General features: G+C 42.8%; 4 protein-coding genes and 1 non-coding gene across 14 annotated transcripts in view; 2 read left to right on the top strand and 3 right to left on the bottom strand.

The window, feature by feature from the left end:
• Nucleotides 1–106,968, bottom strand: part of DROSHA (drosha ribonuclease III) — a 138,067-nt gene extending 31,099 nt beyond the window's left edge. For both annotated transcript variants that reach the window (XM_060191190.1, XM_060191191.1), the window contains exons 1-27: nucleotides 106,837–106,968; nucleotides 105,677–105,802; nucleotides 103,211–103,276; nucleotides 100,296–101,135; nucleotides 98,586–98,678; nucleotides 96,325–96,423; nucleotides 94,862–95,093; nucleotides 92,013–92,154; nucleotides 90,876–91,030; nucleotides 82,214–82,294; nucleotides 74,308–74,394; nucleotides 71,797–71,883; nucleotides 63,391–63,462; nucleotides 61,753–61,834; nucleotides 59,608–59,682; nucleotides 48,264–48,433; nucleotides 40,238–40,362; nucleotides 38,559–38,658; nucleotides 36,626–36,733; nucleotides 29,932–30,039; nucleotides 29,303–29,441; nucleotides 28,904–28,964; nucleotides 17,194–17,253; nucleotides 14,608–14,707; nucleotides 10,659–10,761; nucleotides 6,554–6,624; nucleotides 29–73 (exon numbers count right to left, since the gene is read on the bottom strand). In XM_060191190.1, the coding sequence (XP_060047173.1) occupies nucleotides 29–73; nucleotides 6,554–6,624; nucleotides 10,659–10,761; nucleotides 14,608–14,707; nucleotides 17,194–17,253; nucleotides 28,904–28,964; nucleotides 29,303–29,441; nucleotides 29,932–30,039; nucleotides 36,626–36,733; nucleotides 38,559–38,658; nucleotides 40,238–40,362; nucleotides 48,264–48,433; nucleotides 59,608–59,682; nucleotides 61,753–61,834; nucleotides 63,391–63,462; nucleotides 71,797–71,883; nucleotides 74,308–74,394; nucleotides 82,214–82,294; nucleotides 90,876–91,030; nucleotides 92,013–92,154; nucleotides 94,862–95,093; nucleotides 96,325–96,423; nucleotides 98,586–98,678; nucleotides 100,296–101,135; nucleotides 103,211–103,227 (3,252 nt within the window). In that variant the 5' untranslated portion in view covers nucleotides 103,228–103,276; nucleotides 105,677–105,802; nucleotides 106,837–106,968. The remainder of the gene's footprint in view (nucleotides 1–28; nucleotides 74–6,553; nucleotides 6,625–10,658; nucleotides 10,762–14,607; nucleotides 14,708–17,193; nucleotides 17,254–28,903; nucleotides 28,965–29,302; nucleotides 29,442–29,931; nucleotides 30,040–36,625; nucleotides 36,734–38,558; nucleotides 38,659–40,237; nucleotides 40,363–48,263; nucleotides 48,434–59,607; nucleotides 59,683–61,752; nucleotides 61,835–63,390; nucleotides 63,463–71,796; nucleotides 71,884–74,307; nucleotides 74,395–82,213; nucleotides 82,295–90,875; nucleotides 91,031–92,012; nucleotides 92,155–94,861; nucleotides 95,094–96,324; nucleotides 96,424–98,585; nucleotides 98,679–100,295; nucleotides 101,136–103,210; nucleotides 103,277–105,676; nucleotides 105,803–106,836) is intronic.
• A 165-nt stretch (nucleotides 106,969–107,133) lies between these two features.
• On the top strand, nucleotides 107,134–129,954 carry C5H5orf22 (chromosome 5 C5orf22 homolog). 2 transcript variants are annotated; one of them, XM_007530512.3, is made up of 9 exons: nucleotides 107,137–107,314; nucleotides 109,580–109,725; nucleotides 113,416–113,565; nucleotides 117,299–117,725; nucleotides 119,594–119,656; nucleotides 121,291–121,412; nucleotides 123,198–123,264; nucleotides 126,303–126,442; nucleotides 127,996–129,954. In XM_007530512.3, exons 1-9 carry the CDS (start codon nucleotides 107,234–107,236, stop codon nucleotides 128,123–128,125), a joined length of 1,326 nt encoding a protein of 441 aa, XP_007530574.2. In that variant the 5' UTR covers nucleotides 107,137–107,233; the 3' UTR covers nucleotides 128,126–129,954. The 2 variants fall into 2 exon arrangements, with proteins under 2 accessions (XP_060047175.1, XP_007530574.2); XM_060191192.1 differs by lacking the exon at nucleotides 113,416–113,565 and having other exon boundaries at nucleotides 107,134–107,314.
• Nucleotides 129,955–225,895: 95,941 nt separating this feature from the next.
• PDZD2 (PDZ domain containing 2) lies at nucleotides 225,896–752,907 on the top strand. 7 transcript variants are annotated; one of them, XM_016191465.2, is made up of 26 exons: nucleotides 225,896–226,163; nucleotides 417,011–417,843; nucleotides 620,853–621,354; nucleotides 638,733–638,875; nucleotides 643,202–643,334; nucleotides 648,367–648,519; nucleotides 680,146–680,257; nucleotides 693,595–693,737; nucleotides 699,372–699,491; nucleotides 700,792–700,906; nucleotides 704,613–704,686; nucleotides 705,010–705,235; nucleotides 706,545–706,662; nucleotides 709,470–709,602; nucleotides 714,022–714,103; nucleotides 715,490–715,524; nucleotides 716,323–716,479; nucleotides 720,050–720,846; nucleotides 726,675–726,819; nucleotides 730,272–734,058; nucleotides 736,800–736,917; nucleotides 740,990–741,091; nucleotides 741,799–742,057; nucleotides 745,632–745,766; nucleotides 750,018–750,244; nucleotides 750,285–752,907. In XM_016191465.2, exons 2-25 carry the CDS (start codon nucleotides 417,368–417,370, stop codon nucleotides 750,182–750,184), a joined length of 8,232 nt encoding a protein of 2,743 aa, XP_016046951.2. In that variant the 5' UTR covers nucleotides 225,896–226,163; nucleotides 417,011–417,367; the 3' UTR covers nucleotides 750,185–750,244; nucleotides 750,285–752,907. The 7 variants fall into 7 exon arrangements, with proteins under 7 accessions (XP_016046951.2, XP_060047179.1, XP_060047182.1 ...); XM_060191196.1 differs by lacking the exon at nucleotides 740,990–741,091; XM_060191200.1 differs by lacking the exons at nucleotides 225,896–226,163; nucleotides 417,011–417,843 and adding an exon at nucleotides 475,518–476,198.
• LOC132538844 (small nucleolar RNA SNORA70) lies at nucleotides 498,130–498,263 on the bottom strand. Its single transcript, XR_009550156.1, has one exon. It is a non-coding gene; the product is annotated as a small nucleolar RNA SNORA70 (small nucleolar RNA).
• A 12,281-nt stretch (nucleotides 752,908–765,188) lies between the features above and the next one.
• GOLPH3 (golgi phosphoprotein 3) lies at nucleotides 765,189–817,756 on the bottom strand. Of its 2 annotated transcripts, none has more exons than XM_007530506.3 (4): nucleotides 817,523–817,756; nucleotides 782,261–782,392; nucleotides 775,123–775,237; nucleotides 765,189–767,893 (listed from the first exon to the last, which is right to left on the bottom strand). In XM_007530506.3, exons 1-4 carry the CDS (start codon nucleotides 817,745–817,747, stop codon nucleotides 767,469–767,471), a joined length of 897 nt encoding a protein of 298 aa, XP_007530568.1. In that variant the 5' UTR covers nucleotides 817,748–817,756; the 3' UTR covers nucleotides 765,189–767,468. The 2 variants fall into 2 exon arrangements, with proteins under 2 accessions (XP_007530568.1, XP_060047176.1); XM_060191193.1 differs by lacking the exon at nucleotides 817,523–817,756 and adding an exon at nucleotides 817,135–817,284.
• Nucleotides 817,757–868,081: the final 50,325 nt, after the last annotated feature.

Consider the following 868,081-nt stretch of genomic DNA (forward strand, 5'->3'; position numbering starts at 1 on the left):
TCACTACAGACAGGAAGGTCACACTTACTTGGAGTGGGTGGAGAGGATAATTGAGCCAGACTTCGCGCAGGTCCTGGAAAATGGAGTGATGCCTTTAATGCTCGAGGGAACCATTTAACACACTCCAGAGTACTAAATAAAATGCCATTATTTGAAATACTGAACTATTTCAGATGCTGACTCCACTTACTGCAAATCCAATAGTGCTGGCAAACTAATTTTTTTAAGTGTATTCACCACTCACACTGCCTGTAGTGGCTCTAATTAGCCTATTAAGCTGGAGGAGGGAGAGTGCCACCTCCACCCCCACAAGTCAAAGACACCTTGTAAAACGAAGTTACACATTTGCTTAACCTAATACACTACATCTAGCTGGCACTGTAATCATATTTTTTAGTTTACCATTCCCCGGAAATGTGCATCAGCTGTGCCTTTTGTAATTAAAACTCATCTCAAATGGCCTTTATCCCAGGCACTAAATCATTAGCATCTAAGCTATTTTAAGCGCGGAAACATTCTCTAGTTCCTAAACTTTTAGTTCTGTAAAGCCACCACTTTACTGTGGCCCATTATAAAATGTTTACTTGGGATCCAGGTGGTGGTACACCTGGTTGAACGCACGTTATGTCTAAGGATATGGGATATGCCCCAGACCCCACCTGCAGGGGGAAAGCTTTGTGAATGGTGAAGCAGTGTTGAAGGTTTCTGTCTCTCTTCCTACTCCCCCCACTTCCCTCTCAATTTCTGGCTGTCTCTATCCAATAAATAAATAAAGATAATAAAAAATTAAAAATAAAATAAAATGCTTACTTGAAATAAGGGGATGAAAAGATTTTTTTCTGAAAATGTTCCAATACATTATTTTTCCCACCAAGTTAAGTATACAAGCTGTTACAATCAGAACACAGGATGAAAGTGCTTTTCCTTCAGCTTTAAACTCTTGGGAGCCCCTCATTAAATCTATCTCCTAACCTTGAAGCTAAGAAATCTATTACAAAAGAACTTTAAAAAAATTTTTTTATGTGCTTCTTTTAATGAGATAGAAATCTAAATAGATAAGAACACTGCTCAGCACTCGTTTATGGTGGTGCTAGGGTTTGAACCTCAGAGCCTCAGGCATGGAAGTCCTTTGCATAACCAATATGCTTTCTCCCCAGTCCCCAAAGAACTTTTAAAAGAGGAAAAAAATTTACATAAATGGGGGAAAAGTATAGGAAAATGTAGTATTATTTGTGACATACATGATGATAAAGTGAAATAATACACTTGGTAATTTTATAAAACTTACATCTTAATAAAATACACTCAGTGCTGAGGTTGTTTTTTTTTTTTTTGGGGGGGGGTGTCAATAGTTTTTTAATGCTTAAATATTATCTGCTCTTTTAAGGCATTTTGAAGAGCTCCTCTCCGCCAATTCAGTAACCTTCCTCCTAAATTCTCTGCAGCAGGGTGACACTCAGCATATGCTTTCGTCTTGAAATTTGTTCATGTTCTTTCAGTGTTACTTTTCCATTTGTTTCTACACCGGAAATGGACATTTAGCACATTTCAAGCCCTCCCTGACCCATTCATTACCAGCTCCTCTGGAAAAATCCCATCACTGGAATTGCTTTAACTCAGTGTCAAAGTTATAAGTGATTTACTAGCTCTCCTCTGCTATAACTTTGCTCTCTCATTCACTCTAAGTGCCTTAGTGGGCATCTTCTACCTCACACCAAAATGACCACATAATATCATCCTATCTTTCATCTTACTTTTTTTATTTTTAGGAGAGAGATCAGAGCACTGCTAGGCTCTGGTATATACGATGCTTCAGATCAAACTTGAGACTTCATGCAAGCAAATCCCATGCTCTATCCACTGAACTATATCCCTTACCTCACTTTTCATCTTAAACTGGGGTGGGTGGGGGTGGGGAGGGGAAGAGTTGTAGGAGAGTACAGGCTCAGCAGTCAGGCTACCTGAATTTAATTCTGATCCCATGATGGTGAGCTAGCTTCTCAAGAGCCTTTCTCCATGTAATTTCCTCACGTATAAGACAAAGATAAGGCCAATACCTACACAAAAGCCTTCTCTGATGTCTCAGTGAAGAATGCATTCAAAGCAGTAAACCAGAAGTGGTACATAACACACTAGGATTAATAGAGATGAAACCAACAGTGACCATAAACAGCTTTCTTCCCTAATCTGCAGATCTGGAAATTTTTCTTTTCTTTTTTTTTTTTGCCTCCAGGGCGCTGGGACATGGTGCCTGCACTATGAACCCACTGTTCCTGGAGGCTATTTTTTCCCTTTTGTTGCCCTTGTTGTTTATCGTTGTTGTTATTGCTGGATAGGACAGAGAGAAATCGAAAGAGGAGGGGAAGACAGAGGGGGAGAGAAAGATAGACACCTGCAGACCTTCTTTACTGCTGTGAAGTGACCCCGCTGCAGGTGGGGAGCCGGGGGCTCGAACAGGAATCCTCACACTGTGCGAATCCTTGCAATATTCGTGCCATGTGTGCTTAACCCGCTGCACCACTGCCCAGCCCTCCAGAGCTGAAAATTTTCATGGAGTTCTTAATTTATCTTTCTCCAGTGTTTTTCACTCAAAACAAAAGCAAACAAACAAAAACACAGTGATTTCTCCTTTGATGTCTACTACAACCCATCTTGGTAAGTGAGCTTAATGCCTTACAACTAGACTTTTTCACCTGTGTCTATGTCCTTTAACCTTACAAACTGAGAGAAGTCTGCTGCATCCTGCTGCATATCCTAGAAGAGAACTAGCCTGGAATCCCAGTTCTACCACTTACTAGCTCAAGGACTTCTTTGGCATAGTTTTTACTTTCAGTTTGCTCTTCTGGAGAATATTCATTGATTGCTGGGACAACTGTTCATGTCTATTACATATAAGCTTCCTATTCTTGTTCATACTATTCTTCTTCATACAGATGTTGACTGAGGGAGAATAAAGATAAGTTTAATGTGATAAATAAGTTATATATATGAAAAAAGACTCAAAGTCACTGGCTATCAGAGAAATGCATATAAAGACTACAATGAGGTACCACTTCACCTCTGTGAAAATGTCATACAACAGAAAGGAGAGGCTGTGGGGGCAAAGGAACCCTCTTATACTGCTAGTGGGAATGTTAACTGGTCCAGCTTCTGTGGAGAGCAGTCTGGAAAAATCTTAGAAGACTAGAAGTGGGCCTATCCTATGACCCAACAATTCTTCTCCTGGGGATATAGCTTAAGAAATCAAACACACCCATCCAAAAAGATCTGTGTATACCTAAGTTCATAGCAGCACAGTTTGTTATAGCCCAAACCTGGAAGCACCTAGGTTGTTCAACAATAGATGAGTGGCTAAGAAAATTATTATGTAATATACACAATGGAATACTACTGAGATGTTAAGAATGATGCCACCTTATTCACCTCATGTTGGATGGAAGTTGAAGGAACAATATAAAGTGAGACAAGCCAAAAGGAAAAGAATGAATACCAGATGATCTCACTCACAAAAGGAACTAAAGCAAGAATAAGGGGAAACACAAAGTAAAACTTGGACTGAGCTTGGTGTGTTTCTTTGAAGTCCTGCTGCATGATGGTGGAGAAGGTCCTAAATTTGGAGTGAGAGTGTTTTGTAGACACCTATCATGGTGAGAAGAGAAGTTTTACCCATGTGTCAACAGCTGTACTATAAACCATTAACCTCCCCCCAATAAAATGAAATAACTAAGTCCTATAATGGCAATATATACCAAATACTAGAACTTAGTGTGAGATTAAACAGTATCAGATCAGGCTTCTAAGAAGAGATCCTGAAGAAGAATGAGAAATTCAATAAGTCAGCAGAAGGAGGTGAAACAAGGGCATCATAAATGCACAAATAGTGTCTCAAAATACACAGGTGCAATAAAGATGGGTTCCTACCTGGCAGAGGACACAGGATTTTAGGGCAATGACAACACTGTGTATGATAGTATCATGACACTTACACATCATCATGCACCTTCCAAAGTCACAGAAAGCACGACAATAAGAGGGGAACACTAAGAGAAATGGTGAAGTAAGGCTTTTATGATTTGTCAACGTAGCGTCATCAATTTGTAAGAGTGTACCATTTATCTGGTGAGGGGCGCTGACAAAATGGGGGTAGTTATCCAAGTGTGGGGGTAGAGAATGAATGGGAAATTTTAGTCCCTCTTCTCAATTTTGCTGTAAGCCCAAAACACTGCTTTAAAATTTTTTAACTTTAAGTACAGTAATTTCTAAAATGGCACCAAAAAGGGACAAAAAAGAAAGAAGACTTAAAACATAGGTGGAAGACAGATTATGAAGACTACTAAATGTTAGGTTGTGTGGTACAAACTTTGACAGGCAGGAAAGAAATTAAAGATTTTTTAAAAAATATTTATTCCCTTTTGTTGCCATTGTTGCTTTTTTATTCTTGTAGTTATTGCTGTTGTTGTTACTGCTGTCACTGTTGTTGGATAGGACAGAGAGAAATGGAGAGAGAAGGGGAAGATGGGGGGGGGTGAGAAAGACTGGCACCTACAGACCTGCTTCACCACCTGTGAAGTGACGCCCCTGCAGGTGGGGAGCCGGGGGCTCAAACCAGGATCCTTACTCTGGTCCTTATGTTTGGGCCACCTGCACTTAACCTGCTACACTACCGGCCAACTCCCGAAATTAAAGATTTTAAGTCAGAATGACCACAGTTAAGTCTGTGCATTAAAAAAAAGAAACACAGAGGCCAGGTAGTGGCACATCAAGCTGAGTGCACATGATAGTATGTGCAAGGAACTGGGTTCAAGGCTCGAAAAATCAGATTTACTGATATATAGTCCCTGACTACTGGGCTGGTTAGACTGTCACAATACTATTTCTCAAAAAAAGGTCCGTGGTTCACCAATGTCTCTCACACTCCACAACACAACTAGTAGGTGCAAACCAAAATGGAGACATCATAAGAGTGAGAGTGTGCCCCAGTGTGTGCACTTGGAAGTGTTGAAGTAGAAAGACCACATATAACTAAGTCTTCTTTGGTGTCTGGAAAGACACACTAAAAGGAATTTCGGATCTCAGCTGTGCCATTTATAAGATAATGTTCAGACTCTGCTTTTTCTGCTTTAGTAATTTACCTGCTTCATCCTTTTAGCAAACATTTATTAAGTCCTAGCACGTGCCCGCTCTGCACTCAGTACTGAGAACGTAAGATAAGCTTGCCAAACAGACAAGAAGGAGAGAAGCAGTTTAAAAGAAAGCAAGAATCTAAACAAAACCAGATGCAATTAAGAGCACAAGGTGTGATCCTATGTATCACTGAGGAAAATCAAAACTTGGAGTGGGTGAGAGACATGGGTAAGAGAGAGGGACTGAAGGGACAGGAGGAGAAAGGAGATGAGATTTGGGGGAATGGGAGAGGGAAAGGGGAAGAAGCAGAGAGGTCAGAGCAGGAGGAGGAAACAAAGAGGCTGCTGAACCTGCAGATGAAAACTAAAAGCTGGAAAAAAGACATTTTTAGATTTGAGAAAAAGTCTTAAAGTGCATGCCAACTGCTGATGATATAAATCAAGATCTACGCCTGTTTATCCATGTAGGACAAAACAGGGGACGTGAAACATCTGCAGGTAATTTTTCCAGCAGAACAAAATTCAAACAAATCAAATCATCATTTATCTCTATGAAGACAGACAAAAGCAATCAAAGCTTCAGATATGAACAGTATACACCTCATATTTTTTCAAAACCATTAATTCCTTCTTTTCTCTTTCTCTCTCAACTATCCTAAGTAATACAGTAATAACATCTGACAACCACTTAAGCTGAAGGTTTCGCAAAGGCTTAAAACAGTAGCTTCCTATGTTCTTGATTGCTCCATGAGGGCTATTTCATTCAGTTATAATGACATTTCAATTTGGAATACAGAGCTGCCTCTCCCTTTAAATGTTAAATTGACTTGTTTTGGTACAAAAAGCATCCAGTATGCTCTATTACACGCAGGATTAAAAAGGTAGCTCTAGCAGTATTAATAGCCTAATACTTCAGTAACAACAGAAGCTATTTTAGATTCTATCATTTTTTCTTTAACTATAATTTGCTTTTAAAAAAGAGGACTTCCATACTCTTTATTCATAGCCTTATCAGAAACACCCTATGAATTGACATTGTAAAATAAATATACATTTATCTAGCCTACATAATTTACTTAAAGACAAATTATAAAGGAAAAAGCCAGAACGCTATAGCTTCAAGTAAGCCTGCATGGGGTAGGTATTCAGTAATTATAAAACAGAAAATCATAATTAACTTCAAAATAAAGCAAAGCCCTCTACTATATTTGTGTTCCTATTTAATTTTAAAATGACCACAAGGAAACACAGGAGTTTAGCAAAGAGAAACTTCTTGTGTAGCTGTCCACAGAACTACCAATCTAACAGAGCTAAGTAAGTTATTTTTGGTGTAACATTAAATCTCCCATAACATACAATGACTAATTGATACACAATCTGCTTTAATGATACGTAATGTGAAAAAAAATCAAATGATTCAAGATAAATACCGGATCATTAAAGAGTAAACGTCCAAACAACTGTTTGGCTTCCTCCAGGCTTCCCTCCAAGTAAACAGCTCCTAGATAAAGAGAGTGGAATGACAAAAGAAAGGGTGCGTTAATATTCAGAGAAAATTACATATTTCTATAAAAAGCAAAAAGGCATGCCAAAACCCACTCACAGGGAAAAAATTGACAAGACCAGAAGCAATTGTTTTAAAGGTAGCATTTTCCCTCTTTTAACTATGTTTTTTGTGTTACAAATGAGACTGAAATATAAAACCCAATTCCCTCAAATCTAAATCCAATATATTATAAGTGAAAGAGGCCAAATATGAACTATCATGAAGGAAACATACATAAACCTTACCAAGGCAAGTGTACACAAATACTTAACTTTACATGTTCCTAAAGACTTGAAAATATATGCTGTGGGCCAGATGGTGGCTCACCTGATTAAGTGCACACGTTACTATATGCCAGGACTTGGGTTCAAGCCCCCACACCCTACCTATGGGGGAAAGCTTCATGAATGATAAAGCAAATACTACAGCTCTCTCCCTCTCTCCCTTCCTATTTCTCCTTCCCCTCTCAATTTCTCTCTCTAAACTGTCAAATAAAGAAAAAAAAAAAAAAAAGGAAAAAATGGCCACCAGGAATGGTAGTTTCATCCCTGCAGAGATTGAACTCCAGCAATAACCTCATGGCTAAACAGGGAGAAAGAAATGTATTATTTTTTTTCTACATGTAGCTTATCCATCATGTCCCACACATATAAAATCTGATAATAAAATCTGAGCTTAAAAATGATGAAAATAGAGGTAATTATGTTAAGTGAAATGAGAAATGAAAGACAACTAACAGATAGTTTCACTCATAAGTGGAATAAAGAAAACAAAAGCAACTGAACTTACAAAAAATAAATAACAACCAAACTCACTGTTAGACTCTGAAAGCCAGGATGGGTAGGTGGGTGGGTTGTACCATATTCTATTTGGTGTGATAACTCAGGAATTTTGGTGGTGGGTATGGTTAAATCTTACACACACACACACACACACACACACACACACACACACACACACACACACGAATTTTGGTGGTGGGTATGGTTAAATCTTACACACACACACGAAAATCTACTTTTAAAACACATAATATTGTAAGCCTATCTTAAATCAATTACAATTTTTTTTTTAAAAAATCTGAGTCTAGATCAAAGCTTGTACAAATGAAAAACTAGACAATTTTTACCATTAACTTCAAATAGCTGTTTTAAAACATCTGAAATAATTAAACATTGCATAACCTTAACTGGGTATCAAATAACTATGGAGCAGGGCAGTCTTATGTTCTTGAAGCCATATTTTTACCTCTATCTTCAGAAAGGCCATTCTCTGAGAAAAATACTTATTCATTGTTACGATACTTATTCATCAGAAGTTTTGCTGCATAAATATATTTATTATATGTCAAAAACTGTAATGATGTTGATGACAAAATACTGGTAGCAAAAGCAGTAGTGGTTTGGGGATCATTATGTATAAAGCAATGAACCTTCTTAGGTTCACCTTCCTGGCTGACTCAGTTAACAATGTCTTAAAAAGGATTCACAGAAGAGGATGGAGATATAGCATAACGGTTACACAAAACACTTTCATGCCTGAGGAACCAAACATCCCAGGTTCAATCCCCAGGAAACCAGAGCTCAGCAATGCTCTAGTATGTATGTATATATGCATGCATGTATCTACCTACCTACCTACCTCTCTAGATCGCTCATTGAAATAAACAAAATATTTTTTAAAAAGATTTATAGGAAAAAGATGTGTACACATATGTTCTTGGCAGCACAATTTGTAATAGCCAAAGCCTGGAAGCAACCCAGGTGTCCAACAACAGATGAGTGGCTGAGGAAGTTGTGGTATACATATATACAATGGAATATTACTCAGCTATAAGAAATGGTGACTTTACCGTTTTTAGCCGATCTTGGATGGACCTTGAAAAATTCATGTTAAGTGGAATAAGTCAGAAACAGAAGAAGGATGAATATGGGATGATCTCACTCTCAGGCAGAAGTTGAAAAACAAGATCAGAAAAGAAAACACAAGTAGAACCTGAACTGGAATTGGCATATTGCACCAAAGTAAAAGACTCTGGGTTAGGTGGGTGGGGAGAATACAGATCCAGGATGGATGACAGAGGACCTAGTAGGGGTTGTATTGTTATATGGAAAACTGGGAAATGTTATGCATGTACAAACTATTATATTTACTGTCAAATGTAAAATACTAATTCCCCAATAAGGAAATTAAAAAAAAGATTTATAGGACTTAGGTTAACTTTAGTAAGTGATTTAAAAGATAGTTTAAGAAAGGCATCATCACTCTGGATCACATATTACATAGACAGGGAAACTGAGAGTCAATGAGATTCAATAACCTGGCAAGAACACAGAGCTGATAAAATGATTGGAGTGAATTCTATCACATCTACCTGGCTCTGGAGCTAACTGCAATGCTGTCAAAAGTATTATGTGAATGGAGCACAATAATTCCATGTGACAAATCCTCTGAAAATAGACATATTTGTGCAAGACAGACATAGCTGTGAAAAGACTGTGGTTAACTATTAAACATTCCCATGCTACCATCATCAGCATAAAGCTATAATGGGAAACTTTTATATTTGTTTTCAAAGGAAGGGGGCAAAAATGATAAAGTACAAAGGCCTTTGAAAGATAAAATGTACTCAATCATTCATCTAAAAAAATCAAGGAACTGTCAATCTCTGTAACATTTCATTGTAAAGGATCCTTGCAAGCGGCTAATTAACTCCTCATAACTTTCTGCACCTATAGCTAACTGTATTCTGGTTTCAGTCGAAAAGAATCAAGGAAGTGAAGTGTTAGCGTCAGTCTTGCCTCAAGTGAATAAATAATAGTGATACAATCTTCTATTAAAAATATTTGCAGCTCTCTCTCTCTCTCTCTCCCTAGTTCCCCTTTCCCTCTCAATTTCTGTCTAAACTGTCAAAAGAAAAAAAAAAAAAACAGGAAAAATGGCCACCAAGAATAGTGGATTCATCCCTGTAGGGACTGAACTCCAGCAATAACCTGCTGGCAAGAGAGGGAGAAAAAAAATGTCATCGTTTCTGTTATCAAGATGTTTAAATCAGAAAGTCTTAGCAACAAGCCCTTTGGAATGTAACTAAAATATGCCTACTAGCTATCTACAGAACGGAGGAACCCCCACCAACTCCTCATCTGCACTACTCCAGCCTTTAGGTTCATGATTAGTCAACAACTTGTTTGGCTTTATATGTTAACTCTCTTTTCAGCCACCAGGTCCCAGATGCTAGCATGATACCAACCAGACTTCCCTGGACAGACAACCCCACCAATGTGTCCTGGAGCTCCGATTCCCCAGAACCCTTCCCCACTAGCGAAAGAGAGAGGCAGGCAGGGAGTATGGATCAACCTGTTAACGGCCATGTTCAGCAGGGAAGCAATTACAGAAGCCAGACCTTCCACCTTCTGCATCCCACAGTGACCTAGGGTTCATACTCCCAGAGGGATAAAGAATAGGAAAGCTATCAAGGGAGGGGGTGGGATACGGAGTTCTGGTGGTAGGAATTGTGTGGAGTTGTACCCCTTATCCTATGGTTTTGTGTTTCCTTTTTATAGATAAATAAATAAAAATAATAAAAATACTTAGAAAATTAAAAAAAAAGAAATAAAGAAAGTCTGTGAAGAGTTTGAAATGTGATCCAAAAGTATCCTTTATACTTAAAGGAACATCCCCCCCCTCCACCCACAACCTAGCATCAGACCCCAGATCAAATCTGAAAAGTAATCCACCTCTGCATTGATTCACTTCAGTATATAATAAGCATGCGCATGACATCAGACACCAAGAATTCAAGAAAAGAAAGCACTGCAGCAGCTCCGGAAAAATAAGAAGAATTGCTACTAAGGAGATGGGTATGACACCAGAGACATCACATGCTTTGGGAACAAGTAATTCTGTCCCACGTCTACTGTCATTTTTAAATGTTCTCCAGAAATTTTAGACACTGAAAAAAAAAAATAGAGAGAAAGAAGAGAAATTACCTATTAATGCTTCAAAACAATTAGCCATTGCATGCCTCAGGTCTGATTCCCTACAAAGGTCAGGTCCGTGAGCATAAAGCATGAATCGATCCAGTTCCAGTTTCTACAAAATCCAAAATGACAAAGAGAAAGTGTTTGGCAAAATGGCAACTATAATAATACAACATCTCCTAGGGGAAAGGGATTACAGTCATGAATTAACTGGTCTTATGGCAGTATATTAAGAATGTTTAGTCTACCATTCATGATGAACCTTTCCATATGATTCAGCTGACATTTTTTAACCTGGCCTTTTCCTCAAGCAGACTTTGTGAAACTCTTAAGATTCAAGCTGGTTCAGACCTGACCAGATCTGAGGTGCCCAGTTCCCAAGTTCAGACTAACCACTGCCCCAAGCAAGAATAACGATTCTGTTGCATGAATTCTAGAGTTCCCCACAAATGTTTAGGGAAATACAAATCCAACCTCCTTGATTCCAGAGTTACATGGAACTACTAACATCTGTACCATACAGGTTTTTTAATGTCGTAGAACAAATGTGGACCTGCAGAAGACATCAGTGTGCCTTATGTCTCTAAATCTTTTAATTTGGAAAGGATCTGGGGAGGGGGGTTTGTATCTCTGCCCTTATGTCCCCCTTTATTACTCTCACTCATCTTTCCCATGTCACAGTGAAGTCTTCTGAGCAATAAAGTTTGGATTTAGCTTAAGGGTTCTGGGAATATTGTTTGTAATGAATTGCTTCCTCTATTTGGCCTCAAGAAAAGCTTAGAGTCACACTTAAGCTCAGTTCTACAAATTACGTAGGACATGTGACTATAACTGTGTACTAAATTTAGCTATGGCTTCCTTTTGTTCTTACCGATTATTTTCCTTTTGCTTTGAGCTCAGTACCTACTTATTCCTTCTCCTATTGTGCCAAAATCTACAAATCAATTCAAGTCATTTCAGAACTAGACACATTATGAATTTTCTTATAAAGTGCCTGAAACTGAATAAATGAAAATCATAACTCTCTCCTAAAGGGAGAAAGATACAAACACTGTGTAAACATGAAACAAATCTGTTTTCATTACCATGTAATTTAATTCAATAAATACTCAGTACAATAACATGCTGTGCAATATGGAACAAGTCATAAGTCAGTGAACAGCCTTGGACAATGTGAGTCACATCAGTCCTCTGATAAAAGATACTCAGAGTATGTGTGTCTCAGCATCTATATGAAAAATACCCATATTCAATTATACCAGGAAAAGACAGATACCGAGAACAGAACAACATATATACCATCAGCAATTTGTACTGCTAAGAATTCTGGAGTATAAAAAATACATTCAAATGAGTCTTGCCGATCACAGATACAACAGCAGGAAAAATCACTTTTTAAAAAAACTGATCCCACATGCAAGAGTTTATGGTAAAATATGCAAATTTCATCTGTTTCAAAACTTCACTGGGAGCCTCATGGTGAGACTAGACTACAAAGTCAAGTTTTATACTGTAAACAATTACTCTGGAATACTATAAAATTTCCAGTTTCTCATAGTACCTGCCCTACAGCCTTAGTTATTCCTATGACCAGGACATTTCAAAAGGAGAATGGTATCTGCTGTGTAAGTACTAAAATGCTTTGTGTCTACAGAAGTGACCTAGAACCATCACTAGACTTTCAAAGCTATCTTCCATCAGGTCACCTCTCCCAAATGACTAAGCACCACTGGGTGAGACAGAAGCAGGCCAACACCATCAATGTCTCTTGCTAGAATAGATATGTGTTGTGTGCTGTGGGAAAGTGGAGGCCATGAACAGAAGATCACCCAAAAATCCCTCAAAATGGCTACCCTTGTGCTACCTCATAGCTTTGCTATAGAACCCAGTGTGTCAGATAATAGCTTCTGCTTTTCTGCTATGGCAAATTCCAACAACTTATAAATATCCTTCCTACCACTATTTCACTATATCTGAAACTGAAAAGAAAAAAATGGGGAGTGGGCCAATTATTTAAGAACATGTATTTTGTGGACATCTAGGTGAATAAGCAGGAAACACTTCGACAATTCAATCAAAGCTAAAGCAATATTATACCAAGTTGCAACTTCATTCTCTGTGAAGCTGCAAAAATTAAGTTAACATACTTTCGCCTGTAGTTTTTCACTAAGTGGATTAAGTCTTTACACTCCCAAATGCCACAAAGGATAGTTAAAAGTCTCTGTAGCTAAGAAGATGATGACATTACATGAAATAAAGCATGCACATTTAAAAAAATATTTATTTATTCATTCATTCCCTTTTGTTGCCCTTGTTTTCTTGTTTAGTTATTATTGTTGTTATTGGTGTCGTTGTTGGATAGGACAAAGAGAAATGGAGAGAGGAGGGGAAGACAGAGATGAGGAGAGAATGACAGACACCTGCAGACCTACTTCACTGCCTGTGAAGCGACTCCACTGCAGGTGGTGAGCCGGGGCCTTGAACCTGGATCCTTACGACGGTCCTTGCGCTTCACGCCCTGGCTCCCTACCTGCAGGGGAGTTGCTTCACAAATGGTGAAGCAGGTCTACAGGTGTCTATCTTTCTCTCCCCCTCTCTGTCTTCCCCTCCTCTCTGTCCAAAACGACAATATCAATAACAACAACAATAAAACAACAAGGGCAACAAGAGGGAATATTTTTTAAAAATCATGCTTCTTCCTACTTGCTGAATAAAACTACAGGTCCGAGGCCCAGAAATAGTTTACCTAGCAGAGCACACACTTTTACCATGTGTGGGGTCCTAAGTTCAAGGCTCAACACCACATGGGAGCACCTTGCCACGATGGGAAGCTTCACAGATGATGGAACTATCCTCTCCCTCTCCCTCTCTTTCTCTCTCCTCTCGGTATAAAAGGAAAAAAAAAAAAAAAAGGAAAATCAGTCCTCAAGTAGTATACCAGACCCAGGTGCTACAAAAACAAAACAAAATAAACCCATAAACTTATAAAGTAGAATGATTTCTAAGGAGAACAATGACAGCAGTAATAAATTCAATTCTTACAAATCTGGTCACATATTTTATGATGACTAAGAACCAGCACTATGTCAAGCACTGTGTAAACTGAATCATTAAAACTCAAATGATAATCTCTTTAATTTTCACAAACACCCTTTCAGTGTGCTAATACCATCTCCACTTCACAGATGAGAAAGCAGAGGCTTGAAGAGAACAACAATGTGTCCACGGCCCTTGATTTGTAAGGGGCGGGGGGAGGTCAATGCTGATGGTGAATCCATGTATCATGCTCTCTACCTGCTAGGATTTACTATAATAAGGCAAGGCACAGAGAGATAGGGACATCGAATGAATTAATGTAAGTAAATTGCCTGCCATGAATCTAAATAGGGAAGCATTTCTGTCGGTCAATCAGCTAAGTCAATGTAGCAAGGCAGCCGGCCTAAACCCTAAATCATAATTGCTGGATTTGTGATTTGGGAGGAATCTCAAAGTTCTGTAAGATACCCCCATGGACAGATATGGCCAAGAGTATTCTACTCAAAGCTATAATTCTGCTTGTTAAAATAAATTAAAGACAAATGTACTACAGAAATATGACACAAAGGGAAAATACAAAATATTTCAATTCTTTTGCACTGTTCTCATCTTCCTTTTCCCTGAATGTTTAACTCGGTTCATGTACATCTGTCAAATTCTTCCTCTTCTGTTACCAAGTTACCTCACCATGGAGTTCATTAGCTGCTGGTGAAACTCACAAAGGTAACAGAAGTAATAAGGTTGAATACTTAAAACCCAAACACATACACACACACACTCACAAAAACATTCTTGGTCTCACAAAAACATTAAACCTTCAATACACCCTAAAGAGCTACTTATTCAAGTGAAAAATTATGCATAGACCAAAGATGATAATGTCAGTTGCTGACAAAAAAAATGCTTCAGACATCTGATGTACCTTTGCTAGCATGGCAAGATGCTGGTTCTGAACAATGGCAGTCCGATAGGTTGCTAATCCCCCTTCTTCCAGACTAGGAAACAAATAGTACAAGTGGACACTGCAAGAAGACAAAGAAAATCACAGAAGTAAATAAGCATCACAACATTCTGTCTCTCACTCTGGCACAAAAATATGCCTGGCACAAATATCTACACAGTAGATTTCAGCTAAATTGAAGGGAGTTGATGAAAAGACTTTGAAAGATAAACAGTAAAAATAGCATATGGAGAGGTGCTATAACCCAAAGGACACTATTGACTCAAATTTTCTTCTTTTTTTTCTCTTTCTTTCTTTCTTTCTTTCTTTCTTTCTTTCTTTCTTTCTTTCTTTCTTTCTTTCTTTTTCTTCCCTAAGTTTAATAGTATAGAAACTGAGATGGGGAAGGACAAAGAGAGAGAGACAGACTTCAGCCATCACTGCTTCACCACTCATAAAGCTTCTCCACTGCAGGTGGGTACCAGGAGTTTGAGCCTAGGTCATTGAACATGATATCACATGCACTCAATTGGCTGCACTCTTATCAAGAATAACACAACAGACCCTTTTGTGGGCCCCCATAGGACCCTGCCCTCAACATGGATCAACAACAGTAGAGACTATTCCATTCTGCAAAGGGAGGCTGTACACATACTCTATGTTCCACCTGAGGAAGATGGGTCCTGAAATTGGAGCAGCTTGGGACATTCCTACTCATGACCACAGAATGTGAACTCAGACCTACAGGGATGCAGAGGTCACATAGGTTTCTAAGCTAATTATGGGCCCTAGATCACATCAAATCGATGGGGTTTACAGTCAACAATATTTATATGCCTTTCCATATTTGGGAGCTACTCTCTTCCCAGATCCAGCTTTCTGGTCCTTTTTCCAGCCATGACATCATCTCCCCAGACAATAACTAAGATCCATATCTGCATATCAGGCTCAGAAAAAAAATAAATAAATAAAAACTAGTATAGTCATGGGCCCTTTGGAATATTAACTAAAATAGGCCTACTAACTATCTACAAAACAGAGACCCCCAAATCTTCATCTGCAATATTCCAGCTTTTAAGTTCATGATTAGTCAACAATTTTTTTGGCTTTATATGTTAACTCTTCTTTCAGCCACCAGGTTCCAGATGCTAACATGATGCCAACCAGCCTTCCCTGGACAGATGACCCCACCAATGTGTCCTGGAGCCCTGCTTCCCCAGAGCTCTGCCTCACTAGGGAAAGAGAGAGATAGGCTGGGAGTATGAATGGACCAATCAACATCCATGTTCAGCAGGGAAGCAATTACAGAAGCCAGACCTTCCACCTTCTGCATCCCACAATGACCATGGGTCCATACTCCCAGAGGGTTAAAGAATAGGAAAGCTATAAAGGGGGGGGGAGGGGAGGGGATACAAAGTTCTGGTGGTGGGAACTATGTGGAATTGTACCCCTCTTATCCTACAGTTTTTGTCAGTGTTTCCTTTTTATAAATAAAAATAATAATAAAAGAAAAGTCCTTTTATTACTATAAAAGGCAGACAGCATCAGAGACCTAAATAATCAGCCATACTGCTTCAGACATGAACAGAAATAGACCTAACTTAGACTCAAAAACTGAGCTTAGAAACAAGTATGTTGGCTTGGACTGGGTTATGAGTGACCCCTGGAGAGAAGCCCATGAAACCCTGAGCAGGGCAATTGTGGAGACATGTTCTTTATAAGCACAGAAACAGAGCAGAGTGGCACATGTGACTGGTTGTGCCAACAGCCTAATGGGCTGATCAGCAAAGTGTGGGAATCTGGAAGGAGGCCAGCATGAGAAACCAGTTTAGACAACAGCAACTGCACTGTCCTAAATCTCACACTAGTTTTTAAGATCCACCAAGCTTGTTTAGTCCTATTGTACTCAATCAGAACAGGCATACATAGAGAACCCTTTGCCTTATTGAGTCCTTCTTGGGAAAAACAATGACCCAGAAAGAATAAACATAGCTTAAGAGAGTCTCAAGTAACATGTGTATTGTCTCCCTTAAAAAAGAAATTCTGAGTGTAGAAAACAAAACGCACTTTCCTATGCCTGTCTTCCAATAAAGGACTCTAAGAATACTGCTGCAGAGAAAACATATATACACATCCCCAACATCTAGTCATTAAAATTACTTGTAAGCTTTACTTCCCTTGAGATCAGAAAAAATGAGGAAAGGATCAGAGACAAATCCTAGAAAATGAAATGACATTTTAAAATATCATCCCCTTCTTTACAAATTGAATGTAAGCTCTGAAGTATCTAGACCAAGACAAGCTGATGTCTTGCGGTTGTAGCAACTTGAACATAAACTTGACAGGAGGGAGACATGAGCCTTTCATCTTGTAATCTTGCTCATTAGGGCATCAGTGAGTGCAAGTTATCAGGGCAAGAGCCATGGACTTGCAGCTTTTAAGCTCTATAGAAGAGACCACATACCAGGCATAGCAGTGCCTTATTCAGCTAATTACTGGGGAGGTAATGTGTTAAGTGCGTTACCTGTAAAATGTACAGATTGGGAAACATTAGAAAAGCCAACTTACCTGGTCAGAAATTCAACAACAGCATCGCCCAGGAACTCCAACCGTTCATTGTGATTAATCCTATGGGAGAATTAAAAAGATGGTTTAAAATAGAGAACCTTTATATTCCTTCCATTTCCTTTCACAGAAAAGAGAGCTATCTAGCCCCTTTAGAGATCAAAACACCCTGCCTTATTCCTCACAGTCAAGAGTTCTAAACACCGCCTCGGTGAGGGGTACTGGGCTGCTTAATAGGGGCATTTCATAGTACCGGATTCAGGCCTCCTGGGGGTGGAGGCTTCCTCTAAGGATCTGAAGCAGAAGAGATCACCTTAACAATTGAGTTTTTTCCACACTGCTTAAAGGTAGATAGGAGAAAGAAGAAAGCATTTTATAGAGACACACAAAGAGAGAGAACTGAACACTGAAAAATCAGTTTGGGTACAATGAAAAAAAGTTCAGCTTGCCACTACTCAAATGGCAAAGTTAAGCCAGCATCTAAAGTGATTCAGAACTGTTCTCACCTTTTCTGGCTCATTACTCAGGGCTGCCCTCTCTCATCTATGTGCTAGGTTCCTGATTCCAAACTGCCTGGGCCTCTCAGAAAAGACAGGGCCCTAAAGCCGTTGTTGCCTCTTCATTCAAATCAAGTCTTCCGCCACCCTGGAGTTTTCCATTCTCCCCCAGGATTGAGTCACACAGAAAACCTAATCATCCATCAAAATTCAATGAAATGTTAACTTCTTTTTGAATCCCTGCCTGATCCCCACCTCAGTGCACAAATGACACTGGATTTCTTTTATCTCTATTATATTTGGTGAAGGCACGCCTCACAGAGTCTACTTCTTATGTCAAGCATAGACTGAAATGACCAGCAGGCGACCCAATGAAAACCTCCTTCTACCCCTCAGAAAGCCCAATGTGGCCACCTGTTCTCAGAACTCAAGTATATCACGGTCTCTTTGGCTGAGCAGAGATGTGTCATAGCTTGATTTACAGTTTTAAAGGGCTGTCCAGGCTGTTGTACAAAGTATGTATAGCACAGAGTAGCTCTGCAGAGGTGACTACAGTGGGATTCCCAAAGAGGCAGGATAATGATCTGGGCTGCAGAGGTGATGGCTCAGGAGGGGAGAGGCAGTTAGCCTTGAGATACATTTTGGTGTTATAGCAGAAAAGACTAGTAAAGTCATGGGCCCCTTGGAATATACCTAAAATAGACTAAGAAGCTTTTCTAAAAATGAGACCACAAATCTTCATCTGCAATATTCCAGCCTTTAGGTTCATGATTAGTCAACAACATGTTCTGCTTTATATCTTAACTCTTTTTCAGCCACCAGGTTCCAGATGCTAGCATGATACCAATGGCCTTCCCTGGGCAGACGACCCTACCATGTGTCCTGGAGTCCCGCCTCCCCAGAGCTCTGCCCCACTAGAGAAAAAGAGAGATAGGCTAGGAGTATGGATGGACCTGCCAACACCACATTCAGTGGGGAAGCAATAACAGAAGCCAGACCTTCCACCTTCTGCACCCCATAATGACCTTGGGTCCATACTCCCAGAGGGATAAAGAATGGGAAAGCTATCAAAGGAAGGGATTGGATACAGAGTTCTGGTGGTGAGAACTGTACCCCTCTTATCCTATGGTCTTGTCAGTGTTTTCATTTTATAAATAAAAGTTAAAAAAAAAAAAAAAAAGACCTGTTGACAGCTGGAACCTGGAAGCTCAGTCAAAGAGAAGAACTAAGATTAATATCTAGATTTTGGCTGGGTGAAAATTTGGTGAAGGAAGAGTAGCATTTTAAACATGTTAACTTGAAATGTTTATGAAACAGCCAAAAACAGAGATCTACCCATGTGTTGGCTATATTAACCTGCAAGTTCTAGGCAAAGACAAAGCTAGTAATAAATCACTTTAGGAGTGGTTAGTATAAGGAGTGCTTTCAGGTGATGGAACTGGATGCCTCTACTCACTGAAGAGAATGCAGGTAGAGAATAAGGGTCTCTTGGGCTGGGAAAATAGCATAATGGTTATGCAAGAAGACGTTCATGCCTGAGGCTTATATGCCCAAGGTTCAATCCCCAGTACCACCACAAAGAGCTAAGCAGTACTTTGGTCAAAAACAAAACAAACAAAAAACACATGTTACAGGACCCAGGTTCAAGTCCCCAGTCCCCACCTGTAAGAGGGAAGCATCACAAGCAGTGAAGCAGTGTCTCTCTCCCTCTCTATCTCATACTCTCCTCTTGACTTCTCTCTCTACCCAGTAAATAAATAAATTAAAAAATATTTTTTTAAAAGCAAACAAAAATAAAGAGATTAAGCATCTCAGGACAGTGTCCAGGGGGCAGACATGGTTAAGGGTAAGCAGAAAGGCCAACAGCAAAAGAGAAAGGTGAACCAGAAAGATGGGAAGATAGGAGAGAGAGTCAGAGAGAGAGAAAGTGGTGGGGGTGGGGGGAGGCAATGTTTTCCTCCAGTCAAAGAGAAGAATGCATTTCAAGAAAGAAAGAAATTCAACTCAGGAAAGGGCACTGATCAGCCCTGAGGAAATGGATGGGCCCACTGAGGGGCAAGCTCCTTTGAAGTGGTGGAGACAAAGCTGATACTAACTAGAGCAAAAGGGAAGCAGAGTTTGTCTGAAGCTCTGAGAACCAGTGGGTTTGCCTCCGAGAGATCAGTTAAAGGGGAATGTACTATAGGCGAGAAGGCGGCAGCATCACAGAAGCCAGCCAGAAAGAGTGGCTGGCAAACGTGACAAGGAAAGAAGGGTGTACTGAACCTCAAAGACCTGAGCAGAGAAGGTACTGGACAGGCCTAGGTCGAGCAGAAGCTTACCTCTCTCTCCCTCGCCGGGCCTTCCTGGAATATCTCAGATGTCCACAAAACATCCACTCACACACTATCAAGTCTGAAGGTGTCTGGTTTTTCTAGGCCAGTCTCTATCTGCTGCCATCATTTTCACTAGTCTCCCAATTTATTCACTTTCAACAGCAATTTAGACCTCAGAGTTGACCACCCTCTGGATTGTAGCAGGCATACATCTCCTCACGTTTCCACACTATCATTCTCCCAAATCCTGCTTTATTTATTTATTTAGTTTATTGCCACCAGGGTTGTCGTTGGGGCTTAGTGTTTTCATGACAAATCCACAACTCAAATCCACAACTCCCAGGGATCTTTTTCTTTCTTCCTTTTTTTCTTTCATTTCATAGGACATAGAGAAATTGAGAAGGATGGGGTAGGAGGGGAGAAAGAGAAGAGAGAAAGACACCTGAAGCACTTACTTTATTGCTCCTAAGTCCTCATCCTCCCCATCTTCTAGCAGGTGGGGAATGGAGGTTGAACTAGGGTCCTTTAGCATGTGTGAGCTCAACTAGGAAGGAGCACCACTGCCTGGTCCCAATCCTGCTCATTCTTAAGGGAAACTGGAAAGTCTGTCCTAACTACCTGAACTTTCAGGGCTGTGGTCACCTCCAATGATTTACACATTGGCCACTCAGTTTATGCCAACACTGAATAGTCCTTTCATTGGCCTATGTTCCATGCATGCCAAGGTAGACTCCAGATTTAAAGTCTCCCTGTAGTTTCACAGACCGTAGAATATAAAAAGTATTTGTCAACTGAACAACCCTTTGCTACTAATCATTTACTTGATAATTTGAGATCAACTTTACATTACTTCACATATCTACTAAGTTTATTCTCCTACCCTTCCATTCCTGCACATTTGAAAAATTCTAAAAGAAAATTTAATAGGAGAAAATCAGAAAGATTTGCACAATAAGGTAGAAACTCTGAAACTGAAATTGAAGCCCTTGCTTCGATTTATGATTTTTTTATGTGAAAAAAGGCATTCTGGCAAGCAATTAATAACCAGTAATAGGAAATGAAAAATAAAGAGAAAACAATTAATAGTTAGGCTCAAGAATTCATAACCTACTATTTTACTTTAAAAAAACAAACATTAGGCTCTATAACATAATTTTTTAGAATCTAGACTAGATTTAAAAAGACATTTATTTTTTTCTGTTACTACTCCACTAGCCATAATTAACTAAAAAGTTCCACTGCAGAATACATGATATATATATATATATACATACACACACACACACACACACACACACACACACACACACACACACACATATATATAGTTATTTAGTACTGTGCTTTGCTTCCTGTCAGATATCACCAGAGTTCCAAAGGTGTCATTAGTCTTAATGAAAATGTTGAGAAACAGAGGTGTATTCATGGTAAGGTGACATTAACTCCTAAATCCCCTTGTTGCTTTAATTAATAAAAACTAATGTCCGAGGGTGGGTGTATGGAATGACCTGTCAATGCCCAAATTCAGCGGGGAAGCAATTACAGAAGCCAGACCTTCTACCTTCTGCATCCCACAATGACCTTGGGTCCATACTCCCAGAGGGCTAAAGAATAGGAAAGCTATCAGGGGAGGGGATGGGATACAGAGTTCTGGTAGTGGGAATTATGTAAAATTGTACCCCTCTCACCCTATGGTTTAGTCAGTGTTTCCTTTTTATACATAAAAAATTAAAACCAAAAAACAAACCATCATCCAACTGTCCTGAGATGACAAGAACTAAGAAATGGCAGGAAAAAAAATATTATCACCCTATTTTTTTTTTCACAAACAAGTACAATAAAAAATGCAGCTCTGTGGCAAAGATCATTTTCTTCCCTCCAGTCCAAAGTACTGCAGGAAAATTGACTTCACATTTGCAGTAAGAAGCCCTGATGAGAGCTGGATCGGAAAAGTCATATTTGGATTATCTTATGTTTTATTAAAGAATAATGAGACATCTAGTCAAATAATAGCTGCTTTGAGTCATACACTATTTGAATGAAGTCATACTGGCATAATTTTTACTTTGACTTCTTTTGTAAACTTTCAGGGGAACAGAAACTATGCCTAGGATTTTAACAACCACAGCATTAGACTATTTTTCAGTGTGTTAAAAATACAAGGTCAGTGTTCCAAAGTGTTTGCAATCCATTAAATAAACTTGGTCATATCCAGGATATGCTTTTCTACATGGACACTATGTCTAAACACTGGCAAGAAAGGGTACAAGTAAAAATGAAGATTAAGTATCACTTTAGTTTAATAATATACTGGACAATTCTTAAGCCAATGGTGTATCTGCAAGCTGTTATCCTTAAGGACTGCAGTAGCAAATCTTTTGTTGCAGTCTTTAATTGTTTGTATTTGTTCTAATCAGCCCCTTTATAAATACTAGCAAGCTTGAAGATGAGATGTTTACTGAGCAGTAAACACTCCATTTGCTTTTGAGAACTGAATCAACAGAAGCATTATGAAATCTAGATTAACTGTAACATTTATATAGCACATTTGGTTCTGAGGAATTCGAAATGCTTTATAGAAAAAAAAAACACAATGGTTTGGACCTCCAAGAGTTATTGAGTCCACAGTGTCATTCACCCTATGGAAACTATCTTGGAGGATCCAAGTCTAAGGTAAATCTGATGGATGGAGTGAGAGTTCAAACTGTATTTTCTTTTGAGTCTCAAGCAGTTATTAAGAGTTAGGTCAGCTGAGCCTTCAGGAATTCCTTCAGTTCATTACATCTACCAGGACACTTGGGCTGAGGAATGGTCACAGAGTTATACCCAATGACCCATGGATCCCAGATTGAGATTTTAATTGAAAAAATCTACTCGGTAGAATCAATACACACACACACACACACACACACACACACACACACACACACACACACACTCAATGCACTTCATTACTCTATTTCTTCAGTACAAAATACATGTAACTAACTGAAAACATATGTGCAACTACTATGTCCTTAAACGCAGTCTTTAATGAACACTCCATATGCATCTCCACTAATCAATGGATTCTTACACATTGTGTCTAGTGATGACTCTCCCAATCAAAATGCAAAGCAAAACAAAATAAGACTACTTGATTCCCTTATTCCATTACCAGTCTGCTGCTGCTTCCTTTCTCCCACAGGTCTTATCATTAATACATGGATTACTTGAATGCCACCAAATGCCTAATCCTTCAGAGACACTTTCTGTGGTAACATTTTACCTCCAATTTGCATAAGTTAAATACAACTATCCCATTGAGATTCACATGGCTAGACAGTGACACTTCTCAAAATGGTGGCATCACCGCTTGAGACAATGCCACCATGAAAGTTAATTATTTTTGTAGCTTTTTGCAAGATAGAGAAGTTCTTATTTATTAATTTTAAGTCTCTGTGCCTTCCTGTAAATCCTACCTGCTCCCAAGTCAGATTAAGTAAAACACTAACCAGTCATTTAAGCCTCTGATGGCTCTGACCACAGCCTCCTTAATGCCTGTTTCCCTTTTTCTAGTCAACAAGTAAATAAGATGGGATAAAACCTGGCACTCATCACTTTAATACCTTTTCTACTGAGCCTCCATTCTATGAAAGGCACTTGTTGCAAAAGGAAATTAAATAAAAAAGGAAAGAGCAGGTCCACAAACTTTCAAAAATGCTTACAGCACAGGAAAGAAAACAGCCCAAAACACGAATCACAACACACAGGAGAACCTGAACTGTACCATAACACAGATGTCAGCAGGACTGTGGCAGTATGTCACAGGGCTACAAGTGCCCTCTCCAGTCCACCTTCAGTGCCAGGAACAGATTCCCCAAACAGCATGCTTTAGCATACTTACTCGCTTTATCTTTTTGCACATCTACGATTCTGAGTAAGTTTGCTTTGAGAGGAGAACTATCCACTGGCATTGCAGTCTGATAGTGTTTGCTTTCAAAACAAAGATTCACAAGGAGCAGGCTGCTGCACCCCATTTAATGACAGCACATGAAGAAACAAACAGGGGAGAAGGTGAACTGTTTCCAGTGACCTCATTTATTCAAGCATTCAGCTTAAAGCTGGGCTATATAATCCCTAAACAATCACAGGCCTAGCCTTAGCCCCAACACCGTTTAGTGTGAATGTTCTCATTTTGACCCTCACTGAAGCACTTAAGAGTCTTTACAGCACTCACAGCCTACTCCAGGGGTAAAGGCCAGCCCTCCTGGTGAGTGGGGACTGTCTGACTCGCCTTGGCATCACCTAAAAAGCACATAGTCATCTTAAAATCCAAAGCACTGGATGAAAGTCTGCTGAATTCAATGGTATGGAGCCCCTTCAGCATGGCTCCCAGGGCTGTGCACAGGTGGGAACTGCCAGAGCCACAGTCAAGCTGCAGCAGCAGGCTTGGTGGCCAAGGTTAGCAGCTTCTTTCTCAGCAGCAACTAGGGGTCAACTCTGCATCAGCAGAAAAGGAGCAGATGCAAGGAAAAAGCCTCTGAGAGCAGACGGTGCAGGCCAGGTCAAAGGATAAGAGAGAGTAGTACTTGTTGTACTCTATCCATGGTATTGTTTTCTTCAAAATGGTCAATTCAGAAAGAACAGTTCCTCAGATTTCATTTCTTCTGCCACAGGAGGAAAGCCACCTCTTTGTAATACACTAAAAGAAGACAGATTGGGAGGCCTGAACAAAGTTCTCAAAAGGCGTAACTTATGTGCAACCATTGCAACTGGGGTGGATGAGGCAAAAATAATGTAAGTGTGTGCTTTCTTCAATGACAAGTACATGTCTGTGGGCTATACTGCCTTGTTAATGGGACTGCAAGGGACTCAGAGCTGCTCTTATTAAAATACAGAAAGGGTCCTCCGGCAAGTCTATAATATGGCAGAGTGAAATGAAACCATGGCCACACTATCCCGGAGGGTGTGATTAAGAGCTCTTTTAATTAGACAGTTCTTTTCTGATCTTAGACTCTCACAGAACTCCACGGCGAGGCCTAAGATCATCTTCATAGTGGGAGTTTAAAGTTTCATCCTGCCTTTCCTTTCAGTTCTTGACTGAAGAGGAATGAGACTTTTGGTGTGTGATAACCTCTAAAGAGAGCAACTGCAGGTAAGCCAATTTTGAAGGAAATTCCTGCATAAGGAAAAGGAAGCTGTGCCTGCCACGGCTGGGCATTCTCTAGGCCATGGAGGGCACTTATATCTAAATCTGCTCAGCCTACATTCAGCCCCTCTAATTCTGGATCCCAGGAGTGACAAGTCTGGTTATTTGGATTTTTCAGCTTCCTACTTTAAAAGGCAAGCCCCCCCTCCCCCAGCAATCACTTGTACAGCCGTTCAAAGCACACACAGATGATCTTCCTGAAGCAACACCACAGCCTCATCAGCCAAGAGACGTTTGCTTCCACCCTGTTCTCCAGGGTGTTAATGGGTTTATAAGGGCCAAGTCTTCTTCCCTCTCATATTCTTCAGAGACCCAAGACCACATGAAAGAATATTACTATATGAAGGTATCAAGGTATCTCTTAAAATCAAGGAATAGAATAAAGGAAGTTGGCATATGACACTTTCTAAATCATTATATCAGCTCAACATTATCCAAATGAAAGGAAGAAATACAACAGGAGAGGAAAAGTACAGACCAGTTATCTTATAAGAGGAGACATACAAATTTTCAATAGCACAACATGGTTATGCAAAAGCCTTTCATGCTTGAGGCTCTAAAGTCCCAGGTACAATCTCCCCTACCACCATAAACCAGTGCTGATTAAAGCTCTGTCCTCTCTCTATGTTACTCTGTATCTCTCTCATTAAAATAAAAGATAAAACATATTTTTAAAAATTGGGGGGGGTAGGGGAGATTCACCTGGCTGAGCATACACATTACAGTACTCAAGAACCAGGTTCAAGCTGTGAGTTCCCACCTGCAGAGAAGAAGCTTCGTAAGTAGTAAAGAACTGTTGCAGGGCCCTCTCTCTCTCTTTCCCTCCCTCTCTCTCTCCCTTCCCTCTCAACTTTGCTACCTCTATTCAAATTAATAAAACTAAATGTAATAAAAATGTTTCAAGAAAACACTGAATGTGTATCATATATAATTATAAACCAAGATCAAATTGGACATATTTCAAGGAAGCAAGGCTGATTTAATGACTGAAAATTACTATGTGATTGATATATAACACTGTTTAAGAGTAGAAAAAAAAATTTTAATCTCAATAAAGGAAAAACATTAGACAATATTCACTACACTTTTATGATAAAAAAAAAATTCAGCCACCTAGCAAAAGAAAGGAACTTCCTTAATCTAATAAAAGTTATCTAACTCTGGACTGGGAAGAAAGCATAGCATGTTATGCAAATGATTTGAAGTCTGAGGCTCTGAGATACTAACCAGGATCATTCCTCAGTACCAACATAAGCCAAAGCTGAGTAGTGCTCTATCTCTCACTCCTCCCCCCGCAGTAAAAAAGAATAATAATAATAAATATATATATTTAAGTTATTTAACTCCACACCTATAATCATACTCAGTAATGAAAATATGTTTTCCCCTTCAGATTAGGAAGAGTCCAGTCTCTCTACTTCCATTCACTACTGTTCTGGAAGCACTAGCCAGAAGAAATAAATAAAGAAAATGAAGTAGGGAGTTGGGAAGCCATTAAGAAACCATTAGAAATATGGATGGAACTGGAATGGGCTATGTTAAATGAAATAAGTTGGAAGGGAAAAGTCAGCCCCCAGTGTCCACCTGCAAGGGGAAAGCTTCACAAGTGGTGACTCAGGGCTACAGGTGTCTCTCTCCCACTCTACCACTCCCTTCCCTCTCTATTTCTGGCTGTGTCTATCCAATAAATGAATAAAGATAATTAAAAAAATTTAAAAAGGAGAAAGTCAGATAACACATCATTTCTCTCATCTGTAATTAATTTTTTACTTATTAAGCAAAGGAACAGACAAATGGTATACCAATCTTGAATTCTGACCAAGAATTGAGGTTACCAGAGGGGGATGAAAGGATGAAAGAATCCCAATGGGCTGTGACAACAGGGTATTGGTACTTTGGTGGTGGGGATGATAAAGTAACTTAGGTTTAAAAAGGCAAGAAAATATACTCCTAGCAGTCTGCAAGGTGGTCCCATGGATAACCCAAGTTCAATTCTTGGCATCACATGTGCCAGAGTGATATTCTTGTTCTCTCTAATTGTAAAGATAATGTTTTAAATAATTAAAAAATAAAATGTGCACTTGTTTGTTTGTTTTTTAAAAATTTTTTAAAAACTGTATTTTTTCCCTTTTGTTGAGCTTAAACCGCTGTGCTACCACCCAACTCCGCTAAAATGTGCACTTGAAGCATGTATGTTATAAACCATCAATATCTCAATAAAAAATTAAATTAAATAAGATAAAGTTAGGGGCCAGGCAATGGCACACATGGTAGAACATACCTGTTACAATGCACAAGGGTCTAGGTTCAAGCCCCAGTCCCCCCTATGCAAAGGGAAAGTTGAGCCAGCAAAGAAGCCATGTTGCTGGCATTTCTCATTTTCTCTGTTCCCCCTCATCTCTCTCTTCATCTCAGTGTCTATCTGTAGCCAGTAAATAAATAACTAAAATGTAAAAAAGAAAAAAAATAGCTTTTCTTAAAAAATTAAACCCTGGGCGGGGAACCGATATAGCATAATGGTTATGCAAAGAGACTTTCATGCCCTGTTATATCTAACAAGTGAGTAAGGCATTGAAGTTCATCAATACAAGAACAATATACAAAAAAAGAAAATTCTCTGTACAGTTACAAGTGCTGGACTAGTGCTAAAGGTGTCTCTCCTCTGTTTCTCTCTTCTCTCTCCCTCTCTCTTATCCTTGATAAAAATAAGTAACCCAATTGAAAGTGGGGAAAAAGTTCTAAACAGATTTCTCCAGAGACAAATTATATAAGGTCCATAAACATGTGAAGATGTGGTGTATGGCACCAAAGTAAAGGACTCTGGTATAGGGGGAAGTGTTCAGGTCCTGGAACATGATGGTGGAGGAGGACCTAGGTGGGGGTGGAGGTGGGGGGGGGGTTAGAATGTTATGTGGAAAACTGAAAAACGTTACATATGTACCAACTACTGTATTTTACTGTAAAATATAAACCATTAATCCCCCCAATAAAGAAAAAAAGAATGTGAAGAGGTTTGACATCATTCATTAGCCATCGGAATAACACAAACAAAACTACAATGTGTACTCAGTGGAATATCTAGATTTAAGATTGACATCAACAAAGATTAGGGAAGAAGCAAAGAAATCATCACACTTGCATATTATCACAGGGAATGGAAAATGGTACAACCACTTGGAAATAGTCTACAATAGTCTACAAATTAAATGCGAAATAAAGTTATCAGATGACGCAATAATTTCACTTATATGCCTCCCCCCAAAAAAAGGTAGAAAAAAAAATCCACAAAAAGTTACAACAAAAATATTCAAAGCAATGTTAGTAGTAGTATCCAAAAAAAAAAAGAAAAAAAGAAAAACACCACATGCTCATCAACTGACAAGAAGATATCCATACTATGAAATATCAGTTGGCAACAAAGAGAAAAGAAATACTAATACACATTCCAACACGGATAAATTATGAAAACACTACCCTAAATAAGAGAGGAATATCCTGTGAATATAGAATGTCCATAATGGGCAGAAATGGGAAAGTATAAGGTCTTATGCTGAGGTGATAAAAATGCTCTAATTTTCAACAGTGATAATGGTTACAGTACTTTGTATACAATATCAAAACCACTTGCTGAACACTTGGAAAGGTTTAATTGTATAGCATATGAATTATATGTTGATAAAGTTGCTACGATTTTTTTTTTTTTACATTACCTAGAAGGAGTTGGGTCATCTTGGCCAAGACGTGACATAATATTTATTAAGGTATTAATTCCTATTAAAAAATAAACAAGTAATTACTATTAAAAGCATTCTAGCACTATCATAATATTAAAATTTATCTCATTCCAATTTGAATTCAAAACAAACCACTTGACTTAATATCTGCATATCTACAACTTACAGTTTTTTAAAAACACTTGATAAGAGTGAGAAATGATTTTAAAATTCATCCACTCTTAATACAATGCTCTCAATTGAATGTTATTATTACATGTGGATTAGGAAGCCCTAAAGAATAAGAGGATGAAACAGTCACCTAGGAAACCATTCTCACTGGGGATTTAATTTTCAACAAGGGACACTGGCCAAAAGAGAAGATTCCAAATATACCTTTCTTCCGCATGTGCATGTGATGAACTTTTCTGTCTCCATATTTGGGCTGCCGTATCCCACAGTTCGACAATGAATTCCTGGCATGATCAGGATTCATTCCAAAATTCAAGTGATGACTTGGGTGAGTCATGGCCAGCTAAAATGTCAATGAAACAACTTTAGTTTAAAATTAAGTGCAGGAGTCTTTCTATTATCTTAAATGAAATGGGACAGAGATCTATTCAATCAAATTTTAAGCCCAGTCTTTTCATCTTAATTTTATACAGTGTCAATTTTCTAGAACTTTAGTGCAAGGCCTTATCTGAAAAAGAGCCTAAAAATCCACAAATTCCAATAATCAGTACCTGTGAAAAAAGATCCAAATGAAAGAGGGGGATCAGGTTTTGACAGGCAAATTTTGGCTTTCGGTTCTCTCATTGCAGACAGCTTCAAAAAATGTGAGAAAAAGGATCTAAAAGTGGAGGCAGCAACCAGAGTAGAGTAATGGAGAGAGCCACTTGCAAACATTCTCATCATTTCCCAGAACAGAGAATTCACTGCCCCATCTGTAACTTGCAAGATGAATCATTCCTCTCTTGCTATTATGTGAGTTTTATTACGTGAGTTTACAGGAGAGTAATTCTTACCTGTAACAGACAACGATCTTGGAAAGTATATCCTATCAACTTGTCGAGATGCATCAGGCATTGGTGGTAGCGGATATGATGGGTCAAAACAGGCAGCATCATTGCGTGCTAGGGGGGAAAGAAAAATACAGTATGTTCACAGAAGCTCATTTAAAAAGCTTCATTTAGTTTTCAACAAACAAGAACCATTTTTACATCCCAAATTCCATCTCATAAAGTCTTGACCCTGTTTACTGTCCTCACAGTGCCGCCATGAATCTTCTAGGAGGGGTGGTGGGTGTTTAACATACAGTCTGGAATCGGAATGCCTACTCTGTGGTTCACTCATGATGGGATCTAGGGTGAGCCATGTAACTTGATGTCTCACTTTCTTTAATTATGTGATGGGAACAGACAATGTAGCACTTACAAGGATAATGGAAAGATTAAATAAACAAATCCAAAATAAAAAAAAAAAGTGCTCAGAGCAAGGCATGTTGGGCCTTGTTCAAGTGGGAAAAGTCCTGTTTTGTCAAAACTCAGCAGAGTCAACTCAAGGAATTCACAAGAATGCCAGTAAGTACTTACTTGTCTATCTTTAATAATAAAGGAATGAATTAAGGCTCATCAATTCTGAAACTTTGTTAGGGTCATGATACTACTGAAAAGCTGGGAAAAATGATTCTTAGAATCTTTAAACCAGGTGATATCCAAAGGTCATTCGAGGTAAAATACATAATGGCCTGACAATTTGAGGACAACTTTTATACAACTACCAATATAGTGAGGTAGTTGAGAACATGAAGCTTATTTTTGTTTTAAATATTTTTCATTTGGTTACAGATTCCTTATATGGAGATAATTTCATGAAAAGCATCTTTTTTTTAAAATCATGCTTCCTTAGAACTTAAAGAGAATGAAGAAGTCATTCTTATTCATCAGAACATGGAGGATGGGTACAGCTCACAAAAATGACTGACATGTGCTTTCTATCACTTTAGTCTGTAAAGTATTTTAAGCTGCCATTGTTTAAAAGTAAATGGGAATGGAATTGCTTGAAAAGAGAGAAATCAGTTTCCTATATTATTAACCCGTAAAGATTACTTCTCTCAAGCAGGATCTTTAATCAATAAAAAATCTTTCTTTCCAGTTCAATTCATTCATACATACTAAGCGCCTTCACACGCTCATGTGTGGAAGAGAAAAAGATGAAAACTATTATTATTTTGTCCTTAAGGGTTTGCAAAAGCAATGCCATCATGATTTGTATTGGTATTTTTTTCACTTACTGTGAATGGGTTACAGTATGCTATTTTGCTAAAGTATTAACTCAAACTGGTAAGTTGATTATTTGTTATACCTCCAGTGAGAGACAAATTACCTTTAAAGAAAATCAGTCCTTGCTCAGCCCCTACTGTAGTGGAAAAAGCTTCAGTGCTGTGGTGTCTTTCTCTCTCTCTTTCTCTCTCTTTCTCTCTAAAGAAGCTAGCCTTAGAAATGACACCTTAGAAATGATAAAATAACCACAATATGCTTTTTCAAGTACTCTTGTGATTAGATAAGTTATTATCCACAGTAAGCTCTGATCTGTCTCATAAGAGGCTTACTCCCTTTGCACTAACAAGCAAAACACAATAAAAGGCACAGTCCTCATATTGTCTCTCAAATACCCTAAGTCTTATTTCTTTAACCTCTCTTTATATGAAACAGCTATGCAAACCTTCACCACTTCTAAGCTTGCTCTAAAGAAAGTCATTCTCCCTACCCAAATAGGTCTGTTGACCAGGAAGGTGTAACATATGACTATCTAAACCATGTAGCCCAGACAGCCAAGTCAAATGGAAATAAAATTAAGCCATTTTTAAAAGATAGTTACTTAGGGACTGAGTGGTGATGTACTTGGTTGAGTGCAAGGAACCAAGTTCAGCCCGCCCCTCCCCCTCCCCACCTGCAGGAGGGAAGCTTCATAAGCGGTGAAGTAGTGTTGCAGGTATCTCTCTCTCTCCCCTTCTTTTTTAACATTTATTTATATTTATTTATTACTGAATAGAGACAGGAAGAAATTGAGAGGGGAGGGAAACATAAAGAAGGAAAGAGAAGAGAGACACCTAAAGTTCTGCTTCACTACTTGTGAAGCTATCCTCCTGCAGGTGGGGACCAGGGGCTTGAACCTGGAACGTTGCTCACTGTAATGTGAGCACTTAACCAAGGAAACCACCACTTGGCCCTTCTCTCTTGTTTTCTATCTCCCTCTTTTCCCTCAACTTCTCTCTGGCTCTATCCAAAAGAAAAAATAGATATTACTTTTAGAGTAGAGTGAAGGGCAAAAGTAGGATGGAAGAATAAACACACTAGCCTTTGTAAATCTGACTATGGAATCACAAAGATATTTTACATAATTAGAAAACAATGTTTAATCTTAAATATAGTAGTCTAAGTGCCCATACCCAGCAAGATATATACCTATAAAAAAATCACACACACACAAAGAATACTTCTAAGTAACTAAGTACTTCCTTCAATAAAAGGTTTTTTAAAGGTGTGTTAATAGAAAGGAGACCTTTGTGAACTTTCATATGCAGTAAGACAGCCTAGGATGGGGTTGGGAGGTAGCACAGGTGGCTGGCAGCACATGACTGTATAAGGACGAGGTGCAAGCCTCCATTCTCAGAAGCTTCATAAGCAATAAAACAGTGCTACAGATGTCTTTCTCTCTCTCTCTCCTCTTTCCCTCTTGATTTCTCTGTCTCTACCCAAATTATGAAATAACTATAAATAAAATCTAAAAGTAAAAAACACAGCTCATGTGTTGAAGTAGCTGGCACTGACAGGAGTGATGGACTTCACCTATACTTTGAAGTCTAGTGCTTCCATAGTTGGGGTTAATTCACTCTTATCAAAAGATATGTCACCTTACTACTGTTCTCAAATAAGGAAGAGTATAAGAAACAGCATAATATTCAATGCAAAAATACTCACTGGGAGTCAAAAGTAAGTTAGTTTACTCTTGTGACTCTCCCTTAAGTCATTTTCACATACATTAAGCTTCTGCACTCACAATTTGAGCCAAGGTGTTCTTATGTAATGAATGAGTCGAGGAGTAACACCTCCAAATTTTCTCAAGGTGGCATTTTTATATGTTGATGTATTAAGCTCAGTGAAGCGCTGAAATCACAACTCCAAGAATACTCATGTTGGTGAAGTAATAATGAAAATGCCAAGACAGAGAAGCAGATACTTCACCTGTTCATTTAATAGTGAGAGCTACAGAATGCCTTTAGGATGATAGGATTGCAGTGTATAAGGAATGGTTCTCACTAACACAAATGGGCTTCGTGATTTTGTCACTGTTTTTAATAGTCCCTCACCCACTACCCACATGTTGCCACGATCAGAATTCTTTCTCTTCCTTTTCTATCAACTCTTCAGGCTGCCTCATTCATTTCTATGTCAGACATTAAAAAAAAAAAAAAAAAAAACACACACACAAAATAATTCCTGCATTTATTATATGAAACCCAAGGCAGTAATTTACATTCTATATCAAGTCACTTAGATCTGAGGAAAATTTCACTGCAATCTTTAAAAGACTTCCATTAGGAGGACAAGAGAATGAAAGTGTAGCTTCTAAACAGATGGCAGTTTTCTTTGGAAGAGTAGGAGTCTTACAGTGGAAGGAACTATTATTAGATGAAGTATTCACCCATTTTAGCAGTTTTAATCAAGATGCATTTTCTTCAACCTGAAAACTTTTGCCAACCAACCTCAAAACAGACTTGTTATTTTAAGTGTGTGTGTGTGTGTGTGTGTGTGTGTGTGTGTGTGTGTGTGTGTCTATCCTTGAGCTATTACTAACTTAGATGCAGAACTAGTATAAGACAACTATGGCACAGCTGAAGAACACAAAATGATAGTGGACAGACCATTCACCAAGTAAACCCCATTTGTTCTACCAAAAAAAGGGAAAAGAGAGTGGGGGATATTATAGCTCAGTGCTTTACATATATGAGATGCTAAGGTTCATTCTCAACACCCAAAAAGGAGGGGGAGAAAGGGACAGTGCTTTAAAAAAAAATATATATATATATACATATATATATTCAGTGGAACAAAAGTGCCTTAGGGGCATTTAAGAGAAAGAAGAACAAGAAATCAAATCGAATGGGATACCTTCTTTACAACATCAATCAATCAGTTATTTTTAAATCTGTAAAAAATTAGGGCTCTATAGGATTCTATTTTAAAGTTAACCAACAACAGAAGCTTTTTTTTTTTTTTTCTTTTTTTTTTTTGCTCCAGGGTTATTGCGGGAGCTTGGTACTGGTACTACAAACCCATGGCTCATGGTGGCCATTTTCCCATTTTATTGGACAGGACAGAGAAAATTGAGAGGAGTTGGAGAGATAGAGAGGGAGAGAGACAGACAACTGCAGACCTGCTTCACTTCTTGTTGAGTGTCCCCTCTTGCAGGTGGGGAACGGGAGCTTGAAACTGGATCCTTGCACTTTGGACTATGAGTGCTTAACTGGGTGCACCACTGTCAGGCCTCCAACAACAGAAACTTAAAAGTCACTGAATTTGAAGAACTATAAGGTCCCTTCTATTTCTTAATGCTCAGTTTTATGATTTTTTTTTTTTAAACAACCAGCCTAGACTTGTTATTGAAACCACCAGACTTTGAGCAGGTAGTTGAGCACTCTGCTCACTACCCTTATGCTGTCTGCTTTAGGATGACCCTATGCTGCTTTTGCATAGGGTGATCCAGCTTCAAGTGGTGCTAAGAATCAATGATAGCAAGTATGTAAGATAGAAAAGAAAACAAAAATGGCCACTGGCATAACAGCTAAGGTGGGTGCAGTTGGTTAACTCTGCACATGATTTTTCTTAAGCTACTTGCCAATGCCACAGCAACAGTAGTTCAGCTTAATACAAAAATAAATCCTTCTTAGCTTTGGGGGCTGGACAGTGGTGTAGCCGGTAGAATGCGCACATTACCGTAAGTGAAGACCTAGGTTTAAACCTCCAGTCCCCACCTCCAGGTAGGGAAGCTTCACAAGTGGAGGAGTATTACGGGTGTCTGTCTCTCTACCTCACTCCCTCTATCTTACACTTTCTCCCCCTTTATATTGTCCTGTTCTATTATAACAGAAAGAAGAAAAACAAAAACAAAAACAGGACACTGGGAATGGCAAGTCCAGGCACTAAGTCCCAGCAATAACCCTGACAGAAAATAAATAAATAAACTTAATTTTGGCTATATCATAGCAAATGGAATACATAGTAATAATTTTAATTATTGGACTAAATCCCACTGTTCAATATAATAATGAAATACCAATATTGATTTTAAACAAAACTCTTATTGTGATTAGCTAAACACACCTAAGAGTGTCTGAAGTTATTACAATATATGCTTCCAGCAAGGAAAATAAGTGAAAGTCTGACACAATTCTTCCAAAAGACTGCAATCCAGCGAATTCCACTACCTGACCTCAGTATGTGTCCTCATTTCCATTACTGTAATTCCCACGTGGCATGAACAATGCTAATCATAACAAAAGAGTCAAGAGTCAAAGAATTTGCTGGGGTTTGTAATCTTGACCCACAAGGAAACAAAGATATTTATTAGTTCCTTGAAAAGTTCTTTGATTGAGTTCTCCCAAAGAAAAATAAGCTAACATTTGGCTCAAATATCAAATTCATACTGATTCAGTTCATCATGGACAACTTTAGTTCTTTGTGCATTAGCTTCCAGGACTCTGCTTGTACTGTGACTAAAGTATGCCTTTTTATTTATCTTGTCTTATCTTACATTATCTTATGACTGAGAGAAAACCAGAGCACCATTCTGGTGCATGCAGTGTTGGGGATTGAACTTGGAGAACCTCACACATGCAAGTCCTGCATCTTTCCACTGAGCCATCTCCTTAGTCACTGGAGAACACGTGTAACATAATTAGATAGGTACAGGGGGCTGGGCAGTGGTGTACTGGGTCAAGCACACATAGGACAAAGAGTTAAGGACTCACGAAAGAATCCAGGTTTGAGCCCCTGGCTCCTCCTATGCTGGAAGGGGGAGTGAAACAAGTAGTGAAACAGGTCTGCAGGTGTCTTTCTCTCTCCCACTCTATCTTCTCCCATCTCAATTTCTCTTTCCCATAAAAAAAAAAAAGAAAAGAAAAAGTGGAAAAAATGTCCACCAGGGGGCAATAACCCTGGAGGTAAAAAAAAAAAAAAGTGCACTTGGAGAATAGGTTCACCTTCATTCAAAGTGCAGAAACACAACTCAGCATTTCATGGCCAGGTGGTGGTATACTCACATTACAGTGTACAAGGACCTAGGTTCAAGACCCTAGTTCCCACCTGCAAGGGGATCACTTCACAAGTGGTGAAGCAGGGCTGCAGGTGTCTCTGTCTCTCTCCCTCTCCTCTCTCAATCTTTCTCTGTCTCTATCCAAACATAAACAAACAAAAATAGAACTCAGTATTGCTAAGTATATGCCCCCCTCAAACCTGTGTACGTACATGAACAGGTAAATAAGATAGCACCAAAACTGTCAACTAAAACAAGACCCTACAGTTGAAAAACAATTTGTGGCTGATGTTCTATTTAGCTACAAGGTAATATGTTTTGTGATTCTTCTCAGAATTAGGAAAAGTTTAGTGCCAGCTGCTTTTCAAAGATAGAACTTTATGTTCTCCAAAGCACCAGTACCTGACAGACATCAGACCGGATGCCAGTTTTCCAGAATCCTTGGCTACTTAGCTCCACTGTTACTTCTCGCCTCATGGTATTCTTCTGACGAATTTTTTGGAGTGCTTCCTAGAAAAATAATTCATTATGATGAGCCTGACAGGTGTAGCCTGACAGGGGTAAAGCAATATTAAGTCAAACACCAAGTATTAGAAAATAAACTGAATTCACTTAATATGTTCCTTACATTTAGGTACTCAAACTTCTTCATACAAAATTACAGTATTTTATTTGCAAATGATGGTCATAATGTTTGAAGAACTGGGTACAGGCCAGTCTCTCTCCTAATAAGTACTTAAGCAAGCATCAAAGCCAAATATAATTCTGGCAAGTTCAAACAATCAAGCAAATAAAATGTTTTTTCATAGATAAAATAAACAAAGTATGGCATTTAGAATGTGAAAACAGAATATATAATTATACTTCTATCAAGTCGTAGGCTAGCCATATACACCCAAGAAAGATAATTAGTAAATTATGCTAGAATCCACATAATTCTAAAAATGTTATTTGTAACTCCCTTATAAAAATTGTTGCAACAAAGGTACATTTTATTTAAAAAAAACAATGATGCCAAATTCTTACAAGACATAAGAACAGACTTAGAGTTGGGAATATAGAATAAAAATTATGCAAAAAAATTTTCATGCCGGAGGCTTTGAGGTCCTAGATTTAATTCCCAGTACCACCATAAACCAGAGCTGAGCAGTGCTCTGGTCTCTCTCTCTTTCTGCATCTCTCTCATTAAAACAAAGTAAATAAATCAACTACTGCCCCTCAACTAATTAGCTATAAATTTTTTTTTATACTTTTAGCCCACACAGTCTCAATACAAATCTCACAAGAATTCAGAATGGCAAGAGCAATCACCATCACCACTTCCAATACCACTGATTACGCTCCTGCTATGCTGGCTAAGTGCCAGGGGAGGAAGGTTAAATAGAGTAGATCAGAAGTCTACACAGTTGCCTTTTGTCCTGGCTAAACCAACCAAGGGACATTTCAGTCAGTCTCTCTGGGCTTTGTTTCCTCCTTTAGAAAGAAACTGACCAGTCTGAGTCAAAGTAAGTGGACAAAGTTAAAAGTCAAATACTTTTCCCAACTTCAAAGTCTTGCTCCAACTTCAAAGGCCAGAATGAAAGCCCACTGAGACAAAAATCGATATTGCTACTGAATTCAGTTCTTCTTAAAATAAGGATTGAAGTGATTCTAGAATACACAGGATTAATAGTATACATTAGAAAAAAAAAAAAAAAAGAATTTGGGATGTATGACCTTAAAAAATAAGCTGATTCACCAGACCAACAGACACGTGGCAGATAACCTTAAGAACTTAAGGGTACAGGCAGTGGCGTATCCATTTGAGTACACATGTCACCATGTGCAAGGACCCAGGTTCAAGTACCAGGTCTCTACCTGCAGGGAGGAAGTTTCCTAAGTGGTGAGGCAGTGCTGCAGGTGCCTCTCCTGTCTCTTCCTCTCTTTCACCCTCTAACAAAAAAGAAAAAAGCTACCAGGAACAATGGAATCATGCAAACACCAAGTTAAAGCAATAATCGCAGTATAAAATAATAAATAAATACGTACACTTCTTACCTGAATAAAATCAAGTCATACTATGTGCAATATAATTAATGAGAAAAGGCTGATTTAGCAAGCTTTAACATTTAATTTATATATATATATATGACATCTCAGTGATAGAAATTTCTTGAATGCTCTTTAGTGAAAAAATACTTCCTTAAGATGCTAAAAAAAAAAAAAATCAATTATCGGCATATACTTTGAGCAAAGAAAAGTAGCATTTGCTAAAGGTATTTTTCTATCTTAATATAAAGTATACTGTTATACACTATAATCATGAAATGAATCTAAACTGCATCATAATACCAACCTCTCTCTGTGCCAACTTCTGCTTGTCTGTTTGTTTGACTTTGGGACTATTTGCTAGCAGGTGCCGAAGTTTCACATAACTCTTCCACAATTTCTGGTACCTTAGGGAAAGCACAATCCCACATCTTAGACAAAGAGAAGATAAATGGGAAATGCAACAAAGCCAGCTATCTTAACAGGCCTATACAATCATGATTTGTATTCTTCTGAATATTCTTAATAGCAGCAAACCTTCATTCTAAGGAAGGATATCATTTTGGGGTTCTGAGGCAAGATAACCAAGAGTTATCCAGAACCTAATAGTTAAGTTCATCTTTGCTTACTTGGGTTGAAAATTAGGTGTTCTTTGACAGATAAATCTCTTTGGAAAGAATCCCAAAGTTGACACATTATAGCCAGTAAGATATATGGCTTCTCAATGTTGCCTTTTTGAAAGTGACACATTTTTTAAAATACATACTTCCTGGTGTTTGTTGGGAGAGGGGGAATCTTTACTTAATAAGGATACAGTCAGTCTCTGGATATCCTGTATGGAAATTAATAGTTGGAGAGTACTAGGAAAGAGGACACCATTTCTGCCAATATTCAAGCTATATAGTTGTATCCTTTTTCCACCAGAGAGGGAAAAAGGCAAATGGTATGTATCAGTGTGAATATTCTAAGAATAAGCATATTTGCAATCAAATATATGACAATCTGGGTCATCTACAAAACACTGTTAAACTTCTTGGAGCATACACAGAGAATACACAGTCCTTTAGCAACAAACATTCTTGCCATCTGAGAGTCCACGAGAGTCTAATCACATACTGGCATATTTCTGCCAAGAAGGGACTTTTTAAAGTATATAGTGCAACTGTTTCTTTCTTGCTTTTAGCTGGGTCTCTCCTTTTTTTACTAACAGTTGCTTAGAGAATGGAGGCAAGAAAGAAGTACTTATACAGTGCCTTGTTCACTGCCTCATACTTCTCTCCAAAGATGGAAAAAAAGAACAAAGCCCTTTAGCCTCTTCTAATATATCAGTCAGAACTGTATTTATGAATTGAAACTCTCACATGCCCTTTTTTCCCACTATGAATCTTTTTTTTTTTTAAAGAAAAAAAATTAAACCAAGAGATGTTTTGTTTTACAACGTAGGGGATCCAAACACTTCTGGAGAATAAGTGGTACTATTTCCAATCCCATACATCCTCCTCTCCTAAAAAAAAAAAAAAAAAAAGTGAAAAGTAATGCTAATCCCAAGAGTGAGAAGTCACTGGCTTCTGCTTCCATGGACTCTTCAGCTATGATTAAGATATCCCCCAAACAGAATTCCATATGAATTCATCAGTGCAAGGAACCAATTTGACGCTACTTTCCATTAGAGAGCACTGAAAAAAAAAAAAAAAAAGTATCATCATGAATGTATAGGAAAAGTTCCTTAAGAATTAAAAGCATGTCAACTAACTTCATCCAAGAAATGTATTGAGTAATGATTTCCTCTAGTGAGATATGCAGAGAAAATAATTCTTCAGGAGCTACCAAAAAAATCTTTTCATTTGGTAAACAGAACTCAGAAACATGGCTCATTTTGGGTCTTAATTTTTTATAAGGGAAACATCCACTAAAGGGTATTCCTCTGCTAATTCAGTTGTTAGTAGAAGGTGAAATTGGCTAAGACAACATTGAGAAATATCTTACTGTGGATCTCCTGCATAACTCAACTGTGCAGGGCGTATCCCAAAGTGGACAATAATTGGAAAAGTAATCACATCAGGGTTGAACTGCTCACGATCCAGTTGATCAATGCGGACAGAGCTTGGTTTCTAGTGAGAAAAAAACAAATCAAAGCCATTTATTCCCATAAGGAGTCTTTAAGTATTGACTTAAACCTAAGTAGGGAAGAAATTAATAGGATTTTTTTTCTAGGAAAGCCTTAGCCCCAAAGGGAAAATGTCAGTTAAAAACCTTTCATCATAGCAACTATACTATATAAAAACTATAATGTCATCCCTGTAAATGAGCCCATGCCATTTGGCATAATGAACAATGATTTTGTCCTTTTTTGCAGTCCACAGAGAAACCTTTAAAAATTAAACTTTTAAAAGGACACCTAGTCAGATATAACTTTTCCTTAACCTCTCCAAAGACACAAGGGAAATATTCTACATCACAGGGAAGTGATGTGCTGCCTTTTTCTGCTTTAATTTCTTATTTCCAATGAATAGCTACCTTCTTCTCAAAATGGACAAGACACCTCTCTCTGTGCTTTCCTCGCTAGTTTTTAATAGACCCTGTGTATTTCATTAATTCCACCCCTTTTAAATTAGAAGGTTTGGTGGTACAGAGGCCAAATAACGCATGTTATTTCCACGCACACCATCTAACAGTTTGTTGTACTAACTATTAATCTTATTAATATTTAAAATATATAAAGTTCATATGTAGTTAAATAAAGCACTTGTAAAATTCACCGTATTATAAGCATATTATAAGTTTTTATACGCTGATATAAGCGTATAAAAACTATACTTGGGCTGGGAGATGGCGTACCCAGTAAAGCACAAGGACCCAGGATCAAGTCCCCAGTGCCCATCTGCAGAGGGAAATTTCATAGTGGCAAAGCAATGCAACAGATATCAATCTTTGTTTCTCCCTCTCTAGTCCCCTTTCCCTCTCAATTTCTATAAAAGGGGGCGGGGGGAGCTTCCAGAAGTGGACTGATAATGCCCTTGTGGTGAAATAAATAAATATAAAGCATACTTACTCTGACATCATATATGGCAGTTATGCTTTCTATAATTTCCAACTTTGTAACTATTTAAAAATGAACATATAATAACTTCACACTTATTAGAAAATCATTAGCTATCGTTATTCTAATTTATGACTTAATTTTTTAATTTTTATTTATAAAATGGAAACACCAAGACAACAGGATAAGAAGGGTACAGTTCCACATAATTTCTACCACCAGAACTCCATATCCCATCCCCTCCCTTGATAGCTTTCCTATTCTTTATCCCTGTGGGAGTATGGACCCAGGGTCATTATGGGGTGCAGAAGGTGGAAGGCCTGGCTTATGCAACTGCTTCCCCACTGAACATGGGCGTTGGCAGGTCGACCCATACTCTCAGCTTGTTGCTCTTTCCCTAGTGGGATGGGGCTCTGGGGAGGTGGAGCTCCAGGACACACACTGGTGGTGTCGTCTGCCCAGGGAAGTCCAGCTGGCATCAGAAAGACAAAGACAAGTATGGGATGATCACACTCATAAACAGAAGCTGAGAAAGAAGAACAGAAAGGGAAACTCAAAGCAGAATCTGACTGAGTTTGGAGTATGACTTTTAATTTTTTAACTGAATTAACATCAGGTACCATTATTTAAGTTTCAGTCATGCATCACTACATTACCACTAAAAGTACAATTCTACCCTTCGTAAAGTTTACTTGAGTATTTCTATGTCCTTTTATCCCTCATCATTACCAGAGCTTCACTGCTGTATCTTCATTGGCTTTTCAAGAGAGAAGGGGAGAAAGAGAGAGAGAGGGAGAGAGAGAGACAGAGAGAGATCACAACAACAGCATTTCCCTGGAGCTGGCCCTCGAGTCACCCAGGTTGCCACCTCCCAAGTGAGCCATCAGCCCCTCTCCACCTCTTGCTACTGCTCCTATGATAAAGCAGTACATTGATGGAGTACAAGGTTTCTTTCCTTAAAAATCATCTGTCAAAAAAAATTAATTAAGAAAATTGAGAACTATCCCATCTTACTGAATTGAGAATGAAACCCTGAATACCTACATCACAGTGACTAATATCAACATTGTCTTGCTTAAAATGGCTAAACTACCTGGGTTCAACCTTGGTGGAAATGAATGAATGAATGAATAAATAAGTAAATAAATGACTAAAATATAGAAGCAACCAAAATGTCCATTAATAGATGGCCAAGTAGAGTAGATGTAACCACAGGCTCCTTATGGCAGAGGTAAGGGGCCTGAAGAAGATGATCTCTTTTAAGTTCCACTTCAATCACGTACTTAGTTTGACAAGAATGGCTTGAAACATTTAATAAATCCCCTGACATTCTTACAACTGGGCCATCTTTCAAAGAAAGCAGTGTGCTGAGAAAGAAATCTCATGTCATATCCATTCTGCCCTTCTCTCAAAAGGACACATGAAAGGATGGTTTCCTCCTTCAAGTGTATTTTTAGATAAATATGAACATAGAATGAACTTCAATGTATCCTTAAGTCTGATGCCCTTTTTTTATTTCTGACTATGTCCTAATAGAAATATTTCACCCTGACTAACCTGGCTTGTTCATTATCTTCATAAATGGCCACATGGGCTGACAGATCACTTGGACAGTGAGCTGCTTTGACATGCATGCAACCCAGGTTCAAGGCCAGTCTCCATTGCAGTGAAGGAAGCTTCAGTACTATAGTCTCGGTCTCTCTCTCAAATTCAGCCCATAGTAGGAAAAAAAGAAAGACAGTGAGAGAGGAAGGGAGGGAAGGAGAAAGGGAGGGAAGGAGGAAGGGAGGGAAAGAAAGAGGGGAGATGGCCATGTATTATCCTAAATATGTGCAGCATAATCGTGTATGCAATTTCTTGATTTCCTGGGAATTTCATTGTATAGGGTTTGGAGCATTAACCCAGTAATGCTACCTAAAACTACTTACTGGCTTTCCTGACCAGCTCAATGATTCTACAATTGAACACACTCTTTGCATACAGAGTTTGCACCTGGACAAGCATCATAGACTTCAGAAGCACCTGGCTCAGAAACTAGTCCTTCAACATATGAGCTGGAAGATGATCAAGGTACTGGAGTAAATGCTATTGTTTCAGAAATAAACAATGGTGAGTCAAGAGCATTTGGCCCCATTTCCTGGAGTATAGAGGGTAGAGTGGATCAGGGCATTCTTATATCTTTCAAAGGCCTCCAACTGATTGCAGAGTTGTAGGAAAATATAACTATGCCATGAAAGGAAGCCTCTTCCATGTGAATGTGCCCATAATAAGCCCTTCAAGATGACAAAGTTTATCTCCCACCACCTTAATCCTACCCATCCTCTGACTCAGCTATCATAAACGAACAGAAGACATGCGTTTCACACAGCTGTTTAAACAAGAAATATTAAGTTCACAGTCATACTCTCACAGTGCTGACTTTTACATTTCTTTTAAAGTCACTTTAACAATTATTGGTGTAGCTTAACAACATCACAGTAAAAAATAAGAGGTTTTTTTTGTTTTAAATAAGCTTTATGTTTAAACACATTTTATTAAATGCTGCCACTTTCTAGATTTGTTCAAAATAATCAGTATCAGTTGGAATGTCTTATTTGCAAATAGCAACATTCTGTTTGTGCAGATGTTACTATCATGCTATACAAAGCTGGTCCAGAGATTTTATTTTTATGAATCAAGGCTATTAAACAAGTTGGCAGTCTTTTAAAAACAACAGCTTTGTGTAAATAGATTTGTTTCCTTACATGAAAATATTTTAGTTATCCATTTCTGGAAAACTTTTTCCTGACAAGAGCCAATATAAAAGAACTTTATGAAACAATAACATATTTTACAGGAAAAAAATGGATCATCTAATATTGCATATTAAACAGCATTTAAGAGAAAACTAGTTATCTTTTAATTCTTGTATTGCCGCTCCAAAAAGAAGCAAAAAAAAAAAAAAAAAAAAAAACACCACAAAATAAAACTAGATAAAGAATATTAATGGGCATTATAAGGTGAACCTACTAGAAACCAAAATAAATATCAGCAGTACTAAGTAATTATGCATTTTCCTTATAATTTTAAGAAGGCTTTTTTTTGGGTTAAATTAGCATAACCAATATGTTATTTACTCCTAGTCAGAGTACAAATTTTAAAGTCTTTCTAGAAGGCGATTTGTAGCCTGTATCAAAAGTCTTTCAAATGCAAATTCCAGCAGCTGAGAGCCACTCACCAGCTAGGGCTTGCATGCTGCCATGTGTACAGTTCAAATTCTAACTAGCACCACATGGGAGATGCTATAGAACTAGGAGAGGCTCTGGTACTATCTTTTCTCTCCCCTCTGCCTCTTTCTCTACATGAAGAAAACAAAAAACAAAAACAAAAACAGCCAAGGAGTAATTTTACTTACAGGATGTCTTCCTATAGAATTAAATCCATATATAAATACATCCAAATATATGTATCCATATGTATTTCTTTACACATGTACAAATTTAACACAATTTTATTACAGCAAAAATCTAGAAGCAACCTAGAAATCCAATAATAGGGAATGAATTAAAACCCAGGGGTCTTATCTTTTATACTTATACTCCTGAAGAAATTTAAAAACCAGGAAAAATAATTTTATTGTGGTTTTCATTTCTGAAGAAAAATAAGAAGGAAAAAGTCTGAATATCAATATTTAATGATATGGTATCAATTTTGTTTCAGATCAGTATGAAGTATGTAATCTAAAAGGACTACAGACAAAGGAGATCATCTGGGACCCCAACAAGGCAGGGTTAGAATGACTTCAGGAACCCACCAAATCACTAGTGAGCACAAATACATGTGGCTTCTGGATAGAGAGGAGCCATGGGACAGATTAAGTGGCTAGTAACAGTCCAGCAGTTTACCACTTGAGCTGCTACCTCCAGTCTGTTTTACCAACAAAAAGACAGCTGAAGGGAAGATCGGACTCACTTAATAAAAATCACCAAATGCAACTGTGAGTTTCCACAACTAATGCCCTCAGAGGCTGGGGGGCAGCAAGAGGGAGGCCCTGTGCTAACCTCTAGGAACAGAGAACTGACCAGGAAACTCAGAAGAACTACACCTCAGTGGCCTAGCAGTGGGGCTGTATAGTGGGAGCCTTTCCACATTTTTCTCCTGATGAGGACATGGTGAATAATTGCCTCAGAACCTACAGACTATAAGCGGTACTTGTTTAGAAACTCACAGGGCCCAGCAGTGTTGCCAGGCTTGGCAGAGAAGCTGAATTGAGCCTGAAGCTTTGGATCCTTGAGTGTGAGAGTCTCTTAGCATAACCACTATTCTATGATGTCTCCCCCATCCTGCTTTATCTCTTGGTCAGGAGTAAGTGGTTAAGCTAAGAAGACTACTTATAGTTTAAAAGCCCTCAGGCTCCCATACCCTACAGGGAAGGGAAAAAAAAGTCTTTTAGAGCCTCTGTGCTCCAACTCAGGGATTGAAATAATATTGAAACAATTGTTAATTTCCAAAAATGTGAACCCTTTAGTTACCTTACTTACAAGTCAATTCAGGCAAGAGTGATCAGTAATTTGAAAAGTACTGAGAGAGGGACCTCATAACATACTATATAGAATGGTTAAACCAACAAGAAGAAATAATGAAGAAATGAACAGGGCTAGGTTCCAGCAAAAAGTTCCCCAAAGGATGAAGCACAAAATAATGAGGTCAACATCCAAACACTAGTTAAGGAAATGATCAAAGGAGTGAGTAAAGAGTTTGAAAAAAATGTCATCAGAAATGCAGAAACAACAAATCAGACTCTGGAAGAAAACACTAATTATCTCAAGGTTATTAGAGAGCTGAAAGCTGAAATAGCTGACCTAAGAACAACTAGCTGAACAAGCTAAAACAGTATCAGAACAGAGTAACAAAATAACTGAGCTACAGAAAACAGTAGAGGGGAGACAGAATAGAATAAATGAGGCTGAAGACAGAATTAGCAAGATCAACAATGAATTAGAGACAACTAAAAAAGAAGTAAGAGATCTCAAAAAGAGATTAAGAGATACTGAAAACAACAACAGAGACCTATGGGATGACTTCAAAAGAAACAATATACACATTATTGGCTTACCAGAGGAAGAAAGAGAGGGAGGGGAAGAAAGCATTCTTCAGGACATAATAGCTGAGAAGTTCTCTAGTCTAGACAATATCAAAGACATAAAGGTTCAAGAAGCCCAGAGGGTCCCAAACAGAATTAACCCAGACTTAAAGACACCAAGACACATCACATTTAGAATGGAAAGGTATAAGGATAAAGAAAGGATCCTGAAGGCTGCAAGACAAAAAATAAGAGTTGCCTACAGAGGAAAACCCATAAGATTAGCAGCAGACTTCTCCACACAAACACTACAGGCAAGAAGAAAATGGCAAGATATCAGTGCTCAGTGAGAAGGGCTTTTAACCAAGACTACTGTATCCTGATAGACTGTCATTCAGACTAGATGGAAGCATAAAAACCTTCTCAGACAAGCAACAGTTGAATCAACCAAGCCTGGCCTGAAAGAAGTTCTCAAAGGTCTCCTATAAACAGTCAGACCACCATAAATAGGCCATGCATCAGAAGACTCTAAAAATCTACAAGAATGGCATTAAATTATCTCCAATCTTGGATATCAATAAATGTTAATGGCTTGAATTCACGTATTAAAAAGCAGAGTAGGAAGATGGGTCAGAAAACACAATAAGCTGTCTACAGGAAACCCACCTAACTCAACAAGACACAGACTCAATGTGAAAGGATGGAAAACTATCATACAGGCCAATGGGTCACAAAAAAGGGCAGGAACAGCTATTCTCATATCTGACAAGATAGACTTTAAAATAAATAAAATTAAAAAAAGATAGGGATGGACATTACTTAATGTGCAGAGGATCAATCCAGAGGACTTAACAATTATTAACATCTATGTACCCAATGAGAAGCCACCTAAATACATCAAACATCTACTGAAAGAGCTGCAGCAATATATTAACAGTAACACAGTCATAGTAGGGGACTTCAACACCCCACTCTCTCAACTTGACACACCATCCAGGCAGAAAATCAATAAAGACATGAGGGAGCTAAATGACGAGATTGATAAACTAGAACTATTAGACATTTTCAGAGTCATTCATCCCAAGAAACTGGAATACACATTTTACTCAAATCCACATGGGTCATTCTCAAGGATAGACCATATGTTAGGCCACAAAGACAGCATCAGCCAATTCAGGAGCATTGAAATCACCCCAAGCATCTTCTCAGACCACAGTGGAATTAAACTAACACTGAACAATCAACAGAAGATTAGTAAGTGCACACAGTACTATGTGCAAGGATATGTGCAAAGACCTGGGTTTGAGGGCCTGCTCCCCACCTGCAGTGGAGGACACATCACGAGCAGAGAAGCAGGTCTGCAGGTGTCTTTCTCCCTCCCTCTCTATTTCCCCTCCTCTCTCAATTTCTCTCTGTCCTATGGAATGAAAAGAAAAAGAGGGGAAAAAAATGGCCACCAGAAAATGGATTTGTAGTGGTGACACCAAGCCCCAAGCAATAACACTGGAGGAAAGTAATAATAATGTAAAAATAATGATACTTAGTAAATAGTGTTTTCTCTGGAATTTGAAATTATGGATAATCTGTATTGTCTTCTTTGGGCTACTCTCCTAGCTTCCTAATTGTCTGTCATGGAAATGTAATCCTTTCTTAGAAGAAAATCGTATTTGAATGTATCTAAGAACCTTAAACTCCTCCACAGTGGGTAAAATAAATTTACTGCCCAGGTACATTCACTACATTTTAACACTCTTCTTATCTACTCAATAGTTAGATGGAAAAACATTCTCACAACACTAGAAGCAATGAATATGTAAAAACTCTTAAAATGGTCTGCTATAGTTTCTGTGAAACACTCTAACTTGGTAAAGCAGAAGATTCAGTCTCTGAACGCCAGTGTCAGAACATACCGTTCCAGGGTTGGTGACGATCATGCCTTTGCATTCTTCTGCATATTTCTGCCATTCAAGTTCCTCCCACTGCAGCATATTGGCAATCTCCTCCTCAGGAACCAAGGCTTTGCTGCACCGCAACAAGTACAGGAGAATCTGGTGCATGGACAAAACTTCCTTTCCTCCATCTTGGGTGAGAACAAAGGGGGCGGGGGAATAAATAAGGCAACTCAGCTAACAGCTAACTATCAGGCAAACAGGGGGAAAACAAAGTCATGGAAGGGAAAGCATTAATAAAAAGGTAATTCAGTTATACTGTTTCACCAGGTGCCAAATAATCTGAAAGCCATTCTTTTCACTGATGAACAGTGCTCATAAACCATCTCATTTGCTAAAATGGCAACAACAACATTAGAATTGATTAAAAGGCTCCATTTGTGAGGTGTGTGTATAAAAGAGTGCCTAGTGCAATAAATTTAAAGCCACCTGAAATAAAGAACCCCAGTTTATAATATATAGAACCATGCCATGTCTTCAATTTTTTATTATTCGTTCAAGGGTGACAGATGAAAGCTCTTTACAAGTGATGTAGCTGTCTTAAGGAAATTCTAAGCTTTTATGAGATATTTATGGGTGTTTTTAATAAGGTATTGTTGTGTTATGGTCTAATTCTTTGGTGCTAATGTGCTGCACCTGCCGTGATGAAGCGAGTTTAGGAGTCTGAAGTAATATCATGAAGATCATTATGCAGTTAGTACATGGACAAAATACCGAGTATTTGGAGGCACAGAGAAGCATACTTCACCAAGTATACAGGGTGAAAACAAGAAACACGTAATTAACGTACTTGGAAAAAGCCAATTAATCTGGGGCTTGCTGCAGTAGAGCCATTCATTTAATACAGGCATTCATTTAGGCTTGATAAGCCTCTGCCTTCAATTTGGACTTACTGTGCTGATCAACACATTCAGGAACCTTGCACTCCATTTCTTTGTCTAGTCTCATCTAATGGAAGAACAAGTGCCCTCAAGGTAAAGCGGACAATGACTCCTCTCTCCAGGTCAGGAGATTTACTAGGACCAAGGTATAAGGTCAAATGTGTCATGGATAAATAAGGGGACCAAACCTTGCCTTCAACTTGGATCAACAATGATAGAGAATGTTCCATCCTCTGAAGGGAGGATGGACAACATACTCTATGCTACACCTGAGGAAGATGGGCTGATATTGGAGTAGCTTGGGATGTTCCTACTCATGACCACAGAATGCAGAGGTCACACAGGCTCCTATGCTAATTATGGGCCCCAGATCACATCAAATCGATGGGGTTTACAGTCAACAATATTTATACCCCTTTCCCATATTGGGGAGCTACTCTCTTTCCTGATCCAGATTTCTGCCCCTTTCACAGCCATGACATCATCACCCCAGACAATAACTTGGATCCACCTGCATATCAGATTTCAGGCTCAGGGGGAAAAAAAGAACTAGTATAGCCACAGGTCCTTTGGAATTGAACTAAAATATGCCTACTAGCTATCTACAAAATGGAGGACCCCTCAACACTTCATCTGCACTATTCCAGCCTTTAGGTCCATGATTGGTCAACAATTTGTTTGGCTTTGTATGTTGACCCTCTTTTCAGCCACCAGGTTCCAGATGCTAGCAGGATGAGACCAGACTTCCCTGGACGAACTGCCTTACCAATGTGCCTTGGAGCTCTGCTTCCCCAGAGCCCTTCCTCACTAGGGAGGGAGACAGGCTGAGATTATGGATCGACCTGTCAACGGCCATGTTCAGCGGGGAAGCAATTACAGAAGCCAGACCTTCAACCTTCTGCATCCCACAATGATCTTGGGTCCATACTCCCAGAGGGTTAGGGAATGGGAAGGCTATCAGGGGAGGGGATGGGATGTGGAGGTCTGGTGGTGGGAATTGTGTGGAGTTGTACCCCTCTTATCCTGTAGTTTTGCCAATGTTTCCTTTTTATAAATAAAAAATTTTAAAAAATAAATAAGGGGACCAAGATGATGGGAGAGGGGGAGCAGGGATGAGTTCCTATTTATAGTGGAGGATATAAGGGCAGCCAAGAAGTGAGAGTTATTAGAAAACAGGAGAGGACACAAGATTTCCATGACTTGCTCTGGGATAAGAAGTTGGTGAAAATTTCTTTTTAATATGTGTTTTTAATCTCAACTGCTACTTTAGAATTAGACACCATTACTGTACAGAGCTACTATGTATGTTGGTAACATTCATTACTCTAAATACTTCCCCATTCATTTAACAAGTACTACCGAGTATCTAGGTACCAGGAACTGTTCCAGGGCTTGGAACAGAGCTGCAGTATAAACAGTTGAAGCCCCTGATATTCCAGAAGAGGAAGACAGACAGTAAAAACAAAGCAACAAGAAAACTATAAAAAGATAAGATGAAGATGAGTGCTATGTAGAAGAATCGAGTTAGGCAAGAGGCTGCAGCTATGTTTTAACTGGCTCTTGACTGAAGGTCTCACTGATAAAAGAAGTACAAGAGGCCACCATGCTCCTCTGGAAGGAAAGTGTCCCAGGGAGAAGAAACAGCAGAACATGTCCTCAGCGTAACACAGTGATGTGTTCCAGAAACTACAGAGGCCAGTGTGGTGGAGCAAAATAAGCAGAGGGTGGAAGAGGCAGCAGGAAAATCTGAGTTTACAAAGGTTCACAGAGCACCAGAGTTCTGGCTTTTGTTCTCAGACGGGAGCATGATTTTGATTGGGAGCATGATTTTTATTATGTGTCAGTCACTTGTGATAGGAAAAAAAAAAAAAAAAACCTTGTGAGCACAAGCTCAGGACTCTCAATAATAATGTAGGATAATTAAGCAGCAGTGTCTGGTGGAATCAGCGGACAAGTCTGAACCCACATTTCTCTTAATCGAAGACACTAAGCCTCTAAAAAACAAAAATAAAAAGCAAAACAAGGGCTGGGGAAACAGCATTATGGTTATGCAAAGGGACTTTCATGCCTGAGGCTCCAAGACCCCAAGTTCAATCCCCAGCACCACCATAAGCCAGAGCTGAGTAGTGCTCTGGTCTAAAAAAAATAAAAACAAACAAACAAACAAACCCTAAAGTCCAAGTAACCAAAATACAGCCTACATGTTCTAGCTCCTGACTCAGATTCTTTTTGGTCATGACAGTGAAATTTTTTTACTCCTCATTAAAAACATCTGCTGTAAACCCAAGTGTCACCTTTTGTTTAACAATCTTCCATGATCAGGTGATTATTTCTCAAAGTCTATCTCAAGAGATACTTGTAGTACACCTGCATGAGGCATATGTCTCCAACCATGCCATTCTCTTTTGCTTAGGAGCCCATTGTGCCCATGTGACAGTCTAACCTCATGGTAATCTCTGATTCGAGGGAGTCTGAGGCAAGCAGGTAGACATAGCAACTCTTAAGGCAGAAAGTGCTCACTTCCACAAGTGCAAGCATACAGAAGAGCAGGACTCAAGGCCACCCAGAGAGCCTTGAGAAGCCCTGGCTTAAAGGTTGGGCTTTCTAGGAAAGGAAGAAGTAATTATATTTGCATTATATTTGACAAGTAATCTCTATATTCAGCAGGAATACTCAAGCAGGCAGTGGGTCCAAAAGAATACAATAGGAATCATGTTTATCACAGAAATATTTATAAAAGCCAAGACTTGGAAGCGATCCAAGTTCCCCACATTGATAAGTGAATAAAGAAAATGGGCTGTGAGAGGCAGTCTTGCCACTGATGACACCATGAATGGAGTAAGATATCTAAAATGCCAAACCTGCCACACAAAATGTCTCAAGAGCAAAGATGTTTTCCTATAAGGACTAGAGTCTATTTGAATCAGACATTGGTCGGGGAGGGGGAAGAAACACATCATGGAAAGGGGAAAAAATGCAGATGTAGGTAATATAAAAGAGCATCAGAATCTCCCCATATGCATTACTGCTGGCTGATCTAAAGGCATTTCAGATGAGGTGGTAAATTAATTAATTAATTTATTTATTTATTTATTTCTACCAGGGCTATTGCTGTGTTGAATGTCTGCATGAAGACTCCACTGTTGCAAATGACCGTTACCTTCCCTGTTTCTCTCCCCATCATCCCTTTTCTTTCTGATAGACAGAAATAGAGGAGAAAGAGACACAGACACCTGTAGCACTGCTCCACTGTTTATGAAGTTTCTCCCTGCAGGTGGGGACAGAGGCTTGATCCTATGTCCTCTTCCATGGTAATATGTGAGCTCTACCAGATGAGCCACCACCCAGGCCCAAGTCAGTAAAATTTAAAGTGAATAACCAAAAGATCTACAGAGGAAGTAAAGAATTAAGCCTTCAAATGGGATGACCTCACTCTCAGGCAGAAGTTGAAAAACAAGATCAGATGAGAAAACACAAGTAGAACCTGAGCTGGAGTTGGTGTATTGCACCAAAGTAAGACTCTGGGGTGGGTCGGGGGGAGAGTACAGGTCCAAAAAGGGATGACAGAGGACCTAGTGGGGGTTGTATTGTTATGTGGAAAACTGAGAAATGTTATGCATGTACAAACTATTGTATTTACTGTCAAATATAAAACATTAATCCCCCAATAGAGATATTATTAAAAAAAAAAAAAAAAGAATTAAGCCTTCAAGCCTAAGGTCTCTTATAGACTTCAATTCAGTTGTAAATGAACGGTTAAAACAATGTCCAGTTTAGGAAAGGAATATCAGCAAAATAAAAAAGGGAGGCAGTCACAGGCTTAAAAATCTGTCAACTAGGAGGTTGTTCACCTAGAAAGCAGTGTGCCTGACTTGAGCAAAGCCCCAGGTTTGAGCCCCTACACCACATGGAACATCATGGCACCCAAGGAAAATACCACAGATGGTGGAACAGTGGAACAGTGCCACAGTGTCTCTCCCTCTGACACTCTCCCTTTATGTCTAGAATTCTAAGAAAGGAAAAAGGATAAGTTGTCCTGGAGGCAGTGAAATTATGCATGAATAGATGCCTCACATTGAAAGAAAAAGAAAAAAAGTCAACTAGCACCAAGTTTGGGTGCAAAGTTGCTGATGAGGAAGGGTTGTACTTTATAACAGCACAGAAAATAGATTTTATTTTTTATTTTTTAACATACAGACATCAAGTGCAAGGTTGGGAGCAGTGAGGGAGAAATTACACATTCACCTTGAAATCTGCTAAATATTTTAAATGGCAACAAAGAGTGAAAAAGACAGATAGTTAGCACTGAGAAAAAGTTGAAATCTGGGACAGATAACCTAAGGTGAGAAGACTATCAGGAAGGGAAATGCAGGCACTGCCCAGGTTTAGTACCTAGATTTCAGCCTCATAGAAACAGATAGACAGCCCAGTGTACCCCACCAGAGTTCATGGTGGCTACTTCCCTCTCACCCAACTAAAAAAGACACTCCACAAATATTTGTTGGGAGACTTTCTGAACCAGATAAATAACATGGCCACTCGCTTGCTTGCAGACTGCTGTGAATTTACTAATGTTAATGAATTGGCTTTTTTGGTGTCTATTCTGCTACATGTTTATTGGAGATTTATGGGACTATGTCACCGAAGGCTGGGAAGTAATTTTTATCTCGTTGGCGGAGATAAATAAGACATGATATAAATGAGAAATTAGAGCGGGTGAGCTAAGGTTAGCAGGAACGCTGCCAGCACAGGGACTGGAACTGTGACAACGGCTCATTATTCGGGAAGAACTGGAGTTTGTGTTTCAGGGAATGAATCTGGACAGTCATTAATGAACTGACAGACTTTATAAACTGTTTCTTAGAGACCCAATTCTCTCAGTTTATATTGCCTGATTATTTATATAGATATGGGGGGGGCAACTCATTAGGGAATTTGTGTTAAGTATATGACTGGTTAAATGAATATCTCTCAGCAGTATAATACTTAGTTTCAAGAAAAATAAAAATAACATTCTCTTTCTCCACACTGAGAATAAATGTGTAATTGCAGTAGTATTTCTCCTATGTGTAGTCTGATTTTTCTGATTTCTGCTAACAGTCATTTCATCAGCTTTCCAAATTGAAAGCTATATATTATATGAGATGTAACTTATACCATATGCTTATTTTTTTCAATCTAAATAGCCTCCCTGGGAATGTTGGAATATTTTCCCTGTCAGTCATATCTGAGGACAACTGTTCTAGAAATGGGGTAACCGAGGGGCCAAACAATGAGTGGTGCACCAGTTGAGAACATATATTACCAGAATGTGAGGCCCCAGGTTCAAGCACCTGGTCCCCACATGCAGGGAGGAAGATTCACAAGAGGTGAGACTGTGCTGTAAGTATCTCTCTCTCTATATATATATATCTATCTCCCCCTCCTTGTCAACTTCTATCTTTATTGACAAAAGAGAAAAAGAAAAAGAAAAAAGAAAAAAGGGGGGGGAGAAGAAGACGAAGAGGAGGATGAGAGGAAGAAGAAATGAAGAAATTTCAAAAATTCAATATACTGGGTAATCAATATACAATTTGCATAAACAATTCAGTTTTCTAAGCTTTTTCTAAGTGATGATAGGGGCCCGGTGGTGGCACACTCGGTTGTGCACACATGTCACCATGCACCAGGATCTAGGTTCAAGCCCCTGGTACGCTCCTGCAGAGGGAAGCTTCTTAAGAAGTAAAGTTGTGCTCCAGGTGTCTTTCCCTCTCTAGCTCTCCCTTCTCTCTCAATTTTTCTTAGTCTCTATACAGTAAGTGAATAAATAAATGATGTACACCTTTGAACAGATTTACCTATAAGTATAGGCCTCCATTCTTGAATTTGCCCTCTCCCAGCCCCAATTGCAGCTTCAGTTAGACGATCACTTAAACTGACTCTAGGAGAATTCACATTGATTGTTTGGCTACCAAAAGTGGAGACAGAGATAGAAAAGAACATTCTTAAAAAAGTGGCTGTTCTCCAAGCTGCTCTCTGCCCAACCAAGCTGAGAGAATAACCATTGCTTTAGCTGAGTTTCTATAAAGCAAATGAGACAGCTGTCTTGATTATAGGTAATCTAGGGAATTTAAGAAAAACAAGAACAGATAAACTCTTTACTAGGCATTATAATAAACTGACATAAAGGAAAGATAAATGAGAATTAGAGGACCATGAAATGTAGAAAAACTTACTTACTCTCAGGGGCTGGGTGGTGGCACACCTGGCTAAGTGCACACACTACAGTGCAAAAGGACCCCAGTTCAAGCCCTCTGTCTCTACCTGTAGGACAATCTCATACAAATTGTGTTGGTAGGTACATTAGAAAAAGGGTATTTGGGGGAAGGGTGGTTGTGGTGGGGTGCAGAGCTGGTTTACTTAACCCACACGTGACCAAGCACTAGACACCAGGTTTAAGTCCCTGCCCGCCACACGGAAGCACTATGCAAAAGAGGAAGCTTTGCAAGAGCAGAATAGTGTCATGGATTCTCCTCTCTCTCCTTCTCTGTCTCACCCTCTATCTAAAAAACAAGTAAAAAAAAATAAAAAAGAGAGAGTCTACCAGGAGTAGAATCATACAGGCAAAAAGCCCCACCAAAACAATGGGGAGGAGAAACAAAAAAAAACTAAAGAAAAAGAAAAGGTGTGTGCAGATGTTTAGTGGAACCATGTACGCTACTTCACAGAATCCAAAACTGAAAGTATCCAAATGACCATAGACCACAGACTAGTTAAGTACATCTTTTTTTTTAAGCTTTTTTAATTAATTTATTTATTTTCCCTTTTGTCGCCCTTGTTTAACATTGTTGTGGTTATTGATGTCATCGTTGTTGGACAGGACAGAGAGAAATGGAGAGAGGAGGGGAAGACAGAGAAAGGGAGAGAAAGACAGACACCTGCAGGCCTGCTTCACCACTTGTGAATTGACTCTCCTGCAGGGGATCGAACCGAGATCCTTACACCAGTCCTTCCACTTTGCACCACGGGCGCTTAACCAGCTGTGCCACCGCCGGACTCCCAGTTAAGTACATCTTAATTCAGTCAAACTGTACAACACTATCCAGCAATGAGGATGAGTCAGCATAGTATGTAGACATCTGTGTTTTGTGAAGTCATTGATCAGGACATGGTATCTTAGCTTTTCAGAGGTTGTGTTTCACTTCAATCAACGGGTGATTTTTGAAAATGAGAAATAATACTCAAGAATGCTTGAAAAGCAAATTTACTCTTGTTGGTAACAGAATCCATATTTAAGATACTAGTATGACATCAAATAAAGGCAGCACGAATATTTTGATTCCCTACTATGAGTTAAGGAAAATGTTAGCACTGAAACAACAAAACATACGCTGCATACAACTTAGACTCATAAATCACAGCTGAAATTTTTAAATGGAAGGCCAGGTGGTGGTGGTCCTGGTTAATCACACACTACAGTGCACAAGGACCCAAGTTCAAGCCGCTGGTCCTCACCTGCAGGGGGAAAGCTTCACAAGTGGTAAAGTAGAGATGGAGGTGTTTCTCTCCCTCTTCCCCCCCCCCCCTCAAATTTTCTGTCTCTATCCAAGAAAAATAAGGAAGATTTAAAAAAAAAAAAAAGTTTCAAAATGGAAAATTTTAAATGGGAGAAAGAGGAAAAGAGGGAGGTACGGTGGGAGGAAAGAAAGGATAAAAAAAAGAAGAGAGAAGAGATGGAAGGAAGTTTCATGAAAGAAGTGCAAGAAGAAAAGAAAGAGTGAAAGTAGGGAGAACTGAAATATGAAAAAGTTAGTCAACTGAAAGAAAGCATAATCTGACACAATCCCCTGACAAGAAATGTACTACATATATCATGTCTTCAAAAATAGCCATCTGCTCAATGACTTATCAAACAATACAACACCAGTATGGTAGGCAAGTGAAGGCTAAACCAAAAAGAAAAAAAAAAATTAGGAAAAGAGTACAAATCATATATTAACATACCATGTAAAAAGTTATGCGTACACACATACAAACAGATCGTTATTTTTAACCTACCATTTGCTAGATCTTGTGAAAAATGAATCTATTATAATTTGCCAGCTAACTACAAAATGCATGCTATACATTAAGCATATTTCAGTGCTGTTAAGAGTTTTATATATATATATATGTATGCATGTATATTTTTAAAGGAAAGTCTAAAGAGTAAGTAAATCAGTTTAAAATATCAGCAGGCCTTTTTCTCCCCTTTGACAACTTAAATGTGATCCTTATATACTTATGAGAAACATTTTGTGAAAGTTGAAATCCCACAAAGTAAATATCTGACATAAAAATCTTTCTTTAAGGTGATTTTAAAACTGCCCACTTTCTCTCAGAGATTTGTTTGGTCATAAAATGCCTAGAGGCAGAGAGAAAAAAAGAAAGACCTTTTAAAAAATTCACTCAACACCATTTTCTATATATTTACTGCTAACGCTCTATTATAAAACCAAAGAAGCATTCACTTGAAAAGGAAAAGGGACTTTTCAATAAAATGAAACCAGATGTACAATGGAGAAAAGCTTTTAAATGTGCTTTCCAAACAAAACAAATGTTAACAATGATAATAAAAATATAAGTAACGTTATCCTAAAACAGAAAAAAGAAAAAAGCCGTGGTAACTTAGTGTCTAGACTAAGAAAAGAGGAAAGAAGAGGTATCAAAGGCAAAGTCTTGAGGATAATCTAAACTATAGAGTAGACAAGAAGAAAAACTTACAAAGGATCAGGGTGCTAGGTGGAAAGTAAAGTGAATGCAGCAAAAAGACAAGGGGAAGAGCCAAGGTACAGGGAGGAGACAATATCTCAAGAGTGGTTAGCGCACGTGGCGCAAAGCGCAGGGACCGGCGTAAGGATCCCGGTTCGAGCCCCCGGCTCCCCACCTGCAGGGGAGTCGCTTCACAGGCGGTGAAGCAGGTCTGCAGGTGTCTATCTTTCTCTCCCCTCTCTCTCTGTCTTCCCCTCCTCTCTCCATTTCTCTCTGTCCTATCCAACAACAAAGCAACGTCAACAATTGCAATAATAACCGCAACGAGGCTGCAACAACTAGGGCAACAAAAAGGGGGAAAAATGGCCTCCAGGAGCAGTGGATTCATGGTGCAGGCACCGAGCCCAGCAATAACCCTGGAGGAAAAAAAAAAAAAAAAAAGAGTGGTTAATCAGATTTGGTCTGTAGAAGGCTGGTTTGGGTATCAGCCACCACACTGGGACAGAGGACAAGGCGAGGGGAATAGGCCAGAATCTCAAAGACTCAAAGAAGGGTCCTGACAAGTGGGGGTAAGGAGAGGGAGAGAGGGCAAAGCCACTGGATCCCAAAATAGAAACATTGACTTCTCACACTGATTATGACAACTTGGGCAAAAGCTTACAAACCAGGGGCCTGGGGTCACAGCTCAGTGGGAGAGCACATCCTTTGCAGATATAAGGCCCTGGGTTTGGTTTCCAGTACCAAAAATAAACACACACACACACACATACAGACACACACACACACACACACACACACACACACAGTCAAAATTGCCAACCACAAATTTACCACTGCCATCAAATCATATTCTCCGGTCTCACTGTTGGAGCCAACACAGAGAAGGAAAGGTTATAGCTGAAATTATATTTTTCATGGAAGGCAGTAGAAGCACTTGGGACTGAAGAAGAAATAAGTCACAGCTGGAACTTATGACAGAAATCAAAGAAAAGGGCTATACACAAGGAAAAAAGGCAAGAGTGGAGTAGAACCAAAGTGAATGAAGGGGATGAGAGACTGGAAGTATAGACTGATCGCTCCAGAAAGTGAGCTACTAAAGCAAAATCTAGTGAGTGATATTAGGTTAATGAGAACTACAAAAAAGGGGGGAAAGGCATATAAAGATTTTATTAAAAACTCAAGCACTTAGAAGAAGTTTTATGTGTAACATCATTATCTCACGGCTGGACACTTGAAAAAATTAAAACATTGCTAAAGGCCTTAAAACTCACGGATTTATGTATGTCTTAATTTTGTGAGACTAAACTATTAATGTTTTTGTACTCTAACATGACCAAATCTATCAAAAAAAAAAAATAGGCAACTGTCTATAATACTACTATCTTTATAAGACTAATTATAGTACAATCATATCCATATAAAATTGTAACTATTTCCCAACTATGTACATTTTAAGTTGCATGCATGTTTCTTTATTACTTTTAGTGCTTCTGTGATACTTCATCAGATAGACTTTCCAAATTCATAAATCAAGTCTTCTATTATTCTTCTAGTTTAAGGTCACTATAAGTTATGTAGAGACACAACCCAGTGGCTGTGATTTTATATTTTCTGTGCCTGAGAAGTAGAGAATGAACAATGTCTGGGGTGGAAAGCTCCCCCTACAGGATGACAGGCTTGCCATCAAGCTTTACCTGGAAGAAATCTTACAAAACGTGGCATGAAATGAAATCTTGGGCAGCAGGGAGGACTGTCTTCAAACAAAGGACCTAAAATAAATAAGAGAAGAGGAAAGAAAAATAAATAAAACAGTCCCAGAAAAGACACTGTAACTTAACCCCTAACATTGATAACTTCCCAAAGAACCAGCACCAGGAACACGATAAAAAAAAAAGGCACCCCTCCCTTTATCTCAACAGATAACTCAAACCCATTGCGACTGCTACAGATACCCCATGAAGCCAGCAGGAGTCACAAGGGGATGGGAGGCACCATACAGCAAATCCAGAAGCTAATCTAATTTTAGGGTCAGGGAGGTGACTCAGCAGTAGAGTGCTGGCCTCACAGCAGGAGGGCCTGGGTTCAATCCTAGACAACACAAGTACCTACTGGAACTATATAAAAACTGGGCCCTATCCTAAGACATTTGGCCACTGTCTTGTAATAATAGCTCACTGACTTGGGAAAAAGTGATGCTAAGTAACAGTGTCATCAGAATTCCTAAAAAATGTCTACTTAGTCCTTTCCACTGTGGTAAATAAAATCACATGAAATTTAAAAACTAATGACTCAGGGGGCAGGTGGTAGTGCACCTGCTTGAGCACACATGTTACAGTGTGCAAGGACCTGGGTTCAAGTCCCTGGTCTCTACCTGCAGGGAGAAAACTTTAAAAGTAGTGAAGCAGGGCTGCAGGTGTCTCTCTATTTCTCTCCTTCTGTATCTCTCCATCCCTCTTGGACTCTGGCTGTCTCTATCCAATAAATAAATAATGATAATTTTAAAATTTTTATGAAAGTAAAAAAAATTTTTTTTTAATTAATGGTCTTCTCTATGTTGTAGTTTCCTAACCCAATTACAATAAGTATCAGAATCTCCTAGGCACTGAAATTACACATCTATGCTGGCAATATGAAAGCAATAAAGACAAAAGGACTGAACATCCTTATGGACGGTGGAACAGTATTTAGCTCTGTCTCTCTCATAAAGCAATAGAAATAACATTTTTAAATAAAATAATTTTTTCTTTATTTCAAAAGATAGAAAGGTATTTGTTGTAATATTAAACTACTGCACGGTATGATATGCTTGCATTTCCATTCCTTTCCATTTAGGGAAGGGAAAAGGGACCAGAGAAATTACCATTAAAGGCTTGATTTGAAAAATACCCACAATACTGCTTCTAAGTTCTTGAATATGTAGTGAAATAGACTCTCCCAAAAGAGTGAACTGTTATCTAATAACCAAGTGTCAAGTTTTAAATACACAGTTCACAGTGTCTGAATGTGTTTTCAGTGCTGAAAAGAGTTCAATAAACTGTCATCTTGATGAAGTTTACTGTAGTAAAGTTCAAAAGATTTGGAATATTAACTAATGAGGTTTTTCCTAATGTACACAAATCAAGATAGCCATTCATGATAACTGAAAGCATCTTCTTTACTATCAGTTAGAAATGAGTACTGATGGGGGGGACCAGGTGGTGGTGAAGCTGGTTAAGCACACACATTACAGTGCACAAGGACCCAGGATCAAGCCCCTGGCTCCCCCCTGCAGGCGGAAAGCTTCACGGGTGGTGAAGCAGGGCTGCAGGTGTCTCTGTCTCTCTCCCTCTCTATCCAATAATAATATATATATATAAAGAAAAGAAATGAGTACTGATCACCTTAGGTAATGGAGCTATGAAAACAAGATCCACAGTGCAGGTAAACTAGCTCACTTGGATAGTGAGCTGCTTTGCCATATGCAACTCAGCTCCAAGCCTGGCTCTCACTGCAATGGAAGAAGTACTGATAGTATGGTCTCTTTCACTCTCTCTTTCTTGGTCTCTTTTCTCTGACTTCCTTTCTTTCTTTCCATCTTTCTTTCTTTCTCTCTTTCTCCCTTTCTTTTGTTTTTTATCTGTCTGTATTTCTCTATCAAAGCAATGAAACCCAGGTGATGGGGAAGAAAAATGATCCATACAGATTTACATAAAACAACAGCAAGCAATCCTATGAATCACATACCTATCTCTGGGATTTCAAAACTTAAGAGAAGCTACAGCTCCTACTTTTTAAAGAGTTTCACATATGCCATAATGTTCTTCCACAACCACAGCCTTCTTGTCAGCCTTGTTATTTACCTTTAAGATTCCAGTCATATAATTCCAAAATATCTCTGAATAAGAATAATGAAAAGAGTTCAAGTCCTTTCACACAAAAATTCTGAAAAATAAACCAAAATCAGGTTACTGGAGTTTCACAAATGCATAGTAACTGAGGTTCAAATTTTCCACATGAAATGTCTTTCAAACTACCTACTGGAACTATATGAAAACTGAACAATTTCCTCAGACATTTGGCCACTGTCCTATAATAATAGCTCACTGACTTGAGAAAAACTGATGCTAAGTAGTAGTGTCATCAGAATTCCTAAGAAAATGTCCTTTCCACTGTGGTAAATAAAATCACATGAAATTTAAAAATTAATGGTCTCATTTATGTCATAGTTTTCTAGCCCAATTATAAAAAGCAAAAGAATCTCCTAGGGACTTTTTGTTCACTGAAATTACACATCTATGCTGGCAGACTAAGATATGCACCCTTTTGTCTCTATTAATGCAAGACACACCAAATACACTACTATAGAAATTTTGCAAAAACAGGTCTTTGTATTAAAAAAAAAAATCTCATACTTAATGAAGGTTATGGAAACCCACAAAAGGCTAAGGAAAACCACAAAACTTTGGAGCAAAATGTCTCCTGTAAACAAGCAAGAGAGATGATATATCTGCAAGTGAGACTTGGCTCATAATTCTTCCTCCTACTTGCTTTGGTTTGGGATTCATAAATCACCCTGCGTGTGATCACGCCAGAAGTCATAAACTTTTACAAAAGCAAATGAAGTCTCATGACCTGAAAAATCAAATGGAAGCAAAAAAGCCCTTCTAAGCCAGAGAATGAAGGGGCGGCCCTTTCTTTTGTCATTCTTGAGAGTCAGGAGGAATTAGCGGGCCTTGCTGGGAATGAAATAGGGCCAGGCATGCGTGTCCTGTTCATCAATTCCCCCTCAGTGTCCTGCTGCCCATGACAAGATTTTCGAGAAGAGCTGGGGGGGGCGGGGGGGGGGGTGCGGGAAATTGACCCTAACTCCAACACAATCTTAAGTGCACAAGCTTGTTGGCTGTCTAGTTGTTGTTGCGCTGTGTGATTTGTTGACACCACTAAATTCGAGATCGGGCTATGAATCATTCTGAGATTCCCATTAATCTTGCTTTGGAATTTTAAACCTCTTGCATATATTTAGATAAATCTGTTGCTGAGCATCCGCAATGAAAAATAATTAGGAAAAAATATGTAAATACATGGGAAGAAAAATGAACCAAGCATTGATCTTGTCAGGGGAGATAATGAATAAGATTATTCCAGCCACTATCAGATTCAGTTTCACTATTCTAATTTCCTCTCTGATAATGACCAGTAACCAAAATCTGTCCTCAATCCAAAACAAACTAGAAACAGATGTAAAGTTGCTATCAGGAGATGCAAAACAAGGTAAATGGGTTCAAAACTCAGTCAGCAAGGTGAAAAACGACCCAGATTTTACTCTTGTTAGTGGAGACACACCTCACTGCCCTTTGAAGGTAAACACAACACCTCTGAGACAGAGGTATTCCCAGGGCAAAGAGCCAGAGCCCACCAAGTTCAAGGTCTTCAGGACAAAGTGTGGAATCCGCAATAAAGCAAAACTGCATCAAGTGGTTAAATAATCTTTCCCTTACCTCAGGCATCATCTCTTCAATGAAATGAATCGTGTAGTCTATGTTGAATCTAATGACTTTACACAGTGGAATCTGCAATGGTAAAAAGTGAGAGAACTTCAGTATCCTGATCCTTTTGAAGGCTCACTGCACAGGTCTTGCTAAAGGACACAAAAGGCTATTACCAAACAAGAAAGCTTCACCTTAATAAAATTTGACCACACTGCTGGGTTTCAATGGCAAGAACCCAGAAGGTCAGACTTTCTATAGGAAACCTGCCTAAGGTTGGTGCTTGCTTGCTTGCTTGCTTTATTTATCTATTTATTTACTGGAGCACTGATCAGCTCTGATTTACAGTATGTGTGTGTGTGGGGGGGGGGTGTTGAACCTGATACTTTGGAACCTCAGGCATATAAGGGCCTTTGCACAAGCATTCTGCTATCTACCAATAATAATAGCGACAGCAACAACAAAGGACAAGAACACTAAAACCAAACCTATCAACTCTAAAGAAATACTAAAACCATAATTAAACACTCAAAATATATGCATTTGTGGGGTAGAGACAGAGAGAAACTAAAAGGAAAGGGGAGACAGGAAGAGAGAGAGAGGGAGAGGAACCTGTAGCACTGCTTCACAGCTCAATGAGCTTCCCCCCTGCAGGTGGGGTCTAGGGGCTTGGACCAAGAACTTGAACCTGGATCCTTACACATAGTAACATGTGCATTTTGTCAGGTATGCCACCATATAAACCTACTTCTCAGATTTTTTAAATCTTTCAGAATCTTTAAGAAGGGCAGGCTGGTGACTTATTAATTCAGTTACTGAAAAACACACAACTCACACTGCCTGCTTGGCTCTGGACCAAAAGAAACTGTGGCAATACTGCATCAGCTGGGGCCCTATTCAGGGAGTCCTGAGATTCACAAACAGACATGATAGGCCTAAACCTCAAACAAATCCCTCTCTCCATTATTACCAGTCATCTATATCAGGAACAACACAAGAGACCGTTTTGTGGGCCCCCCATAGGACCTTGCTCTCAACTTGGATCAACAATGCTAGAGAATGTTCTATCCCCTGAAGGGAGGATGGACAACATACTCTGTGCTACACCTGAGGAAGATGGGTTGATACTGGGGCAGCTTGGAAGGTTCCTACTCATGACCACAGAATGTGAGCTCAGATTTACAGGGATGCAGAGGTCACATAGGCTCCTAAGCTAATTATGGGCCCCAGATCACATCAAATCAATGGGGTTTATAGTCAACAATATTTATACTCCTTTCCCATATTAGGGAGCTACTCTCTTCCCTGATCCAGCTTTCTGGTCCTTTTTCCAGCCATGACATCATCTCCCAGACAATAACTAAGATCCACCTGCATATCAGGTTTCAGGCTCAGAGGCAAAAAGAAAAAGGGAAAAAAAAAACTAGTATAGCCACAGGTCATTTGGACTATAACTAAAATATGCCTACTAGCTAGCTACAAAATGGGGTAATGCCCAACTCTTCATCTACACTATTCCAGCCTTTAGGTTCATGATTGGTCAACAATTCGTTTGGCTTTGTATGTTAAGTCTTTTTTCAGCCACCAGGTTCCAGATGCCGATGCTGACCAGACTTCCCTGGAAAGACAACCCCACCGATGTGTCCTGAAGCTCCGCTTCCCCAGAACCCCGCCCCACTAGGTAAAGAGAGAGGCAGGCTGGGAGTATGGATCGACCTGTCAGTGCCCATGTTCAGCAGGGAAGCAATTACTGAAGCCAGACCTCTGCATCTCACAATGACCTTAGGTCCATACTCCCAGAGGGTATAGAATAGGAAAGTAGGGGGCTGGGTGGTAGTGCACCTGGTTGAGCACATGTACTACAATGCGCAAGAACCCGGGTTCGAGCCCCGAGTCCCCACCTGCAGGGGGAAAGCTTTACAAGTGGTGAAGCATGGCTGAAGGTGTCTCTCTATCTCTCTCCCTATCACCCTCTACCCTCTTGATTTCTGGCTATCTCTAACCAATAAATAAAGATAATAATAAATTTAAAAAAAATTTTAAATAATAGGAAAGCTATCAGGGGAGAGGATGGGATATGGAGTTCTGTTGGTGGGAACTGTGTGGAGTTGTACCCCTCTTATCCTATGGTTTTGTCAATGTTTCCTTTTTATTAAAAAAATTATAAAATAAGAAAGAAAGAATGAAAGAAAGAAACTGTGGCAATAAACACAACAACAAAAACTAAATACAATAAAAATGAGAATACCTGACATTTATTGAGTAGGCACTATTAGAAGTGTGAAGTGTTATGACTCATGTTATGACTGCTAAAACCAAGACAGAGTATCTGAGAGTACCTTTGAACAGGTAACAGGCAGGTGGTAAATTAGCAAAGCTTGTTCTAGGAGCCGAGTGGTGGCACACCTGGTCGAGCATCCACTTTACACCATGCACCGACCTAGGTCCAAGCTTTCAGTAAGCGACAGCAATCAGAAAGAGACAAATTTTAATTCTACCAATAATAAGTTTCGTGAAAAAACACAAAACATAGTTGTACAATGCCATCTACTGGAAATCTTGAGTCTTAGAAATAGAATTTAGTTCTTAGACACTTTCTTTTCTTTCCACATTTTTAAAGGATAGTGGCTACTTTGAAGTTCATAATTAACTTAAGTAAGAGATCCATTTTCATCCTTCTCTGAATCCATTATCATTTTTGACATCTGCTTCCTTCCTACTCAATTTAAAGTATCTGAGTTATAAATGTGAGAATTCATCTACTACTATCATTATTACTATTAATATTTTGGTCATCCTGGGCAGACGACCTCACCAGTGTGTATTGGAACCCCAACTCCCCAGAGCCCTACTCCACTAGGGAAAGACAGAAACAAGCTGGGGGTATGGATCGACCTGTCGATGCCCATGTCCAGTGGTGAAGCAGTTACAGAAGCCAGACTTCCCACCCTCTGCACCCCATAAAGATCTTTGGTCCATACTCCCAGAGTGACAAATAGGGAATCTGCTAATGGAGGGGAGGGGATAAGGAATTCTGGTGGTGGGAATTATATGGAATTGTACCCTTCTTATCCTACAAATTTGTCAATCATTATTAAATCACTAATAAAAAAAATATTTTGGTCATCACTGAGGCTTCACCTCTTTGGCATGAATTTTTCCGTTAGAGAGAAACACAAAGAGGTAGACAGAGTGAAAGAATCCACAGCACTGAAGCTTCCTGCAATGTAGTGGGGGCTGGGTTCCAGTCTATGTTGTGTACATGGCAAAGCAGTGTGCTACACAAATGAACTACTTTACTGGTCCTCACATATCTTTACTATCTGTTCATGGCGACACTCATAGGTAACTCTAAAATAAGCTGTAGTGCCCACCACTTTATCTAGAAGAGGAAATGAGGCAGGTCAGAAACTATAAATACTTAGAATATGTTACAGTGTGAATTTTAAGTGCAATTTAAAAAGTAGAGAAAACAAAACAAAACAAAACAAAGATGAAGTGTAAATGAGGAAGTAACATTTGAGCTGTTGTTTCCATTTTTCAAGGTCATCCAAAAAAATAAGATAAAGTTGGCAAAGAGGTGTTTTGGTTATAGCAGAACAGAGAAAAGGAAGCTGAGTAAAGAACAGATTAGTTGTTCAGGAGTAAAGTGCATGGAGTAGGAGAAGCATGGTGATTCTACAAAAATTATGAACTCGATCATAATTTATAGAATTATAAATTCATTATAGAATTGGGACTTACTTCTTTTGATAACATGAAGTCATCCAAGTACTTTAAGTGACAGATAAGCTCCTATTTTGGATGGGCTGCTACACAAAAGGTATAAAGATAATGTAGCAAGACAGGAGACTAGAAGACTAGACTAGACTAGGTTGTAATGAAATAATCAAGGAATCAACAGGAAGGAGAGGTAAGTGAGAGGTTACAGTAGGAGATGTTACTGAAATACCCAGTGATTACTCTGATAGGAAAGTATGAAAGAAGAATCTTGGTATCTGGCACAAGTGACCCCATAGATCACAATGAGATTAATACAAAAGAAATCCACTAGGGGTGTCCTTTGAGACCCTCAAACTCAAAATACAAAGACAATGACAAATTCAGTTTCTTCACAAGACAGGTTTGACTACCTAAGGTATTGTATCAAAGTGGGTTGTCCATGAAGCCATCTGGAATAGGAGCTTAGAGCTTGTGGTCATAGAGATAAATATCAATTGGACAAAGATCAGAATATGCATGGGAGAAATATTCACAAGTGAGAAGGTGTCATCCAGGGAGAGGGTATCCAAGAGAAAAGGACAGACAAGTCAGCAGGCCAGCAAAGAAAGAACAAACATGCAAGTGTCATTCCTTCTACCACATATGAAAGCACACTGGCGGATGACTTATGCAAGTAAAGTCCGTCTTCATTTTATTTCAACTAAAACCACTTTTTAGATTTCTTTCTCTAATCCCCTTTTCATTCATATATATGGCTCTCAACCCTGAGGCAATCCAAAATCACAAATTTGGAAAGGCAGAAGCCCTTTTTCTATTCATGTTTTGGCTTCTCTCTAGACTCAGAAAAACGTGTCTTTTTCTACATCTGGGGAACCCAACTGGACAACCAGATAATAAGCCCACCTACTATCATTATTGACAACAATAATAACTACAACAACAATTTAAAAAAGGGAAACAAAAGGGGAGGGGAAAAGCAAATTTAAAAAAAAGAGGAAGAGAACTTGTAGGGAGCAGATTTGGTTGTGATTATAACACCACCATCATCTGCATGCCATTCCAGCTGATGTGCTCTCCAGCATGAAAACAAATCAGATCAGTAAAGCAGTTTAATAATTCTTTTTCTTGGGAGGCTATTTCAAATTCAAGAGGCCTTTGATGGATCTAATTCCTATGAACTGTACAATACAGCTTAAAACTCGATTTATTTTATCAACATCTCTAACAGAAATGATGGGGCTTATCTTCTCACTACAGAGTTAATTTCTCAAGTTTGAGAACTTGAATATTTATATAAAATGTATGCTAAATTTAGCCAGGAATTTTTCCGCCTTATCTTCTACTATAAAGCAACTATAACAACTGCAATTAAGTTGGTGTTAGCAGCCATTCATTGCTGAATCTTATGCTAAAAGACTTTAATAAAGCTCTAAGGCCTACTTGTCCAAGGTCACATAAATATGGAGACTTAGCTTCTGAAAAGCAAATTAGAATAAAGACTCAAACCCAGGATCCTCTGACATCTCTTCCAAGACAAGATGTGCCAAATTTACTGCATGCCAAGCACCATGAGAAACACTTTTCATGTGTCATCTCATTTATTTTTTACAGAGGCTGCTAAGACTACACCAGCTAATTTTCCACCTAACAAACAAGAAAATCAAGGTTTAAAAAGACTGAAATGTCAAATCCTACATCTGGTAAACAGAGTACACTAATATTTAAAGCTCTGTCTCTCTGAAGTCACACTGCTTTCCCTCATTGTTTCAGGTTATCCTGAAGAGTTCAAATGAGATTAAGATTACTTCTAGGGAATTAACAGATTAAGATAAACTTTAAATATTTTTAATTTTTTTTTACATTTATCTATTTATTTATTCTCTTTTGTTGTCCTTGTTTTATTGCTGTAGTTAGTATTGTTGACGTCGTTGTTGGATAGGACAGAGAGAAATAGAGAGAAGAGGTGAAGACAGAGAGAGGGAGAGAAAGACACCTGCAGATCTGCTTCACCACTTGTGAAGCAACTCTCCTGCAGGTGGGGAGCCAGAGGCTCAAACTAGGATCTTTGCACTTTGTGCCACCTGCACTTAACCCGCTGTGCTACCGCCCGACTCCCAACCTTTAAATATTTTAACAATAACCACAATAATTGTATTTGCAAGCCTTCTGAAGAAAGAAAGAAAAAAAGGATGCATAATGGATAAGGAAGTTAAACTAGATGACTTCTAGAGGCCTTTAAAACTCTTAAGACTTGGATCAGAGAAACAGCTCACTTTTTAGTGTGCTGCTTTGACATATGTGAGTGATCCAGGTTCAAGTCTAGGTCCCACTACAATAAAGGAAGCTTTGGTAATATGGTCTCTTTCACTCTCGTACTCTACCTCTCTATCTCAATTTTTAAAAATTAATTAATTAATTAATTAAATAAAAAGAAACAGGTGTAGGGGTAGTGGCAGGGAAGAAAACTCTGGCTCCAAAATCTGATATAACAAAGGATTTATGTGTTTGGTTGAGATACTGCAAGGAAAGGAACTGAAGAAACAGGATAAAGGTTATACAAACAACCTTTAAGCCTTGGACTCTAAGATCCCAGTTTTAATGCCTGGTACCACCATAAGCCAGAGAGGAGCAGTGCCCTGGTAAAACAAAAAACAAAAAGCATCAATATTTTATAATCTGTTGGCAACTTTTCATAAAGATTATTTAAAAATGGTCCAGTATCCCTAGGCAGACAGCCCCATCAAATATATACTGGAGCCCCATTGTCCCAGAGTCCTGCCCCACTAGGGAAAGAGAGAGACAGGCTGGGAGTATGGATCGACCTGCCAACACCCATACACAGCAGGGCAGCAATTACAGAAGCCTTCCACCTTCTGCATCCCATAATGGCCCTGGGTCCATACTCCCAGAGGGTTAAAGAATAGGAAAGCTATCAAGGTAAGAGACGGGATACGGAGTTCTGATGGTGGGAACTGTATGGAGTTATACCCCTCTTATCCTAGGGTTTTGTCAGTGTTTCCTTTTTATGAATAAAAATTGAAAAAAAAAGGAAGAAAGAAAACTCAGAGGTAACACAAAAGATTCTCTCTTCCTTAGTCTTATATTTTTAAACTTCTTTTTTTTCTCAATTACAATCTCTAAAAGGAAAAATTAAAGTGAACACTATAATTTGTCACATTCTTTCTTGGAACTCCGGTCATCTAAACTTTTTAATGTAACTGATTCTCTTTCTTTTAACTTGATTTATTGAAAATAAATGAATGCTATGTATATATTTCTCCCTCAATATAGTCAAGAGACAATAAAAGTTTCAACTGTAAAAAAAAAATCGTTCAAGGTTCAATAACACACATACACTTTTATATACAGCCACCCAGGAGGTCAATATATTGACATATATTATCAAGTGACTTAATTTTTACAATGTCATTATCCACTCCAAAGAAAATTCTCTAGGATAAGTATACTGTGTAATAAAGCCTCATTAAAAAAAAAAAAAAAAGGAGTTGGGCAGTAGTGCAAAGGATTCCGGTTCGAGCCCTTGGCTCCCCACCTGCAGGGGAGTCGCTTCACAAGTGGTGAAGCAGGTCTGCAGGCGTCTATCTTTCTCTCCCCCCTCTGTCTTCCCCTCCTCTCTCCATCTCTCTGTCCTATCCAACAATGACATCAATAACAACAACAATAATAACTACAACAATAAAAAAAAGGACAACAAAAGGGAATAAATATTCTTTAAAAACTGTCTACTTAGAAAAGAAAATAATGATGATGACAAAAAGGAACAAAATTAGGCAAAGATTAGATTGTTACTTCATTCCCCAAGGAAACAGAAGTTCAAGTTTTAAGTAGCAGTACTAAGATGACTTTTCAAACTGTATATGTAATTTCATATAACCAAGTCAAGAAGAATTAAAAGCTGAAAGAATTAAAGACTATTCTATTTCAATGCAGATATACAACAACTATAATTTACTAACATCTGCAATGGCATCCAAACTGGGTAAACTATACTATACTTCATTCCATTCCTGAGCTAAAAGATAGTTTACTCTATGTCCAACTATCTCAATAGAACATGGAATAAATAAGACAAGTCCTGAGACAGCCAGTGTTAAGACAAAGATTCTGATTGAGATACAGAACTTTCATTTGAACTGATCACTGACAAGACAGTATTCAGGCCTGTATCAAACACCATCGCTGTGCAGGTCAGTGTCTCACACAGAATACATATTCCTGGGATTCCAAATGGAAAATTCTCTGAGATTAATACAGATGCCTAGGATTCTGTGTAAGCTCTACTTCTTTCCTATTGCTCAGAACTAAATAACAGCTTCTCCTTAAAACTTTCCAACTTTCTTTTGAAGGACACCCAACCTGAAATAGCTTTGACACTTTACGCCACAGTTTATCCTTCTTTTTCAATCTTTCACACTCTCAAAATGTTATTCTGACACATGTTTACTGACACCATTTAATGTGAACCAAACCTGTGACTCATTAGCACAGATGTCACACTCCCACCTGACACATACTGCCAGCTTCCTGAGGCTTAGGAGAAGGGCGCAAAGTAAACATTGCTTAAAAGTCAGATGGAAGGAAATCTATTTTGAATTTTGAGAAAGAGAACAAAAGGAAAGCAGAGAAGGTAGAGGGGTCAGGGAAAGATAAGCCAGACACTTAGCACATACTTACATTGGTCAGGGGGGCATGTGCAAACATAGAAAAGCCTTCAAAGATATATTCATGATCATCATATTCAATAACAGTTGGTCTGTCAGTCTAAAGGCAAACAGAAGCACAAACATGAATTAAATAGATGGCATGATTTGCATATGCAGAAACCCACCAGGACACAAAGCAACCACATGGAAAAAATCTAGGGAGCCCTTGCATTCCATTAACATCTTGCCAAACTTCACAGAAAACTTTATATAAAAGTTTTTCAGTGGAATTCTCCAGCTTCAGTAAAATTTATTTTTAGAGACAAACAAGAATAGTTATTAGAGATTACATAAAGGAAAAAGAAGCTCAACGTCTTCATTTTCTAGGATTTGATTTATTTAGTCCTATGGTATGACAAGTAATTCTTACTGAGTGGTACTTCTAAATCAGTAGGAGTCCTAATAGGTACAAGATAATAATGCATCCAACTCAAAGTGGTAAAAAAAAAAAAAAGTATCATTCTGGTTAAATGACTAACAACAACCCAAAACATTCTCAAAGGCCTCAGGTGCTAGAAGCTCATCCCAGTTCTATTCTCAGATCCTTCAGAAGACAATCAAATGCTGTAACCAACTTCTTCACAATGTCAAAGACCTTAATTACTTATAAAATAAATCAATAATTAAAACACGTGTCAATATAAGAAAGAGTCTATGGGGGAAGGGCAGTAGTGCAGAGAGTTAAGCTTGCTTGGAGCAAAGCACCATGGCCAGCATAAGGATCCTGCTGCTTCACAAGGTGTCTATCTTTCTCTCTTGTCTTCCCCTCCTCTCTCAATTTCTCTCTGTCCTACCCAACAACAATAACAACAACAAGGGCAACAACAAGATAACAACAAGGGCAACAAAAAAAATGTGGAAAATCATCTCCAGGAGCAGGAACCGAGCCCCAGAGAAAACCCTAGAAACAAATAAATAAGTAAATAAGATCTTTAAAAAAGAGAGAAAGAGAATATCTCCCTTGAGCCTTTTTTTTTTTTTAACATATGACAAAGAATTCACTGCTGTAAGTTGACTTTTTCAAATAGGAAGAAAAAAAAAAAAAAGGGCAGGGGAGATAGTATTAACAGTTAAGCAAAAAGACGTTCATGCTCAAGGCTCCAAAGTCCAGGTTTAATCCCCTGAGCACTGCTCTTCTCTGACTTACTCTTTCTTTGAATCTTTCTCTTACTAAAAAAGGACCGGCATAAAAATCTCAGTTCGAGCCCTTGGTTTCCCAGCTGCAGGGGTGTCACCTCACAGTGAAGCAGGTCTGCAGGTATCTATCCTTCTCTCCCCCTCTCTGTCTTCCCCTCCTCTCTCGATTTCTGTCTTATCCAGCAACAACAGTAGCAATAACAACAACAGTAACAATAAAATAGAAAAAAATGGCTTCCAGGAGCAGTGGATTTGTAGTTCAGGCACCAAGCCCCAGCAATAACCCTGGAGTCAAAAAAAAAAGGAGAAAGAATTAAAACAAAAAAGAGAACTAACAGATTTTGTAGATTGTAAAAGGCAAGATAGCAAAATGGAATGTACAGTATCTACTTCACCAGTTTACTGTAAATCAGTACAAATCAAACACTTAGAATAATGCCTAGTAATACAGCACCAGGAACAGAGAACATGCTCAGTCAACATAACATATTACTACTATTCCTGCTGCAAATACAAGCTTTCTTCTTTAGGTCATAGCAATACATAAGCTATCTGCTGATCTTTATTTATTCATTTATTGGATAGATACAGAGAGAAATTGAGAGGAAGGGGGAGATAGGGAGAGAGAAAGAGAGACACCTACAGTACTGCTTCACCACTTGATAAGCTTATCTACTGCAGGGGGAGACTAGGCTTGGGAACCTGGGTCCCTGAGCATGGTAACCTGTGCTCAGTCAAGTGCACCACCCAGCCCCTTGCTGATCTTTTAAAAGCTGTGAAAGAGTTCTACAAGAGGGACAGGTGGTAGCACACCTGGCTGAGTACACGCATTGCCATGCTTAAGGTTCTGGGTTCCCGCCCCTGGGTCCCCCACCTGCAGCGGGGAAGCTGAGTGGTAAAACAATGATTTAGGTGTTTTTCTCCCTCTCTGTCTCATCCTCTCCGCTAAATTTCTCTATCCTGTCAAACAAACAAACAAAAAAAAAAAAGAGAGAGAGAGAGAGAGACAGAGACAGAGAAAGAAAGGAAGAAAGAAAGAAAAGGTTCCACAAATTCTCCCAACTACAAAGAATCACAATTCACTAGCTACTATGAATTTGGTCATTATACGGCACCAAGAACAAAAATAGAAAAAAGGTACAAAATGTAATTAGTGAGAGAATGCCAAAATTAAAGTCATTAAAATGAAGGCTGATTTTACCAGTGAAAGAAAACAATACTTCAAAAAGAAGGAACAGTTAAGTATTGAATCAGGACTTAGTCCCATTTATCTGTTTACATACCCCTCTGGTGTGTTTATATTTTTAAATTAAAAAAAAAAAATCTAAGTTTATCAGACACTTACTAAAAAGTTTGTAGGAGGAGAGACTGTGATTCGATAGTGGAAAAGCCGGCCAGCGTTGTTGGTCATGGGACGACAGGGCTTGATTGCCTGTGGAAAAAAGAAGTAAAGTAGTGAGTCTTATTTCAAAAGACTGCATTTTCTAGATTCAGATCTGACAAGACATATTTTACATCTCTCACTTCACAGACTGATGAGGAAGAACAACATCTTCCTTTTTCTTTTAAAAGTTTTATTAGCAATTTAATATTGATTAACAAATTCTTAAAATAACAGGGGTATAAACCCACACCTTTGCCACCACCAGAGTTCTGTTTCCCCATTCCCTCCATTGGAAACTACAATCATTACCCCAACATCAAAGATATGGGTTGACTATTACTATATATATTATATGTGTTTGCCCATTTTTTCTATAGTCCTGCCTTCTTTTATATTTTAAGTCACACCTACACCTATTACTATTTCCAAATGTCCTTTCTTTTTCCCTCTTCTCTCTCAGGGTCCTGATGGAACTGAATTTCAGAGTCCTCTGGCCTTATTCCCCTAAAATTTCTTTCCCCCTGGGAGTATGGAACAAAATTCTTTTTGGGGTGCAGAAGCTGGGAGTTCTGACTTCTGTAATTGTTTCTCCACTGGACATGGAAAAAGAACAGCAACTCTACCATTAATGAGTTGAATGAAAAAGAGTTAGCTGGTCACAAGTAGTTTACTCATTTCCTCATGTGTAAGCAAACTAATCTGAGGATTCTTTTTTTGTTTGTTTATTTGTTTGTTTTCAAGGTTATTGCTGGGACTCGATGCCAGCACTATAAATCCACTGCTCCTGGAAGCTTAGTTTTTCTTTCTTTTTTTTTTTTAATTTCTTTATTGGAGAATTAATGTTTTACATTCGACAGTAAATACAATAGTTTGCACTTGCATAACATTTCCCAGTTTTCCATGTAACAATACAATCCCCACTAGATCCTCTGTCATCCTTTTTAAACCAGTATTCTCCCCACCCACCCACCCCAGAGTCTTTTACTTTGGTGCAACATGCCAATTCCAGTTCATGTTCTACTTGTGATTTCTCTTCTGACCCTGTTTCTCAACTTCTGCCTAACAGTGAGATCATACTATATTCATCTTTCTGTTTCTGACTTACTTCACTTAACATGAAGTTTTCAAGGTCCATCCACAATCAGCTGAAAACGGTGAAGTCACCATCTTTTATAGTTGAGTAGTATTCCATTGTGTATATATATCACAACTTGCTCAGTCACTCATCTATTGTTGGACACCTGGGTTGCTTCCAGGTTTTTGGCTATTACAAATTGTGCTAAGAACATATGTGCACACATATTTTTTTGGATGGGTGTGTTGGATTCCTTAGGATATATCCCCAGGAGAGGAATTGTAGGATCATAGGGTAGGTCCATTTCTTGCCTTCTGAGAGTTCTCTAGATTGTTCCCCACAGAGGTTGGACCAATTAGACATTGCCACCAGCAGTGAAGGAGGGTTCCTTTGACCCCACACTCTCTCCAGCATTTGGTGCTGTAACCTTTTCTGATGTATGCCATTCTCACACGAGTGAAGTGGTATCTCATTGTTGTCTTTATTTGCATTTCTCTGACAATAAAAGACTTGTGAGCATTTTTTCATGTGTTTCTCAACCTTTTGGATCTCTTCTGCCATGAATATTCTGTCCATGTCCTCCCCCCATTTTTGGATGGGGTTATTTGTTGTCTTGTTGTTGAGTTTGGCAAGCTCTTTATATATTTTGGTTATTAGCCTCTAGTCTGATGTATGGCATGTGAAGAGTTTCTCCCATTCTGTGAGGGGTCTCTTGGTTTGGGTAGTGGTTTCTTTTTCTGTGCAGAAGCTTTTTAATTTGATGTAGTCCCATAGATTTATGCTTGTCTTGGTCTTCTTTGTAAGACTATGCTTGTCTAAGTCTTCTTTTGAGATTTGGGAGTGTGATGCCTCCAGTTCTGTTCTTTATTCTCAAGATTGTTTTCGCAATTCTAGGTCTTTTCTGATTCCAGATAAACATTTGTAGCATTTGTTCTGTTCTCCTAAAAAATGTGGTTGGGATCTTGATGGGGATAGCATTAAATTTGTAGATGGCTCTGGATAGTATATTTATTTTGATGATGTTAATTCTTCCAATCCATGAACATGGAATACCTTTTCCACTTCTTTGTGTCTTTTTCAATTTCCTTGAGTAGTGACTCATAGTTTTCAATATACAAGTCTTTTACTTCTCTGGTTAGGTTTATTCCTAGCTCTTTTATTATTTTTGTTGCTATAGTACAAGGAATTGGTTTCTGAATTTCTTCTTCTAACTTAATGTTTGCATAGAGGAATGCCATTAACTTTTGAATGTTAATTTTGTAGCCTGACACCTTACTGTATTGCCTGATTTCCGGAGGCTTCTTGCTGGATTCCTTAGGTTTTTCTATGTATATTATCATGTCATCTGCAAATAGGGAGAGATTGACTTATTCTCTTCCAATTTGTATCCCTTTAATTCCTTGCTCCCGCCTGATATTGCTATGGCAAGAACTTCCAACACTATGTTGGATAGTAATAATGGTGATAGTGGGCAGCCCTATCTAGTACCTGATCTGGGAGGAAATGTTCCCAGTTTTTCACCATTGAGTATGATGTTGGCTGTAGGTTTGCTATATACAGACTCCTTCAGGAATTTTCCATCTATCCCAGTTTTTGTAGTGTTTTGATCATAAAGGGATGTTGTATTTTGTCAAAGGCTTTCTCTGCGTCTATTGATATGACCATGTGGTTTTTGGTTTTGCTTTTGTTGATGTGGTGGGTCACACTGACTGATTTACATATATTAAACCAACCTTGCATGCCTGGGATAAACCCCACTTGGTCACGATGAACAATCTTTTTAACATACTGCTGTATCCAGTTGGCTACAATTTTGTTCAATATTTTAGCATCTATGTTCATCAGAGATATTGGTCTGTAGTTTTCTTTTTTGGTTGTGTCCCTGTCTGCTTTTGGTATCAAAGTGATGTTGGCTTCATAGAAGCTGAAAGGGAGTAGTCCAGTGTCTTCAGTCTTCTGGAAGACTTTTAAAAGTAGAGGTATTAGTTCTTCTTTGAAGGTTTTGTAGAATTCATTTGTAAAACCATCTGGTCCAGGACTTTTCCTCTTGGGAAGGTTTGTGATAACTGTTTCAATTTCACGAGCTGTGATGGGCCTGTTCATGTTATCTAGTTCCGCTTTACTTAAGGTGGGGATCTGGGGGCTTGAACCCAGATCCTTGAGCTTAATACTATGTGTGCTTAACTGGGTGTGCCACTGCTTAGCCCCTAAAGATCTTTCTAGACCTAAGTTTCTATAGCTATTTTTCTTGAGCTTGTAAAGTAACATAATAATTCACCACTGATTAAATTCCCAAACAAAAAGATAAGTTCTAGAAAAAATATACCTCAGAGTAACAGTAGGGGTTTTTATCAAGGGGTAGGGGAAACAGTGAAAGAATTAAGTATGCTGAGTAAAAATGTAAGGAGTCTGAAATGAAAGAAACACAAGAGGTGGAGGTCCAGAATATGTCTAGAGTTTAAGAGGGGAAGAGAAAAACAGAATATGAGGAAAACAGTATATGAGGAAACAAAGCATTTGTTGAATCACTGGGAACATAGTGAAAGACACAAGCCACACCACTAGGCCATCTCTTCAACAAATGACTTGTTGCCCACTGTGCAGTGTGAAAATGAGAGGTCCCTGGCTCCTTGCACAGCCCCCTCATTCAGCATGAGGTGTGGCCCATACCAGGCATAAAGAGAGACAAAGTTTGTCTAGCCACCATCACCCTACTCAAACTGGCAACACTATTCCCCTCTGTCCATTTTTTATTACACTGTCTTCCTTTCACAGATAAAGATGCCTCCTCAAGTTCTATTTTGGCATCTGTTTTTGAGAAGCTGACACACAACAGCTAGCACCAAGAGCAATCCCCAAAGGCAGGAAACAAGATGGGTTTCAGAAGCTGAATCACTAGCAGCCCACCGGCAATGAGGTGTTCACTGTGATGGCAGAGGGAACAGACAGGCCCTCACCCTAAAGTGTGTGTCAGCTCAAACTTTCAAAGATGAGAGTCAGAGGAAGCAGATGCAATGTACCAAGTGTTAAAGACAAGGGCAATACGGTTAACTTCAAAAAACATGGGGTAGATGGCTTTTGCTCAGCACTACTAGAGCTCTATCATTTTCTTCAGACTGTAGTGTGCCTTGAAATCAGCTGGTGGGCTAGCTAAATCTCATACTGCTTGTTTATCTACTCTCACACCAACTTCTAGCTAGGAAGCTGTGGAGAGCTAAGGTTTTGAATTTCTCACAAATTCCTAGACCCAGATACAAATTTAGAAGACCTTTCTTAGAGAACCAGTGTTCTACAGAACAATAACCCAGGGCTTCCCAATATCAATGGTTCAACTTCAAAATTAACAGGCAGCCAGGGTGGGTCTGTTGTGAAGTCAGGATGTCATCAACCTGGGTGAGGACACAGAGACCTGGACTCCCCAGACTCTATAGGTCTGATCCCTTCCTACCTATTAAGGATAAACACTAAAAATGATGAAGTCATTTTCTTCACGTCATCTTGGATGGAGCTTGAAGGAATCATGTCAAGTGAAATAAGCCAGAAAGAGAAGGATGCATATGGGATGATCCCACTCATAGACAGAACAGAGAGGGAAACACAGCCCAGAACTTAGACTGGGTTTGGTGTATTGCATGAAGGAAAGGACTCTGGGGGGGAGAGGGGGGCCTGGCGGGGAACAGCAGGGGTTGCAGCTGGGGGTAGTGGTTCAGGTCCTGGTACAAGATAGCGGAGGAGGACCTAGGCTAGGGGTGCTAGGGGTGAGTGTTTTTTGCAGAAAACAGAAGTTGTACACATGTACCAACAACTGTATTTACTGTAAATCATTAATCCCAATAAAGAATAATAAAATAAAAATAAAAATAAAGAGAAAGAGAAAGTATATCCCCAAGGAGCCACGAGCCAGCAGAGAGAACTAGAGCAGAGTGACCAGAACAAAATCAGTAGAGAAGCCTTACTGATTTGGGAGTATATAAGAGTCAGTGACGCCAAGAGATGCTAACAGTACTCACCACAGATGTCTCCTAAAGTCACTAGGAAGTGATGGCCCCCTCCTTGAGGAAAGTTAAAATAGCAAAATTGCCAGGGCTAGTTGGTAGTTCATTCAGTAGCATCTACCCATGACCATGTGTGAGGACCGAGATTCAAGCCTCCAGTTTCCACTAGCAAGGGACAAGGCAAGTAACATGTGTGCTCTACCAGGTGACCCACCAGTCAGCTGCCATGTATTCTTTCCCAGTACTCACAGAATAAGGGAAATGGTTCACATTCCTGCTCATGGAACAGACAGTGTCTAGGCTTTAGGGGGTGTGTTAAGCTTTCCCACTCACTGCCAGGCTGCAGTTCCAGGAGCCTTAGGCCTCCTGCATATACTACAGAGCACCACGCTACTCCACTGCAACTCTGAATTGCACATGCTCCAGAAGATGACAGAAGCACTCTACAGAGAACCAGGGTTCTACCACAGTCACACAATACTTAGGCCATAGGTCTGGGTAACAACAAGACATGTGACCAAAATCAAAGGCAAGTTACTGGACCTCCCACCTCCTACAGCAAAGGAGAAAGCATAGGACCAGGTGAGCTTCTTGGGGTGCAGGAGGCAGCAGCATCCCCACCTATGAGCTCTGTTCTAATTCATCTGCAAAGAAGCACAGAAGGCTGCCAACTGCAAGGGTGGTTTAAGATGAGAAAGGGCTGAGCAGCTCCAGGCCATGTGTGTGTGCCCTGCTGCTGGGGCCACACAATTCAATTAAGTCCTCCACTGTCAGCGGGGGGAAAGCTGAGGAAAGTGTGGGAGGCCACAGTGAGAGAATCACAATGTCCCCTTCAGTTCTGGAGCAAGGACATCTACAGTGAAGAGTACATCCCAGCTTCCTTCCACCTTAAAGTCCCTACTTTCATCTGCTCTATTCCTACTTTATGGTTCCTATGGTTCCTGTTCATTAAACATTTTGAACTGCTTTCTTTCCCCCCCCCCCCCCCCAGGGTTATGGCTAGGGCTCAGTGCCTATACCACAAATCCACTACTGCTGGAAGTTTTTTTTTTTTTCTTCCCTTTTTGCCCTTGTTGTGGGTATTATTATTGTTGTTACTATTGTTGGCTAGGACAGAGATAATCGAGAGAGGAGGGGAAGACAAAGGGGGTAGAGACCTGTTTCACCGCTTGTGAAGTGACCTCCCTGAAGGTGGGGAGCTGGGGGCTCGAACCAGGATCCTTACAAAGGTCTTTGAGCTTAGCGTCATGTATGTTTAACCCACTGCGCTACCACCCGACCCCCTTTGTCCTGCTTTCTATCTTGCTGCAATTGCATCCTGCTCACCAATGTGCCCCAGAACCTCACCTCTCCAGACCCTCACTCCACAATGGGAAAGATAGAAACAGGCTGGGGGTATAGAACAACCTGACAACACCCATGTTCAGCGGAGAAACAATTACAGAGACGAGAACCCCCACCTTCTGCACCCCAAAAAGAATTTTGGTCCATACTCCTAGAAGGGTAAAGGATAGAGGAAGTAAATCAGAGGGCTCTGTATCCCCATTCTATCAGAAATGATTTTATATCATCAATGAGAAAGTAGCACATCTGGAAAAAAACAAAGGAAATCAGGCATGATACCTCTTATCTGAGAGAAAAGAGGAAAAAATGAAAGACACTTGGAAGTAGTAATAGGCATAGGAGTAAACTAGAAAGGAAGTAAAGACAGGACCGTTGAATAAATGGGGGGGAATACACGTGCATGCGTGCACACACATACACAGATAGATACAAAATAAGTCCATATTGGTGACCCCAAGAGAACTACTGTAGTTTCCAATGCAGGGGATGGAACACAGAATTATGGTGATAGATACTATATGGAATTATACGCCTATTATTTTACAATTGTATAAATCAGTATTAAATCACTTTAAAAAAAAAAGTGGGGTCAAGTGGTGGTGCACCTGGTTAAGCACATACATTACAGTGCACAAGGACCCAGGTTCTAGGCCCTGGTCCCCACCTACAGGCAGAAAGCTTCACAAGTGGTGAAGCAGTGCCGCAGGTGTCTCTCTATCTCTCTCCCTCTCAAGTTTCTCTCTGTCTCTATCCAATAGTAAATAAATTTTTAAAAAATGTTTTAAAAAGACTTGAAAAAATCTTAGGAAAAAAGTTCAAGGTTTTAGAAAACAACCACTGATGCATGACTAGGCCTTGGTGGGTATGGGAGGTATGGCTAACGGGCAGCAAATGGGCATGGCTGGAACCATCTGTCTTAGTCTAGGTTCTGTCAGTCCCACCAAGTCCTGCATTTATGTGAACCCACTAACAATCCATTAGAAGGTGGAAGTGAAACCTCTGGAACTGAGCTAACACAGGAGGAGAGGACACCAATGAACAGGTAACCCACCACTGCTTCACAACACCCTTCCTGAGCTGATGCATGAGGACGGGACCCCGAGGGAAATGTCCATGTTTGTGCCTTAAAGCACCTTAGTGAGGACATTTCTCAAGGGCAGCTATAATCATTTATGATGAAATACATGACAAAAAAAATTATAACATAATAAACCATAACTCAAATATACTTAAGCTGATTTTAAATAAGGAAAATTACCAACTCTTCCACTAAAGTTCTCTTGATAAGTGTGCCCTACTCCAGGGCCCTGAAACAGAGACCATTAGGACATATGAACAGATAATTTCCGTGGTCTTATTTTATTTATGGGGAAAAGAACATTAACAGCACCTGTCTACCTCTGGCTTCCCAGTGATTGCAGTGACAGCAAATATAATAACCCAGACCAGTCACCTCTTCTCCAGGATAAATGCTGTGTCTAATTCCTGTGCGTCTGGCCTTCGCGCTGCATTTGCAGAGTGGTCCATCATTCATCTGTCAGAAACAGAATGTAATTTGTTTTCATTCAGGAGGGGAACAATCCACACCAAGCCCAACAACGCCTCAGTAACTGTGTGGTTTTAATGTCAGGAGTGCGACAGCTCTGAAGACGCTGTCATGGTTAGAAGATTAAATGATGTTCCCAAACCAATAAAGCTGCAAACTGTCTATACTGTCTGATAAAGGGAAACTGGATGACACCACTGCATTCCTGCGCTACTGGTGCAACCGAGCAGAAAATATCAATGTCAGCACACCATGTGCCTTCATCTTCTCTCACCATGCTACCCCACATCCCCCCTATGTTTTGTTTCAGAAAAATGACTCTTTTTCACAAAAGAAAAGCAGATTGTTACATCTTGAAGGTGCACACAGGATGCTGGGAGGTGACTTGCACATTAAGTGCTCTCAAAAGAGAAACTTAAAGGTATCGCCAAAGCAGAGAAAAGGAAATGCCTAGTGGAGCCAGAAAAACTGACCAGCACAGATCAGATTAGGCTGTATCTGCTCTTGCACCTGAATTCAGTTTACTGTCAGGAACTGAACTCAACCACAGGGTTTACCAAGTGAAAAGCTGTCAAATGCACTCTGTATAGAATGGTGACTGTTAAGTTCAAGGTGCTACGAAAGGGATAAATAACTCAGGCTCCCTCTACCTGTGAAACACTCATTCTAGATAACAGAACTAGCACAGATAGGATACACTTGGCAATTTTGAAGAAAAAGAAACGTGAATCCAGATGGCACTACCCTGGGGCTTTACTGGTCAGAAAAAGTTTCCCAGAAATGAAACCTGAAGGACTGAATAGGACAGGAAAAAAAGAAGACTATTATTCTTTTTTTTTTTTTAAAGATTTTATTTATTTATTAATGAGAAAGATAGGAGGAGAGAGAAAGAACCAGACATCACTCTGGCACACGTGCTGCTGGGGATCAAACTCAGGACCTCATGCTTGAGAGTCCAAAGCTTTATCACTGAGCCACCTCCCGGACCACATCAGAAGACTATTCTATATGAAACACAGTATGAGAAGGAGAGGAAAAAAATCAATGTTATGCTCCAGGAATATAAGACCCATCAAAGTAGAATTGGCTCATTTATGTCATGGAAAAAAATCAAAACAAAACTGAGATCAAATCATACAGGAACTTCAAAAGTCAGTTTCCTAAGTTGATCCAATATAAATGGTAATGGTGGATCAAAAAGAGAATAGGACAACAATTTTGAGAACAGAGAAGTCAATTTTAATTTCTTCCTTTGTATCAATTTAAAAATGGCAGCGGGAAGGTGATCCAGTGGGCAGAGTACAGGACTTGAATGTGTTAGGCTCCAGATTATATCCCTGGCACTGCATATGCCAGAGCTGAGCAGTGAGTGCTCTGGCCTCCAACTCTATCACAAAAACAAAATAAATCTTAAATATATGGAAACATACCATATATATACACACATGTATACGCATACACACAATACATGTGCTTGTAATAAACACACATACATTTTTTAAATTTATTTATTCCCTTCTGCTGTCCTTGTTGCTTTATTGTTGTAATTATTATTGTCTATCTTCGTTGTTGGATAGGACAGAGAGAAATGGAGAGAGAAGAAGACAGAGAGGAGGAGAGAAAGATAGACACCTGCAGACCTACTTCACCCCTTGTCAAGCGACTCCCCTGCAGGTGGGGAGCCGGGGCTCAAACCAGGATCCTTCCGCCGGTCCTTTCGCTTTGTGCCACGTGCGCTTAAGCCACTGCACTACCACCTGACTCCCCACACATACATTTTTTTAAAATTCTAGAAACTTGCAATTCATTTTATCCAATGAAAACAGCTCAATAAAACAGTGGAAAAAAAATATTAAAATGGGGACTGGGTGGTGGCGCACCTAGTCGAGCACACATGTTACAGTGCACAAGGACCTGGGTTCGAGCCCCCGACCCCCACCTGCAAGGGGAAAGTTTGACAAGTGGTGAAGCAGGGCTGCAGATGTCTCTCTCTCTTCACTCTCTATTTCTGGCTGTCTCTAGATAATTTTTAATTTAAAAAATATATTAAAATGTTAGTATATTGTACCAAAGTAAATGACTCTGGGGTGGGGGTTGGGTTCAGGTCCTGGAACATGACAGCAGAGGAGGACCTAGTGTGGACTAAACTGTTATTCAGAAAACTGAGAAATGTTACACATGTACCAACTACTGTATTTTACTGTCACCTGTAAGCCATTATTGCATGAATTTAAAAAAAAAAGAAAAAATATATTAAAATAAAAAAAAAAAACAGCATCTTCCTTTATTATTTGGGGAATTCTGAGCTCCATATGGTACAGCAAAGAAACATTATATTACCAAAAACAATATTTTTAAAAGTATATATTTGTTGCCCTTGTTGTTTTATTGTTGTAGTTACTATTATTGTTGTCATCGTCATTGTTGGATAGGACAGAGAGAAATGGAGAAAGGAAGGGAAGACAGAGAGGGGGAGAGAAAGATAGACACCTGCAGACCTGCTTCACTGCTTGTGAAGCGACTCCCCTGCAGGTGGGGAGCCGGGGCTCGACCCGGTATCCTTATGCCGGCCCTCGTGCTTTGCGCCACCTGCGCTTAACCCGCTGCACTACAGCCTGACTCCCTTAACAAAAACACTATTATGTTATTAGCCAAAGTTAACAGCTGGCAGGAAAAAAAAAAACTGTAATAGGATTTCCTCAAAAGTCATAATGCACTCTTCATCCTGGTCACAATATGTGATTAAAAAAAGGCAGAATATCATTTAGTGCTCACTGGTTTCCAAAAGAGCAAGGAGGCATCCTATATGCCTCCCTTTTACCAACATCTGGATCTCTATGCAGGATCAGCCCTTTTCAAGGCTTATCTGTACAAAGGTCACAAAGCCAAATAGAGCTAACAGGATAGAGAGTTACATAGGAAGCCCTGACAACTTCCAAAGCAATAAAGAATCCTACAGGTATATTAAGAAGCCAAGGTATAGGTCTCTTAGGAGGAGGATTAATAGTCCACTGACAAGACCAGATTCCAGGAGGGTGAGAAGCTTTTAATGAATTAAGAATTTATTTGAGGGGAAACATAAACCTGATATTTAATCAAAGGATATGACAACACTCAAAAAGGCATCTGTACCCCTATGTTCATTGCTGCATGGTTCACAGTAGCCAAACAACAGAACCAACCTAAATATCTAATGTACTGATTAACTGGAAAAAGAAATGGGATATTCATTCAATGAAACACTACTCTAAAATTTTAAAGGAGGAGGTCCTCATTTGGGAGAAATGGATGGAACTGGAGGTAATAAAGCTCAGTGAAATAAGAAGTGAATGGCAACTACTGGATAGCATCATTCATATGCTGACTACAAATAACAAAAGAGGAAGGAAGGGGAGGGGAGAAGGTAGGCAGAAGGGGTAAGTGAACTAAACAGGACTGAAAAGTTATGCAGAAGACTCTCATGTCTGAGGATCTGAGGTCCATGTTCAATCCCCATATAACAGAGCTGAGCAGTACTCTGGTCTCCCCTACCCCTTTTTTTTCTGTACCTTTCTCTATCTCTTTCTTCCATTAAAATAAATAAAATAAAAAAGATAAGCAAACGGTCTTTTAGACTATGTGAGAACTATGGGGGGGAGGCAAAGAACTTTAGTGAAGGGGGCAGTGATTGACACCCACCCTTGTATGGGTGTGATATTCCTATAAAATCTTTTAAATTTTGTAAATCACAGTAGAATCACTAACAATAACAATTATTTAAAAAAAAAAAAAAAAAACGCACACACACACACATTAGGGTCAACAATATAGCACCCTTAAGAGGGTGCCTGTTTTATCATGCACACATGAACCCAGGTTAGAAGTTGGTCTCACTCCTTTCCTTTCTCATAGGACTCCTTCATTCCATTTCAGGTGATCCACTTCCTAACAAAGCCCCACAACCTAGATATAGACCAGGTCCCATGAGATAGGGCAGATGTACACATGTACCCATAAATTAGAGCAAAATATATACCTTAAAGCAAGAGTGCACAATAGTCTGCAGTGAATCAATAAATGAAGCAAGCAAGTAGAAGGACCTAAAAGGACACCTGAAAGTACCTAGTGAAATAGTTTCTACTTAGACCTAGATACCCTCCTCACCTACTTCCTATTACACTTCCCTCAGTCATTCCAAAGCTAACTTTGGAAGTAAGGACTACAAAAGCTGAATAAGGGTAAGAAACTGGCATACTTTAATGATGACTCTTTAGTCACTATCAGGCCACCCCATTAGCTGGGCCCTAGTCAGGGAGTCCTGGGATTCCCACATAGACACAATGAGACTAGACCTCAAATAGATCCCCCTCTCCATTATCACTGGTCAGGAACAACATAATGGGCCCTTTGGGGGGCCCCCATAGGACCTTGCCCTCAATGTAGATCAACAATGGTAGAGAATGTTCCATCCTCCGAAGGGAGGTTAGATAATATACTCTATCTACCACCTGAAGAAGATGGGTCCTGAAATTGGTGCAACTCAGAATATTCCTACTGATGATCACAGAATGTTCCTACTGATGATCACAGACTACAAGTTCGGAGGTACAGGGATGCAGAGGTCACATAGGCTTCTATGCTGAGTATGAGCCCCAGATCAAATTGATGGGGTTTACAGTCAACAATATTGATATACTTTTCCCATATTTTGGAGCTATTCTCTTCCCTGATCCAACTTTCTACCTTTTTTCCAGCTATAACATCATCTCCCCAGACAATAACCTGGGTCCACCTGCATATTAGATGCCAGACTCAGGCAAAAACTAGTAAAGTCATGGGCCCTTTGAAATATACCTAAAATAGACCTACTAGCTATTTCCAAAACGGAGACCCTAAGTCTTCATCTGCAATATTCCAGCATTTAGATTCATGATTAGTCAACAATTTGTATGGCTTTATATGTTAACTCTTTTTCAACTACCAGGTTCCAGATGCTACCATGATATCAACTGGACATTCCCTGACAGATAACCCCACCAATGTGTCCTAGAGCTCCGCTTCTTCAGAGCCCTGCCCCAGGGAAAAAGAGAGACAGGCCAGGAGTATGGCTTGACCTGTCAACACCCATGTTCAGTGGGAAGCAATTACAGAAGCCAAACCTCCCATCTTCTGCACCCCATAATGACCCTGGGTCCATACTCCCATAGGGTTAAAGAATAGGAAAGCTATCAGGGGAGGGTATGGGATATGGAATTCTGCTGGTGGGAACTGTACCCCTCTTATCCTATGGTCTTGTCAGTGTTTCCATTTTATAAATAAATACATTAAAATAAAAAAATAGTTGAATAATCATGAACCTGAAGGCTAGAAAAGTTCGTATGGAGAGTTGGGGGGGTCTCCATTTCATAGATAATTAGCAGTCTTATTTTAATTATATTCCAAAGAGCCCATGACTATATTAGTTTTTTTTTTTGTTTGTTTTGTTTTGTTTTTTTCTTGAGCCTGACCTCTGATATGCAGGTGGATCTTAGCTATTGTCTGGGGAGATGATGTCATGGCTGAAGAAAGGGCCAGAAAGCTGAATCAGAGAAGAGTAGCTCCCAAATATGGGAAAGGTGTATAAATGTTGTTGACTGTAAAACCTATTGATTTGATCTGATCTGGAGCCCATATTTAGCTTAGGAGGCTATGTGACCTCTGCATCCCTGTAGATCTGAGCTCATATTCTGTGGTCATGAGTAGGAATGTTCCAAGCTGCCCCAATTTCAGGACCTATCTTCCTCAGGTGGAGCATAGAGTATGTTGTCCAGCCTCCCTTCTAAGGATGTACCTTTCTCTACCATTGTTGATCCACGTTGAGGGCAAGGTCCTATGGGGGGCCCCAAACGGGTCTATTGTGTTGTTCCTGATAGAGATGAACAGTTAACAATGGAGAGAGGGATATATTTGAGATCTAGACCCATCACGTCTGTTTGGGAATCTCAGGACTCCTCAACTAGGGCCCCAGCTGATGGGATAGCCTGGTAATGACTAAAGAGTCATCATTAAAGTATGGCAGTCTCTTGCCCTTATTCAGCTTTTGTAGTCCTTACTCTGATAAGGTTAGCTTTGAAGTGAATAATAGGAAGTAGGTGAGGAGGGTATCTAAGTCTAAGTAGACACTATTTCTTTTTTTTTTTTTTTAATATTTATTTACTCCCTTTTTGTTGCCCTTGTTTTACTGTTGTAGTTATTACTATTGTTATTATTGATGTCATCGTCGTTGGATAGGACAGAGAGAAATGGAGAGAGGAGGGGAAGACAGAGAGGGGGAGAGAAAGACAGACACCTGCAGACCTGATTCACCACTTGTGAAGTGATTCCCTTACAGGAGGGGAGCTGGGGTCTCAAACCAGGATCCTTATGCTGGTCCTTGTGCTTGGTGCCACTTGCACTTAACCCACTGTGATACCACCCAACTCCCAAGTAGACACTATTTCATTACAAACTTTATGGTGTATTTTTAGGTCTTTCTACTTGCTTGCTGCTTATACTGACTCACTGCAGATTATTGTGCACTTTTACTTTCAGGTATATATTTTGCCGTAATTTATGGATATATGTGTACATCTGTCCTATCTCATGGAACCTGGTCTATATCTAGGTTTTGAGGCTTTGTTAAGAAGTGGACCACCAGGAGTCGGGCGGTAGTGCAGCAGGTTAAGCGCATGTGGCGCAAAGCACAAGGACCAGCTAGGAATCCCGGTTCGAGCTCCTGGCTCCCCACCTGCAGGGGAGTCACTTCACAGGCGGTGAAGCAGGTCTGCTGGTGTCTGTCTTTCTTTCCCCCTCTGTCTTCCCCTCCTCTCTCCATTTCTCTCTGTCATATCCAACAACGACAACAATAGTAACTACAACAATAAAAACAAGGGCAACAAAAGGGAATAAATAAATAAATATTAAAAAAAAAAAAAAAAAGAGGTGGACCACATGAAATGGAATTAGAGAATCTTATGAAAGGAAAGGTCTCACCCAAGTAATGAGGCTGAAGAGCTGACATTCCATGCCTGACATCTCTGGACACAGTCTGAAGTGAAGCATGTCGAGGTGGTACTCATTTCGTTGATTAGGTTGGGATCAGCAGATAAAATATCATTTGGTATGAATTGAGAGTCATGCAGGAATTGTGTGCAGTTGTACCCCTCTACCCTATGGTTTTTGTCAGTGTTTCCTTTTTAAAAATAAAAAATTAAAAATAAAGTAAATAAAAAGAAGTTGATCCAACTACATTAGAGAAAGCTTCATACTATGGTATTGTTCCCTCTGTCTCTCACTCTCTCTCTCTCTCTCTGCCTCCCTGTCTCTCTTTCTATCTGAGAGGGAAAACAATGTCAGCCCAAAGCACTGAAGTCTAGACAATGACAATAGAAAGGAGAAAAAAAAAAACAAGGGACCTAAAAGGTGATAGTTAAATGCATGCCTCCCATAAATGATGCCCTGAGGTCCACCATGGACAGCACCAACGGAATTCTATAAAAGGTGGAATGGAACTTCGATGTCTCTGCCTTTCTCCTTTTCTGGCTCTAAACTATAGAATAAAATTTGGACCGCAAATGGTTTAGCATGTACAAAAAGCACCAGATTCATTTCTTGGCACAAAAAAAAAAAAACACCTAAAATTAGATATGGTGAATGTTGTTCAATTTTATGAATACACTAAAATTTAGATGTGAATTGTATGGTATGTAATTTACAACTCACTAAAGTTACTACAAATGACTGTATGTATGGTGAATACATAGGTAAAAAGTCTTAAAATTCACTGACAATTTGCAAGCATTTTTGTCTCCATTCAAAGGAAACCACAGGGACAATGTGCACTGCTTTCAAGCATTCGATCATGAAAAAAAAATTTTTTTGACTGAACCTAACAAGCAGCAGAAAAAATTTCAAATTAATAGAAAAGAAGTTGAGCTTAACTAGAAAATATAAATCTTTTTATAGATCTTTTACTAAGCTTAATAATTTCATATGCCTTCAAAATACTATTTACAAAGCACAAACCTTGCATAAAAACAAAGTTTTGTATTCTGAGTCACCACACAGTAAAAGTAGTAACTAAAGATAAAAATGATTACATCTAGCTATGTCACCATAAGCTCAAACATGCTTAGCAAGGAGAATGGAAAAGGAACTATTACCATCTAAGAAATAGGAAGTCTTACAGGACCTAAGACACTGTTTACTACCCCACTGCAAGGTACCTTCCAGGTGCATTGTGTTTCAAAAGACCTTCAGGCTCTCTCTCCCTCATTTTCCCATTTGTCTGCCTCCATTTACTGCAAGTTTAATGAGGTAGCTCCATTATCCTGCTACCTAGCAAGGAATTTACAAACAGCGTCAAAAATGATTCAAGCAACGACTGCTTTGGTGCTTGTGCTTTGGAGCTGAGCACTGAAGCAGAAAAATATTAAGCTCTGGAGAAGGACACGTAACCCTGAGAGGAAGATTTAGTTTTGATACCAGCCAGTATGCACTCTGGGAGCCTGGCGTCGGCAATGTGAGGTGTGAGTCTGCAGAATTCAGAGCAAGAGCAAATGAGCGCACGTACCTGGCCTGGGTCATTGTACCAGAGTTCGTCATGAAGCCGGTCAGGATGGGCCTTCTTGCGTTTGATTTCTGCGATGACGTCAAAAACCTCGGAGTCTGAGCTACTGGAACAAGTGCTATCCTCTTCCGACTCACATTCAGATTCACTGGAACTCTCTAACAGAGATCACAAGAAAAACATGGGAGAAGTTGAAGAAGGTCACAAGATGGATATGTGGAAACTCCCATGTGACCCAAAGTTCTAGATGGAGGGATTACTAGTAGTTTGCTCTTCCAGTAGATCTCTGAGTGCAGACTGTACCAGGCACTCTTCTGGGCACTACTAAGAAAAGTAATCGGGGGTAGGGTGATGGTGCAGTGAGTTAAGCTCACGTGGCACAAAGCACAAGGACCGGCTAAGGATCCTGGTTCAATCCCCTAGGTCCCCACCAGCAAGGGAATCGCTTCACAGGTGGTGAAGCAGGTCTGCAGGTGTCTATCTTTCTCTCCCCCTCTGTCTTCCCCTCCTCTCTCCATTTCTCTCTGTCCTATCCAACAACGAACAACATCAACAATCGTAATAATAACCACAACGAGGCTACAACAAGGACAACAAAAGGGGTAAAAATGGCCTCCAGGAGCGGTGGATTCATGGTGCAGGCACCGAGCCCAGCAATAACCCTGGAGGAAAAAAAAAAGTAATCAAGGAGCTAGGTGGTGCTGTACATGGTAGAGAGCACACATTACAGTGCACAAGGACCCAGGTTCAAACCCTCGGTCCCCACCTGCAGGGGGCCACTTCACCAGCAATGAAGCAAATCTGCAAGTGTTTATCTTTATTTCTCCTTCTTTATCTCCCCTTCTCTGCTCCATTTCTCTCTGTCCTAGTAGCTAAAATAAAAATAAAAAAAGAAAGGAAAGAAGGCAGGCAGGCAGGCCTCCAGGAGTGGTAGATTTGTAGTGCTGATTCCGAGCCCTAATAACAACCCGGCTGGCAATAAAAATAATAATAATAATTGTAAAAAGCTCCACTGCTGTGTATTGTGCTGACTGTAACCAAGACAAAGAACATTTCAGTTTGTGACTCTCAGTGATACTTCCCCAAAGTCCAGGATTAAGCAGTAGTGAAAGAGCTGGTTTTATCTGAAGTTCTACTCACCTAAATCTTCATCGAGCTTCGTCTTGGGAGGTTCCCACGGAGGTCTAGCTGCTTTTGCCTTTTCTTGCCTGTTCCCCAGTTCTTCCTCAAATTTGTCATATAAATCACGGAGCCTACTTGTTCCAACAACAGTAGAATCTCCCTTTGAAAAACAAACAATCTATATCATGAACTATATTAGCAAGAGACATAACTATATTAGAGACATACAACCTCGAAATCAAATAGTTTCTTTTTTTTTTTTTAACTTTGGGTAGAGACAGAAAGAAACTGACAGAGGGGGGAGTCGGGTGGTAGTGCAGCATGGTGCAAAGTGCAAGGACCACATAAAGATCCCGGTTCGAGCCCCCCGCTCCCCACCTGTAGGGGGGTCGCTTCACAAGCAATGAAGCTGGTCTACAGGTGTCTATCATTCTCTCCCTGTCTTCCCCTCCTCCCTCCATTTCTCTCTCTGTCCTATCTAACAACAACGACATCAATAACAACAATAACTACAACAACAATAAAAAAACAAGGGCAACAAAAGGGAAAATAAATAAGTGTTTTTAAAATATATTTTTTAAAGATTTTATTTATTAATGAGAAAGATAGGAGAGAGCAAGAACCAGACATCACTCTGGTACATGTGATGCCAGGGATTGAACTCAGGAGCTCATGCTTGAGAGTCTACTGCCTTAGCCACTGTGCCACCTCCTGGACCACATAAATAAATATTTTTTAAAAAAGAAAGACTAACAGGGAAGGATAGAGGGAGTGAGATCAACACCTGCAGCACTGCTTCACCACTTATGAATCTTCCTTCCTACAGGTGGGGACTGAGGTCCCAGGTTCATTCACCTACATTGCACTAAACAAAAAAATAATTTGAGAACCTTTCCTACTTGGAGCCAGAGGGGTAGGAAATATCAAAACAGAGAAAGCACTCGGTTGCAGTGTAGGCTTTAAAGATAAAGGAAGGATGTATATTATCTCAAGTGGGGGTAGGAAGCACAATGATTATGAAAAGAGACTCTCATGACTGAGGCTCCAATGTCACAGATTCAATCACCCGCACCACCATACACTGGAGCTGAGCAGTGCAGTGCTCTAGTTAAAAAAAAAAAAAAAAAAAAAAAAAAGTACATTGTCTCTAACACTAGAGATAGCCTAAGATAGCCTAAGTCTGTAGCTATTCATTCCTGTACTGATTTAATCAATGAATAATCAGTGAATATTATTATGGGTCTACCCTGTGGTAAATATGATGAAATCAATAAGACAGAGGCATAATACCTATTGGAAGTGAGGAGAGAAAACAGAGAGAGAAAACAGAATGAAGATCAAAGACAGAGGGAAAAAGAAAAGTGAGTTTCAGGAGGAGGTGGTAGGGCCTCCATGGGCAGGAAAGTGTCAGTTGCCTCACTTCGAACCCCAGAAACCCCCACCTATAGCAGCATGCTAATCAAGTACTCAAAGTAGCTTGACAATACTTCCCCTTCTGCAAAAGCAGCCAGTGTATATGGGGTGCATCTTATCGTTAAGGTCAGACTTAGAAGAGACAAACTCATATTCATTCTTATTTCTTTAGCCAGAGACAGATGCAGAGAGAGAGACCACAGCATTGAGGCTTCCTTCAGTATAGTAGGGCCAGGCTCAAACCTGGATTGCACAAATGGCAAAGCAGCACACTATCCAAGGAAGTTGTTTCCGTGGCCCTCAAATTCATTCTTATTTTCCATTTTGGAAAAAGAAAAACACAAACATACACGCCATGAATTGCATAAAGGACTTAAAGATGAGAGTTTTGAAAACCACCAACCTAGCAGTGTCAAGCTCTATGGGCACATACCTTCCCATGAAGTGAGGTCCTGGGTTCGACCCCTAGCACCATCTGACAGTGCTAAAACTAAAGAGGAACTTCAGATGGTGAAATGACTCTTTAATATCTCTCTCTCTCCTCTGTCTCTCCCTCTGTCTAGAAATATGGAATAAAAAAAAAGGCTGGTAAAAAAAAGGGGGGGCAGAGGAGACAACATAACAGTTATGCAAGGACAGTCTCATTCATGAGACTCCAAGGTCCCAAGTTTAATCTCCCACACTACTATGAGCCAAAACTAAGCAGTAAAAAGAAAGCTCTGGTAAAAAGAAAGAAAGTATAAAATAAAATTGAGGCAGAGACACTGCTCAGCACTATCTTGAGGTCTACAGTAAATTCCAAGGTACTTCCTTAAAATAAAACAAAAATAATAAGACTAGCATTGCCATAAATAAAACAGAATAGGAGGAATTGCTTTAATTAACCCATTATTCTTTGGCTTAGTACAGCTTTTTTTTTTCTTTTTATTTATTTATTTTCCCTTTTGTTGCCTTTTTTTTTTTTTATTGTTGTTGTAGTTACTGATGTTGTCGTTAGATAGGACCGAAATGGAGAGAGGAGGGAAAGACAGAAAGGGGGAGAGCAAGATAGACACCTGCAGACCTGCTTCACTGCCTGTGAAGCGACAACCCTGCTGGTGGGGAGCCGGGGGGTAGAACCGGGATCATTAGGTCAGTCCTTGCACTTTGCGCCACATGTGCTTAACCCGCTGCACTACCACCCAACTCTCTTAGTACAGCTTTATCTATAGTAATGCATCTCAAAGGTGGACACTTTTTCTTTCCAGAAGATATTTAGCAATATTAAATGTTTAGGTTTTTGCAAATGAGTAGGGCTGCCACTGGCATCCAGTGCAAAGAGCCCACAAATGCTGCTTAGCATCTTACAATACACAGGGAAGGCCCCACCACAAAAAGATTCTCCAGCCCCCAATGCCCAAAGCATGGAGGTTGTGAAACCTAGGTCCACAGAGTCTCTCCTACTTCTGACCTACCACCTGATCCATGGGGTCACTGGAGTAGTAGTTCTCTGAGTGGGTACATCGAATCCACACAGGCTTAAGAAGTTCTTCCTCTTCCTCCTCATTTTTCTCCAGCACTGTCTCCTCCAGCTCCTTCTCCTTAGTTGAGGTAAAATTCTTCTCCTTGCAGGAGCTCTGGCCATCAGTCCATCGATCTTTCTCTTCTTCCCAGCGAGTTCTCTTCTTCTCTCGACTTGGCGAACGGCTTTGAAAGAAAACGAAAAGCATCTAATGATGAAAAATGTTCTTCCAGGATCAGAGAGATAGCTCAGAGATTGGCATGTCAGAAGTTCCAGAGGTCCCAGGTTCAATTCCCAGCAATGCTTTATATCACAACTAAGTAGTGCTCTGGTTTTTCTTCCCCTTCCCACCCCCCCACCCCACCCCCCATGTCACACACACACACACAAAGCCATTTAATAAATTTCTTCCACTATAAAGCTATTGAAACTGCTTAGTTTATTAGGTAGAGAAATTGAGAGGGAAAGGAGGAAAAAAGAGGAGGAGGAAGAAGAGGCAGAGGAAGAAAAAGAGGCACTTGGAAGACCTAGTGGGGGGGGCTGAATTATTATGTGGAAAACTGAGAAATGTTACGCATGTACAAACTATTGTATTTTACTGCTGACTGTAAACCATTAATTAATCCCCCAATAAAGAAAGTAAGAAAAACAATTTAAAAAAGAAAAAGTAAAAAATAAACAGTGCACTTCATTTTTCTGCTATATTTAATTGTTTTTTTTTTTTTAAAGAATTGTGCTCATCTCATTTTTTTTATTAGACAGACTCCAGGATCTACAAAGATAGAGTTAAAAAATAAAAAAAAAATAAAAAAAAGAAAGAAGAAGGAAGGAAGAAAGGAAGAAAAAGAGACACTTGCAGCACTACTCCACTACTGGTGATGCTTCCTCCCTGCAGGTGGGGAGTAGAGGCTTGAACCTCCTGTGCACTCTACCAGGTACACCACAGCCTAACTCATATTTATGTTATTTATTTATTTTTACCTGAAATTAAAATACTATGTCAAAACTTTATATCTACTTTTATTAAAGCGGTTGGCTTCCAATTCTGGGATTCATAGCCTGTCTAAAAATACGAATTCCCAGGCCAGGAGGTAACACATCTGGTAGAGTGTACACACGGCCATGTGCCAGCACCAGATTCAAGCCCCCAGTATCCACCTGCAGAGGGAAGCTTTCATGAGCACTAAAGCAGTACTGAAGGTGTCTCATGATCTCTCTGTCTCTCTTTCTCCCCCTTCTCTATCCATCTTGGTCTCTATCCAAAAGAGAAAGAAAAGAAAAAAGAAAAAGAAAATGCTCCCTGGGATCAGTGGATTCACTGTGTAGGCACCAAGCCCCAGTGATAACCCTAATGGTTAATTAAAAAATAAATAAATATGCAAATTGTCAGGCAGGCACTGACCCAGATCTACTTACTGGTTCATAGACTCTGTGGGTGGAGGCCAGTTATCTGTATTTTTAACAATATCCCCAGGTAACTCTGGTGTACACCCAGCAGGTTCCGGACCATAACTCCTAAAAGACAAAGGTAGTTGAGAGGTAAGTGGGAATCTCTCTTCAGAGTTAGCTTTAGCAATAGGAATATGATTTTCAATTCTCTACATCTTGCTCTGTAAATAAATATAAAAACAAAGTGACTTCCTAAAACATGGTGTCAATGTGGCTATCAATGAGCCTAAATTTAGATAAAAAAAAAAATCTAAGACTGAACCAAATACATCATCCCTATCTTTGAAAGCCCAGACTTGGGTATTATAAGCACTTTGCCCAATTCTGATGCCCACAAATACTCAAGGATTAAAAAAAAAAAATCTTCTTATAGTTCTGAGCTTGAAATCTGTAAAGAACCATGCTAATGGGCTGTACTTGGAAGGAGAAGCCTACAATCATTTAGATTGCCACCATTTTATTTTACATCGTAAGCAATGCTACCGAAAATACAGTTTCCATTATGTACCTGTCGGATTAGTTCACACAGGGACTGTGTGCCTGTATCTAATGATTCTCTCCAGACAGTAGCTCCAGTTCAAACTCTCATAAGAACCACACTGGAGTCATTTCCACATATCATGTCAATATGCTGGCTTTAATCTTTGCCATTTAAATGTTGTTGTCCAACAACAGGTGAGTGGCTGAGCATGCTGTGGTATATATACACAATGGAATACTACTAAGTGCTATTTTATATGTGTCATCTCAATAAATCCTCAGCTCTCAAGAAAATTAAACTGGTTTTAGTTTAGACAAATACATTAAAGCTTACTAAGGTTAAATAACTGGGCTGGAGAGGTCATGTAATAGTTATGCAAAAGACTTCTAAGGCCCCAGATTCAATCCCCAGCACCACCATAATCCAGAGCTAAGCAGTGTTCTGGTTCTCTCTCTCATTCAACTAAGTAAAATATGATTTTTTTAAGATAATAGCTTATTTTTATTTATTGGACAGAGACAATCAGAAATTGGAGGGAGGGGGTAGGGGACAGAGAAGGACAGAGACACCTACAGCACTGCTTCACCACTTGTGTAGCTTTCCTACTGCAGGTGGGGACTGGGGGCTTGAACCTGGATCCTTGAGCATCATATATATGTGCTCAACCAGGTGTATCACCACCCAGTCTCAAAATATTATTTTTAAAAAAAGATTAGAAAACTGTGCCTAGGAGATACAGGTCTGGGAGAATACATAATTCTTATACTCCAGAGAGCTGTTCTTAATTACCATTACAAGATGATAAGCTTTGTGCTACATAAACTGGTTACATACTGCAATTTTTACTATATTGCATTTCAAGGTCATTTTTCTTTTTTGTAATTTTTTTTGTATTATCTTTATTTATTTATTTATTGGATAGAGACAGCCAGAAGTCAAGAGGGAAGAGAGAGACAGAGAGGGAGAGAGACAGAGAGATACCTGCAACAGTGCTTTACTACTCTCAAAGCTTTCCCTGTAGGTAAGGACTGGGAGCTCGAAGCTGGGTCCTTGCACACTATAACATGTGCGTTCAGCCAAGTACACCACCACCTGGCCCTCATTTTTCTGAAGTGTAACTACAGTTTTGCTCTCCCCCACCCCCGACAAATAAAGTTCAGAACACAATTATGAGTATCCAAGGCATTTTTAAAAAGAAACTATTGAATGAACAATTTTACAGCAACTGCAGTCAGAAAAGTGGCTGACATAAATTCTAATCTGGGAGAACTTAATCAAGATTTTCTTTGGGCACAATCAATAATTGTTCAGAGTAAAGGTTTTTAAGTTACTGGCTTCTATCAATTTCCTTTTCCTTTTTTTTTTTAAATTGCACCAGGGTTATCACTGGAGCTCAGTATCTGCACTGCAAATCCACTATTACTGTAGGCTATTCCTCCATCCCTTCTTTTCTTTTTTCTTTTATAGGACAGAGAGAAATTGAGAAGGAAGGAGGAGATAGAAAGAGACCTGAAGCATTGCTTCGCCCCTGCAGGTGGGGGCCAGGGGCTTGAAGCCAGGTCCTTGCGCACTGTAATGTATGCACTCAACCAGCTGTGCTACCACCTGGCCCTTGCTTTCGTTCTTCAAAGCTCATTTCAGACTCCTGGGCTATTTTGAACAACTGGCTGCTAACTTTGCACAAGCACATAATATAAATTCAAGGAGAAAGTTCTCTGACTTCTTTCAGTATCAACTCCTTGCTTACCTTCTGGATCTCTTAAATTCTGTCTTGTAGGATCTTTCCAGAGATGGTGATCTTCGGCTGTCCCGGTGCCTCTGTCTCTCCCGGTCCCGCTCTCTTAAAGGAATTAATACACAGCTGTTTTCAGCAGAAAGACTCAAACCACCATCTCTTTCTTTTTATGGAATGCCAACATCTACACGCACAAAGCTCGCCTCTAGGGAATATTTTTATTTACCCTTCGTTCTTTAAATGATAAAGGAACATTTCACTGTACAAAAGTGAATTAACATGGACTTAGTTTTTGTTTGTTTGTTTTCTGGAAACTTGCTTGCTGGTAAGCACCAAAGGTAACTTTATCATAATCTTCTCAAGATTTTTCCAGTCAATCCTTGGTTACTTAGCCTTCAGTGTAAATTTTAAAAGGTTCAACTACCTATTGATTTCTAGAAAATTATCAGCTTCATTCATGAAATTTATACAAATTAAAGTTTATATTAAGATAAGCATCTAAAACTTTATGGTATAAATATACAATCCCTAAAAAAAATCTCCCAGAGGGATAAAGTATAGAAAATCTGTCAAGGGAGGGGGTGGGAATTGTGTGGAGTTAAACCCCTCTTATCCTATGGTATTGCCGATGTTCCCATTTTGTTAATAAAAAAAATTTTTAAATGTAATTTAGAATGGAACTTTTTTTAAAATAGACTTTTAAAAACACTATCTTCTTTGACATGAATATGTTTCAATGGAATAAAATCAGGTTAAAAACCATTTTTGAAAGCTATAACTTTGTTTTATAACTAAAAATAAATGACTAATATTGTTTCACTTTACAAGGAAATAAAACAAAAAGGGCAACAATGCACAATAAACTCCCACAACACACCTGGTAGGGTTCACATTACAATGTGCAAGGACCCAGGTTCAAGAGTTCCCACATGCAAGGAAGAAACTTCACCAGTGGTGAAGCAGTGCTACAGGTGTTTTTCCTTCTCCCTCCCTACCTCCCCCATCCCTTTCGGTTTCTCTCTCTCTCTCTCTCTCTTCTATAAATGAATTTTTTTTTTAATTAGCATCAGAAAACCAGGTTCTGATTGTCAATTAGTTCAATTCCTACTTGACAATCATATGTATATCAATTCCAAAAGCATTCAAATGCTATACCTTATACAATGATCATCACTAATTCTGATATGGGAAAAGAGCTTTCACCTTACAGGAACCAGTGGTGGTGCACATGGTTGAGCACACACAGTACAGTGTTCAAGGACCCATACTCAAGCCCTTGGCCCCCATCTGCAGGGGGAAAGCTTCATAAATAGTAAAGCAGTGCTAGAGATCTCTCTCTCTCCCCTCTCAATTTCTGTTTACATCCAAAATAAATATTTAATTTAATTTAAATACACAGAGTAATTATGGACATGAATGTATACTGAGGGCCAGACAGTGGTGAACCAGGTTCAAGCCATCGTCCACACCTACGGGGGGGGGGGGGGGGGGGGGGGGGGGGGCTCTCACCAGTGATGAAGCAGTGTCTTTTCTCTCCCTTTCCCTGTCCCTCTCAATTTCCCTATTTTCAAAAAAAAGATTTTGAAATGCTTTGCAAATGCAGCGTGATCTGTTAACAGGGTCAGCTGTCTCTTCCTCTTTGAAACAGCCTCAGACTTTTTTCTTTCCTTTTATAGACAAATGCACTGGGCTCACCAGGAAAGGTCTGGGTGTCCACCTTACCTGCTGCGCTCATAGCTGCGGTGGCGGGAGGGCGTTCTGCCCCGCTCATACTCGGATCGGTAGCGGCTGTCCGGTCTTCCACGGTCCGGACTGCGGCCTCGCTCCCTCCGATCCAGGGACCGATGCCTCTCGCCTCGCCCGTGGCTGTGGTCCCGGTGCCTGTGATCGTCGTAGTGCTTCAGCCTCTCGGGGGACCTGCGTTCACTGGGCGCCTTGGGGAGCGGGTACGGAGGGAGATGCCTGTAATGCGGGCTGCTGCCATTGTTGGCGCTGGGCTGGAAGGAACTGGGGCTGTTCTGGAAGTTGTTGAAATTCGGAGGCGGGAAGTTGTGGTGCGAGTATCCGGGAGGGTACTGGTAATTCACCTGCTGGGGCATGACGGGGGGCGGCGGGGGGTGTGGCACAGACGGAGGCGGCATCATATAGGGGAAAGTGCCTTGCCCGCCTCCCGGCGGTGCCCCAGGAGCTGGGGGGTTGTTGGGACAGGGCATCGGGGGCGGCATGGGAGGAAAGCAGGGCGGCACTGGGAAGGGGGGCCTCATCTGGTGGTTGGGAAAAGGGGGCCGGGCGGGGGAGGGGGGGGCAGGGCCTTGTGCTGAAGGTGGCATGGGTGGAGGGAAGGGGACATAGTCAGGCCTTGGCGGCATAAAACTGGGGGCTGGAGAGTTCGAGAAGGTGGTGGAGGGGGTGCTTGGGGGCTCGTATTGATATTGGGCAGGAGGCTGCTGAGGGTGGAGCAGTCTCAGATTCTGGGGCCTGAAGGCTGGTGCTGAGGGTCTGGTTCCGTGTCCTCCTCGCCCTCGGGGACAGCCCCGTCCTGGGTGGAACGACATTCTGTGACTTTGTTGGAAGAAAGAGAAAAGGGGGGGGGGGGACGTAAAGAATACTATGTCAACACGGCTTTCCAAATGCCTGATCATCTTCAGCAGCTGGCAAAGCCCTTAGGTTGCTAGAATATGCCACCTACCTAATACTCTACAGTATCTGAAATGACTCATGGCCAATAACCCTCTGCCCTGTGTCTTGGTCATCCAACCCACTGCCACCGTCAGTCCCTGGACACTAAGAGATTCCCTAAGTTACTCCACTCCGAAGAGATAAAGTCAACACCTCACATTTCAAGTTCTTGTTTCAGATCCTTGCTCAAGTCTATTTCTGATCGTGACCTCACTGTCATGATCCCAAAGTCCCAGGTTCAATCCCCAGCACCACCATAAACCAGAGCTAAGTAGTGCTCTGGTCTCACTCTCTCTGTATCTATCTATGATAAAAGTAAACACACTAAAAAGTAACTATTAAAACAAAAGAAAAGGGGTTGTGGGAAGACCAATGAATGGTGTCATCTATTGCTATAGGATTTTAAAAAGGAATAAGTGTCATTGTCTTGGACAAGTGTCTGAGCTGCTCCTAGGACATGTCATGTTTAGTTTGCCAAGTCTATGCAGGGACATGGAGAACCATGATGCTACCTCCCTGAGCCCTGTAATCCTTTTTCCTCCTGCAATCCCTTGAGATAAAGGCTTATTTTAAAATTCCTACTAGGGTGGTCCAGGAGGTGGTACAGTGATAAAGCTTTGGACTCTCAAGCATGAGGTCCTGAGTTCAATCTTTCTCTCTCCTCCTATCTTTCTCATAAATAAATAAAATCTTAAAATAAATAAATAAACAAATGGATTTGTTTGTTAAGAAAAAAATTCCTACTAGAGGGTGGGGGTAGATAGCATAATGGTTATGCAAAGAGACTCTCATACCTGAGGTGCCAAAGCTCCAGGTTCAATCCCACATACCACCATAAGACAGAGCTAAGCAGTGCTCTGGTCAAATAAATAAATAGATAAATATAAATAAATCCTTTGGGGGGGGGGCAGGTGGTGGCATACCTGGTTAAGTGGACACATTATAGCACACAAGGTCCTGAGTTCAAGCCCTTGGTCCCCACCTGCAGGGGGGAAGCTTCATGAGGGTGAAGCAGGGCTGCAGGGGTCTTTCCATTTCTCTCTCTATCTCCCCCTCCCCTCTCAATTTCTCTGTCCCTATCTAGTAAATAAATAAATACAATATTTCTAAAAAGATTTAAGTTAAAATTCCTACTGGGGTGGAGAGATAGCATAGTGGTGATGCAAAAAAGACTTCCATGCCTGAGGATCCCAGGTCCCAAACTCAGTCCCCAGCACCAGCATAAGCCAGAGTTGAGCAGTGCTCTGGTAAGAAAAAAAAAAAGTAAAATGCCTATCATCTTCCAGAGCTCATCCATTTCATTATGCCATCCCTTGCCTGGCTGCCACCCTAACACCTTCATCTACCATTCTACAACCATCCTACCAGCCTCTGTTACTGTTCTTCCTCCTCACAGTTCTGTGCCTCTTCTGGGCAGGACCTACAATAACTATAATCTGCTGACTGTTGATTTCCCATCTTTTTTTCCTTGTGATTTGTGAGACTATCAGTTAATAGGAGTGTATATTAACACCATTCCCGCTACCAAAGGTCTGAGTCCCTCCCCCACAGTGGAGCTGAACATCTATTCTTCCCCTCCACCCAGAGATTTTTACTTTGATGCAATACACCCAACTCAGTCGGTTTCTGCTTTGAGTTTCCTTTCCTGATTTCCCATCTTTAATGTCTAGCTGCATCTCTGAACTGTAAGCTCCAACAGGGCAGGGTTTCAGGACACCTCAGTGACGACTGTAGACTGAGTTCCAAGTAATGAATGTGGACTATCACGTATCTAAATCATCCCCACCCTTGGGGGTTAGGGACTTAGCTTAGAGGTACAGTGCATGCTTCCTCTGAACCCCTGGGTTCCATCTCAGCATGTACAAATCAATCAACCCTTCCCACCCTCTGTGGCCCAGCACCAGAGTCTGTTACTCTCTGCTCTCCCAATCTACTGCCCTTCCTTTCACACCACTCACCCTGGGTTGCCTTGCATCGTGCCAGACCATCTGGATAGGTCACATCTTCCACAAAGAATATAAGCTCTGAAGGATAGAATGAAATAGGTTTAAATATGTTTCCCAGGCTCCCAATGCCAGAAAATTCTTCCGCAATTATCTTAACACAGATCTTGCATTTTCCAGTGTACTCAGTATATAGTAAAATGAAGAGCAATTAGACCAGGGTGGGCTAAGCAGTGATGCACCCAGATGACCGCACACATTACACTGCACTAGGGTCCTGGTTTGCATCGTCGCTCCCAGTGAAGCAGGGCTGCAGGTGTCTTTCTGTCTCTCTTGCTATTAACTATTTTAAGTTTTTGCCTCTGGGATTATGACTGGAGCTCCAGGCTGGCACTACGAATCCAGAGCTCCCAGCAGGCATTTTTTTCTTTCTTTTTTTTTTATTCTATTTTATTCAGTAGAAGAGAGAGAAATTGAGAAGGGAGGGGGAGATAGATAGAGAGAAGTGATAGATACTTGCAGACCTGCTTCACCATTAGTGAAGCCTCCATGCTGCAGTGGGGAGCGAGGGCTCAAACCTGAATCCTTGCACATAGCACTATGTTCGCTTAACTAGGTATGCCACCCCAAGCCCCCACAACTAAATTTTAAGATGTCCTTAACATTTGTCTTGCCAACCCAAAATAATCAGTAGTTACAAAAGACAGAAAACTTAGGAACAGTCTGTCTCAAATTTGATAAAAAAAGATTACAGGAGGGGGTCAGGCAGTAGCACAGCGGGTTAAGCTCACGTAGCACAAAGCACAAGGACTGGCGTAAGGACCCCGGTTCGAACCCCCGGCTCCTCACTTGCTGGGGAGTTGCTTCACAGGTGGTGAAGCAAGTCTGCAGGTGTCTATCTTTCTTTCCCCCTCTCTGTCTTACCCTCCTTTCTCCATTTCTCTCTGTCCTATCCAACAACAAATGACATCAACAATAACAATAATAACCACAATGAGGCTACAACAACAAGGGCAACAAAAGGGGGGGGGGGAATGGCCTCCAGGAGCAGTGGATTCATGGTGCAGGCACCGAACCCCAGCAATAAAATAACCCTGGAGGCAAAAAAAAAAAAAAAATTACAGGAAAAGTCACCTCTCCTCCATACACTGCTTTCCTTCACAATCAGGAGCAGCATCCAACTTTAAACATAACCAACAATCTCGAAAACACGAAAAGTATTATTTGATTTCCATGCACTGTTTTTCAGGTAGAAAGATGTTGTGAGTGATCCGGGAGGTGGCACAGTGGATAAAGCATCGGACTCTCAAGCATGAGGTCCTGAGTTCAATCCCCGGCAGCACATGTACCAGAGTGATGCCTGGCTCTTTCTCTCTCCGCCTATGTTTCTCATTAATAAATACATGAAATATTTAAAAAAAAAAAAAAAAGAAAAGAAAAGAAAAGAAAGAAAGAGAGATGTTGTGAACATGAGTTCCTTTCAAATTCTGGAACATTAACAAAATATTTTTAGAAAATTAAAATAAACCCAAAACATTTCAATATACAAGCCCCATTCATGAGCATCATGGTAAGTCTAATGAAAAACTTACTGGCTAAAGGTAGATTTTCAAATGACTAATAAAAAGAATTTCTGATTATTTAGCTGTATCTATCACTGTTCTTAATAAACCATAAGCACTACGTAGTATCTCATCAGTGTTTATTATCCAGCTCAACACCCTCATGGTGAACTAAGGCCCCAGCATCTGATTAACCACCATGGACCACTCATACCCAACAGAGTTGAAGTTAAACTCCATCCTTGGCAGTTAAAGTCTAGTACAATCAGCACCCAAAAATTTATTTATTTATTCACAAGAAAGATAGGAGAGTGCAACAGAAAGAATAAGACATCACTCTGGTACATGTGCTGGCGGGGACTGAACTTGGGACCTCATTGGTTGAGAATCCAATGCTTTATCCACTGCACCAACTCCCAGACCACTGCACCCAACTTCTTCAAGTCTTCCTCCATTACCTGCCCCAGGAAGCACCAGTTAGCGCAGATTTTCCAAGTTGTATACTATTCCAAGTTCTATCATTTGGCCTGTGTTTTGTTCCCAGTCACCTAGAATCCCTGCCCCATGAATTTGCTCACTACACTTCTAATCACCTACCTGGCCAACAGCCACCTCCTCTCTCAAGTTTCCCCTGGTTCCCTATAGGAAGTAACTCATCAGCTCCAGATTCCCACTGCTCTTAGTCATACTTACTTCTTCTTTAATATTTATTACTTATTGGACTGGCCAGAGAGAAACTGAGAAGGGAAAAAGAGAGAGAGGGAAGAGAAACACCTGCAGCACTACTTCACAATCAAGAAGCTTCCCCCCTGCAAGTGGGGATGGGGGGCTTGAACCCTGAACCTTGAACATAACTTACACTCAACCCTGTGCATCACCACCCAGCCGCTTAATAAAATACTTCCTTCACAGCACTTACCTGAAACTGCCTCATGATACAGTCTCATGTGCACATGTTGACCTGCTCCTCTTGATGATTGGCTCCTTGACGCCCAAGGTTCATTCACTGTTGCTTTGCATCTTTCACAGCCCCTAGCAGTGCACCCTGCACACAACAGGTGACCCATAAGTGTTCACATTCTCACCTATGGCACTACTGTACCTTTCTCTTGCCCAGAGAGCCAGGGCACAGCTGTGTTATCACAGGCAGTCAAAAAGTCAGGCCTTTCCATTCATTAATGCAGCATTTAATAAGCATATCCAAGTGAGGCACTGACACTAGTCCTGTGGACTGCAATGAGACACAAGCTAACGGACTCGAGAAGCTCAGGAGCTGCATACAAAAACACCCAACCCACCCAAAAAGAGTATGATAATGTGGTAAACACTAGCAGAGTTCTGCACAAAGAGTGTTCTGAATCTACAGGCGTTCACTAGCCATATGCAGGGTGTAACAGCTGAGCCTTCACTAGCGGGTCCTCATGGATGTTTCTATAGATAGCACATCCTGAAAACACAAGACCGATCTAATAAAGGCAGACTTGGGCTGTGTGGTGGATGCAAACTTTTTTCAAAAAGTCAAGTATTCCAGTTCCCATGACAAAAATAGAAATAAATAACTGTCTGCTCCTAGATTGCGATTTGAAAGGAGGGCAAGGCGGGGAGGGCAAGCTGACTTGAATACCTAACATGTCCGAGAAGAGCAGCCTATGTAGAAAGAGTTGCAAAATGTGGCTACATTTTTAGGAAGGGCACCCTGGTGTCCCCAGCTGAACTCGCAGGCGGGTCCCCTGGGTCGGCTGATCGAATTGCACGTCCCCGGTTTGCATCTCCCGCCAGATCCCCTTAGGAGATCCCCCCCCCCCGCCCCGCCCCGCTCCGGCCCCCGGGCGCTCCAGGCCTGGACACAGCAGGTGCCCCACCCAGCGAGTGAAAGGTCTCATCTTTCACCCCAATTCCCAACAAGATCCAGGCCCAGGGTCGATTCTTTTTTTTCCGCTTACATCTCAAAAGCAGCGGCTCCCCCACCCTCATTCTCAGGAGCCGCAGTCACAGCCCGGGAAGCCAATCCCTGTTTAAATCCCCACACTCAGAAACACCGGCTCTTCCGACCTCCGCAACGCGCCCTATTTTACTTACAAAAGGCTCTCGGGCCGTGAGACCGCGTCCAAGCCAAGACCAGTCTCAGACTGCAGCCGCCAAGACACAAGCACCACCCTCGACTCCGGAACAGGAAACCCGCGGAATTAAAAAAAAAAAAAAAATGCAAAGCCCAGAATGCTGGACCCAAGGAGCGAAAGTGCTCGGGCAGGCCACGGCGCCTCCCGCTCAGTGATTGGCGAATCAGTAAGAGCGATGGAAGTTTCAGCCAATAGAATTCTGCAGGTTCTTTGGCTCCGCCCACTCCCTCTACTATGCTCCTCAATCCGGAACCATAGCCCAGACAGCTCGGGTTTCCACCCGGAGCTGTAACTGTGGTTTCCAGAACCCCAGCTCCGAGCTTCTGCAGTTGCCGGCAGCTACCGGGGGAGAAAACATGAGTGACGCGGTGGAAGAGCGCGCTCGCCTGCGCCGCTACCCCGAGCTCCCGGTGTGGGTGGTGGAGGATCATCAGGAGGTGAACTGGAGCGCGAGGGCGCGGGGACTCGGGAGGTGGCGGGGCAGCGGCTTCGGGGAGGCTGAGAGAACCAGCATTTATTTGGGGACCAGGGTGGGTTACTACGAAGACTGACTGGCAGCAGTAGATGTGGCGGAGCGCAGGACACTCGAGGGTCACAACTCTGGGCTTCTCCCAGCGCTCTGCACACAGAAGCGAGCGCTGCCGGCCTCGGGATTCGAGTCCGGACACTCGTCATCGTCGTTGTTAATTTTATAGTGATTAAGTATTGATTTGCAAAATCATGAGATAGCAGGGATACACCGTTCCCATCACCAAAGTTCTGCCTCTTTCCCTCCATTGGAAACTGCAGTAGTTCTCCCAAGGCCACAGATAGGGGTTGACTATTATTTCTATGACTATCTATCCTTGTGTACTCGCCCGGTTTTTTTCTATGGCTCTGCCTTTCTAAGACACTACTTCCAATGTCCTTCCTTTTTCCTCTTCTCTCTCGGGGTCCTGATGGAATTGGAGGTCAGTGCCCTCTGGTCATCTTGCCCTAACATTTCTCCCCCTCTAGGAGTATGAACCAAATTCTTTTGGGGGGTGGAGAAAGTGGGAGTTCCGGTTTCTGTAATCGCTTCTCCGCTGGACATGGGCATTGACAGCTTGATCCACACCCCCCAGCCTGGTTCTATCTTTCCATAGTGGGGTAGAGCTCTGGAGAGGTGAGGTTCACATTGGTGAGGCCTTCTCCCCAGACCCAGAGAAGTTAGGATGGAGTCATAGTAGTAGAGTCTGAAACGCCATGGCTGAAAGGCAGTGAGATATAAAGCAGGAAAAAATATTTAATAAACAAGAACTAAAAAAGTAGAATTTGAATCCAAACTCCCACCTGGCTCCCAGCAAATCCATGACAGCCCCATAGAATGTGGGGTGTGAAGGGAAAAGAACGGGAGCTGTCACCTGAGAAATGGGGACATTTCTCCCATGGGTGGGACAGTGTGCACAAGGCATAGAGTTTATAAACAGTGCAGGTAGTTTCTGTTTGAATGGCTGTACTATTTTAGAGCAGCTGATGTGCCTGTATGGACATTTCTGAAAGCCCAGTAAGAAGGTACATGGATCTAGGCGTTTTTCTAAGCAACATTAAGTCTTGAGAGTTCCCTAGATATTCAGAATAAAAGGGTGTTTCCAGCTTTATGAATGGAGAAAGTTCAGAGAAGTTGGGTTTCTCAAGATCTCGATGTAGTGTTAGAGGCTTCAGAAAAAACAAGCGTGCAAGGTGATACTTTCAAATTAAATCTTAGACCTTGGTCTCTGTAATAGAGACTGTGGTGATGAAGAACCACCAAGCTGAAGGTATGGAAAAGCACCTGGGGAGGTTGAATACTTAATGCATGCCATAATGTGCATTAAGTGGTGATTTTTTTTAACTGAATCCCAGTCTTTGTCTGTTTCCTCACATTAATTGTAGAATGAGAAAAGAGCAGGTGGGTAACCTGGATGGCCTTTAAAGCCTTTGGAGAGGATCAGGAAGTAGTAAACTGTTTATGCAAAAGATGTTCATGCCTGAAGCTCCAGGACCCCAGGCTCAAGACCTGGCATCGCCACAATAAGCCAGAGTTGAGTAGTACTGTAGTATTTTATGAAAATAAAAAGCTAGGAGTCCGGCTGTAGCGCAGCGGGTTAAGCGCAGGTGGCGCAAAGCACAAGGACCGGCATAAGGATCCCGGTTCGAACCCTGGCTCCCCACCTGCAGGGGAGTCGCTTCACAAGCGGTGAAGCAGGTCTGCAGGTGTCTATCTTTCTCTCCTCCTTTCTGTCTTCCCCTCCTCTCTATTTCTCTGTCCTATCCAGCAACAACAACAATAATAACTACAACAATAAAACAACAAGGGCAACAAAAGGGAATAAATAAATAAATAATAAATATAAAAAAAAGAAAAGAAAAAGCTTTGAGATGCAGGTTGGGAGTTCTGGGGATGGGGGGTAGGTAAAGCTGAAATCATTAGCTAAAACATAAATAAATAGAATAGACATTTTTTAAAAAGATTTATTAGTTGGGAAGAAAGAACCAGAGCCTCACTCTGGCATCTTGTGATGACAGGGATCAAACTCAGGACCTCATGCTGGGGAGGCCAACTCTTAACTGTGACAACCACCCGACAATTGATTTCCTGTTTTTTAACAATTTGGCGTTACTTGCAGTTACATTGAGTGTAATTTTTGAATGTATGCTCATGGTTCCACTGCCAATTCTGAATATGCATGTGTCTTTCACAGGTTCTTCCTTTTATATATCGGGCCATTGGCTCGAAGCATCTGCCTGCCAATAATATAAGTTTTGTGCATCTTGATTCACACCCAGACCTCCTCATTCCTGTGAACATGCCAGCTGACACTGTGTTTAACAAGGAAACTCTTTTCAGGTAAAACACAGTTTGCTTAATAGTCTTGTGTGTTTGAAATGACATTTGGGTGGTAAGCAGTTAAGGAATAGACTTTTCTAATAAACTCATGAGTTGTCTTTGCTTAGCTTTTTTATGTTACTTAGAGCAAATATTGACAAGCATTTTCTTTTTTTAAATCATTTTTTTAATATTTATTTATTTATTCCCTTTTGTTGCCCTTGTTGTTTTATTGTTGTTGTTATTGATGTCATTGTTGTTGGATAGGATGGAGAGAAGAGGGGAAGACAGAGAGGGGGAGAGAAATTCACCTGCATACCTGCTTCACCACTTGTGAAGGACTCCCCTGCAGGTGGGGAGCCAGAGACTCAAACCAGGATCCTTGCACTTTGTGCCACCTGCACTTAACCCGTTACGCTACCACCTGATTCCCAGACAAGCATCTTCTTAAGGAGGCACAAAGTAAATAGTTTAGGTTCGATGATCATATTCTGCCTGTGGCATGAAAGCAGCCATAAATAGTGTGTAAACAAATATCTGGGCTGTGTTCCAGTAAAACATTATTTATAAAAAAACAAGTATACCAGTCAGTCAAAGATACCTAAGTCTATTCTCCTTTCCCCTTAAAAGTCTTGTTACCGTGTTGGCAGTAGGGTCTGCAGTAGTGCAGTGGGTTAAGTGCACATGGCACGAAGCACAAGGACCCGTGCAAGGATCCCAGTTTGAGCCCCTGGCTCCCCACCTGCAAGGGGGCTCGCTTCACAAGCTGTGAAACAGGTCTGCATTATTTTTCTTTCTCCCTCTCTGTCTTCCTCTCCTCTCTCGATTTCTCTCTGTCCTATCCAACAATGACGACAGCAGTAACAACAGCAATAATAATAACAACGATAAACAACAAGGGAAACAGTGGTCCAGGAGGTGGCACAGTGGATAAAGCACTGACTCTCAAGCATGAAGTCCTGAGTTCGATCCCTGGCAGCACATGTATCAGAGTGATGTCTGGTTCTTGCTCCCTTCTTTCTCATGAATAAATAAAATACTTAAAAAAAAGATTTTTTTAAAAAGTGCAACAAAAGGGAAAAAATAGCCTGCAGGAGGCTATTTGTAGTGCAGGATCTGAGCCCCAGCAATAACCCTGGAGGCAAAAAAAAAAGTCTTGTTACCTTAAAAGGGACTATAAAATGTGTCTTATCTAAACACATAGTTCAATAATTGTATAGACAACAGAACATTGATTTGCATACCCTTCCAGTATTGAGTCTTCCAACCTCCTAGTTTATTTACATCCAAGTCATAAATTCTGTCCAGTTACAAAATCATAGAAATTCCTTATAGGGAATCAGGCGGTAGCACAGCAGGTTAAGCACACTTGGTGCAAAGCACAAGGACCAGGCGTAAGGATCCCTGTTTGAGGCCCTTGCTCCCCACCTTCAGGGGAGTCACTTCACAAGTGGTAAAGCAGGTCTGCAGATGTCTGTCTTTCTCTCTTCCTCTCTGTCTCCCACTCCCCATTTCTCTCTGTCCTATCCAACAATGACGACATAATAACTACATATTGACATCAATAACAACAATAATAACCACAACAATGATAAAACAATAAGGGCAACTAAACAGAGAAAAATAGCCTCCAGGAGCAGTGGATTCATCCGGTCCCCAGGAATAACCCTGGAGGCAAAAAAAAAAAAAAAAGTTACATCAATAATTTTCTTGTAATATAAAATAACAAAAGTAGATACTTTTGTAAATCAATTTAACCTACTACTACTACTGTCTTCCACTGATTTTTTTCCCCAAAAAAAATACCTACTCAAAGCATTAATATAAAAAACAATCTAGGGGGGGTCAGGCGGTGGCGCAGTGGGTTAAGCGCACGTGGCACAAAGCACAGGGACCGGCGTAAGGATCCTGGTTCGAGCCCTGGCTCCCCACCTGCAGTGGAGTCGCTTCACGGGTGGTGAAGCAGGTATGCAGGTGTCTATCTTTCTCTCCCCCTCTCTCTGTCTTCCCCTCCTCTCTCCATTTCTCTCTGTCCTATCCAATAACAAAGCAACGTCAACAATGGCAATAATAACCGCAACGAGGCTGCAACAACTAGGGCAACAAAAAGGGGGAAAAATGGCCTCCAGGAGCGGTGGATTCATGGTGCAGGCACCGAGCCCAGCAATAACCCTGGAGAGAAGAAAAAAAAAAAAAACAATCTAGGGACACATCTGGTTGAGCACACATGCACAAAGACCCAGGTGCAAGTCCCTGATCCCCACCTGCGGGGGAAAGCTTCACAAGTGGTAAAGTAGGGCTACAGCTATATCTCTGTTTCTCTCCCTCTTTATCACCCCCTTCCCTTTCAATTTCTGGCTATCTCTATCTAATAAATAAAGATAATGAAAAAAATTAAATTAACAAAAAAGAGTGGCAGTTTAAAAAATAATAATAATAATCTGTGACTGTATCATTGCCGTGATCAAACTTGGGACCTCATACCCAAGAGTCCAAAGCTTCACCCATAAGCCATGTCCCAAGCAAGTAGAAATAATTATTTTTTTCCTGACCTTTTTATTATTTGCCTGTATAAAAGACAGCTAGATTGTCATGTCTGTTTCTGCAGTTACTAATGCCCTTTGTTGTTTTGGTGAGCATACATGAAAAAATTCAGGAGCATTTTCACTGTCTTCTCAGATAAATTTGAATTTTCTATACTATAATAACAAAAACTGGCAAGTGTTACTTTCTTAAGGTTGATTTGGAATGTACAATCCAGTTCAGACTCACCTGAATAACTGTAAGCTTGCAGTCCAATCAGTAGTGCTTTCTTCCCCCTTGAGACAACCATTATGCAACAGAAATGCTATCTGTGCACTTTTTTTTAATTTTTTTTTAATCTTTATTTATTGGATAGAGATAGTCAGAAATTGAGAGGGCAGGGGGTGATAGTGAGGGAGAAAGACAGAGAGACACCTGCAGCACTGCTTCACCACTTGTGAAGCTTTCCCCCTGCAGGTGGGTAGCAGGGGCTCGAACCTGGGTCCTTGCACACTGTAACCTATGCACTCAACCAGGTGCATCACCACCTGGCTGTGCACTTCTTATTTTGCCATATACAGTCTTGTAAAATACCTATTATAGGAGCGACTAATTAATTTAGTCATTAGGAAATCCTTAATGTGAAGTTGACTTTTTTTTAGGTAGTAATCCAGCAATTACCAGTTGGTTTTGGTGCCAGTGCCTTGGTTAGTCTGAGCATATCAGCTCACCATTGCTTTGCCCTTTGGTGCAAATGTCAGTACAATAAGAAAGGAATATAATGTCATCGTGCTATTGAGAAAATGGGTGTTTTTATTTTTTAATATATTTTATTTATTTTGGATAGAGATAAATATTGAGAGGGAAGGGAGAGAGAGAGGAGAGAGAGACAGAGACACCTGCATCACTGTAACTGCTGATGAAGTCCCTCCACACACAGGTGGGAACCAAGGGCTTTAACCCAGGTCCTTTGCACATGAATGTGTGCACTCAACCAGGTGTACTATACCACCTGACTTGAAAAATAGTTTTGACATACTGGTCACCCTGAAAACATCTCATTAGCCCTCCCCCACCCCAACCAAGGGGTCCTTAAAACCTGCCATCTTAAAATAAATCTGCATGAGTTGCATTTGGAGAAAACACTCACGATAGATTTTTCATGCTGCCTCTCTCTTTCTTTTCCAGAGAATTAAGTATTGAGAATTGGATTATGCCGGCAGTTTATGCAGGCCATTTTTCTCATGTCATATGGCTTCATCCTCCTTGGGCTCAGCAGATCAAAGAGGGCAAACATCACTTTTTTGTAGGCAAAGATACTTCTACCACAACAGTCAGGTAATTCCAGCCTATTTATGAGTACAAAAGGCATTGACTGCTTCTTTTATCTTATACTTGGATCCCTGTAGTAACTAAAAGTATCTGTACATAAGTGGGACCAGACTCAGGTTACATAGTGCATACCCAAAATTCCGAGAACAGGTTTTCAAGTCTTTTGACCGTCACACACTTTAGTTTGCTACTGGTCAAATTGACTAACATGATGTCTGTCCTCTGAAATTCTGGTTCCACTGGTGACTAATTCCATTAAGCCAACTGATAAAATATGCTATGGATTGATAGACTGAATGATACATTTTACTCTTGTCTGCTCAATTTGAAAACTAGCAAATTTTAATACTTTTATTAATCTTTATATAAATTCAGTGACTGAATACATAGATTTTGGGTTTTAATTTTACTAGTCATATTATCTCTAGATAATTATTTCATCTTAATAAACTTATTCTAAATTATTTTATGCTCTGATTTCAGTGACAGGCCCAGTAATTTTTGTTAGATGCATTATTTACCCAGTGTTTTGTGTGTCTTGTCATAATATTTGTAGGAATGTCAGCATGCTCTTGACTTACTAAATTCTCTTGTGATAAGACGGATATTTTAAGCAGATGAACTGTAACTTTTTAGAACCTGAAGGATAGATTGTGTGATGAGATGGAAATACATTTTCAATGGAATAATATGCTTGTTGTTGAGGGGGCCGGACAATAGCATACCCAGTTGAGTGCATATCTTACCATGCACAAGAAACCGAGTTTGAGCACTTACTCCCCGCTTACAGGGGCCACACTTCACTAGTGCTGAAGCAGGTCTGCAGGGCGTCTCCTTTTCTCTCTCCCTTTTTTTTTTTTTTTTTTTTTGTACCAGAGTACTGTTCAGCTCTGGCTTACATGGGTACCAGGGATTAAATATGGGACTTTGGAACCTCAGGCATGAGAGTCATCTTCTATAACCATTGTTATCTCCTGTGCCCTCTCTTTCCCTATCTGCCCCATTGCTCTCAATTTCTCTCCATCTTATCAAATAAAATGGGGGTGGGGGAGGGAATGGCCACCAAGAGTGATAAATTCATAGTGATAACCCTGGTGGGGAAGAAAAAAAAAAAACTGAGGAGGAACTAGACAAAAAACTAAGAAATTTTACACTTGTATCAACAACTGTATTTACTCTTTACTGACAACCATTTATCCCCCAATTAATAAAATAAAACTGAATGTAAGAAGTTATGTTTAGGGACCGGGTGGTGGTACACCTGGTTGAGCACACACGTTAACAATGCGCAAGGACCCGGGTTCAAGTCCCCAGTGGAGCAGGGCTGCAGGTGTCTCTCTATCTCTCACCCTCTCTATCTCCCCATTCCTTCTTGATTTCTGCCTATCTCTATCCAATAAATAAATAAAGGTAATAATAAAAAAATTTTAAAAAGAAATAGGGACTAGAAATAAGAAAAAAATGGTGGTCCGGGAGGTGGCGCAGTGGATAAAGCATTGGACTCTCAAGCATGAGGTCCTGAGTTCAATCCCCAGCCGCACATGTACCCGAGAAATGTCTGGTTCTTTCTCTCTCTCCTCCTATCTTTCTCATTAATAAATAAATAAAATCTTTTTTAAAAAATGAAGTTATGTTTAAAGATGTTCATAAAAAATACTGTTATTGAATATGGTACTTGATGCATTGAATTTACTGTAATAATATAATTAGCTTTTTTTTTTTAACTGCTATTAAGCTGCTCAGGGATTTTCTGGGGCTTCATACCAGCAAATGTGAAGACTTTTTTTCTTTTTTTCTCTTAGGTAGAGGATAAGAAAGAGGGGTGGTGGGGAGAGAGACACCACAGTACTGCTCTTGTCACTCACGAGCTTCCCTTTGGCATGGTACTACCTTTCCATGTGGTAATTAGGACCCTGGTACATGGCATAGTGTGCACTGAACCAGGGGAACTAATTCCTGGCTCCCGGTATAATTAGTTTTTGTTTATTTTTATCAGTAAGACACATCGTTTTATTGTGTATACATGAACTTTTACTCAGCATACGATAATAAATAAGGCCCCATATATATATAGTAAATATTATGTGTGTAACATTGGTATGTGAAAGGGTGTGATAGAGTGTTCAATAAGAACTTCAGTGAATAGGCCAAATTTTACCTGCCACAAGTTCCTGCAAAATCAAATAATGTTAATCAAGCTGAAACAGACCTGTGAAACTCAATGTGTGTTGACACTATTAGGAAGATTTTATTTATTTCATGATTGTAGTTAGTGCTGTAAGCAAAAGTTGAGGGAAATATACAAATATGTACAGTGTGATGTATGTGCAAGTTGAGATAGCTAGAACAAAGTAAATCCACTATTAAGGAACGAAAAAGAGAATAAAAATTGAATAAGAGGGTTAGGGAGACAAAAAGACTCTCATGCCTGAGAGTCTCATGGTTATGCAAAAAGACTCTCATGCCTGAGGTTCTGAGGTCCAAGGTTCAGTTCCCCACTCTACCATAATCCAGAGCTAAACAGTGCTCTGATAAAATAAAATAACTGAATAAGGAAGAGGCTGAGCAGTGACACACGCAGCTGAGTGAACATGTAACAACGCACAGGACTCTGGCTAAGTCCTGGTCGCCATCTACTGAAGGAAAGCTTCCCAAGTGGTAAAGCAGTGCTGTGGGTATCTCTCTGTCTCTCTCTCTCTCTCTCTGTCTCGCCCTTTCCTCTTGATTTCTCTGTCTCTAGCCAATAAATAAATATAATTGAATAAGGGAAAAATAACTGGAGGCTGGGCAATGGCACACCTGATAGAGTACTCATGCGACCATGCCCAAGGACCTGGGTTCAAGCCCTGATTCTCACCTGCAGAGAGAAGCTTCACACACAGTAAAACAGTGCTTCAGATATCTTTTTCCCTTCCTGTCTAAATTCCCCCTTCCGTCTCAGTTTCTGTATCCAAAAAAGAAAGAAAGAAATGGTCACCAGAAGTGGTGGATTCATTGTGCAAGCGCTTATCCCAGTGATAAACCCAGTGATTATATATAAATTTATATATAAAATTTTAACCAGAGAGTTGCTCAGCTCTAGCTTTAAAAAAAATTTTTTTAATAATATTTTAAAAAATGGGCAGGGGTAAATAGCATAAAAGAGTATTTCTAGATTTAAAAAAAAAGTTCTATTTAAGTGATCAGATGTTGGTGGGTAGGGCATAAATTCAAAGTTTCTGCATAAAGATCATTTATTTCCCTCCTACACTCCAGGGCCTATGCCTCAGCTTTGTAGTTTGGGAAAAAAAAAAAACAATTCATTCTGTGTTTTTGATCCACCCTTTCTAGAGTATTGCCTTTGTCCTCTTGGTCCAAGCTGGGCTTACCACTTCCATGTTTACATGCCAACAGGGAGTGGAAAGCAAGGTTATTATATTGTATTATATTATATTATATTATACTGTACTATATTATATTATATTATACCCTTTTCTTATATTCACAACCTTTTACCAGATCCTAGTCAAATAGCCACACCTAACTGTAAGATAGACCCAAGTGTCCTTGTATGCTCAACTGAATGTAAGGGGGGGATAAAAATGTTGAAGGCAGTTCTTTGTTTTGTTTGTTTTGCAGCTTTTAGTTTTTATCAAATAAAGCCTTTCCTTATTTTTCTATAGTGTTTTGGAAATGTTATATGAAATGTCAGCTAATTTGTCCTATTATGCTTTAAAATAGTTTTTTTCCTCTAATTCAGGGTTACAAGTACTGATCACTACTTCTTAAGTGATGGTCTTTATGTAACTGAAGACCAGCTAGAAAACCAAAAACCTTTACAATTGGATGTAATTATGGTAAAACCCTATAAACTCTGTAGCAGTCAAGAAGAAAATGATGCAGTGTCTTCTAAGAAGCCAAAGCTAGCAGTGGAAGAGGCAGAAAACACAGCCTCTACTAACTGTGACTCTTATTCAGAAGGACTGGAAAATGACTCCATGACACACAGAAGGGACCAGACTTGCCTAGAACCATCATCTTCATGTTCTTCTGAAATCCAGGAATGCCAAACAACTGCAAACACTGAGAAAATTCTGGAAATTTTGAAGAAAGGGGATGCATTTGTTTTAGATATTGACTTGGATTTTTTTTCAGTCAAAAATCCTTTCAAAGAAATGTTTACTCAGGTAAGTGTGCTGTTTCGTTTATTGTTTTTACACCTAAAGTTGTATTGCTTAAGGCCTGAGTGTGAACCTTGCCATATGGGAAGTCCACAGTTGAAGCCCAGCATCGCATGGGATCACCATGAACAGCACCAAACGGAGCTCTGTGGATGGTGGAAGCAGACCTGCTTCACCACATATGAAGCATTCCCCCTGCAGTTGGGGAGTCAGGGGCTCGAACCCAGACCTTGTGTGTGGGTCCTTGCTCTTTTTTTTTTTTTTTTTTTTTTGCTTTTTTTTTTTAATTTTTTATTTAAGAAAGGGTTAATGAACAAAACCATAAGGTAGGAGGGGTACAACTCCACACAATTCCCACCACCCAATCTCCATAACCCACCCCCTCCCATGATAGCTTTCCCATTCTCTAGCCCTCTGGAAGCATGGACCCAGGGTCATTGTGGGTTGCAGAAGGTAGAAGGTCTGGCTTCTGTAATTGCTTCCCTGCTGAACATGGGTGTTGACTGGTCGGTCCATACTCCCAGTCTGCCTCTCTCTTTCCCTAGTAGGGTGTGTCTTTGGGGAAGCTGAGCTCCAGGACACATTGGTGGGGTCTTCAATCCAGGGAAGCCTGGCCAGCATCCTGGTGGCATCTGGAACCTGGTGATTGAAAAGAGAGTTAACATACGAAGCCAAACAATTTATTGAGCAGTCATAGATCCCAAGCTTGGAATAGTGGAGAGGAAGTGTTAGGGAGGTACTCACTGCAAACTCTAGTGTACTTCTGCTTTCAGGTATATATTTTGCAGTAGTTTATGGATACGTGTGAACATAAGCTCTCTCTCACAGAAACTGGTGTATATCTAGGTTATGGGACTTTGTTAGAAAGTGAACCACCTGAGATGAAATTAGAGTGTACTATAAAAGGAAAGGTCTCACCCAAGTAATGAAGCTGAAGGGTTGTCATTCCACACGTGAAGTCTCTGGACACAGTCTGAGGTGAAGCATGTTGAGGTGGCAATCGTTGGCGTTGGTTAGGTTGTGATCGGCGGATGCAATATTATTTAGTATGGATTGGGAGATGCATACGGGAAAGTGGGCCCTATCCAAGGGTTCCAGGACTGGGGGAAGTAGGGGCTCTATAGTGGAGATGTGAGGTTCCTGCTGTCTTAGGGTTCAAAAAGACAATCGATAGTTAATGTTATCATCACAATATTTTGTTGTTGTCTATTTTGTTGTTGTTGTTCTTCTTTTTTTTTTTTTTTTTTTTTTTTACCAGAGCACTGCTCAGCTCTTGCTTATGGTGGTGCGGGGGATTGAACCTGAGACTTTAGAGCCTCAGGTATTAAGGGGTCTTTGCATTACCATTATGCTATCTGCCCCCACCTGCACCAAGTTTTCTTCTGTGGCTAAATTTTCTAAGGTTTATTTCATGAGAAGTGGTGAAAGAAGAACTAAAAGGAGAAGCAAGTCAGAGAACCCACTTCCACATATGCCACACCCCAGGCCCATACGAACACATACAAACCCAGCATGTTTAATACTGAACCATCACCCCACCCGCTTTGTAGCTAGCTTTTACACATTCTTGTTAGTCCCAAATGGACAGAGTTTCCCTGAAGAAATAGCATTTATTGTGAAATATAAATTGTACAGCTTGCCTGATTTTTTTTTTCCTATTATTAAGCAAAGTTTTCAGGGTTGTGATCTCAGCCTACCCACAGCCAAAAGTCCTGTGTCCCTTTTCCTCAGATAATCAGTGTAGTGTTCATAGTCTAAGAGATTAATATCTATGTAACTGTCAATAATGTTTTCCTCGTACAGTAATTTTTTTCATGTAAGGTGACAATTGAAAAACAAAATTTTAATATATGGATTCTTTGTTTTGCTTTCAGGAGGAGTACAAAATTTTACAAGAGCTTTACCAATTTAAAAAACCTGCTACCAGCCTGACACAGGTATATTTGTTTCTGTTTTATCTGTTTATTGCAAATGTAATAATAATTGGGTTGAAAAAGTCTTGACACTTTTTTTTCCATTGTTGTTTATTGTTGCTGCTCCTGTTATTGTTGGATAGGACAGAGAGAAATCAAGAAAGGAGGGGAAGAGAAAGATAGACACCTGCAGACGTGCTTCACCACTTGCAAAGTGACCCCCATGCAGGTGGGGAGCTGGGGGCTCAAACCGGGATCTTTACCTGGTCCTTGTGTTTCACACTATGTGCACTTAACCTGGTGCACTACCACCTGACCCCCGTCTTGACACGTTTTTATATATAGAAAAATACATCTTGACTTTTCTGGCAACCCAATATATTGTAGGGTTATTTTTTTCCTTTTTTTGTTGGTGATTTAATATTGATTTACAAAATTATAACATAAAAGGGATATAATTCCATACCTTTCTCACCACCAGAATTCTGTGTCCTCATTCCCTCCATTGGAAATTGCAGTGGCTCTCCCAAGATCAGAGATGTGGGTTGACTATTATTTCTATATTTATATCTATTTGCCACTATTTTTTCCCTATGATCCTGCCTTCTGTTCCTTTCTAAGTTATACCTACTACTTCTAAATGCACTCCCCCGCCCCCCGCCCCCCTCTCTTCGGGTCCTGATGGAATTGGAGTTCAGAGTCTTCTGGTCATTTTACCCCTCTGGAAGTATGAACCAAAATTCTTTATGGGTTGCAGAAGGTAGAATGTCTGACTTATTTAATTGCCTTTCTGATGAACATGGGCATCAACAGGTCCATCCATCCCACCCAGCCTGTTTCTATCTTTCCCTAATAGTATTGTAGCTTATTAGAATGCTCAGATGACTATCCCCTTTTTGGCATCCATGGCTCAGTACTGGCACTGTGAATCCAGTACTCCTGGCAGCCATTGTTTTTTTCATTTTTTAAAAAATATTTATTTTCCCTTTTGTTGCCCGTTTTTATTGTTGTTATTGTTATTGATATCGTTGTTTTTGCATAGGACAGAGAGAAATGGAGAGAGGAGGGGAAGAGAAAGATAGACACCTGCAGATCTGCTTCACCACCTATAAAGCTACTCCCCTGCAGGTGAGGAGCTGGGAGCTCGAGCCGGGATCCTTATGACAGTCCTTGCGTTTTGCGCCATGGGGCTTAACCCACTGCACTACCTACCACCTGACCCCCAGCTTTTTTCATTTTTATTTGCTAGGACAGAGATAAATTGAGAGGAGCAGGAGATAGAGAAGGACAAGGAAAGATACACACCTACAGACCTGCACATAGTAGTATGTGCAACACCCTTTAGATACTATCTAAACTTTGTGTTTATATTTATTGGGGAAGTACATGACCAGATCTTTAAAATTTTCAGCTGTAAAAGTTTTAACTACCCTATCCAACAACGACAACAACAATAATAGCTACAACAATAAAAAACAACAAGGGCAACAAAAGGGAATAAATAAAATAAATAAAATTTAAAAAAATAATAAAATAAAAAAAAAGATAATTAAAAGTTTTAACTACACAAACTGAGATTTTTATTGTAATGAGATTTCACTTGTTTTGCTTTATTGAAAGAATAACTGTGTAACCTGAGCTCTTCCATGTGTTCAAAGGAAGAGTTGGTAGACTGTGTTGATGCTCGAACTCATCAGTTAGAAGACTTAGAAGCAACTTTTGCTGATTTGTGTGATGGTGATGATCAAGAAACTGTACAGAAATGGGCTTCAAACCCTGGGTAAGACTAAATGTTATTCCCCACTCTATTACATCTCAGACCTGTATATCACTACATTTATTAGACAGTTGCTTTTTAAAAATTGACTAAGTTTCAACACAAATATACCAGCAATAGTAAACATTTATTGAGGCTTTTCCATGGACACAAAGTACAATTTTACCTTATTACATTATCTCACTTGTTCCTTATGACCATCATATGGCTTCATTATTATATGTCCATTTCATAGATAAGGAAGCTAGGACACAGAGATTAACTTCCTCAAGTTATATAGTAAGCAGGTATGCTTACAGTCATTGCTACCTCCTTTCTACTATATGGAAAGTTTTCAAATAATGTTGTTTGTCCAACCTTGTTTTATTGTATCACCAATGAAAGGAAAAATAATCCCAGTGGGGCCAGGTGGTAGCACACTGACTATGCCTGCATAGTACCATGCACAGGGATCCAGATTTGAGCCCAGGCTCCCCATCTGCAGCAGGGACACTTCACAAGTGGTGAAGCAGATCTATAGGTATCTGTCTAGGAAAAAATGGCCACCAGGAGCAGCAGATTGATAATAGTGCCTGCACCAAGCCCCAGCAACTGGAGGCGAGAAAGAGAAAAGAAAAGAAAAACAATCCTAGCCTAAACTGAAGGAAAATGCATTATTTGATAGCTTCCTTTCTTAGTAGGTTGTTTCTCTTAAAGATGCAGTTCCAGGGAGTCGGGCAGTAGCGCAGTGGGTTAAGCGCACATGGTGCAAAGCGCAAGGACTGGCGGAAGGATCCCGGTTCGAGCCCCCAGCTCCCAACCTGCAGGGGAGTCGCTTCACAGGTGGTGAAGCAGGTCTACAGGTGTCTATCTTTCTCTCCCCCTCTCTGTCTTCCACTCCTATCTCCATTTCTCTCTGTCCTAACAAGGACAACATCAATAACAACAATAATAATAACTACAACAAGGGCAACAAAAAGGAAAATAAATATAAAAAAATTTTTAAAAGATGCAGTTCCAAGAACCCCTGGGCAATATTAAGTCAGGGCTTACTGTGTAAGTTGTCATGCTTTTGCTCTCACCTTATCTACTGGGTAAACTGGATAAACTTTTATTTTTACTTCTGGGGAAAAAATATGATGGAAGAGGAAGATGTAGAAATCAGACATGTAAGTCTTTATAAAGACCTTTTGGTGGTCCGGGAGGTGGCACAATAAATAAAACATTGGACTCTCAAGTATAAGGTCCAAAGTTTGATTCTCGCAGCAGCAGGTGTACCAGAGTGATGTCTGCTTCTTTCTCTCTCTTCTCCTTCGTCATTAATAATAAATAGATAAAATATTTTAAATAAATTAATTAATTAATAAAGACCTTTTACAGCCAGGGAGATGGCTCAGAAGTCTTGTGAAAGAGCATGCAGTAAGGGGCCAGACAGTGGCACACCTGGTTAAGTATACACATTACAGTGCATAACGTCCCATATTCAAGCCCCTGGTCCCCACTTGCAGGTGGGAAGCTTCACAAGTGGTGATGTGGGACTGCAAGTGTCTCGATTTCTGGCTGTCTGTATCCGAGAGATAAATAAATATATATATATAATTTTTAAAAACTGCAGTAAGACACTCAGGCATGTGCTCACTGGGTGAGCTCTCTCCTGGCCGCCTGGATATTTAAAGGTTATATTTATGCAACTTTATCCCAAGAGTTACAGGTAACACAGCATACTATATCATTTTCATCAGCAATTTTAACTGAAGTGAATTTTAGTTGAAGTCCATTGTTTAATGGAGCGGTGACTTTTTTCCTCAGAATGGAGTCACTAGTCCCACTTATACAGAGCTTGAAAAAACGGATGGAAGTTCCAGACTATGAAATGGTAAATATTTTATATAGATGTGTAAATTTGACCCTTTTGGAAGGTGTATGGGGTGGGGGGGGGGGTAGAAAAATGGTCATTTTACTAAAGTATTCACTTCCATTTGTATTCCAGGGAAATCTAAATAGAGAAGAAAAAGTTTAGTGAACAAATAGATACCTCTTTAGAAGCCAGAATATCAGAAAAAATTTCCCAGGCACAATTTTGTAAATGTTTGTGCAAAACTGCTGTGTGTTGTTTTTTTACTTTATCTGTAGTCAGACCTTCACTTCTTACCAAAAACAAAAAATGAAAAGAAAAATAGTTTCCTTTTTGTTTGTTTGTTTATCTTTTTTATCTTTATTTATTTATTAGATAGAGACTTCCAGGAATTGAGAGGAGGGGAGAGAAGAAATGAAGACTGAAAGAGTCAGAGAGATACCTGCAGCCCTGCTTCACCACCTGTGAGGCTTTACCCCTGCAGATGGGAACCGGGGCTCGAACCTGGGTCCTTGTGCACTTTAATGTGTACACTCAACCAGGTGCGCCACCACCCGGCCCCAGAAAGTATAATTTCTTTTTTTCTAATTTTTTTTGTTAATTATCTTTATTTATTGGATAGAGACCGCCAAAAAATTGAGAGGGAAGGGGGAAATAGAGAGTGAGGGAGACAGAGAGACACCTGTAGCCCTGCTTCACCGCTTGTGAAGCTTTCCCCCTGCAGGTGGGAAAAAGTATAGTCTCTAAAGCAGCCCATTATTTATTTGATTCATATTTATACTCATTCTCATCCTGAAAACTTTTGACTATAAAAATCAGACCATCTCATATGAACTGAAGTTTATTAACTTTCTAAGGATAAAATGTGCCATTAAGAATATTTTGGTTAAGTTGGAGCTAATCTAAGACCCACGCTATTTTTTTTTTTTTAATTTAATTTTTATTATTATTATTTATTTGTATTTATTTTCCCTTTTGTTGCCCTTATTGTTTTATTGTTGTTGTAGTTATTATTGTTGTTACTTCTGTTGTTGTTGGATAGGACAGAGAGAAATGGAGAGAGGAGGGGAAGACAGGGGGGAGAGAAAGATAGGCACCTGCAGACCTGCTTCACTGCCTATGAAGCAACTACCCTACAGGTGGGGAGCCAGGGCTCAAACCGGGATCCTTAGCTGGTCGTTGCACTTTGTGCCACGAGCGCTTAACGCTCTGCGCTACCACCTGACCCCCCCCATTTTGTTTTTTAAGATTGATTTATTTCATGAGAGAGACACCAGCGCACCTCTCCAATCTAGAATATATGACGTGTGGTATTCCTGAGGTTGAACCCAGGCCCCACACATACAAGTCCTGCACTCAACTTGCTGAGCTATTTCCCTGGCCATACTTTTTAAAAAGGGTAGTTAAACTGGAGGAGTAAGAAACCGTTAGAGTTCAAAAATGTTTTGAAATCTCATGATATTATTGAAAGTGTTTGTGGTATTATTGAAAGTGTTTATAGGTTTGCTTTAAATTTTACATTGAATCTGGACTGTTATTTTGGTTAGGATTCTAGAAATACCACAGTTATTGGGAGAAAAAATGGTATGGGCTCAGTGGCAAGTTACGTAATCAGATATTACAGCTACATAGGGTCTGTGTGTTAAATCAGAAACTTGTCTTTGATTGTTCCTGTAGAAAAAAACATACAGAATCAGGCATTTTACTACTTTGATCACTGTTACTTAACTCTTCGATTTATATTCAGTCTCCAATAAAATAGATTGATGAGGGGTTTTTTTTGTTTGTTTGTTTTTTGCTTTGTTTTGTTTTTTGCTTCCAAGGTTATCGCTGGAGCTTAGTGCCTGCATTATGAATCCACTGCTTCTGGAGGCCATTTTTTCCATTTTTATTGGATAGGACAGAGAGAAATTAAGAGAGATTGGGGAGATAGAGAGGGAGACAAAGATAGACACCTACATACCTGCTTCACCACTTGTGAAGCAACCCCCGGCCCCACTGACAGGTGGGGAGCCAGGGCATCAAACCAGTATCCTTGCATGGGTCCTTGAGCTTCGTGCTAAGTGCACTTAACCCAGAATGCCCAGCCCAATTGATGAGTTTTTGTCCCCTTTCAAAATCTGAAAACAGAGCTTACAAAATGTCATTCTGTGAGCCATTCTAGCTTCCTGGAATATTTAATGCAAAGACTGGAACACGAGTCATTTAACATTTAGAATATGTACAACATGTATACATGTATATGCAGTTGTAGCAGTACATGAGGGATACATAAGAAATAATAGATTAAAGAAAATGGAAAGAAAATTTCCACCTTCCGTTTTCTCAGATTTGGGGTTTTGTTTGTTTGTTTGTCTAATTTTTTTTAATTATTTATTTGTTGGAGACACATTATCTGTATTTATTTGTAGAGACAGTCAGAAATCAAGAGGGGAGAGGGAGATAGAGACAGAGAGACACCTGCAGCACTGCTTCATCACACTTGCAAAGCTTTCCCCCTGCAGCTGGGGACCCGGGGCTCGAGCCTGGATCCTTGCACATTGTAACACGTGCTCAACCAGGTGTGCCACCACCTAGCCCCCCCCCATTTTCTCAGATTTGTATATATTTTTAGGCGCATGTAGCTTAAAAGTAAATAATGTACTGACAGAAAATATCATGTACAGTTTTAATTCAGCTTTAGAGTCTAGATGAAATGGATGATTTGTTAGAAATTTTGAATTATCAGAATTGACTTAGTTGAGGCAACTCAGTGGGTAAAGAACCAACTTGCATAGGTGAGGCCTTGGGTTTGATTCCTCAGGCTACATGTGATAGAGCAATGTTCTGGTGTCTCTCCCTGTCTCCATCTATCTCTTTCTCTCTCATAATTTTGTTTTCCAGATTGACTCAAGAACAGAAAAAACTTCTACCAAAACCTCAGGGAATAATTTCTGTGGTCCAGAAATTGTTCATGGGAAATGAATTTTAAAAAATTAATTAATTAAAAGAATAGTTAGCAAGATCATTAATGTCTAAAGAATCAACAAATGTGTAAATTCTTACTGTCTTATTTTCAGGTTCACCAGGCTGGTCTAACTTGTGATTATTCTGAACTTCCTCACCATGTCAGCACAGAACAAGAAATTGACTGCCTTGTTCAGTCAGTCTACTACTTACTGAAAAATTTACCAAAACCTATTCTTGTGACAATTGCAAGGTAAGTGTGATAGCCTGAATAATGACCCAGCAAAGTTGTCCAAGTTCTAAACTCCAAAATCTGTGAGTGTTCTACATTACACAGCAGAAGAGACTTGGGGGACCAAGTGGTGTTACACCTGGTAGAACACACATGCGCACAGGCCCAGGTTCAAGCCTCCAGTCCTCACCCACAGGAGTGAGACTTCATTAATGATAGAGCAGTGCTGCAGGTATTTCTTCTTCTCGCTATCTGTTTCTCTCCATCCCTCTCAACTTCGAAAAAATGGCTGACAGGGACAGTGGAGCCATGCAGGCAGTGAGTCCCAATGATAATCCTGATGACAAAATAAAATAAAAAAATGAGGGGGAGGCAATTTGGGTGATAATGATTAACTCAAGGATCTTGAGTGTTTATATCAAACCTCAAAATAAGCTTGTCACTAGAGAACAGAATGAGTTTAGCAAAATTCACATCTCTAGATCTAAAATACTTATGATAGGAGTAGGCTGGATAACTAACACCAGTTCCACTGGGGAGGGGGAAATTTAGGGACACTCTTTTTAAAAGGTTTGTTTTATTTTTATGTGAGAGAAGAGAGAACAGGGGGCTGGGTGGTGGCACACCTGGTTGAAAACACATGTTCAAGCCCCCAGTCCCCACCTGCAGGAAGAAAGCTTCACAAATAGTGAAGCAGTGCTGCAGGTTATCTCTCTCCCTCTCTGTATCCCCCTTCCTCTCTATTTCTGACTGTCTCTACCAAATAAATAAAGATAATAAAAAAATTAAATTTAAAAAAAATGTTTAACTCTGGCATATTGTGTTGCCTACCTGGAGCCTCAGATGTGCAAGTCCAATGTTGTTAACATCGGGCTATCTCTCTGACCCTGTGCCACTCTTCCTAATCCACCCTCAACATGACTTTCCTGACCCAGACCAGGTAATACTAGACAAATCATTCCAGATCTTAATCCAGCCATAATCATAAATAACTGTCTGGTGCAATTCAAGTTATAGTTGGTAATTTCTAGAAGAAATCTCAAAATGCAGGTTTCTCCCCCATCCCATTTTGCTTTTTTCTCTGTAATACAATTTAGGAAATTAATCCCAACTCCAGCAATACACTTGTATTGTCAACAAATAGTTTTTAAAAGCAAAATTCAGTGGAGAAACCTCTACTCATGAAATTTCAACCTCTGATGCACACTGAACAAGAAAGTTGTCCAGTGACTAGGTAGTAAGCCCCTTTCAAGGAATAGTGGTACATCAATCAAAAGACATGCCCTGTGGTTTCAAGTCCTGTCACCAGCACTTGCATAGTAGCTCTGTGACCCTATCCAGGTTCATCTTTCTGTTTCAAGCTTCCGCTGAAGAGTCAAGTTCCTACAAAGCATAAAGAATGTAGTTCATTTAATGGGTCTGACATAGAGTAACTATGTAATAACTTTCAACTGTTTCCAAAATTCGGCATACCTTCATTATACTTAGATAAATGCAGTCAGGGCTGTTTGTCACGCTATAGTATAATACCTATTTGTGTGTATTTTTCTTTCCATTTTCTTTCTTGGATTTAGGTCAAGTCTGGATGATTATTGTCCTTGTGAGCAAGTTGACATCATTCAAGAAAAAGTCATCAATGTGTTGCGCTCCCTCTATGGGACACTAGACATTCACCTGGCATACTCAGCAGATGCTTCATCGTGAAACAAGGAAACAAGGCTCTTGCTCCACCTTGATATCCTAACTATGCTTTCATCAACTTATTCATAAAAGAGTCTTCCAGAGAATACTTGGTTATAATACTAACTTTCCAGTGTTTTGAATCTTCAAAGAAATAGCATGTTTTGAATGGCAATTTGGGGTCATCAGTTCTACCCCCATTCATGGAACTGTAGCTTATCTTTCTATCATTATCTTCTTTACTTTTGTGACAGTATTTGGATTGTTTGTTTTCTTTCCCCCCCCATTTTATTTTCATTTTTTCCCCTTTCCCTTGAGTTGATTGGACTATATGAAATTAATTTATTCACTCAGCCCTTTGACATTTATTGAGCACTTACATAATTAAGTGCTGGGTATTTAGTGACAAATAGAATACACAAGGGCTCTCTCTGCCACTTCAGGAATAGCTAAGAGGCAGTGCACAGATTATGAGATTATTACGTGTTAGGAAGAAAGGTGAACCACAGACATATCTTAGGCAGCCTCCCAGTCCTCAGGGCACCCGGGCCTTATAAGAAAATAGTATTCTCAAAAGCTGCTACCAAATATGAACTTGCCCAGCCATTAAATTGTTACAGGAATTATACCTTTTCAAGACCATTGGAGTGGCCCCAGTTTCTCCCAAGTGTTTTCTGGCATTGTTGGTATTAAGGAGCTCGGTTTGAGCAAACTCAACGGAAACAAAAACTAAGCTTTTAAGACTCAGAAAATTGCTTTAGGATATATTCTGTCACTGGGTAGTCAGTGTGGGTAGCCATCATCATTCTAGGCCCGTAAGTGCCGCTTCACCAACAGTCCCAAGTGGTGATTTTTACTTCTGGGTTGTTTGTTTGTTTTGTTTTTCTTACAGAAAACCAACTTGTTAGATTAATAGGGGGAAAGAGCCCTGTCTCTCATTTCAATTTGCCGTAAATACCTAAGGACACACCTACCTTCCACCAGCCACCAATGAACCAGAGGCTTTGCCTTAAGCATGGAACTGTTCATCTACTTAATTTGCCAAAGTCTTCCACTCTTCAGTATGTCTTAGGTTTAGTAATTAAACCTAATTAATTTTAATTTAGTAATTAAAAAGTAGACTCACATTTGAAAGGGGGGAAAAGCAAAAGCATCACTCTTCAGTTCCAACACAGCAGCCATTTTCCTTTTTGCATGTAACTTTCAGGCCTTGGCCAGTTGTGTTCCTGTAGAGTTGCATGTAACTAATTGTTTTCTGGCATTATATAAGTTTGAGATGTGCATCACTGTAAATGTGTTACCTTGCCAGAGAGCTAGCTCACCAAATAATGCACATGTGTTGCCAGGCTCAGACCCCAGGTTCAACCCCTAGCACCACATGATGGTGCAAAGGCAAAGGAAGAATCTCTGGAGCTTTGATGTCTCTCCTCTGTCTAGAGGTACAGGGGGAGGGGAGAGGGAAGGTGGAGAAGAGTTGACTCAGTAGTGGTGAAATTGTGCATTTACAAGGACAAAAGCACTTTACCACTGCCATTCAGTAGGTGGCCCCAGATCATATTTTTCCAGCAAGATTTTCTTGTCACCAAGTTGATTTCCCAAGGCTTCTGGTGTGAGAAAGCAAAGCAAACTGATCTAGCTCTCCATTCATGCAACCAAAAAGCTTTATTTCATGGTAAAATCAGAATTGCAAAACAGTACTGTTATTTTTAAATTTGGAAAATTACAAAGCTCTGTAAAATAGATGTTACTTTCATGAGTGAATTATTTTTGTGTACTGAAGGAAAAGAGTGTGTTGAGGTTTTAAAAATGTAAAACCAGCTAATATAGCACTAATAAAGTGTGTATGGCCTCTGTGTTTGGGATCTTGCTTTTATGCGTCTGGTTTAGTAATCACTGATTATGATTTTCTTGAACACTGGTGTGACTCATCACGTTAATTCAGGCAGAATAAAAGGCCTTGAGTTTACCCTTTTTTGAAGGTATACTTACTTAACAAGAGGAAGGTCAGAGAACCAATCCACTCCGGCCTTTGCAGAGTCGGGCACTGAACCTAACCTCATGCATGCAAGTCCTGTGCTTTTCATCTCTGAGGTATCTCCTGGCCCTCGGCTCCCTTTTTTTGAAAAACTTATTCTTAGTTCTAATACTCTGAAGTTGTCTAAAATCTAATCCATATTGTCTTAGTACCAACTAAGCAAGTTACATCTGTGTGTATCTCCAATGGGAAGCTAATTCCTTTATCAAAGACATTATTCATTTGTGTTCTGTGAGCCAAGTGAGGAATCTAATGGCGCATTCCTGTGTGATATTTACAGATGTTACTGAAGTATGGATTTTGGGGAAGTCTTTTGAGAAATGTAATTCAAATGTAAACATAGGTTTAGATTTTTGGTGATTACTATTAGACATTTCCTGGTACCTGGGACAATATCGACTCTCTTTAGAACTAGTTTCTGAAGGCATCTCTTTAATTGTTTCGGGTTCTCCACAAAGTCTGTGTTAATGTCCTGCATGCAACATAGCATATTCTCTCCAAAACTTCACTGTGTTTCAGCAGTCATGGATGGCCCTGGGTTGCTGGCAGTATAGTCACCACATAGCTAGTCGTCTATAGTGAATGCTATCTTTCTAGATACAAGCTGATCTCCTGCACCATACTTCTTGAAAGAATCCACTTTTCGCAAACCTTGAGGAGTTTTTACAGGGTGATCATCTCAGGAATACTCATTGTACTGGCTACTACCTGGCCACCCAATACTTGTTGGGGCTTGTTTCTGAACTGGCCCTGAACTTCCTCTAAAGTATTGTAGTTGTAGCTGCAGTGTGGAGATTCTGCCACCCTCTTCTGTCATTCTTGTTTGAATGCAGCAAACGTTATGACTGAGTAAGTTTCTATGAACCTCGATTGTTCAGAGTTTTCTAGCCACTCACTAGAAAGCTGTGTGTGTGCGCTCCAGAGCTGTGCGCTTCTGTAAGAACCTTGATTTGTACATGCAGTAAGGCTTAAAGCTATATGCTAGTCACCAATAATATGAGCAATTATCACCTCTGTTGAGAAGTGCTTTCCCTGCTCTTCTGCACCTGTTGAAGATATCTCTAACAAAAGCTGGACCATCGGGGCTGGGTAGTGGCGCACCTGGTTGAGCACATGTTACAGTTTGCTAGGACCTGGGTTTGAGCTCTTGGTCCCCACTTCCAGGAAGAAAGCTTCACAAGTGGTGAAGCAGTGTTACAGGTGTCTCTCTCACTTTTCCCTGTCTATCACCCTCTTCTTGATTTCTGGCTGTCTCTATCCAATAAATTAATAAAAATAATTTAAAAAATTAAAGCCAGACCATCACCAGAGAGTAGCATTGTGGTTTGAATTCCCATAGTTGCATGAGTTTAAAAAATTTTTGAGTGCTTATAGGATGAAATTTTACTTTTAAAAAGCTGAAGAGGTACACATATTACAAATAATTCCTAGTGGATGACTTCTTATGAGATATAAACAAGCCATTTGGAAAGGAATATAATGGTTATGTTTTGTAAATAAGCAGTGTGTGGTTACTTAGCTCAGAATAAAATTTTCAGTAACAGCAGGACAAAATAAAAAGTGCTCTTGAGGGAGGCAGGCAGTGGCACACCTGGTTAAGTGTAGATATTATCATGTGTAAGGACACAAGTTCAAGTCTCCAATTCCCACCTGCAGCAGGGGATGCTTCACAAGTGGTGAAGCAGGTCTGCATGTATCTATCTTTCTCTCTACCCCCCCCCCCAATTTCTCTGTCCTATCAAGTGTAATAGAAAGGAAGGAAGGGTAAAAATGACTGTCAGGAGCAGTGGATTTGTAGTGTTGGTACTAAGCTCCACCCAGTAATAACCCTACTGGCAGTAAAAAAATAAGGAAGGGAGATCAAATCAAAGTTGACGTTCTATTGAAATGCATTCTGAAGACTCAAAAAGATGTGATGAAGCTTTGGTACTGGTGTTTCTGCTAATCAATAGAGCTTTATTTTATGCAACTGCATACATTGAAAATAAAGTTTATCGGAGGAGAGTGTTGTGCTCAAACCTATACAGGGGCTGGCTAGGTGGGGTGTGGCACAGCCTGTTCAGCACACACATTACTTTGCTCAAGAAGCCAGGTGTAAACCCAGGTCAGCTTATAGAAACCATCTGGTCCAGGACTTTTATTCTTGGGAAGGTTTTTGATAACTGTCTCAATTTCATTAGATGTGATGGGCCTGTTCTTATTATCTAGTTCCTCTTTATTTAATTTTGGAAGTTTGTAGGTATCTAGGAAATTGTCCATTTCTTCCAGGTTCTCTAGTTATAGTTGTTCATAGAAGCCTCGCAAGATATGTTGAATTTCTGCGGTGTCTATCGTGATATCTCCTCTTTCATTTACAATCCAATTTACGTGGATCTTCTCCCTTTTTTGTTTTGTAAGTCTGGCTAAAGGTTTGTTGATTTTGTTCACTCTTTCGAAGAACCAACATTTACTTCCGTTGATCTTTTGTATGGTTTTCTTATTTTCAGTGTTATTTATTTCTGCCCTAACTTTAGTGATTTCTGTCCTTCTGGTTGCTTAAGGGTTCCTTTGTTCTTCTTCTAGGTCTTTAAGGTGTACAATCTGGCTGTTGATTTGTGCTTTTTCTTGTTTCCTAATGTGTGCTTTTATGGCTATGAACTTCCCTCTCAGTACTGCCTTAGCTCTGTCCCAAATATTTTGATAGCTTGTGTCTCCATTTTCATTGAACTCTCAAAACATTTTGATTTCTTCCTTTATTTCCTGTTTGACCCAGTAGTTGTTAAGTAGTATACTATTGAGCTTCGACATTTTGAGACTTACTAATCTTTTGTTGATTGTTAAGTATTAAATTCTACTGTGGTTTGAGAAGATGCTTGGGATGATTTCAATGCTCTTGAATTTGCTGATGCTGTCTTTGTGGCCTAACATATGGTCTATCCTTGAGAATGACCCATGTGGACTTGAGTAGAATGTGTATTCCAGTTTCTTAGGATGAATCACTCTGAAAATGTTCAATAGTTCTAGTTTATCTATCTCCTCATTTAGCTCCCTCATGTCTTTATTGATTTTTTGCCTGGATGATGTGTCAAGTTGAGAGAATGGGGTGTTGAAGTCCCCCACTGTGACTGTCTGTATTGCTGTTAATATATTGCTGCAGCTCTTTCAGTAGATGTCTGATTTATTTAGATGGCTTCTCATTGGGTGCATAGATGTTAATAATTGTTAAGTCCTGTTGATTGACTGATCCTCTGAGCATTAAGTAGTATCCATTCCTGTCTTTTTTAATTTTATTTATTTTAAAGTCTGTCAAGTCAGATATGAGAATAGCTGTTCCTGTCCTTTTTTGTGGGTCATTGGCCTGTATGATAGTTTTCCATCCTTTCACTTTAAGTCTGTGTTTGTCTTGTTAAGTTAGATGGGTTTCCTATAGACAGCATATTGTTGGGTTGTGTTTTCTGATCCATATTCCTACTCTGTGACTTTTAATAGATAAATTTAGGCCATTGACATTTATTGATATCCAAGATTGAAGATACTTTAATACCATTCTTGTAGATTTTTAGAGTATTCTGATACATGACGTATTTATGGTAGTCTGACTGTTTATGGGAGACCTTTCAGAACTTCTTTCAGGGCAGGCTTGGTGACAGTTGGTTCTTTCAACTGTTGCTTGTCTGAGAAGGTTTTTATGCCTCCATCTAGTCTGAATGACAGTCTAGCAGGATATAGTAGTTTTGGTTAAAAGCCTTTCTCATTGAGGACTGGATAGATATCTTGCCATTCACTTCTGGCCTGTAATGTTTGTGTGGAGAAGTCTTCTGCTTCTTATGGGTTTTCCTCTGTAGGTGACTCTTTGTTTTTGTCTTGCAGCCTTCAGGATCCTTTCTTTATCCTTATTCCTTTCCATTCTAAATATGATGTGTCTTGGTATCTTTAATTCTGGGTTAATTCTGTTTGGGACCCTCTGGGCTTCTTGAACCTTTATGTCTTTGATGTTGTCTAGACTAGAGAAGGTTTCAGCTATTATGGCCTGAAGAATGCTTTCTTCCCCTTCTCTTTCTTCTTTTGGTAAGCCAATAATGCATATATTGTTTCCTTTGAAGTCATCCCATAGGTCTCTGTTGTTCTTTTCAGTTTATCTTAATCTATTTTTGAGATCTCTTACTTCTTTTTAGTTGTCCCTAATTCATCCTCGATCTTGCTAATTCTGTCTTCAGTCTCATTTATTCTTTTTTTTTAGCTTTGTCATTTTTTTGTTTTCTTTTTTCTTTTTTTAATTAATTAATTTATTTATTTTTGCAACTCAGCTGAGAACCTTTTTTATTTAACTTTTTTCTTCCCCCGATAGCAGCCTCATTTATTCTATTCTGTCTCCCCTCTACTGTTTTTGGAGTTCATCTATTTTGTTACCCTGTTCTGATACTGTTTTAGCTTGTTCAACCAGTTGTGTTCTTAGGTCAGCTATTTCAGCTTTCAGCTCTCTAATAACCTTGAGATAATTAGTGTTTTCTTCCTGAGTGTCATTTGTTGTTTCTGCATTTCTGATGACAATTCTTTCAAACTCTTTACTCACTCCTGTGATGATTTCCTTTAACAAAAATTTGAATGTTGACCTCATTATTTTGTGCTTCAACCTTTGGGGGGCTTTTAGTTGAACTCTTCTCCTGGTTCATTTCTCCAATATTTCTTCTTGTTGGTTTATCCATTCTATATATTATGTTATGAGGTTCCTCACTCAGTACTATTCAAATTACTGGTCACTCTTGCCTGAATTGACTTGTACCTGTAAGGTACTTAAGGGTTCACAGTTGTGGAAATTAACAGTTGTTTCAATATTATTTTAATCCCTGAGTTGGAGTACAGTGTCTTTTAAAGCCTCTTCTGTTCTTTTTCTTCCCTGTAGGCTATGGGAGCCTGAGGGCTTTTAAAGTATATGTAGGCATCTTAGCTTAATCCCTCACTGCTGGGCAAGAGATAAAGCAGGATGGGGGAGAGATAATACAATAGTTAAGCAAAGAGACTCTCACACTCCAAGGATCCAAAGTGTCAGGCTCATTTTAGCTTCTCTGCCAAGCCAGACAGCACTGCTGAGCCCTGTGAGTTTCTAAACAAGTCCCATGTATAGTCTGTAGGTCTGAGGCAACTATTCACTATGTTCTCATCAGGAGAACAACATGGAAAGGCTCCCACCACCCAGCCCCACCACTAGGCCACTGATATGTAGATCTTCTTTTTAGTTTCCTGGTCAGTTTTCTGTCCCCCAATGTCAGCACAGGGCCTCCCCCCTGCTGCTCCAGCCTCTGAGGGCAGTAGCAATGGAGACTCACAGTGCATTTGGTGAGTCTTATGGGAGTCCTCTCCTCCTTTCAGCACATAGCACGAAGCTCAAGGACCATGCAAGGATCCTGGTTTGAGTACCCAGCTCTCCATCTGTAGGGGTGTCTATCTTTCTCTTCCTCTCTATCTCCCCCCCTCTTAATTTCTCTTTGTTCTATCTAATAAAAATGGAAAAGTGACCTCCAGAAGTTATGCATTCATAGTGCAGGCACTGAGCCCCAGTGATAACCTGGAGGCAAAAGGAAAAAAGAAAGAAAGAAGAAAAGACAATATTGAAATTGCATATGAAATATTTGATAAGAATTAAATTATGATATATTAAGAGAGGAAAATGAGCATTTAAAATTTAGTTTCTGAGCTCAACCAAATCATTGTACCAGTACCACCTGGACACGTTTCACTTTGGATTGTATCCAGAGATGCCAGGCATGGAATGTCAACCCTTCAGCTCCAGTACACTGGTGAGACTGTTCCTAGCTCATAGGACTACAAAATTCCATACATGGCAGTGCACTTCCTGACAAAGTCACAGAACCTAGATATAGACAGATCACATTAAAGTGCACAATTCTAGTGTTTGCCCTTCTTCCGTAGCCAGTCAATAGCGTCAGGTTGAGCCTGATGTAAAGTTTCGAGACCTCCTTTGAATCTGGAGAGGTGGCAGTCGTTGACTATGTGGGTCATAGTCCGTCTGTAGCCGCAGGGGCAGTTCAGGTCGTCTCTGGCTCCCCAGCCATGGAACATAGCAGTGCACCAGCCATGGCCTGTTCGATAGCGATTGAGGAGGGCCCAATCATAACGTGCTAGGTCAAAGCCGGGTTGACGCTTGTAGGGGTCTGTGATGAGGTGTTAGTTCTTTACCTCAGCTGACTGCCAACTCTGTTTCCAAGAGTCTGGAACAGAGAAGTTCAGTGAAGGCGTAGGAGACCAGATTGGATGACGAGACGTCAAGTGTTGGACAGGGTGGGCGAAGATATCCGCGTATATTGGCAGGTCCGGTCAAGCGTAGACGTGGGAAATGAACTTAGATGATGCCACATCCTGACGAATATCTGGTGGGGCGATGTTGCTAAGAACTGGCTGAGACAGGGAATAACCTAAAAAAACCAGAAAGATCATTATAAATGATCCTGAGAAGACAGGACAGCCCATTGCTGGCTTTCAAGATGGTTCAAGGTCACGCCTAAGGAATCCAGGCAGCCTCTAGAAAGTGAGCAGGGGAAGGAAATAGTCTTCTCAGGGGCTTTGAGGGAACTCAACCCTGTTGACACATTGATTTTTCTAGCCCAGTAGATTTATTTAAGAGCTTATGACCTTCAGGATTATAAAATGACATTTGTGCTACTTTGAGGCTACAGAGTTTGTGGGAATTTGTTGTAGCTGCAATAGGAAACTTTCTAGTTAAATCATATAATGGTGTAGTTTGGACACAAGATGGCACTAGACTTCTAGATTTATATATATTTTTAAAAAGTACCGTTATTGTGTGATAAATTTCTTCTTCCTTTAAACAATTTTTTATTGTTGTTTTTAAATTTTAATAAGAATATTGCTCAGCTTTGACTTATGGTACTATACTGGTGTTCGAACCTGGGACCTTTGAATCACAGCATGAAAGTTTTTTTGTATGCTATTATGTTGTCTCCCTGTTCACTCCTTTTTTTTTCTTAAAAATAATTTATTTTATGAGAGAGAGAATCCAGAGCACCACTTTGGCATATTAACCCTGGCATATTAGCCTCACACATGTAAGTCCTGTGCTCTATCTATTGCACTACTTCCCCGGCCATCATTTTTCTACTGATTAAAAAAATAGAGTTTTAATGTTTTAATTATTACTTTTGAATTAAATATTTTTTAACATATTGTTGGGTATCCACTTAAATTAACTTCTTTGGTGTGATTTATTATTATTATTATTATTATCATCACCTTTTATTTTTAATTGCCATGAGGGTTATCGCTGGTATCGTGGTCATTTACCCTTATTTTTTCTTTTTCTTTTTTATTTTCTCTCTATTTTATTTGATGGGACAGAAAGAAATTGAGAGGGGGGAGGAGGAGATAGGTAAGGAGAAAGAGAAAGATAGACACCTACAGGCCTGCTTCACTGCTTGTGAAGCGTCTCCCCACCCCCCACAAGTGGGCAATAGGGTTTCGAACCCAGGTCTTGGTGCATGGTACTATGTGCGCTCAACTGAGTGCACTGCTGCCTAGCCTACTTGGATATGATTTTAGCTGAAAGTTGACAGTGATTTTTCTAAATCCAGAAAGGTGAACTGTAAGTGAATACAACTCTAAGAATTTTTTTATACCCAGTTTGCTCACAACAACCTGTAGCAGGCCTCCAACAGGTAAGTTTTAAATGAGTGATGATCTTGTGTCCAATTTGCATATGGCAGTCACTGAGTGTTTTCTCATATTAATCTTTAGGAAAGTGAGGAAAGCCCTTTGTCCAGAACCTTAACTTGAGCACTGTTCACAGAGCACACATTTATTCAAATGCACTCACATTGCACTGTTCTTTGTACTGAAGATAACAAAGTCAGCCCTTGTTCCAGAGAGCCCAGCCTGACCTCCCTCTCCTCAGGTAATGCCTGGGCCTCCTCTTCTGCTGTGGGTTAGTGACTTTGGGGCAGTGTGATCAGGGCAACACGAGACTGGAAGCCCATCAGGAGGCAGGTTCCCAGGTCTTTTGTGCATCTTACTGCTGCTGCCTGTGCACTTAGATGCTTTGTGTCCTCTGTTCCCTCTGCCAAAGACACCGAGGCCTTCCCCTGCTTTTCTAATTCTTCAAATCAAAGCACCCTCTTTGCAGAAATCTTCTGCCCCCAGACACCCTCCAAATTCTGTTTCTGTCAGACTTCATTCTCTTCTCCTTCGCAATTTGTTTATAATTGACTATCTAAAATGGTATCCAATTGTAATCTCCCAGTAGAAAAGATTATATTCTCAACACCCAGCCATTACTGAAAGCAAGATAAATGTTTCTGGAAGGAAAGAAGAAAGGGTAGGAGTGAGGAGAAGTGAGAGAGAAGGAGGGGTGTGGGAGATGCTCACTGGGGAGAGTGCATGCTTTGTCAAGCTCAAGACCCCAAGTCTGCAAACTCTGGCACTACATGGGAGTAACAGTAACACCAAGGGAAACTCTACAGGTGGTAGAGCAATGCTGTTGTGTCTCTGCCTCTCTGGTTCTGTCCTCCTCTACCTAAAAAAAAAAGAATGAAAAAGTGAACCCAGCAGAGGTGGAGTCAAGTATATCGAAGGTATTGAAGCAACAGATAAAGAGAAGACAGAGGTTGTCTTTCTATCACTGAGCTCAGACTGCAGTGACTAAATAACTGTTTCTGATTTCTTAGCATTTAAGAAATATGCATGTGTGCATGTACTTTTAACTTGGAAGAAAGAAGTAATCAGGATCACATTTATCACTGGGCTTAATTTCCATTTGCAAACTTCTGGGATAGTAAAGATAAAGAGACCTAAATCAGGGCTGCCTTTGCTCTTTTAAAAAGATAAGGAAGGAATTTGGATGTAAATTGTAAAGTTTTTCTTCAAAAGGGAATGATTTGCCACTCTTTAATTTGATAAAGTTCTCTCTGCTTCAAATACTGACTCGTGTTTTAAATATTAATCAACCTCAGAAAGCTGGAATCAAATCCTCAACCCGTTATGAATTAATTATAACAATTTTCAAACTCCAATTTTACAAAGTAAATCATAAAGTTGAAAATGGCTTTTTCAAATCCTGTCATCTTTTTTGGACATTAATCAGAAGATTAAATAAAATTTTATGTCTATTAAAATGAGTGTTGTTAATATAATTTAAATTTTCCTCTTTCTCAGCATTTTTTTCATTCAATAAAATGACTAATTATTATGTTACTTTGTTTTTATTGAATTGCTGTTTGAATAGAATAAAAATCAAATATTACAAAAATAATTTTTACAAAACAGTGCTCCTTTTTCTTTAATATTTTACTCCATCATCCCCCAAATAATCAATTTTAATTTTTAGCTATTTTCTCTCATTTTAACTTATTTTAAAATTATATGGAATATTTGTATTTTTCCCTGGACTCACTGAAATAGATTTAGCTGCTGATTCCCAGTTACAAATAATAAGGAATTAATATCATTTATATAACCTCTTCCTCATCTACCATACATCCTCTCAGAAAAATTACATATTAGCTATCTGTTAAATATATACTCAGGGCCTAGGGTGATAGGATAATGTTTATGCAAAGGACTTCCTTGTCTGAGACACTGAGATTCAGGTTCAGTCCACAGAACCACCATAAGCCAGAGCTAAGCATTTCTTTGGTCTCTGTATCCTGTATTTTTCTCTCTGATATATATTCAGTAGTTTACTTTGTTTTGTTTTGTTTTGTTTCTGATGTTGGGGATCAAACCCAGGACCTCATACACGTTATATGTAACTCTACTACTGAACTACACCCCTAGTGCCTATATTAAGTATTTTCAAATTTTGACTGTATGAAGAATTTAGTATAATCTTAAGCTAAGTAGCATGAGTATACGTCACCCCTTCTTATATAACTTGGTTACATTTTTGTTTTTTCCTGGAGTTTGTAATTGCCTTATTATAAAACATTTCCTTTGAAGATTTGACTGACACTTTCTATAGTTTCAAAGGTGCTCTAAGATGCCTCTCAACTCAGTTTTATACAAATTATGTCAGATAATAGAAGAATCCCATTCCTCTCCCCAATTGGTCCATGATAGTTCTACTTTCTCCATCTTCCTACTGCAGTCTGGATGGTTCCATCGAGGACTGACTGCTGTTATGTTGCATTGGGACAACATCATATATCTACAGGGCCTTGCCCTCAATGTGGAACAACAATGGAAGGGACTTCCCCACTCTCCAGAGGCTGGCTAGTTCAACCTACTATGCCATTAAAGGAAGACTGGTCCTAAAATGAGTGCAGCCTAGAATGTTCCTAGCTATGACCATGGAATCTGAGTTCAAACTGGTGGGGGTAGAGATGCTGCACAGGCTTCTGTGCTAATATGAATAGACATGAGCTCTAGGTCAGATCTATGGGGTTTACAGTTAATGTTATTTATATACTTTTCCCATATTTGGGAGCTACTCTCTACCCTGATCAGGCTTTCTAGTCCTATTACCAACTCTGACACCATCTTCCCAGACAGTATGTTTAGCCCACCTGCATGTTAGCTGTTGGGCTCGGCAAAATTAGTAAAATCATGGGCCCCATGGATTATATATAAAATAGACTTCTTAGCTTCTTCCACCATGAAAGCCCCAAGTTTCATCTACTGTATTCTTACCTTTAGGTCCCTGATTATTCAACAATTTGTTCTGCTTTATATCCTGATGCTTTTCAGCCACCAAGTTGTAGATACTACCATGACACCAATCTGACTTCCCGGGGCAGATGACCTCACCAATGTATCCTAGAACCCCACCCCCCACATGGCCCTACCCTGCTGAGGAAAGATAAGGTATAGGCTGGGGGTATGGATCGAACTGTCAATGCCCATGTCCTGTGGAAAAGCAATTATAGAAGCCAAACATCCCACCTTCTGCACCTCATAATGATGCTGGGTCCATACTCCCAGAGATATAAAGAATAGGAAGCTTCCAATGGAGGGGATGGGATATGAAACTCTGGTGGTGGAAATTGTATGGATTTGTACCCCTCTTATTCCATAATCTTGTCAACCATTATTAAATCATACAGTGATATATAAATAGCATAAAAGGACATAAGTAATGGTTAAGTTATGATACAGCAAATCCCAACAATGGGGTGTTCAAAGTCAACCCAGGAGCCAAGTAATAAATAACTATCTATTGCCTTCTTAAGCCCTGAGACAACAGGAACCTTCCCCATTCTTTATATAACCCATATTTCTTCCACTCCTGGAACCTCTGGGTGGGGATTGTTTTCCTGCATACTTCATTCATACCAATTTATACCAATTGATACTGCATCTGCTGATCTCAACCTAATCAATGAAACCAGTACCACCTCAGCATGTTTCACTTCAGATTGTGTTGAGACGTCAAGCATGGAATGTCAACCCTCCAGCTTCATTACTCTGGTGAGACCTTTCCTAGCTCATAGGACTCCCTAATTCCATTTCGGATGATGCACTTCCTAACAAAACCTCAAGACCTAGATATAGACCAGGACCCATGAGATAGGGCATATGTACACATGTATCCATAAGTTAGGGGAAAACATATACCTTAAAGGAAAAGTGAACAATAGTTTGCAGTGAGTCAATAAATGAAGCAACAAGTAGAAAGACCTAAAAAAAACAACATTGTTCAAACAACAACAGAGACATATGGGATGATCTCAAAAAAAGTAACATTCACATAATTGGCCTGCCAGAGGAAGAAAGAGAGGAAGGGGAAGCAAACATTCTAGAGGAAATAATAGAAGAAAATTTCCCAGACCTGAATAACAGAAAGGACATCAAGATTCAAGAGGCCCAGAGAGTACCAAACAGAGTCGACCCAGACCTGAAGACACCAAGACACATCATAGTCACAATGAGAAGAAGTAAGGATAAAGAAAGGATCCTAAAGGCTGCAAGAGAGAAACAAAAAGTCACATACAAGGGAAAACCCATAAGATTATCTGCAGACTTCTCCACTCAAACTCTAAAAGCCAGAAGAGAATGGCAAGATATCCATCAAGCCCTGAATGAAAAAGGGTTTCAATCAAGGATAATATATCCTGCTAGACTTTCATTCAAACTAGATGGAGGGATCAAAACCTTCTTAGACAAACAACAGTTAAAGGAGGCAACCATCACCAAACTGGCCCTGAAAGAGGTTCTAAAAGACCTCTTATAAACAAGAACATCACTACAATACTGGCAATATATCAGACCAAACAAAAAAAAATTTTTTTTTAACAATGGCACTACAATACATTAAATCCATAATATTAATAAATGTAAATGGCTTAAACTCACCCATCAAAAGGCACAGAGTTGGGGGATGGATCAGAAAACATAATCAAAACCATATGCTGCTTACAAGAATCCCATCTGTCACAAGATAAACACAGACTTAAAGTGAAAGGATGGAAAACTATCATACAGGCTAACAGACCACAAAATAGAGCAGGAACAGCCATTCTCATCTCAGACACGATAGACTTTAAATTAAATAAAGTAATAAAAGATAGGCAAGGACATTACATAATGATTAGAGGATCAATCAGCCAAGAAGACTTAACAATCATTAATATCTATGCACCCAATGAGGGACCATCTAAATAAGTCAAGCACTTACTGAAAGAATTTCAAAAATACATCAGTAGTAATACAATAATAGTGGGAGACTTCAATACCCCACTCTCACACTTAGACAGATCAACAGAGCAGAGAACCAATAAAGATACAAGAGAATTGAATGAAGAGATTGACAGACTAGACCTCTTGGACATTTTCAGAGTCTTTCACCCCAAAAAACTGGAATACACCTTCTTTTCAAATCCACATAACACATACTCAAGGATACACCACATGTTAGGCCACAAAGACAGCATCAATAAATTCAAGAACATTAAAATCACCCCTAGTATCTTCTCAGACCACAGTGGAGTAAAACTAACTTTTAACAACAAACAGACAATTATTAAAAGTTACAGAATTTGGAAACTAAACAACATACTCCTTAAGAACCACTGGGTCAGAGATTCACTCAAGCAGGAAATTCAAATGTTCCTGGAAACAAATGAAAATGAAGACACAACCTATCAAAATATTTGGGACACAGCTAAAGCAGTAATGAGAGGGAAATTTACAGCCATACAATCTCATATTAAACACCAAGAAGAAGCTCAAATGAACGACCTTATTGCACACCTCAAGGACTTAGAGGAAGAGGAACAAAGGAACCCTAAAGCATCCAGAAGGACAGAAATCACTAAAGTCAGAGCAGAAATAAACAACATCGAAAATAAAAGAACCATACAAAAGATCAATGAAGCCAAATGTTGGTTCTTTGAAAGATTAAACAAAATTGACAAACCCTAGCAAGACTCACCAAACAAAAAAGAGAGAAGACTCAAATTAATAGAATTGTAAACTATGCAGGAGATATCACAACTGACACCACAGAAATCCAGAGAATCCTGCGAAACTTCTATAAAGAACTATACGCCACCAAGCTAGAGAATCTGGAAGAAATGGAACAATTCCTATAAGCATATGCCCTTCCAAAACTGAACCAAGAAGAACTACAAAATCTAAATGCACCAATCACAGACAAAGAAATTGAAACCCTTATTAAGAACCTCCCAACAACAAAAGTCCTGGACCAGATGGCTTCACAAACGAATTCTACAAAACTTTCAGGAAACAGTTAGTACCCATACTTCTTAAGCTTTTCCATAAGATTGAAGAAACAGGAATACTCCCTTCCACCTTCTATGAAGCCAACATCACCCTGATACCAAAAGCTGATAGGGACAGAACAAAAAAGGAAAACTACAGACCAATATCTCTGATGAACATAGATGCCAAAATATTAAACAAGATCTTGGCCAACCGGATACAGCAACATACCAAAAACATTGTTCATCACGACCAAGTGGGATTCATCCCAGGAATGCAAGGCTGGTTCAACATCCATAAATCAATCAATGTCATTCACCACATCAATAAAAGCAAAGCCAAAAACCACATGATTATTTCAATAGATGCAGAGAAAGCTTTTGACAAAATCCAACACCCATTCATGCTCAAAACTATAAAAAAATGGGAATAGATGGGAAATTCCTCAAGATAGTGGAGTCTATATATAGCAAACATACAGCCAGCATCATACTCAATGGACAGAAGCTGAAAGCATTCCCCCTAGATCGGGGACTAGACAGGGCTGTCCACTGTCACCATTACTCTTCAACATAATATTGGAAGTTCTTGCCATAGCAATCAGGCAAGAGAAAGAAATCAAAGGAATAAATATCGGAAGGGATGAAGTTAAGCTCTCACTATGTGCAGATGATATGATAGTATACATAGAAAAACCTAAAGAATCCAGCAGAAAACTACTGGAAGTTATTAGGCAATATAGCAAGGTATCAGTCTACAAAATCAATGTACAAAAATCAGTGGCATTTCTTTATGTAAACACTAAATCTGAAGAAGAAGACGTCCAGAAATCACTCCCATTTACTGTTTCAGCAAAATCAATCAAATACCTAGGAATAAAGTTGACCAAAGAAGTGAAAGACTTATATACTGAAAACTATGAGTCGCTACTCAAGGAAATAGAAACTGATACCAAGAAATGGAAAGATATCCCATGCTCATGGATTGGAAGAATATCATCAAAATGATTATTCTCCCCATAGCCATATACAAATTTAATGCAATACCCATCATAGTTCCACCAAGCTTCTTTAAGAGAAAAGAACAAACACTACAATCATTTATCTGGAACATGAAAACACCTAGAATTTCCAAAACCATCTTAAGGAAAAGAAACAGAAATGGAGGCATCACACTCCCAGACCTTAAACTGTATTATAAAGCCATCATCATCAAAACAGCATGGTACTGGAACAAAAAATAGGCACACAGACCAGTGGAACAGAATTGAAAGCCCAGAAATAAATCCCCACACCTACGGACATCTAATCTTTGATAAGGGGGCCCAAAGAATTAAATGGCTCTCTTCAATAAATGGTGCTGGAAAAACTGGGTTGTAACATGCAGAAGAATGAAACTGAACCACTTTATCTCACCGGAAACAAAAATCAACTCCAAATGGATCAAAGACCTAGATGTCAGACCAGAAACTATCAAATACTTAGAGGAAAACATTGGTAAAACACTTTCCCACCTACACCTCAAGGACATCTTTGATGAATCAAACCCAATTGCAAGGAAGACTAAAGCAGAAACAAACCAATGGGACTACATCAAATTGAAAAGCTTCTGCACATCCAAATAAACTATTAAACAAACAAAGAGACCCCTCACAGAATGGGAGAAGATCTTCACATGTCATACATCAGACAAGAAACTAATCACCAAAATATATAAAGAGCTCAGCAAACTTAGCACCAAAAAAGCAAATGACCCCATCCAAAAATGGTCAGAGTATATGAACAAAACACTCACTACAGAGGAGATCCAAAAGGCTAACAAACATATGAAAAACTGCTCTAGGTCACTGATTGTCAGAGAAATGCAAATTAAGACAACACTAAGATACCACCTCACTCCTGTAAGAATGGCATACATCAAAAAGGACAGCAGCAACAAATGCTGGAGAGGTTGTGGGGACAGAGGAACCCTTTTACATTGCTGGTGGGAATATAAATTGGTACAGCCTCTGTGGAGAGCAGTCTGGAAAACTCTCAGAAGGCTAGACATGGACCTTCCATATGATCCAGTAATTCCTCTCCTGGGGTTATACCCCAAGGACTCCATAACACCCAACCAAAAAGAGGTGTGTACTCCTATGTTCATAGCAGCACAATTCATAATAGCTAAAACCTGGAAGCAACCCAGGTGCCCAACAACAGATGAGTGGATGAGAAAGCTGTGGTAAATATACACAATGGAATACTATGCAGCTATCAAGAACAATGAACCCACCTTCTCTGACCCATCTTGGACAGAGCTAGAAGGTATTATGTTAAGTGAGCTAAGTCAGAAATATAAAGATGAGTATGGGATGATCCCACTCATCAACAGAAGTTGAGTAAGAAGATCTGAAAGGGAAACTAAAAGCAGGACCTGACCAAATTGTAAGTAGGGCACCAAAGTAAAAACCCTGTGGTGAGGGGTGGACATGCAGCTTCCTGGGAAAGTGGGGGGTGGGAGTGGGTGGGAGGGATGGGTCACAGTCTTTTGGTGGTGGGAATGGTGTTTATGTACACTCCTAGTAAAATGTAGTCATATAAATCACTAGTTAATTAATACGAGAGGAGGAAAATTGATTGTATGTCTCGAAGTTTTTCAAAACACAAACTGAATCTTTTCAATATATAGGCTGTGTAATTGATATGCAGACTCTCTCAAAAGCCTAGACCAAGTAGATCAGAAGCAACCAATAGCACAGATGTATACAAGATACTGGGTACTGTACAGCAAACCCTAACAAAGGGACTTTTCAAAGTTAACCCAATTACCAAATAATGTGATGATAACATTAACTATCGATTGTCTTTTTGAACCCTAAGACAGCAGGAACCTCACATCTCCACTATAGGGCCTCTACTTCCCCCAGTCCTGGAACCCTTGGATAGGGCCCAGTTTCCCGTATGCCTCTCCCAATCCATATCAAATAGCATTGCATCTGCCGATCACAACCTAACCAACACAACGATTGCCACCTCAACATGTTTCACTTCAGACTGTGTCCAGAGACTACACGTGTGGAATGACAACCCTTCAGCTTCATTACTCGGGTGAGACCTTTCCTTTCATAGTATACTCTAATTCCATCTCAGGTGGTTCACTTTCTAACAAAGTCCCAAAACCTAGATATACACCAGTTTCTGTGAGAGAGAGCATATGTTCACACGTATCCGTAAACTACTGCAAAATATATACCTGAAAGCAAAAGTACACTAGAGTTTGCAGTGAGTATCCTCCTAACACTTTCTCTCCACTGTTCCAAGCTTTGGGTCCATGATTGCTCAACAATTTGTTTGGCTTCTTATGTTAACTCTCTTTTCAGTCACCAGGTTCCAGATGTCATCAGGATGCCGGCCAGGCTTCCCTAGACTGAAGACCCCACCAATGTGTCCTGGAGCTCCACTTCCCCAGAGACCCACCCTACTAGGTAAAGAGAGAGGCAGACTGGGAGTATGGACCGACCAGTCAATGCCCATGTTCAGCGGGGAAGCAATTACAGAAGCCAGACCTTCTACCTTCTGCAACCCACAATGACTCTGGGTCCATGCTCCCAGAGGGATAGAGAATGGGAAAGCTATCAGGGGAAGGGGTGGGATATGGAGAATGGGTGGTGGGAATTGTGTGAAATTGTACCCCTCCTACCCTATGGTTTTGTTAATTAATCCTTTCTTAAATAAAAAAACAACAACAAACAAACCATGAAGTACCAAATCAAATAGTTTCTACGTTGTATGTTTCACATTGGTTTGGTCTCGCTCTTCCCCCACCAGGAGAATTGGTTTGGCCCTTGCTAGTTTTGCGGGTACCCTTCTCCCTGCCCCCAGAACCGCTACAGAGTTCCAGAGTTCTTGGCGTGGCTGTGTGAGGGGATGCAGGACAGATCTGTGTGGTGATTAGTTTAAGGGTCCCTCTCTGCCGCCAGAGCAGAAAGACAGGAGAGCACATGTTTGACCGCTCCTGAATAAAGCCTCTCTGCCCAGCCGTGTGTCTCTGGTTGTCTCTGTCTACTGCCATGAAGCTAGCCCTGCCTGCTGGAACCCCGAACATTAACGACATACTTAGACCTAGATACCCTCCTCACCTACTTCCTATTTCACTTCCCTCAATCACTCTAAGGTTAACCTTGTCAGACAAACTAAGGACTACAAAAGCTGAATAAGGGCAAGAGACTGGCATACTTTAGTGATGGCTCTTTGGTCACTACTAGGCCACCCCATCACCAGGGGCCCTAGTCAGGAACTCCACAGATTCCTACACAGACATGATGGGCCTAGACCTCTAACAGATCCCTCTCTCCACTGCCGCTGGTCATCTTCATCAGGAACAACATAATGGATGCATATGCAGGCCTCTGCAGGACCTTGCCCTCAATGTGGAACAAAAATGGTAGGAACTGCCTCATTCTCCAAAGAAGAATTGGACCAACATACTCTGCCACTCGAGGAAAATGTGTACTAAAATTAGTGCAAACTAGATGTTCCTAGCCATGACCACAGAATGCGAGCTCAGACCTACAGGGATACAGAGCTTACACAGGCTCTGTATAGAATATAGGCCCCAGATCAAATTGATGGGGTTTATAGTTAATTATATTTACATACTTTCCCCATATCTGGGATCTACTCTCTTCTCTCATCTAGCTTTCTAGTACTATTCCCAACTCTGACACCATCTCCCCAAACAATAACTTTAGTCCACCTGCATATTAGCTGTCAGGCTCTGGCAAAAATTAGTAAAGTCGTGGGCCTCTTGGAATATAACTAAAACAGACCTACTAACCTTTTCCAAAATGGAGACCCCAAATCTCATGTGCTATATTCTTGCCTTTAGGTTCCTGATTATTAAACAATTTGTTCTGCTTTGTATCTTGATGCTTTTTCAGCCAGCAAGTTCCAGATTCTACCATGATGCCAACCTGACTTCCCAGGGCAGATGACCTCACCAATGTGTCCTGGAACTCAGCCTCCCCAGATCCCTGCCCCACTAAGGAAAGAGAGAGACAGGCTGAGAGTATGGATCAACCTGCCAATGTCTATGTCTGGGAGTATGGCTCGACCTGCCAATGTCCATATCTGGGAGAATAGCTCGACCTGCCAATGCCCATGTAATTGCTTCTCCAAGACCTTCCACCTTCTGCACCCCATGGTGGGTCTATGTTTCTAGAGGGATAAAGAATAGGAAAGTTTCAAGGGAGAGGATGGGATATGGAGTTGTGGTTGTGGGGATTGTGTGGAATATGTGGCTTTAATATCTTCTCCCTCGAGTTTGGGAACTTTGATGCCCCTCTTGTTTAGGGTCTTCTGTATATTTCCATTCTCCCACTTCTCCTCCACCCCCACCAGAAGCTTTTATAGTTTTCTGTTTAGCCCCAGTGTTTGAAATTTCCTTATAAAGAGCCTTTTGTTGTTGCTTCTCATTGTTTGTTGGGATTTTGTTTGTTTTCTATATTTTGTCTTTTATTCATTGGGCTAATACCCAAAAGGCCTTTTAGAGAAGTTTGTGTTCTTCAGCTCTGAAAAATCGTCTTATATTTCTAATACATTTCTTCACAATTATCTTCCATTCTCTTTTTTTAGAGTTTTTACAATTTAGCAGTTAGAATGCTTTCTGGATTGCTCATCTATTAACACTTTTTTCTGTTTCTTCTTTTATTGTCTAATTATTTGCCAGTTTGCTCTATTATGGTTTTTAGATTACCTAATTATATCTTCCACTTACCTACTGAGTTTTTCATTTCAACCATCCAATTTTCATTTTCCTAGTATTTCTGTTGTTCTATGGATAGTCTCCTTTTTAACACTATCATCATAAGGGTGGAGGAGATACTGTAATGATTATACAAAGAGACATTTAAACATTTTTATTGGTGATTTAATAATGATTGTAGTATAAGGGCAGTAAAGTTACCACCAGCAGAACTGCATATCTTTTTCCATCCATTGGAAGTTTCCCTATTATTCTCTTTGTCCCTCTGGACAAAGAGACTCTGATGCCTGAAGCTCTCAAGTTCCAGGTTCAATACTCCATACCACCATAAGCCAGAGTTGGACACTGCTTTGGTGACCCCCCCACTCCCACCATCTCTCCTCCCTATATCTCTCCTTCTTTCTCATTTTCTCTCTCACACACTAAAACAAATGAAATATATATTTACAAATATATATGTGCATGTGTATATATTTGTTTCATGGACATAATGTCCTCACTTATTTTCTTTCTTTTAAGAAATATTTTATTTATTTATTCATGGAAAAGATAGGAAGATATAAAGAAAGAACCAGACATTACTCTCGTACATGTGCTGCCAGGGATTGAATTTGGGACCTCATGCTTGACAGTCTAAAGCTTTATCCACTGCACCACCTCCCTGACCACAATCCTCTCTTATTTTCTCTGAGAATGACTTTTTTTTTCTTTTTTTTTTTCTCCCCACAGTTTCTGCTTTTCTGAGTTCCTTTTTCTTTTACTTTTTTGGGAAAACAGGTTTATCAAGGAATAATCCAATTGTAAAAATTTCAACCACTTTTGTATTTCATGTACTAAGTCATTTGTTCATCATTATAATAACCCAGCAGATCTCTGGATGCCATTTGCAGTTCAGTCTCCTTTTCCAGTAATCTGCTTTCCATCTACACGTTGCCCTTTCTTCAGCAATCCATATTAATGGAATCATACCATTTGTGCTCTTCCGTCTGGGTTTTCTCTGCATGCTGTTGCTGCAGGTCATCCTGGTTGCAGTCTGAATCAGTAGTTCATTTTGTTTAGCTGTTCATTAGCTGACTAGACATTGGGTTCATCTCTCTTTGGGAGCAATTATGAACATCCTTTTGCTATTTTAATATCTTACTTTGAATAATATATTTTGCACTACATGATTCCTCCCCACCAATATATATAACACTCTCTGGAAGTCTGTACTATTTTAAAAAGGAGGAAAAAAATCATTTGGGGGAGGTTGGGGATAGATAGCATAATAGTTATGCAAAGAGACAATTATGCCTGAGGCTTCAAAGTCCCAAGTTCAGTCCCTCTCACCGCCACAAGTCAGAGCTGAGCAGTGCTCTGGTTAAAGAATTATATATATATATTTCATATATATATATATGAAAGCCAGCATATGGCTCAGGAGAAGGGGGTCAGTCTCACTTACGTGTCTCTGAGTTGAACACCCAGAACTACAAAGGAGCAACAAGGAGAAATCCATGAGTGATGAATGGTGAAATGATGCTGTATTTTCTCTCTCTCTCTCTCCCTTTCCCTTCCCCTTTCTCTCTCTCTCTCTCTCTCTCTCTCTCATATCTCTCTCATTCTGAGAACAGAAAAAGTTGGACCAGGGTGAACATAGTACGGATGAAAATGTACCATTTTTATTCACTTCTGTGGCCCAGCTTTCACTTCCTTTCTTTTTTATTTATTTATTTATTATTTTTTAATAAAAAGGAAACACTGACAAAACCATAGATTAAGAGGTTTACAACTCCACACAATTCCCACCACCAGAACTCCATATCCCATCCCCTCCCTTGATAGCTTTCTTATTCTTTATCCCTCTGGGAGTGGGACCCAGGGTCATTATGGGGTGCAGAGGATGGAAAGTGTCTTCTGTAATTGCTTAGGCATTGGCAGATCAATCCATACTCCCAGCCTGTCTCTCTCTTTCCCTAGTGGAGCGGGGCTCTGGGGAGGCAGGACTCCAGGACACAATGGTAGGGTCATCTGTCCAGGGAAGTCTGATTGGCATCATGCTATCATCTGGAACCTGCTGGTTGAAAAGAGAGTTAACATATATAGCCAAACAAGTTGTTGACTAATCATGAATCTAAAGGCTGGAATAGTGCAGATGAAGAGGGGGGGGGCTCCATTCTGTAGATAGATAATAAGCCTATTTTAGTTATATTCCAAAGGGCCTGTGACTATACTTTTTTTTTTCCCCCTGAGCCTGAAATCTGATATGCAGGTGCATCCAAGTTATTGTCTGGGGAGATGATGTCATGGCTGGAAAAAGGACCAGAAAGCTAGATCAGGGAAGAGAGTAGCTTCCAAATATGCCAAAGGGGTATAAATATTGTTGACTGTAAGCCCTATCCATTTGATATTCAGCTTAGGAGCCATATTCAGTTTAGGAGCCTATGTGACCTCTGCATCCCTGTAGATCTGAGCTCACATTCTGTAGTCATGATTAGGAACCTTCCAAGCTGCCCCAATTTCAGGATCCATCTTCCTCAGGTGTAGCATAGAGTATGTTGTCCAGCCTCCCTTTAAAGACAGAGAGACACCTTCAACCCTGCTTCACCACTCGCAAAGCTTTCCTCATGCAGGTGAGGGCTGGAGGCTTGAATCCGGATCCTTGTGCATTGCAACATGTGTGCTCAACCAGGTGCACCACCGCCCAGTCCTGGAAGATATAATATTGAATTGTAGTATTCCTGGAATTGAGAAGAAGGAGAAAGCTGAGATGTCACAGGTTTGGGGGTGTATATTTTTCTTTGCTCCCTTTTTCAGTGGGAAATCCCTTTGTCCTTCAAGTGTGCCTGGTGTTCTTGAGTCCAGAGACTGTCTGTGTCATTCTCTTCTACTAGACGGGCTGCACAGAACAGAGGAAGTAATCTGGAGATGGTTTTTAAATACTTTCAAAGAGTCTGTTTTAGCTGTACCATTATTTGTTCTTCCTACCTATTTTCAGACATGTCAAATTCGGAGACCTTGAGGTCCTGAAGGATAAGGTAGCTTACCTCTCTTCTTTCTACTAATCCACCAATCACCTTCCCATCTACACTGTACTGCCCAGAATGTTGTAATTGATTATTTCCTTTCCTGTTCTCATTATGATTTTGTGCTTTTACTCTCAAGTTATTGAGACTATTTATTCAGTCAGAGAACTTTAATGAGCATCTTGGCTTAATTCTTTAATGAAAAAAAATAAAGCTTTTAGGTTCAAATAACTGCCTCACTCTCAAGGGAGTATAACACAACTTACTTCTTAGTTGTGCACTACACAAAGTGCTTTCCAGGACCACAGAATGAAAAGAGTCAGGGAAGGAAGCTGCTCAAGATAAATACTGCCTGGAGAGGGTGTGGGGTCAAAGGAACCCTCCTACACTGCTGGTGGGAATGTCAATTGGTCCAGCCTCTATGGAGAACAGTCTGGAGAACTCTCAGAAGGCTAGAAATGGACCTACCCTATGACCCTGCAATTCCTCTCCTGGGGATATATCCCAAGAAACCCAACACATCCATCCAAAAAGATCTGTGTACACATATGTTCTTGGCAGCACAATTTGTAATAGCCAAAACCTGGAAGCAACCCAGGTATCCAACAACAGATGAGTGGCTGAGCAAGTTGTGGTATATATACACAATGGAATACTACTCAGCTGTAAAAAATGGTGACTTCACCGTTTTCAGCTGATCTTGGATGGACCTTGAAAAATTAATGTTAAGTGAAACAGAAGGATGAATATGGGATGATCTCACTCTCAGGCAGAAGTTGAAAAACAAGATCAGATCTTAAATAAAAAATAAAAAATAAAAAAAAAAGTAAAAAAAAAAAAAAAAAAAAAAAAAAGAAAAACAAGATCAGAAAAGAAAACAGAAGTAGAACCTAAACTGGAGTTGGCGTATTGCACTAAAGTAAAAGACTCTGGGGTGGGTGGGTAGGGAGAATACAGGTCCATGAAGGATGATAGAGGACCTAGTGGGGGTTGTATTGTTATATGGGAAACTGGGGAATGTCATGCATGTACAAGCTATTGTATTTACTGTTGAATGTAAAACATTAATCCCCCAATAAAGAAATAAAAAAAAAGATAAATACTGCCTTCACCCAGGTGAACAGTCAAAGCCATGGAACAAGACATGTTGGCTTCTGCACCTTTATATGTCTAAGATGAGCACTTTTGCCTTATGGTCTTCCTCCCACCCCAAAACTCATAACATTAGGAAAATCTCCCTTTAAGTATATCCAGAAAAAACTCAAGGTCACCAAACAAGGAAAGTCAATAATTGTCACAGCCAAGAGAAGCTGTGACACTTGGAACAGGATTCTGAACTGGAAAAAAAAAAAAAAGCATTATTCTAAAGCTAAGGAAATATCTAATAATAATGTATGAATAATATTATTGTAACAAATGTACCATGGGAAATAATACAACAACACCTTCTTTATAACTCTAAAATTACTCCATAAGTCTATAATCTAGAATTAAAAAATTAAGAGTTTATTAGAAAGTAAAAATAAATAAACTTTCAATTATCAGGTGGTGGCTACTCATTGATAACTTACTATAATAGTGGCATGCCTGAAATCTTACAATTTGTCTTATCTCTGGCTCTTATTAAATAGCCAGCAATCTGTATTATATTTTATCTCCTTTACCTATAGTTACTGAGCAAGTACTACATTCCAGGAAGCATACCTAGAGCTAGGACTACAGTGATTATCAAACATGATTTCTCCACTAGGGAAAGATATATACAGGCTGGGAGTATGGATCAACCTGTCAATGCCCAGCAGATAAACAATTACAGTAGTCAGATCTCCTACCTTCTGCACCCCAAAAAGAATTTTGGTTCATATTCCCAGAGAGGGAGAAATAGGGGAAGATGACTAGAGCCTCAGAAACCCAATTCCATCAGGACCCAGAGAGAAAAGAGGAAAAAAGGAAAGACAGTCAGAAGTAGTAATAGGTGTAGGTGTGACTTATAAAGGATAGAAGTAATTGGCATATTACACCCAAGTAAAAGACTCTGGGGTGGGTGGGTGGGTGGGGAGAATACAGGTCCATGAAGGATGATAAATAACATAGTGAGGGTTGTATTGTTAAATGGGAAACTGGGGAATGTTATGCATGTACAAACTATTGTATTTACTGTTGAATGTAAAACATTAATTCCCCAATAAAGAAATAAATTTTGAAAAAAAGAAAGGATAGAAGTCAGGACCATAGAAAAAAACCAGGAAAAATAGATAAACGGATGATAAATAAACAGATAGTTATAGAAATAATAGTCAACTAGTATTTGTGACTTTGGGAGAATCACTGCAATTTCTAATGGAGGGAATGGGGACACAGAACTCTAATGGTGAGAATGGTGTAGAATTGTACCCGTTATTTTGTAATTTTGTAAATCACTAATAATATATACATATGTATGTATATATATGATTTCTGTCCCATAAGAAGTTCACATCCAGGGATTATAGACTGATATTATATTCCACTTGTCTAGAAAGACAAGCACATAGTGAACACATTCTGCTACTCATGTCAAGTGTACAAAGAAAATGATAGCTAAAATCCTTATCTAATTAAAAAAAATTTTTTGTTAAAGCAAGGTTTAGACTATCAGCTAATATGTAACAAGAAATAATTTTAAAACTTGGCGGGAAAGGAGAATAGAGAAACAGAATTCCCTACTTTTTGACATGATGATGCATCCCTTCACTACCAACAACATTAAGAGCCATGGAGACAACATAATGGTTATGCAAAAGATTCTCATACCTGAGGCTCAGACACCCCAGGTTCAATTCTCTGCACTATCATAAGGCAGAGCTGAACAGTGCTCTGACCTTTCTCTTTCTCTCTGTATCTCTCTCACCTTAAAATAAAATATTAAACAACAACAACAATATTAAGCAGCGCCTCATTAAGAAGGTGCAGGAGGCTGTTCTTGACAAATGGGTGAAGGACCCTCACCGCATGGACAAGCGCTTGCTGGCCCTCATTTACCTAGCCCACGCCTCAGATGTTCTGGAGAATGCTTTTGCTCCTCTTCTGGACGAGCAGTATGATCTAGCCACCAAGAGAGTTCGGCAGCTTCTTGACTTAGATCCTGAGGTGGAATGTCTGAAGGCCAACACCAGTGATGGCTGTTTCTTTAAATAGCTTTGTTACAAAGGAAGCCATCTGTGCTCTCTCAGGTATGCCAGTTGTTTCTCTCTTACTGACCCCTAGCATTCTGTACTTTGTGCTTTCCCATATATAAAAATCCATATAAAATATAAAGCTTCCCAATATTGTGGGGAACTGTGATTTATAATGCCTGATAACATATTGGAGTCAAACATTCTTTGTTATCTCTGTAGTTCTGTCTCCAGCATTCAGGGGGCATTTTGGCAGTATCAGGGTAAACATAGATAAATGGGTCAAAAAGACCTTCAGGCTAACAGAGGCTTTATTTGATACCCCTGAATTATGCCTGCATCTTTAAAGTAAGGTGAGGAGTTATAAATTAAACAAAATCTGATGTAATTACTGGAATCATAGATAACAAATGCATATATAGTGGAGAGAGAATACATAGAGGATACATAGATACATAGAGAGAGATGATCCAAATATACATATCTTTAAGTTATTTATATATACCTTTAAGATGTTTGTAATTGACATAGCTCTATCCAATAAATAGAGGAACAGACTGATTTGCACAGGACATTCGGCAGAGCCTCATTGTGAGATGTACACTGTGTGTCAGCCACTTCATGCATGTCCTCTCTTTTCCCTCACTACTAATGGTATAGTGAAGTTTATTTCTCAACCATGAGATGCTAACAAAACTCTGTTCCTCTTCATCCAGAGAAGCCCACATGGTTTTTCTATACCATCCAAAGTAATAGTTGTATAAAATAATAATGGCTTTTCCTTTTGTGTCTGTGCAGAAATCTGCTAGTATAGGAGGAATTTCCCATTTAAATGTAAGCGAAAAAGTCATCCATGTCTATGGACAATTTCATTCTTCTTGGGCTCAAGACAGACACCACTCTCATTGTAAATAGGTTTTGGATTTCTGTTATGTTTTCTTTCAAACTACCTCTGCTGTCACGTGTAACTCATTAATGTTTCCTCAGTTCAAGAATTTCCACAGGTACAAATTCTTCTATGGTCTTCAAAAATTGAGAGAGAAGTTGAACACATGGCATCTTTCACTCCTCAAAAGTAAAATCTGTATTTTTAAAAGTATTTTGTAGTAAGGTTCAGTTGAGATGCATATCTTAAAAATATGTTGCTGGCATTTTCTAGAGTAAGATAAACCAGACAAAAGAAGAACAAAACTGTATGATATCACTTACATGTGGAGTCATTAAAAAAATTCAATTTATATTAAGAGACCACAATGACTATTGCCAGTGGTAGGGTTGGGGTGGGGCAGGAAGAAGATAATGGTCAAAGAAGTCAAACTCCCAGTTATAAGATGAGCTAATGTATGCATAGTGATTATATTTAATAACACTCAATTACATACTTGAAAATGGCTAGAAGAGTAGATACTAAAGGATTGCACTGCAAAAAAAGAAAGAAAGGAAAAGAAGAGAAAGAAGGGAAGAAAAGAAAAATGGTGATTATGTGATATGATGGAAGCTGTAGCTAGTGCTCTGGTGGTTATCACTTTGCAATACATAAGTGCATCAAATCAGCCCTTTTTTATTTCAGTTTTATATTTTATTCCAGGCAAGTGCTTATTACATGGATAGTATTCATGTCTCAATACCTAAAGTCTTGGAGCATGGACAGCCACTAGAGTACAGTTCAATAGTAAAAATACAATATGTAAAAAATTAGGGTTTTTGAATTTTTTTTTTCCCCACACAGCAGATGTATCCAAACACATAAAAATCTCTACAGTCTGGGGTTGCTACAGTTTATATTTCAGGAAACAGAGACACAGTGACCGAGTCCTCACTGTAAACAAGGGCCACCTCTTTGGGGGATAGGGGTGGGACCCTGGGATGGGGAGAGAAGCTGTTCCTAGAGAGATCAGGGGTTATGGTGATCCCCCAGTTCCCCTCCAGGCAATCCCTGCCTTTCTTCGGCCTCCCAAGGAACCAACCTCCCCCATACCCCAAGGCAAAGAGTCCCAGCTAGTGAGCTACTCTGAACATCAAAAAGTAAAACACACATGAAAGGTAAGATGTGTGTGTGTGTCCCCCAGACTGGAAGGGCTAGGGACGGGAGGGGCAGGTGGTCCCATAGGGCGAGGACAAATGTGGTCCTGACAGCTCTCAGAGGGGAGATGCCCAAGGAAGGGCCTGCCAAGGCTGCCATCTTGGGCATACAGTGTCACAGCATTCACAAACAACAAAACAATAGCAACAACACCCATCTTCACCAATCTGGACATAGTCATTTGACACTAGATTCAGAGGCCCCCACTGCTGGGGGTCGGGGAGGAGGCAGTGGGCGGATGAGGTATCTGTGCAGGCCCCACGGGCAACTGGCTGACACTCTGGAATGGCTTTAGGATGCATGGAGAACAGAAGGTGAGCTTGCCAGTGCTTCTGACTGCTCCCTGGGCACCAGACCAGGCCTGCCTGTCTGTCCCTCTGTTCTTTCCATCATAATCACACTGGAAAAAGCAAAACTAGCTCCCCCCAAGAGCCAGGGCCACAGGTACAGGAAGGCAGCAAGCTTGTAAGGTAGAAGTGCTACACTGGGATAGGCACAGGGCTCCCTCCTAAGAGATCTACCTCTAAGGCATCAAAAGGCCTTCTCCTTCATGCCCAGACACACACAAGAAAATAGTCCCCTGGGAGGTCTCCAGCACTAGGAAGGGACTGAAAGGGAGTCAGTGGGTGTCTTAAGTCCATTCCACACCTTTGCTGGCCTCCTGGGTCCTGCTGGACATGCCAGAGATCCTGCACTGTCCACCCAACCTGTCAATGCAGACTTCACAGCTAGGGACACAAGTTTTCTCTCCCATGCTGAAAGGCCATTGGTGAGCGTGTATCCAGGTGGGGAGCTGAGTGTGCACACATGTGTAACACTGTGTTTGACACAGGCCATTTGATAAATACTCATAGAGAGAAGCTGTTACTGTCTGCCATGACAGAGGCAGGGATGTAGCATCCCTTACAGACAAGTGCTCCCTGTCCCCCACTCTTCCCACCACAAGCTCAACCCTGCTTTTGGCCCTAAGAGAGGAGTGGTGGTGAAATCAGCCCTTTTTATGCTTTAAATTTACCTATTACGTCTTGGTAAGCCCAGGAGAAAGTTTTACTTTCTACAAACTTACATCTGTATAATTTCACTATTCCTGAAATACAACTAATGTATGACTTAAGTTAGTTTCAGGTGTACAGTGGGTTGACTAATCCCTAGCACTGCAAAAACGGTATCATCTGTTTTCCATCTACACCATGCCTCGGCCTCGAGTGAGCTTAATGTGCAGCTTGGCGATACGAGAATCCGGCATGAAGCCCAGCCAGTCTATCTTGGCATTACTCTCGATCGCACTCTTGTCATTTCACGAACATCTCACAAAAACTGCAGCAAAGGTGGGTGTGAGGAATAACATCATTGCAAGACTGGCCAGCTCCTCATGGGGCGCGAGCGCTTCCACACTGCGATCATCATCTCTGGCATTATGCTATTCCACTGCAGAATACTGTGCCCCAGTATGATTCCGTAGCCCCCATGTCCACTTGGTTGATTCCAAATTATATTCCTCCATGAGGATAATTTCTGGAACCATCCATTCCACCCCGGTTCCATGGCTGCCAGTTCTTAGCAACATCGCCCCGCCAGATATTCGTCAGGATGCGGCATCATCTAAGTTCATTTCCCACGTCTACGCTCGACCGGACCTGCCAATATACGCGGATATCTTCGCCCACCCTGTCCAACGCTTGACGTCTCGTCATCCAATCTGGTCCCCTATGCCTACATTGAACTTCTCTGTTCCAGTCTCTTGGAAACAGAGTTGGCAGTCAGCTGAGGTAAAGAACAAACACCTCATCACAGACCCCTGCAAGCGTCAACCCGGCTTTGACCTGGCACGTTATGATTGGGCCCTCCTCAATCGCTATCGAATAGGCCAGGCCATGGCCGGTGCGCCGCTATGTTCCATCGCTGGGGAGCCAGAGACGACCCGAACTGCCCCTGCGGCTACAGACAGACTATGACCCACATAGTCAACGACTGCCACCTCTCCAGATTCAAAGGAGGTCTCGAAACTTTACATCAGGCTCAACCTGACGCTGTTGACTGGCTACGGAAGAAGGGCAAACGCTAGAAGAAGAAGTGGGTTGATATTGCCAAATGACTGCTACAGTAAGCCTAGTTAACGCCTATCACATATGATGGTTAGTAAGTTGCTCTGGGAAATCACTTGGGGTGTCATACTTCCCAGTTATCCGCAGAGAATGTGGGTTTCATGAGATTCACTCTTTGTCTTGCCCACTCTTCAGGAAGCTGATAGGCTAAGTTTCAATGAACAACTAGCTTAGAGACAACAAAAATCTCCTAGATCTTTCCACTTTTCCTCTCCGTAGTTTTCAGGGTATTGTCTTTCACAGTCATGCTCTGTCATGGAAAAAAAAATGGTATCTCTAAGGATCCAAATCTTTCACAAAATTCTCCAAAAATTAGAAGATGTAAAGAGACCAGGTCATTTCCATGTACCTTTTGAAGAGTCAAACTACCTTTTTAGAAACCATGGCAGACATAGTCTTCTTCTTTGTTTTTTAATTGATTTAATAATGATCAACAAGTACGTTAGATAAGAGGGATACAATTCCACACAATTCCCACCACAAGAGTTCCAGGACACACAGGTGATGTCTTCCCAGAAAATTCAGGTTGGCGTCATGGAAGCATCTGCAGCTTGGTGGCTGAAATGCATTAAGATATAAAGCAGAATCAACTGTTAAGTAATTAGGAACATAAAGGCAAGAATATATCAGATGAAATTTTGGGTCTCCATTTTGGAAAAAGCTAGGAAGTCTATTTTAGATATATTCCAAGGGGCCCATGACTGTACTAATTTTTGCCTGAACCTGACAGCTAACATGCAGGTGAACTAAAGGTATTGTTTGGGGAGATGGTAGCAGAGTTGGACACAGGATTAGAAAGCTGAATCAGGGAAGAAAGTAGCTCCCAAATATGGGGAAAGTACATAAATACAACCAACTATAAATCCCATTGATTTGAGCTGGGGCCCATATTCAGCACAAGAGTCTGTATAGTGTCTTTATCCCTGTAGGTCTGAACTCAGATTCCATGGTCATAACAAGGAACATTCTAGGCTGCACTAATTTCCGGACACATCTTCCTTGAGTAGCAGAGTGTTTTGACCCAGCCTCTCTTCAGAGAGTGGGGCAATCCCTACCGATGTTGACCCACATTGAGAACAAGGTTCTATAGAAGCCTACAAGAGGGCTTATCTTGTTGTTCCTGATGGAGATGACCATTGATTATGGAGAGAGGGATTTGTTAGAGGTCTAGGCCCATCATATCTTTGTGGGAACCCAAGGATTCCCTGACTAGGGCCCCAGATAGTGAGGTGGTCTGGTAGCGACCAAGAGAGCCATTATTAAAGTGTGCTGGTCTCTTGCCCTTATCCAGTTTTTGTAGTGGTGAGAATGGTGTTAATATACCCTTCTATTATCTTATAGTCTTATAAATCACTATTTACTCAATATAAGAGGGGGAAAATAGATTGAATGTTTCAAACTTTTTGATGCATAGACCCCAGTTCTGAGTACTCCTTCAATCTAAACATTTAAGGTTCAAATTGGTAATTTTAACACTGGGCTTAAATTACTAATACATTTCTAACAATGACCTCTTCTTGAAATATTAAATCACTTATAATCTTAGACCGGGGAGACCAGAAGCAAACCGGCCTTGTCAATATATAAGATACAGTTATTTGTAAGTAGCATTAAATGACATAAATCATGGTAAGGTCTTATATGGTACACTAATTCCTAACCATGGGATTTTTAAAGTAAAGCAAGTGCCCAAATAACTTGACTATAACAATAACTATCTATTGCCTTCTTAAACTCTAAGACAGCAGGAACCTTCCCCATTCTCCATATAACTCATATTTCTCCCAGTCCTGGAACCTCTGGGTGGGGCTCACTTTCCAGCATGCTTCTTTCATACCAATTGATACTGCATCTGCTGATCTCAACCTAATCAATGAAACCAGTACCAATTTGGACTATGTCTAGAGACATCAGGCAAGATGTTAACCCTGCATCTCCATTACTCTAGTGAGACCTTTCCTAGCTCATAGGACTTCACAATTCCATTTCTGGTGATGCATTTCCTAACAAAGCCACAGAACCTAGATATAGACCAGGGCCCATGAGACAGAGCACATGTGCACATGTATCCATAAGTTAGGGGAAAATATATACCTTAATGTAAAAGTGCACAATAGTTTGCAGTGATTCAATAAGTGCAGCAAGCAAGCATAAAGACCTAAAAAGACACCATAAAGTACTTAATCGAACAGTTTCTAGATAGACCTAGATACCCTCCTCATCTACTTCCTCTTTCACTTCTCTCAATCACTCTAAGGTTAACCTTGTCAGATGAAGGCAGACAAATGCATATATATATATATATATATATAATTTTAAAGAAGGAAACATTGACAAAAACCATAGGATAAGAGGGGTACAACTCCACACAATTCCCACCACCTTTTCTTTCCTACTTGCTAACATAAGCGCCCCTCCTTCCTTCCACCTGGGAACTCTGTCTCCCATCCCCTCCCCTGGTAGCTTTCCTACTCTTTAGCCCTCTGGGAGTATGGACCAATGGACATTATGGGGTGCAGAAGGTGGAAGGTCTGGCTTCTGTAATTTCTTCCCTGCTGAACATGGGCATTGACAGGTCGATCCATACTCCCAGTCTGTCTCTCTCTTTCCCTGGTGGAGCAGGCTCTGGGGAAGCAGGGCTCCAGGATGCATTGATGGGGTCATCTGCCCAGGGAAGTCCAGTTGGCATCACGGTAGCATCTGGAAACTGGTGGCTGAAAGAAGAGTTAAATATAAAGCCAAACAAATTGTTGACTAATAATGAACCTAAAGGCTGGAATAGTGCAGAAAGCAGACATATTCTTATGTCTCATTGGTTTTGTATCACACACCCATTTCTAAAGGACTCACTAACCGATCAAGATGTGCATACCTTAGATAATTCAGTGGTGGTGCCCTGCCTCCCCAATCACTGGAAGCAGGTTATTGGAAGCAGGTGGAAGGAAGGAGAGGGCTTATGTTAGCAAGCAGGGAAGAAAACTTCATGAGCAAGCAACCAACAATGTCTTTCTTTCATAAATATTGACAATGAGTATCTTTGCACATGGCTATTAACCATTTCTACTAGTCATTTTTCTTATTACTGTATCAGATGTACTGTTGTAATCATAACTTTATAATAAATTTGCAGCTTTTGAAAATCAGCCCTTTCCCAAAATTGTGTTGTTAGTTCTGAGTCCTTTGCTCTGCCACATGAATTTTAGAAAAACATTATCAAGTTTCCTGAAATATCCTGCAGGGAGTTTTGATTGGTATGACATTGCCTGTGCAGATTTATTTGAAGTCACTGACATCCTTATAACATTGAGTCTTGCCATCTCAGAACATGCCATAACTTTCCATAGTAAATTAAATATAGCCATAGCTCCCCCACCCTAGCTCTAGCTATCAAAAGATAGAGCCTATTTTCTACTTGCTGAAGCTGAGTAGGCTTGGCTCTTAACTTTATCAAGTAAAATGTAGCAGAAGCAACATTTGCATGTCCCAGAGCTTGGGACTCAAACAGGGTAGGGTTTCTGTCTCCATCCTCTAGGAATGCTACCTTGAGACCACCGTACCATTAAGAATTCCAGAATGTACTATGAAAGGAAAGGTCTCACCCGAATAATGAAGCTGAAGGACACAGTCTGAAGTGAAGCATGTTGAGGTGGCAATCGTTGTGTTGGTTAGGTTGTGATCGGCAGATGCAATATTATTTGATATGGATTGGGAGAGGCATACGGGAAAGTGGGCCCTATCCAATGGTTCCAGGACTGGGGGAAGTAGGGGCTCTATAGTGGAGATGTGAGGTTCCTGCTGTCTTAGGGTTCAAAAAGACACTCGATAGTTAATGTTATCATCACATTGTTTGGTAATTGGGTTAACTTTGAAAAGTCCTTTTGTTAGGGTTGCTGTAAAGTACCCAGTATCTTGTATATAGCTGTGCTATTGGTTGCTTCTGATCTACTTGGTCTAGGCTTTTGAGAGAGTCTGCATATCAATTACACAGCCTATATATTAAAAAGATTCAGATTGTGTTTTGAAAAACTTTGAGACATACAATTAATTTTCCCCCTCTCGTATTAATTAACTAGTGGTTTATATGACTACATTTTACTAGAAGTGTACATAAACACCATTCCCACCACCAAAAGACTGCAAAATATATACCTGAAAGCAGAAGTACACTAGAGTTTGTAGTGAGTATCCCCCTAACACTTCCTCTCCACTATTCCAAGCTTTGGGTCCATGATTGCTCAACAATTTGTTTGGCTTCGTATGTTAACTCTCTTTTCAGTCACCAGGTTCCAGATGTCATCAGGATGCTGGTCAGGCTTCCCTGGACTGAAGACTCCAGGACACACCAATGTGTCCTGGAGCTCTGCTTCCCCAGAGACCCATCCTACTAGGGAAAGAGAGAGGCAGACTGGGAGTATGGACCGACCAGTCAATGCTCATGTTCAGTGGGGAAGCAATTACAGAAGCCAGACCTTCTACCTTCTGCAACCCACAATGACCCTGGGTCCTTGCTCCCAGAGGGATAGAGAATGGGAAAGCTATCAGGGGAGGGAGTGGGATATGGAGATTGGGTGGTGGGAATTGTGTGGAATTGTACCCCTCCTACCCTATGGTTTTGTTAATTAATCCTTTCTTAAATAAAAAAGAAAAAAATGGAGAAAACAAGTTAAACTAAACAAATAGGACACCATTTCAATAAACTTCAGTCATGCAGCCACAAAAAAAAAAAAAAAAAAAGAATTCCAGAATGAAAGAGCAACCCAGTTGTCTCAGCTAAATTCAGCACACAGCTAGCTGGCCTGCCAGTTGAATGTAGAGAATCAATCAACCAAACTCCAGAGCTACATGGAGTGATGAACAGGAAGTTTGGGATGTTTTATTCCTCAACAAAGACTAGAGGAAAGAGAAATCAGAAACTAAATGTATGGTACTTCTGTAATAACAATGTAACATGGCAGTGGGACTGGGCAGTGGATAGAGGCTGGAAGAGGAGCAAGAGGACAATTACTATAAACTAGGAAGTAGTGAGGATACTGCTATTGAAATCTGGGAAATCTTTCTTTGTGCTGCTGAAAAAACTGGCAAACAGTTAACAAGAATCAGAACTATTTGACTAACCCCTAGAAGTTTGACATTCACAGTCACCTAAAGGAAATATGTTCACGTGTAACCTTTCCCTTGAACTAGCAATATGTGGCTTCATAAAAAATTAACATGTTTCAAAGGATGATAGAGGACCCAGTGGGAGTTGTATTGTTATATGGAAAACTGGCAAATGTTATACATGTAGAAACTATTGTATTTACTGTCAAATGTGAAACATTAATTTCCCAATAAAGAAATTTTAAAAAAGAATTAACATGTTGTCAGCCACCAAGTTGAAGGTGCTATCGTGATTCCATCCTGACTTTCCTGGGAAGATGACCCCACCATTGTCTCCCTGAACCTCATCTCTCCAGAGCCTCATCCCACTAGGGAAATATAGAAATGGGCTGAGGCTAGGGATCAACCTGCCAATGCCCATGTTCAGCAGAGAAGCAATTATAGAAGCCAGACCTTCCACCTTCTGTGCCCCCACCACCACCAAAAAAAAAAGAATTTTGGTTCATTCTCCCAGAGGGAAAAAATAATAAAGGAATATGGCAGAGGGTTCTGAACTCCAATTCTATCAGGACCCAGAGAGAAAAGAGGGAAAAAGAAAGAACTTCGGAAGTAGAACTTTGGTGTAGGTGTGAAATAGAAAAGAAGAGAAGGTGCGCTGGGAGTTAGCAAAGCAGGTTAAGTGCACATGACATTAAACGCAAGGACCAAGGTAAGGATCTGGGTTTGAGCCCCTGGCTCCCCACCTTCAGGAGATTCACTTCAGAAGTGGTGAAGCAGGTCTGCAGGTGTCTATCTTTCTCTCCCCTTTTCTGTCTTCCCCTTTTCTCTTGATTTCTCTCTGTCCTATCCAACGACAACAATAATTACAAAAACAATAAACAACAAAGGCAACAAAAGGGAAAAAATAGCCTCCAGGAGCAGTGGATTCATAGTGCAGGCACTGAGCCCCAGCAATAACCCTGGAGGCAGAGAGCTAGTGCGAGAGCGAGAGAGCGAGAGAGCGTGCGCAAGAGAGAGAGAGAGAGAGAGAGAGAGAGAGAGAGTAGGACCATAGGCAAAGAAAAGGGCAAATATATAAAAATGTAGATAGATAGTTACAGAAATAATAGTCAACCCATATCTACTACTGTAGCTTCTAGTGGAGGGAATGGGTACACAAAACTCATGGTGGGAATGGTACACAATAATACTCCCTGTTATGTTATAATTTTTAAATCAATATGAAGTCACTAATGAAATTTCTTTAAAGGAAAGAAAAAATGAATACACATGTTTTTAAATAAAACCTCCTGATAAACACTCTTCAGAGGTTTAAAAGTCCTGAAAAATGTTAGCAGAACCTGTCTGCCACGTTACTGTTTTCTATGTTTGGCATTTGTCTTCACAAAATCCAGATAAGAGGTCTTTTATCTAAACAATGAAAATATGAGTCTCTTTATATTGTCAAATATATAAAGGCTTTATATACCTGTTTGTCTGCTTTATTTTATTTTAGACAGCAAAAGAGAGACAGAGACAATGAAAGATAAAACAGCATCAGAATTTCCTTCAATGCAGTGGGGGTCTGTCTTGAACCTGGGTTGCACACATGGCAAAGCAACGCACGATCCAAGTGAACTGCTTCACTGTCCCTCCCCCCTTGATTTCCCTCGGAGAGCCTAATTGAAGAACCCACTCACCTTGTGTACTTGAAGTCTATGCTCCTACCCTCCTTCCTTTGCACGGCAGCGGCTCTCTTTAGTTACTGAATATCTCCTTCGATCCTGTGTTTTAATTTATAAATTTCTCAAAGACTTCTTGAATGTAGATGGGTAACAAATCTTAAATAAAAATAATTTAGGGGACCAGGCGGTGGCACACTTGGTTAGGTGCTCACATTAAGGATGCAGTTTCAAGCCCCTGATCCCCACCTAAAGGAGGGAAGCTTTGAGAGTGGTGAAGCAGGGCTGCAGGTATCTCTCTGTCTCTTTCCCTCTCTCTACCTTCCCTCCTCTCTCAGTTTCTCTCTCTCTCTATCCAATAATATAAATAAATAAATAAAAATAATTTAGAACAAGAAATGTTGAGTTATTGTCACATATGACAATATGTTTTAGAATGATTTTTTGTAATAGATAATCAAAACAGGAATGCATTTTTCAACTTCAATGTTATGGGACAAACTGTGATGGCTCAAAATGCCTATGTTGATATTTATACCCCTTCCCCATATTAGAGAGCTACTCTTTTCCTTGATCCAGCTTTCTGTACCTTTTCCAGCTATGATATCATCTCCCTAGACAATAACTTGGATCCACCTGCATATCAGATTTCAGGCTCAGAGAAAAAAAAAAACCAGTATAGCTACAGGCCCTTTGAAATATAACTAAAATATGCCTACTTGCTATCTACAAAATGGAGGACCCCCCCCCCCAACACTTCATCTGCTCTATTCCAGCCTTTAGGTTCATGATTAGTCAACAACTTGTTTGGCTTTATATGTTAACTCTCTTTTCAGCCACCAGGTTCCAGATGTAGCATGAAGCTACATGACCAGACCTCCCTGGACAGACGACCCCACCAATGTGTCCTGGAGCTCCATTTCCACAGAACCCCACCCTACTAGGGAAAGAAAGGCAGGCTGGGAGTATAGATCAACCAGTCAACACCCATGTACAGCGGGGAAGCAATCACAGAAGCCAGACCTTCAACCTTCTGCATCCCACAATGACCTTGGGTCCATACTCCCAGAGGGATAAAAAATAGGAAAGCTATCAGGGGAGGGGATGGGATACAGAGATCTGGTGGTGGGAATTGTGTGGAGTTGTACCCCTTTTATCCTATGGTTTTGTTAATGTCTCCTTTTTTAAATAAATAAAAAAAATTAATTGCCTATGTTGAAGCCCTAGCTCCTAGTAGTACTGTAGTCAGAGACTGAGTTGTAAGTTGATTACAGTTGGATGAGGTCATGGGTAGGGACTTAATCTGACAGAACTGATGTGTTTTAAAGGGCAAGAAACAACAGAGTTCTAATAACCTGCCTGGAAACATATTTTTTTTATAAAGAAAATATTATCAGAAAGGGTGATGTGTATTTCCTTTTTATTTTATTTTATTTTACTTTACTTTATTTTTAGATACAGAGAGGAAGGAAGAGATAGGAAGAGAGACAGAAAGACACCTGTAGCACAGCGTCATTACTTGTAAAGCTTCTCCCCTGCAAATGGGGACCCAGGACTTGAACCCAAGTCCTCAGGTCCTCAGGACCTTATGCTTGAGAGTCTAATGCTTTATCCACTGCACCACCTCCTGGACTAGAGCAAATTTTTAATTTTACATTGGATTAAGCATGCATGCTTTTGTGGACACCTGTTTTTATCTCATCCCTTTGCTTTTCAGCTTTTATAGCCAAAGTGTAATTCTTACAGATGGTATGATATATAGTCAGATCTCAGTTTTTAATCTATATTTAATCTATATTTTAATATATTTTTCTTTAAAGTGGAAGGCTTTTTAAAATATTTATTTACTTATTATTGGATAGAGACAAAGAGATGAGGAGAGAGACACACACCTGCAGTCCTGCTTCACAACTCATGAAACTTTCCCTCTGTAGACAGGGGCCAGGGGCTTGAACCTGGGTCCTCACAGACTGTAAAATGCACTCTTAACTAGGTATGCCACTACCTGGCCCCACATTCTCTTCCTTTTCACTGACCAACCTTGTGCATTTACATTTACCATAATTAATATGACTCACTTTCATATTATCTTTGTATTTATTCCCTTTTCTCCACATATCTATGTTGTTTTCTCCTCTTTCTTGCTTCTTTTGGATCAGTTGATTTTCTTTTCTTTTTTTTATTTAAGAAAGGAGACATTAACAAAACCATAGAATAAGAGGGGTACAATTTCACACAATTCCCATAACCCGATCTCCATATCCCATCACCTCCCCTGATAGCCTTCCCATTCTCTATCTCTCTGGGAGTATGGATCCGGGGTCATTGTGGGTTGCAGAAGGTGGAAGGTCTGGCTTCTGTAATTGCTTCCCCACTGAACATGAGCGTTGACTGGTCGATCCATACTCCCAGTCTGCCTCTCTCTTTCCCTAGTAGGGTGGTACTCTGAGGAAGTGGAGCTCCAGTACACATTGATGGGGTTGTCTGTCCAGGGAAGTCTGGTCAGCATCTTGCTTGTTGGGAACATGTGTAAGCCTGATAGAGCTTAGGGAGAACCACCCCTATCTTTGGATGGAGGTCTGAGAAGATAACCTCTTGGTAAGTCTCTCTCAACCGAGGTGAGCATAAGGGGGGAAACTCAGACTTGGTTCTTTCCTTCTTGACTCTCAGGCCCACAGACACCCCAGTACGTCCCTCCATTAACCACAGGCCTCAAGGCCGCAGATTCACTTATTCAAAGTCACCTTCTGATCACAGAAGAACACACCTTATCACACCTTATCACCTTATCACACACTTCATCACACACCTCAGACCCCAGACAAGAGAAATTCCAAACTATATGGCCTTTTGATATCCATCTTCTCTCTGTCTCACCCTACTGGTTTAACCCCTATGCTTCTCTCAAATACCTTTGGATAATTAAGTTGCTTGTGTTATGGAGAATAACTGTCTTGTATCTCATCAATTCCTGTCATACCAGCCCCCTACCTTAGGGGCATGCTGACTGTTAAGAAACCTGTAATTTCTGTCATATTTCAACAATAATTACCTCCATTGCTTTTCTATTTAACTCATATCAATTTTGCTAATAAACGGACTCTAGGATTCTGGGACTCTAGGACTCAGATTCTAGATTCACACTAAGAGTCCCCTGGTGTCTTTTACTTCGTGTCACCCCTGTCGTGAGCAAGAAAGAACCAGCCCGTTACCTTTCCCCTTGAGGCCACCCTGCCGGAGAAGGAGAGAGACACCCCGAAACTTGCTGGCACCCGGAACCTGGTGGCTGAAAAGAGAGTTAACATACAAAACCAAACAAACTGTTGAACAATCATGGACCTAAAGACTGGAATAGTGCAGATGAAGTGTTGGGGGTATTCCCTGCATGCTCTTGTGTACTTCTGCTTTCAGGTATATATTTTTCCCCTAGTTTATGGGCATGGGTAAACCTATGCTCTATCTCAGGGGACCTGGACTATAACTAGGTTTGGGGACTTTATTGGGGAGTGGAACACCTGGAATTGAATTAGAGAATACTATGAAAGGAAAGATTTCACCCGAGTGATGAAGCTGAAGAGTTGTCATTCCACACCTGAAGTCTCTGATCACAGTCTGAAGTGAAGCATGCTAGGGTGGCACTCATTGTGTTGATTAGGTTGCGATCTGCGGATGCAATATTATTTTATTTGAATTGAGAGCAGCATGCAGAAAAGTGGGCCCCACCCTAAGGTTCCAGGACTGGGGGAAATATAGGCTCTATAGTGGAAATGTGAGGTTCCTGTTGTCTTAGGGTTCAAGAAAACAGTGGATAGTTATTGTTATCGTCACATTATTTGGTGATAGGGTTAACTTTGGAAAGTCCCTTTGATAGGGTTTGGGTTATAATACCCAGCATCTTGTATATAGCTGTGCTACCGGTTGCTTCTGTTCTCCCAGGTCTAGAATTCCTCTCCTGGGGATATACCCAAGGATTCCACAATGCCCAACCAAAAAGATGTGTGTACATCTATGTTCATAGCAGCACAATTCATAATAGCTAAAACCTGGAATGAACCCAAGTGCCCAACAACAGATGAGTGGCTGAGAAAGCTGTGGTACATATACACAATGGAATACTATGTAGTTATTAAGAACAATGAGCCCACCTTATCTGACCCATCTTGGACAGAGCTAGAAGGAATTATGTTAAGTCAGCTAAGTCAGAAAGATAAAGATGAGTATGGGATGTCCCCACTCATCAACAGAAGTGAGAAAGAAGAACATAAAGGGAAACTAAAAGCAGGATCTGATTAAATTGAGAGCAGGGCACCAATGTAAAAACCCTGTGGTGAAGGGGAGGGTGACCATTGGGCTTCCTGGCATGGTGGGGGTTGGGGGGTGGGGGGCGGGGATGGGACACAGTCTTTTGGTGGTGGGAGTGGTGTTTATGTACAATCCTATTAAAGTGTAAACATATAAACCACTATTTAATTAATATGAGAGGCAAATAACTGATGCTACGTCTAGAACTTCTTAAAACACAGACTGAGTCTTTTTAATACATAGGCTGTCTTTGATCAGTTGATTATTTTTTAAAATTCATTCTGCTTTATTTTAGTGAGAGGGTGTTATAAAGATAAAGATACAGAGAGACCAGAGCAATGCTCAGGTCTGGCTTATAGTAGTATGGATTTTGGAGCCTCAGGCATGGAAATCCTTTTGCATGATTATTACACTATTTCCCCGGCCATAATTAATACTTCAGGCAGTTTTCTTTTTCTATGTTGTTAATTAGCTATGCCTTTTGATTTTATTGTTTTCAGTGGCTGCTCAAGGGTTTCTCGAACTACTTTCTACCCTCAAATAGCATTGTATTACCCCATAAAAAATGAAATTACACTTTAATTCCTCTTTTGTTCTTTATGCTATTGTCATAATTTTGCTCCTAATACTTGAAACAAAGACAAAGGTGATTTATATTTACTCATGAACTTTTGTTTGTAACTTCATTGTCAGTTTCTTAAAAAAATTATTAGTGAGAGGGAGGGAGGAAGGGAGGGAGAGAGAGAGAAGTGGGGAGAGAGAGAGAGACACAGAGAAAGAGACAGAGAGAGAGAGAGAGAGAGAGAGAGAGAGAGAGAGAGAGAACAAACCAGAGCATCACTCTGGCATATGTGAAGCCAGAAATCCAACTTAGGATCTTGTGCCTGCAAGCCTAGACCTCTAGCCACTGCACAATATGAGTGTGTGTGTGTGTGTGTGTGTGTGTATGTTGGGGGGGTTGTAGATGTGTGTTTCTGTTGGCTTGAATAACACATTCCTCAACCTGTCTCACTCTTTGAATCCACTGATGACAGATTCTCTGTTTTTGTTGAACAAAATAAAATTTTTGCATTCATTAGGATGTGTTTTAGGATGTGTTTTTTTCTAAATAAAGGATTCTAAGATGACAGGATTTTCTTCTTTTAGCACTTTAATAATGTTGCTTTCTGTCTTATAGCTTTCATAATTTCTGACTGAGCTGCCAGTGTTATATTATCTCTGTGCCCTACATGTAGTATGCCTTCCTTCTCTGGCTATTTTTGAGGCTTTCTTTTTATCTTTGTTTTTTTTTTAAATAATTGAATATTTTTAATATTTATTTATTCCCTTTAGTCGCCCTTGGTGTTTTATTGTTGTAGTTATTATTATTGTTGTTATTGTTTTCGTCGTTGTTGGATAAGACAGAGAGAAACAGACAGAGGAGTGGAAGACAGAGAGGGGGAGAGAAAGACAGACACCTGCAGACCTGCTTCACCGCCTGTGAAGCGACTCCCCTGCAGGTGGGGAGCCGGGGGCTCGAACCGGGATTCTTAAGCTGGCCCTTGCGCTTTGCACCACCTGCGCTTAACCCGCTGCGCTACCGCCTGACTCTCTATCTTTGGTTTTTAATCATTTGACAATGATACACCTATTATGAGTCTCATTGTGTTCATCCTCCTTGGGGTTCACTGAAATCCTTGGATTTGTGGTAGTTGACATTTTTCAACAAATATGTCTTTCTACACCATTTTATCTTTTCTTGGTGGTCAGTTGTTACAAGCTCTCAGACCATGTACTTTTTGTATTTCCTTTTCTCTATTTTTTTTAATAAAAAAAGCATGAATGGTTTCTATTTCCTTGTGTTTAAATTGATTCATCTCTTCTATAGAATGGTAATATTGCTAATCTCACTCAGTGACAGTTTCAAAAGTTGTTTCGTGGGCTGAAGAAATAGCTCACCTGGATAGTATTCGGCTTTGTATTGTGCTTGACCTAGGTTCTAGCCCACAGTTATTTTCCTCTCTCCCTCAGCCTCTACATCTCTCTCTCTCTCTTTCTATAAAAAAATCATCTAGAATGCTAAGGCCCCAGAGACAATAACAGTGACCAAACAAGGAGGAAGATGAGAAGGAATAAAGGGAGGAGAATAAAGGTAAGGAGGAGGAGATGAATGAAAAGGAAAAAGGAAGAAGGAGAGGGGGAGGAGAAGGAAGGAGGAAGAGGAGGGGAAGAAGGAAGATAGAGGAGTTGGGTTAGAGATTGGAGTAATCATGGCTATTTTCCTTCTGGATTACCATACACAATAAAGATGAAATGACAAGCCCTAACATCCTAATCACCTGTTTAGTGTCTCATTTAAAAAATATGAACAGTGACTTAGGAATTACTCAACTGATATGGTGAAGGATTTGCATACCTGAGGCTCTTGGTTTGATCTTTAGTACTGTATGTATTAGAGCAGTGCTCTGGCTTCTCTCTGGTGAAATTCTCTATATTATGTGAAATAAAATAAATATTAAAATTATGAGCACAATCAAGAACCATCAGTACTGCCTTGAATCCTATTAATCTTTTCCCATCAACGTATGTCTGATCTATGATCCCATTGTTCTCTAAGGTTTGAGCAGACAAATAATCTTCACTTTTGCCTCAATTTTCATCTGAGAGTCCTTTAAATTACATATACCTCTCCCTTCTAAATCAACTCATTCCCATATTTTCTACTTTTTCACCATTTGGGCTTAATCATTTTATTTTTATAATTTTTTAACTGTAAGTATAGAAAGCTTCAAGAGGAAAAATTATACAGCTGTTATCTCACTTTGCAAGATCAAAGAGACTAAAATCCCTGTGAAATAATGTGTAGTAAGTTATTAATTTTGGTTTTACCACCTGTTAGGCATATGATTGAGAGAAAGTTATTTGGCCTCTCAAAATGTCATGCTCCTCTTCTCCACAATGGATTAATAAAGAATATATTAAATATTATTAGGAGCTGTACATACCTATCATGTGCTTAGCAATTTAAGTTACATTTTTGCTTTGAAATGAACAGACTTTCAGCCCCACTCCTGACTGCACTTCCTAAATACGTTCTTTCACCTCCACCTTCCTTCCTTCTCTCCTGTCCTCCACCATTGTGCAGGTAGACTGACCAACTTTCAGAATCCAGAGCTTCCTGGCTAAGAAGCAAAAGCAGAAACATCCCATCTCCCAGTGGATTCGGATGAAAACTGGTAATAAAATCAGGCACAACTCCAAGAAGAGACACTGGAGAAAACAAAGCTACATCTATAAGGATTCCTCTAAGATGCACACATGTTTATGGTGGAATAAACCGCTAGTCTCTTAAGCTGTTGTCTTGCATGCTTTATTAAGAACCCACTCTGCCTTGTATCTCTTCCTGTTTCTAGACTCAGTAATAAATATGTGAGCTATTTGGAGGGGTATGGAGTAAAATGAATTAACAAAAGATGGAAATTGACATAACTTGTCAAGATTGATCTTTGTTGCAAGGAAAGTTGAAGAGTACGCTGATGACCATTTCACTTAGTGACATTTACTTGCTAGTGAATCTATTGCAAAGAAAAGAGCATTTTGTTCTTGGGGAGTTATAATCCAATAAAATGTCTTTTAAAATCATACATGTGAGGTGCAGTAGGGAGATATAATGGTTATACAAAAAGATTTTGATTCCTGAGACTCCAAAGCCCCAGGTTCAATCCCCCTCTCCCTGAACACCCTAAGCTAGAGTTGAGCAGTGTTCTGGTAAAATTCTCTCTCTCTCTCTCTCTCTACACACACACACACACACACACACACACACACACACACACACACACACTCACACTATATATATAGTTGTGGCTAGAGAGATAGGTCGTTGCCTTGCCATGGGAGAGACCAAAGTACAAGCCCTGGTACCACGTAGGAAGTTCTGGGGCACTAGAGGAGGTTTGAGTGTTGTGGTGTTTATCCTCTCTGTTTTTCTATCTGAATGAAAAAGTACCTCAGAGCAGTGAAACTTCTCATGTGTAAGGCTCCAGTACTGCTAAATAAACAAATAATTTAAAAGGGGGTTGTTGATAAAGGAACTTCTTCAGTAGTAGAGTGGAGGGAATAAGCAAAGGACATGGGAGCATCTAGAAACTCAGAAGAGCATGAAAACATTGCCACATCAGAGGCCAGAGGTGTGGGGCAAGTGGGGAAGAATTCCTTGAACCTGGTATGAGCTAGAGACTGAAATGTCCATTTCCAGTAGAAAAGCAATTACAGAAGTCAGAACTTCTTCATATTGCACCCCCCAAAATTTTTGTTCCATAATATTTCCAGAGGGAGAACTGTTAGGGGGATGTGGTCAGAGGGCTCTGAACCACAGTCCCTTAGGGACCTGGACATTTTGTGATCAGGAACCTTTCTTGTTGCATCATTACTGAGAAGAGAATCTGGGGAACACCCGAGGAAATAAGGAGGTGTTTCCCTTATCTGAGAAGGAATAGAGGAAAAGCAAGGTATCAGAAGCTGTAAAAGGTATAGGTGTAGCTTAGAAAGTGAAGGTAGGGCCATAGAGGTGAGTACAAATGGGCTTCCACATAAGGTCGACCATCTTTGGCCAAATGGCCCACATACTTCTCCACTGTGTGCCTGAATAAAAGTTTAAAGTGTATGTGTGGGGAGTTCTGAGAGGGGAATCTTTAACAGTGGAATAGAAATCACTAAGGGGTGGGTGGGTGGGGAGAATACAGGTCCATGAAGGATGATAAATGACATAGTGGGGGTTGTATTGTTAAATGGGAAACTGGGGAATGTTATGCATGTACAAACTATTGTATTTACCATTGAATGTAAAACATTAATTCCCCAATAAAGAAATAAAATTTTTAAAAAAGAAATCACTAATACGAGTCTGATAAATAAAAAAATCAAGGGATATATATTCAATGGAGTACTATTCATCCTTTAAAAAAGACTATACTATATCCTTTGGGACTAAATGGTTGGAACTGGCAGTGATTATGATTAGTAAAGTAAGGAAATGAAGGACAAGTACAGGGTTATTTCACTCATAAGCAGAATATGAAGAACTGAAACACATAAACTTGGAAAAAAAGAACCTATCTATCTATATATGTATGTATATCTTGGGAGAACCATGGTGGTTACCATTAGAGAGTGGTAGGGGTTCAGAACTTTGGTGATGGGAGTGGTGTGGAATTATATACCTATTATCTTATAATCTTGTAAATCACTAATAAAAATATATATATTTAAAAAAAGAACTGAATGCAGAGGAGTCATATAGGCTGAAATAGAATCATTGAGAATGTTTAGACTTTTGGCTCTTAAGCCTTATTATTGCTGAATCCCTCCACAACAAAACAAAAAGGAAGAAAGGAAGAAACCACTCAAAGTCCTTTTGCCCTCCCACCTGCCATCATCTTGGCCACTAGAAAGTCAGTTGTCAAGAGAGCCTGGGAGATGAAATCTAGGATGGGACCCACCTCTGCCCCCAGGGCCCAGAGCAGGGCAGCCAGTACTGGTGCAGGGAACCAAAGGAAAATGACCAGCATAGAAACTCAATAGAGAAAATATGTTGCCTTACTTGGGGTAGGGTGGGGTGGGATTAAAATGTGTAGATATTGCAATTCATCCCAAGGGAATTTAAAAATAAGGAAGAGGAGGAGAAGGAGAAGGAGGAGGAGGAGGAGGAGGAGGAGGAGGAAGAGGAGGAGGAGGAGGAGGAGGTGGAGGAGAAGGAAGGAGGAGAAGGAGAAGGAGAAGGAGAAGGAGAAGGAGAAGAAGAAGAAGAAGAAGAAGAAGAAGAAGAAGAAGAAGAAGAAGAAGAAGAAGAAGAAGAAGACAAAGAATAAGAAGGAGAAGGAGAAGGAGAAGGAGAAGGAGAAGAAGAAGAACTCTTAATTCTGTGTGTGATGCCTGTCAGCCTGCCAGCTGGAGAAATAGATGAGACTGAAATACAGGCATTTCCAATTAGGAAATAGGATGGTGTCATAGTGCATGTTTCACACATTAAGGTGACTCATCATTTATTGCCTCTATGATGGAACTAACTGTGACTCTGAAAGGGAAATTAAGAAAACTAAACTAAATTAAACTAAACTAAACTAAACTAAACTAAACTAAACTAAACTAAATAGTCAGCTCTGAATCAGTGGAACTGACCAAACTACTGTAGGAAATGTCTCACCTTGTCATGGATGCCACCAAGGATCAGTTTAAAAATTCAAATGCTACAGATTTATTTGCAGCATGCTAAGTAATCCATTGTGCCTTCAGTGAGGAAGGGTCTAGATGATGCTTCATTTAATAAGGTCCAGGCAGTAGAACTATTTATTGCTTTCATTTTCCTTAAAGTTGAATAGCCTGTGAGCCTGCTTTTCCCCTTTATGGAAGATAAAACTGAATCAGAGTATTTGGCCCAAGAGGTAAGGCCCACTTGGCAAACAGGTTGCTGACAATATCAGATGCTTTGTATCAAGGGTATCTATTGAATTGTTGGATTTACTTCCCTTTGAAGGCTTCCTTTACTAGAAAATGGGAGGTGGGATTTAGGGGCCTCTGAAATCCCCCTAATCTTGATTGTAAAACATTTGGCTTGAATACTTTAAGAATATTTATGTATCTTTTTTATTTAATAGAACAGAGAGAAATTAAGAAGGGAGGTGGAGTTCTAGAGGGAGAGTGAAAGAGACACCTGCAGACCTGCTTCAACCCTCATGAAGCCTCTCCCCTGCAAGCAGGGACTGGGAGTTTGAACCCAGGTCACTGCACATTATAATGTGTTCTTCAACCTAGTGCACCACCACACAGCCCCTCAGACTTTATTATTATTTTTTTTAGGAAGTATATCTGTTGTTTCTGAAAATACTCCAAAGCTATACCTCTCTCAACATTTTTTAAAAGATTTTGTTTATTAATGAGAAAGATAGGAGGACAAAGAAAGAACCAGATATCAAATATAATTCCAGTACATGTGCTACCAGGGATTGTACTTGCTCAAACTTGTGTGTGTGTGTGTGTGTGTGTTATTGGCTTCCATTTGCCAAGATTTTATTATTATTATTATTTATTTATAAAAAGGAAACATTGGCAAAACCATAGGATAAGAGGGGTACAACTCCACACAATTCCCACTACCAGAACTCCATATCCCATCACCTCCCTTGATAGCTTTCCTATTCTTTATCCCTCTGGGAGTATGGACCCAAGGTTACTGTGGGATGCAGAAGGTGGAAGGTCTGGCTTCTATAATTGCTTCCCCGTTGAACATGGGCATTGACAGGTCAATCCATACTCCCAGCCTGTCTCTCTCTTTCCCCACTGGGGAAGGGCTTTGGGGAAGTGGACCTCCAGGATACACTGGTGGGGTCATCTGTCCAGGGAAGTCTGGTCGGCATAATGCTGGCATCTGGAACCTGGTGGCTGAAAAGAGAGTTAACATATAAAGCCAAATAAGTTGTTGACTAATCATGAATATAAAGGCTGGAGTAGTGCAGATGAAGAGCTGGGGGTAAGTCTCCATTCTGTAGATAGCTAGTAGGATTATTTTAGTTATATTCCAAAGGGTCTGTGACTATACTAGTTTTTGTTTGTTTGTTTGTTTGTTTTCCCTGAGCTTGAAATCTGATATGCAGGTATCCAAGTTATTGTGTGGGAGGACGATGTCATGGCTGGGAAAAGGACCAGAAAGCTGGATCAGGAAAAAGAGTAGCTCCCAAATATAGGAAAGGTGTATAAATATTGTTGACTATAAACTCCATCAATCTGATGTGGTCTGGGGTCCATATTCATTTTAGGGGCCTATATGACCTCTGTATCCCTGTATATCCAACCTCACATTCTGTGGTTTTCAGTAGGGACGTTTCAAGCTGCCCCAATATCAGAACCCATCTTCCTCAGGTATAGCATAGAGTATGTTGTCCATCCTCCCTTCAGAGAATGGAACATTCTCTACCATTGTTGATCCAATTTGAAGGCAAGGTCCTATGGGGGGTCCACAAAGGGGTCTGTTTTGTTGTTCCTGATATAGATGATCATTAACAATGGAGAGAGGGATTTATTTGAGGTCTAGGCCCATCATGTCTGTTTGGGAATCTCAGGACTCCCCAACTAGGGCCCCAGTTGATGGGGTGGACTGATAGTGACTAAAGAGTCATCGTCAAAGTATGCCAGTCTCTTGCCCTTACTCAGCTTTTGCAGTCCTTGCTTTGATAAGGGTAGCTTGGGAGTGAGTGAGGGAAGTATAATAGGAAATAGGTGAGGAGGGTAGCTAAGTCTAAGTAGACACTATTTATTATGAACTTTATACTGACTCACTGTAGACTACTGTGTAATTTTGCTTTCAGGTATATATTTCACCCTAATTTATGGATACATGTGAACATATGCTTTATCTCATGTGACCTTGTCTATATCTAGGTTTTGAGACTTTGTTGGGAAGTGAACCACCTGGAATGGTATTAGAGAATCTTATGAAAGGAAAGGTCTCACCTGAGTAATGAGGGTAAAGGGTTGACATTCCATGCCTGACGTCTCTGGACACAGTCTGAAGTGAAGCATACCGAGGTGGTACTCATTACGTTGACTAGGTTGGGATCAGCAGATGCAATATCATTTGGTACAAATTGAGAGAAGCATGCAGGAATGTGAGCCCCACTCTAGAGATTCCAGGACTGGGGAAATAAAGGCTCAATAGAGGAAGTGGGAGTTTCCTGCTATCTTAGGGTTTAAGAAGGCAACAGATAGTTATTGCTGTAATCATATTGTTTGGCAATTGGGTTAACTTTGAAAAATCCCTTTGTTATGATTTTCTGTATCATATACAACATCACCATAATTTATGTCCTTTGTATATACCTGTGCCACCAGTTGCTTCTGTTCTCCCTGGTCTAAGCTTTTAAGAGTCAACATATTAAAAGACTCAGCCTATGGTCTGCATTAAAAAGTCTTAGACATTCAATCAATTTTCCCCTTTCATATTAATTAAATAGTGATTTATATGACTACAAATTAATAGGAGTGTACATAAACACCATTCCCACAACCAAAAGACTGTGTCACACACACACCTACCTGCCCCATGAAGCCGAACATACACCCTCACCCTTAACCCAGGATTTTTACTTTGGTGCCCTACTCCAAATTCAGTGAAATTCTGCTTTGAGTTTCCCTCTCTGTTCTTCTTTCTCAACTTCTATTTGTGAGTGGGATCATCCAATACTTGTCTTTCACTCAATCTTTTAAATTCAACTGGCATTCCTGTAGTTTTCAGCAACAGATGCACCCCCTCCTTTCATTTTATCACATGGATTACATATTTTTTTCTCATTAGCTGTCATCATAGAGGATTCTCAGGAGAGAGAAAAGAAATCAAAGGTGATCAACCATGTTTAATGTTCAGAGGCATGGCAGAATACACAAATAACTGAAAAAGAAAACATGAGTGAAGGCTGTGTGAGCTCTAAGAAATTTGTTTCAAAGTTAAGACAGGAATTACTAACAAGGATGCCCTCATGGATATTCTCATTGTCTGATTCTGTGGTGTTAAGAGTATTAAAAAAAAAAAAGTAAGAGTGTTTGTTCTCTGAATTTAGTGATTTGGCCATGAATAAGATTGGTCTTATGGTTCTGAGGGAACACCCAGTCTCTTACTGGGACTTTCATTGCTTTTATTTAGGGATGTGGTGGGGTTACATGATGCTAAGATACTCCTCGGTCTGCCAAGTAGGCAGTAGTGATCCCATGACAAAACAGTTACTACTGCACCCTAGACATAGTGCATTGGTGAGGACTGAGTGGTGGTACACCAGGTTAAGCCATATAGTACAAAGCGCAAGGACCAGCACAAGTATCCAGGTTCGAGCCCTGGCTCCCCACCTAAAAGGGGAAAGCTTCACAAGTGGTGAAATAGGTCTGCAGGTGTCTTTCTCTCCCTCTTTCTATCTGCCCTTCCACTCCCAATTTCTCTCTGTCCTATCCAATAAAATGGAAAAGCAATGTCCCCCGGAAGCAGTAGATTCATAGTGCTGGCACCAAGCCCCAGTGATAATCCTGGAGGCAAAAAAAAAAAAAAAGTACATTGGTATGAAAAAATCGTTAGGGGGCCAGGCAGTGGAGTACCCTATTGGGCTTATATATTACTATGTGCAATGACCCAGATTCAAGTTCCTAGTCTCTATCTATGGGGGGTGGGGGGGAGGTGCTGCAGGTGTCTCTCTGCCTATCTCTCTCTCCCTATACATCTCCCTCTCCCTTCTAAATTTCTCTGTGTCTTATGAAAGAGAGAAAGAAAGAAGGGACCAGGTGGTGGTGCACCTGGTTGAGCACACATGTAAATGTGTAAAGACTGGGGTTCATGTCCCTGGTCCCCACCTATAGGGGTAAAGCTTTTTGAGTAGTAAGCAGTGTGTCAGGTCTCTCTCTCTCTTTATCTCTCTCTCCCCCTTCCCTCTCGATTTCTGGCTGTGTCTATTCAATAAGTAAACAAAGATAATAAATCTTAAAAAATTTTAAAAAAAGAGAGAGAAAGAAAGAATAACAAGGAGTTGTTGACTGTTAGAATAAGTGTTATATTAATCAGGTTTTAAAGAGGGGCCTCTGCCTATTGTGGGTGTCTGGGCCAGAGTGAAGGGACAAACAGTATTGAAGCCTGGAGTTATGTTCTTTGCCCTTTCTTTGGATTAAAAAAATATTGCAATTTGTAGAAGTTGGCAACAAATTCAAAACATTTTAAAACACTGCGTGGGATGAACATATGTTTTGAGGGTGTATTTGGCCCAAGGGCCGCTGGTTTGGGATCTCTGTTGTAAAGTCGTCCTTCCCAAACCTGGCTACATATCAGAATCATCTGTGGAGTTTGAAAAACACACTCCCTCTCCACCCATCGCAGAATGGAATCTCTGGGGACAAGCTGAGCACAGCCAAGTATAAAAGCCATGAGAGTAGACTGGTTGGCACAATATCCTTCAGCATCCTTGAAGACTACAAGATGCGAAAGCAATCCCGATGAAGGGAGTTGAAAGACTAAAGAACAGAATGTCATACATCAGAAAAGGTAACAGCAGCAAATGCTGGAGAGGGTGTGGGGTCAAAGGAACCCTCCTGCACTGCTGGTGGGAATGTAAATTGGTCCAACCTCTGTGGAGAACAGTCTGGAGAACTCTCAGAAGGCTAGAAATGGACCTACCCTATGACCCTGCAATTCCTCTCCTGGAGATATATCCCAAGAAACCCAACACATCCATCCAAAAAGATCTGTGTACACATATGTTCTTGGCAGCACAATTTGCAATAGCCAAAACCTGGAAGCAACCCAGGTGTCCAACAACAGATGAGTGGCTGAGCAAGTTGTGGTCTATATACACAATGGAATACTACTCAGCTGTAAAAAATGGTGACTTCACCGTTTTCAGCCGATCTTGAATGGACCTTGAAAAACTCATGTTAAGTGAAATAAGTCAGAAACAGAAGGATGAATATGGGATGATATCACCCTCAGGCAGAAGTTGAAAAACAAGATCAGAAAAGAAAACAGAAGTAGAACCTGAAATGGAATTGGCATATTGCACTAAAGTAAAAGACTCTGGGGTGGGTGGGTGGGGAGAATACAGGTCCATGAAGGATGATAGAGGACCTAGTGGGGGTTGTATTGTTATATGGGAAACTGGGGAATGTTATGCATGTACAAACTATTGTATTTACTGTTGAATGTAAAACATTAATTCCCCAATAAAGAAATAAAAAATAATAAAATTTAAAAAAGACTAAAGAACAGACTGTCTCCATAGATGAACAGCAACCTTGAAGACTTATAGTAATGCCTTCAAGCATGTTTTCCATGTTTAAAATGTTTGTTTTTCTGATCTTGGCACAGAGCTATGTTGTCTAATAGAGTAGCCCCTAGCCACTTGTGCTGACTTAAATTTAAATGACTTATTTATTTATCTATGAAAGAAGAAATGGGAAAGAGAGAACCAGAGCATCTCTGGCATATATGGCACTGAGGACTGAACTCAGGACCTCATGGTTGAGATTTTTTTTTTTTTTTTTTTTTTTTTTGTATTCTAACTAGAGCACTGCTTTATTCTGAAGTCAAATGCTCTGCCACTGAGCTATACTCCCAGGACTGCTTTATTTTGGATTTTATCATGTGGGGGATTGAACCTGGGACCTTAGAACTTCAGGTGTGAAAGTCTTTGACATAACCACTATGCAATTTTCCCAGCCACTCAATTCAAATGAAAGGTAAGTAAATGCAATTTATAATTAGGTTCCTTAGCTTCATTAGTCATGTGATCAAACATATCTTGTGGTTCCAGTGTTGGAAAGTACCAATTAAAAATACTACCAAGCTCTGAACCTCAATTCTGCTGGGATCTGGAACCCAGAACATTTGTCACCAGGAATCTTTATTTTTATACCACCACTGAAAGGAAAGAGAATCTAAGAAACACCAGAGCAAGTCAGACACTTTCTCTTAACTGAGAGGGAAGAAGAAAATTGAAGGACACTCAGAGATAATAGGTGTAAGTGTGACTTAGAAAAGAAGTTAATAAAAACGGAGAGAAAATGTATATACAAATATAGATAACCCATATCTATGACTTTGGGAGAATAATGACAGTTTCTGCTGGCGGGGGTATGGCACAGAACTCTGGTGGTGGGAATGGTGTGGAATTATGCTCCTATTATCTTATAATTTTGCAAATCACTAAGAAAAAAGTAAATAAAAAATGCAATTAGTAAAAAAAAATTCTCCCAACATTTCAGGAGATTCCACTGGACAGATAGATATTACACATTTAAAAAAATTATAGAAATTTTAAGTGATTCTTATGGGATTCTGATATTTCAGGAGAACAATAATTACTAATGCAGAATAAAACATTTCTAGACTGGGCACATAAATTCTATGCCCTTAAAAAGGATAAGGGTAGGGGGGTCAGGCAGTAGCACAGTGGGTTAAGTGCACATACCACAAAGAGCAAGGACTGGTATAAGGATCCCGGTTTGACCCCCCAGCTCCCCACCTGTAGAGGGTTGCATCACAAGCAGTGAAACAGGTCTGCAGATATATATCGTTCTCTCCCCCTCTCTGTTTTCTTGTCCTCTATTTCTCTATGTCTTATCCAACAACAACAACAGCAATAACAACAAGGGCAACAAAATGGGGGTGGGGGAATTGCTTCCAGGAGCAGTGGATTTATAGTGCAGGCACAGAGCCCAGCGATAACCCTGCAAGCAGAGAAGGCAGACCTTCAACCTTCTGCATCCCACAATGACCTTGGGTCCATACTTCCAGAGGGTTAAAGGATAGAAAAGATATCAGAGGAGGGGATGGGATACAGAGTTCTGGTGGGAATTGTGTCAAGTTGTACCCCTCTTATCCTATGGTTTAGTCAATGTTACCTTTTATAAATAAAAAATTAAAAATAAATTAAAAAGTATAAGACGTGCCCTAGTGCAGTTTAATTAATAGATATGGACATTTTTAAGTGTGAAAGTATTACTGCAATCATTGGCAAATATTTATCTAGTACTTTCAATATGCCAAGCACTCTGCTTTGTATTGTTAAATTATTCATGGGATTGAGTAAGGTTAAAAAAGTTTGAGCTGGGCAGTTTCCAAGAGTTATACTCCCAGGTATAACATATATTACCTTTAGTTTCCAGTCTACTTTTCTCTCTTAATTATATAGAATTCTGTTTAATGCATTAGCTATCATTAGGTGGAAAGATGTTGCTTGGTTTATGTGATACATTTCAGTGGTTAAAAGGTGGAAGAGAGAGATAGCAGTGGTTAACAACAGAGCAACTTTCTGTCTGCTGAAAAGCCCAGATGCCTGGTGATGAATCAGAAGCATATAAGTACAGATATAATCCTCTAACCAGCCACAGAGCTAGCAACCCAGAGCAGTACTCTCGAGAGTCATTTAAATCTAGTCATTGCTTTCAGTCAAACTACCTTTGATGCAAGAATTCCACAGAAACAAACAAGATTAAAAAAAAAAAAATTTTTTTTAAAGCCTTAACCTCAAACTTGTTAGGATTTGGAGTAAGGTGCAAATGGGATTAATTGGAACACCCTGTATTTTTAAAAACCACTTTTATTTCTTAAAAGATTTACTTACATATTTTTATGAGATAGAGGGAGAGAAACCAGAGCACCACTCAGTTCTGGCATTTATTAAACCCAGAAATTCAATGCCTTTGGCATACACACCTTGTGTTCTAGTGTTAAGTATCACCCTGGCCCAAAACATCAGACATTTAGATTAAAAAATATATATATATATATTATATATATATATATATATACATATGTATTAGGATAAGAATATATATATCTTAGGAGAATGTCTTGCTAGATACATTTAAAGACTAAATGTTATAATCCAGCTTTATGGAGAGCTTGGTAGATAACAAAGACCAAACTGAGAGATGAGCAGTTGGTGGACTTGAATGAAAGGATAGATGACTCTGAAGAAAGAATGACTTAGTTCCCAGATCACCTCTGCTCTCATGGAAGGTTAGTGGATCCCTCAGTGGCATGTGGATTAGACTGTAAAATGGTCTGAGAAGTTGATTTGCTTTTGTTTGTGATACAATTCCAACTGAGTATTTCATAGTCTCCAAAGACTAGGGCTGCTTCTGGAGTGCAGTAAACACTTGTGTCCTTATCTCAGTGGTTACATGTCTCTGATAGTGCTAAAGAGTCACTACTAAGAGATTTAATTGGGGGAATTTTACCAGGTAGTCTCCCCTTGGGATTAGAAACTCTGCTGATTTAATCTTATAGCTCACTGGGAACCACCCTTTATAAAAATATCAACCAGGTCTACCTGTTGGCTCAGTGTGAATAAATGACTTACACAGAGTAAATAGTACAGTGACTTGAGTCTCTTGTACACACACACACATACTCCTACATTTATAATTCATAAAACATGCAAGACCTATTGGAAGATGAGTAAAATACCAATAAAACACAAATGATGTTCTTGATAAATTCATATTCTTTTTTAAATATTCAGATCATGGGGGGGAGTTCATGATTTATAGAACAGTTGTGATAGTGTCTGTGCATCACTTCCACCAGAGCTGAAGTCCTCCTCCACCAGCATGCACTGGGTCTCAAGTACCCTCCCAGCCAGTTCCTCCTTATCCCCATTAGAGTATGGAGCTCTGCTGCAATAGACCACAGCTTTCTCTTTTTTTCTTTTTTTTTTTTTATTTAAGAAAGGATTAATTAACAAAACCATAGGGTAGGAGGGGTACAATTCCATACAATTCCCACCCAATCTCCATTTCCAACCCCCTCCCCGATAGCTTTCCCATTCTCTATCCCTCTGGGAGCATGGACCCAGGGTCATTGTGGGTTGCAGAAGGTGGAAGGTCTGGCTTCTGTAATTGCTTCCCCGCTGAACATGGGCGTTGACTGGTCTGTCCATACTCCCAGTCTGCCTCTCTCTTTCCCTAGTAGGGTGGGTCTCTGGGGAAGTGGAGCTCCAGGACACATTGGTGGGGTCTTCAGTCTAGGGAAGCCTGGCCGGCATCCTGATGACATCTGGAACCTGGTGACTGAAAAGAAAGTTAACATACGAAGCCAAACAAATTGTTGAGCAATCATGGACCCAAAGCTTGGAATAGTGGAGAGGAAATGTTAGGGGGGTACTCACTGCAAACTCTAGTGCACTTCTGCTTTCAGGTATATATTTTGCAGTAGTTTACGGATACGTGTGAAGATACGCTCTCTCTCACAGAAACTGGTGTATATCTAGGTTTGGGGACTTTGTTAGAAAGTAAACCACCTGAGATGAAATTAGAGTATACTATGAAAGAAAAGGTCTCACCCGAGTAATGAAGTTGAAGGGTTGTCATTCCACACGTGTAGTCTCTGGACACAGTCTGAAGTGAAGCATGTTGAGGTGGCAATCGTGTTGGTTAGGTTGTGATCGCCAGATGCAATATTATTTGATATGGATTGGGAGAGGCATACGGGAAAGTGGGCCCTATCCAATGGTTCCAGGACTGGGGGAAGTAGAGGCTCTATAGTGGAGATGTGAGGTTCCTGCTGTCTTAGGGTTCAAAAAGACAATCGAAAGTTAATGTTATAATCACATTGTTTGGTAATTGGGTTAACTTTGAAAAGTCCTTTTGTTAGGGTTGCTGTAAAGTACCCAGTATCTTGTATATAGCTGTGCTATTGGTTGCTTCTGATCTACTTGGTCTAGGCTTTTGAGAGAGTCTGCATATCAATTACACAGCCTGTATATTGAAAAGATTCAGTTTGTGTTTTGAAAAACTTCGAGACATACAATTAATTTTCCCCCTCTCGTATTAATTAACTAGTGATTTATATGACTACATTTTACTAGGAGTGTACATAAACACCATTCCCACCACCAAAAGACTGTGACCCATCCCTCCCACCCACTCCCACCCCCCACTGTCCCAGGAAGCTGCATGTCTACTCCTCACCACAGGGTTTTTACTTTGATGCCCTACTTACAATTTGGTCAGGTCCTGCTTTTAGTTTCCCTTTCAGATCTTCTTACTCAACTTCTGTTGATGAGTGGGATCATCCCATACTCATCTTTATCTTTCTGACTTAGCTCACTTAACATAATTCCTTCTAGTTCTGTCCAAGATGGGTCAGAGAAGGTGGGTTCATTGTTCTTGATAGCTGCATAGTATTCCATTCTGTATATATACCACAGCTTTCTCAGCCACTCATCTGTTATTGGGCACCTGGGTTGCTTCCAGGTTTTAGCTATTATGAATTGTGCTGCTATGAACATAGGAGTACACACCTCTTTTTGGTTGGGTGTTATGGAGTCCTTGGGGTATAACCCCAGGAGAGGAATTACTGGATCATATGGAAGGTCCATGTCTAGCCTTCTGAGAGTTTTCCAGACTGCTCTCCACAGAGGCTGGACCAATTTACATTCCCACCAGCAGTGTAAAAGGGTTCTTCTGTCCCCACAACCTCTCCAGCATTTGTTGCTGCTGTCCTTTTTGATGTATGCCATTCTTACAGGAGTGAGGTGGTATCTTAGTGTTGTCTTAATTTGCATTTCTCTGACAATCAGTGACCTAGAGCAGTTTTTCATATGTTTGTTAGCCTTTTGGATCTCCTCTGTAGTGAATGTTTTGTTCATATCCTCTGCCCATTTTTGGATGGGGTCATTTGCTTTTTTGGTGCTAGCTTTCTCTTTCTTTGACTCTGAAGTTCCACCTAGGAGTGAGATCATTCAGTATTACCCTTCTCCTTCTGGCTTATCTCACTTCATGTAAATGAGCCAATGAGAACATTTCATCATTTCTTACATCTGAGTAGTAGAAGAATTCGTATTCTAGAATGAGAATGAATAATTACAATACAATGAGATAAAACGTAATCCCAGACCTTGACATAAATACAAGTAAAAGGAGACTGTTTAGGTGCTGTGGATAAGCCCTTTTTTATTGGATGCTGACTTTACAAGGAAGGTAAAGGATAGTAAGTATGGAGCAGTTGAAGGCATTGCTTGAGCTAAGGATGTGATGACATAGATTTTAGTCTTAGTCATCACCCTCTGAGTTGAGGTAGCCCCTAAACTTCCTACTTCCAGACTGAAACCAGCTGAGGAAGAGCTGGAAATGAAGCCAAGGAAGAAATAGTGGGTGAAAATTTTTCCTAAAACCCATCAGTGCCTGGGATACGAAACACAGAGTATGTGAGTCCATTGCTGGGACAGGCAGAAGAGGGTAATGCCAGACAATGGAAAGTTGCTCCAAGGCAAAGGGGAGCCTGGAATCATTAGACAGACTCATCTATGAAAATAGCAGGTGTCTGAAGGTGATTATGCGTAGTGAAGGACAACTACCAGATGATGTCACTCATATGTGGAATATAGAGAATTGAAACATGTGAAGTTGAAAAAGAAATTAGTCAACCCATATCTAAGACCTTGGATAAACTATGATGACTATTATTTGGGGGGGGGGTGTTGGAAGCACAGAATTTTAGTGGTGGGAGGGGTGCAGAACTAGATCCTTACTATCTTATGGTCTTGTAACTCACTATTAAAATACTCAACAACAACAGCAAAAAAAAAAGTAGGGACCAGGCAGTGGCACACATGGTTGAGCACACAGATTACAGTGTACAAATACCTATATTCAAGCCCCACATACAGGGAGGAAGCTTCACAAGTGGTGAAACAGTGCAGCAGGTCTGTTCTCTCTCTCTCTTTATATATGATAAACAGAAATAAATTGAGAGGGGAAGGGGAGATAGAGAGGGAGAGAGACACCAGCATACCTGCTTCACTGCTGTGAAGCTCTCCTCCTACAGGTGGGTACGGGTGCTTGAACCTGGGTCCTTGTACATGGTAACACGTGCACTCAACCAGTTATGGCACTACTCAGCCCCCTTCTCCCCTTCCCTTTCTATATACCCCTTGATTTCTTTCTGTGTCTATCCTAAATAAATAACTAAATACTAATAAAATAAAATAAAATAACTAGCAGATGTGGAGCTGACTGGTTGTGAAGGGTGGAGATCTGGGTCAGTACAAATAGCAGCTGGAGTTGTTTGATGACATTTACATAAATGTACTAAACCTTGAGTTTAGACCCAATAACTTAGTGACTTGACTGATACTAATAAGTTAGCCTGGCTTTAAGTACACAGTCTTCTTTGTACTAACATTAGGAAAAGTTGGGCCATCAGCTGTGATTGCAAAGTATTACTATGGATGGGGCAAATAATGATCAACAAACCATAGCATAAAAGGGGTACAATTCCACACAGTTCCCACCATCAGAGTTCCATATCCTATCCCCTTCATTGGAAACTTTCTTATTCTTTATCCTTCTAGGAGCATAGACCCAGGATCATTATGAGGTGCAGAAGGTGGAAGGTCTGGCTTCTGTAATTACTTCTCCACTGGACATGGGCATTGGCAGGAAGATCTATACTCCTAGCTTATCTCTATCTTTCCCTAGTGGGATAGGGCTCTGGAGAGATGGAGTTCCAGGACACATTGGTGAGGTCATCTGCCCAGGGAAGTCAGGTTAGTGTAATGGTAGTATCTGGAACTTGGTAGCTGAAAATACATTAAGATATAAAGCAGAACAAATTGTTTATTAATCAGGAACCTAAAAGTAAGAATAGAGCAGATGAGATTTTGGGTCTCTGTTTGGGAAAAAGTTAGTAGGTCTTTTAAAGGTATTTTCCAAGAGGCCCATGACTTTATTAATTTTTGCTTGAGCCCGACAGCTAACATGAAGGTGGGCCAAAGGTATTATCTGGGAAGATAGTGTCAGAGATGGAAATAGGACTAGAGAGCTGGATCAGGGCAGAGAGTAGCTCATGTCCTTATTTTTCATCTTCTGTCTATGAATGGGATCACCCCATATTCAACCTTCTCTTTCTGGTTTATCTCACTTAACATGATCCCTTCAAGTTCCATCAAATATGAGATGAAGAAGGTAAATTTACTGTTTTTAATAGCTGAGTAGTATTTCATTGTGTATATATACCACAACTTACTTACTCAGGAAGGTAGGAATTCTTCATGGGAGCCATTTGTTCCCCCAAGTGAGCTTATTCTTGTCCTCCCCATTCCTCTGATTTTACAGTGTCATCTAAGATCAATAATGCAGGAGGCTAAAATGTGTCCTCTATCTGGAATAGAGTCTGGGCTATATTTGTTTTTGCCACCAAGGTTATCACTGAAGCTCTGTGCCTGCACAATCCTGCTGCTCCTGGAAAACTTTTTTTGTTTAGCTGGAGGGTGAGAGACAGAAGGAGGGAGAGACAGTGAGAGGAGGAGAGGCAGTACTGCTCCACCATTTATGAAGCCCCTCTGATGCAGGTACTCCCATGCGGTAGCAGGGGTTCAAACCCCCATCCTCACAGAGAACTAACCAAGATATCTGCTGCCCCTCTGGAGTGTAAAGTCTATATTTTATTTAGTTTTATTTTTTCTTATATTTGATAAGACAGAGAGAAATTGAGAGGGGAGGTAGAATAGAGAGGTATATAGAAAGAGAGACACCTACGGTACTGCTTCACCACTCATAAAACTTCCTTCCTACAGGTGGGGGCCAGGGGGCTTGAACCTGGATCCTAGTACATGGTAACATGTGTACTCAACCAAGTGTGCCACCACTTAGTCCCTTGTGGAGTACAGAGTTTTAATATCCTCAACTGCAAAGTATATGAATTCTTTCACTTTCTTTCCTGAATGATAGGCAGCTAGCATTTGCTGGGTCCACACTCAGGTTGGCAGGGTGGGTCTGCTCTGAGTGTTGAATGCACAGATGGTACCCACTGTTGAATAGTTTAACTACTATCCCCATTGCATCAACAAATACATAACTGGGGCCAGGAGTAGCACACCTGGTTGAGTGCACACTTTACAATGTGCAACGACCAAGGTTCAAGACCCTGGTCCTCACCTGCATGGGGGAACCTTCACAGGCGGTGAAGCAGTGCTGCAGGTGTCTCTCTATCTTCCTCCCTAACCCCCCCACCTCGATTCCTTTCTGTCTCTATCCAATGAATGAATGAATAAAACACTTTTTAAAAACTACAGAACTGTACATGCTAAGAAAAAATTAAAACAGGCAACTGATTTAATAGACACATTTGTGCTTTCAAACTAGCACACTTAAAAATAGTCTCCTTAAATAAGTCCTCTTCAGAATATTTTAAAGACATTAAAATTTTTCCCTGTAGATATTTCTGGAAGGCAAACATTCATTTGGGTGTATGAAATACTGCCTGATTACAAAGAAATCATCCATGGCATTTCAAGTTGTGTGTCAACTCACCTATTTGACTAGGGTCAGATATTGTTCTACAACAAGGCAAGTCACCTTTCTTTTGAGCTACACCCCCAAAACCATAGAGATGGAAAATAGACCACACAATGTGACTATGTTAGGTTGTACACCCGATATAAACAGCAGAACAAAAACAAAGGAAACCATCAGACTATGCTGAGAGGATGTAATTTTATATTTTGATGCCAGGGGCAGCAGACATATCTGTGGTCAATGAAGAAAAAAAAAAAGCCAGAAGCTGCACTAATTCACTCCATAAGGTCAGAACTCTGCTCAGGAGGGAATGAGCCATAAGTAGACTCTTCTTACTATCTGGAGATATAAGAGGAACAAGAAGAGGGAGATTAAGAACTCATGTGAGGTGGCTCCCCAAGCTGAATGCCCTTGGTATTTATCTTTATCTTTGTGGAAAGTTGTTATGAGAAAGGTTTGGCCAGAGAGCAGACAAGTGTCAAATGACAGGGTCTATTTAAGTGATGTATTCAGCTCTATGGGAAATGGTATGAGTATAAAGTTCTTACAGTTTAAAAAATATTTATGTATTTCTTTTTTCTTTTTTTTTATTGGAGGTTAATTGTTTACAATACAATTGTTGGCACCTGTGTACAATTTCTCAACTAAACAAAATAGGTGTCTACAAAACACTCACTCCAAAATTAGGTCCATCATTGTGTGCTAGGAACTGAAAGCCCCCCCTTCCCCAACCTCCTTTCTGCTCTCCTTCCCCAGAGTATTTTGCTTTAGTGCAATACACCACCAGTCCAACTTTACTTTGTATTTTGGGTTATCACTGGGGGTCTGTGCCTGTACCACTCACATCTGCCATTTTTTCTTTCTTTTATGGACAAAGACATTGAGAAAGGAGAGGATGTAGAGAGGGAGAGAAAAAGAGATGCACCTGCAGACCTGCTTCACCACTTGTGAAGCTCTACCCCCCTCCCCCCACTGCAGGCGAGAACTGGGGGTTTGAACCTGGGTGCTGGCACATGGTAATGTGTGCCTTCTACTGGGCGCACCACCACCCAGCTCCTTAAAATCACTTTTTACATGTTATTTCAGAATAGGATAGAGGAGGTTCTTCATCCTGTTTGTAGCTGAAGATACAATGACTGGGGGAGGTTAAAGATTTTGTTCATCTACTCAGCTATTAAGAATGATGACCAGATCAAATCGATGGGGTCTACAGTCAACAATATTTATATACCTTTCCTATATCTGAGAGCTACTCTCTTCCCTGATCCAGCTTTCTAGCCCTTTTTCCAGCCATGACATCATCTCCCCAGAAAATAACTTGGGTTCACCTGCATATCATAGGTCAGGCTCAGAAAAAAACTAGTATAGTCATGGGCCCTTTGGAATATAATTGAAATAGGCCTACTAGCTATCTTCAAAACAGAGACTTCAAAATCTTCATCTGTAATATTCTAGCCTTTAGGTTCATGATTAGTCAACAATTTGTTTGTCTTTATATGTTAACTCTTTTTTCAGCCACCAGGTTCCAGATGTTAACATGATGCCAACCAGACTTCCCTGGGCAGATGACCCCAACAATGTGTCCTGGAGCCCCACTTCCCCAGAGCCCTGCCCCACTAGGGAAAAAGAGAGACAGGCTGGGAGTATGGATCAACCTGCCAATATCCACGTTCAGCGGGGAAGCAATTACAGAAGCCAGACCTTCCATTTTTTGTACCCCATAATGACCCTGGGTATATACTCCCATAGGGTTAAAGAATAGGAAAGCTATCAGGGGAGGGGATGAGATATGGAGTCCTGGTGGTGGGAACTGTGTGGAGTTATAACCCTCTTATCTTATGGTTTTGTCAGTGTTTCCTTTTTATAATAAAAGTAAAAAAGAATGATGAATCCACCTTCTTCACCTCATCTTGGATGGAGCTTGAAGGAACCACATTAAGTGAGATAATTTAGAAGAAGAAGGATGAATTTGGGAAGATCTCACTAAGATATCAGATGAGAAATAAGAACAGAAAGGGGAAACACAAAGCAGAACTTGGACTGGGTTTGTCATATTGCATCAAAGTAAATGAGTCTGGAGGAGGTGGGGACAGCGGGTTTCAGGTCCAGGAGGGAAGAAAAGGAGTGGGAAGGGGATGCTTTTAGGTCCTGGTGCATGATGGTGGAAAAAGGACGTAAGTTGGAGGAAAGAGTATATTGCAGATGCCTATCATGTGGAGCTGAGAATTGTACCCATGTATCAACAACTGCACTATAAATCATTAACCCCAACCTAACAAAATAAAAAATACTGTAAAACATTACTATGTGCAAGGACCCATATTCAAGCCTCCAGCACCCACCTACAGGAGACAAGCTTCACAAGCAGGTGTCTCTCCTCCTCTCCTTTTCTCTTTCTCTTTTTCTCCCTTACTCTCTCTCTGTCTCTCATTCTCCATAAAAAATATGGACACTGGGGGCAGTGAAATTGTGCAGGCACCAAGCCCCAGCAATAAGCCTGGTGGCAAAAAATAAAATAAAATAATATGTAAGGAGAGCCAGGCAGTAGTGTAGTAGGTTAAGCACACATGGTGCAAAGTACACGGACTGGCGTAGGGCTCCCAGTTCGAGTCCCCCCAGCCCCCATCCACAGGGGGAGTCGCTTTACAAGCGGTAAAGCAGGTCTGCAGGTGTCTATCTTTCTCTCCCTCTCATTGTCTTCTCCTTCTCAATTTCTCCCTGTTTTATCCTACAACAACAGCAATAACAGTAATAACAACAAGGACAACAAAAATGGGGGAAATATGGCCTCCAGGAGCAGTGGATTTGTAGTGCAGGCACCAAGCCCCAGCGATAACCCTGGAGGCAAAAAATAATAATAAGTAATAATAATAATAAGTAAGGTCTTGGGGGCTGGAAGATAGCACACCCCATAGAGCACACACTTTGCTATGTGTGAGGACTCAGGTTCAAACTCCCAGCCACCACATGGAAACATCTGCACAAGGGAAGCTTCACAATCATAGAGTGGTACTCTCACTTCCATCTTTTCTTTTCTCTTTTTTTTTGCTTCCAGGGTTATTACTGAGACTTGGTACCAGCACTACAAATCCATAGATCCTGGCAACTGTATTTTATGTTTTTTATTGGCTAGGACAGAGAGGAATTAAGAGGAGAGGGGGAGATAGGGAGAGAGAGATACCTGCAGACTTGCTTTACCACCTGTGAAGTGACCCCCTGCAGGTGGGGAGCCAGAGGCTTGAACTGGGATCCTAGCATGGGTCCTTGTGCTTCATACTATGTGTGCTTAATCCCATGAACCAACACTTTGTCCCATTTCTCTTCTCCATCTAAAAAGAAAAGAAAAAGAAAGTCCACTGGGAAGTGGTGGAATTGCATAGCTTTGGAGCCCCAGCAACAACCTTGGTGGCAAAACAAAACATTTGCTTTCTATTTACAAAAGAAGGAGAGAAGGAAGAAAAATAGGGAGAGGAAGAAAGAAAGAAAAGTACCTACAGACCATAAAAAACAAAATTGATTTTACGCATCAGAACATAGATTATAATTGCAACCGTGTATTCATTCTTTTATTTTTATTTTTTTAAATTTTTTTAACCAGAGCACTGTTCAGCTCTGGCTTATAGTGGTGCACTGGGACATAAGAGTCTGTTTGCATAACCATTATTGCTATCTACCCTCTGCCCCCATGTATTCATTCTTAAAAGGACACAAATAAATCTCCTGTGGATACTTTGACATTATTTTTCTCTGAAATGATATGTCACATGATACAGCAGCCTGCATTTAATATATGATGATAGCAGATTTCTTTTCTGGCAAACAGAGAACCCTATTTGTTTTCCCATAATTCTTCAACATTCTTCGTAATTCTTTAACATTCAGACAGTTGTGTTTTGACCCATATCCAGTTACTATGTTTGTTGGATTTCTTCTTCAAAGAGTAACTGTTTTTACCTAGATTGTCAGTGGTTTCTAATGCATCCTCAGTGATACTTTGACATCTTCATCAACTTTATAGATTCCTGTGCTTTTTGAGTAATTGCAAAAGTATTCTGTAATCAATTTGTATTACATTATGTTCTTGCATTTTTCAACAGCTTTGGGGTTACAAAAAAAATTGCAAAACCAGTGTAGGATTGGTTCATGTATCCTAATGTGTGCTTGTATAGCTATGAACTTCCCTCTCAGTACTGCTGTAGCTGTGTCCCAAATATTTTGATAGCTTGTGTCTTCATTTTCATTGAACTCTCAAAACATTTTGAGTTCTTCCTTTATTTCCTCTTTGACCCAGAGGTTGTTAAGAAGTGTACTGTTGAGCTTCCACATTTTGGGACTGTTACTAATCTTTTGTTGATTGTTAAGTGTTAGTTTAATTCCACTGTGGCCTGAGAAGATGCTTGGGATGATTTCAATGCTCTTGAACTTGCTGATGTTGTCTTTGTGGCCTAACATATGGTCTATACTTGAGAATGACCCATGTGGATTTGAGTAAAATGTGTATTCCAGTTTCTTGGGATGAGTGACTCTGAAAATGCCCAATAGTTCTAGTTTATCTATGTCTTCATTTAGCTCCGTTATGTCTTTATTGATTTTCTGACTGGATGATCTGTCAAGTTGAGAGAGTGGAGTGTTGAAGTCTCCTACTATGACTATGTTGCTGTTAATATATTGCTGTAGCTCTTTCAGTAGACGTTTGATGTATTTAGATGGCTTCTCATTAGGTGTATAGATGTTAATAATTTTAAGTCCTCTTGATAGACTGATCCTCTGAGCATTAAGTAGTGTCAATTCCTATCTTTTTTAATCTTATCTATTTTAAATTCTGTCGTGTCAGATATGAGAATAGCTGTTCCTGCCGTTTTTTGTGGACCACTGGCTTGTATGATAGTTTTCCATCCTTTCACTTTAAGTCTGTGTCTTGTTGAGTTAGGTGGGTTTCCTGTAGACAGCATATTGTTGGGTTGTATTTTCTGATCCATCTTCCTACTCTGTGTCTTTTAATAGGTGAATTCAGGCCATTGACATTTATTGATATCAAAGATTAAAGATATTTTAATGCCATTCTTGTAGAGTTTTAGAGTGTTCTGATATATGACCTATTTGTGGTGGTCTGACTGTTTATAGAAAACCTTTCAGAACTTCTTTCAGGGCAGGCTTGGTGATAGTTGATTCCTTCAACTGTTGCTTGTCTGAGAAGGTTTTGTTGCCTCCATCTAGTCTGAATGACAGTCTAGCAGGTATAGTATTCTTGATTGAAAGCCTTTCTCATTGAGCACTTGATAGATATCTTGCCATTCTCTTCTGGCCTACAGTGTTTGTGTGGAGAAGTCTGCTGCTAATCTTATGGGTTTTCCTCTGTAGGTGACTCTTTGTTTTTCTCTTACAGCCTTCAGGATCCTTTCTTTATCCTTATTCCTTTCCATTCTAAATATGATGTGTCTTGGTGTCTTTAAGTCTGGGTTAATTCTGTTTGGGACCCTCTGGGCTTCTTGAACGTTTATATCTTTTATGTTGTCTAGATTAGAGAAGTTCTCAGCTTTTATGTCCTGAAGAATGCTTTCTTTCCCTTCTCTTTCTTCTTCTGGTAAGCTAATAATGCATATATTATTTCTTTTGAAGTCATCCCAAATGTCTCTATTGTTTTCAGTTTCTCTTAATCTCTTTTTGAGATCTCTTACTTCTTACTTCTTTCTTAGTTTTCTCTAATTCATCCTCAATCTTGCTAGTTCTGTTTTCTGCCTCATTTATTCTATTCTCTCTCCCCTCTGTTATTTTCTGTAGCTCAGTTATTTTGTTACTCTGTTCTGATACTGTATTAGCTTGTTCAGCTAGTTATGCTCTTAGCTCAGCTATTTCAGCTTTCAGCTCTCTAATTACCTCTGTTTTAAATTTAACTTAAAAAGGGTTTTGGTGGTTTGGGGCTGTTGCTGTGGAGGCACATAAAAGGATTCACAGTGGGAGCTAGGAACTGGTTTAATCAATACATGGTTTATTAGGGTGAAACAGGTAAAAGGCAAAATAAGCAATTATCATCAAGGGTTAAGCGTACTTTATAGGTTTATAAAGTCTGAATATAGTTATAAAAGTTTAGTCCCATAAGATAAACAATTATAAGCTCTGGTAAAGGTTGCTCATGGCTGTAGAGGGGTCTAAAAGTTTACCGGCTAGCAGAGTCACATGTGTTCAGTTCCCAGGAGAAGCAGCCATGGCGCATCTGACCAGAAGAAGCTTCTGACCAGGAGAAGCAGCAGCAGCCAGCCAAAGAGGCTCATGTGCTCAAAGTCCCTTGCTTTTATACATTCCCTTCTCTGAAGCACCTCCTCAGAATGACATCATTTGTATGCTAATAGTCCCAAACTCCTGCTGGGGTCACCACAACCTCGAGATAGCTAGTGCTTTCTTTCAGAGACTCATTTGTTGTTTCTATATTTCTGATGACAAGTCTTTCAAACTTATTCCTCACTCCTGTGACTAACTCCTTAGCTAGTGCTTGGATGTTGAAATCATTCTTCTGTGTTTCTACCTTTGGGGGTACCTTTTAGCTAGACTTCTACCTTTTAGCTAGACTTTTCTTTTGGTTCATTTCTCCAGTGTTTCTCCTTGGTTTAACCATTATTATAGTGTATTATGAGGTTCTTCTCTCAGTACTTTTCAGTCCACTGATCACTCTTGCCTGGATTGACTTGTGTTTAAGTAAAGTACTTAAAGAGTTCACAGTTGTGGAAATTAACAGTTGTTTTAATGTTATCTCAATCCCTGAGTTAAAGAACAGTGGTTGTTAAAGCCTATTTTGTTCTTTTTCTTCCCTCTAGGCTATGGTAGCCTGAAGGCTTTTTACCTCTAAGTAGCTTCTTTAGCTAAATCACTCACTCCTGAACAAGAGATAAAGCAGGGTGGGGGAGAGATAGCACAGTGGTTATTCAGAGAGATTCCCACACCCCAAGGATCCAAAGCTCTGGGCTTAATCCAGCTTCTCTGCCAAGCCGGGCAGCACTGCTTGGCCCTGTGAGTTTCTAAACAAGTCATGTTTATAATGTCTAGGTTCTGAAGCAATTATTCACTGTGTTCTCATCAGGAGAACAATGTGCAGAGGCTCTCACTACACAGGCCCACCATTAGACCACTGGGGTGTAGATATTCTCCTGAGTTTTCTAATCAGTTCTCTGCCTCCCACTGTCCACACAGGGCTTCCCTCTGTTGCTCAAGCCTCTGAAAGCAGCAGTTGCAAGTGGAGACTCATAGGTGCATTTAGTGAATCTTAGGGGAGTCCTCTCCTCCTTTCAACAGTCTTGTTTTTTTTCTTAGTTTAAAAAAATTTTTTTTGCATTATCTTTACTTATATACTGGATAGAGACAGTCAGAAATAGAGAGGGAAGGGGGTGACAGAGAGGAAGAGAGACAGAGAGACACCTGCAGCACTTCTTCACCACTTGCAAAGCTTTCTGAATGCAGGTGGGGACCAGGGTCTCAAACCTGGGTCCTTGACCACTATAACTTGTATGCTCAACCAGGTGCGCCACCACTCAGCCCCTTTCAGCAGTCTTTTTATTGGTAAAACAGACTGGAGGTGGCTCCTCAAATGACAAACTGCCATACTGTTACCAGCCACTCGGAAGTAGATATGGGCTTTAGCCCCAGAAGTCTCTACCTAGGCTCCTCTTTGTCCACGAGCCACATGTATTTCCACTCATCGGTGACTTGGTGGGTTCCCAAAGCAATCCCAGTCTCATCTTGTTGCAGTCTCAGGTGATCTTTGATATTCTTTGTTCTTTAGAGAAGTTTCTCAACTGGGTAGAGCTGGAGGTCTGAGCAGAGCTGTGGTCTCTGGATGCTCTGGTGATTTGGTGGGTTCCCAAAATATTTCTAGTCCTGTCTCATTGTTGTTGTTATAGGACAGAGAGAAATCAAGAGAGGAGCAGAAGACAGAGAGGAGGAGAGAAAGACAGACACCTACAGACCTGCTTCATTGCTTGAAGTGACCCCCTCCCCCCACACACACACAGGCGGGGAGTCAGGGGTTCTAACCAGTATCCTTATGCTGGTTCTTGCACTTCTCACCATGTACGCTTAACCCACTGTGCTATCACCCTGCCCTCTAACTAGTTTTTTTGTGCATTGTCTCTCATTTGAAGGTGTTTCTGATGTATTTTTTTCAAGCCTTTATTTATTTATTGGATAAAGACAGCCAGAAATTAAGAGGTGAGGAAGAAATGGAAAGGGGGAGAGACAGAGAGACATGTGCAGCCCTGCCTCACCACTTGTGAAGCTTTCCCCTCATGTGGGGACCAGGGGTTTGAACCTGGGTCCTTGTGCACTGTGATGTGTGCACTCAACCAGATGTGCCACCACCTGGCTCCTCTAGTGCATTCTCATGATTAGATTGAGAACATAAATTTCAGGTAAGATCTAAGAAGCAATATGTTCTGTGTATTATCCTACCCAGGAATACATGATATTGACATGTCCTGTTGCTAAGGATATTAACTCTAGACACTCTATTAAGATTTTATCTGTTGGGTTTCTCCACTATAAAGTTTCCCCCTTGAAATTATAGCTATCCTGAGAGAGGTTCACCACCAGAAGCCAGAGAAGAGATAAATAAATAAATAATCTATGTAATGGAGCACACCACAGAGCATATGTGTTCCAATGCACAACAAATACCCAGGTTCAAGCCCCCAGTCCCTATCTACAGGGGGGAAATTTTACAAGTGGTAAAGCAATACTGTTGGTGTGTCTCTTTCTCTTTCTCCCTTACTTCTCAATTTCTCCTAGTTCTATCAAATCAATAAATAAATTGCTTAAAGAGAGAGAGATACCTGCAACACTGCTTCACCACTCCTGAAGCTTTCCCCATGCATGGGAGCCAGGAGCTTGAACAGAGGTCCTTGCACATGATAATGTATGCACTTTACCAGGGTGCCACTGCTTGTTCTCTTGCTAGTGACAGTCAATTTGTGAGTCAAACCTGGCCTGAAAGAAGTTCTCAAAGGTCTCCTATAAACAGTCAGACCACCATAAATAGGCCATGCATCAGAAGACTCTAAAAATCTACAAGAATGGCATTAAAATATCTCCAATCTTGGATATCAATAAATGTTAATGGCTTGAATTCACGTATTAAAAAGCAGAGTAGGAAGATGGGTCAGAAAACACAATAAGCTGTCTACAGGAAACCCACCTAACTCAACAAGACACAGACTTAAAGTGAAAGGATGGAAAACTATCATACAAGCCAGTGGTCCACAAAAAAGGGCAGGAACAGCTATTCTCATATCTGACACAGAATTAACCCAGACTTAAAGACACCAAGACACATCATATTTAGAATGGAAAGGAATAAGGATAAAGAAAGGATCCTGAAGGCTGCAAGAGAAAAACAAAGAGTCACCTAGAATTTAAAATAGATAAGATTAAAAAAAGATAGGAATGGACACTACTTAATGCTCAGAGGATCAGTCTATCAAGAGGACTTAAAATTATTAACATCTATACACCTAATGAGAAGCCATCTAAATACATCAAACGTCTACTGAAAGAGCTACAGCAATATATTAACAGCAACATAGTCATAGTAGGAGACTTCAACACTCCACTCTCTCAACTTGACAGATCATCCAGTCAGAAAATCAATAAAGACATAACGGAGCTAAATGAAGACATAGATAAACTAGAACTATTGGGCATTTTCAGAGTCACTCATCCCAAGAAACTGGAATACACATTTTACTCAAATCCACATGGGTCATTCTCAAGTATAGACCATATGTTAGGCCACAAAGACAACATCAGCAAGTTCAAGAGCATTGAAATCATCCCAAGCATCTTCTCAGGCCACAGTGGAATTAAACTAACACTTAACAATCAACAAAAGATTAGTAACAGTCCCAAAATGTGGAAGCTCAACAGTACACTTCTTAACAACCTCTGGGTCAAAGAGGAAATAAAGGAAGAACTCAAAATGTTTTGAGAGTTCAATGAAAATGAAGACACAAGCTATCAAAATATTTGGGACACAGCTACAGCAGTACTGAGAGGGAAGTTCATAGCTATACAAGCACACATTAGGAAACAAGAAAAAGCACAAATAAACAGCCTGATTGCACATCTTAAAGACCTAGAAGAAGAACAAAGGATCCCTAAAGCAACCAGAAGGACAGAAATCATTAAAATTAGGGCAGAAATAAATAACATTGAGAATAAGAAAACCATACAAAAGATCAATGAAAGTAAATTTTGGTTCTTTGAAAGAGTGAACAAAATCGACAAACCTTTAGCCAGACTCACAAAACAAAAAAGGGAGAAGAACCAAATAAATCAGTTAGTAAATGAAAGAGGAGATATTACAATAGACACCGCAGAAATTCGACATATCATGTGAGCTTCTATGAACAACTATATGCCACCAAGCTAGAGAACCTGGAAGAAATGGACGATATCCTAGATACCTACCAACTTCCAAAACTAAGTAAAGAGGAAGTGGATAACATGAACAGGCCCATCACAGCTAATGAAATTGAAACAGTTATCAATAATCTCCCCAAAAATAAAAGTCCTGGACCAGATGGTTTTACAAATGAATTCTACAAAACCTTCAAAGATGAACCTAGGTGCTAAAATACTGAACAAAATTCTAGCCAACCGGATACAGCAGTATATTAAAAAGATTCTTCATCATGACCAAGTGGGGTTTATCCCAGGAATGCAAGGTTGGTTTAATATACATAAATCAATCAATGTGATCCACCACATCAACAAAAGCAAGACCAAAAACCACATGGTCCTATCAATAGATGCAGAGAAAGCCTTTAACAAAATACAACATTCCTTTATGATCAAAACACTACAAAAAATGGGAATAGATGGAAAATTCCTCAAGATAGTGGAGTCTATATATAGCAAACCTACAGCCAACATCATACTCAATGGTGAAAAACTGGAAGCATTTCCCCTCATATCAGGTACTAGACAGGGATGCCCACTATCACCATTACTATTCAACATAGTGTTGGAAGTTCTTGCCATAGCAATCAGGCAGGAGCAAGGAATGAAAGGGATACAGATTGGAAGAGAAGAAGTTAAACTCTCCCTATTTGCAGATGACATGATAGTATACACAGAAAAACCTAAGGAATCCAGCAAGAAGCTTTTGGAAATCATCAGGAAATACAATAAGGTGTCAGGCTACAAAATTAACATTCAAAAGTCAGAGGCATTCCTCTATGCAAACACTAAGCTAGAAGAAATTGAAATCCAGAAATCAATTCCTTTTACTATAGCAACAAAAACAATAAAATATCTAGGAGTAAACCTAACCAAAGAAGTGAAAGACTTGTATACTGAAAATTATGAGTCACTACTCAAGGAAATTGAAAAAGACACAAAGAAGTGGAAAGATATTCCATGTTCATGGGTTGGTAGAATTAACATCAAAATGAATATACTACCCAGAGCCATCTACAAATTTAATGCTATCCCCATCAAGATCACAAGCAAATTTTTTAGGAATGTTTCTCTGGAACCAGAAAAGACCTAGAATTGCCAAAACAATCTCGAGAAAAAAGAACAGAACTGGAGGCATCACACTCCCAGATCTCAAATTGTATTATAGGGCCATTGTCATCAAAACTGCTTGGTACTGGAACACGAATAGACACACTGACCAGTTGAATAGAATTGAGAGACCAGAAGTGAGCCTCCACACCTATGGACAACTAATTTTGACAAAGGGGCTCAGACTATTAAATGGGGAAGCAGAGTCTCTTCAGCAAATGGTGTTGGAAACAGTGGGTTGAAACATGCAGAAGAATGAAACAGAACCACTGTATTTCACCAAATACAAAAGTAAATTCCAAGTGGACTAACGTCAAGGACTTGGATATTAGACCACAAACTTTCAGATACTTAGAGGAAAATATTGGCAGAACTCTTTTCCGCATAAATTTTAAAGACATCTTCAATGAAACGAATCCAATTACAAAGAAGGCTAAGGTAAGTATAAACCTATGGGACTACATCAAATTAAAAAGCTTCTTCACAGCAAAAGAAACCACTACCAAAACCAAGAGACCCCTCACAGATTGGGAGAAGATCTTTACATGCCAGACATCAGACAAGAGTTTAATAACCAATATATATAAAGAGCTTGCCAAACCCAACGACAAGACAACAAATAACCCCATCCAAAAATGGGGAGAGGACATGGACAGAATATTCACCACAGAAGAGATCCAAAAGGCTGAGAAACACATGATGAAATGCTCCAAGTCTCTGATTGTCAGAGAAATGCAAATAAAGACAACAATGAGATATCACTTCACTCCTGTGAGAATGTCATACATCAGAAATGGTAACAGCAGCAAATGCTGGACAGGGTGTGGGGTCAAAGGAACCCTCCTGCACTGCTGGTGGGAATGTAAATTGGTCCAACCTCTGTGGAGAACAGTCTGAAGAACTCTCAGAAGGCTAGAAATGGACCTACCCTATGATCCTGCAATTCCTCTCTTGGGGATATATCCCAAGGAACCCAACATATCCATCCAAAAAGATCTGTGCGTATACATATGTTCTTGGCAGCACAATTTTCAATAGCCAAAACCTGGATGCAACCCAGGTGTCCAACAACAGATGAGTGGCTGAGCAAGTTGTGGTATATATACACAATGGAATGGTGACTTCACCGTTTTCAGCCGATCTTGGATGGACCTTGAAAAAATCATGTTGAGTGAAATAAGTCAGAAACAGAAGGATGAATATGGGACGATCTCACTCTCAGGCAGAAGTTGAAAAACAAGATCATAAAAGAAAACAGAAGTAGAACCTGAAATGGAATTAGCATATCGCACCAAAGTAAAAGACTCTGGGGTGCGTGGGTGGGGAGAATACAGGTCCAAGAAGGATTCAAAGGACCTAGTGGGGGTTGTATTGTTATATGGGAATCTGGGGAATGTTCTACATATATAAACTATTGTACCTAACTCTTGAATGTAAAACATTAATTCCCCAATAAAAAAAATAGTAAAAAAAAAAAAAAGCTCAAAGTGCTTAACTTATAATAATTCACATGACCTTCATGTCAACCCTCTAAACTAGTTATTGTCACAATTTCTATTTTACAGAGAGGGGGAATAGAGGCACAGAGAGGCTGCCATAGCCCCAAGATCACATAGCTGGTGGGATTTGAAGCCAGGTAGTCTGAACATTAGATGGAAATACAGCCTGACTTCTGAGTCTATGCTTTTAATTCTTGTTTTGTACCACTTCATTACCAGAGCTACCTGCTGGTCCCAAAAGGAAGGAAAGAAAGCAATATCTGCGTTTGAGGTTTTCAAGCTGAAGCTGAAAAGTGTACACATTACCATGTGTGAGGGCCTGAGTTCAAGTTCCCAGCCTTTACCTGCAGGGAGGAAGGTTCATGAGTGGTGAAGCAGGTCTGTTGGTATCTCTCTCTCTCTCCTCATCTCCCCCTTTCCTCTCAATTTCTCTCTGTCTCTAATATATATATATATGATGAGGGGAGGGTAATGGCCACAAGGATAGTGGATTCTTTGTGTAGGTACCCATCTCCATCATTAACCCTGATGGCACTAAACATACATTAATAAATAGAGCCTATGAAGATTTTTGCTTACGTGAATGTGTGACTGCATCCCTTTTACCAATGGGCAGAACTCCATTTTCCAGAGCAAAAATCAGAGAGAGAATGAAACACTGTCTCCCTGTGACTTAAAGTCTTGGGCTAGTGGGATGTTTGTTTGCTTTGTTTATCACTGGGGCTTAATCACTCCAGGCTGATTTTTTCAGGTACAGAGACACAGAAACAAAGAGGGAGAGAGGGAAAGAGGGAGGGGGGAAGGGAGGGAGAGAGAGGCAAGAACACTGAAGTTTCCTCCAATGGAGTGTAGGCTAGGCTTAAACCTCGGTAGCACATGTGGCAAAGCAGTGTACTAACAATGTAAGCTATTTCACCAGCCCTGTATTGGTGTTTATTTTATTTTATTTTTATATAATAGGACAGAGAGAAATTGAGAGGGGACAGGGGGGATAGAATGGGAGCGAGAAAGAGGCACACTTGTAACGTTGCTTCACCACTCATGACTCTTCTCCCCTGCAGATGGGGGGGGTAACTTGAACTAGGGTCCTTGCACATGGTAATATGTGCCTGGCCTCTAGACTGGTGTTTTGAAGAAGGATAATTGACTCATAAAGCAGAGAGAGGGCCTGCAACATGGCTGCCCTGGGCTCTGAAGAGTGAATTTGCTCAGCTGGGTGGGTATGTATTCCTCTAATACTCTGGCATTCTGCATTGTGTGTGTCATCATTTGCTAAAGATACCACAGTGTGCTCTTGGTTTTGCAGTCAGGAGACTTCTGTGCATCTCTCCACTTCCCCCAGGAATGCAGCCAAGAGCCATGGCCTCCATGAGGCACCTGGGAATGTTTCCCAGTCCAACTCCAAATGGAGATCCAGAGCCAGCTGCTGAGTTCACCTGGATGCCACTTGCTGCAGAGCTCTGACAACAGAATTGATTTCTCTGGATTCCTCCAGGTTGAGATACTGGTCTGTAGGCCTCCGAGGAAGTGAGCTGAGGTGCTGAGCTAGTAGGTGAGTGAGGTGCGGTTATAACCCTGATACCAGCCAACGTGTGAACACAGACTCATTTCCGCCTCTGTTTGCTTCCAGCCTTCTTGTCTACCTGCGCTGAGGGGGTCGCACACTGAGCTCCTGTGCTGGCCTATTGAATTTGCTCAGAGGTAGCTGAGGAGTCTGGAGAAGCAAGTGGGAACCTCTTAATGTGCTTCCATTGCATCTGTTTAGGCAACAGGCTTGTGTAAGTGGGGGTTCCTCCCCCAGAAAAAAAGGTAGTATTCTCCAGTAGAAATAATGGAGGGGATTTTTTTTCCCCAATTTCATTATAATTTTATTAAGGAAATGGTAATCAATGAGATTTTTGTTGTCGTAAGGATACATATCCATATTTCCCCAAGGTAGGTGCCAATGCATTTCATTTGCCACCAAACCATCATTTTCCAGCACAGGGACTTAGGTCCCTAAATGCTCCTTAGTATTTCTCCATCATCCCTTTTCAGCCCCTTGAATCTGCTATGGTAGATTATAGTCCATTGAGAATTCACCTTATGTTGTCTTCTGCTTTGTTTCTTAGAGCCCATCTGTGAGTGAGATCAGCCAGTATTCTTGTCCTTCTCCTTCTGGCTCATTTCACTCAAGATGATTCCCAATGAAGAATATTTTAATGACAAAGGGCTGACCAAGTTAAGGGAACCCAGACGATGGAAGGAGCAAACTTAGACTCACAGCAGCAGGGAGCTCTCCTCTATAGGAAAAGAAGCAAGAGGAAAGGGCACCTACAGAGAGGACACAGAGTAGAAAAGTCTCAAGCAGCAGGCTGGAGAAATAGCTCCCATAGAGCTGTTGTGCCATTTTCTCTCTTGTCAAATAAACAGCTGTGAAAATAAATCTCCCTTCATATATATGTGTGTGTGTGTGTGTGTGTATACACATATCCATCTGTATCTCTAATTAAAATAAAACAAACAGTGGGTAGAGTGGTAGCACAGTGGGTTAAGCACACATGGCATGAAGTGCAAGGACTGGTGTAAAGATCCCGGTTAGAGCCCTTGGCTCTCCATCTGCAGATGGGTCGTTTCACAAGTAGTGAAGCATGTCTGCAGGTGTCTATCTTTCTCTCTCCATTTCTCTCTGTCCTAGCCAACAAAAATGACATCAATAACAAGAATAATAATAACCACAACAACGATTAAAAAAAAAAGGGCAACAAAAGGGAAAAACAATAGCCTCTAGGAGCAGTGGATTTGTGGTGCAGACACCAAACCCCAGCAATAACCCTGGAGTCAAATAAATTAATTAATTAAATAAAGCAAATAAAATATATATTTAAATATTTTTATTTATAGAGAGAAATTGAGAGGAGTGGGGGAGATAGAGAAGAAGAGGAAGACAGAGAGACACCTGCAGCCCTACTTCACCATTTGTGAAGCTTTCCCCCTACAGGCGGGGACCAGGAGCTTGAACCTGGGACCTTGTGCATTGTAATGTGTGTGTTTAACCAGGTGCGCCACTGCCTGGCCCCTAAAATATATTTTAAGTAATAATAACAAAGTGACTGTGGAGATAGCAAAGTGGTTATGCAAGATGTCTATCATGCCTGAGGCTCTGAGATGCCAGGTTTAGTCCCTAGCACCACCATATGTCACAGCTGAGCAATGCTCTGGGGAGGACAATTCAATTAAATAAGAAAAAGAAATAAAGTTTTCTTTCAAGAGGAAAAAAAAATTGAACCAGCATGATAGTGCTAGCAGTGCTGCGTTAGAATTACAGGCCTGGGATCCAGAGGTCCTAAATTCAATCTCTGGCACTGCCACATGCCAGAGGTGAGCAGTGACCTGGGTTCTTTCTACCTCCCAAGAAAATAAGTAAGTAAGTAAATAAATAAATAAACCAGGAATAGCTCACCTGGAACAGTACAGACTTTACTGTGTGTGAGGACCAGGTTTGAGTGCCCAGACACCGCACCAGAGTACCTGCGGGGGGGGGGGGGGGGGGTGCTTCTTGAGTGATGGAACAGTGCTGTGGAGTCTCTTCTTCTTTCTCAGCCTCTCTGTCCTTCTAAATCTCTCTCTCTCTCTCTCTCTCTCTCTCTCTCTTTCCTTCACTGTCACCCTCTAGAAAAGAAAAAAAAGTCAAGAGCAGTGGAATCATACAGGTGCAGAGACCCAGTGATAACCCTGCATAACTAATAATAATAAGAACTATTATTATTATACTTTAGAAGAAATAAACACTAGATTTAGAGCCAGCTGAGATGGGTGGCCAGAAATTTGTCCTCTTCTCAGATGTGTTTTTATCTACCAGCAGTACTTCGCTTTCCATCAGGCTCATGGAAGGGTTGTTTACATCCTGAAACGGAGTCTCAAAGGTACATGAAACCAAGGCACAAGATATTGTGCTAAGTAAGTGACAGGGGATAGTCCAGGAGGTGGCACAGTGGATAAAGGGTTGGACTTTCAAGCATGAGGTTTTGAGTTTAATCCCCAGCAGCATATATGCCAGAGTGATGTCTGAGTCTCTCCCTCTCCTTCCCTGTCTCCCTCTCCCTCTCCCTCTTCCTCTCTCCTTCTCTCCTCCTATCCCCTTCATTAGTTAAAAAAAAAAAAAAATGTTACAGGGCCAGGTTGTGGCTCAGACAGTTGAGCACACACATTGTGTTGCAGAAAGACCCAAGTTCAAGCCCCGGGTCCCCACCTTCAGGGGCGTACCTTCATAAAGTGCTGCAGGTGTCTGTCCTTCCCTCTGTCTCTAACCCCATCAGAAAGAAAAAAGAAAAGAGGGGGAGTCTGGTGGTAGCACAGCGGGTTAAGAACACGTGGCACAAAGCGCAAGGACCAACATAAGGATCTGGTTCGAACCTCCAGCTCCCCACCTGCAGAGGAGTCACTTCACAAGCGGTCAAGCAGGTCTTCAAGTGTCTGTCTTTCTCTCCCCCTCTCTGTCTTCCCCTCCTCTCTCCATTTCTCTCTGTCCTATCCAACAACAACAACATCAATAATAACTACAACAATAAAACAAGGGCAACAAAAGGGAATAAATAAGTAAATAAATACAAAAAAAAATTTTTTAAATAAAAAAGAAAAGAGGGAGAGAAATGGTTGTGGTGAAGGGTGAGGTCAGGCACTAAGCCCCAGTGAATGCTCTGGTGGCAAAAACAAAATAAAACCAGAAAGTGACAGCTAGGACAGGCCATATGATAAAGGCCCTCATGCCATTCACTGGCCTTGATTTACAGGGTACTGGACATGTGCTATGACTGAGTAAACAGATTCCAAGCTGCAGTGGAAGTTGTATTTTAAGTGAAGGATGGAAGTCTAGAGATGAGCTGGGAAATTTCAAGAAGAGGCTGAGGAAGTAAGGGTTCAAGTTGGAGATGAAGTGTGAGCTGGGGTGGGGGGCAATGTGTGTAGGTATGCTTTTAAAAACCCCTTCTGTTTCATTTGGTTTAAATCCCCCCTGCTTAACACTGTATTCTATTTACATAACCACTGCCATCTATTTACATAAATCACTTTTACATTTACGTAAAGCACCACCTTCCCTCCAGGGCATTGGTGGTTTAGTGGTAGAATTCTCACCTGCTCCACCCCCTCTCCTTGTCACACCCTGATCCTCTCCTTGTCACACCCTGATCTTCTACCAGTCACTTTTCACTCCACCCTCTCTGCGTCACATCCTGTTCACACCCTACTTGGGAAGTATATATAAAGACAACATTGTTTGTTTTAGTTAGTTGTTAGTTTAGTCTAGCTTGGTATAGATTGCGCTGCGTCCTGCATGAATAAAGAGATACTGCGTACAGCTCAACCATGAGTCCCTGGTCGTCTGTCTCCCGTCAGTGAAGCTCAGCCCGACAAATGTGGAGGTCTGTGGAAAGTGTGGTGAGACTGAGGTGGGGCAGGGGAGGGAGTGAGGGGGATAGATGTGAGGGGTAGACCCATGAAAAAGTGCAGGGAATGCTATTCTTTCTATCTTCTTTCTCTCTGTCTCTGCCAAGCATGCAAAACCACCAGAATGCAGATGAGGTATCAAAAACAAAATGTGGACCAGTGGGACAGCTCACTTGGACCCACTCAGGATCAAGTCTGGACCCCATCACACTGAAGGAAGTTTGAGTGTTGTGGTTTATTTTACTGTCTCTGCTTCTCTCTACTTCTCTGCTTCTATCTGGGGGGAGGAGAAGAAGAAGAGGAGGAGGAAGAAAGAAAGAAAGGAAAAAAGAAGGAAAGAGAAGGAGAGAGGGAAAGGAAAGAAGAGGAAGAAAGAGAGAAAAGAAAGAAAGAAAGAAAGAAAGAAAGAAAGAAAGAAAGAAAGAAAGAAAGATGAAGGGGGGAGGGAGGGAAAGAAAGGAAGAAGAGAGAAAGAAGAAGCAGAAACAGAAACAGCAGACATTCGTCTGCTGAGAGAGAAAGTAAAACAAAATAAGTGAGCATGGTGATGCCAGGCCCCCTCTGCTAATGCTCAGGGAAGTGTTGATAGCTGTGCTAGGCAGCCTATGTGTGGCATTCACAAGCAGGGGCGTGGGCCAGGAGCACAACACTGAATCATGGGAAGTGGCCTCTGGGCCCAGCCTGCCCAAGGTCACCCCTCTAGTCATTGTCAAAACCTCCCTGGTCTTCAACTTTATTTATTTACTTATTTATTTATTTGCCTCCAGGGCTAATCCTGGGACTCAGTACCTGCACTGCAAATCCACTACTCTTGGAGGCTATTTTTTCCCTTTTGTTGCCTTTGTTGTTTATTGTTGTTGTTATCATTATTGTTGTTGTTGTTACTTCTGTCATTGTTGTTGGATAGAACAGAGAGAAATGGAGAGAGGAGGAGAAGACAGAGAGTAGGAGAGACCTGCTTCACTGCTCATGAAGTGACCCCCTACACACACAGGTGAGGGACCCAGGGGCTCAAACCAGGATCCTTACGCAGGTCCTTGCACTTTGCGCCATGTGTGCTTAACCCGCTGAACTACAGCCCCCGTCTTCAACTTTAACTTGTGCTGTTCATCACTTGAGTCCCTTGCTTTGATCTGAGAGACAGCCTTGGAATGAACAATTCCAGAAAAAAGTACAATAAATAATAAAACTGAGAAAGGATTTAGGCTTCAAATTGAGTGGGGGCTTCTATCTACCTTTCTTTCTCCCTTCCTTTTCCTTATTTTTTAAAGTTTTTATTAGTGATTTAATATTGATCTACAAAATTCACTGTTCTACCACCAGAGTTCTGTGTCCCCATCCCCTTCTAGAAGAAACTACAACAATTCTTCCCAGGTCACAGGTATGGTTCAACTATATATCTTTTTATCTATCACACACACACACACACACACACACACACACACACACACACACACACACACACACATTCATTTTTATCCGTTTTCTTTCTAAGTCACTTCTTTCTTTCTTTATTTCAACAAAACAGAAAGAAATTGAGAGGGGAGAGGGAAGTAGGGAGAGAGAAAAAGAGATATCTGCAATACTGCTTCACTACTTGTGAAGCTTCCCCTCTGCAGGTAGGGACCAGGGACTTGAGCCCAGGTCCTAGTGCATGTGTACTCAACCAGATGCACCAATGCCTGGCCCCCAGAATGGGAATCTGTATCAGAATTAGACAGGAATAGTGAAGCCAAAACCACTTGGAGAGAGTTGCAGGTGAGGCTCTGCATCACTGAATTTTCTGTGTCCCTTTTGATCTCTAAAAGCACTTTCCTGTAGCCTCACACTGAGATACAATATTGATAAGCCCATGGTCTGTGGACGGATGGTGCATGCCTTGAAAGACTTTTATAAGAAAAAAAGACATCGTTCTTTTAGGAGCCTTTGGGATTTATCAGAAGGAATTAATTCATAAGTCCAATGCTTTTCCTTTACTTTGGCAGGAGGCAAAACTTCAGCCTTTGATGACAAGAGGACACGGGTATCCTCAGACTTGAAGCCAGTCTTTTTTTTTTTTTAGTGACAGAGCCCAATGTCCCATGAAAAGTAGATGTGAAATATTATAGAATTAAGAACAATTTGCATTGATAAAATTATGGGCATAAAGAAGGACTTTTGACCCTCCAAAGTGTTTCTCTACTTAGTTTTCTACAGTACATTCTACCTTCCCTCTTGAAGCATGGCTAGTAGGTCAGAGAAACTTGCTAGGAAACTTGAATTTTTTATTAAATAGATGCATTGAAATAAATATACAGGGAGGTCCCACATACTTTCTATTCAGTCTGAACCCTTAATACATGTTTATTTATTAATTAGAGGGAGAGAGAGAGAGAGACCCAGAGCATCACAATAGCACATGTGATGCAGGGAATCTAACTCAGGACCTCACGCTCTTAAGTCCAATGCTATAGCCACAGCATCACCTCCTGGGCTGATCTTTATTGATGAGGGAGGGAAGTCTCAAATATGTGGGACTTCAGCAATCCTGGGTTGGCTTTTATATTTAGATATAGGCATAAAGGGGATGGAAGAAGAAAGAAAGAGAACAAAATATAGAGCTTCCTCCAGTGCAATGACATACTCATATGGTGGGCTCAGATAGACCAGGGCTGTGTGCATGGCAACACATGCACCCTACCCAGTGAGCTATTTTTCTGACCCATGTCATTAATTCATTAATTAATTGATTAATTAATTAGTTAGTTAATTAAATGAGAGAGAGAACCATGGCATCACTCCAGTACATGCAGCATCAGTGATGGAGATCAAATTTATAATCTCGTCGTTTCACAGGCGGTAAAGTAGGTCTGCAGGTGTCTATCTTTCTCTCCCTGTCTCTGTCTTCCCCTTCTCTCTCTGTTTCTCTCTGTCCTATCCAACAGCGATGACATCAATAACTACAACAATAAAACAACACGGGCAACAAAAGGAAATAAATAAATATAATAAAAAAAATTTTTTTTAATTTACAGTCTCACACATGCAAGTCCTGTTGTCATGAGGTAGAGGCAAGGAAGACAACTTGAGACCAAGGTCTAATTATGAGAGTCTTTATTTCCCTGCCAGGGCCTGTCTCCCAGACAAAGGGTTAGTATAGAGAGAACAGCCCTGGTCCTTGTTACATAGCTGGTTATATAGGCAAAAATCACAATTTTTGCAAGCAAATCAGGATACAGAAGCTAATATAGGCAGTTAATTTTAGAACTCCCCATGTTGATCCTCCACACCTTCTTTTTAGAGTAATCTGCACCCACTACTCCTTCTTAAGTTTATTTCATAAGTGGGCTGGTACTCTAGTGGGGCAAGAATTTTCCTGGAACTGACTGATACTGGCAGGGTCACTGGAGGGCCAAGATGGCACCCCTCAGGCCAAGCCCTTACACTGTGCTCAGCCCGCTGAGCCCCCTCCATCCATAGGAATCCCACAAACAGACTTCTAAAGAGACTTCTTTGGGTCTTAGAATTCTGAGATCTCTTCATCACATACTTGGTTTTCCATTGGGGGGTCCTTCCCTCTGTACAACCTGGTGGTCTGATTGTCTAAATCCCCAAAGCAGATTCATTATTTGAAAGCAGTTTATTTGCCTTGCTGATAAGCACACAGTAAATTGGAAAAAGATGATTCATGAACACACACAAATGGAGAAAATGAGCATTTGAACACTTTTTAATGTTGTTCTGTCAATTAGAAATAAGAAGATATTGTGACTTAAATAAAGGTCAAACACTGCATTCAGGATTTATTTATTTAATTTTTTATAGTTAAATATTATTCATTTCTTTATTTCCTTCTCCCTCTTTCTCTTTTCCCTCCTTCCTTCTTTCCTTTTTTTTTTGCCATCAGGGTTATCATTGGAGCTCAGCTCCTGTACAGCTCCACTGTTCACTATAGTCACTTCTTCCTCTTCTTTCCTTCTTTCCTTACTTCCCCCCTCCCTTTCTCCCCTGCCCCGCCCCTCTCTTTCTCAATAGAGGTGAGAGACAGAATGATAGGGAGAGGTAGAGGAGAGAAGGAGAGATACCTGGAGCCCATGGAGCCTGTAAGCTTGAACCCGGGTTCTCATACATGGTAACATGAGCCCTCTTCCAGGTGAGTCTCATTCATTTCTTTAATGAGAGAGTAAGAGAGACTGGAACTTTCCTCTGCACTAATATAGGGAGCAGGGGAACCTGAACCCGGGCCTTAACACACACACACACACACAAGGCCTGTGCTCTACTCACTGAGCAGACTGATGACAGGGCTCTTTTTATAAAATAGCCTCATGAATAACAGAGATGGGCAGTTAGACAGAAGGAGGTCACTATCATCCCTTGCTAACACTAAAATAATAATAAATGAAAAATAAGATGTTTTTAACAATAGACAGTGGGTTTTCACCAAATTAGACTTTTCTTAAGTCTACCTTCTCATTCCTTCAAAGGCTCTATTTTGTTGAGGGGCATGGGGAGGAGAGAGGAGTTGGGACTTCTTACATGTATGATGTTACCACTCACTGACCAACCTTTTCAAAATTTTTAGATACAGAGACAGAGAGACAAGAGACACCACACACCACCCCCTGGGGTTTCTCCTGATGCCATGGTGCTCTCACATAGTGCCAGGGTTAAAACCCAGGACCATAAATAATGGTAAGATATATACTCTGCCATGTATGAACTATCTCCTGGCCCCCAAATCTCTATTCTCTGTGGAGTTTGTTTGGCTGGTTCATTGAAGCAGATATGTCAAGGGCATTTCTCCACTTGGTCCCCTAACTTACACACCATGTAAACCAGTTGATGCTAATTTATCACTTGCTTTATCAGCTGCGCTTGGTGATTCATATTGAACAAGTATATAAAATGTAAATTACTGTAGAGAATGTTCCATCTTCTGAAGGGAGGCTGGACAACATACTCTATGCTACACCTGAGGAAGATGGTCCTGATATTGTGGCAGCTTAGAATGTTCCTACTCATGACCACAGAATGTGAGCTCAGATCTACAGGGATGCACAAGTCACATAGGCTCCTAAGCTGAATATGGGCCCCAGATCAGATCAAATCTATGGGGTTTACAGTCAACAATATTTATAGACCTTTCCCAAAATTGGGAGCTACTCTCTTCCAAGATCCAGCTTTCTGGTCCTTTTTCCAGCCATGACATCATCTCCCCAAACAATAACTTGGATCCACCTGCATATCAGATTTCAGGCTCAGGGGGAAAAAAAAGTATAGCCACAGGCCCTTTGGAATATAACTAAAGTATGCCTACTAGCTATCTACAGAATGGAGAACCCCCAACTCTTCATCTGCACTACTCCAGCCTTTAGGTTCATGATTAGTCAACAACTTATTTGGTTTTATATGTTAACTCTCTTTTCAGCCAACAGGTTCCAGATGCTAGCATGATGCCAACTCGACTTCCCTGGACAGACAATCCCACCAATGTGTCCTGGTTCTGATTCTCCACTAGAGAAAGAGAGAGGCAGGCTGGGAGCATGGATCAAACTGTCAGTGTCCATGTTCAATGGGGAAGCAATTACAGAAGCCAGACCTTCCACCTTCTGCATCCCACAATGACCTTGGGTCCATATTCCCAGAGGGTTAAAGAATAGGAAAGCAATCAAGTGATGGGATGGGATATGGAGTTCTGGTGGTGGGAATTGTGTGGAGTTGTATCCCTCTTATCCTATGGTTTTGTCAGTGTTTCCTTTTTATAAATAAATAATAAAAACGTAAATCACATTCATCAGATACATTTGGTAGCCAACTGACTTCACCGTTTAAAACGCATATGTACCTATGACTTCCCCCAGGTATCCCAGATTCCAATGAGTCTGTTAGAGGCCGGTGTTATTATTCTCATTTTAAAGAAGCATGGTTGAGGTCACCCCACACTTCATGGCGTCACAACAATTGGCCACAGAGCACAGCTCTGGCATCCCGCTGCTTTTTTAGGCTGCGTATCAGTACCTGACTTTTATTCTTACATCCATCCCAGCTTTCCCAGCAAAGACAGATGCCGAAGCTGGCCAAAGAGACAACACACAGAAGAGGCAAAATTAGTCTAATAAAGAATACAAGAGGAGATAGACTAGCTATGTGTTTATTTTTATAATTGCTTTTTGGAGACTATTAAATGAAGAGATTTGGGAGTGGAAGTCTCTGACGAAGGCGTAAAAATAGCATGTGATTGAATTCAAAGGAGGTCTTTTCCTAAGGAAGTAGAGCAGAACAGAGCAAAGAGACTAATCAGCAGGGGAGCGAGGAGTTGGGAATGAGAATCCATTGGGCACAAGATGCGGAATTGGGCAATAGCTTACCTCAAGAGCCTTCAAATTTAGACACATGGTGATCTGACTAAATTGCAACAAGATGGAAATAGAGAGGACACAAGTTGCTCAATTTTGGGGGAGAATTTCTTTAGCTTCTGTGTCCTCAAACCCCCACCCCAATTCTGCCTCTTGTATAAATTCAAAATAAAGACAGCAAAACCTATGTGAATGTGGAACATAAATAGCTTCTCTTTTGATATGCTGATTGCATAGTAGTGGTTATGTTAATCAAAGCTGAATCTCTCTCCTTCTCCTGCTTCTGCTCCTGCTCCTCCTCCTCTTCCTCCTCCTCCTCCTCCTCCATCTTCTTCTTCTGTATTTATTTTATGAGCTTTATTTTGCTAGCACTCCAAGAATGTGAGGAAATTTTAGCACTGGAAAGAATTATTGAATCCTCCATATGCATTGTGAAATGATAATATCTAGCCTTTATTTGCTAATAAATTCACTTTTTTTTCCTGGTTCACAGGGTAGAAATGGAAGGCTGAGTCAAGGACATAAAATAATGGATGGTTTAGCTGCACAAATAAATAGAGAGCTAGAATATTCTGTATGTGGGGGACAGGAGATAATCACCAATGTTACATATTCTGTACTACTATACAACACTGAAAAAGACAAAAAGAAAAAGACAAAACACATTTAGATAAATTCTAGTGTTATTCTTGTGGACATAATTATACTTATCAATGTTAATATATATAAGGTGAGATGTTCTTAATCCTTTCCCTTAAACAACTATTCAAAAACGGGACACAAACATAGTTCCATGGTGTGCATTTGAACCCTACAAAATAACTCACTTGGATAGTGTGCTACTTTGCCATGTGTGCAGCCTAGGTTCAAGCCTGGCTCCCAACACACTGGAGTAGATTTTGGTGCTCTGTGGTGTTTTCTCTTGGTCTCTCTCTTCCTATCTGAAATAATAATAATTTTAAAAAATCAATGTGGTAAAGCCCCAGTGATCACCAAAAGAAAAAAAAAGATTTGACATCAGGATGCCGGCCAGGCTTCCCTGGACTGAAGACCCTACCAATGTGTCCTGGAGCTCAGCTTCCCCAGAGACCCACCCTACTAGGGAAAGAGAGAGGCAGACTGGGAGTATGGACTGACCAGTCAATGCCCATGTTCAGCGGGGAAGCAATTACAGAAGCCAGACCTTCCACCTTCTACAACCCACAATGACCCTGGGTCCATGCTCCCAGGGGATAGAGAGTGGGGAAGCTATCAGGGGAGGGGATGGGATATGGAGATTGGGTGGTGGGAATTGTGTGGAGTTGTACCCCTCTTACCTTATGGTTTTGTTAATTTATTCTTTCTTAAATAAAAAAAAAAGATTTGATCTGAATAGAATAAATACATATGATATCTAGGTACTAGGATGTGAGCTAACTTGGACCCCTCCATTTTGTTTGTTTATTTGTTTTGTTTTTAGATAGAAGCTAAGAGAGTGAAAGAGACCAGAGCATGGTTCTAGACAGGGAATCCAAGCCCCCCATAGAAAATATGGGCTTAGACCTCTGGTAGATCCCTCTCTCTACCATCATTGGTCACACCCATTGGAAATGTTATTATAAGCCCCTCTGCAGGCTTCTTCAGGACCATCCCCTAACTATGAAATAGCAATGGTAGGGGCTGCCCCACTCTGAAGGGAGGCTGGGTCATCCTACTCTGCCACTTGAGGAAGACTGGTCCTGAAATAAGCACAGCCTAGAACATTTCTAGCTGTAACTATGGATTATGAGCTGACTGACAGGGACTCAGAAGTTGTACAAGCTCCTGTGATAAATATGAAATAGATATGGACCCCAGGCTAGATCATGGTGGTAAACAGTTCATTGTATTTATATATCTTCTTCAACTTGGCAAGCCATCTCTCTGCCCTAATCTTGCTTCCTAGTTCTACTCTCAACTCTGACACCATCTTCCCAGACAGTATTTCTGGTCCACCCCTATTTTAGCTATCAATCTCAAGCAAATAATATTAAGACATAGGCTTCTAGGAACATTCCTAAAATACACTTTTTAGCTTCCTTCCACCCTAAAGTCCCTACTTTCATTTGGTCTATTCCTAGTTTATGGTTCCTGTTTAATAAATATTTTGTCCTGTTTTCCATCTTACTATATTTTAGCAGCCAAGTTGTAGATGCTACTATGATTCCATCCTGACTTTCCTTGGCAGAAAACCTCACCAGTACTTACTGGAACCTTACTTCCCTGTCCCACTAGGGAAAGATAGAGACAGGCTGGGTGGGTATATGGATCAACTTGCCAAAGCCCTTGTCCAGCAGAGAAGCAATTACAGAAGTCAGAATTCCCGCTTTCTGTACCTCAAAAAGAATTTTTGTCCATACTTTATCTCAGAGGGATAAAGAATAGGGTGGTGGGAACTGTATGTAATTGCACCCCTACTACAATTACACCCTTACAATCTTGTAAATCAATATTAAATCACTAATAAAAAAATCAAACATTAAAAAACAGAGGAAGTGAGAGAGACCACAGCACCAAAGCTTTCTTTAATGTGGTGGAGGCTGTGCTCAAACCTGGGTCACACACATGGCAAAGTAGCACACTATCGATGTGAGCTATTTCGTTGGCTTCTTTCCCTTTATTAAAACCACTAAATTTTTTCCTTTCCACAAGCAGGATCTGTGGGCCACCCAAGTCACTTCACTGGTCAGAGCCCCCAATAGATTCTCAGTGAAGAGGCCAGGGCATCTGAATTTCCTCATTTTCTGAGGAGCCTTAAACATATTCATTTACAGATTTGCCCCCTAGGAATTAATATTTTACAGCCATTGTTTCAGGCCCCCCCCACACACACACCCCAAGTTTATTGCTGCAGCTCAGTGCCATAAGTCAGTCCATCATTCCCAGTGGCTGTTTTTGTTTGTTTTGTGACTGAGACAGAGAGAAATAGAGGGGGAAAGAAAGAAAGACACCTGCAATCTGCTTCACAGCTCATGAAGCTTCCTCCCTACAGGTGGGGTCTGGGGGCTTGAACCTTGGTCCTTGCATGTTGATAATATACACACATTATCACAAAGCTCTACCTGGCTCTGATGTTTTAAATTTAATCTTGTTTTATCTTTCTTACTAGAAAACTGTCCAACTCCGGCTTAAGGTGTGGCAAGGGACTGAACCTGGGATTTTGCAGCTTCGAATATGAAAGTGTTTCCCCAAACTTGGTCTTTCAAAGCCTTTCCCTGGCCAGGGGATGGATCCCTCCTATGTGAATTCATGAATGGAAGATGGAGCAGCCAGGAATTTGCAGAAGGGAGAAAGGAGGGTAATTAGCTGGGTAAACAGGAAGCTGGATCCCTTGTTTTGGAGAAAAAAAATGAACCCACAGAGGCTGGGAGGGGAGAGGGAATTGTGCCAGTTTTTGACTAAGGCTCCTTCTCCTCCTCCCTAGAAACCAACTGGGAAGAACTGCTGCAGTGGAATGATGAGAAGTAGCCCCTTTCCAAGACTCCATGGGAGCTGGTGGTGAAACTTCTAGTTTAGTTCCAGCCTCATGGTGGGGGCACAGCCTTTACAGAAGAGAGGACACTCAGAGGGAAACAGATGTCACTTAGGTTCCCTGAGCATGGACCTGGGCACGCCTAATACGTACTACATTCTTTTGCTCTTCAAAGATACAGTTTTGTTCACTGTTCTTTTATAATTTTGAAGGGGGAAAAAATACATTTCTGGCTTGGATCACTGTCTGGGCAAGGTTTGTATATTCTCCCTGCTGCTTGGATTTCTCTGCTTTTCTTTGTTGACTCTACATAACCCTGGTCTAAGGGAGTGTGGATGCATGGGATGCACCCCCAGATGAAAAATCCTGTCCAGGACTGGATCCTGCCTGCACCCTAAGCTACTGAGAGGGGTCCTAGTCACCAGAGACTCTGATCCAGAACAGGCAGTTTGGGAATGAATGGCCACACACCACAGTTTAACACGAAAAGGCTTGGGGGATTTTATGTAAAAGTGTGGTGTTGTTTTCAAATACACCCTGGGAAATTACTTCTGGTTCATATCGACTCACTTGTGGAAAAAATTTGTTTTCCATTTTATTGGAGGAGGGGCATGGTTTTATAGTTGCTGACTCAGTGGCACAACATCTCATCTCTCCATGATAGCTGTCTGCAAGACACACTCCCCCAACTTAGGTCCTTTTCCACCACTGCGCACAAAGTCCCCAGAGTCCCTCTATCCCACCCCTACTCCTTCTTCTCCAGTGTTCTCTGCACCACACACAGTCCAAGTTTCACCTTATGTCCTCCCTTATTTCTGTCCTTGCTTCTTAAGCACCTATGAATGAGATCATCTGGTATTTGTCCTTCTCTTTCTGGTTTATGTCACTTAGTGTAATTCCTTCAAGCTCCATCCAAGATGAAACAAAGGAGGTATCTATCATTTTAAATAGGTGAGTAATTTCCCATCATGTATATATACCACAGCTTTCTTTGTCACTCACTTGTTGGGCATCTGAGTTGCTTCCAAGTTTGGGCTATTACAAATGGTGATATTATGAGTATAGGTGTGCAGAAATCTCTTTGGGTGGGTGTGCTTGTTTCCTTTGGATATATCCCCAGGAAAGGAATTGCTGAGTCACAGTGTAGGTTCATTTCTAACATTCTGATGAGTTTCTCCAAACTGCTTTCCACAGTGGTTGGACCAATTTACTTCCCCACCAGCAATGTGGGAGAGTTTTTTTTTTTTTTCTCCAGAGCCTCTCCAACATTTGGTGTTTCTGTCTTTTCTAGTGAATGACATTCTCAGAGGTATAAAGTGTTGTCTTTATTTGCATTTCCTTATTCATCAGTGACTTTGAACATTTTTTAATATGCTATTTTCCCTTTGGATCTCTTCTTTGGAGAAGACAGTTTCTATACATTCTTTTGCCTGAAATTGCAGTTTTCAAGAAGCTATACATGGTGCTAAGTGGATGGTTACTGTCTACTGTAACCCAGATTAATGGGTTCATTATTTTTTCTTTCCTTGCCCCTGAATAAGCCTTATGCTTTATATCTCCAACCTCCTCTGCCCTAACATATGTATATGCGTGTGTGTGTGTGTGTATATATATATATATATATATATATATATATATTATGAGCAACAAATTAAAATGACACCTTGAGTAGGAGCACTAATCTGACTAAATGTTTAACAAGGGAGCAGAAAGTATTTAAATTTTGATTTGGATAGTTGTGAACTATCCAAATTGGCAAGATTATGAGGATGAGACAGACTTCCCTTGCATTTGACTGACCCCTTGAGAGGTGAACTGCTATTACCAGGAAAGAGTTTGCCAACATCTGTCTGGAAAATGCTGAATGAACAGTGATTAAAACCTAGCTTATTTTTAAATTGTCAACAAAGACATGTCTAAAGGAGGCATATGACAAAATATTATGTATGTATTTAATAGCCACACATATATAACAAAGACAAAATCATGTTTGTGTGTTATTTTGTTTTTACTATACCATTGCTCTACTCTGGCTTATGGTACTGTGGGGGATTGAACCTGGGACTTTGGTGCCTTAGGTATAAAAGCCCTTTTATTTATTTATTTATTTTTATTTTTATTTTTTATTTAAGAAAGGAATAATTAACAAAACAATAGGGTAGGAGGGGTACAATTCCACACAATTCCCACCACCCAATCTCCTTTTCCCACCCCCTCCCCTGATAGCTTTCCCATTCTCTATCCCTCTGGGAGCATGGACCCAGGGTCATTGTGGGTTGCAGAAGGTGGAAGGTCTGGCTTCTGTAATTGCTTCCCCGCTGAACATGGGCGTTGACTGGTGGGTCCATACTCCCAGTCTGCCTCTCTCTTTCCCTAGTAGGGTGGGTCTCTGGGGAAGCGGAGCTCCAGGACACATTGGTGGGGTCTTCAGTCTAGGGAAGCCTGGCCGGCATCCTGATGATATCTGGAACCTGGTGACTGAAAAGAAAGGTAACATATGAAGCCAAACAAATTGTTGAGCAATCATGAACCCAAAGCTTGGAATAGTGGAGAGGAAGTGTTAGGGGGGTACTCACTGCAAACTCTAGTGTACTTCTGCTTTCAGGTATATATTTTGCAGTAGTTTACGGATACGTGTGAACATATGCTCTCTCTCACAGAAACTGGTGTATATCTAGGTTTTGGGACTTTGTTAGAAAGTAAACCACCTGAGATGAAATTAGAGTATACTATGAAAGGAAAGGTCTCACCCGAGTAATGAAGCTGAAGGGTTGTCATTCCACACGTGTAGTCTCTGGACACAGTCTGAAGTGAAGCATGTTGAGGTGGCAATCGTTGTGTTGGTTAGGTTGTGATCGGCAGATGCAATGCTATTTGATATGGATTGGGAGAGGCATACGGGAAAGTGGGCCCTATCCAAGGGTTCCAGGACTGGGGGAAGTAGAGGCTCTATAGTGGAGATGTGAGGTTCCTGCTGTCTTAGGGTTCAAAAAGACAATGGATAGTTACTGTTATCATCACATTATTTGGTAATTGGGTTAACTTTGAAAAGTCCTTTTGTTAGGGTTTGCTGTACAGTACCCAGTATCTTGTATATAGCTGTGCTATTGGTTGCTTCTGATCTACTTGGTCTAGGCTTTTGAGAGAGTCTGCATATCAATTACACAGCCTATATATTGAAAAAATTCAGTTTGTGTTTTGAAAAACTTCAAGACATACAATTAATTTCCCCCTCTTGTATTAATTAACTAGTGATTTATATGACTACATTTTACTAGGAGTGTACATAAACACCATTCCCACCACCAAAAGACTGTGACCCATCCCTCCCACCGACTCCCACCCCCCACTGTCCCAGGAAGCTGCATGTCTACCCCTCACCACAGGGTTTTTACTTTGGTGCCCTAATAAAAGCCCTTTTGGCAGAACCATTACGCTATCTCACCCACCCCTCCCTTTTTTTTTTTTTAATTCCCGTAGGTAATTCCCGTAGGTAATTTTTTTAAATTCCCACCTTTTAAAAAATATATTTTAATGTATTTTATTTTAATGAGGAGTACAGAGAGAAAGATACATAGAGAAAGAAACCTGAGCACTGCTAAGCACTGGCATATGGTGGTACAGGGGATTGAACCGGGACTTTGCAGTTCAGGCATGAAAGTCTTTTTGCACAGCCATTGTGTTATTTCTCCCACCACCTCTATGTATTTAGCAAATCACGTTAATTTAGCAAATATCTGTTGAGTGGCTCTTGGGTTGGATACTAGATTCTGCTGGGTATATGGAACACCAGAGATATAATCTGGGTTCTCTGACCTCTAAGAATTCAGGTGGAAATGCACAAGAGAGAAAACAATGGTTCTTACAACTTAAAACAATCTGGCAAAAGTCATATCAGCAAGTTGCAAATAAAGCTCTTGCTTCATTGACTTAGGGCTGGAAGGAGGGAGCCCAAGGTTGGTGCTGGCAATCAGAGAAGCCTTCTTGGAAAAGATGACATTAACTCTTTTGGCATTTTGGTACATGAAAAAGGGTGAGACTGCCCTTATGGCACAGGAAACAGCATCTCCAGGTGGGAGTGTAGCTGCAGTGAAGGGGCTGGAGTAGGGTTGGATAAAGTAGGACATTGCTTATGGGCTAACTGATAGATTTAGTCACACATTCATGCATTCAGTGGGTGCTGAAATGAGGCAGGCCCAATTAGATGGTGGGTATGTACAGTGGCTTGAAGAAAAGTGTGGAGCCTCTTTTTGCCTCAGTTGATGGGAGACAGAATGCTGGAAAATGAAACTGAGAAACCAAAACCAACGCAAAAACAACAGTCCTATTTGATTCTAGAAGGATTTTGTGCTACTCCAAGTGATACCTTTTCTAGGTACTAGCTGTAATTGCACTGAGCACCTCTGAGCGCTCTGTGGAGTGGCTGTGTTAGAGCCAAACCTTAACACTCTCCTGTGAGGTAGGTATTTTCTCTGTTTAGAGGCAGGGAGAGAGGCCCTGGGTGTGTGAGATTGCAGGGCTTGTAATACACGAAGCCTGGCTTTGTGCAAACATTGATTGCAGTGGCCTGGTAATTATAAGAGCTTGAGAACAGCTGAATTCAAGTACTTCCTCGCTCCAAGCCCTGCTAAAAATACCATCTCCAAAATGCCTGGGACCACCCTGGTCTCCGAAGTTGCTGGGGACAGTTCATCAGAGTCCATGAAGGTGATTTATGTCTGTCTGCTCTCCCATGAGCCAAAAGCTTCTTGCTTTAACTGGGCAAGGCTGCACCAGTTCACAGGCCCCACCCCAGCCCAGTCCCCCACCAAAAAGGCAAAGATTACCAATTACTGCTCTGCAGAAAATGTCAAAAGCATTATTCAACTCTTCCTTCTCCCAGGTTTTGTAATTTTTCATATATATATATATATATATATATATTTTTTTTTTTTTTTACTCTTATCTGCTAGCATTTGAAAAAGGCCAGCTCCTTCCTGTTAAGGGAGCTTAATTTGCAGAGCTGTGCAGTCTCCCTATTATGTTCTTATCAGCTTCTCTCTGCGTAGGCAGAATCACAAGGATGACAAGAAGAAAAAAAAAAGTCCCCAAATATTGGAATTGCCTTGCTTAAAATCCTTGGGTATGAAGGATCCATAAAGCCATAGGCTTCCAGTCCTCAATGACCTGAAACTATGCCAATGGCTGGCTTTCGAGCTCACAGCCTCAGCAAAGTTCTCCCAAAGACCCAGATAACCATAAGGGCCTTGAGGTTTTTACACCTGACGGGGGTTCCTAGATTTGGGGATACTAAGCAGCTCTAGAGGTTCCCCCCTGAAATTCTGCAAAGGACATTAAATTCATGTTCGTATCCCGGTGGCTTCTGGATGAGTGGTTCGCCCTTTCCCCATCTCCTTTGCCTCTTGGCGCCACCCCCTAGACCTCCCCTCATCACATTTTATAAAGTATTTGACATTGCCGAAAATACTGCGGGAAGTGTTCTCAAAGGCAACTTCAAGTTCCCCCAGCTAGCTCTCTCCCACCTAGATGGCGCCCCAAGCACCACCATCTGCAGCTTCCGATGGAGCTGCCACCTCCTCTCCCAGAACCCTTTTCTCCCAGGATCCCCGGGTTTCTGGAGTCAGCACGCCAGGGCTCGGGGTTCTCCCCAGGGACGCCCCGCAGGAGGTTCGCCTGGCTCGGGAGATCTCCGCCCACCCAGTCATCCCTGGAGGGGAATCCCCGCCCCCAGAGCCTGTCAGTCCTGGCCGCTGGTGCCCGCCCCTCCCCGCCCCGGGAGGGAGGGGATCACCGCCCATCCTGGAGGCTCCGCGGAGCGCGGCGCGGCGGGCGGAGCGAGCTGGACTGACTCCTCGCGCCTCGGGTGCGGGCTGGCAGCGGGCCCCCAGAAGCGGGGCGGCGGCGGCTGCGGCAGCGGCTGCAGGGACCCGCCACGCCGGGGGTCGAGCCTCGGGCTCCGGGGGCTGAGGGCGGGCGGCGGCGCAGCTCTGGGCAGGCGCGGCGGCAGCTCCGCGGTGGTGGCGGCTACGGAGCGGAGACCAGGCGGGCGGCGCGGGGACCCGAGCGCCAGGAACCTTCGCCCGGCTACGCGCAGGTGAGGCCGCCGGGACTTGGGGTTCTGGGGTAAGCTGGAAGCGGCGGGCAGGGAAGGGTGGCGACCCCGAGACCGCGTGCGCCCAGGAAAGTTTAGTGACAATTCCGGCTGTGGGTATCCCAGCCCGGGAGAGGGGGCGCGCGGAACGCGGCTTCCAGATTGGGAGATGTGGGGGTACGCAAAGTCGCCTCGCTTCAGACCAGGGGGCCAGGAGATCGCGGGACACCCTGAGACACCCCGAGATGTATCTCTGGGTGCCCTCAGGACAGGCCTTGGATACCCCTGCCCGGCGCCTCTCGGGGTCCCCCATCTTTGCACCATCGCCAGTCCCCTCCTCCCTGGAGGAGGTGCTCAGGTGCTCTGGCCTCAGGCGCTGTCTGGGGATCCTCTCCCAGCGCTTCTCCAAACTCACCCGCTCCTTGACCCGGGGGGACTCGCACTGGGCCAGTGGGTCGAGGTATGCGGAGAGCCGGGGCATCTTTTGGGTCACGGGGGGCGGCACCGGGGAGGTTGGGGACACCGCGATAGAGAAATCCCACTGACTCTCTGAAGTGGAGTTTGCCAGAGGCCTGTCCTCTGCAGCCCCCTTGATAAGGGACTGACTCTAGAGTGTGAAAAGATCAGGTCTGGCTGGTCGCAGTGGCTGGAATGGCAGGCATGAGGGCATTCCAGAGCTCCCGCGGGGCGCTCGGGGAAGATTTAGGGGCTGCGATGGGGTGGTAAGAGCTGCCCGTGATACCCGCACTGCCTGGGCCTCAGCCAGTATAGTGTCTTGGGCAGGTTAGCATTTGGGAAAGCGACCGTCTGAATCTGTTTTCATATAAGCACCCTTGGGTCTTCAGTGCTGGGTCTCCTATTCTCATCCTGCTCTGAACTTGGGGCTCTTGGAACCTCGTGATTCCGCCAGGCCAGCTGTTCTTGGTGGGTGGGGGTTAAGTGGGTACAGCTTGGCAGGTGGTGTGTGTGTGTGTGTGTGTGTGTGTGTGTGTGTAGCAGAATAGAATGTCTTGGAACACACCTCTGTCTGTAGGTGGTTCTTCTAGCTCCTTTGACTTCCTTTTCCATTAGGACAGGCTAAGAGCTGCTGCTCTGCTCATTGCCACTGAGTGGTGTGTGTTTGTGTGTGTGTGTGTGTTGGTGGAGGGGCAGGCAGGTGTTGAGAGAGGAAGGATCAGAACCTTGCAACGTCTAGAAATGCACTTCCTTTGGTATTTCCCATGTTAAAGGAATGTGAGGTAGTAGTAGTTAATCAACACAGTTTGATTAAAAATTTAATAAATGCACGTCCCTGAACATAATGAATGTGTTTCTGGATGAAAAAAAATTGAATTAACTTTTAATCTGTCGCTGGAATTGACTTTGCTTGCACTTAAGGCCGTTTGCTATTTAAGGAAGCTTGAGATCCTTTCTCTAGTAATTTCAACCCATTTTTTCCTTTTTTCTTTATTTTTATTTGGTGATTAATGTTTTATAGTCGACAGTAAATACAATAGTTTGTACATGTGTAACATTTCCCAGTTTTCCACATAACAGTACAACCCTCACTAGGTCCTCTGTCATCATGTTCCAGGACCTGAACCCTCCCACCTAACCACCCCAAGAGTCTTTTACTTTAGTGCAGTACGCTCAACCCATTTGTTTTTGGAACACCTGTGTTTTGCTGTGCACCAGGGTTGAGGGGGTTCAGGGACATCAAGAGAGAGAGAGGGGTCCCCTTTTGCGCTGTGGGCTATGATCTCTCAGGAGAAATAAGATTTGTAGTTTTGAGAGTTCTGATGCCAGCCAGTACCTGTGTGACATGCAAGAACACTCTACCTGGGTCTGTGAAATAGCTCACTTGGATTGAACGTTGCTTTGCCATGTGTGTGACCCAGCTTCCAGCCCAGTTCCCACTGCATTGAAGGAAGCTTGGGTGCTGTAGTCACTTTCATTCTCTTTCTCTCTCTGATATTTGTCTCTTTAAAACTAACAAACAACAAAAACACTCTAGTGGGTGAGGAAATGAGGGGATGAAAAAATGAATAGGGTGGTCCAAATAGTCATTTTGAGATTACAAAGGAGAAATAACTCACTTTGTGACCATATGCAGTGCTGGGGGTCAAACCTGGGGACCCCAGGTTTGTAGAAAGCATGCACTCTGACAAATGGGCCTGCTCCCCAGGTGCGAAAACTTACTTTTGACTGATCAAACCTGATGGTTCCATGGAGGAGAACTTGTGCAGAGAAGGGGTGTGTGGGAATATGGACCTGAGTTAGGATGAGACTAGGGATTCAATGGAAGAAGAGGCTGAGCTGAGTAGGGACTTAGTTCTGAAGGAGTGTGTGTGTGTGTGTGTGTGTGTGTCGATGCCTGTGTATTCTGAGTGAGGGTATGCCTTGCTTAACTATATGCTAGAGAGTGACTGATCTGACCTCTTAAAGAGAGAACCGTGGTTTGGGGAGAAGTGACGGGGAGGGACCTAGTGTGTTTACTGTAACAAGATGGGGGTTTGGGAGGTTGGAGCTGGGGTGTCAGAAGGTTTGGGAGAGTCATCAGACATAAACTTGAAGTACTGACACCTGTTGGATTTAGGCTGAAGCATTAACTAAGATCACCTGCCAGTTAGCAGCACGAAAGTGTGGTTGACTGTAGTAGTGTGCTTGTAGGTGTTTGTTTCTGTCACCAGAAATATTGCTGGGGGTCTGTGCCTGCATGACTAATCCACTGCTCCCAGCAACACCCCCCCACCTCTCTCTCTCTCTCATTCTCTTTCTCTCCCTTCTTTCTGATGGGATAGAAAGAAATTGAGAGGTGAGGAGGAGAGGGAGAGAGAATGGGAGACACCTGCAGCACTGATTTTACTCATGAAGCTTCCTCCCCTGCAGGTGGGGACTGGGGGTTTGAACCTAGGTCCTTGCACATCATAATGTGTAACCTCTACTGGGTATGCCAATGCCTGGCTCCAGGTGTTTGTAGTTTTAACATTCAACAAGCCAGGAACCCCGAGAAATCAGGTGTCTTTTCACTCCTCCCACTGCTTATCAGTCACAGGATCTATTGATTACTTCAAAACATATCAGTGGCTCCTGGGACTTGTTTATCCTGGGTGATAAATACCAAATCCTCTGGACTTACTCAAAGCTCTTTTCTGCTGTCTTCCCACCACCATCTTACACCCTCCCCCTACCTACATAGTCTCTCTCTCTATTACACACACACACACCACTTTGTAGGCCTCTACAGTGCTGTTTCTCTGGGGAAGTCATGGGAGGGTTGAGGTTCTGGAATGTTCTTTCTTATCTGGTTCTCTCAGTAAACTGCTTCTTACTTTATTTAAAGATCTGCTGTCATGGATCCTTCCTGCCTCTCCCCACAGAGATGCTGAACATCCTCTCTGCAGAGTCCATTGGCCTGTCAACCACAGTGCACCAGGCATGTTTCTTTCAGACCTTACCTCATTCATGCCCAGATAAGGCCTAGACCTTCTTCCTTAGGTTACACATGGGAAGAGACTGAGGGACCATTTTAGACCACCCCCACTCCTCCTGCCCCCCCAAATTGTACTGCTGGGTGAGACGAGAACACAGAATGACAGGACACTCCCCCCCCTCCAATGGACCTAAGTCTTGTGGGTCTGGGTGATTCACATAGTAGGGGAGAGGGATGTCTCTGCTGGTTCCTCTGACAGCTTCAGCCATTAGGAAAAACACCCAAAATGGATGAACCCATAGAATGTTGGGATGGCCTTGGTAATTCACGGCAAGAAGGATGAGGGAGAGAGAGATTACCAAGATAGTGGGTGTGAGGAATTTAGACCAAGGATCTGGAGTGTGCCAGATAAAAGTAGCCAGGGGGCTGGGGGAAGTAACAGAGCAATTATGCAAAAGACTTTCTTGTCTAAGTTGCCAAGGTCCCAGGTTCAATACTTGGTATTAACATAAAAGCCAGAGCTGAGTAGTGCTCTGACTAAAACAACAAACAAAAATCCAGGAACTTGGTAGGGAGTGAAGCGGCTAAAGCAGTGGACTCCTGGGCATAAGGTTCCGAGTTCAGCCTCTGGAAGTAAATAAGTAGACTAAAAAGCTTCCAAAGGAGGGGATGAAACACGTAACTCTGGTGGTGGGAAATGTGTGGATTTTCACCTCTCTTATTCTATGGTTTTGTTGATGTTTTCTATTTTTTATTTTATAAGTAAATAAAATAAAAAACAAATCAGAGACTGGCAAAGAAAAAAAGTTTATTTGCCTAGAGTGTTTGTTTGCCACACATGTGGCCTAGATCTGAGGCTGGCCTCCACTACATTGGAGGAAGTGTCACTGTCGTGCTCTCTTTCCCTCTATCTCTGTCTCTATCTTAAAAAGTTGGCCAGAGTTGCAATACCCCAGCGATGACAAACAAGAGCAATAGAGTCAGAAATATCTATCAGTAGCTGAGTGGCATTTTTATATACATTTTTGGAATCCTTGGCACCAAAAAGTAAAACATATAAATAAGTAAATAAATAGTTATGGGGAAAACTGAGAACTGTTACACATGTACAAACTACTGTACTTTACTGTTGACTATAAACCATTAATCTACCCAATAAAGAAAATAACATATAAATAAATAAAATAGTAATGGGCGAGCACTTTGAAATGGTGGGAAGGTTTGCTTAGGGGAGGCTCCTAGTTCCTCCTTCCAGGTATGTTTGGTAAACAGAAGAGGACTGTCAGAGAATGGAGACAAGATCAGGAGCCTTTGAGAAGGAGAGAGGCTGGAGCTGAGCAAAAGCAGGTGCAGGGAAAGAAACACACTGATACCTTCCCTGGAAAGTGGGAGGGAAGCAGAGGACAGAGGAGGCTGGAGAGAGAGCCTATAGGGATGCTGGAGGAGTGCACTGACAGCTGAGAGAGCACTGTCCAAGGCTGGGGGTTTGGAAGGACAGGGAGAGGTGCCTCCACCAAGGTCCGGGGGCGGGAGCTCACTCCTGGCACCAGCTGGGGCAGCCCAAAGGATAAGAAGGTTTCCTGTACGGGAGTGGTTGGAGTGCTGGCAGTTTTGAAAACTTCTCACTGGCTGGATCCACGGGCATTTTACAGTCTCAGTCTAATTGTGGGCACAGCTGGCACAGTTACCACTTCATAGGGTCATCCTTAGGAGGAATGAAAAGAAACACTGACCTATGTCTGCAGAGCCCCCGATGACTGCATCTGGTATGTAGTGGGTCCTTCTGGTAAGTGTGTTGAGAGCAGAATGAGCCACCCACCCAAGGGCATCAAATGTGCAAGGCAGGACTCTAGTGGACCCACCTTGCCCAGCTTTGGATGAAAAGCTTTAGATAGGTTGGAACACCCCTACCTGCTGCTCCACTTTATGGAATCTTTCAGGAATTGTGCCTCTTGCTTGTTTGTTAGTATTGGTGGGGCCTTACTGCTTAGGGCTGACTTCTTCAGAAAAACAGAAAGAGACAGAGAGGGAGAGACATCACAGTACTGTAGCCCCCCCCCCCCCCCAGTGCCATAATACTCCTGTATGGCATATCCAGTATACCAGGGACTTGAACCTGCACAACAAAAGAGTCACCCTCCCAGGTGAGCTATCACCAACCAGGGTATCTGCATCTTCTCTGTTGGCACATATGTATTTCATGTCTCTCTTTTAGACAGAAGGCAGACAGTGGACGGTTTCCCTCTCCTCTGTGGTTGGGAGACGGTGTGGTGTATGATACACTTAGACTTGCGAATTCCTGCATTTAAGGGAGCTGAGGCTCAGAAGAGCAGAGGACTTGTCTCTTTACAGTATAACTGGAACTAGAATCACAGTCTGTAGTTGCCTGAGCTGAAGAACTAAGGTCTGTGCTCCCCACTGAAACCTTTAATGACTGGCTCTGTGACTGTACTTAGAATGACTATGTAAATGCCATCATTTCACAGCAAAGGGGAAGAAGAGGAGTATTTAAGTTGTTACCAAACACTCATAGATATGTGCCACTTTAAATGTTATTTAAGTCAAATGTGCAAGTGTTTTTGTTCACAGTACTGCTCAGCTCTGGTTTATAGTGATTCAGGGGATTAAGAGCCTCAGGCATAAAAATCTCTTATACTATCATTATGCTATCTCCCCAATCCCAAAATTTTCTTTTTAAGTAACTTGTATATTTTTTTCTCCAGTTATTATTATTTTTTAACCATAACTCTATTCTGCTCTGGCTTATGGTGGTATGGGGAATTGAACCTGGGGCTTTGAAGCCTCAGGCATGAGAGAGACGTCTCTTTGCATAACCATTATGCTATTTCCCTTACCTTCTCTAGTTATTCTTGATCACTTTTTTCTTTTTTTTTAACCTGGATGCTCTATGGCTAGAATTCTTTAGCCTTTGGATTTAGAGATGAAGTTGCATATAAAATGACAGGTGCTGAAGTCTTTTTTTCCCCTTCCTTTTTTCTATCAGAGTCTTGCTCAATTCTGGTTTATGGGAGTGTGGGGGGATTAAACCTGGGCTTTTGGAGCCTCAGGCATGAGAGTCTCTTTGCACATGCTTGAGTAATTTAAGTATTTTGTAATAATTTGTAAATTCTTGATTTCCTAGTATCCATATGTTAGGAATGGGAAACGATGGGATTGGGAGAGTTCCTTTCTTCAGGGCTCTGCAGTGCAGGGCTGAGGCGGGATTTGAAGCCAGGTGAGCCGACCAATTCAGATAGGAATTGCCTGTGATCTAAAAGAGCTCTGCATTCTATTTACAAATGTGTTTGAGAAAACACTGGGCACATTTATGGTTTGAGAACTCAATAGTTGAAGAGGTCCTTTGTGGTCTGATAAGGCTGCCTGCCTGAGAGCTGCTTTGTTAAGGCACTAAGTATGAGGAGAAGACACATTAGTCTTTGAAGGCTCTCCAGCTCCAGGAAGAGCTGGCTCTGACTGGGGCTTCTCCCTTGTGCCAATAGCATCTTATGCCTCCCTACACCACCACCCCTGGCCTCATTCTTGGTGGGGCTTCTTGGGCTCAGTCCCTGTGTGTACCTACTGGAGTACATTTGAGTGAAGAGCGAGTACGTTAACTGGTGGAAAATCAGAAACTTAAGAATTAACTCTCTCTGCAACAATCTAATGAACCCAGCTTGAATTTCACATCTGGCTGAGGAAGTTATTCTTAGGTTATTTCTTGTTAGGTTTCAAAGTGTTTCGAGGGCTCATCAAGCATCAAAGCACATAATGAGGAGGTTTGGGAGAAAACAGGATTTGGGGAACCCACTTTCCTGCAGAGAGGATTCATTTTGCACACTCAGTGGTTGCAAGCTTAGATGAAATAAAAACAGGGAGAGTTGGCTGTGTGTGTGTGTGTATGTGGAGGTGGGGGGAGGGGAATTTTTGTTGTCTGTGGCAACCCAAAATGCCTAGCAATGGCATGAAGGTAAAAAAAAGTGACAAACGCAAAGATTTGCTAGTCCTTAGAAGACCATGGTCCAGGAGTCTAAGTGCAAATGGTAGAGTGCCCATATGATTGTGTACAAGGACCCAGGTTCAAGGCTCTAGTCCCTACCTTCAGGAGGAAAGCTTCATGAGTGGTGATGCACAGTTACAGGTGTCTCTCTTTCTCCCCCCTATTTTTCTCTATCTCTATCACAAAGAAATAGTTGGGGCCAGATGGTGGTACATCCAGTAGAGCACACATGCTACTATGTGCAAAGACCCAGGTTAAAACTCCTGATCCCCACCTCCAGGGGGGAAGCTTCACAAGCAGTGAAGAGGTGCTAAAGATGTCTTATCTCCTTCTTACCTCTCAAATTTTCTCTGTCCTTTCAAAACAAAAAGAAAATGAGAGAGAGAGTAAGAAAGAGAGAGTAAGAGAGAGAGAAAGAGATCACCATGGTAGATTTATTGTACAGACACTGAGCCCCAACAATAACCCTGGTGGCGAATTAATAAAATAAAAATAGAAGGGGCTGGGTGGTGGTGCACCTGGTTAAGTGCAAGCATTACAGTGTGCAAGGACCCAGGTTTGAGCACCTGGTCCCCACCTGCAGGGGGAAAGCTTTGTGAGTGGTAAAGCAGGACTGCAGGTGTCTCTCTGTTTCTGTCTCCTCTCTATCTCCCCCTCCCATCTCAATTTCTGACTGTCTCTATACAGTAAATAAAGATTTTTAGAAAAGGAAAGGAAGGAAGAAAAAAAAAATAAAGGATCACAGTCCAAATCCTTGCCTTCAAGTCAAAGTAAATGTGACTCTTTCCAGAAGCCATCGATAGTGCTTTTGCAGCCTCCAAAGAGGGGCTGTGGTGGTTATTGGGTCCTTAACAGAATGAGGTCACAGACCAGGTCCTCTGAGGCTTTGTTGAGGGAGTAGAAAGGGATTGGAACAGAGCCACCGGCAGCCTGGGCACACTTCTCACCTCTAGTACTTGGCTTTGTGCACACTAGACTTGAACTCTGCCACCTCAACTGAATCGTCCCAGTTACAACACAGGTGCTCTGTTGTCCTGGCCTCCAAAGAGCAATCATGCTGCTCTGCTAAAAATAAAGACTCGCTGATACAATGCAGAAAAGATCCTACCACGAGCAGGGCTGTGCTCAGAGCTGCGGAAAGCCCGAGTCAGCTCCCAGGCTGAACCCTGCCCGCTGTGGGAAGACAAGCTGTGCAGGGGGCAGTGGGGAGGAGAGGCGTATTTTGAAATCGTGCTGTGTTCAGCAGTGGCGTGGAGGTGGCTGGGCGGCCCCTCAGGAGGCCTCTGGGCAGCCAGAGGAAGGTGGTATAAGGAGAGAGGGTGTCTGGGAGAAGTGATAGCCTGGGTACAGTCACTCCTAAAGAGATCTTGGGCTCATGGCCAGATGGTGATGCACTGGGTAGAGCATGCATGTTACCATGCACAAGGACCCAGGTTCAAGCCTCTGGCTCCCAGCTGTAGAGTGAAGGAAAGCTTTATGAGTGGTGAAGTAGTGCTGCAGGTGTCTATCTTCCCCTTTCCACTTGATTTCTCTGTCTCTCACAAATAAATTAATAAAATATTAGAGAGAGAGAGAGAGGGAGAGAGAGAGAGAGAGAGAATGAGAATGGACCCACTAGGGGGTGGATAGAATGAACACTAACCGGCGTGGGCGGTAATGCAGAGGGTTAAGCCCACAAAGGTTTGGCGCAAAGCTCAAGGACTAGCCCCAGGATCCCGGTTCGAGTCTCTGGCTCCCCACCTTTAGGGGAGTCACTTCACAAGCAGTGAAGCAGATCTGCAGGTGTCTGTCTTTCTCTCCCCCTTTCTGTCTTCCCCTACTCTCTCCATTTCTCTCTGTCCTATCCAATAACAATGACAGCAATAACAACATTAACAACAACAACGATAGACAAAGGCGGGGAGAGATAGCCTTCAGGAGCAGTGGATTCATAGTGCCAGCACTGAATCCCAGCAATTATCCTGGAGGCAAATTAAAAAAAAAAAAAAAAAGAACACTAACTTTTGGACCCCTTCTCCTAAAAGCCAGTACTTTGAGGATGACTGTCTAATATTAGCCTACATGTCTTGAGGTGCTACAGTAACCCCAAATATTCCTAGAGACTGGGTGATGGCGCACCCAGTAGAGCACACACATTACCATGTGCAGAGACCTGGTCCCTGCCTTTGGGAGGGAAGCTTCAAGAGCTGTGAAACAGCACTGCAAGAGTCTCTTTTCCTCCTCTGTTTCCCCCTCACCTCTCAATTTCTCTCTGTCTCTATCAAAAAAGAAAGGGGGGGATGGAAAAAATTGCCACTGGGGAGAAGTGTGTAGGTATTGAGCCCTGCAAGGTGTTAACCTGGTGGCAAGAAAAATCTCCTAAACAGAGCCCAAAGGCTTTTTCTGGAAAGCAGAAAGGCCATCACGTATCAGGGAAGCCAGAATATCTTAGCTTGTTGCATATATGTTTAAACATCCAGGAAAGTCCTTGAACACTTAAAGAATATAATTTGAACACAACTCAGTGGCACTGCTTATGTTTACACATGGGTAAGTAAATTTAACTGTGAAGTCTTTTCATGTGCTGGAAGCTTTATTTTTTCATCTCTGGGGCTCCACTATTCTTAGTTGACTTTGTTCAGAGAGAGAAAGAAGGAGAGACACACACACACACAAACACAGACAGACTGACACACCATGGCATTGAGGCTTTCTTCAATGTGGTGGTGGTTGGGCCTGAACCTGGCTCACACATATGGCAAAGCAAAACATTATCCAAGTGAGCTGTTTTGCCAGTCTTTTTTCCATGTTGCTCAAATGTCCTTTGCTGTCGCTCAAGAGATGAGAATGCAGTCAAGTTTAAGAAAGCAAGAGTTCAGAAGACTCTGTACATTTGTTTGTCTTGGCCACTGGAAACAGATTTCAGTGATGGTTTAGCTGGGTCCCTCCCCCTCACTCTTTCTCTTTTGGCACAATGTATTTTATAAGGATTTGGGTAAATCTGGAGCATGCAGTATTGGCCTCTTGGTGAAGAAAATGAATTTGCAAGGCTGAGGTAGCCATGCAAATATTATTACAGAACCACTCAGCAGAGAAAGTTGGCATCGAGTTCCCTCCACCACTTCCCACTGTCCACTTTCTACCCTTGCCCCGCCCTGGTCACTGGTATTCCCAGTATCATTAAGCAGAAAGAAGAGACAGCTGTCCCCAGAAAATGTGTTCAGAGTAGCCTCATCAGCAGGGATACTCAGGAGACTGTCAGCGTGATGTAAGGAAGGTGCCAGAGAGAATTCATTGCATTAACTCCTCTCTGGATTCCCTACTCATCTTCCAAAACCTGAGCAGATGTAAGGTTCATTGATCTCATTATTGGCAATTACTGCAGAGCTGCATTCAGCAGTGTGGGGACACCTAGTAGAAGCACGGGACACGTGTGCCTCCTCCCCACCTTCTCCTTCCTCACCTGCTCAGCTTCTGGGCACTATCTTTATCTTGAGGACGCTGAGTCTGCTTTTCCTCATGCTCTTCAGGACCCAGTACTTAGGGGCAAAATGAGCCCAGTTTCACTGTTCCCTACTTGGGAGGCACTCTTCTAGATATTTGACACATATCAGCTCTTGCAGTCCTTCTAACCAGCCAGTGACAAAACTGTTTTCTAGGCTTGCTGTACAATTGGCCACACACTTCATGGCTTAGTCAGGAAATGTATTCTCTCATAGTTCTTAGAGACCAAAAGTCTGAAGTCAAGGTATTGGCAGGACAGCACTACCTCCAGAAACCTGGAGAGAAACCGTCTTTGTCTTGTCTATGTCCTGGTAGCTGTTGGCGTTCCTGGGGCTATTTCTTTTGCAGCTCTGCCTTGTAGTCACAGCTCCTTCTCATCAGTGTGCTTCTGCCTTTATTATGTCTGTATGTCTCCCATTTGGTGTGTCACTTACAAGGGCACTTGTCATGGGATTTAGAGCCATTTTAACCCAACTTGACCCGATCTCCAGACCCTTCATTTAATGACATCTACAAAGACCATTTTTTGCCAAGTGAAGTCCTATTCACAGTCACTAAGACATAAACACATCTTTTGGGGGCTCTATCATTCAACTCAATGCAGGTGGAGAAATGGTGGCACAGTGTGCTAGCAAATTCTCCAAGACTGCAGCAATCGGTGGGGCTAGTGTTTTAATACAACACCCTGGCTCTAAAGCTTATGTTCTCAACTACTGTCTACTGCTTCTCAATATATGTCATGATTGCTTTCAGCATTCTTGGATGGCATGTTGGTGGGTACCTAGATGGATAAAAAGATGAACATTCTTCATCCTTCTGTTTTCTTCACTCCCATTGTAATTGTGTCATGATGTTGTCCCAGGAAACACCTTAAGTTCTCTCTTGGAGCTTTTGTCTCTTCCAGAGAGCTCTCATCAGCATCAAAGCATTGCTGTCATCAACTTGCTATTGCTTCTGAGATTTAATTCTCTAACCATGACCTCTTCATTGAGTTCCATACCCGAGCCCCATGACCAAATTGATACATTCTTGTCAGTGTGTAATAGACATCTCAGAGCTAATCTGATCAACATGGAACTCTTGATATTTTTCCTTCAGACTAGTTCTTTTCCTTCCCCTCCTTTCTCAGTGAATGACACCACCTTCCACATAAAGGCAGAGAGAGAGAGAGAGAGAGAGAGAGGCAGGAAAACAGGGAGGGAGGGGGAAAGAGAGACACCACAGCACCAAAGCTTCCTTCAATGCAGCAGGGACCAGACTCAAACCTGGGTTGTGTACATGACAAAGTGATACACTATCCTACTGAGCAGTTTTGCTGGGTCCACAACCTGTATTTATTTTTTCACTCTTTCTCTCTTCCTTTCTTTTCAATCTGTAATCTATCTATTTTGCCTCCAGGTTCAGGGTTATCGCTGGGGCTTGGTGCCCTCACTATGAGTCCACTGCTCCTGGAGGCCATTTTTCCATTTTATTGGCTAAGACAGAGGGATTTGAGAGACTAGAGGAGACAGAGAGGGAGGGAGACAGCCCTACTTCCCCATCTGTGAAGCTACCCTCCTGCAGATGGGGAGCCGGAGCTTGAACCAGGATCCTTGCATGGGTCCTTGTGCTTTATACTATGTGTGATTAACCGGATGTGCCACCACCCAGCCCCCTCAACCTGTATTCGTAACCAGTATTCCATCCAGAGTGTCTGACAAGCAGAAACTTCTCCCTAAAGTCTCCCCTAGGCTCTGAATGTTCGAATTTATTTTCCTGCGCATAAACCTAGGACACAGATTATTAAAACAAAGGAAAGAAACCCCAAATGTACTATTTCTTTGAAAAGTTGGTCCAGGAGTTTAAGCTTGAGAAGATAAGTTCATTTCTACTTCTCCTTCTACTGCTGCTGCTATTGCTTCTCTCTCTTTGTTTTCTTCTTTTTCTCTTCACTTGGGGGTTTAGACTCAAGATTCCTCCCCCCCCCCCACTTCTTTATTTTTTGTATGGCACCAAATCCTTGGCCCATTTTTTCATTCTTTATTCCTTTGAAAGAGAAAAGGGGTGGAGGAAGAGCATGTGTGGGGAAGAAGAGACAGAGAAAGGGGAGACTACCATCACACCGCTCCTCCATTCTTGGAGTTCCATCTGGTTCCATCCATGGTGCCCCCATGTGGTGTCTGGACTCAAGCCCAGGGCATCACATACAGCAAGGTATGAGTTCTACCAGGTGAGCTGTCACCCGGGCATAAGGGTCATCTGGCTGCGACATCTGTCACCCCATTGATCGCCAGCATTGATTTGGCTGATCTGGCTGGCTAGGTGAGTGTTACCCTCTTCCCTCAATGCTCCATGCGTGTCCCTCTGAAAGCTGTGCACTGGGTCAAAGAGGACGTTCTACCTGGTCCAGGGTATAAGAGTAGCTGCACTCCCCTGCTAGAACCTCCAAACAAGCTCTCAAGGTAAGCTATCACCTGACCCCTCTAGATTCCTTCTGATTCATCTGAAGGCATGTTAATTTAAAATCTTTTTCTTGAATTTGTAAAGAAAGACAAATGTCCAGGTTATGTAATCTTATGCAAAGCTGGGTCTTTTCTGCCTCCTCAGTTGATAGAACCTCAAGGTCAGAGTATGGATCCCTGGGGCCAGGCAGTGGTTCATCTGGTAGAGCACACATGTTACCAGGCACAAAGACCCTGGTTCAAATCCCTGATCTCCACCTGCATGGAAGAAACTCTACAAGTGGTGAAGCAGTGCTGCAGGTGTCTCTCCCTCTCATCTCCCCCTTCCCTCTCCATTTCTTTCTCATCTAAAATAAATGAAACATTTTTTAAAGAGTTAAAGAATATAGATCTCATTTTTATATGTGGACATTTTTTATATGTGGATTTTTTATATGGACCCCCTCCACTGGGTCTTGCTAGTCAAAAGCACACCATGTCTCTTGTCACTACTTTTGGACCAAATGACAGGTTCTTGGCAGATGTGGAGTTCAAAGGAACATCTTGCTGACTGGGGAGAGTGAGTAAGCAGCTATTTGTTTCTTTCCGTGTTGTTGGGCCTTCCTTTAAAAATGAATTTATTGAGAATTCCTTCAGCTTCCCAATATGTAGTCATCAGACCAAAGCTACTGTCTCAGGCAATAGTAATTGTAAGATGGCCAACAAATGTGGGTTGGACTTTTACTTCTAGAAAGGACTTTCATGATTGATGGGGAGAGCATGTGGCAAATGGAGCACACCTCTGGCCACAGACTTTGCCATGTGCTTTGCCTCAGCTGCCATGAGTGGAGTTTGCTATGGTAACCAGAACTTTGCCCCGAGGGTTGTACATGTAAAGTGTCACTCATTTGTAGGCTCCTCTATTTTTAGCATAAGCCACAGCAACACTGCACATTGTTCCTTCTCACAGTAGAGCCCAGGCTGAATTGCATGTGCTGTTCAGATGAGGGCTGCCATCCCCCACAAGAGTTCTCCTTTGCTGAACCCAGAAGGACTTCTGAATTTCCACTGGTCAAAATCCATGATGGGAGATGGTTGGGCTTCTCCTTCCTTTCCTTTCTTTCTTCCTTCCTTTCTCCCTTTCTTTCTTCCTTTCTTTCTCCCTTCCTTCATTCCTTCCTTCCTTCCTTCCTTTCTCTCTCTTTTTATTGAGAGATTAATGGTTTACAGTACAGTTGTTAGTACTTGGGTACAACTTCTCATCTCACATAAGATAGGTGTCTGCAAGACATTCTCACTTCCAAATTAGGTCCATCATCATTGTACCAGGACCTGAAAGCCACCCCCATCCCCTTTCCTACCCTCCTTCTGCAGACTTTTTTGCTTCAGTGCAATACACTAACCAGTCCAAGTTCTACTTTGTGTTTCCCCTTTCTGTTCTTGTTTCTTAAGTTCTACCCAGTGAATGAAATCATCCCATATTCCTCCTCCTCTTTCTGGCTTATCTCACTTAACATGATTCCCTCAAGCTTCCTCCAAGATCAGCCAGAAATAGAGAGGGAGAGAGACAGAGAGACACCTGCAGCCCTGCTTCACCACTCGTGAAGATTTTCCCCTGCAGGTGGGGACTGGGGGCTCGAACCTGGGTCCTTGTGTACTGTAACATGTGCGCTCAACCAGGTGCACCATCACCCAGCCCTGAATTCATCATTCTTAATATCACAACTTTCTAAGCCACTCATCGATTGTTAGATACTTAGGTTGTTTCCAAGTTTTGGCTATTAGAAATTGTGCTGCTATGATCATAGGTCCACAGAACTCTTTTGGATGGGTGTATTTGTTTCCTTAGGATATATTCCCAAGAGAGGAATTGTTGGGTCATAGGGTAGGTCCATTTCTAGCCTTCTGAGAGTTCTCCAGACTGCTCTCCAAAGGGGTTGGACTAATTTACTCCTTTTTAAGCTTTACTCAACCATTAGAAAGATTTCTGGAAAAAAATGAAGGGACTCACTCATCTGGTATTCATATTTCTTAATTTATCTCTGTCTCTATAAAAAAGAAATTAGAAAGGGCCACTAGGAGCAGTGGATTCATACTTTAGGCACTGAACCTAATAAAATCCCTAGTGGCAGGGAAAAAAAAAGAATATGATCTCCATGGCTTAGGAGATAGTATTAGGAAGTAGTATGATTATACAAAAGACTTTAGGTGTATTGCACCAAAGTAAAAGACTCTGGGGTGAGTGTGTGTGGAAGGAGAGTACAGTTCCAAAAAGGATGGCAGAGGACCTAGTGGGGGTTGTATTGTTATGTGGAAAACTGAGAAATGCACAAACTGTTGTATTTATTGTCAAATGTAAAACAATCCCCCAATAAAGAAATTTTTTTAATTTTTATTTATTTATTTATTTTTTATTTAAGAAAGTATTAATTAACAAAACCATAGGGTAGGAGGGGTACAATTTCACACAGTTCCCACCACCCATTCTCCATATCCCAGCCCCTCCCCTGATAGCTTTCCCATTCTCTATCCCTCTGGGAGCATGGACCCAGGGTCCTTGTGGGTTGCAGAAGGTAGAAGGTCTGGCTTCTGTAATTGCTTCCCCGCTGAACATGGGCGTTGACTTGTCAGTCCATACTCCCAGTCTGCCTCTCTCTTTCCCTAGTAGGGTGGGTCTCTGGGGAAGCGGAGCTCCAGGACATATTGGTGGGGTCTTCAGTCTAGGGAAGCCTGGCCGGCATCCTGATGACATCTGGAACCTGGTGACTGAAAAGAGAGTTAACATATGAAGCCAAACAAGTTGTTGAGCAATCATGGACCCAAAGCTTGGAATAGTGGAGAGGAAGTGTTAGGGGGATACTCACTGCAAACTCTAGTGTACTTCTGCTTTCATGTATATATTTTGCAGTAGTTTACGGATACGTGTGAACATATGCTCTCTCTCACAGAAACTGGTGTATATCTAGGTTTTGGGACTTTGTTAGAAAGTGAACCACCTGAGATGGAATTAGAGTATGCTATGAAAGGAAAGGTCTCACCCGAGTAATGAAGCTGAAGGGTTGTCATTCCACACGTGTAGTCTCTGGACACAGTCTGAAGTGAAGCATGTTGAGGTGGCAATCTTTGTGTTAGTTAGGTTGTGATCGGCAGATGCAATGCTATTTGATATGGATTGGGAGAGGCATACGGGAAAGTGGGCCCTATCCAATGGTTCTAGGACTGGGGGAAGTAGAGGCTCTATAGTGGAGATGTGAGGTTCCTGCTGTCTTAGGGTTCCAAAAGACAATCGATAGTTAATGTTGTCATCACATTATTTGGTAATTGGGTTAACTTTGAAAAGTCCTTTTGTTAGGGTTTGCTGTATAGTACCCAGTATCTTGTATATAGCTGTGCTATTGGTTGCTTCTGATCTACTTGGTCTAGGCTTTTGAGAGAGTCTGTATATCAATTACACTGCATATATTGAGAAAAGATTCAGTTTGTGTTTTGAAAAATTTCGAGACATACAATTAATTTTCCCCCTCTCGTATTAATTAACTAGTGATGTATATGACTACATTTTACTAGGAGTGTACATAAACACCATTCCCACCACCAAAAGACTGTGACCCATCCCTCCCACCCACTCCCACCCCCCACTGTCCCATGAAGCTGCATGTCTACCCCTCACCTCAGGGTTATTACTTTGGTGCTCTACTTACAATTTGGTCAGGTCCTGCTTTTAGTTTCCCTTTCAGATATTCTTACTCAACTTCTGTTGATGAGTGGGATCATCCCATACTCATCTTTATCTTTCTGACTTAGCTCACTTAACATAATACCTTCTAGCTCTGTCCAAGATGGGTCAGAGAAGGTGGGTTCATTGTTCTTGATAGCTGCATAGTATTCCATTGTGTATATATACCACAGGTTTCTCAGCCACTCATCTATTTTTGGACACCTGGGTTGCTTCCAGGTTTTAGCTATTATGAATTGTGCTGCTATGAACATAGGAGTACACACCTCTTTTTGGTTGGGTGTTATGGAGTCCTTGGGGTATAACCCTAGGAGAGGAATTACTGGATCATATGGAAGGTCCATGTCTAGCCTTCTGAGAGTTTTCCAGACTGCTCTCCGCAGAGGCTGTATCAATTTACATTCCCACCAACAATGTAAAAGGGTTCCTCTGTCCCCACAACCTCTCCAGCATTTGTTACTGCTGTCCTTTTTGATGTATGCCATTCTTACAGGAGTGAGGTGGTATCTTAGTGTTGTCTTAATTTGCATTTCTCTGACAATCAGTGACCTAGAGCAGTTTTTCATATGTTTGTTAGCCTTTTGGATCTCCTCTGTGGTGAATGTTTTGTTCATATCCTCTGTCCATTTTTGGATGGGGTCATTTGCTTTTTTGTTGCTAAGTTTGCTGAGCTCTTAATATATTTTGGTGATTAGTTTCTTGTCTGATGTATGGCATGTGAAGATCTTCTCCCATTCTGTGAGGGGTCTCTTTGTTTGTTTAATAGTTTCTTTGGATGAGCAGAAGCTTTTCAATTTGATGTAGTCCCATTGGTTTGTTTCTGCTTTAGTCTTCCTTGCAATTGGGTTTGATTCATCAAAGATGTCCTTGAGGTGTAGGTGGGAAAGTGTTTTACCATTGTTTTCCTCTAAGTATTTGATAGTTTCTGGTCTGACATCTAGGTCTTTGATCCATTTGGAGTTGATTTTTGTTTCTGGTGAGATAAAGTGGTTCAATTTCATTCTTCTGCATGTTACAACCCAGTTTTTCCAGCACCATTCATTGAAGAGAGCCTCCTTCTTCCATTTAATTCTTTGGGCCCCCTTATCAAAGATTAGATGTCCGTAGGTGTGGGGATTTATTTCTGGGCTTTCAATTCTGTTCCACTGATCTGTGTGCCTATTTTTGTTCCAGTACCATGCTGTTTTGATGATGATGGCTTTATAATACAGTTTAAGGTCTGGGAGTGTGATGCCTCCATTTCTGTTTCTTTTCCTTAAGATGGTTTTGGCAATTCTAGGTGTTTTCAGGTTCCAGATAAATGATTGTAGTGTTTGTTCTATTCTCTTAAAGAAGCTTGGTGGAACTTTGATGGGTATTGCATTAAATTTGTATATGGCTCTGGGGAGAATATTCATTTTGATGATATTTATTCTTCCATTCCATGAGCATGGGATATCTTTCCATTTCTTGGTATCAGTTTCTGTTTCCTTGAGTAGCGACTCATAGTTTTCAGTATATATGACTTTCACTTCTTTGGTCAACTTTATTCCTAGGTATTTGATTGATTTTGCTGAAACAGTAAATGGGAGTGATTTCTGGACGTCTTCTTCAGATTTAGTGTTTGCATAAAGAAATGCCACTGATTTTTGTACATTGATTTTGTAGCCTGATACCTTGCTATATTGCCTAATAACTTCCAGTAGTTTTCTGCTGGATTCTTTAGGTTTTTCTATGTATACTATCATATCATCTGCAAATAGTGAAAGCTTGATTTCTTCCCTCCCAATCTGTATTGCTTTGATTTCTTTCTCTTGCCTGATTGCTATGGCAAGAACTTCCAATATTATGTTGAAGAGTAACGGTGACAGTGGACAGCCCTGTCTAGTCCCTCATCTGAGGGGGAATGCTTTCAGCTTCTGTCCATTGCGTATGATGTTGGCTGTAGGTTTGCTATATATAGACTCCACTATCTTGAGGAATTTCCCATCTATTCCCATTTTTTGTAGAGTTTTGAGCATGAATGGGTGTTGGATTTTGTCAAAGGCTTTCTCTGCATCTATTGAAATAATCATGTGCTTTTTGGCTTTGCTTTTATTGATGTGGTGAATGACATTGATTGACTTACGTATGTAGAACCAGCCTTGCATTCCTGGGATGAATCCCACTTGGTCGTGATGAACAATGTTTTTGGTATGTTGCTGTATCCGGTTGGCCAAGATCTTGTTTAATATTTTGGCATCTATGTTCATCAGAGATATTGGTCTGTAGTTTTCCTTTTTTGTTCTGTCCCTATCAGCTTTTGGTATCAGGGTGATGTTGGCTTCATAGAAGGTGGAAGGGAGTATTCCTGTTTCTTCAATCTTATGGAAAAGCTTAAGAAGTATGGGTACTAACTGTTTCCTGAAAGTTTTGTAGAATTCGTTTGTGAAGCCATCTGGTCCAGGACTTTTGTTGTTGGGGAGGTTCTTAATAAGGGTTTCAATTTCTTTGTCTGTGATTGGTGCATTTAGATTTTGTAGTTCTTCTTGGTTCAGTTTTGGAAGGGCATATGCTTATAGGAATTGTTCCATTTCTTCCAGATTCTCTAGCTTGGTGGCGTATAGTTCTTTATAGAAGTTTCGCAGGATTCTCTGGATTTCTGTGGTGTCAGTCGTGATATCTCCTGCATCGTTTACAATTAATTTCTATTAATTTGAGTCTTCTCTCTTTTTTGTTTGGTGAGTCTGGCTAGGGGTTTATCAATTTTGTTTAATCTTTCAAAGAACCAACATTTGGCTTCATTGATCTTTTGTATGGTTCTTTTATTTTCGATGTTGTTTATTTCTGCTCGAACTTTAGTGATTTCTGTCCTTCTGGTTGCTTTAGGGTTCCTTTGTTCCTCTTCCTCTAAGTCCTTGAGGTGTGCAGTAAGGTCGTTCATTTGAGCTTCTTCTTGGTGTTTAATATGTGATTGTATGGCTATAAGTTTCCCTCTCAGTACTGCTTTAGCTGTGTCCCAAATATTTTGATAGGTTGTGTCTTCATTTTCATTAGTTTCCAGGAACATTTGAATTTCCTGTTTGAGTGAGTCTCTGACCCAGTGGTTCTTAAGGAGCATGTTGTTTAGTTTCCAAATTCTGTGTCTTTTAATAATTTTCCGTTTGTTGTTAAATGTTAGTTTTTTACTCCACTGTGGTCTGAGAAGATACTTGGGATTATTTCATTGCTCTTGAATTTATTGATGCTGTCTTTGTGGCCAAACATGTGGTCTATCCTTGAGTATGTGTTATGTGGAATTGAAAAGAAGGTGTATTCCAGTTTTTTGGGATGGAGTAGTCTGAAAATGTCCATGAGGTCTAATCTGTGGATCTCTTCATTCAATTCTCTTGTATCTTTATTGGTTCTCTGCTTTGTTGATCTGTCTGAGAATGGGGTATTGAAGTCTCCCACTATTATTGTATTACTATTGATGTATTTTTGAAATTCTTTCAGTAGATGTTTAATGCATTTAGATGGTCCCTTGTTGGGTGCATAGATGTTAATAATTGTTAAGTCTTCTTGGCTGATTGATCCTCTAATCATTATGTAATGTCCTTGCCTATCTTTTATTACCTTATTTAATTTAAAATCTATCGTGTCTGAGATGAGAATGGCTGTTACTGCCCTTTTTTGTGGTCCGTTAGCCTGTGTGATAGTTTTCCATCCTTTCACTTTAAGTCTGTGTTTATCTTGTTGTGACAGATGGGATTCTTGCAAGCAGCATATGGTTGGGTTATGTTTTCTGATCCATCCCCCCACCCTGTGCCTTTTGATGGGTGAGTTTAAGCCATTGACATTTATTGATACTATGGATTTAATGTATTGTAGTGCCATTGTTCTAAAAAAAAATTTGTTTGCTCTGATATATTGCAAGTATTATAGTGATGTTCTTGTTTATAAGAGGTCTTTTAGTACCTCTTTCAGGACCGGCTTGGTGATGGTTGCCTCCTTTAACTGTTGTTTATCTAAGAAGGTTTTGATCCCTCCATCTAGTTTGAATGAAAGTCTAGCAGGATATATTATCCTTGGTTGAAACCCTTTTTCATTCAGGGCTCGATAGATATCTTGCCACTCCCTTCTGGCTTTTAGAGTTTGAGTGGAGAAGTCTGCAGATAATCTTATGGGTTTTCCCTTGTATGTGACTTTTTGTTTCTCTCTTGCAGCCTTTAGGATCTTTTCTTTATCCTTACTTCTTCTCATTGTGACTATGATGTGTCTTGGTGTCTTCAGGTCTGTGTTGATTCTGTTTGGTACTCTCTGGGCCTCTTGAACCTTGATATCCTTTCTGTTATTCAGGTCTGGGAAGTTTTCTTGTATTATTTCCTCTAGAATGTTTGCTTCCCCTTCCTCTCTTTCTTCCTCTGTCAGGCCAATTATATGAATGTTATTTCTTTTGAGATCATCCCATATGTCTCTGTTGTTGTTTTCTGTGTCTCTCAACCTCTTTTTAAGCTCTTTCACCTCTTTCTTTGTTTTCCCTAACTCATCCTCTGTCTGACTAATTCTGTTTTCTGCTTCTCTTAGTCTGCTTTCCCTTGCCTCAGCTTCTTTCTTCATTACAGCTATTTCAGCTTTCAGTTCTCTAATTGCCTCAAGATAATCAGTATTTTCCTTGGGGGTCTCAACTGTTGTTTCCCTAATACTGCCATTCCTTTCCTCCAATGTTGTTTTCATTTGTATGATTAATAAGTTTATTATTGCTTGCATACTTTTCTTATCTATGGTTATTTCTGGCTGATTTTAGTTTCTTCTGGGCTCTTGTCTTCATTCATTGGAGTAGCAGTTTTATTTGTTTTTTGATCTACCCATTTTTTTGATTTATGTGTTTCTTTTTTTTTATGCTCTGTTGTTCCTCAGTTGTTGTGTCTTGAGTACAAGCAACACTGTACTAAATACCTTTATGACAATTACACTCACCAACCTCAGGAATTACAGTAGCAACTGAAGCAAGTATTGAAGCAGTTTAATCACTACTAATTAGCCAAACAATTTCTCCAGTCCATGAAAGAATAGTAACCAAATCCCAGTGAAGAAGAAAGAGAAAAAAAAAAAAAAGAAAGGATAGCAAGAATAGACAGTTATGCAAGTCTACTATCCACTGTATATTCTAGGGGTAACAAGAGGGGAAAGGGAACTAGAGCAGAGATACACACATAGAGAGTCCACTCTGAGTCAGAATTCTTCCCCAAAATAATTCCCAAATGTGTATTAGTGAATTCAAAAAAGCACACTGTTTGGTGGTGTGGGGGCTGGGCCCTGTGGCTTTGGGAGCTGTAGGATTAAGGAAGAAAGGATGACAAGAATGAGAAAAAGAATAAAAAAAGAAAGAGAAAAAAAAGAAAAAGATAAGACAAAGAACAGTCATAAAAGAGCGGTGAAAGGAAAGAGTTTTTATTTATTTATGTATTTTTAATTATTTAATTAGCTATGCAGGGTGAGGTGGGGAGGTTGGCTACTTTGAAAGAAAAAAGGCCAGAGGTTTTAGAAGGGCATAGACTTAGAGAATGAATGATACTCCCTGGTGGGATAGGAATTTGGTAAAGACAGAAGCTCAGCAGGGGATTCTCCTAGGAGCTGGTCCCCAGGGACTGGTTCATGGCGAGGGAGGCAGTGTGCTTAATAATTAAAAGGAAAACAATTTTTTGTTCCGTTTTTTTCTACTCTAATTCTTAACCCTAATTAAGTTATAGTCACCTCCTTGGTGTCACTGCTAGGACCCCTTATTGACTGGCATACTAAAGGCAGAAAATCCTACCGTTTCCAGAAGATGTGATCAGAGCTCAAGCCACTAGCAGCTTCTCAGTCTGCCATCTTCCGGGAACCCCCCCCCCCATAAAGAAATTTTAAAAAAAGACTTTGATGCCCAAGGCTCTGAGCTCCCAGTTCAGTCTCAAGCACCACCATAAATAAGCCAGAGCTGAGCACACACATATATATTTTAAAAAAGAATAGGGACTTTGGGGTGAATGCTTTTTTTTTAAAAAAAGATTATTTATTAGAAAGATAGGAGGAGAGAGAGAAATAATCAAATGTCACTTGGTACATGTGCTGCCAGGTATCGAACTCAGGACCTCATGCTTAAGAGTCTAATGCTTTATCCACTGCACCACCTCCGGACCATGAATGATTCTCTTCCCTACTGTTCATCAACAAAGTCTCTAATGATGACAGTTCAAAAACCAATTCTGAGCTTTTTTCTAGCCTCCTACAAGGTACTTAATGCCTTCCATATCCTAAAAATACCTACTTGCCTGACTCTCTGAACACCACCAACCTCAGGCACCCCTCTGGCCTCACCAGCCAACATTCCTCCTCACTTCCCTTAGCCGTCCTTTCTCTCTGACCTCTCAGTGCTGGAAGGCACAGCACTAATGAACTTGTGCTTTCTGTCTTTTCTTCTTGCAATTATTCTTTACCATGCCCATCATCCTGTGGCTTTAAATGGCCCCTGGAGGCCAAGCATCTGTACCAGTGTGACTCCATCTTGTATCACTTGTTCCACAGTCACCTGCCTGGCATCTCTGCTGGGTGTCTGATGGCCTCCTGACATTGGGCAGCCCACTGTCAGCTCCTGTTCCCCACCCTGCCCTGCCCAGGTGCTTTGCCTGTAGTTACTTCTTCAAAATATATCAGATTCCAACCCTCTCCCCATACCAAGTTTTTGGATTGTCAGAAAGGTCATGATGTATTTTTGCATCAAAAAACAGAAAAAAATATGTCCTGATGTCTTCAACAGCCATAATATTTATTTTTATTGTCAGCAGGGTTATCCTAGGGCTCTGTGACTGCATGACTCCGCTGTTCCTGGTGGTCCTTTTTTTCTTTGCTTTGCTTCTCTCTCTCTTTTTAAGTAATTGTAACTTTTTGTTGTTTATTACTGGATAGAGACAGAGAGAAATTGAGAGGGAAGGGGGAGGTAGGAAGGGAGACAAAGAGACACCTGCATCACTGCTTCACCACTTGTGAAGCTTTGCTCCTGCAGATGGGGACCAGGGGCTTGAACCTGGGTACTTGTGCATTGCTATGTGAGTGCTTAACCAGATGTGCCACCACCTGGTCCCCCATCCCCTCTCCCTTCCTTGCTTATCTCTGTTGTTCAGTGCCTGCACCATGATGACTCCATCACTCCTGATAGCCATCCCCATGTTTTATTTTTCCTCCCTCCTGGCTTAATTTAACTTACATATTATAATTAGTGATTTACAAAATTGTAAGATACTAGGAGTATAATTCCACACTGTTCTCACCACTGGAGTTCTGTGTCCCTATCCTCTTCCAGTGGAAACTGTAATAGTACTCCCAAGGTCACAGATATGGGTTGAATATAATACTATATCAATCTATCCATCCATCATCATCTATCTATCTATCTATCTATCTATCTATCTATCTATCTATCTATCTATCTATGCATATATATGAATATATGTATATTTGGTTTTTGCCCATTTTTATTCATTTCTATGGTCCAGCCTTCTCTTCCTTTCTAAGTCACACCTACACCTATTACTACTTCTGCGTGTCCTTCCTTTTCTTTTCTTTTTTTTAATTTATTAATTCATGAGAGAGGAGGAAAGAAAGAACCAGACATCACTCTGGTACATGTGCTGCCGGGGATCGAACTCCGGACCTCATGCTTGAGAATCCAGTGCTTTATCCACTGCGCCATCTACCGGGCCACCCTTGTCCTTCCTTTTCTTTCTTCCCTCTCAGATAAGCAAAACAGTGCCTGACTTCCTCTGGTGTTTTCCAGATTCTTTTCCCTTTCAGTGATAGTATAAAAACAAATTGCTGGCTCAATTTGCTTTTCTTCCCACTCTTTCCTATTATTATAAGGTAAAATCTCTTTAAAAGAAGATTGATTTATTTTTTAAAAGAGAGAGAAACTGAGGCATCACTCTGGCATATGCAGCACCAGGGATACAAATCCAGCGCTCTATCCACTGAGCTACCTCCCCTGTAGCTATAATGTCAAATATTTGCTGGTAACTTTTTTTTGTGGGGGTGGGGTAGGGTGCAGACAGGGTTTCCTTTTGTATCTTCAACACTTGCACCTATGCTTGGCATACAGGAAACATTCAGAAAACGTGCTGATAACCCTGGTGGCAATTTAAAAAATAAAGAAAAATAAAAGAAAATATGTGTTGACAGCATGAAGTCACTGAATATGTTTCCTGTTGCCCTGGGGGTTATGATGTGATTTGTAGGTGGTGTAGCTCAAGCTTTGGGATTCTTTGAAATCTCTGCCAAGGAGCCACATGCACCATCACATTGCAAACCACCCCTTTGTTTTTCCTCCTAGTTGGGATTTTGCCTCCTCTGCGGCGTGGTGTTCTTCGAAAATCCATTAGTCTCCAAACTCCAGTTGCAGCTGATGATTTTAATGAAGTGTGTGCTGTGTCTAATAGCATATGATGAGATTTGTCAGCATGTGAAGCCGAAGCAAGTGCAGCAGAGTCCTATTCCTACGTGACCTTGGCTGAACTTGGATGGGCAGGCACAGAATTGAGGGTTGCCTTGGCTAGCTTCCCACCTTGGGCACCAGACTTGTCTTTTCATTGGCAAAGTGAGAGGGGGCTTGGGTACATCTTCACTTCCCTCATCTGCACAGGATGGCACTGATGGACTGCAGTCCCTGTCCTTGCAAAGAATGATACTCCCTTCTCCCCACCCTGCCTAGCACCACCACACACCCCCTCTGGGAGTGCACATTGCTTGGCATTTCCATGCCATCCTGTACAGGCTGCTCTGTTGAGTGAACCTTTGATGATGGTGTCTTTTATCTTTATTTCCTCTCAGGCTATTTCCTCTATTTCTCTCAAGGCTGTACACTTGGCCAAAGCTTTCTCCTCTGCAGCCTGTAACCACTTACTTTTTGCATGGATTGCTGATTCTGATTGAATGGGTTGACAGCTGCCAAGAAGCCTCACCTCTGGGGTGTCAGGTCACCCTTGGTGTAATGAGGGTATCAGAACTTCATAAACATTCTAGCATTTTTCACTTTGGTTTGTTGCTGCTCTGTACCTTTCTCCTGGTGTGTGTATGTGTGTGTCCCCACCAGGGTCATTGCTAGAGATTGGTGCCCGCATGATGGCATGATGAATCCACCATTCCCAGAGATCATCCCCCACACACTTTTTTCCTTTCTTTTTATTTGCTAGGACAAATAAAGTTGATAAGAGAGAGAGGGAGATGAGAGAGAGAGACAAAGAGAGAGAGACAGACAGACAGACAGACAGACACCTGAAGCACTACCTCCTGCTCATGAAGCTTCTCTGCAGGTGGGGACTGGGGCTTGAATCCAAGTCCTTGCATAAGGTAACATGTGCATTCAACAAGATGTGCCACTGCCTGGTCCGAGTGTGTGTGTGTGTGTGTGTGTGTGTGTGTGTGTTAAGCTGCTGAATAGATAGCTTGTACAGTTGGCGAAAGTGCAGACGCAATCATGCTGGGCTTCATTTTTCAAAAGTAGCTGCAAGGAGATGCCACTGAACCCATTTGTAAGGGCAGCTGAAAGGAAGCTCTGACTGGGCAAAGAAGGGCTCATTCCTTGATTACCACCACCACCCCCCTTTGAAATAGTTTTCTTTGTGCTTATCGTCCCATTGTTTTTATTTCAGCAGCCTGGGAGATCCTGGGAACTTGATCCATGGGAGTAGAGGGGAACTTCAGAAAGTCAACTTCTTAGCACCTTTCTGGCCTTTTGAAACCCTTGAACTTAGGGAAGTGTGATGTCATGGTAAGATGGGAAGTGTGAAAGGCTATAAAATGCCAGAAACTGATTTCCATCTGGTCCTCAGGAGGGCATGTAGGACACCTCAATAAAAGCTCATTGTGTTTACATCCAATGGAGATGAGGTCTCAGGTGGGCACAACTGTTGACAGTTATCTGGACTTTGCAGCAGAGAGTTCAGAGGGCTTCTCCCTGGGGTGCTGTTGTGGACTAGGTGACTGGTAGGTAGCAGGGTCACTAAAAAGGGAGGGCATTGAGCTGGCTGATTCTAGCTCTTAGATTTACCCAGTTCCCTATCAATGCTTTTAGGAAGCCTTAAAGACACATGTGCTTGGAGGGCTTATCCTTTCTGCTTCTTACCCAGATCCAGGAAGCACAGTGACCTCACTTCAGAATTGTACTTGAAATACACTTCTAGGAGAAGCCAAGTCTTATAAGAGTCAGCCCAGGGTACTTAGGCCTGAAACAGTGAAAAAAAATTTAGCTGCATTTTACTACAGGGCAGGCAGGAACCTGCTGTGACAGTGACGACAACCTTTGTAGAAAAGAGTTGGACCTAGTAGAGCACACAGAACCATATGCAAGGACCTGGGTTCAAGGCCCCAGGCCCCATCTGTAGTGGGGAAGCTTCATAAGCTATGAAGTAGGGCTGTAGGTCTCTCTCTCTTCCCCTCCCTCTCTCCTCACCCCCGCCTTCTCGATTTTTGTCTATTCTATTCAATGAAAGAGAAAAGAAGAAAAAAAAAAAAAAGAAGGATGACATGGCCACTGGGAACAGTGGGTTTGTCATGCAGGCACTGAGCTCTAGTGATTACACCGGTGGCAAGAGGAAAAAAAAAGCCAGACAGTTCACCTGAGTGAATAGTGTGCATTGATGCTGTGCTGTGACTCACAAATAAAGATAAATTGCAGGCATGAAGCACTCCCCCCTCCCCCAGAGTGCTAACCTTCTAAACTGACAGAAATTTCTAGACCGTTGAGTATTGCTGGTGGCTTAGCTAGAGGCCAGGTTTGAGACTGGGACAGTTAGAGGGAGAGTTTGTTTCAATGTTTATTTTTCACAATTTTACTACTCCCTGTGGCCTCTCTTTTATTTTAGTTTTTAGATAGAGGGCGACTGACGGAGAGAGGAGAGGCACCGCAGCACTGCTCCAGCACTCTTGAAGCTTCCTCTGTGCAGGTGCTCTCATGAGGTGGCTGGTGACTCCAACCCAGGTCCTTGCTCATGGTAAATCGTGTGTTCTACCAGGTGAGCTATTTCCTGGCTCCTAGAGGGAGAGCTTTGTAGGAAAGGATCATAGTTGCCTTTCATGCGTCTCTCTTCCAACTATCTCCCTATGATTATTGATTCATTCATTTATTTTCTCACTCATTCATTTTATGAGAGTGAGCAGAGCACAAGCCCCTTAATAGGCAGTGTTGGGAATCAAAACTGAGGCCACCTCTCTGGTCCTCACCTCCCTGTGGACTACCACTTCATCTGTTTCTTTGCCAATTCTCTAACCTCCTTTTGCTCTTTTCTTTTTGCTATTTCCACTCCCTATACCAGATCAATTCCCCCACCTGCACATTCAGCCCCATTGTTCTGACTATTCAGCATCTTTGTGGAAGAAAAAAGAAAAATCCACCCATCTATTTGGAGGGGTTCATTGCAGAATATTAGCTTTAAACTCACCCCTGCCCCCGCCCTAAGTAGGACATTCTCTTCCCAGGATTCCAGTTACCTTCCTGTCACCCACACCCTTTACTGTTTATCCTAATACTTTCCTTTCCCCTCTAGTTCTTACCTTTGGGCCTTTTCCCTCCCTTCCAGCTGGGGAGCTAGGTGCTTTCTAAATTCTCAAGACCTGCTCCTCCTGCCCCCCAACCCCAGTCTTCACTTTCCTCTCTGCCTCTGAGAGCTCGTCCCTCCTTCCCTTGGCCCAAAAGACCTTTTCTTCTGACTGTTGTAACGATCCATCTTGATCAATACATTGTCCCCCATCTTGAAAGTCTCCCTGTCATTTCTGCTCCACGGTGTGCAAAGCTCACCTTTCTTCCATTAGGACCCACTTATGCCTTTATGTCCCTCAAAGTGAAATTAATGGAAAACGTGGTCTGTATCGGCTGTTTTTCTTTCTTTGAGCTTTCATTGACTTCTCAGTGGACTGTGCAATCTGCCTTCCATTCCCAGCCCTGCATTGAAATTCCCTTGCCGGGAATTTGGATGGCCTCTGAGACTCCAGCCAGTGGAAAGTTTTTAATGTCTCCTTTGGTGGATGCTGTCAAGCAGTTCTTTCTTTACAAAACTGTTCTGGCTTCTTTGGAACTTCTCTCCTATTTTTTTTTTCCCTGTCTCTTTAAGTAGCACTAGGTCTTTATTTTTTCCTTTGTTGTCATCAAAACTTCATGGCTGAGAGAGAGAGGGAGAGAGACAGAGACAGAGAGACAGAGACAGAAGGAGAGGGAAAGAAACCACAGCACTGAAGCTTCTTCTGGTACTGTGGAAGCCAGGCTGAGACTAGGGTCTTGGGCCAGGAGGTGGTGCACCTGGTTAAGTGTGCACATTACAGTGCACGTGGGCCTGGGTTCAAGCCCCCTGCTCCCTACCTTCATGAGGGAATATATATATATTTTTTAATGTTTACTTATTGAATAGAGACAGCCAGAAATAGAGAGGGGTGGGGGAGAGGGAGAGGGAAAAGGAGAAGGAGAGAGAGATACAGCTCTGCTTCACCATTTGTGAAGCTTTCTCCCTGAAGGTGGGGACTGAGGGCTTGAACCTGGGTCCTTCTGCACTGTAACATGCTCTCAACCTGGTATATCACCACCTGGCCCCCCTGTATGGAGAAATCTTCATGAGCCATGAATCTAAGTCTTAATCTTCTCTCTGAACTCACTTCTGCAGAGCCATTTAATTAATTTGTTAGTTAATTAATTACTGTTTTGTCATTGCCTAGATTTCACTGCTCCAGCTGGACTTTTTCAGATCGAGAGAAACAGTTGAAGACAGGGAGAGAACCAGAGCATTGAAGCTTCCCCCGGCTTGGTAGGGGCTAAGCTTGAACCTGGGCTGTGCGTGTGACAAAGCCGGTACCCCATCTAGCAGAGCTAACCTGCAGATCCTAATTTGGTTTTTGTAACACCAACCCTTCTTCCCCCTTACTTGCTTTCATAGATTGGTTTTGATACCTTGTTTCTTAAACACTGATGTTTTCATTCTTTTTTTTTTTTTTAAATTTTTTAAAAATATTTATTTTATTTATTTATTCCCTTTTGTTGCCCTTGTTGTTTTATTGTTGTAGTTATTATTGTTGTTGTCGTTGTTGGATAGGACAGAGAGAAATGGAGAGAGGAGGGGAAGACAGAGAGGAGGAGAGAAAGATAGACAACTGCAGACCTGCTTCACCGCCTGTGAAGTGACTCCCCTGCAGGTGGGGAGCCGGGGTTCGAACCGGGATCCTTATGCCGGTCCTTGTGCTTTGTGCCACCTGCACTTAACCCGCTGCGCTACAGCCCGACTCCCGATGTTTTCATTCTTTCCCTCACACCTCCAACCCCAACAGTTTCTGTCACATGTCATCGTCAGCCAGCACTAAGTGCTGATTACTCAACATGCAGGCTGGCCAGCCCCTGCATTCCTCCTGAGCTCCGAGTGTGCATGTCTGCATCCCCATCTCTGTCTGTGTTGCTCTAAAGCAGTGCATCTCTGCCTGACTTCATCACCAGCCCTGCAGGAACTTGATTCCCCCCTCAGATCCTAGTTTGGGGCAACTGCATCCCTTCTTCAGCAGCTGCCCCCCCTCCCCCCCAAACAAGAGTTTTGAACTTATCCTTTCCCAAGTAAGTCATGGTTCTGTTCACCTGCATATAGGAGGCTGCAGGTGGATAAAGTATATGACATAGGACTTTCTTGTGCTGTGCTGTGCTGCTGAGAATACATGTTTCTGGGCCAGAAAAATAGTTCATTTGGATAGTGCACTGCTTTGCTCTGTGTGTGACCCAGGTTGCACTGATAGAAGCTTTGGTGCTGTGTTTTCTCTCCCCTCTGTCTATTTATTTAACAAATACAAATATATTTCTATAGTATACTATTCTGTAGTGTCTTAGCAGAATACAGAAACCAACAAGAACCAAGTCATTGAAATAAAAAGAGGGGAGTCGGGTGGTAGTGTAGCGGGTTAAGCGCACGTGGCGCAAAGCGCAAAGACCGGCCTAAGGATCCTGGTTCAAGCCCCCGGCTCCCCACCTGCAGGGGAGTCGCTTCACAGGCAGTGAAGCAGGTCTGCAGGTGCTTATCTTTCTCTCCCCCTCTCTGTCTTGCCTATCTCTCTCCATTTCTCTCTGTCCCATCCAACAGCAATGATGACATCAATAACAACAACAATAATAAAAAACAACAAGGACAATAAAAGGGAATAAAATAAAGTAAGTAAATATAAAAAGAAAAAAAACAACAAGATCAACAAAAGGGAAAATAAATAAATAAATTTTAAAAAGCAACAAAGAACTTTAAAAAAAGAAAGAAAAAGAGATACAACTCATGCTAGGTGATTTTATTTTATTAATTTATTTTATTTAAAGAGAGAAAGAAAGATAGATTGACAGAATAGGCATGCACACAACACATAGGAAGGGGCTAAGCGCTTCAATTTTTTTTTTTTTTTAAGTGCCTGATAATTAAATACAGGCCCTGGCTCCAGAGGTTCTGGGTAGCTGCTAAAATACTAGCCTGCTTTGGACAGAGTTGCTGGAAAGGGGCAGTTCTGTGTTTTTGACAGTTTTGAAAGCAAGAGAGGTAGCACCTATTGGTAGAATCTTGGGGTCCTAGCTTGAGGTCTCAAAACTGTACACAAATGACTCTGCTTCATTTTCATCTTTGTCCTGGAAGATACTGGGTCTTATGTGGAAAGAACCAGAGGTCTGCTAAAAGTAACAGTTGTGATATATATACACACATTGGAATACTATGCAGCTGTTAAGAATGATGAATCCATCTCCTCTGCCTCATCTTGAAAGGATCTTGAAGATATGTTGAGTGAGATAAGCCTAAAGGAGAAGGACAAGGACCAGACAGGTGAGCTCTGGTAGATGGATCTTAAGAAGCAATGATAGAAAGGAAAAAAAATAATAAAGTGAAACTTGGGCTGGGTGTGGTATATTGCATCAAAGCAAAGGACTCTGGGGAAGGAGGGGAAGGGATAGAATGAAGGGACTCTGGGGTTTTGGTTTTGGTGCATGATGATAGAAAAGGACCTAGGTCCGAGGAGTGACTTTTTTTCAGACAGCTACCAAGGGAAGATAAGAGGTTGTACCTGTGTATCATTAACTGTGTTGTAAACCATTACCCACCTCAAACCGCCCCCAATAAAATGGGAAAAAAATAGCAGAGAAGCATCCAAAAGAGAGATAGTCAATGTGGGTTGGGATGGTCCCCGGGTCAGCAACTGGGGTCTCGGGGTAGGTGAATTGCGGAGCTGAGGTTCAACTTGCAGTTAACCTGTGAGTAGTTAGTTCTATAAGCTTCCTTAGCTGCCACTCCTAGAACTCTAAGAAATATTTACCTTCTATATACTTGTAGAAATAATAGTTAATCCTTATCTGCAACCTTAGGAAACTGTAGCTTCCAATGGAGGAAATGGAGACATAGAACTCTGGTGGTGGGAACAGTGTGGAGTTGTATACTTGTTATTTTGTAATTTTGTAAATTAATATTAAATCAATAATATAATAATAGAAAGAAATACTCTCTTACACATTCTTGGGTTTATGCTGACTTCTTCCTTTTTCACCTGATCTAACCCTGTTTGAATATTTTGAGAAAGTTCTGAGCCTCTGGAGTTTAGGGGAAGGCAGAGATTAAGGGATGGAAATCCAGCAGTCGTTTCCAAGCCTGAGGCTCATGGAATAGTCAGTTCTTCTATCAGCCTCTTATTTTCAGAGCAGCAGAAAAACGTAAATGTTGTCATTTCAAAGGGCCCAGAGCAGGCTTGTGAAGGGCTGTGGTGAAGGCGAGAGGAGAGGTGAGTAGAATGGTAGCCAGCACCTGGTTCCAGTCCAAATACTGCCATTGTCTAGCATTGGTCACTGGTGTCTTCTTCACAGTGAAGCATTTTTTAATGATTCCTAAAGTCTCTGTTATTGCCAAGGGGTGAGAATGTTCCGACACAGTCATAAGAGTTCAGTAATACATCATTTACTTGGGAATTGGCAGTGGATGGACCCTTTCTTGCCTTTTGCTACCAGAGATGGACTCACATCTCAGGTGCCTCGGGGCCTGACAAGGTAGCTCACCTGGATACAGTGCCTGTACTGTCATGTGTGTGACCCAGGTTCGAGCCCAGCTCCCAGCACACTGAAGGAAGCTTTCTGCCTCTTTCTTTCCCTTCCTTTCTCCCCTCCCTCCCTCCCTTCCTTCCTTCCTTCCTTTTTCTTTCTCCTGCCACCGGAGTTATCACTGTGACTTGGTGCCTGCACCATTGTTTTTCCTTTCTCTACATACATAGAGGTGAGAACAGAGGAGATACACAATGATTATACAAGGAGGCTTTCATGCTTTAGACTCTGAAGTCCCAGGCTCAATCCCCTTTGTCATCAAAAACCAGAGCTAAGCAGTGCTCTAGTAAAATAATAAAAATAAAAAGGAGGTGAGAGACAGAGAGGGAGAGACAGGCACCTGTAGCACTGCTCCACTCTTCATTTTTTAAATTATTACTATTTAAAAAATATATTTATTTATTTTTTTCCTTTTGTTGCCCTAGTTATTTTATTGTTGTCATCGTTGTTGGATAGGACAGAGAGAAATGGGGAGAGGAGGGGAAAACGGGGAGAGAAAGATAGATACCTACAGACCTGCTTCACCGCCTGTGAAGCAATGCCCCTGTAGGTGGGGAGCCGGGGGCTCGAACCGGGATCTTTAGCCAGTCCTTGCGCTTTGCGCCACGTGCACTTAACCCGCTGCGCTACCACCCGACTCCCCACTCTTCACTTCTGTACGTGGGGACCTGGGTCCTGAAACAGGGTCTTTGCATGTGGTAACGTGTACTTGATTAAGCAAGTCACTGCCCAGCCTTCTTTTTCTTAATTTCTTTTCCTTGCCACCAGTGGTTCACTGAGAATGAATGCCAACATGATTCCACCACTCCCAAAGGACTATTTTATTTTATTTTATTTTTCTTTATTTGTCCAGATAGAAGGTGAAAGGCAGAGAAGAAAAGGATTGAGAGGAAAGACACCACTGCTTCACCACTTATAAAACTTCCATTTGCATGGCACTCCCATTTGGTGGTCAGGGGCTTGAATCTGAGTTCTTGTGCTCGGTAAAATGTGTGTTCTACATGGTCTCTATTTCTCTCTTTCTATCTGAGTCTCCATTTCCCAGACATCATCTCTCTCTTTCTATCTGAAAAAGCCAGCGATCAAATAATAATAATAATAATGACAATCATAATAATTCCTCTACACTAAGCTACTCATAACAGAAGCCCCATTTCTGCAGAGTTATTTCTTTTTAAAAAAATATTATTTGATTTATTTTAGAGAGATAAAAAGAAAGACACACACATACCAGAGTACTGCTCAGCTCTGATTTATGGTAGTACTGGGGATTGAAGAGTAATTTTCATTAATATAAAAGACTGACAAAGTATAAACAGTGCATTTTTTTTTAATTTTTAAATAATCTTTATTTTATAGAAACAGCCAGAAATTTAGAGGAGGGGGGAGATAGAGAGACACCTGCAGCACTGCTTCATTACTTGTGAAGCTTTCCCCTGCAGGTGGGGACTAGGGGCTTGAACCCAGGTCCTTGTGTATTATAATGTGTGCTTACCACCTGGCCCCTAAACAGTACATTTTCCCATTCACATCCATCTACTACACCTTGTATTTTTTTTCCAAAGAATTTATTTGCTTTATTTGATAGGAAGAGAGAAATTGAGAGAGAGAGAGAGAGACCTGCAGCACTGCTTCACCAGTTGTGAAGCTTTCCCTCTGCAGGTGGAGACCAGGGACTTGAACCTGGATCCTTGTGCATAGTAACACATGCACTTAACCAAGTACATCAACACCTTGTAGTCTCTAAGTGGACATATCCTGGCCTAGAGAGATGAGGCCACCGGCTAAGCATCACACTAAGTAGACTCTTCTGTAGAATTTTCCCCCAGTTGGTCAGAAACAGGTACTTGGCAATCAGTGTTTAAAAAGAAAATTGTAGTTCAATTTCCAAGAGAGTTATTTTTAAGCAAGAGGCTACTTCACCTTGGAATTTTTTTCAAGGATGAAAACATAATAAACAAGTGCCCTCAATGTGTCCTTTTAAGCCCATTTCAGAAGTGTGCCTCCCCTGCACTGTTGAAATTGGCAAGCCAACATCTTGCAGACAGACTGTTCTGGTCTCTTCAGCTGCTTGTTCTCCCAAACACGAATCTGACTCATTGGTGAGATCATGAGAAATCTGGACTCTTTCTTGATGACTTTTTCTTTCCTAGTCCAATTTTCTCTTGCGGTCTTTGGTTCTGTCTGGTGCCTGTGCTGGGGAATAGGATCTTGAGAGGACTGTTGTAGTGTGGTCTCTGCTGTCATGTGAATCATTAGACAGCTAGGGCAGTCTTGGCCTTGAACTGTGTGAGGTTTAGGTGGGAAAAGTTAGGGCTCTGTGTGCAGGTGTCAGAGAGAGGGGTAGGGAGCAAAGATATAAGTTGCTCAATGGCAGCATCAGAAGATTCTGGAAGGGTCCTTCTGAACAAAGGAAATCACATTCTTTTTTGTTAATATTTGTTGATGCATTCTAATTTGTAAAAATTTGGTTTTCAAATTAGATGGGACAAAGAGAAATGTAGAGGGAAGGGAGAGATAGAGACGGAGAGGTAACTGCAGCACTGCTTCATTACTCATGAAGCTTCCAGCCTGCAGGTGGGGTCTGGGGGCTTGAACCCAGATCCTTGTGCATGGTAATATGTGTGCTCAACCAGATATGCTACCACCCATCCCCCCACATTTTAATTTTTCTGAGGGGAGAGACCAGAGCAGTGTTCACACCTGGTATATGGAGTGCTAGAGAGTGAATCAGGCCTTCATGCATGTAGGAGCTGTCAGGTAGGGAGGACACTCAGGATAATGATACAGGCCCAGATGAGCAGCATCCACCCAGGATTGAGTCAGGAATTGATCACACACACACACACACACACACACACACACACACACACACACACACACACACCCGCCTCCAGGTAACCCTGGCCTTTTTTTTTTTTTTTTTGATAAGATAGAGAAATTGAGAGGTGAGGGGGAGATAGAGAGGGAGAGAGACAGAGAGACACCTGCAGTCCTGCTTCATCACCAGTGAAGCTATTCCCCTGCAGGTGGAGAGCCAGGGGTTCAAACCAGGATCCTTGCTCAGATCTCTATGTTTTATACTATGTGTGCTTAACCCACTGCGCCACTCACTGCCCAGCCCCCAGGAGTTGATATTTCTTTTCCTCTCTGCCACTTTCTTTCTCCTACACTTGGTTTCAGTTCTTCAACATGCACCTCTCTCTGTGGCTCTCACACGACTGCACCTGCTTTTTCCTCTCGCTGGAACTTTCCTTCCACCTCACTTTCCCCTGCCCTTGGCTACTTAGTACTTCAGCAGGTACAAACTTGCAAAGTGATTTTCCCCAAGAAACCGCCCTTGAACCCACAAATCCAGTTTGCATGTACAGGTCTGCCTTATGTGACTACAAACCAAGGAGGCTCTCATTATTGGTATTTTTCCATCCAGAATTTACACCTGCATAATTCTACTGCTTCTGTAAGTCTCTCTCTCTCTCTCTCCCTCTCTCCCGTTTTATCTCCAGATGGAAGGAAAGACAGAGAAGGAGAGATGGAGCCTGGCAGGTGGCTCACCAGTAGAGCACATGTTACCATGTACAAAGACCCAGATTTGAACCCCTAACTACTTATTTTTTTTTATTTTTATGTATTAAAAGGAAACACTGACAAAAAACATAGGATAATAGTGGTACAACTCCACACAATTCCCCCCAACAGAACTCCATATCCCATCCCATCCCATCCCCTGATAACTTTCCTATTCTTTAACCCTCTGGGAGTAAGGACCCAAGGTCATTGTGGGATACAGAAGGTGGAAGGTCTGGCTTCTGTAATTACTTCCCCGCTGAACATGGGTGTTGGCAGGTTGATCCATACTCCCAGCCTGTCTCTTTCTTTCCCTGCCCCTAACTACTTATGTGGGAGAACATGCAAAGGAAAAGTTTCACAAGTTGTGGAGTGGTGATGTAGTATCTCTCCTTTCTTTGCCCCCCCCCCCTTTCTTTTTATCTCTCACCCTCAATTTAGAGGAGAGGAAAAAATGGTCATCAGAACTGGTGGAGTTGTACAGATACTGAGTTCCAGTGATAAGTCTGGTGTCAAAAAACTAAAAATAAAAGAAGAGAGATGTCAGCAAAGTAACTCACTTGGATAGAACACTGCTTTGCCATATGCATAGTCCTGGTTTGAGCCTGGCCCTCACTGCATTGGTGTAAGTTTTGGAAGTATGGCTTCTCCCTCCAACCACCTCTCTGTCTCTTTTGGAAATGGACAGTCCGATGGGACCGGTGCTGGTGCACATGATTGAGCACACACGTTACAATGCATGAGGACCCAGGTTTGAGCCCCTGGTCCCTACCTGCAGGAAGAAAGCTTTGTGAGTGGTGAAGCAGTGTTGTAGGTGTCTCTCTGTTTCTCTCCTTCTGTCTCCCCCTTCCTGCTCTGTTTCTGTCTTTTATTATCAATAAAGATAATAAAAAAATTTAAAAAAAGGTCAGCCCAAAGTAATAAAACCCCAGTGATGAAGGGTTGGGGGATGGAGAAGGAGAAACACTGATCCTATTTAGTATGGTACTCCCCATGGGATGGCTAGGGGCTTGAAGCTGGATTCTTCCACATGAGAAAGATAACTCTACCCAGTGAGCTCTTCTTTCAGCACTGCAAGGACATTGTTCTTACTTGAAATGTGAACATCCACAGGAAAATTGTCTTGCTAATCAAAGGAGAGATGGAGGTGATATACAGGCAAGGGGATCAAGGAGAAAAGGGATCAGGGAGAAGAGTGAAGTAAAGAAGGCATGATGTCATGTGGTGGAGGGAGAGGCATTTGAGACCTTCTAGTAATTGTGTGTGTGTGTTGTGTGTGTGTGTGTGTGTGTGTGGTGCATGCATGTGTGTGAAAATTCTAGCCCACTGGGAATAGAGAGGCTTTTGGGGCTTCCAGGCCACTTTATTAGAGGCCAGACAGTAGTGCACCTGGTTGAGCACATGTTTTCATATGCAAGGACCCAGGTCAAGTCCCCAGTTCCCACCTGTAGGGGGGAAGCTTCATGAGCAGTGAAGCAGTGCTACAGGTATTTCTTTTTCTTTCTCTCTCCCCTTCTCCTCTCAATTTATTTTTGTCTTATCAAATAAAAGAAGAAGGGGAGGAAAAGGCCAATAGGATCAGAGGATTCATTGTACAGTCATCAAACCCCAGAGATATAGCTTGCTGGCACTCCAAGTAATCTGAGGGCCTTCCTTGAGGAAAACATCATCTCTAACCGAGAATAGAAGGAGGTGGTGGTCCAACCAACTTCCTCCTCCAGGCTGAGGTGGCTTGGGTAAGTTGGTGTGTGTGTGTGTGTGTGTGTGTGTGTGTGTGTGTGTCCAGGCTCAAGCAATCAAGGAATGCCTCTTCCTGTTCCAACAGGCCCTGGATCTTAGACAGGAACATGGGGTTTTAATTTGAGGCTCTAAGAAACAAGTGTGTTTCTCCTGCTGCCTAACTTATCTCCTAATTCAAGAAATATTTTCTTACTAATTATTTTTAATGGTCTCAAGGAAAAGTGCCTCTTGCGATTACCTTGACAAGTTCATACATGTAGGGGGTTTGCTGATCCTGCATTTATAAGGTGACTGGCTGCTTTTACTGTGGAGGTTACCGGTTGAGTGACCTAAAAATAGACCAGTGGGCTGGGCGATCAGAAAAAAAAAATCCTTGGCAAAGGATGGTTAAGGAAGGAGTCCTCTCAGGGTGCTGCTAACTGGAACTCCGTTCTCTGCTGTGAGTTTTTTTGAAGGCTGGCTTCCCCAGAGCCTGGGGCTGGGAGAGGAGTACTCTCTTATGAGCTTTCTTTCTTTCTTTTTTTTTTTTTTTAATATTTTTTATTTTATTTATTTAATCCCTTTTCTTGCCCTTGTTGTTTTTTATTATTGTAGTTATTATTGTTGTTGTCATCGTTGTTGGATAGGACAGAGAGAAATGGAGAGAGGAGGGGAAGACAGAGGGGGAGAGAAAGATAGACACCTGCAGACCTGCTTCACCACCTGTGAAGCGACTCCGCTGCAGGTGGGGAGCCGGGGTTCGAACCGGGATCCTTATGCCGGTCCTTGTGCTTCGCGCCACCTGCGCTGCACTGCTCTTTCTTTCTTTTTAATATTTATTTATTCTCTCTTGTTGCCCTTGTTTTTTTTAGATATTTATTTATTCATTCCTTTTTGTTGCCCTTGTTGTTTTATTACTGTAGTTATTGATATCATCATTGTTAGATAAGACAGAGAGAAATGGAGAGAGAAGGGGAAGACAGAGAGAGGGAGAGAAAGACAGACACCTGCAGACCTGCTTCACTGCTTGTGAAGCAACTCCCCTGCAGGTGGGGAGCTGGGGGCTCAAACCGGGATCCTTACTCCGGTCCTTACGCATGAGGGAGCTTTCATAGGTACAGAGGTTGGGCTGGGCACATAGCTCAGTGGTAGTGTCCATGCTTAGAGATGAGGCACTGGGTTTGATTGCCAACACCAGGAAAGAAAAACAACCGCAAAGGGCCAGTAGGAATATGGTTAGTGCACCTGTCCTGCCCTGTGCATGACTCAGGTTTGAACCCTGCCCCCATTGTACTGGAGAAAACTTTGGTGCTGTGGTGTCTTTCCCTCCCTGTCTCCCTGTCTCTCTGTATTTCAAAAAGTCAACTATGAATGGTGAAGCCTCAGTGACGACAAAAAGGAAAAAACTCAAGTCACAATAAACAAAAAAAGATAAGAGATTGAAGGCAAAGGACTGGAAGTCTATGATCTATCTGTGCACAGGTAGGATGGGGCAGTAGTACTTGACCAGAAAAGCCACTCAGATTCTCCTCTCCCAGGCCAGCTCTTGTGTGTGCATTTTTTTTTTTTAACTTGTCACTAGCCCATGTGCAAACAGTGATTTGTTCACTAGTTATTCATAGTGCACTCCACTGTGTGCTTTTCTCCCTCTTGGTACAGGGGGAGCAAGAGCAAGTGAGCCCAGAAATGGGCATGGAGACAGCAACATTTTCATGCAAAAGACTTTCATGTCTGAGGCTCTGAGTTCCCAGGTTTATCCCTGCACCACTAGAAACAACAGTTGAGCAGTACTCTGGTTGATGATAATGTTGACAATGATAGCAATAACAAAAGCACAGCACCTCAGAGGACAAGGGGATGGTGAGTGAATATGCAATATAACTTCAAGGGACAATCATTTCTCTCTTTCTCTATCACTTTCTCTCCCTCCCCCTTTTTCTTTCTTTCCCACCAAAGCTATTGCTGGCGTTTGATGCCCACATAACAAATCCACTGCTCCTGAAAGCCATTTCCCCCTATTTATTTATTTATTTATTTATTTATGTATTTGTTTCTATTAGGACAGAGAGAAATTGAGAGAGGGATGGTAGAGAGGGAGAGGGAGAGGGGAGGGGGAGGGAGAGGGAGAGGGGAGGGGGAGGGAGAGGGAGAGAGAGACATGCAGTCCTTACTTCACTGCTTGTGAAGCTTCATCTCTCCAGCTGGGGAGTGGGGGCTCAAACCCAGGTCCTTGTGCGTGGAAACATTTTCACTTATTCAGGTGCTCCAGCACCCAACCATCCATCTTGTTTTCCTCTCTTTTTTCCCCCTCCCCCTTTTTTAGATTTACTTGTTTATTTATGAGAGAGTACAAGATACCTGTTATAACAGTAGGGCTGGATGTGCCCTCTGCCCAATGAGTCAATTCTCCAGCCACACTTGTTCCATCTTGAAGAGAAATTTGTTCTGAGAGCTGGGTCATGAGGTGAGATCTGTGTTGTGCTTAGTGTCATTACACACACCCAGATGGGACTCCTGCTACACTTCTAGGCTGTAAGCTGTATGTAGCCTTTTGGGATGACCATGGTGTGTGCACTCCATCCTCAACCCCAGTATCAGTAAGTAATGATGACAAGGGAGGCGACTCAGCAAGTAGAACATAGGGTTTTTGTGCACGAGGTCCCAGGCTGAGTGACCTGCTCGTACATTCTCTCCCCCCTTTCTCCTCCCCCCTCTGGAAAGTAAATGAATGGATAAGTGGTACAGAAGGTTGAAGGGCTACAGAATGATGAATGGGTCTTACCTCAGAGGACTTGAACAGGGAAGGCTTCTCTGAGAAAGTCACATTTGAGCAGTAGCCTGGGAAACCAAGAGTCAGCCAGGTGCCAATATGATGGTGGAGGAGTCACAGGAAGAGTGGCATGTGCTGGCAGCAGGGGGTAGGGGGCTACCCCAAGGGAGGTAGTATGGAGTGGAGCCGGTGGGTAGCTCACCCTGGGCAGAGCCCCCGCAGATCATCAGAAGACAGACTGCAGAGGGTGGGATCCTACTTCAGAAAAGTTCCGCTGTCTAGGTGGTGACTTGGGTTCGACCTCATGGTTCTCACCTGCAGGGGAAAACTCCATGAGCAGTGGAGCAGTGCTGTAGGTGCCAATCCATCTTTCTGTCTCTTTCTGCTTCTCACTCTTAAAAAAAAGTAGAAAAAAAAAGATTGCTGAGAATGGTGGAAACATGCAGGCACCAAGCCCCAGTGACAACCCTTAGCCCTGCTCAGGAGGTAAAGGAGGTGTGTGGAGACTGTGTTTTTGCTTTAATTATTTTTTTTTCTCTTTTGTTGCTCTTGTTGTTTTTCATTGTTGTTGTAGTTATTATTGTTGTCGCCGTTGTTAGATAGGACAGAGAGAAATGGAGAGAGGAGGTGAAGACAGAGAGCGGGAGAGAAAGACAGACACCTGCAGACCTGCTTTACCACTTGTGAAGAGACCCCACTGCAGGTGGGGAGCCAGGGGCTCGAACCGGGATCCTTACGCTTTGCTCGCTTTAGTTGTTTTTATAGGCTAATTTAATTATTATTTTTTATTGCTACTAGGATTATTGCTGGGGCTTGGAGCGTAAACAATGAGTCTACCACCCCTGGTGGCCATCCTTCACACCTCGATTTTTTTTTTATTTCTTCGAAAGGACAGAGAAATTTAGAGGGGAAGGGAAGATATAGAGGGAGAGAAAAAGAGATACCTTTAGTACTTGCTTTACCACTCATGAAGCTTCTCTTCTGTAGTTGAAGAGCCTGGGTTTGAACCTGGGTCCTTTTACAAGGTAATGTGTGTGCTTAACCAGGTGCACCACCACCACCTACCCCCCTATAGGTTTGTTTTAATTTTTCTTTTTTATATTGATGGAACAGAGATAAATTGAGAGGGGAAGGAGAGAGAGATAGAGAGGGAGAGAGAGAGACCTGCTTAACCATTCACGAAGCTTTCTCTCTGTAGGTGGGAGCCTGGAGCTTGAACCTGGATCCTTGCACATTATATCGTATGCACTCAATTGACCAAGTGTGCCACCGCCAAGCCTTGAAAATGGGGCTTTCTAGCAAACTGATTTTTTTTTTGGTAATTTTATTTAAAAAATGGAGATATTGACAAAACTATAGGATTAAGAGGAGTACAATTCCATACAATTCCCACCCTTAGAACTCTGTATCCAATCCCCCCTCCTTGATAGCTTCCCTATTCTTTATCCCTCTGGGAGTATGGACTCAGAATCATTGTGGAGTGCAGAAAGTGGAAGGTCTGGCTTTTGTAATTGCTTTCCCACTGAACATGGGCATTAGTAGGATGATCCGTACTCCCAGCCTGTCTCTCTCTTTCCTTCGTGGGGCAGGAATCTGGGGAGGTGGGGCTCCAGGACACATGGTGGGGTCGTCTACCCAGGGACAGCAGGTTGGCATCATGGTATCATCTGGAACCTGGTGGATGAAAGAGTTAAGATATAAAGCAGAACAAATTGTTGACTAATCAGGAACCTAATCATGAATATTGCAGATGAAGATTTGGGTCTCTGTTTTGGAAAAAGCTAGTAGGTCTATTTTAGGTATATTCCAAGGGGCCCATGACTTTTCTAGATTTTGCCTTCACCTGGCATCTAATATGCAGGTGGACCCAGGTTATTGTCTGGGGAGATGGTGTCATAGTTGGAAAAAGGACCAGAAAGATGGATCAGGGAAGAGAGTAGATCCCAAATATGGGGAAAGTGTATAAATATTGTTAATTGTAAACCCCACCGGTTTGATATGGGGCCCATATTCACCATATATAGGAGCCTATGTAACCTCTGCATCCCTGTAGGTCTGAGCTCGCATTCTGTGGTCACAGCTAGGAACATTCCAGGCTGCACTAATTTCAGGACCCATCTTCCTTAGGTAGTACGTAGAGTATGTTGTCCAACCTCCCTACCATTGTTGATCCACAATGAGGGCAAGGTCCTATAGGGGCCCACAGAGGAGTCCATTATGTTGTTTCTGATGGAGATGATCAGTGACAGTGGAAAGAGGGATCTGTTAGAGGTCTAGACCCATCATCTGTGTGGGAGTCCCAGGACTCCCTGGCTAGGGCCTCAGGTGATGGGTTGGTCTGGTAGTGACTAAAGAGTCATCATTAAAGTATGCCAGTCTCTTGCCCTTATTCAGCTTTTGTAGTCTTACTTTGTCTTGACAAGGTTAGCTTTGGAGTGATTGAGGGACCTGTAATGGGAGGTGAGTGGGGAGGATATTTAGGTCTAAGTAGAAACTGTTTCATTAGGTACTTTAAGGTATTTTTTTAGGTCTTTCTATTTGCTTGCTTCATTTATTGACTCGCTGAAAACTATTGTGCACTTTTGCTTTAAGGTATATATTTTCCCCTAACTTAATGATACATTTACATATGCCGTATCTCATGAGCGCTGGTCTGTATCTACGTTTTGAGGTTTTGTTAAGAAATGCATCACCCAGGGAGTTGGACGGTAGCGCAGTGAGTTAAGCACAGGTGGTGGAAAGTGCAAGGACCATCATAAGGATTCTGGCTCGAGCCCCCAGCTTCCCAACTGTAAGGGAGTCGCTTCACAATCAGTGAAGTAGGTCTGCAGGTGTCTATCTTTCTCTCCCCCTCTCTGTCTTCCCCTCTTCTCTCCATTTCTCTCTGTCCTATCCAACAACAACAACATCAGTAACAACAACAACAATAACTACAACAATAAAACAACAAAGGGCATCAAAAGGGAATAAATATATATATATAAAAAGAAAGAAATGCATCACCTGAAATGGAATTAAGGAGTCTTATGAGCTGTGAAAGGTCTCACCAGAGTATTGAAGCTGAAGGGTTGACATTCCACGCCTGATGTTTCTGGACACAACTGATTTTTGTCACTGTTGTAGTCTAATATGGGCAGCAGCAGTGTGGGTCTGATACCAAATCTTTACAGGAATTTGCTTTTTTGTGGAAGAAGGAAGGAGTTGATGAATGCAGAGACTCCTTTTTCTTTGCAGAAAGCAATGCAGGAGCTGGCAGAATCTAACAGGACTCCTTATCAGAAGGCTCTGACTCTAAATGGAGAACTTGGGGTCTGTGGTACTTTTGGCCATGACTTACAAGAGTTCTCTGATCTATCTCATTTGCAGCAGAGCTGGGGGTGGTGGTGGTAATGTCTCATATGTGTGTCCAGATCATTAGGGTTTAGAGTGTGAGTCTCCTGCTGCTCCTCGTGTCATAAGCCCATAGTAATAACCCAGGAAGGGATTTCCTTTCTTTTTTTACTTTAATTTTTTATTTATAAAAAGGAAAAGTTGACAAAACCAGAGGATAAGAGGGGTACAACTTCGCACAATTCCCACCACCAGATCTCCGTATACCATCCCCTCCACTGATAGCTTTCCTATTCTTTAACCCTCTGGGAGTATGGACCCAAGATCATTGTGGGATGCAGAGGTTGAAGGTCTGGCTTCTGTAATTGCTTCCCTGATGAACATGAGCATTGTCAGGTCGATCCATACTCCCAGCCTGTATCTCTCTTTCTCTAGTGGGGAAGGGTTCTGGGGAAGTGGAGCTCCAAGGCACATTGGTGGGATTGTCTGTCCAGGGAAGTCTGGTCACATCCTGCTAGCATCTGGAACCTGGTGGTTGAAAAGAGAGTTAATATACAAAGCCAAACAAATTGTTGAACAATCATGGACCTAAGGGCTGAAATAGTGCAGATGAAGTGTTGGGGGGGGGGGTGTCCTTCATTTTGTAGATAGCTAGTAGGCATATTTTAGTTATATTTCAAAGGGCCTGTAGTTGTATTAGTGGTTTGTTTTGTTTTTTTGTTTTTTGTTTTTTTTTTTGCCTGAGCCTGAAATCTGATATGCAGGTGGATCCTAATTATTGTCTGGGGAGATGATGTCATGGCTGGGAAAAGGAACAGAAAGCTGCATCAGGGAAGAGAGTAGCTCCCTAATATGGGAAAGGGATATAAATATTACTGTAAACCCCATCGATTTGATGTGATATTGGGGCCCCTAATTAGCTTAGGAGCCTGTATGAACTCTACATCCCTCTAGATCTGAGCTCACATTCTGTGGTCATAAGTAGGAACAAGGAAGGGATTTTCTGGGCTTGCAAAGAAAGGAGGTCGAGAAGCATCCATCTTAACTTGGAGGCAAGCACAGCTAATGATCGAGCTGGGAAAAGCAAATGCTTCCTGATAGGCAGTGGTGGCTCCGTTATTTCCAGAGGGCCTGCTTTTTAATGAGGCACGGTAGAGATTGAAGACTTAAGAGGGGGAATAAGGTAGAAACAGCATCCCTGGTGGGGGGGAGAGAGGGTCTTCTTAATATTGTTTTTTAAATAAAAATAGAAGCATTGTAGGATTCCCTGGCTAGGGCCCTGGATGATGAAATGGCCTGGTAATGATCAAAAAAGCCATCATTAAAGTATGCTGGTCTCTTGCCCTTATATCCAGCTTTTGTACCCCTCTTATTCTACAGTCTTGTCAATCATTATTAAATCAATAAAAAAAAAAATAGAAGCATTCTGGTAAGGGAAAAAAAACTTTCAAGCCAGAGGCTCAGATGTCCCAGGTTCAATTCCTTGCACCACCAAAAGCCAGAGTTGAGCAGTGCTCTGGTGGTAATAATAATAATAATAATAATAATAATAATAATAATAAAAGCAACACCAACAACAAAATAATAATAGAAGTAGGTGGTCAGAGAGACAGGTAGGACATATGCCTTGTGCTTGGCCCAACTTCGAATGGATGCCATATGGGAGTGCCCTGGTACCAGAGGAAGCGCTAGTGCAGTGCTTTCTCTTCTCTCTGCCCCCTCTCTGTCTGAATGGAAATGTTGACTCTGGAGGAATGAACTTGCACATATGTGAGGCCCTGGCTTTGAAAAATCAGTCAGTCAAACAAACAGGTAAACTGAGGTAGAAGTGCAGTATTGGAAAAATCACTCTCTTCTCAGGACTGGGGCCTGGACCCCAGGGTCTATGTAGGACCGTGGGTCATTTATACATCTGGTTGAGTGTCATGTATACATCTTCTTTTTAAAAAAAATATTTTATTTAGTCCCTTTTGTTGCCCTTGTTTTTTTATTGTTGTTATTATTGTTGTTGTTATTGATGTCGTCATTGTTGGATACGACAGAGAGAAATGGAGAGAGGAGGGGAAGACAGGGGGGAGAGAAAGATAGACACCTGCACACCTATTTCACCACCTGTAAAGCGACTCCCCTGCAGGTGGGGAGATGGGGGCTGGAACCGGGATCCTTACACTGGTCCTTACGCTTCATGCTACGTGCACTTAACTGCTGCGCTACTGCCCTAATCCCATACATCTTCTTATTAGTGTCTCCATGGTGTGATTTTGTTCCAGCACCTTCATGGCAATGTCTGGAGTGATTTGGTGGTGGTGTTGGAAGAGCCAGGGGATTTCCAGTGGGTAGTATCCAGGGAAGCTACTGAATGGCTAGCAATGCCTAGAACAGTCCCCACAGCAAAGGTTGGTCTAGCCCTGAATAGCAGCCAGGTGTGCCCTGCCTGAGTGTGTGTGCCACCTCAGCTTCTCCATTCCATCTTAGCTTCTGTTAGAACCCACGTCAGCCAACCTTCCTGGGTTCCTTGGTCTCCAGGGACCTTCGAAGTGATTTAACCCAAACTCAGGTGTCACAGGAAGGGCCTATGGCCTTCACACAGGCAGAGGCACTGAGCTGAGATCAGTTAGGAGCCTTTGCAAAATGACTTTTGCAAACTTTTTTCCTCCTACTCTGGGATTGTCCTTTCATTCACTCATTGCTTTCTGAGTATCTGCTGGGTACCTGGCATTTTGCTACCATCTGTCACCTGAGTGAGCCTGAAGTCTGCCTAACGGGGATGATATGATGACGATGATGTTGATGTTGACATTGAGAATATCTCAGTGGTTAGAGCACATTTAGTCCCAACCACAACCCCTCGGGTTTCATTCAGTCCACTCTATTGCTGATGCTGCTGGGCCCCATCTAAGATCTCCCACCCATTTCTAGATGTCTCCCTGTAGATTAGCTTGGTATTCTTGACATTGGTGAGTGGATGATTCTTTGTCTTAGGGTCTGTCTTTTTGTATTGTAGGGTGTTTAGCAGCATCTTTGAGCTCTGCCCACAAAATTCATGTAATGCCTCCCCCAGTGACAGTAAAAAATGTCTTCAGGGCTGGGGAAATAGCATAAAAGACTCTCATACCTGAGTCTCTGAGGTTCCAGGTTCAACCCTCAGCACCACCACCATAAGCCAAAGCTGAGCAGTGGTCTGGTCTCAGTGCCCCCGTCTCTCTCTCTCTTATTAAAATTTAAACGAAAATATCTTCAAACATTGCCAAGTGACCCCACAGAATCGACCTACTTTGGAAATCACCCAGCTAGATGTTCTAGAACTCTGCTGTACTTAGGATTCACCTGAGGTTCCCTTTATAAGGTTAGCTTCTGGTTCAGGCAACCCAGGGCAGGGTCTGAGGGTCTCTGTTTCCATTAAGCTTCTGGGTAATGCTGATCCTGCCAGTTGGGGCAGTCCACTTTGAGCAGCAGCAGCCCAAGGGCTCAAAGATGTTTCTGCATTTGCTGGAAGCTTTGACAGTTCCCTGGAACTTCTTTTTTTTTGTTTTTCATTTTTAAAGCTTAATTCATTAACTAATTATTTTTTTTATTTATAAAATGGAAACACTGACAAAAGCCATAGGATAAGAGGGGTATAATTCCACATAATTTCTGCTACCAGAACTCCGTATCCCATCCCCTTCCCTGATAGCTTTCCTATTGTTTAATCCTGTGGGAGTATGGTCCCAGGGTCATTATGGGGTACAGAAGGTGGAAGATCTGGCTTCTGTCACTGCTTCCCTGCCAAATATGGATGTTGACAGGTTGATCCATACTCCCAGCCTGTCTTTCCCTAGTGGGGCAGAGCTCTGGGGAAGCAGGGCTCCAGGACACATGGATGGAGTCATCTGCCCCAGGGACTTCTTTATGTTGGTCAAAGTGGTGCATGCTACCTTCCTCTCTCCCACTAAGCCTCCCCTAACCCAGGAGCCTCCATTCTTCTTTGTCCTGGGAGGAGTGAGCCTCCCTCATGAGTAACAGTGAATCCTTTGATGTTTCTCTAGAGCCCTCTTACTCTCCAAAGGACCCACTTTGCACTGTTGAGTCTTGCATTTTTTCCCCAATATGAATGTGTTTGTTTCTACATATGTAAAAACCTTTACTTATTTATTAGAGACATTCTGAGAGGGGGAGATAGGAAGAAAGAGAGATACCTGCAGCATTGCTTCACCCACTTGTGAAGCTTCCCTTCAGCAGATAAAGACTGGGGGCTTGAACCCAGGTCCTTGCACATGGTAACACATTCACTCAAATGGGTGCACTCTCCCCCCTCAAAACATATGTCTGACTACTCTGATGCAGCTAGGTGAAATGAACAGTTCAAACACAGTCAGGATTTTGTATAAAAAAGACTATTTAAGGTTACATTGTTTATAATTATTTTTCTCATTCATAAGAACATTAAGAACTAAGTAGAAGATACAAGGAATTCACTTTTAAAAAAAGTATATACTGATATTATCACTTAGATTCATTGATACTAGATATTTTTGTCACTTATAATAGCAGGTAAATTCACCTGGACATTTAGAGAATTTAGGTAATGTAAGTGCTGCTTTGTTGTAATCACAAATACACCTAACCCAGTATTTTTCAATATGGCTTCTCATGTGTCAATAAAGCCCAAAGAGGATGTACAAAGAGGGGGCCCGGTGGTAGTGCAGGAGGTTAAGCGAACATGGCGCAAAGTGCAAGGACAGACATGAGAATCCCGGTTTGAGCCTCCAGCTCCCCACCTGCAGAGGGTTTGGCTCACAAGTAGTGAGCAGGTCTGCAGGTGTCTATCTCTTCCCCTCTCTGTCTTCCCCTCCTCTCTTGATTTCTCTCTGTCCTATCCAACAACAACAACAGCAGTGGTAACAATAACAATACCAACAAGGGCAACAAAATGGGGGAAATGGTCTCCAGGGGCAGTGAATTTGTTGTACAGGCACTGAGCCCCAGCAATAACCCTGGAGACAAAATAAATAATAAATAAATAAATAAATAAGTAAGTAAGTAAATAAATAAAAAGAGTTCCTAGAAGGGGGGCTGGGTGTTGTACCTGGTTAAACATGCATAATACTAAGTGCAAGGACATACCAAAGGATCCAGGTTCAAGCCCCTGGGGAAGGGTGGGTTCACACCAGGGGAAGGGTGGGTACACCTCATAAGCGATGAAGCAGGTCTGCAGGTGTCTGTCTTTCTCTCTCCCATCTCCCCCTCCTCTCTCTATTTTTCTCTATCCTATCCAATATAAACTGAAAAAAAAAAAAAGGTCACCAGGAGCAGTGGATTCATAGTGAATCCTGAGCCCCAGCAATAACCATGGAAGCAAAAAAAAAAAAAAAATTCCCAGAAGGAATTTATCATCATTATTATTACATTTATTTATTTATTAGATAGGGACAGGGAAGCAGAGAGGTAGAGAAAGTGAAATAGACAACAGCACTGAAGTTTCCTCCAATGCATTAGGTACCAAGCTCAAACTTGGGTCGTGCACATGACGAAACAGAGTACTGTCCGAGTGAGCTATTTTATTGGCCTCCTAGAAGAAAGTTTAGTATACTGTGATAAAGATTAATGAGTGGCATGATCAGTCAGAGCAGTCTGGAACCAGTATGAGTAATACACAATTATATTCTGTTTTGTAACATTTTAAGTACCTGTTAGGTGGAAGAATTGTATATACACAGTGTAATGACACATTTAGTTTTATGAATTGGATGGAGGTTCTGGAATGTATAGTGTGTCTTTAGTTCAATAATATTAATGCTTTGAATTCCAGTTCTCTCAAATGAAGCATCATAAAATTGAATATGTCAGTACAAAGTCTTTTTTTTTTTCTTTCTTTCCCTTGCTTGTTTGAGTTTTAAAGGAATGAAGAAGAGGGAACTTTCCTTCTGGAAGGTCAGATGTACACACCTGTCAATGTGAAATCCTAGGAGGTTTAGACAAGATAGTCTGTGGGGGCTTGGTTTCCGAGATGGTTCTTAGATCCCAAAAAAGCAACTGCCACTATGAACAGTGCAGGCTCACAGCAAATGGAACTCTCCCCCTTGACATACCCCTAAGCTCAGGAGCTATTTTGGTAATGAACTCTTTCTAGACTTCTAGAAATGCTGTCACCTTGCCCATTGTTATTCTTAGCTATTGTCTGCTTCCTATTGTTGGCAACAGTAGGAATCCTACAGAGACCTTTTCCTCCATGCTTTAATGAGAAGGTCTGAGATGGTGCATGGACAGAAAAAATCACCACTTCTTGGGAGAAAGTCACCCAGAGAAACAAAGGGCAGCAGAGCCTGTTTTGCCATATGTGTGACACAGGTTCAAGCCCCCACTGCACTGGAGAAAGTGTTGGTGCTATGGTGTCTTCTCCCTCTCTCCCTCTGTGTCTCTGTCTATCTGAAAAAGTCAGTCTGGAGCAGTGAAGTCTCAGCAATGACAACAAAGAAAGAGGAAGAGAAGAGGGCACAGGGTAAAATTGCACCCAATTGGGTGCACATGAACAAGGAACTGGGTTTAAGCCTCCACTCCCCAACTGCAAGGGGAAAGCTTCATATGTGGTGAAGCTAGTCTGTAGGTATTCCTTTTTTGTTCTCCATATCTCCCCTATCCCTCTCAATTTCTCTTTGTACTATCTAATGAGAGAGAGACAGACAGAGAGAGAGAGAGAGAGAGAGGAGGGTACTGCCACTCTGATCTGTAAACTGGGGATCCAGGGATCCTCCTTGGGATGTCTCAAATGAGAACACCAAATCATTGCTATAGCAGCCCTCTTCCCTGTGGCTCTGTAGGGCTGTGAGGACAAGGGTAGGCTCCATACGGTGTGGCAGTGTCCTCTGAGGCCAGAAATGAGAATTGCTATATGGGTGTGTGTGTGTGTGTGTGTGTGTGTGTGTGTGTGTCTGAACTTGGAACATTATGGTAGAAGAGCCCAGATAAGCCCAGCCCAGAACGAGAGACTATGACCTTGGGTCCCCAGTGGGAAAATTGTGTGCACAAGATGAGCTGTTGGAAGACTTTTCTGGGGTAGAGAGTAAGACAGTTAGGGGTCAGAGATAGTTCACATACTAAATTACATGCTTTGCTTTATATGAGGCCATGGGTTCGAGCTCCAGTACCACACAGGAGCACCATGAACAGTATCATGGAGCTGCAATGGATGGCTTCTTTTTGTCTGTCTCTTCCTTTCTCCCCTCTCCCAAAAAGGAAGAAAGGAAGCCTATGAGCGAACACCAGTGCTGGTGGAACAGGCTAAAACACTGAAACCAAGGTTCAGTCCCTGACACGACCATAAGCCAGAGCTAAGCAGTGCTCTGGTTAAAAAAAGAAAAAAGAATAACAAGGAATTAAAGAATTAAACATTGGGCTAGGGAGGCTACTTCATGGTATCATGCATATGTAAGGCCTAGATTTTATTCCTGGTGGTTCATTTAATAAAAGGAATGAGAAAAGGAAAGCAAAGTGGGGGTCAGAGAGAGAGCTTACTAGTTAGGGTGTGTACCTTGTTACGCATGTGGACCACATTGAAGCCCTGGCACCATGTGGGAGCCTTCCCCCCCACAATTCCAAGACAAGCTCCACTACTAGAGTGTCTCTCCCTCTCTGCCTTTTCTCAGAATGCAGAAAAGTCTGCCTGGAAGCAGTGAAATTGCACATGTGTGTGGCCCTGGCTCTGCGAAAAAGAAAAAGAAGTTGGGGGTGGGGTGTTATCATTGCTGGGGACTGAAGGTGGCCTTGCACCCTCAACTTCATTTGTGAAAACCCTCTTGCCTAGTGTAATGGTGTTTAGAGGTGGAGCCTTTGGGGGGAAATTAGGTCACGAGGGTGGAACCCTTACAGAAGAGGTGTTGTGATGCACCTGCACAGACACTGCCTCTCTCTCATGAGATACAGAGACAGAAAGGCCAGAGCACTGCTCAGGCTTATATTGTTGCTGGGAAGTGAACGTAGGATCTTAGAGCTGCAGGCATGAAAGTCTTTTTTGCATAGCCATTAGAAAGAGAATTTTCATCAGGAAATTCTCAACTCAAGACCTCAGGCCTTTTAAAAATATTTTTATTTATTTATTATTGGATATATATAGAGAGAAATTGAGAGGGGTGGGGGAGGTACAGAGAGACACCTGCAGCCCTGCTTCACCACTTATAACACTTTCCTCCTGCAGGTGGGGACCAGGGGCTTGAACCTAAGTATACACTATAATATGCACACTCAACCAGATACGCCACCGCCTGGCCCCAGATTTCATGCTTTTTTTGTTTGTTTGTTTTTATTATTTACAAAATAACAGGGATACAGTTCCACATCATTCCTACCTCCAGAGTTCTATGTCTCCATTCCCTTCATTGGAAACAACAGTGATTCTCCCAAGGTTACAGATAGGAGTTGACTATTATTTCTATCATTATCTGTCTTTCTATTTTCTCCATTGTTTCTATGGTCCCACCCTCTCTTCCATTTTAAGTCATAGCTACATCTATTACTACTTCCAAATGTCTTTCTTTTTGCCTCCTCTCCTCTCTCTGGGTCCTGATGGAATTGGGTTCCAGAGCCCTCTAGTCATCTTCTAACATTTCTCCCCCTCTAGGAGTATGGACCATAATTCTTTTTGGGGTGCAGAAGGTAGGAAGGACCTCATGGTTTTAAGTGCTCTAGCCATTGTACCATCTCCCAGGCTACAGGAGTCTCTCTTATGTCAGGTGAAAAATGAAGAAAATAAATTAAATATGGAGAGTTTTTCTTAAGACTATATTTATTTTTTTAAAAAGCAAAACTCTGCTACAAATGTGACCTTTCTACTTTGGAAGAGGTTAAACTGTATTGCAATTAATTAAATTATGCTAGCTCCCAATGACATTTATTTACTTAGTGGCTTTATTGGCAAAAAAAGTATTAGAAATACTGGAGTTCCAAAAATAATTTGTAAAAATTTTTTTTAGCCTATGGAGTCCAGATGTTTACGAAGCCACTGACTTGAGCAGTTACAACAAAGAGGGTGGTGGGAGTTGTCTGGCCTAGTCTAGGGAATTGGCTAGGGATGGAGAAGAAGGCAAGAAAGAAAATGAAGTAGAAGTTTGTGGCTGACCTGCTGCCTCTGAGCCAGGTGTCTCAGAGCTCTTCTGACAAACACAGAAGTTAGGGAAAGAAGGAGTCTGCGGACAAACAGAACATTTGGGAGTCATCATCATAAAACATTAATGGTTGCAGTGTGTTGAAGACACGGCACTGTGCACTTCATTTCTGTGATCTCATTTAATCAAGGCAATAGCCCATCAAGGTTGGTGCTGTTGTTGCCCTCAGTAAATAAATGAGGGCAGAGAGAGGATAAATAATTGCCTGCTGGCAGAGCTGAGAGGTGTGGATGATTCAGACATGGAACTTGATGAACTTAGAGCCTAAGAAGTTACCAAATCATGGTTCTCTGTTGTGCCACCATCTGTTTGAGGCCACCTTCCGTGTGAGACCGGCACTTCTATGTGAGATCCGCCATCCATTTGAGACGATTCTCTGTGTGACAGCTGCCTTCTTCTATAAGACGACCATTTTTTTTTCCATCAGGATTATCGCTGGGGCTCAGTTCTGGCACTACAAATCTACCACTTCAGGGAGTCGGGTGGTAGCACAGAGGGTTAAGCGCACATGACGCAAAACGCAAGGACCAGCATAAGGATCCCTGTTTGAGCCCCCAGCTCCCCACCTGCAGGGGAATTGCTTCACAAGCGGTCAAGCAGGTCTGCAGGTGTCTACCTTTCTCTCCCCGTCTCTGTCTTCCCTTCCTCTCCATTTCTCTCTGTCCTATCTAACAACATCAACATTAATAATAACAACAACAATAATAACTACAACAACAGTAAAAAACAAGGACAACAAAAAAGGGGAAAATAAATAAAAAATATATATAAAAAAAATCTACCACTTCAGGTGGTGGGTTCCCCTACCCTCTTTTTTTTTCTTTCTATTTTATTGAATAATACAGAGAAATTTAGAAGGGAGGATGAGATAGAGAAGGAGAGAGAAAGATACCTGCAACACTGCTTCATCACTCATGAAGACCCTGCAGATGAGAGAGGCAGGGGCTTGGACCTTAGGTCCTTGTGCTTGGTGATGTGTGTACTCAACCAAGTGTGCTACCTACGATAACCACCTTCTATGTAGACTTGCCCTTTATTTAAATATTAATTAATTTCAATGAGGGAGATACAGAGAGAAAGATATACAGAAAGAAAACTAGAGAGACCAGAGTACTGTTCATCTCTGGCCTATGGTGATGCTAGAGATTGAAGCTGGGACCCTAGAGCCTCATGTATGAAAGTCCTTTGCATAACCATCATGCTGTCTAGTCAGCCTAAATTTTTTCCTTTTCATTTATCTTGCTTTTTCTCAGCTGATCCTGGAAATTTTTTTCTATAAATCTCACAATACTAATGTGATTGCATTGCATTTCTAAAATATGTAGTTATTTTCAAAATTTTTTTCCTCAAAAAATTCTTTCAATTCAGCAGAACAAATCATTTTATAGATATCAAATCTCTCTATATGCCACACAAGTGTAGAGGGATAGTAATTAAAAGGTGCCGAGGTTAGGGTATGAAAAATAGTGACAGAAAATACACAGTGGTTGTGGGAATCACAGAGGAAGAACAATAATTTCCAAGTCCTATTTAGGCCATTTCTGTGAATCTCTTTTCTGCCTGCCTGCCTGCCTGCCTGCCTGCCTGCCTGCCTGCCTGCCTGCCTGCCTTCCTGCCTTCCTGCCTTCCTGCCTGCCTTCCTGCCTTCCTTCCTTCCTTCCTGCCTTCCTTCCTTCCTGGGGATTAATGGTTTACGGTCAATAGTAAAATACATGTACAGGTACATGTGTAACATTTCTCAGTTTTCCACATAGCATTCTTTTTTTTTTTAAAGATATTTTTTATTTATAAAAAGGAAACATTGACAAAACCATAGGATAAGAGGGGTACAACTCCACACAATTCCCACCACTAGAATTGCATATCCCATCCCCTCCCTTGATAGCTTTCCTATTCTTTATCCCTCTAGGAGTATGGACCCAAGGTCATTGTGGGATGCAGAAGGTTGAAGGTCTGGCTTCTGTAATTGCTTCACCGCTGAACATGGGCATTGACAAATCGATCCATACTTCCAGCCTGTCTCTCTTTTTCCCTAGTGGGGAAGTTCTCTGGGGAAGCGGAACTCCAGGACACACTGGTGGGGTTGTCTGTCCAGGGAAGTCTGGTTGGCATCATGCTAGCATATGCTACACCTAAGGAAGATGGGTCGATATTGGGGCAGCTTGGAATGTTCCTACTTATGACCACAGAATGTGAGCTCAGATCTACAGGGATGCAGAGGTCACATAGGCTTCTTAGCTGAATATGGGCCCCAGATCACATCAAATCTATGGGGTTTACAGTCAGTAATATTTATATACCTTTCCCATATTTGGGAGCTACTCTCTTCCCTGATCCATCTTTCTGGTCCTTCTGCCAGTCATGACATCATCTCCCCAGACAATAATTAGGATCCTCCTGCATATCAGATTTCAGGCTCAGGTAAAAAAACAAACAAACAAACAAAAAACCACTAGTATAGCCACAGGCCCTTTGGAATATAACTAAAATGTGCCTACTAGCTAGCTATCTACAGAATGGAGAACCCTCAACTCTTCATCTGCACTACTCTAGTCTTTAGGTCCATGATTGGTCAACAATTTGTTTGGCTTTGTATGTTAACTCTCTTTTCAACCTCCAGGTTCCAAAGATTTTTAAAAATATTTGTTTCTTTCTGTTGCCCCCCTTTTTATTGTTGTAGTTATTATTGTTGTTGTTATTGATGTTGTCATTGTTGGATAGGACAGAGAGAAATGGAGAGAGGAGGGGAAGACAGAGGGGGGAGAGAAAGATAGACACCTGCAGACCTGCTTTACCACTTGTGAAGCGACTCCCCTGCAAGTGGGGAGCTGGGAGCTTGAACCGGGATCTTTATGCGGGTCCTTGTGCTTTGCACCACCTGCGCTTAACCCACTGCGCTACCACCCGACTCCACATAACATTCTAACACCCAGCTAGAGCCTCTTCTGCCATCATGTTCTGGACCTGAAAACTCCCCCCCACGTGCCCCTGCTTCAGCTCTAGAGTCCTTTACTTTGGTGCAGAACACCAAATCTAGTCCTAGATTTGCTTTGTGTTTTCCCTTCTGTTCAACTTCTTATTTTCCAACTTCTTTCTATGAGTAGGGTCATCCCATATTCATCCTATTCTTATGAGACATGCCTTTTAAGTCAGGCTGTAATGTATGCCCTCAACTAGATGTACCACCATCTAACCCCGCTTCCCCCTTCCCTTCCTTTCTCTTTCTTTTTCTTTCTATTCAGTGGCAGGAAATGAACTGAGAGCATGTGTGGGATACTACCTCTGAATGACCTCCCCAGCCCAATTTTTTTCCCTTTCTTTAGTGTTTATTTTTTAAAGATTTTAAATTTATTTATTAATTAAAGAGATGGGAGTAGAGAGAGAAAGAGAACCAGACCCAAGTGGACCTCATGCTTGAGATTTCAACACTTTATCCTCTGTGCCACCTCCCAGACCTCTCTTTGTTGTTTTTGAGAGAGAGAGAGAGAGAGAGAGAGAGAGATTGATTGATTGATTGACAGACAGAGAGGAGAAACACCACAATACAACTTCACAATCCATGCAGGGCCAACTCGAGGCCTCAGTTGTGGCCAGGTGTGTGCTCCACCTGGTGCACTAACTCCTGCCCCTGAGTTATGCTTCTAATTTGTACTTTTAAATTAACTAAAAGGGAGAATGTTCTAGGGTGCTGCCTTATTAACTGTATCTCCTTTTCTGGAAAGTATACATCATTTTTTGAAAAGCTTATTTATTTTATAGGGGAGGAGAGAGCAGAGAACTACTCTGACATATGGCAGTGCTGGGACTTGAACTGGAGCCTTTAACCATATAAAGCCTGTGCTCTAATGCTCTGAGCTGTACCCTCAGGAGAGGCAGAGAGAAATTGAAAGAGACCATAGCAGCAAAGCTTCATTCAGTGAAGTAGGGGCTGGGCTTGAACCTGGATCGTATACATAACAGAGCATTATTTTCTGACCAAAGTGACTTCATAAGTGACTCTTCCTCACACTTGACTGTAAGATCCACATAAGACTGGCACAGATTCCGTTTTCCACATGGGAAACAAAATATCCCCCCTCCCTTTGGCAGAGCAGCTTATGCTAAAAAAACCTTCCCAGTACTTTGTGCTGTTTCAAAAGTCTCCTTCTTAAAGACAGAGGATTGTGGAAAGCAAGTTGAGGCAGCTGCTCTTTCATCTTGAGAGACTCTGTTTCTGAGAAAGCCCAGTTCTGTTGTGGGTGCTGTGATCTGCTGGGGTGCTTGGTATGGTGCTGAATGTGGAACAGCCCTGAAGCCTGTTTTTTGTCGAAGCACTGAGGCATTGCTTAACTGTGTCTCAGGACTGCGCCTGTGCTTTCTAAGTACTTGCTCACTTAATGAATCTGCACTATTTTCCATGAAACCATCTTTACACAAATGAGGAAACATTATTCTTTTTTCATTATTTGCCACGAGGATTACCTCTGGGGTTTTATGCCTGCATAATTCCACTGCTCTTAGAGGATTCTTTGCTTTTCTAGATCAGAGTCACAGAAAGAGACAGAGACAGAAAAAGAGAGAGAAAGGCACCACAGCATTGCTTTCCTTTGTAGAACTCCCTAGTGGTATCTGGAGACTCAAACTCTGGTCCTTACACCTGATACAATGTACTTTACTGGGTGAACTGTTTCTGTCTCCTGTATTCACTCTCCCCGCCAAAGTATTTCTCACCTCCAGCATTTGGGCTGAGTTTGGAGTACTTTCTGCAGATTTAATATCATATTTTTAAAGGCTCTTCTTTTTTAAAAAGTATCTTAATTATTTCATGAGATAAAGGGAAATATTGAGAGAGAGAGAGAGAAAGAGAGAGAGAGAGAGAGACTGAGAAAGACACACACAAAGAGAGCTAACCAGCCTCAAACAGAAAATGTGATACCCAGGATCAAACTTGGGACCTTCTGCTTGCAAGTTCAGTGGTCAGCCACAGCACCACTTCCTGGGTTGCTAATGTCTCCTCTTTATTTAGTCTCATATCCTGTAGTACTGAGAGTTTGTCAACCAAGCATTGTTAAATTCACCTTCAAGAGTCCTGTGGAATGCCTAGACCTTATAAAAGCACAAGACCAGTAGAATTTTATCAAATCTTCAAATACTGTCTTCTAGATGTTTAGCTTTCTTTGATGGTTTCAGATGGTTTTTTCATGGGACCTTGCTTAGAATCAGACATGGAATTATTTTTTGCTTTTTCTTATTCTTTTCATTTTATGAGAGAGATTCAGAAAGAAAGACACAGTCATCAGCATGAGTCTCTCTGCATAACCATTCTGCTGTCTCCCCAGCCCTATTTTATATTTACAGTGTCTTTTCCATTCATTAAAGGATGATGGATTGTCAAGAGCGCATTCATTCTTTTTGAAATCCTTCCACTGAAGGATGTGAATAGTTTGAAGTACAGATGTTGGCACATGGGTACAGATTCTCCTCTTCCTATGTAGGTGTTTGTAGAACTGTCACCCCCAAATTGGGTCCTTTTCCACCATTATGCACCAGGCCCCCAGTGCCTACTCTACCCTCTCCTTTCCCATCCTTCCTCAGAGTCCTTTGCTTCGGGGCAGTCCACCTCATTTATTCATTCTTTCCTTCCTTTGTGGCTGGAGTAGATATTGTGAAAAAGCCAAATAGAGGGTGGACTTGGAGAGGAAAAGACTCTGAGCACCACCTGTCACCAGATTTTGCCTGGGTCCTGGGGGACAAGTTCCAGTGGGAATTTCAGCCTCCCGTCACAGTCCAGGATCTTGTCCAATTGTAGCAGCCGAGCAAATCATGAAAATCAGCAAACCTCTACTTTGCAGATAATACAGCAGGAAAGGCTTCCACCTACCCTTCTAATCAGGCCAGAAATCAGAACAGCGCTGGGTGCAAATCTCTGGGGCTAACTGCCAATAGGAGGTAGAATGGTCAGGCTGTGGATTCTGACTCCTGAGATTTGCAACACAGTTTTCATGCTGAACATCTCTTTAAAAAAGAAAAATCTCTCTCATGTATGCCAGCCACAGACAGCAAAGTCTCTTCAGGCTGCTGTGAAGGCAGAAAGTGACCTGCCCATGACTCCAGTCTTCGTGGCCAGACCCCTGGTGGAGACCACAGCAGGCATCCAGGGGTGAGCGAGAGACTGAGGCTCAGACCTGTCAGCCTGCCCGTCTGGGCATGCGATCTTAATTACCCCGCCACTCTCTGCATAGGACTTGTCCTTGAGATCCCTGACCAGGTTCCAGGCACTGCTGGCTTTGTAAATACTGCCTGTCATGGGTACCCAGATCCTGTGCCCAGCCTTGCAGCTTGTGCCCTGTAGTTCAGAGAGAGGCACCATAGCAACTGGTCTGGCTTGTGTCTTTCTCCTGCCCTGCCTTCTCAGACCATGGTTGGCTCTTGATGTGCATTTGTGGAGTGGCCAGCTGTGAGCTCCTTTCCAGAACCTACATCTTACCTCACCCAGTATTGTCCTCAAGTTCAGTATCTGCAGAAGAATCCTCACCATCAGTGCCAGTGTATTTTTTATATTATTATTATTAGTTTTTCCACAGATGGAGACCATTGCCAAATTGTCTATCTTTAGAGGTATTTGAATATTGGCCACCATTTGGGGAGAAAGCGCTTTCCTTCCTTGCCGGTGTGATAAACTTGAAAGCTTCAAGAACTTGCTGTTTATTGATACTTAAAAACTTCTGTTTTTGATGATCTGGGGTCTTTCACTGCTCCCACACTATTTGATTTTTCAGTTAAAAAGGCTCATGTGCACTCACACATACACACACACAGAGAAGCTCACTTTCCTCATAGAATGGGCTTGTGCTTTCATCTAAAAATAAAATATTATATTAATTTTAATATATTATAAATATGTATTACAGATTATACATTATAATAATATGTTATATACTTACAGGCCATTGTTATATAGCATATATACATCATATATATGAATCTATTTGCTTATCAGCACTGGTCTTTCTTACCTTATTGGGTAGCAGAGCACTATGTGAGAAGTTTGTAAGACTGGAAAACTCTTTTTCCAAAGTTCATCCTTATTGTAACAAATTTACCTTGCTGTGTCTGATTTGACATTGCTCTGAGATACTGACATGCTGATAGCAGCAACTGTTGGGATCAAGACATGTATCTCTTCTTCACTTCTTTCCTGATCATTCTGACTTGGTTATCCCTTGAATCCATGCTTGCTGGCCATAAGACAAAAGTGGCTGAATCTCAGTGATTCTATCTTTAGACAACCCTTTCTTCCTGTACACCTCTCCCCTCCTTCACTTGACCTTCTCTATTACTTTTAGGGCATGTCATGCTTCTGAGTGATATAAAAACTCCATTAAATGAGACCAGGAAACCCGTTCACCTGGATAGTGTGTCTGCTTTGTCATATGTGTGACGCAGGTTCAAGCCTGGCCCCCACTGTACGGGAAGAAGCTTACATGTTGTGTTACCTTTCTCTCTCCTCTCTTTCCTTTGTCTCTCTCCTTCTATCTGAAAAAGTTGTCCTGGAGCATTGGGTGATAACAACAGAACTCCCTCTAGGACTGCAGAGACAGCATAATGCTTATGCAAAAGACTTTCACACCTGAGGCTCTGAAGTCAATCCCTGGCACCACTGTACACCAAAGCTGAACAGTGCTTAGGTTAAAAATAAGTAAATAAGGGGGCCAGGCATTAGGTACCACACTAGGTTAAGCTCACATTGTGTGAAGCACTAGGACCAGTGTAAGAATTCCGGTTCCAGGGGGTTGGGAGGTAGCACAGTGGGTTAAGTGCACATGGTGCAAAGTGCAAGGATTGGAGTAAGAATCCCAGTTCCAGCCCCTGGCTTCTCACCTACAGGAGGGTTGCTTCACAAGTGGTGAAGCAGGTCTTCAGGTGTCTATCTGTCTCTCCCCTTCCCTGTCTCCCCTCCTCTCTGTCCTATCAAACAACAACAACAACAATAACAATAACGACAACAACAAGGGCAACAAAATGGGAAAAAATGGCCTCCAGGAGCAGTGGATTCATAGTGCAGGCATCAAGCCCCAGCAGTAACCCTGGAGGGGGAAAAAAAAAAAAAAGGATTCCTGTTCTAACCCCTGGCTTCCCACCTGTAGGGAGGTCACTTCATAGACGGTGAAGCAGGTCTGCAGGTGTCAGTCTTTCTCTCCTCCCCTCTTTGTCTTCCCCTCCCCTCTCAATTTCTGTTTTACCCAACAGCAACAACAGCAATATTGACAACAGTAATACTAACAACAACAAGATAATGGCATCCAGGAGCAGTGGATTCATAGTATAGGCATTGAGCCCCAGAAATAACCCTGGAGGCAAACAAACAAAAAAGTTAATAAATAAAAAAATAAAATAAAAATCAACTGAACAAATCTCCATTAGAACAACCCATGTAGGGCCAGTAAGATAGCTCACTGGAAAGGATTCCTGCTTTGCCATGCATACCACCCAGTTTCTAAGCCCAGGTAGAACACACAGCAGTACTGTGACACTAGGGGAATCTTTGGCGCTATAGCGTGCCTCTCTCCCCACCCCCCTCTCATTTTCAGCCTGAAACCGACTGGGTTTCTCCTAAGAGGATAGTAGCCAGTTTAGAAGAGAGGATGGCAGAGTTGGTGGTGGTGCACCTGGTTGAGTGAACATATTACAATACACACAGATCTGGGTTCAAGGCCTTAGTTTCTACCTACAGGGGAGAGAGCTATACAGGCAGTGAAGCAGTGCTTCAGGTCTCTCTCTCTCTCTCCATATATATCCTTTCTCAAGTGCTCTGTCTTATCAAATAAAAAATAATAAATAAGGAAGGGAGGATGCTGGTTCAGTGCTTGCTCCAGCTCAGCAGAATGTAGTGGTGTAGTTCTGGTTCTCGCTTCAAGGCTTGAATGCAGAGTGCAAGGGACCAAAATAAAAGCTTCATTTCTTTGAGAAAAGCAGAGTCTTTCTCCTCTTCTAAGACCCTGTTCCCTGAGGTAGTCATATGATTGGAAAATGAGACCCAGGACAACTGATTTAAGCAGAGGAGGTAAGAACCAGAAATTAATAGGTTGGACTGAAGCTGCTGTTCTGCATATCTTGTAGGACCACAATAGACCCAGTTAGACCCAGGTTCCTTTTAAGTTTGGGTATCAGAGCCAGTGTTTCTAAGTTAATTTCTTTGGAAGGCAATCTCCACCCACCCCCACCTCAGTGCTTCTAGTGATCTTTCTGGGTTTCTTATAGACCAGCTTCCCATAAAGGTGCTTAATTGGCAGAGGTGAGCACTACACTCATTTCCTATTAAAAGTAAGACTTTATTGCAATAAATAAGCCTCCAGAACTGATGTTATTCACTCTGTGTTTAAGTAAGGTGCATAATTTTGAAGGTTATAGGAATGTAGCCAGAAAGGTTAATTGGGTCCCTTCCACTACCATTGAAAAATTCAGATCTGTTTAATTGAGTTTTGTGTTGATTTTTTTTCCTTCTCCACAGTTACTAGAATCCTAGTGCATTCTTAACTCTGCAGTGTGTGTGTGTGTGTGTGTGTGTGTGTGTGTGTGTGTGTGAGAGAGAGAGAGAGAGAGAGAGAGAGAGAGAGAGAGAGGGAGAGAGAGAACTTAAATTTTAGAATTTCAGAGCAGGTAAGCCTCAGAGATGCCGCAAGTGAATTTCACACAAGCTAAGACATTCTCAGCTCCCACTTCCCCCTGCCCTTACTTTCCTTGGAGAACCGAAGCAGAAAGTCCCCTTCTCTCACTCTCACATACATGTGTACATCAGTTTCAGGAATCCTGAGGTGTCCTCAGCCCTCCAGGTCCAACATTTTTTGGGGACTTAAGGCTGCTCTGACTTCACCTCTTGGAAGTGAGACCCCACTCCCACCCCACTGACCCCTGCCATCTGGTGTTTGCAGGCAATTTGCATGGCCCCTTGGCGCTCTGCTCATTAAACACCCTCATTGGCAGCCAGGTCGCTCCCCTGCAACTTTTACAGCTTGGTTTTCAGAACGGGCTGCTTCCAACAAAGCTGGAAGGTACAAAATCTCAGTTAGATCAGAATTTAAAAAAAAAAAAAAGGAAGAAAGAAAAAGAAAAATGTAGGAACAGAAAAGGAGGTCATAAGATTTTCATGCCAGTTTAAGATTATTTTCCTATGGTCTTAGAGGGTGGGATTCTTTAAAGTGGATTTTTTTTCCCCCTAAAAATCATTTGTGAAGTTGCTTTTAAATTATGTAGACAGGATAAAGACAACAATGAGATACCACTTCACTCCTGTGAGAATGTCATACATCAGAAAAGATAACAGCAGCAAATGCTGGAGAGGTTGTGGGGTCAAAGGAACCCTCTTACACTGCTGGTGGGAATGTAAATTGGTCCAACCTCTGTGGAGAACAGTCTGGAGAACTCTCAGAAGGCTAGAAATGGACATACCCTATGATCCTGCAATTCCTCTCCTGGGGATATAGCCTAAGGAACCCAACACATCCATCCAAAAAGATCTGTGTACACATATGTTCTTGGCAGCACAGTTTGTAATAGCCAAAACCTGGAAGCAACCCAGGTGTCCAGCAACAGATGAGTGGCTGAGTAAGTTGTGGTATATATACACAATGGAATACTACTCAGCTGTAAAAACGGGTGACTTCACCGTTTTCAGCCGATCTTGGATGGACCTTGAAAAATTCATGTTAAGTGACATAAGTCAGAAACAGAAGGATGAATATGGGATGATCTCACTCTCAGGCAGAAGTTGAAAAACAAGATCAGAAAAAAAAAAAAAAAACACAAGTAGAACCTGAAATGGAATTGGCGTATCGCACCAAAGTAAAAGACTCTGGGTTGGGGGTGGGTGGTGGGGAGAATACAGGTCCATGAAGGATGACAGAGGACCTAGTGGGGGTTGTATTGTTATATGGGAAACTGGGGAATGTTATGCATGTATAAACTATTGTATTTACTGTTGAATGTAAAACATTAATTCCCTAAAAAAGAAATAAAAAAAAGTTATATAGGCAGGGTGAAGGAGATAGCATAATGGTTATACCACTAGCCCCCCACCTGCAGGGGCATTGCTTCACAAGTGATGAAGCAGGTCTGCAGGTGTCTATCTTTCTCGCCCCCTCTCTGTCTTCCCATCCTCTCTCTATTTCTTTCTGTCCTGTCCAACAACAATGACAGCAATAACAACAATAACAACAATAAACAAGGGCAACAAAAGGGGGAAAAATGGCTTCCAGGAGCAGTGAATTTGTACTGCAGGCACTGAGCCCCAGCAATAACCCTGGAGGCAAAAATAAATAAATAGATAATACAGAGAGGGAGAGATACTACAGCACTGAAACTTCCTTGGGTGTTAGCAAAACTGGAATTGTATTTCCATTCTAGTCTTTATAGTTTCCTCTCTCAACAGGGTAGCCAGAGTATGTTCTTTAAATGCCAATTAGATCTTAAGATCTTATCTGCAGACTAGAACCCTTAAGTGGTTTTCTTTATCTTTTTATTTTAAGCTTTATTTATTTGCTAGGACAGAGAAAAATTGAGAGAGGAGAGACAGAGAGACACCTGCAACCATGCTTTACAATTTATGAAGCTTCCCTTCCGCTGGTGGGGTCTGCCCAGCCTCACATAGTAATGGTTTTCTGTCCCAATTAGAGTGACATCCTGACTCCTTACCAGCTCCTACAAGATTGATATAATCCAGCCCTTACTTACCTTCTAACTTTTTCCCCACGATTCCCTTTCTCTTCAATATACACCAGACTTTTTCAACCTGAGGGTTTTTGCTTTTCTCTGCTTGAAATGGGCTTCTCTAGCTCACTTGTCATGGCTAATTCCTTAGGTTTCAACTCAAATGTCACCGTCATTGCTCTTTATCTCCTTGCTTTGCTTTGTTTTCTCAAACACACTTAGCACTGTATGGATTTTCTTTTGGGTTGACTTATTTAAAGGCTAGAATGTTGGATTCTGCTTGATGCAGATTGTTCAGCATTTGTAAAAGAGGCCTGTTTTTTGTTTTTTTGTATTTTGCACCATTGTTTTATTTGTTCTCGGTTGCTAAATTGCTCTAATTATTGGAGCTTCATAAGTTTCAGTACTTGTAAGGTCAGGTTTTCTCTGTTCCAACTCTCCTCACTCCCTCTTTGTTCATAATTGTCTTAGCTATGAATGTGTTTATTTTTCCAGAGGCACTTTTTAAAAGCACTTGTTGGTGTTTTAATTGGGTTTCCATTGCATTCATATTTTAATTTGGAGGGCAAAAATAATTAGGACCTTTAAATCTAAGGTAAGCTAGGACTTTCCTCTTTAAAAGTTATTCCAGGAGGGCTGAATGGTGGTTCATCCTAGAGAGAGCACACATTACCATGTGTAAAAACCTGTATTCAAGCCCCTGGTCCCCACCTGTAGGCAGAGAAGCTTCATGAGCAGTGCTGCAGGTGACTCTGCCTCTCTCTCCCTCATTCTCTCTCTGTCTCTTAACTTCAATAAATAAATAAATTAGAAAGAAAGAAAAAAAAAGATTATCAGGCCTGATGGAGACCAGTAGAGCACTGAACCGAAGTGATAATTCTGGGGGCAAAAATGAAAAAAATAAAACCAAGTTTCATATGTTAATCCCATCATTTTAATAAGGTTCTGCCATTTTTAATTTTCTTGCTATGCATAAACTTAAAGTCTTCTCATCTAGAACTTTTGCATAGCTTTCATTTTTCATTTTGTGTGGAGTTAGCACATTGAGACAGAGGGGCATTCAAAACAAGCTCTTGAACCCCACTATTTATTTGGGAAATCATGATAGACATATAAACAGACAAAAATCATGCACATATATGCACAAATCATTTATTAGCAAGTCCTAACTAAGATACCATTTCAAGGCTTTTAAACACAGAAGTCATAGCAAGCCTGAGCTGATCTGTAACTGGTCAACCTTGCAGCCTGCCCAGAGAACCCCCAGGAGCACATTTCACCTTGAACTTCACCTCCATCTTCCTTAGTGACCTCAAGGCCAGAAGTGTTGCATCAGTCAGCGTTTTTTTGGATTCTTCAGATGGTGGCATGATGCATGCATTGTATTATATGCAACTGTCAGTGAGGTCTGTCATAGCAACCCGTAACCAAATGCATTGATATTTCAGCTGCAAAATAATAGTTGTGTTCTCAGATAATAGGTATATTTCAAAACATGGAGACTCGAAGTGGTCTCAAGACAGTTCAGATTAGGCAGAGTTTTTTATGCCAAATGTTTTACAAAACAAACTCTGTTGTCTAAGTTATTTGGATGGGGGAGTTGTAAAGAGTAACTGAACCAAGTCAACAAAGGCCCTGGTGAGACTAAACAAGTCACCTTGGGAAGCAAGGAAGAGATAGACAGGGTTGGGTCGTTATCATGGGCCTTTAAATTATCTGGCTGCCAAGGACCCCTGTTTTAAGATTTTCAGTGACACACAGAACATGCTAGAATATTACTGCCATACATCCATCCCTTCCCTTTCCTAGGGCTACTTCCCACTTTCCTTTATCAGGGGATCCAGTGGAGGCTGGGAATGTTGGGGGGCAAGGATGCTGGGGGTTGGCCAGCAGTTTGTCTTCTTTTCCGGAAGCTGACAAGGTTGTTGGTGGTCGTCCCTTCTTTTTTTCTACTCAGTGAAGATTGAGTGGGTGTTCCAAGAGTGGAAACTGCCTCTGCTTGAGGGAAGAGGTTTCCTCTGAGCAAAGCAAGGTTAGCCAGGTCAGAGTGAGGCAAAGGTGTGCTCTCAGCAGTTTCCCTTGAGTTTATGGGCCTCTCTAGGCTCATTAGTGTTTCCGGCTACCCAAAAAGCAGCACAGTAATAGGACTGTTGCTTTGTATAAAAGGACCGACCAGGCCTGGACCCTGAATGGCCCAGCATCTGTGGTATTTGTCATGAGCTTATATAGACACTTTTTCCAGACGGAGCCACATCCAACCAGAAGGTATATTGCTATACACACAGAACTGTGGGTCAAGCCAGCCAGCCCTTCCACACGTGTTTGAGTATGACAAGTTAAAGGTAGTGGTGTGAAACTGAGACCGAGAAGCCAGAGAGATATCTCACCTGGTAGAGTACATCTTTTGCCATATAAGTAGACTATGTTTGAGTCCCATGGGAGGTGTTACGGTGTCAGAGGATACTCTGGTATCTCTCCTTTCAGTATCACTGTTTCTCTCACCCTGTTGGTATTTTTAGTTTGTTTTTTAATTCTCATCAGAATGCTTGCTGGCTAGTTGTATATACAGTGAATTTATTGATCCTAGTGGCCATTTTTTTTTTTTTTTGCTAGAGACAGAAATTGAGAGGAAAAGGAGAAAGAAAGAGCAGGAGAGAGAGAGGAAGGGAGGACACACAGTATCTAGAGAGAGAGAGAGAGAGAGAGGGTGTGCAGTACCTGTGGTAGTGCTTTGTTGCTTATGAAGTCCACTCTCTCTACCTCCCTCCAGGGGACTAAGGACTTGAACTTGGATCGCTGCACATAGTAACATGTGTACTCAACCAAATATACCACTGCCCAGCCCCTCACTCTTTTTTTTTTAATCTCAATGAAAAAAGCTGTCTGAAAATGATAAAATTGAGTCATGTATAAGATCTTGGCTCTACAAACAAAAACAATAATGCTAAAAATAAAAATGAGAGAGAGAGAGAAGAAATTAAACCCTATAGCCCCCACCCACCCTGGATTCTGACTGGATTCTGCTAAGCTCAGTCATGATTGATAGTATCTTCATATTCCTGAGTGGAACTCACTCTGACTGCCAAGATTCTCCACTGTTTCTAGAGAAGCTTCAAGAATTTTCTCTGGTGCCCTGCTCCCTGGGACAAGGTAGAGGTCTGGAATATTCTAGTGTTCATTTTGTGTATCCAATTGACTTGAATCTCTGTTCCCAAGGAGGGTTAAAGGACCTAGCTGTTTTTCTGCTCAGATGAGTCACTGCAGTGTCGACTTCTGGTAGGGTCTTGGCTTCCAGGGCCTTCCTTCAGAAGGAGCAGGGAAGTTCCCACAGGGCAGTCTGAGCTAGTGATGTACTGGCAAACTCATCAGTTCCCTGTTTGGGTCATTTGAAACATTGTCTCCCAGCCCCACAGTTTGTCATCCCCTGACTTTTAGAGTGAGCCAAATCTCAGAGACAACACTTGGTAAAAATATCACTGGGTAGTGGGGGTCGAAAGTGAGTTTGACTCCTATGTACAAATTCCTGAGCTGATCATGAAGAGGTAAGACACTGTCAAAGCATTTAAGGTTTTTGATTCAGAAAAAAAAACATTGCAGAAGGGGCTGTTTCCTCTGGATCCAGAGAACCCTCACAAGTTCCATGACTTTATAAGACTTTGTTTTGCTCATCTCTTCTGTTGGTGGTGGTATTGGGGCTCCACTGCTCCAGGTTGACTTTTTTTCAGAGGGAAAGGGAGAGAGAGAGAAAGAAACAGGAAGAGAGGGAAAAACATTATAGTGCAAAAACTTCCCTCTTGAACCTAGGACATAGGCATATAAAGTAGGTTCACTGCCCAGATAAGCCATCTTGCCAGCTTCTGTTTGCACCTCTCCCCTCTCCTCTCGCCTCGCCTCCCCTCCCCTAGCCTCCCCTCCCCTCCCTTCCCCTCCCTTTCCCTCCCCTCCCCTCCCTTTCCCTCCCCTCCCCTCCCTTTCCCTCCCCTCCCTTTCCCTCCCCTCCATTTCCCTCCCCTCCCCTCCCTTTCCCTCCCCTCCCCTCTCCTCCCTTTCCCTCCCCTCCCTTTCCCTCCCCTCCCTTTCCCTCCCCTCCCCTCCCCTCCCCTCCCCTCCCCTCCCCTCCTCTCCTCTCCCATTCTCTTCTCTTCTCTTCTCTTCTCTTCTCTTCTCTTCTCTTCTCTTCTCTTCTCTTCTCTTCTCTTCTCTTCTCTTCTCATCTTCTCTTCCTTCCCCCCTCTTCCTGCCACCAGAGTTATCACTTGGCTTCAGTGCTTATATGATGAATCCACCACTCCCAGTAGCCATATATATCTTTTGAATAGGGCAGAGAGAAAGAGAGTGACACCTGCAGATCTTCCTCACATCTTCTGAAGCTTCACCCCTCCCCCCCCAAGGTTCTTGTGCATGGTGGCGGATGTGCTCAGCTGGGTGCATCGCCACCCTGGCACGTGCTGTCCTCTTAAATGAAAATAGCTCATGAAGTTGGTGCCAGTCTTGCGCACCACCCAGCACACTTCTCAGTTACTGGTCTCCCCTATTAAGTGCTTGGTACATGCTGCCTCATGGTGATGGCCCACTATCTGGGACCATAGTTCAAATTACCATAAACTGGGTGTCAGATAACAGACATTCATTTCCTCCCAGCTCTGGAAGCCAGATGTCCAAAATCAAAGTGTTGGCCCGGCCACAGGCTTGGAAGGCTTGGGGGAACCATCTCCTCGGCCTCGTGCGGCGCTGGCTGCTGTCTGAGTTCTTACCTGTGGCTGCATCACTCCAGTCTCTCTGCCTAGTGGTCACACTGCCTCCTTCTCTGTGTCTCTGTCCTTTGGTTTCATCATCTTCAATCTCTTGATTGGAAAGGGTGGGTGTGAGTGCATTGAAAGCCCACCCGGAGAACTCACACAGGTACTTCCTTAACTAAGATCCTTAACTAGCTCATAATCACAGACATCCTTCCTCCCCTTCTACTCCCCCCACCCCCATCTTTCTCTCTCTCCCCCCTCCCTCCCTCCCTCTTTACCCGCCCCCCCTTTATTGCCACTAGGATTATCACTGAGACTTGGTGCCTGCACAAGGAGTTCACAGCTTCGAGGGACTTTTTAAGAGACAGAGAGGAATTGAGAGGGAAGTGGCAGGGGTAGAGAGAGGGAGAGGGGGAGGGAGAGGGAGAGAGAAACACCTACAGCCCTACTACAATACTCATAAAGTGTCCTCCCCACCTAGGTGTTGAAGGTGATGTGGAGGCTTGAAACTGGGTCCTTGTTCATGTTAATGTATGTACTTTGCCAAGTATACCACTCGCTGCCCAGCCCCAAGATTCATTTTCCATGTAAGGTAATGATCCTAGTTGCAGGGGGCAAGACTGTGGAGATATTGTGTTGTGTTGTATTGCATTGCATTGTATTATATCGTATCCTATTGTATTTATTTTGCTGGCAGCATTAACACTGGGCCTCCATGCCTACACAGTTTTACCACTCCTGGCTGGCTTTTTTGTTGTTGTTACAGAGAGAGGATGGAGGATGATAGCCAGAGAGAGAGAGAGAGAGAAGGAGAGACACCACAGCACTACTGTATTACTTGTAAAGCTTTCACAGGATGCTTGGAGGCTCAGACCCAGGACCCTGTACCTGGTGATGTGTGTGCACTTTACTCAGTGATCTTTTGGGTTGTCAGAAAAGTCATGACTCATTTTTTGCTTAGACAAATACATCATGACATTTCTGACAACCCAGTATTTCCCCGAATTCACAGTTACCCTTTTAGGGGCTACTGTCCAGCCTAGCACTCTCAGAAAATACTACCTATGCTACTGGCTGTAATGATGATGATGGTGGTGGTGGTAACACAAAGCAGCCAGACTAGGGCCCTCGGGGGTGTGGCCTGGGCTGGCACCATAGAAGGCACTGGGCTCCAGCCTTGAGACTTCCTCCTCTTCACCTCATCTGAGCAGCTGAGAGGAGTGCTTTGGGAATCCCAGGAGCTGCTGATCTAGACCCTCAGACAGGCCTCCTACATCCAGGCCTGTGCAGGCCACTTCTCCAGCGGGCCTCACTCTGGACTGTTCCACCCGGCCCAGAATGCAGGTGCCCTCGGTGTTCTACTGGGCTGAAGACTGGTGGCCCTTGTGGTTTATTTGATGACAGATTGAGAAGAAAGAGGGAGCAGTGTGCAGAGTGTGATCCAAGCTGAGAGAATGAGTGTGATGAAGGCCTGCTGTGCAGTTAATGAAGAGACCTTCCCTGTCTCTGCCCCTACCCTCTTCAGAGAAAGCAGAGTCTGCCTTTCTGGCCTCAAGGGACCCATGCATGGCAGCAGTGGTTTTTTGTTTTGTTTTGTTTTTTTAGTAGAATGTATGCCAAGCTGAAGGGTACTTGCTCTCTGGTCTGCTTGCTCACTCCACTTACATGAATCAGTTTTTTAGGGTTTTATTTGGTGCAGTGCCAGGGAATGAACTTAGGGTCTCACACACATGCCAATTTTTGGAAGGCAAAAGGGGTAGGAGAAAGGGAGAGACATGGAGAGGAGACACAGTACAGCACCATTCTAGCACTCATGGAGCTCCCTGGCCCTGTGTATGTGGTGTGGACTTGAACCCAGGACCTCAGGAGTGGTAAGGCATGTATTCTGCTAGCTGAGCTATCTCTTGGCCTCTGCAAGTAGATAGATACTGTTCTAGACTACTTTGAAGGGACATATGCACCCCTGTATTCAAAGCTATATTATTCACAATAGCCAAAGAGTGGAAGCAGCCTAAATACAACATCAACAGATGGCTGACTAAAGAAGTTATGGGATGTATACTTAAAGAAGTTATGGGGGCGGTCAGGTGGTAGCCAGCAGGGTAAGTGCACATGGTGCAAAGCACAGGGACCAGCGTGGGGATCCCGGTTCGAGCCTCTGGCTCCCCACCTGCCGGGGAGTTGCTTCACAGGCGGTGAAGCAGGTCTGCAGATGTCTGTCTTTCTCTCCCCCTCTGTCTTCCCCTCCTCTCTCGATTTCTTTCTGTTCTATCCAACAACGAATTACATAGGCAGCAACAATAACCACAAGGCTACAACAACAAGGGCAACAAAGGGGGGAAAAGAAATGGCCTCCAGGAGCAATGGATTCATGGTGCAGGCACTGATCCCCAGCAGTAAACCTGGAGGCAAAAAAGAAAAAAGAAGTTATGGGATGTATACTTCATGACATACTACTCTGTAAAATGGCTAGAACTGGAGAAAATTATGTTTAGCAAAATCAGTAAAGAGAAGAAAGACAATTTACTGGATGGCTACACTCATACATATGTGGACTCTAGAGAATTGATACATATGAGGTTGCAAAGAAACAAACAATAGCAGCAAAATCAGAAGCCCTTGAGGAAACAGGCCATCACTTCATTTTACATTGGGCCAAGTGTTTTTTTTTTTTTTGGACCGAGAAGGGTATCGTGTGGGCAATTTCTTCAGTCACGATTTTGTCAAGATGGTGGCATTGAAAATGCTGAAGCAGTGCTTGTAAAATATTTAGAGCCTGGGATGACTGTAGGTCTGGTCCTCTTGGTTTAACACAAACTTTTAGGGGCAGGGGTCATGTTGTTTGTGTTTTCTTGAATGTTCAGATCTAAGCTCCTTGGCACATAGGAATTGCCTGTGGTTTTCTCTTGGGAAAGGAGGCCTTGGAGAAGGGAACTTGATGTACCAGGCAGCTGGGGCCCTTTCCTCAAATACTTCTTGTTCTTCATCTACTCCCATGCCTAAGCTGTGCCCTCCAGGGAGATTACCTTGTGTTCTCCCACACACTTAGTTCCATTTATTTGTTGAAACCCACCTTGAGCCCTTGATCCACAGAGAAGCATTTCCTGACATCTGAGGCAGAGTTGGGTCCTCCTTCCTGGGTGCTGGGGGATGTGTAGGGGTTAGGTTGATGGTGAGACACCTCAGGCACAAAAAGGGTGAGGGAAATGCAGTCAGCAAGATGAATGGTATTTTTATGTTTTACAAAATTAAGCTTCATGCAGGGTTGGGGAAATAGCTCAGCTCAGTACATTAGAGCATAGGATTTGCATGTCTGAGGATCCAGGTTCAATCCCTGGCAGTGCCCTATGTCGAGCTGAGCAGCTAAGCGTTTGTCATGTCTTATATGTCTGTTGTTCTCTCTCTCATAATACCCAATAAATCCTTTTTAAAAGATTAAACTTGCAGTGAGGGAAAGTCATTCAGCTGGTGACATATGGGACTTGAGTGCTTGAAACTCCTGGTTAGAAACCTGGAGCCACGTGTCAGAGTGGTGCTTTGAGTTTCTCTCACCTACTGCCCCCCAATTGAAACTCTCTTCCTCCCTCATATGAATTAAATAAATCTTTTAAAATATAAAATAAACCACCACTACCACTCATGGTCTCCACCTGCAAGAGGAAAGCTTCACAAGTGGTGGAATAGTGCTAATAGGTATCTCTCAGCTCTCCATCTCTCTTCCCTTCTCTTTATTCTTCTCTAACTTACTCTGTCTCTCACCCTCTATTGAAGGAAGGAAAGGAGGGAGGAAGAAAGAGAGAGGATGAAAATGGCCACTGGGAATGGTAGAGTTATGTGCCGAGTCCCAGTGATAACCCTGGTAGCAAATAAACGAACAACCACAATAAAATTAAAAAAAGCTTTTTCAATAAATATAGTAAATACATAAAGCTATATACCTGAAATGAAACTCTCTGCTTTTGGAGTAAAGACATAGCTAACCACCCCCCTTCACACACACACACACACACACACACACACACACACACACACACACACACACACACACACACACACCTCTCTCTCTCGGCCTCATCTCCCACCCCTTAGTCTCAGCCGTGCCCACAAATCCTGTGTCACAGTGGATAAGGAGCTGGAATTAAAAAAACACCATATCCCGAGTTCAGTACTACAGTTTATCTGTCCTTGTTCTCATTTCCACATTCTTAAGCAAAACAAATGACCGGTTGCCATTATTCCTTCCCCCACCTCCCTTTTTGTTATTTTAGATATAGGGAGGGAGGGAGGGAGAGAGGGAGAGGAGGGAGGGGGGCTGACTGAGAGAGACCACAGACCCAGAGCTTCCTCCAGTGCTATGGAGGACAATCTTGAACCTGATTGACTCACATAGCAAAGCAGCACACTATCCAAGTGAGTTATTTCCTTGGCCCAATTATTCCTTTCCTTTAAAAAGAAGATGTATAGGGTCAGGTGGTGATACACCTGGTTGATATGCAGGCTACCATTCAGAAGGACCTGGATTCAAGCTGCTGGTCTCCACTTCATAGATGGTGAAGCAATCTTGCCAGTGTCTCTCTTTCTCTCTCCTCTATCTCCCCCACTTCTCAATTTCTCCTTCTGTTCTAGCAAATAAAAACAATTAAATGTACTTTTTCAATTGCTAATGAGTGGAGGGGAGGAAGCATTACTCTGGCATATGTGATGTTAGGATTGACGTCATGGATCTCATGCTTGCAAATCAGGCACTTGACCCTCTGTGCCACACCCTGGTCCCCTACTCTTTTCCTTTTATCAGTTTCCTTTTCAGTGATGGTACTGATAAGAAAAATGGGGAGCGATCATTAACTTTGGGGGGGCATATTGTCCCAAAGATGCAATGTCTGGCACCTAGATGGGTTTGGGGGGGCACTCAGTGAGTGACTGATGAATGAATGAGCAAAACCTGTGTGCAGAAAGGTGGCTGATTATGTTTTAAAATATGGTATCGTGGTCCAGGAGGTGGTGCAGTAGATAAAGCAATGGATTCTCAACCAGGAGGTCCTGAGTTTTATCCCCAGCAGCACATGTACCAGAGTGATATCTGGTTCTTTTTCTCCTATCTTTCTCATGAATAATTAAATAAATTCTTTAAAAAAAGTATGGTACCAAGGAATGAACCCAGGCATTGAAACACACAGGAGAGGGGCATGTTGGGTAGAGAAGTTCCTGGATTCCAAGTCAGGGAGACTAAAGACATGAGCGAGTTGGGGGCGCTGTGACTGTGCTAAGCAGCAAACCTTTGCTGCCTTCTCTGTTTCTTGAGTCCCACCAGCAGGAGCTGCCTGTGTGTTGGACACTCATCTCATGAGGTTCTGGTTCTGTGTTGGTGACACTAAACGGTCTAAGGGACAGTGGGCTTCTTAAGTGTCCTCACAATGACTGGGATGTGGGTTATTGTCATCCCCATTTGACACATGAGTGACCCAAGGCTCAGTAGGGAAACCAGATGGCCAGGGACCAGATGGCAGGCTTGGGTCACCTATCTCCAAAGCCTGCACTAGGGGCTACCCATGTGCCTTCTCACTGTGCCCTGTGGTAGGAGGAGGCATTAACTTTGCGCAGAGCACTCTGTGTTCTCACAGTGGGGAAAGATCTGGATCCTGAACTTGAAACTGGGTTGGACCTTGGTATTTGTTGGAGCAAGAGAAAGAAAAAAATTCTCTTGGAACCCTCTACGGCCTTCAGAATCAGGACAAGTACTAAGACAGACATGAGGCAGATTGATTGCATAGTTGTTTTTTTCCCCCCCTTCAGGATTATTGCTGGGGCTTGGTGCCTGCACTGTGAATCCATTGCTCCTGGAGGCCATTTTTTCCCATTTTTGTTGCCCTTGTTGTTGTTATTGTTGTTGTTTGATAGGACATAGAGAAATCAAGAGAGGAGGGGTAGACAGAAAAGGGGAGAGAAAGACACCTGCAGACCTGCTTCACCACTTGTGAAGTGACTCCCCCCCATAGATGGGGAGCCGGGGCCTCAAACCAGGATCCTTATGCTGGTCCTTGAGCTTTGTGCCATGTGCACTTAACCTCCTGTGCTACCGCCTGCCCTAGATAGTTTTTTTAAAAGATTCATTTACTGGGGCTGGGTGGAAGTGCACCTGGTAGAGTGCACATGGCATTACTATGTGCAAGGACATGGATTGAAGTCCTCAGTCCCCATCTGCCAGGGGGAAGCTTCATGAGCTGATGAGGTAGTGCTGCAAGTTTTTCTACTATTCCCTCCCTTTCTTTTTTTTTATTTTAAATATTTATTTATTTATTCACTTTTGTTGCCCTTGTTGTTTTGTTGTAGTTATTATTGTTGTTATTCATATCGTCATTGTTGGATAGGACAGAGAGAAATGGAGAGAGGAGGGGAAAGCAGAGAGGGGGAGAGAAAGATAGACACCTGCAGACCTGCTTCATTGCTTGTGAAGTGACTCCCCTGTAGGTGGGGAGCCGGGGGCTCAAACCAGGATCCTTATGCCAGTCCTTGTGCTTTGCGCCACCTGCGCTTAACCCACTATGCTACTGCCCGACTCCCCTATTCTCTCCTTTTCTATCCCCTCCTTCCTCTCAATCTCTCTCTGCCACTATCAAATATAAAAAACAAAACAAAAAATAAAAGGAAAAGAAATAACTGCCAGGAGCTATGGGTTCATAGTGCAGGCACTGAGCTTGAACTATAAGCCTTCTTCTTCTAGCGTTTGCCAACTATAAGCCTGATGGCAATAAAAAAGAAATTACTTATTAATATGGGAATCAAACCTGAGACATTTTATTGTCTAACTGAACCTAGACATTGCCAGTCTAACACTCAAGTCACCACGTGACCCAACATGCCCTGTTGGAACAGTTAACTTGACACAGAGGACCGGGGGAAGAAGAAAGGGAGGACTGGCTAGGAAAGTCATGTACACAGACACTCCTCACCCCCCTCTCCTTGCTTTCCAAAGCTTCAGAGGTGAAAGCCTTATTCTGGCTTGATTTAGGAAAAACCACTACCTAAGCTCCCCCAAACCCTACTCTGCAAGGCCCATCAGTGCCTGGGCCAGCTGTGACGTCATACCTGCACATCTGGGGAGGCAGCTCTTGTTGCTCGCATACTGGGAAGCCAGGCGCAGAGCGAGCAGATGTTTTTCTAATCACCAGAAGATGTGCGGGCGCTGACATACGAGAATCATTTCCAGCCCATCCCTTAATTAGCAAGCTGGGGAGCCCAGATAAATAAAGCTCTCCATTTCCTTTCCTGGAGTAAGCCTTCTGATCTGGAAGATCCCTCCACTCCCTCCACCAGCAGTCTCAGGATTTGCAGGGAAGTGTTTAAATACCTGATGATTTGTGTGCAGGGAATGGCTGCTAGGCAGCCATATGGCCCAACTCTTCCAGAAAACTCCAGCTCATAGGTCTTTGTTATTTGAGGGCTGATTACCTGTCACCTCAACCTTGGATGTTCTGATGAGTATAAGGCAGAGGGCCAGAGGAAGTTTACAGAAGGCACTTTACACACCTTATGACAGTGGCTTTTCTGATCTAATAATGCTAGTTTTAAGTAATTCTGTGAGAAAGGCAATCTTGTTATTCCTACTGCACAGATGGAAAAACTAAGGCTGAGCCAAGTTGAGCTACATAGTTGATAAGTAGTGAAGTGAATTTCTTATTTGTGTGTTTGTTGTTATTTTGGCTCCCAGGCATTGAAACCAGACTTCATACATGAGTGGCACTGAGCTACATTGCCAGCCTCTGGAAACGAATTTATTCATTTACTTTTAAAGATCAATGGATTGATTTTTCGAGAGAGAGAGGGAGACACAGTTAGGCTCCAGCTAGTGCTGGTGCAGGGCCTCAAACCCAGGACCGCTAGCATGAAAGTCCTGTGCTGTACCACAGCACTATCTCTCCAGCTCCCCAGCAAACAAAAATTTAAGGCCAGATTTATCTAATGGCAGAGTTTAAGTTCATCAAAGACTGGCCCTAAGAGTTCAGCAAGTTCAAAGCTTCCCATAATGGATTAAATAATTTATTTACTCGTTACCACCAGGGTATTATTGTTGTTATTTATTTATTTATTTTTAGATAGATGCACAGAGCGAGAGAAAGAGAGACAGTTTAAGGGATCACAGCACCAAAGCTTCCTTCAGTGCAGTGGGGGCCAGGCTTGAACCTAAGTCGTGCACATAGCAAATCAGTGCACTAATCAAGTGAGCTATTTGCTGGTCAACTGCCAGGGTTTGTGCTGGGGCTTCTGACCCACTGTTCCCAGTAGGATTTTTTTTTTTGATAGGAAAGAGAGAGTAGGGCAGCCAACACAGTTTTGCTCTCCCGCTTGCAAAGCTCCCTCATATCATGGTGCTGTAGTGGTAACTGAGGGCTCAAACCCAGATCCTTGGGTCCTTGGACATGGGAAAGTATGCTCTACCAGGTGAGCTGTCTCCTAACTCCCTTAATCATTAATTTTTTAAAAAGATTATTTAATTATTGTGAGAGGAGAGGGAGGGGGAGAGAGAGAATAAAAATCTGACCCCAGAATTTCTAATTGTGTAAAATACTTAGATCACTAATTAAAATTAGGAGGCCAGGTGATGGCACAACCAGTTGAGTGCACGTGTTACTGTGCGCAAGGACCTGTGTTCACATCCCTGGTCCCCGCCTGCAGGCGGAAGCTTCAGAAGCAGTGAAGCAGTGCTGCAGGTATCTCTCTGTCTCTGTCTTCCCCCTTCCCTCTCATTTTCCCTCTGTCTATATAAAAAATTTTTAAAAAGTAGAGTAGTTCATCAGGTGGAACTGACTTCTCAAGAAGTTCAGAGAAAAGACCCAAGAGACCATCTCACACTGTTTCCCAGCCAGAGACCCTGTGCTTCTTTGTAAAAATCTGATACTCAGAAACTGGGAGTGGAATGAGAGTATTCCCCTGGTTGGTATTGTGTTTTTGGATCACCCATGGATGTTGCTGACCATGCTCTGAGACAAGAGACATGTGTTTTTAATAGTATTGCAAGTTTCATGCCTTGTTAAAATATATATATTGCCAGCTTGAGTACCAGCTAGAGGAGTGTGAGTGGGGTGTCACAAAATAGCTGAGACTTCTCTGCCTGTGGGGGCACAGAGAGGGTGGCCTGGCTCCTCACCTTTGCTCAATTTTAACAGTGGTCCTCCCAGATTGAGCTTGGTCCCCATTGAGAAATGACCCCAGGGGGTGCCCCATGTTAAGCATTCATAGTACTAAGAACAAGGACCCAAGAAAGGATCCTGGTTCAAGCCCCTAGTTGCCTACCTGCAGGGGGATCGCTTCACAAGCGGTGATTCAAGTCTGCAGGTGTCTATTTTCCTCTACTTCTCTGTCTTCCCCTCTTATCTCAGTTTCTCTCTGTCCTATCCAATGGAAAAATGAGCCTCCAGGAGCAGTGGATTTGTAGTGCTGGCACCAAGCCCCAGCAATAACCCTGGAGGCCAGAGAGGGAGAGGGGGGGGGGGGAAGAAATGACCCCTGTCCACCAGCTGGTCTTCTCAATGGCTTCTCAGACCCTACCCTTGCCCAGCTTCCTCTGATCTGAATGGGGAAGACAAAGGACTTGTGCCCACTGCCAGATGGAAGCTGTCTCTCACTCATGAGGAACATCCATTGGGTTTGGGGGAGGCCTAAATTACAGGGTGTCAGCGAAGCAGTACAGCCTGCATTACTTAAAGAAAGGCTCTCTGAGTGTTGGGGACAGGGACAGTTGTCTGGCATCAGCTCTTCAGAGTAATGTGGACTCATTGACGTATGTTCTCAGCCCACATAATCCAGCCTAGCTTTGTGTAAGAGATGGGATGTGTGAGTATTGTCTGTTCTTTTCTCGTGTCCTGTGCTATTCGTTAAGTTGAACCATCTTTCCTAAACAAGGTATGATTCCTTAACTGGGGTGAGAAGGGTTCTTGCATTTAGAAGTTAGTTTTCCTTTTCTTTATTTTTTTCTTCCTTTCTTCCCTTCATTTATTACATTAGACAGAAGGAGAAAGAGAAAGAAACCAGAGCATACTCCAGTACCTGTGTCAGGGATTCAACTGGGAACCTCAGTTCTGTATGCCCCATGCTCTTCCAGGCGAGCCATTTCCTCAGACACCAGAAGATTGTTTCTTTCCTTTTCTTTTTTTTCCCACTTCACCATCTGTGAAGCGACCCCCCTGCAGGTGGGAGCCAGGGGCTCAAACCGGGATCCTTAAGCTGGTCCTTGTGCTTCATGCCACGTGCGCTTACCCATTGTGTCACCACCCGGCACCCTCTTTCCTTTTTTCTTATTTCATTCCTTTATTTTTTTTTCTGTTTTATTATTATTATTATTTGATAGGACATAGAATTTGAAAGGGAAGGGGGAGAAAGGTGGTGCTGCTCTGCTTTACCACTCATGGAGCTTCCCCTCCCAGCTACTAAAGGTGGGGACCAGGGGCTTGAACCAGGTCTTTGTGCTAATGTATTTGCTCTACTTGTATGCTACCACCTGGCCCCTTGCTTCTGAACTGCACGGGATAATTGACTGTGCTCCTGTTCCTCAATACAGAACCTTCCTAAAAGTCTGCCCTTAAGTCAACCCTTCACTTTCATTTTCAAGACTTTTTTTTTTGCTGTCAAGGAAATAACTGTATACAAATGAAGCATGGACCAGATGTGGGCATACCAGAAAGAGTGTACATATTACCATATACCAGGACCCAGGTTCAAGTCCCTGGTTCCCACCTGTGAGGGGAAGGCTTCATGAGCAGTGGAGCAATGCTGTATGTGTCTTTTTTTTTTTTAACCTGAAGTTTCTTTATCTACTAGATAGAGACACAGAGGAATTGAAAGGAGAGGGGGAAGTAGGAAGGGAAAGAGACAGAGTGGCATCTGCAGTCCTACTTCACCACTTGTGAAACTTTCCCCCTGCAGGTGGGGACCAGGATCTTGAAGCCACTGTAATGTATGAGCTTAACCAGGTGAGCCACTGTCTGCCCCCCCTGCCCCCAGGTCTTTCTCTCACCCTTTCTACCTCTGTCTCCTACCCTCTATCAAAAAATGTCTGTTGGGAATGATGAAAATAGTCTAGTTGGTGTATGTGTGTGTGGGGGAGCCAACTTGCATTAATAATTTCACCACCTAGAGATACTGACAGTCTCCAACGCATTTTTTATACATCTTCTGAATCTCTTAAGTGCTTGAAGCTATGAAAAGAATACTTAGAGAATTGGGCTTGTGCTCTTCAGTTGTGGACACTACTCCCACCCACCCCAACAATAGCCCTTTGTGTGCTTCTTCCCATTTCACTGAAGAGCCCCTAGATGTGTGTATGTGTTTGAATGAACGCATCCTATCTCATGTAGCATATGTGCCATGACTGATGTCACTGCTGCTTTCTTGCTGAAATATTTTGACTGCGGATTTTTCCTAGTACATGAAACACTGTAATATCCTTGTCCTTTCCTCATAATTACTTGAAACATTTCTTTTTGGTTTGAGCTATCAGTGATGAATGGGCCCGTGTAATGGAAATCAAATTACTTTCTAAAAGCAGATACAGTTCCTTCACCCCAATTAAGGAGCCACTCATTCTGTAAAGAAGACTACCTTTTTATTTCTATTTATTTATTTTATTGAGCTAGGCCCTGACACATGCATGATTTCAACACTCCTCAGATCCTCAGCTGATTCCCCCCATTCAGATAAAGAGGAGGTAGGGAGAGGGGGAGGAGACCTCCAGAGTATCAGAGCTTCCTCTGTGCCGTGGATCTCCTGTGTGGTTCCAGGGCTCAACCTGGACTGTGTGGTCATACCCTACCAGGTGAAATAGCTGTGAGGCCCTATATTTTAAATGTAAAATGGTGATAATGGGAGAGAGAATGTTTTTTTATGTTCTCTCTCTTATATGAACTCAGATTGCCTTGTGTGCATTTAGAATACATCAAAGGGGCTGGTGAAATAGCTCACTTGGATAGTGTGCTGCTTTGCCATGTGTGTGACTCAGGTTCGATTCTGGCCCCCACTGCATTGAAGGTTGCTTCAGTGCTGTGGAGTCTCTCTCTCTTTCTCTGTCTCTCTGTCTTTCTGTATCTAATAAAAGAAAAGGCTGGGATGTAGCATAATCATTATGCCAAAAGACTCTTCATGCCTCATACTCTGAGACCCCAGGTTCAATTTCCAGCACCAGCATAAGCCAGAACTGAGTAGCACTCTTAGTATAAATAAATAAATAAATAAATAAATAAATCAGTGAGTTTGTGATCTACTTCCATGGAAGTCTAATTTACACACCTAAAAGAGTTAGTAATAAAGGAAAGAATGTAATAGATGCCAAACTCTACAGTGGATGAATATGTACTGAGGGAAGAGAGTAAAAGGAGAGCAAATCCTTGTGCTTTTCTGGAACCATTATAGACTCTGGAGAGAGAAGGAATTTGTGGTTAATCTTAAAAGAATACCAGAGCTTTCTAGAGAACTAAATCTGCCCTATGTTGAGCCCTCACAATGCACTGGGTATTTATTTTTTTAATTATTGCCAACAGGATTATTATGGAAGCTCAGTGCAGCAACTATAAATCTACCACTCCCCATAGTTATTTTTTTCTTTCTATTTTATATGATAGGGCAGAGAGAAATTGAGAGGGGAAGGGGAGACAGAGAAAGAGAGAGACAGATAAGACACCTGCAGACTTGTTTTGCTGCTCGTGAAGTGCCCCCGCCCCGCAAGTAGGAGTGAGGGCTTGAATCTGAATCCTTGCACATGGTAACCTGTGCAAGGATTCACCCAGGTGCCCCACCTGCAGATGCCCCGCACACTTCTCTCCTTATTATTTATTTGTTAGAGGGAAGGGCAGAAATTCACTCTGACATGTGTTGGTATGCTTCTAAATTCTGCTTCTAAGACCCCTTCTGTTTCATTGGTTTAATCCCCCCTGCTTAACACTGTATTCTGTTTACATAACCACTGTTAACTATGCACCGCCCTGCCTCAAGGGCATTGATTTAATCCTCACTGTTTTGCATGCTTTTTCCTTCTCCCCACCCCCTATCCTACGTACATCCTCTTTGGACCTGACTCTTCCGCTTCAGGATATATAAGGACAAGATTGTGATTAGAGATAGTTTAGATTGTGCTGCGTTCCACATGAATAAAGATTGAACTGCGTACCACTCAGCCAAGAGTCCCTGGTCGTCTCTCCTGCCCGCGAAGCTAGTGGTGCTGGTGATCAAACTTGGGACCTCATGCTTGAGAGTTCAACATTTAGTCCACAAAACCACTTCTAGAGTTTCAGGTTATACCTATTAATTATTAAAAGCAACTGGACTTTTAATATATATAGTACAATGAGATTTTTTTCTTCCAGGTCATTTTACTGGGGTGGAAGGGAGGGGGATAATCATGTACAGTGCACTACTTCTAACGTTTCTTTTTGGTTTGAGCTATCATTGCCTTTTCCCCACATCAGATGATGAATGGGCCCTAGTATTGGAAATCATTGTTGACACGTGGGTACAGTTTCTCGCCTCTCTGTAACAGATGTCTGCATACCACTCTCACCCCCAGCTTAAGTCCTTCTTTTCCATTGTGCACCGGGTCTCCAAAGACTTCTTCACCCTGTCTTCTCCTTTCCCAGAGTCCTTTGCTTTGGTGCAACATAGTACAATTAGTACAGTAGCATTGGCAATACACCAATTCATTAACATAGGCCAGATTTAGTAGGCAGTGGGATCACATTGGCCTGGTTATGTCTGGGGAAGCTGGGGGGTTAGTCCAAGGAACAGGATCTAGTCCATGAACAGTGGTTTGCAGGGATGGTTGGTGGGTGAGAAGCATGTCTGACAGGTGAGAGTGGGCTGAGAGGAGGGAAGCCCCCTGGCTTGGCAGAGGGAACAGTAGGAAGTTGAAAGAGTTTTGGTGGAAGGTAGACTTATTAAAAAGAAAAGGAGTTCCTGCTGGGAAATTGTGCAGATGCAGTCACGTCTGCCATGTTGTCCCCTCAGGCTACTGCTAGTTCCCGCGAGAGTTGGGACGTTCTCGGAGTGCCTGTTCAGCCATGTTGTGCCCTCAGGGTATTGTCTATATCCCCGCGATATCCGGAGTGCTTTGGTTACTCCTCCCCCCTTCCATTCTCACGAGAGTTATCATCCTATCCTGGAGTGCTATGGTTACTCCTCCCCCTTCCCATTCTCGTGAAAGTTACTCCTATAAAAACCCTTCGTTTTCCGCACCTCGCTCTCTTGCCAGCGCTTCACTCCGGTGTTCAGATGCAGGAAAGGTTACTGCGTGAGGCAGCCATTTTCCATTTTCGCTACCTCCACATGGCCCAACCTGCTTCTCTAGCACCCAACTCTGAGGTGCCAGCGCAAATAAAGATTTGTGTTTCCTCTTCGCTCTGGACCCCCTCTCTCTTCTCCGTGCCTGCGCACAACAACATCTGGCTCAACAACAAGTTCCATCATTGCTTTCCCAGGCTTGTACCATCTTTTGTGGCTGAATTCTTATCTTCACTCCCCATCCCTGTTTCCCACCAATTCCAGAAGTTGAAATTGAAGAATATGATTTGTTTAGAGATGGAGTCTGTAAGGAGGCCACTGAGAAATAAGTGTGGGAACCTAATCTGATAGGATAGGTGTCTTTGGAGAAAAGGAAGAAGCACTAGAGTATACACAGAGAAAACGAGGGAAAAAATAATAAAAGGTCAATTATGACATAGTGAGAAAGCATAGATCTTCAGTGCCAGGGGTCTTCCTTGACCATGATTAGCAGAACTGTGGTTATGTGAGCCATCAGTCTGGTATTTTGTTATGGCAGCCAGAGAAGGATAGTAGACTCTAAATGGAGTAATAGACTCACACCTACCTAGGAAAGATAACTTCTTTTTTTGAACAGGAGGTAGTGCAGTAGATAAAGAAAGCACTGAACCTAGGAGCATAAGGTCACAAGTTGTTTTTGTATTTATTTATTTATTTATTTATTTATTCACTTTTGTTGCCCTTGTTTTATTGTTGTAGTTCTTATTGTTGTTGTTACTAATGCCGTTGTTGTTGGATAGAACAGAGAGAAATGGAGAGAGGAGGGGAAGACAGGGGAAGAAAAAGACACCTGCAGACCTGCTTCACCGCTTGTGAAGCGACTCCCCTGCAGGTGGGGAGCCGGGGGCTCGAACCAGGATCCTTTCGCCAGTCCTTGTGCTTTGTGCCACCTGCGTTTAACCTGCTGTGCTACTGTCCGACTCCCGAGGTCACAAGTTTTATTCCTGCAATCACATGTGCCAGAGTCTTGCTGATTTATTCTCCCTCTCCCTCTGTCTCCCCCCTTTTTGTTTTGCTCTAATAAATTGTTTTAAATTTTATTTATTTATTTACTTATTTATTTCTCAGAGAGATGGGAGAGAACACCAGAGCAGCAAGCACTCAGGTACGTGTGCTACCAGGGATCAAGCTTGGGACCTCATGCTTGAAACTCCAATGCTTTACCCACTGTGCTACTTCTCCGACCACTTTTTTTTTAAAGATGAATTCTGCCACAGTGAACACGAGTTGCCAAAGTCATTCACAGACTCTTGCTTTCACAACAGAATGGGGACATCATGAATCCGTCCCCAGACCTTCAAGCACTGTCCCCCTCCCACCCAAGTGGTCACAGAGGCCCTCATTTCAGAGGGGTGTGTCAGCACTTGTCTAGGGTGGCAGGGAAGGGCTGGCTTAGATTGTGACTCAGCCAAGTGTGATCTCTTCAATTTTGGTCTGGCATTTTTCACTCTATCTTTTGCAACCTATTTATCAACATCCTTGGTGTCTGCCCCACCCCCATTCCAACTATGACCCCTCCTGGCCCCACACTGTGCCCAGATATAATTGACCCACAATTATAAATTAAAATCGCTTATTATGGGAGTGGGAGGGAGGGGACAGCAGTAGTTCCAACACACCCCACATTTAGAGCATGTGGTCTCAACCCTAAGCCATAGGAAGCTGGTGTCCTGGGGTTGGGGACCACATGGCAGGAGACAAGGCATGTTGTTTTTCTGGAAGACTCCTGGCTTTGGATTACACTTCTGTTTGCTTCTGTAGCCCCCGAGGCTACTTCTTTTTTTTTTAATATTTATTTTATTTATTCCCTTTTGTTGCCCTTGTTGTTTTATTGTTGTAGTTATTATTGTTGTCATAGTTGTTGGATAGGACAGAGAGAAATGGAGAGAGGTGGGGAAGACGGGGAGAGAAAGATAGACACCTGCAGACCTGCTTCACCGCCTGTGAAGCGACTCCCCTGCAAGTGGGGAGTCAGGGCTCGAACCGGGATCCTCATGCCGGTCCTTGTGCTTTGCACCACCTGCGCTTAACCTGCTGCGCTACAGCCCGACTCCCCCAAGGCTACTTCTAAAGCAAAGTGGATGCCTCTGTTTTGTCTGAAGAGGACATGCTGTCTCAGGACTCATGCTTTCTTTGTAACATTAAGTTGTTATGTACATTGCTCAGCTCAGGGGACCAAGAGACACTCCCCAGGAAATAACTGTGCTACCTTCTTTTTAAAAAGAGGTACTTCAGAGAGTGTGCAGAAGAAACAGCTGCTGTGCTTGAGTTCTGGTTCTCTCTGGGGGAGGAAATTGGAGAGTAAAGTGCAGGAACAAAGTGCTTCAGAGGAGACTTGAGAGATAGCACAGTAATCCTGCAAAAAGACTTATGTCTGAGACTCCGAGATCCTAGCAGCACCATAAGTCAGAACTGAGTAGCACTTTTTAAAAAATTTTATTTATAAAAAGGAAACATTGACAAAACCATAGGATAAGAGGGGTACAACTCCACACAATCCCCACCATCAGAACTCTGTATCCCATCCCCTCCCCTGATAGCTTCCCTATTCTTTAACCCCCTGGGAGTATGGACCCAAGATCATTGTGGGATACAGAAGTTGGAAGGTCTGGCTTCTGTAATTGCTTCCCTGCTGAACGTGGGCATTGACAGGTTGATCCATATTCCCAGTCTGCCTCTCTCTTTCCCTAGTGGGGAAGGGCTCTGGGAAAGCAGAGCTCCAGGACATATTGGTGGGGTCGTCTGTCCAGGGAAGTCTGGTCGGCATCCTGCTAGCATCTGGAACCTGGTGGTTGACAAGAGAGTTAACATACAAAGCCAAACAAATTGCTGACCAATCATGGACCTAAGGGCTGGAATAGTGCAGATGAAGAGTTGGGGGGGGGGGGTCCTCCATTTTGTAGATAGTTAGTAGGCATATTTTAGTTAAATTCCAAAGGGCCTGTGGCTATAACTGGTTCCCCCCCCCCTTTTTTTCTTTTTGCCCCTGAGCCTGAAATCTGATATGCCAGTGGATCCAGGTTACTGTCTGGGGGAGATGATGTCATGGCTTGAAAAAGGACCAGAAAGTTGGATCAGGGAAGAGAGTAGCTCCATAATATAGGAAAGGGGTATAAATATTGTTGACTATAAACCCCATCAATGTGATGTGATCTGGGGCCCATATTCAGCTTAAGAGCCTATAGACCTCTGCATCCCTGTAGATCTGAGCTCACATTCTATGGTCATGAGTAGGAACATTCCATGCTGCCCCAGTATTGATCCATCTTCCTCAGGTGTAGCAGAGGATGGAACATTCTCTACCATTGTTGATCCGAGTTGAGGGCAAGGTCATATAGGGACTCACAAAGGGGTCTATTGTATTGTTCCTAATAAAAATGACCAGTAACAATGGAGAGAGGGACTTATTTGAGGTCTAGGCCCATCAAGTCTGTTTGGGAATCTCAGGATTCCCCGATTAGGGGCCCAGCTTATGGGGTGGCCTGATAGTGACTAAAGAGTCATCGTTAAAGTACGCTAGTCTCTTGCCCTTGTTCAGCTTTTGCAGTCCTTGCTTTGATGAGGTCAGCTTTGGAGTGAGTGAGAGAACTGTAATAGTAGGTGAGGAGGGCATCTAAGTCTAAGTAGACACTCTTTCATTATGAACTTGATACTAACTCACTACAGACTATTGTGTATTTTTGCTTTCAGGTATATATTTTGCCCTAATTTATGGATGCATGTGAACATATTCTGTATCTTACTGGATCTGATCTATAGCAAGGTTTTGGGATTTTGTTAGGAAGTGAGCCTCCTGGAATAGAACTGGAGTGGAATTAGAGAATAACATGAAAGGAAAGGTCTCACCCTAGTAATGAGGGTGAAGGGTTGGCATTCCATGCCTGACATCTCTAAACACAGTCTGATATGAAGCATACTGGGTTGGTACTCGTTGCATTGATTAAGTTGGGATCGGAAGATGCAGTATCATTTGGTATGACTTGAGGGAAGCATGCAGGAAAATGAGTCCCACTCCAGAGGTTCCAGGACTGGGGGAAATATAGGGTCTGTAGTGGAAATGGGAGGTTTTGCTGTCTTAGGGTTTAAGAAGACAATAGCTAGTTATTGCCATAATAATATTGTTTGGCAATTGGTTTAACTTTGAAAAATACACCATCACCATATTTTATGTCCTTTGACATTATTTGTATATAGCTATACCATCAGTTGCTTCTGTTCTCCCTGGACTAAGCTTTTAAGAGAGTCAATGTATTAAAGACTCAGCCTATGTATTAAAAAGACTCAGTCTGTGCTTTAAAAAGTTTGAGACATTCAATCAGTTTTTCCCTCTCATATGACTTAGTCATTTATATGACTACAAATTAATAGGAGTGTACATAAACACCATTCCCACCACCAAAAGACTGTGTTCCATCCCACCCCAACCCCTACCCCTGCCCCATGAAGCTGAAAATCCACCCCCACCCTCAACCCAGGGATTTCACTTTGGTGCCCTACTCCAGATTTAGTCAGATCCTGCTTTAAGTTTCCCTTTCTGTTCTTCTTTCTCCCCCTTATGTTTATGCGTGGGATTATCCCATACTCATCTTTATCTTTCTGACTTAGCTGACTTAACATAATTCCTTCTAGCTCCATCCAAGATGGGTCAGAGAAGGTGCATTCATTGTTCTTAATAGCTGCGTATTATTCCATTGTGTATATATACCACAGCTTTCTTAGCCACTCATCTGTGTTTGGGCACCTGGGTAGTTTCCAGGTTTTAGCTATTACAAATTGTGCTGCAATGAACATAGGTTTACACATATCTTTTTGGTTGGGTGTTATGGAGTCCTTGGGGTATATCCCCAAGAGAGGAATTACTGGGTCTTATGGAAGGTCCATGTCTAGCCTTGTGAGAGTTCTCCAGACTGCTCTCCACAGAGGTTGGACCACTCTGCATTCCCCCCAGCAGTGCAGAAGGGTTCCTCTTTCCCTGCAGCCTCTCCAGTATTTGTTGCTGCTGTCCTTTTTGATGTATGTCATTCTCACAGGAGTGAGGTGGTATCTCAATGTTGTCTTTATTTGAATTTCTCTGACAATCAGCAACCTGGAGCAATTTTTCATATGTTTTGGATTTCTTTTGTAGTGAATGTTCTGTTCATATCCTCAGCCCATTTTTGGATGGGGTCATTTGCTTTTTTTGTTGCTAAGTTTGCTGAGCTCTTTGTATATTTTGGTGATTAGTCTCTTGTCTGATGTATGGCATGTGAAGATCTTCTCCCTTTCTGTGAGGGGTCTTTTTGTTTGTGTGATAGTTTCTTTGGCTGTGCAATAGATTTTCAATTTGATGTAGTCCCATTGGTTTGTTTCTACTTTAGTCTTCCTTGCAGTTTCATCAAAGACATCTTGAGGTTTAGGTGGGAAAGTGTTCCACCAATGTTTTCCTCTAAGTATTTGATAGTTTCTGGTCTAACATCCATGTCCTTGATCCATTTGGAGTTGATATTTTTTTTCTGGTGAGATAAGGTGGTTCAGTTTCATTCTTCTGCATGTTTCAACCCAGTTTTCCCAGCACCATTTATTGAAGAGAGCCTTCTTCCTCCATTTAATACTTTGGGCCCCCTCATCAAAGACTAGATGTCCATAGGTGTGGGGGTTTAGTTCTGGGCTTTCAATTCTGTTTCACTGGTCTGTGTGCCTATTTTTGTTCCAGTACCAGGCTGTTTTGATGATGATGGCCTTATAATATAGTTTGAGATCTGGGAGTGTGATGCCTCCCTTTCTGTTTCTTTTCCTTAAGATTGTTTTGTAATTCTAGGTGTTTTCATATTCCAGATAAATGATTGTAGTTTTTGTTTTATGATGGCTCTGGGGAGAATATTCAGTTTGATCATATTAATTCTTCCAGTCCATGAGCATGAGATGTCTTTCCATTTCTTGGTATCATTTTCTATTTCCTTGAAATAGTGACTCATAGTTTTCAGTATACAAATCTTTCACTTCTTTGATCAGCTTTATTCCTAGGTATTTTATTGATTTTTCTCTAATAGTGAATGGGAGTGATTTCTGGATGTCTTCTTCTTCAGATTTGGTGTTTGCATAATGAAATGCCACTGATTTTTGTACATTGATTTGTAGCCTGATACCTTGCTATATTGTCTAATAACTTCCAGTAGTTTTCTGCTGGATTCTTTAGGTTTTTCTATGTATACTATCATATCATTTGCAAATAGTGAGAACTTGACTTCTTCCCTTCCAATCTGTATTCTTTTGATTTCTTTCTCTTGCCTGATTGCTATGCCAAGAACTTCCAATACTATGTTGAAGAGTTATAGTATTAGCTTGTTCTGCTAATTGACCGTTAAGTTCAGCTATTTCAGCTTTCAGTTCTCTGATTACCTAGAGATAGCTAGTATTTTCCTTGAGAGTCTCATCTGTTGTTTCCCTAATTCTGATAGCCCTTCCTCCATAGTTGTCTTCATTTCTGTGATTATTAGGTTTACTACTGATTGTATACTTTTCTTATCTATGGTTATTTCTGACTCATTTGGAGTTTCTTCTGGGCTTCTGTCTTGATTCATTGTGGTAGCAGTTTTATTTGCTCTTGATTTAACCTTTTTTTTTAATTGATGTTTTTTTTTTTTCTGTTCTTCAGTTGTTGTGTTTTTTTTTCCTGATTTTTTTAATTGGGGAATTAATGTTTTACATTCAACAGTAAGTACAATAGTTTGTACATGTATAACATTCCGCAGTTTCCCATATAACAATACAACCCCCACTAGGTCCTCTGAATCCTTCTTGGACCTGTATTCTCCCCACCCACCCACTCCAGAGTCTTTTACTTTAGTGCGATACGCTAATTCCATTTAAGGTTCTACTTATGTTTTCTTTCTGATCTTGTTTTTCAACTTCTGCCTGAGAGTGAGAGAATCCCATATTCATCCTTCTGTTTCTGACTTATTTCACTCAACATGATTTTTTCAAGGTCCATCCAAGATCGGCTGAAAACGGTGAAGTCACCATTTTTTACAGCTGAGTAGTATTCCACTGTGTATATATACCACAACTTGCTCAGCCACTCATCTGTTGTTGGACACCTGGGTTGCTTCCAGGTTTTGGCTATTACAAATTGTGCTGCCAAGAACATATGTGTACACAGATCTTTTTGGATGGGTGTGTTGGGTTCTTTAGGCTATATCCCCAGGAGAGGAATTGCAGGATCATAGGGTAGGTCCATTTCTAGCCTTCTGAGAGTTCTCCAGACTGTTCTCCACAGAGGTTGGACCAATTGACATTCCCACCAGCAGTGCAGGAGGGTTCCATTGACCCCACACCCTCTCCAGCATTTGCTGCTGTTCCCTTTTCTGATGTATTACATTCTCACAGAAGTGAAGTGGTATCTCGTTGTTGTCTTTATTTGCATTTCTCTGACAATCAGAGACTTGGAGCATTTTTTCATGTGTTTCTCGGCCTTTTGGATCTCTTCTGTGGTGAATATTCTGTCCATGTCCTCCCCCCATTTTTGGATGGGGTTATTTGTTGTCTTGTTGTTGAGTTTGGCAAGTTCTTTATATATGTTGGTTATTAAACTCTTGTCTGATGTATGGCATGTAATATCTTCTCCCATTCTGTAAGGGGTCTCTTGGTTTGGGTAGTGGTTTCTTTTGCTGTGAAGAAACTTTTTAATTTGATGTAGTCCCATAGGTTTATACTTGTTTTAGTCTTCTTTGTAATTGGATTCGTTTCATTGAAGATGTCTTTAAAATTTATGCGGAAAAGAGTTCTGCCAATATTTTCCTCTAAGTATCTGATAGTTTGTGGTCTAACATCCAAGTCCTTGATCCACTTGGAATTTACTTTTGTATTTGGTGAAATACAGTGGTTCAGTTTTATTCTTCTGCATGTTTCAACCCATTGTTTTCAACACCATTTGTTGAAGAGACTCTGCTTTCCCCATTTAATAGTCTGAGCCCCTTTGTCAAAGATTAGATGTCCATAGGTGTGGGGGCTCACTTCTGGGCTCCCAATTCTATTCCACTGGTCAGTGTGTCTATTCATGTTCAGTACCAAGCAGTTTTGATGACAACGGCTCTATAATACAATTTGAGATCTGGCAGTGTGATGCCTCCGGTTCTGTTCTTTTTTCTCAAGATTGTTTTGGCAATTCTAGGTCTTTTCTGGTTCCAGATAAACATTTGTAGCATTTGTTCTCTTCTCCTAAAAAATGTGCTTGGGATCTTGATGGGGATAGCATTAAATTTGTAGATGGCTCTGGGTAGTATATTCATTTTGATGATGTTAATTCTTCCTACCCATGAACATGGAATATCTTTCCACTTCGTTGTGTCTTTTTCAATTTCCTTGAGTAGTGACTAATAATTTTCAGTATACAAGTCTTTCACTTCTTTGGTTAGGTTTACTCCTAGATATTTTATTGTTTTTGTTGCTATAGTAAAAGGAATTGATTTCTGGATTTCAATTTCTTCTAGCTTAGTGTTTGCATAGAGGAATGCCTCTGACTTTTGAATGTTAATTTTGTAGCTTGACACCTTATTGTATTTCCTGATGATTTCCAAAAGCTTCTTGCTGGATTCCTTAGGTTTTTCTGTGTATACTATCATGTCATCTGCAAATAGGGAGAGTTTAACTTCTTCTCTTCCAATCTGTATCCCTTTCATTCCTTGCTCCTGCCTGATTGCTATGGCAAGAACTTCCAACACTATGTTGAATAGTAATGGTGATAGTGGGCATCCCTGTCTAGTACCTGATATGAGGGGAAATGCTTCCAGTTTTTCACCATTGAGTATGATGTTGGCTGTAGGTTTGCTATATATAGACTCCACTATCTTTAGGAATTTTCCATCTATTCCCATTTTTTGTAGTGTTTTGATCATAAAGGTATGTTGTATTTTGTCAAAGGCTTTCTCTGCATCTATTGATATGACCATGTGGTTTTTGGTCTTGCTTTTGTTGATGTGGTGGATCACATTGATTGATTTACGTATATTAAACCAACCTTGCATGCTTGGGATAAACTCCACTTGGTCATGATGAAGAATCTTTTTAATATACTTCTGTATCCGGTTGGCTAGAATTTTGTTCAGTATTTTAGCATCTATGTTCATCAGAGATATTGGTCTGTAGTTTTCTTTTTTGGTTGTGTCCCTGTCTGCTTTTGGTATCAGAGTGATGTTAGCTTCATAGAAGCTGGCAGGGAGTATTCCAGTTGTTGTGTTTTAAGTACAAGCCACACTATACTAAATACCTTTATGACAAATGCATTCACCAAGCTCAGAAATTATAATAGTAACTGAAGCAAGGATTGATGCAGTTTACCCAATACCAGTTAGCCAAACAGCACCTCCAGTCCAAGAAAAAATAGCAACCAAAACCAAAAAAAAAGAAAGGGAAAAATGGAAAGCAAGAATAGACAATTATGCTAGTCTACTGTCCACTGTAAATTCTAGGGATAGAAAGGGAAGTAGAGAAGAAAGCCACACAGAGAGAACCCACTCTGAGTCAGATTTCTTTCCCAAAACAAACAAACAAACAAACAAAAAAGAGCAGTTAAAGGAAAGAGGTTTTTTTTTTTTTTTGTATTAGCTAGGAGGAGGGAAAAAGGGGAGTGGAGGGAAGAGGTAGAATGGAACAAGTTCCTCTCACAATGGATAGGACACCCAGTCACCTAGCAATGGAAAAAAACAATAACAGTTAATTTTGGTCAACCTGAAGAAGAGGGGGAAGAGACACGTGTATATATAATAGTAATAATAAAGTAGAATAGACTGAAAAACCCTAACAGTCAGTGTGCAGCTTGGACATCTCTGGATTGGCTCAGGCAGCCTAAGCAAAGACAGCCAGTTGTAAGAAGTATCCAAAGAAAAAAAGAAAAACCTCCCGGTAGTCTTTCCCAGGTAGGGGTGAGGCTCTGATTGGTTAGATATTTTTTCCACTCAAATAGAGCTCCAGCCACTTAGAAAAAAAAAAAGAGAAAGAGAGAGAGAAGGAAATCAAAAAGTAAAAGGGTTGGAATGACATCCCTGTTGAGCCAGGAATCTTGGAAAAGAAAATAGCTCAGCAGAAAGCCTGGTAGGAGCAGCTGTTCAGCCCCTGGGGGCTGATCTGGGATGGTGGGGGAGGGGTGAGCTTCAGAAATAATCAAAAGATTTCCTTTCCTTTTCCTCCTGGCCTCGGTTTTCTAATCCAAGAGTGAACTACAAGGACCCCTCCTTGTTGTCACATTGAGGACCCCTTATTCACCCTCCTGCTGATGGCCCAGTATCCTACCCTATCCAGAGAATCCTAGGTCACAAGCTGCTGCTTGTTGGAGCTCACATCAGCAGCTGCCTCCAAGTTACTATCTTAGCTCTGCCCCGCTGTTCCTTCACTTTATTACTTTTTTTTTAAGGAAATGGTTTAGAGGTGAAGGGAGGAAGATTTTAAGAAATGTAAACAACATATTTTGAAAATGGTCCACAGGCAACTCTGGGGACTTCCCTCATGATTACTGTAGTATATTTTTGTGACACTCTTGAAATGGTCTTATAGTGATGAAGTTTTTGTTCAATGTAAATTACCCTAGTGAAGTATGTAAATGAGTTCACATGACAATGCATTTATTTGTTTTTATTTTATTTATTTATTTATATTTTAATTTCTTTATTGGGGAATTAATGTTTCACATTAATAATAGTAAATACAATAGTTTGTACCTGCATAACATTCCCCAGTTTCCCATATAACAATACAACCCCCACTAGGTCCTCTGTCATCCTTCTTGGACCTGTATTCTCCCACCCACCCCCACCCCAGTGTCTTTTACTTTGGTGCAATACGCCAATTCCATTTCAGGTTCTACTTGGTTTTTTTTTTTCTTCTGATTTTTTTCAACTTCTGCCTGAGAGTGAGAGAATCCCATATTCATCCTTCTGTTTCTGACTTATTTCACTTAACATGAATTTTTCAAGGTCTATCCAAGATCAGCTGAAAACGGTGAAGTCACCATTTTTTACAGCTGAGTAGTATTCCACTGTGTATATATACCACAACTTGCTCAGCCACTCATCTGTTGTTGGACACCTGGGTTGCTTCAGGTTTTGGCTATTACAAATTGTGCTGCCAAGAACATATGTGTACACAGGTCTTATTGGATGGATATGTTGGATTCCTTAGGCTATATCCCCAGGAGAGGAATTGTAGGGTCATAGGGTAGGTCCATTTCTAGCCTGTTCTTTTTTCTCAAGATTGTTTTGGCAATATTTATTTGTTTTTATTTATAAAAAGGAAACACTGACAAAAACCATAGGATAAGAGGGGTACAACTCCACACAGTTCCCACCACCAGAAAATCCATATCCCATCCCCTCCCCTGATAGCTTTCCTGTTCTCTAATCTTGTGGGAGTATGGACCCAGGGTCATAGTGGTATGCAGAAGGTGGAAGGTCTGGCTCCTGTAATTGCTTCCCCGCTGAACATGGGCATTGACAGGTCGATCCATACTCCCAACCATGACAGTGCATTTAGACAAATCAGGGGAGTGGTGGTTCAGAGCAAAGATTTGAAGTATAGGGAATGGCTCAGCCAGTGGAGTACACACCTTGTCATATGTGAGGCCTGGGACTGTATGGGTGCACTATGGGAGCTTTATAGATGGTAGAGCAGTACTATGGTGTCTCTGCTTTGCCTTTCCCTCCTTTCTCTAGAAGAAAAAAAGAGTGTGGATTCTGTAGTGGATTGTACTACTTTCTAAATTCCAGGTCTACAATTTACTTGCTGGCTACCTTGAGCTTCTTTCTTTATTTACCTCTTTCTTTCTTTCTTTCTTTCTTTCTTTCTTTCTTTCTTTCTTTCTTTCTTTCTTAATGTTAACTTTTATTTATCAATAAGAGAAAAGGTGAGAGAAAAGGGGGAAGAAATAACCAGAGCATACCATAGCACTTGCAATACTGGGGATTGAATTTGGGAGATCATGCCTGCATGCCCAATGCTTTACCTACTGTGTCACCTTCCAGGCCATACCTTGGGCTTATTTCTCAACCTCTTTAGGTCCCAGAGTCTTCCTCTGTGAAGAACAGAGATATGTGAGCTTGTCTCCTCAGATTGTCATGGAGATTCAAGGAGAGAACCCACTTGCAAAGCACCGAGGGGAGCATCTGTCATGTAGAATGTCATCCTTGGAAGCTAAAAGGACATGTTGCAGCAGTTTCCAGTGATGTCTTGTGTAAACAGCCATTGTCTGAGCAGCCCTTCTGATCTGCAGAGGTGCTCTGGGCTGTCGCCAGACCTCAGGATTCAGCCTGGGGTTAGAGCAGTGGGAGGCAAGATCCCACTGTGGGGCGGGGAGAGGGAGAGAGATAAAGAGATGGAGAGAAAGAGAGTAGTATAGAGGGAGAGGGTGAATGCAAAGGAGAGTCAAAAATAGAAGAAAAAATTCCAGGCTAGTGTCACCAGAGAGAGAGAGAGAGAGAGAGAGAGAGAGATGATCCAGGAACTAAGCTTGTGGCAGTAGCAATACAAAATCTTTATTCATACGGGCACCCCAGAGTCGGGCGTGAGTGCAGCAGGTTAAACTATGTGGAGCCAGCCACAGTGGCCGGTGTCCACCTCCCAGTCTGCACGCCTAACCTCCTCTAAGTCAGGACGTGGAAGAGAAACCAGAAACGGAAGTGGCTTTTATAATACCATAAGTGGGAGGGGCTGGAAATGGTAGGGGCTTCCCTAGCAACTGTTGCCAGGGATTCAGTTGATGGGAATTAGCAATATTCTGCAGGTACTTTAGGAACTAGACCTTTAGTCATATGTAAGACAAAGCAGAAGACTGGTATGTAGATAAAGGGGTGGGCCATACTAGCATGGAAATAGGGTGGTTTGTGGGCCCTGCCAAGCTCGATCACATCTGCACAATTTCCCAACCTCTCCCCCTTTTATCTAATGGCCATAGTCTCAGGAATGCGGGGTGCTTTGAGAGGCAGGGAGTCTGACAGGACAAGGCACACTGCTGGGGCTCACATGGGGTGGCTCCAGCCAGGAGGATAGTCACTGATTCTCCCTTACTAGCTCAAGGGCTCAGCAATTCAGAAAGGAGACATCGGGGAGTATTCTGGTACAAACACTCATTTTATTTGGGGGTGGGCTTGGGTTTATATAGAGATTTAAACAAACATTTTTCATATACGTCAGAAATTACAGGTTTCTTAAAGGTCAGCTTGCCCCTATGATAGGGGACTGGTATGACAAGAATTGATGTGATACATAATGTCTCCATGATGCAGGCAAGTGAATTATCCAAAGGCATTTGATAAAGGCAAAGGGATTAAACCAGTAAGGTGAGGTAGAGAAAAGAGAAACAAAGCTTGATGTGAATCATAGATATCAAGGGACACAAGGAAATAAGATTTTGAGGCTTTCTCTGTCTGGTGTTAAGGGTGTATGATAGAGTGTGTTCTCCTTTGTGATCAAAAGGTGAAGTGGATGTATGAACTTTGAGTGACTATCATGAACTTTGAGTGAACCTTAAAGCAGGCAACTAATTTGGCCTGCCAGCAGGGAGAACTAAGTGTAAGAGGCCTGTAGGATTTCAGTGAGCTTGAGAGACTGACAAGGAGAAACTGAGTCTGGGAGACTTTTCCCTCTTGGCTCATCTCTATGGAGAGAGGCTAACAAGTGGGGAGTCTTTCCAGACTCCGTCCGAGGATGGGAGAGCTTCCCTAAGCTCTACCAAGCTTTCACATAGTCCTACAGCACACGTTTGGGGTTACTACTGTCCCTCCTTGCTCAACCTCTCGGTAGAGAGAGAGACTAACAGGATAGACGCACCCCTCAGGTTCAAACCCTGCCAAGCTCAACCACATCCTCACAATTTCCTGACATCTCGCTCTTTCTTAAAGGCCATATATAAATGGGTCAGTGTCTGTAAAGGACTCTATTTCTCTCAGGGAAATAGCAGTGTAGGGGTGAACAGAAACCTTTTGGGCAGAAACCTGAATGATATCATGCAGGCAGGCATTTTTAAAAGAACTGGAATAAGACAGGGAGTGATAACTAAGAGTAGCAAGGCCCAGTGTGAGACTGAAGAGAGGCCTGGTAGGTGGAGAGGGGTTGCCTGATGGGTGGAAGGGGCTGCTGCCTCATAGGCAGAGGAGTGGGGGCCTGATAGGCCAAGGGGTGAGAGGGGTGATCTGGCGTTGCAGAGTCCCAAGACAGCTGGCTGCAAAGTCCATGGACTGCTACAGTGTCAGTCCTCGAGAAGTCCAGCAGTGTAAAGGGAATGTCCAAGAGCTCCACCTGCAAGTCCTATAGAAGTGTCAGTCCAATGCCAACAAACAGGAGAAGAAACACCATACATCTTATCTTGATGGGGAAGACAGCCACTGGAATTTTGCTTTTCTGTAGAGAGTGAGCGGAAACCGCCAAAAGGTGACATGTGAAGCAGAAGCAGGAAGGGCAGACAGTGATGGGCGAGAGAAGGGCAGTAGGAAAGTTCTGTCCAGTAGGAAAGAGTCTGTGAATCAGGTTCTTCAGATCGTGCCAGGTCACATCATTGGTTTCGGGGGGGGGGGGTTTGCTGTAGTCATGCCATCTTGTGGGCGATGTCAGAGGATGGGTCCAAATGGATTTCCGGGGATTCACATGAAAGAAACACATACAAATCTGCTTCCCATGGTTAACAGGGTGTCTGGTTTGAATTTTTATGGTATTAAAATAGGTTTAATGTAGTTAGTGCCTTAGCCAACTGAATACTGGGGGGGGGATATATTCCCCCCTTTTTTCTTTACTTAATTGGGCCTAGGTATTTGGTGGACTTTCTGAACAATAGTTTGTCTTTGGGCATTGTAAGGAATGTCTGTAGTATGGGTGATGTTATAAAGGAAAAAAGTTTTTAAATTGTTGGCTGATAAAGGAAGGCCTATAGTGGCAAAATGAGCTATACCAGTTAAGTGTAGAAAAATATGTGAATGTAGTTGTTAATTTACATAAGTTGTATATGGAGGGACTTCTTATATAGTTTAAGCCTGAAGCCGGGGAGGGGGTAGGCCCCATGTTGGGCGCCAGATACCGAGCTAGCGTAGGGGTGCCTCTCCCCCAGATGCATGCTCTCTGGGTTGGAGAGGACTCGACTGGACTCAGCCTGGGCTGCTACTCACTCAGCGATGCGGGAGATGGATGACTCAGGAACTTGTGGCAGTGTGGTAATGAAAAAAAGGATCCATTGATCAGAGAGCCAATGCTTTTATAGGATAAAACCTTAAGTGGCAAGTAGGAAACGGAAAATGGATAGGAAAGGGGGTGGAGAAAGGCAAAAGCATGCTGGGAAGGTGTAAGCTTCCTTAGCAGCTGCTTTGAGGGTTTTAGCAGGTGGGATTAATGTTACCCTGCAGGCATGGCGGGTCTCGAGGTAGAAAGAAGATCAGGCAAAACAATGATTATGTAAATAGGCCATACTATCAACAATGCAGGATGGGGGGGGGGCTGGCTTAATGCCCGACAAAAAAATGGGGCTATATAGTGGTGCACCCAGTTGAGCATGCACATTACCATATATAGGGACACAGGTGCAAGATTCTTGTCCCCACCTGCAGGAGTGAAGCTTTATGAATAGTGGAGCAATGATGCAGGTGTCTCTCTCCTTTACTCCACCTTCTATCTTAATTTCTCTATGAAAAATGGAGCAAGAGGGAGAAAGAGGAAGGATAGAAGAAGGAATCTTTCTGCTTACTTAGACACCAACATATAGCTCTGTCATTCTTGGTGTTCACTGGTGGTGTGCATGGTGCCACTGTGTGGGACCTAGGGTTGAACCTATGGCCTCACACCTAGGCAGATAATCTGCAGAGACAGCTCCTGGCCCCTTATTCTTGCCTGTGCTGCTATTTTGCTTGGGCTTTTAGAAAAAGACCCTAAATTGGAAGCCTGTCCATGTATGACTATGCGTTTGTGCCTTTAATCAAGGCTGATTTCTGAAGCAATGCTAGGTTAACACATAGACATAGGACATGCCAATGAAGCACACTCTTCCATGATGCTGTGAGTATGGGGAGAGAGGTGAAGGGAAGGGAAAAGGTCACTTCTCCATGGAGACTCAGGAGCCAGATGTCCTGATACCTACTGTCAGGTTCTGACTTCCTCCATCCTGAACAAGCCATGTGTCATCTGTGAGCCTCTGTGACCCCATCTGACAAATAGGCTTTTAAAAAATCTGGTGAGCTCTAGGTTCTTTCTCATTAAGCTGGGCACAGCTCCTGTCCGTGTCTGCCTCTTAGTGGGGCAGGTGAGGGTTATGTAGAGCTGGTTCGCAGATTGTTCTCAGAGGGTCTGATCCAATATGCTTTAGTCCACAGCCCACACATTAGCTGCAGCTCTCCCTGGCACCAGCCTCAGCAGGAGGAGAGATTATCCCTTTGCATCCCTTTCAGAAAGATTCACCAGTGGACAGCTCTTGGAACCTTTGAGTCTCGAGGTCCGTGGTTGGACTCTGGTGTGTTTTAACAGTGGTGCATATTGACTTAACAGAGGGATGTGGCAATTAGCTGAGGTAGGTTCTGTGGGGAATTGGAAATGTGGTGTCTCACTCTAGAATGCAGGATTCTGACTTGGACTGGACTGGTAAGGCCCAGAGGACCTGCAAAGACAAAACTCTGGAGCTCTGAGAAACATTTATAGTTGCTGATGGAATGGATCCCGTGCACAGAAAATTCGCTGTTGCTACAGCACTATCAATCCACTGCAGATGTAGAGGCTTAGCAGAATAATCTTTTTTTTTTTTTCCCCAACAAGGCTATCACAAGGGCTTGGCACCATCATGACTACATCCTCCCTGACAGCCATATTTTTTAACTGGCTGCTTTTTGTTTGTTTGTTTGTTTGTTTGTTTTATTTTACTAGAACACTGTTCATCTCCGACTTACAGTAGTGCCAATAATTGAACATGGGACTTCAGAACCTTAGCATAAAAACTTTTTTCTATAACCATTATGCTACCTCCCTAGCCACTTCTTTCTTCCTTTCTTTCTTTCTTTCTTTCTTTCTTCCTTCCTTCCTTCCTTCCTTCCTTCCTTCCTTCCTTCCTTCCTTCCTTCCTTTCTTTCTTTCTTTCTTTCTTTCTTTCTTGTAGAAGATGAAAATGGGAGACAGAAGTAGAAAAGGACAGAGAGATGGAAAGACAGAGAAGAGAGACACCTACAGTACTGTTCTACTGTTTGCAAAGCTTCCCACATTGCAGATGGGGGGCTGGGGGCTTGAGTCCAGGTCCTCGTGCATGTCAGTGTGTACACTCCACAGGGTTAGTCACTACCTGGCCCCAAGAGAATAATCTTAAAACACTTATCTGCACCAAGAATTTGAGTGGAATTTGGTTGTGCAGTTTTTTTACTTTACATGGAATCCCTCAGCTTGTGACTGGTTTGGTGCAGAGGGCCCAGAAATGCTTCACTCTCTTGTCGGAGCCCTTAGCAGTCAAGATATCTGAGGCTGGAACCAGCTGGGACACTGAGATAGTAGCTCTCTCACTATTTTTCCACATAATCCTGGAACTTGTCCCTCTCCATCTGTTCTCTTCATGTGAGCTCTTTAGATGAGTTCTGTGGTGTCCTAGGACTTTACAGAGACCAGAAGCAGAAATTACTAATCCTCTTAAATGTTAGGACCAGAACTGGCACCATTCACATCTGCCCTGTTCCAGTGATTGGGCAGTCACAGAGCAGCTTCAAATCAAAAGAATGGAAAAATAGACTTTCCTTCTCAGTAGGAAAGTGGCATTGGAGCTGCCATCTTAGGATAAGCTGCTAGAAGACACCTTTGGCAGAAGCTAGAAAGATTTTGGGTCTGGGGTCACATGCAGGGTAGTGATGCCCAGAGGGCCTTTGTGGTTACTAGAAAGTCAGCTTCGGGGCCAGGTGGAAGCACACCTGGTTAAGGGCTCACTTTACAGTGCGCAAGGGCCCAAGTTCAAGCCCCTGGAACCCATCTGGGGAGGTGGGGTGGGAGCTTCATCAGTGGTGAAACAGGTCTGCAGTTGTCTCTCTATCTCCCCCTCTCAATTTCTCTCTGTCTCTATCCAGTTATAAATAAAATTTAAATATTAAAAGGAGGAGGAGGAGGAGGAAGTCATCCTCACTGCCCTTCAAAGTCAGATCTCTTTGTGGGTCTGGGAGAGAGATGGAGTCAACATGAACCCTCTTCTGTTCCTTACATCCAAGAAGTCATTCGGGTTCAGTGATATAGACACTTTCTACCCTACCCGATTTTTTTTATTTTGCCATGTCAAGTCAAACCACGTGCTCTCTCCCTCCCCCCTTTTAAATTTTCATTCTTTTAAAATTAATTTTATTTATTTATTGTTGGTGAAAGAGAAATTATGAAGGACGGGGAGAGACAGAGAGACACCTGCAGCCCTACTTCATCACTTGTGAAGCTTCCTCCTACAGGTGGGGACCAGGGCCTTGAATCTGGGTCCTTGTACACTGTAATATGTATGCTTAACCAGGTATGCCGCTATCTGACCCCCGCCCCTGACCACATTCTTTTTCAGGGAGATCAATATGATCTTCATCACAAATGTTAACTCCAACTGACTTTTTGTTTGTTTCTGTTTGCCATCCTGGTTATCACTGGAGCCCAGTGCCTGCATGATGACTCTACCATACGTGGCAATCATTTTTTTTTTAATTTAAATTTTATTTTACTTTACCAGAGCACTGCAGAGGATTGAACCTAGGACTTTGGAGCCTCAGCCATGAAAGTCTTTTGGCATAACCATTATCCTGTTCCCCTACTTTTTTCTTTTCTTTTCTAGTAGAAACAGAAATTTAGAGGGGGACCGGATGGTAGTGCACCTGGTTGAGTGCATGTATTACAATGCGCAAGGACCCGGGTTCGAGCCCCCAGTCCCCACCTGCAGAGGGAAAGCTTCATGAGGGGTGAAGCAGGGCTGCAGGTGTCTCTCTGTCTCTCTCCCTCTCTATCAACCCCTTTCCTCTTGATTTCTGGCTGTGTCTATCCAATAAATAAAGATAATAAAAAAAATTTAAAAAAGAGAAATTTAGAGGGAAAGAAAGAGAAACTTGTAGCACTGCTTCACCACTTGACTGGTCACTTGAACTTGGTAACATGGTGTTCTCTATCATGTGTACCACCACCACCCAGCCCCTGATTGATTTTTTAATTTTATTTTATTAGTGATTTAATGTTGACTTACAAACAGGGATATAACTGCACCATTCCCACCTGCAGAGTGCTATATCCCTAATCCCTCCATTGGAAGCTACAGCAGTTCTCCTGAGGTTGCAGATATGGGTTAACTATTATGTCTACAACTATTTGTCTGTATTTATATATATTTTGCCCATTTTTTTTTCTATGGTCCCATCTTCTCTTCCTTTCCAAGTCACACATACACCTATTACTACATCCAAATGTCCCTCCCTTTTTCCTTTTCTTTCTTTGGGTCTTGATGGAGTTGGACTGCAGGGCCTTCTGGTCATCTTCCCTCTAGAAGAATGGATCTAAGTTCTTTATGAGGTGCAGAAGGTGGGAGTTCTGGCTTCTGTAGTTGCTTCTCTGCTGGACATGGACATTGACAGGTTGATACATACCTCCAGCCTGCGTCTATCTTTTCTTAGTGGGTAGGGTTCTAGAGTGGTGAGGTTCCAGGACACATTGGTGAGGTCTGGTTGGCTTTTTATTTATTTCCTAACTCAAAAGATAGAATTATCTATCCTAGCATCCAGATTATCATCCTAGCACATAAAATGCTAGGGATTAAACTTAAAAATCTCATGTTTCAAGCCTGTCCTAGCATCCAGATTATCATCCTAGCACATAGAATGCTAGGGATTAAACTTAAAATATCTCATGTTTCAAGCCCAGTGCTATAGTCACTGTACCACCTCCCTGGCTACCTGATTATCAGTGGCTTCCTAGAACACAGAGATGAGGTTTCTGAGACCATTTCAGGGGCATCTCTGTCTTGTGTCTGGAATGGAGGCGTGGCACCACTTGGACCATTTAGATTTCTTCTGTTCCTGGTTCTGTCCCTGCTATGTTCTGTCCTGAAGGGCTATGGATATGATTGACCTCTAAACTCATGGTGTGTGCTATTACACACACCCCCTCTGCAGGGACCATTTTCTTCTCAGTAACTGCCTGTAACTTTTCTGACCTTCAAGGCCTGCCTCCTTCAAGCTTAGTTGAAGCGTCCTAGTTTCTAGGTTTCTATAAACTTAGGCTGAGTGAGTTTCAATCATTAGAGACTGCCATGTGTTGTTAATTGTCTTTTTATCTATATATTAATTCTTCCTAATTATGTGACTGGATCATTGAAGTCAAGGTCTGGTTCTTACACTCCTCTGTGTTCTTCCTTCTGGCTCCCACTAAGTGGGTGTTTCTCTTGATGTTTGTTGCTTAAGATGAGCATCAGAAGAGGATTTGAATCAATTTAATAGAAGCTTTCCAGAGATCAGACATTGGTGGTGGAAACTGGGTCAGTACCCATAGGCTCAGCTCAGCGGATTTGCTAGAAGAGATTGCGTGGATCAGGAACAAAGGTGAACAGCCAAGACCAAGCAGAGCTTGGGCAAGTGGCCAGCTTCTGCCTCTGACCTGTGTCATGGTGTGAGTCCTACCTGATGATATGACCGTACAACCACAAGTGTCCAGGCTTCATAGTCCTTCTTGCTGCCTGTCCTGTGAATTACCTATCTGAAAGATGCACACCTCATGGCACCCCCCCCGGTGGCAGGAAGGAGCGGGATGTTAAAGAATTGAAAAGTGGGGCTGGGGTATAGCTCACCCCAGAGAGCACACACTTTGCCATGCATGAGGACATGGGCTCAGGCCCCCAATTCCATATGAGACCACTATGGAGGGCGCCATTGGAAACACCAGGAATAATGGTTCTGTGCCAGAATGGGAGAAGATCTTTACATGCCATACATAAGACAAGAGGCTAATAACCAAAATATATAAAGAGCTTGCCAAACTCAACAAGAAAACAAATAACCCCATCCAACATTGAGGAGAGGACATGGTCAGAATATTCACCACAGAAGAGATCCAAAAGACCGAGAAACACATGAAAAATGCTCCAAGTCTTTGATTGTCAGATAAATGCAAATCAAGACAACAGTGAGATACCACTTCACTCTTGTGAGAATGTCATACATCAGAAAAGGTAACAGCAGCAAATGCTGGAGAGGGTGTGGGGTCAATGGAACCCTCCTGCACTGCTGGTGGGAACGTAAATTGGTCCAACCTCTGTGGAGAACAGTCTGGAGAACTCTCAGAAGACTAGAAATGGACCTACCCTATGATCCTGCAATTCCTCTCCTGGGGATAGATCCTAAGGAACCCAACACACCCATCTAAAAAGATCTGTGTACACATATGTTCTTAGCAGCACAATTTGTAATACCAAAACCTGGAAGCAACCCCGGTGTCCAACAACAGATGAGTGGCTGGCTGAGCAAGTTGTGGTATATATACACAATGGAATACTACTCAGCTATAAAAAATGGTGACTTCACCATTTTCAGCTGATCTTGGATGGACCTTGAAAAATTCATGTTAAGTGACATAAGTCAGAAACAGAAGGATGAATATGGATGCTCTCACTCTCAGGCAGAAGTTGAAAAACAAGATCAGAAGAGAAAACACAAGTAGACAAGTAGAACCTGAACTGGAATTGGCATGTTGCACCAAAGTAAAAGACTCTGGGGTGGGTGTGGGAGAGAATATAGGTCCAAGAAGGATGACAGAGGACCTAGTGGGGGTTGTATTGTTATATAGAAAACTGGGAAATGTTATGCATGTACAAACTATTGCATTTACTGTTGAATGTAAAACATTAATTCCCTAATAAAAAATTTTAAAAAAATGGTTCTGTGCCATGGTCTGTCTCTCCCTCTCCCTCTCCTTCTCCCTCTTTCTCTCTTTTTCTCACTCTCTCTCCCCATTACTGTCTCTATCTTAAAAGAAAATAGAAGACTGGAAGAGGAAACAGTCTGATCAAAGAGAGAAGATGTTTTATGGGACTGGGCAGTAGAGCACCCCAGAGAATGCACACATTACTATGCATATAGACCTGGCTTCAAGCCCTTGGTCCCCACCTGCAGAAGAAGCTTCATGAACAGTGAAGGAGTGCTGCAAGTGTGTCTCTTTTTCTCTCCCTCTCTGTCTCCATCAAAATTGTGTGTGTGTGTGTGTGTGTGTGTGTGTGTGTGTGTGTGTGTGGTTGCCAGGAGTGGTGGTGGATTTGTCTTGTAGGCCCTGAGCCCCAGCAATAACCCTGGTTGCAATTTCAAAAAGAAGAGATGTATTTGGAGATCTTGTGGGGATTGGAGCAGGTGTTTAAGTCTCCTGTGTTTGAAGAAGACAGTGTAGTCTCTCTTGCACCTGGAAACTTAGTGTTTACGAGCACTCAAACTGTCATATCTGGAGCTCAAAACCAAGAGAGAAATTTATCAGAATTCCTTTGCAGAACTGTGTGGTTGCATATGAATTCAGCTCTTTGGACCCATGGAATCCCTAGACAAAAATGTAAATAAACAGACATATAATTTATGTTCCTCTCTTTGCAATAAAGAAGAAAGTATTGAATTCTGTGCAACCTGGGTTGATCCATGGGTAAGGAGGGAAAAGTCAATATCCAATTTGGGGCAGATTCTTAGAAACCTGTTTTCTGTCAGTGTTTTTTAGATCACAAGTGGCAAAGACTTGATAGCTTTCCTTCAAGATTAGATTTGTTCTTCCCTGGAGACAGGCACACACACAGCTGGAAACAGCCAATCCTCCAGATGCCCAATGGACAAGTCACACTTTTGCCTGGGTAGCTGACTCTGTGCCCCCCCCACAACCCTCACTGAGTCACCATATGTCCATCTGGGAACAAAATATAATCAGGAGATAGTTGATGGTTATTAAGGATTCCATAGACAGTTGTTACCATAATATACAGGAAGCTGAGTAAGACCTTAAAGTATATCCAGAATCATCAAGGGCCTGAAAAGATGAAATTAAGTGCATCTTCACTATCATGTTGAATGGCTTTCATTGTATTGACTTTTTGTAAAAAATTATTTATTTATTTACTTACTTACTCATTTATTTATTTATTTATAAAATGGCAACACTAACAAGACCATAGGATAAGAGGGGTACAATTCTCACCTCCAGAACTCCGTATCCCACCCCATCCCCTGATAGCTTTCCTATTCTTTAACCCTCTGAGAGTATGGACCCAGCGTCATTATGGGATGCAGAAGGTAGAAGGTCTGGCTTCTGTAATTGCTTCTCTGCTGAACATGGGCATTGGCAGGTCAATCAATACTACTGTCTCTGTCTTTTCCTAGTGGGGCAGGGCTCTGGGGAAGTAGGGCTCCAGGACATATTAGTGGGGTCGTGTGCCCAAGGAAGTCCAGTTAGCATCATGGTAGCATCTGGAACCTGGTGGCTGAAAAAGAGTTAACATATAAAGCCATATAAATTGTTGAATAATAATGAACCTAAAGGCTGGAATAGTGCAGATGAAGATTTGGGGTCTCCATTTTGGAGATAGCCAGTAGGTCTATCTTAGGTATATTCCTATATTTATTAGTTTTTGCCTGAGCCTGACATCTGATATGCAGGTAGACCCAAGTTATTGTCTGGGGAGATGATGTCATGGCTGGAAAAAGGGCTAGAAAGCTGGATCAGGGAAGAGAGTAGCTCCCAAATATGGGAAAAGTGAATAAATATTGACTTTTTAAAGGTAATTGTTTTAATGAAAAGAGATGTACACACAGAGAGAGAGACAGAGAGAGAGAGAGAGAGGCTGCTCAGCACTGGTTTATGGTCATGCTGGAGACTGAACCAGGGACCTAGGAGCCTTAGGCATGAGTCTTTTATGTAACCATTATGCTATCCCCTCAACCTTTGTATAAGCTTTTTGATGGTTAGTCATCTGTGTCTTGTTAACTAGAAAAACCACTTAGAGAATAGCCATTCCAGGTGTTATGCTATGTGCTTTTATCCTCATAATCTCACTTCATCTTTCTGGATTAATGAATTTCTTTTGCCACCATTAAGAATTAATTCATGGGGCCAGCAAAATCACTTACTTGGATAGTGTGTTGCTTTACCATGTGTGTAACCCAGGTTGAGCCCAATCTCCACTGCACTGAAGGAAGCTTTCGTGTTGTGGTTTCTTTCACTTTCTCTTTCTGCCTCACTGGCCCCCATTCTCTATCTAAAAAACAAATAAAACAAAAACCGACAACAAAAAAGAACTTGTAAAATCATTAAACCCTCCTTCACCTCCAAGGCTTTAATAGAATCATTCCTGAAAAGGAATATTCTTCAAGTGCCAATTGGAATCTGCTGTGTTCTCTCACCTTTGCAAAGGTCTGATGGTGAAGGCCATTCTTGAGTATTTATTCTCGCCCCCACTCCTGTCTCTTACTTACATTGGTCTGAGGGCTGTATGGATAAGGCCTGTCTTCTCCCCAGATTAGCTTCCTGTCTCGCATTCATTCAGCTTTCACATAATGACGATCTGAGCTGACAATTCTCCCCCCACCCCTTGAGGAAAATGGACTTTGCAACACTTGACATGAATCAGTGGTTACTTTACAGCATCTCAGTACTTCTTTACATTTCACTATCTGTGCTAATGTATCTGCAATGTGTTTTAGTCCTGGATGGTGAGATCCAGGTGGGAGTGTCTATGCACTGATCTTTGAAAACAGGAGGCCTAAGAAACAGCACTGTAGAGGTCAACAGTTCGTGTGTGTGTGTGTGTGTGTGTGTGTGTGTGCTCACGCACACGCATGTGCACACTGGGGGAGTAGGAAATACAGTAGAAAATAGGGAAGTCCAGTGGATTTGGTATTTTGACCGAGGTTCCAGGAATCACTGACAAGTTTTAAAGGAGGGGTAATCAATAGATCTTGTGATTGATTAGCAGTGGGAGGAATAAGAAGACATCTGAAAGTCTGATTTCTCCAGGTCTCTGGCTTGTTGAATGTCAAAACTACAAACACCCAGAGCCAAACATTGATGTACCTGCTTAAGCACACATATTACCACGTGCAAGGACCGAGGCTCAAGGCTCTAGCCCCCACCTGCAGAGGTGGGGGAGCTTCGTGGGCAGTGAAACAGTGCTGCAGGTATAGCTCTTTGTCTCTCCCCCTCTATCTCCTCCTCCCCTCTCAAATTATCTCTGTCCTATCACATAATAACGATGATGATGATGATGATGATGATGATGCCTGGGCAGTAGCACAGCAGGTTAAGAACACAAGGCACAAAGCTCAAGGACCAGCATAAGGATCCCGGATTGAGACCCCAGCTCCCCACCTATGGGGGGGAGTCTCACAAGCCGTGAAGCAGGTCTGCAGGTATCTGTCTTCCTCTCCCCCTCTCTGTCTTCCCTTCCTCTCTGGATTTCTCTCTGTCTTATCCAACAACAACAACAACAGCAAGAACAATAACAACAAGGGCAACGGAATGGAAAAAATGACCTCCAGGAGCAGTGGATTCGTAGCTTAGGCACTGAGCCCCAACGATAACCCTGGAGGCAGAAAAAAAAATAATAAAAGAAAAAATAGCCACTTGGAGCATGGATTCATCATGCAGACACTGAGCCTCAGCAATACCCTGCTGGCAATAAAAAAATAAATTAAGTTTTAAAGATCTTTATTGTTGTGGGAGGGAAGGATTCAAAGCGGTGAGCAGGCTTAGACTATTTGGGAGAATTTCAGCAGACTTCATACTTGGTACAGTATCGAGACTGTACCAAGTTGGATGATACCATTGGAGTGATTAGGCCCTGAGTGATGAAGATAGGAAGTCAGTGTAAGGGCAAATAGGGTAGGCTTTGGAGGGTGGGACTCAGGAAGGATCAATTGACTTGCCTGTGAAAGGTGTGCTTGCAGACAAATTGACGAATGCTTCACAATTTCTAGGGCATACTACAAGGGGCAGAGTATCTCTACTTAGCAACACCCCCAGATGACACTGCATCAAGAATCCAGAAGACAAGAAAATGTAATTAATATACCTGAGACAATAAAATGTATCCAGGGACTGGGTAAAGTGCATTTTTACTGTGTACATCTTTACTGAGTACAAAGCTTCAATCCCCAGTATCACATGAAAACACCATGGCCAACACTTCTTCTTCTAGCGTTTGCCCTTCTTCCGTAGCCAGTCAACAGCGTCAGGTAGAAAGCTGTCAGGAGCTGCTTGTTGCTGGCTTTGAAAGTGACTGGGATCCATGTGGATTCAATCGGCTAGGAAGGATCGTCAGTTTCCCCTTCTTTTTCTAGCGTTTGCCCTTCTTCCATAGCCAGTCAACAGGTCAGGCTGAAAGCTGTCAGGAGCTGCTTGTTGCTGGCTTTGAAAGTGACTGGGATCCATGTGGATTCAGTTGGCTAGGAAGGATCGTCAGTTTCCCCAATGAATGGGTACTCACGGGATGCACCACGAGAAGGTCGATCCAATAAGAGAACTCCATGAATGGTGGAACAGTGCTTTGGTATCTTTCCTTCTTCTCTTTCTGTCTCCCTCCCCTCCCCCCACTCCTCCTCCTCCCCCTTCTCCTCCTTTCCCCTCCAGTTCTCCTCTTCCTTCCTCCTCTCCTCTCCTCTCCTCTCCTCTTCCCCCCCCCCCCAATAAACATTGGGCCGGGAGTCAGTTCAGTAGTATCATACGTGTGCAAAGCTTTGGGTTATTCCATGAGACCACATTTGAAATACAAACCAAAAGTGTATGCTGTGTGTGCTACACATCTGGTCTTTGCAGTTCTAGAGCTAGTACGGGGCTTGAGTCAATCCTGCACACCTGGAGCCCTAACAACATTACCTGTTACAGTCGTATAGAATGGACATTTCACACTCATGCCTCAGGTCTGTAGCAGTGCCCTAAATACTGTCTCTACCCTTGAGGAGTGCACTGTCTGCCTGGAGAAAGATAAATATGCAGTTACACATCATTTAAGGACAGAGGTCCATTTCAGAAAGGCGACATTAGGGATGTTGTTATTGCATGAACAACAGACTGTTCCAGAGTTTCCAAACAGTCTTTCTCTGGCATAGCAATTCAGGAGGACTTCTTGCAAGAGTCCTGTGACTTATTTTTTAAAAATACCAAATGATATTGCATCTGCTGATCCCAACTTAATCAATGCAATGAGTACCACTTCAGCATGATTCACTTCAGACTGTGTCCAGAGATGTCAGGCGTGGAATGTCAAGCCTTCAGCCTCATTACTCAGTTGAGACCTTTCCTTTCATAGGATTCTCTAATTCCATTTCAGGTAGTCCATTTCCTAATGAAGTCCCAAAACCTAGATATAGATATGTAGGTCCCATGAGATAGAACATATGTCCACATGTATCCATAAATTAGGGCAAAATATATACTTGAAAGCAAAAATACACAATAGTCTGTACTGAATCAGTATCAAGTTCATAATGAAATAGTGTCTACTTAGACTTAGATGCCCTCCTCACCTATTTCCTATTACAGTTCTCTCACTCACTCCAAAGCTAACCTTATCAAAGCAAGGACTGCAAAAGCTGAATAAGGGCAAGATACTAGCATACTTTAATGATGACTCTTTAGTCACTATCAGGCCACCCCATAAGCTGGGTCCCTAATTGGGGAATCCTGAGATTCCCAAACAGACATGATGGGCCTAGACCTCAAATAAATCCCTCTCTTTATTGTTATTGGTCATTTCTATCAGGAACAACACAATAGACCCCTTTGTGGGCCCCCAAAGGACCTTGCCCTCGACTTGGATCAATAATGGTAGAGAATGTTCCATCCTCTGAAGGGAGGATGGACAACATAATCTATGCTTCACCTGAGGAAGATGGGTCAATATTGGGGCAGCATAGAATGTTCCTACTCATGACCACAGAATCTGAGCTCAGATCTAGAGGGATGCAGAGGTCACACAGGCTCCTAAGCTGAATATGGGCCCCAGATCACATCACATTGATGGAGTTTACAGTCAACAATATTTATACCCCTTTCCCTTATTAATAAGGAAGCTACTCTCTTCCCTGATCCAGCTTTCTGGTCCTTTTTCAAGCCATGACATCATCTCCCCAGACAATAACTTGGATCCATCTGCATATCAGATTTCAGGCTCAGAGGCTAAAAGAAAAAGGGGAGGGGGAAACCTAGTATAGCCACAGGCCCTTTGGAATTTAACTAAAATATGCCTACTAGCTATCTACAAAATGGAGGACCCCCCCCCAACTCTTCATCTGCACTACTCCAGCCCTTAGGTCCATAATTGGTCAGCCATTTGTTTGGCTTTATGTATTAACTCTCTTGTCAACCACCAGGTTCCAGATGCTAGCAGGATGCCGACCAGATTTCCCTGGACAGACCACCCCACCAATGTGTCCTGGAGCTCTGTTTCCCCAGAGCCCTTCCCCACTAGGGAAAGAGAGAGGCAGGCTGGGAGTATGGATCAACCTGTCAACGCCCATGTTCAGCGGGGAAGCAGTTACAGAAGCCAGACTTTCCACCTTCTGCATCCTACAGTGACCTTGGGTTCATACTCCCAGAGGGTTAAAGAATAGGAAAACTATTGGGAGGGGCTGGGATACAGAGTTCTGGTGGTGGGAATTGTGTGAAGTTGTACCCCTTTTTTCCTATGGTTTTGTCAATGTTTCCTTTTAAAAATAAAAGTAAAATAAAAAAATAAAAAGAAATGTTTATCGAATAGAGAAAGAAATTGAGAAGTAAGTGGGAGATAGAGAAGTAGAGAAAAAGAGAGATACCTGCAGCACTGCTCCGCCACTCCTGAAGCTTACCCTGCCTGAAGTGGAGACCAGGGGCTTGAACCCAGGTCCTTGTGCATTGTAACATGGATACTCTATTAGATGCATCACTACCCAGCTCCTGCCTGTGACTTGTTGTTCCTGTAGGACATCAGCTTTGTGTGTTAAAAATGTTACCAGGTGATAGGAATGTAGGGACCTCTGTCATATATATATATATAAATCACTGACCAAAATATTATTATATAGTGTGTGACTGTATTTAATACTGATGGTTACCATAATGCAAGCAACAGAGATCTCCAAGCCTACTCCAACTAGAATTTTCGAGAATGAGCATGGGGCCAGCCTATTCACTTCAGCCAGAGTTAGAGTCCAGCTTCCCTGTCCCTATCACATAATCTTTGTTAAAATTTTATTTATAGAAAAGAGAATCAAGAGGGAAGAGGGATGTAGAGAGGGAGAAAGAAGGGGCTGAGTGCTGGTGCACCTGGTTGAGTGCACATGTTATAATGCTTAAGGACCTAGGTTCAAGCCCCACATCCCCACCTGCAGGGAAAAAGCTTTTCTAGTGGTGAAGCAGTACTGCAGGTGTCTCTCTGTCTCTCCATCTCTATCTCTCCCTTAACTCTTGATTTCTGGCTGTCTCTGTCCAATAAATAAAAGATAATTTAAAGAGCGAGAGAGAAGGAGAGAGACACCTGCAGCCCTGCTTCACTGGTTACAAAGCCTTTCCCCTATAAGTAGGGACCAGGGGCTGTAACCTAGGCCCTTGTGCATTGTATCAAGTGCATTCAACTGGGTGCACCTCTGTCCGACCCCCCCATGGCATACCCTTAGCCCCCCATCTTCATGGTCTACTGGTATGCTTATCCTGTCTTCAATCACCAGGTCTGTCCCTCCTTTCCCATCTCCTTGACAGCAAAGATGGCTGCCACGTGGCTGTGCTGACTGAAAAGCACTGCTTCCCTGTTTTCCCCACGACCCTCCCAGAGGCCAGGTTGAGAGTGGGAGCTGAGGGAACACCCCTGTTGCCATCTGTTCTTTCTGCCAAAGTGAAGCCTGAGCGTTAATTCAGAGCAGCTGAGTCCCAGCCACTGCTGGGCACCCGGAGTGTGGCCCAGGGTCTTCACGACCCTGAAAGGCCCATTGAAAATGGCTTCTTATCCCCAGAAACCACCATCACTGGCAGAGACCCTAAGCCAAGCCAGGCCAGAGATCATTTGGAGGTAGACAGTTTGTCTTAGGTGCCTTTGTGTGTGTCTTTTCCTCCTGGTTCCCTTCAGACCCCAAAGGCACCTGGCCATGCTGTCATCTCCTCTGTATGACTCAGTCACATGAATGGAATTCATTTATCTGTTTTTTTTTAATTGCTAAGTATTTTTAATATGTTATTTAATAGAGACAGAAATCAAAAGGGAAGAAGAGACATACACTGCTTCACAGCTCATGAAGCTTCCTCCCTGCAGGTAGGGACTAGGGGGCTTGAACCTGGGTCTTTGCACATAATTACATGTATATTCAATTAGATGCACTGCCATTTAGTTCCCTGTTTCTTTCTCTCCCCTTCCTTCCTTCTTTTTTTTTTTTTTTTTTGGTTTTTGTTTTTAGGGATCTGCTCATTTATTTTCATGAGAGATATATGGGGGAGAAAGACCAGAGTACTGCTTACAACGGGTATATGGTGATGTTAGGGATTGAATGGGGAACTCTGGGGCCACTGGCAGGCAAATCTTGTGCTCTAACACACTGAGATATCTCCCTAGCCCTGTTTCTTTAGTTTTGTGTGTGTGAGAGAGAGAGCAGAACAGTTTTTAGCTCTAGCATATGAAATGCTGGGAATAGAACATGGGACCTTATGAATACAAGTCCTGTGTTCTACCCTTGAGCTCTCTCCAGCCATGAAAGGGATTTAAAGGTATTTCTTAGAATCGGGAAGGTGACTCAGTGGCGGAGCACAGGCCTTGTGTGCATAAGGTCCCAAGTTTTATCCCCAGCACTGCATGTGCTAAGTGATGCTCTGGTTCTTTTTTTTTATCATAAATAAAATAATAGTAAGTAAAACAATTTTTAGAATGTCATCATTATTATTAGCAGTTCAAGATCAGGTCTGGCTTCTCCTGAGACCTCTCTCCGTGACTTAAAGATGGTTGTCTGTCTGCACATTGTCGTTTTCTGTGTGCTTATATCCTTAACTGACTTTCTGTATACAAGTTCTCCCTTCTATTTTTATTGAAAGAGAGAAAGCAGAGCACCACTCTGCCATTGTATGTGGTTCCAGGGATCAGACACAAGGCCTCATACAAGGTATGTGATTATTCCCCAATCGCCCAATTTTTTTTTGTATTTATTTATGTGTTTTCATTGCCACCAGAGTTATTGCTGGGGCCTGGGGGCTGCACAAGGACTCCACCACTTCTGGTGACCATTTTTTCCCCTCTAAGTTTTTGTTTCAGGTTTTTTGTTTGCTTGCTTTATTTTGTTTTTTAGTTTATTCCTTTCCTTTTTGATACAGAGAAATTGGGCAGGGGAGAAAGACAGCATAATGGTTATACAAGAAGACTTTCATGCCTGAGGCTCCAGAGTCCTGGGTTCAATCACTGATACCATCAAAAGCTAGAGCTGAGCACTGCTCTGGTAAAAACAAATAATGAAATGAAATGAAAAGTAAAAATAGATTTCTTTCAGAGAAACTAAGAGGAAGATAAAAAGGGGAAAAAAATAAAATAAAAAATAAAAAAAGGGGGAAAAATACAGACAGTTGCAGTGTTCCACCACTACTGAAGTTTCCCCCCCACAGGTGAGGACCAGGGGGTAGAACTGAGGTCCTGTGCATGGTAATTGTGTGCTCTACTGGGTGCGCTCCCCAAACGCCGCCTTCTCCTCCTCCCCCTCCTCCCCTCCCTTCCCCCTCCTCCCCCTCCCCTCCCCCTCCTCCTCCTCCTCCCAGGTATATTTGATCAAAGCTTACTTTAATGGCTTCATTTTAAGTAAGTCACTTCTTTAAAGATTGTATGTCCAAATATAGTCCCATTCTATGGTACTAGGATGGGGCTAGAGAGATAGCATAGTAGTTATGCAAAAAACTTTCATGTCTGAGGCTCTGAGGTCCCTGGTTCAATCCCAAGTACCATCATAAACCAGAGTTGAGCAGTGCTCTGGTTGGAAATAAGGAAGAAAGGAGGGAGGAAGAAAGAGAGGGAGGGAAGGAAAAAGGGGATGGATGGAGGGAGGGAAGAATCTTCCAAGGTACTAAGGCATAGAGCTTTGACATCTGGACTTTGGAAAGTCACAATAACAGAAGTTCAGATCAGAAGGGTAGAGCTTGATGGTAGGAACTTAATACTGCATGTCTCAAAAATATTCAGGTGAGCAGGAACTTAATGTCAGTGGTCAGTGCAAGAATGCTGAATCAGTAGATAGATTCCATTATATGAAACGAGCAACTTCACTTGCAGAAATAGGATATGGTTTTCGGTGCATAACCAAAAATCCCAGTAAGGAAAATGGTCTGGGGGCACGCAGTGGGGGGCAGGGGTGAGGGGGTGAGGGATGTTGCAGAAGGAAGCAGACCAGAAGTTTTGAGTTTTTGCTATAATACTTGCTTACTTGATCAATTGTTTTCCATGCGCTGTATTGCTGACAAAACAGCAGCAGGTGCCAGAGTTTTTAAAAAAACATGAGTGAAAACTTGAAACTGATTAAATTTCGTGCACTGAATAGATGTTCTTTGTGTATTTGGAAAGGCTCACTGTTACTGAGTTTTAGTCTTAGAAATATCACACCGTTTCAAAACAACACCGCTTGAGAACTTGTAGTGGAAATATTTCTACTATTTTCATGGGAAAACAGCATTCTTGTTTGTCTTCCACAATTAATCAGAAGACGTGGGGAAAAATAACGATTTTTTTTTGCCACCATTGTTATTAGTGGGGATCATACCTGCACAATTCTACCATTCCAGATAAATTCTGCTTTTTCTTCTTTTAAATAGAGGGCAAGAGAGACGGAAAGAGACACAGAGAGAGGAGGAGATAACACAGCTCCACTCCACTACTTGTGAATCTTCCCTGAAGCAGGTTCTCCCATATGGTGGCCATAGACTTGAACCCAGTTCCTCACACATGGTACAGTGTGTGCTCTACCCAATAAACCACTTCCTATCTCCTGCCAAATAATACTTTAAAAGTTTTCCAATTTTAATATTACTTTATTGAGGGAATATTGATTTATAGGATTTTTGTTGTCATGGGGTACACTTCCCCAAGATGGGTATCGATACTCTTCAGCCCCCACCACCATCTTACTCCATGACAGGGACTCGGATCACCAGCTCCCCTTTAGTACTCCTTGGTCTTCCTTCTGAGTCCCTGAATCTGCTATGATAGACTGTAGTCCATTGAAGATTCACCTTGTAGTGCTCTTTGCTGTGTTTCTTAGAGCCTGCCTGAGATTGAGATCATCTGGCATTCATCCTTCTACTGACTTATCTCACTCAACAGGCAGATAACACTTTTTTAAATGACTACTGAAAGAAAGGGCATTTTGCGGGGCTAATCATTTACAGTCTGACTTCACCATCCACTTTTTCTTTTTCTGCAACATCTGATTGTCTTCACCAGTGCTTAGATCTATATTCTGGAAGGTGGGGGCTCTTGATCTCAATGGTAGCAACAGAGTAAGAAATGAGATTCCATTCTTGCCTTGACACCCTCAGTTACTAGTAAAGAATTTGGATTGCAAGCAGCAGATTCCACACTAGTTAAAGTAGAGAAGTACTGAAGAATTCCCAGCAAAGGCAGAACTGGTATATGAGCGAAGCAGCCAATTCAGGTAACAGGCTTTTCCAGTAAAGTCCCTTCTGCCCTAGGCATCAGTGCTTCACAAGGAGCACAGAACAGCTAGCTCCCTTTACTAAAATGGCAACCACTCCTTCATGCCTCCTAGTTCTGACTGCTAGCGCCCAAGTCATGTGACAGGACCCTAGCTGCCAAGGGAAGCTGGGAAAGCAAGATTCAGCCGTATGGCATGAAGATTTATGAGGCCATGTGATGGAAAATGCTTCAGACACAGAATAGGCGTCAACAGATTTTGAGTAGATTAAAAATAAAAAAACATGGTGGGTATCTGGTCTATATCCCCAGTCTAAAGCAGGGAATGGAGGCATATTAATAAGTGAGTGGGACAAGTGTTGCAGTCAAGACATGCATATACTGCAGTTGGAGAGGTAGCTCAGCAAGTAGAGTGCAGGACTTGTTCAGTTCTCATCAGTGTATATGCCAGAACCTTGCTCTGGTTGCTCCAATAAAGACATGCTTATAACATTTATTTATTTAATAAATTTATTATTCAGTTCCAGGGAACGAACTCAGGACCTTGTACATGTGTAATACTAGGGAGTGGCTTCTATAAGTGCAAGTCCTATTCTATATATTTTGAGGGGTAGAGAGAGAGGAATAGAGAGAGACCCTGAGACATCACCACACCACCCTTAGTGCTGTCCATGGTGCTCCTGTGTTAGGATCAAACCTAGGGTCTCCTTCCTATATGGTGAGGCCTACAATCTACCCGCTGAGCCACTTCTCAGTCACTAAAGCCACTGTCAAACTGAAAAATACACTGGTTATCGTATGCAAAGGGGGAATGGACGAGGAGAACATGCAAAGGCTATCGTTTTGATAGTGTGAAGGTGCTGACATTTGATAATGGGTGAAGTGAGTCTTACACACAGAGAGCTATGAAATAGTACTCATGAATGTTTATAGTATTGTAAACCAATACAATTATTAAATGATAAATCAGCAATAAAAACAAACATGACTATGGCATGTTGGAAACTAGCAACAGAGTTAACAACCTGAGGAGATCAGGGAAGACTTCCTAGATGAGGTGACTGGAGATAGAGGTTATCTAGATGGATAGAACAAAAAGAGCACAGCTGGGAATGAATTAAAAGCATGGGTTCCCACTCTGTGACATGAAGCATGCCTTTATGGTGAGTGTCCTTTTTTCCTCGACTTTGCTCCCTTCACATGCCCTGGTAAGTTGTAGGGTCCATATTTCTTTCAGAAGTGCTTTTTGGAAAATAGTAAAACCTAATTCCAAAGCAGTAACTCCCCCTCCTTAAAAAATTGAAAGAACTAAGAAAAGCATAAAGTAGAAAGTATAGGGGGGATTGGGTGGTAGCACAGTGGGTTAAGATGGAAACAACACCTGGTGTGAACTCTACAAGGAAGCTGCTTTCAACCTGGGAATCTCAGGTGAGGGTAGGATTTTGAGGCCAGTAGTAGAGGAGGAGAGCAGGGGTGGTCATGGTGGCACCAAAGAAAGGAAAGAATGAGAGAGAGGCAAAGAGAAGAGACACCTGTTGCACTGCTCTAGCACTTGTGAAGTTCCCCTCCTTTGGTGGGGGCCATGGACCTGATAACATATCTACCAGCTGAGTCATAAGCTAGTCCATAAGTATTTAAAATTTTTTTTTTTAGTATTTATTTTCCCTTTTGTTTCCCCGTTGTTTTATTGTTGTAGTTATTATTGTTGTTGTTCTTGATGTCATCATCGTTGGATAGGACAGAGAGAAATGGAGAGGGAAGGGGAAGAAATGGGGGGATAGAAAGATAGACACCTGCAGACCTGTTTCACCGCCTGTGAAGCGACTACTCTGCAGGTGGGGAGCCGGGGGCTCAAACCAGGATTCTTACACCGGTTTTTGTGCTTTGCACCACCTGCACTTAACCTGCTGCACTACCGCCCGACTCCCCATATCTATTTTTTTTAATTCCCAAATACTATTGATTACACCTGCTTTGTAGTAAACTCCCCCCCCCCAAGCATGCATGTATGTACACACACGCATGGACACATATACCTTTCCTGTCTTAGATTCTGTAGTAGCAGCACCTTGCTCTTGTATGTGGTCAATGCAAATTAATGAGAAGGCTATGACTTTTTAGACTATATTTTAAAGACTGAGGTTGATTTAGGGAGTTGGAATAGAGAGCCCTGCTTCTCATTAAGTCAGCTTTTTTTCCACATTTCCCCCACAGAGGGCACTGCTCAGCTCTGGCATATGTCAGTGCTGGGATTGAACCTGTGACTTCTGGGTCCTCAGGCATGCAAATCCCTGTGCTCTAACATTGAGCTAACACACTACAGCCTGCCCCATCCAATTCTATCTTGAATGTGTGTGGCTTCTTTATCCAAAGTGATTATACCTTGTTGAGCAGACAAAGAGTCTATCTTGTTGCTCTCTGCCTTAAGGGTCATGCAAAGAGCTAGTGCTTCATACATGTTTGCTCTTTGATCCTCCCCCCCTTCTTTTTAGATTTCTAGAAAGACCAAGCTGAGGTAGAGTGCAAACTCTCCATACTTTTATTTATTTATTTATTTTCCCTTTTGTTGCCCTTGTTTTTTTTTATTGTTGTAGTTACTGTTGTTGTTGCTGTCGTTGTTGGATAGGACAGAGAGAAATGGAGAGAGGAGGGGAAGACAGAGAGGGGAAGAGAAAGATAGACAACTGTAAACCTGCTTCACTGCCTGTGAAGCGACTCCCTTGCAGGTGGGGAGCCAGGGGCTCGAACCCAGATCCTTACGCTGGTCCTTGTGCTTCGCGCCATGTGCGCTTAACCCACTGCACCACCACCCGGCTCCCCTCTCCATGCCTCTTAAGGGATGGGAATTCTGCCTCACAAGTTGGCTTTGGGGTTGACTTATTTGTTTCTTGTCACCTTCTCGCTCTGAACACCCTGCTACACAAGCAGGAGTCCTTGAGTAGAATTGTCACTTTGTATGTCCGGGATGCCTCATTTAGCAGGATCAGTTGTATTACCTGTCGTAGTGGATGCACAGAGCCCAAGGTCAAGTATCTCTCTGTTCAGCAGGACCACAGGGGCCTAAGGAAGATGATTTAGCCAAGGAAGAAGTAACTGCAACAGGGAGACAAGCCGTCCATCAGTAGCCATAGATGAGAGAGAGAGAGAGAGAGTAAATGTGTAGGAAAAAGTGAGTTAGGCTGGAGAAGGAACTTTTCCTGCTTTGTAGCAAGAGATCCTCCTCAACACTAGACCTTGGGTATCAGTCTTCTCAGGGATCTCCTGGAATGAGACTGAAGATGACAAAGCTACCACTTTGTCTTGGGGTAGACATTTTCTTCATTCTATGTCATTTTACTTTATGTATATATGTATTTATTTTTGCCACCAGGGTTGTTTTTTTTACTTATTTTATTTTTAATTTCTTTAAGGAAACACATTTGTTAATCTTTATGTATTGGATAGACACTGTCAGCAATTGAGAAGGAAGGGGGTGATAGAGAGGAAGAGATACAGAGAGACATCTGCAGTACTGCTTCTCTCTGTAGATGGGGATCCGGGGCTCAAACTTGGGTCCTTGCACATTGTGGTGTATGCACTTAACTAGGTGCACCACTGCCTGGCCTTTACAGGGTTGTTTTTTAGATCAAGCTCGAGAGACAGAAAGTAAGAGAAAGAGAGATGGAGAGAGGAGAAACACCTCAGTACTGCTACCTTGTTCATGAAGCTTCCCCTGGGAAGGTTACCCCATGTGGTGGCCCAGGGCTCAAACCTGGGTCCTCAGGCTTTGTACGGAGTGCATTCTATCAGGCAAGCTATTGTCCAGCCCACTCTGTATCACTTAAAACCTGAGAATGGTATTGTTATCTGGGTTATGTTCATGCCTTCTTGCTCTTCAAAGAAAAAGAACCTTTGATTAAAGAGACATTAGGGTGAACCAGCACAATAGTTCACTTGGATAATGTGTTGCTCTGCCACGTCTGTGCCCCAGGTTCGAGTCCAGCCCCTACCACATTGAAGGAAGCTTTGGTGTTCTGGTCTCTTTCTCTCTCTGCCTCTCTGTGTTTTCCTAGAAATAAATAGGTGGTGGCGGTGCTATAGAAATGTACCCCTATTATCTTATAATCTTGCAAATCCTATTCATTCATGAATAGAACACAAATGATAAATCAATGTAAAGGGACAGTGGGGGAGGATGTTAGAGTGATGACTGCTGGATCTCCCCAGAGGACAGTTGATTCTGAGACTTTCATTTCCTCTCGTCTTTTCAAGGTTGTAGGGATCATCACAGGTTCAGATGATGCTCTTTTGTTGTACTTTGACTTGAGGGGAAACTGCTACTCCAACTTACTTGTGTCCCTGAGGTATGTCTCCCCTTAATTCAGCTGCTCATGTTTCCAGCTTTGAGGTCCAGTGATAGAAACCAGTGAGCTTTTCTAAGTGGCCAGTGCTTTTTGTTGGTGCCACTTTTGTTTTTCATATTCCATATCCAAAAAGTGACTGTGGGTTGAGAATGCCCAGGGAAAAGGCTTAGAGTGCTAGGAGCCCCCACATATGCTGTATACTCTGGGTGTCCAGGATAGTCAAGAACTAGCTTGCTCAGCACTGGTTCTGTGTTGGTTTTATTTTTTTGTTGTCACCAGGGTTATTGTTGGGGCTCTGTTCTGGCACGGTGAATCCAAAACTGCCAATAACCATTTTTTTCTTTTTCTTTTCTATTTTTATTTGATGGGATAGGTAGAAATTGAGAGGGGAGGGAGAGATAGGGAGAGAGAAAGACACCTGCAGATATACTTCACCACTGATGAAGGACCCCCCTGAAGGTGGGGAGTAGGGACTCAAACCTGGGTCCTTGCACTCTCCTGGGTGCGCCACAGCCTACCCCACTCCTGTGCTGGTTTTATCAAGGGCAAGTCACCTAACAAAAGGACAGTCCACTGGTCTCATGTTCATAATAGTGTGCAACCATCTATGTCTACCTAGTTCCAAAGCATTTTCCTCACCCTCTGCAGGGGCCCAGTGCCCATGAAGCAGTCACCCCAGTCAGTCCTCCTTCTAGTCCATAACAGCCACTAATATGCTCTCTGGGTAGTCAACTATTACAGCTAGTTCATATGAAAATAGAATGTGTCGGATCATCCCATACTCATCTTTATCTTTCTGACTTAGCTCACTTAACATAATTCCTTCTAGCTCCATCCAAGATGCAGGTGTCTTTCTCTCTCCCATCTTCCCCTCTCAATTTTTGTCTGTCCTACTAAAGAAAGAAGAAAAAAACAATAATAAATAATAATAAAATCAAAATAAATGGTTCATGTGGTTGTATTTGGAGAGGAGGCAGAAGAATGTTCTAGATCACTAAAGATAGAGCTGATCCTAGACACAATCTTGCGTTTGGTTACATAGATTTCCAGCCATTCATTGGCTAGAAATGTTTTTCAGTTAGTAAATCAATATAAATTATTATCATGCAGATATCTCCTCTTACTGTTCCTGTTCTTCCTGGAAGCCCAACTGAGGTTAATGGACACCTCAGTATCGTGAGAGTCTGCTATCAGTGTGTGGCCACGATCAGCTGTTCGGTAAACATCTGTTGACTTGACCTCCTTTGATGCACTTTTTCATTTTTTGTGCTGAATCCACAGGTCTACCAGCAGCTATCCAACTTTATTTCAACTTGACCTACTGCCCTCTTTGACTCACCATCACTCACCCTACTGTGAATACAAAAGAAAAAAGCTTTAACAAGATCCATAGGAAAGAAAAAAAAAAGAGTTCACATCTTAGCACTGCTTGTAAGGTGGAATCACAGACACACCTTTGAGACAATCTCTGGAGTCACTGCCTTGTTTTATCAGAGAGGGGACTCCGCTTATTTAGTCAGTGGCAGAATAATGCAAGACCCCAAATTTCCAGCAAATATGTGCACTTGGGGAGGGACAGTCCATTTCATGGAACTCTGGGGCAGCCAACTTATTGTTGGGAGAGGGGAGATAGGATCAGAGGGAGGCCTAAGGCTGTCAGAATTCACACAAATGCACATCCTCTGTGTCTTCTCTGATAGATGCTAAACGGGCAGGAGTCACCAGAGGTCACTTAGTGATCACACATTCAGCAGTTGAGGACCAACACTTTCTCCTGTGATATAGCCTCCAGGAGTGGCTGAAATAATGCAAATACATTTAAATTAAATCTTTAAATTGCATTTCTCTTCTCCCCTTTCTCTGGTGGTGGTGGTGGTTCTGGGGCGTGTGTGTGTGTGTGTGTGTGTGTGTGTGTTGTTCAGAAATAAAACATGCCAGTAATGTATAGCTAATTTTGAGCTATCACATGGCCTCTAGTATTAAAATTAGTACTTCATGGCACCCAACTTGCAAGCGAGAGGCCCTAGGTTCAATTCCTGGGGTAGCAAAGAAAAAAAAAAAATAGCAGATGATGGAGTGGTGCTTTGACCTCTCCCATTCTCACTCTCTGTCTCCCTCATACACAAAATAAGTAAATGAGCTGGGAAGATGACTTCGTGGTGGGGTGCATGCATATAGAGACACCAAGTTCAGTCTCGCTAGTGTATGAAAAAATTAACACTTTATGAGAGAGTTTTATGGGTCAGGTATCCTGCTTAATGCCTTATGTGGATGATCGTGTTTAATTCTTTTGTCATCAACATCATTATTATTACTAGTAGTAATTGTGCTATCACCAGGGTTATTGCTGGGGCATGGTGCCTGCACTACCACTCCACAGCTTTTGGCAACCGTTTTTTTTTTTGGTTTTGTTTTTGTTTTACAAAGATTGAGAGACAGCTAAAGATAGGCAGAGAGAGAGAAAGAGAGAGAAGGAGAGCTACCTGCAGCACAGCTTAATTACTCACAAAGTTGCCCTCCCCCCTCACAGGTGGGACCCTTTGACTCTAACCCAGGTCCTCAAGTATGCTAATGTGTGCACTCTATTGGGTGAACTACACCAATTATGACACTTAATTCTTAGAAGACTCCTATGAGGCAGTTATAACTTTTGGTCCTGTTTTTCTGATGAGGAAACGGGTTCAGAGAAGCTAAGAAGCTCCCTGGGTTTACCTAGCACTACCTGGCTTCACACACAAAGTCATTGTCTGTGGAAGATCTAAGACCTGAGGACCAGCAATGAAAAGACTTTTCTAAAAAACTGAGAGTTCGAGATGTGTGACACTTCTGGTCTGTGTAGATCCTGGGAGATTTTCCCAGAATCATGGCATTTTGGAGTATTGGGAGAGAAGAGATTATCTCCTTACCGCAGGTAACCACCTTGCCACATTAACCACCAGCTTCCTCACACCTGCATGGTCTGGTAATTGTGAGATGAGAAATTTTACCCATGTGTCAACAACTGTACTACAAAGTCCCAATAAAATAAAATAAAAAGAATATATTCTATTATTCACTTTCCATGTTTGTTAAACATACTTATAATCAGAAATTCTTGTCAATTTGTGAGCCATGATGGTTTTAAAGATGTTCCTTTATTTCCGACTTTTGAGATTGTTATTTACTGCCCAAGCTGGAAATGAGTTACCTAAATTCCTATCAGTTACCATGCTATTGTCCATTAGGACTGCAAGTTGCTTTGATATGTAAGGTTCAGATTTTTACTTCATAGTAAAATTGAATTCTATATTCTGACATCCTGATCTTTCCATACTCTTGTTTATAATGTTTATCATGAAAAAGTTGGAAAAATCAAGTTGTTCAACAGACTGGAAGAATGATAATCTATTTTACAACTGAAAGAAAGGAACTGGAAAAAAAAAAAAGAGCATTCTATATCTACAACAGGTGAAAAGCCTGACTATTTGGGTAGGACTCTAGGACAGACATGGCCCTGCTCACTGTTCTGTTTGTTTTTGGGTTTTTTTTTTTTTTGCCACCACGGTTATCACTGGGGCTCAGTGCCAACACTGCAAACCTACTGCTTCTGGTGGCCATTTTTTCCTTTCTTTTTTATTTCTATTTTACTTGATAAAACAGAAATTGCAGTTGCGAGAAGGGGAGATAAGAGAGGGAGAAAGGTAGACACCTGCCGACCTGCTTCACAAACCCTGAAGCATCCCCCTGCAGGTAGAGGCTGGGGCCTTGAACCCAGTCCTTGTGCATGGTAATGTGTGTGCTCAACAAGGTGCGCCACCATCTGGCCCCTCACTGCTGCTTCTCATGCTGCATGCATGAAGGAGAGGTAACTGGCTTGGCAGCTCTGGGAAGCCCAGCTGACTCCAGCCGCCTTCTGAAGGCCAAGGCAGACTCCTGACGACAGGGTGACCCTGTAGCTCTGGTTCTCCTTACAGTCTGCTCCTGCACTTTCTAAAAATACTCCTGCCAAACAGCTAATGGGCATTTTGGCCACACAGTGCTAAACTATGGCTGCCATTTCCAATGGACTGTGTCTCCTTCAGATCTGTTCACCTAGATTTATGTGACTGAGCTTACTCAGCAGCTTTACAAACCTGTCCCCCAGGCTGCTCATGGGAGGCCTTTTGAAAATAAGAATGTGCTGCTTGGCCCTTGGCTAGGCCCAAATGAAATGAAATACTATGAGAGTTCCACAGGGAAGGACATGGAAACAGTTATTGCCAAGTGTTCTTAAGTGATGCGGGGGGTGGGGGGTGGGGGGGCGCCATACCTCCCTGAAGAGCTATGTCCTTTTTCAGGGGCAGGGCCAGCAAAATAGATCATTGGATAGTTCTCTGCTTTGCCATGTCTGTGACCTAGGTTTGAACCCAGCTTCCACCATATTGGAGGAAGCTTCGGGGCTGTGGTCTTCTTCACTTTCTCTGCTTCTTTGCCTCTGTCTCTATCTGGAAAAGTCATCTTAGAGTGGGGAAGCCCTGGTGATGACCACACACACTATCAAGGGATGACATTTTTTCAGTTATACAATTCTCTTTTGTTCGCACTGGGGTTTCATTGCTCTAGGCCCACTTTTTTTTTTTCCACTCGACAGGAATGTAATTGTGATCACAATGCATGGGATTTTATTTCCTGCCCTTTAAGCTTATAATATAGTGATTTCCTTTTCTTTAAACAGGTTTCTGTAAACCAGCCCCCCCCCATAATATGTTGTGCTAGGGAATTGATTCAACCTCACATGTAGTTGGCTCTAACGAGTGACCTCCTGGGCCAGTTTTCCTTTCTTTTTATGTAGAAAGAGCACAGAGGAGAAGAAAGACACTAAGGCACTGCTTAACCATGCATAGAGCTTCCCAGAGTGGATGCTGTCCTTGGTACTCGTGTGTAGTAGTGCTGGGGCCCCAGACCAAGGCAGAGTTTGTACTACAACGTGACCTAACCTCCATCCCTAAAATACAGTCTTAAATGACCATATATATTCCATTTATGATTGTATCATAATGAATTCTGTCATTCACCTATTTTTTAAAATTTTTATTTATAAAATGGAAACATTGACAAAAGCCATAGGATATTACGGGTACAACACCATACAGTTCCCACCACCAGAACTCTGTATCCCATCCCCTCCCTTGATAGCTTTCCTATTCTTTAATCCTGTGGGAGTATGGACCCAGGGTCATTATGGGGTGCATAAGGTGGAAGATTTGGCTTGTGTAATTGATTCCCCACTGAACATGGGCATTGGCAGGTCAATCCATACTCCCAGCCTGTCTCTCTCGTTTCCTAGTGGGGCGGGGTTCTGGGGAAGTGGGGCTCCAAGACACATTGATGGGGTCGTCTGCCCAGGGAATTCTGGTGGGTATCATGTTAGCATCTGGAACCTGGTGGCTGAAAAAAGAGTTAACATATAATGCCAAACAAATTGTTGACTAACCATGAACCTAAAGACTGGAAAAGTTTATATGAAGAGTTGGAAGGGTGTCTCCGTTTTGTAGGTAGTTAGTAGTCCTGTTTTAGTTGTATTCCAAAGAGCCCATGACTATACTAGTTTTTGAAATTGGGGCAGCTTGCAGTGTTCCTACTCAGAACCACAGAATGTGAGGTCAGATCTATAGGGATGCAGAGGTCACATAGGCTCCTAAGCTGAATATGGGTCCCGGATCAGATCAAATTGATGGGGTTTACAGTCAACAATATTTATACACCTTTCCCATATTTGGGAACTACTCTCTTCTCTGATACAACTTTCTGGTCCTTTTTCCAGCCATGACATCATCTCCCCAGACAATAACTTGGATCCACCTGCATATCAGATTTCAGGCTCAGGAAAAATAAACTAGTATAGTCATTCACCTATTTTTTATGTAAAATCTCAACCATATAATACTGTAGTGACCATCAGTCTGTGTGCTTACGTTCTTGCTCTCATCTGTTGTTTCCTTAGACTAAATGCTAAGAGCAGAATCAATAGGGTAAGAGGTCTACACTTTAAAAATACTTATTTGCTACAGCTTGGCAAATTGTTTTGCAAAAAGAATATTGAAGATTTAAAGTCAGCCTGCAGTGACTTTAGTACATGAGTTTAATATGCTGAGTTATAGTTTTGAACAGAGTATAGAGAAACCGCGAACAAAGCATAGAGACATTTAGACTTTAAAAATAATTCTGAGGGTCTGGGAGAGCAGCTCACTCAGGAGAGTGCCTGGTCCCATGTTTTCAAGATAGAAAGACAGAAACAGAGAAAGAGAGAGAGGAAAGATGTTGCAACACTGCAGCTTCCTCCAGTACAGTGGGAGCCAGGCTCAAACTTGGGTTGTGCACATGGCAAAGCAGCACACTAAGTGGGCCACATTAGCAACTCTAATTGTGTGTGTGTGTGTGTGTGTGTGTGTGTGTGTGTGTGTTTTAATTTTCCTTCTACCAGGGTTATCGCTGAGGCTCTGTGCCTATAAGACTCCACCATTCCAAGAATGGTGGTGCACCTGCTTAAATGCACATAGTACTTTGCACAAGGACCCAAGTTCAAGCTTCTGCTCATCACCTGCAGTGGGGACACTTCACAAATGGTGAAATAAATCTACAGGTGTCTTTCTCTTTTGTTGTTTTCGACGGGCTGGCTTCACGGGCGGGTAACAGACGACCCAGGACTCATGGCTGGGTTGTACGCAGTATCTCTTTATTCGTGCAGGACGCAGCGCAATCTATACCAAGCTAAGCTAAACTAAACTCTACAAACAATCTTGTCCTTATAAATATACTAGACCAGTAGGGTGGGAACAGGATGCAATGCAGAGAGGATGGAGAGAAAAGTGACTGGTGAAAATCAGGGTATGACAAGGAGAGGGGGCGGAGCAGGCAAGAATTCTATCACTGAACCACCAATGCCCTGGAGGGAGGGTGGTGCTTGTTAACAGCGGTTATGTAAATAGAATGAAGTGGTTATGTAAATAGAATAGTGTTAAACAGGGGGGATTAAACCAAATGAAACAGAAGAGGTTTTTAGAAGTAGAATTAGAAGCATACCAACACTCTTTCCCTCTCTCTTCCTCCCCTATCAATTTCTCTCTGCCTTATTGGAAAAAAGAAAAAAATGGCCACCAGGAGAGGTGGATTAGTAGTGCCTTCCCTAAGCCCCAGTGATAACCATGGAAGAAAAAAGTTATTGTGAATAGTGCTAGCAGAAACAGAGTGAGAAACAAAATATGTAGTATTTTTCCTTATTCTTCTTTTTGATAAAGTATAAGAGACAGAGAGAGAGAGAGAGAAAGAGAGAGATGGCTGTTCTATCATTCATGAAGCTTCACTTCTACAGATGAGGACTGAAGATTTGAAACCGGGTCCTCTTGGATGGTAATGTGTGCTCTACCAGGTGGGTCACCACCCACAGCCCCAATTATATGATTAAAAAATTTCTTTGTTGGGGAATCAATGTTTTATATTCAACAATAAATACAATAGTTTATATATGCATAATATTTCCCAGTTTTCCATGTAACAGTAAAACCCCCACTAGGTCCTCCGTCATTCTTCTTGGATCTATATTATCCCCCCCACCCACCCCAGAATCTTTTACTTTGGTGCAACATGCCAATTCCAGTTCAGGTTCTACTTGTGTTTTCTTTTCTGATCTTGTTTTTAAACTTCTGCCTGAGAGTGAAATCATCCCATATTCACCCTTCTCTTGCTGATTTATTTCACTTAACATGTATTTTTCAAGGTCCATCCAAGATCAGCTGAAAACGGTGAAGTCACCATTTTTTATAGCTGAGTAATATTCCATTGTGTATATATACCACAACTTGCTCAGCCACTCATCTGTTGTTGGACACCTGGGTTGCTTCCAGGTTTGGGTATTACAAATTGTGCTGCCAATTATAAATTGTGCTGTACACAGATCTTTTTGGATGGGTGTGTTGGGTTCCTTAGGATATATCCCTAGGAGAGGAATTGCAGGATCATAGGGTAGGTCCATTTCTAGGCTTACTTCTGGGCTCTCAATTCTATTCCACTGGTCAGTATGTCTATTCATGTTCCAGTACCAAACAGTTTTGATGACAATGGCCCTATAATACAATTTGAGATCTGGGAATGTGATGCCTCTAGTTCTGTTCTTTCTTCTCAAGGTTGTTTTGGCAATTTTAGGTCTTTTCTGGTTCCAGATAAACATTTATAGCATTTGTTCTGTTCTCCTAAAAAATGTGCTTGGGATCTTGATGGGGATAGCATTAAATTTGTAGATGGCTCTGGGTAGTATATTCATTTTGATGATGTTAATTCTTCCTACCCATGAACATGGAATATCTTTCCACTTCTTTGTGTCTTTTTCAATTTCTTTGAGTAGTGACTCATAATTTTCAGTATACAAGTCTTTCACTTCTTTGGTTAGGTTTACTCCTAGATATTTTATTGTTTTTGTTGCTATAGTAAAAGGATTGATTTCTGGATTTCAATTTCTTCTAGCTTAGTGTTTGCATAGAGGAATGCCTCTGACTTTTGAATGTTAATTTTGTAGCCTGACACCTTATTGTATTTCCTGATGATTTCCAAAAGCTTCTTGCTGGATTCCTTAGGTTTTTCTGTGTATACTATCATGTCATCTGCAAATAGGGAGAGTTTAACTTCTTCTCTTCCAATCTGTATCCCTTTCATTCCTTGCTCCTGCCTGATTGCTATGGCAAGAACTTCCAACACTATGTTGAATAGTAATGGTGATAGTGGGCAGCCCTGTCTAGTACCTGATCTGAGGGGAAATGCTTCCAGTTTTTCACCATTGAGTATGATGTTGGCTGTAAGCTTGCTATATATAGACTCCACTATCTTCAGGAATTTTCCTTCTATTACCATTTTTTGTAGTGTTTTGATCCTAATGGGATGTTGTATTTTGTCAAAGGCTTTCTCTGCATCTATTGATATGACCATGTGGCTTTTGATCTTGCTTTTTTTTAAAAAAAAATTTATTTATTCCCTTTTGTTGCCCTTGTTTTTTTATTGTTGCAGTTATTATTGATGTTGCTATTGTTGGATAGGATAGAGAGAAATGGAGAGAGGAGGGGAAGGCAGGGGTAGAGAAAGATAGACACCTGCAGACCTGCTTCACCGCCTGTGAAGCGACTCCCCTGCAGGTGGGGGGAGCTGGGGCTCAAACCGGGATTCTTCCCCTGTCCTTGTGTTTTGTGCCATGTGTGCTTAACCTGCTGCTCTACCGCCCAACTCCCAAGTCTTGCTTTTGTTGATGTGGTGGATCACATTGATTGATTTATGTATATTAAACCAACCTTGCATGCCTGGGATAAACCCCACTTGGTCATGATGAATAATTTTTTTAATACACTGCTGTATCTGGTTGGCTAGAATTTTGTTCAATATTTTAGCATCTATGCTCATCAGAGATATTGCTCTGTAGTTTTCTTTTTTGGTTGTGTCCCTGTCTGCTTTAGGTATCAAAGTGATGTTGGTTTCATAGAAGCTGGAAGGGAGTATTCCAGTGTCTTCAGTCTTCTGGAAGACTTTTAAAAGTAGATGTATTAGTTCTTCTTTGAAGGTTTCGTAGAATTCACTTGTAAAACCATCTGGTCCAGGATCTTTATTTTTGGGAAGATTTTGATAACTGTTTCAATTTCATTAGCTGTGATAGCCCCAATTATATGATTTTAATGTGAATCACTACAACCTTTCTGGAAAGCACTTTGGCAGTCCAATAGAAGAGCCTCACAGTGCACATTCTGTCACACTGTAATTCCTTTTCTATAAATACATTTAAAGGAAGTAATTTGTGATAGAGACAATTTTCTGCTCCTTAGAGCACCATTTTAATAATAGAAAAATTGGGCCACAACCTACATTCCTGACAATGGTATTTGTAAAATAAATTATGTCAATATATTTGTTGTATCCTCTTATTAAATGTCAGTCTTGGAAGAATTATAAAGTTGCAGCAAAATGTTTATGGGACAACAAGCAAAAATATGAGCTTAGTGGCCCTGCATATGAAGTGTGTCCTCAATTACGTCCCAGATATTATACATGCAAGCATGTGCTCACACAGTCACTTTAGAAGAAGGTTGGAGAAGCCCACATTGTGGTTGTATATAGCCACCCTTAGCTCCACAGTGAGGGGGAGCCAAGGCCTCGAGTTCTGATGTTCAGTCTGTTGTGATGAACAGGGGCCAGGTGATAGAGCATGAAGCAGGGGAAAGCTTCACAAATGGTGAAATGGGTCTTTGTTTCTCCCTCTCTGTTTTTCTGTCTCAATTTCTATCCTATCTAATTCAAAAAAAAGAAAGAAAGAAAGGATAAAAAAGGGGTAGGGATGTAGGGATGGCCACCGGGAGCGATGGATAAGAGCCATAGAGATGGGGTGGGGGTGGGAATATCCCAAAGGAGACAAAGGAGAAAGCTGAGCTTGCTGTCCAAACTTTTTCTCCTCGTAGCTGAAGTCCTGGGGGAAGCCATTGGGTATTGCAAGTTTCGTTCCTTTTGTCATTATCTCTCCAGAGTGGACTAGAGTCATTGTCGCCATTTCTAGACTGAGTTATAGAGCAAATTGATGCTCATGCCTTTGCTTCTGCACATTGGTTCTTCCTTGTAGCACCTGCATCAGTGCCCAGTCTCATGCCATCTACAATGCTCTCCTCAGCAAAACTGCTGTTTGGGAAGAGCTGCTTCTTCAAAAACATATTTATTAAAATGCAAGGTGTGATCTAATTACAAGACAAATAAAGACGCAGTCTCCGTGCCCATTGATAGAAGTCTAGAGGAAGAAACTGGGGAATAGATAGAACCTTGAGGGGCTACTACTCTGCCCCTAGCAAAGGTGACAGCCCGTCTTTTAGGGGACAGGAAAGATTCAGTGTTCAGCGGTTATGATAAACAAAGTAAGAAGTGAAAGACAAGTATCAGGGAGCTGGGTGGCAGAGCACCCAGAGAAGCACACATAGTACAAACTTCAAGTACCTATGCAAAGATCCCGGTTTAAGTCCTGGGCTCCCCACCTGCAAGAGGGTCTCTGCACAAGTGGTGAAGCAGGTCTGCAGCTGTCTGTCTTTCCCTCTCTGTCTCCCCCCTCCCCTCTCAGTTTCTCTCTGTCCTCTCCAGAAAAATTTAAAAAATGGCCATAGGAGCAGAAGATTCATACTGAAGGCACCAAGCCCCAGTGGTAACCCTGGAGGAAAAAAAGAAAAAAGAAAAAAAGACAAGTACCACATGGGTTTTTTCATATGTGTAATATAAATAACTAACCAAATGCAAACCCTTCTCAATATTCTTTTGCATTAGGTAGTCCACGCTTGCTTTTGGAAGATGCACTAGGAATAATATTAGTCACCTTATCCCCTTGCTGAGTTTTGCTTTACCATCTCCTGACCTTCACATCCTGTGAAATCCTTTACAGAAAGATTTTTGTTTTAATGTAGAGACCAAAAAACAGAAATTAGGCCCTGGGAAGCGGTGCATCACATGTTACAATGCAGTAAGACCCAGGTTCAAGCCCTTGTGGGGTGTGGGGGGTCGTTTCATGAGTGGTGAAACAGGGCTGCAGGAGTCATTTCATCCCTCTCTGTCTACTTCCCTATCAATTCCTCTGGCTCTATCCAAAATATCAATAGATTTAAAAAAAAAAAAACAGAGAAATTAGAGCACAGCTCAGCTCTGGCATATTATGGTAGTGCCAGGTATTAAACTTGGGATCTCTAAGACCTCAGGCATGTAAGTCCTGTGTTCTAACACTGAGCTATCTCCCTGGCCTTATTGTACATTGAGTTAGTATAACATACTTTCATATTTGATCATACTCTACCACTAGTTGTTGCCTGTCTTCTTAGTGTAGTGTAAGCTGTGTCATCCTTTTCTGTCCCTGTATCCTAGCTTACTGCAGATAATAAATTGTGCTTGGAATGAATTGATGAAGTTATTGCTAGGAAAAGGGAAGAGGCTTGCTTGAAGATGGGCCAAATAGCCTCCAACTTCCTAGAGGACAAATCTTTCATAATAATGGCATTTCATGCCTCTTCGTACATTTCTCTGGCCATTTAATCATTTATTCACCCATCCCCAGTAACCACTCACAGAATGATAACTCTCTGTCAGATTCTCAGCTAGCAGATCAGTGCCTTAAATGCTGAAGAGGGCTGGAGATATAAGCGGGTAAAGTCTCACCCAGTAGAGCATATAAGTTATTATGCTCAAGGACCCAGGTTCAAGCCCCTTGCCCCCCACCTGCAGTGGGCAAGCTTCATGAGCACTGGAGCAGTGCTGCAAGTGTATTTATTTCTTCTGTTCTTTTCCTCTGTCTCTCAACCTTTGTTTTTTTTTTTTTTTTTTTTTTTAAAAAGTCTACCAGAAATGGCAGTCATGCAGGCACTGAGACCTAGCAACAACCTGTTCATCCAAATAATAATAATAATAATAATAATAATAATAATAATAATAATAATAATATGAAGGGGCAGAGAAAACACCTCATAGAAGAAAATGTAAAAGAAAAACGGACAATCACCACCCCCCCCCCCAGGCATCCAGGATATGTACAGTTTGTTGGTCCAACAGTGCCTGCATTCTAACAGGCCGGCAGTTTTCCAGTGTTTCTAAGGGAGGCAGTTGGCTCAATGTGACACTCACTGTGTAATTTTTCTGTCCCAGTATTCTCATTTTTACCCATTAATTATACCTATTTTGTGACCTTAAGCGCAAGTGCGTTTACTAATGGAATTACAGTGTTAATGCAGGGCTGGCCTCCCAACTGCAAGGACCTTAGTTTATCTGGAACTTTCTGAGGCTGTTATCTTCTGAAGTGTAAAGGTGGCCTTTCTACTTTTTTTTTTTTTCCATTTCTGCCTACTTGAACCAAAAGGAAGCTTTTGAAGGCTGAGGCTCATCCCTCTGTTGTATCTATTCTAAATCACAGTGGCACACTGAAATTCTATCAGTTCCTTGATATTTGGGCAGGGTTGCTGGTTTGGCTTCCTCCCAAAGCAAACAGTTTACTGGTCAGCAGTAGAGGAGACCCAGGAGAGGATTGTCCACACCCTCATTAGGAAAAAAGGAAAAAAAAAAAAAAAAAAAGAGTCCTTTCTGTCCTAGCTGGCATCCAAGAGAGGGTCTTCATTCACTTTAGAAATAAAAAAAGAAAATGCCTCACTTTTAAGAGTGCCTTTTGATACTGATATCATTGGAATGAGTCATATGATCTTTTTCTCTTTTGACATGTCTTCTCTCCTCTGCTATTATCTGGATGCTAATTCCGAAAAAAAAAAAAATTCCCTTTTGTCATTTGAATGAGAAAGAATCTGAGTGTAAAAATATTGCATCATCTTTTTTTTTTCCTTGTAGAATTATTAAGGCAAAAGCTATCTTCAAATGATTTCAGAAGATTTTGGCAAACTTATTGAAAAGTTTCACTGTGCTAAAAAAAAAAAGTAATAATTCTCTTGGTGGCACTGATGCTGAGAGTGGCTGTATAATCTTTCTGCTCCTCCCTCCTCCCTAGTCCTCCTCCTCCTCTTCTTCAGGGGTATTGCTGTCTGTCTGGCAAAGGCCTCAAGGAGGACCAGAGGAGGGTGCATGCCAGCTAAGTCTCCGCCTTGTCCCCTCCTTGTCATTCAAATGAATGGTCAAATCCTGAGTGCCCTGATGACACCCACAGCCTTGGTTTGTCTTGGCACTAGTATTCTGGATCTTTTGGGTATTTGATACTTAAATGATAGTTTTTGAGTTAACAAAGAAATTCATGCTTCATGTAGAAAAGCCTGGAAACATAGGTGGACCAAAAGTGGAATTAAGACCAATAACCCCATCATCCAGATAAAAGCACTATTTAGTACTGCTGGTGTGTGTGTGTGTGTGTGTGTGTGTGTGTGTGTGTGTGTGTGTGTGTGTGTGTGTGTGTGTAGAGAAAGAGATGTGAGAAGTAAAAGAGAGACTTTTGGAAGTGGCCCAGTGGATAAAGCTTTGGACTCTCAAACATGAGATCCCAGATTTAATCCCTGGCATGCTATGTGCCAGAGTGATGCTCTGGTTCTCCCTTGTCCTCTCATTAAATAAATGTTTAGAGAGAAAGAGCCTTATCTCTCCCTTTTTAGATACTTTTTAATTTAGTGTTTATTTCACAGCAGGGTATGTATGTAAGTCGCCACACCTACCACTCAAGTTCCTGCACCTCCACTCTCTGATACCCACTATAGTTTTCACAGAGTCCAAACAGAGACTGTTTGGTTAGCATTTACTTTTCAGCATTTACTTTTTAGTGTCTTGAATGATGCCTGGTAGACTCACTAAATAAGTGCTCAGTAAATATTTACTACATAGATAGATAGACAGATAGATAGATAGATAGATAGATAGATAGATAGATAGATCCAACGTAGTCCTAGCAGTCATCCTCCTCCAGGAAGACCTCCCACAGTACCTGGAGAGACAGCCCTTTTCAGGTCTGAGTGTATGACCCAAACAAGTGCCACTTACCCCTGACCCCTCTCGCTGTTCCTTGTCATTCCCAAATGATCTGGAGAATGATGCCTCTGGCCTTCTAGCTTTCCCCTTTCAGCAGCTTAGCCTCTCTGGAGGAAAGCACTTCTCCCCAAAGTCAGCTTCCTCTACTTTCAAATCATACATGTGCACCCACGTCCCACCCCATCTGCATACAGATGTTAAGTGTTCATCAGATATGTTTATATTTGTATTGTTTATATTTGCAGAGTCTTCCCAGCCCAGAGAAATGACTTTTCTTCTCTAGCACACAGACCGAAGGCTCTGTTTCTAGGAAGCCTGCATGCTAAGTTTCAGCAGGATTTGGCTGGCTTATGACTTCTGCTCCAAGCAAAGCCTGAAAGGAAAAGCACAAAACAGTGAAACTTGAGCCTTCACTCCAGTGGAGCTCCTGGCATTATAGCAAGCCACTGTATAGATTGTTCCCTGGAGCCAGAGAAGCCACCAAGTGCAGGGCTGGAAATAGAAACCATGGGGTCCTTGGCTGGCTGGGTCTGCTTGGAAGAAAAGGACTGCTGGTTGGGTTCTGGGCATTGTAGGCAGGAAACGCTGCCAGTGCCCTAAAAGAACTTGGCATTAGCCTTGGTGTATCCAGGGCCTGGCATCCCTGCTCTGGTTTTCTCTTTTCTTTGTGGCTACCAACATTGAAACCTGTTTAAGTGGCCTTCTGAACAGATGAGCTACAAATACTCTCAGATCATGGGGCAACTCAATTCTTTGACTTTCTAGAGGAACAGCCATTAGAAGATTCTGTGGCTTTGTTAGACACAGCGGGAAGGGGAACTGGGATCTACCAGTAATGTCTGTCCTGGGTATGGGAGTGGGAAGAGAACCTGAGTATCAGGTGTTGTGACATCCTTATCCGAGATGAGACATTGTGCTACAATGGGCTGGAGAAATAGCATAAAAGTTATGCAGAAGACTTTTATACCTAAGGCTTGGAAGTGCCAGATTCAATCCCCAGCACTACCATAAATCAGAGCTGAACAGTGCTCTGATTTCTCTCTGTGTATTTCTCTCCATAGGTCAGGGGAGATAGCATAATGGTTATGCAAAAGACTTATGCCCAGGGCTCCGAAGTCCTGGGTTCAAACCCCACCTCACCCCCCCAGCATCATAAGCCAAAGCTGAGCAGTGCTCTAGTTTTTTTTTTTTTAAGTATTCAAAAATGATATTGGAAGCTGTCCATCTTTGGAAAATTATGTCATGAAGGGTCCTGTCTCTCTGATGACTAGATAATGTTTCATCAAACTAAGTGACTTTCTTTTCTCTCTTCCTCTCCTTCTCCTTCTTCTTCTTCCCCTTCCCCTTCTTATTCTTCCCCTTCCCCTCCTTCTCCTTCTCCTCCTCCTCCTCCTCCTCCTCCTCCTCCTCCTTCTCCTTCTTCTTCTTTTTGCCAGATAGGATCTTGTACATGTCTGATTCCACTGCTTCTGGTGGACTTTTTTTTTTCTTTCTTTCAGAGAGAAAGAGAGAGAGAGAGAGAAGGGGAAAGAGGAACAGGGGGAGGAGGAGGAAAGGAACAGAAGACACCATGGCACTGCTCCACCATTCAGTGGGGTATGAACCTAGGTCATTGTACATGGTAAAGTGTGTGCCCTGCAGGTGAATGGTGGCTGTGAGGGCATGACCAACACTGCTTTCGGATGCCCCTGACGGCATCAAGCTCGTCTCTTCTGTGTTTACAGATGCCAGGGCTGCCTTTCCACTGCCCACACTGTGTGTGGCTAGGCAGCCTGGACTTAGAGTACTAGCTTTCTCCAAACTCAGCCCCATGAGCCCTACTGGTGTCCATTCTCCTCCTCAGGACTTAGAACACAGCCTGCATCTCAGGGCTGAGTTACTATAGAAATCTGGGGACTGAGCATGAGACTATGGGGACTCTGGGCCAGGTTCCCTCCCCCCTTTGTTAAAATTCTGGATCTACATTTTTTCCTTTTTCTGTCAGGCTTATCACTGAAGCTATGTACCTACATAATTCCTTCACTCCTGACAGACTCATTTTTTCTTTCTCCTCCCCCCCCAGATGAGGGACTAGAGAGATAGAGAAGAGACACTGCAGCACTGCACCACCACACGTGAAGCTTCCCCACATAGGTACTCCCATTTGGTGGTGCCAGTGGCTCGAACCTGGATCTGTGTGGATAGTAAAGTGTGCAGTCCCTAGGCCTCTAAATCTACTTTTACTCTAAAAAAATCCCCCCCACACCCATTCCTGAGATCATCCAAATAGTGGTGGTCTAAAATCACAGACTAAATCTGAGGTAATGGTGTCTGGCTGGTGCTGTAGAAGGACTGTAGAGAGTCCTTCTAGAAAGGTCTGACTGGCCTGGGCATGTTCAGACTACATTTCCCAGACCAAGTGTCTGGATATTTGATCACACACAGTATCTTGACCTGTCACAGTGTGTTTGCCTTTCTGTCTTCTTGTCACCAGTGAGTTTATTCCCTAAGATGAGTGTTCTTTTTAATAGAACAGAGAAAAAAATGAGACCGGAGAAAAAGTGAGAAAGAGACATGTGTAGCACTGCTCCTGAAGTTTCCCTCCTGCAGGCAGGAAGAAGAGGTTTGAATTCTAGTCCTTGCACGTGGTAACCTTTTGCTCAAGCAGGTCACTATCTGGCCCCTGTCATTTTCTTTTAAAAAAATGTTCTTCTTATCCAGTTTCTTCACATTGTGTAGCTGAGGAGTTTGGCGCCTGAGGATAGAGACTTAAATGTGGAGAATGAGCCAAAGGATGGGGTGAAGGTTAAAACGGTATGAATCTCAGGACTTTTGACTTCCACAGCTGGGCAAAGAGACAAGGCTGTGCTCACTCATTTCCTGCCTGTCCATTTCCTTCTCCGGGGAGCAGAGACCTAGCCTGGGAACACACCTCAGCCAGGTCAGGGTTCCCATTGCTGCTGCACTGAGGCATCACCCCATTCCATGCACAGCCCCTGGGGAGGCAGCTTGAGTGTTCTCCCCCCAAGGAGATTCCTGTGATGGTGGCCCTGCTGTGTCATGACTCAGTTGTCAGCCAGTAGTTAAGGTGCCGCCTCTGCCTTTGCAGGCTGGGGCTGGGGGAGGAGGTGGCAACAGAAACCAGCAGTTCACCAGCCTAGCCCTCACTTGTCTAAGTTTAGGCAGCTTTGCAGGAAGCTCCCTTCCCTCCTTGTTCCCCACATACTCCAGTGCTTCTCTGACTCTGCAAAGGTTTGCTTTGTTCTCTCTTGAATAAATCACATTCTCTCTCTCTCTCTCTCTCTCTCTCTCTCTCTCTCTCCTGCTTTCCTTTTTGATTTGTCAAAATACTACCTTTCTTCTGAAGCCTGTTCTTAATGCTTTGGCTTTTTCCTGGTGTCCCAGCCAGATGTGGGTTCTGTGGCCTCTGAAGCCCCTGGTGGTTGATGCCTTTCTTATGACGTCATTTGTCATTTCCCCCAGCGTTTAGCTCAATCTGAAGTTTCCCCTGGCAGAACTGATGGGCCTGGATTATCTGAGAAGTCTCTTCCCCACTCCCCCTACCAGTAAAGCCTCCTGAATCCAGTAGGCACTCCATAAATATTATTCAAATTAAAATAGTCTCCATTATGACTGGAGCTGTCAACAACTGCAGGACATTTATCTCCCAAAGGGGATTTACTAGCGTGAAGAATCAAATAATCAGAGGCTTAAAACTTTTCTGATGAAGAAATGAGGCAGGAAATGGCTAGGTGGTAGCTCACCTGGTCGAGTGCACATGTTACTATGCTCAAAGCCCCCAGTCCCTGTTGTTTCCCTTCAGGGGAAAATCTTTGCAAGTGGTGAAGCAGGGCTGCAAGTGTCTCTCTGTCTCCTTATCTCCCCCTACCCTCTCAATTCTGACTGCCTCTGTTCAATAAATAAAGGTAATTTAAAAAAAAATTAATCTTAAAAAAAAAAAAGAATGAGGCAGGACATGTGTGAGAAAGCTTTTAATGGAGATGCCATCTAAGGAAGGATTTTACTTCCTCCTCCCCCTCTTCCTCTTTCTGTATTAGATTGAGACAAAGAGGCAGAAAGCCAGAGAGAGAGAGAGAGAGAAAGAGAGAGAGACCACAGCACTGAAGCTCCCTCCAGTACAGTGAGGACCAGGGCTGAACCTGGGTGGCACACATGGCAAAGCAGCACACTATCCAGTTGAGCTATTTCACTGCCCCTTCACTTTCTTTTCTTGTAACCCTACATAAGATGACAAGAGGCTGTGGATCCAGTTTCTTGGGTGGTAGGCAATAGGGAGTGGTGGGGACTGGGGCAGATGGGTGTGGGTCCTAGATAGACACTGCAAGTGTCCCTAGATTACTTTACTTTCTTTTTTATTATTGCCATCAGGGTTGTCATTGGGACTCAGTTCCAGCACTACAAATCCACCATTTCCAGCAGCCATTTTTTCCTTTCTTTTTTTTTTTAACTGGATAAGACAGAGAGACATTGACAATGGAGGGGAGATAGAAAGAGGAAAAGAAAGACAGATACCTGCAGATTGCTTCACTACTTCTGAAGTTTCCCCCTGCAGGTGGGGAGCGGAGGCAAGAACCTGGGTCCTTGAGCTTGGTATTATGTGCACTTAACCAGGTGCACCATTGCCTGGCCCCCTATGTTTCTTTCTGTTCTTCCTTCCACCAGGGTTATCACTGGAGTTCACCTGCACAATTCACCACACCTGATGGCTATTTTTTTCCCTGAACTTAATTTGTTTAATTTTATTTATAAAAAGGAAATACTGACCAAATCATAGGATAAGAGGGGTACAACTCCACACAGTTCCCACCACCAGAACTCTGTATCCCATCCCCTCCCTTGATAGCTTTCTTATTCTTTAACCCTTTGGGAGTATGGACCCAAGGTTATTGTGGGATGCAGAAGGTGAAAGGTCTGGCTTCTATAATTGCTTTCCTGCTGAACATGGGTATTGGCAGGTCGATCCATACTCCCAGCCTGTCTCTCTCTTTCCCTAGTGGGACAGGCTTCTGTGGAATCAGAGCTCCAGGACAGATTGGTGGGTTTGTCTGTCCAGGGAAGTCTGGTAGGCATCATGCTAGCATCTGGAACCTGGTGTCTGAAAAGAGAGTTAACATATAAAGTCAAACAAATTGTTGACTAATCATGAACCTAAAGGTTGGAATAGTGCAGATGAAGAGTGGGGGAGGGGGGCGGTCCTCCATTTTGTAGATAGCTAGTAGGCGCATTTGGTTATATTCCAAAGGGCCTGTGGATATACTATTTTTTTTTTCCTGAGCCTGAAATCTGATATGCAGGTAGATCCAAGTTATTGTCTGGGGAGATGATGTCATGGCTGGAAAAAGGACCAGAAATCTGGATCTGGGAAGAGAGTAGTTCCTTAATATGGGAAAGGTGTATAGACATTGTTGACTGTAAACCCCATCAATTTGGTGACCTTATTTTTTTTTCAGTCCACTAGATCAGAAAGAAAGAGAAAAAGAAATGAAAAGAGAGAAAACTGAAAGAGAAGCACTGCAGCATAGCTCCACCACTTGTGAAGCTTCCCCCGCAGGCACTCCCATATGGTGATGCAGGGCTCAAACCTGGGTCCTCGCACATATCATGTGCACTCCACTGAGTGAGCCACCTGCCAGGTTCTCTGTCTTTTTTTTTTATTATTACTGCTTCTTGATGTGGCACCAAGGAATGAATCCAGGCCCGCATACATATGCAGTACCACCACTGATCTCCCTCCCCAAGCCAATTTCCTTTTCTTTTGAGAAATAAAAGAAATGGAGTCGGGTGTAAGTGCACATGGTGTGAAGCACAAGGACTGGCATAAGTATCTTGGTTAAAGCCCCCAGTTCCCCACCTGCAGGGGAGTCGCTTCACAGGCAGGTCTGCAGGTGTCTATCTTTCTCTCCCCGTTTCTATCTTCTCCTCCTCTCTCCATTTCTCTCTGTCCTGTCTAACAACAATGACATCAATAACAATAACTACAACAACAATAAAAAAACAACAAGGGCAACAAAAGGGATAATAAATAAATAAATATAAAAAATTTTTTAAAAAAAGAAACATAGAAAGAGAAGAGACACCGAGTCATTCATGCACCCCACCCCACCATCTGTGGTGCTAGGTCTTGAACCCAGGACCTCACACATGGTAAGATGTGCACGCTGTCCAGTGAGCCCTCGCTTTAACCTTTAGGTCTTCTTTCTTAACCTTAAGGTCACTTTATGGCTTCTGAGCAGAGAAATTTAAATTTACAATTTGTGTTCTCTGTAGACAGTCTAATAGAGAGGCTGCATTGACTTAGTAGGCTATCATCAAGCTTCTGGCTTCTATCTGTACTTGAAGCAAATTTGTCTCATTTTATCTTACATGGCCAATAGAGCATACTTTCTAATTTTATTTTATTTATAAAAAGGAAACACTGACAAAACCATAGAATAAAAGGGGTATAACTTCACACAGTTCCCACCACCAGAACTCCATATCCCAGCCCCTCCCCTGATAGCTTTCCTATTCTTTAACCCTCTGAGAGTATGGACCCAAGGTCATTGTGGGATGTAGAAGGTGGAAGGTCTGGCTTCTGTAATTGTTTCCCCACTGAACATGGGTGTTGACAGATCGATTCATACTCCCAGCCTGTCTCTCTCTTTCCCTAGTGGGATGGAACTCTGAGTAGAGCATACTTTTAAAAAGATTATATTTTGTACTTTTGTTTCTCCAAGTAGAAAGAACCCTGGTTCCAGAGTTCAGAGAAATTGGCTTCTAATGACAACTCTTTAGGATCTGTACAAATTAAAACAGGGCCCCCAGCTCCCCTTGCCTCACCCCCAAATGGGATAGTTGAGTAAGTTAGGCACACACATTACCATTTGTGAGCAGCTGGGTTCAAGTCCCCAGTCCCGCCTGCAGAAGGGGAAGCTTCATGAGCAATGGAGCAGTGCTGCAGATGTCTCTCCTTGTGCCTGTTACCCTCGATCAAACAACAGCGGAGTCAGGCAGATGTCAAGCCTTGAAACAACCCTTGTGGCCACAAAAAAAATAGACAAGGAAAATTCCATGAGCACAGGAAGTCCCTCTCCAGTGCTGACAACAGATGATTAGGTTTTCTTGTAAATGCCACCCAATCCTTCCTTGGACAACATTGGCCATTTCTCAGACGTCACTAGAAATGCCAAGTGGCACATGTTGTTCAGCAGACTCACTGAGACTTGGACATGTGAGGGCTTGTTCAGCAAAACTGCAGCGTTCATGTTATAAAAAGCAAAGTGGTAGATGTTGGGGTTGTGTGATGTGGGGCATCCTGCTGGAAGATTACAGGCAGGCAGTCAATGACAGGGGAGCAGAGCCCACAGCTGTCTGGCAGCTGTCCCTAGTACTCCCTAGAGTCCCTCCCCCTGGACAGACCACAGACACTCAGACCATGGTCGCCTGCCCCACCGACGGCAGGCAGCTTCTCTTCTGTGTTGGGTTGGGATCAGCCACCACCACTTTCTGGCTGGGTTTTTGTTTGTGTTGTAGCTGGAGAAGATGAGAATGTGAGACGAAGGGGTGGAGGGCAGACCGGAAACATTGAGCCTGCACATGATTTCTGGGCTCAGGAGTCGACCATGACTATTGATTCTGCAGAGTCTGAAGGCAGCTCACCTGCTTTGTACAGATGTCACCTGCAATGGAGCTCATCAGATGGTGTTATCCGATTCTCAGGCAGAGAGACGGGCCACGCTGAGGCTTTATCGTAGTGTCTAGTAAGCCAGCAGACCCAACAGGATTCATGTCCATAAAAGATGGCCCTGACCACAGAGACACTCGCCCTTTATACAGTTATCAACTTTCCCATAGTAACTCACAGCAACAAGCTTAACAGGTTGCTTTTCCTTTTGTGTATACAGAGAGTAGAACTTGTTTGAGTTATCAGCAGACTCTTGGGCAGAAGGAGCAGATTCTAAGGCCACTAACCAAGGCCACTTTGATTACAGTGGTACAAAGTCCTGTTTATTCTGGGAAGAGGGGGAAGATTGCCACCAACTGTGTTTTTCTTTAACAAAGAAGTTAACCCAGCTCTTCTCTTTAAAAGCGAACCTTTGAAGGGGCCAGGTGGTGGCACACCCAGTTAAGCTCACATAGTACTAAGTGCAAGGACCTGTGCAATAATCGGGGTTCGAGCCCCGGCTCTCCCCCCGCGGTGGTGGGGGGGAGTGCTTCACAAGTGGCGAAGAAGATCTGCAGATTTCTTTCTCTCTCCCTCTTCAACTTCTCTCTCCCCCCTCCTAATAAAATGGAAAAGGTGGCTGCCAGGAGTAGTGGATTTATAGTGCCAGCACCAAGCCCCAGTGATAACCCTGGAGGCAAAAAAAAAAAAAAAAACAAACAATAAAAATTAAAAGTTAGCCATTGCTTGCTTGTAGGCTGGCTTTACTTTTATTCATTTTATTTTTTATATTTATTTTTTGCTGCCCAATTTTATGGCTCGGGTTCACTGCCTGCACAATTCCTCTGTTCCCAGTGGCACTGCTCAGCTCTGGTTGATGGTAGTACAGGAGATTGAACCTGGGGTTTTGGAGCCTCAGGCATGAGAGTCTCTTTGCATAACCATTATGCTATCTACCCCTGCCCAGCCATTTGTTTTAACAGAAGGTGAGAGGCAGAGAGAGACAGAGATTGAGAGGGAGGAGAGAGACAAAGATAAGGAGAAATACCTACAGCACTACTTCACCACTTGTGAAGCTTCCCCCCTGCAGATGGAGACTGGGGACCTGAACCTGAATCTTCCTGCATGATATCTTGTGTGCTTTACTGGGTGGGCCATTGCCCAGCCCTGATTTTTTCTCTTTTAAAATGCTTAATTTTTATTGACAAAGAAAAAACCAGAGTACTGCTCCAGCATTTTTTTTACCCTCAGGGGAAAATGGACCCTAGGAGGTAACAGGTTTTGTGCCCCCAAAGTAAACATTCTTTCAAAGGAGTGGGGCTAATAGGGTGTAGGAGGTTCATTGGGACAGGAAACTGTTCCCATTTCTCCTGAAGTGATTTACTGATCTCTGTGAAATAGGGTAAGTGCTTCTAAACTGCTGTGGAGAGCTGGGTGGGCTCTCTGCATCTGGAGGGACTGAGGGGCAGGGCAGCGCAACTGGACTGCATGCTGGCATTTACTAGACCCAGCTCTGAACAGCAGCCCACTGTAACGCTAGGCCTGGGAATCAGAGCCAAAATTTGGAGGCGTCAGAGTATTAGCTACGGAAAGCTATGTCATAGTTTTTTTTTAAAGGTTTGAATATTACAGCTCAGCAGGTGGCACAGTGGATGACATGTAGAACTTACAAGCATGAGGTCCCAAGTTCAATCCCCAATATCTCATGTGCCAGAGTCATGTGCTCTCGCTCTCTCTCTCTCTCTCTCTCTCCCTCCTCTCCTCTTCTTTTTTAAGAGGTTGAGAAAACAAATTAACTAAGTAATAAAGCCAAAATAAGTTTTCAAAAAGATGGACTGGACAGATAGCATAGTGGCTATGCAGAAGATTTTCATGCCTAAGGCTCAGATATCCTAGGTTTAGTTTCCAGCACCACCACAAGCCAGACTTGAGCAGGACTATGGTGAAAAAAGAAAAAAGAAAAGACTGGAATATTAAATGACTTGCCACTAATGTGCTAATGACTGTAATTTAGACCTTCCAGACAGTTCCAGCTCTGCAGGAATGGGACACAGAAAAGGTCAGTGTGACAGGAAAAGCAGTTAAAGCAGGTTTGGGTTGATCATAGCCTAGGGGGGTGGCTGGGTGTGTCTGGATCTGTCCTGGCAGAGGTCAAGGTCATGTGCTAACTACTGATAAGAGGGTCTATTGAGAATGAGGCCTGGAATAAAGAGCAAGTGAGAAAACTACAGCTTTTTTTCTAAAGAGCTCTTACACACTCGAAGGAAGCCCTGTAAAAATAGGGCTGATTCTCATCTCATTCACCACTACTTCCCCAGCTAATCATCCTTATTTATGGGATGACATGAACCCCACTTTATTTATTACATTTTGTGTGAATTATACTTTAACTGAACTATCATAGCCCTGTCACAGGTCTGTTAGCTGGTCTTAGAGACCAGAAGTTTATTACCATTTTCTCTGGTGCAGTTGTTCATCTTCCCTATATGCCATATAAAAGTGAGATCATATGGTGTCTGTCATTCTCCATCCAGCTTCTCTCATTCAGCTGAGTATCCTATATCTTCACCCAGGTTGTTGTAAATGACAGGGTTGTTTTTTTGTTTGTTTGTTTTTGTTTTTTAGCAGAGCGGTAATCTGTTTTTGTCAGAAACACTCTCCCATGCATGATTTCAGCTCTTCCAAGCTCCCACATCATTCTGATAGACACACAGAGAGGGACAGACACCACTGCACCAGAGCTGCTCTGGGCTCCATAGCAGCTGTGGAGCTGGAATTCAAACCTGAACTGCATGGATGATAAGGTATACACCCTACCCTGTAGGCTATATCTCCAGTCCTTGAGTCTCCCATGGTGGATCTATACCACATCTTTTTTTTAAATTAAATTTTATAGACACTTAGCCAACTAGTCCTATTATTTATTACTGTGTGATAGGTAACTCTATAGAAGAAAGGAAAAGAGGAGTTGGGAGGATCTCACACCACGGCTGACCAGCCATTTCCTTGGGTCTACATGGAGTTTTTTGGCCTCTGTGGGCTTGTGCCCAGGTCAGCTATGGGGACACTCTGAGGCTTGGTAGGTAACAGACCTCTGAAAGTTTGAAGCAGAAATGACCTTGTTGGAAGGAGAGTTGTGGGACACCCCATGGAGGCACTAAGGGACTGAAGATGAGAAGGGAGGGAGGCAAGGTGATAATGAGAGTCACTGTCACTTTAAGGGCTAACTCAGCTTTGGTGGGCTCATGCAAGCTCCTCCCTTCAGACCCAAAGTCAAGTTGAGGCTTGGGTCCTAGTCACAACAAGGCTGCTTTACATATGGGGAGGATGGCCATGATAGGTGGCCAAACGAGGCAGGATTTGGAGATTGGATTTGGAAGAACCCTCAAGTCTATGAGTGAGCCAACTAATAAAGTAAATATGAATAAAATAAGACACTGCAGTACATGCTTTAAAATTTTATATTTTGACAAATCAGAGATGACCAGGGCCAAAAGGGTAAAGAGAATTAAGAACATGTTAAAGCTAGTTCTCAAGGATGAAACCAGCTTAAGGATTGGTGAACCACTATAAGAATTTGTTACAATGGTCAATTCTTCATATGGAATTTAATTTTTTAAAAAAGGTCAAAATTATGAACATGGGAATGTTGAGTAACAGGAAGTGACATTAGCAAGATAGGCTCCTTCACCTCACAGAGAAATTCTTAAAAGGAAAAGTCCAACATAGAAGGAAACCGTCAGGTGATTTTGTCATTCCTTTAACTCAGTCACAGAGACTGTCCGTGTCCAGGCTGGGATTGACCACCTGTGAGGGCAACTCTGACTCTGTCCTTTATTCCTTCTCAGAGAACCACCATCTGTGCCAGGCTGTGGTTCCTGATATCCCAGTCTAGGCAGAGGGGTCTGCTGGGGTCATCCACACAGCCTGGCTCCCTCAAAAGGGCTCCAACTGCAGGTGAATTTATTCTTGCTTTCATTCTGCTGTTAATTCCAGCTCCTGTCTGCCTCCCTAATTCCTTCCACATGTCTGGTCCTTTTTTTCAGAGTGTCTGCCCCCACCAGGGACTCATCTATTTTCATCCTTCAGTCTGTTGGCAGCTTTGTCCTCCTGCTATTTATTTATATTTATTTGTTTACTTATACCTTTTTTTTTTTAATGAGCTGGAGACCAGAGCACCACTCAACTCTGACAAGCTCAGTACCAGGGATTGAACCTGGGACCTCAGAGGTGTAGGTCTGCTGCTCTACCTACAGAGATATCACTCTGTCCTTCTTCCTGCTCTTCACCACACTGGCTTCTAAATGTGGACCCCAGCCATGTCTGCCTGATAACAACAGTTATGCTGTCTCAAGTAACAAGGGACCTTAGAAATCCTTGGATTTGGAGGATTCCTTAGAAGAGGTCCTCTCTTTTTTTTTCGTCCTCTGCCAATTTAGAACTTTACTTACTTGTTTTTGAGAGAGAAAAAGAAAAAGCATAGAGAGCATCACTCTGGCACATGTGCTGCTGAGGAATAAACTTAAGACCTCATGCATGAGAGTCCAATGCTTTATCCACTCCTGGTCCACTGCCTCCTTCTTTCTCTCCCTTGTGGCTTCCCTCCCTTCTCTCCTTCCTTCTTCTACTCTCTCTTTTTCCTTACATCTTTTTTTCTTCCTTTCTTCTTTCCCTCTTTCCTTTCCTTCCTTCTTTTTCTTCTTTTCCTTCCTTCCTTCTCACCTTTCTTGCCTTCTATTCTTTCTCTTCCTCCTACTCTCTCTATCCAGCCCCCTCCACCTCCTTTCACCAGAGGCAGAAAAACAAAGATGCCAGCTGAGTACATGTGTCCATTACAGAATCTACCCATTTCCTGCTGAACCACAGAGTTTACACAGTCTCAGCTGTCCCAGCAAAATGACAGTAAAAAAAGTGTCAGAAAAAGAACTTTGCTTTTCCAGAACCTCCACCCCAGTGCCTTCTTCTCTTCTGCCCACTTCCTCAGCACAGTACCTTCCTGGTCCTGCCTGACTTTGGGCCCTTCCTACCCCCGCTTCTGCCTCCCCCACCTCAGTTTCCAACTCTCACCCATCTGAACCATTTGCTTTGCCCCAGTTTTAACCTCATGAGCAAGACTCCTCCCACCCCCAGATGGGTGAGTCCCCACCCCAGCGCTTCTCACCAGCAGCCCCCACCTTGCTTGCTTTGTCCCTGCCCACCCACTTCCCCACCTCCTTACTCAGTCACTTCTATTGTTATTTCTGGGTGCTGGGAGGTAACCGCTTGAGCTGCTGCAGAGTCAGCCTGCATTGCGACCACCCTGCTCCTAAACATAGAGCCTTTGAAAAGGGTGTGTTCCAACAGCTGCTAGTGTGCACACACCAGTCTCTTGGCGGAAACTTAGGGATGTGGGGGGAAACTGAAAGATCACATCTTCATTCCTTTTCCCCAGACTTGGGGCTAACCTGATTGGCTGCCCCTCTGAAGCCCATTGTACAGCCCATGTTGGCTTCTAAGGAGAGTGGGGAGTGAGTGTGGCTAGGAAAAACATAGTTAAGCACCCACTTCTCAGAAATGTTAAGAGGTGACAACACACACTGTCTTAAATGTGTGTGTTGATGCCTCAAAAAGATAACTGAAAATGACTAAGTCCACCATGACTTTTTTGGAGAAGAGATGGTTTCAACTATCTTCCAAACAGGATACTGGGAACTGACAAAGTCCCTCACAGGAGAATGGGCTCATAGACACAGAGAAAGGGAGAGACACCACTGCACCAGTAGGGGAAGGATATAGAAGACTCTTAGTGTGGCCTGAAGAAGCAGAGCAGGAGTGGAAAGGGGCTGCCTGCCATGGATAAGGCAACCATTGGGCAGATGGCTCTTCCATGGAAACTTAGGCACAGCTGAATGTGTTTATTGAGCACCAAGAGCGGATGCACCATGACCCCTAGGAACTGTGCAAGCAGCTGGCTTGCTTTCATGATGAGGCATCTATGCCGTGCTTCCTCTCTCTCTTTCTCCCTCCCTGCCTCTAATTTTAATTTTTTTTATTGGGGGGTTAAGGGTTTACAGTCAACAGTAAATAGTTGTTGGTACATGTGTAAAACTTCTCAGTTTTCTACAATATATTTTAATCCCCCCTGCCTAGGTCTTCCTCTACCATCATGCAGGACCTGAAAGCACCCCCCCCACACACACACACCCCACACTTTAATTTGGTGCAATACACCAGACTCAGTCCAAGTTCTACTTTGTGTTTCCCCTTCCCTTCTTATTTCTCAACTTCTGTCAGTGAGTAAGATCATCCCATATTCATCCTTCTCTTTCTGACTTAAGTCACATAACATGATTCCTTCTTAGGGTTGACTATCCCTACTGTGTGGGTAGCCCATATATCTGCATCTTTATGTCTGAGCTGTGAGCAGTGCTGCTCTGGAAATCTACATACAAGCTTTGTTGACACACTTTATATTCAGTTCTTTGGGGTATGTAGCTAGGAATTCCTTTGCTGGCTTGTGTGGTGATTCTGTTACTATTATTGCTGTTCTCTGAAACTAGGGCACTGCTCAACTCTGGCTTATGGTGGTGCTAGGGATTGAACCTTTGACCTTCACTGCTTCAGGCCTGGAAGTCTTCTTGCTTAGTCATTATGCTATCTTCCAACCCTCCTTCTTGGAAAAAAAAAAAAAAACCCTCTACACTTCTTGAAAAATTACCAGACTTTTCCACAGCAGCTGCACTGTGTTATATGACATCCGCCACTTCCACTCTGCCAAGTGTTAGGGTTCCCTTTTCTCCATGCTCTCAACAGCATTTGTTTGACTATGACTAAGACTAACTCTTGTAAAATATTCAGCAAAAAAGGGCTGATCCCAACAGGGCTACCTCCAACAGCTCCCCAGAAACAGTTTTCTGGGACATGGGTCTAATAGCAGTCAGCATGGTTGGTGACCCACAGAGAGGACAAATCTAGCAAATGTCTCGAGCTCAGTTTCCTGAGCTTGAGCCAGCACTTTGGCATATCATGGTCAGTGCCACTTCCTCTGATGCCTGGATGACCTAAGATTAAGGAAGATACATGGGCCCTTCTTCTACAGACAAGGCCTTTTGTTCTCATTTGTATGACTTCTAGGCACTCAGGCCAGTTTATAGAGTTGTGCACAAGCATCCATGGATGCTGTGTGTGTGTCATGGCAGCTATTGAGTCCAGCTGGCTGGAAGCAATCATTGTCCATAAGTGAAAGCTCATTAGAGGAGACTGGGGAGATAGTATAGTAGTGATTCAGAAAGACTTTAATACCTGAGGCACCAAAGTTTCCAGGTTCACTCCCCAGCACAACCAGAAGTTGGAGTTTAGTACTGCTCTGGACACACACACACACACACACACACACACACTCACACACACACACTTCATTAGAGGGAATCCTAGGGGAAGTACTATCCAGATTAGGATGGAAAGAGATTTACAATGGCTTGCTGAGGTTGAGAGTTAGCTCTGTCTGCTGTCTCGTGTATGAAGAACACATGGAGTGTTCTTCAGTTTGAACATGGTCTCGTGTTTGGGCGCATTTGCTGACCCCCATCCCTCCACCATTCATTTCCTCTCAAAAGTGAGCAAACTGGGAATCATTTGACTGGAAATCAAGGTGGAGCTCAGTAGAGCGGATAATTAAGAATGGGATTTTTTTAAGCATGTAGGGAATTATGAGAAATCAGATATGTATTTCTCTTTTGAATATGAGTGGCTGGGTTGCCAGGGCAGTGATTGATGCATAATTATCTGGCTTCCAGTAAGCTGAAATGTTCAGAGGTGGCCCTCAGTAACTGTTGGCATCAGAGTGAACCTTGTCAGTCAGTGCCCTCAGAGTGCCTGTTTGCCAGGTGCCACTACTAACAGCCTGGCAGGTCCCCTTCTTCCTGGTCTGAGTCCCCAACATGCTGTAGTCCATCCAGTTCAGTCACACAGTAGCATCATTAAGAGCTATGTGATTTCTTGTTGAATAAAGTAAGGACCACCACCAACCACTACCACTTAAACAGAAGGACTGGTGTTTATGAACTACACTATAGGGAAAAGACCACTGTGGCAGACTTTTGCTCTGCACTTTAATGGCATATGTGTGTTTGTAAATAGAATTGGAAACTAGGAACATGGTGAGGCCAGACAGTGGCACACTTGGTAAAGCTTACACATTTTAATGAGCAAGGACCTAGGTTTAAGTCCCAGGGTACCTGAATGTGGGGGGGAGGGGTGGGGGAGTGCAGTGCTGCAGCTGTTTCTTTTTCTCCATTTCTTTTTTTTTTTTATATTTATTTTATTTATTCCCTTTTGTTGCCCTTGTTGTTTTATTGTTGTAGTTATTATTGTTGTTGTTGTTGGATAGGACAGAGAGAAATGGAGAGAGGGAGGGGAAGACAGAGAGGAGGAGAGAAAGATAGACACCTGCAGACCTGCTTCACCGCCTGTGAAGCGACTCCCCTGCAGGTGGGGAGCCTGGGTTCGAACCGGGATCCTTACGCCGGTCCTTGTGCTTTGCGCCACCTGCGCTTAGCCCGCTGCACTACAGCCCGACTCCCCTTTTTCTCCATTTCTATCTCCCCCTTGCTTCTCAGTTTATTTCTGTCTCTATCAAAAGAAGAAGAAGAAGAAGAAGGAGAAGAAGAAGAAGGAGAAGGAGAAGAAGGAGAAGGAGAAGGAGAAGGAGAAGGAGAAGGAGAAGGAGAAGGAGAAGAAAGAAAATAAAGAAAAAAAGAGAGAAGAGAGAGAAAAAGGGAAAAAAGGAGACCAGGGACATGGACTTTGAAGAGTCAAGAAAACAGGAAGTGACATCATCAAGATGGCAGAATAGGAGATCCTGACTCTCCCACAGAGGCATTGAGTCAACATCTGTGCACAGATCAATTTCCATTGTGAGAAACCAACTAAGAATCTCCTGTGACACAGGTGAACACAAAACCAGCTTCATTGAAGGCAGTCACCTAACCCCAAGTGCAAGATCCATGTGACCTCACATGAAAGCTGCTGGTGGGGCCATGGAGGACTAACAAGAGTGATATTAGAAGCAGGAGCTACAGACAGCCACCACAGGGCACCTCCTACACATCCCAAGTGCCAGTCCACTCCTGCCTAGGATGGAGACATGGACTCTTGGAGCCTGATGTTTGACACACTATACCTACAGCTTACTCCCTTCTCTTCGCCAGTCAGCAAGCATGTATTTCTCAAGATGAAGTCAGAAATCATGAGTTCAGCCTCTCCCAAAATGGCAGGAGAAGAGGCCAGGGATTTCTTACTTTGCCTTTCCTTAAGATTTAAAGATAATTGGAAGTCGGGCAGTAGTGCAGTGGGTTAAGTGCATGTGGCACCAAGCGCAAGGACCTGTGTAAGGATCCCAGTTTGAGCCCCTGGCTCCCCACCTGCACGGGAGTCGCTTCACAGGCGGTGAAGCAGGTCTGCAGGTGTCTATCTTTCTCTCCCCCTCTCTGTCTTTTCTTTCTCTCTCCATTTCTCTCTGTCCTGTCCCAACAACAATGATATCAATAACAACAACAATAATAACTACAACAATAAAACAGGCAACAAAAGGGAGTAAATAGCTAAATATTTTTTAAAAAAGATTTAAAGATAATTTGAGAACTTCACAGGATGGTTTTACACTAAGTGCTCAGAGTGCCAAGTTCTGGTTTTCCTTTTCCTGCCCCGGTTTTAATTATTCTCTCTTAAATACTCAGGTCTCAGAGGTTGGAAATAAGCCTTGAAGACTGAAGTCTTGTCTTTTGCCTTCACTCCCCCCATTTTTTAATTAATGATTAACAGTGAGTTATAAGATTGTAGAACGTGGGGGTCGGGCGGTGGCGCAGTGGGTTAAGCGCATGTGGCCCAGTGGGTTAAGCGCATGTGGCGCAAAGCGCAGGGACCGGCGTAAGGATCCCGGTTTGAGCCCCCGGCTCCCCACCTGCAGGGGAGTCGCTTCACAGGTGGTGAAGCAGGTCTGCAGGTGTCTATCTTTCTCTCCCCTTCTCTGTCTTCCCCTCCTCTCTCCATTTCTCTCTGTCCTATCCAACAACGAATTGCGTCAACAAGGGCAATAATAATAACCACAACGAAGCTACAACAAGGGCAACAAAAGGGGGGAAAAAATGGCCTCCAGGAGCGGTGGATTCATGGTGCAGGCACCGAGCCCAGCAATAACCCTGGAGGAGGAAAAAGAAAAAAGAAAAAAAAAAAAGATTGTAGAATGTGTAGTTCCACATGCCCACCACCACCAAAGGTCTGTGTACTCACACTCCCAACTTCCAAAGATAAGCATCATAGTTCTCACAGTCTCAGAAATGGTTTATTTGCTTCTGTTTTTGTTGTTGTTTTGCAAGTTCACATGTACCAATATCCTCTCTCTCTCTCTGCTTCCAGGGTTACCACTGGGGCTTAGTGCCGACACTACAAATCCACCACTCCTAGGGGCCATTTTTTCCATTTTATTGGACATGACAGAAATTCAGAGGGGTAAGGAGATAGAGATGGAGAGAGTAAGACAGACACACCTGCAGACCTGCTTCACTGCTTCTGAAGCGACCCCCTTGCAAGTAGGAAGCCAGGGCCTTGAACCAGGATCCTTCGCCTTTGTACTATGTGTGCTTAATCCAGTGCACCCCCACCCAGCTTCCTGCATCAGTTCTCTAGATTCCACATAAGAGTGAAACCATCGGGCAGATGTCTTTCATCTCTTTACTTATTTTGCTAAGCATTATTACCTCCAGTTCTATCCATTATGTCCCTAAGAGTACAATGTCATCCTTTTTCATAACAGAGTAGTATTCCATGGAATATATATCATAACTTTTTTAGCCAGTCATCTGTTGGTGGACATTTATTGCCTTTATATATAAATTATATACCAATTTTAATTGGTATATAATAATGGAAAATTTTAGGAGTATATTTACACACACATATATATACATTTATTCATAATTCATCATACCCACGACTAAAGTTCCAGTGCATGCATGCCTCCCCATGTCTTTTGCCTTTCAATTGAATGTCCAAAAACTCTTGGAAATTTCTGAGAGCATTTTCCCAGAGCCTCTCCTGCAGACTTGAAAGATTCAAACAGCAAACAAAGCCTTTCATGTTCACTAGGGGAGCTCAGGGGCTCTGATGGCAGAAGGAACTCTTATTTCCACCTCTAACCCCTTTTCTTCCTTGAAAAGGGGTTAGACATGCCTGCTCATATGCTACCCAGACTTAGGTTCTGGAATTTTTCACCATTCTGTGAATGCTTTTTCTGGATTTTTGTCAGATCATTGTCATTACTTCAGAACTGCCCCAGGTTAGAGAGTAAAGGGATAGAGGTTGGACTGATTTGCCCTGGCCCTTCACTAGTGAATTTGCTGCCTTGCCCTCCTCAAGGTCACCACCAGTACTCCTCCACGCTGTCACAGCTGAGGACTGTTGGTTTTTCTTCCATACTTCTGCTAGTAGTTATCAGTCTCAGAGTCTTGGAAAAGCTACTCTTCCTCAATATCAGTTATTTCCTTTCTTCCTGAACATCAGTGGCTATACCTTCTCTGGTTAGGTACTTTAACATTCAGCTTTCTGGCCCAAAGCTCAACTTGGGAAAAGACTTTTTTTTAATTGCATCAAGTGAAGGATGTCCAATTTGGCCATTTAAGTTCTAATGAAGATAGAAAGCAATTTCCTGCCCTCCATGGCTGTGTCTCATTTCCCTTTTCTTCCTGCCCTAGTCACTAAAAATGGCAACTCAAAAAAACATGACCCTGGGGAATCTTGGATGTGAGAAAGCTGCAGCCTGAGCAGGAAAGCAATTATCTGCCCCTGAAAAGTCTTGGAGCGCCTAGAGATGCATCCCCGAGGCAGGAAGACTTCACTGTGATTCAGTGTTGTGTTGGTTGGGCTGTTGACAGCTCCAAAGAAATGACTGGTGAACACTGAGGTCACAACTCACCCAGCTGCACCATGTCTGTGCAATGACCCAAGGACCAGGGAGTAAGAAAAAGGCAGTCTGGGTGGGCTAGAACTTGGGGTCTATGTGCAGCCATGCTCTATTGCTTCAGTTTTATAATGGTCCCAATAAGACTGTGCCTGCTGGATTTTGTCTGGGCACTTAACATTTGAGAAAGCAAATGACCTTTGTAAAACAAACAAACAAAAAAACTGTCTCCCACAATGTGGGACTTAGATGTCCACATCTGAAAAATGTTCATCATAAAGAGCTTCATGTTCAGATACATTGTACAAGCTCTGATTTAAGGGTGAATTGAGTTACAGTGGCATGAAAATTATCAAAGGTCTCACACACACACACACACACACACATGCTTTTAATAAGAACATGTAGGAGTTGAGCTCACCAAATAGTATACAGTTTTGCCATGTGCATGGTCTACATTTGAGAAGGAAGCTCTGGTTCTGTGGTGTTTCTCTTTCTCTTGCTGTTGAATATTAGAAAAATGGAAAAGTCAGCCCAAAAGCAGTGAAATTACACATGGTGAAGTCCCAACACTGGGAAAAAAACATGTGATGGGCACTAATTCTTAATTGTTTCTAATAATGGAGTCCCTTCTCAGTAGGATGATCCATGTTGCTGGGTAGAGTGTGTTTGGGTGTTCAAAGAACTTAATAATCTTGCCTGATCTTTCAGTTGAGATGACTCAATAGATGCAGAGAAAGCCTTTGACAAAATACAACATCCCTTTATGATCAAAACACTTCCAAAAAATTGAGATGGCTCAGTATCTTACTTCATTTTTCTTCTATATGATAGTTTTTAAAAGAAATAGATCATTTGGGGCTATGTTTCAGAAAAGCTTTATCCACCATCTTGAAAAGACTTTTTAAAGATTTCAGATGGTCTTACCATCTACAGCATCAGTGATGAGGAAATTGAGGCCCAGAGCAATGAAGCAGTAGTCCATGGTCACTCTGTTGATGGGCAGTGTAACTGTGTGTGGGGCCTGCCTGCCAGCTCAGCTCCTTCAGGCCCTCATTTTCCTCTTCATAAACTCCTATGAGCCTGAGGACATGGCTCCTGGGATTTTTTTAAGAGGATTTTTCTCTGGTCCTTTATGCCAAGTGTTGGTTGTTCAGCCATTTTCACTGTGTCCAGTTTTGACTAGAGGCATCCCTTGCCAAGTGTGGTTGGGTAACACTTTTGAAGACAGAAAGAATGCTCTACTTGACTACTTTTCCTTTTTTAAAATTTTTAAATTATCTTTATTTTTTTATTTATTGGATAGAGACAGCCAGAAATAGGGAAGTGGGTGATAGAGAGGGAGAGGCAGAGAGACACCTGCAACACAGCTTCACCACTTGCAAAGCTTCCCCCTGCAGGTGGGGACTGGGGACTCAAACCCAGGTCCTTATGCATTGTAACATGTGCGCTCAACCAGGTGCACCACCACCTGGCCCCTGACTACTTTTTCTTCTAGAGAGTCTAGCATTTCCTTCCGAAGTTGTCACCATGCATGTAACCCATCAATTGTAGGAGGTAAGGTAATGCCAACCAAGACTTGGACTTAGGTGTCTCCATCTAGTCAGGGTTTCATATCAAAGGGGCCCTGCGACAGTTTAAGTGTCAGTGTTGATCCTTCAAAGCCTGATGGAAATCATTGAAAAGGCAGGCCAGCAAGCAGTTTGCGGGAGTCTTTCCAGCTGTGCTTGAGACAGTATGCTGTCCAGATGCTATCATGGAAACTAGCAAGAGAGAGGAGGCTTTGATGCTTAGAAGCAGGAGTGTGCTCAGGATGTAAGCACCGAGAAGGAAAAATTGATGCCAAGCCTAAGGGTATGTGACTAAACAACTCTTTAGTCTTACCTGCCAGATATTACACTTGCACTAAAATTACTGAGCAGGGGTAAAGTGAAAGACTAGATGAGTCACAAGGACTTGTATATAGGAAAGGAGAAGAGATAGAAGGTAAGAATTAACAGTACTCTTTGCTTTCCTTGTTTAACACAAACTTTGTCCTGATCTTCATTCTCAGCTCCCTAAATGTGGGAAGAATGCCCTTTTTGCTCACTTTTGTATTGTCTGAGCACATGACCTGAAAGGGACTTGGTAAATATTTTCAGGGTGATGTCTGTAATCTTGGGAGAACTCTGCAGTTTCCAATGGAGGTAATGGAAACACATAACTCTAGTCGTAGGAAAGGTGTGGAATTATACCCCTATTATCTTTTAAGTTTGTAAATCTATGTTAAATCACTAATAAAATTTAAAATATTTTCTGGATGTGCAGTAGGGTGATTGGATGAATGAATGTGTGGATAGATGGATGGATGGATGGATGGATGGTAGATGGAAGAGTGACTGGGTGAATGGGTGGGTGGTGGATGGAAGGGTTATTGACTGCGTGGATGGATGATGAATGGAAGGGTGAGTGAATGGATGGGAGATGGGAGGGTGAGTGGTTGGATGGATGGGATGGCCAGTGGGTGGAAGAGTGAGTGAGTTGATGGTTGAATGGTGGGTAGAAGGTGCATGGGTAAATACATGAGTGGATAGATGGATTGAAGAGTGGGTGGATGGATGGATGGATGGATGGATGGATGGATGATGGGTAGGAGGTTACTAGGTTGGTAGGTGGGTGAATGACTTGGAGCACTTCACAGCAGTGGGCTTAGATGGCAATGCTCAGCTCAGGGAGCTGGAAAAGTGTGTCCTTATTCTCATGTGGGTAAATACAACTGATGACACCCATCCAAACAGTGCTTTTCCAGACCCTCACCTCAGGCTAATGCAGCTGGGGTTTCAGTCACTGCTGACCAGCTAGCCTGGATGTGGCCTGAAGCTGAACTAAATTAGCAAGTGGCACACATCATTGGCTCCCTGGGCTGCATGTCTGTTTCTGTTTTTAACAGTCTATCCAGTAAACAGTTAGCAGGTTCTTTTTCACCTCTCAGAGGACGAGGGAAGCTTGGGCTCAGAATCCTGGTGCTAGAGTGCAGGCTAGCAGTAACATCTCAAGAGCCACCAAGCCAATCTTTTCCAAGCACCAGTCAGGACTTGGCATTCTGGTGTTAGCACAAGACAGTGGTTCAGACACTGAAAGGTGCTTGGCCTCCAAGGTGAAAAATAGAAGGAATCAATATCAATAGAAGGAATCAATCAATAGAAGGAATCAATCAATGCTTAATTTTGACAACTAGGGTCAGGTTTCCACCATGCTGGATGCATGATTTCTATTTTTAAATAATTTCTCCTGATGCTTTAAAACCCTTATTGGGTTCTAATTCACTGAAGGGTTGAAAGAATTGGATTAATTTTTAATGCAAAATGCAGACTTTGAATGTGGCAAGCGGGGTTGGGAGGGCAGCTGGGTTCCAGGCCCAGATCAGAAGCCACGGTGAGAGTTCTGCTGTGTCACTTCATTCATCGATAACGACTTTCCACTGGTTGATAATAATTTTCAAGCTAAATGCCAATGGCTTCCTGGGGGTCTGGATTGTGTGGATTTATTTTAACTTCTGCTCAGAGTCTCGTCTGAGCCCCCAGTGAAGCCACTGTACCTCCTCTGTCCTCTCCAGTCACCCCCCCTCCCCAAGACTGAAGTGTTTGACTGGCTGATGGGGACCCTGCTCTTCTGAATGATGAAACACGTGTCACTGGAAATATTAGTCAGGCTTAAGGCAAGGCTTTGTGAGTTCTGCATAATCACAAAGAGAGCAAAAGTAGGTCATTTTGGCAGCGTGGCGAGAAAAGGAAAAGAGGGTGAAGAAGAAAGTAACAGTGAAAAAGGTTTTTTTTTTTTTTTAATCACAGCTTCTTAAGCCAAACCAAATGTGGGAAAGGCTCAGGACCTGACACCCCTCCCCTGAGAACTGGGGGCTCCCCGGAGCTAGAAGAGTATATCCACCAAGTAGGACTGAAGAGATGCCAGAGGGGCCAGTGGAGAAGTGACGGAGCTGACTGATGGCTCCACTGGGTGGGATTTGGGGTTCCACTTGCGGGGGAAGGATGGACATTTGGATGGGAAAATCATAATTTCAGGTCATTTCTCTGGAACTGGGAGCTTGTCTTCAGCAGCTGCAGTCCTAGGTCACCCTTGATCCCTCTGTTTTCCAATTCACTGTTGACCATTCACTGGGGGGGTTTCGGGAAACTAATTAGATAGATTCTACTCAGAAGGCCCAGAGAAGGTACTGACACCCTCATCTGCTGGTAGGGTGGGGTAGGGAGAGGGGATTCCCTTAGGACAGGCCAGATTTCTTAAAAAGATTTCTTAAAAATCTGGGGTTGTGCAGTGATACACTAGTCAAACACACACATTATCATCATCGAGAACCTGGGTTCAAGTCTCCAGCCCTTACCTGCAGAGCAGTGAAGGAGGGCTTCAGATGTCTCTCTTTAGCTCCCCCCTCTCTACTCCCCCCTCCATCAATTTTTTTCTGTCCCATAAAATTAAATAAAAAATTGAAAGAAAGGGTGAGGGTGGCCAGGAGTAAGTGGAGTCATCATGCAGGTACCAAACCCCAGGGATAACCCTGGTGGCAATATACTTTTTTAATTTTCAAAAAATTAAAAAGAAAAAAGAGAGGCTTAAAGTAGTGGTCACCCCCAGACAACATGATATGAAGTAAACCCAGTGACTTGGAGGGCTCTATACAATTGCTTCCAGAGCAGTTAACATGCCAAGGAATGGCCCCAGGACAGTCCCTCTGCCTGTTATGGCTCCAGCTTTCCTAGATCAGAAACTTCAGAGAAATAGCCAAATTGACCATTAGTGGCCTTGATTCTGAGTTTTTATCTTCTGTCTTTTTATTTTCATCTACCTATAGTTTTTACTTCATTTCTTTGCTGCCAGGGCTTCACTAGGTCTTGGTGACTACATGGTTCCATCTCTCCTGGTAGACTGCTTTTTTTTTTTTTTTTTTTCCCCCTCAGAGAATGAAAGGCAGAGAAGAAGAGACTTCACAGCACTGCTTCACCATTTGTGAAGCTTCCCCTTTGTCTGGTGCTCCCATATAGTGGCCAGGGGCTCCAGCCTGGGCCCTCTGGAGTGGTGAACTTCCTGTGAGAGAGGGGAAATTAGAAACAGCAGGTATTGAGGGTATTGAAGTTCATTTCTGTGAGTTTAAGAAAGGAAAGTGGTTGAGAAGCACCCCTAGCAATAATGCTGTACCTGGCAAGCCATCTCTCTCTCCCCCTAGTTTTTACATAAGTGTGTCTCATTCTTTGCAGGAGCCATAGTTTTGAAATTTTGTGCACATGTGCATGTGTGTGTGTAAAGAAGAAGGAGGTGCTTCCCCAGAGACCCACCCTACTAGGGAAAGAGAGAGGCAGACTGGGAGTATGGATCGACCAGTCAACGGCCATGTTCAGCGGGGAAGCAATTACAGAAGCCAGACCTTCTACCTTCTGCAACCCACAATGACCCTGGGTCCATGCTCCCAGAGGGATAGAGAATGGGAAAGCTATTGGGGAGGGGATGGGCTATGGAGATTGGGAGGTGGGAATTGTGTGAAGTTGTACCCCCCACCCCCATCCTATGATTTTGTTAATGTCTCCTTTCTTTAATAAATAAAAAAAAAAAGAAATACACAGACACACACACACACTCACACATATCCCTGCTCATTTTCAATAAATTATTATCCTATTAAAAACAAAAAAAAAAGGAGGAGGTGGTAGTTGGAGCACTCGAGGAACTTGCTATTAAAGGAAATGCTGCAGTGAGGCAGTTTGTAAAGGGGAGCATGTGTGTATACAGTTTAATGAAACTGCTTGGAGAGAGAGCTTTGTGTCAAGTGGTTTTGCTTTTCTTCCACTGGAAACCTCTGTAACAGTAGGTGAAGCTCTGCTATTCTGTATTTGACAAAAGAGAAAATGCACAAAGAAATAAGGATTGACTGTGAATGTGCTGATACTCACATAACTCCTCAGAACTCATGGGAGGGTATATCTTGGTCTTCGTGTGCATGTTGCAATATACTTTGCTGTTTATCTTGTGCCTAGTTCCTTCATCATCCTAACTTTGTCATCAGCATCTCTATGAACGTTGAGTCAGGGCATGCTGTGTGTGGGCACTTGAGTTTATTCCAGCCTATTATATCCGGGGCTGAAGGGGGTGTTGACGCAGTTCCTGGGACCTCCAAAGTCGATGTCGATTTTTCAGTGTGGAGAGGCAGAAAGTGTGGAGGCAAGACAAAGTCTGGACGTCTGCTGTTGGGTTGGCCAAGGTCCATGGACAGGAAACCTAAGTCAACAAAGAGGCGGGTACAGGTAGTGGAGCCAGGTCCCAAATTGAACATGATTAGATCATTTCCTCACTGGCAAGAGCAAGGACTGTGATAGACCAAAAAGATAAGACCATTTCATGAGATCAAGGAAGGCTGAGGAAAGAATGGAAGTGAGCATAGTGGAAAGACTTGGCTCACCACACACTGCTGTCCAAACTTTGCCTCTCTGGGTCTCGTTTCTTCAGCATCTTAGACAATGCACTGAGATGAGACCCAAACATGATAATTTTTAGACACTGAAACCTTTTCATAAAATAGGATGTGCCCAATGTACAAATCCAATAAAGATGGGTGTGCTATATTTGGCACTGGAAGAAGAGCCTGACTGGGTACTTGAGCCCAACTGCTTGGCCCCATTTTACGTATCAAAGTGGTTCCCTGACCTCCTATGAATGACATTCAAAATTACTGGATTGGTTAAAACTTCAGAATCCCTTCCAACTCAGAAGGTGTTAAATGAGATTTTGGAATTAGTGCTGTTCTCCCCTACCCCCCGAAATTGGCTCATGATTTCCTAGACACTTTTGTCTAGAGGGCTGTCCCTCCTATTTATAAAAGGGTCCCATCTATAGAAGGTCAGGGCTCTTTGTCAATCACAGGCCAACCAGAAGTTTCTCTAGGCCAGCTAAGTAACCTGAGCCAGGAGGTCATTGACTCTAGTTTGGTCTTCACTGTGGACACATATGTTCACTGCTAACTTGAAGAGATCCGAACACCAGTTATCACTGGGTCTTGATACCTGCATAACTCTATGTTGCTGGAAGGTTTTTTTTTTTGTTTTTTTTTGTAGAGAGCAGAGAGACCTGCAGCACTACTCCACTGTGCAGACAGCCCCCCCCACACACACACACACAGCCCTCACACATAGCAATGTGTGTGCTCACCTCAGTGTATCCTTAACAAATCCAGGTGCCTTCCCAGTTTAACCCATAAATCTTGGCACAAAAAGACCAGGTGATGCCCCAAACATGGCATAATATTAATTTTCCTGCAGAAACCATATACTAGTTTCCAAACCAAGCCAACTTGGGGTTAGTAGCCCATTGCTCTTTCTTCAGAAAGATTGCCTTAGGCTTCTTCAACCTTGAGACAATGTCAACTCGAGTGCCACTCAAACTGCACAGATGGAAATCCAGTGTGAGTACCACTCAGCCTATCCAGAATGAGCAGCACAGGTGAACTGACTTCTGCCCCTCTGCCCTGAAATTTAAGCCTGTTGTTAGTAATTTTAAAAAAAAGGGCTAGGGGGCGGAGAGTAGATAGCATAATGGTTATGCAAACAGACTCTCATGCCTGAGGCACCAAAGTCCCAGGTTCAATCTCCCGCACCACCATAAGCCAGAGCTGAACAGTGCTCTGGTTAAAAAAGAAAAAGAAAAAGAAAAAAATTAAAAAAAAAATATATATATATATAAATAAAAAGGAGAAGTTGTTTTAAAAAAAAAAAAAAAAAAGGGCTAGGGTCCAGGTGGTAGCACTGTGGGTTAAGCACACATGGCATGAAGTGCAAGGACTGGTGCAAGGATCCCAGTTAGAGCCCCTGGCTCCCCACTTGCAGGGAATTTGCTTCATGGGCGGTGAAGCAGGTCTGCAAGTGTCTATCTTTCTATCCCCCTCTCTGTCTTCTCCTCCTCTCTCTCGATTTCTCTCTGTTCTATCCAGCAATAACAACAGCAATGGCAATAATAACAACAACAACAAGGGCAATAAAATGCCCTCAGGAGCAGTGGATTCATAGTGCAGGCACTGAGCCCCAGAAATAACCCTGGCAGCAAAAAAAAAAAAAAAAAAAAAAAAAGCTGATGAGTAGCTGGGGACAAATAGCTACTTAACTGTAAAACAGCTCTCTTAACTTCATGTGAATCAGGGGAGTTTCCAGGCAACACCTATTGCCTTGAGATTCATTGTCTGTGAGCTTAAGAAGGGATAGTGGTTGAGAAGTTCCATCAGCAATTATGCCAGCACCCACACCATGCTCAAGTCTTGTACAGAAAATGAGTCATAGGAAAAAACAAAACAAAGCAAACAAACACCATAGCAGAATATTAGCCTTCCTGCAGAAAGCATATACTAGTTTCCAAACCAAGCCAACTTGGAGGTAGTAGCCCATTGCTCTTTCTTGAGAAAGGTTGCCTTAGATTTCTTCAACCCTGAGACAATGGCAACTCGAGTGTCACTCAAACTGCATAGATGGAAATCCAGTATTTCCTGAAACATTTGCAAGAGTGGAAGGGGAGAAACAAGCTCAATAATAATACTTGTGTTGTTGTGCCAACTCTGCCCCTGACTGTGTGATTTGGGGCATCGCTTGATCTTTCTGTGCCTGGATTTATGAGTTAAACTGGGAAGGCACCTGACTCTGGCAAGGCTAATATGACACATTAGCTATGAAAGTGCTGAGGGTGGCCTCCCTGCTGAAAATACAGTAGGAATGTCCAGTGTGCCACTGGTGAAAGTTGATATCAGTATCTGGAGGAATGGAGTAGCAGCCGTTCACAGAGCCTGAGGTCACCTGGGCTGAGAATCCTGTCTGTCCCCAGCTACTCAGCAGCCTTTTGTTAAATTACCAAACAACAGGCCTAAACCCCAATGCAGAGGGGCGGAAGCCAGCTCACCTGTGCTGCTCATTCTGGAGTGGGCTGAGCTGGGCTCTGTCCTCCTGGAGCCTATAGTCTGCTCACCTGCTCCCTGAAGTCTGGGCAAGGTGAGTTCTTGGGATCTCAGGACCACCCTACAGCAGAGGATTTAAACCTGGGAAGCCAAGGTAGTCCGAGATGAAAGAGGAAGGAGGGAAAATGTGTAGATCAGAGGACTCAGAAGAGAAAGGAATTGCTACCTTCCAAGTCTTTTGCCGGGAGGTTGGTTATTATAGAAATAATTTGTGTTGGCTATAAAAAGAAATCATACTGAAGTCAAAGAAGATAGAAACTGGGGGCAGGGTATTTTGGGCCACTTGGTTGACATAGATATTACCATGGGCAAGGACCTGGGTCCGAGTCCTCACTCCTCACAAGCATGAAGCTAGTCTGTCTCTCTCTTTCCCTCTCCCTCTCCCTGTCCTCCCCTCTCTATCTCCCTCTCTCTGTCCTCCCCTCTCCTTCTCTGTCTCCCTTTTACTTCTCAGTTTCTCTCTCTTATCAAATAGAAATAAAAACAAAAAAATAAAAGGAAAAAATGGCAGCCAGGAGTGATGTTCATAGTGCCTACACCGAGCTCCAATGATAACTCTGGTGGAACTAAAGAAATAAATAAAAGGAAATAAACTTTTAGGCTCACCAACCAGAATGAAAACAGTATAGCAGCCTGATTTTCTGACTACACACACACACACACACACACACACACACACACACTGACAGCAACTTGTGTATAAATAGATCTTTAAATCAAAAGAGGATCAGTTCCAGTGCTTGTGTTGGTAAATATTTAGCCAGTGACTAAGGGCCTCCCAGTTGGACTCGGAGCCTCCTGGCCTGCAGCATCTGCCAATTTCCATGGTGTAAATGCTCTCGCCATGGCTGATTTCAGTCTACCAGCTGTAATGTCAGTCAGCTTGCAGAGTTCCTGAAAACTTAAGTGTTTGCTTTTGGGAACCACTACAGGCTAGTTCGGCACATATCATGTTCTCTCTCTCTCTCTCTTTTTTTTTAACATTTGTTTATTTATTTATAACTTCCCTTTTGTTGCCCTTGTTTTTTATTGTTGTAGTTATTGTTATCGTCATTGTTGGATAGGACAGAGAGAAATGGAGAGAGGAGGGGAAGACAGAGAGGGAGAAAGATAGACACCTGCAGACCTGCTTTACCGCTTGTGAAGTGACTCCCCTGAAGGTGGGGAGCCTGGGGCTTGAACTGGGATCCTTAGACCAGTCCTTGCACTTTGCGCCATGTGCACTTAACCCGCTGTGCTACTGCCTGACTCCCCATCATGTTTTCTGGTGAGCCTGCCTTCTTCACAACATTGCAGAAATCTGTATGCTTAAACTTTTGAGACTTGTCATTGTCAGAGGGCTTTTTTTTTTTAAATGGAAACAGTTTTCCTTTCAGAATATGAAGCTGGCTGCCAGCCTCTCCTGCTGGCTGTAAATACTACCTTTCGTTAGAATGTTCCATGGGGCCTGGTGTTCATAGGGACCCCCACTCTTTTATTGGCTGGCAGAACTAGAAATACAGTTGATATGGGGTGAGGGGGGTAGGGGGAGAATGACACATGAATGTTATCCAGCCAGTGTGGTGGCCTGGAACATATTCTCTAGTCTAGTATGCAAAGGTAGATTTGACTTAATGGAGGCAATTTTCTCCTCTGCAGCCCATCCTCTGTGGCCCAAGCAGGCACACTCTCTAATTGTCACTCATTCCACCTGGCTCCTGGGATGGAAACTGCCGTCCCTTGCTCCACCAACCCCCCCCACCACCACACCCCCCAACGACTGTCTGATGAGAGCAGGGCTGCAACTCTTTGGCCCAAGTGAAACCTGTTAATCAGATCCATGTTTCCCTGGTGGAATGGGAGTGCCAGGGAACTTGCTAGAAGAGAGGCTGGAGAATGCACTCACAAAGGAGCAGTGTGTGTGTGTGTGGGGGGGGGGAGCTATCTCCCTCTTGACTCCTGGGTGGGAAGCATTGCCTCCCTGGGCTGGTGGGCTGTTCCATCCATAGTAAAAGTCGGCTAGGTGGAAAAAGCAGTTGGTACCAGAGGCCTCCCACACTGATATTTTAATTGCTTCAATAGAGGCTGAGCCCATCTGGGAGCTTCTGATAGCCATGCTGGATCATCCATGCTCTGTAAGTTTGAGCAGGGAGTTTCCAGTGAAGACTGTAGATGTGAGGAACAGGGGGCTCAGGGTGGGCAGGAGGTCGGAAGTCACTGGCAAGGTAAGGGGGAACTTGGCCTTTGCCTCTGCTCCTGTGGCCAGTAGAGAAAGTCTTAGAATCCTAACAAAGGGACCAAATCCAGACTTCTGAGTTAAAGGGATTTGGACAGAGCTAGCATACAGAACAGGGCCCTGGCTTGCTCAGATCCCCTGGGTCATCTCTGAGTCCTTCTCTCATCTTTCAGCTCCCCATCAACCTGCTTCCAAGAGATCTCCCAGATTCATCAACTTTGCTTCTGAATAACTCCCTCCCCCCAAACTAATAGCTTGCCCCCCCCCCCCACTGCCTGGGTCTGAGCAGTCATTATATCACCAGCAGGTCTCCAAAATGCCTTGACTCACTCAGTCTAAAGTCACCCCACCCATACCCACACCACACAACACCACACACACACACACACACACACACACACACACACACACACACACACACACACACACCACTTTGTTTTAAATTTGCTTAACTAAGTGTACTTTCACTTCTGTACCTATGCACCTCTCCACAACACACATAAAAATTCTTGTGCCATCACACCATTTGGAACTCCCCATCTGTCTCTTCCTACCCCCTTTTTTCCTGATAACTAACTACCCTGATAACTAGTTTTCAGGGTCAAAGAGTTAGACTGGTGTGTGTGTGTGTGTGTGTGTGTGTGTGTGTGTGTGTGTGTGTGTGTATGTGTGTGTGTGTGTGTGTGTTTATATGTGTATGTTTGCAGGTTCATTTGTTTTAACTACCTGTATTCCACAAATGAGTGAGACCATCTGGCAGTTGCTTTCTCTTCCTTCATTTACCATACTCATCTCCCAGTGAGTGCCATATTTAGTGACTAAATGATATTCTGTTGACACACACTGTTCTTTGTTTGTTTGCTTGTTTTTGTTTTGTCTTCAAATCAGCAGAGGACTCTATGTTCCTAAGCATTTTGAAAATTCAGACAGTTAAAGAGGAAACAGATCTACCTCTCTGAGGTGATAACAGGTATTTTTTTTAGTGAACTTCCCTCAACTAGTGAGAGCAGCCAAAGCACCATTCCACCATTTTCCTGATATTCTATTGGTTTGTGTCTCTCTTGGCTTCATGGGATTTCATGCTGGAACCCAGAGCCTCACACATGCAAAATGTATTACGCCCTTGAACCTTCACATCAGACGCTGTCTTCATTCTTGTACATAAATACCGTGCAGTCAAAACAACTTTGAAATCTACTTTCTCATGTATTGTGGGCATTTTCCCAGACTTATGCTTTTCTTTTTGACTGGGTTTTCAGTCATTCAATTATTTAAGTATTTAGTTATTTAATCAGATCTGTGGTGTTTTAGAAAAGCGTTAAGTCTGGGAGTCAGGCGGTAGCGCAGGTTAAGCACACATGGCACAAAGCGCAAAGACCAGCATAAGGATCCCATTTTCAGCCCTTGGCTCCCCACCTGCAGAGGAGTCACTTCACAGGCAGTGAAGCAGGTCTGCAGGTGTCTATCTTTCTCTCCCCCCTGTCTTCCCCTCCTCTCTCTATTTCTCTCCATCCTATCCAACAACAATGACATCAATAACAACAACAATAATAACTACAACAATTTTAAAAAACAAGGGAAAATAAATAAATATAAAAAAACAAAAAAAGAAAAGCATAAGTTCTTTAGTGTCAACAGCCCAGCATCAGGTTTCCAGCCCTTTTCTCCCAGAGTTGGTGTATAACTTTCTGGAAATGTTTGATGTGGTAGTGGACAGCAGGGGTAGAAAGTCTGGGGTTGGGGGAGTTGTGATTGGCCCAGGGCCCAGGGATTCTGCATTTTCAGGATGCACGAAAGGTTCTGCCTCTTTTACTACCCTCACCTAAAGGAGGGGGGAAGTGCATAAGCCAGTTCAAACACCTTGAGCTTCTGAGGATGCTTAAATGTGGATGTTTTTTTGTCAGAGTGAGGAGTAAGTTTATTTTTGACACTTCCATCAACAAACATTAAAGGAGAGCTATTTTTATTCACACTTACAGAATAGAGAAGCTAGTCTTCTCTGCTCCTGCTTTGGTTAATGCCCGTGAAGAAATCAGGGTGAGCAAATTTCCACCCCTTGGAAGTAAAAGAAAGGCAAGTAACACTACCTCTATTACTGTGAATCACAGGCATTTCAGTTTCCATTCTCTTTTAAGAGTAACTTACTGTGAAACACAAAGCCACACCTATTACAGCTAATTCCAAATCCAACCCAAACCAGCTTCAACCGAAAGGATATTTGGTGGTGGTGGTCCCACCATAATACTGGCAAGGTATTATGAACCAGCTTCATTTTCTTTCTTACTCTGCCATCCTCAGCCATAGGCTTCACTCTGTCTGATATCAACATGGCAGCAGCTGGGCTGGGAAATGGGTCATTTAGTAAAACATACACTCTGCTGTACATAAGGCCTTGGGTTCAAGTCCTAGCACCACAGTAGAGTACCTTGGAGTAGTACAGGGGCTATTGCATAGATGGTGGAATGACAGTTTCTCTTCTCTCCTGTACCCATCTTTTCCCATCTTTTCCATCTTTTCCCTCTTCCTCTCTAAAAACTGAAGAATGGAAAAAGTATCAAAATTCCCTCTTCTCCCTCTAGGTGTCATTTGCCCTGGCACCATACAAGAAGAAAGAAAGAAAGAAAGAAAGAAAGAAAGAAAGAAAGAAAGAAAGAAAGAAAGAAAGAAAGAAAGAAGAAAGAGGGAAAGAGATAAAGGGGAGAAAGAAAGAAAAGAAGGAAGGGAGGGAGGGAGGAAGAAAGAAAGGAGGAAGGGACAAAGGAAGGAGGAAGAAGAGAGAGAAAGAAGAAATAGAAGTCTCAATTCTAGACATTGGACTCAAATGACACCTAGAGGGAGAAGAGGGGATTTTGATACTTTTTCTTCAGAGGGAGGCAAGATTTTCAGAAGACTGCTAGAAGACTTTCAGTTCATGACTCATTAGCCAGTGTTGGGTCCCCTGCCCACTCTTGAAACTCCTGCTGGTGAGGAGAGGATGGGTCTTTGATCAGTAGCCTGTCTTTAGAGCCAAGGAAGCATTGACTATGCCAAGGAGGATGGGTGAATTCCCAAACAAAAATTAGAGTTCTGTTAGAAGTTCAAAATGAAGGAGTGTATGCTGGGTTAGATAGTCAACAACATTCTCTACAACTCAGAATAGACATTTCATAGACTGGGTTGCCAAATGTAAACTTCATTTATTTTCATGGCTTGTTTTTATTGGCAGAGGCAGGGGTGATGATTTATAAGCTTGTTTTTGTCACAGGTGTTTCTGCCTCACACCTCCCCCATTTTAGGTATCAGCACACCACACTTTCCCCCAACATGGCATCTTCCTCCATCATAGGATGCTGTGTCCTCCATCCCACTCTTCCTCCTCCCAGCTACACCCTGTAGAGTCCTTAATTCTTCTACAATAGGCCATAGCCAGTCTGAGCTCCACCCTGAGTTTTTCCTTTCTTTGCTTCCTAAAGCCCAACCAGTGAGTGAGATGACCTGGTACTCTTCATCCTCCTCCTCCTCCTCCTGGGTTATTGCACTAAGCATAATTCCTTCAGGCCCTATCTAAGATGTGACAAAAGAGATTTCATCATTTTTCACAGCTGAGTAGTATTCCTTTGAGTGCATATATATACCACAACATCTTTCCCCCAACACAAATTTTTCATACATATATTCACTCATTTAGTGAAATGTACACATTTCCCAATGACAAAGCTCAAGTAATCAGTGCACTTTCTAGCATGTTTTATGTTTTCCTTGCGAGGAATCTAAAACTGAAGGCAACAGAAAGACCTTATACAATTTTGTATATACAATATACAATCATGATATTTAAGGCACTAAGATCATTACCATCTAAATGTGGAACTTGCCAGAAGCTAAATATGCAGTAAGTTAGAGAAACACTTCATACCTCTAGGCTTGTCTTAAGTTTCCTGTTCCTGCCTGATTTATCTTTGTATGGGGCTCATAAAAGCTGTTGAGGACATTTCCCATTTCCTTCATTGACTATGAAGCATTCATTGTGTCTCCTGTGTATTACAACTTTCTTAGCCACACTCATCTGTTACTGTATATTTGGATTATTCCCAAAGTTTGGCTATTTCAAATACCAGTGCAGTGAACCTGGGCATGCACAGAAATTTCATAGGTTTTAGCCACTTTATCTCATTCAAATAAACCTTATTCCCAGAAGAAAAGCTGGTGAAACCAGAGCAACAATGGTTATAAACCTGTAGATGGTTGAATTGCTAGGGTCATGGTTTGAAAAACAATGGGAAGGGGGCAAGCAGTGTTGCTCCTGGTTAAGAACACACATTACCATGAGCAAGGACTAGTGTTTGATGTTTGAGCCGCCACTCCCCACCTGCAGGGGAGACGCTTCACATGCAGTGAAGCAAGTATTGCAGATCTCTCTCTCTTTTTCTCTTTCTCTCTCTCTCTCTCTCTCTCTCTCTTTCTCTTTCTCTCTCTCCTCTCTCTCTTCCTTATCTCCCACACCACTCTCAATGTCTCTCTGTTCCATCAAATAAAACCGAAAGGAAAAAAAAATTCCCAGCAATAACCCTGGTGGCAATTAAAAGAAAAAAAAATGTTATGAAAAGGAGTAGGGGGGGCCGGGTGGTGATGCACCTGGTTACGTGCACATGTTACAGTGCACAAGGACTAAGGTTCGAGTCCCCAGTCCCCACCTGCAGGGGGGAAGCTTTGCAAGTGGTGAAGCAGGGCTGTATGTGTCTCTCTGTCTCTCTCCCTATCTCCCCCTCCCCTCTCAATTTCTGGCTGTCTCTATCCAATAAATAAATAAAGGTAATAAAAAAGTTTTAAAAAGAAAAGGAGTAGGGGTAGAATACACCTATTGCTTGTGCCAAACACTGTTTTAGTCCTTATGACACATTGTATTGTGAAGGGCCAGAGGCCAGTTGACCAGGGAAGTCCCATACTTCAAGAGTCAAGACAAACCAAGATATTTGGAAAAAGGCACCTAGACTGACAACAGTGGATGTGGGCATATGAGATCTGAAGCCAAGCTGCCAGGGAGCCAGGAAGAAAGGTTCTTCTCTGTGGGCTGCTGAGCTGGGCTCCAGGGCTGACTCACTTGCTCTCTGCCTTCCTGGTGTGGGTGGCCTGACTTGTGGGTGGTGTTTGTATCTAGAAGGAAGCAGAGGGCCTGTTGAGACAGGAACAGAGATGCTGGGGAGGATTATTTCACAAAGGGCAGGCAATGCATGTAGGCCAAAGGCTCAAAGAGTTTCATTTGGGGAGGAGGTGGACGCTGAGTTGCCACATTAAGTACAGGACACCCCAAAAAACTTGAATGCCAGATAAACAACAAATCATGTTCTAGTCTGTGTGCCCCCAATATTGCTTGAGAGATACTTACACTAAAACATTACTCTTTGTTGCTCTGAAATTCACATTGAACTGGGCACTATATCATTTTAATTTATTTTGCTTTTATTTTTTTTAATATGCCATCTGGCTTATCACTGGGGATTGGTCCCTACATCTATAATTCCCAGTAGCCATTTTTTTAATTCTTCTCCCCTCCCTCCCTCCCTTCCTCCCTTCCTTTCTTTCTCCCCCTTTCCCTTCCTCCTTTTATTAAATAGAGACAGAGAAATAGAGGGGGAGGGAGTGGAGAAAGAGAAACAGAGGCATCTAACCTAGCACTCTGCCCCACCACTTATGGAGTCCGTCCCCTTCCCCCCACAGGTGGGGACAGGGGTTTGAACATGGTACTATGGACAATCCACCAGGTGCACTACTATCTGTATTTTAATGCTATCTTTTCCAAAAGGGTTTATTTATTTATTTGAGAGTGAGAGAGAGAACACAACACTGTATCACTCTGGCATATAAAATGCTGAGGCTCAAACTCAGGACCCCATGCTTGAGAGTCCAAATACTTTATCCACTGTACCACCTCCTGGGCCACTGGAACTATATATTTTTATTTGATAAGTCTAATAACCCTACATGGGTGGGAAGTGAGAGACCTGAAAAATCAAAGTGTTAGAGACTTGCCTTTCTTCCCATGTCTTCAATCTGAATTATAGGTGAATTGGCCCGTACATTTTATCCAGCCAACAATCTCCAGGGCCTTGTTACATCAGAGCTACCTGAAACACCTATTTAAGATGGAGATATTTTCATACCTTGGCCCTGAGTTCTTGTGAATCTGAGTCTTTTGTTTAATATTGAATTTGTTAATGAGAGAGATGAAAAGAAGGGAAGAAAGAAAGAAAGAAAGAAAGACCAGAGCACTGTTCAGCTCTGGTTTTTGGTGGTGCTAGGGATTGAACCTAGGGCCTCAGAGCCTCAGGCATGAAAGTCTTTTGCAAAGCCATTATTCTGTTTCTCCAACTCTGCAGATTAGAATCTCTTAAGAACTATATCTGACTTGATTATAAGCCAGGGGATTCGTAGGTTCAGCCCAGCTTGGGGAGACCGCTTTAGGTTTTAAGTTCTGAGGCTGAGCAAGTTGTGTGTTTAGTACAATCAGTAAATATTTGCTGAGTTAATGCATGGATGAATGAATGATTCCTCCCTGAGGACTCTTCCCTGGCTTAACTAGTATTTATCTTGTGGAACTTGGGAGCCCTTGAAACACAAGCATCTTTCTTTCCATGTCTTTTCTGGTCCTGAGCCTCATGAGAACTGACTTGAATGGAAGTCATGAAAAAGAGGCTGAGGGAGTCAGGCTGTAGCACAGCAGGTTAAGCGCAGGTGGCGCAAAGCACAAGGACCGGCATAAGGATCCCGGTTCGAACCCCGGCTCCCCACCTGCAGGGGAGTCGCTTCACAGGTAGTGAAGCAGGTCTGCAGGTGTCTATCTTTCTCTCCTCCTCTCTGTCTTCCCCTCCTCTCTCCATTTCTCTCTGTCCTATCCAACAACGACAACAACAATAATAACTACAACAATAAAACAACAAGGGCAACAAAAGGAAATAAATAAATAAAATAAATATTAAAAATAAATAAATTTAAAAAAAAAGAAAAAGAGGCTGAGAAAAATGGCAGGGAACAGAGCTGGAGGGATCCAGGGAAGGGCTGGAAGGCAGGGGTCTCATGAGGGACCTCAACCAATGGTCTTATCACCTCCTCAGGTGGAAAGACTTGCCACTTCTTGCTGAGAACAGGTCTTTCTCTCATTTCACAGGCTCCCTCTTGAGGCTGACTTGGCATTGCAGTGGGGGATATGCCCCAACCTGGAGTCATTTGACCAGGGTGCTTCCAGCGAATTGCAAAAAAAACTGAGGTAGCTATTTAGGGCAAGTTTGCTAACCTGGGTAATTCCCTCAGATCATGGAGGCCTGGATGCATCCAATTCCCAGGGTACCTACCTGGGGAGGTTGAGCCTTTTGAAGATGAGATGCCTGTCCTTATACATTAAACTCGGGGCCAGGTGGAGACACACCCAGTTTAAGTGTACACGTCACCGTGTTCAAGGACCTGGGTTCAAGTTCTTGGTCCCCATCTGCAGGCAGAAGCTTCATGAGCAGCGAAGCCGAGGTGTTGAAGGTGTCTCTGTCTCTCCCCCTGTCTGTCTCCCTCTCAGTTTCTTTATGGCTTTATAAAAAAGATTAATTTTTTAGGAAAAAAAAAAAATGGCTGTCAGGAGTGGTGGATTCATACTGCAAGCATGGAGCCCCTGCAATAACCCTGATGGAAAAAACAGCAACAAAAACTGTAAACCCTGTCTTCATTGCCAGTGCCCCCAGTCACACATGGCTACATTTTCTCCAACACTGAGAACTATATAGATGCTGTTGGCTTTGCCTGCCTGCCTGCCTGCCTTTCTTCCTCTCCTTCCTTCCTCCCTCCCTCCCTCCCTCCCTCCCTTCCTACCCACCTACCCACCTGCCTTCCTTCTTTCTATTGCCATCAGGGTTTTTGCTGGGGGCTTGGTGCTTGCACAACTCCACCACCATTTCCCAGTAACCATTATTTTTTTCCCTCCCCCCCCCCTTAATTGAGAGTGAAAGACAGACAGGGAAAAAGAGAAGAGGAGGGAGGGATAGAGATCTGCAGCACTGCTCCACCATTCATGAAGCTCCCCCTTCCTGAAGGTGGGGAACAGTGGCTTGAACCCAGATCTTTACATATGGTAACATGTGAGTTCTACCAACTATGCTACCACCCATCCCTGGGATTTGCTTTTTCTTCCTCTTTCCTGTTTTCATGGCAAGAGACTTTTGTGGCTATAAGCCTGCTTCCAGTCTGCAGGGAGGTTTTGCTGAGTGATATCACAGCTGTCTAGCATTCTGAATGCAGACTGAGAAGCAGGTCCTCTCTCAATCTGTTCCCCCATCTGTGCCAGGAGGATGGTGCCATGGGGCCTAGGGCTCTAGGAAGAGCTCAAGCTGTCTGGAGTCGATGGCATAAGGCCCTTAGCAGGGTTCCCAGGCCAACACAGTGAAGGGAACTTAAGTTCCACCAGAGGCATCTCTGTGACTTGATTTCTGTCCCTCCTGCCCTCCTTGCTCTCACAGGGACCTTTCTGGCAGGCCAGAGCTGTCCTGCAGGGCCTACTTTGTGATCCTGTGTGATCACACTTAATTTAGAAGGTGTCCTTGGTACTTGGGGACATGGTGAGAACCATAACTCTACATACAGAACTAAAGATCCATTATATATATATGTTTATCTATATATATGTTTAATCAGAGCACTGCTCAGCTCTAGTTTGTGTAGACACAGGGGATTGAACCTAGGACTTTGAAACCTCAGACATGAAAGTCTTTCTTCATAACTATTATGCTATTCCCTCCCACTTTTATTTATTTTACTTTTTAAAAAATAATTTCTTTATTGGGGGATTAATGTTTTATAGTCAACAGTAAATACAACAGTTTGTACATGCATAACATTTCTCAGTTTTCCACATAACAATGCAACTCCCACTAGGTCCTCTGTCATCCTCTTCCAGGACCTGTACTCTCCCCACCCCCTATTTATTTTACTTTAATAAGAGAAAGAGAGAGAGGCTTACAAAAAGAGAAAGAGACCAGAGCACTACTCAGCTCTGAATTATGGTGGTGTTGGGGACTGAACCTGGGACCTAGAAGCCTCAGGCATGAAGGTCTTTTGTAGAACCATCATGCTGTCTCCCAAGTGCAAGGTCCATATGTTGAGAATTAAGTTAGTAAATATAGTACAGTGGTTAGTGATGAAGTTAGATGCTATAGTTTCTGTTTATGGACAGAATTAACTGATGTTTCAGAGCCTGGAAGCCTAGAGACATAGTTGGTGGGAAGCTGACCAAGTGAGGGTGTCAGGGTTGGCTGGTGGAGTCTCCCCATCTGTGACCTGGGCAGATGTCCCCTCACTGTAGCATGGACACAGCTGGGTCCAGCCTCTCTCTTTCCCTCAACTCCTCTCCAAGGTCATCATGGCAGCACCCAAAGTAGACCCTTCACTTGATGAGTTACAGTCTTGTGATCTTCCATTTCCATTAGTTCTTGTTTCCTTATGTTCTCACATCATTTCTCTTTCACCCCATTTGGAGAACAAGATGGTGAGTGAATAACAGCCATGGGGGCCAATGAAGGTGTGGTCTTGTGCATCATGCTCCTTCTCCATCTTTCCTTCTCTTTAATTCTGATTTCCTGCCTGAAAGAGGGCAGATGACGATTCTTTATTTTTTCCCATCTCTCTCAGGGACTTTGACTGCCCTTCTCATGACCATTGCCTGAGGCCTTTCCCACAGGGAGGCCTGGGAAAAGGGATGCTTCTCAGAGAGGCTAGCAGGCTGAACATCGTGCTCCGTGATCTTTCTGTGTCCTCTGAGGATACTCTCTTCACACCAGGCGCCCCAACCCTGCCTCCTACAGGCACACTGGGCAGGGAGCGAGCAGAGAGGCCTTGTCTTTGACACCATGAAAGCTTTAACCATATTGAAGAGGCTGTGGGGCCTCAGTTGAAGCTCTGGATCTCCTCTTAGACCCCACACCCCAAAGGCAAGTTCCTCCCCATCATCTTGAAAGCCTGGCTCTTTCTGCTGCTCCAAAGAGCTTTTATCCAGTTGAATGTGTTTCATCTTGCCTTTGGTTAGAGCATGTGAAAGTAAAGCCACCCCAGTAGTTCCCCCCACCCTACTTTGTCTTGGAAGATAGTCAAGATCTGATAAAGCAATTTGGCCCCATCTCTACAGTTTAAAACTGCCGTGTGTGTGTGTGTGTGTGTGTGTGTGTGTGTGTGTGTGTGTGTGTGTGTGAATTTAGCGACTCTAGCCCAGATCTGCTAACTCAGCTCCAAAGAGCAAGAGAGGATTAGAGCTGGCAGGAAACTCAGCAGAACCACCTCATTTGGCAGATAAGGAAACTGAGGCCCAGGATGCTAAACTATTTGCCTGGGGACCTTGAGCTTGCTTTATGGCAGCCAGCTAGTACTACTGGCTGTTATAAATATTTGAGTTGTTGCTAATTGATGATGAGGTCAGATCCCGTGCAATTACATGCTCAGAACTTAAAATACAGTCAGTGGATTATTTATCTCAGTGTAAATACTGGAATCACCCAAACTGCACAACAGGATTTACAAAATAGGTTTCCATTAAAGAAAAAAAATTCAGGAAGCTAAGAATTAGCTCAGTAAGCAGAAGAGATTAGGATGTGACGTCCTGGGTTTAAGTCCCAGTACTGCATTTACTGAGGTGGAACACTGGAGTCCATATCATAAAAATAATAAGGGGCCTGCTATTATACACGTGGTTGAGCATGTTACCATGCACAAGGACCTGAGTTCAAGCCTAGTCCCCACCTGTTAGGGGGAAACATCACAATCAGTGAAACAGTGCTACAGGTGTCTCTCTCACTTCCTTTTAAATATATATTTATTTATTTATTTTCCCTTTTGTTGTCCTTATTTTTTATTGTTGTTGTAGTTATTGTTGTTGTTATTAATGTCATCGTTGTTAGATAGGACAGAGAGAAATGGAGAGAGGAGGGGAAGGCAGAGGGGAAGAGAAATATAGACAGACCTGCTTTACCACCTGGGAAGCAACTCCCCTGCAGGTGAAGAGCCCGGAGCTCGAACTGGGATCCTTATGCCAGTCCTTGCGCTTTGCGCCACCTATGCTTAACCTGCTGGGCTTCCTCCCAACTCCTGTCTCTCTCACTTTCTTACCTCCTTTTCCTTCTCAACTTCTCTCTCTGTCCTGTCAAATTAAAAATAATAATAAGGGAGTCGGGCGGTAGCGCATCGGGTTAAGCGCACGTGGCACAAAGCGCAAGGACTGACATAAGGATCCCGGTTCAAGCCCCCAGCTCCCCACCTGCAGGGGAGTCGCTTCACAAGCAGTCAAGCAGGTCTGCAGGTGTCTTTCTCTCCCCCTCTCTGTCTTCCCCTCCTGTCTCCATTTCTCTCTGTCCTATCCAACAACGACATCAATAACAACAATAATAACTGCAACAATAAAACAAGGGCAACAAAAGGGAATAAATAAAAAACATTTAATAATAATAATAATAAATATTAAAAATCAAAATTAACCATCTGCTGAGGGAAAGTTTTGCAAGTGGTGAAGCAGAGCTGCAGGTGTCTCTCTGTCTCTCACCCTCTCTACCACCCCTTTCCCTCAATTTCTGGCTTTCTTTATCCAATAAATAAAGATAATAAAAAGTATCATAAATAAAAAAATTAGAAATGCTTAGATAAGTATATTTTTAAGAGACTGATAAAAAATGTTAAGAGAGAGAGGGAGAAATGAGCTGCTATTGAAGAACTTACTATAACAGATCTTCTGCACTGGTGCCATGATGTATGGGATTGTGGGTAACAGGTCGGTGGAGTCGTGGTCACTCAGTCCATACCAGGGATGGGAGAGAGGAAAGACTGCTCACATGGAAGCTGAGATTATCTCAGTCAATTAGCCGTTTGGTAGGTGGCAGTGGTTTCTGTGTTGTCTGCCCTTCTTTCTTTCCTTCGTTCCTTTTTGGCTATAATCTGAAAGCCATTCACCATTCCAGACTTTTTCTGATACAGAGAGACAAAGAGGCATAGGGAGTGAAAGGGATCCCAGCACCAAAGCTTCTGCCAACACAGTGGGGGCCAGGCTCAAACCCGGGTCACACGCATGGCAAAGCAGTGCAGTATCCATGTGAGCTACTCCACCAGCCCTTCTGTACATTGTACTTCCATTCCATCAGCTCATCAGTGTCCCTCTTCTCCTAGTCCTTAAGCTTTCTTTGGTTCCTGGTTCCCAACTGTGTTTCTATATTCATCTTGAGGGAGGGTGTCTGATAAGTGTTTAGAACTTCTCCTCACTGCCAGTTTGTTATCTGAACAAGTAGTCCATATTTTTAGGCCATGTGATGGTTTCAAATATCAGAGTCTGAAAGTAATGGCAATATCATTTTATTTATTTTTTTATTTATTGGTGCTACTGGGCCTCACACATGTGTGAACTCACTGCTCCTGGGCCAGTTATTACTATTATTATTTTCATCCAAATATTTAGAGACTGACAGAGAGAGAGAGCTCTCTGGGTGTCATGCACCTCCTAGGTGGTATCGGGGTTCAACTCTGGACCACACACATGCCAAGGCACATGCCCATGCTATGAGTTGTCTCCCAGCCTCATAACTTCTTTATTGTGCCTACTCTTCAAGGCTCACCAGACCCAGGAACTGAAGGGTCTTGGTTTGTTTTGATGTATATTTCTCTCTGCTATAAAGCTGAAGACTGAATGAGAAGTCCCTTCTAGATACTTACTCTCTCTAGTCCCCACTTTCCAGAACCCATCAGGTACCTCTCACTCTACATGTATTCTTGATATTTTGTATACAAAATTCCTATTATTTATTTCACCATCTCTCTCTCTCAGGCACAACAGTGCCTGCAAGACTAGTCCCTGTATCTTCCTGAGCCTAGCCAGCATGGTGCCTCCCACAGTCAAGCATGGGTGCATGGAATAAAGACTGGATCCTGATTCTTCTTCTTCTTCTTTTTTTTTTGTTTAAGTTTTTATTTATAAAATGGAAACATTGGCAAGACCATAGGATAAGAGGGGTACAATTCCACACAATTCCTGCCACTGGAACTCCATATCCCATTCCCTCCCCTGATAGCTTTCCTATTCTTTAGCCTTCTGGGAGCATGGACCCAGGGTCATTATGGGGTGCAGAAAGTGGAAGCTCTGGCTTCTGTAATTGCTTCCCCACTGAACACGGGCATTGGCAGGTCAATCCATACTCTCTGCCTGCCTCTCTTTTTTTCTAGTGGGGAAGGGGTGTGGGGAGGTGGGGATCCAGGACACATGGTGGGGTTGTCTGTCCAGAGAAGTCTGGTTGGCATCATGGTAGCATCTGGAACCTGGTGGCTGAAAAAGAGTTAAGTTAGAAAGCAGAGCAAATTGTTGACTAGTTATGAACCTAAAGACAAGAATATTGCAGATGGAGATCTGCGATCTCCATTTTAGAAAAAGCTAGCAGGTCTATTTTAGGTATATTGTAAGGGGTCCGTGACCCAACTCAACTAGTATTTGCCTGTGCCTGACATCTAATATGCAGGTAACCTAAGCTATTGTGGATCCTGATTCTTATGCACAATCTTTGTTCTAGCCTAGTGTCAGCCATGTAGCTAGAGAAAACATAGCCAATGCCTACCTCTTCTAGTGGAAAAGTCAGTCTCAGTGAGCCACAAGAGGATTTGCAATATTTTTCCCTCAGCTGAGGGTTTCTTTAACATCTGGACTACAGAATGGTACCAAACAATGATGAATTCATATATGCTTTTGAGCTCTCTGAGAATCAGACTTGCCCTGTTTCATTGTTGTTGGTGGTATTGATCATGATGGTGGTAGTACCTCAAATCACAATAGGAACTGAGCAAGAGCTGCTAATAGAACAGGCAGCAGAGATGAGACTGAAATGTTCAGGATTTCATTCTGAACCTTCTTAAAGCAATGTGTGCATTAGGGATTTTACTCAGTTATAGTCAAGTGTCTGATTCACAGGGCTTAATCAAAGAAGAAGCTTATTTTATTTTATTTTATTTTATTTTATTTTATTTTTACCAGAGCACTGCTCAGCTCTGGTTTATGATAGGGTGTGGGATTAAACCTGGGACTTTGGAGCCTCAGACATGAGAGTCTCTTTGTATAATCATTATGCAATCTACCATCCCACCTACCCACCCAAGAAGCCTATTTTTTAAACTCTCAGGAAGCTAGAAATCTGGCAGCTGATCACATAGCTGGGACTGATACAGCTGCTCAAAGATGTTAGGTTTATTTGCCATAAAGTGAAGTGACTCCTCTGCAGGTGGGGAACCAGGGACTCGAACTGGGATGCTTATGCTGGTCCTTGCGCTTTGCGCCACCTGCACTTAACCTGCTGCGTTATCCTGTCTCTCTCACTTTCTTACCTCCCTTTCCTTCTCAACTTCTCTGTCTGTCCTATCAAATTAAAAATAGTAATAAATATTAAAAAGCAAAAATAACCATCTGCTAAGGGAAAGTTTTGCAAGTGGTGAAGCACGTGGTAAAACTCAAGATGACCATAAAAGCTCCAGCCAGAACCAGGCAGTGGCACACTTGATTAAGTGCATATATTATAGTGTACAAGGACCCAAGTTCAAGCCCCTGGTCCCTATCTGCAGGGGGAAAGCTTCACAAGTGGTGAAGCAGGGCTGTACATGTCTCTCTGTCTCTTTCTCTCTCTAGCTCCTCCTCTCTCAATTTCTGTCTCTATCCATTAATAAATAAAAATATTTAAGTAAATAAATAAAATAAACAAAGAAGTAAAAACTCCAGCCATCATTTGATATGTTAAAGAGTAATGGAGTCCCCATTTTAAAAAAGGAGTCTTTCTGATCATTCTACTCAGCAAGGTCATATACCTAGACTATATGTTAGAGGCACATGATATATAGGGTTTGGGCTGTGCATTTGCACCTCAAACACCCTGTATTCAAGAGTAGTGGAAGAGAGGTTTCTGTTCATAAGCAAGAGAAGGATATTACAGAGATGACTTATCATACACTTTAGTCCTTTCTCTGGTTTCTCAGGCATACCTTTCTTTCTGTACTGGGACAGACTCCCCTTTCTTAAGCAAGAAGGTACCTCAAATTCATGCAAAACCAGAAGACTGGATCCCTGATGTGTGTGTTGAGAGAGGTATGTGATGCTCTCCACCAGCTCCAGAAATGACTCCTTGTGACTTAGCCTTAACACATCAAACACACAGTGGCAGGAAAGTTCTAGAATAACTACGGTTAAAACGCCTAATTATAAAGGAGGTGGGAAACACGGTCTATATCGATGATTGAATCCTGGACAAGAGCAGCAGTGGAATCATGCTGGTGGGGAGCCCCAGCAACAACAATAACAACAAGAGAAGTGTTCATTTAGAGTAGTAACTGACACCAGGAAACATTAACCATTCGCCAGTGCTGGCATAATGAATTCATTTGCATTTATCCTTTCTTCCCCCCCCCACCATAGTTATTACTAAGTCTTGATACCTGCAAAGTTCCACTGCTTCTAGCCATTTTTTTTTTAAGAGAAGATGAAAGAGAGGAAGAAAGGTTTAAATTTGCATTTCTCTGACTTTAAGTGAAGTGGAGCATTGATTTTTTTTTCCCCCTGGAATGTCTGTGTGCCATATGCACAAGGTGGTTGTGAGGATGGGGGAAAGGGGGGGAGAAAGAGGCAAAGAGGAAGCACCTGATACAGTGAGGGCATTTCCTTTCACTCTCCCTTTTGTAGCCACACCTCTCAGTCCCCCACAGCCTAGCTGGCTCTCTGCTCAGGGACTTTATACTTCCTGTCTTCTCAGCATGAAGTTGCCTCCCCACAAGTATTCTCATATCCTCCAGCTCTCACTCTCTCCAGGCCTCTTCTAGAGGGGCCTTTCCTAATCCTCTTGTGCCACCATCACTCACTGTCCACTGACAGGACCATAATTCCCTTCACCGTATGGTCCGCCATCCAACCACTGTGCAGTGTTTCATGTTCACTCACTCACATCATCAGGACATGAAGAAATCTTATGGGAAGAATGTCTGTTTTTTTCAGGGCCCTGTATACAATAGGCATTCATGGGACTTCTTTTGATTGAATGAATGAATATAGATATCTAGCCCACACTGGCTATTTTTAAAAACATATGTATATTTTTGAAAAGTCAAAATAGACATCTGGTCTGGAAGGAAAAATCAGTGAAGGTTAAGGAACTTAGAACTTGACATAGGTCAAAATGGGGTGGGGAGTGGGGGCTTCCTAGAACCCAGAAGGGTAGAAAGAGAAACAAGAATTATACAAGATAACTGGGCATGAAATCTGACTGAGGCAACATCTACAGTAACCTGAGGACCTTCTTGTGTCTTCTGCCAACTTCAAAGTGTAGCCTCTGCATTTCCTGTTACTCTGAGCCTATGACTTTGGGCTGATGGTTGGTATCACTTATTCAATTTTATTTTATTTTATTTTATTTTAGTGTTTGTGTGTGTTGTTGTTTGTTTTTACCATCAGAATTATCACTGGTGCCCAATGTCTGCTCAATTCAACTGTTCACAGAAACCTTTTTTTTTCCCTGTTTCTTTTTGATAGAGGGTAAGAGACAGAAATTGAGAGGGGTGGTCTGGGAAGTGGTATAGTGGATGGGGCATTGGACTTTCAAGCATGAGGTCCTGATTTTGATCCCCAGCAGCACATACCAGAGTGATGTCTGGTTCTTTCTCTGTCTCCACCTATCTTTTTCATGAACAAAAAATAATTTTAAAAAAGAAAGAAAGAGAGAGAGAAAGAAAGAAAGAAAGAAAAAGAAAAGACATTGAAAGAGGAAGGGGAGACACCTGCAGCACTGCATTGCTTATGCAAGTGGGCACTGGGGATTTGAACCTGGGACCTTGTGAATGTGATAACCTGTGCACTCTACTGAGTGTGTCACCATCTAGCTCCTAGTTTCCTTTTTTTTTTTTTTGGAAATTAATTTATCATGATTGTCCTTCTATCCTCATCCTGGGAGATAATTTCATTTAAATTCTTACAGAAGAAATTAAGTGGGCAGGGAAATGCCTGGTAGAGCACACATTTATTTTACCATGCATGAGGATCTGGGTTCAAACCTTTGGCCACCATATGGGAGTGCCATGCAAAGAGGAAGCTTCACAAATTGTGAAGCAATTTTCTGGTGACTTTCCTCTTCTCTCTCTCTCTCCCCCTTCATCCTTTATCTGAAAAATAAACAGAAAAGTTAAATACTAAGGAAGAAATGGGTTTTTTGGTTTGGTTTGGTTTGGTTTAGTTTTGTCTTGATAAATAGAATCAAGCTTTTCAAGGGAGCTTGAACATTATATCTGATATTTTTGTCCCTCCCTCATCCAATTTTCACCACCTTGCTGAGAATGCATGACCCAGTGGAAGGGAATCCAAGAAAGTTGGTAGATTTTTAACACCATAACTAGAAATTAACTCGGGAACAGAAGCATTGATTTTGAATGCTAAGGCTGTCAGCTTCTAGCTACTCAGAATTAATTTAAATTACCACGGCTGTTAGCTTGAGATAGGAAGCTAATTGGAAAATGATATGTGATGAACAGAAGCAAATGAACTGTTGTGGTGATCCTCCCTGTCTGTGGATGGTGCTCACTGTTGAGCAAGAGATTAGAGATCAGTCATGGGTGTTGTATGTGGCTCTACTTGCAGACTTCTGTTCTTCTGTATCTTCCATGGATCAATGTTTCACTGGACTCCTTCATTGGATGTAGCAGAAGAACCACACTTTGCATCATTTTAAAAAATGGTGTATTTGTTTTTATTCCCTGAGGTATCTCCAATCATTGCAGTGAATGGGGATGTTTCCTTTGTTTGTAGAAACACTCAGGAAAAATGAGTTGATAGAATAAGGTGCTAGGGAAGAATACTAGAAAACGTCCCAGTTATAGGCATGGGATTAAAAATTAACACTGCCCATAAACTGCTATGTGATACCAGTTACCTTTGCTCCAGATACTTAAATTGTCTTTTTTTTTTTTTTTTTAAGAAAATGCATTTCAGAGATTGAGTGATGTTGCACCCAGTTAGGCAGTTAAGCACACATGCTACCATGCACAAGGTCCTGAGCTTAAACCCCTGTTCCCTACCTGAAGGAGGAAAACTTGAGTTGTAAAAAAAGCAGGTGCAGGTGTCTCCCTCCTTATATCCCCCTTCCCTCTCAATTTTTCTCTGTCCTATCAAATAAAAAAAATAACAAAAGGAAAAAATGGCCATTGGTAGCAGTAGATTCACCGTGTAGAAACTGAGTCCCAGCTATACCCTGGTGGCTAATGAAATGAAACAAAATGAAATGATGCTTTACTTGCCCTCCGCACATTCAGAGTCAAAGGGTAGGCTCCTTGTGGACATGTTGACATCTCATGATCCTACTGTCTGATTAGATGACAGATGGAAAACTGATCTAAAAGCTGAGCCAATCAGCCTCATTTATCTTCAGTACATTAATGGACAACTTTTGGGATCAGAGAAATTACTTACTGGACCACTTCCTTGAATACTTTGTCATATCCTTCCTTGAGTACTGTGTCCAGGTTCAAACCCTAGCACTATATTGGAGGGCCACAGCACTGCGGGGAAACAGAAGTGCTATAGTATCTCTTCCTCTATCTGTATCTGTATCTATATTTTATTTTATATTTTTTTTACCAGAGCACTTCTCAGCTCTGGCTTATGGTGGTGAGGGGGATTGAACCTGAGACTTTGGGGCCTCAGGCATGAGAGTCTTTTTGCATAACCATTATGCTACCTACCCTCCCTCATTTAACTGTATCTGTATTTGTATCTGTATGAAAAAAGTTGACCTGGGAGTTGTGAGGTTATATATGAGTGAGGTTACAGCTAGGTAAGTTATGATAAGATAAGATATGAATGATATGATGGGGCTGGGAGGTGGCACACCCAGTTAAGCGCACATAGTATGAAGCTCAGGGACCAGTATGAGTATCCTGGCTCAAGTCCCTGGCTCCCCACCTGTAAGGCAGTCACTTCACAAGCAGTGGAGCATGTCTTCAGGTGTCTGTCTTTCTCTCCCCCTCTCTGTCTTCCCCTCCTCTCTCCATTTCTCTCTGTCCTACCCAACAACAACAGTAGCAGCAACAACAATAACAATAGAAAAAATGGCCACTGGGAGCAGTGGATTCATAGTGCAGGCACTGAGCCCCAGAGATAATTCTGGAGGCAAAATAAAACAAATATAAGAGGTCAGGCGGTAGTGCAGTGGCTTAAAGCGCACGTGGCGCAAAGCACAAGGACTGGCCCAAGGATCCCAGTTTGAGCCTCCGGCTCCTCACCTTCAGGAGAGTCGCTTCACAGGTAGTGAAGCAGGTCTGCAGGTGTCTGTCTTTCTCTCCCCCTCTCTGTCTTCCCCTCCTCTCTCCACTTCTCTCTGTCCTATCCAACAACAAACAACATCAACAACAATAATAACCACAACAAGGCTACAGCAACAAGGGCAACAAAAGGGGGAAAAATAGCCTCCAGGAGCAGTGGATTCATGGTGCAGGTACCGAGCCCCAGCAATAACCCTGGAGGCAAAAACAAACAAACAAATAAATAAATAAATAATAAATAATAAAACAAATATAGAATAAAATAGAACAGAACAGAACAGAACAGAATAAACTTGAGAGGCTGGGTGACAGTGTACTCAATAGAACACGTTACTTTGCTCCGGGGACGCAGGGTCCTTAGCCATCAGTCTACATGTTCATGCATGATGGAGCTTTGTTACAGGTGCCCCTCTCTCTCTCTCTCTGTGTGTGTGTGTGTGTGTGTCTCACACTTTACTAGAAATAAAGGAAATAATGGCTACTAAAGAATGAAAACAAACAACTCAAGGTAAAGTTTTCATTTTGTCAGAAGTTTTTGTTTTATTGATTTGCGTTCAATTTTCTTATGTAGTTGCAGTTTTAAACTTTTAATTAATTAATTTATTTTGGGCTCAAAACAGAAATTGAGTGGAAAGGGAGAGAGGGAAAGAGAAAGAGGCACCTGCAGTACTGTTTCACTGCTTGTGAAGCTTCCCCCATAGGTGAGGACTGGGAGCTTGAACCCAGATCCTGACATATGATGCCATATGTTCTCTACTTGGTCCGCCACTGCCCAGTCCCCAAAGGTTTTTTTTTTTTTTTAATGTTTACTTGGTTTCATATAAGATAGAGAGATTCACAAGAAAGAGACAGACAGAGCACCACTCATATATATGTGTTACTAAAGATCAAACTGGGAGCCTGAGGTTTGAAAGTCCTGCACTCTACTGAACTATTTCCCTAGTTTAAATCACCCAGGCTTTGAAACGTAATTTCTTATGGGGATTTACTGAGTATTTAGGGACTTTTCTTTTTGCTTCTTTTCTTTTGAGTCTTTTAAATATTAGTTTATATTAGACAGATAGTGTCACATTGAGAGAGACGGAGAAGTGTATGTCCAATGCCATGTCTCAAACTTGAGTCCTCGTGGTTGTTGAGAATCCTGTGCTATAACAGCTGAGAGGGAAAGGACTGCAATGCCATCTTGCCAGGAATAACTGAGGGAGGCTAAGATCAGGGAGACTATGAGGAAGTCAGGGCAGGTAGAATACCGCCACTGGACAGAGCTCCTTGTTCGAAAGTTAGAGTTCCTGACACCCACTGGAGACTAGAACCCTTCTTCTCTAGGTCCTGGTACTTAGTTCCCAGGGAAGAACTCTGTCTTTGTTTGGGTGAAGTTCTGGATCCTCCCAGAGACAAGCAGGCTTATATTACATGACTATGGCTGCCAGCAACATGCCTCTGTCACTTCTGCAAGACCATGTCATGGATATATTAGTCTGTAAGACACTAGTTTCCATTTATGTATACATCTCCCTACTAGTTTATGAATTCCTGCAGGGTCTGGAATTTACCTTGTTGACTGTGTTTTCTCAGTGCCAAGTTCAACTCCTGATTCCTCATAGATGTTCATAGGTGACCCTATGTTGAATGAACATGTTCGGTTTTCTTCAATTTTGAAAGAGCGTCTTGTCCAAAGTGTTTGCTCTCTACACATAAATGTAGAACCATCTGAAGTGTTGCTTAAAACCTGGAATTTAAAATCATTAAAATTTTAATTTCAAGGTTCCTTACATTGTTTTAGGTTAGGGAGAAATCTCTATGCTGGGGTAGGAATTAGGTTAATGAATGAGACATTGTCATTGTGTTGAGGACTCTTTTGAGTACGAGAGAGCTTTAGGATTATCTAGCTTAACTTCCTTCTTTTACTGATGAAGAAATGGAGACTAATAAAAGTTTCTGAGCTTAATAGAAAATGTTTTTACTTTTTCATAAGACTTCAATACATCAATGTAGTTACTTTACAGTGAGAGGTGCTATTTATTTTGGTCAAAAAAAGATGCTCAGTTCTCATGCAGAAATGGACTATCTCTTCTTTGATTTTTGTATTTCTCCTTAATAGGCTTGTGATCTTAGGTGATCACTGCTAAACTTGATTTATTTGGAACCAGTTAATAGTTGGCATTCACATTCTTGGCAAATCAGAGTTCATCATATTGGAAATGTCTTTACAGTTTCTGAGTAATAAGGTCATTTATTATTGACAAGGCTCCTCACACCTCTTCCATTTATTATTGTTACTTGTTAAATCACTTTCTCCAAGGTCCTGGAGAATGTTTTCCATCTTAGATGGCAAGGTTTATATTGACTTTCTCCAGGGGAAAGTGAAGTTTCAGAGAACTGTGTGAAAGGGGTCATTTTTCTGTGTTTTCAGAAGTTGGAGGTGAAATTTTTCTTTGGTAAAAAAGAATTAGTGATGGAACCCAAGTAGCCTTTCATTGGAGGATTTGTTGTGGGCTGAATTCAGTTGAGGCCAGACTGGCACCCCTCTTTCAGGGTTAATATACCTCTCCCTGAATACACTATTGCTGCCCAGTGGCCAGGGAGTGGCCTGACTTCTGTAGCAGTACATTAAAGCAAATAGAACCAAGTCTCCTTCAGAAAGAAATGTGTCTCTGGAGGAAGAGAAGGCCTTGGGGTGTCTGTGATCTAAATATATCCTTTAGAGAGATTAAAGTACTTCTCCACCACTTATTATGCTTCACTTTTGTGTTTCTTTTTTATTTTAATTTCTAGTATCATTAGATAGGATAAATAGAAATTGAGAGGAGAAGGGAAAATAGAAAGGGAGAAAGAAAGAAAGAAAGATACCTGTAGATCTGCTTCACCACTCATGAAGTGTCCCCCTTGTAGGTGGGGAACTGGGGTCTGAACGCTGGTCCTTCTACAGAGGCTAATGTGTACATTTAACCAGGTACTTCACCACCCTGTTTCCAAGTGTTTGTGTTTCTTTCCTATAGTGCTGGAGATTGAACCCAAGGTCTCATACCTGCATGACATGTTTTTTTTTGTTTTTTTCAGTGAGCTACTTTTCTGGGAGCAGTGTTTTCCTTTTGATAGCTTATAAGAAGTAGAGAAATAAGGTTGGGAGGGGGGAAGAAGAGAGGAAGAGAGAGAGAGAGAGAGACTGAAAGCAGTAGGCTGCAAAGAAACATAAGAAACACAACTCCCTCTGGGTCTGTATGACAAAGATGGACAACTGGATTTGTCCTAGGGCAGAACTGAACTCTTTCAGGGTCATTAAATGACCCTTTTTTTGGTGGCATTGCCAGAACATAATTCTGGAATGGTGAGCCCCTTCCTGCCTAAGCAGTTGGGCTGATCAAGACAAAGCGGTCTTAATAGTGACTTTCTAGGACTTCAGGCTCCAAATGCATCCCCCAAACCTTCCACTCTCTTCAAATTGGTCTGCTGGATAGGAGTGACTTTGATGGATTATTGATGAAGTTGTCCTGGAAAGTCATCTCATTTGCTTACTAATCAGGGAAACTTCCCTGGCTTTTATTCTTTATTTTTTTCCCAGGATTTTATTTTAACATTCTAGAGGTTTCTGTCTGAGGGAAGGGCGTGTGTGTGTGTATGTCCATCTATAAGCCATGTCTGTCCATATGTCAGTGTCTGTGTGTCTGTGTGTATCTTTGTTTATATCTGTGAGTACAGGGAGATATACAAGGGAATAGGAAATAGCATTAGGTTCCTAGCTCAAACAAAGCAAACTGGGTCCATCTGTAATATAAGAGGCCATGTGTCCTCTCAACAGGCTTTCTGCAGTGACTGGATTTTTCTTCTTCTTTTTTCTTTTAATATTTTATTTATTAATTAGTGATAAAGATAGGAGGAGAGAGAGAAAGAACCAGACATCACTTTGGTACATGTGCTGCTGCTGATTGAACTCTGGAACTTGTGCTTGAGAGTCCAGTGCTTTATCTACTGTGCCATCTCCCATACCACTCTGTAGTGACTGGAATTGTTTGTTTTTCTTCCATCTCTCCCAGGTGTGAATGAATCTGGAGGCAGTTACACCTTCACTGCTGGAGGAATATACCATTTCTGTGTCATTTGCACAGAACTCTTCTCTGAACTGAACCAAGTGAAGACCTGTGGGGTGCTTCGTTCCTTCAGAGTCCAAACAAATTAACTGTTCCAAATTGTCCTGATCGTGCCCTGTGCGCCTCCTGCCAAAGCCAACATCCCCAACTCCAGTAGATGCCCCAGAGGCTCCAACTGCTGACCTGAACATGAACCTAGGTCATGTTGATGACAGTCAGGGCCCTCAGGGGATGTGGGGCCTGGTGGGGCCCAGCCCCCCAAAGCAGGCTCTCTCATGACGCTAGCCCCCGGGAGTAAGCGCCATGCCCATCACCCAGGACAACGCGGGGCTGCACCTGCCCCTCCTCTGCCAGTGGCTGCAAAACAGCCTTCGAGAGGGTGTGGCAGGGCCGGAGCAGCGGCTGTGCCAGGCAGCCATCCAGAAGCTGCAGGAATACATCCGGCTCAACTTCTCTGTGGATGAGAGCATGCCAGGCCCCGAGCACAGGCCCCCAGAGATGGAGATCTGCACTGTGTACCTCGCCAAGGAGCTGGGGGATGCAGAGACTGTGGGCCTGAGCTTTGGGAACATCCCTGTGTTTGGGGACTATGGGGAAAAGCGCAGGGGTGGCAAGAAGAGGAAGACCCACCAGGGCCCCGTGCTGGATGTGGGTTGCATCTGGGTGACGGAGCTGAGGAAGAACAGCCCAGCTGGGAAGAGCGGCAAAGTCCGGCTTCGGGATGAAGTCCTCTCCCTCAATGGGCAGCTGATGGTCGGGGTGGACGTCACAGGAGCCAGGTGAGTGGGCAGCACTGCTGGCTTTGGGAGGAAGGACTAGATAAGGGGTCTCTATAGTTCCCTACTCCCTGCTTCCCAGGGAGGAATGGGGTTGGCTTGGTTTGTGAGTTTGACAGAGGAGCTTGTTGAAGTGTTGTAGCTGCGGATTGGCCTGTTTGTTCTTGGAGCATTCTCTGAGGTGTCATCTGCTATCTTGAAGAATCAGTTACCCCTGGGAGGGACAGTCCCTATAGAATCAAGACTCCTTATGCCTGAGCACCAAGTAGACAGGAAAGAAAAAGAAACCAGCTTGTAAACCAGACTTCTAACATTTTTTCACCAAGGAAGGGAATCTTTCACATGTTACATTTTTACTACAGAATAGTCATGACTGGGAGTCCGGCGGTAGTGGGTTAAGTGCACGTGGAGCGAAGCCCAAGGACTGGCATAAGGATTCTGGTTTGAGCCCCTGAATCCCCACCTGCAGGGGAGTTGATTCACAGGTAGTGAAGCAGGTCTGCAGGTGTCTTTCTCTCTTCCTGTCTTCCCCATCTCTCTCCATTTCTCTCTGTCCTAAGAACAACAACATCAATAACAACAATAATAACTACAACAACAATTAAAAACAACAAGGGAAACAAAAGGGAAAATAAATAAATATTTAAAAAATTTAAAAAAAAGAATAGTCATGACTGAAATTCCCATCTCTCATGGTGTAGTCATGAGTGTGTCCTGGTGATAAGGGGACCTAGTGACAGAAGATTCACCTGGAAGTTACTGAGATATGGGAATGGGAAGAGGAAGAGCCAAGACCCTCTGCTTGGTTTTTAAGAGAAAATGAGAGCCCCAGAAGGCAGTGCAGTAGATTAGTCATGGGAACCTCAAGTGTAAGATCCTGAGTTTGGTCCCTGGCACTGAATGTGCCAGAGTGATGCTCTGGTTCTCTCTATTAAATCAGAGAGGTGGGGGAGGTGAGTGAATATCCAGTACTCAGACCAGAAATCCTGGCACAGTGCCCTCCCCTTAGTGATAATAATCAAGACATTAACAGGAGAGAAGGAGAAACGTTCAGTTTTTCAAGTTTGACTCCTTGGTTTTCTGGGGGGAAAATGCTAAGAATGGCCATTTTCTGAGAAGTTGCTACCATAATGGATTTCTTCCCTTCTACTGATTCACTTAATGCCTGCCATTTTTCCATAAAGCCCAGCTTTAGATGAGTCCTTTAGCCAGACCAAGGTAAGGTGTCTTGCCTAAGGTCAAGCCAAGCAAGAAACATAAAAACATTTGAACTTGGGTCTGTCTGCTGCTGTTCTCTGCTCCTGTCACCTGAGTGTTACCAGCCTCAGAGCTATGCTTCAGCCCTTGTCACATCATCCAGCACTTAATTTCATGGATGGTTTATAGCTTCACAAAGTAGCTCCTCAGTGTCATTACAAACATCAAGGGAGGTGCTGACTAGAACAAACTCATTAAGGAAAGCCAAATTCCTCCTCCCTCACCTTCTCTTATAAAAGGCAATTCAATTTTCACATGGGCTATCTTTGGCAAACTTTATCTAGTGAGAGCTATAAGACTAGAGGCATTTGAGATTAGTTACCAGGGAGTTTAAAGAATTTTGAAGTTTCTCAAGAAGCTATGTTTCACTCTTTGTAACTAACGTGGACTTCCTTTCAATACTGAGTTTTTTCTGTGTAGGTTTGTTCTAGAAAAGTTTGTGAGTGGGAGTTGGGGTTCTGCAGAGATCTCTGTGTACCTCTCAGCCCCCAGCAGACAGCCCCCTCGATGATGGTATAGCGCCCTCCCTCATAAATGACAGATCTGAGGTCAGCACATCGACTTTCCACCCACCCTACCACCATACTAAGTCATCCACCTGTCACTTGCAGGAATAATGTGAATCATTCCTTAGGGGGCATCCCATTCTGTTCCTGCATTTGAGTTTCATTCTGAAAACAAAACTGCCTGAGCTGATGTGATGTTCTGGCTTGAATCATGTCCCTAGAATTCATGTATCCCTTCTCATCCTCAGAAGATAGCTTTATTTGGAAATAGGACCATTATAGATGTAACTAGGCAAGTTGAAAATGAAGTTGTGTGAGAGTAGGGTGGACCTTCTTCCATTATTGTTGGTGCCCTTATTTAAAAATATACAGGATGGGCCAGGGGTGACACATTTGGAAAAGCATACAGGTTATCATGTGCAAGGACCTGGGTTCAAGTTCTTAGGCCCTGCCTTCAGGGGTGTAAAGCTTCATGAGACATGGGGCAGTGATCAATGATGCAGGCCTGCTTCTCTCTTTCTCTCTGTCATCAGAAAAGAAAAGGAGGGAGTCAGGCGGTAGCACAGCAGGTTAAGCACATGTGGCTCAAAGTACAAGGACTGGTGTAAGGATCCTAGTTCGAGCCATTGGCTCCCCACCTGCAGGGGATTCACTTCACAGGCGGTGTAGCAGGTCTCTCTTTCTCTCCTCCTCTCTGTCTTTCCCTGCTCTTTCCATTTCTCTCTGTCCTATCCAACAATGATGACAACATCAATAACAACAACAGTAATAACTACAACAACAATTTAAAAAAAAGGGGCAACCAAAGGGAAAATAAATAAATAAATAAATATTTTTAAAAGAAAAGGAGGGGAAAATAGACACCAGTAACAGTGGAGTTGTTCAGGCACTGAGCCCCAACAATGGCCCTAGTAGCACAAATAAATTGGTAAATAAAACTAAAGGCACAAGGCATGTGGGTGAGATGATGGCACAGTGGATAAAGCACAAGATCCTAAGTTATATCCTGTCATCACATGTGTCAGAATGAAACTGTGGTTTTCTCTCATCTCATGCTCTATTGCTTTCATTAAGAAAGACATACTTGGGTGTCGTTTTTGACGGGTTAGGTTGTTTTCGACAGGTTATGTTGTTTTCGCCAGGCTGGCTTCACGGGCAGGTAACAGACGACCGGGGACTCATAGTTGAGCTGTACGCAGTATCTCTTTATTCATGCAGGATGCAGCACAATCTAAGACGAGCTAAGCTAAACTCAAGGTACAGTACTCTAAAACTCACAATGCTGTCTTTATATATACTTGCCAAGTAGGGTGGAAACAGGGTGTGACATAGAGAGGGTGGAGAGAAAAGTGACTGGTGACAATCAGAGTGTGACAAGGAGAGGATCAGGGTGTGACAAGGAGGGGGGGTGGAGCAAAAACATATCATGAAACAGTGGGGATTGAACCAATGCCCTGGAGGGAGGTACTTGTTAACAGCGGTTATATAAATAGAATGAAGTGGTTATGTAAATAGAATAGTGTTAAGTAGGGGGGATTTAAACCAAATGAAACAGAAGGGGTCTCATGCATACCAACACTTGGGGGCTGGGGGTGCTACAGCAGGTTAAGTGCACACGGCGTGAAGCACAAGGAACTGCATAAAGATCCTGGTTCGAGCCCCTAGCTCCCCACCTGCAGGAGGTTGCTTCACAAGCAGTGATGCAGGTCTGCAGGTGTCTATCTTTCTCTTCCCCTCTGTCTTCCCCTTCTCTCTCCATTTCTCTCTATCCTATCCAATAATGACAATAATGATAAACAACAAGGGCAACAGAAAGAAAAAAAAATAGCAGGCACCAAGTCCCAGCAATAACCCTGGAGGCAAGAAAAAGAAAAACAGAAGGAAAAAGGAAGAAAGGAAGAAAGAAATACTTTAGGGTGAGGGAAATAGCATAATGGTTATGCAAAGAGATGTTCATGCCTGAGGCTCCAAAGTCCTAGGTTCAATCCCCCATACCACCATAAACCAGAGCTGAGCAGGTCTCTGGTAAAACAAACAAAAACCTTTACTATTTTTATTTTTTTTAATATTTTATTATTTTTAATGAGAGAGAAATACCAGAATACTGGTCAGTTCTGGCTTATGGTGATACTGAGGATTAAAGCTGGGACTTCAGAGCCTCAGACATGAAAATCCTTTTGCATAACCACTATGCTATCTCCCCAGCCCATGAATAAATGCATACTTTAAAAAATATACAAATTCCCGTGTTAGAGTCCTACTACCACATGAATGGCACAAGGATAGCTCCATGGATGGTGGAACAGTACTGTGGTGTCTCTCCTCTCTCTGTGCTTCTCTTTTACTTTCTCTCTCCAACCCTCCATTAAAGAAAGAAAAGCAGGGAGTCGGGCTGTAGTGCAGCGGGTTAAGCGCAGGTGGCACAAAGTGCAAAGACCAGCATAAGGATCCCGGTTTGAGCCCCCGGCTCCCTACCTGCAGGGGGTTCGCTTCACAGCCAGTGAAGCAGGTCAGCAGGTGTCTATCTTTCTCTCCCCCTCTCTGTCTAAGCCCTCCTCTTTCCATTTCTCTCTGTCCTATCCAACAACAACGACATCAATAATAACTGCAACAATAAAACAAGGGCAACAAAAGGGAATAAATAAATAAATATTAAAAATATATTAAATTTTTTTAAAAAAAAGAAAGAAAAGCAAATGGGACTGAGGAAGCTAGTCAGCAGTATTGTGTATATGCAAGGTCCTGAGTTCATTCCCCAGTGCCACATTAAAGATACTGGGGTGATTTATGTTACCACTAGCCAGCCAAGTAACTCCAAGTAACTTCAAGGTCAAGGTCTGAGTATAACTGTCCAGATCAGAGGGAGCATGGCCCTGCCAACACCTGATTAAGGGCTTTCAGCCTTTGGAACTATGAAACAATATATTTCTATGAAACAATATATGTCACTGAAGCCATAGGGTTCATGATACTTGATTATGACAGCCCAGGGGAGCTGAGTCATATCTGATATTTTGACCCCTCACCTACAGTTAGTTCATTTATTAGATTGTGTTCTCTCTGCTGGAGATACTTTCAAAACTTTAAAGGGCTCAGGGTGTTTTTGGAAGAGGATTCACTGAAATACTCCTCTGTGTTAAGTGTGGGAGGGACAGGTGCAAATGTGGGGAGATGAGGTCATGGTTTGCTGATTTGAGAAATTAGGTTAGGGTCGCTTTCAGAAGCTTATCCCTGGGGAAAAAGCAAAGCATCCACAGCCACAGTTCTGGACACTTTGTACATTCCAGAACCCTTCTGAAGCTAGACCTATGTGTGTATCCCAATTATAAACTCCATGTTTGCCTTCTCACTGGGTCTGCAGTCTGCTTCTAGCTTCCCCATAGTTGCTGTAGGAGCCCCACTTTCTTTTGATCAACAGCATCATCATGGAGTGAACTTGCATAGAACTTCCTAGAATGGAGACACACTTGATGTCACATGCCCCACCATGCAGGCATACCTGGTAGCACACAGAAGAAAGCTTTTGTTCACCAGTTTTGTGAACTTTGGGGAAGAAGGGATTTCCCTCCCCACCCCCCCAGAAAGCCCCATTTACTTCCTACTGATAGAGACCTGGGAAGATATTTTAGGTGGGTCCCTACAAGGAGTACTTTGTAATCTCAGCCCTCCCTCCCTCCCTTTGCTAGCTTTCTATAAGTAAACTAGGTCTATTCCCTGAAGACAGATTGTTCCAGATTGATTAACAAAATGTGGAATTAATTAAAACACAACCACACCCCAAAACAGCAAGTAGCCTTTTCTGGAAAAAGTGAAAGGGCCCATGCTTTACTTGAAATGAATTTTTCAGGATACAGATCTTGAGTGGGATTTTTTGGGTATTAATGAAAAGTGAGCAGAGAGCAGTGCAAAACAACAGAGATTCTGGGAGGAGCAGAAGGAAGGAAGCGGTAGGCTGGCTTGTGGGCTGAGCCAAGATGAGCGGGGCATGTCCAGCCACAGGCAGTTGGAGGACACTTCCCCCAGTAGGAGCACTTCAGGGATGAGATGGTTGGTTTCATGTACCAAACAGACATCTAGCATATGGTAGACAGAGGGAGCTTTTAACACCCCACCCTGTCTACATCCTGGATCTGAACCCAGGATACAACATGCCACTCAGAACAGGTCTTGAAGGACAGAGTTTGAAGGACAGAGGAAAACCTTAAACTTTGACAATAAGGAGATTAACCCTGGGGTAAGGGGGGAGGGTGGCACTGGGGCCTGGAGCATGAGTGAATTCACCACTCTGGGTCACTTTCTTATGCATATAGAGAGGCAGAGAAATAGTCAACACAGCACTGGATCTTCCTCCATTGCCACAGCACCTCCTAGGCCACACACATGGTGGTGCAGGTGCCCTACCTGTTGAGCTGTCTCTGCTCAGGAGAATCCAAACTTCAACTCAGAAATTGGGGTGAGCGGCTAGGGAAATGGATCAGCAGCTAAAATGCACAACTTACATGCCTGGGTCCACACATTCAAACCCTGGCAACACATGATGGAGTGACTCTCTGCTTGGGCTTTCTCATAACAGTAAATATGTATTCAAGCCCCTGGTCCCCACCTGTATAAGGGGAGTTCCAGTGCTACAGGTGTCTCTCCTCTCTCTCTTTCTCTCTTTCATTCTTTTTCACCCTCAATTAAAGGGAAGGAGGGAAGAATGGAGGGCGGGAGAGAGGAAGGAAGAAAGGAGGGAGGGAGGGAGGGAGGGAAGGAAGGAAGGAAGGAAGGAAGGAAGGAAGGAAGGAAGGAAGGAAGGAAGGAAGGAGAAAAGGGAATGGTGGAGTCATCATGCAGGCACCAAGCCCCAGTGACAACCCTGATGGGAAAAATAATTCAAAGTTTTATTTGTTTATATGAGAGAGAGAAAACTAAAGCATTACTCTGCCTTATACAATGCCAGCGATCACACTCCAGCCCCATCCTTTGATCCACTGCACCACATCCAGGGTTACACTAATTTTTTATATTTATTTGTTTTTGCCTCCAGGGTTATCACTGGAGCTCAATGCCATCACTATGAATGCATTTTTTTCCCATTTTATTGGATAAGACAGAGAGAAATTGAGAGCAGAGGGAAAGACAGGAGAGAAAGATAGACACCCATAGACCTGCTTCACCACTTGTGAAGCAACCTTCCTGCAGGAGGGGGGCCAGAGGCTCAAACTGGGATCCTTGCATGGATCCTTGTCCTTTGTACTATGTGTGCTGAAGCAGGTGTGCCACCGTCCCAAGCCCATGCTTATGTTTTTAAAGAAAAGAAATTAGAGTAATTGGGCAGTGATGCATCCTGTGGAGCACACATGTTACAAAGTACAGGGACCCCAGTTCAAGCCCCTGGTCCTACCTGTGGAAGGGGTAACCTTATGAGTAGTGAAGCAGAACTGCAGGTGTCTCTCTCACTCTCTATTTTCTCCTTCCTTCTCAATATCTCTCTGTCTCTACCCAAACTAAATAAGAAAAGTAAAATATTCTTAAATAATGAAATTAAGGGAGCTGGGTGGTAGCACAGCAGGTTAAGTGCACATGGTGCGAAGCACAAGGACCAGCTTGAGGATCCCAGTTCGATCCCCTGCCTCCCTTCCTACAGGATGATGAAGCAGATCTGCAGGTGTCTGTCTTTCTCTCCCTCTCTCTGTCTTCTCCTCCTCTCTTGATTTCACTCTGTCCTATCCAACAACAATAGCAATGGCAACAGTAAAAATAACAACAATAAGGGCAACAAAAATGGGGAAAATGGCCTCCAGTAGCAGTGGATTCGTAGTACAGGCACCGAGTCCCAGTGATAACCCTGGAGGCAAAAAAAAAAAAAAAAAAAAAAAAAACAGAAGAAGAAAAGAAAAAGAAATTAGGGAGTGGCCCAGGAGGTGGCACAGTGAGTAAAGCTTTGGACCTTCAAGCATGAGGTCCTGAGTTTGATCTCTGGCATCTCATGTGCCAGAGTGAGGCTCTGATTCTCTCTCTCTCTTCTTCTTTACCATTTATTAATAAATTAAAAAATAAGGCAAAGAAATTAAGGAGATATTCTAGTTTCTTCCAATGGGGATGATGTAGGTACTAGCCTTCTGGAAACTATAAGCACATGTGCGAACAGAGTCTTGGTACCCATGGCCAGATTATACCTTTAAGTTACTAGAGCGGGCTCTCTGTGGTTCTAGAACAGGGACCAGACTTTTAGGGATGTTGGGGTGAGGGGCTCAAAGTTACTGGATAATCACTATGGAAGATTCATTCACTGGATGAGCCAACTGAACATCAGCTCTGGCCAGAGGGAGAACCTTGAGCACAGGTTCCCGCCGCCTCTCGCTTGCGTGTGAAATGAAATTTTGGGTTGTCACAAGTTCCAGCCCTGGTTGCCCATGGCAACCTGCAGCTCTCTAAACTCCAGCGGGTTTGAAATGGTGTCAAGAGACTACTAGAAGGTGTTGCTTGGAGAAGTGACTGCAGGTAGTGATGGAAGACATGGGAGAAAGGAAGAACTGCCAATTAAAAGTTTATAATGTGGTCTCTGGGGGTACTGAGTTATGAGGATGCTGGCTTCTTACAGGTACCTCAAGGCAGCCAGGCATGTCTGTTGTAAGAGTTGGTCACCACAATGACCTCAAGACATTAAGGAAAGGTTAAATTGACTCTGCTCACCATTTAAGGCACCAGAGAAGCATGTAATATTCTTGAGGAAGATCCTCATTACAGGAAGTTAAGAGGAAAACAAGTGGCAGCATTTAAAATTCAATTATCTGGAAAACTCATGATGTAGAACAGCCCCGTTCCCCTAGGGAAATGGTGGAAATGAAGCATTACAGGGGCTGCATCCCTACCCACTCCCTCATTCCCCTCAGTCTGCTCTCCACCTAAGCTGGTTCATGTCCAGCCTGGGCTTCTGAGAGGGGTTCTGGTGCCCATTCAAGTCTTGCTCTCTCATCCTACCACTGAGGAAACTGAGGCATTCTCCAGGACCAAAAACTTTATTGACTTATTCATTTTTTAAGATTTATTTATATGAGACAGAAAGAGAAGAGAATTTGAGAAAGAAAGAGACAGACCAGAGCACTGCTAAGCTCTGGCATATGAGGTACTGGGAATTGAACTGGGGCTTCAGGCATACAAGTGCTGTACCCTGTTGAGCTATCTCCCTATCTCCCGAGCTAGTATCTCTCTCTGCCCCCCTTTGCCATCCTGGGCTTACTTTTCCATGTAGAAAGAGAGTGATTAAGGGAAAGATTCCACAATATTGAAAATTCCTCAAGTGCAGTGGGGGTTGGGTTTGAACCTGGGTCTCATGCATGGTTCTTCTTCTTCTTCTAGCGTTTGCCCTTCTTCCGTAGCCAGTCAACAGCGTCAGGTTGAGCCTGATGTAAAGTTTCGAGCCCTCCTTTGAATCTGGAGAGGTGGCAGTCGTTGACTATGTGGGTCATAGTCTGTCTGTAGCCGCAGGGGCAGTTCGGGTCGTCTCTGGCTCCCCAGTGATGGAACATAGCGGCGCACCGGCCATGGCCTGTTCGATAGCGATTGAGGAGGGCCCAATCATAACGTGCTAGGTCTAAGCTGGGTTGACACTTGCAGGGGTCTGTGATGAGGTGTTTGTTCTTTACCTCAGCTGACTGCCAGCTCTGTTTCCAAGAGTCTGGAACAGAAAAGTTCAGTGTAGGCGTAGGGGACCAGATTGGGTGACGAGACGTCAAGCGTTGGACAGGGTGGGCGAAGATATCCGTGTATATTGGCAGGTCCGGTCGAGCGTAGACGTGGGAAATGAACTTAGATGATGCCGCATCCCGACGAATATCTGGCGGGGCGATGTTGCTAAGAGCTGGCAGCCATGGAACTGGGGTGGAACGGATGGTTCCAGAGATTATCCTCATGGAGGAATATAATTTGGAATCGACCAGGTGGACATGGGGGCTACGGAACCATACTGGGGCACAGTATTCTGCAGTGGAATAGCATAATGCCAGAGATGATGATCGCAGTGTGGAAGCGCTCGCGCCCCATGAGGAGCTGGCCAGTCTTGCAATGATGTTATTCCTTGCGCCCACCTTTGCTGCAGTTTTTATGAGATGTTTGTGAAATGACAGAGTGCGATCGAGAGTAACACCAAGATAGACTGGCTGGGCTTCATGCCGGATTCTCGTATCGCCAAGCTGCACATTAAGCTCACGTGAGGCCGAGGCATGGTGTAGATGGAAAACAGATGATACCGTTTTTGCAGTGCTAGGGATTAGTCACCATTTTTTACAGTCATCAGATATCAGAGACATGTCTTTCGTGAGTGTTTCCTCGAGGATGTCGAACTTCGATGCCTGAGTTGCACAGCAGATGTCATCAGCGTAGATGAACTTCCTTGAAGAAGTTTCTGGGAGGTCATTGATATAAATATTGAATAGCGTAGGTCTCATGCATGGTAAAGCAGTTACACTATCGAGGTGAACTATCTTGCCATCCTGCTCATATCTTCTTAAGAGAAAAATGAAGACTAGAATTTCGGAGCTTTGAGTCAAATTCTTGAACGTTTTTCTTCAGCTCTACAGAAAGTAACCAATAAAATTAGCATTCCTGGGGGCCAGGCAGTGGCACACCTGGTTAAGTGCACACACTACAGTGTACAAGGACCTGTATTCAGGCCCCTGGTCCCCACCTGCAGGGGGAAAGTTTCACAAGTGGTAGGCAGGGTTGCAGGTGTCTCTCTATCTCTCTCCATTCTCTATCTCCCCTCCCCCTCAATTTCTCTCTGTCTCTATCCAATAATAAATACATAACATTTAGAAAAAAGATTTAAAAAAAAAAGAATTTAAAAAAATTAGCATTCCTTTTTAACAATGTACTCTTGACAGTAAAAGAAAATAGGAGATGTTTCCTACATGTTCTCTTAATGTTTTTCCTACATATTTATATATCCACTCTCTAAATGGATGGTAATCAAAGGTAGAACTGGCCTCCTCAAGAAGTTTTTCCCTCACAGGCTCTCCCATCCAAGTACTAACCAGGCCCGACCCTGCTTAGCTTCCAAGATTAGACGAGATTGGCCGTGTTCAGGGTGGTATGGCCGTAGACCCTCATAGGCACTCTTGAATGATTAAGAAACTTGCTTTCCCTCAGCAGCTAGAGCACTTTCTGGACCAGGCTGAGGAGAATCTCCCACTGTCTCCTGCCATCTTGTGGTAGAGTTGGGCACAATGCTGAGAGTTGAAGTCCAGCTTGCTATTCACTCTGATGCATTTTTGTTGTTATTGTTGTTGTTGTTGTTTTTGTTTTCGTGTGTGTGTGTGTGTGTGTGTGTGTGTGTGTGTGTGTGTGTGTGTGTGTTGCTTGTGGCCTTCTGAAATCTCTGGAAAATAGTGACACCAAAGCCATCCCTGAGCAAAAGTGACTCAGGTGCTGTTCCCCCTCTTCACCATCCTTGTTATCCTTCCTCATCCTGCCCTTGGGAAGTGTGCCATCTTGTCTCCACCCTTGGCCCTCAGGTACCCTTCTTATAGTTGACTAACCAACCTGATAATTCTTCCTTAGAGATGATGGAGGAAAGTTGTCTTCCCAGTCTAACTAGCCCTAATATGCTGGCATCAAGATGCCTCAGAAAAGGTGAGGGGTAATGTCACAACAAATGGCATTCTTGTTTTTTTTTTTTTTTGCCTCCAGGGTTGTTGCTGGGGCTCAGTGCCTGCACCACAAATCCACTGCTCTTGGAGGCTATTTTTCACCCTTTTGTTGTCCTTGTTGTTTATCGTTGTTGTGGTTATTATTGTTGTTATTGATGTCATTGTTGTTAGACAGGAGAGAGGAGGGGAAGACAGAGAGAGGAAGAGAAAGACACCTGCAGACCTGCTTCACTGTCTGTGAAGCGACCCCCCCCCCCGCAGGTGGAGAGATGGGGATTCGAACCAGGATCCTTACACCGGTCCTTGCACTTCACACCATGTGCGCTTAACCCACTACGCTACCACCCAACCCCCAGATGGCATTCTTTGAGAAAATGGCAACTATGTACATTCTCAGTCATAGTCCGATCCAGACAGAGCATAGATTAGCTTGCTTTTTTTTTTTTTTTTTTTTTAATTTTTTTTTTATTTTATTTATTTTATTTATTCCCTTTTGTTGCCCTTGTCGTTTTTTATTGTTGTAGCTATTATTGTTGTTGTTGTTGTTGGATAGGACAGAGAGAAATGGAGAGAGGAGGGGAGGACAGAGAGGGGGAGAGAAAGACAGACACCTGCAGACCTGCTTCACCGCCTGTGAAGCGACTCCCCTGCAGGTGGGGAGCCGGGGCTCGAACCGGGATCCTTCTACCGGTCCTTGTGCTTTGCGCCACCTGCGCTTAACCCGCTGCGCTACAGCCCGACTCCCGATTAGCTTGCTTTTATGGGAGAAATCATTGCAAGAAGTAACTTGCCGTGTGTCCAGGCTATCAAGGGAAGGCTGGAAGCCCATATATTCCCACTTAAAACATTTAATGTACCATCATTAGCATGACTTTTGGGAATTGTCATTGTTATGGTAAATCATAAAGAGAAAAGTCTATAAAAGCCTCTCAGTTATGATGACAGTGTTACTGCTTGACTTTTTTTTGAACATATTGCGGTGAAATAACAATTTGCAAAACAGTTATCACATAAGTAGAGTTCTTCTTTAATCTCCCTGTGATAATGTCCTGACACCTTATTCTTTCCTCAGTGGGTACACCCAGTCCTTTCTCAGGAATCTAGATTTCTGTTTCTGTTTTGTGTCCAGGCATTAACTAAACAGTAAGCATTTTGATTCTCAGATGACTCTAGAGCTTTTCCTTTCTAAAATGGTCACTGAAGGGAGTCGGGGGGTTAAGCGCTCATGGTGCAAAGCACAAGGACCGGAGTAAGGATCCCAGTTTGAGCCCCCAGCTCCGCACGTGCAGGGGAGTCACTTCACAGGCAATGAAGCAGGTCTGCAGGTGTCTATCTTTCTCTCCCCCCCCTCTGTCTTCCCCTCCTCTCTCCATTTCTCTCTGTCCTATCCAACAACAATGACATTAATAACAACAAGAATAACTACAACAATAAAAACGACAAGGGCAACAAAAAGGAAATAAATAAATATTTTTTTAAAAAGGTCACTGCAAAAAAAAATGGCTGCCAGGAGTGGTGAATTCATCATGCAGGCATCAAACCCCAGCGATAACCCTGGTGGCAATTAAAAAATAAAGTGCCACTGAATGCCAAGCTTTGGCACCTGTTTGGCCCTTCTCCTCATCTCAGTATTTCTGAATCAGATGAGCATAAGGCCTGGTTCAACTGTTGCTAACAAACAGCTTTTTGGGGCCAGGTGGTGGCACACCTGATTAAGCATACACACTATAGTGCCCAAGGACCCAGGTTCAAGCCCCTAGTCCCCACCTGAAAGGGGAAAGCTTCATGAGTGATGAAGCACGACTACAGGTGTGTCTCTGTCTCTACCTGCCTACCTCACCCTCCCTCTCAATTTCTCTCAGTATCTACCCAATAATAAATAAAAAAGAGTAAAAAAAATAGTTTGTTAAGCCCAGAGACTAAAGGACTTTGAATCCTGTCTTTTGGTTTTAGTTCCTGCTATCGAGTGCTGCCATGTTTCCTAGGGAAGTAAAAGTTGTTATTTTTCAGGATCCAGATTTATATCTTTTTATAATTACACATGGATTTTGAACAACTGTGTGGGGATTCTTTGAAACATGATCTCTCTTTAAAGACGTTGAGAATGTTAGTTTAAGTTATATTAAATTTTAAACGTCTAGAGGAGCCAGCAAAATAGCTCATCTGGCTAGTGCACCTGCTTTGTCATGTGTGAGACCCAGGTCTGAGCCCAGCCTCCATAGCACTGCAGGGAGTTTCAGTGTGGTCTCTCTCTCTCTCTCTCTCTCTCTCTCTCTCTCTCTTTCTCTCTCTCTCTCACTAAAAAAGTCAACCCAGAGTGGTAAAGCCCTGGTAACAAGAATAACAAATGTTCATAGGGATGTTCATAAGGGTTTTGATATTGTTGACTGTTTTATACAGTGCCAAGGAATTAACCGAGGGCTTTCTGCCTGTATAATTCCTCTGACTGGTCCTTCTGGAATAAGTTTTTAATTCTATCAGAGCAGGAGAGGTAATATATAGAGGCAGAGAGAAGAGAAAGGGGTAGAGATACGACAGCCCCACTCCACCATCCACTGAGTTCCACTAGTACTATCCATGGTGCTCTCATGTGATGCCTGAAATTGGAAAAGAAACTGGACCCTGGAGGCCACTGAATGGCATTGCACACGTGTAGAACTCTGAGTTCACCCACATCACATTGAAAACTTATAATATAGTCAATGCAGGTCTATGAGAATCATAAGAAAATGACTCGGTCTGTCCTTCTAGTCTTGCCAAGTTGTTACCATGGCTGGTAGGTGCTTAGTTATATTATGGTGCAAAATGGTGACAGTATATTCAGACTGACAAGAAACCAGACCAAGAAAAAAAATTCAGGAGCTGGGGAGGTAGCTGGCAGTCAGACAGGTATCTGGCATAGGCCCTCAATTCAGTCCCTAGCACCACATAAAATGAGAATGGTGGTCTGATAGGTCTCTTCCTCACTTAAAAAAAAAAAAAATCAAAGCTATCAAGAGACAATGTGGAATATCAATTTCTAGCCCACTATCATTAAAAGAAAAAACCTAACCATAAGCATAGATTATGCCTGGAGAGGATCGTTACTGATGATGTGGGTTTGTTATAATTAGGAAGATCTAAATAGCCATGATACGAATGCAAATAGTTTAAAAGGCTTTAGCAAGTTTAAGATTATGCAATCTCTAGTTTAAAATTTTACTGAACAGAATAGTTCACCCTACTTTGAACACCCTACTGAACAGAATAGAACACCCTACTTTGAGCCCCCGGCCCCCACCCCCAGCACCACTTAGCTGCTTAAGGCAAAAAGCTACATGCCATTAGGAAAACATGCATTCTTCCTGATGTAGTTAAAAAAAAAAAAAAGCTCAAATAGTATGTGCACAGTGATATAGCTGCAGGCATGAAATGCATAATCTTGTCAGCAAGTTCTGTTGGAGATGCACAGGATTTAGCTGCAGTTTTGAAGACACAGTGTGAGGTGTGAGTTGTGGGAGGTTGGCTGGGTTTTGGGGGGAAAGTACTGCTGTTTCTCGCACCTTCCAAGTAAGGGCATCTGCTTGAATCTCTTGCAGTAGTGAAACAGAACACCTACCGGACTGTGAGTCACCACAGTAAAAGAGGTACCAGAAAAGATGTCTTTTCAAAAGTCAGTGACTTCATTAGTTAAAATAATGCTAGGGGGTGGGATTATGTAAGCTAACAGCTGCTTTGACTAGAATAAAGCAGAATTCAGCGTAAAGTTACAAAAATAAGCCAGAACATGAAATTGATTCAGCCCACTGGTCCTGGGAAAGCTACTGCTGCAAAAAAGCTAATGACAGCAGTGTCCAAAGTGCTGAAGAAAGTCATTAGTGGTTAGTTTATAAAACAAGACCTTTAGTGCTCAGGCCATGACTCAGTGGCAGAGAACGTGCTTTGTATATCCCTGGCCCCTCAAAGAAAAAAAAAAAGTCTTGAAAATTATTAGGAAAATCAGGTGTTGGCACACTTGGATGAGCACACATGGTACAGTGCACAAGGGCCAAGGTTCAAACACCCAGTCCCCACCTGCAGGCAGGGGAAAAGCTTAACAAATGGTGAAGCAGTACTGCAGGTCTTTCTCCTTCGCCCTCTCCCTCACCATCTCCCTCTCCCCCCTCCCTCCCTCCTTCCCCCTCTCCTTCTACCCTCCCTATCTTCTCAATTTCTTTTTGTCCTATCAAATAAAAAAGGGAAAAAGGCTATCCAGAACAGTAGAGAAAAGAGCCCCAGAGAAAACCCTGAAAAATTACTAGAATTTGGGGAGATAGCAGTGGTTTAAGCAACAGACACTCATGTCTGAAGCTTGGAGATGCCAGGTTCTGATCCTTGCACCACCATAAGCAAGATCTGTAGTTAAAGTGTGTGTGTGTGTGTGTGTGTGTGTGTGTGTGTGTGTGTGTGTGTGTGTGTGTGTATGCATGCATGTGTTGAGGACTGTATCATACATACGTGATGAGCAATGACTTTAAAATGTCTCACTATATATAGGTCTAATGAGTAACTTGAAGCATAGCACTTAACAGTAATCAAATAAAAAGAAGGAAAATGAATGATTCTCGTTGGTGTGCTCCTTGGAAGCTGTTTTTACAGACATAAGCAATGCTACCTGTCCCTCCCAGGTAACAATAGTGCTGTAATGAAGAATAAGAATGTAAAGCTGATGTTTAAGTATCAAGCTGATTTCATTGGTACATGTGAAAAAAGGGTGTACGATCTACCAGGAATCAGATTCCCTTGTGAAACAGTTTAAAAATGACGTTCAATATTAAGTGCTCAGGTACATAGTAAGTACTGTAGTCCTATGGGGGCAGATGTATACATAGAGATTTTAAAACATTTTGCTGTAATTGTACAATTTTTTTGCATTTTTACCTGATGACACTGTTTATTATAATAAACCTTTTTCTGATTGGAAATGTCAAAAAAAAAAAAGGAAAGAAAGAAAAGAAAAGAAAAAAAAAAAAGAAAAGAAAGTAACTAGTCAGTGCAAGCACAACTCACACCATCACCATAAAGGGAGTAGAAAGGAAGTCCCTTGAAGTTTTGGGTTCCCTAGTGAATGTACAAGTCATGTTGACATTTCACTGTAGTCTGTTAAGCGTGCAGTAGCATTATGTCTAAAATGCAGAGAATATTCCTTAATTCAATGTGACATGGTAAGCAAAATGTATACAAACTATTGGAGAAATTGCTTTTCTCAGCCATTTCCACAAGCCTATAATTTGTTTTAAAGATATATATATTCCAGTAAAGCAATATGCAATACCATGACATGTGCCAGTATTGAAAGAAGCCCCAGTTTTAGAAAAAGCATTTTCAAAATGGATTTTTGGAAACTGTTCAATATTTACATGATTTTTTTTTTATTTATAAAAAGGAAACACTGACAAAACCATAGAATAAGAGGGTGGTACAACTCCACACAGTTCTTACCACCAGAACTCCATATCCCATCCCATCCCTTGATCGTTTTCCTATTCTTTAACCCTCTGGGAGTATGGACCCAAAGTCATTGTGGGATGTAGAAGGTGGAAGGTCTGGCTTCTGAAATTGCTTCCCCACTGAACATGGTCATTGACAGGGCGATCCATACTCCTAGCCTGTTTCTATCTTTTCCTAGTGGAGCAGGGTTCTGGGGAATCAGAACTCCAGGACACATTGGTGGGGTTGTCTGTCCAGAGAAGTCTGGTTGGCATCATGGTAGCATCTGGAACCTGGTGGCTGAAAAGAAGGTTAACATATAAAGCCAAACAAGTTGTTCACCAATCATGAACCTAAAAGCTGGAGTAGTGCAGATGAAGAGTTGGGGAGGGGGTCTCCATTCTGTAGATAGCTACTAGGCATATTTTAGTTATATTCCAAAGGGCCTGTGGCTATACTAGTTGTTTTTCTTTTCCCTGAGCCTGAAATCTGATATGCAGATGGATCATAGTTGTTGTTTGGGGAGAGGATGTCATGGCTGGAAAAGGAACAGAAAGCTGGATCTGGGAAGAGAGTAGCTCTCAAATATGGGAAAGGTGTCTAAATTTTGTTGACTGTAAACCCCATTGATTTGATGTGGTCTGGGGCCCATATTCAGCTTAGGAGCCTATGTGACCTCTGCATCCCTGTAGATCCGAGACCACATTTTGTGGTCATGAGTAGGATCATTCCAAACTGCCCCAATTTTAGGACCCATCTTCCTCAGGTGTAACATAGAGTATGTTGTCCATCCTCCCTTCGGAGGATGAAACATTCTTTACCGTTGTTAGTCCAAGTTGAGGGCAAGGTACTATGGGGGCCCACAAAGGGGTCTCTTTTGTTGTTCCTGATATAGATGACCAGTAACAAAGGAGAGAGGGTTTATTTGAGGTCTAGGCCCATCATATCTGTTTGGGAATCTTATGACTCCCTGAATAGGGCCCCAGCTTATGGGGTGGCCTGATAGTGACTAAAGAGTTATCGTTTAAGTATGTCAGTCTCTTGCCCTTATTCAGCTTTTGCAGTCCTTGCTTTGATAAGGGTAGCTTGGGAGTGAGTGAGGGAAGTATAATAGGAAATAGGTGAGGAGGGTAGCTAAGTCTAAGTAGACACTATTTCATTATGAACTTCATACTGACTCACTGTAGACTATTGTGAACTTTTGCTTTCAGGCATATATTTTGCCCTAATTTATGGATACATGTGAACATATGCCCTATCTCATGGGACCTGGTCTATATCTAGGTTTTGAGACTTTGTTGGGAAGTGAACCACCTGGAATGGAATTAGAGAATCCTATGAAAGGAAAGGTCTCACCCAAGTAATGAGGCTGAAGGGTTGACATTCCACACCTTACATCTCTGGACACAGTCTGAAGTGAGGCATACCAAGGTTTAATCAACTCTTTGCATTGATTAAGTTTGGATCAGCAGGTGTGATATCATTTGGCATGAATTGAGAGAAGCATGCAGGAAAGAGAGCCCCACTCTAGAGGTTCCAGGACTGGGGAAATATAGGCTCTGTAGAGAAAGTAGAAAGTTCCTGCTGTCTTAGGGTTTTAAAGCATAATGCTATTTGTAAACAAGTTTCATATGCATTCTCCTAGGATGTCTACTGTTCTGCCTCACTTTCACACCATGGTACCATCATTAAATCAAACCATAATAAATCTAGGACTGTCAGTAGATGCTTTTTTTTTTTTTTTTTTTTTTTGCCTCCAGGGTTATCACTGGGGTTTGGTGCCTGCACCACAAATCCCCTGCTACGGGAGCCTATTTTTTCCATGTTGTTGTTCTTATTGCTGTTGTTAGATAGGACAAAGAGAAATTGATAGAGGAGGGGAAGACAGATAGATACCTGCAAACCAGCTTCACCGCTTATGGAGCGACCCCCATGCTTGAACCAGGATCTTTACGCTGCCATTGTGCTTCATGCCATGTGCCCTTAACCCACTGCACTACCGCCCAGTCCCCTGTCAACTGATGCTTTTTATCAACCCTTGAGCTGCTCAGTTGGCTCTCCAGAGGGCTGCAGACTGGACCTTCCTTCTATACTCTTCTGATGCCCACTCATGATTTTCTGACCTCTGAGTGTCACCATGGTGCCCTGGCCATCCACCCACCCACCTACCACAGAAACACAGTGGCTCCTCTCTGCTTAACTTCCTGTGTTGGCCACTTGGTCCCGGAGCCATTTTGTAGGCTCTTCCACTTGTCATTGTTCTGTGTAGTTTCACAGCAGCATATCTGCAAAGCTATAAGTTGATTCCTCAGGCACCCAGCCCCCCCCCACCCCAGCTCTAATCCTCATTTATTTCAGCAACAATATTAAGATAGCATTCTGAAAGAAAGAATGGCTTGTAATTACTCTACACTATAATGTTCAATTAATTTAATTTTTCTACCTCAAGATCTAATCTGTGACTGTCCAAGTAGAACTCTACCTAGTCGCTCAACAGACTTGTCTGTTGTTAACCCACATATCCTTATGTGAAATGCTTATTCTTCAGATTCCTTCTTAACAATGATTTCTCTTGCAAAATGTTGCATGCATTTGTTGATGTAGTCACAAAGGGAAGAGTCCTCAAATCAGCTCTCATTCTCTGGTCAATGCCACCAGCTGCAGTCCAAGAACCTGCTCTGTGACCAAGTCTTTCTGAGAAATCTCTGAGCATATTCAAGTTCTTTCTGTTATTTCTCTCTTATACAGTGGAAGCACACTGTTCTTCTATTTAACATTTTTTAGCATAATAACTTAGCAGGCTGGGGAGATGGCATAATGGTTATGAATAATCTGGGCCCTTGCTCTTGATAACATGTAAGCCACCACCCGACCCCATACATACATTTCTAAGTGTTCTATTGTGGGTCTTCTGACTTATATGTCTATTTTTATGCTCATCACATACCGTAGTGTTTTGATGACTTTGTAGCATCTAGTAATGCTAGCTCCCTCCTCCAGTTCTACTGAACTTTTTTCCTAATAATATTTGACATTCTTACCCATTAATTTTCCCAATTCATCTAAAGTCATGGCAGTGACTCTCTAAGGGAAGTACCCAGGGAAGTACTGTCTTTTTCTGCTTAGTCAATCCTTTCAAGGCCCAGCTCTACTCCTTCTGCATGAAATCATTAATTCTTTGCCTCCTCTGACTGACTGACAGATACACACACACACACACACACACACTCACACTCAGTTTTTTGTAGGTTTTTAATTTAGGCTTATGATGCTGATGGGTAGAACCTGGAACCTCAGAGCCTCAGCCAGGAAAGTCGTGTGTGTGTGTGTGTGTGTGTGTGTGTGTGTATTCTTTTTCTAGGAAAGTCTTTTTGCATAGCCATTATGCTATCTCCTTAGCCCAATGAATAGACAGGAATCTAAGAGGGCACAGGATTTCATACACTGCCACCATGATCACGCCTCATACAACCCCCAGCGCTGTGAATTTGATGGGTTTTACTCCTAGAATCAAGTCATATCATAAGACAGTTATGATAAAGCTAGACAACCAGACAAAATCAGGGTATGTAGGGAGAGAGCTCACCTGATAGAACTTATACTTTACCATATTTGAGGACCCTGGCTTGAACCTCTGGGAACTGCATGAGAACACCTACCTTTTATGAGCAGTGGAGCAGTGCTGTGGTATTGCTCTTTATCTCTTTGCCTGTCTCTGTCTGTCAGCTTCTATCAAGAAAAATAAAGGTCTGCTAGGAGCAGATGACTCATCCCTGTGAAGCCTTGGAGGCTAATGAGAATATTGATAATAGTAATAATAATTCAAAGTCAGCCTTCAGAAAGGAGGTTTATCTGGTTGGGCCTGATCTAATTATTCAAGCCCTCTTTCTGTGGAGGGGTGGTGGTCTCTGGCTGGTGGTAGAAAGGTAGTCTGGGAGACAGGCTCCAGTTGACCTGGAGGAAAATGAACATCCATCCCTTGAACCAGTGGTGAAAATCTACAACCTCTAGACGCTGAGAGCTTGTGTGTCCTTGGCATCAAGCAGGAAAGTGGGAGCCCAGCCCTAACTTGGCAAGAGCTTGACCTCTGCTAGTAACCAGTGAGCTTGGAGGAGGCCTCAGAGCCCTTGATGGCATTGCTGGCACTGTTGGCCAGGCCTTGATGTCAGGCTCTGAGCACAGAGGCCTGACTTCTTGCCATGCATGCACCCACCTGCAGAGCTGCCAACCAGTGAATGAATGGACAGTGTTATGCCTCATGGGTTCCTCATGGGTTCCACAGCAACAGAAAAGCCAACACCATAGCAGCACTCAGCTCAGCAATTAGCCACTCGCCTGTCATTTGCTAATCACTTCACATGTACAAATTGAGGATCCTTGCTCCCCCAGAGCAAGGATAAACTTCTGAGACCAAGATCACATCTGCTGTCTCTTCTCCATCGGCTGCATTTGTTTGTTTGTTCATCATGCCACCAGGGTTATTGCTGGGTCTCAGATGACTCCACTGCTCAATGCAACCATTTTTTCCTTTGTTTTTAGATAGAGGGTGAGAGACAGAGAGAAAGAGAGACACCTCTTGCAGGATTCCCCAGCTCATGGAGCTTTCCCCCTGCAGGCACTCCCATGTGGTGGCTGGGGACTAGAACCCAGGTCTTCATGCTTAATGAAATGCACCCTCTAATGGGTGAGGACAGCTCCTCTCCATCAGGAGAGAGATGGAGGAGCACATTGTGTGGTGTTTAGGTATTGGACTGTTTGCCCGCTCGTGAATAAAGATTAAACTGCATTCTCAGCTCAGCCGTGTGTTTCTGGTCGTCTGTTACCGCCTGTGAAGCCAGCCCGGCAAAAACAACAGGGGAGAGAAAGACAGACACCTGTAGACCTGCTTCACCGCCTGTGAAGCGACTCCCCTGCAGGTGGGGAGCCCGGGGCTGGAACAGGATTCCTTCCGGGAGATCCTTGCACTTTGCGGATCCTTGCACTTTGCGCCACAAGCGCTTAACCTTCTGCGCTACCGCCCAACCTCCCACCTGACTTTTTTTTTGCCATCAAGGTTATCACAGTGGTTCAATGCCTACACAACAAATCCAGTGCTCCTGGCAGCCATATTTTCTTTAAAAAAAAAAAATATATATATATATATATAATTATATTATTTTACTAGCTAAAATGGAGAGAAATAGAGAGGGGCTGGGGAGCTAGAGAGGAAGAGAAAGAGAGACACCTGTGGGCCTGCTTCACTGCATATGAAACTTACCTCCTGCAGGTGGGGAACAAGGGCTCAAACCCCTCACGACCACTTTTTTTTTTTTTTTAAAAGACTTCTACTTCCTCATAAAGTTTTGCAAAAAAAAGGCTGCTGGCAGGAAGCAAATCAGGCAGCTTCTAATTAGTCCTGGGCTACTAGGCTTGGAGTGCTGACTCTACATAAACAGAAAGGAAAATTAAATCGTGTTTTTTGCTCTGGCCTTTTACCAGCCTTTCCACTGTCAGCACAGCTGAATCCCTAGTGGCCTCTGGAGGGCACTGTTTAATTAAGTTTATTTCCTACTCGGACACCCTACGCCAAGAGTGGTTAAGCAAAGAGTTTGAAGTCAGTCAGGATCTACTGACTTTGTTGTTTCTCAGAAGTGGTCTCCTCCCAGCAGCTGCAGATCCCTCTCCAGCAGGGCAACTCCATTCTTTAGGTCTGTTACTAATAGATGCCAAGCAGAATGAAAGCTTTTTTTTTTTTTTTTTCACCAGAGCACTGCTCCACTCTGTCTTATGGTGGTACAGGGAATTGAACCTGGAATTATGGAGCCTCAGGCATGAGAGTCTGCATAACTATTATGCTATTTGCCTTCACCCTGAAAGCATTTTATTTTCTTCTTTTAAAGAGGTGGCAGCTTCTGATGAGAACCAGTTCAATTTCCTCTACATTTTGTTCTGAGGCAGAATTTGCATTCTTAGGAGGATGCACTCCTTTTAAATTAGAAAAAAGAAGGGTTATTTCCTGCACCACTATAAGACCTGAAGTGTGGGGTAGGTTGAGGGGGTGGGGGCTTGTGCAGTTTGAGTATTTGGTTGGCATAAACTATACATGTGCTTCTTTTCAAGAAGTTACCCCAAGGGTGCATTCTTTCTTCATTTCTCCTCCTTCCTTCCTTCCTCCCTTTCTTTCTTTTTCCTTATTGCTACCAGTGTTATCTGTGGGATTCTGCACCTGCATGATACTTCTACTCCCAGCAGCAAATTATTTTATATTTTTTTCTTAAAATGGAGGGTGAGAGTGGGGAAAGAGAGACAGTGTGTGTGTGTGTGTGTGTGTGTGTGTGTGTGTGTGTGTGTGTGTGTGTGTGTGTGTGTGTGTGTTCATGAAGTTTTCCTATGTAGGTGCTTCCATGTGGTGACCTTGAACATGGTATACTGTGTGAATCATCTCCTGGTCTCCCAGGGTGAATTTTTTTTCCTCTGGGGTCATTGCTGGGGGTCTCAGTGCTGGCATTACAAACGGTTGGTCCTGGCAGCCATTTTTTTCCATTTTTATTGGGTAGCACAGAAAGACATTGAAACAAGAGGGGGGATAGGGAGGGAGAAAGAAAGACACCTGCAGACCTGCTTTGCCACTTGTGAAGTGACCCCTCTGCAGGTGGGGAGCTGGGGGCTTGAACCTGAATCCTTACACGGCGGGTCCTTGCGCTTAGTACTAAGTGTGCTTAACCTGGTGCATCCCCACTCCCTCACCCCTGTTTTTAAATCAGGGTACAACTCAGTTTATGGTGGTGTGGAGGACTGAACCTGGGACCTCGAAGTGTCAGACATGAATCTGTTTGCATAACCATCATGTTATCTCCCCTGTCTTGGGTGAATTATTTCTTAAATCATACTTTTACCTCTACTTGTGTTGGTTTCAAGTCAGTCTGAAGGCAGCCAGGAATGGGACACTCTACCTTGCTCAATGCCACCATGTTGGGAAGGGAAAAATGAGTATTCATGCCTTTCCAGTAATTTCTAAGAGGTCTAGAGACAACTACTGGATTCATCTTTAATTCTGATGCTGTTTCACAAGATAGTTGAGGCCCCTGTCCATTCACTGGGTGTTATGAATGCTTATAAAGTCACATCGGGACCAGGTGGTGGTGCACCTGGTTGAGTGCACATGTTACAGTGCATAAGGAACTAGGTTTGAGGCCATGGTCCTCCACCGTTGGGGGAAAGCTTTGCAAGTGGTGAAACAGTGCTTCAGGTGTCTCTCTGTCTCACTTCCTCTCTGTCTTCCTCTTTCATTTAAAAGTTAAAATATCACATGTAGGCCAGGCAATAGTGCACCTAGTTGAGCACAGAAGTTGCAGTACTCAAGGATCCATGTTCAAGCCCCCAAACCCCACCTGCAGTTGTAAAGCTTCTGCAGGTCTGTCTGTCTGTCTATCTATCTATCATCCCCTTTCCTCTCAATTTCTCTGTCTCTGTGCTAAATAAATATAATATATAATACAATAACATAATGTTATTTGAGTCATGTACATTACATATAATCTACTCATTTAAGTTTTATAACAGCTCTATGAGGTAATAGCTAAGTATTTGTATCTCTTTATAATTAAGAAACATAGGCTGAGAAAAATTAGATAACCAGACCTGCTAAGGGACAGAGCTTGGAATCTAGCTCAGCTTATTTGGAGAAGACCTGAGTTCTTTTTGTTACAATACTCTGTTAATCACTATCCAGCCCCAAATGGCATGTCTATCCCAATAGATCAGCTCTACACATCCAATAGACAGAGTACCCACCCCTTAGTAAGGAATATTTTATATTCTTAGCTGTATCCTGTTCAGGTAAACCAAAAGGCTTCATCCATGACACTAACTCCCACATTCTAAGGGAGTAATTAGAAAACACAAAATCCAATTCTAGGCAGTTTTGTAATCTCTTTTTTAAAATGTTTTATTAATTTTATTTTAATGAGAGAGATAGAGAGAGAGACCAGAGCACTGCTCAGCTCAGTTTATGGTGAGGCTGGGGATTAAACCTGGGACCTCAGAGCCTTAGGCATGAGAGTCTTTTTGCATAACCATTATGCTGTGTCCTCAGCCTAATTTTGTAATCTCTCTACCTTTTGATTCTCGTAGTAAACTAGCTATGGAAAACCACTGTGTTTTAGTCCTCATTCCACAAATTAGAGAAATACTAGTGTAAAAGACACATCATTTCATGAAGTATGGAGCCATGCCTTGGAGATCTGTCTTTCCATTGATTGGCATGAAGTTAAACATCAAGATAAAAGCGTTTTTTTTGAAGTAAACTAGGCTTTACAATGCACATGCTATCAAATTTTACCCATTTAGAGCTGGGAATTAGTTCAGTTGGTAGAGCCATGTGCCTTGTCATGTTTTGGGCCTTAGGTTCAATTCCTGGCATCATATGATTTACATGGTTACATGGTGGACATGGTTAAGAGAGCTCCATGGTTGGTAGAGTGGTGCTTTGGTGTCTATCCCTCTCTCTTTTCTTACTTTCTGTTTGTCTCTGTCTTTCTAGGGCTATAGAACTAAAATACTGTGCTGAGGAGGTTACTTAACAGTGTGGAACATGTGTGGGACCATTGGGTCACTCCCTGACACCATATTGTAAAAAGTTCACCAGTGCACCCCAGGAAGTTGCACAGAGGGTAGATAGTTTGACTCTCATTCTTAAGGTCCCAGATTTGATCCCCAGCATCACACATGCTAGAATGATACTCTGATTCCCTCTCTGCTTAATAAATAATAAATATTTAAAACCACTCTCTTGAGACCTATATTACTGGGCCAACAAGATAGCTCTCTTGGATGGTGTGCTGGCTTTGCCCTGGGCACAACCCTAGTTCCAGCCTGGTCCCACGACACTGAAAGAAACTTTAGTTCTGTGGTGTCTTTGTCTCTTCCTATGTGAAAAAGTTGACCTATAACAGTCCCAGTGATATAAAACAATAAAATAAAATAACTCTTAGCAGCCCGGAGGTGGTATAGTGGATAATGCATTGGACTCTCAGGCATGAGGTCTCATATGCTGGATGGATATTCTGGTTTCCTCCTCCTCATTTTCCTCATTATAAATAAATAAATAAATAAATAAATAAATAAATAAATAAATCTTTAGAGACATATATATTTTATTACTCAAGTCATATGAGAGAGTGCTTCATAGTAGAGAGGGAGAGAAAAGCTAAAGCACCACCTTAGCACACGCAGTGCTAGAAATCGAGCCAAAACCCTCAGGTGTGCACGTCCTGCACTCTTACCAGCTGAGCTAGTTCCCTGGCCACAACTTTTAAAACTTTTTTGACTTTATATTTTAAAAAAAAGCCATACCCACTAATTCTCCATTGTTTCCCTTCTCCTAGGCCCTAGCAGTCACAAGCCTACTTTTCCATCCCTATACTGGATGGAAAAGTATATGCCTATTCTGGACATTTCAGGAGGTAGTCTTTTGTAACTGGCTTCTTTCACTTAGCATAATGCTTTTGGCATTCAGCTGTGTTGTAATGTGCTCCAGAATTTTTCTCAGTTATGCTGCCAAAAGATATTCTAGAGTAGAGAGGTGTCACAATGGTTTAACCGTCCCTCTGTTGGTAGACTTTTGGCTCATTTCCATTTTTCAACTGTTACAAATAATGCTGCTGTGATGGTGTACAAGTTTTTATGTTGACATGTGTTTTCAGTTCTCTTGGGTGTATGCCCAAGAAGGAATTGATAGTCATATGGTAATTGTTTGTCTGACTTTTTGAGAAACTGCCAAATTATGTTCCAAAATGACTGCACCCTTTTAGTTTCTTGACAAGAACATGTGACGGTTCTCCTTTCTCTGTATACTCACCAACACTTGCTATTTGTCACCCTAATGGGCATGCAGTGGTATTGTGGTCTTTGATTTGCACTGAGTACTGTTTCCTGTGCTTGTGGCCATTAGTATGTCTTTGGGGGAAATGTCTAGTTAAATCATTTGTCCATTTTTAATTGGACTAGGAGCTTATATTTGTTGTCACTGAGTCATAAGACTTCTTTAAATATTTTAGATACAAATCCCTCATCAAATATATGACTTCCAGATATTTTTTCAGACAGCTGCAGTTGCTAAACAGTTGTCACTGATTGTTTTTGACGAATGACCTGAGGATAGATCTGTTCTTACAGAATCAAACCCAAATCAAGTTGAATCAAGATTAAATCCTAAAAGTGGAGCTTTACAGTGAACTGCCTGATTGGTCAAATACGGAAGGCAAGTTTTCTGGGAATGAGACTTTTGAAGATCTCTGAACTTATTTTGACTTTCTCGCTATTGCATTGCTTGTTCCTATAACCATGATATTTGGAGCCGCCAGGTGACTTTCCAGGCATTGGGGACCTGGGAGAAGGGGGTGATAGCAGTATAAAGACAAATGTTGTAAAGATCACTGTGTTGAAGAGCTGGGTGGTGGTGCAGCAGGTTAAGCACACATGGTGCGAAGAGCAAGGGCAAGGATCCCAGTTCGAGCCCCCGGCTCCCCACCTACAGGAAAGTCGCTTCACAGGTGGTGAAGCAGGTCTGCAGGTGTCTATCTTTCCCCCCTCTGTCTTCCCCTCTTCTCTCCATTTCTCTCTGTCCTATCCAACAACAATGACAGCAACAACAACAACAATAATAACTACGACGATAAACAATGGCAACAAAAAAGGGAAAAAATAAAAATAAATTTTAAAAAAGATCACTGTGTTGAGACTTAGAATGTTTTCTTGAACAAGTACTTTTAAAAAATGTACTCATTGGGGGGGGGGTGTACATGCAGGGTGGTGGTGCACCCAGTTAAGCACACATATATCCAGGCATAAGACCCCAGAGTCAAGCTCCCGCACCCCATCTGCAGGGGGGAAGCTTCACAAGTGGTGAAGCAAGTCTGTAGGTCTCTCTCTCTCTCTCTCTCTTTCTCCTTCCTCTCTCAATTCTTCTCTTTCCTATCCAATAAAATAGAATAACAAAAGAAAAACAGCCACCAGGAACAGTGAATTTGTCATGCAGCTACTGAGCCCCTGCAATAACCCTTATGGCAATAATAATAATAATAATTTTAAAACTCACAAAAAATAAAACAAGATATAGTTATTTTTATTAGTAAGAGTCAGAGACAGGGGTTGGAGAAGTACTTTGACAGCACAAGGGCTCTTACCAGAGCCTCACATATGAAAGGAATGGACTCTACTTTTTAAACCAAGAACATATACTTCTTGGACTGCTGAATTTTGATTAATTCCCAGATTGTGAAAGGTTGATTTTTATAATTTTTTCAATATTCTCATTACTTTTATGAAAGAGTAGAATCTTTCTTCTACTATTCTAATGGTACTTCCCCCAAATCCTTTTAAAGAAAAAAAGTATAAGATACATAAATGAAAAAGGAACAGGGCAGGGGAGATGGCATAGTGGCTATACAAAGAGACTCTCATGCCTGATGCTTTAAAGTCCCAAGTTCAATCCTCCATATCACCATAAGTCAGAACTGAGCAGTGCTCTGTTAAAAACTAATTAATTAGTTAACTAGAGAGGGAGAAAGAAAGGATGAAAGAAGAGAGAATGTCCTACATGTTTAGCTTATTTACTTACTATGTTAAATGTCACCAAAATCAAGCAAGAGAACCATTACAGTGCCATCCTTCCTATCTGTCACCAATGATTAACCTCTGCCCCCTTAGTCATTCTAAGAGACATTTCTTATTTAGGACCATCATAGGTTTTTCTCAGTTCTCTGGCTCTCACTGTTCAAATCTGTCCCCATATCACTCCTTTAATACACGAATCCGATGACAAATATATATTCATTATTCAATGTTTCAACTATTTTTAAAATTATTTTATAGAGACAGAAAATGAGAGGTGAGTGAGGAGATAGGGAGAAAGAAACAGAGACACCTGCAACACTGCTTCACCATTCTTGAAGTTTCCCCCTTACAGATAAGAACCAGGGGCTTGAGCCCAACTCCTTGAGCATGGTAACATGTATGCTGTCCTGGGTGCACCATTGCCCAGCCCCTTGATGTTTCAACAGTTTTCAAATTCATTATCCTACTTCAGGGCACTCCTTGTCTCTGTCTAGCTCCTCCTGCCTGTTGGGGAACCCCTGATTTCTTGGTAGACCTCTGAGTTATAATGCCTGTTATTTCTCTGCTGAACTATTTTCTTAATTACTAATTGCTATGTATTATACTAGACTTGTCAGAAATTCTTTGTTATCTCTCTGGTTCTGTCCCCATCCCCCAAGAGTGTTTTGGCTACATCAGGGTAAACACAGATAGATGGTGGTCAACAAGCCCTTCAGGTTTACATGACAACTGTCTGATCTGATATCCCTGAATTATGCCTACATCCTTTGGGTAAGATCAGGATTTGCAGAGTAAACATAGAATCTAATATCATCATTAGAATTGGAGATATCAGGTCTGATACAGAGTAGTCTACATACGATGAAAGAAAGATCATTCAGTTATGATGCCCTCAAGATGTTTATATATACCCTTACGATGCTTATATTTGACACAGCTATATGCACACATACCCAGTAAATAGTGGGACAGTGAGCATGTGTGAGAGATTAAGCAGAGAGATCCTGCAGAGACATTTAGCAAGAGCCCCTGGTTACTGGAGCCTCTGAAAAAAAGGAGGGGTTCTCTTCAAAGATGTCTTCAGACATGGACACACACACACCCCAACCTACAAACAAATCTGACCAATTCAGTGACACCAAGTCCTTACTGACACTTAAGTCTATAATCACTGTCTAGACCTGGATGGTTAGCACAAAATTACTTAGCTTCCATCCAAAACTCACTAAAGGGTAGATACTAGTTGACAATATCTTGGTCACTAAATACAAAGGATTGAAGAACAGTGTGGATTTATCCCTAGTCTTCAGGTCTTCTAGCATCTTCTATGAAGACATTCTTTCTGCTCCTGAAGGGTGTAGTAGCAAGTGAACTTAGTCACTTGACACAATCTTGTAATATCATCACCTTGGACCTTGAAGGCAGCACTGACCTAGACTTGTTGCTTCCTCTCCAGCATCACTGGGACTCTTTTAAAAAAAAATTTTATTAGTGATTTAATAATGATTAACAAGGTTGTAGGATAAGAGCAGTACAATTCCACGCAATTCCCACCACCAGAGTTCCATGTCCCATTCCCTCCATTGGAAGCTTCCCAATTCTTTACCCCTAGGAGTAAAGACTAAATTCTTTATGGGGTGCAGAAGGTGGAAGGTCTAGCTTGCCCTCTGAATAATTGGTGGCCAAGAAGAACTGATGTGGAGCTGGTATGTAAGCCACAAGGCTAGATGTCAGATGAAGACTCAGACTCAGACTGTAACCTTGGCTGTGATATCATGAGCCCTCCTCTGGGCCTACCACCATGTGCCCAATTCCAGATGGGCAATATGAGGTGGGGGAGGCCAAGTCAGTGGGCTTGGACACAGCCTTACCCAGAAATAAGCAGTGCCTCCAGGAGAAGTATTCTATGACTGTCCACTGCTTGGGCTCTGATACAGAAATGGATGTCAAGGCTGAAATATATATATATATAATTTATTTATTGGAGAGAGAGAGAGAAACTGAGATGGAAGGGGAGGATAGAGATAGAAAAAGAGAGACACCTGAAGCACTACTTTACCACTCATGAAGCTCCATCACCCTCACACAGGTGGGGTGAGGGCCAGGGGTTAAACACAAGTCCATGTGCATGGTAACCTGTGCACTAACCAAGTGTGCCATCATCCAGCCCCAAGGGACATTTTCTGGACTTTGGCAGGTGTATACAAACACATTCTAGGCATGAGACTAGACTCCTGAAATCTTATAATTTTGTAAATCAGTGTTAAATCACAAATAATAATTAGAAAAATTTTAAGAAGTTGGCGCAATGGATTAAGTGCACATGGCGCAAAGCGTAAAGATCCCAGTTCAAGCCCCCAGCTCCCCACCTGCAGGGGAGTCACTTCACAAGCACTGAAGCAGGTCTGCAGGTGTCTATCTTTCTCTCCCCTTCTCTGTCTTCCCCTCCTCTCTCCATTTATCTCTGTCCTATCCAACAATGATGACATCAATAATAACTACAACAATAAAACAACAAGTGCAACAAAAGGAAATAAATTAATTAATTAAAAGAAAAAAATTAAAGAATTTTAATAAAAAGTAAAGAAAACATTTTCCTGGTTGATGAATCCCACTTAATAGTGAACTAATTTCCAGAACAAGAAGCCAGAAACTAAGCCAAGTTTGTAGCCAAGACGAGGAGAGACCCTAAGAAAGGTTCCTAGCTGTAGCCCTGGACTTGGGGTGTCCAGGCCTGCATGCAGAAAAGCACGCCCCATTGGAACACCAACCCCTCTGTTGCTAGGGAACCTCAGATGGCCAGGTTTGAAAACAGAATAGGACATGCTGATACTTGTCATTTCTAACTAATAAGCCTCCTTAATCAAATAACAAAGAGCTTTGGCTTAAACGGGCTTCCTGGAGTTTTAACTTGGCTAATTTCATGACAGTATATCAGCTTAAAGGTGAAGCAGCAGAAGGTGCCTTGAGTTTATAGACATCCTCTAGAAATATTTTAGATCATGCAACAGAAATAGAAGGTAGAGGAAAGACTCTCATGTGACTTAATGGCAGCATCTCTCTGCTCCTCAGAATATATTGTGGCTCTTGTTGATGGTTTCATTTTTTTTTTCACTTTGGAATTGCAAAGTTGGTAGGTGGTCTTACCTTGTAAAAGAAAATATATATTATATGTCATTATCCAGAAAATAGGTTCTGATGTGATTTGTTTCCTTTTGTTACTGGTTGTCCTTTGTGAGGAGTTATCGAAAGGAAAGATACCCAGCCCCTTCATGTATGTTTGTATTTCAGAAATACCTACGGCTAACTTTGATAGCCCTGCTAAGGGAACTTGACTCAGTCCATTTTGAGACAAAGGAAGAACACCCTGTGTATTCCTGTTTAGAGTAAGACAGTTCAAATTACTTCTATGTTTGACTTCTTCTGGTGTACTCAGTCCAAGGACAGTTCAACAAAATGGCAGTCAGTAATGTGTGGGCATCTTCAATGAGACCCTGTGGGCTGACAAAATATCTCACTTGGATAGTGCACTGCTTTGCAATATTTGCAGCCTTGGCTCAAGTTGGCTTCCACCACACTGGAGGAAGTTTCAATGCTATTGTCTCTTTCACCGTCTCCTTCTGCCTCTCTGCCTTTTCCGTATCTATCTGTCTGTCTATCTATCTATCTATCTAGAGTGAGAGAAAGACTGTCTTCTACACATCTTTTCTCTGTGCTGTGAATAGTTTTTAAAAATTTTTGGTTTAGCCTCGTGGGCCCTGCCTTACTGAGCAAGCAGGTAAGAACTCATCAAGAACAATTACAAGAACTCACTCATCTCATTCAGTGATGCTCTAAAGCAGTGTTTAATGTCTCATCAATTGTACTGGGAAACCAGAACTTCCTGGGCCAGATCTTCCATCACTCACTAGCAGAGGATTCAGCACATAGTTAAAGCTCTAGAAATGCTTAATAAAATAAAGGTCATTTTAAAAAGATATTATTTATCAACACAGGAATGGAGTAGAGAGAAAGAAGTAAAGCATCACTCTAGCATATGAAGCCCAGGGAGTTGAGCTCACTCAGGCTCAGAACTCTTAACCATTATGCAGCCCCTGGGCCACAAATATCCCTTCTTTGAATGAAAAGATGGCATTTGTGTACCTTCTACTTCTGATCTTGAATCAGTCCCATTATTTTTAACAGAAGCATCAGTCTTGGAGAATGTAGTCCTAGACCCCAGTGGATCTAGATTTAGAATTCCCATAGTTATCCGCCTAAAAATAGGAGCATTATGTGTAATGTCCTTTTTAATTGGCTGTGTTTGCAAAAAGGCATTCTGTTGGTGTTTGCAGTCTGCCAGTCTGATTTCTGTGTTTTTAAATAGAATGAAATATTTACACACTTACAAAAAAAAGAAGAAAAAGAAACTGCATTTCAGAGATGATTTTTGTATACTCATATCAGTTTTTTTTATACATAAGCAATAAAAAATTATATTTTTGTAAAAACAAACAAACATGATTTTTGCAACTGACCACAACTCAACTAAGTTATATATTTTAGTGTTTGGGCGAAGTGGCTCAGTGGTAAAGCATAGAGTTTGCATGCCTGAAACCCCAGGTTCAATCCCCAGCACCACATATGTCATCAGAGAGGAGTACTATGAGTTATTTCTCTTTTCATTTCTTTCTCTAGATAAATAAGTGGTTATTCAGGTGCTTGAGGACACTTGTGGCCTGGAAAGTGGCGCAATGAGCCCCAGAAAGAGGATAGAATGCTAAGAGGGGCTGTGGCGAATTCATTTGGGGGTGATATAACTGACTTAAGGCTGGTCCCCAAAAGCCTTCCTGGGAGAAATCTGGGCTAGTAGGGGCCATGGGACACCCAGTGTGCAATGTTTTAGAATGTTCATGTGAGTGCCGGGTGCTGGCACACCTAGTTAACCACACATGATACCATGCACAAAGACCGGGGTTCAAGCACCTGCAGGAAAAGCTTCACAAGTACTGAAGTAAGTACAGCAGATGTCTTCCTTCCCACCTCGCCTCTTAATTTCTCTCTGTCCTATCAAAGAAGAAAAAAACAAAAGGGAAAAGTAGCCTCTGGGAGCAGTGGATTTGTGCAGGCACTGAGCCCCAGCGATAACCCTGATGTCAATTAAAAAAAAAAAGAAGAAGAATGGATGTGAAGCAGTACTGCATTTGTATGTATAGGGGGTGGGGTACATGGTTAGAAAGTTGGAGGAGGTGCTAGGTAGTGGTGTACCCAGTTGAGCGAATGCACATGTTACCATGTGCAAGGATGAAAGGTCAAGCCCCTGACCCTGGTGTCCCCACTTATGGAGGAGGGGGCTTCACAAGTAGTGAAGCAAGTGTGCAGGTGTCTCTCTCCCTCACTATCTTCCCTTCCCCTTTCAGTGATATTTGTCCTATCAAATAAATAAATATTTTTTTGAAGATTTAAGGGCCAAGGAAACAGCATAATGGTTATGCAAAGAGATATTTATACCTGAGGTTTGAAAGTCCCAGGTTCAGTTACCCATACCTCCATAAGCCAGAGCTAAGCAGTGCTCTTGTAAAAAGAGAGAGATGGAAGGAAGGAAGGAAGGAAGGAGTGAAGGAAGGAAAAAGGAAGGAAGGAAGTTGGAGTGGGGGCCAGGCGGTAGTGTAACAGGTTAAGGACATATGGCTCAAAGGGCAAGGACCAGCTCAAGGATCCCAGTTCAAGCCCCTGGCTCTCTACCTGCAGAGGGGTTGCTTCACAAGTGATGAAGCAGGTCTGCAGGTGTCTATCTTTCTCTCCCCTTATCTTCCCATCTTCTCTCGATTTCTCTCTGTTCTATTCAACAACAACATCAACGACAAAAATGATAAATAAGGGCGACAAAAGGGGGAAAAGTAGCCTCCAGGAGCAGTGCATTTTTAGTACAGGCACCTAGTCTCATTGATAAGCCTGGAGGCCAAAAAAAAAAAAAAAAAAGTTGGAGGAAGCCACTAGTCATTCTCTTAAGTGTCCTAGTAGCTGGTACTGCATGTCCCAGTTCGTCCTGGGTCTTCTCCCTTAACTTCCTGGCCCATCCTTCTACATTACTGTGGGTCCCTGCCCTCCTCTCAGTATTTCCTTCTGGATGCACCAGGCTGACTTCAGGGCCCCACTCCAAACAGAGGAGGGGCAGCCACATGAAGACTGTGAAGACTATGTAGCTCCCATAGGCATGTGAGGTCACACCCCTATCACAGACTCAGGATTACATGCCCGTCCTAGAGTTTCTCCTTCTCAACCTTGACCAAGACAGAGGCTCAAAATAAACTATGAGGACCAAGCAGTGGCACACCAGGTAGAGCACACACAATACCCTGTGTAAGGACCCAAGTTCAAGCCCCTTGTCCCCACCTGCAAGGGAGAAGCTTTATGCACAGTGAAGCAGTGTTTCAGGTGTCTGTCTCCCTCTCTTCTATCTCCCCCTTTCCTCTCAATTTCTCTCTATAAATAAATATATAAATAAACAAGAAATAGGTTTTTTTTTAAGTGAATGGGCCAAGAATAGCCGCCCAGATAGAGCATTCACTTTGCCATGTTTGCAACCCAGGTTTAAGTTCCAGTACCACATGGGGGTGTCATGCACCAGGAGAAGCTCTGGTGCTGTGGTGTCTCTCTGTCTGTCTGTCTGTCTGTCTGTCTCTATCTCTATCTGAATGCAAAAGCAGCCCAAGAGAAGTGAGATTACAAGTGTGAGGCTTCAGCTCCACACACCTAAGACATGAAAGAAAGTACATGCTATCTCATTTTTATAAATATATACATTATATATTACATACATGCATGTACATTGTATTAGTTATATTCTATCTAATCTGTATGTGGTAATAACATATATACATATGATTTATATATAATTAGATACAATATAACTGATATAATGTGCATGTTGTAGAAATTGTATATTATGTTATGTAAGTCATATATTGGCATAATATATCTATTTGTCAAATACACAAAATTCTATCTAGAACATCTTTAAAAAATAATACTGAAGATATTATTGTATATTTTAGACTATGAACCTGGGAATATTTTAAACTCTGAAACTTGTGGGACTAGAAATTTTGCCCAGAGAGTTTTTGTTTGTTTGTTTGTTTTTTACCAGAGGACTGGTAAGGTGTGGCTTATGATGGTGCAGGAGATTGAACATGGGACTTTGGAGCCTCAGGCATGAGAGTCTGTTTGTATAACCTTTATGCTATCTACCTTGCCCAGAGATTTCTATGTTTTAACTAGAGCACTGGTCAGCTCTGTCTTATTGTGGTGCCAAGGACTGAATCTGGGACCTCTGGTGCCTCAGGTATGAAAGTCTGCTGCATAAATTACTAAGCTATCTCCCCCAGGACACCGAGAGACTTATCAAAGCACCTGTCTCCAATGGCAGAGTCTCACAGGATTGGAGAATAGAAGGCTTTAATCAGAGATCCCACTTTTCTCCTTTAAAAGGAAATGACAGGGCCTGGGGGTGGTGCATCCAGTTGAGTTCACATACTACCAAGAGCAAGGATCCAAGTTCAAGCCTCTGGGGGTGGGGGGACTTTACCAACAGTGAAGCAGTGCTGTGGATATCTCTCTTTTTATCTTTCTTCCCCTCCCCTCTCAACCTCTCTCCCATCAAAAAGAGGAAAGAAAGAAGGAAGAATGGAAGGAAGGAAGGAAGGATGGAAAGAAGGAAGAGAGAGAGGGAGGGAGGGAGGAAAAATGGTCCTGAAATTAAATAGGTGGATAGTCTTGCACATGTGCAGATGAGTTTCCTAAAAACCCTGCCTGGGGAAATGAAATAGAAACTTCTCTTCAAAATGAAGTCATCCAGGACCACGGCTGGTCAAACAAGAGGTTGGAATTTCCTCACAGCTCCATGTTATCAGTGTTGGGTTTCTATTGATTGAGAAGTTCGATACCAGTGGAAATTCAGCCATGACACCTACCTTCCTCCCCACCATTTCCACTCTATAGTCAAGACATCATCCCAGGTTTCTAAGCACATCCCGGATGTCTTGGAACCCCAAGTCATTCACTTCCCTGAGAGCTTCTAACCCCCACCTTCCAAAATAATCTCTAATGGGATGGAAAGGAGGGTGTGACGTCAGCCTCCCCCAGTCTCTCCCTCCTGACCTCTCAGCAACCCTCCCTCCTGCCATCCCCTGTATCCCACCCCCAACTATCATGAGCTGGGGACCCCTCAGTGAACTCTCCTGGAAGAGAAGGGTCCAGCTCTGGAGGACAAGAAGCTGCCTCCCTGAAGGCCATCCTGTGTGGTTGGCAACAACCCAGGAACAGGAAAAGGCCGCCCTTTTCCATCAGCATTAGATTCCTCTCCTGTCCTACTAAAGTTATCTTTGAAGACCAGCTCTATATATGGGGCACAGAATCTCAGTTTATCATCACAGTTCTCTTTGAAGAAGACTTAATAATCAGAGCAGTGAGAAAAACGTTTGCTGTGGTCATCGAGAAAAACGTTTGCTGTGGTCATCTTTTATCACTGGATCCTTAGTAATAGCCAGAGGAGAGGAAGGGAGTTTGCTCATGAGTCCTGAGCAGCCATGCTGAAGGATAATGCCATGTAATAAATCACATTTTAAGAAAACCTTGGAGAGGCTGGGCAGTCGTGTATCAGGTGGAGTGCACATGTTATTATGCTTAAAGGCCCAGGTTCAAGCCCCTGGTCCCCACCTGCAGAGGGGAGCTTCATGAGTGGTGGAGCAATGCTATAAGTGTGTGTCTCCTCTCTTTCTCTGTCTCTCTTTCCCCTCTCAGTTTCTCTCTGTCTTGCCAAATAAAACATTAAAAAAAAAGAAAAATGGCTACTTGGCAACAGTGGATTTGTCATTTAGGTACTGAGCCCCAGTAATAAACTTGATGGCAATAAAAAAGAAAAAAAAGAAGAAGAAAAAGAGGAAGGAAGGAGAAATGGAAGGGAGGAAAGGGGAGGAGAGGGAGGAGAGAGAAGAAGGAAAAGAAACGTGATGTTCTAGAGTGAATACTTAAAAGCAAAAACAAGGGAGTCGGGCTGTAGCGCAGCAGGTTAAGCGCAGGTGGCGCAAAGCACAAGGACCGGCATAAGGATCCCAGTTCGAACCCCAGCTCCCCACCTGCAGGGGAGTCGCTTCACAGGCGGTGAAGCAGGTCTGCAGGTGTCTATCTTTCTCTCCTCCTCTCTGTCTTCCCCTCCTCTCTCCATTTCTCTCTGTCCTATCCAACAATGACAACAACAATAATAACTACAACAATAAAACAACAAGGGCAACAAAAGGGAATAAATAAATAAAATAAATATAAAAAAATTTAAAACAAAAACCTGGAGTTGTACCCTTCTTATCCTATAGCTTTGTCTGTTTTCTTTTGATAAATAAAAATTTTAAAAAGGAATAAATAAATAAAAATTTTAAAAAAAACCTTGGATTACTGTAAATACTCAAATCATGAGCATACTTAACACGTAGCACTCAGCACTGTTGCCCAAAAGGCAGCTGGACCCAGGGCTTTTAAGTGACAAGGAGAAGATGTGGCTTTTATATCCAGGAACCTCCTTCTATTCTGTGGTCTTCTGTGATTGAAAGAAAAACTCAAAAATACCAGTACAGTTGATCTGGGAAAGGCCATGGCAATTAATCACATACCACTCCTCCAAGCAGGCAAGAGGACTAATTTTCTTTATCTTTGGTGGAAGCAGACTTTGGTTTCTTTTTCAGCTTGTCTTTGTTATCACAGTGAAACATATTTTAAATGATATTGGTCAGCTCACACATAGTCCAGTAAGGCATTCAAGAAAGTAGACAGTACTTGTGACGCTCAGAGATAACCACTGCTAAGATTTGGTGTATTTTCCTTTGAAAGCATGCCTGCACACACACACACACACACACACACACACACACACACACATCAAGACAGATTAGGATGGGCTGCACATCTCTTTAAAAGCATGAACTGACTACTACTCAGCTATGAAGAATGATGAAGTCACCTTCTTCACCTCATCTTGGATGGAGCTTGAAGAAATCATGTTAAGTGAGATAAAACAGAAAGAGAAAGATGAACATGTGATGATCTCACTGATGGGTAGAATTTTAGAAATAAGAACAGAAAGAGGAAACACAAAGTAGAATTTGGACTGGGTGTGGTGTATTGCACAAAACAAAGGGCTCTGGAGAGGATGGGGGGGGCTTTCAGGTCCTGGTGCATGATGGTGACAGGGGACCTAGGCTAGAGCTGAGAGTGTTTTGCGGAGACCTATCATGGTGAGATGAGAAATTTTACCCCGTGTCAGCAGTTGTGCTTACTGTAAACCATTAAACCCCTTAGTAAAAAATTTATAGATTTTAGTTAAATGGCAAACGCTAGAAGAAGTTAAATGAAAGGATACAAGGACCTGGGTTCAGACCTCCAGCCATGACATGGGAGCACCTTCATAAGGAAAGGAGCTATGCTCTGGTGTCTCTCCTTCTCTTTCTGACTCTCCTTCTCTGTCACCTTCTGTCTAAAAATCAAAGAAGAGTCTACCAGGAGCACTAGAATCATGCTGATGTGAAGCTCCAGTGAAAAACCCTAGCAAGGAGGCTGAGTGGTGGTGCATCTGGTTGAGCACACATGGTACAATGTGCAAGTACCCCGGTTCAAGCCCCTGGTCCCCACCTGCAGGGGCAAAGCTTCACAAAGGTGAAGCAGTGCTGCAGATCTCCATCTCCATCTCCATCTCCGTCTCCATCTCTGTTTCCTTCTCCCTCTCCCTCTCTATCTCCCCCTTCCTTTCAATTTCTGGCTGTCTCTATCCAATAACTAAATCATTAAAAAAACAACAAGAAAAAAAAACAACAAGAAAAAAAAAAGAATAGGAACTATGATTGGAAGCTAGCTCATCAGAGAGAGCACACACACTGCTGTGCTCAGAGCCCTGGGTTCAAGTCCTGGCATCACATTGGAGCACCTTCGATAACAGCTTCGAGGGATCCTAGTACTGGCTCACCAGTAGAATGCATACATTACCTTGCACAAGGATCTGGGTTTGAGCTCCCTGCAACCACATGGAAACACCTACAGTGGAGAAACTTCACAACCAGTGGCATGGTGCTGTGATGTCTTCTCCTCTACCTCTCTTGCTCAGTACCTTTAAAAAAAGGGGTGGGGAGTAGGGGTAGGTAGTATAATGGTTATGCAAAGAGCTTTCATGCCTGAGGCTCCAGAAGTCCCAGGTTCAATCCCCTGCACTACCAAAACCAGAGCTGAGCTGTGCTCTGATTAAAAAAAAAAAAAAAAAAAGTCACTGGAAACAGTGGATTTGTGTTGGCACTAAACCCTAATATAACATCATTCATATCAGTCTTCAGCCATTTCATGAAAGTTTTCCAAAAGAGTATTCTATGCCTTTCTGCCACCATGGCTGATATGAGCACGTGTTTGTGTGTGTATGTGTGTGTGGCGGGGGTGTATGAGAGAGATTTCTCTGGTTACTGGATAGAGACAAAAATTGAGAGAAATGGGGTGATAGAAAAGGAGAGAAAGGGAATGGGGCAGTAGCACAGTGGGTTAAGCACACATAGCGTGAAGCACAAGGACCAGTTCAAAGTTCCCAGTTTAAGCACCTCCTCCCCCGCTCCCCACCTGCGGGGGGGGGGGGGTTGCCTCACAAGCGGTGAAGTAGGTTTACAGGTGTCTATCTTTCTCTTCCCGTCCTCTCTCAATTTCTTTCTGTCCTATCCAACAACAACAGCAATAACAATAATAATAACAAGGGCAACAAATATGGGGGATGAAATGGCCTCCAGGAGCAGTGAATTCATAGTGCAGGCACCAAGCCCCAGTGATAACCCTGGAGGCAAAAAAAAAAAGGTGGGGGAGAAGAGAGACACCTGCAGCACTGCTTCACAACACTTGAAACTTCCCCTTGCAGGTGGGGACTAGGAGCTTGAACCTGGGACTTTGCACATTGTAACATGTGCACTCTGTCTTCTAGGTGTGCCTCCACCTGGCCCAATCATAGCTATTTTTAATAATGTTCTTCAGGACTCTGGTCATTCAAAATGGTTTTTCTTCCCTGACACATAAGCAAGTCTTCCTGGCCTCACTGAAATGCATCCATCCATCCATCCTTCCTCCCTCCCTCCCTCTCTTCCTTCCTCCCTTCATCTTTAATTTCCTTTCTCCTTTCCTCCATTATCCTTCCTTCCTTCCTTCCTTCCTTCCTGCCTGCCTGCCTGCCTGCCTGCCTGCCTGCCTGCCTGCCTAGCCAACCCACCCTGGGAGCATCCAGGTCTTCATCTTGCTGACTACCCTGGTCCTCTCTCAGTTTTACCCACCGTTAGATACTTGCCATCCCAGTTACTCTCTGTGCAAACCTGAAAGTAATTGCAGGGTCAATTCCCCCTCCAGATGTGCATCCACAAAGGCTTTCCACTCTGCTTTTCTTGAGGTGCCCTTTGGTATCTTTGTATGTAAACTGCATGACTTTTGTAAACAATATGAAACTCAGTGAAGAAACAAACCACTTTTTACCTTGTAAGAAAATTTCCAACTCACACCTTTCTCAGCTGCTTGAGGGGAATGGCTGACCAGGTTAGAACTAGGATTGGTTTTGGGTTTTCTTTTCTCTTCTTTCCTCTCCCCTTCCCCTTCCCTCCCCCTCCCCTCCCCCTCTTCTCCTCTCCTCTCCTCTTCCTATCCAGGGTTATCACTGAGGCTCTGTGCCAGCACTATAAATCTACCACATCCCCCTCAGTTTTATTTGACAGAACAGAGAGAAATTGAAAGAGGAGGAAGAGAAGTTAGAGAAGGAGACAAAGATAGACACCTGCAGACCTGCTTTACTCCTTGTGATGCATGCCTCCTGCAGGTGGGGAGCCAGGGCTTGAACCCGATTCCTTCCACATGGTAATATGTACACCACTGCCTGGCCCACCCTAGGCTTGCTTTTCTGGAAGGATTTGTCAGAGATGCAGAGCATGGGGCAATGGGATGGGGAGAGGAGCCTGATCCTTGGGATGGTTTGGAAGCTGTGGGGCATAATTTGCCTGCTGGCCAGTGTGTTTCTTTACTTCAGTCACTGAGTAGTGACGAGGAAAGATCTTGATACATCATCATAAGGTAGAGCAAATCAAGGAGAAGCTCAATGTTGGGTAGTAATTGCTTGGGGAGGAAAGAAGGTCAAAGTGGTTGAACTTAATGATGCGAAGAGTGATTATGGGCAGAGAATTCTACTCTGAGTGAGAAAGGTTGGACAGAGGTGAGGGATGTCAAGTAAGCTATAAAGGAGGTGATTAAAAACATGGAAGGAGACATCCATCATAAGGGAAAACAGCCTGTAGAGTGTCTAGAGGGTTAACACTGCATATGTTTTATATATTTTGCTTTCTGCATAGTTTTTTTTTCTTATATTAATGAGTATAGATGTGACTTTTAGGATTTTTTTGTTATTTTACCACCAGGGTTATTGCTGGAGCTCACTGCCTGTACAACCCCACCATCTCTAGTGGCCTTTTTTTTTTCTCTCCCCTCTCTTTTTCTGCCTGTTTTTGATAGAGGCTGAGAAGGAGAAAAAAGATATTTGTAGCACGGCTCCACCACTTGTGAAGCTTTCCCCCTCCAGGTGGGCACCAGGGGCTGAAAAAGTATTCACTTCTTCATCTAGAAATTAAATCGTGTGGCATTACTGTTGTATCTGGCAGTGTTAGTGCCCACCTGTGGAAGGAAGGGCACCAGCTCCTTGTGGCTGAAGATCTCTGGGAAGAATAGTTTCCTCTGGGCTTCCCTTCTAGCTATAACTGTGCTTTTATAACTGTCTGTGAATACTCTTCTGGGCTATTATATTATAAAGCCAGCTGGCAGGACCGAAGAATGAGCCAGACATAGAGGTGGGCCTTGGCTGCCTTTAGAGAAATCACTCACAGGGTAGAGTGCACGCCTTACCATGAGCAAACGACCCAGACTTGAGCCCCAGCCTTACATAGATGGCATTAGGGTACACTATACAAAATGATAGAGCAATGTTTTTGTATCTCTCTGTCTCTGCCTCTCTCTGTATGATTTTTAAAGGTATATTTCTTTTTTATTTTTTAATTTTTTTATTTAAGAAAGAATAAATTAACAAAACCATAGGGTAGAAGGGGTACAACTCCACACAATTCCCACCACCCAATCTCCGTATCCCATCCCCTCCCCTGATAGCTTTCCCATTCTCTATCCCTCTGGGAGCATGGACCCAGGGTCATTGTGGGTTGCAGAAGGTGGAAGATCTGGCTTCTGTAATTGCTTCCCCGCTGAACATGGACGTTGACTGGTCAGTCCATACTCCCAGTCTGCCTCTCTCTTTCCCTAGTAGGGTGGGTCTCTGGGGAAGCGGAGCTCTAGGACACATTGGTGGGGTCTTCAGTCCAGGGAAGCCTGGTCGGCATCCTGATGACTTCTGGAAACTGGTGGCTGACAAGAGAGTTAACATACAAAGCCAAACAAATTGTTGAGCAATCATGGACCCAAAAGTTGGAATAGTGGAGAGGAAGTGTGTGTGGAGGGGATGAATTTTTAAAAAGAAACAAGTTAGCCAAGCGTAGCAGGATTCTGTGTATATGATGACCTAGGAACACACACACACATACAATTTCATGAGTGTTCAAGCAGTGTTACACAGGCCTCCCCTTTTCTTTTTCTGTCTCTCTGTCTCTCACCCTCTATCAGAAAGAAAAGGGTGGGAAAAAAAAAAAAAAAAAAAAAAGAAAAGGGTGGGAAATGGTCACCAGGAGTGATGGAATCATGCAGGCACTTGGTCCCAACAATAATCCTATTGACAAAAAAAAAAAAATAGGAAAACAATGACAAGCAAGACTTCTAAATTCATTTAGACTTGCCTAAATGAATTTAGAAGATTTGTTTGTTGGTTCTCAGTGCTAGAGCCAAATAGAAGACACCTGTAGACTGAGACAAATTTCTTTGATCCAGGGAAAAGGAAAAAGGGAATATAATGAAGCAGGAATCTGAGTGCTTGGTTTAGGCAAGAACATAAATCTGGAAAATTCTGGTGTTTTGTCCTTGAAGAAAAAATATGGAGGAAACATCAAATCATCTGCAGCTGACAAGAATGCATATTAATGGGATTAAGGGTGGGGAAGATTCTGTACCAGGTTAGTTGGAGTTCAGGAATGCTTCCTGCAGATGGTGGGACTATTTTGTTTTTCTACTTAAATAGTGAGATGGATTAAAACTCTCAGATGGGAGGGAGTAGCTGTTCCACAGAAGAGAAGTCTGCCCCGGGAATTTTTCAAGATGGCCGGGGAAGGGACGCTTCATGTCAGAGTTGTGTGGCATCCTGACTGGATGGAATGATGAGATGAGCAGGGTTGTGGTGAGTAAAAAAGCCTATGTGTTAGGTTCAGGGGAGCCATGAAAACTAGAATAAAAGTCCACATACTTTATGAAGAGAAGTAGGTATCATGTTATACTATGAAGTGGCCATATTGAAGGAGGTACAGTTATTGCTGAAGAGATTTTATGGCAAAGGCACAGAAGGGCTGGGCGTGGGAGTGAAGACCCCAGCGTAAGAAAATCATTTTTGTTCATAAGGAATTCTGCAGGTTGACAGGTACCAACTAAGCCTGGTCTTAGGGTTTTGTCACCTAGAATCACTGAAGCTCCAGAGAAAAGTAAATTCCAATTTCTCCCTTCAGAGAATTCCGCTTAGGGGAGAGCAAGCTTGAAACAGAACATTACTAGAGTTTTAGCCCAAATACACAGAAGCTTTGGCCCGTAGAGACTTCCCTGGATCAGGCGCCATCTTATCTTCCCTGGATTCATCAGCTTCCTCACCAGTCCTGCTACCTCTGCTTCGTTGGTCTTCTGATATATTCTCTCTCACTTTTTTAAAAATAAATTTTATTTGTATTTAATGAGTGTGATACAGAGAGACCAGAGCACTGCTCAATTCTGCCTGATGGTAGTGTGGGGGATAGAATCTGGGACTTGGAAGCTTCAGGCATAGAAGTCTTTTTGCATAACCATTATGCTATTTCCCCTGCCCCTGGTTACTCTGTCCCTCAGCACTTAGGGTGGTGCCTATCTTCATAATTCATATCTAGAAATAAACTTGTTTGCTAAGTCATGCCTTTTTAATGTGTATGAGAAAACATGCCCTGGCTATCTTGAGCAATTGTGGTTTATCAGAAGAATCTTAGCCACGTGCAGGCAGCCATTTCAGCATCTAGATGATTCCTCAGAACTCCTGAGGGATATAATTCATCACAGAGGCTTCAAAAGGAGAGGGGATTTTTGAGCTTTGCATTGAAATATGAATGGGTGTATGCCAAGAGACTAAGATAGAGAACTGGGTTTTGTAACCTTACCTGAGTTCACCAACTGGCTACACACAGTTGTTGAGCTCTTTTGATAAGTATCAGTGGTCTGATTATCTGGAGAGGTTGAGAACTCTAGTCTCCCTTTGATCAACTTCATTGCCAGAAGGCTTACCAAGGACCAAGTCCCTGCCTTCCACTATTCAGAGAGTAGGCACTAGCTAATATACATCAAAATAGTCCTGCCATCTCCTTTTATAAATTTGGTGGTAGCTCCACTACTAGTTCCTGTGGAAGATCCAGCTCTTACCAGTGGACCCTGAGTCTTTCCTAGCCCTCAGGACCATGAAGAACAGGCAGGAAAGTAAGTGAAGCATGAAACATTCATTGAAGTGAAAGGATGAGAGAGAGAGAGAGAGAGAGAGCAGAGAGAGATGGGGACAGGCAATCTCCAAGAGAGGAATATATCAAATGTCAAATATGTCTCAGGTCTAATACTTCTGTTGAGCGGGATACTGGCCAGGGTTTGAGAGGAGCTCTGGGACTATCAGTTTATTCCCAGGGGGTCCAGCCATAGTTCTGCTTTGAAAAGAATTACAAGAGACTCCATGATCAGATATATAAAGTTTATTTTTTTTATATTTTATTTACTTACTTATGAGAAAAATAGGAGGAGAGAGAAAGAACCAGACATTACTCTGGCACATGTGCTGCTGGGGATCAAACTTGGGACCTCATGCTTGAGAATCCGAAATTTTATCACTGTGCCACTATAAAGTGTAAACTTTATTACAAATATGTGAGATAGAATTCATGCAAAATAATATTAGGGTGCAAAGAAGGCTCATGGGGACAGACTCATGAGGGCCATGGAAGAGAAAATGGTAAGGCCCACCCAGGTGTCATTCCTTCTGTCTCTCTTTTTTTTTCTTTTTTTTACTGTTGTTATTGATGTCATCATTGTTGGGTAAGACAGAGAGAAATGGAGAGAGGAGGGGAAGACAGAGAAGGGGAGAGAAAGATAGACACCTGCAGACCTGCCTCACCACTTGTGAAGCGACTCCCCTGCAGGTGGGGAGCTGAGGGCTTGAACTAGGATCCTTACACCGGTCTTCATGCTTTGTGCCACCTGTGCTTAACCTGCTTCGCTACCGCCCGACTCCCATGCCTTCTCTTAAATCCCCATGTTCATCATACCTGGAGCTAGGTTCACATTGGTTTACTGAAATCACCTGTCTTACTGAGTTACAGCTTCCCAAGTGTGGTTACCTTCCTAAAACTCCTCTGCAAGTGTGTAAGGTGCTTCCTTTTTGTGCTTTTCAAAAACTGCCCTACCATTTCTTGGTGCTACCTTAAGTTCTTCCTCATTGGAATGGGAAAACGTGATAAAACAAAGTGACCATGTCCCAGCTATTTGAGGTTGCAGGCTCTTGTTCCTATACTGTCTCTAACACTTCCAACAAACTGTAAAGTAGGCAGGGCAAACATTCATGATTCTTCCTCACCTCCTCATCACCTGTTCCCCAAACACTCAAAAGGAATGAAGAAAGAAATTACAAAAATGGGTGATAATGTAACCCTCCTAAGGAGTGGGGACAGTGTCTCTGAAAAGAAACAGCAAGAAAATTATATCCAGTTATAGACCTCTGAAATTGTTAGTTGTGGCTTAACATCTCTCCTCATCTGTACAATAGGAGTAATGATAGTGTCTGCCATTTGGATTTACTTGAAAGGGTGATTTGAAAAGAGCATTACTCAAGGCCAACTACACAGCAAATGTCCAATAAACATTATATATGATTACTTTAATTTTCTACTATTATTATTAACCAAAGCACTGCTCAATTCAGACTTCAAAGCCTCAGGCATTTAAGCTATTTGCATAACTATTATCCTCTCTCAAGTTGTCTATGACTTTTTACTGCTATTGCTATTGTGAATAATCTTAAAGTGACAAGAATTGTTTCCTCAGTGCTTAAACCAGTATCTAGTTCCTAATAGGCACTCAGTAAAGAGATGATTGTGTTTGGAAGTCTTCTGATTTAGACTCATCCATTCAGCAAACATACATTGGACCTCTGGGTGTAAAGTGTTGGTGGAAAAGCACAGTAAACAGGACTCTATGACTTTACAGTCTAGTAGGGTAAAGAAGTAAACAGGAGTCGGGCGGTAGTGCAGCAGCTTAAACGCAAGTGGAGCAAAGTGCAAGGACCAGAGTAAAGATCTCAGCTTGAGGCCCCGGCTCCCCACCTGCAGGGGAGTCACTTCACAGGCGGTGAAGCAGGTCTGCAGGTGTCTATCTTTCTCTCCCCCTCGCTGTCTTCCCCTCTTCTCTCCATTTCTCGCTGTCCTAACAATGGCATAAATAACAACAATAATAACTACAACAACAATAAAAAACAAGAGCAACAAAAGGGAAAATAAATAAATAAATATTAAAAAAGAGATAAGTAAACAAAGATATATATATACACAGAGAGAGAGAGAGAAGTAGACAGACAGTGGGGATGTGGGGATGTGACTGAAACTCAAATAAGAGCTCCAGATACAATCCAGGGAAGGATTCCCAGGAGGGGGATTCCTGGGAAAGGTGGTGTCTAAACAGAATACAGAGAGGGGAAGCAGGGATTAACCTGATAAAGGTGACTAGAGTGAGGGACATAGTCCCATTCACATGTGTCCAAGAGCCCAAGGCAAGAAAGAACTGATGTCCTTACAATTCTGGGTAGGTAGTTTAGTTTAAGATATCTCCCAGAGATGCTTCAAGATGGCTGAAGATAGTATATACACACACACACACACACATTGGAGGAAAAATAAAAAGATGGTTCATGTATTCCCAATGTAAAATGTTGGAAATGGAAGCAGATGCCACCATCAAGTCTGGAGAATGAGAGATGGAAGGAATTGTCTCTCTCAATCTTGGTTTTCTGGTTTGTGTTAATGTGATTTATTTTCTATCCAGGAATGCAGGTTTTTTATTCTTGGGTTTCCAGTTCTTGCAACCAATCTTACTAAACCTGTTGAAAGCTTCAAGTAATGACTGCCTGTTCTTTTTGTTTCCACCATGTTATTTAACCCACGGTCTTGATGAAAATTCATTTGATCAGCCTCCAGGTTGTGTGTGGTTACTGCTAGAAGGGGTGGAGGCCAAGGGATGAGAGTTTGGACTAACTCTTGCATGCTTTTTCTGGTTTTTTAACCATACAGGTTTCCCTCACTACCTGAAAGCAGAATGTTCCCATGTGGTATGCATTGGTAGATTATTTAGGAGGCCTGGGAATGCTTAAATCTTCTTCCATATAATTTAATGGTAATAGCATTCCCAACCCCAAAAAATAACCTACTAAATCAAACCAAATGGGAAAGTTCCACTTGCATATAGCAGAGGAAACCTGTATTATTCTTAGCAGTGGGGGATTTGAAGCAGATGAAGGAGTATTTGCTGAGTAATTTCAAGTCCCTTGGGAAGCCACCAATGAGGAGTAGCTGACCTTTACTCAACTAAGTCCTTCAGCTCTCCTCAGTCCAATTTTGACATCGCTTTTGCTGGGCTCAGGCCAATCAAGTTGGGTTGCAGAATTCCTTTTGCTAAGCTTGGGTATTTGAAGGTTCTGCCTCTAGGTCAACTAACTCCTATCCAAACTCTAGTTGTGACTAGACCATAGCCTCAAGTAAGGGCTTATCAGTGAAATATTAATAGCTTAGGATTCCTCCCACTCACTCCACCTAGGTATGCATAGGTTTACTCAATAAGAATTTGTCCAGTATTTACTAACAGTACCTAAGAGTGGGGGTGGGGTAGGGAATAGCTCACTTGGATAGTGTGATAGTGTGCTACTTTGCTATGTGCTCTACCCAGGTTCAAGCCCAGGCCCCACAGCATTGAAGAAAACTTTGGTGCTGTGGTTTCTCTCTCTCCCCACCACCATTTTGTCTCTATGAAACAAAGAAAGAAAAGAAGGAAGAGAACAAAAGAACTGGGGCTATATTTTTATAGCTTATAGTAAGTTTTCACAGCCTGAACACTATTGCTACTGACAGTCTACCCTGGGTAACCTTTGCTGTGGGGTTCTGCCCTGTGTTTTATTGACACTTTAGCAGCACTTCTGACCAATAGCTTCCCTTGCCAGACTTGTGACAAATGTCCATCGATGTCAGAAATAGCTAGTGGTCTTAAAATCAATCACTTCCAATATCAGGCATCATCCTAGACAGCTTGTTTCCATTTTCTCATTTGATCGCCTCTTCCTAAGACCTTCAGGAATATGATTTGGAATATGAGTAGAAAATGTTAAATATCTGTCCAGACTCCAATGATAATGAATTGTTGGGGGGATTTGGACTTTAAATCCAAGGTTTTGTTACTCTACTGGATCCCAAGGCTGTCATCAAAAATACAGTCCTAAATCTATAGATTTAAGACCTAATGGGAAGATGTGGTCCAAATCACTTATGGTTTATTGACTGAAGAGTGAATGATGAGAGCCCCTGAAGGAGAGAGGTGGTGGCGGGTTGCAGAGGTGAGGGGACATATCTTGCAGGGGTTAGAATGATCTTTGGATATTTCTAGGTAAGTGCTTTGATTGGGATGATGGTTTTGTGTTGAGAAATGACAGGAGATAGGATTTGGACAGGTTTCAATGGGTATCAGTTAAGAGTTAGTGTTGGTCCCAGATAAAATCTACTTGAGTTCCAAAATCTGAATTAATTTTTTTTTCCTCCAGGGTTATTTCTGGGGCTCTGTGCCTGCACTACAAATCCACTGTTCCTAGAGGCCATTTTTCCCATTTTGTTGCCCTTGTTGTCGTTATTATTATTGTTGTCATTGCTGTTGTTGTTGTTGGATAGGACAGAGAGAAGTTGAAAGAGGAGGGGAGACAAAGAGAGGAAGAGAAAGATAGACACCTGCAGACCTGCTTCATTGCCTGTGAAGTGACTCTCCTGCAAGTGGGGAGCTAGAGCCTCGAACCGGGATCCTTACACTGGTCCTTGCGCTTTGCGCCATGTGCACTTAACCAGCTGCACTACCACAGGACTCCCACACCATGTGCTCTTATCCCACTGCATTATTGACCAACGCCCTCAAAACCTGAATATTAATGAGAGGAAGATAGAACCAGGGCATCACTCTGGTACATGTGGTGCTGGGGATCAAACTTAAGAGTTCATGATTGATCCAATGTTGTATCTACTGTACCATTCCCAGGGCCACAGATTTTTTTTCTTTTCTTTTTAAGATACAGATTGGAGAGGCAGAAGAGAAAGAGTGAAAGAGTGTCACCGTGAGGTGACACTTATTTCATTGTAGTAGGAACCACTCTCAAGCCTGGGTTGCTCACAATAACACATTATGCAAGCAAGTTATTTCACCAGCTCCACAGAATCTATTTATGGGGGGAAAGGTGAAACCTGAGACTTCAGAGGCTCAGAATTTATTTTTTGATTTTGTTTTATGACCAGAGCACTGTACAGCTCTGGTTTATGGTAATGCTGGAGAGTGACCTGGGACTTCAGAGCCTCAGTCATGTAAAACCATTGTATTGTCTACTCAGTCTTTGAATCTATTTTTAATATTGTAAAAAAAAATGGGGGGTAATAATATGTAGAGGCTATAGAGTAAGACCCTGTACCCAGTAAGAGTTCAACAGCTGCCAGTTACTTTGCTTAATTCTTTTGGACTTTAGGTAGAATTTAGAATCTGGGGACTCTGTGGTGGCGCCTCAAGTTGAGCACATAGGTTTTAATGTGCAAGAAGTGGGGTTCAAGTCCCCAGTCTCCAACTGCAGGGGGAAAGCTTTGCAATCAGTGAAGCAGTGTTGCAGGTATCTCTCTCTCTCTCTCCCCCTTTTCTATATTCTCCCTTCCCTCTTGATTTCTTTCTGCATCTGTCAAATAAATAAAATATTTAGAACCTGTGCTGTAAATAGTGGTAACTTTTGGAATAAGAATAACAAAAATTGCAGTAGTACTACAATTCCCCTTCCTGTGTTCCTGGTAAAATCATAGATCAGTTTGTTTGGCTCATAAATTGGTCTCTGGCTGCGTAGATTATTCCAAAGTACCATTGTCCAGTAGCATAGGTCCTCTGTAAGGACCTTCAATTTAGCCTCTTTGAGATTGAAGCACTAAAGGCCTCTTTCCAAAATGATCAGTCCAAAGGATGAGAGAGGCAATCTAAACCACTATTCAGACATTCATTCATTCATTAACTCATCCATCCACTCAATCAGCATTAACTGAATACCATTCTTTATTCTAGACATCATGATTCCATTAGTTACATCTGGAACACTCTGCCCACAAGTTGGCTGCAAGATGATTGGGTGGGACTGTCATTGTTTAGCATAAGACAATTCAAAGATATTTCTGTGGTTTGTGTTAAAATTCTGAGGTTTCTCCTCAAGCTTCTCTTGGTGCCACTGCTGGGCTTTATATTTATGGAGATCTGGTGTTCCTGGATGTGGTTGGAGATCTTCTCCTGGGAATTTCCTCTTTCTTCCTCTTGCCAACTTTTTTTTATAGCTACATACGGTTTAGATCTGTTAGCAAACACTTAGATAATTATGCCACTCTGTGTTTATAGACTAAGGATGAATTGTTCTAATGGGAAAATATCTGTTTAATAAAAAAGAAAGAAAGAAAGAAATTGGATCAAGGCTTTGAATTTTTTTTTGGTTGTTTGTGTGTGGTTCATTTGCCTTTCAAAAAATCATTTTGATGTCTGTTTCACTCATGAATCATTTATGGTCGAAATACAACAGCACTCAGTGGACACCATAAAAAAAATCTTTTCTTGATCTAGAAGTAGTTGACATTGAGAAAAATATGTGACCCATCCCCATACGTTCTCATGCATGATGAATTAAAGGGAACTGTCGGAATTTAAAACTCTTGGGGGACATCTGACAAGAGGGCTTTATAGAAATGACCCATAATGAATTTGACCATCAGCATGTTAAAAACAGTCAACTCAGCTCAATCTGATTTAATGCATCACCATCATAATGCTTTTGTTCATTCTCCCAACAGTCATGAAAACTTACTATCATGCAAGGCTAGATAACATGAATAACTAAGTGTTTCTGATTGATAAAATAGAGACAAATCTTTTAAAAAATATTTATGTATTCTCTTTTGTTGCCCTTGTTGTTTTATTGTTGTAGTTATTATTGTTGTTGTTATTGATATCATCATTGTTGGATAGGACAGACAGAAATGGAGAGAGGAGGGGAAGACAGAGAGGGAGGGAGAAAGACAGACGCCTGCAGACCTGCTTCACTGCCTGTGAAGTGACTCCCCTACAGGTGGGGAGCCGGGGGCTGGAACCAGGATCCTTACGCTAGTCCTTGCACTTTGTGCCACCTGCGCTTAACCGACTGCGCTACCGCCCAACTCCCAGAGACAAATATTTTTTAATTTAATTTATTTATAAAATATCGACAAAACCATAGGATAAGAAGGGTAAAACTCCACACATTTCCCACCACCAGAGTTCCATATACCATTCCCTCCACTGGAAGCTTTACTATTCTTTATATCTTTGGGAGTATGGACCCAGGATCATTATGGGGTGCAGAAGGTGGAAGGTCTGGCTTCTGTAATTGCTTCTCCACTGAACATGGGCCTTGGCAGGTTGATCCATAGTCCCAGCCTGTCCCTGTCTTTCCCTAGTGGAGCAGGGCTCTCATCTTCGGAGAGAGGGGGCTCCAGGGTATATTGGGGAGGTTGTTTGCCTGGGGAAGTCAGGTTGGCATCATGGTAGCATCTGCAACTTGGTGTCTGAAAAAGCATTAAGATATAAAGAAGAACAAATTGCTTAATAATCTGGAACTTAAAGGCAAGAATATAGCAGATGAGATTTGGGGTCTCCATTTTGGAAGTGGTTAGTAGGTCTATTTTAGGTATATTCCAAGGGGTCTGTGACTTTACTAATTTTTGCCTGAGCCTGACAGCTAACATGCAGGTGGGTCAAAAACATTATCTGGGGAGATGGTATCAGCATTGGAAATATGACTAGAAAGCTGGATCAGGAAAAAGAGTAGCTCCCAAATCTGGGAAAAGTATATAAATACCATTAATTTTAAACCCCATTGATTTGATCTGGGGCCTATATTCAATGCAGGAGTCTGTGTAATCTTTGCATACCTGTAGGTAGGACAAATCTTTTTAAAAATATTTTTATTTGCTTATTATTGTATAGAGACAGAGAGAAATTGAGAGGATAAGGAGAGATGGAGAGAGGGAGAGAGGCAGAGAAACACCTGCAGCCCTGCTTCACCACTCACAAAGCTTCTCCCCTTCAAGTAGGGACCAGGGGCTTGAACCTGGGTCCTTGTGCAATGTGTACGCTTAACCAGGTGCTCCACCACCTGGCCCTGAGACAAGAATTATATTCTTCAGTTTTGTGGGAGATTAGAATGCACCCTTCAATCAGAAGGCAAAAGGCCTGTCCTTTTCTCTACTATATTTCAGGAAACATGGTGTGTTCTCCAGGTAATGTAAACCTGTGGAGTGCTAGGTTGCTTGTTAGTTTTAACCAGAGCACTACTCATCTCTGGTTTGGGGCTGGGGGGGGTTGTCTTCAGAGCCTCAGGCATTAAAGTCTTTTACATAGCCACTCTGCTATCTCCCCACCATAGATTTTTTTTTTTAATCAGTTTGGGTCAATAAACTCATATATTCCTTTTTGTGATATCCCTACCTCCCAAGAGCTAAAATGCCAAAAAAAAAAAAAATGAAATAAGATGGATAAGCTATGTAAAATAATTCACACCATTCTCAACATACCTATAGTAAGACCTTGTAAATTTGTAGCTATTATCATCAACAACTAGTATTTGCAAACTAATAGTTAATACCTCTATATGTAGAGAAAAATAATCTACAAGAGTGAATCCATCACATATTCTTTTGGTGCAGTGGTCTGAAGTTGAGCATGCTCCTATCCCAATAAAGAAAATAAAGGCTCAGTGAAAAGTGAGGCATATTGTTATGGGGAGCATTGCATGTGGAAAGTTACATTCTCAAGGCATATTATTTGTATAGACAGGGAAGTGGACACCCAGGATCTTGGTTCCCACATTCAATGATGGTGAGGAAGACTGTAGCTCCAGAAGTTCTCTCACTTGGCTTTAGCCTAACTTTACAGGATTTACAGGGTTTTTCACTCAGGATGGGGTCTGATGAACAAAGATCACAGTGGTGTCAATGTCAAGTGGGCTACCATTAGGAGTAAGCAGTCTCCTTTCTGTCCAACCCAAATAGTAACATTGCCTTTGAGTCTCTTTTACCTGCTCAGCCTTTTTTTCTTTCTTTCTTCCTTTATTTTCTTTTTTCTTTCTTTCTTTTTTTTCTTTTTTTCTTTTTTTTTTTTGAGATGTAGACCAGCTGGCCAGTATCCTCTTTATAATAACCCTTCAAGAAGGAGAGGACTGTTCAGTTTGTCTTCAGGCACTTTCTCGCTCTAGACTAAACAACTCCGAATCCTTTAACCTTCCTTCGTAGGTCTCTTTTCTCTCTTTAATCATCCTGCTTCTCCTTTGGAGCCTCTCCAGGGTTTTTTCAACTCCCTTTAACTAAGGGACCTCCAACTGGACACAACAGCCTAAGAAGAGTGTGTTAGCTGCCAAGTTCATTCTTAGAGGGAGAGGGAAACAGAGACACTTCCCTTTATTGTCAAACTCCTACCTCCTCATATGAATCCACCTCTTATTATCTCTGCCTATTTCTTATCAGCCCAACAGGCAGATTCCTATGAAACACGTATTCTGCTATGATCCTGAGTCTTTGTCCATTTTTCTCAAATCTATATATTCAGCAAATGGCATTTGTGGCCATTTTGGTCAACCTCCTTCCAGATGGGACTTTGGTCACCAGCCCTTATGCTGAACTCTCAGCTATGTCTAATGAGCCATTTCCTTGGTGTATGAAAGCTACTTTGAGATTTTCTTAACATTATCAGCAGTTCTCACTCAAACCCATGTTATTTGTAGGTGCCTAGTGTGGCAAGCACTACCTGAAGTGTTATTTAAACCAGACCCACTTCAAAATCCCACTGTTTACCTAGTCATTGATTTCTTTTCCAGTCCACAGTGAAACCCAGGACCAACCAGGTCATACCTTCCTGGCTGGCTAATGAGAATGTCATATGCATTCTAAAGGCTTCCTGAAACTAAGATACTTTTCAGATGTGGTGGCATGTTAATTCCTAGCTCATACACAACTCAGCTGAGTTTAGGCAACAAAGTTAATGGAGGGAGGGGGAATAGATAAATATTCCCCTTCAGAGACAGAGGAAGAAAGAGAAAAAGACCACAGCATTGAAGCTTCCCAGTGTAGTGGGAACTGGGCTTGAATCTGAGTTGTACCCATAAAAAAGCAGGCACACTATCCAGATGAGCTGTGTTGCTGGTTTTGTTTCTTTCTCTCTATCTCTTCTTCGAGAGGGAGAGACCCAAGACTGCTCTCTCATTGTTTGCTCCTATGTAGTGCCAAGGCTCAAACCCAGGACCTCAGGCATAACAGGGAGAAAGCTTGTCAGCCTGAAACTGCTTCTCCCTACCCTTAAGATATCTATAAGCAAAAAAAAAAAAAAAAAAAAAAAAAATCTATAGGCTCAAGATTTATTTACTTTCTTTTTAAACATTATTACATTTTTAAATAGAAAATTATTTGTTAGGACAAAGAGAAGTTGAGAAGGAAAGGGAGAGAAGGAGAGATGATGATGAAGCTTCCCCTCTGCAGGTGCAGAGCAGGGGCTTGAACCAGTGTCCTTGCACATGGTAACATGCAGGCTCAACCAGGTGCACCACTGCCCGGCCCCCAGCTCTAAGACTTACTTTCTTTTTATTTATTATGTATTTATTACCAGAGTTCTGCTTAGCTTGGTTTATGATGGTGCTGCAGAGGATTGAACCTGGGACTTTGAAGCCTCAGGAATGAGTGTCTCTGCATAACTATTATGCTATCTACACCACCCAAGATTCCTATTAGAGGGTTCTGAAACAATTGGCTTTTTGGGAATCATCATCGTGACTTGCTTTGACCCAGGAACTGCAGGCAGCATTTTGCAGACTGGTTTGCAGAACTAGTTCTCACCCGCAGACACATTGTGCTAAGCGCCAGGTGCCACTGACTGCAATACCCACACCTTTCTCAGATAGCTTTATTCCTGGGGTTTTGTTTCCGTCCTGTTCATGCAAAGGAGGAATGTCCCTGCCTGTCACTCCTACCTGCCTGTGGGTTTGCTGTTGTGCCAACCTGCATGAAGTACCAGGGTGCAATCCCAGGACTATTGATGATGACTGCTTACCAAGTGCTGCTTTGCTACTTCAGACTGGGCAAATACCCACCCTGACCTTGATTTGGGCCACCCCACCTTACCTCACTCCACCCCACTTATGCACCCCCCCAACTACCCATTCCATATGCTACCAAGAACTGAAGCCTTCTTTTGCCCTGTCCTATATGATTGATTGTTTTGGCTTTGAATTCTACAACATCCTTCTGCTACAAAGCTAATTATTTGTTAGGGCTATGGAAACCCCTGGAAGAGAAGCACAGCTTAGAAAATAGGGCTAGGGGGAGTCGGGCTGTAGTGCAGCAGGTTAAGCGCAGGTGGCGCAAAGCACGAGGACTGGCATAAGGATCCCGGTTCGAACCCCGGCTCCCCACCTGCAGGGGAGTAGCTTCACAGGCGATGAAGCAGGTCTGCAGGTGTCTATCTTTCTCTCCTCCTCTCTGTCTTCCCCTCCTCTCTCCATTTCTCTCTGTCCTATCCAACAACGACAACAACAATAATAACTACAACAATAAAACAACAAGGGCAACAAAAGGGAATAAATAAATAAATAAAAGAAAAAAATAGGGCTAGGAGCTCATGAAGGGGCACAGTGGATAACACTTTGGACTCTCAAACATGAGGTCCTGAGTTTGATTCCTGGCATGGCACATGGCAGAGTAATGCTCTAGTTCTCTCCTTAATAAAAAGGAAACCTTCACAATGAGTCTTTTGGGCTGGTGAAATAGCTCACTTAGATAGTGCACTGCTTGGCCATGTGTGCAAGCCAGATTCGGGCCCCACCGCACTGGAGGAAGCTTTGGTGTCTTTGCTGCCTTCTCTGTCTCTATCTTAAAAAGGGTAGGAAGAAAATGGGAATGGGGCAGAATTCTGATATGAACCTGAAGGAGTGTGTTGAGTATGCGAGGATGTTTTCCCTGCCTAATCAACCCCCAGAGGTGCTGAGCTTCTGTTTGTGCTAAAAAGTTTGCCAAACATTCAACCCCGGGGGTCTTTGTACCATGCTAACTCCCTGCCCCAAGCCTCCCCATCCCCAAACCATATGAAAATGTGTTTTGAGCTTGTCCTTAAGGGTTTGAGGTTTGGCACAGCAAGGCTTTCACTCTTCAACTGGTGTGAACAGTGTGGTAGAGGTGGAAATGGAATAAGATACAACTGAAGTTTTGGAGAAAAAAAAAAAAAAAGCAAAGTCAGTGAGATGGGGTTCTCTCCATCTATGTCAGCCCCCACCCCACTTTCCCGCCCGCTTTAGAGAAAAGCAAACACTCTTTTCCTGTCTTATTTCCACCCCCATTAATTGAGGACAGGAAAGCCAAAGCCTGGGTGGGTGTGATATAAACAATTCAGCCTCATGGGTCGGGCTTCCTTATCAATTTGCAGCTGGAAAAATGGTGGGGGCGACCCCGCCCGTTCATGCCTCTGTGTCGGTGTGGGGTGGAGGGGTGGGAGTGACTGGCAGAGCGAACCCCACAGAGAGCCTGAGGGGCATAGTGAGCGGGGAGAAGGTATAAAGGAAATACTTGAGCAGTGCAGTCACCGGAGATTGTAATTCTGCAGGGTCCATTGGGTTCCTCCAGCAGCAGCAGCAAGAATCAGGGAATTTCTGGAAAGTTTCCTGACATCCTGTTGGGTGTGATGATTCGTGATTTTAGTTTGGGGCTCCCCTTCCACCACCCCCACCCTGCAGCGTCCACCCCCAGGAAGAACCTGAGCCGCTACTTGATTATGAAACGGAGCGGTTATGAAATGAATTGATGCTGGGGAGGTGGAGCTTTTTTTTTTTTTTTTTTTTTTTTTTTTGCAGCGGCTCCAGGGAGAACTTTCCACCCGGCTCGGAGCTTAGGGGTGGGGCGTCTCCTCTTTTCCAACCTGCCTCTGGCTTACAGCTGCAAGCTCCTAAGGTGTCAGCCTCGCTCACCCCAAAGTCCCCGCCTCCCCAGGAGCGGGTGCCCGGGAAGGGGTTCTGGAATGCTGCGGAGTTTTGACAAGTGAGCCGGGGAGTGACGAGCCGAGCTAAGAGTCCATTAGTCTTTTTAGAACCTCCCGCCCTCCCTCTTCCACGGGCCGGGGCTGGAAGAGGAAGGAGGGGGTCCTCCTCGAGACATGTAACCGACCCCAGAGCAGCGATCGAGGGGGGTTCTCCTGCAGGAACCACCTTCCAGAAAGCCGATCTGGGCCGCCCCGCCCGCGCCCAGCCCCAGGGCAGCAGGTGATTAGAGGCGGATCGCACCCGGGGGTGCTGAGCCCGCCCCAGGATTACCCCAGGCCAGCCGGTCCCAGAGGAGATACACTCCCCGCGAAGGTGACTTCAGGATTGGAGGTAGGAATCTGCCGCACAAATGCAAAGCTCAGTGCTCCAGCTCTTCCCCCCTTCCCCCCTTGTCCGATCCGCTTCGGGGTACAGATTGAGACTGCATCTTCAGCCATAGTCTTGGGGGTGGGGATAGGGTAGGCATAGGGTGGTCGTGCAGAGGCACCTAATGGGGCTGCGGTCACAGTTAACTTGGGTGTCCTGTTTTTTTGGCTGCTGTGAGCTGTGTGTTTGGAGCTGTTTTGTGTGCTTGGGAGGAGCCCTGTACTTGAAACTGGTTTGTTAATTATTGGGCCGGAAGGAGGCGCTATGTGCGTGTGTCCATGGTTTTTTTTTTTTTTTCCTTTTTCTTTTTCTTTTTTTTTTTTTTTTTTTTTTGAGGGGGGACTACTAGGAGCAATCGGGGATTCAGAGCCATAATTAGAGACACCTCTGTTAAGAGCTCTTGAAGTCCTGAAAGTGGGGGCTTATGCAGTGCTTCGCAAATTGATTGACAGGGAAACGCACAGGTTAGATCGAAGCTGCCCCAACCAGTGGGGCTGTTTCTGATCCCCCGTCATATGGTGATCTTTTTTAGGGACAGATAGAACTTGACCCCCAAACTCTTCACCGTCCTCTGCCCTCTGAGATTATCCTTCCCCATCTTCATTAACAAAAGGTTTTCATTGTGCTAGCCACAAATCAAAGACTTGTACAGGGGAAGCTTGATCTGAACGAGAGTGACCTTTTTTTCTAGCATGGCTCTACTGTCTAGTAAGCAGTTTATAAACCCTAGGAGTGCGATAAAGTCATTTTGTCTCCGGAGATGGGGGGTGGGGTGGGGAAGAAGCTACAGCTGTCATCCTGGGAACCATCTGGGGGGGAGGAAATGTTTTCTGTGAATATAAACAGTAAATAAACACTTGTGATAAAAAAAAATAGGTCAGGCTGAGTTTGCTATCTTAATGAGAGTAGCATAAACTGGTAAGAAAAAGAAAAGCCATAGATGTCAGTACCTTTAAATAGACATGAAAGATATTCAGCTCAGACTTGGCACTTCACTTCTGATACAGTTTTTGCAACTCTGCCTGTATCTTGGGGATGTGGATCATTCATACAACCTCTCATCCCTCAACATTAATCTGACCCAGGTGAACTGGCTAACTTGTGGATGCCTTGTGGCTTTCTCATTTTTCTGAGATATTACCGAAGTTGAGAACAGGGGACCCACCCACTCTCCTTTTGTCCTCAGGGTCCCTAGGGGAAAGCTAGAAGAGATTGCCCCTAATCATTCTAATATCTGATGCTTTGAAAGGGATTGTTTCCCCATCTCTGAAAGCTATTGGGATTTTCTCCTTGCTCCTAGTACTGTCCTTTCTGAAATGAAAATACATTATAATAGATATGAGTATCTCTCTCATAGAGAGAGAGATAGAGAGACAGAGAGAGAGTGTGTGTGTATTGAGTGTAGGTGAGGTGAGGATGGAGGGGCTGGGGTAGAATACACAATCACTATTATTATAATGTATTTGTTTTTAATGAGAGATAAAGAGAGAAACATTTGCAGAGAGAGATACGGGAACACTGCTCAGATGTGGTTTCTGGTGGTGCTGGGGATTGAACCTGGGAATTTGGAGCCTAAGGCAGAGAAGTCTTTTGCATATCCATTATGCTATCTCCCCAACCAGAGATAGTGGGTTTTTGTTTGTTTGGGTTTTGACTTTCAGGCTGGGAATGGAGGTTTAGCTTAGGTTCTGAAGGAAACAGGGTTCTCAGAGTGAGCCATCTGCAGGAGAAAGGGAAACAGCCACTAGGATGTGCCAGGGAAAGTGACTAGGAAATCCCAAGGGCTCAGGATTGACTGTGGCCATGCCCTCTGCAAATCTTGACCTCTTCCTGCTCCAGAGTGTAAGGTAGACAGCACTACCAGCAGCAAAGCTGCTGCCTGAGAGGCCCTGGGTTCGATCCCCTGCACCAGTGCCAAAATGGTTCTCACACCTCTCAATCTTCCTCTGAAATAAATCTTTTAAATAAACAAAAAGGGGGGCCAGGCAGTGGTGCACTTGATTGAGCACACACACATTACCATGTGCAAGGACCCTGGTTCAGGCCCACACCTGCACCCACCTGCAAGGGTGAAGCTTCTTGAAGTGAAGTTTCACACACTGCCTTTCTCTTTGACCTCTCATTCTCAAAAGCTGCCCAGTATCCCACCCAACACATAAGAACCTCCTTAATCTTGCTATTTTCTATTTGAAATAGAAAGTACATGTTGCTTTACTTGGTGAGGCTCCTGTGGCAAGTCCTCAGGCCTCCTGACTTGCTCAGAATGTGCCACCTTTGCACAGCCGCTGTCCTGGAACCTCCTTCTAGCTTCATGCATGGCTTCTCTTTGTATCTTTCTTTTTTCTAATTTATTAGATAGAGATAGCCAGAAATTGATCAGAAGGGGGAGACAGAGTGGGAGAGAGACAGAGAGACACCTATAGCACTGCTTCACCATTCATGAAGCTTTCCCACTGTATCTGGGGAACAGGGCCTAAACCCCCCGCTTCTTGTGCATTGTAACATGTGCACTCAGCCAGGTGCGCCTACCCAGCCCCTTCTTTCTCTTTCTAATGCATCATTCTATTGTCTCCATTGTGTGTGTGTGTGTGTGTGTGTGTGTGTGTGTGTGTGTGTATGTATGTCCTGCAGCCCAGCTTCACCACTTGCAAAGCTTTCCCCTTGTAAAGCTTTCCCCTTGCAAAGCTTTCCCCTTGCAGGTGGGGACCAGGGGCTCAAGCCCAGGTCTTTGGACACTGTAATGTGTGTGCTCAACACACACACACACACACACACACACACACACACACACACACACACACACACCCAGAGCACTGCTCAACTCTGGTTTATGGTGGTATAGGGGATTGAATTTGGGATCTTTGGTGACTCAGGCATGAAAGTCATTTTACATAGCCAATATGCAAACTCCCCAGCCCTCTCTCACCTTTATTTCTGATGAAATATACTAGAAGGTTCTGGAAAAAAGTGCAGGAGAAGTAAGTTTTCTAAGGTCCTCTAAGTGCAACTGACTGTTTGACAGGCTATGAACCCTAGGTTGAAAAACCTTTGTCCTGCAGTATTTGGAAAGCATTGTTCTTCTGGGTCCAATATTGTTGCTGTTGAAATATCTGCTGTCGTTCTTACTCATGATGCTTTGAATGGAATTGTCCCTCCCCCTTATGAAAGTTGTTAGAATTTTCTCTTTGACCCTTGGAGTGTCTTTCTGTCTGTAATGAAATTGCACTGTGATAGACCTGAGTCTTTTTTTTAATGCATTTTACTTAATTTTCAGTGAAACATCACATTTGGGAAACTCATATTCACATGCTATCCTTCATATCTGAACAGCTTCCTGAGACTTCGAAATAATTTTTTCCCTTCTTCTCCAGGAACACTCGTGAAATTAAACTGGAAGGAGGTACTCATGGATTGATTTTTTTTTTAACCTTTTCTCTTTTGTTTTCCAAGTCTACTTCCTGGAAAGTTTCCTCCTTTTCTCTTCTAGCCTATATATTGCCATCAACTGTCTTAATTTTAATTTTTTAATTATCTTTATTTGATTTGATAAAGACAGCCAGAAATCAAGAGGGAAGAGGATGATAGAGAGGGGGAGAGAGAAACACCTGCAGCCCTGCTTGACCACTCACAAAACTTTCCCCTTGCAGGTGGGGACCAGTGGCTCAAGCCCAGGTCCTTGGGCACTGTAATGTATGTGCTCAACCAGGGGCACCACCATCCAGACACAACTGTCTTAATTTCTAGAACTCTTATAAAACTCTCTGGAAGCTTTCTTTCCTTCTTTCTTTCTTCCTTCCTTTCTTTCTTTTTTCTTTCTTTCTTTTTTTTTTTTTTTTATAACTTCCTTTTGTCCTTTCACAGAAGACAATCTCTTCACTCACTGCAGTGACAGATTCTTTGAAGCATTCCTTCTCCTACCTGCATTGTTTCTTAGTTTTGTTTTGTGCCCCAGTGCCTTGCTAGGGTGTGAGCCCCAGGGCCTTCATATGTACGATACTTCTGAGCAGCCTCCTTGGCTCAGTTTTTATTCTCTTGTTTTTGAGAGATGTGACAAAGGAGAGGGAGACAGAGGCCAAAGTACTGCCACTTGCTGTCAATCCTTGGTGCTTCCATGTGGTGCAGGGGATCAAACCTCAAGCATACTCTGCCCTCTGAGTCACCTCTCAACCTCTGTTTTTTTTTTTTTTAAATGTATTATATCTTCAAGGATTCCCTCCAGTTCTGATAACCCTAGACAAATCCCTGAAAAGTTGTGGAAGGTCTGTATGTGTGGGTAGGGTTTATTCACAGGACAGCTCCTTCCTCCCAAGAAGGAGACTTCTGGGAGGACTCAAATTGGAATCTAGAGCAATGCCTGGCATGCAGGAACTTTCCCACAGACATGCTGAGTGGCTGAACAGCGATGCTCGGGCATAGGAGGGCCAGGTGGCCATGATCAGTGTAAGCTCTCCAGGTGATTTGAATGTGCAGCTGTTCTCAAGGACCTGAGCTTTTTAGTTTGCTGGACTCTAGTCTTGCCCACTTGTAACCAGAAGAGAAAGGAGTTGGTTGTCTGCGGCATTCTTCCAGCCAGATACACAAAGGAGCCTCTGAGTCTGTTGATTTGGTATGAAGACTTTCTCTTAGTCTCTTGGCTTTGAAAGTGATGCCCCTTCCCTTGGTGTACACGTTGTCACTGAATGAGTCCAGAATGGCTCTGACTCAGCAGGGCAAATGCAGCCAGTCACTGGGGAGCTGGTTTCTAGAAGTGCTATATATAGTCTCCTTGTTACATCTAGAGACCTCAGCCAGCCCTCCTGCTTTCAGGGATCCCCTATCTTCCTCAATGCCCACAACTCCAGAGCTCTTGCCTCCATCTCAGTCTACTACCAGGCTTCCTGCTGCGCTAGAGTCCTGGCTTTCTCTCATCTGGTAAGTCAGTTACCTCTGGTTTAACCACTTTGCTTCCACACCTTTGCTGCACTTGATCTTCTGTTCTCTTTATTGCTGAGTGTTGTTTTTAACTTTAGTGAAGCTCTTACCCTATCATTTTCTTTATTATCGATTTAATTTGGGAGTGGGCCAATGGATGGTTACACATCCCATTGTCTTTGTTTTTATTTGTCTCTATGACTGGACCATGGCTGTTAGGGCAGGTGTGCCATACTGTAGTAGCTCTGTGATTTATTGAGCATTTATTACTTGCCAGGAAATGTCATAAGTGTGGCATATGAGAGTTTACTCTTCCTCATATTCATCTGATGAAGAAAGTGCTTTTTCTTGAGGGAACCACCATTTTGGAAAATAGTGTAAGGTCATCTGGCTATTTAGTGGTGGAAGAAAGATTCAAGTGTTGGCAGTCTGGCTCTTGGGATCTTTTGGCAGTGAAAACCATGGAGGCTTTATGTCGTATGATTCATCACTGGGACTTGTACTTCCTCCCACACACACCATCTGGAATACACAGGAGAGTCAGCCATCATTGTGAATGAATAAGCACAAGGCTTTTACATGTCATTACAGACTCATTAATTTTTTTAAATATTTATCAGTGAGAGAGCCAGAGCATTACTCTGGCACATGCCATGCCAGGGATCAAACTCAGGACCTCATGCTTGAGAGACCACCGCTTTATCCACTGTACCATCTCCTGAAGCACTTGACTTATTCCATTCTTTTTTGTCTCTTTCTTTCTTCCTTCCTTCCTTCGTTTGTTTGTTTGTTTTTACCAGAGCACTGCTCAGCTCTGACTTATGGTAGTGGTGTGGGGGGTTGAACCTGGGGAACTTTGGAACCTCAGACATAAAAGGCTTTTACATAACCATTATGCTGCTTTCCTACCCCGCCCCCCCTTCATTTTATCATCAGCATTATTTCTCCCACAAAGTTCAAAAACCATCCTCTGGTGAGCCATTTCTCCCAGTTTAGATGTTGCAGTAGTTGAATCTCTGAGGTTGGAACAGTGTGGAGAACTTTGGAACATGTGGTCACTACCTAGGAGTTGACCACCGGATAATTAGCAGCTCCCTTCCTTCCCTCATATAGAACTCTCCTGCCACCCCCATCCTCATTTTTCCAATTCTAGATTCCCATCACCTGTAGAAGTCTGCACAGGCCGCTGATAGTGTTACAGAGGCTGTGATGATGGGACTTTCCCCACAGGCCCCAGCTGGAGTGAAGTTGACAGGTTGACAGGGCTTTGATTGGCTGTTTGAAATGCACATCCCTGACAGGTACCTGCCAAGTGCCCCATTCCTGGTGGTTTCTCAGAGGATGCCATTTTGCACTTTCAAATCCTGAGCTAATAGACCTGACTCTTTGTTATCAGAGAATCTTGGTTGACCTCTGGGGCTCGCTCTTTCTTTCTTTCTTTTTTGCCTCCAGGGTTATCGCTGGGACTCAGTGCCTGCACTTAGAATCCACTGCTCCTGGAGGCCATTTTTTCCCCTTTTGTTGCCCTTGTTGTTATTATTGCTGTCATTGTTGCTAGATAGGACAGAGAGAAATCAAGAGAGGAGGGGAGGACAGAGAGGGAGAGAGAAAGAGAGACACCTGAGAACTGCTTCACCACTTATAAGGTGACCACCCCACCACCCCCTTGCAGGTGAGGAGCCAGGGGTTAGAACCAGAATCCTCACCCGGGTCCTTGCCATGTATGCTTAACCCGCTGTGCAACCTCCCGACCCCGCCTGGGGTTCTTGTTTCAATTGCCAGTGGATGGAAAATATAGATGGAACAGATGTGTTTGGGTGTACCCTTAAGGTTTTATCTCTGGAAATCAGGGTGGGGAAAGAGCTTGTGGGGATCTAAGGATGGATTAGTGGATTGAGCATCACCCCGGTACCTGTGCATAGTTGCAGAGTGTTGGTGGTACGTAGATGGTGTGGAAGGTACTAGGACTTGCTGCTCTGACTCTCTGCCTTGGTTCTTTCCCTGTGTCTCTCCTGTCACATGGCCTGGCCATCTCCTAGGTGCTTTCTGTTGCCACTAGCTTCCCAAAGGTATACTTTAGCAAGCCTCCCTGGGGCCCTTACTGCTTCCCTCTGCATTGCAAATGTAAACCAGATAGTAACACTCTGAGCTCATAAAAGGGCTTAATAGGAAGCAGACAGAAGATTTTAACCCTGGCTCAATCAGCCCCCTTGTGTAGACAGCTGGAGGATTCTCTGGACCCGCCCACAGCCTCTCTTGGACAAGTTCCTTTACTAACTTATAAAGCCTAATGGCCACATTTTATGTGGATGTGTGAGGTGTTAGGCAAGTTAGTACTGCAGTTGTTGGAGCCATTGTTGCAGGCCCTGTCTCCAGAAAGTGTAGTCTCCAACTCAGTCTGGGAGGTTTGCTGGTAGGGCCTTTTCCCTGGGGCTGCTGGTTGTTTCATGGGGATACCCCTTCCCAGCTCCTATTAGCTCAAGGACCAGGGTATAAAGCTTAACAGCAGTTTAAGAAGGAGAAAAGAAAATGTGGAAAGGACTGATTCGGTAGCATACCTGGTAGGGCACCTACCTTGATACGACTATGACCCAGGTTCAAGTCCCTTGTATACTGTATGGAAGCACCAGAGCACAGGAGCTTGTAGTGCTGTGGTTGGTCTCTCCCTCCCTAAAGCATATACATACCTACACACACATACATATACAAAAGTTGGCCTGGAGTGGTGAGACTGTGCATCTGGCAACAATGACAATAAAAGGGAGAAAAAGGCCTTAACGAATAAACCAACCACACCTGGATCTGCCTTTGATGAAATGAGTATCACGGATTCCTGTCTCTTCTCTTGGTGACATTCCATCACCTGCTCAAGCCATCCAGGGGCTGGGCCACTGGTACCCCCTCACCTGTGAGCCTGAGGTTCAGGAAGTTCAGGAGGAGGGAAGAGAAGGAAGGGATAGCACTTTCTTTTACTTATTTATTATCTTTTTTTTTTCTTCTTCTTCTTCTTTCTTAACAGAGCACTGTTTAGCTCTGGTTTATGGTGGTGTAAGGGATTGAACCTGGGACCTCAGAGCCTCAGGCATGAGAGTCTGATTGCATAACCATTATGCCACACCCCCCTTTTAAAAAGTTTATTATTTATTTTACCAGAGCACTGCTTATATGGTGGTGCTGGGGATTAAACCTGGGACCTTTGGTGACTCAGGCATGAAAGTCTTGTGGTGGTGCCACTATGTTACCTTCCCAGACTGGGATAGCACTTTATTTATTTTTTTATTTATAAAAAGGAAACACCAACAAAATCAGAGGACAAGAGGGGTACAACTCCACACAGTTCCCACCATCAGAACTCTGTATCCCATCTCCTCCCCTGATAGTCTCCCTATTCTTTATCCCTCTGGGAGTATGGACCCAAGGTCATTATGGGGTACAGAAGGTGAAAGTTCTGGCTTCTGTAATTGCTTCCCCACTGAACATGGGCCTTGGTAGGTCAATACATACTCCCAGCCTGTCTCTCTCTTTTCCTAGTGGGGTGGGTCTCTGGAGAATTGGGGCTCCAGGACATATTGATGGGGTTGTCTGTCTAGGGAAGTCTGGTTGGCATCATGCTAGCATCTGGAACCTGGTGGCTGAAAAAAGAGTTAACGTATAAAGCCAAACAAATTGTTGACTGATCATGAGCCTAAAGGCTGGAGTCATGCAGATGAAGAGTTGGGGATCTCCGTTTTGTAGATAGTTAGTAGGCCTATTTTAGTTATATTCTAAAGGGCTCATGACTATACTAGTTTTTTTGTTTGTTTGTTTTTTGAGCCTGAAACCTGATATGCAGGTGGATCCAAGTTATTGTCTGGGAAGATGATGTCATGGCTGTAAAAAAGGACCATAAAGCTGGACCAGGGAAGAGAGTGGCTCCCAAATATGGGAAGGATATATAAATGCAGTTCACTGTAAACCCCATCGATTTGATGTGGTCTGGGGCCCATATTCAGCTTAGGAGCCTATGTGACCTCTGCATCCCTGTAGATCTGAGACCACATTCTATGGTCATGAGTAGGATCATTCCAAACTGCCCCAATTTTAGGACCCATCTTCCTCAAGTGGAGCATAGAGTATGTTGTCCATCCTCCATTCGGAAGATGGAATATTCTCTACCATTGTTGATCCAAGTTGAGGGCAAGGTACTACTGGGGGCCCACAAAGGGGTCTATTGTATTGTTCCTGATGGAGATGACCAGTAACAATGGAGAGAGGGATTTATTCGAGGTCTATACCTGTAATGTCTGTTTGGCAATCTCAGGACTCCCCAACTAGGGCCCTAGCTTATGGGTGGCCTGATAGTGACTAAAAGAGTCATCATTGAAGTATGACAGTCTCTTTCCCTTATCCATCTTTTGCAGTCCTTACTTTGATAAGGATAGCTTGGGAGTGAGTGAGGGAAGTATAATAGGAAATAGGAGAGGAGGGTATCTAAGTCTAGGTAGACACTATTCATTATGAACTTGATACTGACTCACTGCAGACTATTGTGAACTTTTGCTTTCAGGTATACATTTTGCCCTAATTGATGGATACATGTGAACATATGCCCTATCTCATGGGACCTGGTCTAAATCTAGGTTTTGGGACTTTGTTAGGAAGTGAACCACCTGAAATGGAATTAGAGAATCCTATGAAAGGAAAGGTCTCACCCAAGTAATGAGGCTGAAGGGTTGACATTCCACACATGACATCTCTGGACACAGTCTGAAGTGAATCATGCTGAAGTGGTACTTTCTGTGTTTATTAGAGTGGGATTAGAAGATGCAATATCATTTGGTATGAATTGAAAGACGTATGCAGGAAAGTGAGCTCCACCCTAGAGGTTCCAGGACTGGGGGAAATAAAGGTTGTATAGAGGAAGTGGGAGGTTCCTCCTGTTTTAGGGTTTAAGAAGGCAACAGATAGTTATTGCTGTGATCAAATTATTTGGAAATTGGGTTAACTTTGAAAAATTCCTTTGTTAGGATTTGCTGTATCATCACCACATCACCATAATTTATGTCCTTTGACATTATTTGTATATAGCTGTGTCACCAGTTGCTTCTGTTCTCCCTGGTCTAAGTTTTTTTTTTTTTTCTTTTTTTAATATTTATTCCTTTTTGTTGCCCTTGTTGTTTTCTTGTTGTTGTAGTAGTTGTTGTTTGTTGGTATGCTTCTAGTTCTGCTTCTGGGATCTAGTTCTGCTTCTGTTACATTGCTTGACATTGTGGTGTATTTACATGGTCTTTTCTGTTACATTGGTTTGGTCTCACTCTCCCTCACCGGGAGATTTGGTTTAGCCCTTGCTAGTTTTCGCGCTTCTCCCTTCTCCCCGCCTGTACCCTACATATTTCCTGAGTTTCTGAGTCCTGCCGCTGTCGCAGGGGGAGAAAAATGCAGGAGAGATCTGTGAGGTGATTAGTTTAGGTTAGTTTTTTGAATTGTTGCTTGTGAATAAAGAAATACAGCTTCTCTGCCCAGCCGTGTGTCTTTGAGTCTCTGTCTACCACCGCGAAGCTAGCCCAGCCTACTAGAGCCCCGAACTTTAACAACAGTTGTTACTGATGTCGTCATTGTTGGATAGGACAGAGAAATGGAGAAAGGAGGGAAAGGCAAGGGGAAAGATAAGACACCTGCAGACCTGCTTCATCGCCTGTTTAGCGACTCCCCTGGGGAGCCGGGGGCTCGAACCTGGATCTTTACGCTGGTCCTTGAGCTATGTGCTATGTGCACTTAACCTGCTGTCCGACTCCCCTGGTCTAAACTTTTAAGAGAGTCAACATATCAAAGACTCAGCCTATGGTCTGTGCATTAAAAAGTTTGAGACATTCAATCAATTTTTCCCCTCTCATATTAGTTAAATAGCGCTTTATATGACTACAAAGTAATAGGAGTTTACATAATAAACACCATTCCCACCACCAAAAGACTGTTCCATGCCATCCTCCCCCCCGCCCCAAGTGAAGCCGAACATCCACCTTCACCCTCCACCCAGAGATTTTTCCTTTGGTGCTGTACTCCAAATTTAGTCAGATCCTGCTTTGAGTTTCCCTTTCTATTCTTCTTTCTCAGCTTCTGTTTATGAGTGGGATCATCCCATACTTGTCTTTGTCTTTCTGACTTACTCATTTAACATAATTCCTTCTAGTTCCATCCAAGATGGGTCAGAGAAAGTGGATTCATTGTTCTTTATAGCTGCGTAGCATTCCATTGTATATATATACTATAGCTTTCTCAGTCATTTATCTGTTGTTGGGCACCTGGGTTGCTTCCAGGTTTTAGCTATTATGAATTGTGCTGCTATGAACATAGGTGTACACATATCTTTTTGGTTTGGTGTTATGGAGTCTTTGGGGTATATCCCCAGGAGAGGAATTACTGGGGCATATGGAAGGTCTATGTCTAGCCTTGTGAGAGTTCTCTAGACTGCTCTCCACAGAGGCTTGACCAATTTACATTCCCACCAGCAGTGCAGAAGTGTTCTTTCATCCCCACAACCTCTCCAGCATTTGTTGCTGCTGTCCTTTTTGATGTATGCCATTCTCACAGGAGTGAGGTGGTTTCTCAATGTTGTCTTTATTTGCATTTCTCTGACAGTGACCTGGAGCAATTTTTCATGTATTTGTTAGCCTTTTGGATCTCTTCTGTAGTGAATGTTCTGTTCATATCCTCTGCCCATTTTTGGATGGGGTCATTTGCTTTTTTGTTGCTAAGTTTGCTGAGTTCTTTTTTATATTTTGGTGATTAGTCTCTTGTCTGATGTGTGGCATGTGAAGATCTTCTCCTATTCTGTGAGGGGTCTCTTTGTTTGAGTGATGGTTTCTTTGGCTGTGCAGAAGCTTTTCAATTTGATGTAGTCCCATTGATTTGTTTCTGTTTTATTCCTTGCAATTGGGTTTGTTTCATCAAAGATGTCCTTGAGGTTTAGGTGGGAAAGTATCCCACCAATGTTTTCCTCTAAGTATTCGATAGTTTCTGGTCTAACATCATGGTCTTTGCAGTGGTGTTAGAACTCAGCTCAGTCTTGCTGGGGCATCTGAGAAAGAGAAAGGAAGGGGCCTCATTCAGGAGGTGGTAGTGAGATATGCAGGGATTCATACTGCTGCTCTGGAGTCTCTCCACAGTTAGTCTCCTGTCATCCTTAAAGACATCACACCAGGACTGCACAGATTACTAAACACCTGAAGAAGGAAATAGAAAGTAACCCAGAAAAACTGGAGGTCCTCACTGCCTAGCCTTTGTGGTACCAGCCATCTACCCTGGAGACCCATTATTGAGATCTCCAGATTCAACATTTTTTTCAATTTTTTTCTAATATTTATTTATTTTTATTGAGTAGAGCCAGAAATAGACAGGGAATGAGAAGATGGAGAGAGAGAGAGACACCTATAGCACTACTTCACCACTTGCAAAGCTTTGCCCCTACAGGTGGGGACTGGAGGCTTGAACCTAAGTCCTTGTGCACTGTAACATGTGTGTTCAACCAGGTGCACCACCACCCGGCCCCAAGAATCAAGATTTTAGATTTTCCCCAGTAGGCCTCCACCTCTCCCCTGGGAAGGCCTGCTTAGGAATCATTAATTCCTCACCATGCTGCTCGCTGAGGAATAAGACAATGGGAAAATATTCAGGAGTGAAGCTATGTGGTTTACCTCATTATGTGCTTTATTTAAAAATACATACACACTCACAAACACACACACTCACAAACACACACACAAACACACACACACACACATTTGCTAGGACAGAGAGAAATTGAGAGGGTTAGTAGAGGTAGACACTTGCAGCAATGCTTCACTGCTCATGAAGTTTTCCTCCTGTGGGTGGGGACTACAGGCTTAAGCCCAGGCCTTTGTGCATGGTAATGTGTGAACTACCACCCAGCCCTCATTTACATGCTTTAATACAAAGCAGGGTTCCTCCCTCCTCACCTCCCCCCTAAAGAAAAAACTATCATCAAAATAAGGGACTTGCCTGACACTTAATCTTTTGAAAATTCTCCCATGCTGTGGGAGGATGTCACAACTACTTTATTTGGGACATCAGAGTGTTATTTAGGGAACACAGATTAGCCTGATGTCACCTTTGCCAGTGCTGCTCTGGGAAGCCTTTAGAAGTCAACTGAGGGAATCACATTAAAAAGAAAACTTCGTAATATTCCTGGGCATCTGACCTCACAGCAGCAAGTGTTGAATGTCTTTGTAAACAAGACTATTAAAAGCATTTTCTAATGGCTTGACTTAAGAAACTTACCCAAATCACTCCAGTGGAATTGAAGAGGCTGCTATATTCTGGAAATCAAAATGTTGCCACAACCCGAGGAATGATCAGTGTCACTGAAGACTGACTAAATGATTTGCTAAATTTGGGAAATTGGGGCCTTGTAGATAGCATAATGGTTATATAAAAAAGACTTTTGGAAACCAAAGGTCCCAGGTTCAGTCCCCTGTTCCACCATAAGCCAGAACAGTGCTCAACAACAAAACAAAGCACAGCAGAATAGTTCAGTTTGATAGAGCACAGTTTTGCCATGGGGATGACCCAGGGTCAAGCCCAACTCCCACGCCATTGTATGATACTTCAATGTTGCTGTGCTCTCTTTCACTCACTTTCTCTATCTTAAAAAAGGGGGGGAGGGGATAGTTTGGGTAGGGAAGGGGAGACCAGATGTGTTTCTGCATTAGCACTGACTTACATCATATTAATTTGTTGGAAAATTCATGATACTTTTTTGCATAGAAAAAATGCATCTTTTCCAACAGCCCAATAATTTGTGAGTAAGACTATGTTCAGTCAGGAAGGCATATTGTGGGCTAGAGAAATAGTTCAGTGTGTTAGAGTGTGCTGAAAGCTCTTAAGATCCCAGAGCTCAATTCCTGGTACTACCAAAACTCAGAGATGTGCAGTGCTCTATCTCCCTCCCCCATATATATATATATATATATATATATATATATATATATATATATATATATATATATATTTTTTTTTTTTTTTTTTGCCTCCAGGGTTATTGCTGGGACTTGGTGCCTGCACTACTCCTGGAGGCTATTTTCTGCATATTGTTGCCCTTGTAGTTGCTCTTGTTGTTGTTGTTTCCATTGCTGTTGTTGTTGGACAGGACAGAGAGAAATTGAAAAGAAGGGAAGACAGGGGGAGAGAAAGATGGACACCTGCAGACCAGTTTTACTGCCTGTGAAGTGACCCCCCCCCTGCAGGTGGGAAGCCAGGGACTAGAACCAGGATCTTTGTGCAGTTCCTTGTGCTTCATGCCAAGTGCACTTAACCTGCTTCTCTGACCACCCAGTCCCCAATAAATCTTTTTTTTTTCACAAGAAGGCATATTGATATGCTAAAATATCTGAAATATTTGTATCTAATGATACAGATTATTTCTTTTAGATTTATGCAGTTGACATCTCCGCACACACCCCCACCACCTTCTTTTTAGTTCTTTTTTTCTCACCCATCAGGGTTATTGCTGGGGCTCAGTTCCTGCAACTCTACCAATTCTGGTAGTTTTTTCCCCCTTCAGATGGCGAGAGACAAGAGAGAGTAGAAGCGACACTTGAGCACTGCCCCCACTGTTCATGAAGCTTTCTCCATCCAGGGGCTCCCATGTGGTGGCCAGGGGCTCGAACCTGGGTTCTCACACATTACTGGCAGCATGTGCTATAGTGGGTGAGCCATTTCCCAGCCCCCTCCCCCAGCTATCATTTTATCAGGACAACAGAAGATCACTTATATTTGGAGTCAACTGAAATGTCCTTAGTTCTCTCACAGCATAGAAAAGCACAGGTTAGTGTCAAGAAGTAATTTTCCTATTAAATATTGTAGTCACTTTGAATCTTCATAGTGTTTGTTATTTCTTATTTCAATGTCCTTGGCTTGCAGAAATACGAGAGAATGAACAGAGATGACAGGAAAGTAGCTCATACATTTTATGTAATCAGTAAGGAGTCTATACAGGGAAGAGACTATCAGCTGACATTTGGAGACCCTCCTTCCATCCAGGCATGGGTGTTTGGATGTGAGAAGCAAGTGGTCATAGCTGGAGCCTTTTGAGCCCATGTTACCCTTGGCAGCAGCATTCACAGAGCAATGGCTTCTCTTGGGAACAGTGGACTGCAGAGTGAATCCATCTCAGACAGCCTGTCAACTTAGGGCTTGGAGGAAGCAAACAAGGAGAATTCCCCTCAGGAAAAAATCACAGGCATGGGAAGGACAGGAAGTCCAGACCTTATTCCTCTGGCTCTTTGTTTTGTGTTTTTGACTTGAAATATCAAAAAAAAAATTTTTTTCTCTTTCTGTATTGAGAGGACAGAGAGAAATGGAGAGGAGAAAGGCAGAAAGACACTTGTGGTACTTACTTCACTGCTTTTGATGCTTCCCCCTGTAGGTGGGGAAAGAGGACTCAAACCTGGGTCCTTGTGCATAGTAATATGTTTACTTAACCAGGTGTGCCATTGCCTGGCCCCAAAACATTATTTTGATGAGAGAGCTAAAGTGAAAGAGAGAGGTGCAGTGGGGAGAAAGATACCAGAGAACTTCTTAGCTCTGGCTTATTGTTTGTTCCAGGCTTAAGATGGTTTCAAGAACCCACAAGGACCCTGGGTCCATGCTCCCAGAGGGATAGAGAATGTGAAAGCTATCAGGGGAGGGGATGGGATATGGAGATTGGGTGGTGGGAATTGTGTGGAACTGTACCCCCCCATCTATGATTTTGTTAATGTCTCCTTTCTTTAATAAAAAAATAATAATAAAAAAAAAAGATGGTTCCAAGAATTGAACCTGGGACCTTGGAGTCTCAGACATGGACATCTTTTTGCATAACCATTGTGCTGTCTCCCCAGCACTAGCCCTTCTTCATCCTGCACCAGGGAGTGTGGATGTGTGGTCTCTCCACAGGGATCTTGACCAGCAAGTAACCACAGGCCAACAGGGAAATTTCCATGTGGAGAAACACTTCTCTACCTAGAAGCCTCCTTATCCAAGACCTTTGCTTCTCACAAGATATGTTTCCTCCAGTGAGGCACTGCTAGTTGACCTGTCACTGTCCTCTTACTCCTCCAAAGCAAGTTTTCCTACCTTTTGATTTATTAAATATTTACTTATTTATTTGGAGAAGAGAGAGAGAACCAAAGCATCACTCTGGCACCTGGGATGTTGGGAACTAAACTCATGCTTGAGAGTCTAGTGCTTTTTCCACTTTATCACTTCATGGGTCAAAATTATCTACCTTTTTTAGTGTTTCAAAATTCTAGGCCATTTACTCACTTATATGCATTGTCAGGGATTGAACTCAGGGCCTCATGTGTGCACAGTACTTGGCCTGTAGTCCAATTATCTGTTTGTTTATTATTGTCACCAGGGTTATCATTGGCACTCAGTGCCTGCACAGTGACTCCACTGTTCTTGGTAGCCGTCTTTTCTCTTTGTTTCTTCTTTTATTTGACAGGACATAGAGAGATAATGGAGCAGCAACAGAGGTGGGGGGGTAGAGACCTGCAAAACTGCTCCAACTCTTGTTAAACGTCCACATCTACTCTGCAGTTGGGGTCCAGGAGCTTGAACCTAGGTCCTTGCAAATGGTAACATGCTCACTTTATCCAGTGCACCATTGCTTGGCCCCAGCCTTCTTTCCAGTTCAATTTTCTTTCTTAGTGAGGAAGGGAGAGGAAGAGGGAGAGAAAGAGAAGCCATAGCATAGTACTGCTTCGTCATCCCTGCACCATCCTCCTGGTGCTGTCCATGCATTGCAAGAAGTTTTAAAACTGTGGTCTTTGCTTTGCTGTCTCTATCTAAATGAGACAGAGAGGTGTGTGTGGTGGTGGTGGGGACTTAAAAAAGTGAAAGAATCTAGCAAACATTGAAGTTCTTAGATTTCAGATTTAATAGCAATTAGTTGCCGGGCTAGCTTCGCCGGAGAGAAGAGGAACTTGTGGTGGCGTGGTAATACAATTCTTTATTGATGCAGATGTCCCAGAGTTTGGTGTGAGCACAGCGGGTTTAGGCCATATGGAGCTAGCAAAATGGCCACCTCCCACTATGCGTGCCAGCCCTTCTCCAGGTCTTCTCCAGGTCAGACACGTGAAACTGGAACAGCAGCAGGCTTTATAGGGTAAAAACCGGAAGTGGCAAGTCAGAAATGGAAATGGCTAGGAAAGGGGGTAGAGAGAGGCAAAAGGCATGCTGGAAAGGTGGAAGCTCCTTAGCAACTGTTGCAATGGTTTTAACTGAATTAGCCATACCCTGAGGGGATAACATGGTGGGGATCTCTCAGGCAAAACAATGATTATGTAAATGGACCATAGTGTCAGCAATGGAGCTTTGGGGGGGGGGCTGCTTTAAGGCCCAACAATTAGTATTTTGCCTTTTTTTTTTTTTCCTCCAAGGTTATCACTGGGGGCTTGGTGCCAGCACTACAAATCCACTGTTCCTGGTGGCCATTTTTTTCCATTTTATTGAACAGGACAGAGAGAAATTGAGAGGGGAAGGGAGATAGAAAGGAAGAGAGTAAGACACACCTGCAGATCTGCTTCACCACTTGACCACTTGTGAAGCAACAAGCAGGGGGCTTGAAATAGGATCCTTGCACGCGTCCTTGTGCTTCATACTATGTGTGCTTAACCCAGTGCAGGGCCTCCTGCTATATTTGTTTATAAGGCTTTTTGAAACAAAAGCACAATTGTAATTCTGAGTTCTTTTAACACCTCCCTCCTCCCTCATCTTACACTAGTTTAATGCATTCCTTCCAGTCTACCTTTAGTTGTGTAAATACTATAAATTATTTATAGATGAACATAACACTTCATGTGTGCTTTAATTGACATAAATGGGGTAGTACTGGTTGCTTTTATATTATGCATTTTTTTTTCTTTGTGAAACCTGACCCTGTTAATGGAAAAGCCATTATTTTCTTTGCCTTTTCTGTTAAAAGAATTCTCTACCTCTCCTCTGTTTCTCATCTAATGATTTTTCATATTTCATTTTTTGGTTTTGCGTCCATGTGAAAGCATATTATTGGTTCTTATTTATTTATTTATTTATTTATTTTACAGAGACAGAAAGACTGAGAGGGGTGGGGGAGATAAAGAGGAATAGAGACAGAGAGTCACCTGCAGCCCTATTTCACCACTTGTGAAGCATTCCTCTTGCAGGTGGGGACCAAGGTCTTAAACCCAGGTTCTTGCACACTGTAATGTGAGTGCTTAACCAGGTGTACCGCTGCCTGGCTCCATATTTCTCTAAAGAGAAACATACTTAAGATGAGTTCGAAAGCAAGTTTGAGTGTATTCCAAATTCCAAAAGCCTAACCTTTTCCTACATCTGTAGTCCCTGAAAACAGACCATTTATTGATCTGCTAACTGCATTTGATCATTTGTCTCTATATCAATATCACATTACCATAATTACTTATTTTCTAATGTTTTAATATCTAATGAGGTGATTCTATAATCTGTTCTTTAAGATACAGGAGGGAGTGGGGAGGGAGGGAGAGAGGGAGGGAGAGAGAGAGAGAGAGAGAGGACTATAATAGCAAAGACTATTTTAGTGCAGTGGGAACCAGGCTCAAACCTAGGTTATGCACATGATAAAACAGCTTATTACTAAAATAAGCTATTTTGCAAACCTGTCTGTACTTCTTTTTTTTTTTAATGTCTTCATATTCTTCACCCTGTACTCTCTAATGCAATTATTCAAAGATTTTTCAAGTTTCCATGATAAAAATTTTTTAAAAACTTTTTGGAGGCCTTTTTGGAATTTCATTGACTAATTGGGAAACACAGGCATCTTTAGAATGTCATCTTTCCTTGCTATAAGGAAGGTTTTCAAAGCTCTTTACAAAGTTTTGTAAGTTCTTATTGTGGTTGCTTTGAGTCTTCTGCCTGCCTATAGTGGGGAGGCATTTTTTGTTTGTTTGTTTCATTTTTTTTCTTAGACAAGAGAGAGAATGTAGAAGAGACTACAGCACTGAATCTTCCTTCACTGCAGTGGAGGCCCAGCTCGAACCCAGGTCATGTACAGGGCAAAGCAGCACACTATCCAAGTGAGCTATTTTGTGGCCTTCTCCTACCTATTTAAAGATTTACTTATTTTAGAAAGAGAAGACACCAGAGCATCACTCTGGTACACGCAGTGTGGGGACTGAACTCGAGACTATAGCTCACCTCCCTGGCCACACTGCTTTTATATATTTTTCCTTATTCTTCTTCTTACTGTTAAATTTCCCATTTGGTTACTGCTGGTGTAAGGTATGTTTTGTGTCTGGATTTTTTTTTTCCACCTCCAGCAACCTGCAGCATCCTCCTACTCATTCTAAGTATTTGGCAGTTGGCCTTGATCACTATATGTAAACAAACAGCTGCAGGTCTTCACTGCCAGTTCTCAGGCCTGTCTGGGCTTCAGGATTACATCGCTGTCTACCCAGACAGTTCCTGAAGTGAGGCATGGTGTACAGGAAACTGCCTCTGCTGTGGGGCTGTGAGCCAGCGGACAGAAAGAGGGGACACTGTTCCTGGGTAGGACCAGGGACGGATTCAGAGTCACTGTTCACAAAACTTTAAAGTATCTGGAGCTTTCTAGTCATTGGCTTCTGAGGTAAAGATCTCATCTTTAAAAAAATTTTTTTTAATAATCTTTTATTTATTGACTGAATAGAGACAGCCAGAAATTAAGGGGGAAGGGGAGATAGAGAAGGACAGAGACAGCTGCAGCCCTGCTTCACCACTCACAAAGCTTTCTCCCTGCAGGTGGGGACCGGGGGCTCAAACCCGGGTCCTTGCGCATGGTAATTTGTGCACTCAACCAGGTGCACCACCACCTGGCCCCCCAGAACCCCATCTGATCACACCTGCATGCCTTTGAGTGCTATTTGAACCTCAGCTGTCTTTAAATGAAGGCTGTCTATGCCCTGGAGGTTGTGTGACTTCAATGAGTTGCTGCAGCATAAACCTAGCCCAGCTTTAGTTTGTAAGAAAAGCTAACTATTATTACAAGATTTCTTTACTGTGTTTATTTGTTTATTTATTTATGGGAGGGAGACCCAGAGTATCACTCAGGCACATGCAGTGGCAGAAATCAAACTGGACACCTTTTGATTGAGAATCTAGCGCTCTATCCATTCCCCAGGCTATCCTTGAAGTATTCTTAGGGCATTTTGAAATCTTGATTTCAAATTTGATGTATAGCTAAGCTAAGGATCATTTTTATAATTTTTTATTTATTTACTTTCCCTTTTGTTGCCCTTGTTGTCTTTTTATTGTTGTTGTACTTATTGTTGTTGATATTGATGTCATCATTGTTAGTCAGGACAGAGAGAAATGGAGAGAGGAGGGGAAGACAGAGAAGGGGAGAGAAAGACACTTGCAGACCTGCTTCACTGCCTATGAAGGGATTCCCCTGCAGGTAGGGAACCAGGATCCTTCACCAGTCTTTGTACTTTGTGCCACGAAGGATCTTTTTTTTCAAAAAGGGGGAAAGCACCTGCTTTTATTTTGCTTTTGGATAGAGACAGAAATTAAGAGGGGAGGGGGAAGGAGAGAGAAAGAGAGGGGGGGAGAAAGGGAGGAGGGAGGAGAGAGGGAGGGGGAGGGAGAGAGCTAAAGAGTAAGAGCTGTTGTACCACTGCTCACTACTTGTGAAGCTTTTCCCCTAGCAAAGGATTGTTGATTTGGACATACTGCTGCTTTAGCAGAAAGTTAACCCTTTTTCTTTCATAGTTTCTTCTAAAATGCTGTGCTTTGTTCAGTGGTATCATATCACTTCCAGTAAGCTTAATATCATTGTGGAGGTCAAAAGAAAAAGTCTATAAAGGCCAGGCTTGAACCTGGGTTACACAGATGGCAAAGCACTGTGCAGGTGAGCTATTTCACTGGCCCTTGGGTAAGTGAGAAGAATTGAAATTTCAGGACCATCCAATAGAATAGATGTCTTAGGCACAAGGGCACAGGTTCAATTCCCCACCCACCACATGGGAGCACAGTTTCATGAACACTGCTGGGTATCTCCTATAATTCTTCTCTCTGTCCCATTCTCTCTCTGTCACTCTATCAAAAAGGGGGGGGGGGGAGTCATTGAGAGCAGTAGAGTTTTGCTGTCCCAGAACTCCCAGGGACACTTCTGATGGCAAAAGAAAATAAAACAAACAGGAATGAAATCTCTCCTCACATACGACCCAGAAAATTGTCACATACTGTATTAAAGAGGAAAGGCGGAGATGGAGAGCAATGTTTGTTCTTTAAAAGCTTTCTTCTGTGTCTCTTCTCAGCAGGAGGTGAAGAGCAATCAGTGTTCTGAAGAATGGTTCAGTCAGGGGTCAGGAGGCAGCTCAACTAGTAGAACACACAGTTATCATGTGCCAGGCCCTGGATTCAAAGCCTGGTGCCACATGGGGGTACCACAGCACCAAGGGAAGCTTTACAGATGGTGGTAATAGACGGTGGTATCTCTTTTCCCCAACCCTATCTGAAATAAAAATAATGAAAAAGTCAACCCTAGAGTGGTGAGGCTGGCATACTTGAGGGCCCTAGTGCTGGAATAGAAAAGTCCGTTGTTTTTTTTTTAAGCAGGATCTTGATTTATTGTAATTGATTAAGGGACACCTCTGAGGCTCTCAGGAGTTCAGGGCCCGCCACTTTTCCAGGGGACCGTGGTTGGGGATGTATTTGACTCCACAGCCATCTGGGATGAGGCGCTTTTCAGCCACCATGTCTTCAACTTCATCTGCGTTAAACTTGGTGAAGCCCCACTTTTTGGAGATGTGGAACTTCTGGTGTCCAGGGAATTTGAATTTGGCCCTGCACAGGGCCTCAATCACATGTTCTTTGTTCTGAACTTGATGGACATGACTCTGGCCACGGCGTCCTGGGGCTTCCCAAAAGTACCTCGAATCCCTGTCTGGAGCCTAAGGTTAGGGACAGCAGGAGATCAGGCATAAAATGAACACAGAGCAGGAAGGGCTGTCTCTAGGGTCCCTTAGGGCAGCCTATACAAGCAACAGGCTGCATACACTACCCAGGAGGCTACTATTTGCAGCCACTACACACCGGGCGCCATGGGGAGGGCAGCACGGTCGGCTTAATTGGCTGCAGAAGAAAAGTCCAATTTTAGGGAGTGGGGCAGTTAAGCCATGTGCAAAAAGCAAGGACCAGTGTAAGGATCCCTGTTCGAGTCCCTGGCTCCCCACCTGCAGGGGAATCAGTCACCTCACAAGTGGTGAAGCAGCTCTGCAAGTGTCTATCTTTCTCTACCCCTCTGTCTTCCCATCCTCTCTTGATTTCTCTTTGCCCTATCCAACAACGATGACAGCAATAACAACAATAATAAGAATAACAACAACAATGATAAACAAAAAGAGCAACAAAAGGGAAAAAATAGCCTCCAGAAAAAGTGGATTTGTAGTGTAGGCACTGAGCCCCAGCAATAACCCTAGAGGCAAAAAAAAAGTCCAATTTTAGCAAGAGGCAAACATTGTTTCAAAAAACTGAAACTTCAGCTGTTTCAGTCCTCCATTTTATTTACTTATTTTTTAGTTTTTATTTATAAAATGGAAACACTGACAAGACCATAGGACAAGAGGGCTACAATTCCAAGCAGTTCCCACTACCAGAACTTTGTATCCCATCCTCTACCCTGAGAGCTTGTCTATTCTTTAACCCTATAGGAGCATGGACCTAGGGTCATTATGGGGTGCAGAAGGTGGAAGGTCTGGCTTCTGTAATTGCTTCCCTGCTGAACATGGACATTGGCAAGTAGATCCATAATCCCAGCCTGTCTCTCTCTCTCTCTCTCTCTCTCTCTCTTTCTGTAGTGGGGCAGGAATATGGGGAGGCGGGATATGGTGGGGTCATCTGCCCAGAGAAGTCTGGTTGGCATCATGTTAGTATCTGGAACCTGGTGGCTGAAGAAGAGTTAAAATAGAAAGCCAAACAAATTGTTGACTAATCATGAACCTAAAGGCTGGAATACTGAGTTTGGAGTAGGGCATCAATCCTCCATTTTAAATATTGTCTCTGTCCTTGTTCTGCCCACTGACGCACATTCAGAACTCTGTAGACTAGGTTTTCTTTTCAAAGATTTTTAAATGATATTCTGTTTGGACCTTTATCCTTATCGGAGGCATCTTAATACAGTTTCTAAAATAATGAAAGTTATTGAATTTCTTTTCCCAAGATGAAAAGAAGGGTGCCTACAGGAACCAGAGTGATCTCTGTGTGACTCAAGCCTTTGTCTGATTTCTTATTTCTATTTTAATTTTAATTGTTACCAGGGTTATAACTGGTGCCTACATGATGAATCCATCACTTCAGCCTTTTTTTTTCTTCTTCTTTCATTCTCTTGTTGATAGAGAATGGAGAGAAATTGAGAGGGGAGGGGAAGAAAAAAGGAAGTGAAAAACTGATGCACCAGGGTTTGCGGGGTAGCACACCTGGTTGAGCACACATACTACAATGTACAAGGACCTGTGTTCAAGCCCCCAGTCCCCACCTGCTGGGGGGGGGGGCTTCACGAGTGGTAAAGCAGGGCTACAGGTGTCTCTCTGTCTCTCTTCCTCTCTGCCCCCACCCCGATTTCTGGCTGCCTTTATTCAATAAATAAAAATAATGAAATTTAATAATAATGTAAAAAAAAGAAACAGAGACACCTGTATTTCCACTTATGAAGCTTTCACCACTTATGTTTCACCACTTATGAAACTTTCCTCCTATAGGTGGAGACTGTGGACTTGAACCTGGGTCCTTGCACATGTCAACATGTGCACTTAACTGTGTGTGTGCCACTACCTGGCCTCTGAATCCAATTTATTTTTTAAATATTTTTTTCTTTATATTTATTTATTTTCCCTTTTGTTGCCCTTGTTTTTTATTGTTGTTGTAGTTATTATTGTTATTGATGTCATTGTTGTTAGATAGGACAGAGAGAAATGGAGAAAGGAGGAGAAGATGGGGGGAGAGAAAGATAGACACCTTTAGACCTGCTTCACCGCCTGTGAAGTGACTCCCCTGCAGATGGGGAGTCGGGGACTTGAACCAGAATCCTTACACCAGTCCTTGTGCTTCACGCTACATACGCTTAACCCACTGCACTACTGCCCAACTCCCTTTTTAAAAATAAAATTTTTTTTTTACTTATTTATTGTTGTATAGAGACAGAGAGAGATTGAGGGGAGGAGGATATAGAGGAGAGAGACAGAGACACCTGCAGCACTGATTCACTGGTGAAGTTTTTCCCTGTGCAGATGAGGTCCAGGGACTTGAACCTGCATCCTTATGCACTTAACCAGGTGCGCCACCACCTGGACCCACCTGATTTATTTATTTAAGCAGAATACTGCTCAGTTCTGGCCTGTGATGATGCAAGGATTGAACCTGGGACTTCAGAGCCTCAGACATGAAAGTCTTTTGCAGAACCATTGTGCTGTCTCTGCTGCCTGGGTGGGCTTTTGAGGCTGCTCAGTTTCTTCAGACAGGTCTACCTGTCAGAGCCCAGTGTGGTGATGGAGTTTTTTTTGTTTGTTTGTTTGTTTGTTTTTCTCTGCTTTATACTCAAACTGTTGCTGCTCTGGCCAATTTGAAGACACCCAGTTTGCAGGCTGCATCAGAATCCCAAGGTGCCTGCATCGCCAGCATGTGGACAATCAACTCACCAAGACCTTTCAACATGCCTAAGGACCTCTGTGAAACAAACGGCTGGTGAGCACACATGTTCAGAACTCTGCCAGCAGACTGTGTGCTGTCACTTTTTCCCAGTGCCTGTCTCCAGTACCCTCATTTGCAAGGTCCCAAATCTGGTCTGCAGGCCCCCTCTTTCAGCTTGGCTTTAAGTCTTTCCTAGCCCTGCAGCTAAATGCCAATGTATGAAGTGGGTATTGTTCCCTGTGGGCCAGACTATGGCCAGAGCACATTCTTTGTGATTGCCCTAGGGAACAAATAGAAGCTGCCAGTGTCCCCAAAGCCCAGGCCAGCAGACTGCTCCTCCTATCCAGATGCAGAGCAAAGGAGTAACCTTCCTGCTGGTTTGGAGCTGAGATCTCAGAATTTAATTGAAGGCTCTTTATCAGTGCTTCCCCCTAGAGTTCTAACACTCAAGAATCTAATTATTAACCATTATTACTGGATTTGACTTGCTCTGTCAGTTAGGGTGATATTCTCTCAGGAATGTCTTTTTAATAATGCTGCCTCATCGCATCCCCTTTCCTCATAGCTAATAGGGTTGAGTCTGACTCTCACCCCTCATTCTTTGAATGCAAAAACCCATCCTAAAAGTTAATGACCCCTTCCTCCCCACCCCACCCCCCAAAAAAGCTGCTGGGGAGTTGGCATAGTGGTGGAGTAAGGGACTTGCAAACATAATGTCCCAAGTTCAGTCTCTGAGCACATGTGTCAGGGTGATGTTCTGGTTCTTCTTCCCCTTCTTGTTCTCATAAATTGTATTGCGTTTTTTTTTTCTTTTTAAGATTTGTGTATTTATAACTAACAAAAAGAGAACCTGAGCATCTCTCTGGCATATATCGTTCCAGGAACTGAACTCTGGAACTCCTGCTTGCAAGTCTAAGGTTTGATCTACTGTGCTTCCTCTTGGCCACCTCATAATAAATCTTTAAAAAAAAAAAAAAAAAAGACTCTCCTGCCTACCCTCTTTTCATTTTTTTTTTGTTAACAATGTTTGTTACAGAATACAAATTGATAAAATATTTTACTTATCTTAATGTGAAAGATACAGAGAGAACAGAGGACTGCATAGCTCTGGCTTATGGTGGTTCTGGGGATTGAATCTGGGACTTCAGAGCCTAAGCCATGAAAGCTTTTTGCATAACCATTATGCTCTCTCCCCTGTCCCCCTCAATATTTTAGTGCTTGTTTCTTTTCTATAAATACAGAGGGGGGAGGGGTGGGCTCAAACCTGAGTTAAGCACTTGACATAGCAGCGACTGCTCTACCCAAGTGAGCTATTTCACTGGCCCTCTGGCCCACCCTCTGACAGAACAGTCAACGCCTGATCCCACGGGTGTGATGTTATGATAAGCATCTTGCACACACCAACACTGGCCTGAAACATCCAACCTACGGAGCCTGTTACCACTTTGACGTAGACTGGGGGGCCCTGCTATTGGCGATCCTCCTTGACTTCCCTTGGTCAGTACTGCAGCAGGTGAAACCAGCTCACTGCAGCTGCCACCATCTTTGGTGAAGCTTTTGCAAAGAGACCTTCAAGTGCCAGCTGTTGCTCAAAAATACTGACAGGACACGAGGAGCCCAAAGCATTCCCTAGAGAAGAAAGAGGAGAGTGGTGGTACTGGCCTTGGGTTCTGTGTGGCTTATGCAGAATCTGATGGTCTTTCTCGCCTGCCCCATGAATAGTTACACTCGTTAAGCTTGCATTAGTAGAGATGCTATTAAGATTTTGTTTTTTCAAAACAAATAGGATTTTTTTTTTTTTGGCCTGTTTTCAGCTGTAGTGAGTGGCTTTGGCAATATCTCTAACTGGATAGAACCAGGTATCCACCGTTCTTTGAGATGCAAGACAGGAGGATGGATAATTCTGCCTTGATGTCTTTTCTCCAGTGGGGGAGAGCCAGGAAGTTACTTCAGTAATAACCAGAAGGTGCTGATTAATGTGTTCTTATGAGTGTGCCAGTGAAATCATCTCGATTTGATTAACGTGTCACTTTCTATCTCATGGGAGGGGAGAACTGGAGTCAGATGCTCCAGTGTGTTGTCAGATCACATTGGAATGAACCTAGTCTCTATAACTTAAAGATTATTTTAGTTTTGGCCTTGTTTCCTTTCAACATGCTTGTTTATTTTTTATTTTACTTTATTTTGGATACAGACAGAGAAATGGAGATGGAAAGGATAGGGAGAAGAAAAAGACATGTGCAGCACTGCTTCACTGCTTGTGAAACTTCTCCCCTGCAGGTGGGGGGCTGGGGGCTCAACCAGTTGTGCAAATGCCTGGTTGCCAAAGTGTTTTATTTATTTATGAAAGAGAGAGAGAGAGAGAGAAATAATGCACCAGAGAGAGCAGCACTCTGGCATCTTTGGTGCTAGGAATCAAACACAGGACATCCTGCTTGCAAGTCAGACACTCTGCCTGCCGCAAGAAAACATTGATTTGAACCTTCTGAGTTCATATTCTGCTTTTGGGAACCCTGAGGCATAACCCTCAGAATCACTGTCAGGAGGTGGTGGGACAGTTGGAAGCTGATTGAGCCTCAGTTCTCAAAGGTGTGCTATTGCCCACCTGCCTTTATGAGTAGGAGTTCCCCTGGAGAAAGGGTTCTGTTGCTGACAAAAATGATTTAGAAACCACAGCTTTTTTTCTTGGGGGAACACCTTAGGCCAAGGAAAATTCTAATTGCAAAGTTTTAAATAAACTGAGAGAAATGCATTCAATGAATAGAATAGACTAGACAGTGGACTGATAATGTGCACATTAAGGAAGAAAAAAGTTAATGACCCAAAAGAAAAAGGGCCAAAGTGTATGAAAATGGCAGCTCGCAAAAGAGAAAACACAAATGCCTTGTAACCATAAGACTTAAATTTCAGGGTTATCAGGAAAATACAAAGTAAAGCAGTAAAATTTATTATTATTATTATTTTATTTATTTCCTTTTGTTGCCCTTGTTGTTTTATTGTTGTAGTTATTATTGTTGTTGTTGGATAGGACAAAGAGAAATGGAGAGAGGAGGGGAAGACAAAAAGGGTGAAAGAAAGATTGACACCTACAGACCTGCTTCACCACCTGTGAAGTGACTCCCCTGCAGGTGGGGATCTGGGTGCTCGAACTGGGATCCTTATGCCAGTCCTTGCGCTTCGCACCACGTCTTAACCTGCTGCGCTACTGCCCGACTTCCTATTTATTTATTATTTTATTTTATTGCCACCAGGGTTATCTTTGGGGTTGGGAGCTGGCACTATGAATCCACTGCTCCTGGCAGCCATTTTTTTCAATTTTTTTCTTTCTATTTTATTTTTATTTGACAGGACAGAGTTGAGACGGAAGGGGAGATAGAGAGGGAAAGAGAAAGACACCTGCAGACCTGCTTCACCACTCATGAAGCATCCCCTCTACAGGTGGGGAGTAGGGACTCAAACCTGGATCCTTGTACATGATGATATTGAGTGCGCCACTGCCCAGTCACCCCCCCCCCCATTTTTTCCCTATAATACAGTCCACTATCCAGTTTGGACAATGGCAGGATTTAGATTGGAATAAGGCAAAAATTAAAAGAATGATAAAATTGGGGAGGGGGTTAAGGAGATAACTTTAGTTGTATTGTACTAGACTTACACGACTGAGGTACCAGAAGTCCCAGGTTCAATCCCTGGCACCACCATAAGCCAGAGCTGAGCAGTGCTATGGTTCATACTCTCTCTTTCTCCCACACAGAAATAAATACATCTTTACAAAGAATCATGTATAGGTGCAAAGCTATACCTAGGAAGTCTTACACTTTTGCAAGCCACTATTAAATCACTAATAATAAAATTATTTTGTAAAAAATTTAGTTGTCCATCAAGTTAGGAAAAGGAGTATTTATATACAATACTGCCAGTAGGACTAAAACTCGTCATAGACATTTTGTCAGTCTTTATTAGAATTGCATATATTCTCTGATTCAGTACTTTCACTTCTAGAATTACTGTCTCGGGAATACTTGCGCCTGAACCCGTGATCACTGCAGAACTGTTTTAAATGGGAAGAAATGTAAAGACTTCAGAGGGTGAATAAAATGTGCTCAGTCCATGTTGTAGACTACTGCTCAACTCTGAGAGAAGTGATCACTGTGAGATCAAAATGATATATAAACTGTACTTTTAAATAGATTTAAAATATGAGTGAGAGAGAGATAGGGAGAGAGAGAGAGAGAGATTGTTCAGCTCTGGCATATGGCAGAGGCATAGATTGAATTTGTGACCTCTGGAACCCAGGCATGCAAGTCGGTGCTTTAACAGACTGAGCTATCAGGAGTGTTTTTTTTTTTTCTTTGTCTTTACCAGGACTTCATCTCTCCAGGTTGACTTTTTGTCAAATAGAACAAAAGAGAGAAAGAAGGAAATGCACTGAGGCTTCCTCCAAGGCAGACTGAACCTGAGTCACACAAATGACAGAGTAGGCACACTATCTACCTCGGCTGTTTTGTGAACCCTAAAATATATGTATTTTTATTTTTTTGTATCATTTTATTGGGAGGAGTTAATGGTTTACAGTATAGTTGTTGACACATCAGAACAAGTGCTTTTCTCCTCACGACAGATGTCTGCAAAACACTCTCACCCTCATTCAGGTTCTATTCCACCATCATGAACCAGGACTCCAATGCCCGATCCTTCCCCAGAGTTCTTTGCTTTGGTGCAGTGCACCCCACCAGCCCAAGATTTACTTTGCATTCTCCATTTCTGCCTTTTTTCTTTCTTTTTAATATTTTATTATATTTATTCATGAGAAATGATAGAGAAAGAACCAGATATCACTCTGGTAAATGTGCTGCTGGGGATTGAACTCCAGACCACATGCTTGAGAGCCCAATGCCTTATCTCCTACGCCACCTTCTGGACCACTCTGCCTTTGTTTCTTAAGTTCAGCTGATGAGTGAGGTGATCTGGTTTTAATCCTTCTCTTTTTTGGCTTACTCCACTCAACATTCCTGAAATGCATTTTTCAGAGTAAAGCATGGTGTAAGATGCTAAGTATACATACAGTGTGGCCACTAAAAATGATCACATTTCCCAATATATAAATGTAGCAGTGTATAAGTATATAAACCAGAAGGTTTAGATGAAAAATTTTAAAAAGTGGTGGCAGGTGGGGGCGGAAATAGCAGGGCATGGGATTTGCATGTCTGAGTTTGTTCCCTAATGTGCTAGGTACCAGAGTGGTGTTCTGCTTTCTCTCTTCTTTTTCTCCTATAAAACAGTCCCTCTACCTTATATTAAATAAAGTAAATCTTAAAAAAAAAACAAAAACAGGAAAATAGTGGCTATTTGGGAAGAGAGAGTGGACTCAAGAATTGGATGTTTATCTGTATAGTTAGAAGAGCATTTTAGAAAGACTGTTGGGGGCTGGGGTAGATAGCATAATGGTTATGCAAAGAGACTCTCATGCCTGAGGCTCTGAAGTCCCAAGTTCAGTCCCCTGCACCATGTAAACCAGAGTTGTTCAGTGCTCTGGGAAAATAAAAAGAGGAAGAAGAGGGAGGGAGGGAGTGAGGGAAGGAAGGAAGGAAGAAAGGAAAGAAGGGAGGGAGGGAGGAGGATTGCATGTCACTTGATTCTTTCTACTTGGCTTCAATTGTATCACTAGACTAGGAAAACCCTAACCCTGGTAGTGACTTAGAGGTCTGGTTTGGGTGGGTCTGCTTTTGCCAAGTTGTCCCTGTGCCTATTCCTTCCTTGCCACTCCTTCTTCCTCCTAGCTTGTGAGTTCCTTGCTCTCCTCCCTTCCTTTCTCCTCCCCCTTGAAGATCTGCCAGCTAGAGGAATTCCTCCCCTTGCCCTCCCACCCTGCTAGAACTTGGCAGGGGGCCAACAAGCTCCCTGCAGGAAACAGCTTTGTGAAGGATGCTGTGCAGAGTGGACCCTCTGTCACCTCCTGGGACCTTTGCCACATCTCTGGCTCTCATGCCCTGGGTGGAATTCAATTCTTGAGAGCTAAATGACTCCCACACTCAATTGTGTAGAAATCTCTTGAATTCCTACAGAGAGCTAGGCCAGGTTGGAGTCCTGGGAGTACTTGGACTGCAGTACCTCTTGTGCCCAAGTCCTTAAAGTTAAATATAAGCAGCAGAGGAGATGGCTCAGAGTGGAATGCAGGACTTCCATGGCTGAAGTCCCAGGTTCTGTTCCTGATACCACCTAGGCTAGAGGTGTTCTCTCTCTCTCTCTCGTAAAAATAAACTTTTGGTGGCTGGGAGATAGCTTATTAAAACACAAACTTGAATGTCTGAAGCCCCCAGGATCACAGGTTCACCCTACAACCAGCTTATACAGAGCTGAGCAGTACTCTGGTCACCTCTCTCTCTCTCTCTCCTTCTCTCTCTTTATGTGTGTCTCCATCTCCATGTCTCCCCCTCCTCTCTCATTCTCTATCAGTACAACAAATCTTTTTGAAAAAGATTTACAGAAGTTTTAAGAGGCAGAGTCAATGGAATAGCTCCCTTGGATGTGTGCTTGCTTTGCCATGTATGCCACCTAGGTTTGAGTACAGACTCCATTGCACTGAAGGAAACTTTAGTCTCTGTCTCTCTTTCTCTCTCTCTACACACACACACACACACACACACACACCTGTCTCTGCCTCTAACTTAGAAAAAAGTTTTGAGGGGCTTGGAGATAAATCATCTGGTAGAGCACACATCTTCTATAAGGTGTGTGCAAAAAAACCTGGGTTTGGTCCCTAGCAATAAATATGATCTTGGACAAGACAGGAGTTGGGGTGTGGGAGAAGCTCTATGGAAGCTGGAGCAGTGCTGTGTTATCTTGCCCTCGCACAGTCTGTTTCTCTCCCTTTTCCTCCTCTTTGAAATCAATATGTAAAATCATGAGAAACTGGGTCAGGGAGGTTATTCTATACCATATGATCATTCAGGTATAAGACCTTAATTTCATTTCCCAGAGCTACATGGGGAAAGACTGTGAACGGGGAAGAGAGAGAGAGGGAGAAAGATTGTGTTTGGGCCTGGATATATAGCTCCCCAGGTAGGACACATGCTGTGCCATGCTCCTGGCCCAGGTTCATGTCTTGGCACCACACAGGAGGGCCACAGTACTGGGGAAAAGGTCTAATACTATGATATACCCCCCCTTCTGTTTATCTGAGTGGAAAAAAGAAACCATTATCTTGAGAGTGGTAAAACTGTGCATGTGTGAGGTCCTGCTTCATAAAATTATATATAACATTTTTAAACTTATTTAAGGACTGGGTCAGAACTCAACCTGTTAGAACCCCAGAACCTCCAGGTTCAATTCCTGGCAACACCATAAGCTAGAAGGTCTCTATCTTGATGAGCCATACTCACTCAGACTTAGAATTTCTGCATGCTGACCACTCTGACACACTCTAGAAACTGTATGAGTTTGTTGAAGGCTGATTTGGGTATAGATTTGGTAGATTCTAAGTAGTCTTGAGACACCTACTCATAAAAACACAGTTGAAGGCCAGGTAGAATACACACATTACCATGTCTGATGACCTAGCTTCAAGCCCTCAGTCTCCACCTACAGGTGGGGAAACATCACAAATGGAGCAGTGCTGCAGGTGTCTCTCCTTTCTTTCTGTCTCACTCTCTACCTCTCTGTCCCTCTCTCTTTCATGCTCTATTAAAACACAGGGGCCGGGAGCCAGGTGGTAGTGCAGTGGGCACATGGCGGAAAGCGCAAGGACTGGCATCAGGATCCAGGTTCTAGCTCTCAGTTTCCCACCTGAAGGGGGTTCGCTTCACAGATGGTGAAGTGTCTGTCTTTCTCTCCCCCTCTGTCTTCCCCTCCTCTCTTGCTTTCTCTCTGTCTAATCCAACAACAATGACAGCAGTAGCAACAACAGTAAACAAGGACAACAAAAGGGAAAATTTTTTCAAAAAAAAATAATAATAAAACACAGGGGCCAGGCAGTGGTGCACCTGGTTAATCACACACATTATAGTGTGCAAGGACGCAGGTTCAAGTCCCTCATCCCCACCTGCAGGGGGAAAAGCATCCTAAGTGATGAAGCAGGGCTGCAGATGTCTCTCTGTCTCTTTCCCTCTCTACCTACTCCTCTCAGTTTCTCTGTCTCTATCGAATAGTAAATAAGCAAACACATTTTTTTTGCCAGCAAGTTAATGCATTGCTTTGCCATGCACATGACCTAGATTTGAGCCTGGTCACTACCGTTTTGAACACTTCTCGGGGTGCCTATTCTCTGTATCTCATTTTCTTGGGGAGAAAAAAAACCAAAATGGTGAAGCCCCAGTAACAGGTAAAAATTAAAATAAACATATACACAATCCTAAACTCTTATAATTTCCTATGCCACTGTTACATCAGTAATACTAAAAGTCACCTCACCAAATGGAAAATACACACACTTTCTAGTATATGAGGTGGTGGTGGAAGCAGTGACAGAGTGGGAATTGTATTAAGCTCTTGCCTAAGATGTGCTCAGAGCAGATTTAATGCCCAGCGTACCCTCTGGGAAACAGGAAGCAAAAGTGGCATATGGGGCCCTAGAGGAGTTTATAGGACTTTGCCTTGAGCCCAACATTGTTCTGTTCTTCTGTTGTTCTGTCTCATGTTGCCTTTGCTTCTTGGAGAAGCTCTAGCGGGGTGGCTGGGAAAGCAGCTCAGCCAAAGGGGTTCACCCCGCCCCCAAACACACACATACACCCCAGCACAGAAGTACCTTCCTGAGCTTTGCAGGCTACCTCCCCATCTCTTTCTTTGGGACAACAGAGCTGATTTTTTTCCTTAAGGATCTAACGAAGTTGAGTTTAGCTACACAGGAGGACCACACCATGGGCGCTTGTACAGAGGGTTTGTGTCCTGATGCTCTGTTTCAGAACTTGCTCTTCTTTTTGGCTTCAGCCATCAGTGTTTTGCTTCGGTTTGTTTTGAGACAGATTGACATAGACACAGAGACAAAGAGAAATAAAGGAAAGAAACCACAGCACTGAAGTTTCCTCCAATACACTGGTGGCTGGGCTTCGAGCTAGGCCCATTCACTTGACAAAGCAGTGCACTATTCAAGTGAGATAATTAGCTGGCCTCAGTCATGAATCTTATGTGTTGTCGTATGCTTTACATTGGTTTGTTCTAGCCCTCCCCCCGCCAAGAGAATTGGATCAGTCCTATTAATTTCGCGGGCCTGCTTGGCCCCGCCCCAAGGAACCCCGGGAGAGGGTTCCTGAGTTCGAGAGTGACTGAGTTCCTGAGTTCGAGAGTTTCAGGGTTACAGAGTAAGAGAGAGTTCCAGTGTGCCAGAGTTTCAGAGGGCTCTCAAGTACGAGAGTTCCAGAGTGCCAGAGTTGGAGAGTTCCTGAGTTCCAGAGTAAGAGAGAGAGTGCTTGCGCCGCCGCAAAGAAACAGCAGAGTTCTGTTTGGTGATGAGTTTGTCTTAGTTTATGAATTGTTGTTCCTGAATAAAGAAATACAGCTTCCCTGCCCAGCTGTTGTCTCCGCGTGACTGTTACCCGCCCATGAAGCAAGCCAGCCCGGCAAGAGCCTTCTGGAATTTTAACAACAATGTGTATTGTGTTGTATGGTATTTTTACCCCAGAACAGTGCTCGGCTCTGGCTTATGGCAGTACCAGAGATCGATCCTGGGTCTTTGGAGCCTCAGACATTGAAGTCCTTTGCATACCCCTTATGTTATCTCCCCTAACCCTTTCATATGTGGTTTTAAAGCTTTTTATTATGTTGGATAGAGAAAAATTGAACGGGAAGGAGGAAAAAGAGAGATACATATGTGCAAACCTGCTTCCCCACTTGTAAAGCGTCCCTCCTAAAAGCGGGGACCAATGCAGGACTTGAAGCAGAGTCCTTGTGCATAAAGCTGTTTTTTCTAAAATAAGATGTGTTGGTCGGCTGAGGCCACACCAAACTTTGGATGATGAAGGGAAGAGGGAGTGGGATTAAGCTGGAGCATGTGTTTGGTCACAGCTCAGGCTTCTTTCCCACACTTGGTTGCCAGGGCTGCAGCTTGTTTTGGTCCATTTACAGCCTATGATGTTTGAACAGGGTGGCTGGTACTCCTGGGGTTCACTAAACAAAACAGTGTCAGGATGCGGGAGCTGACTCACTAGAGCACACACTGCCATGCACAATGACCCAGGTTGAAATCCCTTCACCTCACACCCCTCCAAACACATGGGAATGCCTGCACTGGATGGCAGCTTCACAAGCAGTGGAAAAAAGCGCTGTGGTGTCTCTCCTTTCCTATAAAAAAATGTAGGCATCAATTTGAATGTATACATTGCAATGCTTGAGGAATTGGGGTTTGAGCCCTTGCTCCCCACCTTCAGGGGGACACTTCATGGGCGGTGAAGCAGGTCTGTAGCTGTCTATCCTTCTCTCCCTCTTCTATGTCCCTCTCTCCTCTCAGTTTCTCTCTGTCTATCTAATAAAGAAGAAAGGAAAAAAAAAAGACAAATGGCCACCAGGAGCAGTAGATTCATAGTGCTAGAGCTAAGTCCCAGTGATAACCCTGATGGCAGTAAATATTAATTCTTTATTTTTCACCACATTTCTCCTGGGGTTTAGTGCCTACTACTGTTCCTGGTGACCACTTTACCCCCTTTTTGGGAGGAGGGGGGGAGGAGAGGAGAAAGACCTACAGCAAGGCTCAACTACTCATGAAGCTTCATCACCACAGGTGAGGACTGAGAGCTTGAATGCATGTCATCGAGCTTGATAAGGTGTGTACTCTACTGGGTGTGCCACCACCGACCTCTCCTTTTCTTTCTCTCTCAGTCTGCCCCCCCTTCCTTTCCCCCATATCTCACTGTATATCTTAAAAGTCCAACCAGGAGCAGTGGAATCACAGAAGTGTATAGCCCTGGTGATGAACCTGGAGGAAAAAAAAAAAATAGGGTTGCATAGTCAAAGCCTAAAAATAGGATTTGTAGGTTTCTGCTTTATAAAGTAGATTTAATTATTGGGGAGGGGGGTCCCCTTTGCATTACTATAATGGCTTTCATACTGAGGTAACCACCTGTGGATAGAGCGTTGCTTTACACTAATAAACCACTAAGTCTGGTGCTTGCTAATTGCCTGCTGTGTGGTCACTTTCACTATAAAAGGTGGACAAGACACTGTCAGTGTGGGGACACACATACTCACACATTCACACACTGCACCATTTAGGAAAGCTCTTCCATTTAATAATGGATGAACAGCCGAAGTGGGGGAGACTGGAAACATCAAGTTCCCCTAATGAACCAAGCCAGGGAGGTCTCCAGCCCAGCCCCTCTCTCTGTCTGTCTATTTCTCCTTCCTGAGTTGGCTGCCCCCGCCTCATATCCCCCAGTCATACATGTGGGGGTGAATTTTTCTCTTGTTATTCTTGGAGAAGATTGATTTATATTCTTGTGCAGAAAATCCCAGAGCCTTTTTCCTGTCCATGTTCTAAAGTGGCCATTTAATGAGGTATTTAGAAGGCCACCCAGCCACTTGAAATCTGAAGTGTCACACTGATGCATTGTTACCAACAAGTATTTACATTGGAGCCAAGGCTTTTTAACGTTCTCTTGGCAATTGATTAATTGACTGCAGGAGCCAATAAATCCTTGACCAAGGAGAACCAGATCTGAGGGGGAAGAACTTCTGTTTTCTTCGGGAATGCTTTTAACACTTGGCCCTCTGAGAGGATCATGTCCTTTTGTTTTATTAAATAGTTCAAGTGGACCATTTCTGAGGTGCTCCCATAGGAAATGACCCTTTGGGATAGTGACTGGGGCTCTCTGGTCCCTGTGTTTGCTGGGCACTCCATCACTCCTATTGAAAGAGTGTTTGGAAAATACATTTTCTCGAAAGCAGGACAGTGTAAATAATAGATTAGGTCTGACTGAGGGAGCTGAATGTGACAGTCCTGGGAGCTGCGGGGAATATGTCCCTCATTTGCCAGCTCGTACCTTCAGAAAAAAAACTCAGAAATTGGCAGAAAGCCTGGCTACAGTGGCCCTACAGTGTCAGAAGAAAGGATTTCTTTCTTGGTAGGCATGAACAGACACATGGGTCATTGGCTTCCTGAGCATTTGAAAGGGCTGTGGTGCATGTTTATATGTGTGTGTTAAGAAGTCCAATAGAGAAGCCAGGTGGTGGCACACATGGCTGGGTGCACATATTACCATGCACAAGGATCCAAGTTCAAGTTCCTGTTCCCCATCTGCAAGGGGCAAGCTTCATGAGTATTGAAACAATGCTGCAGATGTCTCTCTCTTACCTTCTTTATCTTCTCTTCCCTTCTCAGTTTCTCTTTGTCCTATCAAATATAAAAAAATAAAGTAAAAAAAAAAAAAACAGTGTAAAAGAAAGGAAGGAAGGAAGAAAAGAAAAAGTCCAAGAGAGAGACCATAGTGCATTACTGTTCATTAGAACTTTCTAGGTGATTCCAGTGTTCTCTATTTGAGATGGTTGTTGAATCTTTAGAATTTGGCAAAGGTAATCAAAAGACTGGATTTTTCACTGCAGTCAGCTGAAGTTTGAATACCTGTGCATGCTGATTGGTGCTGCATTGGGCAATGTGCTTGTGCCTGCCTTTGATGCTTTCTCTTGAGTTGGCTGAGTTAGTAATCCCTTGTGAAGGGTGAGGGGATGGTTGGTAGCTAGCCTTCTTCCCAGGAAGGAAAAAAAACTCAAGAAGCCAAGTCCCAGAGAAGCCTAATAAGGGGTTCAAATCTCAGACTAATGAAAACAGCAAAGCTGGGACCCCAGCCAGGGCCCCTTCTGCCTTGATTCCCACCTCTGAAAGCTCCCACAGAGCCCAGCTTTAGATGTTAATTAGAAGCCCTCCTTAGCAGGGGACCCCAGACCACAAAGGGAAAGAGTTTGCTTAACATCTGGAATCTTGGCCTTAGGCTGTGGATTTAATCTCCTCCTTTAAAAATCAAGCAGGCATAATGAGCATTGAGAATTGGGAAATCCCTCTGCACCCTTAAAATCCAAGAAGGAGTTTCTCTGGAACCAGAGGAAGTATGCCAGACAGGTGAAGCACTGCTCCCCCCCCCCACCCCCAGCATCCCCCTCACTGCCTCTGGCCTCCTTTCCCTGGCCTCCTTCTATGGCAGTTACAAGGGAAGGACCAAAGGACCTGTGGAGACTTGTGGTTCTAGTTTCCTTATCCTTATTATGTTGGGGGTGGGGGCAGAACGCCAGACCCCAGGACAAATGGCATTCACGTGGATAATTGTGGTTTTATCAGTGCTTCTTGCTGCTGTGTAAACCCAGCTGCCTGCTGAGTCTGCTAATTGCCTCTCTCTCCCTCTCCCCATCTCTGGTCTTGCTTCTCCTGCTCATCCTGGGAATGAGCTGACAGAAAATCTGAGGGATTTATTCCACTTTTGGGGATACCCATGGAAGGAACAGGTTTGTGTGCTGGCCACAGCACAGAGACTCTTGGGCTGAAATGGTGAACATATACCCACACCATCACCACCACCTTTGGACCAGTTGTCAGTAGTCCTAGTGTGGATTCAGTGCCTGTGTGACGCACCTTGCCACCAGCACACTCAACCGTGCTAGCCTCACCCAGTACCCACTCTGTGCCACAGTGCTGACAGGAAGCAGAGTCACTTAGGTATTATCAAGGGATTGCTCAGATACTTGGAAGGGAAGCTATATGCCAAATCAGAGCTGCGCATCATTCTTTCCCATTCCTTTTTTTTTTTTTTAATCGGGTTACGGAGGGGTTAAGGGTTTACAGTACAGTTGTTAACACATGGGTATAATTTTTCATCTCCCCATGATAGGTGTCTGCAGAACACTCTCCCCTGTGGAAAACAGACTAGCGAATACTCAGAACACTAAAAATGGACCTTCCCTGTGACCCAGCAATTCCTCTCTTGAGGACATTTCCAAAGGAAACAAACACACCCACCTAAAGAGATCTGTGTAGACTGATGTTCATTTCATAATAGCACAATTTTAATAGCTTTCCTATTCTTTTAAAATTTTTTACTAGTTATTTAATATTACAAAATTAGAAGATAACAGGGGTATAATCCCACCCCTTTCCCACCAACAGAGTTCTGTGTACCCATCTCCTCCATTGGAAACTGAAATAATTCTCCCAAGATCGCAGATATAAGTTGACTGTTATTTCTCTGTCTCTATATATATTTGCCCATTTTATCTATGGTCCAGCCTAAGTCACACCTACTACTTTTGAGTGTCCTTTTTATTCTATCCTATTTTATTTTATTTATAAAAAGGAAACACTGACAAAACCATAGAATAAGAGGGATACAACTCCACACAAATCCCACCACCAGAACTCCATATCCCATCCTGTTGCCTGATAGCTTTCCTATTCTTTAACCCTCTGGGAGTTGGAACCAAGATCATTGTGGGATGCAGAAGGAGGAAGGTCTGGCTTCTGTAATTGCTTCCCCAATGAACATGGGCGTTGAAAGTTCGATCCATACTCCCAGCCTGCCTCTCTCTTTCCCTAGTGGGGCAGGGTTCTGGGGAATCAGAGCTCCACATTTGTGGGGTTGTCTGTCCAAGGAAGTCTGGTCTGTATCATGCTAGCATCTGGAACCTGGTGGCTGAAAAGAGAGTTAACATATAAAGCCAAACAAGTTGTTGACTAATCATGAACCTAAAGGGTAGAGTCGTGCAGATGAAGAGTTGGCGGGGGGGGGGGTAGATCTCCATTTTGTAGATAGCTAGTAGGCATATTTTAGTTATATTCTAAAGGGCCTGTGGCTATACTACTTTCTTTCTTTCTTTTTTTTTTTCCCTGAGCCTGAAATCTGATATGCAGGTGGATCCAGGTTATTGTCTGGGGAGATGATGTCATGGCTGGAAAAAGGACCAGAAATCTGGATCTGGGAAGAGAGTAGCTCCCAAATATGGGAAAGGTGTATAAATATTGTTTACTGTAAACCCCATGGATTTGATATGATCTGGGGGCCCATATTCAGCTTAGGAGCCTATGTGACCTCTGCATCCCTGTAGATCCGAGACCACTTTCTGTGGTCATGAGTAGGATCATTCTAAGCTGCCCCAATATTAGGACCCATCTTCCTCAGGTGTAGCATAGAGTATGTTGTCCATCCTCTGAACCATTGTTGATCCAAGTTGAGGGCAAGGTACTATGGGGGCCCACAAAGGGGTCTATTGTATTGTTCCTGATGGAGATGACCAGTAACAGTGGAGAGAGGGATTTATTTGAGGTCTAGGCGCATCATGTCTGTTGGGGAATCTTATGACTCCCCGACTAGAGCCCCAGCTTATGGGGTGGCCTGATAGTGACTAAAGAGTTATTGTTAAAGTATGTCAGTCTCTTGCCCTTATTCAGCTTTTGCTGTCCTTACTTTGATAAAGATAGCTTGGGAGTGAGTGAGGGAAGTATAATAGGAAATAGGTGAGGAGGGTAGCTAAGTCTAAGTAGACACTATTTCATTATGAACTTCATACTGACTCACTGTAGACTATTGTGAACTTTTGCTTTCAGGCATATATTTTGCCCTAATTTATGGATACATGTGAACATATGCCCTATCTCATGGGACCTAGTCTATATCTAGGTTTTGAGACTTTGTTGGGAAGTGGACAACCTGAAATGGAATTAGAGAATCCTATGAAAGGAAAGGTCTCACCCAAGTAATGAGGCTGAAGGGTTGACATTCCACACACGACATCTCTGGACACAGTCTGTAGTGAATCATACTGAAGTGGTACTTGTTATGTTAAGTTGGGATCAGCAGATGTGATATCCTTTGGTATGAATTGAGAGAAGCATGCAGGAAAGTGAGCCCCACTCTAGAGGTTCCAGGATACAGAAAAAACTCCCACCTGCAGGGGAGTCACTTTGCAAGCGGTGAAGCAGGTCTGCAGGTGCCTATCTTTCTCACCTCCTCTCTGTCTTCCCTTCCTCTCTCCATTTCTCTGTCCTATCCAACAACAACAACAGGTATGACAAAAATAACAACTACAAAAGGGGCAACAAAATGGGAAAAAAAATAGCCTCCAGGAGCAGTGGATTCATAGTGCAGGCACTGAGCCCCAGCAATAACCCTGAAGGCAAAAAAAAAAAAATTGTTAAAACACCTTTGCAAAAAGAAATCCTGCAAAGGTCAAGTCACTCCCCCATGTTCTCTCTATCTCCCAAACTCCTGGCCAACTATTTCCTATCCCTACGAATTTCTTCTGGACATTTTGCATATGGAATCCTAATAACCATGTGACTGACTGACTTCACTTAGCATAATGCTTTCAAGATTCATTCACTTTGTAGCATAATATCAGCACTTGATTACTTTTTAATACTGAATGATAGCATCATATCCTAGCTGGTTGTTGATCAGTTGATGGGTTCTAGGGTTGTTTCCACATTTGAGACTGTTATGAATAATGTCACTGGGGGACTGGGTAGTGGCACATCCAATTAAGCACACATAGTACTATGTGCAAGAATCTGCTCAAGGAACCAGGTTCGAGCCCCCACTGTTCACCTGCACTAGGGATGCTTCACAAGTGATCTTTCTCCCTCTCTCCCCTCTCCTCTCAATTTCTCTGTCCTACCCAATAAAATGTGGAGGAGGGGGAATGGCTGCCAGAAGCAATGGATTTATAGTGCTGGCACCGAGCCCCAGTGATAACCCTGGAGACAAATAAAATGACGTCACTGTAAATATTCTTATGCAAGGTTTTGTGTGTGGACATAGGCTTACATTTCTTGTGGGTGGATATAATATACTTTGGAATGGAACTGGTGGATTCACAGGATCCATGGTGAAATTTGAAGAATTGCTAGACTGTTTCCAAAGTGGCTGCACTGTGAAACATTCCCACCGGCAGTGCGGGAGAGTTCCCATGTCTTCCTATCCTCGTCAACACTTATTATCTGCCTTTTTTTATTACAGTCCTGGGAGTGGGTGTGAACCAGTGCCTCCTTGTGGTTTGGATTCTCATTTCCCTGATGATTAATGGTGCTGAGCAGTTTTTTAATGTGTTTTCTGTCCTTGAACACATCTTCTTTGGAGAACCATCTGTTCAGATCCTTAGACTATTTTTCATTGGAATTATCTGCTTATCATCAAGCTACAGTCTTTTTCAGAAAAATAAATCTTTATTGGTGAGAGAGAACCAGAGCATTACTCTGGTACATCTGATGCCAGGGGTTGAACCCAGGACCTCATGTTTGAGACTCTCTATTTTAGCCAATATATCAACCTCACAGGCCTCTAAAATCTATTTTTCTTTTATTTTTTATTTTCTTCCCTTCGGGGTTACTGCTGGGGCTCGGTGCCTGTACTACGAATCCACTGCTCCTGGAGACTATTTTCCCTTTTTGTTGCCCTTGTTGTTTTATCATTGTTGTGGTTATTATTATTGTTGTTATTGATATCATTGTTGTTGGATAGGACAGAGAGAAATGGAGAGAGGAGGGGAAAACAGAGAGGGGAGAGAAAGATAGATACCTGCAGACCTCCTTCACTGCTTGTGAAGCAAAACCCATGTAGGTGGGGAGCTGGGGGCCTCGAACCAGGATCCTTGTGCCAGTCCTTGCACTTCACGCCATGTGCGCTTAACCTGCTGCGCTACCGCCTGACCCCCTCTATTTTTCTTTTAAATAGAGCTGTGTATTTTATAATGTACAAAGAGGGTCTAGATTTACTCTTTTGCATGTGAATTCCCAGTTGTCATGGCCATTTGTTGCACAAGCTAGGAGAAAACAACTGCAAATGTTTTGCAACTACTTAAACATTTAAACAGTATTACTGTGAGGGGCCGGGTGGTGATGCGCCTGATTGAGCACACATGTTAAAATGTGTAAGGACTCAGGTTCAAGTCCCCGTCCTCATCTGCAGGGGGGAAAGCTTTGCAAGTGGTGAAGCAGTGTTGCAGGTGCATCTCTCTCTCTCTCTCTCTCTCTCTTTCTCCTTCTCCCCCCCTTTCACTCCCTTCCCCCTTGATTTCTGACCATCTCTATCCAATAAATAAAGATAATAAATTTTAAGGAGAGTAGTGGTGTGTACTATTAGGATGAAAATGGAATAACTGGGAGCACAAAAATCATCCCAAATTAGTGAAAATAAGCATTGTTTTATATTGGAAAAAGAGTGCCAGGGAGATAGTACATTCCCTCAATAAAAATGATACTGAAATGAGAAAAAATACTATGCCCTGTCTCATCAGCTTATTAATAACTTTCTATATCCTAGCTTTAAAATTTTTCCCCTTTTGTCACCCTTGTTTTATTGTTGTTGTTACTATTGTTGTTCTTGATGTTGTTGTTGGATAGGACAGAGAGAAATCATGAGAGGAGAGGAAGACAGGGGGAGAGAAAGACAGACACCTGCAGACCTGTTTCACCACCTGTGAAGTGACTCCCCTGCAGGTAGGGAGCAGGGGGCTCAAACCAGGATCATTACGCTGGTCTGTCCTTGCGCTTGACGCCTTGTGTGCTTAACCCACTGCACTACCGCCTGACCCCCATCCCAGCTTTTTACAGATTATAAATTGGTGAGAATGAATGGATTCAGTCACAGATAGTGAAAACCAAGGAAAAGTAGGGCCAGGGAGATAGCAACAGACTTTTCTGCCTGAGATCCCAAACACCCCAGATTCCATCCCTGACACCATCATAAGCCAGAGCTGAGCAGCACCCAGCTATAAATAAATAAATAAATAAATAAATAAATAACTGATTAATTTTTTAAAGAATGGAGGGGCCAGTTGATAGCACACCTGGTAGAGCGCCTATGTTGCCAAGCACAAATACCTGCAGTGGGGAAGCTTCACAGTTTCTTTCTCCCTTTCTCTCTCTCCATTCTGTCTCAGTTTCTCTTTCTCTCTATCAAAAATAAGTAAATAAAGGAAATTTTATTTAGTGGTCATTCCATTAACAAGCATTTCTGAGTTCTTATTATGGACAAGAATGACTGTGGAAATGTAATAGGTATCTGTTTTTATAGGACCTTTTTTTAAACTTTGAAAGTATTTTCAAATTTGCCATTTTTGTTGCCTGTGCTATTAACAGGCAATCATTCAGTAACCTACTCTTACTACACAGAGTGCGACATTTTCATTGTTCATAGTTGCACAAAATTAATGCTGTTACCTGAGTTAAGGGATAAACAGCATGCCCTACTTCTAATGGCCCAAGGGGTTAGCATCAGCAAACCCTATAAAATAAGCATGCTGGCCATTATCTTTTTTTGAGTTGTGAGTTCATTTAGCATAGCAAAGGTCATTTTTCTCACTCCTGACATACCATGTGACGGCTTGGAAAAAAATATATATGTGTGTATATGTCACTTCACTCCTTCCTTCCTTCCTTCCTTCCTTCCTCTCTTTTTTTTTTTTTGGAATAGAGTGTGAAAGCATAGCACCATGGCTTCCTTCAGTGTAGTGGGGTCCGGGCTCAAACCAGTATCACATATGCAGCAAAGCACTGTACTATACAAATGAGCTGTTTTACTGCCCCTATTTGTAGAGATTTATTTATTACATATAAGAAAGTTTCATATAAAGCAGAGAAAGGAGTTAGAGCACTACTCCAGTGGTGCTGGAGATTGAACCAGGAACCTCAGGGACAAAGGTTTGAGGCCTCACCAGCTGGGCTCTTTGCCCAGCCACCTAACACTTCTTTTACTGCATGGAGGAAAGATTTCATTGTATATTTACCAAGCAGCAGTCTCAGTGAAATGTCTCTGGTACACACCACTTGTTTTCTGTATGAATTCAGAACTTTTGAGCATGAAATGTGCACAGTGTAAGTTGACAGTAAGTTGACTTGAAAACATCAAGTCATTGCTGTGATTCTGAAATATTATGGACATAATTTCTGACTGCAGGTGGAAGTATCTCAGAAGACAACATAATGGCTAAGTAAAAACACTTCCATACTTGAGGCACCAAAGGTCCCAGGTTCAATCCCTAGCATACCATAAACTGAAGTGTTTAGTAGTGGTCTTGTTAAAAGAGTGTGTGTGTGTGTGTGTGTGTGTGTGTGTGTGTGTGTGTGTGTGACTGAAAAACAGAGCATAATGATTATGCAAAAAGTCTCATGCCTGTGGCTCCCAGGCCCCAGGTTCAATCCCTTATAACCCCATAAGCCAGAACTGAGCAGTGGCTGTTCTGGAGTCTTTCTCTCTTTCATAAAATAACAGAATATTAAAAACAAAAGAATTTCCAAGGGCCTCTAAACAAACCATTGTTAGTAAATATGCCAAAATAATATCCAGTGAAAATGTTCCTTTTATCCTCACCTAGTAGCTGAGATGTAGGGCTTGAGCCTACAGGGTTTTTATTTTTTCTTTCTGTGTGTGTGTGTGTGTGTGTGTCTGTGTGTGTGTGTGTGAATGTGTGTGTGTGTGTGTGTGAGAGAGAGAGAGAGAGAGAGAGAGAGAGGGGAACCAGTCAGTTATTTAAGCCTGCAGAGTTTAACCCAAGGTAGTAGACAATAAATGCCATTAAGAAGATTCAGATGGGGGCCAAGATATAGCTGATTCAGTAGAACATATACTTTGTTGTGTGTGTGGTTTGGGGTTTGAATCCTGGCACTACATGAGAATGCCATGGATGACACAGGGGAGGCTCTATGGATTCTGGTGCTTCAGTGTCCATTTGTCTCCCTGCCTCACCCTGCTTTTAAATAAGCAAGAATGAAAAAAATTGGACCAAGGAAGCCACCTGGTTATTTATGGAGATATGCTTGTGCCAGGTCCTGGGTTCATGTTTCCAGACTGCACAAAAGGAAAGTGTAGGGGGTGAGAGGAGAGGGGGAAAAAGAAGGAAGGAGGGAGGGAGGGAAGGAAAATGATAGATAAAGCATTCTGAGCACTGGCTAAAGCTGAGGTTTGAAGCAAGCATCAGCAGAGAAGCGAAGAGGCACACACTAAACTTCGATGTTTGTCTTGTAAATTAACCTGTAAAACCATACAAGTGAGCCTGCATTTGCCTAGGGGAGCAAGTTTGATCAGAGCCCTTTTATCCTCTCTTGGGAGGGCGAAGGAATGCAGAGCAAACCTTGCCACTATGTGGCAGCTGTTGTAGCTTAAGTTTAAGTGGGCTGATAATCTCTACCCCTCTCTGCTTAAGTCCTGAGGACGCTGGGGCTGTGTTTCCTTCTCCTCTAGAGTCCATGCTTGGACTCTGTCTGTGTGCTCTGGCCTGAATTTCCATCCTCCGGGCCTGACTTCAGCCTCTCCCTGAAAGCTGCTTCCATTTTCCAAGCCACCAGAGCCCTAGACAGACACCATTAGGTATTATTCCATGCTGGCTGTGTGTGTGTGTGTGTGTGTGTGTGTGTGTGTGTGTGTGTGTGTGTGTGTGTGTGTGTGTGTGTGTGTGTGTGTGTGTGTGTGTGTTACATATTTATATTTGCACTGAAGTCTCCATCTTGTTTGTTTGTTTGTTTTGTTGTTGCTGCTGGGGCTTCACCACTCCAGGCTGACTTTTTCAGATAGAGACAGTGAGGGAGGTAAAGACATTACAGCACCAAAATTTCCTTCACTGCAGTGGGGGCTAGGCTTGAACCTGGGCTGGACACAGGGCAAAGCAGATGCACTATCCATGCAAGCTATTGTACCAGTCCAGAAAGTGTTGTTGTTATCATCATTGTCCTCCTCCACTTCCTCCTCCTCTAATCCACCTGTCTGAGTCACTATTTCTTTTTCTTCTTACTTTCTTCCCCTTTCCTTTCTTGTTAGATAGGAGAGAAGTTGGTAGAGATACACACGACCATGTGGCAAGCTTTCAGCAGGTAAATAGAACTCTTCTTTAGAAGGCAATTTTCTAGGTCGGGGAGAGTTGTGCTTACCTGATGAAAGCTTGTCACATTTCCAGTGTTGAGGTGCCACATTACCAGAGGAAACTCCAGGGATGGTGGAGCCACATACATGGTAGTAGGTATCTCTCCCAATCCTCCCTCTCTATCTGAAATAAAAAGAATGAAAAAGTTATCCCAGAAGTGGTGATATTATGCATGTGTGAGGCCACAGAGCCACAAAAAAATAAAAACCAAACTCAGGGTGCCTTCTAATGGTGCTGTTTGGAGTGGCACTGACTCCCAGTAGCTCAGATAGTAAAGGGAATGTCTGTCACTTGTCATCTGCCCTTAGTGTCTTTCCTCAGAGATTAATTATTGTTCTGCTCTCTTTGCTTTCTCCTATTATCAACTATCTAGTTCTCAGACTGAATGCAGAGGCCCTTGGTTTTCAAGAGTGTGTCTGAGCATCACTGCTAAGTGAAATCTAGGGCTTGTCAACTGAAATGTCACACCAGGGAAGATAGTATACCTGTGTTCCTCATGTCAGTTTGTTTGACTTTGTCAGTGATTTGCAAAGTCTGTTATGAGGATGCCTACAATAGTTTCAGTAGAATATTTGGAATCACTTTTCTACATTTCCTTATTCTGGTATCTAATAAGAATTTTATCTTGAGGCCTGAGAAGTTGTTTAATGGGTGGAGTCCATGCCTTTTATGCATGAGGCTTTGGGATTGGTCTTGAGAACCAAGGACAGACACACTGGAACTTGGTGGATGGATGGTGGGGTGGTGCTTTGGTGTCTCCTACCCCCAAGCTTTTAACAACCCTTGTTACTTTGCTACAAAAAAATCCACTACTTGATTATTATAGCGCATATTTCCTCTTGATTGAGTCACCATTAAACTACCTTATTTTATTTTTACTCTTTTTTTTTCTTTCTTTAACCAGGACACTGCTCAGCCCTAGCTTATGTTGGTGCCACATGTTGAGCCTCAGACATGAGAGTCTATTGTGTAAACTCCTGTGCTATCTCCCCAGCTCCTTTCCTCATTTTATTTTATTTTATTTTTCTTTATTTGGGGGATTAATAGTTTACAATCAATAGTCAAATACAGTAGTTTGTACATGGGTAGTATTTCTGTTTCCACATAACAATTCAATCCCCTCTAGATCCTCCTCTGCCATCATGTTCCAGGTCCTGAGCCCTCCCACCCCCCCCCCCACCCCACTTTTTTTTACTTTGGTGCAACACACCAAACCCAGTCCAAGTTCTACCTTGTGTTTTCTTACATTCGAACTTCTATTATTATTATTGATTTAATAATGATCAACAAGATTGTGGGATAAAAGGGGTACAATTCTTATAATCCCTACCACCAGAGTGCCATATCCCATCCCCTCCACTGGAAGCTTCCCTATTTTTTATCCCTCTTGGACTATGGACCAAAGAGCTCCTTAGTTAAACCAGCTTGGAGCTCTGTAAATATCTACAGTTGGTGCCAATTGAACTGGAGATAGCTGTCTTTACTGTCACCCAAATGACAATGATTGAAAGAGATGTTCTTTATATAATTGCATTGGCTCAAATTTGTAGACAACTACTTCTTTCATGAGCATTTTTTTGTTTTGTTTTTGTTTTTTATTGCCACCAGGCTTATCACTGGGACTCATTACCTGTACAGCAAATCGACTGCTTTTGGTGGCCATTTGTTTTTCTTTCTTTCTTTCTTTTTTTAAATTTATTTCTTTATTGGGGAATTAATGTTTTACATTCAACAGTAAATACAATAGTTTGTACATGCATAACATTCCCCAGTTTCCCATTTAACAATACAACCCCCACTATGTCATTTATCATCCTTCATGGACCTGTATTCTCCACACCCACGCACCCCAGAGTCTTTTACTTTGGTGCGATATGCCAATTCCACTTCAGGTTCTACTTGTGTTTTCGTTTCTGATCTTGTTTTTCAACTTAAGCCTGAGAGTGAGATCATCCCATATTCATCCTTCTGTTTCTGACTTATTTCACTCAACATGATTTTTTCAAGGTCCATCCAAGATCAGCTGAAAACAGTGAAGTCACCGTTTTTATAGCTGGTAGTATTCCATTGTGTTTATAGACCACAACTTGCTCAGCCACTCATCTGTTGTTGGACACCTGGGTTGCTTCCAGGTTTTGGCTATTACAAATTGTGCTGCCAAGAACATATGTGTACACAGATCTTTTTGGATGGATGTGTTGGGTTCCTTAGGATATATCCCCAGGAGAGGAATTGCAGGATCATAGGGTAGGTCCATTTCTAGCCTTCGGAGAGTTCTCCAGACTGTTCTCCACAGAGGTTGGACCAAATGACATTCCCACCAGCAGTGTAGGAGGGTTCCTTTGACCCCACACCCTCTCCAGCATTTGTTGCTGTTGCCATTTCTGATGTGTGACATTCTCACAAGAGTGAAGTGATATCTCATTGTTGTCTTTATTTGATTTGCATTTCTCTGACAATCAGAGACTTGGAGCATTTTTTCATGTGTTTCTCGGCCTTTTGGATCTCTTTTGTTTTTTTTGTTTGTTTTTAAATTTATTTCTTTATTGGGGAATTAATGTTTTACATTCAACAGTAAATACAATAGTTTGTACATGCATAACATTCCCCAGTTTCCCATTTAACAGTACAACCCCCACTGTGTCATTTATCATCCTTCATGGACCTGTACCAGAGTCTTTTACTTTGGTGCAATACACCAGTTCCATTTCAGGTTTTACTTGTGTTTTATTTTCTGATCTTGTTTTTCAACTTCTGCCTGAGAGTGAGATCATTCCATATTCATCCTTCAGTTTCTGACTTATTTCATTCAACATGATTTTTTCAAGGTCCATCCAAGATCGGCTGAAAAATGGTGAAGTCACCATTTTTTACAGCTGAGTAGTATTCCATTGTGTATATATACCACAACTTGCTCAGCCACTCATCTGTTGTTGGACACCTGGGTTGCTTCCAGGTTTTGGCTATTACAAATTGTGCTGCCAAGAACATATGTGTACACAGATCTTTTTGGATGGATGTGTTGAGTTCCTTAGGATATATCCCCAGGAGAGGAATTGCAGGGTCATAGTGTAGGTCCATTTCTAGCCTTCTGAGAGTTCTCCAGACTGTTCTCCACAGAGGTTGGACCAATTTACATTCCCACCAGCAGTGCAGGAGGGTTTGGATCTCTTTTGTGGTGAATATTCTGTCCAATTCCTCCCCCCATTTTTGGATGGGGTTATTTGTTGTCTTGTTGTTGAGTCTGGCAAGCTCTTTATATATGTCGGTTATTAAACTTTTATCTGATGTATGGCATGTAAAGATCTTTTCCCATTCTGTGAGGGGTCTCTTGGTTTGGGTAGTGGTTTCTTTTGCTGTGAGGAAGCTTTTTAATTTGATGTAGTACCATGGGTTCATACTTGCCTTAGTCTTCTTTGTAATTGGATTCATTTCATTGAAAATGTCTTTAAAATTTATGCAGAAAAGAGTTCTGCCAATATTTTCCTCTAAGTATCTGATAGTTTCTGGTCTAACATCCAAGTACTTGATCCACTTGGAATTTACTTTTGTATTTGGTGAAATACAGTGATTCAGTTTCATTCTTCTGCATGTTTCAACCCATTGTTTCCAACACCATTTGTTGAAGAGACTCTGCTTTCCCCATTTAGTAGTCTGGGCACCTTTGTCAAAGATTAGATGCCCATAGGTGTGGGGCCTCATTTCTGGGCTCTCAATTCTATTCCACTGGTCAATGTATCTATTCATGTTCCAGTACCAAGCAGTTTTGATGACAATGGCCCTATAATACAGTTTGAAATCTGAGAGTGTGATGCCTCCGGCTCTGTTCTTTTTCCTCAAGATTGTTTTGGCAATTCTAGGTCTTTTCTGGTTCCAGATAAACATTTGTAGCATTTTTTCTATTCTCCTAAAAAATGTGCTTGGGATCTTGATGGGGATAGCATTAAATTTGTAGATGGCTCTGGGTAGTATATTCATTTTGATGATGTTAATTCTACCAACCCATGAACATGGAATATCTTTCCACTTCTTTGTGTCTTTTTCAATTTCTTTGAGTAGTGACTTATAATTTTCAGTATACAAGTCTTTCACTTCTTTGGTTAGGTTTACTCCTAGATATTTTATTGTTTTTGTTGCTATAGTAAAAGGAATTGATTTCTGGATTTCAATTTCTTCTAACTTAGTGTTTGCATAGAGGAATGCCACTGACTTTTGAATGTTAATTTTATAGCCTGACACCTTACTGTATTGCCTGATGATTTCCAAAAGCTTCTTGCTGGATTCCTTAGGTTTTTCCATGTATACTATCATGTCATCTGCAAATAAGGAGCGTTTGACTTCTTCTCTTCCAATCTGTATGCCTTTAGTTCCTTGCTCCTGTCTGATTGCTATGGGAAGAACTTCAACACTATGTTGAATAGTAATGGTGATAGTGGGCAGCCGTGTCTAGTACCTGATCTGAGTGGAAATGCTTCCAGTTTTTCACCACTGAGTATGATGTTGGCTATAGGTTTGCTATATATAGACTCCACTATCTTCAGGAATTTTCCATCTATTCCCATTTTTTATAGTGTTTTGATCATAAAGGGATGTTGTATTTTGTCAAAGGCTTTCTCTGCATCTATTGATATGACCATGTGGTTTTTGGACTTGCTTTTGTTGATGTGGTGGATCACATTGATGGATTTATGTATATTAAACCAACCTTGCATTCCTGGGATAAACCCCACTTGGTCATGATGAACAATCTTTTTGATATACTGCTGTATCCGGTTGGCTAGAATTTTGTTCAATATTTTCGCATCTATGTTCATCAGAGATATTGGTCTGTAGTTTTCTTTTTTGGTTGTGTCCCTGTCTGCTTTTGGTATCAGGGTGATGTTGGCTTCATAGAAGCTGGCAGGGAGTATTCCAGTGTCTTCAATCTTCTGGAAGACTTTTAAAAGTAGAGGTATTAGTTCTTCTTTGAAGGTTTTGTAGAATTCATTTGTAAAACCATCTGGTCCAGGACTTTTATTTTTGGGAAGATTTTTGATAACTGTTTCAGTTTCATTAGCTGTGATGGGCCTGTTCATGTTATCCACTTCCTCTTTACTTAGTTTTGGAAGTTGATAGGTATCTAGGAAATCATCCATTTCTTCCAGGTTCTCTGGCTCGGTGGCATATAGCTGTTCATAGAAGCCTCGCATGATATGTTGAATTTCTGCGCTGTCTATCGTGATATCTCCTCTTTCATTTACAATCCAATTTACTTGGGTCTTCTCCCTTTTTTGTTTTGTAAGTCTGGCTAAAGGTTTGTTGATTTTGTTCACTCTTTCGAAGAACCAACATTTACTTTCGTTGATCTTTTGTATGGTTTTCTTATTCTCAATGTTATTTATTTCTGCCCTAACTTTAGTGATTTCTGTCCTTCTGGTTGCTTTAGGATTCCTTTGTTGTTCTTCTTCTAGGTCTTTAAGATGTGCAATCAGGCTGTTTATTTGTGCTTTTTCTTGTTTCCTAATGTGTGCTTGTATAGCTATGAAATTCCCTCTTAGGACTGCTTTAGCTGTGTCCCAAGTATTTTGATAGCTTGTGTCTTCATTTTCATTGAACTCTCAAAACATTTTGATTTCTTCCTTGATTTCCTCTTTGACCCAGAAGTTGTTATGAAGCGTACTGTTGAGCTTCCACATTTTGGGACTGTTACTAATCTTTTGTTGATTGTTAAGTGTTAGTTTAATTCCACTGTGGTCTGAGAAGATGCTTGGGATGATTTCACTGCTCTTGAATTTGCTGATGCTCTCTTTGTGGCCTAACATGTGGTCTATCCTTGAGAATGACCCATGTGGATTTGAGTAAAATGTGTTTCTTGGGATGAATCACTCTGAAAATGTCCAATAGTTACAGTTTATCTATCTCTTTATTTAGCTCCCTTATGTCTTTATTGATTTTCTGCCTGGATGATCTGTCAAGTTAAGAGAGTGAGGTGTTGAAGTCCCCTACTATGACTGTGTTGCTGTTAATATATTGCTGTAGCTCTTTCAGTAGAAGTTTGATGTATTTAGATGGCTTCTCATTGGGTGCACAGATGTTAATAATTCTTAAGTCCTCTTGACTGACTGATCCTCTGAGCATTAAGTAGTGTCCATTCCTACCTTTTTTAATCTTATGTATTTTGAAGTCTATCGTGTCAGATATGAGAATAGCTGTTCCTGCCCTTTTTTGTGGGCCATTGGCTTGTATGATAGTTTTCCATCCCTTCACTTTAAGTCTGTGTTTGTCTTGTTGAGTTAGGTGGGTTTCCTGTAGACAGCATATTGTTGGGTTGTGTTTTCTGATCCATCTTCCTACTCTGTGTCTTTTAATAGGTGAATTCAGGCCATTCACATTTATTGATATCAAAGATTGAAGATATTTTAACGCCATTCTTGTAGAGTTTTAGAGTGTTTTGATATATGTCCTATTTGTGGTGGTCTGGTTGTTTATAGGAGACCTTTCAGAACTTCTTTCAGGGCAGGCTTGGTGATGGTTGATTCCTTCAACTGTTGCTTGTCTGAGAAGGTTTTGATGCCTCCATCTAGTCTGAATGACAGTCTAGCAGGATATAGTATTCTTGGTTGAAAGCCTTTCTCATTGAGCACTTGATAGATATCTTGCCATTCTCTTCTGGCCTGTAGTGTTTGTATGGAGAAGTCTGCTGCTAATCTTATGGGTTTTCCTTTGTAGGTGACTCTTTGTTTTTCTTTTGCAGCCTTGAGGATCCTTTCTTTATCCTTATTCCTTTCCATTCTAAGTATGATATGTCTTGGTGTCTTTAGGTCTGGGTTAATTCTGTTTGGGACCCTCTTGGCTTCTTGAATCTTTATGTCTTTGATGTTGTCTAGACTAGGGAAGTTTTCAGCTATTATGGCTTGGAAAATGCTTTCTTCCTCTCCTTCTCTTTCTTCCTCTGGTATGCCAATAATGTGTACATTGTTTCTTTTGAAGTCATCCCATAGGACTCTGTTGTTGTTTTCAGCATCTATTAATCTCTTTTTGAGATCTCTTACTTCTTTTTTAGTTGTCTCTAAGTCGTCCTCAATCTTGCTAATTCTGTCTTCAGCCTCATTGATTCTATTCTCTCTGCCCTCCACTGTTTTCTGGAGTTCATCTATTTTGTTTCCCTGTTCTGATACTGTTTTAGCTTATTCAGCTAGTTGCATTCTTAGCTCAGCGATTTCAGCTTTCAGCTCTCTAATAACCATGAGATCATTAGTATTTTCTTCCATAGTCTCATTTGTTGTTCCTGTATTTCTGATTACAATTTTTTCAAATTCTTTACTCACTCCTGTTATTATTTCCTTAGCTAATGTTTGGATGTTGAACTCGTTATTTTGTGCTTCACCCTCTGGAGGACTTTTAGCTGGACTCTTGTACTGGTTCGATTCTCCAATATTTCTTCTTGTTGTTTTAACCATTTTACATATTATGTTATGAGTTCCCTTTATCAGTACTTTTCAAATTATTTTTCACTGTTGCCTGGATTGACTTGTGTCTAAGTAAGTTAATTAAAGGGTTCACAGTGGTGGAAGTTAACAGTTGTTTCAGTAGTATTTTAATCCCTGAGTTGGAGCTCAGTGGTTTAAAAGCCTCTTTTTTTTTTTCCTTCTCTGTAGGCTATGGGAGCCTGAGGGCTTTTAAACTATCAATAGGCTTCTTAGCTTAATCACTGACTCCTGACCAAGAGATAAAACAGGGTGTGGCAGAGATAATCCAGTGGTTCTGCAAAGAGACTTTCACAGCCCCTCTGCTATGCCACCGAGGTATAGGTCTTCTCCTGAGTTTCCTGGTTAGATCTCTGTCCCCTGGTGTCCTTCCCTGTTGCTGCTCCAGATTCTGAGGATAGTAGCAATGGAGACTCAGAGTTGCACTTGGTGAGACTCTGGGGCATCCTCTCCTCCCTTCAGCTGTCCCCTTGTTGGTGGAGCAGACTGGAGGTGGTGTCTCAACTGATAAACTGCTGGACTGTTAGCAGTCACTTAATCTCTCCTTATGCTCCTCTCTCCTCTCTGTCACCAGCCACACGTGTTTGTACTCACCGGTGATTTGGTGGGTTCCTGTGGTCATTCTAGTCCTGTCTTGTTTCAGTCTCAGATGGTCTCCTTTGGTATTCCTAGTTGATCAGGGAGCGGAGAGGAGAGAAAGCAATCTGCTGCTGCTCGTAGCTCTGCCTCCAGAAGTCCTCTTTCTTTTTTTTTTTTAAAGATTTTATTTATTTATTTATTAATGAGAAAGATAGGAGGAGAGAGAAAGATTCAGATATCACATTTTTCTAGAGACAAGGAGAAACTGAGAAGAAAGGGGAAGACAGAGTAGGAGAGGGACACCTGCAGCACTGTTCCGCTGTTCATGAAGCTTGCCCCCAGAAGCTGGGGACCAGGGACTTGAACCCAGATGCTTGAGCATGATGATGTGTACCACTGCCTGGCCCCTGTGAGGATGATTTTTTTTATTTTTACCTCCATGGTTATTGCTGGGGCTCAGTGCCTACACCATGAATCCACTGATCCTGGAGGCTATTTTTTTTCCCTTTTGTTGCCCTTGTTTTATCGTTGTTGTGGTTATTATTACTATTGTAGTTATTGATGTCATTGTTGTTGGATAGGACAGAGATAAATGGAGAGAGAGGAAGACAGGGGGAGACAAAGACACCTGAAGACCTGCTTCACTGCTTGTAGGTGAAGCATGTGGGGAGATGGGAGCTTGAACCGGGATCTTTACACAGTCCTTCACTTTGTGCCATATGTATTTAACCCACTGTGCTACCCCCTTGAGGATGATTTTTAAGGTAAAACTGGCATCTTTTATTTTGACATAATGGTATGCTTCAGTATCTAAACTAAATCAGCTGATGAGGATGTGCATTATTTCTGCAACAATTACTGACCCCCTAGGCATACTAGGCTCTGTGTATGTAGTCTCTAGATTTATTCTCTCCACAGCCCTGTAGAGTTAATATAGCACTGACTCCACCTGGTAGATGAGTAAGTCCCGGCTCCCAGAGTATGAGAAGCTTGTCTAGCAGACAGAGACTGAGCAGTGAGGTTGAGATTTCCACCCTTGTCAAACCCAGTGGGAAGCTGGCCACTCTGGACATAACCCGTGTGGCCTGACTGGGCAGGGGCAGCCCTTGGGCACTGCACTGCCTGTGCCAGCTGGCATGCATTCTCTGTTTTTTCTGCCTTCGGCCTTAAAAGGCTTTTGGCTACAAACAGCAGACGTTCTTGGAGCTGGTAGAAGCAGAAAGGGAATCTGGGGAAGTTAGGTGTTTCACAGACTTTTCTGGGAGGAACCACGCATCTGTAAAACTCGGAAAAGAGTCAAAATTAATGGTGGGAGAAGTTCATAGGGAAACCATGCAGCCTCAGGCCCTGGGCTAAAGGGAGATAGTAGCAGAAATGACCCCTCCTATATATACACAGTGAAATACTATACAGCTGTTAAAAACAATAAAATCACCTCTCTTTCCATATCTTGGACAGAACTTGAAGGTTTCATGTTGAGTGAGATAAGACAGAAAAGGACCAATATTGAAGTATCTCACTCATAAGTGGAACTTAAACAAGGACAATGAAGGAAAATATAAGGTGAAACTTGGGACCAGGCAGGGGTGCATCTGGCTAAGCACACACATTATGGAGCACAAAGACCTAGGTTCAAGCCCCCTGGCCCCCACATGCAGGGGGAAAGCTTCACAAGTGGTGAAGTAGGGCTGCAGGTGTCTCTCTCTATACCTTTCAGCCTCTCCCCTCTCAATTTCTCTCTGTCTCTATCCAATAATAAATAAGGTGAAACTTTGACTGGGTGTGGAATTTTGCACCTAAGCCACAGGACTCTGGGGAAGGAGGCAAAGGAATGGGAGGGAGAGGCACTTGGGCCCTGGTGTGGATGAGGGGACCTAGGCTGGGTGATTGAGTGTCTTCCAGATGTGTCAACAATTTTACTGTAAACCATTAACCCCCTCCCCATATAGTATATTGAATGAAGGGAGGAGAGGGGAGAAGAGGAGAGGACCCCACCTTCATAGAGCTCAGGACAAGTCTGGTCTTCAGTGGGTGACCCCTGTCCACTTCTTCACCTGCGTCTGCTGGGTGGAGATAAGCTCCACTGCCTGCATTTCTGCAGGAAAATCTCTCTCCCTTCCCCCACCCCCGCCACCAGGGTTACCACTGGGGCTTGGTGCCACCACTATGAAACTACTGCTCCCAGAGGCCATACCCCTTCTTTTATCTATCTCTCTCTCTCTCTCTCTCTCTCTCTCTCTCTCTCACTCTTTTGTTCGGGTTTGTTTTGATCACAGAGGCATTGAGAGGGGAGAGGGAGAGAGAAAGACACCTACAGACCTGCTTCACTGCTCATGAAACCAGTTGCAGATGGGGATTGGGGACTTGAACTGAGGTCCTTGCATGGTTTCTCTGTCTAAAATTAAAAGAACTAAATGAATAAGCTTATCCACTGTGTGCAGCCATTTTCCCCTAGCTCTTGCCACCCAGGCAGGCCTTTATCTTTCTTAGTTTGGTAGCTACAAGCACAGCCAGGCAGTGAAGCAGATCCAGATCCAGTCTTACAGGCTCAGTGATTCTGACACACACAGCCAGGGGAAACAGGGAGTGACATGAAATATTTACAGGAGCCTGGCGGGCATGAGCATATGCAGAGGTCTAACTCAGTCTCTTGGAATCACCCTGTGTCTCTAATCCTTCATGAGCACCAAGCAACCTAGTCACCAGGGGCTTCTGTGAACTTCCCATGGCCCCAGGATACACCAGCATTGAACAGCCAGGGTGGTAACTCAGCAGTAGAGAACCTGCTTTATATGTGTGAGTGTGTTGTGGGGGTGGGGGGGATAGGTAGATGTAATCCCCAGCACTGCACAAAATGGCAGAGCAGTTTCTGGTCTGTATCTCTCTGAGGCCTGGGAAGTGGTAAAGTGCAGGACTTGCATGTATGGGGCTTTCACACTCAGTCCCTGTCACCAGACATGCCCAAGTGGTGTTCTGGTACTTTCTCTCTAGTACAGAAAATAAACCTTGAAAGAGGAGTTATGGGTGTCCTCAGTTCAAGTGTATGTGTCCATGTAACTCTTCAACTTAAAAGCATATCAGACCTTCCACCTTCTGCACCCCATAATGACCCTGAGTCCATACGCCCAGAGGGATAAAGAATAGGAAAGCTATCAGGGGAGGGGATGGGATACAGAGTTCTGGTGGTGGGAATTATGTGGAGTTGTACCTCTCTTATCCTATGTTTTTTGTCAGTGTTTCCTTTTTATAAATAAAAATTTATAAAAATTTAAAAAGCATATTAGAGTAGGTGGGGGAAATAGCATAACTTTTATACAAAGAGGCTCTCATACCTGAAGCTCCAAAGTCCCAGGTTCAATCCCCAGCACCACCACAAGCCAGAGTTGAGCAGAGCTCTGGTAAACACCAAAAACAAAATTTGTAAAAGGTTTTATATTTGTATATATGTTTTTGTTCTAATATTCTTTTAAAATATTTTTTACAATTATATGTATTTTAGATAAAGATAGAAATTGAGAGAGAAAAAGGAATATGAGGCAAGAGGCACCTACAGCACTACTTCACCCCTCATGAAGTATCCTTCTTGCACTGGGGACCAAGGACTTGAACCCAGACCCTTGAGCATGGTGATGCCTATGTTCTACCAGCTACAACTAGCCCATAATTTTACTTTTTGTCTTGGTGCTGGGGTTGAACCTAAGGCCTCATACATGCAAACCACACACTCTACCACTGCTACACTTCTTGTCAAACATTTAGGACATTAAGATTTTTTTGCCAGCAGGGTTTTTTAGCTGGGACAAAACCATCACTCCTGGCAGACTATTTATTTGTTGTTTTTAAGGTAAAGAGTGAGAAGTTGAGAGAGAAAGGGAAGACGCCACAACACGTCCACCACTTGTGAAGCTTCCCTTTGCATATAACTCACTTTTGGTGGCCAGGGTCTCACACCCACATCCTTATAAATAGCAAAGCCTGCACTCTACCTGACAAGCTAACCTTTAAAGTTTAGGAGTGTTTTGCTTGTTCACTTTGCTGCCAGGGTTAATCACTGAAACTTGGTGTTTGCATGAGTACACTGTTCCCAAAGGCTATTTTTCTGATAAAGTGTTAGAGACAAAGAAGAGAGAGAATGAGAAAGAGAAAGACACCATACAACACTGTTCCATTGCTTGTGAAGTGTCCCCTGCTGCAGGTGGGGACCAGGGGCTTGAACATGGGTCCCCCTCCATGATAACGTGTGCCGCTGCCCGGCCTCCAAACCTAGGAGTTTTTAAAAATGAAAATAACCCAAAGCAGACATTGACTGTCCCAACTCCCACCCTCTGAGGCTCCTGTAGACATCTTTGCTCTTCACAAAAGAACCTCACTTCTTAGTGAGTGGTACTAGTCCCCTGGAGAGAAGTTGACAGCCAGCTGTGAATGAGAAAGGAGCTCAGGCAAGTCTGGTGCCCTTGTTCATGCCCTTGACTAAGATGAAGATAAACTCAAGAGCAAGAATGGCTGTGGCTGCATCTGGATACCCAGGGCAATTGCAGGTGGGGTTCTGATCCATTCCGCCACACACACACACACACACACACACACACGCGCGCGCACACACGCACACACATTCAGAACACTGGTGAAGCAGACACCAATTCAGTCTTGCTGCCTCAGTGATTCTGACATACACTTCCAGGGGAAGCAGGGGAAAGGCATGAAATATTTACTGAAACCTGGTAGGGATTAGCATATGCAGAGGTCAAATTCACCAAAATGTAGGCCACAGAGACAGCCTTAAGTGGGGAAACGTGCAAAGTTTTGGAGATGAATGCTGACTGCTTTTGAAAGTGCTCAGGGCAGAGAGGTGGGAGCTCACTTTTGCTCAAAAGTATGTTGGAAGGCTGGGAGACAGTTCATCTGCAGAGCTCAGGCCTAACTATGCTCAGAGCTCTGGGTTCAAGTCCTGGCAACACATGGGAGCACCATGACAGCACTGGGGGAGCTTAGTGGATGGTAGATTGGTGCTGGGGTACCTCCTTTTTCCATCTCTGTCTTCCACTCTTTTCTCTTTAAAAAATAGTGGATAAAAAGGGCTGGCAGAATAGCTTACCTGGCTAGTGCGCTGCTTTGCCATGTGTATAATCTAGGTTCAAGCCCAGCATTCAGAATATTTAAGGAAGCTTCAGTGCTGTGATTTCTCTCTCAGAAAATGTCAGCTGTATCCCCCAGCTCTCCCTGCAAACAGGGCTTCCTCATTTGGACCAAACACACACCCTTTGGTCTGTGCTAGGGACCCAGCTTCACACACCAGTGGGAGTTCTGAGTTGCTGTGTACCCTCGCCTGTGTGAACTGATTTTAGGCCGGTGGGTGGGAGGGTGGTTCCAACACAAATCCTGCATAGAAACAAACATTCTTTCTCTCATGCACATTTTTGAAGGCCAGATAAAAGCAGCCAGAAGAGCACAGACAGGTTAATGAGTCCTTGGCCTCTCTGTCTGAGTGGCCAGGCACTTACAGGGCACCTCCATCTCCCTGATGGGGTACCTCCACACTCAGCCTTTGTTCCAAAGCCACTATCCAGGGCCTCCTATTGGAAAACAGAGTGGATTGGTGGACTGGCAGGGGCTGCCAGTATGTGTGTGTGTGTGTGTGTGGGGGGTACCTTTGGGGAGAGAAAGACTGGGGCTCCCGCTGCAAAGTGTTCCTACTGGTAGAAAATGCTCAGAAAGTCTAACCCCACTACATTGTATAAAGTCACATAGCTGTTGAGAGTCTTTCCTTTTTCCTCCCTTCCTTCCTCCCTTCTTTCCTTCCACTAGACATTTTCTTCCCCCAGGAGTTTTTTTCCATATTTTTTTCCTCGAGAATTTTCTTGTAGCTTAGTGTCTGTGTGACTCTACTGCTTCCAGCAGGTTTTTTTTTTCCTTGTTTTTTTTTTTTTTTCCTTTCCACGTAGAGGATGAGTGGCAGAGAGGAAGTGACAGAGTAGGAGAGACACCACAGTACGGCTCCATGCTTATACAGGTGCCTGTGTGGTGGCTGGGGCCCTGAACCCAGGTCCTTATGCATAGTAAAGTATGCATTCTGCCCATCTCCCCATTACCCAGGTGGACTTTTTTTTTCCCTCCCCAATAGAAAGAGAGGGAAGGCTGGTGAAATAGCTCACTCAGGTAGTATGCTGCCATGGCCCAGGTTCAAGCCTGACCTCAACTGCACTGGAGGAAGCTTCAGTGCTATGGTCTCATTTCACTCTCTCTGTCTCTGTCTCTGTCTCAAAAAGAGGAGAAGGGAGAGAATACACAGCACTGAATGCTTCCATGTGGTGTGGTGGGGACTTAGACCTGGGTGGCCACTGGTGAGGGAGGGTGGGAGCTTGAACCTGAGTGGGGCAAATGACAAAGCAGAGCAGCCGCCCTCCCAGGTGACCTTCTCTCTGGTCCCCTGGATGTTTTCTAGATACTGACAACGTCAAAGGCTTTCATCATGAGTCCATTCTAGAATGATTGGTTGGTCTGTTGACTGATATCTGTCTGCATTGGCAACTATGATGGCCCTGCCCAGAGCAAGGGCATATCCCAGTTGTTGTTTGGCCCTTGGGAACAACACCTTGGGAATCGAGCAAGCGTGCCTGCCTGCTCCAAGCTTGTGTTGCCTCAGACCCTGTGCTGCTGCTGTCTGAGCCCAGCAGGCAGATGGTGAGCCAGGCAGGGCCTCTCCTGCCTTCTGATGGAGATCCTGAACACAGTCAGTTTTTAGCCCAGGCTGGCCCTAGTTTGAGTGGCACTTCATAAAACTGCAGCCAGTTGGGTGATCAGGTGTTCCTCGCATGCACCCAGCGTGTCAGCCAGTTGCAATTCTTTGGGAGCCTGGAAATCTGCATAGTACTAGCCAGAACCATGCCACAGATGGCAGAGCACACATGTTACCATGTGTAGTGATACAGGTTCAAGCCTAGGTCTCCACATGCAGGAGGGAAGCTGCACCAGTGATAGAACAAAGCTGCAGGTGTTTCTCCTCCTCTTTCTCTCACTCTATCATCCTATCACTCTCGGGGGGGGGGCAGGGATGGGCAGTGTTGGGTATGTCACTGCCCATCCCTGACCCCCAATAGAGTACATTCATTACCATGTGCAAGAACCCAAGTTCAAGCCCTCTATCTCTGCCTTGGGGGTGGGAAGCTTCAAGAGTAGTGAAACAGTGCTGCAGGTGTCTCTCTTTCCCTCTCTGGCTTCTCCCCTTAATTTATCTTTGCCTCTGTGCAAAAAAGAAAAGAAGGAATAAAATAAATTACTCCCCCCCCCAAAAAAAAAACAAAACAGTGGAACTGAGCCCCAGTGATAACCCTGGTGGCAACAAAACAAACAGTCAAACAAAAAAACTGCAAAGCACTATAAGAACAAACACCCCTTGTTGGACTAAGCACCTGAGTGAGAGCTGTTCCTTCATCGAGAATTCAGACTCCTTGTGTCCAGATGCCTGCAGATGAGAGGGAACCTCGGGGTTGCTGGGACCCTTTGCTTGATGGTGAACTTGGGCAGAGATGTGTCACCATCTGGCTCTGAAATGGCTCACTTGGATGGTGTGCTCCTTTGCCATGTGTGTGACCCAGATTTGAGTCTAGCCCCCACCACACTGAAGGATGTTTAAGTGCTGCCACCCCCTTAAAGGAACAGGGGCTGGGCAGTGGCACAACTTATTGAGTGTTACCCATTGTCATGCACAAGGACCTGGGTTCAAGCCCTTCATCCCCTCCCTCAGGAAAGAAACTTTATGTGACTAAGCAATACTACAGGTGTTTCTCTTTTTCTCTCCCTATCTCCTCCTCCCCTTTGTATTTCTCTGTCCTATCAAATTCAATAAGAAAGAAAGAGAGAGAGAGAGAGAGAGAGAGAGAGAGAGAGAAAAAGGGGCTGAATGGTGGCACACCCGGATGAATGCACATAGTAGTAAGTGCAAGGACCCAGATTTGAGCTCTGACTCCCCACCTGCAGCAGGGATGCCCCATGAGTTATGAAGCAGGTCAGCAGGTGTCTGTCTTTCTCTCTGCCTCTCTATCTCCCACTCCTCTCTCAATTTCTCTCTGTCCTATCAAATAAAATAGGAGAAAGAAAAAAGGAAAAAATGGCCACCAGTAGCTGTTGTTTGTAGTGCCAGCACCAAGCCCCATCAATAACCATGGAGAAAGAAGAAGGAAAAAAAAAAAAGGAAAAGAAAAAGAGGGTAGTTCCTTTCCACTAGAGGATGAATAAAGAAAACGAATTTCTTCAGAGTGAAGGGGCCCACAAGGCTTCAGGAAGGGGCTAAGAAGTCACTGACATAATTGCAAAGTAAACCACCTACCCTTAAGGAGCATCCTGCAACTAGCCTAGGCAGGAGAGACAGCATAAAGGTTCTGCAAGCCTGAGGCTCTGGGGTCCCAGGTTTTATCCCCTGTGCCACCATCAGCCTGAACTCAGAAGTTTTCTGGTCTCTCTCACCATGGATCTTTCTGTCTCTCTTTCTCTCATTAAAATAAATAAATACATTTAGAGGAAAGAAAAATAGAAGGAAAACCCTGGGTCAGCCTTAACCCAAGAATCCCCTGTAAAATGAGCTGGGTGACAGTGTTGGTGTTTATACAGGCAGCTAGGCTCCTTTGCTGCTGAGTGGAGGCCTTTTATCTTGTGGACACAGGCATTTCTTCTATTTTCTTTTCTTTGCTTCCTTCTCTCACTTCCTTTTTTCTTTTTTTCTAGTAGAGCACAGCTCAACTCTGGGCATTGGTGATGGCAGGATTCAAACCTGTGAATTCTCAGGTATAGGTCTTGGGTACTATCCTCATGTTCCCTGCCTGACCCACGTGACAACTCTGTGATATATATGGCAGAGAAGTTGAGAGTGAAGGGGAGATAAAGAGGGAAAGAGACACCTGCAGTGCTGCTTCATCACTCATGAACCTCCCCCACACACACACACACATAGGTGGGGACTTGAGCCTTGATCCTTGCACAGTGTAATGTGTGCATTCAACTAGATGTGCCACCGTCCAACCCTTGTTTTTGCTTTTATTGCCACCAGGATTATTGCTAGGGCGCAGGGAGCAAAGCTACCACTTTCAATGATTCCCCCCCCCTTTCCTTCCTACTTCCTTTTTCTTCCTTTCCTCCCCCTACCCCTTCCCTCCCCTCCCTTCCAATTCCCTTTCCTTTGCTGTTTGCCAGAGACAGAGAAACTTAGAGGGAAGTGGGGAATAGGAGGGAGAAAGATCTGCAGTAGCACTTGTAAAGATTCTCCACTGCAGGTAGGGACCAGGGTCTTGAACCCAGGTCCTTCTGCATGGCGATGTGTTTAATCTCCCAGGTATGCCACTGTCCAGCCCCCTCCACATGGGTGTTCCATAAGACCTTCCCGGAAACAATCTCCAGTGGCCTGGGGGTCGATCTGCTCCTCTTTGTCAGTGACGGCTTGTCCGATCGGAGCTGGCAGCCCCTTTGAGCCACACAGAGCTGCTTTCTGGGGCTTTTGACACTGCCCCTTGTGAGCACTCTGCTTTCTGTCCCTGCTTGCCTCTGTCACTTTCAGTTAAGCCAGGGACTTCTGGAAGCAGGATCAGCCATGTGTAATTTGGTTAGTGATCTAAGCGTGTCCAGAGAGCAGAGGGATGGAAAGGTGAAGAATGAAGAGTGGCGTGCAGTGGGCTGCACACAAGAGCCGCTAGGACTGTGCTGTGTTGCCTGCCGTTCTGAATTTTGTATACTCTGTTTTGGCAAAGGCACTATAGATCCACTCTGCTTTTTTTTCTCCCCCATGAGGAAGCGGAGGTTCAGAGATGTTTGCTTTCCATTCACACAGCTGATAAGCAGGGAATGCTGAGGTTTATTTATTTTTTTTGCCACCAAAGTTATTACTGAGGCTCAGGGCCTGCATGACTCCACTGGTCCTAGCCGCTTTTTTTTTTCTTCTTCTTCTTTTCTTTTTTTAAAGAAGAACTTCTCTCTCTCTTCTATCTTTATTTCTTTGTTGAATAGAATCAGCCAGAAATCAAGAGGGGAGGGATGATAAAGAGGAAGAGAGGCAGAGAGACACCTGTAGCCCTGCTTCACTGCTTGTGAAGCTTTCCCCCTGCAGGTGGGAACTGGGGGCTTGAACCCGGGTCCTATCGCATTGTAACATGTGTGTTCAACCAGGTGTGTCACCACCCCACCCTCGCAACTTTTTTTTTTTTTTTTGCCTCCGTGATTATTGCTGGGGCTCTGTGCCTCCACTTGAGTCCACTGCTCCTGGAAGCTATTTTTCCCTTTTGTTGCCCTTGTTTATCATTGTTGTTATTATTATTGTTGTTGTCATTGCTGTTGTTGTTGGATAGGACAGAGAGAAGTCGAGAGAGGAGGGGAGACAGAGAGTGGGATAGAAAGCTGGATACCTGCAGACCTACTTCACCACTTGTGAAGTGACCCCCCTACAGGTGTGGAGCCAGGGGCTCAAACCGGGATCCTTGGGAGGGTCCTTGTGCTTTGCACCATGTGTGCTTAACCCACTACCCACTATACTACTGCCGACCCCAGCAACTTTTTTTTTTTTTAAGAGAGAGTGGAAAAACAGAAAAGGAGAGATACCTGTAGCAGTGCTCCATCAATTGTGAAACTTCTCTTGCAGGTGGGGACCAGGGGATTGAGACTGCCTGGGTCCTCAGGCAGGGTAAATGTGGAACATTCCACCCAGCCCAGAGAATGCTTTAAGCCATACTAATCTGACTGAAATTTTTTCTCTTTTATTTTTTTCCCCCCAGAGTTATCGCTGGGGCTCAGTGCCTGCATGATGAATCCACTGCTCCCGTCCATTTATTTATTTATTTATTTATTTTTTTGATAGGACAGAGAGAAATTGAGAGGGGAGGGGAAGATGGAGAGGGAGCAAGAGAGACACCTGCAGACCTGCTTCACCACTTGTGAAGTGTCCTTACGCCAGGATCCTTGTGCGGGTTCTTGCACTTTGTACTATGTGCGCTTAACCTGGTGTGCCACTGCCCGACCCCTCTGAATCTTACTTCTGTACCCCAAACCTACTGTCCCCAGTGAACATTGCATAAAGGACTGACTTAGACTCCTTGTGGCAAATGGGACACCTTTGGAGTCTAATGCTCGAGTGGGAAGAACATATTATCTGGGAGCAGATGGACCTGATTTGAAGGGGAATTTGAATCCCAATTCTGCCCCACTTGACTTTCGGGAAGTTATTTAATCTCTTCAGACTCTACTTTGTCCTTCTCCTTTCATGTTCTCTGGAATGTGTACATTGATTCTGCACCAGTGGCTGTTGCTAAAAGAATTTTGGAGACTCTTAAACCTAGTTTATTTTCTTTCTTGTTACTTTTGTGTGTGTGGGGGGAGGGGAGTCCAAGTTCCACACATACATGATTTCACTAATGGGGGTGGGGTGGGGGTGCTTTTTCATTCAAGGAGAGACAGAGCGAGTGAGACCCCACAGCACCAGAGTTCCCCTCAGTGTCATACGACTTTTGTGCAGGATGAGTCGGGCTCAAGCCTGGGTTTTATACACATGGGTGGACAGGCACCCTACCCAGTGAGCTACCTACCACTCCAGCCCTCTTGTTGCTTTTCTTAAAAACATATACCTGAGGGGCAGGGAGTAATAGGACAGAGCTCACCAGGTAGAGCACACACATTACAGTACAGGTTCAAGCCCCAGCCACCACATGGAAGGACCTGCAGAGGGGAAGCTTTGAGTGATGTGACTGTGTTGTGATGTTTCTCCTTAAGTCTCTGTTTCTCTCTCCCTATCTATCACTCCTGTTCATCACTCTCTGTCTAAAAAATAAAAGTAGCATCTGCCAGGGAGTGGTAGAATCAAGTAAGCATGGAGCCCCAGTGATAATTCTGGCTGGAAAAATTTTTTTTTACTTTTTTTTCATGTTTTATTTCTTTCTTTCTTGTATAAAGACAGAAAAATTTAAATTGAGAAGTGGGAGAGAGAGAAAGAGAGAGAGACCTGAAACACTGCTTCACTCCTAATGAAGCTTCTCCCTGCAGGTAGGGAGTGGGGTCTTGAATCTGGGTCTTTATGCATGGTAATGAGCACTTAACTGGGTGTACCACATCACCCAGCCCCTATTTATTTTATGAGAGAGAACCAGAGTACTTTTTAAAATATTTTTTTTTGCTTTTTAAAGAAATATTTATCTATTCCCTATTGTTGCCCTTGTTTTATTGTTGTAGTTATTATTGTTGTTATTGATGTCGTCTTTGTTAGATAGGACAGAGAAATGGAGAGAGGAGGGGAAGACAGGGGGAGAGAAAGGTAGACACCTGCAGACCTGCTTCACTGCCTGTGAAGCAACTCCCCTGCAGGTGGGGAGCTGGGGGCTCGAACTGGGCTCCTTACGCCGGTCCTTGAGCTTTGCGCCACGTGCGTTTAACCCACTGTGCTATTGCCCAACTACCCTAGAGTACTTTTTTGTTAGAGATTCAGTATTTATTTACAAAATTATAAGATAATAGGAATACTATTCCACACTGATCCTACCACCAGAGTTCTCTGTCCCCATCCTCTCCATTGGAAATTGCAATATTTCTCCAAGGTCACAGATGTGAAGTGACTTTGATCACTGTCATTATCTGTATATCTTTATCACCTACAGCCCTGCCTTCATTTATTCCTACATGTATATATTCCTACAGCCCTGCCTTCATTTCCTTTCTAAGTCACACCTACACCTGTTACCACTTCTGAGCATCTTTCCTTTTTTCTTTTTCTCTCTCAGCTAAGAGAAACTGTGCTTGTCTTCCTCTGGTGTTTTCCAGCTTTGCTTCCCTTTCAGTGATAGTATTGAAACAAGATTCCTGGTGGCAGGAGCTTCAGGTCCTGGTGAAATTTGGACTTAGAGCCCTCTAGTTATCTTCCCCTATCTTTACCCCTCTGGGAGTACAGACTAAAGTTCCTTTGGTGGGGCCAAAGGTAGGAGTTCTGGCTTCTGTAATTGCATCTGTGCTGGACATGGTCCATACTCCCAGAGTCCTACCCCACTAGGGAAAGATAGAAACAGTCTGGGGGCGTGGATTGACCTGCCAACAATCAAGTACGATAGGGATACATTCTTTATCCCTCTGGGATTATGGACCAAATTTTTTATGGAGTGCAGAAGGAGTTCTGGCTTCTGTAATTGCTTGCTGGTGACATGGATGTTGGCAGGTGAATCCATACCCCCTGCCTGTTTCTGTCTTTCCCTAGTGGGGTAGGGCTCTGGACAGGTGAAGTTCTGGGACATATTGGTGAGGTTGTCTGTCCAGGAAGGTCAGGATGGTATCATGGGAGCATCTGCAACTTGGTGGCTGAGAATATAATGCTTCTGCAGGTGTCTCAGCTATAGTTGGTGAGGTTTGGTAAGGTTGATAGTTGTAGATATTTGTTACTTGGGGGGGGGGGCGTCTCTGCTGTCCACTATTACTCCATAGCCACACCTCCCAGTAGTCCAGAGTACTTTTCTAGCCAGGAATTGAACCAGGGCCCTACACAAACAAGTTCTGTGCTCTTAAACTGAACCACCACCAGGGCCATTGTTTTTTTTTTATTTTTTTAATTATTTATTTTATATCAGATAGCGAGATCAGAAAGCAAAACACCACCACACCACTAATTTATTTCACTGGCCTGAGTCTGATATTATTCTCACCACTCAGATTAGGAAGACTTTTTACAAGTTCTCTCCCATCTACTCCAGGTCTTAAAAATTAAGCTTGATCCAGATGTCAGGCCAGGCTTCCCTGGACTGAAGACCCCACCAATGCATCCTGGAGCTCCACTTCCCCAGAGACTCACCCTACTACGGAAAGAGAGAGGCAGACTGGGAGTATGGATTGACCAGTCAACGCTCATGTTTAGCGGGAAAGGAATTACAGAAGCCAGACCTCCCGCCTTCTGCAACCCACAACGACCCTGGGTCCATGCTCCCAGAGGGATAGAGAATGGGAAAGCTATTGGGGAGGGGATGGGATATGGAGATTAGGTGGCGGGAATTGTGTGGAGTTGTACCCCCCATCCTATGGTTTTGTTAATGTCTCCTTTCTTAAATAAATAAATAAATAAATAAATAAATAAATAAATAAAAATTAAGCTTGCGTTGATCAGTGCTAAGAGAACCACCCATTTTTAAGTGGCTGAGTACAAATCAAGGGGACTTGACCCCAGCCAACATCTACCCTTTTTTAAAAAAAATTTATTTATAAAAAGGAAACACTGACAAAAACCATAGGATAAGAGAGGTACAACTCCTTACAATTCCTACCCCCAGAACTCCATATCCCATCCCCTCCTCTGATAGCTTTCCTATTCTTTATTCCTCTGGGAATATGAACTCAGGGTCATTATGGGGTGCAGAAGGTGGAAGGTCTGGCTTCTGTAATTGCTTCCCTGCTCAGATACTAGAGGTTTCTAGCTTAAGCCACTGTTCTTACTAGCGGAATTTGCATTGTTCTAGAGTAGCCAGGCACATTCTTGAGCCTTTTGTTTTAAAAAACTGTTGAGACCTGGAAGTCACCATTGCCTGATTCCCATGGGAAACCTCCTCCAATTATTTAGAGAAATTCTTCTTGTGGGAAAAAGAAAAGGGGAGTTGGGGGTACAAATAACTGATTGTTTGGAGGCTCATAAAAAGAACCTTCTCTGCAGGCCCCAGCTTCCTCACTGGTGCTGCTGAGAGCTGTGGTTTTGTAAGTCAAGTTCCTACCTCCTCAGAGCCATCCCAGGTCCCCAGAGGAGACTTCCTAGTAAATACCTTGAAATCTCGGCTGAGCCCAGACATGTTTCTGAGCTTCATGTGGTTTTCAAGACTCTTCTTTCTTCTAGGACTTTACTCCACCCTTTCCCACTGGGGCAAGAGAAGCTGATCATTTTAATCCTGATGTAGATTTGGTAAGCTTAGGGGATGGCTTGGTTTTTTTGTTTTGTTTTGTTTTGTTTTGTTTTGTTTTGTTTTGTTTTTTAAAGAATGGCTTTGAGATCTGGAAATGATAGACTAGGTGTACTAACCCTTCTGATCTCCTGTTGGAGTGTAGCCTGCAGTGTAGGTGTACTTTCTTTAATTTACTTTGCCAGAGCACTGCCCAGCTCTAGCTTGTGGTGGTGCTGGGTATTGAACCTGAGACCTTAGAGCTTCAGGCATGAAAGTCATCTTGCATAACCATTATAATGTCTCCCCAGGGCTCTCTCTTTACTTTTTGGCTGCTCGTTGCTCAGTGAATCATCCTGTGTCATTAATTGTCCCCGTCCCCTCTCCTTTCTGAAAGCCAAGTGAATGACCATATAGCACTGCTTGACAATTTCATGTTCAAAAGGGAACTTACTTATATATTCATGAGAGAGAGCACCAGAACATCACACTGACACATGCGATGCCAGGGTTCAAACTCGGTCTTATAGTTTAGAGCCCAGCACTTCATTCACTGCTCCTCCTTCCAAGGCACTGGAAGAAGAAATCTGAAGGGCTGGAGATTCTGAATCCAGGCCACCATGTTGGTTTCCTTGGGTGGCATCTTGTGGAATTGTGGCTGTAGTTGCCCAGTTCATAGGCTTCAAGTAGTTGTAGCTGTTGATCCCTAAACCTGACTGGTAGGTGGTTCTTTCCAAAATACTCAGTCAAGCTTACCATTGGGCATGTTCTTGTTCCACTGGTACCAAGCCAGGTGGGTCTCAGGTGGGTGGGCAAGCACATAGCTGTTGGCAGGTGTAGCTGATTAAGGAGGAGCTTGCTCATCTGTTGTCTATGCGGGAACACATGGACTTGTGGGAGATGCCAGAACCAAGAACCAGCTGCAAATGCTTTACTTAGACTTTTCCTCTTTGGGAGTCAGTCCTGGTCACCTCACCAATGGGAACACCTCCTATGGGAGTCAGCTAACCCTTACTCCTTTCTTCCATCAATTCCCATTAATACCAGGTCTCTCTGCAGTGAGGGACTCCATTCTCATGGGCAGGGCCCCATTGGCCTGCTGGGTATCCACAATGTTGGGGGATGTCTGCAAGGAAGTTTACAAGTGAGCCCAGGGCATTGAGAAATAACTGAGAAATGATAAACAGAAGGTGGCTAGGGACATTGGCTAAGGTTATAAGCACTTGGTGCCCCCAAGAAGACACACAGATAGATGACAAGCAGGCTCATGGAGAGATGCTTAGCATCAAGAATCATCAGGAGAGGGTAGATCAAAATGGTGGTCGTAGCATCCTATATCTAGCTGAGGACAAAATGCCACCAACCCATTGGACCTGATTGCTCCATTCTGTGGAGTTTATGCAAGTAAGTTCAAGCCATAATGGGGCTTCATGTAGTTTCCCAAACCCAATATGTCACTGTCCCAATTCAGAATGGACTAGCCAGTCTGGACAGCAAGGCTTGGGTGCTTATCTCCTGACTAAGGCCCTCTGAGTGGCTGGCTAAGTAGTTGGTTTGTGGTGAGGGTCAAGGACACTCAAATGCTTTGAAGGAAGAGAGTAGGATGGTCCAGTTCTCTCTCTCCCTCTCCCTCCCTCTCTCTCTTTCTCTCTCTCTCTCCTGATTGTTCATGTGCATTTGATAGTATATGTCATAATGATTTCCTGCTCCTCTGTTATGATATTTCCCTTATCCAAAAGTGACTGGCATTTTTCTCCATCCATGTGCAGAAGAAATATGATCATCTTTAAAAAATATATATTATTCTTTATTATTGGATAGAGACAGCCAGAAATTGAGAGGGAAGAGGGAGAGAGACAGAGAGACACCTGCAGCCCTACTTCACCACTCATGAAGCTATCCCCCTGCAGGTGGAGACCAGGGGGCCTAAAACCTCGGTCCTTATACATGCCATTACCTGCAACCCCTTTCTTTAAGGGGCTGGCTGATCAAGACATGACTGATAGACATCAATTCTAGAAAACTGGCCTTAAGAGACATTGTAACCTCAGCCAGTTCCCAGGTGCTGAGAGCACAATTGTTTGGTGTACTTCCTGTCCAGTTACACACTGTGACCTTTGCATGATCCTTACTGCTTTCTTCCAGTTTTACACAAGATGGAATGTTCCTGCAGAAAACTGGATTATTTCAACATGCCCAGGTCTGCTAGATATGGAGATAAGATAGAGGAAGAGGACCAGATGGTAGCTCAGCAACTAAATGCATATCTTGCAGACATGTGGTCTTGGGTTCTGTTCCAGCCCTGCATATTGCTCTCTCTCTCTTTCTCCCTCTCTCTCTTTTATATGAGGCTGAGCATAATGAGAAAAAGAGAGTGGTCCCAAATTGAGAGATGGAGACTGACTTAGGGAGAGTGGTCAATTATCAGCATACAAATGAAGTATAAATTAAAAGAATGTCCTGTGCCAAAGGAAGGACAGATCATTTTGACAGTTGACAGGGAGAGCTAAAAAACAAACAAACAAACACACACACACACACAAAAAAAAACAACTGTGGGCAGGCAAGATAGCTTGGCTAGATAGTGCACCCAGCTTTGGTTTGTACTTAACCCAGATTTAAGCTCAGCCACCACCACAGTGGAGGAAGCTTCAGTGTGGTCCCTCTCCCTCTCTGTGTATCTTTGTCTGTCTCTCTCTCTATATATGAAAAAGTGTTTCCAGAGCTGTGAAACCCTGACCTCAAAGCATTTGTTTCTTACTAATAAGCTCCATTGTAAAAAGGCAGGAGTGGACTTTTTGCCAGAGAAATTGTGCAGGTGGCCAACAGGTACATGAAGAGATGCTCAGGATCATGAATCATCAAGAAAATGCAAATCAAAGCACATTTAGATACCATCTCACCTCTCAGAATGACTGTTATCAAAAAACAAGAACCAACAAGCATTGGCAAAGATAAAGAGCAAAGAGAACCCTTTGGCTCTGTTGGTTGGAATGTCAATTGGTGTAACCAAACTGTGGAAAACAGTATGATGGTTCACATATAGAGATGGTTTGGTCCTACTTTCTCGTTTATCTAAGAAAGTTTCTAAATGAAAGTGGAAGGAGAAAGTTTCAAAAACTGTTGACCCAGTACTTACAATAGGCTAGTTTCAGAGGTGCCCAGTCCTGTTCAGGAGCCTCACAGATGCTTCAGGTCTTGGTTTTGCTGCAAGCTGTAGCTCTTGAGTTTGGAATTCTGAACCTGAGTGCTTTAAAAACAACTAACTTTTCATCTGACAATATCTAGGCCACTGAGGTTTATCAGAGGCCTGATTCTTAGGTCAGTGAAAAAAAAAATGAAAAGGTCATGCCTGCTTCAGTTCTCAACACCCCACTTGATTCTTGTTGTGGTTGTTCTCTGTTCTGTATTGTTTTTGCCTGAGCTGCTGCTGTTTTCATTTTATTGTCTGTGACCTGGTAACATTAATGCTCAAAGCTCCTCTAGTGGTTCATGGTGGCATGAATACGCAGAATTTATTGCTACTTAGAGTGTTCATCCTAAGAGTCCATATTGCTTGTTCCACATTGCAGGTGTCTGTTTTGTTTACTGTTGGATGTTTAACAACCTCTCTGATCTCTCCCCACCAGAGGCTAGTAGCCACCCCCTCCTCCTCCCGCAGGATTAATGTTCTCCCCAATCAGGACCCACTGGAATGTAAGGAAGCTTAAGTCTCTGAATCAGAGTAGCAGCCATTGTGTTTCAGGCATCAGAGTTAGATCAAGAATGGTGTTAGGGGCTAGTGGCGGTGCACCTGATAAAATGCACATGCTGTTACCATGTGGGAGGGCCCAGATTTAAGCCCCCCATCTCCACCTGCAGGGAAAGAAGCTTTACAGGTGGTGGAAATGTATTGTAGGTATCTCTTCTTCTCTCTGCAGCCCCTCAACCCCAGTCTCTCACCCTGTTTCAAAAGGAAAAAAAGAAAGAGAACAGCTACTGGAATAGTGGTGGAGCCATGCAGGTGCTGAGCCCAGGCACTAACCCTGTCAGCAAAAAAGAAGGGTCTTAGATACTATACAAAGATGGTCAGACTTTGCCCTGTGGGCTGTGAGAAGCTGTCAGTCTATCAGATATGATGCATCTGCCATCAGAGATCTCCATGTACAGGATAGAGTGAAGTGCTTGGCCACTAAGAAAGAGATCAGTTTGGAGTCAAGGTCCCATCCCACACATGACATAATATGCTGGAGGCAGGTGAAATATTCAACTTAGGTGAAGCTAAGTTGACAGGCCTTAGGCACCAAGTGTGAAAGGAAGGGAGTCATTGAGGAGTCATTGATTTAATTTTGCTTGAGTATCTAAAGATGGCTATCACAAAAGGAAGTAAAAAGGAGAGACAGATTTGAGAGGGCAAACAGTGGGTTTTATTTTGAGGTATGCTGAGTTTGAGATGCCTACAAGGAAGTCCACTTGGAGCTGAACAGAGGTCTGGCTCTGAAGCACCAAAGAGAGATGAAGGAGTTGGGGCTTTTTACTTGGTTCTTGCCTCTGTGGAAGTCCAGGGGAGAGCCAAAGAGAAAGGAGAGTTGATGGTGCCCTGCCAGGAGGGAGGTGGGAAGTCTAAGATAGATACAGAGCAGGTCAAGGAGCAAGAGGTAGCTCCATCTACCAGAGGTATATGTTTGAATCAGAGTGATTCAACAGCTAACACAGATCTGTACACAGTTACGGATTTAAAAAAAAAAAAAAAGACAATATGGCATCCATCTGTGCTGCCGGTGTTAGGTGAGGCAGATTCTGAGGGAATCTGGTGGAGTAAATGAATAAACTGCAGCTTCTGAAACTTTCTTAGAGCCTCTGCACTGGTGGCAGAGGTTGAGAGGGAACCACTTCTCTGAATTTCCAGCCCCAAACACTCCCTGCTTACAAGAGGTGTGGGGTATTCCTGTACATTTAATCTTCCACTCTGACTATGAAAACAAACCAAGCTCCTTGCTTGCTTGCTTAACCTTCAATGGCTTGTCTTTGATTGGGGAACTCTGCAAAGGAAGGAAACATTAATGCTTCCTGTTGTTTTCAAGTTTTTTATGAATTTTAATAGCAAGTGGTAACTCCTTTGCTCCTTGTCCGTTGAATAATATGAAGTGATAGTCTGAAACCAGGCCATTGGGAAGCTGAATAGAAAATAAAGGTTCTGTGGCTTTATAAGCATATAAAATAACAGATTTTCTTTTTTTTTCTCTCTCTCTCTCTGTCCCCAGGACATCAGTGTCTGAGTTGACTTTTTTTTCCCCTTGATAAGAGACAGAGTGGGGGTGGGGAAGATACCATAGCACTGAAGCTAGGTGGGGCCTAGCTTGAACCTGGGCTGTGTGCATAATAGAGCAGGTGCACTATTCAGGTGAGCTATGTTGTTGGCCCTAGAATGAACCATCTTTAGGTGTCCATCTCTGTGACATTAGTGCATTCACACTGTTGTGGTGTCATCACCAGTGTTAATCTCCAGAGCACTTTCCAACTTGCAGAACTGTGAAACCCTGTACCTGTGAAACAAGTGAATCTGGATACTCGCACTACCATTGATGTGAGGGGATTCATACAGTATTTGTCTTTCTGTGACTGACTGATTCCACTTTGTCCTGATGTCCTGTTGTAGCATGTGTCAGAATTTCTTTTTTTTTTCCAGACTGAATAATATTCTGTTACAGAGAGATGCAACATTTTGTTTATGCACTTAGGAGATGCTGGAATCTTGAGCTTCTGTTCATGCCCCTGCTTTCAATTATTTGGGTATATACCCAGAAGTGTCTCTGGGCTTTTGGGTTATTGTTGAGCTCTTTTCTGTGGAGGTTGCTGGAACCTCTTCCTCATACCCTATCCTTCTAATGCTTGATCTGCTTTTGCTCATGAGCAAGCCCAGTTGTGTCCTTGGGGTGGGCTTGATGACCATCTGGAGAGCCAGGACTGAGCTTCAGCTTGTAGTTTTCAGATACAAAGTGCTCCATCTGGTCTATCTAACGCTGTTCAAGAATTTAAATCCAGACCTCCATGTTCAAATCTCAGTATCTTTACTAACGTACCCTGACTTTGACAAGTCTCTCTGGGCTTCTGTTTCCATGTCCCCATAATGGGAAGGCAGAGGACTAAGCAACTATCTGGGTCCCTCCCCAATCACAGATTGAGGTGTATGTAGGGCAGCTGGGGGGAGTGAAGCCCATCTCCCCCAAACCTTGGATGGTTAGTTGCTTCCAATGGTTGTGAACTTGGTGCATTCTGGCATGTATGTTCTAACCACACAAATGCTTTTGTGAGTAAATGTAGCAGCAGTTGTCTTCAGTAAAATTGCCATATATATTACCCACCCTTTGTTGCGAGAATGGGACTGACAGAGGCAGAATAACTGGTTTGACTTTAACATTTTTTGGCAGATGTCACAAATGAGTACTGGAGAGAATATTCTGTTGGCAAATTTTAGCTGATTAAGACTGCAATTTGGTCCAGGGCCAAGAAAAGCTTAACCCCTTGATTCCATACTTATAAAGAGAAAGGAAGGAAGGAAGGAAGGAAGGAAGGAAGGAAGGAAGGAAGGAAGGAAGGAAGGAAGGAAGGAAGGGAGAGAGAGGGAGGGAGATGGCAGAAAGAAGGCAGACAGGCAGGCAGGCAGGCATTTCCTTGTTGTTAGCTTGAACTCTGAATAAGTTCCCCCTCCTGTAAACTCTCAGATCACTCACATAGGCAGCTTCCAGGCAGGATCCTGGATGGCACATGGACATTTGGGCTGGTCTTGGGTTCCCTACCTGGGTTCAGAGACATACCCACTTATTCTCCTATGAATTCTCTTTCTGTTTTGCTAGCAGCACATGCTGAGATACCAGTAATTTTGTGTCTTACTTTTCTGTCTGATCTGAAAATGACATAATGCCTCCCCCACCCCTGCCCCCAAAGATGCAGTGGCATTATTTTGGGATATTTATAGCATGTGCTAAAAGGTATATAGCCTTTTCTTTATAGGAGACATTCTAATAATCAAATTATTTTTTCAAATTATTATTATTATTCTACCAGAGCACTGCTCAGCTCTGGCTTATGGTGGTGCAAGAGATTGAACCTGGGATCTTGGAGCCTAAGGCATGAGAGTCTCTTTGCATAACCATCATGCTATCTGTCCCCAAATTAATTTTTTTATTGTACACTTTATTAGAGACAGAGAAATTGAGAGGAGAGAGTAAGAGAAAGACACCTGCAACACTGCTTCACCATTTATGAAGCTTCCCCCCTGGAGGTGGGGACTGGGGCCTTGAACCCTGGTTCTTGCGCATTATAATGTACACTCAGCTGGATGCATCACTGCTCAGCCCCAGTCATCAAATTTTAATAAGTAATCAGAGACCACCACTGGGGAGATGGCTCCTCCATTCATGAAGCTGCTGATTCAAGCCTCAACACGCCAGAGTAGTTCTCTGTTTCTCTCTCATAGAACTTGAAGGAATCATGTTAAGTGAGATAAGACAGGAAGAGAAGGAGAAAAAATAGGAGAAGGAGATGAAGAAAAAATAGAAGTAGTAGAAGAAGACAAAGCAGTAGAAGAAGGAGGAGGAGAAATACTAGATGTTCTCACTCACAGGTAGAACTTAAGAAACAAGGGCAGAAAGGGAAAATGCTAAGTAAAATTCAGACTGGTTCTGGTGTATTGAACCAAAGCAAAGAACTCTTAGAAGGGTGAGAGAGAGGGAGCAGGGTAAAGGGAGTTGGGGGGGAAGCTGGGGTCCTGGAACATGATGGTGGAAAAGGACCCAAGTGGTGGGGTGGGAAAGTTTTGTAGACATCTATCATGGTGAGGTGAGGGGTTGTACCCATGAAACAGTACTATAAACCATTAAGCCCCAATTAAATGATAAAATAATTAAAATAAGAACCAGACTTTAGGTCTGGGTAATAAGTCTTGAGTTTTTTTAATATAGATAATTTTTAAATTTTTTAATATATTTTTTAAATTATTTATTTATTCCCTTTTGTTGCCCTTGTTGTTTTATTGTTGTAGTTATTATTGATGTTGTTGTTGTTGGATAGGACAGAGAGAAATCGAGAGGAGGGGAAGACAGAGAGGGGGAGAGAAAGACAGACACCTGCAGACCAGCTTCACTGCCTGTGAAGGGACTCCCCTACAGGTGGGGAGCCGGGGGCTTGAACCGGGATCCTTACGCCAGTCCTTACGCTTTGCACCACGTGCGCTTAACCCGCTGCGCTACCGCCCGACTCCCTAATATAGAGAATTTTTAAAGCAGTTTTGAAGACTGGAGAACATTCCATGTTGGTTGAGACTAGCCTATCACAATATGAGGGAAATGATGAGGAAAATCTATATTGGGTAAAACTCTAAAATATGGCCAGGGAGACAGTTATGTGAAAAACTTTGACACCTGAGTTTATGAGGTCCCAGGTTCAATCCCTGGAACCACCACCATAAGCCAGAGCTGAGCAGTCCTCTAGATGGTTTCTCCCTCTCTCTATTCTCCCTCTCTTCCCCTCTCTCTTTCTCTCCATCTCTCTGTTACACTCATTTAAAAAAGAGAGAATAGAGTGCTATTAAAAACTAAATGAAGAGGCCGGGTGGTGGCACACCTGGTTGAGCGTACACAAGGATCCGGGGTTTGAGCCCCTGATCCCCACTTACAGGGGGAAAGCTTTGCAAGTGGTGAAGTAGAGTTGTAGGTATCTCTCTGTCTCATTCCCTCTTTATCTCCCTTTCTCTCTTAATTTCTGGCTGTCTCTATCCAATAAATAAATATAATAAAAAATTTTTAAAAAATAAATGAATAATTTTAAATGTCTAAAATAAAGGATTAAATTTAAAAAAATTAAAACAACCTAACATCTTGAGCTGCAAGAATTAAGATGAATTCAACACAAAAAAATGAAAGTCGGGAGTCAGGCGGTAGTGCAGCGGGTTAAGTGCATGTGGTGCAAAGTGCAAGGACCTGTGTAAGGATTCTGGTTCGAGCCCCCACTCCCCACCTGCAGGGGAGTCGCTTCACAAGCGGTGAAGCAGATCTGCAGGTATCTATCTTTCTCTCCCCCTCTCTGTCTTCCCCTCCTCTGTCCATTTCTCTCTGTACTATCCAACAATGACATCAATAACAACAACAATAATAACTACAACGATAAAACAACAAGGGCAACATAAGGGAATAAATAAATATTTAAAAAATGAAAGTCATGATATATGTATGTTTTTGTTATGGGGGAAGTTTTTTTTTTTCATTTCCTGCTAAAATTCTAGAGAGTAAAATTGAGCCAAGGCCAGGAGAGAGCTCCCTCCCTCAGTAGAGTACACACTTTGCCAAGGACAAGGACCCAGATTCAAGCCCCTGGCATCATATGGGAATTTAATGAATGGTGGAACTGTGCTATGATATCTTTTTTTTTCTCTGTGTGCCTCTCTCCTTGTCTCTAACTGAATTTAAAGGGGGCTGAGGAAGGGAAGCTTTTGGGAATGATAGAATCAGGCAGACAGAAAAACAAACATAAGGTGTCAAATTAAGTCATCTTTGTAGCTGCTTAGGCCAGCAAACTAAGAGTTCCCAGGGACTGGTTGATAATCTCTGCTTTTGTTTGTCAAGATGTAGAGTAAAAGATTAGAGTGTCACTGGATTATAGAAGTTGGAGATTACATGACAGGTTCTTTGTAATTACCAGTGGATTTCCTTGACAGTTTGCTTAGGGAATGATGGAATGTACTAATTTGTGCTCCTGTACGAATGCAAGAAACCTGACTCTTTCATTAGTACACAAGGAGATATTTAGTACTTCGTGAGGTGTTAGTTCATGAGGTATAGAGATTGTGGAGCAGTTACCCTGATATCACAGCCTTGGTAGGAAAGAAATACACATGGGGGTTGGGGGTGAAGAAATACACATTCTCCATATTCTAGTGCATTCTTGGTTGTCTTGTGTCTGCACCCTTCCACCCACTTTAGTAGCCGTCTGTTTAATGAAGTTATACCCCCTAGGACCATGGAAGAGTGTGTCTGCAGACACCTGCAGGAGAAAGCCAGGGATGAGGTTGCCCAGGTCTGATCCCATCCTTCCCATCCTTCCAGAAAACCTAAATCCATTTTTGCAGTGTGCTTCCCACAGGCTGGCAGGGCCAGAGCTGGCTCGTTCTCTGAGCTCCATGTCCTCATACATGAAAAATGATCTCAGTGCTGTGGGTGGGTGGGGCCCTGGAGCTCAGGAGGTGTAGGAGGAGGAGGAAGAGGAGGAGGAGGAGGAGGAAAAAAGAGTATTTGCTCCTCCACTCGGGCAGAGCATGGGGAGCTGGCAGGAAGTGGGAGTTCGCCTGGCAGGGCTGGCGTTTTTGTAGGCAATTAACAACCCCTTGGAGGAGGAGGGGAATGAAGCATAATGAACTTGGGAGCCAGCGCTGTGCGGGACTCACCTGGTCCTCTCGTGAAGCAGGTAGGATGGGAAACCTGAGTGGCTAGAAGAGCCCTATTTTCTCCTAGGATATAACTCTGCTACTTGCCCAAAGCTGGTTTACTTGGCAAAGCATATGAAAAACAGGGCAGTAACACTGACACAAGGGAGAAACTCAGCCTAGCCAGTGCTGCTTTTAGCCGAGCAAGGGTTTTGCTCACTTACTTGTTTGATAACCAAATGACAGTTATTTTCTGGGAGGTGGCTTGAATAAAACAATCCTGCAGAATCACACAGCTTTTCTGATCAAATGGTTTTAAAATGGGCAGATGATTCTTAAGCTGCAGACATTGCTTGAGAACAAATGCTTTGGAGAAGAGTCTCCCAGAAACTAGTATTCCAACTTAACTCAGGCTGACTTTTTTGTATTTTCGAGGCAGCAAGATGCTTTGCTGAGTCCTGCCAGCTTTGGTGCAAAAATCAGCGAATGTCTAACAGCTGTGAAATAGCCAGGAGTTAAGCGGAATCTGGAGTGGAGCTTGAAGGCACTTAATGTTTTCTCCACGATGGCAGACTGTCACTGCTCGGTGTCTCAGGCAGGTAATTGGAGAGGATTGAATGTAACATGTGGATCCTGAATGTATTGGGGGCTGGGAGTTGTAGGGAGAATGATTCAGACATGATCACAGGTGAGGGTTTCTTGCTAAGGAGGGACGAGTACTTGCCACCTGCGAGAAACTTTTACAGGTTGACCAGTGATCCCTGAATTTGGTGCCGCTGCATCTCAGACCGTCCTTCTATTTTTGGGGCTCATGATAAGAACATAAAGAGAATAGAGAAAGGGTCAAGCCTGGGTTTGGGGACCTCTTTATGCTGGGTGCTTGGGTGGTTTGATGTGGATTTCTGTTCTGCTGAAGTGAATAGAGGGTTGTGGGATGGGGCCAAGGTGGGGTGGGCTGGAAACCGTGTGTGTGGAGTGACAGAAGGCAGGGGAGAATTGGATTCCAGCCCACCAGCCTGGCCTGACTAGGGGAGCTGTTTGGCTTGAGTTCTGCGGAAGGTTCTATTTGCCACAGGGGCGAGTGCTGAGGCAGAGGTGGCACTGCTGCCTATCCTCAGGCTGCCGTGGCCAAGCCTTGTGGCTTTGCAGTTGAAGCCTGGAGGCCTGGGAGTTGGCTCCGCGTAGCCTAGGCAAGCGATTTTATCGCCTGTCTCTCTGACTCCTCACTCAGGCTTCTGCAGCTAGACCCTCTGTGTATGTTGGAGGGACTGGTGTGGGAGATACCTCATGTATTTTGCCCCGAGAGTTCTGTTTCAGCAGACATGTGTTCAGTTTCTCCAGCAGCCGCTTCTCCAGTGGCTTCCACTTCCGTGACTCCTTCCCCTGCTGATACCTCATCATCAAACCAAGTCCACACCTTCCCAGTAAATGTGGCCCCCAGTAAACAAAACTCTCAGGTGTGGCATCCATACTCCTCCAAAGAACTCAGAGGACTCAGGCAGGCAGTGAAGGAGGACAGGGTTCATGCTCCATGGACCAAGTCCATTTTACGAAGCTTTTTCCAGCACCTTAATACCCCCCAAGATTGGAGGGACTTAGCTCTTGCTGCACTCCCAGACCCCCTCTACTTGCAATGGGAGGCATGTTTTCGTGATGAATGCTCAAAACAACCCCAGAAAAATAGCCAGAAACAGCTACAATGGAATTTTGATGCACTGTTTGGAGCAGGAGAGTTTGAAACTGGAATTCAGCAGGCAGAAGCCAAGTTTCCAGTCGGTTATTTTGAACAGGTACGCATCTGTGCAACACAAGCATGGGAGAGGTTAATCCCATCCACAGGAGAGGCCTCAGTCCCCATTAACTCCCTTTGCCAAGAAACCAATGAATCCTTAGCTAATTTCATTGCCAGGGTGCGGGCAACCTCAGAGAGAAAGATTTATAATCCTGAAGTCTGCTCTCTCCTCCTGTGTTCTATTGTCTGGGATGGCATGATTCTGCAATTCCATCAGGCATGCCTCAGTCTTAAACACCAACACCCAGATAATTGGATTTTAGCGACACAGGAACTTAGACCAGGCTCTTATGGGGCACCCATTATGACACAAGCTTATGCAGTTACCCCACATAATCAAAACAAGGCCTGCTTTCATTGTGGTCTCAAAGGGCATTGGCGTAACCAATGTCCAGATAAGCTGCGACCGTGCCTCCAGTCAGGGCAACCATGCCTCCAGTCAGGGCAACCCCGCCTCCAGTTAGGGCAACCACGCCTCCAGTCAGGGCAACCCCGCCTTCAGTCAGGGATCCAGAGGCCACAAACACCTTGTCCTAGATGTCAGAAAGGTTTTCATTGGAAGAGAGATTGTTGGTCCAAGTTTCATAAAGATGGCACGCCCCTTAATGGTACAAATTCAGGGCATGAGATTTTGTGGACCACTCCTGTCTTAGAACGAGGTCACCCTACTATGACAGTAAGGATTGGCAATATTCCTTTAAATGTTTGATTGAGACAGGGGCAGAAAAGACAATTTTAAGGCAAGCAGAGGTTCCCCAGAATTGGGAACTCCTCCCAGGACCGCATTTACATGGAGTTGGAGAGTTGACCCAAGCCTTTCTCACGAGATTCACTCATTTGGGAAGACCCTGAAGGGACTGCCGAACACTTCCCTTTGGTAGCTGATATTAGCACCAACCTACTGGGCAGGGATCTTCTGGAATGTCTTGATGTTAGGATATCCACAGATGCCTCTGCAGAGCGTAACACCCGCTCCTGTGAGATTAGATCTAATCGGCACTCCCAATACTTACTGCCACTGTTCGTAACCAAACTCCCTGCTTAGACTGGCTTTCTAATGAGCCTGTCTGGGTGGAACAGTGGCCTTTGCCTAGGGAGAAGCTAGAAATTTTAAAAGGGCTCGTCGGTGAGCAGCTGTCCTTGGGACACATTCATCATTCCAGAAGCCCATGGAATACTCCTGTCTTTGTGATTAAAAAGTGCTCAGGAAAATGGCGCCTCCTCCAAGATCTCCGTATGGTTAATAAAACCATGCAGGTCTGGGGCTCCCCCCAAAGGGGTTTGCCTCTTGCTTCTGCAATTCCCATGGGAATTCCAATCATAGCTATTGATATACAAGATTTATTTCTCTATTCCCTTGCATCCACAAGATTGTAAACATTTTGCCTTCTCTGTTTCCTTCTATTAATAATGCCAGCCCTGATGATAGATTTGAATGGGTGGTGCTGCCCCAGGGCATGGCCAGTAGTCCTACAATTTGTCAAGAGGCTGTTAAATCTGCCCCTTTTCCATATATTCATAAGGGCCTTAATGTTTTTCACTACATGGATGACATCTTAATATGGGGAGAATTAGATACAGATCTCTGTGCCCTACGTGATTTTCTCATTCCTGCCTTAAAGAAAAGTGGCCTTAATGTAGCTCCTGAGAAGATACAGCTAATTCCTCCAATATCTTTCTTAGGTTCAGAGATTTCTCTAATGCAAATTCATCCCTTAAAACCTAGTGTTACTTTTCCTTCTGACCTTACTCTTGCTTCTTTACAAAGTTTTCTTGGAAATTTAAATTGGCTTAGGCAGTATCTTTATCTGCCTACTAGCTGCCTCCAACCACTGTTTGACCTGTTAAAAGGAAACAAACAGCCCTCCTCAAAACGTATGTTAACTCCCGAGGCCTCCTCGGCACTGGAAAGGGTTAACCAGGCCCTCCAGGACATGCCCCTTGTTCGATTCTCCCCCTCCTCTCCAGTAAACCTTCTAATCTTCAACTCCACCCCTGCAGTAATGGGGGCACTGTGGCAGAACCATGGGGTTCTTGAGTGGCTTCACACACCAGTAGGCGGAGCTCCAAGACTCCTCACTGAGATAGACACGTTAGCATTCATGGTTCACCAAGGAAGAAACAGGTCTGTGCAGGTCTTAGGGAAAGAACCAGATTTAATTATTCTTCCTTTTTTCTCTCACAGATACAGAGTGGCTCATACGCCATCATTCCTATTTTGCCATAAGCTTCGTGGGGTTTCCAGGACAAATAGATAACCATTTTCCTTCTAATAAATTGATAGCTTCTTTGCCTCTTTTGCCTCTACTAGTACCTAAACTTTTCTCTGGAGATCCCATCCCCTCTGCTCCTACAGTCTTCACTGATGGTGGAATAAAGGGAGCTGCTGCCCTTATATATTACCCAGACAAGCAATCCCCTAAACCTCTCTTTACTGAGATTCCTGATAATTCCCCTCAGTACAAAGAACTTTATGCTGTTTTCTTTGCATTAAAAGCTGTACCAGAAGCCTTCAACCTTTTTTCTGACAGTGTGTATATTGTTAACCTACTTCCATGGCTTGCTCATTCTTATGTGAAAATTGATGACAACCCACTTCCCCCTCTCTTGATTCAAATTGCCTCCATGCTCTGCTCTCTCACCCAACTCTGAGGTGCCAGCGCGAATAAAGGATTGTGTTGCTTTTCTGCTCCAAACCTCCTTTTTTCTGCGTCCCACAGCCGCCACAAGCAACACTTGGTGCCCAACGTGTCCCACACTCATGCCCCGCAGGGCGGCCCGGCCTGAGGTCCAGAAAAGCCACCCAGACACAGGTTAAGTGGCAGTTGCCTGACTCTGTGGCCCCACGTTTCCCCCCAGGATGGGATTTTTCCCGCTTTAGGAGGAGGCGTCCCAGACATTCTATTCTTTTCTCATGGGACAGGCTCTCTATCTCAGAGACGCTTTACTGGGGGCTGTAAAGGGGGCTGTACCATGGGTTATCTTGGCTATGTTGCAGCTTTCAGGATATATATAAGGTGCCCTGCCAAAAGGTTAAGAGACCTTGAGGCTGAGATATAAGAGTTAAGGTGTTCTCAGCGCTTAGCCACCCTAAGCCTTATGCACTTTGCCCCACATTGGGCACCAAATGTTGCTTGCGGCGGCGGCGGGACACAGAAAAAGGAGGTTTGGAGCAGAAAGGGAGAACAATCCTTTATTCACTCTGGCACCTCAGAGTTGGGTGAGAGAGCAGCAGTTTTGGCCACGTGGAGGTAGCAAAAATGGCCGCCTCGCACAGCAACCTTCCCTGCATCTAATCACCAAAGTGAAAGGTGGGCAAGAGAAAGAGGGACAGAAGAAGGAAGGCTTTTATGGGAATAACTCTCGTGAGAATGGGAAGGGGGAGGAGTAACCATAGCACTCCAGGGTAGGATAATAACTCTCGTGAGAATGGGAAGCGGGAGGAGTAACCAAAGCACTCCAACTATCGCAGGGAATTGACAGTGCCCTGAGGGCACAACAAGGCAGATGTGACTGCATCTGCACAATTTCCCAGCAGCCGTCTGCTACCATTCTCAATGCTTTGTTTTATTTTATTTTTTCGATAGAGACAGAGAAATTAAGAAGGAAGTAGGAGGTAGAGGAAGGGAGAAAGACACACCTGCAGTACTGCTTCATCACTTATGAAGCTTCCCCCCACTGCAGGTGGGGACCGGGGACTTGAACCTGGGTCCTTACACACTGTAATATGTGTGCTCAACCAGTTGCACCACCACCTGGCTCCTTTTTGGTGTTTTTTTTTTGTTTTTGTTTTTGTTTGCCACAAGGGATTAACTGAGTCTCAGTGCTTCCATGACTCTACCACTTCTGGCATCTTTTTTTTTTTTTTTTTAAGCTGGTGAAGGAGAGAAAGAAGGAGAAACACTTGCAGCACTGGTCCACTATACTGGAAGCTTCCTTCCTGTAGGTGAGGTCCAGGAGCTTGAACCTGGGTCCTCATGTGCTAATGTGTGTACACTACAAGTTGAGTCACCACCCAGCCCATAACCCCAATGCTTAAAAAAAAATACATATTTATAGTTTAATGAGAGAAAGAATGAGAACCAGAGCATCACTCCTGTGCATGCAGTCTCAGAAACCAAGCTGGGATCCTCATGCATGCAAGTCCTGTGCTTCACCACTGAACCAGCTCCCCCACTGCCCACCCAGCTCTTGTTCTTCCTCACCTGCTGTCCTGCTTAGTGGGTGAGTTCCTCTTTACAATAACATCCTTCACACTGGCCTGTCCCAGGTGCTACATGCAGAAAATAAAACCAAAGTGATGATATTGGGAATGGAGACCACCAGTGGATAGGATTTGTATGAGGGAGGCTCCAGGTTCAATCCCCAGCACATCCAGTAGCCAGAGCTGGGCAGCATTCTGTTAAAAAACAAAACAAAACAAAACAAAACCTAGAACAGTGGTTTACACAACAGAATTTCAAGACTGAGGCTCAGAAGTCCCAGATTCAACCCGAGTACCACCATAGCCAGAGTTGAACAGTACTCTGGTCCAAAAAATAGAGAAAAAATAATAATAAAGCTGAGCCTGGGGGATACGTGATAGACTTCTTTCCAGAGAACATTCTAGAAGCAGTCAGACCAAAAGGTCTGTGTATGCCTATGTTCATAGCAGCAAAGACTGTAATAACCAAAACCTGGAAGCAACCCAGATGTCTAACAGCAGATGAGTGGTTGAGTAAGTTGTGGTATATATATATATATATATATATATATATATATATATATATATATATATATATATATATACACAATGGAATACTACTCAGCTATTAAAAATAGTGAATTCACATTCTTCACCTCATCTTGGATGGAGCTTAAATGAATCATATTGAGATCAGCCAGAAGGAGAAAGATAAATATTGGATGACCTCACTCAGAGACAGAAGTTGAAAATTAAGAACAGAAGGGAAAACACAAAGCAGAACTTGAACTGGAGTTGGTGTACTGCACCAAAGTAAAAGCCATTGGGGTGGAGGGGGATGGGCTTCAGGTCCTGGAACATGATGGTAAAGGAGAACCTAGTGGGTGTTAAATTGTTATGGAAAACTGAGAAATGTTACACATGTACAAACTACTATATTTTACTGTTGACTAAAAACCATTAATCCCTCAGTAAAGAAATTTTTAAAAAAGAAGATAAAAAAGTAAGTGAATGTTGGATTCATTATTGCTTTCTCAGAAAACTTGTTCTAGACCTGCCAACCTTCTTCTGAGCACATTGCTCTCCTGCCCAGCATAGTATTTTGCTATTGATATCATTTCTGTGAAGGAAAGAGGAAAATCTGGTGACCTTGTTCATGTTTGACTGTGTCAACTCCAGTGGCATGAAGATGGAGTTGACTTCTGTCATTCATTTCTTATCCATTGCAGAATCACAGGGCAGTTGCTCACAAGATGTCCTAAGAAGAAAAATTAGATGACATGTATAATGGATTTTCCTCCAAGGCATTTTCTGCCATCTCTCCTCCTATGTTTGGAGGTGGGACACTGTCAGTAGAGAGGAATGGGGGTGGCACCTAGTGGGACCCATGTAAACAAGTGAAGGAGGATGTAAATATGTATATTATGGTGCCCTATGGGGGTTCAAGATGACAGCAATACACTTGACAAGTCAAGTTGTCAGAACTGGCAAGGGTGTATCCTTTAATCTACCATGTGAGCTGGGCAGCACCTTTGTCTGTATTTAGAAAAGGGGTTGGCTCTGAATTTGGAGATTAAGCAACCTGCTATTCCTGTATGCACTGGAATTTCAAACACAGTCAGAAACCTGATTTGTGTAAGTGCTGAAACTCAATTGGGAGCCACCTAGGCTGAGGCTTAGACTATCCAAGTGAGGGACAGCTAGGAATACAGCACATGAGGGGATTCATCAAGCTTGCCCAAGAGGGTGTGGTGCTGTGTAGCCATACTCACTAGGGCATGCTGTGGTAGGCCGGGGGGAAGGATTAGCATTGGGTTCCCAGAAAAGTATAGTAGAATGTTGAATAATCTCTTCCTTGGTGTGAGTCAGTAATGTGGATCTCAAGACTCTACATCTACTTAATGTCTCCAGGGAGTGAGAGAGCCTTCTTCAGTTCTCAGCCAGGTAACTGAGTGGGCTTATAGAGACAGGAGCAGCCAGACAGTGTAATCCTCAGGTATGATGGAGGATAAGCTGTGAGCAACCCTTACTTAGCCGACTTAAATATGGACTATCAGGTGGGATAAAGATTCAGCTCCAAGCTGGAGTACCTGCCTCCTCCATTTGGGTATCTCAACAGGACTAGAGTTAAGGCCTGTAAGACTATGCTGCTTTCAGAAGGCAACTCTTCATCAGCACTTTCTAATAGTGAATGGGAAACAAAAACTGAGCCACATGTGTGCATGTATGTGTGAAAGTATGTGTACCTAGAGGAAAGGAACAGTGAAGAAATCAATATTAAGATTCTGAGTTAGGGGAGTTAGGCAATAGCGCTGCGGGTTAAGTGCACGTGGTGCAAAGCACAAAGACCGGCATGAGGATCCTGGTTTGAGCCCCAGGTTCCCCACCTGCAAGTTAGTCCCTTCACAGGCAGTGAAGCAGGTCTGCAGGTGTCTATCTTTCTCTACCCCCTCTATCTTCCCTTCCTCTCTCCATTTCTCTGTCCTATCCAACAACAACGTCATCAATAACTACAATAATAAAACAAGTGCAACAAAAGGGAATAAATAAATATTTTTTTAAAAAGATTCTAAGTTAGAAAGAGAAAACTCAAAAAAGAAAGAGAAAACTCATGACCTTGTCCATAAAGAAAATCAGGTCATTTTGCATCTCATTGTATTACAGGAGAAAAGGGCTCCCAGTTCCAATAAAGTGTTACAGCTCTCTTATGGCAGCCCCTGGTGGAACTCCCAGTGCTACATAGTCACTACAAAGAATGAGAGGGACCTCATAAATCAGACAAGACAAACCTTATTTAGAGGGAGCAAGCAAGATGCATAAACTTGAGCAGGACACCACAGACAGTGATCCCAGGTTCCCAGGACAAGCTTTTTTATAGGTGGTTGGTGAACCTAAGTGGAAGCAGGTCAACCCCTTATGCTATCAGTTGGAATAAACTCCTCTGCTATTGGTTGTTCTGGCCCCTCTACTGTTGGTCATTCCAGAATTAAGCTGGAAGCTCTTCCTCCGGGTTCGTCACCTCCTGACTCTGACAGTTGGCTGCAGGATGACTCTCTGTGACTCTTTTCATTTAATAGTTGTGGTCTTCTAGGCCTCTCATTTTTTAAGGCAGGCAAGGATTTTATTTAAGTTCTTTTATTGAAAGACTTCTATTCCCAGTTGAAATCAATATTCTTGGGGAAACAAAGCAACAAGATAATGATTGGTCTATAAGGACCCTCTCATTTCTGCAGCTTTTTTTTAACCACAGTACTACTCAACTGTGGTTGATGGTGGTGCAGGGGATTAGAACCTGGGACTTAGGGATGAGAGTCTCTTTGCATAACCATTATGCTATCTACTCACTGCCAGGACACTCTTGTTTCTAAACATTATTTCCTGCAGTGGGGCTGAGGGGGATGGGTATAGCAAAATGTCCATCTTACCTTGCAGGTGCCCACTGGGATTCTGCCTTGTCCTCTGTGACTGGGAAGCAAGATGGTGGCTTTCCTCTCCCATTGACACCTGTGTCTCTTAGCAAAAAAGGAGCTGCCTGTGTCTCACTTAGAGACCTTCCAGTGGCTTGGTTTATTGAGTCCATGGGTATACAGTCATTCTCACTCTACATGGCATGAGGGCAAGGTCTTGGCTTAGATATGCAGTAAATCGGGCATGATGGCAATTGGCCTGGGTTTCCCAATTGTCTCCCTTTTCTTTGCTTTGTTCTTGGAGAAGTCATCCAGCCATGTCTTCCATGCACCAGGGGACCTCAGCACTTGGAGGGACCAAAAGTCCTGGTAAAAGGAACAAGTCATCCTAGAGTTTGTGGTGTTGGTAAATTGTAAAGCCTGGAGACTATTAGGTAGGATTATTATAGCAAGACACACTTGGATCATCTTTTCTAATTCCCACACTGTTTTTCTCTGTCAATTAGAAGATGTAAACCAAGTTGGAAGTCAAGGAAGAGTTGGGCTCATCTGAAGAAAGGTTGAGGTGGCCCATGAAAATAAGTTGGGTGGGGAAAAAAAATGCCCAGATTTCAGTAAAACTGATCATGCTCTGGTACAAACCAGCAAAAATTTAAGGCAGTTATAGATCATTCATTACCTTCAAAGGCAGAGAAATGGTTTTCTTTCTGTGTGTTGTGTTTTCCTGAAAATTATATTCTAACAAAAAATATAAACATTCTTACAAAGTCTCCCTTCTCCCCACCACGCCCAAAAGGGTGATTTAAAATCCCCACACTGTACCAAGCCAACCACTTGTGAAAAGCAGAGTACTATGGTAATACAGTGCAGGTAAAAGGAGAAGAGTAAAGTTTTTAATGTCAGTATATGTACATAGATTTAAAAAAATAAATTATGAAAGGGAGAGAGAGGGAGGACCAAAGCACTGCTCTGCTCTGGCTTACAATAATGATAGAGATTGAAGCTGGGACCTCTATGGCTTCAGACATACAAGTTTGTGCTCCAACAGGCTATTTCCCTGGCTCTGTACATAGATTTTTTTTTTGTAGCTCTATATCACAGATATGGAAATATATTTATGGCACATTTAACCTCAATAAAAGTCTATTAGAACAGCATCTGTGTCATGGTTCTATTTGTCCATGCACATTGAAAAAGGCGAGAAGAGAGAGCATAATGTCAATGGTGGATTTATTTCCCTGGATCATAGGATTACACATGCTTTTGTATCTGTACATAGATTTTTAAAATTTAGTTACTGGTTCTCTCTCTCCTTTAGCATTAACTGTGGGTTTTTATTTTCAGATATACTTGAGAAATGATAGAGGAAAACAGCACGTTTTCTGTACATTTCCGTGAGAATAGGACATGGAGAACAGAAATAAACTTGTCTCTAAAACTTTGTGAGAATATGGTTATCAAAAGACAGACAGGCTGGGAGTATGGATCAACCTGTCAATGTCTATCTTCAGCAGGGAAGCAATTACAGAAGACATACCTTCCACCTTCTGCACCCCATAATGATCCTGAGTCCATACTTTTAGAGGGATAAAGAATAGGAAAGCTATCGAGGGGGGGATTGGATACACAGTTCTGGTGTTGTAAATTATGTGGCATTGTACCCCTCTTATCCTATGGTCTTGTCAGTACTTTAATTTTATAAATTAAAAAAATAGTTATGATTGAGAGGGCGGGGGGCACAGAATTTTGGTGGTGAGTGTGGTGTGGTATGGTGTGTAATATTATAATCTTGTAAACCACTGTTAAATCACTAATAAAACATAAAAAAAAATAGAGAGAAAAACGTTCCCACCAGAATCAGTACAACAGAAGTACCCTTTGGCCTTTGTGTGAAAGACATGTCTCATGTCTCTTCCTAGTGAGAGAACCCTTTTCTCTCTGCGTTTTGCTGTTGTTTCTGCCCCTTTAGTAAAGCTTTGTTCTTCTCCTACCCCTTGCTGCATGGATCACTCAGCAATGGAGCCTACCTTTTAAAATTATTATTTATTTTATTGCCACCAGAGTTATCACTGGGTCTTGATGCCAGCACTACAAATCCACTGCTCCCACTGGCATTCCCCCCCCCCCATTTTATTTGATACAACAGAGAGAAATTGAGAGAGGAGATAGAAAGGAAGATAGAGACCTGCAAAGTTGCAAAGTACTCTTTAAGCATTCCCCCCTGTAGGTAGGGAGCTGGGGCTCAAACCTAGGTCCTTACATGGTCCTTACATTGTAATGTGTGCGCTCAATGTAGTGTACCCAGCTCCCTGAGAGTCTACCTTCTAAACAGCCTTTGACTTGCCAAATTCCCCCATTGGCCTTCAGCTTGCAACATTCTGACTAAAGTTCCCAGACGCTGCCTGTGGGGTAGAGGAATTGACTGTTGGCAGTAAGCTGCTGACTTTGGAAAACATCACAGGTATTTTATTGGAGCAGATGCAAGTGAGTTTTGGCAGGGGAGCCATAAAGAGCTGGAGTGGGGTGAAAATTACCTCTAAGCATGGCAGGGAAGAAGGTGGTAGGAGAGAAGGATACAGTTTGAATTTGTAAAGTGAAGTCCTTTGCATAATCCCTTTTACAGGCTAGCACTTGCCCAACTTTCAGTTTCTTGCTCCAGTGAGTCAAAGAATGCTCACAGAAAAAGGAATGCAAAAGTGGAGGAATGTTCTTGGGCATATCTGGATGTGTGAGCATTTGACTGGGGTCCCAGTCGCCTGGCACACTTGGTATAGTGAAAATGGGGCACTAGACATGCCTGTACCTCTAAGCAGACATTCTCAAGGAGTTTCTGACAGCAACAAACATTAAGCTCTTCTTCTGAAAGTGTGTGGAATCAGTTCTTAGCCTCTCCCTCGGCGAAACACTAAGCTGTTTTTTTAGATCTCTGTTGGCCTCATATTTGTGACCACTGGGACTTCAGTGTGGAGAGCAGCTCTGCTCTTGCTTTGGGTCTTTTCACTATGAGTTCTCCCTGTACTTGAGCAGGTGTCTCTATGTTCCCCAAGACCTCAGCCCTCTCAAAGCTCAGAATCTGAACTTTACAGATGACCTTTCTGGCCAGGTGGCCACGGTTAACACCATGATGACATTTTAAAATTTTTTAAAAATTGTATTCATTTATTATTGGATAGAGACAGAGAAATTGAGAGGGGAGGGGAGATAAAGAGGGGGAGAGACAGAGAGATACCTGCAGCCCTCTTCACCACTTGTGAAGCTTTCCCCCTGCAGATGAGGACAAGGAGCTTGAACCAGGGTCCTTGTGCAATGTAATATATATGCACTTAACCAGGTGTGCCACCACCTGGCCTTCTGATTTTTCCCTTTTTTAAAGACTTTTTTATGTATATTTATTTTTATTTATTTATTCCCTTTTGTTGCCCTGTTGTGTTGTTTTATTATTGTAGCTATTATTCTTGTTGCTATTGATGTCATCATTATTGGATTAGGACAGAGAGAAATGAAGAGGGGGGAGAGAAAGAGAGACACCTGCAGACCTGCTTCACCGCTTATAAAGTGACCCCCTGCAGGTGGGGAGCTAGAGGCTCAAACCAGGCCCAACTGAACATGGTTTTCTTTTGTAAGAACATGATTCGCCTTGTGTTGTAGATTTTTTTTCTTTTTTTTTCTTTCTTTGTTTTTTTTTTTTTCTTTTCTTTTTCTAGGAGTTCAAAGCAGTTGTCAGGTGACCTCCTCAAGGCTAGTGCGTGTGGTTCCCTTTACCTTTTTCCAGGCACTTTAGTGAGTGTGTGTGTGTGTGTGTGTGTGTGTGTGTGTGTGTGTGTGTGTGTGTGTGTGTAGGGGAATAACAACTTACAAAGTGCTATAGGTGACTTGGATGTATACACTTTTGAAATTTAGAGACAAATCAATTTGGGCTTGTTCTGAAAAGGAATCTTATTTTGAGAACCAGAGCCGGCTGTGGGAAGTGTTACTTATTCTTGGCAGGAAAAGAGCCCCCAAAAGGTGCCAGGGAACCCAGAGACAGGGAGCCTGATCCATGCTTTTGGCAGGGCTGGGGGGGGTGAGGTGTTTGGTAAGGCAGCATTAGTAACTGCCATGAAATCCACATTTGGATGCAAGTACCTATGCAGATGAGGCAGGTTACTTAATAAGTAATAGGATTGTTTTAGTTTACTCTGTAATGGTGCTTGAAATGTCAGCTGGTCCGTTGGTTGGATGATCCAGATTCAGATTTAAAGGATTTGATTAGAAGACTCACCAGACATCTCAGACATCTCAGACATCACTGTGATAGGAGATTATGTGTTCACCAGCTACCAGAAGCCCAAAAGGCTAGTGGAGAAACTATCAGAGGGGAAGGTGACTGGACCAGTTTGTGCTCTCACAAAGATCAGATGGACACACTGAGATAATAGGACACAGTGTTCTAACCTTCTTGTGCTTGAGTACCCATGGGCATCTGTTTCCTAACTCAGATTCTATTAATATATAGGGGAGGGGAAGGATGGGGAGAGATGTCTCAAGAGACAGAACGTAGGAGAATCTCACCTGTGCACTTTTTAAAAAAAATCTCTATTTATTTATTGGATATGGATAGCCAGAAAGCAAAAGGGAGGGAGGAAATAGAGAGGAAGAGAGACAGAGAGACACCTGCAGTACTGCTTCACCACTCACAAAGCTTTCCCCCTGCAGGTGGGGACCGGGGGTCTCGAACGTGGGTCCTTGTGCATTGTCACAAGTGCACTTAACCAGGTTCACTACCCAACAGTAGCAGTAGGAGAATCATTACTCTGTGTAAAGCCCTGATTTTGAGCCCTAGCACCACATGGGAGTAATGTGGATGCACCAAGGGGGCTCCAGAATGGTGGGATGGTGGTGGAGTATCTCTCCTCCTGCTCTCTGGTGTCATCTTCCTGTCTCCTCTCAAAGAACTAAATAGTGGAAAAACTAACCCAGAAAGGCCTCTCAGTGGAAAAATTGCATTTGCATGAGGACCTGCATTTCTTCTCCAATGCCACATTAACATATGGAAGAAGAGAAAGAAAAAGGTGAGATGGTAGCTTATCAGATTAAGTTCATAGATTATCATGTGCAAGGACCCAGGTTCAGGTCCTTGCTTCCCACCTGAGGGAAGCTTCATGAACTGCAAAACAGTGCTGCAAGTGTCTGTCTCTCCCTCTCTACCCCTGCCCACCCACCTCCAATTTCAGTTTCTATCAAAAATAAAATAAAATGGAAAGAAATGACTGCCAGGAATGGTGGGTTCATTATCACCAAGCTCCAGTGATAAGCAATGCAAGATATAAAAATAAATTTAAGAAATTAAAACAAACTTCAAAGTGTTGCAGAGCTTCATCTCTTGCATCTCAAAGTCTCTGCCCACCTCAAAAGTGGTGGAAGCTCAGGCCTAGGAGAGAGAGCCAAGGTAAAGCTTGTGGTGGCAGTGTGTCTGGTGAGGCAAGGCCTTGCTTGGAAAGTTGCTATAGCAGTGACCCCCCTGGGAAGGAAGGGTGCCCAGCTCTTGGGCCAAGTGTACCCCAAGTTGAGTGGAGAGCCACACCCCACAGAGCCAGCCTACAGGTGAGGACAACAAGACCACATGGACACGTGTGTGTGTGTGTGTGTGTGTGTGTGTGTGTGTGTGTGTGTGTGTGTGTGTGTGTGTGTGTGTGTACGTGCGCATGTGGTGAGGGGGGAACCTGTGCACAAAGAAGCTTTGTGTGTGGCTGTCTTTCTCAAAGGTGACTGATTAAGTGTGCAGCCAAGTGATGTGAAGTGTGTATCATCCTAAGATGTGCAGATCAGAGGAAGGTCTCTTGCTTGGTGCAGAGTATGAGACAGGAGGCACTGTAGCTCCCTGTCCCCAGCAACTTCCTTCAGCAAACTCAGCACCTCTGTCTTGATCTGCCATCTTCTGGAAGTATGCTGCTGACTTTGGCCAAGCTATTTATCTCACTTAGCCTGTGGGGGCCTTTGCAGTGTTTCCATGGAAGTCCAATTTAGTCCATACATCAGACAGATTCATGCCAGCTTCCAGCATCCAGAACCAGAGAGTTTTAGTTCTCGAGAGGAAGAGGCATCCTTCCAGTGAGTGGGTAGGAATCACATCTTTGATTGCCCTCAAGAAGCATCTTTATTGATCAGCAATGTCTTTGGGCCCCAAAAAAGTAGTCTTTGACTCTGGGGCATCACAAGAAGCTGTGTATAAACACAGTTTGCAGAGCATGCTTACTAGGTCTGGGAGAGGGTCTGGAATTGCCCTAGTGATGCATCCACAGGTGTGAGGACTCTCTCAGATGGTGGCTGCCTGTCTCAGAATGTGCCCAAGTCACTGGTGTCCTGTATCCAATGAGTGATGGACAGTCAGTGATCTTTTTGCTTATTTATCCTTTTCTTTTTTCTCAAATCTCTTACATAATGAACATCTATAATCTTACAAGCCAGCCTGTTTTTTACACTTCCTTCATATCAAAGGCTCCCAGATTTCACTTACATCAGCCAAGTTTACAAAACTTGGGTCAGGTTTACAAAACTTGAGTCTTTGACCCAGTAGCCAAAGGCTAACAGATTTCACTTACAATCTACATGGTAGTTTAGAAACTTCCATGAGAGTTTTTGATCCAGTACCTTTGTGATGTGGGTTAAGAAATGGAGGCTTCTCATGAGCTTCTGACTGGAAAGGGCAGAGGGTGCCATTTGGGTTAAAGTATGAGCACACATCTGATTGTGAGAATATAGAATATATATTGAATAAAGACTCCTTGTGCCTGAACTAAACCCTCTTTTTTAAACTTCAAGAGCCCTATTTTGGGGTGTCACCTCAGGGCAATGATAAATATTCATAGATGCAGGACTCTGGTTCATATGTCACCCAAATATCACGCTCCCAATTCCAGCACTAAATGTGAATGATGGCTCTGAGAGATAGCTCATCTGGGAAGATACCAGCTTTGCTCATGACCCAGGTGCAATCCCATCTCCCCACTGCACTGGGGGAAGGTTCAGTGCTATGATGTCTCCCTTTATCAGAAAGAGCCAGCCTAGGGCAAAGTGAAGCCCCAGCAACAAAATAAAAGAGAACAGACTAGGATAGGATTGGATCGGATCTGATCAGATTGAATCAAATCGGATCAGATAGAATGTGAGTAATACCAGATCTACCCTCTGATTTCATAGCCTACAGAGACCCCCTAAAATGCCCAGGCCCCCCACCTCTTCATCAGATTCCTTCATCCTTTGAGATCTCAACTTTTCCCCATCTATAAAGAGAGGATAATCATGTCTGTACTACCTTTTTTGCAAAGTTACGTATGTGAAGGGCTTTGGGAGAACAATATGCAGATCAACACATAATCTTTAAGTGGTCTGATTATCACCAGTATTATTGTATCAGCCCCAAAGACTACACATTTCTGCTGAGTTGCTTCACCCACAGTCACGATAGATTGAAGAAATACTTTATTCTGTCAACCCAGTGAAAGACTTGATTTGTGAGGAGCAAGGGGAGACAATCAGGATTTCCACTGTAATCTATCTCCTCCTCTTTCTCCTCTTCCTCCTCTTCTTACTTTCCAGACATTTATTGAAATATAGTTGACAATAAGACTTTGTTTTGCCTTCAAATATATATTGATAGAGAGAAATTGAGATGAGGGAGTAGAGAGGGAGAAAGAAAGACACCTGCAACACTGCTTCACTACTCTTGAAGCTTCTCCCCTGCAGGTGAGGACCGGGGGCTTGAACCTGGGTCTTTGTGTATGGTGATGTGTGTGCTCTACCAGTTCTGCCACTGTCAAGCCTTGCTATCATGTCTGAATTTCCTGGCTCAGATCACTCTGATGGCCCATGAGTGAATCGTTTCACACCCTCTGCCCTTTTGTGGCACCTTTCCAGCTCTTCTCAGAGCCAGGCAGTGTTGGGACATGTCACCGGTGTTTTCCTGCCTCTCAGAGGCCAGGGCTGCCTTCTCTGACACTCCTGCTAATGTGGGGGATGAACTTGCTTGTGGAGAGTTGTTACTTTAAGCATTCCACCCAGGTGTTCCAGACTAGATTAAGAATCAGCGGCCAGTGAAATAGCTCTCTTGGCTAGAGTGTTGCTTAGCCATGTATATGACCCAGGTTCAAGCTCAGCCCTCATCACATTGAAGGACACTTCAGTGCTCTGATCTCTTTCACTCTCCCTTCTCTATCTAATAGAAGGAAAGAAGGAAGGAAGGAGACAGATTTTAATATTTGAGGAGTTTCTACAACTATTCCAAGTTAACTAGCCCTAGAATAAATTTTTAAAAACTTTATTTTGAGGGTTGGGCGGTAGCGCAGCAGGTTAAGCGTACATGGCGCAAAGCACAAGGATGGTATAAGGATCCCGGTTCAAGCCCCCGGCTCCCCACCTGCAGGGGAGGTGCTTCACAGGCAGTGAAGCAGGTCTGCAGGTGTCTATCTTTCTCTCCCCCTCTCTGTCTTCCCCTCCTCTCTCCATTTCTCTCTGTCCTATCCAACAATGAATGATATCAACAACAATAATAATAACCACAACAATGCTACAACAACAAGGGCAACAAAAGGGGGAAAATATGGCCTCTAGGAGTAATGGATTCATGATGTAGTCACCGAGCCCCAAATAACCCCGGAGGCAAAAACAAACAAACAAAAAAAAACCCTTTATTTTTCTTCTTACAAAATATTTATTTGCTACAGAGAAAAATTGAGAGAGGAGGGGGAGAGACACCAGAAGCACTGCTTCACCACTTGTGAAGCTTCCCCCCTGCAGATGGAAACCAGAGGCTTGAACTCAGGTCCTTCTTTCTGGTAATGTATGCTGTACTGGATGCAGCATGACCAGTCCCAAAAGGTTTCTTTTTCTATTCAAGAATTAACCACACTGTAGAATGAGTGAATCCAGTCCATGATAACTGACCTTGAACATACTAAGCATCAACTGTATTTCTTTGGACTAGCATAAAGCAAATGTAAAGGCTTACAGAAACAAAGTATAAGCACTGCAAACATTGGAATAAGATATAAGAAATTCTTTTTTTATTTTATATCAACTTGTTTATTTTTTACTAGTGATTTGATAATTATTGACAAGATTGTGGAATGAGAGAAGTAAAATTCCATACAATTCCCACTACCAGAGTTCTGTATTCCATCCCCTTTATTGGAAATTTCCCTGTCCTTTATCCCTCTGGGAGTATGGACCAAAGATCTTCATGGGGTTCAGAAAGTGGGAGGTCTGGCCTTTGTATTGCTTCTCCATTGGATATAGGTGTTGGATGGTGGATCCGTACTGCCAGCCTGTTTCTGTCTTTCTCTAGTTGGGTAGGGCTCTGGTGAGGTTCCAGGACACATTGATGAGGTCATCTGCCCAGAGAAGTCAAGTTGGCTTCATGGTAGCACTTGCAGCTTGGTGACTGAAAAGTATTAAGATATAAAGCAGAACAATTGTTTAATAGTCAGGAAACTAAAGGTAAGAATAAAGCAGATGAGATTTGGGGTCTTCATGTTGGAAGAACCTAGGAAGTCTATTTTAGGTTTATTCCAAGGAGCACATGACTTCACTAATTTTTGCCTGAGCCCAACAGCTAACGTGCAGTGGGTTAAAGGTATTGTCTGGGAAGATGGTTTAAGAGTTGGGAATAGGGAAGTGGGGCAGTAGCACAGTGGGTTAAGCACACTTGGTGCAAAGCGCAAGGACCAGCATAAGGATCCCAGTTCGAGCCCCTGGCTCCCCACCTGTAGGGGAGTTGCTTTACAAGCAGTGAAGCAGGTCTGCAGGTGTCTGTCTTTCTCTCCCCCTCGCTGTCTTCCCCTCTTCTCTCCATTTCTCTCTGTCCTATCCAACAACAATGACATCAATAACAACAACAATAACTACAATGATAAAAAACAGCAAAGGCAACAAAAGGAAATAAATAAAAGAAAAAATGTTAAATATATGTGTGTGTGTATATATATATATGAGTGTTGTTTTCGGTAGGCTGGCTTCACGGGTGGGTAACAGGCGACCAGGGACACATGGCTGAGATGAGAATGCAGTTTTATCTTTATTCATGAGCAGGCAAGCAGTCCAACAAAATAATCACCACAAAATGTGCTCCTCCATCTCTCTCCTCCTGCCACTACGCCTAGAACCCAGGAAGTATGTAGGATAGGAGGCAGGGAGAAGCAAGAAGCGTGAAAAGGCAAAGACTAAACCAAAATCTCCCAGAGGCAGGGGGAGTGAGACCAAACCAATGTAACAGAATGACCATGTAAATAGACCACAACGCCAAGCAATGTAACAGAAGGGATCCCAGAAGCAGAACTAGAAGCATACCAACAATTCCCCCTTTTCTTTTTTAACTAATTGACCATAGTATCAGGAGTGTGGGGTGAACAGAAACCTATATCATACAGGCATTTAAAAAAAAATCTGGCACAAACATGGAGGAACAAGTAAGTGAGCAACAAGAACCAGTGTGATGCCAAGGGAAGGTCTGAAGGGGCCGTTTCTTGCCTCTGTGGGCTTCTCTTATCAAGCTAAAGGACATGTCTTGCCTCTATGGGCTTCTCTTGCCTCAGTGGGCATTTCCTGCCTCTGTGGGCATTACCTAGCATGGAGGGGAGGTTATTGCCTATAGAGTCCCAAGGCAGCTGGCTGCAGTCAGTCTTTGAGAAACCCAGCATACAGGGAAGCTACTGTAGTGTTGTGTACCAGTAAGTCCGATAGAAGTGCCAGTTCAAAGCAGATGTCCACTGAAGAATGCCAGGGGGTGGAATGTTGCATGAGGAAGGTCAGCCGCTGGAATTCCACTTTTCTGTAGAGAACTTGACAGCTGCAATTTACTTAGTTGTGAAAAAAAAAAAACTTGTAACAAGTTAGAAGTCTACTATAATTGATAACTCGATGGTTATGATTGGTTTAGTATGTTTATAAATTTGGAAGGTCTTTCTCGTTTCACTTTAAGGCTGCTTAACCAACTTAAGCACAATAAAATGTGGTAAGGCAAAGAACCACTGCTAGAGCCTCAGGCATGAGAATCATTAGCATAACCATTGTGCAATCCACCGTTGCTAAAGGTATTTGAGAGCTTCACATATCAACAATGTCTTTTTTTTTTTTTACCCTTTGTTACACCCATACAAGATGGAGACACACCCTAGGTGTGCGCAGGTTTTTTAGACTAACTTAGTTAAAATATATTGATTTTTAACTAATTTTTACCTCAGACTTTAAATGTAAGTTAATTTTACCTTTATGAGAATTATGTTGAAAACCTTTTTCATTTAACTTTGCCTGGTAAGAATGTAGCCTTCAATTTATATTTGTAACCTTAAAGTTAATGTTTACCAAACTTCAAACACATACATAAACATGGTCTTCAATACACAAGGAGAAAAACTTTTGTTACGAAGACATGTCATTTTAAACACGAATTTAGATCTGTACTGTCTTAGTTGTTCAGGAGGTGCGTTGTCCGGCGGCTGCGTATTCTAGCTCCTCTGCCTTCAGAGCCGAGCTGGGGATCTTGGCCAGGGGGCCCAGTCCCAGCAGGGAGCCCACGGTCTCCAGATCATCCAGGATCTGCCCAGACTTCATAGCAGGAGGGCAGACGGGCCGGCCGTGCAGAAGGTGCGGGCCGAGGTGCCCCAGGGTGGGATCAGGATGGGCTGCAGCTCTGCCCACCATGCTAGCCGCCCTGCTCCTGGCAGCTGAGCAGTGTGGAGGGAGCCCATGCCCAACGCCCCGCTCCACGCAGTGGTGAGCCGGCTCCTGCGGGTAGGTGGCAGGCAGAAACCAGAGTGTGGCCTAGAACGAAATGTCCCAGAAACAGAGAAACAGTCTCATGAAGAAAGGGCAGAGGCCTTTGGAAACCTCTTCACAAGTAGAAAAGCAGCCCATAGTGGATAAGTAGCCAAACATCTTCACTTATCTGGGGGATGTGCAGGTTAGGTCCCATGTTGTGGCTAGTTGCCTACTTTGGACTGACACTTCTATTGGACTTGCTGATTTACCCTTTGGACACTTTACACAATTTTTACAGCAACTTCCTTTCCTTCATGCTGCCCACTTTTCAAAGACTGACCCTGAGTAGTTCATGGACTTTACAGACTGTCGCCTTGAGGACTATACAATGTCAAATAGCCCCTCTGCTTAGTGGGCCATGCCCTCCCTCCTACAGGTCCTGCCCTTTGAGGTAGGAAACACCCCCTCATTATGAACCCTTGCCCCCCCCCCGAGACAGGGAACGTTCCTTTGCGTACCAAGCCTTCCCTTTACATCACACTGGTTCTTACTGTTCCCCTACTTATCCCTTCCTGTTTTGTTATATCATTCAGGTTTATGCCCAAAAGGTTTCTGCTCACCCCTACACTACTATTCCTCTGTCACAGATAGAGTCTTTTACAGACATTTAACCATCTTAATGTGATTACTAGGTAGAAAGATAGAGTAAGATGTAGAAATATTGTGAGGAGATGGTTGAGCCTGGCAGAGCTTAACCTATCAGATGAGTCCCTCCAGGTAAGTCTCTCTCTCTAAAGAGGGGTTGAGCACAGGGGGGACACATGAATCTCACAAGGTTGGTGGCCATTTAAGCCTTCCATCCCCCACAAAAACGTTCTACATCTTCCCATCTGAGCACGGCATTCCTTAAAAACATTTAAGCCTGCTCCACTCTATACATTTCCTTACTGTGTCCATTAGATATAAAAGAAAAGGGGTAGATGCTGTGCAGATGTCTCCCCAAGGCCCTGCCACCCTACACAGAGCATTATGGTACTTTCAGGGCTTTCCGCCGACCAGTCCTGTCCCGACATGTCACTCCAGGGTGTTGACCTTAAAAATCTGCCTACTCCTCCTCCCCTTGCTCACTCTCTCTTGCCTGGTGGTGAGGTAGCAGGACACAGCCATTTTTCTGGCTGGCTTCACATGGCCTAAACCACCTGTCTGACCCAACATAAAGATTTGTGTTCCCTCTGCACTTGGATTCTCTCTCCTTCACATCCCACCGCCACATCAAGCAACAAAAGATATATATGAGTTGGGAATAGGAACTAGAAAGCTGGATTAGGGTAGAGAATAGCTCCCAAAATGTGGGATAAGTTTATAAATACCATAAACTGTAAACCCCATCAATCTGATCTGGGGCCCACATCTATATTCATATTTAACAAGGAGCTTGTGTAACTTCTGTATCCCTGTAGGTCTGAGCTCACATTTCATGGTCATAGCTAGGAACATTCTAGGCTACACTTATTTCAGAACCAGTTTTCCTTGAGTGGCAGAGTAGGTTGATCCAGCCTCCCCTCAGAGAGTGGGTAGTCTCTACCATTGTTGTTCTACATTAAGGGCAAGGTCCTGTAGAGTACCACAAGAGAGTTTATGATGTTGTTCCTGATGGAGATGACCAGTGATGGAAGGGAGAGCTATCTGTTAGAGTTGAGCAGAAAGTAAGCAGTTTTCTCTGGCAAAAACACACGTGTGGTTTCCCCCTCTCCCTCTCCCTCCGCCTCCCCCAGCTCAATGGAAGGGACTTGCCCAAGACAGAGACTGTTCTTAAACTGGACTTTGATCCAGAAGTAGGGCCTTTGTGTGCAGAGAAAACAGGAAGTACATTCCTGGAGGGCCAAAATACACTGTGGATTCGGGGTCGAATATGGCTGTGGGAGTTTGGAGCAAGGAGCTGTGTGCTAACCACTAGAATGGGAGGGAGGTAAGCTTCCTCCAGCAGGCTCTTGAAGGTTGGTCAGACATGGTTTGAAATAAAGGATGGAAAATATTGTACTCATTTTTTGTTTTGTTTTGTTTTTAAGATAGAAACAGAGAGATACCTCAATACCAAAGCTTCCTTTAATAAAATAGGGGCTGGGCTGGAAACTGGGTCACACACATGACAAAGCAGCTGACTGTCCAACCTCCTCCTTCTCTTTCTCCCCCTCCCCCTCTTCTTCCTCTTTCTTGACTTATTTTAATTTTATTTTACTTCCATAGTTATTTTTGGAGCTCCATGGCTGCACTATAGAGTCACTGCTCCTGGTGACCATTTTTCCCCCCGAATTTTTTGGCTAGGAGAGAAATTGAGAGAGGAGGGGAGGTAGGGAGAAAGACACTTACAGACCTGCATTGCTTGTGAAGTGACCCCCTGCAGGTTAGGAGCCAGGGGCTCAAACCAGGATCCTTGTGTGGGTCCTTGTACTTCATACTATGTGTGCTTAAGCCGGTGCACCACTGCCTGGGGTTTGAACCTGAAGCTCTGCTGCCTTAGGCAAGTAGGCCTTTGTGCAGAGCCACCACAATAGGTAAAGCAGCCTTGACTTGTTTATGAGAGAGATGGAGAAGGAGAGAATCAACATCACTGGGGCATATGTAATGGCAGAGCTCAAACTCGGGACCTCATCCCAACAAGTCTGGTGCTCTAGCCTCTGTGAAACTTTCCAGGTCACAGCGTTTACTGTTTAATAAAGACGTGTTTATCGAGGGGAAAGGGGGGGTGGGGAGAAGCCCTGGGCACTGCTCTGGCCTATGTGGTCCTGGATATCTGACTCAGGCCATGATGTGTGTGAGTGCTGAGCGATCCACTCTGAACTGACTCCCCGCTGCTAAGAAATTGTGTTAAATGGTTCATGTCATTTTCATTTGCTCAGAAACTCAGATACCACCAAAGTAAAAACCCTGTGGTGAGGGGTAGACATGCAGCTTCCTGGGCCGGTGGGGGTTGGGGGTGGGTGGATGGGATAGGACACAGTCTTTTGGTAGTGGGAATGGTGTTTATGTGCACTCCTAGTAAAGTGTAGTCTTATAAATCACTAGTTAATTAATATGAGAGGGGGGAAATTAATTGTATGTCTCAAAGTTTTTAAAACACAGACTGAGTCTTTTTAATATATAGGCTGTGTATTTGATATGTGGACTCTCTCAAAAGCCTAGACCAAGTAGATCAGAAGCAACCAATAGCACAGCTATTATACAAGATACTGGGTACTATACAGCAAACCCTAACAAAAGGACTTTTCAAAGTTAACCCAATTACCAAATGATGTGATGATAACACTAACTATCCATTGTCTTATTGGACCCTAAGACAGCAGGAACCTCACATCTCCACTATAGAGCCTATATTTCCCCCAGTCCTGGAACCTTAGGATAGGGCCCACTTTCCCGCATGCCTCTCCCAATCCATATCAAAGAATATTGCATCTGCCGATCGCAACCTAATCAACACAACGATTGCCACCTCAGCATGCTTCAGCTCAGACTGTGTCCAGAGACTTCAGGTGTGGAATGACAAACCTTTAGCTTCATTACTCAGGTGAGACCTTTCCTTTCATAGTATTCTCTAATTCCATCCCAGGTGGTTCACTTTCTAACAAAGTCCCAAAACCTAGATATAGACCAGGTTCTGTGAGAGAGAGCATATGTTCACACATATCCATAAACTACTGTAAAAGCAGAAAGTACACTAGAGAAAAGCAGTGTACACTGAAAGCAGAAGTACACTAGAGTTTGCAGTGAGTACCCCCCTAACACTTCCTCTCCACTATTCCAAGCTTTGGGTCCATGATTGCTCAACAATTTGTTTGGCTTTGTATGTTAACTCTCTTTTCAGCCACCAGGTGCCAGATGCCATCAGGATGCCGGCCAAGCTTCCCTGGACTGAAGACCCCACCAATGTGTCCTGGAGCTCTGCTTCCCCAGAGACCCACCCTACTAGGGAAAGAGAGAGGCAGACTGGGAGTATGGACCAACCAGTCAACGTCCATGTTCAGCGGGGAAGCAATTACAGAAGCCAGACCTTCTACCTTCTGCAACCCACAATGACCCTGGATCCATGCTCCCAGAGGGATAGAGAATGGGAAAGCTATCAGGGGAGGGGATGGGATATGGAGATTGGGTGGTGGGAATTGTGTGGAGTTGTACCCCCCACACACACCCTATGGTTTTGTTAATTTATCCTTTCTTAAATAAAAAAGAAATTAAAAAAAAGAAATATAACTAAAAGAAGGAGAAGGAGAAGGAGAAGGAGAAGGAGAAGGAGAAGGAGAAGGAGAAGGAGAAGGAGAAGGAGAAGGAGAAGGAGAAGGAGAAGGAGAAGAAGAAGAAGAAGAAGAAGAAGAAGAAGAAGAAGAAGAAGAAGAAGAAGAAGAAGAAGAAGAAAGGAAGAAACTCAGATACCAAACTACTGAGGGCCTGCATTGGAGTTACCTCTCAGGAAAACCTTAGAGGAGAAACCAGCTACCTGATGGCTGGAAAGTTGGTTCACCTGGGAGGCTGTTTGCTTTGCCATGGAGATGGCCCAGGTGTGAGCTTGGCCTCCACTGCACTGGGAGAAGTTTCTGTGCTATGGAATCTCTCCCTCTGCTTCTTTATTTATCTCTGTCTGGAAACGGTTGCCCCAAGGTAGTGAAACACTGGTGATAACAAAAAATGGAATGCCACCATTAGGACTACCCCACTGTGATTTCTTATTTCAGAGTCCTGAAGCAGTTAGGAGTAGGGTAAAAGGTAGTTTGGGTAAAAGGTAGTTTGTTCATGGGGGTGGGGGTTGAGAGAAAGGAACTGGAACATTACTCTGGTACATGTGATGCTGGGGATTGAGCTCTAGACCTCATACTTGAGAGTCCAAAGATTTATCCTCCTCCAGGCTCATGTCTTATTTTACTTTACTTTTATTTATTTTTTCAATTTATTCATAAAAAGGAAACATTGACAAAACCATAGGATAAGAAGGGTACAACTCCACACAATTCCCACCATCAGAGCTCTGTATCCCATCCCCTCCCCTGATAGCTTTCCTATTCTTTAACCCTCTGTGAGTATGGACTCAAGGTCATTGTGGAATGCAGAAGGTGGAAGGTCTGGCTTCTGTAATTGCTTCTCCAATGAACATGGGCGTTGACAGCCTACCTCTCTCTTTCCCTAGTGGGGCAGGGTTCTGGGGAATCAGAGCTCCAGGACACATTGGTGAGGTTGCCTGTCCAGGGAAGTCTGGTTGACATCTGCTAGCATTGGATCAACAACAGTAGAGAATGTTCCATCCTCCGAAGGGAGGCTGGACAATATACTCTTATGCTAAACCTGAGGAAGATGGGTCCTAATATTTGGGCAGCTTGGAACATTCCTACTTTACTTTTTTTTTTTTTTTTAGATATTTTCTCATTGGGGTTCATGGTAAATACATTTGTGAACACATGGGTAAAATTTATTTCATGATAGTTGTCTGCCAGACATTCTCAACTCCAGCCTAGGGTCCTTTTCCACCATCATACACCAAGACCTGAAAACTTCTCTTTACCTAAATCCTCCCCCAGAGCCTTTGCTTTGATGCAATACGTCAAACCCAGTCCAAGTTCTACTTGGGGTTTCTACTTTCTGTTATTTCATAAGTTCTGCCCATTGCAGTGGCTTATGGTGATGCTAGAGACTGAACCTGGGACTACGAGTCAACTCAGGCTTTTACATAGCAGTTATGCTACCTCCCTTGCACTCTTGGGTATTTGTCTGTTTGTTTATTATTGGATAGAGACAATGAGAAATTAAGAAGGAAAGGGGAGACACAGAGGGAGAGAGGCAGAGAGACACTTGAAGCACTGCTTCATCACTCATGAAGCTTTCCCCCTGAAGATGAGTACCAGGGGCTTGAACCTGGATACTTGCACATTGTAGTGTATGCATTTAATTAGGTACGCCACTCCCTGGCCCCTGTTTTTATTTTAAGTTCCCCATATACAAATAATATTAGTAACCATGTAATTTAGTAAGAGTTTAATCCTGGGTAGTGGTACAACCAGGAGAGTGTACACATTACCATGTGCAAGGATCCAGGTTCAAAACCCTTGTCCCCATCTGCACAAGTGGTGGAGCAATGCTGCAGGTATCTGTATCTGTCCTTCTCTCTTTCCTTCTGTCTCTCACAAAGAAGAGAGAAGGAAAAAGCAGAAAGAAAAATAAACAAACAAAAAAAAGATGGCTACAAGAAGCAATGGGGTTATCCAAGCACTGAATCCTAGCTATAACCCTGGTGAAAGAAAAAATTAAATGATTTTCCCCTTTTTTGTTTTGTTTTTAAAATATTTTATTAGTGACAGGGAGAGTTGAGATTGAAGGGGAGATAGAGAGGGGAAGAGACAGAGAGACACCTGCATTTCTCTCTGTCCTATCAAACGACAACAATAACAACTACAACAAGTACAACAACAAGGGCAACAAAATGGGAAAAATGGCTTCCAGGAGCAGTGGATTCGTAGTGCAGTCACTGAGCCCCAGCGATAACACTGGAGGCAAAAATATTAATTAAATAAAAAATAAAAATAAAAAAGTGTGTGCTTAACCGGATGCGCCACTGCCTGGCCCCATTTCCCCCATTATTTGTTTGTGATTAATAATGGGCTGCAAGATTGTAAGATTACAGGGTATATAGTTCCATACCACACGCACCACCAAAGTTGCATGTCACCACCACACCTACCTCCTAAAGATAACCACCATAGTTCTCATAAAGTCTTAGAGGTTTTTTGTTTGTTTGTTGCTTTCCTCTCTCTCTTTCTTTGTAAGTTCTTGTATTTCAGTTCTCTAGATGCCACATATGAGCAAAGCCACCCAGTAGTTGTCTTTCATGTATTTATTTCACTCAGCATCATCACTTCCAGTTCTATCCATTTTATCCCAAAGGATAAAATATCTTTTTTTTTTGAAATCAAATAATTTAATCCTCTTATCTAGCATAAGACTATTTAAATCATCCTTAACCCACCCTGTTTCTTAATCTGTGTATTCAAGACAGTAAGGATTTTGAGGGTACAAGCAACAAATTCTAACTCATTTAACAAAAAGGAAACTTAGTGACAAAATATCATGTCACTCACTGGAACCAGTAGATGATTACAGCCCAGGCTCAAATGAATGGTCAAAAACTATGTGATTAAGAATACATCCAGGAACATCATAAGGAAAAATCAGCTTAAGTCACTACCAGTGGTCTGGGAGGTGGAGCAGTGATGAAGCTTTGGACTCTCAAGCATGAGTTCCTGAGTTCGATCCCCGGCAGCACATGTGCCAGAGTGACGTCTGGTTCTTTCTCTCACCTCCTGTCTTCCTCATTAATAAATAATACCTTAAAAAAAAAAGTCACTACCTAGGGGCTATGTGGTGGCACACCTGGTTGAGTGCACAAGGACCCGGGTTCAAGCCCTGAGTCCCCACCTGCAGGGGGGAAATCTTTGTGAGTGGTGAAGCAGAGTTGCTGGTATCTCTGTCTCTCTCCATCTCTGTCTATCTCCCTCTTCCCTCTTGATTTCTGACTGCCTCTATCCAATAAATAAAGACCAAAAAAAAAAAAAGTTACCACCATTACTAGACTCCTGTAGCTGGTCTTTATCAGTCTCTGTGCCATTCCTTTGCTTCTGCATGATCTAGAATGTCAGTCTCCAGTGGCTCCATCTTAAGTCTTGTGGATGGTGCCTGGGAAAGGGGAGAAGGAAGGAGTACCCCTTCTATACCTTTCCCATGTAATAGGAACATCTCTAAATCCAAAGAAAGATCAGTGCAGCAGAACTGTGCATGTGTCCATTTCCCCATGACACAGCAAAGTAAGTTAGAGGTATTGGTCTCTTCTTTTTCTATGTCCACTGTGTCCAGTTCTTTCTCATACTCTGCCTTTCCTCTCATCCTTGAATGCCCTTTCCCAGGTTCCCCATCCTGTTCTGGCCTTGCCACAACTCACAAACCATCAAGCTCTGCATGATTGGCTAACTATTGTCTGTTAATGGTCTTGTGGATCCTCTCTTGAAGCCACCACTCCCCCTTGTCACCTCCCTTCTTCAGTGGGCAACCATTTAGTCCTGGATGATAGGATTAGTCAAGAAGCTTTTATCTTGTAAAGCCAGCTGTCCCACTTTCTCTTTTTCTCATTGAAAGTAAAATTCTGGTCCACCCTGTGGTAGTCTATCTTGTTTATAAAACCATTCTAGCCCTCTTGACCACCACATGCTCCTTAACCTTGTCTCCTCCATGCTAAGCACCCTGTCTCTCAAACTGCTCATTACAAGACAGAATTGCCATTTGATCATTATCATGCCTGAACTAAATTAAATTGTCTACCTGCAGTCTTATCTAGAGTAGCGTCACCTGCTTTGAGGTGGATGGTATTCTTCTCTTAATGCTCGCAAGTGTTACAGTGGCTTACGATGGTTCTGTCATGTGATTAAGTTGACAGTTGATGAAAACTTACAGGTCTGGACAGAAGCTATGTGGACCTTGCTTAAAATACCCCCATGGGGTCATATTATGATCTAGGACTCAAAGACAAACATCCTGGCACCAGCATTTTGTATGATTATCTTGATTTATGTGAGGGAACAGCCACACATGCATTCGAAGAGGCTGGAAAGATGAGGAACACAAGCAGGCAAAGAACACACAGTTTCATACGCTTTCCTTGCACTACAGGAGAACCTTTCCTATAAAGGCAAATTACTACCACATATACTGTTGACAGATGGAAGATGGTACATGGGAAGATAGGGTTTCATTTGCAAGGATATCCTCTACTACCATTTTGATTCTTATTAAGTCAAATTTATTGAGGTATGATTTGCTTACACTCCTACTTAGCATACTGAATTTTTCTCAAATATAGAAGTATCAAGTGGAATACAAAATCAAGACATTGTCCTAACATAAGAAGCTAAAGTAAAAACTGCTCTAGTTGTTACCAATAAATTCTGACAGACACAATCTATGTGAATTTCCAGCACATTCAAGATGAAGAAACATCCCATCACCTTGAAAAGTGCCCCCTTGTAGTCAGACTGTCTCCTGGCCCCAACATGTAACAGGCTTTCTGCCCCTAATGTTTTGGCTTTTCCAGAAAGTCTTGTTAAGTGGAACCATACAGCATGTAGACATGTAAGTCTAACTTCTTTAATGTGGTATAGAACATTTGAGATTCACGCATGTTGCATATGTCAGTAGGCCATTGTTTTCCATTGCCAAGGAGTGTGCCACTGTTTGACTGTAGTATTTACTTGTACGGATGTACCACCATTGCTGTATCCATTTGCTCCATGAATGTGCTGTTACATCTCACTGAAGGGGGGTTTGTGTTGCTTCTCTCATCTCTGCCAAACGTGGTCTGCTGGACAGAGAAATTGTTGCTGTCTCATGTAAACTCTATACTTCAGTCCTTCTTGATTGTTATCTTTATAATAACTGCTGAAACATAGGGAAAAAAATCTGAAGGGAAGAGTATTGTGACAGAGTATGTACGCTTTCTTTTCCTTTGCCCACAGGCTTCAGAACTAGATTTTTGTCTATTTTGAATGCAGATCTTGTTTCTGGCTCTTATTACACTTTGAAACAAGTCTGAGTCCTTCTTGGGCTTTTGTGTTTGTTGGTTTTATCTTTCTAAGGAAAAAGCTAGCCAAGCATCTCCTGAGGAAATCTGTCACTGTTTTAATATTATGACTTTTTAATTGAATTGTAATTATTACATAAACAGAGATGCCAGACATTCGGAAAAAAAAAAAAACTCTTTTAAAGCACTGTTTTCAGTTTAAAATTGGATGTGTTCCACTGCATGTCTGTGGTAATAATTTTCAGATCTCTGTGCCAAGAGATACAGTTAGATCATAAACACTGCACTCTGAAATTCAGGTTAGAGTGGGGAAGGGAAGGGAGATTTGAAATAATTATGTGATAGGAATGTCTGAATTTGTAACCTCTGTGTACCTTTGATTTATGATTTGGTAAAAATAACTTTTAAAGAAAACGTTCTTGGATTTCATAACCTCAATTGCAAACTTTTGGGATGCTGGTTACAGTGTGGAGATTTGCTCTGATGACTCAGGGCTGGCCATGAGAGCTGACTAGGTAAACTGGCTGTTTGCTTTTTAATGGAGTGATTTGAACTCAGTGGCATCCCATACAAAACAACAGTTCTTCAGTTTCTGTATCTCCAACCGTAGATCTTATGTCTAGTCAGTGGGCTTTGCAGACAGCACTCTGAAAATATGAGATTCCAGGGGCTCAGCTGGTAGAGTGCAGTCCTTGCATGAGTGAGGCCCCAGATTCAGTTCCCAGCACTACTTATCCAAGCAATCTCTGGTCTTATAAAATAAGTAAATCTTTTTTTTTAATTTTTTAATATTTATTTTCCCTGTTGTTGCCCTTTTCTTATTATTATTGCTGTTGTTATTGATGTTATTCATGGAGAGTTGCTGTGGTGTTTCTTCTCTTTTTCTCCTATACCCACATCCTCTCTGCCTAAGAAATAATGAATGAAAAAAGTGAGTGGGACTGGGGTTGGGGTGCTCAGTGGTAGTAACGTTGGGTCCTTGATTCATTACTTAGCACAGCACATACAAAAATAGATGGATAAAAAAATTGTCATATCTGTAACCTTGGGAGAACTAGTGCAGTTTCCAATGAAGGAATGGGGACACAGAACTCTCAAGGTGTGAAAGTATATCATTATCTTATAATTTCATAAATCAATATTAAATCACTAATTATAAAAGGAAAAGAGGGAAAGGATGACAGAGGACCTAGTGGGGGTTGTATTGTTATGTGGAAACCTGAAAATTGTTATACATGTGCAAACTATTGTATTTACTGTCAAATGTAAAACATTAATCCCCCAATAAAGGGAAAAAAGGGAAAAGAAATGAAGGGATAACATGGGGTGAAAGTTAGTAAACCAGTGGTGGTTTACTGCAGCAAAATCAAGGACTCTAGAGGGGGGTCAGAGAGCATTGGGTGTTGTAGAGCCAGATGTTGTAGTGCGCGGGCCGCAGAGAAGAGAGAGGGTCCGGAGCGAAGAGGAAACACAAATCTTTATTTGCGCTGGCACCTCAGAGTTGGGTGTTAGAGAAGCAGGTTGGGCCACGTGGAGGTAGAGAAAATGGCTGCCTCACGCAGTAACCTTTCCTGCATCTGAACACCAGAGTGGAGCGCCGGCAAGAGAACGAGGTGTGGAAAATGAAGGGTTTTTATAGGAGTAGCTTTCGCGAGAATGGGAAGGGGGAGGAGTAACCATAGCACTCCAGGATAGGATGATAACTCTCGTGAGAATGGGAGGGGGGAGGAGTAACCAGAGCACTCCAGATATCGCAGGGATATAGACAATGTCCTGAGGGCACAACATGGCTGAACAGGCACTCCGAGAATGTCCCAACTCTCCAGGGAACTAGCAGTAGCCTGAGGGGACAACATGGCAGATGTGACTGCATTGGCACAATTTCCCAGCAATTGGGAACCCAGTGGATGATGGTGAAGAAAAACTTAAGTTGGTGGAAGTGGTATGAAGACAACTATCATGAAGAGACAAGAAATTGCACTCAAGTTACTACTGTCTTGTAAGGCATTATTTTCTCCAATAAAGTGATTTGGAAAAGGGGGAGAGAAAAAAAAAAAAACCCTTGCAGTTGAGAAGTGTTGCAGCCAGAAAAGTTTACAAATTACCAAGCACAAGAACCCTGTTTCAAGTCCCCAACCCCCACCTGCAGGGGGAAGCTTTAGTGACTGGGGTGGTGGTGAAGCAGTGTTGCACTTCTCACTCTCTCCCTCTCACCTTTTCCTTTTCTCACCTCATTTCTGTCTCTGTCCTAATAAATATTAAACATATGTAAATAAATGTTAATTAAAAACTCACTCTATCTTCCTATCTGTATATTAATGTAATTTTCAACAAGCAATGAACTATAATTTAATTGGATGGGGGTTTGGGAGTGGGGATCCAATTTTGGAGAGAGGATACCAATAAAAAGCTAAGTCATTCTAGGAAAATAGGAACAATGAGCCATGGGTGTGTCTCTTCCCACTAGGTTGAAACTATACTTCAGCGCTATAGTAAAGTGTGGCAGGAGGAATGACAGACAGGCCCAGTAGAACATAGTAGCAAATTCCAGATAGTCTCTACCTAGTAGCTTCATGAGCAGTGAATCAGTGCTGCAAGTGTCTCTTTTTCTCTGTTTTCTCTTTTCCTCTCAATATCTCTCTGTCCTATCAAAATAAATTAAATAAGTATTTAAAAGAAAGGAAAAATAAATTCTATTCTTATTTTATTTTTTTTACTTATCTATTTGATAGAGACAGAGAAATTGAGAAGGGAAGGGGAAATAGAGGGGAAAAGAGACAGAAAGACACTTGCAGCTCTACTTCATGAAGTTTCCTCCCAGCAGATGGGGACCAGGGGTTTGAACCCTGGTCCTTGCACATTATAAGTATGCACTTAACCAGGTGCACTATTGCCTGGCCCCAAGAAAGAAATTCTACGTGTGAGAGAGAGCTAACCATCACAGTGAGATATGTAAAAGTGTCAGAAGAAAATAGAAGGAAATTATCTTCTGGAGCAGAGAAACCCCTTTAAGGAAGGCAGTGAATGCCTGAAGTCATAAAGATGAAGATAGATATGCACTCTGGGTGAGAATAGAAAACAAAATAAAAGTTGACAATTAGGTTATTTGGGGAGTGGTAAGAAAGTGTTTTTCATGTTTTACTCAACATGCTTTCCACAGTGTGTGGCTACAGCAAACGTGCATATAAATTAGGGCACATAAATTGAACCTCCTCCTTCACAGTGATTCTCAACATATAAAGCCAAACAAGTCACGAACCTAAAGGCTAGAATATTGCAGATGAAGATTTGGGGTCTCCGTTTTGAAGATAGCTAGTGGGCCTATATCAGTTATATTCCAAAGGGCCAATGATTTCTAATGTATGACATTCACACAGGTGTAAAGTGGCATCTCATTGTTGTCTTTATTTGTATTTCTCAGATTGTTAGTGACTTTGAGCATTTTCTCATGTCTGTTAATTTTTTTGTATCTCTTCTTTGGTAAAGATTCTGTCAATGTCCTTTCCCTATTTTTGATGGGGTTTTTTGGCTTCTGTTGTTTTTATTGTTGCTGAGTTTGGTGAGTTCTTACAAATTTTGGTTACCAGCCCTTTGTTTAATGTGTGGCATGTAAAGATCTTTCCCATTCTGCATTGAGTTTTGGCCATGATTCTCTTTGCTGTGCAGAAGTCTTTCAGTTTAATGTAGTCCCATTGGTTTATTTTTGCTTTTGTTTTCTATGCAGTTGGACTTGAGTCATTGAAGATGTTTTGAAAACATGTGAAAAGAGTTCTGCCAATGTGTTTATGGTTTCTGGTCTAACATCCAAATCTTTGATCCACGTGGAGTTTACTTTCATATGTGGTGAAATCTGGTGGTCCAGCTTCATTCTTTTGCACATATCAGCTCAATTTGCTCAACACCATTTATTGACAAGAGTCACCTTTTTCCATTTAATGTTTGGGCCTTGAATTTTTTTTTCTTTTCTTGTTCTGTATAACTAGTTGTCTTCTTTCCATTTGCACTCAACAGGGTTTGGATGTAGATCATTGTGAACATTTTTCAGATTTGCAATTGTATATCTCACACTTTACATCTAAGTGTATTGTTATCTGGATAATCCATTCCAGATGAGGAAAGTGAAGCAAGGAAAGAGAGAGAGAGAGAGAGAGAGAGAGAAGAGAGAAGAAGAGAGAAGGAGGGAGGGAGGAAGGGAGGGAGGGAGGGAGGAAGGAAGGAAGGAAGGAAGGAAGGAAGGAAGGAAGGAAGGGAAGAAAGAAAACAATTCCCTTTCAGGTCCCACACAACCAGCAAGTGACATGACCTAGATTCAAACAGAAGTCTGCCAAGCTCAGACACCTGCATTTTGTCCCCTAGGCTTCTGGGTCTAACTCAGCCTGTGCCTGGATGACTGTTACAGCCTTCCTGTCATGCAAAATATTCTGGAAGTTGTTCCTGGCTGGAGTCCAGCAGCTTTAGCATCTCTACTCCCTCAATCCAGGGGAAGGCTGGCTCTCTGAACCAGAAGTCCTGTAGAAGTTATATTAAGCTCCTTCATCACTATTCCTAAATTCTGTCATTTGCAGACTAGTGACAGCCTTGTCTGTCTTACCTCCTTCACTACTTCATAGTGATCAGATTGTGATCAGGATGCTACCACTTTTGTCAGGCATAAAGACCAATACCAAGGTACTGCCTTATCAGCATTAATAATGTAGATACTACATTTCCTTGTCTAATATTTAATTCAACAGTTAATTGAGGCTTTACCCCTCCAATGATATACTCTGCCTCACACTGTTCTCTTAACACACACACACACACACACACACACACACACACACACACCTATCTCTGTGTGTTAGGCTACAAATGGCAAATTCAAGCCTGACTGTATAACATGTGGAAGAGAAATAAGCCCAGTTAGATGAAGCACCCATGAGAAATGTGGGCATGTCTTAAAGAAGATATAAATAGGGCCTCCTCCCTTCCCAAGAACTTTGAGGTGAGGCTGAAGTAATGTACCTGGTGTCTTTAATTCTGTTATGTAACATGATTGTTTTTGTTTGGCTGACAAAATGGCTGCCCATTTTTGGTGCTCCAGGAAAAGGAGCAGCCATCAAGTTGAAAACCAAATTCTGGTAACCTTTCAGGTACCATGGAAGAAAGGACAGAGGAAAATGAGTCTGTCTCAGGTTAATCGTTTAGAAACCTATGTGCCGCATGGACAATAATTACTGGTAACTTCATTGCATTTGTTTGCTTTTAGAATGGCCTGAAGTATTTCTAGTGAGAGGAGAGACTAGAACAACAGCACAGTTCATACCAGTTGACTCTGACCTGAAGGCTGGGGTGGGGATGTCACTTTGAAGTTTACTCTACAAGATGCCAACCTCAGGAAGCTACCAGGAATTGGCAGATTTGTTTGTGAGGTTCATGCTGTTTGAAGATAGAGTTGACTTTCCATGTGCCACTCGAAACCAAAGCATGAAATACTTACCCAGTTTGCCTCTAAAATGGTTCGAAATCTCTTGAAGTGTGGACTGAACTAGATAACAACTGGCATTCTTATGACTCTAGTTCATCTTGGGAGGGGATTGGCTCTAGCTTCCATGATGATTTTGCCAATTGTTTGCTCTTAAATCATTTCCCTTGCTTGGTAAACTCTTTGCTGTGTGTCTGATTGGTCATTATTGATTTTTTTCATTTGTATAATATTGAAAATGAATTTAAAAATTTAAAAAATTATAATATTATTGTATTTCAAGTGTATGGCTTCACACCTTCTTCTTCTAGCGTTTGCCCTTCTTCCGTAGCCAGTCAACAGCATCAGGTTGAGCCTGATGTAAAGTTTCGAGACCTCCTTTGAATCTGGAGAGGTGGCAGTCTTTGACTATGTGGGTCATAGTCTGTCTGTAGCCGCAGGGGCAATTCGGGTCATCTCTGGCTCCCCAGCGATGGAACATAGCGACGCACCGGCCATGGCATCTCTTCCTATCCTTCATTTCTCTCCCCAGAGAGGGAGGAGGGCTTGGGACATGTAAACTTTAAAACCCAAATATCTTCTTTTGACAAGGTCCCTGGATTGTTTGATCTGGAACATAAAACATCCTTTAAACTTTTTAACATTTTTTTTAAGACAAATCGAATGCGACTGATCTTAAAAACTTTGTGTTCAATGATTTTTTTTCCCCAGAGACAGAGTCTCACACATGTGATTTCACCACTTCCGGGAAGTTTTTAGTTTTTTTTTTGTTTGTTTGTTTGTCTTGATGCCAGCGTTATTGCTGGAGCTCAGTGCCTGCACAGTGCCACTATTCCTGTTGCCCTTTCTTTCTTTCTTTCTTTCTTTCTTCCTTCCTTCCTTTCTTTCTTTCTATGTGTCTCTTTTTTTTATTAGAGAGAGAGAGAGACAACACCAGTACACATGAAACTTCCTCTACTGCAAGTGAGCACCAGGGAATTGAACCAGTATCATTGGACTGGTAACATGTGCACTCAACCCAGCCTTACGGGATTCTTTCTATTCAAATAGAGAGAAAAAAAAGAGAAGGAACAATACCACAGATTTCCTGGCATTGTCATGTGGAGCTGGAGCCTAGATTTGGGCCATACACATGGCAAGGCCTGTGCTCTACCAGGTGATCTATCCCTCTAACCCCTGTGCCTCATAATATAAAGAATTCACCTTTTCTGTTCTTTAAGAAAACTGTAGTGGGCTGGGGAGACAGAATAATGGTGATGCAAAAAGACTTCTGTGCCTGAGGTTTTGTTGTCCCAGGTCCAGTCCCTAGCATCACTATATGCCAGTACTAAACAAATTCTCTGGTTAAAAATAAAATATATGGAGACTGGGCAGTGATGCAATTAACTAAGTGACATACTATCATGCACAAAACCCAGGTTTGAGGCCCCCCCCACCTGCAGGAGGAAAGCTTCATGAGCAGTGAAGTACAGATCTACAGGTATATCTTTCTCCCTATCTCCCCCCTCCCCTCTCAATTCCTCTCTGTCCTGTAAAAGTGTGTGTGTGTGTGTGTGTGTGTGTGTGTGTGTGTGTGTGTGTGTGTGTGTGTGTAAAAGAGAAGTGATGTCGAACATTTGGATAGATCTGCTTTGTCCTACTTTTTTTTAAAGATTTTATTTATTAATTAATGAAAAAGATAGGAGAGAGATAAAGAACCAGACATCACTCTGGTACATGTGCTGCTGGTGATCAAACCCAGAACCTCATGCTTGAGAGTCCAGTGCCTTATCCACTGCACCACCTCCCAGACCACCCTTTTGTCCTACTTTCTGTCACAACTGGGATGGGTCTTCTTTTGCTCAAAGGCAAAAACATAAGAGAGATGACTCCTGTAAGGACAGGTGATGCCAACATGCAGATCTTTGAAGAAGATCTTTGAAGAAGCTGCTTCTGGCAGGGTATATAAATAAATCTCCTCTTAATGCTCTCAGTTTAGCCTTAGGAGATCATTTGAAGGCTTGGGACGTAGTTCAGCAGGTAGAACACAGGACTTTCATGACTGAGGCTCCTGGTTCACTACCTACCCCCCCATGCTTGTAACAGAGTAGAGCTCCCTCCCCCTCTTTATCTCTCATGTGAAACTCTTACCCTATGAAATAAAATAAATCATTTTAAAAGGCTGCAATGAGTTCCATTAGGAGGAAAATGCTAAAGCGAACTCAGGATACAGAGTGTTAATGGGAGCAAAACATCGCCCTAGTTACTGAGTGTTGCTCTGTGATTAACAGCAGTGTCTGCATCTTCTTTAGACCTCCACGTCCCACCCTTTAGACATCTGGTGAGTCGGAGCTGAGTCCTAAACACCTGACCTAGAATTGCTACCATTCTCCTAATGCACCTGTCTGTGAAAATTCAGTGTCTTTCACTCCCCAGCATGGAGAGATTGAACAAGTTGAGCTGCCTCCTTATCTGTAAGAAATCCTAGTGAGTCTCGATAAAATAGTACCTCAGTGGAAGGCTCTCCTGTGTCATCTCCCCTCCTCTAGAGATTCTAGAAGGTCCTCTGATCAGTGCCTCCATTTTTCCTCCTTTCCAAATTCTTCCAGATCATACACTTCCTGGTGTGAGGATCAAGAAATAACTTTTGGAAGTGGGGTGGGGGTGGAGAGGTATTTGTTCTTCCAGGAAGCCTGTGGCTCTGATTTTGTTTTTGAGCATTTTCTCTTTGCTGTAAGTGGGAATGTTCCAAGTAGAGTGTCTGATGTCTGCCAGCTACTTCCTATTGAGAACACTTGGGAGGGAAGTGAGTTCCTAATACTCTACAGCATGCTTATGAGGCAGATACCCACATCTGCTCACACCCCAAACACAAGCAAAGGCACAGCCTGTCCATGCTGATGGTGTTCTCTCTCAAAAATAGAAATGTTTCTTTGGGAAATATGTCAACAGAAAAATCATATTTTATTGTTTCATTTTGCTACTAGTGTTATTTCTAGGGCTCACTTTCTGCCTGGCTCCACTTTACCCAGCACCCATCTTAGCCTCCTTTTTTATTAGGTAGAGGGTGAGAAACAGAATGATAAAGAGGGAGTGAGAGACAGAGAAAAGGAGAGATACCTGCAGCATTGCTCCACTGCTCCTAGAACTTCCCACCAACAGATAGGGACTAAGGGATTGAACCCAGGTCTTTGCACATGTGTGTTTGATCAGATATGCAACTATCAGGTCCCAAAGCATCACCATGTTGACTAGCTCAGGAACTGTCATATATTGAAACATGGACTATGCAAATGACTGGACATACAAAACTCCTTTTTACTTGAAAAGCCAAAGAGGCCCTCCTTTCAGGGAAGTATCGTTCAATATCATACTTGTTATCAAGGGAGGAAAGGTATGTCAGAGAGGGAGTGGAGCTGGGAGACAAGTGTCACTCCTAAAACATTCATGCATCTGATCCATTTGGGGCAATTGCTTGGATCCATGTGAGCCATCCACACATTTGATAAAGTATTCAGGGGTCAAGTGATCTCACATCTTGGTATGGATGACAGCCTCCTGGGCTCTGCCCTGCATCCCAGAGTGGTTCCAGAGCCTCTGGGATCCACCCTCAGAGGTCAGGTCAGGCCAGAAAGCTTGTAATTTCTCTGGGAGCTGGGAGCCCAACTCTTAGCCAGATGACTTTGGAAAGGAAACAAGAGGTCACTGTAGGTCTGTGTTTTGAAAGGCAGCTGCCCTGTCTCTGTCTGATAGTGAATATGACCATATTCAGTGCTGATGGTCTACTCTGGTCTCACTTTCTGCTGTGTGTGTGCCTCTGTTTGTGCACAGACACGTGGTTGGACATATGCACACACATCCTTTTCAGCGGGATGGCTCAGATCTAGGAGACCCTCAATACACCTCTGCCTCGACCAGCCAGTGAAAGACCAGTCTTTCACTTTGGAGCCCACTTCTGATTCACCGCCCCCCACCACCAGCTTGCTTCTGCTAGCAGCTCCTGCCCCAACTTGATGATGGTTGTTTGTCCCCATCCCAAACACAGAATGAACTCGGACAGCTTCTGTGGTGAGTGAGTCTGCCCACTGGGAATCTCACCCAGGGCTACAGGCACAGACAGGTATAACTGGCCAGCCTATGATGACTTGGCACATTTCTGAGAAGAAAAGGAACTAACATTTATTGGTATTTGCTCTGTTCTGGGAGGGAAACCAGCTGGCTTAGTCTGTCATCCCACTTAATCCTCACAACAGCTCTGGAGGTAGCTGCTACTGAGGGATTAGTCTCCGGGGTTTTGTCCTTGCAAGGACCCTAGTGACAGGGTAGACACCTGAACCAAGTAGACTCTTGCTCCAAATAGTGGTATTTGGGTGGATGCTGGTGATGCTCTGTAGGTATTAAGTCAAGAACAGCTCAATCTGAAGGAACCTTTGCCTGTTGGTTTCTCCTGCTACCAGCCAATAATTAGAAGGAATTATTTTGGATTACCTGTCTAACATATATCTGTCCTCTGCTGGTTTCTTCTATCCAGTTCTACCCATTGTTCATAGGTCTTTGGGGAGTCTTGACTAGTGTTTCCTTTTGTCTTCTTTGCAGGAATCTTTTGTGGTCCTTCTCCTTCCGTGAAACTCAGCAAATGTCAATAGAACTGAGGATACAGATGTCTGTGAGGCAAGGAGCAAGGGATCAGGAAGGGAACCCATACTTGTGTTGGGTGTTGCCAACCCAATAAAGCCTAGTGGGGAGCCTTGTGGAGCACTCCAGAATGAAGCTGGTCTATAGTAGGAGACTCACCCTGGGTGGAAATGGCCACACAGTGCTCCTTGTCTTGCTCTCCATTGGCCAGAACTTGCCTCAGATGGTCATGACCTTGACCTGAAAGCTAAGGGAGAGCCTGTGGAAACTCATAGCTAGAGGTCATAAGCTATCACACGTCTCACCAGCTGGACAGCAAGTCCTTACTTGACTAGGTACCTGAGTGACACTTCTTGGTCCACAGCCCTGGGGGCTCCCTGCTCCATTCTGAGGTCTGCAAGCCCTTCACTGTTAGGCTGTATATTGTCTTCCAGAAGAATCCACTGGAATGATGAGCTTGTGTTAAGATGTCTCTAGTTTGCATGGAGCCCACCTGCAGTCAGGAGAAGATTCAGGAAGAGAAAGCGCAGTACTGCTAGGGTAGTGCTAGGCTGGAATTGGGAAAAAGGGGTGGGGGGTGGAGCTCTTAGGGGAGTTCAGAAAACAGAGGTGAGATGACTGAGCTCCAGAGTGCACCTGCAGGGAGAGACCCGCATAGGAGGCGCTTGCACTTGACTTGTTTGGCCTAGGCTGTATTGGATACCAGACTGGTTCCTCAGTCCTTTGTAGTTACTCTGAGCAGCCATTGGCTCTGCTTGCCCAGAATTCTTGGGGCTTATCTCACACTCTTTCCTGAGAGATAGAATGGGGTAGTTGACCACTCCCACCCACGTCCCAAGACTGCCTCTCCCCAGCCAAAAGCTCTCCTGCCTTATGGGCCTGCCCAGAAAATACCTTGTTTTCCCTCAGGCCCTTTACTTATGGGTGTGGGAGGTTTGAGGCGTAAACCTACTATTCCGGTGGAGTCCCTCCTCTGTGATGGGGGTTGGGGGAGGCCTCTTTGAGTTGTTAGGAGTTGTGACCTTGTCACAGAGAAGTGAAGCATTGGGATGGAGCTGTGCAGTGAATTCTGGAGTCATTTATTGTTTAGGTTGGTTTGTTAGCAGGAAGATATTGGAATCCTAGCTCCACTATACTGCCTCTGTAACCTTGGGCACATTACTGTCCCTAGTCCTCAGCCTTCTCATCTCTTAAACAAGGGTCCTGGTGTCTACCTTAACAGAATTGCTGTAGACTGAAACAAGCTGGTAGGATGGTGTGTGTGCAGTTAACATAGCATGTCCTCCTTGTTTTTTCCTCATGTTATATATCTATTTAATTAACTCTTAACTCATAGTAGTTTGTGGTATCCTAATATCAGTGTCCCATTAAAAGCAAGATTTGCATTTTCATTTTGACATTCATGTTTGTGCACTTACAATCTTATTAGTGCTCCAGCTACTGTTATATTTTCTTAATCTCAGTAGATAAACACACATGCCCATGCATTTTCTTTGTCTGCATATAACTGAGAACCAGTAGTCACAGTCATACTCCATGATGTCGCACTTACACTGGTCAACAGCTACACGAAGAGTGTACTGGGGACCGAGTGGTGGCACACCCAGTTAGCGCATGTAGTGCTAAGCTCAGGGACCTGCACAAGAATCCCTATTCGAACCCCTGGCTCCCCACTTGTGGGGGGGGAGCGGGGGGGACTGATGGATGCTACATAAGTGGTGAAGCAGGTCTTCGGGTCTTTCTCTTCTTCATCTCCCCCCCCCCCAATTGTTCTCTATCCTATGCAAAAAAAAAAAAAATGGAGGGAATGGCCACAAGGAGTGGTGGATTCAAGGTGCTGGCACCAAGCCCCAGCAATAACCCTGGAGGGAAAAAAAAACAGTGCACTTACTAGAAGCCAAGATTTTCACATTATTTTACTCAAATCTTCATGAATAGATGGGCTGGACTTATCTGTTTCTAGACCAAGCTTCTGCTGATTTGGTTTTCTTAATCACTAAAGTGCTCCAAACCAAGAAAAATCCTAGAGAATCATGCAGATCATGACCAATAGGGAAAAGTCCAACAAGTCTAGCTTCTAAGCACCCTCTTCTTTGGAGAGGAAGGTTGCAAAACTTAGTCTGTCTGTATGAACCTGGAAAGATTCTAAGACTTGTCCAGCTCAATTATGTCAGCTGCAGCAGAAACTTTGAGAAGAAAAAGAAAATCAGATTTAGAAAAGAAAAAAAAATCCCAAGTACACTACACTGAAGAGATTTGGGAGATGGACAGTGCGTGACATTAGCCAGAACATATTGACATAGGGAGTCATTTTGCAATTTCTTAAGTATCTCTGCTCTGCTGACTTCAAAACAGTGAGAGATGCAGAAAAGGGGCTCCACTATTTTGATGGAAGCTGTTTTGACATAAGTGAAACCAGGCTTGGCGCGGCGAGGTGGGGGCAGGCTGTGGCCCAGCCAGTGGAACGGACCCTGGAAGATTGAGGCAAGCTGGGGAAATTGCTTCAAGATGGAACTGGATCCACTTAAAAGGGGAGGGTACTGTGGGGTCCAGACATCTCCTCAGTGTCTGACTGGATGTGTGAGCAGCAGCGTGAAGTTCTGAGATAACTAGTGGACCCACAAGAGACTCCCTTCTTAAGCATTTAAGGAAAGGGTGACTACCTTTTGAATGAATAGTGCACTGTGAGGATTGCTAACCAACTGTGAACTCTTAGATTTGGCTGGTTGGGGGAAAAGGGAAAAGAAAGGAAGAAGTACTGTGAAATCTCATCACTTCTGGTTAATTTAGAAGTCAGCTGGAAGTTAACTTTTTTATTCATTTTGTCACCAGGGTGTCACCGAGGCTCTGTGCCTGTACAATTCCATTGTTCCCAGTGGGCTGTTTTGTTTTCTTCAGATAGAGGGTGAAAGGCAGAGAGGGAGGCACAGAGAGAAGAAGTTGGAGAGAGGCCACAGCATGACTTAGTCACTTTCAAGCTTCCCCCTTACTCCTATGTGGTAGCTGGAGCTCAAACCTAGGTTTCATGCATAGTCAGTGTGTGCTCTACTGGGTGAGCCATCTCCCAGCTCTGAAGTCAACCTTTTTCAAGTGTTTTTGTTGTAGGGAAAGCTCATGTCCCCCCAAACTAATACAGGGTTCTTGCCTTCATTATTATAGAAATCACCATTTCAAGCCTATGACCTCCTAGAGGCTACCATAAAACCAATATACTAATTGAATGAAAATGGAGTCTTACTGCCTTAAATTAGGGACAATAAAAAACACTCCAAAATGTCTATAATGACTGGCCCCCCCACCCCTCTGTAATTGTTTCTCCCCTTGTTGAGTCAGCTCTCACATAGCCTCTGCTCAGCTCAGTTCTACTCAAGCTTCATGTTCTTGCTTCTAACTGCTACTTCCTCTCTTGCTCCTGGCATTTAAGTCCCAGAGTCAAAAGTCCTTTCCTGTCCATTCACTTGCCTTGCATTCTTCCTTTGGGGTACTTTTTTTCTTTTCTTTGTTTCTGGTACCAGGAATTCTGGGAAATGTGGTTTTCCTATCTCTAGTTATACATCATGAAGCAAAGGTGACCTGTAACATTTTCACTAGGTGGGAACCTGGGAGATGGAAGGGATAGTACAGAACTCAGTACCTGGGTCACCTTTGGCACTTTCTTTTTCAGGGCATGGTGGCACTGAGGTTAGAAGATACACTGAATATCTCTTGGACACAGCCTGGCTTCAGTGAACCTTGAGGGATGATAGCAACCTCTTCCAAGGTCAAGGGCAGTGCCGTACGAATTGCCATAGAACATGCACCTGCTAGGACTGACTGTCAAGCAAGAGTCAAGTCCCAGAGAGTGGGATTTCTGTTTCTCAGACCTGACCTGTCTTTAGCTCACAGCCATTATACAGAGCCTTTGTCTGGCTAGTGTTGACTAGTGAGATGAGATCTCCCTTTGGAGCTGAGTCAGTTTGTGACATTGCTACAGTGGGAAGAATGCAGGGGACCAAGCGGAAGCTGTTACTGCTTCACTCAAACATGGTCATGGGAAGGACTGTGGATACAGGCTGTGAGATCAGAGGAGTCCACGGCCTAAGCTGGAAGGAGGGGTGGTCTCACTAGCCTAGGAGGCCCTGCACAGACCAGCCCGTCACCCTCCTGCCTTCTGTCCTCCTCACTCACTTCACAGGCATGAAAACCTCCTTATTCTCCTCCAAACGCCCTGGGCAGCCTTCCAATGGATCACTTTGGTGCTGGCCGGTCCCTTGGTCTGGAACACTCTGCTCCCAGGCAGCAGCCTCAGAGCCAACTCTTTCATCTTCAAGTCTTCTGCTCAACACTTTTCTACCCAGTGGGGCTACCTATGCCACAGTGTTTAAAATTTCAACCTGAGCCTTCCAACTGCTGGCACTTTGCATCCTGTTTGACATGTTCTGTTTTTCAGACCTTGTCTGGAGCACGCTATATTGTTGGGTGCCAGTTCTAATGTGTCTCATATTTACTGCCTGGCTACCCTTGCTACAGTGTGAGCTCCAGTGAAGGCAAGAACCTCTGTTTTGTTCACTGCTGAATGCCCTCCCCACCCCCCCAAAGTTAGAGCAGTGCCTGGCATTGAGTAGGTATTCAGTAACGGATGGATGGATGGATGGTGAAGTAGATAAACAGATGAATGACTTTTTAAATGTTTATTTACTTATTTATTTATTCCCTTTTGTTGCCCCTGTTTTTGTTTGTTTGTTTGTTTGTCTGTCTGTCTCCAGGGTTATCACTGGGACCCGGTGCCTGCACTACAAATCCATTGCTCCTAGAGGCTATTTTTCCCCTTTTGTTGCCCTTGTTGTTTATCATTGTTATTATTGTTGCTGTTGCTGGATAGGACAGAGAGAAATTGAGAGAAGATGGTTAGACAGAGGGAGAGAGGAAGATAGACACCTGCAGACCTGCTTCACCGCCTGTGAAGTTGACTCCCCTGCAGGTGGGAAGTCAGGGCCTCAAACCAGGATCCTTATGCCAGTGCTTGCGCTTCGAGCCACCTGCACTTAACCTGCTGCACTACCGCCTGACTCCCAGATGAATGAATTGTAATGAGCATGTAGTGACTTTATTTTATTTACTTACTGATTTTTTAAAATTGCTACTAGGGTTATTTCTGAGACTTGATGCCACCACTACAAATTCACTCTTCCTGGAGGTCATTTTTTCCCCTTTTTTTTTGTTTTTGTTTTTCCCTAATTAGAACAGAAATTGAAAGGGGAAGGGGGAGGTAGAGAGGGAGAAAGACTCCTGTAAACCTGCTTCATTGCTTGTGAAGCATCCCCCTCCCCACAGGTGAGGAAGAGGGCTCAAACCTGGATTCTTACACATGGCAGTGTGTACACTCAACTAGGTGCACCACCACCTGGCCCCCTACAGTGATTTTATATACAGGCAAAGGATTGCATTATGTCATGAGAAAAGCAGATGGAAATGAGTCTTCATGTTCATTCATGGTCTGAAGGCCCCTGGTTCTTGATGAGCAGAGATTGACTCTTTGGTGGAAGCCTAACTTGAGCACACTTCCTCTGGTCTCCACCCCCAAGAAGTGAGGTTGAGTGAGCAAGTCCACCTGTAATTTAATTCTGTATAGACTGCAGGTTGATGTCATGCAGCTATAAGAAACCCAAATTCACTGTCAATGATTTAATAGAGAAATGCAGTCATTATGCCAGTAGAAGCCTAGGGGTTCTCTTTGAGTTCCAGTACCTTTGCAGCATGCTTTATAAGGTCGGTTCTCATCCCCCAACTAAGACGTTTTATACTGAATTCAGCTTCTAATTTTCTATTTCCAGGAAACCCATAGAAAAATGGGTCTTATTGATTCCTGCAGGAATGCAGTACGTGAAAACCTTTGAGGAATACTGAAATGTTGTGTAAACTTTTTGCTGTAGGCTAGAAAAGACCACACTTGTGTTTCCTTCCTGTTACACTGTGTTGGGATTAAGGGGGGTAGAAGTGGTTCACTGTGAGCATTGTGAATGTAAATCAGCCTTGTGAGTTAGAGCCATGAAATTTTATTTTATTTTTATTTATAAAAAGGAAACACTGACAAAACCATAGGCTAAGAGGGGTACAACTCCACACAATTTCCACCACCAGAACTCCATATCCCATCCCCTCCCCTGATAGCTTTCCTATTCTTTAACCCTCTGGGAGTTGGAACCAAGGTCACTGTGGGGTGCAGAAGGTGGAAGATCTGGCTTCTGTAATTGCTTCCCCAATAAACATGGGCGTTAACAGGTCAATCCATACTCCCAGCCTGCTTCTCTCTTTCCCTAGTGGGGCAGGGTTCTGGGGAATCGGAGCTCCAGGACACATTGGTGAGGTTGCCTGTCCAGGGAAGTCTGGTCTGCATCATGCTAGCATCTGGAACCTGATGGTTGAAAAGAGAGTTAACATATAAAGCCAAACAAATTGCTGAATAATCATGAACCTAAAGGCTGGAGTAGTGCAAATGAAGAGTTGGGGGGAGGGGTTCCTCCGTTTTGTAGATAGCTAGTAGGTGTATTTTAGTTAAATTCCAAAGGGCCTGTGGCCATACTAGTTTTTTTTTCTCCCCTGAGCTTGAAATCTGATATGCAGGTGGATCCAAGATATTGTCTGGGGAGATGATGTTATGGCTGGAAAATGAACCAGAAAGCTGGATCAGGGAAGAGAGTAGCTCGCAAATATGGGAAATGTGTATAAATATTGTTGACTGTAAACCCCATAGATTTGATGTGATCTGGGGGCCCATATTCAGCTTCGGAGCCTATGTGACCTCTTCATCCCTGTAGATCTGAGCTCAAATTCTGTGGTCATGAGTAGGAATGTTCCAAGCTGCCCCAATATCAGGACCCATCTTCCTCCGGTGTAGCATAGAGTATGTTGTCCATCCTCCCTTCAGAGGATGGAACATTCTCTTCTGTTGTTGATCCAAGTTGAGGGCAAGGTCCCATGGGGGACCACAAAGGGGTCTGTTTTGTTGCTCCTGATGGAGATGACCAGTAACAATGGAGAGAGGGATTTATTTGAGGTCTATGCCCATAAGAGACATGAACTATTAAGGTAAATAATGAAAACTGGGGGATCTTTACTGCATGGAAGTTAAAATGAAGTTTCAGCTGTTGGGGTAAATAGCATAATGGTTATACAAAGAGTCTCTCATGCCTGAGGCTCCAAAGTCCGAGGTTCAATCATCTGCACCAACATAAGCCAGAGCTGAGCTGTGCTCTTTGGTAAAAATAAATAAATAAAGTTTCAGGGTTTATATAATTGAATTAATTTTTCCCACCAAGGTTATCAGCTTAGTTTCTCCTAGGCTCCACTGCTCCCAGTCGCTGATTTTATTTTATTTTATTTTTATTGTTGTAGTTGTTGTTGTTGTTGGATAGGACAGATTGAAATTGAGAGAGGAGGGGAAGACAGAGAGGGGAAGAGAAAGACAGACACCTGCAGACCTGCTACACTGCTTGTGAAGCGACTCCCCTGCAAGTAGGGCTCCGGGGGCTCAAACAAGGATCCTTCCACCAGTCCTTGCACTTTGCACCACATGCTCTTAACCCACTGTGCTACTGCCCAACTCCCTTTATACATATAATATGGGAGAGAGAGACCTATAGTACTGCTCCACCACTTGTGAAGCTTCCCCCTCAGCAGGTAGAAACCTTGGGTTGAACTTGGTTATTGTACATTGTAACATGTGCACTCTACCAGATGAGCAACCACCCAGCCCCGGTTAAATTACTTTTGACATTTTGTTTTTCTGCAGTGCTCCTGACTCCCACCCCACCCCTTTCTTACCAGGAAGCAGAAAGAGAATCAACTCTGCCTGGGCAGAGAAGGAATAATATACTCACTGACAGAGGAGGGGAAACTTCAGAAGAAAGGGTGGAAGTTCACTGACCCGGGGCACTGAGGGAGCTACTGCTCCATGCTGACAGGCAGTATCTCATCAGTGTTAGTGGAATCCAAGGCAGAACACCTGCCTCCTTTCTTTCTCCATTTGATCTCACCTCTGTGTTCTGCCTTCTACAAAGACACATTTTTCAGTATGGGTTGGTTTTAAGATACACATAGATGTTTATTTCCTAGTCACTGGTGTCAAGACTAATGTATCATTGAGCTTTGTTTAGAAGTTTGGTGTTGGGATCAAGGCCATTTAGAAACTGAGCTATGCATTCTGTGTGTTGACCTGCTGTAGGTCAGAAGCTTTGATTTTACTCAGCTAGAACCCTCACAGCTTTTCCTGCACAGTTTTATGGATGCCAATGGAAGATGTGAGACTCTGGGAACAAAGATGAAAGAAAGTTTGTTATTCACTGAAGCAGCAGCAGAGTACTAGCATATTGGCTCTGTTTCCCAGGCCCCGGTTCCCTATGGATAACTGTCCTGTTTGCATGGGTGTGCTTGCTAAATTGTCTGGTAGTTATTAGGTCTTTTTTTTTTTTTTTTTTTTTACTTTATTGTGAGGGGGGGTTAATGGTTTATAGTCAACAGTGAAATACAGTAGTTTGTACATGTGTAACATTTCTCAATTTTCCACCGAACAATCCAGCCTGCTAGGTCCTCCTCTACCATCATGTTCCAGGATCTGAACCCTCCTAGTTAAGCTTTTGGTAGTAGGTGACTTGGGTTGCATTTGAATGGCTGATACTGTGTCATACGTCGTAAGTTTATTGTTTTGGAGCTGGGTCACAATTTCAACAGGATGATTTTTTTCATTCTCCTGGATGGCAAGAGACAGAGAGGGACAGACCCATCAGCATCAGAGCTTGCCCTAGCACCATAGTACTCCCATGTGGTGCCAGGGTTCATATATGGGCCATACATGTAGCAAAGCACACCCCTACATGGTGAGCTATTTCTCCACACTCCAGAACAAGCTTTTGAATATTTTTACCTTGATTATTCACTTTCAACTAGTAATCTACAATCTAGATTTTATGATAAAATCAATATACATTCAGGAAGAAAGGAAACACTCATTTATTCATATTCTCTGTTGTGGACTTCAGATAAGAGGGATAAGGAAGATTTGTTGAATCCCAGCAACTTCTATTGAATCTTGGGGTTGAGAAATTGGCTTTATCTCACACACACACACACACACACACACACACACACACACTATAACTAGTTGTTGGAATAAAGTGTTCTAGTTGTTTCTTCTCTCAGCCAAGACTGATGTATTTTTGGAGACTGTACCTCATCTCTCTCTCTCTCTCTCTCTGATCAGAGCTCACTTTCTCTGTTGTTGCACTGGCAAAGAAATAGATTAATTTGTCTTCAGAAAAAGGCTTTTTGAGTGCACATTCAAGGATAGTATTTGTTTTTCTTAACGCAGTATTCTGCTCCCCAAATGCCCTCATTACCCCCCACCCCAAAGAAAATTCAGCCCTCTTCTAGGAAGGGCTACAGAATCTGGGAGAAGTATACTCAAGTGTATTCAAGATAGCAGAAAGTTGGGGGTGAAAGAGAGAGCAGGAAGGGAGAGAAAGCAAGCCTGCCTAACCTCGGGATACTCAGTTACTAAATCACATTTCTCATCTTCCTATCCCCGCTGTGGACCTGCCCAAACTTGCCTCCCTCTGTTTCCCATCCCAGACTTCACAGGGGAATTTATCTATATATACTTAACACTTCCTCCCAACTCCTTGTTCTCTGGGAACCCACAGAGGGACTGCCCTCTGGATTAGTTCAGTTTAACAGGTTTGCACAGGACCACAAGCAGCTTCCCAGTCTCTAGTTGCTTCTTAGGAAAGGAAATCAAAGACAAGACAGTTGATCTCCATTTGTGCATCAGAAAAAGTAGCTATTGGCAGCTAGTTCTGCTCTAGAAAATTCAGACCTTGTTGTCATAACTCATCTCTATATACAGTCTTGCAGTGTTTGTTCTCCTGCTGTCTTTACTGGAGACCTGACATGCACAGATGAAGTAAGAATGTTTATTTTGGTGAAAAGTTTACATTCCAGGGGCCAGGCAATAGCTCATCTAGAGACTGCACATATTATTTCTTTGTCTTTATCAAAAAGTAAAAAGTAAAAGTAAAAAAAGGGGGGGTGAAGACAATTTAAAAAAATCCAAAGATTCTAGTGGTGAGTAAGACTCTTATTAAACAAACAAAAAAAAATTCAGAAGTATAAGTCAGCCATAAAAATGCTGGAAATTTAGATAGGTCAGTAAAGTACAGAGGGAGAGGGATTTGGGAGCTACTCCACACAAGGTGACTTGGAGAATTGTAAGCAAATTAACCCTCTGCCCAGAAGTCTCTTTCTCATCAGCTAACTAGTGTCCATAATTTACTCTTTACACTGTGTCTGTGGGATGAACTTAGGAAATCCTGTGTCCAGGAAGGAATAAAGCAACCTGCCATACAGTTCCCTTAAGGCATCAGGGTCTTATTTATTTCTTGAAAGTCTGGAGAGAAAAGGACAACGGTGCTGAACTGGAGAGAGACTCTTTTCTGAACTGTTGCTGGATATGGAATCCCTGCAGAAGGAATAAAATACAATTGTGGAAACTTCCAAGACTCTGAGAATTTCCCTGAGAGTAAAGATGGGAAAGATATCCAGGATGTGGTGCTGTGGGTCAGTTTTGGTATTGCAAAGAAAGTTCCTGCATATAAACTATGAAGTTTATTGGTTTGCTCTGTTCTGTTCCCAAAGATAGTGTGTGACATTTGGCTTTTTTTTAAATTTCTTTATTAGGGAATTAATGTTTTACATTCAACAGGAAATACAGTAGTTTGTACATGCATAACATTTCTCAGTTTTCCATATAACAATGCAACCTCCACTAGGTCCTCTGTCATCCTTCTTGGACCTGTATTCCCCCCTCCCGCCAGAGTCTTTTACTTTGGTGCAATATGCCAATTCCAGTTCAGGTTCTACTTGTGTTTTCTCTTCTGATCTTGTTTTTCAACTTCTGCCTGAGAGTGAAATCATCCCATATTCATCCTTCTGTTTCTGACTTATTTCACTTAACATGTATTTCTCAAGATCCATTCAAGATCGGCCGAACACGGTGAGTCACCATTTAGCTGAGTAGTATTCCATTGTGTATATATACCACGACTTCCTCAGCCACTCATCTGTTGTTGGACACCTGGGTTGCTTCCAGGTTTGGGCTATTACAAATTGTGCTGCTAAGAACATATGTGTACACAGATCTTTTTAGATGGGTGTGTTGGGTTCGTTAGGATATATCCCCAGGAGAGGAATTTCAGGATCATAGGGTAGGTCCATTTATAGCCTTCTGAGTTATCCAGACTGTTCTCTACAGAGGTTAGACCAATTAACATTCCCACCAGCAGTGCAGGAGGGTTCCTTTAACCCCACAATCTCTCCAGCATTTGCTGCTGTTACCTTTTCTGATGTATGACATTCTCACAAGAGTGAAGAGGTATCTCATTGTTGTCTTGATTTGCATTTCTCTGACAGTCAAAGACTTGGAACATTTTTTCATGTGTTTCTTGGCCTTTTGGATATCTTCTGTGGTGAATATTCTGTCCATGCCCTATTCCCATTCTTTGTAGTGTTTTGATCATAAAGGGATGTTGTATTTTGTCAAAGGCTTTCTCTGCATCTATTGACAAGATGACCATATGGTTTTTGGTTTTGCTTTTGTTGATGTGGTGAATCATGTTGATTGATTTATGTACATTAAACCAACCTTGCATGCCTGAGATGAATCCCACTTGTTCATGATGAACAATCTTTTTGATATACTGCTGTATCCAGTTGGCTAGAATTTTGTTCAATATTTTAGCATCTATGTTCAACAGAGATATTGGTCTGTAGTTTTCTTTTTTGGTTGTGTCCCTGTCTGCTTTTGGTATCAGAGTGATGTTGGCTTCATAGAAGCTGGCAGGGAGTATTCCAGTGTCTTCAATCTTCTGGAAGACTTTTAAAAGTAGAGGTATTAGTTCTTCTTTGAAGGTTTTGTAGAATTCATTTGTAAAACTATCTGGTCCAGGACTTTTATTCTTGGGAAGGTTTTTGATAACTGTTTCAATTTCATTAGCTGTGATGGGCCTGATAATGTTATCTAATTCCTCTTTACTTAATTTTGAAAGTTCATATCTATCTAGAAAATTGTCCATTTCTTCCAGGTTCTCTGGCTCGGTGGCATATAACTGTTCATAGAAGCCTCACATGATATGTTGAATTTCTGCGGTGTCTGTTGTGATATCTCCTCTTTCATTTATGATCTGATTTATTTGGGTCTTCTCCCTTTTTTATTTTGTGAGTCTGGCTAAAGGTTTGTTGATTTTGTTCACTCTTTCGAAGAACCAACATTTATTTTTATTGATCTTTTGTATGGTTTACTTATTTTCAATGTTATTTATTTCTGCCCTAACTTTAGTGATTTCTGTCCTTCTGGTTGCTTTAGGGTTCCTTTGTTCTTCTACTTCTAGGTCTTTAATATGTGCAATCAGGCTATTTATTTGTGCTTTCTCTTGTTTCTTAATGTGTGATTGTATGGCTATGAACTTCCCTCTCAGTACTGCCTTAGTTGTGTCCCAAATATTTTGATAGCTTTTGTCTTCATTTTCATTGAACTCTCGAAACATTTTTGATTTCTTCCTTTATTTCCTCTTTGACCCAGTAGTTGTTAAGGAGTGTACTGTTGAGCGTCTACATTTTGGGACTATTACTAATCTTTTATTGATTGTTAAGTGTTAGTTTAATTCCATTGTAGTCTGAGAAGATGCTTAGGATGATTTCCATGCTCTTGAATTTGCTGATGCTGTCTTTGTGGCCTGACCTATGGTCTGTCCTTGAGTATGACCCATGTGGACTTGAGTAAAATGTGTATTCCAGTTTCTTGGGGTGAATGACTCTGAAAATGTCTAATAGTTCTTATTTATCTATCTCTTCATTTAGCTCCTTTATGTCTTTATTAATTTTCTGCCTGGAAGATCTTTCAAGTTGAGAGAGTGGGATGTTGAAGTCCTCTACTATGACTGTGTTGCTGTTAGTATATTGCTGTAACTCTTTCAGTACATGTTTGATGTATTATCTGGCTTCTTATTGGGTGCATAGATGTTAATAATTGTTAAGTTTTTTTGTTGACTTATACACTGATTATTAAGCAGTGTCCATCCCTATCTTTTTTAATTTTATTTATTTTAAAGTCTATCATGTCATATTTGAGAATAGCTGTTCCTGCCCTTTTGGGGGGGCTATTGGCTTGTATGATAGTTTTCCATCCTTTCACTTTAAGTCTGTGTTTGTCTTGTTGAGTTAGGTGGGTTTCCTGTAGACAGCATATTGTTGGGTTGTGTTTTCTAATCCATCTTCCTACTCTGTGCCTTTTAATAGGTGAATTCAGGCCATTGACATTTATTGATATCAAAGATTGAAGATATTTTAACACCATTCTTATAGATTTTTAGAGTGTTCTGATATATGACCTATTTATGATGATAGTTGATTCTTTCAACTGTTACTTGTCTGAGAAGGTCTTTCTGCCTCCATCTAGTCTGAATGACAGTCTAGCAGGATACAGTAGTCTTGGTTGAAAACCTTTCTCATTAAACACTGGATAAATATCTTGCCATTCTCTTCTGGCCTATAGTGTTTGTGTGGAGAAGTCTGCTGCTAATCTTACGGGTTTTCCTCTGTAGGTGACTCTTTGTTTTTCTCTTGCAGCCTTCAGGATCCTTTCCTTATCCTTGTTTCTTTCCATTGTAAGTATGATGTGTCTTTGTGTCTTTAAGTCTGGGTTAATTCTGTTTGGGACCCTCTGTTTGGACTTCTTGAACCTTTATATCTTTGATGTTGTCTAGACTAGAGAAGTTCTCAGCTATATTTCCTGCAGAATGCTTTCTTCCCCTCCCTCTCTTTCTTCCTCTGATAAGCCAATAATGCATATATTATTTCTTTTGAAGTCATCCCATAGGTTTCTTTTTGTTTTCAGTATCTCTTAATCTCTTTTTGAGATCTTACTTCTTTTTTAGTTGTCTCTAATTTGTCCTCGATCTTGCCAATTCTGTCTTCATTCTCATTTATTCTATTCTCTCTCTCCTCTACTGTTTTCTGGAGTTCCTCTATTTTGTTACCCTGTTCTGATATTGTTTTAGCTTATTCAGCCATTTGTGTTCTTAGCTCAGCTATTTCAGCTTTCAGCTCTCTAATATTCATGAGATAATTATTGTTTTCTTTCTGCATCTCATTGGTTGTTTCTGCATTTCTGATGACAATTCTTTCAAACTCTTTACTCAGTCCTGTGATTATTTCCTTAACTAGTGTTTGGATGTTGACCTCATTATTTTGTGGTTCAACCTTTGGGGGACTTTTAGCTGGACTCTTGTACTGGTTCATTTCTCCAGTATTTCTTCTTGTTGGTTTAACCATTTTATATAGTATGTTATGAGGTCCCTCTCTCAGTACTTTTCAAATTACTGATCACTCTTGCCTGGATTGACTTGTGTCTAAGTAAGGTAATTAAAGGGTTCACAGTTGTGGAGATTGTTATTTCAATAGCATTTTAATCCCTGAGTTTGAGCTCAGTGGCTTAAAAGCCTCTTTTGTTCTTTTTCTTCCCTGTAGGCTATGGGAGCCTGAGGGCTTTTAAACTATATATAAGCTTTTTAGCTTAATTACTGGCTCCTGACCAAGAGATAAAGCAGGGTGTGTCAGAGATTATACAGTGGTTATGCAAAGAGACTTTCATAGCTCCACTGCTAGGCTATAGACGTATAGATCTTCTCCTGAGTTTCCTGGTTACTTCTCTGTCCCCTGGTGTTAGCAGAGGGCCTCCCTGCCGCTGCTCCAGATTCTGAGGGCAGTAGAAATGGAGATTCACAGTTTCATTTGGTGAGTCTCAGGGGAGTCCTCTCCTCCCTTCAGCCATCTTTTTATTGGTGAAACAGGCTGGAGGTGGTGTCTCAACTGGTAAACTGCTGGCCTGTTACCATCCATTTAATCTCTCCCTAGGCTTCTCACTGTCCACAAGCCACAAGTATTTGCACTCACTGGTGATTTGGTGGGTTCCTGAAGTCGTTCTAGTCCTGTCTTGTTGCGGTCCCAGGTGGTCTCATTTGGTATTCCTAGTTGACCCCGGAGAGGAGAGGAGAGGAGAGGAGAGGAGAGGAGAGGAGAGGAGAGGAGAGGAGAGGAAAGGGGAGGGGAGGGGAGGGGAGGAGAGAAACCAACATTTGGCTTTTATTGGTGAATGATTGACATACATTATCATTGTTTGGGGCACACACATAAAGGTTTGACATTTGTTTGCAATGTGAAATGGTCACAGTTAAGTCTATTTCTCATTTATCACTAGTGGTCTTTTGAATTTGCAATGCTATCTTGATGTCTACAAAGCCCATATGTTGCTGTGTGTCCCTGTGACTCATTTGTTTTATAACTGGAGATTCATACCTTTTGATTCCTATCTCCCCACCCCCAGGTTGGTTCAGTGTGTGCATACAAAAGGAAGCATCCCCAAAGCTATTTTTTAAAAGAACTCCTTAAAGTTCAGTTTATTTATTTATTTATTTTCCCTTTTGTTGCCTTTGTTGTTGTTGTTTTTTCATTGTTGTATTTTTTTTTTCACTGTAGTGGCTTGGTCTTCATGCCTCTCTTCTCCACTCCATTGTCCTCTACAGAAAAGCCCAAGGTCTGGGCAGTGTCTTTGATCTACCTAGTTTCCCATGTCCGTTCATGACCACAGTTCACAGCCCAAGATCAAAGACCATTCTCATTAGACTTGGTTGATGTCAAGAGACCTATCTCTCTCATGTTTAGTTTACTCCATGGAAAAAAAGGCAGACTTCCTCTATTTTTCAGTTACTGTCAGTGTATTGGCCTGACACCAAACCTAGTGCATTTCCTTTCTTTCTTTAAGATTTTTTTCTTTATTTGATGGGACAGAGAGAAATTGAGAGTGAGGAGAGGGGTAAGATAGAGAGGGAGAGAGAAAGACACATGCATACCTGCTTCACTACTTGTGAAGCTTCCCTGTGCTGGTAGGGAGAGGATTCTCAAACCTGGTTGTGAGGCTGCCTAGCTCCCTTTTTAAGATTTATTCTTTGATATAACAGAGAGAAACTGAGAGGGAAGGGAGACAGAGAATGAGAGAGATGCCTGCAGCCTTAATTCACCACTCATGAAGCTTCCCCCCTACAGGTGAGGACTGGAGGCTTAAACCTGGGTCTTTACACATGGTAACATGTGTTTCATTTCCTCCTCATCATCATCCTCCCCCTCCTCCACCTCCTCTATTCTTATCCCCCTCTCTCCCCCCTCACCCTATCCTTAATGCCTACCAATGCCTCCTCCCTCCTTTCTTTTTCCTCCTCCTTCCTTCTTTTGTTCTCCTCTTCCTCCTCCCAATTCTTCCCCTCTTCCTCCCCCTCCTTCTTCTCCCCACCACCACCACCCCACCTTTTGTTTTAACCAGAGCACTGCACAGGTTTATAGTGGTGCTGGGGATTGAACCTGAGACATCGAACCTCAGGCATGAAAGCCTTTTCAGAACTATTATACTGTCTCCCCTCCCCTTAGAGCATTTCAAACACAGCAGATACCCTGTACTTAAACCTAATTCCCTCCTCACATCCTGGCTGCCTCAGGTGGAAATCCAGATACTAGGCCTGGCAGGAAAGCTGCTGGCTTGCAGTCTTGGAAAAGTCCTGTGTTTCACATACTGTAGCTATAGCTCCCAGGCCTCTTCTTTGTGGGCACATGGATCCCAGATTCAGGACTGACTCCTTAAGGACTTGACTGTTGACATTCTTTACTTAAGGGCATGGTGGTGAATAGACTGTAGCAAGATCCCAGTAGCAAAAGCATTTCCCTGGACTCTTCTTTATCTTGGTGGTGTGAGTGGATGGTCCAGCCCAGACTGGTTCTCTGACTCTGAACAGATGTTTTCTTTGAAGCTTTCATGATATGGCCCTGAACACCATTCTTTCCTATCTCAGTTGATCATTTTCTCCTTTTCCTTTTTAATATTTTATATTTGTTATTTTTAATGAAAGAGATATAGAAAGGAACAGAGAGAGAACAGAGCACTTTTAAGCTGCAGCTTATGGTGGTGCTGGGGTTGAACCTTGAAGCCTCAGCCTCTGGCCTGAATGTCTTTTGCTATCTCCCCAGCCCCTCTCCTTTTTCCTTGCCATTATTCTTTAAGACCTGGAGTAGCTATTGTGTATCAATAGGACAGAAAGAAATTGAGAGGAGAAGGGGGAGATAGGGAGAGAGAAAAATAGAGACCTGCTTCACTGCTCATGAAGCCTCCTCCCTGCCAGTGGGGAGTAGGGGCTCAAACCCTGTTCTTTTCATATGGCAGTATGTGACTCAACTGACTGCACCACTGCCCAGCCCTCTACATGTGTTATTTTCCATGTCTGTGTGTTTGGCACTTCATGAGCAGATGGCTCAGCCTAGCACTAGTCTTCCTGGAGCCCAGCTTCCCTCTTTCTGCCCACTCCTCCTAGTGGACAGTGACTCCAGCAGTCACTTTGTCCTCATGTCTCTCTCTTTCTCTTTTCCCCTCTCCCCCCTCCCTCTCTCCATCCCCCTCCCTTACCCCTCCCCCTCCGTGTGTGTGTGTGTGTGTGTGTGTGTGTGTGTGTGTGTGTGTGTGTGTGTTCACATTCCACTTTGACAGTTTTGCTCATCCCTGATGCACAGCCTGGAAATGATGCTCCATGTGTGCTGGAGCTACCTCAAGCCAGCATTGTCACCAAGAAATGAACTTGACCCTCATCTATTGTTGCATACCCTTTCCAGTGCTGTTTCCTAGTTGTATTTTCTTTTTAAATAGAGCCAAAGTGAAATCAATAGGGAAAGGGAAATAGGGAGAAAGAGAGACACTTGCAGCACTGTCTTACCACTCATGAAACTTCCCCCCTGCAGGTGGGGACCAGGAGGCTTGAACCAGGGGTCCTTACATGCTATAACCTGTGTACCCAACCCAGTGCACCACCACCCTGTCCCCCAAAGCAAGAAAGTTTTGAGAGAATGGAGATGAAATTTAATTAATATGTTGCCACATGTAGCATGTAATGTTATGTAACCAAGGAGATGACTCTGCAGCTGAGCACTTGTCTGCCATGTATGGAGTCCTGGATTCAGTCCCTGGCACTAAATATAGTCTCTTATCTATTTTCACTCTCTCTCAAAAAAAATTTTTTTAGGGTCTGGGTGAGTAGCCTGGTGGTTGAGCATTAGACTTGCAACATAAGATTCCAGATTCAATCTCTGGCACCACATGTGTCAGAGATGAGCAGTGCTCTCATCTGTATCTCTCTGCCAGGCTAGCGTCGCCAGAGAGAGAAGAGACCAGGAACTCGTGGCAGAGTGGGAACGCAAATCTTTATTCATGCAGAGCTACAGATTCAGATGTGAGCACACGTGGTTTAGGCCACGTGGAGCTAGCAAAATGGCCACCTCCCACTATGCACACCAGCCCTTCTCCAGGTCAATACGCAGAAGAGAGAGAGAGAGAGAGCGATACCAGGAACAGCAGCAGGTTTTATAGGGTAAAAATGGAAGTGGCATGTCGGGACAGAATTGGCTAGGGAAGAGAGTGGAGAAAAGAAAATCATTCTGGAAACTTCCTTAGTTGCGGTTGTTGTGGTTTTAGCTGGCTGGCAGGAATTAGCAATACCCTGAGGAGATAACATGGTGGCAGAGGAGTCATTTTTAAGACAAGGCATAAGATTGATATGTAAATAATAATACTTGCATGGAAATATGGTGGTTTGTGTGCCCTGCCAGTGTTCAACCACATCTGTACAATATCCCAACACCTCCCCCTTTCTTTTTATCTAATGGCCATAGTATCAGGAAATTTAGAGTGGAGCAGGCTTAAATGTTTTTTAAGGAATGCCCGACTCTAGTGGGAGGGTGTAGGATGTTTCTGTGGGGGAGGGAAGACATATAGCCGCCAACCTTGTGAGATTTATGTGTCCCCCCTGTGTTCAACCCCTCTGTAGAGAGAGAGACTTACCTGGAGGGACTCATCTCATAGGTTAAGCTCTGCCAGGCTCCACCATCTCTTCACAATTTTTTGTATCTTTCCCTTATCTTTTTGTCTAATCGTCACATTTAAATGGGTCAGTGTCTGTAAAAAACTCTATCTCTGACAGAGGAATAGTAGTGTAGGGGTGAATAGAAACCTTTTGGGCAGAAACCTAAATGATATCATGTAGGTGTTTTTAAAAGAACTGGAATAAGACTGGGAGATATAAATAAGAGTAGCAAGGGATAGCGTGAGACTGAAGAGAGGCCTGGTAGGCAGAGAGGGGCTGCCTGATGGGCAGAAAGGGGGTGCTGCCTGATAGGCAGAGGAGTGGGAGCCTGATAGGCCGAGGGGCGAGAGGGGTGATCTGGCATTGCAAAGTCCCAAGATATCTGGCTGCAAGGTCCATGGACTGCTACAGTCAGTCCTCGAGAAGTTCCGCAATGTAAAGGGAGTGTCCAAAGGTGTACCAGCAAGTCCGATAGAAGCGTCAGTCCAGTGCCAATGACCAGGGGAAGAAATGCTACACGTCTATCTTGATGGGGGAGGACAGCCACTGGGACTTTGTTTCTCTGTAGAGAGTGAGCTGCAACCACCAGAACATGACAGGTGAAGCAGAAGCAAGAAGGGCAGTCACCGATGGGCGAGAGAAAGGCAGTAAGAAAGTTCTGTCCTTGGAGTTTGTGAATCAGGTTCTTCAGATCATGTCAGGTCACATCATGGGTTGTTTTTTTTTTTTTTTTTGGGGGGGGGGCTGTAGTCATGCCATCTAGTGGGCAATGTCAGAGTGTGCAGAGGTTTAGTGGTTTTCTGGGGATTCCTGTGAAGGAAACACAAACAAATCTGTTTCCCATGGTTATCAGGGCATCTGGTCCGAATTTGAATTTTTATAGATATTAAAAGAGGTTTAATGTAGTTAGTGCATTAGCCAACTGAATATTGGGGGAGTGTATCCCCCTTTTTACGTTGCTTAATTGGGCCTAGGTGTTTGGCGGGCCTTTTCAACATCCTTTTGTCTTTGGGGGTTGTAACAGATGTCTGTGGCATGGGTGATGTTATAAAGGAAAAAAAGTCTTTAAATTGTTGGCTGACAAAGGCGGGCCTATAGTGGCAAAACGAGATATACCAGTTAAGTATAGAAAAATAATGTGAATGTTGTTGTTAATTTACATAAGTTGTATATGGGGGAACTTTTTATATAGTTTAATATCTTACCATGCTCAGATGTTTCTTCATGTGAAGGCTTTGACATAGTTATAATCAATTACTTGTGAAGAAAAAAAAACTTTTAATAAGTTAGAAGTTTACTATAATTGATAACTCGATGACTATAATTGGTTTAAGTATCTTTATAATTTTGTTTAAAGGTCATCTTATATGACCTCGTGTAGCAGTCTCTGTGCAGCAGGATTTTCAGACCAAATTTAGTTAAAATATATTGATTTTTAACTATTTTTTATTTTGGACTTTAAACAAACTCAGGTTACTTAGAGAGTTAACACATGTTAGTGACAATGTTTTTTTTTTTTTTCCAGAACATTTACAATATCAGATTGATACCAGATTTGTTGTGGGTTAATTTCCACAAAATTAGTTTACAGGGTACTTTTGGGGGCCCTCCAAATGTGTCCTGTATAGAGAATTTATATTTTAATATTGGAGATGAATTGTCACGTTAAATATTTAGACTTTTACCTTAAATATTCAGTTACTTTAGCAAATTAATTTAACCTTTATGAGAATCATGTTGAAAACTTTTACATTTAACCCTTTTTGGTAAGAATGTAGCTTTAAAGTTACACTTTTAACGTTAAAGTTAATGTTTACCAAACTTCAAAACACACATAAACATGTAGTCATTAACACTCAAGAGTAGAAAAACTTTTGTTATGAAGACATATCACTTTAAGCACAAATTTAGATCTGTACTGTCTTAGTTGAACTATTTTTATTCACACAGTTTAAGACTAAACATTTCACATTTATATCGACTTAAAAAAATCAAAAGAGGAAAAAACAAATTTTTTGGACTGTTTCTGGACATCTCTAGAAACTATGGCTGAGTCTAGCGTTTGTTCGTTTTTTATTTTTATAAAGTCAATTAAGTTTCAGAGTACTCTGAGCAAAATGGGTCGTACAAAAAATTTTGGTCATTCAACTCATTCAAAAAAATTTTTTTAGTCATTCAGTTCACTCACCCACAAAACATAACTGAAAGCAGAGGAGGTAGATAGCAAGCTTAAGATACTCAGAGAGAACAAGGGGGGGGGAGAGAAGCAGTAAGGAGGTTTTGTTTTGGGGCGCTGTGAATCAGATTTTTTTAGATCTCACAATGTTGCATTATAAGTCCCAGAGGGTGCTTCTATTTTTGACAAAAGTGGCAGGGGGAGGGGCCGCAGAAGCAGCAGCGGCAGCCAGAGACATGTCTGTGGAAACAGGAGCTGTTGGGTGAAATGTAGAGGGCTCTGCAAATTAGAGTCGCCCTTCTCCGTGGGAGATACGGGAGGGGGAGTTGAGGAAGTCCCAGGGGAAATCTCCGCATATCCCCCAAGCTCTATGATCACAGTCAAAAGGAACCAAGGTGTGGCCCAGAGCAAAATGTCCCAGAGATAGAAAACCTGTCTCATGAAAAAAAAGTAGAGGGTTTGGGGAACCTCTTCTTAAGGAGGAAGGTCGCCCATGGTGTAGGGGTCTCAGAAAAATAATAAGAGGGAAAAAAAGAATCACAGTGCCTTCGTAAAACACGAGGCTGCAGAGAGCCAAGGTCGTATACTTATCTGGGGCGTCTTCATACATCTGCCACTTGTATGGAGCCGGTGCCCCACGTTGGGCGCCAGAATTCTGGGCTGGCATCACTGGAGAGAGAAGAGGCCAGGAACTCATGGCAGAGCAGGAACGCAAATCTTTATTCATGCAGATGCCCCAGAGTCGATGTGAACACAGCGGGTTTAGGCCATGTGGAGCTAGCAAAATGACCACCTCCCGCTATGCTGGCCTTTCTCCAGGTCAATACACAGAAGAGAGAGAGAGAGTGGGAGAGGGAGAGGGAGAGAGAGAGGGAGAGGGAGAGAGAGAGAGAAACCAGGAACAGCAGTGGGTTTTATAGGATAAAAATGGAAGTGGCAAGTCAGGATGGAATTGGCTAGAGAAGAGGGTGGAGAAAAGAAAAGGACATTCTGGAAACTTCCTTAGTTGCGGTTGTTGTAGTTTTAGGTGGGAATTAACAATACCCTGAGGAGATAACGTGGTGATAAAGGAGTCATTTTTAAAACAAGACAAAAGATTGATATGTAAATAATAATACTCACATGAAAATTTAGTGGTTTGTGGGACCTGCCAATGTTCAACCACATCTGTACAATATCCCTACATCTCTCCAGCACCCTTCCCCCCCACTCTCTTCCTCATCTTCTCCCATAAAAATAAATAAAGCTTAAGCCCACAGGAAAGCTCACCTGCTTTGTCATGTGAATGGTCCAGGTGTGTAAGCCCAGCCACCACCGCACTGGAGGAAGCTTCATCCCTAATATATCTTTCCATCTGTCTCTCTCTTTCTCTTTTTAAAAAGATTTTATTTGTTATTGAGAGAGGTAGGAAAAATATTAAGAGAACCAGGGGATTGCTGTTATATATGCTGCCAGGGATCAAACTTGGGACCTCATACTTGAGAATCCAACACCTTATCTACAGCGCCTCCTCCTAGACCACTATGTCTTTCTCTGTATCAGAAGAAGTTGACCTTGGTGACAAAAACAGTAAAAAATAAGAAAATAAATAAGCCAAAAATAAATAAATAAGCAAACAAATACATACTTTTTTAATGTCATGCTATATTAGATCTCTGTTAATAGGAAAATCCTCTCTGCCAGCCTTAGGGTAATTATACATTTATGGGAAGGGTGCATTAGGGCTATTTCTAGCATCAACAATTAAAAAAATAAGTAGATTAAAAAGAATGAACTGAGGGGTCGGGCGGTGGTGCAGCGAGTTAAGCGCACGTGGTGCAAAGCTCAAGAACCTGTGTAAGGATCCCGGTTCGAGCCTCTGGCTCCCCACCTGCAGGGGAGTCACTTCACAGGCTGTGAAGCAGGTCTGCAGGTGTCTGTCTTTCTCTCTCCCTCTCTGTCTTCCCCTCCTCTCTCCATTTCTCTCTGTCCTATCCAACAATGTATGACATCAACAATAACAATAATAACCACAACAAGGCTACAATAACAAGAGCAACAAAAGGGGGAAAATATGGCCTCCAGGAGTAATGGTGCAGGCAGTGAGCCCCAGCAATAACCCTGGAGGCAAAAAAAGGAAAAAAAATGAACTGAGCAGCCAGGGAGATGGCCCAGTGGGTAAAGCACCAAATGTTCATGCATAAGGTTCTGGGTTCAATCCTCCATACCACAGGGAGCATCAAAGACAAAGTTGAGTAGAACCCCATGGATGGTGGTATCTCCCTCCAGCCCCTTCTCTGTCTCTCATAAAGTAAACAAAACTAGGGGCTGGGCAGTGGCACATCAAGTAGAATGCACACATTACCATGCACAAGGACCCAGGTTCAAGTCATTTGTCCCCAACTGCTGGGGAAAAGCTTCACAAGTGGTGAAACAGTACTGTAGGTGCCTCTCCTCTCTTTCCCTCTCAGTCTCTCCCTTTCCTTTCCTTTCAATTTATCTTGTCTCTATCCAATAAAAAAAAAAATAGTTTTTTTTTTAAGTGCTAGAGTTCAGTACCTAGCTGTGGTGCACTTGGTAGAGCAGACATGCTACAATACACAAGGACCCAGGTTCAAGCCCCTGTCCCCACCTGTACGGAGGAAGCTTCATGTGCTACAGGTCTCTTTCTCTACCTTTCTCTCCCCCCTAGATTTCTCTCTGCATCTATCCAATAAATAAATAAAGACATAAATAAAACATATTTTAAGTGCTAGAGCTGAGCAGCGCTCTTGTTTAAGGTAGAAAAAGAGGTTTTTTTAAAAGATTGACCTGAGTATTGAGTCTTGGGAAGCTAAGTACATTCCAGTCTGAGTTCCAGGTTCCCAGTTGCCTGGGTGCTAGGGGCCACGGAGAGCACACCCTGCCCACCCCCCCACTGCCCCACACAGGAAGGAAGTTCTAATGGTGTGTCTCTTGTCTTTTGCAGTTACCTGGCTGAGCAGTGCTGGAATGGCGGCTTTATCTACCTGATCATGCTCCGGCGCTTCAAGCACAAAGTCCACTCTCCTTACAATGGCAACACAAGCCACAGCTCTGAACCGGGAGAGACACCACCCTTGGAGCTGGGCGACCGGACTGTGAAGAAGGGGAAGAGAACCAGGAAGTTTGGGGTCATTTCCAGGCCTTCCACCCACAGGAATGCTGAGGAATCAAAGAGCTGCTCTGGCTGCGAACTGGACAATGACCCCATCTCGGAGTTGGACAATGACCCAGACCCTGAACTTGGGAATGGTCATGCCTGCGAGCTAGAGAATGGCCCAGATTCTCTCAAAGAGGTGGCTGGGCCCCACATAGACAGGGCAGAAGTAGACAGAGGAACAGAGTATAGAGTTTCAAAGACAGATGCACCTCTGCCCACCAGCAATGACAAACTCCACATGCCAAAATCTGGGAAGACAGACTCCCAGTCCAGTGACTGCCTGGCACGGGTAAGGTGGGGTCTGTCCTCAGAACCTGAACTTAAAAAGCAGGTTGGTTTAAGGGCTCAGCAGTGATGCCCCTGGTACCACCTGCAGAAGGAAGATTCACAAGTGGTGAAGAGTGCTGAAGGTCTTTCTTTCTCCCTCTCTTCCCTCCCTCTCAATTTTTTTTCTGTTCTATTGAATGGGAAAAAAATGAATTAATGAATGAATGGAAGAAAGGATAAAAAAAAAAGCTGCCCAGAGTGGTGGATTTGTTATAGAGACACTGAGTATCATATTATTGCCATCAATAATACCATATTGGTGGCAATAAGAGAAAAATAATAAAAGAGCTTGGGCAATGACTCATCAGTTGAGTACACACATTACCATGTATAAGGATCTGGGTGATGAAGTGATGAGTGATGAAGCAGGGCTGCAGATGTCTCTCCATCCCTCTCTATATCTCCCCCTTTCCTCTCAAGTTATGTCTCTATCCAAAATAAATAAATAATATTTATTAAAAGGCAAGTTGGCCCAAGCTTGCTTTGCAGGTTTAGAAAAGATACCTAAGGGGGAGTCAGGTGGTAGAGCAGCAGGTTAAACGCACATGGCACAAAGTGTAGGGACCAGTATAAGGATCCCGGTTCAAGTCCTCAGTTCCCCACCTGCAGGGGAGTCGCTTCAGGTAGTGAAGCAGGTCTGCAGGTGTCTGCCTTTCTCTCCTCCTCTCTGTCTTCCCCTCCTCTCTCCATTTCCCTTTGTCCTATCCAATGACATCAATAGCAACAATAACTAAAACAACAATAAAAAACAAGGGCAGCAAAAGGGAAAATAAATAATTTTTTCCTTTGTCCTTTGTAGAATTTTTTTTTTTTTAATTTAAGAAAGGATAAATTAACAAAACCATAGGGTAGGAGGGGTACAACTTCACACAATTCCCACCACCCAATCTCTATATCCCCTCCCCTGATAGCTTTCCCATTCTCTATCCCTCTGGGAGCATGGACCCAGGGTCTTTGTGGGTTGCAGAGGTGGAAGGTCTGGCTTCTGTAATTGCTTCCCCGCTGAACATGGACGTTGGTCGGTCCATACTCCCAGTCTGCCTCTCTCTTTCCCTACTAGGGTGGGTCTCTGGGGAAGTGGAGCTCTAGGACACACTGGTGGGGTCTTCAGTCCAGGGAAGCTTGGCCGGCATCCTGATGGCATCTGGAACCTGGTGACTGAAAAGAGAGTTAACATACAAAGCCAAACAAATTGTTGAGCAATCATGGACCCAAAGCTTGGAATAGTGGAGAGGAAGTGTTAGGGGGGTACTCACTGCAAACTCCAGTGTACTTCTGCTTTCAGGTATATATTTTGCAGTAGTTTATGGATACGTGTGAACATATGCTCTCTCTCACAGAACCTGGTCTATATCTAGGTTTTGGGACTTTGTTAGAAAGTGAACCACCTGGGATGGAATTAGAGTATACTATGAAAGGAAAGGTCTCACCCAAGTAATGAAGCTGAAGGGTTGTCATTCCACACATGAAGTCTCTGGACACAGTCTGAAGTGAAGCATGTTGAGGTGGCAATCGTTGCATTGATTAGGTTGCGATCAGCAGATGCAACATTATTTGATATGGATTGGGAGAGGCATGTGGGAAAGTGGGCCCTATCCAAGGGTTCCAGGACTGGGGGAAGTAGGGGCTCTATAGTGGAGATGTGAGGTTTCTGCTGTCTTAGGGTTCCAAAAGACAATGGATAGTTAATGTTATCATCACATTATTTGGTAATTGGGTTAACTTTGAAAAGTCCTTTTGTTAGGGTTTGCTGTACAGTATCCAGTATCTTGTATATAGCTGTGCAATTGGTTGTTTCTGATCTACTTGGTCTAGGCTTTTGAAAATAAATATTTTTTAAAAATTAAAAAAAGAGATAACCTAAGATGACCTCACATGTGGAAACCAGCATATTTATTATTAAGATAAGTGATCAGCGGACATAGCAACAACAACAACAACAAACCCACATTATTTATCCTACTTAAATAAAGAGCAAGTCAAGTGATCACAAGTGGAAAACTCAAGCCTTCTGTGGTCTAATTTGACTCAGATGAGCCGCCAAGAAAGTACTTGAACTGCACCATTATTTATCACTGCTGTCACCGGTGTAATTGCACTGCAGAGCCAAGAATTCCTGGTGGCAGTTGACAGCATAAATGCCCAAGCTTCAGGGTTACACAGGAAGGATGTCCAACTCTCAGGGAAGCATCTGCTTTTATTTTTAACCTTTTGAAACAAGTGACATCCTCATGGATTCAGGTTCCCCCATTGCTTATTTCCAGTGGCATGAGAGTCAGGCTTGGTCTTACCTAGAGACAAAGCAGATGTGGGCTGTTCAGATTGGCACTGGCTGCACTTCCAGCCTTGACTGGCCTGCCCCATTGTAAGCAATACTCTCTCGTTAGGTTGACTTTCTTGACAGTGAGCATGATCATTCCATGAATTCTCTTCACAAATCTTCATCTGAGTACCTAGGTGGTTTTTCTGTTGGTTTCTTCTCTTGGGATGAAAGAGAAAGTTAGAAAGCTGGAAGATGGACACAGGATATATTAATACAAGTTTAGCTGTGTTTGCTTGGTATGTTGCCCTGGTTCCTCTCTTTTTCTTTCTCTCTCTTTCCATTTCGTTCCTTCCTCCCACCCTTCCCTTCCTTCTTTCCTTATTTCTTTTTATTTTAATTTATAGGAGAGAGAGAGATAGGAAGAAAAAGAGACACCTTCAGATCTGCTTCACTGCTAGCGTCCCCCATGCAGGTGTGGAGGGGGCTTGAACCTGGATCCTTACACATGGTAGCTTATGCACTTAACCAGGTATGCCACTGGCCAGCCCCCAATATAACTTCTTTTTTATATTTTATTTTCTTTATTTTAATGATACACACAGAGAGAAACCAGACCACTACTCAGCTGTGGTTTGTGGTGGTGCTGGGGATTGAATCTGGGACCTCAGAGCTTCAAAGTCTTTTACATTATACCACTATGTTGTCTCCTCAGTGGTTATAATTTCTAGTAAGGTTATACTAGATGTATTTGTGCAGTTGTAGTCAATTTGTGAAATGGGTTGATTACAGTAAAAATGTCCTCCTTTCTTGAGTCATACCACATTATTTCATAAGAGAAATTGGGTCGGGAGTCAGTGGGTTAAGCACACATGGCGCTAAGTGCAAGGGCCAGTGTAAGGATCCCAGTTTGAGCCCCCAGCACCCCACCTGCAGGAGGTTGCTTCGCAAGTGGTGAAGCAAGTCTGCAGGTGTCTGCCTTTCTCTCCTCTTCTCTGTCTTCCCCTCCTCTCTCCATCTCTCTCTGTCCTATCCAACAACAACAGCTATGACAACAATAATAACTACAACAAGCACAACAACAACAAGGGCAACAAAATGGGAAAAATAGCCTCCAGGAACAGTGGGTTCGTAGTGCAGGCACCGAGCCCCAGCAATAACCCTGGAGGCAAAAAAAAAAAAAAGAAGAAGAATTGGGTCATCTTCATAAAGCCTCACTCAGAATAAAGAAGTAGACAAATAAGAAAAAATTCATGTACCTATCAGTGATTTTTCTGTCAACTTAAAGTTTTCCCTCCAAAGGATTAACGGCAATAAAAAAGACTGTACTTTCAAATTAAGAGCAAAAGAAAAATAATACTGCAATGTCCTTGTCAATAATATACCTTGATTTGACTTTTTCTCTAATGATTAGGTTGTGAGTATTCAAAAACTCAGTTGGGAGGCAGGTGGTGGCACACCTGTACCATGCACACTGTACCATGCTTGAGGACCAGGGTTCAAGTTCCCAGTCCCCACCTGCAAGGGGATAGGCTTCATGAGCAGTGGCAGAGTATTGCAAGTATCTCTTTTCTTCACTGTCTCTCTTCATTTCTCTCTCTCCGTGTGTGTGTGTGTGTGTGTGTGTATCACTATCTCACCATCTAGCAAAGAAAATGGAAAACATGGCTGCTACTAAGCCCCAGCATCAGCCCAGATGGAAAAAAAGTAAAAGGAAGAAGAAAAAAGTTAGTGTGTTAGACTCCCCAATCATTTTGAAAGTTTAACGTTCTAGGCAGGTTGAATTTCACATGCAGTTCAAAGAATAGACTTTCATTTGGCCTAAGACACAGAGAAATAATTGGGAATGATTTTAAGCTAATAAAACAACCCACACACCAAATTTTTAATAGTTTCATTTTAATGAAAGGTAATAGCACAAAGTGGAATTTCTGGATGAGATTTTCTGAAAAATACAAGTATCAGAATTCTTTAGTTCTGTTCACCGTCACATATTTAAGGAAATGGGAATGTGTGAAAAAAGATTTTTCTCAACAAAAACAGATTAGTAAATTTAAGTATTTTAAAAAGAAAATAAAGATGAAGCAGTGAGGAGAAACAGCCCTTGTTCTACTGCCTTTAAGGTATCTTTTATTTTTTTATTGCCACCAAGGTAATCACTGGACCTTGGTGCTTACTTAACAAATCACTCCTAGCAGTCATTATTTACCCTTTTTTTCCTTTCTTTCTTTGTTTTATAGAGACAGAAATTGAGGGGTAGAGAGGGAGAAAGAGAAACACCTGTATCATTGCTTCACACTTCATGAAGTTAACCTCCTGCCAGGGACTTGAACGGCAATGTGTGTGCTTAACCAAGGGTTCTGCCACTGTTCCCCCCACACACACCTCCACTAGATGTCTGTGTTTACTTTTTTTTCTTAAATAATTATGCCTACAGAAAGGAGAAACTCAGCTGCAGTATGATTTCTGTCCATAGTCTTCTGACTGATGACTGACACTGGGTTAGACTGTAGATCTTCAAAAGTTAGAATAAGTCACACACCTTCTCCGGAGTGGCTGTTCTTTAACACTCTTTTTGGTCCCCAGAGTTTGTTGGCTAGAAGCCTTTCCCCAGGGCTGGTAGAATGTCAGGAAGTGCATCTCCCCAGCTTCCCTAAGGACACATCCTTGTGGCACCCAAATTGGAAGCACTGGACTTTGGCAGAAAGGCCAGTTAGATTCTTGGCTGAGTGGAGTTTTATTTTTACTTCAGGATGAACCCAAAGTCTTGTTTAAAATGGAATTTCCAGAAAAACTAAAATTAGCTATTTACCTCTTAAGCCCTTAGGAGGAAAAATTCCACTCTGTTTGAATAATGAGGGGATTAAGCATGAAACATTGTTCCATTTCCCCTTTATTAATGATTTAATCTATCTACAAAGACTTAGTACATTACAGAGAGACATATAATAATCATCCAGACTATTTTTACTTGTCAGGTCTTTCTTTGTCCTAGACTGTCCATGAACATAAATCCTCTGTCTTTGTGTGTTCTGTTCTCCCTTAGTGGAGCTACAGGAATCATATTTCTTCTTTATAAATACCTCCCTATAATAAGAAATTTACTGTAATAGCGTACAATGATATTTATGAAGCCAGGTTAATCTTAAAGAATACAAAAGGCGGCCAGGCTTGTGGTACACCTGGTAGAGTATACACACCACCATGCTCAAAAGTCCAGGTTCTAGCCTCTGGAGAGAAGTTTCACAAGAGGGGCTACAGGTGTCTCTCTTCCTCTCTTCCTGTTTCTCACTTTCTATTTGTTTCTATAAAGGAGGAAAGGCCACTGGGAATCCTTATGCAGGCAGTGAACCCCAGCAATAAGCCTGGTGGCAATAAATAAAATAAAATGAGAATCTTATAGAGTATAGTAAAAAAGCAACTTCAGAAATGTGCTCAGAATTCTTTATACCTAGTCTAGAGAAGATCATTATCCAACCAAAGTCACAGTTTTGGCAAAGTTGCTTATCTATAATGTATTTTTTATGATATTGTGGCAAAAATGAATACAACCAGATTTATGTGGCAAAGAAACAATGACTCTACCCTTCCCAATCAGATGAGTTTAGTCTTTTCTATATGTATGTATGTATGTGTGTATGTGTCTACTTTTAGTTTGACCTCACTTGTAAGGCTCTGTACACAGCAGTAGTGATCCTCCCTGGGCCTGCAGCAGGGACCTTGGGGACGCTGTCTCTGTAGGAGAGGATGAGAAACTTGATGGTGGTTGCCACTCAGGGCCTCTGTCTCCCAAATGGGCCCAGGTGTCTGCATGCAGACCAAGAATGAGAATCTCACATGCTCCCATGGACACTGAGTAAACTCCTATCCTGCCACCTGGTGCTATCTTATTTTACTTTATTTTTTGCCTCCAGGGTTATCGCTGGGGCTTGGTGCATGCACTACGAATCCACTGTTCCTGGAGGCCATTTTTTCTCATTTTATTGCCCTTGTCACTGCTGTTACTGTTATTATAGTTATAGCTGTTGTTGTTGTTGGATAGGACAGAGAGAAATCAAGGGAGAAGAAGACAGAGAGGGGGAGAGAAAGATAGACACCTGCAGACCTGCTTCACCACCCATAAAGTGACCTCCCCTGCAGGGGGTAAGCCAGCGGCTCGAACTGGAATCCTTACACCTGTCCTTGAGCTTCACGCCATGTGTGCTTAACCTGCTTCGCTATCTCCTCCCCCCACCCCTACCCCCAGGTGCTATCTTCTAAGTCAGTGTCTCTACACCATTGTCTGCACTATTACTTCTCTCCTGAGACCCAGAACTTTCTATAAACAGCCCTCAGACTGTTTCCATCTTGGCGAGTTTCCATCTTGGCGAGTTTCGTTCACGCTGAGGCTGGATGTGTCACTCTTGCTCCATTGTTCCGGGTCTCACCACCTGCATAGTTGCCCAAGCAAGAAAGTTGAGATGCGAGTAACTGCTCATTCTGGTTTGGCCAGGACCTGCTCTGGTTTTGCAGTGCCAATTTCATGTCCTGGAACACCTGCTCAGCCCAGGCAAACAGGAATAGTTGGTAGACTGGAGTTATCTAAAAAACTCATCCCTTCTCATTCAGGTTCATGCAGTCACCATGTCTCCTTCAGAGCTCACCGCTGCCTCCAACTCTTTTCTTCCCAGGGCATTAGGTCAGGGCCAGGGGACTTTAATTTCTCACTGCCCCCATTGTCACCCATCAGCTACTGTCCCCACTGCAGCCAAAGAGACCTTTCAAAGGTGTATTTATTTATCTGATAGGACAGATAAATTGAGAAGAGGTTGGGGAGATAGAGAGAAAGAGAGACACCTTCAGTAGTACTTCACTGCTTGTGAAACCTCCTCCTTGCAGCTAGGGACTAGAGACTTGAATCTACATCCTTACATATGGTAACATTTGCACTCAATTGGATGGGCTGCTACCCATTTCATGAGACTTTTTTTTAAAGCTTTCTAAAAAAATACTTCAAATTTAATTTTTGCATTGTCTCCCACTCTCCCCCATCTCACCCTCTTTCAAACACAGAAAGAAAAGGTTATTATTTTTTTCAGAAGAGAGAAAAATACACATAGAAAGAGCACTAGAGCATCATTCTGGCATAAATGTTCTCGGGGATTGAACTCAAGACCTCATGCTTGTAAGTCCATAATTCTACCCTTGCACTGTTTCCTCTGCTGCTATTTTTTTATATTTATTTATTCCCTTTCGTTGCCCTTGTTGTTTTATTGTTGTAGTTATTGATGTGGCTATTGTTGGATAGGACAGAGAGAAATGGAGAGAGGAAGGGAAGACAGAGGGGGAGGGAAAAAGAGACAACCTGCAGACCTGCTTCACCGCTTGTGAAGCAACTCCCCAGCAGGTGAGGAGCTGGGGGCTTGAACTGGGATCCTTCTGCCTGTCCTTGCGCTTTGCACCACGTGCGCTTAACCCACTGCGCTATCGCCCGACTCCCTGCTGCTGTTTTTTTAAAAAATATTTTTAATTGTTTTAATAAGAGAGCTATTCAGAGTGAAAGATACCAGAGCACAACTGGTTTGTGGTGGTGTGGGGGATTGAACCTGGTACTTTGCATAAGCATTATGCTATCACCCCCACCCTGAGGGTTTTTTTTTAATATAGTTTTTTTTTAATGTGATAGTTTCACATAAGAGAAAGCAGAGCACCCTCTCTACCAGCTGTGCTACTTCCCTGACTGAGAGAGGAACCTTTCTAAATAACATTCATCACACATGTATGTGTGTATGTGCACAAGAGCACACACACACATACTTTGCCTTCCTGGTAATATGTGAACATGTTGACTTGACACATGGTTTATCATTTGATTTCTTCTCAAATTCTGCCTCTGTCTCTTACTGCTTTCTTCCTTCCCAATCTGGGTTGGACTAGCAAGTGGTTTCCAAAGGCCACACTCACTCTGGCCTCTGAGTCCCCACAGCTGCTGCCCTCACTACTGTGTTACATCATCCCTCCCCAGGTCCACAGGTCCCCAGATCATCCCTAGAGAGATCAAATACCATGGCATCCATTTCTGAGGGCTTATTAGACACTCCCATCATGCCCCACCCCTACACGCCTCATTAGGCTTTTCTTCTGTTGTATAATTCCTTCTGCATCTCTAAGAGTGAGTCTCCTATATTTCAGTTAACATTTGCCTTGCTACCCAGTCGACTTTAAGGACCACAACCTTATTTACATTTCCTGTTAAGAGAAAAAAAACAAAGGGAAATTTATTAGCAGTATGCACACCTGGAAGAGACCCAGAAAATCTAAGCAACTCTCCACACAGTTTTAGGTAGGGTCTCTGTTTTATTTTAATGAGACAGAAACAGAGAGAAAGAGACAGAGACCAGACAGACGACTGTTCAGCTCTGGCTTGTGGTGGTTCCAGGGATTGAACCTGGGATTTCAGAGACTCGGGCATGAAGCCCTTTTGCATAATCATTATGCTGTCTCCCCTACTAGCATGACTTTAAATAGCTTCCTTCATACAGAGGACTTTGGGAAAAAGAATGAATAGAGGGTTAAAAAAATGTTGCAAGTTTCATCTTCTCCAGGAATAAGAAGGGGAAGATGACTGAAATAGCCCAGGTTAAAACTAGGGCCGTGTGAGTTTGTTTAATTCACTCTACAGACCAGGTCCTCCCTAGGAGAATTCTTTATTTCAAGGCCAATCTCTACATTCTGCCTTCAAGGCCTCTCAGGAAATGAGCCAATTGCCAAAGACATATTGTAAAGGTGGCAGATGGGTTTCTCTTTCTGTTCTATCTATTCTGTACACATTATAATGCAGGTACCTAGAAGCACCAGCCCTGAGAAGTGGGACACCCAACTTCCAGAACTAGTCTCTATCCCCAGTCTTGTGGTTTTTGGGGTACCCTGTCCTTTCTCTGAGTTCCCATTGTCTCCTCTGTGAAGACATTTCAGTCTCAAGCCTCAGGGACTCTAGCTCTGACATTGTGCTCACATGCTTCTCCATGGCTGAGTGGTGGCAAATAAGAGCAGGCAAGCCAATAGTCTCGAACAGGACTTGTTGGATTAAGAGCCTTCTCACATCTGTGGCAAAGATGGCCATAATTGTAGGTTCCAGCAGAATATGAGGTCATTGAAATGCTGTGGAGACAGCCGCCTCTAATTCACTGCCTCTGTCTTGGTAGATGAGTCCCTTTGCTTGCCTCAGTGAAGAGGTGTTAGGTGGGAGCTCACAGAGTGGCAGGTGGTTTAGAGGAAGGGTGAACCTCCGCCATGTTTCTTATGGAAGTTCTTAGCTTCCTGTTCCCAGAGCACCTAGTTCTGCACCATTTGACTTTGTCTCAGAAGGCTGACAGTGTCTTGACGCCAACACAGGAGGAAGCCCAGGCTTGAGCCATCTGTCTAAACAGACGCTGTCTCTGAACTCAGTTGTCTCTACAGCTGGATGGGTGTAGACAGGCTAACTACTGGCCAGGAGGCAGGTCTCCTAACTCTGTCTCAGTAATTTCCCAAGAACCCTAAGACTAATGGAAAAAACATTCTGTATTTATTCACTTGGAGATATGTATGAAATATTGAATATGTCAAGCACCATCTTAGTAGCTAGAGATGCCACTGGTGAATCAGGAACAAGGTTCCTCTCCCAATACATCTATCACATGTATTGGACTGCAGGCAAAAAGGAAAAAAAAAAAAGGGGGGGGGGTAAATAGATGAATCAGAAGATCAAGCCAAATTGTAAGATGACTGGGAAGTATTACAGTTTCCACTGCTGTTGGGTGTCAGCTAAGACCTCATTAAAGAGGTTACATCTGGGGGCCAGGTGATAGCACAACAGGTTAAGTGCACATGGTGTGAAGTGCAAGGACCAGTGTAAGGATCCTGGTTCCATCCCCTAGCTCCCCACCTTCAGGGCAGTCACTTCTCAAGCAGTGAAGCAGGTCTGTAGGTGTCTTTCTCTCCCCCTCTCTGTCTTCCCCTCCTCTCTCGAGTTTTCTCTGTCCTGTCCAGCAATAACAATAATAGCAACAACAAAGGCAACTAAAATGGGAAAAATGGCCTCTAGGATCAATGGATTCATAGTGCAGGCACCGAGCTCCAATGATAACCCTGGAGGCAAAATATAAATAAGATAAAATAAAATAGAGACCACATTTGCACAATCTTGCAAAATCTGGGAATAGGAAATATCCCTAAGGGGACCAGCATGTGAGCCTGTCCCCTATAGCAGTAAGTGACAGGAAGGGCACTAGGAGGAGGGCAATAAGGACAGGACTGGATCACAAAGGCCTGTGTTGTGTATGCCACCATCTAGTAGTGTGTGAACCCTTTTCCAAGTTTGCTAGGGGGCTGCTGTGTGTTGTGTGTTTTCTAGAAGTTTACTTTAGGGTGTCAGGCAGTGGCATGTCTGGAAAAGTGCACATATTACAATGCACAAGGACCCTGGTTCAAGCCCCCAATTCCAACCTGTGTGGTGAAGCAGTGCTACAGATGTCTCTCTGTCTCTTTCCCTCTTTGTCTCCCCCTTCCCTCTCAATTTATCTGTGTATCCAAAATAAATAGCATAGGATAATGCAAAGTTTTGGAAGATAACTCATTAAAATAAAAAAGGGGGTTGGATGGTAGCACAGTGGGTTCAGCGCACATGACGTGAAGTGTGAGGACCAGCATAAGGATCCCAGTTCGAGCCCCCAGTTCCCCACCTGCAGGGGGGTTGCTTCATGGGCGCTGAAGCAAGTCTGCAGTTGTCTTTCTCTCCTCCTCTGTCATCCCCTCCTCTCTTGATTTCTCTCTGTCCTATCCAACAACAGCAAAGGCAATGACAACAATAATAATAATGACAACAACAAGGGCAAAAAAAATGGGAAAAATGGCCTCCAGGAGCAGTGGATTCATAGTGCAGGCACCAAGCCCCAGCAATAACCCTGGAGCCAAAATAAATAAATATATATATTAATTTTTTAAAAAGGGTTCAGCTTAGATGTAGTGGAGGATAATGAATGGGAGGGGATGATAAAGGAACAGGGAGACCAAGTAATAACCTCAAAGACCAAGATGCAGGTGACTTTGACCAGAGATGGTGAAGAAGGTAATGAATTGGGGGCTGTTTTGTAAGTAGAGCTTACAGATCTTTCTTATGACTTGGATGTAGGGAACAGAGGAGTTGTCAAAGATAGCGTGTGGGCTTTGGGATGTGTATTCTCTCTAGCTTGAGCAGATGACAGTGCTATTCTTACTTGGGTGGTACAGGAAGATTCCTGTTTCGGCCCTCCTGAGGTATATGCTAGACCCCCAAGTGTAACTGTAAGGAGGAAGTTGGAAATCAATTTAATATTACTGTATTTACATTGGCCTATTTGGTGATGTCCAGTGCCAGCTCTCCCTTCATCTACTTCAGATTCCAGCTTTGTTTTAATTATTTATTCATTTATTTTATTGGGAGGTTAACCATTTACAGTACAGTTGTTGGCACATAGGTACAATTTCTCATCTCACCAAAATAGGTGTCTGCAAAACACTCTTACCCCAAAGCAGGCCCATCATTATATCTTGCCAGAGTCCTTCGTTTTGGTGCAATACACCAAACCAATCCAATTTTTACTTTATTATTCCCCTTTCTGTTTTTGTTTCTCAAGTTCTATCTGTGAGTCAAATCATCTCATATTCAGACTTTTCTTACTGGCATATCTCATGTAACATGATTCCTTTTAGCTCCATCCAAGATGAGGTGAAGAAGGTGAATTCATCATTCTTAATAACTGAATATTATTCCGTGTGAACCACAACATTCTTAGCCACTCATCTGTTGTTAGACACCTAAATTGCTTCCAAGTTTGTACTGTTACAGATTATGCTACTATGGACATCTTTTAGGATGGGTGTGTTTGGATATATCCCCCAGGAAAGAGGAATTGCAGGTTCATAGGGTAGGTCCATTTCTAGCCATCTGAGATTTAAATCCAGCTTTATTTTTAACTGAATTCAGATTCAGCTACAGGCAGTTAGACTGAACACTGACAGTTGTATAATTCAGGCTGACAGCATCTTCCTCTTCCTGTTTATGCCTTCCTCTGTAACCCTCTGAGCTCCTTCATTAGATGATCAAGACATTCCACGGCAGGGAAAGTTGCACTGATTGCTTTGAACTCGCCCCAGATGATTCCTACTTTCAATTATAGAAAAAGAGAACCTTGGTACTGGGTACAAATGAGGAAGAATTTCTGTTTCCTGACTGCTATAGTTGCGGGCTATGTCGCAGATCGGCCTCTTCTACCTTTTGAAGTTATTTTCCTTGTCTTGATTTGCTTTCTATTTATTTTGTTTATTTCACAAAATAGAGAGCCAGAGAATCACTGACTTACACAGCACTGGGAATCAAACTCAGAATTTTCACACTTTGTCAGTTGAGTACTCCACCACTGTACCAATATCTGGGCCACTTGCTCTACATTTAACTTTTTGTGTGAGTCTTAGACTAAGGCAAGGTATGGAGAGGGATGTCAGTATTCTTGATGAGAGTTTCCTTTAGCACTGTGCTGCTTAAGTCGCTATTCTTTTCCCATGATCTTAGTTTTACATGTCTTTATGACATGTCCAACTTCTTAGGGCATTTAAAAGTTAGAACTGTCTTTGATATTATCACACTCTCTGGAAACCATACTAAACATGGTCAAGTTAAGCTTACTTACCACTTTCTGCTCAATAAGAGAGTTGAATGGGAGAAATGGTGGTGGGGCCAGGCGGTGGTGCACCTGGTTAAGTGCTCACATTACAGTGTACAAGAACCTGGGTTTGAGCCCCTGGTCCCCACCTACAGGGGGATAGCTTCATGAAAGGTTAAGGAGGGCAGCAGGTGTCTCCTTCTCTCTCCCTCTCTATCTCCTCCTCCCCTCCCAACTTCTCTCTGTCTCTATTCAATAATAAATAAAAACTTTTAAAAAGAGAGAAAGGTGGCATGACTGGTCATAGAGATAGATAAGTTTTTTTAAATATTTTATTTATTAATGAGAAAGACAGGAGGAGAGAGAGGAAGAATCAGACATCACTCTGGTACATGTGCTGCTGGGGATTGAACTCAGGACCTCATGCTCAAGAGTCCAATGCTTTATCCACTGTGCCACCTCCCAAACCACATGATAAGTTTTTACTAGCTTAGGCTAAAACCAAATGGGCTTGTTCTCCCATCCTCCCTTCCTTCCTTTCTCTTTCTTCTCCTTTTTTATCCTTTATTGGTGGATTAATGGTTTACAGTTAACAGCAAAATAAAATCATTTGTACATTATAACATTTCTCTGCTTTCCACATAACACTCTTAAGACTAGGTCCTCCTCAACCAACCATCATGTTCCAGGACATGAACACTCCCCCACCCCCATTCCACAGTTTTTTACTTTGGTGAAAACCAGTTTTTGTTTTGTTTTGTTTTTTCCAGAGTACTACGTAGCTCTGGCTTATGGTGATATGAGGGATTGTACCTGGGACCTTGGAGCCTCAGGCATAAGAGTCTTTTTGCATAACCACGGTGCTATCCACCCCTACCCTTTTTCTCTTTTTTCTTCTCTTCCTCTTCCCTTTTTATTGCTACCAGGGTTATTGCTGATGCTCAGGATCTGCATGATTCATCCACTTTTCCCAATGGCCATTCTTCCCCACTTTTTTTATAGAGACAAAAAATGAAAGGAAAGGGGTGATAGAGTGAGAAAGAGAGGCACCTGTAGCACTGCTTCACTGTTTCCTCCCCTGCAGATGGGGACCAGAGGCTTGAACCAGGGTCCTTGTACGCTCTACTGGGTGTACCACTGCTCAACCTCTTTTTCTTTTTAAATCTACTTAGTTATTTATTGTCACTGGAGATTCACCATTCCAGGTCAGGCTTTTCAGAGAGAGATAGAGAGATATCTCAGCACCAGAGTTCCCTCCTGTACCTCCAGTGTTATAGGGACCAGACAAAGCAAGTTCACTTCCAAGCAAGCTATCTCACCAGACCCCACATGGATTTTTCTTATTTCTGGACACTGATAATGACACCTCATTAGTCTTGGGGGGAAAAAAAGCTCACAGCTTTTCTATGTTGACAGAGGGAGGAACACTGTCCTGCATACAACTTCAGGATCCCAGGAGTCATGACATTGATTCTGTGATGAAAACAGATCACATCACCTTTCTGTTTCAGAGCACAGGGATTCTGGGAGAAGTACAGGAAGCAAGCACAGCTCAGTTCTGGTGGTGCTCCACTAGGCGAGAGGGGCCCAGGTCCTGGGAGTGCTAGAGGCTGCCATCTTGCCGGTAACCCCATTCTCAATCATGCTTTCTTGAAAGTTAGTGAAGTCACAAGAGCCTGCAAAGAAGGCCAGGGAAGGTCTGAGTCAGCAGGAGAGAAAGGTGTTCCAGGGGTCAAAGGCAATAAACCCAAAACAGAGAAGTCTAAGGCAGGGAACACTGACAAGTCTGCAAGCGCCTGTGGTAAGCCAGTGGCTTCTGAAGTTGTGTTTAGCCAGACACAACTTCATTTGTTTGTGGTGTGTGGTGGGGGGAGCTACTTGACACCACTGCCAATTGCTGGAATCGGGGAGTAGGAGGTGAGGAGGCTACTGAGCAGTACAGCCTAGAAGACAGGCCAGGCCCGATGGGTCTCTGTCTGCAGATGATTCCCTCAGACATTCCTGGGGCTGCCCATCAGTCACAGTTTAGAATCTGGAGTCTTCTCTTTCCTATTTTACTTCTGTGCCAAGTTTCATTTTCTGACAGTGTGCATTTCAGATTTTCTGGATGCTTAACATTCTCTCTCCTTTGCAAGTAGCATGAGCAGGCAGGTTGCCTATTTCTAGGGGCGTGGTGGCTTTGTCCATACTGGATTTGAGTGGTCACATGGGACTCACATGATGGATTGAAGAAAGCAGACAGGGTTTGGCTTCTGTATTGATGAATGCATGGGAGACATACCCATATACCTAGAGCTGGAAAAACTACAGGGGGCAAGTCTAAAGTGAGACACCCCCTCACCGGCCATGAGTCACTCTGGAAGGCTTTGCTTTCATCTGTCTTGAGTTGCTCAGTACCCATGGGAGTTCAGTATGCATTGCCATTGCATGTTTGTGTCCTTGGAGTGGAGTTAGGGAGTCACGTGGAGAATGAACCAATGCAAAAAGCTACCGGCAGTCTAGCACACTTAGAGATGTTTGCTTTTCATGATGGGTTTCTTTGAAGGTTGGAGTGGTGTCTAATGTGTTTTAAGAGTGTATTGACCGACGTCTGTGAAAGTTGCTCGCAAACTCATCCAGTATGTTCCTGTTTCAGTTTCTCCTGCCAACAATCTTCAGTGTTTGAAGACAGTCTGGAATACACTCTGATGTTTTTAACTTATATTAGCAATATATGGTTACCTATCAAACATTGTCTGTCTCCATTATGGGAGGTAAGAACACAACTTGTTTCCATGAATATCCCATTTAATGGGGTAGGTGGAATAGCTCACTCAGAGTGTGCCTGTTTTGTCATCTGTGCAACCCAGGTTCGAGTCCACATTGAAGGAAACTTCAGGGCTGTAGTCTCAGTCTCCCTCTCTCTCTCTCTCTCTGCCTCTATCTTCAAAAAAAAAAAAAAAAACCTCCTCTGGTACATGATAGTGGAAAAGTCCCTATCTTGGGGGTTAGAGTGTTTTGCAGACACTTCTCATGGGGAGATGATGTGTCAACAACTATACTATAATCTCACATAATAGTAATGACAAATCTGAAAGTATTAATAATTGACCCCACTTTATAGGTAAGGAGATTGAGGCTTTGGAGGGAATAGTTGACTTTCTCCAGTACTGAGTGACATTGCTGGGCTCCTACTACTTGAAGTTCCCTGGTGCCAATAGCCGACTTTGTCTTCATTTCATCTCCCTTCACTAGTTGTGCAGGACGGAACCCAGACAACATCAGTTTATACACACACCAGGGCATCTGAGTTTCAGGCCAGAGAAGCTTCACTTAACAGGACCTTGGTTGGTCAAGAGCTAGGTAATCATTTTTACTGTGCTGTCCAATTGCGAGCCACTTGCTGTAGGGAGGGACTATTTAAATTGAACGAAAAAATGAAGTGAACTTCAGGCCAGGGAGATTGTGAAGTGGTAGCATGTAGAACTTCCATGTCAGAGATTCCAGCTCCATCTCCACCAATAACCAGAACCAAATAATACTCTGTTAAAAAGAAAAGAAAGAAAGGGAGGGAGGGGAAATTTTGTTGTTGTTTTGTTGCTACCAGTTATCACTGGGCTTGGTGCCTGCATGATGAATCTGCTATTCCTAGTGACCATTTCCTCCTCCGTTTTTTTTTTTTTCTTTTGGTTAGAGACAGAGATTGAGTAGGAAAGGGGAGATAGATGGGAACAAAGGAAGACACCTGCAGCACTGCTTCACTAGTTGTGAAGCTTCCCTCCTCCAAGTAGGAACCGGAAACTTGAACTCAGTTCCTTGTATGTGGCAGCATGTGTGCTTTACTAGATGTGCCTACTCTTGCTCTGGAGAAAAGAAATTCAAATTCCAGTATCACCACCGTCATCAGCCACATTTCAAGCACGTCACTGCCGCCTATGGCTGGAGGTCCATATTGAACGGTGCAAAAATGGACCATTTCCATCACCATAGAGAGTTTATTTTCTTAATGCATTCTATACCATCTCACATGGCTCTCTCTGTCTTTCTTTCTCTTCCTTCTTTCTTGCCTTCCTTCCTGCCTTCTCCCCTTCCTTCCTCTCTTTTGGATACAGACAGGGATAGAGAGCTGGAGAGAAAAACCCTGAAGCTCTGCTTCACTGCTTGTGAAGCTCCCTCTCCCCTTCAGATAGACACCAGGGTCTTGAACTCAAATCCTTGTGTGTTGTAAAGTAGGCACTCAGCCAGGTGCACCACCACCCAACCCCCACATGGAAAGTACTATTGGACAACTCTACCAAACCAAGACACTGGTCCTCTGTGCTCACCTGCAATATATATTGACAGGTGATGAGTATTTGGCCTGACCTGACAGCTTCAGGTTCCTGTGCCAACACTACGTCTGTCCATCTACTTCACAGTGTACTCCCTTTTTCTTCCAAGGAGGAAGTTGGCCGGATATGGAAGATGGAGCTGCTTAAAGAATCTGATGGGCTGGGAATTCAGGTTAGTGGAGGCCGAGGATCAAAGCGCTCACCTCACGCTATCGTTGTCACTCAAGTGAAGGAAGGAGGTGCCGCTCACAGGTGACTAGATAACTCCCCATCACCACCCTCTCTTTCCTTCCCTCCTTCCTTCCCTCCCACCCTGGCTACTGTGTCTCTTTCATTTGGTCAAAGTGCTGGTAATTAAAGTTCATAGGGATTCTGCTGGAGCCGGGGAGGCAATCAGGCATGAGTGCTTCTAATTAAATACACCTCTGAGCACAGGAAGTGGTTAATTGCTGGATACCCCATGGTTGCCTCCCAGCCGTGAAGGAGAGATTGGATTTCTTTCCTGTCCTGTTTTGGTTTCAAGTGAATGTAGGCTCCTCTAATTTGAGGGGTGCTAGAAATATGTGCCGGGATAGCCTGAGGGTGCTTCTTCCCGAGCTAGTGCTCTCTGGGTTGGAGAGAACTCAACTGGAGCCGATCTAGGCTGCTGCGTAGGAGAGGGATCAGGAACTCGTGCCGCACTAACTTCGCAGGAGATACACTCTGGAACTCTCAGAGACGGAAAGCAATTTCCAAGTGTCTTTAATCAGAAGAGCAGCTGTTTTTATACTCTCCAAGTAGGGTGCAAACAGGATGTGACATAGAGAGGGTGGAGCGAAAAGTGACTGGTGGAAGATCAGGGTGTGACAAGGAGAGGATCAGGGTGTGACAAGGAGAGGGGGTGGAGCAGGTGAGAATTCTGCCACTAAACCACCAATGCCCTGGAGGGAGTGTGGTGCTTTATGTAAATGTAAAAGTGATTTATGTAAATAGACCAAAGCTTTGAATGGGAACAAATCAATCCCTATATAGGCATATGGTTAAGCAGAAGCCAGAGGGAGCTGGCATACTACCCAACAAATATGTGGGTAATCAGTGAGACTGCCACACAGCAGAAAACCATGTGTCTGACGACATAACTGCCATGTGACAGTGGCTAATGACTACGGATAGTAGTTGGTGCTGAGTATGACCACAGTTGGAAGTGTGAGGACTCCACACACTTGCACATATGTGCTGCTATACTGATGCAGAAGGGGGAAAAGTACACATGAAGTGTTCTTTCTGTGACCTGAAAGCATGCCTGGCTTTAAAACATCTTTTTGTGGGGGCTGGGCAGTAGCACAGCAGGTCAAGCCCATACGGCATGAAGCCCCCCCCCCCCCGCTCCCCACCTGCAGGGGGCTTGCTTCACAGGTGGTAACGCAGGTCTGCAAGTGTCTATCTTTCTCTCCCCCCTGTGTCTTCCCCTCTTCTCTCAATTTCTTTCTGTCCTACCCAGCAATAACAACAACAATGATAAACAACAAGGGCAATAAAAGGGAAACTATAGGCTCCAGGAGCAGTGAATTTGTAGGCAGGCACTGAGTTCCAGCGATAACCCAGGAAGCAAAATAAAAATAAAACATATTTTTGTGATGTGAATGGTGACCTGATTCCAGGGCAGAGAGCATATACAAAGAAGGAATTCAATTTGAGGTTACAGTGCACTTGTGCCTTGCATCGTGATATTCTGGTCATTAAACAAGCCACATATACACTGGTGGTCCCACACCGAGGTGTGGGGTAGGTTATATATACCATCTAGGTGTGTGTGTGTAATTGAACTCAAATAACATTCACACAATGACAAAATGACCTACCAACCAAAATTTCTCAGAATGTATCCCCATCTTAATTGATACATGTGTAGTTGTCCCAAAATGTAAGGCAGATTCTTTCCCCCACGGGTTACTTCTATGTATATAAGTGTCTGTCATTTGCAAGGGACAATGGGCAATGTATGTCCTGGGTGCCCACACTCACCTACATGCTAATGGTGGAGTTCCACCAAGGACACAGAGTACAGCTTGTAACTTAGTGGTTGGCTCAGGCATCTTAATGCTAAGAAAGTACAACGGACCAGAACAGAATGGTTTGCTCAAGACCAGTAGGGCACTCAAGTACCTATCTCAGGAGGGTGGGGATCAAGAAGCTGGAAGCCTTAGTCTGAAGAAGGGAAAACTATCCATTCACAACAAGGCCAGGGCACACACTAGCTAAGTGTTTCATGTTCATCAACCACTTACTGGAGAGTGTGAAGCTCATTACTGCAACAGATAAGATTCTCTGCAGTTGCTGGTTACAGGATGACTGCAATTACTGAACGACTAAGACTAGATAGCTTTTAATCCGGAAGAGCATCATTAGCCTTCCCTGGTGATACACTTTGGGGAACTCCCATCAGATTGTCATTTCCCCAGTCAGAAATAGGCTTCAGACTCCAGGCTGTATTTGGAAATCTGGCAACTGGAAAATCCCTGTGTCCAGATGGGTTTGCATAGAACTGCTCTTGTCTGTCTTCTCTGAGGAATGGGTAAGGGGAGGCTGATTGTAACAAGTCTGACCGCTTTTTACCCTAAATTGGGAGGTGTATGCATATCTCTGCTGCTAGAAAGTGTGGTTTACATTAAGAGAGTTCCAGTTAACATGAAAGAGAAGAATTAAGGTGGGAAGCAGAGGGCTGGGCTGTAGCGCATTTGGTTAAGTGCACCATTACCATGGGCAAGGACCTAGGTTCAATCCCCTCTCCCCACCTGTAGGGAGGATGCTTCACAAACGGTGAAGCAGGTCTATAGTTTTCTATCTTTCTCGCTTCCTCTCTGTCTCCCCCCCCTCTTATTTTTATTTTTTAATTATTTTTATTTATTGGATAGAGAAATTTAGAGGGAAAGGAGTGATGGAGAGGAAGAGAAATAGCTGCAACACTGCTTCACCACTCAAAAAGCTTTCCCCCTGCAGGTGGGGACTGGGGACTTGAACCTGGGTCCTTGAGCATTGCAAAATGTGTGATCAAGCAGGTGCACCACCACCAGGTCCCTCCCCCTCCCCTTTCATTTACTCTCTGTCATCTACCAAATCAAATAGAAAAAGGGAAGATAATTTAAAAAAAAAAAAAAAAGGCCACCAGGAGCAGTGGATTGGCAGTGCTAGCACTGAGCACCACCAATAAAAATAGTGACTAGTGACTTAAAAAAAAAAAAAAAGGAAGGAAGTACAAGAATGACCTTGATGTAATGCAGAAACTCAGTCACCTTGGTTAGAATCACTGTATTCTTTATTCCTGTGCCCCTTTTCTCTAGTATTTTTCCCTGTTTTTGTTTTCTTTGTTTATTTTTTTAGTGCCACCAGTGTTATTACTAGGGCTTGATGCCTGCATGATGAATCTGCTGTTCCTGGTGGCATTTTCTAGAGACAGAGAGAAATTGAGAGGGGCGGGGTCAGAAGAGATAGGGAGAGAGAGAGGCATCTGCAACACTGCTTCATGAAGCTTCTCCCCCAGCAGGTGGGTGCTGGGAGCTTGAACTTAGGTCCTTAGGCTTGGTGTGGTCTACTGGGTGTGCTGTTGCTGGGCTCCTAGCCTGATTGTTCTCTGTGGTTTTCCCCAAGTCACCTTCTCTTTCCATCCCAAGCAATCAGTAGGGTCCTTAACATGTCCTTTCTTGGAGAATTGTTGTGGGCTAGAAAAGCGCTTCCAGAAGCCTCCAGTGCCTCCTGCCTTCCCTCGAAATTCATTGGATAGTAACATGGAGAAAGGAAGGGGAGGAGGCAGAGGGGGAAGGGTGGCAGGATGGGAAGTTGGTTGGCTATGTGGAAGAAAACAAGGGCAAGAGAGCTGACAGATTGGAGAGAATTTGGTCAACCCGTGGAATCAGAGTCATGCATGGGTCCCACAGCAGAACTCTGGGTGCTGATGGAAATTTCCAGAAGGGATGGTGGATCCCAAGCTTAGGGTTCCTCGGACTAGCCAGACCTCCTAGCCCAGCAGTGGAAATGAAAACCTCAACTCTCTTAAAATCATGGGGAACCAGATGAACTCAGACTGTTGATCCACTACAACAGTTGCTACAGAGGAAACCTGGCCCAGGTCATGTCACGTGGACTGGGAGTAGCAGTGGGGTAAAGAAGGTTTGCTGGTGAGCTGAGGACACCTTCTCTCTTTGGGCTCCTCTGGGTGACTCAGCCGAGGCTAATGACTCAAGCAGGAAGGCAGGAAAGCAGAAGGGATTCAGAGAAGAACAATCCAACTAGCCTAAGACGTGAGGATCTCAGTTCCTCTATCATTTACATCTACCTAATTGGGAGACATTTCTTTGATGGTTGTGTTAGTTGTGGTGGTAACATAAGGGACTTATGGGAATCCTGACCCAGCTAGGATCTCAGCATAAAGGAATCCCATCCCAAATATTACGTGCTCATCCCTACTTCTGATACAGCATGATGTTCTTTCAACTCTTTCAAGTCCTTCCCCCCACCCCACCAAGTTCCAGCAAACCTGCCCTGTCTTGAGCCCAGAATGTCTTGATAAGGGCTTTGTCTTTCCCATCTCCACTTTCTCAGGGATGGCAGGCTGTCCTTAGGAGATGAGCTGCTGGTCATCAATGGTCACTTGCTGGTCGGGTTGTCCCACGAGGAAGCTGTGGCCATCCTCCGCTCAGCCACTGGCATGGTCCAGCTAGTGGTGGCTAGCAAGGTAGGTTGCTTTGATTTTGTCATCTGTGGAGTGGTGGCAGTGAGCTTGAGGCCTCCCCTGTTCCCCAGACCTCCTCCACCCCAGACCTCCTCCACCTAAGCTTGCCTATACCTTTCATCTATCTTGGGCCATTGAAACAGTCATGAGTAAGGAAGGCTAGGGAGACAGAATGATGGTTAGCAAGAAGACTTTTGTGTCTGAAACACCAAGGTCCCAGGTTCGATCCCCAGCACCACCAGAATTCAGAGCTGAGCAGTGCTCTGGTAAAATAAATAAATATACAAATAAAATGAACATCCATGAGTGGTGGGGGAAGACTTCTCTGAAGTGCATTTGATTATTTTGCTTTCTATTTATTGACCTTACTGCTACCAGGTTGATCACTGGGGCTTGGTGCCTACACATCAAATGATTTTAAGCTGTCAGAAAAATCCCAAGGGAAATAGCATAATGGTTGTGCAAAAAAAAAAAAAAAATGACTTTCATGCCCTGCACCACCATAAACCAGAGCTGAGCAATATTCTAGGAAAAAAAAAAATCCAATTACTCCCTGGTGGGGAAAAAAAGGATATAGATATAGATATAGATATAGATATAGATATAGATATAGATATAGATATAGATATAGATATAGATATATCTTACCCCATACCCCTTGATCTGGACTCTCATTCTGCCAACCAGAGGGAAGAGCTTTGGGAGGGCCTCAGCAGGAGAAACTGGTGTCAGGGGATCTGAGGACAGGAGCTAAGCTGTTCTCCATCCCTATACCCCTCTCCCAAGATTCCCTGGGGCCCCCTGAAACTTCCTTCACTGGAGTTAAGGAAAAGAAAGAAAGTTACCATCAGATACTACAGGAAAAGGCTGTTTAAAAAAAAGAAAAGAAAGAAAGAAAGAAAGAAAGAAAGAAAGAAAGAAAGAAAGAAAGAAAGAAAGAAAGAAAGAGATCGGTGCAAGGATCCCGGTTCGAGCCCCCCCGGGTCCCCACCTGCAAGGGAGTCTCTTCACAAGCAGTGAAGCAGATCTGCAGGTATCTATCTTTCTCTCCCCTTCTCTGTCTTCCCCTCCTGTCTCCATTTCTCTCTGTCATATCTAACAACAACGACATCAATAACAACAACAATAATAACTACAACAATAAAAGAAAGAAAGGGAAAATAAAAGGGAAAAACAAAATGAGTAACGGGCCCAGAAGGTGGTGCAGCAGGTAGAACAACAAACTTTTTTTCTTTTACCAGAGCACTGCTCAGTTCTGGCTTATGGTGGTGTGGGAGACTTTGAAGCCTCAGGCATGAGCGTCTCTTTGCATAACTATTATGCTATTTCCCCCACCTGAACAACAGACTTTTAAGCATGAGGTTCCAAGTTTGATTCCTGGCACCACATGGTATATTCTCTTGCTCTCTATTTCTCTCTCTCTCTCTCTCTCTCTCTCTCTCCAGCAGATGGTTTATAAGAGAAATTTGGGAGGCAAACCTAGAATAGCACACACATTATCATGTACAAGGAGCTGGGTTCAAGTCCCGGTCTCTATCTGTAGAGGGAAACTTCATTAGTGGTGGAGCAGTGCTACAGGTATCTTTCCCCCCTCCTCTCTTTCTCTACTAAAAGAGAGAAAGAGAGAGAGGAAGAAATCTGACCACTGGGAGTAGTGGAGCTGTGCAGGCACAGAGCCCCAGAGATAACCCTGGTGGCAATAATTAATTGATTAATTAACTAATTAATTGATTGATTCTTGTGGCCAGAATTGCTGGCAACTTGGAAATAATCAAAGGATAGGCCAGTGACATAGCTCATTTGGATAGTGCACTCCTTTGACGTGTACAACTCAGGGCTGAAACCAGTTCCTACTGCATTTGAGGAAGCTTTGGTACTGTAATCTCTCTCTCTCTCTCTCTCTCTCTCTTTCCCTCCCTCCCTCCCTCCCTCCCTCTCCCTCTCCCTCTCTGTCTCTAACAAAAGAAAAGCATCAAAGGGGCATATAGATACATATACACACACACACACACATACACTCACACTGTGTACTTGGGTTTGCACAGTCCACTTCCATCTATACCATGGTTACCAAGCCTTGATTTCTGCTAGTTTGGAAAATGGGAATCCTTCTATGACAAGCTATTATCCACAAACACAAAAGAGAAATCCTGAACATAAAACAGAAATCATTTGCTAGAGACAAAAAAGAAAGAGACCACTTGAGGATAAAAGAATAATTAAGAAGCCTGTGTGGGACGTAGAGAACTATTAATAGTCCCTGGCAGTGCAGGGGCTTTGTCATCTGTGACCTTACTCAGAATGAAGGCAAAAAGGAACGGACTCTTGGCATGTGTCAGGTGCCCACTCACCACAGGGGCTTTGTGCCTATTAGCTCATTGATTTCTCTGCTACTGTTGTTACTATGGGGCTTCGTGTGCATGTGTGATGTATGCCAGGGCTCAAGCCCAGAGCCTCATATATACTAGGTACCAGCCCTACCACAGAACTGCATTCCTGGTCTCTCAGAATTTTTTTATATATAAATATTTTTATTATCTTTGTTTATTAGAGACGGTCAGAAATAGAGAGGGAAGGGAGTGGTAGAGAGGGAGAGAGACAGAGAGACACGTGCAACACTGCATCACCACTCATTTGGTTTCTGTTTCTATTTGTTGAGAGGGTAGAGGAAGACAGAGTGTTTGACTTCCTGAATGCAAGGCACAATGCAAATGTAAAGTATCAGTTATCACTCCAACATTACAGTCACCTTGTCACACAGCTCTAAGGCCATGTTGTGGATAACTGGCAGTTACTTACTTTAGGAGAAGGTGTCTTATCTTTACCCACATATATATTATTTGTTGAGGTCTGGCAAGATAGCTCAGTTGGGTAGTGTGCTGCTTTGTTCTGTGCAAGACCCAGGTTTGAGGCTGGCCTCCACAGCATTAAAGGAAGCTTTAGTGCATCCCTAGTTCCCCCCACCATCTCTCTTTCTCCCTCCCTCTCTTTCTCTCTCTCTGTCACACACACACACACACACACACACCTACCTACACACCTACACACCTCCATTCTGGGTTGCTGAAAAAAAGCAACACAGAGTGGTGAAGCCCTAAGGACAATAAAAAAATCTTCAAGTTCAAGCTGAGGACACAGTGTGCAATAGTGATGCAAAGATACTTAATATGTCTTAGGCTCCAGGGTCCCAGCTTCAATCCCCAGCACCACCTTAGGCCAGAGCTAGGTAATGCTCTTGTCTTTCTCGCCAGATCTTTCTCTCTGGATCTCCCTCTCATTAAAATGAAAACAAAATATTTAAAAAAAAACAAAACCTTCTAGCTCATTTTGATACTCCTAAAGGCATATACACAGTAATCTTTCCCTGTTCCCTCTAGGCTTTTACTGTCAACTGATAGGCCCTTGTTGTATAATAAATAGAAAAGGCAACTTTCATAATGCCCACAAAAGTGCTATCATGATCTGTTAGGTGCTTCGAATGGAAGCATTTGTACATGTGTGCAATAGACACAAGTAGTTCCTTTTAAATGGAATTGTGCTCAATACACTACAGTGCACCTGCAGGAAGTCCCAGCTGGGCTCAGGCACCAGCACACCCTGTAAAAACCATGTGTCTTAGGTCATTCCAACTTACTGCATCTCTGTTTTCTAGTCAGTCCAGTAGGAATCAGTAGCCTTGTTCATCAGGTAGATTCAGTGGGACTCAGAAAGGCATGCTGGCCTTTATGATTGTCACGTAGCACATCTACAGCTGATGATGGCTTCTGCGATTAGTAAGATCTTATTCTGTCTAACCTGCTTAAGCAGCCAGCTTTAAGAATCAGAATCCCACATCAGACATTTATTTCTATAGCATCATTTTGTTTGTAATGACCCCAAAGTATTCTGTTCTTTGTTGTTCATTTTACTCACCAGTTGGGCCCTTCATTTTTTTTTTTTTAATTACCACCAGGGTTAGCACTGGTGCTTAGTGCCTGCACAACCAATTTACTATTCTTAGCAGTCTTTTAAAAAATAGAGACAGAGAAATTGAGAGAGAATGGGGAGAGTGAACAGAGTAAAAGAAAGAGAGAACAAAGGAAGGAAGGGAGGGAGGGAGGAAGGAAGGAAGGAAGGAAAGAAAAAAGAAAAGAAATGCACCTACAACCTTGCTTCCCCCTGCAGGTGGGGACCAGAGGCTTGAACCCATGTCCTTACTCATGGTAACATGTATACTCAGTCAGGTGCACTACTTCATTTTTTCACTACCCAGCCCCTCATTTTTTTAAATTTCTTTTTTGTTAATAGTCTAGCAAAGTGGATATCAAAGAAGAGAGCCGAACTCAGTTTAAAAAAAAAAAACAAAAAAAAACTCCTTTTCCTTCCCTTGCATAAGGGCTAACATTCCTAATTACTGATCAAGAGCAAACCACCTCCAGGAACCTGGAAGGTGTACCAGCATCAGACTGGTGATAAACATCTGTCACTCATGTCACCAAAATAGCTCACCCAGGGGGATGTCTGCTTTACTAATCCCACAACCCTGGTTCACCCACAATACTGGAGGAAGCTATGGTCCTGTGGTGTCTCTTATCCTATCTGTCATTTGATCTGAAGAAAAGTTGACCCAGAGCACTGAAGTCCTGAAGATGGCAAAAAACTAAATAAAATTTAAAACAGGCCTACATTCCCTGAAATTAGAGGCGACATTCTTAACATTCAGAACATGGGTGCCATGCAGTCTTAGAATTAGAAGTAGGTGCCCCAATCATTGATACTACCAACTCCTCTCCATCTTCCCCTCTCTCTCTTCCTCTCCTCCTTGTCCTCCCTTCTTTTATTTGATAGGACAGAGAGAGAAATTGAGAGAAGGGAGGCAAATAGAGAGAAAAAGAGACACCTGCAGCACTGCTCCACCTTGCATGAAACGTCTCTGCAGGTGGGACCAGGGGCTTGAACCTGAGTCTGTACACATGGTAACATGCATGCTCTACAGGGTGTGCCACTGCCCGGCCCCTCTTCCTTCTTCTTAACCTTGACCTTGGTATCCTCACAGGAGTGCACTGAAGAGGAGCTCCTCAGATTAACAGCCAAGAGTCTGCCCGATCTGACCAGCTCAGTGGAGGACGTGTCCTCCTGGACTGACAACGAGGACCAGGATCCCAACGGGGAGGAGGAAGAAGCAGCTGGCCCATCCTCTCAGGGAGCAGTAAGTACCCCTGCTCTGAATGTTCAGCTCCATCCAGGGGTACTGGGCCTGAGGATTAAAGCTCAAGATGGCGTGATAGGATGCAGGGTGGGTGAGGGCCACAGTATGCTGTCAATTTCTCTAGTCAGAACCTTCTAGGAGGATTGTGAGTGTAATGCCTTTGTGAAAACTTAGAAACTGAAATCAGGGTAAAAATATAACTGGGACTTGAGTTCAGCAAGAATATCAGTATCAAGGATGCTTCAGAATATATGCAAGAGGGGCCGGGCAGTTGTGTTCTCAGTTGAGCACACACATTACTATGCTCAAGGACTCGGGTTCAGGCCCCTCTCCCCACCTGCAGGGTGAAGCAGGTCTACAAATGGATGTTTCCTCCTCCCTCTCAATTTCTCTCTGTCCTATCAAATAAAGTAGAAGAAAAATTAAATAAATAATGGCTACCAGGAGCAGTGGATTTGTAGTGCCAACACCAAGCCCCAGTGATAACCCTGGTGGCAATTAGGAAAAAAAAAGCAGAATATATATGTAAAGGTATATTTTTAGGTTTTGTCATAATGCAACACTGGGGAGTGAAGCCAAGCCTTAACACCTGTCTCTTGAGTGGCATTCCAAGTCCAATTTTCACTTATTTGTTCATTCATTTGTTCATTCATTCATTCATTTGCTACCAAAGGTTTTTACTGGAACTTGAGACCTGTATGATTCCACAGTTCCTGGTGGATTCTTTTCTTTCTTTCTTTTTTTCTCTAGGGTTATCACTGGGGCTCGGTGCCAGCACTACAAATCCACTGCTCCTGGTGGCCATTCCCCCCCCCCTTTTTTTTTCTATTTTATTAGATAGAACAGGTAGAAATTAAGAAGGGAGGGGGTGGTAGAAAGAGAGAGAGAGAGAGAGAGAGAGAGAGAGAGAGAGAGAGAGAAGAGATATCTGTAGACCACTCATGAAGCATCCCCACTGTAGGTGGGGAGTTAGGGCTCAAACTTTGGTCTTTGTGCATAGTGCTATGTGTGCCATGCCTCCTCCACCCTCCAGTTTGTTTTGTTTTAAAATAGAGGGGAAGAGAGAGAGAAGAGAAAGGGAGAGAGCAGAGTACTGTTCCACTGCTCATGAGCTTCCCTTGTGCTGGTGGCCCTAGGTGGTGTCCAGGGGCTTGAACCTAGGTCCTCACAAAATTACACTACGTGTGTTCTTACCCAGAGAGTTGTCTCCTGGTCTTCCTTCCTTCCTTCCTTCCTTCCTTCCTTCCTTCCTTCCTTCCTCCTTCCTTCTTTCCTTGCAATTGCTACCAGAGGGGTTTTTTGGTTGTTTTTTTGTTTGTTTTTGTTTTTGCCTCCAGGGTTATTGCTGGGGCTTGGTGCCTACACCACTAATCCACTGCTCCTGGAGACCATTTTTCCCCCTTTTGTTGCTCTTGTTGTTTTATCATTGTGATTATTGTTGTTGTTGTTGTTGTTGCTGTTGTTGGATAGGACAGAGAGAAATCGAGAAAGGAGGGGAGAGAGAGTCGCTGTGAAGCGACTCCCCCCGCAGGTGGGGAGCCGGGGGCTCGAACCAGGATCCTTACACTGGTCCTTGTGCTTCACGCCACATGTGCTTAACCCACTGCGCTACCACCCGAATTGTTTTTTTCTTAACTGCCACCATGACATATACATTCCTGGTGGCCAGTCTCCTCCCTCCCCCTTTTAATAGAGACAGAAATTGAAAGAAAAGGGAGTGATAGAGAGGAAGAAACAAAGAAAGACATCTGCAGCACTACTTCACCACTCATGAAGCTTCCCCCCTCCAAGTGGAGACCAGTAATTTGAACCCTTGGTCTTTGTTCATGGTAACTTGTGTTCTCTCCTGGGTGGACCACCTCCTAGCTTTCTTCTTCTTCTTCTTCTTCTTCTTCTTCTTCTTCTTCTTCTTCTTCTTCTTCTCTTCTCCTTCTCCTTCTCCTTCTCCTTCTCCTTCTCCTTCTCCTTCTCCTTCTCCTTCTCCTTCTCCTTCTCCTTCTTTTCTTTCTTTTTTTTTTTGCCTCCAGGGTTAACACTGGGGCTCTCATAAGTGGATGGATAGATGTATAAATGTTTAGAAATAATAAAATTGAACATTCATGGGACCTTAAGTAGGGTTTATCCAAGCAGGCTTATCCACCATAATGATCACAGACAGTCCCAGCCCACACCTGACCACCACATGTAGCCTTGAGGGCTAAGGCCACACTTTTTTAATCTTTAAATATTTATTTATCTATTTAGGGGGAATATTTATTTATTTATTTATTTATTTATTTATTTATTTATTTGAAAGAGAGAGCACAAAGGTATTGTCACTTGCGGCGGCGGCAGGACGCAGAAAAAGGAGGTTTGGAGCAGAATGGGAACACAATCCTTTATTTGTGCTGGCACCTCAGAGTTGGGTGAGAGAGCAGCAGTTTGGGCCACGTGAAGGTAGCAAAAATGGCTGCCTCATGCAGCAACCTTCCCTGCGTCTAATCACCGAAGTGAAGGGCCGGCAAGAGAGTGAGGTGTGGAAGAAGAAGGGCTTTTATGGGAATAACTCTCGTGAGAATGGGAAGGGGGAGGAGTAACCATAGCACTCCAGGGTAGGATAATAACTCTCCCGGGAATGGGAAGGGGGAGGAGTAACCAAAGCACTCCAACTATCATGGGGAATTGACAATGCCCTGAGAGCACAACATGGCGGAACAGGCTCTCCGAGAATGTCACAACTCTCGTGGGAACTAGCAATAGCCTGAGGGGGGCAACATGGCAGATGTGACTGCATCTGCACAATTTCCCAGCAGGGTATCACTCTGGAACATGCATTGTTGGGGCTGAAGCTCCCGACCTCAAGCTTGAGAGTGAACATTTTGTCCCCTGCACCACCTCCCAGGCTGCGATGTTCATATTTTTTTAAGTGAGTTTTTTTTTTTTAGGGGAAAAATAAAGATCTGTGTCTGCTCTTCTAAAAAACTACTACTTCTTAAAATAAAGAGAGGGCAGAGGAGTTTTACTGAAAATTATAATGGGGTAGGAGATGGGTGATGCCCTTACATGGCTAGGCGCCTGTCTCTTTATATTTTTCACACACAAAAAAAATTTTTTTTTTTTTAAAGTAGTAATTGTCTTTGCTAAATCTGCGATTGTCAAAGCTCAGCTCTGAAGACTTTGTTTAGCACATCCATCAGGGGACCTGTATCCGGCTTCCTCTGGCATCAAGGGGGTCAGAGTTAATAATTTTGGAATCACCAGTTTGGGGAAAATCTTGGTGATTAGAGTCTCAGACAGAATAAAGGACTTTGGCTCCAAAAGGAGAGAAGCTGCATCTTCTGGTTCTGTAAGTTTGTTAATGGTATTTGATGTTATTTTTTTAAGATTTCATTTATTTTATTAATGAGAAAGATAGGAGGAAAGAGAGAAAGAGCCAGCTATCACTCTGGTACATGTGTTGCCAGGGATTGAATTCAGGACTTCATGCTTGAGAGTCCAATGCTTTATCCACTGTGCCACCTCCCAGATCATGGCATTTCTTTTTCCTTTTCTTTTCTTTTCTTTTCTTTTCTTTTCTTTTCTTTTTTTAAGATTTATTTATTACCATGAGAAAGAGAGAAAGTACCACATGCAGTGACAGGGGCCCAACTCAGGACCTCATGCTTGAGAGTCTAATGTTTTACTCACTGTACCACCTCCCAGGCCACTGGTATTTTGTTGTTTTTTGTTTGTTTTTGTTTTTTGTTGGTGGTAGTTGGTTGGTTTCTTGATGGGATCATTCTAAGGAATGAGAGCTTCAGTGCCAGCCTTCTGGAAATATCAGCCTTGTTTGGGATAAATATGTATCTGTATCTACTCCTACCTATCTGTAGAAAGGAAGGAGGGGGCCTCTGGAAATTGATTGGAATCAAAAATTGACAAATTGATAGCTCTGAACATTTGCAAAAGGATCTGGATGACTGGCAAAATGGCACTATGACAGTATACAGCTTTACCATGTGTGCAATCTAGGTTTAAGCCTGGCCCCCAGTGCATTTGGTCTGTGGTCTCTTTCACTCTTTCACTCTCTCTTGTCTAAGAACTGAGGATTTTCATTGCATGTTATGAAGGTACTGTTTCTTGTTGAGTTAAGCTGCCTTGGATGGGAAATGGTTTCTTATTTTGGGTCCCATCCATATTTTTCTAGTGACTCAAAATTAGAGCCAACTGCAAAGAACAGTGAGCACTGAGTATGTAAATTTGTGTGTTTAATATTAAGATAGGAAGCTGAAAGAAAGTGCTTCACAGAGTGAAACTGTATTCAGACAGACACCAGCATAGGCCTCCCCTAGCTCTTAAGGCAAGCAGATGTTCTTCCCCAAGAGCTCGCGAGTGTTAAGACAGGTGGTCAATGGGGGGACTCTGCCACTTCTCCTTGGACTTCTACTTTATGCTTATCTAACTTCAAGATTGACCTCTTTCAGGAAGTCTTCCTGGATACACACCTCTTCATGCCTGAACCCTGCTTTGTATTTTCCATCATGGTCATTAACACAGATTGTAATGACACTTTTGTTTACATGGCGATTGTTTTAGTGTTACTCTCCTCCATTAGCAGGGAATCCTTTGGTACTGGGTTCACGACAGCTTTATTTACTCACGTATCCCACATGTTCTGTCAGCTCTCTGTACTTGCTATCAAGGCCAGGAAATAGCTTACCTGGTAGAGTGCATACTGTACAATGCTCAAGGTTCCAGGCTCAAGCCTCTGGCACCACATGGGAGCACCATGCAAAGGGAAGTTTCATAGGTGGTGGAGCCATGATATGGCATCTCTTTCTGTGTCAGTAACCCGTTATCTAAAAAAACAAAAGGGGGGGTGATGATTAGGAATGGAAAAAAAAAAAATCTTCCTGGAGAAGTAGAATCAGGCAGGTGCAAAATCCCACTAAAAATCCTAGTGACAAAAAATATGTATACATATGGGTTGGAGCTGTAGGGGGAAAATATGCACACACATGTTTATTTATTTTGGTTAGCGATTTATAAAATAAATTTATAAAATAATAGGAGTATAACTCTACATTGTCCTCACCACGTGAGTTTTTTTGTTTTGGGTTTTGTTTGTTTGTTTGTTTGTTTGTTTGTTTTGCCTCCAGGGTTATTGCTGGGGCTCAGTGCCTGCACTATAAATCCATTGCTCCTGGAGGCCATTTTTCCCATTTTGTTACCCTTGTTGTTGTCATTATTATTGTTGCCATTGCTGTTGTTGTTAGATAGGACAGAGAGAAATCCAGAGAGGAGGGGAGCAGAATGGGAGAGAAAGACAGACATCTGCAGACCTGCTTCACTGTCCTTGAAGCGAACCCCCTTGCAGGTAGGGAGCCAGGGGCTTGAACCAGGATCCTTACACCAGTCCTTGCACTTCACACCATGTGCACTAACCCACTGCACTATCACCCGGTCCTGCCCATTTCTTCTATGGCCCTGTCTTCTCTTCCTTTTTAAGTCACACCTACACTTATTACTACTTCTGAATGTCTTTCCTTTTTTCTTCTCTCTCTGGGTCCTGATGGAATTGGGTTTCAGAGTCCTTTAGTCATCTTACCCTAACATATCTTTCCCTCTGGGAGTATAGATCAAAATTCTTTATGGGGAGCAAAATGTAGGAGTTCTGGCCTCTGTAATAGCCTCTCTTCTGGACATGGACATTGGCAGGTCAATCTATGCCCCCCCAGCCTCTTTGTATCTTTCCTTAGTGGGTAGGGCTCTGGACAGGTGAAGATCTATGACACACTGGTGAGGTTGTCACAAGTTTTTTGTTTTTTGGGTTTTTTTTGGAACAGGTAGGCACCTGGGTGAATAAGTGGGTGGATGGTTGATGTTCCCTCTCTCATTCCCTGCAGCCCTCATTGTGTGTGGCCTTTTCAGCTGACTTACCTGACTTCTCTAGCACACCATGGATTTCAGGTAATTACAGCACAGAGTAGGTGCTTACTGCTTGTGTCCACAAACTGGAAAGCCTCTCTGAGTCTCCATTCTGGCAGCTTCCACCAGAGATAAAACTACCAGAGATACAGAAATTGTTTCCCAAGCATAATGCTGGGAGAACACAACGTGCCTCCTCTTAGAATCGGACATGTGTAGTAATAGCACCTCATTAGCAAGTGAGTAGATTGCTTATGTTTATTTGGATACAGTTCAGAAGCCAGACAACTAGGAGCCTTGGGGGTGGAACAGTGGAAAGAGTTGGATCTGAAAGCATGAGGTCCTGAGTGGGCAAAGTAGCTCATTTGGATAGTGTGCTGTTTTGCCATGTGCATGCTCCAAATATGAGTACAACCCTCACTGCATTGAAGGAACTTTTGGTTCTGTGGTCTCTTTTACACTCCCCCCCCCCCCCCCCCGCTGCTTTCTCTCTCTCTCTCTCTCTCTCTCTCTTTATGCCTCCAGGGTTATCACTGGGGCTCGGTGCCTGCACTATGAATCCATTGTTCCTGGAGGCTATGTTTTCCTTTTTTGTTGCTCTTGTTGTTTATCATTATTGTTATTTCTACCTTCTCGTGGTGCATCCCGTGAGTACCCATTCATTGGGGAAACTGACGATCCTTCCTAGCCGACTGAATCCACATGGATCCCAGTCACTTTCAAAGCCAGCAACAAGCAGCTCCTGACAGCTTTCAACCTGACGCTGTTGACTGGCTACGGAAGAAGGGCAAACGCTAGAAGATTGTTATTTCTATCATTGTTGTTAGATAGGACAGAGAGAAATGGAGATAGGAGGGGAAGACAGAGAGGGAGAGAGAAAGATAGACACCTGTGGACCTGCTTCACCACTTGTGAAGCGACTCCCCTGCAGGTGGGGAGCTGGGGGCTCAAACCGGGATCCTTGAGCCAGTCCTTGCACTTCGTGCCAGGTGCGCTTAATCCACTGTGCTACTGCCGACCCCCTTTCTCTTTTTCTCTCCCTCTTTCTCTTTCTCCCTCTCTTTCCCCCTTCTTTCTTTATCAACAAGTAAATCAATGCATGAATAATTCAGAACAGAGGTCACAGAGCTAGCTCCTCAGACGGAAGGAAGACCAGGGCCTGCTGCAGGTGTGCACAGGTGGCTCTACACGTATGCATCTGTCTACGCTGCAGAGGGAAAGTGAGATGTACACTCCATTCTCTGGGTACCATGCCACAGAACCTCATTTGGTAGGTCTGAGTGGACTGGAAGCCCAGGAACCAATTTTCAGAAGCTTCCCAGCTAACTATGCTCTTCCCCAGATTTGGAGGGTTGGTTTTGGTTCTGAGAGGTTTTGTTTATTTGAATGGTTGATTTTTGCCTCCAGGCCTTTGCTAGGACTGACACTTTGTACTGTGCTGTTCCACTGTTCCCAACAATTTTTTTTTACCCTTTTTCCAGACAAGAGGTAGTAGACAGAGAGGAAAGGAAAGATACCACAGCATCGCTCCACCACTCTTGAAACTCCTTTGTATGGTGCTCATATCTGGTATCCAGGCCTCAAACTTGGGTCCTTCCTTATACATGATAAAGTGTCTGCTCTACTCAGTGAGCTAACTCCTGGCCTCCTCACCCAGATATTTAGACCAGAGAAATCAAGAGGAAAGGGAAAGAGAGAGAGAGAGACCTACACTCAACTAGGTGTACCACCACCTAGCCCCACAAGAGATTTATTTATTAATGAGAGAGAAAGAGAGAGAGAGAGAGAGAGAGAGAAGCAGAGCATCATTTGACATACGTGATGCAAGAAATCAAACTCAGGACCACATCCTTGAGAGTCAAACACTTCATCCATAGCCCCACCTCCTGAGCCACCCCCACTCTGATTCATGATTTCATTATGTAGCAGGCCCCCCAAAATTTTCTTCCTCCCTCCCCAGAGTCCTTTGCTTTGGTAAAATACAGCATATCCAGTCCATGTTCCACTTTGTGCTCTCCTTCCCTGTCCCCTGTTTTATTAAGTCCCACTAATAAATGAGATCATTTGATACTCATCCTTCTCATTTTGGCTTATCTCACTCAACATAATATCCTCAAGTTTCATTCAGTAAGATGCAAAGGAGACAACCTTATCATTTGTAACAGCTGGGTATTTCATCACGTATACTACCATTTTTCTAGCCGTTCATCTGATGTTGGACATCAGGGTTGCTTCCAGGTTCTAGCAATTACAGACTGTGCTGCTATGAACATAGGTATACACAGATCTCTTCTGCTAGGTGTTTCTGTCTCCTTTGGGTAAGTCCCCAGGAGAGGAATTACTGGGTCTTAGGGTAGGTCCATTCCTAGTGTCCCAATCCCAATAAGTCTCCAAATTGCTTTATACCCACTCAGATTTTTAAATGAAATTTTTGGGAGATTATGGCTGCTGGACAAAGAAGCAGGCTCAGGCACACCCCTTTGTTGTCCATCTGGCGGATTCCATGATGTGACACCAAAGTAGGACTCCTTAGGGATCCCTGCATCAGCATGAAGACCAAGGCCCTATCTGCACATGATTTTGAGATCAGGGGAGGTTAGAGGTCCCTAACTGTATTTTTAAATATAATTTTATTTTTATTTATGTTAATTTTTTTTAATTATCTTTATTTATTTGATAGCGACAACCAGAAATCGAGAGTAAGGGAGATAGAGGAAGAGAGAGGGAAAGGAAAAGAGAGACCTTCAGCACTGCTTCACTACTCATGAAACTTTTTTCCAGCAGGTAGGGACTGGGGGCTTGAACCCAAGTCCTTATGCACTGCAACATGTGTACTCAACCAGATGCACCACCACCTGCCCCCCACCCCCTGTATTTTAGATCCCGGAGTTTTCAGATTCTCCTTTGTATAGCTCAGTACGATATTTGTGGTGCTATGGAAAACTTGGAAGCAAAAATCCGCCTAGTCCACTCTGAATCCTTCAGGAGCACAGACTTGTTCATCACAGCTCTTGCCACCTTTGCAGACACATGGCCCAGGGATACAAATGGATGCTGTTGATGCAGCTGTTTTATTTCCGGCATTAACCGGAAGCAAACAGCAAAGCGTATGGAATCAGAGTTTCTTGAGTTGTATGTGTTTCTCTCCATTGTCCCAAGATAAGAACTACCCTCTCTCTCGCCTACGTACATCTCAACTCACTTAGATGTTCCTTAAGCAGCACTTCAGCTGAAAGGGCCATAAGAGGCTGCAGCGAAAGAACCAGAGCCAGATAAGAAAGACAGAGCTGCCATGACTGCTGGTCTAAGAAAATAAGGTTTAAACTTGAAGGTGGTTTGGGTTTGGTTTACTTTCAGACTGAAGGAGATGAAGTGATTATTTCATTGGGTGGGGGTAGGGTAACAAGATAAAGATATGCTTTGGCTTAGACAAATTGCCCAAAAAACTGCTGAAGTTTGAGTCAGGCACCTTTTCCGGAGCCTGTTCTGACTTGCTGCCTGGCTCTGTGCCTCACTTTCATCTGAGCAGTCTGCAGTTCTCAGGGCAGCCAGCAGCCCATCTGATCTGCACAGAAAAGCAAACGCTGTGTTCTGTAGCCTCCAGAATGAGGAAGTTAAGATGAACTCTCAGAGTAGAGGGACGTGTCAGCCCTTGCATAGATTTCATCTCATTTTAGGTGATTTAACGCATAGGTTGGTGTACGTATGTACGCATTAGTATGATGATGGGGGCTGTTGAATCTGCAAAAGTTAGCATCCTGGCTTGGAATCTTCTGAAAGGCAGTTAAATCCCTTGGGAGAGGTGGGTCCAGTGGTGATGCATGCTAGAATGCACATGCCACCCAGTTCAAGCCCCTAGTCACCACTTGCAGAAGGGGGAGAGATTCACCAGCAGTGGAGCTGTGCTATAGTTGTCACTCCTTCTCTCTGTTACCCTCTATTTAAAATAAATAAATAAATAAAAGGCCACAAGGGACTAGGTGGTGGCGCATCTGGTTGAGCACACATGTTACAGTGCTCAAGGACCTGGGTTCGAGCCCCCCAGTCCCCACCTACAGGGAAAAAGCTTTACAAGTGGTGAAGCAGTGCTGCAGGTATCTCTCTTTCTGTCTCCCTCTCTATCTCCCCTACCCTCTTGATTTCTGGCTGTCTTTATCCAATAAAGATAATTTTAAAAAGGGGGGGCCACTGGGAACATCAGAGTCATGCAGGCACCAAATCCCAGTGATAAATCTGGTGGCAAAGGAAGGAAGGAGAGAAGTTGCCTTGATGTGCAACTCTTTTGTTTGTTTTATTGAATAGAGAGAGAAATCAAGAGTGGAGGAGAGATAGAGAGGGAGAGAGACTCCTGCAGTACTACTTCACCACTTGCAAAGCTTTCCCCTTGCAGGTGAGGAACTGGGGGCTTGAATCAAGCTCCTTACACATTGTAACTTGTGTACTCAATTGGGTGCACTGCCACCTGGCCTCTGCAACCTACTTTTTTTTTTTTTTTTTTGCCTCCAGGGTTATTGCTAGGGCTCATTGCCTGCACTATGAATTCACTGCTCCTAAAGGCTAGTTTTTCCCTTTTGTTGCCCTTGTTGTTTATTGCTGCTATTGCTGTCATTGTTGCTGGATAGGACAGAGAGCAATCGAGAGAGGAGGGGAAGACAGACGGGCGAGAGAGAGAAAGAAACCTGCAGACCTGCTTCACTGCTTGTGATGTGACCCCCCTGCAGGTGGGAAACCCGGGACTTGAACCGGATCCTTAAGCCAGTCCGTGCAGTTTGTGCCATGTGCACTTAACCCACTGCACTACCACCCAGCCCCTGCAACCAACTTTTTAAAAATGTATTTATACCATATGAGAAAGTTTCACATGTGTGAGAAGGAGAAACACCACTCTGCCACCTGCAGTGCAGGGGATCAAACCAGGAGCCTCAGGCATTCAAGTCCTGTGCTCTGTTAGATGAGCTATTTCGCCAGCCACAGCAACCGACTTTATTGTCATCTTTTTGATTTGAAAAATTCCTCCAGGTTTCAGTGAAAGTAAGATTCCCACTACTTGAGCATACAGTGTAGCTTCTCTGCCCTCAAATTAATTTCCTTTATGAAAATCCTATAGAAAACAGGAAGTCACAGGATCGGGTGGTGACACACCTGGTTGAGTGCACGTTACAGTGCTCAAGGACCCGAGTTCGAGCCCTCAGTCCCCACCTGCAGGGGGAAAGCTTTGCAAGTGGTGAAGCAGGGCTGCTGTTGTCTCTCTTTCTCTTTCCCTATCTCCCTTACCCTCTGGATTTCTGACTTTATCCAATAAATAAAGATAATAATAAAAAAAAAAAACAGGAAGTCACTTCCTCTCTTCCTATCCTCTCTGAGCATTTCTGTTACAGTATTCCAACATGCCTCTCAGCCCTACCCCCCCCCCCATTTCAGTTTGCCTCTTAGAAATATCACCTTAGTCATTTAATTCAGTTCAATGTGTCCTCTGGGAGTTGAAATCTGTGGTCTTCACATTCAAATGTGAAGACTGCATTAAGTCTTAGGGGAAGGTGGCAGTTCAGAAATGAAACTGAAATAAAGATTCCTTCCACCAGAGAATAGCCCTGGGAAAAATTAAGATAGGATGTGATGACTCATTTGTGTACCTTAGATATTAAGGGTAACTTGATGAACTTCACTAAGCCTCTCAAGGAACAAGTCCTGAAGTGGTATTTGTCTTTTGAAATTAGACATGGAAAGAGTGCTGAGACACACAGAGTCTGCCTCTCAAGAGAAACAGGCTATACCACTCAGTTGCAATTCCAGTTCCAACAACTGTGTTGTTTTGGGAAAATGATAAAATCACCTTTGACAGCACAGAGATGAGTTAGAGAAAAAGGCAGAGTCTCTAGAACTCTCTCTGCTGTTTTTCTCTTTTAACCACACCTTACAGTACACCCTGGTACACAGCCTGAAAATAAGAATCAAGCAAAATACAAGAGTCCAGCAGTTGCAGTTTCCCTCTTGGCATTCAAGGCAGAACTTTCTCAAAGAAAAGGAGCTATTTAAACTAAAAAGGCTGGAGTTCATCCCACCACACCCCCATTGTTGCCCTGTTTGTTGGCCCCCTTTCTCTTTACTGTTTGTGTGTCTAGTTTGCTCACTTTACTTTTTACCGAAGTGGGGATTTGGCTAGTGAGGAAAGTCATCCCTCTCCCTCTGGCTCTCACTGACTTCTGCCTCCTGTGAGATTCTGAAGCCCCTCCTTCTTCAAACATCTGGTCTCTTTTTATCCCAGCCTCCTGTCTGTCTGCTTCCTCTAAGTCACAAAGACTTTTTTCAATAAAGATTTATTATTTATTTTCTGATGAAATGGAAGCGGATTTCAAATGAGAAGCTGTGCTAGTACATGCCATGCCAGGGACTGAACTGAGAGCCTCCGCCAGCTGAACCATCGCTTTGACTGCTAGTCTCCACCCCCCACCACCACCACCCCCGCCCCACCCCCAGAGCACTACTCGGCTCTGGTTGGTGGTTATGCCAGGGACTGAACCTGGGACTTCAGAGCTTCAGGAATGAAAATCTTTTGCATAACCACTGTGCTGTCTACCTGGCCCCCAAAGTCTTCAAGTCTTCTTCCACTTGGGTCAGCACTGGAGCTCGGTACCTGCATGCCAAATCCACCACTTCCAGTGGCCCTTTTTTTCTATTAATAATTCAATAAGACAGAGAGAAATTGAAAGGGGAGGAATAACTAAAGAGGGAGGGAGAGAGAGAGAGAGAGAGGGAGGGAGGGAGAGAGAGAGAGAGAGACCTGCAGTGCTGTTCTACCACTCATGAAGCTTCCTCCATGCAGGTGGGAACTAGGAGCTTGAACCTGATTCCTTGCACATGGGGATATTTGCACTCAACTGTGTGCTCCACTGCCTGGCCCCAACCTTTTTTTAAAAGAAGAATTATTGTTTGCTTTTATGAAAGAGGGGCCAGCAAGAGCACCAGCATATGTGGCAGCATGGATCTAACCTGGGGCCACAGGCATGCAAGTCTTGTGATCGACCGCTGAGCTTTGTCCCCAGCCCTTCCTTCTTTCCTGTAATAAATCTATGGGCTGTGTTGGTCTAACAGGTACATCTGATTCTTTCCAGGGGGTCAAGGAGGGCTACACTGACAGGGCGGTATCTAACTGTTCAACAGCCCACAGAAATGGGTTACAGTCTGGGATGGCAAAGTGGCATGTGTGATGATCCACAGATCATCTGTTTTCAGTCCTGTTTGGGGATCAGCAGATAGTCTGCTAGGGTGGCTGTTCTGTGACTTATTTTACAGGCACTATGACTCATGAATATTGCTGTTGACACCAAGGTCAGTGTTTTTCAGGTTGCTCCAGCAGACAGATAGATGAAGAACTAGAGTGAAGAAAAGCAGGCTGGTTTTTTTTTTTTTTTTAATTGGGGGATTAGTTTTACAGTCTACAGTCAATACAATAGTTTGTACATGTGTAACATTTCTCGGTTTTCCACATAATACAACCCCTACTAGGTGTTCTGTCATCATCATCTACTCTTCTTTAAAATGTTTTTTCCTTTATTGGGGGATTAATGTTTTACAATAAAAACAGAGTAGCTTTTTAAACATTAAAAATATTTTTCTTGGGGCCAGGTGGTGGCATACCTGGTTGAGTGCACGTTACAATGTGCAAGGACCTGGGTTTGAGCCCCCAGTCCCCACCGTGTTACAGGTGTCTCTCTGTCTCCCTATAACCTCCTTCCCTCCTGATTTCTGGCTTTCTCTATCCAATAAATAAAGATAATAAACAAACTAAAAGAAAATAATAATCCTTAAATTTTTTTTTTCTTGACTCTCATGCCTGATGCTCCAGAATCCCAGGTTCAATCCCCTGTACTACCATAAACCAGAGCTGAGAAGTGTTCAGGTAAATATATATATATATATACTTTTCAAAAGTATTTGATCATTAATAAGTTTCTTCAGCAATAGAAATCAAAGTCATTTAATAGTATTTAAATTAACTCACACTGAAAATGTCAAAAGCCTTTGGTGTCTTTGTCAATTTGATTTGTCACATGCAAAATAATTATTCTTTTTTGTAATTTCTTTATTGGAGAATTAATGTTTTACATTCGAAAGTAAATACAATAGTTTGTACATGCATAACATTCCCCAGTTTTCCATATAACAATACAACCCCCACTAGGTCATCTGTCATCCTTCTTGGATCTGTATTCTCCCCACCCACCCACCCCAGAGTCTTTTACTTTTTTTTTTTAATAAATCTTTTTTTTTTAATTTTCCTCCTTTGTTGCCCTTGTTTATCGTCATTGTTATTATTGTTGTTGTTATTGTTGTTGGATAGGACAGAGAGAAATTGAGAAAGGAGAGGAAGACAGAAAGGGAGAGAGAAAGATAGACACTTGCAGACCTGCTTCACCACCTGTGAAGCCTGTGAAGCTACCTCCCCTGGGGAGCCGGGGGCTCAAATGGGGACCCTTAAGCCGGCCCTTGCTCTTCATGCCATGTGCACTTAACCCGCTGTGCCACTGCCCGGCTCCCGCTGGGAGCTTTTTCTTGACCCCGTAGTCTTGCAGAGGGTAGACGAAGGAAAGGAGGCCGTGATGGCTGAATGGGAGTCAGGCAACAATGTGGGAGCAGGCCATCCTGCCAGTTGGAGTGCTGGGATCATAGAGACGCAAGGACTCCTTGGTGGTAGAAGAGGAAGATGAAAGGATTTTCTTGGCTTGCTCGCTCGCTTTTCTTCCCCTTCCTCTCCTTCCTTCCTCCCTTGCTTCCTCCATCCCTTCCTTCCTTCCTTCCTTCCTTCCTTCCTTCCTTCCTTCCTTCCTTCCTTCCTTCCTTCCTTCCCTGAAGGCAGTACCTGTCCTCAGTAATATTTAAGTGGGAACTTGTTTCCCTTTGAACCTTCCAAACTTCTGTTGCCCACTGTCCTCACTCATGTGTCTCTCTGCTGATGGATGTACTGGAGCTTCATGCCCTCATGCTGCTCTGTTTGTTTTGACCAGAACAAGACTCAGTTCTGAGTACTGGTAGTGCCAGGAATCAATCCTGGAACTTCTTCCATTGTAAGTCTGTGCATTAAGTGCTGAGATGTCTCTCTAGTAAGCCTCATACTGCTTTTAACTCCCCTGCTACGTACCAGCAAGTCACCCTTTTCTCTAAGGAGTTACAGGTTCCCAGAAAATCTCTCCTGTCCTCTTCAACAAGTCATTTTCTCCCCACTACCTCACCATCACCATCAGCAGAGCCCTGGACTTGGATGCATGAGGCCCCAGATTTGATCCCCAGCACCACATGTGCCAGAGCTGAGAGACTCTGGCCTCCCTCCCTTTAGTTCTCTCCGTCTCTCTTTCTCTTTGTCTCTCTCTCTCTTTCCTCTCTCTCTCTCTCTCTCTCTCTTTCCTCTCTCTCTTTCCTCTCTCTCTTTCCTCCCTCTCTCTCTCTCTCTCAATAAACATATACCTATAGGGCCAGTGAGATAACTCACTTTGGAAGGTGCCTGCCTTGCCATACTCTTGACCCAACTTCGAACCCCAGCCTCCATGATACTAGGGGAAGTTCACTGCTGTTGTGTCTCTCTTTATACCTGGAAAAGTTGTTCTAGAGCAGCAAAACCCTGGCAATGACAATAGATATATAGTGCAAGGGAAATAGTTTAAATGGTAATGTATCCATCAGACTTGCATTCAAACTGAGGTTTTCAGTTCAATACTCAACATCACTTGTACCAGAATGATGCTCTGGCTTCTCTCACTTTCTCTCTGTCTTGTGTGAAACTTCCTTTCTCTCTCTCCTCTTTCTCCTTTTCTTTTTTTCCCTCTCTTCTTCTCTCCCACCTCCTCTCCCTCTCATCCTGTCCCTCTCTCTCATGTAATAAATAAAATGAATCTCAAAAAAACTTAACTTTAAGTCTAACCAACCTGCAAAAAAAGTCACTGGCATTTCTTCCAGTGTTTGTTGATTTAAAAAAAAAAAAGGTTGCATGCATTTTTGGAAGCAAACTCAGATCCTCACACATGAAAAGTGTGAGCTCTACCATAGAACTCCACTGCCAGCCAGATTAAACCAGCTCCAAAGGTGACACTTCACAAAGTATGTGCATTCAAAATGAGAGAGAGAAGAGAGAGCACCATTATTTCAATCTAAGTCCCCCCCCCATTTTTCTTTGTGATTAATAGTGGGTTACAAGATTATAAGATTACAGTGAATAGTTCCACACCACACCCAACATTAAAGTTCTGTGTCCCCACTCTTCCACGTCCCAAAGATAATAAGTTATCTCGTAAGTCTCAAACTATTTGCTTGCTTCTGTTTGTTTGCTTTGTTTTAAGTCCATGTGTATCAGCTCTCTAGATTCCACATATGAGTGAAACCATCTGGTAGTTGTCTTGCATCTCTTTATTTCACTAAGCATAGTCACCTCCAGTTCCATCCATTTTGTCCGCAAGGCCACAGTATTATCTTTTTTGATGACAGAATAGTATTTCATGGAATATATATCCCATAACTTCTTTAGCCAGTCATTTGTTGATGGACGTTAAGGCAGCTTCCACTCTGGGTATTGTGAATAATGCAGCTACGAACATAGGGGCGGGGGTTGGGTGGTGGTACACCTGGTTAAGCGCACATGTTACAGTGCAGAAGGATCTGGTTTTGAGCCCCCCATCCCCACCTGCAGGGGGAAAGCTTTGAAACTGGTGAAGCAGTGTTGCGGGTGTGTCTATATCTCTCTCCCTCTCTATCACCCCCTTCCCTCTCGATTTCTGGCTGCCTCTACCGAATAAATAAAGATCATAAGAAAAAAAATTTTAAAAGAACAGAAAAAAGGTTTTTTTGTTTTTCGTTGTTTTTTTTGGTTTTTGGTTTGTTTTGTTTTTTTTTTGCCTCCAGGGTTATTGCTGGGGCTCAGTGCCTGCACCATGAATCCACTGCTCCTGGAGGCCATTTTTTCCCCTTTTGTTGCCCTTGTTGTTATATCCTTGTTGTGGTTATTGTTGTTGTTGATGTCGTTTGTTGTTGGATAGGACAGAAAGAAATGGAGAGAGGAGGGGAAGACAGAGGGGGAGAGAAAGACACCTGCAGACCTGCTTCCCTGCCTGTGAAGTGACTCCCCTGCAGGTGGGGAGCTGGGGGCTCAAACAGGGATCCTTACGCTGGTCTTTGCGCTTTGTACCACGTGTGCTTAACCCACTGCACTACTTCCCAACCCCCCAGAAAAAGAATTTTAAAAATCATAGGGGTGCATATGACCCTTCAAATTAGTGTAAAATGAATTTCTTATCAGTAACATTTGAAGAAGAAACTTAAAGACAAAGGGCTTGACAGACAAGGATGACTTCAGAGGAAATGCCATGGGTTAGACCAGTAAGCCTGACCTCCAGTAGCCACTTCCTCACGATGTCTTTCCTTGTCAACATCTTCCCTTCAGCTTATTAAATTATGTTTCCTGAAATGTTCACATTTGTTCATAGTGACTGTGGGGAGATATGGAGGTGGGTTGATGAATGAGATTTGCTCTGAATGATTTCTATTATAAATGTGAGGTTGGCAGTTGGAAAGGTCAGATCATCAACACCTCAGGCATTGCTGCTGAAGTTTCTACTGCAGCTGGTCACCTCTTTGCCTTTGTAGTGCAAGTGCAGCCATGGGCAACAAGCAAGCTTATGGGCATGACTGTGTGCCCATAAAACTTTTTAGGTATAGAGAAGCCAGAGAGCAACAGAGACCACAGTACTGAAGCTTCCTTCAATGCAGTAGAAACTGAGCTTGAACCTGGGTCACACACATTACAAAGCACTACTCTATCCAGGGAACTATTTTGCCACCCTGCCCATAAAACATTACAATAGCAGGTGTGTTGTCAAATTGGAGAGCCCTACTTGATGTGAGCCTAGGACAGCCCCCTTCCTCCCCACTCATGGCTTCTGCCTGTGTGGTCCCCACAGAGCCCATGTCTGCTGTCTAGTTGGTTTCTTTAAGAAGTGTGTTATCAGGGCCTGGGCAATGGTACACCTGGCTGAATGCACACATTACTTCATGCAAGGACTCCATTTCAAGCACCTGCTCCTCACCTGTAGGGTGAGGAAGCTTCACAAGCAGTGAAGCAGGTCTGTAGATAATCTCTTTCTCTCCCTCTCTCAATTTATACCACCTCTCTCAATTTCTCTCTATTTTATTCAAATAAAATATAATAAAAAGGAAAAAGGATCAGTGGACTTGAAATGCAGTCACCAAGTCCCAGTGATAATGCTGGTGGGAATTAAAATGAAACAAAGAGAAAAGAAAGAAAGAAAGAAAGAAAGAAAGAAAGAAAGAAAGAAAGAAAGAAAGAAAGAGGGAGGAAGGAAGGAAGGAAGGAAGGAAGGAAGGAAGGAAGGAAGGAAGGAAGGAAGGAAGAAGGGGGAAGGAAAGAAGGGGAGGAAGGTATTCTCCACATAGACTTCACATGACTCTTGCTAAGTAAAGAACTCAGAACAGTGCAGTTTGGTTTAGAAAAGACAAGTAGTCTTAAGGTACACCTTGAAATTTACCAGCAGACTCAACTCAAAACTTCACTACCACATATTCAGTGTGATCACTAACCTTGTATTATAGAACCTGCTGCATGTTTTGCCTAGTTAAAATAATCCTTGCCAGCAAAATAGCTCTCTTGGATAGTGTGTTGTTTTGCCACATTCGTGACCCAGGTCACTGCATTGATGGAAGCTTCAGTGCTATAGTTTCTTTCACTCATTCTCTCTGTCTCTATTAAAAAATAGTAATGATAAAGAAAAATTCTCTTCTGTTCTAAGCAATATAATCATGCAAAAATTTTTTTGGTGGGGGTGGGGTGGTGGCTAGCATACTTAATAACAATAAAAAAAAAAAAACCTGGAAATATCTGGCATGCTCACCATTACTGCTAACTTAGATTAGACTCAGCTGCTACATTCAGGCACTCAAACCATTTTCTCTTTTACTTTTTTTTTTTAATTTCTTTATTGGGGGAATTAATGTTTTACATCCAACAGTAAATGTAATCGTTTTTACATGCATAACATTTCCCAGTTTTCCATATAATAATACAACCCCCAATAGGTCCTCTGTCATCCTTTTTGGACCTGTACTCTCCTCCCACCTACCCCAGAGGTTTTTACTTTGGTGCAATACACCAACTCCAGTTCAGGTTCTACTTGTGTATTCTCTTCTGATCTTGTTTTTTAACTTCTGCCTGGGAGTGAGATCATCCCATATTCATCCTTCACTTTCTTTTTTTTTTATTTTTTTTTTAACCAGAGCACTGCTCAGCTCTGGTTTATGGTGGTGTGGGGGATTGAACCTGGAACTTTGGAGCCTCAGGCATGAAAGTCTCTCTGCATAACCATTACACTACCTACCCCCACCATTACGCTACCTACCCCCACCCTTATTTATTTTTTTTGTCTCGAGGGTTATTGTTGGGGCTTGGTGCCTACAATACGAATCCACTGCTTCTGGAGGGCATCTTTTTCCCGTTGTTGTTGTTGCTTTTATTGTTGTTGCTGCTGCCATTGTTGTTGTTGGATAGGACAGAGAGAAATAGAGAGAGGAGGAGAAGACAGAGAAGGGGAGAGACCTACTTCACTGCTTGTGAATCGACACCCCTTCCACACAGGTGGGAGTAGACTCCAGCTGGGATCGTAGCTCAGGTCCTTGTGCTTTGTACTCTGCAATTAACCCGGTGCACTGCCATCTTCCCCCCTTTCCCTTACTTTCTTTTCTGTCAGCCCTCCTAATTATTTCTTGTGGAGTTTTTGCATATTTTTCTTTGAAAAAAAATCTCTTTTTACATTTCTCATTAACAACAGAAAGGAAACCAAAGCACCACTCTGGCACATGCAAGTGTCAGGGACTGAACTCAGAATTTCACTCTTACATGTCTTTCACTTCACCAGCAAATCATCTTCAAGGTCTGCGTGTCACTGTTTTTGGATAACCCTTCGACTGAGAATTACTGAGCGCACTGTCCTCTCCTCATAGAGGTAACACAAGTGCACCCCAGAAAAGCTCAATAAAGGTGATTTCTATAATACATCCTCACCCCCCCCCAAGATAATATCTTTACTTCCCCTTTCTAAGGGACCAAGAGATCTAACTTGTATACATAAATATATCCAAAACAGCCAGTGAGATCACTAACTTGGCTTGTGTACTGCTTCGCCTTCTATACGGACCAGGTTCAAGCCTAGCCCTCACCTCATTGAAGGGAACTTCAGTTCTATAGTCTCAGTCTCTCTCTCTCTCTCTCTCTCTCTCTCTCTCTCTCCTCTCTCTTTCTTTCTCTCCCCGTGTGTGTGTGTGTGTGTGTGTGTGTGTGTGTGTGTGTGTGTGTGTGTGCGTATCTAAAAAATAAAGGGAGACAGGGTCAGGGTGGGAGTGAGAATCCTAAATATCACCCTGATACACCCAAAGTGTGTGAGACCCATTCCAATCATTTGGGAGCTTTAAATGGAGGAAACCGGAAGTGGGCTCAGCCAGGGCCAGGACAATATGGCTGCCTGTGCTGAACCACAGCCGACTCTGACAGTCTCTGATCTGTGTACACATGCTGTGTGTGTGCCCCTTCTGGGAAATCCAGTCCTGACTCTGTTAAAAAGCAGTGATCCCAGAGTAGCAGTAGATTGTGTTTTCCTTTCTCCTCTCATCTCACCAGCTTCTGGCTGATGTTCTGATTTCCTCTTTCTCAATGGTTCTTCATTCCCAAGACCTGGCCTCTCTGATGGCCATCTGGCTCCCCTTTGGTCACTTAAACATCTGCCCCAGAGGTTTGGAAAACAAGCTTTGTTTGGCAACCTAAAATTAACCTCGAGTGTGCCTGTAGCATGAAAGGGAAACTACCACACTCCACTCCATTTCAGATACTGACCTAGAGATGAGCCAATAGAGTTTCCCAGGGATTTAGAGCTTGAATGTTTTCTGTCACATCTGCAGATTTTTTTTTCCCCCAAAGACTGGGATCCATAAAACATGGCATGAACTGGAGGCCACCCATCCTCCTGCAGTGTTCCTTGGAAGGGACGTGCTTGCGCAAGGGAAATGAAATGGAGATGAAAGCTCTATTTTGCACGGTTTGTTTGTCAGGCTTCTAGAGTTCACTGAGGAAGACAGTTGAGACTCAGGAATTTGACGTTAAAGTTAGTCTCGGTGTGTTCAAGGCAATCTCAAAAGTGCTTTGGACAGCAGTTACAGGGCCTTTCCAAGGACTCAACTTTCAGCTTCGACTCATTGGCCTATCTTATGGGTCAGGATGGTTTGCCTTCACCACCCCCAGGAGACTAAAATTTGCCAGAAGCTAGAACTCAGTCCCTCTGCTGGTTCTTAGCCACATTGTCCAGTGCAACATCTCAAAAATTCTGTCATGAGATAGAAATGTAAACATATTAATCACAGTTATAATGCAACAACCTCAGGCCTTCCCTCCCCTCCCCATAAATCATAATCCAAAGATGTTAAATCTAAAATTATTAGCATCTACTTTTAAATTTCCTTGATCTTTTGGAGTTAAAAACAAAATGTCTTGCAACTTCCCTCAAGTTCTTATTTTACTTTATCATAGCAAAGTAGGTTCTTGATAGTGAGTGATAGAGAGAGGGTCTACTGTCCAGTATCCACAGTTTGAACCAAGAAAGGTGAATCTGGGTGTACTTTGCTTTTTAATGAAATGTTAAATGGACCCACACTGATGCCAAGAAATTGCCCTACCATGTAGGAAGATATTCCAATCCCCAGTCTCCTGGACTGTTATTAAAAAAATTTTGTCTCCAGGACTTTATTTAATTTTTTATATTTATTTGTTTAGTTGTTATTTTTTTCTGCCTCCAGGGTTATCACTAGGACTTGGGTGCCAGCACTACAAAACCACCACTCCCAGAGACCTTTTTTTTTCTTTTTTTCTTTTTTCCATTTCTTATTATACTTGACTGTACAGAGAGAACTTGAGAGAGGAAAGACAATAAGAGAGGAAGAAAGAAAGAAACTGCAGACATGCCTCACCACTCATCAAGCTTCCTTCCTGCAGGTGAGGAGCAGGGACTCAAACCTCAGTCCCTGCACATGGTTATATGTATGCTTAACTGGGTGCACCGCTGCTCAACTCCCTTTGTTTGTTTTAAGTAAATGTTATGTATTTATTTTACCAAAGCACTGCTCGACTCTGGCTTATGGTGGTTCTGGGGATTGAACCTGGAATCTCAAAAGTCTCAAGCATAACCATAAGCAAGTCTCTTTTGCATAACCATTCTTTCTTCCCAACCCTGATTATCTAATTTTTTCAGTGACTGTCAGGAATTGCAGAAAGTCTAAGACTTTACACTACAGATTGATGGGTACTGGTAAAAGACATGAGACTCCTGGGTTAGAACCAAATGACTTCACTGTGCGCATTACTGCAGCTAGCTTTTGACTTTCTCAACCCCATTCTAGGATTGAATTCAAGCTTAGAGCTTTATGTTCAAGTAATTTCCTGTTTGTCTCCTCAAATTCTGAGTGCATTGGAGAGGCAACCAGAATCTTTGAGGATGGGCAGAAAGCAAACTTCTGAGTGCCCTTTGCTCCCCTCGGAGACGATATCTTTATTATACTATCAGTAAACAGACCTTTCCTTTAGAGACACTATCTTTAACCTTCAAAACTGTCCACTCCACAAACTTCTTGAAAAGATAATTAGAACAAACTTGTGTCTCTACTTACAGAACACACAAAAGTGAGAGGAAACCATAGAGATTTCTCTCCCAACAAGGAGTAGCTAAGACTATATAAGACCAAGTAAAGGAGGATTGACAATAATGAAAATACCTGTGGGTTCTTTAATTATATCCCCCAATATATTCTGTTTGGAGTTCATGACCATGAATTTAAATTGAATAGACAGGAATCTTCCTCCCAATCTGTGTGGAAGAATCAACTTGGTCCTGCTTAAAGTGCTTTTGACTTGTATTCAGAAGCTGTTCTTTTTTCCCCCATCACTGGAGCTTCACAATTGCAGGCTGATTACTAGTCAGCTCAGGAGCAGTGACCAAAATGGATGTAAACCAGGAATCTTAGGAAATAGGGACTCACTGTTTCCAATGCTCACTCGCTCTCTCCCTGTGATCAGAGCCTCATCACTCTAGGGTGACGTTTTCAGATAGAAAGAGAAACTGGGACATCACACCACTAAAGCTTCTCTCAGTGCCTGCACACTTCCAAGTGCTGCTTGTTACAAGGGGCCTGAGCCTCAGTCTCATGCCTGGAAAAGCAGGAACCTCCCCTTCCCCCTCCCCCCATATTGCCTGCCCTGATGCCATCTCCTTCACAAAGATGGGCTCCACATAACAGAATCTTGAATAGTGATTCAGGAAAAAATGAATCTGAGTCAGAAAGCAAAAGACACAGGAGAAGTTGAAACAAGAAATAGAGACCCAGATTTTTATGCACAGGATCCCAGGTTCAAGACTGACCTCCTGAAGGAAGCTTTGGTATTGAGGTATCTTTCTCTTTCTCCCTTTGTCTCTTTCTCTCGCTATCTGAGAAAGTTAGCTTGGAGTTATGAAGCCCAGGAGATAACAAAAAATGAGACAAACAGCAACCAAAAAAACCTCCCTTTAAGTCCAGTGCTCTCATTACGACGCTGCCTGGGAGGCGGCGTGAGAGCACTGGACTTAAAGTAAGAGGTGCTGAGTTTGATCCCTGGCATTGCATGTGCCACAGTGACACACTGGTTCTCTGTCTCCTTCTCTCTCACCTTTGTGCTAATGAATAAGTAAATCTAAAAATAAATAAATAAATAAGGTTCATCAAGCATGGCTTGGAAAGGAGCTCACTTAAAACAGGTGGTCAAGAGAGTTGGGTGGTAGCACAGGAGGTTAAGTGCACATGGTGCAAAGCACAAGGACCAGCGTAAGGATCCCGGTTTGAGCCCCTGGCTCTCCACCTGCAGGGGGTCACTTCACAAGTGGTGAAGCAGGTCTGCAGGTGTCTATCTTTCTCTCCCCCTCTCTGTCTTCCCCTCCTCTCTCCATTTCTCTCTGTCCTATCTAATAATGGCGACATTAACAACAACAATAATAACTACAACAACAATAAAAAGATAAGGTCAACAAAAGTGAAAATAAATAAATTAAATAAATAAAAACAGCTGGTCAAATAGAAACTGAAGTGATTCTTCCTCAGAAGAATAGGGAACACTGGTGCTGTATCCATGTGCTGTGCAGAAATATGGAACAGAAAGCAATGTAGTCAACCACAGAAGCACTACAAACCCGAGGAAGACAAATCTCAAGGAACAGGCAGCAGCAAAGCCATTACAGGCAGAAATCTCTGAATCACCAACAGCAGGACTGGCTCAGGAATCTGCAGAGATGCTGCTTTTTTCCAGCTGAATGACTAGGGCTTAGGGTGGGAAGGAATGGGAGAGAGATAGCTTTCTCTACTCTAAGCACATGAGGGAGGAGAAAGGGAGTAGAAAGGGAAAAAATGGGGTCCAGGATTAAAGAATGTGCTCCTGAGAATGTGAAAGCTCCTTCTGAGGCCCTACCCACAAATAACAGGTACACCCTGAAGTCCTGGACTGTTATCTCAGAATGTACTTGCAAATGGAGAATAGCTCACCTGGATAGCGCAACGCTTGGATAAGTGTACAGCCCCAGTCTGAGCCCAGTCACAACACTAAGGGAGGCTTCATTGCTATGTTTTCTTTCTTTCTCTTACCCCCCTCTTTCTGCACTCTCTCCCTCATAATTTGAAATAATTGTATTTCAGGAGGTATTTTTCTCATCAGATCAACATCAACTGTGGCTTCCCCACCCCTTAGTCAGGGCCTCACACATCACTGAGAGAAAGAAGGGGTAGGAGAGAGACACCACAACACCAGAGCTTCCTCTGGTACCAAAACATCTCCTGTGAGGTGCTAGGGCTCAAACCTAGATTGTGTGCATGGCTAGGTGCCTGCCCTACCCAGTGAACTTAGTTTTCTGGCCTCTAAATTCCTGCCTCTTAGGACTACCCACTTCTCCTGGGTCTTTCAAGTCCAAATTTCATAGGCTTCTCAAGTCATTTCTAAAGGGGCCAGGCACTGGTGCAGCTGACTGAGCACACACATTGCAGTATTCAAAGGTCCAAGTTCAAGCCCCTGCAGGGGGAAAGCTTCACAAGTGGCAAAGCCATGTTGTAGAGGTGTGTGTGTGTGTGTGTGTGTGTGTGTGTGTGTGCGCGCCCATCTTTCCCTATCTCCCCTCTTCCTTCTCAGTTTCTCTCTGTTCATTCTCTCTCCAGAATGAACAAACAAAATATTCAAGTCATTTCCAGCAAGGGAATGAAATTTAACTTATGTCCCTTTAAAACTGACTCAGGGTTTTTATTTGCTTAATCTTCTTCACTCACCCCTTACCTTTGAATCTATCCAACACTTTCAGATCCCTCTTGATCTGAAAGCTGCTCCAAATCCTGTCACTTCAACTCATCATCTGCTCTTTAAAAAAAAAAAAATTGGGGGGGAAGAGGTTTTAATGGCTGACAGTACAACTGTTGACATGGGCACAGTTTCTCACCTCCCTGCAACAAGTGCCTGCAAAATACTCTCACTTCGGTCCTTTGCTATCATCCTCAGGCACCAGGACCCCAAATTCCCCCCAACCTCTTTCTTGCCTTCCTTCCCCCATAGTCCTCTGCTTTGGAGCAAGACACCAAACCCAGTCCACATGTCACTTTGTGTTTCCCCTTCCTATTCTTATTTCTTCAGTTCTGCTTGCACTTTCTCAGTCACATCTCTGCTCCTCTCCCAGGCCTGGGGTCCCAGCAAGTGGGTCAGTGCTTTATGTTCTCTTCATTTCTGCCTCTCTGCCTGGGTTGGGGTTCCACACTACACCCCCTTCCAGCCTATTCATGTTTGTGAGGTATACTGTGAGTAGTTAAGAGTTGACATCTGACCTTTTTCCCTTTTCATTTTTATTAGTGATTTAACAGAGTCTTACAAAAGGAAAAGATTTCAGGGTTATAATTTCATGTCTGTGCACAGTAACTGTAACTCAACACCCTCCACCAGAGTTTTGTGTCCAGGCCAGGGGTGGTACCAGTTGATCACACATGTACCTATCATCCACAAAGATCTGAGTTCAGGTACCTCGTCCTCACCTGTAAAGCAGTGCTATAGGTGTCTCTCCCTTCTGACTCCTCCTTGCCTCTGAATTACTCTCTGCCTCTATCTAGTAACTAAATAAAATTTAAAAAATATGTATCTAAAACAATATAATGGGTGAGAAGATACCATAATGATTATGTATAAAAATGTTCCTGCCCAAGACATCAAAGGCCCCAGGTTCAATCCCTAGCACCACTATAAGCCAGAGATAAGTGGTGCTCTGGTAAAAAAAAAAAAAATTAAAAAAAAAAAAAAATATATATATATATATATATATATATATATATATATATATATATATAATCACCTACCCTCTCCTGACCACCACAGTTCTCCCAAAGTCCAAGAGACAGTCTGGTTACCATCTTTTTTTTTTTTTTTGCAAGTTCATTTGATTTAATTATCTGTATTCCACATAGAAGTAAAATTACCCAGTAGCTAATTCTCTCTCTCTCTCTGTATGCATGTGATATAGTGATATAAAATAAAATAGATCTTGTTTAAACACACTGCCTTCTTAGTTGTTAGCATTATAGTAATTTGATGGAACTTTTATTCCATCTTTAATCTGAGAAAATAGCATATTCTCTCTGGGTGCCTGTTCGTTCTGTTTCCTTCAGTAATTAAGTCTGCTGCCTCCTGTGTGTGTGAAGTCGGCATGTCTCTCTCTGCAGTAAAGAGATACTATCATAATCTCTGTAATTATCAAATCTGCATGCCCCTTGAGACCTGACAGGAAATAAGCCAGAGATTTTTTTCTCTCTCTCTCTTTTAATTTCAACTAAGCCTTCTCCATATTCCTATGGTCTCCACTAGGTATTCTCTTAATACTCTCAAACAAGCTCCTTTTTTAATCCTCAGATAACCCTGTAAGACTGTTACAGGAGAGTTCTGATCCTTGGAAAATCAATGTAATTATTCCCATTTTGCATAGTCACAGCACTGCTCTTGGCATCAGTGTATTATGAGCTCAGTACTTAGCACTACATGTACATGTAAATTACATAGTACATTCGAGTACATGTCCTGCTCATCCAGAGTGGGACTGAGGATTCCATAAATGCTGGTGTAAAATGCCTGTGTTGGGGGGTCAGGCGGTGGCACACCTGGTAGAGTGTACACATCACAGTGCACAAAGAACTAAGTTTTAGCCCCCAGTCTCTACTTGCAGCAGAAAACTTTGTGAGCAGTGAAGCAGTGCTGCAGGTGGCTTTCTGTCTCCCCCTTCCCTCTCAATTTCTATCTCTATCCAAATAATAAAAAATAAATAAAATGCCCATGTCCAAATCAAGAGCATAAAGACACCAACTGTCCCTCTTTCTCAGACTGACAACTTGCATGCAGCTGAGTCTCCACCTCTCATGGAAGGTTGCTTCTCCACCTCTCAAGGAAACACTGGAGGGCAGGGAAGACTGGAAAATTACAGTTCACAGGTGCCAGGTAGTGGTGCACCTGGTTGAGTGCACATGTTACAATGCCAAGGACCTGGGTTCAAGCCCCTAGTCCCCATCTGCAGGAGGATAGCTTTATGAGTGATGAAGCAGTGTTGCAAGTCTTTCTCTCTCTCCCCCTTCCTGTTGATTTCTGGATTACAATAAATAAAGATTTTTTAAAAGGAGAAGAAAAGAAAAATTACAGTTCAGTCCTGTGGCATCTTTGGGGCTTGGTTCTACGTGAATTGGGGTCAGTGGTAGGTTGCTGCGGCTCAGATCCTATTCACTCCCATCTGTCCGGCCTCTGCGTGCTCTTTTCTTTTCCAGGTGGTTCTGATGCACTAGAAAGTTTATGTAGGCCATTCCAAAGCCCCAGGAACCTCCCTCTAAATTAGATCCACTCTCTTCTTCTATTTATTTATTTATTTATTTATTTATTTATCTTATAGAACAGGAAGAAACTAAGATGCAAGGTGACACATTTTTCCCATGCAAGTGGGGACCAGGTGCTTGAACCCTGTTCCATGCAGTCAATAAGATGCACCACTGGCCATGCCCCTTCTCTTTCTTCTGTCTGCTCCAGCGTCCTTCTCACTTCCAGTCATCGGCATTATCCAGTCCCAGGAAGAGATTCAACCGTCTCCAATGGGCTCTGCTCCCACCACACACTCACCTGCTGGCTGGTTTCCAGGATTTCGTTGCTGTCATCAGCATGACAGTGTGCAGCTAACCAAGATATTCATTCCTCCAGAGAGTCTCTGAAATCATCCTCAGGATTCTCATCTTGCCTTACTTCAGAATCTGAATCTGGAGGCCTGCCAGTGGCTGGCACGGTTAGAGGAATTCATCAAATGCATCTTTGTTTTATAGATTGGGATTAACTCATTTTCCCAATTCTTCTTCCTCAATTTGCCCACATCTTATTTCTCAACATCCTCCCTCTGTCTCTTGTCTAGAAAGAAACTTAAAGGGAGGAGGGAAGCTTCCAGATCTTCCATACTGCAAATGTATAAACAATTACCTTTTAAATGGGCTGGGAGTTACTTGAGGGGGTTATAGTCACTAGTCACACATTTCTATTAGCTGAGTTTAATCTATAATGTGTGATTTATATTACTTGTTAAAGTTTAGGTTTCTTTTTATCACCAAGGGTTCACGTCTCTAGATTGACTTTTTTATTGGTGATATACAAAATTATCAGATAATAAGCACATAATTCCACACTGTTCCCAGCACCAGAGTTCTGTGTCCTCATCCTGGTGGAATTGGGGTCCAGAGCCCTCTATCTTCCCCCTATATTTTACTCCCTCTAGGAATATGGACTATCATTCCATTTGGGGTGCAAAAGGAAGGAGTTATGGCTTCTGTATTTGCTTCCCTACTGTACTTGGATGTTGGCAGGTCAATCCATATCCCCAGCCTATTTCTTTCTTTTTTTTTTTTTAAGTTTATTTATTATAAAAAGGAAACATTGGCAAAACCATAGGATAAGAAGGATAGAACTCCACACAATTCCCAACCCCAGAATTCCATATCCCATCCCCTCCCGTGATAGTCTGGTCGGCATCATGCTAGCATATGAAAAGAGAGTCAACATACAAAGCCAAACAAATTGTTGATCAATCATGAACTTAAAGGCTGAAATAGTGCAGATGAAGAGTTGGTGGGTCCTCTATTTTGTCGATAGCTAGTAGGCATATTTTAGTTATATTCCAAAGGGCCTGTAGCTATACTAGTTTGTTGTTTTTTTTTTCCCCTGAGCCTGAAATCTGATATACAGGTGGATCCAAGTTATTGTCTGGGGAGATGATGTCATGGCTGGAAAAAGGACCAGAAATCTGGATCAGGGAAGAGAGTAGCTCCCTAATATGGGAAAGGGGTATAAATATTGTTGACTGTAAACCCCATCTATTTGATTTGGTCCGTGGCCCATATTCAGCTTAGGAGCCTATGTGACCTCTGCATCCCTGTAGATGAGGTCCCATTCTGTGGTCACGAGTAGGAACATTCCAAGCTGCCCCCATATCGACCTATCTTCCTCAGGTGTAGCATAGAGTATGGTTTCCATCCTCCCTTCAGAGGATGGAACATTCTCTACCGTTGTTGATCCAACTTGAGGACAAGGTCCTATGGGGGTCCCAAACAGGGGACTGTTTTGTTGTTCCTGATAGAGATGACCAGTAACAAGATGAGAGGGATTTATTGTGGTCTAGGCCCATCATGTCTGTTCGGGAATCTCAGGACTCTCAAAATAGGGTCCCAGCCCAGCCTGTTTCTGTCTTTCCCTAGTCAGGTGAGATTCTGGAGAGGTGAGGTTCCAGGACATGTTGGCAAAGTCATCTGGCCAAGGAGGTCAGGATGGAGTCATAGTAGCATCTGCAACTTGGTAGCTAAAAGCATTAAGATACAAAGCATGGATGTGAGGGCGATCTGGCTGTGACATCTGTCACCCCATTGATCGCCGGGGTTGATTCGGCTGATCTGGCTGGCTAGGTGGGTGTCCCCTTCCTCCTTCACCACTCCATGTGTGTCCCTCCCAAAGCTGCGAGCTCGGTTGAAGAGGATGGTCTTCCCCGAATAGAGACGGACCGGTCTTTGGTCGAGGGTATACGAGTAGCTGCGCTCCCCTGCTAGAACCTCCAAACAAACTCTCAAGATACAAAGCAGAACAAATTGTTTAATAATTAGGAACCTAAAGGTAAGAATATAGCAGATGAAATTCGAGCTGTCTGTGTTGGGAGAAGCTAGGAAGTCTATTTTAAGTATATTCTAAGGTATATTCCCCATGACTTTACTAACATTTGCCTGAGACCCATAGCTAACATGTGGGTGGGCTAAAAGTATTATCTGGGGAGATGATGCCAGAGTTGGGAATAGGACTAGAAAGCTGGAGCAAGGCGGGGAGTAGCTCCCAAACATGGGAAAATTATATAAATACCATTAACTGTAAACCTCATCAATCTGACCTAGGGTCCATGTCTACTCATATTCAGCACAGAACCCTGTGTATCCTGTGCATCCCTATAGGTCTGAGATTGCATTACATGGTCACAGGAAGGAACATTCTAGACTGCACTCATTTTAGGACCAGTCTTCTTTGAGTAGCAGAGTATATTGACCTAGCCTCCCTCCAGAGAGTAGGGCAGTTTCTACCATTGTTCTACATTGAGGGCAAGGTCCTATAGAGTCCCACAAGAGGGTTTATGATGTTCTTCCTGATTGAGATGACCAGTGATGGTGGAGAGAGGGATCTGTCAGAGGTCTAGGCCAATCATATCTGTGTGGGAATCTCAGGATTCCATGGCTAGGGCCCTGGATGATGGGGTGACCTGATAGTGACTGAAAGGGCCATCATTAAAGTATGCCAGTCTCTTGACCTTATCCAGCGTTTGTAGTTTTGACTTTATCTAAAAGGGTTGGACTTAGAATGATTAAGAGAGATGAAATAAGAGTACGTGAGGAGGTATCTAGGTCTAAGTAGCAAGTACTTGACTAAGTATTTTAGTAAACCCTCTCAAGAGTATCAGTTACCTTTTCGTCTCTAAACAAAGGTCTCTTTTTTCTTTCTTGCTTGCTTATTTTTGCTTTGTTGTTGTTGTTATTAGTATGTCTGGCTCTTCTCAGACCCCAGAAGACCTTGAGAGTCACCCTTTCTCTATCACCTCTTGGGGTCTGGCCACAGAAACATGCAGTTTACAGATGGACAAACTGACTTCATCTGAGGCCTTCCCTCAGCTCTCAGAGGGGCATCTGGTTGACCTCACAAGCACTGTTATATAACTGCCCCCCAAATTAAAGTGCTACTGCATCTTAACAAGCTTAGAATTTCTTTCAAGGTTCTTATTTAGTATGTGGTGTCACTTGCACAATACGAAAAGGACTGGCTCTGTCATTACCTGCCTGGGTCACAGTGGCCAACAAGCCTCCCCAAGGAGCTAGTTGGCCCTTGTCCCTTTCCCATTCCCATGGGGAGGCTGAGCCTCTGGACCCTGTGGGGAGAGTCATGCTGTGGAGGCCCTTGTCACCGTGAGGCCAGATGGGTCAACATTATCTCAAAGATTGCTTTGACCCCACAAACCCTGTTTTTCATGTGACACCTGGATTGCTGCTCCCTCCCTCCTTCCACTGGAGCCTGGGAGGTCCTTCCTCAGCTCTCTGCTCTCTGCATTCCAGATGCCTAGGCCAGAGGAGTCCCAAGATCTATGTGGGCCTGAGGACTCCAAGGGGAACTCAGAAAGTCCCAAGCAGGGCAGCAGCAAAATGAAGCTCAAGAGTCGTCTTTCAGGTAAGTGGGACTTGGCCTGCCTGGGAGGGAGCCAAAAGCCACTGGGCTGCAAAGAGAAGGTTACTCCTAGGAGGAGCTTGGTTTCCCTTTAAAGCCTCAGTGTTGCTTTTCTTTTGGGAAAATTGCACCTGGGGTGTGACAATTGCATCCAGCCTTGCTGCCTATGTGACCATTTCTAGGAGTCATTACCAAGTTGAGCGTCACCATCCCTGGCTCCACTTAGCTCTACAGCTCCTGTTTGGTTCCTTGACTGTAGAAGGACCCTTTCTCTGTGGAAGGTTCCAGACAGACAGTCTTTCCAGTATGGTAAAGATCTATTTCCTTAATATCAGTGACTTTCTTTTTTTCTTTTTCTTCTCTCTTTTATTCCTTTCTCTCTTTCTTTTTTCTTTCTTTTAAGATAGAGACAGAGAAGACAAAGAAAATGAAGATCACAGCATTGAAGCTCCCTTCAGTGAAGTAGGAGTCAGGCTCAAACCTGGGTCATGCATATGGCAAATCAGCACACTATCTAAGTGAGCTGCTTAGTCTCTCTCTCTTCTCTCTCTCTCTCTCAAGGTTACTTACTGATGAGGCTTGGTGCCTGCACAACAATTTCACAGATCCCAATGGCTGTGTGTGTGTGTGTGTGTGTGTGTGTGTGTGTGTGTGTGTGTGTGTGTGTGTGTTCTTTCCTTTTCTAACAGTGATACATGCAATACTGCCCCACTACTCACGAAACTTCTCTCTATAGGTGGGGACTGGAAGCTTGAGCCTAGGTCCTCACACATAGTAATGTGTGCACTATACCATGTGTGCTATCACTTAGCCCCCTGACTTAAAAAAAAAAAAAGCTATCAGGGAATAAACTCAGAACTTTATGCACAGGCTATTAAGTGACCCCCCCCCCCCGGCACAATTTTGATTCTACTGTTTTTCTGGGGATGGTGGTAGGGTAAAGGGGAATGGCTGGGGAGGTGGCTCTGTGGGTAGAACACAAGACTTGCAGGTATGAGACCCTAGGTTACCACATATGTAGGAGCAGAGAACATGCCCTGTTTATTCTTTCTCTCTCCATCTAGAACTTCACTAGGACTTCCTTGCCTACAAGGCTACACTGTTTCCTTTCCCCACACACACACATAGAAGGTGAAAGACAGGGCATGGCAGTGGTGCTTCTGGTTGAATACACATCTTACTTTGCCCAAGGACCTGGGTTCAAGTTCCTGTTCCCCACCTGTAGGCAGTAAGCTTCAGGAGCAGTGAAGCAAGTCTGCAGGTCTCTCTCTGTCTCTCTCCCTCCTCCCCCTCAATTTCTACCTGTACTATCTAATAAAAAAGAAAAAGAAGGGGCTATGCAGTGGCACCGCTGGCTGAATGCCCATGTTACAATGCCCAAGAATCCAGGTTCAAGCCCCTGGTCCCTACCTGCAAGGGGAAGCTTCATGAGCAGTGAAGCAGGGCTGCAGGTGTCTGCCATCTCTAGCTCCCCTTTCTCTCAATTTCCCTCTATCTCTAGCCAAGGAAAAAAATATATTTAAAAAAATAAAATATTTTCAAAAAAGAAAGAGGAAAAATGGCTGTCAGGAGTGGTGGGTTCATGGTGCCAGCATAGAGCCCCAGTGATAACCTTGGTGGGGAAAATAAAAAGAAGCAGAAGATGAAAGACAGACAAAAAGAAGAAAAATTGATGCCACCGCTTTTCTTCACCATGTGTGAAGCATCCTCCTCTGTGTGGTGGCCAGAGGCTCAAACCTGAGTCCTTGTTCATGGCAATGTGTGAACCCTACCAGATGAACCATCTCCTGGCCCCCACAAATATATCTTAGAAAGAGAAAAAGACTGGGAGAGACAGCAGAGCATGGCTCCATCTTCCATGGAGTCCTCCCACTACCCACAGTGAGGTGTGCACTTTATCTCATAAGCCACTTTCTCTTCCAGTCCCCCATCATGACTTCATGGGTCTTAGGTACTTTTTCTTAGTAAAGAAAATTGCTGTGGCCTACAAGGTGGCACAGTGGCTACAGCATTGGACTTACAAGCATAAGGTTCTGAGTTCTGTCTCTGGCATCACATGTGCCACAGTGATGCTCTGGTTCTCTCTCTCTCTCACTCACTCACTCTCACTCTCTCACCCTCTTTCTATCATGAAAAGATGCATATTTGGGGCAGGGAACTAGCATAATAGTTATGCAAAAGACTTCCATGCAGAAGGCTCTGAGGTTCCAGGTTCGGTACCCACCCAGTACCGCCATAAGCCAGAACTAAGCAGTGTTTGGTAATAAATGACTTAATTAATTAGATATTTTTAAAGAAAATTGCTTTAAAAAATTATTGAATGATTGTCAGTGATATGAAGGCACAAGCTGGATCCAGCGTTAACTATTCATGACTATTCTGTTCATTTCTTTTTCCTCTGAATTGAAACAAGCTTAAAATATTTTTGTGGGCCCCTGAAAATAGCACTGTGTCTGCCCCATCCTAGGCCTAAGGAAAAGAAGGGTCTGGCCTCCCACCCACGAAGGAGCTGGTGTCACAGAACAAGTCAAGTTTACCCTGAAACTCTTGTGTGACCTTGTGACCTTGGGCTGGCTATTTACCCTTGGCTGAGCTTCCACTCCCTCCCCTGAAAGAGAAAATGGTAATACTAGCTTTGAATGGTTGCTGCAGACCTAAAGAAACAAAGTATATAAAAGCACCTAGCACAAAGCATGGGTATTGACATCCCCAAAATGTGGATTTCTCTGTGGGTATGAGGAGACAGCTCACATGTTTAAGCCTCTGGCTACCACATGGTAGCATTTGCATGGAGAAAGTTCATGAGTAGTGATGCCAGCCTCTCCTCCAGCCCGAGAAAGAGCCCAGAGCAGTGCATTTAAATATTTGTGTGTCTGGGGTCAGAGCCTCACAGAGGCTATGAGGAGATCTTTAGGCCCCTTTCTTGGCAGAGTTGATTAACCCTTTGGGGAAGGATCACAGCTATGGGGAAATACAGGGACCTTTGAAACCAGCTCAGTGACATTCCTCACTTTATGGGTGAGGGTTGAGAAGTTAAGGAAATACCAAAGGTTACCCGTTGGGGGCCAACAGAGGATCTGCCTCCTCCAGTGGCCTCTTCTAACCCACCCTCAACCTCCTGAGGACCCTGGTAGGACTCTTGTTTCCCAGTCAAGGAATCTATGATACAGAGAGTGGCACAACTTTATGGGGAAAGAAACATAACTGGGACTGTCCTGATTCTGTAAATTCCTCACACTGATCATACCTGTGATGTGTGTGTGTGTGTGTGTGTGTGTGTGTGTGTGTCACCTTGGCTTCAAGCATGCATGACACTACTGCTCCCGAGTCAGCTTTCTCTTTCCATTTAGAGAGAGAAAGAGGAGCCACAGCATTATCTCTCTGTGAACTCTACCATCACCACCACCCTGCTATGAAATTACTGTCTTCCAAGTCAGGTGGTAACACAGCAGATTAAGTGCATGTGGTGCAAAGTGCAAGCACTGGCGTTAAGGACCCCAGTTTGAGCCCCCAGCTCCCCACCTGCAGGGGAGTCGCTTCACAAGCAGTGAAGCAGGTCTGCAGGTGTCTGTCTTTCTCTTCCCCTCTGTGTCTTCCCCTCCTCTCTCCATTTCTCTCTGTCCTATCCAACAACAACAACATCAATAACAACAACAATAATAACTACAATAAAAACGGGCAACAAAAGGAAATAAATAAATATTTGGGGCTGGGTAGTGGCGCACCTCGTTGAGCGCACATGTTACAATGTGCAAGGACCCAGGTTCGAGTCCCTAGTCCCTCCACTGCAGGGGAAAACTTCACGAGCAGTGAAGCTGTGCTGCAGGTGTTTCTCTGTCTCTCTTCTTCTCTATCCCCCTCCCCTCTCAATTTCCAGCTGTCTCTATCCAATAAATAAATAAAGATAATAAAAAAAATTTTTAAAAAGAAATTCCTATCTTCCCAGGTCCTTGTGCACAGTAAGGCACCTGCCCTACTGAGCCATTTCCTAGTGCCCCATGCTGATTATTTAGAATGAGCAACAGGTGAGTAATAAACCCAAGCCTGACTGTCACAAAGAAATGGTTTCCACCCTCTCTCCCTGGGTCCTACCAGAACAAGAAATGTAGAATAGTGGAAAAGGTGTGTGTGTGTGTGTGTGTGTGTGTGTGTGGTGTCAGCTAAAACTGTGTTCAGTTCCCAGCTCTGCCTCTACTGGGTTCTTGGCCCACAGCAGGAAACCTAAAGTCTCTGATTGTTTTTTTCTCACCTGTATAATGAGGGTTATACTGGGGGGAGTGGCAGGAGAGATAGCAGAATGGCTGTGCAAAAAAGCTTTCATGTTCACGGCTCCAAAGTCCCAGGTTTGTTGCCCATATAGCATCATAAGCTAGAGCTGTGTAGTGCCTGGTTTAAAAACAAAATTGAGGAGAGAGAGAGATAGATAGATAGATAGATATGCAGGCAGATAGTCAACCCATATCTGTGACCTTGAATGAACCCCTGCAGTTTCCAATGGAGAGAATGAAATCACAGAACTTTGGTGATAGGAATATTATGGAAAAAAAAAACTGAGGGGAGTCGGGCAGTGGGTTAAGCACAGGTGGTGAAAAGTGCAAGTACTGGCTAAGGATCCCAGTTCAAGCCCCCAGCTCCCCACCTGCAGAGGAGTTGCTTCACAGGTGGTGAAGCAGGTCTACAGGTGTCTTTCTCTCCCCCTCTCTGTCTTCCCCTCCTCTCTCTGTTTGTCTCTGTCCTATCCAACAATAATGGCATCAATAACAACAACAACAATAACTACAACAATAAAACAACAAGGGCAATTTTTTAAAAATTGAGAATTATACTGTATGTGTTATGCAGATCAGTGTAGTGCCTTCTATGTGCCAGGCCAAGTTGAAAAAGCCAGTTGAGAGGGCATCTTTGACATTGCCCCTTAAAATGTGGCAGCTACAGACCCTCCTTACATGCTCACAATCCTGCCATTACCACTAACAACATTTACAGCATATTGTCACTTTCATAACCACTGTTATCCTCCTTTGCCTGCTCAAGCACAGAAAACTCTTTAATGGGTTTAGACAGGGATATTCTCAAGAACTTGGAACTTAAACTCAAGAGGTACCAAGACCAGAAGCCTCTAGGGAAAACTGGAAGGAAGGTTCTAGGGCAAGACCAGAAGTTTTTGTGGGTTGTGGCCTGGGAGACCCATCCACCAGTCACTTTAACTGAATTTGCTAGATCGGGGGAAAGCAGTGATCTACACTCTGCAGTAGAGGCACAATGAATGTCTTGGGGTAGTGGAGGCAAACTACCTTTCATAGAAAATTTGGGGCAGTTGTTTTTCTCTCCTCTGCTATCTGAAATATCCAGTCACCATGACTGAGTTCAGCAGAGCTTGTCAGAGGGATTAAAGAAAGGAAAGCCTGAGGGTGGGCAGTGATGGTACAGGCAAGGTTAGATAAAACTTTAAGGGATATTTATACACTTCCCAGTTTGGGAAAGAATTTAAGTGGAGGACAAATCCTCTCCTTTGAGAATCAGCAAGTTACAGCAACAAATTCATGTGGAAAGGTAGTGGAAGATAAGATTGGAAAAGTAATTTGGAGACACATTAAAGAGGCTTAAGAAATTGGGTCTTCATTCAGCGCTGTGAAACACATGCTGTCAAAAGATATTTGAATGCAGGAGACCTTAGTGTGATGAGCTCCTAATTTGTCCATGTTGGAAACTTGGATATTTATGTCATCTTTATGTCATATTTTCTAAAAGGGAGTGTTCACATATCGTATTATCTACATACAGTGATGTATATGGTTTTTCTTCTCCTGATGACTAGCGACTCCCAGTCAGCTCAAAATAAATTTTTTTTGAATAAATCTTCTTCAGATGAGTACGCCTGTCAAGACAGATTAATATGGTCATGAATTATTAAAGAGGGTTGATAAAGAGGTCCCAGCATTTCTGTTAAGATTTTGCCCAGCTTGGCTCCAGAATGACTCTAAAGAGATGTGAACTGTCATATCAAAGAATATTACTGATCCTCTGACCCAAACCTCTGTCTCTCTTCTTTCTTTTCTTTTTTATTCTTCTTCTTCTACTCCTCTTCCTCTTCCTTCTTTTTGTCAAGGTTGTTCCCTTTTTAATTTGGGTGTTTTGCTTTTGTTTTTAATCTATCCATATAGATTTGTCACCTATTTAAATGAGAGGGTTTTTTTTTTTTTTATCAATTACAAAGGAATTTCAGGAAGCAAGTTACAAGGTGTCTGTTACTTAACCCCTATCAGATAGGCAAAAACAGCAGATCAATTGGGGCAGACTCTTTGGTAGTAAATTCAGTATATATTTGAAAATGCACACAGCCTAAGACCAACTTATTACATGTCCCAAATTAAAAAAAAAATAAAAACAAAGGAATTTCAGGTACTTAAAAACCTGTAACGTAGTCCGGGAGGTGGTGCAGTGGATAAAGCATTGGATCATCAACCATGAGGTCCTGAGTTCGGTACCCGGCAGCACATGTACCAGAGTGATGTCTGGTTCTTTCTCTCCTATCTCTCTTATGAATAAGTAAATAAATTCTTCAAAAAAAAAAGAAACCCTGTAACACAGAGTTAATAATACTCAGCTTTGAAAAGACAAGTTGTTAGAATTGTACCTCTCTTATCCTATGGCCTTGTTGATATTATTTATTTTATTAAACTCAGGACCTCAAGCTTTTTATAAATATTTTTATTATTGGATAGAGATATAGAAATTGAGAGAGTAGGGGGAGATAGAGAGGGAGAGAGACAGACACCTGCAGACCTGCGTCATTGCTTGTGAAGCTTCCCTCCTGCAGGTGGAGACCAGGGGCTTGAACCTGGGTCCTGCTCACTGTAATGTGAGCACTTAACCAGATGCACTACTGCCTGGCCCTGATATTTTCTATTTTATAAATAAGTAACAATTTTTTTTAAAAAAAAAAAAAAGGTCACTATACTGGGATTAAAAGCTCACAAGTATGTTTTTTTATTAAGAGCAAAATTATTTCTAGAAGGTGTCATTCCATTAAAACCAACCTGGGAGGGCCAGGCAGTGTTCGCAGCTAGTTAAGCACACACATTACAGTGTGCAAGGACCTGGGTTCAAGCCCCTGGTCCCTGCCTGCAGGAGAACAGCTTCACAAGTGGTGAAGCAAGGCTGTAGGTGTCTCCCTCTGCCTCTTTCCTTCTCTATCTTCCCCTCCCCTCTCAGTTTCTCTGTCTCTATCCAATAATAAATAAATAAAATTTTTTAAATAAAATAAAAACCTTCCTAGAAAATTTTTTAGGTAAATTGAAATTCTAGCTCATGAAATGAAACATTACATAGTCTAGGAAAACTTGATAGTCCAAAGAATTTGAAGATTATATAGTATGTACATATATTAATCATAAAAGGAATTTTTTAATTTTTATTTATAAAGTGGAAATATTGACAAGATTATAGGATAAGAAGGGTACATTTCCATACAGTGCCCATCCCCAAAGCTCAATATCCAATCCCCACCCTTGATAGCTTTCCTGTTCTTTATCCCTCAGGGAGTATGGACCCAGGATCATTGTGGGGTGCAGAAGGTCTAGATTCTGTAATTGCTTCTCTGCTGAACATGGGTGTTGATAGGTTGATCCATACTCCCAGCCTGTCTCTCTCTTTAAGGGAATTTTTTTTAAAAATTTCGTATATTTATTTATTTATTTTCCCTTTCGTTCCTCTTGTTTTTTATTGTTGTTGTAGTTATTATTTGTTATTGTTATTGATGTCATTGTTGATGGATAGGACAGAGAGAAATGTAGAGAGGAGGGGAAGACAGAGGGAGAGAGAAAGATAGACACCTGCAGACCTGCTACACCACCTGTGAAGCAACTCCTCTGCAGGTGGGGAGCCGGGGGCGGGGGGGTGGTTTGGGAGAGGCTCGAACCAGGATCCTTCTGCCACTCCTTGTGCTTTGCACCACGTGCGCTTAACCCACTGTGCTACCACCTGACTCCCTTTAAGGGAATTTTTTATAGAGGTTATTGTTGGGAGATTGAGGACCCAGAGCTATGATGATGGGTACAGTATAGAACTGTACCTTGTAAACTTACAATCCTGTAATCCACAATTAATCACAAATAAAAAATGATTTAAAAATAAATCAATAAAATTTTAGTATTCCATGGATTGGGTAGGCACAGTAATGGTTATGCAAAGATGCTCTGAAGAACCATGATTCCCATGATTCTGAGCCTCTGAGGTCCCAGGCTAAGTACCCTGCACCACCATAAACTAGTGCTAAATAGTGCTTTGGTAAAATAATAATAATCCAGGTCTTTGATCTGATTTTGGTGCATGGTGTCAGTGGGGGCCTAGTTTCACTTTGCTAGATGTGGTTGCGCAGTTGTTCCAGCACGTTCTGTTGGGGAGAACTTCTCTTCCCCACTGAATGGTTTTGGTCCCTCTATATGGCTGTATATGTATGGGTTTATTTCTGGGCTCTTGATTCTGTATCTTGATACAAGTGTCCATTTTCATTTTAATACCATGTACTATTTTAATTACTCTTGCTTTGTAGTATAAACTGAATTTGAGGAGCGTGATGCCTCCATTTTTTTTTTTTTTTTGGTCTCAGATGTGCTTTGGCTAGTCATGATTTTTCTTGTGATTCCACACATTATTACATTATTTGGGGGACAAATTGTTCAGTTTCCTTGAAAAATGTCATTGGGATCTTGATGAGGATTGCATTGAAACTATAGATTGCTTTTGGTAGTATGGCCATAGTATAATGGTTATTCTTCCACTTCAGGAATAAGGAATGTTCTCACATTGCTGTGTGTCTGTCTCTATTCCTTTAATAAAAGGAAATTTTAATTATGAACTTTTGTTCTTCAAAAAATAGCATTCACTATAACAGGGTGGGGGGGGGGAGCCAAGTAACAGACACAGGGAAGATACTTATATAGATTCTTTGAAAGATTCATGTCTAAAATAGCTTAAATAATAAAAGAAATTGAAACTCTAAATGTAAAAGGCTGTGTAGTAGTTAGAATACTAGACTTAAAAGAATAAGCCCCTGAGTGTGATCCCCAGCACCACATATGCCAGAGACATTCTCTGACCTACCCCTCCTCCCCCTCCTTGCCTTCCACCATACTGTCTATCTCATGAACCAAAAAAAAAAAAAAATTACACCTTTAAAAAAATTAATACTCCTAAAAAAATCAAACAACAACAACAAAAAAAGAAACCCAATAAAAAGATGAGTAGACAGTGGGTTAAGCACAGGTGGCGCAAAGCACAAGGACCAGCATAAGGATCCCGGTTCAAACCCCGGCTCCCCACCTGCAGGGGAGTCGCTTCACAGGCGGTGAAGCAGGTCTGCAGGTGTCTATCTTTCTCTCCTCCTCTCTGTCTTCCCCTCCTCTCTCCATTTCTCTCTGTCCTATCCAACAACGACAACAACAATAATAACTACTACAACAATAAAACAACAAGGGCAACAAAAGGGAATAAATAAATAAAATAAATATTTTAAAAAAATTTAAAAAAAAGATGAGTAGAAGACTAGACTAGGCATGTGACAACTTTACAAAAGAAAAATGAGAAGGGCAGGCAGTACCACTCACATCAACATGTGCAAGGACCCAGGTTCAAGCTCCCACTCCCTACCTGCAAGGGGGAAGCTTCATGACCAGTGGAACAAGTACTGCATATCTCCCCCTACTCTTTATTGGCTAGAGACAGCCAGAAATCGAGTGGAAGGGGGAGATAAAGAGGGAAAGAGATAGAGAGATACCTGCAATCCTGCTTCATCACTCAAGAAGCTTCCTCTTGCAGGTGGGAGTTGGGGCCTTGAATGCAGGTCCTTGCAATTGCAATATGTGTGCTCAACCGGTCCCCTTGCTATCTTCCTTTCCCCTCTCAATTTTTCTCTGTCCTATCAAATAAAGAAACAGGAGGAGGGAAACAGAAAAGGCCCTGAGCTCCAGTTATAACCATGGTGGTAATGAGAAAAAGAAAAGAAAGAAAAATGAGTATTTGAAAAGCCAATTAAAAAATTGAAAAGCTCCATTTCCTTCATTACCAGTAGAATATAAATTGAGAACCACAGTAAAATGTCATTATAATTCTACTAAAGTGGCCAGGATGAAAAAGACTGATGCTGCCTAGTGAAATGAGGATGTAGAGAAACTATTGGGTTGTCATAAAAGTCAAATGCATGTTTGCATAGAAAAACATGTCATGACTTTTCCAACAACCCAATGTGTCCATGACACAGCACTGGTTATGGTGAATAAACACCTATAACACAACATTCGCACTCCTGGGTCTACATTCAGTAGAAATGACATGCGCAGGAAACACCTATAAGAGGGGTCAGGCGGGGGTCGGGCGGTGGCGCAGTGGGTTAAGCGCATGTGGCGCAAAGCGCAGGGACCGGCGTAAGGATCCCGGTTCGAGCCCCCGGCTCCTCACCTGCAGGGGGCTCACTTCACAAGTGGTGAAGCAGGTCTGCAGGTGTCTATCTTTCTCTCCCCTTCTCTGTCTTCCCCTCCTCTCTCCATTTCTCTCTGTCCTATCCAACAACGAATTGCGTCAACAAGGGCAATAATAATAACCACAACGAAGCTACAACAAGGGCAACAAAAGGGGGAAAAATGGCCTCCAGGAGCGGTGGATTCATGGTGCAGGCACTGAGCCCAGCAATAACCCTGGAGGAGGAAAAAAAAAAAGAGGGGTCAGGCTCAGGTAGTGGCACACCTGGTAGAGGCCACATAATACCACATGCAAGGACCCACAGGGGTCAGGCTCAGGTAGTGGCACACCTGGTAGAGGCCACATAATACCACAAGCAAGGACCCACATTAAAGCCCACCGTTCCCACCAGAGGAGGGAGATGCTTCATGACCTGCAAAGCAGTACTGCAGGTGGCTCTCGCTCTCTCTCTCTCTCTCTCTCTCTCTCTGTCTCTTCTTTCTCTCCCACTTCTTAATTTTTCTGTTCTATAAAAATAGAAAGAAAAGGTAGAAAAATTTTGATGATTGTAATAAAAGAAAAAAATTAATAATATGCAAGAGATTATTTGTGACCCATACAGCCTAAAACATTTTCTATCTGAGCTTTACAGAGTTTGCTGAACCTTGTTTCAGATTATTTTTTTAATGTCTTTTATTTTATTTATTTGCTTGCTTGTTAATGAGAGGGGAGGAGCATCACTCTAGTACATGGGATGCCAGGGTTTGAACTTGGGATCACATGCTTTTTAAGAGTCTGTGAATTTATTCACTGTACCACTGCCTGGGCCCCTTTTCTAGATTCTAAAATCAGAAATAAAAATCAGGAGTTGGGCGGTGGCGCAGCAGGTTAAGCTCATGTGGCGCAAAGCACAAGGGCCGGCAAAAGGATCCTGGTTCGAGCCCCTGGCTCCCCACCTGCAGGGGAGTCTCTTCACAGGCAGTGAAGCAGGTCTGCAAATGTCTATCTCTCTCTCCCCCTCTGTCTTCCCCTCCTCTCTCCATTTCTCTCTTTCTTACCCAACGACATCAATAACAACAATGATGACTACAATAACAATAAAAAAGAAAAGGGCAACAGAAATAAAAATCAAAGTGTCCAGCAGCAGCTGAGCCAATAAATAAATTGTAGTGTGTTTATATACACACACTAAATAGTGTGAAATAGTCCACAGAGAAAAAACTCTATTGGCATGAAATAGCACACTCTAATCCCACAAACAAATGCTGAGAACAGAAAGTCAGTAAAAAGAAAAGTATGTCTTATGTACATTCATTTATATGAAGTTTCAGAACGAGCAGAGAGAATCTGTTATGATGTTAGCAGTTAGACTAATGGTCATCTTTAGGTAAGAGATGACACTAAGGGACTTTGAGATTCTGGTAATATTCTGAAGTTGGTCTGGGTGTTGGCTATTGCTAAGTTTATTTTGTGAAATGTCCTAGAAAGATTTATGTATGATTTATGTATGATTTATGTATGATTATATTTCCGTAGGTTATTATGCCTTAGTAGAAATCCTGTTTAAGGCCTGGGAGTATGGATTGACCTGCCAACATCCATGACCAGGAGAGCAACAATTACAGAAGCCAGAACTCCTACCTTCTGCACCCCAAAGACAATTTTGATCCATCCTCCCAGTGGGGGATAAGTGACAGAAGGAAGAGGATAAGAAGGCTCTGAACTCTGGCTCCATCAGGACCTAGAGAGAGAAGGAAAAAAGAGAAGGACATATGAATGTCATAATAGTGTCATTAGTGGTGTGGAGGGGAAGAGAGGACTGGACCTAAGGAAAAAAGGGAGCAATTATGTATAAATATAGACAAATAGTTGTAGAGATGACAGCTCCCATCAGGAGTCTCAGGAGACTTGTGTTGGCTTGCAGCGGAGGGACTGGGGATTTGAAATCTGTAGCTGGAAAGGCAGTGAAATTATACCCTTGTTGACACATGTCAGTTATTAAATCACTAATAAAATAAAAATAAAATAGAAATCCTGTTTTTAAAAAGTTATCTTGAGACTGAAGGGCAGCTTACCTGGTAGGGCACCTGCCTTGCTATGCACATGATTGAAGTTCAAGACCCAGCACCACATGGGAGTGCCATGACACTAAGGGGGAACTTCAGTATTGTGGTCTCTTGCTCTCTCTCTCTCTGTCTCTCTTTGTGTCTCTGAATGAGTCAACCAGGAGTTTTGAATTCAGGCATGTACAAGACCTCAACTTACAAAGAAAAAACTCAATTAAATCAAAAAATAAAATGTCATTATCACACGTGAAGAAAAGCACTAGCCTCAATAGTGGAACTATATAGATTACAAGAGATTCCTCCCACACTGTGAGACCGTGTTCCTATAGCATCCTCACCATTGCTTATGCCCATGTCTATCACCACTATGTCTTACTTGGATGACATAGCATATATATCACATTCTTTGGGGTAGCATCAGCGGCCTCTACGCACAGCTAGCTTGTGCAGAACTTGGTGAGATAGCTCACCGGGTAGGGCGTTGCATTGACAAGCACACAGTGCAGATTTGACTCCCAGCACCACATGTGGTATACAATGGCAGAGGAGGAAGTTAGTGCCATAGTGTCTTTAGCTCTTTCTGTCTCTGCCTATCTAAATGAAAAAGTAGCATGGAGTGGTGAAATCAAATGTACACAAGGCCCCAGGTCAACAAAAGTAAATACATACAAACTAATTTTTAAGAAGTATCAGATGCCACACCTTCTGGAAACCAAGACCACTGGTATAACTGCAACACATCTGCCTGCATGTGCACACATGCTTACGACTCTTTTTGTCCCATATCAAGCCATGTTCTTCCTCTTTTTTTTCCAGGGGGTGTACACCGTCTAGAGTCTGTGGAAGAATATAATGAGCTAATGGTGCGCAATGGGGACCCCCGGGTCAGGATTTTGGAGGTGTCAAGAGATGGCCGGAAGCACTCTCTTCCTCAGCTGCTGGATTCCACTGGATCCCAGGTAATTCAGAATTGTAGAACCTCTTACCTTGTCATAGAGCTACAGGTGCCTAGTTATAGATAGAAGTATGTGTTCTGATCTTTGAAAGACTAACAAGAACCACCACATTCTAGAGGAGATCCATCTGTGTGAGCCAGAAGTATGTATAATAAGAATTATCACACAAAGAGTAAGGTCTGTCCAGGGAGACACCAAGGAAAATCAGCCTCATAACAAAAGAAAGGAGAGAGGTAAAGTATCCTTTGCAGAACCTCAGTTTTTCAATCCCCTTCTTGTGTGTTTTGAAAACAAGAGCTGCCTTCAACTGCCAGGAGACAATGGCGCCTCCTGGTCTGTGGTAAACCACTATCGCTTGTTCAGTTGAGCGAATCATATGTTAGCATAACAACTGTGTGGGTGGGTATGAGGACGTGGGAGAGAGGGACGGTGTGCTTGTATACCTGGGAACCTACCTGTTACAGAGTACTGACTCAAACAGCTAAGGTCATGTGAGGGGTGAAGTAAGTAGTTGTGTTACTATTCTAGGGCCCAACCCTATAGAGCAGGGGCCTCCATGACCCTGTGTGTAGGCTCTTCAATTATCTCTTCTTCATCCCCATCAAAACTGGGTGGATACCTCATAACCAAGTTGGAGGTAGCTCAGTCACTGGGGAACTACAAGAATGTTCTTTAAGTCCTAGCACCATCAGTTAGATGGCTCAGCGGGAACCACTGGCATCTTGTCCCCAGGCCCAGGGTGAAGCAGAGATGGGAGGGGGGAGGGGGTGGCAACCATGACACCCCAAAGTGCTTGGCAACTCATGGAAAGTAGTTTTACAGATAGGACAGCTGATTATCAGAGAGGTTATTTCATTCAAAGTGATGTGCTGAAGTCACGGTGAAGGCAGTTTTACCTGACTGGTAAGCTAGGAAGTGCCATGCTAAGGGCAGTTACTGAACGGGCTCTTACTTGTTGAATCTACTCAAACACAACCAAAGAACAGAAGAGCAAACTGTTCTGGTTCAAACTTCTCCCAGCTTAGAACCCTCTATTTGAACCAAGAGGATCAGTATGAAATGGGCAAGTTGTGGGAAAGTCATGCCGTTGGGCTGGTTTAGTTAATGTGGGAGAAGAGAGAGGCCAAAATTGCTAATCACTGCAGTAGTACTTTCGTAATTGACCTGCTGAGCAAACCGCCATCTTCATAGCCCAAGAATAGCTATTTCCAACCAGACTTCCAGGAAGCACAAACAAGTGAAGATTTTGGAGAAAATACTTAAATATATATATTAGTAATGTATTAATGAGAGAGAGTACACCAAAGTACGATAGTAGGGATTGAATCTAGGACCTCATGTTTCAGAGTCCAGTGCTTTAGCCCCTATGCTATCTCCTGGGCCACTAGAGAAAAACTTTATTTCATTTTCAAATTGTCCTCCCTCTGCTCTTCTCTTGTTTTTCTACTCTTTTCTCTTTCTTTTGTTTTTTGGGGTTTTTTTTTTTTGGGGGGGGGGTTGTTCTCTCTCTGTCCTCTACAAGGTATTGTCTCAAGAGGGCTATCTGATAAAACTTTCTGTAAAGACTTTATTGTAGGTATGGTCTTAGATCTCTGCTGACTGCCTAGTATCATACCCACCTGTGTTTATTGAGCATATGAACAGTTATTAATGAGGCTGAGAAGTGTGCTTTTAATTCATCTTCACTGAAGTCAAGTTGATCCTTAAACAGCATGGGTGGGGGTTGGGCAGTAGCACAGCAGGTTAAGTACACATGGCATAAAGCGCAAGGACTGACTGGCATAAGAATCCCGGTTTGGGCAGGGGAATGGTTATGCAAACAGACTCTCATGCCTGAGACTCCTAAATCCCAGATTCAATCCCCCTCATCACCATAAACCAGAGTTGAGCAGTGCTCTGGTGTTTCTCTGTGTGTGTGTCTCTCTCTCTCTGCATCTCTCTCATAAATAAAATTTTTTAAATAAAAAAAAAAGAATCCTGGTTCGATCCTCTGGCTCCCCACCTGAAGGAGAGTCACTTCACAGGTGGCAGAGCAGGTCTGCAGGTGTCTATCTTTCTCTCCCCCTCTCTGTATTCCCCTCCTATCCCCATTTCTCTCTGTCCTATCCAACAACAACGACATCAATAACAACAACAATAATAAAACAACAAGGGCAACAAAAGGGGAAAAAAAGCAAATTAAAAAAAAATTAAACAGCATGGGTTTTAGTCACAGGTTTACTTATATGTAGATGCTTATTCCAGTGAGTACAGCTGGGCCTCCCAGTCCATGAGGTGTGCATTTGTGTATTCAACCAACCTTGGGTGTTGAATTCACCAACGTGGGGGGCTGGGATGTGGCTCACCCAGAAAAGCATACACATTAGCGTGTACTTGGACCAAGCTTCAAACACACACCAACCACATGGGAGTGCTTACAGGGGGAAGCTTCACCAACCAGGGGAGCGGTGCTGTGAGATCTCTTCTGTCTCTCACCTTTTACCTAAAGGAAAAAAGGCCACCATGAGTGGTCGGGTCATATGGGTATTGAGCGCCAGCAATAGCCCTGGTGGCAAAAAAAAAATAAATAAAGTATATTCACAAATGCAGACCCTAAAGATAAAGAGCACCCACTCTTAAGTAACTTGAATATTCACAGATTTGCATATCTGTATGGGAGTAGGGACCATGCAATCAGTCTCCTTAAGGATACCAGTGAATGAGTACACTGAAGTTTAGAGGAGTTGGAAGTTATACACAGAACTTCAATCTATAGGAGTTTGACAGCCTAGACAGAACCCCTGTGTTATTTAAGGATCAGCTGTAAAAGTGGGCACAGGCAACTAGGAGCTGCCATATTGGACAGCACAGATGGAGCTGGGGTGTCACTTCGAGAGGTCAGTGAAGCATGCAGAACTTGAGTTCCTGATAGATTCTAAAAGGGAGAATGAGTGACATACTTTTAGAGATTGGTGATCAGGAAAGAGTCCCCCTTACTAGGTTACACATGAACCTCTGTATTTGAGTGTTCAAAACCCATGAGCTATCTTTTTTTTTTTTTCTTAAAAAGATTGGTTGATTTAGTAATAGAGAAGATGTGAGGGCTATCTGGCTGTGGCATCTGTCACTCCCTTGATCACCAGGGTTGATTTAGTAACAGGGAGAGAGAAGGGGCTTGCCCCTCTGACACATACAATGCTGGGGGTTCAACTAAGGACTTTGCTTTCGAGTCTAGCACTCTATCTACCATGCTACCTCTAGGTCACCCCAGGAGTTGTTACTTTTTTTTTGCCTCTAGGGTTATCGATGGGGCTTGGTACCTGCACTATGAATCCACTTCTCCTGGTGGCATCTCTTTTCCACTGTTGTTGTTGTTATTGTTGTTGCTGTTATTGTAGTATAGGACAGAGAGAAATTGAAAGAGAAGGGAAGACAGAGCAGGGAGCAAAAGATAGACACCTGCAGACCTGCTTCACTTCTTTCGAAGGGACCTTCCCTGCAGGTGGGGAGCTGGGGCCTTGAACTGGGATCCTCACGCAGGAGTTATTTCTAACAATCTCCATGATGGTTCACTAGAAAGGTAATCACTTTATCAAGCCAACATTGTTTGTTTGTTTTTAATGAATCAGGAGACTAGAAGGCCCATGTTGTTGGCAAATATTTTGTAAAACTGCAAAATGCAATTGTTTTCAGCTGCCAGAAATACAAAAATATTAGCATACATCTCATTTTTGTTTGCTTGTTTGTTTTTGCTATATGCTGGAATATCATCAGTGTCATTAGGAAATATTTTATTATTTTTTATTGATTTAATAATGATCACCAAGACCATAGGATAAGAGGGGTACAATTCCACACAATTCCCGCTACCAGAGATCTGTATCCCATACCCTGCACTGGAAGTTTCTCTCTTCTTTATCCTCTGGGAGCATGGACCCAGGGTCATTATAGGGGTGAAGAAGATGGAAAGTCTGGCTTCTGTAACTGCTTCTCTGCTGGACATGGGCACTGGCAGGTCCATCCATATCCCCAGCCTGTTTCTATCTTCCCTTAGTGTGGTAGGGCTCTGGAGAGGACATTCCAGGGTACACCGGTGAGGTCTCCTGCCCAGGGAAGTCAGGTTGGCATCATGGTAGCATCTCCAACTTGATGTCTGAAAAGGCATTAAGATAAAGCCAGAAGGAAATCTTTATTCTGAGAAGAATTGCAAGAAATGTTTTAGCAATAGTTCTACTGACTCTCTTGCTTCTGTTGAAAATAGTGTAGCCTGTTCACACGCATGTACCCCCACAGGCAACAGACAAGAAAAAGAGATTTGAGCTGCTGCTCATGCCAGGAAAAGTGTGGCTTGTGGGAAAATATTTTATTTTCCAAATTTGAGGGATTAGAACCAAAACCACTGTTGTTTCGCAGCAGGGTGTTTTATATAGAACAGCAGTTCTCTAGCTTGGGAGGCCTAGGGTTATAAGAAATAAGGGGCTTGCTAAGCTCTTGAGTGAGTGAGTTAAGCTTCAAATGATGGGGTTCTTTCTAATCATGCCTGGGAACTTGGGCTGGGGGCAGTGAGGTGATTTCCAAGGCAGAACCACCCCTGAGGTCTCTGGGGATGGAGATCTTGACTCTGCCCTGGAAAGCAGGAAGCAGGCTTGGGGAGTGTGGTCAAAGAAAAAGAAATACCTACCACATGTCTGAACTGTTCTTGGGTCCAGGGAAGAGGGTGGGGCAATTATATTAAGGGTTATTCTTGAACATCATTTTAAGTTTTCTTTTATCTTCCTTCAATGTGGTGAGGGCCAGACTGGAATGTGGATCATGCACATGGCAAAGCAACACACTAGCCAACTGAGCTGTTTTACCAGTCCTACTTGGAATATTATTTGTAAGAAACATGGGCCAGACCTGTGGTCCAGGAGGTGGCGCAGTGACTAAAGCACTGGACTCTCAAGGATGAGGTCTTGAGTTCAACCTCCTGGCAGCACATGTACCAGAGAGATGTCTGATTCTTTCTCTCCTCCTATCTTTCTCATGAGTAAATAAATAAAATCTTAAAAGAAAAAGAAACATGGGCCAGACCTGGGCCAAAGGGAAATGGCTAATACAAAGGCAACTGAGAGCATCATGATCTGAGTGTATTTTTTTTGTTATTGTTGTTTAGGGATTTTTTTAAATTTTTTTTTCTTACCAAAATTTTCTTTATTATTATTTTTATTGTTTTTTTTTTTTTTTTTTTTTTTTTTTTTTTTTTTTTTTTTAACCAGGGATCTGCTCAGCTCTGGCTTGTGTTGCAGGAGACTGAACCTAGGATTTGGGAGCCTCAGACTCTCTTTACATAGCCATTATGCTGTCCCCCGCCCCGCCTTTATTTATTTATTTATTTATTTATTTATTTATTTACTTACTTACTTACTTACTTATTGGATGGAAACATAAATTAGGCAGAGTAGAGAGGGAAAGAGAAAGACACCTACAGTTCTGCTTCACCATTCCTGAAGCTCCCTCTCTACAGGTAGGGACTGGAGACTAGAACCCAAGTCCTTGCACTTGTGTGCTCTACCAGATACATGACTGTCCAGCCCCGGTATGAATGTATTTTCATGCCAGTGACCACACAGTACATGTGACACCTTCTGATCATGTGTGCCCTGTGCTGAATTGCAGGAATACCACATCGTTAAGAAGTCCACCCGCTCCCTGAGCACCACACAAGTGGAATCACCCTGGAGGCTCATCCGGCCATCGGTCATATCTATCATTGGGCTGTACAAGGAGAAAGGCAAGGTGAGTGTGCTTGCTCTGCCTCCTGCCTTCCAGCTGGAGAGTGGGAGTTTACATTTCTTTTTTTTTTTGGGGGGGGGGTGGGGGGAGTTTACATTTCTAACAGTGATTTCTAGCTTTTGCACATGACATGCACAGCAGAAGGCAGAAGGAGGAATCCAGTGTCTGGCTCTCTTTCTCATTGGCTTCCAAGTGAGGTGGCCACACCTTCTTTTACCCTTTTGAAGGGAGAACCCACCTGGAAGTGGTGTGACTGCCCAGTTTTTACCATAATTGAAAAAAAGAAAAGAAAAAAGACCTTTTTTAATTTTATTTAAGAGCTGGGAGGTGATATATATATATCCAGATGATCACTCTGGCACTACAGTACTGGGAATTGAACTTGGAACCTCATGCTTGAGAGTTCAACACTTTATCCATTGTGCCACATCCTGGGTCACTGGCAACTCTTTTGAATGCATCAAGTAGTATTGTCATTATTGGAAGCAAGGGAGCCAAATATTATTTATTTACTTATTTATTACCAGATCATTGTTTAGTTTCTGGCTTATGTTGGTATTGGGGATTGAACCTGGGCCTCCAGAGGTTCAGCCATGAATATCTTTACACAAAAGCATTGCGCTATCTTCTCAGCTCATAAATAACTTGATAGTACATACAGAGCAAAATCCCCACTTTGATGGAAAGATATAAGTTAAAGACTGAAAAGAAACAAAGACTTGGGACCTGCATGGTGTGAAGTGCTTCTTGTGAACAACTGGTGGGTTCCACCATCTAATTGCCATTTTTGGAGACCACAGATTGTTAAAAGTTAAATGTGTTTCAGTAGGTTTTTTTACTGTAATACAGAGTTGGCACAGAGCATGTAGATTGAGGAAGTGGGGCCTGGTGGTGGTGCACATGGTTAAGTGCACATAGTATGAAGCACAAAGACCCAGGTTCGAGTCCCTGGCTCCCCACCTGCAAGGGGGTCACTTCACAAGTGGCAAAGCAGATTTGCAGGTGTCTCTCTTCCTCTCTAGCTCCCCTTCCAATCTCAATTTATTTCTGTCCTAGTCAATACAGTAAAAAAAATTGCCCACCAGGAGCAGTGGATTTGTAGTGCCAGCACCGAGCCTTAGCAATAACCCTGGGTGGGGACATGGGGAGGGGTGGCAACAGGAAATATAAGCTTGAATTTACAGCAACCTGGCTGACCTCATCCTGGCTGAGAGTGAAGGAGTCCTCAAGTTGTGACTGTTGTGCTTTAAAAGATGAGTAAAATAACACTGACACCTTGAATTCTTGTCTTCTTTGGGTGTAGGGCCTTGGCTTTAGCATTGCTGGAGGGCGAGACTGCATTCGAGGCCAGATGGGAATATTTGTCAAGACCATTTTCCCAAATGGATCAGCCGCAGAAGATGGGAGACTGAAGGAAGGTAGGAAAACTCTCCTGGTGGTCCTCATGGATGGGGAATTGTGATTCTGTGAGAAATGACCCCTCTCTGAAGATGTGAAACAAATAGCACAATAGCCAAGGGCCTGGGAGTTGAATAGACATGGATTGAACCCAACTCTTACCATGATATTGGACAATTGGTATAATATAGACTCTACGTTCCTTAGTTACAAACTTGGAATATTAACACCTATCTCAAAGAGTTGTGGGAATAAAACGGATGTGGGGCAAATGACTTGATATTTTTATTTGGGTCTTTATCTGTCTTGTCTCCTTGGTCCTTGTTCTTATTCCTTGCCTTGAGAAGGCCTGAGAGTTTGCCCTCCATTCTTACTCACCCCAGAGCTGGGGTAAATAAACATCTTTTACATCCTCCTCAGCTAGTCACAAATAAACATACTCAGCAAATTCCTTTCTTGCCCAACTCAGCTTTAGCAAAATACAGCCGGATATAAATGCTGTGTAAATTTTTAGGTGTATGTGATGATTTGACGCTTGTATGTTTTACAGAATGACTGCCACCAAAAAGTTTAGTGAACACACCCACTGCCTCATGTAACGACTTGTGTGTGATGAACAGATTTAAGTTCCACTCTCCATAAGTCCCAAACTCAGAATATTGTGTTGTAAATCCTTATTTTTCCCCTTAACATAATTCTTTTGTGAAATGATTCAGTCACAACATCTCTACTTAATTATTTTAGAAGTTGTTGTGGCTGGTCAGTTCAGTTGACCTAAGCTATTGATGTCATTGTGTAATTTGGGTAATTTTTTTTTATTTCTTTATTGGGGGAATTAATGTCTTACATTCGACAGTAAATAGAATAGTTTGTGCATGCATAACATTTCTCAGTTTTCCACATAACAATACAACCCCCACTAGGTCCTCTGTCATCCTTTTTTTATCTGTACTCTCCCCCCAGGTAATTTTTTTTTTTTGAGTGAATGGTACCTTTTTTTTTTTGGCAGAGTGACTCTAGAAGTTTGCATGCTGATAATAAGAGGTGCTCAGACTTAATGTTCTGAAGGTAGAATATTTACTTCTTTCTTACTGGAAGGGTTGACTCCCATGTGGTGCCAGTGTCTAGTTTCAGAATAATGTAAAATTCTAACCGAGTGTGTTTATAATGGATGTGCCATGTGTTCACTTGATTGAAATGCATTCTACAGTGCTAGAAGAAAGGAACAAAATGGAGGGGAAAACCAGTAGTCAGGAAAGGCTGATAGCACTGAATTGTCCTAATACCATTTTCTGATATGTGTTCATGGATAATAAATGTAAGTCACTGGAATGGATTTTCAACCTCTTGAATGACTTACCTCTTGAATATTTTGGATAAAGGTTTCTAAAGGATGGCACGAACCATCCTTTTCTTCTTATTTATTTATTTTTATTTTTTTATTAATGAGAAAGGTAGGAGAAGAGAGAGAAAGAACCATACATCATTCTGGTACATGTGCTGCCGGGGATTGAACCGAGGACCTCATACTTGATTATCCAGTGCTATACCCACTCCACAACCTCCTGGACCACTTAAACACTTAAACCGTCTTTTTAATGTCATGATTTTTTTTTTTTTTTTGTCTCCAATGTAGAAACAAACCTCCTTACCCAGTTGAATAATTGGCTATCCCAGGTGATTTTTTAAAGCATGGTTATTCAGAACTTCTGTAGCTGCGTTAAAGAGAAAGCGTATGACTGGTGTGTAAGGGGGCTGCTGTCTCTTTAATGCTTCTCCAGGGTTCTTTTCATGGAGTTCAGGACCAGCTGTCTACCAGAGGTGAAAATGTGTGTTCCTGGGCTGCCTTGCCCTTTGTTAGAGGGGAAGGGAGTCCCTCTTCCACACGGCCTTGCTATGCCAGCTTCATCTGCTCTTCCCTCTGTGACATCTTTGTAGTGCCTTTGATGAAGCTCTGTTCAAAAACAAACAAACAAAAAAAAATGTGTCACAAGAGTACAAACCAGAAATAAGCTCTGATAAGTCAACAGGATATCTATGCTCTTTTCTGTTCCCTGCAGATACTACCAGCTTAAAAAATGACCCAACTTTAATTGCTTCCCCACTGAACATGGGTGTTAACAGGTCAATTCATACTCCCAGCCTGTCTCTCTCTTTCCCTAGTGGGGTGGGGTTCTGGGGGAAATCAGAGCTCCAGGACACATTGGTGGGGTTGTCTGTCCAGGGAAGTCTGGTTGGCATCATGCTAACATCTGGAACCTGGTGGCTGAAAAGCGAGTTAACATATAAAGCCAAACAAGTTGTTGACTAATCATGAACCTAAAGGCTGGAGTAGTGCAGTTGAAGAGTTGGGGTGTGGGGGTCTCCATTCTGTAGATAGCTAGTAAGTTTATTTTAGTTATATTCCAAAAGGCCTGTGGCTCAATGACCTTGGGTCCATACTCCCAGAGGGTTAAAAAATAGAAAAGCTATCAAGGGAGGGGATGGGATACAGAGTTCTGGTGGTGGGAATTGTGTGGAACTGTACCCCCCTTATCCTATTGCCTTGTTGGTGTTTCCATTTTATAAATAAAATTTTTTTTAAATGACCCAACTTTGCCTTCTTGGGGTTGCAGATATATCCCGGAGAGTGAGGGAAAAGGGGAGGGAGCATAACTGGAAATTGGCCCACAGTTAGTTCTTTGATAGAGGCCTAGCTTGTCAACTGAGTAACTGCAAGGCTGGATCAGCATCTAGGAGACCAGGCATGAAGATACTTGGGGGTGGGGGGGTTTCAAGACAGTGGTACATCTGGTTAAGGGCACATATTACCAAGGGGAAGGACCTGTGTTCTAGCCCTTGCTCCCCATCTGCAGGTAGATGCTTCACAAACTGGAGCAGGTCTGCAGGTGTCATTTCTCTCCCACTCTATTTTCCCCTCCCCCCTCAATTTCTCTCTATCATATCTAATAAAAAGAAAAAAAATGTCTCTGGAAGTGATTGATTTTTAGAGCTAGCACTGAGCCCCAGCAATAACCCTGGTGGCAATAAATTAAAAAATAAAAAAGATAATTGTGGAAGTAGAGCTGTCAGTGATAAATAATATCTCAGCATAAATTTTTGGTTGCTGTCATTGAGAGCATTTTCAAAGTACTGTGGTGATTCCAGAGGCATGGGGAGCTGCCTTTCTTCAAGTCATAGATGCTTCATGAGGTAGGGTTAGGGGCTAAGGGCTAGGGGTTAGAGGTTAAGGTTAGGGTGCTATATTGCCACTGAGTTTTGTTTTGTTTTTTTTGTTTTGTTTTGTTTTACCAGAGCACTGCTCAGCTGTGGCTTATGGTGGTGCTAAAGACTAAACCTTAGACCTTGGAGTCTTAGGAACAAGAGGCTTTTGCATAGGCCCTGAGTTAAAGGGTTTTTTGTTTGTTTGTGTGTGTGTGTGTGTGTGTGTGTGTGTGTGTGTGTGTGTGTGTGTGACTGTCTGTCTGTCTTTTGTTTGTTTTTACCAGAGCACTGTTCAGCTCTAGTTTATGGTGGTGCTGGGGATTGAACCTGATGGCTTTGGAGCCTCAGGCATGAAAGTCTCTTTGCATAACCATTATATGCATAACCATCTCCCATGCTGGGACTGGAGTTTTTAAACAAAGATAATAAAGACTTGGAACTCAGTTTTTGCCATTTGATCTGTAAATATAGGGCACATCCATCAGCCTTGACATTAATGTAACTCTCATATTTGGTCACTAGGGGATGAAATCCTTGATGTAAATGGAATACCAATAAAGGGCCTGACGTTTCAAGAAGCCATCCATACCTTTAAGGTAATCACATTCTTACTCTTTATTTTTAATAAGATTTATTTATTTATAAGAGAGAGGAGGAGGAGGAGGGAGACAGAGAACCAGAGCATCAATCATTCTGTCACATGCGATGCCAGGGATTAAACTCAGGACCTCATGCTTGAAAGTCCAACACTTTACCCACTATGCTACCTCCCAAGCCTCAGTAATCATGTTCCTTTACCTTCTATGTACTTCTTGCTTTATCTTCTTCTGATTTGGGTCTGGAGGCAGGGGGAGTGTCTTCACTTTTAACCTCGGAAGGATCTGAATGTTTTTGCCCTACTTTCCTCTTGTTTTGGCAGCAAATCCGGAGCGGCTTGTTTGTCCTCACAGTACGCACAAAGTTGCTGAGCCCGAGCCTCACACCCTGCTCCACACCCACACACATGAGCAGATCCAGCTCCCCAAACTTCACCGCCAGTGGGGGCACCTCAGCACTAGGCTCAGAGGAGGGCAGTGCTGCATCCCTGGGGCGGAAGGCCCCTGGGCCCAAGGACAGGATTGTCATGGAAGTCACACTCAACAAAGGTGATCCTGGCTGTTCCTCGATGTTGCTGTATCCTGTCAACAATATGTGGTTTTCATTAGATGGACAATGAAGCCCAATAGAGATTCTCTTGTCTTGTCTTTGTTTTTTACCAGAGTTCAGCTCAGCTCTGGGATCTTTAGTGCCTCAGACATGGAAGTCTTTTTGCATAACCATTATGCTTTCTCCCCAGCTGTCAAAAATAGAGATTGTGACTTTTTAGGGGCTGAGTGGTGGCACATCCTGTTGAACACACATGTTAAAAAGCTCAAGGACCTGGACTCAAGCCCCTGGTCCCCACCTGAAGGGGGAAACTTCACAAGTGGTGAAGCAGAACTGCGAGTGTCTTAACTTGTTCTCTCCCTCTCTGTCTCCCCTTTTTCTCTCAATTTATCTCTGTCTCTGTCTAATAAATAATTAAGAGATTGTAGTTGTTTTCCAGATGTGAGGGGAATCATTTTAGGAAGTGCTTCCCAGATGAATTGAAGTCAAATTCATTATTAGCATGTGTCATAGACTCGTGTAGAAAAATTAGTGACTTACTTAATTCAAGGGCTAGTATAAAAAATTATTGAGAAGAAAACTATAGTGAAGAATATGGTTAACACCAATAACTAACAGAGACAACCACCAAATCTTCCTGCTTTTCCCCTGATTCCTTGCCTTCAAAGTTTGGTAAGCAATTAAATGACCAAGAGATGAACCAATGAAAAGGGGTAAAAGGGGGCCAGACAGTAGCACAATGGGTTAAGCACACATAGTATAAACACAGGACCCACACAAGGATCCTGGTTGAGCTCCACACACACACACACACACACCTGCAGGGGGGGGTCGCTTCACAAGCAGTGAAGCAGGTCTGTAGGTGTCTTTCTCTCCTCTCTCAATTTCTCTGTCCTATCCAATAAAAAATGGCCTCCAACAGCTGTGGATTCATAGTGCCAGCACCGAGAGCCTCAGTGATAACCCTGGAGGCAAAAAAATAAAAATTTAAAAATGGGGAGGGATGCAGAAGAACACCTAGCGTTGTATATCCCAAATAGGGAAAACATCACTTACATTCTGCCTGTTTCCAGCAGCAGAGTTGAGGAGACTGAAGACTAAGCCAAAAAGCGACCCTTGAATCATTCAGTCTGGGTTCTGCCTTGGATTCCTGTCATTAACAGAATATGGCAGCATTGCAAAAAGAAAATTAGGGTCTGCATTTTGTCTGGTCAAAGTCATAAATGGTTATTGGTCTGCATGGATGTGGATGTATTTTAAAATCACTGATACCCTTTTTTCCCTGTCTTTGAATGCTGCTGTGCACAGAGCCAAGAGTTGGGTTAGGCATTGGTGCCTGCTGCCTGGCCTTGGAAAACAGCCCCCCAGGCATCTACATTCACAGCCTGGCGCCAGGATCAGTGGCCAAGATGGAGAGCAATCTGAGGTTGGTTGTAAGCCTGATTGTATAGGGTTCTGGTGTGTCTGTGAATAGATGTGCATAACATGAATGCCTACACGTGTATCTGCTTTATTATTATATTCCTTCGGGGGCTTCTAAATCATTGCATTATTTAGCTGCACTATAGCCAGGATTGCGTGAATAACCTTTCCAAAGATGACAAGCAAACAGAAATAATAGTTGGTTGAACTCAATGACCTGGGATCTCCCTGACCTATTTTGTTCTATTTGGACTCAGAAGTCCTAGCAGAATACAGTAGACATCACTGATTATCTAAATATTTTTGCTCACTTTCATGTTCATTTATGAAAAATTCATCTAAGAGGCGGGGACCTGCTCACAATAGTGCCGAATCACGGATGCAGAGTCCTGGAATCATGCCCTGGAATAGGAGCCAAGTCCTTCTTGCTACCATTATCTCTTGAACCTTTTCTCTTTCTTTGCTTACTTTAAAAAAAAATACTTGTCTGTATTTTTCAAATATATATAATATATGATAGACAAAGAAAAATTGAGAGTGAGGAGATAGAAAGACACCTGCAACACTGCTTCACTACTTGTGAAGGCTTGAACCTGGATCCTTGCACATTATATGACGTGTACTCAACCAGGTGCACCACCACCTGACCCCCTCTTTCTTTGCTTTCTTAGCGGTGATGTCTAGAGGTACATTATCTGAAACCACTGATTGTCTGCTTTCTCTGTCTAGCTTGATGCGTTATAGCATGGACATCCTGCTTATACAAGGGATATCTGGTCAGTACAGGCTGCCTTTTTCCAGATGAGGTTGAGGGAGAGAAGACATAAGAGAGACACCAAAGCCCCCCCTCCCAAATGCCATGCAGGGTACCAGGAGCTCAGTCCTGGGCCAGGCACACAGCAGACCAGACACCTTCCTAAGTAAGCTATTTTGCTGGCTCCTAGATACACTTCTCTTTCATTTTTTCCAGATAGTGGGTAAGAAACAGAAAGGGCTAGAAAAAGGAGAGATACCACAGCACCACTCCACCACTAGGAAAACTTTCCCCTTTGCACTGTGGTCCCATGTGGTGGCTAGGGTCTCAAACCCAAGTCCTCATGCATTAGGTAAAGTGAGCACTATACCTAGTAAGCTATCACCCAACCCCTAGGTATTCTATTATAAATAAAATATATACTGTAATGAGTTTGTGCCTGGCTTAACATTCACTTGAAAACAGTATCACCTTTCTCTCCTATAATCTTATAAATCCTTGAGCAGTTGAAGAATTATCAAAATAACATTCCTTGAGGTTGCCATTCAGTGGCCCTGTTAATAGATTATATTATGTTTTTAGTTAATCATCAGAGTGGGTTTCCATATGAAAAAAAAAATTCAACAAATCATCCAAAGCACATTAAAGAAAATATACTTTAGAACCCACTGAAAAAAAAAAATCTTTTAATGACATCCCAAGATGATGTTTCTCTCTTGAATGGTTCCATATGTTTGGAGTCTGCCAAATGAACATTCTTCAAACCCCACATAAAGACTCCTTGTTCTTTTATTCCAAGTTCTCTTGCTCCCTATAATTTCAAGTCAAAATGGGCATCTTGTCCCCAATTTCTCATTTGTTCGAATTTGAAGCATTTGTTTAATTTTACTTTATGAATTCTTGAGAAAACTTAAGCATCAGATATTTCTTTCTTAAATTGTATTACAATAATCATTCCAAGATGGTGAAAAGAAGGAAACTGATGGTGGTCAAGGAACTGTCAGGTAGATCAAAATCAGGCAGACCTGGGTTTGGCAGTGTATGACTTCTGAGTAACCTCTCAGAAGAGTGGCCTTCCCTGTATATAATGGAAATAGTATGGCCCCTTCCTTGACATTGTTAGGCAAATTCACTTTCTGCCTTGCCTTCCTACTCTGTGTGCTCCAGAAATAATGCCTTTCTTATTCATTTTATTTCCCACTACTTCTGACAATGCAGGGAGATAAGCATAACGACTTTCACCAGTTGGAAAACTAAGGTGCTAGGGGCCCAGGTGGAGCACCCAGTTGACTGCACGCCTTACTGCATGTAAGGGCCTGGGTTCAAGCCGCTGGTCCTCATCTGCAGGCAGAAACTTCATGAACAATGAAGCAGCACTCTCCCCCTTTCTTTTTTAATGTTTTTAATAATTTTTAACTCTTTATTTTATTTATTGGCTAAAGACAGCCAGAAATCAAAAGGGAAGGAGGTAATAAGGAGGAAAAGAGACACTTACAGCCCTGCTTCGCCACTCACAAAGCTTTCCCCCTACAGCTGGGGACCGGGGGCTCGAACTTAGATCCTTGTGCATTGTAACATGTGTGCCACCAACCAGGTGCACCACCACCCAGGCCCAATGCTCTCCCTCTGTATCTCCCCCTCCCACTTTAACTTTCTGTCTCTATCCATAAAAGAAAGGGAACTAAGGTACCTAAAGAAAATTGAAAAGCACCAGGTAGTGGCACACCTAGTTGAGCATATTACTGTGCTCGAGGACCCAGGTTCAAGCCCCCTGACCCCTACCTGCACGGGAAATTTCATGAGCAGTGAAGCAGTGCTACAGGTGTCTCTCTTTCTCTTTCCCTCTCTTAGTTCCCTCTCTCTCTCAATTTCTCTCTGTCTCTTTCCAAGAAAATAAAGATCTAATATGATTAGAAGGATGTGTTGACTCTGTACATAGTTGCAAAGATGGAACAGATGTCATTTGCCCCTTTAAGCACTTAGTTACAAGGCCTCTCCTGGAAAGAAAGACTTCTAGAAACTATTAACCAGAATATCCTTTCTGTTGTCCTCCCTAGCCGTGGAGATCAGATCCTGGAAGTGAACTCTGTCAACGTCCGCCACGCTGCTTTAAGCAAAGTCCATTCCATCCTGAGCAAGTGCCCTCCAGGACCCGTTCGCCTCGTGATCGGCCGGCACCCCAATCCAAAGGTGGAGTATCGATACCCTTCTGAGTGTGTGGGAGGGTGCTTAGCAGTCTGTCAGGGACACACACATTCTCAGCTGGGCACACACTTGACTGAGTTGCCCTCTCTCTGGGAGTGGACACACATAAGGACACATGAGGAAGGCATTGCTGGTCTGGACTGACTCATCCTTGTGCTCTTGGGAAATTTTACTAGAATGTTCTGACAGTCATGGTAGTGGAAGGGGAGGGTGGGGCTGATTTGAGCTGTATGCCTTAACCAACTGGGTTTTTGGTCTGGGCTCTTTTATGCAGTGCCCAGCAGTGAACACAAGCCCACACATGAGTGATACTCCTAACTCATCTTCCCCAATTCAATATTTATTCTGTAATTTTAAAGAGCAAAAGAGAGGGAGAAACACCAAAGCACTGTTCCCCCACCATGGAGCTCCCCCGATGCTACCCATGGTGCTTTCATGGAGCTCTGGGCATAGAACCTAGAGCTTCACACTTTAGAAGCTAAAACACTTCACGTGCTGAGCCCTATCAGCTTGTAAGGCCCATGTGTTTTGTATTATTTTAGTTGTGTTTGATTTTAGCCAACATGGTCCCAAGCTACTGGGTTTGATGGACTAATAGTCATTTTTTTTTAATTATTTATTTATTTATGAGAGAGATAGAAGGAGAAAGAGATAGAAAAAACCAGGTATCATTCTGGTACATGTGCTGCTGGGGATTGAACTCAGGACCTCATGCTTGAGAGTCCAATGCTTCATCTACTGCACCACCTCCCAGACCACGAGTCATTTTTTTTTAAGAGTCAGATATCTGGAGGCCAAATGCTTATGCACCAGGTAGAGCACACACGTTACCATTAGCAAAGACGTGGGTTCAAACCCCCAGTCCCCACCTGCAGAGGGGAAAGCTTCAAGAGTGGTACAGCAGTGTTGCATGTGTCTTTCTTTTTCTCCCTCTCCATCTCTCTTTCCTTCGCTCAAAATAATAATAATAATATAGCCACCAGGAATGGTGAAGCCAAGCCCCAGTAATAACCTTGGAGGGGAAAAAATTAAAAAATAAAAAAATTCTCAAAAGAATCATTCCTATAAAATTCCCTGCTTGTCTACCTCTTTCCATTTCCTCTGCTGGCCACTCCCCTTTTCCTCTCCTTTTCTGTTTGGGGCCCTTCTCCTAAACTGTTCTGCTTGTTCTCCTGCTGTCCCTTGGATTCTGTTTGGGTCACTTAACACCCTAGAGGTTATAACAAGGGCAATATCCATTCCTAACAGTTCCTTCTCCGGTCTGCCACCCACTGGGACACAGTAGGGAATGGGCCAGGGCGCAGTGGTTGCAGTTGCTGCCTTCCAGGCATGTCATCACCCAACATCACCCAGATCATGATTTTTTTTCAGTGGTCTGCTTCATCTCTGCAGCACATCAACCAAATTTGCCAAAGCAACGAAACAGCCAAATGGCATTTCAGTGCAAAGCATAGTAACCCTGGTGAGCTGGCTCATGCTCAGTGAAGCCACAGGACAGACATCTGAGTTGTGTTTCTCACCACAATGAAATGGTCGTCCGTAATGTTGTTGGACATGTGTCCAGCAAATCCAGATTTCACTGTTGGCCTGCCTGGCTCTTTTTCCCCCAGGTCAGCATGGCATCCTCACGTGTAGCAACACACCCTGTTTTACTTTGGGTCAGGGTTCCACTTAATGTGTAATCTCTTTTTGCTCCACTTAGCCCACCATTTCATGCCATGACACATTTCAGAACTGAATGTGTGTGCTGCCTTGGTTTTCATGTTGTTCCAAGAGCAATACCACAGGGTTTTCTGTCCTTCTGGTTCTCAGAATGGCTAGAGCAGGGGTTGCCACTTGGAGTACGTAAGCCCTGTGGGTCTAGGCAAGCAAGCAAGGGTTCCATCTTGCTTAGGTAGCAGCTTCTCATTGATGTTGAATAGAAGGAAGAAATGGAGGGCAGTTTTTAATCAGTGCTGGCATGACTGGCAGGATTCCAATTCCCCAGGAAGTCTTTCACTTCTTATACAATTTTTTTTTTTTTATCCCAGAGCACTGCGGTGCTAGGGGTTGAATTTGAGACCTTTGCTGCCTCAGGCATGAAAGTCTGTTTGCATAACCATTATGTGGTCTCCCCTGTCTGAAAAGTTTCACTTCTTGCTAACTCCTGCCATTTTTCTATCACTCAGAAAAGCAGTTGCAAATACATCAAGAAAAATATAGTACAACTGTTTCTAGCAACCATGTTTCCTTTCTTCTTGATAAAGCGTGTGATGAGAGAGTGAGTGAGAGAGAGGGAGGGAGGGAGGGGAAACAGAGAGCAAGAGAGGTTGCAGCCTGTTCCACCATTTGTGAAATACCACCCCCTCACCCCCCATAGTCATTCCTCTGTGGGCTCAAATTCAGGTCCTTGTGCACAGGCAAGTATACACTGTACCAGATGAGCTATCTCCTAGCTCTGCAGCACTTTTTTTTCTTCTAAACCAAAACACTGCTCAACCCTGGCTTATGGTGGTGCTGAGGATTGAACCTGGAACCTTATAGCTTCAGACATGAGTCTTTTTGTGTAACCATTGTACTATCTCCCCAGCACTGATAACCACTTTTTAAGTTTATAGCTTCTGCAGCTGGTTTGTTCAAAATTAGTCTGCTGTACGAGCATGTGCGTGCATATACTTCATTTTCTGTGGAGCTGGCCAGAAAAGGCTGCATAGTGACCATGGTATGATGATGATTTATCTGCTAAATGAAAATGTAATGCTGTATCCGTTCCAGATATGTTTACTTATTAAGAAAAACTACAAGGCTTATCCAAATGCTATTTATCTTAAATGTTATTTTAGCACACACAAATGCCATCTATGTTCAAAATACGTTTGCCTTTAAAAGAAAAGAAACTATAGGGAGTTGGATGGTAGCACAGTGGGTTAAGCGCAAGGACTGGCGTCAGGATCACAATTTGAGCCCCCAGCTCCCCACCTGCAGGGGGGGGTTACTTCACAAGCGGTGAAGCAGGTCTGCAGGTGTCTTATCTTTCTCCCTGTCTTTCCCTCTCTGGATTTCTCTCTGTCCTATCCAACCACAGTGACAACAACAACAATGATAAACAACAAGGGCAACAAAAGGGAAAAAATAGCCTCCAGGAGCAGTGGATTCGTAGTGCAGGCACCCAGCCCCAGTGATAACTCTGGAGGCAAAAAAAAAAAAAAAAAAAAAAAAAAAAGGAAGGAAGAAAGAGAGAGAGAGAAAGATAGAAAGGAAGAAACTATGCATGTTAAAAGATTATTTATTATTGGATAAAAACAGAGAGAAATTAAGAGGGGAGGGGGAAGAGAAAGGGGAGGAGGAAGAGAGAGGGAAAGAGACAGAGAGACACCTGCAGCACTGCTTCACTGCTCATGAACCTGGGTCCTTGCACATTGTAATGTGTACATTTAACCAGGTGTGCTACCACCTGGCCCTCCACTTCCTTTCTGTAAATACACTTTCAACAGCACCTCTGAGAGATCCTGTTAGGATAGTTGGCCAAACAGGAATATGGACTGATGTTTCATATCATTGTTAAATGACCAGGATTTGACTATACTACCAGGCTTATTTAAGAGAGTGACTTTATTCAGAGTGTTCAAAATCATTTGAGATGCTCAAATTACTCTTTTTACATAAATGCCAACATATTTACGGGTGAGGGTTCATGGTTTAACAAAAGGCTAAAATGCACACACATGCGGGGGGGGGGGGGAAGCATGAGTGTAAATGTGGCAAAATAAAAAACAAACAATAAATGTAGGTCTTATACTATTCTGGCAAGTTTGATATGGGTTTGAATTTCCATTTAGAAAAAAACAAGCTAGGGAGACAGCATAATGGTTATGCAGGAAAAAAAAAAAAAAAGAGTACCCATGTGACAAGCTGTCTTGTAAAATCATAATTTTCCTAATAAAATGACTTGGGGGAAGAAAAGCTAGGATATTCTAGAGGGAGGCAGATATCAGCTGTATTGTTGGTAACTGTGGCATCTGAGTGCTCTGCTTAATGAACTTGGGAATCAGCCGACAATTCTGTTTGTATACATTGTTTGAAGCCAACAGTTAGCACGGCTGCACTTCTTATATGTCCATGTTTGGAGTGATTGTCTCAGAAGAAAGTTAGAATCCTTGACCCTGTGGGCTTTTTACTCTTCCCCTTCTCTTCTTCTTCTTCCTCCTCCTCTTCCTCCTTTTTTTCTTCCTCCTCCTTCTCCTCCTTCCTCTTCTCCTCATCTTCCTTTTCCTTCTCCTCTTCCCCCTCCTCCTCTTCCTTCTCCTTCTTTACTTGTGTTCAACTTCTTGACTCTGATCTCTGGTACTTTTATTGGGGGAAAGAGGTAAATACAGCCCTCCATCTAAGCCCACCATCTAATTTATTCTTTCTGCTAAAAATCAGGTTTCCGAGCAGGAAATGGATGAAGTGATAGCACGCAGCACTTACCAGGAGAGCAAGGAAGCCAACTCCTCTCCTGGCTTAGGTATCGTAATCACACGTGTTCATTCAACCTTGGGAAGAATTGCATATTGTTTCCCCATGCCCCCCCACAGTAATATTGGACTCCTTGTCATTGGGTTTTGCAAAATTAGTGACTACAGAGATTTCTGTGCTTTCTCTCAGTAGCTCCTTTTTTTTTTTTTTTTTTTTTTTTTAACCAGAGCACTAATCAGCTCTGGCTTTGGTGGTGCAAGGGATTGAACCTGGGAATTTGGAGCCTCAGGCATGAGAATCTCTTTGCATAACCATTATGCTATCTACCCCTGCCCTCTTAGGCTTCTTTAAAATAATGTGTAGCAAGGAAGAGCAGTAAAATTTGTCTGAAGTCCTAGGTGGAAATGAAGCAATATCAAAATGTCAGATGCACAGAGTATATTATCTGTCCAGGATTCTGGGGTTTCTGTACATGAAACTAAACTTTCAACTCAGGAAGAGCAAGATAGACATCAGAAAGCATGATCTCCCCCAAGTTTAAGTGGAACATTCAGGCTGAGAAGGATTGCAATAGAAAGGATTTATTCCGTATTTATAACAGGAAGCACTACATCAAGGTTTTAAACTCGTGTTTCCTGTAGAATGGAAACCCAAAAGGGTCTCTACAAACAGCTCTGAGCTCATGATATTATTGGCATCATGACTAATGTCAGAAGGAAAAGCAACTGTGAGACATAAGTTACTGGTTGTCAGAGGAAATAGAAGGCATAGGATTTTTTTTTACAGCCATGAAATACCCTGATTATTCACATTCATAATTAATAGATTTAATATGGGCACAGCCATAATGGACTCTATTCAAACATCTCCTTCTCCAGACCTGCCTGAAAGCTTTCCTCTCGTAATCCCAATATACCCTCTCGATATGAATGATTTCATTAAGCCAGCATCCTCAGGGCCGAGATCTTTTTTTTTTTGCTGGAGATCTGTAACTTAAAGTTGCAATGTTGAGTCTTTTCATCAGCTGAAAACTCAAGCAGATGTTCAGCCCACTCCCCTGTTTTTCCCGGGTTGTTTGGATGGTGTGTCTGTGTGTTTGTTTTCATCCTTCAGCCTAGTCAACAATTGTCACTGAATATTCCTATCCAGGTATAGTACTGAGCATGGTGGGGCCAAATCAGTGAAGGTCCCTGTCCTGGGAATAGTTAAAATCATCGGGGAAGGGAGATGAGATTCATACACTCATAATGAAACTCTACTGAATGTGAGGGCTGCATAGAATATAATACCTGCACACGAGGCCCATCAGAACTAGTCAAGGAAAAGTTGTGTTTAAAGCTGGCTCTTTCTTTTCTTGTTAAAGATGTGAGCCTTTTCCTGTAAGGACTTGAGCTTCATTGTTTTTGACAATATGATTATTTCCCCACGCACACAGGTACTCCCTTGAAGAGTCCCTCTCTTGCCAAAAAGGTGAGTCAAGACACAATGCAGCCTCACTCCCCCTGGCCCCATGAACAGATTCCTAGAGCCCTAAAGTCAAGCCTGAGAGCCCAGCTCATATTTCTGGCCAATGCATCATTTTGGCTACTTTTTACAGGAAATGACAGCCGTGCTTGGTAGAGAACAAATATGCAAGTGTGTGTTTCTCTTATTAAATATTCATTCTGGAAAGGAACAGAGCAACACAATAAAAGCAATGAACTACAGATTTGGGGGTAAGGGGCTTAGTTTTCAAACTTATCTGCAAAAAAAAAAAAAAAAAAGGCAGGGGCCCCAGGTCAGATTTAGAGAGGACTAATTACTTATGAAGAGCTTGAAGCCGTCTCAGCTGGTTTATTCCTAAATCCCAGTGGATAGGGTACAGGGTTCAAGCTCCGCCATTTTTTTGTTTCATTGATTGGCTGAACCATTTGGCTTGGAGTTCCGCTTCTGTTTCCCTGTGTCCCACCCCTACCCCAGTGTTTTTCCTGCCACACTCCGTTTACTTGATGCTGTGGCTTTTATCTAATCACTGCCAAACATTTTCACCAAGAAAAAAAAATAACCTTTTCAAAACATCACCTGGCAGTGATTATTGCATTTTTTTAAATTCATTCATTGTTGAATTTGGTCAACTTAAAGTCAGTGGAGGTGGGCGTATACTATCACAGCTGTTCTGAATGACCACGGGTTAGAACAGAGTGTTCTTGGAACAGCTCTGTAATGATTACTGTTTAAATTGTCCACTTCTGGCATGTTTTATTCATCCTCCAATGTTGTCTTCCAAAGGACTCCCTCATGGCAGAATCTGAGCTCTCCCAATACTTTACCCATGATGTCCCAGGCCCCCTGTCAGATTTTATAGTGACCGGCTCTGAGGATGAGGAGCACCCTGGAAGTGGCTGCAGCACCTCTGAGGACAGTAGCCTAGCGCCCAGCACCTTGGGTAAGAAACTCTGTGCCCACCCTGGGCCTGTTCTCTCATCAAGAGCCGTCACTCAGGTCCACCATGTTGTGTTTCCATATCTCAGTGCCATCATGTAAAAGGAGAACCTGTTGAGTGGAAGGCATATTTCTACCCTGACTTAATGCCAGCTCTGTTCTTGAAGAACACTGACTACTGTTAAGACATCAAATTAGGTCTGGTAACCTTGTATGTTAGCGGGATCCTGAATTCCAGGTCCTACCTTCACAGTGTCCCTACATCATTCATTTTATAAGACAATGAGTGAAAGACCTAGAAGTTGTAAGAGACAGATGTTAACATACAGATTGTTGGGAGGGTGCCCAGGTTTAAACCCAGGCCCTCAAACAAGTGAAGCATGCTCTCTCCCATTGAATGCCCCAGGCCATTCAAACAGGTCATTAATGTATATAATATGAGATATTTAATGTGAATAATACTGACTTTTCCGAGGTAGTATCTGTTAGGTTTTTGTTTTGTTTGTGGTTTGGATGATGATTATTTGAAAATTGTCACTGGGGTCCAGTACCTCCACCATTCCCAGTGGCATTTATTTCCTTCTTTTGGATCAAGGGGGAGAGACAGGAAGAGAGACAGGGAAATATAGGGAGAAGAGATTACTGTAGCACTGCACATGAAGCTTTCCCCCTGCAGTTGGAGACCAGGGGCTTGAACCTGTGTCTTTACATGTGTATTCTGCTTGGTGTACCACCACCCAGCCCTTGCTTTTGATTATTGTTGTCATTGGGGCACCACTGCTCCATAATGACTTTTAGATAGAAAGAGAAAGATATGGGGGAAGCGGAGAAGACACCACAATACCGAAGCTTCTCCCAACGCAGTGGTTGACAGGCTCAAACCTGGGTTATATGCACAGCAGAGAAGGCTTCCTCTCAAGTGAGCTATCTGCTGGCCCTATAACCCCACCACCACCACCATTTTCAGAACTATAAAGTTAGGACTCTAGTCTCTCATCATTACCCCAACAACATGTCAGACTTAATGGCTGTTCAGGAATTGTCCGTTTCTCGTCTACGGCCATACCACCCTGAACACGCCCAATCTCGTCTCATCTCGGAAGCTAGGAATTATCCATTTTTGCCCCTTAACGGCATTCATATTTTATAGCCAAGGCTTGAAGGAAAATAAGCAAGTAAGGTTGCCTTGGGCTGAGAGTATTTGGGAAGTGGTGAGAGAGGAAGATGGAAGTCGGAATAGAATAAAGGGCTTTGTAAGCAACACTAAGGAGATGAGCCATGTCCTGAAGACACAGGCAACAAGGGGCTGTCACCTGCAGGGCTGAGCTGCTCAGCTGGGTTTTGACAGAAACACTTGTACTCACCTTAGGGAGCACAATTGCTTCTCAGCCTGCAGTCATGAAACATTTAGGATAATAGAAGGTTTGCTGTGATAGCTATTATTTAAATATCCTAGCTAGTGAAAAGAAACTTAGTACCTAGAATAGAGTGCTACTGGAACCAATATTACAAGAAATGATAGTAGCTTAGGGGCTAGCCAGCGGTACAGATTACCCTGTGCAAAGACCCAGGTTCAAACCATGAGCTACCACAGGGACACATGCAGGGAGGAAACCTCATGGGTAGTAGAGCAGTGCTGTAGTTTCTCTCTCCCTCTCTGTGTCTCTGTATCTCCTGTCTCTCACCCACTGCCTAAAAGAAAAGTAGCTGTCAGGAGCAATGGGGTCAAGCAGGCACTAAGCCCCAGCAGAGATAGTAGTTTAGAGGCTCACTGGTGAGTACTAGTGTTGGGTGGTTATTTGAGAATGAGGCTTATGACAAAGTAACAAAATGTTTGGTGGATCTACCACCTGAGAGGGAGGGCTACAGAGTCGAAGCCTCTATGTTTGCTACTGTTAACTGTCTGAGATGGCCAGATTCAAATACCCCCCCCCCCGAAAGAAAAAAGTTCAATAGCAGGAGAGAGGGACACTGGCCTCCCATTTCACGCAAATCTCAAGAAGCCAAACCATTTCAGCCTGGTGGCGTGCATGTGTGTGTGTGTGTGTGTGTGTGTGTGTGTGTGTATCTAGCATTTGTGAATCTGGAAACACTCACATTTGATGAGGAGGTTCAGATTACAAGACCATGAGTGGGCTTGTGTATCTTTCTCAAGTAAGACATCTTCTCTTTATTTCTACCAGGGTTATCACTGGGGTTCAATGCCTGCATGGCCCCACCCTTCCTGGTAGCCTTTTTTTTTTTTTTTTTAATAAAGGTTATAAGAGATAGAAAGAGAAAGAGCGATACCTGCAGCACTGCTCCACTGCTCATGAAGCATCCCCCTGTGTTGTTAAAATTCGGGTGCTCTAGCCGGCCGGGCTAGCTTCATGGGCAGGTAACAGAGACGACCAGAGACATACGGCTGGGCAGGGAAGCTGTATTTCTTTATTCAGGAACAACGATTTATAAACTAAGACAAACTAATCACCAAACAGAACTCTGCTGCCTCTTTCCCCCGCGACGGCGCCAAGCACTCTCTAACTCTGCAACTCTCCAACTCTCGAACTCTGGAACTCTGGAACCCTCTCGGGGTTCCTTGGGGCGGGGCCACGCGGGCCCGCAGAACTAGCAGGACTGATCCAAATTTTCTTGGCAGGGGGAGAGCTAGAACAACCCAATGTAAAGCATACAACACCCCTGTTGGAAGCAAGGGCTCAAGCCTAGGTCCTCTCTCAGAGTACCATATGCACTCCACCAGGTGAACCACCACCTGTCCTTATAACACATCAGTTGTTGTTGCTGCTGTTACTGATGTTACAAAAACCACAGGATAAGAGGGGTACAACTCCATATAATTCCCACCACCAGAACTCCATATCCCCTCCCCTAATAGCTTTCCTATTCTTTATCCCTCTGGGAGTATGGACCCAGGATCATTATGGGGTGCAGAAGGTGAAAGGTCTGGCTTCTATAATTGCTTCCCCGCTGAACATGGGCATTGTCAGGTTGATCCATACTCCTAGCCTGTCCCTGTCTTTCCCTAGTGGGGTGAGGCTTTGGAGAGGTGGGGTTCCAGGGTACATTGGTGAGGTCCTCTGTTCAGTGAAGTCAGTTTGGCATCATGGCAGCATCTGCAACTTGGTGGCTGAAAAAGCATTAAGGTATAAAGCAGAACAAATTGTTGAATAGTCAGGAACCTAAAGGCAAGAATATAGCAGATGAGTTTTGGGGTCTCCATTTTGGAAAAAGCTAGCAGGTCTATTTTAGGTATATTCCAAGTGGCCTAGGGCTGGGTGGTGACTCACTCAGTAGAGTGCACACATTACAATTACCAAGGATCTGAGTTTGAGTCCTATGTCCCCACCTGCAGGAGGGAAGCTTCACAAAAAGTGCAGTCGTGCTGCCAAGTCTCTCTCCTTCTTACTCCTTTCTATTCATCTGTCTCTTTATCTAGATGAAAGAAAAAATGCTCACAGGGCACAGTGGAGTGGTGCAGGTACCTAGCCCCAGTAATAACAGTGGTGGCAAAAAATAAAATAAAACCAGGCCAGGTGGAAGACTATTTGACTTTTCTTTCCTTACTCCCTGCCAGCTCCCAAGGAACCAGGAAAAGCCAGGGCCAACAGCCTGGTTTGCCTGGGAAGCCAGCGGGCCTCTGGGCTCTTCCACAAGCAGGTGACCATAGCCAGACAAGCCAGTCTCCCCGGGAGCCCACAGGGAATGCGGAACCCTCTCCTCCGCCAGACCAGGGTGGGCTGCTATGACGGCGAGGATGCCAGTGATGAGGAAGAGTTTGACGGCAGTGAAGGGGACTGCATATCCCTCCCCGGGGCCCTCTCTGGTCCCTGCAGGCCTCTGACTGAGGATAGTACCAGACCTACCCTGACATCCTCTTCCAAGGTCATGGCTCCTGGCAAGCGGGAGGAACAGCCCCAGAAGATACAGGTCAGCAAGGCCTCCTCGGTGCCTCTCCTGGGCAGCTGCATGGATGCAGGGGACAGTGTCATCACTGGGCGCACAAGGGACATGTCTCCACACACAGCCAACCTGCTAACTCCAGCGACAGCCCTCACAAAGGGCCCAGGCTGCTCAGGGAAGAAGGAACTGTCAGGATCTAGGAGCTCCCCCAAATTGGAATACAAAAGCACGACGAGCACCCAGAATCTGAGTGTGGAAAGCCCTAGTGCACCCCAACAGAGTGATGACCTGGGGTCCAGGCACAAGCTGGTGGTTAGGGTCAGCCCACACCGCAAGGAGCTGGAGGCTGAGACCAGGCCAGGAGGCACAGAGGCGGGAAAACTGACCAATGACAAAGCTGCTGACCCACGAGTCCAAGCATCCACCCAGGTGACCAGTGCTGGGCTGCAGCCAGGTGGAATAGCGGAGAAGGTGACTGATTTCCTCTTGGTCTCTAGGCAAATGTTGGATGAAATGGATATGGAAACATGTGTTTTTGTTTTTTATAGAGATAGAGAGAAATTGAGAGGGAATGAGGAGAGAGAGAAATTGATAGATAAGGACTCCTGCAGCACTGTTTCACCACTAGTGAAGCTCCCCCCCCCCACCCCCGGGTCCTTGAACCTGGGTCCTTGTACATGGTAACAAGTGTGTTCGACCAGGTGCACCACCACTTGGCCCAGCCCCTCCCCCTTTATTTTAATTAGGGTTTAATAGTGTTTTTACACAATCTCAAGACTATCATTTCTCACTCACACATGGTATATATATGAGTCACCACACCCTCCACCAACATTCTGTGCCCCTCACCTCCCCTTGTGAACACAATAGTTACCCAAAGCTCAAGAGACATTTTTCCTTTTTGTTCTTTCCTTTGCATGTTCATTTGCTTTAATTATCTATGTTCCACATGATTGGAACTATCTGTTGTCTTTCACTTCTTCACTTACTTCACTGAGCATTCTCATCACCTCCAGTTTTATCCTTTTTTTTTTTTTGCAGAGTAGTGTTCCATTGAATATATATCGCGTAACTTCTTTTTTAAGACTTTCTTCTCTTTTTTTAGAAAATGTTTTTTTTTTCAGCCTGTTTGTTTCTTTCTAATATTTATTTATTCCCTTTTGTTGCCCTTGTTGTTTTATTGTTGTAGTTATTGATGTCATTGTTGTTGGATAGGACAGAAAGAAATGCAGAGAGGAGGGGAAGACTTTCTTTTTTTATTTATTTTTTTTTGCCTCCAGGGTTATTGCTGGGGCTTGGTGCCTGCACTACAAATCCACTGTCCCTAGAGGCTATTTTTTACTTTTTGTTGCCCTTGTTATCATTGTTGTTGTCATTATTGTTATTGCTGTCCTGTTGGACAGAGAGAAATCGACGGGGAGAGACAGAGAAAAGGAAAGATAGACACCTGCAGACCTGCTTCACAACTTGTGAAGTTACCCCCCTGCAGGTAGGGACCGGGAGTTCAAACCAGGAGGATCCTTGCACTGGTCTTTGTGCTTCACGCTATAACCCAATACGCTACCACCTGGCCCCGGGACTTTCTTTTTTTAAATGGTAGCTATTGACTTTATTTTTTATTTCATTTTATTTATTTTGAGTAAAGACAGAAATTGAGAGGGAAGGGGGAGATAGAGAAGAAAAGAGACAGAGATATCTGCTGTAGATAGGGACTGTGGGCTTGAACCTGGCTCCTTGTACACTATAATGTGTATGTTCAACCAAGTGTACCACCTTCAGGTCCCTAGTCCATAACTTCTTTACCCAGTCATCTGCCAGTGGACATTTTGATTGCTTCTGTATTTTGTCTATTGTGAATAATGCAACTTTGATTGTAGGGGTGTATGTTTCCCCTCAAATTAGTGGTGTTCTGCCTTTTGGATAAATGCTAGGATGATATTGCTGGATCATAAACTATTTTTGTTTTTATTTGTTTAAGGATTCTCCATACTGTTTTCCATAGGGGACTATGCTAGCTTGCATTCCCACCAACAGTTACCAGAGTTATTTTTTTTTTAATATCTCAGTGTTTCTCTCTCTATCTCTATCTCTCTTTCTCCATCTGTGTAAAGAAAAGGAAAAAAGAAAAAAATGACCATTGGGAACAGAGAGATAAAGATTTTTAAAAATCCATGTACTGCATCCTGGAAGGTGACATAGAGACAGAGCTTTGGCCTTCCAAGCATGAGGTCCCAAATTTGATATCTGGTACTGCAGGTATCTACATGCTGCTTTAGTCTATTGCTATTTCATGAGGTAAATAGATTTTTTATTTAAAGTTTTAAAAGGTTTTAATGTTCCCTCACTTTAACAGGGAGAGGCTAAGAGAAAACTGTTGTTTATGGCTCCACCAACTTTAAGGAATGAAAAAGTGAGCACACTTAGTAAAATGTGTATTCCAGTGGCATATGTAAACATGTGCAAACAGACCCATAATGATTGGAAACCATAAATACATCACTAGGCACAGAGGACTGTGTTAGTCTTACAGAAAAATTAGAAATATACATCTTTTTTCCTCCTCCTAAAAAATCATTACCTTTACTAACACTCAGGTTTTAGAAGGTAATATTCAGGTAATGAATAAAGCTTTCCTTTTAATTTTGCCTTATTTTGTCATTGCTGGGGCTTAACTGCTCCAGAGTGACTTTTTCAGATAGAAACAGAAACAAAGAGACAGTGAGAGAGAGATAAACCACAGCACTGAAGCTTCCGATGACTGTACCTATGACTGTTTCTATCCCTCACTAACCAACTTTGCCAGCCCTTAAATCTTTCTTTAAAAAAATATTGGAGGGTTTTTGATCCATACTCCCAGAGGGATAAAGAATAGGGAAGCTTCCAATGGAGGGGATGGGATACGGAACTCTGGTGGTGGGAATTATATGGAATTATACTCCTTATCCCAGTGATCTTGTCCATCATTATTAAATCACTATTTAAAAAAAATGAGGTCGTCCAGGAGGTGATGCAGTGGATGAAGCATTGGATTCTCAAGCATAATGTCCCAAGTTTAATCCCTGGCAGCACATGTACCAGAATGATGTCTGGTTCTTTCTCTCTCTCTCCTCCTATCTTTCTCATAAATAAACAAATTCTTTAAAAAAAATTAGGACATATATATATTAGGATATATATATATATTAGGATATATATATTAGGATATATATATATGTATACATATATATATATATATATATATATATATATATATATATCCAGTGTTAGAGTTCTCTAAGTTTGCTCTGGCTGAATCAAGAGAGAAAGCAAGGCAGATTTATACAGGAATTATAATTCCATGAAAGGTTCTGGAGAGAAGACTGATATCTTTCAAAGTAGAATATTATTTTTAGAAAACCAGAATTTATTTGGGTTGACTTAGAGTCACTGGCCAGTGCTACTAAACCACGAAATAAGAATATGTGGAATAAGGAATTGTTCCTTTTGATAAATAAGCAACTAGCAAATAAAATTTAAAAGTGTTGAGAGTTGGGCAGTAGCACAGCGGGTTAAATGCAGGTGGCACAAAGCGCAAGGACAGGTGAAAGGATCCCGGTTCAAGCCCCCAACTCCCCACCTGCAGGGGAGTCACTTCACAGGTGGTGAAGCAGGTGTGCAGGTGTTTATCTTTCTCTCCCCCTGTCTTCCCCTCTTCTCTCCATTTCTCTCTGTCCTATCCAACAATGACAACATCAATAACAACAACAATAATAACTACAAGGACAATAAAAAAGAAGGCAACAAAAAGGGAAAATAAATAAATAAATAAAATTTAGATGTGTCACCTGGTTTTAGATAGCTATATGAAACCAAACTAGATTCTTACTCATGATATTTTTACACTAAAATAAAAGCTCCTCTGCTTTGGAAACAGGATTCCCAGTAAACAGTGAACAGTTTCAAAACCTTTTTATACAAAGGAGGTTTTATTTTTCTCACAAACATTTCAGTTCCAAAACTTGATTTAATTCACATATGAGAAAGAAAATAAAATGTAAGGTACACCCGGTTGAGTGCACATTACTATGTGCAAGGACCCCAGTTCAATTCCTGGGTCCCCCACCTATAGACAGGAAGTTTCACAAGCACTCATTCAGGGTTGCTGGTGTCTGTCTGTTTCTCTCTCCCTTTCTATCCACCTGCTCTCTCAGTTTCTCTCTGTCCTGTCAACTTGTAAAAGGAGAAAAATGAAGAGAAACTAGAATATTTTGTCATGAAGGATTTATCCTCAAATAACTGTTTTTTTCCTTGAAAACTGGTTGTCTTCAACCTACTGACTTTATCTGTTCTGGGGATCAAACCCAGGACCTCATACATGTAAAACAGGTAGTCTGCCATTGAGGGACCCCCTGTTTTAAACTATATGTATTTTCTTTCACTGAGATGGAATTCATACAACCAAAAGGGTGGGTCAGTGACCCTTTGACAAGGCAGTGCAGCCACCAGCACTCTCAAGTGCCAAAACCCTCCTGCTGTTGGTGTGCCTAGTGTAAGCCCACCTGGTAGGGAAAATCAGCTGAGCTAGCCCTGGTGCAGCTGGGTTGTGGTTTCTTTCCCTGGAAAAGCTGAAAGACACTATTTTACCAGCTTTCCTCTGCTGCCACCTTCAGGCCATTTCATGACTACTTCACTCAGAAAGTCAATTTCAAATGAATCTGGCTTAATTTAGCAAATTCTTTATAGTACCTGAAGAAAAAAAAATAGCTTACCTGGATTGTTACACTTGCTTTACCATGTATATGACTCAGGTCCACACCTAGCTCCTACTGCACTGGAAGAACCTTCAGTGTTCTGGTTCTTCCCATCTCTCTCTTTTTCTCCCTCTCTCTCCCTCTGTCTCCTTCCCTCTCTATATATTTTCCTCTAATTTTCTTTTTTTTCTTTTTTTTAAATTTTTTATTTAAGAAAGGATTAATGAACAAAACCATAAGGTAAGAGGGGTACAACTCCACACAATTCCCACCACCCAATCTCCATAACCCACCCCCTCCCCTGATAGCTTTCCCATTCTCTATCCCTCTGGGAGCATGGACCCAGGGTCATTGAGGGTTGCAGAAGGTAGAAGGTCTGGCTTCTGTAATTGCTTCCCTGATGAACATGGGTGTTGACTGGTGGATCCATACTCCCAGTCTGCCTCTCTTTCCCCAGTAGGGTGTGTCTCTGGGGAAGCTGAGCTCCAGGACACATTGGTGGGGTCTTCAATCCAGGGAAGCCTGGCCAGCATCCTGGTGGCATCTGGAATCTGGTGATTGAAAAGAGAGTTAACATACAAAGCCAAACAAATTGTTGAGCAATCATGGATCCAAAGCTTGGAATAGTGGAGAGGAAGTGTTAGGGAGGTACTCACTGCAAACTCTAGTGTACTTCTGCTTTCAGGTATATACTTTGCAGTAGTTTATGGATATGTGTGAACATAAGCTCTCTCTCACAGAAACTGGTGTATATCTAGGTTATGGGACTTTGTTAGAAAGTGAACCACCTGAGATGAAATTAGAGTGTACTATAAAAGGAAAGGTCTCACCCTAATTTTATTTTTTTTAAGAATTTTATCCTTTTTAAAATTTTTTTATTTATAAAATGGAGACACTGATAAGACCATAGGATAAGAGGGGTACCTACATTCCACACAATTCCCACCACCAGAACTCTGTATCTCATCTCCTCCCCTGATAGCTTTCCTATTCTTTAAGCCTCTGGCAGTATGTTGTCAGTGGTCATCTCCATCAGGAATAACATAATGGATCCTTTGTGGGCCCCCATAGGACCTTGCCCTCCATGTGGATCATTTTATTTCTTACATCTTACCTGTGAGTGAGGTCATCTGGTATCCATTCCTCCTGGATGATTTCACCTCACATAATTTCCAGTTCCATCCACATTGTAGCAAAGAGAATAATTTTTCTTTTCTTACAGTTGAGTATCCCACGGAGTATATATACACCAGTTATATTGTGCACTCATCCGTCATTGGATATTTGGGTTGTCTCCAAATCTAGCCTGCTGCATGTAGCCATGAACACAGGCATGCACAGATCTCTATGGATGGATGTCTCTGTTCTTTGGATAGAAGCCTAAGAGAGGAAGTGCTGAATTGTACACTATTAGACCATTCAATTCCTACTGAACCTTAAACCCAGAATCTGGACCTCATGGCTCCTGGTCCAGGGTTCTTGGGATTTTCCAAAACCAGTTCTCTTCTATGACATCTTAGGACACAAAATCCCTGAAAGGTACGTGACTTGTGGTTGTCGTTGTGCCAGGAACCTCTAGGGAAGGTAACCATCAGGGATGGCAGTGCTCCTCCTGACAAGAGACCAGCAAGTGCTCTGCCCCAGTTGGACACCGGCCACCTCTCAGAGAACCTACCAGATGCCACAGAAGAGTGGGCTCTATGGCCTGAGATTGGTAAGAGTGCTTTATCCTAGGATCAGCTTGCAGCCCGGCAAACAGTTGGGCAGATGCCCCTGTGTTCCACCTCCAGCTGAAAGCCAGGAGGACACAGACAAAACAGAACAGCATAAATGGTGGGGTGGTGCCTTGGTCTTTCTCTTACACACAAATACATACAACTAAATAATTAAAGTCTATTGAAGGGCTTAGGAGATAGATAGCATAGTGGATATGCAGGCTTTCGCACCTATGGCTCTAATACCCTGTTCAGTCCCTCACACTGCTGTAAGCCAGAACTGAGCAGTATTCTGTTTCCCCTCTATCTCTCTCTCTCTCCCCCCCTCTTTCTCTTCTCTCTCTCTCTCCCTATGGCTCTAATGCAGTATTCTGTTTCCTCTCTCTCTCCCTATGGCTCTAATACCCTGTTTAGTCCCTCATACTGCTGTAAGCCAGAACTGAGCAGTATTCTGTTTCCTGTGTGTGTGTGTGTGTATCATTAAAAATATATAGAAAAAATGTTTTTTAAATATATTGAATGGGACTGGTTAGAGGTACAACTGGTAGAACATAACATATTACCTAAGCCAAACTCCCATCCCCCAGCTGTAGGGGGGACGTTTCACCAGCAGTGGAGCAGTGCTATATCACCAGACTTCCTGGGTTCTTTTTATTTTCATATTTATTTCTTAACAAATTAATTATTTGTTTTGTTTATTATATATAAGTGAGTTTCTCATGAGAGCTGGAGGCAAGGTAGAGGCCCAATTTTGTCTCCAGTGCATGTGGTGCTGGGGGTTGAACCAGGAACCTCAGTCATGTAAGTCCAGTGCTCTCTACCTATTGAATCATCTCCCCAGCCACTTTTTTCCTCCACTTGTATAATTGCAGGAGTCCCAGTACACTCTTTTTTTTTTTTAAGTGAAAATAGAGGGTAAAGGCCTGGTTGAACTCACATGTTACCAGATGCAAAGACCCAGGCTTAAGTCCCTGGTCCCCACCTTCAGCAGGGAGAGCTGCATGAGTGATGGGGCAGTGCTACAAATAACTCTCCTTCTGTCTCCCCTCTCCCTTTTTTATTTTTATTTTATTTATTTTTAATTAAATTTTAATTTTTTCATTTATAAAAAGGAAACACTAACAAAACCATAAGATAAGAGGGATATAACTCCATACAATTCCCACCATCAGAACTCCGTATCCCATCTCCTCCCTTGATAGCTTTCCTATTCTCTAACCCTCTGGGAGTATGGACCCAAGGTCATTGTGGGGTGCAGAAGGTGGAAGGTCTGGTTTCTGTACTTGCTTCCCCGCTGAACATGGGCATTGATAGGTCAATCCTGTCTCCTCTCTTTCTCTAGTGGGGCAGGGTTCTGGGGGAATCAGAGCTCCAGGACACATTGGTGGGGTTGTCTGTCCAGGGAAGTCTGGTTGGCATCTTGCTAGCATCTGGAACCTGGTGGCTGAAAAGAGAGTTAACATATAAAGCCAAACAAGTTGTTGACTAATCATGAACCTAAAGGCTGAAGTAGTGCAGATGAAGAGTTGGGAGGGTCTCCGTTTTGTAGATAGCTAGTAGGCATATTTTAGTTGTATTCCAAAGGGCCTATGGCTATACTAGTTTGTTATTTTTTTTCCCCTGAGCCTAAAATCTGATATGCAGGTGGATCCAAGTTATTATCTGGGGAGATGATGTCATGGCTGGAAAAAGGACCAGAAAGCTGGATCAGGGAAGAGAGTAGCTCTCAAATATGGGAAAGGTGTATAAATATTGTTGACTGTAAACCTCATTGATTTGATCTGGGGCCCATATTCAGCTTAGGAGCCTATGTGACCTCTGCATCTCTGTAGATCTGACCTCACATTCTGTGGTCATCAGTAGGAACATTCCAAGCGGCCCCAATATCAGGACTCATCTTCCTCAGGTGTAGCATAGAGTATATTGTACATCCTCCTTCAGAGGATGGAATATTCTCTACCGTTGTTGATCCAAGTTGAGGGTAAGGTCCTATAGGGGTCCACAAAGGGGTTTGTTTTGTTGTTCCTGATAGAGATGGCCAGTAACAATGGAGGGAGGGATTTATTTGAGGTCTAGGCTCATCAGGTCTGTTTGGGAATCTCAGGACTCCCCGAATAGGGCCCCAGCTGACCCTCTCCCTTTCTATTGCTTACTCTCTGCCAAAGCAAAAAGAGAAAAGTGGCTGTGAGGCACCGTGGAGTTGTGTAGGCACCAACCCCCATAGATAACTCTGGTAGCAAAGAAAGAAAAGGGAGGGGGTGCTGGGGAGACAGCATAATAATTACACAGTTTACATGCCGGAGGCTCATGAGTTCCCAGGTGCAGGCCCTAGCACTGCCATCCCCAGCACTACCAAAAGCCAGAGGTGAATAGTGCAGTCTTCTGATAGAAGGAAAAGAAAAGAAGGCAGGCTTAGGAAGGAAGGAAAAGAGAGGATGAGAGACAGGGAGTGAGGGAAAGAAAGAAGTGTCACCACGGCACTGCTCCATCACTCGAGGAGCTTCCCTGTGCAGGTACTCCAGTGTGGTAGTCAGGGACTCGAACCTTGGTCCTTGAGCATGATAAGGTATTACTTGTTTATGAGATGAGGTATCTTGGGGCCAGGTGGTGGCACACCTGGCTAAGCGCACACATTACAGTGCACAAGGACCTATGTTCAAGCCCTTGGTCCCCACCTGCAAGGGGAAAAGCTTCAGGAGTAGTGAAGCAGGGCTACAGGTGTCTCCCTCTCTCCTCTCTGTCTCTATCCAATAATAAATAGAAAGATTAACAAAAAACAGAAAGAAAAGCAATTCATATGAGGTATCTCCTGACCCTCTATGTGCTTAAGGCTGTTACCCCCTGTCTGCACTACCCTGTGTAATGGTTATACAAACAGACTCTCATGCTTGAGGCTCCAAGGTCCCAGGTTCTATCATCAGCACTATTATAAGTCAGAGCTGAGCAGTGCTCTAGTTTAAAAAAAATAAAAATAAATATATATAAGATAAATTGATAAATAATAAAAAATATTTTACAAATCTAAGCAAAATGGAACAGTAGCCTGACCTCTCTGGCTTTCGTCATCAGAGACTAGACAGTATGCCAAACAAAGGATTTCTGGTGTCCCCCGATCTGATCCATATAAATAAACAAAAGAGAGGAGAAAGGGGAGCAGAAACAGAGGTTCATTCTAAAATAACTCCAGGCCCAGCCTGGTGGAGTTATTTTAGAAAAGTACAGCCAGGAGGTAGTTGTTAGATGTGAGAGCACTGTTATTTTGGGGAAAAAAACAGAATGGCCCAAAGGCCTCCTTTTAGACTGTGGAATCACTTTCCAAAGAGGGCAAAAAAAGCAGGACACTGTTTACAACTTTCCTTTTTTTACTTTTAACCAAGAAGTTCTCTATTTACTCACATTTTCCCTCTTTCCTTTCTTTCCACCCCACCTTCTGTTTCCATTCTCGATACAGGAACAGACAGCTGCCTAGACCTTATCCCTTCCCAAGGGCAGAAGCAGGCTGCTCCCTCTAGTCCCAGGAAGGCCTTGGAGGACACAGGATGCACCAGGAGACCTGAGAACCCCCCTACAGAGCCAACACCAGCCAGGCTTCCTGAGTCTGAGGACAGGCCTCCAGTCAGACAGGAGGAGAGTGTGTCCCCAAGGAAGGTGGCAGTGGCTCAGGCTGACTTTGGCAAGACTGGAGCAGGCCCAGAAGCCAGCCTGCCCCCCGACCCCCATTGGGCAGATACTGAGGCAGAGGGACCCAGTCCTGTTACCTCCCGAGACCTCCTCCCACCCCAGGAGGAGAGCTGCGGAGCTCCCGGTAACCACAGCAAGGCCCTACAAGCCACAGGCCTCTCTGCACCTGAAATATCCCTGGAGTCGGTTCTACCCAAGGGCCTGGCCCCCTGCCTGCCGTCACCCCCTGAGGAGGCCCAGGAGACATGTGTCTCAGGGCACTGCTGTCCCCAGAGAAGCAGAGGGAGCCCTGTGACTGACACTGATAGCCTCATCGAGGAGCTGGGTGCTTCTCAAGCAAGACTTCTGTCCCCCGAGAAAAGGAACCCGGGGTGTCCTGAGGGCAGTTCTCAGGCCCAACCACCAAGTGCAGGTGGAAGTTCCCACCAGGCCGAGCCACTTTTGGGGACCCAGACCCCCCCTCTGAAGAGGACCCAAGCTACTGGCCCATCCCCTCACCCCACATGGGCCTTGCAGCCATCCATTCTGGATTCCATCAACCCTGACAGATATTTTACTGTGAATAAAAGCTTCTTGAACAACTATTCAAGAAACTTCAGCAATTTTCATGAAGACAGCCTTTCCCTGTCAGGCCCAGGGGACAGCACAGAGCCGTCCATTTCCTCCATGTATGGGGATTCTGAGGACTCCTCCTCAGACCCCGAGTCTCTTGCCGAGGCCCCACAACTTCCCCAAAGAGACAGAGGTTCCCCTCGTCTTCCCCAGGGGTCTTCTTCCCACAGGGAAGACACAACAGAGTCTGAGGAAGAACAGGTTGAAATCTGTTCCACTGAAGGCCCCCTCAGTGTGCCCCCCATGCCCTGCCCTGCTTCAGCCAAAGCCCTGCCATTGAGGCATAGCGCACTGAGTGAGGTGGTGGTCAGCCCCCGAGAGACAGCGTCCTTTGTGGCAGGGCCTCCTTGTCCTTCAACTCCAAACTCTGGCCAGCCACCTTCCCTCACAGATGGACACTCTGCCAGGCTCTCCCAGAGCCTTAGGCCTTCATGTAAGGAAGACACCCAGGAAGCCACCAACAGTCACTCAACTGTGGAAAGCAGGCTGCCATCCAGAGTCACTGGGCATCTCCAGCATGCCCCAGTCACTCTCAGCACTTCTCACACATCAAATGGTCTAGAACATCATATACTGGGGGACAAAAACATCCAGGCCAGTGGGAGCCCGGCCTGCCTCGGTGTGGGTGTCTCTACACATGAAGACTCCATCGTGGCCAACCTGCACATTTCTGAGAGTCAGGAGCTGCAGGACCCACTGCAGAAACCCAAAGGGAGTTCCAAGAGGCCCATCATGGCCTGGTTTAAAGACATCAATAGGAATCACCCAGGGCCACCTCAGCAGAGCAGAGCTGAGGAACCTCCACCCCCCACGCAGACCCGGAGTCCTGACCCGAGGACCCCCAGGAAGGGGGCAGCCATGCCTGCCAGCCCTCCTCCACTGAAGCTGAGCCTTGACACAAAAGACCCACCTAAAAGAAACCCAGTGGAAGCACTCCTCAGCAACTGTCAGAAACCCAAAGCTGGTCCCAAGCTGAAGAGACTGAGTCTCAAGGGCAGAAGCAAGATCAGTTCTGAGGCCCCAGCAGGGACCTCGGGCAAGGCTACTGGCATGGACCACAGGAAGACTCTGGTTTCACCCCAGGCCCCCCACAAAATGCTGTCCAAGGCAGTGTCACCGCGGTGCCACGAGGACCCTGACACTCATGGGTCAGTCACCCCCAAGTCACCTCAATGTGGGCTGGAGAGCAGGCTGCCCCCTGAAGCCATAGGGTCACTCAGGAGCTCGGCATCCGACACCAGCATCAGAACAGTCACATCACCACTGGCTTCCCCCAAGTTGCTTCCAGAACACAGGTTCCACTCGGCCATTCACTCAGAAGCTGACAGGGGGTGCCCAGCCGCCCCCAGAATGCCCAGGTCTGGGCCAGAGAGCAAGGGGAGTCCCGCAGCTTCCAGGAGCAATGTGTCCATAGGTACAAGCAAAAAGGACACCCCAGCTCCTGGCCATGGAGGCTGTGCTCCAGAAGCAGCCCAGCCTGGTGGGGTGACTGGTGGCAGAAGAAGCAAAGTCACCCCCAGTGAGCCCCTGGAGAGAAGCACCCAGCTGAAAAGAGTAGAGGTTCCTACAGAGAGAATGCCCAAGGGTGAGAAGCTGGCAGAAAGGAACTGGCAGGGAGGACCTGTGTCCCAGAGCAGCTATCAGAAGAGTGAAACCATACTTTGTCCCCAGTCAGTGGGATCACTGTCCCCAAGTCATCCTGCAGGGACACTCCTGGCACGGAGCACCCAAGGGGAGCAAGAAACACAACGGTCCCCTTGCTCAGCTAAGCTGGTACCCTCTTCCTCATCCTCACAGCTGCCTGTGACAAAGGCTGGTGGGTCCCAGGGAAAGACAAGCCCAACATCAGATAGCCTTGGGATGCCCAAGGGAGGCACCCCAGGGACCCACGGCCTAGAGGACTACCCTTACTTCACGCCAAGGCCGGCCACCAGGACCTACTCCATGCCAGCCCAGTTCTGCAGTCACTTTGGACAGGAAGGCCAGTCCCTACACAGCCCAGGTCGCCAGGTCCCCACAATGAGCCTTGAAGCCAAGGCAACCAGAGGCAGTGGCTTGGGCAACGGGCAGGGGCTGTACAGCCTCAAACCCCTCCTGACAGGCGACCTAGGGGACGACATCGTTTCGGTGCAGGGAAGCAGCTGCCTCCTCTCGGACAAAATCAGAGTGACCAGGAGACATTACTGCCCTGAGGGGAACTGGCCCCACGAATCTACCTCATTTTTCTCTGTGAAGCAGAGGATCAAGTCTTTTGAGAACCTGGCCAATTCGGACCGGCCCACTGCCACCACCACCAAATCAGGGGGCTCCCCTTGCTTATCCATCAGTGCCAAACCCCCCATCAGCAGACGGTCATCTGGTAGCGTGGTTTTAGGGAGCCTCGGCCACCCTGGTGACCCTATGGCCAGGTCGCTGAGACGCAGCCTGAGTTCCTGCAGCGAGAGCCAGAGTGAAGCCAGCACCCTGGTCCTCCCAATGACCAAGTCCCCGTCTAGTGTGACCCTGACAGTCTCCCGCCTACACCCGGCCGAGGCCAGCAACAGGGGCCCTGACTCGGAGCCCAAGAAGCCAGCTGGTCCGTCAGGAATTCCGGGCCCAGCAGTGACCCAGGCCTCACCAGCCAAGAGGAGTAAGTGTTCAGTGCGGCATTCGCAGCCCAGCCCACTGTCCCGCTCCAAGCTGCAAGAGCTGCGGGCCCTGAGCATGCCTGACCTGGACAAGCTGTGCAGCGAGGACTTCCCAGCTAGGCCCACAGCCGTGCTTTTCAAAACTGAGCTGGAGATCGTCCCCCGGAGGTCCCTGGGCAATCCTGCTGGAGGACTCAGTGGCTCTACCGCCCCTCTGTGTCCTGTAAAGGGAGGGGACCGGGTCTGCCCGAAGGCCGGTGAGCCTAGGGCAGCTGAAGCCCCCCACGGTCAGCCATCTGGGGGCAGCTGGGCAGTTAAGTAAGTATCTGCCCCTCCTCCTTTGTTGGGATGAGCAGTTCCTTATTTATTTTAAATATTTTAGGTATTTCTTGAATAGAGACATATGCTGAAGGAAAAAGATGAAAGAGATAAAGAGGGAGAGAGACACCTGCAGCAGGGCTTCACTACTCGCGGAACTTTCTGAGAGACTGGGGGCCTGAACCTGGGTCCTTGCATTTGGCAACATGTACACTACATCACGTGTACCACCTATCAAATAAAATATAATAGAAAGGGGTCAGCAGCAGGCTAAGTGCTAAGTGCAAGGACCAGCGCACAGATCCTATTTTGAGCCCCTGGCTCCCCACCTGCAGGGGAGTCACTTATAAGCAGTGAAGCAGGTCTGCAGGTGTTTTTTCTCTCCCTCTCTCTCAATTCCTCTCTGTCCTATCCAACAACAACAGCAACAGTAACAATAACAAGGGCAACAAAAATTGGAAAAAAAAAAAAAGACCTCTGGGAGCAGTGGATTTGTAGTGCAGGCACTAAGCCTCAGCAGTAACCCTGGAGACAGAAAAAAAAAAAAAACATATATATGGAAGGAAGAGTGGGTGCCAGGAGCAGTGGATTCCTAGTGCTAGCACTGAATACCAGCAATAACTCTGGTGGCAACTAAAAAAATATATATATATAGTACAAACTCTACCCCACCCTCCACAGTCTTAACCCAGTGCCTTCTATTTTTTTATTTTTATTTATTTATTGGATAGAGACAGAAATTAAGAGGGAAGGGGAGGGATAGAGAGTATGAGAGACACCTGCAGCCCTGCTTCACCATTTGTGAAGCTTTCCCCCTGCAGGTGGGGACTGGGGACTCGAACCTGAGTCCTCGTGCACTGTAGCGTGCGCTCAAGCAAGTGTGCCACCACCTGGCCCCACCCAGTGCCTTCTAATGTGAAGGTCGTACATAGATCCTGGGCACTGATCAAAAATAAGAAATTAACATGGGAACAGCACAAACTACAGGCTTTCTTCAGATTCCACTGAATGGATCCCACAGTGTACTATTGCTATTCCAGGATCCAGTCTGGGCCATCATATTGCATATCTATCCCTTTTAAAAAATTTTTATTAGTCCCTTAATAGTGGTTTACAAGATTATTACACTACAACGTATGATTCCATACCACGCCTATCATCAAAATTCTGTGCCTACCTTTCCCATAGTGACCACACCATAGTTATCATAAAAATCTTAGAATTTGACTACTTCTGTTCTTTGTTGTCATTACTATTTTTGCAAGTTCATGTTTTAGTTTTCTAGATCCAGCAAGTGAAAGCATTCAGTAATTGTCTTTGGCCTCTTATTTTGCTAAGCATAATCAACCCCCCTTCCATCCATTTTTGTCCCAAAGGACACAATACCATCTTTTTTGATTGCATATATGGAGTATGTATCCCATAGCTTCTTCATCCACTCGGCTGTTGATAGGCATTAGGGTGATTATTGCGGCTTGATTCTTACATGATGAATCCACCACTCCCAGAGACCACTTTATTTTTTTTCTATTTAATAAAGACAGAGATTGAGAAGGTGGGAGGGGGACAGAGATGGAGAGACACCTACTTCACCTTCACTACTCATGAAGTGTCCCTCCTCTAGGTGGGGACCCGGGACTTGAACCTGGGTCCTTGTGCATAAAAACATGTGCACACTACTAGGGTGCCCCACCACAGCCCCACTTATTGTTTTTAATTTCATAATTGGGAAAATAAAGTACCTGTAAGGAGAAGCCTTCATCAGAATGTTGCTCTGAAGAGAGGCCGATATGGCAGGAGCATGGTAAGAGGCGAAGTGTTTGAGCCCATGAAGGTGGCTGAGTTAAGATGTCAGAAAATGGAGGCCGGGCGGTGGTGTACCTGGGTGAGTTCTTAAGGACCCAGGTTCAAGCCCCCAGTCCCCATCTGCAGAGGGAAAGCGGTGGAGCAGGGCTACAGGTGTCTCTCTATTCTCTCCCTCTCTGTCTTCCTCTGCCGTCTCCATTTCTGACTCTATCCAATAAATAAGTAAAGATAATTTTTAAAAAAAAGATGTCAGAGAATTTTCAGTGAAACTCCTTTACTGGCCTCCTAATGTCATTTTTTTTTTAATTCCTTATGGGGGATTACTGTTTTACAGTCAACAGTAAATACAATAGTTTGTACATACCTAACATTTCTCAGCTTTCCACACAACAATACAATCCCCACTAGGTCCTCTGCCATCCTGTTCCAGGACCTGTACTCTCCCCTCTCCCCACCCCAGTCTTTTACTTTGATGCAATACACTGCCTCCTAACATCTTGATGGCACCCCTGAACCCATATAAAGGCCACTAGGGACATCAACAGTTGAGAGAAAAGGGCCGGGCAGTGGCGCACCCAGTTAAGCACACAAGGACCCACAAAAGGATCTGGGTTCAAGTCCCTGCTCCCCAAGTGCAGCTGGGACACTTCACAAGCTGTGAAGCAGGTCTGCAGGTATCTATCTTTCTCCTTGTATCTCCTCCTCCTCTCTCAATTTCTCTGTCCTATAGAATAAAATAGAAAAAAAAAAAAAAGGAAAAGGAAAAATTGGCCACTGGGAATGGTAGATTCATAGTGCTGGTACCAAGCTCCAGTGATAACCCTAGAGGCAAAATAAAAAGAAAGGAGGTCATTTTAAAATGCATTATGATGACATAATAAAACATCGTTATTCCTTCATGTTCTTTAAATGCCTGTATCTGTGTTGTTGTGTAGTTTGGATCAGCTCCTAGGCTCAACAGGAGACCAGCAGAGGTTACAGTCTGTTTTGTCATCAGTGGGGTCAAAATCAACCATCCTAACTCTCCTTCAGGAGGCGAAAGCACAATCAGAGGTGAGTGAAGTAGAGAAAACACAGGAAATGAAAGCACTGCCTCAGCTGGACCTAGACAGTACCTCAAACCCAAAGAACCTTCCATTCTGAGTTCCATGCTGTGATTTTTTTTTTTTTTTTTTTTTGGCTCAATTTGTTGTCTTGTCTTACAAACAAACCTAGACTTCAGGGCTAAGTGGTGATGCACCTGGTTGAGCGCACACATGTCACCATGAATAAGGACCTGAATTCAAGCCCCCAGTCCTCGTTTATGGTGGAGGTGAGCAGTGAAGTGGTGCTGCAGCTGTCTGTCTCCATCCAGTAAATAAGTTACCAAACCTAGACTGCAAGGTCAGCAGAATAGCTCACTTGGATAGTGTGTTGCTTTGCCCTGTGTGCACCCCAAGTTCAAGCCCAATTCCCACTGCACTGGAGGAAGCCTCCGTGCTCTGTTTCTCTCCCTCTATCTGAAAAAGTCATCCTGGAGTGCTGTAGTCTCAGTGACGATCAAAAAAGAAAAGAAAAATCTAGACTTCAGGCTTTTTTTAAAAAAGGATTATTTCATATGAGAGATTCACAAGACTCAGAGAGGAGAGAAATGACAGAGCACTACTCTGGTACATAAAATGCCCTCAGGCATCAAAGTCCTGGGCATCGAGTTGATGTTAGTGGCATAAGCTTCCTGCAGAAGTGGATGTGTGTAACATGACCTGCCCCAAGGATGAGCACTTCTGAAGCAAGTTTCCAGTCAAAGAAACTTATCAGTCATTATAAATAACATTTTTCCGTTAACTGCATGACCACCAACATAACAAAGCACAGGTTCATATCTAGGATAATTCACTGCTGAACACATTTCTTAGGACTCATTTCTCAGGACTGTCCAGACAGACCTGAACTAAGGTGTTTGTCTAGAGAGGGAAAAAAGCCCACATGAACTTTTTTTTTTTGCCTCCAGGGTTATAACTGGGGCTCAGTGCCTGCACTATGAAACCACTGCTCCTGGAGACCATTTTCCCCACTTTTGTTGTAGCTATTGTTGTTATAGCTGTTGTTGTTGGGTTGGACAGAGAAAAATAGAGGAAAGGAAGACAGACAGGAGGAGAGAAAGAGACCTGCAGACCACTTTACTGCCTGTGAAGCAACCTTCCTGCAGGTGGGGAGCTGGGGGCTCGAACCAGGATCCTTGTGCTGGTCCTTGCACCATGTATGTTTAACCCACTGTACTACTCCTGGCCCCCGAACATTTTTTTTGAATGGCATATACTTGGGTTGATATAATTGTCCAAGAACACTGTTCCAAAGCTTCTGTTAGCCAAGAAGGCTTGGCATTGATTGGCATCTAATGAGCCAGATTAGGAAGAGATGGGATGGGACAGAGAAGACCAATTTCCTTTGACTTCTACCCTGTTCTCAGACCCCTGGTTTGGGTCTGTGTGGTTTCGTATCTTGAGCTGTCATTTTTTACATTGAAAGGAACTCATCTCCCTTCCTTTTTCAACTCATTACATGTAACCACTTTTTTTTTTTTAAATTGATTTTAAAATGTGTTTCTTACATGCCAGTCTTAACTCAAGGATTTCCAGTCAAGGTGGCAGAGTTGGCTCACACTCTGCCAGTGCCCTTTGATCTAGACATTTACTGTTAGATGAGATCTAAGAAGGGAAGACTGGCAAAATAGCTCACTGGGATAGTGTGCTATTTTGCTACGTCATTACCCAGGTTCAAGCCCAGTCCCCAACCACATTGAAAGAAGCTTCAATGCTGTGGTCTCTTTCACTTGATTTGAAATAGCCATCCTGGTCATGACCAAAGGGGGAAAAAAATCTGAATCTAAGAACCTGGGATGTTATCATGGGGAACGACCTGTCTTAACGACCTGCCCCTGATCCCCACCTGCAGGGGGGAAAGCTTCACAGGTCTCTATCCTCCCATTTCTCTTTAAAAAAAAAAAAAAAAAGCAAGAAATAGCCACTAGGAGCGGTAGATCCGTTGTGCAGGCACCACGCAACGACCGGCATAAGGATCCTAGTTCAAGCTCCAGGCTCCCTGCCTGCAGGGGAGTCGCTTCACAAGTGGTGAAGCAGGTCTGCAGGTGTCTTTCTCTCCCTCCTCTCTCCATTTCTCCCTGTCCTATCCAACAATGACGACATCAACAACTACAACAGTAAAATAAGGGCAACGAAAAGGAATAAGTATTAGTGTGTGTGTGTGTGTGTGTGTGTGTGTGTGTGTGTGTGTGTGTGTGTGTGTGTGTGTGTGTGTCAAAAAGAGTCTCACCCAATGCTCACATTTTCAGAAACCACAAAGTTGGGATTCTTTTCTGTGCAGACACAATCCAAAGGGCTGCCCCAGGGGAGTTTTCTGGGGCCCCCCTCCCCCACCTTGGAGGGGAATTGTGGTTTGGTGTTAAAAAGATTACTTCTCAGTATTCATTTTATCCTTGTGTTTTGTCTTCAGTTTATTTCAGAGATTGATTGATCTTCTGCTTTTACACTACAATTTCTTGCCTTGCCCTCCCTGCCCCCAACGGGTATCGTTTACAGGTGCTGAAAACTAAGTGCACAAAATGATTTTCTGTGTCTTTCTGGGGTTACTGGCAAAGATGAGAGACTTCAACATGTCCAAACCTTGAAATTACTGCTACGGATCTATCTTTCCCTAAAGCTGTGATGAGCTTTTCAGAGTTAGAATTTGGCCTAACAGTCAGCTTCCACTGCACTTATAATCTCAAACACAACTGGAAAGTTTTGAATCAATTTGGAATTTTGATAAAACATAGTACAGGAGATTTCCATTTGCAAACATTCTCTGCTCCAGTAAAGCAGGTATCTGATAAGTAGTCTTATTTCAGCTGCAAACTTTACCTTCGAGAAGCCACACAAAGGTCATTTATCAAACCCCAACTTCCAGGTTTTGCTGAGAAAGCTAAGTCATTACTCTATCACTGAACATTGAGTGGGCACATATGTGATTTAACTTACCCATCAAGTCAAAATCCCAGCCTTCCTGAACTTATGTGTAGGACATTCTAGTGTCAGCATAGGAAGCCCTGGTTTAAAGGAATTCTGGAGCAGCATGACATGCTCAGGACTAATAAGACTGAACACTTTCTACATTCCCCAGCACAATATTGACAGGTTTACCTCCTCAACATTTTCACTTTCTCTTCTCAAAGTGATCCTTGAAAGCGATTACTAACCCTTTTTCTTTTTTTTTAATTTTTATTATCTACATTTATTTATTAGATAGAAACAGCCAGAAATCGAGAGGAAAGGGGAAGATGGAGAGACAGGGAGACACCTGCAGCACTGCTTTACCACTTGCAAAGCTTTCCCCCTGCAGGTTGCGACTGGGGGCTTGAACCCGGGTCCTTGAGCACTGTAATATGTGCATTCAACCCAGGTGTGCCACCACCCAGCTTCCTTTTTCTAGTGCTGTGTGCTGTTTGAGGACACTGAAGTGGATTTATAAACCACTTTATGAGAAACCTAGCAAATGCAAGTATTTTAAGTGTTGTGTGTGGGCAAAGAAGTGAAAATTCAGAATTAGCCCAGCTAATGATTCTTGTTAGTTCTGCTTAAAAACAGTTTTTTGTTGTTTCAGCTTAGCCGTAGGGCACTACTAGGTGTGTGGTAGTCTCAATGTACTTAAACTAGTTTGCATGTATTTTGCATTTGAAGACTTCTGGCTCATTAGCTGCATGTGAAATGTAAATGCCCTGACCACAGGAGGATGAAGGCAAAAAGCATATGGCTTCAGCGTGCTCTAACCTGGCTCATAGTCTCTGTGCGCTTATTGGTAATGGCACTGCTAGGCTGCAGACTTAACATATCCTTTCACTGTCAGATTATGTGCTTTCATCAGATCTCCCCTGTACCTAGTTCATGCCCCTCTTCCTTGTATATAACTACAGGGTGGTTGAGATGAGGTACATAATCCCAGTACTGACACTGCTGAACCACAAAATGGTGGCAGTAAGAAGCTGTGGAACTAGAGGATTTCCAGTAGATCCTCACACAAGGACTCACAAGGGTCTTCCCTGTTTTTTTTTTTTTTGTGTGTGTGTGTGTGTGTTTTTCCCCCCAACTAGAATAAAGACGATGTTTGCTTCATAGTCTTGAATAAGAAAGAAGGATCAGGTCTGGGATTCAGTGTGGCAGGCGGGACAGACATGGAGCCAAAATCAGTTGTGGTAAGTGACAATTTTAAGATGCTTTGGCGCAAGTCACAATTTGAGGAATTTGACCATGCCGAAACACATCTTAAAGGCAGCGGGTAAATGCTTTCTGCTACCAAAGCAAAAATGGTAAAGTAGGGAAAGCAGTGCATGCTTACCACCTAGTTGACTGACATACAAACTTGGTAATCTACTAGAGGCCAACATAAACAAACACAATTGTCTCTACTCTTTCAACACTCACCAATTCTTAGTGTGACCTACCCCCACCCCTTTAAATCAGCTAGATGTTAGGTGGTGCTAGAGGCTCAAAGCTCTGTCCGAGTGTGTGCTAATCTCCCTAAATAATTGAAGCATCAGAAAAATACTGACATTAACTGTAAACACTCTTGATTTGCTTCCAAAATTACTCCCTTCTGCAAAACAATAACTTAGTGCTTCCATCACTTCAAAGACTTGAGAAATGGCTAGGTAGCCCATTTTCCTTGAACAGACCTAGATAGTGTTCATCTTTGTCTTCTTGCCCATGGAATGCCAGGGACTTGAGCAGAAATGTGTCCGAATGCTGGCACTCACATTTGTAATTGTATTCTTCTTACTGTTAAGTCTTTGATTTGGGGAACTTGCTCTTAGAGAGTTTGTTAGCTACAGATCTATAGTCTACCCTTTAGCTTTGACTGGAGGTCATAAATGAACTTGGCTTTTCTTGTCTCCTGGCCCAGGTCCACAGGGTGTTGTCTCAGGGGCCTGCATCTCAGGAAAGGACTGTGAACAAAGGAGACTTCCTCCTGTCAGTCAATGGCTTCTCACTGGCTGGCTTAGCCCATGGGGATGTCCTAAAGGTTCTGCACCAAGCACAACTGCACAGGGACGTCCTCATAGTCGTGAAGAAAAGGAATGACCAGCCCAGGCAGGAGCCTCCCACAGGGAATGGAAAGGGCTCACTGTCCAGAAGGACCACCCCCCTAGAAACTGGACCAGGTGAGATCAGCTCAGCAACCACTAGAGTGTGTGCTGCTGACATAAGATTCGTGATGAATAGAAAGGGAAATAACAGGTTCCATCTGGGTGATAGGAATGAAGTGGAGTGCAGTCTGGTGTTTGTGGGTGCAGTGTCACAGTAAGCTACAAGACTGTATTATCGCCACACTGTTGGCGAGCATCTCCAACTATCCTTGAAGGAAGCTTGTTCACAAGTAAAGCAGGAAACTCCTGATGGAGAAATTAAACAAAGATGAATCCTAAAAAATGAGAATTGTTGGGCAAATATTAAGGCTTACGTTCCTTCAAGAACAGAGAAGTAAGGGGACAAACATGCTTAAAAACAGATTGCAAGGGCTGGGCCCACTAGATTAAGTGCACATTACCATGCACAAGGATACGGGTTGAAACCCCTACCCCTCACCTGCACTGAAGCAGTGCTGCAGATGTCACTCACTTTCTCTGTTCCTAGAGCTCTATACTGTCTGTGTATTCAATAAATAAATATTTTTTTAATCTTAAAAGACAGCCTGGGTTACTTAGGATGAAAAGAAACTCTGCAATAGACTATCCCTCAGCCCTCCATGCTAAGTACCCTTTCCACTTCAGAATGTCAGACTCTCTAACTCAAAACTAAAATGAAGGCGCCTTTGCACTGCTCTGGTTTAGGGTGATGCCAGAGACTGAACCTAGGACATGAGGGTTTGTTGTTATTAGACGGCCCTCGTTTGCCAGCCCAAGGGCCTCCTACTTCTGCTCTGCATCCCCTCCCCAAGAAAATCAAGGGCAGCTCTGCCTCACTTGGCTTCATGTTGACATGAGCGTTGTTAACGTCTTGACTGGAAATGGTGATTCCACTGAATAATAAAACTCTTCTTGTTCAGATGCCTCCAGAGTGCCAGAATTTTGTCTTCCTTCTGCTCTACTGTCTCACTTTCATACCTGAGGACCTTAGTCAGCCATCAGCTGCCATCTTGCTCACACTGTCTGTTGCTTGGTGTACTTTCAGTGGGATTCCAGAGACGTATTAGGCAGTCAGAAGGAATCATTTGGTGCTCAGTCCTGACAAGTTCGAGTCTTGAACCAGATAGCTGCCATCTATAAGCATATTGAGGGCTTAAACATTCCGTGTTTTTGTGCTGCCATAACGTGCACAGGAATGTCCTGGCTGATGTGCTCAAGAGCGTCAACAGTGCCAAAAAAAAAAAAAAAGAGGCAAACACCAGATTCTTCTTAGACCGTGCTCCAAAGTCATTGTCTGATTTATAGCACTGATGATGAAGCATCGTTACACAGGCGAATTTGAAATCATTGGTGTCCACAGAGCTGGGAAAATCATTGTGAAGCTCACTGGCAAGTTCAACAAGTCCATGGAGTGATCAGCCCCAGATTTGCTGTGCAGCTCAAAATGGCAGAATAACCTGCTCCCATCCTGTCAGTTTGGTTTCACTATCCTGACAACCTCAGCTACCATCATGGATAAAGAAAGAGCAAGACGCAAGGACCGGCTTAAGGATCCGGTTCGAGCCCCGGGCTCCCCACCTGTAGGGGAGTCGCTTCACAGGCTGTGAAGCAGGTCTGTAGGTGTCTATCTTTCTCTCCCCCTCTGGCTTCCCCTCCGCACTCCATTTCTGTCCTATACAACAACGACGTCAATAACAATAATAACCACAACAATGTTAAACAAGGGCAACAAAAGGGAAAATAAATATAAAAAAAAAAAAAAAACAGCAAGACAGGAGGGAAAATCCTGGCATTCTTTGTCTAGGGGTGTAATACACTAAGTGCAAATAAAATGCCTCAGTGCACAAAAATTACTTCAAACTCCTAACCCCCAGAAGGAGGATCCTATGCACTGAGAACATCACTTTGGATTTGTAGCAGGCTGCACATTAGAAGATCTGGGAAGCTTCTTGTTGCTACCTGGGCTCTCACTGTTGCTCCAGGCCTATACAATTCCTCTGCTCCTGGATGCCCTGTTTTTTGTGTTGTATTTTTGCCAGCAGGGATCTTGATGGGGCACAGCGCTGGCACTACAAATTTACTACTCCCAGCAACCATTTTTTCCTTTCTATTTTATTGGATAGGAGAGGGAGAAAGATAGACACCTGCAGACCTTCACTGCTCATGCAGGTGGGGAGCAGGAACTCAAATCCAGGTCCTTCATTGCCCGGCCCCCATGTTTTTTCTTTTAGCTAGAGGAGAGAGACTGCTTCACTACTTGGGAAACTGGCCCCTGCAGGCACTTCCATGTGGTGATTGGGTGCTCAAACTTGGGTCCTCACGTGTGCTCTAACAGGTAAGCCACCTAGTGCTCCCCTTTTTTTAGTTGAGGGTGAGAGACACTGTGGCATTGCTCCACCATTCATGAAGCTTCCCCATACAGGTCCTCTGGCAAGGTAGTGAGTGTGTTCTACCAGGTAAGCCATCTTCTGATGCCCAGGACTTCCCCCTTAACTCCTTTAAATTGGCTTATCTAAGAGGTGGTGAACTTCACTAGCCACCTGAGGTTTCCAGATGATTCCAGTGTGTAGTCAAGAGTGGAGAGCATATATTACCATGTGCAAGGACCCTGGTTTGAGCCCCCACTTCCCAACTGCAGAGGGAAGCGGTGAAGCAGGTCAGCTGATATCCACAAGCGGTGAAGCAGGTCAGCTGATATCTTTCTCTCCCTCTCTATCCCTGTCCCCTCTCAATTTTTGTCCTATTTAAAAGACCACTGGGATCAGTGGATTCACAGTGCCAGCACCAAGCCCCAGCAAGTCAGTTCATCTGTTGGAAAATTATATTGTTGCCATGGCGATAAATCTTCACAATAAGCTACAATCACGGACTAGCCTTCATGTTCTAGGGCACTGATGCTAGCACAGCCTCAGCTCTACATGGACACTTTAGTCTGTGATTTTCCCCCACCTTCCAAGCAACTCAGTGAACCCTTCCAACTAGTGCATACAGCTGGCCCTGTTAAGGGACTAAAAGGCACTGTTTAAATCCTTACTCAGACCCCAAGACAGGCCCCAGCCAGGCTTATACAAAGCAACACACAAATGACCCAAGTTGGCTGCTAAGAAGCAGGCATCACCATGGAAACCTCTCCTGTAGTGCTACCAGGAGACAAGGTACCTAGTGTGAGAGGCAGCGTGGCCAATGGAAGATGTTCCTGTGGATACCAGGAAGCCTCAGACCCACACCACAGTCACACATGAGGCCAGGCATGTGGGTGCGGCAGGCTCTCAGGATCCCTCTGTGAGGGTCTGCTGCTGTGGGCAGGCAGCCAAATTTAACTGCTCAAGTGGGTCTTTGTTGAGCCATGTACTACCAGTGTGTGGAGCCTGACAGCCATTTTGTTTCTGGAGTTTCTACTGGAGCATTAACACACTCTCCAGGTTTTCAGGGAATGCTAGGTAAGTAGACACAGGAAGAACAAAGTCAGGAGCGCATAACTGTTATACATTTAGGAGGCCAACCTAAAAGCTGGTCTCAAAATGATGGGCATGGGGCTACAGACAACCACCGTAACCTGTGAGGTGCTGAGCAGGCCTATTACTGTCATGTTCATATGCTATTGTTGCAGGGAGAAGTGTGGCAGCTCATGACACCTTGTGTGTTGAAGTGTTGAAGACCTCGGCTGGGCTTGGCTTAAGTCTGGACGGTGGAAAATCATCCATGTCTGGAGACGGGCCCCTAGTCATTAAAAGAGTGTACAAAGGTAATGTCCCGGAAAATCCAGTGAGCCCCCCCCCCACCCCCCCCTACTACCTGTTCTCCTTCCATGTCTGTGTCTTCTGTTTGGAAGTCACATTTGTTTGTAAAAAATCTAATGTGTGTAATGCCTTGTGACACTTAGGGTTTGCTGCATTTTCTTTTTTTGCTTGTTTTTTAGTATTTATTTAATTATTTATTTATTTATTATAGGATAGAGACAGAAATTGAGAGGAGTTGGGGAGATAGGGAAAGGAAGACAGAGAGATACTTGCAGCCCTACTTCACCATTTGTGAAGCTTTCCCCCTACAGGTGGGGACCAGGGGCTTGAACCTGGGACCTTGTGCACTGTAATTTGTGCGCTTAACCAGGTGCACCACCACCTGGCTCCTGGTTTGCTGCATTTTGCATATATTAACTTAAGTACTGTTATAACGAAGGAAATGGGTGGGCAGTGGTGCACTCACACCCCACCTCATAGCAGGGAAGCTTCACAAGCAGTAAAGCAGTCTGCAGTTGTCTTTGTTCCCCCCCCCCAGTCACATTAAAAAAAAAAAAAGCTGCCAGCAGCAGTGCATTTATAGTGTCAGCATCAAGCCCCAGTAATCACCCTGGCAGCCAAAAAAAAATTGGAAATATTAGATTTCAGATGTCAGTGGAGTAGCTGGGAGTTGAGGTCTCCAGAACTTTCAGTTTTTTATCTTAAACATGCTTTTCAAAAATTCTCTTTAGGTTTCTGAGCTGAACAATATTTACACAAATGTCATACTCAAATACTGCCACATATCCTATTGTATAGCCTCATATAAACATTTTACACATGCTACTGGCTTAATTATATTATTAGTAGCTCAGCCCCAGAACCAAAAGAGATTTTTGAAAACTGTCCAAAGATTATAAAATCAACTATTCAAGTTCACAAAGTGACTTTATATCCACAGTGACATATAGGGCTGCTATCTAGCTTGTGTTTTTACAGTCTAGTTAGCATCTGAAACCCATTGAAAGTTTGAGCATACTACAAAATAAGGTCAGTGAGTAATAAGGTCATTTCTTTTTCTAAAAAAAATATATTCCCTTTTGTTGCCTGTTTTTTTTATTGTTGTAGTTATTGTTGTTATTGATGTTGTCGTCATTGTTGGACAGAGAGAAATGGAGAGAGGAGGGGAAGACAGAGAGGGGAGAGAAAGACGGACACCTGCAGACCTGCTTCACTGCTTGTGAATCGACCCCCTGCCCCCAGGGGCTTGAACCGGGATCCTTATGCCAGTTCTTGTGCTTTGTGCCACATGCACTTAACCCGCTGCACTACCGCCCGACTCCCAATAAATAAGGCCATCTCTATAACTCAGAAGTCTCCCCCTTCCCACTTCTGATCCACAGTACTTATATATACACACACCTCTTATCTTATATAAGACACCTCTTATCCTTAAATATGGAATTGTACTTAAAAATTGTATCAATCAAAAGTAGAACTGGGGCTAGGGAGACATCATAGTAGTAACACACAAGACTTGCATATGAAAGATACCAGGTTCAGTCCTTGGCACCAGTAGCCAGAGCTGAGCAGTGCTCTGGTCTAAAAGTGAAAATGAGCCCCTCTATGTAAGTTGCACAGAGTCTGAGCCTTCAGTGCTCACATCTGAGTACCCTCACAGTTTGAGTGACTTGAATTTGGCTTGTGATGGCACTTGCTTCCACCCTGGTGGCAGCATTCATGGTCCCAGAGAAAGCAGTAAAACAGAGGGCCAAGATAAGGAATATGTGAAAGACCTTGACTGTGAGGGGACTCACAGGACAGTTCTCCACGTTACAGAGTCCACAAGGAATCACTTTCATGAGAGTGCCAACCAACCAATAAACAGTAGAAGCTGTTAAAAATATTTTTCATGAAGTAAGACCAATGAGGCATGCTAAAGAAACAGGCAGATATGGCAAAATAGACATAGATACACATATGTGTGATGTATTTTGCCACCAGGGCTATCATCACCAGTGCCTGCATGATGAATTCACCACTCCAGGCAGCCGTTTTTCGATTGGGAGGAAGATACCTGCAGACCTGCTTCACTCATGAAGCCTCCCCTACCCCCTCCCCTGCAGATGGGAACAAGGGATTAGAACCCAAGTCCTTGTGCATGGTATTGTGTGTGCTCAACAGAGTGTGCCATTGCCTAGCTTCCTGTTTATTTTTAAGATTAACACCAGAAAGAACCAAACCAGCTCTCTGGCATAGGTGATGATGGTAACCAAACACCTTTTCAGTACAAAGTGCTAGCCACTGCACCATCTTCCAGGCCACTCAAGTATCTAAATCAAAAGAATTTTAAGAATACATAGAAAGCATGTTACCCAAGGGAATAAAGAGATAAAAAGTATGTGGTCTGGAGGTGGTGGGAAAGCACTGGACACTCAAGCACAAGGTCCTGAGTGCAATCCCAGGCAGTACGTTTACCAGAGTGATGTCTGGTTCCTTCTCTCTCTCAATAAATAAATAGATAAGATCTTTTAAAAAAATCATAAAAAGTAATCAGAAGTACCAGAGTGAAAACAAAGAATGAGAAAAATAGGAGTGTTCAGATTTAACAGTTCTCAAAGGCAAAATAGGATAGAGTTGAATAAAACTCCAAACCTTGATAGATACATAGTGAAAAAGAAGAGAAAGCTGACAAACTTGACAGACTGCTCACAAAGACACTGAGCAAATTGGCAGCAGACTGGTGGGGATCAGTATCTGCCCAGCCAGACTACAGGACATACCCAGGGAGGGGTCCACTGGAAATACATGAATGCCTTTTTCACCAGATGAAATGGCCGTAGCCCAGGAGGTACTGCAGTGAGTAAAGCACTGCATTCTCATGCATGAGGTCCCAAGTTCAATCCCTGGCCTAGCATGTGCCAAAGTGATGCTCTGGTTCTCTCTCCTATAAATAAATCTTTTTAAAAAAGAAGAGTCAAGCAGTAGTCTATGGAACATACACCCTACTAGTTGCTCACAGGAGACACAGCTTTGAAAGGTGCCCAGGACTTATGAAACAAAGCATGTGTGAGGTAACAAAGTGACTGACATCAGTCTGCAGATGAGAAAACAGGTTTAGAGAAATTTGTAACTTGGCACAAATAATTCAATCTGATTGCTACTCAAAAGCACTTTCCAATAACTCAAGGCCTCCTGTTTTGATTGGAATTCTATGTCTTGAGACCCAGAACACCACTCATAAAATTGTTTTGGCTTCACAAAATTTCTGGGAACTTTTAGTTACTATTCCAAGAAGGCCAGGACACTGGATACATGTGCTAACCAGTATGTCAAACAAAAGTGTCTTGGTACATCTGAAAACACTTGTGTTGAAAAAGTGATGAGGAAACCTAAAGCTTTCTATTCCCTCTTGATCAGAGCTCCTAATTCTGATAACAGAATCTGCCTCAATCACTAACAACATAAAATGTTTCTGTCCTTGACTGCGAAAGATTTGAACTTGTTTAAACTGAAAATTGCATTTATAGGCATCAAGTAATTAACAATAGTCCTAAGAAATGTAGGACGAGGAGTCGGGCGGTTGTGCAGCGGGTTAAGCGCAGGTAGCCAAAGCGCAAGGACTGCTGTAAGGATCCTGGTTTGAATCCTCCCCCCACCTGCAGGGGAGTCACTTCACAGGCAGTGAAGCAAGGTCTGCAGGTGTTTGTCTCTCCCCCCTCTCTGTGTCTTCCCCTCCTCTTTCCATGTCTCCCTGTCCTGTCCAACAACGACAACTACAACAATAAAAAAAGAGAAACAAAAGAGGATAAATATTTTTTTAAAAAGAAAAAAAAAAAAGTAGGATGGAATAGATATACCTCAGTTCCTTAGCCCTTTCTCCCTTATGCCTCGATAGTGTTCATTTCTTCAAGTTGACTATTTTAGATGTACATGTGCAAAACAGTAAACAGAAAAGGGTTTAAACTTGGGTTTTTCAAAACTCGAATTTTGCCCTCACATACAGAGCTATAGTGTACAAATGCTAAGCTTTGTGTGTAAGGAGTCAGTATCCACACTCATTGGTGGCCTGCATCTACACATCTACAGACTCTCAGATGAACTTTTAATTAGAAACATCCAAATGATCTTCCCCTAGTCAGCTGCCTTTTTTTTTTTTTTTTGGTAGTCTAATGTTTTGAAGTCTGTGCATTGTGTGTCTTGAGTGGTACCGTAGCATAAAAATACCGTCATACCCTTTGTAAGCTGATATGGGTACTCTGCGTTCATTCTCACAGGTGGTGCAGCTGAGCAAGCTGGAACAATAGAAGCTGGGGATGAAATTCTGGCCATCAACGGGAAACCCTTGGTTGGACTCTTGCACTTTGATGCCTGGAATATTATGAAGTCTGTCCCAGAGGGACCTGTGCAGTTGGTCATTAGAAAGTACAGGAATTCTTCATGAAACAAGTCCTCGGACCTACAGCACTCACTGGAAGTGCTCATTAACAAGACTTTCCTTTTCTCAGTTCCCTTCTGCTTCTTCTTCTAGCGTTTGCCCTTCTTCAGTTCCCTTAATTTAGTAGAACAGAATGACTTCTTTAAGTGATGGGTTCCCTGCAACAGAGAAATAGATTTAGGCAAGGACTAGAAGATTCTCCAGGTCTTTCTTTCCACCTGAAGCTGTGTGTGCAGCAAAATGGAGCTAAATTCTGGAAGTATTCCACCTGGACCACCTAGGCCTGGAGGGCTGACTTTGTTCCAGTGCCTCTCCCGAACTTTATGTTTACTGTTGGGGAGCCAAGACGTGACATGACATGCCCTTCTTCATCTATTGATAAGACAGAGCTAGACCACCACTTCCCTTTTGCCACCTCACCCAACACACCCAATCCTGGTGGTCAGGGATCTAACAAAGCCCAAGGGGTAACACAGATGTCACAACTGAACTATAGTTTTATAAAATTTTGTAAGTAAATAGAATGCTTTTAGACATTTCCACATTCTCTGAAAAGTAGACCTGTAGGTTCTACAATGTTACCCTGAAAAGAAAATGGAAACTCTAAAGAGAAAAAAAAAAAAATCAACTATGACTAAATGGTTAGTCTGAGCTCAGGAATTCCCCCAAAAGAAAAAAATTAAAAAGAGAAGTATTTTTATTGAGTATAATATGCAACAAATGGATGCAAGAGTTCAACTCAGTGGATTATGGATCACTATGAAGAGAGTTGATCCAGATCTAAGAGTACAGGCCATAAGGTTGTTTTACAGAAAAGCAGTTTTGACAAGCTATACTTAACTAACAATGAACTTCATGCTTAGAATGAGCAGAAAGTTCCTTCTCTGACAGCACCTTGCATCAAGTTTGGAATCTGTCTTGAATAAGTGGTTGAATTCAAGACTGTTCAATATAAAAGCAGGCAGTATATCAGCCACTGGGTTTCTGTTTCTATATTTTATGCTTTTCAACCACTAATTTAAAACTAAATTTTCAGAAATGAAGTATCCTTTCAGTATCCTTGAATTTATAAACATTATATTTACAGTCCAAATTGAAAAGCTTAGCAATCCTTTTAGTTTAGTTTTGTTTTGTTTTGTTTTTTTGGGGGGTGGGGGTGGTAGTGGTGGTTAACTCACCATTAAGCAATTCAACATTTCAAAGCATCCAACCTCTTCCTGCCCTGGGTGTAATGACATAGCTCTGCAGTCACTGAAGTTTCTGCTCCTTTCCCCATGTGCCAAACACATTTGCTGCAGAGGAATGTTGTGACTCACACTGCTAGCCTCAGCTGCCCTCCTGTTTGGAAGCACTGTGCTTCTTCATGGAAGCTGTCCCCACTCGATGTGTGGTTTCTTTGTCACACAACTGGCTTTTCTTCACTCATATTCTACCTTTCCTTAAATTCTAAGTCCTCATCGCTTCATTTGCCAAAATGTAGTAAGGAGAACAAGGGTGAGTTGCTCTTCAAGGTAAAGGAGTAGAATCCTCAAGTGGCTCGGGCCAGCTGACTGAACCCTGGAAAACTCACAAGAATGTATACCTACATGAATGACAGCTGCTAGACGTTCTATGTTGCTGATTTCTCTTAGTACTTACAGTGTGGGTCTATGGCTTAGAGAAAAGAATGGACCCTGATATTGGAGGTGCTTAAGCTGTCATGTTTGTACTTTACTATAGTACTAAACCTCTGTGGATTCAGCCCAGAGAGATTTTTTTTTTTCCTAAGATGAGAATGAAATATTTGGCTGGTTTTGAACCCAGGTATCTCCCTCTACTCCCTAGCCCCCAGGGTATATACAAGAAAATGTAGAACAGGAGGTAGACAGGCCTGATTCATTTAGCATCTAATTCTCACTACAGTTCCAGGTAGGATACTATATAGGAAGTCTGTGCAAGGTGCATGCTAAATTGTGTTTAAGTCTCTGGGGTCTGTTTTGTGATTTCTACTTTCTTGACTAAATGGCTAGAGTCCATTTGAAGTTATCACTCAAACTATTTTGCCTCCACTCTTCCAGCTGTGCCTACTACTGAATGGCAGGCATTTTAGAGCCACGTGGAACAATGGAACAGTCTGTAATGCTCAGATCTGAGGCATACAAAGATAGACCTCTGGCCCACTAAACTATGAAAGTCATTCCGTTTCTACATCTTGCCAGAAGGGTTCCCTGGCCTATAGAATATAAAGGAGGAAGCAATAGCCAAACGTGTCTTTGACCCCTATGATAGAAAGCTATTTATTTGTCTTAGTGTTCAAGGCATGGCTAGTATTCCTAATAAGTCTAATTCCCACACTTTCTGAAGTGAACATTAATGGTATTGTCCTACTAAAACTTTCATTTTTTTTTAACTTACCAGACATTCACAATAAGCTATGAGGGTAAATATGTGTTATAACATGTAAATCACTGTTATAAGAATATACCACGAAGGTTGAAATAGGTTGGGTTTCATTTCCTTCCACATCTCATTTGCTTTAAGGTTGACTTAACTGGTACCACACCTGTTGTATATTATACATTATCCTTTATTTATGTAATATTAAATGCCTTATATATTAAAGAGTAAGTGCAATAATATGAAATAGCCTGTACATTTTTTAAAATGTTGTCGCCATGTTATGTAAATCCACATCTCTGTAAACAACCTTTTTTAAGTAATTTTAAAAAAAATAAACACTCTGCTTACTATCTGTTTTAGTTTTTCATTTATAAAATCACCTTTTAAAATATCAAAGTAAGAAATGTTTATTATCAAAAAAAACCCTGCAGGACCACAGGAGGTAGGGGGTGGGGGTCCTGTGTTGCTTCAATAAAGCTGCTAGTCAAGTGGTTTGGGAGGTCACTCTTGAACAAGAGGTCCTGAGTTCAATCCCTGGCAGCACATATATCAGAGTGATGTCTGGTTCTTTCTCTCCTCCTATATTTCTAAACAAACAAACAAAAAAAAAAACCTGCTGGTCAATCCAAAAGAAGAAATGTTAATCATCTAGATGCGTGAGATTTAAAGTCCCCAGAACTGAAATCAACCTTTTCCTCAAAGCCACACAAAGATATGACACAATCCCAAACTCTTCTGCTTCTGAAGTCCAGTCAGTCAGACATACACTGAAAATTTCCTGGCCTCCTGCCTATTACTCCCAATTACTACTTGTGCTCAATTTCATTAAGTTCTCAAATCCCCCAACAGTGGTCAGATTCCTCCACCATAAGAACCCCCTGCCCTTTTTCTTCTCTAGAAATTCTCTTAGACCCCCACAGTAGGGCACAGTAATTCTCGCCTAGTCTGTAGGTTTAGCTTTTCCTAGTTCTTCCAAACAGTCAGCGTCTTGGTTCCAGGCCTCCTGTACTAGAGACAACCACACACACTTCAAACTCATGGTTTCCAACCTCACCTCGACTCTTCAGTGATTAGTCTGTATGCGCAATTCTTCATACCTTTACTTAGAAACCTCCTGTGAATACTTCTTTTGACACTCTATGTCACAATTTCTGTGGCTACACAAACTGGATTTCTTATATATACTCCAAAAATAATATTCTGGTGACTTCAGTCCACCCTTACTTGGGATGGCTTTTCCTGTGGCAGTATTTGTTTGCTTGACTCTTTAATCTAAAACTCACTTAAATAAATTCAAAGAAAGAAACTCAGGTCTTGATACAGAAATAGACACAAGTTCATTCCATGAATGTTAAAGATCACATACCATACAATAAAATTCAAGATCAAACTGAAGTAAAGAGAGTAATATAGTGGGTTATAATTCTGAGAGAAAACAAATTGGTATGAAATATAATTCTGGAGAATTCCACCAAAACCCCTTAGAGATGAGTGTTACTGAAGAAAACATTTATATTAGTAGCACCAAAAAGGGAGGGGGGGCTATAAATAAAGCCTACATCAAATTGGTGCAAAAAATACAGAATCATTGCCATCAAAGTTAGGAATACAGGAACAAGGGCTAACTCACTCTGTAAGGACATATGTCTTGCCATATGTGCAGCCTAGGCTCAAGCTCTAGATGCCGGGCTAGTGTGGGGGTGCCTCTTCCCAGGTGCATGCTCTCTGGGTTGGAGAGAACTTGACCGGAGCCAGCCTGGGCTGCTACTCACTCAACAACATGAGGGAGATGACACAGGAACAGACACATGGTGGTGAAACAATACAATATCTTTATTGATCAGAGAGCCAAGGCTTTTAAAAGGCAGACCCAGAAGTGGCAAGTTGGAAACAGAAATGGCTAGGAAAGGGGCGGCGAAAAGCAAAAGGGGCGGAGAAAGGCAAAAGGGGACTGGGAAGGTAGAAACTTCCTTAGCAATTGTTGTGAGGGTTTTAACTTTTAAGATTAATACTACCCTGCAGGCAGGGAGGGTCTTGAGGGTAGAAAGATAGATAGATCAAAGGAATGGAATGGGTGGGGATCTTTCAGGCAAAACAATGATTATGTAGATAGGCCACAGTATCAGGAATGCAGGGTGCTTTGTGAGCCCTGCCGAGCTCAACCACATCCTCACAATTTCCTGAATCTCCCTCTTTCTTTTTATCTAATGGCCATAGTATCAGGAATGCGGGGTGCTTTATGAGGCAGGGAGTCTGATAAGACGGGGCAAACCTTTGGGGTTACTCCTGTCCCTCTTTGCTCAACCTCTCAGTAGAGAGACTGACAGGATAGACGCACTCCTCAGGTCAAGCCCTGCCAAGCTCAATCACATCATCACAGTTTCCCAACACCAGTGACATGTGGGAGTGCCACAGTACCAGGAGAAGCTCTGATGTGACTCCTGTTCCCCACCCCCACCCCATGTGTCTATATGAAGTATACATTTTAAAATGTCAGCTGGGGAATAGTTAAAATCACACACATGCAAGGCCCTGGGGCCACAGAGTCAGAAATACACATAAAAAAGGCTTTGTTTTTGCATAAAAGAGGGATTTCCGAAAGTATAATCCAACTTGAGAATATTTTAAGAGTATAACCATAGTGAAAATTTGTATATGATACAGGTGAATACATGTACACACAAACTTAAAATATTAGAACTATATGGTGGCTATCAAAAACTACTCACCAAATCAAAGGTTTATTATTGTCTAGTTATTATTAGAGCAACTCTAGAGATCTAGATTATTCAAGGATAGAATTCTCAGTATAAGGAAGATTTTTAATGCCCCCACTATATATGTTAGTCTAACAATCTCAGAAGAACTTTTTCAGCAGCAGAGGGCCTCATGTATGCCAGTTCCTCTACTCTTTTCTATTCCACAGGTAAAGATAACAAGAGGGGAAGACCCCACAGCACTAGAGCTTCTACACCCCCATTATGTGCTGAGGCTCAAACCTAGGTGAAGCATACATCCTACTGAATAAGCTATCTCGGCCCACAAAAGAACTTTCTCACCTTAGCAAAATTACCCCAAAAGATCATCTAGCAAACATAAAATTCATGAGAACTTTGAAAAAAGCAAAAGAGAGGGACCAGTTCTATAGAAGTCAGAAAACTTCTGTAATTAAAATAAATGGTTTTAGAAAAACCATAGTGGGGAGTGGGGGAATAAAACATGCCTGGGGCTAGGGTAGGTAACATAATGGTTATGCAAAGTGACTCTCATGTCTGAGGCTCCAAAGTCCCTGGTTCACTCCCCTGAACTACCATAAGTGAGAGCTCAGCAGAGCTCTGTAAAACAAAACAACAACAACAACAAAAAACTTGTGGTCCCAGAGGTGACAAAATGGATAAAGCATTGTATTCTCAATCATGAGGTCCTGAGTTCAATCCCCAGCAGCACATATACCAGAGTGATGTCTGGTTCTTTCTCTCTCCTATCTTCCTCATGAATAAATAAATCTTTAAAAAAAAAAAGGGGGAGAGGGGGAGAAAGAGAGAAAAATCACCAGAGCATCTAGAGACCACAACTCTGTCCAGACCTTCAGCTCTGCCCAGTTGAGAAACTTCTCTAGAGAACAAGGAATATCAAAGAGCACCTGAGACTGCAATAAGACGAGACTGGGACTACACTGGGAACCCACCAAGTCACAGGTAAGTGAAAACATGTGTGGCTCATGGACAGAGAGGAGCCTAGGGAGAAATTTCTGGGGCTAAAGCCCATATCTACTCCTGAGAGGCTGGTAGTAGTCTGCCAGCTAAGAAGCCACCTCCAGTCTGTTTTTACAAACAAAAAGACTGCTGAAGGGAGGAGAAGACTCCCCTAAGACTCAGCAAATGCACCCGTGAGTCTCCATTTGCTACTGCACTAAGAGGCTGGAGCAGCAGGGGGAGGCCCTGACATCTGGGGCAGAGAATTGACCACAAGAAGATCTATACCCTGGTGGTCTAGCAGTGGGGCTATATAGTGGGAGCCTTTCCACATTGTTCTCCTGATGAGAACATGGTGAATAATTGCCTCAGAACCTACAGACTATAAATGGGACTTGTTTAGAAACTCACAGGGCCCAGCAGCGCTGCCAGGCTTGATAGAAAAGCTGAATTGAGCCTGGAGCTTTGGATTCTTGGGGTGTGAGAGTCTCTCTGCATAACCACTGTGCTTTCTCTCCCCCACCCTGCTTTTTCTCTTGGTCAGGAGTGAATGATTAAGCTAAAAACCCTACTTAGAGGTAAAAAGCCCTCAGACTACCATAGCTTACAAGGAAGAAAAAGAACAAGAGGCTTTAACAGCCATTGTGCTTCAACTCAGGGAGTGAGATAACATTGAAACAACTGTTATTTCCACAGCTGTGAACTATTTGAGTACCTTACTTAGACACAAGTCAATCCAGGCAAGAGTGATCAGTGGATTGAGAAGTACTGAGAGAAGGACCTCATAACACACTATAATAATGGTTAAACCAAGGAGAAACATTGGAGAAATGAACCAGGACAAAAGTTCAGCTAAAAACCTCCCAAAGGTTTTTAGGCACAGAAGAATGAGACCAACATCCAAACGCTAGTAAGAATTAGTCACAGGAGTAAGGAAAGTGTTTCAAAATTGTCATCAGAGGGAGTCGGGCAGTAGCACAGCGGGTAAAGCGCAGGTGGTGCAAAGCACAAGGACTGGTGTAAGGATCCCAGTTCGAGCCCCCGGCTCCCCACCTGCAGGGGAGTCGCTTCACAAGCTTGTGAAGCAGGTCTGAAGGTGTTTTTCTTTCTCTCCCCCTCTGTCCATTTCTGTCTTATCCAACAATGACAACATCAATAACAACTATAACTACAACAATAAAACAACAAGGGCAACAAAAGAATAAATATTAAAAAAATAGAATTGTCATCAGAAATGCAGAAACAACAGATGAGACTCTGAAATAAAGCACTAGCTATCTCGAGATAATAAAGAGAGCTGAAAGCTGAAATAGCTGAGCTAAGAGCACAACTAGCTGAACAAGCTAATACAATATCAGAATAGGGTAACAAAATAGCTGAGCTAAAGAAAACAACAGAGGAAAGAGAATAGACTAAATGAAGCAGAAAACAATGAGCAAGATTGAGGATGAATTAGAGAAAACTAAGAAAGAAGAGATCTCAAAAAGAGATTAAGAGATACTGAAAACAACAGCAGAGACCTATGGGATGATTTCAAAAGAAATAATATACATATTATAGGCCTACCAGTGGAAGAAAGCGAGGGAGGGGAAGAAAACATTCTACAGGGCATAATGAGAACTTCTCTAGTCTAGACAACATAAAAGACATAAAGGTTCAAGAAGCCCAGAGGGTCCCAAACAGAATTAACCCAGACTTAAAGATATAAAGACACATCCTATTTAGAATGAAAAGGAACAAGGATAAAGAAAGGATCCTGAAGGCTGCAAGAGAAAAACAAACAGTCACCTACAGAGGAAAACCCATAAGATTAGCAGCAGATTTCTCCACACAAACACTTCAGGCCAGAGGAGAATGGCAAGGTATCTATTGAGTGCTCAATGAGAAAAGCTTTCAACCAAGACTACTGTATCCTGCAGACTAAATGGAGGTATGAGAACCTTCTCAGACAAGCAGCAGTTGAAGGAATTAACTATCATCAAGCCTGCCCTGAAAAAAGTTTTAAAAGGTCTTCTATAAACAATCAGATCACCATAAACATGGTGATATATCAGAACACTCTAAAAATCTACAATAATGGCATTAAAATATCTTCAATCTATAATATCAATAAATGTCAATGGCCTGAATTCACCTACTAAAAGGCATGGAATAGGAAGATGAATCAGAAAACACAATCCAACCATATGTTAGTTGTAGGAATCCCACCAAACACAAGACAAATACAGACTCAAAGTGAAAAAGCTGGAAAACTACCATACAAGCCAATGGACCACCAAAGGGGGGGGGGGGGCGGCAGGAACAGATATGCTCATACATAACACAATAGACCTTAAAATAAATAAAATTTAAAAAGATGGGGATGGACATTACTTAGTGCTCAGAGGATCAATCAGTCAAGAAGACTTAATGATTATCAACACCTATGCACCCAAGGAGAAGCATCTAAATACAACAAACATCTACTGAAAGAGCTACACCAATATATTAACAGCAACACAGTAATAGTAGGGGACTTAAACACCCCACTCTTTCAAGATCATCCAGGCAGAAAAATCAATAAAGAAATGGAGGAGCTAAATGAAGAAATAGATAAACTAGAACTACTGGGTATTTTTCAGAGTAAAAATGGTGATTTCACTGTTTTCAGCCCATCTTGTATGGAGCTTGAAGAAATCATGTTAAGTGAAATAAGTCAGAAACAGAAGGGTGAATGTGGGATGATCTCACTCTCAGGCAGAAGCTGAAAAACAAGATCAGAAAAGAAAACACTAAGCAGAACTTGGAATGGAGTTGGTGTATTGCACTAAAGTAAAAGACTCTGGGGTGGGTGGGTTAAGTTCAGGTCTTAGAACAGGATGGCAGAGGACCAAGTAAAGGTTGTATTGTTGTGTGGAAAAATGAGAAATGTTATACACGTACTAACTATTGTATTTACTGTTGACTGTAAAACATTAATCCCACAAAAAATAAATGAAAAAAAATAAAAAGGAAGGAAAGAAAGCATGCCTGGATTCTTTGACAAAATGCTGCAGTAGTCATAGACCGTAAGTCAAGAAAGGAAAATAAACAATGAAATCAGGGCCAGGCTGTGGAGCACCTAGTTAAGCACCCACATTACAGTGTGCAAGGACCCAGGTTCAAGCCCCTGGTCCCCACCCGCAGAGGGAAAAGATCCACTAGTGGTGAAGCAGGGCTGCAGGTGTCTCTGTGTCTCCTTCCATTCTCCCCTTCTCAATTTCTATCTCTATCCAATAGTAAAAAAAAAAAAAAAAGTTAAAATATTTTTAAAATCTTGCCAAAAAAATGAAACTAGATGTGAAAGTTATAAAGCAACACTCAAAATTTAATTACTTAAAAACCAAGAACCTAAGAGCTGTCTCAGCAGACTTTAAAGCTTGCAAGCAGAATAGTGGCATCCTTTAAAAAATTTATATCCTATTCTCCATTGCTACCACCACACATTAACTAGTACAGAATACCTGTGTTAAATATCTATAAAAACACTAGGTGTGAAAGTGTCCCTAGAAACCTCCAAACATAAAAATGGATACAAACTATTAACAAGTCCAAACTGGCATCACAGTGTATGGGAAGCAGCACAAAGCAACAAAGCACTAAATAGCCCAAAGTTGTCTCCCACAGTCAAGAGGGGAGCTCACAGTTGAAATGAGCATCAGTTGAAATGAAAGCTTTTTTTCATCCTGTCACAGTGGAATCTGTGATAAAGGCAAATGGGCAAATCCAAGATATGTATTCTCAACCCCTGTGGCCCCCACACCACTACATTCAGTGAATCCAAACTGAACAAGAACAATAGGAAATCAAGAAAAAAGAAGCCCCAAATTGGGAGTGGGGAATGGGGCATGGTGAGGGAGAGGGAGAGGGAGAGGGAGACAGACAGAGAGAACACACTTCAGAATCAGGAAATCTCAGATTCCACTAAAGCTGGAGATCCATAGAAAACAACTAGAAAAGCTACACTGGACCTGTAACTTCATGCAAAAATGAGCAACAGAAAACAATCAAGATCAAACCCCATACTGTTATCCTAAGAAAATATGCATAAGGAGAAAATACAATTTCTACTGGCAACAAAAGCACATCAGAAAGACCTAACCTGGGAGGACTGATGAAAACTGGAATGAACCAGAGCTATTTCTGGGCTCAGGAATGCAAGCCCTGCACTTTGCTAGCTGAGCAATCCCCCCAGCATTATCTCTGCTTTAATAATCATACTAATGCTGTGGTGACAATGTTATCTTCTTAATAACTTGTAAATTAGGAGGGAATACATGGAGAATGACTTGCTACTCCATTATCAGTTTCCCTAAGAACAAGGATTCTTGGGTAAGGAGACAGCCTAATGGTTATGCAAGAAGTGTATTTTAAAGGGGGGGGGGGCAGGGAGAACAAGGATTCTAGTTATGCAAGTTATGGAAATGCATACCACACCACTTATCTCTGAACATTCACACACAAATTACCGGAGAATAGCTTTTATACTTGGCTACTGATATTCTTGGGTTCTAGATTCAACAAATTATAGATGTCTACTACTTGGGTCTATGGGCTTGGCACCTTGGTAGATAAGATTAAATAAGCACAGTTCAAATAATGTTACTCAAGGATAAACAACAGCTCTAAGTTAGAATCAAAAGTATCAATGTAAATTTTTGAGGCACTTTATATTTTTCCTTTTATATGTGAAATAGGAAACATACAAACTTTTTAGCATGCAGTTCAGTAGCATTAAGTACATCTACATATACGTAAACACACCACCATCCATACTCAGGGACCTTTTCTTATGCCAAAATGAAACTCTGTCCTTTATTTACACACACACACCAGCAGACAAAAAGCTAATAACCAAAATATATAAAGAGTTTACCAAACCAGCTACAACAACAAAGCAAAATAAAATAAAATAAATAGCCCCATCCTAAAGCAGGGAGGATAGGAACAGAATATTCATCAAAGAAGAAATCCAAAAGACCAATAAACACGAAAAAATGCTCCAAATCATTGTCAGAGAAATGCAAATAAAAACAAAGAGGTATCACTTCACCCCTGTGAGAACGTCATACACCAGAAATGACAGCAACAACAAATGCTGGAGAGGATGTGGGGGCAAAGGAACCCTCTAGCACTGCAGGTAGGAATATAAATTGATCCTGGGGTTCCTGTGGAGAGCAGTCTGGAGAACTCTCAGAAGGCTAAAAATGAGCCTATCCTATGACCCTGTAATTCCTCTCCTGGGGATGTATTCTAAGGAACCAAACACACCCATTCAGAAAGATCTGTGGTCATACCACAATTTGTAATAGCCAAAATCTGCAAGCAACCTAGGTGTCCAACAGATGTGTGGCTGAGAAAGTTGTGGTGCATATACACAATGTACTACTCAGCTATTAAAAATGGTGAATTCACCTTCTCCACCTGATCTTGGATAGTGTTTGAATGAAGTTAGATAAGCCAGAAAGAGAAGGATGAATATGGAATGATCTCATTCATACACAGACAGACACTGAGAAATAAGAACAGAAGGGGAAGCACAAAGCAGAACTTGGCCTGGGTTTGGTGGTGTATTATACCAAAGTAAAGGTCTTGGGGTGGGGTTAAGTAAAGGTCTTTGTATGAAAGGTCTTTGTATGATGGTGAAGGAAGACCTAGGATAGGGGTGAGAGTTTTTGCAGAAAACAGAAATTTTACACAAGTAAAAACAGCTGTATTTACTGTTTTCTGTAAACCATTAACCCCTCCAATAAAAAAAAATTCAAAAAGAAAATGAATAAAGAGCATAGGTAGCTAATTCAGAGGAAGAAATCACTAATGATAGTTGACAAGTCAACTCTCTTCCAGATAATTAAAATCACTTAGTTCTCTATCAGTTTGGCACAGATCAGAAGTGAAGAGAACCTGAGGAGAGCGCCCAGTAAATTTCCGTAATTGATGGAAGTTTAATAAGAGTCTTATAAACCGATGTTTCTTTTACTTTTTTTTCCCACTCTATCTCTCTCAACTAAGAACTGCTCAGCTCTGTCTTACACTGGTGCCAAGGATTGAACCTGGGACCTTGGAAGCCCAGGAATGAGTCTTTTGCATATCCACTATGCCATCCTCCCTGCCCCCTTTTACATTTTCAAAGCATACTTCTTTGATACATTCCTATCAATTAAATTCCACCTATAGATATAATATACAGATGCACAAAAAATAAACTTGAAACCCCAAATATCAATGGGAGATTTAACTAAATTATACAATGAAGGCAAAAATGATTTTAAAATAAACCTATGTGCAGTTAGCCTGAAAGCTCTATCCAATTTAAGTGCAAAAGTAAAACTGCACACCAGTACACAATGATGCTAGTTGGAATCATATCACACTACCGGTGTGCAAGGAGTAAATGCTACTTAGCTCTAACACTGGGCTAAGAAAGTAACGATTTAACTAGGTTACCATTTAAGAGGGGATGACAAATTACCCTTTGGTTGCATAACTATGTTGTTCTTTGAGGGTAGACTGCAAGGTCATGAACACTGACTCTAACTTAACCGATGCTATTAAAGAACACACACAACTTCTGCAAAACTTACCAGAGCCAGGGACCCAAAGAGCTGAGATGAAGACATTATCCCAGCCAGTTAACTAAAAGAAAGAGAAATGGAACATTAGTTAACAATATAGTAAATATAAGATGGAGAAGTTTATGGGGTTGAAATGAAGCATAATAAAGTACCTCATATAGATGCATGGCTGGAAGTTCCTTGCTCCTGAAGCAAAAATAGTCATCCTAATATCAGGCTAGACTGTCATTCTACACAAAAATTTTCGAATAAAGCAGGGATGTCCTTTATAAGAATCTGTGTGCCTGTTGTTCTGTTTCTGTCTCTACTATAGAAAAGAAGCATCTCCTAGTGCCCAAGTGAAAACGCCAAACTGTGGTTGAATGTCATTACTGTTATTTGATCACTTCAGGATTCAGGTTGTTTTTTTAGTTATATTTATTTATTTATTGGACAGAAATTGAGAGGGAAGGGGGTGATAAGAGAAAGAGACAGAGACACCTGCAGCCCTGCCTCACCACTTGTGAAGCTTTCCCCCTACAGGTGGGGACTGGGGGCTTGAACCTGGGTCCTTATGCACTGTAATGTGTGCACTCAAACAGTTGCGCCACCACCCAACCCCATCACTTCAGGATTCAAAGCCCACTTGCTAGATAATATGAGACTGGATAAATTATCTTCTCCAGATATGAAGAGTCTTCTTCATAAAATGAAGATAGTAAAAGGAGTTTGAGGTTAAAAAAAAAAAAAAAAAGATACGAAGTATTTAACTAGATACAAAGCACACAAACTTTCCTCTCTTCCGTTGAAGAACTAAACAGTATGTGACAATATGCAAAAAAGCATCAGTATTTATTAGCTCTTTGTATGGTAGACCTTTATGCATGTTTTTTTGTTTGTTTGTTTTTGTTTTGCCTCCAAGTATCAATGGGGCTCAGTGCCTGCACTATGAATCCACTGCTCCTGGAGGCCATTTTCCCCATTTTTGTTGCCCTTGTTGTTGGATTCCTACAAAGAGAAATTGAGAGAGGAGGGGAAGAGGGGGGGGGGGAAGACATACCTACAGACCTGCTTCACCACTTGTGAAATGACACCCCCTCCCCCCCGCAGCAGGTGGGGAGCCAGGGGCTCAAACAGCAATCCCTACACAGGTCTTTGTGCTTTGCACCATGTGTGCTTAACCCGCTGTGCCACCGCCTGTCCCCCTATGCCATGTTGTATTCTTGGATCTAAGGACTATTGTTGGGGGTTTGTTTGTTCGTTTGGTTGATTTGGTTATTGCCAGAACTTCACTGCTCAGAGTTGACTTTTTTCAGATAGAAAGGGTGTGACAGGGGGCCAGGTGGTGGCACACCTGGTTGAGCACACATGTACAGTGCACAAGGACCTGGGGTGGAGCCCCCAGTCCCTACCTGCAGGGGGGAAGCTTCAGGAGTGGTGAAGCAAGGCTGCAGATATCTGTCTCTCTCCCTCTCTATCTCTCCTTTCCTCTTAATTTCTGTCTATTCAATAAAGATTAAAAAAATAATAAGGCAGTGACACAGACAGAGGAAGAGAAGGTAAGGTTGCACAGCACCCAAGCTTCCCCCAGTGTGGTGGTGGCCAGGCTCAAACCAGGGTCATACAAATGATAAAGCAGGCACACCACCTGGGGAGCTATCTGGTCAGCCCTCATCTCAAGAATTTAACCAAAGTAGCGTAAACCTGTGGAAGCACTGCTCCCACCACACGAAACGCTGCACCATTGTTGCTTTAGAGAAGACTGGTAAGTAGTCATACTTTACAGGAGAAAGTGTTCCTAATATGCCCTCAGTGGTCTCCATTTTTCCCCTCCTCTGGATGTAGACACATGGGACAGAGTTGGAGGCACTAACTGTGTACTCTATTCTACTCTAAAGCATATAACTGTTGTACTCTACTCTAAAGCATGTACATACTGCTAAACAAAGAATATCTTAGAAACATCATTCTTCTAGGCCCTTTCCATATACTGGTTATGTTTCCAGCATTCACTATCTGGCAAGAAACTTATTACTAATAGTTTTATATTTAGCACCAGAAATGTCCTTTATGGAAATAAAAGGAGTTATTTCATAGATGGAGCTGGAAAGCTACTACTCATGGTTAGTTGCCTACTTTTGTAAGTAAGGTTTTACTGGTTTGTATTATCCAGGGGGGACTTTTATTCAGCAAAATCGACATCTTAAATGGCTAACATCTAAAATATGTACATATATGGTCCTATAGGAAAAAGCTAGTTGATCCCTGCACTGAAATACTACCACACTGTCAAGGCCAAGTGAAATGGGGGAGGGGGGGGGTCTAAGGCAGAATACAAAAATACAAATGACATGCTTGCTCTGATTCAGGCACTTTCAAGATCATAGTTTATTTATCATTTCAGATAAAAAGATAGTATACATATTAGGGATTCCCATAAAATTCAACTCTAAGTTATACACCATCTAGTACTTTTGCATTGAATGTTAACCAAAAAAAATCTCTAAACACCTGAAAGCCCCACTATTAACATGAACTATGGTAATAAAAATTTTGACTTTTAATTTGTTCAATATATAGTATTTACATTATGAAACCAATGGTGATACAATAAACAGTGATAATGAAATAGTAAAAATAAATTTTAAAAAGCAAAGGTTTATATTCCTACAATGTGCTAATTATCATAATTGTATATAAAAATTAAAACATAGCAGAGCTTTCTGTTACAAAATTCTTAATCATCTGAGTTGTAGTCATTACTCGCTAACAATTTACATGCAACATCAGCTAGGACTGACATTTGATTTTTCCCCCCAAGAAAGTGTGAGTAGATAAATGACACTTAAGAGTAGACGTTAAACGAAATGATGATGCAGAAGCCACTTGCATGTGTAATGCTCTTTACTGCCTAGATTGTACACTCCAGTCAGTGAGTTTGAAGAAAGTCTCTGTGTCATTTAACCAGACTATACAGACAAACTTAGGAGAGCAAAAAAGTCTCCTCAGCTGCTTCTGGATGTGAAACGCATCTATCCCGTCACCTTTCCCTTTAAACTATCCTCCCTGGCTCTTGAAACCATTAAGATTCCAGCCAGCCTGAGCCCGAGACTTAGCAAGGATCTGAAAGTGATGTCGAGGCACAAGAATGGCAGCACCCTTCTTGCCAAAAACAAGAATGCATTCTTTCCAGTGAGCTACTGAAAATACCCCTTTAAAGAGAAGATACTATCTTGTAAAGAAGAGGTCATTAGCTAAAAATATCCCTTTAAGAATTTCATCACCACAGACAGGAAGAGAGGTCCCTCCATTTTGTTACCTTATAGCAACACTCATCCTTGAGCAGTTCCATACCCTGACTTTACATGCAGGTAAATGATACATGGGTGGTGGGGAGGGGTGGAGGTGCTGACATCCTTTATCTTAAATTTCAGCACTGCATTTGGATGTACTAAAAAAGATGTCAGTTCCAGACAGGAGCTGTCACTAGGAAGGCACCAACCAAGAACCCCTTCTGCATGAACCAGAAAAGCAAAAAGAATTAAGTGTGGTACATATCATTATAGTTTAGGAATCAGTTATGTTGATATTGTCAAACTGGATCAAGAAATAAACTATCAATACAAGACATTTTTTTTTAAAAAAGCAGACATTAATTTACTTGTGGACAGAAAGGAAAACTGTACTCAAGATTAGTACTGGTCACAAGCCTCTTCCCTAGAGAAATAAAAAAAAAAATCCTAAAACATTTAAGACACACAAACATACACACACACACTTCACACAGGAGGTGCATAGACCAAAAGTACCATGAGTGGCACAGCTGAGAAACTTGAGACTAACCAGACACACATCCTTTTTCCTTCAATGATGAGAGGTCTATTTTGTCATCAAATAATGGCTGAAGTAAGGGGCACCAGGTGTACAGCTAATTAAACCTTGCAAAATACTATGATGGAGGCAGAGGTGGCCAGAAGGGATAATTTAAGTATAATTCAAACTATATACAGCATAACTGGAATGCAGCCAACCCCAAACTGACTTTGTGAAACAACTGGACCTTTGTGACTTAATAGTTAAAGATATAACAAGGGCAATAATACAATCAATTTACATGGGAAGCAAAATCAAGGGGCACTTCATATTATTTACTGTTGTCTCAATTTAAAAATAATTTTGCTAAGTATACATCTCAACCGAGGTCTATGTATATAAAATGTCCTAATAGATACAGATATTTACCTTTGGTGAGTTAAAGGCCTTTTTGTGACTTGTCTGAATTGTAGACAGAATGCCAGATGTGCATGCACGTGGGAAAAACTCAAGCTGAGGTAATCCGAAAGATGTGCATGTGTGGAGACCAGAGGTGCTTTGAAAGACACCGCATACCAGAAACAAGGAACAGTGAGAATGGCAGCGAGGAATGAAATGCCAATATGGCAGTATATTTTTGAAAACAGAAAGAGGAAGGCCTCTCGTACCAGCAGAACCCTGCATACATACAAGAAAGAAAAGTCCACCCACCATTTCAAAAAACATAAGCCAACTATAGAGTGAAAAGTACAAATCGCAGAAAACCAGAAGTCAATAAGAGAAAAACTACTGGTTTACAAGAGAAAGAGCAGAATGCTTCATTCAGAGCAGTTACTTGGTGAATGCAGCTACCACCGCCCACAGAACCTCACTGGTATTGGCCTTCAGACATTCCACCTCGGGATCTAAGTCAAGAAGCTGCCGAACTCTCTTGGTGGCTAGATCATACTGCTCATCCAGAAGAGGAGCAAAAGCATTCTCCAGAACATCCGAGGCGTGGGCTAGGTAAATGAGGGCCAGCAAGCGCTTGTCCATGCGGTGAGGGTCGTTCACCCATTTGTCAAGAACAGCCTCCTGCACCTTCTTGATGAGGCGCTGCTTAATGTTGTTGTTGGTGAGGGGATGCGTTGTCATGTCAAAAAGCAGGAAGTTCTGTTTCTCTGTTGTCAACACACCCTTTTCTACCAGGTTTTTAGCTAATCGTTCTCGTACATTTCTTAACTGATAATGCAGTTTTAGTGGATTCCAGGTCTCACCTAAATAAAAGATTACAGAGATTAGAAGTGATATGTACTGATGCAGAGCCACTCACCCCCTAGAGCACCACTTTATCTTGAGCATGGCCCTGAGTTCAAGCTCTAACACCAAGTGCTGTTTCCATCTTTCTAGAAAAAGTTAATCGAGGAGTGATGAACTACACATAGAAAAGGCCCTAACGGGAGTCGGGCTGTAGTGCAGCGGGCTAAGGGCAGGTGGCACAAAGCACAAGGACCGACATAAGGATCCCAGTTCAAACCCCAGCTCCCCACCTGCAGGGGAGTCGCTTCACAGGCGGTGAAGCAGGTCTGCAGGTGTCTATCTTTCTCTCCTCCTCTCTGTCTTCCCCTCCCTCTCTCCATTTCTCTCTGTCCTATCCAACAATGACAACAACAATAATAACTACAACAATAAAACAACAAGGGCAACAAAAGGGAATAAATAAATAAAATTTAAAAGAAAGAAAGAAAGAAAGAAAGAAAGAAAGAAAGAAAGAAAGAAAGAAAGAAAGAGAAAGAAAAGGCCCTAGCACCACTAAAAGAAAGAAAAGAAGGGGCTGGGCGGTAGCGCAGTGGGTTAAGCTCACAAGCACAAAGCTCACAAACTGGCATAAGGATCCTGCAGGAGTGCCGCTTCATAGGCGGTGAAGGAGGTCTGCAGGTGTCTAACTTTCTCTACCCTTCTGTCTTCCCCTCCTCTGTCCTATCCAACAACAATGACAGCAATGACAACAATAACGATAAACAACAAGGGTAACAAAAGGGAAAACATAGCCTCCAGGAACAGTGGATTCGTACTGCAGGCACCAAACCCCAGTGATAACCCTGGAACAGGAAGGAGGGGAGGGGAAGGGAGGAGAGGAGGAGAGGAGGGGGAGGGGAGGGGAGGGGAGGGGAGGGGGAGGGGGAGGGGGAGGGGGGAGGAGAGAGGGGAGGGGAGGGGGAGGGGGGAGGAGAGAGGGGAGGGGAGGAGAGAGGGGAGGGGAGGGGGAGGGGGGAGGAGAGGGGGGAGGGGGGAGGAGAGAGGGGAGGGGGAGGGGAGGGGAGGGGAGGGGAGGGGAGGGGAGGGGAGGGGAGGGGAGGGGAGGGGAGAGGAGAGGAGAGGAGAGGAGAGGAGAGGAGAGGAGAGGAGAGGAGAGGAGAGGAGAGGAGAGGAGAGGAGAGGAGAGGAGAGGAGAGGAGGGGAGAGGAGGGGAGAGGAGGGGAGAGGAGAGGGGAGGGAATGTCTACTTGTACCTTTGACCAGGCAGTCTGAGTTTCAGTGTCACTGGTGAGTGACAGCCTAAGACACCAGGCTAGAATTGGGTAGATTGCACTTTATAGAAGTTGAAACTCATGTAAGATGACCAATGGATGAATTCATGCTTATTTCTTAATTTTTATTTACTTATTATGAGAGTAAAGGAGAAGAGCCAGAGCACTGCTCAATTCTGGCATTTTGAGTATACAGCCCCTGCTGCTTCAGGCACAAAATCTAACAGGCTGCCCTATCTCCCCAGCCTGCCAGATTTATATTAACTTTAAATATATCTTCTTTGTGAGTCTAAAAATATTAATTCTGTTATACACTGATCTTTAGCTAGGAGAAAATAGATAGCACTAGCAATTTAAGAACAGCTGATTTACTAGCCATTCCTACCTATACTTTACCCACAAATACACTGTAATTTGTGGGTAAGTGTAATACACTTATTAGTAGCACTCACAAATGTAGAAGTTTCTCGTGTATTCTAATTTACAACTGAGTGTTGCTGATAAAAACAGAAGAGCCTGAAGACACACACCCAAAAAAGGTATTCTGTTCATTAAATAAGGACCTTCTTATAGGTGATCACTGTTGCCTCAGAGGAAGCAAAAAAAACTCAGCCACTCTCTTATGCAGCAATTATATAAAGAGTAACCCTTGTATGTTTTCCAACAAAAACCATATTCAGATCACCTCAGACCTTTAAAAAACAAAGAAATCACCTAAGTAGAAGGTGGAAATAGCATGAGGGATAATACAAATGCAACCCTATTGTGACACCCCAAAAAGGGTACCAGAGTGAGATAACTGATTGGTCAAAGGAAATGTCTTAGGTATCTGATCATTTCTGCTTTTTATTTTAAAAGAGCCAAATAAAAATATGTGTGGTTGGGGGTCAGGCGGTAGCACAGCGGATTAAGCACATGTGGTGCAAACTGCAAGGACCAGGTGTAAAGATCCCGGTTCAAGCCCCCAGCTCCCCACCTGCAGGGGAGTCACTTCACTGGCAATGAAGCGGGTCTGCAGGTGTCTGTCTTTCTCTCCTCTGTCTTCTCCTCCTCTCTCCACTTCTCTCTGTCCTATCCAACAAGAAACGACATCAACAATAACAATAATAACCACAACAAGGCTACAACAACAAGGGCAACAAAAGGGGGGAAAATGGCCTCCAGGAGCAGAGGATTCATAGTGCAGGCACTGAGCCCCAGCAATAACCCTGGAGGAAAAAAAAAAAAAAGTGTGGTTAAACCAGTGTAAGTTGGGATGGGAGCAGGGGAGCTGGATGAGTAAAAAAAAAAAAAAAAAAAAAAAAGCATAATAAAGGTTTTGCTCACACTAGCTACAAAGATTCAGCTGCTTCATTTTAAGCAGAATACTAAGTAGTTTTAAATACTTAGCAACAAATGACTCATGAATGTATAGGACTAGAAATTCAACATTTAAATGTCACTTTGTTCCAAGCTGCTTCTCATCAGTCCCTGTATTATTCAGCTTACATGAAAGACTTTGTATATTATACAAGCAAATTTTAAATGTATAACTTGTTTTTATCTCATTTTATAAAGAAAACTGTCAGGGTGGGGGTACAGCATAATGGTTATGCAAAGAGACTCTCATGCCTGAGGCTCTAAAGTCCCAGGTTAAATCCCCCACACCACCATAAACCAGCACTGAGCAGTGTTCTGGTAAAACATAAAAATTAAAATTAAAAAAAAAACTGTCAAATGTAGAAACAATTTTACTACAAAGAGAAAAAAAGTTTATCCTAGGAAGCATGTTACTAAATTAAAAGTTGTTAATCAGGCAGGGGAGACAGCATAATGGTTATGCAAAGAGACTCTCATGCCTGAGGCTCTAAAGTCCCAGGTTAAATCCCCCACACCACTATAAACCAGCACTGAGCAGTGTTCTAGTAAAACATAAAAATAAAAATTAAAAAAAAAACCTGGGAGTCAGGCGGTGGCGCAGTGGGTTAAGCGAACGTGGCTCAAAGCGCAGGGACCAGCGTAGGGATCCCAGTTCGAGCCCCCGGCTCCCCACCTGCAGGGGAGTCGCTTCACAGGCGGTGAAGCAGGTCTGCAGGTGTCTATCTTTCTCTCCCCTCTCTCTCTGTCTTCCCCTCCTCTCTCCATTTCTCTCTGCCCTATCCAACAACAAAGCAACGTCAACAATGGCAATAATAATGGCAACGAGGCTGCAACAACTAGGGCAACAAAAAGGGGAAAAAATGGCCTCCAGGGGCAGTGGATTCATGGTGCAGGCACCAGCCCAGCAATAACCCTGGAGGGAAAAAAAAAAAAATTTTAAAAAAAACTGTCAAATGTAGAAACAATTTTACTACAAAGAGAAAAAAAGTTTATCCTAGGAAGCATGTTACTAAATTAAAAGTTGTTAATCGGGCAGGGGAGACAGCATAATGGTTATGCAAACAGACTCTCATGCCTGAGGCTCCTAAATCCCAGGTTCAATCCCCTGCATCAGCATAAGCCAGAGCTGAGCAGTGCTCTGGTGTTTCTCTGTGTGTGTCTCTCTCTACATCTCTCTCAAAAATAAAATTAATAAATTTAAAAAAAAAATGTTAATCAATTGGGAAATCTAGTGACACTTTGTGATCAAACTGATCAACAACATTCCTCAAAGTTATAAAATGCCAAAAACTTAACTTAAAATTTTGTCTTCCCAGGCTGGGCAGTGGTGTATCCAGTTAAGCACACACATCATCATGCACAAGAACCTGAGTTCTAGCCCCCGCTCCCCACCTACAGCTTCATGAGTGGTGAAGCAGGACTGCAGGTGCCTTATCTTTCTCCCTTTCTATCTCCCTCTCCCCTCTCAGTTTCTCTCCTGTCAAATAAAAAATAGAAAAGAGGGGGGCTGGACGGTGGTGCACCAACTTAAGTGCACATAAGCAGGTCTACAGGCATCTATTTTCCCCTCTTCCACTCTATCTCCCTATCCCCTCTCAATTTCTCTGTCCTATTGAATAAAATGGCAAAGGGGGAAACCAGCCACCAAGAGTGGTGGATTCATAGTGCTGATACCAAGTCCCAGCAATAACCCTAGGTGTGAAAAAAAAATTTTTTATTTTTTAATTAAAAGGGGGGGGGGGCGGGTGGTGGCGCACCTGGTTAAGTGCATGTATTACAGCGTGCAAGGACCTGGGTTCGAGCCCCTAGTCCCCACCTGCATGGGGAAAGCTTTCCAAGTGGTGAAGCAGGGCTGCAGGTGTCTCTCTGTCTCTCTCCCTCTCTATCCTGGCTATCTCTATCCAATCAATAAAGATAACAAAAAATTATTAAAAAAAAAAAAAAGGAAGAGAAACAGATTAACTGCCAACACTGCTTCACTGCTCAGAAGCTTCCCCCATGCAGGTGGGGACCAGGGACTTGAACAGGTCCTTGTGTATTGTGATGTGCACCACCACCCAGCCCCTGGAATTAGCCATTCTTTTCTCTACTTGTCACCTATGCATGTATCCCTGAGCAGAAAAATACAGTACATAGCTTTGAAAAATGAGCAATAAGCACAGTCAACTGTGATGGGCTAGATTACCTGCTGTACAAATCCCTCTAATCCCTCTGAGCAGGAACACTTCCTTCTTTTGGTCTCATTCTTACCAGTCAAAGGTCTAAATCCAAGCTCCACTTCTGTTTCCAACTACCAAAGCTTACAAGGTTCTTCCTTTTCTTTACAACTGTACTTTCAGAGACCAAATAAACTATAATCCCTTAATGAATTTTCCAAAATATACAACTGTTCCCCCTACATAGACTAAAGATTCTTTCAGGCTGAAAAAATTCAGTTTCAAAGGACTTCTGTCAGTAGTTTGCAATAACTGACACTGACCGATACCACTCTTTATGTTGAATTTACTAAAAATAGTTTTAAATAGCTGATCACAGGGGCCGGGTAGTAGCATACAAGGTTAAGTACACATAGTACAAAGGGCAAGAACCCACACAAGAATCCTGGTTTGAGTCCCTGGCTCCCCACCTGCATTGGGGTCGTTTCCACAAGTGGTGAAGGAGGTCTGCAAGTGTCTATCTCAGAAACTGCTATACATTAACAGAGAAGAGCAATACAGTATAGACCCATCTCTCAAAGAGCTCACTGGACAGCTGTCTGACAAACACAAAAATACTGAAAATACAGTCATTACTGGTATCAACCAAACACTGTGTGTTCTTCCTGTTATACTTTCCAGTCTCCAAAAAGCCAGAAAGGGCATGTAAATGGCTCTGACAGTGAAACCTACCTCATGTATATGTTATTTCTGAGCAGAAACTTGAAAGAAGGAGCTACTATGCTCTTCCCCTCAGAAGAATGCTGGGAAATGCTCCAGAGCGTCACCTCTACCTGCATGGCTGCCAGGATGAAAATGAGGCGGCCTGTGACTAACAGTGACTAACAGTATGAGTGATGGGTGTTGTTAAAATTTCGGAAGGCTCTGGCCGGGCTGGCTGGCTTCACAGGCGGGTAACAGAGACGCAGAGACAACGGCTGGGCAGGGAAGCTGTATTTCTTTATTCAGGAACAACGATTCACAAACTAAGACAAACTAATCACCAAACAGAACTCTGCTGTCTCTTTGCGGCGGCGCAAGCACTCTCTCTCTTACTCTGGAACTCAGGAACTCTCCAACTCTGGCACTCTGGAACTCTCGTACTTGAGAGCCCTCTGAAACTCTGGCACACTGGAACTCTCTCTTACTCTGTAACCCTGAAACTCTCAAACTCAGAAACTCAGGAACTCTCGGACTCAGGAACTCAGGAACTCTCTTACTCAGGAACCCTCTCCCGGGGTCCCTTGGGGCGGGGCCAAGCAGGCCCGCGAAATTAACAGGACTGATCCAATTCTCTTGGCAGGGGGAGGGCTAGAACAAACCAATGTAAAGCATACGACAATTCCCCCTTTTCTTTTTAACTAAATGACTAGCCAGGAACTCTTGGACTCAGAAACCCTCTCTCGGGGTTCCTTGGGGTGGGGCCAAGCAGGCCCGCGAAATTAACAGGACTGATCCAATTCTCTTGGCGGGGGGGAGGGCTAGAACAAACCAATGTAAAGCATACGACAGATGGGGAAAAGCTGTTGTTTTAAGTCAGTAAGATTTGGGGCTGTTTGTCACCACAGCTTAACCTAGCCTGTTCAGAACAGAGTATTGTGAGGAAATTTTGGTGAGAATGACAGGAACTTTACACTCCATTATCTTCTTAGCCTACTATGGCTATGAAAATTTTAAAGCCACTATTTTAGAGGTCAAGTGGTGGCGCATCTGGTTGAATGCATGCAACCTTGCACAAACTGCCCTCCCTCTGCCCCCTCTACTGGGGGAAAGCTTCATGAGAGGAGAAGCAGTGTTGTAGGTGTCTCTCTCCATCACCATCTCCCCTCTTCCCTCACAATTTCTCTGTCTATAACCAATAAATCAAAAATATTTTTTAAAAAAAACACCATTTTCCCCTTCCAATGACTAATGACAAGATTTTCCTACCATCTATAAATTTCTATTTAAAGGATAACATTAGACTTTTACAGAAAAATTTTGGATCATCTGGAAATGTACAAAGAAAATTATATTAGTTATACTAATAAAAAAAATTGGTAAATATAGGCATGTATACTTAGATGTTTGTTTTGTGCTATTAACGTAAGTACTATGCAAATAAATACGTACTTTATAGTAAAAATAAATTAAAAAAAGAAAGAAAGAAAAAGAGAGAGCCAAGTAGTGGTCCACCTGGTTGAGCACATATGTTACAATGCGTAAGGACCCAGGCTCGAATCCCCAGTCCCCACCTGCAGGGAGAAAGCTTCACGAGTGGTAAAGCAAGGCTGCAGGTGTCTGTCTCTCTTCCTCTCTGTCCCCGACTTCCCTCTTTATTCTGGCTATCTCTATTCAATAAATAAGTAAAGATTAAAAAATTTAAAAAAGAAAAAGAACAATCTTGAACAGACTCAGTTATTAGTTTATCCAGAGACTTACCACTTAGTAATTCAATCCAGTTCTGGACTGTTTCTGGAGGCTGAGTCTCCTTAACATGCTTTAGAGCTTCATCAAGAAGAACATCACCTGTTGGAGCATCTGACTTACAGATCACCTAAAATGTAAGAAATAATTTGCTGATTCTTTTTCTCTGCCTTCATCTCTTTACATAAAAAGGAGTATGCAAATGATTCAATATACTTTACGCCTCAAGTGTTTCCACATTTATATGCAGCAACTATATAAAAGATTAAACCTTGGAAAACATACAAGGTATAAAAAAATCAGATTTTAATTAATTTTATTAAGGAAAGTATTTAATCTAGCCAGATTAGCCACAATCAGGAATGAAAATAAGGCTAGTATGTAATAATCTGAAACAAAATGATAGAACAGTTTATATTCACTATAATGCCTTTCACTACTAAGTTAAGCTATTTCATCCAGAAATCTACTTTTGAAACACTAATCTGTTTACATGTTACAAACAAGGTAAAATTTGACTAAGGTGGCATTTCCCATCTGTAGAGGAACTAATTTCTCAATAAATGCTATTAAAATAACTGACTAATAAATCAAAAACAAAAATTAAGACCGGACTCCTTAGAGTTATGCTGAGTTATTTAAATATGAAATATTGGCAGGTGAGAAAGCTTTCACCAAAATTGTGACAACTTATAGAAACCTTCAAGAAAACATCAACTAATTGTATTACATAAAAATTTACATACTGGGAGTCGGGCTGTAGCACAGCAGGTTAAGCGCAGGTGGCGCAAAGCACAAGGACCGGCATAAGGATCCCGGTTCGAGCCCTGGCTCCCCACCTGCAGGGGAGTTGCTTCACAGGCGGTGAAGCAGGTCTGCAGGTGTCTATCTTTCTCTCCTCCTCTCTGTCTTCCCCTCCTCTCTCCATTTCTCTCTGTCCTATCCAACAATGACAACAACAATAATAACTACAATAAAACAACAAGGGCAGCAAAGGGAATAAATAAATAAAATAAATATTAAATAAATAAATAAAATTTTAAAAAATTTACATACTATAATTTTTTTTTAAACCAGAATACTGCTCAGCTAGGGCTTGTGGTGGTGCAGAGGATTGAATCTGGGACTGTGGAGGCCCAAACATGAAAGTCTCTTTGCATAGCCATTATACTATCTACCCCTGCCATACTACAATTCTTTAAAAACTATACTTGAATACAGAATCCTTAAGGCCTAGTCAGGTTTTGTTAATGTTCTTCGCTATGCGACAAATTTCTGGCTGAAATCCTGTAACATCAAATTTGAACCTATTATTATTACTTAATATTAGCCACTAAACTGTTATCAGCATTGGGCAGTGAGATAGCATGGCAGTTATGCAGAGATTCTCATGCCTAGGGTTCCAAAGTCTCAGATTCAATCTCTGGTACCAGCACAAGCCATATCTGAGCAGTGCTTTGGTATTAATTAATTAATTAACTGAAATACTAAAAGCAGGGGTTGGGCAGTGACACAGTGGGTTAAGTGCACATGGCGCAAAGCTCAAGGACCGGTGTAAGGATCCAGGTTCAAGCCCCTGGCTGCCCACCTGCGGGGGAGTCGCTTCACAAGTGGTGAAGCAGGTCTGCAGGTATCTCTCTTCCCCACTCTGTCTTCCCCTCCTCTGCTTCTCTCTGTCTTATCCAACAATAATGACATCAATAACAACACTGATAATAACCATAATAAGGGCAACAAAGGGGAAAAATAATAGCCTCCAGGAACAGTGGATTTGTGGTGCAGGCACCAAGCCCCAGCAATAACCCTGGAGGGGGAAAAAAAGAACCTAAAAATAAACTGTCAGCTTTATTTTTCAATATAATAGTTCTCTAAAATTTATCCTCAGCAATGTGTCCCTTTCCTTTCCCCATTCAACCTTATGAAAAATTGGAAAATACATAGGAAATATGCCCCAACTGAAGTGTAATTAGAATCACAAGCACAGGGAGTCGGGCTGTAGCGTAGCAGGTTAAGCGCTGGTGGCTCAAAGCACAAGGACCGGCATAAGGATCCCGGTTCGAACCCTGGCTCCCCACCTGCAGGGGAGTCGCTTCACAGGCGGTGAAGCAGGTCTGCAGGTGTCTATCTTTCTCTCCTCCTCTCTGTCTTCCCCTCCCTCTCTCCATTTCTCTCTGTCCTATCCAACAACGACAACAACAATAATAACTACAACAATAAAAAAACAAGGGCAACAAAAGGAATAAAATAAAAATAATAAAATAAAAAAAAAAGAATCACAAGCACAAGTCATAAAGTTGTTTCTCAATTTTTAGTAGTATTAAAGAAGGAAGACAGGTGAGATTAAATATTTAAATTAATGCATTATAGTCAAAGTATTAATATCTAATGAATATTTTAAATTTTGGATACTTTTCCCATCGTAAACCTTCAACATTCTAGAGTGCTTTTAATTATAGTGTGTCTTAACTTGGGACTAGCCACATGCCAGTGACATATGGAGTTAAACAGTCAGCAGCTACTTGTTAGTAGTGCAAATAAATGCTTTCATCAGCATCTTGAGGTCAACTGAGTGCAGTGCTATTCTAAACCACTTCTGAGAAGAGGATGATGGACCTGGGGGTGACACACCTGGTATAGCACACTACCACACAAAAGGACCTAGGTTCAAGTCCCTAGTCTTCATTTGTAGGGGGGAAAGCTTCATGAGTGGTAGAGCAGTGTTGTAGGCAACTCCTGTTTCTCTCTCACTCCCTTTCATCAAGAGAGAAGAGAAGAGAAGAGAAGAGAAGAGAAGAGAAGAGAAGAGAAGAGAAGAGAAGAGAAGAGAAGAGAAGAGAAGAGAAGAACTCCCCAGGAAGCTCATGATAGTTCTGTTGGTAAGTAAGAAGTGAGAATGAATTTTTTAAAAAGGGTGGGGTGGGGAGATTATGGCATCCTCCCTCAACTCATTGGTTCCATTCCTGAATAATACCTGAATGGGGTTGGCCTGCAGGGACACCAGCAGAATCTTGACAAAGTCATGTCATATACTAGGCTCATGCTGTTTGCTTCCTACATATTCCTGAAATCTACCATAACCTGGCATTTTGCTATGAAACTCTGGCTCTCACTTTTCTCCACCTCTGCCCAACTATTCTAGTTTATCTAGTCTGGTTTCTTTCATGTGCATTAATTTAAACTTCCTAACTACTTGTAGTTCACTACTGATAGATAACTACTGATAGTTTTCAAGCTAACATGGACAACTGGTAAATCATTTCTACACACACTTGCAATTTGTATGTGTTTCTTTCCCGTGGGGTGGGGTGGTAGCCAAGAATTATAAATGAAACATCTGAAGAAAATGCTTCAAAACAGATAAAAGAAATCAACAGCCATACTATCCTCATAGAGATCTATGAGAGTATATACAATAGTAAGTCACAGTTTTTAAAAAAAGGAAGGAGGAGGTATGACTTCCTGGATATCAAAACCATGAGAGCTAGCATTTAAAAAATTCAACAAAAACTTAAACCATAAGAGGCCAAGAACCCAGGCAGAGTACATACATTATCGTGCATAAGGACCTCAGCTTAATCTCCTAGTCCCCACTGGCAGAGAGGCATATTCACCAGTGATTCAAGATTTCTTTCTTTTCCTTTCTATCCCCCCTCCTTTCTTCTCAATTACTCTGTCGGTAGTGGTGGTAGCACAGTGGGTTAAGCACAGTGGGTTAAGTGCATTAATAACTATAATGGCAGATCCTTTAAAAATTCATTTATGGGGATTGGGTGGTGGCGTGTCTAGTTGAGTGCACATTACCATGCAGAGGAAGTAGACTCAAGCCCCAGTGCTCACAAGCTAAGACGCAGTGCTGCAATTATCTCTTTCTCTCTTTTTATCTCCCCCCCCCTCAGTTTTTCTATCCAGTAAAAATGAAACAAAACAGAAACACATTTATTTCATGAGAGAGGAGAAAGGGAGACCAGCGTTCCACTCTGTTTTGGCACACGTGGTGCTGGGGCTAGAATACGAGGTCTCATACTTGTAAGTATTACACTCTACCCTCTGAGCCAACTCCCCAGCTGTTATCATGGCAAGTTCTTAGGGTCTTTATACTTCATAAATTTCTAACTATGTACTGCACCGGGGTGGGGGGTGGGGTTTCAGGTCCTGGAACATGAATGGCAGAGGACCTAGTAGGGATTGTACTGTTATGTGGAAAACTGGGAAATGTTATGCATGTACAAACTATTGTATTTACTGTTGAATGTAAAACATTAATCCAATGAAAATTTTAAAAATTCTAATTGTACAGTAAGATAAGATATTGGTTTTTCAGAAAAGTCATGTGTTATTCTATGCAAAAATTCATCATGACTTTCCCAACAGCCCAATAAAAAGATAGTTATCTAAAACAGTAATTTAAAAAACCTTTGTTGGGGGAACTGGAAGTACCAGGTTAAGCACACATAGTGCAAAGCACAACAAGCAAAAGGATCCCAGTTTGAGCCCCCGGCTCCCCACCTGCAGGGGGCTCACTTCACAAGTGGTGAAGCAGGTCTGCAGGTGTCTTTTTCTCTCCCCCTCTCTGTCTTCCCCTCCTCTCTCGATTTATCTCTGTCCTATACAACAACAATGGAAAGAGAAAAAAAAAAAAAAGATAGCCTCCAAGAGCAGTGGCACTGAGCCCCAGTGATAATCCTGGAGGTTTAAAAAAAAAAAAAAAAAACCTTGTGGGAGGAGAGATGGCATAGCAGGTAAAGTGCTCTATATGCGTGAGACCACCCCCCACCCCAACCACCCAGGTTCAATCCCTGGCACCTCAGATGCAATCTTTTTTTCTTTTTTCTTAAAATGAAATTTTCCTCATTCCAGCTCATTTGGCTGAACTTTAAATGACTAGATTTGATTTTTAAAATCCCATGAGAAATACTTTCTAACAGATGGTGCTTACTTTGTATACAACTTTAAAAGAACACATTAATGTCTTCCTTTCCAGAGTTACTATATTTGCGGCCAGGTGGTGGTATACCTGGTTAAGCACTCACATTATAGTGCACAAGGGTTCGAGCCCCTGCCCCCCACCTGCAGGAGGAAAGCTTCACAAGTGGTAAAGCAGGGCTGCAGGTGTCTCTCTGTCTCACTTCCTCACTATCTCCCCCTTCCTCTTTCAATCTAATAATAAACAAAGAAAGAAAAAAAATTAAAAAGAAAGAAAAAAAGCCTTTAAAAAAATTACAGAGTTACTATACTCTATGGAATACCAACCAATGTTGAGTGAAAACCTGAAATTGTTTGATTTCATTAGGCCACTCAATTAAAGTTTTGAAATCCCAAATCAAAAAAAAAGTTAACGAAAGTTTCTATTGAGGCTAAAGATAAGATTTCTAAAAACCGAGGCCAGACCCCATCACCCAGAGTCCTATACAGAGAATCTTTAGGTTCCCCCATAGATAATATGGGCCTAGACTTCTGATAGATCCCTCTCTACCATCACTGAGCACACCATCAGGAACATCATTACAAGCTCCTCTGTAGGCTTCTTCAGGAATGTACCCTCATTATGAAGTAGCAATGGTAGGGGCTGTCCCACTCTCCAAAGGGAGGCTGAGTCACCCCACTCTGCCATTTGAGGAAGACTAGCTCTGAAGTGAGAGCAGCCTAGAATGTTCCCAGCTGTGACTATGGACTGTGAGCTGTCTGACAGGGAGGGACTCAAAGATTGTACAAGCTCCTGTGCTAAATATGAATAGATATGGGCCCCAGGTTAGATAGGTCATGGTGGTAAACAGTTCATTGCATTTATGTATCTTCTTCAACTTGGCAAGCCATCTCTCTGCCCTAATCCTGCTTCCTAGCTCTACTCTCAACTTTGACACCATCTTCTCAGACAGTATTTCTTTCAAGTCTATCCCCATGTTTACTATCAAACTCTAGCAAGACAAAAGACATAGGCTCCCAGGAACATTTCTAAAATATACATCCTAGCTTCCTTCTATCCTAAGCTCCCAGGGCCGGGTGGTGGCACACTTGGTTGAGTGCACATGTGACCCTAAACTCCCTACTTTCATCTGCTCTATTCCGACTTTATGGTACCTGTTTTTTAAACATTTTGTCCTGTTTTCCATCTTACTGCATTTCTGCCACCAAGCTGTAGATGCTACTATTATTCTATCCTGACTTCCCTTGACAGAAGACCTCACCAATGCTACCTGGAACCTCACCTCTCCAGAGCCGTAGCCTATTAGGGAAAGACAGGAACAGGCTGGAGATATGGATCGACCTGCCAATGCCCATGTCCAGTGGAAATCAGAACTCCCACCTCTGCACCCCATAAGGAATTTCAGTCCATACTACAAGAGAGATAAATAACAGGGACTTTTCCAATGGTGATGGGACACAGAACTCTGGTGGTGGGAAAAGTATGGAATCACACCCCTTACAATCTTGTAAATTAGTATTAATTCATTAATAAAATAAACTAAAAAAAAATAAATAAAACTGAGGCCAGCAAGTAACTCACCTGGTAGAACATATACATTAGCATGTGTGAGGACCAAGGTTCAAATCCCAGGCCACCACGTGGAAGTGCCTGCAAAGGGCAGCTTCACAAGCAGTGGGATAGTGCCACAGTGTCCCTCTTCCATTCACCCTCTATCTAATGTAAAGAATTAAAAAAAAAAAAACATTGGGAGTGGTGGAGTTGTGCAGACACTGAACCACCCCTCGATAACGTTGGTGCCAAAAACAAACAAAAAAAAAAATCCAAAAATTAGCATAGTATACCTCAATACTAACCTTCACAGTGTGAGAAGAGAAAGATCTGAATAGTTTTCATATTCTCGCAAAAAGCGTAACAGCTCTTTTAATTTACATCAGTAATTTAGTCTTAAGAGAATGTTACATCGTTTATCCAGATTTAGGCTACCAGAATCAGGAAATTAAGAGCAAAGTCTTTTGGATATGTAAGGCACAATGGTCAGCAATTTAAAAAAATGGATTATATTACTCCTAGTCAAAGAAGCAGGATAACAAGAATGCATATGAAAACAATTTAAGTCAACTTTAAAAAATAACTTTCACTTTAATTTTTTAAAGCTATCAGTAGAAACAGTCTATTTTTAGGCAATAAAAATCATTTGGAAAACATGTTATTCAACATTCCTCTTACCTTTCTTGTTAATAGACTCTTACGTCTCATTCCACAAGCCTCTAGTTGTAACCTTCCTCTCAGTGCTAATTCAATTAACATGCAGCCACGTAATCCAGATGATATACAATCATTCCAAAATGATGTGTAACCCTGTTTTTAAACAACAAAATAAAACAGCTAATTTAGTCAAAAACATATTTGAGGCCAAAATTATTCCAGTGACTTTTGCCTTTCAACTCTTCTCATAAATAAAATGTTGAAAAAAGGTAACTACTATACATTATCCTTATGCAAATGTATTTTATTTGTTATTTATGGGCTACAAAGAAATTGAGAGGAAAGGGGGAGAGAGAAGGGGAGAAAGAGACACTTGTAGCACTGCTTCCCTGCTCATCAAGCTTCTCAAGCTTTGCCTCTACAGGTGGGAACCAGAAGCTTAGACCTGGGTCCTTACATATTAAAACATGTGCACTCAACCAGCTATGCCAGTGCCTGGCCCCTCTTATATGCAAATCAATAATTCTGAAGGTCATAGGTTTAAAATATAACATCCTCATTAAACCATTTATGTATTGAACCCCTATAGGCCTCCCAAAGAATTTAAACATCCGTTCAACATTGTATACAATAAATATTGGAAGAATATATTAGAAAACTATGTATAAACAGAAAGGATAACTGCATGCCTAACACCCTAAACAGCAAACAGTAAAGCAATCAGGTGCCCCACCCACTCACCCAAGAAACAAATAGAGGGGCAATACCACAGGTGAAAGTACAAGATGTTCTCTAAAAACCCAAGGATACTCATGTCAAGTGTATAATATCATGGCACTCTTTCAGAATAAATAATAATGTCCAAATGATGAAAGTCATGACCTTCGCCAGCAGAGTTACTACCAATTTAAAGTACACTCAGAAGATGGCATACCCAGTAGAACATGCACTTCACCATCTTCAAGGACCCAAGTTCCAGGTCACCACATGGGAACACCATGCAAAGGGTTGTAGTATTTCCTTTCTTTCTTCTCCCCCCCCCAACAAGTCCACCAGGGTAAGTGAAGTAATTCATAGGTAAAAAGCCAAAGCAAAACCCTGCATGTAAGCAAAAAGTAGACAGGTGTCCTGAAAAGACACTTCTGTAAGATACACAGGTAGTCAACAAACATATGAAAAATGCTCAGCTTGAGGACCAGTGGTGGCACACCTGGTTGAGCACATGTTACCATGTGCAAGGGCCTGGGTTCAAGCCCCTAGTCCCTACCCAAGGGTGAAAGCAGTGAAGCACTACTGCAGTGTGCAATCACTCACTCACTCTCTCCCTATCTCTATCTCCTCCTTTCATCTTGACTTTTCTGTCTCTATCCAATAATTTTTTTTTTCTTTTTGCCTCCAGGGTTATTGCTGGGGCTTGGTGCCTGCACCATAAATCCATTGCTTCTAGGGGCCATTCTTTCCACTTTGTTGTCATTGTAAAGTTGTTGTTATTACTGTTGTATAGGACAGAGAGAAATCAAGAGAGATGGGGAAGACAGAGGGGGAAGAGAAGATAGACACCTGCAGACCTGCTTCACCGCATGTGAAGGGACACACACACACACACACACACACACACACACACACACACACACACACACACACACCGCAAACGGGGAGCCAAGGGCTCAAACCGGCATCCTTATGTTGATCCTTGTGCTTTTTGCACCATGTGCGCTTAACCCACTACGCAACCACCCCCCCCAAAAAATTTTAATGCTCAGCTTCACTTACTATTCGGGAACTGAAAAATCAAAACTGCAATGAGATACTACTACCTCACAAACCTAAGACTGGCCTATATCGTGATCTGGGAGGTGGTGCAGTGGATAAAGCGTTGGAGTCTCAAGCATGAGGTCCTGAGTTTAATCCCCAGCAGCACATGTACAGAGTGATGGCTGGTTCTTTCTCTCTCCTCCTACCTTTCTCATTAATAAATAAATAAATAAATAAAATCTAAAAAAAGAAAAAAGGCCTTTATTAAGAAGACTGAAAATTAGTTGGCAAGGTTGTGGGAAAAAGGCAACCCAGTTGTCAGGAATGTAACTAATACAGCCTCTATAGAAAAGAAAATGAAGATTCCTTAAAAAATTTTAAATGTCTACATTTTGCTAGGAGTGTACATAAACACCATTCCCACCACCAAAAGACTGTGACCCATCCCTCCCACCCACGCCCACCCCCCACTGGCCCAGGAAGCTGCATGTCTACCCCTCACCACAGGGCTTTTACTTTGGTGCCCTACTTTCAATTTGGTCAGGTCCTGCTTTTAGTTTCCCTTTCAGATCTTCTTACTCAACTTCTGTTGATGAGTGGGATCATCCCATACTCATCTTTATCTTTCTGACTCAGCTCACTTAACATAACTCCTTCTAGCTCTGTCCAAGATGGGTCAGAGAAGGTGGGTTCATTGTTCTTGATAGCTGCATAGTATTCCATTGTGTATATATACCACAGCTTTCTCAGCCACTCATCTGTTGTTGGGCACCTGGGTTGCTTCCAGGTTTTAGCTATTATGAATTGTACTGCTATGAACATAGGAGTACACACCTCTTTTTGGTTGGGTGTTATGGAGTCCTTGGGGTATAACCCCAGGAGAGGAATTACTGGATCATATGGAAGGTCCATGTCTAGCCTTCTGAGAGTTTTCCAGACTGCTCTCCAGAGGCTGTACCAATTTACATTCCCACCAGCAATGTAAAAGGGTTCCTCTGTCCCCACAACCTCTCCAGCATTTGTTGCTGCTGTCCTTTTTGATATATGCCATTCTTACAGGAGTTACAAGCCCTGCCCCTCTCAACTTACATTGAAAATGGATTACAGAAAAATTTAAAGACGGGTGCTATCTTTGTTGATCTCACAGCAGCCTATGACACGGTCTGCCACCGTGGTCTCCTAGTCAAGATCTCAAGATGCCTGCCTCCATGGGTGGCCAACACCATATCGTTTCTTCTCCAAAACAGAAGATTCCAGGTGAATCTGGGTGACAAGTCTAGCAGATGGAGACTTGTCTCAAGTGGCCTCCCCCAGGGCTCTGTTCTGGCTCTTACACTATTTAATATTTACATCAATGACCTTCCAGAAACTTCTTCAAGGAAGTCCATCTACGCCGATGACATTTGCTGCGCAACTCAGGCATCCAAGTTTGACATCCTAGAGGAAACACTCACGAAAGACATGTCTCTGATATCTGATTACTGTAAAAAATGGAGACTAATCCCTAGCACTGCAAAAACGGTATCATCTGTTTTCCATCTACACCATGCCTCGGCCTCGCGTGAGCTTAATGTGCAGCTTGACAATATGAGAATCCAGCATTAAGCCCAGCCAGTCTATCTTGGCGTTACTCTCGATCGCACCCTGTCATTTCACAAACATCTCATAAAAACTGCAGCAAAGGTGGGCACGAGGAATAACATCATTGCAAGACTGGCCAGCTCCTCATGAGGCGCGAGCGCTTCCACACTACTATCATCATCTCTGGCATTATGCTATTCCACTGCAGAATACTGTGCCCCAGTATGGTTCCGTAGCCCCCATGTCCACTTGGTCGATTCCAAGTTATATTCCTCCATGAGGATAATTTCTGGAACCATCCGTTCCACCCCGGTTCCATGGTTGCCAGTTCTTAGCAACATCGCCCCGCCAGATATTCGTCGGGATGTGGCATCATCTAAGTTCATTTCCCACGTCTACGCTCGACCGGACCTGCCAATATATGCGGATATCTTCGTCCACCCTGTCCAACGCTTGACGTCTCGTCATCCAATCTGGTCCCCTACGCCTACACTGAACTTCTCTGTTCCAGACTCTTGGAAACAGAGTTGGCAGTCAGCTGAGATAAAGAACAAACACCAACACCTCATCACAGACCCCTGTAAGCGTCAACCCGGCTTTGACCTAGCACGTTATGATTGGGCCCTCCTCAATCGCTATCGAACAGGCCATGGCTGGTGCGCCGCTATGTTCCATCGCCGGGGAGCCAGAGACGACCCAAACTGCCCCTGCAGCTACAGACAGACTATGACCCACATAGTCAAAGACTGCCACCTATCCAGATTCAAAGGAGGTCTCGAAACTTTACATCAGGCTCAACCTGACGCTGTTGACTGGCTACGGAAGAAGGGCAAACGCTAGAAAAAGACAGGAGTGAGGTGGTATCTTAGTGTTGTCTTAATTTGCATTTCTCTCTGACAATCAGTGACCTAGAGCAGTTTTTCATTAATATGAGAGGGGGAAAATCAATTGTATGTCTCAAAGTTTCTCAAAACACAAACTGAATCTTTTTAATATACAGGCTGTGTATTTGATATGCAGACTCTCTCAAAAGCCTAGACCAAGTAGATCAGAAGCATCCAATAGCACAGCTATATACAAGATACTGGGTACTGTACAGCAAACCATAACAAAAGAACTTTTCAAAGTTAACCCAATTACCAAATAATGTGATGATAACATTAACTATCCATTGTCTTTTGGAACCCTAAGACAGCAGGAACCTCACATCTCCACTATAGAGCCCCTACTTCCCCCAGTCCTGGAACCCTTGGGTAGGGCCCACTTTCCCGTATGCCTCTCCCAATCCATATCAAATAATACTGCATCCGCCGATCACAACCTAACCAACGCAACGATTGCCACCTCAACATGCGTCACCTCAGACTGTGTCCAGAGACTTCACGTGTGGAATGACAACCCTTCAGCTTCATTACTAGGGTGAGACCTTTCCTTTCATAGTATACTCTAATTTCATCTCAGGTGGTTCACTTTCTAACAAAGTCCCAAAACCTAGATATACACCAGTTTCTGTGAGAGAGAGCATATCTTCACAAGTATCCATAAACTACTGCAAAATATATACCTGAAAGCAGAAGTACACTAGAGTTTGCAGTGAATACCTCCCTAACACTTCCTCTCCACTATTCCAAGCTTTGGGTCCATGAATGCTCAACAATTTGTTTGGCTTCGTATGTTAACTCTTTTCAGTCACCAGGTGATTCAGTTCCAGATGCCATCAGGATGCTGGCCAGGCTTCCCTGGATTGAAGACCCCACCAATGTGTCCTGGAGCTCAGCTTCCCCAGAGACACACCCTACTAGGGAAAGAGAGAGGCAGACTGGGAATATGGACCAACCAGTCAACGCCCATGTTCAGCGGGGAAGCAATTACAGAAGCCAGACCTTCTGCAACCCACAATGACCCTGGGTCCATGCTCCCAGAGGGATAGAGAATGGGAAAGCTGTCAGGGGAGGGGGTGGGATATGGAGATTGGGTGGTGGGAATTGTGTGGAGTTGTACCCCCCTACCCTATGGTTTTGTTAATTAATCCTTTCTTTAAAAAAAAAAATTAAAAATGGTTATATACACAATGGAATACTAACTCAGCTACTTCTTCTTCTAGTGTTTGCCAACTCAGCTACTAAAAATGGTGAATTCGCCTTCTTCACCTCATCTTGGATGGACCTTGAAGGAGATAAGTCAGAAAGAGGAGGGTAAATATGGGATGACCCCACTCAGAAGTTGAAAAACAAGAACAGAAGGTAAAACACTAAGCAGAACTGGGACTGGAGTTGGTGTACTGCATCAAAGTAAAAGACTTTGGGTTGGGGAGAGGGTTCAGGTCCTGGAACATAATGGCAGATGTCAAAAACTGGGAAATGTTACATATGTGCAAACTACTGTATTTTACTGTCGACTGTAAACCACTAATCCCCCAATAGATAAATTTTTTTTAAAAAAATGGGAAAAGAAAAAAAAACTAAGCTAAAATAAACTAAAAAAAACAATAGTAAAAATGGAAACACCATATGATCCACCACTGTTGGGACAAAGCATGTGAACTGGAATTTGGGACATAATTAGCATATGCCTGACATCAGGCTGACAAACATAAGGGGCAATCTGCTGGAAGGTCTCTTCCTGTGTGACTCAGTGCTTGCTCCCCATCCCAATCGTGATGGCCACTTCCCGAGGACCTGTGCATGTGTAGCTAAACTCTGGTAACTAACTTAGGGACTCATGGGCCTGACCTCGTCTTATATTTGCTACTTTACCTATCTTGCTGTAGCTTAATAATTCCGTTCTGGACCACTGTGCCTCGATATAGTAAACCTCAGGACTGTTTAAACCCACATCAAGCTGCACCCCAAAGTTTTTTTGTATTACTATATACCACTACTATGTATTTATTAAAAGACATAAAAACACAAATGCAAAAGGCTATCTATCTGCACCTCTATGTTCACAACTGCATTATTCACACAGGCAAAATGTGAAGTCAACTTACATGCTCACTGATGAAGGGCTGGATTAAAAATTTGTATAGATACAGACTGAAATATCAGACATCTATTTTAAAAAAAGATGACATTGTGCTTTTTTGTGACAACATGAATGGGACTTGAAGTGACTATGTCAAGCAAAATAAACCAGGAAGTGATAGACAATTACAGTTGATTCTACTCATAAATAAAACTGGTAAAAAAAAAAAAGAAAGTAAGATTAAATAACCTTGAAAAATATGTTAGTTAACACAGAGAAAGAACAGATAAAGGAAGTTTTTCACAGTTTCACAGCACTAGAAATCTGGTGGAGTGCAGTAAGACATAGGTAAATCAGTAAAGCAAATCAGTAAGAAAATAAAGTACTGGGAGTCATTAATAAATAAATAGGGAGTCAGGCGGTAGCACAGCGGGTAAGCGCAGGTGGCACAAAGCGCAAGGATCCCAGTTTGAGCCCCTGGCTCCCCACCTGCAGGGGAGTCGCTTCACAAGAGGTGAAGCAGGTCTGCAGGTATCTATCTTTCTCTCCCCATTTTCCCCTCCTCTCTCCATTTCTCTCTGTCCTAACAACGACAACAACAATAACTACAACAACAATGAAAAAAACAACAAGGACAACAAAAGGGAAAATAAATTTTAAAAAATTTTTAAAAATAATAATAAAGTACTCAATTCTGAGAAAGAAGCGGAGGCTATAACTAGTTCTTAGCAAGACTCACCAACAGGTGGCCAAGAAAGTGCTCAGATGATAGAGCACTGGATTTGAATGCCCCAGGTTCTCAATTCAATCTGCTGCTCATTTTCCAAAGTAGTATTCCACCTCCTCCCCAGTCCCCATATGAAGTAGTCTCCTTCGCCTTATCTTGGATGGAGCTTGAAAGAAGGATGAATGCCAGACGATCTCACTCATAGGCAGAACTTAAAGGGCAGAAAGGGAAAAGGGAAAACACAAACTTGGACTGGTTTTGGTGCATTGCACCAAAGCAAAGGTCTCTGGAAAGGGGTGGGGTGCGGGCAAGCAGGGAGAGGCTTGGTGAAAAGAGTTTTGGGATCCTGGTACATGATGATGGAGGAGAGCCTAAACGGGGGGGATGTTTTGCAGACAACGATCATGAGGAGACGAGAAATTGTACCTGTGTGTCAACTGTAAGCCATTAAACCCTCCAACAAAATGACAGAAAGAAAAAATGGTAGCTACCATGCAACTCAGTAACTTAGCTACTAAGTCCAAAAGAAATTTGATGAATTTGTTTTATTTTACATATTATCAGCAATCCAGGAGGTAATACAGTGGTAGAGCTGTGGACGGACGGGACAGCACGAGGTTCTGGGATGGAGCATACGCGAGGATACAGCTGTAGCCTCTCACGAAATAAAACCAATCTTTAAAAGTAAACTAGAAGAAGAAGAAATAAGAAAACAAAACAGTAAATCAGCAGTTCTTAAAAAAATAATAATAATTCAAGCACAGAAACCATAAAAGATTTATTATAACCTAATAAATATGCATAGATAAAAATCTCAACTGTGTCCACACTTAACCTTTACTTGCTACTAGAAAACTAGTAAGTGCAATTATGACAATAAGGCATCTGCTTGCTAGAAAACCAGCAATCCATTTGTCAAAGATGAAATTAAAATTTGTCCTTAATCAAACATTGCTTACAATTTAAATGTCAAATTCCAATTAGCTTCACTGAACTAGAATCAGATGAAATCCTCACATCACCAACCTCAGAGACAAAGAACTATAAGCACATTAAGACAGACTTTAGCCAACATTTTATATCATACAAATCCAAATAAGGGGCTGGGTGGTGGTGCATCTGGTTAAGCCACACACTTTACCGTGTGCAAGAACCTGAGTTCAAGGCCCTGGTTCCCACTTGCAGAGGGGAAGCTTCACAAGTGGAGAAGTAGGTCTGCCGGTTTCTTGTCTCCCATTCTATCTCCCCTCTTCCCTCTAAATTTCTTTCTGTCCTATCAAATAAAATGAATAAAATTTTTTTAAATAATCCAAATAGGACAATGTAGCAAATAACTATAAAGAACTAAAGAAAGTCATTGAAAGACTTAGAGGAGTAAATGACTAATAAGATGATGCATCAAAGATGGAGTCTCAATTAAAAAAATTAAAAAAACAAACAGATCCATATTGCACCAAAGTAAAAAACTCTGGGAGGGTAGACTTTCAGCTCCTTTGTAAAGGGTTGGGGGAAGGGAACTTACAGTCTTATAAACCACTATTTAATCAATATGAAAAGGGAAAATAGATTAATGTCTTAAGCATTTAAATGTACAGGTTTCTGCTTTGAGTATATATTCCTTTAATCTAAGCACTTACGGTTTCAAATTAATAAATTGATTGAATTCTAACACGGCTTAAATAGTTAATGCATTTCTAATAACTTTTTTTGAAATATTAAATCATCTATAACCTTAAGACTAGGGAGACCAGAAGCAACTGATCCTGCCAGTGTATATAAGATATAGTTATCTGTAAACAGCATTAAATGACATGAATTATGGTAAGTTCTTGTATAGTACAGTAAATTCCAACCACGGGATTTTCAAACTAAATCTAATTCCCTAATAACTTGGTTATAATAATAGTTATCTATTACCTTCTTAAACTCTAAGAAAATGAGGAACATTCCTCATTTTCTTTAAAAATCCGTATTTCTTGGGGGCCAGGTGGTAGCGCAGTGGGTTAAGCAAACATGGCGCAAAGTGCAAGGACCAGCACAGGGACTGCAGTTTGAGTCCCAGCTCTCCACCTGCAGGAGGGTTGCTTCACAAATGGTGAAGCAGCTCTGCAGGTGTCTTTCTCTCTCCCTGTTTTCCCATTCTCTGGAATTCTCTCTGTCCTATCCAACAACAACAGCAGTAACAACAACAATAATGATAAACAACAAGGGCAACAAAAGGGAAAAAACAGTCTCCAGGAGCAGTGGATTCATAGTGCAGGAACAGAGCCCCAGCAATAACCCTAGAGACAATAATAATAATAATAATAATAATCCGTATTTCTCCCAGTCCTGCGACCTCTGGGGCCTTGCTCATTTTCCTTGAGGCTTCTCTTGATCCACACCATTTGATACTGCATCTGCTGATCTCAATCAAATCAATGCAACCAGTGCCACCTCAACATCTTTCACTTCAGGCTGTGTCCAGAGACACCAGGCCTGGGATGTCAACTCTCCAACTCCAATACTCCACCACCAAGCTGCAGATGCTGCCTTGGAGTCATTCTGACTTCCCTGGGCAGAAGACCTTACAATGAGTCCTGGAACCTTACCTCCTCAGAGCCCTGCCCCATCAGGGAAAGACAGAAACAGACTGGGAGTATGAATCCACCTGTCAACACCCTTGTCCAGCAGAGAAGAAATTACAGATACCAGACCTTCCACCTTCTGAACCCCATAATCATCCTGGGTCCATATTCCCAGAGGGATAAAGAATAGGGAAGCTTCCAATGGAGGGGATGGGAGACATAACTCTGGTGGTGGAAATAGTGTGGAATTATACCCCTCCTATCCTACAATCTTGTTAATCATTGTTAAATCACTAATAAAAAGACAAATCCAGAAATATAAATGGGCAACAAATAAAAAAAAAAGGCAGTGGACATGAAAACACTAATTCAAAGGGACATATGCACCCTATGCTCATAGTTGCATTATTCACAATAGCCAAAGAATGGAAGCAGCCTAAATGCCAACAGACAAATGACTGGGTGGAGATATGGGATATATACTGCATGGGAAACCCTGAATTTAAAAAAAGATGTGTACTTTGGGACAAAAATGGATAGAACTGGAAGTGATTATACTTAGCAAAGTACCTGAAGATGAAAGAAAACTATCAGTTTCACTCATAGGAATCTAGAACTGATACACATGAACTTGCCCAAAAAAAAAAAAAACAAACTGTTTCTAAGACTTTGTCAGAACTGCGGAGGTTATCTTTGGGAGTTGGGAAGGTAGAACACAGGACTTTGGTAGGGGGTGTGGAACCACACAGTGTAATCTTACAATCTTGTGACCCATAATGGGAGGGGAGGGGAAGGAGGAGGGGAAGGGGGAGGGGAAGGAAGAGGAAGGGGAGAGAAGGGGAAAAGGGAAGGAAAGGGGGGAAAGAAGGAATGGGGACAGGAAAAGAAGGGAAGGGGAGGGGAAAAGAAGGGAAGGGGAGGGGAAAAGAAGGGAAGAGGAAGGGAGGCTCCAAGATCCTAGGTTCAATCCCCCTGCACCACCATAAACCAGAGCTAATCAGTGATCTGATATTAAAAAAAAAAAAATAGTTGTAAGTCCATCATTAAGGGTATTTTAAAAATTGACAGCAATATAGAGAATTATCAAAGAATAACATTAACATATCTCAGGATTGAGAAGCATTTATAAACTACACACAATCTGTAAGAGGTCAAGAAAAATTCCAAGTTTGCATCTGGCTGAGATCATCTTAAGTGGCAAACTGCTAAGAAAATTTACAAGTATCATGGTCCGGGAGGTGGTGCAGTGGGTAAAGCACTGGACTCTCAAGCATGAGGTCCTGAGTTCAATCCCTAGTAGCACATGTGCCAGAGTGATGCCTGGTTCTTTCTCTCCTATTTTCTCATAAATAAATAAATAAATAAATAAATAAATAAATAAATAAATAAATAAATAAATATTTACAAGTATCTTAACCACACTGTTGGCAGTTACAGAGGCATGCGATGTGTGTACTAGAGAGATTTTAAAAAGTCAAATTAGACTCATGTTGATAGCTTCTGGACTATACAAAAATTTATCAACACCAGATTTTTTTTTCTTTTTAAAATTTATTTAATATTTATTTATCCCCTTTTGTTGCTCTTGTTTTATTATTGATGTTGTTGTTGTTGGAGAGGACAGAGAGAAATGGAGAGAGGTGGGGAAGACAGAGAGGGGAAGAGAAAGACACCTACAGACCTGCTTCACCGCCTGTGAAGTGGCTCGAACCAGGATCCTTTCGCCGGTCGTTGTGCTTTGCGCCACCTGCATTTAACCCAAGAGCTACCACCCGACTCCCTCTTTTTTTTTTTTTTTTTTTAAAGAAAAGCACTGTATATTCTTGTAAAGAAGCAACTTCTAAGGTGGCCCCAAATGGTTCTTGCCTCCTGGTACTCCTGCTTTCAAGTAATACCCTTCCACCTTTTGAATGCAAACCAGGCATGGAAACCTTTTAACAAGTAGGGTATGGCAGATGTGATGCTATGTTACCTGTCATGGCTTAAGCTACTTAAGAGACACACATCAGACAAGGAACTAGGGCTATCTCAACAACTTATATGAAACAGAATATTCCACCAGCTGAGTCTTCAAAATTAAACTATAATACTGGCCAATTAAACAGCAAATTGATAAAGAACTGTGATATAATACATGTTTGTTATTCTCAGCTGCCAAACTTCATTAACCACTAAAGGACAAGGCTGCCTAGGATGGGAGGGTGGGGAGAAAGGGAAATGATGGTTAAAAAAGATTTGTTTGTTTGGTGGGGGTTACTAGCTCACCTGGATAATGCTATTGTTATGTGCTCCCTAGGCTGGGAGGGTGGGGAGAAAGGGAAATGATGGTTTAAAAAGATTTGTTTGTTTGTTTGTTTGTTTGGTGGGGGTTACTAGCTCACCTGGATAATGCTATTGTTATGTGCTCAAACCAGGTTCAAAATCAGCCCCACCACATTGAAGGAAGCTTTGATACATGTACATGTGATACATGTATCCCTATCTGAAGGGGGGGGCAGGCAGTAGTGCAGAGGGTTAAGCCAACATGGCGCCAAGCACAAGGATCCGGGTTTGAGCACCCAGCTCCCCACCTGCAGGCTCCCCACCTGCAGGATGGTTGCTTCACAAGCGGTAAAGCAAATTTGCAGGTGTCTATCTTTCTCTCCCCACCCCACCCCGTCTTTCCCTCCTCTTGTCTGTTCTATCCAACAACAATGACATCAATAATAACCACAACAACAAGGGTAACAACAGAAGGGGGGAAGCCTCCAGGAGCAGTGGAGGCCCAGCAGTAACCCTGAAGAAAAAAAAAAAAAGGAAAACAAAAGCCTTAAGTGTGGTGATGATAGTTGTACAAGTCTTAACATACTAAAATAAATAAATAAATAAGTAAATAAAAACACTGAAATGGATGAATTGTATGATATATGACATCTCCATAAAGTCAGTACTAAAGAAATAAAACACACCTTGCATACCATACAGTCAATTCTAACTGGACTCTTATTTCTAAAGATTTAAGAATGAACAGTGTTAGGGCCAGGTGGGGGCGCACAGTGCCGTGCCCAGTGACCTGGGTTCAAGCCTTCAGTTCCCACCTGCATGAGGGGAAACCTCACAAGATTTGAAGGTATGTTGTAAACGTCTCTCTTCCTCTCTATCTCCTTCTCCCCATCTCTATTTCTCTTTCCTACCAAAAAAAATTTTTAATATGTTTATTTATTGGATAGAGACAGAAAAATTGAGGGCAAGAGAGGCAGAAAGACACCTACAGCCCTGCTTCACCACTAGGGAATCTTCCCCCAGCAGATGGGGACAAGGGGCTTGAACCTGGGTCCTTGTGCATTATAACATGTGCGCTCAACCAGGTATGCCACCATCAGGCCCCCCTACCAAAAATTCTTAAGATATTTATTTTTGGATAGAAACAGACAGAAATTGAGAGGGGAGGGGAAGATAGAGAAGGAGAGAGACAGAGACACCTACAGTACTGCTTCACCACTTATGAAGGTGGGGACCAGGGGCTTGAACCTCGGTCCTTATGCACTGTAATGTGTACACTTAACCAGGTACACTACTGCCTGGCCCCTGTCCTATCAAATTAAAAAACAAAGCGGGGGTGGGGGGGAGACAGGCAGTGGCACAGCAGGTTAAACACATGTGGCGCAAAGCGCAAGGACCGGCATAAGGATCCGGGTTTGAGTCGCCAGCTCCCCACTTGCAGGGGAGTCACTTCACAGGTAGTGAAGCAGGTCTGCAGGTGTCTATCTTTCTCTCCCTGTCTTCCCCTCCTCTCTCCATTTCTCTGCCCTGTCCAACAACAACAACATCAGTAACAACAATAACCACAAGAATGTTAAACAACAAGGGCAACAAAAGGGAAAATAAATAAATATATATTAAAAAAAAGAAAAAAGCAGATTAAAAAAAAAAGGCCAACTAGAGCAGTGGATTCATCATGCAAGCCCCAGTGGTGACCTTTGTGGCAAAGGAAAAATAATGGACAAGGGCCAGTCAGTGGCATACCTAGTAAAGCACAATAGTTAAGGAATGAGGTCTGAGCCCCTGCTCCCCACCTGTGGGGAAAGGGAGGGCTTCACAAGTGGTGAAGCAGGTCTGCAGGTGTCTCTCTCCCTCTCTTTACCTCCCACCCTCCCCCTCTCAATTTCTCTGTCCTACCTATGAAAGAAAAAGGAAAATAAAACACACACAAAGGAGGACAGTATTTAGGGAGTCAGGTGGTAGAGCAACAGGCTAAGCGCACGTGGCGCAAAGCGCAAGGACCAGCTTAAGGATCCCGGTTCGAGCCCCCAGCTCCACACTTGCAGGGGAGTCGCTTCACATGCGGTGAAGCAGGTCTGCAGGTGTTTATCTTTCTCTCCCCCTCTCTGTCTTCCTCTCCTCTCTCCATTTCTCTCTGTCCTATCCAACAACAACGACAATAATTTCTACAACAATAAAAATAAAAAAGGACAGTATTTAGAAGGGGGGAAATCAAGAAAATTAGGAAAGACTTAAAACAAAAGATTAATTGTTGACTAAGGCCTTAAAGCATCAAACGGAGAAAGAAGTCTCTTCAACAAATGGCATTGGGAAAATGAGGTTGAAACGTGCTGATGAATGAAACTAGAATGCATCACTGTGCACAAAAGTCAAGTCCAAGTGCATCAAAGACATGGACATTAGATTAGAAACTATCAAATATGTAAAAGAAAACATTGGCAGAACTCTTTGTTGTCAGTGTTTGGAATTGTCTTTAAAGATGCCAGTCCAATAGCAAGGAAAACAAAATAAGCCAATGGGACTACAGCAAATCAAAACCTTTTACACATTAAAGGGAACAATCAGAAAAAGACCCTACAGAATGGGAGATCTTATACAGATGGGGCTGATAACCTAAATACAGAAAGTTACACTTTACACTTACAATCTTTACACTTACAATCTAAATAACAAAAAACTTTCTAGCTATTTAAAATCTACAGTCAAAGAGGATGGTACAAATTACATAATTTTTTTTAAGTTTGCATGGCAAAATCCAAAAGCAAAGTCAAAAGCAAAAGAAAATGTAGGATGAGTATTTGCAAGTCAATTAACAGAAAAAAGGCTAGTATTTCTAAGACACAGTAAATTCCTAAAAATAATAATAATAATAATAAGATCAATACCTCACTTTTTAAAAGACAAGCAGTGGGGCTAGGCGGTGACACACTGAGTTAAGTGCACATGGCATGAAGCATAAGGACTGGCACAAGGATCCCAGTTTGAGCCCCCGGCTCCTCACCTGCAGGGGTGTTGCTTCACAAGCAGTGTCTGCAGGTGTCTATCTTTCTTTCCCCCTCAGTCTTCCCCTCCTCTCTCAATTTTTCTCTGTCCTAGTCAACAAGAACAATGGGGGGGGGGGGAATGGCATCCAAGAGCAGTGGATTCATAGTGCAGGTACTGGGCCCCAGTGGGAAAAAAAAAAGACATAAGCAGAAAATTTCACAAAAAGAAAATATAAATAAATCAGACATAAGGAGATAACTCCATTCATAATAAAATACAATTCAAAGTGACATCATAACTCAGCAAGAGCAAAAAAAGAAAAAAGCCTAATTCAACAACTGGCAAAGCCATTATCCGTTGATAGATGAATGGATAAATAATATAGAATACAAAAGTTATTATTCAACTTTAGAAAATTCTGGCACATGCTACAAAATGAAAGAACCTAGAGAGCTTTATACTAAATAAAATAAGCTAATTAAAAGGTGAGGTATCTAGAAGAGTGATTCAGAAAGAGAAAGCAGAACAGTGGCTGCCAAAGCTGGGTAGAAGAGATATGGGGCTATGATTGTACAACAGGTACAGTTTCAGTCTCTGCAGGATGAGAAGTGTCCCTGGGGTGGATGACAGATGTACACCAGTGTGTATATGCTTCATGCTTCAGAACTAGGCCCTTGAAAATGGCTGAACACTGTCTTGCTATGTTTATTCTACAACTGAAAAAATGCATGAGATGTTTATCAAGACTGGCAAAAAAAAAAAAAAAAAAAAAAAAAAAAAAAAATCAAACGCCTGCCAGCACATTCCACTGGCAAAAGTAAGGAAGCTAGCTAGGCAACCTGTGATGGCAATGCAAAAATGATACCACCACCATATACTTAGAGGAATTTAGAAAACCAGGGGGGGCACACATACTCATCATCATTATTATTATTATTATTATCTTTATGTATTGGATAGAAACAGCCAGAAATCAAGAGAGAAGGGAGAGATTGAGAGGGAGAGTGACAGTGAAGCCCTGCTTCATCACTCACAAAGCTTTCCCACTGCAGATGGGGATCGGGGGCTTGAACCCGGCTCCTTGAGCATTGCAACATGTGTGCTCAACCTGGTGCACCACCACCCAGCTACCCAGCCCCTCACCTAGACTCCTTTTAACTTAAATCTTCCTAGGAATCTACTTTGGAAAAAAAAAAAGTGAGGGGGCTGGGCAGCAGTGCAGTGCACATGGCACAAAGCACACCGACCAGCCTAAGGATCCTGATTCGATCCCCCAGCTCCCTACCTATAGAGGGGTTGCTTCACAAGCAGTGAAGCAGGTCTGCAAGTGTCTATCTTTCTCTCCATCTCCCCTCCTGTCTCGATTTCTCTCTGTCCTATCCAGCAACAACAGCTTTAACAATAAACCAATAAACAAGGGCAACAAAATGGAAAAAATAGCCTCCAGGAGCAGTGGATTCACAGTGCTGGCACCAAGCCCCAATGATAACCCTGGAGACAAAAAAAAAAAAAAAAAAAGTGAAATGGTATGTGCATATGGTTATTAAATGTGACATTTTCTGAAGCTAGGAAACAATCCCTAAGCCCACTGATGAGAGAATGGGAGGCTATGACAAGATATGTCTACATCATAGACCGCTGTGGAGTCACAGCAGGCCCCTGGAAACCCAGAGAACACTCTTCATAGGGCAGTGTGCAGAAGGGAAGCTGCAGACAGTTTACAGGACAGGCTGCTCGTTCTACCTGGAGGAGAGAGGGGGGCAGGAACTGAACTTATGTATAGTGCTGCTAAGACATATTAGAAAGAAAGCTTACAAATTAACTTTTTTAAAACTATGGGGTGGAGACATGGGGGAGAAACAGAGAGGTGCTTCATCTGGTGGGGTGCCTGCCTCACCCTGCACTCAGCCCAGGTCCCAGGTCCCAGCCCCTAGCCTGCCACAGGGAAATGCTCTGATTCCTTAAACGAATGATTCAGGTCTAAAGCAGGAAATGTACCGGATGAACTAGGGATATTTGTTGGTTTAAAGCACAAAACAAGAATTCATCAAAGGCTAATATAATGGGTCGTATCAAAAGAACACTGAAGTCAGCAGGAAGGAACTCCAATATGCCAGAAGTGGGACAGCCTGAACTTCAGAAAGAATGTTCTTCTTCTTCTAGCGTTTGCCAGAAAGAATGTAAGTGATTAAAACTCAATGAATGCATTTAAATAAAAAAACCACAAGTCATAAATTTAAATGTTAAATAAATCCACATCAGGGGCAGGGGTAGACAGCATAATGGTTATGCAAACAGACTCTCACACCTGTGGTTCCATCAAGTCCCAGGTTCAATCCCCCACACCACCATAAGCCAGAGCTGAGCAGTGCTCTGGATAAAAAAATAAGTAAAGGGGGTCGGGCGGTGGCGCAGTAGGTTAAGCGCATGTGGTGCAAAGCGCAGGGACCGGCGTAAGGATCCCGGTTTGAGCCCCCGGCTCCCCACCTGCAGGGGAGTCGCTTCACGGGCGGTGAAGCAGGTCTGCAGGTGTCTATCTTTCTCTCCCCCTCTCTCTCTCTGTCTTCCCCTCCTCTCTCCATTTCTCTCTGTCCTATCCAACAACAAAGCAACGTCAACAATGGCAATAATAACCGCAACGAGGCTGCAACAACTAGGGCAACAAAAAGGGGGAAAAATGGCCTCCAGGAGCGGTGGATTCATTGCTGGCACTGAGCCCAGCAATAACCCTGGAGGGGAAAAAAAATAAATAAGTAAAACATTTCCTTTAAAAAAAAAAAAAGTCCACATCAGAACTGCCAACTCCTTATTCTGAAATCTAGCAAATAAAATTAAATGTTATGTTTGTACTGCCTTTAAAGTGCACCATGCACTTGTAATAAAGGAAACCAAATTAAATTAAAAGTGATCAGAAGGGAGTCGGGTGGTAGCGCAGTGGGTTAAGCGAGGCGCAAAGCGCAGGGACTGGGTTAAGGATCCCGGTTTGAGCCCCCAGCTCCCCACCTGCAGGGGAGTCTCTTCACAGGTGGTGAAGCAGTCTGCAGGTGTCTATCTTTCTCTTCCCCTCTGTCTTCGCCTCCTCTCTCCATTTCTCTGTCCTATCCAACAACAACGACATCAATAACAATAATAACTACAGCAACAATTCTTCTTCTAGCGTTTGCCCTTCTTCCGTAGCCAGTTAACAGCGTCAGGTTGAGCCTGCTGTAAAGTTTCGAGACCTCCTTTGAATCTGGAGAGGTGGCAGTCGTTGACTATGTGAGTCATAGTCTGTCTGTAGCCGCAAGGGCAGTTCGGGTCATCTCTGGCTCCCCAGCGGTGGAACATAGCGGCGCACCGGCGATGGCCTGTTCGATAGCGAACAGAGCAACAAAAAGGGAAAATAAATATTTTTAAAAAATAAGTGATCAGAATACTAAAAAAAATGTTTCTTTTTAATTTTTCTATTATCTTTATTTATTGGACAGACACAGCCAAAAATCAAGAGGAAGGGGGAGCTAGAGAGGGAGAGAGACAGAGACACTTGCGGCCCGGCTTCACCACTCACAAAGTTCCCTGCTGCAGGCGGAGCCTGGGGGGTTGAAGTTGGGTCCTTGGGCACTTAAACATGTGTGCTCAACCAGGTGCACCACCACCCGGCCCCAATATACTATGTGCTTTTTTTATTGACATATTAAACAACAAATTCTATGAGTAAATCTGACAACTTGTATGTCAATGTGGCGGTGAGCTGAGAAAATTTTGGAAGGTTATGCTTGCAACTCCCACCATAAAAAAGGAAAACACTGGGAAGGGTCTGTGATAACCGCAATGTGATATCAATACTTTTCTAGCTTCTACTGATAAACTCAGGGATACTGTTAATACTATTATAGCTGAGTCTACATTCATAACAGAAGCTGACATTAACTTTCAGTCACAGGTCACCAAAAAAAAAAAAAAAAATTATTGTCACATTCCCATTTGTTGCCCTGAATCTGACTACTGACTCCTGAATTAAATAGAAAGTGAGAGCCACCTACAGTGAACTGGTCAGTCTGTCGCCAAATGAGCACACAGCTTCATATTTATGTCTTCTTACCCAAAATACTGAACAGAGTCCAACAGATCCTTTAATACACTGGGGAAGATGGGAGAAGAGAGGAAGCACAAAGCATCAAATACAGAATTCTCCAGTTTGTTTCCACAATAAGTAAGGGGGGGGGGGGAATTCTAAAATGGAGTAGCAGTGGTTAACAATAAAAGTCACTGAACATTTATTTATTTATATACCACCCACCATGGCTTCTCTAAATTCTATGTCTGTGTGATTTTCACTGCTCCTCGTGAACTTTTTAAGGAGGGGAGAAAGAGAAAAGGAGACGTCACAGCACAACCCCACTGCCCATGAAGCTTCCCCCTTGCATGGTGCTCCCCTGCGGGAGCCAGGGACTAAAATCTAAGTCCTCAGAGAAGGTCAAATGTGTGCTCTAAGGAGCAGTATCTGCCAGCTCCCATAGCCACTGAATTTAAATAATTAAATACTATGCTACATAAATTGTACCTCAATATTTTCAAACTATTTTCAAACAAGCACTTTAGATTACTACAGGTTCTCCACTTTATTAGAAAAAACAGCAAAAACAGTTAAGTAAACACCAACCATATCAAGTACCGATACTTAAAGTAACCAAGTTGGCACTGAGTTTCAAAAGTTCCTTTTTAAAGAATTCCTAACACAGAATGTTATTTTTTTTCCACAGAAGTCACAGCCAAGCTTCTTTTGTAAGACCCCTGCAATTATCAGTCTGGAACCAAGAACCTCTCTGCTAGAACCCAATCTGAATAATCCCTATGCGTTTCTTCCTCAATCTGGTGAAAATTCCAATCCCAAAACCTTCTTCCCTCCATTAGAATTTCTTCTCCTCCATCAGAATTTTCATTTCCAGTCAATCAGCACAAAAGAATTTACAGAGCACTCACATGTTGCTACGGACTGTTTCTAAACACTGCACACTGCTCTTGTGATGTCCTACCACTAACGTTCAGATTCAAAGATCAAGGCGAGTAAGTGCTAAGTGTGCCTGCTCCTGCTCATTACTAACAGCATTTTCTACTTTTCTCCCTCTGCTCTTACCTAGATGTATCATCCAATGGTCCATTTCTTTTTTTTTTTTTTTATTTTACCTCCAGGGTTATCGCTGGGGCTCGGTGCCTGCACTGCAAATCCACTGCTCCTAGAGGTCACTTTTCCCATTTTGTTGCCCCTGGTTGCCATTGCTGTTGTTGGACAGGACAGAGAGAAACTGAGAGAAGGGGAAGACTGGGAGAGAAAGATATACACCTGCAGACCTGCTTCACCACCTCTAAAGCAACCCCCCTACAGGTGGGAAGCCAGGGGGCTTGAACTCGGCTCCCGGTCCTTGTGCTCTGCACCACGTGCACTTAACCCGCTGTGCCCAGGTGCATTTATTTTTCTTTATTTGTATCTGTGCTTCTAGACTGCTAATGGAAAACAGTCTTGCACTCCCAGAACAACAAAGTAAAACCATTAATGATAACCGCAAATCCTTCTGTTTCCTGAGTCAAAGCATGCATCCATCCCCTTCTAACTCTTTTCAAAACTCTTTCAAATCTCAGCTGATTTTTTGTAGATAATTTCATAGGAAGTAAATGTCTATGAAACAACCTCTTATTTTTTTTAAAGATTTGCTTATTTATAAAGTGAAGGGGGAAAAGGAGGGAGGGGAGAGAAGGGAAGGAAGAAGAGGGAAGGGGGAGGGGTGGGGGAGAGGAGGGGAGATAGGGAGGGGGAGGGGAGATGAGGGGGAGGGGAGAGATAGGGAGGGGGAAGGGAAGAAAGAGATGGGGGAAGGAACAGTGTCACTTTGGCATGTGCAATGGTGAGGATCAAACTCAGGACCTTGGGAGTCGGGCTGTAGCGCAGCGGGTTAAGCGCAGGTGGTGCAAAGCACAAGGACCAGCATAAGGATCCTGGTTCAAACCCCGGCTCCCCACCTGCAGGGGAGTCGCTGCACAGGCGGAGAAGCAGGTCTGCAGGTGTCTATCTTTCTCTCCTCCTCTCTGTCTTCCCCTCCTCTCTCCATTTCTCTCTGTCCTATCCAACAATGACAACAACAATAATAACTACAACAATAAAACAACAAGGGCAACAAAAGGGAATAAATAAAATAAATATTTTTTTAAAAAAAGAAAAAAAAACTCAGGACCTTATGCTTAAGGGTGCAATACTTAATCCACGTTGCTAGCTGCTAAGCCATGAGAAAGTCTCAATAGAGCAGCAATGAACCAAGCTATATACTAAATCTGAATTCATCCACACCTATTCTTCAGTTTGGTTAGAGTAGGGAAACTGCCATAAGATCCTTCTACCCATTTCCTCCTCCATCTTCAGCTTGCTCTCAATCCCTGCTCTCCTAAAATAAATGTCAACATTTTCCTACTAGCATTCAAACTCTCTCCTTTGCCTCTACCAGAGCAAAGAGACCAACCCTGCCGGATTTGCTTTCACTGTAGACTCGAAGAATGGAAAAAACAAGTTCAGTCTCCTCCATTTCCCTCTTACCTTCCAACATGATCTCATATAACTCTCACTCAGTCCTCTTGAGCTTAAACCACAGCCAAGGAGGCAGTGGCACTCCCACCTCCTCCCCTGCTTTCCATCTGCTTACTGAGACTGCTCAGACTTTGCAAGTTATGCTTCTTTTACTTTTTCTAAAGCACAGTGAAGTGGCCTTTTCTTTTCTCGTGTACATTCTTGAGATATCTCGACAGTTTCCACTTGATTGAAAACATTGCAAAAAGAAATTTATGAGAGGAAAATTAGTGTCCACTTCCTCACTTTCTCAAGGCTAACTTCTGTTAACATTTGGAGTATTATCCTCCCAAATCCTTTTCCTTTCTTTCCAGTCCTGTAACCCTTTTCTTCAAACAGGCAGTCACTGTCTACCATGCTCTGATCACCTACTATACCCCAAAACCATGCTAAATATATATACAACATGTCTAGTCCTCAGAAGATCTTGTAAAGTAGGCAACAATCTTCCATTTTCCCAAGATACTGAATCTGAAATTCAAGGGAAGTAAGGACCTGTCACAGACTGAGTAGCAAAGCTGGAACTGCAAGTGGCCTGCCTCTCTGCTCCAAAGCCCTGGCTCTGTCATTCTTCCTCACCTTCCAAGACCTCTAGGTATGTTTCCTATCCACACACATTTCTTCCCACATCTGACACTGATCACTTCACTCCTGACAGCACAAAGAAAAGTGTGAACAGAAGCAGACTTCCTTACAAGCAAAGGAGTTTTTTAAGACTATCTGGCGAAATGTCTATTACTTTAGTAAGTGAAGTTTTAAAAATATGCTTAAGAGGCAGGGTGGTGGCACACTCAGTTGAACACACACGCTACCATATGCAAGGACCAAAGTTTAAGCCCGTCTCCTCACCAACTGGGGGACACTTCACAAGTGGTGAAGCATTTTTGCAGGTGTCTTTCTCCTTCTCTGTCTCCCCCTTCTCTCTAGCAAATAAAATACATTTTTTTTGCCTCCAAGGTTATTGCTGGGGCTCAGTGCCTGCACCATGAACCTGGAGGCCATTTTTTTCCCTTTTGTTGCCCTTGTTGTAGCCTTGTTGTGGTTATTATTGTTATTGTTGATGTCATTCATTGTTGGATAGGACAGGGAGAAATGGAGAGAGGAGGGAAGACAAAGAGAGGGAGAGAAAGACAGAAACCTGCAGACCTGCTTCACCGCCTGTGAAATGACTCCCCTGCAGGTGAGGAGCTGGGGGCTTGAACCAGGATCCTTACACCGGTCCTTGTGCTTTGCGCCACGTGTGCTTATCCCACTACGCTACCGCCCAACCTCCAATAAAATACATTTTAAAAATTTTAAGGAAAAAAATGGCCACGGGGAGTAGTGGGTTCCTCATGCAGGCATTAAGCCCCAGTGATAACTCTGGTGGCAATAAAAAATTCACTAAGTGAATAAAAATAAAAGTATAAATAATGGTACTCTACTAACAAGAACTAATTACAATGCCAGTCTGAATTGTCTCTAGGAAACATGAAGGTTTTATTTGATAAATACAATCAACACAGTAACATTTTAGTTTGCAATGTTTTCATATAATTATCTTTTTCTTTTTTTTTTTTCCTTTTCTTTTGTTACCAGAGCTGTTTAGCTCTGGCTTGTGGTGGTGTAGGGGACTGAACCTTGAACTTTGGGGTCTCAGGCATGAAAATCCGTTTGTATAACCATTATGCTATCTACCTCCTCCCCATAATTATCTTTCTTCAAGTGTGAAGACATTCATTCACATCTGAAGTTGAGAGACCTTAGGAGTGTGATCACATCTATAGCAGCTATACACCCGCCACAGTGCTGTGACCTTAGGGCCACCTCACACTGTCAATAGTAAAGACATTTATATGGAATACTGAAGGCTTGTGCCTTTTCCACCAAATGAGCATGACACAATTTAATTACTAGTAAATGAGCTCTCTGGAGCTTGGAGACAGTCCGTGATGTAAAATTCAAACTTTACTGTGCAAAGAGGTCCTGGGCTCAAGTCCTAGCACACACAGAAGGACTATGGACATCACTAATGGAACTCCATGGATACCTCCTATCTCTGTCTCGCTAAACAAATTGCAAAAACTAAGTCTTGGATAGCATGCTGCTTTGCCGTGTGGGCATCCTCAAGCCCGCTCTCCATCCTTCTGAGGAGCTTTGAAAGTCGTGCTTTCTTTCCCTCTATTTGAAAAAGGGAGCCTAGAGTAGTGAAACTCTGGATTTAGCCCAAAATCAAACAAATTTTTAAAAGGAAACTGACCTCTCCATGACTTTCAAACAGCAGAAAACCAATCCCATTTGGGAGATAGGGTACAAAGTTGCATAAAGTGAAAAATCATTATTTTTAATTCTGGAAATTAAATTCTAAAATTAACTGAATAGGTATCTACTGAACACCAAGACACTGTTAAGCAGAAATGGTAGTAGAGATGATCAATATAAGGTAGTTGGGCGGTAGCACAGCGGGTTAAGCGCACGTGGCACAAAGCGCAAGGACTGGAGTAAGGATCCTGGTTTGAGCCCCCGACTCCCCACTTGCAGGAGTTGCTTCACAGGCGTTGAAGCAGGTCTGCAGATGTCTATCTTTCTCTCACTCTCTCTGTCTTCCCCTCCTCTTTCCATTTCTCTCTGTCCTATCCAACAACGACAACATCAATAACAACTACAGCAATAAAAAAAAAAATGACCAAGATAACAAGGGACAGAACGAAAAAGTCATTCAATGTGAAAAGTGTAATGTTGATAAGAATAAAAGGACATTCATTCCTACATTCCAGAAACACACTGCTATTAACTGAATAACCACCATCACCTCCCAAAACTCTATGGTTGAAGCCCTAACTCCCAAGTGATGGTAGATAACTTAAGTGTAGGTGAGGTTCCTAGGGTAAGTAAGGCACTCAAGATGAGATTAGAGTCCTTAAAGACACTAACAATTTTGTTGTGGTGTTTGTTTTGTTTGTGCATGGTGTGTGCGTGCAACAGAGGGAGGGAGAGGGAGAGGGAGAGGGAGAGGGAGAGGGAGAGGGAGAGGGAGAGGGAGAGGGAGAGAGGGAGAGAGGGAGAGAGGGAGAGAGGGAGAGAGGGAGAGAGGGAGAGGGACACACCAAGGCCTTCAGCATGCACTTCCACTATTCCCAGGAGTTTTTTTCCACTCTTTTTATGATTTCAAATGGAGCTAGAAAGAAGAAACACCACAGCACTCTCCCACCATCTCTGGAGCTTACTCCCCTGGGTGGCTCCATGTGGTGCTGGGGCTTGAACATGGGATTTCGTGAATGATAAATACACACCCCACCAGGTCAAACCTACCTCCTGACCTCTAAAATACAAAATCCTTGACCCAACTTGTAAGGTCTGTGTTTTCTGTTTGCTTTAAATTATATTTATTTTATTTGCTAGGGTAGAGAGAAATTGAAAGGAGAAAGAGAAGAAAAAAGAGAAACACCCCGGGCACTGTTTCACAACTCCTGAAGCTTGCTCAAACCCAGGTCCCCCTGCATATTCTAGCAGGTGTGTCACCCCAGCCCCAGGCCTGGTTTCCTGTACCTCTCTAACATCATCTTAGGTCATTCTCCCCATGCAGAGGAGGCCCACCTGAACCGTCTATCCCTCAGATGGTGTCTTCCCCACCCCTGGGACTTCACTGGATGTGGTTCCTACTCACTCTGGGTTTCACCTTAGTGTTTCCTTAGAAAGTTCTTCCCTGTGACCTCCTCCCACACCCATTCTCTCACAGAAGCCTCTAATTATCTTTATACTATTTCACAATTTGTAACTATGCACATACATATGCACACATGCACATCTATCCTTATATGTGTCTTCTCTAGTGCTGTGCCTAGAGATACTGGAGATGTTCCTATCGATGTTGGCTGAACGATAAGAGCTTAACTGTGGGCTTTATTTTTCCCTTTTATGATCTACGCTAAATATTTTCCTAGAATGAGCGCAGTCTACTTGTATAATAAAAACTGTATTGCTATTCTACTGCGTCTTCAAATCAACCAACTTTCCCCTCTGTGTTCTAAGTAAATTCTAATAATAATTCTACAAAAATTATCTTTCTTTACTTCTGTACAGATAGCTGGGTATTATTAACTACCTTTAAAACTTACACTACCAGGGCTGGGTGGGCACTCCTGGTTGAACGCACATGTTACAATGTGCAAGGGCCCAGGTTCAAGCCCCCAGTCCCCATCTGCAGGGGGAAAGCTTTGCGAGTGGTAAAGCAGTGCTGGAGGTGTCTCTGTCTCTCTCCCTATCTCACCCTTCCCTCTAAATTTCCGCTTGTCTTGATCCAGCAAATAAAGATAATACAAAAATTTTTTTTTAATTTTTAAAAACTTACAATTACCTTGAATATCACTTCCAACTTATGCTGAAATACTCTAAGGTATTTTGCTTTTCCTGTGACACAAAGCATTGTAAATAATGCTGGGTATGGCAGAACACATGTGGCGGGCAGGGGCAGGGGATTTACAGACTCAGAGCAAAAAACGAATAAAAGAACAAATTTCCAAGGAGGTGGTGTCAAGATTTAAACAGCCACTAGGGGAGTACCTGAAGACCTGAACTCTGGCTCTATCCCTGAAAAATGAAAAGACAAATTGAAATGACTCAGAGGACTGTATAGAGTGAGTTATCTATAGGAGGTGGACAAAGAGTGAGAAAACAAGTACAACCCTAAGAAACTTTCTGGCTAGAAGGAGAAGTGGACTCTGACAACAAATGAAGTCTTGGCGCTGGGGCAACAGCTCAGGCTGTTAAAGCACCAACTTCCAAGTTTGAGCCACAGGTTTAACTGCTGGCATCACCTAATGCCTGAACTGAACAGTGCACTCACCCTCTCTCCTCTCTCATAACAAAGATTTCAAAAGTAAAAAATAAATGATTAGAGCAGACTGGGAAATGGTACAGAGTAAGGCATGGGACTCAAAAGCATGAGGCCCTGAGTTCAGTCCTCAGCATGAAATATGCCAGAGTAGTACTCTGGTGTCTTTGTTCTCTCTCTCCCCCCACCTATCCCACTCATTAATAAGTACATCTTCGAAAATAAAGACCAGAAAGAAAAAAATAAACACTAGAAAATAATCTTGGAAAAAGATACAATTCCCATATCTTTATTTACAGTCCATATACCTCCTGAATACTATATTCAAATCTGCAAATGTATACTAAGCATCAAGGTTAAGTATAAATAAACTGGTTGAACTAGGACTGGAGTTGGTGAGGGGGGAGGGCTCAGGTCCTGGAACACGCTAGCTAGTGTGGGTTGAATTGTTATGTGGAAAACTGAGAAATGTTATACATGTACAAACTACTGTATTTTACTGTTGACTGTAAACCATTAACCCCCCATAAAGAAATTAAAAAAGAAAAATAAACTGGTTATTAGTTCTCTCTTTTGAATTACCTTAACAACCAGGTCAAAAAAAACATAGTTCAAAGATACCAAAGTAATCAGATTTCAGGAAAGTGTCTTAATGAGACATCTGAGATCTTTTCAAAAAGGACTCCAACTTTTAGACAAATGTATTATTTTTCACTATCTAATTAAGCACAAGGTCAAGAGAAAGTCAGCAGACCCAGGGAGGTGACTCACAGCAGAGTGCATTCCACACTGTATGAGGTCCAGGGTTTGAGCCCTGGCACTGCTACGTATGGGAGGCTCTGATCTCCCTTCTCACTAAATAAACAGACAGCAGGCAGAGCACAAGCACTGCCTATGTGTGGCTCTGGGCTCCACCTGACATCACAAGAGAAGGCCAAAGACAGACATGATGAAGTGCTATGGGTGGTGAAGCTGTGCTTTAGTGTCTCTTGTTCTCTTCAACAAATACATGACAGCATTAGCACTATTAAATACTCATCAAGACCACTATGAAAGCTAACTCATTTCATTAGGTCAGGTAAGTAACCATTTGCATTTGGTCAGCAACTTCAAGTTTTCAAAGTATTTACACGTCAATTTTCCGGATTCCCTACAACCTCACAAATGGAGGCCTTTTTTTCCCCAGGGGAGAACTGAGAGTCTACTACCTCAAATCACTCACCCTGGTTACTGTAACTAGTGAAAGGCGGGGCTGGAGGGCTTCAGGCACCTACCTGATCTAGTCATCCTTGCTTCATTCTATCCTTATGGTCCCACTGCAAGTGATAGGCAATTCTGCTCATCAGTAATTTCTCGAAATCATCTGACAATCTACTAATTCAACTGGATGCTCCTTAAGGATAAGAATTCTTTTGTATGGCGCAAAGCGCAAGGACCGGCGAAAGGATCCTGGATCCTGGTTCGAGGCCCCGGCTCTCCATCTGCAGGTGAAACAGGTGTCTATCTTTCTCTCCCCGTTTCCCCCTCCTCTCTCCATTTCTCTCTGTCCTATCCAACAATGACGACAACAATAACTACAACAATAAAAAGGGGGGCAACAAAAGGGAATAAATATTTTTTTAAAATAAATATTTTTTAAAGGAATTCTTTTGTGTGGTCCGGGAGGTGGCGCAGTGGTAAAGCTTTGGACTCTCAAGCATGAGGTCCTGAGTTTGATCCCCGGCAGCAAATGTGCCAGAGTGATGTCTGGTTCTTTGTCTCTCTTCCTATCTTTCTCATAAAAAAAATAAAACCTTAAAAAAAAAAAAGGAATTCTTTTGTAATCACAGCAACACAGAGAATTATATTCATGGCTGGGTTTAACTGAACACATTCTATGTTCATATCATATGCTGCTGGGCCAGACAGACAAGCCACAGGATAGGGTGTATGCCTTGTCCTGTGGATGGTCTGGGTTTGAGTCCCATCACCACATACGGAATGCCACCTCACCATTTGTGTGGTTCTCACTGTCTCTATCTGAATGGAGCTCAGGAGCAGTGAAATCATGCATGCACAGGCCCCTGGTTTTGCAAAATAAAAATAAAACGAAACAACCTCCTGCACATATGAACACTAAACCTGTTTCTATTTGATATAACAGGATATGTAAAAACTGAGTAGCAAGGTCGAAGAGACAGCTCACTAGGTAAAGTGCAAGTCTTGCCACGTGGTCAGCCCAGGTTTTTTTTTTTCCCCTCCAGGGTTATTGCTGGACTCGGTGCCTGCACCATGAATCCACCGCTCCTGGAGGCCATTTTTTCCCCTTTTTCTTGCCCTAGTTGTTGCAGCCTCGTTGCGGTTATTATTGCCACTGTTGACGTTGCTTTGTTGTTGGATAGGACAGAGAGAAATGGAGAGAGGAGGGGAAGACAGACAGAGAGGGGGAGAGAAAGATAAGACACCTGCAGACCTGCAGACCTGCTTCACCGCCCGTGAAGCGACTCCACTGCAGGTGGGGAGCCGGGGGCTCAAACCGGGATCCTTACACCGGTCCCTGCGCTTTGCGCCACATGCTCTTAACCCACTGCGCCACCACCCGACCCCCCCCCCCCAGCCCAGGTTTGAGTCTTGGCACCAAAAAGGAGTTGCTATGGCCGAGGGGGATAGGGGAAGCTCTGGTCTATAGTCAGTCTCTCTCTCTCTCATCTGAATGGGAGAAAACAAATAAATCCCAGAGTGTTGAAATTGCACTTGTGCAAGGCCCCAGATATAAAAATACATATCTCAGTTACTGAACTAAAATTTAAATTGTCTTAACTTGAAAGGGGGGAGGGAGGAAGGGGGTGCAGGTGATAGCACACCTGGTTGAGTGCACGTTACAATGCACAAGGACCCAGGTTCAAGCCCCTGGTCCCCATTTGCAGTGGGGAAAGCTTTGTGAGCAGTGAAGCAGTGTGCAGGTGTCTTTCTCCTTATCACTCCCTTCCCTATCAATTTCTGGCTGTCTATCCAATAAGTAAAGATGAAACCAAAAAAAAAAATTTTTTTTTTCAAGAGAGAGAAACCTGAGTAGTACTCAACTCTGGCAATAAAATGGCATCAGGAACTGAAGCTGGGATCTCTGAGGCCTCAGGCATGCAAGCTGATGCTCTAACAGCTTTGCTACCTCTGCTGCCTGAGTTCAATCCTCAAATGTTGTAATCTTATTTTGCTAGTATGATATAAAACTCTGAACATTTGGTCAGTGAGATAGCTCACCAGGGAGGGTGCCTGTTTTGATATGAGCAGAGAACCCCACTTGAGGCCCTAGCACACCATTTGGGAGTACTACAACTCGAGGGGAAGCCCTGGTGATGGGGGATCCTTGTCACCAAAAAGTCAGCCTGGAGCAGTGACACCCTAACAACAACATCTGAATTAAAGAAAGTGAAACCAGAGCCAGTTCACGGTGGTGCAGAGGCAAGCACATGCCTTGTTGTGAGTTCAATCCTCAACACTTCTTAAAATGATGGTACAATGCTTTAAGTTGGTTAATCATTCTCTCTCAATAAAAAGAAACTGGAACTAGATAATGAAACCAGGGGCTGGTTGTTGGTGCACCTGGTTGATCACACATGTTACAATGCTCAAGGGCCTGGTTCAAACCCAGAGCCCTCACCTGCTGGGGGAAAGCTTTGTGAGTGGTGAAGCAGTGTTGCAGGTGTCTTTCTATCTCCCTTCCTCTCTACCTTCCCCTTCACTCTCAAATTCTGGCTTTCTCTACATAATAAATAAAGATAATAAAAAGAAATTTCTAATAAAAAAAAATGAAACCAGAGTAAAAGTAACCATTAGCAACTTTTCCAGTCACAGTTTCAGCCCTAGAGCCCCACCTGGGGGGGGGGGGGGGCGGCGCTTCAAAAGTGAAGCAGGTCTGCAGTGTCTTTCTCTCTCTGTCTCTCTATCTCCCCATCCCTCTCAATTTCTCTCTGTCCTATCCAATAAAACGGGAAGAGGGAAATGGCCACCATGAGCAGTGGATCTGCAGTGCAGGCACCAAGCCTGAGATAACCCTAGAGGCAAAAAATAAAAATAAAGATAAATTCCATAAACTAGATTCCTATATATCTCATTTCGGGAGCTCTTAAAAACACCTGAAAAAATTTAATTCAAATCTTTCAAAAATGAAAAGAAATTACTTGTATGTATTTGAAAAGGAATTAGAAAATTCCAAAACTAAAATTTTTACTGTATTTTTCATTTCTAAAATCTTGGTATCTTTTGAAATTCCAAATATTAAATGGATTTCTATTAACAGATCTTACATGTGCATCAATGAATACCCTGGAGCTGCACACATTGGGAATATGCTAGAAGATCCTAGAAGACTAAACCAGGGGGGACATGGTGGGAAATAATACCCAGCAACTCAGCCAGAACTGCTGCCAGGGAGACTCTCCTTTCTACAGGACACTGAGCTCAGAAAGTTCATGCAACATGACAAAGGATACACCTCAGACAAGGGTTATAAACACTTCTTGCTAATCCTAGTGCTAACACTCTAACTTGAAGCTGACCAACTGAAATAATAAGATCCTATCTTATGGTCTGGGAGGTGGTGCAGTGAATAAAGCATGAGGTCCTGAGTTCGATCCCCAGCAGCACATACACCAGAGTGATGTCTAGTCTTTCTCTCTCTCCTCCCATCTTTCTCATAAATAAATAAAACCTGAAAAAAAAAATCCCATCTTGAAAAGATCAAAATTTGCCAGTATGGAGATATTTAAAAGTGTATCACCAAAAAAAAAATATGACATCAGTTATATGAAGTAATTTTCCACAAAATTTCCTTTCTATTGGAGGTACTAATGGAAACACTGATAAGAGAAAGGAAATATCTGCCACATTTGCTGTCTCTCCCCCTTAAACATCACGTTATAGAAACCTTTCTAATTATTATGGAAGCTGAATTCAAATCTAAATCTAAATCTGTCAACCTTGCTGTGGCTTCTGAAGGTTTCCTTCAGTGACTTTATCACTGACACCTTACCAAAGTCAAGCACAGAATCCCCAAAGGGACAAGGCATCTGTGTTTTCCCAAGAGTCAGAAAGAAAAATCATTGGTAAATACATCTATCTGAAACTGTTTTACAAATCTCTCACAGTGACTTTAGAGTCAGGCCTAACATGCCACCTGAAAACACTCTGAGTTTCATGGCAAACTGAAAAGGCAGGAGGAAAACACTAGACTCAGAAAATAAGTCAAAGTAATTCTTGGAGGGGGGGGGATGTGGCGCAAAGTAATTCTTCAAGTCAGTAGATTACATAAGTGTAATGTTAAAAGTTAATGATGAGACAATGAGAACAAATGACAAACTAGCCTAATATGGCTAAACCTCAAAATAAAATTGAACAGAAAACAAACATGGACAAAATTGGACCAGGACTGTAGCTCAGTGGTCAAAGCACAGGCAGTAGTGCAACCATCAGCCCTTACTATGCTCAAGGACCCATCCACCCCCACCTGCAGTGAGGCAGTTCTGCAGGGGTCTACCTCTCTCTCTCCCCCATCTTGGTTTCTCTTTATCCTATCAAATATAATAGAAAGGGGGATAAATGGGGCTATTCATAGTGCTGGCACTGTCCCAGTGATAGACAGATAACCCTGGTAGCAATTAAGGAAAAAAAAAAAATGTATGCCCAAACTCTGGGTTTAAGTCCCAAGACCACAACAAGTAAACAACAGGGAAAAATTCCTTTGTGCTGAATTCTAGAAATCACACTAGTGGTGACCCCCATCAACCAAGTGGGAGTCCTGGAGAGTTGAACTGTTCTGTTAGCTTGACCTAAGCAAATACTGACTCAACTGCTGAGTTCAGTTTCTGGTAACACTACACGAATTTACCATTTTATGTATACTTTTCTGTAGGCTTACTGTTCAAGACATTTATTTATAAACCATAAAGGCTCCATGTCCTCTTAACTCAAAACTAAATCCACAATTTCTTAATGCAGCTAAGGTAAATTCATGTACCCCTCATTAGCGACCTGCCTTTTGACTTCAAGTACCTTAAAAATGCCCAGATATTACAAAGGTGGATGCCAAGTTAAAATGAAAAGCTAAAGCAAGTTTAGTCATCTATATATTATGGGTGAAGTTTGAAATGTATTGCTATCAGATTAACCTAAATTCTAACATTATCAAGCATAAATACCCAGACTCTAGATAAGAAAACAAAATTTCTGCTTCCTCAAAACAGTGATACAAACTGAAAACATGAGGAAAAGGAAAATCTTACCGGGTCAGGTGATGGCACACCTGGCTAAGCACACACATTACAGTGTGCAAGGACTCAGGTTCAAGCCCCTAGTCCCTTCCTGCAGAGGGAAAGCTTCTCCCTATCTCTTTCCCTCTCTATCTCCCTGCCCCTCTTGATTTGTCTCAAGTTAATAAATATATTTTTTTAAAAAGAAAGAAAAAATCTTCAAAGGAAGAAATCATGAATGGATAGGCGGATAGGGCTGGTTCTTGTATTAAAAGATATTTAAGGACAGGTTTAAAAAAAATGTAGAGGCCAATTCCTGAAACCAAATTCTAAACCAATGAAAAATCCCTGGGGGTCGGGCGGTGGCACAGTGGGTTAAGTGCATGTGGCGCAAAGCGCAGGGACCATCATAAGGATCCCGGTTGGAGCCCCCGGCTCCCCACCTGCAGGGGAGTCGCTTCACAGGCGGTGAAGCAGGTCTACAGGTGTCTTTCTCTCCCCCTCTCTGTCTTCCCATCCTCTCTCCATTTTCTCTCTGTCCTATCCAACAATGAACATCAACAATGGCAGTAATAATAACCACAACGAGGCTACGACAACAAGGGCAACAAAAAGGGGAGAAAAATAGCCTCCAGGAGCGGTGGATTCATGGTGCAGGCACCGAGCCCAGCAATAACCCTGGAGGGAAAAAAAAAAAAAAAAAGAAAAATCCCAACACCCCACACACACACTAAAACTCCCTGGACCTGTCTACATATGGGGAAAATTTGTCCTAGGCAATTATTGAAATCAGCAAGAATTAGCTAGTTAGTACCTGGGCCTTCGCCATGGCAAGGCAGAATATAGTGACTTCTGGCACGGAGTCAATACAGCAGATGATTTCAATCCCTGCACCAGAGAACTTTAAATCATGAATTTGAAACTATCAATGTTTCCATAAAGAAAAACTTTAAGATGATCTTCAGAAAACCAACACAAAAGATATCCCGTTGGGAGTCGGGCAGTAGCACAGCAGGTTAAGCGCACGTGGTGCAAGGCACAAGGACCGACCCGTGTAAGGATCCCGGTTCGAGCCCCCGGCTCCCCAACTGCAGGGGAGTCGCTTCACAGGCCAGGTGGTGAAGCAGGTCTGCATGTGTCTCTCTCCCCCTCACTGTCTTCCCCTCCTCTCTCCATTTCTCTCTGTCCTATCCAACAACGACAACAATAATTACAACAATAAAACATGGGAAACAAAAGGGAATATTTTTTAAAAACTTAAAAAATATATCCCGTTAATACACAAACATACTGAATAACAAACTTGAAAAAAAGAAAGGTATTTTTTCACCAAATTTTTCACTTAGCCTGAACTATGTGAAGAGGGCAAAAAAAAAAAAACTAGTTTTGTTTTTTTCCCATTGCTTTGGTTTTATATACAGGACATATCCACAAGGAAGTCCCCAAAACCATAAAGCAAAGTGTTCTCTGGGGAATATGAATAACTTTTTGAATATGGTCATTCTGAATGGACGATTTATTTTTATTTCCTGAAATGTTACCTTTGTTCCAAAGGAAATAATATAGGAAAATATTACCAAGATTCTAGGAAATAATATAGGAAAATATTACCAAGATTCTAAATCATGAAGCTTCCAAAGGCAAAGTTCAATATTTTCTAAATACCACAATTCTGACACAATACATAGATGTTTGCCTTTTCATTTTAAAAAAGAATTTCACACACAGACTGCTTTCATCAAAGCTCAGTAATTAACAGCTGCCCCTTCACAGCCAGCCCGGCATTAACTTTTTACAAATAATTCGTAAAACCTGAGCAAACAGGCAATCTTAGAAACTGCAAGCGCTCCAGACGTTAGCAAGGCAAACTTCAGTTCACTCCACTGCTAAATACCAGGAATCTACACGCCACATAAAGTTTACCTGGGTCTGATATGTTGTTCATGAGATAAGACTAAGCTGCTGTATAAGGCTCTAGCTTTAAGGCCCACTTTCGTGAATGGAGAAAACTCTCAAAAATCACCATGAAACACTTTCTCAATCTGTCTAAATGTGCTCGTCTCTGCACTCAGATGAAAGGCTCCGGGAACCCGCTCGCCGCGACTCACACTCTATATATACACTGCGTCGGAAAGTGATTCTGGTGGATGGGTAGGTGCTAGGTGCGCGCAAACAAAAACAGCAAAGCATTACCCAGGAGCTGGCTATAAAGGCATCCATTCACTGACCGCTTCTGACTTCTCTGCGCGCAAACTCTCACCAGGCACTGGCAGGATAACCCAGCTAAGACGGGGGGCTTTCAGCACACCTCACACTGGAAGCAACCACAGAAAAGCCCTAGAGATGCCAAGACGATCTGGAGACTTATCAACTCAAAAGGTTCTTCCCTTTTTAACGTTCTCGCCCAAAGCAGGTTTACCTGGAAAGCCAACGTTCCAGGAAGTTTCAGGCGAAATTCCACTTTCAACTCGGCCAGGAAAACAGCGTTGGCCTCCACGCCCCTTCGCCGAAACTCTCCAAATTCCAAGCAGTTCCCCTGAAGCCTCCCGATCATTTAACAACCGCCCACCCCTACCCCCGAAGGTAAAGAACATAAAGATTCTGGGACCCTCCCCGGGTCCTCCAAAGCCAGGAGTCCGGGCCAGGCGTTTCCCGCACCCCGCGAGCGGGGCCTGTGCCCCGGGCTACACCGCAGAGCGGCGGGGAGTGGACCGCAAGGGGCCGCGGGCTCAGGCGGAGGGAAACCCGGAAATCTGTGCGGGGGGGGCCCGGCCGCCGTCCCGCCGCCGCCGCCGCCGCGCTCGCACCTCGCGGTCCTTGAGGCCCAGCAGCAGCACCTCCTCCATCAGGGTCAGCCGCGTTTCCTTGGAGTCGCCCTTGTCGTCGTCGTCCTGCTCGTCGCGGCGGCTCTGCGCGTCGTCCTCGCCGCTGCCGCCGCCGCCGCCCGCCGCTCGCTCCTTGTCGGCGGCGTTACGGGAGGCCTCGGTCCGCCGCTGCACCAGCCCCGAGCTGCGCTGGGTCAGCGAGGTCATGGCTCCGGTCGAGGCGCTCGCGGAACCCAGACAGACGCGGGACCTACCAGGTCTCCGTCCTCTTCCCCCCGCGGCCCTCGCCCCGGGCTTCCGTGTTAAACGCCGGCGCTGGGGCGGCGTCCGTCGGCAGCGGGGCCGGGCGCAGGCATTTGGGGACGGGTCGGGGCGCAGCGAGCGGGCGAGAGTGACGGCGCGGGAGAGCGGCACCTTTCTGCCTGCAGCCGCGACCTGGGACGTGGCCCAGGGACCGAGGCGGAGGCGGCGGCCGCGGCGGCTTTCCAATATGGCGGCGCCGACTGACGTCACTGGAGGATGTGGCACTGGCGACGCGGGGCGTGGGGCGGGCCTGGGGGCGCCGGAAGTGGCGGGCGGGGACCCGGAGGTGCCCGGGACCTGCCCACCTGAGGCCACTCGCCCTATGGCCTCCGGGTGTCCCTCTCCTCAGCCGCCGGCCCAGCGCCTCACATCCAGAGACAAGTCCTCCATCCTGTCCCCCTCAAGGCTGGGGGGTGGAGACGGAGCCGCGGAGCCCTCCTGCCCCCCCACAAACTGGGGGAGCCGCGGCGTTGCGAGGGTGGGCTCGCTGGGCTCGCAGCACTCTGAGCGCCCCGCAGACTCCGCCATCCTGGGCATTGGCTTCCACCCGGATTGCGGGGACCCTGCTTGGGGTCCGGGGCCCCTACGGACCCTCACCCCACACCGAGAAAGGCCTGCCAGCTGGCCGGTGGAACTGGGGGAGGGGGCCTCCGCGACAGTCCTGACCACGCTGGAATAGCTGCGATGATCAGTGGCCCTTTCGTGTGTTCCCGGAACAGAGACTCCCGCAGGTGCCCCGGCTTTGTTTGTACAACTTTCTGCCCCCCGGATGCCCAGAGTGCAGTGAGGGCGGCTTCAGTCGGCAGGCACAGGCAGACCTTAACCCCCTTTCAGGTGCGCCGTGCACTCGCCGTCGCCCCGTCTTCGCTGCAGCCTCAGTGTCCTCGGCGCAGCTGCGGCGGCGGCGGCGGCGGCGGCGACCGGCCGGGAAGGACGGATGTCAGACGTGCCAGGGCCAGACGACGGGCGGAGCTCGTAAGTGTTAAACATTGTCCAGAAATGCCATTGGATGTGTCATGCCCGTTTGATTTAAAGAAAATCAACAGTGGCCATAAGCTGTAGCCACAGAACGGTCTACTGCGGGGAAATGCATTGTTGTAAAAGAAGTTAAACTGCAATGAACTATACACTGGAAGTTAAATTGTAATGGACTATACACGCCCACAATAAAATCGTCCTGTACGGTCCTGGAAAAGGATGACAGAGGAGTGGGGGGTTGTATTGTTATGTGGAAAACTGAGAGATGCCATGCATGTACAAACTTTTGTATTCACTGTCAAATGTATAACATTAATCCCACAATAAAGGAAAAAATTTCATCGTCCTGTACAGCACTGTGACCACGGAGTTCTTCCCCTTTACCAGACGGCCTGCTGACTGCAGCACCCCAGGTTCTGCTTGAGAGGAAGACGCAAGTCTCCCCGAGGAAGGGGATCCTGGGGTCTGGGGAAACCTTTCCCTCTATTTCTGGGAGAAGGTCAACACTGGCGCCTTAACGCACTTACCTTTTTTTTTTTTTGCCCCACTTTTTCTTGCCCAATTCTTTTCCAAGTAACTTGAAATACGCTCCTTAATCATTGACCAGGAGAGATAGCAAATGCTTATTCAAAAACACTTACTTGCCTGAGGTTCCAAAGTCCCAGATTCAATCCCCAGCATCACTTTAAGCCAGAGCTGAGCAGTGCTCTGATCATTCTCTATCATTCTCTTATTAAAATAAGATTTTTAAGGGGGAAATATGAGTAATATATTATTTCATTTTATTGAGATCTCACTTCTTCACTCCTTCCTCCCCTCTCTGTACCCTGGGAGCAGCTGCACTCCCTAACGTAACAGTAACAGTAGCACAGAAACCTTTGTATTAGGCCCTGCTTTGGGGGGGAGGGGAGGGCACCCAGATTAAAACACCCATGTAAAGAAACAGGGATTCTGAGAAGTTAACAAATCTGCCCAACACAATGCCTCTGGTCAATTGCATATCTGGATTAGAATCCACATCCTTAATCCAATTGTTGACAATATTTATATATTTATCTGCTGCATGCCAGGCACTATGCTAAATAATGAGGTTGTGATAGTGGTAACTTTCTTTTTTTATTATTTATTTATTTCCTTTTTGTTTCCCTTGTTGCCATTGTTGTTGTAGCTATTATTGTTGTTGATGTTGTCGTTGTTGGATAGGAGAGAAATGGAGAGAGGAGGGGAAGACAGAGAGGGGGAGAGAAAGACAGACACCTGCAGACCTGCCTCACCGCCTGTGAAGCGACTCCCCTAAAGGTGGGGAGCCTGGGGCTTTGAACCCGGAACCTTATGCCGGTCCTTAAACTTTGCGCCACGTGCGCTTAACCCGCTGCACTACCGCCCCACTCCCGATAGCGATAACTTTCATGAAGCTGTTTAGTAGAAGAGAATTAAGCGAACTATCACACTAGTTACTGTAAAAATTGAAAAATACTTTAAAGAATAGAGCCCATTACTATGAGAAACTTTCAGCTGAGACTCAAGGAAAGTGACTGAAGAAGTAACAGGTCAAAAAGTGAACTGGCAGTAGCAAAACCAAATTGAAATTTGTCATTCCTGAAAGGAAATAACATGTGCAAAGGCCCTGTGGCAGGGTAAGGAGAGAAGACAGATCCTGAAAAGACAGAACCAAAGAGAATACCATTTTGACTTAGCTGAGCAAGGAAAGTATCAGCAAAAGCAATGGTGGCAGGAAAGGGTCAAACCATGCACTACTGTGAGGTCATTTTATTGTTTTTATTTTTTTATTTATTGGTGAGAGACAAACATAAAATGATAGGAAAGGAGGAGACAGGGATGGAGAAAGAGACTGCTGCAGCACTGTTTGAACATTCATGAAACTTTCTCCCTGAAGATGGGGAGCAGGGGCTAGAAACCAGGTGCTTGCACATTGTAACATGTTTGTTCTACCAGGAATGCCACCACCCAGCCCCTACTATGAGGTCATTTAAAAATATTTCCCTTTCAAACTCTCCTGTACTGCTGGTGGGAATGTAAATTGGTCCAGCCCCTGTGGAGAACAGTCTGGAGCACTCAAGACTAGAAGTGGACCTACCCTATGACCCTGCAATTCCTCTCCTGGGGATATATCCTTAGGAATCAAACACACCCATCTAAAAAGACGTGTATACCTATGGCATACACATATGTATGTGTCATAGCACAATTTGTAATAGCCAAAACCTGGAAGCAAGCCAGGTGTCCAACAACAGATGAGTTGATGAGAAAGTTGTGGTATATATATGCAATGGAATACTACTCAGCTATTAAAAATGATTGGTCCACTTTCTTGACCTCATCTTAGGTAGAGCTTGAAGGAACCATGTTAGGTGAGATTAGCCAGAAAGAGAAGGATGACTATGGGATGATCTCACTCATAGACAGAAATTTAAAAATAAAAACAGAATGGAAAACACAAAGCAGAACTTGGACTGGAGTTGGTGTATTGCACCAAAGTAAAAGACTCTGGGGTGGGGGAGAAGGTTCAGGTCCTTGAACATGATGGCAGAAGAAGACCTAGTGGGGACTGAATTGTTAAGTGGAGAACTGAGAAATGTTATACATAAGAACAGTGTTGTGATAACTCTCCCTTTCTTCCTTTGTCTAAACTTATTTTTTTGCACCAGGGTTACAACCGCCCGGCCCCCTAAACTTCTTTTTAAGAATGAAAATGGGGGGGTTCTCGGAAGATGGCGGACTGAGAAGCTGCTAGTGGCTTGAGCTCTGACCACATCTCCTGGAAACGGCTGTGTATTTGATATGCAGACTCTCTCAAAAGCCTAGACCAAGTAGATCAGAAGCATCCAATAGCACAGCTATATACAAGATACTGGGTACTGTACAGCAAACCATAACAAAAGGACTTTTCAAAGTTAACCCAATTACCAAATAATGTGATGATAACATTAACTATCCATTGTCTTTTGGAACCCTAAGACAGCAGGAACCTCACATCTCCACTATAGAGCCCCTAATTCCCCCAGTCCTGGAACCCTTGGATAGGGCCCACTTTCCCGTATGCCTCTCCCAATCCATACCAAATAATATTGCATCCGCCGATCACAACCTAACCAACACAACGATTGCCACCTCAACATGCGTCACCTCAGACTGTGTCCAGAGACTTCACGTGTGGAATGACAACCCTTCAGCTTCATTACTCGGGTGAGACCTTTCCTTTTATAGTATACTCTAATTTCATCTCAGGTGGTTCACTTTCTAACAAAGTCCCCAAACCTAGATATACACCAGTTTCTGTGAGAGAGAGCTTATATTCACACATATCCATAAACTACTGCAAAATATATACCTGAAAGCAGAAGTACACTAGAGTTTGCAGTGAGTACCCCCCTAACACTTCCTCTCCACTATTCCAAGCTTTGGGTCCATGATTGCTCAACAATTTGTTTGACTTCGTATGTTAACTCTTTTCAGTCACCAGGTTCCAGATGCCATCAGGATGCTGGCCAGGCTTCCCTGGATTGAAGACCCCACCAATGTGTCCTGGAGCTCAGCTTCCCCAGAGACACACCCTACTAGGGAAAGAGAGAGGCAGACTGGGAGTATGGACCAACCAGTCAATGCCCATGTTCAGCGGGGAAGCAATTACAGAAGCCAGACCTTCTGCAACCCACAATGACCCTGGGTCCATGCTCCCAGAGGGATAGAGAATGGGAAAGCTGTCAGGGGAGGGGGTGGGATATGGAGATTGGGTGGTGGGAATTATGTGGAGTTGTACCCCTCCTACCCTATGGTTTTGTTAATTAATCCTTTCTTAAATAAAAAATAAAAAAAAATTTAAAAAGAATGAAAATGTTGGGAGTCGGGTGGTAGCGCAGTAGGTTAAGCGCACATGGTGCAAAGTGCAAGGACCAGTTCAAGGATCCCGTTTTGAGTCCCCGGCTCCCCACCTGCAGGGGTGTCACTTCACGAGCAATGAAGCAAGTCTGCAGGTGTCTGTCTTTCTCTCCCCCTTCTGTCTCCCCTCCTCTCTCTATTTCGCTCTGTCCTATCCAACAACAACAGCAGCAATGACAACAATAAAAATGACAACAAGGGTAACAACAAGGGCAACAAAATGAGAAAAATAGTGTAGGCACCGAGCCCCAGCAATAACCCTGGAGGCAAAAAAAAGAAAATTGACCGAGGATGGTAAGATCATATGCACGAAGCCCCAACACCACATACACAAGACAATTTTAATTGGAATTAAGAAGAGAGGTTATGGGAGTTGGGTGGTAGGGCAGTAGATTGAGCGCACATGGCGCAAAGCGCAAGGACCGCCATAAGAATCCTGGTTGGAGCCCCGGCTCCCCACCTGCGGGGGGGTGGGGGGGGTGTAGCTTCACAGGCGGTGAAGCAATCTGCAGGTGTTTATCTTTCCTCCTCTGTCTCCCCCTCCTCTCTCCATTTCTCTCCTATCCAACAACTATGACAACAACAACAGCAATAATAACTACAACAATAAAAAACAAGGGCAACAAAAGGGAAAATAAATAAATAAATATTAAGAAGAGAGGTTATGGGAGTTGGGCAGTAGCGCATCGGGTTAAGCTCACCTGGCGGAAGGATCCCAGTTCGTGGTGAAGCAGGTCTCCAGGTGTCTATCTCTCTCCGACCCTCTGTGTCTTCCCCTCCTCTCTCCATTTCTCCCTTTCCTATCAAACAATGACAACAACAATAAAACAAGGACAACAAAAAAGAATAAATAAATAAATAAGAAAGGTTATCCTGGGTTGGCCTGACTAGTCAAATGATTATTTGAAAGTGGAATCAAACTATCCCTGATGAGGGAGACTTGAAACACTCTCTTAAATGGCTCCCAAAGTACTCTCCTAAAGAAAACACCCATGTTATGAACTTTCTATATGAATTAACATCTGAGTGCTAAGTTTCACTCTAAGAACCACATAAACTCACTTGCAGGAGGGAAACTTAACAAGCAGTGAAGTATATCTGCAGATGTCTCTCTATCTCTCCCTTTCCCTTCCCTCAGTTTCTATCCAATCAAATAAAATATGATATATTTAACTTTGTGAGAATGGCATACATCAGAAAGGATAGTAACAACCAATGCTGGAGAGGTTTTGGGAAGTGGACTAGGAGCAGGAAGAAGCAAGTCATCTTTAAAGTCAGGAAGAGATGAAATGGACTGAGACTCAGTAAGCACAGCAAGCAAATACAAAGACCTAAAAAAGGGGACCAGGTGGGGGCACACCTGGTTAAGTGAACGCACTACAAAGACCTAAAAAAGACTCCATCATATACTTATCCAAATATTTTCTACTTAGGCCTAGATACCCTCTTTTCCTACTTCCTATTTCACTTCCCTTGGTCACTTTAATAGCTAAGGATCCAAGGTCCCAGGTTTAATCCCCAACACCACCATAGACTAGAGTTGAGCGGTACTCTAGTAAAATATACAAAAAAAACTAAAGTGGCTATAGTAATATCAAACAAAATAGACATTAAAACCAATATTAATATTAATATAAACATATTCTCTTTTGATGTTCTATTGTCTCAACAAATAGACCAAGACAATTCAAAACCATTCAATGGGGACAGTAGTTTTTTCAACAGATGGTACAGAAATAACTAACTGCCTATTCACAGTATAAAAATTAAATGTACACATTATATCACATATGAAAATTAGCTCAAACTAGAACAAGGGTCTCAATGTCTAGGTTCTTCTTCTTCTAGCGTTTGCCCTTCTTCCGTAGCCAGTCAACAGCATCAGGTTGAGCCTGATGTAAAGTTTTGAGACCTCCTTTGAATCTGGAGAGGTGGCAGTCGTTGACTATGTGGGTCATAGTCTGTCTGGAGCCACAGGGGCAGTTCGGGTCGTCTCTGGCTCCCCAGCGATGGAACATAGCGGCGCACTGGCCATGGCCTGTTCGATAGCGATTGAGGAGGGCCCAATCATAACATGCTAGGTCAAAGCCGGGTTGACGCCTGCAGGGGTCTGTGATGAGGTGTTTGTTCTTTACCTCAGCTGACTGCCAGCTCTGTTTCCAAGAGACTGGAACAGAGAAGTTCAGTGTAGGCGTAGGGGACCAGATTGGGTGACGAGACGTCAAGCGTTGGACAGGGTGGGCGAAGATATCCGCGTATATTGGCAGGTCCGGTCGAGCGACTGAATCCACAATGTCTAGGTGAAAATAGAAAACACTTAGAAGAAAACATAGGCATAAATTGTCATGGTCTTGGATTAAATGACACCGAAAATGCAAACAGACAAGAAAAAAAAGCAACATTACAAACAAAAAAGCAACATTAAGAACACCATTAAGGGGCTGAGCGGTGGTGTACCTGGTTAAGTACATATGTTACCGAGTCAGGCATTTAAGCGCACATACTAATATGCAGAAGGACCTAGTTTCAAGCTCTTGCTCCCCACCTGCAGCAGGGACACTTCACCAGCAGTGACACAGGTATGCAGGTGTCTATCTATCTACCCATCCCCTCTCAATTTCTCTCTATCCTATCGAATAAAATAGAAAAAAAGGGTATGTGTGGGGGGGATGGCCACCAGAAGCAGCAGAATAGTCTTGGCACTGAGCCCCAGCAATAACCCTGGTGGCAAAAATAAAAATAAATGAATGTATGTGTTACCATGTTCAGGGATCAGGTTCAAGCCTCAGGCTCCAACTAAGAAAGCTTCACAAGTAGTGAAGCAGCACTATGGGTGTCTCTCTTAGTCTCTCTACCCCCTTCCCTGTCAATTTCTCTTTATGCTCTAGTAAATAATAATAACTAATAATATCATCATCATTATTATAAACACTGTTAAGAAAATATGCTGGGTTGGGGAGATAGTGTGGAGGTGGCACAGAACACTTGTATTGGAGAGGTCCCAGATTCCATCTCTGACATCACTAATAGCTTCAGAAGAATGATTCTATGGTGAAAAGCAAACAGATATACAGACAGATAAATGGAAGAAAGGGCAGATAGATTAAAAGGGAGAGAGGAAGAGAGGAAAGAAGGTGGAAGAGTGGGGTGGAGGGAGGAAGGAAGGAAAGAAGGAAAATGTGCTTCAAAAATATAATCAGGAGACTTCTGGAAGGCATGGTCATGGAGTAACAGTGACCAGACTCTTGCCCCAAACAACAAATATCTACAAGTATCAATCTTAACAAAATTCACCAACTAAAACTAAGACATCCTTAGAAACACTACAGCCTCAGTTGGGTGCTGTCACATGATTGGGGTGAGAAAGAACTTAGAGCTCAGCCAGAGCATGGCATTTTCCCTCTATGCACAGCAATAGTCAAAGCAACACACAGCACTAGCTGTGGAACTTAGGATCTTTTAACCCATGACCTCAGTGGCATTAGTCTCCTGAATTACAAGCAAGGACACACACACACACACACACACACACACACACACACACACACACACTCAATCAGGGAGCATTTGTGTCCAAAAGAAGTTCAGTCTGTCACCAAAACATAAACATAATTTGTGGTAGCTGGTGGTTGCTAACCAGTAAAGTGAACCCTGCTTCTATGAACACAGCCGCAGCCCAGCAGCATACCCCTAGGCTTGGTTTCAGATGAAAATCATACAGAGAAACTACATATACATACCACACAGAGCACAAAACAGCAAACAACAAAAACTTAACCCAGCCAGTCAGATTTGTAAGATAATCAAATTCTGATACTGGGCTTAAATTTTTCAAGGAACTCTAATAATACATATTTGTATGTAGTTTTTTAAATACCTACAACCTTAAGCAGATAGATCAAAACAAAGTGAGGTTAGGTATATTACAGCATATCTTAATTAGATTTTCATAGAAAACCAAACCAACTAACTTCGATATAATAATAAATTATTGCTATTTTAAACTCTAAGACTACAAGGAACCCTTCTCATTCTTTCTCTCTCTCCTAGAATTTATTTATTTATTCGTGAGATAGGTAGGAGGAGAGAGAGAAAGAACCAGACATCATTCTGATACATGTGCTGCCAGGGATTGAACTCAGTACCTCATGGTTCAGAGTCCAATGCTTTATCTACTGCACCACCTTCCAGACCACTCCATTCTCTTTAAGATCCTTATTTCTCCGAATTCTGGAACCTCTAGAACTAGACCCATATTTCTTGATGTTTCTTCTCTCTGGTGCTTTAGCATCATACTGCTTCTGTTGACCTCAACTAAACCAACTCTACCTGTTGGTATGCTTCTAAAAACCCCTTCTGTTTCATTGGTTTAATCCCCCCTGCTTAACACTATTCTATTTACATAACCACTGCATTCTATTTACATAACCACTGTTAACAAGCACCACCCTCCCTCCAGGGCATTGGTGGTTCAGTGATAGAATTCTCGCCTGCTCCGCCCCCTCTCCTTGTCATACCCTAATTTTCACCAGTCACTTTTCTCTTCACCCTCTCTGCGTCGCATCCTGTTCCCACCCTACTGGGCTAGTATATTTATAAGGACAAGATTGTTTGTAGTTGTTAGTTTTAGCTTAGCTTGGTATAGATTGCGCTGCGTCTGGCATGAATAAAAAGATACTGCGTACAACCCAGCCATGAGTCCCGGGTCGTCTGTTACCCGCCCATGAAGCCAGCCTGGCGAAAACAACATAGCCCGTCGAAAATAACACTACCAGTGCTGCCATGCCCATAGTATGCTGCTACTGACCTGTTACTGCGTATTGTCACCAGAGATAAACAAGCTTGAGATGTCAACCTCCCAATTCCTCTAATCTGATGAGATCTCTCCTAATACATGGCACTACATAGTTCCATTTCAGGTGGCAAGTTATCTAACAAAGTTACAAATACTACAGGCTAGGGTTTAAGGTACTGGGTATAGGTGTACATGTATCTATAAGCAAGGGGCAATCATATAACTCAAAGTAAAAATATTTCGTAGCTCTCCATGATTAGACTTAGACCTAATTAGCCTGGGATCCTAGTAGAAGAGCCTAAAGAGGCATCATAAATTTTCTAAGCAATTGGACTTAGACTTAATAACCTTGGCAATCTGGTAGAAAGGCCCAAAGAAGGAAGACCCTGTTGTTTTCTCTGGGCTGGCTTCACGGACAGGAGACAGAGATGACCAGAAACTCATGGCTGAGCTGAGAACGCATTTTAATCTTTATTTACGAGCAGGCAAGTAGTCCAACAACTTAATCACCACACAATGGGCTCCTCCATCTCTCTCCTCCGGCTGCAGTGTCCGGAACCCCGCAAGTACATAGGATTAGGGGGCGGGGAGAAGGAAGAAGTGTGAAAAGGCAAAGACTAAACCAAAATCTCCCAGAGGTAGGGGGAGTGAGACCAAACCAATGTAACAGAATGACCATGTAAATAGACCACAACGTCAAGCAATGTAACAGAAGGGATCCCAGCAGCAGAACTATAAGCATACCAACAATTCCCCCTTTTCTTTTTAACTAATTGACCATAGTATCAGGAGTGTGGGGTGAACAGAAACCTATATCGTACAGGCATTTTCAAAAGAAAAAAACTGGCACAAATATGGAGGAACAAGTAAGCGAGCAACAAGAACCAGTGTAATGCCAAGGGAAGGCCTGAGGGGGGCGTTTCTTGCCTCTGTGGGTGAGGCTTTATCAAGCTAAAGGACATTAACTTGCCTCTGTGGGGTTTTCTTGCCTCCACGGGCGTTTCCTGCCTCTGTGGGCATTACCTAGCATGGGGGGAGTATGGCCTATAGAGTCCCAAGCTGCAGTCAGTCTTTGAGAAACCCAGCAGCATAAAAGGAAGCTGCTATAAAGTTGTGCAAAATGTCCAAGAGGTGCACCAGTGAGTCCGATAGAAATGCCAGTTCCGCAGCAGGTTAAGCGCAGGTGGTGCAAAGCACAAGGACAGGCATAAGGATCCCGGTTCGAACCCCGGCTCCCCACCTGCAGGGGAGTCGCTTCACAGGTGGTGAAGCAGGTCTACAGGTGTCTGTCTTTCTCTCCTCCTCTCTGTCTTCCCTTCCTCTCTCCATTTCTCTCTGTCCTATCCAACAACAACAACAACAATAATAACTACAACAATAAAAAAACAACAAGGGCAACAAAAAAGGGAATAAATAAATAAAATTAAATTAAATTTAAAAAAGAAGTGCCAGTTCAAAGCAGATGTCCACTGAAGAATTGCCGGGGGATGAATTGTTGCATGAGGAAGGTCAGCCACTGGAATTCTGCTTTTCTGTAGAGAACTTAACAGCTGCAATTCACTTACTTATGAAACAAAACTTGTAGCAGGTTAGAAGTTTACCACAATTGATAACTCAAGGATTATAATTGGTTTAAGTATCTTTATAAATTTGGAAGGTCTTTTTTGTTTCATTTTAAGGCTCCTAACCAATCTAAGCACAATAAAATGTGGTAAGGCAAAGAACCACTGCTAGAGCCTCAGGCATGAGAATCATTAGCATAACCATTGTGCAATCCACCGTTGCTAATTGAGAAGGTATTTGAGAGCTTCACATATCAACAACGTCTTTTTTTTTTTACCCTTTGTTACACCCATACAAAATGGAAACACACCCTAAGTGTGCGCAGGTTTTTTAGACCAAGTTAGTTAAAATATATTGATTTTTAACTAATTTTTACCTCAGACTTTAAATGTAGGTTAATTTTACCTTTATGAGAATTATATTGAAAACCTTTTTCATTTAACTTTGCCTGGTAAGAATGTAGCCTTAAATTTACATTTGTAACCTTAAAGTTAATGTTTACCAAACTTTCAACACACACATAAACATGGTCTTCAATACACAAGGAGAAAAACTTTTGTTACGAAGACATGTCATTTTCAACACGAGTTTAGATCTATACTGTCTTAGTTGTTCCGGGGGGGGGGGGGAGTGTTGTCCAGCGGCTGCGTATTGTAGCTCCTCTGACTTCAGAGCCGATCTGGGGAATCTCGGTCAGGGGGCCCAGTCCCGGCAGGGAGCCCGCGGTCTTGCGGTCTGCAGGTGGTCTGGGATCTGCCCAGACTTCATAGCAGGAGGGCGGGAAGACAGGCCGTGCAAAAGGCGCAGGCCAAGGAGCCCCGGGGCAGCGGCCAGGATGGGCTGCAGCCCTGCCCACCATGTCTGCCGCCAAAGCCCTGTGTCCCACAGCAGTGAGCAGGCTCCGGCAGGTCTCCGTGGGCAAAAACCAAAGTGTGGCCCATAGTGAAATGTTCCAGAGACGGAGAAACTGTCTCATGGAGAAAGAGTAGAGGCTTTTAGAAACCTCTTGATAAACAGAAAAGCAGGCCATTGTGGCTTTACTTATCTGATCTTCTTTGGTCTGTTGCATGTGTGTAGAGCCGAGATTCTTGTCCCTGTTCAGGGTGCCATTATGTTGTTTTAGCTGGGCTGGCTTCACAGGCAGGTAACAGACGACCAGGGACACATGGCTGAGCTGAGAACGCAGTTTAATCTTTATTTACGAACAGGCAAGCAGTCCAACAACCTAATCACCACACAATGTGTTCCTCCATCTTTCTCCTCCAGCTGCAACATCAGGAACCCAGGAAGTATGTAGGATAGGGGGTGGGGAGAAGCAAGAAGTGCGAAAAGGCAAAGACTAAACCAAAATCTCCCGGAGGTAGGGGGAGTGAGACCAAACCAATGTAACAGAATGACCATGTAAATAGACCACAGTGTCAAGCAATGTAATGGAAGGGATCCCAGAAGCAGAACTAGAAGCATACCAACAAGACCCCATAAATCTAATACCAGTTTGGATACAACAAATGACACTCAAGGCCTTAACAACTGGGAGAAAGTCTAAGCTCATCATATAAAGAAAGGACTACAAAAGCTGGGTAAGGGCAAGAGACTGGCTTGCTTAATGATGACCTTTTTGGTCAATACAAGGTCACCCAATAATCTGGGCCCTAGTCAGGGAATCCTTGGATTCCCACATAGATACAATGAGACTAGACCTCTAATAGATCCTTCTCTCCACCATCACTAGTCAATTTCATCAGGAATGTTATCCTAATTCCTATTGGGGGCCTCCCCAGGACTTTGCCCTCACTGTAGAGCAACAATGGTAGGGACTGCCCTACTCTCCCAGTGGAGGCTGGGTCAAGCTACTCTGCCACTTGAGGAAGACTGGCCCTGAAGTGAGTGAGCCTGGAATGTTCCCAGCTGTGACCATGGACTGCAAGCTCAGACTGACAGGGACTCAGAGGAAGCTAGAAAGGGAGAGAGACTGAGAGACACCTGCAGCACTGCTTCCCTGCTTGAGAAGCTTTCCTTCTGCATTTGGGAACTGGAGGCTTAAACCCAGACACTTGCACATTGTAACACATGTATTCAACTGGGTGCAATACCACCCCATGCCTTATTAAATAAATTCTAAAAATAGAAAGAAAATGTCTTTCAAAGAATACCATCAAGGAAATGAAACACACAATGTAATGGGAGGAAATGTTAGTAGATCATGTATCTGATAAATGACTGTATCTAGAATGTATAAAGAACCTCTTACAACACAATACTAACATAAATAACCTAATTTCTAAATTAGATAAGGCATATGAATTGCCAAAGAAGAATAAGAAATGGGGGGGGCGCAGTGGCACACCATGTGCAAGAACCCAGGATCAAGCCCCCAGGCCTCAGCTGCAGGGGGACACTGCATGAGCAGTGAAGCAGGTCTGCAGGAGCCTTTCTCTCTCCCTTTCCATCTCTCCTCTCCTCTCAATTTCTCTCTGCCCTGTCAAATAATAGAAAAGAAAAACAAAATGGAAAGAATAGGTGTTGGGAGCAGTGGATTCATGGTGCTTCACCAGAGAATATCCCTAGGGGCAAAAATAAAATAAAATATAAAATAAAGTCAGTAGGCACATAAAATATGTTTAACATCCAGGAGAAACCATTCATAACCACAATGAGTGGGGTTGGCAGATGGCTTGCCTAGCAGAGCTTATACATCTTTATGTACAAGGACCTGGGTTCAAGCCCCCAGGACAGCACATGGGAGCTCCTTCAGGTAGAATCCTTCACTATTAGTGACATGGTGCTGTAGACATCTCCCCCTCCCTATTTCTCTTTGTCTCACACTCTCTACCAAGAAGAGAAAGGGGGACAGAGAGAAAAAAAATGGCAGCTTGAAGCAGTGGTAGAGTTGTGCAAGCACAGAACCCCACCAATAACCATGGCTGGAGAAAAAAAATTAAGTATATTTTTTTCCCTTATACAGTGCTGGGAATGGACTCAGTCCCTTGCGTATGGACAATAACCCTGAGCCACCTCCCTGAGCCAATTCTACTCTATTTTTGAGACAGAAAAAGGTACGAGGGGGGAGTGAGGAGATAGAGGCACCAAAGCATCCATGGAGTTCCCTTGGTACTACCCATAGTGCTCCCATGTGGTGCTGGGGATCGAACTCAGGGTCTCTTGACATGTACTTTACTCACTGAGCCAGCTCCTGGTATGTGCTTATATTTTAACCAAAAGGTTTGATCTAGATTTGTTTGTTTGTTTTATTCCAGGCTGAGGCAATGAAGGCATACACTGCCCAATGAGCCAACTCACTGACTCTAGGATTTAGACTTTTTAAAAATATTTATTTATTTATTCCCTTTTGTTGCCCTTGTTGTTTTATTGTTGTTGTTACTGGTGTTGTCATTGTTGGATAGGACAGAGAGAAATGGAGAGAGGAGGGGAAGACAGAGAGGGGGAGAGAAAGACACCTGCAGACCTGCTTCACCACCTGTGAAGTGAGCCCCCTGTAGGTGGGAAGCCGGGGGCTCGAACCAGGATCCTTACACCGGTCCTTGCGCTTTGTGCCACCTATGCTTAAGCCGCTGCGCTACCGCCCAACTTCTGGGTTTAGACTTTTAAATAAAATTAGAACAACACATTTTCATTTGCCTTCATTGAATACTGTAGAGAGAAAACAAATAATTGAAACATTGAAGGATTACAGAGACTAGATAAACTATAGAATAGTTTTACTTCTCTGTTTATATAGTAGTCTGGCACACCTATTCTAGAATTATGTCGCATAAAGAACTCTCAAGAGATCAAACAATACACAATCCCAAAGCTTCCAAATGCTTACTCATTGTTCCTAGAAATGTAGAGGTAAGATTTCAGGGCTTTCCCAGGTAGAGTTTAGGGTTTTTCCACTGCAGTTATCAGGAAGTTTTCCACCTTTTAAATTAAATTTGCAATTACTAGTCTTAGGAAGCAGCACATGAAACGAGTTGACCTATTGGCCAGGCACTTCTGATGTTAAGGCTCTTGGCTTTGATGAGAAGACAGATCACAGATGTCTTCTTGGAACCTACTCCAGGTTGAGGCCCAATCCTTATCCTTTTGTTGAAGTTTAATGGAAATTGCATGGTTTACTTACTCACTGTTACCTAGAAACTAGCTTCTTACATAGGTAGACAAATTTAATTTGCTTGGTGCTCCACCTTCTCTGAGTAAATTACCCTTGGTTCCTGGAACCAACTGTGAGCACAAATGCCCCTGTGTCCAGGATTTTAAATAAATCAAGGTGTGTTAGAAAGAATTAACTTTAGAATATCTTTCTTTGTACAGAAACTCTGACTTTCCCTTCTAGGAGCAGACATTGTTTTGAGTTTGAATTTCTTTTGAACAAAAGATTGAATTCTGAAGCAACCCAGGTGACTGTATTCCTTTTATTTATTTTTTATTTATTGGGGGGATTAATAGCTTACAGTGGACAATAAAATACGGTAGTTGGTATATGTGTAACATTTTTCAGTTTTCTGCATAACACTCTAACCCCCCACCTAGGTCCTACTCTGCCATCATGTTCCAGGACCTAAACACTCCCCCACCCCCACCTCCATCCCCACCCCCACCCCAGAATCCTTTACTTTGGTGCAATACACCTATGGACCAAATAACACACATTTATCAATGTTATCTCACACTTCTTGTGAAACAGGCTCTAGGTAGCTGACTCCTCCACTCTGGGACTCACACTGATGATGAGATCACTGTCAGCTGAGCTGCATTCTCATCTGAAGGCTCAAATGGGAGAGAATTGGCTTCAAATATTGCTTGAGGAATTGACAGAATTTACTTCCTTGTGGTTGTAGACCTCAGGGCTTGTGTTTCTTGTTGGCTGTCAACTGGAGGCTGCGCTCTGGGTGCTACCTATGGTTTCTTGAATGATTCTCTTCAATATGGCTGCTTATTTCATCAAGCCAACAAGGAGAATTCCTAGAATTAACTACTTGCTCATATAATGGAGTTTCAGATGCAGCAGCATTGCTGCAGGGGAAGCAGGTCCCTACTCTTTTTTTTTTTTTTTTCTTTTTTAACCAGAGCACTGCTCAGCTCTGGCTTATGGTGGTGCAGGGGATTGAACCTGGGACTTTGGAGCCTCAGGCATGAGAGTCTGTCTAACGCACAACCATTATGCTATCTCCCCCTGCCCAAGGTCCCTACTCTCTTAAAGAAGTCCCGACAGGCTACTGGACACTAGGGGAGGCAAGTACCCACGTCCGATGGAGTGTTACAGCTTGTAAGGAGATTCCAATAAGCTTTCCAGTACCAGATCCATCATGGTACTTGCCACAGAAGAATCAGTGAAACCCAGTAAATGAGGCAAAATGATCTTTATAGGAGAGGTGGAGAGAAACCGCAGTGACCCTTGATCCTTCTCCTAGCTTCTCAGTGGCAGTTATATAGGCTGTTGGTGGATCTAAATGGGGACAGATCAACCCTTTCTGCTTTTGGTCACTACAATTGGCCAACAGTGACTGGTCAATCCAGAATGCTATCTGACCCTGACCTACAGCATGATCATGAGAATGACTGAACATTATCATTTTCATATTCTGCTGGTTAGAAGCAGCCATAAATTTCAGCCTATTCTCAAGAGGAGAGGACTATCCATGAACCTGAACTTGCGAAGGCAGGGACCACTGGAGTGATGGTCACCTTAGGGCCTCTCGCCTTCACAGCCTTGAGTTTGCTTCCCATGGCGATGCAGAGTATACGAGTAAACAAACCAATAAACAAAACATAGCCTGTTTCTGGCATTTGTAATTATCTTCTTTCTTTCTATAAATCCCTAGAAACACATGTGTTGAATTATTCCCCCAATTTGTCCCAAAATTGTGACTTGAAGAACTATTTGTTCATTATTCTTTGATTCAGTACTTTTTGTCCTGATTGCTCGTGAGGCTGCTCACCCAGTTGTAATCAAACTGGGACTCGCCTTGTTCTAGGCTTCCTGTGGCCTCGATGACATATATGGGGACTTTGTGTGTCTCCAGCAATCTGGCCTTTAAGTGCTAAGAGGGAGAGAAGCTGCAAGCTTCAGCATCTGTACAAGATTACTTCTGAAACATCCTGGCCGTCAAAGTTCCAGGAAGCTCCCAGATGCAGTAGGTGGGGAAATAGAAACCACATCTTTTCCTTTGGAAAACTGTGCAAAGTTCAAACTTGAGAACCCTTCAAGGTTTACCTAACAGCGACTGCAAAATAGGTTTCCTTGTAACAAAAACATTTGACTAGTTAAAGATATAAAGGTTCTTGTAAAACAGCATTTCCTCAATACTATTAAACAGATATAATAACACTGAATGCTTACTATGATTAAAGTAGTTAACTGCGAGCCCTCAAGGTAGCTCACCTGCATAGTGCACCTGCTTCGTCATGGGAGTGAGTCTAGTCCCCATCACACTGAGGAAGCTTTCGTGCTGCTGTGTATCTCCCTCCATCCCTCTCTCTGTTTCTCTATCTCTGCTCCTCTCTCTGAAAAAAGTCATCCTGGAGCAGTGAATGACAGGTGTTGACAAGAATGTGAAGAAAAAAACCTTGCTACACTGTTGGTGGGAATGCAAACTGATGTAGCCCCTATGGAAAACAGTTCAGAGAGTCCTTAAATAAAAATAGAAATATCTTATGATCCAGCAATGTTACTCCTAGGCATATATCCAAAGGACATGAAAGGACCTACCTAAAAAGATCCCCAAATTCACAGCTGCATTATTCACAGCTACCGAAATGTGAGAGCAACCTAAATGCCCAAGGACAGATGACTAGATAAATAAGTTGTGGGAGTGTCCAGGTGGTGGCACACCTGGTTGAGTGCTCTTATTACTATGAGCAAGGACCCAGGTTCGAGTCCCCACCTGCAGGGGGAAAGCTTTGTTAGTAGTGCTGGAGGTGTCTCTCTGTCTCTCTCCCTCTCTATCATCCTTCCCTCTTGATTTCTGGATGCTTCTATACAATAAATAAATAAATATAATAAAAATAAAAAACCAAACATCTTTTATTTTTTAAAAAGAAGTTATGGGATATATATCCCATGGAATGAATACTAATTGGCAATCAGAAAAGATGATATTGGATCATTTCAAACAAAATGGATGGAACAGGAGGTGATTACACTAAATGAAATAAGAGATAAAGAACAACTACTAGGGGGTTTGGACAATAGCGTAGTGGGTTAAGCATATGGCGCAAAGTGCAAGAACTGGCGTAAGGATCCCAGTTCGAGCCCCTGGCTCCCCACCTGCAAGGGGGTCGCTTCATAAGTGGTAAAGCAGGTCTGCAGGTGTCCATCTTTCTCTCCCCCTCTCTGTCTTCTCCTCTCTCCATTTCTCTCTGTCCTATCCAACAACAATGACATCAATAACCACAATAATAATAACCACAACAACGATATTACAAGGGCAACAAAAGGAAAAAAAATAGCCTCCAAGAGCATTGGATCGTGATGCAGGCACCAATGAGCTCCAGCGATAACCCTGGAGGCAAAACAACAACAACAGCAACTACTGGATGGATTCCTTCATATGTGGAGTACAGATAACTGAAAAAATAAACTTACCAAAAAAATAGTAACTAGGGAGCGGGCGGTAGCACAGCGGGTTAAGGCACATGGCGCAAAGCGCAAGGACTGGAAGAAGGATCCCAGTTCGAGCCCCCTGCTCCCCACCTGCAGGGGAGTCCCTTCACAGGCGGTGAAGCAGGTCTGCAGGTGTCTGTCTTTCTCTCCCCCTCTCTGTCTTCCCCTCCTCTCTCCATTTCTCTCTGTCCTATCCAATGACAACAGCAACAACAACAACAATAATTACAACAAGGGCAACAAAAGGAAATAAATAAAAATAAATAAATAAAATAGTAACTAAACTGGCTTTTGGCCTTTGTGAGAGTTGAGCTGATTATAGGGGGTGGGGTTAAGAATGGGAGGGTACAGAACTTTGGTGGAGGGTGTGGTGACTTATAGACACCACGAATATGTGAAAAATAAACCCCTGAAATCTTACAGTGTTGTAAAACAGTTAAATTACTACTATAAATGAATAAATGGGGGGGCAGTGGCACACCTGGTTGAGTGCACAGGTTACCATGCATAAGGACTCAGGGTCTAGCCCTCAGTCCTCACCTGCAGGGGGAAGCTTGAAAAGCGGTAAAGCAGGGCTACCGGTGCCTCTCTTTCATTTTCACTATTTTCCCTTGCCCTCTCATTTTCTATCTTACTAAATAAAGATTTTAAATGTAAAAAAGTGGATAGGGTGTTACGGGAGGTGGTGCAGTGGATAAAGCATTGGATTCTCAAGCATGAGCTCCCAAGTTTAATCCCTGGCAGCACATGTACCAGAGTAATATCTGGTTCTTTCTCTCTCCCTCCTCCTATCTTGCTCATTAATAAATAAATAAATAGGGAGTCAGGCAGTAGCACAGCGGGTTAAGCACAGGTGGCACAAAGCGCAAGGGCCGGCTAAAGGATCCCGGTTCAAGCTCCTGGTACCCACCTGCAGGAGAGTTGCTTCACAAGCAGTGGAGCAGGTCTGCAGGTATCTTTCTCTCCCCCTCTCTGTCCTCCCCTCTCCTCTCCATTTCTCTCTGTCCTATCCAACAACAACAACAACAACAATAATAACTACAACAATAAAACAACAAGGGCAACAAAAGGGAATAAATATTTTTAAAAGACACATATTTAAAATAAAATAAAAGCTTTAAAAAAAATTTAAAGCTGGATAGACTCTACAACTCAGTGGCATTCAGTATGTTGAGAGTTGTACAAAAACCCCTACAATTAGCACAAGAATAGTCTCTGCTCCTTCAGTGCCAAAGGTGATTTTGACTTGAAATCATTCCATTTTACCTTCAACGAACTCTTCTAGCCAAGCACAGCTCTACTTGGTTTGTTTTGTTTATTTATTTTTAAATGCCTTTATGATTTAATTTTTAAATTATCTTTATTTATTGGATAGAGATAGCCAGAAACCGAGAAGGTAGAGGGAAATAGAGGAAGAGAGAGACACCTGCAGCACTGTTTCACCACTTGCAAAGCTTTCCCCCTGCAGGCAGGGACATGGATCTTAATCCCTAGTCCTTGCACATTATAACGTGTGCTCAACCAGGTGTGCCACCATCCAGCCCCTATTTATTTATTTTTATTAATTTTTTTTCTTTCTTTTTTTTTCTTTTTTTTAATATTTATTTTATTTATTTATTCCCTTTTGTTGCCCTTGCTGTTTTATTGTTGTAGTTATTATTGTTGTTGTCGTTGTTGGATAGGACAGAGAGAAATGGAGAGAGGAGGGGAAGACAGAGAGGAGGAGAGAAAGATAGACACCTGCAGACCTGCTTCACCGCCTGTGAAGCGACTCCCCTGCGACTCCCGGGGTTCAAACCGGGATCCCTATGCCGGTCCTTGTGCTTTGCGCCACCTGCGCTTAACCCGCTGTGCTACAGCCCGACTCCCTATTTTTATTAATTTTTTATTATTTTTTGTTTTATCGGCAGAGCACTGCTCAGCTCTGATTTCTGGTGGTGCAGGAATTGAGCCTGGGACTGTGGAGCCTCAGCAGGACAGAGAGTTTCTTTGCATACCAATTATGCTATCGACCCCACCGCTCTACTTGGTATTAGTAGATCTGCTTAATGTGTCTGCTATATGCATTTCAGTTCCTCTTTTTACTTTCCGCACAAATGTAGTCATTTCGTTCACTCTCAACTTTCTCTGGTTACTTTGCCCCAGTTCTAGTCCACACATATTTCTCTCTCGCTCTTTCTCCTTCTCTGGGGTGTGTCCCCACCCCTCCCCCCACCCAATGTCACTATAGTTATTCAGCTTCATTTCTCTCAGGGATCTGTGTCAACAAGTGACTTTCTGCCAAGTTCCCATAGCCACCTGTCTGCAGCGGACATGGAGTTTCATACTCATTCATCAGAGGAGCTGTGCTCCCTCCCCCTCCTTCTACTTTACTTGCCAAAGGGCAGATAAACTTTTCTGGAGGAAAATCCCCAGCCCCAACCTGCAGGGGGGCCACTTCACAAGCAGTGAAGCAGGCTGCAGGTATCTTTCTCTCCCCCTCTCTGTCTTCCCCTCCTCTTTCTATTTCTCTCTGTCCTATCCAACAACAATGGAAAGAGAAAAAAAAGAAAAAGAAAAGAAAGCTTGATATGGAGACAGGAATATCTCAGATCACTGATAATCTAAGGTTGGCCTCACTCAGAAAGGAATCTGCATAGTTTAATCTCTTCTCTTGGCAGGGGAAGCCAAACAGCACATTTTGAAAAACTAGATTATCCCTGCTCTGGGAGAAACATTTATAAAGACATGAAAGCAATACTTTTTTTTCCCTTTGTTTCTCAATTTCTCTCTGTCCTATCAAACAACAGCAGCAACAATAACAACAACAATAGAAAAAAGATGGCCTCCAGGGCCAGTGGATTCATAATGCAGGCACCGAGCCCCAACGATAACCCTGGAGACAAAAAAGAAAGAAAAGAAGCAAGAAAGAGGAAAAGACAACAGTGTTCAGTACCAGACATATTTGTTTATTTGCTTGTTTATTACCAGAGCACTGCTCGGCCCTGGCTTATGGTGGTACTGAGGCTTGAACCTGTCAGCTTTGATGTCTCAAGCACATAAGTCTTTTTCCATCACCATTATGCTGTCTCCCCAGCTCCCAGACACTAATTTTTTAAAAGATGTTTTTATTAAACAGAGCAAGAGGGAGAGGTGGGAAGAAAAAACCAAGAACATCACTCTGGCATGTATGGAACTGGAGGATCAAATCTGGAAGGAACCTCATGCTTAAAAGTTCATTGCTTGGGGGCTAGGCAGTGGCACACCTAGCTGAATGCACACATTACCAACACAAGGCCCCACCAACCTGCAGGTCTACAGGTATCTCTCTTTCATTCTCTCTCTCTACCTCCCCCACCTCTCACAATTTCTCTCTGCTCTATCAAATAAAATATTAGAAGGAAAAAAAAGGCCACCAGGAGTGGTAGATTTGTAGTGCAGACACCAAGCCTGTGATAACCCTAGTGACGAAAAAAAACAAACCAAAACAAAACAAAAAACATTGCCCACTGCACCACATCAAACAGTAATTTTACAAATTTATTTATTTATTTTCCTCCAGGGTTATTGCTGGGACTCGGTGATTGCACTACGAAACCACTACTCCTGGAGGCCATTTTTTCCTTTTGTTGCCCTTGTTGTTGGACAGGACAGAGAGAAATGGAGAGAGGAGGGGAAGACAGAGAAAAGAGACACCTGCAGACCTGCTTCACTGCTTGTGAAGTGACCCCGCTGCAGTTGGGGAGATGGAGGCTCCAACTGGGATCCTTCCGCCGTTCCTTGCGCTTGTTCCATGTGCACTTAGCCCACTGCGCTACTGCCCGGCACCCTACAAATTTATTTTTAACCAAACACGGAAATTAACAGTTCAATGCTATTATGTTTTCCACTAAAACAAGATGGGCAAGTGGCTTCGTAATATTCATAATTCTAATAATGACTATATCGTTTTGAACTGAAAATTTCAGAAATGTTTACCTTGCACCGCTTAATGAATTAGCAGCCCAGGAGGCGGTACAATGATTAGAGCTTGGGACTTGGAAATAAGAGGTCCTGAATTCAGTCCCAAACATTGTGTGTGCCAGTGATTCTCTGGTTCTCTTTCTCTCATTAATAAATAAATCTTAATAAAATAAAATAGTCGGCTATAATTAATTCTTTCCTTTATTGTGAAAGAAACTTTGATAAGCCAAAATATAAATCACAATCCTAAATTGACACAAAAATTAAATAGTTGGTTGATTTGCTTTCTTCTCCTCCTCCTTTTTTTTGACCTCCAGGGTTATTACTGGGTCTTGGTGCCTGCATTTATCACTCATGAGTCCACTGCTCTTGTGGCCATCTTTTCAGTTTTTTTTATAGGACCGAGAGAAATTGAGAGGGTAGGGGAACATAGAGAGGGAGAAAAAAAGATAGACCTATTTCACTGCTTGTAAAGTGACCCCCTGCAGGTGGGTAGCCTTGGGCTCCAACTAGGATCCTTATGCAGGTTCTTTCATTTTTTTTGTTTTTTATTATTGTTATTCTTTTCATATTTCTATTTGAAAGTGTTTCTGGACTTCAGGAAATTCCCTATCAACCAAACTATAGAAACCTGGGGGGTTGGGCGGTAGCACAGTGGGTTAAGTGCATATGGTACAAAGCACAAGGACTAGTACAAGGATCCCGGTTTGAGCCCCTGGCTCCCCACCTGCAGGGGGGTCGCTTCACAAGCAGTGAAGCAGGTCTGCAGGTGTCTATCTTTCTCTCCCCCTCTCTCTATTCCTGTCTGTGGGGTTGGAGGAGGGCCCCAAATAGTGAGAGCAGCTGTTGGCCCGAGGCCACTTGTTCCTTGTTTCATGTGGATATTTCCACCTGTGCCCACCCTGTGATAACTATAAAAAGGTGGGACGAGAAGTGATCGGGGTCGCAGACTCTCCCTTTGCTTGGAAGGGTGTCGGCGGCCCAAGCTTGATAATAAAGGTTCTTGCTATTGCATGTGATTCTGGTCTTCTTTGCGTGGGATCGGGACTCGAACTTCTGGGCATAACACTGTTCACTCCCCATTTCTCTCTGTCCTATCCAACAACAATGACATCAATAACAACAGTAATAATAACCACAACAACGATAAAACAAGGGCAACAAAAGGGAAAAAAAATAGCTTCCAGGAGCAATGGATTCATAGTACAGGCAGCGAGCCCCAGCAAAAACCCTAAAGACAAAAAAAAAAAGAAAAAAAGAAAGAAAAAAAGAAATCTAAAGAAGATCTGAGGTTAGTTCCTTAGTCTTTGCATGTGTTTAACTGATATGATAATTCCCTACCCCCAAAGCAATTCAGAGTTGTCTGTCAAAACGAAGGTGTGAGACTAATATTTCACCTGAACCCCAGGAAGTGGTGTAGTGGATTAAGTCCTGGACCCTCAAGTATGAGATCCTAGGCTCAGTCACCAGCATCATATGTGCCAGAGTGATGTTCTGGTTAATGTTCTCTCTCCCTCTCCCTCCCTCCCTCTCCTTCTCCCTCTCCCTCTCCTTCTCCTCTGATCTCTCTTACAAATAAATAAATATTTTAATAAGTAAGTACAGAATGGAGAGATACTATAGTAGTTATGCAGGAAGACCTTGATGCCTAAAACACCGAAAGTTCCAGGATTGGTCCTGAGCACCACCAGAAGCCAGAGTTTAGCAGTGCTCTAGTTAAAAGATGAAATTCACCTCGGAGAGCATATTACCATAGGTGAGGACCCAGGTTTCAGCTCAGCACCGCCTAGGAGAACAGGGGAATCTCCAAAGACAGTGAAGCAGTGCTGCGGTATCTCCCCTTCTTCTTCTCATCCCAATCGGAGATAGATTTGAATCTCTCTCTCTCTCTTCTCTCTCTCCCCCCCTCTCATCCAGGAGTTGGTGCAGTGGATAAAATGTTGGACCTTTAAGCATAAGAACCTGAGTTGTATCCCTGGTAATGCATAACCAGAGTGATGCTCTCTCCCTTTCTTTTTTTCTCATAAACAAACATCCCAGGAGGTAGAGCAGTGGATAAAGTATTGGACTTTGAAATATGAAGTCCTCAGTTCAATTCCAGTCATTCAATTGATAGAGTCATTCTCTGGTCCTCGCTATATATGTAAGTAATTAATTAATTAACAAGTCCTTTTTAAAATATTTTATTTATTTATTCATGAGAAAGATAGGAGGAGAGAGAGAAAGAATCAGACATCATTCTGGTACATGTGCTGCTGGGGATTGAACTTGGGACCTTATGCTTGAGAGTCCAGTGCTTTATCCACTGTGCCACCTCCCAGACCACATTAACAAGTCTTTAAAATAAATGTTTAAAAGAAAAATTGACTCTGCTCAGGAGCAGTGAAATTGCCCAGTGCTGATATATAAAGAAATAAACAAATGTTGTGACCTATCAGTTTCCTATATCTGCTCCCAAACAAGAAGTGGAGCTTCCATCCCCTTCTCCTGAAACTGTCAAGGCCTTGAGACATCTTCACCCTTTACCTAACTTAAAAAAAAAAAAAAAAAAAAAACCTCTGGGTAATGGACATATCACACCCATCTGCTTTGTTCTGCTGCAGTGATTGATTTTGGAAACTGGCCATCATGCTGTAAGGACATCCAAGCATCCTGTCTAGAGTTTCACTTAGATAGAAACTGGGGCCCCTGCCCAAAGCCCTGGCCTATTCCCAGGTAACAACATGGATCTGCCAAGCTTGTGACTGTGACTCCCCCAGGCCTCCAGCTGAGATGTTTTAGGAGCTAAATCATTGATTCCTGAGAAACAAATCAGTAAAATTGCTGCTAGAGATAACTGAGACACAGTGTAAGAAGACTGGGCTTGGCTCAGCCTTTGCCAGAGCAGAGCCTGGTCAATGATTAGATTCAAAGGACTTTCTCTTCTGGAGAGAAAACCAACAAGGCAGGAGGCTGGGTGCTGGCATACCTGGTTGAGCCAAAGGACCTGGATTCAAGCCTCTGATCCTGCAGGGGAACAACTTTACAAGTGGTGAAGCAATACTGGAGGTCTCTCTCTCTCTCTTTTTCTTCCTCCCTCTCTCACTTCCCTCTCAATTTCTCTCTGTCTCTAACCAAAATAACTATTAAAACAAAACAAACAAACAGAAGCAAGCAAACTATTTCTAAGACTTGTGAGAACTATGGTGGTTATCACTGAGAGGTGGGAAGCTGGGAACATAGAACTTTAATGGTGGGGGTAGGGTGTCGGCGGTAGTGCAGCGGGTTAAGCGCACATGGCTTAAAAACTCAAGGACCGGCATAAGGGTCCAGGTTCGAACCCCGGGCTCCCCACCTGCAGGGGAGTCACTCCACAGGTGGCAAAGCAGGTCTGCAGGTGTCTTTCTCTTCCCCTCTCTGTCTTCCCCTCCTCTCTCGATTTCTCTTTGTCCTATCCAACAACGAATGGCATCAACATCATCAACAACAATAATAACCACAAGGCTACAACAAGGACAACAAAAAGGGGGGAAAATGGTCTCCAGGAGCAGTGGATTTATGGTGCAGGCACTGAACTCCAGCAATAAACCTGGAGGCAAAAAAAAAAAACAAACTTTGGTGGTGGGTATGGTGTGGAATTATACATTGCAATCTTTTATTTTATTTTATTTATAAAATGGAAGTAGTAACAAGACCATAGGCTAAGAGGGGTGCAATTCCAAACAATTCCCACCACCAGAACTCTGTATCCAATCCCCTCCCTTGAAAGTTTTCCTTTGTCCCTCTGAGAGTATGGTCCCAAGATCATTATGGAGCCAAGATCATTATGGGGAAGATGGGAGGTCTGGCTTGTGTCATTTCTTACCCGCTGAACATGGGCATTGGCAGGTCTATCCATACTCCCAGCCTCTCTCTTCCCGTAATGGGGCGGGGCTCTGGGGAAGCGGGTTTCCAGGACATATTGGTGGGGTCGTCTTCCCAGGGAAGTCAGGTTGGCATCATGATAGCGTCTGGAACCGGGTGGCTGAAAAAGAGTTAAAATATAAGGCAGAGGTAGTCGGGCGGTAGCATGGTAGCACAGCGGGTTAAGTAAGCTCAGGTGGCACAAAACCCAAGGACCAGCGTAAGGATCCTGGTTCGAGCTCCCGGCTCCCCACCTGCAGGAGAATCTCTTCACAGGCGGTGAAGCAGCTCTGCAGGTGTCTTTCTCTCCCCCTCTGTCTTCCCCTCCTCTCTCCATTTCTCTCTGTCCTATCCAACAATGATGACATCAATAACAACAACAATAATAACTACAACAATAAAACAACAAGGGCAACAAACGAAATAAATATTTTTAAAAAACTTAAAAAATATATAAGGCAGAATAAATGGTTGACTAATCATGCACCTAAAGACATGAATATTGCAGATGAAGATTTGGGGGCTCCGTTTTGGAAAAAGCTAGTAGGTCTATTTTAGGTATATTTCAAGGGACCCATGGCCCTACTAGTTTTTGTGTGAGCTTGACATCTAACATGCAGGTGACCTAAGTTATTGTCTGGGGAGATGGTGTCATAGTTGGAAAAAAAAAAGGTCTAGAAAGCTAGATCAGGGAAAAAAGTAGCTCCCAAATATGGGGAAAGTTTAAATATTGTTAACTGTAAACCCCATAGATTTGATCTGAGGCCCATAGTCAACACAAGTTTTTTTTTTTAATTTTTTTGCTTCCAGAGTTATTGCTGGGGCTTGGTGCCTGCATTAAGAATCCACTGCTCCTGGAGGCTATTTTTTCCTTTTGTTACCCTTGTTGCTTTTCATTATTGTTGTTGTTATTTCTTTTGTTGTTGTTCTATAGGACAGAGAGAAATTGAGAGAAGGGAAGACAGAGAGGAGGAGACAAACATAGACACCTGCAGATCTGCTTCACTGCTTGGGAAGGGATCCCCCTGCAGCTGGAGAGCTGGGGGCTCAAACTGGGATCCTTGAGCTGGTCTTTGCACTTTGCGCCATGTGTGCTTAACCCACTGCACCACCACCCAGTTTCTATTGCAATCTTACTATCTTGTAACCCACTATTAATCACAAATTAAAAAAAAAAGATCATGCATATATTATACTTAGAAGCCCAGTGTATGGTTCCTAAGAACTGTATTTTTTAATTTACTTATTTATTCATAAGAATGATAGGAGGAGAGAGAGAAAGAACCAAACATCACTTTGGTACATGTGCTGCCGGGGACTGAATTTGGGACCTCATGCTTAAGAATCCAATGCTTTATCCACTACGCCACCTCTGGACCACTGTATTTTCTTTTTAAAAGTTTTTTTTTAAATTTTGCATTATCTTTTATTTATTTATTGAATAGATACACTCAGAAATTGAGAGGGAAGGGGGAGATAGAGAAGAAGAGAGGCAGAAATAGCTGACCTGGTGTAGTGGTTCTGCCCAGAAACTTTCATGCCTGAGGCAGCATAACTTCAAGTTCTGCTCACCTGTGCTCAACCAGGTGTGCCACTACCAGGCCTCAACACAACCCTATTTTTAAAAATTTATTATTATTTATTATTTATTATTATTTATTATTATTTATTATTATTTTGCCTCCAGGGTTATCACTGGGGCTCGGTGCCTGCACCATGAATCCGCCGCTCCTGGAGGCCAATTTTTTCCCTCTTGTTGCCCTCATTTATCAGTGTTGTTGTTACTATTATTGTTGTCACTGTTGTTGGATATAGGACAGAGAGAAATTGAGAGGGGAGGGGAAGAAAGAAAGACACCTGCAGACCTGCTTCACCACCTATGAGCGACTCCCCTGCAGGTGTGGAGCTGGGAGCTTGAACCGGGATCCTTACACTGGTCCTTGTGCTTTGTGCCACGTGCACCTAACCCGCTGCTCTACCACCCGGCCCCCTTTTTAAAATTTTCTATTTATAAAAAGGAAACATTGACTAAACCATAGCATAAGAGGGGTACAACTCCACACAATTCCCTCCCTTGATAGCTTTCCTATTCTTTATCCCTCTGGGAGTATGGACCCAAGGTCATTGTGGGATGTAGAAGGTGGAAGGTCTGGCTTCTGTAATTGCTTCCCCACTGAACATGGGCATTGACAAGTCAATCCATACTCCCAGCCTGTCTCTCTTTTTCCCTAGTGGGGCAGGGTTGTGGGGAAGTGGGGCTCCAGAACACATTGGTGGGGTTGTCTGTCCAGGGAAGTATGGTCGGCATCATGCTAGCATCTGGAACCTAGTGGCTAAAAAAAGAGTTAACATACAGAGCCAAACAAATTGTTGAACAATCATGGCTGGAACAGTGAAGATTGTTGTTAAAATTCGGAGGCTCTGGCCGGGCAGGCTGGCTTCACGGTCGGGTAACAGAGATGCGGAGACAACGGCTGGGCAGGGAAGCTGTATTTCTTTATTCACGAACAACGATTCATAAACTAAGACAAACTAATCACCAAACAAAACTCCGCTGTCTCTTTGCGGCGGCGCAAGCTCTCTCTCTCTGCAACTCTGGAACTCAGGAACCCTCTCCCTTACTCTCGAACTCAGAAACTCTCGCACTCTCGAACTCAGGAACTCAGGAACTCTCGTACTCGGGAACCCTCTGAAACTCTCGCACTCTCGAACTCAGAAACCCTCTCCTGGGGTTTCTTGGGGCGGGGCCAAGCGGGCCCGCGAAATTAACAGGACTCATCCAATTTTCTTGGTGGGGGAGGGCTAGAACAAACCAATGTAAAACATACGAATACTCCTGTCTTTGTGATTAAAAAGCGCTTGGGAAAATGGCGCCTCCTTCAAGATCTCCGTGCAGTAAATAAAACCATGCAGGTCTGGGGCTCCCCCCAAAGGGGTTTGCCTCTTGCTTCTGCAATTCCCACGGGAATTCCAATCATAGCTATTGATATACAAGATTGTTTTTTCTCTATCCCCTTGCATCCGCGAGATTGTAAACTGCCCCAGGGTATGGCCAATAGTCCTACAATTTGTCAGGAGGCTGTTAAATCTGCCCTTGTCCCATATATTCATAAGGGCCTTAATATTTTTCATTATACAGATGATATTTTAATATGGGGAAAATCAGATACAGATCTCTATGCCTTACGTGATTTTCTCATTCCTGCATTAAAGAAAAGCGGCCTTAATGTAGCCCCTGAGAAGATACAGCTAATCCCTCCAATATCCTTCCTAGGTTCAGAGATTTCTCTAATGCAAATTCGTCCCTTAAAACCTAATGTTACCTTCCCTTCTAACCTTACTCTTGCTTCTTTACAAAGTTTTCTAGGAAATTTAAATTGGCTTAGGCAGTATCTCTATCTGCCCACAAGCTGCCTCCAACCACTGTTTGACCTGTTGAAAGGAAACAAACAGCCCTCTTCAAAACGTAAGTTAACTCCTGAGGCCTCCTTGGCACTGGAAAGGGTTAACCAGGCCCTCCAGGACATGCACCTTGTTCGATTCTCCCCCTCCTCTCCGGTAAACCTTCTAATCTTCAACTCCACCCCCACAGTAGTAGGGGCACTGTGGCAAGACCATGGGGTTCTCGAATGGCTTCACACGCCAGTAGGAGGAGCTCCAAGACTCCTCACTGAGATAGATGCGTTAGCATTCATGGTTCGCCAAGGGAGAAATAGGTCTGTGCAGGTCTTAGAGAAAGAACCGGATTTAATCATTCTGCCCTTTTCTCTCACAGATACAGAGTGGCTTATACGCCATCATTCCCGCTTTGCCATAAGCTTCGTGGGGTTTCCAGGACAAATAGATAACCATTTTCCTTCTAATAAATTGATAGCTTCTTTACCTCTTCTGCCTCTACTAGCACCTAAACTTTTCTCTCAGGATCCCATTCCCTCTGCTCCTACAATCTTTACTGATGGCGGAAAAAGGGGAGCTGCTGCCCTTATATATTACCCAGACAAACAATCTCCTAAACCTCTCTTTACTGAGCTTCCTGATAATTCCCCTCAGTACAAAGAACTTTACGCTGTTTTTCTTGCACTAAAAGCTGTACCAGAATCCTTCAACCTTTTTTCTGACAGTGTGTATACTGTTAACTTATTTCCATGGCTTGCTCGTTCGTATGTGAAAATTGATGACAACCCACTTTCCCCTCTCTTGATTCAAATCGCCTCTATGCTCTGTTCTTGAACCCAACCACTGTATATTCAACACCTTCGTTCCCACAGCCCTCTTCCTGGTTCCCTGTCTGAAGGGAATGCCACAGTTGACCGCCTTGCCTCCACAGGAACTTTCCCAGTCTCTGTCTCTGATCCTGCTAATTTTCACTCTCTAACCCATGTTAATCTTAAAGGCCTTCAAGCTCGATTCCCTGATGTTCCTGTATCACAGTTAAAACATATCCTCGCTACATGCTCTTCTTGTGCAAGTCTCATAAAGACACCTGCTATCCAGACCCTTGGGGTTAACCCCCGAGGTTTAAAAGCTAATGCTATTTGGCAAATTGATGTCACCCACATACCAAACTTTGGCAAACAAAAATATGTGTTTGTCTCAATTGATACCTTTTCTAAATTTATGTGGGCTACAGCTCAGACAGGAGAAAGTGCTAAAAAGCTTGTAAGCCATATGCTCTCTTGTTTTGCCGTTATGGGGGTCCCATTATTTTTGAAAACAGACAATGCACCTATGTTTACAAGCAAACAATTTAAAGATTTTTGTTCCCTCTGGAATATTACTCATACCACGGGCATTCCCTACAATCCACAGGGACAAGGCATTGTCGAGAGGGCCCATCAAACTCTGAAGGCTCAACTAAATAAAGATAAAGGAGGAACATATCCCCCAAATATCCAGCTAGCAAAAGCCTTAACTACGTTAAATCTCTTTAATATTTACAATAACTCAGCCTTACCCCCTATTATTCTTCACTGACAAACACCATCTACCCTCCCATCTATTAAGGTCAAATGGAGAGACCCACTCGATAAAGTTTGGAAAGGGCCTGACCCATTATTGACCATGGGAAGGGGTTTCGCATGCATTTTCCCTCAAAATTTCTCTAAACCTGTCTGGGTTCCTGCCCGCCATGTCCGACAATACCCGCAGGATGGCGCTGTTATTCCTGAAGAACAAGAAATAACACAAGAGGACTAGATGCAGGATACATCCCAGGATCCATAATATGGCATGGCAGAACCTACAAAAGTTGGCTCACAGAGCCCTCTCTCCTACCCCTTCCCTGAACGTCTTATGTTATGAATGGCCAGTTGTGTTTTGTGAGTGAGTGTGCTGAATGACCAAAAATTTTTGTATGACCCATCTGCTCAGAGTACTCTAAATGTTAAAACCATTGTTACTAACATGCATTAACTCTCTAAGTAACCTGAGTCTGCTTATAGTCCAAAGTCAATTATAGTAAACCTCTAACTTGTTACAAGTTTTATTGTTTTTCACAAGTAAGTGATTACAGCTATCAAGCCTTCATATGAAGAATCATCTGTTCATATGGTAAGATATTAAACTGTAAGAAGTTCCTCCATATCCAACCTATGTGAATTAGCAACATTCACATATTCTTGTAAACTTAACTGGTGTATCTTGTCTTGCCACCATAGGCCTGCCTTTGTCAGCCAACAATTTAAAGATGTTTCTCTTTATAACATCACCCATGCCACGGACATCCTTTACTACCCCCAAAGACAAATGGCTGTTCCCCTGGACATCACATTCACTGACTGCTTCCCTTAGACTTGAGATATGATCCTACCTCTTCATATCAATGGATACATTCATTCCCCCTCCCTTACCTGTATACCCTTAGTTGTGGGACCCTAGCTTGTTTTACTTCTTCTGCTCACAATAGGTCCTATAATTCTTTTTTTCAACATTTTAAATTTATTTATTAATGAGAAAGAGAGAAAGAACCAGACTCACTCTGGTACATGTGCTGCCAGGGATCGAACTCAGGACCTCATGCTTAAGAGTCCAAGGCTTTAGTCACTGCATCACCTCCCGGACCACAGTCCTATAATTCTTAACAAGCTCATGGCCTTTTGCGGCAACAGATTGATGCCATAAAGATGCAACCTATACAAAGTCACTATCATAGGCTGGACATGGCAGAATATTGAGTTGCTGTGGAGGATTTGCCCCCCTCCATCAGAACGTCCACCATGTAGAGGGCTGGCTAGCCAATGACGGGTAAGAGGAAACTAGCGCTATCCAGTCAACCTAAGACAGGGCATCTGGTACTACTGGGCAAAAATGACCAGGTGTTCCAATGACGGGTAAGACGGAAGGCTAATCCCCAACCTAAGACAGGCACAGTCCACCCTGCCACAAAACAAAGTCCGCCAAACATCAAAACACGATATAAGACAGGGGGACATGTGGGGAGCCACATGTGCCTTCAAGGTTGCTATTGGCATGGCCATAGAGTTTATGTTAAAAGATAGTTCCTGGGAATCGGGTGGTGGCGCAGCGGGTTTAGCAAGAACTGGCTTGAGGATCCCAGTTTGAGCCCCCGGCTCCTCACCTGCAGGGGAATCACTTCACAGGCGGTGAAGCAGGTCTACAGGTATCTTTCTCTCCCTCTGTCTTTCCCTCCTCTCTTCATTTCTCTCTGTTCTATCCAACAACCACAATATCAGCAATAATAACAATATAATTACAACAAGAACAACTAGGGCAACAAAAGGCAAGATACAGAAAAAAAAAAAAAAGGATAAGATAGTTCCCACTTCCCTACACCTTAGAGTCTTTGTTAAAAGATAAGGTCTTTTTCCCCATGAATCACCCAGGTCCTTCCAGATAAACGGCTGACTACCATGACAAATAATATAAAATATAATCATAAATGAATAGGAAAGATACATCCCCCAATACTCAGTTGGTCAAGGCACCAAACCTCTTTTTCTATAAAGCATTCAAATCAGATGCCCTGCTAACCACGAGAAACAGATTGCTTATGTTTCTTTCACAGGAATCCCGAAAAAACCATCTGAACCCCTGCACACCCTGACGTCACTCACTAGATGGCACACCCCCCGAAACCCTAGATGTCACTCAACGTGATCTGAAGAACCTGATACACAAACTCCAAGGACAGAACTTTCTTCATGCCTGGTTACCGTTCCTGCTTCTGACCTGCTTGTTACGTGTTGGCAGTTCCAGCTAGCTATCTACAAAAGAACAACATTACAGCGGCTGACCTCCCTCATGCAGCGTTGCATCCCCTGCCAATTCTCCCCCTAGCCATCTACTTCGGACTGAGACTTGTATCAGACTTTCTGACATACCCTATATACATTTTACACAATTTTGAAGCAGCTTATTTCCCTTCACGCTGCTGGTTTTTCATAGACTGATCCTGAGTAATTCATAGACTTTACAGACTGTTGCCTTGAGGACTATACAATGCCAAATAGCCCCTCTGTTTGGTGGGTCATGCCTCCCGCCTCCCCCTCATTATGTACCCTTGCCCCTTCCCCCACCCAAACAGGGAATGCTCCTTTACACACCAATCCTTCCCTTCACACCACACTGGCTTTTACTTCTCCCCTACTTGTCTCTTCCTATTTTGTTATATCATTTAGGCTTATGCCCAAAAGGTTTCTGCCCCATGATAGTTTTTTATAGACTTTGTACATCTTATGCAATTACTAGATAGAAAGATAGAAAAGATGTAGAGATATTGTGAAGAGATGGTTGAGCAGGCTGCGCTTAAACCTATGAGATGAGTCTCTCCAGGTAAGTCTCTCTCTCTAAAGAGGGGTTGAGCACAGGAGGACGCATAAATCTCACAAGGTTGGCAGCCATTTAAGCCTTCCCTCCTCCACAGAAAGTCCTACATCTTCCCACCTGAGCATGGCATTCCTCTAAAACATTTAAGCCTGCTCCATTCCATTTTTCTTTACTGTGTCCATTTAGATATAAAGGGATAGGAGGAGATGTTGCTGAGGACTTACTCTGATGCAGTCTCCGCCCCCAGGTTTTTCTATGCCCCGCTAAATCCTAGAGTGCCCCCTTTCAACCAATCCTGGCTCCGCCCCCAGGTTTTTCTATGCCCCGCTAAATCCTAGAGTGCCCCCTTTCAACCAATCCTGGCCCTACACGTCACCCCTGGTTGTCGAACAATAAAAAGCCCCCTCACCCCTCCCGTCTCTCTCTCTGGGCTCTCGGCTCTCCCTCTCTGAGGTCTCACTCCCTGCTCTCCCCCGTGGTCGGCCATTGTCGGCTGGCTCCACGTGGTCTGAACCAAACCTCCCCCCCCCATCCTATAATAAAGATTTGTGTACCCCTTTGCTCTGGACGTCCGCTCTCTTCTCCGCAGTGCAGCCCAACACCAGACCGCCGCAACAACAGCAGATGAAGAGTTGGGGGGGTCCTCCATTTTGTAGATAGCTAGTAGGCATATTTTATTTATATTCCAAAGAGCCTGTGGCTATACTAGTTGTTTTTTTTTTTCCCCTGAAATCTGATATGCAGGTGGATCCAAGTTATTGTCTGGGGAGATGATGTCATGACTGGAAAAAGGACCAGAAAGCTGGATCAGGGAAGAGTGGCTCCCTAATATGGGAAAGGTGTATAAATATTGTTGACTGTAAACCCCATCTAGCTGGGGCTAGAATGTGGACTGGACCAATGCATGCACCCTACCCAAGCAGTTATTCTTTCTTCTCATGAATTCCTCACTCTTAAAAATAATCCACTTGTGGTCGGGAGGTGGTGCAGTTGATAGGGTATCGGACTCTCGAGCACGAGGTCCTGAGTTCAAGTTCAATCCCCAGCAGCACATGTACCAGGGTGATGACTGGTTCTTTCTCTCTCCTCCTATGTTTCTCATTAATAAATAAATAAAATGTTTAAAAAAATAATCCACTTGTGGGAGTCGGGCAGTAGCGCAGTGGGTTAAGCGCACATGGCACAAAGCACAAGGGCTGGCATAAGAATACCAGTTCAAGCCCCTGGCTCCCCACCTGCAGGAGGTCACTTTGCAAGCGGTGAAACAGGTCTGCAGGTGTCTATCTTTCTCTTTCTCTCCTCCTTTCTGTCTTTCCTTCTTCTCTCCATTTCTCTCTGTCCTATCCAACAACAACAGCTATGACAATTACAACAAGCACAACAAGGACAACAAAATGGGAAAAATAGCCTCCAGGAGCAGTGGATTCATAGTGCAGGCACTGAGCCCCAGCAATAACCCTGGAGGCAAAAAAAAATTAAATTAAAAAATAAGTAAATAAAAATAATCCACTTGCTTTATCTTCAGTAGTACCCTCTGTTATGTGGATTTTAATACCTTTTTTTTTAAGATAGAAGCAGAAAGAGAGAATGAAAGAGACCACAGCACCAAAACTTCCTTCAAATGCACTCAAAGGCTGGGCATTGGGTCTCATATATGGCAAAGCAGTGTACTATGCAATTGAGGATTTTTTTTTTTTAATTGGATAGAGACAGCCAGAAATCGAGAGGGAAAGGAAGACAGGGAGAGAGACAGAAGCAGACAGAAGCACTGCTTCACCACTTGCAAAACTTTCCCCTTGGATCCTTGCACATTGTAACACATGTGCTCAACCAAGTGTACCACCACCCAGCCCCTCAAGTGAGCTTATTTACAAACCCAGATTTGAATATTTTAGGGGATGCAGAAAGTAAAGGCAGAGAGATATAGCCTTTTCTTGACTGCAGTACGTAAAACATTTCTGCTACCAGGAGCAGAAAAAAAAAAGAGCTAATCCTAAAACACATTTTGAATAAGTTTCACACAGCTACTTACTTCTCCACTCCAAGAACATTTCCTGTTTCCCTTCCTGAATGCCTGTGTCAACCCAAGATAGATTGCTAGGGTTGGTGAGGCTCAGTTACTGCATGGAGGTGTGACCATGTGTCCAGAAATGCTGATGCCATTTCAGGGAAGGGTTCAATGACCCTGACCTGAACCATCTCCACATCCACAGCCAAGGGGAGTGACGAGTGTAAGGATGCTAAGCTGAACTTTTTTTTTTTTTTTTTTTATCTTTCCTCCTCCAGGGTTATTGCTGGGCTCGGTGCCTGCACCATGAATCCACCGCTCCTGGAGGCCATTTTTTCTTTCCCCCCTTTTGTTGCCCTTGTTGTAGCTTCGTTGTGGTTATTATTATTGCCCTTGTTGACGCAATTCGTTGTTGGATAGGACAGAGAGAAATGGAGAGAGGAGGGGAGGACAGAGAAGGGGAGAGAAAGATAAGACACCTGCAGACCTGCTTCACCGCCTGTGAAGCGACTCCCCTGCAGGTGGGGAGCCAGGGGCTCGAACCGGGATCCTTATGCCGGTCCCTGCACTTTGCGCCACATGCGCTTAACCCACTGCGCCACCGCCCGACCCCTGCTAAGCTGAACTTTTTAACCTCTTAGGTAATGAACATTCCCTGATATAATATTATATCTTTTCACCCCATATTTCAACTTGCATGACTAAGTAAAGCTGGTGGGTTTATTATATGGGATACAATCTGAAGTGTGCAGAACTGTAAATGTGTCTATCTGTAATTGAATTTAATTTCTATCTCAGACCTTTATTCTGTCGGTATCTCAAAAGTTAACCTTTATGAATTTGGACTGTCGATTCTGAAGTTTCTGGATGATTTGGGATTTGCCCACTTCTTTCTAGAACTAGTATCTAGTGTCCTGAGGAAGATAATACAAAATCACATTGAGATCTGGCTGTGGGACAGGAAGTGGTGTTTTTTTTCCTTAATATTTTATTTATTAATGAGAAACATAGGAGAAGAGAGAAAGAACCAGGCATCACCCCGGTACATGTGCTGCCAGGGATTGAACTCAGGACCTCATGCTTGAGAGTCTGATGCTTTATCCACTGTGCCACCTCCTGGACCACAGTGGTGGAGTTCTGACCTTTGTAGTTGTGTTTCCATCTTCCTACACAGGACCCCTCAGAACCCAGGATGCCATTTACTTACTTCCTCATCCTCTTTTTTTCTTTTTCTCATGCACATAATAAAGCAGACATACTATGTAGGTGAACTATTTTGTCAGTCCCCTTGACATCTGCCTTAGCTCTTCTAGGCCACTTTTGAAGATGTGTGTCTTAGCCTGTTGGGGGCTGTTTTAAGAGAGTCCCACAAACTGGATGGCTTATACACAGGAAGAACTAATCTCTGCTGGTTTGGGGTGACTAGCAGTTCAAGGGCAGGACCCCATTAATGTGTGGTGCAGGTCAGTGTTCTAATTCTGCATTTCACAGTAGTCTTCTTGCTGTGCCCTCACCTGGCAGAAGGGGTGAGGGATTGTCAGGCATTAAGCCAGCTCCCCATGTTCCACCCTGCATTCCTGATATATGGTCTATTTACATAATCATTGTTTTGCCTGAAAGATCCCCACCCATTCCATTCTTTTGATCTATCTTCTTTCTACCTTGAGACCCTCCCTGCCTGCAGGGTAACATTAATCCCACCAATTAAAACCCTCACAACAGTTGCTAAGGAAGTTTCTACCTTCCCAGTCCACTTTTGCCTTTCTCCACCCCCTTTCCTAGCCACTTCCAGTTCTATCCTATAAAAGTGTTATCTCTGATCAATAAAGATTGCATTACCACTCCTCCATGAGTTTAAGACTCTCCTGCATCGCTGAGTGAGTAGCAGCCCAGGCTGGCTCCGGTTGAGTTCTCTCCAACCCAGAGAGCACACGCCCGGGAAGAGACACCCCCATGCTAGCCCGGCAAGGGATCTTTCTGGGGTCTCTTTCATAGGAGCGCTTATCTTTTTCTTTAGGGCTCTACCCTCCTGACCTCATCACCTCCCAAAGGCTTCCACCTTCAGACACCATCACAATGGCGATATCAACACATGCCCTGGAGTGGGGCAGCAGACACCAACCAGCCTTCATGAAGACCACAAAGTCTGGGCAGGTGGTAGCATACTCAGTTGAACACACTCGTTACCACACTCAACTTCTCTGTGTCCTAGATAATAAAAATGAAAAGGGTGGGGGTGGGCGGTAGTGCAGACGGTTAGCACATGGCACAAAGTGTAAGGGCCTGCTCAAGGATCCTAGTTCAAACTCCCAACTCCCCACCTGCAGTGGAGTCGCTTCACAAGTGGTTAAGCAAGTCTGCAAACGTCTTTCTCTCCCATTCTCTGTCTTCCCCTTCCCCTCCTCTCTTGATTTCTCTGTCCTATGCAATAACAACAACAATAACAACAAGAGCAACAAAATGGGAAAAATGGCCTCCAGGAGCAGTAGATTTGTAGTGCAGGCACTGAGCCCCAGTGGCGGGGGGGGGGGGGAGGAGCCCACAGCTTGGTTTTCTCCACTGCTCCTTCCCAACTTTTCTTCCCACAGGAACCAACACATCACCACTTACTCCAGTACCCCCATGGTGGGCTGGGGGGGGGGGGGGCTCTATGAAACCTGATGAGATGACAGTGGGGACTAAGACACAGCTCCCCTCAACTCTCAAATTCCCCAAATCAGCATGGTGCAGGGAGAGAAGTGAGGTGCTCACATCTTGCTGCACACATTCTGGGAATTCAGAGGTTGAGGGTTGCATGTGGGGACAAACTCCAGCCTTTGCCCTCCACAGATTCTTTTTTCCAGCTTGAGATTCAGTGGTCAAGAGATGTTGGGGGAAGTGTATGTATTCTTTGAAAACCTGTTTGCTTTGTTCTATGATTTTAGTATTTTATTTCTTTATTTATTGGTAAGAAATCGAGAGGGAAAGGGGAGATAAAGAGAAAGAGAGATACCTGCAGTGCTGCATAACTGCTCATGAAGCTTCCACACTGCAGGTAGAGACTAGAGGCTTGAACCTGGGGTCCTTGTACCACCACCTAGCCTACAACGTCAGGATTGAACTTTAGACTTTGTGCTTGTCAGTCAAGTCTTCTACCTTCCTTGCTACCTCCCAGGTGGATGGGATTGTCTCTTGTCTTGTTCTCTGCTTTATTTGCTGTGCCCTGGTCAGGTCCCAGCACAGAAGAGATACAATATTCATTAGCTGGGGAGTCAGGTGGTAGCACAGGAGGTTAGGCACATGTGGTGCAAAGCACAAGCGTGGGGATGGGCAGTAGAGTAGTGGGTTAAGTGCACGTGGCCTGAAGTGCAAGAAATGGAGGCATAAGCATCCCAGTTTGAGCCCGCCAGCTCCCCACCTGCAGGGGAGTTGCTTCACAAGCAGTGAAGCAGGTCTGCAGGTTTCTTTCTCTCCCCCTCTGCCTCCCCTCCTCTCTCAATTTCTCTCTGTCCTATCCAACAACAACAACATCAGTGGCAACAATAACAACAACATGGGCAACAAAAATGGGGAAAAAAAAAGGCCTCCAGGACCAGTGGATTCATAGTATAGGCACTGAGCCACAACAAAAAAAAAATTTGTTACCTGAATGGGTATCTGACTTTAAGGACTCAGTCCCCATATACACTTTGTATTTGCCCTGTAGGAACGAGAGAAGAGACATAGGAAGGGGCAGAGTTATGAACCATCTATCTGTCCAGTGAGATGATCACAAGCCAATATGGCTGCTAAAACTCAACAAGACTCAAGGAACTGAAGATAAGTGGGAGGCTTTAGCAGGGGGAAAACTTCAACTTATTCTCACAACAGAGCTGCTTTAGGATTTACCTAGAGCACTGCTCAGCTCTGGCTTATGGTAGTGCTGGGGGTTGACATGGAGACCCTGGAGCCTCAAGCATGATGTATAACCACTCTATTATATCCCTGGCCAGGGACCTGCTTCTGATTCTGCAGTGAAATGAAAAGCATTGCTCAGAGGATAACACATATCCAGTTGGCGTTTAAAGTACTGGCTGCCATATTTTCCCAAGACTTGGGATCGGACATGGTTCAGTTCATATCCTATGCAAAGCACTGAACCCTGGTTTGCTCACCATTTGGAGGGGAGTGTTTGCTACAGTACTTTCTCAGCACAGTGCTGTGTTCCTGGGGCCTTCATTGCATATGGGTTTACTCAATGTCCTCATCAAACCACCCAGAAGGCCAAGATGTGTGTACACAGCAATAACTCTACTGCACTCTTATTTTCTTAACATTTATTTTGGATCGAGAAAAAGAGGTAGAGATTGACAGAGACCACAACACTGAAGCTTCCTTTAATATGGTGTGGGTATGACACAACAGAGTGGCACACTAACCAAGTGAGCTACTTCACTGGTTATTATTATTATTAGTAGTATTTTTACCAGAGCACTGATCAACTCTGGTTTACGGTGGTACAGGGGATTGAACCTGAGACTTCAAAGCCTCAGGCATGACAGTCTGTTTGCATAACCATTATGCTATCTACCCTTGCTCATATTTTTAACCAGGCATGAGAGACTCTTTACATAATCTACATGTCCAATAACCATGTGCTATTTCCCCTGCAAAAAAACTTTTTAAAAAGCACTTTTATTTATTTATTATTGGATAGAGACAGAGAGAAATTGAGAGGAGGGAGAGATGGAGAAGAAAAGAAACAGAGAGACACCTGCAGCCCTGCTTCACCACTTGTGAAGCTTTCCCCTTGCAGGTGGGGATCAGGGGCTTGAACCGTGGTCCTTAGCACCACAGTGCATGCACTCAACCAGCTGCGCCACTGCCTGGCCCCAAAAAAACTTAAAAAATTTTTTTTTCTTGCTTGTTGCCAGGGTTTCAAGCATGCATGATTCCATTGCTCCTAGAAGACTTCTTATTTTTTTCTAGATAGAAAATGAGAGACAGGGGCTGAGTGGTGGTATACCTGGTTAGGTGCTTGCTAACAAATGCAAGGGTTGAAAGCCCCCAGTCACCACTTGCAAGGGGAAAGCTACAGAAGTGAAGCAGTGTTACAGGTGTCTCTCTGTCTTTCTCCCCCTCTATCTCCCCTTTTCAATATCTGGCTGTCTCCATCCAATAAAGATAAAAAGGGGGTAGGGTAGATAGCATAATGGTTATGCAAAGAGACTCTCATGCCTGTGGCTCCAAAGTCCCAGGTTCAATCCCCCGCACCACCATAAGCCAGAGCTGTGTAGTACTCGGGTATTTCTCTCTGTGTCTTAGTCTCTCTGCATCTTTCTCAAAAATAAAATAAAAAAATACTTTAAAAAATTTTTTAAAAAGATAAAAAGGAAACTATGTGAAACGCTTCTTTTTAAAAAATGAGAGAGAGAGATAGGTAAAGGAGAGGTACCACAGCACCACTCACAACAATTCCTCTTTGCATTGCATGGTGCTCCCTTCCAGTGGAAGAACCTCAGATCCTTACACTGGGTGAAGTGTGCACTGCACTGGGTGAGCTACCTCCCAGGCCCCATATAGCATTTTATTAGGGAATCTTTATGCTGTGGGGGAGGTCTTTCCCTCTGTTTTTCTCTCTCTGAATGAAAAAGCAATCTGGGAGTGGTGAAACAGTACACGTCAGGCCCTGGCTGCACAAAATAATTAAGCAAGCAACAAACAATTTGACTACATCCAAAATTTCTGGTGGGTCTGAACAACTGAAGGCACTTACTTAGTAGAGCTAATACCTTATTGTATGGGAGAGTCTGGGCTTGTGAACTGGAAATTCATGGGAACACTGCAGATTGTACTAGAGAGCTCCAGGAACAATGAGTGGTGTTGCTATGGTGCTTCTCCTCTCTATCTCTCATCCCTTTGCTCTCTCTAAATAAGAAAAATGAAAAAAGTGGGCGGGGGATGTTGTTCATCACTATAGCACACACAGAGGAATATATCAGCACAACAGATACAATATATTATCAGTACGCACACACACACACACACATTTCTATACATTTGTACATCTCATTGTACAAACTGGGGCAGGATCTCTATTTCCAAAGCCACTCATAGCTGTTGGTCAAGCTTCAATCCTCAATGACTGTTAAGAGTTGTCATTTTCTTGTCCGTGGGCCTCACCATAGGATAGCTTATAAAATGGCAGCTTCGTTTTCTGGGAGGAGGTGCATTGGATAAAGCATTGGACTCTCAAGCGTGAGGTCCCAAGTTCAATCCCCGGCAGCTTATATACCAGAGTGACGCCTGGTTCTTTCTCTTTCTCATTAATAAATAAATAAATAAAATCTTTAAAAAATTAAATGGCAGTTTCATTCACTCCAACCAATGGGCGAGGAGAAAGAGGAGGAGGGAGAGGAGGTGGGGGAAGAGGAGGAGGAGGTGGGGGAAGAGGAAGAGGAGGGGAAAAGTAGGAGAGAAAGGAGAGGAAAACAGAGAAGAGGGAAGAAGGAGAAGAAGGAGAAGAAGGAGGAGAAGAAGAGAAGAAGAAGGAGGGAAGGAATTTGTCTTTGATAACCGAATCACTCTGCCCATGTTCTGTTTAATAGAAGAGAGTCACCTGGTCTGGTTCACACTCAGGGAGAGACTACACCCTGTTCTCACCACACTATCATTGTTGGATGAATTAGGGCTTGTCTTACAGTCAACTGGTTGAACCAGGTCTAACAGGTCATACTTTATGACCTTACTACTATTTGGATATTTTGATTCCTAGATTAATCATCTGATGACATGAGGCTCCCCTTCCTGGAAATGTGCTAATCTCCTCTGCAGTAACTTAGAGGTGTTTTGCCCTCCCTATGCACCACTGACTGCCAGGGAGTTATGTTTAATTATACGAAGAAAAACCCAAGACTTCCCAGTGAGTAATGAAGCCTGGGGAATGCAATAGAGTAGAATAATAATGACATAGGACTATCAGGTTTACTATACTGTCAAGATCTTGTTCTTTTGTTAGTTTTAAGATTTATCTATCTATTTATTTATTTATTTATTTACTTACTTACTTATTTATTTCCTCCAGGGTTATCACTGGGGCTTGGTGCCTGCACTACAAATCCACTGCTCCTGGAAGCTATTTTTTTCCTTTTGTTATCCTTCTTACTTAAAATTATTGTTATTATTGCTGTTATTGTTGTATAGGACAGAGAGAAACCGAGAGAGGAGGGGAAAACAGAGAGGGAGAGAGAAAGACACCTGCAGACCTGCTTCACTGCTTGTGAAGCGACTCCCCAGGAGGTAGGGAGCTGGGGGCTCAAACCGGGATCCTTACACCAGTCCTTGCACTTTGCACCACCTGCACTTAACCCACTGCACTATTGCCCGACTCCCTAGGAAGGATTTTTTTATTACTTTTTTTATTATATTTATTTTCCCTTTTGTTGCTCTTGTTGTTTTTATTGTTGCTGTTGTTACTGATGTCATTGTTGTTGGTTAGGATAGAGAGAAATGGAGAGAGGAGGGGAAGACAGAGGGGGAGAGAAAGACAGACACCTGCAGACCTACTTCACCACCTGTGAAGGGACTCCCCTGTAGGTGGGGAGCCGGGGGCTCGAACCGGAATCTTTACTCTGGTCCTTGCACTTTGTGCCATGTGCGCTTAACCCGCTGCGCTATCACCTGACTCCTGGAAGGATTTCTTAAGGGAGAAGAAGCAGAGAAGAAGAAATGGGGACTGGATGGTGGCACATAGTATGAAGTGCAAGGATCTGGGTTCGAGCCCCTGCTCCCCACCTGTAGGGGGGGAGCTTTGCAAGAGGTGAAGTAGGTCTACCTTTCTCTCTTCATCTCTATCTCTTCCTCCCCTCTCAATTTCTCTGTCCTATCCAATAAAATGGAGAAAATGGCTGCTAAGAGCAGTGAATTATAGTGCTGGCACCGAGACCCAGCAATTATCCTGGAGGCCAATAGATATATGAAAAATGCTCCAAGTCACTGACTGTTAGAGAAATGCAAGGACAACAATGAGATACCCACTCACCCGGTGAGAATGTCTACATTAGAAACAACAGCAACAACAAGTGCTGGAGAGGTTGTGGGGGGCAAAAGAACTTTTCTGCACTGCTGGTGGGAATGTAAATTGATCCAACTGTGTAAGCAGTCTGGAGAACTCTCGAGCTAGAAATGGAAATTCCTTATGACACAGTAATTACTCTCCTAGGGATATATCCTAAGGAGTCAAAAATATCCATGGCACAGTGGAGGGTGGGGGGGTGGGGATGGGTGGTGGGGATGGGACACAGTCTTTCGGTGGTGGGAGTGGTGTCTATGTACAATCCTATTAAAATGTAAACATTACATAAACCACTATTTAATTAATATGAGGCGAAAAACTGATGATATGTCTAGAACTTCTTAAAACACAGACTGAGTCTTTTTAATACATAGGCTGTCTTTGATATGTTCTCTCCCAAAAGCCTAGACCAGGGAGAACAGAAGTAACCGACAGCACAGCTATATACAAGATGCTGGGTACTATACCCCAAACCCTATCAAAGGGACTTTCCAAAGTTAACCCTATCACCAAATAATGTGATGATAACAATAACTGTCCATTGTCTTCTTGAACCCTAAGACAACGGGAACCTCACATTTCCACTATAGAGCTTATATTTCCCCCAGTCCTGGAACCTTAGGGTGGGGCCCACTTTTCTGCATGCTGCTCTCAATTCAAATCAAATAATATTGTATCCGCGGATTGCAACCTAATCAACACAATGAGTGCCACCCCAGCATGCTGCACTTCAGACTGTGACCAGAGACTTCAGGAGTAGAATGACAACCCTTCAGCTTCATCACTCGGGTGAGACCTTTCCTTTCATAGTATTCTCTAATTCCATTCCAGGTTTTCCACTCCCCAATAAAGTTCTCAAACCTAGATATAGTACAGGTCCCCTGAAATAAAGCATAGGTTCACCCGTGCCCATAAACTAGGGGAAAAATATATACCTGAAAGCAGAAGTACACAAGAGCATGCAGGGAATACCCCCAACACTTCATCTGCACTATTACAGTTTTTAGGTCAATGACTGTTCAACGATTTGTTTGGTTTTGTATATTAACTCTCTTTTCAGCCACCACGTTCCGGATGCTGACCAGACTTCCCTGGACAGAGGACCCCATCAATGTGTACTGGAGCGCCACTTCCTCAGAGCCCCACACTACTAGGGTAAGAGAGAGACAGACTGGGAGTATGGATAGACCAGTCAACGCCCATGTTCATCAGGGAAGCAATTACAGAAGCCAGACCTTCCACCCTCTGCAACCCACAACGACTCTGGATCCATACTCCCAGAGAGATAGAGACAGAGAATGGGAAGGCTATCAGGGGAGGGGGTGGGATGTGGAGATCGGGTTATGGGAATTGTGTGGAATTGTACCCCTCTCATTCTATGATTTTGTTAATGTCTCCTTTCTTAAATAAAAAAAAATCCATCTAAAAGGATTTGTGTACACCTATGTTCATAGCAGCACAATTCATAATAGCCAAAACCTGGAAACAACTCAGGTGTCCAACAACATATAAGTGGCTGAAAAAGTTGTGGTATATATACATAATAGAATACTACTCAGTTATTAAGAATAATGAATCCACCTTCTTTGACCCATCTGGATGGAGCCTAAAGGAATTATGTTAAGTGAGATAAGCCAGAAAGAGAAAGATGAGTATGGGATCATCCCAACGATTAACAGAAGTTGGGAAAGAAGAACTGAAAGGAAAACACAAACAGAATTTGACTGAGTCTAGACTATGTACACCAATGTAAAAGATTCTGGGGAGGGTAGATTTTCAGGTCTGTTTTGGAGAGATATAGAGATACCTTTGGTGGTGGGAATGGTGTCAATATATGCCGGGCTGAGCTTCACTGATGGGAGACAGACGACCCGAGACTCATGGCTGGGTTGTACGCAGTATCTCTTTATTCACGCAGGACACAGCACAATCTAAGCCAAGCTAAGCTAAACTAAAAACTAAACTAAAATGAACAATGTTCTCTTTATATATACTTCCCAAGTAGGGTGTAAACAGGATGTGACATAGAGAGGGTGGAGAGAAAAGTGACTGGTGGAAGATCAGGGTGTGACAAGGAGAGGGGGTGGAGCAGGTGAGAATTCTACCACTGAACCACCAATGCCCTGGAGGGAAGGTGGTGCTTTATGTAAATGTAAAAGTGATTTATGTAAATAGACCGCAGCTTTGAGTGGGATCAAACTAATCTCATACAGACATACCGGTGTTTAAGCCCGGGGGAGCTGGCATACTATGCAACAAATATATACTCCTATTAACTTATAGTCTTATAAACCACCATTTAATCAATATGAGAGGGGAAAAATAGATTGAATGTCTTGAGATTTTAAAAAATATTTTTACTTTTTTCATTATTTGATAGAGACAGAGAGAAGTTGAGAAGGGGAGGAGGAGATAGTGAGAGAGAGAAAGAGAGACACCTGCAGCCCTGCTTCTCTCCTGCATGTGGGGACCAGGGACTTGAACCTGGGACCTTGAGCACTATAATGTGTGTGCTTAACCAGGTATGCTACCAACTGGCCCCTGTCCTGAGCATAGATTTCAGTTCTGCATATATATTTCTTTAATCTAAATACTTAATGTTTCAGATTTGTAAACTGATTGAATTCTAACACTGGGCTTACATTGTTAATACATTTCTAATAATGACTTTTTTAAAAAAAATTTTATTTAAGAAAGGATTAACGAACAAAACCATAAGGTAGGAGGGGTACAACTCCACACAATTCCCACCACCCAATCTCCTTAACCCACCCCCTCCCATGATAGCTTTCCCATTCTCTAGCCCTCTGGGAGCATGGACCCAGGGTCATTGAGGGTTGCAGAAGGTAGAAGGTCTGGCTTCTGTAATTGCTTCCCCGCTGAACATGGGCATTGACTGGTCGGTCCATACTCCCAGTCTGCCTCTCTCTTTCCCTAGTAAGGTGTGAATAATGACTTTTTTTTGAAATATTAAATCACCTATAATCTTAGACTAGGGAGACCAGAGGTAACCAATCCTGTTAGTACATATAAGATATAGTTATTTATAAATAGCATTAAATGACATGAATTATGGCAAGGTCTCTTATAGTACAGTAAATCCTGACCAAGAGATTTTCAAAGTAAACCAAATTCCCAAATAACTTGGTTGTAATAATAATTATCTAGTACCTTCTTAAACTCTAAGGAAGCAAGGAACCTTCCTCATTCTCTTTAGAAATCCATATTCCTCCCAGTGCCGGAACCTCTGGAGCTTTTCTTGTTTTCCCTCATGTTTCTCTTGAGCCACACAATTTGATACTGCATTTGCTGACCTCAACCGCATCAAAGCAACCAGTGCCACCTCGACATGTTTCACTTCAGACTGTGTCCAGAGACACCAGGCCTGGGATGTCAATCCTCTCTCTAGCTCAAATATTCTGCCACCAAATTGCAGATGCTACCAAGACATAATCCTGATTTTCCTGGGCAGATGACCTCACCAATGTGTCCTGGAACCTCACCTCCCCAAAGCCCTACCCCATCAGGGAAAGATACAAACAGGCAGGAGGTATGGATAGACTGCCAATGTCCATGTTCAGTGGAGAAGCAATTACAGAAGCAAGACCTTCCATCTTCTGCACCCCATAATGATCCTGGGTCCATACTCCCTGAGGGATAAAGAATAGGGAACCTTCCAATGGAGGGGATGGATACAGAACTCTGGTAGTGGGAACTGTATGGAATTGTACCCCCTCTTATCCTACAGTCTAGTCAATCGTTATTAAGTCACAAATAAATAGACAGAGAAGAAATGCAGTAAATAAGAAAGGTGATAAAATCAGTATTGGTGAGGTATTGAGGATGTGGAGAAAAAGGAATTCTGCTTCACTGCTGGTGGGAATGCGAACTGGTACAGTCCTTTGGAAGACTGTATGGAAAGTCCTTAAACAAATGAAAATGGAATTATCTCATGATCCAGCAATACCACTCTTAGACATCTATCCAAGCAATACTCAAACACTTATTAGAAGAAACTTATATACCCCTATGTTCATAGCTACATTGTTCACAATAGCCAAAGAGGAAGCAGCCAAAATGCCCATCAACAGATGACTGGCCAATAAAGTTATGAGATATACATTCCATGGGATACTACTCTGAAGTCAAAAAAGATGATATTATGTCTTTTGGGACAATAATAGAGCTGGAAGTGATTGTACTTAGTGAAATAAGTAAAGAGATGAAAGACAACTACCAAATGATTTCACCCATATGTGGAATCTAGAGAACTGATACACATGACCTTGGGGAAAAAAAATAAACAGAAGCAAGCAAACTGTTTCTAGAACTTATGAGAAGTATAGTGGTTATCTTTGGGAGGTGGGAGGGTGGGGATACAGAACTTTGGTGGTAGGTGTTTTGTGGAAATACATATATATATATATATATATATATATATATATATATATATAGAGAGAGAGAGAGAGAGAGAGAGAGAGAGAGAGAGAGAGAGAGATGGAGGGAGTATTCTTACAACCTTGTAACCAGCTATCAACCATGAATTTTTTTAAAAGGTGTTAAAGATGACATTTTATATAGCCTGGAAAGTGACAAGCGTGATATAGTTAGGGCAGAGGTAGATAGCATTATGGTTATGAAAAGAAACTTTTTTTTTCCCTTTTGTTGCCCTTGTTGTAGTCTTGTGGTTATTATTGTTGTTGATGTCGTTAGCTGTTGGATAGAACAGAGAGAAATCGAGAGAGGAGGGGAAGACAGAGAGGGAGAAAAAGATATATATCTGCTGACTTGCTTCACCATCTGTGAAGTGACTCCCCTACAGGTGGGGAGCCGGGGGCTTGAACGGGGATCCTTACACCGGTCCTTGTGCTCTGCACCAAGTGCGCTTAACCCGCTGCGCTACCACCCGACACCCGAAAAGAAACTTTTACTTTTAATATTTATTTATGTATTCCCTTTCATTGCCCTTGTTTTTTATTGTTGTAGTTATTGTTGTTGTTATTGATGTCATCGTTGTTGGATAGGACAGAGAGAAATAGAGAGAGGAGGGGAAGACAGAGAGGGGAGAGAAAGACACCTGCAGACCTGCTTCACCGGTTGTGAAGTGACTCCCCTGCAGGTGGGGAGCCAGGGCTCCAACCGGGATCCTTACACAGGTCCTTGTGCTTTGCTTAAACCCACTGCACGTGCGCTTAACCCACTGCGCTACCGCTGGACTCCTGCAAAGAAACTCTTGTGCCTGAGGTTCCAAAGTCCCAGGTTCAATCCCTTGCACCACCATAAACCAGAGCTGAGCAGTGCTCTGGTAAAAATACATAAATAAATATAAAAATTTTTTAAAGAGTGATATGGTTACAAATATGAGATCCCCAGTGGCTGGGAACCTGGTACAGTACACCTGTGGCTATCTGCAAAGACCAGGGCTCAAGCCCCAAGTCTCCAACTGCAGGGAGGAAGCTTCATGAGCAGCGAAGCAGTCCTGCAGGCCTTTCTTCTCTCCATCCATCTCTCTCTCTCTCTGCCTCCAGTTTCTGGGGCTAGGTGCCAGCACTGCACTATGAATCTACTGCTCCTGGTGGCCAATTTTTCCTTTTTTTTTTTTTTCTTTTTCTTCTTCTTTCATTTTACTCAAGAACAGAGAGAAATCGAGAAAGGGAAGGTAGAGGAGAGAGAGACAACTGCAGACCTGCTTCACTGCTTGTGAAGTGTCCCTGCTGCAGGTGGGGAACAGGGGCTTGAACCCAGGT

The sequence above is a fragment of the Erinaceus europaeus genome, chromosome 5 (genome assembly GCF_950295315.1).
Source record: "Erinaceus europaeus chromosome 5, mEriEur2.1, whole genome shotgun sequence".
In the NCBI taxonomy this organism is placed as follows: Eukaryota; Metazoa; Chordata; class Mammalia; order Eulipotyphla; family Erinaceidae; genus Erinaceus; species Erinaceus europaeus.

Coding starts and splice junctions, on each gene's coding strand:
- GOLPH3 (XM_007530506.3), bottom strand. CDS start 817,747: ATGACCTCGCTGACCCAGCGCAGCTCGGGGCTGGTGCAGCGGCGGACC. Junction 775,238..782,260: donor AGAGTCTATTAACAAGAAAG/GTAAGAGGAATG, acceptor CTTACATTTTAG/GTGATCTGTAAGTCAGATGC. Junction 767,894..775,122: donor CTGGATTGAATTACTAAGTG/GTAAGTCTCTGG, acceptor TCTTTTATTTAG/GTGAGACCTGGAATCCACTA.
- C5H5orf22 (XM_007530512.3), top strand. CDS start 107,234: ATGAGTGACGCGGTGGAAGAGCGCGCTCGCCTGCGCCGCTACCCCGAG. Junction 121,413..123,197: donor AAATGGGCTTCAAACCCTGG/GTAAGACTAAAT, acceptor TTTTTTCCTCAG/AATGGAGTCACTAGTCCCAC. Junction 123,265..126,302: donor AAGTTCCAGACTATGAAATG/GTAAATATTTTA, acceptor TCTTATTTTCAG/GTTCACCAGGCTGGTCTAAC.
- PDZD2 (XM_016191465.2), top strand. CDS start 417,368: ATGCCCATCACCCAGGACAACGCGGGGCTGCACCTGCCCCTCCTCTGC. Junction 706,663..709,469: donor AAGATGGAGAGCAATCTGAG/GTTGGTTGTAAG, acceptor TGTCCTCCCTAG/CCGTGGAGATCAGATCCTGG. Junction 716,480..720,049: donor CCTAGCGCCCAGCACCTTGG/GTAAGAAACTCT, acceptor ACTCCCTGCCAG/CTCCCAAGGAACCAGGAAAA.